Source organism: Schistocerca gregaria, chromosome 1 (genome assembly GCF_023897955.1).
Source record: "Schistocerca gregaria isolate iqSchGreg1 chromosome 1, iqSchGreg1.2, whole genome shotgun sequence".
Classification (NCBI taxonomy): Eukaryota; Metazoa; Arthropoda; class Insecta; order Orthoptera; family Acrididae; genus Schistocerca; species Schistocerca gregaria.
In genome coordinates, this window is record NC_064920.1 from 230,876,021 (window position 1) to 232,029,453 (window position 1,153,433).

General features: G+C 43.3%; 2 protein-coding genes and 3 non-coding genes across 5 annotated transcripts; 3 read left to right on the forward strand and 2 right to left on the reverse strand.

Annotated features, from left to right (window-relative positions):
• Window positions 1–21,069: 21,069 nt before the first annotated feature.
• Window positions 21,070–732,240, reverse strand: LOC126338336 (synaptic vesicular amine transporter). The gene is made up of 13 exons (XM_050001544.1): window positions 732,061–732,240; window positions 346,998–347,146; window positions 134,902–135,087; window positions 106,637–106,790; window positions 101,669–101,727; window positions 85,917–86,000; window positions 78,088–78,270; window positions 72,214–72,315; window positions 66,538–66,712; window positions 65,555–65,606; window positions 57,772–57,955; window positions 52,660–52,793; window positions 21,070–24,377 (listed from the first exon to the last, which is right to left on the reverse strand). The coding sequence occupies exons 2-13, from the start codon at window positions 347,131–347,133 to the stop codon at window positions 24,309–24,311; spliced, it is 1,518 nt and encodes a 505-aa protein (XP_049857501.1). The 5' UTR covers window positions 347,134–347,146; window positions 732,061–732,240; the 3' UTR covers window positions 21,070–24,308.
• Window positions 115,633–115,709, forward strand: Trnas-cga (transfer RNA serine (anticodon CGA)). The gene has a single exon. It is a non-coding gene; the product is annotated as a tRNA-Ser (tRNA).
• Trnat-ugu (transfer RNA threonine (anticodon UGU)) lies at window positions 483,411–483,485 on the forward strand. The gene has a single exon. It is a non-coding gene; the product is annotated as a tRNA-Thr (tRNA).
• Window positions 732,241–804,675: 72,435 nt separating the features above from the next.
• On the forward strand, window positions 804,676–804,750 carry Trnai-uau (transfer RNA isoleucine (anticodon UAU)). Its single transcript has one exon. It is a non-coding gene; the product is annotated as a tRNA-Ile (tRNA).
• Window positions 804,751–999,651: 194,901 nt separating this feature from the next.
• LOC126334961 (uncharacterized) lies at window positions 999,652–1,026,713 on the reverse strand. Its single transcript, XM_049998166.1, has 3 exons — window positions 1,026,580–1,026,713; window positions 1,005,923–1,006,171; window positions 999,652–999,974 (listed from the first exon to the last, which is right to left on the reverse strand). The coding sequence occupies exons 1-3, from the start codon at window positions 1,026,695–1,026,697 to the stop codon at window positions 999,928–999,930; spliced, it is 414 nt and encodes a 137-aa protein (XP_049854123.1). The 5' UTR covers window positions 1,026,698–1,026,713; the 3' UTR covers window positions 999,652–999,927.
• Between the last annotated feature and the right edge of the window lie 126,720 nt (window positions 1,026,714–1,153,433).

Genomic DNA, 1,153,433 nt, shown 5'->3' on the forward strand with positions numbered 1-1,153,433 from the left:
TTCCCATTATGTGGGTGGAAGTATTGTCACATGCCCTATTTGAAGTGAAAACTCCATGTTTTCAGTATTCTTTAATATAAATATCACTAACGGTGAATGTTGAACATGTTGGAGATTTATATTTTCTTCTCCGTAATTCAGTGGCTATAAAACGTCACAAGGGTCAAGTAACTTTTTCGCCTCTCTTTCTGAAAGGAATGACCAAGAATTTAAAATATACAGTACATTCTACATGAGAAAAGAAAATATTAGTTATAAAAAATTACTTACTAATGTGATTCATATCTTATTTATTGCAACAACTTAGACTATAATGACACTTTGAATTGCACAAGAGTCCCTTGCTTTTACAATTGCATTTATTTGTGGAACACTTTATTTTGCAATGACAGGGTGTATAGTCTTGTCCCCCGCGAATTAGCTGCAGTTGCTTCTCTCAGTGACATTTCTTGAAAAGAAATCTCATCTGTGGGAAGTAACTTTTTTTACAAATTACGAACTGATTACGTGTTAAAGCTGCTTGAGGGTACCATTTTTATTTGCCAGCTTATAGAAGTCGGAGTCTTCTATTCCAACAACAACCGCTAACACATTTCTGCTATCCGTAAGACCACGGTCGACATCAGGGACTTGTATTCGTACATTATCACCAATTTGAGCAAGAGCAACTTGTTTTTGTGAAGTTCGTAACATCTTTGTTGCTTTCAGTTGAAGATTTTCTTTCGCTGTCGCTCTTTTTGTAGAAATCAACTCGTGTTTTTCAGACATAATTTGATGTGAAGACGTTGTAAGTTGTAGGTCTTCTTCAATATTTTTATTTGGAATATAGTTGCGATCTTTCTATTTTTACACTATCTAGACCAGTTTTAAGTTCAACAATGATATTTTCTATTACAAGCTGATCAGATAAGTTTGGTTTGACATTGTATTTTAAACCTTTTCTTAACATAGAGATTTCATCTTTAGTAAAAATTATGTGAGTTTTATTTAAAATCCTATTAAAAACTTATGATCACTTTTTTTTAAATGTCAGTGCACTTTGCCTTCTTTACAGGTAAAAGGCGAAGAAGTTTATCCAATTTTTTCTTATGTCTGTTATAAATGACTTGCCTATGCACTTCTATGCTCTGGTAGAAGCGTACTATTTGTACTTAGAACTTACCAAAATGTTTCGCAACTACTATAACTTTCAAATTGATGACTTTTCGTGTAATATTAACGAGAGCATAGAAGTGCAGAGCGCCTAGAACCGCTCGGCCACTCCAACCGGCCAGACGTTAAGTGTCATAGTGCTTAGAGCCATTTGAGCCAATACCAGCTGAGGGCCTGCAGCCAATCGTAGAACAGTAGAACAACTCTCATGGTTATACCCCCCCCCCCCCCCCCCCCCACTGACTGCAAAACTGTACGTCAGTCTGGTGATTCGGTGATTCGATATGTCGTGCTGCTATTCACAGCTTTCCAGAAGGCGTTTTCCAATAGGATAACGCTCGTCCAATTGCTGCTCTTGTAACACAACTTGCTCGACATATTGCCTTGGCCTACTCGATCACCAGACCTGTCTCCAATCGATCACACATGGGACATCATCTGACGACAACTCCTGTGTCATCCACGAACTGCATTAACCATCCCTGTGTTGGACGACCAAGTGCAACAGGCATGGAACTCTATCCCACAAACTGACATTCGGCACCTGTACAACAGAGTTCATACACGTTTGCATGCTTGCATGCAACAGTCTGGTGGCTACACCGGTTATTAAAGTACCAGCATTTCACGTTTGCAACGGCTTATCTCTCGCTTACATTAACCCGTGATCTTGGAATGTTAAACACTTAAATATGTTACCTATTACTTACATTAACTATTTTTCGGTTTGCGATTTTTTTTCCGTCAGTGTAGTACGCAAATATTAAGTCACAATACCAGTATCGCTTTGATGCAAAAATCCCAAATGTACGGAAATCGTTACCATCAAAGGGAGATCAGACCAAATGAACCAGTTTAATTAGTTCAGTTTTGATTTTGTGTTCAACGATATGTATGGAACAATCAACAGGCTGCTAAAAAGTAAAAGATGAAAAGAAATGTGAACAAAATTTTGTGTCATTGCCCTTCTCCCGAAATTAGGATCTGTTTGTATATGAGGCGATCAAAAAATTTCCATTGCCAAGTATGCAATAGGTCGAAGATAGGCGTTTGGTGAAACACCATATCCTACTGCGTGGAGAAATCTGTAACTGCCTGCTGCATATTCTCGTCTGACACTAATCGTTGACCTTTGAAGACCTTCTTTGGGACCAAAGGCGTGATATCGCACGAGATCAGGGGTGTAAAGCAGGTGCTTGAGTGTCCCCAGTAGCGTAACTTCTTCGTATGGGGTCGTGCGCTATCATGGAGCAGCAGCACCCCTTGTGACACTTTATGAGGATGTGTCGCCGTAATTGCCCCATACGTATCCTTCATTCTACAATGGATGTCTGTCGGTTTGTCCTTAAGCGGCCAAGAAAGGAATAACACCATGTTGTTCCCGTGCAGACGCATGTGGTAATAATGTCGCCACAGTTCAAGTCATCGCATTTACTGCACGCTCGTCGGGAAGACACGAATGCCGCACTAATCCCTCGCCTATACATAGGTGCTTATATATCCGCATCCGAGTCGAGCAACACTGCAGATACGCTACAGCAACGCCCTCAATCAGAAACTTTTTGATCGCCCCTTACAGAATTTGCTTTGCTTGTTCCTTAATTTTTAAATTAGTTTTGTCGGCTTCCTCAGTCTGCAATTACATCATTATAAAGTATTCTGATTGAAAATCCTGTCCCGGATAAATATTATCTTATTGTTGGGTGCTTATTAGCACCTAACGCGCGTAAAATTTTCATTCTTTTATTTTATAGTGAAGCTTATGGTAGCTTGACTTGCCCTGACTTTGGGAGTACCAATGAAGTAGTGGGTCGACATCTAATATTTGTTGCTAATGGATCTGGCAACAATTTGCAAGAACAATGGTGCAGACAAGTGATGCCCCAATAAGAAGGCAAATTAGGTAGGTAATAATTTTTCTAGACCTGAAAATGTGAGTACACGAGCTACTTTTGGATATGAATGCAGGACAGTAGGTTAAGACTATCTTAGATGGAAGTGGCATCTGTATTGTCATTGTGTGTCTGTAAGTAAAGTGAATAAATATAGATTCACTGTCCTCAATAACTTACTTTGCCAGCATTATGCTTTTATGAACCTTAATCCATAATAGGTTACACGGTTGCCGTTTGGATTAATTATTCCGAATAGATCCAGAAGGTAATGTATGTAATTTTTTTTAGATTACAGTTTTTTGTTGTAGATTTTGGAATAATATTTTCGAAATATGTCAAAATTACAAATGCATCATCTTAAGTTTTGCTGTAAGCAACATCTTCTCTTACAGCTAATACACTCCTGGAAATGGAAAAAAGAACACATTGACACCGGTGTGTCAGACCCACCATACTTGCTCCGGACACTGCGAGAGGGCTGTACAAGCAATGATCATACGCACGGCACAGCGGACACACCAGGAACCGCGGTGTTGGCCGTCGAATGGCGCTAGCTGCGCAGCATTTGTGCACCGTCGCCGTCAGTGTCAGCCAGTTTGCCGTGGCATATGGAGCTCCATCGCAGTCTTTAACAATGGTAGCATCCCGCGACAGTGTGGACGTGAACCGTATGTGCAGTTGACGGACTTTGAGCAAGGGCGTATAGTGGGCATGCGGGAGGCCGGGTGGACGTACAGCCGAATTGCTCAACACGTGGGACGTGAGGTCTCCTCAGTACATCGATGTTGTCGCCAGTGGTCGGCGGAAGGTGCACGTGCCCGTCGACCTGGGACCGGACCGCAGCGACGCACGGATGCACGCCAAGACCGTAGGATCCTACGCAGTGCCGTAGGGGACCGCACCTCCACTTCCCAGCAAATTAGGGACACTGTTGCTCCTGGGGTATCGGCGAGGACCATTCGCAACCGTCTCCATGAAGCTGGGCTACGGTCCCGCACACCGTTAGGCCGTCTTTCGCTCACGCCCCAACATCGTGCAGCCCGCCTCCAGTGGTGTCGCGACAGGCGTGAATGGAGGGACGAATGGAGACGTGTCGTCTTCAGCGATGAGAGTCGCTTCTGCCTTGGTGCCAATGATGGTCGTATGCGTGTTTGGCGCCGTGCAAATGAGCGCCACAATCAGGACTGCATAAGACCAAGGCACACAGGGCCAACACCCGGCATCATGGTGTTGGGAGCTATGTCCTACACTGGCCGTACACCTCTGGTGATCGTCGAGGGGACACTGAATAGTGCACGGTACATCCAAACCGTCATCGAACCCATCGTTCTACCATTCCTAGACCGGCAAGGGAACTTGCTGTTCCAACAGGACAATGCACTTCCGCATGTATCCCGTGCCACCCAACGTGCTCTAGAAGGTGTAAGTCAACTACCCTGGCCAGAAAGATCTCCGGCTCTGTCCCGCATAGAGCATGTTTGGGACTGGATGAAGCGTCGTCTCACGCGGTCTGCACGTCCAGCACGAACGCTGGTCCAGCTGAGGCGCCAGGTGGAAATGGCATGGCAAGCCGTTCCACAGGACTACATCCAGCATCTCTACGATCGTCTCCATGGGAGAATAGCAGCCTGCATTGCTGCGAAAGGTGGATATACACTGTACTAGTGCCGACATTGTGCATGCTCTGTTGCCTGTGGCTATGTGCCTGTGGTTCTGTCAGTGTGATCATGTGATGTATCTAACCCCAGGAATGTGTCAATAAAGTTTCCCCTTCCTGGGACAATGAATTCACGATGTTCTTATTTCAATTTCCAGGAGTGTGTTTCTGCTGCGCAGATTTTGGAATGCACAGGCAGGGGTATGTTAATGTAGTAGATGGTTGCGTGCTTTCATATCTCTCGATCTAGATTTGTAAAGATTTTGGACATTTTGTCTCTATGAATTGCTTGACTCCCGTCATTTACCATCCTTCACGTGAGTCATTAATCAGGCACTTATAATGTTGGGAACTGGAACGTTGTAACCGCAAACTTCTATGCGGTGCTACACTAAGAAATGTTATACTGTAAGTAAATGAATACCTTGATTAACAGCAGTTTTGTATTGAAAGCCACTTATTTGCACCGATCTTCCTCGATGCATAGTTGGACACATAACTTTGATTTCATTACTCATAAGTTATATTTTATCCGCGTATACACGCAAATATCTGTGTTCCTGTTGAACTGTCGGTGGTGTGCTTGGCGTTGTGAAACTTGCATGTGGACCAAGTACAGTTTGTGTCTTCTGTGATCGCAGTGCTTCGCTATGTTGCGTTTTGAAGGGAAATATGTCAAGCTATTTAAATGATCTGTAAAAATGAGAAATGAAATGTAAATACTGTCTTTTACGTTCAAAATTATTATCCTCTCCGAGGAAACAATAGACAAATATAAAGAACAGTGTAATGTGGTTCAAACAGTTGGAAAGTGCTCCTAACTTTGTCCTCGGCAAGGGTGTTTGTGTTGTGTTGCTTTTGCTGCAAGACGAGATGTCCACAAACGATTTGTTTTGTTTTTCTGTCAACAGTTGAGTGGTTATCTCTTACGTTTTCTCTCTAAAGCAAGAGACGACTACCAAGACAGATAAAAAAGGACTACATTTAACAGAACGAATGTAATCTACTGGCGAAGACACTGGTGGACTAAACATTTCGTCTGTCTTTGTCGCCGTCCCGTAGGCCATTGTTCTTCATCTACCTATCCATTATATGTCACATCATCCACCGTGTTCATTGCCTCTGATGTCCGCCCCGATAGCTGCGTGGTCAGTGTCACGGTTTGCCGTCCTACAGGCCCGCGTTCGATTCCCGGATGGATCGGGGATTTTCTCTATTCATGGACTGGGTGTTGTGTTGTCTTCATCATCATTTGATCCGCATCCGGCTCGCAGGTCGCCCAATGTGGCGTCGAATGTAATGAGGCCTGCACCAAGGTGGCCGGACCTGCGCCATCAGGGGCCACCCGGCCAATGACGCTAAACGCTTTTTTCCATTTTCATTGCCTATGATCACTCGGTATGTATCATTACCTCCGGTGAACTTCTGACATTGATTGAAATTTCCTGGCAATAGATGTCACAGAAACATATCAGATTCTTGATTTCAAGTCGTGATACTTGGAAACTCATATCGCTGTTAGTATATATTTCAGGAGAAGTTGATTATGTCACACTGTGTATTTGCAAAGACAACGTCGTTTATATTTACCATTATTTACAAACTCTGAAATGTAATTATTTCCCAATACTTTCTTGGTAATGTTTCGTGTATTTATTCGCCACTATAGTTTTAAAAACGATGACAAAAACTGAAATTCCATGTGCATATTACTGAATCTGAAGTGCTGTGAGCTACTGCTTGGCTACTGACTGTGTAATTCAAAAGAAGTTTGAGGAAGTATTTTGTCACCACAATTTTACTTCCAACGCAGTAGCGAAATATTGTTGCAGAGTTACGTAAAATATCGGATGTGTATTTCTCGTTAAGGAATGTCTATAAACGAATACTTAACAATCATATTAGTAAGAACAAGTTATTACTGAGACTGTCCACGTAAAAGTAATTTCGATTTAATTAACGATAATATGTGGTGTTTTCTACTTTAATCATAATCATATTACTATCACTTCCTATTCTCATACCGAGCGAGATGGCGCTGTAGTTAGCACACTGGACTCGCATTCGGGAGGACGACGGTTCAATCCCGCGTCCGGCCATCCTGATTTAGGTTTTCCGTGATTTCCCTAAATCGCTCCAGGCAAATGCCGGGATGTTTCCTTTGAAAGGACACGGCCGATTTCCTTCCCCATCCTTCTCGAGACCGATGACCTCACTGTTTGGGCTCTTCCCCCCAAACAACCTAACCTAACCTATTCTCAAATCCGTAATGCTGCACACGGACTGTATTTAGTATCAACCTCGCTGACAATACTAGCGACCCTGTTATTCTGTTAACATTTGCAGAAGTGTGTAGACATTTGTAACAACAAGATCTAACTAACGAAATGATATTATATTCATTCAGATTACAATCAGATATGAACAGCATGACGAATCTGGTGGGAATGTTTTAGCCTGTATACCTTGCTGTAACCGAAAATTTTATGAATTTTTTGTTCTCAGATAGGTTACCGTATTTGATGAAGTTCAATTTTTCACCCGGCAACAGTACGGCACAGGAAGAGTACCTCGTGCCTGCAGAGGAGAAGAGCACGTCGCGAGTTACATTAGCAATAACACCAAGCCAACATGCACTGCTAGATGAAAACCTCAAAACTTCTCCATGACAATAATATTATACGCTGTATTATACATATGTAGTATGCTAAAACCGCTCTCGTTAAAAGAAAATCGTCAGGTAACGCTGCCACCTGTCCTCATAAGACATTCTCGCAAAGTTATGTCAGTATCATGACAATCTTGAGTGAAGTTAAAGGCAAATTCTGGGACATTACGATTGTGTAAACACTTCATCGACTGCCAGGCAGAAGCACTGCCAGCAGAGGCTGTAGGTAAATTAGTCTGCTGTTTACTCTGGACTCCAGTCTATGCTCTAGTGTACACTAGAGGCCAGTGTACACAGCAAGCTAATTTACCTACCGTCACTGCTCACAGTGCTTCTGTCTGGTGGTCGACCGACTATATAATTGTGTACAAAACTTAAGGACGAAAGTAATTTTCGCATAATGTCTCACCGCCAAGTAACATAGCTCGGTGGAACTCCGATCATAAACGGAAACTAATGCTACAGTGTAGTACAGAAGGCAACTGAAAGAAATATGCAGCGAGGCGAACAGAAATGACACTTTTATTCAAAGACTATAAATACACTATAAATACTAAATCGAATTCTTTATAGACGAATGGAAAAACTGGTAGATGCGGACCTCGGGGAGGATCAGTTTGGATTCCGTAGAAATGTTGGAACACGTGAGGCAATACTGACCTTACGACTTATCTTAGAAGAAAGATTAAGAAAAGGCAAGCCTACGTTTCTAGCACTTGTAGACTTAGAGAAAGCTTTTGACAATGTTGCCTGGAATACTCTTTTTCAAATTCTGAAAGTGGCAGGGGTGAAATACAGGGAGCGAAAGGCTATTTACAATTTGTACAGAAACCAGATGGCAGTTATTAGAGTCGAGGGGCATGAAAGGGAAGCAGTGGTTGGGAAAGGTGTGAGACAGGGTTGTAGCCTCTCCCCGATGTTATTCAATCTGTATATTGAGCAAGCAGTAAAGGAAACAAAAGAAAAATTTGGAGTAGGTATTAAAATTCATGGAGAAGAAGTAAAAACTTTGAGGTTCGCCGATGACATTGTAATTCTGTCAGAGACGGCAAAGAACTTGGAAGAGCAGTTGAACGGAATGGACAGTGTCTTGAAAGGAGGATATAAGATGAACATCAACAAAAGCGAAACGAGGATAATGGAATGTAGTCAAATTAAATCGGGTGATGCTGCGGGAATTAGATTAGGAAATGAGACACTGAAAGTAGTAAAGGAGTTTTGCTATTTAGGAAGTAAAATAACTGATGATGGTCGAAGTAGAGAGGATATAAAATGTAGACTGGCAATGGCCAGGAAAGCGTTTCTGAAGAAGAGAAATTTGTTAACATCGAATATCGATTTATGTAACAGGAAGTCGTTTCTGAAAGTATTTGTTTGGAGTTTAGCCATGTATGGAAGTGAAACATGGACGATAACTAGTTTGGACAAGGAGAGAATAGAAGCTTTCGAAATGTGGTGCTACAAAAGAATGCTGAAGATAAGGTGGATAGATCACGTAACTAATGAGGAGGTATTGAATAGGATTGGGGAGAAGTTTGTGGCACAACTTGACTAGAAGAAGGGATCGGTTAGTAGGACATGTTTTGAGGCATCAAGGGATCACAAATTTAGTATTGGAGGGCAGCGTGGAAGGTAAAAATCGTAGAGGGAGACCATAGATGACTACAGTAAGCAGATTCAGAAGGATGTAGGTTGCAGTAGGTACTGGGAGATGAAGAAGCTTGTACAGGATAAAGTAGCATGGAGAGCCGCATCAAACCAGTCTCAGGACTGAAGACAACAACAACAAATACACTGAAGTCACCAAGATTTATGATTGTCCCCTGGACATTAGAACAGGCGAGACTTGGTCGTTAATAGGGTGTATGGTCACCAAGGATGGGAAGGTATGTTCTAAATTGAGTTCTCATGTTGGCCACATGGTTGCTAAGGAGTTCTTGTAATAGGGCGTTCTATTCCTACATAAGCGCGGTCGACAAATGCTGGATAGTCGTTCCTGTAGTGCTATAATAAGTCTCCCCAACGCATTAAACTAGTGACCAATGGGACTGAAGTCGGATGAAAGGGCGAGACAGTCCATTCACCCGATACCCTCTCGCTCCAAGAGCTCTTCCATCTGCGCTACTCAATGCGGTCGCCTAATGCACCTCTGAAGAGACGCAGATGAGGAAGAAGTACAGTGTTCAACAACAATGAGCGGTGTTCAAATATTTCGAAGTCAAAACGCCCAAGCAACATTATGCCTTCCCACACCATGTTCGACAATATAAGCCACAATGTTGCATGGCTGTACTGATCTCTGAATCTATGAACATGGTATCGTGTCCAGTTAACTTTATTGTGATACTGTACCCATCTCCCATGTCCGTCTTCTCAGGGATTCACTTGGCCCTGACTTCAGGCTGAGAAGCTCTTAGAAGGAGAGAATATTAGGCAAATGCACTGGACTTCCCGTTCCACCGTCTAAAATGAAATCAAGCACCTGTGGGATAAGTTGAGGGGGGGGGGGGGGAGGGGGGACGTTCTACCATTAAGCTTATGGCCAGCTTTGCAGCACGATCCGAAGCTCACATTGCCGCTCGTAGTGATCACACACCCTACTGAGAACCATGTACTACCTCTTGCAATGTGCAGGGGATCATCACAGGTCACTGTGACTCCACTGTAATTATTGCCTCTGAATAACAGCAATAAGTCACGATCTAAAATTTGACTTTAACGTTACGTAGGATAACTACCCTTCCTACGTCATGATACCGGCACAACATTGTTAGAATTTTTTATGAATGCTGTTGACAGTGTAACTTGGTGGTGTTCTTCCGCTTGAAATAGGTAGTGACATAATAAATGTTAATCAACAGGGCTGCGGAAGTTTCTTAGTCATGTTTACAATAATCTGCTGCGGAGATCAAGATTACTTCTCTACACACTATGGTTTTTGTCAGTGCGCTTCTGCATTGGTGGATAATATTTTTCCTTTCTCTCCTAGTTACCATCATGCATCTCTCGCTTGATTGTTGAAGAGTCCTACGTTTCTGCGTTTCTGACTGTTTTTCGCATTACAGATGTCTATCCACAACCTGGTAATACAAAGAGACAGTAAAACTTTTCTTTTTAGTCACTTTTGAAGCTTAGTTTGGAAAGTCTATTTACATTACAGAATTGTTGAAACTTTCGTGGCCATTTGTTGATATATTGTCTGTCGGCTCTTGCTGCGGGATTTTCGAGCCGGGGCAGCGGCTAACGCACTGGACCCGCATTCGAGGCGACTATGGTTCAGTTCCCTTCAGGCTATCCAGAATGAGGTTTTCTGTGATTTCCCGAAACAGCGGAAGACAAGGCCGATTATCTTCCCCATCATCAAAAAATCCGTTTTTGTGCTACGTATCTAATCATCTCGTTGTCGACGGGACGTTAAATATTAATCTTCCAGTTTTTCAGCATCTTCCACCAACGTTTGTTCACAATTTTCCCGACGTTTCCCCAGAACCAGCAGCTGGCATTGTTAAAGGTTTTACCCTCCACTGCTTGGTGGTCCGCCCTAAGCAATGAAGGGTGAATCTTTGCCAATGAGACCCACTCATGCTGACGAAACGTCAGGAAAACTGTCTAATAAATCTCAGTCAAAGATCACGAGACAAGAGCTAACAGGCAGTACGTCTATTGACTCTAGCAAAAGCAACAACATTGTGACAGAAGATCAAAGCTCCAATATTTTGACCCTGAAAACAAGGGAGTATCGATGGATGTTCACCACAAAATGATGACTGACCCGAAAATAATTCAAGACCTTGCCTTCGACAGGCACAGTCATGCTCACAGCGCTCGGGAATGTTCAAAGCCTGGGGTATTTGAAATTAATCCCTAAAGGCACAACCATAAATTTTATAAGGTACTGCCAAACCCTCAGAAAACTGAACACGCCAATTCAAGGAGTTCATCTCTTCAACATAGCAATGCATCACACGAGCGCTACGACATCTGGACAATCCGATGCCTTAGATTCATTGTCACCTATCAACTTCCATACAGTCCCGACTGGGACCGATCTGATTTCCATCTGTTTCCAAAACTTAAAGGACACCTTTGAGGACTTCACTTTAATAGTGATGAACCGGTGCAAGAGGAGGTCAGGTTGTGTCACTGTCAACAATATCAAACATTTTACAGTGATTTTATCAACAGTAGTGGGGGAACCTATGTATCACCTCACTCTGCATTGTTACCAAATTTATTTAACATGGCGCATCCAAGACTGCAGTACCTGTATGTAGTTCGGGAATGCATCACAATGCAGTAGCAAAATCCTCGTCTTTCTTCCAGTTCCCCTAGTGTCTTTCATACTACTTCATGTTGTAGCAGCGGGCTTCATTTGGCGCTGACGTTACACATCGTACACTGTTGGCGGATCTACGACAACATGTTCCAATTTCCACTGAATGGTCAAAACGTGGTCATGTTGCACTAACTCGGATCACTCTGTTTCTTCGTGGCTTGCAGAAGGTGGTAGATATAGCTCTCTCCAACTTCTGCTCAGTTCTGACTTAAACTGGTAGGATCACATCCGCAAATCTGCAGAAACGGCAGCAGTTGGAAAAGGCATGGGAAGTATCTAAAATTATACTGTAGCAGATAGGTTCAAAAAAGAGACTCGTTTCGACATATGAGAGAGCCAGACATATGAGTCTTTAGTGACTGTAATCATTAAAAGACTTCTCCACAGGATACAACACAGGTATGTGGTCGAATGGAAAGACTTGGTTCCAAATCACAGACATCATTTCGACAGGAAAGCGTAGCAATAGAAATCTGAAAAGGTATTGTACATTTCTTATGACCTCAATCAGCACTCCATCTACTATTTGTGATCCTTCTCGATCAACCCAGTGCACATACCACCGAACTTCAGATGTGGCATGCATTACAAATACTGGAGAAGTATCTAACGGCGACATGAGGGAGTTGCAAACACCAGATTCATACCACGTTCCTTAACCGAATCACTTTCTAAATTCGGTAATTATATTACGAGGTTGCACAGTCGGCGACGTGTAACCGCACTGTTGGTCTGATAATATATACTCCGGCAATCACTGTCTACACTCCTGGAAATGGAAAAAAGAACACATTGACACCGGTGTGTCAGACCCACCATACTTGCTTCGGACACTGCGAGAGGGCTGTACAAGCAATGATAACACGCACGGCACAGCGGACACACCAGGAACCGCGGTGTTGGCCGTCGAATGGCGCTAGCTGCGCAGCATTTGTGCACCGCCGCCGTCAGTGTCAGCCAGTTTGCCGTGGTATACGGAGCTCCATCGCAGTCTTTAACACTGGTAGCATGCCGCGACAGCGTTGACGTGAACCATATGTGCAGTTGACGGACTTTGAGCGAGGGCGTATAGTGGGCATGCGGGAGGCCGGGTGGACGTACCGCCGAATTGCTCAATACGTGGGGCGTGAGGTCTCCTCAGTACATCGATGTTGTCGCCAGTGGTCGGCGGAAGGTGCACGTGCCCGTCGACCTGGGACCGGACCGCAGCGACGCACGGATGCGCGCCAAGACCGTAGGATCCTATGCAGTGCCGTAGGGGACCGCACCGCCACTTCCCAGCAAATTAGGGACACTGTTGCTCCTGGGGTATCGGCGAGGACCATTCGCAACCGTCTCCATGAAGCTGGGCTACGGTCCCGCACACCGTTAGGCCGTCTTCCGCTCACGCCCCAACATCGTGCAGCCCGCCTCCAGTGGTGTCGCGACAGGCGTGAATGGAGGGACGAATGGAGACGTGTCGTCTTCAGCGATGAGAGTCGCTTCTGCCTTGGTGCCAATGATGGTCGTATGCGTGTTTGTCGCCGTGCAGGTGAGCGCCACAATCAGCACTGCATACGACCGAGGCACACAGGGCCAACACCCAGCATCATGGTGTGGGGAGCGTTCTCCTACACTGGCCGTACACCTCTGGTGATCGTCGAGGGGACACTGAATAGTGCACGGTACATCCAAACCGTCATCGAACCCATCGTTCTACCATTCCTAGACGGCAAGGGAACTTGCTGTTCCAACAGGACAATGCACATCCGCATGTATCCCGTGCCACCCAACGTGCTCTAGAAGGTGTAAGTCAACTACCCTGGCCAGCAAGATCTCCGGATCTGTACCCCATTGAGCATGTTTGGGACTGGATGAAGCGTCGTCTCACGCGGTCTGCACGTCCAGCACGAACGCTGGTCCAGCTGAGGCGCCAGGTGGAAATGGCATGGCAAGCCGTTCCACAGGACTACATCCAGCATCTCTACGATCGTCTCCATGGGAGAATAGCAGCCTGCATTGCTGCGAAAGGTGGATATACACTGTACTAGTGCCGACATTGTGCATGCTCTGTTGCCTGTGTCTATGTGCCTGTGGTTCTGTCAGTGTGATCATGTGATGTATCTGACCCCAGGAATGTGTCAATAAAGTTTCCACTTCCTGGGACAATGAATTCACGGTGTCTTATTTCAATTTCCAGGAGTGTATATTCAGTGTCGTCGTATATGTCTGGAAAAACCGCTTCATTCGGAGGTAATGGAATACCTCGATTTATAAAGCTAGCATAGATTTTAACATGGATACTTGTGAGCACCTGTAGAGACCGTTTGTGACAATAACATTCAGTAGTTCTTGAGATCATGTTTTTTATAATCTGGCGCTTTGTAAGACGATTACGTTTCTCTTTGTAAGACACAGTGGTACCACTCTCAAGAAAAACTTGTGGGACATGTCCCCCCATCGCTGATTTTTAGTCAGTATTATTTGATATTGCCAGCAATCAGTTATTGAAACTTATACTTAGTAGTAGGATATGTATGATAGGTTCGCCTTGAGCACCAGGCTTTTAAAGTATGTGCTTGGGTTTCGACATGTGCAAAGGAAATGACTATGTCCAGTCGTAAGGAAGATATGGATTTGACATGGAATACTGTGACAGCAAAGGGAAGAGTATGTCAAGTCATAAGTATGGTACAGATATTTCTATTTCCAGAGCCACAGCCGTTAGCAGGTTGTATTTCCAATACTTTGCTCATTGTCGAATGTCGTTCAATTGAGACAGCAATTGTAACATTTAATAGTAAGTACAGTGAGAACGAAGTCTTTCGCGACGGCACTGTTGAATAAGATATTCTCGGACTTATTGCCGCGTCAAATCTTGGTAAAACCTCCAGCTTTCGGCGATATTCACCACCATCGTCATCGTCAGGAAACTGACTGGCTAAACAGCAGCTGTGGTGGACCTTATGTAGCCCCAGGACGGCTTGTGATTGGACGGTTCCTGGTTGGACGGCGAATACGTCACGGTCTCGCAGATGTTGTCGACGCCTGCACTGGTGGCGCCATCGCTCCCGGAGTATCGAAGACCCGCCGCGAATCTCTCTGACGCTTCTCCATATCGAGCGCTCGCTTCCATGCACCACTAACATTGTAACCATTGGCACGATTAAAATTGTTATCTTCAGTAAGTACAGTGATGGAATATATATGTAGCCAGTTTTGTAGGACGGTTCTGTTGGGGGGCGAGGGAGTGTGGCGAGTGGCGGGAATGATCTACATTTCTGGCTAACGGCAGGAGCTACGCGAAGGGATGTCTGTTGGGATGCAGGAATGTAGCTGACTTAACTATGTCATCCTCTAGACAGCTGAATAGCAAACTAATACTCACTATGCGTTGGGCAGCCTTCATGATCGCGTGTGTTCTCGGTGAAATTTATTACCATTCAATATGGATATGTGTTTGCACTGGATCATTATTCCCTCCCACGTAAATTGTCTGGTTGGCTGCCTCTGCACATTTCCTGTCTTTATTTAGTTGAGAGAACATCGATTGTAGTGTGTTGAGTGCATCTAGTGGGTGAAACACGGGCAGAGGACACATTTGCTGGTTCTCTATACATGAAAATACCTTAGTTGACTTTGTAAATTATAAGGATCATTTGGAATCTGGTATATCACCTGCATCGGTATTCGCAAGTGGAAATATCAGTTTCCTTTTTCGAGCTTTCAAGTAAAAGTCTACCCAGACAAGATAAGCTTCTAGTTAGTGTTTTACAGTACACTGCACCTCGCTAAAGTTTCGGGTTTCTAGAGAAATAATTTCCGTTCTATATCTTCTGAATTATACTGTGTAAGCGATACTGCCATGCAAGCAATATTGCTATGTACTTGATATCGAGAAATAGCGCGAAATTGTATGATATTCTAGCAAACAATATGAAATTACATATGTTCTTGTAATCCCAGAGTCTTGAGACAAGTGCAGAAAGCGAGCAAGCAGGTGGGAGCCAGGAACAATAATGTCTTTGTGCCAAGGGGAACCGACCCCGATTTTTTACAACGGTCCGGAGAGTCACTTTGGTCCGCTGAGGGCGCTCTGGTCACATGTCGGGGGCAGATGACTTGTGACCATCGGCTGTGGTGGATGACCGCCCGACCTTGAGGGAAGTATCTGGTGCTGCGAGGAGTATATATGGTTCATGTACTCGTAATTATGCTGTTTGTCTTCGCAGTATATGCACGAATGTCTGTTGCTCAATAGCTATATGCATGAAGTAAAAGGGGCGATTTTGTATGGCGCAAGATATGAATTGTATGTTTACTACATCCACACGGTATGCAGTGACATATTGCCAGGACGGAGATCGGTTTCATGCTTTAACATTCAAGCTTCTGTTCTCAGTGGCAGAGCAATGTAATTGATGAAGAGTCTTTCTATATTTGACGATCTGTAGATCACTTTTATAGGGTTTAGCTGTCAGTGCTATATGGCGATCTGTACAAAATAGTTTTGCTGCTGAAAGTCTTGGCTGGCCTCTGTGGCCACAAGGTTCTAGGCACTTCAGTCCAGAACTGCGCTGCTACAACGGTTGCAGGTTCGAATCCTGCCTGGGGCATGGATGTGTTTGATGTCCTGAGGTTAGTTAGGTGTAAGTATTTCTAAGTCTAGGGGCCTGATGACCTCGGATGTAAACTCCCAAAGTGGTTAGAGCCATTTGAACCATTTAAAAATCTTGTCTTCAGTAAAAAATGTTAGACAGTGCTCCTGCACTGGCAGCAGCACCAGTTTGGTAGGTAAATTCAGTAAGAGCCAGTCAGAATTCTCCACTCATTCACAAGACATCCTTCGTGCTGGGATGTAGGGGCCTTTACATGGCATGTGAGAACGTTTTCTGTTTCTGAGACTATGTTGAAAGAAGGATATTACGATTTCCATGAAGGGTAGCTCGGGATGCCTCATTAGGACCATTGGGAATTAACTATTTCTGTGGGACTTTACTATTTCCGAGAGGTAGACTTTGCTCTTATTTACATATACATGTGACATCAGTATAACATTGAGAACATTTTAGCTGTGCCTATGATGGTGAGTAGCTTGGCAATTAGGTCTTCACTTGACTGCAGGGAGAAAGGCATCGCACCAGCAACATAAAACACTTGTACACAGCCCATATATGTCTCATGTATGAGAGTAGTGTGAACCCGCGACGTGGCATGTGTGCCTTGGGACCTCTGCAGAGAATAGTTTGCTGATATGTTGTGGTTGATGGTAGTTACTAAGCGTTTTGAAATGCAGTGAGTGTATGTGCACTGCATTATTTTCGGCTGTTTAAGTGTTGTGAGCGTGTTGGCAGAGCATTATATATGTATACATTATGTTTTGAGAATTTTATGACTAGTGGTCGTGTCTGTTGCCTCGAAGCATTATTTCAACAGTTAACAATTAGTCAGCGTGTTTGCAGAGCCCTTCACATGCATTATTTTGACAATATACGAGTTGCTTGCGTGTCTGTACACCAATGTACTTCATTATTTCGGTAATTTACGAGTATTTTGCAGGCCTGTATGCTGTGTAATACATTATTTCGACAGTTCACAATTAGTGATCTTGTTTTCAGAGCATTTTAAATGCATTGTTTTGACAATTTACGAGTTATTTTCGTGTCTGTACATCAGTGTACTGCATTATTTCGGTGATTTATAAGTAGTTTGTAGGTCTGTAGGCCGTGTATTGTGACCCCAGGCACGTCAGAGCAAGTGTTTTGTATCAGTGTAATGAATTAACTATGCTAAATCTGTTTCCAAATAAATTGTTCCAAAATAAAAAAGTGCACTCCTTCCTCTCTCTAGCAGCCCAGAACAGGCTGAGTCCTTTTCCTACCGCTTTCCTGCAGGTCGCCATGGGATGACGTCAGTTGGACTCTGGACCTCATGGTGAACACACTGGATGGAGCTACTGCCTATGACAACTCAAACAGAAACCCTGCACAGGTTGAGTCGTTTTCCCACCTATCCCAAGGAAGATGTGGTGGTCGGATGACTGAGGTTACTGGAGGTAGCCCAAGTGACCTTTTTTCCCACCATTTTCTTAGGTTATTGGAGGTAGCCCAAGTGCCCTTTTTTCCCAACCAAAATTTGAACTTCTTGCCATTTTGTTGGGGAGGGGAAAGGGTGGGTAGGGGGAGGAGGTTATGTTAGTTCAGATAGCCCAGTTGACCTATTTTTCCGCCAAAATTTGAACTTCTTGCCTTGACGCCATCGCCATGTTGCCATATCTATCGCCACCATCTTGGATCCTCCATCTTGAATAAATTTGGCAGCAATGCAGAGTGGGCTGATACATACGTTGTCCCACTACTTTCAACAAACTAGTCTCGCATTGAGAGAAATAATTACTCCCCACAGTGAATATGTTGCGAAATTGATATGTAGACATGAAGAATGAAGATGAAGAATGTTAGTAAAGGTTGTTTTATTTCAAAAGCTTTAAGTGTTTTCACATTAAAAAATCGGAAACATTACTTTTCGTCTCGGCCTCGTTTAAAGAGACAAAAGATACATATCAGAAAGTATGTTACCAATTACACACCAGTAGTGTTCGAAAAGAGACGTCCATTCAGTCAAAAAATGTATTTGTTAGGGAAAGCTCGTAGTCTTGACAATGTGGGAAAGGAAACAATCTCCATTTATTCGACAATCATCCAAAATCGTCCGGCCACCAGCAGTTATTTATTCTCTGTGTTGGTCAGTGAGCTTTTGTGGTACTTACCTTGTACACAGTTTACGAATAGGACCGTTCCGAGACAGTCGTTTAGATACTGTGTTCATTCGACATGAGGAAATTCATCAGCCTAAGTACTATTCCATGTTCACCGATCAGTTCTCACTTTCGGGTCCACTCGATGCTCGATTTCGACGATCTGCACATTGGGCTGCCACTTCACTCTTCGTCATCCTTACTGATACCGCCATTTTAAAGTCTCGACGCCGTTGTCAACCATTTCCATAACTCGGTACTTTAAGCTCATAAACCTTATGATATTCGGCAGTTGTAGATGTTTTTGCGCACAAAACTCGAGCGATAGTGTGCTCTTTGCAACTGGCAGGAGGAACGATTTTAGAAGCCATTGTTCAGTCAAACTATTACTGGAACATGACAAAGAATCCTATGTCGCTAAATCAGTGCAACGTTGATTGATATGCCAACATTTAAATATACGAGGATTGACTGAAAAGTAATGCCTCCACCTTCGTAAGTCTTCAACAGTTGGTATGCGGCAGGTACTGGCTTGTTCTGTAGCCTCTTCTCTACAGCTCCAGTTGACGGGAAGCCTTAGCATTGAACGGTTGTGTTGTTACAGTATAAAGTATAGAACCCTGCCCAGACGGTCGGTCAATGCGATTTAAGCAATGTGCAGTCATTGAATTATTGACAGCAGATTGTGTCACCCCAAACGAGATTCATCAAAGAGGAAAGCAGTTTATGGTGATTGTATTGATGTGAGTACTGTGCGTCGTTGGGCGAGTAAGTTTAAAGATGTTGAGGCGGGAACATCTGAACTGCATGACAAAGAGTCGGACGTCCTGACACAGCAACCACCAAGTCTCACAACCAAAATGTTGACAGACGATCGTCATATCACTCAGAGAGAAATTGCAAGCACAATCGGTATTTCACAAGAACGTGTGGGTCACATTATTGCTTCGCTTGGCTCTCGGAAGATCTGTGCACGATGGGTTCCCCAGACGCTGACTCCTGAAGTGAAAGCGCACAGCCTTGAAATTTGCCAGGAACTCCTCTCGCGTTCAGTAATTACAGGAGACGAAATGTGGGTACACCATTACGACCCGGAGACGAAGTGTCTGTGGAATATCGACACAAAGACTCGCACCAGGAAAAGAAATTCAAGAGGCAGCCCTCAGCTGGAAAAATCATGGCCACAGTGTTCTGGGACGCAGATGGTGTTATACATGTTGATTTCCATGATCGTGGAACAACAATAAATTCAGAGCGTTATATCACAACGCTGAGAACTATGAAATGGCGGCATACAAGGATCCGAAAGGAAAAGGGAAATGTTTTCCTGCAACATGACAAAGCCAAACGATACACGTCACGTGCCAACAGAGTAGAACTTCAGAGACTGAATCTCACCACCCTACGGCACCCTCTATACAGTCCAGATTTAGCACCTTCTGGCTTCCATCTGTCCCCGATAATGAAAGACGATCTACGGGGACATCATTTTGCTTCTGATGAAGACGTTGAAAGAACTGTGAGACTGTGTGTCGACTTCTTCCGTGACGGCTTCAGAAAACTTGTTCAGCGTTGACAGAAATGTATCCAATAGGCTGGTGATTATGTGGAAAAGTGAATATTGGTAATTAAAGATCGCATTCTAAGGATTATTTCTGCCTGTGATTTATTAAAATATTCCCATTCAAACCCAATTAGTGAAAGTGGAGGCATTACTTTTCATTCAACCCTCGTAGGTAAATGGCCCATACTTTTCAAATAAGCCTCATATATAGGGTGCAATTCGTATAAGTGCAGATGTTTCTATTAGTGACTGACGACAAGGTACTGCACAAAATTACAGTATTATTTACGTAATTTGTGTACTAACAATTGTAGATACGATAGGTAGTATCTTTTTAAGTTGGGAAGTACCTCCAAGAACGCGTGGTAAGATCAAGTAATTAATTTATATTTTCCCCTGGGCAGCAGGTCAGGTATTGAAGTGTGAACGAGTGGACGCAAAATGATTTGTCTATATTGACAGATGTAGTCCTGGTGCACTTACAGCCATGAAGAAAACATTAGGTCATAAAGTTTGTGACGCGTTTCTGGGAAGACTGGTTGACACATAGAAGAAACAATCAAGAAACTGACGTTTATGTATATTAAGATACCACATATAAAATTAACTATCTTCTGTACGAATGCATCTGTTATTATATGTATACGAGTATGTATGTTTGAACGTGTATATAGGTTTGAATATGACCACCAAAGATCGAAATTTCACCTGTTAATATTAACGGAGAAGGGAGGCGTAGAAAGCAAGGAAGGAGGGGAATAGCCAAGAAAGTTGTGGGCGAATGGAACGGAAGTGGTACTGCAAGGTGAGGACTGTGGGTGAGAGAGGCAGTAATCAAGACTACAGGCAGAGATGGAGTTTTCTCTCGTCCTCTACACCGTGAAATGGGTGAGGACGGTTTAAGTATATACTGACCTGCGTGTCTGCTTCAGATTTGTCTATGCCTGTCTCGAATAGACAATAAGTAATATAAACTTATAAGACTGTTGTTATTTTCTATAAGATTCGACACATTTTTGGGGGTTTTTATGGAGAGGTACGAATAAAATCTGACACAAGACTTATCATTTTATCCATTTATTTGCACCACATTTCAGCGAACATCATACAGCAATTGAAGCACTCCACTTAAAATGACACGGAATGCAACACTGATGTTGGGGATACCTTAAGAGGACTTGTTTACATATCACACATAGTAAATATAGTTATGCATCGTATTTATACAATAATACCAATAAGATTATGAACATACGAACCGACCGCAGCATAAGCCACGTGCCGGCACAATTGTTACTATCTTATATTTACAGTTTTACTGTTTTCGGACCCATACCAGCTTTTACATTGCGTGCAAACAATGCATCATTGAATAAATTTCGTTATTGTTGCAGCAAGTGTGTTTTATCTTGACATTTTATTGTCTGTTCACAAGTACTACTCAGAGAGCAACTCGTCTGAAGAACGACCGTAATGTTCTTAATAAAAACAACATTCAGCATACACAAAACAGAACATTTTTTTTGTTGATACACCTTATGTTAGCTATACACGATTATACTGTGTATCTTATCTCCTAGGGGAAATCGTTGTTTCCGTCCATTCCTCAGGATACCTTAACGTCCGTAGCCAAATGTTTAAAAGCGCAGACGCGAAATGAGAAGTGCATTCTTCTTTAGTATAGATACAAGAGTGGCAAATTCGTTTATTTTTAACCTGCCTGTCTCAAATTGGGTACAGTTTAACATATGCACAAGAGCCTTACAAAGATTGTGACAATAGAGTGAAATGCGTCTTTTTCGGGCGTGTTTTTATAGGAGCGCCTTATACAACAACATTCAAGCTTCTTCAGAGCGAAAAATTTTTGCATATCCGAAACGAAGTACCGAAATGGACAGTCGACAATAAAATCCCTCTGTGCTGATTCTGTGCAGCCATTCACAGAATCAAATAACGGGCCGCTGTCCTTGGTGAGGAAAATTTAGAATTTGAGTATCCAGAACCGCGTGGGATAACGGCACTCCTATTACGAATGTCCGTGTTTTAGTTTCCTGGATTTAGATATCCTTGGGTGGCTCCTGTCCTGAGCGGTTATCAATACTGCAACCGCTATTTGACTTATATAACAAAGGGAGAATATTAAAACTCTACCTGGCCAAAACAAAGGAGTGTTCTCTGGGTATTGTGAACTTTAGGCATGCAACTGATAAATATGCGGAACTCGCAGATTCCATACCAACGATGAAAATAAGTATACTTATAAGAGTGTAGAAATGGATATATACAAAAGAAGAAGCGTTTTAAAAGACTGATACCGTCTTACAAAAGCAAGCAGTAGTGTACCCTGTTTTATGGCTCCAATGTGTACATCTTCGTAACTACTCTAATCTATGCAATTTCAGGTTCTTTTGCACTACTGTTTCAAGCGGAGGTTTGTGTTATAGTACTTTTGAGTGATTGTTCCTCACGCAGCTTATTTCTCCCAGAAATAACTTGGATATGAAGATATGTTTACCGTTTGTTAAGCTACGACTTAAATTAGTAATATTCAGTATTTTTAAAGTGATAAATGATGGGTGTTAATTTTAACGAATAGGTGTTAAATTTGATGCCATTTGCAAAGTAGATACAAGAATGTTTGAGAACAATGAAACGATAAATATGCAGAAAATTCTCGAAGAAAAAAGGGAGAAAAAGGAAGTCCAGAATGTTCCATCCGGTCTGTTATTAAATTTATCAAGTACTGCAACTGGTGCACGCATAGTTATAAATAACAGTGCAGTATTTACCTGCATGAACTCTATAAGAATTAGCCTCTGAAGTGTTACATCGTTTTATATAGATCACTAGGTATTCTGTTTTCGCGCATATGAAATTTGTAAATGTAGGTTACACAAGGACGATGTCACTTTAATAGTACTAAATACGCATTGGCGTATTTCACACAGCGCTAGTACTTGAGGATGACACAATGGCCGAAATCGTAACTGTAAATAAATTTAATAACAGTCCACGTAGAACATTGCATCATTTATAAAATACTGTGGGACTGCAGACGGAAGTAAGCAGAAACAAAATAAAAAAAAAAGCGAAAAATAATTGGAGAAATACTGAGGTAAATACATAAATAACCGACTTGTCATTTCTGTTGACAGAACATACCAGATTTTTGTAACTGTCTAAAACAGAGTACCGTTGGAAGTATTCGCTGCACTAAAATATCGGTATGAAGGGAAACGAATAGACTACTTGTGTGTAACAGTTAACGTGCTGTATGAATTATCACGATGTCTGAAGGAAAAAGAAGGATATTTACGTATACAAGGACTGTCTTAAGAAAATGGAATGATGGGTTATCACATTACTGACGTTAATGTATAACAAAGGTCACTAACATATTTCGAGCATTAAGCATATTTAAGTACTACTCTCTTAAAGCATTTTGTTTCAGAAACTATTCGCTCTTTGGTATGAAATTCGAAGAGAAGGGAGTATTAGCATAAGTTATGAGGGCATAATTATGAATACATACAACAGAAGTTTAAAGGAGTATCAAAATAATGCGTTTACTCTTATCAATTAACTTTTTGTAAGCCCCCCTAAATATGTGGGTATTTATCTTATATATTTCAACAGAGCCATAAAAAAATAATTTCAAATTTCACGCACAACAATATCTATCATAAATATTTGGGATTTTTTTCTCATATTTTTGTTACTCAAAGCTGAAAAAATATGGAATACTCTACAATAACTTTCAAGCATTTGGATGATAGATAGTTTTGAGTTAGGAAAAAACTTTGGTCCTCGCCCGAAGTGTTGCAGGTCTTCTAATCGTCCGTCTCGGTAAAGTTGCGTTAATAAGACCGTAGACGTATGTATATGACGTAAGTGGTAAGAAGAAGCCTGCAACAGAATGTCGCGATAGTACATATTATCTCGTAGATGCCTGGGTTTTGTACGTCGAGGCGAGTGTTGCCTTCGTACAGATTGACGTCGTCGGTAGCGAGGTTGCCACGTTCGTGAAATACGTGAGAATCGTGTAGAAGTGTGCTCTGACGAGATGCGAGCGGTGGACTGGGCTGCCCCGTGCCGTCTGCAGCGTGCTCTCGGGTACCCGGAGCCGTCGTTTGCAGCGCTGCAGCCGACTCGGCGGAGTCCGTCCTCTGGCTGGCTGGAGGTAGTGCCGGGGTCGCGTCGTCTTGTCGTCCAGTCGGGGTGTGAGCGGCGGCATCTGGCGGCGGGAGCAGCTCTCGGGCCCTCCCTGGCAGCCCCGCGAGCTGGCGGAAGTCTGCCCCTCTTACTCCTCGTCTTCCTCGTTCTGATACGTCACGTAGCGCACCGACGACTTCTCGCCCAGGATCAGCGACTGTAACACCGAAGCACCGAAGCTGCACCCCGCTGTATTTGTTATACAAGGTGTCCCACTCATAAGAGATCCCGGGAAAAGTGTTGTAAAATTGTCAATAAAAGAGGAATGAAACCAAATTTGTACATCTCATACTTTCATGACTGAGAAATACAGGTGCGTAAGCAGTGTAGGATACACCCCGTGGTATCTCTTGATGTTACATTCAACTGTTTCCTTTCCGGTGGGCCCGCAGCTTCGTAAGGTCGAAGAAAAAAATGGCTCTGAGCACTCTGGGACTTAAGTGCTGTGGTCATCAGTCCCCTAGAACTTAGAACTACTTAAACCTAACTAACCTAAGGACATCACACACATCCATGCCCGAGGCAGGATTCGAACCTGCGACCGTTGCAGTCGCGCGGTTCCAGACTGTAGCGCCTAGAACCGCTTGGCCATTTTGCCGGGTACGATCGAAGAACGACATATTTTAAATACACTTTTTTTTGTGGCGCTGTATACAGAGGGGAAAAAGAAAAGTATCCACTGTTTAAAAGTCCATAACTGGCAAAATAATTGGCGGAGTTGTCTCATCTTTGGTAGTGTAATAGTTTGTAGTTCCGGCAATCACCACACAAGCGTTGTTTTGTTTTGTCAGATGACAGTCGCCAAATAGTGTTTTGTTCTTAGTTCATCCAGTTACTCGAGTAAACATGGGTGGCGCAAGGTTTACATTCGATGAAAGGAAGTCAGTGTTGAAGTGCTATTTTAAGTACGAAATCAATAATGAGGTTCAACAGCAATGGCGAAATGAGTATCAAACAGAGCCACCGACACGTTTAACGATTCGTCACGTTTGAGACAAATTTGAAGCTGAAGGCTGTGTTAAAGATGTACACAAACAACGATCTGGACGACCTGTGACAGTAACAAGTCCAGCTAACTCCCGTCGTGTATTAACAACAATTCACTCGTTCACCACAGAAGTCTGTGAGACAGTGTGCCCGTGAAACTGGAGTGAGTCGCTCAAGTGTTCGGCGAATTTTGAAGACAGGAAAGTGGAAGTGCTACATCCCACGATTGCTACACGCAATGAACGAGGACGACCCAGATCGTAGATTGGAGTACTGCGAGTTGTTTACTTACATGGTGCGTAACGATGAAGAGTTTGCAGAGATGATTGTGTGGTCTGATGAGGCACAGTTCAAACTCAATGGTACAGTAAATCGCCACAATTGCATCTACTGGGCCGCCGAAAATCCGAACGTCCATGTAGGCAAAGTCGTGAATTTACCAGGAGTAAATGTGTGGTGTGGATTGTCTTACCGGGGCTTGATTGGGCCATTCTTCTTTGACGGCACAGTTACCCGTCAGGTGTACCTTCAGAAGCTTCAGACATTCATTTTACCTGCCACCCGAGACTTGTATGGAGATGGAAGAGTTTACTTTCTACAAGATGGTGTCCCAGCTCACTACCAAAATCGTGTTAGGACGTATCTCGACGAAAATCTACCAGGAAGATGGATAGGCCGTAGAGGTGCTGTGGAGTATCCACCACGTTCCCCAGACCTAACTCATCTGGATTTTTATCTGTGGGGAACACTGAAGGACATCGTTTACCGACAAAAGCCACGCACATTGCATGAACTTCGAGAATCCATCGTACATTCATGTGCAAATATCCAACTGAACATATTGCAGCCAGTAGTTTGTGCTGCATTTCGGCGGCATCGTTTGTGAGCGGATGTTAATGGTGACCATTTCGAACATCTACAGTGATATCTTTAAGTTGGACCTTAAGCTACACTTTCACCAAAAATGAGACAACACCGTCAATTGGTATGCAAGTTGTGGACTTTTAAACAGTGGATAATTTTTTTTTTTTGTCCCGTCTGTATTTTCGCTGAAGCGCCATAGAAACTGGTATAGGCATGCGTATTCAAATAAAGCGGTATGTAAAAAGCCAGAATACGGCGCTGCGGTCGGCAAAGCCTATGCAAAAAAAACAAGCGTATGGCGCAGTTGTAAGATCGGTGACTGCTGCTACAGTGGCAGGTTATCGACATTTAAGTGAGTTTGAACGTGGTACTATAGACGGCGCACGAGCGATGGGACACAGCATCTCCGATGTAGCGATGAAGTGGAGATTTTCACGTACGACCATTTCACGAGTGTGCCGCCAATGTCAGGAATCCGTAAAACATCAAATCTTTGGCACCACTGAGGCTGGAAAACCATCCTGTAAAAACGGCACCAACGACGACTGAAGAGAAGCGTTCGCCGTGGCAGAAGTGCAACTCTTCCGAAAATTGGTGCAGATTTCAGTGCTGGAGTATCGCAGGTGTCAACGCTTACGCACGTGTCACCTGTCACAGTCGTATCTAGACGTATCAGGGTCCCATTTCACTATAACTGCACACGCCCCACACCATTACAGTGGCACCACCAGCTTGAACAGTCCCCTGTTGACATGCAGGCTCCATGGGTTCATGAGGTTGTCTCCATACCCGTACACGTGCATCCGTTCGTCACAATTTGAAACGAGACTCGTTCGGCCAGGCGACAAGCTTCCAATGATCAACAGTGCAATGTCAGTGTTGACTGGCCCAGGCGAGGCGTATAGCTTAGAGTCGTGCAGTCGTCAAGGGTACACGAGTAGGCCTTTGGCTCCGAAAGCCCATATCGTTGATGTTTCGTTGAATGGCTCGCACGCTGACAGTTGTTGATGGCCCAGCATTGAAATCTAGAGCAATTTGCGGAAGGGTTGCACTTCTGTCAAGTTGAACGATTCTCTTCAGTCGTTTGTCTCATTCTTGCATGATCTTTTTCCGTCCGCAGCGATGTCGGATATGTGATGTTTTACAGGATTCCTGATATTCACGGTACAGTCGTGAAATGGCCGAACATCACTACCTCGGAGATTCTGTGTCCCACTGCTCGTACGCCGACTACAACACCACATTCAGACTCATGTAAATCTTGATAACCTGCCACTGTAGCAGCAGTAATAGATCTAACAACTGCGCCAGACACTGCGTTGTATTCTGCCTGTTTACACATCTGTGTATTTGAATACGCATGCCTATACCAATTTCTTTGGCGCTGCAGTGTATGTCGCGTACAGAGCTAGTGACGCGCGCCGACTGGCTGAAGAATAGAGGCACTAGCCTCTGTTCGCCTCTCGCAGGTGGCGCTCCTGCGGGTCCTGTATGCGCGTAGCTGCAATGAGCAGCGTTTGTGATTTTATAAGGAAACATCCGTTGCCAGAATTAGCATATTAATTAAAAGTTGAAAGGGAGGGTGAAAGGGGGGGTAAAAAAGTGTTTCCTTAAAGTCATATACTAACAACAAGCCCGCAGGTTCAGGTAGACATAGTAAACTCTTTAAGGTACAACAAAAAGGCACGAGAAGCATTTGTACGTGAATACGCAACTGTAGCGAGCGTGAGTGTCAATGCAAAAGCGCTGCAAGGAAATATAATTGTATAAGAGGCCAAATGCTTGAGGTGTTAAGTTGACCCTGAACATGAAGGGATACGGTAAAAGAGCACACTATGTCGGAGAAGCTGGAAGTATTAAGAGAACTGCAAACTGGGGAAAGACAAGTGGGGCGATGGGACGGGGAGGGGGGCGGGGGAGGGACGGAGGGTGGATAGATCATCACTTGCGAATGTACCAATTTGAGGTAAAGGGCCCTGGTCCGGAAACGACCGAGTCGAAAGTTGTAAGCGGAAGTCGTTCTGGTAGCTGTGAAAGTAGAACTCATCTTTGTTTTCCATAGTTTGGGAGGAGGTAGTATGGACCAAAAACAAGATAAAATTGTCTAGTAAACAAAGGCTCTAAAATACATACCTTAAGAGCTATAAGCACGAGTTCGGTAGGTGTTTCACAGTAACAGAGATCAACAAGCGATCATAGCTCCTAAGGTATACGATTCAGAGACCATGTGTGCAACTGGTCTTTTTTTGTTTTGTTTCATACTGCCTCCTGCTAAAATATGGAAACCAAAGAGCTTGCAGCTTATGTTTCGGCTCTGTCGTTTCCGGATCGGGGTCTCTTGCCTCAAATTGATTTCATTGACACGTCTCCATCATTCCTGAAGGACTGTCATTGTTGTTGTTGTTGTTGTCTTCAGTCCTGAGACTGGTTTGATGCAGCTCTCCATGCTACTCTATCCTGTGCAAGCTGCTTCATCTCCCAGTACCTACTGCAACCTACATCCTTCTGAATCTGCTTAGTGTACTCATCTCTCGGTCTCACTCTACGATTTTTACCCTCCACGCTGCCCTCCAATGCTAACTTTGTGATCCCTTGATGCCTCAAAACATGTCCTACCAACCGATCCCTTCTTCTAGTCAAGTTGTGCCACAAACTTCTCTTCTCCCCAATCCTATTCAATACCTCCTCATTAGTTACGTGATCTATCCACCTTATCTTCAGCATTCTTTTGTAGCACCACATTTCGAAAGCTTCTATTCTCTCCTTGTCCAAACTAGTTATCGTCCATGTTTCACTTCCATACATGGCTAAACTACAAACAAATACTTTCAGAAACGACTTCCTGTTACATAAATCGATATTCGATGTTAACAAATTTCTCTTCTTCAGAAACGCTTTCCTGGCCATTGCCAGTCTACATTTTATATTCTCTCTACTTCGACCATCATCAGTTATTTTACTTCCTAAATAGCAAAACTCCTTTACTACTTTAAGTGTCTCATTTCCTAATCTAATTCCCTCAGCATCACCCGATTTAATTTGACTACATTCCATTATCCTCGTTTTGCTTATGTTAATGTTCATCTTATATCCTCCTTTCAAGACACTGTCCATTCCGTTCAACTGCTCTTCCAAGTTCTTTGCCGTCTCTGACAGAATTACAATGTCATCGGCGAACCTCAAAGTTTTTACTTCGTCTCCATGAATTTTAATACCTACTCCAAATTTTTCTTTTGTTTCCTTTACTGCTTGCTCAATATACAGATTGAATAACATCGGGGAGAGGCTACAACCCTGTCTCACTCCTTTCCCAACCACTGCTTCCCTTTCATGCCCCTCGACTCTTATTACTGCCATCTGCTTTCTGTACAAATTATAAATAGCCTTTCGCTCCCTGTATTTTACCCCTGCCACCTTTAGAATTTGAAAAAGAGTATTCCAGTCAACATTGTCAAAAGCTTTATCTAAGTCTACAAAGGCTAGAAACGTAGGTTTGCCTTTTCTTAATCTTTCTTCTAAGATAAGTCGTAAGGTCAGTATTGCCTCACGTGTTCCAACATTTCGACGGAATCCAAACTGATCCTCCCCGAGGTCTGCATCTACCAGTTTTTCCATTCGTCTGTAAAGAATTCGCGTCATATCATCACGGAATCACCCTCTACATACAGTTCAACAAGACACTGCATGCTCTTGAGTGTGGCTGCCAGAGTATTTGGGGTGACTGGCTGGATTTCACGTCGGATGTTCTCAAGTCACTCGTCGTTTGTGCATGGTATGTTCTTGTACACATTGCCGTTAAGGTGCCCCACCAAAAAAGTCAGCAGGGGTGAAGTTTTAGAAATTAAGTACTGCTACTGCCAGCCAAGTGTCATATCCTCGTCATACAAGTGGTTCACAGATTTATGAAACAATACTGGTACAGTTCACTGATGACAGTGGTGTCGAAAAACACTGGTCCGACAGTGCGTCGCTGTGGCAATGCGCAGATCACACCCACTTGCTGTCAATTGACGGATGCCTCAAGAACTGCTTGCCAGTTGTCACCTTCTTTTTTTAATTCTTTTTACCTTGGGTTGACACTACGTCATAAACTTGTGTTTTGTGAGTTCACGTATCATGACAAGTGGAACCACGCTTCATTACTGTACCAAATGTACTGCCATACTATTGGCGTTTCAACTGTAAACAAATAGCAGTATCTTTTATGCTGGTCATGGTCAGTCTGTATGAGTTCGTAGACATATTGACCTTCTTTCTTAGCAGCTGTGTTACATGTGCTATGAAGAGACTTGGTGGTTGATTTTTACCTCAGTTACATTTTCTTCCGACAGCTGCGGGCACCCCTGCCTTGCAAATATAACGATGTTCTCCTTGCCACCAAGCCCCGAATGCAGTGTTTACATGTTTCACGTCGACCACCGAAATTTTCTAAAAGCGGTCACTGACATGCCTTAAAGGAACGGCTTATCCAACACAGGCCTGTAAAATTAGCTACATAAAGCCTTCCAAAAATTACTGGAATTCTGGAAAGTGTTTTAATCGGTCAAATAGGCCTCCGATATGAATAATTTGCGTTTGTCACGATTTGTGAGTGGAGTCTCAGCCATGATGAAAGTAAGACCACCAAAATTTCGGACTTTTTCTGTCTTTCTTTTTAAAATTCCTTCGCAATTTAATCAAACAGCCATACTTATCGAAAATATAGAGCATTAAATTATGCATCAATCGAAAACCAAAACGTTGCTATTTGATTAAATTTTCCTATAGGAAAGCTATGTTAGGAAATGGAAATTTTTCACACTTTTCGAAAAACACTGGATTCGTCGCTATGAAAGTGCAGCAGCTGAGGATTTCACAATACGACGCAAAATTTTAGAGGAGAAAAGTTGTGGACCGTCAAATCATATTTTCAAAACATCAAAGAAACCGACAAAACATTTAGCCAGTAAGTAAACGCCGCCATTATTCAGCAAGATGTCAGTCACGATATTAACGACTAACTTCAGCTTTCTACTGTAGTTGAATGGTTTCTTCCTATTTTCACTATTGTTCGTTTGATTTTCAGTAAACTCTTTCGCTGCTTACTTAGGTATGCGGAGAATACAAAAAAATTATTGTACAAGTTGTTTGGTGCCTTCAAAGACCCAATTGACATCTGAAAGGCAGAAGTCGTTGCAGATGAAGGATTTCTGTTTCGTTGGAGGCGAAGTAACTACTTTCTTTCATAATGATGAAGTATGCAGATTGCATCAAGCGATGGTATGACAGTAAGGCCGCGATTGTGTTTTGTACATACAGGAGCAAGAAATCATCTGAAAGGCAGCGCAGAGCCATCAAAAGAACTACATCAATTGTCCCGTTTAATGAAACAATGACAGTAAACATGGCGAAAGAATTGTCTCTATTGCACTAACAACATTAACAGCGCCCATTTCAGTACTGATTATATAACTTGAGGGTGAGCATATCAATATTAAGCAAGCTGCTGACGACGCCGATACTGTAACTGAAACGTTGCTTAGCAATCTGTGTTTCTTCTTCGGGTAGGACACTGACCTCGTTGTGATTGTGACAGCTTCAGCCCCGTCGACCCCCTGCCCCCCTTCCCCAAAATTTTTCTAGTGAAGTCAGGCAAAGCCACACCAGACGACGTAGTCTACAGACCACTAAATTTCAAGTTACAAGTATCGAGAGACGGCATTCTGTTCCTACTGTGCCTTCACTGGCTGCGACACTACTTCCTCGTGTTTCGGCAAAGCCGACCTGAAATTTCTCTAAGCATTGGAGACGGAAAAGAACATACAGAAAGCTTCAGAGATATTCAGCAATTTCAGTGCTACGCTGATGTGACTGATGAGGCTGAAGAGGAATTTATAGCAGCCCTGTACTGCGAAGATGATACAAAGTCATTGAATGTGACATCTTGGGTTGTCGGGTGTTTTGCCGGATATCAACGTCGTACTTGCAAGATATTTCGGTAAGTTAGCAGGTAACTTTTGTCAGGCCCGACCTGAGACTGCTCCTCGAGTGGACCTGGTCCAGTACGACGCTGATATTCGGCAGAACACCTGACAGCTCAAGATGTCATTAGATGGCTGGGAGAGTCTGGAGAGTTATACCATGCAGTGTCAAATGGCCTGCCAGATAATGTTAGTGTCACTTGTGCTGACAGCATAGACGACAGCGCACGAGACTGCTCTGCCTTTGGCTCGCGTTAGATCTTTACTACGGTTCCATGTTCAATTTTTGTGTTTTAGGAGACGAAACGGAGGACATCTGTGGCAACACTGTCTCTGGCGGGCCGCTCGAATTTGCGTGCGCAACAGCATGATAGGCTAACTTCACTGCTAATTCACTTGGGGCACGTGTCGAATATTTTTTCATTACAGTTACTTCCCACAACGGCCTACCTCAAACATTCTTACGAGATTTGCAGACTATGACTATCCTTATTAATATTTTTCTGCTAATTCCACAGTTTTCAAAACTATTATTTCCATATTATGTAGGTTAAGGCCATATCAACATGGTCTTTTCCGAATGTACTCCTGATCAAAAAGCGATTCTGGTAGCTGGAGTCCATGCCTTCTGTGTTCTTGTGGAGATATTTTCGTAGCAGCTTTCATCCTCTAATAATATTTCTTTATATCTCTTCGAGAAATGAAATACTAATTTTCAAAAATTTAGCTTTAACATTTTTTAATGTAACGAAATATTTTCTTAAAAATTTTCTCCCCCTATTGTACTCTTAGGGGCTGAATTTCAATGAACATTGAAACACATTTTTTTTTTGTTTCTCACCCAGAAAGCAAGTACCAGTTGTCATAGATGTAGCCTTAAAATGGTTTAGCACTTCTTTAGCAATTATTTATTTCCAAAAAAATTTACCCACTATTTTACTCGCTTATGATTGAATTTCCAAAAATGCTGTAACACGTATTTTTTATTTTTTGCCTGAGAAACCAGGCACTGGTTTTCGTAGTTCTAGCTTCAAAATTCCCTTAATAGCGACAAACTTCCAAATAGCCTTACATCCCCTGTTTCACCCCCTTAGGAGTCGAATTTAGCACAATCCCTTTTTATACGATGCCTCCAGTATAAGACCCACACCCACTCGAATCTTCAAGTTCCTATCCTTAGCGGTGTGGGTTTGGCGATCCTGAGTCATTAAATCAGTCTGACCCTATTTCGCCTCCTTAGGGGTTGAATTTCCAAAAAAACAGTGATACATGTATTTTTTCCAACTGAGAAGTTAAATTTAAATTTTCATAGATTTAGGTTCAAAAATATTTTTTAAAAAATCTCGTCCTCTATTTCACCCCCCTAAGGTGCTCAGTTTCCCAAAACATCGAAGCACTTTTTTTTTTCATTTGTAATCGAGAAGTCAAATCCCAACGTTCATAGATGTAAGTTAAAAATTCTTTAGTATTTCTTTGATGAATATATATTTTTTTTAAAAGAAAGCTTTCTCCCACTATTTCATCTTTATAGGGTTAAATTTCCGAAAATGCTGGAACATTTTTTCTTTATTTCTGACCGAGAAACCAAATACCAATTTTCGAATGTCTAGCTTCGAAATTCCCCATTTCACCCCTCAGTGTTCGAATTTCGAAGAGTCGGACCCAATCGTCGAACGTCCACCATATTTCGGCGAACAAGCATTCCGCTATCATCAGGTGGCAGTGGACTGAAGTGTCTACTACGCGCTGTTTGTATTTATACTCGCTGGCCCAGAGTTCGGGTATCGCCGGGCTCCCACAGAGCTCGCGCTTGAGGGGGTATGTGGCTGAGTCTGGTGGTGGCAGGTGGGGGTTGGAGGAGAGTCCACCCGCCATCCAAAATACGAGCATCGTTACCGACAATGGCGAACTGGATCTCAGCCCTGTCGCATCTAGCGTCCGGATGTGACGTTATGCTTTGATGAAGGTTAGTACTGACTCATATGCCTTGCTTAGTTGGAATACCGTGTCCATGTTGATTAAATTATGTCAAACGGATTTCATACGCTTCTTTAAAAATGTAGTCCCAAAATTTATTGGTAAATTTCTGGTAATTCATCTTACGTCCATTTTCAATGCAGTGTTATGCTATTGCAGACTTGCTGGGCTGCAGTAAGCGGATGTGGTGCTCATTTTCTGTACATTGATGTTCAGCACTGCGGGTCGTTTGTCCAATATAAGTTTTTCCTCATCCACACGGAACTTAGCACACTCCTGTTCTTCTGGTCCGGATGGTGGCAGCTGGAGAGGTGGAGATAGAAATCCGTATGCGATGGCTTTCTGTGTGCACTGTGGGCAAGCGAGCCGTCGCTCCTAAACTGGACTAGGATGTTGAGAAAAGGAAATTAGCCTCTTTTCTACTTCCATGGCAAACTGAATGTTGTCATCGATGGGATTCAAGTGTTTTAAGAGAACGAGAGTGGATACAACAACCAAGGGCCCCAAGAACGATACGGAGGACGGAAACACGGAAGAAGACAATAAGAAGACCGCTTTCATATCGTTTTCTGGAAAAGGATCGTCGAAGAAGGAAGACTACTGCAAAAACGACATAATGCGTTTTCCACCCGCCATCCAAAATACGAGCATCGTTACCGACAATGGCGAACTGGATCTCAAAAATGTGGAGGTGTAGCAAGTTCCACCGGCCGGTTTAGCCGAGCGGTTCTAGGCGCTTCAGTCTGGAACCGTGCGACCGCTACGGTCGCAGGCTCGAATCCTGCCTCGGGCATGGATGTGTTATGTCCGTAGGTTAGTTAGATTTAAGTAGTTCTAAGATCTAGGGGACTGATGACCTCAAAATTTAAGTCTCATAGTGCTCAGAGCCATGTACCAAGTTCCATGTGAATGTGAAGAACTTATACTGGACAAACAATCCGTGCTGTTGAAGATCTATGTGCAGAACATAAGCGCCCCACCCGCTTACTACAACCGAACAAGTCTGCATTGAAAATGGATAACAAATGAATTTTCAAAGAAGCGAATGAAATCCTTGTGTCTGATTACTTAATCGACAGGAACACGGGCTTCCAACTGAGTAAAGCATGGGAGTCAATACTAAGCTCCATCGAAACGAAACATGACACCCGGACGCAAGATGCGACAGACACGGCGGAAAGTAGGCACCTGAGACTCTCTCCCTCACCACCGCAGCCGCATGTATCTCCCTCTCCTCTCCCCCCCCCCCCCTTCCCACCTCCCCTTACCACCGCACGAGCACGGCGTGGGGCCGGGGAGGATCGAAGGCTGGCCCGGCAGGTATAAATAACGCCACCACGCGACAGACACTTCATTGTATCAGCAACACCTAATGATGGCGAAACGAGTGTTAGCCTGGACCTTCGACGATTGGATCTGTCAGTACACCAGAGAACCTTGGAAGTAGCTTATACGTTAGGAAAGCCTCAGGTCACTTACTATAGTTGCCATACTTTTGTTGATGTTCATTATATATAATCTCGTTTCGAATCGAAACACCATCCATTCCCTTCACCTGATCATTTGCAGTCTCGGACAGAATTACAATGTCAGATGCAAACCGTATAGTTTTTAGTTTTTCTTCCTGGACTTTAATTTGCTTTTCATATTTTTCCTTTATTTTTTTCAGTGGTTACTGTCCAGCATAGATTACAATCCTCCATCACTCACCTCTCAATTGGTGCCTCCCTCGTCTTTACTATGTTTCTGAAAACCATGTGTTCGGTGGACGTTCTGCATTAATCCACTTTCAGACTTCGTACTGGAGACTGTGGCTGTACGGCGCAACAGTTTTCGTTTGATGCATGAACTGAGGACACGATCCACACAGAAATTACGGCGTCTACTATTTCACGCTATTGACGACTGTGATTCCAGTTGCTGCATGATTTTAAGAGCCTCATCGCTTGTATAAATATTAGAGTCGCGATCGGAAATGTGCCTATGGAGACAGTATCGGACCCTAATGGCTGCTGGCATTACTCTTGTTTACCGAGTAAACCAATGAAGCCGCCTCGGATGGCGGAACAGTAAAAGGATATGCAGCGAGCAGTGTCCCCAAGAAGCTCTTGAAGATCAGAAATAGAAACCTGTTCTGAAATCCATTACCGTAATCTACATCCAAATACTTCTTCATCGATTACCTGTATAACTTATAAAGTAGTACATAGCAGCATTGTACTGTGCATCAGGGCAGTCCAGTAATCTATGACATTGGCTACGCTGTTTCTTGTAATAAACAAGGAAGATAGGAGGGACGAAGATACGTTTACGCCTTATAAAACGTAAACAATAATTTAATGAGGACACAACTAACTTAGATATATTTCACAGCCGGCCGGTGTGACCGAGCGGTTCTAGGCGCTTCAGTCCCGAAGCGCGCTGCTGCTACGGTCGCAGGTTCGAATCCTGCCTTGGGCATGAATGTGTGTGATGTCCTTAGGTTAGTTAGGTTTAAGTAGGTCTAAGTCTAGGTGACTGATGACCTGAGATGGTAAGTACCATAGTGCTCAGAACTATTTTCTTGTATTTCACACAAAACATAAAAATACGTACAGTATTATTCATAGTAAGTAAGACCTATCAGTCTTCTCTCCGCAGTGCACGAGCTATTCACTTAAATTATCACGAACCGGATAGAAAACAACTGATTTTCAGTCAGTTCTAGAAGTTGATAGAGCGCAATAGATTATTTTCTAGGTATGAATAAAGATATATAACTGAATAGTTAGTATAAACTATCACATTGTCAGGAGTTCACGAGCTCTGAGAATAGTCTAGACTTGACTTCAGCGAAATCTGTCCTAACATCCCCAGAGACAGAAGGCATCGATTCAACATAGTGTATAGTAAAGAACACTGTACGTCAAGCTACAATTTCCATTTGAAGGGGCGAAAGGAGGGAAGATTAATGCGGTAGCCAACGGGGTCATTACAGATGCAACACAAGCTCGGATTGGGAAATAATCGGTCAGAAAATCGATCCTATCCTTTCAGGGAAACCATTCTGGCAATTACCTTAAACTAAATAGGGAAACTACGGAAAATCTAAATTTGGGTGGTTCGACGGGATACGAACCGTGGTACTCTCGAATGTGTCTCACTTGTTTCAGAAATCATCAGGGTAGTTATAAGTTGAAAACCAAAGAGGACCGGCAAGGAGGTTACCTTAAGCAAACCTACTCTCAGCTGTGGTAGGGGAAGTTTTCCGATAAGTAAACTGGGAAAAATTGAATGAATACATGTTAATGGATCATATCTGAACCATCTTCGTTTCGCTGATGATATTATTCTGTTTGTCTCAAGGGTAGCTAAACTTCAGAAAGGAATATAGGTTTCAAATAAATGCCTGCAAATTGCAAATTGAACTTACAGAAAACAAACTAAATAAAAGCAAATATATTGAAAAGAAAATTGAACAATCAAGATATTAAATCACAGAAACAATTGAAGAAACTTTGTATTTAGGACGGTTTTTGCAGATGCTTTATTCCATGTTCATGAAAGTTGGGCAGCTTGTTGGAGAATCTTTCCACCAAATTATCCCAGTTGTCTGAGAGTGCCAAAGGCATTGAAAATATCGGGATGATGCCCAAGAAAAATCTCTAGAAAACCTTAATCGAAACTGAATGACTAGTTATTTTTGCACTTTTTTCTGGAACAATGTTGTCCACCGTGTCAGACAAAAATAAAACCAAAATTTTGCGTGTATGCTTGAAAACAACGGCTGGACAAACAAGAAAAGAAATAAACAAAAGAGCTCATAATGATCTGAAGTGCTTTTGGTCACTTAAATCGAAGACTGAGAACTACGCTTCCACTGTGTCTGAAATGGAAAATTTACGATAAATGTGTGTTACCAATGTGTTCCTAGGGCAGTGAGGCATTGGCTTCAGTGGAGAAACCATTCAGATGTCGAAACCCTCTCAGCGAGCAATGGAGAGATTAATGTTGGAAATTGCTAGGGGAAACAAAGAAATACATAACTTGGCCTTGTGTCATCTCTCTTGGACGCCTTATGTGCTACGTATGACACTTTTGTAAGGCCTGCGTGTTGTAGGCAACTATTAATACCACCATTGTCTGTCTTGATGTTGTAATCTATATGTGTCCTAAGATCCGATGATGGCGGCTTTAGTTTCGACGAAACCGATAATAATGGAATAAAAAGAATTCCTGCGATCTTGGCTACTAGTTTATTGTTTTACAATCATCTAGATCGCTCCCACATGAGCACAATGAGCTCCCTAAAAAATCAAGTCATGTTGGCGAGCCGGCCGCGGTGGTCTTGCGGTTCTAGGCGCTCAGTCCGGAACCGCGCGACTGCTACGGTCGCAGGTTCGAATCCTGCCTCGGGTATGGATGTGTGTGATATCCTTAGGTTTAAGTAGTTCTAAGTTCTAGGGGACTGATGACCTAAGATGTTAAGTCCCATAGTGCTCAGAGCCATTTGAGCCATGTTGGCGACATTAAGAACCTAAGGTGGACGAGTGGCTGAGGACTGTAATACATGTGAAAGTCTAGGGGAGGTCTTTATCCAGAACTGGAAGTGAAATGGCGAATGCTGCTGCTGATGAAGACTATTAAGGTACTTGTGTAACAGGAAATATAACGGGTAAGGAGTCTGCGCGATATCAAGTGATGTAGAATGCGAAGTTTTCCTACAGTGAGTGGCCTCGCTTTAGTGGTACGTGGCCATGCGCCTTTTAAGGGGGAGAGACAAGTGATAGAAAACATGCTGCAGTAGGTGAAATCGACTATCCCACCGCGTCGTAGTTCCTTACAACCACAAAAAACCTTGATCAGCAAGTGTGGTGGACATTGCTTACCACAGGACAAAAATTCTAGGTGACGAAGATGTGGTTAGATGTTATTGCCGCAATTATCACCTAACCAAGTGGCCTTTTCTGCCTCTGTCCTGCTTCCAGTCGGCCAATAGTCGTCTATGGCATTTTCTCTGGTAAGCAAACAGCTGACGATATTTTAGAAAGTCGTCTACTCCTTCTGTAGTCTCGCAGTGATTCAGCGTGAACTACCGTTCTTATTCCAAATATGCTGTTATCTGCTGGGTACGAATTACACAACCGGATTTCAGAGCCACTGGATTGCATCGGCTAGTTTCGGGCGGCATCCGGTTTCGTTATCTGTTCCTGAAATACTGAAATTTATGTGATTAAGCCCTGATTTACAGAACCGTGTCCGCAGCTCGTGGTCGTGCGGTAGCGATCTCGTTTCCCGCGCCCGGGTTCCCGGGTTCGATTCTCGGTGGGGTCACGGATTTTCTCTGCCTCTTGATGACTGAGTGTTGTGTGATGTAGTTAGGTTTAAGTAGTTCTAAGTTCTAGGGGACTGATGACCATAGTGCTCAGAGCCTTTTGAACAGGAGCCGTTTTAAAACTACACTGGATAAACTACGCATCCTGGATGATTTCGCATAATTGAAAGGCTAAAATTTCTCCTGCACGCGCTACGTTATAGCCAATGCTGGAGAAAACTTTTTGTTCTTAGTATTTTCAACTCACGAATGCTAGGGAGCTGAGCTACTAGTGAAACGATGATGCTCGATATATATATCGATAGGTATCTCATCCATATTTTCATTCGATTCTGTGTTTCGTTGTTCCATTTGATGTAGATAAAAGGCTTTCTCTACTGTATTAGAATTCTGCTTAGTTACTTTTGATTACTCCTTCTCATGCGGCTTGAAGATGTGAATGTAATGAATCTTGTTGCTTCCATAGTGCTGGAAGAAATAGGGAATTCATCTCTTAAATAGAAATTTATGAACGCCCAAATATGAGTCATATGAGTCAGTAGTTACTAAAATAAATGTCGTGTGAATGGGGCCTCTCGTCGGGCAGACCGTTCGCCGGGTGCAAGTCTTTCAATTTGACGCTACTTCGACAACTTGCGCGTCGCTGGGGAAGAAATGATGTTTAGGACAACACAGCAGCCAGTCCCTGAGCGGAGAATATCGCCGACCCACCCGGGAATCGAACCTGGGCCCTTAGGATTGACATTCTGTCGTGCTGACCACTCAGCTGCCGGGGGTGGACAGTAGTTACTGATAAGATCCTTAAAGGAAAGCGAGATCACCTTTTATAGATCTTACTGGAAGTCAGTATATTCCAATTCAATATAACATTTTCTGAAGTATACAGCGGCTTGAAAAAAAATGGAAACACCAAAAACATAACACGTTATCATGCCTAATAGGGTGCACGCAATCGAAACAGCTTCCAGGCTTCTCAGAATGGATAAATAAAGGTCCTGTATGTTTTTCAACGGAAATATAGTGACAGTTTCAGATAGCGTTTATGGAGGTGGATGGCGATCATACATCGTTGTCTCGAAAGCAGACCACAGAGGCTCAGTAATATCGAGATTTGGTGACTGTGGTGTCCAGGGAGATGCGACAGTTCATCCTCGTGCTCGCAAAACCACTCCTGGACGACGCGAGTTGAGTAAACTAGGGCTCTGCCGTCTTGGAACCCAGCAACACCATTGGGGAACGAACATAGCACCATGGGATGGACCCGATCAGCCAAAATGTTCAGATGGTCCTTGGCAGTAGCACTACCTTGCAGAGGACCTTTGGGATCCATGTACTACCACTGCCCAAATCAGCACCGAACCCCCGACTGGCTTCACTCTTGGCACGTAAAGTCGGTCAGAAGTTGGAAACAATGTGAAACAAGCCTCATTCGACCAAATGACGTTCTCTCATTGCTTCACAGTCCAGGTTTTATGGCTTCGGAACCAAGTATAGGTATTACGAGCATCTGTGTCAGTGGTGCTCCTCTCGTGTTGTCTTAGTACTGACAGGTTTCGCGAGTACGACATTCAGTTCTGCAGTGACCTCTGTAGCTGTCGTCCTCTAGCTTTTCGTCACCATCCTCTTTAATGACCCTGTGTCATGATCACTCAACAGTCTCCTTCGTCGGTGTTGTGACTTAGCGGATAATGGTTTTCGGCTTTATCTGTATGCGGTATAAGTCTTCGATACGGTGTTTTTTGAAACACTGAACACTTCGCCTGCCTTGGTTACGGAGCAGCCAATATTCGAACACCAACGATTTGTCCACTATCGAATTCACATAATGCACTCACAACTACACAGAACAGTATTGTGACCAAGACTGATACTTGCATTGAGGACTTTGCATAAATGCCGTTCGTTGTCAAATACAGCAGCGCAACCTGTAAGCTTGGCTAGCATCTGAATTTATGTTCAAGCATACATTTATCGCGGTGTTTCCATAATTTTGTCGAAGTCGTGGCGCTAATTAGAAATAAAATAACAGTGAAAGAAGCATGAGCCAAAAGGGAACTTTCTACGTAATAAGAATGCAATGAATATTTTTTCCCACGCATTGAGTCTTTCCCGGACATGAAAACTACGTGTCACTTCATTATGATGGATACTTTAAACCTGTTGAAAGAAGATCAAATGAAAAGAGTAAAAATATAGTGAGTCATTCCCTAGATAATGGCAGGTAACAGAGTACTTTTAATAATGCTACAGTCATACTTCACGGACCATTTCACGTTTGCATGAAGGATGTTGATTCCTCTGGCACTTACACTGCACCTTTAGTATTTCATACTGTATATGCACTGAACGTGTTTCCTACAAGCTACCAAGAAGGTTCTCATTAGCAGCGCACTGCTAATGATGCCAATTAGTACAGCACAGAACTGGATCGTTAGAAACGGGCCACTTCTCTTCTGACACCCCTCAGAATGGGGGTGTGAGGAACGATGAAGTTACTAGTGCTGCTATAAGCTGACGTGGCACAGACATCAGAATTGTGGAAAAGATGTTTGGTAGACCTCAGTGACGGGCCAGCTCGACGAACCAACGGTTCGTAACGGTTCGTTATTCACTATGTCAATCAAATCTTAGAACAACAGGAAGGAATGATCGATAGCAGAAAAGACTGTTTTAATAAATAAAAGTAAATGGTTGCATTTTTAACTATTACGAACCAAATTGCAATACTGGCAGTATTTTATAAAGTTACCGTAAGAGTAAATAAGAATTTCGATAGGAATAACATTGGAGCAAAGCTGTGCTATTATATACTAGCTGCTGCTGCTTCCTTAGAAGTCCGGTATTCACTGTTAAGAGAGCCACACACACGAGCGACGAATTGCAGCGATCCGTCGCATGTGATATCGTCTGCAATAGGTAGCTCGCCTTGACACCCCAAACACGAACGGCTTTCCACGCAACTTCGATCAGCATAATGAACGCCACCGTGTCTAGAAGCTCTGCTATGAAAAGTAAATTACAATGTTCAACAGCAGTTTCAGGCGTCTTCGTATCCCCACGAATACGTATAAAAATTAAATTTAAAATAAACAAGACTTACAATTTATCAAATGTGTTTTGAAACATTTTTCTTCGGAGCTGTAGGTTTATCTGAAAAATACATTACGTTTTTCACTGACGCCATGTTAACTGAGTACATCTTCCATTAGTATTAAAGTTTAGCATGAAGTATTTACGCAAATTATTTTCCAGCCTCGATGTGTCTATAGAAACGTTGTCAATAGAAGCACTGGTGAGTACCACTCCTTTTGTTACAATTTTGTGAGGGAGAGTTAGATTACATGAAATGACAAAGGACTTGAAAAAAAAATGGTTCAAATGGCTCTGAGCACTGTGGGACTTAACATCGATGGTCATCAGTCCCCTAGAACTTAGAACTACTTAAACCTAACTGACCTAAGGACATCACACAACACCCAGCCATCACGAGGCAGAGAAAATCCCTGACCCCGCCGGGAATCGAACCCGGGAACCAAAGAACTTGAGTGTTATTGCTGTGTAATAGATGCAACGCAAACCCTTATATTAAAATCTCCAATTAATATTACTGTACGTCGTTCTGTTTGGATGTAAAAAAAACTTTAATAATGCCATCATCAGATGGAGCCCAGTGTATCGCGACTATTAGTATGAACTTCCTGTCAGTTCTATTTCTAAAGTACAAGCTTCCAAATGCTAATGATTCATAGTCAGAAGGTGTATTTTGTATGAGTTCTTAATACAAATGGAAACTCCTTCCTCCAACTCACTTCACAGAAAAGTTCGTGGTCACTGAACAACTACAGTCTAATGTAAAGTCCTTACTCAACGTAGGCAAAGCTAAACGAAACAAAACCGCACAACCGCGCTTACTGACGAGTAGCAGGAAAGCTCACGACTAGAACCATGTCACATCGTTTTACGGCCGAAACGGCATAGAATCGTTAGAATTGGCGACCCTCGACCCGAAGAGGTCTGCCAGTACTGTGTACGTGTACGAAATTACTCTGAATTCCGACCATGTCATTTGAATGCTTCACTATTTTTGTCATGCAGCGTATATTCGCAGCTGGACTGGACATTTCGTGTTGCCGTAATTTTCACATTCTCGTAGAATGATTGTATCCTACTATGTTTAGTGTTACAGAGTTAGCTTACAAATTACAAAAAAAAAAAAAAAAAAATGGTTCAAATGGCTCTGAGCACTATGGGACTTAACATTTGTGGTCATCAGTTCCCTAGCACTTAGAACTACTTAAACCTAACTAACCTAAGGACATCACACACATCCATGCCCGAGGCAGGTTTTGACCTGCGACCGTAGCAGTCGCGCGGTTCCGGACTGAGCGCCTAGAACCGCGTACAAATTACAATCTCTGCTTTCGATGTGCTGGATTTAGGACCTGTATTTGTGGGATCCAAGGATTATGCGCTGGTTTCTGGGGCAGTCAGATGTAACCGCAGCCCGATGTTGGATTTCATGGGAACGTTATGGCAGGTCTATGCATGATAAAGGTTCCAATGTGTCACGTCTGACCACCGTAACGAAGGATTGCCGTACTGTGCACCAAGTACATCGTAAACCCTCCAAATTATTGCCTGCCGTCCCACAACAAGTAACGGACTGAGTGAAACATGATCTGTCATCCACACCATTGTTAGTAGACTATCAGCAGGGAAGCTATGTTTTTTTCTTTTGCTAATTAATCAATTATGAGCAAAGATATTTCTGGTCTGCATTCTATATTTCATATGTGAATAATTGCATACTTTCTAAGATTCCACAAATTTTTTGCTTCCCCGGCTGAAGAAACCCATGTGTTTTAAAGTACGTCACTGGCATCTCAAGTTCTTTGTAAAATCCAATACCATTAAAGAGGCCAGTCAGAAATTATCTGATGAGTGAACCTCACGATTGTTTTATGTTCTGTTTAACTATTTTCTTAGATAAGCTGTGGATCATCACCGGGTGATAGTCACGGTATTTCCATTTCTTCACTATCGACCTGTGTGTAATGTGAGTAAATTTATCGTCTGCTGCGAGGTAGTTGACAACGGAATAGTAAATCTTTGGAGAAAATAAATTAATGATCAGTTCTCACAGCACACTAAATGAAGCGGAGGAATTTGATTACTTTAAATGGACTGAACAGGATGGTTGAGCTGCCACAACCTATGGGCTCTAGGCAATTTGGAGTGCTTTCGAAAACCAAGTGTGAGCTTTTCATATTCTCTCACTCGCTACACACAAACTATTAGTTCTACAGAAAACATGAAACTCAGCTTTTTGTAGCAAATTTAATGCAGTTAAATTTTGTGCTGGAATATGTTCTCACTAGTGGCTGTAAGTTTCAAATTATTAAAGAAAAGCGTTCAAAAGTAAGCTTAAAATGCGATTTTCTTGAATAACTCGAAAAACATGGCCTCCAACGAAAATGTATCCCGGTACGGAATTTAACTGCATTAAATTTCCTACAAAAAGGTCTTGTTAATTTTTTTGTGTAGGACTAATAGTTTGCACGTAGCGGGTGATAGAATATGAAAGTGTCACACGCGGGTTTTGAAGGTGTTGTTAGTTGCATGAAACCTACACGTAGAGGCAGCTGAATCACCTTGTATATAAGGCGTTCCTAGTGTTTGATGCTCTTGAACAGTCAAGAAGCACGTTAACAATTTCAGATAAAGGAATTAGAAACAGTCACTTAAACAAACAAAAGAAATCAAAGATTAATGGCCAAGATTTCCAGCCACTTAACTGCTTTACTGCTAGCTTGATTTTTGACGTAATTTCAATCTGTTTACAGAGCCTTTTTGGATAATATAGTGAATGACGAGATACTAATTCTTCTGTATTCTTGTCCCCAATCGAGCAAGAACTTACTGCCTTCTTACGTGAGATGGAGCGATGTTACTTAGCACTAGGAACCCTATGCAAGCGTAAGAAGGGTATCAGATACACTGCGCGCAGACTGTCTACACTGAATACATATACGCTCGTTTGGGCACTACGACTATTACGCTATTCAGTTGAACTATGTTCAGATTTTATGTTATCATATGGCTAGGGCCCCAGTCGGGCAGCCGATCGCCGAGTGCCGGTCTTTCAAGTTGACTCCACTTCGTCGACCTGCAGTTAATGGGGATGATAGGATGATGATGAGGACAGGACAACACCCAGTCAGTCCCTGGGCGGAGAAAATTCCCCGACCCAGCCGGGAATCGAACCCGGTCCCAGAGGACTGACAATCCGTCACGCTGACCATTCAGCTACCGGGGGCGGAATATGTTCAGGTGATGAACAAATTAAAGACCAAGTGGTGCTGTTCCATGAGTATTTACGTCGTCTTCCAACTAAGTCCCAATTAGCTCTTGCAATAAATTATTGTGGCTCTTCACTTTCGGAAATATTGGTACTGCTACTTAAGTGATCCATGCAAAGTAATGCCCAGGTTCTTTCGTTTGCTGTTGCATTGTAATATACTGTCTACTAACACGGCCAGCGGACAGCACCATGCGAATTCTTTTCTCAGGTGGAACGCTGTAACTTCTGTCTCCAGTGAGTTTGGTTTTAATTTCTACCTCCTGAAATTCTTGCGACACACTGGCAGATCTTTATTCGACCTCTGAGAGACTGTTCCGTTGGACCACTAGGCATGTCCACAAAAAAACTGAGGAATTATACGAATGGGACGAAAATCTGCAGATGTGATGTATACATACAGAAAAAGAAACAATAAAAATATCAAAAATAGGATGATTTATTCAAGAGGAACAGCTTCATAAAATGAGGAAGTCCACTGAGCCGTGCACGGTTCGTGTTTTTGTCACCTTCTATTACTGTACTGCCACCTCGTTTTCTTATTCCATTTACTGGTGTTACTAACTTCCTGCCTTACTTGCCCGTGAGCGGCAGCAGCACAGCGTATCGATAAGTGCACTGTCGTACCATCTTCGGAGCGACCGATAGTATTTCCGAGTCGTCCTGTGTCTGACTTGGAGACGGACGAACAGTGCAGTCGGGACGCAGCAGCAGTGAAGTCGCGGGACGGAGCGCCGCTGAAGCGCCGACAGCCAGTGCTCGCCGGGTGCAGGCAACACACATGAACCGTCCGACGGAGGGAGACTGGAGCGGGCCGATCGTTGCTTGGTCGTCTCATGGGCCGACGTATATTTGATCCTTTCACCGTTTCCTGGCCTGGGCAGTTGGTCGGTTGGCGTGGAGCAGCGAGGAGGTCTCCGTGGCGCTTGTCTGCTCGTGGCGTAGCGGCGTGCACGCGCTGTTCCCATTGCTACGAGTTCTGTGGCTCACCGATCCCGGACACGAAAGATCAGTTATCCTGTCGCTTGGTCCGTTGACTGTCTGTCGGTTGGGTTATCGTCGGATCGTGAATGGCTGGCCAGACTGCCTGTCTCACTGTCGCTTGATCCGTTGACCGTCTGTCAGTTGGGTTATCGTCGGATCGTGAATGGCTGGCCCGACTGCCTGTCTCACCTAAGCGAGTGTTAGTGATTGAATTCCAGGCGGACCCTCCAACATCTGAGCACCCTTGGGTGTACTGCCTTTTTTGAATTTGTTCTTCTTGTTTGTACTTGTATGGCTTCTAGACGATTTAAAAAAAAATTAACGTTGTTGTGCCCTTAAGGCGTAAGATTCTTTAGGCCTTCAGCCTAATTTAAAGAACTGTTTTACGTAAGATCTTTTTTAAGTGTTGGGCCTTCATCCGATTTTTAGTTTCAGCTGTTTTGCTCTTAAGACCTTCAGCCTAAATATGTTTTACGTAAGACCTTTGGCATTGTAAACGTTTTAATGTTGTTGAATTTTAAGTGTTGGGCTTTCAGCCGATTTTGAATTCAAATTTTTTGCTCTAAAAATCTCAGTTTCCGTGGGCCTTCAGCCTAAATAAACAACTGTCATAAGATAAGGCTTCGATTTTAAATTTCTGATTATGCTTGCGTTTTAAGTTATTGGCCGGTAATTAAGTCCCAAAGATTAAAGCTGTGTGCTTAAAACAAATTTTATGCTCTTGTAGTGTTTGATCAAATAATAAAGTTATATGTTCGATTGTAACTGACAGCCCTTTATTGTGGCTCCTTTCCACAATTTAAACTACCTGTCCTGTCCTGCGGGTTAAGCGGGGCGGCTCATCCACAATGCGTTGGTCCCCTCCTGGCCCTCATGCAAACACTTAATTCGGCTTGTCATTGGCTGATAGAGTTGTTGAATGTCCTCCTAAGGAACATCGTGCCAAAGTCTCTCCAATTGGTGTGTTTGATAGTCAAAATCCCGTGCTATTTGGAGATCCCTGCCCATAATGCTCCTAACGTTCTCACTTGAGCAGAGCTCCGGTGACCTTGATGGCCAAGGTAGGGTTTGGAAAGCACGAAGACACGCAGTAGAAACTCTCGCCGTGTCCGTGGGGGCATTATCGTAGACCCAGGAAGTCTTGCCATGAACGGCAGCAAAATGGAGCGTAGAATGTCGCCGACGTACAGGTGTGCTGTAAGCGCGCTGCGGATGACTGTGAAAAGGGTTCCTACTATGAAAAGAAACGGCGCCACAGACGATCACTCCTGGCTGCGGGGCCGCATGGAGGGAGACACCCAGGTTCGTATCCCACCGCTGTCCAGGGCATTTACAGACACGTCTTCGGCCTGGTTATTGACTGAAGTAGCAGTGTCTTCAGTGATAATCCCCGCTTTGGATTGAGGCCATATTATCAGCGCAGACATATCTGAAGATGCCCTGGACAGTGGTGTGATACCAGCGTGAGTGTCGGCCATCATACGGCTAAGAACCCAGAGTAATTTGATCATTTTATGGAGCTCGTCTTTTGAATAAATCATTCAGTTTTTCTGAAACTGTAATCTTTTGTTCGTCTGTATATGTACATCGAATCTACCGATAGCCGTCCCCTTTTTATTTCTTGTCTTGGAGTGTATCATCTGCCTAAAGAAATTTGGAGACAGTTTCTGGTGGGTTGTGGATATATATGGGTTTCGAATTGTTGGGGAGAAAACTGAATCGAGTTAAGCCATGTCTCAGCTTAAGAAATTTAGTATTCATACTATTCATTTGTTCGGAACCGGTAGTATTGATTTTGATGGAGTAAATAATTTTTTCAGTTCCTGTGGCAAAAGTTCCGTCACCTCCCAGAAAGGTGGATATATGTACGATATAGCAAACTTGCATTGAGGTGACCTCACACTGTAGTCAGTTGTCTGCTGCAGATTACTTAAACAATGGCGGACACCAGTGACGGTAGCTTTTTAGAGGGTATAACAGCGAGCACCTCCGTGGAAGGCCATGATTTGGACAGTCTTTGGAACAAGTGCGAACGAACTTCCAGATTCGATCGGTCGTGAACCATCTCCAAAGAGAACACTTCTTCAGTGGGAACAAAGACTTTTTCCTGCCGATAGTGTACAGGATAAACTAAGAAATAATCGGGCATCAACAAGAGAGGAATAATGCGGAGATATCGCGGCATTTGTGAAAAAACTCATCAATGAATCCGACTCGGAAAAATCAGCGGAACTTCGTGTGTCTTGCTCAAATTCGCGAAAAAATATGACGACTTCAAGGTACCGGTTATCGATCATCTTATGCTCGGCAGTTGTCGGACAGGAATTTGAGACGAAGGTAAGACACTTGTGTTCTACGACTAAAGGTCTTTGAACAACATTCCGAAGTGTGGCAAAGTATTTTTTAGCGATGAACTTGCCATTCACCGGAGCTCCCGATCGTATTTTGGTCAAAGCAGAACCAATATTGTTATGATGAGGAAGAAAACAACCTTTCCCAAGTTATGTTATGGGCGGCTTCGATAACAGACAACTTTAGAGTCCATATTTTTTTGATGGTACCGCCAACGAACATCAATTTCTTCAGATGTTAAGGACCTTTTCACACCCCTGTTACAAGACCAAGGAGTTAGAGAGGACCGCTGGTTTCAGACAGATGGTGTGCTTCTTATTTTGCTATTTTGATGTGGGAATTCTAAATGAGGTTCTCACAGATCGCTGGATTAGCGGTGCATAAGACATGACAGTTCGCTCTGAGATTCTATCAACAGAATTGTTGTACAGAAACAGCACGCAACGACTAATGACTTAGACGATACTGTCAGGCTGATATTCCAACGGATTCCTCCAGTGATGCTGCGAAAAATATCGCACTTAACCTGGCTCTGAATTATTTTGTGTTCGTAGAACGACGGGACAGTTAAATCCTCCTGTGGGACGTAGTAATTAGTATTTTTTCTGAAAGAGGTTGAATATTTAACAAATATTTAGTAAAAATAATACAATGCTTAACATGTTTAAAGGAGGTAACGGGGTTTTTGTTGTCACCCTGCACTCTCTATTCGATCCATGCATTTATAATAATCTTGTCTGTGATATTTGTAAGTGAAATACTCTCGAGAAGTAATGATTCATGTTCACCAGAGCTTGAAGTTGATTTACTATATTTAATTTGTGTGAACCTCATGGAAAGTTTTTTAAGTGCATGTTTCTTAAGCGCTCGTTGTTTCTTGAAGCACGAGCAAGACTGAAAATAAATAGAAGTACTACGTCTTAATGTGTCACTGTGAATGCACTGAGCAAAAATTGCAGCTATCCATCTGCTAAGGTAGGCGAGACGTTCTCTGAAAAGCCTTTTGTTTATGTCTGTTCTTCTCCTTAGCTGTTGTGCTGATGGCGGTTTTTAAGAAAATTACATCCTAGATTACGTGGAAGTAGTTGTTGAACAGCGAAGGCTAGTGCAATTTGATACTTCCTGGTGAGACACAAAAGAGTGAGAGATATGATAAACAGTTAAAAATAAAATTAAACTTTATTAACAAAACAAACAAATATGTACAAAATACAAATAAAAAAGAGTAATTAAAACAAAAACTGTACATAGGAACAAATAAATTTCTATTAAAATAAAAATAACACAAAGTACTGTACAAAAAAGTGATAAACAAGCAAGAGATGCCTGTAAATAAACCAAATACGCCAATGTCTCCCCTAATACGACAGCAGAGTCTGTGACGAAGTAGTCCAAGCATTAATTTTCGATTACCGTCCAATAGCGATTTGAAATGCTTGAGTTACGACAGCATATATAAGAGAAACACTCGTATTTTCTGTTTCCGTTTCATTTCAGATTTTATCACTATCGTGTTTGTGTAGGCTTCCTGCTCAAAAGCTGCTGAAACAGCACGTGTCCAACAGCTCTAAGTAATAAATCCTCTAAATGATGGCGCCATTTATTCGTGTTGTCAGGGAACAGGTACTCATATTTTTGATATAAACATCTTGAGCAGTACTTTTCGGACGCTGCTTCGAACTTCAGTGGCCAAAATTATACCCCTCGTTGGCAAGAGATATATCTTATAGCACATACTCCTCGCCATCAGGTTCAACGTATTTTTCAGAATTTTACAGTCATGCTTTCATGTCGGAAAAATATGTGATGTAAATTAACTTTGTGCTATATGAAGGTGATTCTAAATTCCTGTAACAGACTTTTAATGCTTGTGGAGACCGTGAGCTCATAACGCTACGAATATGAGCTTCTGTCGATAGGTGTTCCGATTCCCAGTTTTGATAAGAATAAAATGACCACTGCAGGAGGTGACACGCCCTTACTGCCTGACGTTCAGCCGTCCAGAATTTTACAGAAATATTTTGGGTGCTAACGAAGTATAGCCTTAAATAACCCACCAAGAATCCTTCATGAGGAATAAAAAAATAATCTTTTCACTTGCGTTTATTGAGAACTGCATGACACAGTCTATTTCAAATGTTATTTTTAGCTCCGACCACAATGACAAAGGTGGAATTTGATGGCATCACCACATTACATGAGCAGAATAATGGTCAAATGCTTCATGATGGGACCTGAATCATTTAATTAACAGATAAGTTGTAGTGCACCGTATCTAAATTTGAGGAGAGATTGTAAGACAGACTTGTTGGTGAACGTACGTTACAACTTTGGTCGGTTCCAGCTGATGGTGCGGTGTAGGTGAAATGTAGATTCATCAAGCCATGATCTGCATATTATAACAAGATATGTCAAACACTGTTACACCTTAGCAAATACTTGGTACTTCTGGTGAGAAAAAAAGCTATTCTAAAGAGAGATTGCATTTCTCAACTTATAAGCGACCATGTGTAACCGCGTAAGGGTTTCCCTATAATTTAGAGATGAAAGCAATTGTCCCTAAACAATGAACTATGTCAGTCAATGAATCTTCAGGGTATGAGACCGTACTTTCTGGCCACTGTTGTAAATGGCCCCCTCAGGGTGTTTTTCCTGTTAGGAAAGACACCCTCAACCGTTTCTCCTAACTGATGAAAGACACCCTAAGGCCGTCCATTTGCAACAGTGGGCGAAACGTCGGGGAATTTCACACATTCACAAAGCGGTAACATAAGCAGAAGAATTTTACTGACTGTAACAACACATGGTGAAGCCTTCGCTTACAAATTCGATATGTCATCATCCAAAGATAATTTGCAATTTATACGCAGATAAGTCTAAAGTAAAATTTGAGAAATCTGTGAAACACGTATCGGAAAAGTTCGTGCACAGAACTTTTCAGCGCCTGTCATCTGTGTCCTGCAGAAGAGATACCTCTCGGATATATGTATATATCTGTAAGAGCGACGACCCCTTGAAATTAGTTTCAATACGGAAGTACTAAATTCATCCTATAGGTATCAATAACTTCCGAACAGGGGGTTAATGGACGACGGAACCTGCATCGCAGCGTGTTATAAGTTCAGAATTTCGGTCGAACGGAAAGCGTGTCCGGATGGCCGAGACGGTTCAGGGAAACGCTCTAGAGAAGTGGAGCATCCGGGTTCGAGTCCCGGCCCGGCACGAATTTTCAACCCCCGCCGTTGCATTACCATAATGCCCCGTGCTGTTGGATGACACAAGTTTCCCGCCCATCCTTTCCATTTCCTTCCTCACCCTCCTTTTCAGACTGCTGCGATTTCCTACGAGTACAAGAGTTTTGTTGTACTGAGTTGCTGTACATCTTGAGGCACAGAAGATCGTACAGGATGTTAGATGCTGTCCTATATCTGGCGCCAGCAAATTTCACACATTCGACTACTAGCGGTATCACGTATTGACAATGCATTCGCTGTCCGCTGGTACTTCTTCATCCACCGGTAACAGTATGAAAGCGACCCGCCCACTCCCTAGTCGGAATTAAGATCTGACACCGCACGACGCGCCTTCTTCGCGTTCAGCAGCTGGAGCGGTGGCGGCGGTAGGGGACGGGACCATACGTTACCCGCTTCTCCTCCTTGGTCGGCGGGCTCTTCAGCAGGTACATGAGCGGCGCGTACATGAAGTTCAAGATGGCGATGCCGAACAGCATCCATTCGAAGCCGATGCTCTTCACCAGCGATCCACTGAGTGCAGGGCCTGCAACACACCGTGCGCTACATTAGCTTCATTCGTGTCGAGACTGGCAGGCTTCTGTGTGCTGTCCCTAGACCACTACGTAAACTGGTGTTTCAATAAATTCATAATTTAAAATACACTAGGTGTCAAATGTAATGCCATAGCGATATGCACATATGAAGATAGCGGTAGCATCGCGTACACAATGTATAAAAAGGCAGTGCATTGGTGGAGCTACTAAAATGTAGACTTTCACGGCCGGAAATGTCATGTCCATTATAATTATCCGGGTTGTTATGCCGTGGTCGGTTGATGAATTCTGGGTCAATTCCCAACGTTTCGTCCCCGTCTGCGGGGGATATCTTCAGGGGGGGGTCTGTAGCTCGATGGAAGGTCCAACACACCCACTGGCTCGCTACTGACTACTAAATTCGGTGTCCGCGCGCTCCCGCGCCGCGGCCTGACGTCACGTGGCAGGTGGCAGTTGGCGCTAAATAACGAAAAGTGTGAGGTGATCCACGTGAGTTCCAAAAGAAATCCGTTGGAATTCGATTGCTCGATAAATAGTACAATTCTCATGGCTGTCAATTCAACTAAGTACCTGGGTGTTAAAATTACGAACAACTTCAGTTGGAAAGACCACATAGATAATATTGTGGGGAAGGCGTTTCATTGGCAGGACACTTAGAAGATGCAAGAAGTCCACTAAAGAGACAGCTTACACTACACTCGTTCCTCCTCTGTTAGAATATTGCTGCACGGTGTGGGATCCTTACCAGGTGGGATTGACGGAGGACATCGAAAGGGTGTAAAAAGGGGCATCTCGTTTTGTATTATCACGTAATACGGGAGAGAGTGTGGCAGATACGATACGTTAGTTGGGATGGAAGTCATTAAAGCAAAGACGTTTTTCGTCGCGGTGAGATCTATTTACGAAATTTCAGTCACCAGCTTTCTCTTCCGAATGCGAAAATATTTTGTTGAGCCCAACCTACATAGGTAGGAATGATCATAAAAATAAAATAAGGGAAATCAGAGCTCGAACATAAAGGTTTAGATGTTCGTTAACCCTGCGCGCAGTTCGGGAGCGGAATGGTAGGGAGATAGTATGATTGTGGTCCGATGAATCCTCTGCCAAGCACTTAAATGTGAATTCCAGAGTAATCATGTAGATGTAGATGAAAACATGGAAGGTCCGCTGCTGTCGAACGCCGTTGCCATCTCCCAGTGGTGGACGCGTGGTACACATCTTCTTCAACACCGGCATCCATATACCGTTTAATTTCACGCCCTCCTCCTTTCGAATGAAATTACTAGAATGTTTGGTGATTTCGATTACCTCCCTGTAGAGCCTTTCGTAATATCGGATTGTGGCCGCTAGTACTTGCGTCTACTTGAAACGAATATGGTGGTTACCTGGCTGAAAAGCATGCTCCGCAACAGCTGATCGTCCCGTTTCTCCTCTTCTACAATTGCCCTTGTGCTCTTCCAAACGTTTTGAAACAGTTCTTTTAGTGGTACTCACATAAACATCTCCACAGCTGCATGGGTTCCTATACACTCCAGCTTTTTCCAATGGTTTGCGAGCGTCCTTGGCAGGCTGAAGGTATTCCTGTATCTTCCTGGTGGGCTTGTAAATTACGGACAGCGGCCAATGCACTGACGTTTTCAAAACGCGTGACGTCACGCCGCGGTGCGGGAGCGCGCGGACACGGAATTCAGCGGCAGTCAGTAGCGAGCGAGTGGGTGTGTTGGACCTTCCATCGAACTACAGACCCCCTTGAATATGACCCGCAGACGGGGACGAAACCTTGGGAATTGACAGAGAATTCATCAACCGACCACGGGATAACAACCCGGATAATGATAATGGACATTGGTGGAGCTGTCATTTGTACTCAGATGATTCATGTGAAAAGGTATCTGATATAATTATGGCCGCACGATAGGGATTAACAGATTCTGCATTCGCGATGGTAGTTGGGGACAGACGCACAGAACATTCAGTTCCAGAAAATTGTTAGGGAACTCAGTATTGAGAGATCCACAGCGTCAAGTGTGTTCCGATAATACCACATTTCACGCGTTGCCTCTCACAACGGAGAATGCAGTGGCCGACGGCCTTCACTTAACGACCGAGAGCAGAGCCGGTTGCGCAGAGTTGTCAGACAAGCAACACTGCGTGAATTCATCACATAAATTGATGTGGGACGTATGCGTTATGACATTGCAGCGAAATTTGACGATAATAGGGTATGGCAGCAGACTACCGACGAGAGTTACTTTTCAGGCAGCACGACATCGCTTGCAGCGCCTATCCTGTGCTCGTGACCATATCGGTTGGATCTTCGACGATTGCAAAACTGTGACCTGTTCAAATGAATACCGATTTCAGATGGTAGGATTCGGGTGTGGCGTAGACCCTAGAAAGCCATGGACGCAAGATGTCAATAAAGCAGTGTGCAAGATGGTGGTGACTCCGTAATGGTATGGGCTGTGTTTACATGTAATGGGTTGGGTTCTTGACTGTAAATGGTCGGCTACTGGACCATTCCCAGCTATTCGTGGACCTCATATTCGCAAACAAGGATGGAATTTTCGTGGATGACAATGCGCCATGTCAAAGAGCCACAATTATGGCCGGTAGGTATGAAGAATACTCTGGACAATTCGAGCGAGTGATCTGGCCATCCGCAGCGCCCGAGATGGATTCCGCCGAACATTTACGAGACATAACACAGAGGTCAGTTCGTGCAAAAAATCCGGTACCAGCAATACTTTCGCCATTATGGGCGGCTATAGAGTCAGCATGGCTCAATATTTCTTCAGCGGAAATCCATAGACTCATTTAGTCCATGTCCCATCGAGTTGCTTCACTACGGCGTGCAAAAGGAGGTTCGACACGATATTAGGAGTTATCCCAAGAGTTTTGTCATCTGAGTACACAGGAACATTATTTCCACATTGTCTTCAGGCCACGAGTGGCCTACTGGGACCATCCGACCGCCGTGTCATCCTCAGTGAGGATGCAGATAGGAGGGGCGTGGGGTCAGCACACCGCTCTCCCGGTCGATATGAAGGTATTCTTGACCGAAGCCGCTACTATTCGGTCGAGTAGCTCCTCAATTGGCATCACGAGGCTGAGTGCACCCCGAAAAATGGCAACAGTGCATTGCGGCCTGGATGGTCACCCACCCAAGTGCCGTCCACGTCCGACAACACTTAACTTCGGTAATCTCGCGGGAACCGGTGTATCCACTGTGGCAAGGCCGTTGCCACATGGACATTATACATAAGTTATTTCAGAATACCATATATCTGAGAGTACGCCATACTAACGTAATTTCCATATGGGGTACTCCCTGGTGCTAAGAGGAAGTGAAAATTGGGTTTTAACGTCTCGTCAATAGCGAGATCATTACAGACAAAGCACAGGTTCGGAAAGGACAAGAATTTTTTGTGTGAAAACTGTTAAAGATTTTTAAATAAAACAAAAGTTGCAGCACTCTCTCCTTCAGCATGACAATGCCCGACGCGAGAGCTGCGACATCTGCAACAAATCCGACGCCTTGTGTTCACGGTCATCCATCATCCTCCATACCGTCCCGGCTTTACCCCATCCGATTTTCATCTGATTCCAAAACTTAAAGAACACATTCGAAGACTTTACTTCGATAGTGATGAAGAGGTGCAAATTCCAGCAGCCTTGGTCGCCCATGAACAGCTATCAGCAGCGGTGCAAGAACCAGGATGATGCTGGGGATGCCTGTCACTGCAACGTTCGTAGTCGTTGAGGAGACACTGTTCGTAGCCCCTTGATTAATCTGGGCCGCCTATTGCTCAGTAACTGCACGTCTACTCGCCCGTACACTCCTCCTCAGGCGTAGTTCACCCCTGTCATCTACGGACCACGGTGCAACAATGTTTTCGATAGCACGAACGATTTTCAAACATAGCCGTTTCGGAAATGTTTCCACTCTTGCCCCGAAAGTCAATGATCAGGCTGTTTCGGACGCCAGGTAAATTAACAACGACTACATTGTTTTGGCCATCCACCGGACACGTTTTATATTGCTCTCACTGCTAGTGCTGCCGCCTACCGTCTGTGAGTGGTTATTACACGTTGACGTCGGACATACGGGGTGGTCACATTTATGTGACTGAACCAAGTAAATAGGAGACAGAAATTACATCACTCATGTATAAATGCATGTTTTCGCGGCGATATGAATTAATAAAATTTTCTCGGGATTCCAGCCGCGTCAGATAGTTAAAATCCCACGAGCTTTCGACCGAGCTCCCCTCAGTCATTCTCAAGTGGTAAGAATGACTGCTGTGTCGCCGGGGCCGCGTCTTTATATGTATAGCCGCACTGCTGTCTGTGACGTCACTACAGGTGCTTACGCCTACTATCCAGAAAAATCAGCCGTGGCAGAAAACGCCTTAGAAAATGGTCGCCGAATTCTATCGACGAAACGTCTGTCGTTATGAGGACGAAAGTGTTTTGGGATAGTGTCATAAAAGAAACTTTTGAAATAAAAATCTCTGCAAAACCCAATCAACAAGGACGGTGGTTTGCAGCTCAGCACAGCCTGGAACCCGGCCACCGCGAGGTTAAAACGGGCGCGACGGACGCGGGATGAAAACATTACCCTATATGACGAGGAAGTGAGCACTAGTGACGTCACAGCCAGCAGTGCGGCTATATAACGACGCGGCCACAGCGACACAGCAGTCATTCTTACCACTTGACAATGGATGACGAGAACTCAGTCGAAAGCTCGTGGGATTTTGACCACCTGACGCGGCTGGAAGCCCCAGAAAATTTTATTACGTCACTTATGTTTCGACTGCTAAGTAACAGTGTACGATGAGGCAAATACAGGAACCCCTTACTTTAGTATTGGCTAAAAAAATTCCTCGTATTTACGCGTAATTCACTTTCGAACCCTATAGGCTAGGAAGTCAGCGGTGTCACTCTGCGTCGTGCGCTACTCACCAATAGCGAATCCAAGACAGAAGGCGACGTCCCCGATGGCGTAGACGCTGCCGTAGACGGCGGTGTGGCGGATGTCCACGAGGTAGCCGAGCTCTGGCATCATGGAGCTGTCCACCATGCCGATGGCGAATCCCAGCCCAGCGTTCGGTACGATCAGGTGGTTGATGTTGCGCGCCAGAGGGATCTGCAACCCCACAGGACACGCAGTTGTCTTGAACTGAAGTCATGTCTAACAACAGACTTGCAACCAGCCTAAATTTATGTAAGTGGATATTAGAAGAAGAATATGACACAGCCAAACAACCTAGGAAATTTTATCTCAAAAGTCCAAAATTGTCGCTATCCATGTAGTATTCTGTACATAGTACCGATTTCAAATATAGGGGCTTTTGGAGCCACTATATCTGTTGACGCAGTTTCACGAGAAAATAGTCCGTCCCGATAGCTGAATGGTCACCGTAGCGGACTGCCGTCTTAAGGGGCCCGTGTTCGATTCTCCGCTGGGTTGAGGATTTTCTCAGCACAGGGATTGAGTGTTGAGTTGTCTTCATCATCATTTCATCCTCATACCGCGCGCAGGTCGCCCAATGTGGCGCCGAATGTAATAAGACCTGCACCAAGGCGGCCGAACCTGCCCCGTAAGGGGCCTCCCGGCCAATGACGCCAAACACTGATTTCCATTTTCATGAGAAAACAGCTTGACACAATAATAAAATTAAAATTAAAATTTACGGAAAAAGAGAGTAAATGTACCCCTCCATAGATGTCCGCTAGTATATGTGGGAACCTATCTCCATAGTAGTAATATCCTGTTAAGAGCAAACCGTCAGGCGCGTTCCTATGAAGTCGTTACATCAGATAGTCTCTTACCACTTACTGTACGCTAAGGCTGTCTGCTTCGTTGCTCTCCAGCCTGGCTATACAGGGTATTTCAACGTAAACTCTAAGAAAGAAAGATGTCATGTACATGTAGAGACGAACAATGATTACAAATTCAGAATAATCACATTAATCGTTGAAGAGAAAGAGCTTCACAAATTGAGCAAGTTAATAATTCGTTGGTCCACCTCTCATCCTTAAGCAAGCAGTCAGTTATTCGGCTTGGCATTGATTGACAGTTACGGGATGTCCTTCTGAAGGATGTCGTGCCAAATTATGTCCAACTGGCAGGTTATGCCGTCAAAATACCGAGATGGTTGAGGGGCCCTGCCCATAATCCTCCAAATGTTCTCAATTGGATAGAGATCCAGCGACATTGCCGACCAAGGTAGGTTCGGAAAGCTCGAAGACAAACAGTAAAAACTCCACAGGCAGACATTATTTTGCTGAAATATGAGGCTATGATGGCTTGCCATGGAAATGGAAATAAGCGTTTGGTTTCATTGGCCGGGAGGTCCCTTGTGGGGCAGGTGCGGCCGCTCTGGGATAATGAGTTTCCAAACCATCTGAATAAACAGAACATTCAGCAATAACTTCAAACAACATTTGAGTATCAGTATATTTAACAATATCAATAATTAAACTGCCAGTGCTAAAAGCATATGTAGGGTTTATGCCTACATGAAGACTAGGTTGGACTTTTGTATCAAGGAGTCTAATATCGTACCCAGCAGAAGCAAAATCTGCCTTTTCTATTAAATCATTATATCCAGAGAAATCATCATTTGTTACTGGAGTAATAGCTTGTACTAATTGTTCCTGAATTTGAGCTGGTTCCAAAGGTGTTTTTGAAAAATTGTCACATGCCATAAACCGATTACAGTGCTTATCACCAGTAACTGTATACCGTTGAGGTACTCCTTGTGCAGTAGCTGTAATGGGGAATATATCAACATTAGCAACTTTTGGAATTTTTAACGAAACCTAATGTTGGTTTATAGTCATAGTTAACAATAACACTGCCAGTACGAGAATCTGCATCTACCTCAGAAACACACGGTTGAACACATTTCCATCCCCAATTATACAACCATTTTGCCTTTGTACTAGGCACACAGGCATAATAATATTTCAAATTAATGGGTTGTCCGAATTGATGGGCAGGTACTGAAGTTAAAAACGATTCTTCATTATTCTTATACCCATACCACGATTTCCAAATTGGATTGAAATTACGTTTATGATCTATACTACTTGTTTCCATAGGAGCTGATGAGCCAAATGCAGTCGGCGTAACATTAACACCAGGTATTTTTAAATTAATACCCACAGAAGTAATCATATTCTTATTTTGATTTAAAGTTGCAAGTTCAGAGTCACTTGACTGTGTTGGGAAAGCAATCTTACTACATTTGACGCCACACTGTGTGACCTGCGCGCCGGATGGGGATGAAATGATGATGAAGACAACAACCAATACCTGAGCGGAGAAGATCTCCGACCCAGCCGGGAATCGAACCCGGGCCCGTAGGACGGCAATCCGTCACGCTGAACACTCAGCTATCGGGGCGGACATGGCTCGCCGTGAAAGGCAACAAAACGGGGCGCAGAATATCATCGACGTACCTCTGCGCTGTAAGGGTGTAAGGGTTTTGTGGATGACAGTCAAAGGGGTCCCGCTATGAAAATCAATGAAAAGAAATGGCAGCCAGACCCCCCCACTGACGGTTGTCGGGCCGTATGGCTCTCAACAGTCAGATTGGTACCCCACTGCTATCTGGGGTGTCTCCAGACACGTCTTCGGTCTGGAATCTCATTGACTGGAGTTGGGATGACAGTCGAAGGGGTCCCGCTATGAAAAGCAATGAAAAGAAATGGCAGCCCAGACCCCCACTCCTGGTTGTCAGGCTGTATGGCTCTCAACAGTCAGATTGGTACCCCACTGCTATCTGGGGTGTCTCCAGACACGTCTTCGGTCTGGAATCTCATTGACTGGAGTTGGGATGACAGTCAAAGGGGTCCAACGTCCAACTATGAAAAGCAATGAAAAGAAATGGCAGCCCAGACCCCCACTGCTGGTTGTCAGGCTGTATGGCTCTCAACAGTCATATTGGTACCCCACTGCTATCTGGGGTGTCTCCAGACACGTCTTCTGTCTGGAATCTCATTAACTGGAGTTGAATCGTCTTCAGTGACACGTTCCGCTTCAAACTGAGCCCCAATAATCAGCGAAGACACCTTTGGAGACGGTGGGACAGCCGTGGGATACCAACTTGACTATCGCCCGTCGTATGATCCGACAATGAGGAATGCTGTTCTGGGGTGCCATTTCATTTCATAGGAGAATCCCTTTTGTTGTCATCCGCAGTACCCTTACGGCACAGTGGTCCGTCGACGATATTGTACGCCCCGTTTTCTTGCTCTGCATGGCAAGCCATCCGGGACTTACGTTTTGGCAAGAAAATGTCGGCCTCCGCACGGCGAGAGATTTTACAGCTTGCCTTCTTTCTTGCCATACCCTGCATTGGCCAGAAATGCCGCTGAATGCCTCCCAAACTGAGAACGTTAGGATCATTACGGTTCCATCACTCCAACCAGCTCGGAATTATGACGATGCAACAAGCAAATCGGACAGAATTTGGCATGATATCCCTCAGGAGAACATCTAACAATTCTATCAACCAATGCCAAAACGAATAACTCCTCGCATAAAGGCCAGAGGTAGGTCAATGCGTTAATGACTTGAAGAATTTGTGAAGAAAAAAATTAAATGAGCGTATGGCATTGTTGACTGCGAGGGGAGTTCGGCCGCGTATCGCAAGTCCTTTTTAGTTGACGCCACTTCGGCGACTTGCGGGTCAAGGATAATGAAAATGATGATGAAGGACACACAAAACCCAGTCCCCTGCCGGGAATCGAACCTGGGCCCCTGCGTGATAGGCGGAAACGCTACCACTAAGCTACGGAGGCGGCCATTTGTGAAGAAATCATCGATTTCAGAAGAACTGGATGATTTGTGAAGAAATCATCCAGTTCCTCCGAAATTATAATCATCTGCTTGTCTGGTTCAAAATGACTCTGAGCACTATGGGACTTAACTGCTGAGATCATCAGTCCTCTAGAACTCAGAACGACTTAAACCTAACTAACCTAAGGACATCACACACATCCATGCCCGAGGCAGGATTCGAACCTGCGACCGTAGCGGTCGCGCGGTTCCAGACTGAAGTGCCTAGAACCGCTCGGCCACTACGGCCGGCTCTGTTTCTCTCTACATGTACATCAGATGTGCTGATTTACGCTCCTTTCGGATAATTCGTCCATGGCACGATATTTTTTTTCCCCTACAGTGGATTTATATAAAACAAGTGGAGATGATAGATCGCGTCACGGGGAATATTTCCAATGACGTCCTTTTGCACTGAATACCTCCTGAGGCACTGTGTATGCCCTTTATGTTGCCCATAAACCTGTAATTTGTTTCGTGTGAAAGGAGGCAGGCCCAGCAAAATTAAGCTCCTCAATTCGGTTCTAAAATACCTTTCTCCGCTTAGTTACTGTCATTCTTAAGGTTTTCTTGTTGAAAATCTCTCTGTCAATTTATTGGGGTACGTAGTATGCTGCACACCCTATAAATTCTGTGGCATTCCGTCGTCACAGTGCTGGGGAATAATAAAGGACCCCTAGCGTTGTCGAGAAGCGTCAGCGAACATGTCTGTAACAACAGTTGTTCTCCATGACGTGTTCTGTTACCCCTAAAGTTCGATGCAACAACTTAGAAACGTCCTTTACACGCAAATACAAGAGAACGTGGTATTAGTTGGAATTCTGGTAAACTATAATAAAAGGGAACGTACACCGTTTTTAAACCACCATATTTATTCGCAATCAGTGCGAATGTCCATGCAAGATTCAAAGTCTCTTGATTACAGTTCACAAAATCTGATAAAACAACGTTCTCACGTCACCCTATAAAATTTACAATACCTTGCGACCTGTCACTAACTATGATTTAGTTGCAAGGCTATCCGCTTTGCGTTGCTCATTCTATTACAATCGACGGACGCGGAACTGTGAACGAGACTGTCTGAGCCAATCTTTCTTCGTCACTGTCCAAAACCACGCTGTTCTTGATCATTGAACTGATGTTCGTATAACCTTGTATACGTTCCTGAGCGACTGGTTATCAGTGCGATCCGCTCTTATTCCTATCAACCCGAATATTTTGGAACTTTCAGTTAGTAAATAAAGTTTCCCTCAGACGGACATTAATTTCTAAGCTGTTCTGTCTACTTTTTTTCCCTGACTGGTTTGATGCGGCCCGCCACGTATTACTCTCTTGCGTTAACCTCTTCATCTCAGAGTAGCACTCACACCTACAGCCTCAGTTATTCAATGTCTCTCTTCCCCTACAGTTTTTAAACTGTACAGCTCTCTCTAGTACCATGAATGTTAGTCACTGATGTTTCAGCACATGGCTTATCATCTCGTCTCTTTTACTTGCCAACGTTTTCCCTTCTTCGATTTCGCCAAGAACTTTCTTATTCTAGTACACCGTCTCAGCATCTTTCGATAACACCGCATCTCAAACGTTCGATTCTTTCTTTTTCAGATTTCCCACAGTCTATGGTTCACACCATACAATGCTGTGTTCCAAACGTCTATTCTCATATATTTCTTTCTCAAATTAAGGCCGATATTCCGTACTAGTAGACGGATTAAAAAGAGTGTAAGACAGGGATGTTGTCTTTCGCTCTTACTGTTCAATCTATACATTGAAGAAACAACGACGGGAATAAAACGAACGTTAGAGAGTGGGATTAAAATTCGTGGTGAAAGGACACCAATGATGTTGTTCACTGATGACATTGCTATCCTCAGTAAATGTTAAGAAGAATTACAGGATCATTTGGATGGAATAAACAGTCTAATGAGTACAGAGTATGGATTGATAGTAAACCGAAGAAAGACGAAAGTATTGAGGAGTAGCTGAAACGGGGAACAGCGAGAAACATAACGTCAGAACTAGTGCTCACGAAATAGATGCATTTAAGGAATTGTGCCACGTAGGCAGAAAACTCACCCATGACGGAGGAGGAAGGAAGGAGGGCACAAAAAGCAGACTAGCACTGACAAAACTGGCATTCTGGCTACAAGAAGTCCAGAAGTATCAGACATAGGTCTTAATTTGGGGAAGAAATTTCCGTTAGAATGGTTTAAATGGCTCTAAGCACTATGGGACTTAACATCTGAGGTCATCAGTCCCCTAGACTTAGAACTATTTACACCTAACTAACCTAAGGACATCACACACGTCCAAGCCCAAGGCAGGTTTAGAACCTGCGAACGTAGCAGCAGCGCGGTTCCAGACTGAAGCACCTAGAACGGCTCGGCCACAGCGGCCGGCGAAATATCTGTGAATGTAAGTTTGGAGCACAGCATCGTGCACTAGTGAGATGTGGACTGTTGTGGAGAAGACGAGAACAGAAGCATTTGAAATGTGGTGCTACAGAAGAACGTAGAAAATTAGGGAGACTGATAAAGTAAGAAATGACGATGTTCTCCGCAGAGATGGCGAGGAATGGAATACACGGAAAAACACTGACAAGAAATACTAGAGGGAGCTATAGAGAGTAAAAAATGTGGAGGAAGACAGAGATTGGAATACATACAGCAAATAATTGGGGACACAGGTTGCAAGTGCTACTCTAAGACGAAAGGCTTGGCACAGGAGACGAATTCGTTGCGGGGATGCATCAAACCAGTCAGAAGAAAAAAAGAACTAATGACAATTTTGATAAGTTTATAAATAATCTGATTACTGCTTTCTCGTCGTTACTTTCGTCTTCCTTCGGTTTACAAATAGTCTATAATTTCTTCCATTAGACTTTTGTTTCCCTTCGATAATTCCTTTAATTCGTTACTTTCATTGAGGACAGCAGTGTGAACAGAAAATCGTGTCATTGATATCCTTTCACTCTGCATATTAATCCCAGTTCCGAAACTTTCAGTTATTTGCATAATTGTTTCTTCGGTGTATAGATCGAGCATTAGGGGCGAAAGACTGAATGTATCTCATTCTTTTTAATCAGAGCACAGGTTCTTCAATAATTTGGGCAGTTATATCGTGGTTTTCAATGTTCTCTGCCGTCGTATGGAAAATAAATGTAATTCGTAACGCCTACAAAAGCACTTTAGGTGACCACGTCCATTCGATTATAATTACACTGTTTCCAGACGGAGACAGAATCTTTCACGATAATACAACTGTAAATTGCCAAGATTGTTTTGATCAGGATGTCGATGACCTAATACATTTTCTTTTTCTCTCTCATGGATTTATGTGTATCGTTTCGCAGGAGACTGTAAATGTTGCCCCAATGCTATATCAAGTAACGGTTCTCACTGTTTTGTACCTAAACATCTTGGCTTATAAATACTGGCGAAGATGTCGGAAACATAATTAAATAGCTGACTGTTTCTGTTTAGCGTAATAATGACTGTGACTCAATTTGAACACAGTCCTCTGAAGCATGGATCCTTTCATTTGCGAGAATACCCACTAGCGAGTCGTGCGTGTGGTACACCGTTCAGCGTGTACGTTAAGCTGTTGCCAGGTTTTAACTAGAAGCCTTTCTTTTATTAAATCCAATTGATATTCTGTTGTTGGAATAGTTATAATTTACTATGTAATTTATCTTCTTAGCTCTTACAACTATTACAGACGTGCAACGATTCTGATCGTAGCTACGACGATGTTACATTGAAAGTCGTATGATACTTATGGAAGTATAGCGAATTTGCTTCTAATAACATGGTGAGCTCAGATACTACTGCTCAATTAGGAAAGTTAATTACTGTAATTACATATGTTTCTAAAATCACACTGTAATGGGGTACTTACACACATTAAGCAGATTCCAATTATAATCAGTCCAAGCATCGAGGCTAGCCATCTGAAAACAAAGAATATTCACTTCAGAAGGAGAACAGATGATATCACATAATTAGATTCATTAGAAGTACTAACTCACCAAAAGGCTACATTTGTGAATCAAGGCGCGATTTGGTGACAATTCTCATGAACACAACAGCACAATAGTATATTCTACAGTTTTCTCCATCTGGTAACGGACACCCGAACAGAAGTTCGTCATTATTCAACCGTTTATAGTCACAAATTATAACATAAATGCAACTGATCATTATCTTGTTATAGTTTCATTTGGCACCCTAATGAAATAAATAAGTAATTTTATATTTCTTTCATTTTTCTGTACAAAGCTGCAACTTATACTGCCTATATGTAACAAAAATTTAACAATTTTCTTTCGAAAATATTAGTTTCATTCTGTCATTCCGTATTTTAATTTTCACTAGCAGTGAATTAAATATTATGAAGTTAAGATACTAATTTGAAAAGTTGCGCTGTGGCGAAAATACTGAAACTGATGTATCATGCACGGAAAAGACAGCATGTTAAAAAGAATAGGTGAAGAAGCTTTTGGAATTCGGTGCTCTAGGAAAAGGTTCATGCATTATTAACACAAAGTATGAAATGGGAAGTGTGTGTAAAGAATAGGCTAGGAATGAAGTGTGTGAGAAAGTTTTACCAGGAGACAGAACAGATTACTGGGACATCTAATACGCATCCTGGAACATCGCTGGAAGAAGTAGTAGAGGGGACAAATTGTAAGGTCATACAGAGACTACATACACTAAAATGGATTAGATTAAATGTTGTGTGTAACAGTTACATAGAGATGAAAATATTATCTTAAGGCAAAAGCAGATGGAGGATGAAATCAAACTAGTGGAAAGACTGGTTAGATCTAAGAAATAGAGCAGTGATAGGTAGTTGAGTGGTGGGAGTGGGCGGACACTGACCGTCCCATGCGGTGTCCGAGCGGTCCAAAGAGGTTGGTGCCCACCAAGTAGGACACAGACGCTGGTAGGAAGGTGACACCCTGCTTCCAGCGGCCGGCCCCCATCGTGTCCATCATCCAGATCGGCAGCGACGGTTCCAGCATTGCGATACCCATGTTGGCGAACGTAATGGCTCCTGTCACAACCAAGTACAGCCTCATCAAGTGCCTGTCACCTACAATCTCTGCATTACTACTTGCCAAGAGACGGTCTTTACAACTTATTTATTTATTTATTTATTTAATCGTGTGAGAAGCATTGTACATAAAATCAGAATAATTAACACATACATATCAAGTATATAACAAATACAAAAAGGATATAAAAGTATACAGATACATAAGCAGGGTCAAGTAGTTTTTTAATTTTATGAAGTCTTGGACCAGAACCTGGCCACGTCCAGCGCTTCCGGGGTGGCATTCATCAAATCCTTCATGATGCAGGTGCTTGGGCACAGCACACACTGCGTGAGGTGGGTGGTGGTTTGAGTGTGTCGGCAGTCACACAGCGGCGGTTCATTTGAGAGGCCCCATTTGCGCATATTCTCTTCGGATCGTGTGACACCAGAGCGCAACCTATAAAGAGATTTCCATGTCGTCCATCGTTCCATATGGCCGGGGGAGAGTTCTTCGTTTGGGACAAACCATTCCCCAAGGTGAGCGTTTTCTTCTCGCCACATTGCCAGCTTCACTTGCTGCGGTGTCCCGACGATGTTTTCTGCTGTGTGCAAGTAGCTTTTTTTAGATTTTAGTCGACGGCGGGCTGGCTGGTGTTTGTACAGCGGGTGGGCATGTGAGGTCAACGCCTTTGTCTTTTCCTTCCTGGCCGCTACTTTCCTTCTAATATCTGGTGGGGCCACGCCTGCCAGGCAGTACAATTTATCAGTCGGGGTCGGCCTCAGACAGCCTGTGATGCTAGAATTGTACCACACTGGGCAGGCGTACTCCGCTGTTGAATAGCAGAAAGCAAGTGCTGTGGTTCTCACTATTCCAGGCTGTGCCCCCCATGTACTGCCCGTTAGTTTGTGCACAATGTTATTTCTCGAGGCTACTTTTTGTTTACTGTTCATGCAGTGCTTTTTATAGGTCAATGCTCTATCCAAGGCGACGCTTAAGCATTTTGGTGTTTCGCAATGTTCCAGGGGCACTCCTTCCCAGTTAAGTTGTAGTCTTCTTGCAGATTGTCTGTTCTTTAGGTGGAAGACGCAGGTTTGGGTTTTCCCTGGGTTGGGTTTGAGGTGGTTCCCCTTATAGTAGATGGCAAGCTGTTCGCGAACTTCTGACAGACTCTGCTCAACAGTTACAAAGCTGTCTGCGTGACCGGTAATGGCGCAATCATCTGCATATATGAAGCTTCATTTGAGAGGCCCAATTTGCGCATATTCATTTTGGATTGAGTGACACCAGAGCGCAGCCTATTAAGAGACAACTAAAAACATATTTCAAACTTACACTACTGGTCATTAAAATTGCTACACCACAAAGATGACGTGCTACAGACGAGAAATTTAACCGACAGGAAGAAGATGCTGTGATATGCAAATGATTAGCTTTTCAGAGCATTCACACGAGGCTGGCGCCGGTGTCGACACCTACAACGTGCTGACATGAGGAAAGTTTCCAACCGATTTCTCATACACAAACAGCAGTTGACCGGCGTTGCGTGGTGAAACGTTGTTGTGATGCCTTATGTAAGGAGGAGAAATACGTGCCATCACGCTTCCGACTTTGATAAAGGTCGGATTGTAGCCTATCGCGATTGCGGTTTATCGTATCGCGACATTGCAGCTCGCGTTGGTCGAGATCCAATGACTGGTAGCAGAATATGGAATCGGTGGGTTCAGGAGGTTAATACGGAACACCGTGTTGGATCCCAACGGCCTCGTATCACTAGCAGTCGAGATGACAGGCATGTTATCAGCATGGCTGTAGCGGATCGTGCAGCCACGTCTCGATCCCTGAGTCAACAGATGGGGACGTTTGCAAGACAACAACCATCTGCACGAACAATTCGACGACGTTTGCTGCAGCTCGGACTATCAGCTCGGAGGCCATGGCTACGGTTACCCTTGTCGCTGCATCACAGACAGGAGCCTGCGATGGTGTACTCGACGACGAACCTGGGTGCACGAATGGTAAAACGTCATTATTTCGGATGAATCCAGGTTCTGTTTACAGCATCATGATGGTCGCAGTCGTGTTTGGCGACATCGCGGTGAACGCACATTGGAAGCGCTTATTTGCCATCGCCATACTGGCGTATCACACGGCGTGATGGTATGGGGTGCCACTGGTTACACGTCTCGGTCACCTCTTGTTCGCATTGACGGCACTTTGAACAGTGGCCGTTACATTTCAGATGTGTTACGACCCGTGGCTTTATCCTTCATTCGATCCATGCGAAACCCTACATTTCAGCAGGATAATGCACGACCGCATGTTGCAGGTCCTGTACGGGCCTTGCTGGATACAGAAAATGTTCTACCTCTGCCCTGGCCAGCACATTCTCCAGATCTCTCACCAATTGAAAACGTCTGGTCAATGATGGCCGAGCAACTGGCTCGTCACAATACGCCAGTCACTACTGTTGATGAACTGTGGTATCGTGTTGAAGGTGCATGAGCAGCTGTACCTGTACACGCCATCCAAGCTCTGTTTGACTCAATGCCCAGGCGTATCAAGGCAGTTATTACAGCCAGAGGTGGTTGTTCTGGGTACTGATTTCTCAGGATCTATATACCCAAACTGCGTGAAAATGTAATCACATCTCAGTTCTAGTACAATATATTTGCCCAATGAGTAACCGTTTATCATCTGCATTTCTTCTTGGTGTAGCAATTTTTATGGCCAGTAGTGTAGTTTTTCTGTTCACAGTGACATCAGTGATTGGTCTTTACTTTCTGGTTTAGAACAGCTATCGTATTCCTCGGTCTTGATGATATTTCTTCATTGTGCACTACTAGGCGAAGCTAAACCTTCAGTACCCTGTATAGCCTCGCAATGAAACTACTCGTGAATGGACAGTGATGTAAGCACAGCATGGTAGGGCACTGAGAAAAAAATTATGACTTTGGCATCCAGCACGTTCTGAGGTATCAGTTCAACTCCGGAACATGTAATGGATATTGGCTAGTCATAGTCACACTCACACCCACTAGCCAATTCTCAAAATTACATTTCCGTTCCCCTCTATTGTCCTAGCAACTGGAAACGCCACATCTTATTAGGGCACAAAAGCGTCCAATAGCGTTGCACCTTCAGTTTAAGAATTCTGTACCTCAACTGGGAAAAATGGAACCCTCATATAATTATTATGTTGTCTGCCTGCCTGTTCGGCTGTTAAGAGCCGTTTTTCTCAGGAACGGTTGAGGTATAAAGTGTAAATTTACATCAAGTACTAAGGTTGACCGTCCCTTGGCGTTGTACGGAACGTAAGCGTGTAAGGCAATGCAATCGAAAGAGACGGTAATCTGTGTCACATATTTTAATACTGTGATTCTTCAATTTCTCCATGGGTACTTTACGACGAAATAAATCTCGGGTGAACAGCCTGGTACGAGTGTGCATAGGACACAATGTTTCGGCAATCGACCACGTTGCCATCATCAGGTGCGCTGATGTACTGACCGGCGGTGCGCCGGCGCCAGGTATATATAGGACAAACCCCCTGCCGCTCCTCCCTCCCTGAAAAGAGCAGAGAGATGACAACAACGAAACGAGAAGAATAGAATACACATATCGTCGAAGAGAAGTTTTGGAGGCAATGCAGGGTTATCCTGCAAGGACTCCGCCTCACCAGGGGAAGAGGGTGCTCCCTGAAGAAGATGCTCTAGCGGCGGCTCCTCCCTCAGGCGCTTCCTATGAGTCGGTGCGGTCCGCGCCCCGCGCGCGGTCCAGGTACAGCGTCCGTTCCTCCGTCGTCTGGGCGCTGCATCCTATGTCTTCTCGTTCGGGAGGGTCTGCCGCTACCGCTCTTGTTATTATTCCCTCCTTCCCCGAAGTCGGTACTCTCTAGGAAATATCCTTTTTCTTCTTAATTCGAGCGATTGCGGGTACCCACGCCTTGCTAAGTATGTAACCGCTGTCACGATTTAGTTGCGGCTCCCTTACTCTGATCTCTATGGCTTCTTTCATGACACAGTCTCAGTATTTGGAAGTCTGTGTCAGGACTTTGGTTTGGTCATAATCCATGGCGTGGAGTTCCACAGAGTAATTCAGAGGCGTGTTGCCAGGTTTCTTACTGGTAAGTTCGATGAAAAGGCGAGTATTACGGAAATGCTTCGAGAACTAAAATATTAATACCTGGGAGAAGACGACACTCTTATCCGCGAAACACTACTGAGAAAATTTAGAGAATCGGCAGTTGCGGTTGCCTGTAGTACGATTGTATTTCTGCCAACATAAATTTCCCTTAAGGACAGCAAAGGCAAGGATAAGAGAAATTTGGTTTCGTATGGAGGCATGTATATAGCTGTTTTTCACTCACTATATTTGCGAGTGGAACAGGGAAGGGAATAACAGCTAGAGGTGCAATGTATTCTCTGCCAAGTCCCTTACGGTGGCTCGTCAAGTATCTATGTAGATACAGATGTAGAAACGATGTTTTATACTAACTATAGCAGCAGAGCAGTAAGTTTGAACAAAACCGGCACTGCTAGGTTCACCAAATCACATTCACTTAACGGACAAACATCCGCGTGCTATATATACGAAGACAGTTTTCGAAAGAACAGTTACTGTTGATGACCGTGCAGCTTTTCCCTGCAATAAATGATGACTAACTGACAACCTCAGCTGCCGACAGGTGTTGTTGATATACCTCGATGTGGACAGCTGAAAATGTGTGCCCCGACCTGGTCTAGAACCCGGTATCTCCTGCTTACATGGCAGACGCTCTATCCATCTGAGCCACCGAGGACAGAGATGAATAGTGCGACTGCAGGGACTTATGCCTTGCACGCTTTCCGCGAGACTCATAATCCCAACTGTCCACAATTCTACATATGTATTGTACCTTATAGACATTTGCCCACCCACTGTCTTCGTATATATAGTTAAAGGCTACCCAGCCATTGACCTTCGTCTGTGCAAATGCGCACAGGTTGCCCAAACTCTTACGGGACTCGTCAAAGTGTGCGCGAGTAATGAGTGGGTGGGCAAATGTCTATAAGGTACAATACATATGTGGAATAGAATTGTGGACACTTGGGAATGTGAGTCTCACGGGAAGCGTGCAAGGGATAAGTCCCTGCAGTCGCGCTATTCATCTGTGTCCTCGGTGGCTCAGATGGATAGAGCGTCTGCCATGTAAGCAGAAGATACCGGGTTCGAGTCCAGGTCGGGGTACACAATTTCAGCTGTCCACATCGAGGTATATCAACAACACCTGTCGGCAGCTGAGGTTGTCAGTTAGTCATCATTTAATCCGCGTGCTAGTTGCTGTCGTTTTGAGGCCATAAAACCACAACGGTAAATTTTGGTTATTTTGAAAGTTTTGTTCGATTCGAAATCCCCTACTCTGTTCTGACCTTATCAGACTCTTTTCTCCATCCTTTTCAGAAAAAGAAAAAAAAAAGCTGTATGGAAAGGAACAGAGAAATATATAATGTGGATAAGAAGTGTAGAGTGTTGTGCTCACCTGCAGCAATGATGATGTACGGGTCCATGACGAGTGCCTTGAGGGATGGAGGGTCGGAGTCCTGGCGCACCACACCCGGTTGAAGCATCAGCAACTGCAGCACTGCCGGCATAGACGTGTTTCATATTTCTCAGTCTTGGTGTAATAGCTTCACAAGTACAACAAATTGCAGGTCCACATTCCACATGCTTACTGGTACGTCAGAGTACCAGGAAAATTATATGAATACGCACTCTGCTTCTTTCTCATGTAACTTTGCACCTACGTCATGTCCTGAACGTAGTACAGCTGCATAATTTTTTATAGGTTGCTGAATTTTCCCCTCTTCAGTGGAGCCCGAGGAGTTGTCGGACCAATTCTTGGATTGTAAGGCACATAACTTCGTATGAAACAACGCGATAGTATTTTGCACACTGAATTTCAGTTTCCGTTGATAGTTTCTCTGACACAATTGTTAGCAGATACTATTCGACCGAATTCGTAATTCACTTATTATCCATAACAATTATCATTTGCCTTTGCATTGTCGCTAAGTGTTAACAATGGAGACAAAACTGAATTAATTTTCTTTGTGTTGCCTTCATATATGCTTTTTAACAGCATTTGTCTTTGTGCAGGTTCCGGAGTTTCACAGTAATATGGGATCCAGTTAATGTTTTCAACCTTGCAACGGTGAAATATGAGAAAAGTGGTATGCAACCGAAAAAAATCTATGTCTCCTGAAGGTTACAAACTAGTTAATTTCTTGGACGTTCATTCAAATGATGTTCACATTTCGTTAGAAATTGAGGGAACATTAAAAGAAAGGAGAAATAACCGACAATTCTATGACCTGTGATTTTAATGATCACTGTCGTGCTAATCAAAGTCCAGAACGAAAACACAGTTCCTTCCTAGCCCGAACAAAACTTCTACAGCAATACATTTTCATAGCAAACAAAAGGCTGTAAATTTTTTGGTTAAATGAAAGAGAGAGGAAAAGCTCAAAGTTAAACAATATGCAAAGTTAGTTACACTTCGTAAAATCTGAAATTGGACTGTGTTAATTTAACAAAGATTTATATAAAGTACGCAATAAACATCAAAAAGATAGTCGAAAAAATGTGGAAGGAAAACTATTGAAAAGATTTATAACTGCTCGTGAGAACCAATGCAGTGTTAGCGGGGAAGACCTACGGGGTTGGCCCTTTGAATAGCAAGTGAGATTAACATTACTGATTTCCATGTTTCTTCGACCTAGTGAAACAGGTTCAGGTATACGGGAAAGGAATTTGGAAAATTATAAAGTTTATTTCATGTAAGCTTGTAGAGGAGATGTGGTTAATAGATAATAGTACAGAGAAATTCCTGCTGAACTAAAGACGAAGCTTCTTCTTATGCCCTAAAATGCTGTGTATGAAGCCGATCAATCAGGTTTCGTGCAATAACTGCGTGCAAACTGCACTATGTCATTACGAGCGAGAGAAAGTCGCTTGGGCAGTTGATGAATGCTATGACACGTTCGTGTACAAAATACCAGTGATAAATATTAGTGGATTACTGTTTCTGCAGATTTATATCTGTCTTCAGAAACCTCATGGCAAATTATGACCAAGAATTAAGAAAAAAACTAAGTACTTTTCATCATACAGTAAAATTTCTTAGAGCTATTGGTCATTTCAGGTTTATCAACGGAATAGTATCGCTAAACTTCAGTCGTCTGTGCAATGTCGGTTTGCATTAGCAGGTTTTACGAATTTGATCAAGGATGCCTGGTACGCGGCAACGGCCTTGCCGAAGCTAAGCGCTGTCGGGCGTTGTCGGCAGTTGGATGGGTGACCATCCAGGCCCCCATGCGCTGTTGCCATTTTTCGGGGTGCACTCAGCCTCGTGATACCAATTGTGGAGCTACTCGACCGAATAGTAGCGGCATCGGTTGAGAATACCATCATAACGACCGAGAGAGTGGTGTGCTGACCCCACGCTCCTCCTATCAGCATCCCCCTCGGAGGATGATACGGCGGTCGGATGGTCCCGGTAGGCCACTCGTAGCCTGAAGACGGAGTGCTTATGCCTGGTACGCAGCAAAATATGCAGAACACTGCCCACAACCATCCCAGTTTTGTGTAAAGAAGACTACTAATGACTGTGATTTGCCTAAATGATGAATTTTTCTTTTATCAGATGTGCCTGTTGTGAAGAAATTGTATGTTTTTGTCATTCAATAGAAATTTCAAATTTTTGGGATGGGTTTTGGAAATAACCACGCGAGAGTTCTGCCCTAGTTTCGGACTTCAGCTACAACAGTCAACATCATAGTGTAGGACCAACGTGTTCTTAAAGTTATGCTGTTGTAAATACCGAAAATCGTGCCTCAAGAGAGCAATTTGTTAATTAGTATATTAAGTGATGCTGCCATAGTGAATAACAGTTGTAAATTACCCAGTACTCCTGTGGCAAATATATGTGGCAAAGTAAAGTAATTTTTTATTAATTAATGTAATAAAGTGAACTAATACTTCATGTTTTCTAGTCTGATGAGCCTCCTCCCAGAGCAACCATTTGTGGCCAGAGGAAAGGATTTTCACACCATAAATTGAAACTTCTCTGTCTTCTGCTGATCTATATATTCTTAATAATACATATACTCTTAATAACAATAACAGAATACCGACCTATATTTAAATATATTTTATGATTTATTAACCAAACTTCAAATTGGATAAGACTGAAAAAAAAAAACAATTTTGTTATGAAATGATTTATTTAAAAGTAGAATTTAAATTAGATTAAAGTAACATTTGACGAACCATGACTTCAGACAGCAATAATATCTTTAGAGTACACGATAGCTGACTGCAAGGTCTACCTAGTTCACCAGACAAATACTAGCCAGTACTCTTTATAATTCTAAGTTTTACAATGAACTCTAAATTCTCAACTGGCACCTCATTTGCTGTACACTATTTCGAGCGTCGTTCAAATGTGCGTCAAATTTTTTGTCTGCTGTCTTATTTCTCACTTTTAGATAAATTATTTCACAAAACATTTGACCGACTTCTTATAATTTTTTTTTAAAATTTAGAAATTTACAGAGCTTACATGATTTTTATTCATGTTTCAGAATATGTGTTACGCTGAGGGGTCAGAACTTACAAAAAATGTACCGTTCTAAGGTGGAGCTATCTCTGTGAAACCCACTGCGAAATACAGAAGAGGAACATAACAGTGGCTGACACGTTTGTTGGTGTGGTCATCTTCGGCCGCAAGTGTATAGACACATGTTTATAAATGTAAACGTCTTTTTCTAGCGGCAATATAATATTTACTTCCTAGATAATTTCGCCTTTTTATATTACATCTACATGTGCACGACTACTATGCAATTGACAGTAAAGTGCCTGGCAGAGGGTTCATCGAACCATCTTCCACCGATTTCTCTACCGTTCCACTCTCGAAACTTGAAACTTCCCGTGCGAGCTCTGATTTCTCTTACTTTATTACTATGATCATTACCCTCTAAGTCGATAGGCCCCAACAAAATATTTTTCGCATTTGTTTCAAAGACGCCATTGATTTAGTGATTCCTACCCCAACTCGCGTATAGTGTTATAGGAATTTTCAGTGGATTTTTTTTTAGTTAGTTAATTTTTGTGATACAAGCATTTTCAGTGGATTATCGCAGTTAGTTATTTAACGACCTGAAAATGTCTACTGACAGGACTCGCGTACTGTATTAAAGGAATCTTCAGTGGATTTTTCTTTAGTTAGTTAATTTTTGTGTTATAAGCATTTTCAGTGGATTATCGCAGTTAGTTATTTAACGACCTGAAAATGTCTACTGACATGACTCGCGTACTGTATTAAAGGAATCTTCAGTGGATTTTTTTAGTTAGTTAATTTTTGTGTTATAAGCATTTTCAGTGGATTATCGCAGTTAGTTATTTAACGACCTGAAAATGTCTACTGACATGACTCGCGTACTGTATTAAAGGAATCTTCAGTGGATTTTTCTTTAGTTAGTTAATTTTTGTGATATAAGCATTTTCAGTGGATTATCGCAGTTAGTTATTTAACGACCTGAAAATGTCTACTGACATGACTCGCGTACTGTATTAAAGGAATCTTCAGTGGATTTTTTTAGTTAGTTAATTTTTGTGTTATAAGCATTTTCAGTGGATTATCGCAGTTAGTTATTTAACGACCTGAAAATGTCTACTGACATGACTCGCGTACTGTATTAAAGGAATCTTCAGTGGATTTTTTGAGTTAGTTAATTTTTGTGTTATAAGCATTTTCAGTGGATTATCGCAGTTAGCTATTTAACGACCTGAAAATGTCTACTGACATGACTCGCGTACTGTATTAAAGGAATCTTCAGTGGATTTTTCTTTAGTTAGTTAATTTTTGTGTTATAAGCATTTTCAGTGGATTATCGCAGTTAGTTATTTAACGACCTGAAAATGTCTACTGACAGGACTCGCGTACTGTATTAAAGGAATCTTCAGTGGATTTTTCTTTAGTTAGTTAATTTTTGTGTTATAAGCATTTTCAGTGGATTATCGCAGTTAGTTATTTAACGACCTGAAAATGTCTACTGACATGACTCGCGTACTGTATTAAAGGAATCTTCAGTGGATTTTTTTAGTTAGTTAATTTTTGTGTTATAAGCATTTTCAGTGGATTATCGCAGTTAGTTATTTAACGACCTGAAAATGTCTACTGACATGACTCGCGTACTGTATTAAAGGAATCTTCAGTGGATTTTTCTTTAGTTAGTTAATTTTTGTGATATAAGCATTTTCAGTGGATTATCGCAGTTAGTTATTTAACGACCTGAAAATGTCTACTGACATGACTCGCGTACTGTATTAAAGGAATCTTCAGTGGATTTTTTTAGTTAGTTAATTTTTGTGTTATAAGCATTTTCAGTGGATTATCGCAGTTAGTTATTTAACGACCTGAAAATGTCTACTGACATGACTCGCGTACTGTATTAAAGGAATCTTCAGTGGATTTTTTGAGTTAGTTAATTTTTGTGTTATAAGCATTTTCAGTGGATTATCGCAGTTAGCTATTTAACGACCTGAAAATGTCTACTGACATGACTCGCGTACTGTATTAAAGGAATCTTCAGTGGATTTTTTGAGTTAGTTAATTTTTGTGTTATAAGCATTTTCAGTGGATTATCGCAGTTAGTTATTTAACGACCTGAAAATGTCTACTGACATGACTCGCGTACTGTATTAAAGGAATCTTCAGTGGATTTTTTGAGTTAGTTAATTTTTGTGTTATAAGCATTTTCAGTGGATTATCGCAGTTAGCTATTTAACGACCTGAAAATGTCTACTGACATGACTCGCGTACTGTATTAAAGGAATCTTCAGTGGATTTTTTGAGTTAGTTAATTTTTGTGATATAAGCATTTTCAGTGGATTATCGCAGTTAGTTATTTAACGACCTGAAAATGTCTACTGACATGACTCGCGTACTGTATTAAAGGAATCTTCAGTGGATTTTTTGAGTTAGTTAATTTTTGTGTTATAAGCATTTTCAGTGGATTATCGCAGTTAGTTATTTAACGACCTGAAAATGTCTACTGACATGACTCGCGTACTGTATTAAAGGAATCTTCAGTGGATTTTTCTTTAGTTAGTTAATTTTTGTGATATAAGCATTTTCAGTGGATTATCGCAGTTAGTTATTTAACGACCTGAAAATGTCTACTCGAGATTCGTTTAGTATAAAAATGGAAAACGCGTCTGGGAAGTAAATATTGCACTGCTCTAGGGGAAGGGCGTTTGGATTCATAGAAGTAACAGCTACTGGTTACAATGTTTTGTTGTACAGTCACAGGAGAGGCCAGGTGGGAGGGCGCGCACGCGCGGTACGTACGGCCGTCTCCGAGGGCGAGCGCCGACAGCACGAGGAAGGGCGCCGACTTGCCCACGAACTCGTACATGACGCCGCCGAAGGGCGGACCGATGAGCACGCCGAGCGCCAGCCCGCCCAGCGCGATGCCCATCGCGTTGCCGCGCTCCTTGTCGTCCGGGTAGCGCTCCGCCAGCATCCCCATTCCTGCCGGCACGCACCACACCATGTAGCGTTCACACCTTTACACACTACGCTAACTAAGGCCAGCGAACGACAGTCAACCGCTTCGTCGGCCGAGGTTTCCGTAGTGAGTACTGGCGGAAAACCGGGGCGAGCCAAGCAGTTGGTCTTGGTTACAGTTACGTCTGTTGGCAGTAACAACAAAGTGGTGGCGGTTGGCTGGTGTTGGGAGTCCTCTCATAGTGTAGCAGTCTGCTTGAAAGGTGTATACACATGGTAAATTAATTCAAGTTTTCTAAGAAAATATTATATTGAACCAGAGATGGTCAACTGTAGTATTGATTGTCTAGCAGCGTCTCTGCTCAGCAGCATTCAAGGTGTTATGAGTAATGTGTTAGAGAAACTTTAGATGGGAGATATATGGAGGACTCTCAGGTAAATAGACGTGTCATATCTGGTGTGTGCTGGATATATGCTTACTCGCTACAGGCAGTAATGATTTTTTTATTTGCAAGATACTATGATGTTTGCTAATTGTAAAAGGAATCTCAACAGAAGTTGGGAATAACCTAAGAAAAAAAAAGTTGTTTTGTTACTAATGCATTGCGAGTATTCATTAGTGATGATTGAGACAATGTATAGCACTCACATCCAATGATTATGAAAAGCTAATTGCTGATGTATAACCAGGTTGAAACACCCTGGCAGATTAAAACTGTGTGCCGGACCGAGACTCGAACTCTGGACCTTTGCCTTTCGCGGGCAATTGCTTTACCATCTGAGCTACCCAAGCACGACTCACACCCCGTCCTCACAGCTTCAATTCTGCCAGTACCTCGTCTCCTACCTTCCAAAATTTTACAGAGGCTCTCATGCGAACCTCCTGAAAGAAAGGATACTACGGAGACATGGCTCAGCCACAGCCTGGGGGATGTTTCCAGAATGAGATTTTCACTCTGCAGCGGAGTGTCCGCCGATATGAAACTTCCTGGCAGATTAAAACTGTGTGTCGGACCGAGACTCGAACTCGGGTAGCTCAGATAGTAGAGCACTTTCCCGCGAAAAGCAAAGGTCCCGAATCCGAGTCTCGGTCGGGCACACAGTTTTAATCTGCCATGTAGTTTGATATCAGCGCACACTCCGCTGCAGAGTGAAAATCTCATTCTATTAAAGGTTATGGACTGTGTTCATGGTCACCGTTATTAATTTTCAGAGTCAAAATACAACTTTTAAAGTTAGTACCATATTGTTACTTACCACAAGTCAATACTAGTTGCGAGATACATGTCATTTTTGATGAACTACTTTTCTCAAGAAGTCATTGTCTCAATCATATTTGATTTAATTAAAATGTGTGCTAAGCAACAGCGTTGCATATTAGCTGTTTAGTAACTATGCGATTTAAACTGCTGACACAGAGCAGTGCAAAGAGCGTTACCATTGCGCAGATAAAGATAAGAAATTTTATTATTTCAGGGATAACATTCATTGGGCACAGGGACGATTATTTTCAAATTGATCAAGTTCTGTTTTATTACCAGGACAAATTGCAAATCAATAGTGTTGCATAAGATTAGGTTTCTGATTTACGTGAATTCATGTAGTTTTGGTTTGGTATAAAGCTATTGACATTTTACATTCTCGCAGCTGAATTAACCTTACGTTCTCGCAGTCAATAAAGTTCAGTACGGAGCAAGGTGCTTAAGAGACGAGATAAAATACCCTGTTACATGCCGTTCCCATTCTAACAGTTGCGTTTCAAACTACTGTTAATTAAATAATTTCAATCACTTTTCAAATGTACACGTTTCATGTTATGTCTCTAGAACGGGTGTGTGTTTAAGTTTTTCAGGACAAAATGGTTCAAATGGCTCTGAGCACTATGGGACTTAACATCTGAGGTCATCAGTCCCCTAGAACGTAGAACAAACCTAACTAACCTAAGGATATGATACACATCCATGCCCGAGGCAGGATTCGAACCTGCGACTGTAGAGGTCGCTCGGTTCCAGACTGAAGCGCCTAGAACCGCTCGGCTTTTGAGGACAGCCAGAAGAAGTAGTTAGTGTCTGTATCGACGCTTTCGCTCTTTTATGTAACAAGAACATCATCAGAAAGTAATGTATAGTTTTATTATTATTATTATTTACTCCCTACAGCTCCCTCTAGTATCACGGAAGTTATTACCATCTTAACAGATGTCCTATCACCCTGTCCCTTCTTCTTATCAGTGTTTCCCATATATTGTTTCCCTCTCCGATTCTGCTCAGAACTTTCTGAGTCATTACCTTATCACTCACTTGATTTTCAACAGCCGAGCGGAGTGAGCACGCGGTTTGAAACACCATGTCAGGGATTGCGCGGGCCTCTCGCCGGAGGTTGGAGTGCTCCCTTGGGCATGGGTGTGTGTGATGTTGTTAGCATAAGATAATTTAAGTAGTGTGGGAGTCTAGGGACCGATGACCCTAGCAGTTTGGTCCCTTAGGAATTCACACATCCACATTTGAACATTTGATTTTCAACATTTGTCAGCAGCATCACATCTCAAATACTTCGATTCTTCTCTGTTCCGGAGTTCCCAAAGTTCATGTTTCACAAGCATATAATGCTGTGCTCCAAACATCTATTCTCAAAAATTTCTGCCTGAAATATACAGTATCCGGCTCTTATATTCAAGAGTGAAAATAATGAATAAAATACACTAACTACGAGTCGACTTGTCCTTGCAGTAAAAAACTTGGTTTCAACAGCCGGCTCTTGCAAAGGATAGTGTTCAAAAATACTCGGGTATAAAACGGGAGTTACGGGTTATGAAGACAAACTGAAAACACTAGACGCTAGGCGGGAAATAACTCAGCTATTAGAAAGTGATATGCACGATGTGAAAAAGGAAACGGTGTCTTTATTGACATCTTTTCGCCGCGAGCGACAAAGAGAAACAAAAAATCCTGGTAATGATTATTAACTTTCTGCTGCAGGTAAAGTTCTCCAAAAAGAAATATTATCATTGTAAATTTTAGGCCTACACAATTCAGTAACAATTCGAAATCTGTAGCTTTCATTAGCGAAAAAATATGAAATAACCCATATTCCAATTCAGCTTTAAGACAGACTTTAATTTTGACCCACCACGTTTCTCACTACATTTCAATGGGAAGTCGTCCACAACCATCGTTTCTTCTTTTTATGACGTTCAGCTGCTTCGAGTAAAATAAATGCTGCAAATGCGACGAATGTATTCTCTTCTTTCCTCATAAAATCGGCTGGTTGAATTTTAATTATAACAAAAGGAAACGGGAGCAACGTCGCGTGTTATCAGAGCCAACTGCGATTCCACCATGGTTCCAAGCCTTCGTTTGGTGTGGACGAGAAGCCGAATGCCAATGAATTGGCAACCGACGTTTCTCACGGGCTTTCCAACCAGGCGTCGTATTGGGGCAGGAGAGCAGGTTGGAGGTTTGTAGCCGCTGCCCGTGAAAAGCTGTCAGATCTGGCACTTGTTGCGCGCGTTGCCTACACTGAGGCCAACAGGGGCGCCTGGGAGCCGATAAGAAATGCGTACAGTGGAGGCTGTAGTACCACACATGCATCAGAAACAATTGGGCTCACAAAGTAGATGATATTAGTAGTAATCTTCCGGGACAGCCGGTGGGTAGCAGTAACGTAGAATGCAATAGTCATATTTTCATTATCCTCGTGTTGGGATGCTGTTAATCCTTTAAGGGGTACTCCTCTTTGAAAATGTCAAAAAATCGATTTTATTTTGATTAAAATGTTCCCTGCTATGCCTGTTTGATTGTAGGTTTCATGCCACGTTCTCCAGAAACTCGGTTATTGAATTAAATGGCGATTTTTGAAAGAGTGTCTCCGAAAACCATTCACGAAATGTGCTTACTGTTTATGAATCACTTGATTGCTTGACTCCTTAATTCGGAAATCGTAGAACTGCCAATGCATTGTCTGACTACTGCATAATAATAATAATGGGAGCAAATGCCGAAAGATCTTAATGGACACTTGACTACCATGGCATTGATAAAATATCCGTTTTCCAACTACAGAAAGCTCTGTTACTGGGATCAGCCCGATTTGTCCGCAGGTACATCATTCAGTGATGGACGCTTGGGAAGTGTCAGAATGGTAAGGAAATACAAAATGTAGCACAATGAACTCATTTGCTGTGCTCACGGCTGTAAACAGTGTGTGTATACCAACGAAAATAATTGGTTTTGAATACATTATGGGAGTGATAGTGATCAATGTGTTACAAATATTTACTATCAGAAACAGACTTGATCACAATTTACTGATTATGGTGACCGGTTTAGATCACTACTGTGGTCATCTTGAGACCTACAAGTCGTATACAAAGCTTTGATTAGAGGGATACATACATTAAAGAAAATACATAAAGTAAACAAACAACTTCAATTCAAGACACACATTTCTTTGAGCTTTCCGATGATCTGCTTTAGAATGTTCGCTCTTCTGTCCTTCGTTTTTAAAATTATTAAGGCTTTCAGGAAATATTCTATCTTCACTTTGTAATTTTATTCCACTAAACATTATTTTATGACTGACTATCTGTTTTAGAATGTTTGCTTATATGTTTTTAGACTGCACACTGCTAATTCACGTCCCTTTATTTTTGAGACTACGGCTCATAGTATTATAATTTTAAATTCCTTACATTTTCATTATTTTTATTTGTTTATAAGACTGGCATGCAGCATAAGTAATAGCAATGCCTTTTTAAAATTGTCACATGTAATTTAAAAAAAATGGTATCTACATACGAACTTCATAGACAATATTTCATAAATATGCACAACTACTTTGTATCGTATCTGTGTAGCATGTACTATACATGTCAGCTAAAGATTATTGCAGTCTACTCATTGAAAATCGTTTCAATAAAGACATATTGCTGCTCAATAGAACTTCGTCTGACGTGATAGTCTTAGCCATTCCACTTTCGCAACACCTTCGTTAGAAAGAAGCCTGCTGCCACATCTTTGCACTGGCGTTTCTCCTCACCATGGCAACCACTAGTTTACTGTCGACTTTACAACAACTTCAGTGGGAAGAAGCCTGCTGCCTCATCTTTGGAACGGCGTCCAACTACCACGGCAACCAGTGGTTCCAAATGGATACTACCAGGCCTTGAGAGGGCAACCCATCTTCTGTCAAAAGGAAGTTCATTTATCCTACATGTTTAAATATTTTTAACGCTTCTTAATTGACAATAGCTGTTAAATAAGCTACATTTAGCGTGTGTTTATTTTTATTTCTTGACAGTGTTCTTTTAACTAAGAAATTTTACATTGTTATTCGACTTATAACCCATTGGTTAGTAATGACATCATTCCGTCAGAAGTGGGCGGAGCCTCCATTATATATGTAGTAAGGCGTGCACTAATTTCTCCAGTAGTGATTCTCCAGCAGAAAGAGGTTCTCACTTATTGGTAATTCATCGTTTTATAGCTTTGTAACTTTGTGTGTTTTGTTTAATGTGTGTTGACCTCTACTTGAGCTTTGTATACGACTTGTAGGTCTGAAGATGACAACAGTAGTGGTATAAACCGGTCACCATAATAAATAAATTGTGATCAAGACTGTTTCTGATAGTAAAAAATAATTAGTGTTTGAAAATATAATGTGGATAGGTGATAAATCTACTCATCAAGTGGCGAAAGGAGTAAATACACATAAAATGGGAAAGCTTTTGGAGCCATTGGCTTCTTTTTCTGGCAGAAGGATTGAAGGGAAAAAGTATAATAATAATAATAATAATAATAATAATGATAATAATGAGTTGTAAGAGGGATTACGTAGATGCTGTTGTGTTGTGCTGTTAATTAGTTCATTTACTGTTGCAGAGTGAGTAATGCAGACATTTTTGATCCATTACAGAAACTACTTACAACTCGCAGAAGGTATTTTTCATAGATATTTAAGCATACGTGTCTTATGCGTCTCAATTTTACTGTCATTGATGCATGCTACAAAGTACAAATTATGTATAAAGTGGACAGACGATTTGATATTCATACTTTCGTTCCAAAAGGTGTAGCCTTCATCTAGAGTTGTTCTCCACCAATACTACTGTTCGGTCGTTTTGGTGAAATACATAAATGACGTAATAATGTTAGGATTGCCATTAGTGTTGTTAGCCTTGTTAGAGAAAGAAACATAAATGAATATGTGAGAGATAAACTGGGAACCGATGACTTCTCTTTGGTTTTTGTATGTTTGCACATAATTAGCACAGCTCTTCGTTCAGTGTTAGTGCATCGTGTATTCTATATCTGTTCTAAATATAAATTGCATTTTATAAGTATTAAACATTAATTGATCACATAACGTCTGTGCATTTAGTAATAAAAGCAAATACTTTTGATGCAAGTTCAATTTGCATGCACAACATAAAGCATAGCAAAATACAAATTATTGTTGTTGCATTTTGTATTCGGTAGAATGTTCTTCATCGTGATCAGTGGCAAGAGTTGCCTGTTGTTATTGATATGTGCGAAAGCTCTTTATGAGTAACCAGAGCATGTTTTATGTAAGCTCGATGAAGTATTGGAGCAATGACTGATATGTTTTTGCTTCGTGTTTTTTTATTTTTGTTTTATTTTACCATTTTTGAGGAAAGTGAGTTTTCTAGCAAGTATGACAAATCTGTAATTTTTGTTTTTACTTCTAGTGCTTCACTTCAAGTTACAGATCAGCAATTTTCGAATAAAACCTGAATGAAGCATCGAAAATTTGAGTTTGGCAATAAATACCATTTATTTTTGAGAAACAGGAGGATAACTATACAGAACAAAGATGTTCCGTGGGTTATGCAGCCATTTGTACATCCTTTCGCATTTTCTAGATCGTTCACCGCTTCCGGTTTCTAAGGGAATCTAATGCGACACTGATCCCATACGTAAACAAAGCCATCGAAATGAGGTAACTCCCGCTAGTATGCAACACGCCTAACGTACATGTACCACGCTTACGATCTTAACTGACCAAAGCTGCTAGGAAAACTACTGAAGTTTCTGCTTACTTTTGGTAGCCTACGGTGTTTTTACAACTATACCACCATCACATTGTGTCACGTATTAATGCTAAATTTGGAAAAAAATGTAGTTATTGGTAACTTAAACAATAAATATTAGAATCATATGGAATAGTGATAACGGCAATGATCTTTTAAAAATATTTAGTTTCGTGACCGATACAGTCGAACCCTTATGTCCTTACCCCTCTGAAGATTCATTTAACCCCCCAAGGGGTAATTACGCCAGATTGGGAACCATTTGTGCAGGCACTCTCCAGCGTACGTAAGCCTCGTGTGTTGCGTTAATACTTCCATTTTCCCTGTCATAGAGCCGTTCATAGGCGTACATTCTTGCGGTTTTAATGTTGACACCCACTGAATTAATTTACTGGGGTAGGTAGTATGTTGCACACCTGGTTAGTAGGCCCCGCTAGTTCGGTGAAAGCTCTTTGTCCTAGACCCGGCGAATACTAAAGGACGCGGAGAGTCAGCGAACGTTTTGTCTCTAACTAAAGTTGTTGCCCATGGCGTAATCTATCACCCCTAGACTATGAAACATCTTGGATTCATCAACATTTGTGCATTGCTAGGTTAATGAAGCCTGCAAGGCGGAACTTACCAGAAACACTGGAGCAGGAAGAGCCGATGCCTTGCAGAGCGCGAGCCAGGAAGAGGACACCGTAGCTCCGGCCGAAAGCGAAGACTGCGAACAGACAAACAGCGTCACTAGCTAGATTGGTGATAAGGTGGAGCTTTACAGCTGTCAAATAACTGTAGAACTTCAGTGCAGATGACCGTCAGCTGTTTCATTTTATGCTCAGTGCTACCGGTTTCGATCAGTAGACCGTTATCAAGCCGAAGCAAAGAGTAACCAGCTGATCGCTGCAACATTTGAAGTGAACAACTTCGATGTATGGACAAAAACATAGCTTCAGGTTGATAATCATCTACTGATCGAAACTTGTAGCTCTGAGCATAAAAATAAACAGCTGACGGTCATCTACAATGAAGTTTCACAAGCGTCGCTGGCGCCAGCGTCCCTACTGGGTGACTGCCCTGCGCGTAAAATATGAAAACCGGCTCCCGGGGCTGTAACTCTGGTGGTCTCGTGGGGCAGGGACGCGTGAGTGGCGGGTGTCTTGGGCTCCGCCCCAGTTCCAAAGCTGCCAAGAACTTGAGGGCCCGTCTGCAGCACTTTGCTTTCTCGCTGATTACCCCACTCACCTGAGAGCAGCTATGGGAGAGCCTGCACTGAGGGGATTAATCTGCGAAAATGTGTGCCCTTCGGAGTAAAATGGAGCAGGACATTGCACTGTGGCGTAAAAATGGACGCCACTTCTTCCAAACATCTGCACGCCTAGTTTTCTGTTTACCACACGAACAAGGCTTTTTTCCAGTGTAGTAGCTTTCTAACGAAAACAGAGGCAAAAAATACACACATTAAGTTTTAAACTAAATGAGAACATAAGATCTTTCCGACAAGGAAAGCACCTCCACCCGAACGGTAAAAATAGAAGAAAAATGAAATTAAAAAACAGAAATACTTGTAAGATTATTCTTGGAAGTTTGGATTTGTCCGTGAAGCATGCTTGGATAGCCTAATGGTAAGGCAATCGCTCGCAATAAGCGGGATATCCGGGTTTGAGTCCTAATCCGGCACAAAGTTTCATTCACGTCATTCCAGTTACAGCTGACGGTTGTCGGGTACATTTCATGCAAATCAAATAAGTTTACACCAGGACATTTAACACAAAAACTTGCTCGAAACATCCAAAATTAGCGGCAGAATCGACAGCAAACAAAGGAACAAGCTGACAGTTGCCTGTGTTGTCTGTATTAACAACAAGAAAAATTAACCACGCTAGCTTTTTACTACTCTTCTAGTACTTTGTCAGTGTTCAGCAGTTGAAGTACCTGCTGAAGCAAAAATACCGCATCAGTATCGATCTACCTAAAGCAGGAAACTGGATACCAGAAGCGCGCACGTCTTTGTCTGATTGGTCAGAGAGTAACAGGGTCTTCCGGAGGCAGGATAACGCAGGTACAGCTTTCGCGTGAACAGAGACCTTCTGTGTCGCTGTGTGACTAGGGCCTGCCGTCGGGTAGACCGTTCGCCGGATGCATGTCTTTCGATTTGACGTCACTTGGGCAACTTGGACGTCGATGGGGATGAAATGATGATGATTAGGACAACACAACACCCAGTCCTTGAGCGGAGAAAATCTCCGACCCAGCTGGCAATCGAACCCAGGCCCTTACGATTGTGTGTCCCTGTGATAAGGGACACTGCAAACTGGAGGTAGCGAAATCTTCATTTTTTCTTATACGTTTTGAACTCCCTGTTACTTTGTTTATGCGTTAATTTTGAAGACACATTATGAACGCATTATAGCCACAGAATTTTTGTTAATTGATTTTCGCGAATCTTACCGTGCTTAACGGCCGATCGGTACGTCGACACTTGTTCTGTTTGGGCAGAAGCTTTCATTAGCGCACGCATTGTGCATGTGGCCCAGGCGCACTGGCTGTACACTGGTGAGGACCATATGACAATAGTCGTGCTGTGTGTGTTTTAATTTAATACGGAGGTGAAATTCTATGTTTGACTGACTCCTTTCGGCTACATTTTAAGGCACCGCTGCCACAACAGTCCGTCTGGAAAAATTCTCTGTGCCAGTGATGCACTACATACATCACTAATGGCATTACTTGTTAAGTCAGAAAAAAGTTTTAGAACTCTGCTTGCAACTCCATCAACACCATATTAGCATTTCTTTAGAATTTTTATTATTCTATTTATTTCAGTGAAGGGTTTTGTTGCTATTTCCTGCTGCTTAAACGTTTTGGAATGACATTTTTAACATGGTCTCTTGTTTCTTTAACTCAACCATTTAACCTTATTTCTGCTGCTACATTTGGAAACTGATTGTGAAAAGAACTTGCAGCCTCTAAGTTATCAGTCGCAACATTATAAATTAGTTTAATTGTTATGTTTTCTTGTAACCTGACTGGATGCCAGTATACCATACAGTTGTAACTTTATTACCTAAATTATTAACTTCTCTCAGCACATGCACACTTATGGACATTTTAATGACTTTCCTTAAATTATTACAATATTTTTTTTTTTTTTTTTTGTAGTCAGCAATTAACACTAGGTTTTTATTTATTCTAACCTCTGTATAAATTCCCCTTCCTCTTACATGTGATCTCGATTCGCATATTCATCCAGTAATTATTTCTTTTTTTTTATAGTCAGTAACAGTTTGTAAGGAAGCTATTTTCAAATATTGAAACAAATTAACTGTGGAATAAAAACAATTCGACATTATATTTTCTTCCTACATTATATTCCACATCTCTTAACTAACTCAAAACACTGTATCCTGTTTTCATTAATAAGCGTTACTGCTTTGTATCAACAAGGTGCTGTATTGTTTATTTCCATTATCTGTTTATGATGATCAGATGGTCCGCTAACAATTGGATATGTATTAATTGTTTCAGTCTGAGCACTGTCTACAAAAATGTTATCAATCAGGACTCTACCATCTGGTTATACGCCAGTTGGAAAGTAAACTCTGGAAGGTACATTGAAAAACCAGGATAATCATTCTAATCCATTTTTACGGTCCGTATCTTTTATGAAATCTACTGTAAAATCTCTATAAAGTACTGTTTTTTATTGTCTGACAGGTAGCTCAATAAATAATCTAGATTGCCTATAAATAGCTGAAAATTTGCTAGAGGGCTCCTGTAGACTGTTGCAATTATCAGCGAAGTATTCTACAATAACATCTCAGAAGTACATGCTTCTAGGTTCTGATCTGTACAAAAACGATTTGTTTCAGTATTTTTGACTTCGCTCCCAACTTTTATATATGTTGCAACTCCTTCTTTTTTCTGTTAACTCTACCCGAAAATGATGCCAATCTATAATCACCGATACTTTTCTATCCCTGTGATTTACATGGTGTTGAGGCACTCATAGAACATTTGTCACTTCCGCACTTTCCACATCTTCTAGACCCGCAATAAACTCATCAGTCTCGTTTTTCATCCCCTATTGTTCTGATGTAACAATTTAATTTTACTTTTCTGGAAACTGTTACACATATTCCGGTCCTGTTTTTTTGTAATTTCTTTCAAGACCATCTGTTTGTAACCTGGTTGTAACCTAAAAAGTGTGCCCCCCTGACTCCAGATGGCAGGTATTTTGCCTTGGGTGATCGAGGCAGTAACAGCAGAATGTGTTGGTCAGGAGGCTTGGGTGTCTTCGAACGTCGGCTAGTTGTTGGATATCACCTGAGTAGCAGATCGGTCACGGACATTTGAACTCTGCTAAAGCTCTCCAAGTCGACTATTAGCGATGTGACTGCGAAGTCGAAACGTGTGGAAACAGCCACAGCTAAAGGGGGACAAGATAGGCATTATGTACTGACTCACAGGGACAGTCGAACATTGAAGGCGGAGGCTGTAAACAATCTCATGAAGCCAGCGAAAAGGATCGTTAGTGAGTTCCGAAGTGCTACCAGCGTTCCAGCTGGCATAGTGTCTGTGTGTAGAGAGTTGATAAGAGTGGGGTACAATGCTCGAACATCTCCTCGTAAGCCACATATTTCCGATGGATGACGGTTATAATCATCCAATACATAACAGGAAGTACAATACAGATTAGTCACCATACTTTTAATTTCTTTGTGATATCGTTGTGATTCACGTCAGTTATTCTTCAATCGTCCATCTCAGTATATTCGAGTTCCTCAAATCATTTCTAATTTATTTGTGAATGATGGGGATTACGAGACATGTAACCACAAATCGATGGTCTGATTTTAATCGATTGTATTAAGTTTACTGCCAATCTATATTGTTTATTTCATTAGTTAAGAGTAATTTACTCCCCCCCCCCCCCCCATGAACCATGGAACTTGCCGTTGGTGGGGAGGCTTGCGTGCCTCAGCGATACAGATAGCCGTACCGTAGGTGCAACCACAACGGAGGGGTATCTGTTGAGAGGCCAGAAAACGTGTGATTTTCTGAAGAGGGGCAGCAGCCTTTTCAGTAGTTGCAAGGGCAACAGTCTGGATGAATGACTGATCTGGCCTTGTAACAATAACCAAAACGGCCTTGCTGTGCTGGTACTGCGAACGGCTGAAAGCAAAGGGAAACTACAGCCGTAATTTTTCCTGAGGGCATGCAGCTTTACTGTATGATTAAATGATGATGGCATCCTCTTGGGTAAAACATTCCGGAGGTAAAATAGTCCCCCATTTAGATCTCCGGGCGGGGACTACTCAAGAGGATGTCGTTATCAGGAGAAAGAAAACTGGCGTTCTACGGATCGGAGCGTGGAATGTCAGATCCCTTAATCGGGCAGGTAGGTTAGAAAATTTAAAAAGGGAAATGTATAGGTTAAACTTAGATATAGCGGAAATTAGTGAAGTCCGGTGGCAGGAGGAACAAGACTTCTGGTCAGGTAACTACAGGGTTATAAACACAAAATCAAATAGGGGTAATGCAGGAGTAGGTTTAATAATGAATAGGAAAATAAGAATGCGGGTAAGCTACTACAAACACCATAGTGAGCGCATTATTGTGACCAAGATAGATACGAAGCCCACACCTACTACAGTAGTACAAGTTTATATGCCAACTATCTCTGCAGATGACGAAGAAATTGAAGAAATGTGTGATGAAATAAAAGAAATTACTCAGATAGTGAAGGGTGACAAAAATTTAATAGTCATGGGTGACTGAAATTCGGTAGTAGGAAAAGGGAGAGAAGGAAACGTAGTAGGTGAATATGAACTGGTGCAAAGAAATGAAAGAGGAAGCCGCCTGGTAGAATTTTGTACAGAGCACAACTTAATCATAACTAACACTTGGTTCAAGAATCATAAAAGAAGGCTGTATACATGGAAGAAGCCTGGAGATACTGACATTTTTCAGATAGATTATATAATGGTAAGACAAAGATTTAGGAACCAGGTTTTAAATTGTAAGACATTTCCAGGGGCAGATGTGGACTCTGACCACAATCTATTGGTTATGACCTGTAGATTAAAACTGAAGAAACTGCAAAAATGTGGGAATTTAAGGAGATGGGACCTGGATAAACTAAAAGAACCAGATGTACAGAGTTTCAGGGAGAGCATAAGGGAGCAATTGACAGGAATGGGGGAAAGAGATACAGTAGAAGAAGAATGGGTAGCTTTGAGGGATGAAGTAGTGAAGGCAGCAGAGGATCAAGTAGGTAAAAAGACGAAGGCTAGTAGAAATCCTTGGGTAACAGAAGAAATATTGAATTTAATTGATGAAAGGAGAAAATATAAAAATGCAGTAAATGAAGCAGGCAAAAAGGAATACAAACGTCTCAAAAATGAGATCGACAGGAAGTGCAAAATGGCTAAGGAGGGATGGCTAGAGGACAAATGTAAGGATGTAGAGGCTTATCTCACTAGGGGTAAGATAGATACTGCCTAGGCCCCCGGAGTAGACAACATTCCATTGGAACTACTGACGACCTTGGGAGAGCCAGTCATGACAAAACTCTACCAGCTGGTGAGCAAGATGTATGAGAGAGGCGAAATACCATCAGACTTCAAGAAGAATATAATAATTCCAATCCCAAAGAAAGCAGGTGCTGACAGATGTGAAAATTACCGAACTATGAGTTTAATAAGTCATAGCTGCAAAATACTAACGCGAATTCTTTACAGACGAATGGAAAAAATGGTAGATGCGGACCTCGGGGAAGATCAGTTTGGATTCCGTAGAAATGTTGGAACACGTGAGGCAATACTGACCTTACGACTTATCTTAGAAGAAAGATTAAGAAAAGGGAAACCTACGTTTCTAGCATTTGTAGACTTTGAGAAAGCTTTTGACAATGTTGACTGGAATACTCTCTTTCAAATTCTGAAGGTGGCAGGGGCAAAGTACAGGGAGCGAAAGGCTATTTACAATTTGCACAGAAACCAGATGGCAGTCATAAGAGTCGAGGGGCATGAATGGGAAGCAGTGGTTGGGAAAGGAGTGAGACAGGGTTCTAGCCTCTCGCTGATGTTATTCAATCTCTATATTGAGCAAGCAGTAAAGGAAACAAAAGAAAAATTCGGAGTAGGTATTAAAATTCTTGGAGAAGAAGTAAAAACTTTGAGGTTCGCCGATGACACTGTAATTCTGTCAGAGGCAGCAAAGGACCTGGAAGAGCAGTTGAACGGAATGGACAGTGTCTTGAAAGGAGGATATAAGATGAACATCAACAAAAGCAAAACGAGGATAATGGAATGTAGTCAAATTAAATCTGGTGATGCTGAGGGAATTAGATTAGGAAATGAGACACTTAAAGTAGTAAAGGAGTTTTGCTATTTAGAATGTAAATTAACTGATGATGGTCGAAGTAGAGAGACTGGCAATGGCAAGGAAAGCGTTTCTGAAGAAGAGAAATTTGTTAACATCGAGTATAGATTTATGTATCAGGAAGTTGTTTCTGAAAGTATTTGTATAGAGTGTAGCCATGTATGGAAGTGAAACATGGACGATAAATAGTTTGGACAAGAAGAGAATAGAAGCTTTCGAAATGTGGTGTTACAGAAGAATGCTGAAGATAAGGTGGATAGATCACGTAACTAATGAGGAGGTATTGAATAGGATTGGGGAGAAGAGAAGTTTGTGGCACAACTTGACTAGAAGAAGGGATCGGTTGGTAGGACATGTTTTGAGGCATCAAGGGATCACAAATTTAGCATTGGAGGGCAGCGTGGAGGGTAAAAATCGTAGAGGGAGAGCAAGAGATGAATACACTAAGCAGATTCAGAAGGATGTAGGTTGCAGTAGGTACTGGGAGATGAAGAAGGTTGCACAGGACAGAGTAGCATGGAGAGCTGCATCAAACCAGTCTCAGGACTGAAGACCACCACCACAACAACAACAAAGTATTGTACTTAGATATGTTACCTACACAAATGTATTCCCGAAATTTCATTACTCTACATTAATTATATTTTGAAGTTGTCATTATTTTCCATCACTGTATTTCATCTGTTGTCGTTAATAATGAACCATTTCTCAGAGCACACAAGGAACCTGCAGTTGTTGGCGCACGATTGTAGTTTTGTCTGGCTACAACAACAGGTTTCCACAAGACCATCCCTATCAAAACAGGTATCGATGTGTGGCATTAGTACATTGTTTTTGAAGGTTGTGGTACCGTTTTGATAAGCTGTCAGACTACTGAAGATAATAGGTAGTGAGTACATCCGTTGGCCCCACTTCGGTTTGTGTGAGGTATTTTCGCCTCGAATGACGTGCCACTCTCTCTGTACGCCCACACCGGGGCAGCAGCCGACGAGAATACAGGGGAGCGCGTGTCGGGAATAGCGGCCAGCCAAGCCGAGGCGATCCAAAAGGAGAGCGAACGGCACGCTCTCTGCCCACCTGGCCGGCGAGGGCTTTGCCGATCACCGCTGGCGGCGCGCCGGCCGTGAAGTTATTTCACACCCAGCGCTCAATTCTATTAGCTAAAAATCTGCCGGCGACGCCTTTGCCGTGATTACACCGCCCTCGATACGGCGGCTTCATCACCACACTGTGAGATAGTCCAGCGTGGCTCCCACCATCGCGCGAGGAAAGATTTTATCGCTACTCCAGAAACACCTTCTGACACTGGAGTACACTGGCGTACTCCCATCAAATACACCGAGTGACACAGCTCAGTTGCCACGAGTCATTCGTCTCATATAGGGTTCAGAGCCCGGTACGTCTATTATGAGTGAAGTTCACATTTGTCTCATTAGACTACTGTAGGCAAGTGTGCGCATGCATGTTTAAATGTGCCTATCGTGACTCAGTATCTCCGCTATATGGTGATTATTGTTTGCGTAGTGTGTATCATGTGCGTATCTGCCGGGTACTTACCTAGACGAGTGTGGCAAACCACTTAAAGGCCACAGTCAGAATGGTTAGCTAAGGCGGCCCATCAACTTAGGGCAGTATCGCGTCCCTCAATCCCGGAAATGGCGCATTAACGTATTCAGCTGTCCGATTGAGTCAATGTTGTTCTATGTAGTAACAACAATTAATTTCATCTTTTACATTGTAAACCGTCTGCCTTAACCACCACTAGTACAATTAGTGAGTTAGGAAAGCTGCAGTTGTTCGCTAGCTATATGTTAATATAGTCACACTGTTGCGGATAGACTGATTTAGCTGCCCATTCCAGTCTCACGGACGACTAAATTTTTACCTTTTCTGTTGCAGTGCTAGAAGTGACCAGATCTAAAATCACTAAGAAAATCCCATCAAAAGGCTTCTTGATCCATTCAATATGGGAATACGTGTGAAGGTATGGAAGGTTTGGAATTAACGACCCTTCGACACTGGTCATTAGAGATGAAGCACAAGCTCGGATTGGTTCAAGGACGGAGAAGGAAATCAGCAACGCCCTTTCAAAGGAACCATCCACATATTTGCCTGGGTCGGTGTAGACAAATCACGGGAAACCTGATCTGGACGGCGGAGTGGATTTTAACCATCATTCTCTTGAATACCGAGTCCATGTTGTTAAGACTGCAGCACCTCACTCGGTAATAAGCAAATTATATTGCTGAACTGCTAACTTGGTAATGCCACACGTTTCTTGCTTCTGTTGACATAATTTTTTTGTAAATTTGTAATCTGAATGATGAAATTGTGGCACTGAAGAATTTGTTGTCAGGTTTTTGTTATGCATCTACTCCTGCTGCCACACTACCATATTCATGTAGGCCTGTAATGCTACTTGAGTATGACACAGGTCTTCACAGATTATTTAGAGATCAAAAGTGGATAATACCTTACTACATCGTGACGATTTCGACACGATCATGTTACAGATATTTGATTTTAAATGAAGATAGGTTTCATCATAAGGATATCTTGAGAGTTGTAATTCATTTGTGTTAATGTAATGCGTACTGTACAGCGTTAAATGTTACTTTCTTGAACAAAATGTATAAAAGTAAGAGAGAACTGATAGTCATCAATATATCCTCTCACGTTATATAAAACAGTCTAATCATGCTCGGGCACTTTTTCAATTCCACGTCTGTAAAAATTTACTTCTTCAGAGTTTAATTACGTCGTGAAGCAAAGTTTCACGCACTTGCTTCAGCAAAGAACTATTCTTGATGGTTGTTCGATAAGGAGCAAGAAAGGTAAACATTTGAGGGTGCTGGATTAGAAGAATAAGTGGTGTGGAGGATGGCTTCCCACCGAAGCTACTGGAAGCTTCTTTTATGAAATCAGCAGAGTGCAGGCAGCTTCTCGTGCAGGAGTAACACTCGATGTAGACTTCTTAGTCGTTTTCCTTGTACTGCGACTGAAAGATGCCTCGGTTATTGCAACAGGTGTTAACTGGGATGGACACACCCCTGGGATGCCCCTCTTTGTGCCACCAGATGCATTGCATTTCATTTGTGGACTCACACTGCCCTTTACTTGAGAAGTTTCTTGTTAGTATTCAATCATTATTTTCTTTTCCTGAAGTTAACGTTAGTTGGTTCTAATCCTCTTCCGGCCATCTGGAGTTGGGCTTTGTGTGTTTTCCTTACAGTTCTTAAGACATATAATGGGATAATTCCTTTGATTTCGTGGTCGGTTGTAACTGTAAACCTAATCTTACTGCTGTTCCTTTTACTCCAACATTGCCCACTGAGTGCAAGTATCGCACGAAGTCTAAATGGTCACAGTTCATGCCTATTGCAGGGAACGGTGACGTGACCCTTAGAGATAAACTGTGAAAAACGTCTTTCGCGAATGCGGTGATTAACTCAGCTCAAAACGATCCTACTTGAATCGAAAAACTACTTTCGACGGTGATTTCTTCTATGCCCTTGACATGACTCTTATGTTTCCAGCTGCCTACACTGCGTTCACACCTCTATTAAATCCAAAGGGACCAAAATGTCACATATGTTAGACACTTTTTTGTTTTACGCTTCATTTTCTAATTCTTAAATTACAGTCGTCATAACGTTTAAATATGCAACATTTATTAAGTAACCACACTTCAACTAAAAAATGAAGATTGATGAATTCACTTATTAATAACGTAATGGGCAAAACAGAATCATCACGAACTTATGCACCAAAATATGAGCTTGCGTAAGGACAATAAAATCGCCACGAACTTGTGCCCCAAGATACTTTATTCAGATCAGTTTTACCCACGGTGATAGATTACATATTTTATTATTTCTTACGTCATGTTGCTTGAGCAATTGTGACAACTCTGTTATTACTGCAAGATGTTCACTCGGTTTATCGAAGATATTTCGCGCTGAAAACCAAACTACAGTATTAAATAATATACAATATTAAATAATTGTTTACATGCCAATGCGAGTGCAGACACGTGCACAGTAAGCCTTATGTCAGCTGCCTGAGAGTAGCTTATCGGCGCTTGCTGCACCGGGCGGAAACTCTCGATCACAAGTTGTTCTGATTTTGACAGACAGCCCCAAGCTCTTTCAAGGAGATGTTGTGCAAAGTTTTGCTAATACTGTCAGGTTAGAATATGAAGTAAACTATCTTTGAACTTTTATCAGACGATACTTTTACCAGAGAGGTGAAATGCAGGTTAAAAATAAAGGAAGGAGTGGATTCGATATCTCGGCTTTGAGGTTGTACTGCTCGCCGTTTACTGCTAAATCACAAACACGTACAGCATCAGAACACTTCAAGTGAAAAACAATACTTGCTGTATAGACTTCAGAATTCCTCAGTTGTCAGTCGGTGGAAACGACACTCACATGATTTCAGTGATTTCAAAATCAAGTCGAATGTACACATTGAGTAACCGAGTAAGCTGGTGAATGGCGGTGCGATTTAACAAGGAAATGAATGCATTGAACAGGCTGTAATCCACCACTAACGACTCAGAACTCTTACTCAGCGTGGAACATCATTCATGGCGACAAAATTATGACACAGCGACATGCGAATTTGGATACTGGGTTGATGCTTAGACTGGTAAGCGTAAGGCCTTGTTTCGATTGTCATTGATCTTGATCATTTTTAACACGGATGAACAGACACTTTTCATCTCTGATAACGCCAAGTAAGGAACATAGCGATGCTCTGTGGCTCAAAAAATGGTTCAAATGGCTCTAAGCCCTATGGGACTTAACATCTGAGGTCATCCGTCCCCTAGAATTAGAACTACGTAAACCTAACTAACCTAAGGACATCACGCACATCGATGTCCGAGCCAGGATTCGAACCTGCGACTGTAGCAGCCTCGTGATTCCAGGCTGAAGTGCCTAGAACCGCTAGGCCACCGCAGCCGGCCAACTGTGGCTCCAAATCCACTTTATACATAATGTTCCTTCGCTACTGACTAGAGCAGAGTCGGTTGAGGTTGGGTCATTACAGGGTCGGAAGTAATGGCAAGTGAAAACAGTGATCAATAAGATTTCTTACGTTGTAAGTGTTAATTTATTTAATGAACTAATCATCATGTAAGGCCATAGGGAACAAATTTCTTATTTAGTTTGAACCTGAGATGTGCAAACTCACAGTTCAGGAATGGGATTCGAGCTAGGATCTCCCCTTTTGTGAGGTCTGACATTTTTGGGACGACTTAGTCAGTTCTATCATTTCTTTGCTTCCCAAAGATTCCAGACTTATCACACCATGCTACTTCTAGCTACTGATTCGTGTTACAAAACAACGCTGATACGTGCGGGTTCAATTCCCAGTAAGCAAATAAATTTTTGTCACGTTATTTCGAGTTCAAACAGGCATACTTCTCGCTACCAGTGAAAGAAACCAATATACAAAATATCGCTACTGGTGAAAAATTTCGGTATCTAATATTTGGTTTTGCTCAGTTAACAGTCCGATTAAATGCTACGTTACAATCCCCTTGCAACACAAAGCATTATGCTCCGTCATTTCAAGTTTACACATGCATACGTTATGTCAGTTGTGAATGAGACTATAATTAACATCTTTCATGGCTAGTTATAAACGACTGTAGCTGGTGAATAGAAGTCTTGACTCATTATACAAATTTCGGTCATGTGACTTCAACTTCGGCCTGATACTGGCCAAATATTTGATATTTCTTGTCCTTTTATGCCTATTCGGCAATGACGCTTGGTGTTGTGTTCTAATGTCAGTCAGGTACGAAAGCTTTGCTTATTTAGTATTTGCTGTGGGTGCTGTATTTGAATCCATATCCAGAACAAAAGAGTCATTCCATTTAAAGTTCAAACTGGTAAACAGCTAGCTGTTTATGTATACCTTAGATATTTCGTGTCACTTTACAATGATAACCAGAGCGAAGGGGACTTTCCAACTGCGCATAGATCCACATGTAATTATGTGTACAGTGAAATTATTAGTGATACGCTGTTGATGCTGAGCTTTTCAGAGAACCTTTGACGCTGTTGATCATGGTTTTCTGTGTGATCACTTCATTAACCAGTTAATGCAGAACCACTAGTCTGACTAACGACTGTTAACAGGTAACTGGAAAACCTTTAAGATTGCAATAATACACTCCTGGAAATTGAAATAAGAACACTGTGAATTCATTGTCCCAGGAAGGGGAAACTTTATTGACACATTCCTGGGGTCAGATACATCACATGATCACACTGACAGAACCACAGGCACATAGACACAGGCAACAGAGCATGCACAATGTCGGCACTAGTACAGTGTATATCCACCTTTCGCAGCAATGCAGGCTGCTATCCTCCCATGGAGACGATCGTAGAGATGCTGGATGTAGTCCTGTGAAACGGCTTGCCATGCCATTTCCACCTGGCACCTCAGTTGGACCAGCGTTCGTGCTGGACGTGCAGACCGCGTGAGACGACGCTTCATCCAGTCCCAAACATGCTCAATGGGGGACAGATCCGGAGATCTTGCTGGCCAGGGTAGTTGACTTACACCTTCTAGAGCACGTTGGGTGGCACGGGATACATGCGGACGTGCATTGTCCTGTTGGAACAGCAAGTTCCCTTGCCGGTCTAGGAATGGTAGAACGATGGGTTCGATGACGGTTTGGATGTACCGTGCACTATTCAGTGTCCCCTCGACGATCACCAGAGGTGTACGGCCAGTGTAGGAGATCGCTCCCCACACTATGATGCCGGGTGTTGGCCCTGTGTGCCTCGGTCGTATGCAGTCCTGATTGTGGCGCTCACCTACACGGCGCCAAACACGCATACGACCATCATTGGCACCAAGGCAGAAGCGACTCTCATCGCTGAAGACGACACGTCTCCATTCGTCCCTCCATTCACGCCTGTAGCGTCACCACTGGAGGCGGGCTGCACGATGTTGGGGCGTGAGCGGAAGACGGCCTAACGGTGTGCGGGACCGTAGCCCAGCTTCGTGGAGACGGTTGCGAATGGTTCTCGCCGATACCCCAGGAGCAACAGTGTCCCTAATTTGCTGGGAAGTGGCGGTGCGGTCCCCCACGGCACTGTGTAGGATCCTACGGTCTTGGTGTGCATTCGTGCGTCGCTGCGGTCCGGTCCCAGGTCGACGGGCACGTGCACCTTCCGCCGACCACTGGCGACAACATAGATGTACTGTGGAGACCTCACGCCCCACGTGTTGAGAAATTCGGCGGTACGTCCACCCGGCCTCCCGCATGCCCACTATACGCCCTCGCTCAAAGTCCGTCAACTGCACATACGGTTCACGTCCACGCTGTCGCGGCATGCTACCAGTGTTAAAGACTGCGATGGAGCTCCTTATGCCACGGCAAACTGGCTGACACTGACGGCGGCGGTGCACAAATGCTGCGCAGCTAGCGCCATTCGACTGCCAACCCCGCGGTTCCTGGTGTGTCCGCTGTGCCGTGCGTGTGATCATTGCTTGTACAGCCCTCTCGCAGTGTCCGGAGCAAGTATGGTGGGTCTGACACACCGGTGTCAATGTGTTCTTTTTTCCATTTCCAGGAGAGTATTTCCAATTATCACAGAAGTTTGGGTGTACAGGTTTCGCAAAATCTCTTAATAATAGTGTTGACTAAGGATTACTTAATGATTTATGTGATAAATATGTCCGCATGCTGAGATGGGTGGTAACGTGGTCGCCTCCCATACAAGCGGGCCCGGGTTCGATTACCGTCCGGGTTGGAGATTTTCTCCGCTCGGGGACTGGGTGTTGTATTATCATCATTTCATCATCATCATCATCACCGGCGCGTAAGTCGCCCAACGTGGCGTCGACTGAAATGAGACTTCCACTCGGCGGCCGACGATGCCATTCGCTCATTTCATTATATGGGAGGGTTATGGATATTACTTGTCTCAGTCACTTATTGGAATAAATGTGAGTTTGCAATCGCGAAGGACTGTCTCATCTCTTGTAAAGTGTTTCCTGGAGTTTGCAGTATCGTGGTATTGATTTATATCTGGATTCACTGCCGTACAGTACAGTGTTCTCTAGTGGTCACTTATGGCAAGCGTTATATATAGTCTAAGGAGTGCGTAGAAAAGAGATTGGAGGATCTGCAAGAAAGTGGTCTGCATGCGAATCGGGTGGGTCGGAATTCGGGTCGTTTAGATACTTTTTAGGATGATAGTATATTATGGGAAATTGCTTTCGTACCAGCCCGTATATGCTACAATGTTCGCAATGGTTATGTAATGGTGCGTATCCAATTGTATTTTCAGTTAAGGCACTGAAGTCCACAGATAAAATACCATTGTAATACCTGTTCAACAAGTGAGAAACTGAAGTCCCATTTTGGGAACGGTAATAGTACAATACATCTATCATACCTAGGTAATACTATAAAACATGGAACCGTCGTCTTGAAAAACTGCAGCTCAATCAGTGAAAATCTGTGTAAACTGTTTGTGGTGCTCTACCATTACTCCTTCAGAATAGTCAGAGCGGACGGATATTCAACACATGTACAACGCATTCTCCGTTAATTGTGTCTGTCAACCCTTCTACGTCAAAATACGTGATTCATAAGATGATGTACTACATAACTAAATCGAAACATAGATGGTTCACCATATTCTGCAGCATTGTGCCCTAATGTTTCTTCTGATCTGTCTAACCCATTCTTAAAATCTAGAAACACCTATGCACCAACAGTTGCTCCTTACACAAAGAGCAGATGTAGTATTATGAACTGATTCTGAATATTTGAGTCGCTACAAGGCAAATGTCAACTGTTTATTCTGACGCTTAGAGTAGCAGGATAAAATACGATGATTTTATGCACAATTTGAACACAATGCAAAGCATACGTTTAGGAAAAATAGTGATGGAGACACGTTGCCGTAATCCTTCAGATACAGTTGTAAAACTTTATGATTAATTTAGATTATCCATTAGGCATGTACTTACTCAAGGTCGAAATAAACATTATGATGAAGCCTGTGAACATGGGAATGCTGTATCCAATCCTGAAACAGAAAAAAATTATCAGAACGTAAGAAAGCTGTAGCCGTCGATGTGAAAGGAGATTAGTAGTGCTAAAAGAAGGCAACAAATAGTAATTATGGGTCTCGTAAAGGTGCAACTACATGGCTAAAGATTCACTAAAAAAGACATTGAGAGTCTACGGGCTGTTATGGACCATATCATCTTTGGACAACGAACTCTCCTGTATTTAGATGTTGGTAACTGAATGCAGAGTTTTAAAGAAATCATACGTTTTAGTATAAGAAATTCTTAGTATTTTGCAAAATTTAAATAAAATAATTTTCTCTGGTCACATGTCCTACTTATTTTCTCCGTGTTTACGAGATAAATCTGGAAGTACCACTTTTTTTAAAAAAAATGCAAAATACATTTCATTCTTGTGATAGACCAGGCATATTTCGCTACCTACATGCCACCGCCTGACGGTCTCTATATATTTATCTGGAAAAAAATTATAACACCATGGATACTGATATACGACCCTTGTAGTTGACTGTCGCCGTGAACACATTTTGTAATTTCAAAACATAAATAAGCAAGTAGGTAATCAGGAAAGACAATGTATAGCTGTAGAAAGAAGGAAGAATTTTGCTTTGCAGAAGGAAGATTTCGAGAGCAAAAGTTGTTTTTTGTGTTATTTCTAACATCATTTAAAAAGACAGGAAAGGAGACGTTTATGTTATTACTGATAACAGTTTAGTTACCTGTATCTCCATCTTTATGGTTAACAGATATATCTGGTGTGTAATCATCGTGGCCTATTGAACAGGTGCACTCTGCAGAGGTTATAGTGATAAGCAAACGGAAAAGAGAGACGAATTTCAGAGTGAAACAAATTGCAGCAAAACTGTCTACAGCACGGTTAAACAAGTTAATTGCATGTATTCGTCAACAAAGAGAGATGCAGCCTTGATAAAATGCAAATATTTAATAAAATCGTAGTTTTTTAAAAGCAAAAGTTCACTTGGAATTCCTATTTCTTTTCTACGATGACGTACTTCAGGTGCGAGTGCTGCAAGAATGATAGGATCATTCAAAAGCAGTGACACCGTTTTGTACGATCGCAATCCTGGAATATGACTCACTTAACTGGTGAAAAATCTTTGTCTAACTAATATTGGTGTTAGGGTTTGTGCGAAGCCATTTGTCAACTGTTGGTTGCAATACGCTTTAAGTGGCTTAAAAAATGCAACGCCTCTATTGGCTATAGCCTGTGGGTCACCTGTGTGGAGGCAGAAGAAACATGATTACACCGTTATTTCTAGCTGAAGTTGTAGCTTGCACAGTATTGGTACGTATTACTTGTCCGTCTAATATTAATAACACCTTTCCGTTACTATTGGATTTTACAGTGTTGACGAAGCGCTCCATTCACTGAATAGACAATTCACTAATCATCCAACTGCTGTCTGAAGCAGGATAATTTGAAGATGGCTGAAGCTACAGGTTTCAAATCATCGTAAAATCGTTTTCTCTTAAATGGAGGCACATACACAGCAGGAGCAACAAACAGACATGGTATTTGTTCCCCTTTCTGCACCTAGTTTTAGCGCCTACGTTTTGCTTTCCCTTTCGTGTTTTTGAGGTTTCTGTATCGTGGATAGGCTAATGTCGTCAATATTGAATAACCACATAGCGTAAATACCATGTTTTTTTTCACTAAATATGAAAGAACTTGAAAAAAAATCAAGACAGGTTCTTCGTTGGGCCAAATGTTGAAGCTGTCGAAGTAGCTTCTGGTTGGCACAATCATAATTCAGGGTGCCCAAACGTGAAGCTGTAATACTATTGTTTACGTGCCGTCCTATTTTTAAATTTGTGTACTCCCATTTGTTTGTGAAAAATCAAAGGCTAGCCTTTACAGCTCAGTTCGAGGACCTCCAGAGATGAGAAACTCAAGTTACAGAAAGAGACCCGCCAGTTCGTTCTCAAGATCCACAGGTAAGTCTGTATTACGTCCAAATTTCTTCAACACATATGGCGGTACAGTTATTAGAACATATTGTTAAAATATATGTAGTGACCATCGTTTTAAAACGTACCGGTGCAGTATATAAGCGGCGATGAATAAGTTTCCGTTCAAAGGGTGTACAATCCAGAATCGGTATGCCAATCAGCCATAAACGCCTTGAGCGTTGAGGCAATGATCCCACAGACGCACTAGGTTGGAGGTACCCGTTTGGGAAAACACCACGTCCTGCTGCGTGAAGAAGTCCGTAACTGCCTGCTGCACAACCTCGTCCGACAGGAATTGTCGACCCTTGAAGGCTTTTTCAAGGGACCAAAGGCGCAAAAATCGCATAATCGCTTGTGGAAAGATCAGGACTTCATGTCGGTGCTTTCATACCCGCGTCGCAATTGCGCTGCGTTGTATATAAGCCCGGAAACTTTTTGATCGCCTCTTATGTAAGAGAAGTGATGGTACAATTTTTTTTATAAGGGGATGCCACACTTATTGTTCACGAAGCGTTAGCTAGGGTGATTGTAAAATTTTCTGCGCTATATTATCACTAAATAAGTGCGTAGTTACTCACTACATAAATTATAAATAACCTTTTAATACATGTGAGAGCACAATTCCACAAACAAATATTTACTACCTCAGAGCCTGAAATAAACATGAACCACTCCACGAGAGAATTCTCACTGTCTGTCAAACTGCCGTGTGTAGCTTCCTAGGCACAGCATAGTACACTTTCTGTCCAACGGACGTCGTCACCATGCAGACTGTTTGCTAACTACGTTACTGGTACAGTTTAAACGGTAGTACAATTTGTAGGACATTCCCCTACGTGCAGCTTTGTGATCATGGCTGCTGTCACGTTGGAACCAGAAAGTGTCCACTGCACATCGTGACGTAGAATAATGGCAACACTTGGTTACCGAGAATTTTTGCAGATAGACCCTAGTTTATGTTCCTGGTAACCTGAAAGCGAGGGGCCAAGTCATGGTACGAAAACACCCTCACCGCAACACGCAACTATCTTAAACCTGAAATAAGCCCTCCACACGCTTCAGGTGAAACGCCTCATTGGGCCTCAGTGTGCTCGACACCTGGCACCGTTTGGAAACATGCAAAACCGCGACTCTTCGGACCACGCTACGAGACGTATGAGAAAAGTAATAAGATTGACTTTTTATGTACCGAAGTTTTTATTTCCAAACAACAATATTATCCAATTCAAAGTAGTTCCCTTAGGCAACTCTATACCGGCTGACTCGTTGTTTCCAGACTTGGCAGCTGCACTGAAAGGCTTCAACTGGTAGGGCCTTCAACATGTAGGTCACATTCTTCTGAAGTGCCAAAATGACATTCTTTCAAGGCATTTCCTAATTTTCAGGAAATGAAAAAGGTCACAAAGACTCAGATCAGCTGAGTAGTGGGCCTGTGGGACAACGAAACGCCGTTTGACGTCGATAATTCCGTGATGAAAGTGGCCAGGTGAGATGAGGCGTTCTCATGATGCAACACCCACTTGTCTGCAATGTCAGCTCTCAATCGATTCGCCCTTTTCCTGAACATTTCAAGGACATCTGTGTAAAAAACTTGGCTGACAGTTTGTCCTGGAGGGGCAGTCCTTTGTGCATCATACACCCACTGTAAAAAAAAAATAAAGACAGCATTCTTCACCTATGATCACATGACTGAACCATTCGTGGTCATTGGCAGTCCTCTCAAAAAGATCAACGCATGCTTTTCTTCGATCGTCCTTCTCAGTTGCATTGTTTTTTATCAGCATTTTGGTCAAAACTTAATGTACGGTGATAGTGTTTAAGTTTAACAGGTCACCCATCATCCTTATTCTTAAAAGTCGGTCTGCTCTCACAAGAGTACTGAAACGTTCGATGTTTTCGTCATTTTTTAAAGCTGAAGATCTCTCTGAGCGAGATTCATCTTCAGTGTATTCTTGACCTCCCAAAAATGATTTTTTCCAGCTGAAATCTTGTGGTCTTCATAAGGAATGTTCCCCATAGGCTTGTCTCAACTTTTCGAAGATCACATTCGCGGCTTCCCCAAGTTTAACACAAAACGTGAAGGCATAATGTGGGTTAAATCCCAGAGTTCCATTTTCATAACACACAACAAAAACAGAACTTCACTGGCGGTGCTTCCCAAAGTCACGTGATGACTGTGCGGGCTGAGAGCTGGAAGGGACGAACACACCGGTCTACACAAACAGAACATCAAAGCGGTGCGAAATCACTCGCAGTGTTGTCAGTCTCATTACTTTTCTAACACATCTATTATAGACCTCCAGTGATCTACTTTACAGTCTGTTTTCTTTGACTCATTGAATACTTGCAATTCCGTATATCGATGTTAACAGTGGCCTTTTACGAGGTACTCGGCTACCAATATCCACTGAATGCAGATCCCTTCAAAATGTTCGCCCGGAAACTGGTTGAGATGGATCTACAGTCACTGACAGCAGCAACCCCTGACCGATCTGAAATCTATTCTGACTGGAAAGACGTGCCAGTCGTCTCCGGTCCCTGTCTTTTAGGCTCTGTTCTTAGACCATGTTACATGTCTACGAGTGGTGACCATCCCTTGGTGACACGTTGGGCACTCCTCTTTAACACACCAACAAATCGTGCAACTTCATTGACGGTGTGTTCCTTTCTGTCATTCTGTCACGTCCAGACACTGCTGTCATACATAAGACAGGCTCATAAACTTCAGTCTCATGACTTACGTCAGCGGTAATGTGACCGATTGGCACGAGGTCTGCACCATCCAATGCGACCAGAGGGCTCTTTTAAATGGGTATGTAATTTCGCTAAAGGAAATTTTGTTGTTGTATATAACCGACTAAAAAATGCGTCTGACAGCTCCTTTTTTTCTTTTTTTTTGCACGAGAGACAGGCAGTCAGAAAAGAGGCACTTACTTGTGAGTGAGCGGTCCGACGATGGGGTTGGCGAGTAGTTGGACGAAGGCCTTGGATGCGAACATCATGCCGACTGCCACCGTCTCCTCGATGAGGTCTTTGTGCCGCTGCCTGCGACGCTGCTCTGCGGGCGAGAGGGTCGTCGTCACGTTGTCTGCAGAAAGAATACAGCAGTTCCTCAGGACAGCGTATTAGGACCATCATTCTTCCTAAAATACAACAACGACTTTCAAATGGTGTTAGTCAACAGTAAAGAATTCACTTTGGTGAAGGCAGGAGCAGTACAGATTCTGCAAAATCAAGAAAACTCTGTTTAAACAAAACAGATGAAATCCTCAAGGTAGTTTAAAAATTGTCAGTCTATCTAGAAATGATCATGACGAAAGTTTGCACATTTCACCTTCAAGACAAGAGGAAGATCGTTGCCTACAAAATATTTTTCCATCTGATATGAAACACTCATGCATGTCAAATATAAAGGGGAAAGGATGTTACGAAAAGTATAGGTTCTTGGCCGAAGTACTTCAAATGGTTCACATGGCTCTGAGCACTATGGGACTCAACATCTGAGATCATCAGTCCTCTAGAACTCAGAACTACTAAAACCTAACCAACCTAAGGACATCACAGAAATCCATGCCCGAGGCAGGATTCGAACCTGCGACCGAAGCAGTCGCGCGGTTCTGGACTGAAGCGTTTAGAACCGCTCGGGCACCGCGGCTGACAATTACTTCAAATTTCTACATTCAGATGAAACGATGAAAAATATTAATGAATAATTGAGTGCCTAACAAACGAAATATATTGTGTTGAACAGACTGTAATTCCTACCGTGAGAAAAAATTATAGCGGCGCAGTACCCGTGTTGGAGACAGTGCATCAAACGTCACTACATCGCCGGACGAGCGAACGTTCGACAATTTGACAGAAACGTGACTGCAAACTCGTATTTATTGATTAGCTGTTGTTGTTATATATGCAACGGAGCAAGGCTGGCCGTGAATAACCTATTGCCGAACGTAACAGAGGTCACCTTCACCACGCAGTATGATGTAGGTGATGACGCGCTTATTCTCCGCATTCCGTTGATACCCAGTGAATTCAATATGCCCTTCGATTTAAAACGATTGCTGTTTCCCACGAGGCTTGCATTCGCTATGAGTATCAACAACACACAGAGCGAATCACTTTGTTTGGCAATTATTAAACATCACGGGCGACGCCGGACACTGCAGCTAGTTTGCAATAAAGTTAACACTGAGAATAAATAAAATAAATACCATAAATTTCTGTTTAAAGGGGTAAAATGACATTATTTAATTAAATTTAGATGATACCTCTCCAGATTCCTAGCAATCAATACAGATTGTCAGTTTTATCACCGGGTTATGTTTTAAAATTGTACTTTAATAGGAACTACTAGACACCTGCGTGGTTCATTCTTGAGTACATCTACAATGGATGAGGATAATTTATTCTCGTCAAACAGATATCGCATGCCACGCGTAATTCCACATCACACAGTTGTAATAGTGCACGACTTCGAACCGCATATGTGACTGCACGGTAAACAATTGTATGTAGATATATCGTTTGTGGCTTTGAACTTTGTTTTGATAGATGTTTGGCTATCTTTTGACGCTAATATTAGGATATATTTGAAGCAATGAAATAAATAGTAACTGCAGGGAAGCTAAGACGGAACCGTTGCAGGAACACGGACGGAGAACCAACGTACGCATACTTACAATGGGCGCCAACACTTCCCGCGCGCATGCTGAGCCGCTATTTGCGGAATACGGGAATGAAATGAGGTAATTTCAGGACACAATATCGTAATCCACGGCAAGCGACACCTTCTCTGCAACGATAACGAGTGAGATAGATGGGTGATATTTTTTCTTAAGTTTACTTAGGAGAGCTCAAACAATAAATTCACTTTGTATGGACTCGTTTAGTTCAGCGACTGCGCAAAGAACTTATACATCATCAACGTGCAGTTATTTGGGGCGTTCCTCACGTGCGCCGCTCCTGTCTAAGCTAATAATGACGCCATTCCTTGTTTGAGTTTATAGCATTCAGTTAGCCGTAGCTTTACTTCATGTAAGTTTAAATAGCAGGAGGTGGAGGGGCGAGAGGAGTGGTTCGGTGGCTCGGTCTCAAACATCATGTTAAAAAAAATGAAAAAATACATAACTTGCTATACTAGATTCTTGTATGCTGAATACAGCTGAACATAAAAATACATAGACGGAAAAAAATCGTAAAACCAAGAAGGAGTAGTACTATGGACGGTGAAGCGAAATTCGCGCATTCGGGCTTCGCGGCGCGATTCTTCATATTCCAGCGATAAAAACATGTATGTCACAAAATTTCGTCTTGCGAGTACATCCGGCAGAAAAAGGACATTAAAGAGTGGCAATCTGGCAACACTGTAACCACATGAAGGGTAACTACCTCAGACAGCACACTCAACTTGTGCTGTGCAGTTGGCAGAGGGGGTAGAGTTTTGAGTTAGCGTGCAGGCGGTTGAGGGTTCAACCCTGGGTTGGTTAGCATCTTTTTATTTTCTAATTTAATTCTGACATTTCATACTGTAATATATACCGTTTCTTAAGTCACATGTACCCTAAATTTATAACATTTTGTAATGCTGAACACAACGGTTAGGCAAATAAGAAATAGATAAAAAATGGTTCAAATGGCTCTGAGCACTATGGGACTTAACTTCTGAGGTCATCAGTCCCCTAGAACTTCGAACTACTTAAACCTAACTAACCTAAGGACATCACACACATCGAAGCCCGAGGCAGGATTCGAACCTGCGACCGTAGCGGTCGCGAAGTTCCAGACTGTACGGCCTAGAACCGCTCGGCCACCCCGGCCGGCAAGAAATAGACAGCATGAAGAATTACACAAGAAATAGACAGTGGAAAGAATTAATAGGACAATGGTAATAACACACAGAAATATTAAACGAGTTTTGACATTATTTCTTGCTAGTCCTACTGATAACGTAAGGCGTTCACGACATGTAATGAATCTGAACGAAACTGGCCAGTGTGGCCCAACGGTTCTAGGCGCTACAGTCTGGAACCGCGCGACCGCTACGGTCGCAAGTTCGAATCCTCCCTCGGGCATGGATGTGTGTGCTGTCCTTAGGTTTAAGTAGTTCTAAGTTCTCAGGGACTGATGACCTCCGAAATTAAGTTCCATAGTGCTCAGCGCCATTTGAACCAGTTTTGATTCTGAACGAAGCTAGAATAATAGTTTATACTAATCTATGTAAAAGGAGGTACAAAGAAAACAGGTTTCGCATCTAGTAGATGCAGTGGAGCAAATAAATTCGAGCCCACGACGTGGGAAAGGCTTCTTTCAAAGCTGACAAATCTTCCATTTCTACGATTGTAGTGTGTAAGTGCAAATGGTTTCCAGAGGACCCGCTGCAATCGCTGTTGGCGATGAAGGTGCCAGATACCGTACCACCTGGACTACATTTACCAAATAAAAAACATATGCTTGAACCGAGGGTCGAATCCTCGACCTCCTGCATGCTAGCCCAAAACGCTACTCACTGCACCAACTGTACATCGGATATTACAACTCATGACAGAGGTAGTTACTGTATGTGTGGTTACAGTGTTGCCAGATTGCAACCCATTAATGTCCTGTTTCTGCCGGATGAACTCGCCAGACGAAATTTGGTGACAGGCATTTTTTTTATCGCTGACATGTGAGTAGTCGCGCTGCGAAGCCCGAGTGCGCGAATTTCGCTTCACCCAGTATAAACGAAAGTTGGTAGGCGTGTTTCTACGTCTGAAAGACTATGTCTATTCGTATTAAGTAACATACGCGTACATTACAGCTACATGCCTCAACCAATGCACGAAAGTGAGCCAAACCCAACTTCAGCTTAGCTGGCTGACGTACACACATCACCAAGAAGGAGTTGTGCTACACAATGAATATGTTTATTGGTTTGTAGCTGGTAGCACCACTACGTGGATGCAAATCAGGTTTGCTTTAAATACACGCTGTAACGGTCGTGAGCATTAGCTACCTTTGAGACGGGTCGTGGTGAGTTCACTTTAGTCAAGAATGCCTTTAAGTTGATAAATACGCCACTATCATATGACCTACAAGATAGTGTCGGAAGTTCCATGCGGCTTTTGGCGGATGATGCTGTAGTATACAAAGAAGTTGTAGCATTAGAAAATTGCAGCGAAATGCAGGAAGATCTGCTGCGGATAGGCACTTGGTGCAGGGAGTGGCAACTGACCATTAACAAAGACAAATCTAATATATTGCTCGTGATGACTGAGTGTTGTGTGATGTCCTTAGGTTAGTTAGATTTAAGTAGTTCTAAGTTCTAGGGGACTGATGACCATAGATGTTAAGTCCCATAGTGCTCAGAGCCATTTTGTAATATATTGCGAATACATAGAAAGAAGGATCCTTTATTGTCTGATTATATGATAGCAGAACAAACACTGGTATCAGTTACTTCTGTAAAATATCTGGGAGTGTGCGTACGGAGTGATTTGAAGTGGAATGATCATATAAAATTAATTGTTGGTAAGGCGTGTGCCAGGTTGAGATTCATTGGGAGAGTCCTTAGAAAATGTAGTCCATCAACAAAGGAGGTGCCTTACCAAACACTCGTTCGAGAAATACCTGAGTATTGCTCATCAGTGTGGGATCCGTACCAAATCGGGTTGACAGAGAAGATAGAGAAGATCCAAAGAAGAGCGGCGCGTTTTGTCATAGAGTTTGGTAAACGTTTAGCAAACTCAAGTGGCAAACTCTGCAAGAGAGGCGCTCTGTATCGCGGTGTAGCTTGCTGTCTAGGTTTCGAGAGGGTGCATTTCTGGATGAGGTATCGAATATATTGCTTCCCTCTACTTATACCTCCGGAGGAGGTCACGAATGTAAAATTAGAGAGATTCGAGCGCGCGGAGGCTTTCTGGCAGTCGTTCTCCCCGCGAACCAAACGTGACTGGAACACACCGTTGGGTGGCTTGCGGAGTATAAATGTAGATGTAGATGTGGAGATCAACATCTCTCTGAATCTAATTAGATCGCGTTATAGAGTTACGAAAAGCTGGATGTTCTTTCCGCGATACTGCAGAAAGATTTAGCAAGATCGTGGTCACTGGACGTGATTACTGGCAGCGGTGGTCACTAGCATGTACTTCGCAAAAAGACCAGGCTCCGGACGGCCACGGCACTACCGAGAGGAAAGACCATCGTGTTCGGTATATGGCTCTGGAGCATCGCACTGCATCTGCAGCAGCAGTTGGAGCAGCAGCTGGCACTGCAGTGACACAACGAACTGTTAAAAATCGGTTATTTCAAGTACAATACCGAGCCGGATGCCCTGTAGCCTGCATTCCACTGAACCCAAACCATAGCCATTTACGACATCAGTTGTGTCAAGCGAGAGCTCACTGGAGGGCATGGTGGAGATCTGTTGTGTCTTCTGACGAAAATTGGTTGTGCCTTGGTGCCACTGATGACCGTGTTGGTTCGGAGCAGGCCATTTGAGGGCAAGCAACCAACGTGTCCGCGAGCCAAACACACTGGACCTACTCCTCTAGCCATGGGCTGGGGTGCGATGTGTATGACTGCAGGAGCACTCACCATGGCTGTGTACGCCATTCATGAACAGCATTCCAGGGGGATAACTCTCGGGTACATACCGCTGTTGCAACCCAAATGCTCTACAGCGTGTCCACATGTCGCTTGGCCTGCTCGATCACTAGATTTGTCTTCAATCGAGCACATATGGGACACCATCGGACGACAACTCCAGCGTCATCCACAACCAGCATTAACCGCCCCTGTATTGTCCGAACAAGTGTATTTCTGTATTTCCGGAAGGCTTTGGACACGGTACCACACAAGCGGCTCGTAGTGAAATTTGTGCTTATGGAATATCGTCTCAGTTATGTGACTGGATTTGTGATTTCCTGTCAGAGAGGTCACAGTTCGTAATAACTGACGGGAAGTCATCGAGTGAAACAGAAGTGATTTCTGGCGTTCCCCAAGGTAGTGTTATAGGCCCTTTGCTGTTCCTTATCTATACAAACGATTTGGGAGACAACCTGAGGGGCCGTCTTCGGTTGTTTGCAGATGACGTTGGCATTTATCGACTAATAAAGTCATTATATATGCGAAAATTGGCAGTTCACCCTAAATAACGAAAAGTGTGAGGTCATCCACATGAATGCTAGAAAGAACTCATTAAACTTCGGTTACACGATAAATTAGTCAGATCTAAAAGTCGTAAATTCATCTAAATACCTAGGTATGACAATTACGAACAACTTAAATTGAAAGAAACACATAGGAAATGTTGTGGGGAAGGCTAACCAAAGACTGTATTTTGTTCATTTTGTTGACAGGACACTTAGAAAAAGTAACAGACCTACTAAGCAGACTGCCTACACTACGCTTGTCCGTCCTCTTTTAGAATACTGCTGCGCGTTGTGGGATCCTAACCAGATAGGACTGACGGAGTACATCGAAAAAGTTGAAAGAAAGGCTGCACGTTTTGTAATATCGCGAAATATGGGAGAGAGTGTCACAGAAATGATACAGGATTTGGGCTGGACATCATTAAATGAAAGGCGTTTTTCGTTGCGGCGGAATCTTCTCACGTAATTCCGTTCACCAACTTTCTCCTCCGAATGCGAAAATATTTTGTTGACACCGACCTACATAGGGAGGAACGATCACCACGATAGAAATCAGAGCTCGTACGGAAAGATATAGGTGTTCGTTCTTTCCGCGCTATACGAGATTGGAATAATAGAGAATTGTAAGGTGGTTCGATGAACCCTCTGCCAGGCACTTAAATGCGATTTGCAGAGTATCCATGTTGATGTAGATGAACAGGCATAGCACTCCATCGCACAAACCGACACCTGGCACCTGTACAGCACAATGGCCGTCGGGTGTGGCCGTGCGGTTCTAGGCGCTACAGTCTGGAACGGCGCGATCGCTACTGTCGCAGGTTCGAATCCTGGCTCGGGCATGGAGTGTGTGATGTCCTTAGGTTAGTTAGGTTTAAGTAGTTCTAAGTTCTAGGGGACTGATGACCTCAGAAGTTAAGTTCCATAGTGTTCAGAGCCATTAGAACCATTTTGAACAACACAATGCATTCGCGTTTGCATGCTTGCATTCAACATTCTGGTGACTGTACGGGCTATTAACGTACCACCATTTCGCACTTGCAATGGATTATCTCGCGCTTACATTATTCTGTATTCTTGCAACGTTAATAACTTACATATGTTACTTAGACAAATGAATTCCCGTAATTTCATTACTCTACGTTAATTAATTTTTTCCGTCAGTGTATCAGTACACGACAAGGAATAGTACGTGGTCTGCAGAAACATCACTTATGCTAGAAACAGGAACTTCCCTCACAAACTAGCACGGCTTTAGGTTACGATAAACTAATTCGGCCAGCGCTACTGTCACGGCAGGTTAAAGCAGCAACTGGGCGCGTGATTCTGTGTTCGGCTGTGGGCAGGAGCGGAAAGCCAAAAGGGGATTACGCAAATGGTCGGCCTCGGACCTCCTCCCCCCCCCCTTCCACCCCTCCCTCTACCGACAAAGGCAGTCATCGATTGACGCGGAACACGCCGTGTTTGGCACACGTCACGCGGACTGAGCCGTGTGTACCACGTATCAACAAGGACAGAGCCAGCGGGGCTCGCGGCCGGAAATGAGCGAATGTGCAAATGGTAGGCGCCGGGCCCGCTACGACTTAACGAGCAAAGGCTGCGCCACAACCGACACCGTTCCCAGCCAAGCTGTAGCTGTTTACCAGGTTTCGTTCAGCACCCACCTCTGTCCGTAGAAATCTGTTTAACATCGAAGTCGTTGTAATTCTAATTTCAAATTAGTACCACCTGAAAGTTAGAGCATTTACAAATGTTACAGCAAATTTAACCCGCTAATGTGTCAGCTTACCAATACGACACCGCGAACAACGGATATCAAATCTGCGGATTTCCTTCCTAATCGACGAAATCTATACACCTAAACCTTGTAATATAAGAACCTTGAATATCATATTGGAATACACGATATACAGCTTGTAAAGTATTACTCGATGCACAGTATCGAGAATTTCACTATCGTATGGCCTCATTAGAAATTTATTATTCATTACTTTATGTTATATACAGGAACTGTAACACTCTGTGTCATCAACAAAATCACAAACTTCAATAATTTGTAATAACATAGCCCGCGGGATTAGCTCAGCGGTCTGAGGCGCTGCACTCAAGGGCTGTGCGACTGGTCCCGGCGGAGGTTCGAGTCCTCCCTCGGGCATGGGTATGTGTGTTTGTCCTTAGGATAATTTAGGTTAAGTAGTGTGTAAGCTTAGGGACTGATGACCTTAGCAGTTAAGTCCCATAAGATTTCACACGCATTTTTTGTAATAACATTTCTATGACTTCATAATTAGCAAAAATAAAATAGATAAATTTAAAGAAATATTAACGATATTTTGTAGTGCAGATATTTTCACACAAAATTATCGTTCTGAAAGTTTCAGAATATCGGAATTGAAATATGAAGAGCGATTATTAATGTGTAACAAAGTAAAAGAAAACTTTCTGCACTACAAAAATGTAATTCTTGAGTGATAACATGTCTAAATGTTAGTAGCCAAAATATTTATATTATTTAGCGGAAATTAGAATTTCTTAGAACTAATTGTCTACAGTTCATATTGTACGAAATCTGACCTGTAAAACCTGTATTTTCTGATACTATGTTACGTTTTCCATGCTGTCACGCATAAGTAATTTCAAAAATTACATAAAATATTTCCAGAATGAGATTTTCACTCTGCTGCGGAGGGTGCGCTGATATGAAACTCCCTGGCAGATTAAAACTGTGTGCCGGACCGAGGCTCGAACTCGGGACCTTTGCCTTACTGGCAGAATTAAAGCTGTGAGGACGGGGCGTCAGTCGTGCTTGGGTAGCTCAGTTGGTAGAGCACTTGCCCTCGAAAGGCAAGGGACCCGAGTTCGAGTCTCGGTCCGCCACACAGTTTTAATCTGCCAGGAAGATTTACATAAAATATTGTTTGTAATAATACCTAAAAATGCTTCAAGTGGCTCTGAGCACTATGGGACATCTGTGGTCATCAGTCCCCTAGAACTTAGAAGTACTTAAACCTAACTAACCAAAGGACATCACACACATCCATGCCCGAGGCAGGATTCGAACTGCAACCGTAGCGGTCACGCGGTTAAGAGACTGAAGCGCCTAGAACCGCACGGCCACAGCGACGGCTAATAATTTTGTGTAAAATCACTAATTACGTTTTAATAATTATGATGATTAATTTCAAGCAATTAAGTCTTTTTCCTGCAAATCTACAAGTCACGATGGTCGATTTGAAACCCATTTGTTAATTTACCACTCTCTGTCTAGCTACGAAAGTTAGAGCAAATCACTAATTACGTTTTTCGTAATCACCCTGATAACATTCAAGCAATTTTTTTCCAAAAGTAGACCTCAAGCCTCCCCCCCCCCCCCATGAACCATGGACCTTGCCGTTGGTGGGGAGGCTTGCGTGCCTCAGCAATACAGATAGCCGTACCGTAGGTGCAACGACAACGGAGGGGTATGAGTTGAGAGGCCAGACAAACATTTGGTTCCTGAAGAGGGGCAGTAGCCTTTTCAGTAGTTGCAGGGACAACAATCTGGATGATTGTGTGATCTGGCCTTGAAACATGAACCAAAACGGACTTGCTGTGCTGGTACTGCGAACGGCTAAAAGCAAGGGGAAACTACAGCCGTAATTATTCCCGAGAGCGTGCAGCTTTATTGTATGGTTAAACGATGATGGCGTCCTCTTGGGTAAAACATTCCGGAGGTAAAATAGAACCCCATTCGGATCTCCGGGCGGGGACTACTCAGGAGGACGTCGATATCAGGAGAAACAAAACTGGCATTCTACGGATCGGAGAGTGGAATGTCTGATCCCTTAATCGGGTAGTTAGGTTAGAAAACTTGAAAAGCGAAATTGGCAAATTAAAGTTAGATATAGTGGGAATTAGTGAAGTTCGGTGGCAGGAGGAACAAGAATTCTGGTCAGGTGAGTACAGGGTTAGAAATACAAAATCAAATAGGGGTAATGCGGGAGTAGGATTAATAATGAACAAAAAACAAAAAAATAGGAACGTGGGTGAGCTACTGCGAACAACATAGTTAACGCATTATTGTAGCCAAGATAAATATGACGCCTACGCCTACCACAATAGTACAAGTATATACGCCAACTAGCTTCGCAGACGACCAAGAGATTGAAGAAATGTATGTTGAGATAAAAGAAATTATTCATGTAGTCAAGGGAGACTAAAATTTAATAGTCATGGGGGACTGGAATTCGATAGTAGGAAAAGGAAGAGAAGGTATAGCAGTAGGCGAATATGGAATGTAGGTAAGGAATGGAAGAGGCAGCCGCCTGGTAGAATTCTGCACAGAGCATAACTTAATCATAGCTAACACTTGGTTTAAGAATCATGAAGGAAGGTCGTATACGTGGAAGAGGCCTGGAGACACTGGAAGATTTCAGATTGATCATATAATGGTGAGACAGAGATTTAGGAACCAGGTTTTAAATTGTAAGACGTTAACAGAGGCAGATGTGGGCTCTGACCACAATGTATTGTATATGAACTGCAGATTAAAACTGAAGAAACTGCAAAAATGCAAAAGTTTAAGAAGCTTGGACCTGGATACACTGAAGGAATCAAAGGTTTCAGAGATTGCTTTAGGGAACGATTGACAAGATCTGGGGAAAGAAATACGGTAGAAGAAGAATGGGTAGGTTTGATAGATGAAATAATGAAGGCAGCAGAGGATCAAGAAAGTAAAAAGATGGGGGCTAGTAGAAATCCTTGGGTAACAGAAGATATATTGAATTTAATTGCTGAAAGGAAAAAATATAAAAATGCTGAAAATAAAGCAGGAAAAAAGGAATGCAAATGCCCCAAAAATGAGATCGACAGGAAGTGCAAAATGGCTAAGCAGGAATGGCTAGAGGATAAATGTAAGAATGTAGAGGCATATATCTCTAGGGGTAAGATAGATACTTTCTACAGGAAAATTAAAGAGACCTTTGGAGAAAAGAGAACCACTTGCATGAATATCAAGAACTCAGATGGAAAACCCTTACTAAGCAAATAAGGGAATACAGAAAGGTGGAAGGAGTGTATAGAGGGACTATACAAGGGCAATGTAGTTGAGAGCAATATTATGGAGACAGAAGAGGACGTAGATGAAGATGAAATGGGAGATACGATACTGCGTCAAGAGTTTGACAGAGCACTGAAAGACATAAGTCGAAACAAGGCCCCGGCAGTAGACAACATATCATTATAACTACTGATAGTGTTGGAAGTGCCAGCCATGACAATACACTACTACCTCGTTAGACAGATGTATGAGACAGGCGAAATACCCTCAGACTTCAAGAAGAATATAATAATTCCAATCCCAAAAAAAGCAGGTATTGACAGGTGTGGAAATTACCTAACTATCAGTTTAATTAGCCACAGCTGCAAAATAGTAACACGAATTCCTTACAGACGAATGGAAAAACTAGTAGAAGCCGACTTCGGGGAAGATCAGTTTGGATTCTGTAGAAATATTGGAACACGTGAGGCAATAGTGACTCTACGACTTATCTTAGAAGAAAGATTAAGGAAAGCAAACCTACGTTTCTAGAATTTGTAGACTTAGAGAAAGCTTTTGACAATGTTTATTGGAATACTCCTTTCAAATTCTCAAGGTGGCAGGGGTAAAATACAGGGAGCGAAAGGCTATTTACAATTTGTAGTGAAAGCAGATGGCAGTTATAAGAGTCGAGGGACATGAAAGGGAAGCAGTGGTCGGGAAGGGAGTGAGACAGGGTTGTAGCCTATCCCCGATGTTATTCAATCTCTATATTGAGCAAGCAGTAAAGGAAACAAAAGAAAAATTCGGAGTAGGTATTAAAATCCATGGAGAAGAAATAAATACCTTTAGGATCGCCGATGACATAGTAATTCTGTCAGAGATAGCAAAGGACTTAGAAAAGCAGTTGAAGGGAATGGAAAGTGTCTTGAAAGGAGGGTATAAGATGAACATCAACAAAAGCAAAACGAGGATAATGGAATGTAGTCGAATTAAGTCAGGTGATGCTGAGGGAATTAGATTAGCAAAAGAGACACTTACAGTAGTAAAGGAGGTTTGCTATTTGGGGAGCAAAGTAACTGATGATGGTCGAAGTAGAGAGGATATAAAATGTAGACTGACAATGGCAAGGAAAGCGTTTCTGAAGAAGAGGAATTTGTTAACATCGAGTATAGAGTTAAGTCTCAGGAAGTATTTTCTGAAAGCATTTGTGTGGAGTGTAGCCGTGTATGGAAGTGAAACGTGGACGATAAATAATTTAGACAAGAAGAGAATAGAAGCTTTCCAAATGTGGTGCTACAGAAGAATTCTGAAGATTAAATGGTTAGATCACATAACTAATGAGGAGGTATTAAATAGAATTGGAGAGAAGAGAAGTTTGTGGCACTACTTGTCTAGATGAAAGGATCGGTTGGTAGGACATGTTCTGAGGCATCAAAGGATTACCAGTTTAGTATTAGAGGGCAGCGTAGAGGGTAAAAATTATAGAGCGAGATCAAGAGATGATTACACTAAGCACTTTCAGAAGGATGTAAGTTGCAGTAGTTACTGGGAGATGAAGAATCTTGCACAGGATAGAGCAGGATGGAGAGCTGCATCAAACCAGTCTCTGCACTGAAGACCACAACAACAGACCCCAAAAAGATGGCTCAAATGGCTCTGGGGTCATCAGTCCCCTAGAACTTAGAACTACTTAAACCTAACTAACCTAACGACATAACACACATCCATGTCCGAGGCAGGATTCCAACCTGCGATCGTAGAGGTCGCTCGGTTCCAGATTGAAGCGCCTAGAACCGCTCGGCTACTCCGTCTGGCAACAGACCTCAAGTTGGACAACTTTATACTCTGTTTGCCCATTTCCTACTTTTCGTTTGTCCGTGAAAATTCGGCTAAATGTTTTCCCTCAAATCAATAATTAATTTTTTCTTAAATCACCCTAATTGTTTATGAGAAAATAAATCTTGTTTTGCATAATTATTCCTTGCTCTGGTCAGTTTATATCCCATTTGTCTATTTAACCACTCTTGGTTTGGCTATGAAAATTCGGACAAACCCATTGTGTAATTTATCGGTAGCTTTGTTTTCTCTCCGCTCAAGAATTTCACGAAACTCACGTATATTGAAATAGAATTTTAAGTCCTTAGGATTCTCCTGCACTCGTCAGTTAGACTACAGCTGGCAACAGATTAGAAGCCTTTGCCAGTACTGGAAACAAGGAACCGCGTCTGATTACAGTTGTTGGCTGTTAAGGTGTACATCAGGTGCTGGATATCCGTTGATACAGTGTGTAACTTGGAACGCTATGAGCGTGAAAAAATGGCGGTTCCTGGAGAAGGCAAACAGCGAGTCCCCAGATGTATGCCCACTTTGCAAGTAGTGGCGCAATGCTTTATGGGGCGCCGAGACGTCCTGCAGTCGCGCGGGGCAGGTGGCTAACGACTGCTGAGTCTGCGCAGCGCGGCTGGTGTTTAATGGTCTGCAACGGTGGCTGAAATGGTGTGTGTGTGGGGGGGGGGGGGGGGGGGGGGATGGAGGCGATGCCATCGGGCCGACGGCTCAGCAGTGGACCGCGCCGGGCCATCACAACACACACCAAACCACGTCATCTGCCCTTCCGCATAAACTTTCGACCTCTATATCTACACACAAATTCCGCAAGCCACCGTGTGGTGTGTGGCGGTGGGTACTTTGCGTACCACTGTTACTTTCCGCTTTTCTGTTAAAGTAGTGAATGTTCTGTTAAAGTAGTGGTTCTTTGCGATTAAGTAAACTGTAGGAGGAGGGGAGGGAAAGGAAAGGAAAGGAAAGAAAAGGAAATGAAAGAAATTATTGATATTACCTGCATCACGACTTTGTGCAGCATCAGTGGCGATGCATCAAAATGTGTGACAAACCGGGATTCGAACACGGGATCTCCTGTTTATCAGACAATTGCGTTAAGCACTGCATCACCCTGACACTGCGCACACTATCGCGCCATGTCTCTCAGCCGACACGCTTTTCCGCCTACCGCCACCTATTTGCAGTACCCGTGCCTATTGTCCATGACGGCTACTTAGAGATTCCCGCAGGAGTTTGGGCGTAATTATGCATCAACACTGAATGTAATGGAGTCATCACCCACCAATGTGAATCAACTATATGAATGTAGGTGTCTCTTCTTGTGGACATGTTGTAAGTAGGTTGTTTAGGTTTTTATGTTGGTAACGTCGCGTAGCGCTCTGTATGAAAATCACTGGCTGTGCTGTGTGCAGTCTGTGGCTGGTTGGAATTGTTGGAATATTCGCTATTGTAGTGTTGGGCAGTTGGATGTGAACAGCGCGTAGCGTTGCGCAGTTGGAGGTCAGCCGCCAGCAGTGGTGGATGTGGGAAGAGAGATGACAGATTTTTGAGAGCGGACGATCTGGACGTGTGTCCAATGACTTTTGAGCACTGTTAAGGTAAATACATTGTTTGTTCTCTATGAAAATCTTTCATTTGCTAACCATGCCTATCAGTAGTTAGTGCCTTCAGTCGTTAAAATGGTTCAAATGGCTCTGAGCACTATGGGACTTAACTTCTAAGGTCATCAGTCCCCTAGAACTTAGAACTACTAAAACCTAACTAACCGAAGGACATCACACACACCCATGCCCGAGGCAGGATTCGAACGTGCGACCGTAGCGGTTAGTCAGGGCCATTCTTTTGTGGGGATTATTGAACGTCAGGTTGCGCTGCGCTAAAAATATTGTGTGTCACTTTAGTGATGATCAGAATAAGTAAAGAGAGAAATGTCTGAGTACGTTCAGTTTGGCCATCTGTTTGAAACTCAAGAGAGGTAAGAGGTTTATCAGCACAGTAATTCATAAATTTTCCAAAGAGGACGTTTTAGTGTCCAATCGTGTCGTACCCGGATAGTCACAGGGTGGAATATTGGAACGGGGCAGGATGATTGGTCTTCTGCTCATAAGATCATGCTGCTTCAAAACTAAGGCGTACACGGAACCAGTGAAGAGAAGAAGGCCGTACACAGCGCCGGCAGGGTACTGGAAGACACAATGTGACCACAGCGCGAGATAATCAACCTGTCCATTGGGCTGTAACAGACAGAACAGCTTCTTTCACAATGTTGGCGCGACGTTGGAGCATTGCAACATGTGTGGACAGGCCTTTTTCGACTGTTCAACACCTTCCTCTGCAGGATGGACTGGTGGCACGCCTTCCATTGCGTCGGCCTCCACTGACTAGAACCCACCAGTGTCGGAGACTGCAATGGGCATGGGAACTCCGACGGCGGTGTGTTGAGTGGCAAATTGCAGTGTTTTCGAGTGAGTGCTGCTTTAACTTGTCCTACAGTGATGGCCGCAAACACGTTTGACGCCGGCATGGTGAACGCAATTGGGCAGGTTGTGCCACTGACCCGGTATAGTGCACGAATGCCAAGTGTGATGGTTTGGACGTCAATGCCTATAACACGCGAACTCACATCTTGCGTCTTGAGGTCAACGTGAACAACTAGAGCAATCTCAGGAAGGTTTTACAGCCCGAGGCACCGTGCCTTCTGCAGGCCGTTCCAAATGCCATACTTCAGCAGGACAACAACCGGCTGCATGTGCAAGCTGTCCTCGAAGAATGATGGAGTACCGCTGCCTCTCTGGCCTGTACGTTCGCCTGACACGTCGCCCCTCGAACGTGTCGGAAAGTGGTAGGTCAGCAACTGGACCGTTGACGGCCTCCTGCAGTCACAATTGGTGCATTGTGGACGCGTCTACAAACTGCATGGCAGAGTATTCCTAAGCAGTTCATTCAGGCGCTCTTTGATTCCGTGCCACGATGTTCAGCGGCCCTGATTGCAGCACGTGGTTATTCTACTCTGTACTGAATTTCGACAGTCCCAGTGCATATACAGGTCAGCAATGCTGGCCATTTGTGTTGTTTCATGTTCTTAATCGTTAGAATAAATTTCACTGTGATCACGTCTCTACGTCTTGGTGTTTTACTTTTTCCAAACTGTTGTGTACCATACTTTAAGAGAAAGTTAAATATGTATATCCCTGGTCCAGCACTGCAACAGAGACGCATCGTGGGGTAGCTTAAATTTTTTTTAAGGTTTCATTGCTGACTTCGATCTGATACAGGATGACGAAAATCATCATCGTAGCTAAGACAATCGCCCAGCAAGACGCGAAAAATGCTTACGACTAATTAAGTTGGCATTTTCTATACAGAGACTAAATACAATGAAAAAGTTACATTCTGCAGAGCACTGCAAAAAGCACTGATCTGGCTATTTTATTGTCATTGACATTTACTACTAATTAATTCTTGTGATAGGTTACAAAGTAGTATTTTTGACGATACCAATTCAATGAGCAGTAGTTTTATACTGAAAAAGTTAGTAATATGACAGTGTGAACACGAATCTCTCTCATTTTCGAGAGTTATATCTACGAATCAAACAACACAGGGCGTGTAAAATTTGTGTCAGAAACTTTAGCTATTAATTCTTGACATCAAAACATTATGGAAAGTTCACACGAGCATAGATTCGAAAATCCTTCGTTAGGTAGTATGAAAGGTATATACTGGCTCCTGGTTATGTAATGTACCTCATATGTGCATTTTTACTCGCTCTCTTGTTTACAGTTGCTCATAGCATTTTTTTTATTTTGCCTGATTGTTATTTGTTGTGTTTTAAGGTGAGTTTATCGCAACACATTACAGCGATGTATTCAGTGTCTGAAATGACGGAGATGCATTTCACGTATAGCGTAGCGCGTGGGAATGCGGACGCAGCACGTCAAGTGTATGTTGAAAGTTTACATTTTATAAGAACGTTTGTGCGACTCCACCAATTCACGCAAGAGAAAGGATCATTTTAGAAGAAAGACCAGAGTAGTGGGAGACCACGTACGGTACGAACGCCCGAGCTTGAAGATCAGGCTCTTCAAACTATGGATGAAATTCCATAAAGCAGTACAAGGAGGACTGTGAGATGGGAAAGTGTTAATCACATGGCGATATTGAACATTTTATACGAAAATCTTAAATGAGGCAGACATTCAGTAAAGAATAATTTTTTGTCAACGCATGTTAGGGCAGAGTGCTGTCTTTCTGCGGTTCTTACCATCTACCTTACTCACTGATAAGATCGGCTTCTCAGTGATGAGATTTTCGATTGTCATAATAATCAAGATTGGGCTTACGAAAACAGAGCCCGTACAAGTCAGACATCAACAGAGATTTCAGTCTCATGATAACCTCACTGGCCCCTCCTTCTTTCTGCAACGTCTTATGAACAGGCGTATCTGCACTTTCGTAGACATGAGTTGCTTCATTTACTTGACGATGTCCCTTTAGGTGTCATAAAATGAATGTGGTTTATGCTGCATCTAACTTTAAACGGATAGCTGGCCAGTATCGCGAGAAACCAGCTTCCATATAGGTGAACTAGTCGAGGAAGGATCCACTGCATGGCCTGTGCGATCGCCAGATTGGAATCCAATGGTTATTTTTCCTTTAGGTATATTTAAAATACTTTATGTATTCAACTTACGTGCCAGAATTCTGACGGGGAGTATCCAGAAACGATTTGACCAAATACGGAACACACTTGGAATGTTGAACAACGAACGGAAGAGTATGGAACGCAGGCTCAGGGGATGCATGCAAGCAGGGGGTTGTCAGTTCAAGTGGTTTATTTAAACGTAAATGTGCGTACTATATGTATCACTTTCGTGCCATTAATAATCCTTTTGCACCTCCTGAACGAAGTATTTTCGGACTCATGTTCACACGAACTTTTTGTTTACTTATTTCTGTTATGGAGACACATGTACAATGGTTACACAATGAGGTACAAAATGAATATGCAAGAGTTCTGGTTTCAGTTCATCTTACAGATTGATTTCAAGAGAGCCTATCCATCCCAGTGTTCTTGGAGAGCATTGATGATATCCTTCCATTCTCTTCCGAAACATCTCTCGGGACATTCCTGTACACTGTCATCACTGCTCTCGTCTGAAGCATCACAGTCACACATTGGGGTGTCCGACAGCCCCACTTGTGAATGAAGGACTTCCTTCTGCCCTGTCCGCAAAGGATTCTGCTCAGTTGACACCAGGTTCTTCTAGGCTGTTGCAAGCTTGATATACCTATGGCGTCTTCGAGGCCATGACGGCGGGTGCTGGCGTTGTTTTTCCATGTCTCCTTTCACCCACCTACAGTCTTCAGCGGTTGGCTCTCACCAGCTACGTGGAATGGTTTGCTTGACTACTGACGCTCGCAGGGTGGACTAACCACAATTTCCTGGATACGCAACCTTCGGTAAATTTCGTTGTCAACTTTTTACCACTCAAGAGTCACTGCTTCTTGTCGTCTGAAATGTGGTGGAGCAGTGTTACTGAGAGAAAGAAGGTCGTCTGAAATGTGGTGGAGCAGTGTTACTGAGAGAAAGAAGCCAAGACAGAGGAGTCGATCTCAAAGTGCCTAATACGATTCTCATGGTATCGTTCAAACGAACACCCTTGTATCATTCTGGTACTCAGTATTCAACCACAGAATATACACTTACGGAACAAAGCTGTGCTATATAAACTAAATTGGTAGACGTGTCTCTACATCTGAAAAGTGATCACTATTAAAATATCGAGCCAGTTGCATAAGAGTGGCACCGATAGCGCCACTATGAGGGCGCAGATCAGGTTTGCTTTAAATACATGCTGTAACGGTAGTGTGCATTAGTTACCTTTGATATCGGAAGTGGTGAGCTGACGTTAGTCAAGAAGGCCTTTAAGGCGACAAGGACTGCGTTGTCACCGTTGGGTGGCTTGCGGAGTATAAATGTAGATGTAGATGTAGGAATATCATCGTGTTCAGAGTAAGGCTGTGGTGCATCGTACTGCATCTGCAGTAGCAGTCTGAGCAGCAGTTCGCACCACAGTGACGCAACCAACTCATAAAAATCGGTTAGTTCAAGGACAGCTCCGGGCTACACTCCCTGCAGCGTGCATTCCACACCAATTCGATTCTACACAGAGTACGCGAAAGATCTTGCCCCCCTTCTAACAGCCGTGTACCGCAAGTCTCTAGAGGAACGGAAGGTTCCAAATGATAGGAAAAGAGCACAGGTAGTTCCAGTCTTCAAGAAGGGTCGTCGAGCAGATGCGGAAAACTATAGACCTATATCTCTGACGTCGATCTGTTGTAGAATTTTAGAACATGTTTTTTGCTCGAGTATCATGTCGTTTTTGGAAACCCAGAATCTCCTCTGTAGGAATCAACATGGATTCCGGAAACAGCGATCGTGTGAGATCCAACTCGCTTTATTTGTTCATGAGACCTAGAAAATATTAGATACAGGCTCCCAGGTAGATGCTATTTTCCTAGACTTCCGGAAGGCGTTCTATACAGTTCCGCATTGTCGCCTAATAAACAAAGTAAGAGCCTACGGAATATCAGACCAGCTGTGTTGCTGGATTGAAGAGTTTTTAGCAAACAGAACACAGCATGTTGTTACCAATGCAGAGACGTCTACAGACGTTAAAGTAACCTCTGGCGTGCCACAGGGGATTGTTATGGGACCATTGCTTTTCACAATATATATAAATGACCTAGTAGATAGTGTCGGAAGTTCCATGCGGCTTTTCGCGGATGATGCCGTAGTATACAGAGAAGTTGCAGCATTAGAAAATTGTAGCGAAATGCAGGAAGATCTGCAGCGGATAGGCACTTGGTGTAGGGAGTGGCAACTGACCCTTAACATGGACAAATGTAATGTATTGCAAATACATAGAAAGAAGGATCTTTTATTATACGATTATATGATAGCGGAACAAACACTGGTAGCAATTACTTCTGTAAAATATCTGGGAGTATGCGTGCGGAACGATTTGAAATGGAATGATCACATAAAATTAATTGTTGGTAAGGCGGGTACCAGGTTGAGATTCATTGGGAGAGTCCTTAGAAAATGTAGTCCATCAACAAAGGAGGTGGCTTACAAAACACTCGTTGGACCTATACTTGAGTATTGCTCATCAGTGTGGGATCCGTACCAGATCGGGTTGACGGAGGAGATAGAGAAGATCCAAAGACGAGCGTCGCGTTTCGTCATAGGGTTATTTGGTAAATGTGATAGCGTTACGGAGATGTTTAGCAAACTCAAGTGGCAAGAGAGGCGCTCTGCATCGCGATGTAGCTTGCTCGTCAGGTTTCGAGAGGGTGCGTTTCTGGATGAGGTATTGAATATACTGCTTCCCCCTACTTATACCTCCCGTGGAGATCAGGAATGTAAAATTAGAGAGATTCGAGTGCGCACGGAGGCGTTCAGACAGTCGTTCTTCCCGCGAACAGAAAAGGGAGGTAATGACAGTGGCACGTAAAGTGCCCTCCGCCACACACCGTTTGGTGGCTTGCGGAGTATGAATGTAGATGTAGATGTAGACCATAAACCACCGCGATTTGCGACTTCAGTGGTTTCAAGCGAGAGTTCATTGGAGGACATGGTGGAGATCTGTTGTGTTTTCTGATGAAAGCTGGTTTTCCCTCGGTTCCAGTGATGACCGTGTTTTGATTAGAAGGAGGCCAGCTGAGAGTCTGCAACCAACCTTTCTGTGTACTAGACACACTGTACCTACACCTGGAGTTATGGTCTGGTGTGCGATTTCATATGGTAGCAGAAGCAGATAGGTTATACCACGCATCCTGATACAAATCTGTATGTCAGTCTGGTGATTCGACCTATTTTTCAACAAGATAACGCTCGCCTAAGTACGTCACCTAGACATACGCATTCCTGAAATTTCATTACTCTACGTTAACATTTTTTTCCGTCATTTTAGAAGAGACAAGGCCACTATACTGTCTCGTCACGGAAAGAGACTTTAAGAAGCTGTTTTGCTGAACGATTGTTGAGGTGGAAAGCTATCACCTTAGTCTTTGTAGGGTTAGGGCACAATTTCCAATTTCTATAATAGTCACCAAGAAGTGTCAGGTCTTGCATGAGCACATTTTGCATCCTCTAGCTGCTTGCTTTGAAATGAGTTGGCAGAACTTCTTTGATACAGTTTCTGGCATGTCACTTACATACAGGTTGAACAACAGTGGGGCCAGGACAGATCCTCGTGGTAGACCGTTCTTAACTGTACATGAATTGCTCGTTTTGTTATGAAGGCAGATTCGGAAATACTGATTTTTCAACATTTTGACAACAGAGTTGTTAGCCTTAAGCAAGGGACAGTTCACTTTAGCTTTAGCATTAGTCAATCCAGTCACAATATACTGTAAGCAGCAGTTAGAACCAGAAACGCTACTAAAGTTTTTAGTCCTTTCTGGGAAGCAGTTTCGATGAAGATGTAAGCGCTACTACTTGCTCACAGCTGCTGCGGTTTTTTCCTGAAACATGCTTGCTAGGAAAGTACTTTCCTGTCAAGTCTTCCGTAAATCCTGTTGTAGATATACCGTTGTAGCCGTTTATAACAGACACTGCAAAGGCAGCTCGGCAATTGCTTGAGTGATCGCCTTTCGGTTTCTCTGGTTTGAGGATTCTAATAGTTGTTGCTATCTTAAAATCTGCTGGTATCTGACGCTCGCTCAACCAGTCTGAGTAAAATCTCTTTAGCCGTTTCCTGCCATTTTTTTGACAAGGAGAAATTGTAGATTCCGGGAATACTCCACCTAGTCATGCTGCTTTCTTTAGCTGTAGGTATCTTATGGCTTTCTATATCTCATTGTCAGGTAAAGGAGAGCTGAAGGACATCCTTTTGTAGAAGGGAACCATCTATCGTTTTCAGCTCTTCTTGCATTTTTTTTGTGTTGTTGCTGCCCAGAGGAACATTTTCCGCTCGCGACTTGATGTGCTGTGCAATCCGCGATGATATGATCTCTGGTTTCTGGCTTATTTCTGGTGTTACTGCTTCTAATAGTCTGAGAATGGACCATATTTGCGGCTTGAGTGGATAAAATCAGTTCTCGGGAAGTAATTAACCACCTTCCTTTCCCTAGGCTGTCAAGAGACTGGAGAACTTTTTTGCCTCCTTCTGGATCACCACTGCCCTCGTATTTCTTGCAGAGGTCTTCGGTCTCCTGAATCCAGCAGGTCACATATTTCTTCCTGAAGCCACGTGCCATATTTGCTGCTTCTATAACTTTTGTAATGGTTTGATGTCAAAATTAATCCCTGAAGTTTCTGACACACACTTTACGTAATCCTACACACATACCTCTGCAAAAGACTGTGAAGTACATGACGCAGAGTTCTTAGCATTATATCACGTATCAGGGTTTCTTTCCGTTGCAACAGCAGATAAAATGTCTTAAGAAACAGGCACCTTGCACTCTTATAAACAATTCGTCTCTATGGGCAATGAACCTACCACCTTCATTGCAGATGCGGACCTCCAGCGTGAGCACGGAGAACATGGATGGGGGACTGCACATAGGTAGCGCTCGGTAGGGTGTGGATCGGCCGGGAGGTGAGCCGAGATGGTCCGCTCAATTACGGTAAACAGCATGTTCGGATGGCGCTATGGTTAACGCTATTAACGGCACCCATCGAACACACGTTTCCCCAGATGATATGGCGCCGTGTGTGGAAAGCGGTGCATGATGGTAATCTCGACACCAGCGTCCAGCCCACCTGGTATATCACCGTCAATGGCAATCAGGTCAACGAGTTTCGTTTGCACCGCATCCGCCTCGCTGGCACACCCCTCTGTGTTCACTGACGCTCATCGATTCCCGTGTGGTCCGTCGTCTGACGTCTGGAGGCTCGCGCAGCGTATCTTGGCTTACCTTAGTCGACAGACACCTGCTCAGATCACTTTCCTGAAGCTATTATTCCCGAATGTGATTCATTACTCCGCAACAAAAACTAACGCTGTGTACTGGGTACGCGGTCATACGGTTCGCTACCGTTTAGGCCCCGATGAGGAATCAGAACTAGGTTATTGGACGTACCTCAACGATCGCCCCTGTGCACTTCTTTGCAACCCCGGATACTAGCAGTTCCGATTTTCTACGGAGCGCCTTTCGTGACCAGCCTTCCAGCTGGAACGTCCCAGCCGTGAGATCCTGATGCTTTTTTGCTGACATAATGTACTGAACGCACTACCAACGGAATCTCCATGAAAATTACAAAAAGACGCGTTTGGTCGTTCCGCCAATCGTAAGGCGCTACCGACTCCTAGAATTAAGGTACATAAATAAAAGAAAACAAATGTATACATACAAAAAAAGCGAAAAAACGAAAAAAACAGAAAGTGCAATAAAATAAACTAAAAAAATAAAAGCCCATACACAACTACTTTCATTATCATAGTTACTCAGTATGTTCTTCCCCTCTACTTTCTTTCTTTCCTACACCCTTGTAGGAGTAAGTTAATTGTTATGGGATAGGCGTAGATACGCACCAACGCCTGATGAGGTGTATTTACTATATACACTCCTGGAAATGGAAAAAAGAACACATTGACACCGGTGTGTCAGACCCACCATACTTGCTCCGGACACTGCGAGAGGGCTGTACAAGCAATGATCACACGCACGGCACAGCGGACACACCAGGAACCGCGGTGTTGGTCGTCGAATGGCGCTAGCTGCGCAGCATTTGTGCACCGCCGCCGTCAGTGTCAGCCAGTTTGCCGTGGCATACGGAGCTCCATCGCAGTCTTTAACACTGGTAGCATGCCGCTACAGCGTGGACGTGAACCGTATGTGCAGTTGACGGACTTTGAGCGAGGGCGTATAGTGGGCATGCGGGAGGCCGGGTGGACGTACCGCCGAATTGCTCAACACGTGGGGCGTGAGGTCTCCACAGTACATCGATGTTGTCGCCAGTGGTCGGCGGAAGGTGCACGTGCCCGTCGACCTGGGACCGGACCGCAGCGACGCACGGATGCACGCCAAGACCGTAGGATCCTACGCAGTGCCGTAGGGGACCGCACCGCCACTTCCCAGCAAATTAGGGACACTGTTGCTCCTGGAGTATCGGCGAAGACCATTCGCAACCGTCTCCATGAAGCTGGGCTACCGTCCCGCACACCGTTAGGCCGTCTTCCGCTCACGCCTCAACATCGTGCAGCCCGCCTCAAGTGGTGTCGCGACAGGCGTGAATGGAGGGACGAATGGAGACGTGTCGTCTTCAGCGATGAGATTCGCTTCTGCCTTGGTGCCAATGATGGTCGTATGCGTGTTTGGCGCCGTGCAAGTGAGCGCCACAATCAGGACTGCATACGACCCAGGCACACAGGGCCAACACCCGGCATCATGGTGTGGGGAGCGATCTCCTACACTGGCCGTACACCTCTGATGATCGTTGAGGGGACACTGAATAGTGCATGGTACATCCAAACCGTAATCGAACCCATCATTCTACCATTCCTAGACCGGCAAGGGAACTTGCTGTTCCAACAGGACAATGCACGTCTGCATGTATCCCGTGCCACCCAACGTGCTCTAGAAGGTGTAAGTCAACTACCCTGGCCAGCAAGATCTCCGGATCTGTCCCCCATTGAGCATGTTTGGGACTGGATGAAGCGTCCTCTCACGCGGTCTGCACGTCCAGCACGAACGCTGGTCCAACTGAGGCGCCAGGTGGAAATGGCATGGCAAGCCGTTCCACAGGACTACATCCAGCATCTCTACGATCGTCTCCATGGGGAGAATAGCAGCCTGCATTGCTGCGAAAGGTGGATATACACTGTACTAGTGCCGACATTGTGCATGCTCTGTTGCCTGTGTCTATGTGCCTGTGGTTCTGTCAGTGTGATCATGTGATGTATCTGACCCCAGGAATGTGTCAATAAAGTTTCCCCTTCCTGGGACAATGAATTCACGGTGTTCTTATTTCAATTTCCAGGAGTGTATATTGTTAAGACACAAGTGGCAGTGGCAAGTAGATTTTTTTTGTAGTTTCCCTTTCTGTCCAGGAGCGGAACAAAGTAAAAAGAAAAGAAAAAAAACAGAAAATCTATGTTCAAACCTCATTCATGCAATAAAAAAAAGGGCTCGAAAGCAAGAAATCCCTAAAGTTTGCGCGTGTCAGAAAGAACAGACGTTACGCTTTCATACAGCTTTGTGAGTAGGCTTTCACGGAATAATTGGCGTTAATCATTAGTTAATACATAAATTCCGATTTGTCACCTTCTCCGTGGCGCTCTGCTGGGAGTAAAACAACCTTATCACCATTCATGCCGTCCTTCTTAGTATGCATTCAGTATCCCCTGTTAGCAGTATTTGATTCATGTCCCATACGCTGAAGCAGTAAACTAAGACGGAAAGGTGGGACGCGGAGGTGACTTGTAAGCAACTCTTTGGCCGAATAAACGTCAGTATCCTAGCAATGAACTGAAGTTACTTGCCTTACGTATAACTAAGCCCACGTGACCATTTGTTTTCAGAGCAATTAAAATTATTATACACAGGTATTTGCATGAGTAGAGTGATTCAAAATATGAGTCAGTGATGCTGTAGTTCAAAAATGGCTCTGAGCACTATGGATGCTGTAGTCGTAGGGCGTTACTCTTTTGCGTTTTGTAATGTGCACTATTTTATATTTCTGTGCATCTGAAGCAAATTGTCAATCTTTGCACGGCGTTGAAATGTTGGAAAGATGTGTGTAATTTTTTAGACCCTGCGTCCAGTTAATTGCGTTATCTCCATAAAAAAACCTGAGGTTGCTATAATACACAACATACACACCAACGGTCCCAGCACACGTCTCTGAGGTACATCTTTTTACGATGACGCTTGCTATTTTTCTCGATGATGCTTCCTACTTTTCTCGATGACGCTTCATCGAAGATAATATGTTTGTCCTCCCTACCAAGAAATCATAAATAATAACTTTTCTTTCGTAACGCATGCAATGGTACTTTTGTTAAATAAACTTTGGTGTAGTACCTAGCCAAATACTTTTCGGGAGAGAAATACATTATTTTGAAATGGTAAGTTCTAGGCTAGCTCCAATAAGTTTAATATTCTTTATTGAAAAAGCTACCTTCGGCTTTTTGCCATTGTCCAGCAACCTACGAATAACGTTGATAAAATTATATGTATATATGGTGGTTATTCCTATGAATAATTGTTCCTATGAATAACTATACATCAGAATTGGTACTCACGTCTAGGTTGATTTCACATACATACTGCGTCTATAGTAAACTGCCATTGTCAGATTCGTAGAGCTTACGTGACATGCAATTAGTGTAACGAATGGAATGCGTTTTGTCACCTATTTGATGGTTCATTTACTATAAAGTACAATTTGAAATTTATTTGACACTTCGTTTTCTCTTATGATACATGTTTCCAAAGTGTAGTTAGCTAGGCAACAATAATGCTATGTTTCACAGCAAAACCCAGTCGGTGAAATATAACAGCCGAAACAGATGTCCTAATAGAGAATATTAAACTTATTGCATCTAGTGTTGACATTTTCTTTTTCAAAATGTATTACGACGTGTACTGCGCTGTGGGCTCTATGCCACGAAAAACTGAATGTACATTACTGTAACTTACGACACAAATTTGCTCACAAGGGCTGCAGCCACTATGTGTATAAATGAGCACGTGATCATCATTGCTATTAACAAGAATCCAAGTGTTAAAACTTTTTTGTTATGGGTATGGGGCATAATCTACCATAATAATACGAGACGTGTTTTTTAAGTAAGTACCGTTTTGAAATTTAAAAAAGACGTGCTAAGATATCTCAATAATTTTATTTTACATGAAAGCCTGTACCTTAATTTACTTTTCTACATAATTTCCGTCAATACTGAGGCATTTGTCACAACGTTGAACCAGTTTTTTAATACCCTCCTCGTAGAAGTCTGCCGCTTGACTTGTTAACCACTGCATCACCACTGTTTTGACTTCGTCATCGTCTTGAAGACGCTGACCGCCCAGGTGTTTCTTCAAGTACAGGAATAGATGGTAGTTACTGGGCGCAAGATCGGGGCTGTACGGAGGATGATCTGGAGTTTCCCATCGAAAAGATGTGATGAGATCTTTGGTCTGATTCGCCACATGAGGACAGGCATTGTCTTGCAGCAAAACGATACCCTTGCTCAACTTCCATTGGCTGTTGCTTTGATTCTGGTGTGACGTTGGCCAACAATGTTTCATTGCCCGTAATAATTCAGCTTAAGAAATCATCACCGTCGTTGTGGTACCACTCAAGGAAAGTCAATGCACTGCCTGAACGTTTGGTTTTGTGCACATCCGTCAACATTTTCGGTACCAAACGTGCGCACAACTTTCAGTAATTCAAGTGCTCGGTCACAATGCTATAGAAAACACTACGAGAAACATTAGGAAAGTCATCCCGCAAGGAGGAAATCGTAAATGGTCTGTTTTCTCTAATTTTATTGTCCACTTCATTAACGACCGAAGGACGCCCACTCCGTTGTTAATCACGCACATTTGTGCGGCCATCTTTAAGTGCTCTCACCTACTTTCTTACCATTCCAACACTCATTATGTTTCCTCCATAAACTGCACAGATCTGACGATGAATATCGATCGCTTTTAGGCCTTTAGCACTAAGAAATCTTATAACAGCCCGTACTTCACAGGCGGCGGGACTCACGAGTATCGTAGGCATCTCAAACAATCAGTACACAACGTAAACAAGGAAGAATCAGACTGTAATGGCATCAGTGCGTAGACTAAATGTAAAAATAAAATTGTGATATCTTAGTACGTCTTTTTTTAATTTCAAAACGGTACTTACTTAAAAAACACGCCTCGTATCAGAGAAATACTTAATACAGAACATCCTACCAAGTTGTGTGTCTAATCAAGTAATAAAATTCACGTAGTTATCTTTTAATTTTAGTATAACAAATTCTGGAATGTATTAAAAGACAGCATTGGCACTTTGTATTTTTACACTAGTGAAAATGATACGTAAAATAATTATCTATAACGAGTGGACGAATTGCCTGCATGCAACAACGTGGAAGGAAGAAGAAATAGCTTGCTGTAAATGCGAAGTGTACTCAAGACCGAGGCTTTAGTTGTGTGCCCCTTGCACGAACTAGTTTCTACTTGTCGAGGCAGTGGCCTACCTGCATCCGGGGAGACGGTCGTGTGGTCGGTGAGGAAGTCCAGCCGGGCCTGGTCTTCAGTGGAGTCGGTGGGGGCGGCGGTGGTGGGGGCGGCGGTGGTTGGTGGGGGCGGCTCCGGACTGTCCACGGCGCCGTGGCTCTCGTTGGGGTGGCGGATGTCGTACAGGAACTCCGGGATGATGGGCACTGCAACACAAACAGCCGCACCTCGTACTACGCCATTCCTTCTGCTCCCCTGTCGCTGACGCAGCGGGTTAAATGACCTGCGGCTGCAGTGGTCGCTGGATGCTGAAAACCTCTCCTGCTGTACATCTACCGCGGATCACTGATATAAAAAGGGTTTTAGAGACCCCATTTGAAAGCTGCCGCTACCTTATAGGCTTACCTGCGAGTGCGTATCAGTTTATAACTCCGGTGTTAATGCCAGTCGTCTCGAGGAAGGTGAAAATCCCTGACCCCACCGGGAATCGAAGCCGGGACCCCGTGCTCGGGAAGCGATGGTGCTTGGAGGAACATTGCAATGAGTACATGTGCAAATGAGCACTGTAAAACGACTTCGTGATGGATTTGATCCTATATTCAGTTATTACAGACAAGAATGCTCATGAATAATATATACAAATATCCTCAAGCAAACCGCTTGACTGTACAGTATCACCCGATTAAAAATATTATTAGACGAATGGAATGTTAAAGATCACCGCTAAGCTCGGATGACTCAATGAAAAGCAGACACTGATACTTGCGTATTTAAAGAAAAATGCGAAGCAAATGAGGAGCTAACCTTGCCTTACATGAACAACTGCAAAACACGCTTCGGAAATGGACCTGAAAATCACGCAATACAGAAATACGTCAATACAGCGCAAGCAAGTAACAGTCTCGTCGAAACTTCCTGACAGATTAAAACTGTGTGCAGGGCTGAGACTCCAACTTGGGACCTTGGCCAAGAAGTTTAATATCATTGCACAACCGCTTCATAGTGAAAATTTCATTCTGGAAACATCCTCCAGGCTGTACCATGTCTTTCTTCCAGGAGTGATAGTATTGCAAGGTGGCGGAGGTGAAGCTGTGAGAACGGGTCGTGAGTCGTGATTGACTAGCTGAGTTGGTAGCGCACTTGACCGCGGAAGGCAAAGGTCCCGAGCTCGCATCTCACTTCGGCAAATACTTTTAATCTGTTTCACATCAGCGCACACCCCGCTGCACAGTTAAAATTTCATTCTGAAACAGTTTCATCAATGATCACGGACGATATAGCTTCGAAATGGCAATCTCAGTACCAAACAAGACACACGTCTATACTTTATAAACCGTAAGCAGGTTGTACGATGTTCATGTCTCAAGCTGAGAAAAAAGAGTTGATCTAGAATGACTGGCTGCGAAGCAATCTGATTGCGTGACTAAACTCCATGCTCAAAGTACTGCTTAAACATATGCTTTTCTCCAGTTAACCAAAGGCAAGGCTAGTCTAGAAGACGGAAAATGAACTATAAAGGCCGCGCGGGATTAGCCGAGCGGTCTAAGGCGCTGCAGTCGTTGACTGTGCGGCTGGTCACGACGGAGGTTCGACTCCTCCCTCGGGCATGGGTGTATTTTAGGTTAAGTAGTGTGTGATGACCTGAGCAGTTAAGTCCCATAAGATTTCACACACATTTGAACATTTTTTGGACTATACAGTGTCTGCGTCATACGAGTGCTCTGTAACTCGCTTGCTAATGCATAACATGAAAGTCTTTTACAACAGACAGCTTTCACGTTACTGACAGGTTCTTACCGTCGTATACATGGTGAACCAGGACTCCGTAACAAAATTAAATAAATTACCGAAAGTCTAAATCTATACGGCAGATTGATATTTGAGCCACTGTCATCTCGACTGTGGGTCCAGTGTCTTACCACTACATCACATTGCTCTGCAATAGCGCTTGTCTTGTTTAGATTCCTGGCATCGTCGCACTTACGAGACGTTAAGGAATGGACAAGGTTAGTGGATGCGGACCGTATCATCAGAGGTATTTAGTACTGGACGATTCAGCAACAGATGCCATTCCACCCTTTGTTTCTGAACTCAGCGCTCAAGGGAAACCAAATTGCTACTATTAACACACTAAAATCAGACCAATTTAATACTAATAAAATTACACATTTGCTAAGACTGATATTCCCCACAAGCTGTAGCACCTCCCTCAATGAGAGGAAATTATGAATATACTGACAGAATGTGATGAATAAAATCATTCAAGAACAACTATACTGCACAATATTTTAAGAATTAAAGATTATTGTTCATTAAAGAGCTCTTAGCTCCTTAGACACGTTCGTTGCATATTTGTCATTTCACCCAACTTTGTAGAAGGGAACTTCAAAATTTGAGGAGCTTTTCTTATGTTTTATTATATGTATATTTACGGATGAGCCAAAGAAATTGCTACACCTGCCTAATATTGTGTAGGGCCCTCACAAGCACGCAGAACTGCCACAACACGACTTGACTAATGTCTGAAGTTGTGTTGGAAGGAACTGACACCATGAATCCTGACCGATGACCTCAGCAGCTTGGTCTCATAGGAATTTATCACTACCATGAATCCTGCAGGCCTGTTCACAAATCCGTGAGAGTCTGAGGGGGTGGAGATCTCTTCCGGACAGTACGTTGCAATGCATCCCAGATATGCTCAATAAGTTCATGTGTGAGGAATTCGGTGGCCAGCGGAAGTGTTTAAACTCAGGAGAGTGTTCCTGGAGTCACTCTGTAGCAATTATGAACGTGTGGGGTGTCGCATTGTCCTGCTGGAATTGCCCAAGTGTGTCGGAATACACGATGGACACGACTGGATGCAGGTGATGATTAAAAATGGCTCTGAGCACTATGCGACTTATCTTCTCAGGTCATCAGTCGCCTAGAACTTCGAACTAATTAAACCTAACTAACCTAAGGACATCACACACTCCATGCCCGATGCAGGATTCGAACCTACGACCGTAGCGGTCGTCCGGTTCCAGACTGTAGCGCCTAGAACCGCACGCCACGCAGGTTATGCGACAGGACACTTACGTACGTGTCACCTGTCAGTGTCGTGTCTAGAAGTGTCAGGAGTGCCATATCACTCCAACTGCACACGTCCCACCCCATTACTGAGTCTCCACCAGCTTGAACAATCCCTTACTAACATGGATTCACGAAGTTGTTTCCATTACCGTTCAAGTCTATCCGCTCGATGCAATTTGAAACGAGACTCGTCCAACCAACCAACATGATTCCAGTCATCGGTAGACCAATGTCGATGCTGAAGGGTCCGGGTGAGGCATAAAGCTTTGTGTCGTACAGTCACCAAGGGTACACAAGTGGGACTTTGGCTCAGAAAACCCATATCGATGATGTTTCGTTGAATAGTTCGCTCGATGACACTTGCTGATGGTCCAGCATTGAAATCTTCAGCAGTTTGAGGATAGGTTGCACTTCCGTCATGTTGAACGATTGTCTTAAGTCGTCGTCGGTCCCGTTCTTGCAGCATCTTTTTACGACCGCAGCTATGTCGGAGGTTCGATATTTCACAGCATTCCTGGTATTCACGGTACACTCGTGAAATGGTCGTACGGGAAAATCACCACATCATCGCTACCTCGGAGATGATGTGTCCCATCGCTCGTGCGCCGATGATAACAACATTTGAAACTCATTTAAATCTTGATAACCTGCCATTGTAGCAGTAGTAACTGATCTAACAACTGCGCTAGACACTTGCTGTCTTATATAGGCATTGCCAACCGCAGCTCCGTATTCTGCCTGTTTATACACGCCTGGAAATGGAAAAAAGAACACATTGACACCGGTGTGTCAGACCCACCATACTTGCTTCGGACACTGCGAGAGGGCTGTACAAGCAATGATCACACGCACGGCTCAGCGGACACACCAGGAACCGCGGTGTTGGTCGTCGAATGGCGCTAGCTGCGCAGCATTTGTGCACCGCCGCCGTCAGTGTCAGCCAGTTTGCCGTGGCATACGGAGCTCCATCGCAGTCTTTAACACTGGTAGCATGCCGCTACAGCGTGGACGTGAACCGTATGTGCAGTTGACGGACTTTGAGCGAGGGCGTATAGTGGGCATGCGGGAGGCCGGGTGGACGTACCGCCGAATTGCTCAACACGTGGGGCGTGAGGTCTCCACAGTACATCGATGTTGTCGCCAGTGGTCGGCGGAAGGTGCACGTGCCCGTCGACCTGGGACCGGACCGCAGCGACGCACGGATGCACGCCAAGACCGTAGGATCCTACGCAGTGCCGTAGGGGACCGCACCGCCACTTCCCAGCAAATTAGGGACACTGTTGCTCCTGGAGTATCGGCGAAGACCATTCGCAACCGTCTCCATGAAGCTGGGCTACCGTCCCGCACACCGTTAGGCCGTCTTCCGCTCACGCCCCAACATCGTGCAGCCCGCCTCCAGTGGTGTCGCGACAGGCGTGAATGGAGGGACGAATGGAGACGTGTCGTCTTCAGCGATGAGATTCGCTTCTGCCTTGGTGCCAATGATGGTCGTATGCGTGTTTGGCGCTGTGCAGGTGAGCGCCACCATCAGGACTGCATACGACCGAAGCAGACAGGGCCAACACCCGGCATCATGGTGTGGGGAGCGATCTCCTACACTGGCCGTACACCTCTGGTGATCGTCGAGGGGACACTGAATAGTGCACGGTACATCCAAACCGTCATCGAACCCATCGTTCGAACTTGCTGTTCCAACAGGACAATGCACGTCCGCATGTATCCCGTGCCACCCAACGTGCTCTAGAAGGTGTAAGTCAACTACCCTGGCCAGCAAGATCTCCGGATCTGTCCCCATTGAGCATGTTTGCGACTGGATGAAGCGTCGTCTCACGCGGTCTGCACGTCCAGCACGAACGCTGGTCCAACTGAGGCGCCAGGTGGAAATGGCATGGCAAGCCGTTCAACAGGACTACATCCAGCATCTCTACGATCGTCTCCATGGGAGAATAGCAGCCTGCATTGCTGCGAAAGGTGGATATACACTGTACTAGTGCCGACATTGTGCATGCTCTGTTGCCTGTGTCTATGTGCCTGTGGTTCTGTCAGTGTGATCATGTGATGTATCTGACCCCAGGAATGTGTCAATAAAGTTTCCCCTTCCTGGGACAATGAATTCACGGTGTTCTTATTTCAATTTCCAGGAGTGTATATCTCTGTATTTGAATACGCATGGCTATGTCAGTTACTTTGGCGCTTCAGGGTATATATAGTTTGATTTCATATTAAAACTATGTGACTTTTATTGTAATTATGTAGTGAGACAAATGTACTATGTAAACCGATCAGTTACATTCTACAAAATGGTTCAAATGGCTCTGAGGACTATCGGACTTAACATCTATGGTCATCAGTCCCCTAGAACTTGGAACAAATTAAACCTAACTAACATAAGGACAACACACAATACCCAGCCATCACGAGGCAGAGAAAATCCCTGACCCCGCCGGGAATCGAACCCGGGAACCCGGGTGGGGGAAGCAAGAACGCTACCGCATGACCACGAGATGCGGGCTAAGTTCCACATTTTTTACGAAGACTGAGAAGTGTATTGTTCCTATCATTATGTGACATAATCGTATCTGGTGGTACGGGCTTTGCCTGAAACCAATAACAATAAATAAAAAGACCTTTCTCCAGCATTTTATTTTTAAATTACCTGGTTATTAGCAACAACGAGTGATATACTAGATGTATCGGAACAGCATGGATGGCATTTCAGAGATTTTTCTAGAATATTTTATGTAGAATATTTTATGAGTGGATTTACATAAAGGACCCGTGATCTCTAGTATTTCGATTAGTATCAGCAAATAACGCCGCTGCGTTTCGACAGCATGCCTCCAACATCAACTGATCTTCTGTGAATACGTCACATAACCACTGAGTATAAAATTTGAGAAGGCTGGTGGGAAGACAAACCCGAAATCATCCAGAGAGGTCACATAAGAAATTGCACTCCTCCGGGTCAAAAAACCATATAAAATCAGCAAACACCAAATACACAAAATAATCCGTTCACTCCTGCGCACTCTCAACTTTAGAGTATGTTTCCCGTTGCCACGCTATTTCACTTGCACACTATGATACACCTGTAATCCGTACCAAAGAAGAAAAGTGTCTGCAAGAAACCCTGAATGTGTACTATTCTTGCTGCTCAGAGGTCTTACCGTGGGACGACACGTGTAACTTAATTTTTGAAATGCCCACGTAATTCCTCATTAAATTCGACTGCATTCCTTTTTGGTATTCATACTACAACCTGTTTTCAAGAGACTGTTCTTGTTGGTCAACCGATCTTCCAAGTCTTTTACCGTCTTTAGCAAAAGTACCCGCAGGTTGTAATTAAAGTGCATCTGCTGACGGAGGTCCAACGCGGGCTGTAATTAACGTGTTGCACGGAAACTTGGTAGATATGCCATTGCTATAAATCGGAAACGAAGAGCTAGAAAAATAATTAGTTCCAATTTTGACCACCAGGTGCAAATCTGGCACTGTACACAGTTTGCTTTATGTTATGACATCCACGCTGTCGTTTTACAATCTATAACGTGAGTGAACACTATGGCTACCAGACGGAGAGATTGTGCACTGTTAGTGAAACTGTTTTACGTGAACGGCAACAGTTACAGCACTGCATTAAGACAATATCGCCGACTGATGTCATGAAACGCCTTAAAGAAGATAGTAATGAAGTCCGAAAACATGGGTGAATTTGTGCGGCACCTGGAAGAGGAAGCCCTCCTATTCTGATAGAAGTTATCGGTGAGCTTGCTTTTGCTGCAACTGACCATGCAGCGCGTGCCATAGGTAGTACTGGTGCAGCGTTACGAAAATTGTACAGCCCATGATCAACAATGTGGAAAATTGCCGTCTGTTTTAAAACAGGTACCAGTACGAGATTCAGGCACGGCAGCAACTGAAACATCATGATCCGCAGCAACTTTCTGAATCTGCTCCCCCCTTCTTGCAGCGGTGTACCGTAGGTCTAGAGCATCCCGGTTTTCAAGAAGGGACGTCGAACAGATGTGCACAACTATGGACCTATATCTCTAACGTCGGTCAGTTGTAGAATTTTGTAACACGTATTATGTTCGAGTATAATGACTTTTCTGGAGACTAGAAATCGTAGAAATCAGCATTGGTTTCGAAAAAGACTATCGTGTGAAACCCAGCTCGCGCGATTCGTCCACGAGACTCAGATGGCCATACCCACGGGTTCACAGCTAGATTCTGTGTGTCTTGACTTCCGCAGGGCGTTCGATACAGTTCCCCACAGTCGTTTAATGAACAAAGTAAGAGCATATGGACTATCAGACTATTTGTGTAATTGGATTGAAGAGTTCCTAAATAACAGAACGCAGCATGTCATTCTCAATGGAGAGAAGTCTTCCGAAGTAAGAGTGATTTCAGGTGTGCCGCAGGGGAGTGTCGTAGGACCGTTGCTATTCACAATATACATAAATGACCTTGTGGATGACATCGGAAGTTCACTGAGGCTTTTTGCGGATGATGCTGTGGTATATCGAGAGGTTATAACAATGAAAAATTGTACTGAAATGCAGGAGGATCTGCAGCGAATTGACGCATGGTGCAGAGAATGGGAATTGAATCTCAATGTAGACAAGTGTAATGTGCTGCGAATACATAGAAACAAATATCCCTTATCATTTAGCTGCAATACAGCAGGTCAGCAACTGGAAGCAGTTAATTCCATAAATTAACTGGGAGTACGCATTAGGAGTGATTTAAAATGGAATGATCATACAAAGTTGATCGTCGGTAAAGCAGAAGCCAGACTGAGCTTCATTGGAAGAGCCCTAAGGAAATGCAATCCGAAAACAAAGGCAGTAGGTTACAGTAAGCTTGTTCGCCCACTGCTTGAATACTGTGCAGCAGTGTGGGATCCGTACCAGATAGGGTTGATAGAAGAGGTAGAGAAGATCCGACGGAGAGCAGCGCGCTTCGTTACAGGATCATTTAGTAATCGCGAAAGCGTTACGGAGATGACAGATAAACTCCAGTGGAAAACTTTGCAGGAGAGACGCTCAGTAGCTCGGTACGGGCTTTTGTTGAAGTTTCGAGAACATGCTTCACCGAGGAGTCAAGCAGTATATTGCTCCCTCCTACATATATCTCGAAGAGACCATGAGGATAAAATCAGAGAGATTAGAGCCCACGCAGAGGCATACCGAATGTTGCCCATAGAATAAATTAGTTTAAGTTAGATTAGGTAGTGTGTCAGCCTAGGGACCGATGACCTGAGCTGTTTGGTCCCATAGGAACTTACCACAAATTTCCAATTTTTCTGGCACGATTCAAAGCTGATGACATGTGGACGGGCAATATGTTGTGTAGTGACGAGGCACATATCTACACTACAAGGTGCTGTAAATATGCAGAACTGCCGAATTTGGGATACGGTTAAACTGCGTGTTGTGCACGAAGAGTCGTTGCACTCATGGTGTGCGCTGTGTGGTGTGGATTCACTAGTACCTTTATTCTCGGTCCGCTCTCGTTTGATTAGAATCAACCAGAGGGCCTCTCACGTGGGCAGTGACGTCTGCACGTTATGGTTCAAATGGCCCTAAGCACTGTGGGGCTTAACATCTGAAGTCATCAGTCCCCTAGACTTAGAACTACTTAAACCTAACTAACCTGAGGGCATCACACACATCCACGACCGAGGCAGGATTCGAACCTGCGACCGTAGCAGCAGCGCGGTTCCAGACTGAAGCGCCTAGAACCGCTCGTCCACAGTGGCCGGCTCTGAACGTTATCGAAACCTCTTTGTACAGCATGTGATTCCTGGTTTGGAAGAGCGCAACATTGTGGAAACCACAGTTTTCATGCGAGGTGGGTCGAAATCTCATATAGCTCGCCCAATGAAAGCTGAGCTGAATGCAGTCTATCACGAACGTTTTGTCTCCAGAGGTTTCTGTATGGCCTGCAAAATCACCTCATCTGAATTCATGTGACTTTTGACTCTGGGGATGTCTGAATGCCAACAGGAACGCGTTGCTCAGAGTCTACATCTACATATATACTCCGCTAGCCACAAAGCGGTGTGTGCCGGAGGGCACAATTCACGCCAAAATCATATCCCCCCCACCCCTCTGTTCGACTCACGGATAATTTCCCTTATCTTTGAATGGTGATCATTGCGCGATTTGAAAGTTGGTGGTAATAATATATGCTCTACATCCTCGGAGAAGATTGGGTTTCGGAATTTAGTGAGCAGTCCCTTCTGTTTAAAGCGCCGTCTATCTGCAAGTGTGTCCCACTTCAAACTTTCTATGAGATTCGTAACGCTCTCGCGATGGCTAAATGTACCAGTCACGAATCTTGCCGCTCTTCTTTAGATCTTCTCAATCTCTTGAATGAGACCGAACTGGTAAGTGTCCCATAAAGACGAACATTACTCCAAGACTGGACGAACTATGTTCCAATGGAACTGCTGCGAGCAACTGCTCCCATGCTCATACTGAACAAATTATGTAAGTGACAGCTAATATTTAAATCAATATTACGCTTTGCTCATTTGTCTGACCTTTTCTGCCATCATCCCGCTCCTAATCCATTACATATGGAAACATTTCTATACGTCTTTCTTGCGTTCACAGTGCTAGATTTGCACAAGATGGCCAAAATTGGAATTGAATTTTTCTATTGTAAGTTGGTTCCTCATAAACACATTAGCATATCTGCCAAATTTCGCTGCCATACGATAATTATGGCCCACATTGGACCTCTGTAGTAGCGCCACTTTGAGTATAGCCTTCTAGTACAATATCGAAACGTCTTGTATTTCTTCTTCGTCTACTATGATTCATTATTGAAATTCCTCCTTGGTTTCCTTTACTACTTGGCTGAGTGAGTAGCTAACGAGATTTACTGATTATCGAGACATGGCTGTTACGGCTGAGCTTCGAAAATAATAGCCAGCTGACGTATGAAAATAGTTCAAATGGCTCTCAGCGCTATAGTACTTAACATCTGAGGTCATCAGTCCCTTAGAACTACTTAAACCTAACTAACCTAAGGACATCACACACATCCATGCCTGAGGCAGGATTCGAACCTGTCGCGCTGTTCCGAACTGAAGTGCCTAGAACCGCTCGGCCACCGCGGCCGGCGCTGATGTATAGTGTAGGTTATTTGAGCCGAGTCTGGTGGGAATCTATTCGGCTGCGGATGCGGGCATTCCTGCGTGAAGGAGGAATGTGGATACGGTATACACGATCCCAAACATTCACTCGCGTGGTATTCGCCGTCGCTCTGACGTGTTCTTGCCACGACATACGGCGCGTCGAACAGCTGGTGGCTTGCTGTCTCGGCTGCACTGCAGCACCCTTTGCGAAGTACCGGCACCATTCTGTGTGCAGAACGGCGTTCCTGGCGCGCCAGTGAGGCGCCACCGCATTCCACGCCATTCCGCTCGCGGCGACTGGCGCCAACCGCACCTGCCAGCCACAGCTCCTGAAGACATGCCACTGACACCGAAACGCCGCTGCAGCGCATAGCTCATTATTTGCTCGGAAGTGGAATGCCAACTTCGGAGAAAGGTGCATTATGTGTGCAACAACCCTTTTCTCGTGCCTGTTAGCTGCGTGAACTTACAAATTCATGTCAGACCCGTCGTTCACACGCTGAGAGGCCTTTGCGACCCTTGCTTTATTGTGACGCCCAAAGAAATAGAGGTTTTAATATTTTCGCAGAAGAAGCTGAGTAGCGCTGTCACTGCGATGATAGGTTATGCTAGTAGACTGTTGCACAGAGGGTCGTGAGTTCAAAACTCACCTTAAGTGTAAAATTGTAATTTCTATATTCGGTTAGGGGACATCCTAGAAGTATCCACAAATATCAAGAATCATTGTCTGGAGTGTTCTGAAACTGTGTATATACCGTACGTGTTCTGGCCGGAGGCAGTTTGCTCCGCGCTCTTGTATGTGCAAGTGGTGAATAAATCTTCGTTAAGTGAAGTTAGTGTTCGTCATTCATCTAAGTACACCTCCTTCTACCCGACAATATAATTAATAAAACTGAGTGTGATTTTTTTGTTGGGTGTTAACTTATTAATCAAGGTATTCGAAAATGTGCACAACTATTTACTATGTGTCCTTGAGAAGCGAGCTAAAGTCGGAAATTGTATCTAGTTCTACGTTCATATGCCGCAAGAAACCTTATGGTGCGGTTCTAGGCGCTCACTCCGGAGCCGCGCGACTGCTACGGTCGCAGGTTCCAATCCTGCCTCGGGCATGAATGTGTGTGATGTCCTTAGGTTAGTTAGGTTTAAGTAGTTCTAAGTTCTAGGGGACTGATGACCAAAGATGTTAAGTCCCATGGTGCTCAGAGCCATTTCAACCATTTGATAAAGCTGATATATGAAAGGTTTTCGACCATCTGACTGTGGAAATCATGAACGTAGCAATGATGCTTTTGCAGTTAAGTCCTTCTCTTAACGCCATCTAATACTTCGTAAGAAGAGGAATTCGGTGATTAAACGGCTGCTAAGCCGTCGGCACATAGGACGAGGCAGCAACTGTTTACGTGTACCCGAGGGAATATCCCACGTCACACGGCACAAGCTGGTTGACGTGATATTGCGCTCTTAGTGCTCTCCATCGACGGTTGTCGGATTTATTTGGCACAAAAACCATAAAGTTTGTTCACAAAAATAGATGGGCGTAGAATTCCTTTCTTAGCTCTATTAAAACGAAGATTTACTCTCCTGATCGTATGCTAGTAATGTTGTTCTCTCTATATTATACATAAATAAAAATTCTAAAGTCCGGATAGCGTAAGCAGACAAAAATGGAAGATACATTTCCATTCAGAAAAGACATCAGCTTATAGAAGTTCAGCAAATAAAAGATATCCGCTTCTGGCAGAGAGAGCTTTCATATTTACGTAACATCAAATATGACAGAAATTGTTTATATTAATTTCTTACGAAATTGCAACCACCTTTTCGAAAATGTGAAGCTGAAAGAAGAATTTGAAAATAGCGGGACACGAACCAAGACGGGTTATCTGGCGCATCGCCTGAACTAACCACGCTAAGCTGAAATGCCTCTTCCATTTCTTCTTTCTTAATTTTATTGTCCGAAATGTTACTGGGTCTTAATTACCTAATAAATTATAATAAGGACGACTACGTTTTATAAATCTTAAATGGGTCTCTGCTTGAAAACGGCTTACTCTCATTAGGCACGAGCTATAACGTGAACGTAACTAAATACGAAAATTGTTTAACCACCAATATGAATTTCCCAGTCATTTTATTCTACATCTGCGTCTACAATTATAGACTGCAAACCACCGTGAGGTGCATAGTAGAGGGTATGCCTCATTGTACCAGTTATTTGGGTTTCTTCCTGTTCCATTCACGCATGGCGTGCAAGTAGAATGGTTGTTTCAATGCCTCTGTGCTTGCAGTAATTATTCTAATCGTATCCTCCCGATCCCTATGTGAGCAGCACGTAGGGGTTGTAGCATATTGTTAATCATTTACAGCCTGTTTTTGAAACTTTGTTAACAGACTTTCTCGGGATGTATTACAACAACTAGTACCAATAACGATTCATCTCCAGACATATTCATAGGGTGTAACGCATAATATAAAACCCATCGAAGATCGATGTCTGCTGAACACAACACGTATGGCTTCTCGCTTTCTGTTTGTGACGTGGGGAGCGTTCTTGCTTCGTACTGGTTCTACTTTACGTGGCACTTTGCCCTATATATCGCAGAACTTATTTTGTGTTTCATGTGACGAAATGGCTTCTCAACAAGAGATAGCAGGAAGTGACGTCACAAAACTCGTAGAGAGCCACGTCAACGTTCGCTAACTCATTCGGTGTGCTGACGGATTTAGTGTTTGTAAAACAGCGCGTTAGGTAATCATTCCAGTAACTGAGGTGATTTGTTCTGATGCATGTATAGAGCCTTAGCTTGCTTTCCACTGATAGCTTTAATGCAGCCACTAGCAGGTACTTGTTAATTATCTATGTTCCTAGCCAACTAAAATCATCACCCAGTCATCAGATGCTATTCGTAGGTTGAATATCTAACGACTTCCATGGGTAACAATGACTTGATTTTCTTTATTATTTTTAATTTTTAAAAATTTTATTTTATTTTATTGTGAGCAAAATATCTAAATTGCACACAGATTTCCCATGAAATTCCAATGTCCCGTGCAGCCTTAGTGAAGTGTGCCATCAGTTTGATTAAGGCAGCACAGACGTGCGAGATTCTGAGGGGGAAGGAAGTCCATCGACCTCAGTCAGACTTCAGTGAGCAGCAGTCGAGGAACTGGTACATAGCAGTCATAGATTTTTTGGCGACGACGATGTTCACACAGCATTACTCGAATGGCTCCGTCAATGGAACTTCTTGACCGTTGTTTGCAGCGATTCGGTGACCATTGCAAAACAGTGTAATGTATCTATGTCACGCTGAAATGTAGTGCAGCATTCAATAGAAGTTACTTGGCATGCCATGATAACGTGTTACTAACTTACTTTTAGAAGTATGAAGGAAATGAGACACTAAAATTAGCAGGTAGTCGATGCGAAGACAGTATCAAATGCAGACTGCCAAATCATTTATGAAAGAAAGAAATTTGTTAATATGGACTCGTAACAAAATAAAATGGGTTGTGTCATATATGAGAAGGGTATCGGTCTCGCTCTTTGAGAGGAAGCCTCCCAGCATTTAGCTAGGGGTATTAAGAGGAATCACGGAAAACCTAAACCAGGATGGTCAGACGCAGATTTTAACCGTCTTCCTCCCAAATGGGAGTCTAAGGTGCTAACCCCTGAGAAATATCGCTCGATTTCGGAAACGAACTGTGTATGGTTTATACATCGTGAGAAATGGCAGATTATTCAGAATATAGGCCATTATGAGCGTCTTTGGACGCCTGAACACACGAATGAAATATATATCTTTGCTTATGAGAGGTTGTAATAGACGCAGAAGACAAGGAAATAGTGGGTCCGCTGGCACGTAGGTAAATAAAGAAGAGAGGTGGAACTACGTACTTAGCTGTACATTGTTGTGAAGAGTCAAAGTGGGCCCTATTTTAAGTAGCCTAAAATTAGCAGAGTACTGTTTACGAGTGCTTCTTGTTCATTATTCCTGTCGTATGCACGCAATAACTGTTTTAAATGCTAAAGATTATAGAGCTTACATGAATAACATATTGTCAGGAAGACAATTTCGAACGTTTTACTGTTCTTGAATGCGTATTTTCCTTAGTAAGACGGCACAGTCAGAGTAACGTCACAGGAAAGTGTCACCGCGGTGAACTATGGGGGTTACGTGCTCTGGCGTAACCACAAGTGTCGGAACGAAGATGAAGGTCGGAACACCAGAAGCTGCGAAACGACTTTCAGCCAATAGTGAGCTGATTAGGACCGCCCCACAAATGTAATGTGCTGCGTATATCTCGCGAAGAGACCATGAGGATAAAATCAGATAGATTAGAGACCACACAGAGGCATACCGACAATTTTTCTTTCCACGAACAATACGAGACTGGAATAGAAGGGAGAACCGATAGAGGTACTCAAAGTACCCTCCGCCACACACAGTCAGGTGGCTTGCGGAGTATGGATGTGGATGTAGAGCGCCCCTTGCAAGAAGTGAATTAAGTGGAGCTCCTGCCAGCCTCGGCCAGACATTAGTGGAACGTATTCGTGTAGCATAGCACGGCCTACCAGAGAGTGTTACAAGAACAAATAGTAGTGATCCTTATCAGCTGCCTGTCTCGACTTTGACTATAGCGACGAACATAACTGTTTGCATATAGCCTGTCGTTTGCGACTGCTACTTGTAAATCTCTGAGTTAAGAATTTTCAATCTGCTTTTTGGAAACAAAACTACTAATCTCATTTGCTTGAATTGTCGTATAGCATTCCGAGAACCCAGCATCCCTTAGGCACCCTGTATACGAGACGAGGGGGCAAGACCCAACAGTAAGAATGCGGCGAACCTAATGCTTAGGGCTAGTTAAGATGGCGGACATCAGCTACAATATTGTGAAGTAATGCCACCTCGCCTCTTCTTTTACGTCCATGGTCTGCTGGGGTAATGCTCGTTACACAACAGTTCCCTCAAAAGTGACGTCATTTTGACGTCACGCGCAACATCCACGACCTCATAATAGGTTATCGACTTCGTAACAAGAAAAAATATGAATATTGTTGCTCTTCGATTCACTCACAGCAATTTAAGCCGTCGTCTTAGGTTCCTGCCTATCGCACACTCGAATCGCTACATATTCGGAAATAAAGCGACAAATATTTTTGAGAAAAAAAATATAAATTTTGTTCCAGCTCGTTTTAGCTATAGCATTTAAAGCTGTACTCTTGGGTTGCAGCTCAATCACACGCTCGGAAACCGCAACGTACTCGGAAATAGAGAGCTAAATATTAGCGAAAAATCAGAATATGAATTTTATTGTTGCTCGTTTCGTTCGCAGAAATTAAACTGTCCTCTTACGTTCCTGACTAACCACTTCCTCGGAAAACGTCTGCGAAATGTTTATGATATGTATGTTAATACTCCTCGTTTACTTGCAGTAATTTAAACTGTTCTCTTGCGGTCGTGCTTAACCATACACTCGAAAGATAACACGTATTGGGAAACAGAGAGTCAAATATTTGTGAGAAGGAAGAATACAAATTTTATTGTTGCTTCTTCAGTCGCAGCAATTTAAGCTGTCCTTTAACGTTCCTGCCTAACCAGATACTCGGCAATCTCTAAATATTTATTTCATCCTTCGTTCTCAGATCAGACTGTATGTAAATAATATCCAAGATTGCGGAACGTTCTTGTATTACATTTATAGGAAAGTAACAGAACGTGTTAACAACGCTAATATGAAATAATTGAAACTTCCTGGCAGATTAAAACTGTGTGCCCGACCGAGACTCGAACTCGGGACCTTTGCCTTTCGCGGGCAGGAGAGCTTCTGTAAAGCTTGGAAGGTAGGAGACGAGCTACTGGCAGAAGTAAAGCTGTGAGGACCGGGCCTGAGTCGTGCTTCGGTAGCTCAGATGGTAGAGCACTTGCCCGCGAAAGGCAAAGGTCTTGAGTTCGAGTCTCGGTCGGGCACACAGCTTTAACCTGCCAGCAACTTTCATATCAGCGCACACTCCGCTGCAGAGTGAAAATCTCATTCATGAAATAATTTCATGTAATGGGACAGGAACCAACAACCTTGAACTGCAGAAACCACGACTTAACTGTGCGATGTTTAGCTCCGGTTTCGGCTCTCACATCCTATCTTGAAGGATTGTATAGTTGATGAGTTATTGACATTTTTTTATAATGGTGATGTGTTTGTGATAAATTTTCAATGAAAGGGAACTATGCTTCGCATTTTTCAACGGGATTCGGCAAGGGCTCATACGACACACAATTCACGATATGTTCGATGAAAGAGTGATTAGTAACAGTATCTGCCCCGCTAGATGTCCTGATTTAAATCCGTGCGATCTTTATTTGTGGGGTGCGCTGAAGGACAAAGTGTACACAACAAATCCTCACACGGTAGAGGAATTCAAGGATAATGTCCATGTATCAATTATTTAAATATCTCAGAGAGAGTTACAAATAATTCAAATTGCTCTGAGCACTATGGGACTTAACATCTCAGGTCATCAGTCCCCTAGAACTTAGAACTACTTAAACCTAACTAACCTAAGGACATCACACACATCCATGCCCGAGTCAGGATTTGAACCTGCGACCGTAGCGGTTGCGCGGTTCCAGACTGAAGCGCCTAGAACCGCTCGGCCGCCAAAAGGCCGGCAGAGAATTACATCGTGTGATTAATTTCTTGCGCAGTTGTCAGAAATGCGTGGAAAATTATGGTAAGTAGTTCCAGCATCTCTTTGGATGAGTACAAAATTTATTTGCTTATATAATGTAGTCATGACGTACCGAAGTACCGCACAGGCGGTCATCAGATAAATGAAACAGTAGTATACCGCTCGTGGACGGATCTTTCCAGAGGTTTTTATTGCATAGCATTTGCTCGTTATAAGCTTCGCAAAACGGAGTTTTTACGCTATTTTGTCAAGATACAGGGTGAACCAAAACTCCACTCACTTTCAAGCTTGTTATACCGTTTGATTATGTTTGTGTAAGGTATTCAGGGTCTCTGGTGGCTCGTTTAGTTTCTTGTCTCCATTAGCTTTCTAACCGTATTACACTGAAAATAGAGCAGAAAAATGCAGATGTGAGCGATATGCGCTGTGTCTCGTTTACGTATGTGGCTTCAACATGACAGAGCTCCAGCACATTTCGCACTCGATGTTAGGAAGCACGGCTTGATTGGCCGCGATGATCCTGCTCGGTTAGCAGACATGAAATCAATGGACTTCTCCGGCTGGGAGCATATGAAGAGCATAGTTTGGCAAACTTCGTTCGCTACCTTCGCGGACCTGGTAGCTTGGATTATCGCAGCCGCGAAGGTAGTATGCCGAATTTCTGGAGTTCCTGAGCGTGTAAGACAGCCCATGGTGTTGCTGCGCACTCTGCCGGGACCATGGTGGTCGAAAGTTTCAACAACAGCTGTAAGGGAACAGGTCTGCACTTGCTACATGCTGTACTGTTCACTGACAGAACAGGGTCAACACCCTGTGATGAAAGTGTACGGGTTTCGTCTGAGGCTTGTGGCATTACTCTGAGTTGTTTGTTGTACGTATTGGTTATTTCATTTCGCAGGTCTCTTCCCTACCGGGAAGCTATCTTGACAGTAACGAGGGTGACTGCAGTAACAAATCAAATAAATCATAATTACACTATTAGTTTGTACCGAGCTTTCGGAGTCCGTCATTCCCTTATACCAATATATGCACAAAATATCCACGAACAAGCTCTGATAGTTTTTCGGTGGAATTCTGGTTCAACCTGTATAAATGTCAGCACAACGTGTGGCTCCCATCAACCTTTTCGAGAGAACGTTGTACAGTATACAGTGATGCGCCAAAAAAACTGGTATAGGCATCCGTATTCAAATGCACAGAAATGTAAACATGCAGAATACGACTCTGCGGTTGGCATCGCCTCTATAGGACAGCAAGTGAATGGCGTAGTTGTTACATTGGTTACTGCTGCTACAATGGCGGTTTATAAGCAGCCGCGGTGGTCTCGCGGTTCTAGGCGCGCAGTCCGGAACCGTGCGACTGCTACGGTCGCCGGTTCGAATCCTACCTCGGGCATGGATGCGTGTGATGTCCTTAGGTTAGTTAGGTTTAAGTAGTTCTAGGGGACAGATGACCACAGCAGTTGAGTCCCATAGTGCTCAGAGCTATTTGAACCATTTTTTTTTTGTTATAAAGATTTGAGTTTCAAAGTGTTCTTATTATCGACGCGCGAGCATTGGGACACAGTGTCTCTGACATAGCGACGAAGTGCAGATTTTCCCGTACGACCATTTCACGAGTGTACCGTGGATACCAGGAATCCTGTAAAATACCAAATCTCCGACATCGCTGCGGCCGGAAAAAGATCCTGCAGGAACGGGACCAGCGACGACTGAAGAGAATCTTTTACCGTGATAGAAATACAGCCCTTCCACAAATTGCAGCACATTTCAATGTTAGGCGGCCAAAAAGTGTCAACGTGCGAACCATTCAACGAAACATCATCGATAGGGGCTTTCGGAGCCGAAGGCCCACTCATGTGGCCTTGATGACTGCACGACACAAAGCTTTACCCCTCGCCTGGACACGTCAACACCGACGTTGTACTGTTGATGACTAGAAACGTCTTGCCTTGTCCGACAAGTGCTCTCACGCTGTCGTATGAATAAGCTGTACAACGGTTGGAATTCACGAGATCAAGTTTCATGGCGCTATACGATAAGTTGATCTGAAAAAGGCGGATGGGGCCTGAAGATGGCAAAATGAATTGCCGAAATTAGTAGATTTCAGAATAAAATAAAATAACTTAAAGTGTATCGCTATTGTTAAAGGTTACTGAATTGAATAGTACATACCAGCCGTTGTCCCCTGGTCGTAGCGGACCAACAGAGATTTCAGACAATAGTGGAGATCTATGCCACGTCGTGTTGCGGCACTTCCGCGAGCTAGTGGGGGTCCTCACGATATTAGGCAGGTGTACCACTTTCTTTCGCTCTTCAGTGTATACACAAACACACACACACATACTGCGCTGAATATTTGTAATATGAAAGCAGTGTGAATATTTTTTGTATACATTTGTGTATAAAAGTGGGTGTTTTGTCCAAACAAGATAATTAAAGCTTCAAGTGGATGTATGATTGTTGAAACTGAGTATTAGTGCCTTACTGCAGTGGTGATTTTTCGTGTTCTCTCTATTTCTGTAAAATATAACTGAAGCCGAAACATCTAGATGAGTCCGGACAACTCCCTGAAAACCACGTTGATGCTGATCAGCAGATCCGCCCTGAGGTATTTATACAATTACATCAGCATCTACATTTATACTCCGTAAGGCACCCAACGGTGTGTGGCGGAGGGCACTTTACGTGCCACTGTCATACCTCCCTTACCTGTTCCAGTCATGTATGGTTCGCGGGAAGAACGACTGCTGCAAAGCCTCTGTGCACGCTCGAATCTCTCTAATTTTACACTCGTGATCTCCTTAGGAGATATAAGTAGGAGGAACTAATATATTCGATACCTCATCCAGAAACGCACCCTCTCGAAACTTAACAGCAAGATACACCACGATGCAGAGCGCCTCTCTTGCAGAGTGTGCTACTTGAGTTTGCTAAACATCTCCGTAACTCTATCACGCTTACGAAACAACCCTGTGACGAAACGCGACGCTCTTCTTTGGACCTTCTCTATCCCCTCTGTCAACCGATCTGGTAAGGATCCCACACTGATGAGCAATACTCAAGTATAGTCGAAAGAGTGTTTTGTAAGCCCCCTCCTTTGTTGATGGACTACATTTTCTAAGGACTCTCCCAATGAATCTCAACCTGGCACCGGCCTTACCAACAATTAATTTTATATGATCATTCCACTTCAAATCGTTCCGTACGCGTACTCCCAGATATTTTACACAAGTAAATGCTATCAGTGCTTGTTCCGCTACCATATAATCATACAATAAAGTATCCTTCTTTCTGTTTATTTGCAATGTATTACATTTGTCTATGTTAAGGGTCAGTTGCCACACCCTGCACCAAGTGCCTATCCGCTGCAGATCATCCTGTATTTCGCTGCAATTTATAAAACACTTACGTCCACGATCTGACAGTATTGTCACGTTGCTGCATAGGCATTTCTGATAGGCTAACAATATTCTTCTTCTGCCTGACTTCCCACATCTTCTTCCTTTTTCACCTGCCGACTGCCCCTCTCCAGCTTCAACATGGCTGATACACTCTTTCTTTCTTCCCCTTCTCTCTGTCTATCTCCTCCTCCCCCTCCCACTATCCATCTCCTTTGTTCCCTCTCTATGCTCATACCCTCCTCCCTCTCTCTCTGTCAGTTTCCTCCTCCGCCCTTGTTCATCTACTCTCCCCCTCCCCCCCAATTTCTCTCTATCTCCTCCTCTCCCAATTCCTCTTTCCATCTCTTGCTGCACCCTCACTCAGCCCATCTCCTCAGTCCCCCTCTCTGTCCAACCTCCACTCTCTGTGCAACTCCTCTTCCTTGCCTCTCTCTGTCATCTATTCCTTCCTCTCCCCCTTTCCATCTCCTGCTCCCCATCTCTCTGTCCAGCACCTCCTGCCGCCTCTCTCTGTCCATCTCTTCCCTCCTTCTGTCCATCTCCTCCTTTCCCTCCTCCCCTCTCTTCATCTCCTCCTTCCTCACTCTCAGCCCATCTCTTCCTACCCTTTCTCTGGCTTTCTATCTATTCCTTCTCTCTATATCTCCTCCTCCCTCTAATGGTGAACAATGTTATCCAGTCCCCTCTCTCTGTCTGTCCATCTCCTCCTTCCCCCTCACTGTTCATCACCTTCCCCTCCCTCTTTGTCCACCTTCGATGTCACCACCAACCCCAATATAAGCTAGGTGATTCTTACCACCCACAGTACTTATTTCCATACAGTAAGTGTTACTTGTGTCTACTTTGGTGGACTATACATATACGCGAGGGCTGCTTAGAAAGTAGTGCAACACATTTTTTTTCTCAGCCGAAAACAGTGCTACGAATGCGAAACGTTACGTATCTACTATTTGAAGTCTCCTGAGTGAGCGCACCTAGTTTCGGTCACTTCCGACAGATAGCGTAGCTGCAGGACAGTTTCAAAATAGTTTCTGTAGGTGATATACGTTACAAACAACGTGCTGTCATTGAATTTCTCACTGCAGAAAAGAAACTGTGGGGGATATTCACAAACGCTTGTGCAAAGTCTATGGAGCATCTGCTGTCGACAGGAGTACAATTAGTCGCTGGGGACGGTAGGCAAGGTCATCAGTAGGCGGTTGGGCGGAGCTCCACGATTTGCAGCGGTCTGGGAGACCATCCACGGCTGTCACACCTGACATGTTGCACCGAGCTGATGTTGTCATTCTTGAGGACAGACGCATTAAAGGATGCCATTACTGGAATACATTTTGAGGACGATGAGGAGATGATTCACACAGTGAAACCCTGGCTCCGCCAACAGGACAAGAATTGGTCGACAGGGCACACATGCCCTTCTTTTGCGCTGGAGGAGGGCCATAGAGCGGGATGGAGATTACATGAAAAAACAGGGTGTGTAGATAAAACACCATTCTTTCGTGTGTTTAGTTCTCATTATATTCCATAAAGAATAGTTGAAGAAAAAAATTCGGTGCACTACTTTCTGGGCAACCCTCGCACTTTCTTTCTAAGGGATGAGTTAGCCCAGACAATTATCCCATAAGACATTACTGGATGGAAATAAGCAAAATATGTCAGTAAGTTGATACGTTTGTTTCCAAGACTAGCAATTATACGAAGAGGAGAAGTAGCCGAACTTGATTGTTTCAGAAGCTCAGTAATATGCTTCTTCCAGTTTAAGCCTTTGTCAGTATGTAAAACCAAAAATTTGTACATGAATTGTTAATATGACTATTTATTGCACAGAAATGAATGTAGTGTTTTTATTCAAATTACAGGAAGATTCCATTTTCGGAGAACCACTTAATAATTCTGCGGAAAATACAACTCGCCAACTCTTCTGTTGCTTTCTCTCTAATGGGATTTATCATAACACTAGTACCGTCTGCAAAAAGTACCAAATTTGCTTCTTCAATATTTAAGTGGAAGGTCATTCCCAAATACAGGGAATAGCAGGGGACTTAAAATTTAACCATTTGAGACTCTCTCTGTGACTTTTCCCAGTCATTAAAATTTTCTGCCTTTCCGACATTGTCTGTATTATTGAGCACAAAATTTTGCATTCTGTTTGTAAAAATGTGAATCAAACTATCTGTGTGGAAAGCCATCAGTTCCATAAAACTTCAGTATTTTTAAGAGAGTAACATAATATACCAAATGAAACCCCAGGTGGTCGTGCGGTAGCGTTCTCGCTTCCAACGCCCAGCTTCCCGGTTTCGATTCCCGGCGGGGTCAGGGATTTTCTCTGCCTCGTGATGGCTGGGTGTTGTGTGATGTCCTTAGGTTAGTTAGGTTTAAGTAGTTCTAAGTTCTAGGGGACTGATGACCATAGATGTTAAGTCCCATAGTGCTCAGAGCCATTTAAACCATGTTTTTGAAGCCTCAGGAAAAGATCATAGAACGTACCAAATGCGATATAACTATTTAAGGCTTGTATTATTTAAGCAGTAGTATACAGGGTGTCCCATTTATCTTGACCACTCTAAATAACTATTTGTCCAGATGCAAATTACAAAATGTTTCAAGCAAATGTAGTTTAGCCGTCAGGGGGACATCAATCAGCATGACTGCCTTTGTTGTAGCTATGTTTTTTACAAATATATGACTTTTTTAAATGGCGCCCTGTATTTTTTATTCGGCAATTCATTTCCTCTCCTAAAGACCTATTCAAAAATGTTTCACAGCGTACCATTCACTAAAACACAATGTTATTAATTACATAACAGAACATTGACTTTGACGCTCCCAGCGCTTAGTGCAGGTACTCGGGGTAATGGAACACATCCACGAGCTGACGTTGACAGAGGACAAATGTGAACATAAGCAGAATTCACACCCGTAATTCCCTCAACCATCGTCAGTTGAAGAGTTGTGTGAGTAGAATGTACACCAACGAAGAGAAGGTAGAAATGCTACTCGTCTATGGGGAATGTAAGTTTGCAGAACACTAATTCAATACTGTTTTCTTATGTACGGGTACCTTTACTACAGTAGTTTAGTCCTTTTCAATACTGTTGTGTAGAGTAAGCACACAGTAAAGGCTGTCCTTCCAACAAACTGCATCGACATAACGGTTCTTTTATTGTTGTTGTTGAAGGTAGGCGAAATGCTACGCAGGCAGCGGAACTCTACAGAGAGCGATATCTTGACAGGAACCCTTCTTCCCGACGGATGTTCTCTCGAAACGGGAAGTTTGAACCCACGACAACGCAATCGTCGTAGCACTGCCACAGACAAAGCTGCCGAAGTTACTGTCCTCGCTTCCGTTGCTATGAATCCACATGTGAGCCTGTGACAGCATGAACACGAGATTGGCATTCCCAAAATCAGTGTACATCGTATTCTTACACGTCACCGGTTCCATCCTTACCACGTACACCTACATCAAGGGAATGATTTTCAGAACCGTGTACGGTTCTTTCAGTGGGCACAGTAGCAAATCCTCGCCAACCCGAACTTCTTCTCCAGTGTCCTATTTACCAATGAATGTTCCTTCTCAAACAAAGAACAGGTAAATACAAGGAACATGCATTACTGGTCCAGCGACAACCCACAATGGCTTAGACAGGTGGAACATCAGCGTCAATGGAGAGTTAACATCTGGTGTGGGATCCTTGGTACTACAATTATTGACTCCTATTTCATCAATGGTAGTCTAAACGGCACAGCCTTTGCCAACTTCCTCAGACGAATTATTCCTCCTCTTCTGGATGAAGTGCCGCTGAGAACCAAGATGCTTATGTGGTATCAACACAATGGATGTCCAGCACATAATGCCTTGCGTGCACGTCGCGTTCTCTACTGAAGGTATCCTGCCAGATGGTTTGGTCGAGGAGGAACAGTTACTTCGCCTGCTAGGTCTCTTGATTTAAATCCTCTGGACTTTTTTTCTCTGGGCGTGAATTAAAGACGTTTCCTATCGCGATACTCCAACAACTCCAAAAGGACATGGAGGGACGTATCGTGCTTGCTTGTAATTCTCCTCAACAGACATCGATGGAAGCCGTAAATAATTGTTTCATTCAATGAGTGCACCAGTGTATCAGTGTCGAGGGTCAACACTTTGAGCACCTTTGAATGTTCTACTCCTGGGCAATTTTGTGTTACGTTTTTACTTGGTTTTCATTTGTTTTCTGACAACTCCAGCAAGTGGCCCAGTTTGTGATACAGGGCTCAATGTCAATGTTGTGTTATGTAATTAATAACGTTGTGTTTCAGTGAATGGTACACTGTGATACATTTTTGAATAAGTCTTTAGGAGAGGAATAAAAAAATACAGGGTGCCATTTAAAAAAGTCATACCGCTGTTCATATCTTTGTAAAAAAACAAAGCTACAACGAAGGCAGCCATACTTAATGATGTCTCCCTGACGGCTAAAGAACATTTCCTAGAAACATTTTGTGATTTGCATTTGGACAAACAGTTATTTGGGGTGATGAAGATAAATGGGACATCCCGTATATTGGAATCGATTGAAAAATTTGACAGACATATGAATGAAAAGCAGGAAATAATTGAAACTTCCTGCCAGATTAAAACTGTGTGCCCGACCGAGACTCGAACTCGGGACCTTTGCCTTTCGCGGGGGAGTGCTCATTCCAGGAAATAATTATGTAAATAATAATTTTTTTGTATAACACTTGTTTAAAACTGACTAAAAAGTATAAAATAATTCCTCCTAGGCCCACACAGACTCCTAACCCCGTACAGATAGTTCTCAAAATCTGTGCTCGAGAATTTTTAACAGCTACGAAAATATTTGTAAATTTGAAAAGAAAAACGGGGGTGTACGCAACAATACCAGATGCATGAATAGTTCACATCCTTACTATTATCTATTGCATGGTCCCTATGTGGTACATAATTGATGAATGAATAGTTCACCACTTTATTATTATCATTGCATGCACTACATGTTTTTAGTTTTCTATTATACAAGTATTTTCATACCTGTTAAAAACTCACAAGCACAAATTTTCAGGAGTATATGTGTGAGGTTAGGAATCTGTAGGGGTCTAGGAGAAATTATTTTATATTTTTTAGTTCGTTTCAAAAACGTGTTATATTAGAAACTTTTTATTTAAATAATTATTTAATACTATTCACAATGAGTAGCTTTCGGAAGAAATCACAGATGCGTATATTGTGTTCTTCGTCGTTACGTAGTATGTGTATGAGAAGTGTAGACACTTTAATGAACAAGACAGGCACAGTCTGTGAGACGCGTAAAGGTTGCAGAATGACGAATTATCGTCTAGCGGAAAGCTGTGTTTTCCACATGTTGTGATGTATTATGCAGCGGCAGAACTCGTTAATTTTATAAAACTGCATTAGACTGCTTTTTCGTCACTGTCTGGGTTATCCTTGCAGGCTTTTAAGCCGTCTGCTACACTGCAGATAAATATTTCACGAGTGGTGTTCATTGATAACGTCAGTATAGCATGATTTTGTTTTCGGTAACAGCACTGTTGCGCTTTTAAGCGGAAATTAAATTAGCATTGGCGATATAAATGAATGAAGCGGATTGCATGAAAGCACGCGGCTTTAGTGAGAGGCTTTATTTAATTTGTTCGTCCTGTAACCTCGTTAGCGATTTTTTATGTAAAGTATCAAAATAACCATCTCTGATCTGGTTTGTTGGCAGCCGAATGAATCTCTGTCGCTACCTAACTGTCTATTTGAGTGGTTGGGAGGGGGGGGGGGAAGATATACTTAGTATACTTCTTTCACTCTTTGCCCTTTTTCCTGTTCCAGTCGCGAATGTTCTGCAAGCAAAAGCGGCACTCCTTCATCCATGGACTGTACTTTCTAAAGATTTCTCCAGTCAATCTCAGTCTCGTATCTACCAATCCTACAATTTTTTTATACTGTCGTTTCACTTTAAATCGCATCCTCTGAATGAAAAATAAATTACGGCATGCCTCGGGAGCTCTGATATGTAATAAATACTCGTGCTGTGTTTTAAAGATTAGGCATACACGAAGATCCACCTAATTCTGGAATCTGTAAATGCTAGGTTATTTTTGAAGTCATGAGGTATGTTGCGTAGAAAGTCTGTTTGCCTCTTTTCATGAACGTTTAACAGTGGTAAAAATACGCGTATTGCATAAATTAAGCCGGCCGCGGTGGTCGTGCGGTTCTAGGCGCTTCAGTCCGGAACCAGGAGACTGCTACGGTCGCAGGTTCGAATTCTGCCTCGGACATGGATGTGTGTGATGTCCTTAGGTTAGTTTGGTTTAAGTATTTCTAAGTTCTAGGGGAATGATGACCTCAGATGTTAAGTCCCATAGTGCTCAGAGCCATTTGATCCCTTTGTGTAAATTAAAAACACTATATCTTCTTCAGTATCTTGGTTTATGTACAACGACACTGCACGTTCCTTTGCGTATTCTGAAAACCTCGTTTCGATGTGCTGAACGATCTACAAATAAAAACGAAACAAGATGTGGTTGGTTGGATGGTCTGGGGAGGAGAGGACAAAACTACAGGGTAATCAACCCCAATAGCTGTTGATACACTACAGGTACAGAGTGTGTACACACGTCAGAGTGCTGGTTGCTTTTTTTCTCTCTGCGTCAAACAGTATTCCCGCAAACACATCACATAATTCACTACCTGCTGTTTCCTCCACAGTCACAACTGCACCACTAAGTGGACTACCTCTGTAGTACAGACTAACCGTCCACGCAACAGCACTTCGACACCTGGTATGCTACCCAGGGATAAATTAGCATTAAATGGCTCGCTCCTGCCACATGTACTTGGAAGTACTGAACAAACTAAAACACAGACTACTTCCGCTAGCTATAATTATTAGTCTGTAAACGAAGTAAATAGTAATGTAATGTTGTTCTCTACGCTTTTCTCAGTCACCAATAAAAATATCTGCACTTATACCCGTTACATTCTGTACACGTGAAATGAGAATTGCTTTGTTAAAAGTCTTACGTTAACGAAAGTAAACGGATGGAAGACAGCACACTGACATCCACAGATGTTTGGGAGAATCTGCATCTATATTTACACTACTGGCCATTAAAATTGCTACACCACGAAGATGACGTGCTACAGACGCGAAATTTAACCGACGGGAAGAAGATACTGTGATATGCAAATGATTAGCTTTTCAGAGCATTCACACAAGGTTGGCGCCGAAGGCGACACCTACAACGTGCTGACATGAGGAAAGTTTCCGACCGATTTCTCATACACAAACAGTACTTGACCGGCGTTGCCTGGTAAAACGTTGTTGTGATGCCTCGTGTAAGGAGGAAAAATGCCTACCATCACGTTTCCGACTTGGATAAAGGTCAGATTGTAGCCTATCGCGATTGCGGTTTATCGTATCGCGACATTGCTGCTCGCGTTGGTCGAGATCCAATGACTGTTAGCAGAATATGGAATCCGTGGGTTCAGGAGGGTAATATGGAACGCAATGCTGTATCCCAACGGCCTCGTATCACTAGCAGTCGAGATGACAGGCATATTATCCGCATGCTGTAACGGATCGTGCAGCCACAGCTCTGAATTAACAGATGGGGACGTTTGCAAGACAACAACCATCTGCACGAACAGTTCGCCGACGTTTGCAGCAGCATGGACTATTCACCTCGGAGACCGTGGCTGCGGTTACCTTGACGCTGCATCACAGACAGTCTCATCCATGTTTGGCGACATCGCGATGAACGCACATTGGAAGCGTGTAATCGTCATCATCATACTGGCGTATCACCCGGCGTGATGGTATGGGGTGCCATTGGTTGCATGTCTCGGTCACTTCTTGTTTGCACTGACGGGACGTTGAACAGTGAACGCTACAATTCAGATGTGTTACGACCCGTGGCTTTACCCTTCATTCGATCCCTGGGAAACCCTACATTTCAGCAGGATAATGCACGACCGCATGTTGCAAGTTCTGTATGGGCCTTTCTGGATATAGAAAATTTTCGACTGCTGCCGTGGCCAGTACATTCTCCATATCTTTCACCAATTGAAAACGTGTGATCAATGGTGGCCGAGCAACTGGATCGTCACAATACGCCAGTCACTACTCTTGATGAACTGTGGTATCGTGTTGAAGCTTCATGGGTAGCTGTACTTCTACACGCCATCCAAGCTCTGTTTGGCTCAATGCCCAAGCGTATCAAGGCCGTTATTACCGGTGCTTGTTGAGGGTACTGATGTCTCAGGATCTATGCACCTAAACTGCGTGAAAATGTAATCACATGTCAGTTATAGTATGATATATTTGTCCAATGAATACCCGTTTATCATCTGCATTTCTTCTTGGTATAGCAATTTTAATGACCAGTTGTCTATATTCCGAAAGCCACGTCACGGTGTGTTAGGCGGCGGGTACATTGTAAAACCCTGTCACTTCCCACCTTTTTCTATGCCAAATACGAATGCTGGCAAGCTTCCGCGTAAGTTCGAAGTCTCTAGTTTTACCTACATGATCTTTTCGAGAGATATATGTAGGCGGAAGCAGTATATTTAATGACTAATTTATGAATATATACTCCAGAAACTTTAATAGTATACCACATCGTGAAGCAAAACACCTCCCTTGCAGTGGCTGTCACTGGGTCCTCTATGTTTTCTATTTGGTACGAATCCCAGACTGTCGAGCAGTATTCAAGTATTGGTCAGTTCTGCGAACCTCCTCCTTTGTTGTGTGGGGAGCACTTCTTCAGAATTCTTCCAATGAATCTCTGGCACGTGCCTTACCTGCGATTAGTTCCATGTGGTTGTCCCACTTTAAATCGCTCCTTAAACATACTCTCAGATGTTTTACGGATGTGACTTCTTCCAGTGATTGTTCTGCAACCCTGTAATCGTATAACAGCGAGTCATTCTGCATACTTATGCGCAAAACGATATATTTGCTTGAGTGTCAGCAGTCAGCGTTTTCTCAGTAGCTGCACGTCTATTCGCCCATACCCATCTACACAGCAGTCGTTCACTCCTCTCATCAATGGCCCGTGGTACACAACAGTTGTCTCGGTCCTGGTTTTGTATAGCGCCATTTTGCCTTCCACGGTATATTTTTATCCCGGTGGCATGCGAACAATTTGCAGACTTAGCCGTTTTGGAAATACTTTCACCCTTCAACCGAAATCCAATGATGATGCCAATTTCGACGTCAGAAAAATCGCTCCGTTTCCACATCATCACAACGACTGCACTTCAGAATGAAATTTTCACTCTTCAGAGGAATGAGCGCTGATATCAAACTTCCTGGCAGATGAAAACTGTGCTGGACCGAGACTCGAACTCATAAATTTTTGCCTTTCGCGGGTAAATGCTCGCTTTGGTAGCTCAGTCGGTAGAGCACTTACCCGCGAAAGGCAAACGTCCCGAGTTCGAGTTTCGATTCCACACACAGTTTTAATCTTCCAGCAAGTTTCAACGACTGCGCTTCTTTACTCGTCTCTCTGACGCGCTTTATATACGCTTCACTGCAGGTGCTGACACCTACCGTCTGCTCTTTGACGTCGAACATACGTGGTAGCCACATTAATGTAGATCGTGTATAACACTAACCCTAGTAGTAGTTTCTGCTGCTACGCTACTTTTGCTTTTAGTACTCTTCGAAGTCAATTCACATAATGCAGATGTAGTAAAATTTACGCAAAAACTTAGAAAATGGTTCAAATGGCTCTGACCACTATGCGACTTAACTTCTGAGGTCATCAGTCGCATAGAACTTAGAACTAATCAGACCTAACTAACCTAAGGCCATCACACACATCCATGCCCGAGGCAGGAGTCGAACCTGCGACCGTAGCGGTCACGCGGTTCCAGACTGAAGCGCCTAGAACCGCACGGTCATACCGGCCGGCTAAAAACTTAGAATAAGACAGTATAGACTAGTCAATACAGTAAAATGAACAAACACAATTCACTGCTTCGCAGAAGCTCGTGAGAACAAAAACTGAACTAATTACATATATAAAGATGGTATCTGTTCTTTCGGACATGTCCAAAAGAACAGATACCATCGGTGACCACGCAGCTCTCTCAGAATGAAATGATAATTAATTGAAGACCCTAAGCTGTCGACAGGCGTTGACATACGTCAACGGGGACAGTTGAAAATGTGTGCCCCGACCACGACTCGAACCCGGAATGTCCCACTTACATGGCAGACTCTCTCTCCATCTGAGCCACCGAAGGCACAGAGGATAGTGCGACTGCAGGGATTTATCCCTTGTACGCTCCCCTTTCGGACATGTCCCAAAGAACAGGTATCATCTCCATATAGGTAAGGCTAAAACGCCATTGACCTTCTTCTTTTTGTGCTGGATGCACATGCATTGCCCGAACTCTTACGGGACTCGGTAAGATTGTCTGCCACGAGTAATGAATATAATGGGCAGGGGCACTACGAATGTAGTGTGTGGACGTTAAGTTGGGAATGTGGGACTCATGGGGAGCGTGAAAGGGATAAGTACCTGCAGCCGCACTATCCTCTGTGCCTTCGGTGGCTCAGATGGAGAGAGAGTCTGCCATGTAAGCAGGATTCCGGATTCGAGTCCCGGTCGGGCCACATATTTTCAACGCTCCCCATTGGTGTATATCAACGCCTGTCGACAGCTGATGGATTTAATTATCAGTTCATTCTGAGAGTCCTGTATGGTCACCGATGGTATCTGTTCTTTTGGACATGTCCGAAAGAACGGATACAATTTTCATATAGTTAAGTCTAACCGGCCATTGACCTTCTTCTTCTGTGCTGGAAGCACATGCATTGCCCGAACTCTTACGGGACTCAGTAAGACTGCCTGCCGTGAGTAATGAGTGTAATGGGCGAGGGCACTACGAATGTAGTGAGTGTACATTAATTTGGGAATGTGTGTCTCAAGGGGAGCTTGCAAGGGGTAAGTCCCTGCAGTCACACTATCCTCTGTGCCGTCGGTGGCTCAGATGGATGCCGGCACGCTAGCTCAGCGTGTTCGGCTAGAGGGCTACTTGCTCTCTGCAATAAAAAAGACTGAGTAAGAGCATCAACGATCAACTTGCATGGATGTCTTGTGACGCCCGCTCAGACCAAAGCCTGTCGACAGCTTAGGGTCTTGATTTAATTATCATTTTAAACTAATTGCTGTGTACTAATAGAAACTTCTACAGATGCTGGCACGTCTGCCACGCTCCGCAACTGTGTCCTCAAGGCTGATGGCTCTCAGTGACTTTTTTTCCAATCTACAGTCATTTTTAAACAATGATGGACTAATCCAAAATTATAATTCTTTTGATGTAAGAATCCCTCACAGGAGCAAAAAGTAGGTTCTTCGACATTAATGGTAGAAAATCCATCAGGCTGTTCATGGAACATAACTGAAAAATACCTCTTTTTTACGAATAGGAATTTCTAGGATAGTACATGCAGCTCTAGATATTGCCACAGATGTAAAATATCCGTACATAATGGGGATTCAAATCAATCATCTCAAAAATTGACCTCCATTTATTCGTCACTACATGACAAATCCAGCATTGATGGGGACTCATTCTGTCAATGTGACCTATGACCTTTCGTTTATTAATACCTTTGATTTACTCCCGCAGTAGATTCGCTAAGAGAAAATTTCAAACAGTTTCTGTACGCTGGGCGCGATTTCGTAAACGGCTCTGTGGCAACGCTTCTTCATAGCTCTACAGACGGCCATTGTTTTCCCCTACAGCCGTTTGCGTTTAGCAGTTGAATCTATTGTAGAAGTGTCTTGGCAGTAAAAGACAAATCTACTAAAACTTCAAGCATCATGGGGCATTTTGTCACGCTTCTCAGTTATATATCTTGAACTATGTGTCATACGAATATATTTCTGTAGGAACATTCATAAGGATTTGTGGCTAATATCTACGAAATGATACGAATAGCGTTAGTAGCAAAGAAGGAATAAATTGAAAAGTGATGCATAATGCCACAGTTTTTCACACATTTCAGTGTTTGTGACGTCATATCTCCTGAAGTATGTGTAGTACCATGATGAAATTTTTTAGCAGCATGTGTAGATACCGTCTGGGAAATTTATTGCGAATAGAATTGGTACCGGTAGTTCAGAAATAATAAATTTTTAAATTCATGCATGATGCTGCACTTTTTCACGCATCTCATTGTTTATTATATTATATCTCATTAACTATGGTAGGCAGGTGGTTCTTACGCCTACAGCGATTGTTGTCTGGCAGTAGGAAATGTGGGACATATACACATACATTTTTGTAATATGTGTTTGTATTCTCAGTTTTGATCGAGAAGACCTAAGTTTTACACCTGAAATATTGCTTCACGAAGATGATGATGATGATGGTGGTGATGAATGATTGTGCCCATTAGGCAGGTCAGTCACTGCAATTTCAGCATTCTCCAACCCTCAAGATTCTTCACTTTCCATTCCGCACCATTTCAATGCATTTACCATAATATCACCACTTAGCTGGTATCTGCTTCTTCCCCTGTTCCGTTCCCCACCAGCATTCCTTCTAGTCCATCGTCCATTATGCAGTCTCTTCTCATTCATTGACCTACTTAATTTATTTTCCTTCTCTTAATTGTATCCAGAATTTTTTTCTCATACGTCCTGAGATACACAACCTAATTCCTTATTTTACCTCTGTATTTTACACCTTCGTTCTTTCCCAAATCCAAACATGCAAACAATATTGGCATTTTACATCTATCCATTCATTATTTTGCTATAGTCATTCCCGCAGACTTCAAAACGAATATAATAATTCCACTCCCAAAGAAAGCAGGTGTTGACAGATGTGAAAATTACCGAACTATCAGTTTAATAAGTCACAGCTGCAAAATACTAACGCGAATTCTTTACAGACGAATGGAAAAACTGGTAGAAGCCGACCTCAGGGAAGATCAGTTTGGATTCCGTAGAAATGTTGGAACACGTGAGGCAATACTGACCCTACGACTTATCTTAGAAGAAAGATTAAGAAAAGGCAAACCTACGTTTCTAGCATTTGTAGACTTAGGGAAAGTTTTGACAATTTTGACTAGAATACTCTCTTTCAAATTCTGAAGGTGGCAGGGGTAAATACAGGGAGCGAAAGGCTATTTACAATTTGTACCGAAAGCAAATGGCAGTTATAAGAGTCGAGGAACATGAAACAGAAACAGTGGTTGGGAAGGGAGTGAGACAGAGTTGTAGCCTCTCTCCGATGCTATTCAATCTGTATACTGAGCAAACAGTAAATGAAACAAAAGGAAAGTTCGGAGTAGGTATTAAAATCCATGGAGAAGAAATAAAAAGTTTATGGTTAGCCGATGGCATTGTAATTCTGTCAGAGACAGCAAAGGATATGGAAGAGCAGTTGAACGGAATGGACAGTGTCTAGAAAGGAGGGTATAAGATGAACATCAACAAAAGCAAAACGAGGACAATGGAATGTAGTCGAATTAAGTCGGGTGATGCTGAGGGAATTAGATTAGGAAATGAGACACTTAAAGTAGTAAAGGAGTTTTGCTATTTGGGGAGCAAAATACCTGATGATGGTAGAGGCTATAAAATGTAGACTGGCAATGGCAAGGAAAGCGTTTCTGAAGAAGAGAAATTTGTTAACATGGAGTATTGATTTACGTGTTAGGAAGTCGTTTCTGAAAGTATTTGTATGAAGTGTAGCCATGTGTGGAAGTGAAACATGGACGATAAATAGTTTGGACAAGAAGACAATAGAAGCTTTCGAAATGTGGTGCTACAGAAGAATGCTGAAGATCAGATGGGTAGATCATATAACTAAAGAGGAGGTATTGAATAGGATTGGGGAGAAGAGAAATTTGTGGCACAACTTGACTAGAAGAAGGGATCGGTTGGTAGGACATGTTCTGAGGCATCAAGAGATCACCAGTTTAGTATTGGAGGGCAGCGTGGAGGGTAAAAATCGTAGAGGGAGACTAAGAGATGAATACACAAAGCAGATTCAGAAGGATGCAGGTTGCAGTAGGTACTTGGAGATGAAGAAGCTTGCACAGTATAGAGTAGCATGGAGAGCTGCATCAAAAAACTCTCTGGACTGAAGACCACAATAACAACAACATAGTCATGTGTAGTTCCTGGTCACATGTCGTGTTACTGGTTATTTTGTATCGGAGGTGTTTGGAGTTATCAACTTGTTCCACTAACTCATAAAAAGTTTTCACTTTCATCATCCTCGATTTCGTGTAGGAACCACTGCCTTATTATTTCCGTAATTACGATAAAATTAACTTTCCTTTAATTTGATCAAACTTTATCTTAGTTCATTAATTACACGTGTTAAGCACCATGTAGCTTTTTATGTTTAATTAGTATGTGAACGACTCTTAGATTTAAATAACAAACGACTACAAAAATGAAACTTGCTGGTAGATGAAACGTATGTGCTATACTTCCTGCTGGGCCACGAACCAAGGTCCTTTTAAAATAGTAAATATGATAACTAGGTTGTGCCCAGGTGCTCCAGAGTACTAGTGGCCTCTCCGCTCTTTCTGTGTGGGTACACCAGTACACGTACAAGAGCGCAGCGACACCGTGGAGGTAAGGAACACCTCTGGGCTGGAAAACTTAATCTCTGGAGACAACTTAATCCCAGCGCAGGAGATCGCGTTTCCCCCAACCGTAAACAAAGTTACAAGTTTTCCTGTAGTAGCTAACTCGATTTTGTAGCAAGGTTATTGATTCAGACAGCAAGCTGAGACTCCCTCGAATCTGACTGAAGAAATATTGTCCTCCGTGTTTATTCAACACTGAGCGCAACTCGCCCCTAACTCCGGCATGTTTATTCGTTGTTTTTTATTTATTTGGCAGTCGGACTCTTATTACTGTCAAGGGAAACTAAACCAAATTCTCGAATAACTAAAAATGAATGTCACGACACTGTATACATACAATAACATTAACTTCATACATATGTAAGAATATGACTACCACTCACATTAGAGCTCTACAAAAAATCGTCGATTCATAATTTTCGAACTGCACTTTGAAATTGGTCAAAATTTCCTTTGGAGTAGTTGCACATTATGTTTTTCATTTTCTTCCTGATATTTCTTTCGTACACGACACCTTTCACAGTCGTTCATACGAAGAAGTCAGAGAGAAAGGCGAATTTTCCACCTCTTTGTCCCTGCTGGTGTCTCGAAGAATATCATCGCCGTTAGTTCTTGAGTTTTGTGGCAACATGGAAGGAAAAGCAGCTGAAAAGCACCTTTTCAGCAATACGTTCTATAGAGTTAAAGATTGTTGGACAAAACATACTAGAATGTTGTTCAGCAATGCAACACAAGTGAATAATAATAAAACACCTGTGTCGCTTCGCAACACACTTTCAGACTGCAATTTTTTTCCTGGTAATCCTTATAAAGCGTCCCCAGCGAAATAATAAGAAAAGACTTAAAAAAACAGTATTTATAAAGAAGCGACATTTAAAATTTAAATAATAAGTGGATACTAGCCGCTCAGGCGAACATGAATTTTTCTCCGTGTTATAATAATTTTTCTGTGTAAGTTTCTAGGGCAAAGAAATATAACAAAATGATCTAAAGAGACGGCAAGATACGCTCTTTTATTAATTTTTTAGTCGTCTTCACTTCTTCTCTTGTCTTGGTTGCGTGTAGACGGATATCTTGCGAGTGCTGACAAATGTAAGCATATTTGTATTAATTAAGCAGCTAATATATTGATTTAATATTATTGTGCACTTTCAATTTGTAAGAGGTGATCCCGATTTCATGTCCGCCTTCCTTGAATTAACCTGCATTCGAGTAATTTACGGCTCAACAATCGCAGCTGCCGATGCAGCCTACGACGCCATTACGTGACGATATTAACTTATAAAAATTAGCGGAAGCGAAAAACTCGCCCGCCATTAACGTAATATACATTTTTCTCCACAGCCGCCCGACGCTGCAGAAAATACGTAGCTTTAAGATTTTTTTTTCAGTATAACAACCGATTGCCACAGCCATGACTCCGACTACGATGCAATGGTTAACGGAGGTAAGAAGGAATGATCTCGCGCGTGTGTGGGCCGCTATTGTAATTAATAACTAAAGATTTTTTGCTTTAAAGTGAACTGACTAGCCGAGGAAATTAATATGAAAAGTTTATTCCATTGTTCAACTTACATGTTCATGCTTTAAGATTCAGTGAGTCTAACGTACATTAACGTAAAAAAATAATCTATACTATAGATTAATATTGTTAAAAAGGAGAACTTCACAAAATCATTTAATGGTAAATAAAAATAAAATGAAATATCATTTTTCTTAAGGACCATCACGTAAGTCGGCAACAATCATAATAATAATAATATGTTAAATTACGACGGTCGACGGACGCGAGACTTACAGCAAAGGTCTGCGGTGCATAATGCTAACATCATATCCTCTTTATTAGTTCGATATGACATTATGTTGGGATTATCACTCAATTTTTCATGCTAGAAAATGGGAATTCACGGTGCACAAAATTAAAATCTATCTTTGTTGTCATCGTTCTGATGTCAGTTAGCAGTGTGTGTGTGGTGTGGTTAGTGATTGGTGTTGAGAATGGAATGAAAAGTGTAGAAAAGCATTTTGAAATGAGGAATAATTTCTTTGGAACAACTTGTGAAGCCGGCCGATTTGGTCGAGCGGTCCTAGGCGCTTCAGTCTGGAACCGCGCGACCGCTACGGTCGCAGGTTCGAATGCTGCCTCGGGCATGGATGTGTGTGATGTCCTTAGGTTAGTTAGGTTTAAGTAGTTCTAAGTTCTAGGGGACTGATAACCTCAGAAGTTAAGTCCCATAGTGTTCAGAGCCATTTGAACCAACTTATGAAGAAAACAATATTTTACACTAGGGATATAGTGAATGACGTTGTGCTGTTTTAAATAGTCTGGCCTTGTATTCGGGAGAATGGAGACTGTGGCTCCCCGTTCTAGGTTTCGTGTAGTTTTCCTAAATTACTCCACGCAAATAGCGGGATGGTTCCCTTTACAGGGCAACGGCGGGCAAGCTATCGTATCCCTGTCAAACCAGGCCTTAAATACGTAAATGCTTATATACACTGCCACAGAAAAGATAGTAATTCCTCTACGGTCTCAGGTTCGAATGCTGTGTCGGGTATGGATGTCTGTGATGTCCTTACGTTAGCTAGGTTTAAGTAATTCTACGTCTAGGGGCTAGGGGACTTCAGATGTTAAGTCCCATAGTGCTTAGAGCCATTTGAACTGTAGTAATTCCTTCTAGAGGTTTCCAATTCAGATTTATTGTTGGAATAGTTAATATGAAGTACATAAAATGACTACTTTTACAGAGCAATAGTACAACCATTTCTGAGGTACCAGGTATTGACGCATGCTGAAACACACATATCAGTATGCAGAGTGGCCTCCATGTGCGGCAATGCAGTAGCTGAGTCTGGCATCCAAAAGATTGTACAGATGGCGAATATTGTCCTGTCCTGGGGTATGTTATGCCACGCCTCCTGGTCCTATTCACGTGCTTCTGTAAGAGTTGTTGGTTGACGAGTCGCACGGGTGACTTCTCGCCACATCTTGTCCCACATGTTCTCCATTGGAGATAAGTCTGGAGATCGTCCAGGCCAGGGAAGTTTCTGCACGACTCGCAGAGCGTGTCACGGACAGTGTGTGGGCGAGCATTGTCCTGTTGAAAAAACACATCACTTTTTGTTGCGTCTTCGTCAGTGGACGCAACCGCAGCTGGCGCGCTGAGGCAGTTTCGCACAGGCGCCAAGGGCAACGCTTTGAAGTTCGTTACCAACCACAAGGGCGGCCCCGTTAGCAACCGCCGCGAGAGGTAACCGCGCGGTCTGAAACGTCTTGTCACGGTCCGCGCTGCTCCCTCCGTCGGAGGTTCGAGTCCTCCCTTGGGCACGGGTGTGTGTGCTGTCTAGCGTAAGTTAGCGTAGATTAGATTAAACAGTGCGTAAGCTTAGGGACCGATGACCTCAGCAGTTTCGTCCCGTAAGACCTTACCACAAATTTTCCGTTAGCAACCTCAGCGCCACCGCCAGTGAGATGGACCTCCTCGATGTAATAAGTGACAGCCAAAGGCAGCACGGGCGGTACGTATTCGGCGTTGAGGTACGACATTTCTAGCACAGAATTCCACGATTGCAGTTCGTCAGGTCGTAGCTACAGTTCGTGGAGGAGATCAGCCTGTGACACTTAGCCTACAAGTGGAGACGCCTGTAGCCTCACACGGGGACAAGTGTTTACTATAGTGATTGACAGAGTCATGCCCACGACGGACATAGCCTTGTTGATATTATATTCAGTAACGCACGCCTTGGCAGACCACTTGCTTAGTTGTATCTGTTCGCAAGCACATCCAGCGACCTGCTGTAGACATTAAGTCTCGCAGCGCAGTAAAGTGTGTATTTGTGTATCACTAATTGGACTGCTCTGCCACAGTTCGTCCATCCACCTCGCAGAACCTACACCTAACAAGACGAGTGCGAGCCATTCTATAGCCATCACACCCAACAGACAAGAATTAACTGATGAAATTGTAAGCGATGTTTTTCGGAAAATCATTAAGTGGTTCTCTGCAAATAGGCTCTCATTAACCTTTGACAAAACACAGTATATACAGTTCCACACAGTAAATGGAATGGCACCATTAATAAATATAGACTTCGATCAGAAATCGGTAGCTAAGCTAGAATATTCAAAATTTCTAGTTGTGTGCATTGATGAGGGTTGAACTGGAAAAAAACTCACTCAAGATCTGCTGAAACGTTTGAGTTCAGCTACTTATGCTTTTAGGGTCATTGCAAATTATGGCGATATACATCTCAGTAAATTAGCTTACCACGCCTATTTTCATTCTCTGCTTTCGTATGGCATCGTATTCCGGGGTAACTGATAACTGAGTAAAAGAGTGTTCATTGCACAAAAACGTGTTATCAGAATAATTTCTGGAGCTCATCCAAGATCATCTTGCAGACACTTATTTAGGGAGCTGGGGATCTTCACTGTAGTCTCACAATATATATATATATATATATATATATATATATATATATATATATATATATATATATATATATATTCACTTACGATATTTGTTATTAACAATCCGAACGAATTCAAAAGTAATAGCAGTGTGCATGGCTACAACACTAGGAGAAAGGGTAATCTTCACTACTCAAGGTTAAATCTAACTTTGGCTCAGAAGGGGGTAAATTATGCTACCACAAAAGTCTTTGGTCACTTACCTAATAGCTTTAAAAGTCTGACAGATATCCATATAGCATTTAAAAGGAAATTAAAAGAATTTCTGAATGGCAACTCCTTCTACTCATTAGATGAATTTTTGGATATAGTAAGTTATAGTAAGTGCGTAATTTCCCCACCCCCGACAAAAAATTAAAAATATTAAGCGTAATGTAATATTTTGTGTAATGCAATATCTTGGATAGACACCTTTTATTAACCTGACATGTTATAATCTAATCTACCAGACGACGCGTACACACAACCTTCCTATTACAAGAAGGAGAAGGGAACGGGTCTGACCACATTCTGCACGTACCGAACGCTGGTTAGCGTCTCCTCTAGATACATAGAAGGTGGACGAGAGTTGTAGCTTATCACACTCCAGGCTTGCGGTGGGGCCTTTCTGACTTGGACGAATGCACTCTACGAGACAGCACTCAGGTCTACATCGTCGCACAAACAACCACACTTGAATGCAGAGAGAATCTGATTTCATTGCCGAAGACCACGGCGAGCCATTCCACTTTCCAAGTAATCCTCTAACGACACCAGGCGAGCCGTGTATGTCGATCCTGAGGCATGAGTGTAAGACGGGCTAGATTTGTGCTGCCGGTAGTCCAAATGCTAATAACTGGTTCACAACAGTTTGTGTTGACAAGTCTGGGCCCACGAACCCTCTTATCCGTGCTTTTTTTTAATTGTGTGTGTGTGGTGGTGGTGCTGAAATCTGATCAACTTCGTTGATTTTTACTTCTGTAGGGAATTGAAAGGGTAAAAATTTTCTCTTTATTTATTTATTCTTCTTTCAGCTTTAGTTTGGGCAAACAGAAGGGTCCTTTAACTCGCTGCTTTTGGTGTGTGTTTGAAAACATCTGTGTAGAAGTGCTGAAGGACTTTATGACCTTAAATTATGGAGAATTACGTAGGGATATCATTTACGGAGGCTCAAATACTATCGCCTTCGGTACTTTATATTTGTTGTTGCGTAAGGGTTCTACCGTACCTACTGTGGTGAGTTGTGGTGTATTATCTGTGCTGTGATAGCTGTATGGTCTGTCACTGCTGCCCTTACAATACGGCGGTCCGGGCGGGCATCGTGCTGCGTGTACATCAGAATCTCGTTTGCGGGTGTGGGAATGTCCAAGCGACCGTTGATACCAGCGTCCAAATTCTGTACAAGTTCTCCGATAGGACCATTCCGCCACTAGGAAAGCAACCGCTTTCAAACTCGTTCATTTATCTGCAGGAAGCACGAGTGCTTCTCCGTGGCATGGTTGCCTGCTTGCTTCACACGTTTGCAGCACACTGAGCCTTCTGGCTGTGTGCTTTCCCTGTTAAAGGGTAGACACAGATGGCGCTCTGATAGATATGTCACTACGCTATGAGTTGGTTGAAACAATTATTAGTACATCTACTATCCCCAGGTGGCGTGTGCCATCATCAGATCTTTGCAGATGTACATATTTTTTTCCGGCAGAGTACATGAATTACGATTTCTGCTCTTATGGTGTAATGCCCCAACATGTCTAGTACTCTTTTAAAAGTGATCCTCTAGAGAATAAAACTGCTGCAATTAAAGCAAAAATTACGGTGATGTAGTACAAAGGCGTGAGAGACCTAAACAACATGGCGACTATAGTGTCATATACCTGGCCATATTTTGGAACCCAAGTAAAATAGTGAGCACAACTGTAAAGGATACCAAGACGCACAATACAAACTAAAAAAAGGAATTGTTCAAAGAAATCTAAGTTAGTATCAAAAAATACACTTTAGCTACTAGCTCAAGTGGAGACTGCGGTGTGCAGTTGCCTATATAATTACGTATATATTGCGCGTAAATCAAAATGGTTATCACAAGAAGAACTTTAAATATTTATTGGAAAGAAAACGAACCGAATATGGCAAGTTTGATAAAAATAACTCTACAGCTATATTGCAGTGCAGCCCAATTGAAACGAGACGGACGTAAAAAAGTAAGTAAACTGTTTATTATTTCAAAAGTAACTGCCATAACTATTAAAACATTTATCTCATTGTGGGACAAGGCGCTCAATACCTTTATGGAAAAATGTCTGCGGTTGATTACGGAACCATGATTGTATCCAGGCATGCACCTCTTCGTCCGAAGTAAATCGGCGGCCACGAATGTCTTCCTTCAGGGCTCCAAAAATGTGGATATCGCTTGGGGAGAGATCGGGACCCTATGGAAGACGTGCAAATGCTACACAGTGAAACTTCTGCAGTTAACTCGAAACAACCTTGGGAACATGTGAAAAGGCTGTTAAACTCTTTGGTATATGTCCCACAGTTTGCCGAATTTCTTACTGTATCTCAAAATAAAAACAAATTTAAAATTTTAGTACAGATAAAGGAATAAGTATAAATAATCATGTTTATAACAGATCTTCTTTCACCTTCTCAGTCAGTAGATTTAGAACAGCATGGAGCCATTTCGTTGTATACTGAGAAACAGCGGAAGACGCTGACTTCCAGGATCTCTGAAGAAATGGGAGCAAGTATTTCGCGGAGGATAAAGGCTTTAGGTGCCCTATACTGATTCAGGTTGTTGTTGACACTACTTGATCCTACCAGTTAACCATGCTCGCAGATCATTACTGAACTATGTTGCGGCTCATGTTATATGAACAAATGTTTTTGCAAATAGCTGAGGCAAGTAACTTCGTGAAGAGTGCATTGCCTGATGGTAAGCTGTTCCATCAGACATGGCTTCAGAGTTCAAGTCATAGAAATAAATACGAACTATTCTAGCCAAGTTCTTCATGGAAATTCTTTGCTGTGAGATTTTACAAGAATCGCATATGCATCAAAGTTGGAGATGTGGATGTTCCGACTCTTAAAATAATCGAAATTTGCGAAATAGGCCTTAGCTGCAAATGGCACGTTTATGTGAAGACAGCAGCATAAGCACTTTTATGAAGAATCCACACTACAGATTTCAGACTAGATACATTTACTATGGCCCAGAGTAAGTGACATATGCTTTGTTTCTGGTTAGCCATCTTATAAACAATGAGAGAAAGTGCTAGGTTTCGACTACTGTCTGGTTCACCATTGTCATATTCAGTTATTTTAGGTTACATGAAGAAGTGTCATATACAATATGTACAAGAACCAAGAGGGAATTATAAGAAAGGGAGACCAGTAGAAAAGAGCTCGGATTAGAAAGGAAGTAAGACAAGAACGCATTGTTTCCGCCCTACTATTCAAGCTGAATACCGAAGAAGCAATGACAGAAACACAAGCTTTATTAGAGGTATTAAAATTCAGGATGAACGGACGTCAATTAGAAGATTAACTAACATTATTGATATTTTCTTTGAAAGTGAGGAAGGATTACGAAATCTGTTGAATGGAATGAACAGCCTGATCACCACAGAATATAAATCTAGAGTACACCAAAGGAAGGTGTCAGTAATGAGAAGTAGCAGAAATGGACTAGCCATAACATTGGCATCGAAATTTGGGACGGCATATAGACGAAGAAATACTGTTAGCTTGGAACCAAAATAAATCATGACGGACAAAGCAAGAATAATATACATAATAACCAGATTAGTACAGGCAAAGGAGGCGTTCAGCGCTTCAACAAGTCTGTTAGTGTCAGACATTGACCTTGAGGAAGATATTTCTGACAATGCACTCGTACGTCTAGAGCACGTCATTGCATGGAGGTTCATAGTCAGTGAGAAAACTTGGAAAGTAGGCGATTAAAGGGTTTGAAATGTGGAATTACAGAAGGGTGCATAAAATTTGGTTGACTGTTATGATATAGAGCACATCATTGCATGGAGGTGAATCGTAGACAGTGAGAAAACTCGGAAAGTAGGCTTTCAAAGGGTTTGAAATGTGGGATTACAAAAGGGTGCATAAAATTTGGTGGACTGTTATGATATGAAATGAGGTGGTACACTGCGTAACTAGGGAAGGAAGGAAAACGCGAAATACACTGAGTAGAAGATCAGGGCATGTGTTAAGACACCGGGAATAATTTTCGTTGTTCTAGAGAGGCACGTAAGAACTATGGAGGAAAACAAACACTGGAACGTATCTTGCAAATAATTGAGTTCGTTGAGTGCATATAATCACGTTCGCTCTAACGATACCGCTCTGTGTAGCCTATGCACGTCACCTTTTATTTTTCTTTCAGTTTATTTTCTGGTGTTTAGGTATTAGAGATATAGTTCTCAACAATTTGAAATACACGTGTCAGACCACACAGTTACAATATACGAGTAGGCTGGCTTTGTTATCAGCATGAATATACAAGCGGAGTTGTCAAGACGTCACAAGCTTGACGCTGACTCATGTCAGTTGCCCCAAACATTAAGCTCTGCTCTGGTGGAAGAATTTTCTCAAAAATGGCAGTTTGCGTCATTTACTGTGCTAATTGTTCTGATCATGATTTAAGGAAAAAGGAATCATATTTCATCCGTATTTGGACTATTTCAAGAGATATTTTATTTTACATACGTGAATTGTGGTTGCGTTGTTTACTTTTACTTTCATGATCATATCAGTCCAAAACTCGAAAAGCTCTGTGGGTGAAAGCTGTGAAGAGGAAAGACTATAAGTCGACCAAACATAGAAAAAATTGTTCTCAGCCTTTTCGGGAACATGAAAGAAATACGCATGCTAGGCTGGAAAAACGTCTGAAAATGTCTTCCTCACTCTGTGTTATTCACGAAAGCAGTGTAATATTTATCATTTAAAACGGCAGTTGTTTGCATACGACAGTAATTTAGATCAATCTTAAACAGTAGTCTGCTAGTGTTTCGAAGCATCTAACATAGCAGCACCGGCTTCAGAGCAACGTACATCGTAAATATGCAGCGCTATCTTCCGTTATTATACCTTCATGGTTATGATAGCTTGTAAATAAGTCGAGAATTAACTATTGATAGACTGTGACGGAATGTACTCGCCCCTTTGCGTGCCGGTGCGCTGCTATTCGTAAATTGCTGAAAATAACCTACGGAACACGATCGGTGGGAGGATAGTATTTGACGACGAAAAAAATATGAACGGCGACGTGCAACTGAACATACAAGAACAGTGAACGATGATCGTGTACTTGCAGTTGAAACAATGTATGAACGTCATTAATATGAACAGTACGAGGAATATCAGCGACTGGATGAGTTCTATTCTGGGTTTTACATCGGAACAGACAAATGAATCTCGTGAGTGCCTCAGAATGGAATAATATGTGCAGTTTTGTTCTGTGTCGTGTATGTGAAAACTGTAGAAAGGTAAGTTTACTTGACACAGCATACAAACTTTAGACAAATTGCTTACCAGTGGAAGAACAGGTAGGATTTAGGAAGAGACGATCAACGACTTATGCGAATTTTATTTTACGACAGGTTATCGAGGAGCAGAGGGTGTTTAATTAAGAAACACATATTGCCTTTATACATGTTTAAGAGGGTTCTGATGATGTGGTTAAAAAAAACGTTACGGAGAATAATGGAGCGCAAAGTTTATATCACTTTCAAAAGTCTGTATAAAGTAATCTGAGTTATAGAAGGCATGTATAGAGAACAGACGCAAATGAATAACAGGATCATTCGCCGTTGTCAAACTGCCTCAACAAATGGCCAGTTCACTTCCATTATTTGACTGATGCTGCGTATGAAATGAGCGTATTTCGTTACTAGCGTTGTGTGTGTGTGTGTGTTGTGTGTGTGTGTGTGTGTGTGTGTGTGTGTGTGTGTGTGTATGCGTGTGTTTGGCGTGTCTATCACGTCTGATGAAATGCGAAATAAAAGGGACGGATCCAGGATCCAAATATATCGAGGAAGAAAGTCGGATAAGGAATTGCGTTTAAAAGAAAATAGTGACAAGTCTCATGCAATGTCGAGAATATTTTGAGTGGAAGGAAGAAAATGAGGTGCCGGTTTCCAGAGCAATCGGGCGAACCGGTGCCGCTGTTAAGTTTAGTGGAACGACCGTGCTTGGTATTGGTAAAGGAAACTACGTGAAGGGAGGAACCGAAGCTGGATCCTCTTGCCGTCAAATGCCAGGCAAGAAGAGAAGCGTTCAGAAAGGCGTAAAATATCCGGATCTTTTTATTCAAGATGCTACTCTGCGTCACAATACAATTATTATTATATCAGAGATCAGCTTACATCAGATAAAATTCGTACGACATTGCTTGAATCCTAACTTTTTAAAGGCAATAATTTATCGTTGTGACTGGTTCTCCAGAGTCTGTGGCGTCACACTCGAACCTTATCATCAGTTCTTACCGACTGAAATCGGTACTTATCTGACTAGGCCACAGTTTTCCGATCATCGATGTTCCAACCGACATGTTCACGAGCCCAGGAGAGGCCCTGCAAGCGATGTCGTACTGCTAGCAAAGGCACTTGCGTCAATGGCCCAATACCGCCAAATTTCGCTGCACTATCCTAAAGGAAACGTTCGCCATACGTCCCACACGGATTTCTGTGGTTATGTCACGCAGTACTGCTTGTCTGTCAGCACTGACAACTCTACATAGCCGGCCGGGTGGGCGAGCGGTTCTAGGCGCTACAAAAAATGGTTCAAATGGCTCTGAGCACTATAGGACTTAACATCTGAGGTCATCAGTCCCCTAGAACTTAGAACTACTTAAACCTAACTAACCTAAGGACATCACACACATCCAAGCCCGAGGCAGGATTCGAACCTGCGACCGTAGCAGTCGCGCGGTTCCGGACTGAGCGCCTTAACCGCGAGACCACCGCGGCCGGCTCTAGGCGCTACAGTCTGGGACCGCGCGACCGCTACGGTTGCTGGTTCGAATCCTGCCTCGGGCATGGATGTGTGTGATGTCCTTAGGTTAGTTAGGTTTAAGAAGTTCTAAGTTCTAGGTGACTGATGACCTCAGGAGTTGAGTCCCATAGTGCTCAGAGCCATTTGAACAATTTTTGAACTCTACACAAACGCCGCTGCTCTCGGTTGTTAAGTGAAGGTCTTCCACCTCCTGCGTTGTCTGTAGTGAGAGGTAATGCCTGAAGTTTGATATTCTCGGGACAATCTTGACACTGTGGATCTCGGAATACTTATTCCCTAAAGATCCCCGAAATGGATTGTCCTAGTCCTATAGTTCCAGCTACCATTTCGCGTTAAAAGTCTGTTAATTCCCGTCGTTCGGCCGTAATCACGTCGGACACCTTTTGACATGAATCACCTGAGTACATACGTCATCTCCGCCAGTGCACTGCCCCTTTATACATTCCCGCGATATTATCGCTATTTGTATAAGTGCATATCGCTATCTCGTGACTTTTGTCACCTCGCTGTATTACGTAGTGAACCGTAGCCTGCATCTACGACAATCAGAGGATCGACATGTTCACATTTTCTAGTTTTTTCTATTACCCCCTTTTTCTTCCTTTTGAAACAGATTATCTCGTAGATAACATCGGAAGTTCACTGACGCTTTTTGGGATGATGCTGTAATATATCGAGAGGTTGTAACAATGGAAAATTGTACTGATATGCAACGAATTAACGCATGGTGCAGGGAATGGCAATTGAGTCTCAATGTAGACAAGTGTAATGTGCTGAGAATACATAGAAAGAAATATCCTTTATCATTTAGCTACAATATAGCAGGCCAGCAACTGGAAGCAGTTAATTCCATAAATTATCTGGGAGTAGGCATTAGGAGTGATTCAAAATGAAATGACCAAATAAAATTAACCGTCGGTAAAGCAGATGCCAGACTGAGATTCATTGGAAGAATCCCAAGTAAATGCAATCCGGAAACAAAGGAAGTAGGTTGCAGTACACTTGTTCGCTCACTGCTTGAATACTGCTCACCGGTGTGGGACCGGTACCAGATAGCTTTGATAGAAGAGATAGAGAAGATCCGACGAAGAGTAACGCGCTTCGTTACAGGATCATTTAGTAATCGCGAAAGCATTACGGAGATGATAGATAAACTCCAGTGGAAGACTTTGCAGGAGAGACGCTCAGTAGCTCGGTACGGGCTTTTGTTGAAGTTTCGAGAACATGCTTTCACCGAGGAGTCAAGCAGTATATTGCTCCCTCCTATGTATGTCTCGCGAAGAGACCATGAGGATAAAATCAGAGAGATTGGAGCCCACTCAGTGGCATACCGACAATCTTTCTTTCCACGAACAACACGAGACTGGAAGAGAAGGGAGAACCGATAGAGGTACTCAAAGTATCCTCCGCCACACACCGTCAGGTGGGTTGCGGAGTATGGATGTAGATGTAGATCTGATGATGACTTGTCAATAATTCGAAACTGAAAACAACCCCATTTATGTGAGCATTTGCTGAAATACATAACAACTTTTTTTCGCGAAGGTCATGTCTCTTGAGAAAATACTATCATCTGTGCGTATTCTATCGCCATTTACATTTTTGTCTGTGGTGTTTTCATACACCCCGTAAACTTAACGTAGAAGATATGGGTTTGTACTCGCCTACCCGCGCCACGAACTGTAAGCAAAGGACAACCCCCTACCCCTAACCACTGTAGGAAACCGCCCATTTACTTGCTCCTGCGTCCACACAGCTCGTACTGTGCGGGTGGCGGCGGAGCCAGGGGCGTGCTAACACGTCATTACGGCCGGGCCCTGCAATATCGCGGCAATTACGGCCTCCAGCGCCGGAGCGGCAATCCCGGGTCTCGCCGGCGTTAATCGACTGCCTGCCTGCTACTTTTGTCGGCTCGTGATAAACCAATTTTGGGGGACAGTGTCGCTGCTTTCAAAAGCAGCCGCCTGTGCACACAACGGGAACACAGCCGCGAAACGGCTCAATATTGGCCGTCTGTTGGCAGCACAGTGGACGTTCCAACACGTTTCAGCATTTTCACCACAGCCCTATACGCTCTCGCGGACGTCACAGCCCTAAGTTGAAACTCCACAGACAGTCGTACGACGTCAACTCGTCATCCGAATTGCGCCAGACTTACGTAATGTACGACAACGTGCTGAAATATGACGCCTAGGAATTTTTTATGCGAAAACTCTGCATCTACATCTACGTGATTACTCTGCTATTCAACAATGAAGTGCCTGGCACAGGGTTCAAAAATGGTTCAAATGGCTCTGAGCACTATGGGACTTAACTTCTGAGGTCATCAGTCCCCTACAACTTCGAACGACTTAAACCTAACTAACCTAAGGACATCACACACAACTATGCCCGAGGCAGGATTCGAACCTGCAACCGTAACGGTCGCGCGGTTCCAGACTGTAGCGCCTAGAACCGCTCGTCCACACGGCCGGCGAGGGTTCAATGAACCACCTCCGTGCTTGTCTCTCTGGCGTTCCACTCTCGAACGACATGAGGGAAAAACGAGCAATTAAATTTTTCTGTGCGAGCCTTGATTTCTCTTATTTTATCGTGATGATCACTTCTCTCTATGCAGGTGGGTGCCAACAGAATGTTTTCGCAATCGGAGGAGAAAACTGGTGATGGAAATTTCATGAGAAAATCCCGTCACAACGAAAATCGTCTTTGTTTTAATGATTGACACTCCAATTCACGTGTCATGTCTGTGACACTATCTCCCCTATTTCGTAATAATACAAAACGAGCTGTCCTTCTTTGTACTTTTCCGATGTCATCCGTCAGTCCCACCTGACACGGATCCCACTCTGCACAGGAATACTGCAGAATAGGGCGGACAAGCGTGGTGTAAGCAGTCTCTTTGGTTGCACCTTCTAAGTGTTCTGCCAATGAATCGCAGTCTTTGGTTTGCTCTACCCACAATGTTATCAATGTGATCGTTCCAATTTAGGTTATTTGTAATTGTAATCCCCAAGTATTTAGTTGAATTAACAGCCCTCAGATTTGTGTGACGTATAGCGTAATCAAAATTTAGCTCATTTCTTTTACTACTCATGTGAATAACTTCACACTTTTCTTTATTCAGGGTCAATTGTCACTTTTTTCACCATACAGATATCTTATATAAATCATTTTGCAATTCTTTTTGATCATCTGATGACTTTACAAGAAGGTAAACGACAGCATCATCTGCAAACAATCTAAGACGGCTACTCAGATTGTCTCCTATGTCGTTAACATAGATCAGGAACAATAGAGGGCCTATAACACTTCCTTGGGGAACGCCGGATATTAATTCTGTTTTACTCTATGACTTTCCGTCTATTAATACGAACTGGGACCTTTTTGACAGGAAATCACGAATCCAGTCGCACAACTGAGGCGATACTCCGTAGACACGCAGTTTGGTTAGAAGACGCTTGTGAGGAAAGGTGTCGAAAGCCTTCTGGCAATCTAACAATACGGAATTAATTTGACATCCCATGTCGATAGCACTTATTACTTCATGAGTATAAAGAGCTTTGTGTTTCACAAGAATGATATTTTCTGAATCCGTGCAGACTATATGTCAATTAATCGTTTTCTTCGAAGTGCTTCGTAATGTTCGAATACAGTATATGTTCCAAAACCCTGCTGTAAATCGACCTTAGTGATATAGGCCTGTAATTCAGCTGATTACGCCTACTGCCCTTTTTGAGTATTGGTGTGACTTGAGCAATTTTCCAGTCTTTAGATACGGATCTTCGTGTGAGCGAGTGGTTGTATATAATTGCTAAATATGGAGCTACTTTATCAGCATACTCTGAGAGGAACCCGACTGGTATACAATCTGGACCGGAGAACTTGCCTTTATTAAGTGATTTAAGCTGCTTTTTTACACCGAGGATATCTACTTCTATGTTCCTAATCTTAGCAGTCGTTCTTGACTGGAATTCAGGAATATTTACTTCGTCTTCTTTGGTGAAGGAGTTTCGGAAAACCGTGTTTAATATCTCTGATCTAGTGGCACTGTCATCAGTGACTTCACCGTTGTTATCGCGCAGTGAAGGTATTGATTGCGTCTTGCCATGGTGTGCTTTATGTATGACCTGAATCTCTTTGGGTTTTCTGCCAGATTTGGAGACAGAACTTCGTTGTGGAAATTATGAAAAGCATCTCGCTTTGATGTCCAGAAAACAAAAGTTATTAATGTCCTCCATCTTTATTCTTTGTTTCTACATATTAGCATCCTTCCGCTGCTAGAGGTCTCCGAATTGCAGCATGTAACATGGCGATGTGTAATGTTACTACGTCGGTGCGTGAACAACAGCGAACTTTCATCGACTTTGGAATTCGATGAGTTTGTCCACACACGGAGAACCCTCTCCTTTAGCTTGACACTGCCAGACCACACATAAGGCTGCGACGTCTATAACAATCCAATATCTTGGGAACACTACCATTGAGTCCTGAATTGTTTGTTTCCAAAACTTAAAGAACAGCTTCGAGGACTTCACTTCGAGAGCGATGAAGTGCTGCAAGCGGAGGGGAGGTGGCTCCGTGAACAATGTTAAAAATTCTACAGTGACGGTATTAACAAAATGATCTCTCGCTGGCAGAAATGTGTTCGTCGCCAGGCAACAATGTTGAGAAAAAAATATGTTGAAGTGTATAATAAAGATGTAGAATGTTAATAGTTATGTTTCATTTAAAAAGCTCGAAAAGTTTTTTACTCAACGATTTCGGAGGCATTACTTTTCAGCGTGCTTTGTAGTTCGACCAGAAGATTTGCGGTTTTCCTCTTTTTTTTCAGCCTGCGATAGAGGCACAAAATATAACGAGCTTGAAGGTGAGAGAGGGTTTCTGCACAGATACGCCATGCAGGTACTGACTATTTTTCAACATAAGCATCATGATGATAGGCGCATTCCTATCTCTACTCAAATAAGTCTATCGCCTATATGTCAATCCATCCGATTATGGTGCCCAGTCGTTTGTTATACGAGACTAAATGTCTTTCGACTAGTCGCTTTATTATTCTCTACACTATCTAAATGAAATTTGTTTACATGCAGCACGATGGTTACGAAGCGTCAGCCGGCCGTTGTGGCGGAGCGATTTTAGCCGCTTCAGTCCGGAACCACGCTGCTGCTACGGTCGCAGGGGACTGATGACCTCAGATGTTAGTGCTCGGAACCATTTGAACGAAGCGTCACTAGAACGCAAAGGAAAATACTTTCCTATTGTGTATACATGCATATTTTACATGCCATGTGTCAGATATATAGAGAAGGGTAGCATAAATTGTTTCATAACCAGTGTAATAAACGCTAACATTTCTAAAGTTTCATTTCAAAATTCGACTGTTATTCGATGAAGAACCTCGTCCACTGTTTCGGTATATCGATACTGTTCAGACAATTATGTTATCTGACAACGTTGACCATATCTATACACAGCTGATTACTAAATAAAAGTGCGTGGTGCGTTATTATATTCATTAAGATCCAACAGAAGTACGACACCGTTTATATTAGTCACTTACTTTTCAGCGGTTCATCGGTCTTCATTCCACTGTCCACACTGCAGGAAATCGTATCTGAACGTATCTGAACGTATTAGCTACGTAGGTAGTAAGCAGAGTCCCGAAAAACGTACCACGAACTCGAAAAAGCACTGGCGCATATTCTGAAAATCCTTAAATAAAGATAACCAATTGCACTTTACATTTACCAAAAGCACTTTTAATAATAACTGATTGTTTGTTGCTTTACGAGAAAGTTAAGAATTCTTTTGGTACCTAGAGTAGCCTCCCTACTATATTTTATTTCTGTCTGAAATTTGAACCAAATTTACCTCCCACTCTATAAATGTCTACATGTTACCAAAACTACGTTACCACAAAATGTTATCCAATTTAGACTTGTATGCTAACCTATGAGTAAACAGAACGTAATATGAATTGAACTGAACTGGTCTGAACTCAACTTCTCTTCATATTAAATGCGCAACTGAAGTAAAATAATTATCTGGTCCTAATGACAATTTTCCCTGACCTCGATTCTTAACAAGATTGTTGCAGATTTCTCGAAACCACATCAGCAAACGGCAAGCAGGTAGCTGCTAACCTAGATTTCTGTTTGTAAATAAACATTCATGGTGCAATGTGGTAATGCATAATAATTAATATTGGGGTGGGAAAAGCAATTATTCCTATGAAATGATATTCCAAGACAACAATTTTAGAACGAAATACGTAATCAAAAAGATAGAGAAAAACTTCGCGTCATCTTCACACATAACACTGGTCTGAACAATACTATGCTTAACAAAGTGAACAGCGATTTAAAAAGGGTATAAAGTTACAGGAGAATTTCTATGAAAATGAAACAGATTAATTACTTAATATCTTATTGCATAACTGAGGGAAGTAGGGTGGTCTTTCTATCAGTTCTGAGCAACTGAACGAAGTTAACTAGCTGTCAATAATTATATATATATATATATATATATATATATATATATATATATATATATATATATATGTGTGTGTGTGTGGGAAAATGCAAAATAGTCGGAAAACCTTAGCAATGAGCGTCTTTAAGAGGAAAAGTATATTTTACAAGATAATTAGAAACCTGAATTTTGTTTGGCCTATTTATCTTACGTGTAGCAGACGACCAATTACACGTAACACGTTCTGCATTGGCAGGCCGCAGAATGCCTATGCAATGTTACCTCTCAAGGGCATAACCAATACAAAAAACTTGTATTGCAGCCATGAAATGTCAGTGAACATGTGGCTGTGACAAACGTTTTTCTCCATGACACGATATATCCCCCTTAGACGTTTGGTCAAAGACTTGAATGACCGTGTGTTTTACCTAGTAACACTTCTCAGACTTAGGCTTCTAGCGTAAGTCACGGGGGCGACAAAAGTCATGGGATAGCGATATGCACAAATGTAGGTGGCAGTAGTATCGCATACACAAGGTATTAAATGGCAGCTCATTGGCGGAGCTGTCATTTGTACACAGTTGATTGACTTGTAAAGGTTCCCGACGTGATAATGGCCGTACGACGTGGATTTACACACTTTGAACGCCGAATGGTAGTTGGAGCTAGACGTATGGGACATATCATTTCGCAGATTCACATTGTAAAGACTGTGTCGAGAATACCAAATTTCAGGCATAGCCTCTCACCACAGACAACGTAGTGACCGACGGCCTTCGCTTCTCTATTGAGAGCACGAGCGTTTGCTGTCAGTGCTAACAGACAAGCAACGCTGTGTGAAATAACCGCAGAAATCAATGTGGGACGTACGACGAACGTATCCATTAGGACAGAGCGGCGAAATCTGGCGTTAATGAACAGGACGACATCGCCTGCAGCGCCTCTCCTGGGCTCGTGACTGTATTGGTTGAACCCTAGATGACTGGAAAACCGTGGCTTGGTCAGATGAGTTCCGATTTCAACTGGTAGGAGTTAATGGTCGCCCGCATCTCGTGGTCGTGTGGTAGCGTTCTCGCTTCCCACGCCCGGCTTCCCGGGTTCGATTCCTGGCGGGGTCAGGGATTTTCTCTGCCTCGTGATGGCTGGGTGTTGTGTGATGTCCTTACGTTAGTTAGCTTTAAGTAGTTCTAAGTTCTAGGGGACTGATGACCATAGATGTTAGGTCCCATAGTGCTTAGAGCCATTTGAACAATCTTTTTTAGTTAATGGTCGGATTCGGGTGTGGCGCAGACTTCATGAAGTCATGAAACAAAGTCGTCAACAAGGCATTGTGTAACTGGTGGTGGCTCTCTGAGAGTGTGGGATATGTCTACATGAATCATTGACTCGTCATAGCTATTTTCGGCTATTTGGAGACCATTTTCAACCATTCCTTGTCTGCATGTTCCCGAACAAGGATGGAATTTTCATGGACGTGAATGGGCTGTGTTAACAACCAATAATGGTTCGCGATTGGTTTGAAGAACATTATGGCCAATCCAAGCGAATGATTTGTACATCCAGATCGTGCAGCCTGAATGCAAATGAACATTTGTATTACACAATCGAGAGATCAGTTTGCGAACAAAATCCTATACCGAAAAACACTTTCGGAATTATTGACGGCTATAGAAGCAGCATGGCGCAATATTTCTGCAAGGGACTTCCGACGTCTTGTTTTGAGTCTAGGTCACATCGAGCTAAGCCGGCTGAAAGGAAGTCCGACACGATATTAGGAGGTATCCATCGACTTTTGCACCTCACTGTAGAAGTTTAATCTGTTTTCTTACTCCATTTTTAAATGATGGCATTCGCTTTTTGTGTACTACAGTCTTTTTATCAAATTTATGGAACTTCTTAAGAAAAGTAAGGTTTCTCCAAATGCTAAAAGTATTCCAAGATACAGCATGGTCTACTATCTAGGAATAAATGTTCAATTATAATTTAAAATCCGTTTCGTCGAGAAAATCAGGCCAGTACTCTATTTAATAGTCTTATGTTACATTATTACTATACTACACACCAATAATAATCAGGTGACATCAAATGAAGCTGAAATATTATGAAAAACCAATTACATATTAAATACAATTGGAATCGGAAGCTATCGGAAACCATAACAAATTTTTATTTGCAAGACAGATAACATGTTAGGATACTGAAGAGATTCAGTTCATTTACAAATATCACATGTTCCATGGTAGAAACTATTTTTCCGTTTCAAGGTACTAGATGGTCCACGTCCAACGAAGTATGGTTTAATCGTCCACCCAAACAGCTTCAATTTATTGTAGAGCAGTTCAATGCGTAGAATTCAAAATAATTACAAATGTTGCACAAAACACAATCTCACGCCTGACAAGAACAAAATCGGTAGAAAATGCAGAAATGCTTTTAGCGTTGGTTAGTGTTTCATTATCGTCACTAAATTGAAACGACAACCAGGGAACATCGTAAGTTCCTAGGTACATTATACTCAAGGAACAATGCTCTCCATTATTCCTCTCCGTTAATACTTGATCACATTATTATTTATTTACTGTGTAGCAGAATCCATTGTACTATTGTTCAGATATAAAATGACGATAAACAGTTAAAATGTGGGGTTTAAATATACAATACCAGTGTAAATCCCACCCTAATCTGTCCACACACGCGGTTCTGTAAATAATCGAATTCCCATGCATGAAACAGATTCGCCAAAAGTGTGACCGTTTTACAAATGAGTAATGTGTTAAATATTTGACGCTATGAATGTAAAACCTTCATGGTTAAGATGCAAAACCCTCATTAGGTTCGTTATGTTAGTTTTGGATTATTCACAACAGGCTACTGAAGAAGTCAAAACCAAACAGAAAATATTTAGAAAAGATTCGCAATTACGTTTAAAGTTCGTTGGAAGCCGCCAGGTGCCCTCATTATCAAATACTGGGTGAGTATAATCTAACTAATTTTTCGCTCAATTTTGAGAAACGATGGTTTCACACGTCTCAATATTTATGGTGTCATATCTCTTGAACTAAATGTCGTACAATGATATAATTTTACGGGTATATTCAGTGTTATATACAGATACTGAAAAATGTGTTGCAAATAGTGTTAGTAGAAAAGAAGTAATAAATTAAAACGTCCTGATGCTGAAGTTTTATTGCATGAACAATGAAAATGTAGCAAGGGACAAATGTTTTTCCTTTCATTATTTTGTGTGTGTTTGGTGGAGGGGGGGGGGGGGAGGGCAGGTTCCAGCTAGGAAAAGTTTCAATAAAATTTGATTTTGTGTGTGAAGTTTGTTGGAAGTCGCTAAGTATCCTCATTTTTGAATACTGGATGAATATAATCTGGGTGATTTGCCCACAATGAGGTATAATTACTCAAGACATATACACAGTTTCTAAGTTTAAGATTTATTGTGTTCAACCTTTGACACAAAAATATACCTCTTAATGAGTAGATTATAACAACTTTTTAATTTTTAAAATTCGGTCAATACTTATAAGAAAAGTGAAACTGAAATTTTTGTGGAGCCTTGAAGCCGTTAGAGAGGCATCCTACAACTTGTATCGGGTAACCAGGTGATCGTTTTAGCTGCTATCAGACTAACGGAGTTAGTTCAGATTAATTTCTCAGTCTAGCCAATAACATACGCGAACAGTTCCAGAAAGTTCTTTCCATTTCCTGGATATCATGTTATGGTGCACTCCTACACGGTCTGTTGTATGGTTTGGATTCTCTCGCCGGAAGTGCAACACGTGTCGTACATTTTCTCCATTCGAGAAGTAATTCTTGCGTGCTCAGTGGTTTTTACGGATACTGTTTGCTGTGTTGCACGTATATACAAATATTTAATGAAACGAAAAACTAAATTCCAGTCTGGTGTGTCAGTTAGGTGAACCATCACAAGGGTAAAAAAAATTATTATTACGCTGCATTCGGAGAGAAAACTTAATTTCTGATTCTGCGAATAAATTATGCTAAATTCAAATATTTTGTTAAGAAAAGTCAAATACACTTTGTTACTTGTCGAATATGGAAGTGAATGATGCTCACAAAAAGTGGATGTTGATATGCTGGTATTTACTCCGTACAATAAATGAGTCCTGTTGTTCATCAGTTAATCGCCACTTAAATCATTAAATGCGGAATTCGCTACAGCTGTCGGGAGAATGGGAGACAGAAGGAAAGAATTGGTCTTAACTATGGCCCATTCGTTTACTGCTATTACTAGTATTAAAAGAGCAATACGGCTCTGCGATAACGACGACCTGTAATGGCCCCCAGTAGCTCTATTGCCGCGTCGAGACAGCTGCGGCTATCCCAACGGGCGCGCTAGTCGGTGAGTAACAGGTGTGTGCCCCTGTTGCGCATCAGTCGATACCTCTCATTTTGCACATAATAGTCCACCTGAATCTGACAGCAGTGGCTTCCTGGAATCCTGACTCGTAAATTTCTGCGTTTTATCTGAAGCACCCTTTTGTTGTCGACGCCAGGTACATACAGTCTGCGGCCGCGAGATCGGCTCCAGTTCACCACCGGCAATGGAGGGCGAAGCTTTGACAATGCCAGCCACTCGTGCTGGCGAAACGTCAGTAAAATCATTAGATGAACGTCGGCCGAAGAACCCGAGACAGAAGCCAAATAGGCAGTTTGTTAGCAGACACACTTATTTTTTCTTTTTCAGAACAGCCGACCCAATGTACGTTCGACCTATTTAATTCAAGTTTATATTATGTTCTGAATTATATGTATATATATTGTCTGACGACAGAAACCGTATGTTTCTCTTTTCATATAACTGTTGATACGTGGAGAACGTGTGACGTCTTTGAATACGCGCCGCTCTGTCGAATATCTTGTCACAAGCCGTAGCGCGACGAAGGGCATCGTTCCTCAGAAAAACGATCACAAATTATCCCCGTTTTTCCGTGTGACTTTTATCGAATGTCGTAAATTCATGTTAACGGAAAGGGATATAGCAGAGTTAGGTTGGTCTGTTCATTCTAATGTACGAAGCTTATAACACCAATAACAGTTTATTAAAGCTTGAAAGCTAATGAAGTAGTTCTTCGGGATTTGTAAATGTTGAATTTTCTAGAAAAGGCGCACACCAGCTTTATTACAAGAACATATTACAATTGTTATTATACACTGGACCTTGGTAATGTGTTTTTGGTCAGCAAGACAAAAGGTAAGTGAACTACACCCCTGGAAATTGATATAAGAACACCGTGAATTCGTTGTCCCAGGAAGGGGAAACTTTATTGACACATTCCTGGGGTCAGATACATCACATGATCACACTGACAGAACCACAGGCACATACACACAGGCAACAGAGCATGCACAATGTCGGCACTAGTACAGTGTATATCCACATTTCGCAGCAATGCAGGCTGCTATTCTCCCATGGAGACGATCGTAGAGATGCTGGATATAGTCCTGTGGAACGGCTTGCCATGCCATTTCCACCTGGCGCCTCAGTTGGACCAGCGTTTGTGCTGGACGTGCAGACCGCGTGAGACGACGGTTCATCCAGTCCCAAACATGCTCAATGGGGGACAGATCCGGAGATCTTGCTGGCCAGGGTAGTTGACTTACACCTTCTAGAGCACGTTGGGTGGCACGGGATACATGCGGACGTGCATTGTCCTGTTGGAACAGCAAGTTCCCTTGCCGGTCTAGGAATGGTAGAACGATGGGTTCGATGACGGTTTGGATGTACCGTGGTCTATTCAGTGTCCCCTCGACGATCACCAGAGGTGTATGGCCAGTGTAGGAGATCGCTCCCCACACCATGATGCCGGGTGTTGGCCCTGTGTGCCTCGGTCGTATGCAGTCCTGATTGTGGCGCTCACCTGCACGGCGCCAAACACGCATACGACCATCATTGGCACCAATTCAGAAGCGACTCTCATCGCTGAAGACGACACGTCTCCATTCGTCCCTCCATTCACTCCTGTCGCGACACCACTGGAGGCGGGCTGCACGATGTTGGGGCGTGAGCGGAAGACGGCCTAACGGTGTGCGGGACGGTAGCCCAGCTTCATGGAGACGGTTGCGAATGGTCCTCGCCGATACCCCAGGAGCAACAGTGTCCCTAATTTGCTGGAAATTGGCGGTGCGGTCCCCTACGGCACTGCGTAGGATCCTACGGTCTTGGCGTGCATCCGTGCGTCGCTGCGGTCCGGTCCCAGGTCGACGGGCACGTGCACCTTCCGCCGACCACTGGCGACAACATCGATGTACTGTGGAGACCTCACGCCCCACGTGTTGAGCAATTCGGCGGTACGTCCACCCGGCCTCCCGCATGCCCACTATACGCTCTCGCTCAAAGTCCGTCAACTGCACATACGTTTCACGTCCATGCTGTCGCGGCATGCTACCAGTGTTAAAGACTGTGATGGAGCTCCGTATGCCACGGCAAACTGGCTGACACTGACGGCGGCGGTGCACAAATGCTGCGCAGCTAGCGCCATTCGACGGCCAACACCGCGGTTCCTGGTGTGTCCGCTGTGCCGTGCGTATGATCATTGCTTGTACAGCCCTCTCGCAGTGTCCGGAGCAAGTATGGTGGGTCTGACACACCGGTGTCAATGTGTTCTTTTTTCCATTTCCAGGAGTGTATGTAAACAGGTACAATAAGGCGCTGCGGTCGACGACGCCTATATAAGACGACAAGTGTCTGGTACAGTTATTAGATCGGTTACTGCTACTATAACGGCACGTTACCAAGATTTAAGTGAGTTTTAACGTGGTGTTATAGTCGACGCACGAGCCATGGGACACAGTTTCTCTGAGGTAGCGGTGAAGTAGAGATTTTCCTTTATGACCATTTCACCAGTGTACCGTGAGTACCAGAAATCCGGTAGAAATCTAATCTCCGACATCACTGAGACCAGAAAAAGATCCTGCAAGAATTGGACCAACGACGACTGAAGAGAATTGTTCCACGTGACAGAAGAGCAACCCTTTTGCAGATTGCTGCTGACTAAATGCCGGGCTACCCAGCGTGTGACCCATTCAACGAAACATCTTCGATATGGGCTTTCGGATGACTGCACGACACAAAGCTTTATTCCTCGCCTGGGCCTGTCATAACAGACATTGGAGTGTTGATAACTGGAATCATGTTGACTAGTCGGACGAGTCTCGTTTCAAATTGTATTGAGTGGATGGACGTGCACGGTTATGGAGACAGCCTCATGAATCCACGGACCCTGCATGTCGGCAGGGGACTGTTCAAGCTGGTGGAGGCTCTGTAATCGTGTGGGGAGTGGGCAATTTGAGTAATATGGGACCCATGATGCGTATAGATACGACTCTGACAGGTGACACGTTCATAAGCATGCTGTTTGATGACCTACACCTACACACCACACGTCCATAATTGCTATAAAGTTGCTCCAAGTACACTCTCCTGAGTTTAAAGACTTCTGCTGGCCAAAAAACTCCCAAACATTAACATTATTGAGCATATCTGGGATGCCTTGCAACGTGCTGTCCGGATTTATGGATAGCCCTGCAGGACTCATGGTGTCAGATCCCTCCAGCATTACTTCAGACTTTAGTTGAGTCCATGCCACGTCGTGTACGGCACTTCTGCATGCTTGCGGCGGCCCTATACGATATAGCACGTGTAACAGTTTCTTCGGCTCTTCAGTGTATTTTTCTTTCTATAAGGGTATCTGTTAGTGGGTGAACTACATTTCCTTGGGATGATCTGATGATTGTTAGCCTGGCATCAACATGGCTCGTTATCGCTTCAGACAGATAGGAACAGATACGTTTATCTAAAGGGTGTGACTCCTTTCAGTGGCGGATTGGTATTAATGGATTGCCGACAGTAAAATTCCTCAAATGGACTTTTCTGCCTTGGTTTGGGATTAGTTAGGACTTCGCCTTCGCTTCAGACCTCGTTACCTTTTCTGGTTTCGGCTCTTGAGGAAGATGGAACACCCGCTCCTCCGTAGACTAAAGTGTCCCCAGTAGAGTTCAAGCGTCATAAAGGCGATGGGTTGGTACATTAAGAGGTATCCGTGTACTTTTGATACGACAGTATCAATGCAACGAACACAGGAATCCGGGTACGTCGCAAAAGGCGACAGCTGAAAGCGGCATCTAAGGCAGCAAGCCTTCAGTGAGCCAAACAACACACTGATTGGAAGCGTATAGTGTAGTTCCACGTGTCGCAACTGTACCTCTCTCCTAAGGAAATGCAATCCGACAACAAAGGAAGTAGGTTACAGTACGCTTGTTCGCCCAATGCTTGAATACTGCTCAGCAGTGTGGGATCCGCACCAGGTAGGGTTGATAGAAGAGATAGAGAAGATCCAACGGAGAGCAGCGCGCTTCGTTACAGGATCATTTAGTAATTGCGAAAGCGTTACGGAGATGATAGATAAACTCCAGTGGAAGACTCTGCAGGAGAGACGCTCAGTAGCTCGGTACGGGCTTTTGTTGAAGTTTCGAGAACATACCTTCACCGAAGAGTCAAGCAGTATATTGCTCCCTCCTACGTATATCTCGCGAAGAGACCATGAGGATAAAATCAGAGAGATTAGAGCCCACACAGAAGCATACCGACAATCCTTCTTTCCACGTACAATACGAGACTGGAATAGAAGGGAGAACCGATAGAGGTACTCAGGGTACCCTCCGCCACACACCGTCAGGTGGCTTGCGGAGTACGGATGTAGATGTAGATGTAGAAGTTTTTCATGCGATCGAATGCGGCGACGGTCCAAATAGCAGTTTGGCCCGCCGCGTGCAAAGTGTGTAGGGAAGGCCGGAGGTGGTTGTATGGTGTTACGGGATGCTTTTGGTGTCATAGTTTGGCCTCACTCGTTCGAGTTACTGTGACAATAAAGCATGATGTTTATTACGATATTATCAGTGACCAAGAGATGCCCTTTTTCCAACATGTTCATGATGAGTATCCTGCGGGTATTCCTGGTTGGTTCAAATGGCTCTGAGCACTATGGGGCGTAACATCTGAGGTCATCAATCCCCTACAACTTAGAACATCACACACATCCATACCCGAGGCAGGATTCGAACCTGCGACCGTAGCGGTCGCGCGGTTCCACAGTGAAGCGCCTAGAACCACTCGGCCACCACGGCCGGCGGGTATTCCTGTTTTACAACTTGAGCGTGTTCACAGCACGATGCACGCTTATGTCCTACCGCATCTTGATTGAACCGCTATACCACCCTATCTTAAACTCCTAGAAAATAACTGGGACTATTTGAAATAGCAGGTGAAATGTAACTATCAACAGCCCCACATTTTGAACCAGCTACAGTATCTCATTATCAAACACTCATTGATAATATGATTATAATTAGATGGTTTATATTAGTAGCTTGCTGAGTGTTTTCCTTGTCGAATTAAGGTCATTATCATGGTTAGACTCGGCGGTACATGGCGCTGGCCTGTTGTCACCTGGGGGTAACTAATTTTTTGTATTGTTTGCGTAATTGTAAATGCCTCTCGCTGTTGCAGTTGCAAAATAATTAGTAACTGTAATTTAAATAAATACACTCCTAGAAATTGAAATAAGAACACCGTGAATTCATTGTCCCAGGAAGGGGAAACTTTATTGACACATTCCTGGGGTCAGATACATCACATGATCACACTGACAGAACCACAGGCACATACACACAGGCAACAGAGCATGCACAATGTCGGCACTAGTACAGTGTATATCCACATTTCGCAGCAATGCAGGCTGCTATTCTCCCATGGAGACGATCGTAGAGATGCTGGATGTAGTTCTGTGGAACGGCTTGCCATGCCATTTCCACCTGGCGCCTCAGTTGGACCAGCGTTCGTGCTGGACGTGCAGACCGCGTGAGACGACGCTTCATCCAGTCCCAAACATGCTCAATGGGGGACAGATCCGGAGATCTTGCTGGCCAGGGTAGTTGACTTACACCTTCTAGAGCACGTTGGGTGGCACGGGATACATGCGGACGTGCATTGTCCTGTTGGAACAGCAAGTTCCCTTGCCGGTCTAGGAATGGTAGAACGATGGGTTCGATGACGGTTTGGATGTACCGTGCACTATTCAGTGTCCCCTCGACGATCACCAGAGGTGTACGGCCAGTGTAGGAGATCGCTCCCCACACCATGATGCCGGGTGTTGGCCCTGTGTGCCTCGGTCGTATGCAGTCCTGATTGTGGCGCTCACCTGCACGGCGCCAAACACGCATACGACCATCATTGGCACCAAGGCAGAAGCGACTCTCATCGCTGAAGACGACACGTCTCCATTCGTCCCTCCATTCACTCCTGTCGCGACACCACTGGAGGCGGGCTGCACGATGTTGGGGCGTGAGCGGAAGACGGCCTAACGGTGTGCGGGACCGTAGCCCAGCTTCATGGAGACGGTTGCGAATGGTCCTCGCCGATACCCCAGGAGCAACAGTGTCCCTCATTTGCTGGGAAGTGGCGGTGCGGTCCCCTACGGCACTACGTAGGATCCTACGGTCTTGGCGTGCATCCGTGCGTCGCTGCGGTCCGGTCCCAGGTCGACGGGCACGTGCACCTTCCGCCGACCACTGGCGACAACATCGATGTACTGTGGAGACCTCACGCCCCACGTGTTGAGCAATTCGGCGGTACGTCCACCCGGCCTCCCGCATGCCCACTATACGCCCTCGCTCAAAGTCCGTCAACTGCACATACGGTTCACGTCCACGCTGTCGCGGCAAGCTACCAGTGTTAAAGACTGCGATGGAGCTCCGTATGCCACGGCAAACTGGCTGACACTGACGGCGGCGGTGCACAAATGCTGCGCAGCTAGCGCCATTCGACGGCCAACACCGCGGTTCCTGGTGTGTCCGCTGTGCCGTGCGTGTGATCATTGCTTGTACAGCCCTCTCGCAGTGTCCGGAGCAAGTATGGTGGGTCTGACACACCGGTGTCAATGTGTTCTTTTTTCCATTTCCAGGAGTGTAGCTTAAGTGCCGCATAACTTTACTGTACCTGCCAGCGGATATCGAGATGGATGCAGATGAGCTGACATGGGTTTAGCAGCGGAACACTGCCGAACGCAGACATGGAGGCCCGTGCTACGCGTTGTATGGGCGGAGCGTCTGACTCCTGATACCAACAGGCGAGGCTCGAATATCAACTACCTCGGACCTGGCTTCCGCCTCGCGCCGCACTCTTGTTTTCCGTGTGCTTTGTTACTCAACCGCTCGAGCTTGTTGTGTTCACTTTGCTCCCCGGTAGATTGTCCCGCATATCGAGTTTCGTTCCCCTTTCCCGGGTTGAGCTCCTAAGGGATTGTAGTCGAGCCAGCGTCGACTAGTATAGTAATTACACTACGGGCCATTGAAATTTCTACACCACGAAGATGACGTGCTACGGACGCCAAATTTAACGGACAGGAAGAAGATGCTGTGATATGCAAATGATTAGCTTTTCAGAGCATTCACACAAGGTTGGCGCCCGTGGCGACACCTACAACGTGCTGACATGAGGAAAGTTTCCAACCGATTTCTCATACACAAACTGCAGTTGACTAGCGTTGCCTGGTGAAACGTTGTTGTGATGCCTCGTGAAGGGAGGAGAATTGCGTACCATCACTTTTCCAACTTTGATAAAGGTGGGATTGTAACCTGTCAAGATTGCGGTTTACCGTATCGGGACATTGCTGCTGGCGTTGGTCGAGATCCAATGACTGTTAGCAGAATATGGAATCGGTGGGTTCAGGAGTGTAATGCGGAACGATGTGCTGTATCCCAACGGCCTCGTATCATTCGCAGTCGAGATAACAGGCATCTTATCCGCATGGCTATAACGGATCGTGCAGCCACGTCTCGATCTCTGAATCAACAGATGGGGCGCTGCATCACAGACAGAAGCGCCTACGATGATGTACTCAACGACGAACCTGAGTGCACGAATAGCAAAACGTCATTTTTTCGGATGAATCCAGGTTCTCTTTACAGCATCATGATGGTCGCAACCGTGTTTGTGACATCGCGATGAACGCATATTGGAAGCGTGTATTCGTCATCGCTATACTGGCGTATCATCCAGCGTGATGGTATGGGCCATTGGTTACACGTCTCGGTCACCTCTTGTTCGTATTGAAAGCACTTTGAGCAGTGGACGTCACATTTCAGATGTGTTACGACCCGTGGCTCTACCCTTCATTCGATCAAAGCAAAACTTTACATTTCAGCAGGATAATGCACGACCGCATCTTGCAGGTCCTGTATAGCCCTTTCTGGATACGGAAAATGTTCGACTGCTGCCATGGCAAGCACATTCTCCAGATCTCTTACCAATTGAAAACGAGCAACTGACTCGTCACAATACGCCAGTCACTACTCTTGATGAACTGTGGTATCCTGTTGAAGCTTCATGGGCAGCTGTACCTGCACACTCTGTTTGACTCAATACGCAGGCGTATCAAGGCCGTTATTACTGCTTGAGGTGGTTGTTCTGGGTACTGATTTCTCAGAATCTATGCACCCAAACTGCGTGAAAATGTAATCACATGTCAGTTCTAGTATAATATATTTGTCCAATGAATACCCGTTTATCATGTGAATTTCTTCTTGGTGTAGCAATTTTAATGGTCAGTAGTGTAATATTTTGTGCCGACAGTGACGGTAGCGCGGCGTTATCACGTCGGTGCAGATATAAAAACGCCCAGCGTGAGGTCTTAACATAAGCGATCACGAAACGTTGACACGTGCACGTCGCCTCGTCCCTACGGAGTGGAATCCTAAGCGCAGCGGTCCCAGCGGTCCGCATTGCGCGGCGCCTGCCGACTGGAGATGAGGCTGAGGGGTCGCAACTTCACTCTGTCAGAGTGCCTCCCCCACCCTTCCCCCTCTCTCCTTTTTCACCCTGACCGCACTTTACAGCCAGCCTAGTTAGTAAGTTTAGTTAGGGGCCGCCTCTCGCGAAACATTTGGACGCAGCGTCTGTGCACCGAAACACTGTCCACTCCCAACATCACATACACACTCTGTCCCCGTGATAAAGACACTGGCGCAGTGTCCTTTTTTCCCCCCCTCACTCCTCATTCCCCTATCCCTGTTTTGGCACATCAGTGTACGCCATTATTTGTTCCTTCTCAAGTTGTACAAAGCCGAATCTGCAAATCTAAAAATGGAAATTAATATTATCAGTCAATGAAAAGATCTGGTACACGGCAGAGATCATGGAACTTTTCGTGAGATCTTTTTCCTGTCTGACTTGTTATGGGATGTTCAACAAACTTTGAGGAAATGAAATATAATACGTAAAAACTACAAGACGAAGCTTCAGCAATATGGGTCCTATAACGAAGTGCTGCAATGAAGATCTGGCATGTACTGAAGCGTCAAAGAAACTGGTATCGACACGGGAATTCAAATACAGAGATATGTAAACAGATACAATAAGGCGCTGCGGTCGACAACGCCTATATAAGACGACAAGTGTCTAGAACAGTTGTTAGATAGGTTACTGCTACTATAACGGCACGTTACCAAGATTTAAGTGAGTTTTAACGCGGTGTTATAGTCGACGCACGAGCGATGGGACACAGTTTCTCCGAGGTAGCGATGAAGTAGAGATTTTCCCGTATGACCATTTCACCAGTGTACCATGAGTACCAGAAATCCGGTAAAAATCTAATCTCCGACATCACTGAGACCAGAAAAAGATCCTGCAAGAATTGGACTAACGACGACTGAAGAGAATCGTTCAACGTGACTGAAGTGCAACCCTTTTGCAGATTGCTGCTGACTAAATGCCGGGCTACCCAGCGTGTGAACCATTCTGCCTTGTAACCCCGTCTACCTTCTTCGATCTGTTGTATCGTGGAAAACGTCTTCCGTTCAGGAAGAAATTAGACGTCTTTCTCCTCGAGTCATCTGTCTCCTAACAGGTTTAATATGATCCGCAACGTATTCCTTTCCCTATAGCCTGCATATAACTCTCGAGAGAAGAGCAACGAAGTGATATTTAGAACAATTCTCATTTATTCTTGAGTCTCAGACACTTTTTAACACATTAGTTCATTAATTCACACGATCAGGCCCAGCGGTCCGCGCACCAGCACAGTCAGAACTCTCCGTCTGTCTCTGTCTTCAGCTACTTGTCTCCAGTTTTCCACGACTCCCAGCTGCAAGACGTCTTCTCTCACTCCATCGATTCACCTCTCTCTAGGCCTTCCCACTGGTCTGCTGCCTGACGGTATCCAGTCCAGTGCATTTTGGCCCACCTTGTTGCCTCCATCCTAACTACATGTCTAGCCCATTGCAGTCTTTTGGTTCTCATCACTCCCAAGATGTTAGCTTCCTTGTGCAGCTCTTCTAATTCTGTGTTGTGGCGTCTTCTCCATGCTCCAGTATTCAGATCTCGGACTGGTCCAAATATTTTCCTGAGGACCTTCCTTTCAAATGCAAACAGTCGATTAAGGTCTTGTTTTCAAATGTGTGTGAAATCTTATTGGACTTAACTGCTAGGGTCATCAGGCCCTAAGCTTACACACTACTTAACTTAAATTATCCTAAGGACAAACTCCTAAGACCGCTCGGTTAACCCCGTGCGGCACGTTTTGTTTTCGATTGCTCCAGGTTTGAGAACCATAAAGTACTACTGGCATCATTGATGTCTTATACAATCGTAGCTTTAATTGTTGAGAGACACTTCTACTTTTTAATATGGGGTCTAGAGAGTGATGGCATCTGTTTCCCGCCTGCAGTCATGCTTTTATCTCTGATTCAGTTGATATTACTTCTGTAAAAATTGATCCAAGATATTTGAACTCTCGCCAGCCGGTGTGACCGAGCCGTAGTAAGCGTTGCAGTCCGGAACCGCGCACCTGCTACGGTCGCAGGTTCGAATCCTGTCTCGGGCATGGATGTGTGTGAAGTCCTTAGGTTAGTTAAGTTTAAGTAGTTTCTAAGTCTAGGGGACTGATGACCTCAAATGTTAAGTCCCATAGTGCTTATAGCCATTTATTTGAACTCTTTCACATGGGAAGGAGTCAGAAAAGTGTGTCCAACAATGACCTATCGCTCCCCTTTCCTATCCCTAACCTGTCCTCACCATCTCATTTTCCTGTCATTCCCTGGTATATATACAAAAGGGCAGAAAGATCTCTATAGGCGTGGGGAAGCCAATCTTTCTACGGGAGAAAACTCAAATGAAGAATCCTGGTCTTCCAGGTTGGAGGTTGAACACGGGCTACCAGCCTGTCCTGGAAAAAATAAGCACAGGTACGAGCATCACAGAAGAGCCTCGGATAGGACTGATCTCTGTAAAACGACCTAAGCAAGACTTTTTTAATACACTGCATATTTCAGTCTCTCTGGTTCATCTCTGTAGTTGCGACAGCTACCCATAGTGTCTGTGTCAGAACTTCATATCACAAGGAACGGCATAGATATGAAGGTAATCCAGAGATTTCGGAACATGACACGAATTAAAATATTCCAAAAACAGGCTGAAGAATAAATGAGAATTGTTTGAAACGGATTCCTCTCTTTGCCATCCTCTTCAACGAAGAGTAACACTTGCACCCTACGTCCTGAATAATTTGCTAGATGTATTACAATCTCTGCCTCCCCCTACAGTTTTCATCCTCTACACTTTCCTCTTCTATCACGGAGGTTACTCACTGATGTCTTAACGGATGTCCTGTCATCCTGTTGCCTAGTCTTGTCAGTGTTTTCTATATGTTCATTTCTTTGCCAATTCTGTGGAGAACTTCACCATTCCTTATCTTATCTTATCATTCCATTATTTTTAACAACCTTCTGTGGCTGTCCAGAAAGTAAGTTCCGATTGATCGCGCAATGGAAACCACAGTGAAAATTAGAAACGTTTTATTTGTAACAGTTAGCTACAAATTTCAGCTACTTCTCTACATAGTGGTCGTTCTGACTTAGACGTTTGTCGTAGCGTTGTACCAACTTTCCAATGTTATCATCATAGAAAGCCACCAGTGCTTTCCGCCAATTCTCTAAGTTGGCCTACAGCTCGTTTTCTGTGAAAAAAATGTTGTCTTTCTAGCCAGCGGTTCATGTGAACAGAGATGAAACGCAGAGGGAGACAATTACTTGCTGTATTGTAGGTAATCAAACATTTTCAATTGAAAATGACGTAGGAGCACCTTCATTGCCCCTGCAGAATGCGGCTGAGAATTGTCTCGAAGAAGAACCGCACAACAGTTATGTAATGTTGGCTGCATAGCTACAGGCGAAATTTCTCACCAGGCCCTTGTACTTGGCGGGAGACACTATTTTCTAGACTTCTTTACGCGCTCACTTTGAGCTCAGAAATGAGAAGAGCGGATTGGTGATATCTACGGTCATACTAGAGACACTGCCCAACAGATCTGTGCAAAGCCTTATCGGATTTTCATAGACATTTCCATTTCGCGAACGATCGGAACTTCTTTCTGGACAGTCCTCGTATAAGACGCTTCGATCACGTTATTTCCCGGTTTTCCCACGGCGTATGCCATGAAATACACGCGTACATTCTCAGAAATTTCTTTTTTCAAATTAGGGCCTCTGTTTGATGCAAGTAGACTGTGTTTGGTCGGGAGTGACATGTTGCCTGTACGAATCTGCTTATTATGTACATCCTACTTGCTTTGTCTGCCTTGTGTTATTATACTGGGCTGGTCCATAAGTTTGTAGCGTTTTTACATGAATTTAATTAAAACAACAGATATAAACAGAGACTTTCGTCATCAATAATATATTCTCCTTCATTATTTACAACGGTCTGCCAACGCTGAGGTAACGTTTCGATTCCGCGACTGCAGAAATCACGTGGTTTTGAGGCGAAGAACTCGTCTATCCATATTCGGAGCGCGTTTTCATTCGGAAAGGAAGTTCCTTGAAGGTTGTTCGACAGAAAGCGGTGCAAGCTCAGATTAATAAGGTCGGTGCGGAACGACTTCTCAGTCCAACTCCTGTACAGTGCTTTTTGTCAGTCTAGCAGAATGCGAGCAGGTGTTATCGTGGAATAGCATCACTTCACGCAGTCTTTCTGGGCGTCGTTTTTGAACTGTGTGTGCAAGACGTCTCAGTTTTTGTTGTTGTTGTTGTTGTTGTGGTCTTCAGCCCTGAGACTGGTTTGATGCAGCTCTCCATGCTACTCTATCCTGTGCAAGCTTCTTCATCTCCCAGTATTTACTGCAACCTACATCCTTCTGAATCTGCTTAGTGTATTCATTTCTTGGTCTCCCTCTACGATTTTTACCCTTCACGCTGCCCTCCAATGCTAAGTTTGTGATCCCTTGATGCCTCAAAACAACCGGTCCCTTCTTTTTGTCCAGTTGTGCCACAAACTCCTGTTCTCCCCAATTCTATTCAATACCTCCTCATTAGTTATGTGATCTACCCATCTAATCTTCAGCATTCTTCTGTAGCACCACATTTCGAAAGCTTCTATTCTCTTCTTGTCCAAACTAGTTATCGTCCATTTTTCACTTCCATACAAGGCTACACTCCATACAAATACTTTCAGAAACGACTTCCTGACACTTAAATCTATACTCGATGTTAACAAATTTCCCTTCTTCAGAAACGCTTTCCTTCCCATTGCCAGTCTACATTTTATATCGTCTCTACTTCGACCATCATCAGTTATTTTGCACCCCAAATAGCAAAACTCCTTTACTACTTTAAGCGTCTCATTTCCTAATCTAATTCCCTCAGCATCACCCGATTTAATTTGACTGCATTCCATTATCCTTGTTTTGCTTTTGTTGATGTTCATCTTATATCCTCCTTTCAAGACACTGTCCATTCCGTTCAACTGCTCTTCCAAGTCCTTTGCTGTCTCTGACAGAATTACAATGTCATTGGGGAACCTCAAAGTTTTTATTTCTTCTCCATGAATTTTAATACGTACTCGGACTTTTTCTTTTGTTTCCTTTACTGCTTGTTCAACATACAGATTAAATAACATCGGAGAGAGGCTACAACCCTGTCTCACTCCCTTCCCAACCATTGCTTCCCTTTCATGTCCCTCGACTCTTATAACTGCCATCTGGTTTCTGTACAAATTGTAAATAGCCTTACGGTCCCTGTATTTTACCCCTGCCACCTTCAGAATTTGAAAGAGAGTATTCCAGTTAACATTGTCAAAAGCTTTCTCTAAGTCTACAAATGCTAGAAACTTACGTTTGTCTTTTCTTAATCTTTCTTCTAAGATAAGTCGTAAGGTTAGTATTGCCACGCGTGTTCCAACATTTCTACGGAATCCAAACTGATCTTCCCCGAGGTCCGCTTCTACCAGTTTCTCCATTCGTTTGTAAAGAATTCGTGTTAGTATTTTGCAGCTGTGACTTATTAAACTGATAGTTCGGTAATTTTCACATCTGTCAACACCTACTTTCTTTGGGATTGGAATTATATTCTTCCTGAAGTCTGAGGGTATTTCGCCTGTCTCATACATCTTACTCACCAGATGGTAGAGTTTTGTTATGACTGACTCTCCCAAGGCCGTCAGTAGTTCTAATGGAATGTTGTCTACTCCCGGAGCCTTGTTTCGACTCAGGTCTTTCAGTGCTCTGTCAAACTCTTCATGCAGTATCGTATCTCCCATTTCGTCTTCATCTACATCCTCTTCCATTTCCATAATATTGTCCTCAAGTACATCGCCCATGTATAAACCCTCTATATACTCCTTCCACCTTTCTGCTTTACCTTCTTTGCTTAGAACTGGGTTTCCATCTGAGCTCTTGATATTCATACAAGTGGTTCTCTTCTCTCCAAAGGTCTCTCTAATTTTCCTGTAGGCAGTATCTATCTTACCCCTAGTGAGATAAGCCTCTACATCCTTACATTTGTCCTATAGCCATCCCTGCTTAGCCATTTTGCACTTCCTGTCGATCTCATTTTTCAGACGTTTGTATTCCTTTTTGCCTGCTTCGTTTACTGCGTTTTTATATTTTCTCCTTTCATCAATTAAATTCAACATTTCTTCTGTTACCCAAGGTTTTCTACGAGCCCTCGTCTTTTTACCTACTTGATCGTCTGCTGCCTTCACTACTTCATCCCTCAAAGCTACCCATTCTTCTTCTACTGTATTTCGTTCTCCCATTCCTGTCAATTGTTCCCTTATGCTCTCCCTGAAACACTCTACAACCTGTGGTTCTTTCAGTTTATCCAGGTCCCATCTCCTTAATTTAGCACCTTTTTGTAGTTTCTTCAGTTTTAATCTACACGGTTGTCGACAGTAAATGCATCAGTGTGGTTACACCTCGGAAAAGCAATTTGTTGTACACCACACAGCCGCTGTTCCACCAGATGCATAACATTATATGTTGTGATGCGTGCAGGTCTTTGTATCAGGAGTTGCTGCTCCACTCACTATCTCCAAATACAAAATGACAATATGTAAACTGAAGTAGCAACAGTAAACTGCAAATAAAAATTGGTAATCGATTAATAAACCCGTAGCAAGCGGAATAGCAACAGGCAAAACAAAAACGCTACGAACTTATGCGCCAACCTAATACTTCCAGTGTAGCAGAATGCCTTAATTTTGTCTACACCGTAGACACCAAATTTAATATTAATTTTATCACTATTCGGATTTCTCGTACTGCTTGTTACTTCTCGTCTCTCTGCTGTTTACTCTAAATTCATGTTCTGTACTCGCTAGATTCGTTATGCCATGCAACATGTCCTGTATTTCGTCTTCACTTTTACTCAGGGTAGTAATGTCATCAGGAAATCTTATCATTGATATTCTTTCACTCTCTTCAATCTTTCATCTGTTCCGTCATTGATTCTTGGCAGATTAGACTGAACAGTTGGGGCCGAAGACTTCATCCTTGTTTAGCATCCTTTTTAATATGACCACTTGGCTCTTGGTTTTCATCATTATTGTTCCTCCTTGTCGTTTTTGGTTTTTGTACATGTGACGTATTACCAATATTTCCCAGTAATCACTCCCATTTTTCTCGAAATTACGAACATATTGCACATTTTGCATTGTAGAACACTTTTTCTAAGTCGACAAATCCAGTGACTGTGTCTTGATTTTTATCAAGTCTTTATTCCATTATCAAGAACAACCTCAGGACTGCCTACCAGGTGTCCTTACCTTTCCGGAAGCCAAACTGATCGTCTTTTGACAGCTCCTCGATTTTATTTTCCCCTCTTTCGTATATTATTCTTGTTATCAGCTTCGATTCCCGAGATTTTATCTGGTTATGCGATAATATTCGCTTCTTTTTGCCCTTGACGTCTGGTCAACATGTTGTTTTATATTTAGAAGACGTGTCGCATTCACCATAGATATAATTTTGAAGTCCTTGTCTCTTGAACCCGCACCAGCGATGGTCGATGTTTGACCTGGAGGCCAGCAGGGGGTAGATATCACTGAGTAGCTATACACTGAAATTTTCACCTACCCAGTTGATAGCTGAGTACGAAACTCATCAAAGGACGAATGTGAAGAGCTACCACGGAGGACAAGAAAATACGGGTCGAGGAGTGGACAGAAGGGAGGGGAAAATGGAATGTGAAAGAGGGAGAAAAGCAGCGAAAGAGAAAAGGAGTGCAGAAAAGGCTATAACTTTTCTACGTAGACCATTAGAGAAGGGGCATAAATTCGGATTTGGCAGGGATCGAACAGAAAATGTGTTTCTGGAAAAGTAACATCTGGTGATTATTTATCAGGATGTCGATAAGTGTCCTTTTGTGTCTTAACAGCTCCATGTCCGTACCTCTAATTCTAGAAACTTTGAGTGGAAGCGACGCCTTGTAGCAACAGTACTGAAAGCAACAACTCCAGAGGTGCTCACAAATGTGCGGACGAATTTACGTAGCGTGTACCGTCTGGATATTATTTTTCTTGCGACCCGTACAGGGCGCACAGTACATCTGTGAAAGGTAAATGATACATTTAATACTAAACGCACCTGTAAAAAGAACCTGATGGCTGTATTAGGATATATGTGGAAGATATATCTTGGTGAAATCGGTTGGTTCTTTTGAAAACTAAGTTTCATAATCCTTCCCGTGAGTTAAAATGTACCCCAAATTTTTGTCTTCTTTCATGTACGATAGTGTGCTCAAAAGTAATACTTCCGATTTTTTAATGTGAGAAACTCTTAAAGTTTTTTAAGTAAAATTAATATTATCAACATTCTACATCCTTATTACTCATGTCTACATGTTTATTTGTCAACTTAGCCGGTCCGGAGACGAACACATTTTTCCCAAAGAGAGATCAATTTATTTTTACCGTCACTGTAGACTGTTTAACTTTGTTGACGGAATAACAACCTCACATCTGCATGTACCGCTTCATAACTATGGAAGTGAAGTCCTCGAAGGTTCTTCAAGTTTCGGAAACATGTGAAAATCGGATGGAGAAAATTCGAGACTTTATGGACGATGATCGATGACAGTGAACCCAAGGTGTCGGACTGTTGCAGATGCCGCAGCGCTCGTGTGTGGTCCGGCGTTGAACGAAGTCCTCGAATTCGAAACTCGATAACAGCGCACTGTTTCTCATACACCGCCATAGTTACGTTACACACCGCCACACTACACGCTAAGTTCAGACCGCTCTAGCGGCAGAGGACTGAAAATCTGTTAAAGTGAAAAATAAAGATGTGGAACGTTAACAACGTTTGTTTTATTTAAAATCTTTACGAGTTTTCATATAAAATGCTCGGAGTTATTACTTTTCAACATGCCCTCGTAGAAGATACAATCTCACGAAATCAGATGAATATTTTTGATACTCCATGTACTTTAACGTGTGTGGAATGGTTTGCCTGGTTTCCATCTCCATTTGATATGAATGATAATGAAAACTTCATGGTGGCCTGCGGGAAAATGTGCGGGCCTTGGACTGAAGTCGACCAATTTTTGTAAAGTTGTGGAAAACGGACGACCGAACGTATACCATATCGTCCCCTAGACTTAGAACTACTTAAACCTAACTAACCTAAGGACATCGCACACATCCATGCCCGAGGCACGATTCGAACCTGCGACCGTAGCGGTGGCGCTGTTCCGAACTGAAGCGCCTAGAAACGCTCGGTCACAGCGCCCGGCGATCATAATGAAGTTCACGCTGCTAGTCACACTGTAGGATCAAAAGTATCCGACACCTCTATCTAATGCAGAAGAGACCACTAGCTGTTGCGACAGGCGCATATGTCAACGTCAAAGGAGGCGGGGAGCATTGTGTTGTCAGTACAGAAGCAGCAACGGCAGAATGAGTTGGTCAGGAGAGGTCAGTGCATCGAAGGTGGACTAATCACTGGATATCACCGGATTAAGAAATCCATCAGGTACATTACAACCCTTCTACAGCTGCCGAAGTCGACTGTTCTACATGTGACTGCGAACTGAAAACGAGAAGGAACAACCTCAGCTACACCATAATTTGACAAACGCCATTTACTGACAGACAGACACAGTTCGAATGTTACGGAGGATGTTTGTAAAGAATCGTATGAAACCGCCGAAGGAGTCATTCGTGAGCTTCAAAGTGCTACCAAAGTCCAGCTAGCACCATCAGTGTGCGTAGGGAGTTAAAAAGAACTGGATATAGCGGTCGAGCAGTTTCTCATTAGCCACACATTTCTGTTGTCAGGCTGACAGCTACTTCGGGTTGTGCAATGAGCGTCGAACCTAGCCAGCGGATGACTGGAAACGAGTATTTTGGAGTGATGAATCACGTTATAGCCCGTGGCAATCCTGTGGAAGCGTCAGGGAGTGGTGAATGGCTACCGTTATGTTTATTACGAACAATGGAGTACAAAGGAAGTGGTTTTACGGTATGGGAGTGTTTTCCTGGTACGGATGTGGTTACCTCATTGTGCTTAAGAACACGCTAAATGCGGAAGAATATGAGCTTATTTTATAGCACTGCGTAGCGCATATAGTGGAGGGAAAGCTCAGAGACGATAATTATTTGTATCACCATATCAGTGCACCGTGTCATACACTAAACTGATAAAAGTCATGAGGTAGCGATGTGCTCGTATCCAGATAGCAGTAGTACGCACGGTAGAAAAGGACAGTATTTTGGCAGAACTGTAATTTGCGCTGAGGTGATTCATGTGAAAATGTTTCCGACGTGGTTATGGCTGCACGGCGGGAATTAGCAGACTGAACCTTGAATGGTACTTGGAGCTAGACGCATCGGACATTCCATTTCCGAAATCGTTAGGGAATTCAATATTCCCAGATTCACAGCTTGAAGAGTGTGCCGCGAATCCCTAATGTCAGGAATTAACTGTCACCACGAACAAAGCCGTGAGTGACGGTTTTCCGTTAACGACCGAGAGCAGCACCTTTTGAGTAGTGTTGTCAGTGCTAAAAGACATGCAACACTGCGTGAAATAAGCACGGAAATCAATGACGGACGTACGACGGACGCATCCGTTAAGACATCGCAACGATATTTGGAGTTAATGGGGTATAGCAGCAGATAGCCGACGCGAATGCTCTTCCTAACGGTACGACATCGCCTGCAGCGCCTCTCCTGGGCCAGTGACCACATCTGTTACACCCTAGACGGCTGAAACACCGTGGTATGATCAGATGAGCTCCTAACTTATTTGCTAAGAGCTGATGGTAGGGTTCGAGTGTGGCGCAGATCCCACGCAGCCATGGATCCAAGTGGTCAACTGGTCACAGTGAAAGCTCGCGGTGGCTCCGCAATGGTGTGGGCTGTGTTGGCATGGAGTGGAGTGGGTTCTCTAACTCAACTGAACCGATCATTGACTGGTAACGGCTATGCTCGGCTCTCTGGGGACCGTTTGCAACTATTCATGGGTTTCATGTTCCCAAACAACTATGGAATTTTTATGAATAAGAATGTGCCTTGTCACCGAACCACAGTTTTTTGTAATTGGTTTGAAGAAAATTTTGACAATTCGAGCGATTGTTTTGGCCACTCAGATCGCCAGATATGAATCTTATCGAATATTTATGTGACATAATCGAGAGGTCAGTTAGTGCACAACATCCTGCGCCGGCAAAATTTTCGCAATTATTGACGGCTATGGAGGTAGCATGACTCAATATTACCGCAGGGGACTTCCAACGACTCATTGAGTCCATAGTACATCGAGCTGCTGCATTACGCCGGGAAAAAGGAGGTCCGACACGATATTAGAAGGTATGCCATGACATCTGTCATCTCAGTGTGTACTAGCATCTTTCAAGCAATGGTTTGTGGACAATAACATTCCTGAAATGGACTTGTCAGCCCAGGTTCTCGACCTGATCCCAATGGAACACCTGTAGTATGAGTTAAAATGTCGACTTCACTCCAGACCCCAGCGCCCAACAATCAGGTCCTTTAATATCCACTAATTGGTGCCCGTATACTTTCGATCACATAGTGTATGTGTCACTGATTCAATTAGTAACGACTGCATTATATGACATATTTTCTAAAAATGAATAATCCCAAATGGACCATGAAAGTTCTACATGGAAATCTTAGAGTTAAGAAAGAACCGAGGCGACAGTGTAATGGGAAATGGAAGATTGACATTATGAGCAGCACTGTGGATGGATATTCTGAAGACTGACATGTATGAAAATTTCTATTGGAGGCATTTATCTAGGAGTGGATTAAAATGGCTAATGTTGTTAGTATTTTTACTAAATTTATAAATTATGTTTGATACAATGAACAAATAGTAACAGTTATATATTATCGGTTGATTCCAGAAGATTTCCCTCATTAGAGCGTTTATAATATGGATTGTCCTTACTTAACGGCAACATCAGTTTTGTCGCTAACCACAAATAACTGTTCGCCACTCGGCCACATAGACTACTTGATTTAATTGTCTGTCAAATTTATGAAAGAATTGCGTGGAGTTATTCATTATAAAGCGAATATTATTTAGAAACTCTCGCTCACATTAAATGAAACTAATCACCGCAATTCTCCAATTATCGTTGCCAAATAACATGGCTTATTTTTCAGTAACTTGCACATTCGTAAAGGAACGTCATCACCGCAACAACTGACATTATTTTAAAGTCAATATTACGAAACGTGTTATTATAACTCTTAACATATTTCTAAGCCACATCCAAGTTATTGACGTTTCGGATGGCATTGGTCTCGTACTTCTCATAATCTCATACATACCTTATCAAACGGCAATACGATACTGGAACTAAACCTTTAACAGTATGCTGCAGCCGGCCGCGGTGGTCTCGCGGTTCTAGGCGCGCAGTCCGGAACCGTGCGACTGCTACGGTCGCAGGTTCGAAAATCCTGCGTCGGGCATGGATGTGTGTGATGTCCTTAGGTTAGTTAGGTTTAAGTAGTTATAAGTTCTAGGGGACTGATGACCACAGCAGTTGGGTCCCATAGTGCTCAGAGCCATTTGTACCATTTTTTTTAGTATGCTGCGTTTTGCTTTTAGAGATACACTGGCTGACTTTCCGTTGTCCTTTTTCTTCAATTGACTGTTGAAACCTTGTATTGGTCGTAGATAGTAAAAAGAAATAAATATATCTGTAGTGTAATAACAGAGTTTATTCGCATACTTTTGAAACTGACAATATTTTCTACAAATTGTAAAATACAACTTTTAGAAATTCACTACTAATAAACCACAAAACTTAATTAAGTCAAATATCTTTTGTTTTATTTCCAAGTGCAAGAGAAAAAAATTCTTGACTGAACGACTCTTGAGTAAACAACATAAACTAGCCCATAAAAATAAAAAAAACAGTAAACATAGCGTAGTCAACATCACTCCACACTACTTGACAGACCGCAAACATGGGATATTGTCCGTGATGAAGAAGGTAAGGCTCGCTATGTGTTGACAGTGAGCCTTACCTTCTTTTAAAAATTAAAAGAGATATCTGTCGGAATGAGCTGTAGTCTGAGGTACATAACTTTTCATTGCCCACCTTTTCTGTAAAGATTTCTGTTGCTTCAATTAAATTTTTTATTGTCGCTCCCTACCCACCTTTACTACGACACTAGGGCTGCAGTGTGATCGGGGCTGTCACTAGTCATCTAATGATTCCAGAACCTACTCATATTCCACTCCAATGAGTCATTTTCGAGACTTTTTTCCTCTCTCCGCCCTTCCAGCCCCACCGCTCGGCCTAGTACCACCAGTCAAGTCTTTTTTTCCCGCAAAATCCTCTCCTGAGCTAACTATTCTATCACAGAGTAGCACTTGCAACCTACATGATCAATTATTTGCTGGATGTATCCCAACCCCTGTCTTCTAAAATTTTTACCTTCTGCTCACTCTAATCCCATGGAAGTTATTCCCCGATATCTTAACAGATTTCCTATCATCCTGCACTTTCTTCTTTTCAGTGTTTCCAGATATTCCTTTCCTTGCAGATTCTGCGGAGAATCTCCTCATTTATTACGTTATCAGTCCACGTCATCTTCATTTCAGGTGGTTCCATTCTCTTCTGTTCTGGTTCTCTCACAGACCATGTCTCACTGCCATACAATGTTGTGCTCCAAACGGACATTCTCAGAAATTTCTTCCTCAAATTAAAACCTATGTTTGATGCTAGTAGGGTTCTCTTAACCAAGAATGTCATGTTTAACAAAGCTAGTCTGCTTTTTATGCCCTCCTTGCTCCGTCCGTCATGGATTATTTTGCTGCCTCGGTAGCAGAATTTCTTAACCTCAGCTACTTCGTGATCACATGTTATGATGTTAAGTTTCTCGTTCTACTCATTTCTGATGCTTCTCATTTCTTTCGTCTTTCTTCGATTTATTCTCAATCTACATTCTGTACTCATTAGATTATTCATTGTATTCAACAGGGCCTGTAATTCTTCTTCACTTATACGCACTATAACAATGTCATCAGCGAATCTTAACACTGACAGCCTTTCACCTTGAATTTTAATCACACTCTGGAAACTTTCTTTTATTTCCGTCATTGCTCCTTCGACGGATAGACTAAACAGCAGGGGGAAAGACTACATCAGTGTCTTACACCCTTTTTAATCAGAGCACATCGTTATTTGTCCTATACTTTTATTTGTTTCCCTCTTGGTTCAAAAATTGTTCAAATGGCTCTGAGCACTATGGGACTTAACATCTGAGGTCATCAGTTCCCTAGAACTTAGAACTACTTAAACCTAACCAACCTAAGAACATCACACACATTCATGCCCGAGACAGGATTCGAACCTGCGACCGTAGTAGTCACGTGGTTCCGGTCTGAAGCGCCTAGAACCGCTCGGCCACCACGGCCGGCTCCCTCTTGGTTCTTGCACATATTGTATTTTACCGGAACCCTTTTTCCAGGTCAACAATTTTTATGAACATGTCTTGATTTTTCTTCAGTCTTGCTTCCATTATCAAATGCAACGTCAGAACTGCCTCTCTGCTGGATTTACTTTCCCGAAAGCTAAAATGACCTTCATCTAACACATCCTCAATTTTCTTTTCGATTCTTCTGTTTATTATTCTTGTGAGCAACTTAGATGCAAGTGCTGTCAAGCTGATCGTAGTATGATTCTCGCACTTTTCAACTCTCGCAGTTTTCGGAATTGTGTGGATGATGTCTTTCCGAAAATTAGATGGTACATCGCCGAATCCAACGTCCTACACATCAACGTGAATACCCACGTGAACAGCCCAATGATTTTAAAAATTCTGATGGAATGTTATCTATCCCTTCTGCCTCGTTCGACAGTAAGTCTTCCAAAGTACTTTTAAATTCTGATTCTAATAATGGATCTCCTATCTCTAGTATCTCATCTCCTGTTTCTTCTTCTATAACGGTCTCAAACAATCTTCCCCCTAAAAGAGGCCTTCAGTGGACTCTTCCAACCATCCGCTCTCTCCTCTGCACTTAACAGTAGAATTGCCATTGCGCTCTTAATGTTACCATCCTTGATTTTAGTTTCATCGGAGGTTGTTTTGACTTTACTATACGCTGTTACAAAACTTACGACTATCATTTACTTTTTGTTTCAGTCATTTCGCTTAGCTCCCCTGCACTTCAGCGATTTGTGTTCCTGTATTCCTGAACTCCCATGAACATTTTTGTACTTCCTTCTTTCATCGATCAACCGAAGTATTTTTTTGTTACCCACGGTTTCTACACAGTTACATTCTTGGTACATATGTTTTTCTTTCCAGCTTCTTTAATTGCCCTTTTTAGAGATGTTCATTCTTCTTCAACTAAACTGCCTACCGAGCTATTTCTTATGGTAGTAGCTATAGATAACTTCAAACGTGTCTCTTCGTTCTTTTATACTTCGGTATTCCATTTCTTTGCGCGTTGATTCTTCCTGACTACTCTCTTAAACTTTAGCCTCCTCTTTATCACTACCAAATTGCGATCTGAGTCTTCGTAAATAAATGATGTGCGTACTAAGTTAGCTTCAAATTTTTGGAAGATTTCCAGAGTTATGTTTCATAAATCAGCTTTTCTACCTCCACCCCTAAGTGTTAAACGTCATCACGTCTGCAGCCAAAAAGGCTACAAAACCTGTAAAACTATGGCTTTTCTCTTTCATTATTTTTGGATGCGATCCTTCTCCATTTCGTCTGCTAACGGATCTAGAGATGTCTTACCTCAAAAGTTAATGGGGGAAGTCATATACAGGGTGGTCCACTGATAGTGATCAGGCCAAATATCTCACGAAATAAGCATCAAACGTAAAAACTACAAAGAACGAAACTTGTCTAGCTTGAAGGGGGGAAACCAGATGGCGCTGTGGTTGGGGCTGTCATAGGTCATAGGTCAAACGGGTATCATCTGCATTTTTTAAAAATAGGAACAGCCCATCTTTTATTACATATTCGTGTAGTACGTAAGGAAATATGAATGTTCAGTTGGACCACTTTTTTCGCGTTGTGATAGATGGCGCTGTAATACTCACAATTTTAGACGAACAGTTGGTAACAGGTAATCCTAAAAGATGTATACTTTTCTCAAAAGTAATGTTCTAATTATGAAATTGTTATAATTACAAAATTTAGGGATCGCGAAACTCTCGAGCCAAATGCGGGCTTACACGAATTAGCGTTGCGCCCCTACTCAATGGGCCTCAGTAGCCAATCAGTCCTTCCATTAAGTCACTGCCCTTCTTGAAAGATATTATATCACTCATCTGAAGATGTTTGGCATTTGTCTCGCTTGACCGTAAAAGCTGTTTCGTGAACATCTGATCTGACGTTAATAAATGACGAAAAAATCGAAAAAATGTTATTCCCTAGTCATAACATAAGAAACCCGTTATTAGAGAACGGACAGGATGGAAGACAAAAAATAAATTGTACATATTTTATTGTAATTATGACACTGTAGTATTGCAAGAATGTAAATATTTATAGTTATAAAGCCCTTACTGTGTTTGATGTCTAACCATTTGGCCTATTGATGGGAAGGAATGTTACGAGGACAAACATTTCTACCGCCGTTTTCCTGCTTACTCCTGATCAGTGCAATGGCTCGCCACTGTGCCATCTCACTCTGTCGGAGCTGGTGGACGTATTCTCGAGTGTCAGGTATTTTCGCAGCGTGAAATAAAGCCTGTGATACGTCTGGCGTCGAATCTCACAGGAGACAGCAGAACCGTATAGGAACCTGCTAATCGATAATACACCTCCGTGATTCGCCTATGGTATCCTACGAGCAACCTGTTTACTAAATAGCACAAGGCACCAAAGCATCGTACACTAATAGTTTCGTAATGCTTTCCGTAGCATAGGGCGTTATAGAAATATTCATCCCAATTTCGCAGTATTATATGTTCTACACGAACAAAAGTAGAAATTAGGGTTGAAGTTACGCAGCGAAACTGATAGTTTAGTTTGGCGCCAATTATAAACTAAAAATTCATGTGATAATCCGTAGGGGTCTGTTTAGTGGAGCTAGTTCGCTTGCTCGGTCATTACGCCTTTGCCACAGTTGCGAGAAAATGTGGAAGATTTCATTTTCCAGCGGGACACAAAATCTCCAAACAGCCCCTTCATGTAAGAATATTACTTAGTAACCTGTAACCCCTCTTACCCCCAAACCAGATTCTTTAATGACTCGAGCTCCCATCTATCAAACAGCTGATTAACTTGCAAATGAGTTAATGTGTTAAATATTTTACTTTAAGCATGTAATACTCTTGTGGCTGAAGACACAACAACCTAATTATGTTAGTTTTATTAGTCGCGGGTTAGTCACCTGCAGACTAATGAAAAAAGAAATCCAAATCGAAACTGGTAAACGCAAAAAATGTTCCAATTATGAAACAATACAAGCGCTTCGTTTTAGCAAAAGCTAATTTTCTTGTAATTCATGTTTGCTACGAAATACCTGCTAAACCATGATATAATTTTGCAGGCGTATTCAGTTTTATATGCGGACACTGTCTGTAAAAATGTGTTGCAAAAACAATCAGTACTACAGGACAAATAAATTAAAACTTAAGGCTGATGCTGAAGTGGTACTGCAATAAGGGCGAAAATGTAGTAAGCGATAAACTTTTTGCCTTTCATTGTTCTGTGTGGGCTACCAGCGAGAAACGATTAGGAGCTGTTAGAAATTATATGTAAAATCTGTAGGTAGCTGCTAAGTGGTGTCATTCTCAAAGTCTGCTTAAATACACTATCCAGTCATATTAATATGACCAAGTGTAAAAAGGCAGAATAGCCATCTTTTGCAATGCGAGCCGTGCAGGAACAGAGCCAGTGAGGTTCTGGAACACATGCGGACATATGAAAACTCCAATACTGCTGCTAGCTACGGCAGGTTTCTCGGTTTTGGATGTATGGCCGGAATGGTCCGATCAAGGTGGTCCCACACATTCTCTGTTGGGTTTAAATCCAGAGAGTTTGGTGGCCTGGAGAGTATGGTAAACCCATCCCAGTGCTCTTTCTACAACGCAAGTGCACTGTGATCTGTCTGACATGTTGCATTCAGCTCGTGATAGGTACCGAAGTACTGAGGAAAACAAAACTGCATTTAGGGATGCAATTTATCCGCAAAGATATATGGATACTTTTCCCGCTCCACTGTGCCTTCTAGAATGACGAGATCACCCTGGGAATACCAAGAAATCATTTTACAGACAATAATGTTTCCTCCTCCGCCGTACCCTTCCAACGATTCTTACAGGATGTTTGCTTTCAGACGTTTCACGGCCAGTCGAGGATGAAACGTGATTCATTTGAAAAGGCCATCTAGCGCCACTCCGTGATCGTCCAGTTATGGTTCTGGCGTGCAAATTCCAGCCTTTGTCTCCGATGAACAGCAACCAGCTTGGGTGCATGAACCAGGGGCCTGCTACGGACGTCATTACAGAACAATGTTTGCCGAACGTTCGTTGAGGAAACACTGTTGGTATTCCCTTGGTCCATGGGTGGTCAGTTGTTCAACAGCTGAATGTCTGTTCACCTGTAGACATCTCCACAGCCGTCGTCCACCTATGGGAAGCGGATCACCACAGCTGCCTCAGTGTAGGTTTTCGATAGCACCATTTTGGTCTACACTGTATGCTTTAATCACTGTGACATGCGAATGTTTTACACACTTAGCCGTTTCGGAAATGCTTCCACCGTTGGTCTGAAAGCCAATGATCATGCTCTTTTGGGTGTCAGATGAATCGCTCCCTTTCCACATTAAGAACCACGACTGCACTCTTTTCTAGCCACATACAGCACCATCCCTTCCTGCCCCGCACCCCAACACGCTTTATATAACCTGCACTATTATGCTACCACCTACTGTTCATGAGTGGTTATTGGACGCCGACATCAAACTTTAGGCAGTGGAGACTGGGGCTGTATACAGACTGCATAATTTGTGCGCCCTGAGTTACACTGCCTCACGGCATCTAATTTTAATACTGGAACTATTGTGTTAAAACCTTAACTTACGATTATATCTCTTAAAGAGTAGTTAATGCAGCATTTTACATTTTAAAATTCGATCACGAAATACCGAAAATCAAATTTCTGTTGCCCCTAGAAGCATTGCGGCCAGAGTAATCGGGAGACTGCTGTAGCCGTTTAGTAAAATACGAGGGCTATCCGGAAAGTTAGGTTCGATAGGTCGCGAAATGGAAATGACAATGAAAATCCTGTGAAGCTTTGTGTTGGGCAGTGTCTCTAGCACGCCTGTTGATCGCTTTACGACGCTCTTTACAGTTCTGAGCGCAAAGTGAGCAATTAAAAATGGCTAGAACACTAGTGTCTCCCACCAAGTGTAGGTGCCCGCTGCGAGGGTTCGCCTGATTTCATGCTACCCTGCATAACGTATATGTCATTCATTTCCATCTTTAAAGTCCTCAACCACACATCGCAAAAGTTCAAATGGCCGTAAGCACTATGGGACTTAACATCTGTGGTCATCAGTCCTCTAGACTTAGAACTACTTAAACCTGACTAACCTAAGGACATCACACACATCTATGCCCGAGGCAGGATTCGAACCTGCGACCATAACAGCAGCGCGGTTCCGGACTGAAGCACCTAGAACCGCTCGGCCACCGAGCTTGTTTCCACACTATGCAGGGGCATGAGAACACCCCTGTAGCGTTTTGGATGGGAATTGTTTGATCACTATCCATACACCCCAGACTTCACTCCGCCTGATGTTCACCTCTGCTCACTTAAATATTATGGCCGACCAGCATAGAGATGTGGCGCAAAGTACAACTGGCTGCTTTCTGTGACAAGGGTACCTGAAAGCTGGTACAAAAAAGTCTACGTCGGAATGGCGATTACGTAGAGAAATAGCTGGAAGGTATAGCAAACCGTTGCAAATAAAACATTTTAGATTTTCACTGTGGTTCCCATTTCGCGGCTGAACGGGCCTTACTTTCGGAATAGCTGCGTAGATGAACTGCTTCATTGATAGTAATGATTGAGTGATCGGTGTTCGGAAGTTCCATGCGGCTTTCGCAGATGATGCTGTAGTATCCAGAGAAGTTGCAGCATCAGAAAATTGCAGCAAAATGCAGGAAGATCTGCAGCAGATAAGCACTTGGTGCAGGGAGTGGCAACTGACCCTTAACACAGACAAATGTAATGCATTGCGAATACATAGAAAGAAGGATCCTTTATTGTATGATTATATGATAGCGGAACAAACACTGGTAGCAGTTACTTCTGTAAAATACCTGGGAGTATGCGTGCAGAACGATTTGAAGTGGAATGATCATATAAAATTAATTGTTGGTAAGGCGGGTGCCAGGTTGAGACTCATTGGGAGAGTCATTAGAATATGTAGTCCATCAACAAAGGAGGTGACTTACAAAACATTCGTTCGACCTATACTTGAATATTGCTCATCAGTGTGCGATCCGTACCAGGTCGGGTTGACAGAGGCGGTAGAGAAGATCCAAAGAAGAGCGGCGCGTTTCGTCACAGAGTTTGGTAAACGTGATATCGTTACGGAGATGTTTAGCAAACTCAAGTGGCAGAGGCGCTCTGCATGGCGGTGTAGCTTGCTGTCCAGGTTTCGTGAGGGTGCGTTTCTGGATGAGGTATAGAATATGTTGCTTCCCCCTACTTATACCTCTAGAGGAGATCACGAGTGTAAAATTAGAGGTATTCGAGCGCGCACGGAGGCTTTCCGGCAGTCGTTCTTCCCGCGAACCATACGCGACTGGAACAGGAAAAGGAGGTAACGACAGTGGCACGTAAAGTGCCCTTTGCCACACACCGTTGGGTGGCTTGCAGAGTATAAATGTAGATCTAGATGTAGAAGATTGCGGAAAGAGTGAGAAATTCAAAGATGTCTAGTTTGTAAAAGAAGAAGGAGAATTTTGACACAGGATTGGAGTGACAAAGTAGGCAGATACGGAAGGCGAAACCGAGTGATTGGTGTTCGCAGATTGGGGAGGAAGTTCTAGTGGACGGGAAATCCTACCACATTGTCCAAACCCGCGTGTTGTTAATCGACAGCGCACCTCGTTTCCGGTGTCGGGGTTCGGGGAATCAGACAGGCAGGGATGCAGGCCGCCGGCGGACCCCTGTTCCCGGGGCAGTTCTGAGCGGCGGCCGCTATCAGGTGCCGGACGTCGCGCCGTGCCGTGCAAATAAGCGCCGCCGTCAGCGATTGGCTCATTTCCAGCTCTGCGTATCGGTGGCCCTCTCGCCGCGCTGCCCGTCGGGCTCAGCAAAAACTCACCCTCGCCTCAGACCGTAAAGTCACCGCATGCCAAGCGCCACGACTTTCGTCCTTGTGCCGTTCTCAGAAGCAGCGGCACATCTACGTTTGCATCTACATACTTACCCCGTAAGCCACTGTATGGAGTGTGACATAGCCTATCTGAATCATTTCCTTCCCTATCCACTTGCAAGTAGAGCCAGAGCTTCCATACGATCCCTAATTTTCCCTATCTTCGTGATCCTTCATGAAATGCAGGTTGGTCACAGTGGAATCGTTCTGCAGTCAGCATCAAATGGCAATTCTCTAAATTTCCTCAATAATATTTCGCGAAAAAAGTCGCCTACCTTCCGCCGATTCCGATATGAGTTCGTGAAGCATCTCCGCAACAATGCATGTTATTTGAGCTTACCGCTAACAAATCTAACAGCACGCCTCTGAATTGTCTCAATGTGTCCCATCACGATTCCCAAACACTCGAGCAGTATTCAAGAATGGGTCGCACTAGCGCCCTATAGTCGGTCTCTTTTAAAGATGAACCACACATCCCTATATTTCTCTCAATAAAGCGAAGGTGACAATTTTCCCTCCTTACTGCAAAACGACCCCTTTGGAAAATTATGAATTACTGTGCTGGTAAACCTCTTACGTTATTTGTTTCTCAAACAGCTGAGCAAAACTGAACGTACTCATACATTTCTCTCTTTACTTATTCTGATCATCACTAAACTGACACACAATATTTTTAGCGCAACGCAATCTGAGTTTCTATAATCCCCACAAAAGAAAGGCCCTGAGTAACAATAACCTATATATTTCATGATCACTTACCTCACAAAAATCTTCGTTACTCGAACTACTGGAATATAGCGAGCGCCAATACTGCCAGCTAAATAAACGATTCTAACTACTGAAGTCACTAACTACTGATAGGCATGCTTACCAGCTTTTAACAGGTCTTTTCGGAAAATTCTGATGTGCGAGCAATAGGTTTTCGTTACACACTTTTTTCTAAATTGTATTTCGTGTTGCAAGTGAAGTAAACCGTGGTAATTATGAATGCACAGCTTAGATACACATATCTCGCAATAAAAACAAAATAGAAGCTTCATTTTTGGTTTGAAATTTCTTAAAACTATCACTTTTAAAACAGACTTTTAAATAGATGTCGCTGTCATTATTTATGTTTCAAAAAATTAATTATATTTATCAAAAGTTATAATTAGCTCACAGTTTTACTTTACAAAACCTCACTTTTTAAATTTGTCATTAGAATGGTCTGCTTTTTATTTAAGTATATTTTAAGACAGTATACAAAATTTCAATTCTTTGTCTGCAATAGTTTTTAGCCAGTGTGTACCAGAAAATGTAAAAAGTGAACTTTTGGGAAATCCAAGTTTTAGCTAAAACTGTTTTCTCTATCTAGCGTGCACTACACGAATACATTACAAGTCGATATTCATCTTATTCCCGTTGTTGTCCCTTCTCCTTTTGCTTTTATAGAACTTTCTTTTTATTCTTGCTTCTTTGGTGGTTTCCAACACTGATACCTCCGCTTCGAGGAGTTTCCTGCAGTAGACTGCAATTAAAGAACTTTACATATTTAGTCCACCAGGCACTCTTATCAAGTCCATAACACTGTATCTCGAACTGCATCATTAGTGAACACAGGAGAGCATCCAGCACACCTATTTTTCAAGTATTTAGTCCTACCAGAACATTTTTTGTATCCATTCTCATACACAGTTATTAAAATTCTCATTTAGGTTTTGACTATTACCTTGTAAACACTTTTGTAATAAAATAATAACCATCTGGTAGCTACACTTTGACATATTGCCAGGTGGGCAGAGTGCATGATATAGGTTGTCATCTGTCGATGTTTCATGAAAGAAAGTAGCCAATTCTGCCTTTATCGTAAGATATACATCGATGAATTTTAAAAGATTCCCACTACTACTAAAATACACATAAAATTTCCCAAACAGAACCACCACAACTAATTCCATTGCTTCACTGTAAACACAAATGTTAAAAGCAAACTCCTATATAAACGAAAGCGATTCAGCTCTGATGCTTTCACAAATCAGTCAGCATGGGAGGCTGATAACTCTTATAAAACAAACAAATGAGACCCAACTTTGGTTTCTAACAGGGCTCTCTGTGTGACGTAGGAAAATCGTCATGTGTGCAGCCACTTTTAAATTCCTTTCATTTTGGGGTTTCCTTCTGTCGAACTTCCTCGAAGTAACCTTTTTCTTCTGCAGAAAACTTTCTAGAAAAAAATTTAAAAATATATTTTTTGTCGCTCAAATTATCACAGACACAAGTGAAGTTTATTAGTTTAAATTAACCCTTGCCAAGTCCTTTACTTTTGTCTGAAATCATCTACAGATGTGTAGATAATAGCTGCATGCTCTGCTCTTTGGTATCTCTACATACCTAGTCAGTTAAGTTCACAAATCCGCGGGGAAGTGTCTAAGTAGAATTCCACGTCCGTGTCCGTGAATGCACTTCTGACTCTCTCAGTCTAACTTGGTTTATCACGAAGGATCACATTCTCCCGACTTCTGAGATAGGCAACGAAAACAGCCCTCTGCCCCAGAGGGCACGTGGCTTTTACACTCCACACGGGCTGTTAGCCAACTCCTCAACTACTTCGCGAAATAGTTAAAAATCTAGCCCTTTCAATCAGTCAGAGACAGAAGCAAAATGTAAACATTTTCGTTGGCCATTTCGTACTACCAAGTGTGGTGCTTCTCTACTGAAGTGTTCTCATGCAAGACTTTACAAGTATCTCTGTATTAGATATCGGAAAATATCATCCGTTGTGGGAAATCACAAACAAAAATCGTAAGGTCCGCCTACAAGCAATTGAGGACCATTAGGGAAAGACTGTCCCATCACTTACAGGCTGTAAAAGAGCCTCCTTCTACCAGAACCCGAACCTGTTGCAGCCAATAACTGAAGACAAAGCATATAGACATGGCTAGGAAACGACGCCCACACTTTGAATATCCTAACCAGGCTCATTCTGGACCTAATATGAAGAATACTGCAATTCAGACGATGACCGAGGACACAAGGACCAAAAAACCGCCAGTTCGGTCAAACAATTTGAAAAGAAACTAAAAAAAATAAACACTCATAAAATCATTTGATGATTGTGTATTTATTTGCTCAACTCAATGAACTTCAACGAATGTCCAATCCAATTGCACTACATCGACAAAGGCACAAAGGCGATCAATAAGGCTATTTTTCCGCTGAAGTTTGTCTTTGCCTCACTAATTCTTTTCCTTTGCACATTGCAGTCTGCACTTTAAACCGATATGGAGGAATATCGTGGAAATCACAGTGTTTCGACAGAACTGGTGATCGACTTGCTTCCGCTGTTTCGTAAGTTTGCTTTGTGCGCTGGTAGCCCTCCGAGTCTGTACAATTCGGAGGATTAATGAGCGAGATTTGTTTTGATTGAGGCGAAACTTGGCAGAGGGCTGTTACAGGAATTGCTTTGTGGCGATTTGTACTTGTTTCTCCGTTTGTGTGTACGCCAACAAATCTAGGTAGGCATGCGGCCAGAGTGGCCGAGCGGTTCTAGGCGCTTCAGTCTGGAACCGCGCGACCGTACAGTCGCAGGTTCGAATCCTGCCTCGGGCATGGATGTGTGTGACGTCTTTAGGTTAGTTAGGTTTAAGTAGTTCTAAGTTCTAGGGACTGATGACCTCTGCTGTTAAGTCCCATAGTGCTCAGAGCCATCTAGGTAGGCATGTTATACCATGGGGCCCATTTTGGCAAAAACTCTTGCTAATGGCTGCATCCGACTGACGTCACATTGAGACTGCATAGAGCAGTGCAGCAGTGTGATTATACAGCAAAATCGCCGCACCACAGACACTGCGCCAGGTTACTCGATCACTTTCGTTTTGGTTCAGTACACAGTTAGCCAAATAAAATCAAGTGGCATGACAGATGTATTACACATTAGGACAAAGTAAATGATAATTAAGGTGAAAAATGACTCACTCATTTGATGAAGAAGGAGATGTTAATGAAACTTGTTCCAGATTTCTATTACCGGATAAAGATGCAATCCATACAATCCATAGCTGCTTCCTCCTTGTGCTACATTTATACATGCCTTCCAACTTTGCTCCGAGATTCAAGTACCAAATCCTTATAAATGTCATTGTCTTCCCTGTATTAACCAGGTGGGGAATAAAAGTGGTCCGGACGAGTAGAGACGATTGGACGTGAATTTGTGGCATCATTAACAGAGGAGGAAAAGACCTGCAGTTACTTCCAACAGGATGGAGCAACTGCCCACACAGCCGGCCGAACCTTCGAACGCATTTACACAATTTCCACGCCTGACAGAGTTGTTAGCAGAGGTCAATCTGGTCAGGTCCTAGTTGGCCATCCAGGTATCTCATCTGTCAGTGTGCGATTGCTCTATATAGGGAGCCCTAAGGTCTAAGACATATCGCAACAATCCTCCTAGTATTCAAGAACTAAAGCAGAACATTTCGTATGAGATTACAGCAATTCCAGAATCCAGTTTTTCTTCACCTTCGGCAACTTGCTGGCCAGGGACCAAGAGTCCAAAAAAGACGACAGGTGGTCACTTCCAACATCTGCTATAGCCAGGTCAGTACTGTATTTCCTTTCCTCTGCCGTGTTCTTTTGTATCCTGGAACTACGTTCTCCGGGCCATTTTTATTTGCTCCATCCAATATATAAGTTGAAGTCGCCTCCCAGCATGCATCTGTATGAGCAGGCTGATCCCAACGATTGCTGTAGGGATTTTGATCCGTTTCTCACAAATAGATACTTTAGTACAAGAAGAAGATTTTTGCACATAATTTATAAACGTTTTGAATTGATTACGATGAATTAATGTTAAGTTGTGAAAATGATGCCACTGTCACCTACCGAACACCGGGTGCAGCTCGAGAGAGCTGCAACGCTTCCAGTTAGCAGAAAGTGTGGCAAAATTCGGATCTGGTCTGATGGTATAGCGGTTAAGCGTTTGGCTGAACTTAGCGGTTACAGGATCGAATCTTCGACGGTTCAATTTTTTTCACTCTGCCTTTTAATCTAGCATTCAACTCTCGATGCTGTGGCGAAACGAAATGTGGTTCGGATTCCACGTTACATTGCACCTCCCCTTTCCCCGATGTGATAGCTGCTTAGGGACACGCAAGTCTAATTTTATGCAATAGCTTCAGAACAACTGAGCACAAAACTTGTGCTTTATAATTGTTTCTGAATATCAGCAGGGGCTGCAGATTTACTTCGTTAATATAGAGACAGTTTTTCAGCAGCAGCGCAACAAATGGCTCAACTTTAGGCTTAAGGCTTTCCTTGAGTCAAACATAGATATGAACACGGTGAAAGATGTTATTTATTTGGACACTTTCAAATTAACAGGAGCCTGGTAAACGAATCTCCACTGGTGAAAAATAGATTTAAGCCTTAAATGATCATAAAGACATGGACATGATGTTTTTGATTGGAGTTCAGCAGTTTCCTGCGGATGAATTCACAAGGTTTCGAAATACTTCTTCAGATGGTTAAAGGACACATCTTGAAACACGACTGCAATTTCAGACTGCCAATTTCTGCTTCCCTCAGATTACCCGTCGAAATTCGCACACCTTATCCACTGCAAATTCTTCGAAAAACGGGCAGTGAGTTACTCAACTTTGAAATTTCGTTGTAAATATGACCAATAACGAAAATACGACCATCTCATCATCAGGCTGTGATGTGAGACAGTTTGAAATAATCAAATATTTGTTATTGTTTGAAGATAACGTCATATAGAAAAAATGCGAGCCCAAAAATGTGGTGTTTTAGTTTTTACGCTTCAAGTAAAACGTTTTCCGAAAAGCGATTTCAGCAGCTTTACTTACTTTACGTAGTGTTCATTCTGTCAGGATAGCAGCAGATGACTCCTCTTTCAGCTTTCTACAGTCTTTCAATCAAATCTATATGTGGACACGATGCGAAGAAGTCTTCCTTAAAGAGTCCACGACAAAAAATTACAGCAATGAGTCTCAACAATGTATCACAGTCCATACTAGACTTCCCAAGAGGAGTGCTGTAACACGAGCTAAACATATAGATCGTGCCTGTTTTTTCTTATTCTTCCTTTTATTTGTGCCACGTCAGCCATACTACGATACATATTGAATCATTCGCTCACACATACACCCATGATTCCCATACAATAAACACTTACATCACGATCTATTGTCATAATTGGCCGGCCGGTGTGGCCGAGCGGTTCTAGGCACTACAGTCTGCAACCGCGCGACCGCTACGGTCGCAGGTTCGAATTCTGCCTCGGGCGTGGGTGTGTGTGATGTTCTTAGGTTGGTTAGCTTTAAGTAGTTATAAGTTCTAGGGGACGGATGACCTCAGAAGTTCAGTGCCGTAGTGCTCAGAGCCATTTGAACCTTTTATTGTCATAATTGCCATAAAATGTCACTCCAAGCGCCAATTCAATAGGGAACGCGTTACATTCATACTGACAGAAAACTTTCCTGCCGTGCGTAAGTTACCTGAATGTGATGATATTCACTTACTTAGCGTTGTTCTCTGACTTTTATTCGTGAACTTAAACAAACTACAAATATTTCCCTCTTGGCTCCCGTTTAAAAGAGTTTCTGAGTGACACTCATATTAAAACGGAGCGTTAAACTTCTCAAGTCTAAGACGATCTAAACAATCGTAAACAATCTTTGATTGGTCCAATCGTCGGTGGTCCACCGGTCTGGTGAAGAGCCCGGGCAAGGTGCTGCAGGTGCTGTTAGAAAAGGCACTCGTGTCGGTCGTCTGCTGCCATAACCCATTAACGCCAAATTTCGTCGCAGTGTCCTAACAGGGACGTTCGTCGTACGTCCCACATTGATTTCTACGGTTATTTCACGCAGTGTTGCTTGTCTGATGGAACTATGCAAACGAAGCTGCCCTCAGTCGTTAAGTGAAGGCCGTCGCCCAATGCGTTGACCAGAGGGAGAGGTAATAACTGGAATTTGGTGTCCTCAGCACTCTCTTGACACTGTTGATCTCGGAATATTGAATTCTCGGATTGCTGAAATGAAGTGGCTTAGGTGTCTAGCTCCAGCAACCAGTCCGCGTTCAGTGTCTGTTAATGTCCACCGTGTGGCCAAAATCACGTCGCTAACCTTTTCACAGGAGTCACCTGAGTACAAATGACAACTTTGCCAATGCACTGCCCTTTCATACCTTGTGTAAGCGATACTACTGCTATCTGTACATGTGCATATCGCTCTGACATGATTCTTGTCACCTCAGTGTAACATTTCGTACCTCAGAGCACTTGCGTGCTACCGAGAAACTCACATGTTGCAAATTTAATCGGGTATAGCAACGTACGCTCGCTGCAGAGCGAGCTAGGAAAAGCTGAGAGTTCAGGTAATTTGACAAACCGATTCGTCCCCTTCTGGTAGGTTATGTCAGAAGCGTAGCTCTCTCTTTCCGAGCATTAGTCCCGACTTGCGCGGTATGCTGTTATGGTTAAACGGACGTGGAATGTTAATTTTTAAGGGGTGGCCGGATGCCTTTCTTGTCTCCAGCCAATATCCCTCCCAGGACGGAATCAGTGTGCCCCATCTGTCTGCGCCTTATGTAAGCCATGGAAGAGTGCAAAAGTTTTCAAATGTCTCCCAGTCGTGTAACTGAGGTAGAAAGTGGGGACCAGCCCAGTATTCAACTAGTGGGACGTGGAAAACCGCTTAAAAACCACATCCAGGCTGACCGGCACACGGGCCCTCGTCGTTCGCCCGCCGGGCGGATTCGATCCGGGGCCGGGGCCAGCGTTAGCGCTCTCGGCTATCCTGATGGGTATGTCAGAAGCGTAGCTATAGGGGTATAAATAATCTAGTTTAAAGGTTCAAGGAGTCAGTCGTGCCACCATTCTGTCTACGTCTCTGAGAATGACGGTCGTTTGAACTTCAAGAGTAACCACGGCAAATCTGTGATGGTGAAAGTCTGCTGGCGACGTGCTCATTGATTAACAAGTCAAATTTGCGCACGAGGTTGTTACAGGATGGCTGAAGGCCTTGGGAAATTTCACCAATTCACGGAACTTACGTGCAGCCAGTCGGAACCCCATGACGATCATTAGCCGACGGACTATAAACTGTCAACGATCCAGCTGGGGAAGAGTGCCTTCTTGGCCTCCGAGCGGCCTAGACGACATCAGTCATCGTTTTGGTCGACCACTAGGGAGCCGACCGGGCATTGTTGCTCAGCATCAAACAAGTAGTGTCTGCTATCAAATTCGAGCGCACGACGCGGCGTCTATGAGTACACAAGAATGTTCCTAGCTGGCACAACTCCAGGGCACCTGGATCGGCTGCCCACGTTCCTTGCCACCAGCGATAAACACGGCATCGCAATAGATGTCGGCCATGACTTAAGACGTCAGAGGCACCATCAGGGTGTCAAAGCAATGTACACTCAACTGCGTTTGCACACAACCAGTGCAGCCTTGAAGCCGGCCGGTATGCTGTGTAAGACAGCTTGAATCAACATTTGTCAATATTACCACGACAGCGTGAATCTGCCGACTCCCTCAACATTTTCCTTTCCCACTTTAACCTCGAATAGTCTGGGTCATTACAGTGCTATGCCACATCTAAGACGGGCAAACTTCTACCAGCACAAGTCTTAGATCTTCAGTGGCAGGATCATGAGTCACTGAGACAGCAGTTTATCGTTCTGCGAAATGTCTGTTGGCATTGGTCGGAATCCAATGAGTGTCTTGGGAATAGTGAAGCGGTAGGTTCTGGATGGCCATACAAAACGCCATGCTGGAACTCAGTGAACCCACAGGCCACTTCCGTAGTGGACAGATATGTAATTAGCTCTGCAGCGCAGTGCTTAACATCTATGTCCTCTCCTTGAGTCAGCAAATGAGCTTGTTGACAGCGAGTCAAGTATCCTCACCGACAGTCCAATGACGTACATGATTTAAGTTCACGGGCTATAGAAAATAAACTAACGTTAAATCACAGTAAGACTCAGTTTTTACAGTTTCTGACACATAATTCAACAAAACCTGATGTTTTAATTTCAGAGAATGGGCATATGATTATTGAAACTAAAAAGTTCAAATTTCTAGGTGTTCAGACAGATAGGAAGCTGTCATGGAAAGCACACGTTTAGGATCTTGTTGGAAGACTTAATACTGCCATTTTTACTATTCGAACGGTATCTGAAGTGAGTAATCGTTTGGCACGAAAATTAGTCTACTTTGCTTGTTTTAATTCGCTTATGTCGTATGGTATTATATTTTGGGGTAACTCTTCCAATTCTTACAGGATATTTTTGACTCAGAAACGGGCGGTTCGGGCAATAAGTGGTGTAAGTTCACGAACCTCTTGTCCACCCCTGTTCACGAATCTGGGTACTTTGAGATTGACCTCTCAATATATATATTCCTTACTGTCATTTCTTGTTAACAATATTAGCTTATTCGCAAGAATAAGCAGCTTTCACTCAGTTAATACTTGGCAGAAATCAAACCTCCATTTGGATCGGACTTCCTTAACTCTTGTGCAGAAAGTTGTGCAGTATACTGCTGCAGCCATTTTCAGTAATCTACCACTCGAATTCAAAAATCTTAGCAGTAGTAATCCACGCGCTTTCAAATCTAAACTGAAGAGTTACCTCATGGATCACTCCTTCTATTCTGTCGGGGAGTTCCTTGAAAAATTCTTATTGTATTGTTGATTGCGTTTACTTAACCTTACAGACTGACTTTTTTCGGGTTCATAAACATTGATTTTTATCTGTTATTACTTTTATGCTCTAATTTCATGTACTGACACGTTTCATGACCTTGGAGATTTGTTCCTCAATTTGGTTCTACGGAATTTGCCGTGTAAATAAATAAATAAATAACAGATCCTGGTTCTCTTTTGTGTGACACATTGCAATGTCCTGTTGGTAGGTGCCATCGTGCATACAAACTGCATTTAGGAGTGGACACGATCTCCCAAAAATATGTGCTTACGTTTGTTGCTCCACTGTGTCTTCCTGGATGATGGGATGGTCCAGCGAACGCCACGAAAACATCCGCCAGACTGGAACGCCCCCTCCTTGTTCGACTTCAGACGTTCCACGCCAGTAGAGATCTGTCCGATGGAGCATTAAACGTGATTCATCTGCATTGGCTCCTAACTTATCTTGCATTTATCGCGAATCTCTTGCCCAACGTAAAGTCCTGAGCGACTGGAAAAAAGCGCAAGTGACGCCAGTATATAAGAAGTGTAGAAGGACGGATCCTCAAAATTACAGACCAATATCCTTCTTGTAGGATTCTCGAACATATACTCAGTTCGAATATAACGTATTTCCTTGAGACAGAGAAGTTGCTGTCCATGCATCAGCACGGCCTTAGAAAGCATCGCTTCTGCGAGACGCAACTCGCCCTTTTTTCACATGATGTCTTGTAAACCATGGATGAAGGGTATCAGACATATGTTATATACCTTGACTTCCGGAAAGCGTTTCTCTCGATGCCCCACTTCAGACTCCTAACTAAGGTACGAGCATATGAGTTTGGTTCCCAAATATGTGAGTGGCTCGAAGACTTCTTAATTAATAGAACCCAGTACGTTGTCCTCGATGGTGAGTGTTCATCGGAGGTGAGGGTATCATCTGGAGTGCCCCAGGGAAGTGTGGTAGGTCCGCTGTTGTTTCGTATCTACATAAATGATCTTTTGGATAGGGTGGATAGCAATGTGTGGCTGTTTGCTGATGATGCTGTGGTGTAGGGGAAGGTGTCGTCGTTGGGTACTGCAGGAGGATACATGATGACTTGGACAGGATTTGTGATTGGTGTAGAGAATAGCAGCTAACTGTAAATATAGATAAATGTAAATTAATGCAGATGAATAGCAAAACGGATCCCACAATGTTTGAATACTCCATTAGTAGTGTAGCGCTTGACACAGTCACGTCGATTAAATATTTGGGCCTAATATTGCAGAGCGATATGAAGTGGGACAAGCATGTAATGGCAGTTGTGGGGAAGGCGGATGGCCGTCTTCGGTTCATTGGTAGAATTTTCGGAAGATGTGGTTCATCTGTAAAGGAGACAGCTTATAGAACGCTGGTGCGACCTATTCTTGAGTACTGCTGAAGCGTTTGGGATCCCAATCAGGTCGGATTGAGGGAGGACATAGAAGCAATTCAGAGGCGGGCTGCTAGATTTGTTACTGGTAGGTTCGATCATCACGCGAGTGTTACGGAAATGCTTCAGGAATTCGCGTGGGAGTCTCTGGAGGAAAGGAAGCGTTCTTTTCGTGAATCGCTACCGAGGAAATGTAGAGAACCAGCATTTGAGGCTGACTGCAGTAGAATTTTACTGCCGCCAACATACATTTCGCGGAAATACCACAAAGATAAGATAAGAGAGATTAGGGCTCGTGCAGAGGCATATAGGTAGTCATTTTTCCCTCGTTCTGTTTGGAACAGGGAGAGATGATGCTAATTGTGGCACAAGGTACCCTCCGCCACGCACCGTATGGTGGACTGCGGACTACGTATGTAGATGTAGATGTAGAAAAGGTCAGCTGTCGCTGCTCTGTGGACGCCTAGTTGCAGTACTGACGTGCAAATACTAAGGCTTCGTCGCCGATGGACAGCAGATAGCACTGGTGCGTGAACCACGTGTCTGAAGCGTAGGACCATACGACGCAACGTTCTCTGAAGGGACGTTGAGGAGACACTGTTGGTAGCCCCTTGGTTCATCTGGGCGATCACTTTCTCAACAGTTGCACGCCCATTCGCCGGTGCACATATCCGTAGCCGTCGTTCAACCCTGCCACCTATGGCCTATGATGCACCACAATTGTCTCGGCAGTGGGTTTCGTCAAAGCCCTTTTATTCTGCACGGCATACTTTAAATGCAGCGACACGCAAATACTTAACAAACTTAGCTGTTTCGGAAATGGTTACACCCTTGGCCCGAAACACAATGGTCATGTCCTTTTGGATGTTATACAGGGTGTTAAAAATAGGTACGGCCAAACTTTCAGGAAACATTCCTCACACACAAATAAAGAAAAGATGTTATGTGGACATGACTCCGGAAACGCTTAATTTCCATATCAGAGCTCATTTTAGTTTCGTCAGTATGTACTGTATTTCCTCGATTCACCGCCAGTTGGCCCAATTAAAGGAAGGTAATGCTGACTTCGGTGCTTGTGTTGACATGCGACTCACTGCTCTACAGTACTAGCATCAAGCACATCAGTACGTGGCATCAACAGATTAGTGTTCATCACGAACGTGGTTCTGCAGTCAGTGCAATGTTTACAAATGCGGAGTTGGCAGATGTTCCTTTGATGTATGGCTTAGCACGGGCCAATAGCCGTGGTACGGTACGTTTGTATCGAGACAGATTTCCAGAACGAAGGCGCCCCGACAGGAAGACGTTCGAAGCAATTGATCTGCGTCTTAGGGAGCACGGAACATTCCAGCCTATGACTTGCGACTGGGGAAGACCTAGAACGACGAGGACACCTGCAATGGACGAGGCAATCCTTCGTGCAGTTGACGATAACACTAATGTCAGCCTCAGAGAAGTTGCTGCCGTACAAGTTAACGTTGACCACGTCACTGTATGGAGAGTGCTACGGGAGAACCAGTTGTTTCCGTACTATGTACAGCGTGTGCAGGCACCATCAGCAGCTGATTGGCCTCCACGGGTACACTTCTGGGAATGGCTCATCCAACAATGTGTCAATCCTCATTTCAGTGTAAATGTTCTCTTTACGGATGAGGCTTCATTCCAACGTGATCAAATTGTAAATTTTCACAATCAACATGTGTGGGCTTACGAGAATCCGCACGCAATTGTCCAATCACGTCATCAACACAGATTTACTGTGAACGTTTGGGCAGGCATTGTTGGTGATGTCTTGATTGGCCCCCATGTTCTTCCACCTACGCTCAATGGAGCACGTTATCATGATTTCGTACGGGATACTCTACCTGTGCTGATAGAACATGTGCCTTTACAAGTACGACACAACAAGTGGTTCATGCACGATGGAGCTCCTGCACATTTCAGTCGAAGTGTTCGTACGTTTCTCAGCAACAGATTCGGTGACCAATGGATTGGTAGAGGCGGACCAATTCCATGGCCTCCACGCTCTCCTGACCTCAACCTTCTTGACTTTCATTTATGGGGGCATTTGAAAGCTCTTGTCTACGCAACCCCGGTACCAAATGTAGAGACTCTTCGTGCTCGTATTGTGGACGGCTGTGATACAATACGCCATTCTCTAGGGCTGCATCAGGGAATCAGGGATTCCATGCGACGGAGGGTGGATGCATGTATCCTCGCTAACGGAGGACATTTTGAACACTTTCTGTAAAGTGGTACGTTCTGTTGCTGTGTGTTTCCATTCCATGATTAATGTGATTTGAAGAGAAGTAATAAAATGAGCTCTAACACGGAAAGTAAGCGTTTCCGGACACATGTCCACATAACATATTTTCTTTCTTTGTGTGTGAGGAATGTTTCCTGAAAGTTTGGCCGTACCTTTTTGTAACACCCTGTATAAATCGCTCCGTTTCCGCAGCACGGCAACGGCTGAAATGTTCTGTGAGTGGTGGTGGTGGTGGTGGTTGTTAGGATGTTTAAGGGTGACTAAACAGCTAAGGTCATCAGTCCCCTATTCTGTGAGTGGTTATTGCACGTTGTCGTCGAACACTGGAGCTGGTCACAGTAGTGTGAAAGGATCGTGTATAACGGCCAGACGTGCATTTAGACCTGAATATGCTCTTGATTTACAACACAGGGTGGAAACTGGCGTGAATCATGAAACATGATGTGTTTTAAACACTGTCACCAGGAGTTGCAAACGTAGGAACCAGACGTCAAAAACATGGTACAGTTTTGCGATAGCCATCTTTTTCACTTATCCATACTGAAGTTTTTGGCATCGTATTTCTCTCTCTCTGTCTGTCTCTTTCTCTCTCCCTCACCCTCTCTCTCTCTCTCTCTCTCTCTCTCTCTCTCTCTCTCTCTCTCTCACACACACACACACACACACACACACACACACACACACACACACACACACGGGAGTCGAGATATTCGTGCTTTTTTAGCACCCTCACCCCTCATATATTCTCTTTTATCTGAGATCGCAGCCTGGGGCAAAAAGCGAGAGTCAGCGTTGCGAGTCACGGATTACTGCACGGCAGTCGTAAATGAAGTTCATTTCTGGCGAAAAGTAGAATTCGCGCGATAGAGTTCGCTCTCACCGGTCATGTGCCGACACGAAAAACACGTCCAGTTCAATTAAAACGTAAAGCAATTCTGCAGTAACAGAAAGCCTGGATTTTTCTGAAGCTCCGGAATAAATGGGACAAATTGCGCGTTATTAGTTTGGCTCCGTGAAACAGAACAGTACAGAGTTGCCATGGAGCTAAACGAATTGTAGAGACGTCACATTTGGTCACAAACAGTAAAAATAGACTTTGCCCTATTGTTAGCGAAATATGCTCTGCGCTCAGAAGCATTACCCATAAATTAACCAAAAAAGGTCGAATTAAAGAGAGACACGATGGACGCAGGAGTGTTCTTTTTAGACCATAGAATCTCAATTACTTTTTTCTCACTCCTCTCTGTCTCTGCCGCCTCCGAGTTCTGATTATGAATAAACAAAATTCAAATATTACAGCTAAGTTAGTTCTAACTTATCTTGCTAGATAATCTGAAAATTCTCTTTGACAGTTGCCTTGTTCCTGATGTATATTAGAAAACACATTAGTTTTCTTTTACAGAATATTAATTTGATCAGAAACCGGCTTTCAGTTTCCCTCACGTAGTTAGGCGATTGATAAATGAAGCCAAAACAGATAAAATGACGTGCGAATTACAAGTATATTACTCGTATATAGATTACATAAAATATTAAGATATGGACTATTTACAAAGGAGAGAACTATTGTTTACTTTGTGCATAGATTTGGTATTTAACCGAGATGAAAAATACATTTTATGTCACATGTAAGATTTTTACACTTGACAGAAATTGAACAATAAAGTAAAATTTGTTATTGCTAAACTAATACTTGCATAACTGAAACCTAAGTTACCAGAAGATGCGAAGGGCACCGTGTCTGGTCTTTTAAAACTAAGCTAGCATTCTGCGTTGTATGTTTACTAACTTGAAGTGCGAATGTTTCCATTAGTGTTATCATCTTGCTTTTCTTAACAATATGTAAAATGTTACTACGTGTATTGAATGATTGGTTTCCTGTTCGAAAATTCTCCGAAAGGCTTATTCTCTTTTTTTCCTACTATAAAGCTTCTTCGTTGTTCCCTTAATGTAACTGCCACAGCCTTGCCTGACTAACCACTCTACAGTTCTTGCTGGTGGTTTTATACACGACAATTTGTGCCAAAGATTTTGTTGTAGTTACTGAATAATAATTCAGCTATGCTAACGCAGGCCTGTAATTGCGAGATTTTAACTTTTTAGCAAGACTATGTGAAATTTAGAGTACTTGACATTTTGCCAACATGTGGGATAGTGTACCACTTCTGTAACTACTGACTGGCTCCTGTTTGCCAGAGTACAGAAGGGGTTTAATTACGAATTTCACTTTTACGTAAAATATTTGTTGTTAATCCTTAAATAAAACTGGTTACTGCCTGAAGTGTTGTTTTCACACAGAACTAATGTTGTACGAACTATTACAAAATGTAAAAGCACAGAACATCTACAAAAATCGTTCATAGATGATTTTCTCGTAGCGAGTCTGATTCTAATTCAGAATTTCCAACATCCCACTAGCAGCAATGCCTCTCAGTTCTCGTACTCCAAATTCTTGGGTAATCTGATGTCGGGTTCCTGTCAGCGGCTTTGTCATCCTTTGTGCGGGCATTCCATATGTCATACTTGCTCCGCAGGTATTTCGTATCAATCAGTTTTTTGCCTGATGAAAGTAAGCCTTGTATGAATGTGTTTAGTGTGATCTTTGTATCCACTCGTTGCTGATAGTTCAGTTGAGCTTTCCTTAGTGTATGACAATGTTTATTTTTTTTGCACCTCTTGCAGCCGAAGTACTTCCTGACAGGCAGAAGCTAATGCCATGTACTCTGCTTCTGTCGGCGAGATAGCTGCTGTTGGTTGTTTTCTGATGTTCCAGGAAACTGCTGCATCGTGTGACATAAACAAGATGCCAGCGGTCGATTTGCTATCTCCGGTTTCACCAGTCCAATCGGCAGCAGTGTCTCCTGTGATGTCATGGTCATCATCGTTAGAAAATTATGTTTGGAAATGGTTGTGTCTCTTTAGATATAGTACGATTCTTTTTACACTTATCAACTGCAGTATTCCTAAACCTACCCAGCGCTCCGATATTATACGCAAGATCCTGTCTAGTACCTAATTCGGCATGTATTAGACTATCTTGGTTTCGCCTATATGGGACCCCCTTTGTGACAGCCCTATCTCTGTCTTTGGCTTCATTTCACGAGTTAATAGCTCGTTTTTATATAGGAATGTAGGTAGTACTCGGCGTTCTTGCATGTTATATTTTTCTAAAATCTGATTTATACAGAGTTGTAGAAGGGACTTAGTAGATCAAGTTATATATAGGAACCAATGTCCGTAAACGTCATCCAACGACGCAGCAGTTCGAAATACGGCCTCTAACAACTGAAGAGTATAATACGACCTCTACCAGTTTAAATACTCCACATAATAAAAAATGACATTAGGGAAAAATATTTGTTTTGATGTCCCCTACAACCTCCCAGAGTTTGTAGGTTTAAATACTTTTCACCCCGCATAAAGGGTGATTCCGTGATGATGGTACAAACTTTCTAGGGTGATGGATAAGGGAAAATGTGTAATTTGAGGTGGTGCTCCCTGTGCCGGAAACGAACGAGTCGAAAGTTATACCTTGACGGTGGAATACATGTGGTCGCACTGTTATTGTTAAGATTGTAGGTTAGCCAACTTTTTGAGGTGGTGGCACTGATCAGAACAAGAAAAAATGTCTAGTAACAATGAGCTCAGCTTGTTCAATAAAGAAATGTTCACAGTAGCAAAGGTAAAGAAGTGCTCATAGCTCCTCGGTTAGGCATTTTAGATGTTCAGATGTGTGTGGATTCCTAAACTGCTGAGATCATCGGTCTCTAGACTTATACACTACTTAAACTAACTTATGCTAAGAACAACACTCACACCCATGTCCGAGGGAGGCTCGAACCTCTGGCGGGAGGGGCTGCACAATCCGTGACATGGCGCCTCTAACCGCGCGGCCACATGCCCATGCTTACTGGACTTTTTTTCCTTGTTTTGGTCCATACTAGCACCTCTGAATGTTGCCTACCGTACAGTGTTAGCAACAACAATATCAGTACATGTATTCCAGTGTCACAGGTGTCATAACTGTTTTCGCTTATAACTTTTGACTCGTTCGTTGCCGATGCATGGACGCTCACCTCAAATTTGTAAGTAGGCTGTTTAGGTTTTCTTATTGGTAACGCCGCCGCCACGTAGCGCTCTGTATAAAAATCACTGGCTGTGCCGTGTGCAGTCTGTGGCTGGTTTGCATTGTTGTCTGCCATTGTAGTGTTGGGTAGCGGCAGCTGGATGCTAACAGCGCGTAGCGTTGCGCAGTTGGAGGCGAGCCGGCAGCAGTGGTGGACGTGGGGAGAGAGATGGCGGAGTTTTGAAATTTGTAAGAATTGGTGTCATGAACTGATATATATATTATGACTAGTGAGGTAAATACATTGTTTGTTCTCTATTAAAATCTTTCATTTGCTAACTATGCCTATCAGTAGTTAGTGCCTTCAGTAGTTTGAATCTTTTATTTAGCTGGCAGTAGTGGCGCTCGCTGTATTGCAGTAGCTTGAGTAACGAAGATTTTTGTGAGGTAAGTGATTTGTGAAACGTATAGGTTAATGTTAGTCAGGGCCATTCTTTCGTAGGGATTTTTGGAAGTCAGATTGCGTTGCGCTAAAAGATATTGTGTGTCAGTTTAAGCACAGTCTTGTATAATTTTTCTAAGGGGATGTTTCAAATTGATACATTTATCCTTATTCTCAGTATCCTAGTAAGTTTGTGACGTCATTATGGAGTCATTCTGTATATTCGTACAATTACAAACGCCGGTACCCTTAACTATTGCGCTCTGTAGCGTCGTTGGATGACGTTTCCTGACAAGGGTTCCTGTGTAAAATTTGATCTATTAACTTTATTAAGTCTCTTCTACAACCTCTAGAAGTGTGTAACGTGAACTGTGAAACACTCTATATAATGGATCTGGTCAGACCATAAAAGTCTTTGCTTGCGATCTCTCGTTGCTCGGATCGCAAGACAACTGGACATATCTCTAAGTTCCTTTAGTTTAAACTGGTCCTTATGCTCCTGTTTAAAGACAATTTTTTTTCCAGATTTTCATAAAAAATCAGCATGTCTTCTGCGTAAACTGTTACGATGAATGTACCACTCCCTTGATATTTGTGGTAAACACAAATATCTTCTGAAATTTAAACTTAGTAAAGCTTTAAATGTTCAAATATTCTCTTCCCAATTCAAGTTCCTGACCGGTTTCTTTGATCTTTTAATGCTTTTAACTTCTGCTGTTTGTGCGATACGATAACATCGTACTTCTGAACAACGCAAGCACTGCAATATCGTGTTTATCCACCGACACCGGACAAGCGACTTGTTTCCCCTGTACGGGAAGACACCTTATGGGTGTTCTAGTACAGGGTGTACACACCTGGTTGACGACACATAGGAGTTTGGGGCTGGTCATGAAGCGTGATCGGATAGTCTAATAGTAAGTCCATCGCTCGCGATAAATGGGAAACACGGGTTCGGGGATCGATCCGAAACAAATTTTCATTGTCACCATTCCATTGTATTATAAAGGATGGTTGCCCTATTCGCAAATGCGAATTCATTTCGTGTATTCAGTGTTTTAACGTAAAGTTCTTTTCGCAAGTCGCTTTGTTCAAAACTGTAACTACATAACAATTATCAATGTCCAAGCCGTATTTAACAGCTAGACTAGATAACCTGAGTGAATTGTATCGTATGATCGGTGAATGCGTTTCTTCGTCCTCTAAATGTCTGGCTTCAGGGCGTTCCTTAACTACCTGATAGGCTTCATGGCGAATTATTTGGCATTGTAAGTCTTTTGCCTTAAAGACCCATCCGTCGTCAATAGTTCTTTGTCACACGGAGGTAGGTATACCGATTTCCAAGTTTGATTTTCTGCACATGAAAACGTTTCTGGGTGTCCATCGATTGTAAGTCTTTTTCCAAAGTCGATGGTTCTGATTCTTGTGAATCTTTAGCTCGATATGACACATAATCACCGATTTTCTTTGGCCTTGGTATTTGAGAAGATCTTCTGAATACCATGAGGTGGTTCCGAATCTTCTATTATTTTGACTGAGCACGATTGTTTTGAAACGCTATTATCCGACTTGCTGTTCTCCCCTGGTAGCTGAATGGTCGGTGTGACGGATTGTCAATCCTCTGGGCCCGGGTTCGATTCCCGGCTGGGTCGGGGAATTTTCTCCGCCCAGGGACTGGGTGTTGTGCTGTCCTCAAATGAACGCCTGTTTGGCGTAATATTTGCGAAGTCTGAGGACTTGGTCCACAAACACGACATTACAGTGCCCGTGTTATTCTGAATTGCGATGCAAAATTCCAAAATGCATGTCTAAAGGAAGAGGCACTGCGGTGACTACAGCCGTTATGAAATCAGCGGTAGAGTGGAATGACGACAATGACCGGTAATCGAACCCGGATTTCCCGCTTATCGCGAGCGGTCGCTTTACCATTTGGCTATCAATGCACGTCAGGGGTCAGTGTGACTTGAACAGACGTGTAGGATGCCTCGCAGATGTATGCGCGAACCGTACTGTCAAATAAGTGAGCTTGAAAGAGGCTGCGTTATTGGTATGAGAGAATGTGATGCATGTACCTGGGAAATTGTTACTCGTGTAGGACGAAGTGTTTCAGCAATACAAAGGGCGTGTGCAGAATACTTCACGGAAGGCCTTAGAACACAATGACATGTGTTAGGTAGCACCGTCCACACCACTCCCCGAGGACAGATCTGCGTCCTCCTCGGCTATCGAGCAACAGTGGGATTGTTTAACGCTTCGTACACTATCAGGAGTGGAAGTCCGTCACCGTTTATTACGGTATGACTTACGTGTGCGTCGTCCACTTCTCTGTCTATCTTCGACGAATGTGCAGAAACATGCTAGACGGCAATGTTGTACCGAACTACGTCACTGGGGTCAGGAATGGCATCAAGCAGCGTTTTCGATGGATTCAGGTCCTGTTTGTTTGAAAATAATGGCCACATTTTGGTTCGTCGCAGACAGCGGGAGCGGCATCACAGTCACTGCATTCGCACAAGATGTACAGCCCCAACTCAAGGTCTCATGGTGTGGGGTGCTATTGGGTATAATCACAAATCACAGATGTTGCATGTTCAGGGCACGGTGACCAGTGTGACCTACGTGAATGACATCCTGTGACCTGTAACCATACCCTTTCTGCACAACACCCAAGAAGCCATTTTTCAGCAACAAATTGCACGGCTACATATTGCTGCACGAAGACGTGCCTTCTTGGTGTCACAGGATGTCAGTCTTTTGCCCTGGCCCGCCAGATCAACAGACTTGTCGCCAATCGAAAATGTGTGGTGCATTTGACACAATGCCAACCACCACAGATGGAATTTGGAACCAGGTGAATGCAGCATGGGTGGCTATAGCACAGGACCCCATTCGCACTTTATACGCGTCGATGCAATCACGCATGGAACAAGTTATCAGGCCCATGGTGGACCCTGTACCCACTAGGTAACGGACACACACTGAACCGAAGTGACTGGAACGCTAATTATTTTTACAGAATATACTGATGTACATGTCCTGTATATATGATTGTCCTGTCTCTATTCGTTCAAGGAGCCCCGTTTTTTCTAAATATAAGAGTGTAATTGCACATATTTGCTTAACATAAGTTATTCTTTCATGGTTAAACATTATATATCTCCTCATTCCGTCTAACACCTGCTTCAGGGAATTCGCACTTCATTTCCACTGTGGTTGTAACATTCAGCCATCGCATGAGGATGAACCCAAAAGCCGGATCGCCGTCAAATACATACCGTTTTCCAGATCATGATAAATGTGTTTCGTTTTTTGTATAACTGTTATGTTCTGCCAAGCACCGACAGATAATTCGGTTTTTCTGTTTCCGCACGTGATCAACAGCAAGAATCCGAACATTGTTGTCAATTTTCGCGAGTGTTCGTGCGTCATAACGTGTTGACATTAAAGGTGAATCTCTTTCCCTCGTTGCAGTATATTAAGTTTGTCTCTCTGTCATACGGATGACTGTGATAACGGGTGCATACATTATAAATATGTGATATTATTTATCTGGACATGTATTTATTCCACTGACAAGAATGAAAGAAAGGGACGGAGCATAGCCTACAACAGTCACTCAAAAAAAAGGTGTCTTCAAGCGTAATGCCCTTATCTGATGGACGGGTTATTAATAGTGTCGTATGCTCTGGCGCAATTCCACACTGCAGGAACTTTGGTCCAGATTGTCTCACTCCTCTTGTTGTATGTGTAAAATATACAACAAGATGCTACACTCACACACAAATCACATGAAAATTTTGTGACAAAGTAGTTTTCAGCGGCCTCGTTCTTAAATAAATATAGTTATTCATATGAAAATTTTACTTGGTGTGTGAAAAGGGGTCTGTTATAATTAGAACTGTAAATTTCATATTTACATTTATGTTTATAAACATTATTACTTCAAGAATAATGCATACAACGATTGTATGGTCATTGGTTCCTATTCAGGTTTGTAATACACACATCAAAAAAAGTTTTGTATCACCTCCGTTCCGAGAGTTCCGGAACCTGTACAGAAAATTGGAATAGAGATCAACATAAACATCATTTCTGCCCTTTTATTGCTCATGAAAACCACACATTGCATGTTGTATGAGCAAACAGCAAGACCTTCAGAGGTGGTGGTGCAGATTGCTGTACTCGCCGGTACCTCTAATACCCAGTGGCACTTCCTCTTGCACTGGTGCATGCCTGTATTCGCCGTGGCATAATATCCATAAGTTCATAAAGGAACTTTGGTCCAGATTGTCTCACTCCTCAATGTCGATTCGGCGTAGATCCTTCAGAGTTGTTGGTGGGTCACGTCGTCGATAAACAGCCCTTTTCAAACTATCCCAGGCATGTTCGATAGGGTTCATGTCTGGAGAAAAAGTTGGTCACTCTAATCGAGCGATGTCGTTACCGCGAAGGTAGTCACTCACAAGATGTGCATGATGAGGGCGCGAATTGTCATCCGTGAAGACGAATGCCTCGCCAATATGCTGCCGATATGGTTGCACTGTCGTTCGGAGAGTGGCATTCACGTGTCGTACAGCCGTTACGTCACCTTCCATGATCACCAGCGGTGTACGTCGGCGCCACATAATGCCATTCCAAAACAGCAGGGAAGCTCCACCTTGCTGCACTCGCTGGATGATGCGTGTAAGGCGTTCAGCCTGACCGGGTTGCCTCCAAACACGTCTCCAACGATTGTGTGGTTGAAGGCATACGCGTCACTCCTCGGTGAAGAGAACGTGATGCCAATCCTGAGCGGTCCATTCAGCATGTTATTGGTCCCCTTTGTACCGAGCTACAAGGTGTCGTGGTTGCAAAGATGGACCATGCCAAGTTACGCATAAAGCAGCCTATTGCGCACAATTTGTGTCGTAACACGACGTCCTGTGGCTGCATGGAAAGCATTATTCAACACGGTGGCTTTGCTGTCAGGTTTCCTCCGAGCCATATGCCGTACGTAGCAGTCATCCACTGCAGTAGTAGCCCTTGAGCGGCAAGAGCAAGGCATGGCATCGACAGTTCCTGTCTCTCTGTGTCTCCTCCATGTCCGAACAACATCGCTTTGGTTCACTCCGAGAGCCCTGGAAACTTCCCTTGTTGAGCGCCCTTCCTGGCACAAAGTATGCGGGCGTTATCGAACCACGGTATCGACCGTTTAGGCATGGTAGAACTACAGACAACACGAGCCGTGTACCTCCTTCCTGGTGGATTGACTAGAACTGATCGGCGATCGGACCCTCTCCGTCTAATAGGAGCTGCTCATGCATGGGCTGGTTTAGTGACATCTCTGAACAGTCAAAGGGACTGTGTCTGTGATACAACATCCACAGTCAGCGTCTATCTTCAGGAGTTCTGGGAACCGAGGTAATGCAAAATTTTTTTGCCATGTGTATAATTAAATCTCCAAGCCAGTCCTACCTGTGCAAGAATCTTCATCTCCGAATAAGTACTGCAACTTACGTATATTTGAACCTGCTTGGCGTACGCCAGCTACTATTTTTAGCCTCCGCAGTTCCCTTAAATACTGAACTGAAGAGCCTTTGATATCACAGAACGTGTCCTGTCAACAGCTCCCCTCCTTTAGTCAAGTTGTCCCCAAATTTCTTTTCTCCTTAGTTCTATTTAGTACCCGATCAATAGTTATGCGATCTAACCGTGTAATCTTTTGCAATCTTCTACAGCATAATGTTTCAAAAACTCCCATGATCTTGTTGTCTGGACTGGTTATTGCCCACTTTTCATTTCCGTAAGAAGTTGTACTCCAGATGAATACTGTCAGAAAAAGATTCCCAACATTAAATATGTTAATAAATTCTACTTTTCATAAAATATTTCCTCATTTCGTGCCGGCATTTTATATCCTGTCTGTATAGGCCATCATCAGTTATTTTGTTGAGCAAATAGCAATGATATCTGCATCTTTCAGCATCTTATTTCTTAATAGAATCCCCTCAGTATCGCCATATTTAACTCGAGTTGTCTCCAATATACTTGTTATACGCTTGCTTTTCTTTGATGCTCGTCTTACAACCAGTTTTCAGGTTACTATCCACTCTGTTCAACTGATTTTTAAAGTCCATTGCTTTCTCTGACAGAATTATTGTGTTATCTGCAAATTTCATAAGTTATATTTTTTCTGCCTGAACTTGAAATCCTTTGCAAATTTTTCCTTGGTTTCCTTTACTACTTGCTCAGCGTAGAGGTTGAATAACATTAAAGGTGGACTACAACCCTGTCTCAAATCGCTTCCCAACTACTCATTCCTTTTCATGCCCTTCGACTTGCTTCACTGCAGTCTCGTTTCTGTTCAAGTTGTAAATATCCTTCCGTTCCTTGTATTTAATCTCCGCTACCTTCACAATTTCAAGAATTATATTCCAGTCAACACTGCCAAAAACTTTGTCTAAGTCTTTAAATGCTTTAAACGTAGGTTTGTCTTTCTTTAAGCTATTTTCTAATACGCATGGTAGTGTCAGTTTTACTCTGGTGCTCCTACATTTCTCAGGAACCCAAACTGATACTAACAAAGTTCGGCTTCTAGGCTTCTACCAATTTTTCCAGCCCTCTGTACATAATTCGTGTCAGTATTTTGCGACGATGACTTATTAAGCTGAAAGTTCGGTAATATTCACAGCTGACCTGCAGCTGATTTCTTTCAGTTTGGAATTATATTGTTCTTCAAGCCTGAGAGTATTTCTTCTGTCTAAAACATCTCGCATATCAGGTGGAATACTTTTTGCATGGCTTTCTATCGCAAAATGTCCATATACCACCCACATATCATCAGTGTTGAAACTATCTGGCAGATTAGAACTGTGTGCCGGATCAAGGGTCGAAACTGGGGCCTTTGCCTGAGCTGGTAGAGCACTTGCACGCGAAAGGCAAGTCTCCTGGGTTCGAGTCCTGGTCCAGCACACAGTTTTAATCTATTAGTAATATTCGTGTCAGCGGTCACTCCACCGCAGAGTGAAAATTCTGCGTTAGTTTCTCGCACAAGCAGACTTCGATCTGGCCATCTCCACAATAAGTACGAAGAAGATAAAATGTATTTTACGAGAATATCTTCTGTACGATTTTTCAGTGCGTGGGCGGCTGAAAGCTTAGTTCAAAAGCTCGCTTGCTTTTCCCGTGCAAGGTTTCAGAAAATGGAAAAAAATATTAAGGACGCAGTTTCCTAATTTCTTTGTCACACTAGCATTTCGATCGAGAGATCGGATTTCTGGACTCTTTGCAGATGCTATTGTAGATAGGGAACCCTCCTACCTAGAAAAAGGCGTCGTTGATAGCCGACTAAAACGCAGGAGGGAGAAAGCCTGTGAAAGAAAAGGCATTTCTAGCGGAACAGGTGCACGCCCGTCTGCCTGTCGAGATTTAGAGTGGTACGGCCGCGTTTCACTCGATAAATTCCTCGTGCCTCGTCGTCTTTGTTGAAATGTGCCGCCACCAGCCGGCGGTCTATAGTCTCAAAGGTGACTGCCTACTCCATAGCTCTCGCCATCACGTTTGGCACGCAGCACAGGATTGTTCTCTGGACTGCTACATATTCTGTACAAACGTACACGGTGAGTCACATAAGACTTAACACCCTAATAATACGTGAACTTTTCCAGATATTGAAACAAGGTTTTCAGGGAATAATAATACACCAGGGGCACGTACATCGGTATGTAATATAGAATCTTAATTCTTGTATCGATCGAGATATTGAAGCAAGAATGATTTTGTTAAATAGAATTCCTATACTTTTTAACGGCGTCCGAAAACGCTTGAAAACACAAGTACAATGATATAATGCTTGTTATTTTTTAGGGTAATGCTCTTCGCAGAAAAATCAGAGAAAAGTTCTGAAAATGAATAGCAAGTCAGCGGAAATCGATTATTGCGTTGTAAACACGCTCGTTGTATAAGGCCTTCTCACTGTTTACTTACCTGCATTGCAGAACTAGCAGGAACTGTGTTGCCTATGGGCAGCTCATTTCTACTTCAAATGGTTCAAATGGCTCTGAGGACTATGGGACTTAACATCTGAGGTCATCAGTCACCTAGAACTTAGAACTACTTAAACCTAACTAACCTAAGAACATCACACACATCCATGCCCGAGGCAGGATTCGAACCTGCGACAGTAGCAGCAGCGCGGTTCCGGACTGAAGCTCCTAGAACCGCTCGACCACAGAGGCCGGCCATTTCTGCCTCAACTTTTCTTAAATGCAGACATATACACCAACGAGGAGCAGTTAGATAAACTACTTTAATTTGGCGAATGTCAAACAAATGCCCTCGCATTGATAATGCAAAACCACCTGACGAAACTGTAGTTGTTTCCACAAAAACTTGGAAACGTACACACATTTGAATTAGTTTTCCTAAGCTCCCTCTCTGATGCGCCAGAAGCTAGTTAGCATACGCCATAGTTCTGTACACAAAAACTATACCTGACCTTGTATACGTCGTATAGGAAATGAGTTTTATCTTAGTAGAGTAGGCACATTTTGTTCCATATAACTACAGAGCCAGGCACGAGGGCTCTGTTTGGCGCAATAGCTGACTCTGGTTGCATTGCTCTCCAATTTTCCGTCATTTGTCGGATTCTTTTGCGAAAAGATTTAAGGTAAATACCAACAAGCGCTGTTGTTGTTGTTGTTGTCTTCAGTCCTGAGACTGGTTTGATGCAGCTCTCCATGCTACTCTATCCTGTGCAAGCTTCTTCATCTCCCAGTACCTACTGCAACCTACATCCTTCTGAATCTGCTTAGTGTATTTATCTCTTGGTCTCCCTCTACGATTTTTACCCTCCACGCTGCCCTCCAATGCTAAATTTGTGATCCCTTGATGCCTCAAAATATGTCCTACTAACCGATCCCTTCTTCTAGTCAAGTTGTGCCACAAATTTCTCTTCTCCCCAATCCTATTCAATACCTCCTCATTAGTTACGTGATCTATCCACCTTATCTTCAGCTTTCTTCTGTAGCACCACATTTCGAAAGCTTCTATTCTCTTCTTGTCCAAACTAGTTATCGTCCATTTTTCACTTCCATACATGGCTACACTCCAAACAAATACTTTCAGAAACGACTTACTGATACATAAATCTATATTCGATGTTAACAAATTCTTCAGAAACGCTTTCCTGGCCATTGCCAGTCTACATTTTATATCCTCTCTACTTCGACCATCATCAGTTATTTTACTTCCCAAATAGCAAAACTCCTTTACTACTTTAAGTGTCTCATTTCCTAATCCAATTCCCTAAGAGTCACCCGATTTAATTTGACTACATTCCATTATCCTCGTTTTGGTTTTGTTGATGTTCATCTTATATCCTCCTTTCAAGACACTGTCCATTCCGTTCAACTGCTCTTCCAAGTCCTTTGCCGTCTCTGACAGAATTATAATGTCATCGGTGTACCTCAAAATTTTTACTTCTTCTCCATGAATTTTAATACCTACTCCAAATTTTTCTTTTGTTTCCTTTACTGCTTGCTCAATATACAGATTGAATAACATCGGGGAGAGGCTACAACCCTGTCTCACACCTTTCCCAACTACTGCTTCCCTTTCATGCCCCTCGACTATAATAACTGCCATCTGGTTTCTGTACAAATTGTAAATAGCCTTTCGCTCCCTGTATTTCACCCCTGCCACTTTCAGAATTTGAAAGAGAGTATTCCAGTCAACATCGTCAAAAACTTTCTCTAAGTCTACAAATGCTAGAAACGTAGGTTTGCCTTTCCTTAATCTAGCTTCGAAGATAAATCGTAGGGTCAGTATTGCCTCACGTGTTCCAACATTTCTACGGAACCCAAACGGATCTTCCCCGAGGTCGGCTTCTACTAGTTTTTCCATTCGTCTGTAAAGAATTCGTGTTAGTATTTTCAGCTGTGACTTATTAAACTGATAGTTCAGTAATTTTCACATCTGTCAGCACCTGCTTTCTTTGGGATTGGAATTATTATATTCTTCTTGAATTCTGAGGGTATTTCGCCTGTCTCATACATCTTGCTCACCAGCTGGTAGAGTTTTGTCCTATATCACTGTAATTGTCTTTCCAAGAGTTACTGTACACAGGTATGGAAAGTGTACAGTTCCATTAAAGAAAGACCATACTTGTTTCGATATCTTACTTGATACCAGAGTCCAGAGCAGTACCCACACAAAAATATTACGTGCCCTTCAGCATATCAATTGCCGAAAACCTCGTTTAGATATCTCGAATCTTTCAGGAAATAAAATGGGTCTTACGTGAATAACCTTGCGTATGTTTGTCATTACTCTCTCTGCTGTAGCACATGTTCGTGAGTCGTATGGACCAGAATACGGTTAGGTTCAAGTGGCGCTTTTTACAGGTAAGCTACATACATATAGTTAAAGCAACATCCTATTGGAAAATGAAACTTCACACATATGTACTCGGGCACATTTTACACTGATTACATTTCAAAAAAAATGCTCTGAGCACTACGCGAGGTCATCAGTAGCCTAGAACTTAGAACTAATTAAACCTAACTAACCTAAGGACATCACACACATCCATGCCCGAGGCAGGATTCGTACCTGCGACCGTAGCGGTCGCTCGGTTCCAGACTGTACCGCCTAGAACCGCACGGCCACTCCGGCCGGCTGATTACATTTCAGTTTATTATGATTTGTTTTTAAATTAACTCCAGTCCATGTCACGTGGGTTCCCTTTATGAACGTGTGAATAACGCCTGCTTTGCATGCAGATACGAGTTGTTATGAGCTTGCTTAGTCTGATAAGTATGGCAGTAATTTTTTCCATGTAGAATTATTTATATCAGTCAGAAATTAGTTGTTTGGGCTGTCATTTCACATGGCCAATGTCATAGACTGATTTCTGTGCCTCAACAACTACTGGGAGTGTTATGTGTAGTTGCCTACGTACTGTACTATACACTAATAAAATATAGAGCCCACGTGACTAATAGCGTGTTAGTACATCTTGAGAACGCCAAATTGCTACGATTCTGCGTTACATGGATTCGGAAATTGTTGGCAGGTTTCCAGATGTATGTGGCATCACACGTCTCAAGCACAGGGTGCGCAATTCCCGTAAATTATGGACCTATGGTTTGCGGGTGCCAAGCCGCCGCCCGATAGCACACCAGAAGTATTCCATCAGACTCAGATAAGGCAAACTTGGTGGTCAAGACATCAACTGAGTTCATCGTGAAGCTTCTCAAACCACTATAACGTGATTTTGGCTTTGTGACATGGACAATTGCCCATCTGGAAGATGCAGTCGCCGTCTGAGGAGACGTCGAGCGAGAAAGGATGCAGATGGACCGCAATAATACTCACGTTATCCACAGCTGTAATGCTGCCTTCGATTCCTACCACACGTCGCATGGAATCCCAGATGAATGTCCCTCAAACCGGGTGGTTATAATTAAAGTTCAGATACTTACAGAGGTCCAGTGTGTGCTGTAATTATCATATGGCTTCGAAACTGCGTAACCGAGTCATGCGGGAAAAAGACTAATTGCAGTTTTGGCCACCAGATTCAAATCCAGCACTGTACTAATTCTCGTAGACGTCTCCGGTAACCATATTGAACAAACTTTGTAAGCAGCAGTTAATGGTAAAATCGAAATCATGCGTTATTCGCTTGTTTGATCCTTTCTGCCCACCTCTCGTCCTAATCTATTATATATTGAAACATTTCTATTCGTCTTTCTTGCATTCACAGCGCCAGATTTGCACGTGGTGGCCATAAGAGAAACTGATTTGTTTCTAGAGCATATCGGTTCCACACTAACGCATTAGAATATCTACCAAGGTATAGCCCACACTGGATCTCTGTGAGTAGCTGCACTGTGATTATAACCATCTGGTACCTCGCCCACCGGCCAGCATTCGTGGTGCAGTGCCTCTTTTGGGTAGCCATTCGTGTGGAAGACGGCGTATCGTGAAACGACTGTCGGCATTGTGTAACAAGAAATATAATTCATCCGACCAGGCAACACGTTTCCGGCCAATAAGATGATACCGTTACCACTGCAGTAATAATTGGAGAGGTCGTTAGGTCAACATGCGAACAACTAGGGTTCTTCTAATCTGGTGGCTACTACCAACATGCGCTGACCCGTGTGCCTCGAAACACTTGTGCCTGCACCGGCGTTGTACGTAGCCATCAGATCTGCCACAGATCGCCCACCTATCCCATTTACAAATCGGGAAGACTCCGATCTCCACAAATTGGGGAAGACTCCGATATCCAAGTCCTGTGAAGTGATGTGGACTTCCAACATCTTGTCGACTACTATTGGTTTCAGCATCTTTCAATATATGCTCACGACAGTAGCACACGGTCAGCCGACCATCTTCGCTGTTTCCGAGATGCTCGTTCCCAGACGTTCGGCCGGACTCTGTGGCCGAGCGGTTCTAGGCGCTTCAGTCGAGAACCGCGCTGCTGCTACGGTTGCAGGTTCGAATCCTGTATCGGGCATGGATGTGTGTGATGCCCTTAGGTTAGTTAGATTTAAGTAGTTCTAAGTCTATCGGACTGGTGACCTCCAACGTAAGTCCCATAGTGCTTAGAGCCATTTGAAACAAGCGTTCGGCCATAACAATCAAATCTTTGTTAGAGTCACTTAAATCTATGAGTTTTCTCATTTGCGGCCCGTGTCGTCGCTACAGGGATACCTTATCCGTTTCTGGTCATAAATGTTTGATGCTGTGTCACGTAACACAAACGCATCGGGCAGCATTCAGCCTTACGGGGCGCAGTGATCACCACAATGATTTCGCTCATCACTCTTAGTGAAGTATAAAAAACAAGAATGTTTACATTCTTACGTGACCTTGTCCGCCGAAAACCACCTGTCCAAACTTCCAAAATTCTTATCGTGTAATCTTTCTTGTTTTAGTTTTATGCATCCGATTTTCTTATATACTGAGGTGACAAAAGTCACGGGACACCATCTAATATCTTGTCGGACCTCTTTTTGCCAGGCATAGCGCACCAGCTCGAGGTAGCACGTATTCAACAAGTCGTTGAACTTCGTGTTCTGCCTTATGGCAGGTCTTATCACGGGGGAGCCTCGTCAGAGAGGTCCAACGCATGAGCGTCTTGAGAAGTGATTCCAGTGGTGGTTTCCCGTTGCTTTCCTCTGATGATAATGAGGACAACACAACACCCAGTCCCTGAGCGGAGGAAGTCTCCGACCCAGCCGGGAATCGAACCCGGGCCCCTTGGCGTGACAAGCTGCCGTGCTGACCACACAGCTGTCGGGGCCTGCAAGTCGTAGAAAGTCCCCTACAGGAATTTTGAGCCATGCTGTCCCTACAGCCGCCCTCAATTGAGGGATTTTGTGCACAAATTGACCTCTCGATTATGTCCCATAAATTTTCAATGGGAGGTATATCGGGCGATATGGATGGACAGATCATTCGCTCGAATTATCCACAATGTTCTTCAAACCAATCACGAACAGTTGTGGTCCAGTGACATGTATGCGAACATGAAGTTCATGAATGGCTGCAAATTGCCACCAAATAGCTGAACATAACCATTTCCAGCCAATGATCGGTTCAGTTGGACCAGAGGACGCAGTCCATTCCGTGTAAACATAGTCCACACCATTATGTAGCTACCACCAGTTTGCACAGTGCCTTGTTGTCAACTCGGGTCCATGACTTGGTAGGATCTGCGCCACATTCGAATCCTACCATCAGCTCTTGCCAACTGAAATAGGAACTCACCTAAACAGGCCACGATTTTCCAGTTGTCTAGGGTCCAACTGACATTGTCACGAGACCAGGAGAGGCGATGCAGGCAATGTCGTTCTGTTAACAAAGGTACTTGCGCCGGCGATCTTCTGCCACAGCCCATTAACACCAAATTTCGCCACACTGTTCTTATGGATACATTCGTCGTACACTCGACCCTGATTTCAGCGCTTATTTGACGCAGAGTTGCTTGTCGGTTAGCAGAGACAACTCTACAGAAACGCCGCTCTGCTAGGTCGTTAAGTGAAGGCCGTCGGCAACTGCGTTGTCAGTGGTGGGAGGTAATGTCTGAATTTTGGTATTCTCAGCATACTCCTGACGCTGTGGATCTCATTATATTGAATTTCCTAACGATTTGCGAAATAGAATGTAAAATGCGTGTAGCTCCAACAACCATTAGGCGTTCAAAATCTCTTAATTCCATAATCACGTTGGGAACGTTTCCACATGAAGCACCGGAGTACAAATGACAGCTCCGCCAATGAATTGTCGTTTCATACCTTGTGTACGCGATACTACCGCCATCTGTATATGTGTATATCACCATCGCATCAGTTTTCACAAAAGCGTATGGTTCAAATGGCTCTGTGCACTATGCGACTTAACTTCCGAGGTCATCAGTCGCTTAGAACTTAGAAATAATTAAACCTAACTAACCTAAGGACACCACACACATCCATGCCCGAGGCTCCAGAGTGTAGCGCCTAGAACCGCTCGGACACTCCAGCCGGTTACAAAAGCGTATGTATTTCACTTTATGGATAAGTAGATTTCAGAAGAGGCTGGCTGTCGTTACAGAGCTAAGAAGTAGTTGGAATCTTTGCATAAAACACTAGAGTCCAAATTAATAGGCTACCTACATTTTTGTCTCAGTTCATGTTAATATGGGGCTCACCTGCAGCCATGATGATGTACGTATGTAGTTGACGGATATTCTGTAAAATATTCGGCCTCTGAAGAACCAGTATTTGACTTTATACAACATGACACATGCAGAACGCCATTTTCTTTCGGCAAATCTACCAGTATACTTTCATTTGTCGATCCCTACCAGTCTTTCACGAAAAAAAATTCACTCAAACAGGTTTCAAGGCGACTACCATATTCAGTCAGCAGCTGCCTTCGTTTCACGAAGGGTCTTTCTTAGTATTATTCTTTGATACCTATCAGAAGTATAACGACTTGTTTTACGAATTAAATGTTAAATCAGTCGTTGTAGGATCTATGCAGCACATATTAATTTGTTCTTCCACAGATATATCATACGTATAAATGAAAAGCTCAAAAATTGGATGTACACTACAATCTCAGTTTATTTTGTTAACTGGTTTTCGGCTTGTAAGGTCATCTTGAAACTACAGCTAACTATCGCCATTAAAAGGATACAGTACTGGAGAATAACTTTAAAAAAGGTATTACATGGTGCTTGAAAGCTGTAATCTCTGTTATTAACTTTGCATTTGATATAAAATGCGAAAATTCTGTACTTCCGGACATTAGATAACTATCTTCACAAAACAGATGTATCAATGGCAATGATACATGTGACGAAGAGACGTCGAGGTTTGTTGGGTATAACCGGTAGCACTGATACAAATTTTAAGTTTCTAAAGCTTGTTTTCGACGTTCCTGTACAAGCCTTACTCTGTTAGTCCATATTATGGCATTTCGCTTAATTTAAATGATGTCATGAAATATCCGCTACATTTTGACGAATTCCGAGATGCTACCAATATCTGTGTATTCTGAACCAACTGACACTATATGGCTACATTTATATTCTCTGTCAAGTTACGTCATTTAATCCCAAGACAACTACGCCCTCTTGCTCTCCCAGAAATTGTTTTCGTTATTTTGCAATTCAGATCCTCATTTTATGTTTGAAAACCTCGGTCGTTTCACATAAAAACATTTTATAAATAACGTATCTCCTAAAAGCGCATAATTGACCTGATTATGGCACAGTGCAATAGATTATCCCACAAACACTTTAGTGCTAATAATACGAAAATTTTTTGAGCCAAGAAAGAATGAATGTTATAAATAATATACGGCAGCCTTTTGCTGCATAGGCAGTGAAATATGTGTGGAATACGAGAGCAGTAATCGGAAAGAGGGAACACGTGGAGATCGCTTACCGAATTCAAATGATATTTCTCGGAGCTATGGTGTCTTCTGTGCTCCAGTCACATCAATTTTTCATACGCCTCTGCATCTAATGCGAGCAGTCTCGAGACTGGAACAAGCTGATTGCATCTTCTTATATAACTGAGAAAAATAGCTACAACGCTCGCGGAGATAGTATGGATACAAATAAGAACCGAGTTCCATCCAAAACATATTACTTTTGGATCAGAACTTTTCCTAATTAAATTGATACATATTCTTCTGCGCCAGATTGGATGGAAAAAGATTGAATTCATCTGTTGTTTCTCATAACGATACTGACAATTTAACGGTAATTACTTTTCGCCAACTGATTTAATTTGTGCAGAGATAAATGGAGCATTTTTCAGCATGTGGTAACCATTACCGTATAATATTTATCCCAGAAACCAAAATCACTCAGAGTATTACACGATTTGAAACTCTGCAGAGGTAAAAAATGTACTGAACACGATTGCCAGAATAAAGGACAGCTTACGTAATATGAAAGTCTCCGGTGAATGTTATTCATTAATGTACGGGTAAAACAGATTAGTAATCATTTTAACTTGTTTAACCTTGTGGACTAGTTAAATTTTAATTTAGCTACGACTTTGATAAACCTTCAAATTTTAATTCTGAATTGGTCTGTTCCTCTCTTTGAAGAGGGACAGCTGGGAAGAATGGGTCTCGTTGAGGATAGTTTTTCCCTTGGTGTGTTGTCCGTAGATACTGAGAAGCAAATTTATCAAAAGCAGCGTAGATCGTTACAAAGAAAATAGCATGGACAGAAATTAGTTACGGAGGTACTGAAAGACCGAAAGAAGCCGACCATGGGAAGATTATTTGAGTCCTAACAAAAATTTACTGTCACACGATAAGATACTGGCCGCACGACACTTTTTTAATAAACAAAATGGTGAGAGTCAACCCTTGGCTTTTAGCATTTGTAAGCGTCTGTGACAATGCTAGAATACATTCTTTGAAATTCTGAAGGTAGAAGATTAAATACAGAAAGCGAAAGATTATCGACAACTTCTACAAAAACCAGAAGAGTTTAAAGACATAAAAGGCAGACATAAATTAAGAATGGATATTATTTGATACCTACATTGAGTAATCAATAAAGAAAAGTTAGGAGACACTTGGAAAGGAATCCAAGTTCTGGAGAAATAAATATGCTGATGACACTGTAATTATGTCAGAAGACACTGAAGTAGAAAATCAGCTGAACGGGATGGGCAGTGCCCTGAAAGAAGCGCATCAGCAAAGCATAACAAATGAACTCGAATTACATGAAGCGACGCTGAGGAATTAGATAATAGATGAGTTATGTTATTTGGGCAGCAAAATAACTGATGATCGCCGAGGTAGAGAGGATAAAAACGCAAAAAATAAAAATAGAATTTAAAAAGAGGAATACGCGTACATCGAAAGTAAATTCAAATGTTAGGAAGTCTTTTCCGGAGTTATTTGCCTGGAATGCAGCTTTCTATGTAAGTGAGACGTAGGCTATAAAACAGTAGACAAGTAGAGAATAGAAGTTTTTGAAGTACGGCGTCACAGAAGAAATCTGTAAACTAGAAGAAGGATTATTAGTGAAGAAGTTCTTAATCAAATTGAGGGAAAAGAAATTTATGGCGCAACCTTACTAAAGGTGGTAATGCAGGGAGGGAAGGAAGGAATCCATGGCATGATTTAATTGGCTAAAATGGGTGTTGATTGCAGTAACTATGCAGAGATGAAAAAGCTTGCACAGAGTAGACTAGCATCGAGAGCTGCATCGAACCATTCTTTGGTCTGAAAATGTCAACAACTCATGAAACAAAGAGGCCTTTTTGAAGGGTTGGCATTCTGGCAAGACTTATTCCTATAGGCCAGTCATTAAGTCTGTGTTTTTCCATTCCTATGAGAAGGAGGAGTCGATGGTGGAATGGGAGATTTCATAACACATCGTAAAGTTTGTCTCTCCCTCATTTGTTTGGTCCGATTGGAAGAAGAAATACGTTCAGGCCACTGAGTATCACCTAACGCTCAGACTGATCGCAAATCACTTTTACTCGTGTAAGAATCAACGCCGAGTGTTGCTGCCCACTACGAATCTAAAGAAGTGTTAGACAGTTACGTCGCCGAACTTTAATTTTTGCAACTCCAACGAAAGTATCTATCCTCGATTGACAGCGACGTACGCGATGGCTACGTCCATGATCTACAGCACGCTTGTCTTATCTGTAGTGGGCAAGGTAACTACCGCGTTGAACTATACTCAAGTTCCTCACATTTCCCAGAATTATTCCGCCCCGGCTGTTTGAATTTAGTGTCACAAGGAGTGGGCCTCCGACACGGCCAACCGATTCGGCTCAGAGTTGGCAGGTCGCTTGTGTACAACGTAAAACGAAGGACTCTAAGATGTTTTGGGTCAACACCCTCGAGTTTTTGAGAAAATCACCCCTAACGGTTATGACGAGCGATCGACTCAAAGTTGGCGGGATCGATAGATAATTGTAAATAGAGCATTTTTCATCACCAGGTATGGGGTCCGAAAACGCATACTTTTCCCGAAATCGAGGTAAGAAACTTTTGCAACTTAGATTCCTTCGTTTTAGGTTGTACACAAGCGACCTGCCAAATCTGAGCCGAATCGGTTGGCCGTCTCTGAGGCCTTCCCCTTGTCAGTGTATTTGCCATCGTACGAATTGTATTACTGCTCTGAAAGTGTTATTTAATTTGGTGGTGGTGTAGTTGAAATTTTGGAAATTGTGGTAAGGTTTCATGGGACCAAGCTACTGAGGTCACCAGTCCCTAAGTCTACACAATACTTAATCTAATTTAAACTAACTTAACGTTATGGACAACACACACACCCATGCCCGAGGGAGGACTTGAACCTTCGACGGGGGGAGCCAGACTGGTGTAGCTCATCTACAAAAGCATGTGCAGCCCATTCTTGCGCACAATCCGAGTGCCTGGGATCATAACCAGGTCAGATTAAAGGAACATATAGAAGAATTTCAGAAGCATGATTCTAGCTTTGTTACCCGCAGGTTTTGGTAAACACCTCAGTATTAGGAAATGCTCCGTGAACCCAAGTGGGAATCGTTGGAGGGCAGAAGGCGTTCTTTGCGCGAAACATTATTCAGAAAGTTTAAAGATGCGACATTTGCGTCTGATTGCAAACAGTTTTACTGGCACCAATGTACATTTCGCTGGAGAACCGCGACAACAAGATATGAGAAATTAGGGATCGTACGCATGAGAGAAATCGGGACCGTGTGGAGAATGTCTGAGGACTTCCCAGCGAAACTTCCGCATCGTAATCAAACAACCTTGACAACATAACGGCGGGCTCCTCCCATCCTCGATGCAGTCCACATCACTTCCCATGTAATTTCCATGTTTTTGGAGTTCTGAATAAAGACATTCATGGGCTGAACTGCGTCGAATGAAGTGTACGCCATGGTTCCGTAGTCAACCGCAAATATTTTTCCATTAATGTGTTGACACGTTGTCATACAGTGGGATAAATGTATTCGTACTATCAGTTATTACGGTTACTTTTGAAACAATAAAAAGAGTACTTACTGTTTTCCATCTGTCACGTATTCCTTTGATGGATTCGTATAGGTATTTCGAAGAACTTCGTTTTGTTGATGGCATCGTTTTGTTTGTCTCTGGCCCGTACAAAGCTCAACAATAAAAAGATGGTTCAAATGGCTCTGAGCACTATGGGACTTAACATCTTAGGTCATCAGTCCCCTAGAACTTAGAACTACTTACACATAACTAACCTAAGGACAGCACACACATCCATGCCCGAGGCAGGATCCGAACCCGCGACCGTACCAGTCCCGCGGTTCCGGACTTCAGCGCCTAGAACCGCAAGACCACTGCGGCAGCTCAACAATGAGTGGACAATGTTAACAGATGAAGTTTGGAAGTAGGACAGAAACTAAATTACAGTAACACAAAAAGTATAGCCAGAAGGTCGAAAAGAAGATAATGTTAATTAACAAAAAGACATAGAACCAGTTGACAAGGTTTTGTATTTATGGCTGTTCAAGATATCAGCTGAATGCGCAAGAAATAAACAAAAGAGAAAAAGTGGGATGGAGTGCCTTTTGTAAATTTAGTATGATTTTCAAACAGAACTTCCGAAGTGTATGCTACCAGTTTCAATATTCGACAGAGAGACATCTGGTCAGCGAGCAATGTAGAGATGCTTGTTGGAAATTACATCTGGACCCATGCTCTGCATACGACTGAGAACTGAAAGGCACAGGATACTTCCTATTGCACCATTTATTAGGGCTCTTCCCATTCTACTCATCTAAGGAGCGTGGAATGAATGGTTGCTTAAACACCTCTGCGTGTGCTATAGTTAGTCTAATCTTATCTTCACAATCCTTACTGGAGAGTTACGTAGGAAACTGAAATATATCTCAAGATTTGCCACTTAAAGTTGATTCTTGAAACTTTGTTAGCAGGGGCTCCCGAGGTAGTTTGCGTCTACCTTCAAGCGTCTCCCAGTTCTGTTTTCACAGCATCTTCGTGACGCTCTCGCATGGGTTAAACCAACCTGTGACGATTAGTGCTGCCCTACTTTGTATATCCCCTGTTTTTACTTTGTACGTATGCAGAACATTTGAGAAATATTCTACGATGAATGGTGCATGAGTACTGTAACCAATTTCTTTGTTTACACTTACTGCATTTTCCTATGACGGCCTGCTTTATTACGATTGAAACTAAGTTGTCGTTTCGTTTCACATCCATTCGCATTATTATAGGCAGGTATTTGTATAAATAGACTGATTACATCTGTGGATCATCGATACAGTAATCATATGAGACTGTACTTTCGTCTTTTCGCGACCATAATTTTACATTTATGAACTTTTAAAGCAAGCAGTCAATCCTTGCATCACTTAGAAAGCTCATCATGAGCTGCCTGAAAATGTGTGCAGGATTTTTCTGACAGTATTTCATCACAAATAACTGCGCCATCTGTAAATAGTAAGAGTTTGCTATTAATACTGTTTCCAGGTCATGAATATAAAACACAAGTTGCAAGGGTCCCAACACAAATCGCTGGGGCGCACATGAAGTTAGCTCTACATTTGTCTAAGATTCGGATCCAAGATAACATGATACGTCTTCCCTTCCAACATTCATCAGTTCAGTCTCAAATTTCGCGTGAAAGTCAATGTCATGGTACGTACATTATTAATGGTTGGTCTGGTACTTTGTCACATGTTTTAAGAAACAAAGAAATACTGCAGCTACCTGACTGCCTTGAGTCATACCTTTCAGTATACCACGTCAGAAAACATCGAGTTAGATTACATAGGAGCAATTTTTTCGGAATCCATGCTAGTTGGAATCGAGGAGGCCATTCTCTTCGACATACTTGACTGTTGAGCCCAGAATAAGTTCTAAGATTCTACAACAAGTGGAATGCAAGGATACTGGACGGTAGGTTTATGAACCAGCTCTGCTACGTTCTTGTAGAAGAGTATGACTTGTGCTTTCTTCCATTACTGCATACATTTTTTTCGAGGGATGTGCGGTATATTATTTTTAAAATTTGGCCCAACACAGCTGTAAATTCTGTATAGACTCTGGCAGGGTTTCATCAGACCCTGAGGCTTTCTTCACTTTTATCCATTTTATCTGTTTCTCAGCGCCATAGATTCTTATATCAATATCACTCATCTTTAACCATCACAGGCACATCGATTGTTTTTTACACACTAAACAATCTAAATTATGTTCTTTATACACTGAAGAGCCAAAGAAACTGGTACACCTACCTCATATTGTGTTGGGCCCCCGTGACCACGCAGAAGTGCCGCAACACGACGTGGCATGTGCGCAAACAGTGCTGGAGGGAATTGACACCATGAATCCTGCAGGGCTGTCCGTAAATCCGTGAGAATACGAGGGAGTGGAGACCTCTTCTGAACAGTACGCTGTAAGGCATCCGAGATATGCTGAATAATGTCCATGTCTGAGGAGTATGGTGGCCAGCGGAAGTGTTTAAACTCAGAAGAACGTTCCTGGAGCAACTCTGTAGCAATTCTGGACGTGTGGGGTGCCGCACAGTCCTGCTGGAATTATCCAAGTCCGTCGGAATACACAATGGACACGAACGGACGCAGGTAATCAGACAGGACGCTCATTTACGTGTCATCTATCAGAGTCGTATCTACCCGAATCAGGGTCCCATATCACTCCAACTGAACACGCCCGACAACATTACAGAGCCTCACCAGTTTCAACAGTCCCCTGCTAACATGCAGGGTGCATAGATTCACGAGGTTATCTCCAGACCCGTACACGTCCATCCGCTCAATACAATTTGAAACGAGACTCCTCCGACCAGGCAACATGTATCCAGTCATCAACAGTCCAATCCCATGTTAGGCGTAACGTTCTGTGTCGTTCAGTCGGCTCTCGAGCCTCGTGATGCGGCATAGTCCGCTCTTGTAAGCAGTCAACATTACACATAACATACGTCCGGTCACGTCCGCCTCGCTAGTAACTAGAATTTCCAAGCCAACATCTCACTTGAGGTCTAAGTCAATTTTCTATCATTTGCGACACATCTACCAATTTCCGTCCCATTCGTATAATTCCTTGGTGGTTCGTCGTTTCTCTTTTTTTTTACATACTTTAGATAATTGGAACACAGTAACTTTTCATACAGGAACACTACTCCACTAAAATATGACGGCGAGCCATCTGTGCAGTTTGGAAGGTTTGTTGTTGTTGTTGTCTTCAGTCCTGAGACTGGTTTGATGCAGCTCTCTATGCTACTGCATCCTGTACAATCTTCTTCATCTCCCAATACTTACTGCAGCCTACATCCTTCTGAATCTGCTTAGTGTATTCATCTCTTGGTCTCCCTCTACCATTTTTACCCTCCACGCTGCCGTCCAATACTAAATTGGTGATACCTCGATGTCTCAGAACATGTCCTACCAACCGATCCCTTCTTCTAGTCAAGTTGTGCCCAATTCTATTCAATACCTCCTCATTAGTTATGTCATCTACCCATCTAATCTTCAACATTTTTCTGTAGCACCACATTTCGAAAGCTTCTAATCTCTTCTTGTCCAAACTATTTATCGTCCACGTTTCACTTCCATACATGGCTACAGTCCATTCAAATACTTTCAGAAACGACTTCCTGCCATTTAAATCTATACTCGATGTTAACAAATTATTCTTCTTCAGAAACGCTTTCCTTGCCATTGCCAGTCTACATTTTGTATCCTCTCTACTTCGACCATCATCAGTTATTTTGCTCCCCAAATAGCAAAACTCCTTTATTACTTTAAGTGTCTCATTTCCTATTCTAATTCCCCCAGCATCACCTGACTTAATTCGACTACATTCCATTATCCTCGTTTAGATTTTGTTGATGTTCATCTTATACCCTCCTTTCAAGACACTGTCCATACCGTTCAACTGCTCTTCCAAGTCCTTTGCTGTCTCTGACAGAAATACAATGTCATCGGCGAACCTCAACAGTTTTTTTTCTTCTCCATGGATTTTAATAACTACTCCGAATTTTTCTTTTGTTTCCTTTATTGCTGGCTCAAGGTAGGAGAAAGATAATGTTACTTGTTTGCTCACTTGGGGAGAGCATTGCTCAGAGATGGAAAAAGTCCTGCTTCGTAGTAGCGCGGAGTCCACTACAGAGTGACAAAACTCTTCTTCCTTACTCCTACATGACACTCTCCGACGTGTAGCAGAGGCGGACTGCCTCAGGAAAGGCAGCTAGCAGTAGCGCCAGGCGTTCTGTGCTTCCAGCTCGCCGGCCAGTGTAGCCCCCCGCTGCTAGGGCTGGAGCGTCCGTTATCTGGCCTGCTCCCAGGTGACCCTCGGCCTCGGCCAAACTCACCCGCGAACCCGCGGGGATCGAGGCCCACGGCGCGCCATCGATCACGCAGCTGGCGGCGCTCTGTTATCGCTTCACAGCCGCTGACCGCACAAACGCCTACGCTCCGACACCGCCACATTCCGCCCGCCGAAGGCACCGGCCGAACGGCCGCTCTTTCTGTCCCGCCGACTCCCGTTCTTTTACAGGTGTGCAAAGGTGTCCGCCACACGTTCTTCTCAACAGTTTGAGCAAGGTCACTAATAGACACAACGGGATGTCAAATCAAACACCTTTCAGACGTCTAATTTCCGAACTTATTTGATTTGGCTATTCGTTTCGGCAATTTACTACGCCATCTTCAGGCCCCTGACCGATGTACGGGAAGATTCCGCGTCAAAATAGGGGACAGAATTCAAATACTGGTATGTCTAGATTTCTGGTTGCTGTGGCGATAACTTCACACGTCATCTACCGAGCCATTGTTGAGGTGAAATCTTCCTACACGTCGGTTAGGGGCCTGAAGACGGAGTAGTAAATCGGCGAATCTGGCAGCTAAATAAAATAAGTTTGGAAATTAGAGGGCTGAAAGGTATTTGATTTGACATCCTGTAGCGAACAGCCGACTCCCGAAACCATCTGGACGTACAGAGAATAGACTCAACATACCGGGTGATCAAAAAGTCAGTATAAAATTGAAAACTTGCTTTGTTACGCTAATTATTGCTATTCTGATCAGACGAAGCGCCATGTGTAGAACATTTATTGAACTTTTGTATTTTTTTAGTTCTAATAAAACCCCATGTCATTCCAAGCATGTGTGTCAATTTGTACCTCTCTATCTACATTATTCCGTGATTTATTCAGTTTTCAAATTAATACTGACTTTTTGATCACCTGGTATATCCAAAAACTCTTGGGCTCCTACTTCCATCACTATAGCTTGCAAAGATGAGTGTTATTAGTGCCGGTAGTGTCGAAAAATAACTGAAATCAATGAAACTGCACAAAAATCAATCGCCAGGGGAATTCTGGTCAGTTTATACACTGAATTTGAGCTTGAATCGGCCCTTCTTTTAAACTGTAATCTACCATACATCTGCCAAACAATAAACTGCATCCAACAGTTGGAAGACAGTATAGGTCCTACTCATCTGTAAGAGCGGTCGCAGAAGTGATCTACAAAACTATCGTCCAATATTATTGGCACCTGTTTATTGCAGAATCTTAGAACATATTCTGAACTCAAATGTAACAACGTATTCGAACAGAATGACCTCTTTCATGCCAACTCCAACACGGATTCCGAAAATATGCATCATATGAAACTCAAACTTTTCTCAGATGACATCTGAAAGTTTTAGCTAGAGGCAGCCAGATATATTTCCCGATTTCCCAAAAGCATTTGACTCAGTACTGCATCTAGGTTTACTATCAAACGTACGATTGTATACGGTACTGGCTAAATAAGTGACTGGGCTGAGGATTTTTTCGTACAGAAGACACAGAATGTTTTCTTGGATGGAAAGTCGCCAACAGACGTAAATGTAACTTCCTGTGTGCCCCAGGTAAGTGTTTTGGGGCCATTCTAAAAATGGTTGAAATGGTTCTGAGCACTATGGGACTCAACTGCTGTGGTCATTAGTCCCCTAAATCTTAGAACTACTTAAACCTAACTAACCTAAGGACATCACACACATCCATGCCTGAGGCAGGATTCGAACCTGCGACCGTAGGAGTCGCACGGTTCCGGACTGCGCGCCTAGAACCGCGACACCACCGCGGCCGGAGGACCATTCTAATCGCATTGGATAGTAATGACCTTGTGTACAATATTAGGAATGTAATATTAAAACCATTTTTGCAGTTAATGAAGTGATATGTAAATAAGTGCTTCCTGAGGAAGTTACACAAATAGTCAATCGGATCTTGATAACATTTCAAAGTGGTGCAAAGTTTGCCCAGTTGCTTTAAATGTTCGTAAACGTAAAATTATGAACGCAAATGACTAAAAGTGTGCTTCTCGACGTTCTGCTGAATTCTTGTTTACATTCATAGCACCCAGTGTATTTCCACTTCCTTCAACTAAAATAATCATGTTAAAGACGATCTAGGTCACAGGAAGCAAAGTGTTATCGCATTCCTCGCGAATGTGACATGTCTTTCGTCGGGCAGTGTCAGAACAGTCACTCTGAGATGCAGGTAACATCAGTGTCACACTCGACTGAAACAACACAGAAAATCAACTATCGCTGCCTTTAATACAGTCACGGAATAATGTAGATAGAGAGGTAAAAATTGACACACATGATTGGAATGACATGGGGTATTTTTAGAACAAGAAAAACCAAAGTATTGCTAGACGCGTGAAAGACCTCTTGTGCGCGTCGTTAGGTGATGATCGTGTGCTCAGCTGCCACTTTCGTCATGCTTTGCCTTCCAGGTCCCCAGACCGCATTCCGTGCGATTATTGGCTTTGGGGTACTTGAAGTCGCAAGTGTATCATGATCGAGCGACATCTCTATGGATGCTGAAAGACAACATCCGACGCCAATGCCTCACCGTAACTCCGGAAATGCTTTACAGTGCTGTTCACAACATTATTCCTCGACTACAGATATTGTTGAGGAATGATGGTGGACAAATTAAGCATTTCCTGTAAAGAACATCATTTTTGCTTTGTCTTACTTTGTTACGCTAATTATGCTATTCTGATCAGATGAAGGGCCATCTGTCGGACATTTTTTGAACTTTTGTATTTTTTGGTTCTACTAAAACCCCATATCATTCCAAGCATGTGTGTCAATTTGTACTTCTCTATCTACATTGTTCCGTGATTTATTCAGTTTTCAAATTTATACTGACTTTTTGATCACCTGGTATATCCAAAAACTCTTGGGCTCCTACTTCCATCACTATAGCTTGCAAAGATGAGTGTTATTAGTGCCGGTAGTGTCGAAAAATAACTGAAATCAATGATACTGCACAAAAATCAATCGCCAGGGGAATTCTGGTCAGTTTATACACTGAATCTGAGCTTGAAATGGCCCTTCTTTTAAACTGTAATCTACCATACATCTGCCAAACAATAAACTGCATCCAACAGTTGGAAGAGAGTATAGGTCCTACCCATCTGTAAGAGCGGTCGCAGAAGTGATCTACAAAACTATCGTCCAATATTATTGGCACCTGTTTATTGCAGAATCTTAGAACATATTCTGAACTCAAATGTAACAACGTATTCGAACAGAATGACCTCTTTCATGCAAACTCCAACACGGATTCCGAAAATATGCATCATATGAAACCCGAACTTTTCTCAGATGACATACTGAAAGTTTTGGCTAGAGGCATCTAGGTTTACTATCAAACGTACGATTGTATACGGTACTGGCTAAATAAGTGACTGGACTGAGGATTTTTTGGTAGAGAAGACACAGAATGTTTTCTTGGATGGAAAGTCGCCAACAGACGTAAATGTAACTTCCTGTGTGCCCCAGGTAAGTGTTTTGGGACCATTCTAATCGCATTGTATATTAATGACCTTGTGTACAATAGTAGGAATGTAATATTAAAACCATTAATAGTGATTTTTGCAGTTGATGAAGTGATATGTGAATAAGTGCTTCCTGGGAAAGTTACACAAATAGTCAATCGGACCTTGATAACATTTCAAAGTGGTGCAGAGTTTGCCCAGTTGCTTTAAATGTTCGTAAACGTAAAATTATGAACGCAAATGACTAAAAGTGTGCTTCTCGACGTTCTGCCGAATTCTTGTTTACATTCATAGCGTCCAGTGTATTTCCACTTTCTTCAACTAAAATAATAATGTTAAAGACGATCTGGGTCACAGGAAGCAAAGTGTTATCGCATTCCTCGCGAATGTGGCATGTCTTTCGTCGGGCAGTATCAGAACAGTCACTCTGAGATGCAGGTAACATCAGTGTCACACTCGACTGAAACAACACAGAAAATCAACTATCGTTGCCTTGAATACAGTCACGAAATGAAACACGACGAGACCAGCATCTTGGTGCAGAAGCCGAGTTTCTGGGGTAGCATAATTAAGGAATCTGTCGAAATAAAGATGCCACAAAACCTAATAAATAATGATGGAGGATTCAGTTTAAATAACGCTTTGGGTCTGGCACTCAATTTATCAAAATCTCGCCGGCAATTACATCCACTAAAGTTGTAAGACATTGAGAGAATTTGCATTTCACAGTATTCCAGCGCGAGCTCTGGAAAAAAAGAGCATTAAAGGGCACATTGAGAGTCAGGAAACGAATTAGGCTGTAAAAGGTGTCGTGAGACCAACAATACCGTATTTTACGGACTATAAGACTCTAAGGACTATAACACGCACCTTAATTTTTAAGCATTTTCAAATAACATTCTTACCATTTTTATTATTAGATCGCATATTTAGACTAAAAACACCAGACATTTCTATCTTAATATCAAGCATAAGGCACACCTGAATTCTGGAGGAACATTTTCAAAGAAAAATGTGCTTCAAAGAAAAATGCCCGTAAAATACGGCAGCTAACAGTGTGGTTGGAGCCCAGGCAGCGAATACACATAATACCAACATCTCGCAACATCTGAAAAAGACGTCTTTGTCGGTCGTCGAAATATTGTACACAAAATGTAAGTAACAACTCGACAGAGTACCCGGAAAGACGCTGCTAATAATGAGATCAATTACAAAGGCAACAGAGGCATTTAAACAGTTACTGCACTCTATACGTCAATGATCGGGAAGAAGCCCTAATAACTGTTATAACGCGATGCACCCTCTGTCATGCAGTTCACGGTGCTTTGCAGAACATAGTTGTAGATTTAGACGTAGAATAAAATAATTTTGTGACTGACAGATCGCAGTGGCGGGGGCAGCACTGCACGAGCGAAGCCAACCACGCTAAACAAGGCTGTTTGTTTTGTTTTGTGTTGCTTTAGCGCGCAAAAACAACTGGGGCCATACACCGCCAAGTCAAAACTATAGAACACGAACACAGAGAGAAGTTAAAGGACTATACTTCAGTCTTAATTGAGAGAGGAGGAAACAGCTAGTGCTTGTGCCTTCAGTAAAGGGAAGTCATATGGCATCCCTGGCTGGAAACCTCCGAAGCGCCTAGCCCGAGAGAAACAGGCAACCCGGTGAGCATGTGGCAATCGAGAAAGCATTAGCGGGCGAGTAAGTCCTACCATTCGACTCGCTGGGACATCAATCACGAAGTTATTTTAAACGGAGTATATACAATTTGAAGATATAATCGTTCACTCAGACTACGCAGTCTGATGCCTTACCTGACAGTGATACAAAAACGTCTGTAACACAGGGTTATTTCGCACATATTTTCGGCGGAAAATGAACTCCAGAAATGGCAAACTGCACCACTATATTCAAGTTTACAACTAGAAATTCTACACACAGCTTTTCCGCTGCCCAGATAATTCAATGGGTAGAGTTTGGCGTTAAAAAACTCAGTGTGGAGAAAACAATTTACTAATTTTAAACCACGTGCTATTGTACCTGGGTCCTAAATCATTATTCCGTAATTACAACAGCTCTCACGCAAACCAGGTGCAATAACTTAATAATAAAACAGAATACCATTGCATTTATTCATCATGACAAGTGGTTCATTAGTTATGTAAGCAGTCTTATTTTGTTTTCTGTCAATACATCTGTGTGGGAGAATAGTGATAGCCAACACTCCGGAGCCCATTTTTTGACCGTTTTCTTTTTTCCTTACTTTCGTTTTTCCCCATTCGCACTCCCAAGTCCATTTTCTACAGTGTTGATAATATGCCTTCACAAGGTTGGTTGGTTGATTTGGGGAAGGGGACAAAACATCAAGGTCATCCGTCCCATCGGATTAGGGAAGGAAGTTGGTTGTGTCCTTTAAAAGGAAACATCGCGGCACTTGCCTGGAGCGATTTAAGGAAATCACAGAAAACCTAAATCGGGATGGCCGGATTCGGGTTTGAACCGTCGTCCTCCCGAATGCGAGTCCAATGTGCTAACCACTGCGCCATCTTGCTCAGTTGCCTTCACAAAATTTAATGGTACTGTTCGTAAATAACCTTGAAAGAATAAACACGTTACCAAAGACAATAATAATATTACGGAGCTACAGTATGTAACGCTTAAAAGACCCCATACCGTAGCGATAACATATTGCCTACGATTGGTAGCTCGGTTCGACTTTGCTGCACACAAGCTACTTACCAAACAACTTGAGCCTATATTTTGCAAGCCACTGTGACTTGAAGTTGACACAAGAAAAATAAAGTATCACGTTTAACATGAATTGCGTTTTATTTCCCCTATATCGTATAATACCAAAAACATTTAGTGAATAAACGGGAACTGAAATTTGTTAAACTTGTTACAGAATGCATTCCTTAAGATGTGAAGGCGATGTTACAGATTACATTATATTTCTCACTGATACCAACTGTTTTTGCACAATTTCCCAGTCCTCCACTGTCATTCATTAATCCAGTAGTATACCTTCCCATATTTACGCAATGTCTTTGCAATCTCGACGTGTCTATAGAAATATTACTAATAGAAGCGTTGCTGTTGTTTAACTCATACAAACTGTATGAAAAAAACTTGATTATGTAAATAACAAGATATTTAAATAAGAATTTAAATAGGTGTACCTTGAACTGATAAATAAAAATGATGACGTAAATTATTTTTTAAAGTTAAAAACATTACTAATGCATCTAGTTGTTCCATAAAAATATAAAAATAGCAATCTTGAGCACAGTATGACCTTCCTGTGAATTTCTAAATCCATAGCACAACTTCCAAAATGTTCCTCGGTGCAAAATATAAAGGGGTAAACCTTTTCATTTTTTGTTTTTTGTTTGAGTCATCGCTCTTCTGATTGGTTTGATGTGGCCCGCCACCATTTCCTCTCCTGTGCTAACCTCTTCATCTCAGAGTAGCACTTGCAACCCACATCCTCAATTATCTGCTGGATGTATTCCAATCTCTGTCTTCCTCTACAGTTTTCTCCCTCTACAGCTCCCTCTAGTGCCATGGAAGCTATTCCAAGATGTCCTATCACTATGTCCCTTCTCCTTGTCAGTTTTTTCCACATATTCCTTTACTCTCCGATTCTGCACGGAACCTCCTCATTCCTTATCATTCCACCTAATTCTCAACGTTTGTCTTGAGCACCACATCACAAATATCCGATTCTCTCATTTTCCAGTTTTCCCACAGTCCATGTTTCACTGTTCTCGAAACAAACATTCTCATAAATTTCTTCCTCAAATTAATGCCATTGTTTGATAGTAGTCGACTTCTCTTGGCCAGGAATGCCCTCTTTGCCAACGCTAGTCTTCTTCTTATGTCCTCCTTGCTTCTCTCGTCATTGGTTACTTTACTGCCAAAGTAGTAGAATTCCTTAACTTCATCAGCTTCGTGACCATCACCCCTGATGTTAAGTTTGTCTCTGTTCTCATTTCTGCTACTTCTCGTCACCATCGGTTTACTCTTAATCCATACTCTGTACTCATTAGACTGTTTACTACATTCAGGGGATTATTGAAGTATTCTTCACTTTGACTCAGGATAGCAATGTCATCAGTGAATCACATCATTGATATCCTTTCACCTTCAATTTTAATTCCACTTCTGAATCGTTGTTTTATTTTCATCATTGCTTCTTCGATGTTCAGATTGAACAGTACATGGGAAAGACTACATCCCCGTCTTATAGCCTTTTTAATCCGGGCAGTTAGTTCTTGGTCGTCCACTCCTATTGTTACTTCTTGTCTCTTGTATATGTTGTATATTATAGCTTACCACTACTTTTTTCAGAATTTCTAGCAACTGCCAGCATTTTACACTACTGGCCATTAAAACTGTTACACCACGAAGATTACGTGGTACAGACGCGAAATTTAACCGACAGGAAGAAGATGCTGTGATATGCAAATGATTAGCTTTTCAGAGCAGTCACACAAGGTTGGCGCCCGTGGCGACACCTACAACATGCTGACATTAGGAAAGTTTCCAAACGATTTTTCATACACAAACAGCAGTTGACCGGCGTTGCCTGGTGAAACGTTGTTGTGATACCTCGTGTAAGGAGGAGATACGCGGACCATCACGTTTCCGACTTTGATAAAGGTCGGACTGTAGCCTATCGCGATTGCGGTTCATCGTATCGCGACATTGCTGCTCGCGTTGGTCGAGATCCAATGACTGTTAGCAGAATATGGAATCGGTGGGTTCAGGAGGGTAATACTGAACGCCGTGCTGGATCCCAACGGCTTCGTATCACTAGCAGTCGAGATGACAGGCATCTTATCCGCATGACTGTAACGGATCGTGCAGCCACGTCTCGATCCCTGAGTCAACAGATGGGGACGTTTGCAAGACAACAACCATCTGCACGAACAGTTCGACGGCGTTTGCAGCAGCATGGTCTGTCAGGTCGGAGACCATGGCTGCGGTTACCCTTGAGGCTGCATCACAGACAGTAGTGCCTGTGATGGTGTACTCAACGACAAACCTGGGTGCACGAATGGCAAAACGTCATTTTCTGCTGTTTACAGCATCATGATGGTCGCATCCGTGTTTGGCGACATCGCCGTGAACGCACATTGGAAGCGTGTATTCCTCATCGCCATACTGGCGTATCACCCGGCGTGATGGTATGGGGTGCCACTGGTTACATACACGTCTCGGTCATATCTTGTTCGCACAGACGGCACTTTGAACAGTGGACTACACATTTCAGATGTGTTACGACCCGTGGGTCTACCTTTCATTCGATCCATACGAAACCCTACATTTCAGCAGGATAATGCACAGCCGCATGTTGCAGGTCCTGTACGGGCCCTTCTGGATACAGAATGTTCGACTGCTGCCCTTGCCAGCACATTCTCCAGATCTCTCACCAACTGAAAACGTCTAGTCAATGATGGCCGAGCAACTAGCTCGTCACAATACGCCAGTCACTACTGTTGATGAACTGTGTTATCTTGTTGAAGCTGCATGGGCAGCTGTACCTGTACACGTCATCCAAGCTCTATTTGACTCAATGCCCAGCCGTATCATGGCCGTTATTACAGCCAGATGTGGTTGTTCTGGTTACTGATTTCTCAGGATCTATGCACCCAAATTGCGTGAAAATGTAATCACATGTCAGTTCTAGTACAATATATAAGTCAGATGAATACACGTTTATCGTCTGCATTTCTTCTTAATGGTCAGTAGTGTAGCTACAACCTCTAACAGCGTGAATGCATTATTAGCTCGGAGTGTATAGCTCAGTCCACAGTTGACAGTGCCGGGAACCCGTAGCGAAGTGCGTAGTAGCGGCGGCGGTGGGGCTGTATCTGCTACAGAGTCGCAGTCAGTCCCGCGGTGTCTGGCCGGCCGCCAGCTGGCAAATTGCTGCGGCGTATCGCGTCGACCGCAGCCGCAGCCATTGTGGGGATGTTGCTCGTGATTACGACATCGCCACGTCCGACATTCTGCGTCGCGCGCAGACGCTGCCGGCCTGAGCCACAGGTTGCTGCCGGAAGGCGCGCAGTTCAGCGACTACGCAGCGATCTTTCGGCAAGAGCATGGTGCTGCCTTTCGGTAGATTTGTCGTCGTCATTTCCGCCCTGTATCGGTACGCTTACGGTACCTAATAAATTCCAAAATGACGTGCATAAAAACGGGATTTTTCCGGATCTCATATCTCGGGTTTAATTGGTGATGCGAGGGTGATTTGAAAAGTTCTTGGAATCACCACGAGAGGTCATCGCTAGCGCAACGAGCTGTTCAAATGATATTCGTTGGACTGTTTGTTGCCTGTAAGCACGTTCCACTACAGTACTCATGGAAGAGAGCTGTGGCGGTGACGCGGCTCTATTGTTGTTCCCGCGTTGTAATTTGCGAAGAGGGAAACCTTCGAGATTCGAGCAGTGATTAAGTACTTCGTCAAGAAAGGTATGAAAGCAAAGGACATTCATGCAGATTTTCAGAATTGATTGGGGATTCTGCGCCTTCATATTGAACTGTTGACAAGTGGACAAAATGGTTCAAATGGCTCTAGGCACTATGGGACTTCTGAGGTCATCACTCCCCTAGACTTAGAACTACTTAAACCTAACTAACCTAAGGACATCACACACATCCATGCCCGAGGCAAGATTCGAACCTGCAACAGTAGCAGAAACGCGGTTCCAGACTGAAGCGCCTAGAACCGCTCGGCCACAGCGGCCGGCGCCAAGTGGACAAATGAATTTGAATTTGGTCGGGAGAGCTTAGATGATGATCTGCGCATTGGTCGGCCAGAATGTGTCATTACTCCAGAAATAATTGCAAAAGTGCACAAGATGGTCATGGAGAACCGCCGATTTAAAGTGCGTGTAGTTGCTCACGCTTGCCAGATGTCTTCTGAAAGGCTATATCACATTTTAAATGAAGAATTAGAAATGAAAAAAATTATCTACAAGACGGGTGCCGCGACTCTTGACGCTGGATCAAAATCGCATGAGAATGGACATATCAGAACAAAGGCCCGTTTCAGGAGAAACGAACAAGATCTTTTTCACCGTTTTGTGACCACAGATGAAACTTGGGTGCACTAATATACTCCAGAGACAAAACAACAGTCAAAGCAGTGGAAACATGCTGATTCTCCGCAACCAAAGAAAGCAAAGACAACTCCTTCGGCGGGAAAGGTCATGGCATGAGTGTTCTGGGATGAGAAGGAGATTCTGTTTGTAGATTTTCTCCCCGCTGGGCAAACAATTACTGGAGAGTACTATGCTAACCTCCTGGACAAATTGCAACAAAAGATACGCGAAAAAAGGCTAGGTTTAGCAAGGAAGAAAGTCAACTTACATCAAGACAATGCGCGCCAGTACACATGTGCCGTCGCCATGGCAAAATTACACGAACTAAGGTATGAATTGTTGCCACACCCGCCTTATTCACCTGATGTGGCTTCGTCAGACTTTCATCTGTTCCCAAAACTGAAAATTTGGTAGACGAAGATTCACTTCAAACGAAGAATTGAGAGCCGGAGTTGACAACTATCTTGCAGGGCTGGAGGAAACTCGTTTTCGAGATGGGATCAAGGCACTGGAACGTCGTTGGACCAATTGCATTTATCTACAAGGAGCCTACATTGAAAAATAAAACAAGTTTCAGTGATGTAAGTACTTTTTTCTATTCCGTTCTGAGAACGTTCCAAACCATCCTCGTACAAAGGTTGGGTTCAGCGTTTTTGGTGCTTTGTGCTAGGGACCACTTGTATACCTAACAGAAGGATCGTCTTAATGTCACTACTCTACAGTACAGGGTCAAAGTATGAATATTACACATTTCCTCCAGCTTAGGAAAATGAAGCAGGGTTGGTTCTTTTTTAATCAGACGTGAACCACCCCGTGCGTCTCAAGGGACATATGCAGAAGCCATTTAGATCACGGATGGATACTGATGTCCCAGAAAACATGGTTTTTCGGTACCAAAATCAAGCTGCAGATTCCAAGACAGCAATGCACAGGAAGCAGCTGTAATTTTTAAGATGTGTTGCTAAAATCCCAATCTGGAACCACATTTTTTTTATCTCTTTGTCCGTTTCCGAGATAGAGTGGTTCAATGTTACCCTACATGTTCACGTAAAATACGCATGTAAAATCTGGTGTGAAGCAAGCACGTACTTTATAAAGTAATGCAGTTAGGAGAAATATGCTGTAAAGTGTCGCATTATTATGAGAGTGCACCCCATGTTGCTGTAGTACAGAGGCACATGAAATATATGTGAGCATATATAAAATCTGGTCTAAAGTGTTAAATTATATTCGAGGATCACTCAATAATTAGAGAGACATAACTAGTCTGGGGAAAAAACTGTTAGTAGGGCAAGTTTGGTACTTTTATAGCTTTAAGCTGCCATCACTGGGTTGAGCCCTGATCAGCTGAAGTATCAACATTGTTTCGTTTATAATCTCAAAAATACATTTCAAGGTGGCGAGTCCGCCTGAAACGTCCACATTAGTTGAACAAAGTTCTGTTATTCGTTTTTTACATGCTGAGTGCGAGAAACCAGTGAATATATATTGTAGAATGTCCAAAGTTTATGGTGAAGGTTGTATCAATCATGCAAGTTTTACAAGTGGGTAGAACAGTTCAAAAATGGTAGCGACTCAGTGACTGACAAACACCGATCTGGCAGACCAGTTGCAGTTTCAAGTCCCCCCTTGAAAGTCGAATTGATGACATTATTCACGCAGACCGCCGTGTGACTGTGGAAATGATAGTTGATAAGTTTCAAATTAGTACTGGTACAATTCATAACATCATCTGTAACAAGCTGAAGAACCGGAAAACATGTGCTTGAAAGGTCCCAAAGGAGTTGAAGCGGATATACAAGGAAACAAAGTTGAGAGTGTGCACAGAGCTAAAAGAACGTTATGAAAGGTAAGGTGAGAACTTCCTCAGCAAAACTTTAAATTGTGCTGAAACTTGGGTTTCCTACTATGAGCCAGAATGAAAAAGACAAAGCATGGAGTGGAAGCACACCAACTCGCCTCTCAAGAAAAAATTCAAAACTCAAACATCAGCAGGAAAAGTTATGTTGACGGTTTTATGGGATGCTGAAGCACCAGTTTTTGTGATTATCTCGAAGAGTAGCGTACAATGAACAGCCAATATTACTCAGATTTGCTTTTAAACAAAGTGAAGACAGCCGCAAGGGAGAGACGTTGTGGATCTCAGAGGACAAGTGTGATTCTCCAGCAAGACAAAGCGCGTCCTCATATTCCTCAACTAACGCGTGAAACAATCGACAAAATGGGGTGGTAAGTACTGCCTCATCCCCCTCACAGTTCTGATTTACCACCTAGTGATTTCCATTTGTTTGGTGCACTGAAGGAGGCATTACATGGTAAGAGGTTCCAGGACAACTGGAACGTGAAAACGTCTGTGGGAAACTGGTTCAAACATCAAGATAAAGAGTTCATTCCAGTCGGAATAAAAAAGCTTGTAGCCTGTTGGAACAAGTACATAAATGTTCAAGGGGATTTTGTTCAAAAGTAGAAAAAGTATTGTTTCGTAAAATAAACGCTTTTTCCTCCAGGCTAATTTTTCTCTTTAATTATTGAATCACCCTCGTAGTTTCACTTAATTTGAATTTCATACAAGTAAACTCTCAAAATTGCATTGACGCATAAATTTCTTTTCATATGAGTGGCGTGTCCTACCGTGGTAGGGGAACGAAAGGGACCAGCGGAATAATGATTCTGTCGGGAAAAAAAGATGAATATTCTCCTGTTTATTAAAAGATTCTGACCGAAAAGTGGAGTACCAGCTGCCTCATTCAAAAATTTTGACATGCAAAAATATTTCCGTTTGTTTATGCTGAGAGAGAGAAGGAGAAAGTAGCAGTGAGAAAGAGACAGAAAAGTAACATTACTGGAAGAAAAATGCATTGGTTGTGGTATAGGAAGGGCCAAGAAGAAATTGGCAGTGTGAGAGGAAGACAGTGCCAGTGGAACATAGTTGACAGTGGGAGAACAGTGCTACGGAAAGAGCGAAGGAGACAGTGCCAGGTGAGGAAGAGCAAAGAGATAGAGGAAATAAATGAGAGCTCTGATAATCAGAGACAAGGACTATGAGAAAGACAATGAGGGAGAAAGAGATGACTGAGAAGAGTGAGAAGAGTATGAAAGAATGAGTGAAATAGAAGCAGTAAGATAGAGCCAAAGGGACATAATGAATCTAGGAGGATACAGTATTAGTACTACAGAGCGAAGAAGATGAGGCTGTGTGACACTAGACAGTGAAAATTACAGAGACACAAAGAGGTAATGACAATGAATTCGGTTGAATGAGTGACAGAGAATAGACAAGCGGGAGTGGACAAGGGTGAACATAAACGATATGTTAGCTCTATAGTACCTTCCCACCCGTCTGTTTATTATTTCACTGTTCACACTGATGGTGGTAAGTTCCTATGGGACGAAACTGCTGAGGTCATCGGTCCCTAGACTTACACACTACTTAATCTAACTTAAACTAACTTACGCTAAGGATAAGACATACAACCATGCCCGAAGGACTCGAACATCTGACGGGGAGAGCCGCACGAACCATGACAAGGCGCTTCAGACCATACAATCGTCTTTCAAATAACAACTATAAATATTAAAAGCGAAACAGCATTTTTACAGGCATCCTATGGCTACTTCCTTTACCAGTGGTACTTACTCAAATGTAGAATGCTTTGAAAATATGTGAAAATACATGACCACTGACGATATGTGTGTTTACGTGGATAGGAAATTCATTGCGCAGTTGAGTAATGTATATTTTCTTACAGTTGTCAGTGCCAAGATGTTTTCGTGGAAACTGTCAGGCTATCATAATTTAGAAAAGTATCTGGTGTACTCCGTCACGTCATTTTCGCTTTTAGTTCACGGTTTTCATGATGTGCAAAACATTACCACTGAAAAGAATGTTTCGGAGGACAAAATGCACTGAAATATCAGCTGCCATCCACGCAGCGACATGGACAAAAAAGTGTACTGTTAATTTACGTAAAGAGAAACACAATAGTGGTAGTTCAGTGTTATGAAGCGTTTTCGGAAGAACAGAAAACAAATTTGTTTTTTGCTGAAGTCAGAAACTTCAATATTTATTTACTGTTGTAGCTCACAAAGACGCAAACAGTGAATTTTCCTAAACAAAAAAATCATCTCAGGATGATTTAGTAGTGTAAGGATATATCTGTGTAGTAAGTTTATTTCGAATGTCACAAAAAAAAGAAAAAAAATCGGAAAAGTCAAGTGATTTCATTAGAACGCTATATGTTCACATTTTTCACTGACATGAGACTGAAACTTTAATATTGCGCGTATTCGCTCACATTTTCATTTACCAGTAATAGCATTTGTTATTAATTGTTATTGTTACAGATCGAAATCGAAATGAAAGGAAAAAGAGTCCCCTTTCATAGATACGTAGCACAGTGTCATATGAAACTGGAGGCAAAGTTTGAAGGTGACAAAAACTGTAGAAATGCTGAAAGTACGAAACGCGAAACTGTAAGAAAGCAGGAAAAAAGCTTGACAGATTCACATTAGTACTCATTCGGAGAATTGCGACTTACGATACCGTCACTTAATTTCTAACGTCTAAGAGAAAATTTGTTGCAAAAGTGTAATAAGTTTAGACTTTAAAAAAATTAAAATTTAGGTAAAGATGTAAGTTCCACCCTTCATTTCAAGGAATCTTTCAGTGTTCGCAGTATCACTTCACCAAACTCTGAGCAGCAACAGAGAATATTGTGGTGTCACCGCCAGACACCACACTTGCTAGGTGGTAGCCTTTAAATCGGCCGCGGTCCGTTAGTATACGTCGGACCCGCGTGTCACCACTATCAGTGATTGCAGACCGAGCGCTGCCACACGGCAGGTCTAGTCAAGGGAGAGACTCCCTAGCACTCGCCCCAGTTGGACAGCCGACTTTGCTAGCGATGGTTCACTGTCTACACACGCTCTCATTTGCCGAGACGACAGTTTAGCATAGCCTTCAGCTACGTCATTTGCTACGACCTAGCAAGGTGTCATATTCAGTTACTATGTCTCCTGAACAGATAATATTGTGAATCATGTACCGTCAAGAGCGACGTTCATCATTAATGGATTAAAGTTACGTATCAAACTAATTACGTCCGCTTTCTGAATTCTAATTCCTTGTCATGTTCCAAACAATGGGAAGTAAAATTGGCTGTGTTTCACTTGAAGAAAATCGTCCATGGTTAATAGGCCGTTCCTTTTTTCAGCACTTAAGTTTGTTGGACAATGGAAGGCGAGGAATATTTACACTGAATTACCACAGAAATTGATATAGGCAGCCGTATTCATACAGAGATATATAAACTGGCAGTACACCGGGCTGCGGTCGGCAAAGCCTACATTAGACAACATGTGCCTGGTGCAGTTGTTAGATCGGTTACTGGTGCTACAATGGCAGGATATCAAGATTTAAGTGACTTTCAACATGGTGTTATAGTCGGCTCACGAGCGATGGAACACAGCATCTCTGAGGTATCGATGAAGTGGGTATTTTCCCATATGATCATTTCACGAGCTTAATGTGAATATCAGGAACCCGGTAAAACATCAAATCTTCGACATCTGATCACCTGTATCCATCATGTCTTTTAATGCATTTCGACCGACTTGGGAAATTCCAGCAGGACAATTTGACACCCTACGTGTCCAGAATTGCTAAGAGTGGCTCCAGGAACACACTTATGAGTTTACACACTCCCGATGGCCACCAAACTCTGCAGACATGAACATTATTGAGCATATCTGAGATGCCTTGCAACGTGCTCTTCAGAAGAGATCTCCAGCGCCTCGTACTCTAACGGATTTATGGAGAGCCCTGTTTGATTCATGGTGTCAGTTCCTTCCAGCACTAATTCAAACACTAGTCGAGTCCATGTTACGTCGTGTTGTGGCACTTCTGCGTGTTCACTGGGGCCCTTCTTGATATTAGGCAGATGTGCCAGTTACTTTGGCTCTTCAGTGTATTAGGACGAGCAGATGATGTACTAAAAACCACAAAATCCCAGGATATTTCGTTTTATTTCAATATGCTGCAAAAACTCAGTTAAATTCAAATAAGTTCACCTTATATCACTTTGTAGTGGTTCCTTCTGAGCAACAGCTGTCCTTGAATTCTTAGCTCAATAATCTTCCTTATTTTTCTAATTTTGTCTTTCCTTTCCATTATAAACCGCTGGACACAAAAGATTCAAGTCAAAAATAGCTGAAATAACGTAAAATGTACAAAAGCTTGTTGGTTATAGGGAAGCGAGCGAGGAACAGATTACAATTGTTTACCACAGCAGTCAGAAATGCTCAGCTATCTTACAGGTCACGAACGACTTACCTCGCTATTCTAAGTTCTTAGCCTTGCAATGTACAGCGGTATACGGGGGAAAAACGACGGTATTCAGTTTCAGTATTTCCTATTTCAAGTTTTTAATTCTTTCGTATACGTCTAAATATCCCTGCCGTAGGTATCCTTACATTATGAGAAGGAAAAAAACTAAGTTATCGTATGGCATTATCGGTCGCCTAGTGCAAGTCTTTTTATTTGATGCCTCTTCCACGACTTGCAAGTCGTCGATGATGAGGACTACGCAACACCCAGTCCCTGAGCGTATAAAATCTCCTACGTGGCCAGGCAACTCTTTGAACCGATCCGCAGATATTGCACGTTCTTCTGATCACAGAATTAAACCTCACCGAAATAAACCTCATTACTACATTTATTTTTAACACTAAAAGCAAAGATTGCTAAAGATAAAAACTGACATCTTGCATTTGCATCTGTAGTCACATTTGTGTACTCTTTCTTTTCCTTAGATATCGCTAGAGCGTTCAAATTATGGTTCAAATGGCTCTGAGCACTATGGGACTTACAAGCTGAGGTCATCAGAACTATTTAAACCTAACTAACCTAAGGATATCACACACATCCATGCCCGAGGCAGGATTCGAACCTGCGACCGCAGCGGTCGCGCGCTTCCAGACTGAAGACCCTAGAACCGCTCGGCCACTCCGGCCGGCCGTTAAAATTAGTTGCAAGTCTTTTTAGTTGATGCCTCTTCGCTCGACTTGCAAGTCGTCGATCTATCTACATCTACATCTACATGGATACTCTGCAAATCACATTTAAGTGCCTGGCAGAGGGTTCAACGAACTACCTTCACAATTCTCTATTATTCCAATCTCGTATAGCACGCGAATGAACACTTATTTCTTTCCGTACGATCTCTGATTTCCCTTATTTTATTGTGGTGACCGTTCCTCCCTATGTAGGTCGATGTCAACAAAATATTTTCTCATTCGGAGGAGAAAGTTGGTGATTGGAATTTCGTGAGAAGATTCCTTCGCAATGAAACACGGCATTATTTTAATGATGTCCAGCCTAAATCCTGTATCATTTCTGTGACACTCTCTCCCATATTTCGCTATAATACAAAACGTGCTACCTTTCTTTGAACTTTTTCTCTGTACTCCGTCAGTCCTATCTGATAAGGATCCCACAACGCGCAACAGTATACTAAAAGAGGACGGACAAGCATAGTGTAGGCAGTCTCCTTACTAGGTCTGTTACATTTTCTATGTGTCCTGCCAATAAAACGCAGCCTTTGGTGGTGAAATGATGATGAGGACTACGCAAAACCCAGTCCCTGAGCGCATAAAATCTCCTATCTGACCTGGAAACTCATTGAACCCATTCACGGATATTGCACTTTATTCTGACCGCACCGAATTAAATCTCTAAATCTACATCTACATCCATACTCCGCAAGCCACCTGACACTGTGTGGCGGAGGGTACCTTGAGTACCTCTATCGGTTCTCCCTTCTATTCCAGTCTCGTGGAAAGAAGGATTGTCGGTATGCCTCTGTGTGGGCTCTAATCTCTCTGATTTTATCCTCATGGTCTCTTCTCGAGATATATATAGTAGGGAGCAATATACTGCCTGACTCCTCGGTGAACGTATGTTCTCGAAACTTCAATAAAAGCCCATACCGAGCTACGGAGCGTCTCGCCTGCAGAGTCTTCCATTGGAGTTTATCTATCATCTCCGCAACGCTTTCGCGATTACTGAATGATCCTGTAACGAAGCGCGCTGCTCTCCTTTGGATCTTCTCTAGCTCTTCTATCAACCCTATCTGGTACGGATCAAACACTGCTGAGCAGTATTCAAACAGTGGGCGAACAAGCGTGCTGTAACCTACTTCCTTTGTTTTCGTATTGCATTTCCTTAAGATTCTTCAAATGAATCTCAGTCTGGCATCTGCTTTACCGACGACCACCTTTATATGATCATTCCATTTTAAATCACTCCTAATGCGTACTCCCAGATAATTTATGGAATTAACTGCTTCCAGTTGCTGACCTGCTATATTGTAGCTAAACGATAAGGGATCTTTCTTTCTGTGTATTCGCAGCACATTACACTTGTCTACATTGAGATTCAATTGCCATTCCCTGCACCATGCGTCATTTCGCTGCAGATCCTCCTGCATTTCAGTACAATTTTATATTGTTACAGCCTCTCGATATACCACAGCATGATCCGCAAAAAGCCTCAGTGAACTTCCGATGTCACCCACAAGGTCATTTATGTATATTGTGAATAGCAACGGTCCTACGACAACCCCCTACGGCACACCTGAAATCACTCGTACTTCGGAAGACTTCTCTCCATTGAGAATGACATGCGGCGTCCTGTTATCTAGGAACTCTTCAATCCAATCACACAATTGGTCTGATAGTCCATATGCTCTTACTTTGTTCATTAAACGACTGCGAGGAACTGTATCGAACGCCTTGCGGAAGTCAAGAAACACGGCATCTATCTGGGAACCCGTGTCTATGGCCCTCTGAGTCTCGAGGACGAATAGCGCGAGCTGGGTTTCACACGATCGACTTTTTCGAAACCAATGCTAATTCCTACAGAGTAGATTTCTAGTCTCCAGAAAATTCATTGTACTGGAACACAATACGAGTTCCAAAATTCTACAACTGATCGGCGTTAGAGATATAGGTCTATAGTTCTGCATATCTGTTCGACGTCCGTTCTTGAAAACGGGGATGACCTGTGCCCTTTTCCAATCCTTTGGAACGCTACGCTCTTCTAGAGATCTACGGTACACCGCTGCAAGAAGGGGGGCAAGTTCCTTCGCGTACTCTGCGTAAAATCGAACTTATATCCCATCAGGTCCAGCGGCCTTACCTCTTTTGAGCGATTTTAGTTGTTTCTCTATCACTCTGTCGCCTATTTCGATATCTACCATTTTGTCATCTGTGCGACAATCTAGAGAAGGAATTACAGTGCAGTCTTCCTCTGTGAAAAAGCTTAGGAAAAAGACATTTAGTTTTTCTGCCTTTAATCTCTCATCCTCTGTTTCAGTACCATTTTGGTCACTACTACTACGTTTATTTTTAACATTGAAAAGCAAAAGATGCTAAAGGTAAAAACTGATGTCTTGCATTTGTAGCTGCGGTCACATTTGTGTACTCTTTATTTTCCTTAGATATAGCTAGAGAGATAAAATTGGTTGCGAAACAGACAAGAAACAAGAGAAAGCTTCCAGTGGTGCCTTTATTTTAAGCTATGCTCCACACACGTGTACATCGTTAACATCGCCGGTTTTTGCGCTGTGTACTGAATCAGATTTATGTTCCGCGAAATTTGCTGCAATTACGCTCACATTTAACACGCAGAAGAATTTACGGCGCGTCAGGAGCTTATTGTTAAATTTATGGTAACCTGTGTACCGCGGGCTACAGGGAGGAGTGAGCGCTTCGCACGTGCGATGGTACGTCAGACCGCGGGAGGGGTGGTGGACGGCGTTAGTGCGGTGGAGGGGATGGGGCTTAACGCTCCGTGCGCAGTGTGGTGGGTGGGGGGGGGGGGGGGGTAAGGGTGGAGCTGAGAGGCGCCGAGGGGCTGATGTGCTAATTGCGGCTCCGGCTGCACTAGATGCCCCCCCCCCCCCCCCCGCCAACTGGCGTTACGGGGGGGGGGGGGGGGGGCGGCTCACGGGTCAAGGACGGGAACCAGCGCCCCCGCGGATTAACCGACGAACAATCTCGGCCACCAGACACCTGCTCACGCCGTCGTTACGCAAATCTCTGCCGCCAAATGGGTCCCCGCCGGATTAACTCCAGCTCTCCAACCCCAGGCAGAAGGCAGATTTATTCTCACCATCGCATTCCTTTTTTTTCCCCCGAACGTTGCGCATCACCTGATCTTATTTAGAGAAATACGAGGAAGAGTCTAGAACATTCGGTTTTAACATTCATTCGGTCGTCTTCTTGGAAACAACGGCATCTTTATCCTTTCGCACATACCACGACTGAAGAGTTCCTAGATAACAGAACGCAGCATGTCATTCTCAATGGAGAGAAGTCTTCCGAAGTACGAGTGATTTCAGGTGTGCCGCAGGGGAGTGTCGTAGGACCGTTGCTATTCACAGTATACATAAATGACCTTGAGGATGACATCGGAAGTTCACTGAGGCTTTTTGCGGATGATGCTGTGGTATATCGAGAGGTTGTAACAATGGAAAATTATACTGAATTGCAGGAGGATATGCAGCGAATTGACGCATGGTGCAGGGAATGGCAATTGAACCTCAATGTAGACAAGTGTAATGTGCTGCGAATACATAGAAACATAGATCCCTTATCATTTAGCTACAATATAGCAGGTCAGAAACTGGAAGCAGTTAATTCTATAAATTGTCTGGCAGTACGCATTAGGAGTGATTTAAAATGGAATGATCATATAAAGTTGATCGTCGGTAAAGCAGCTGCCAGACTGAAATGCATTGGAAGAATCCTAAGCAAACGCAGTACGAAAACAAAGGAAGTAGGTTACAGCACGCTTGTTCGCCCACTGCTTCAATACTGCTCAGCAGTGTGGGATACGTACCAGATAGGGTTGATAGAAGAGATAGAGATGATCCAACGGAGAGCAGCGCGCTTCATTACAGGATCATTCAGTAATCGCGAAAGCGTTACAGAGATGATAGATAAACTCCAGTGGAAGATTCTGCAGGAGAGACGCTCAGTAGCTCTGTACGGGCTTTTGTTGAGGTTTCGAGAACGTACCTTCACCGAGGAGTCAAGCAGTATGTTGCTCCCTCCTACGCATATCTCGGGAAGAGGCCATGAGGATAAAATCAGAGAGATTAGAGCCCACACAGAGGCATACCGACAATCCTTTTTTCCACGAACAATGTTGTTGTTGTTGTGGTCTTCAGTCATGAGACTGGTTTGATGCAGCTCTCCATGCTACCCTATCCTGTGCAAGTTTCTTCAGCTGTGACGAACAATACGAGACTAGAATAGAAGGGAGAACCGATAAAAGTAGTCAAGGTACCCTCCGACACACACCGCCAGGTTGCTTGCTGAGTATGGATGTAGATGTAGATGTAGCACGGTGTGGCTAGCAGAAAGCGTTGAAATCAATCAAATTACGAAGACTTATATTGCACATTAATGAAACTCAACTTTCAACTTGATCTACGGAGTAATTTCTTTCGTATCACTTGTTTTGGACTACGTGTTTGAGCAAATGGATGAACATTGATAGCGTGCCATCGAACAAATCTTGGTTTTGGGATAGTTTAGCATCAACGTAAATTCAGCCAATATTGTTGAAGGTTGCTTCCTGCAAAGATATACCACATCCTTTTCCATATAACATCCTTTCCAATATTTCCCACATCCGAAACACACTTACACTTACCAGAATGTCCCAGCTTACCATCAACATTAGCACCTTCACGGGAAGGTGTCGTCGTTGAGTGACTGTAGGAGGATACAAGATGACTTGGACAGAATTTGTGATAGGTGTAAACAATGGCAGCTAACTCTAAATATAGACAAATGTAAATTAATGAAGATGAATAGGAAAAAGAATCCCGTAATGTTTGAATACTCCATTAGTAGTGTAGCGCTTGACACAGTCACGTCGATGAAATATTTGGGCGTAACATTGCAGAGCGATATGAAGCATGTAACGGCAGTTGTAGAGAAGACGGATGGTCGTCTTCGGTTCATTGGTAGAATTTTGGTAAGACGTGGTTCATGTGTAAAGGAGACCGCTTATAAAACACTAATACGACCTATTCTTGAGTACTGCCCGAGCGTTTGGGATCCCTATCAGGGCGGATTGAGGGACGACATAGAAGCAATTCAGAGGCGGACTGCGAGATTTGTTACTGGTAGGTTTGATCATCAAGGGACTGTTGCAGAAATGTTTCAGGAACTCGGTTGCGTGTCTCTAGAGGAAAGGAGGCGTTCTTTTCGTGAATCGCTACTCAGGAAATTTTTCGAGAACCAGCATTTGAGGCTGACTGCAGTAGAATTTTACTGCCGCCAACTTACATTTCGCGGAAAGACAACAAAGATAAGATAAGAGAGATTAGGGCTCGTACAGAGGCATATAGGCAGTCATTTTTCCCTCGTTCTGTTCGGGAGTGGAACAGGGAGAGAAGATGCTAGTTGTGGTACGAGGTACACTGCGCCACGCACCGTATGATGGATTGCGGAGTATGTATATAGATGTAGATCATAATAAAGAAAATGTACATCACAACTCCATCATCTTGTCATAAACATAATCAACTTGTTGTATTATTTTATATTAACCTAGACATTGCACATAATCAACGGGTGATCGATGACAGTAAAGCCAAGGCGTCGGAGTGGTGCAGATGACGCAGAGTTGGTGTGTGGTCTGGCCTTGTCATGCTGAAGGAGAGCGTGCCCCGTGTGTGGACGAACTCTTCGAACTCAAAACTCAATTACAGCACGCAGTTTCTCACACACCGACATAGCTAAGTTACACACCGCCATGCTACAAGCTACAGTTCCGAGACCTGGAGCGGCAGAGGGCTGCAAATATGCAGACTTGAAGAATAAAGACGTAGAATGTTAGTAACGTTTCTTTTATAAAAAGCTTTACGACTTTTCGCATAAAAAGTTCGAATTCATTACTTTTCAGTACACTCTCGTGCTTTCAGACTTCCACTATTCATTTTAATCATAATTAATTTCGTGGGCGTTATGCCGTGTCGCAGGCCATGATTCTGTGCCTCAAGTGTCGTCCCCTACATCTACATCTGTATTCCACAAGCCAGCTTTCGATATGTGGTGGAGAGTACTTCTGTTATAGCTAGATGTTCCACTCATCCTTGATCCATTCGCGAATGGCGCGTGCGAAGAATGCTTACTGGTTAATCTACGTATTAACTCCAAATCCTCGGATTTTCTCTTTGTGATAGTTTCGCAAGAAGTATGTAGAAGAAAGGAATATGTTGCTTGAGTCTTCCTCGAACAGACTCTCGCGGAATTTCGACACCGTATCACCTCTTTGATACTCAACACCACTCTTGTAGCGTCTATCATATAAGTTTGTTAAGTATCTCCACAATTCCTTCGACTAAACGATCCCGTGACGAAATGTGCCGTTCGTCGTTGCGTCTTGTGCATGTCTTTTGTTGATTTAACCCAGTACGTGTCCCAGACTGCCGACCGACCAGAGCTCAAGAAGAGACAGAGGAAGTTTTTTTGTAAACCACTTCTTTCGAGATTGAATTACAGTTCATTAAGATTTTTTCTATGAATCTCAGCTTGGTGTCTGCTGTTACTGCAGTTTATTTTATGTGGCCATTCCGTTTTATGTCGCGCCAGATATTTTTAAGGTAGTTACTGTTTCCACCGTTTGCCGATTGTTGGTGACAACGGTAAGAATCGGTTGAATGAAGTAGATCGCAGTCGTCAGGCAGTTAGCTTGTACCTCGGTCAACATAGCCTCATTAAGCATTAGTCGATTTGTGTCTCATAAAGTTGTTCTTGATTGAAAATATCAGTTTACGAGCCTAATTCACGTCATTTGCGGAAGGTGTTACTGTTTTGTTTCAATATGAAGAATACAGAGGCTGAGTCTCATCGAATGCTCTCAGGTACGTACGGTAAGGACGCTATTAGTAAAAGAACGTGTCATGAGTGGTTTAAAACCTTCAAGAACGGTGATTTTAACTTCGTAGACCGGCGTATTGGTGGAAGAGAGAATGTTTTCGGAGCTGGAGAATTGCAAACATTGCTGGGTGAAGACTCGCGTCAACTCAAGAAGAATTGACACGATTAGTGGGAGTGACACAGCAAGTCATTTAAAAACGTCCCAAGGCTATGGACATGATTCAGAAAGAAAGAACTTGGGATCCCGAATGAGCTGAAACCAAGAGACGTTGAACGGCGTTTGTGTGTTTGTGAACAGTTGCTTCAGAGGCAAAGATGGAAGGGATTTCTAAATCGCATTGTGAGCGAGGACGAAAAACGGGTTCATTACGTTAAGCGTAAACGTAAAAAATCATGGGTATATCCCGGTCATGCTTCCAAGTCGACGGCCATACCGAATATTCACGGCTCCAAGATCATGCTCTGCATTTGATGGGACCAGCACGGCATCGTGTACCATGAGGTGTTAAAACCAAGTGAAACAATCACAGGTGCTCCTTATCGAACGCAATTAATGCTTTTGAGCAGAGCATTAAAAGGCAAATGGCCGTAATACAGCGAGAGGCACGATAAAGTGATTTTCCAGCACGACAACGTTCGACCCCAAATTGCAAAGGAGGTCAAAACGCACTTGGAAACGTTAAAATGGGAAGTCGCAGCCCACCCGCCGTATTCTCCAGACATTGTTCCTTTTGACTATCATCTGTTTAGATCAATGGGGCATGGCCTGGCTGACCAGCACTTCCGATCTCATGAAGAATTCACAAAATGGATCGATTCGTGGATCGCTTCAAAAGATGAACAATTTTTTCGACGCAGGATTCGTACACTGTCCGAAAGATGGGAGAACGTAGTGGTCAGCGATGGAAAATACTTTGAATGATACATGTGTGCCGGCCGGGGTGGCTGGGCGGTTCTAGATTGGAACCGCGTGACCGCTACGGTCGCAGGTTCGAATCCTGCCTTGGGCATGGATGTGTTGGATGTCCTTAGGTTAGTTATGTTTAAGTAGTTCTAAGTTCTGGGCGACTGATGACCTCAGATGTTAAGTGCCATAGTGCTCAGAGCCATTTGAATCATCTTTTGATACATGTGTAACCAATTTGTTTCATTAAAGTCTCAAATATTGGGGAAAAAACGGCTGAACCAAAGTTGTAGACCTTTTAGTAATTTGAGACGAACAGAGTAATAGTACAGTTGTGGATTTACAGGGGTCGGGAAACATACGCGAACACCGTGAGGAATGCGCGCTTGAACATAAATGCAGATGCTAGACAAGCTTGCAGGCTGCGCTAGTCTATTTGACCACGAAAGGCATAAAAACATCTGTGCAATGTCCTCAACACTTTTTCTGGTGCCACTCGTCGTCAGAACAGTGCCCCGTGTACTTGTGAGTGCATTAGGTTGGAGCTAAGTGGATGCGAACGTGGGCAAATTGTTGTTGCTCGTCTAGTGACTGGTTCTGCAACCAAGGAAGCCGAAGTCATTGGTATATCAAGGGGCATCGTATCGAAGATTTGTACCGTATGCAGAAAAATTGAAAAAATATCATCCGCTAACTCACAATGTCAATGAAATTCTATGCTGAGTGATAGTGAACAGACAACCATTCAAGAAGATCGTGACGAAAAATAAAATAACACATATGGAGCCGGCCGGTGTGGCCTAGCGGTTCTAGGCACTTCAGTCTGGAGCCGCGCGACTGCTACGGTCGCAGGTTCGAATCCTGCCTCGGGCATGGATTGTGATGTCCTTAGGTTAGTTAGGTTTAAGTAGTTCTAAATTCTAGGGGATTTATGACCTCAGATGTTAAGTCCCATAGTGCTCAGAGCCATTTGAACACAAATGGAGCTCCATAAGCAGGCGGTTGCAGGCCGAAGTGAAAATCTAAAACCACTCACTAGTGGTAAAAATGCCCCTAACAAGAAAACGAGGTACCGGAGCTGCAAATACTCGACTATAGAGCAAGGGACGAAAGTCATTTGGTCAGATGGATCTTGTTTCACACAGTTTCCAACTTCTGACCCAATTTGCGTCCTAAAGAGTGAAACAAGGTGGAAGTTCGGTCATTAACTTTGGGCGTCCACGAACCTGACAGTTACTGTGTTTGGTCACAGTACTGCCAGCGATCATGTGACCATTTTTGGCTGATCAGGCCCATCCCATGTTACTCGCCCAATCGTGATACCATGTTCCAAGAAGACAGGGCTCTGTTCTCACAGCTCGCTTCGTACAGGGCTGGTTTTGTGAGCACGAGAATGAATTGTAGCATCTGACTTGGCCACCAGAGTCAACAGATCTCATTATTATTGAGGCTTTGTTATCTTCTTTGGAGAGATGAGTGCGTGATCGCTGTCCACCACCATCATCGTTTGCTGAACTTACCACTGGTTTGTAAAAAGAATTTTCATAATGAGATTCTCATTGTGCAGCGGAGTGTGCGCTGATATGAAACTTCCTGGCAGATTAAAACTGTGTGCCGGACCGAGGCTCGAACTCGGGACCTTTGCCTTTCGCGGACAAGTGCTTTGTTTCAGGAGTGCTAGTTTTGCAAGGATTGCAGGAGAGCTTCTGCGAAGTTTGGAACGTAGGAGGCGAGGCATTGGCAGAAGTAAAGCTGTGAGGAGGGGGCGTGAGTCGTGCTTAGGTAACTCAGACGCCGGCATGGTAGCTCAGCGTGTTCGGTCAGAGGGTTAGCTGCCCTCTGTAATAAAAAAAAAAATAAACTGAGTGAATGGATCAATAACGAACTCCAATGGGCGTCAGGTGACGGCCGCCACGAACAGTTGAAGCGAATAATAACGAACAAAATGAGATTAAAAAAAAAAAAAGATGGTAGAGCACTTGCCCGCTAAAGGCAAAGGCCCCGAGTTCGAGCCTCGGTCCGGCACACAGTTTTAATCTGCCAGGAAGTTTCATATCAGCGCACACTCCGCTGCAGAGTGAAAAATCTCATTCTGGAAACATCCCCAGGCTATGGCTAAGCCATGTCTCCACAATATCCTTTTTTTCAGGAGTGCTAGTTGTGCAAGGATTGCAGGAGAGCTTCTCCAAAATTTGGAAGGTAGGAGACGAGGTATTGGCTTTGGTACAAGATTTCCTGAAAATAATACAAGACCTGTAATTATACACTTCTAGGAGCCTGGAATAGTTTTCGAATACCAACCGATTTCCTAACCGTATCAGGCATGACAATTTTTTTATCCACTGTGCTATATTCTTGTCCAATCTCTATATGCATAATACTTCTTTTTTTTCGTCCAGAGTCAACTGCCAGTCTCTGCATCACCCATTAATTCTCTGCAGGTCTTCCTGTAGTTCGCTAATCTTCTGTCGTTGCTTTGTTTTTATGGACATCGTATCATCCGACAACAGTCTGACGGAGTGTCTGATATTTTCCACTAGATTATTTATATACAGGGTAATGGGTATATGTGCAGATATTTCTATTGGTAACTGAATATGCTGTAGTGGACAATATTAGATCAGTATTTACGTCATTTGCAGACGTATAATTATATCTGTTATAAGTTGTATGTTTCTAGGTCGGGTATACTTTCAAGTACAAGTGCCAATAGTAAGCTATTAACGCTTATTATGCCCTGGGATGAAGGTGAGGTGCTGAAGAGTGGGCGAGTGGACGCAAAGTGGCTAGTCTATACTGACAGCCATAGCCCACTTAGTGAGGCTTTACGGCCATACAGAAAACATCACGTCGTAAAGCTTGTGACGTGTTTGTGAGAAAATTGTTCGAAATGGAGAAAAGCCATTAACACACTTTCAAAAATAACCTCGAAGCTGCCGATATTATTGTATATGAAAATCTATTATCTAAGTCTAAATCATCTTAGGATGTCTTCAACATTAGGAGATGAAACGTTATGCCCGGGAACATGCCTAAGATCGTTTACTACTGTCCATTAAACCAACAACATCAAAAAAATGGTTAAAATGGCTCTGAGCACTATGGGACTTAACTTCTGAGATCATCAGTCCCTTATAACTTAGAACTACTTAAACCTAACTAACCTAAGGACATCACACACATCCATGCCCGAGGCAGGATTCGAACCTGCGACCGTAGCGGTCAAGCGGTTCCAGACTGTAGCGCCTAGAACCGCTCGGCGACTACGGCTGGCTCCAACGACATCAAGTATATGCACACTGGCCGTTGGAGACTGAATTATGTTGCTCTGTTAAATTGGTGTATTAGTTGTCTAACTGACTTTGAGGCCCACGATACAATACCATCAGGATAATTAAGACGGTTCAGACATGTTGCATTAACACGCATTCTTTGTGTTTTCACAGTTAAAGTATCTAAAAAATTCGTATAGGCTGTTGCGAATAGCTTTATTAACACTGTATTCCTTGTCCAACTATTCCTTCACTTTTACATTTCGACGAAGTATACATTTCGACGAAGTATAATTGCTAGCAGTAGTGTGGATATATAATTTCTCACCATTCTAAAGTAAACAGAATCAATGACTCGTTTCCCATGGGCATTTAGTAGAGATTTTGTTGAAACAGATCCAAACACTTTTTAGATTTTCATGAATTCCAGGCAAAGTTATAGTTCACGATCATTGACCAAAGCCGATTATCTTTCCGAAAAATGCCAACCTCTCCAGGGAGAAAATCATCTTCAAGCATAAATTTGCTCTAACTTCTGTCAGAATGATTTGTACATGGAACAATGGATTAAGGAATGCCACGGAAACGTTCCTGTGACCGTTATAATGCCAAAATTGGTTTAATGGTCTAGCAAATGTCGAATAGTATTTGTTCAGTTCCAGTTATCACCAGACAAGAGTACTAAAATTGTCCTTTTGGAGCAGGAAATGGCAATCATTGCAGAAGAGTACGCATTGCTAGCCATAACTGTAGCGTTCCTGTATCATCAAACAGGTGCAAATCTTTCCTGTCTACGCCACATAATTACACTCATGCACATAAATTAAGGATAACTGCAGAATGTGGAGCGACACAACGTGGTACTACACACAGCTGGCGCTAATAGCATAGTCACACGACATAGATCTGTAAGTCCACGGTATTGGTGATAAGTTGAGAAAACCGTCCCGAAACACATGTGCTACAAAACACCAAGTACCGCGACATCAATATGGGATACGATCACCATGCACACGTAGACAGGCCGCACAACGGTTTGCCATACTCTGGATCAGGTGGTCGAGCAGCTGCTGTTGTATAGCCTTCCGTTCTCCTGGAGTGTCGTAGGGGTTTCAAGACGTGCAGCGATACGTCGACCGAGAGCATCCCAGATGTGTTCGATGGGGTTTAGGTCTGGAGAACAGGCAGGCCACTCCATTCGCCTGATATCTTCTATTTCAATGTACTCCTCCACGACGGCAGCTCGGTGTGGCCGTGCGTTATCATCCACCACGAGGAAGGTAGGACCCACTGCACCCCTGTAAGGCGGACATACTGGTGCAAAATGACGTCCCGATACACCTGACCTGTTACAGTTCCTCTGCCGAAGGCAAGCAGAGGTGTGCGTGCACCATATATAATCCCATCCCACACCATCAAACCACGATCTCCATACAGGTCCCTTTCGAGGACATTAAGGGGTTGGTATCTGGTTCCTGGTTCACGCCAGATGAAAACCTGGCGAGAATCACTATTCAGATTATACCTGGACTCGTCCATGAACATTACATGGGACCACTGTTCCAATGACCATGTAATGTGTTCTTGACACCAGGCTTTACGGGTTCTCCTATGACCAGGGGTCAATGGAATGCACCTTGCTGTTCAGTCGTCTGTAGACTGTGTGTCTGGAGACAACTGTTCCAGTGGTTGCGGTAAGGTCCCGAGCAAGGCTACCTGCAGTACTCCGTGGCCTTTTGCGGGCACTGATGGTGAGATATCGGTCTTCTTGTGGTGTTGTACACTGTGGACGTCCCGTACTGTAGCGCATGGACACGTTTCCTGTCCCCTGGGATCGTTGCCATAATCTTGAGATCGCACTTTGTGGCACACGGAGGGCCCGTGCTACGACCTGATGTGTTTGACCAGCCTCCAGTCGCCATAGTATTCTACTCCTCATAACATCATCAATATGTGTTCTTTGAGCCATTTTCAACACACAGTCATCATTAGCACGTCTGCACACTTACTCACTGCACCGTACTCTGACATGCACCAACACACCTCTGCGTATGTGGAATGCTGCCAGCGCCACCGTGCGACGACCGCAGGTCGAATGCACCGCATGGACATGCCTCGAGGTGATCTAAACCCGCAAGCCGTCCACCAGAGCGTTGTTTCACCATGTATCAGCACGAACTGTCTCACCGTAGAACGTTGTTTGTCTTCCGTACGGCGAGTAGGATCAGTTTGGTCTGATGGCTGCCCCCTCTAATCCCAGCTCTCCTCTTCTTTCACTGACATACCTGCATAGTGGACGAAACAATCATCTAGTGACATTCAACATTATAAACCTGATATTAAAGCCCAATGCCGGTCACGCTGTCCGACCGGTTCTAGGCGCTTCAGTCTGGAACCGCGCTACTGCTACGATCGCAGGTTCGAATCCTGCCTCGGGCATGGATGTGTGTGATGTCCTTAGGTTAGTTAGTTTTATGTTGTTCTAAGTCTAGGGAACTGATGACCTCAGATGTTAAGTCCGATATTGCTTAGAGACATTTGAACCATTTTTAAAGCCCAATAATCTAAATGATATTATTCTCATCTGCTGCACAAATATTCGCTGCAGCATTTCTAGGTATGAGGCAGCAGTAAGTAGACGAAGCAGCCATCAAACCGTGTAATCAGTGCCCTGCGTCTCCATATTACGCTACAGCAGCAGAGGAGAGTATCCCAAGCTGAAAGTCAGCAACATCTGGTCGACATGAGATGCCCTCTGTCAACTACCAAAACAGCGCTTCTATGCCCGTTCAATCCACACCTAATTGAATTGGAGGTATATAATATGATTGTGCATATATTTTGAGAAGCATATGTACATGATGGCTGTTTGGGTGTATAATCAAATGCAAACATGCAAAATTAAAGAAGAAACAAAAAAGTTATCGTAGTCGACGTACGCTTCTGTCATCATGGTGGTACTATAGCACACTTGCATGATGCTTCAGCGAACATCTCTACCTGTACGTAGACTGTATTTATTCCAGTGGAGGTTAACTCCAACGAATGTGTGCCACATGAACTGCACTGGAAAGTGTTCGTCCAATACACCAATTATGAGTTAGCGTTGAGCAACCATTATATTCACCCTCCGCAAGGTAAATATTCAGTTCCAAACCTTTAAAAAGTGAGCTCCCATTATCTCATTGTTTTCACCGTTCAGCTCTTTCAAATGTCTCGGACGTTTTAGGATGATAGTGGCTTGTTAGAGCGCAACTGAGATCGGATAAGTCTGTTAAATGTGTATTTATATTAGGCGTGTAGCAGTCCATTAAGATACACATCTCTGCAGCGCTTGGTTGCACGCAGTGGCGATCAGTGTTACGTACACCTGCACTTCAAAATCACTACAAAACACCGCGTACTTACTATACGGAACGCCTTCACCTTCGGGCTGCGGGGAAACATGATCTACAATCGTGTGCAACACTTGAAAACGAAACTAACTTCCGCATGGTGTGTAAGTGTCAATAAACATAGCTCGATAAAACTTCGACCATACGTAGAAAGAACTGCTACATTATAGTACAGAAGGTAAATGAAAGAAATACACAATTAGACGACAAGAAATGACGCTTTGATGCAAAGACAATAATTATACTGAAGTAACCACAATTTAGGACGGCCCGCTGGACATACAAAAGGGGGGGGGACATGTTTCTTTACAGAGTGCGCGATCACCACGGACATCAGTGCATGCCCTGCAACGTTCTCTAATGCTGGCCACAATGTTGGTAAGGAGCTATCCTTGTAGGGAATTCCATTCCTCCATTAGCGCGTTTGACAAATGCTGAATGGACGTCTCCCCAACTCATCCCACTCGTGCTCGATGGAATTTAAGTCGGAGGAAAGGGCACAATAGTCCATTCGTCGTATATCCTCTCGTTCCAACACCTGCCCTTCCTACTCAGGTCGGTGCAGTCGCGGGATATATATTTCTGACACCTTTCCCTATTCCGAAAACGTATGCGTATTCTTGATATAGACCTACTGTTGCTGCAGGTACCTTTATCTGTATTACTAAATGCCTTAAACGGTGCACTATCCCAGTTGCAGTTCGCCTATCAAAAGGTTTCCAAGGGCAACAAAAAGTCGATTTACAGCATTTCGCATAATTAATCACAGACTTTATAAAATTTAAAATGCTGTCGTTATGTTAAATGGTCTAATCCTAGGGAGCGACGACTTCAGCAGTCTTGTCACATAGAGCTTACTAAAAATTTCCAAATTTTCCAGACTGTCGGATCCTTGATCGCAGAGTCAGTGATGTATTTCGTTCGAAATATGAACAAACAAGCCATTAAGCAGGCGGTCATAATGTTTTGGCAAATCACTGTATATATGTACATATATTTTTTAAATATACACATATCAAAAAGTTTTACATCAGCCCGGTTCCCAGAACTCCTGAAGATAGATATTGTAACAAACACAGTCCCTTTAACTGTTCAGCAATTTTACTGAACCCGCCCAAAGATGTAAAACAACCATGAATGAGCAGCGCCTATTAGACGGAGAGGGTTCGACAGCCGATCAGTTCCAGTCATTCCACCAGGAAGGAGGTACACGGCTCGTGATGTTTGTAGACGGTTAATACCGCTGTTCGATCGTGTCCGCATTGTTACTTTGTGACAGAAAGGGCTCTCAAAAAGGGAAGCGTCCAGGCGTCTCGGAGTGAACCAAAGCGATGTTGTTCGGACGTGGAGGAGGTACGGAGAGGCAGGAACTGTCGATGACATGACTCGCTAGGGCCGCCCAAGGGCTACTACTGCAGTGGATGACCGCTACATATGGATTATGGCTCAGAGGAACCCTGACAGCAACGCCACCATGTTGAATAACGGTTTACGTGAAGCCACAGGGCGTCGTGTTACGACTCAAACTGTGCGAAGTAGACTGCATGAAGCGCAGCTTCACTCCCGATGCCCATGGCAAGATCCATCTTTGCAATCACGACACCATGCGCCGCGGTACAGATGGGAAAAACAACATGCCGAATGGACCGTTCAGGATTGGCAGCACGTTCTTTTCACCGATGAGTGTCGCATATGCCTTCAACCAGAAAATCGTCTGAGACGTGTTTGGAGGCAACCCAGCTAGGCTGAACGCCTTATACAGACTGTCCAGAGAGTGCACCAAGGTGGAGGTTCCCTTTTGTTGTGGGTGGTATTATGTGGGGCCGACGTACGCCGCTGGTGGTAATGGAAGGCGCCGTAACGGCTGTACGATACCTGAATGCCATCGCCCAACGGATAGTGCAACTATATCGGCATCATACTGACGAGGCACTCGTCTTCATCGATGACAATTCACACCCCCATCGTGCACATCTTGTGAATGACTTGCTTCAGGATAACGTCATCGCTCGACCAGAGTTGCCAGCATGTTCTCCAGACATGAACCGTATCGAACATGCTTGGGAGAGATTGAAAAGGGCTGTTTATGGACGACGTGACCCACCAGGCACTCTGAGGGATCTACGCCGAATCGCCGTTGAGGAGTGTGACAATCTGGACCAACAGTGCTTTGATGGACTTGTGGATAGTATGCCACGAGGAATACAAGCATGCATCAACACAAGAGGATGTGCTACTGGGTATTAGAGGTACCGGTCTGGACCACCACCTCTGTAGGTCTCGCTGTATGGCGGTACAACATGTAATGTGTGGTTTTCATGAGAAAAAAAAAAAAAAAAAAAAAAAAAAAAAAAAAAAAAAAAAAGTGGAAATAATGTTTATGTGGATCTCTATTCCAATTTTCTGTTCAGGTTCTGGAATTCTCGGAACCGAGGTGATGCAAAACTTCTTTTGATGTGTGTACATGGATTCTAGGCTGAATTTCATAGCTATGGTTGGCGTACTCAGTTCATTGCTAAACAAGAGTCTCGCTCTCACCTTCAGTCAGTATTTCACCACTTATACGAGGTTGATCGTTTTCTACAGGGAAAGTACGTGTCCTTGACCCCGTCGTATGTGCTGAATTTGTCAGTTCATAGCGCGGACTCAGTCGCTCTCTCAGTATTTGAAGTCCGTACGCCGGATATTGACTCTCATTTCCTTTCGCTCGCTAAAACTCTCTCTCTGTAGCAGCTGTTGACTCATACTATTGACAACAGCAAGTCTGTATATTAATTTACCCCCCCCCCCCCTCCTCCCTGCGCTGCGCTGTCGCCCCGCCTCTCTGTTGCGTTTCCGCAGTCGGACCAGAGCGTACGGGTAAACTTGTTGTTAGGTCAACACACACACTGACCACCAACACTCCCGCTCCAATGTAAATCACCGAATCTAAACAAGAGCGACAGTAAACGCCCGAGAGCGCTCCGCGTCAGTCAATGAGCACCATTTCCGGCGCGCGTTGTACGTCGAGGACTCACCCGTTCAGACTTTGATGACTAATCTGTATACGCGTAGGACTCGTGACTAATCGATACGGAATCTAGAGTACCGTTTGCACAGGTGTACTGAAGGGTTCCTCAGGAGCAGCTCCTTTAAATGATTAAGAAGACGAGAACGAATAATTTACTTCAAATATTGACATTTGTATAAAATGTTCAAACTGGTAAGGTCACCAGTCCCTAAGCTTACACACTACTGAACCTAAATTATCCTAAAGACAAACACACACACTCATGCCCGAGGGAGGACTCGAACCTCCGCCGGGACAATCACACAGTCGATGAATGCAGCGCATTAAACCGCTCGGCTAATACCGCGAGGCTGACATTTGTATAGGTCCAATTTTTAGTACAAACGTATTCTGAGCATGAAAAATTCCTATAGATGATTATTTGTCGAAAGTCAGCATGTTTTGTTCCAAAACAAGATATTAACGACCTGATGTGTGTGAAATCTTATGGGACTTAACTGCTAAGGTCATTAGTCCCAAGGCTTACACACTACTGAACCTAAATTATCCTTGGGCCAAACACACACACCCATGCCCGAGGGAGGACTAGAACCTCCGCCGGGACCAGTCGCACAGTCCATGAATGCAGCGCGGCAGACATTTGTATAGGTCCAACTTTTTGTACAAAAGTTGGTGCTTGCGGGGAATGTATACCACACAAAATAGTCCTGGAATCCACCCGTTTCTGCGTTATTAGCAGGTAACCAGTAAAAATCTTTAAAGAATGGAACTACCACGTGTAAAACAAGTTTCATACGTCTGATTACTTTAAAAATGAGTTAATCTGTTAAATATTTGTCGTTAAGCACGCAATGCCTTTACGGTTGAAAACACAAAAACCTAATTGCTCTGGTTCTGTTAGTTTCGGACTATTCACCCATAGATGGATGAAAAAATCTAAACTAAAACTGTTAAACCAAAAACATTACAGTCCGTTTATGTTTACATGTAAGAGCTTCTTGTCAAATAATACACTACTGGCCATTAAAATCGCTACACCAAGAAGAAATGCAGATGATAAACGGGTATTCATTGGACCAATATATTATACTAGACCTGACATGTGATTACATTTTCAAGCAATTTGGATGCATAGATCCTGAGAAATCAGTACCCAGAACAACCACCTCTGGCCGTAATATCGGCCTTGATACGCCTGGCCATTGAGTCAAATAGAACTTGGATGGTGTGTACAGGTACAGATGCCCATGCAGCTTCAACACGATACCACAGTTCATCATGAGTAGTGACTGGCGTATTGTGACGAACCAGTTGCTCGGCAACCATTGACCAGACGTATTCAATTGGTGAGAGATCTGGAGAATGTGCTGGCCAGGGCAGCAGTCGAACATTTTCTGTATCCAGAAAGGCCCGTACAGGACCTACAACATGCAGTCGAGCATTATCCTGCTGGAATGTAGGGCTTCGCAGGGATCGAATGAAGGGTGGAGCCACGGGTCGTAACACATCTGAAATGTAACGCTCACTGTTCAAAATGCCGTCAATGAGAACAAGAGGTGACCGAGACGTCTAACCAATGGCACCCCATACCATCACGCCGGGTGATACGCCAGCGTGGCGTTTACCGCGATGTCGCCAAACACGGATGCGACCATCATGATGCTGTAAACGGAACCTGGATTCATTGGTCTCCAAGCTGATAGTCGATGCTGCTGCAAACGTCGTCGAACTGCTCGTGCAGTTGGTTGTTGTCTTGCAAACGTCCCCATCTGTTGACTCAGGGATCGAGACGTGGCTGCACGATCCGTTACAGCCATGCGGATAAGATGCCTGTCATCTCGACTGCTAGTGATACGAGGCCGTTGGGAACCAGCACGGTGTTCCGTGTTACTCTCCTGAACCCACCGATTCCATATTCTGCTGACAGTCATTGGATCTCGACCAGCGCGAGCAGCAATGTCGCGATACGATAAAGCGAAATCGTGTTAGGCTTCAATCCGACCATTATCAAAGTCGGAAACGTGGTGGTACGCATTTCTCCTCCATCCACGAGGCATCATAACAACGTTTCACCAGGCAATGCCGATGAACTGCTGTTCGTGTGTGAGAAATCGGTTGGAAACTTTCCTAATGTAAGCACTTTGTAGGTGTCTCCACCGGCGCCAAGCTTCTGCGAATGCTCTGAAAAGCTAATCATTTGCATATCACAGCATCTTCTTCCTGTCGGTTAAATTTCGCGTCTGTGGCACGTCATCTTCGTTGTGTAGCACTTTTAATGGCCAGAAGTGTAAATTTCGCAGCATTTTATTGGATCGTGTTTATAAATAAGAATTTGCCCGAAAGGTTTGTTTGACTCGCGGGTGAAACTTCACGCAAATGCAGGAGAATCTGAACTGGGAGACAGTTGCGGATAAACGTTAACTATCCAGCTGCGTGTGTGTATTTTTGTGTTTGCCTGGATAAATGGGTGAAAAGTGCCCGAGATCAGTGCAGAGTGCAGCGGCGGTTGCATTTTGCCGTGCGTGTGTAGGCTGGGTGATAGCGGCCGGCCGTCCATTTGGTGGAGATGGCGGTGCGACAACCTGCGGTCCGCCAGACGTCCATTAGCGGACAGCCCGCTCTCGCCGCCACGCCAGCCGATAGCCGCCACCGCGACAGCAATCGATGGCCACAGCGACACTCTTGTGACAGGGGCGCGCCTCAGGTGTCCTCTCAACCGGTGCTCTCCCGGCGATAACATCGCCGCACGAGGGCGCCTATGTTGCCGAACTGAAGCACGGAGGGCTGTGTTATCTCTCAACACAACTAATCCCAAAATTTCTGTCCTCAGATTTTTGACGGAACTACGTGTGCTGACAAACCGAGCCACAGAAAGCGCGTACTTCCTTATATCAATGTTTATTCTGCCATGGAATGTCGTGTATAGTTAATGTTTTATTATCGCTGTGTTTTTTTTTGGTACTATAATTGAAGTATAAATGCATGATATCTTACACTGCCACAGATCGACAAATATACTAGGGTTGTATAAAAAGTAGTGGCAATACTGCCATATTATGAAGGATGTGCGTCGAATGGCATGATCGCTATGTGTAGATGATAGTACAAGTGACACAATTTGAGAGGCTTCACTATTCTCGAACAGATGTCATTTAATGTGTATAGACTGAATCGACGAGTGAGACTTTATACCAAGACTGGAAATCGAACCCAGGTCTGCTGCTTACGAGGCAGGTGCGTTAGCCACTAAGCCACCTTGCCACAGCGATTCACACAACTGCTAAGGTTAGCCTGGCACGCCTCTCTTCTACATCCAAATTCTCACTGCCTCACTAATCTGTACATAAAACCATATCTGTGTGAAACCAGTAAAGTCTCCGAAATTGTTTCATTACATTTGCACGGGCAGTCCTCTCCGCAGTGCCGTATGTTTGTTAGCCGCGCGTGCCGTATGCCGCAGTGAATATACCGAAATGAAGCTCCGTGAAATACAAGTTATTAATTTATTGAATATTCAGTTTCACTTACAAATTTTCACATTAAATGTCGAAAGTGCCCCCTTGTTGTTGAATACACAATTAATTCGTCTAATAATGTGTCCAAACAAAGGCTCTAACATTCCTTCTGTAACAGAAGCAGTGAAAGTGGATATTGCCGTTTTCAATTCATCGATGGATTTTGGACGGTTTTTATAGACAGTTGCTTTCGCTGCACCCCAGAAGAAAAAGTCAGGTGGTGTTAGGTCAGGCGATTGTGGAGTCAGCGTGAAATTATGCGATCAGCAACAACATCTGCAAGCAGTGACACTGAAACGCAAGCTGTATTCACGGTTGCACCATCTTGTAGAAAATAACCGTTCAGTATTTCACTTAACACAAGTTCTCCTATGAATGGGTACTGAAGTATCGTTGTGCATTTATTGTTTCGTTGAAAATTATGGGGCCCACAATCCGACGTCTAGAAACTGCATTCCAAACTCTTATTTTCACAGAATGAAGTGGTTCCTCATGAATACACAATGCATTTGCAGTACTCCACATACAAGAATTTTGCGAGTTCATGTACCCAGATAAATGAAACCACGCCCTATCAGTGAAAAACTTTTCATTAAGAATATCCCTTACATTTTGTTAAACAAAATTTTTGAACCATCGACAATAATGCAGTCTTTTGCCATGATCAGTATTTTTCAGTTCTTGCACGACTGTCACTTTGTATGGAAAAGTTTTAATTTTTTCCGTGCAGCTGTGTGGGCCGTTCCGACACTAACATCGATTTCCTGGGCGAGTCTTCTTACTGACTTGTTCGGACTCATGGACATTTTATCGGAAATAATCGAGTAGTTTATCCTCAGACCAAACGCTAGGACCACCACTTCTCGGTGCATCTGTCAGTGAACCCGAAATTCGAAATTTGTTAGTCAAATCTCGCACAGTATCGCGATGTGGGAGCGTTGTCTCTGGGAAAACTGAATTAAATGTTTGACGAACTGAAGCTGTGTTTTTACCGCCAGCTTTGAACACTTGTTCGACTAAAAACACACGTTTAACAGTGACAAAAACGAAACAAACGAACAAAGGAACTAAACTTAAATGTTCACGTCTACACTTAACGACACACACCAATGATACTACTCACTCTGGCTGAGATAAACGAAACAGTGAAATGTTGGGAGAGTCCACTTGAAGGGAACTAACCCAGGCAGGTGAACAATCATACGGCACGCACGGCTAACAATCATACGGCACTGCCGATAGACTTCTTGAACACCCCGTATAAGTACTACACCTGGGTTTCAGGCTCTATTCCAGAACGTGGATAGACTCTCAGCAATCTGTTCGTATGAAAGGAGGCATTTAAAGTAGACTTGGGCGGCATTAAGAATTTGGATCGAGGAGGTAGGCGTGCCAGCGTACTCCGTGCAGCTCTGCCAAGATCGCTTAGCGGCTAACGTCCTTGCGTAGTAAAGAGACCCAGGTCCGTTCCCGACAGTGGTAAAAATTTTCAGTCGCCATTTCAGTCTATATACTTAAAACGACACTTGATGGTCAGTTGCAGTATTACAATGTGTGGCTACAACTGTGTTTGAATCAGCTGCAATGTGTTGTGTCTGAGAGTGCGGGAGGCCAGTTCAGGTGCCGTACCTTTGTGTTTCGGAAACATGAAAAACGTGCCTGCATCAAGACTGAAGTGGTATTTCAGCGCTAAGTGAGGCGACTGGTGATGTAGCATTATCATATCGTACAGGGGTGGTATTGGTGAGAGTGTTTCGGGATGGTAAGAATGTCATCCAGGATTGGCTCAATGAATCCAAACATTCTCTTTCTCCTCGCCCACAGAAAGTGCGCCGTGAACCAGCTGTTACCAAAGCGACGGTTATTGTGACTTATGATGTCCACGGGTCAATCCTGCATTATCTCGTACCGTAACGGAAAACAGTCACTGCAACCTACTACTGCCGTTTGTTGTGTCTTCACCTTCGTCCCTCATTTTAAAGAAAGTAACGGTATCCTCTAGCACAGCATTCCGTCATCCTTCATGACAATGCAGGATTTCACACTGTGAACCCCCTGCAGGAGATCCTGCCTACGTGGGGATGGGAGATACTGGAACATGCCCGGTATTCATCCTATGTGAGTCCATGTGATTACCACCTGTTCGCCAAAATGAAGGAACTACCTCGTCGCACTTGCTACAATACAAGAGAAGACGTCATCCGTGGCATAGGCCCATCCTTGGGAGACATCGGCAGAGATAGACTCGCTGACGATGAACCAAGCATTGCATGCGTGTAGTGGAAGATGGGGTTGGGTTGTTTTGGGGGAGGAGACCAAACAGCGATGTCATCGGTCTCATCGGATTAGGGAAGGAAGTCTACCGTGCCCTTTCGAAGGAACCATCCCGGCATTTGCCTGGAGAGATTTAGGGAAATCACGGAAAACCTAAATCAGGATGGCCGGATGCGGGATTGAACCGTCGTCTTCCCGATAGCGAGTCCAGTGTGCTAACCACTGCGCCACCTCGCTCGGTGGAGGAAGATGATCAAGATGCGGGGTGGTTATACTGAGGGCGCGTAATACAGTGCACGTCTGTGAGCCAAGTCCGGTATGAATTATAATAGTGTTTCCATTACTTTTTATCCAACCCATGTAATATGACTATTGTTATGTGGGTTTAAACTGTTAACATTCGTGCGTAACAGGATCTCTCATTCTGTATAAATTATTTAATCTGACCGTGTTTGTTAATGGAATCTGACTGCAAGGAAAGTTCTTGAACACGTTTACCTCGGCATGTAGCACCTGTGGCTCACCTCGACAGTTAACAATTATGCTACCAGCAGCACATTAACGTATACTGTGTTACTCATCAGCCAGGCGTAACGAACATTTATGATTAAAATTTTGTGTGACCTTTCAACGAGAGTTCTCTCTCTCTCTCTCTCTCTCTCTCTCTCTCTCTCTCTCTCTTTCTCTCTCTCTCAACAAATGATATATCACATAATTAGTGATTCATTTCGTGTAAAATTATCTTACGTGATCTCTCGTTGTTTTAGAAGCGTTAATACCACACCCCTACCCATGTGTGTTACATTACTTGTTGCTGTGTTTTACTGCACAGTATAGGGAGACTTTATTACGAGAGGCTAGCTAATAGGTAGGATCACAAGGCAGACGCATCGAATGACGCACCAGATGGTCACACAGCGTGAGAACGTCCGAGCGAGTAGCAGCTGAATCGTAGTGGAGCGCTGGACGCCAAGAAGCGAATGTTTTATTATCTGTATTTAACGTTCAGATGTTAATATACAGCTCCAATAGTGCTGATTATGTTACTTGCACTGAGAACTTGTTAATAATAATTTCAGTATCATCCAAATCATCAGAAAATGCTGATTGCAAATTTTACTTACGTCAGTGATTCTTGATGGAAAAGATGGAGCAATCACAATTGCTCCCTGAGAGGGCAGGCGCCAAACTCATAAGGTAGACCGTAAGTGGTCTACGACCGGTTTTCGAGGAGGTGAAATGAAATGAAATGTCGTGTCAATAGGGCCTCCCGTCGGGTAGACGGCTCGCCTGGTGCAAGTCTTTCTAGTTGACGCCACTTCGGCGACTTGCGCGTCGATGGGAAAGAAATGATGATGATTAGGACAACAAAACACCCAGTCCCTGAGTGGAGAAAATCTCAGACCCAGCCGGGAATCGAACCCGGGCCCTTAGGACTGACAGCCTGTCGCGCTGACTACTCAGCTACCGGGGGCGGACTTTAGAGGATGTTAACCTTGAATCCGTGTGTAAAATCTGATCTCGTTTAAGGACGGGACTGCTTGTTGAAAAATTGCCTCGGTTGACGTATTTGCGCGATGTTGTGTTAATCCATGCAAGTATACGATCGGTTCTCGAGGAGGCAACACGCGAACTAGTGCATTAAGTGCTGCTCTGCATAAAGGTGGAACTACTTGTTGAAGCTACCTCGAAAAACATATTTGTCCGATCTCATGTTTATTCTAAAAACGTGTGAAGCATTTTTGTGACTTTTGCGGTGCTCGGGAACTAATGATTAACGATCAGGAATCTTGTTATGAATATTAACGATAGTCTAGCTCTAAAAATCGTTTGACTAATTTTGTGTCTGTTAAAAGAAAACAAAATTAGATTGCATCCTAAAATTTTACGATTGTCGTAATGCTGAAGCACTTGCAATATTATTATGTACTGCACAAGCATTAGAGTCCGAGAGCGATAGAGAAAGAAACAGTTGGGGCGACATCGACGAGACTCTAGGTAAGCAAGGCGACTATAATTCAGTTACGAGAAGTGGAGGGTGGACTCATTGAACTTTCATATGTAAACCACAATTAGTATCACTGTGCGTTCCCGTGGACATATTGTGACGGACGACATTTCCAACACTGATTCCCCAGTCTGCTGTGATAGTGTTACAGTACATTTCAAATAAAATATCAATACATTAAAATAGTAACCTAGGGCGTTTCAACACGACCACAGCCCCACAGCGAGAAACAGGAAAAGCAGCGCCGACAAATGAAGGAAATCATGAACACGCACGCCCGCCCACACCGAGAAACTCTATTCTCAGCGCTGGCCTGAAAGTGATAAAGCTACTGCCAAATGACAACCACTGACTACTGACATTTCAAAGTCGTCATCTCCAGTTGAAGAAGATTCCTGCATATGACATTCATTTCTTTGTAACCTTAAGATGTGGTGGCGTTGTAGTGGATTGCGTCAATCCTTTTTTCGGATAATTTTGTAGTGAAATGGTTTATTCTAATAAAAGAGCGTACAATTCCTTAAGTTACTGATTCCACTGTTATAATATCACCTGTTATCTTACACTGTTATTGCCTACTGCGCCACCTGCACCCACTACGTTGCACTCTGTCAAACTTGTTGGAGTGCTTTACATCCAATATTCCGCACTTTTTCCCGATTGGCTTATAGCTTCATCCAAAATTAAGCCAAACACCAGATGGGCAGGCTGTCTCCTTGTCAAACGGCTGTACTACCTTACGAGAGACGATATCTATGGCAATCTCCAATGTCACATTCCATTTCATTTGTAACAAACAATTAGGCCCTGCAGATGTAGGATAACAGACATTAAATGCACAATCATCGCAAAATCAATGCTATATACTTAGCCTTCGATGCTGTATAGCAAATAACTACTAATAAGGGAAACATACACTCAGTAAGTTTTCCATGATTTTAGTACATACTTAGATGTCTTATGCCTACAGCCCAGAATTGCCCGAACACATGGAAGTCTAAACACGAGCCAGCAACTACCTACAACCTTTTTGACACGGTTAGTTGGTCACCAAGGGTGTGACATCAACACTTCTGTGTTGTCCACGAGTCTACCAACACCAATCCAGTTGAGCGCACAAACTGTTCTGAAACTTCAGCATTCAGCACGGCATCATGGCATCTGATGTCACGGCCCAGCTGATGGGACAACACAGGCAGTGACGTGAAAGGGATAGAGTACTCTCAGGACCCAAATGCAAGCACATGCAGTAGTCACTTCCTCACTTTTGCAGATCATCCGATGGGAAGCGCCACACTCCTAGTAACCGGCCGGCACGCGGGGCTGATGCAGTGTTCTTTAGCAGCCCAGACTCTGCCCCTAAATTCTATAGATTCGACTCTGACTTATGAAGCCACCAGCCGCCGCAGAAGACACGGCGACAAAATGTATTCTGATGTACAAAAGAAGTAACACAATGCTGTTTTATTTCAGCTGATGAGGCCACACAGATCCCTCGGCCCCCATCCTGACGAAACACTTGAGGTTCCAGTCTGGAAGTGGGCGACCCCTGCAGATGTGATAATCACAGCTCTAGTAAGTTTTCGTGAAATGGAGACCAAAAGTTACCTTTGTGGTGAAGTATCACAGGGACCTATGACAACACGAACATTCATCTATCGACACTTTCATGTGCATGCTAAAAGTTATCACAGGATAATCATAACGCTAATAATTCAACGTCATTCGTAAGATAACGACATTTTAAGTGGGGTTTATATTGAAAGTACAAAACAGCCAGTACATATTCATTCAAAGCGCATTTTATGAATGACACTTTCTCATTTCAACAGAGGCGCGAATGCCAAAGCTGCCAACTGATACAGTACCATCGAATGAATGGTAATTGGATCCTTACCAGAGGTTATTTGGCTCTAGCCCAGCAACAATGCAGAAGCAGCTGCTGTCGCTTCAGGGAATCGCAAGGTGGACACAGTTGCCCTGATTTCTTACTACGCCTCGATTGAACCTCGATGTGGATGTACCATGATGATTATCATTATTAATATTACTGTTGTAGCCCGCGGAAACTTGCACTTTGTAGCGATACAAGTGTTGGACTGAAGATAAAAGAAAAATATTTAAGTATAACTAGAGAGTTCGGGTAGATTTATAGTCCGCAGCTTTAGCCAGATGGCCTAACGCCGTTGTTAGACAGATAACGTATCTTATAGTATTTAACAGGCTCGTAACATACCTCAGGTCTAGTTGACCAAGGATGGGACAGTTTACTGTCAGTACCTCACTGCTGGAACCATCCCAGCATTTGCCTGAATTTACTTAGGGAGTCAACTGAGGATCTAAATCAACAGGGTCAAATGTAGATTGGAACCTCCATTACAAACTCATTATTATTCACGTTGTTATTATTCCCTTTTTACATTTATTTGCCAAACTCCTACTCTATGCAAACTAATTAACCCTTCACTATACTGCTTAGCAGCTGATGTTTCAGTTACTCTCTTTAGTATCCTTGGGCAGTTTACTGTGCCGTTTCGTTCTTTGGAAGAAAATATTTCAGCCTTATGTTGGTAAACTTAAGTTCATTCTAGCTCAATGTGGTACAATCGTGCGAAAGATGTGCATTGTCGGTACTCCCCCTGTAAAACTTAAGAATAAATTTAATATGGCACAGAAATACTACCCAAATAGCGGCAAAAGCAGGTCTATAGATACCTTACGAGGAGACCAGTTACATGAAAAAACGGCAAAAGCATGTCTCCACTTATCTTACGAGAAGAACCGATACATGAAATTTTTTCATCAAAACAACAGCAAAGTTCCATTAAATATGGAATATGGGATGGTTATACCTTTGTCCTCCATCAGATATCTAGGAGAGATAATACTTCCATAAAGATGGACAGTAATGCAGACGTAAAAAGAGCTATCAAAATTCGAAAAGCGATCTAAATCACTTGGGGCCAGTATAACAAGGCATGTAATATTACGCACTGCGAAAGTGCGACGTTGCAAGACAGTTCTTTTACTGGTAGCACAATATCCATTAGAGACCATAGCTGTTGGAGAACACTTTAAAGTTGTTATAAATCGAAAAACAGCAGCGGAAAATTCTCAGGAAAGAAGTGGAATTTGAGTAAAGAGGAGAAAATTTGACCTCCACACGCTAAAAGGAAGTTCACTAACGTCGTGCGGTAGACACTTGAACTTTGTTACCACATTTACAGAATGGGCAAAAACAGATTCATCGAAAGAATATTCAGTTCAAATCAGGTAAACGTCAACTGGTTAGGAGACACTAGGGAAGACTTATAAGACATTCGCATCGCTGGAGCTACTATAAACAGTCGTCTGGCGTTTTATACGCTAGTAACGAATAATAATTCACGTTGAATCTTAAAAAGAAGACTGGCGCAGAGGCACGGAAGAAGAAAAATAGTGAATTCATGAAGTGATTTAAGGGGATAGCTAGCAACGATTATCAACCACTTCCAAGTTCATACGCTCTCCTTAAGAGGCTATAACGACGGAAGAGGAAGAAGACGATGAAGAAGAAGAAGAAGAAGAAGAGTTCAATCATCTCTAAAAGACAAATTAGCACCTCTAAAACTATGAGGTTAAAATTCCGGATGAGGTACCGGAAGACGGCAACAAATAAATATTTAGAGGCGATAAACGGCATAGCAATCATGTATTGAGGTATTTTATTTGACAAAGGAATATAGACGTATTGACGTACCTGTTAAGAGCATAAGAGCATAATTGTAATGGAGAACGTGCAACGCTGTTAGTTCTCAATCCAGCAAATAAATATTTTTCTTTCCTTGTGGAGACCTTATACTAGAGGAGTAAGCAAGTAATAGCAATCTGGTGCAATTAAGATTAGTTAATTTTTCTAGTACCTCGTACGTACACGATTCGTTAGTTTGTAATAAATCTTGGTTAGCACAAGGAAAATTTAGTACTGTTTAAGTACTTCTACGTTCACTCTCCATTCGCACTGAATTGGAAAGTGGGTCCTATGTGTCGGCAAGAGATAATGTCATTATCTCTTCTTTCCGAAAGCAAGTCGACCTTTTTGCGAATTATTGTAATCCCGGACGATTTCTACAGTGCTTTACAGCAGATGCCAATCTGCCTTTTAATAGCGACTGTCCATTCTATAAAAAGAGATCTAAGAATTTAGCCAACGAAACATCACGGAACTTCGTAATAAAAGATGCGGTAAAACTATAACTACAAACTTTTGGGAAACAAGACTGATGAAAATTCTATACAATAGAGGACGTCGGAATTAAGAAGTCTCAACAACTCAATAGAAATTCCTCCCTTGTGTTTAACTTTAGACTGCGAAGTAACTTTGGAGAATTTGCATAATCGCTCCAATTCATTGTCTTCGCAACTTCTGTCTATAGGCGACGCTTTCGCTGCATAGATTATAGGCGACAGGTAATTTACAGACTGCATAATTGATTCCGTCACAAGGAAACCTGCAATCCGCTTGAAATTAAATACGGTTATGTCTCTCCACAAAGAAGTGAGTCTTACAGATCTGCAGCGGTGTGGAGCACACTGAGGCGACCGAAGTAATGGGATAGCAATGTGCACATATACTGATGACGGTGGTATCACGTACGCAAGATATAAAGGGGCAGTGCGTTGGTGGAGCTGTCATTTGCATTCAGGCGATTCATGTGAAAGGGTTTCCAAAGTGGTTGTGTCCGCATGAAAGAAATTAGCAGACTTTCAACTCAGAATAGTTGTTGGGATATTCCATGTTGGAATTCAATAATCCGTGAACCACAGTGTCAAAGAGTGTGGCGAGAGTACCATTTTTCAGGCGTTACCTCTCACCACAGAAAATACAATGTCCGACTGCCTTCACTTAACGGCCGAGAAGAGTAGCGTTTGCATAGAGTTGGCAGTGCTAACAAACAAGCAACATTTCGTAAAATAACCGCACAAATCAATGTGGGACGTACGAAGAACGGATTCCTTTGGCGTTAGTGGGCTATGGCAGTAGACGACCGGCGCGAATGCCTTTGCTAACAGCACGGCGTTGCCTGCAGCGCCTCCCTGGTCTCGCGAGTAGGTGGTAAGAGGTGACGGTAAGGTTCGAGTGTGGAACAGACCCCGCGAAGTCTTGGATCGAGCTTGGCAACAAGGCAATGTGCTGTCTGGTGGTGGCTCCATAATGTCGTGTCCTGTGTGTACATGTCCAGCTGAACTGATCATGAATGTAAATGGTTATGTTCGGTTACTTGGAAACCATTTTCAGTCATTCATGGAATTTATGTTCCCAAACAATGACGGAATTTTTAACGATGACAATGCGCCATGTGCCAAGCTACAATTGTTCGCTATTGGTTTGATGGACTTTCTGGACAATTCACGCGAATGATTTGGCCATTCACCCATATCGCCCGACGTGAATCCTTCTCAATATTTATGGAATATAATCTAGATGTCAATTCGTGTACAAAATCCTGCACCAGCTTCACTTTCGTAATTATGGATGGCTATAGAGGCACTGTGGGTCAATATTTCTGCAGAGGACTCCACACGACTTGTTGATTCCATACCACGTCGACTTGCTACGCTACGCCGGGAAAAAGGAGCTCCGACATGATAGTAGAATGTGTCTCATGCCTTTTGTCACCTCAGTTCATCTTTTGTGTGCTAAGAACGTCGTGTGAAAAACTGGGAACTGCGCATTGGTGATGAAAGACTGTGTAGGGAAAGTCAGGGGAATGTTGTATCAAGTGGTAAGAAACTTTTAACAAAACCAGGTGCCTATATTTCAGAGGACTGTAAAAGCAAAGACCAAGGACAGTGTACACAGCGAGTGACGTAAATTAACTCTAACCCGAATTTCGCCTATACGGAACGACTGTCCAGGCACCGTTCATGATTTTTCCTCACTGTAGGACTTCTGCTATTCGCTGCAGGGAGCAGTGTGGATGTTTAATTTTGGTACCTTGATTTGTTTTCTCACTTTATACTGTATTTGGAGCCCAAACAATGCTTAATGTATAAATCAGACGAACGTCTTATTATTGTAAGCATTACGTTATTACACAACTGGTCATTAAAACTGCAAGACCGTGAAGGCGGCATGCAACAAACTGAAATTAGCGTGGACTACATGCTTGGAGATGTAAATGATTAACATTTCAGCACAGCCGCACAAAGTAGACAGCAGTAATGCGGTCGTATTATGCAGCCTCATTTCTCATTCAGGAATCCAGTTGTTTCTGACAAGATCGTGCTTTTCTGCATGTTAGGAGAAACACCAGCAAATGTCGGAAATCGGCAGCGTTAGTATCGTGGCCTGTTGAGAGTGGTTTCTCGTTCCGCTGTATTGCCGCTAGTATTGATGGGGACCCCGCGAGTGTAATGCGAATACGTAACAGATGATTTCAGAAGGGCCGTAGTTAACGCCATGCAGCATGTCGAGGGTCCTACATGGTTATCTCCCGAACGGACAGACATATTGCAGCTGTTGTTGGTAAATATCCCACAACTGTCATGTGAATATCGAATAGGTGGTTTCAGGAGGGCCATACTGAACGCCATGCAGCATATCGAGGGCCCCACATGATTGGCGCCCGAGAGGACGGATGTATTGCTGCTGGTATTGGTCGGGATCCCAGAACTCTCATCCGAGAACAGAGTACAATGTTTCAGCAATGTCATACTGAAAGGCATGCAGCATATCGAGGGTCCAATGTGATTAGCGCCTGAGAGAACAGACATATTCCTACTGTCGTTGATAGAGGACCAACGATTGTCATTCGAATATGGAACAGATGGTTTCAGGAGGGCCATACTGAATACCATGCTGCATGTCGAGTCCCACATGACTGGCGCCCGAGAGGACAGGCATTTTGCTACTCACACTGATTGGGATCCCACGACTTCATGCGAATACGGAATAGATGACTTTAGGAGGGTCTTATTGAACACCATACCATATCGAGGTTGACGCATGATCAGTGCTAGAGAGGACAGAGGTATTGCTACTGGTGTTGATCGGCTTCCCCGACTGTCATTTGAGTAGAGTGTAGATGGCTTGAGGAGAGCATTACCGTACGCCATGCAGCATGTAGAGGGTCCTGCATGATTAACGCCCGAGACGACAGACACTCGTACGTGGGGGATCCTACAGGTATGTTATGTACATTTAGACAGAAAATAAGCTTGTTTGCAGGAAGACAACTACCTTGACTAACGCGTGAGGAAGTTCTGGAGTGCAATGGACTGTCAGTATGGCTTCCCTTCACTCGTCGGAAGAGAACTGCGCCGACACAGATGCGTTCAGCAACGACACTGGACACGAAGGTGGTAGCATTTCCTCTTTTCAGACCCGTCCCAGTTCTGCATACTGCATTAAAATGGAGGTATCTGTGGAGTTTGAAATATGACTTCTCATTTTTTCTGCTTATCTGAAGATGGCAGAGATAAAATACAGGGAGCGAAAGGCTATTTACAATTTGCACAGAAACCAGACGGCAGTTATGAATCGAGGGGCATGAAAGGGAAGCAGTGATTGGGAAGGGAGTGAGACAGGGTTGTAGCCTATCCCCGATGTTATTCAACCTGTATATTGAACAAGCAGTAAAGGAAACAAAAGAAAAATTCAGAGTAGGAATTAAAATCTATGGAGAAGAAATAAAAACTTCGAGGGTCGCCGATGACATTGTAATTCAGTCAGAGACAGCAAAGGCCCTGGAACGAGGATAATAGAATGTAGTCGAATTAAACTGGGTGATGCTGAGGGAATTAGATTAGGAAATGAGACGTTTAAAGTAGTAAAGGAGTTTTGCTATTTGGGGAGCGAAATAACTGATGAAGTTCGAAGTAGAGAGGATATAAAATGTAGACTGGCAATGGCAAGGAGAGCATTTCTGAAGAAGAGAAATTTGTGAACATTGAGTATAGATTGTGAGGAAGTCGTTTCTGAAAGTATTTGTATGGAGTGTAACCATGTATGGAAGTGAAACGTGGACGATAAATAGTTTAGACAAGAAGAGAATAGAAGCTTTAGAAATGTGGTGTTACAGAAGAATGCTGAAGATTAGATGGATAGGTCACATAACTATTGAGGAGGTTTTGAATAGAATTGGGAAGAAGAGAAATTTGTGGCACAACTTGACTAAGAAGAAGGGATCGGTTGGTAGGACATGTTCTGAGGCATCAAGGGATCACCAATGTAGTATTGGAGGGCAGCGTGGAGGGTAAAAATTGTAGAGGGAGATCAAGAGATGAATACACTAAAGAGATTCAGAAGGATGTAGGTTGCAGTAGGTACTGGGAGATGAAGAAGCTTGCGCAGGATAGAGTAGCATGGAGAGCTGCATCAAACCAGTTTGTGGACTGAAAACCACAACTACAACACCTGACAGACTGTGGTGACGGCTGTCTATGAAACGCCTTAAGGTGTTTAATTTTAAAAAATAAAAATATACATATGGATCAAGACGGTCCATTAATAATGACTAGTAGCGATTGTGGACTCGTACAATGATTGTTTGTTACTGGGAGAAAAAATAGTGATAACAATTATTTTTTGACTGTTCGTCACATATGTCACCTGCGGAATGATCGACTCGGAAGCGATAGAAACAGGCAGCCGCAAAAAGTAGTTATGTGATCAAACGTTTCCGGACACTTCTATACGATGGGGAATTGACGGGTAGGGAAGATGTAATGTCAGTACAGAAAGAGTAACAGCATGAACGGATTAGGCAGGAGAGTTCAGTGGCTAACAATGTTGACTAGTCAATGGATGTCCCTTGAGTAAGAAATCCATCAAAGACATTTCGATCCTTCGGAAGCTGTCCAAATCGCTATTGGGGATGTGATGTGAAGTAGAAACACGAGGTAACTACCACAGCTAAACCAGCACCAGGTAGACCCCGTCTACAGATGGAGGGGGACCGTCGAGCACGGCGGAGGCTAGCTGCACAAAAATCACATGAAATCAGTGGGAGGAATCACTTGTGAATTTCAAAGTCCAGCTAGAGCGGTGAATGTGAGCAGGGAGTCAAAAATAATAGAGTACAATCGCCGAACAGCTCCTCAGGAACCACACATTTCTGTAGTCGAAACTATGCAGTGCTTGATGCGGTTAAAAGAGCGACACCACTGTATAGTGGATAACTAGAAAAGAGTCATTTTGATTAGTGACTCACAGTATATCCCGTGGCAATCTGATAGAGGGGTTGGCTTTGCCGAATTCCCGGATTACGTTTACCTGCCATTACATTTAGTGTCAACAGTAAACACGGAGGAGCTGGTGTTACGGTATGGAGGTGTTAATTCGTGGTTAGGGTGTTCTCCCGTTATTGTGCTTAAGAAAACGCTAAATGCGGAAGGATATGAACACATTTTACGGTATTGTGTAATTCATACAGTAGAGTAACAGTTCAGAGACTATGATTGTATCAGCATGACAATATATCCTGTCACAAACAAGCATGTGGGACAATGCCTTGTGGACAGTAGCTTACCTGAGATGAGTTACTACGTCGAAATCGCTTCAGATACCAAAGCCCAGTACCTTCCCTAGACTCAGCTCCTGAAGAAGAACGGGCAGCCATTCCTCCACAGACACTCAGTCGGACACTTTACTGAAAGTGTTCCCAGCACAGCAAGATTCAAGCAGTAATGGAGACAAAGGATGGACAAGTCCCATGTTAACGCACACTAGTAGGTGGCTGGGTACGTTCGATCAGGTACTGTGCCTTCAGGTACATATTTATTACCGCACAGTACTCTAAGGGCGGCCGCTGTGGCCGAGCGGTTCTAGGAGCTTCAGTCCGGAACCGCGCTGCTGCTCCGGTCGCAGCTTAGAATCCTGCCTCAGCCATGGCTGTGTGTGGTGTCCTTAGATTAGTAAGGCTTAAGTAGTTCTAAGTTCAGGGGACTGATGACCTCAAATGTTAAGTCTCATAGTGCTTAGAGCCATTTGAACCATTTTGGTACTCTGAGATATCAATAGGCTGTGTTATTTTATTTGGTTCCTCTAGGCCTGTGCTACGGTAATCCGACGAAAGGATTTTAATGTGGGCCAGAACTACTGACACAAACAAAAAATTAATAATGTAACATAAATTTTTCGAGACTACGATTACGACTTTAAGATTAACCATCGTATATGACGCCTCTGAAGCGACAGCCTGGGAACCGATGGAGACAGCATAAGCTTCCGTCCAGGTGAAATACACAGACGGAAAATAAAACGTAACACCAAGGCTGAGTTGTGAGACATAAACGAAAGTTTGTAGGCGTGTTTCTACACCTAAAAGATGATGTCTGTTCAAATTTCGCGCCAGTCATATAAGAGCGGTGTTAACCCGCCTGGGTAGCCGAGAGCGCTAACGCGCTGCTAGGCGGGTAGGCGCGCCGGCCCCGGATCGAATCCGCCCGGTGGATTATCGACAAGGGCCGATCTGCCGGCCAGCCGGATGTGGTTTTTAGCCGGTTTTCCACATCCAGCTAGGTGAATACCGGGTTGGTCCCCACGGTCCTCCTCAGTTACACGCGTCGCAGACATTTGAAGCACGTCCGCACTATTTCACGATTTACACTAGTCGCAGACAGTTGAGGTACACTGATTCCGTCCTGAGGGGTACGGGGTGACGGCAGGAAGGGCATCCAGCCATCCCTAAAGCTAACATTGCCAAATCCCTTGTAACCACGCCGACCCTGCGGTCGTTGCGGGACAATGGCGTAACCGATTTAAAGTATAAGAGTGGTGTTAGTATCGCCGCTATAAGGATGCCAATCCAGTTTTCTTTAAATACTCGCTGTAACGGTCGTAAGCGTTAGCTCCCTTTGAGACTGGACTTGGTGAGTTGATGCTAGTCAAGAATGCATTAAGGAGACAAAGGCGCCATTATCAATCCCTCACTGATTTTGAACGAGGTCGTGTAATAGGGCTACGAGAAGCTGGATGCTTCTTCTGCGATATTACTGGAAGACGAGGAAGGAATGTATCCGCTGTACATGGTAGCTGACAGCGGTGCTCACGACCATGTAGGGTTGCAAGAAGATCGGCCTCTGAATTGCCATGTGGAACTACCAAGAGGGAAGGCCATCGTGTTCGGTGTATGGCTCTGGCGCATCGTACTGTATCTGCAGCAGCAATTCGAGCAGTGGTTGACACACACAACGAACTCTTACAAATCAGTTACTTCAAAGACAGCTCCGAGGCAGATGTCCTGTAGCGTGAATTTTACTGCGCCCAAACCACCGTCATTTGCGACTTCAATAGCGTCAGTCGAATGCTCACTCGAGGGCGCGGTGGAGGTCTATCGCTCCACGGATGTTTTCCAACAGGATAACACTCGCCCACGTACTTCTGTTGTCACTCACCATGCTCTACAGAGTGTCGACATGTTGCCTTGAACTGCTCGATCACCAGATCTGTTTCCAGTCGAACATATTCGGAACATCATCGGACGACAACTCCAGCGCCATCCCCAACCACCATTAAACGTATCTGTATTGACCGACCAAATGCAACAGGCAGGAGACTCCATCCCACAAAATGATGTACGTCATCTGCAAGTTTGCATGCTTGCAGCCAACATTCTGTCGTCTATACCGATTATTAATGTACCAGAATTTCTCATTTGTAATGACTTATTTCGCGATCACATTAATCTGCAAACTTGTAATGTTAATCACTTAAATTTGTTACGTAGACAAACGTAGTCCCGAAATTTCTTTACATTAATTATCGTTTAGTGTTGTAATTTCTTTCCGTCACTATATAATGAACTACCATGAAGACAAAAGACATGGATATTCCCCAATCCAAACCTTGGGGAAATTCAACTTGCTCATGTGGGAATCAAGAAGATTTCTCGCAAAGAAATCATGAATATTAGGGTACTCAGGGGTGCATACTTGGATTCGGATCACTAACTTTCTGAAATTAAGTTCAAAGTCATCCCATACAGGAAACGCAGCATGAAACAAATTAAGGGACATTAAAATCAGATGATTTCACAAAAGCAACAGAAACAATTGAGACATGAAGCTGGGAAATAAAACCTCATTAGTACAGCCGAACTGATTGCACCTAACATAAAAAGCAAAAAAGATGCCTGGTGGTCGCTGGAATGTGATGACTTCATTGAAACGAGAAAACAGGCATGGCAAAAGTGGCAATTACAGAAAACAGAAGAAAGCAGATTGAATTTCATTACAGTTAGAAAACTGGTAGATAAAAATATGAAAAGGATTAAGAAGATACATGAAAAAAAAGCTCTCCTCCAAATTGATGAAGAATTTGCTAAAAACAACACAATAAGCTTTTACAGAACTTTCAAACAAAGGTTATCAAGATACAAAAGCACCCACCCTCCAATTTCGAGATGTAAGTGGGACCATCGCTCACAATAACACGGAAAATTGCAAAATACTGTCAGGCTACTTTGAGAAATTCCTGAATTGTAAACCCATTCTTGAAAAATTTGAATCCATCCCAAATAACATTGAGAAGCCGGATTCAGAACCACCGACGACTGAAGAACTACAGAAGGTCATTTCAGAACTTAAAAGCAACAAAGCGTCCGGAGAAAACCAAATAGTGGCCGAACTATGGAAAAAGGTTGACAAAAATGCAATTACTCCCTTCAGTGCGTATTCGATAAAATCTGGAAAAAAGAAGAGATCCCCACAGAATGGAGAATAGCTCTCATCCACCCTACCCACAAGAAAGATTTGAAGACAGACCCCAACAATTACAGAGGAATACCACTGCTGGATATAACATACAAGTTTCTTTCTAAAGTCCATTTGAACAGGGCAGAGCCGCAATTGGACCCACAAATCTGGGAATACCAGGGAGGTTTTAGAAAGGGTAGATCATGTTCGGAACAAATATTTAACCCCAAAGACATCAAGGGTAAAGACATACGTAATCTCATCCATTGATTTAAAAAAAGCACATGATTCGATTGACAGAGAAAATCTCTATTATCAGTCCTGGAAGAAATTGGTTTGGATAAGAAAACAGCTAATATTATAAAAGCGACTCTTACAAATACATTTCCAAAAGTTAAATTTATGGGTGAATTATCGGAACCCTTTGAAATAAAAACGGGAGTGCGACGGGGAGATGGGCTCTCACCGTTGCTGTTCAATTGTGGGCTTGAGAAAGTAGTCAGAGAATGGAGCACAAATATTAAGAGTGGTAAAAGACTCGGTTGAAAAAGAAGAACCTTAAAGTAAATTAGATGATATGGCCCTGTTTGCCGAAACAATGGAAGAAGCGCGGGAGCAAATCCTTGAACTAAAGAAACAAGCAGCTAAAATAGGTCTTCACATCTCCTTAGAAAAAACTAAGATATTGACAAACATCAAGCATTCATGTGAATACCTCAAAGTTCAAGAACAAAATATTGAAATAGTAAAAGAATTCAAATATCTCTGAGAATGGAATAGTTGGAATGCTGGGGACAGGAAAGCAATGGAAACCTGAAGAAATAAACTTGAATTGGTCTTCCAACTAACAAAAAATACATACAACAAAAAATCCCTTTCATGGGGGTCCAAAATTACTCATTACAAGACAGTGATTAAGCCAGACGCCCTGTATGCAGCAGAAAAACTAAACATGAATTTCAAAGGCCAAATGGAAAAACTTGAGCTAAAGGAAAGAAAAAGTTTAAGAAAAATCATAGGATCAAAATTTCAAGACAATAAGATTGTATGCATCATAAATGAAACTCTCTACAAGAAAATTGAAAAACTTTCCGATGGTTATTGTTACCACGTTTGTATTATTTGTTGGACATTTCAGGATGGCGTACAATCTCCGTTCCGTTGTGTGATTCAGCAGAGCAGACTATGAAAGCCTTACCAATAGTCGCCAACAAGCTCAAGGTCATGAACATAACACAATTAATTCTTCGTCGGAGTACAGGACAGGTGAAAACTCTTCACAATCTCAATTTGACGACGGATGGGAAGTGCCGATGTCGTGCATGCCAGAGTACCTATTCGGAGACCCAACTCGCTTTATTTGTTCATGAGACCCAGAAAATATTAGATACAGGCTCCCAGGTAGATGCCATTTTCCTTGACTTCCGGAAGGCGTTCGATACAGTTCCGCACTGTCGCCTGATAAACAAAGTAAAAGTCTACGGAATATCAGACCAGCTGTGTGTCTGGATTGAAGAGTTTTTAGCCAACAGAACACAGCATGTTGTTATCAATGGAGAGGCGTCTACAGACGTTAAAGTAACCTCTGGCGTGCCACAGAGGAGTGTTATGGGACCATTGCTTTTCACAATATATATAAATGACCTATTAGATAGTGTCGAAAGTTCCATGCGGCTTTTCGCGGATGATGCTGTAGTATACAGAGAAGTTACAGCATTAGAAAATTGTAGCGAAATGCAGGAAGATCTGCAGCGGATAGGCACTTGGTGCAGGGATTGGCAACTGACCCTTAACATAGACAAATGTAATATATTGCGAATACATAGAAAGAAGGATACTTTACTGTATGATTATATGAAAGCGGAACAAACACTGGTGCAGTTACTTCTGTAAAATATCTGGGAGTATGCGTGCGGTACGATCTGAAGTGGAATGATCATATAAAATTAATTGTTAGTAAGGCGAGTAGCAGGTTGAGATTCATTAGGAGAGTCCTTAGAAAATGTAGTCCATCAACAAAGGAGGTGGCTTACAAAACACTCGTTCGACCTATACTTGAGTATTGCTCATCAGTGTGGGATCCGTACCAGATCGGGTTGACGGAGGAGATAGAGAAGATCCAAAGAAGAGTGGCGAGTTTCGTCACAGGGTTATTTGGTAACCGTGATAGCGTTACGGAGATGTTTAGCAAACTCAAGTGGCAGACTCCCCAAGAGAGGCGCTCTGCATCGTGGTGTAGTTTGCTGTACAGGTTTCGAGAGGGTGCGTTTCTGGATGAGGTATCGAATATATTGCTTCCCCCTACTTATACCTCCCGAGGAGATCACGAATGTAAAATTAGAGAGATTCGAGCGCGCTGGGAGGCTTTCCGGCAGTCGTTCTTCCCGCAAACCATACGCGACTGGAACAGGAAAGGGAGGTAATGACAGTGGCACGTAAAGTGCCCTCTGCCACACACCGTTGGGTGGCTTGCGGAGTATAAATATAGATGTAGGTATGCGAAAAAGGAGGAAAATTTTTATGGTCATCTTCACAGAATGGATTCCAACAGATTAACTAAACAAATCTTTGACTTTTTGCGTAACCGCAAAACGAAACCCAACTGTTTTAAAGAAACTGAGAGAGACCTACCAGAATTAAAGATTTCAGAAAATGCACTTTTTGATCGAACAGATAAATTAATTACTAAAGATAAAAACATAAGGTTCCAAGACAAATCCACACAAAAGCCCAAACCTTTTGCATCTCGGAAGAAGAGAGGAAAAGAAGATCAGAAAGAATTAAAAAATACAGGGCCCTAATAAAAGAACATCGCGCAAAGAAATGATTGATCCAGCGTACCCCAAGGAAGGTGAAACGAAAGAAGAAGAAGAAAGAATTGAAGGGGCGAAAAGTTGGCAATACATTATAGTGACTAAGAAGAAGTCTTCAGTTTTTGCAGGCGTCCTCTGTGCTTCAATCACTGAAATTAATAGTTTAGTGACCTACTGTGACAATGCAGAAAATTACGTCGTAGGTTTGCTAACTGCATTAAACACGGTTGTATCTTCTGGCTGCTGTGCCATCAAGGGAGCAACAGGGTGGAAGGGGACTGGTGGAGGGAGCAGAGGAGGAGAAAGGCGCCGAGGGACGCTGTTCTTCCGCATTTTCCGCGGAGCGCTGCGCGGGACAAAGACAAAGAGCAGGCAGCGCGGCATTAGCGAGCACTTTGCGTAACCGCGCTTGCCCGCGTCTCCCGGGAGACGAGGCTCGGAGCCGTGGCTGCGCGCCCGTCATCCTGCCGCCGCGTCGCTCTTCTTGCGCGCCCACTCCCACAACGATCGATTGTCACTCTCACTGACGTCACGCCACGCCGCGACACTGTCTCGCGCCGCGCGCAGGTAGGCGTTCTCCTTCCGTGGTCCCTCAGCCGCCAGAAGCAGCTCGTCTCCCTGCAGTGTACTCTGTCTCTCGTAAGCTTAACACGAAAGTAAACATCGAGCTGTGTGTGCCTCCGAGTTCCTCATAGGAGTTTCCTTCCGGCGGAACGTAAATCATACCCAGTCGAGACTCGTAGGGGGGTGTGGGTGTGGGGGTGGCGAGGGGGTGGCGAGGGGGTGGGGTGGGGAAAGGAGAAGGGGTCACGATACTCAAGACACCCTCCCACCACCCCACCACCAAAAAGAACATTCTACTGAAATGTTTTGTATACATGGTGTTCCGGAACTATTCACTAGAATTAATAAAGGAGGGAGAGAGCATCAAGACGGCCGTTGTAGCCGAGCTATTCTAGGCGTTTCAGTCTGGAACCGCGCGACCGCTACGGTCGCAGGTTCGAATCCTGCCTCGGGCATGGATGTGTGAGATGTACTTAGGTTAGTTAGGTTTACGTAGTTCTAAGTTCTAGGGGACTGATGTCCTCAGATGTTAAGTCCCATAGTGCTCAGAGCCATTTAAACCATTTTTTTGAGAGCATCAAAACAAATATACACTACTGGCCATTAAAATTGCTACACCACGAAGAGGATGTGCTACAGACGCGAAATTTAACCGACAGGAAGATGATGCTGTGATCTGGAAATGACTAGCTTTTCAGAGCATTCACACAAGTTTGGCGCTAGTGGTGACACCTACAACGTTTTCAACCGATTTCTCATACACGAACAGTAGTTGACCGGCGTTGCCTGGTGAAACGTTGTAGTGATGCCTCGTGTAAGGAGGAGAAATGCGTACAATCACGTTTCCGACTTTGATAAAGGTCGGATTTTAGCCTATCGCGATTGCGGTTTATCGTATCGCGAGATTGCTGCTCGCGTTGGTCGAGGTCCAATGACTGTCAGCAGAATACGGAATCGGTGGGTTCAGGAGGGTAATACGGAACGCCGTGCTGGATCCCAACGCCTTCGTATCACTAGCAGTCGAGATGACAGGAATCTTATCCGCATGGCTGTAACGGATCGTGCAGCCACGTCTCGATCCCCGCGTCGACACATGGGGACGTTTGCAAGACAACAACCATCTGCACGAACAGTTCGACGACGTTTGCAGCACCATGGACTATCGGCTCGGAGACCATGGATGCGGTTACCTTTGACGCTGCATCACAGACAGGAGTACATGCGATGGTGTACTCAACGACGAACCTTTGTGCACGAATGGCAAAACGTCATTTTTTCGGATGAATTCAGGTTATGTTTACAGCATCATGATGGTCGCATCCGTGTTTGGCGACATCGCGGTGAACGCAGATTGGAAGCGTGTATTCGTCATAGACAAACTGGCGTATCACCCGGAGTGATGTTATGGGGTGCCATTGGTTACACGTCTCGATCACCTCTTGTTCGCATTGACGACACTTTGAACAGTGGACGGTACAATTCAGATGTGTTACGACCCGTGTCTCTACCCTTCATTCGATTCCTGCCTAAAACTACATTTCAGCAGGATAATGCACGACCGCATGTTGCAGGTAGTGGATACAGAAAATGTTCGACTGCTGCCCTGACCAGCACATTCTCCACGTCTCTCACCAACTGAAAACGTCCGGCCAATGGAGGCCGAGCAACTGGCTTCTCACAATACGGCACTCACTATTGTTGGTGAACTGTGGTATCGTGTTGAAGCTGCGTGGGCAGCGGTACCTATACACGCCATCCAAGCTCTGTTTGTCTCAATGCCCAGGCGTATCAAGGCTGTTATTACAGCCAGAGGTGGTTGTTCTGGGTACTGATTTCTCAGGATCTATGCACCCAAATTGTGTGAAAATGTAATCACATGTCAGTTCTAGTATAAGAATCAAACGAAAAATCTACAAAGAACGAAACACGTCTAGCATGAAGGGGGAAACCAGATGGCGCTATAGTTGGCCCCCTAGATGGAGCTGCCATACGTCAAACCGATATCAACTGCGTTTTTAAAATAGGAACACCTGCTCGTTATCCTGGACGACATCATCCAAGCGTCCGGACCGTTCGCCGGACAGTTACGTTATTTAAGGAAACAGAAAGTGTTCAGCCACATGTGAAACGTCAACTACGACCTGCAACAAATGCTGATGCCCAAGTAGATGTTTCAGCTGCTGTCGCGTCTAATTCGCACATCAGTAGCAGACAAATTGCACGAGAATCGGGAATCTCCAAAACGTCGGTGTTGAGAATGCTACATCAACTTCGATTGCATCCGTACCATATTTCTATGCACCAGGAATTGCATGGCGATGACTTTGAACGTCGTGAACAGTTCTGCCACTGGGCACAAGATGAATTACCGGACGATGACAGATTTTTTGCACGCGTTCTGTTTAGCGACGAAGCGTCATTCACCAAATGCGTAAACCGGCATAGTATGCACTATTGGGCAACGGAAAATCCACGATGGTTGCGACAAGTGGAACATCAGCGACCTTGGCGGGTTAATGTATGGTGCGCCATTATGGGAGGAAGGATAATTGGCCTCCATTTTATCGATGGCAATCTAAATGGTGCAATGTATGCTGATTTCGTACGTAATGTTCTACCGATGTTACTACAAGATGTTTCACTACATGACAGAATGGCGATGTACTTCCAACATGATGGATGTCCGGCACATAGCTCGTGTGCAGTTGAAGCGGTATTGAATAGCATATTTCATCACAGGTGGATTGGTCGTCGTATCACAATACCATGATTCGTACGTTCACCGGATCTGACGTTCCTGGATTTCTTTCCGTGGGGAAAGTTGAAGGATATTTGCCTGACAACATGCGTCAGCGTATTGTCAATGCATGTGCGAACATTACGGAAGGTGAACTACTCGCTGTTGCGAGGAATGTCGTTACACGTATTGCCAAATGAACTGAGGTTGCCGGACATCATTTTGAGCATTTATTGCATTAATGTGGTATTTACAGGTAATCACACTGTAAAAGCATGCGTTCTCAGAAATGATAAGTTCACAAAGGTACATGTATCACATTGGAACAACCGAAATAAAATGTTGAAACGTACCTACGTTCTGTATTAAAATTTAAAAAAACCTACTTGTTACCAACTGTTCGCCTAAAATTTTGAGTCATATGTTTGTGACTATTACAGTGCAATGTATCACAAAGCGAAAAAAGTGGTCTAACTAAAACATTCATATTTCCTTACATGGTACACGAATATGCTATTTTTCGTTTGACGCTTATTTCATGAGATATTTGGCCAGGTCACGATCAATGGACCACCCTGTAGAGGCAGGATGGCAAAATATTCCTGCAAGGGCTTCCAAAAGGTGCTAAATCCATGCCAGGTCGAGTTGCCTGACCTCGCAGGGCAAAAGGAGGTCCGACACGATGTTAGGAGGTCACCTCAATGCATGTACAACGTAAAAGTCTATTGCAGTGATTTCATGTACAGCCGAATACTGAACCGACAGCAGGCATTACTTGTAGTCAGTCGTCTGGTAATCTCTCAACTCTTTCCTCGTCAGAATTCGAGGACCCAGTTCGCTATTCGAGCTGTCATCTGTCATATTGATGGGAGACTTTCAACAACGGTATCCCTGCAGGCATCCAGTTCGCACCCACTTGCTTTCTACAACACAAGACATTTCACAAAATCGTCACATTTTCCCCACAGATGCGATTATCGTGTTGTCGTCTTGCCAGAAGTACACAATTTTCCTCTGGACCGTTTTTGTTTGCGCGCACCTAATACACTCAACACAGAGACACAGAAACACAGGTAAACTCAGATATTTGCCTGTTTATGAAATCTTCCCTATAGGTAGCGACGGAGTTTTTCTTCTACAGACTCTTCGAAGGCATCAAGCATAATCTTTTTCTTACTGTTTTTTCGCTTTTCTGTCCCTGATGCTTCACTTCAGAACACTAGGGATCTTCATACATTTTCACAGTGCATACGAACAATAACGCCAATGTGCATTACTAACGGAACAAGGAGAGCAGCTGTCCAGAGCGCTTTGAAAAAACAATTAAGTTAATTAAATATTTAACACGGTGATTCAAGAAAGCGGTGAAGGCTTTCAACTTTTCGGCGTACCTCATTCACGCTGGAATAACAACGAAGTAACTCCTACATAGTAGAGACTTGTTTCCACTAGCGTTACATCTGGTGCAGGTGCAATTTGCTCGTCTAGCAATCCCTGAGTGTGCCGAGCGATTGTTTGATTACGTTACGATTGAACTTACGATGAGTAAAGTATAGAGCGCCATTACGTCGACCGCAAATGTTGCCAGCTCAGTAATCATCAGCTTTACGACGGTCTCGTAACTGGTCGTCTTTTATGTTATGCTCGTCTCGTGGCTTTAACGCATTATGAAGCTGTGTAACCAAGCGGCAGCGTAGTTGTTCATTTCTCCAGTTTAGTAGAAGTAACTGCAACGTACAGGGTGTTTCAAAAATGACCGGTATATTTGAAACGGCAATAAAAACTAAACGAGCAGCGATAGAAATACACCGTTTGTTGCAATATGCTTGGGACAAGAGTACATTTTCAGGAAGACAAACTTTCGAAATTACAGTAGTTACAATTGTCAACAACAGATGGCGCTGCGGTCTGGGAAACTCTATAGTACGATATTTTCCACATATCCACCATGCGTAGCAATAATATGGCGTAGTCTCTGAATGAAATTACCCGAAACCTTTGACAACGTGTCTGGCGGAATGGCTTCACATGCAGATGAGATGTACTGCTTCAGCTGTTCAATTGTTTCTGGATTCTGGCGGTACACCTGGTCTTTCAAGTGTCCCCACAGAAAGAAGTCACAGGGGTTCGTGACTGGCGAATAGGGAGGCCAATCCACGCCGCCTCCTGTATGTTTCGGATAGCCCAAAGCAATCACACGATCATCGAAATATCCATTTTGGAAATTAAAGACGTCGGCCGTGCGATGTGGCCGGGCACCATCTTGCATAAACCACGAGGTGTTCGCAGTGTCGTCTAAGGCAGTTTGTACCGCCACAAATTCACGAAGAATGTCCAGATAGCGTGTTGCAGTAATCGTTTCGGATCTGAAAAATGGGCCAATGATTCCTTTGGAAGAAATGGCGGCCCAGACCAGTACTTTTTGAGGATGCAGGGACGATGGGACTGCAACATGGGGCTTTTCGGTTCCCTATATGCGCCACTTCTGTTTATTGACGAAGCCGTCCAGGTAAAAATAAGCTTCGTCAGTAAACCAAATGCTGCCCACATGCATATCGCCGTCATCAATCCTGTGCACTATATCGTTAGCGAATGTCTCTCGTGCAGCAATGGTAGCGGCGCTGAGGGGTTGCCGCGTTTGAATTTTGTATGGATAGAGGTGTAAACTCTGGCGCATGAGACGATACGTGGACGTTGGCGTCATTTGGACCGCAGCTGCAACACGGCGAACGGAAACCCGAGGCCGCTGTTGGATCACCTGCTGCAGTAGCTGCACGTTGCCCTGTGTGGTTGCCGTACGCGGTCGCCCTACCTTTCCAGCACGTTCATCCGTCACGTTCCCAGTCTGTTGAAATTTTTCAAACAGATCCTTTATTGTATCGCTTTTCGGTCCTTTGGTTACATGAAACCTCCGTTGAAAACTTCGTCTTGTTGCAACAACACTGTGTTCTAGGCGGTGAAATTCCAACACCAGAAAAATCCTCTGTTGTAAGGAATAAACCATGTTGTCCACAGCACACTTGCACGTTGTGAACAGCACACGCTTACAGCAGGAAGACGACGTACAGAATGGCGCACCCACAGACTGCGTTGTCTTCTATATCTTTCACATCACTTGCAGCGCCATCTGTTGCTGAAAATTGTAACTACTGTAATTTCGAAAGTTTTTCCGCCTAAAAATGTACTGTTGTCCCAAGCATACTGCAACAATCGGTGTATTTCTATCGCTGCTCGTTTAGTTTTTATTGCCGTTTCAAATACACCGGTCATTTTTGAAACACCCTGTATGATGGCTAAGAACAGCTCGCCAGCTCGCTCAAGTGAAAAAGATTTCTGTTGGAAGGTTATGGAAGAAGGAAAGGGTATGTACTACTGGATGCTTCGAAAAGATTTATCCACTTCCAAAAGACTATACCTTCTACATCAACGAAGATGAGAACTTAAGGTGAAATTTAAATTTACATGGTAGTCTAATTTTTTTATTGGCTTAAGATGTGCCTTAGAGAGTCTATTTTTAAGATTCAATTACATAAAGTACGTCATAAATGTTAAAACATGTTAAAACCGCGATTTACTGTATGGGTGTCTGGAGCTTCCGAACACTTGAGTGCAACTAATGCAATATTAAAGTAGTAACTGATGGAATGGGGTCCTGTTACCTGCTGATAATATCACAGAGGCCGTTAGTATCAACTAAAATACTATTCTCAATAACACTATTGTTTGTAACATGATTCGGTTATGGTAAACAGTCTGAAAGCACGTGCTTCTCTACCATCAGCTTAACTTGTCATTAGCTTGTTTTTATCCACAAAGTAAAACGTGAGTGCTTGAAAATGACACACGGACAGAAAAGGTTCGAAAAGAAATCCCAATAGTGGAGCAGCTTCGACTGGTAAGGGAGGGGGGGGGGGGAGGGGGAGGCACTTAATCGACACATTTTCGTCAAAGTGAGAGTGTTTCGACATGGGCGAGGAAAAGGTCAACAGTACGGCGCTGCCATGGCCTATTAAAGGTCTGTACATTTTTAATACTGAAAAACGCAAGCTGAAACGTTAAAAACTTGCTTTGCGAAACAACATTTTTCAAGTTATTGGGAGCTATAACTCATGAAATAAATACAATTGCATTATAACTTCAGAGTCGGCATTTCTCCTACACTAGTACGTATGATTTTAATTTAGATTTTTTGTGCAAATTTTTATAACGACTTTTCTGTCAAAAACTTCAAGTTTTATTTCAGAGTGCCGTCATTTTGTAGAAACCAATCATTTAAGTACCCTTGTGTACTGTATTAGACAATATCATAAGTGTCAAAGCAGCTTTTGAAATTTCGTCCTAGGTTGAAAATTGTGGAGTTCAAACGTCCAATCAACCGTCTTTGTACTCCGCGAAGGCCTTTCGTGGATGTCGAATAGTATCATCTGGGTGCAAACGTTTTTGCTGAAAAATACATACTACAATCTAAAGTGTTAACAATAAAAGTCTAAAGTCTGTTTTGTAGTTTATTGTTATTTTAATGGAAAATAAATTGTGCATACTGGCTGCAAAATCGAGCGTCACCCTGGTCTATCCTCTTAACCATATGGTTACAAAGTTTTTATTTTCAAAAGAACTACATGATTTTACGACTGTTTTTTTTTTTTTTTTTTTTTTTTTTTTTTTTTTTTTTTTTTTTTTGCATGCATGCATATACAACGTTGGGCTACTCATTAGAATAATGTTTAGGAATGAAATTTTCAGTTACTTTCCACGAATGTTCAACGTGCAATTGAATCTTGAATTGTTTGAAACAAAAGCGTGGCCCCAAAATACTCCAGACGGATGTGAAGAACGGCTAACCGTCGGCTGGCACGACGAGCCGACTTCTGCGGACCGCGCACAAAACCCTTAGAATGTTCCGTTGTAGCTTAATTGCATTTGCTGACACGGAGAATGCAGAACGCCATTCGTCGCTGTGTTACCGCCATTCCGACACGACACACACTGGGTAATTAACGAGCGAGAGAGCTACGTAGTTTCATAAGGGACACCCCCAACCGGCAACCATAAGAGCCGACAATTTCAGATGCTGTCAATGTACTTCTATTTTCGATGCATAAATTAAAATCCTCCACAAGTTTATATTTTCCATTGTGTGGAAAATAATATCTTTTGAAGTAAAATGAATTTCTTTGAAATACTTTGCATCATAGATATTTTGCTACCTAATTTAGTCTGTATAGAAAGTAATGCTTTAAAATTTTGAAAAAATACAAAACTCTTCATAACAGGACTGCTGGGCGTAGACACACTTCTGACAATGTTTTTCCATGCCTGGAAGCCGACGTAAATTTTTTCTTTTCCTGAATGTCATTCCAATATCTTGTCGAAGGCTCTTTGATCCGTACTACAGTCTCATGACGTTGCCTGGTGTTGGCTTTCTTTACTCGGGGAACAGGATAAAGGCCGTTGGGGCCACATCAGGACTCTTTAGAAACAGGGTCAGCTTGGATCATTTATATGGTGTAGCTTTCAATTACCGACAGATTTTTAACACTGTGATGTGATATGCACCGTCTCTTACCTCTGGTCTGATTTCAACACATGATGCACACGCAGTGGTCGTGTCTGACGCATTTTTAATTGCAAAAACCAACAGAGTGAGTGATGATTTGTCGCGATGGATTAGCCGAGCGGTCTGAGGCGCTGCTGTCATGGACTGTGCGGCTGGTCCCGGCGGAGGTTCGAGTCCTCCCTCGGGAATGGGTGTATGTGTTTGTCCTTAGGATAATTTAGGTTAAGTAGTGTGTAAGCTTAGGGACTGATGACCTTAGCAGTTAAGTCCCATAAGATTTCACACACATTTGAACTTTTTTTTTTGAGTGATAATTTCCGTGTGAGCGTCATTCTGCGTTATGGATGAGGCGCAATACCTCTTATAACCACAATGCAAGAAAGGCAAAAATCACACATGTAAACATCACCATTCATGTAAACAAATTCACTTGAAATTGAGAATAAATGTGTTAAGCATGAAAAAATAAGTAATTGGAGAGTTTTCATTATTTAAAACGCTTCTTATTTAAAAAGGGGTAATAGTTTTCACATAAAAAATTAGAAGGCATTAGTTTTCACCAAGCTGTTTTAATGTTACTCGAATATAATCTGGTTCGGATACTCAAAGTCAACACTAAAAATAAGAGGCATTAGTTTTGCAACGACTGTCGTATTTGCATATAGGTGAGAAAATGACATAATTAAAGATAATTTTAAAGTCCATGGTACATTTAAAAAAACGGCGGAATTAAATGGTCAAGAACAATGTAACAGATGATACAGTATGAGAAAGAAATGCTCTCAAATCTTTTTTTAAACACTTTTTAGAAATTTTCTTCGTGTTACGGAATTCCAGTCGTTCGCCATAACTGTGGTTTCTCTGATTGCTCTGGCAGAGGACTCATCGAAATACAATTATGAAATTATAGTTCACTCTAATACTTGAATTACTTGAATGATGAAGAGACTTACTTAACTTGGTACAATCCTTTGTCACAGGAGTTACTAAGCATCGGTTGACGCACTAATTAACAAGTACGAGAGGCGTTCGATAAGTAATGAAACACTTTTTTCTGCGCCAATATCACTTGAAAAAATGCCGAATTTGTTATGGGTCATCGTGGAATGTTGTCGCTTCAGCTCCTATAGTTTCAGGAAGTTCTCACTGGTAGCGTCGCTACTGACGCCTGGCGGTGGACAAAAGCACGGTGAGTCGTTGGGCAAGGCATCTGTCACACAGACCGGTCTGATCTCTCATGTGCCGGCCAACTTCACACAGCTGCAATGTTGGAACATGCAGATACTCTCATTCAAGATGATCGACAGATCACAACCAAAACCACTTCGCTACTCACAAGATGTCTCTGTTGGTAGTGCTGAGACACTCATGCACCAGTCAGGGTACTCAAAGGTGTGTGCTCGCTGGGATCCTCGCAGCCTAACAGAAGACCATAAAGGGCAACGAAGTGCCATTTGTGCGGAATTGCTTGGGCATTACCAGGTTGATCGTGACAATTTTTGCCAAACATCGTCACAGTCGATGAAATATGGGTTCATCACTTCGAAGTGGAAACAAAACGGCAATCCATGGAGTGGCGGCACAACACCTCTCCGCAGAAGAAAAAGTTCAAAGCCGCACCTTTAGGCGGTGAAATCATGGCGACTGTCTTCTGCGACTCTGAAGAGATTATTCTGTTTTATGTCCTCCAACTCGGTGTAAAGATGAACTCAGGAAATTAAGGGAACGACTTCCGTACGTTCGTCGCCACAAAAATGCGAACGAGTTTCTCTTCCTCCTTCATAAAGAAAGGCCTCACACAAGCCTGACTGTCAGAGTGGAGCTCACAAAACTTCACTGCACTGTTCTTCCTCATTCACCGAACAACCCGGATCTCACACCTTCCGTCCAATGAGGGATGCACTCCACAGGAAGCATAATGGGGATAATGGTCAGGTTACTGATGTAGCATAATGTTGGGTCCTGTAGAATCGCACATGCAGGCATACAGGCCCTCACAGTAAGGCGGATAAGGCCGTCGCATTGAACGAAGATCATGTGTAAAAATAGGATGTTGTAGCCTAAAGAGTGGAGATTAATACAATTTATTGGAATCCTTGGAATCCTTAATAAAAACAATCTGCTTTCAGAAGAAAGTGTTGCATTACTTATTGGATGCTGCTCATACAAAGTCCAACATTCACAGAAGTCCATTTCCATGTGAGACTTGAGTAACACTGTAATCCCATTCATTGATGTCATATGCTTCAACTAAGGTCCCAAACGGAGGCGGAGCGTTTCCATGCTCGGCTCTATACTGACCTCCGTGCGAGGGCATTGCTGTATTGAGAGAGAGGGAGCGTGTCTTCTTTGTCTCTCCATACGTCGTTGCAGATTGCAGCGAGACATCGCTGATGACTTTGGTATCGTAGCGCGTTGCCGAAAGCGGTGGGACAGCACGATCTTTGGACGATAGCACTCTCCGTGTCCAGTCTTCGACATACAGCTCGACCCATAATATCAAGGGTGTCCATAAGAAGAGATGCTGCATTTAGTCGTCGCAAGTAGCCGAGACACAGTGGTGGAAATGTCCGCGGCTCGTGGTCGTGCGGTAGTGTTCTCGCTTCCCGCGCCCGGGTTCTCGGGTTCGATTCCCGGCGGGGTCAGGGATTTTCTCTGCCTCGTGATGACTGGGTGTTGTGTGCTGTCCTTAGGTTAGTTAGGTTTAAGTCGTTCTAAGTTCTAGGGGACTGATGACCATAGATGTTAAGTCCCATAGTGCTCAGAGCCAACAGTGGTGGAAATGGAGGATAAACGCTATCCTTGGTGCTGCTCCACAAGAAAAACCCCGCAAGGCGTCAAGTCTAGTGACCGTGGTCGCCATTCGGATAGCGTCAGATCATCGTCTGCAACTCAGCCTATCCACTGATGTAAAAACATCTGAGTCAGGTAACCTAGTACTCCGCTGTGGAAAGGTCAAGGGACACCGTCTTCTTGAGAGATGAAATGCCTGCTTTCAGATTGAAGTTGTGCCATGAGCTACAAGTGTAGAATGTCGAGGCCGGTGATACTCTATGTGCTCAAAAGTATCCGGACACCTGGCTGAAAATGACTTACAAGTTCGCGGCGCCCTCCATCGGTAATGCTGGAATATGGTGTTGGCCACCCCTTAGCCTGCCGGCTGTTATGGCCGAGTGGTTCTAGGCTCTTCAGTCCGGAACCGCGTTGCTGCTACGGTCGCAGGTTCTAATGCTGCCTCGGGCATGGATGTGTGTGATGCCCTTAGATTAGTTAGGTTTAAATAGTTCTAAGTCTAAGGGAGTGATGACCTCACATGTTAAGTCCCATAGTGCTGAGAGCCGTTTTTGAACCATCCTTAGCCTTGACGACATCCTCCACTGTCGCAGGCATACGTTCAATCATGCGCTCGAATGTTTATTGGGGAATGGTAGCCCATTCGTCACGGAGTGCTGCACTGAGGAGAGATATCGATGTCGGTCGGTGGAACCTGGCACGAAGTCGGCGTTCCAAAACATTCCAAACGTGTTCTATAGAATTCAGGTCAGGACTCTGTGCAGGCCAGTCCATTACAAGGATGTTATTGTCATGTAACCACTCCGCCACAGGCCGTGCATTATGAACAGGTGCTCGATCGTGTTGAAAGATGTAATCGCCATCCCCGAAAGAAGGTCCTTAAAACATCCGTGTAGGCCTGTGCTGTGATAGAGCCACGCAAAACAACATGGGGTGCAAGTCCTCACCATGAAAACCACGACCACACCATAACGCCACCGCTTCAGAATTTTACTGTTGGCCCTGCACACGTTGGCAGGTGACGTTCAAGGGCTATTCGCCATACCACACGTTGCCGTCGTATCGCCACATTGTGTACCATGATTCGTCACTTCACACAATGTTTTTTCCACTGTTTAACCGTCCAATGTTTATGCTCCTTACACCAAGCGAAGCGTCGTTTGGCATTTACCGGCGTGATGTGTGGCTTATGAGCGGCCGTGGGACCATGAAATTCAAGTTTTCTCACCTCCCGCCTAACTGCCATAGTACGTACAGAGAATCCTGATGCACTTTTCGGAATTCCCGTGTGATGGTCTGGATAGATGTCTGCCTATTACACATTATATCCCCCTTCAGCTGTTGGCGGTCTCTGTTAATCAACAGCTTTTGTGCTGTGCCCTTCACGTTTCCACTTCACTATCACAGCGGAAATAGTGGACCTAGGGATGTTTAGGAGAGTGGAAATCTCGCGTAAAGACGTATGACATAAGTGACACCCAATCACGTTCGAGTCCGTGAGTTCCCAGAGCGCCCCATACTGCTCTCTCACGATGTCTAATGACTACTGAGGTCGCTGACATGGAGTATCTGGCAGTAGGTGGCAGCACAATGCACCTAATATGAAAAAGTTTTTTTTCTGGGTGTCCGGATACTTTTGATCACATAGTGTACCATTGTTTTAGTGAATGATGGTCCATAGATTGTCTTGTTGAACACGGTACATAACATGTTAACTTCCTGGAAAGCTAGAAGTATTCGACAGTTGTCGTGGATTCTGTGTTCCCCATATGAGTGTGATGTGTTGGTTGACCTTCTCCAAAGCTGACAAGTGGTTGCATCACTGAAGATTAATTAGCTTGCGCAATCGTCATTTTCGAGATGGTTCCTAATGGTAACGGAGATCTGCAGTCAACACAATCTGTCATCATGGCTTATGGGTTGCAGGAGCTACAATTTGTATGACTTAGCTTTCAATGGCTTTCAAATGATTCTCCACAGTACTGGCTGAGGGACTACCAGTTCAGCACTGTCTCGATAGACAGACCTTGTGAAGCTTCGCGATCCCACGTGCCTCACTTGGTTCACTGCCTGTTCTAAGAAGCCCTGGCGGCCCGAGCGTTTTGCGTCGCACAGTTGACCATCATCCTCGAATTTTTTATACTAGTTCACTGCGCTGTTGTAAATAAAGTTACCGGTGGGGTCCTGTTAAGCTTGCCTCGGAAAAGCACTTTGCCCATTCACTACAGGCTGGCAACAGGCAAATTCTAACACACAAGATGCTTTCGCTGCCTGGTTGGCCGCAATTTTCAGCAACTACGGTCGGTGGCGCTCCTGTCGTAGGTTTCCCAAACTAACCTGCGGGCTCCACATTTAAAAAAGCTTAGAGAATTTATCCTTTACTTACTGTATCATTTGTTACGTTATGTTTAGCCATTTACCGACTTTTTAAAATATTTCATGCACTTTGTAATTACGAGTATTAGAATTGCTACTTCCAGTTCTACTAGTGTGTGAGATCGAAACAAAGACTTAGCTCAAATTTTTTCATCACTGTAGAAAGAATCGTAGTGATTCTTTTGGCTGAAATCATCTGCGTGACTATTCTCTCGTGAACACCTCTGCTGTGCTCATTAGAACACGCTGGTCGCTAGGGCGCCTTTGTCAGGCGTCTATGACAGTTGGCGCCGAAGTAATCTGCGAGCTTATTCAACAGGCTGCGAGTTTTGCTTTTAAGGCGACGCGGACATAAGAAAGCGGGCGCTGGGAACAAAGGCCGTCGTTTACACCGCCAGCCGGCAGCAGAAGTGCGCGCCGCGGTTCGTCCGGGTCTGCCGATAGAGATCGGTTTCAAACTCCTGTGTCTGACACAGCCAGAACTAGTCTACCTCTGCATAAACTGCGAGCGGATTGATTAAAGAAACGAAAACTTACGTATCAGATCCAGGAGTTGTTACCGAAACTACAGCTTTCTCTCTTAGTTCCTTCGAAAGCTTAGGAACTTAGCTCAGTATTTTAAAAACAAGGACGTGCTTGATCAAATCGGTGATGTCGGAATCGATCTCACAAGACTATGACTAATTAATAAAAATATTTATGGAGGCACATCGCGATATTTTTTAATACAACGTGTAGCACAGAATTAATGAAGAAAGCATAGTGTTTTACTGTGCCATCCACATCAGTGTCATTAGAGACGAAGCGCAGGCTAGGATTAAGGAAGGATGACGATGTCAATATGCCTTGCTGTTTATTTCCAGCGATTTAGGGAAATCACGGATAACGTAAATTTGGCTGGCTAGAGGGGGGTTTGAAATGTTGTCCTCCCGAATACGAGTCCAGTGTGCTAACAACTGTGCTGTTTGCTGAGTCGTAGGGGATTATCATTTCACATTTTTACCGGAGTTAAATAGTTCTTAAGCGGATGTTGGAATGGAACAGCACAAACTATATGATGCTTAGTCAGGTAGTAGATTTTATGTATACCATTCATATTCCGAGTTGTACAATGTGATTCAGCAGCCTCTACCGTTGTCGTTTTATTCAACCCGTAATTCTACATATGGCCTTCAAAAATCACATACGGATATTTCATACTCTCGCTCGTTACGCGCAAACTGTTAGTCCTACAGTTCTTGTGGTAGTGCTTTCCACACTGCCACCAGCACTGCAGGAGGTGCCGCAATACGTCTCCCCAAAGTATTCGACAGGTGCTGGATTGGATTTAAGATCGGGTTACTGGTAGGCCAGTCCATACTCCGAATATCCTCTCATTCGCACACTTTCTCCACATGCACTGCTCTTTGCGGTCGCGCATTGTCATCTGTATCAGGGTTGAAAGGAAAACCTGAAATGACACACATGGGGAAGGAATACAGTATCATAATAACGGTGAACTTTAAGTATATTTGGTTCAAATACCTGTAGGATAGTAGGCACACGCGAGATTATGCCTCCACGCACCACAACATGGTGCACCACCAAGACAATTATGTTTGACACTGTTCCTGGGTGTTACTTGTTCCCATATCTCGTCACATGAGCGTGCTTCGAGAATCACTACACAGACTAGATCTGCCCTCAGCCAACAAGATCACACGATCCCACTCATCGCTAGTACAGTCTTGGCACCATCGGTAATGGTGTCATCGATGCGCGGATGCCAACGAAACACAATTTACTGGTCGTCGGGCAAAGAGACAAGCCTCAGGTAGTCGCCATGGCAGTGTGGGGCGTGGGAATGTGTGCTTTGCAGTCCCGTTATAAGTGGATGCAACTGCACATGCTGTCTGACTTGGATCCCTTATTGCATGTTGCACAGTATAGTGGTTATCTGCAGCTGTGTGTGACCATGCTCCTTGAGGCAGCAGTGCCTGTGGTTCGAAATGCTCCCCATCCACTTAAGACAATGCTATGAACACTACTGAACTCCTGGGCTACACTCGTCACGCTTCGTCCTTTTTCCAGTTTCAAGGTGATTCCTTCCGGAACCAGCGCCAGGACGAAAACAGGTGCATTTGGTGTTAAGTAGACACACAGAGCAAACTGATGACGCATTAAAATCTCTCTCTCTCTCTCTCTCTCTCTCTCTCTCTCTCTCTCTCTCTCTGTGTGTGGAGATTAACTGAGCAGTCGCTCGCTTTCTTTCCTGCCACAACAATCTAGTAATGCGTGTAATGATTAAATACTCTAACTTAGTCCGAAGTAAATAAAACACGAAACACACTGGGACGAATGGAAACATCAAGACGTTGCAAACAGCTCGCGGATTGAAAATCAGGTCAGAAAAGCCACCCGTAGTGGAGGGAAGACGTTGTGCCTGGAAGTGGATGAGACGTTCGTCAGCTGATGTTGCGGCCACGTCAGCACTGGGGATTCAGTTGTTCGGCATCTCCTCTACTTCTATTGCTCTCTGATGTACTTCGTTTTCTCGTTTAGGCTACGGCATTGTGCAAGAGACTTAAACGTGTTGGCAGCGCCAAAAGCATTATCATTCCAAGCGGAGTCACTATATCTGAATATCACGGCATCTCTTCCACTCGACTGCTTTTGTCAGTTTTGGCTAGTCTTCTTGTTCTCTCGGTGCGTTTATGGACTGTAAAACCCTAACCGAGAATGAGTCTCCGACTCTGCCGCAGTCAGTCGAGTTTCCATTTGCTGATATTCGACTTTTCCTGCTGTCTTTTATTTCCACTCGCGCTAGTGATTTCTTTGTTTTATACAATTTCTTTATCAGAAGCACATCCTGCTACCACGTTTCCGTTAAGCTGTATTATCGACGGATTATTTTATCTCTCACAAATTTCATGTAACTAAGGCTTCATTCACGCGTAATGTTGCTAGTTATGTATTGGTTCTAGGTGACTACATCTCTACGATATTGCGTTGTCTGCTTTATAACTGCTTAAAATTTCAACCTTATCCTTTAACTAATTTGTCAAAAGATGCGAACAATGTCAATAAGCACATTCTGAGCAGTGATTTATCAAGCTTTTGCGATATTCCAAGAAAACATAAGGATACAAATAAACATACATTTGATAGAAACATGTAATTTTCTGTAGAGAACAATAAACGGATCGTTAATTCACTCCAGTTTTAGAAAAGTTCAGAATAATCACAAACAAGGAAACTGAAGTCATTGGGCTTTACAGTTAAATTTTTTGTCATTATTTGTCATTTCCTTACGCTTTCTACTACAACGAATGTTTTGTACCACTAGCGAAAGTTTTCAACCTCTTATTGTGGATTTAAACATAAGCATTCTAAAACTAAATGAAACGTCTAAATGTGAGCGCAAACCCTGTTCACAATACAACAAAATTACTTCTACATTTTGCCCCAGTTTTAAAATTTTAAGTGCATCTTTCAGAGGTCTCTTTTCCATAAATATTTCATTTATGGTATCAGGGTTTTTAAATAGGTATTTAGTAAAATTTATTACTGTTGATTTTTTGTAGACCAGTTCATTCTATTTCGCTCAGTGGTACTACAGTGTAATTTCACATAATACTAGATTTAGCGTGAGTCACAAACTCTCTTTTGAAATCAGTTTTACCTCTTTTGTACCTACACTTCCCTACTACAATGGCATTATTGCAAGAAAATGTTAAGAAAAGGACCACAGATCACCGTTTTTGGCCTTTGATAAACTTTATAACTGAGTCAAATATTATGCGTTCATTTTAAAACATGTTACAGCACTTCATTTATCAATACTCTGCAGCAGTATTTAATAACTTCTGCCAATACAATCGTATGCAGAAACATGTAATAACAAGATTTATGAAATGTGGAGCAACTTATTCTCCCCTATAACTTTAGGTTAGCAATTACTTTTGGAATGGGAACTAAAAATTGCAAATCAATGTTTGCCTGTATTACCGTAACAGGAAAAGCAATTTTTACTTGACGAAATACAAACAATTTGTATGTAGCTTTTCGCTGGTAAACTATTAATTTACACACGAAAGAAAGCTTTCCAAGTAGATATTGTTCGTATCTGTTTGTGCAAGCTTCAAGTCTGGTAGCAATCTGTCAGATTCTTCATCAACTTTAATTCAAGTAAACAATACGATACGCAGGTTATGTCAAGCTCATTGAAACATGGGCCTATAAAAATATATATTTTCTTATTTAATTCAGAGGTACGTAGACATCAACAGTAAGCATACGTTTACATGCCTTATACTCAGACGTACAGAATAAGATAAGTGCAGGATCCACGTCACATTTTATAAGAAAATCGTAAATTTATTGTAATGGGCTGGCATTAGATATCTGTTAAATGTTAATAAATCTGAATGGTAACCACATATATCTAGTGTCATCTCTTTGTATAAGATAGCCTTTCTAATGCTATATTGACTGTTAAGCGACCATGAATGTTTCGAAAATATGAAAATGTTTTTCAGATGCCGCTATCTGCCACAAGATTTTGTTCATTTGTTCTTCACAGACTTGACATGTGCTGTGGTAATCCCGTGCAGAAAGATACGGATAACCTAATGTGAGGGAATATTCACTCCGTTTGTTCGTATAGTGTTCCCATAATTCTTTAAAAAAAAATACACACTCACTTGATTTATATAAGTGGCTGTCTTCCTGTGCTGCGTCCAGTTACCTCCATTGATATGACTACTTCGATCTTGTTAATCACCGTTCATAAACTTGCCAATGACACTTAAAACGGATCATCACCAGCGAGTCTGCGGCGCTGCAGAAAAAAGATGACGGTCAAAATGAAGCTTGTTCGATTTACTTATCGATGTATCGATCATGGTGTTATGTGCCGCTTGTAATGTCTTCCAATATTGGTCGTCGAAATGTATTATAGTAAGTGAGAAAGTGACAATTTGATTTTGAAAACGGCAATACAAAAATTATTTTATTATTGTCTTCGTAATGATAATAATATAAATTACACTATTATAACTTGTTACCTTTGCAAATCTATAAAATAATTTTTATGATCCCACATTACTATTTGTTGTTGGGTGCATAGCATCCGTCTGAAGTATCTAAAGTCAAATGTCTAATGCTTTAGTATAACTCACTAAACAATCCACTGACGTTTAGTGGCACGTACAGAGTGGATTATCCTTGACTTTATTGCGGACTAGAAATAATCGAGAATAAATGTCAGTTGCTGATTTATGTGTGTGGTTTGTAATTTCAGAGAGTGGTAACGTGGACCCTATAGGAATAGTTCAGTGGTCCATCTAATGTGATGAATGTAATAACCGTAAATAACAATGTAGTGTCACAGTCCACATTACGAAATGGCGAGGACAGATACATATACACTGTTGTTCAGCTGCTTCTACCGATGTCGTTTTAAGCGTCAAGCAATATTATATTTGGCCTCGTGAACCACGCACAAATAATTCATATTCTGTGGCTCTCTATACGCAAACTACTGTATTAGTACTACAGAAAAAATTAACACGACGTTCTTGTAATGAAATACACTTTCGCTGGAGGCAATAATTTTCGAGTTATTCCAGGAAACCGTACAAAACTGACCTTCGTGCGCACCTTAAACTTCACACTCATTACTCAGTAGTTAAGATTTCTAGTATGTTGTCCGTGGCAATCCCTCCTACCATTGTGCGAAAACATCCGACTACACGAATTATTCCCGATATTCGACCTTTTCTGATCTCTATTGATTGGGCTGTTACGCACCCGTATTTTTCGGTACTTCGTTGATGTTATTAACTTAAACGTGATCGTGAAGTTAATGAAAGGAAAACCATATTTATAAACGTTACGTTGAAAATTCGGTCCAAACTTAATCGTTACTGGTACAGTGGTCAGACAGTCAGAGTACATGACGCATACAACAATGTTACTGTTTATTTTATGCTGTTAAAATTCACGAAATTTTTAGGTAAAATTTGCACTTATTTCTACTTCATACACTCCTGGAAATGGAAAAAAGAACACATTGACACCGGTGTGTCAGACCCACTATACTTACTCCGGACACTGCGAGAGGGCTGTACAAGCAATGATCACACGCACGGCACAGCGGACACACCAGGAACCGCGGTGTTGGCCGTCGAATGGCGCTAGCTGCGCAGCATTTGTGCACCGCCGCCGTCAGTGTCAGCCAGTTTGCCGTGGCATACGGAGCTCCATCGCAGTCTTTAACACTGGTAGCATGCCGCGACAGCATGGACGTGAAAAGTATGTGCAGTTGACGGACTTTGAGCGAGGGCGTATAGTGGGCATGCGGGAGGCCGGGTGGACGTACCGCCGAATTGCTCAACACGTGGGGCGTGAGGTCTCCACAGTACATCGATGTTGTCGCCAGTGGTCGGCGGAAGGTGCACGTGCCCGTCGACCTGGGACCGGACCGCAGCGAGCAACGGATGCACGCCAAGACCGTAGGATCCTACGCAGTGCCGTAGGGGACCGCACCGCCACTTCCCAGCAAATTAGGGACACTGTTGCTCCTGGGGTATCGCCCGAGGACCATTCGCAACCGTCTCCATGAAGCTGGGCTACGGTCCCGCACACCGTTAGGCCGTCTTCCGCTCACGCCCCAACATCGTGCAGCCCGCCTCCAGTGGTGTCGCGACAGGCGTGAATGGAGGGACGAATGGAGACGTGTCGTCTTCAGCGATGAGAGTCGCTTCTGCCTTGGTGCCAATGATGGTCGTATGCGTGTTTGGCGCCGTGCAGGTGAGCGCCACAATCAGGACTGCATACGACCGAGGCACACAGGGCCAATACCCGGCATCATGGTGTGGGGAGCGATCTCCTACACTGGCCGTACACCTCTGGTGATCGTCGAGGGGACACTGAATAGTGCACGGTACATCCAAACCGTTATCGAACCCATCGTTCTACCATTCCTAGACCGGCAAGCCGGCAAGGGAACTTGCTGTTCCAACAGGACAATGCACATCCGCATGTATCCCGTGCCACCCAACGTGCTCTAGAAGGTGTAAGTCAACTACCCTGGCCAGCAAGATCTCCGGATCTGTCCCCCATTGAGCATGTTTGGGTACTGCATGAAGGGTCGTCTCACGTGGTCTGCACGTCCAGCACGAACGCTGGTCCAAGTTAGGCGCCAGGTGGAAATGGCATGGCAAGCCGTTCCACAGCACTACATCCAGCATCTCTACGATCGTCTCCATGGGAGAATAGCAGCCTGCATTGCTGCGAAAGGTGGATATACACTGTACTAGTGCCGACATTGTGCATGCTCTGTTGCCTGTGTCTATGTGTCTGTGGTTCTGTCAGTGTGATCATGTGATGTATCTGACCCCCAGGAATGTGTCAATAAAGTTTCCCCTTCCTGGGACTATGAATTCCAGGAGTGTAGCTTGTAAGTGCTCAACTAAGCCGACACGTAATAATGCCAGTCGATGAAAGTCGAATGTAGGAAATAACTCGAGCAGTCGCAAATTCTTCTACAGATGTAGAAGGGACTGCCATGAACAACGTACTTGAAATCTTGAGCGATCGGGGCTGAACGTGGAAGTGGAGGTTTATTTCAAGTTCGCTTTCATACGTTTTTGTGAAAAACTCGAAAAATCTGGTTTCTAGCTAAAACGTTTCACGGCACAACATTTAATTACATTAAATTTCCTACAAAAGTGTCCTGTTCCTTTTCCTGTAAGGCACCAGTTTGTGCTTAACGAGCGAGAGAATTCGAAAATCTCGCATGCAGCCAGATAAAACATTGCGGGTTGCATGAAGCGCTAGCGGTAGGGCCAGCTGACTCGCCCGTATATGAGAATGCAGACTCCCTCGGCGAATTTCATTGATGAAATGTTCGTGGGTTATCCAGACGAGTAGGAAACTCGTCGAAACGATGCGACAACATGACGCCCCGACTTGGCTGATAACCCAAGACGTTTTCATCAGTATATGTATACGGTGTGTACTAGAAATTTTGTGACAAACTTAGAGAGGTTGGAGATGTTGGCTTGAAGAACAAATTGAGTATAAAGCAAAATTTTGAAAAACATAGCCCTCAGCAGCTAACAAAATTAATTTGTAACCTAGGTTTCGGTGTTACAATTAATTGTGTTCGCGACTGAGGGCTGTGTTTTTCAAAATTTTGAATTATACTCAGTCGCTGATTAGCAGCCATGTTAAAAACCTTAAAAACAACTTAAAATTGAGGATAGAAAGTCGGCCGGTGTGACCGTGCGGTTCTAGGTACTTCAGTCTGGAACCGCGTAACCACTACGGTCGCAGGTTCCAATCCTGCCTCGGGCATGGATGTGGGTGATGTCCTTAGGTTAGTTAGGTTTAAGTAGTTCTAAGTTCTAGGGGACTGATGACCGCAGATGTTAAGTCCCATAGTGCTCAGAACCATTTAGCCATTTGAGGATAGCAACCTGTGTCTGGAAAAGTCATTGAACGACGCTACAGAGAGTCTACCTCTGCGTCTACCACTAGACCACCCCATCAACAGCAAACGTGACTGTACACTGATGGACTGTGGGCAGAACCACTCGCAATATTGTTATCCAGTGATTGCTAGTGGTAGATATCTGTTGCATAGAAAGGCCTTATCTCCTATGAATGTGATACTCTGCTAACTTGGTGGATGACAGGTTTGAACATGAGTTTCCATCTGCTGTCTGTTTTTCCCACAATACGGAAAACACTGGAGATTTTAGAGGGCTTCAGACGACAAACTGTGGATGAAAATCCATCTCTGAAACGGTCATCCAATGCGGCAACAGGAGCACAACATTTATAAGGGTCTTTCTTCACAACACCTAGTTCCCTCTTCTCCACTGCCGATTGTGGCATTCAGTCGCAATCACTGAAAAACAACATTGCGAGATGTCCCGCCTATGGTGCTTCAGCGTACAAAGTCACGTTTAGTACACTACTGCCCATTGAAATTGCTACTCTACGAAGATGACGTTCTACAGACGCGAAATTTAACCGACAGGAATAAGATGCTGTGATATGCACATGATTAGCTTTTTAGAGCATTCACACATGGTTGGCGCCGGTGGCGACACCTACAACGTGCTGACATGAGGAAAGTTTCCAACCGATTTCTCATACGCAAACAACAGTTGACCAGCGTTTCCTGGTGAAACGTCATTGTGATGCCTCGTGTAAAGAGGAGAAATGCGTACCATCACGTTTCCGACTTTGATAAAGGTCGGATTGCAGACTATCGCGATTGCGGTTTATCGTATCGCGACATTCCTGCTCCCATTAGTCCAGATCCAATGACTGTCAGCAGAATATGGAATCGGTGGGTTCAGGAGGGTAATACGGAACGCCGTGCTGGATCCCAACGGCCTCGTATCACTAGCAGTCGAGATGGCAGGCATCTTATCCGCATGGCTGTAACGGATCGTGCAGCCGCGTCTCGATCCCTGAGTCAACAGATGGGGACATTTGAAAGACAACAACCATCTGCACGAACAGTTCGACGACGTTTGCAGCACCATGGACTATCAGCTCGGAGACCATGGCTGCGGTTACCCTTGACGCTTGCGAAGGTGTACTCAACTACGAACCAGGGTGCATGAATGGCAAAACGTCAACTTTTCGGATGAATCCAGGTTCTGTTTACACCATCATGATGGTCGCATCCGTGTTTGGCGACATCGCGGTGAACGCACATTGGAAGCGTGTATTCGTCATCATCCGGCGTGATGGTATGGGGTGCCATTAGTTACACGTCTCGGTTACCTCTTGTTCGCATTGACGACACTTTGAACAGTGGACGTTGCATTTCAGATGTGTTAGAACCCGTGGCTCTACCCTTCATTCGATCCCTGCAGGATAATGCACGACGGCGTGTTGCAGGTCCTGTACGGGCCTTTCTGGATACAGAAAATGTTAGACTGCTGCCCTGGCCAGCACATTCTCCAGATGTCTCACCAATTGAAAACGTCTGGTCAGTGGTTGCCGAGAAACTGGCGCGTCACAATACGCCAGTCATTACTCTTGATGAACTGTGGCATCGTGTTGAAGCTGCATGGGCAGCTGTACCTGTACACGCCATTCAAGCTCTGTTTGACTCAATGCCCAGGCGTATCAAGGCCGTTATTACGGCCAGAGGTGGTTGTTCTGGGTAGTGATTTCTCAGGATCTATGCACATAAATTGCGTGAAAATGTAATCACATTTCAGTTCTTGTATAGTATATTTGTCCAATGAATACCCTTTTATCGTCTGCATTTCTTCTTGGTGTCGCATTTTTAATGGCCAGTAGTGTATTCCTCACTAAACAGTACACTGATGTTTAGTGGCACGTATAAAATGGATTATCCTTGCGTTTATTGTAGACTAGAAATAATCGAGAATAAATGTCAGTTGCTGATTTATGTCTGGGGTTTGTAATATCTGTGAGTGGTAATGTGCACCCTATAGGAATAGTTCAGTGGTCCCTCTCATGTAGTTAATGTAATAAGCGTAAATAAGAATTTAACGTGACAGTCCGCATTACGAAATGGCGAGGACAGATACGTATACACTGTTGTTGAGCTGCCTCTGCCGGTGTCATTTTAAGCGTCATGCAAAGGGGTAGCCTAGTGGCAGGCGCCGGTGTCTGTGACTTAGACGCCCTGTAGGGTCGTTGGATAACGATTGTGGACACGGTTCCTATCCTACATTCGTTACTCAAGACCCCCTCGACAACACCTCGAAGTAAGTCGCAGCATTTCTAGGGCAACCTGTATGTTTCACGGTGATTTCCCCTTCACACTGCCCTGCTCCCCATGTGACAAAGATACTGAATGACTGCGGGGGCCAGGCGGTGGTAGGACCAGAAGAGAGCGTGGGTGTACTGACCGACGGTGGTGAGCAGCATGTTGTCGAGCAGGAGAGCTATGGCGACGATGACGAGCACCAGCTTGCGGGACTCCCGGCAGCGCTGCAGCAGCCCGTTGAGGCGCGTGCCACCCACGCAGTCCTGGACCACCGTCATCCTGGACCCGGCCCTGCAACAAATACACGCACTGCGCTGTACTCTACTGTACTGTCTGGGGAAAGCAGAGGCGTGGAAGAAACTGATTTGGTACACTGAGGCGACAAAAGTTATGGGACAACCACATGCATATGTATAGACAGTGGTACTACAACGTATAGAAGGGTAGTTCATTGGCGGAGCAGTCATTTGTTCTCAGGTCATTGATGTGGAAGGGCTTCCCACGTGATTATGGCCTCATGAAGGAAATTAACAGACTTTGAACGCGGAATGGTAATTGAGGATAGACGCATTGGACGTTCCATTTCGGAAATGGCTAGGGAATTCAATATTCTGAGATCCATAGTGTCAAGAATGTTATAAGAATACCAGATTTCAGGCATTACCTCTCACCAAGGACAACGCAGTAGTCGATGGCCTTCACTTAACGACCGAGAGCAGCCGCGTTTGTGTAGGTGTCAGTGCTGACAGACACGCAACACTGCGTGAAATAACCACACAAATTAATGTTGAACGTACGATGAATGTTTGCGTTAAGATGATGCGGCGAAATCTTGCGTTAATAGGCTACGGCAGAGGACGATCGACGCGAGTACCTTTGCTAACAGCACGACATCGCCTGCAAAGCCTCTTCTGGGCTCGTTTTCATGTCCGCTGGACGGAGTCACGATAGCAGTCGGTAAGAGCTGATGGTAGGTTTCGTTAGTGGTACAGAGCCCACGAAGCTATGTACACACGTTCTCAACAAGACACTGTGCAAGGTGGTGCTGACTTCACAATGGTCCAACTGAATCGATCGTTGACTGGAAGTGGTTGTGTTCGGCTGCATGCAGACCATTTGCAGCCATTTATGGACTTCATGCCGCCAAACAACGATGGGTTTTTTATGGATGACGGTGCGCCAAATCACCAGACCACTATCATTCGCAGGTAGTTTGAAGAACATGATTTAGTCACACAGATCGCCCGACATGAATCTCATTGGACATTTATGGGACATAATCGAAAGGTCAGCTAGTGCACAAAACCATGCGCACGTAACATGTGCCCAATTATGGGCAGCGACATACGGAGCATGGCTCAATATTACTGCAGGCGACTTCCAGCGACTTGTTGAGTTCATTCCATGTTTACATGCTGCACTACAATGGGCAAATGAAGAATCGACACGGTATCAGGAGGTAACCGATGACTTTTTTCAGCTCAGTGTATGCTTCCTCAGTTTTTTATCATTCAGCTAATATCATGAATCACTATTACACAGTTTGCAGTTACGTTTATTAAACATTAAAATATCTAATCCTGTTATTGCTTAAAATTTTCATCAATTGAATGTAAGCGCAATGGGAGAGATAGCGGAAATTGTGTACTTCAAATCTGTATGTACTGTGTCACGAGACGTGGCCATAGGACACTGTCTATGGTGATTCGTCTTTAAGAAGGGGGCGCAAAACGTGGCAGGCGTCTCGATATCTCTCGAGAACATTTGGCTACTTGTCGAAACTAACTCTGAGCCTGTCTTTCCTAGGGATCGGATCTAAGACAGCAACGTGATATTTCCATTTGTCTCAGCGAGTGCTATCCTCTTTGATTTGAACGCTTAGTAGATAAGTATGTAACTGCATCTCAGTTTGAAAGAAGAGTATCGACAACGATAAATATAACAGAAAGTAAGATTACGTAGAACTTATAGTTTATGGGATCAAAAAACAGGTTGTGGTTACCCAGTTTCCCGTCACTCCCTTTCTCCAATTGGTGACACTTCATCAGGTATGCGAGAAAAACATACAGATTATAAAAGTAATTCCAGCTACAAGTAATTCCGCGAGTCTGCTGGAACGAGCCAACTGATTTAGTGTCGAGTAGATACGGAAATAGATTAAATGTTCAAGAACGAACACTGAGGGTATAGCAAACAAGGCAAGAAAAGCAGTGAATCCTTCAACAAAAATAAATCAGCCATTGTCAATGATCAGTTTAAATCAGAACGGAAAGATTATGAGACTGTACGTTTGGAGCCCAATACAGCGCGTTAGTGCAAGATATGATCTTAATACCTGTTAGAGATGCTGGTTCATTTCTAAATTTCTGCTGCAGGATTATGTTACAAATATGTGTACAATGAAGACATATTTCAGCGGACGAAGAAGACATTTATGGCAGTCCCTCACAACAGACAATACCAGTTAATAGAATATGTGACAAGAATGCACTAACACTTAATATAGAAGGGAAGAATACAACTGTTATGCTTCACAGGCGGCATAATATTTCCCAACGGAAGTTTGGATGACCTATAAGAATTGCTGAAAGAAATCGAATACTGCTTACAGAATCCCTTTATTTTCATTAATGATAATCAGTGACTAGCTGAAAATGAAGGATAACACTAGGAAGAAAAGTGACAACTGTGTAAGCAGCAACAGGGAGACAATAAAGAAATTGCAGAATTTTCTATATCAGAACTATCAGATTAATGCAGGCTAAGAATGGTCGCTGCAGCTGAAAGGGTTCTACTGTTATCTAGTAGTGTCAGATGAGTAGACAGAGGAATTTCTGGAACAGTACGTTTGGAACAGACCATTGTCATACTGAAACTGCGTTATTGAGAACACGAGTAGAAATAACTAGAATTACAGAAAATACAGTGTTACAGGAGGATATCATAATTATATGAGCGAGTGAGGACAACAGAAAAGTATTAGGAAGAACAGGATTGGAGAAAAAGTCAATGGAAGACCCCTTATGAGGAGAACGTTGACCTGACACACCACTTATAATTCAGAGTGGGAATCAGCAGTATGCGAGGAAAAATATTTTGATAGACAATGACTGGAGTATCTGAATCAGATAATCTAATAAGTGCTACTGCGAAGATGAAAAGAGAAGTACAAGGTGGAAAGAAAGAATTCCGTCGCGTTAATACAGCTACAACGTTCTCTTGCGAACAGGGTAAATAATAATAAATGAACTTTACCACGTGATGAGTAAATAGGTGTAGAAAAAAAATTTAACTTAAGACAACGTTTGTTATAGGAACTACCAGACACATGAGATAATACATAACTTAAAACGAATTTCCGTGCTTCACTACCGCCGTCAGCATTTCTGTACCGAAACAGTTTTCTTTTTTCCTTGAGCCAATGTCTTTTTTTTTCTATCCTATGACATCGCTTCTGTCACATTCAAAGTTTTGGGGAATGCAACGTACTTGGAAACTAGAAACCATTCAAGTCGTGACTTTCTAATTTATAAGACGCAAAACAGAGATGAGTTTACCTAAAATAAAAGCTTCAGAAACATTTTTTCCAAACATCTAACTAATTTTCGTTGCCTCTATCCATTTTCTAGTTCATAATTCTCTTGACGTGGTCACAGATTATTGCAGCAAGTGTTTTGGTTTCCTCGATACATGGAAATTCTTTGAAGCTAGTGGACAAACTGTTATGAATTTTTCATAAGACTTCACAACAGCCAAAGTTAAAAGTGTTTCTCGAGCAACGTAATAGCGGCGAATAAGAAGTTGTGCAGAATACAAGAACAGTAATCAGGAATACGGGCCACGTCTTGATCGCTTACCACGCTACGAAAGTGGGGGCCTTGAAGGAATTCAAATGGCATTTCTCGAAGCGAAGGAATTGCGTTTCGCAGGCTACATCAATATTTCATACATTCCCGCTTTTCCTTCATCTAATACTACCAATCTCAGGGCTGAAAGAAACTGATTGTGTCTTCGTTTCTGATTGATCGGCACTGCCTTTGCAGTGCCTTGATCGTTAGGGTAGCCGTTCTCCCTACAACGATATGTACTGCCTTCCAAACTGAAACAGAGTTTTTGGGCACTTTCTTTTCCTGATCACTCCTGCTATCACCCCAGGTGGCTCTGGGAAAATATTTATTAGTTTTTGTCAAAAGGGTTAAATTATTTGTTATAATCGCAATTAACAGATTATTCACTGTAACACGTTGGTTGGTGTCTCAGCAACGGCATGGACATTCTAGACCATAATATCCAACATTACACTGCGTTTACAGAAATCACACAGTCCATTTCTTAAATTAATTTCAGAAGTAAAATATACCTCTTAGAGGGGAAGTGCTTTCTTAAATATTTTTTGCGTTCAGCCCTTCTTGCCTCCCAGACGAATGATGGAAGAGTTTTTAGGCAGAACCTTATGTTTACGTCAACTGCTGTTAATATGGTAAATCGCTTTTTACTTTCTCCCCGTTTCCTCCTCAGTCACAACGAATAGAAGTTGCAGAGGCTTTGTATTTCGTATTCATATTTTGTTTAATTAATCGAAAGTAACAAATTCACTTATTTTCTTCTTTAATTTTGGATAATAATGGGTGTTAAAAATGCCACATACGAGAAGATCTCAATCGTGATCTGTTGCGATTTTTTTAACCATATTAAGCTGTCATCCAATAGATCTGACACTCTGTTAGATGGGGAAATCACTAGTTTTAACATGCAAAACCCGATTCTGAGCCTACTGTGTGTTTGAGTAGCGGTTCCAGGGGTAAAGGGCAGTTGCCGCAGGCGGTAAACGAAAACTGATAAACGTTAGACGTAACGCTGGCGACTAGGAGACGTCAGGGCATATCTTGATAAGCGAGGGTCCTAGCACACACTTCTCATTCATTCTACCTTAACAGGTACTGTATAGTTTGATGTGATGGATTTACTGCACATGATACTTTTATATCTATGGAATTGTCTTGTTTCTCCATTCATATATTACTGTATTGGCAAAAACTGCAAAATCTTCGTATTAATACAGCCATTAATATTTAGTCAATTAAAAAAAAACTGTTTCATTACTGGTGCAAGTGGGGCAATATGATGAAAACGAACACTTTTCTGTTCTCAAGAATTATAAGACAGTATGTTAATTGATCATTGTTATGCATTTCTTATTCAATAGTATGTGCTGGAAGGATTATTGCATAACTCAATATAACTGTTTTTCATTAACAACAATGCCACATAAATTTTCGTCCCTCCGTCTTTGAGCAGTTATCATGCCACCTTCTATGGGATTTCCAACAATCTGTAGTATATCGTGTTCTGGAGGAGATTTCATCACAAGTAGGTCGCTTTGAATGTTTCTCTCGTTTTCCTCATTATCAATTAAAGCCTGTTTTTTGGTATTTCCTTGCCTAGCGGTATAAAATCAATATCTTGGCCCTGTTTTGGCTTAAAGAGAGAAGCGTTTGTCATAGGTCCTGGTTCTTCAGTTTGCTCTATCTGATTTTCAACAGTTTCTGTGAATTGATCTTTAGATATTGTAGTCTGAGCAGGATAATTTTCAGTTTCGTCATGGTCCGTAACAAGAAGACGATCTGCAGTTCCCGCCATAGTAAAATCATCTCCTCTAAACACAAGGGAACTATAAGATTGGATCTCATATTTTTTAGCCCATTAACCACATTGCCAATTATAGAACCGCTCGTGGATGATGCCGTCAACTTATCAAAGCAGACTGCATTGAAAGTTTGGTTTTTAATTTTTATTTTTGTTTTTGGAAAGGGAGTTACAAAAGTAAGACGCCAATAAATAAGGACTGCATATTGAATAAGGTACTCAGGTATAGCAAACAATAACTAAATATCTTGACTGTTACCCCTAAAAGCTTATGTTGAGTCCGTTGAAATTTATAAGTCGTCTGTTAGTGTAGAAGACAAATATCTACCACGCACTGAACATCCGGCACCGGCTTCACTTAAGAAGTTATCAATGTCTCACAGCGTTCCAGTTGGTTCCAATTCATAGTATTATCTAATCAGTCCCTTCTACATGTCCTAGGAGATCTTAAGGGAAATTTTAGAGCACCTTGTAGCTTGTTTTCAAGACTGTCCATTCCGATCAATTGATCGTCCAAGTCTTTTTCCGTCTCTGATAGAATTACGTCATCGCCAAATCTCGAAAACTTAATTTCTTCTCCCTTAACATTAATTCACCTTCCATATTTCTCCTTATTTCCTCCACAGATTGCTCAGTACACAGATTGAATAACATTGAGGATAGTTTGCAACACAGGCACACTCCAATCTTAACCACTGATCCTCCCTATATTCTAACAGAAATCATAGGGTCAATGTTACCTCGCGTGTTGTAGATTTCTCTAGAACCCAAACTGACCTTCGCTAAAGTCGTCTTCTATCAGCTTTCCCATTATTTTGTAACTGTATCAGTATTTTGCAACTATGCCTTAATAAACTGATAATTCGGTAACATTCATATCTCTCAGCATATACCTTTCTTTAGAATTGGATTGAATGTAAGGGTACTTTGTCTCTCTCGTGTGTCTTTCATATCGGGTTGAATAGTTCGATAATTCTGAGTAAATGTAGTCTACTACAGAGTTCTTCATTCGACTTCCATCTTTGAAGCTCTATCAATTTCTTCTCTTTCACCTACACCCTCTTCGTTTTTATTACAATGTCTTTAAGTCAGTTTTCCTTGTATATCTCTTCGATACATTCAATCCACGTTCCTGTGTCCCCCTCGTCGATTGGTTCTGGCTTGCATCTAAGTTCTTATTATGCATAGACTTGCTTCTCTTTTCTCCAAATGTCTCTGTAATTTTGCCATAGGCGGCACCTTTCTTCCCAGTAGTCATGTATGTTTCCAAATATTTGATCTGTCCCCCAGTCACTCCTGCACAGCCATTCTGCATTTTTTACCAATCTTATTTTTTAATCGTCTGCATTCCCTTTTGTATGTTTCATTTACAGAGCTTTTTTTTTCTCCCTTGGTCAGTTGCATTCGGTATCTCGCCTGTTGCCCAAGGATTTCCGCTGAGTCTTTCATTTCTGCCTATTTGATCCTCTGCTGCCGTCACTATCTAGACTCTCTCAAAAGTAATCATTCGTCTTACATTGTATTTATAGCCAGTGATTAATTTTCTCTTTGAAATCCTTACCAATATCCGGTACTTTCAATATATCCTGGTCCCATCCACTTAATTTGCTGTCTTTTTGTTTCATATCAGCACTACATAACCAGTTAATTATGCTCAGAGTCGACATCTGCCCCTCAAAATATTTTGAAGCCTAAAATCTGGCTTATAAATCTCTTACTTAGCATTATGTAATATCTCTTAATCATTTCGGTGTCTCCAGGTTTCTTCCATGTATATAATCTGCCTTCGTTATTTTTAAACCAAGAGTTAGCAATGATTAAATTGAGTCATGTGCAAATTTTCAAAATGCGGTTTTGCCTTGCATTCTTATCCTCCAATCGATGTTCTCGTGCTATTTTCCCCCCTCTTCCTTTTCCTAGTATCGAAATCCAGTCTCTCACTGGAGTTAAATTTTCGTTTGCCTTAACTACCTGAGTAATGCCTTTTATCCAATCGTACGTCCTTCTGAGTCACATTTTCATTTACTCGTCGTAATACACTAGCGTAATGCATATTTGGAATCCTTCGATTTTGATGGACATGGATTACGTCATTTGTAAAAAAAACTTATAACTTTTTTCCATGTAACCGGCATACTGTGTCAGCTACTGGTTTTATTTGAAGCGATTGGTCCATTTTGGAGTTAGTTAATTAACAAGAAAATTACTTTCTCTAATTTTACGAAGTTAGAACCACAGTCCAAATCAGGTGAAGTTTTACGCAGATGTGTTGTGTAGTGCCTTCAGTATGTCCGTCGGTCCCATTGTGTCGCATTTTCCAGGTATGAGCGCACGTCAATATGCCAAGAAATTCCTAGAACAATTGAGTCACCACCCAAGTGTAAAGTGCGCGCTGTCATTAGATTTCTTCTTGCTAAGGGATTCCACCTGAATTCTGGCAGCCCGTAGACTGTAATGTAACAGTCATGCGTGACAGCAAAGTGTGGTAATGGTACAGGAACTTTGAAGCACAACATATCAACGATCATGATGCAGGGGCCAGGGAAGGAAAGGTGTGTCAACCGATTATCTTCATCAGCCAATGATTCAGGCGATTCGAGAAAATCGCCTACGAATGGAAATTCAGAACAAGAAAAGAGGAATGCCGTCATCAGGCATTATCGCTCTTCATGACAATGTTCAATTTCACACTAAAGCTGCAACAATGACTCTCTTGTACCGTTTTAGGTCGGAAGTGTTTGAGCACCCACCACACAGCCCGGACTTGACTCCCACTGATTTTCACCTCTTTGCTCACTTGAACCGGACAGCGTTTTGGCACAGAGAACGAGCTTTAGACCAGCGTAGGCAATTGGCGGAAAGCACAGGAAGCTACCTTCTATGACGAGAGTACTGGAAAGTTGGAATCACACTACGAGACATGTTTGAGTCGGAGCAGTGACTAGGTAACGAAGTAGCTGGAAGGTGTAGCTAAATGTTTTAAATGCGGTCTCCATTTCGTAACCTAATCGTAAAAAATAATCCTCGTAATTACAATAAGGTTTTCACTAAATTTTATAATATTTACGAGATATCTTGTGTAAAGGAAATTTAACATGTATATTCTTAGACTCCTTGCTCACTATTTTAACATCACTGTTCTTCATACTTGCGATTGGTGGAAAGAGATGTGGGAGTGGTGTGTCTTGTGAAGTCGGATGTAAGAGAGACATAAGTTTGTGCTGACACATTTTTACTTCCATTGTGAAACAGTATGCTTGCTCGCTATGAAGAATGAAGAAGACGAAACTCATTGGAATTCTTATTTTCTACCTTCAAAATGCAAATTAAATTTTTAAAGTAATACTTCTTATATGAAAACTACGGACAACAATATTATACCTCGAAGAAGACAACGAAGTTAGCACAAAACCAGCTAAGCATCAGCTCTGTGATTTATAGTTGTGGATAGGAGTACTTTCAGTTTTACGGAAAAAGAGAAATATCTGTAAAATTTCATACTTCATCTTTATATACAAAAATTCAGCCTGCGTATGTCCGTGCTCGCAAAACTCGAAAGTAGGCAGTCGTTTGACTTGAAATTTAGGCACACCGTTGCGTTCAAATACGTGGGTGTTTTTGTGTACCATTTTTTTTCAAATTAATATAATATATATGTAATATATAAAGGGAAAAAGTTTTTACCAAAAATCCTGGAAAGGTCTGCAGCTACTTACATTCGACAGACATAGGCTACATATTTTAATGCGTATGATATACAAATATACGAGGGCTATTGGGAAAGTAAGGAACGAGCGGTCCCGAAACGGAAATCACGGTGAAAACCAAAACTGTTTTATTTGCAATAGTTATCAACACCTTCCAGCTAGTCCTCCGCATAGTAAGCATTCCACCTAGATATCTTCCGTAGCGTTGTACCCTCGCCATAGAAGGCAACCTCCTGTGCTTCTATGATGGACTGCAGCTGACTGCCTGTGTCAAATAGTTGTCGCGATAGGCAGTGGTTCATTTGAACCAGTGAAGTAGTGTCTCCCGCCGTTCATACTTGGCGGGAGACACTACTTTCTAAGCATCGTTATGCGCTCACTGTGCACTCAGAACCGAGAAGACCGACATGACGCTATCTATGGCCACACTAAAGACACTGGCAAACATACCTGTGCAAAGCTACATCGGATTTTCACTCAGTGTACCATTTCGCGACGTATCGTTTTTATTTTTGAATTGGGGATATGTTGTTACCAAAAACCTCGGAACGTGCTTGACAGATCTACTTAAAATTTTACACGATACTCTAAGGAAAATTCACCTACACAATAGACTACATATTTTTATTTTCAATTTCTTGCCGTAGGGCTTAGTAACAGTGCCTGTATCCAGGGCTGAAGTACTGTCGTTTGCAACCGTTCTATACAACGCTTCATTCTTAGTCCCACGTAGGTCGTTGTATTGTAGCAGACCGTGACATACGGCAGCTCCATTATCGATTTTCACCGAGGTGCAAATGGGGGCAATGATCCACTTTTTTTTTTTTTTTTTTTGCAGAATGTGTTAAACTTACGAAAATTATTCGTCGAATGCAAATGCAGTATGGTGACAACTGTTTATCGCGAAGCAGGATCTACGAATGGATTGAGCGCATCAAACAGGGAAGAATTTCTCTGTGTGACGAGGAAAGATCGGGCTGGTGATCGACGTCAACAACTGACAACTGGGAAGTTGCTGAAGTTATGGTGATTGGAAAACAGACGAATCACGGTGGACGACATCGCCAGTACTTTACATAGCAGTCGTGGTTCAGCCTATTCCATCTTACACAATAGGCCAAAGTTTGTGGAGGGTGGACACCGAACTAACTGTCAGAGCAGCATAAGGCTCAAAGGATGAACATCCCGCTTAAACATGTTGCCCGTTATTATCGGGAGGGAGATGGATTTTTAGAGTAAATCGTTACTGTAGGCAAAACGTGGGTGCATCATCGCTAACAAGAAAGAAAGGCTGCGAGCACGGTTTTAGAGCACCCTTCATCTCCAGAAGTTAAGAAATTTAAACGTCAACCATCTGCTGGTAGGATCATGCTAACACTATTCTGGGACATGGAAGTTGTGGTAACCGTTAATTTCACTTCGACAGGTGAAACTGCGAACAGTGAAAACTATTGTGACGTGTTGGGAACTAAACTCAAACCTGCAGACAGATCCAAATGTCGCGAAAAACTGTGAAAAGGTGTCGTCCTGGAGCATGAAAAAGCTCGGTCACATTCTGCCAAACGGACAGCCGAAACAATAAAGGAGTTGGGATTCGAAATGCTGGAACACCCATAGAGTCCAGATCTGGCTCCAAGCGATTTCCATATGTTTGAACCACTGAAGGAAGCGCTCAGGGGAATAAGATTTGCAAATGATGTAGAAGTCATCAATGCTGTGCAAAATTGGTTACAGATCCAACCCAAAAACATTTTTCCGACGGAATCGAAACAATTGTGAAACGTTGGGAAAAGCGTGTTGCAGAGCAGAAAGGTTATGTAGAAAAATAGTGCACGTTTCGGCTTTCTATAAGTAGAAAGCAGGTGTTGACAGATGTGAAAATTACCGAAATATCAGTTTAATAAGTCACTGCTGCAAAATACTAACGCGAATTCTTTACAGACGAATGGAAAAACTGGTAGAAGCCGACTTCGGGGAAGATCAGCTTGGATTCTGTAGAAACACTGGAACACGTGAGGCAATACTGATCCTACGACTTATCTTAGAAACTAGATTAAGGAAAGGCAAACCTACGTTTCTAGCATTTGTAGACTTAGAGAAACCTTTCGACAATGTTGACTGGAATACTCTCTTTCAAATTCCAAAGATGGCAGGGGTAAAAGACAGGGAGCGAAAGGCTATTTACAATTTGTACAGAAACCAGATGGCGGTCATAAGAGTCGAGGGGCATGAAAGGGAAGCAGCCGTTTGGAAGGGAGTGAGACAGGGTTGTAGCCTGTTCCCGATGTTATTCAATCTGTATATTGAGCAAGCAGTAAAGGAAACAAAAGAAAAGTTCGGAGTAGGTATTGAAATCCATGGAGAAGAAACAAAAATGTTGAGGTTCGCCGATGACATTGTAATTCTGTCAGGGACAGCAAAGGACTTGGAAGAGCGGTTGAACGGAATGGACAGTGTCTTGAAGGGAGGATATAAGATGAACATCAACAAAAGCAAAACTAGGATAATGGAATGTAGTCGAATTAAGTAGGTTATGCTGAGGGAATTAGATTAGGAAATGAGACACTTAAAGTAGTAAAGAAGTTTTGCTATTTGGGGAGCAAAATAACTGATGATGGTCGAAGTAGAGAGGATATAAAATGTAGACTGGCAATGGCAAGGAAAGCGTTTCTGAAGTAGAGAAATTTGTGAACATTGAGTATAGATTTAAGTGTAAGGAAGTCGTTTCTAAAAGTATTTATATGGAGTGTAGCCATGTATAGAAGTGAAACATGGACGATAAATAGTTTGGACAAGAAGAGAATAGAAGCATTCGAAATGTTGTGCTACAGAAGAATGCTGAAGATTAGATGGGTAATCACATAATTAATGGGGGTATTGAATAGAATTGGGGATAAGAGGAGTTTGTGGCACAACTTGACAAGAAGAAGGGACCAGTTGGTAGGACATGTTCTGAGGTATGAGGAGATCACAAATTTAGCATTGGATGGCAGCGTGGAGGATAAAAATCGTAGAGGAAGACCAAGAGATGAATACACTAAGCAGATTCAGAAGGATGTAGGTTGCAGTAAGTACTGGGATAAGAAGAAGCTTGTACAGGATAGAGTAGGATGGAGAGCTGCATCAAATCAGTCTCAGGACTGAAGACAACAATAACAACAATAGAACAAATATTCCTTTTCTCAAAAGTCCCTTTACTTTTTGACTCCCCCTCGTACATGTAATCATGTAATATGTAAAGGGGAATAATTGTAATAAAAACTCTTGAACGATAACTTCAAACTTTTACACGTTACTCTAATAAATGTTTGAAGGAACACAGGCTATATATTTATATATATTACATAGATGTATTAAAATATATAATAGTGAAATGTTAGCAAAAATCTCGAAAAGTTCTTCACCGCTTTACTAAATATTTTAAACGATGCTCTACTAAATATTCAAACTACAGAATCTGAATTAGCATAAACAAAGCTCAGAGTCAGAGAGAGGGCAGAAGAAGAGATGAATAGAGGGGTGGGAAGAAGTTGACATGGAGAGGGGAAAGGAGGAGATGGAGAGAGAGTAGAAGGTGAAGATGGACAGTGACGGGGAGGTAGGTGATGGATGGGAGGCAGACAAAGAAACAGAGATGACCAAAGAGAGGCGGAAGAGGATATGGATATAGACAGGGGGGAGAAGGAGATTGTGACATGCTTTCTCTTTTCTTTCATTTCCATTGAACCTGCTGATTATCAATGGGACATGTCTTTTCCAAAATATGTTACGTAGAACCAACTGGAATTTGTTACATGTGATTCCTATGTATCAGTGTCCCATTGGTGAAGGGAAGCCTACTAACGGTTAGCAGAATATTCATAATTACAGATTGACCTGTAGGTCGTGCTGTTTCATTGATCAGAAAAATGGGCTGCCTTCATACGTTCCCGGACACATCGCATCAACGACTTGCACCCACGAATTGATGCTTACCACATCACAAACGAAGCCCTTATTGAGCACCAGTCATGTGAGTTACAAACTTGCAGAGATGCCCTGTCCACTGACGTGTGTGAATTTTCAGCCTGTGTTGTAGATTTTGCACAGCCGTCTTCTGAAAATCTGGAGGTACTTATGAATAATCTTGTATCTGGCAGCCATCATCCGCAACACCATTGGATAACAAAACGGTGGTTAACATTCTTTTCACACTGTTACTTCGGACTAAAACATTAATTACAATAACCACACATGAATGGTTTTGAAAATGAAATTGGTAGTCAAAGGGTTAAGCAGTATCTCTTGTCAATAGGATATCAAATCTTATTTGGAAGCGGAATAAATAACTGCATAACGAGATTTCGCTCAGAATTAGAGCACAAGAAAGAGTCCTACGCAGCCAAGACTGTGTTTGATATTTCCCCACCCCCTTTACAAATTCCGCAGCGGCTCCTTTGAGAGGGCGACTTAAAAATAATTGAAGACGGCCGGGTGCAGGTGGCGTGGCGCGGCTCGCGCCGCCTTTGAGCAGGCAACCCCGCGGCCAGTAATTTCTGGCCTGATTAACCCCGCGCGCTCTCGCTCGACACCGGCGCCCACGAATTTCGACGCGTTCCTCTCCCTTTCTTTTCCCTTTTTTGTACAAAAAGAGAGAGAGAACCGAGGAGGTGGGCGCCCTTCCTTTGAAAGAACGAGCAGGCCACTCCACTTGTAAAAGACCACTGGCCTGCAACCTGGTTGATGTAAATATTTGATTGGTGTCAAGGGGGGCAAAATCCTCTTAGCGCGTAATGGGGCGTGGCTTCAGCTAGATAAGCCCCGGCTCATGTACTTCTTTTCCTTTTTTTCCTTTTATTCCTCCGCGGCGATGGAAGCCGTTTGAGAGAGCACTTCTGTGGGCCAACTTTCTGACCGCCGGAATTTCATTCAGTGGGAATAAACGCTGGCCCGAGAAAAAGACTGGACGGAGCAGATTAAATAAGTCAGCACACAGAAGCCCCTGTCGGCTGCCGGACGCAAATAACTGGGTCGCATTGTGTTCAGCGAACAACGACTTTGAGGCGACAGGAGCCGAGAAATCTTGTTTCCGGAACTATGTGGCTCACATTCTTTCGTGTGGCACCAAGTAAGCGACCTCAGGCAGGAATAATGTTCGTTAAGTCATGGACGAAAGGGGAATCCCCAGGCATCTTATAAATGCCCTGAAAAAGACCTAATGTTCCGTTTTCGAAACCTTTCTATAAAAACAAAATTATTGCTTTTAAAGAAATGTGATTGAACTCAGAAGTGATTTAATGCGTGACCGTTGCTGTTAAGAGGATGGGGCATCATGTCAAACATGTTTACATATTCAACACATATAATGAGCAGTTTATGTTGTTACGGTTGCCACTTGAGAATGGCGTAGCAGGTAAATCGCGATCCTGAATAGCCTACATACATTAACGGGGAGATTTCAAAAATTCAATTTCATATTATTATGGTAGGCCAAGTAAGTTTTATTGAATGCTTCCACGACGTTTCAAAGTGACAAAGAAACATCACACTATTTTTCAACGAAGAGACCGGTGAGAATAGTCTAACAATCATTCGTTTCCTCGACAACAGAAACGCGCTCCTTGGTCGCTGAGCCGCTCAAGAACCGCTGTGTGGTTGTTTCATTGTTGGAACATCTCTTTCCCCTCGAATGTTCTTTCAACTTTCCGAAGAGATGCAAACCTCATGAAGCGAGGTCCGGACTTCCCGGTTATCATCACCCACATTTTGTGTGAACTTGGTCAAATTGCTGGCACCATTTTACTATGGCTTCACGTGACACTGCGTTTGGTCCATACAGCGCCTGAATTCACGATGAATCTGTGTGTCATTTACAAGTCCTGCCGACAAGAATCGTACAGTCAGCTCCGTACCTCAACTCTGAAGGACGTTTCCGTCTGCTGCATCATTTCAATCCCACATTTGATGCACCCGTTATCCGTACCATACTAGAACTGTGTATGCAGGAAACCTGGAAACTTACTCTCATCCGAGAATGCGCCACTCTTGATACACTTTTTAAGTCCCTACCTAGTAACAGTCCTGGCCCAAAATATTGTCAGTTCGAAAATATTTTAGGGCTGTGGACGTAAGTAAACAGAAAAAAGATAAAACTTTTAATATTTTTGTTTTGTTCCTCATTGGGGATAGAACCCGGACTTCCCGCTTATCGAGGGCGATTACCTCACAACTTTGGTTATCTTAGCACACTCCCCTGGCTGACCCAAACTTCTATGTCACACACCTATATATTTCATCTCTTCGATTATTAATTCATCTATTCATGAGATGTGCCAGTGTAGGTAAATAAATTAATAATCTTTGAGAATAAATAGATAGGTCTGTGACATATCGGTCTGGGGAGCGTGGTCGGAGAGCCTAAGTAATAAGGCGACCGATCGCGATGAGCAGGAAATCCCGATTTGAGAACCGGTCTGGAGCAAATTTTCATGAGTCACTTTGGGTAGTACATCCATACGGAATTTCAGGAATAAATTTGGAACTTTAAGACTTGCAATTACGTCAGAGACGACAACGGACTGGAATGGAATGGAATGTATCTAGAAAATTGGTTATAACATGAACATTAACAAAAGTAAAACGATAATCATGGAATGTAGTCGAATTAAGTCAGGTGCTGCGCAGGCAACTAGTTAGGAAATGAGACGCTGAAATTTGTAGACGAATTTTGCTATTTGGGTAATAAAGTAACTGTCGACGATGGAATTAAAGTGGACAATCGAGATCGCTATAAGCACTATGGGAGTTAACATCTGAGTTCATCAGCACCCTAGACGTAGAACTACTTAAACCTAACTAACCTAAGGACATCACACACATCCAAACCCGAGGCAGGATTCGAACCTGCGATCGTAGCAGCAGCGCGGTTCCACACTGAAGCACCTAGAATACTCGGCCACAGCGGGCGGTTTAAAGTGGAAAAAAATGTAGCTGAATGAAAAGCCTTCCCGAAAACAATTATTATTTCATAATTTCAGTTATTTTTCTAGAAAATAGTATTAAATGTATTAAAAATTGTTAACTTTGTCGGCTATTTAGGCAAAGGTTCTGCGTACGGTTCCCGATGACCACTCTTAATTCTTCTGAGATGGAAAGCCCCTGAACGGTGTCCACTTAGCGCTCTGCCGGCAAATGAGAACTTGCTTAGTAAAATAAGTAGCAAACTGATACACAAATTGCCGAAGTTACATGGAAGCGGCCTGCAGTAAAGTTGCTTGCTTATGGTGTATCTTCTCAGTTACGTGACTGGATTCGTGATTTCCTCTCAGAGAGGTCACAGTCCGTAGTAACACAGGGAAAGTCATCGAGTAAAACAGACGTGATTTCTGGCGGCGCTCTGTTGTTCCTCATCTTTATAAATTATTTTGAGACAATTTGAGCAGACATCGTCGGTTGTTTGTTGAAGTTGGTGTCGTTTATCGACTAGTAAAGTCATCAGAAAATCAAAACAAATTGCAAAGGATTTAGAAAAGATATCTGTATGGTGGAAAAATTGGCAATTGACCCTAAATAATGAAATGTGTGAGATCGTCCACATGAGTGCTAAAAGGAACTCACTACACGATAAATCAGTCAAATCTAAAGGCCGTAAATTCAACTAAATACCTAGGTATTACAATTACGAACAACTTAATTTGGAAAGAATACCTACAAAATTTTGTGGGGAAGCCGAGCCAAAGACTGCGTTTCATTGGCAGGACACTTATAAACTGTTATAGATCTACTAATGAGACTGCCTGCTCTGTGCTTGTCCGTCCTCTTTTGGAGTACTGCTACGCAGTCTGGGATCTTTACCAAGTGGGATTAAGTGAGGACATCGAGAAAGTACAAAGAAGAGCAGCACGATTTGTATTATCGCGAAGTAGGGAGAGAGTCTCAGTGATGTGACAACAGATTTGGGGTGGACATCATTAAAACAAAGTCATTTTTCGTTGCGGCGGTATCTTCTCACTAAATTTCAATTATCAACTTTCTCCTCCGAGTGCGAAACTATTTTTGTGATGCCAACCTACATAGGGACAAACGATCATTATAATCAAATGTGGGAAATCAGAGCTCACACGGAAAGATATAGGTGTTCGTTTCTTCTGGAAGCCGTTCGAGATTGGAATAGTAGCGAATTATTGTAACAGTGGTTCTGTCAGACTCTTAAGCGTGATTTGCAGAGTATCTATGTACATTTAGGTGTAGCTGTAGAATCAAGAATTTTTATACTGGGCTTGGAGCTTCCTGACTTTTCTTCGTTTTTACTTTGTCTCTCGTGATCTGTATTTCCTGCAATCAAGGAGATATGCTAAATACAGACTGGCGCCTGAGGTCGTTGACCCTGCCCCTAGATTTTGCGTGGCAGTAGCTGCCCTTCCTAAGGCAGACGCAGAAATCCTTGGAATATCTGCACCGTATTTTACAGGACTGTGGCTCGGAGATTCTAACATTTTCCAGAAACAACGCTGCACCTGCCATCAGGAAACGAAGCGAGAGGCGCCCTTTTGTGCCAACTGAACAACAGTTCTTACGGAAGCTGCTCAGAACGCTACAACAAGACCGGGCCAAATAAATTCGTCTTCAAGGGAGTACGACGTAACAGGGAAGCAAGATAATTGATAGCTTCTTCTCCGAAAACGAGACAGAGACGTTTCACTGGTTTTTACCGTTGCATTGCTAATTAGTTTCTCTAATGAACTGCAAGAACGAACCCAGGGAGAGATAAAAAGTCTTTTACTGCACTTGCCAGCTTCTACTGCGGAAACGAATAAGAAATGTTTCATTGGCATCTATAGGTTTACTGCTAACTATCTTCTTTAACCGAAAGTGAAAATGAACCTAGAAGTCGAAAAGAAATTCCTTATTCTCTCTTATAGATGTAGCAAATAGACCATTTCGTATATAAATGGAAAGATCTAGAAATATGAAAGGCAGAGTTAATTACTTGAGTAAGTTATTTGAAAGGCAGAACTGTTTCACTGACATATAATAAGAATCTCTAAGTATCAATGAAGGGAGCTAATGAGAATTTTTATAATGAAAAAAAAGCAAAGGAAAAAGACAACAACGGTAAGGCCCTCAACTGTACTTCGTTTAAGTACTTTTGCGTAAAATTGAAGAAGACTTAGAAGAAATATGCAATAGCTTGAACAGCTTACTTAGGTATAATTTGAGACAAGTGCAAATAAAAAAAAGATGATCGTGCTGAACTGTGATAGAAATACTATACTTACTTTCTTAACGTGAAAACTAGAGACGATACGATAAGAGAGTAAGATGTATGAAAAGTTGGAGAATCAGAAAGCAAAAATCAAAAAATCATTTAAAAAGAAACTTTAATTGACATATTATAAAGTGACTATTTCCCTTAGCTGCTACATAGATGGTACGTTCATATTACAAAACGAAACCTGCATCTTTGCTGTTTGCATAAGTTAAAGCTCTAAGAGACCAACCTACGGATTTTCATTGATAGCGCTAATTTCTGAATGAAATGATATCAGGAATACGTGGGTGCTTAGTTCTCCGTTTCATCAGATGAGGCATGATTAAGCTTGCACAGGTAAGTGAACTCACAGAATACACGGTATTACGCATCAGAAAGTCCTCATGAGTCCGCTGAAGAGGTGTTGTATAATTCTACAGTTGGTGTTTGGCGAGCAACTTTCACGTCACCAGTAAAGTGTATTCCAAACTTCATATTCCAGACCCCTATAGACTGTATAGATATCCAGCAGGCAAACTTTACATAGATACGCTTTCCCTTTCCGTGTCACGACTAATACAAACTTACAGTGAAATGAATACCCCTGGCTGCATTCAGGCGTTGATAAAAGTCAACGGCGACAGTTCAAAACGAGTGCCCCGACATGTCCAAAAGAACAGATACCACCTTTATCAGGCTCACCTGCCATTTCATCATCTTCCTCTGTGCAGATGGACAAACACTGCCCGAACTCTTACGGGAATCGGCAGTAAAGCCACGAGTAATGAGTATAATGGGCAGGAGCACTATGAATATAGTGCGGGACAATAAGTTGGGAATGTGAGTCTCACGGGAGGCGTGCCAGAGGTTAAGTTCCTGCAGTCGCACTATCCTCTCTGTCTTCTGTGGCTCAGATGGACAGAGCGTCTGCCATGTAAGCAGGAGATCCCGGGTTCGAGTCCCGGTCGGGGCACACACTTTCAACTGTCCCCGTTGACTTATATAAAGGCTTTTATGCAGCCAGGGGTATTCATTTCATTGTAATTTCATTCTAACGAGCTGCAATGTTCGAAAGAACAGATACCATCTTCATATATATACACTCCTGGAAATTGAAATAAGAACACCGTGAATTCATTGTCCCAGGAAGGGGAAATTTTATTGACACATTCCTGGGGTCAGATACATCACGTGATCACACTGACAGAACCACAGGCACATAGACACAGGCAACAGACCATGCACAATGTCGGCACTAGTACAGTGTATATCCACCTTTCGCAGCAATGCAGGCTGCTATTCATCCATGGAGACGATCGTAGAGATGCTGGATGTAGTCCTGTGGAACGGCTTGCCATGCCATTTCCACCTGGCGCCTCAGTTGGACCAGCGTTCGTGCTGGACTTGCAGACCGCGTGAGACGACGCTTCATCCAGACCCAAACATGCTCAATGGGGGACAGATCCGGAGATCTTGCTGGCCAGGGTAGTTGACTTACACCTTCTAGAACACGTTGGGTGGCACGGGATACATGTGGACGTGCATTGTCCTGTTGCAACAGCAAGTTCCCCTGCCGGTCTAGGAATGGTAGAACGATGGGTTCGATGACGGTTTGGATGTACCGTGCACTATTCAGTGTCCCCTCGACGATCACCAGAGGTATACGGCCAGTGTAGGAGATCGCTCCCCACACCATGATGCCGGGTGTTGGCTCTATGTGCCTCGGTCGTATGCAGTCCTGATTGTGGCGCTCACCTGCACGGCGCCAAACACCATACGACCATCATTGGCACCAAGGCAGAAGCGACTCTCATCGCTGAAGACGACACGTCTCCATTCGTCCCTCCATTCACGCCTGTCGCGACACCACTGGAGGCGGGCTGCACGATGTTGGGGCGTGAGCGGAAGACGGCCTAACGGTGGGCGGAACCGTAGCCCAGCTTAATGGAGACGGTAGCGAATGGTCCTCGCCGATATCCCAAGAGCAACAGTGTCCCTAATTTGCTGGGAAGTGGCGGTGCGGTCCCCCACGGCACTGCGTAGGATCCTACGGTCTTGGCGTGCATCCGTGCGTCGCTGCGGTCCGGTCCCAGGTCGACGGGCACGTGCACCTTCCGCCGACCACTGGCGACAACATCGATGTACTGTGGAGACCTCACGCCCCACGTGTTGAGCAATTCGGCGGTACGTCCAACCGGCTTCCCGCATGCCCAATATACGACCTCGCTCAAAGTCCGTCACGTGCACATACAGTTCACGTCCACGCTGTCGCGGCATGCTACCAGTGTTAAAGACTGCGATGGAGCTCCGTATGCCACGGCAAACTGGCTGACACTAACGGCGGCGGTGCACAAATGCTGCGCAGCTAGCGCCATTCGACGGCCAACACCGCGGTTCCTGGTGTGTCCGCTGTGCCGTGCGTGTGATCATTGCTTGTACAGCCCTCTCGCAGTGTCCGGAGCAAGTATGGTGGGTCTGACACACCGGTGTCAATGTGTTCTTTTTTCCATTTCCAGGAGTATATATATATATATATATATATATATATATATATATATATATATATATATATATATATAAGTCGTGTTTTAAGCACTGCTGTTGATATTGTTGAGTCTTACGTATTTCTCTTGTTGCACACCGACTGCACACATGGGTAAACACCAGATATTCATGTTAGTCGTAATTTTCAGGTGTTCATGTATAAAACTATGGAATACTGGCGAGGATGCGAGACTCAAATATCTACAATTATAAGGATTTAGAGCCTCCGACGCTGGTTACACATATACTGACGTGGCGTTATTGTATAGTGCTCCGTGGCATTTAGGAATTAGGAGAACAGCCATGGGTGAGCTAAGTCAAGGTTCAGGCAATGGTTCTGCAATGCCACTAGCCAACAGTGACTGTAATGAAGTAAATGTTTGTTAACTATATCGACAACGCTGATAACGAAAACGACGATGAAAGACTCGAGTTATATTTCGTTTCCAAGTTAAAGTGTGTGAAATCTTATGGGACTTAACTGCTAAGGTCATCAGTCCCTAAGCTTACACACTACTTAACCTAAACTATCCTAAGGACAAACACACACACCCATGCCCGAGAGAGGACTCAAACCTCCGCCTTCAGACCGCTCGGCTAATCCCGCGCAGCATTTCCAACTTAAAGGGTGTGTGTTTCATTATAGTTATATTTTACTAGCATTCATTGTCAATCCCTTCCCATACAAGCGTCAAAATCCGGCTGATGGTAGACAGAGCGATGAAGTTTCATACAACAATAGCTGTGTGTATTTAATCGCTACTTTTAGACCGGTCTCGTAGCAACAAGCGGAAGTAGTTTCAGTGTGATACAAGCTGTTTTCTGTTCGTGTGCTGGAAGAACGTGTTACTGAAGTGTGGTCATTGAAATTCCTGTGATTCAATATGCCTAGTAAATGCTTAAACAGTGCTGACAATTTTTTGCTATTTACGGACAGGCTACACTGAAATCGCAAAGGAGGCCGTAATGCCGTATATTAGAAAGGCGCACAGACTGTGCTGTAGCTGTGAAACCGTGGACGACGATAAGCCTTGGGCTCTACATGTCTTCTGTCTCGAGTCTTCAATCGTTGTTGAATCCTAAAAGATCTTCCATGGGCTTTGCTGAACCCATGATCTGTCGAGAACGTCAAACCGTGTGAATCATTGTTACTTTTGCAGGACAACTCCATTAGTATATGGTATTTCCAAAAAGAAAAGGTCTTTCTTGGCATATCTTAACACAACGTCGGCCATGTGACCAGTGCCTCACGGAGACGTACTGCCTGTTCCTGTCCCAACTGACTGTGGTAGTGGCGAGGGCGGTAGTCAAACTAATGCTGCACCATCACCTTCAAAGCCTAGTTCTTCGAAAGACCCTGATTTTGTGTGTAATGACGACTATATAGAGATTCACAAAATAGCACTCCGTGAATCTGATAATCTAGTCAGAGACCTAGAACTGCCGAAAGGCGAAGCTGAAGTGTTGGTGTCAAAATTACAAAAATGGTAGTGTCTCGGTAAGACGGTGCATGTGAGTGCGTTCCGTAACCGCCATATGCCGTTCCTTTCATTTGACAAAACTGAAAAGAACTTGGTATTTTATAGTGATGTACAGGGACTAATGAAAGCTATGTGGCCGGCCGGTGTGGCCGAGCGGTTCTAGACGCTTCAGTCTGGAACCGTACGACCTCTACGGTCGCAGGTTCGAATCCTGCCCCGGGCATGGATGTCTGTCATGTCCTTAGGTTAGGTTTAAGTAGTTCTAAGTTCTATGGGACTGATGACCTCAGATGTTAAGTCCCATAGTGCTCAGAGCCATTTGAACCATTTTTGAAAGCTATGGGAATTAGCTGCAAAAATTATCAGTGGAGGTTGTTCATCGACTCCTTCGATGTAAGTCTGAAGCGTATGTTATTGCATAATGGCAACGTCTTACCAACGATTTCGATTGGGTGTGCAGCATACATGAAACAAACATATGATAACATGAAAAATTGTTATTGTAATTAAACTACGACAAGTTTAAATGGCAGATTTCCGGCGATCTTAAAGTAATAGGCATATTACTTGGGCTACAACACGGTTAGACCAAATTCTGTTGCTTCCTGTGTATCAGGAATAGCCGCGCTGAAGCACTTCACTATAATAAGAAATATTGGCTTAGGCTTCAATGACTTGAATCAGGATCTCACAATGTTATACACGAAGCACTTGTCGAATCCAAGAACATAGTTTTTGAAGTTGAGTTTGCGGACGGATAGGTTACTCAGAGGTGTTTAGTGTCAGTGAGGAGAGATGGGAATTTGATGAATTGGCCAATCCATGGTTGTGAGCCAGACTAAATACTGTTGCTATGCACAGATACGACGTGGCCTGTTAGCGGATGTGTGACAACGCGAAGGGGCATACTGCCAGCAATCACAGTATCGTGGTCGAAGAAGAACATCCTACTGGCACCGGACGTGGCGCCTCTCGTGGCGGCTACCAGACACTCTCTGGCCATCAGGCACTGTTGTCTGGAATGTTTAACAACATATGAGATGATGAGCGCTCATCAGCGTTGACAACTGGCGCTTGTGCCTGTTCCGGCGGAGGTTGCCTAAAGCATGGCCGCCAGAGGGACACAGGTGTGATGATGGCCGCAGGTTGCATGCCTTGCAGGAGGGACATAGATGGCTTCACATTACAAGCACCCGTGATTTTTCGCAGACTGTGGATTCTTTTTTGTCATGCATAATATCAGAAAATTTACAGAGTGTTACAAAAAGGTACGGCCAAAGTTTCAGGAAGCAATCCTCACACGCAAATAGAGAAAAGATGTTATGTGGACATGTGTCCGGAAACGCTTAATTTACATGTTAGAGCTCATTTTAGTTTCGTCAGTACTTCCTCGATTCACCGCCAGTTGGCCCAATTGAAGGAAGGTAATGTGGACTTCGGTGCTTGTGTTGACATGCGACTCATTGCTCTACAGTACTAGCAACAAGCACATCAGTAAGTAGCATCAACAGGTTAGTGTTCATCACGAACATAATTTTGCAGTCAGTGCAATGTTTACAAATGCGGAGTTGGCAGATGCCTATTTGATGTATGTATTAGCACGGGGCAATAGCCGTGGCGCGCTACGTTTGTATCGAGACAGATTTCCAGAACGAAGGTGTCCCGACTGGAAGACGTTCGAAGCAATTGATCGGCGTCTTAGGGAGCACAGAACATTCCAGCCTATGACTCGCGACTGGGGAAGACCTAGAGCGACGAGGACACCTGCAATGGACGAGGCAATTCTTCGTGCAGTTGACGATAACCCTAACGTCAGCGTCAGAGAAGTTGCTGCTGTACAAGGTAGCGTTGACCACGTCACTGTATGGAGAGAGCTACGGGAGAACCAGCTGTTTCCGTACCATGTACAGCGTGTGCAGGCACTATCAGCAGCTGATTGGCCTCCACGGGTACTATTCTGCGAATGGTTCATCCCACAATGTGTCAATCCTCATTTCAGTGCAAATGTCTCTTTACGGATGAGGTTTGATTCCAACGTGATCAAATTGTAAATTTTCACAATCAAAATGTATGGGCTGACGAGAATCCGCACACAATTGTGCAATCACGTCATCAACACAGATTTTCTGTGAACGTTTGAGCAGGCATTGTTGGCGATGTCTTGATTGGGCCTCATGTTCTTCCACCTATGCTCAATGGAGCACGTTATCATGATTTCATACGGGATACTCTACCTGTGCTGCTAGAACATGTGCCTTTACAAGTACGACACAACATGTGGTTCATGCACGATGGAGCCCCTGCACATTTCAGTCGAAGTGTTCGTACGCTTCTCAACAACAGATTCGGTGACCGATGGATTGGTAGAGGCGGACCAATTCCATGGCCTCCACGCTCTCCTGGCCTTAATCCTCTTGACTTTCATTTATGGGGGCATTTGAAAGCTCTAGTCTACGCAACCCCGGTACCAAATGTGGAGACTCTTCGTGCTCGTATTGTGGACGGCTGTGATAGAATACGCCATTCTCCAGGGCTGCATCAACGCATCAGGGATTCCATGCGACGGAGGGTGGATGCATGTATCCTCGCGAACGGAGGACATTTTGAACATTTCCTGTAACAAAGTGTTTGAAGTCACGCTGGTACGTTCTGTTGCTGTGTGTTTCCATTCCAGGACTAATGTAAGCATTTCCGGACACATGTCCACATAACATATTTTAATTCTTTGTGTGAGGAATGTTTCCTGAAAGTTTGGCCGTACCTTTTTGTAACACCCTGTATATGAAAAGTTAAAGAAGCTACAGTATGTGCTCAAGAACTTTGAAGTCACTAAAAAATTACGGCATTACGGACAAACAAAATGGAGGGTCCGTTAAACTACCTCTTTCTATATTGTGACCGCCCTAAGGTACGCAAACTCTGCGATCCGTTGGGTGTATGCTCGGCTTGCAGATTACGAAACACACGGAGTGCTGGTGTCGCCCCTGCTTTCGCGGGCGCAGCAGCTGAGCTGGCGGTCGGCCGAACTTCGCCATCTGCACACAAAGATCGGAGGCCCACTTTAATGGCAAAGCAGCGCTGGTCTCGGCATTAGTGCATTAAACTTCAGTTATGGAACAGCCAGCCGCTGCTGATAGAGCCCGCTGGGACGTCGCTAGCCGCTGGCCGCTGGCCGTTGGGGACATTAAAAGTTGCGCAGAGCGGCGGCCGCGCTCAAAGAATAATTAAATTCCGGTTGCGGGCCGCCGGCGCTGAGCCGCCCAAAGGAGGCGCGCTTTGGCAATTATCCGCCCGGCGTGGCCGGCGGATATGCAGTGCTGCAGACTGCGTCAGGTACACTGCTCTCGCTATCCACTCAGTGCTACACGCCTACACACAATTTCGACTTGCTTTCCGGATCAAAGCAATTAATTATACTACCGAACCGCTGAAAATTGACTTTATTCTGAGCTCTCCCAACATTAGTTGATACTCGAAAAGAAAATTTACTTCGTCGATGCAGTGGTACGCTGCGACAGTGTTAGGAGTATTTGGGTTCCTCCGAAATTGTAAAATTATAAATTTCTGCATTTTTTACAAGGAAAAAAACATGCAATTTTCAAATTAAAATACACACATCAAAACAAGTTTTGTATCACCCCGATTCCAAGAACTCTGGAAGATAGACGCTGACTGTGGATATTGTATCACAGACACTGTGACTATTCAAAAATGTCACAGACACTGTGACTGTTCAGAAATGTCACTAAACCCGCCCAGAGATGCAAACAACGATGCATGAGCAGCGCCTATTAGACGGAGGGGTCCGACAGCCGATCAGCTCCAGTCATTTCATGAGAAAGGAGGTACTCGACTCGTGTTGTCTATACTCCAACCGTGCCTAGGTGCTCAATTCGATGGCGTTCGCATTGGTACTTTGTGGCAAGAAGGGCTCTCAACAAAGCAAGTTTCCAGGCGTCTCGGAGTAAACCAAAGCATGTTGTTTGGGCATGGAGGAGATACAGAGAGACAGGAACTGTCGATGTCATGCCTCCCTCGGGCCACCCAAGGGCTACTACCGCAGAGGATGACCCCTGCCTACGGCTTATGGCTCGGAGGAACCATGACAGCAACGCCACCATGTTGAAAAATGCTTTTCGTGCAGCCACAGGACGTCATTTTACGACTCAAACTGTGCGTAATAGGCTGCATGAAGAGTAACTTCACTCCCGACGTCCATGGCGAGGTCTGTCTTTCAAACGACGACACCATAGAGCTCTGTACAGAAGCGCCCAACAACATGCCGAATGGAGTGCTCAGGATTGGCATCAAGTTCTCATCACCGATGAGTGTCGCATATGCCTTAAACCAAACAATCGCGCGGAGACGGGTTTGGAGACAACTCGGTGAGGCTGAACGTCTTAGACACACTGTACAGCAAGTTCAGCAAGGTGTAGGTCCCCTGCTGTTTTGGGGTGGCATTATGTGGGGCCGACATACGCCGCTGGTGGTCATGGAAGGCGCCGTAACGGCTGTAAGATACGTGAATGCCATCCATCCTCCGACCGATAGTGCAATCATATCAGTAGCATATTGGCTAGGCTCTGGTCTCCATAGACCAAATTCCCGCCCCTATCGTGCACATTTTGTGAATGACTTCCTTCAGGATAACGACATCGCTCGACTAGAGTGGTCAGCATGACATGAACCGTATCGAACATGTCTGGGTTAGATTGAAAGGGGCTGTTTATGGACGACGTGCCCCACCAACCACTATGAGGAATCCACGCCGAATCACCGTTGAGGAGTGGTACAAGCTGGACCAACACTGCCTTGATGAAATTGTGGATAGTGTGCCACGACGAATACTCGCATGCATCAATGCAAGAGCACGTGCTGCTGGTTATTAGAGGTACCGGTGTGTACAGCATTCTGGACCACCACCTCTGAAGGTATCGCTACCTGGTGGTACAACATGCACTGTGTGGTTTTCGTGAGCAATAAAAAGGGTGGAAATGATGTTTATGTTGATCTCTATTCCACTTTCCTGTACAGTTTTCGGAACTCTCGGAACTGAGGTGATGCAAAACTTCTTTTGATGTGTGTACTGTACGTTATTTTGTACAGGTGATGTCTAACGTCTTGTAAGCACACTGGCATTAAAAAATTAGTGCCCTCCCCCCTTTTAGAGGTTTCTAATTCATTCAAGATTTACGAGTATTGTAGCAACAGTGCGTTTGGAGTACACGAAATGATTATATTTACAGATCAGTAGCACAAGCGGTTCTGAGGGACCAGAAGCGACCCATCCTGAAACTCTCATATCAGTACGTGGTGTGGCTTCCACGGGTGGCAATGCAGGCGTTGACTATGGCATCCAGTCGATGGTATAGATGGCGAATAGTGTCCTGGGATACGTTATGCCAAGCCTGCTCGAAGTAAGAGTTGTTGGTTGACGAGTCGCACGACTCACTTCCACATGTGCTCGATTGGAGACAAATTTGACATCGTACTGGCCAGGGAACTTGCCGCACGTCTTGCAAAGCACGTTGAGTTTAATGGGCAGTGTGTGGGCGAGTCTCGTCCTGTTGAAATGACACGTCACCTTCTTGTTGCAAGATCGGTATAAGAACAGGTCTAATAACACTCTGCACTTACCGAGCGCTGGTTAGCGTCCCCTCCAGGAACACCAAAGGAAAACAACGGTTGTTGCTTAAACCATAAGGCCTGGGGTGGTGCCAATGTCTATTGGACGAATGCACTCGAGGCGACATACCTCACCAGGTCTCCGTCGTACGTGCAAACGACTATCACTTGACTGCAAGCAGAGTCTGAACACGACGGCACGGCTTTCCTTCTCCCAAGCGAGCCTCTGACGATATCAGTCGAGCCGAGCCCGACGATGTTGTGTCGTGAGTAGAATACGGACTAGAGTTGTGCGTGCCCGTAATCCCACTGCTAATAACCGGTTAGCAACAGTTCGTGTTGACACGTCTGGGCTCATAAGCTCTCTTATCTGTGCTGTGGCAGCTCTTCGATTTGCCAATGCAGCTCTTACACTACAGCTATCCTGACGGCCATCTGTGCTGTGTGGCCGTCCAGAACCTCGTGTGAGAATGTTCAGGTGACCATTGATTCCAGCATCACTGCAGAAATGACGAAGCACGTCCAACTTCTGTAGCAATTCTCCCAAAGGACCACCCAGCCACTCGGAAGGTCACAGTTTGACCGCTTTCAAACTCACTCATTGACTGTAGGAAGAATGGTTGCGTCTCTATGGCGTAGTGCATGCTTGCTTACACGTTTGCATGACACTACCATCTGGCTTTCGGTATAAAGGGTCGACACATATGACGGGCTGATAGCTACACCAGTATCTGTTGGCGGACGACGTTGGAACCATTATCAGTACATCTACGCTCATGCTCATAAATGAAGGATAATGCTGATAAATGATGAAACAAGGCTCTGGTGGGCAGTTTGGGGCTTCATATCGCCTCCAGGTGTGACCATGCGTTGTATTTGACCTGCGGTTGTCGCACGGTGGCGCTGGTAACAGTCCACATGCGCAGAGGTCTGTTGGTGCATATCAGAGTACGGTGCAGCGAGTAAGTGTGCAGACGTTTTCAGACGTGCTAATGGTGACTGTGTGTTGAAAATGGCTCAAAGAACACATATTGACGACGTTATGAGGGGTAGAATACTAGGGCGACTGGAGGCTGGTCAAACACAGCAGGTTGTAGCACAGGCCTCAATGTGCCACAAAGTGTGACCTCACGATTATGGCAACGATTGCAGCAGTCGGGAAACGTGTCCAGGCGCTAAAGAACGGGACGTGCAAGGTGCATTTCACTGACCCCTGGTCACAGGAAAGCCCGTAAAGCCTGGTGTCAAGAACACAGTACATGTTCTTTGGAACAATGGTCCCAGGTTATGTTCACGGAGGAGTCCAGGTATAGTCTGAACAGTGATTCTCGTCGGGTTTTCATCTGGAGTGAACCAGGAACCAGATACCAACCCCTTAATGCCCTTGAAAGGGACCTGTATGGAGGTCGTGGTTTGATGGTGTGGGGTGCGTTTATGATTGGTGCACGGACACCCCTGCATGTCTTAGACAGAGGGACTGTAACAGGTCAGGTGTATCGGAACGTCATTTTGCACCAGTATGTCCACCTTTTCAGGAGTGCAGTGGGTCCCACCTTCCTTCTGATGGATGATAACGCATGGCCCCACCGAGCTGCCATCGTGGAGGAGTACATTGAAACAGAAGATATCACGTGAATGGAGTGGCCTGCCTGTTTTCCAAACCTAAACCCCATCCAGGACGTCTTGAATGCTCTCGGTCGACGTATAGCTACACGTCTTCAAACCTCTACGACACTTCAGGAGCTCCGACAGGCACTGGTCCAAGAATGGGAGGCTATACCCCAGCAGCTGCTCGACCACCTGATCCAGAGTACCCCAACCCGTTGTGCGGCCTGTGTACGTGTGATGGTGATCATATCTCATGCTGATGTCAGGGTTTATGCGCAGGATACAGTGGCGTTTTGTAGGACATGTGTTTCGGGACGGTTTTCTCAACTTACCACCAATACCGTGGACTTACATATCTGTATCGTGTGTGTTCGCTATGTGCGTATGCAGTTTTGTGTAGTATCCCGTTGTGTGGCACCACATTCTGCAATTATCCTTAATTCATGAGCATGAGTGTACTATGTTCCAGGTGGCATATGCTGTCAAACTCTACGTCGTCTTTCCAAATGTTCTAAGTTTTATTCCGGCAGTGTATCGAAAAAAAACTCAATTTGAAGAGCCATCAGGGGCTGCTGATGACGTGTATCTTTATTCGGCACCAGGCTCGATCAACCAATTGGAACCAGGTATGATATACTTATTTACGAGGGCCAGCTGAAAAGTAAAGCCTCCGATTTTTTAAAATAAAACAAAAGTCAGTAAATTCCTCATCTTTATTCTTCATGTTTACATATTTTCAGCCCTCTGTTGTTAGAGAGCTCCGAATTGTAGCGTGCAAAACGGCGGTGTGTAACGTAACCATGTCGGTGCTTGAGAAACAGTATGCTGTAATCGAGTTTCGAATTTGAAGAAGCCTTACACACATGCAGCACGGTCTGCTTCAGCACGACAATGCCAGACCACACATGAGCGCTGCAACAACTACAACAATCCGACCGAAGTCTTGGGTTAACTGTCATCGATCATCCTCCATATAGTTCAGACTTTGTCCCATTCAATTTTCATCAGTTTTCAAAACTTAAAGAACACTTTTGAGGACTTCCTTAGATAAGGATGAAGTGGTGCAAACGGAGGTGAGGTTGTGGCTCCGTCAGCTAAGTCAAGCATTCTACAGTTACGATATCAAAAAACTGGTCTCTCGATGGGAGATGTGTTTGTCGCCAAGGTGACTATGTTAAGAAGTAAATATGTAGACCTGAAGAATAAAGCTGTAAAATTTTAATAACGTTTGCTTGATTTAAAAACATTTAAGAGTTTCCACACAAAAAATTCTGAGGCATTACTTTTTAGCAGGCCATGGATATAAGGCTGTGTTACATTATTTCTACTGTCGTGTCAAAAAAGCAAAATAAAATAACTCATTCTCTTCCTAGCTGACGGATTATGCATTTTACTACCGAAGACAGTACCAGCGAAGCAATCCGATTATTTTATTTTGTTGTAATTTCTGCCGCTACAATAAAAACTATACCATACAGGCTGATGTAAATAAATTTACGATATCTTCGGATGATCAGTTGATCGAAAATGATAGTGACTTAACTTTATCAGCAGCTAAACAGCTGCTCCTTCAATAAAGCTTTATTCAGAGAAATTGATATTTTCTCCACATGGTTCATGAAAACAGTTATATCATAAACATTCGTATCTAAAAATTTAAGTATGCCACTATCGAAAATATAGTTGCTTTGTTGTGAACTTCTATAACTAAATTGTTGCCTTCGTGTACTGTAATCTCACCGTGCACGAATGAGTTATTTCATATGATGTGAGTAGCATGATTTAGTACTTGTTCCAAGCATATTTGTTAGATTCTATAAAACGTAACATTGCCTACATGTGAAACACATCACTGTCTTTCCTCCAGTTCCTGTATAAAATTTACAGAGTGGAAACTGGTACAAAATGATGTCGGAGAAGATCGGTTTGTGTTACAGAGAAATGTAGAAACCACGTGATCATATTGACCATACTACTTAAGGCAGAAGATAGGTCAGAGGAAGGAAAATCGTTGTTTACAGAATTTATGGAGTTTGAGAGAGTTTTTGACAATCTTGATTAGAATACATGCATTCAAGTTCTGAAGATATGGCAAGCCGGTTCATTCAGGATTAGTTTCTTTTCAGAGAGATGTCAGGAACAATGGGAGTGAGAGAGAAATCGAGGGGATTGAGCTTGTGTTTCGAAATATCTGGAAGGCGATTTTCACTTCCATCATTTACGTTACATACTTGTACAAGGAAAATCACTAATAATCATGACTGGAAGCGAAGGTATGGACGGAACAAAATTTTAAAGGTAGCAGTGACAATACCGGCGCAGTAAGTATTACACAGGTCCAGCATGTGAGCATGTACTACTTCGCGTGGGAGTCAAACAGTAAGGACATGGTTGGAGGTCTGCTAGTATATACCAGCTCTCTGAGGCCCTTCCGTAAGCTCATACGATAGATATCCTGATGTAGCTAAATCCTTGCTATTCTTAGTGACAACTTTGGTTCATTCTATTGCAGATCAGCAGTACCATAACTACACTATTACCAAGAATCTCTATCTGCATCTAGATGATTACTCTGCTTTTCATACTTAAGTCCCTGGCAGAGCGTTCTTCTAACCACCTTCAGACTATTTATCTACCGTTCTACTCTGTAACAGTGCGGGGGAAAAATGAACACTTAAATCTTTCTGTTCACACCCTGATTTTTCTTATTTTATTTCGATGATAATTTCTTCCTTTTTGGGTTCGTGACAACAAAACACTTTGGCATTTAGAGGAAAAAAATTGATGACTGAAATTACGTGAAAAGCTCGCCATCCCAATTCGCTTTGATATCCGTGACATAATCTCCCCTATTTCGCGATAGTAAAAAACGAGCTACCCTTCGTAACAAACAACTTATTTCGCCAATATGTCAATATGTTTTGCATAGAGATTTCACTTTGTCGTTGCATTCATTGGTTACCTCCCGTCCAGTTGCAATTTCTATTGAAGGCACCACAAGAAAGAAAATTTTTTCCTTGTAATGTACTTATCAGATCACTTTACTCGTTAACTGATGGCATTTGTGCATTGTATTGTAACACATTGAAGGGACGGTGGTAAAATGATAAAAAATTTATAAACACTTAGTTTAAAGAAAATGAGGCAGGAGAGTTGGTAATTAACGAGTGAGCAAATCTTTATATTAGTTTTATGTGCTGTGTGAGTGCAGGTGAGGGATGATGAATGCAAAATTATGATACGTAGGTACTATACATGGATCTTTTTGTAGGCGCGCCACCTTGCAAGTGCTACTGAGAAATGAAGTGGTTGGCACAGGAGAGGAATTCGTGGTGGGCTGCGTCAGACCATTGGAAGACTGATGAATCAAAGAAAAAAAGTGCTTGCATCAAAGAGTTAATTACTGTCGCAGGTGGTCACCTTCGTCAAAACCAATCCATTGCATGAAATTTGACACTTTCAGCTGCATGACTGCAGCTGCAAGGTGAAGTTGACAGGTAGAAGACACCAGAGCTTGGAAACTTAAGGTCACGCAGCACTCACTCGAGAACTGCTGTAAAAGACTTAGGCTGGCCATAAAATGTAGCGCCAGGTTGGTCTGTCGCCTGTTTTCCCCGTGAGTAGAAGGTTTAAATACCATCCAAGTCGAGCAGCGGCTCACACATTTTAGACCAGCTTGTGGAGCTCAACGAGGGCTTCCGCAATACGTACAGACTGCGCCCTGGCCACGAGGACCAGCAGTTTAGGCTCCAGTTTGCAGAAGTGTACCTGAGTGCTTAAGCCTCAGAGGTTTAGAGAAGGTCTAGAATGTAACGAGCAAATCAAAAAGCACGTTGTTGCACACTAGTCGTGACAATTCACTTAAAGTACATTATGATGATAGCTCGAAAGTACAATCACAACTGAACCATGAGGTTTCCACGTTGTCGCTGCCATCTTATAAGCATTTGACAGAACCTCTCCCTCATGCCTTCCTCCTCCCTCCTCTATCTACACTCACGCTCATAAATTAAGGATAATTCTCATACTTGGTGAAACAACGCTCTGGTGGGCGGTTTGCGAGTTTAAATCACCTCAGGGTATGACCATGCGGCGCATTTGACCTGCGGTCGTCGCACAGCGGCGCTGGCAGCAATCCACATACGCAGAGGTGTGTTGGTGCATGTCAGAGTACGGTGAAGCGAGTAAGTGTGCAGACATTTTCAGACTTGCTAATGGTGACTGTGTGTTGAAAATTGCTCAAAGAACACATATTGATGACGTTATGAGTGGTAGAATACTAGGGCGACTGGAGGCTGATCAAACACAGGAGGTCGTAGCACGTGCCCCCCATGTGCCACAAAGTGTGATCCCAAGACTATGGAAACGATTCCAGCAGACAGGAAACGTGTCCTGGAGCTACAAAACGGGACGTCCACAGTGTACAACACCACAAGAAGACCTATATCTCACCATCAGTGCCCGCAGACGGCCACGGACTACTGCAGATAGCCTTGCTCGGGACCTTACTGCAGCCACTGGTACAGTTGTCTCCAGACACATAGCCTACTGACGACTGAAGAGACATGGTTTATTCACCCGGAGACCTGCAAGGTGCATTCCACTGACCCCTGGTCACAGGAGAGCCCGTAAAGCCTGGTGTGAAGAACACAGTATATGGTAATTGGAACAGTTGTCCCAAGTTATGTTCACGGACGAGACCAGGTATAGTCTGAACAGTGATTCTGGCCGGTTTTTCATCTGGCGTGAACCAGGAACCAGATATCAACCCCTTAATGTCCTTGAAAGGGATCTGTATGGAGGTCGTGGTTTGATGGTGTGGGGTGGGATTATGATTGGTGCACGTACACCCCTGCAAGTCTTTGACAGAAGAACTGTAACAGGTCAGTTGTATCGGGACGTCATTTTGCACCATTATGTCCGCCTTTTCATTGATGCAGTGGATCCCACCTTCCTCTTGATGGATGATAACGCACGGCCCCACCAAGTTGCCATCTTGGAGGAGTACCTTGAATAGAAGATATCAGGCGATTGGAGTGACCGACCTGTTCTCCAGACCTAAACGCCATCGAGCGCGTCTGGGATGCTCTCGGTCGACGTATCGCTGCACGTCTTCAAACCCCTAGGATATTTTAGGAGTTCCAACAGGCACTAGTGCAAGAATGGGAGGCTACACGTCCGGGGTGGCCAAGTTATTCTAGGCGCTACAGTCTGAAACCGCGTGACAGCTACGGTCGCAGGTTCGAATCCTGCCTCGGGCATGGATGTGTGTGATGCCTTAGGTTAGATAGGTTTAAGTAGTTCTAAGTTCTAGGGGACTGATGACCTCAGAGGTTAAGTCCCATAGTGCTCAGAGCCATTTGAACCATTTTTTGGGAAGCTATACCCCAGCAGCTGCTCGACCAGCTGATCCAGATTATGCCAACGCGTTGTGCTTCCTGTGTAAGTGTGCAGGGTGATCATATCCCATACTGATATCGGAGTACATGCGCAGGAAACAGTGGCGTTTTGTAGCACATGTGTTTCGCGCCGTTTTGCTCAATTTATCGGCAATACCGTGGACTTACAGATTTGTGTCGTGTGTGTTCCCTATGTGCCTATGATATTAGCGCCAGTTTTGTGTAGTGCAACATTGTGTGGCACCACATTTTGCAATTATCCTTAATTTATGAGCATGAGTGTATCTATCTGTCTATCTATGTATCTACTGTGTATCAGTAATACTTTATCTCGTCCCAACCGATTCATTAATTTACTACTTTTCAATATAATCTCCGACTATTCTCACAGTTTTGGTCCATCTTTTAACAGGGGTGTGTATTCCATTGTGGTAAAATGCACGATCCTGCTTCCGAAGCCATTTCACGCCCTCCTCATCTTCAAAGTATATTCCACGATGAGTTTCTTTTAGCACTCTGAACAGGTGGAACTCTGGTGCCAGTCCAGGGCTATATGGGGGATTAAGAAGACTTCCGATAGAATTTTGACAGTCGCTTCAGTGGTGTGTGGTCTTGCATTCTCGTGTAAAAGAACATCCACCATAGCTTTTGTTGGGCTACATCGCTCCCTGGATTAATCTGTTTCAGGGTTCTTACGTATTGGGCAGAATTTATCGTGCATCCTTGATCCAAAAAATCAACCGTAATCACACCGTTTGCACCGGTCTGCTGCTCTGCGTTTTGTGAGCCAACGCTGTTTGTCTCTCAGTTTCGTTAAAGCGACAAACCCATAGTCTAATAGTGCTGATATTCTCTGTTGCATAACCGGATATATTTTTCAGCCGTTCATGAATGCAAATAGGCGATTCGCCTTTTACATTCAAGAATTATATCACAGAACGCTCTCTGATACGAACATATATGGCGGCCATTTTACAAGGAACATCAATACTGGCATCTGTTGGCACAGACAGTTACAACTGCAGTGTACTGGAGAAGAAGCTTTGTGGAATAGCACCAAATTTAAATTTTCGGTTAATAAACATTATTTAAGGAGAAAAAAAAGAGGCATTGCATTTTGACTGTTTGAATGTTTAAGATGTATTTTCTGAACTACGCGTTGTACAATGATATATTAATTTTGCAGGTACATTCAGTATTATATTAGGCTACTGTGTGCAGTATGTGTTGCATATAGAGTAATTAATAAAGAAGTGACCAATTAAAACGTCATGCTAGGTACTTAAGTTTTACTATATGAATGGCGAAAATTTTTCCGAGGATGAGGACTGCAACGATGAAAAGTTTCCTAAGGGTTTCAAATTATGTATGAAGTTAGTTGGGAATCGCTAAGTACTTTAATTCTCAAATGTTGTATGAAGTTGGTGTGGTTAGTTTCCGCGACTGCCTCAGTGCATATACACAGATGAAACTTCCTGACAGATTAAAACTGTATGCCGGACCGAGACTCGAACTCGGAACCTTGACCGCGCAAGGCAAAGGTCCTGAGTTCGAGTCTCGGTCCGGCACACAGTCTTAATCTTCAGGAAGTTTCATACCAGTGCACACTCCGGTGCAGAGTGAAAATCTCATTCTGCATATACCAAATGTTAAACATTTACCTTAAAATTATATTACTTAATGAGCAGATTAGGACTGCAAATAATAGTTCGAAATTCGGTAAATAATTCGATTATAAACTGAAAAATCAAATTTTTCTTTGTCCCTGAAAGCCTTTACATAGCCAAACTAGGCTTTGAGACTGTTTTAGCCATTTAGTAATAGAAACCTTTCTTGCACATATTTTATTTTGATTTTGTGTTGATGGTCGACTAGTTATTGCCGTTCCAGTAACGTGTAAAAATTGGACTCTTCATCTCCCACATCAGTGCTATCACAGTGTGAGCTTCTTGTACCAGTAAGTCAGGGCTTAATTAAATGCATCTGTTTCTCCGAGTCTGTCTAGGTAGCGTCGTAATCTCCCTAAAAGTTCTTAATATCTATTAGGTGATTAAGCGAGATACCAAGATTAATTACTGCTGCAAGTAGATAATGATTGCTCGGTCAGTCGGCACAGGCAGTTACACGACAGGGTCCATGTTGTTAATATAAACGGACAGCACCAGGTGGGAATCTATTAGAACGTGCACTGCATAACGCATAATTCGTCACTATTGCCAGTAACCTTCGAATTAGTTTTTTTGGTATGTTTTCGCGTCTGGTATTTCTGGCATGTAACTGTGTCTATTTTGTCATACAATGGAAAGTCCAGGTTGGAATATCAACGCCGTAATGACGACACGTTGGGTCTCAGACAGGAAAAAGGGAAGGCAATTACACTTCGAATTTCCGACCAAAGACTTTTTCTGAAAAGAAGACACACGCACACACACATTCGCAAGCCAAGCAAGCACGTCTGATGCACACATGTCATCTCTGGCTGCTAAAGCGAACGTTCTGGCCTGTCTGCAAGTCAACGTGTCCTCTTTTCTATGAATTCTGTGCTATTTTCAGTCTTTGCCGGTGTTTTGTCACGGATGTGTTGGCATAGTTAACAAGAAAGTCTGGTCACTGATTCGTAAAGAATTATGACCATCAGAACAAAACCAGACTATCAATATCCACTACAGTGGCTCTAGGTCTCTTAAAGGACCTGGTGTCCAAAGAGATTGGATGGTGTGGCCAATATGGAAATCAGTTTACACATTGTTATAAGAACTTATTACGGAAGTAGCTCTTCCTGGTGACTGCATTAAATGTGTTACAAAAGCATCCTAATCATGCCTTGCTTCAACTACTGTCAGTCTGGAGAAGTTTTTACGGTGGCTTTGACTCACAGAGTTTGCAAGAAAACGACGAAAATAGTCTGAGGGAAGTCATTTAATTTTCTTGCTATTACGGTGCAATCGTAAAACATGACAGGTTTCCTACTAAATTTCAGTAGGTACTGTTATAGAATTGAATATCAGCGTCATCATTAATGTTCAGTAAGATACTTGCTATTTTTACTTGGCTTTAGTACGGTTAACACGTGAAAATACTCTGAAGTGCCAAAGAAACTCGTATAGGCGTGCACTCAAATACGAAGATATGTAAGCAGGCAGAATACGGCGCTGCGGTCGGCAATGACTATATAAGACAAGTGTCTGGCGCAGCTGTTAGACCGGTTACTGCTGATACAATGGCAAGTTATGAAGACTTAAGTGAGTTTGAACTTGATGTTATATTCGGCGCACAAGCAGTGGGACACAGCATCTCCGTGGTAGCGATGAAGTTGGGATTTTCCCGTACGGCCATTTCACGAGTGTACCGTGAATATCAGGAATCCAGTAAAACAGCAAATCTCCGACATCGCTGCGGGCGGAAAAACATCCTGCAAGAACGGAACCAACGACGACTGAAGAGAATCGTTCAGCGTGACAGAAGTGGAATCCTTCCGCAAATAGATGCAGATTTCAATGCTCGGCCGTCAACAAGTGTCAGCGTGCGAACTATTCAACAACATCGATATGGGCTTTCGGAGCCGAAGGCTCACTCGTATATCCTTGATGACTGCACCACATGTAGCTTTATGCCTTGCCTGGGCCCGTCAACAACAACATTGGACTGTTCATTGGAAACATGTTGCCTGATCGGACCAATCTCGTTGCAAATTGTATCGAGCGGATGGACTCGTACGGGTATGGAGACAACCTCACGAATCCATGGACCCTGCGTGTCCTCGTGGGGCTGTTAAATCTGGCGCAGGTTATGTAATGGTGTGGGATGTGTGCAGTTAGAGTGATATGGAACCCCTGATACGTCTAGATCTGACTCTGACAAGTGACACGTACGTCAGCATCCTGTCCGTTCACCCGCATCCATTGGTATCGATTGCGCATGCCGACGGACTTCGGCATTCCAGCAGGACAATGGGACTCCCCACACGTTCCGAATTGCTACCAAACTCCCCAAACATGAACATTATTGAGCACATCTGGGATGTCTTCCACTGTGGTGTTCGGAGGAGATCTCCACACCCCCGTACTCTTACGGATTTATCGACAGCCCTGCAGTATTCATGGTGTCAGTTGCCTCCAGCACTACTTCAGACATTAGACGAGTCCATACTGCGTCGTGCTGCGGCACTTCTGCATGCTCGCGGGGTCCTACAAGATATTAGGCAGGTGTACCAGTTTCTTTGGTTCTTCAGCGTATGTATCAATTACATAAACTAATTTTTGTACTTTTTTATTATTTCAGTCTGTTTGGTAATAGAACCTCTATCTTTAGAACGACAACACTAAATGGTAAACGTTGTCAACCCAGCAAATTTGCCCGTATACAGTTTCACAGTGTATTTGACTTCGTAAAGAAGAGTGTAGCACTAATTCAGGAAACAATTTATGATTTGATGCGATACTACTTAAACTATACTGCGCGACAGAAAGGCAGATGAGAGTTTTTCATAACGGTTTTTGAGTCAAAGATTGTCTATCAACAATTTCTGCGTAACTCTTGTAAGTGTGTGAAAAATTGTGACTCCTTAAGTTATTACTATTTAAATTATAAACTACGTCCCGTGGAAACAGCTCCTGATGTACCGGTAAGCATAGTTCAAACTAATCTGCTGGCCTTGGCTGTGTACTGTACACACAGCTTCCTTTTATATGGGTCGCACATTTATCAGTGGCTTGTTTGCCTTCATAATTGATCGTGTTTCCATATTCTGAGCTCCAGTGCAAAATTAAGAGCAATACGATGTAACGAGATTATCTCTCATTACAGAATTAATGCGCTTTACAGCGGTAGTCACAACTTTGCAACATCACGCTGCGCGACCTTAAATACAAATGTACACACGGCGAGGCTTCTTAATTGTAATAAAGTACTCCGATAAACTCTTTGCTGTTATACCTACCAGAAAGCTGTAGTAATGCCTCGACAGTGTTTACTTTCTCCTGATATCTAGGACGTATGAAAATAAATGTACCTGAGAAACACAGACAGAATGTATGCGAGTCTTAACGTAAATTTCCTTGCAGCTCATGCGCAACTTCGGCTGTTTTTATAGGTGTTTCTTCGATGAGAACTGTTACTGAGTCTGTGATATAAAAGCAAAAAGTCATGATATACATTTTCTTTACATATTTCGCTAAACGCAGCTCAAAAGCGTAATTGTGACAACAATTCTATCCTTATTCAGTTATTTTGACCTATCAGAGTATGTACAGTTGATACAGTAGAATTCGGAGAGGATCGACTGGGGTGTAGGACTGGCTGTTGACTATCGGCATAAACAAATATGATTGAAAGGGTGTTTCAAAAAGAATATACGTATTACGGAGTATTATTTTTTCCAAATTATCGATCGTTACGCCTCGTCTCGGCTATTGGAGAAACGAATACGTAGTTTAGTTTATATTAATAACCGCTAGATGCCACTTGACTTCTGTTTTGCGTGGTAATCGTCATTTGTTTAAAATGGCTACTTCGCAGCAGTAATCATTCTGTTTTCTCGAGTTTACGAAGTGCAATTCCGTGATTATAGTGCAAAGACGTTACAGGTTGAGGCACCAAATTGATCCCCCGAATGGGTGGAACATTCGAAGACGGTATCGACGGTTTCTAGATAGAGTATGTGTATGTAAAGGAAAGAATTGTAATCGCCCTCGTGTTCCTGAAGAAAATGTTGCACGAATTCAAACTGTTTTCCAACGTAGTCCTTCAAAATCAAGTCGCCGTGCCAGTCGGGAGTTACAACTGCCTACAACAACAATTTGGAGTGTTTTGAGACGTCGGTTGGTTATGATGCCGTACAAGTTACAAGTGTTACACGCTCAGCGTCCTGATGACAAACGCAAACGAGTGGCATTTTATAACGAGGTTCTTGATGCTATTGACAATGAATACACTTTCGCACAAGGCATCGCTTTCAGTGATGAAGCGACTTTCCATGTTAGTGGTCAGGTAAACAAACACAATATTCGAATTTGAGGCCTACGGAACCCACATGCAGCCGTTGAACATGTGTGAGATTTGCCCAAAGTCAATGTATTTTGTGCGATATCTCGATCATTTGTTTACAGCCCATTCTTCTTTGATGAAAACACGGTTAACGTCAGCAGTGTCTCGCTATGTTACAAAACTGGTTGTTTCCGAGGCTGCACGAAGAGAACTTCATTTTTTAAAAAGACGGGGCACCCTCTCACTGGCGTCGACAAGTGCGTGAATATCTGAATGAAACTCTCTCTACATAACCGCTGGTCAAGGAGCTGACGACTTAGCATGTCTCAACTGGGCTCAACGGTCACCGGATTTGACGTTCTCTGACTTCTTCCTGTATGGTTTCGTTAAAGACAATGTTAATGTACCACCACTGCCACAGAATCTGGAAGAGTCGAAGAACCGGATGCGTACTGCCATAACATCAATGACAATGGACATGCTTGCCCGAGTATGGGAGGAATTTGAGCATCGATGTGATATTGTTCGTGTCGCTGATGGGGGACATATTGAACATCTGTAATCTGAACTTGAGAGGTTCGTATATATGTGTGCAAAGATTCATATTCGTATGTCTTAAAGTTTAATAAATACATGCATTCGAAGTACGTGTATTCTTTTGAATCACCCTGTATTTCTTTTAAACGGGAGAAAACCTCTGTTACAATTGCAGAACAGTCACATCCATTAAATATCGGAGAATATGCGTACGAAGGGGTTTAAAATTGGATGACCACGTGAAACAAACAGTAGGGAGGCAGATGGTTCAAAATGGTTCCAATGGCTCTCAGCAATATGGGACATAACATCTTAGGTCATCAGTCCCCTAGAACATAGAACTACTTAAACCTAACTAACCTAAGCACATCACACACATCCATGCCCGAGGCAGGATTCGAACCTGCGACCGTAGCAGTCACGCGGTTCCGGACTGAAGCGCCTAGAGCCGCACGGCCACCGCGGCCGGCAAGGTAGGTGTTGGACTGAAATTCGTTGGCTGAACGCTCCGGAAGAGTTATTCACCTATGAGTGAGGTATCTTATAGAACCTTCGCATAACCGGTTACTGAGTGCTGCTCGTCAGTCTGGGACGCTTAGCAAACCACTCCAGTACAAGAAAAAGAAGACCCAAAGGAGTGCAGTGCATTACGTTACAGATTAACTTAGCAATGCATGTGAAGCATAAATGTAGATTTCGAATTTTATACTTGTCGGCCACATCGTGTTAGGTTGTCCATGCGCTTGCAGCGCATGTTGGAATACTACCTTCGGCAGACGTCTCTAAGGGTATTGAGCTAGACGAGAGTTTAATATCTCATCTTTCGTCTTATTCGCATATCTATATCGATTACCTAGTGACTAAAGCAGTTACCCAGTAACCCTGTATCATTTGCATGTTGCCTATCTAACGGCTTACATGTACATCAAAAACTTTGTTCTCAGTACTCCATAAAGTTATTGATCGAATTTAAAAAATCAAAATGCTGTCAGATCTACGTATTAAGATGTAAACTTAAACGTTAGATGTTTAACACAATAAGTCAATAACTACAATTAGAAAGCGTATTTGTGTCTTGGAGCACCATAACTCACGGCGCGAAAATTACCCAGACTGTACGCGTCCAGAAATTGGGACTGAGAGGACTTAGTAATTTCCAGCAAATTGTATATATAACGTCACAATTTTGCTAGACCTTTTATGTCCGAGACCCCACAAAATTATGAAAGGATGGTTTCTACATTTTTGCCGTTCGTGCCGTAAAACTTCAGCGTCAGGCATAGCGTTCTAATTTATTACTTCTTAATCACCAACTCTATTCACAATACATTTCGCTGACAGCATACTCATAAACCACTGAAACTTCATGAAATATTATATCGTTGTGCGGCACGTAGTTCAGGAGATACATCTTGAACTATATATACAGAAGGACCTTTTATTGAATGATGACACAAGTACAGAACAATGACTGCAACCAGTTACTTTCATATTATGAGTATGCCTACAGAGCAGTTGGAAATGGAACTACCGCAAATACGAGATGCGACAATAAAGTAATGAGACTGATTTTCTTTGCAAGATGTGGCAACCCTGCAGGCTTGCGTAGGCACAATATCTTTGTACTTGGTCTATAAGCTGGTTCTAGTCCAAGTGGCACATCGATGCAACTGCTCAGTAGTGAGTTGTGCTGTAATAATTTAACACGTGTTTGTGTCTCTCGTCACGGAAATGGAACAGCATAATATTGCGCAACGGTGTGGCATTTCTTTTTCATTAAACTGCGTGAAAACGCGACGACAACTTACGGTAAGCTTCAGAAGGCTTTTGGAGAGGAGGTTATGTCAAGAGCTCAAGTTTTTCGTTGGCATAAAATGTTTAGTGAAAGCAGAACGAATGTTGAAGATGAAGACTGCAGTGGACGACCATCAACCTCAAAGACAGGTGTCAACTTGGCCAGGGTGCGTGAACTCGAACGATCTGATCGAAGATTATCCGTGAAAGTTATTGCAGGAGAACTGAACATCAATCGAGAAACGGTTCGTCTAATAATAACTAAAGATCTTAGTATGAGAAAGATTTGTTCAAAAATGGTCCCCATAAATCTCACACCACAACAGCAAGAAACACGGAAAAATGAGGTAGCCGTTCTGTTAGAGCAAACGGAAATCGATCCAGAATTGTCGAGCCGTGTTATCACTGATTATGAAATTTGTTTTTTTCAGTATGATCCAGAGACAAAACGCCAAAGTTCGTAACGATGCTCAAAGGGATCACCCAGACCAAAAGAAGCTCTCATATCAAAGTCATAAGTGAAATGCATGCTTGTGTGCTTTTTTGTTTCCAAGGGAATTGTTCATAAAGAGTGGGTGCCTCCTGGACGAACAGTTAACCAATATTACTACAAAGAAATTTTAGAAAGACTTCGTAAAAGAGTTCTTCGTGTCCATGCCAACATTGCTGATAATTGGATTCTGCATCACGACAGTGCGCCATCCCATACTGCTCTGTCAGTACAGTAATTGTTAACCTCGAAACAAATTTCAGTACTACCACAGCCACCTTATTCACCAGAATTTTTTCCATTTCCAAGAGTCAAAACGGCGGTCAAGGGACACCATTTTCAAACAACACAAGATGTCCAAAAAGCTGTGACAAGGGTCTTGGAAGATATTACAGAAGATGAGTTCCAGAAATGTTACCATCAATGGCAGAAGCGCTGGAAAAAGTATGTGGAACAGAAGGAAACTACTTTGAAGAAAACAACACTAAATTTGACTAAAACGGTAAGCAACATTTTTTTCACATTAGTTTCAATACTTAATTGTCGCACCTCGTAAAATTAATCACGAGAGTGAGGCAGATGCCAAACTGAGAGTCATTGGAAGAATGTTCATCAACAAAGGAAAACACTCGTTGGGCCAATACTTGAATACTGCTCATCATTGTGGGGTCGGTACCAGATACTATTGAAAGAGGACATATAGAAGATCTAAAGAAGAGCATCGTGTTTCGCTACGGATTCATTTAGTAAGCACGAAATCGCCAGAGAGATCAACCAACTCCAGTGGCAGATGATGCAAGAGAGGCGTTTTGAATACTGCTCGTCATTGTGGGGTCGGTACCAGATACTATTGAAAGAGGACATATAGAAGATCTAAAGAAGAGCGTCGTGTTTCGCTACGGATTCATTTAGTAAGCACGAAATCGCCAGAGAGATCAACCAACTCCAGTGGCAGATGATGCAAGAGAGGCGTTTTGAATCACAGTGTGGTTTATTGCTGAAGTTCCAAGAGTGTACTTTCCTAGAAGAGTCAACCAATGCATCACTTCCTCCCACTTGTATCTCGTGAAAAGACCACGAATATAAAATTAGAGAAATTCTAGTCCACACGGAGGCTTACCGGCAATCGTTCTTCCCGCGATCTGTTCGCAACTGGAACAGAAATGGGAGGGGAGTGACATTGATACGCAAAGTACCCTCCACCATGCACCACAACGTGGTTAGAGGAGTGTACACGTAAACGTAGGTGTAAAGATGCGTAAAAAATTAGCTTCTGTGAAGATGGGGTGCAAAGTACCCTTGCTATACTCATCTGGTCCGACAACGAGCGCTCTTTTAGGATGTTTGTGAATAATTAGAAAGTAATAAAACCAACACAATTAGGGTCTAGCGTCTACGAACACAAACATTTGAAGACAGCTACAGTATTAACACATTAACTCGCTCGTAAAGTAATCAGACGTTTGGAGCTGTTTTACACAATGGAGACCGAGTCTATAAGTGTGTGTATGTGTTTGGAGATAGGGGTTTATGGCTGTTGTAACATTGTTTACAGTTTTAAATTTCTTGCAAAGTAGTCACAAACAGCCTTATAAATCTCCGTACATAATCATCACAATTGCAAAGGACTAATTCCGAAGCTAGCTGGTAAGCATCTTTACTGCAAAACCGTAGAGCAGTAAGCGAGAGACGTGTCACGCAGCATGTTAAACAGGTCACCTCGCCTACCCTTTACGTTCTAACTGGGACGCTAATGACTCCCTAACAACCGTCGCTCCTTTGACGGCCCAGTCTGAAGACGAGCGCTTCCGGGCCTTTATGGCTTGACGACGAAATTGCATGCGGCAAACAGAGATTGGATACTAACAAACCCTCGCCATTAGCCCATTTAGTAGAAGTCTCTCCGTTCCTTCTCAGCAGGGAAAAACGGCACTTCTTTTCTCTTATTACAGTCTAACGGGGGAACATCGCAGACTGATCTGCCCAATTCTATTTCCACTTGCAGAATTGAAGGTCAATGCCAGAACACGGGTTCTCCAAGGAACTCAAAAAAGATCCTTTCAAAATTGGGAGAGATCGGTGCTCTGGTGAGTACAAAAGATTTGCATAATAGAGTAATCGTTTGTATTTAAACGTGGACGTCCAAGTCTTGTATTCACGAGGTCCTTGATTCGATTCTCACTAGTAGCGATTTTTAATTTAAAGACTCTCAACTTTTTATTAAATGACAATATTTACTAACAAGTACTATTCATAATTTTTTAAATAAAAATAACATCTTTCAATTTTTAATTAATAACTTCATGAACATGCAATCATTCAAAATAAACTAAAACTTGAAACGTCAACAGTAGATTAAATACTTCTTTATATCTAGTGACTGAACATTATTACTGATGTATATAATTTTTTCATTTAACAGTACGGTACTAAGCATGTCCACAGCAAATTTAATTCATTTTCTTGCGATTGGTGGTTAAAAATAAAAAGATAATATTTTTATTAAAAATTACGATTAAGTTCTTGTTAACTAATATTTCCATAAGATAACAGACAAGGAACTTACATGAAAGTGTAATAAAGTTGAACCCGGGACCTCGCACTAGGAATAATTACATGCTACGCATTCATCTACCACTGATTCTTTAAAGATGTTGCATATGTTTGTACACAACAGCATTCTGAAATCTCTTCAAAGGTGATTTTTTCTATTTTTTTAAGACTGTGTCGTACTGATTTAGGAAACTGATGCTTGAAGAAAATCGAATGGTGTCGTCTGTAAGGTCCCTTTATAAGATCTGAATAAGAATGAAGCCGTAGACACAGTCAGTTCATCCTACAACTTTCAGAACAGGCTCTCAACTACCTGCCGACTGTATAACTAATATTTATGGATGTAAGTGTCAGTTCTATAGTTTTCATAGTTTTTAAGGAGTGAAACTGCATTTCTTTCCATGAAAATAACATAAGGCAGCAGTCTGACCATGTCATTTGTTGATCAATCTTATTTCCAGCGTACTAGCACATGTGCTGCTCTTTCGAACAGTATATTGTTGTCATTCTACTTTCCCCTCTGCCCTGCCGCTCGTAACTGTCATCCGTCCTTACACACACACACACACACACACACACACACACACACATACATACATACATACATACACACACACACACACACACACACACACACACACACACACACACACACACACACACACACATACACATAGGTGTAATTACTGTACAAAAATGTGGAAACCCACCCACAAGCATACATAGCGCACAGGCGCACGCTACAGATCGTAATGCCAGAGTACAAGGCACACCTATATCCCACCTAAAAGTTCCCGCCGAATAAATATCCCATTTCATTTTTTCATATAACATTAATTCCTATAATTCCCACATCCCAATCCCTCACAAGCGTTCTCATGAGTCACCGCCGTCTAATCCTCATAATGAAGAGGGTTCTACATCACAAAAAACATCAGCACATCATAAATATCAATAATTTCTTACAATTAAAATGTAAATTATATAACACAGTTGTTGAAGAGCGGCAATTTGGGTGCTTCCAGGCCACTACCAGTAAGGAAAATTTGAATAACTGTTAAATTTTAAAAAATGCGTAGAACATCGTCTGGTACCAGAGTCTTAGCATCCTTCCATACAGGGTACTAAAAAAAATGATCTGGAAAATATTCCATGCAGGTTAAGACAGGCAACCCAGTTTACAAGATGTTGACATGGCTGCGCTTCAGCAACCGTGTATGGAATAGCTTCGGCGGATCGGAAATAAGAACCCACAAGTTGCAAAATAGAGGTTTATTATACCTTGACCACTGTTTCTATGGTTTTAAACCCGTCTTCTTGAGAAGATGTTGTACGTGAATCACATTATCTATACTCAAAGTGGAAGTCATTGACGCTGTATAGAACATGTCATCCACTTATCACCATTTAAAATACACTATATAAATGTAGTAGCCATCTACTGTAGGGCCTGGTCTTAAAACTTTTTAAAATAACACATATTTGACGCCGGATACAACAACATATACTGCACCACCTGTAATATTTGTATAAATCTGACATTTAAGTACAAAGTATGGCATAGGATCCTGCTTTAATGTATTTTAAATAGTGATTAAGTGGGTGATATATACCAGAGATAGTCAACGACTCCTACATTGGCTATAGATAGTGTGAATTTACGCACGTCTACTGAGTAAGAAGGTTTTCACACCATCGGAACTTTGGTCAAGGATTAATAAACCTAGGTTTTGCAACTGTAATCTATTGGAGCAATTCAGCATCACCGTGGAGCACATTATGTAAGTTTTATTGCCTAACTTAAGAGGCTTGCAATACATTCTGAGAAAGTTCTACATTGAGATGACAAAAGTCACGAGATACCTCCTAATATCATTTCGGACCTCCTTTCTCAGGCCGTAGTGCAACAACTCGACGAGACGTGGACTCAACAAGTCTATGCAAGTCCCCTGCATGTACATTGACCCTAGCCGCCTCTACAGCCATCCGTAATTGCGAAAGTGTTGCCGGTGCAGGATAATGTGGACGAACCGACCCCTCGATTGTGTCCTATAAAAGTTAGATGGGTCGCACGTTGAGCTGTCTAGGTGGCCAAATGATTTGCTCGAACCGTCCAGAATGTTCTTCAAACCAATTGTGAACAACTGCGGCCCGGCAACATGTCTGGGAACATGAAGTCCATGAATGGCTGCAGGTGGTCTCCAAGTAGCCGAACATAACCATTTCTAGTCAATGATCGGTTCAGTTGGATCACAGGACCCAGTTCATTCCATCTAAACACAGCTCATACCATTATGAAGCCACAATTAGCTAGCATAGTTTTATTGACAACATGGGTCCATGGATCCTTGGGGTCTGCGCCACGCTCGAACCATACAATCAGCTCTTACCAACTAAAACCGGGGCTCATCTGACCAGGCCACGGTTGCCCAGCCGTCTAGACTTCAACTAATATGGTCACGAGCGCAAGAGAGACGCTGCGGGCGATGTCGTGCTGTTAGCAAGGCTACTCGCGTCCGTAGTCTGCTACCATAGCCCATTAACGCCAGATTTCGCCACATTATCCTAACGGATACGCTCGTCGTACGTCCCACATTGATTTCTGTGATTATTTCACGTATTGTTGCTTCTCTGTTAGCACTGACAACTCTACGCAAAGGCTGCTGCTCTCGATCGGTAAGTGAAGGCCGTCGGCCAATGTTGTCCGTGGTGAGAGGTAATGCCTCAGATTTGGCACTCTCGGCAAATTCTTCACACTGTACATCTCGGAATACTGAAGATCCTGACGATTTCAGAAATGGAAATTTCCCATGCGTCTAGCTCTTACTATCATTCCACATTCAAAGACTGCCAATTCTCATCGTGCAGCCATAATCACGTCGGAACCATTTTCACATGAATCACCTGAGTACAAATGACAGCTCCACCAATTCACTGCCCACTTATACGTTATGCACGCGATACTATCATCATCTGCATACATGACTACCGCTGTCCTAGTAATTTTGACACTTTATTGTATTTTACTCACCCTGCACAACATGTAATCATCTCTTTTTCTCGGAGCCAGTGAGGAGCTTCTCATACGTACCAAACTACTTTTACCTATCGTGGACCTATTTCTTATTGGTTATTCGAATCTGTTTTTGTACACTTAAGAGACAAAGAGCTGCCAGCCACTACGAGCTGAATAGTTATCGAAAGTGACGTAGGGAGAGCAGGTAGAAGAAAGTCCACACGAATGTTCATTTACTAATTATTAAGATCGAAAAAACATTCAATAGCATTAACAAGAAAATAATGTGTGCTGTTGTAGAGAAGGATGAAATCTGGGGTCTAACGCCCCCTCGACGATGACGTTATTAGAGAAGGGGCACAAGTACTGATTGAAGCTGAGATGAGGCAGCAACTCGGCCGCTTCTTTCTTATGCGAGTTAGAGGAATCACGGATAACCTACACCTGGATGGCAGGACGAGGATCTGAACCATTATCTTTCCGGATACGGGTCCAGTATACACCGCTATCTCATTTTCGACCGTTTCTCTCTGGAATTTATGACACAAGAGAGAAGTCAGGGATATTAGTATTCTGAAAAATTTTCCCAGTACGTCACAGAACATAAAAACACTGATTATTACGCAATTCCGTCACGGGTGAGGGAAAAGTTCAACGATGGAAAATCTGATCCATAAATATAGATAAATGAAATTAATAATTACTATCAACAAATGTCAATTACGAATTTACATAATTATGGGTTCACCGTCTATTAACAACGTGAGGCACGATACATCAAGCCAGTGAAGCAACTGCCGACATAGTTATTCGAAGGTAATTGACCGATCAACATAATATGACTCTTACACAGAAAATATATTTAAGGAATGTAAAGAAATGATCAGCAACTCGATCTCAGGTTGGTTCTGCTTTACGACATTGAACATGTAATGAAAGATCACGTGACGGGTTAGGTCGTTCTACCCTCAAACATTTCGTCACCACTCCTTTCTTTATGGCCTTTGAAAAGAAAGATACAAATATCCATACGAAGTTATGGTTATTACTATGGGATATAATCAAGTTTCATATTATAATTAAAGTTCATTTACATATTTTTTTAAAATCCTATTTTTCATCTAAAAGCAAGGTACAAGGCAAGATACACAGAAACGTGTGCTTACTCTGCAACAGTCAAACAAATAAAGATTACACACAATGGAGAGAAGAAATAAAATGCCCCATAACATGTTTTACGTTGAAAGATATACAGAGCTCGTTTCCGTTTGGCCACTTTACCAAAATCCTCTGACCAAATGGTTTTATTACTCTTTTAACTACAAAATGTATGTTACATAGAAGAAAAACAGGAAACATTAATTCACCACATATCACAGTATTAATATGTTGCTATTGGTACATTTTCATCTCAGTATTCAGACGGTTACGAAGTCACATGGGAGCGATGTATATATGTACTTCAGGCCTAGAAAACATAATGTTGTAATTTGCAATACTACTGTACCCAATAAATGTTGTAAATAGCTGCCAAAATCATTTCAGTTTCTACAGATTTGAGGGACAGCTTGATATTCTTCCACAACAAAGTAAGCTATTATAGAAATGTATGTTTTAGCGCAACTATCAGGTAAAGTCTTTTGTTTTGGCTAGCAAAACACGCTGTCAGCAATTAGCTATGAACTTTGTAGTTTGTGGTGACAGGTAGCCAAAACTCTGACAAGGTTAGAAACGGCTGGCAAATGTGAAACTCGGATTTTGTTTCGTTTTTCTAAAGCAAGAAATTCGGACAGCGGCAGACAGTTGGAGAAAAATGTGTAACGTTCACGCATACGAGATAGTATACGCATCACTGATTCTCAGGCGGCTGCGACTATTCAGTTCACTGCGTGAGAATTTTCACAATTAAGAACGAAGGGAAATCGGAATGAGCTGGTGGAAGAGAATTTTGCGCCGTTTGGAGGGAGGAGAGGTTTTAGGCTGGTGAAAATTGAATTTCTGCTACGATGAACAAATGATAGCAACTGTAGTAAATTGCTTATCGAGGCGTTTTGTGTGTGTGTGTGTGTGTGTGTAAGAATGGGCATTTGTGCGTGTGTATGCTTGTTCTATTCGTAAGGAACTTTACTTCCAGATGACCCTATTTAGGCTAAAAGCTTCTCTTCCACCAAAAAAAAAAAAAAAAGATACGCCGGTGGCTGTCTTCTGAATCACCAAAGCGCTTCATTCAAAATGCGACGTGAATTTCACAGTTTATGTTTTGAGTGTAGGTGTGTTATTTCGTTCTGGAGACTGTCATTGATAGACGTAAGATGAATCCTCTGAGCCGGCCGCGGTGGCCGTGCGGTTCTGGCGCTGCAGTCCGGAACCGCGGGGCTGCTACGGTCGCAGGTTCGAATCCTGCCTCGGGCATGGGTGTGTGTGATGTCCTTAGGTTAGTTAGGTTTAATTAGTTCTAAGTTCTAGGGAACTTAGAACCTAAGATGTTGAGTCCCATAGTGCTCAGAGCCATTTGAACCATGAATCCTCTTAAACAAAGTTCCAACGCCATTTAGTCTGAGAAGGCAGCAGCAGTTGTATGGCTGCAATTATAAAAATTTATGTTTCGGCTTGTGGTTAACAATATGATCCATAGAGCCCTAATCCTGTCGTTGAATTAGTATACGGCACTAGTTTACAATTATGAAAGAAAAATTATTTCGATTTTACTTTCCTGAATATTATGGATAAAACACAGGGAGTAATAACCAGTCTATGGCTTGTACAGAAACTAGAGAGCAGTTACATGAGTTCAAGGACATGAAGGGGGACAGTAGTTCGGAAGGGATTGACACAGCACTGCAGAATAACCCCATGTTATTCATTTTGCGCATAGGTCAAGCAATAAAGGAATCGAAAGTTAAATTTGGAAAAGGAACTAAAGTTCATTGAGAAGAACTTAAAACGTTAACGTTTGCCAATGACTTTGTAATTCAGTCAGAGTCGTAAAGGGCTTGGAAGTCCAGTTGAATAGAATGGACAGGAACTTGAAAAGTGGCTATACGGTGCACAGTGACAATAGTAAAACGAGGATAATAAAATGTAAACGAACCAACTGCGGCAATGCTGAGAGAGACGCTAAAAGTGGTACATACGTTTTACTCTGTAGCGTTTAAGATTTATAACAAACGCACCGTCATCTTTAGCGACTTGAGCGACATAAGCCGGGTTATTTATCTTTTTAAGTATTATGTGGTATTGTGAAGGTTTTATTGAAGCACTGTGTGTCTTTCTGTCTGGTACACATACAACACACGAGTTCCTGACAAGAAGCTCCACTGAAGAACTACCGACGGGACAAGAAGCAGTACAAGACGTTCGTGGAGTTACAACACCCGCTCCGTTCACCGCCACTGTCTACCATCATGGTATGAGGGTCTGAAGATGGTCAAATACTGGTCGAAACCGGTTATCATATAAATAAATGTTTCTGCGGTCGAGGCTATTTGTATTCCATTTTTGAAGGAATATTGATTTTGTCACACTTCTGCATCGTATGTCACTGAGTTCACATTAACGGTGTGAGAAACATATTTTGTGACGTAAACATCATTTTTATATGTGTGCCACAACAGTATACGCTAACAAGAAAACAGTCTTACTGACAGCATTAATATTCAGAAGCAAACTATTATTATTGCCATCTTGCCAAATGAGAATAGGGTAAGTGACAGAAGTAACGATTCTATTTGGAACAAAATCAAGTAATGACTCTCAGCTATGGCATTCAGAAACGGACTACAGGCGTATTGTGAAGAATAGTGTCAGTGTGTGTGTGTGTGTGTGTGTGTGTGTGGGTATGGAGTAGAAGTTTATGGGCACTTAACGGCGAGGTTACCAGCGCCCCTACACATACTGAAAGGAACTAATGTGGGTAAAATAGCTAAAATTGCTGTCATACAGTGAGGAAGGAACCCTTAAAGTAACATTCATTCACACACTCCCACCTCACTCGCGTTGACCCACACCATCACCCTATCTCATTCGTCTTAAGATAAAGAAGAAAGGGTTAAAGGAGATGTGTCTAAAATTAAAACGTAAGTAAAACGACAGACGAAATAACACAGGGAAAGGGACTTCCTTTTAGTTCCTCTGTCGTTTTACATATGTTTTAATCCTAGAGAAGTGAACAGTACTATCTTTGCCAAGTTACTCAAAGATTACCAGAAATTATTACTTGTGGAATCAGACAGTCTTCTTGTTTTGTGAAGTTAACTGTTTTCTTCAAACTGTTATCAGGAATTACCAGCTATTACTTAAATCAATAGTGAGTCACGAGCTACTGACCAAACGTAATGCTAAATATCATCTTTGAAAGTTATCGATATTGATAGCGATATATTATTGTTGTACAATTCAGAAATTATCTTTTTGTCTCTTCTCAATTGTAAAAAACGAATTGCTGCTGTGTCAGAATTAATTGAAGGGTTAGTAATCAAGTACTGATAAATATCAAGAGGTGTACGTAACTAATAAAACTTTAATCGTCCAATTAACGGTAACTACTTTAATACAGCTTTAACCAACATATCTGAAAATCAGAACTTCGTCGTGAATGCCAATACTTTTTACATACCTAAGCAACTGACGATGTCATGTGTAAAGAGGATACAAAATGTAGATTGGCAATAATAACAAAGTTTTTATAAAAATAAAAAATCACTTAACATACAGAAATATTTTAACATAGAATATAAATTTATGTCCAAGAAAGTTTGTTCTGAAAGTACTGATACTGAGTACAGCCTCGTATGGAGATAAAACAACGATAATGAATATTGTAGACAAGCTTTAGGAATAAGATGTCACAATAAATGGATATATAGTGTAAGGAGTACAGATCGTATTGGGAAGAACATCGCTTTAAGAAACATCTTAACTAAAAGGTGACTTAGGCTAACAGAACACGTTCTAAACCCACAAGGAACAGTCCATTTTGTAGCGTAGGGAAATATGGGGGGTTAAAAATTATAAGGAGAGACCAAGACTTCACTATAGTACGCAGGTCCAGTGGTTTTAAATTGCCTGCCAAGGACATACTAGCTTCATGAGCTGCATCAAACAATTTTAGGGACTAAAGGCTACAATAACAAGAATATTTATTGGGTCTACAACTGTGCTTCCGTCGTTTTGCAAAATATGGCAATAGCGTCAAGTGGTGGTGGAGGTGTCATACAGTAAGCTTAGACATTTGTAAACATAATGTCATCAAAATGTTAGCCGATTTGTAACTGCATCACATAGTTGTTCTCGACTGAATATGTCAACTTACGAGCCCAATATTCGTCACTTGTGAGAAGTTTTAATTTTCTGTTTTAAAAGGAAAGAATTTGCGGCTGAGGCTCATAAAGTGCTGGATGAGATCTAGAGTGGCGCGCTTATTAGTGAAAGAACGTCCAGAGAATGACTTCAGCGCCTCAAGAACTGTGATTTTGACGCCAAAGACCGGCATGGTGCTGGAAAACAGAAGAATTTCGGAGCTTCTAAAACCGGCGGAAACAATCACAGGAGATATTTATCGAATCCAGCTATCGCATTCGAGTCGAGTATTGAAAGACGAACGGCCGAAACACAGCGACTGGCATGAAAAGGCGATTTTGCAGTAGGACAATGCTCGACCTCATGTTGCAAAACGCGTCAAAACATACTTTGAAACGTTAAAATGAGAAGTGCTACCCTACCCGCCGTATTCTCGAGACATTGTTCCCTCTGCTTACCACCTGTTTCGATCAATGGCACTCGGCATGGCTGATCAGCACTGCCGGTCATATGAACGAGTGTAAAATATGTCATATGAACGAGCGTAAAATATATTGAATCATTGATCGACCTCCTGAAGAGAGAAATTCATATGCTGTCCGAAAGATGGCAAATACGTCGAATCGTAACTTTTTTGTAGGCTTTTCACAATTAAGCCTCGAACTTCGAGAAAAAATGACGCAAGCAAAGTTGTAGAGCTAATACATAAAGTGTTGGGGAAGATGTAAAATAATTCTCGACAGACGATAAGTACTTCTTCTACATACAACATTACTGTATTATTTTCTTATAATATAGATCCACAACTTCTACAATGAAGCTTATTCAATTACGGAGATATGTAAACAGCCAAAATATGGCGCTGCGGTTGGCAACGCCTATGTGAGACGAAAAGTGTCTGGCGCAGTTGTTAGATCGGTTGCTGCTGCTACAATGGCAGGTTATCAAGATTTAAGTGAGATTGAAAGTTGTGTTATAGTCGGCGCACGAGGTGGTGATCCAGTGGGGTTATTGCCGTACGACCATTTCACTTGTGTACCGTGAATATCAGCAATCCGGCAAAACATCAAATCTCTGACATCGCTGCGACCGGGAAAGATTCTGCAAGAATAGGACAAACGACCACCGAAGAGAATCGTTCAAAGTGACAGAAGTGCACCTCTTCAGAAAATTTGTGGAGGTTTCAACGCTGGGACATCAACATGTATCGGCGTACGAACTATTCAACGAAACAATGTCTTCCTTCAGGGGGTCAAAGACGTGAAGATCATACGAGAAAGATCTGGGCGATGTTGCAGTATTTCCCAACAGAATCGCCTTCATTTAATGGTCAGTGTGAAGCCGGGCTTCATTGTGCAACAGGATGCATCCGTCCGACAGCATTCCTTGGTGTTTTGAGTTTTATGGTGCGTCGCAGTTTCTGCAAAGTGTCTTCGCAGCAGTTCCCACTGACTGCAGATCCGCGCTCGAGGAACCCTACGAGCCGAGGGCCACTGCAATCGAAGGAGGAGGCCATCATGATCTTACCGGAGCTTGTGGGAACATCTTTGGATTTCTTCGGCGGGGGAGTTGGGCGATGTTTCTACTGTTTGTTTTGTCAGTTCCCCTTGGGCTGTGAAAATCCTGTCGGACAGAGTCATCCAGTTGGATGACAGCGCCCGCCCCAACACTGCTAATCGGAAGAAGGCCATGATTCAGCGATTTTGTCCGAGGACACTGCAACATCCTCTGTACAGCCTGTATCTTTCAGCGTGTGATTTTCACAGCTTTGACGACCTCAAGAAAGTTTTGCGTGGACGACGGTCTCAGTCGGACAAGGAAGCGCAAGAATGGGTGCCTGCCAGTGCGATAATTTGTCTTAACGGCGCCGGCCTGTGTGGCCGAGCGGTTCTAGGCGCTACAGTCTGGAACCGCGCAACCGCTACGGTCGCAGGTACGAATCCTGCTTCGGGCGTGGTTGTGTGTGATGTCCTTAGGTTAGTTAGGTTTGAGTAGTTCTAAGTTCTAGGGGACTAGTGACCTTAGAAATTAAGTCCCATAGTGCTCAGAAGCGTGTCTTAACGCTTATGATGATTACCTTCGAATGGAGAAATTCCATGCTTCCGTTGTGGGGGCATGTTCAGTTTTCTTTTGACTGTCCCTCATAATTGCATCCTTCACCATGCGATGTTAAGTTCGCGACGTATCTGATTGTGCTTAAGGGGATCACATCCTGGTTCAGGTTGAAAAAGACCGATTTTCGGCTTCCATCATATTACGATAGGTTAAGGTTTTATTTAAGTATTTGAAAAGGATTTTGCACAAACAAAATTTTTTCGAGCATTTAAAGAGCATTTTCCTACCACGTGTGTTATTGTGCCAAGCCCACATTTGTGTCCGCCGCTTTTCTGCATGTATTTCAGATCTTTGTATCCCCTGCATTGCACGTCAGGGATTTTGTTTTTACTCTCAAGTGTGTTGGCTATCCTTGGAATGCAACGGTCGGTATTCTTTCATTTCTGCTGTTTGTAAACAACACGCTTTCGAACACGCGGTTAGTTTTGTTCAAGTGTGATTGAAAACTTGCAGGTATACTATGGGCAGGCAATTAGGAGAAATAAAGAAACTCTGGAGGCAATGAAGAGAGATGTTTGGGCCATATTCTTCCATAACTCCTCTACTGATGATAAGCCATGTCGTGGATTGTGTCCATCAAAAGAAGTTCGTGGTGCCAATAGAATAGGGCTCAGGCAACTGGGGAATCTTATTCTCACCAGCATTCCCTTCCTCCTGGTGTTATTGCAGAAATTAAATCTATTTTCAGAAACTTGGCTCATCCTGACCTTCTAAGGAAATGTCTGCATGGGCAGACACAGAACCCAAATGAATGTTTCAGCATCATAATTTGGTACCGCCTTCCTAAAACTGTATTTGTAGGCTTGCATACAATAAAATTAGGAGTTCATGATGCTGTTATTACATTCAGTTATGGTAATATTGGAAAGTGTTGGGTAATGAGAATGCTGGGAACTAATCCTGGTGAAAATATGATCACTGGGCTGCAACATTGCGATAAAATGAGGATAGTCGATGCAGACAGGTCTGCTTCAAATATGGCCAAGAAAGCAAGACAAACATCCAGGAAGGTGAAAAAGAAGCTGAAAGACTTGTTAGAGGCCAAAGAAGGGCCATCATATGCAGCAGGACGGTTTTAGCTAACTGTAAGTAACAAATTTCAAAGGTTTTTCTTTAAAGTCAATTTCCCACAAACTAAAATTTTTCCTACATATGCCCCATTATATCAGAAACTATCATAAATAAATGAATGAAATTTTCAGAGACTCTGCATAACATAAAAAGCCACCTCTAGTACTACATTAATTAATATTAACCCATTAGGAAGGTCACAAAAAATATTTTCTGCAGAAAAAACTTAATATTTTTTGTTAATAAATTGAAATAAGTATTTCTTAAAAACAATAAAACGGATAAAGTAGATTTTATTACAGTTGACCCTATTAGCATCATTTAACATGCAGTAAAAGTATTAAGGCCTGCATCAAAAAGCTTTTTCAGAAATGCGTCAAATACTTGCCTAAATTAACATGGATTAGATAGGCAGGGTGTGGTCCCCTTAAGGTCAAATGCACAAAGGATTTTATCTAGGTTTGCACCAAGTTGATTGTTAGAGAAATAGATGCTTAATGCTGTCTTTGCATCCGTCGGGTGGGCTTCAACTGAGTTCGCTTGACTCGTTTATTCCAGGCCTTTGGCACAAAATGACCTCCTTCTGTTCGTCGTTAGTGGCTGTTATTGATAAAGACGTTAAGTGGCAATATTGAAAGAAGACATCCTTATGGTAAGTCACTACTTTGTCATTTCCATCGAATAGACTGACACGGGAGGCCTTATAAAATCTATTGCTTTGGAGCAAATTTTAAATTAGTTTACGTAAACGGTTAGCAGTTATAGAGTGCCTCTTAATACGACTAACTACAAAAGCAGAGGTCGTAAAAAGGCTGGGAGAATACGACAGTGATGTTTCGCGCAATGAAGCTCTGTTACACTTAAATCAAAAAGAAGAAGATGACGATGACGACGACAACAACAACGACATGAATTAGTAGAATACATCAGTAGGATCTACAGACGTTTTTCGACTAAAGCAAACAAACTCACAGCAGTCTTTTCCGGCAGTGCATTATTTGCGTAGCGGGAATGCATGTCGGCGACATTTAGCGGAGTATGATAAACATTATCTTTGGCCGCGGCGTCCGCGCCCGGGCGAGCGCCGTTTTCTCGGCGAACAAAGGATTTAGTGGTACGGCGATAATACAGCAGAAAGCCCGAGCGCGGCAGGGATTCTTAATGGCGAAACTCCATCATCATCCATTACGCCATTCCGTGGCGACGAGGAACAAGCGTAGACAATGGCGCAGTTTCCAGGCAATTAGAGCGATCGCGACAAGCTGAGTCCGCCCACGCGACGCAGGCGGCACTGCGAGTGCGAAGGTGCTATCTGATTTTTTGCCGCGTGGGGATCGCCTCCGTCGTAAACTACAACTGCACGGCACTGCGCGCTAAAACGGGAACGCACTGCACCAGCATCAAGACTCGGTTGCACACTGCACGCAAATATCTTCTCAGCGACTAGTGACAAAACAAATACTTGTGATACAGAGATTGTCCCAATGCTTTATTGTCCAAAATTGCGTAGACGGTGGAGATTCCTAGCCGGTGTACTTCGAGATAATGTACGAATCCTCGGATATTAATATCAGGTTGGTGCATAAGGTCGTAGCGTTTTTGTTTTGCGTGTCGGTATTCCAGCAGCAATGGGTTTATTTACCGATTGCTGTTTCTTTATTTGCAGTTCACTGTTGCTGTTTGAGTTTCCATATTGTCACTTTGGCATTTGGAGATAGAGAATGGAGCTGTGGACGCTAGAAAATGAAGAGACCACTGGAGAAATCGGATCAAGTACAATACAGGCGTCCCAAAAAGAATGACCCGATTTTAACCTGTAATCATATCGAGGAAAATGTCACTAGGTAACTGAAACAGCGCTGGATGTAATCGGCATGGTCTAGAGTTTCAGAAAAAAATACGCTGGATGTTGCTACGGGGGCTGACCTGGAGCGTGGAGCCAGTCTAGTGCCTCAACGTTGGATAGGGCGTACAGGACCGCAAGACCAGGCTTTACTCTCTTGGCCTCACAGGTCCCCTGACTTAACACCGTGTGATTTCCTCCTGTGGGGATATGTTAAACAATGTGTTAACGTTCCTCTCTTACCTCATGACATTGATGAACTAAAAACCAGAATATCAGCTGCTGTAGCATCAGTGACAGAAGACTCCTTTCTCTCCGTTTGGGATGAATTCGGCTATCGGCTAGATGTTTTCCGTGCAGCCAGTGGAGGACAAATTGAAATTATGATGGATTTTTATAAACTTCTGCCTTTTCTGAGTAATTTAGTATGCAATGGGTTGGTGTTAAGACCTTCTTCCTAATAAATAATTCTATTTTAAATCGGGTCATACTTTCTGGGACACCCTGTATAATCCTGTTTGAGTTCAGAAGAGCAGTGACAGAATCGGAGGTAGCCAGAAAGATTTGCGCCGTGTATGGGGATTATGCCATTGGAGAAAACACGGCGAGAAAATGGTTTTCTCCATTTAAGGGCGATCGTTTTGACGTTAGTGACTCTCCAAGTTCAGGGAGACGTTTATGGTTTGATGAGATCATTTACACGCATTAATCACAAGTGACTCACGTCATTGTACTCGAGAACTGGAAATGTGATTAACTTTTGTCATTCCACTATTGTGCGACATTTTCAAGCAATGGGGGTGATTCAAAAATTGTGTGTGTGGCTATGGCGTGCTCTCAGCCAAAATGACAAAATCAGCGGTGGCCATTGTGCATCTCTGCTTGCTTGTCATAAAGTGGCTCCTGGACAACACCGACGATTCCTATCCTGTATAGTTACTGATGACGAAAAATGTTTCTTTATGCTGACGTCAGGAAAAGAAAGAAAAGGTTTTGTACCATCAAAACAGCAACTCCCCTTCAAAGACCTGCGGACATCTACAAAAGATTATGTTACTCATCTGATGGAACAGCGACGGGGTGGTGTACTACAAAATGCTTCCCCGAGGTGTAACCATCACTGCCGACGTTTATTATGAACTACTGAGACATCTTACAGACGCAATCCAAGATCGACGACTAGGAAGGATACGTGAAGCGATGCTAGTTCACGATAACTCCGACCCGCATTTTGCTAGACAGACAAAATACACTACACAGGAGTTGGGTTGGAGAGACATTCAGCACCCGCCATATTCACCTGATCTTGCGCCCTCGGATTTTCACCTTCTCCACTCTCTAACGAACACCCTACGAGGAACTTCCTTTCCGGATGAAAATGCTCTCCGAACATGCCTGGACGAGCTGTTCCTCTCAAAACCGCGTTATTTCTACAGTTGCGGAAACGAAAAGTTTCCTCGGCGCTGATGGACTGTTGTGAATACTAAAGGAGAATATATTGTTGATGAATAAGGTGTCTGTTATGTGCATCCGTTGTTTTCATTAAACTTACGGAACAATGCTACGAACTTACGCGAGACTTAATGTTTCAGGTGGGATAGGGTCTGTAACGACAAATGCTTGCTCTGCTATATTTTTTACGTTAGCAAATTTGTATTTTCAGAAACGCTTTTCTTGCTATTCCCAGTCTGAATTTTATATCCTCTCTCCTTCGACCTTCGCAATTTATTTTCCTGCCCAAGTAGCAAACCTCCTCTACTACTTTTAGCGTTGCCTAATCTATTAGCACCGATTATTTACAACGACTATATGCCATTACCACAGCTCCACTTTTGTTTATATTCATGTTATAATCTCATTCTGTAACACTATCTATTGAATCCAGTTCATCTTCTAATTTTTTACCGACTCTGACAGAATTACAGTGTCTTCAGCACATCTCAAAGTTTTTTATTTCTTCAGCCTGAACTTTAATTCTCTTTCCTTCACAGTTTCCTCAACGCACAGACTGAATACAAACAGGAAGATGCAGCATCCCTTCGTCACTACGTTCTGAACTACTGCCCTTCGCCTCTGTAGTCTCGACACTACACAGTTGTTGATACCATTTCGCTCTCTCTCTCTCTCTCTCTTTCTGTCTGTCTGTCTCTCTATTTTATCCCAGATCCTTACAGAATTTCGGAGAGAGTATTCCAGTCAACACTGTCAGAAACTTTTTCTACTTCTATAAATGCCGTAAACATCGGCTTGCCTATAATCAACCTGTCTTCTAGGATAAGTCGTATAGGCAATACTGCCTCGCGTGCTACTACATTTCTTCGGAACCCAACCTGGGTACAATCAGCACCTGCTGGCTAAATCGATCTCGATAGTATTACACTAACACCTACACCTACAATACTCAGTGCTGTGAAGTATACTACCGTCTGTCAGCTAAAGGACACCAGCGCACAAGCGGAGAGAAAGTCATAATATGCACTGTGAGCATGATGATTGTTACACATCCTTTTTCTACGTAATTTACGAAACAGTTACTATATTGTTGAGTCCGAGGCATGCATATTCTTAATAAAAAACGTTCTTGATTTAATGCTAAGCCTGGTCAGAACGCCACTTTGTCAGGCAGTGTATGACGGATAGAGTGCCACAGCGTGATTCAGCTGCCCCTAACGATGCCATTTTAAGAAACTCCGCCTGACAGAATGTTGTTGGAAAGCTTGCTTTGAAGATGTGAAGTACACTGTCAAAATGTCGCAGAATAACTGGTTAAGTACATGAAAATACCTTAGACATGTTGTATAAATTTTGTTAAACTACTTTAGCACATTAACACGGCGAGTCATATATTAAACGTTTGATTATCTAATATAGAGGAATATTGTCACTTCCGCACTTCCCATTTTGATATCTCCTGTTAATTTCGTTGTTTCCTATGGTGAGCCATACCATATAAGCGACAACAACAAAAATGGTTCAAATGGCTCTGAGCACCATGCGAGTTAACTTCTGAGGTCATCAGTACCCTAGAACTTAGAACTACTTAAACCTAACTAACCTAAGGACATCACACACATCCATGCCCGAGGCAGCATTCGAACCTGCGACCGTAGCGGTCAGGCGGTTCCAAACTGTTACGCCTAGAACCGATCGGCCACCTCGGCCGGCTATAAGCAACACTTACGAACCATTTACAAAAGATTAATTACTATAAATGGAATAAATTTACAGAGGAATACAAAACCTGTATGACATAATTACGTAAAGAAAGATTGGAGGCACTCGGGTAAGTATGGCATAAGTAAACTGTATCTTGGTGCAAAAATACCGTGCAACACATGGCCAATACTCACTTGTATGCTCCCGTCCCTGATACATTTGTAGTGAGGGTTACCTAAAACGACATAGATAGGGACAGCTGAATCTCCTTATACAGGGTGGTCCATTGATAGTGACGGGGCCAAATATCTCACGAAATAAGCGTCAAACGAAAAAACTACAAAGAACGAAAGTCGTCTAGCTTTAAGAGGGAAACCAGATGGCGTTATGGTTGGCCCGTTAGATGGAGCTGCCATAGATCAAACGGATATCAACTGCGTTTTCTTAAATAGGAACTCTTATTTTTATTACATATTCGTATAGTACGTAAAGAAATATGAACGCTCTACTTGGACCACTTTTTTCGCTTTGTGATCGATGGCGCTGTAATAGTCACAAACGTATAAGTATGTGGTATCACGTAACATTCCGCCAGTGCGGCCGCTATTTCCTTTGTGATACATTACCCGTGTTAAAATGGACCATTTAACAAATGTGGAAAAGTTAGATATCGTGTTGATGTATGGCTATTGTGATCAAAATACCCAACGGGCGTGTGCTATGTATGCTGCTCGGTATCCTTGACGACATCATCCAAGTGTCTGGACCGTTCGCCGGATAGCAACGTTATTTAAGGAAACAGGAAGTGTTCAGCCACATGTGAAACGTCAACCACGACCTGCAACAAATGATGATGCCCAAGTAGGTGTTGTAGTTGCTGTCGAGGCTAATCCGCACATCGGTAGCAGACAAACTGCGCGAAAATCGGCAATCTCAAAAACGTCGGTGTTGAGAATGCTACATCAACATCGATTGCACCCGTACCATATTTCTATGCACCAGGAATTGCAGGGCGGAATGTATGCTGATTTCCTACGTAATGTTCTATCGATGTTGCTACAAGATGTTTCACTGCATGACAGAATGGCGATGTACTTCCAACATGATAGATATCCGGCACATAGTTCGCGTGCGGTTGAAGCGGTATTGAATAGCATATTTCATGACAGGTGGATTGGTCGTCGAAGCACCATACCATGGCCCGCACGTTCATCGCATCTGACGTCCCCGGATTTCTTTCTGTCGGGAAAGTTGAAGGATATTTACTATCGTGAACCACCGACAACGCCTGACAACATGCGTCAGCGTATTGTCAATGCATGTGCGAACATTACGGAAAGCGAACTACACGCTGTTGAGAGGAATGTCGTTACACGTATTGCCAAATGCATTGAGGTTGACGGACATTATTTTGAGCATTTATTGCATTAATGTGGTATTTACAGGTAAGTACGCTGTAACAGCGTGCGTTCACAGAAATGATAATTTCACAAAGGTACATGTATCACATTGGAACAACCAAAATAAAGTGTTCAAACGTACCTACGTTCTGTATTTTAATTTAAAAAACCTACATGTTACCAACTGTTCGTCTAAAATTGTGAGCCATATGATTGTGAATATTACAGCGACATCTATCACAAAGCTAAAAATGTGGTACCACTAAAATATTCATATTTCTTTTCGTACTACACGAATAGGTAATAAAAAATGGGAGCTCCTATTTAAAAACGCTGTTGATATCCGTTTGACCTATGGCAGCACCATTTAGTGCGTTAACCATAGCGCCATCTGGTTTCCCTCTTCAAGCTAGACAAGTTTGTAGTTTTTTCGTTTGACGCTCCTTTCATGAGATATTTGGCCCGGTCAGTATCACTGCACCACCCTGTATACCTTCCTCAACTCGTCACATACCTGCAACCAGCGGTACTCTTTGTCGCTGTGGGGAAGACCCATTATGCTTTGGCTACACAGTGTACGTAAAGACGGTCCACAGATGACCCTCTGTGTGTAGCAGTTACGCTTATAAAGAAAGATTGGTACAGTATGTAAGCTAATGGCGAATGACAATAGAAGGATGACGTCTAGTTTAAAGGCTGATTGTAATGGAATCACTGCTTGTGTCGTGCATCCAATCATGTAATGTAGCTACAAAATGGATTTTTCCCTATTAGCTCCGCATAAAGACTAGAGTGGTTTGTGAGGCTACAGAGCAAATAAAGAGATTCAATTAGGGAGTGGTGTGCGCTACAAAAGGTCCGCATGCTGTCAATTCGGAAAGATTAGGCGCGCCGGCGAACCGAGCGCTCGTTCTGAGGAGCCTTTGTGGTATGTAATCCGCTTGTGTGACAAGGCCCGGCGTCCAACAATCGGGCAGCAGGCTAATCCTGATTAAAACGCGCCTTCCCCGAATGCTGGCGGCCGGCACGTGTGGACAGGGGGACAGCCGCCGGAATGGGTGACTTGTCAAAGCCACGTGTCAGCGCGGCTGACACACCGAGCGAGTAATGCGTCACCAAAATTGCTGATCCGTCGCTAGCCACTCTGGCTGCCCCCTGCTGTAGGCTGACAGATATTGCCACCAGCGTCCACGCCGTGTCTATTTAAAGAAACGTCTAACTGGATCTAATAACGGGAAATTACTACGCTGTGCCGAGCTGCTTCGGAGTAGACGTGTGACGCGGAACAGTGGTTCAGCATCAGGCGACGAGACTGCCTCATTGGAAAATAAAATTTAGGTCGTTTTATCTGAAGGGCAGTTACATCAGTTTTATACACAGAATAGTCATACTGCCTCACGGAATCACATGTCTAGTTTCTACATTGTTCTTATTATATTTTTTTCCTTTATTGTTACTTTTATTCCTGTGCAACAACAGGTGGGCTGGCAGCAGCATTTCACGCCGCTCTTAATCCTCAGAGTTAACGATTATAAAACATATAGAATATACACAAGAAATTGAATAAAGGCGGGTTAAAAACAGTAGATACAGAACATAAATAACATGAAGCCGTTCACACTAGACGAAAAACCAATAAAACTGTCGACACGACGCTCAAACACTGATGAGTTCGACGGCACATGTGAACGTTGGAGCGCGACGGCGGACACTAACAGAAACACGACGGCACACACACGAGAAACTAATAGCGATGATCTCCGGCGTGTGAATGTCCAAGTAGAGTGTACGAGTCCGAGGACCTGCCAAGAGGCGAAGAAGGGGAAGAGGAAGGGAGAGGGGTGAGCAAAGATGCCAATGGCAGAGGAGACGGGAGAAGGAGCGGAGGAATGGGGGTAGGGGAAGCCCAGGGGTGGAGTGGGGAGAGAGGGAGGAGGGAGAGAAGGGAGAGAGGAACAAAACACAGGAGGAGGGAGGAAGGATCAAAGTTGGTAGGAGTGGTAGATGGAGGGGAGGAGGGCATCATCAGGGAGGGGGAGCTGGAGGAAGCCACCTTGGGAGAGGGTGTGGATTCTTATTATCTATTTCAGACTTAAGTCATTCAAATGATATCTCTGAGACAAAACGAGAAAAATAGCCATTTCTACAGTCAGGCTCATTTTTACATTTGGAAAAGTACGAGGGTCACTCCAAAAGAAATGAACACTATTTTTGTAAAAATACCGTTTTCATTCTGATTGTGTGTAACTCTTACAGTGTGTAGATACATCCTTCCCGCTTGTTTTGAAACTTAGTTCAACCTGTTCCCGTGAGTGGCGCCGTCACAGCATGTTTTCAAGATGGCAGCTACACTTGACGTTCGTCAGAAGCAACGTGCTGTCATAGAATTCTTGTGCTGTGAAAACGAGACAGGGCGAACATCCACAAGAGGTTGAAAAAGGTGCATGGAGATGCTGCTGTCGATCGCAGTACAGGTGGTCTGTGGGCAAGCAGGTTACGTGATGAAAGCGGGCACGGCAATATTGAGTATTGTCCTCGCAGCGGCAGGCCTCGTACTGCACACACTCCAGACAATGTGCAGAGAGTTAACGAATTGGTGACTGCTGACAGACGCGTCACAGTGAGCGAATTGTCACGCTACGTTGGGATAGGGGAAGGAAGTGTTTGCAGAATACTGAAAGTGCAGGCGTCAAAAAAGGTTTGTGCCAGGTGGGTTCCCAGGATGTTGACAGTGTCTCACAAAACTCGGGTGGACAACACTGAAACACCCACCTTACAGTCTTGACCTGGCTCCATGTGACTATGATCTCTTTGGGAAACTGAAAGACTCTCTTTGTGGAACAAGGTTTGAAGATGATGACTCCCTTGTGCACGCTGTCAAACAGTGGCTCCAACAGGTTGGTCCAGAACTTTACCGTGCGAGTATTTGTGCACGCTGTCAAACAGTGGCTCAAACAGGTTGGTCCAGAAGTTTACCGTGCGAGTATACAGGCACTGGTTCCAAGAGGGCGTATGGCAGTTGAGAGGGATGGAAATTAGGTGGAAAAATCAAAATATTGTTCCTAAAGGATATATTTACACACTGTAAAACTTTCAGACATGTAGAATAAAAGATGGATTTTAAAAAAATTGTGTGCATTTCATTTGGAGTGACCCTCGTATTACACTGAAATATTAGACAAGCATGAGGTTTACTTTTACATGTCATATTTCACGAAAATCCAGTATCACTACCCAAAATTAGAGCAAACATTTGGTTAACGAAATAATAACGTAACCGCAAGCGAGTGGACACGCTCATGGTATGGGTGATAATTATTGAGCTATACGAAATAAAATCGTCATAACCTGTTAACACTTTGCGTTAGGACGTTCAAACGGCACGGTTGGCCACGAGCTATGAGGGGAATTAGTACGCGCATTCATGGTCTTGTTTAGCGACGAAACCCGCTGTCATTTGGATGAGTTCGTCAATAGGCAAAATTGGCTCATAATGGGACTGATAACCCGCATTTCGCGAACAAGAAGTCCCTTCACGCTCAGCCGGTGTTAGTGTAGTGTGCAATGTCCAGTGACGGAGTAATCGGGCCGGCCGCGGTGGTCTAGCGGTGCTAGGCGCGCAGTCCGGAACCGCGCGACTGCTACGGTCGCAGGTTCGAATCCTGCCTCGGGCATGGATGTGTGTGATGTCCTTGGGTTAGTTAGGTTTAAGTAGTTCTAAGTTCTAGGGGACTGATGATCACAGATGTTAAGTCCCATAGTGCTCAGAGCCATTTCTTTTTGGAGTAATCGGAGCGATATTCCTTTGATGGCACAGCGACAATCGAACGGTACTTGATGGTTTTCGTAGTTGATTTCATATCCATTATCCAAAGTGATCCTGATTTCGACACTATGTGGTTCGTGCAAGACGGAGATCGACCCCATCGAAGCAGGAGAATGTTTGATGTCCTGGAGGAGGACGCTCGATACCGCATTCTGGCTCTGGGGTACCGAGAGGCCATTGGCTTGGGCCTCGATTGCCCACCATGTACTCCCAGTCTGAACACATGCGGCTACTTTTTGTGGGGCTATATTAAAGATAAGGTGTACAGCAATAACCCCAAAACCATCGCTGAGCTGAGCTGAAAACAGCCATTTCTCTACACATCTGCGCCACATCATTCCTAATAACGGCAGGGGTATCGAACATGTTGCTCTACCTGTGGTCTTCAGTCCAGAGACTAGTTTGATGCAGTCTCCATGCTACTCGATCCTGTGCAACCCTCTTCATCTCCGAATGACTACTGCAGCCTACATCCTTCTGAATCTGCTTAGTGTATTCATCTCTTGGTCTACCTCTACGATTTTTACCCTCAACGCTTCCCTCCAATACTAAATTGGTGATCCCTTGACTCCCCAGAACGTGTCCTACCAACCTATTCATTCTTATAGTCAAATTGAGCCCCAATTTCATCTTCTCCCTATTTCTAATCAGTGCCTTCTCATTAGTTACATGAACTACCCATCTAATCTTCAACATTATCCTGTAGCACCACTTTTTGGAAGCTTCTATTCTCTTCTTGTCTAAGCTAGTTATTGTCCTTGTTTTACTTTCTTACGTGGCTGCACTCCACACAAATACTTTCAGAAAAGACTTCCTGATACTTAAATCTATATCCAATGTTAAAAAATTTCTCTCCTTCAGAAACGCTTTTCTTGACATTTCCAGTCTACATTTTATATCCTCTCTACTTCGACCATCATCATTCATTTTGCTTCCTAAATAGCAAAACTAATCTACTACTTTAAGTGTCTCATTTCCCAATCTAATTCTCTCAGCATCATCTGATTTAATTCGACTACATTCCATTATCCTCGTTTTGTTTTTGTTCATGTTCATCTTATGTGTAGACTTCCAAGACACTGTTCATTGGGTTCAGCTGCTCTTCCAGGTCATTTACTGTCTGTGACAGAATTATAATGTCGTGGGTAAATCTCAAAGTTTGTATGTATTCTCCATGGATTTTAATGCCCACTCCAAATTTTTATTTTGTTTCATTTACTGCTTACTCAATATACAGATTGAATAACGTCGGGGAGAGGCTACAACCCTGTCTCAGTCTCTTGTCAACCACCGCTTCCCTTTCCTGATGGTCGACTCTTATAACAGCCATCTGGTTCCTGGACAAATTTTAAATAGCCTTTCGCTCATTGTATTTTACCCTTGCCACTTTCAGAATTTGAATGAGAGTATTCTAGTCAACATTTTCAAAAGCTTTCTCTAAGTCTTCCGATGCTATAAACGTAGGTTTGTCTTTCATTAACCTATCTTCTAAGAGGAGTCTTAGGGTCAGTATTGCCTCGCGTGTTCCAACATTTCTCCGGTGCAATACCGCGACATATTAAAGCTTGATTGTCTATTTATACCAGTGATTCCCAACCTGCGGGTAATTACTTCCTGAGGGGAAAAACGAAATTTTCTGAGAGGTAAAAACTAAGAGTTCGATTCTGTTTCAGTCACAAAACTAATTTTTTTTTCAAAAAATGTCATTATTGTTATGACAATTTTGTAAGAGTCTAATATTGGTTACATAAGTTATAAATAATTACTTATTGTGTATTAGTAGCATTAGTGCGGTAGAGATAACAGATTCCTCACATAGTCCACCCAAGAAACACACTTTGTACTTCGACCCATACGTTGCTGATGATAAAGGAGAGACATATACGTAACAAATACTGTAAATTTTTCAAGAAAATTTCTTCTCGGAGTTGTAGATAGTATCTGCAGTAGTCCAGAAACTGCTTCATTACACGCTTCGAAATAGATAAATGAATTAATTGACAGCACAACACAGCAGTAACTACATATGGGCTACTAAGGTGCTGTACATAGTTTTTACTATTACTATTATAACTGTTATTATTAATACTTCTACTGCTACTATTAGTAACTGTAGTCAGACACGATACATTAACAGCCTGAAGTCTTCCAATTTCTGCCAGTTCGGAAGTAAGGAGTGCAGAAATCAAGTGATTTATGAACAGTAAGAATAGTGCACACATTTTAACTTGCATGATGTTAAATAGAACGCAGCGGGCAGGTCAAGCAATTGTCGCAATGGAGAATAGTTACGCAAGGGTAGTTTGTCTTGTAAAAAGTGTGTATCCTCGCTGTGGACAGTTAGCTTTCTTCTTTGAGAAGGAGTTGTGGATAGCACTTGCGATGCATCACAAATTCCCTTCTCATTCATTCTAGCGCGCGCACACACACACACACACACACACACACACACACACACACAAATTGAATATCGTCCACCTTTCATCAAAAATAAAAGAGTTCCAAGGAAAGTCTTGTATTCTACAGTTTATTTACCTGCTAAATTTGGTGATAATGTGGAGGAGGGGGTGCAACAGGCAATAGCGGGGTGTTAGGCTAATAGCACAAAGAGGTAATGGTCCAAGAAAGGTTGGGAACCACTGATATAGACAGATGAATTGTCAGTTCATTTCAAATGTCATTGCGTCTCTGATTCTTCATCGTGTAAGAAAGTACGAAGTTTAGCCATAAAGTATTCTTTCTGACCTGGAAAAATAAAGTTACGTAATAGCTTTTTCTTGTTTCTTGATCTACATCTACATACATATTTCGCAATCCACCATACGGTGCGTGGCGGAGGGTAACTCGTACCACAACTAGCATCTTCTCTCCCTGTTCCAATCCCAAACAGAACGAGGTAAAAATGACTGCCTATATGCCTCTTACGAGCCCTAAACTCTCTTATCTTATCTTCGTGGTATTTCCGCGAAATATAAGTTGGCGGCAGTAAAATTCTACTGCAGTCAGCTTCAAACGCTGGTTCTCTAAATTTCCTCAGTAGTGATTCACGAAAAGAACGCCTCCTTTCCTCCAGAGACTCCCACCCGAGTTCCTGAAGCATTTCCGTAACACTCGCGTGATGATCAAATCTACCAGTAACAAATATAGCAGCCGGCCTCTGAATTGCTTCTATGTCCTCCCTCAATCCGATCTGATAAGGATCACAAACGCTCGTGCAGTACTCAAGAATAGGTCGTATTAGTGTTTTATATGCGGTCTCCTTAACCAATGAACCGAAGACGACTATCCGCCTTTCCCACAACTGCCATTACATGCTTGTCCCGCTTTATATCGCTCTGCAATGTTACGCCCAAATATTTAATCGACGTGACTGTGTCAAGCGCTACTCTACTAATGGAGTATTCAAACATTACGAGATTCTTTTTCCTATTCATCTGCATTGATTTACATTTATCTATATTTAGAGTTAGCTGCCATTCTTTACACCAATCACAAATCCTGTCCAAGTCATCTTGTATCATCCTACAGTCACTCAACGACGACACCTTCCCGTACACCACAGCATCATCAGCAAACAGCCGCACATTGCTATCCACCCTATTTAAAAGATCATTTATGTAGATAGAAAACAACAGCGGACCTACCACACTTCCCTGGGGCACTCCAGTTGATACCCTCACCTCCGATGAACACTCACCATCGAGGACGACGTACTGGGTTCTATTACTTAAGAAGTCTTCGAGCCACTCACGTATTTGGGAACCAATTCCATAAGCTCGTACCTTAGTTAGGAGTCTGCAGTGGGGCACCGAGTCAAACGCTTTCCGGATGTCATGGAATATGGTAACCGTCTGATACCCTTCATCCATGGTTCGCACGATTTGCAGATACACGTCTGCAGTCCTAGTGGGCTACTCACTGAAGTATTCGTACCACAGAAGGGTGGTAGGTCGTTCGAGGAGCCGAAAGAAAGTGGAGCATACATTCAAAACTGGGAGAAATGTGCAGTAATTTGTCTTTTGTATTTGAAGGGAAACAACGTTGTAACAGTCCAAGCAGAGTCGGTGTACGCTAACAATTCATCATGATATGACGGAACACTTTTGTGTTGCTGACGCTTGCATTTAGGTAAAACAAATCGGACTGACGAAAAGAGGTGTGCCAGGTAATCTCTCTGTGAAGAACCGAGAATAGCAAAAGAAGCGGAACACCGTGATGCTCGAAGACTGATGTACCACAATCGATGTGATAGTAGAAAAAGTGAAAATCAATCGTGGAGCAGTTTCAGTATCTGACGTCATATTTCGAACAGGGCATAGAATGAAACAGCGGAAACGTTACAGATGACTGTATTAGATGCCTAATCACCACGGAAGTGTGTTTGGACCAAAGCAATTGGTGGTTTAACATAGCAAATTATTACGAGTTGTCATCTTGCATTGAAAGCATAGTGGAGCTGGAAAGAGAGCAAAATTTTGGTTCTCACGCTGACAAACCTCACGTTGGATACTGGACCGAGCGAGCCATGTACTTGCTTCACGCTGCTTCCAGTACGTTACACATGCTCTCTATGAATCTGAAGAATTACTATTAAATATTAATCGATCTTTCTCATACTTAGTATACCAAATTCTATGGATAACACACCATAACGTTAAAATTTCGTATTAATAACTTCTATATTTTCGGAGGTATAAAGTTTTACCTAAAACACATAATAACCGTGCTGGCGTTGTCTAACAGAGTTAGAGTCTAAATGTATTCATCAGTAGTATCAACTGAAAGTACAACCAAGAAGATCTAATTTTCTGCAATTTTCTTTAGTTTAATTACCATAGATTTCTGACGTAATTAAAAGTGCCCTTGAAACTTATTATTTCATCGTGATTTGGTTGTGTGTGTGTTTTGTTCAGACAGATAGAGCGTGGAGGACATACGTAAAGTGAGGATATAAGCTATATATAAATTACAAGTCCCAATCGACGTAAGAGAAGACAGCTAAAAACAGGGACGTGGAGAAACGTCATCTGTACAATTTACTGGTAATGGAAACATATTTGAAAATTCATGCACGCATGCATGTACGAGGAAACAGTGACTCGAACTATTCAGACCCTGTCAACTACAGACGCTGCACTAATGGATTCCAAGCCAAAGGGAAGGCAGTCTGACGAGAAAAATAAATAAGTCCCACCCTCTGCGCAAATCACATAACTGTACAAGAACTATGGCAGTCATATGGAGATTTGAGTAGGTCGTTGAAGCGTGTTCGGATAGCCGAAGTGTTTGAGGCGATCACTCATTACAAGCGGGAAATCCGGGTTCGAATCCCAGTCCAACAAAAACATTTCATGTGTTTCCAGTAAATGGTAAAGCTGCTGTAGTGCCACACTCGCAATTTGCGAATACATTTCATAACCACAGATAATGGCGGAGTTGGTTGTGCGTTCCTGGGTCCAGGCACAGGTTCAGCAGATTGTTTTCGCTTCTCGGCGAAACAATAAATTTTTCTGCAAACGCCACATTTATACTTACAACTTCATGTTAATTGCAGAACCTCACAGAACAAAACATTTTGATTTTAACGCGTTGTGGAAGCCTGCTCCAAGATACGCAGATACCAGCAATTCTCAGGAAAACTATTCAGCTCGTAATGGATACTATGCAAGCTACCGAGAGAAACGAAAATAATGGGAATAAGATAAAATTTATGTGGAGTCACGGAGACGCTAACATTAAATATTACGAAATAGTCGATGACTTAGTGAACACCACCGCTCAAAACAGCACATTTAAAAATATCCTATTACCGCCTTAAAACCTGCAGACTATATCATGTGGAATAACAAAGCGCCAATATGAAGATGTATATCGATGGTCAGGTTGTAGTAAAGGAAAATATTATAGATAAATACAGTCACACATTCCCTTGACTCTCTTGTTTCACATGATCAAGGCTAATAAAAATTTTCTAACTTCCGTTTTCGCAAGAGATTTTATTATCGATTATTTGCCAGCCATAGTCACCGAATACACGTGCAAGGTAATACTTTTTGTGAATAAAATGGAGTAAAAGTTGGAGATATCAATTACTTATTTTTCCCCGAATGCAAGTCGGCCGCTTTGGCCGAGCGGTTCTAGGCGCGTCAGTCCGGGACCGCGCTGCTGCTGCTGCGGTCGCTGGTTCGAATCCTGTCTCGGGCATGGATGTGTGTGATGTCCTTAGGTTAGTTAGGTTTAAGTAGTTCTAAGTCTATGGGACTGATGTTAAGTCCCATAGTGCTTAGAGCCACTTTAACCATTTTTTCCGAATGTTAACTTTGTTCAAAATGTTCAAATGTGTTTGAAATCTTATGGGACTTAACAGCTAAGGTCATCAGTCCCTAAGCTTACACACTACTTAACCTAAATTATCCTAAGGACAAACACACACACCCATGCCCGAGGGAGGATTCGAACCTCCGCTAGGACCAGCCGCACAGTCCATGACTGCAGCGCCGAGACCGCTCGGCTAATCGCGCGCGGCTGTAAACTTTGTGCACACTAGCAATATGATAGCATACAACAATTAATCAGATGTCATCAAACATTGCTAATTAATGTAGCAGCTCGCCTCCATAAATACAATATATTAATTTTAAAACTAATTAAGTAAATTTTAAATAAATATCAATTTACCATTTAAAATCCTAGAAAATACTTAAACTCCACATATGGCTGTGTGGCCATCATCCTGCCTCGGGCATGGATGTGTGTGATGTCCTTAGGTTAGTTATGTTTAAGTAGTTCTAAGTTCTAGGGGACTGCTGAACTTAGAAGATAAGTGCCATAGTCCTCAGAGCCATTTGAACCATTTTGTGGCCATCAAGGAAAAAAAAAAAGAACTCCAGGCTCGCTCGCAAAAGTGTAGGACAAATTTGACTATCGTCCGAATTTCTGTCCTGTCTCACGTGGATGGCACATTGTATGTTTTTGAAAGGATAATGGAAACTTTGGTCCTAAATACATTTGTGAAAAGTACGCAAAGTCTGTATGTACATGCATGTATGGAATATACCATTTGTATAATCTGATAGTTCTTTTGAAAATTACAACTTTGTGGTTTGTGCGTAAATTAAAATTCACCCAAAATGTCTATACCAGCGGAAAAACACAGCAGGACCCAGAACGAATTGTGCGACATAAATGAAAGTTGGTAGGCATGTTTCTGATTGCGAAAGATGATGTATGTTCAAATTTCGCGCCAGTCGCATAAGAGTGCCGCTAGTAGCTCCACAATGAGGATGAAAATCAGTTTTTCTTTACATACACGCTGTAACGGTCGTGAGCGTTGATTACCTTTGTGACTGGACATGGTGAGTTGATGTTAATCAAGAATGTCTCTGAAGCGACAAAGACGCCATTATCAACACCTCATGGGTTTGAAGAGGACGTATAATACGCCTACGAGAAGAAGGACATTCCTTCTGTGATGCACCAGAAAGACTTGGCAGGAATGTAGCCTCTGTACATTATGCCGGCAGCGGTGATCACGAGAATGTAAGCATGCAGCAAGACCGGGCTCCGGACATCCACGAAGCACTACCGATAAGGAAGACCATTCTCTTCGACGTATGGCTCTGGCGTATCGTGCTGTATCTGTAACAGCAACTTGAGCAGCAGTTGGCACCACAGTGACGCAACGATCTGTTACAAATCGTTTACTTCAAGGACAGTTCTGAGCCAAACGTGCTGTAACGAGTATGTCACTGCCCTCAAATCTCCGCCAGTTGCGAGTTCAGTGGTGTCGAGCGAGAGCTCATTGGAGGGCAGGGTGGAGGTCTGTTGTATTTTATAATGAAAGCTGACACTGCCTCGGTACCAGAGGTGGCTGTGTGTTGTTAAGAGAAGGCGAGTTGAGGATCTGCAGCCAACGTGTCTGCGTGTAAGACACACACAATCTATACCTGCAGTTATGGTCTAGGGTACGATTTCGTATGACAGTGGGAGTACTCCCGTGGTTATGCCATGCATCCTGACTTCAGATCTGTACGACAGTCTGGTGACACGATCTGCTGTGCTGCCGTCCACGAACAGCATTCGAAGGGGCGTTTTCCAATAGGACAACGCTCGCCCACATATCGCTATTGTAACCCAATATGCAATACAGAGTGTCGACACTGCCTGCTCGATAACCGGATCTGTCTGTAATCGAGCACGTATGGAACATCATCGGGCGACAGCTCGAGTCATCTACAAACAGCATTAACCACTCTTGTATTGACCGACATCCTACAAACTGGCACATTTGCACGCTGAGCGATTATTTAGGAAAAAGTAGTAGTTATAAGATGAAAAACAAAGATACATTTTAGAAAAAAGATACAGACTAAATCCACGGCTATGCAAGCATTGCCTGCAGCCGCTGGAAAACAGAGGAAGAATTACGATCGTCAGATGACGAAAGCATAGGTTACTTTCTGATTGATAGGTCCTGTACAGATCGGACGTGTGTGGCACACCGCCATTAACAATGTATTATTTCAATATTTCATTCACGCGTTGCAATCACCGGCACTCGTAGTCACAAGATGTAAGTGTTCTTTTAAACTATGTTTCTATTTCAGAATATAATTATTACGCGGTGGCCAAGCGGTTCATGGCGCATCGGTCCGGAACCGCGCGACTGCTACGGTCGCAGGTTCGAATCCTGCCTCGGGCATGGATGTGTGTGTTGTCCCTAGGTTAGTTAGGTGTACGTAGTTCTAAGTTCTAGGGGACTGATGACCTCAGATGTTAAGTCCCATAGTGCTCAGAGCCATTTAAACCATAATTATTACTAATCCAAATATGTTACATTTTGTGTCACTAGTTATTTGTAAGATTGTTGGGTGTCTTGGATTGGCAAAGAAAGGTCCCGTAAATTGAAACCATAGTAGTCCAGCACGAACCATCGACGTCTTCGGGTGCTGATCTGAAATACGAAGTCCGATAATATATATAAGGTGAATCTGCAAGAGCGCGGTCATAATTAACATAACAGACAAAGATGCCTTGCCCAATGTTATATTTCTTCTGTGCGTGTAAAGTTCAGATACGAAAAAGGCCCATTTACATTTAGAGCCCGGCATCTGTGCAACACAATGCATGAACGTTTGCATGCTTCCATTCAACAATTTGGCGGTTACACTGGTTAATAATGTACCTGCATTTCACATTTGCAATGGCTTATCTCGTGCTTGCATTAACCTGTAATCTTGCAATTTTAATCAGTTAAGTATGTTACCTAGACAAATGTATTCCCGAAATTTCATTACTGTACAAACCCACGAAGGCCCAAAGTTGCGTTAACGTATCATTTCATTCGTATTTTTTTTTTTTTTTGTGTAAAGTGAGTTGCACAAATTTCGAATTTCTTTATTACAGCATTAAGAGGACATCTGAAGAAAACTAGTTAGGCATTTTACTCAGATCACTGACCGTAATGTTGATCGTCGTGAATTTTCAGACTTCCAGATAAATTTGAGTATTTCATTGCGAAAGTTTTCATTTTCTTTCTTAATTAACTCGTGATGATTTTTAAACGAATTTTATACAGTGAACTTCTTTCAAACTTCATACTACATTACTGTTTAGAGACGTCAGAATTCGAACTGTTTTTTTGCTATTTACAATATTGTTGCATTTACGCAACTTTGGGACCGCCTAGTATATTTGTGAAACACGGCTGCTTCATTCTATCGTAATAACATATCGGTATTCGATTGTTGACCGAACAGTTTATTACTGTTATCCTTTGTCTGAAAGATATTCATTCAGTTTTATTGCACTTTCAGTGTGTTTACGGATGAAACAATAACTCTGATCAAATATTCGCTACCAGTCAGTCAGTTTTATTGCAGTTTTGTATTTTATTTACTTTTCTTTGTTACGAATTAAATCGCAATTTACCACAGCTCTGCTGTAAATGAATGCAGACAGTACATACAGGGATTTATGCTTGTTTAGGAATGCCTGATTATTACACGAAATACCTATCTACTGCGGAACTTATGGCCATATTGAACAAAGATCGAGAACTTGAGGTTGCGGACAGCATCGATTGCACGTCCTTTCCACCAGATGGTGATCAGATCACAGATGAAGAAGACATTGATGAAGATCTTCTTGTTGAGGAAGAGGAAACAACTGATGTTTTCTGGTACATTTGAAATATATGCACATTGTGAGCAAAACTAAGTTAATTTATCTGTAGAGTCAGAAACCAGCGCAATTGCTAAAATAAAAGAAAACGATCTGGTGTGATGAAGATGACCCGAACTGGAAGAAGGTTCAACTAACTTACACTTCTTCACCAGTAACAGAGGAGCTAACGAAGACAGAAGACATAAAGAATAGAGTAGTGGGTCTATCTCCTTATGAAATTTTTTCGCTTTACCTTGACTCAGATATGTTTTCAAAAACTACCGAATAAACAAATAAATATGCACAAGATAATAATCGACGTTCATTTCAAATAACTGTTCCATTGCTGAAGCAATTTATAGGAATAATGATTCTTTCAGGATATGACACATTACCTGCAACGGAACTGTAATGGTCGAAAGATGAAGACAAAGGATTGCCAATTGTAAGAACTTGCATGAGTCCTAATAAATTCTTGTCAATGAAACAAAACATCCGTTTGCCTGATAATGACAGACTGGACAAAAATCACAACTTTTCTAAAGTGAGACCAATCTTTGATACAATCAATGAAAAATATCTTGAGTTTGGAATATTTTCATATAATTTGCCTATTGAGAAGGAAACGGTCCCTTATTTTGGGAGACATTCCTGCAAGATGCTCATCACAGGAAAACCTGTCAGATTTGGTTTCAAATTGTGGTGTTTATGCAGTTTAAATGGCTACTTGTACAAATTCATTCCTTACGGTGGGAAGATGGCAGTATGTGAAACATCTGAACTTTCTTTAGGTGAACAACTAGTTATGAATTTGCTTTCAGTTGTTGAAGACACGTTTCGTTATTGTATATATATTTTGATAACTTCTTTTCCTCTTATTCTTTAGTATGTGTTGTAAGAAAAAAGGGATTTTTTGCCACTAGAGCTATTCGGGAGAACCGCAGTGCAAAGTTCCCTTCGGAATCTATCTCAAGCATGAAGAAAAAAGGCAAGTGTGTGTTTGACTTTCTAAAGCTGAAGTCATAATGGTAAAATGGACTGACAATTCCACTATGACAGTAGTTAACAATAACGGCACCGTCCAGACTTCAGCGAAAGCAAAAAGGTAAAGTCGGAAAGAAAAGTATTTCTCTGCTCCAACCCAGAGTAATAGCTTACTACAATCAACATATGGGTAGTGTTTATTTACACGATAGTGTTATTGCCAAATACAGAATTCGAATAAGAGGCAAGAAATGGTGATGGCATCTCTTCACCAACTTGATTGACAGTTTAATTGAGAATTCATGCAGTCATGGATTGTGCGGCTGGTCCCGGCGGAGGTTCGAGTCCTCCCTCGGGCATGGGTGTGTGTTTGTCCTTAGCATAATTTAGTTTAAGTAGTGTGTAAGCTTAGGGACTGATGAACTTAGCAGTTAAGCCCCATAAGATTTCAGATACATCTGAACATTTTTTTGGGAATTCATGGAAAATATACAATCTTGCATATGAAAAAAATAAGTTACAACTTGAATTTCGACCATACTTATGCATGAACTTAGTGGAATTAGAATATACTGCAGCCGAGAATGAAGAAAACAGAGAAACTGCACTCCTCAGGACACAGTAAAACGCACTTATGGATGTCCCGCCAAATGCTTTCTTCCGAAAGAAGTACGCTATGATGATGTAGGCCAGATAACAATAGAGGAAGGAAACAAAGCAAGAAGAAGACGTAAGTTATGTACAAGTACAACAATTTACAAGTGCAAAAAATGTAATGTGCATCTCCATTCAACCTGTTATCAAACAATTCATAAGAGAACGAAAAAAGACTCCTTATAGTTCCAAAACTGCGTAAACGCAACATTGCTGTACTTAATTTAGGACCTGTATATTTCTTTGCCGAGCGGGGTAGCCGCGCGGCCTTAGGCGCCTTGCCACGGTCCGTGCGGCTGCCCCCGTCGGAGGTTCGAGTCCTCCCTTGGGCATGGGTGTGTGTGTTGTTCATAGCGTAAGTTAGTTTAAATTAGATAAATTAGATTAAATAGTGTGTAGGCATAGGGACCGATGATCTCAGCAGTTTGGTCCCATAAGACCTTACCACAAAAATATATTTCTTTTCGTATATTTACGTCTATATTAGTGTACAACTAGATCAAATAAACATGATTTTCAAAAAAAGATTATTCTTTTAATACTTGGCCCTTAATGGGTCAATTATTTTATGGATTGACATTCTTTGGGGTCAGCGTGAGTTGATTCCTGTATAAAACACAATGGTATAGCTGCTGTGGTGCCACACTTGCAATTTGCGAATACATTTAATAACCACAGATAATGGCGGAGTTGGTTGTGCGTTCCTGGGTCCAGGCACAGGTTCAGCGGATTGTTTTCGCTTCTCGGCGAAACAATAAATTTTTCTGCCAACGCCACATTTATACTTACAATTTCACGTTAATTGCAGAACCTCACAGAACAAAACATTTTGATTTTAACGCGTTGTGGAACCCCGCTCCAAGATACGCAGATACCAGCCCTTCTCAGGAAAACTAATCACCTGGAAATGGATACTATGCAAGCTACCGAGAGAAACGAAAATATTGGGAATAAGATAAAATTTATGTGGAGTCACGGAGACGCTAACATTAAATATTACGAAATAGTCGATGACTTGGTGAACACCACTTCTGAAAACAGCACATTTAAAAACATCCTACTACCGCCTTAAAACCTGGAGACTATATCATGTGGAACAACAAAGGGCCAATATGAAGATGTATATCGATGACCAGGATGTAGTAAAGAAAAATATTATAGATAAATACAGTCACACATTGCCTTGACTCCCTGGTTTCACATGATCAAGACTAATAAAAATTTTATTCTTTTAATACTTGGCCCTTAATGGGTCAATTATTTTATGGATTGCGATTCTTCTGTGTCAGCGTGAGTTGATTCCTATATAAAACACAGCCTTATGAATTCTGATGAATCTTTGTGATACAACCTGTAGTGTAATGAGAGCTGCCTGCAGGGGTGGCTGAGCGGTTCTAGGTGCTTCAGTCTGGAGCCGCGCGACCGCTACGGTCGCAGGTTCGAATCCTGCCTCTGGCATGGATGTGTGTAATGTCCTTAGGTTAGTTAGGTTTAAGTAGTTCTAACTTCTGGGGGACGGATGACCTGAGATGTTAAGTCCCATAGTGCTCAGAGCCTTTTGAACCATTTGTATTTAGAGCCACACATTATGACTAACAAATATACGCATATTTTGTATTTCGTAACAGCGTGGTCTTGGTGTGATTAGAGGGGAATATGTACACCAGGCAGAGGCGGCGGGTAGCGGCTGGGTAGGCGGGATGATGAGGTAGGATAGTGGCGCCTGCCTGCTCGCGATGAGTCCCCAGGGGGCGCTCAATTAGCTGCCCGCACCTGCGCGGTCTCCACTACCGGTAAGTTAGCTGGCGCGCTAAGCGCCCCAGGCCTGTGGTCTGTGTAATGAGAGGGGCTAGCTGTCGTGTCCACGTGTGTGTGTGTGTGTGTGTGTGTGTGTGTGCGTGTCATGTGTAGAAGAAAGTGTGGATAACAGTGGCACACAAAGTGGAGAAAATTGATATTTTGGTTATAACATTCATTACCTCACCAATCGAATCACTAGCAGTCACACAACATTCCAAGCAGTGTGTAATGTAATATAAAAAAATAGGAACTCCACTGACAGACTATCGCATGCTGTGCAGGGATGTTTGCTAGATGGCTTGAAATAAGGATACAATGTTTTCCTGTGTCACAGTAACTGTATCTACAACTACATGACTTCTCCGTAATTCAAAACTAAGTTCCTGGCAGAGGATTCATAAAACCACCTTCGACCACCTTCTCTACCTCTCCACCATCAATAGCTCGAGGAGTCATGGACTGTGCTGCTCATCCCGGGGGAGGTTCGAATCCTCCCTCGGGCATGGGTGTGTGTGTTTGCCCTTAGGATAATTTAGGTTAAGTAGTGTGTAAGCTTAGGGACTGATGACCTTAGCAGTTAAGCCTCATAAGTTTTCACACACATTTGAACATTTGAACAATAGCTCGAGGAAAAAACGAATACTTAAATCTTTCCTTTCGAGCTCTGATTTCTCTCACTTTATTTTGATGATCATTTCTCCCTATGTAGGTGGGCGCCAACAAAATATTTTCACACTCTGAGAAAAAAGTTGCTGATCGAATTTTCATGAGAAAGTTTTGTCGCAGCGAAAACGCCTTTGTTTTAATGACTGAAACTCCAATTCGTGTATCGTATCCGCGGCACCATCTCTCTTATCTCGCGATAATACAAAACGGGATACCCTTCTCTGAACTATTTCGATATCTTCCGTCAGTCCCTTACGATGTTCATCCCACACTGCACAGCAGTACTCCAGAAGATGGCGGACGAACGTGTGTAAGCAGTCTCTTTAGTCGATCTGTTACATTTTCTAAGTGTTCTACCAACAAAAAGCAATGTTTGATTTGCTTTTCCCACAACATTACCTATGTGAGCGTTTCAGTTTAAATTGTTCATAACTGCAATCTCTAACATTTAGCTAAGTTTACAGTCTTTAGATTTGTATGATTTATTGTGTGACCGAAATTTCACGGATGGCTTTCAGTACTCATATGGGTAACTTCACACTTTTCATTATTTAAAGTCAATTGCCACTTTTTGCACCATACAGATACCTTATCTAAATCATTTTACCTTTCTTTTTTATCATCTGATGACTTTACAAGATGGTAAATGATAGCATCATCTGCAAACAATCTAAAAGTGCTGCTGAGATGCCTCCTAAACCGTTTATGTGGATCAGGAACAGCAGAAGGCCTATAACATTTCCTTCGGGAACGCCAGATATTACTGCTAGAATGAAATTTTCACTCTACAGCGGAGTGTGCACTGATATGAAACTTCCTGGCAGATTAAAACTGTGTGCCGGACCGACACTCGAACTCAGGACCTTTGCCTTTCGCGGGAAAGTGCTCTACCATCTGAGCTACCCAAGTACGACGGAATTAAAGCTGTAAGGACAGGGCGTGAGTCGTGCTTGGGTAGCTCAATCGGTAGAGAACTTGCCCGCGAAAGGCAAAGGTCCCGAGTTCGAGTCTCGGTCCGGCACACAGTTTTAATCTGCCAGGAAGTTTCAGATATTACTGCTGTTTTACTCGATGACTTTCCTTCGGTTATTACAAACTGTGATCTTCCAGAAAGTAAATTACGAATCCAGTCACAGAACTGAGATGATACTCTTCGTAGGCACGCAGTTTGATTGGAACTCCCTTGTGAGGAATGGTGTCAAAAGCCCTTTGAAAATCTAAAAATATGGAAACAATATGATGGGTCTTTCGACAGCACTCATTTCTTCGTGAGAATAAACAACTAGTTACGTTTCAGAAGCACGATATTTTTTGAATCCTTTTGGCTATTTGTCAGTAAATTGTATTATTCGAGGTAATCATAACGTTCGGGCACAGTATACATTCCAAAATCCTACTGCAAATCGACGTTAGTAATATGGGTCCGTAAATCAGCAGAATACTCATATTTTCGTTTTTTTGTTATTGGTGTGACCTGTGCAGACAACCAGTCGCTGGGTACGGATCTTTCTACGAGCGAGCGGTTGTATACGAATTCTAAGTATAGAGCTATTTTGTCGATCTACTCTGGAAGGAATATGACGGTATACAACGTGGACCAGAGGTCTTACCTTTACTAAGTGTTTTAAGCTGCCTTACTACACCGAGGATATCTATTTCTCAGTTGCTTATGTTGGCAGTTTTTCTTGATTCCAATTCTGTAATTTTTACTTTGTCTTCTTTTGTAGACGAATGTCATCATTAAGAGCATCTCGCACCTCGCATTGAAATTCTAACTTCTGTAAAACGTTTCCAAATTTAGAGATTTTGTGATCTTTTAAGTTTGGTCTGCTTTTTCGTTTGGTTCTGCAACAATGTTCTGACCTTTTTTGTGTGCCATGAGGGATCAGTACCATCTCTTATTAATTTATTTGGTATATACCTCTCTACTGCCGTCGATACTATTTGTTTGGATCTTATTCGAAGTGATGTGTGACAACGTCTTTATGCATACCATATTTTATGACCATTTGTCTGTCCAACTGTGTGTCTGTTATAGGAATATTGGCCAAATACTTGCAAATAAACAATCAATACTTCTGAGGGAACAAGTTGCGAAGTTGCCAAGTTGCCAAGCGGTTGCCTCTGCTAGAGAATATTTCATGTGCTCGAGTCATTTCTGCCTCCGTTTTTATCTACAAAGACTTCCGTTTCACAAAGTTGTGTAATGTAACTTTGCCGAAATGAGTACGAATCCCTGGAATTAATCAACGAAAATTTCAACGATAGTTTCACCGAACTTTTTACGTACTTTGTGACGACAACTTATGTCCTGCTTGAAGGAAAATAACATGAAAAAGTCGATGGCGCTGCGATGGATAGTTCGTTATCGCTTGGTGTGGCATCTTATACATCATGGAACACTTTGAAGCAAAGGCACTAGAATCCACGAAGTCCAAACCAGCGTGTCTGTCGATACAAGGACAGCCCGTATATGATATGGTCACATGGAACGAAAAAGCTGAAGAGTTCCTGAAACACTTAAACTCTATCCATCCTAATATAAAATTCATGATTTAACTTCAAGAAGACGGCCAGGAATCTTTTCTCGATGTTTTAGTTTAGTGAAAACTGGACAGATCCACGAATCACCATCCATCGCAAAGAAATTCGCTGCTAAAGACTGGTCCATAGAGCTCGAAGGTTCAGACAAGAAGGGTTTTGCTCAAGAATTTCACGTATAACTTCAGGAGGAATTGATACTCAGTTCGTCAAACTGATAAGAATCGCTTATCTACTTCATGCTCGCCCAGTACATGGAAAGATCGGTAGACCTTTACGGAAATATGGCATCCAGGGCATTTCTCTCCCATTAACAAAGATTTAAAGCCTTCCTTGCAATGTTAAAGACGATCTAGGTCTCCGAAAGCCAAGTGTATTCTTCCTTCTATGTGACTGTGATACGTTTTACATGGGATAGATTAACACAACACTCTGGGAGGGATGGAAAGAACATCAGGCTGAAGCAGCCAAGCAAATCAGCTGTTGCCAGACAATGTCTTCAATTTAATCATGAATGAAAGATGATAGCAGTAAACGCCAAGTTTCTGGGACGACGTGATTAAGGAGTCTATCGGTCGAAGAATGTGATAAACAGGACCGAGTTTTCAATTAAAGCAAGGCTTTGAAAATGGTTCAAATGGCTCTGAGCACTATGGGACTTAACTGCTGTGGTCATCAGTCCCCTAGAACTTAGAACTACTTAAACCTAACTAACCTAAGGACGTCACACACATCCATGCCCGAGGCAGGATTCTAACCTGCGACCGTAGCAGTCCCACGGTTCCGGACCGACGCGCCTAGAACCGCGAGACAACAAGGCTTTGAGTTTGGCACTCAATTTACTAAGATTTCGCAGGCCATCATATCCATTAGAGCTGGGCACACTGAGACAACTTGCGTTTCAGTGAACATCAACGCGGATTCTGAAAAACAAAACAGCGCCACTAACTGGACTGGGAGTTGGTAGTCGAACTTACATTCTCTGTATACAGGATGTGCCATTTATCTTGACCACCCTAGATAACTGTTTGTCCAAAAGCAAACTACAAAATGTTTCAAGCAAATGTTCTTTAGCCGTCAGTGGAACATCTATCAGCATGATTGCCTTCGTTGTAGCTTTGTTTTTACAAAGATATGAACACCGGGATGACTTTTTTACATGGCACCTTGTATTTTTTATTCGGTAATTCTTTTGCTCTGCTAAAGACCTATTCAAAAATGAACCACAGTGTACATTCACTGAAACACAACGTTATTAATTACATAACAAAACATCGACGTTGACGGTCCGAGCGCTTAATTCAGGTACTCGGGTTGATGGAACACATCCACGTACTGACGTTGACAGAGGGCAATTGTAAACGTTATTCCGTCAACCATCGTCAGTTGAACAGTTGTGTGAGTAGAATGTACACCAACGAAGGGAAGGTAGAAATGCCACTCATCTATGGAGAATGTAAGTTAGCAGAACAGTAATTGCAATACTGTTTCCTTATGTACCGATACATTTAGTACAGTAGTTTAGTCCTTTTAAATAATTTTGTGTAGAGTAGGCATACAGTAAAGGCTGTCCTTCCTACAAACTGCATCGACATAACGTTTCTTTCTTTGTTGTTGTTGTTGTTGTTGAAGGTAGGCGAAATGCTACGCATGCAGCGCAATTGTACAGAAAGCGGTATGCTGGCAACAACCCACCTTCCCGGCGGATGTTTTCTCTTCTTGTTTTGAAGCTTCAAGAATCGGGAAGTTTCAGCCCACAATCCACATGTGAGCAAACGACAGCTTGAAAACGAGACTGGCATTCCTAAAACCAGTGCACATTGTATTCTTACACGTCACCGGTTCCATTCTTACCATGTACACCTACATCAAGCTTGCATGGGAATGATTTCCAGAATCATGTACAGCTCTGACAGTAGGAACAGCAACAAAATCTCGCCAACCCGCACTTCTTCAATGTTCTATTTACCAAGTTCTCAGGGGCCTGACGTTCGTTTGGCTATGAAGTGCTGACACTTTGCGTTTTATGACTCCACCTGCATTTCGAAGTAATCATATCGACCACATTGTTTAGTGGAAGCAGACATAATTTTAAGGAACATAATTGAAATCAGCAATATTCGAAATAAAACTTCAAATTAACGTATTCTAGCACGTAAGCAGTGCAGAAGTGATAAAAGGAAGAATCGTAATTGATAATACAGAGGAAAAGATGGTACCATAGAGTTCAAAATGGATGCAGTGGTATGGCTAACAATCACGTGTCAATGATACGAAACATATCCTATTTGATGTACGTCTAAACTTAAGTGATTTTCAATGGGAAATTCCCAGAATAGGAATAACCAGAATGAAAATACAGGGTGGCGCACGAAATATGTTACCATTTTGTTTTTGTATATAAACTTTATTGTCAATACAATCTGAAAGGCACATATACTACAATGAAGAGCCGTCCATGGAGATTTGTTCTAACTCAGTACATGCTCAACATGTCCATCATTTCGTTTCCTAACTTCCTTCAAGCGAACACTGAAGTTAGTGATTACCCTACGGCACATGTCTTCCGTAATTTCACTGCAAGCTTGAAGAATAAGTCTTCTGAGATCCATTAAATCACGTGGATGTTACGGGAAAATTTTTTCCTTTAGGTACCCCCAAAGAAAAAAGTCACATGGATTCATGTCTGGACAATTGGGGGGCCAATTTTGTCCGTCATTGAAGCGACCTGGAAACCTGAATTAAATCATCCGCATGTCGAAATGCTCGTGTAAAAACTCCAACACAGTGTTTGCAGCATGTTGCCTTGCTCCATCTTGCATGAACCACTGCGTGTTGAAGGGCAAGGCAGTAGCAAGAAGCTCCGGAATGAAACTATTGCGAAGGATGCTCAAATAACGCTCGCTGTTCACAGTTTCTTCATAGAAAAAGGTTCCAACGAGTCTGTGATGGAAATTGCTGCCCACGCTGTAATCCTCGGAGCATAATTTTGTCGTTCATGAAGTACTTGCGGGTTTTAGTGTCTCAAAAGCGTACATTTTGTTTGTTAACCACACCGTCTAAATGAAAATGCGCCTCGTCTGAAAACCAAATGTTGTTGAGAGTTTCTTCCCTATCCTACGCCCTCTGAGGAAACAGCAGTCCCTTGTGTTCTTCAGTGAGCTTCTGTGCACAGGTCATCTTGTATGGGTACATATGGAGGTCACTGTTAAGAATGCGTTGAACAGAGCGTCTGGATATTCCCAGTTGTACTGCTGCCTTTCTACACGATTTACTAGGACTTCTCTGTACAGCAACTCGTACCGCTTCAAACAGGCTTAGGCCGAGGTCGCTTCGCTTCCAATATTGTTCCTTGCTGTACAAATTTATCGTACAACCTGTGGATGGTCTTCTTGCAAGGGACCCATCGTATGTTAAACTGTTGTCGAAAACGCCTCTGAGTCACAGGAAGGCTTTTCGTTTCATGAAAAAGTAACACACTTGCAGATCGTTGCTGTGTCGTCACTCTTCCATTGTCAGCCATTGCTGCTTACCAGTCTCCTAGCGGCAGTATCGTGAATTACACGTCATTCCGTAACTCATTTGTTTTTCCAAGCTCTGCTGGTACTGCTGTAGAGACGCCCAGCGGTATATCTAATGAGCGTCGTAAATTGTGAAAGAAACAATAGATAACACATTTCGTGCGCCACTCTGTAGTATTCGAAAGCAGTGAAGAGTGAGTACTAAAGTAAAAAAAAACAGTGGCAATATTTACGTACTGTAAGTAGGCTGTTTAAGTTTTTTTATTGGTAACGCCAACGCCATGTAGCGCTCTGTAAGAAAATCACTGGCTGTGCTGTGTGCAGTCTGTGGCTGGTTTGCATTGTTGTCTGCCATTGTAGTGTTGGGCAGCGGCAGCTGGATGCTAACAGCGCGTAGGGTTGCGCAATTGGAGTTGAGCCGCCAGCAGTGGTGGACGTGGGGAGAGAGATGGCGGAGTTTTGAAATTTGTAAGAATTGGTGTCATGAACTGATATATATATTATGACTATTAAGGTAAATACATTGTTTGTTCTCTATTAAAATCTTTCATTCGCTAACTATGCCTATCAGTAGTTAGTGCCTTCAGTAGTTTGAATCTTTTATTTAGCTAGCAGTAGTGTTGCTCGCTGTATTGCAGTAGTTCGAGTAACGAAGATTTTTTGTGAGGTAAGTGATTTGTGAAAGGTATAGGTTAATGTTAGTCAGTGCCATTGTTTTGTAGGGATTATTGAAAGTCAGATTGCGTTGCGCTAAAAACTATTGTGTGTCAGTTTAAGCACAGTCGTGTATAAATTTTTCTAAGGGGACGTTTCAGTACTTTGCTCCTTCTTACACCGTCCAGTCACATTAATGTTACCACTTATTAAAAGCCTGAATAACCACCTTTTGCAGCACAGGCTGCAGCAAGACGTGCAAAGTGAGATTCAATGAGGTTCTGGAAGATGCTGACAAGGGTGTGGAGGCATGCGGGCTTCAGTGTCGTGGCCTCCTGAGCTAGGTATCTCGATTGAGGATCTGTGGTTCAAACAGGCTGATCGAGGTAATCCCACAGATGCTCGATAGGGTTTAAACCCGGGAAGATTGGTGGCCGCTCATTCTGGTGCTCTTCGAACCACGCACGTGCACTGCGAACTGCTTGAAACGTCGCATTCCCAACTAGTAGACGCCATCGTCCCGAAGAAAAACAAACTGCATGTAGCGGTGGAAATGGTCCCATAAAATGGACGAATACTTGTATTGATATTGTGCTTTCCAGAATGAAAACGTCACCCAGGGCATGCCAGGGAAACATCCTTCCTACGACTGCTGGAGGTTGTTTGTTTTCAGACGTTTCACGCCGTACCATCCAACGGCTTGATATTCGATGGAGTATAAAATCTGATTCACCTGAAAAGGCCAGTTGTCTGCTCGCAGTGGAAGTCCAGTTTTGGTGTTGGTGTAAAAATTTCAGCCGTCGTCGCCAATGAACAGCAGTCACGATGGGTCCATCAACCAGTCTCCTGTCGGTCATTGAGGAGATATTGTTGATAGCCTCTTGGTCCATTTGGGCGGTTAGTTGCTCAACAGTAGCCGTCCTTCATTCTTGTCATATGGGGCCGCGGTGCGCCACAATTGAGAGCAATTATGTCGTGCATGGTGTACTGTGTGATCAATAGTATCCAGGCACCCCCAAAACACACGTTTTTCATGTAGGTGCATTGCGCTGCCACCTACTGCCAGGTATTCCATACCAGCGACCTCAGTAGTCATTAGACATTGTGAAAGAGCAGAATGGGGCAACCGCGGAACGTTCCACACACCTAAACATCCATAGGTCCACTGTTTTCGATGTTATAGTGACGTGGAAACGTGAAGGGACACGTACAGCACAAAAGCGTGCAGGCCAACCTCGTCTGTTTACTGACAGAGACGGCCGACAGTTGAAGAGGGTCGTAACGTGTATTAGGCAGATGTCTATCCAGACCATCAAACTGGAATTCCAAACTGCATCAGGATTCACTGCAAGTCCTATAACAGTTAGGCGGATTTCATGGTCAAGCGGCTGCTCGTAAGACACACATCACGCCGGTAGATGCCAAACAACGCCTCGGTTGGTGTAAGGAGCGTAAACATTGGACGACTGAACAGTCGAAAATTATTGTGTGAAGTGACGAATCATGGTACATAATGTGGTAATCCGATGGCAGGGTGTGAGTATGTCGAATGCGGTGAACGTCATCTGCCAGCGTGTGTAATTACAACACTAAATTTCGGAGGCGGTAGTGTCATGGTGTGGTTGCGTTTTTCATGGAGGAGCCTTGGACCCCTTGTTGTTTTGCGAGGCACTATTACAGCACAAGCCTACACTGATGTTTTAAGCACCTTCTTGCTTCCTACTATTGAAGATAAATTCGGAGATGGCGATTGCATCTTTCAACACGATAGAGCACCTATTCATAATGCACGGCCTGTGGCGGAGTGGTTACACAACAATACCATCCCTGTAATGTACTGGCCTGCAAAAAGTCCTGACCTGAATGCTATAGAACACCACCTTTGAGATGTTTTGGAACGCCGACTTCGTTCCAGGTTCCAACGACCGACATCGATAATTCTCCTCAGTGCAGCACTCCGTGAAGAATGGGCTACCACTCCCCAAAAAACCTTCCAGCACCTGATTGAACGTATGGTTGCGAGAGTGGAAACTGTCATCAAGGCTAACGGTTGGCCAACACCATACTGAATTCCAGCATTACCGATGGAGGGCGCCAAGAACTTGTAAGTAATTTTTAGCCAGGTTTGATCACGTAGTGTATTTATTAACTCCGGTGCCAGGTGAACAGTTCACAAACTTTGTATCGGTTATGATCGTGCCCTTTTGGACGCAAGTAAATCGCTCCGCTTTCGCAGTACGACAACGGCTGCACTAATTTCTGCGCCATCCCAACACGCTTTATATACGCTCCACTGCTATTGCTCCCACCTGCCTTCCGTGATCTGTTATTACACGTTGACGTCGAACACAGGCGCTGGTCACCTTATTGTGACTGGACTTTGTAATTACTGAATACAGATCGTGTCGATACTACCAACTACACTATTAATTGGCAATGAAAACCTCTATTACATTTTAAAGAGGTAATGCGACTGGTCCTAGGCATGTGGTCACGGCTTTTAACCTGCCCTTGGTGATTTGTGTTTTTCAACGCTCTCCCCCCCAACCCCATCACCCCGCACTCCACATACACCAACATTTAATGTAAGACTACTTTCAATTATATCTGCAATCGCTAATGTCCAAGGAAAATTATAACTTAAAGGAGGTGGAAGGTGAAGAACTACATATAGGACGTCCGCAGACTCACTCATGAAATGGGCTTAAACACCGAAACGGCACCGCGAAGCTAGGGCTTTCCCGGCCAGCCTGCCGAGCTGCCTCTCTGACGTCATTAGCCAGTCCTGCCCGGTGGCTGCCCAGGCCGTAGCAGAGCCAGAGCAGGCCGGTATCGGCGCGGCTCCATTACGCAACTATGTGCTCATTAGCCGCTACTGCCGGCTGTTAATGCCGCTCAAACGCCGGCTAATGGCTATCAGCTCAATACCACCACCATATGATCCATCACGACCACTTCTCCCCAGCGCGCCGATCATCTCATCAAACTTTGCACCGTACCTCATCAATAGAGTTTGTAATAGAGTAAGCGCTTCCTGACTCCGACGTTCAACGATGTGCGTTCCATCGCAAGCATTTCGAATTGCTCATACAGTATATGTTTCGTATGAAGCGAAGGATGATATAAGTAGCTGAAAGTTCACAAATTTAGATTTTCTACCTACAGTCAGTTATGGCAAACATTTTAACACCAGGAATGACACATATGACTAAAATAGTCTTCACACTACAGATCAATTGCAGACTTGTGAACAACTTTAGACTTTTAGGATTTAGAGAAGCGTGAAGCGCTCATGTGTTGCTATCAGATACAGTATGACGTGGATTTCAGAGGGGCAAGAATGTATAAACGAAGAAGGTCTTTTCAAGCAATTTTCTTGTGTGTCCATAACGCTTCGGGCGGTGTCAATAGTGCGTGTCATTCCTTCATAAATGCTTTCACAATCCTTGTCACATGTGGCCAAAATATGGCAAGTAGAATCGTCTAAAAAAGAGGCAGAACTCGTGCTTTAAACAGGGCAATTTTTTTCACCCTCTACAAACTCTAGGGATTGGTCGATGAGAGGATACAGAAAAAAACAGGTCTACTGAACTTCTACATCTACATCTACATTTATACTCCGCAAGCCACCCAACGGTGTGTGGCGGAGGGCACTTTACGTGTCATTACCTCCCTTTCCTGTTCCAGTCGCTTATGGTTCGCAGGAAGAACGACTGCCGGAAAGCCTTCGTGCGTGCTCGAATCTCTCTATTTTTACATTCGTGATCTCCTCGGGAGGTATAAGTAGGGGGAAGCAATATATTCGATACCTCATCGAGAAACGCACCCTGTCGAAACCTGGACAGTCCGGAGTTGCATGATTTCCATGCTAGAGACCATTTATTCAATTATACATTCATACAGAAGCATTAATCTAATATGCGCTGTACCTTGCAGCCACAGTTAAAGTACGTGCTGAAAATGGTCCCCATGTCCCTCAATGCATGCTTGTATGCGCCGTAGCATTTTCTGTCTCACTCGTTCACATCGGCCATGTTGCATCCGAACAGTGTGAGAGGGAACATGAGTACGCTGCTCCAGTGTCTCCATGTCTGGAATGGGATCTGCATACACAAAACTTTTGTGATGGCCCTATAACCAGAAATCTCACAGGTTGAGGTCCGGTGAACGAGCAGGCCATCAAACTGGAGCACCCTCGTCTGATACATCGACCAGGAAAGACACGATTGAGATCCATCCGGACGCTAACGGCGAAGTGGGCTGGAGCACCAAAGACACGATTGAGATCCATCCGGACGCTAACGGCGAAGTGGGCTGGAGCACCAAAGACACGACTGAGATCCATCCGGACGCTAACGGCGAAGTGGGCTGGAGCACCAAAGACACGATTGAGATCCATCCGGACGCTAACGGCGAAGTGGGCTGGAGCACCAAAGACACGATTGAGATCCATCCGGACGCTAAAGGCGAAGTGGGCTGGAGCACCAAAGACACGATTGAGATCCATCCGGACGCTAACGGCGAAGTGGGCTGGAGCACCAAAGACACGACTGAGATCCATCCGGACACTAACGGCGAAGTGGGCTGGAGCACCAAAGACACGATTGAAATCCATCCGGACGCTAACGGCGAAGTGGGCTGGAGCACCAAAGACACGATTGAGATCCATCCGGACGCTAAAGGCGAAGTGGGCTGGAGCACCAAAGACACGATTGAGATCCATCCGGACGCTAACGGCGAAGTGGGCTGGAGCACCAAAGACACGACTGAGATCCATCCGGACACTAACGGCGAAGTGGGCTGGAGCACCAAAGACACGATTGAGATCCATCCGGACGCTAACGGCGAAGTGGGCTGGAGCACCAAAGACACGATTGAGATCCATCCGGACGCTAACGGCGAAGTGGGCTGGAGCACCAAAGACACGATTGAGATCCATCCGGACGCTAAAGGCGAAGTGGGCTGGAGCACCAAAGACACGATTGAGATCCATCCGGACGCTAACGGCGAAGTGGGCTGGAGCACCAAAGACACGACTGAGATCCATCCGGACACTAACGGCGAAGTGGGCTGGAGCACCAAAGACACGATTGAGATCCATCCGGTCGCTAACGGCGAAGTGGGCTGGAGCACCAAAGACACGATTGAGATCCATCCGGACGCTAACGGCGAAGTGGGCTGGAGCACCAAAGACACGATTGAGATCCATCCGGACGCTAACGGCGAAGTGGGCTGGAGCACCAAAGACACGATTGAGAGTCATCCGGACGCTAACGGCGAAGTGGGCTGGAGCACCAAAGACACGATTGAGATCCATCCGGACGCTAACGGCGAAGTGGGCTGGAGCACCAAAGACACGACTGAGATCCATCCGGACGCTAACGGCGAAGTGGGCTGGAGCACCAAAGACACGATTGAGATCCATCCGGACGCTAACGGCGAAGTGGGCTGGAGCACCAAAGACACGATTGAGATCCATCCGGACGCTAACGGCGAAGTGGGCTGGAGCACCAAAGACACGATTGAGAGTCATCCGGACGCTAACGGCGAAGTGGGCTGGAGCACCAAAGACACGATTGAGATCCATCCGGACGCTAACGGCGAAGTTGGCTGGAGCACCATCTTGAAGCAGCCACATAATCCTTCAAATAATCAGTGGCACTTCTTCCAGCAGGGGAGTCAAAGTCATCCGCAAGAAATGCGGAATGTTGCCTCGTCACTAGAATCTAAGTGTCATCCTCCATCTTGCCAAGGACGAAATTACAGAACTCCACACGTTGTTGTTTGTCAGCTTCACGAAGAGCTTAGAGTAGTTGAATTTTGTATGGTTTCATGTGCAAACATCGACGGAACACACGCCTGACGGATATCGGGGTCATGTTGAGCTGTCGAGCTGCACGGCGAACGGATTTCTGCGGACTCCTTGTGGAACTATAAAGGATGCATTCGATGTCTGAGTCAGACACTCGGTAATGGCCCTGCGAATTGCCTTTACACAATCAAATTGTTTCTCGAAATTGTTCGTGCCATCGTCTAACACTCTCTGCTGTAGGAGGATCCACACCATACCTAGTACGAAACTCACGCTGAACAGTTATTACTGACCCGCACTGCGGAAAAAGTAGAACACAAAACGCTTTCTGTTGTCCCGATACCACTTTTACTAGAACTGAAGGGGGCGCAGACTGCTGCTACCTACCGGGAGCATGTAAAACTCGAGAGTTTTCTCTTTCCAACATACATTATTCGCATATATATCTCAAATAACATAATAATTATGATTTTTTAAAAATCGGATGATTCTTTTTGATACATCCTATACCGTCAGCGCCTTTCTACATTTTCAGCTTCCTGAGCAAGAAATTTCAGGTGCTATCGTTCCTGATTAACACTTTATTGTCATTTGTACACGGTGTTTCGCAATTTCTATTACAGCCTTCTAGGGATTGCAGGGGAAACTTGGTAGAGAAAGTTTTCGTAAGGAACCAGGGTCCGGAAATGTACCGTTTAGATGCAAAATAGGATTGAGGATCGTATCGCATTTCAGACCCGCGCTTCACCGAACGCACACACAGCGGAGGCAATGAGCTCTGACATGTTTGTTCTACAGAAACCCATGACACTGGCAATATTTCGAGTACTCGTCGTGAGGTTCTCTTCTGTGTGACAAGGACGTTCTGTTCAATGTCTAGAGTGCGTCGCGTGCATGACGCAGCACAGTCAATCCTCCTAGACGCGATAGTACCAGTCTGTCGTAGCCGTTGGTTGGTTCAAATGGCTCTAAGCACTATGGGACTTAACATCTGAGGACATCAGTCCCCTAGACTTAGAACTACTTAAACCTAACTAACCTAAGGACATCACACACATCCATGCCCGAGGCAGGATTTGAACCTGCGACCGTAGCAGCAGCGCGTTTCCGGACTGAAGCGCCTAGAACCGCTCGGACACAGCGGCCGCCTCGTAGCCATTGTTGTAGGTCGAAAATGGTATGCGACGTCATGAGTACAAGACGTCCTCACGGCGGATCCGTGTTCTCAGTTTATCTGCGTAATGTGAAGCGGGAGATTCGAGACAGATCCGATCTTCAGACTTATTTTATGCCTATTTTCGGGCATAAGTTCCTTATTAAAGCTTCGTCTGCTAAGTCCTCTCTACAGCCCCTGAAAATCGTGAATATGAATTGTGAATCACACAGTATTTAAACGAAGAATCGGTGAGCTGCTTCCAGTTCAAACAGGTTACCGAACAGAAGAAAGATGAGCGAACCGCTGTCAGTGACCGAATATAAGTTTCTCAGAGAGGCAGAACAAAACAGCGACTCTTTTCTCCAGACGGCCAGGCGCACGCGAGCAGTAAATCACGAGCCATTGGGGAAAAAACTTCCCCGTCGTATAGCAGTCTCGATATTGACCACCGTTCTGGCTCGGCAGTGACTGAACAGGCGGTTTCGTGTTGAAAATTTTACCATTCTGATTTTAAAATGGTCTGTCACTCCTCCATTCTAGCTTTAGTCTTTTACTATCCAATATGGTAAATTCTTTTCAGTGATACGCTCAACAGTTCACTTGCCAATGTCAGAGGCTTTAATTGACAATGTTCCTGCGTGCATCACGAGTTATCGCCTCTCGCCTTATGAGGGTACGTCCAGTATTGTCTAACATTATCGTCTTTGTGGTCGAGTATTATGATGTGATGAGGCTTAATGGCGCATGGGTGTACTGTTTTCCAGATCTTTGAATACACTACACTCTACTATCAACTTTACAGGGACACCGTCTTGCTTTCTAGGGAAGAGTTCGGTCGTTCCTTCATTTTCATGGACGACAGTGTACGACCACTTCGGACAGCGCAGGGGAGGAGCTCTTAGACGAAAGAATATTCGTCGAAAGGACTGACCTGTCCGTTCCCCGAACTAAATCTCATCAAACACGCGTGGTACGCTTTGGATAGACGTACTGCAGAACGTCCATATGCAGCAACGACCATCTGGTATTTGTCAACGGCGATGGTGGACGAATGGTTCGCCCTACCGCAAGTACTCCTTACGAATCTGGCGACGAAGCATGTAAGGACGTTGCAGAGTACGCACAGCTGTCCGTGCTGTAATGTCCAGGGGACATGAATCGCGGTGATTTTGCAAGGCGATCATGTCATTTTGAATTTTTTATGCTATCAGTGTGCATGTCAGAGAGAAAGAGTATCTTATGTTACTGTTAAACAATCTTTGGTGACCGGCTGGTGTGGCCGAGCGGTTCTAGGCGCTTCAGTCTGGAACCGCGCGACCGCTACGGTGGCAAGTTCGAATCCTGCATCGGGCATGGATGTGTCTGATGTCTTTAGGTTAGTTAGGTTTAAGTAGTTCCAAGTTCTTGGGGACTGATGACCTCAGATGTTAAGTCCCATAGTGCTCAGAGCCAATCTTTGGTTTTGTCGTGACACAGTCTTTGCGTCTGCGAAGTCTAAAACTTTCTTAATTGAAGTGCGGTAGGTGAAGGACGTATTTAGTAGTGCTGTGTTGACTTGCGGTTGTATCTGTTCGATGAATAAAGGTTGATTGTAAAGTACAGCAAGGATAAATGTAACTGTCGTGTGACTAGGACCTCCCATCGGGTAGATCGTTCGCCAGGTGCAAGTCCTTCGATTTGACGCCACGTCGGCTACTTGTGCGCCGATTGGGATGAAATGATAATGATTAGGACAACACAACACACAGTCCCTGAGCGGAGAAACCCTCCGCCCCAGACGGGAATAGAACCCGGGCCGTGAGGATTGACATTTTGTCGCGCTGACCACCCAGCTACTGGGGACGGACACAGCAAGGATGAACAAGAGTTATATGCTGCAAATCTAAGAGAATATAAATTTTGAATAATGTTATTAGTTTTTGAAGAGAAGAAGGATGAGGTAAGAATGCAGCGATGCACAACTAATTTGTATAAATGATTATTGGCAGTTAGTTAACTTGGTTCACTTGCCCAGAGCCTAGAGAGAGACCATCCCACTACCATGAATCAAGCGTTAAGATATCTGCTGAATAAGCTGTTTGATTTTTATAGAAATTCCCTCTTGACATTGTGTCCATTTCAGATCATTGTTCACTTTGTTAAGTATTTCATTTTTCAGTCAAATGTTATGTCTGAAAATCACCCAACGTTTTAATTTGTCTTTCTGAATACGTACTTCATTCTAGAATCGTTGTCTTCGAATATCATTTCGTAGGAATAGTTATTCTCCCCACCCCACTGTTCACATTGCACCATGTGGTATGCAACAGTTTGAATATTTATTTAGAATGGCAGGATGGGAGTTTAAAGCAATTGGCGGCGAGCTCATCCCTTAGTAAGTCTTGCCAGAAAGGCCCACAGCCATACAGGGAAGACAGGACAGCGCCTTGTCGAGACAGGTCTCCAGCAGAACAATGCCATGCTTCCTACTGCAGTGCCAGCAGAAGCCTGAGCTGGGGCCATGGTCTAAAGGAGCGGGTCCACACAGTGTAGCTGTAAGCCAGGCATTGTGTGCAGACCCATGTGTAATAAAAATTCACAAGTTTTCGTGTTCGCTGATCGTGCAAACACGCCAGTGAACCACTTCCCCCAGACTCGTCGGTTGTATAAGAAAAATCCGGCGTCTGAGAAACGTTAGGAGATAGAATCTTTATTACACCTCAGAGATAGGACTAACAAGCTCCAAGGCAGAGGCGACTTAGGTAAAGATCTTTGAGATTGTATCTGTTCTTTTGTTGCCATGGGAAGAGACACAACTTTGGAAAAAAATCATCTTCTCCCGTGCAAAAACTTAAAAAAGCCAGCAATTTGCGGTTTCTTTTTTTTTTTCTTATCTCTTTCCCTGGTTCGACAGGACTTTATGCTCTCGTGTGAGAGGGGAGATTTAGCGCCTCTAGAGCCTTGTGACTGGCTCAAGATGGGGTGATGGCGGTGTAGTTCGTGCACTTTGTGAGAATACGGAATTTTTTTTCTGAAGAGGTAAGAAGCACTCAGGTGTGGTAAGCACTTCTGGTCGAAGATCTGGCATGTGTTGTCGGTACTTAGGACGTGTCCTGAGACTGACTTCATTTGCGAGTATTTTAGACTGGGGAGCCTATGGTGAAGTTCTTAGTTCAACGACAGTGTGACATCAAAGGTCTCGGACTACTCGTTTACCGCACACATCTCGCCAGCTGCAAGTTATATCGCCGCACGAAGCAAGCAGCGTATCGTACTGCCGCTCCAGCATTGTCAGGACGTACAGATCTCAATCGCCACTTGCTCTCAGTTGCACTCAAGTGTCCGCAGCTCGTGGTCGTGCGGTAACGTTCGCGCTTCCCGCGCCCAGGTTCCCGGGTTCTATTCCTGGCGGGGTCAGGGATTTTCTCTGTCTCGTGATGACTGGATGTTGTGTGGTGTCCATAGGCTAGTTAGGTTTAAGTAGTTCTAAGTTCTAGGGGACTGATGACCATAGATGTTAAGTCCCATAGTGCTCAGACCCATTTTGCACTGAAGTAGAGAAACTTCAGTAGATTTGATCAGTCAAATTCTGCTCAACGACAGATCAATTCAGATTGCGTTATCCACGGCCAGAGTACTTGACTCACTGCACTAGTTAACCTTTCTCTGCCACCCAGAATCCTTGCCCAGTGTAGTCTTAAATCCACTGTTAGTTGTTTACGATATTCAGTCAATAACATGTTCAGCATAATTTTTGTCTGTTTTGGGAAAATAAATGTTGTTAGTACACTAAATTTTGCCTACATTCTCAATCATTTAAACAGTCTCACCAGGGTTACCTTTCAAACCTTAGAGTGATGGCAGAGCGTACTTTGCATACCACTGTAACTCCCCCTTCTGTATTCTCGCACCTTTTTCTCATCACGAGCTGCGAACACGTAAGTGGCATTCTCCTGTCACTGGGCTGAAATAGATTATATTGTAATATTAAAACAGATTATATTTATTTCAAAAAACGTCACCTTCCTCGTTTCATGCGTAGTGAATACAATTTTATTTGTATTTCTTTATTTTCAGTGGCCGCATCAAAACTTTACCTTCCTCGTTTTCCGTGTAATGAATACAATTTTATTTGTGTTCCTTTATTTTTCAGTGGCGCATCAAAAAACTGATGGCGAATTGTTCGGTGTTATATGGACCTAACATTTTTACGTGCTCTTTCGTTTCTTTACTCTTTATTACAAAAGGGAAAAATCCTCAGATTTATTTGCCAATCGTGTCCTCATCTTCGCGTACATTTTTGCATAACATCTTTGTCAAACTAATCGGTCACCTGTCACCGAGTAATGACTTCGTCAATCACCCCAGTGATCTGGTGTCTGCAGTCCACAGTTTTATTTTGGTGATGAGTTACTTCATAAAAGCCCAGCGACTTACAATCATTCGCTATTTTACAGCATTTTATCTAAAAAGGCAGTACTTTCATTCTTAGTCATTGGAGCTGTCACACGCCTGGGCATTGAGTCAAACAGATCTTGGATGGCATGGACAGGTACCGCTGCCCACGCAGCTTCAACACGACACCATAGTTCATCAAGAGAAGTGACTGGCGTATTGTGACGAGCCAGTTGCTCAGCCACCATTGACCAGACGTTTTCAACTGGAGAGAGGCAGCAGTCGAACATTTTCTGTACCCTGAAAGGTCCGTACAGGACCTGCAAATGCGGTCGTGCATTATGTTGCTGAAATGTAGGGTTTCGCAGGGATGGAATGAAGGGTAGAGCCACGGGTCGTAACACATCTCAAATGTAACGTCCACTGTTCAAAGTGCCGTCAATGCGAACAAGAGGTGAGCGAGACGTGTAACCAATGGCACCCCATACCATGACGCCGGCTGATACGTCAGTATGGCGATGACAAATACACGCTTCTAATGTGCGTTCACCACGATATCGCCAAACACGGATGCGACCATCATGATGCTGTAAACAGAACCTGGATTCATCCGAAAAAATGACGTTTTGCCATTCGTGCACCCAGGTTCGTCGTTAAGTACACCATCGCAAGCGCTCCTGTCTCTGATGCAGCGTCAAGGGTAACGGCAGCCACGGTCTCCGAGCTGATAGTCCAAGCTGCTGCAAACGTCGTCGAACTGTTCGTGCAGATGGTTGTTGTCTTGCAAACGTCACCATCTGTTGACTCAGGGAGAGAGACGTGGCTGCACGATCCGTTACAGCCATGCGGATAAGATGCCTGTCATCTCGACTGCTAGTGATACGAGGCCGTTGGGATCCAGTACGGTGTTCCGTATTGCCCTCCTGAACCCACCGATTCCATATTTTTCCAACAGTCACTGGATCTCGACCTACGCGAGCAGCAGTGTTGCAATACGATAAACCCCAGTCGTGACAGGTTACAATCCGACGTTTATCAAACGGTTTTCGTACAGCAGTGGTTAAGGTATACTGTGCATGGCAAAATTGCGCTGTCCAAACCGGCGCCGAGGCAACTGTGTAGTACACTGGGCCATAGATGGCAGAGGTGAACGACACCTCAAATGGTTCAAATGGCTCTGAGCACTATGGGATTTAACATCTGTGGTCATCAGTCCCCTAGAACTTACAACTACTTAAACCTGACTAACCTAAGGACATCACGCACATGCATGCCCTGGCAGGATTCGAACCTGCAACCGTAGCAACAACGTGGTTGCGGACTGAAGCGCCTAGAACTGCTCGGTCACCGCGGCCGGCAATTGGTTAGAGAACCAACTCGAGATGGGAACATATTAGATATCTTGGCGACGAACAGACCTGATCTTTTTGAGGAAGTTAATCTAGAAGAAGGTATTAGCGACCGTAATGTCGTTGTGGCTTCTATGTCAGTGGAAGTTGCAAAAAAAAAAAAAAAAAAAAAAAAGGACTTAGAGGTTTCTTGTTTGGGAAAGCAAATAAAAGTGTCGTTAATGAATATCTTCATAGTCAGATTCAAGCATTCACCTCGGGACACAAAGATATTGAGCATATTTGGTCGAAATTTAAAGGTATTATCCACCATGTGCTAGAGAAGTATATGCCTAGCAGAAGTATAGGGCAGGGAAAGGATCCACCTTGGTACAACAAACATAATAGGAAGTTGCTGAGAAAGCAGAGAATTTTTCACAGTCGTTTTAAACGTAGTCACTGCCCCGCTGACAAACAGAAATTATGTGAAATGTAAGCAACTGTCAGAAGGACAATGTGAGTTCTTTTAACGAATTTGAAAACAATATTTTATCTGCAGATTCTAAAAATAACGCCAAAAAGTTTTGGTCGTACGTAAAATCTATGAATGTACCAAATAATTAAATACCTTCTCTTGCTGACAGTACGGGTAATGTAACTGATGATGATTAACAGAAGGCCGAAATTCTAAACCTAGCTATCAAAAGCTCGTTTGCGGTAGAGGACTGCAGCACCATTCCCCCTTTCAGTTCTCGAGCAAACGGAACGATGGCTGACATAGTGTTTAGTGTATCTGGGATTGTAAAAGATTCTTAGACGCCAGGAAGGCATCTGGCCCAGACGGTATCCCCGTAAGATTTTATGTTGACTTTGGTACAAATATAGCACCATTCTTATCCATCATCTATCAGAGATCACTGGAACGGCGGAAAGTTCCACGGGACTGGAAGAAGGTCCAGGTCATGGAAATCTATAAAAAGGGTAGAAAATCGGATGCACATAATTACCGGCCAATTTCGATGACATCGATTTGTTGGAACATGTTTTGCGTTCAGACATAATGACCTTTCTAGACTCTGAGAAGCTCATCTGCAGAAACCAGCACGGTTTTACGAAACAGCGGTAGTGCGAGACGCAGCTGGCTCTCTCTGTGCATCATATTCAACAGGCTCTAGATACCGGCTACCGGGTTGCTGCCATATTTCTCGACTTTCGAAAGACGTTCGACTCAGTTCCGCACTGTCCCTTGCTACAAAAAGTGCGCGCTTACGGTCTATCCGATGACATATGAGGCTGGATGGAAAGTTTTGTGACAGACAGGGGGCTGTATGTCGTTCTGAACGGGGTGACTTCAACAGAAACAAGCGTAACTTCAGGTGTGCCCCAGGGAAGCTTAATAGGTCCTCTGTTTTTTACGATTTACATAAACGATCTGGTTGATGGTAGTGACAGCGGCTTTAAATTGTTTGCCGATGATGCTGTGGTCTACAGGAAAGTAGTATCACACGAAAGTTGTGAACAAATCCATGAGAATTTGCACAAAATAAATGCGTGGTGTAATGACTGGCAGCTATCTCTTAATATTAGTAAGTGTAACTTACTGTGTATAACAAGGCGAAAACCCCATTAATGTACGATTACAAAATAAATGCCCAGTCTTTGGAAGCGGTAACGTCCGTCAAGTATCTGGGTGTGACAATTCGAAATGATCTCAAATGGAATGATCAGATAACACAAGTAACGGGTAAGGCGAACTCTAGATTGTAGTTTATTGGTAGAATCCTGAAGAGATGCAGTCCTTCAACAAAGGAAATTCCTTGCAATACGTTAGTTCGTACAGTCTTGGAGTATTGTTCGTCTGTATGAGACCCTTACCAGTTGGGTCTGATTCAAGAGATTGAGAAGGTCCAAACATTTGGCCATCGCGAGAGCGTTACAAATCTCATAGAAAGTTTGAAGTGGGAAACACTTGCAGATAGATGGCGCGCTAAACAGAAGTGGTTGCTCACTAAATTCCGAAATCTGATCTTCAGCGAGGATGTAAGGCAATATTATTACCACCAACTTTCAAATCGCGCAATGATCACCATTCAAAATAAGGGAAATGAGAGTTCGTACTGAGGCGTTCAGACAGTCGTTTTTCCCTCTCGTGATCCGCCAGTGGAACAGAGAGAGAGAGAGAGAGAGAGAGAGAGAGAGAGAGAGAGAGAGAGAGAGAGAGAGAGGGGGGGGGGGGGGGGGGAAGGGCAGGAAATATGACTTTGTCGCGACTTGTGCCAATCGCCACACACCGCTTGGTGGCTAGCGGAGTATATTTGTAGATGTAGATGTAGAATACGACATTCATTGTGAAAAGTGACATTTACTTCTAAGTCTTACATTTTTGCATTGAGTTTAACTGAAAATTTTAAAACATTTATTCATGCTGGTAGAAGAACTGCTTAAAAACAATAAATATTTATTTTTTAATTTTAAAATATAAAATAAATAACAAGATTACAATATTTTCAAAAGGTGGGCACAATGCAATAGCTGAGAATTTAGAGTATAGATCATTTACCATGACAGTTTGACGACTAGTGCTTTGGCACAGCAAACAGTTTTACTATATTGTTAGATGAGCTTTCTATGCTCATTCTAGTCTCACAGATATAAGAATTAAGAAGAGATCAGTTTGATGTAACGTTAAAATATGTGAACGTGGGTAAAAGAAGAATTAAGAAGAATGAAAAAGCAAAAATCGGAAAATAGTTATAGGAATTAGTGATAACAATGGGATATATAGTAAGAGACACACAGTTTATTAAAAAACAATAATAACTTACTCTATACGAACAAATTCCAGTCTCGTACTTGTCAAATTTCGGGATGTTTTTACACTCATTTACACTGTATCTTGTACCCTGCGACAGTTTCGAATTACTCATCTTTAACCTCGCAATTTGGAATATATATTGTTCAATTTTTATGCTATGAATTATTCTTGAGGAATTTATTCCATCAAAATCACACTCTACACGCACAAGGGTCAGGATAAACGTCAAGAATCAGTTTAGATTTATCGGAAGCCGATTTCCACGCTAGTTTTTATTCATTTAGAGAAAAGGTTACAGATATTCTGATTGCGTCTTACGTGCAGTGTGTCCCGACATTCTCAACAACTGAATGAAGGAATAAGGAAAAGAAAACATATGTCGCACACACCAGAGTAAACTCTCAAAGGAGGGACAGGAAGAGGGAAAGATCAGAAACAGAAAGAACATACAGATATGATCTAATTCTTCAGCTTCATTCGATTCTTACTGCCGTGTTCTTTGAGCACAATGCAGTGTGCAGTACTACATTCCCATTCCTTGCATTTACCACGTGTGATTCTCTGATTCAAAGGCAGAAAATTAAATAAAACTCGACTGCGGCATAGCATCGACGAAATTCAATGCGTCTTATCCCTCCTGTGACAGAAAGAGAGATTGACGTCGCGTATTAAATTCTGGTCTGGGAACCAATTTCGCAGCGACTCATCGAATATCCGCCTTACAATAGTCTCGCGGGGAGTTCTTCCTTATACCGTCTGAGGGTGGACGTAAAGATGAAATATTCTGATAATGTGGGACAGAGCTCCGACGCTAATACAGGCAGCGCATAACAGCTCTCTCCCCACTCACGTTTGGATGTGCGCTATTTGCTTGAAAAGGTTGCACTTGCTGCAATCCTTATCAGGTTACCTTCTGAACTATTGCTTTGTTTTACTTCATGCCACCTGATGTTTCAGTATTAGATGATAAGGGGTCCCCTGCTTAAAAATTTTCGTTTCGCTGTAGCGTGCAGAGTATCACACTAAAGCGGTACCCACGTTATCACCGTAGTTATTGCCCTCTAGGGAACTTCTGTTACAATACAGAACCATCATCTCACTACTGACCATCTTGCATATTATCGGACTAGGTATGCGACTGAGCTACCTACTAATCAGAACGCTAAAAATCTTCAGAAGTGACGACCGTGTCCAGAGTATAAAAAACAAGTGTGATAATAAGGTTGTTCATTGCGTTGTGCTTGAACACAGTAGCAGGTGGTATGACTGTTTTAGCTCGCAACAAACTACACGGATTACGGGGCACAGACTGCCAGTGCGTCTTTGATAGTTTCATGAAGTGTATTTAGGGTTCCATGCTTCAATCTGTAAAAACCGAACCCTTATACAATAGCATTGCTGTGCTTCTGTCTGTATCTATGTTTGTCTATTAAGCACACTTTCTCAGGAACGTGTTGTCCTGTTAAGCTCAAATTTATGTCAGATATTAAGCTCTATAGTTCCTTGGCGTTGTACACATATTAAGCTTCTTAGTCAATTCAATCAAAAGATACGGCCATTTACGTATGTCACATATTTTGGTACTCGAAAAGTCACTCATCAAAACCTATAGGGTCTTTCCCGTTGATCTAGAGTCATGAAATTCAGCAAGAAGCTAAGAGCCACACTATAAGTAAAGGAAAATATCCGAGACTGTTAATGTGTAAGTAGATCACACGAAAAAATATTTCTTTGTCATTTCTTATCCGAATTCAGATTTGAAATTCCTGGCACCGATATCTTGCCAGTATCTATGTCGATAACAGGTAAAAACGATAAATATCCTCGACTCCAGGAGTAGACGAACTGTCTATACAAGTTGATTCGAAGAAACGTTTAGAAACTGACATGACATATCGGGCATACAATAAGACCCGTAATCACGTAGGACCCGGGGGCTGTAAACGCCACGTGAGGTCGCTACCCTGTCACCCGTGGGCTGGCCGTTTAACTGGGCCGTACATTCTCCCGGCCCGACTTGACTGCCGCACGTAGCTCGTTCCTGCGCTAGATTCTGCCGGACATGCTGAACGATGTTCCCATGCCTGTCATAGCCACATACGATTTCAGCACGACGGAGGCATTTCAGCAGACACGTGAGGGCACATCTGCAGACAACCATTCACAGCCGTTGGATTGGTTGTGATGGCCAACACGATCACCCCATTTGTTCCCAGTCTATGTTTTGCTGTGGGAGTGTTTGAAAGGCATTGTGTACGAAACAGCTGTTACACCGCCTGAGGACCTAGTAGGCAGGAATTTTGCGGCAGCGGGATGTCTTCGAGACACACCAGGGATCTCTGAGAGAGAGCACAGTTCAATGCAGCGTCGATGTCAGGCGTTTCTCAATGCATCTGGACAAAACTTCGAGTTCTATGCCCGATGTGCTATTTCAGTTTGTAAACTTTTTTTTTGAAATCATCCTTTATACATAATTAAGTTTGTACGCAACTCACAGTGCGCGAGTCCTATTCGCACCTGGACAGTTTTTTGATGATAGGAACTATTCTATCGTGTATGTTAACTTTCATTGTCCTGCACAAAATAACTGTGGTTCTTTCGTTAGTTGTTGATTCTCTGAACAATAGTAGCAGTAGACTGCAGTTGTAGTTTGATATAAAAGATAGCCCAAATAATACTGTTGCACTTTTGCCTGTTTTCACACCATACAGAGTCCACATCCGTAGCTCAGTGGTCTAGCTGCTACGCACAGGACCTGAGTTCGATACCTTGGCAGGAGGACTGGAACAAGGTGCGCTCAGCTTACTGATGCCAGTTGAGCCACTACCTGAATGACAAGTAGCGGCCCCAAGGGGAAGAAGGCCGACAACGGCCGGGAGAGCGGTGTGCTGCTCCCGCGCCCTTCCATACTGCTTCCAATGAAGCCATTGTATGAGGATGACACAGAGGTCGGTCGATCTCCATTGGTTCATCAGGGCCAGAGCACAGAGCTTTGCTTTCATTTACGTCTACATCTACATACATACTCCACAATCAGCCATACGGTGCGTGGCAGAGGGTACCTCGTACCACAACTAGCATCTTCTCTGCCTGTTCCACTTCCAAACAGAACGAGGGAAAAATGACTGCCTATATGCCTCTGTACGAGCCTCTGTACGAGCCTCTGTACGAGCCCTAATCTCTCTTATCTTTGTTGTCTTTCCGCGAAATGTAAGTTGGCGGCAATAAAATTGTACTGCAGTCAGCCTCAAATGCTAGTTCTCTAAATTTCCTCAGTAGCGATTCGTGAAAAGAGCGCCTCCTTTCCCCTAGAGACTCCCACGCGTGATGATCAGTCATACCAGTAACAAATCTAGCAGCCAGCCTCTGAATTGCTTCTATGTCCTCCCTCAGTCGGACCTGATAGGGATCCCAAACGCTCGAGCAGTACTCAAGAATAGGTAGTATTAGTGTTTTATAAGCGGTCTCCTTTACAGATGAACCACATCTTCCAAAAATTCTACCAATGAACCGAAGACGACTGTCCGCCTTCCCCACAACTGCCGTTACATGCTTGTCCCACTTCATATCGCTCTGCAATGTTACGCCCAAATTTATAATCGTCGTGACTGTGTTAAGCGCCACACTACTAATGGAGTATTCAGACATTACGGGATTCTTTTTCCTATTCATCTGCATTAATTTACATTTATCTATATTTAGAGTTAGCTGCCATTCTTTACAGCAATAACACATCCTGTCCAAGTCATCTTGTATCCTCCTACAGTCACTCAACGACGACACCTTCCCGTACACCACAGCATCATCATCAAACAGTCGCACATTGCTATCCACCCTATCCAAAAGATCATTTATGTAGACAGAAAACAACAGCGGACCTACCACACTTCCCTGGGGCACTCCAGATGATACCCTCACCTCCGATGAACACTCACCATCGAGGACAACGTACTGGGTTCTATTACTTAAGAAGCCTTCGAGCCACTCACATACTAGGGAACCATGCAGAGATTGATGCCGTAGCTGATGAGGATATTCAGAACTCCAACGTCGTTTCTCCTGTTCGAGTTTCCGTATTCCGATAAATACCATCACGCTTCGATAGAAAAACGTACGCTTCAGGTTCAACGTTTCCACAAATAGATACTGGAACAATCTGTTGTCGCGCAGCTCTGTGAGCAACTGCGACTGTCGCACCAGTCAGAATCGCTAAACACCGCAATGATTCTCTGACATTTTCAAGACCACTCTTAGATGATGTAATTGGTTTTCTCCACTAAAATGGATACGCCATCTGCCACATTCCAAGTTACGTGCCAGAGCGCCATGCGAAGTTTCAGTGTGATGGTTTCCCAGCACAAGGCAGGAACACTGTAGCTGACAGTTTCTCTGAATCTGTCGGTTCTGCTGTCGGGTGTCCAGTAGAGACCGCAAACGAGCTCCATATACTTGCCCCAAACTCGGCGGCGAATCTGAACTCGCCGTCTCCGTGTCACCGTAGATCCTACTCGCGAGTGTCGGCCGCAGTCCACTCGTCGACTCTATCCGTTGTGGGTACAAGTGGACTCAACTCGCTCAGAAACGAGCCTGAGTATACGAGCTCGCAGACTCTTGACATTCAGGCCATCTCCGTTTCGAAAGAAAACTGCAAATTGATATTTATTTATTTCATAGAATCATGATATAGGCTTTATAGCCATTCTCAAATGCAACTTGAAATGTCACAAAATATCTGACCTGCTTAAGTGATAGAAGCAAGTTATATGACAATGCAATGACTAATTGGTTAGCAGTGAATATTGTTCTCTTTATACATATAATTAAATAAATAATTTTTCGAAGACTGCTGTACAGGTATGTTAATATTTAATATCTGTTCAGAGAATGTCTAGCATTTACATTGACATATTCAAACTTCAAAGGCGTTAGCAGGTCTGTAACGACAGTACCAGAAAACATGATATGAGGAGGAAGTGTAGTTATCTAAATGGTGATTGATTATTAAAATAAATTACAGAAATAAAGGATAAGCTACACAACTCGCTATTAGTCCATAAAGGCAAGTTTGGGTACAGAAATGGCGCGTTATTTGTCGCTGGAATATACCAGGCCTATTGGTAAAATAAGCAATGATAGGTCGCGAAATGCAAAACACAGTGAAACTCAAAACAGTTAGCTAAACCTTCCAGCTACTTCTCTACACGGTCGCCGCTCAGACTTTTGTCGTAGCGAACTTTTCAGTTCCCTCGTTATAGAAGACAGCCGCCAGTGCTTTTCGACAATTTTCTTCTCTGGACTGCAGCTCGTTGTCTGTGTCAAAATATTGTCTTAATAGCCAGCGGTTCATTTGAACAGATATGAACCTCAGGGGTAACCAACTACGGGCTGTATTGTGGGTGATCAAGCACTTCCCATCGAAAACGATGCAGGAGCATCTTCATTGCACCTGCAGAGTGCGGCCGAGAATTTTCGTGTAGAACGAACTGCATGACAGTTATGTTATGTGGATTGCATAGCTTCAGGCGAAATCTTTCGCCAGGCCCTCATACTTGTAGGGAGACACTAATTTCTAGCCATCTTTACTCTCTAACTGTGAGCTCAGAACTGGAAAGAGCGACATGATGCGGTCGACGGGCGTACTAGACACAGTGCCCAACGCATCTGTGCAAAGCTTCATCAGATTTCCATTTCGCGACCGATCGTTCCTTACTTTCCAAATAACCCTCACAACAGTAACGTTCCTCTCTGCACAGTTTTCGTTTGACGTAGCACATATGTTTTCTCATGGCGGAGGCGGAATAAACAAGAATACGATTTTTTTTTTCTTTGCACTGGACGAAAAATTTGCAATTTTGTGCTTTTCAGCGGTCAGTCATTTCGCCTTGTCAGACCTACTTTACTGCAGCAAGGTCGTGTACGTATCTACCATACAAACCTTATCTACCTTACACTCCTGCATGCTCCGGTAAGAGAGACGGAGTATGAAGCGACCATAGCGCCACAGTTCATAGACTCGTCATACTCGCGGAATTACAGTGGGAAAAAAGGACGCCCGTTAGCACTGACGTAACGGGGTGCCTTGATTTGTAAAGTATGCGGCCGCAACGTTAGACTTGTACTCGCTCTGGTTCGGATTTCTAGTGACCAGCCAGGTGCAGTCTTTTACAAAACTCGGTGTTTCGACAGCGTACCTTGCTGTCACAGCTGTAGAATGCAAGTCTTGGCTATACTGCGACTCCTTTACACTCTCACCTCATTATCCAGTCGAGGCACATTAGACAGAGTGGTGGGGAACGCGATCCCTCACTGCTTGACGCAAACTCCCGTCTCTCAGTGCTTCTGCCAGCATAGTCTGGTGCATCAGTCATTATCGTCTGACCTTCTGAGTTCAATTGGGAGAGTGCTGCGTTCCACGCTTTACTAATAGCGAAGCCACTGTCTCTATCCGCCACTCGTGTGTCAATGGCCCCCGTTAGAGCACAATCCCAGAACGAAGAAGTCCTGGAACTGGAGACACAACGATCTCAAGCAACCAACAAAATCTGTGCTTCGAGAACATCACATAGCTACAGGCAACTCAATACTAAGCTGCACAACCCACTTAAAGGGACACTTTTTCGAAACCCTGTACTTGTCTCCCATTGCGACACAAAAGTTTGAAAATTGGCTCAAAAGTTTATATGACCATCTGCAGTGGTGTAAAAATATGGTGCCCTATGACGTCACACTTAGTCTTGTGACCCTTCAAAGAGCAAAGCATTGACACATTCGAAGAAGAGCCGAGAGCTCAGAAGTTTAGGTGAGGAATAAGGTGGGATAAAGATGTCACATTGCCACTAAATTTTACTACAGTTCTGGACATGTCAGACGATGAAAATATCGTCACACCCTCTCTTGCGCACATATCACCAATTGGTCCGACGCCTCTGCAATGGCGGTTAGAGCCACAATGCCCAGCGTCGAAATTACGCGGTTCCCTGATGGGTGTTTCCACGTCTGATTGCGGGCACGTGGAGTGTGAGGAGTGTCAAGGGGTGCCTGCTGCTGGGTGTTAGACACTTTGCCGTTTTATTCACAAATGTGTCAATGTCGTAACCCCACCACCTCCCTCCCCGCCCCCTCCCTCCGTGATCATGCCGCAGGAGGGCATGAAACAGGATGGCGGAAAAAGCATGATCACCTTTTTCTGCCTTCCACCATGCTCTTATTTTGTCGAATGGTTCAGCACTGTCCCTAGTGGTTATACACTGTACACCAGGACAAAAATTGCTGCCACACTACTGTCCAAAGGATTGCGAGCACGTGTGGGGATGCAGGCCCACTGTGTCGGTACGTCACATAAATATTGACATATTTATTGGTTGTAAACAGCGAACAATATTGTTAAGGGTGAACCAAAAATTATTTGTATTTTATGTATTCGTATTTCATGAACATAATTAGTATAAAAGATACAGTTAATGTTCTTTAAACAATTGATATGCATCGATAGTTTAAGAGTAGCATCTTGATTTAAAACATGTCTATGAAAATAAAACAGGATCGCAAAGAGACGCGATTGTACGGCCGAGGAGGAAGCACATACTTTATGGTACACACTGTTTTGTTTCACGATACGGAAGGCAGCCATTGAGCGGCTACACATATTTTATGTAAGTTATTCGGTATTCTGCTAAAGCAAACTAAGTATTGTTATCACAATATAAATTTGTTTGTAACAGTTGTCACCTCATCGGCTAATTATTGTTAATAAGCATGTTTTCAGTAATCTGCGCTGAGGGAAGCTCATTTTCCGATGCAACCTCTGTTCGGCCATTAGGCACCGAAGTATTAATTTATTTTTCAAAGTGTTAACAGTAACTGTAAATGCGAGAAATTTCGTTGTAAGAACCTTTTTAAATTGCAACAGGTAATTAATTTACGTTAAAGTTCATTTTTTAAATTATACAGATCCCATGAGTTCAGTAAGTTTTATCTTGGCCGCTCCACGGCAACAATAGAGCCTTGCTTTGCAATCAATAAATAGAAATTAACAAAATTACATTCAATTCAGTTAACGGCAACTATATTTTACTCATCACGTTCAAAATCTAAAGTTGGTACATGAAGAACAGCGGCCCTCCAAGAACCCGTTTCATATTTACTTATGAACGTAAGTAAAAGTGATAAGAAAAGATAATATCCCTGAGAGAAAGAATCATGCTCTAACAAAGGAAAAATCCACGTGATATAAATAACGTAACAAATGGCAACCGAGATATCAGCAGTGTCCTAGGTTGTTAAGAACGTCTCCTCTTTGCACTTGGCACTGCAAACTGTCTTTTTCGACCGCGAAATGTTTGGAAAATCAGCGCTCCAAGGGAAGATGAATTTGTTGACGCCAACCACTCAGGCCTTTTCGTGTCGTTTCTGAGTGGTGATTGGTCTGAAAAGTCTATCTCGGCCAATGATGGGTGTCATGATTATAACCCCCACCGCAGAGGCATCAAACAATGGGTGATATGTGCGAAACATAGGGTGGAACATGTCCACGATACCGTTGGGCAGAAGTGTGTTGAAACTTGGTGCCAATATGACATTATTAACCCATCGTATTCCTCACATAAACTTCTGAGCTCTGGCCTCTTTTTCGCATGTGTCGGTACCTCGGTGTTTAAAGGGTTGCCGAGATCAAAGGTGGTGTCGTAGGTCACCACGCTTTTGCACTATGGCAGATGGAAGTCGTAGGAACTTCTGAGCTAAATTTCAAACTTTTGCGCCGTAATGTGAGACAATTACGGGGTTTGGAAAAGTTACCCTTTAATTCTAATGCTCAATGGGGATTAGACTGGAAGAGGGAAGTTTAGTTGGACTCAGGAAATGCGAGAAAAAGTTCGGATTAACTTACTAAAGTGAGAGATATCTCACCAGATTACCGAGTACTCATTTCGGCCGTATATCACGTTCCACAAATTACCTTTATTGTTCGAACAGCTGAGATGATTACTGTTTCACAGAATCCACTACGCATGCTGTAATTATATTCAAGTTAGTATTTAATATAATTGGACTACTTCATCTCATCGTTATGCCGTAGTTTGCTTACTGCTCTCTCAATGGTTCCTAACAGCCAGCTGTTGACACACCCTCTGGCGTCCCCGACACAAATTACCTTGAGTGCTGCCAGAATCGCTCCGCAACCGTAGGAAGTAACTGCATCGCCACTACTCTATTTTCTTAGTGTTTTCTTATATTGAAACAGTGGACGCCTTCGTCTACGATGTATTACAAAGTGGCTAAAACTGTACCGGAACATCCAATCCCATTTACAGGTTGCATGTCTAATGGTTGCCAGAGCAACAGAAATTTGATTTGATTTTTAATAATTCGTGTTACAATTGATCGAATCTAACAATTTAAAATGCTGTCACAATCTATTGATTAAGAGTTACAATCTAACATTAAATGTTTAATACAGTACTTAAAGTATTATAGTTAGAAACTGTGTACATCTATTACCGCACCCAAAACACCCTATCTATATTCATCCAGTATTTGAGAATAAGAGCATTTAGTGCCTTCCAACACAACTGAATATGCATTTTCAAATCATTTCCTAAACTGCACACAGCCCCCGACAAAATAATGAAAGGTAAAAAGTTTATCACGTATTTCATTTCACTTACGTACCTTCAGCATCAGGCAAGACGTTTTAATATATTACTTCTTTATTACTACCTCTACTCGCAAGAGATTTTGCAGGCCGTATCCGCAAACACTAACGTGACGAAAGTCATGGGATAACGATATGGACATATACAGGTAGTGGTAGTATCGCTCATGGTAGGTATAAAAGGGCAGTGGATTGGCGGAGTTATCATTTGTACTCAGCTGATTCAAATGAAAAGATTGCCGACATGGTTACGGCCGCGCGACGGCAATTAACAGAATTTGAACGCAGAATAGTAATTGTAGCTACACACAACGGACATTCCGTTTCGGAAATTGTTAGTGAATTTAACATCCCGAGATCTAAGATGTCAAGACTGTACCGAGAATACCTAATTTCAGGCATTACCTCTTGTCATGGACAACGCACTGGCCGACAGCCTTCACGTTTGTTTAGAGTTGTCAGTTCTAGCAGGCAAGCAACACTGCGTGAAACAAACGCAGAAATCAGTCTGTGATGTACGAAGGACGCATCCGTTAGAACATTACGGTGAAATTTGGCTTTAATGGGCTGTGGCAGCAGACGACCTACGCGAGTGCCTTTGCTGACAGCACGACATCGCCTGCAGCAACGCTCCTGGACTCGTAACCGTATCGGTTGGACGCTAGATGACTGGACCATCACAGTCTGATCAGATGAGTCGCGCTTTGAGTTGGTAAGAGCTGATGGTACGGTTCGAGTGTGCTGCAGACACCACGGAGTCAAGTTGTCATGAAGGCAGTGTGCTATCTGGTGGTGGCTCCATTATGGTGCTCCCCAAGCACGGGGTCACTGGTTCGATTCCCAGCGGGGTCAAGGATTTTCACCTACCACGAAATGACTGGGTGTTTGTGTTGTCCTCATCGTTTCATCATCATTCATGAAAGTGGCAGACTGGACTGAGCAAAAGTTGGGAATTTGTACGGGCGCTGATAACCGCGCAGTTGAGCGCCCCACAAACCAAACATCATCATCCATTATGGTGTAGACTGTGTTTACGTGGAACGGACTGGGTCCTCTGTTCCAATTGAACGGCTTATTGACCGCAAACTCTTATGTTCGGCTACTTGGAGACCATTAAAGCCATTCATGGACTTCATGTTTTCAAACAACGATGGAATTTTTGTGAATGACAGCGGGCCACACCACAGGGCCACAATTGTTCGCGTTGGTTTTGAAGAAAATCCTGGACAGTTCCAACGAATGATTTGGCATCCAATCGAAAATTTCTGGACATAGTAGAGAGGTCAGTTCATGCACAAAATTCTTCACCGGCAACACTTCCGAATCATGCACCGCTGCAGAGGCAACATGGCTCATTATTTCAGCAGGGGACTTCCAGAAACTTGTTGAGCCCATGCCACGTCAAGTTGCTTGCTGCACTTCGCTGGGCAAAAGAAGGTGTGATACGCTATTAAGAATGACACCTTTTGTCACCTCAGTATGTACCTCTGAACGTATCTCCAAAATTATATGTTTGAACGACACATAATTCAGGTCATACACTATGTGATCAAAAGTATCCGGACACGATTCTGAAAATGACTTACACGTTCGTGGCACCCTCCGTCGGTAATGCTGGAATTCAATACGGTGTTGACACACCCTTAGCCTTCATGACAGGTTCCACTCTCGCAGCCATACTTTCAATCAGATGCAGGTAGGTTTGTTGGGGAATGGCAGCCCGTTCTTCACGAAGCGCTGCACTGAGGAGAAGTATCGATGTCGGTCGGTGTGACCTGGCACGACGTCGGCTTTCCAAAACATCCCAGAAGTGTTCTGTAGGATTCAGGTTAGGACTCTGTGCAGGGCAGTCCATTACAGGGATGTTGTTGTCGTGTAACCTTTCCACTACAGGCCGTGCATTATGAAGTTCCTCGATCGAGTTGAAAGATGCAATCGCCATCTCCGAATTGATCTTGAAGAGTACGAAGCAAGAAGGTGTTTAAAACGTCAATGTAGGCCTGTGCTGTGATAGCGCCACGCAAAACAACAAGAGGTGCAAGCCCCTTCCATGAATAACACGACCACACCATAACACCACAGCATCCGAATTTTACTGTTGGCACTACACTCGCTGGCAGATGACGTTCACCGGGCATTCGCCATCCCCACACCCTGGCATCGGATCCCCACACTGTGTACCTTGATGCGTTACTACACACAACGTTTTTCCACTGTTCAACCATCCAATATTTCCCCTCCTTAACCAAGCGAGGCGTCATTTGGCATTTACCGGCGTGATGTGTGGCTTACGAGCGGCCGCGGGATCATGAAATCCAATTTTTCTCACCTCCTGCCTAATTGTCATAGTACATGCAGTGAATCCTGATACACTTTTCGGAATTCCTGTGTGATGTCTGGACAGATGTCTGCCTATTACACATTACGGCCCTCTTCGACTGTCGGCGGTCTCTGTCAGTCAACAGACGAAGTCGGCTGTACGCTTTTGTGCTGTACGTGTCCCTTCACGTTTCCGCTTCACTGTCACTTGAGGAACGGAGGACCTATGGATGTTTAGGAGAGTGGAAATCTCTTATACAGATGTATGATGCGACACCCAATCACCTGACCATGTTTGAAGTTCGTGACTTCCTCGCCGCACCCCATTCTGCTCTTTGACGAAGTCTAATGAATACTGAGATCGTTGATATGGAGCACATGGCAGTACGTGGCAGCACACTACACCTAATATGAAAAACGTATGTTTGGGAGGTGTCCGGATACTTTTGATCTCATTGTGTATCTAGTCATCAACACCGATAACTAGCTTTTCTTAAACCTGAGAGAATGTTACTCTAATTTCATCCGACATGTGCTAATGAGACTACGTAGCGGCTTCCATTAAACTCTACATGTTGTTGTTGTGGTCTTCAGTCCTGAGACTTGATTGATGCAGCTCTCCATGCTATTCTATCCTGTGCAAGCTTCTTCATCTCCCAGTACTTGCTGCAACCTACATCCTTCTGAATCTGCTTAGCGCATTCATCTCTTGGTCTCCCTCTACGATTTTTACCCTCCACGCTGCCCTCCAATGCTAAATTTGTGATCCCTTGATGCCTCAAAACATGTCCTACCAACCGGTCCCTTCTCCTTGTCAAGTTGTGCCACAAACTCCTCTTCTCCCCAATTCTATTCAATACCTCCTCATTAGTTATGTGATCTACCCATCTAATTTTCAGCATTCTTCTGTAGCACCACATTTCGAAAGCTTCTATTCTCTTCTTGTCCAAACTAGTTATTGTCCATGTTTCACTTCCATACATGGCTACACTCCATACAAATACTTTCAGAAACGACTTCCTGACCATTAAATCTATACTCGATGTTAACAAATTTCTCTTCTTCAGAAAAGCTTTCCTTGCCATTGCCAGTCTACATTTTATATCCTCTCTACTTCGACCATCATCAGTTATTTTACTCCCTAAATAGCAAAACTCCTTTACTACTTTAAGTGTCTCATTTCCTAATCTAATTCCCTCAGCATCACCCGACTTAATTCGACTACATTCCATTATCCTCGTTTTGCTTTTGTTGATGTTCATCTTATATCCTCCTTTTAAGACACTGTCCATTCCGTTCAACTGCTCTTCCAAGTCCTTTGCTGTCTCTGACAGAATTACAATGTCATCGGCGAACCTCAAAGTTTTTATTTCTTCTCCGTGAATTTTAATATCTACTCCAAATTTTTCTTTTGTTTCCTTTACTGCTTGATCAATGTACAGATTGAATAACATCGGGGAGAGGCTACAACCCTGTCTCACTCCCTTCCCAACCACTGCTTCCCTTTCATGTCCCTCGACTCTTATAACTGCCATCTGGTTTCTGTACAAATTGTAAATACCCTTACGCTCCCTGTATTTTACCCCTGCCACTTTAGAATTTGAAAGAGAGTATTCCAGTCAACATTGTCAAAAGCTTTCTCTAAGTCCACAAATGCTAGAAACGTAGGTTTGCCTTTTCTTAATCTTTCTTCTAAGATAAGTCGTAAGGTTAGTATTGCCTCACTTGTTCGAACATTTCTTCGGAATCCAAACTGATCTTCCGCAAGGTCCGCTTCTACCAGTTTTTCCATTCGTCTGTAAAGAATTCGTGTTAGTATTTTGCAGCTGTGACTTATTAAACTGATAGTTCGGTAATTTTCACATCTGTCAACACCTGCTTTCTTTGGGATTGGAATTATTATATTCTTCTTGAAGTCTGAGGGTATTTCGCCTGTCTCATAAATCTTGCTCACCAGATGGTAGAGTTTTGTCATAACTGGCTCTCCCAAGGCCGTTAGTAGTTCTAATGGAATGTTGTCTACTCACGGGGCCTTGTTTCGAGTCAGGTCTTTCAGTGCTCTGTCACTCTTCCCGCAGTATCTTATCTCCCATTTCATCTTCATCTGCATCCTCTTCCATTTCCAGTACTCTACATAGAATTTCAAATTCTTTCGAAACTTTGTCTCGCTGACACCTTCCACAAAATAATGAAAGGAAACAGCCGGCCGGGGTGGCCGTGTGTTTCTCGGCACTACAATCTGGAACCACGCGACCGCTACGGTCGCAGGTTCGAATCCTGCCTCGGGCATGGATGTGTGTGATGTCCTTAGGTTAGTTAGGTTTAAGTAGTTCTAAGTTCTAGGGACTGATGACCTTAGAAGTAAAGTCCCATAGTGCTCAGAGCCATTTGAACCATTTGAAAGGAAACAAAGAAAACGAAACATAGTTTCAAACCTCTGCCCCTCCCATCAAAGAGTGAAGTTTCCGCGCATGTCTTCCACAGCCGCTTCAAGAATAAAAAATGGAGAGGCTAATTCACTCTCTCGAGGGACACGTGACAACCTGGGATGTATTCCGGTCGTATTGAAACCCCGTGCCATCAAAATACCTACCCTGGATACGAGCATTAGCCACCGGTTTATTCCCGCGGAACACTGCGCCGCGCTGTAGTTTGATAAATACCAGACGGGAAAATACCCGGAACGGCGACCATTAATTTTCGCAACGGCAAATCCACGCAGGAGGCAGTAAACAATGGCCGGCACGATCGGCACGCGGGTTGCAGCGGCGAGGGAGTTTGTGGGGGAGGAGGGGAGGGGGGTGAGGGAAGCGTCATATTGATGTGAGCCGCGCTAACCGCCAGCTGCCGCAGCTCTCTCAGCACCAACTACGTGATTGCTGAGCTGCGCGCCCGTCATTAATTCATCCTTCACCTGCCGCGCTAATAAAGCATATGCCACAACACTGAACAATAAACGTCGGTTTTCCTAAAGACACTGATGTATAGTATCTTAACATTGACAATTGGTGTCGTGGTATCGGAAACTGGCCGTCACGCAGTTTCAGAGGCTGTCACTGGTATACTTACGATAGCAGTTTGGAACGTTCTCGGAATGGAATACAAAGAAAGGACTTACCTGAGTGAAACTTTTATTTTTCAGTATACTCAAAGGCAGGGCTTCCCAACGCGTGGTCCCCGGACCCCTTACGGGCCCGCCGGCTCTTTCTAGGAGCTCCGCGGCCACCTTTCACCAAATCGTGTAAAATAATGCGTAAAATTATTGAATAAAATGTGAAAATCAAATTCAGAACTTTTTTTTCGTGTGAAAAACGTGTACTTTTACTTCAGGTCGTATTCCCAAGCAGGCTTTGCGGTTCCTAATTGAGAACGCATACACAGAATGAGATTTTCACTCTGCAGCGGAGTGTGCGCTGATATAAAACTTCCTGGCAGATTAAAACTGTGTGCCCGACCGAGACTCGAACTCGGGATCTTTGCCTTTCGCGGGCAAGTGCTCAACCATCTGAGCTACCGAAGCACGACTCACGCCCGGTACTCACAGCTTTACTTCTGCCAGCATCTCGTATCCTACCTTCCAGACTTTACAGAAGCTCTCCTGCGAGTACCGGGCGTGAGTCGTGCTTTGGTAGCTCAGATGGTAGAGCACTTGCCCGCGCAAGGCAAAGGTCCCGAGTACGACTCTCGGTCGGGCACACAGTTTTATTCTGCCAGGAAGTTTCAACGCATACACAGTTTAGTGACGGGGAACGTGGCTTCTCTGATCGACTGTTTCGCAACAATACGGAACTGGAAAACGGCTTTATAAAAGCAGATTTCGAGAATCGATTTTGAAGTGTTTACCTGACCAACTAAAAGGGGAACTGCGACATCGGCTTACGAAATTCGGTTTTGGAAACGTATGTAAACTGGGTGAATGTGTTCCCACACATTGCACAACAGATGTTCAATAGTCCTTTAAAGGGAAAGGGAATTCCTTGGCCTCTTTTCTTTCGTGACGTGTTTGTATCCCGAATCATGGGTCTGCCTCTTTTCTTCACATCCGGGCGAAATGGCCGCGCAACTAAGGCGCCATGTCGTGGATTGCGCGCCCGCTCCCGCCGGAGGTTCGAGTCCTCCCTCGCGCATGTGTGTGTGTGTGTGTGTGTGTGTGTGCGTGTGTGTGTGTGGCCCTTAGCGGAAGTTAGACTTAACTTAATAGTGTGTAAGACTAGGGACTGATGACCTGAGCAGTAAAGTCCCATAGACTTTAAATACATTTGAACACTTTTTTTTGGATTTCACGAAAAACTTCACACACAAACACACACAAGACTGTTACGAAATATGCATGCTCCTTACACAACAGTAGCCAAACAGTGGAAGTGAACAGACCACAAGGGGCAGCTTGTCAACAGCGAACAGTTTGGACGTGACGTTGATTGCTCTTGGAGGAAGGCAGCTCCAACGTGTGAAATGTGAATTACCAAGTAATATTAATCAAACAATAGTGAACAAAGGGAGTAAATCCACTAGTAAGTGTCTGGACACACTAGGAATTCAAATTGGATCGTTAATTTCAAGTTTTTTTCATTCATCTCTAAGCCAGAGACTATTGATACTTCAGGGTGGGGAGGGGAGAGGGGGGGGGGCATTGTGAACATGGCACTTGCATTAAGAAGCTTTCAGTTCCCATGGGTTTCGCTCTGAAATTTAAAGTTACTGTGATCTTGTCTGACTAGGGGTCCGCTATGGATTTTCGACTGAAGAAGGGGTCCATCAGCTGAAAAAGTCGGGAAGCCCTGCTCTAAGGTAACAGAAGTTATGGTATACCTCCAGATATCTTGTCGGACCTTCTTTCTCCCGGCGCTGTGCAGGAGATCGACGAGGCATGGACTCAACAAATCGTTGGAAGTTCTCTGCAGAAATATTAAGCCAAGGCTCCTCTGCAACCGTCCATAACTACGAAAATGTTGCTGGTACAGGATTTTCTACACGAAGTGACCTCTAGATTATGTACCATAAATGGTCGATGGGATTCATGTCGGCCGATCTGGATGGCCAAATAAATCGCTCGACTTGTCCAGAATGTTCTTCAAACCAGTCGGAAAAATTGTGGCCCGGTGACACGTCGCATTGTCATCCATAAGAATTTTATCGTCATCTGTATATGTGCATATCGGTGTCCTATAACATTTGTTATCTCATTTTGGTCTCCTTGTACATTAATTCATTTGGCACAGCGGTGTTCCAATGTCTTGAACCCATCCCGAAAAGTCGGCCGCTGTGGCGAACGGTTCTAGGCACTTCAGTCAGGAACGGTGCTGCTGCTATGGTCGAAGGTTCGAATCCTGCCTCGGGCATGGATGTGTGTGATGTCCTTAGGTCAGTTAGGTTTAAGTAGTTCGAAGTGTAGGCAACTGATGACCTCAGATCTTAAGTCCCATAGTGCTCAGAGCCATTTGAACTATTTTTGAACAATCCAGAAAATTTTAATTCTCCAGGTCTACAAAACATTTCCCAACTTCGGCTTTCAGATCTTCGTTTGAAAAGAATCTCCTCCGATCGAGGAAAATTTTGAGCTTTGTGAAGAGATGGAAGTCTGATGAGCCAAATCAGGCGAATAAGAAGGGTGTGGAGACAAGTCCTATCTTCCTTGCAAAACCGCGTTTTCCACTTGTCTTATGCTGTACTTGGTCCAAGAGATTAATGTTGTAATTTATCGGCAGAATCCCTCTTGCAACCCAAAAAACTCTCGCCGCGACCTTTCCTGCCGATCGTATTGATTTTTCTTCCTTCTTCCTTCCTTCCCCCTTCCTGATGGGGGTGAATTAACATGATTGCATTGCTTTGATTGTTATTTTGCCTCTGGGGTATATAGTGGACCTAAGTAGTAAAAAGTCGTGTTGGTTGTTTTGGAAATGGGTAAAACACTGTTCGAAACTTTCCATTCTGATCCTGTATTAAGAATCGCGGCACCCATCTGGCATATAATTTCCTCATATCTAATTCCACTGCGAAAACGTAGCATGCCCGTTCCGATAAGATGGCATCCCTGTAGCTTCAGCAATATCTCACACTTTCAGTCGGCGATCCCCCAGACCATTTTACCCACATTTGCAATAATTTCTAGGGCACTGGAAGATTTTGGTTGAGTACGACACGGATCAGCATCCATACTGTCCTGACCAAATTGAATATGGAATATGGAATATGAAGGAGCTGAGTTTCCGAAAGCATTCTAAAAATCGGCATGAATTTCCTTTTCTTTCATACCCATCTTTACGAAGCACTTAATCACTATTCGATTTCCAGTTTTTTTCGTCTGGACAAAAACCTAATCGGGAACAACAACAGAGAGAAATCCGCACCACAAATCTTCAACAAGAGCACCCACGCCTCACATGTTAACTCACAAAGGATGAACTATCATTACGATGCCGCTAGCGCTGATATCTGGTGGTGATTATCCGAACTGAGGTGTTTACTCGCACATGATGAACTATCATACGCTGGCGCTAGCGCTGATATCTGGTGGTGATTATCCAAACTTTTCAAAACATCTTGCGCCAACAAGTGCAGAGTACAACAGACTGGACTCTTATTTACAAGATGCCGAGTTCAAAACTCTTTCCTCAAAGCAGTTTTGTCTGACGTCCAAACGGGCACGATCATCGGCTTTCATGCCAAGTGTGGAAGCATTTCCGAAGAGGCTAGGATTTGTAATCTCTTCACGTGCTGCCGTGGTTAAAGTATATCGTGCATGACAAAATGGTGCTATCCAAGACCATTGTCGAGTCGGCTTTGGGGCATCACGGACTATTCCAATGGTTTAAATGGCTCTAATCACTATGAGACGTAACATCTGAGGTCGTCAGTCCCCTAGACTTAGAACTAATTAAACCTAACTAAACCTAAGGACATCACACACATTCATGCCCGAGGCAGGATGCGAACCTGCGACCGTAGCAGCAGCGCGATTCCGGACTGAAGGACCTAGAACCGCTCGGTCACAGCGGCCGGCATCACGGACTGTAGATGACAGGTTTGAATGACGGCTACGGAGATGTGGATGTGTGAATACACGTGCAACTATTGAACAACTGGCCGCCCAGATGAACCAAGGCACTACGAACAATGTCTCCTAAACGCCCGTAGCGAATGTTGCTGCGTAGAGGCCTCCACAGCAGGTGCCTGGTTCATGCACCAATTCTGACTGCTGTTGATCGGCTATGATGGCAGGAATTTGCACACCAATACCGTATGTGCCCAGTGAGTGGCGCCAGGTGGACTTCTCATATGAATTGTTTTTTATGCTCCATCGGACCGATGACTGTTGGTTTGTAAGGCGTGAAACATCTTAAAACAAGCAGCCTGCAACAGCTATTGGGAGGGTCCAGGCGGAGTAGGGAGTGTTATGGTCTGGGGAAAGTCTCCTGGGTGATCTCGTCATTCTGGAGCAACATAAGTATGTATCTACCCTACCAATTCCACCTCTACATCCAATTTAATTTTGCCCGGCATGATGGCATCTACCAGCTGGACAATGCAACGCATCACAGCTCGAGCATATGTGTGTGGTTCGAAGAGCATTGGGATGATTGTATCGTATGTCCATGGTCACCAGACGCCCTGGATTTTAGCCCAATCGAGAATGTGTTGGACTTCCTCGACCTGGCTGTTAGCGCCGTGTATCCTCAACAGATAAGCCTAGCGCAGTTAGCAGGAGCACTGGAGTCACCATGGCTCCGCATCCCTATCAACACCTTCCAGAACCTCATTTACTCTCTTCCTGCCGACCGCGTGGCAAAAGTTATTTATACAGGCTTCTGATAGGTGCTCACATTAATGTGACTGGAAGTGTATATTCTCTTTATCCATCTCTGGAGCGCGGCACAAAAGCGATTTCAGGTGACATGCATTCGATACGTTTTGGAAGGTTTCTGGAGGCATAGCTGCATATATCTATACACTTGTCACGCAGTTGCGGTAAGGTGCTTTGTGGCCTTGTAGATGGCACACAAAAGCATTCCAACTCCAGCCCCACCATTGTAGCATGATTTCACATTTGACGCGGGAAATTATTCTGCTGGAAGATGCCATCGCTGACGGGGAAGGCATCAAGCGTGAAGAGAAGCGGTGTTTCGCAGTAATGTCCACTTAGTCCGCAGCTGTCGTAGTGCCTTCGATTACTGCTAGAGATCCCATGGAAGCCAAGATGAATGTGCCCCACAACATTACACTACCCTTACTGGCCTGCGTCAGCGCCGTGATGCTTGTATTGAAGAGTGTTCACATGGAAGACGGCATTCCTGCATACGGTCATCGTCCTAGCTTCACAAGAATCGTGATTCATACAATCATGTGACACGTTTCCATTGGTCTGCAGTTCGACCTCGATGGTCCCGTGGCCCCTGTAATCTTACTTGATGACGTCGCGCTCAGCTGCGGAGCCTCATATTCAACAGCGCTGGTGTGCTCAAAGACGCTTCCGCCTGCATCAGCACTGTAATCTGTCGTCAAATCTGCAACAGATCACCGCGTATCCTACTTTACGTACAGGGCAAGCCTTCGAGTCCCACGTTCTGTAACGAGGCGAGGACCGTCTTGAACCACTTTGCATAGATGGTCGGGTTAGTAACACACGAACCGCCGACCAACTTGCCCATTCCCAGATGCTGGAGCGTAAGACTCTGCTCTTTGTCAGAATTGAGTTCCCTAGTTGCCATCTGTATCATTGCTAGAATGATTCCTCGTTCTTCTCTGCTCTAGTTTTATACTTTTCTCGCTGTGTCACATGCCCAAAACGCCACCAGGGATATTCAGTCTCGTGGTGGACAGTTTTCATAATAGTTTGATGTTATGATGTACAAGGTGTCCTATAATTGTTGCGACAAAGTTCGAGGGGCTGTACAGGGTGTCTTGTGGAACAAGTCGAGGATAGGAACCCGTGTCCGGAGACGTCATCCAAAGACTCTACAGGATGTTGTAGTTATCTGTGCCGGCGCCTGTCACTAGACCACCCTTTCTGCAGAAAACGTGACTTCGAACGCTCATAAACTGTAGGCGGAACGAGTCGCAAGGTTGTGTGTTACTGCATTGATTGCGACTGATTGCCACGAACGCCAGTGGAGGAGATACACCTAGATGTTGCGTAGAATGGCCTTGTCTCCTATGTATTCGATGCTCTGATGCCTAGATGGATGACAGTCGCAGTGGCCGAGCGCTTCTAGGCTCTACAGTCTAGAACCGCGTTATCGCTACGGTCACAGGTTCGAATCCTGGCTCGGGCATGGATGTGTGTGATGTCCTTAGGTTAGTTAGGTTTAAGTAGTTCTAAGTTCTAGGGGACTGATGACCTCAGACGTTAAGTACCATAGTGCTCAGAGTCATTTGAACCATTTGATGATAGTCTCTGACGCAGGTTTCCACCTGCAATTTATTTTGCTCCTGTATCCTGAAAAGCAATTCGGATTTCAGAGGGTCGGAGGAGAAAAATAAACTACAATAGGAAACCCATGTCTGAAACTGTCGCCGACCGAAGTGGCCGAGCGCTTCTAGGCGCTTCAGTCTGGAAGCGCGCGTCCACTACGGTCCCAGGTTCGAATCCTGCCTCGGGCATGGATGTGTGTGATATCCTTATGTTAGTTAGGTTTAAGTAGTTCTAAGTTCTAGGGGACTGATGAACTTAGATGTTAAGTCCCATAGTGCTCAGAGCCATTTTTGAAACTGTCATCCACTGAGGCAATGCGCATCACATTCATAGGAGACAGGGCGTTCCTATGCAGCAGCTAGCCCCGTCCTCTCCACTGGCGATTGTGGCAATCAGTCGTGATCAGTGAATAACAAACAAAAATGCAAGACATTCCGCCTACGGTCCTTTGCTGCCGAACCTAGTGACAGGAGCGTCGTTGGATGATGTTTCTGGTCATGGGTTCCTATCGTCGATATATTCCTCAAGACACCCACTACAGCCCCTATACCTTCTTAGAGGCAGGTCGTGAAAATGAGCGCTGTTCGAAAATAGTAGGCATAAAAAAAGGAGATATTAAGTCACTCACACAGTTTGTAGAAACTGTGGATGATCAGAGAATAAACTCTTGCTTTGGGCGCCTTTATACGTGGCACAAATGTACACAGTGTAACAAGACAGTTTCAGTCTGCACTGCTAAACGTAAATCTCCAACTGACACTTTCAAACACAGGACATGCTCCTCGTCCTCAGCCAACGCAATACGTTGATAGACATTTCCTGAAAATTTTAAATTTTAACGTACATTACTGGCCATTAAAATTGCTACACCACGAAGGTGATATGCAAATGATTAGCTTTTGAGAGCATTCACACAAGGTTGGCGCCGGTGGCTGAACCTACAACGTGCTGACATGAGGAAAGTTTCCAACCGATTTCTCATACACAAACAGCAGTTGACCGGCGTTGCCTGGTGAAACGTTGTTGTGATGCATCGTGTAAGGAGGACAAATGCGTACCATCACGTTTTTCCGGCTTTTATAAAGGTCGGATTGTGGCCTATCGCGATTGCGGTTTATCGTATCGCGACACTGCTGCTCGCGTTGGTCGAGGTCCACTGACTGTTAGCAGAATATGGAATCGGTGGGTTCAGGAGGGTAATACGGAACGCCGTGCTGGATCCCAACGGCTTCGTATCAGTAGCAGTCGAGATGACAGGCATCTTATCCGCACGGCTGTAACGGATCGTGCAGCCACGTCTCGATCCCTGAGTCAACAGATGGGGACATTTGCAAGAGAATAACCATCTGCACGAACAGTTCAACGACGTTTGCAGCAGCATGGACTGTCAGCTCGGACACCATGGCTGCGGTTACCCTTGACGCTGTATCGCAGACATGAGCGCCTGCGATGCTGTTCTCAACGACGAATCTGGGTGCACGAATGGCAAAACGTCATTTTTTCGAATGAACCCAGGTTCTGTTTACAGCATCATGATGGTCTCATGTGTGTTTGGCGACATCGCGGTGAACGCACATTGGAAGCGTATATTCATTAACGACATAATGGCGTATCACCCGGCGTGATGGTATGGGGTGCCATTGGTTACACGTTTCGGCCACCTCTCGTTCGCACTGACGGCACTTTGAACAGTGGACGTTACATTTCAGATGTGTTACGACCCGTGGCTCTACCCTTTATTCGATCCCTGCGAAACCCTACATCTCAGCAGGATAATGCACAACCACATGTCTCAGGTCCTGTACGGACCTTTCTGGATACAGAAAATGTTCGGCTGCTGCCCTGGCCAGCACATTCTCGAGATCTATCACCAATTGAAAACGTCTGATCAATGGTGGCAGAGCAACTGGCTCGTCACAATATGCCAGTCACTGCTCTTGATGAACTGTATTATCGTGTTGAAGCTGCATGGGCAGCTGTACCTGTACACGCCATCCAAGCTCTGTTTGACTCAATGCCGAGGCGTATCAAGGTCGTTATTGCGGTCAGAGGTGGTTGTTCTGGGTACTGATTTCTCAGGATCTATGCCCCCAAATTGCTTGAAAATGTAATCACATGTCAGTTCTAGTACAATATATTTGTCCAATGAATACCCGTTTATCATCTGCATTTCTTCCTAGTGTAGCAGTTTTAACGGCCAGTAGTGTATAATGAAAATTGTAAATTTTAACGTATTATCCAAGCGTATAAGCGATGTATTAATTACAAATATGTACGTGTGAAAGAACGCTGCGAGGTAGCTATCTCTGAGGCAGAGTATGTGTAACAAAGGGCTTACGTTAGATCGTGCAGAGGTAGGCAGTTGTTCTCAGGAGGAGCAGGTGGAGCGCGCTAGAGACTGGTAGTGTTTGTTGCGAAGCTACGGAGACGGCAGTTGCCTAGTACTAAATGGTCAGTGTAATAATTTAAGTGCTGTGTATTATTGACTTAATGGAAGAAATAAAATTTGAGGTGAAATTAATTAAGAAAATGCTGCAAATATTATCATGAAACTTTGATGAACAAACTTTCTACATATTGTTAATCGATCTACAATAACGTAATCAATATTGGTGTAATTATGCGCTTTTACTGTAGAATGAATTCGAATGAGACCAACTTTGTATGTAGCCGCAAGTTTTTTTATTGTATTCTTTGTAAAGAGCATTTGTTTGCGTAAATATAATTTTTCTGAAATGGCTTAACAACTGCAAGTCAGTTTCACAACATAGTAAGATCTTGAAGTAAGATATTACTGTTAGTCTTCTCAGTCATGTTCCGCCTCCCAATTCCAAGTCTTTTTTATTTAAACTAATTCTATATGTGTCTCAGTGAAATACCTTGCGTTTTTGTTTTTGCAAATGTAGTTAGTTTACTGTCCGCAGCTCCAGTCTTGAGGTAGCGTTCTCGTTCCCCGCGAACGAGGTCCCGGGTTCGATTTACGTCGGGGTCAGGGATTTTCCCTGCAACGAGATGACTGGGGGTTGTTGTGTTGTCTTTATCATCATCATTCATCCTCATTACGGTCGGAGGAAGGCAATGGCAAATCACCTCCACAAGAACCTAGCCTAGTCGGCGGTGCGGGTCTCCCGCATCGTTTCCTACGCCCCTCGGAGTATGGGACCTCATCACCTCATCATCAGTTGGTTTAGTAGAGCTGAGAGCAGAGAAACACGTCATCCAAGGCGACAGCAATAGGAGGTAAGAAATTTATTTCACACAGTTCGTGGATTTTCGCACAGGGACCAAAATGGTTCAAATGGCTCTGAACACTATGGGACTTAACATCTGAGGTCATCAATCCCCTAGAACTTGGAACCTAACTAACCTAAGGACATCACACACATCCATGCCTGAGGCAGGATTCGAACCTGCGACCGTAGTGGTCGCGCAGTTCCAAACTGAAGCATCTAGAACCGCTCGGCCACTCCGGTCGGCTTGACCTCCAATTTGTCATTATCGCGCACAGGTTTTAATTAGTGTGGGTTTACTGGTATTCCTTTCTTGCTAGTAGACAGATTATTTAAAACAGGGCCAGGTAAATATACAGATACACGTAATCAGATACGCAGTCAGCACACTGTTCTTCGTTAGAAATAAACATCAACCTTACATTAGCCATAAACGTTTCAAAGTGTTGACGGTAATCTAATAAATGGTTGCAGGCACTAGCCATCTACAACTGCAGTATAGGCAAGCACTCGCTGCACAGGAGGCGTTCCAGATTGCACCAACTGAAGAAAATGTAATCGAGCCCGATATCCCGATTGAATTTACAAGAAGGGGTGAGTTTAAAATGTGTGCAGAGGAAAGTGCGACAGACACTTGCGAATCGTTTTCTAGCAGAGCAGAGCGACGGGGGGCGGGGATCTCACAACTCCGCGGCGCGGTGTGGGTTTCCAATTCCAGATCGGAGCCGCGACCGGGGAGGGCACTCGGACCCCGAGGGCGCCGGCCGGCCCGCGGGTGTTTGTGCTGACGCGCGAGTGGCGAACTTCGGCGCCGGCAACTTGCCGCCACGGGGCGCTGTGGCGTCCCCACAGACGCGCCGCTTGCCGGCTCATGAAAATCAATGATGGCCGCCGGGGGCGCCGCGTCTCGAGGTGGAGGTGGCAGCGGCCCACCAGGTATTTACGACCGCCCGTCCTCGGCGGATTCGGCGCTCCGAGCCGGCCCTGACGGGGGGCGCTGAAATGCCACACACGGCGCCGTCGCCGCTGCAGCCTGCTACGCAGGTGGCACTTTGACACTCCTGACATGAAACGCAACTCGCCTACAGAACTGCGAAGTTCGATATCTACAGTACATTCATATGGCGTATCATAATCCTTTACTGTATTATTATATGATAGCGGAACAAACACTGGTAGCAGTTACTTCTGTAAAATATCTGGGAGTATGCGTACGGAACGATTTGAGGTGGAATGATCACATAAAATTAATTGTTGGTAAGGCGTGTGCCAGGTTGAGATTCATTGGGAGAGTTATTAGAAGCCGGCCGTTCTGGCCGAGCGGCTCTAGGCGCTTCAGTCTGAAACCGCGCGGCCGCTACGGTCGCAGGTTCAAATCCTGCCTCGGGCATGGATGTGTGAGATGTCCTTAGGTTAGTGAGCTTTAAGTAGTTCTAAGTTCTAGGGGACTGATGACCTCAGAAGTTAAGTCCCATAGTGCTCAGAGCCATTTGAACCATTTTTGAAGTCCTTAGAAAATGTAGTCCATCAACAAAGGAGGTCTCTTACAAAACACTCGTTCGACCTATACTTGAGTATTGCTCAGCAGTGTGAGATCCGTACCACGTCGGATGACAGAGGAGATAGGGAAGATCCAGAGAAGAGCGGCGCGTTTCGTCACAGGGTTATTTGATAAGCGTGATAGCGTTACGGAGATGTTAAGCAAACTCAAGTGGCAGACTCTGCAAGAGAGGCGCTCTGCATCGCGGTGTAACTTGCTGTCCATGTTTCAGGAGGGTGCGTTTCTGGATGAGGTATTGAATATATTGCTGCAGCTTACTTATACCTCCCGAGGAGGTCACGAATGTAAAAGTACAGGGATTCGAGCGCGCACGGAGGCTTTCCGGCAGTCGTTCTTCCCGCGAACCATACGCGACTGGAACAGGAAAGGGAGGTAATGACAGTGGCACGTATAGTGCCCTCCGCCGCACACCGTTGGGTGGCTTGCGGAGTAGATGTGTAGATATAGAATTACCAACGCAAAAAGACACAGATGAAAATGTACCATAACATTGGGTTGTCGCATACCTTCGTTCGCCTTTCGTTAAGTGCAATCACAAAGAACGCTTGGGACGACGCCACCCCACAGCACACCTACGGCAGAGTGGTTGCCGGCCTGTCTGCTTACACACTTCACAATCAGGGTCGTGCACAGTATAACTACTTGAACCTAACTAACCTCCGAGAGTACGCCGCAGTGCCGCAACACGACGTTCCATGGACTCGACTAATGTCTGAAGTAGTGCTGAAGGGAACTGACACCATGAATCCTGCAGGACAATCCGTAAATCCGTAACAGTAGTAGGGGAGATCCCCTCCGAACAGCACGTTGCAAGATCTCCCAGATGTGCTCAATAGTGTTCATGTCTGGGGAGTTTGGTGGCCAGTGGACCGCTCGGTTTGAGGGGTCATGTCACGGACTGCGATGACCCTCCCGCCGGAGGTTAGAATTCTGTCTCGGGCATGGATGTCTGTGTGTTGTTCTTAGCATAGGTTAGTTTTAGTTTAAGTAGTGTGTAAGTCTACGTACCGATGACCTAAGCAGTTTGGTCCCTTAGGAATTCGTACACATTTCAACATTTTGGTGGCCAGCGGTAGTGTTTAAACTCAGAGGAGTGTTCCTGGAGCCACTCTGTAGCAATTCTGGACGTATGGCGTGTCGCATTATCCTGCTGAATTGCCCAAGTCTGTCGGAATGCACAATGGACATGAATGGATGCAGGTGATCAGATAGGATCCTTAAGTATGTGTCAAAAATGGTTCTAATGGCTCTGAGCACTATTGTACTTAACATCTGAGGTCTTCAGTCCCCTAGACTTAGAACTGTTTGAACCTAACTAACCTCAGGACATCACACACATCCATGCCCGAGCCAGGATTCGAACCTTCGACCGAAGCAGCAACGCGGTTCGGGACTGAACCGTCTAGAACCGCTCGGCCACAACGGCCGGCTAAGTATTTATCATCTGTCAGACTCGTATCTAGAAGTATCACGGGTCCCATATCACTTCAACTGCACAAGCACCACAGTCGTCCGACGAGGTAATATGTTTCCAGTCATCAACAGTCCAATGCAGGTGTTGACGGGTCCAGGAGAGGCGTAAATCTTTGTGTCGTGCAGTCATCAAAGGTAACACGAGGGGGCCTTCGGCTGCGAAAGCCCATATCGATGATGTTTTGTTGAATGGTTCGTACGCTGACATTTGTTGGTGGTCCGGCATTGAAATCTGGAGCAATTTTGGGAAGGGTTGCACTTCTGTCACGTTGAACTATTCTCTTCAGGTATCGGTGGTCCCGTTCATGCAGCATCTTTACCGACCGCTGCGATGCAAGGAATTTGATGTTTTACCGGATTCCTGATATTCACGGTACGTTCATGAAATGGTCCTACGGGAAAATCCGACTTCATCGACACGTCGGAGATGCTGGGTCCCTTCGCTCGTCCCGCGATTATAACACCACGTTCAAACTCACTTAAATCATGATACCCTGCCATTGTAGCAGCGGTAATCGATTTAACAACTGCGCCAGACACTTGATATCTTATACAGGCGTTGCCGACCGCAGCGCCGTATTCTCCCTGTTTACAAATCTCTGTATTTGAGTAGGCATGCCTATACCAGTTTCTTTGGCGTTTCAATGTAAAAAATGCTAGTCAGTTTTGTAAACAAACTATTTATTTCCCACAGTGCACACCTTTACTGTCCACAATATACTGCCATTTCTCTGGAAACTTATAACTGCCATTATTACAAAATGTGGAGGTTATCAGGTTGATTAACTCTTCGATGTTCAGTCTGAAGTCATCCAAGAAAGTGAGCCGTTTGTCACTCAGGAGATGGAAGTCTAAATGGGCAATGTCTGCCGAATACGGCAGTTGGGCTAACACAGCCCACACAGCCCACTCAAAGGAACGCAGTTTTTGAAGGATAACATAGAGGTATGTGGTCTGGCGTTGTCGTGATGAAAGACAAGTGTGCAAAATCTGGTCGCTTCTAATCAGTGGCTGCCTTGAGACGATCCAGCTGTGGGATTCGAACCTGCGACCGTAGTGGTCGCGCGGTTCCTGACTGACGCGCCTAGAACCGCTCGGCCACACCGGCCGGCTCTCGAAAGTGATAGTCTCATTTGGAAGAAGATTGTGATACAGGATCCCTTTGCGATCCCACCACGTGCACAGCAGAACTTTCTAAGATGCTGACCTGGTTTAGAATGCGACAGTGGTGCGTAACCGTCTTGTGCCACGATTTACTCTTTCAGGCGTTGTTGTACACAATCCACTTCTCATCTCCAGTTACCAAACGTTCCATAAAAGGAATATTCTGATTGTGTCTCAATAAGGAGCCACAGACGGACATGCGCTGCATCGAACTCGCTTCAGTCAGTTCATAAGGAATCTACACATCCTTAATATTTTCTTAACCGAGCTTCTTCAACTTCCTGGCTACAGCAGCATGAGCTACACGGTTTGCCAATACCAACACCTGCGTTGTCATTCATCTATTATTGACTGTAAACTCACCAAGCCATTCGACGTATGTAACCATTGGCCGCCAAATAGAAGTTTGTCTGTTAGGGCGAAACTCCCAGCTCGAAATCGACTAAAACAATGCTGAGCTGCTCACGCCGTTACTGCATCGTCCATGAATACAGCAAAAATCTTCTGCCGGAACAGTGAGGCGGTTTTCCCCTTACGGTAGCAAAACTTCAAAAAGTTTCGTAAATGTTCCGCCCTGCGTTCTGTAGCTTGTAAACACGCTGCTTTTACTGTGCTCCATCCAGCGCCAGCCAGCCCCCCCCCCCCCCCTCCCCCCCACACACACTGACATATCCAGTGATCCAGTGATGCGTCGGGTTGTCTACCTCGTAGGTGCGGTTACGCAACTGTTTTACCCTGGAGGGCAAGGCGGGAGCAAGCTTTACAGGCGTTGTAGTTGGGACGCGTAAGCAACACGAACGAACTTGTGAAACAACCTAATAGAAGCAAATATGTTCCACTAAACACGTATTCAAATACAGAGATATGTTAATAGGCAGAATACGATGCTGCGGTCGTCAATGCCTATACAAGACAACAAGTATCTGGTGCACTTGCTAGATCGGTTATTACAGCAACAATGACATGTTATCAAGATGTAAGTGAGTTTGAGCGTGGTGTTATAGTCAACGCACGTACGATGGGATACAGCATTTACGAGGTAGCGATGAAGTTGAGATTTTTCCGTACTATCATTTCACGAGTGTACCGCGAATATCAGGAATCTGGTAAAACGTCAACTCTCCGACATCGATGAGGCCGGAAAAATATCGTGCAAGGACGGGACCAACGACGATTGACGAGAATCGTTAAACGTGACAGAAGTGCAACCCTTCCGCAAATTCCTGCAGCTTTCAGTGCTGGGTCATCAACAAGTGTCAGCGTGCAAACCATTCCACGAAACATCATCGATATGAGCTTTCGGAGCCGAAGGCCCACTCGTGTACCCTTGATGACTGCACGACACAAAGCTTTACGCCTTGCATGAGACCGTCAACACCGACATTGGACTGTTGACGGCTAGAAACGTGTTTCCTGGTCGGAGGAGTCTCGCCTTTCAAATTGTTTCGAGCGGATGGACGTGTATGAGTATGAAGAAAATCTCGTGAATCTATGGACCCTGCATGTCAGCAGGGGACTGTTCAAGCTGGAGAAGGCTCTGTGACGATGTGGGGTGCGTGCAGTTGGAGTGATATGGGGCTCCTGATACGTCTAGATACGACTTTGACAGGTGGCACGTACGCAAGCATTCTGTCTGATCACCTGCATCGATTCATGTCCATTGAGCATTCCGACGGACTTGGGCAATTCAAGCAGGATAATTCGACCCCCAGACGTCACGAATTGCTACAGAGTGGCTCCAGGAACACTCTGCCGAGTTTAAACGCTTCCGCTGACCGCTAGACTCCCTAGACATGGACATTATTGGGCATATCTGGGATGCGTTGCAACGTGCTTTTCAGAAGAGATCTCCACCCCCAATACTGTTACGGATTTATGGACAGCCCTGCAGGATCCATGGTGTCAGGTCCCTCCAGCACAACGTCAGATATTAGTCGATTCCATGTCACGTTGTGTTGCGCCACTTCTGCGTGCTCGTTGGGGGCCTACATGATATGAGACAGGTGCACCAGTTTCTCTGGCTCTTCAGTGCATGACTAAAGTCGGGCCGTGGTTATTAATTACAGTCACTGTGCCAAGAACCGCAGCGTACAATAAACAGAAAGCAGATTAAGGCACAAGCACAGGCTACATAGATACGATTACAGTGCAGAGATCGTAGATTAGCAGAGTTTTGCGTTTCATGTACCAGAGTTTCGTTCTACCGCACCGTCGTGAACGGTGCAACTTAGCTGTAAAGAGTGGCAGCAAGGAGTGACAAGGTGCAGGTACTTAGAAGCGGGAAGTACAGACGTCCATGGTGCAAGAGGTCAGAGAAGGAAGTGAGCGCCAACCGATTATCTTGACCATCAAGTGCATCAGGCGAGTCGAGTAAACTTTTTGTGAACGGCAAGTCAGAACAAGGAAAGGGGAAAGTTGTCATCAGGCATTGTCCATTTTGATGCCAATGCTTGGGCGGCCGCACACAGCAACTGCAACGAAGACACTCCTGCAGCGTTTTCGATGGGAAATGTGTAATCACCCACCATGCATACCATACGGACATGTCCGAAAGAACAGACACCACTGATGACCTGCAGCCGCCTAGAACGAAATTAGAATTATGTATTAATCCCTTCAGCTGCTGACGGGTGTTGCTATATATGAACGGGGACAGGTAAAAATGTGTGCCCAGACCGGGACTCGAACTTGGAATCTCCTGCTCACATAGCGGACGTTCTGTCCATCTGAGCCACCGAGGGAACAGAGGATAGTGTGACTGTAGGGACTATCTCGTTCACGCCTCCCGCGAGACCCACATTCTCACCTTATATGTCCACACACTACATTCGTAGTCTTCCACGAGTAATGAGTGTGTTGGGCAGGGACACTACGAATGTACTGTGTGGACATATAAACCGAGAATGTGTGTCTCGCAAGAGACGTAGTCCCTGCTGTCGCACTATTCTGTGTGCCCTCGGTGGCTCAGATGGACAGAGCGTCTGCCGTGTAAGCAGGAGATCCCGGGTTCGAGTCCCGGTCGGGGCACTCATTTTCACCTGTCCTCATTGATACATATCAACGCCCGCCAGCAGCTGAATGTATTAATATTTAATTCTAATTTTGCCTTCTACGACAGCGGTATTGGAAAAATTGTATCACAATATGACCAGTTCCTAAATCGGACCGACGACTATATACAGAAGTACCTGTAAGGTGTGGCCAAATCTTGCAAATAAAATGTTTTTAATTTTCACGGTGGTCTCCATTTCAAGAATGATCGGACGCTGAAAAAGAAAAAAGCTCTGGTAATTGCGAATGTGTCGCTACTACGCACCATAGACTTCAGGATGAACTGTTGACCAAGTTAAACCAACGGCCCTGCCGCAGTGGTGACATTGATTTCCGTCAGATAAACGAAGTTGAGAGCTGTCGGTCTTGGCTAGCACTTGGACAGGGCACCGTCTGGGTCTGCCGAGTGTTGTTAGCAAGCGGGATGCACTCAGCCCTTGTAAGGCCAATTAAGGAGAAGTAGCTACACCGGTGAAGAAAACTGACAATAGCCGGGAGAGCGGTGTGCCGACCACATGCCCATCCGCATCCCGTGACGCCTGAGCGCTCAGGATGACACGGCGGCCGGTCGGTATCGTTGGGTCGTTCAAGGCCTGTCCAGACGGTGTTTGTTTCTATTGACCAAGTTAATAGAAATGTGTTTGAAATATAAAATTTTCCATTATATTCACATCTAAATGGGCCCAAATTTCATCCATGGCTTACTTCAAAAAGAACTACAGGGTAGTCAAAGGAAACTGCTCAGAGAAATATTTCATGCACCTTAAGACAGGCAACCCAACTTCCATTAACAAGGCCCAGGGTGGATGATGTATTGAAATATCTTCCCATACCAGATTTATTTTGCCTATTCCAGAAAGTACTGCTACGGCAATTTACGTTGGAATTTATTTTATAATTGTTGCTATTTGAGGCTGTCTACCACACACTTGTATGCAGTACTGCACTCGTTTCTACAGTGGGTTTAACCGTTTGACTATCATCTCTATTTCAAAAACATTAATGTATGGTTATTTTAATTAATGTCTTCGGCCGAAGAGGTAGCAGACACAAGATTGTTCATCAGTACCGCCAGGTTTTCAGGAGACGAATGCGCAAAAACTGGAAGACAAACTAAAAACAGACACACATCAGCGGAACAGAGTGTCTCTCCAAATATGTTACTTCTCTATATGGGCTTCATTTGTGATGACGCAAACGTCAAATCGTGGGTGAACGTCGTTGATGTGATGTGTCTGGGAAAGGACGAGGGCAGCGCACTTGGCGAATCCGGTAAATAGGTTGCCTCTCTGCAGGTGCGAACTAATTCGATGTGACAAAATGGAGACGATGCTTATCAACGAAACTTGAGAACAGTACAACCTACAGATGCAATATGTAATTATAATATTTGTACTAGCCATTAATAGTCTTCCCTTTACCAGTGGGACATTGATAGACAGCAACAACATGCAGCAGTTCTCTGATAATCTATCGTGGGACACACGTCCCGATGGTAGTCAAAAGGTTAAGTACACCTGTTAATCACCTTACGCTTGAGAAAACTGTACAATTCGCGGCTCGAGTTGTGCAACTGTATCACCGAGAGTGCCACAAACCCCCTTTTGGCATGACCTACCAGACAGAAATATCCAAAATTGAAGTTAGTTGATCTTGGAGGTGAAGGAATAGGTCTTGTTCATCTTGTCCAATATTAGCTGTATCGATGCTGTACATGTCGTCTTACATCAGCAGCAAAATTTGACGGTCCTGATCATGTATCTACGATATTCCCTAACGATGGGCCATGGCTGAAATTGAAGCCGACTTAAACGTGGGTTTAACAGCAAATCTGCCACTTCAAATGCATTTCAGCTAACTAGAACAATATTTGCACTGCAGGCGATGTGCTGTCAGCATAGGCATTCACGTCGGTCGTCTGCTGCTATAGCCCATTAACGCCAGATTTCGTCACACTGTCCTAACGAACACGTTCATCGTACGTCCCACATTGATTTCTGCAGTTATTTTGCGCGGTGTTGCTTGTCTGTTGGCACTGACAACTCTACGCAAACGCTACTGCTCTCGGTCGATAAGTGAAGGCACTTGGCCACTATGTTGCCTGTGGTGATAGGTAAGGCTTGAAATGTGGAAGTCCCAGCATTCTATTGACACGGCCAGCCTCGGAATATTGAGTTCCCTAAAAATATCCTAAGTGGAATGTCCCGTGGGTCTCGCTCCAGCTACCAGTCCTTGTTCAAGGTATGTTAAATCCCGTCGTGTGGTTATCGTCACGTCAGAAAACTTTTCATATGACTCACCTAAATGTAAATGGCTGCTCCGTTATACCCCGTGTACGCGATACTATCACCATCAGTATACGTACATCGCTATCCCATGACATTTGTCACGTCACTGTATAGTAAGTGAATATAATTTCTACATCTACATCTACATTCATACTCCGCAATCCACCATACGGTGCTTGGCGGAGGGTACCTCGTACCACAACTAGCATCCTCTCCCCCTGTTCCACTCCCAAACAGAACGAGGGAAAAACTACTGCCTACATGCCTCTGTACGAGCCCTAATCTCTCTTATCTTATCTTTGTGGTCTTTCCGCGAAATGTAAGTTGGCGGCAGTAAAATTGTACTGCAGTCAGCCTCAAACGCTGGTTCTCTAAATTTCCTCAGTAGCGATTCCCGAAAAGAACGCCTCCTTTCCTCTAGAGACTCCCACCCGAGTTCCTGAAACATTTCCGCAACAGTCGCGTGATGATCAAACCTACCAGTAACAAATCTAGCAGCCCGCCTCTGAATTGCTTCTATGTCGTCCCTCAATCCGCCCTGGTAGGGATCCCAAACGCTCGGGCAGTACTCAAGAATAGGTTGTATTAGTGTTTTATAAGCGGTCTCCTTTACAGATGACCCACATCTTCCCAAAATTCTACCAATGAACCGAAGACGACTATCCGCCTTTCCCACAACTGCCATTACATGCTTGTCCCACTTCATGTCGCTCTGCAATGTTACGCCCAAATATTTAATCGACGTAACTGTGTCAAGCGCTACACTACTAATGGATTATTCAAACATTACAGGATTCTTTTTCCTATTCCTCTGAATTAATGTACATTTATCTATATTTAGAGTTAGCTGCCATTCTTTACACCTATCACAAATCCTGTCGAAGTCATCTTGTATCCTCCTACAGTCACTCAACGACGACACCTTTCCGTACACCACAGCATCATCAGCAAACAGCCGCACATCGCTACCCACCCTATCCAAAAGATCATTTATGTAGACAGAAAACAACAGCGGACCTACCACACTTCCCTGGGGCACTCCAGATGATACCCTCACCTCCGATGAACACTCACTATCGAGGACATTCGTATGAAACCTGACGTAAGCTACATTTTATTTTTTAGGGACGATACTTTCGGCACAAAAATACAATCGAATTGAAAGTCTCATTAACAGTTAGCGGATAATACTCGTACATTTAGGAATGCTTTGCTGTGCTGGAGTTGTTAGAGTAAAAAAATAAACCTTCATTAAACAACTTTAACAGCGCTGCTTGATTCTTCAGCACCCAGCGGAGACAGGCTGTAGCCACAGTAGATATGTCACTCAAGGCCGTGGCAGCCACTTAAAGTGCGTGTCTGCTACGACGTGGGTAATGCGTGGAAGGCAGCCAGGGCACTTGTCTCAGAGAAGGAACGACGCTGGCGGAAGAATTTAACGACGCTCCTTGCCGAAAAAGCTTATCCCATACTCTTGACACGACCACTCTGCCAGTCTGAAATGCGGATGTGAAACGAGAACTAGGAAAGGTAACGAGAGGCCGTGACTACTCGTAGTGACTTACAGCAGCCTTACGAACTTGGAGTAAACAACAGGCAGGAATCCGGGACACACACAAATAATAAATCTCATCTTGAGATGTTTAATACCCACTCTTAGATAAAGGCCTTTTCTAGAAAAGTGGTTCTCAACTTGGGGGATAATTACGCCTGAGGAATTTTTTGGAGGATAAAACCAAAAGAATTCCGTTGTGACTCAGACACGAACCTATTTTTAAAATATCGTTATTACTATCCTAAAATTGTAAGAGGTTAAAATTTGAATGCGTAAGACCAACAATTATCTTTTTTTTCTCATATGCGTGGCAAAATCTGGTGTAGGTTATAGCTAGCGAAACGACTGCTTGAACAGAGTCCTCTTCAGGTATCAACCATCCGACATGCACACTTTGTGCCTTGTACCGCGCATCTATGATGGAAAACTAAGACACGTACCAAATGCTAAATATATCAGGAAAATTTCTCCTCCAAGTAAGTTCCCGCAATGGACCAGCAACTGTTTCATTACGCACTTCGAAACTGATAAACGAACTATCTGATAGCACAGTATAACAACACCACTGTGCGCAGCTCGTGGTCGTGCGGTAGCGTTCTCGCTTCCCACGCCCGGGTTCCCGGGTTCGATTCCCGTCGGGGTCAGGGATTTTCTCTGCCTCGTGATGACTGGGTGTTGTGTGATGTCCTTAGGTTAGTTAGGTTTAAGTAGTTCTAAGTTCTACGGGACTGATGACCATAGATGTTAAGTCCCATAGTGCTCAGAACCATTCGAACCATTTTCGCCAACACCACTCCCCCTAATGCCAACCATAGTGCTGTTCACGGTATTATTATTATTATTATTACTGGCAGTGCTCACACAGAGAGTATTAGAAGACTGAAGTCTTTCAGTTTCTGCTACTTCAGATGTAAAGAGTTTATAATGCAAAACACTCTTTATTACACTGAAAATATCGCTACACTATCAAGACTCGATAGTTAACGATTCCAGTCCATACCAGGCCGCCGTAAACTGTGGAGCACACCAAGAGAATAATCGAGATTGTATTGTATTGTATGGAACTGGGGACCTAGAAACGACGGAGAGGCTTCGACCCCACCGTAGCCCGCAGTGTTACACAACCCCACAACAGGCTACAGCAGTCCACTCACCCCACCGCCGCCCGATACCGAATCCATAGTTATTATGCGGCTCGGTTGCCACCGATACTAAGTTGATGCAAAACGAATTATCATATCTTACAGTACGTCAGTCCCACCCTGTCATCATTTTTAATTAGTTACAGAGTCGGTTCCAGTCCCATTATCACACGGATCACGTCGGTATTTGAATTACTATGTGGCAGTGCGATTTTTTCACGATTATCTGGGAAGAGTACGTAAGTACGACGACGAATATCATTGTTCCTGTCAGTTTGTCATGCACCATTCCTCCACAAATTTAACTAAACTTTATGGCCGGCCGCGGTGGTCTCGCGGTTCTAGGCGCGCAGTCCGGAACCGTGCGACTGCTACGGTCGCAGGTTCGAATCCTGCCTCGGGCATGGATATGTGTGATGTCCTTAGGTTAGTTAGGTTTAAGTAGTTCTAAGTTCTAGGGGACTAATGACCACAGCAGTTGAGTCTCATAGTGCTCAGAGCCATTTGAACCATTTTTTTGAACTAAACTTTACCCATGATTTGGATTCTGATTGCCTTCTCATTTCCACTTCTCCGCAACCACAAATATGCAGTCGGTTTAGTTACACTATTAGCCAGAACATTATGATCACCGACCTACTATCAATATAAACTCGCCAAGCGATAGCACCGTCACCTGGCGAGGAATGAGTGCTAGACACACGCACGATGCATGTAGCATCAGTGAGCGTGCTGTCCGTGTGTAGAATAGGGAAGGCGAGCTATCTGAGTTTGTCTCAGGGCAGATTTTGATGGCCCCGAGGCTCGGTACGAGCATTTCGGAAACTGTCCTACTCATGGGGTGTTCGAGGTGTGCTGTGGGGTGTTCAACACGTGGCGAAACCTTGTTGGAAATACGTCCGGACGTTGTGGGGTTGGGCAGCCATCCTTCATTACAGATGTCGAATGCCGTAGGCTGGGCAGAATGGTAAAACATGACAGGTGGTGAACTGTGGCGGAACTAACATCAGACTTCAATGCTGGGCAGCGCGCAAGTGTGTCTGAACACACCGTGGATCGAACACTCCCAACATTGGGTGTCCACAACCGACGATCCACGCATGTTACCACCTCGACATGGGCCAGTACAAATGAAGTGGGCACGTGACTATATGCACTAGACGTTGGCGCAGGGGCAGAGCGTTGCATGGTCTGATGAATCCCGATACATTTTCCGTCGCACCTACAGGACGGCGTGAATCCGTTGTCTTCCAGGAGAACACCTCCTTGACACCTATACAGTGTGACGGACAAAATCTGGTGGTCGCTCCATTTTGCTCTGGGGAACATGCACATGGGCATTTATGGGTCCAGTGGAGCTCGTTCAAGACACCATGATGGCCAAGGAGTATCGTACACTGACTGCAAACTACGTACATCCCTTCATGACGATCATGCTTCCCGACCGCAGTAGCATTTTTCTACAAGATAATACACCATTTCATAAGGCCAGGAATGTGCTAGAGCGGTTCGAGAAACACAACAGCTAGTTCCAATGGCAGTGCTTGCCCCCCAACTTGAGAGGTCTAAACCCAATCGAAATACATCTGGGATGTGATTGAACATGGCGTCAGAATCCATCGTCCCACTCCCAGGAATATACGGGAATTGTGTGTGCAGATGTGTTGTCAACTTGCAACAGCGGCCTACCAAGACCTCATTGGGTCCATGCTGTCGCTGTGTTATCCGTGCCAAAGGTGAACTTACTGCCTAACAGGTAGGTGGTCATAATGTTCTGGCTGACTAGTGTATATCGGCACATACTGGAAACTAGTAACAACATTTCTATTGTTATGGTTCAAAACCAGTATTAGAAGCGTACTTCTTTGCATTCGTCTGGGAACGCTTTCCTTAGAGAATCTGGAAGATGGAGGTTAAAATTTCCGTTTGGCCATGAAAATTCCCATCTGCTCACCAAATTCCCATTTGGTCATTTTCTTATTTTTTTATAATTACCCTAAATTGCTTAAGGTAAATTCTGTGATGGTTACTTTAAGTGACGTGGACGATCACCAAACCGAGACTATTCTCCGACCGTAATAAGAATGTCGTATACGGCGTGTTAAAGCTTAATCTTACATCCTTTTTTTCTTTGCAGAAGCTAGTTTCTCGTGTTCGCTTATGCAGTTACCTCGATGCTCTATTCCATCTGTTCAGCTGGATGATGTCCACGTTGTTCTGGCTTAAGAGACACAGAGAGTTCACGGGTAGTGTGGCTCGTAGGGTCCGCATTTGGCACGCAGTGGATTCCTGCCGAGGACACCTGGACCAGGTAGAGGGGCTGACGTCAGAGGCGGCAATCTGGCCGTAATCCAACGACAAGTGTCCCCTTATCTGGCGCTGATTGGTTTACTCGCCGTCTGCTGCGGGGGAATGCGCGAGCGAGGGAGCCAGCACGCTGCTCCGCCCGCCCTGCTCCAACACTGACTCGCACAACCTGGTGCAGGCTTACTCTGCAGGGCTGTTCGTTTCTAATCCATCTCCGTAGCCGCCTCGTCTTGGTGCGACGGCGAACAAAGCTAAAATCGTAACTATCTACGAATAACGCAAAAACGTTGGTAATCGTATTTCGAAAAATGTGTAGGAGTGTTACTAGGTGGCACAGAAACAACGAACGCTACCTGATCAAAAGTATCCGGACAACCCTATTGAATGCGAAACAGTCACGAATCGTTCGTGAGTTCTGAAGTGCTACCAGAGTAGCACAATGACTGTGCATAGGGAGGTAAAAAGAATAGGGTGCTTTGGCCGAGCTGCTCCTCGTTAATCGCTCATTTCTGTAGTCATCGCTAGAGCGCTGCTTGAGGTAGCCTAAGGAGCGACGCCAATGGACAGTGGATGACTGCAAACGAATGATTTGGAGTGCTTTTATTAACAAACATATAAAATAATTCACAGTTATTTAGTGCGATACATTTAACATCAAAGAGGAGGAAAATTGAAAGCATGTTCGACACAGAGATCGGGTCTACAGTGCATCCTAACGCCGACTGAAATGCTGGGCGCTATATTGATTCCACCCCCTCCCCACAAAACAGGGGGGGGGGGGGGGGCTGGCAGCAGGGTAATATGCTGCTCTACAGCCTACAGAAAAGTTAAAAATATAATGAGAATAGAAACAAACAAGAAAAACAGGAGATAAAACGGCGACATTGTAAAAAACTGTAAAATGGCGGAAAGTTGTGCAATTTAAAACATAACAACACTGTGGTGATGATGCGCATGAAGACACACAAGAAGTAGACAGGCACAATTAAAAAACACGTCGACAGTCTGGTTTCTGTTCACACGAAATAAAAAACACAATGAGCGACAGTATGGCGGCTGTTTGCAACTCTAACAGAGGATGCACAACACGAACACTCATTTATAACAGCGTTATACAGGTGACACGGCGGCAGATGCGGGAAAGGGGGGGGGGGGGGATGACCCAGACCTATGAGGGGGAAAAGTGGGGGAGGAGAGGAAAAGAAAAAAGGGGGGGTTGATGGAGGGAGGGGACATAGAGAAGTGGGGGGCTGAGCGGCTGTGGGAAGGAGTGGGAAAGGTAGTGGAGGGGAGAGAAAAAAGGACCCAGGGGAGAGAAAGAGAGAGTGTAAGTCGGGAGAAAACAGGATGGAAGGTGGGGAAGAGGGAGCCCGGGGTAAGGACAGAGGAAAGGAGGGGGAGATGAGGATCAGACTTGATAGGAGGGAGAGAGGGCATCATCCAGGAGAGGGAGTCGACAGAAGTCACCTTGGGAAAGGAGATGAAGGGTGTAGAGGTGAAATGTGGGGGTGTCACAACAGTGAAGGCGTGGCAGAGGGCGGGGGTTGGATAGGAGAGGAGCAACCAGGGGATGAGGGGGATCAAGGCGGCGGGAGGTGTAGAGGACATGGATATTTTCTAGGAAAAGGAGCAGATGGGGGAAAGGAAGCAAGTCATAGAAGATCCACGTGGGGGATGGGAGGCGTATACGGAAGGCGAGGCAAAGTGAATAGTGCTCGAGGACCTGGAGGGTTCCTGCTTAACAGAACGAGTAACTAATATTAACTGCTGTATTTCAATGCAGTGCTAAAAACGACAACAAAAAATGGTGTTCGAATTACAGGAACCTCACAAGCATCGCAGAGCATTTCAATATGCCTGTGTTTTGGCGTTGCACTTCTTAAGAATGCAGCACCGTAGCAATTATCTAGCGTGTATTTTGTTTGTACGCGAGTGTCAACCAGAGTGCAAATATAAATTTTCGCGCGTGCGCGAAGTAGTTCCGAACATTCCGCTAGGGGTGCTGCGTTTTTTCTCGTGCCTTGCAGAGCTTTTATTCCTTGTTTCGTTACTTTTCTGTCTGTTGGTTATTCCATGTTTCTTTACCTTTAGTTTGTGTGAATTCCTATGTACAATGTATCTAGTAATGCAAGCAAACAACGAGCTCACTAAGCGCAACTGCTCTGTTCTCACATTCCCGGTCTAGCAAGCCCAGTGTTTAGCGTTCGTCCTCGTCCAGCCAGCGTTTATCAATTCACAATTAGATAACACTGCAGCCTTATGTTGAAGATATTTTGGTGTGCTTGTCATTTCCGTAGTAGAGTCTCAAGGCCTGATTTTGATACACAGCGGCTAAAAGTACATTACGCAATAGCAGCCTGGCGATGTACCCACAACTACAAACGCAGGAAATCTTCATCAAAAGTGCTTGCAGTTTTTATAAACCTCAAAACAATTAAAATCGCAACTAAGATTGCTTAATATTTTGCAAGTTTTCAATTTACTGCAGGAAATAAGCACTTTTTTGGTAATTGCTTGTGTTCCACTTGCAAAATAAAAGAGGGGTTGGTTGGGTTGTTTGGGGCAGGAGACCAGACAGCGAGGTCATCGGTCTCATCGGATTAGGGAAAGACGGGGAAGGAAGTCGGCTGTGCCCTTTCAAAGGAACCATCCCGGCATTTGCTTGGAGCGATTTAGGGAAATCACTGAAAATCTAAATCAGGATAACCGGACGCGGGATTGAGCCGTCGTCCTCCAGAATCCGAGTCCAATATGCGCAAAATAAAAGATTGTAAATGTCAGATACTCAACACATTTCTTATAAATAACAAAATACATAAATGCAATAAAAGAATCCAGGCCTTTGCACTAAATCTTAAAAGAATAACATATTCATTGAATTTGAATTTTAGCAACAGACCAGAAAAAAGGTGTTAATCGAAAAAGAATTACTTTATTCTACGCACGTAAAGTCTTTACCATGAAAGAGGAAGTTCCTAGTTAACAATGATACAAACATAAAAAATAAAGGAATACCTGTTTTCCGCATAAAGTAACGCTTCGCTACACGCAATAAATGAGCTGTAATGGTAATTGCATTGTAATAAATGCATTCCTCTTCCACGAAGACGTCTCTATCTTCGTCTCCTTGTTCTTTATCTTTCTTTATCTGTCCGCAGTGTCAAGAAACTTCGATGGCGACACCTTCTGTTAGTAACGCGACGAGCCCGGGTGTAGGTCAGTTGCTTAGCAACTGACTTTAACAGTCTCCAGAGTACATCGCTGATTTATTACACAGAGTACAAATGTCTATGGACAGAGCATTCACATGATCAGTACAATACATTTTGCCTCCGAAGCCATGTGTCTGTAGTACGATGAAAGGTTTGCCATAACCACCTTGCAGATTTTGAATGTCATACATCGCTAGCATAGATATATCACGTTCAAAAGTGTTTTGAATCATGTACATGTGTTTCATGAGCATTTTTTATTCGATTCCTCGAATTTATTTGACTTAAATCGAGGTAAACATAATGGCACTTGGTTTGTTATAAAGTTTCAAGGCGTAGGTTTCGCTATTTATTAGTTATATTAAAAGAAGGGATGAACACCTTTATCTTTCACTTTCGGTACTGCAGTTTCTCGTATTTCCGAGGCTATATTTTATTAATTTTTCTGCTTTGACTTTATTGAGAAATGATTTCCTAGTATGTCAATGTGAAATTGTCCCAAGCACTTCGAATTCGTAGCATTTAACTGCAGAAAATTATCGATTTCAAATATTTTTCATTGTCAAATTTTCCAGTTCCTAATTTCTAATAGAGTATTCATAATTTTTGTACATCCTTCCCGGAACTAAAATATTAATCTCACATAGTGTTTCTCCACAACGTAGGTGGTAATAGTGGTACAGTTACCTATCATGCCTATTTTAAGATAAGAAAAATGTCTTAAAATCTGTATAACACTGATAAAATAACGGACTGTCACACATAAATCTCATCTAGGACTGAACATCGCTCAAAATTTGTATTCATTCAGTGGACTGACTGAGAGAACACTCCCACACTGCTGAATTTTGTAGCACTTTCTCGTAAGAATATGGCCATGATGTAACGTAAATTAGCCCTACAGTATTAACTGTTTGTTAAACTGTTTTTTGATTTTGAACGGCACTTAAAGCGCCGTTATCTAATAGGATAGGCAGGAAGTTTATCCTTTCCATTTACTTAATGAAACAGCTCTTAACATTTTAGTCCAAGTGTCAAATATTATTACTTCATTTTAACATATCTATAAATTACCAATTTCAGCCAATTTTTAGTTTCTCGTAGTTTCACGTTTGCATTCTTAAGGATTGGAATGGACGTGCTCTGGTCCGTCTGCTAGTAGGTGTCTCGTGCATGAACTGATATTTGATACATCATGACACAGCCATTGGTCAATCGATTTCATATTTTGTGTTGCTAGTTAACTTATGATATGTAGGATATCAGCGTATGTATTTTATTGGCGCATTCTGAGTGGGCGACGCAGCCTCGATAAATTTACAAAAGGACATCATTTCCAGCAAGATTTTGTTCTAAGTGAGTACTGTATTAGGCACTGCTTGCTAGTTTCGAACCCATGCGCCTTCTCAAGTGCACTTACAAACAGAATAAAGTCCCTGAATTAAATGGAAGTCAGAATATGGTAGTTTCTGCAACTACACTGGATGTGAACCCATCATACCCGTAAGTAGCATGACACGGCTATGCGTATGGCTTGTGACGTCTGTTTTGTAACAGAACTTAATTATGTTGCAGGAGTATTATGTTACAGAATTTGTCAGAAACTTAAAAAATGTTTCAACCGAATGGATCTTCGAGTTTGTTCTTTAAGGCCAAAGCGAGACAATCAGTAATTGCGATAGAGAAGAAGTAGATAGATAATTGACGGAAACATAAGAAATTAGCACTTTCACACAATAATTTTTTAAGTTTGTATTAAGCAGGCCGTATATAGCCTCACACTGTCGGTTTATACACGTTACCTAATATCTCAAATGGCTCTACGCACTATGGGACTTAACATCTGAGGTCATCAGTTCCCTAGACTTAGAACTACTTAAACCTAACTAACCCAAGGACATCACACACATCCATGCCCGAGCCAAGATTCGAACCTGCGACCGAAGCAGCAGCGAGGTTCCGGACTGAAGCGCCTAAAACCGTACGGCCACAGCAGTCGGCTCTTTAATTAAATCGGTAAGTTGGAAAACGGATCATTGCCCAGACAGTAACTTTTTAGGCGGTACAAAAACTTTAAAACATACTTTAGCCATCGAGTGTGGTCAGTAATCCAATCTGAAAGTACTGGAGATGTTTCTTTTTCGAACCTCATGCTGTTTATGAAGCAACTAGCGTCCTCTTTTCACAGGAAGGAGTGCGTTATACAAGTTTTATTATTCATATTCATTGCAGGAATACAAAATATGTCTTACGAGCATACAGGTTTATTAATAAAGTACCCAAAATACAACCACAAGCAAAATACAGTAAATCAGACAGTGGTGGGCATTCTTCATCTTGTCCATCCTTCTCTGGCCACTGGCATATACTGTTATAATATAGTTTCTGTTCGTCAGGTATGTACTGAAATTTTTTTTACGTCGTCCAGTTTCTCCTTTGTTATCTGACCAGGTCCACTATATGCTTGTTGCCCTCCCGGTTAGCCGTCCGGTCTGACGCACTGCTTTCCGGGCGGGATGGCGCGCTGGTCCCCGGCACGAATCCACCCGGCAGATTGGTGTCGAGGTCCGGTGTGCCGGCCAGTCTGTGGACGGTTTTTCAGGCGGTTTTCCATCTGTGTCGCAAAATGTGGGCTGGTTCCCCTTATTCCACCTCAGTTACACTACGTCGGCGATTGCTGAGCAAACAGTGTCTCCACGTAAGCGTACACCATAATTACTCTACCACGCAAACATTTGGGGTTACACTTGTCTGGTGTGAGACGTTCCCGGAGGGGCAAGGGAGGAGGGGGGGGGGGGGGCGTCCACTGGAGACCGAACCGCACAATTACCCTGGATTCGGTGTGGGGCGGCGGTGGGGTGAGTGGACTGCTGTAGCCTGTTGTGGGGTTGTGTACCACTGAGGGCTACGGTGGGCACGAAGCCTCTCCGTCGTTTCTAGGTCCCCAGTTCAATATAATACAATATGCTTCTTTATATGGACATGCCCCTTCTCTAATTAAGTATCCTTCTAACGAACGCATCTGTTGATAGGATAGAATGGTCTGGAACCGCGCAAAATGGCCTTACCGAGCCTCCAGGCCATCACAATCTGCCTTCGGTCAACCTCAGATAGACGCGCACTTTCCCTATTCCACACACGTGCAGCACGCTTTCTGGTACTACATGCACCGTGCGCATGTCTGACTAGCAGTCAGATATATTTGTTCTATTTATCAAATACGGATAGCTGGAACACTGAGGTTTATAGGCAAGATGTAGCCTAATTATCAGATTCTCGCTACCTGTACTTGCTGACGTAATGGTTTGAACCAACACTACTCTTGATATTGAGAGAATGAAACCAACTACCACCAAATATCATGCTCATCTGGAATAGAACGAAGGGACCTGCTTAAGTACGTATCGCAATACACAAAGTTACAGGGTCTCTGTTCTTGAGACTCTTGGATTAGATTTGACTTTTAAACTTACAGCTATGGCGCATAATCTGGTATTCATGACGGTACATCATTTCTTGCTGAAACGTATTTCCGATGATTAGTTACCTTTGAGTTGTCTGCCACCGCACAACCATACCTTAACTCTGCTACTAAGTGAAGAAAACGACGCCTCGAAACAAAAGGAAACCGAGAAGACGTTAATATAGCCCATTATCGAGTACTCATTATCTATCTTCGATCCTCAAGAGATACGTCCGAATGAATAAATTGGAGGAATTAAAATAAAACTTGTTCGTTTGCTAATGGGTCTGTTTGATGGGCAAGAAAATATTATATAGACGCTCATAAAATTTAATTTTAGATGCCATAAGATGAAATTTATTCGCAGTTGCGAATATGAACAGCCATCGGCGGTACAATGGAATAACGGCAATGAAAATTTTTGCCGTACTGGAACTCGAACCCGGATTTCCGGCTAATCGTGAGCGCTCGCCTTACAATTTTTTAAAACCTCATTTTGTTCTATATTGTTCGCTTAATTTGTTCGAGGCGGACATCCGGCGATACCCGTTCGGCTGTTCATTGATTCGTTCACCCATTTTTTTGTTATAACAGAGGGTAGCTAACCCTCTGACCGAACACGCTGAGCTTCCGCGCCGGTATACCATTAGGCTATCCGAGCCCAACTCAGCGCCTGACCCAGATTTCCTTATGTCACTCATGTGTCTACAACTCGTACATCCATTATGTATATTCCCTAAGCGGAGACGTTTTACTTGAAAATCGCTCGTTCGTGTCATCGGAGAAATACGATACTGCAGTGCCCATGTTATTCCGAATTACGCTGCAATGTTCCTTCGGAAGGAAGAGACACGGCGGCGGCTATAGCTGTTATGAAATACGCACAGTAGGAAGGAACATTGCATCGTAATTCGGAATAACACAGGCACTGCAGTATCGTGTATACCATAAGAACTAAAACCGGAAGGCCTTATCCTAAAATTGCAATAAGATGTACACCACAATAATTCTCATTAAGTTACATGTTGATTTGTCGCGTATACATATGGCAGACCGCCTTCACTGATAAAATTTAATCGAAGAGTTGGAAAACGCTCATGTGAAATTTTTGTTTCAAATTACATTTGCCAGACGTAACTGATGTTATATGAACGCATCGTTTCTGTATAACAAGGGTTTCTGTCCTATGGCTCTGAGCACTATGGGACTTAACATCTGAGGTCATCAGTCCCCTAGAACTTAGAACTACTTAAACCTAACTAACCTAAGGACATCACACACATCCATGCCCGAGGCAGGATTCGAACCTGCAACCGTAGCGGTCTCGCGGTTCCAGACTGTAGTGCCTAGAACCTCTCGGCCACCATGGCTGGCTATTTTCTGCGTCAGTTTCACTATTTTGCCCATTCTGGAAGTAACATTTTGATCATTACCCCTAATTCAGTTAATAGTAGCAAAAAGGGAATACAAAATTTTAAACTTCCTGGCAGATTAAAACTGTGTGCCCGACCGAGACTCGAACTCGGGACCTTTGCCTTTCGCGGGCAAGTGCTCTACCAACTGAGCTACCGAAGCACGACTCACGCCCGGTACTCACAGCTTTACTTCTGCCAGTATCCGTCTCCTACCTTCCAAACTTTACAGAAGCTCTTCTGCGAAACTTGCAGAACTAGCACTCCTGAAAGAAACAAAATTTTAAGTTGACAGATGGACGTATGACTTATTTCCTCTTAGACTATTAGTTCCCAGCCTTTCATGTACGTTACCCATGAGTGTAATTAGACATTAATTAGTATCTCGCCCCACCCTCCTGCCGCCTGTTGGCCCTTCCCCACGTTATCACGAAATTTAGCATCCAAATAAACCGTAGAATGAAAGGCTTTTCTTGGAACACTTTTATTTTCGGTGAAAAATGGATGAATGATATTCAGTTTATATATATATATATATATATATATATATATGTGTGTGTGTGTGTGTGTGTGTGTGTGTGTCATAATGAATGACAAGGGAATTTGTGGTGCACCGCAAGTGATACCCACAACTCCTTCTCAGATAAGATAGCTAACCGTCCTCAATGAGGGTATACACTTGTTACAAAACATACTTCCCCTGCATTACTCCTCTCCAGTGCGGCACTAAGCAAGTGCACACTCCAACCTGATTTAAAATCAATCAAGTTAAAATGTGTGTACTATACTTACTGTTCATAAATCACTTGCTTGCTGCATTCCTCACTTTTGAACTGGCAGAAATTGGAAGAGTTCAGGCTGTTAATGATTTGTGCCTGACAACAGCCACTTGTGGCAATAGCAATAATAATAATAATACTGTGTTTAGCACCTTAATAGCCCTTATGTAGTTCCTGCTGTGTTTTTCTGTTAATTAACCGATTTATATAATTCGAAGCGAGTCATTTTGGACTGCTGCCGGGACCTCCTGCAAATTGAAGAAGACGTTTTCTTGAGATATTTAGCATTTGTCACATGTATGTCTCACTTTTATTATCACTGATGTATGGGAGGAAGGATAACATATGTGTTTGGTGGAACTATATGACAAACCTGTAACCCCTCCCCCCCCCCCCCCGGATTAATGTTAGTAATTGAGAAAAAGTAATTATTGAAAACTTGTGTAATCAGTATGGGAGTCCTACAAAATTGTGATAACAATAATGATCTGAAAACAGTTTAGTTCCGTGATCGTAACAGAATCGAATCGTTTAGCTTTCACGTCTCAGAAAATTTCATTTTACCCCTTAGGGGGTGATTACCCTCAGGTTGGGAAGGACTGTCCTAGACTCTACAAACATTTTTGCATCTTTTTTCTTCAATAAAACGTAATTGCACATTTAAAAAGATGGTGCCAAATGGAATTGTTGGCTCATAGACCACGAAGGGCAGTTTCAGCTGCCTAATAGGAAAGGGTTTCTTCTTCGGCACACAATACCTCGCGGTGTACGAGAGTTGTGCCTTAAGTGTGTCACTTGAGTGTATGTTGTTGTAATGGGTGGTTTGTACAGTGTGTTTATGTTGTATGATTATGATAGAAGGGAGACTGTGAAACCTAGTGCGGGCCAGTCATTGGTGCATTATCTGGTGATCAGGAATGGGGGACCAACGTATCTCTTACTCTCTCCGACCAGGTACTAACACTGGATAGTTGTTCCACCAGCAGGATTCGAACACACAAACTCTGAACCGGGCCCCAGTGCACAGGCATACGTTAACGACTCCTGCTACGGAGGAGCGTGGCGGACGTAACGTAAACGACTACAGAGTTCCAAACCAGTGTTTAAACTGGAAACCTGCCTGGGTCGTGTCACGTAAATGAAGCTACGCGAGGTGCATCACAGCTGTAAGCGGACGCAGCCCTCTCGTGTATCCGAGTCACATCCACTCACTGTTTGAATCCGATCTGCGGACGCTCCAGGGCCCCAAGCGATCTTTTTGTTTACACCTCAGACGAGAGAAGAAAATGTAATGACCTCTTTATCCAGTATTACCCGACAAAGCGAGCAGAAGATTTGCTCACGGTGGCACCACTGTCATGTTTACACCCGAGTAAAAAGATTACCGACGCAGTAATAGCATATACTTCTTACTAGTGAAGTCCTCAGACGTTCACGATAGCATAACAGCGAAACACTGTGCGGAACTTTTATTTTACAGTACTTCTCACAAACTATCATTATGACAACATTTGCGTACAATTTTTGTTCACTAACATTGTCTGTGTAGATACGAGATCTATTATTTAATTAATGTCACTTTTTGGTAAAATATATATTAGCGAAGATCGCATATAGGAAATTTGATAACTAGTTACCGGTTGTCTTCAGATCAATGTATACACATCTGCACCTAAGATAAGACAACACTTTGTCAACTGGATGTCAGCTTCAAAACCATATTTGTAACAAGAGTAAATCGTAAGTACAGACGAGTGTCCATGAGTCGGTCGTGCGGTTTGTGTACGACCGCCTCATCCCAACTTTGACTGTCACTGTTACCAGACAGCGCAGCTATCGTGTGTCACTTTGTATGCACGACAAGAGTGCTTTTCTGTACTTAATTTACTGATGTTACGTGTTCGAAGCTCTCATTCCATTGTGTTCGTAACAGCCAGTTGATGAAGTACCCTCTTATCTGCGACCCAGCTGTGCGTACTTCGGTCTGAAGATAACCGAAAATACTCGAAACTAGTTATCGAATTTCCTACATGCTATCTTGGCTAGTAAGGATTTTACAAAATAATGGCATTCATTGATTTATGTACAGGATAATTTTTGTTTATTTAATAAATTCCTTTTACTTCACATCAATGGTCACAAATTTATGTCATCAGACTACCGATTTCGGTTTATAATGACTATCTTCAGATCTATTTTATAAAACCATGTCCTAATATACTGGAGCCATAGTGGCATCGTCAAATTTTAAACACAAAATCAGCACCAGCATGGTCAAATACATGTAAATAGAATCATATGCAAGATTCAACCTGTCAGCAGCTCTACTGTTCAAAACATTTATTGCCTCCAAACTACAGAAGACATAAACACAATTCCAACGTTCCTGGAAAGAGAAAAATTCCAATTTTTATGCATTCACTGTGAGCATCACGTGTTACACGACAAATACAAAGATGGTGACTCACTTCTTGCCACACACGAAGCAGCTGGACTCTCGTTACCGAATTCACAATTTCAACGATGCGATGTCGCAGACGTTCAAGAGTTTGAGGCATAGTGGGGATACGAACGCGGTCTTTTGCGTAACCCAATAGGTAAAAGTAACAAGGTGTGAGGCCTGGAGACCGGCTATGAAGCTCATCATCTGTTCCTCTTCTTCCAATTCGACGTCCTGGAATGGTGTCATTCAGGAAACGTCGGACGCGCTTGGAGAAGTTCTCTAAGCACGTCCGACGTTTCAGAGGCTGTTCCCACCTGCCGCTTATAGCGACGCGCATCATGCTGACTCACAAACCTAGCCGTATAGTCTCCGACCATAACCCATTTAGGGAACTTGGGGAAGATCAACGCATCATCTTCGCGATAGAGAACATCCCCTTCCTCCGGATACTGACTCAGCGGGCATAACAACTACTTAAAAGGACATTATGTGCACATTAAGTGAAAACGCTGCTTTATGTAGCAGTTGTTATTATTGTGACTTTAGTTTCATAGGCTGGAGGCCTATTTCGGCTCAAAGACCATTTTCAAGCACTCTGCAAGATATAGCACGGTATTTAGATTATATACGTGAGTTTTCGTAAAAAATAATTATTTTGTTCATTTGGCGTAAGACTTACTTCCATATTACGTCTATGACGCTCTTTCTGTTAGATATCTTACTTGGTGCGTTTTTAAGCAAAGCACAGGTGAAATTATAAATTACTCGCTAAGTAATGTCTCGGAAGTGGAAATTTTTCTATGTTGCCCAGTATCGTTAAGATCTTGTTAACATTTTGTAAGTTTGACAGCTCCAAGCGTCGTGTTGGCAGCAAAGCCAACACCGTGTTACTAGTAGAGGCCGAAATGCACGCGTTTTAGCTCACGCAGGCTGCCTGAGGAGGGAAGGACTATACTGACGTGAGGTCTGGAACATGACAAGGAATTAGAATTCAGAAAGCGGACGGAATTAGTTTGATACTTAACTTTAATACATTAATGAGGAACGCCGCTCTTGGCGGTACATGAGTCACAATATTATCTGTTCAGAAGACATACTAACCGAGTATGGCGCCTTGCTAGGTCGTAATGACTTAGCTGAAGGCTATGCTAAACTGTCGTCTCTGCAAATGAGAGCGTCTGTAGTCAGTGAACCATCGCTAGCAAATTCGGCTGTACAACTGGGGCGAGTGCTAGGGAGTCTCCCTAGACCCACCGTGTGGCGGCGCTCGGTCTGCAATCACTGATAGTGGCGACACGCGGGTCCGACGTGTACTAACGGACGGCGACCGATTTAAAAGCTACCACCTAGCAAGTGTTGTGTCTGGCGGTGACACCACATCAAGTTATGTCAGCGATGTTACATGGTTACAGATTTGTTTTTATAAATCTATGGAGTTGTGTGATAGTAAAATCTTTGCAGCTGTATACTGGTGTTCGTTTTATGAAATTATCCGTGGACTATAATTTCAATAAAATTATCAAGATAGTTTTTATGTTTTAAATCGGTTTGTTCATTTAAAATTTTTTTCTGGACATTTGCAGTTGTTTATATAGATTTCTAGCTGTTCCAGGAAGTTCAATATTGGACCTTTTGGTGTTATGTGGAGAATTGTCCGGAACGATATGTTACAAGATGACTGTGTAAAGTGTTATGCGGCTGCGTTATTTTCGTGTAGCCGTGGCTGTGATTCGCGGCGTCTGCCGGGCGACCAGCCCTCCGCAGTACAGTACTTCATCAAACGGCGCCGGCGGCCGCTGGGACGTGTAGCGGCCACGTAATCCGCCTAGCGGCTGCGCTGATTGCGCCCGGCCGCCAGCCCGAGGCGCGCGCCTAATTGCCGGCTCAGCCCGCGGTGACGTCATCTGCGTGATCCCCTGCCCTGTTGTCGGCAGACACGGGCACAGACACTGCGAGCTTCTTAATTTCATTTCTCGAGGCTCGCTCGATACAAGGCCCAAAGCTTGTTAGCCGTAACTAAAGTAACGCTGGAAGCCCAGCGACCTTTAGTCTTTGACATCGTAGTTCTGCAAGTACACTCTTAAGACAAAAAAAAAAGTGGCCCTACGAGGGAATTATCCAAATGGGACGGAAATCGGCGTATGATATCTACATGTACAGACAAACAGATGATTACAAATATAGAAAATTTGGATGACTTGTTCAAGAGAAAGATATTCACGAAATGTGCGGATCAATAAGGCTCTTGCCTTTATGCAAGCTGTTACTCACCTTGGCGTTGGCTAATAGAGTTTTTCGATGTCTTAACGAGAGATATCGTACCAAATATTGTCCAACTGGCCCGGTACATCGTCAAAATCCCCAACTGGTTGGAGGGCCGTACCCATAACGCTCCAAACATTCTCAGTTTTGGGGAGATCCGGCGATCTGCTAGCCAAAGTAGCGTTTGGCAAGCACAAGACAAACAATAGAATCTTTCGCGGTGTACGGGGGGACATTATCTTGCACAAGTGTAAGGGCAGAATGCCTCGCCACGAATGGCAACAAAACGGGATGTAGAATATCGAGAACGTACCGCTGTGCTGTGAAGCTGCCGCGGATGACAACCAAAGTTGTCCTGCCCTGAAAAGAAACGGCACCTCAGACCGTGACTCGTGGTTGTCGGGCCGTATGACGGCTAACAGTCAGGTTAGTATACAGAATCCGCCCGACGGATTACTGACTAGGGCCGGTCTGCTGGCCAACCTGGATGTGGTTTTTAGGCGGTTTTCCACATCCCGCTAGGTGAATACCGTGCTGGTCCCCACGTTCAGCCTCAGCTACACGACTCGCAGACATTCGAAAACGTTCGCACTATTCCATGGCTTACACTAGATGCAGACAGCTGGGGTACAGTAATTCCGTCCCGGGGGGTTCGAGGTGGCGGCAGGAAGAGCATGTGGCCACCCTCTGCAACTAACACTGCCATATCAATATAACACGGCCGATCGGTTCCATGTTCCATTCCATCTAAACACAGCCCACACCATTATGGAGTCACCACCATCTTATACAGTGCACTGTTGACAACTTGGGCCCATGGCTTAGTGGGGTCTGCGCCACACTCGAACCCTACCGCCAGCTCTTATAACTGAAATCGGGAGCCATCTGACCAGGCTACAGTTTTAGAGTAGTCTAGGTTCCAACAGATATGGTCACAAGCGCATCGTGGTCTAGTGGCTGGGATTGCTGCCTCTGGATCACGGGGTCTCAGGTTAGAATCTCGGACGGGTTGGGACTTTTGTCTGCCCAGGTACTGAGTGTTTGTCCTTTCCTCATCATTTCATCATCTTCATCACCTTCATCATGCGTGACAGTGGCCAGACTGGACTGAGTAAAATTTCGGACTTTGTATGGACACTGACGATCTCGCAGTAGGTCGCCCATCAAAACCGAACATCATCAACGTCAACGAGCAGGCGATTACATGCTTTTAACAGAGACATTTGTGCCGGTCGTCTGCAGCCATTGCCCATTACCGACCCACAGTCCTAACGAATACGTTCGTCGTACGTCCCACTTTGATTTCTGCGGTTATTTCACGCAGTACTGCTTGTCTGTTAACTGATAACTCTACGCAAAAGTGAAGGTTGTCGAGCACGGCGTCGTCCGTGGTGAGAGGTAATGTCTGAAACTCTATATTCTCTAAAAACATTTCTGGCATTGTGAATCTCGTAATTCTGAATTCCCTAGAGGTTTCCGAAATGAAATGTCCCATGCGTCTAGCTTCAACTACCTTTCCGTTCAAAAATGGTTCAAATGGATCTGAGCACTATGGGACTGAACTTCTGAGGTCATCAGACCCCTAGAACTTAGAATACTTAAACCTAACTAACCTAAGGACAGCACACACATCAATGACCGAGGCAGGATTCGAACCTGCGACCGTAGCGGTCGCGCGGTTCCAGACTGTAGCGCCTAGAACCGCTCGGCCACTCTGGCCGACTACCTTTTCATGTTCAAAGTATGTTAAATCCCGTCGTTGGTTATAATCGTGAGGGGAAAATTTTTCACATGTATCATCTGAGTTGGAATGATTGCTCCGCTAGTGCACAGCCATTTTATACCTTGTGAAGTGATATTACCGCCATCTGTAGATGTGCATATCGCTATCCCATGACCTCAATATAAAGTGGCGACTATTCTGGTGAGTTTGACTTAAGTGTTTGCATCATGTAGCTGTGTCATTGGTTTTGTGCTACAGGGATAAACACACACACACACACACACATACGCACACACAGCCTAGCGGAGTTATTGCCAGATTATCAGCTCAGTTCGAAGAACTTCTCTGTGGACAGGGAGCCTTAGCCGCAGAGTCAAAGCAAAGCTCACCAGCCCCGTTCGTCGTTTAATACGGCCTCGTGATGTTCATTTTAATGAAGTGAGTGATCCGTCCCGCCGCCATTATTAAAACGCGTCTGCTTCTGCGTGGTGTGCGAATATCCGGCAGAGGTTAATAAACGCCCGGGGGCGGGTCGTAACTGGCTGTTTGTGTGGTGTCGCGCGTTTTCCTCTGCGGCGGCGGCGCCGCCTCCGGCAGGAAATTGACGCCCGCAGCGCAGCTGAGAGCTCTGCCGGGTATTCCCCGCCAGCGTCTGCGAAGCGTAACCTACGCTACACCACTGCTGCTGTGCGGTTAGCGGGGAGCGCCGACCAGGGCAATGCCCCGGAGCCCGTACCATGTCGGTGGTCAACTGCAGGGCCAACGTTATCTGTTTTGTCCCCGTAGGCGAGAAATGAAGAATGACTCCCCCTCTTTTTACTAGAATCGGCCTCTCCGATCACCACTCTTCCGCCATCACCACCAAACATCAAACGACACAACAATGCAAATCTCCTACTATAACTTTAATCACAGATCATATTTAATATTTTTGTGGGATCTGAAATTTAAAAACATCTCTCACACCGGCCTGATTTAGCTTCACTGATCAGGATAGTAAAAAACATGCGTATATTAAGGGAATTTTGATTCACAAAGCAGGCTTATCACATTCACACAGTCCAATACTGTTCTATCCTGATTAAACTGAGCTTAACTTAAATTCCATAAGGCAGTGAAGCAATTTCGAAGTCTCGGTGCGACGAAAATTGTCAGTCGATTTCCTGAAAACATTTGTAATAATTATTAACTTTCGGTGATCACATGGAGAAGACCGGAGATCTGCTGGTAAGACCGTGTTAGCCCATTTAATGAAAGTAATAAACTGGATATCTTGAGCGTACAAAACGGCAGGTGCGTCCAGTGTAAATCAGACGTTCCCCACTGATCCCGTGCAACACAGCGTACTAAGCAGACACTGTCAATAATAATCAGTTAAATAATACGCGAACACACTTACTTTAGTTTAGTTCATGTATTAAATTCCTTCTCATACAGAATCTTATCTAGATGGCGACTAGCTCAACAATATATACATATACATCTTCGTTCTTTCACGGCTAATCGGCAAGATCTGACTCATTCCTTTCATAAGAGAAAAACATAGATAGCAGAGAAGTTATTCCCTGGAGTAAATGCACGCTCAAAGGGATAATAGGGCTTGAAACTACTTTGGATTGATAATCATCGTATATTTAAGTATAGGAATCGGTAAGATAAGAAGAGATATTTCTAGATATGTACTGAGTTATATAATTTATAAAATTTCTGAAAATATCGCGGAGAGATCGCTGCAAGAGACATTACACATAGATAGCATAAATCGCGTCCACACCAATCTCTGCCGTGTTGACGTTTGATACCAACATCTACGTCACGTGACTCGGGCCAGTAATCTACACTCATTGCACCAAGCCGACTCTCTGTAACTGTGCGCTATGTGAAATCGAACTGACTGTTTTTCTCACTTATACCTCAAATCAAGCACAGATTTTAACAATAAAATGGATTGTCGTATTGCTATTGCACGTCATGTACTAATACAGTTAACCTAATTTTTCCGAATTTCCTCATATTTATTCGATGGCTATCGTTATTACTCGTGGCCATTTCAAAAGTACTGGCAGTTCTTTTCACAAGCGACAGAATTACAGTTTCTTGGTGAATGCCTGCTTTTGTTGCACGTCGGTTTAAGCCACCGCTTCCATAGAAGTGTCGGTTTGGCAGGCAGCATTAGTTAACTGACGATTCGTCAACAATTTCCTTTTACATCCTTTTATATCCATGATGTCCGTTTTTCCACAATATTTGTTTATGTATTGTGAATTTTTCTTTATGCAGTACAGATACCAAAAAAATGGACATAATATATTAGAAAGTATTGTAGACAATTCGTGTAGTGAATTAGATGTTAACGATCTGTCATTTTGAAACGTTAGTCTTTCACTGAGTTATTCATCTTTAACGATCACCATACATTCTAATTTTCAACTCATGGAAAGATCTTTGCAGGTATTATAAACAACTTGACGTTCACAACTGAAACTTCGTCACTCTACCTAATCTGCAGAATACAAAACAAGGCTTATCTGAGCATAAAAAGCACAAAAAGTCAAATTGTACATTACAAATGCGTAATGACATACTCAGCTGTGTGCCACGAGTCACGTGACTAAGATATTAGTTTCAGTAAAATGACGTCATGCGCAGTCTATGTTAGCTATGGTCTGTCCTTTCAATCATTAAACTAAATTGGTCAGACATCCTTATTTTCTGGAAACAGCCCTCAACTTTTAAGTTTTTTCCTCAATTTCTTCAAAACTGATTGAGGACAACAAATGTCCTGAACTTACTTTTGTCCTCAGTTTTTGAAAGAGAAGTTGAAAACCTACCTTATGAATATCCGATCGATTGTCCACAGGAATCGATAGTAGAACTAGAAACATCAGTAGAACCACTCCATACAAGTCACGCTTGAGAAACGATCTGCAAAGACCACCTAGTCTCGCTAACGATAAGAACGGAACTGGTCAACAGTAATTAGCTGCAGACCTAATTCTTTGAATTCCAGTTAGAGGTACTATGCCGGCTGCGTGTGGCCGAGCGGTTCTAGGAGCTTCAGTCCAGAAACGCGCTGCTGCTACGGTCGCAGGTTCAAATCATGCCTCGCCCATGGATGTGTGTGATGTCCTTAGGTTAGTTAGGTTTAAGTAGTTCTAAGTCTAGGGGACTGATGACCTCAGATGTTCACTCCCATAGTGCTTAGAGGCATTTGAACCATTTTTAGAGGGATTATGATCCATCATGACTGCTACGATACCGTAAATCACAGACAGCTGACAGATATGAGAAGGACGCTGGCATCCTAGCACAAAACAGGCACTCTCGCTCAAAGGAAAGGGTGTTGGAGAGCGGTAGGGTGAGCGCCAGGGCCGGCCGGTGCACTGCCGTAAGGGGCGGAGACATTACAACAGGGGACACATCCAGACTCCATTAAAAAAATTTTAAAGTGTGAATGTAATAAAGGTGAGTATAATTCACACACCCCAAAAAGTTTCCATACTGGACTAGTAAAAATAGAGGTAAGTTAAGATAGGGTCGTTTCACTGCACAGGTGTTTTACATAGTCTCCCCCTCGCCCTGCCGCCACTTGAGATCTATGCACAGGGGATTGTTTTTGGGGAAGGAGACCAGACAGCGAGGTCATCGGTCTCATCGGATTAGGGAAGGAAGTCGGCCGTGCCCTTTCAGAGGAACCATCCCGGCATTTGCCTGAAGTGATTTAGGGAAATCACGGAAAACCTAAATCAGGATGGCCGGGCTCTCACCTGGCCAATTTTTTTGTTAGCAGTTTCAATGAAAAACAGCCGTCGCAGCATGGTCTTCCTTTTCGAAAGCCATTGTGCTCCTCACTCTTGATGGGTTCATAGTTCTGCACAATTTATTCTTGATGATTCAGGCAACATATACAAAGTCGAGCTCAGTCTCCGTATTTGAAGATAGAACCAACAATTCATTTCGTCCAGCGCTCACATCTATGATCTTCCGACCAGATATCTACATCTGCATCTACATCCATACTCCGCAAGCCATTTGTCGGTGCGTGGTGGAGGGTACCTTGAGTACCTCTATTGGTTCTCCCTTCTATTCCAGTCTCGTTCGTGGAAAGAAAGATTGTCGGTATGCCTCTGTGTGGGATCTAATCTCTCTGATTTTATCCTAATGGTCTCTTCGCGAGATGTACGTAGGAGGGAGCAATATACTGCTTGACCCCTCGGTGAAGGTATGTTGCCGGAACTTCAACAAAAAGCCCGTACCGAGCTACTGAGCGTCTCTCTTGCAGAGTCTTCCACTGGAGTTTATCTATCATCTTCGTAACGCTTTCGCGATTACTAAATGATCCTGTAACGAGGTGCGCTGCTCTCCATTGGATCTTCTCTATCTCTTTTATCAACCCTATCTGGTACGGATCCCACACCGGTGAGCAGTATTCAAGCAGTGGGCGAACAAGTGTGCTGTAGCCTACTTCCTTTGTTTTCGTACTGCATTTCCTTAGGATTCTTCCAATGCATCTCAGTCTGGCATCTGCTTTACCGACGATCAATTTTATATGGTCATTCCATTTTAAATCACTCCTAATGCGTACTCCCGGATAATTTATGGAATTAACTGCTTCCAGTTGCTGACCTGTTATATTGTAGCTAAATGATGAAGGATCTTTCTTTCTTTGTATTTGCAGCGCATTACATTTGTCTACATTGAGATTCAATTGCCGTTCCCTGCATCATGCGTCAATCCGTTGCACAGGAAGTCCATACAACCGCGTGGAACTTTTCTTCTTTGAAATGCTGTTCAACTCACGCTTCACGTTGGCTAGAATGTCGGCCTCACGTTGTCACTAGTGCTGATAACGTCTAGTCTCGTAACCCGTGATGAGGATCTCCAGAATCAAATCGCGGCAGTAGGCGCCCGCGCGTCGTCGTTTTCCTCGGGAGTCAAGGTGTGTGGGACAAACTCTGCGCACACTTTTCTATTCCTCCGACCATTCTGGATAATCTTCGTTGATCCCTTGTGGATCGTGGGACGACAGCTGGCATGAATTTCTTGATGCAATAGTTTACCAACAACCGTATGATTTATAGAAGTTTATTTTATTTTATGAACTTCTATGAGCTACCAGTTTCGGCATTACATTGATGCCATCTTCAGGTCCCACTCATCGTAGTCGTAAAATCGCTATACATGGAAGGAGCCACGGAACTGGATCCGTGAATAAATCGTCCTGCAACAGCTCTTGGTGGCCAAGCGACACAGTCTGTGTCGTCTGGCCTCCAAGAGCTGTTGCAGGACGATTGGCTTTGCCCCAGTCCTAAGGACCATGGAATTATCTTAACTGAGGGAGCGGTTCCATGACAGTGATGAGCGAGTACTGACTGACGGTGAGACGCGATCGATGGTGTGGCTTCTGATTGCAGCCGTAAATGCTCCGAAGCAAGTCTGCGACATCTCCTGCTGGTTTTGGGAGGACCGAGTTTAAGGCACGACTGGTCGCATTCCAGTCGCTTTCGATTTAGCTTACTTGATCCAATCAAGTCAGGTAAAAGTAGAGAGTCATCCATAAGTCTCACAATGTGTTTGGATCCAACCAAAGAACCGCTGGTGGTCCGTTCGTCGCTAGGCTCTAATTTCCCTCATTCTGCCACCGGTGTTTGAAATAGTGATCGGTAGTTAGCAGAAAACGTGTTTTACAGGTGTGCCTGCAAAATATTCGAGAGAATAATAAATTTCCCTTCTTGTATCTAATGATTTCCTTATATTTCCTCCCCACAAGAGTGAATTCCCGGTACCTTGACGGAGATATTGTATTAGGGTGACCGTGCCTTCCCATCTAACGTTTAGGGTATCACTGATTATTCCTTACCTTGGCTTGGTGTTATTGATATCTTACGAAATAAAGATTTGCGATTCGTGCAAACCTCGGGTTACTGATGTTAAAGCAAACGGACAGTCTCCTCCAGGTCACCTTCCGCCACCTGCTCGCTAGAATTCGTTTCAGTTCCACGATGTTTACCGATTACTAAACGGGCCGCGATTTAATCGCTCATCCTAATTTTTAAAGTTGCAGGGAAGGAACCTGGGCTGGAGCTGAATGCCGAAGTTTAATATTTCGTGTAACCTGATACACTAGAAGCTCTTTTAAAAACGTTAAATACTCGAGAGACCTACTTGCAGTTAATATTTCCTGCTAGGATGTGGATGGAGCAAAAAGGTTTCACAATAACAAAATTGAGCAGTTATATTGTGGGAATAGCGACATACTTGTTTTTCTATTTCGGTTACAAAAAGCAGCCCGTGCTTCGTCATAACACTTTGAAAGTAGCAAATGGTGTGCTACTTTATTTTCTGTAACTTTTTTATACCAGATGACTATAATTAAACTGATGGTGTTGAGAGTGCTGCTGTGCGGGCTGTATACATCACAGGAAGCTGAAACATCTTAGGTGTGTTCTTTAGTGAACGCGCTCGTCGATTATGCTGAAAAATAATAGTTTCACTTTCTGCCACCTGGTGAAAATACAGCGCTCTAAGCAGTCAGAATGTGCTGTGGGTACAGGAAAAAGGAAGGATCAATCAAACGCATTATAACGGTGCTCGTAGCACGTTTTATTAGATTACGATCACAAGCTACGACATGTGTTAATTATCGTTTCCCGATTTAGCAACATGCTGCATCCATTATGCTCGCAGCATATCCGATGTGATCAGAGCGACATATCATAGTATGATACCCTTCAGATCAAGAAGAATCGAGCTACAGTCCTGATAGACATCATCTTCCAGATAAGCGCACTACTAGAAGTCTCACAGATTTATGTTGGGCCATCTGGAAGGCAGTACATCTTGAAACTGCGTAGAGATGGTGCGGTCGCTACCGAAGGTTTATTGAAGCAAATCTTTCACCTGGCAAGTGATCTGCGTTATCGCCCCATCTTGCATAGAAATAATGGTATGGACACAGTTGCATTCTTACAAAGCTGGGCCCACGTGTTGCTCAAAGACGTCCTTACAATGGGCAGATACCACTGTACATCTAAGAGGCCAGCAAAATGTCATCTCCTCGAAGTAAAAAGTATCGAAAAAGAAGGAGCTGGTGAAACCGCACCACAAAGTCACGTAAGGTGCGTGCAATGGATATTCCTACACAGCATGTGGCGTAGAAGAATTCTGTATGGGACAGTTTTGCGCCTTACGGCACTGTGCAGAGCAAAATGTGTCTCGTCCGTCGAAAGGATATTCCCCTCATACATGTCGTCCATTTTTAAGCTTGCCAAAAAATGAAGGGCAAAGACACTGCGTTGCAGTTATCTGGGATTTCATTTGGTGCACATTCTGAATCCTGTGGGGATAGCAATGTGAAATGCGCCGCAAAATATTTTAAAATGTTGACCAGAGAGAGGCAATTCCCATGTCACAACTCGTGCACTTCGAGTATAGCTACAGCAACTTCATTAGCTAGCATGGAATGGGCCATCTCCCTCTCCCCTCTACGCCACCTAATTCACCCGTTTCTTGATCATATTCTTCAGCCTATTTATTGACATGGGTCCTCTTTGCGTCTGTTTCTGTCGGCATTATTCCCGCAATGCAGTGCTGCTATTGCTGCCATTCTGCTAAAACAACTTTACCAGATGTGTACGGTCCGTCTTCCCAATAGCAGTTGCATTTCACACTGTAAACCTCAACGTTCTTAACCATCTACACCAAAAGTCACTTCACAAAAGAAATCAACACACATGGCCAGGTGACCAACAGCACACTGACGCCAAAACAGATAACATTTCACATTATGACTGCTTACAGCGCCATATTTTCACCTGGCGGCAGACACTGGAACTATTAATTTTTTGAGCAAGCTCCACGAACGCACCGACTAATGAACACACCTACGATGTTTCAGCGCCCAGCGATGTACACTCACTCTCATAAATTAAGGATAATGCTGATACATTGTGAAACAACGCTCTGGTGGGCGGTTTGCGGGTTTAAACCACCTCGGGGTATGACAATGCGATGAATTTGACGTGCGGTCGTCGCATGGTGGCGCTGGCAGCAGTCCACATACGCAGAGATGTGTTGGTGCATGTCAGAGTACGGTGCAGCGAGTAGGTGTGCTGACGTTTTCAGACGTGCTAACGGTGACTGTATGTTGAAAATGGCTCAAAGAATAAATATTGATGACGTTATGAGTAGTAGAATACTAGGGCGATTGGAGACTGGTCAAACACAGCAGGTCGTAGCACGGGCCCCCCCCCCCCCATGTGCCACAAACTGCGATCTCAAAATTATGGCAACGATTCCAGCAGACACGAAACGTATCCAGGCGCTACAGTACGGGACGTCCACAATGTGCAACACCACAAGAAGAGCGATATCTCACCATCAGTTCCCGCAGACGACCACAGAGTACTGCAGGTAGCCTTGCTCGGGACCTTACCGCAACCACTGGAACAGTAGTCTCCAGACACACAGTCTACAGACGGCTGCACAGACATGGTTTATTTGCCTGGAGACCTGCAAGGTGCATTCCACTGATCCCTGACCACAGGAGAGCCCGTAAAGCCTGGTGTCAAAAACACAGTACATGGTCATTGGAACAGTGGTCCCAAGTTATGTTCACGGACGAGTGGAGGTATAGTCTGAACAGTGACTCTCGACGGGTTTTCATTTGGCGTTAACCAGGAACCTGATACCAACCACTTAATGCCCTTGAAAGGGACCTGTATGGAGGTCGTGGTTTGATGTTGTGAGGTGGGATTATGATTGGTGCACGTACAACCCTGCATGTCTTTCACAGAGGAACTGTAAAGGGTCAGGTGTATCGGGACGTCATTTTGCATCAGTATGTCTGCCTTTTCAGGAGTAGAGTGAGTCCCACCTTCCTCCTGATGGATGATAATGCACAGCCCCACAGAGGTACCATCGTGGAGGAGTACCTTGAAACAGAAGATATCCGGCGAATGAAGTGGCCTGCCTGTTCTCCAGACCTAAACCCCATCGAGCACGTCTGGGATGCCCTCGGTCGACGCATCGCTGCACGTCTTCAAACCCGTAGGACACTTGAGGAGCTCCGACAGGCACTGGTGCAAGAATGGGAGGCTATACCCCAGCAGCCGCTCGACCAGCCGATCCAGAGTATGCCAACCAGTTGTGCGGCCTGTGTAGGTGTGCATGGTGATCATATCCCGTATTGATGCCGGGGAACATGTGCAGTGGCGTTTTGTAGCACATGTGTTTCGGGACAGTTTTCTCAACTTATCACCAATACCGTGGACTTACAGATCTGTGTCGTGTGTGTTCCCTATGTGCGTGTGCTATTAGCGCCAGTTTTGTGCAGTGCCACGTTGTGTGGCACCACATTCTTCAATTATCCTTAATTTATGAGCGTGAGTGTATAGAGCGTGCACTGCACCAATGTGAACACTGTCAACCACCTGGGGTACTTTAATGTATTCATGGAGAGACCACTTTCCACCCGCAAATATTCAGGATTTGCTTAAACGCATTTCCAAGTACAGTCTCTGAGTAAAGACTCGAGTAGCGAGGGTCACGTGGAACCACGAAGGCCGGAGGAGCAGAGGTCCACCCTCACCGCGTCATTCAAAGGAACGCGCCAGGGCGCGGCCCTTCGCCCTTCGGCTGAGGGCTTCATCACAGCATCGCTCCACCGTTGACAGCGAAAAATTGCGTTGTACCCGCCAAGCAGGTCTCGGCTTTTGGCGTCCAGACTGAGGTTTTATTCTCGCCAGCGCGGCGAATACGTAGCTCGCTTATAGACCGAGAGAAATGGTGGAACAGAGGGGCGATTAGAAAATCTCTATTACTGTTCTTTAAAATTCCTTTGCACAGTAAGCCACAGGGCAACATTATTCAATCTAGAAATGTTTAAATATCCAAGCAAGTCATTTACAGACAGATTCCTAAGCTTCCTGAATATTAATAATGAACTGAGGTTCTAACAATGGAAAATTGTACTGAAATGCAGGAAGATCTGCAACGAATTGACGCATGGTGCAGTGAACGGCAATTGAATCTCAATGTAGACAAATGTAATGTGCTGCGAATACAAAGAAAGAAAGATCCTTCATCATTTAGCTAGAATATAACAGGTCAGCAACTGGAAGCAGTTAATTCAATAAATTATCTGTGAGTACGCATTAGGAGTGATTTAAAATGGAATTACCGTACAAAATTAATCGTCGGTAAAGCAGATGCCAGACTGAGATGCATTGGAAGAATCCTAAGGAAATGCAGTCCGAAAACAGTAGGTTACAATACACTTGTTCGCCCACTGCTTGAATACTGCTGACCGGTGTGGGATCCGTACCAGATAGGGTCGATAGAAGAGACAGAGAAGATCCAAGGGAGAACAGCGCGCTTCGTTACAGGATCATTTAGTAATCGCGAAAGCGTTACGGAGATGATAGATAAAATCCAGTGGAAGACTCTGCAAGAGAGACGCGCAGTAGCTTGGTACGGGCTTTTTTTGAAGTTTCGAGAACATACCTTCACCGAGTAGTCAAGCAGTATATTGCTCCCTCCTACGTATATCTCGCGAAGAGACCATGAGGATAAGATCAAAGAAATTAGAGCCCACACAATCTATCTTTCCACAGAGAAGATCCAAGGGAGAACAGCGCGCTTCGTTACAGGATCATTTAGTAATCGCGAAAGCGTTACGGAGATGATAGTAAAAATCCAGTGGAAGACTCTGCAAGAGAGACGCGCAGTAGCTTGGTACGGGCTTTTTTTTGAAGTTTCGAGAAAAAACCTTCACCGAGGAGTCAAGCAGTATATTGCTCCCTCCTACGTATATCTCGAGAAGAGACCATGAGGATAAGATCAAAGAAATTAGAGCCTACACAATCTTTCTTTCCACGAACAATACGAGACTGGAATAGATTGTAGAACCAATAGAGTTACTCAAGGTACCCTCCGCCACACACCGTCAGGTGGCTTGCGGCGTATGGATGTAGATGTAGATATCTGGTCGGAAGACGATAGATGTGAGCGCTGGACGAAATCAATCTTCAAAATCGGAGACTGAACTCCACATTGTATATGCTGCCTGCATCATCAAGAACAAATTGTACAGAGCTATGAATCCATCAAGAATGAGGAGCAAATTGGCTTCCGAAAAGGAAGACCATGCTGCGGTGGCTGTTTTTCATTGAAACTGCTAATAAAAAAAATGGGCAGGCGAGAGTACGACTCGCCTAGTGTGGGTTCTGTACAAACTTTACGTATGACAGTTCATCCTTTTCGGGAATCGACTATATCAAAGATTTTTGGCTGTTATCGACACTGATACTGGCAAGATATCTGTCCCAGGGGTTCCAAGACTTTCGGGAATGTTTTAATTTCTCTTTTGAAGTCGGATGACAAGTTACAAAGAAATATTTATTTCGTGCGATATAATTACAAAGTAACAATTTTCTGATATTATTGTACTTATGCGGTAAAATCTTGCATTTTGAAAAAATTTCATGATTTTATGTAAACGGGAAGTATCCAATAGGTTTTGATGAGTGAATTTGGGAGCATCAAAACATATGACACAAATGGCTGTTTCTTTTGATTGCATTGACTTAGAAACTACAATTTTTTACACCCCAAACGGACTGTAGACCTTAGTATTAACAGATTTTAATTTGATACGCCTACCCGCTCCTGAGAATAGGGTTTTGAAAAGTTGAACAGACAGACAGACAGGCGCACGGACGGACATCAAATTGATCATATCAGGCTTAGGTTATTACCAACTGCGATACGGAACCCTAAAGACATAGAGATGTCAATCCAGAGACACATATTGCCTCCGTCGACTTAAAAAAGCTTTCGAAAAAGTCAACAGAAACAAATTGTTACATATTCTGGCAGATTATCAGGTTCCCTAACAACTTACTGACAATATATACGAAGTTGAGTAGAATAAAAATACTCTGTGTCAAGAAAGAGGAAAATGATGATGATTTACACAAGGAAAGAGGTTGAGTAAGTTGCCTCCATTAGCATCGTTAAGGGCCTTTCACACGATCGACTGACTTCCTTTTAACTATGTGCTACAGACAAATGAGTCTACTGTAGCGGCCGCGGGGTGTTATTCATGTACGTATTCTCGCCTGTCTCGAGAAGTCGTTTTTTTTGACACGTCAGCGCCAAAACTGCCTGTGTTGTGAGTCCTGTGCACTGTGCAGTTTTACATCTGAACCGTGAAAGTGCGGTTGTAAGGGACTGACCTTTCCACGAAAAGATCAACATTTTGATGATGGGTGACAGGATGAAATTTAGTAACAGAATGGAGGAACACGCACTGTTAATAGAGAACTATTAATGACAAAGTAACATTCAGAGTGAATGTTCTTGACAAAGGTTGAGTGATAAATTCTCCACACTCTGGAAAAGTGAAAGATTAGAAAATATGATCACCAAACATTTAAAAATAACCATTTATCTGCTCGAAACAATAAATTATTATAAACAAGTAATACAATGCAGGGTGTTCTAAAACGATCTTTAGAGCTTTGAACACGCATATTTGAAAACGGGAATAGGTAGAAAGATTTACGGAAAAATTTTCGGTCACACACTTGAAGTTCGGTTTAGGTTTTGTTTTTTACACGTTAGTTATTGAAGAAAACGGCCATCCCTATCCCCCACCCCCCACCCCCACCCTCCACGTCCACGCAGATGGCACAGTGTGTAGAATGGTTGACAGAGACCAAATCTGACACCCAGATCCAGCGGAATTTCCGGGCACTCCACAGACGCATCACACTATCAGACAATGGTTCACGACGTTCACGGAATCTGGAGGCGTTACGTGGACATGCGACGTCGAACATTGAAGGAACTGGAATATCGCTTAGATATTCTGCGTTTCTCTGATCACGCACTCGCTAAATTCTCTTAAACGCCTTCTAAAACTTCATATGTATGTGAACAGTATGCCGCAACCGCACTCTCTACTTATCCCTCTTTCTGAAACATCCCTGATCAAATATGAAAAGTTCATATTGGAATATCCCGTGTTTAGAAAGCAGTAAATACTATCTTTATGTTGTATCCTTTGTATCTCGTTTCCTTCCTAACTCAAATAACGTCCAAAATCATTTTCCTCGTTAAACAGTTCTGATCTATTTACTGTTGAAAGTATTTTATTAAAATACATTTTTATTTATGGATTCTTCCGTCGCTTCTTGATAGAACAATTCCATATTGAGGGTTGAATAACCCCAATATAATGTAATATTCCTTATGTGTCCACATTTCTAACTGTAATTCAACTTTAACAATGCAATGGTATATATTAATGCACAATTTTCTAATAATAAATTTAATCTCCAAAGAAGACATCGCTGTTGTACAATTAATGTCCAGTACAACTGTTCACAATAAATACCAAAAAATTGCAATTTTGTAATAATGTGTATTCTAAATAATTCTAATTGTTTTCATACATGGTACTGACAAACCATAAAAAGTGATTTATTATGTTAAAGAACAGTTTTACGGAACAGAAAGTCAAAAAACCCGTTTGACAATTGCAAACACAATACCACAACAAAAGATCGTATGTAAGTGTGTTGTATCTTAGTCCAGAATGTTTGGTTCGTAAGAATACAAGCTCCTTGTAAACAAGAGCCAGTAGTTATTTGAAGATGGCCTAATAAGCCGAAAACTAGTTCATACAAATAAAAATCAGTAGAACAAAGAACTTTCGAAGTGTTATTCAACCCTCAGTAAAATACATTTATACATTTACATTCTTATTTATGTATAGTACAGATGTTTTCCTTTCCTAGGGATTGTAGAACATGCTTATTTTTATTTGTGACATCTTTTTCGTCTTTTGGTAAAACACCAGTAGGAAAAATACCAGCCCTTTGTGTAGTCTTTGCTACTGAAAAGAACAAAACAGAGTTAACAGGACACTAAAGCACAAAATCCATTACAAAAGTAACAGCGAGATCGGCGAGAAAATGTTTAACTCCTGTGTTACCAGATGACGTCACAGTGCCCTTATTGCACGCATGCACAATCTGCACCATACTCCATATATTGGAGCTCCGCACACGACAGTCTGTTGATCATTGACACCATACACACACTGGCGTCGTGGTTGCTGGCTGATGTGCATGAAAGAACATGATGCGCACCCGCGAGGAGTAGTGTACGTTGATCAGAAAGTCGCTCATATAAAGGACACTTTTAGAGTACCGGTGGCGATCCAAAATACGGAGCCTCTAGCAGTACTACAGGAGTCCTATTTACCTCTGCCGCTTACCCCTGCAACACCTAATGCTCAATAAGTCTGGCTGTGAGAATCTTAGAAGGAGACATAAAGTAAGAGGGGGACCATACAGAGTAATTTCACTCAGTTTCTTATGGTGTTTGATAAGATGTGTTTGTGTGCCTACAACAGCTGTTGCAGAGATTAAATTGGCTTCTACTTCCTCAAATTCATTTAGAACTCACGAGATGAAATATGTTTTCTTAACCTATATGTATGTAAATTTTAATACTCAAAATTTGATTGAAATTACAATTAAATCAATACAATGAAACGAATACCCCTAGTTCCATACAGGTGTTGATATACGTCAACGGGGACAGCTGAAAATGTGTGCCCCAACCGGGAATCGAACCCCGGATCTCCTGCTTTTTTTTAATCTAATTTTGATCGTTTTCGTTCGTTGTATTTGCTCGGTGCGGACGTCGCGAGACATCCGTTTATGTTCTCTGTTGCTCGATTAACTCAGTTTTTTTATTACAGAGGGCAGCTAACCCTCTGACCGAACACGCTGAGCTACCGTACCGGCAGACGTTGATATACGTCAACGGGGACAGTTGAAAATGTGTGCCCCAACCGGGAATCGAACCCCGGATCTCCTGCTTAAATGACAGACGCTCTATCTACCTGAGCCACCGAGGACACAGAGGATAGTGCGACTGCAGGGACTTATCCCTGACACGCCTCCTGTGAGACCCACACTCCCAACTTACTGTCCCGCACTATATTCATAGTGGCCCTGCCCATCACACTCATTACAAGCGACTTTACCGATTCCCTTAAGAGTTCGGGCACTGTTTGTCCATTCGCACAGAATATGGTCAAATGACCGTTGAGCCTTAACTATATATACGAAGATGGTATCTGTTCGTTCGGACATGTCGGAAAGAACAGATAGCATCTTCATAAACAACTTAGTTGTTTTGGATTGAATTATATGAAAATAATGTTTTTCGTACCATATCACGGTAAAGAACAGGTAATGAGATGGAAAATAAAATGCGTCGTTGTTCTTTCTCTGGACGGTGCTTTCGCCGATCGGATATACTCTAAAATGCTGCCTGAGAGGTCATGAGTATGTAATACCAGAGAAAGCTCTTCAAATAACGGGAATTGAACCATTAGATCTTGATATAATAGCCACTTCCTGTACCTTTTTAGTGACTGATAAAATACTAATTGAATTTCCGTAACTGAACAATCTGAAGAAAGTTACACCTGAGACTACAGGCCATGCTAATCAAAGGCACAGCTGAATCTAATCAACAACTGAGTGAAGATGTGTCTGATTCTGACTACCGAAGAGCTGAATCTGACTAATCCCTAGACCTATTACGAGTACAATTATGTCCGTCGGAAAATAAGAGCTCGAATGACGCTAGGCTACGATAGGTATTTGCATAATTTTTCCACTTTCTTAAATCGAGGTAAAGGAAGGTAAGCTGCCATGAAAAACTGAGTATGTGAAAAAATGCTAATGTCTTTGTAAACAATAACTATTTTTATTTATTTGTACCTCATAGAAGTAGGCAAATTAAATTAGGTGACGTATGTGGATAAAATCGATCATGAAGCGTCCTATACAAAAGACGAGTAACAGTTTTACGGACACGCTAAACATCAAAAGACTATTTGTTGTGGCGTACTAGCGTACTATTCTTCCTCGATCTTGAACTGTTCCCTTAATGATATAAAAGGTTTCATCACAATCGATCTACTCAGCGGCACGTGTACCTGGTTTAGCATCATCGACTCCTAAGCACATAACATATAAAGTCAGACGTCTGCCGTACGGACCAATTGTTTTATGTTTCAGGTGGACAGTTAATCTTGAACGTGTAATTATTAAGGCAACAAACTGTCTCGTAGACGTAACTGAATTCCACCAACTCAATATAAGCAGGTGTAATATAATTTTCCTTATATTTTAGCCACACGTATTTCCCATACGTCCACCACAATTACCGTCCTTGAAAAATTTTGACGATGATTCGTTGTCACTGATCATATTTTCTCTTTCGAATTTTCTCTTTACTTTCGGTTAACTTTAGGAAATTAATGTATACTGGTTACATTTTGATGCCGCTGTAAGTGCTCTTAGAACTTTGGAAGTGGTGCGAAACGAAATTGCTTCTTAGAATAAGCAGGTAGGACTGAAAAAATCTGAGAAGAGCAGATTTAATATTTTGCAAAATTTGTTGAGTGCAGAGCCGGCTCGTTGCTTTTGCCGGCTTTCTGCGGCTCAGACGTGATAATCCATATGGATTATGGCGTACACCTGCCAGGCGCAGAGTGCAGATTAAAAGCAAACATCGCGACTGCGCAGAAACTCACTACGAAGTACGTGAAATGTGCCCCTGCAGTTCTTATGCGTCTGGCTCTCATACGAGAGATAAACAGTTTGTGTTTCATACTGCTTTTGACGCGGAAATGCGTTTATCTTTAGTGGAAGGACACTGAGTCTACGCGCATGCCAAGATGCTAAGAAAATAAACTAAAATATAAAGTAAGACAAGCGGTGCTCTTCATTGTGCTTCTTTGTTACCCCCTTTCCACCCTCGTCCGCTCCCCTGTTGCAGATAGGTGGTTCTTATCGCAAATTTATTGGATTATCAACCAGTTCTACTTTTTTACTTGCATTTTTTTCGCACTTTCACAGAAAATGCGTTGACGGTGTATAACCCTAGAACATCGTGAATCAAATGAAATGAATATAATCTTCTAAAAATAAATTACTTCGCATTTTTAAAACTATTTCTCCGGACTTCTCGCTGGCTTCATGTGACCTCAACGAACTTTTCTACCATAGTCTTCATCTTACGAGGGACATGTTTGACCTCGAACGCGCGGAACCGTACGAAACCATGCATAGAATGGCACTCTATCATTAAAACAACAGTCGTCTTTGTCATTTCCATGCAAATATCCGCACTTTTCTGCTAGCGCTATCTGGTGGTGCTATGTTGCAGCTGCCCTAAAAAGTGCTAGAATTGAGTCAATATATAGCTGCAGTACGAATGGGTCTCTTGGAGTTACTGTGGATTGTTGTGTAAGCTGTGCACAGTGATATCCTGAAGAGAATTAATTCAACGAATGTGGTCCAAATATTAGGGACAAAGCTGCAACGTGCTGAGTATGGAAAAGAAATCGGATTCGAGGATAGAGAGTTCGGGGAAATATTATATAACAAAACAATTCAAAAATATAATGAGGAGACACATAAATACATGGCATTTTAATGGATATATTTATACTTATTTGGAAGGACGTGAACGTGAGTTTCAAGCAGTGCACGACGTACATCGTCAGAGCAACAGGAGCAGTCCAGTAAAAGTGAATACGAACTGTCTCTACTCAAACAGACGAGATTCATTGTATTGAAATATATTGATGACAGCACACTACAGAACATTTATAAAGCCATAATCGTGGCTTCAATTTTTACAGAAAACTTTGTGCTCCAGTGCCATTTCCAGCTTTTCCTCTTCCAGTCAAGAATGGTTCACAGGAAGAACTATTGCTGGCAAGTCTTTGTGTAAGGTGGAATCTCTCTAATTTCTACAATCGCAGTCGTTTCGCGATGTACACGTAGGAGGAAGCAATATACTGATTGACTCAGGTGAAGAGAAACTGAAATAAACCTGAAATTTACCATATATCTCTGCTGTAATGTCTTCGTGATATCTGAAATCGATTCAAACATTTCACACTCACAAGGCTGAATAGCAGAAAATAATTATTTAAACGAAAATTAATTTTTAATAACCCACATTTTTATATCGGACTGAAAAGTACAAAATAATTTCTTCAGCCCTATACAGACTTATAATCCCAATAAGAAGGTGCTATAAAAATTTGTCATCGTGAATTTTTAATAGCTATGAAAATAACAGCATGATTTATACGTCCTAGAGGCGTATCGAAGAGTTAAGGCTCGCTTGCTCAATTTGTGACTCTTTTTCTTGAATAAAACATTCAATTTTTTGGAAACTATAATCATTTGTTTGTCTGTACATATACAGCACATCTACCGATATCCGTCCAATAAAGTGAGGCGCAGAAATATGAATGGCGTTTTGGTGACGTGAAGATGTCTATTCTATACTTTTTGTGAATGTTCATCAATACTGATCAATAATGAACTGCGTTCAGCACTACACGCAAGGCCGAATGAAAGTGTGATACATAAAAAAGTGTTTTGTATGAAGTAAGATAAAGTACCGGCTTACGCAACCAAAGTCAATCTCGTGCATTGTCTGAAAGCCGCAACAGATCGCGGAACCAAGAGACGAACGCGGCACAATAAGTGACAAGAAACGGCGCAATGCTGCAGCTTCAGCAAGAAGTGCCGACGTGTGTGAAATAACACAGGATGCCCTGTTGTTGCCTATCTCGGCCGTTGGAGAATGAGTAAATCAGTTTCATCGAAGAACAGTGTATTAAGGAATGGTACCAGCAGTGAGTGTTCTTTGCAGGTACTAGAAACTTTAGATATGGTATCCACTAAGCAGGAACAGAATACAACCTGTAGTGTTAGAACCGCGGTATTTATTTTATTACTCTTTTGATTCCGTACGAACATCTGTTATACAGACGAAGTAGCACGTTCTGATTATTTTTGTGATTCTTCTTACTGTAAAAGTGGCAAATTGGGGTTGGAGTCGGCTGAGAATCGTGATGTGTGCTTGATGATCTTGATGTATGTGTGTGTGTGTGTGTGTGTGTGTGTGTGTGTGTGTGTGTGTAAGTGTAAGGCGTCAACTACCATTACTACTACTACACTCCTGGAAATGGAAAAAAGAACACATTGACACCGGTGTGTCAGACCCACCATACTTGCTCCGGACACTGCGAGAGGGCTGTACAAGCAATGATCACACGCACGGCACAGCGGACACACCAGGAACCGCGGTGTTGGCCGTCGAATGGCGCTAGCTGCGCAGCATTTGTGCACCGCCGCCGTCAGTGTCAGCCAGTTTGCCGTGGCATACGGAGCTCCATCGCAGTCTTTAACACTGGTAGCATGCCGCGACAGCGTGGACGTGAACCGTATGTGCAGTTGACGGACTTTGAGCGAGGGCGTATAGTGGGCATGCGGGAGGCCGGGTGGACGTACCGCCGAATTGCTCAACACGTGGGGCGTGAGGTTTCCACAGTACATCGATGTTGTCGCCAGTGGTCGGCGGAACGTGCACGTTCCCGTCGACCTGGGACCGGACCGCAGCGATGCACGGATGCACGCCAAGACCGTAGGATCCTACGCAGTGCCGTAGGGGACCGCACCGCCACTTCCCAGCAAATTAGGGACACTGTTGCTCCTGGGGTATCGGCGAGGACCATTCGCAACCGTCTCCATGAAGCTGGGCTACGGTCCCGCACACCGTTAGGCCGTCTTCCGCTCACGCCCCAACATCGTGCAGCCCGCCTCCAGTGGTGTCGCGACAGGCGTGAATGGAGGGACGAATGGAGACGTGTCGTCTTCAGCGATGAGAGTCGCTTTTGTCTTGGTGCCAATGATGGTCGTATGCGTGTTTGGCGCCGTGCAGGTGAGCGCCACAATCAGGACTGCATACGACCGACGCACACAGGGCCAACACCCGGCATCATGGTGTCGGGAGCGATCTCCTACACTGGCCGTACATCTCTGGAGATCGTCGAGGGGACACTGAATAGTGCACGGTACATCCAAACCGTCATCGATCCCATCGTTCTACCATTCCTAGACCGGCAAGGGAACTTGCTGTTCCAACAGGACAATGCATGTATCGCGTGCCACCCAACGTGCTCTAGAAGGTGTAAGTCAACTACCCTGGCCAGCAAGATCTCCGGATCTGTCCCCCATTGAGCATGTTTGGGACTGGATGAAGCGTCGTCTCACGCGGTCTGCACGTCCAGCACGAACGCTGGTCCAACTGAGGTGCCAGGTGGAAATGGCATGGCAAGCCGTTCCACAGGACTACATCCAGCATCTCTACGATCGTCTCCATGGGAGAATAGCAGCCTGCATTGCTGCGAAAGGTGGATATACACTGTACTAGTGCCGACATTGTGCATGCTCTGTTGCCTGTGTCTATGTGCCTGTGGTTCTGTCAGTGTGATCATGTGATGTATCTGACCCCAGGAATGTGTCAATAAAGTTTCCCCTTCCTGGGACAATGAATTCACGGTGTTCTTATTTCAATTTCCAGGAGTGTATAATCTCACCCCGCCACCGTTCATTTTGGTACACAGTACGCGGAGCTGAGGCTGTTTGCCTGCTGAGATCAGGAAATGCACAGTGGCTTGGAGACCCCTAGCCGCATCGTCGGAGTCAACACGAGAGCGTGACTGTAGCCGCGTCCGCCGTCCCTGCCACTCAGACCTTCGGGTGCGGCCACCTCCCGCTACTGTCACACATCCCGACCACTACATTACTTGCCACAGCGGATGTAGTTGCGAAGTAAAAAATTATTTCTCGTCTTCAGGAGTGCAGCATCCATTTAGGTTGCCCACTGTTCAATTAGCCACACAATCGCAGAATACCTTCTCATAACAGAGAGAAGTTTCTGTAATTGTCATTTGTGATATAATAGCTTCTGACGGGTTGAAGACGTGTCGTGACCCAAAAATTAAACTTTCAGAAGACACACAATACGCATGGCATCTCAACGCAGTCACAGCTGTACGCGCAATATTTTTTATGGTAGATAACTTTGACACGTAAAAGTTAAGCATATTTGGTTTGGGTACCAGTATGCAAAATGCCTATTTCATATTGCTAATACTATTATGAATGACGCATTTTATTTACTGATCCTTAGGTGATTACATACAACATATACGAGTTAGAAAATAAACCTAGAAAACGTTCACAAAATATATTGGAATTCATAGAAATGTAAAGTCAGACTGTGGCTGAAATAAAAAACAGTCTAAATGAGTGAAAAAACCCTATATCACATAACTAAAAGTCGCATTTAATACCACTGAGTAGTACACAACGTGCCGGCCGGAGTGGCCGAGCGGTTCTAGGCGCTACAGTCCGGAACCGCGCTACCGCTACGGTCGCAGGTTCGAATCCTGCTTCTGGCATGGATGTGTGTAATGTCAGGTTAGTTAGGTTTAAGCATTTCTAACTTCTAGGGGACTGATGACCTCAGAAGTTAAGTCCCATAGTGCTCAGAGCCATTTGAACCATTTAATACTCAACGCGAAGAAAAGTAAATGAACGTTAAAAGTCGTTTATTCAGTTTTGATGGTATATATATCATTTCAGTTACATACAGAACTTCATATCTCTTCATCTTATTAAATTTAAAGAATTTTTCTCACGACTTCTGTCTTCTTAAAATTGATTGGCGTAATTGAAATTTAAGCAAATATGTTTCATAAGATCCATTATTTAAGTTGATGATACCAGGCACAACATGCGACTAGATAGTTAAAGTGAGATACCCAAAACGACCATCAAACTGGCCTGTAGAACTCTTAACAGCCGATGGTTGAAGAAATGTTATATATGTCTCCTCAGTTTCACGTCGTCTTATGAAGACAAGCCATCTGGGGTTCGGAACTTGTTACACTACGACTCCGTGTTGCGCTGTTATATCCCCCACAGATATCGAGAAATTATCAACTTGTGTAGGGAACATTTATTCTAACTCGAAATTTTACGAATTTTCTGTCTCTCTCCTTGAGTAGAATATGATATTTTCGCTTTCTGACTTGTTTTTTGGGACACAGATGAAGCATGGATAAAAACACATACAGCATAACTTTGTTATCTTCTCGGAAGACAATTAAAATAATTCTGTACAACTTAACACAGTTTTAGCAATGCGCTATGGGCTTTTATTTGCTACGGGCAAAGGATAAGCTACTGTTGTGGTTGAATTCTGTAGCAGGGGGAGGGGCCGTCCATGAGGGAATCGGAGATAGCTATCGGCTAGGTATAACAGAATCATATTCATGTGCCGTTGGTGAGGAACGAAAGGTGTTCCGTGGCAACTCCACGTGAGACTTAGGACCTAGGTTGCCAGACGTCCCGGTTTTTCTGGACAGTGCCAGTTTCGGATTAAAACAATGTGCGTCCCCAAAATTGCTTTCCGGTTTTTTTATGTCAAAGAAATACTCTCATACCGTCTATTTATTTCCAAATGCTGGAGTGCATTTGTGTTTTAACTGTCACTGTTAAGCAGAATAATGATTTTAGTTTGATTGTTGCACGTTCCAGATTCTATCAAGTGCCTTTATTGCGCGAAACTCTTCTTTCTATTATTAACTCTTGTCTTGGGATTCAGATTCGTTAAGAAGTGGTTCTCTGTTCGAGGCTTATTGTGTTTCGTTCGTATTTGCGTGTGTGTGAAGTTTGGCTCCAAATGCCAAAGCGAAAGTGTCCCTTTCAAGACAAATATACAGAAGAAAGGTCAAACGAGGAAGACATAACTATGAAGTGGAATGTGGAATATATCAGTCATGTGTTTCCAGATATTACAGATCATTTAGCCAGCAAAAGCATAAATCAAACATGTGCTCTGCACATCAAAAAAACGACATTTTTTTATTTCAAAGTCATCAAAACGGGTCAAACAGTAGCAGCAGTGGAATTAACAATGTGTTTCATACCGTTAAACATCATATGTAGTTGAAATCTGTAGACTGTACTTCTAGGCTAAGCTTCAACCTTTTTAATGATTATGTCACAGCGAATAGTGTGACGGTGAGCAGAACCAAAACTACAGCACTTTTGAAAGCACTTTTGGCCCCTGACACTGTCAAGGAAATATGTGACAACCTTTCGCTATACCACTATTATTCAATTGTTACAGATGCGACTACTCACAAGGCTACAAAAATATTTCCATTAACTCTTCAATATTTCTCACCTCAAAGTGGCATTCAAGTGAAATTACTTAAATTAGTTTCGCTGTCAAATGAAACCGCCTTTACAATACGTAAGTACTGCTTTACTGCATTAGAAGAAAATGAAATTGATAAGAGTAAGTGTATTGCATTTTGTGGTGACAATGCTAACACTAATTTTGGAGGAGCACGTACAAACAATGTATTGCTAGACTGAAAAGTGAAGTAAACTAAAATCTTTCAGGAGCTGGCTTCCCTGCTCACATACTACACAATGTTGCCAAGGCAACGGTTGATGAGATGAATGTTGACGTAGAAACCTTTATAATTAAACTTTTCAATTACTTCTCCATGTACACAGTACGAACAGAGCTCTAAAGGAGTTTTGTGACTTTTTGGGCATAGAGTATCATGCAGTGTTTTCACATACAAAACAAGGTCGTTGTCTTTGTTTGTTGCTGGAGAGATGGTACTCAAGTTGTATGATGCTCTTAAATCATTCTTCCTCTTAGAAGAAAAAGCACCTAAATTCCTGACAACCCTCTTCCAGAATCAGTAAACGGAAGCATATCTGCGGTTTCTGCACAGGCAATTGAGGGTGTTTCAGAGACAAATACTTAAACTTAAAAAAGCAGGCAGCAGTGTTATAAGAGTAGCTGAGATTTCGGAAAATACCACCAGAATCACAGAACGTCGTATAGGAGAAAGTTTCATTCTACTCAAAGTGACACTGTCTTGCAGAACAGCGAGGTTGAATTAATTAGTGAAATTCAAATATTTCATGTTTATGTATAACAGTTTTATGAAACTTGTGCAGCTTATTTAGGAAATTTGTCAAAAAATGTCAATGAGTTTTCCATTTTTAAATGGATGTTGCTGGACGCAGAACCTGAGTGGAGCAATGTGACAAGGACAATAACATATGTACAAGGTAAAGGAATGTTAGTAGATGATAGTTTATTGTTTGACCAGTTTTCTTTACTCAAGTTGTTCACTGAATCAGAACTAAAAAAAAAAGCGTTAACTGGGGTGGTAAATCATGTCAGGAGAAATGGACATTTCTTTCGACAGACTGGACGCGAAGAATAATATTCTCAGTTGCTAAATATGTGTGAATTTGTGTTCAGTATTCCAGGGCATAATGCAAACGTGGAACGAGTATTTTCTCTCATTAATGAGCAGTGGACTGAGGAACGAAACAGATTATAAGTACCAATGTCGAAGCAATAATTAAATGTGTTTTTAATTATCAAATGATTTGCTCTAAGTTTTATGAATACAATATACAGCGGAGAGGTCTTCTCTCGAAAGCTCAGAATTCAGATAAATATCAGACGTAGGATGACAAATAATGTGAACTTTGCATTTCAACATACAGTGTATAAGTAGAAAATTTTATATCTCGTATTAATGTTTCAAAATAAAAAATTCTTGTGTTAAAAGTACTAATATTGTAAAATGTTATTACCATTTAAACGCTCTCCCTTGGACTTTTTAAATTATTTACAGCATAACGTGTTCATTTATTTAATTATTTTACTAAATCAACTGACTAAAACAGTAATTTGCACAAATAATTAACTTTTTAGCGTTAAGAGAAGTGTGCCGAAATGTCCAGGTTTATGATTCACAAATTATGGCCGTTTTTGGTTAAGTTTAGAGAAACGTCCTGGTTTGCTAGCAAAAAATTCTGGCAATCCTTCAGACCGATCCTTTCCTAAAGTTCAGTAAGGGTTTTAAGAGTGCGCGACAGAGGACGGTTTCGTGAATTTATCTAGGCAATATTCTTTACAGTTTCTTATTCTCCTTGACTACAGGTCCGTGCGAAGTTACCGACTCGCCTAGGAAACTGCGGAATTTCATGTGAACTGCGTGACAACCAACGAAACCAATGTATTTAGGGATTGCTAAAGTCATGTGTTCACATTGAGCTCTACTGTGATAAATCTGGAGTTACGTACCTGCAGACAAACATTTCTAGAAATGCGTCAGTATTCGGAAATGGAAAGGAGGTCAGTCTGTAGTACAAAAGGTCTAAATCGGTCACACAGTTACCGGATTCCAGCTGAAGGGTGCCTATCTAACGGTTCTCAAAAGCAACAAATATTTGGTTTTCGGTGTTTAACATAACTATTGACTGAATTAAAAATTTGTATTGCTGCCATAATCAACTCATTAAGAGTATGATCTTACGTTAAAAGTTTATCACAATAACACATGCATTATAGTTAGAAACTGTGTATATGTCTTAAAGCAGTTCAGACAGTACATAAACAACTAAAGAAAATGTTCCGCAAGAACAACTAAAAATAATTTATGTTCCACCGTATAGAGTATGTTCATTGCTATAATCCGCATTTTCATCATCATATTAAAGTATTATTAATTCTTTGTTTAATATTAATAAATTAAGGGGTCTAATGAAGATCGTTACAATACTCATTCATATTTGTAAATCTTCGTAATTGTTGTATTTCAGTTCAACATAAGATTCAGTTTAATACAAAAGCTATGGAACCCAGAAAGCGCAATCACCCAAGCGCTATTCATCCAGCACTTGAGAATGAGAACACTTACACATAATTTCAAACATTTTCCAAACTTTTTACCACTGATCCCCCTCCCAAAAAATAACAAAACGGTGAAGTTTCGTGCTTACTACATTTTCGCTGTAAATGTAATAAAACCATCAAGCAGGGCGTTTTAATTTATTACCTCTTTACTACTAACTCTATTCGCAACACGTTTTGCAGACGATACCCACATATATTAATCAATGTTCCTGTAAAATTGTGTCATTGTACGATATATAGTTCTAAAAGCCGGCCGCGGTGGCCGAACGGTTCTAGGCGCTTTAGTCCGGAACCGCGCGACTGCTACGGTCGCAGGTTCGAATCCTGCCTCGGGCATGGATATGTGTACTGTCCTTAGGTTAGTTAGGTTTAAGTAGTTCTAAGTTCTAGGGGACTGATGACCTCAAATGTTAAGTCCCATAGTGCTCAGAGCCATTTGAACCACAGCTCTGAAGATTTGACATTATGAACACTGAGATACGTGAAAAACTAGCTTTTCTTAGTACGGAGCTCTTAGGACTTCAATTCTGCAAAGATTCGAGGGTGAGATGATGATTCGTTACTGGTACAGTGACGACTGACACCTCTAGCACCCCTCCTCTCCCTGCTTGTGGAAGCCAGGAACAGTTCTTCATCAGTCACTCGAAAAATTGAGGAAACTACGTTTCTTTAGTGAAGAAACAAACCACGAAACTTTAAGAGTTCAATGTGTTTATTCTCTCTTTTGAAACTCAATAAATGTTTCAAATAATTATCCTGTTTTCGAACGGCAATTTTTTGCGTCAAAGAATTTTTTGACTGGATAGAGGATATCTTGATAGGGAGGCTATAACAGGGGACGTGGGGACGTGACCCAAGGAAGTGTGCTGGGATCATTACTGTTCCTGTTGTACATTAAAGATCTAGCAAAATTTTTGTGGACATGTGATTATCTACGAAAAAAAAGTGTTACCTGAAAGATGCTGTAAAAATAAAAAGTGTTTCAAAACTACCGTTCCAATTTGATAAGACTGTATCTTTCACACGAATGGGTGAAGAGACATGCGCGAAAGTTTCAACTTAAGCATAGAAACTAAAAGGTTAGCTTGGTAGTTCATACGATTGGCGGTAGGGATCTCCCTGGTGCAGCTAGATAGCTCGATTGCTCATTCGTTGCCCAGCGTGCATCTAGTCGCGATGTCGATATCGCAGCAACAAATGTCCGTTTATAACAAATACAATACAGTTACAACGGTGTGCGGTGATTTTTGTTGAAAGTATGGCACTGCACATGCTATTGTGTAAAGGGCGTATGGATTTCACATAGCACCACCTGTCTCCAATGTCATATGATTTCACTGAATGTGATTTCCTTTTATGGGGGTTTGTGGATGACTCCGTCTGTATCGCCCCTTCTAACAATTGTGAATGACCTGCAACTCGGCACAATAACAGTACTGTTGAATGCAATGATTTCGGGCATGCTTGCAAACGTATTGGACGAGTGAAAAATTGTCTGGTGGTTTGTCATGCATCCGATGAAGGACAGATTCCCCGTTTGTGAAACTTAACAGAAAACTTTAATTCCAAACGTAACCGTAAAAAGTACAAGGTTTCATGTGGCTGCATGTAAAATATATTCCCATGTAAAGTCGGACGGAAATAAAAAAAAAACTTTTTAGTCATATATGTAATTTATGATTTACTCCAAGTTGCGATTTTCATTCATGTGGTAGAACTGAGCGAGGTGGTGCAGTGGTTAGCAGATTGGACTTGCAGTCGGGAGGACGATGGTTCAAACCCGGCCATCCTGATTTAGATTTTGAATGATTTCTCTAAATCGCTCAAAGCAAATGCCGAGATGGCTCCGTTGAAAAGTCACTGCAGATTACCTTCCCCATCCTTCCCTCATCCGATGGGATTGATGCCTCGCTGTTTGGTCCACTCCCCCAAATCAAATAACCAACCATGTACCGGATACAGTGTGATTTCAAACTTTCAGGGATAATTGATAAGGAAAAATATATCTATTTGAAGTAAGAGGCGGAAATGACCGAGACGAAAGCTACCTTCTTTCTGATGCCTCAGATAGTGGAACACTTGTACCAAAACTGTATTTGCTAAGATGAAAGTTCCTGGAACATATCTCATTTGATACACACCAACGGATGCCGTTTCAATATGATGGACCCCCAACTAATTTTGGACTGAGGTTCGTGAACACCTGGATCAGCACGATCACCTAATCTCACCCCACTTGATTTCGTCTTGTGGGGCCTTGTGAAAGGTTTGTATACGGGACGTCTGTCGAGAGTGAAGAGAATGTCATGGTAAGAATTCTCGCTGCAAGCGAAACTATTAAAACGAAACCGGTGGTATTAGAACAGCTACGACTGAACTTCGTGCTACGATTTCATGCTTGCACTCACGGCGGAGACGCCATTTTTAACAACTGCTCTAAATGTAGCAGCTTGTGAAACTTGTGCAAGCAAATGGAATTCATAATTATTGTACCGTAGACTTAGGATGTTCGGTCTCCCTGACATCAAGTTAGTGACCCGTTACTAGTCCATCAACATGAAAAATTATCTGAGGGTACGAAGGGAGAATTCAGCGGGAATTCTGTATGTCACGATCAGAGTTCTGAAGTTGGGGCACATAGTTTGAGCAACGCGTGAAGCTAAGGCGGAACTTCGGTAGGTCTTCGCTTATACCTCTTGACTCTGTCGGTTTCAGTATACCGGTTAATACGATTCTGGGGCTTTGCTGTCGATCTGTGTCGAGGGTCTTTTGCCTCAGGAACAGAGCCTCTAGGCGGATCGGCGTCCGTTGGGGAAAGGAGCCGCCGTGTGACATCAGCAGAAAGCGTGTGCGTTGCGCTGTTGTATGAAATCATATGATACGTGGATCCGAGAAATGTAATACGAAGAGCACTGCCCCTTAGGGTAGCGACGGGTAGTTTCGCGGTTTCTGAAGCTCTGCTAACGACATTGCTAGTCAAGTGCAATAGATGACTGCTGTACTGAGTTCTTTCATATGAATCTTCAATCTGCTCTGTTAGGCAGGAAGTTGGGAGGATGAAGGTCTTAGAATTACGAGTGAAGCACTATTTGTTCTTCATCAACTGGGTGCATGGTATGTTTGGAAATGCTCTCACTCAGAAACACGATCTTATAATTCTGCCGGATGCACCGTCTCATCAATTAAAGTTACGTTGAGTACCGTCTGGTATATTGGTGTCTTATGTATGTAGTTGTAAACATTCTTTAATAAATGTTTTAGTAATGTGAAAAGAGGTTATTGTTGGTTAGTTTAAAATAGAGTCACCTCTGGCAGTTTCTCAATTTTAAGTCTGGAAGAGCCCCCCTACGGAATTTGTTATATGGAGAACTTTATATATTTTTGGTTTTAGTGTATTGGATCAGTTGGTCTAAGAAATTCTTCTCTAAAATTCCCTTATCCCTTTATGGGCTCCTGGTTACTATGGAGGATGAGATTATCCTAAGAATCAGCTGTAGATAGTATTTTCATGTTACGGTTTCAGTTTGTGGTTTCAGTGAATTAAACGAATGTCACTACGAACTTCCTTGTCAATTCAACAGTACTTTAAATTTCCACAGAACACCGAACTGGAACCCCTTACCTCCAACAGATACATTTATGCTTCTCCATTATCCCTAAAATTTTGTAACATCATCACGGATGATTTTTTTTGGAAGACTACGTATTCAGTCAGATCAGATTTTGACCAGAACTCGTAGAGTTGCAAAGATTGGTACTTGCTTCAAAGACGTAACATTGTGTGTGTGTGTGTGGGGGGGGGGGGGGGAGGTGTCTGTGTGTCTCAAGTGTGAAAAATTCTTAAGTAGGCTCAGTCGTAGGTATAACAGGTGAGAGATTTGCATTCAGTGGTAGGGTACTGGGATAGTGCACCTGGCTACAAAAGAGATTGCTGGTAAAACTCTAGAGCAACCTTACGTACAACTTTGGCAAAATGTGTCACGGAAATGTGGAGAAACCTGAACTGACAGGCGCCTGACGCTTGAAAATAAGTCGTCGACTACACATCAAAAGCCTACATACACAATATAAAAAACCAGTAACTTTTGTGAGTGAGGAATCCACGAATATAATACAGGCGCCTCTGCATCGCTCCCACAGGGACCGCCAAAACAATGTTATACTAACAAGAAACCCCTTGAGTGCGAGGTCGCAAAAGGCCAATGACGTTGACAAATATTGTCAACCACGAAACCACAATATTGGCTGCTAATATCAACAGAGGGGGGACTGAAGGTGCGAAGCTTAGGAACGTAGTTGAACTGCTTAGTGGACGAATATCTCACAACAGTGCTACTGTGCTAGTGATGTTGATACAAAGCAGAGCAATGGCAGCGATAAACAAAGCAAATATTGTGTTGTATCTAAAACAATAGTTGCCGAGGTTGACATTTCGTCAGAGAAGAAGCTAAGGAATTTGGAGAGTGAGAAGGAAGTGCCAGATGCAAAATTGGCGTTTCTGCAAGATGAGTCATTGTAGTGTGTGGTGTCGTATACGCACGGTTGTGAGAACAGTGTACACTGAGAGTACGTGTTTAAAAACCAACGTGATATTGAAACAGTTGTCGAGCCATGTAGGCTAGTTCATGATCCTTGTCGGACAGGGAGCCACAAATCCCGTCTCCAGCGAAACGTAGTAAAGGGCAAGTGTCGTCCCAGGAGCGGGTACTAAACATAATAACAAACGAACAAACTATCCCTCCTGAAAAGTGTGTGACTTTGCAGTTCATACCACCTGGACCCACAGGACAAATTCAGCCTCAGAATGCTTTTTCATCCGTACCACAGTACAAAAGAAAATTACGAAAGGATTTCGGATAAATCCGCAGCAGTATGACTGTGTAGTGCATAAGAAAAACTATGGATTTTCAAGTGACGACAAGGCCCACTTGTCACAAAAACTACTGTTTGAGAGCTTCAAGGATACTCGATACAATTTACAAGATGTGCATGACAGTGACCTACTACGTTATGCACATCATACTGCGCGCCACATGGATTACATTGAAATCAAGGGAGACAGTGGCTGCTTTCACCACTTCAATCGAATTTTCATACAAAGTGTCAGCTTGTAGATGCACAGCAAACTGCGGAATCGGCCCGAAAATTTGTAGATGAGACAAACCAACTTATCCTGTAGTTCAATAAGGAATTTGTTTTCATATCCGACCAATCGGAATTTGAAGAGGAAATGCTTATGAAACGAACCCTGGAAATTAGCGGTACCAAAAGAGATGTATCAAGGTCAACTAACATCAACGCGTGATGTTGCAAGCGAAGTAGGAAATACTTACATCACAGCACGAAAGAGTTGGAAAATGGGGTAGGAGACGAGGTACTGGCACAATTGGAGCTGTGAGGAAGGGTCGTGAGTCGCTTGGGTAGTCATTGGTGAAGCACTTGCCAGCGAAAGACAAAGGTCCCAAGTTCGAGTCTCGGTCCGGCACACAGTTTTCATCTGCCAGAAAGTTTCGTAAGAGAACCCCAATTATAATATGAGCACTGTTTTTCGTCAATAACCGGTCAAAGAACAAGCTTTTTAGTTTATTAGTGGTGTGCTTATAAAATTATACTCCTTTCGAACAAACTATCCCTCCTGAAAAGTGTGTGATTTTGCAGTTCATACCACCTGGACCCACAGGACAAATTCAGCCTCAGCTCAGAATGAATTTTTTTTTTTTTTGTCTACAAAACATTATCGCAGTACCCGCAGTTACGCCTTAAAGGATGCCCATTTCTCGTTAAGCTCCACGACAGACTATTTCGCATTCGGCTGCATGGCAATATATTCCATCAGTTATCATTTCCTCGTTACACTAATATGATTCTACATGCATTCTTTAAGAGTAGATACCTAGCTGAATGTCCTGCACGGTTTGTAACTTCCAAGGATCTTGCCTCATATCTTAACTGTGCGAACCTTCGTGATCACTGTAACGTGCCATTTTTCATTCGGTGTTAATGGTGCAAGTTAATGTCTTATTTTGAACATCTCTTGAAAGTCGGCTACGTCCATTTTGTGAAGTGTAATACATACGTCCCATAGAAGATTGATCTATGCACCTCTCGGGCACTCAATTGCTATCACCCTCTTGATGCACATGCTAAGTCATTAGCTGGTAATGTTTTTAAAGTCATAACTGTTGATACAATATTTTCAAATGAGCCTTACTGAAGACTGAACTCGCGATCTCGCACTGAACGTTCATTGTAAGATTCAAAGAAAGTAAACTGAAACTTGGTACAAAAGTTAGTACCCTCCGCTTCGTACTTCACCGTGATTTCCTGCATACGGATGTAGATGTAGATATAAAAAAATTACATTTTTTCCAGTGAATCTTAACACAGTATAATATGCGATGTTGTGTCCGTCAACATTGATTTTGTATTTTTAAAATGTAAAATAAAATCTGTCACTTTGGATCAGTGATATCGTTTCCTTTAGAAAACTGATAAGCTATTTTAGAAGAGAAAATTTGGGATTATTTTAATCTCTTTTATTCCAGAGATTATCCTATCCGAAATCCGTGACTTTTTCTATACACAGGCTACCATTTTATTTTATTTTCATCTCGTTATATATCCTATTCGTGTACGATAATAAGTATTCAATTTAAGACAAATGGTTTCTGCCACGTGGCTTTCCATTTTTATGGCTCCAAGATCCCTGGTAGAATAATGCTCAGTTCCCAATTACGTATAGAAGAATGAATCTAATTACTGGCAACTCTTCGTTAATTGGAAAGAAGAGCTTGAAGTTAAACCCAGGGTAGCAATTAATTCAGTACTAACGAATTTTGCTCTGTAAGCTCGGCTTACGTTTCGCTCGGCTTTCACAATTTAAGTTGCTGTCGTTGTCAAACAAGAAACATCGCGCCAGACTCAGCTCACTCTCCGTCCGTCGGAAGGGGCTCGCTGTGAAGGAATGAAGAGATAACAGACAACTACTGCTCGTAAAGACAATAAAAGCGACTACAGCTTTACTGATACACATTTATATGTCACACGAGGTTCCGCTAAATGCAGCATCACCAGACTGCACTGCCAACAGTCTTCATAACAAATCCCCACACAGTAGTACCGATATCATTATTTAAGAAGTCGAGTTATATTCATGTCCTTTTGAACGAACCCGCTCATGACATTACAAATGTGTATCAATCCAGTATGGAGCAGAATTTCTCCAGTTGTAGCGTCGTGGTCTTAACTCGCGATATATAGTGGACTAATTAGTGTGTTTCCTTACTTCATTGGAAAAGTGAGCTCTCGGAATTTATGAGTAAGGCTCTCCCCATATATCATTAGTTCAGAAGATATGGCGTCATAAATATTAAAATATGAGAAAAAGTAGCTGTTTTATGTGTGGTAGTTCGATTCTTTAAACAATCGGTCGTGGGTGAGGTGTACTGGTGCTCAACATCTGATCGAAAAAGGGTTTTCTGTAAGCGACCTCTTTCGAGTTTGAGTTACACTCCACTCAGAATCTCCCAGTCTGGCACCCGCCTTCCTCTTAGCTGGGCTTAAATGGTCGATCGTTCTTAAATTACTACTAGGCATTTGAAGACTAGTGTCTGATCGTCGATTTACTAATCAGATCTTATCGGATCTTTTCGGCTGTTTATGTGCGCCACATTACATATATACACATTTAGTAGCTTGGATCATGTGTCAAGCTTTACACCATACATCGCCCATCTGCATGTATCTCAGCATTCCATAGCACTTTTCTAAGTTTGCCACCTCGAGACACACAACTGCGTCATCTGTAAACACCCTCATACAAGCTGCTCTCTCCCTCTCTCTCTCTTTTTTTCCCTTACTCCTGTACCAACCTTTTCATCCCAGAGTAGCAACTGCAACCTACGTCCTACGTACTCAAGAATTTTTTGTTAGATGTACTCCAATCTATGTTTTCCCACACAGTTTTTACCCATGGAAGTTATTCCCTGATGTCTTAACATGTCCTACCATCCCATCCCATCTTATTGTCAGTGTTTTAGATATTTTCCTTTCTTTGTCAATTCTGCGGAGAACCTTCTGACTAATTACCTACTTTTCAACATGTTTCTGTTGAATCACATCTCAAAGACTTAGATTTTCTTCTTTTCCGGTTCTCCCACTGTCCTTGTTCCTCTACTATACAATGCTCTGCTCCTAACGTACATTTTCAGAAATTTCTTCCTCAAATTAAGGTCTATGTTCGATACCAGTAGACTTCTCTTGGCCAGGAATGTCCTTTCTGCAAGTGCTAGTCTGTTTTTATGTCCTACTTGCTCTATTAATCATCTGTTATTTTGCCGCCTTGGTAGCAGAATTCCTTAACTTCATCTACTTCGTGATCCTCAATCCTGACGTTAAGTTCCTCACTGTTCTTATGTATTCTGCTTCTCATTACTTTTGGCTTTTTCCGGTTTTCTTTCAAGCCATATTCTGCACCGGTTAGACTGTTCGTTCCATTGAACAAAAAATGGTTCAAAGGACTCTGAGCACTATGGGCTTAACTGCTGTGGTCATCAGTCCCCTAGAACTTAGAACTACTTAAACCTAACTAACCTAAGGACATGACACACATCCATGCCCGAGGCAGGATTCGAACCTGCGACCGTAGCAGTCGCACGGTTCCGGACTGCAGCGCCTAGAACCGCTCGGCCACATCGGTCGGCGTTCCACTCAACAGATCCTGTAATTCTCCTTCACTATTGCTGAAGACAGCAATGTTATCAGCGAATCTTATCGTTGATATCCGTTCACCTTGAATTCTAATCCAACTCTTGAACCTTCCTTTTATTTCCGTCATTGATTCTTCGATGTATACGCCGAACATCCTTTTTAATCCTAGCACTTTGTTCCACTGTTGATGTTCTCTCTTGGTTCTTGCACAAATTGTATATTACCCTCCTTTCGCTATACATTACCCGTATTTTCCAGGTCGAAAAATCCTAAGAATGAGTCTTGATTATTCTTTAGTCTTGCTTCCATTATCAATCAATCGCAACGTCCGAACTACTTTCTGGTGCCTTCACCTTTCCTAAAGCCAAATTAATCGTCATCTAACACATCCTCATCAGCAGTTCGGATACATGTGGTGTTAAGCTGATTGAACGCCAACTATCGCACTTTTCGACTCTTGCTATCTTCGTAATAGTGTGGACGACGTTTTCCCGAAAGTCTGTTGCTACATCGCCAGTCTCATACATTCTACACACCAAAGTTTCGTTGCCACTTCCCTCAATGATTTCAGAAATTCCGATGTAGTTCTATCTATCCCTTCTGCCTTATTTGATTTTAAATCGTCCGAAGCGCTTTTGAATTTTGATTCGAATGCTGGATCCCCTATCCGTTCCCTACCGACTTCTGTTTCTTCTTCTACTGCGTCATCAAGCAAGCCCTCCCCCTCACAAAGGCCTTCAACGTCTCCTTCCCAACTACCCGCTCTCTCCTCTGCATTTTACAGTGCAAGTCTCGTTGCACTCTTTATGTTACCGGCCTTACTTTTAATTTCACCTCAGGTCATTTTGACTTTTCTATACACTGAGTTAGTCCTTCCAACAATCATTTCTTTTTCGATTTCTTCACATTTTTTTCATGCAGTCATTTCACCTTAGCTTCTCTGCTTTTCCTGTTTATTTCAATCCTAAGTGACTTGTGTTTCTCTATTCCTAAAATTCCCTGAACATCTTTCAGAAGTGCTAGTTCTGCAGGTTCGCAGGAAAGCTTCTGTAAAGTTTGGAAGGTAGGAAGTAAAGCTGTGAGGACGGGGCGTGAGTCGTGCTTGGGTAGCTCACTTGCCCGTGAAAGGCAAAGGTCCCAAGTTCGAGTCTCGGTCCCGAACACAGTTTTAATCTGTCGGGAAGTTTCATATCAGCGCACACTCCGCTGCAGAGTGAAAATCTCATTCTGGATTTTTCTGCTTCCTTTTTTCGTCGATCAAATTAAGTATTTCTTCTGTTACCCACAGTTCCTTCGCACTTACCTTCCTTGTACCTATGTTTTTCTTTCGATCTTCTCCCACCGCCCTTTTCAGAGATGTCCATTGCTCTACAACTGAACCGCCTACTGAGCTATTCCTTATCGTGCTTTCTACGGGCTCAGAGAACATCAAGCGTGTCTCTCTGTTTCTTAGTGCTTCCATACTCCACTACTCTGCGCACTGATTCCTCCTTACTAGTCTCTTTAACTTCAGCCTACTCTTCATTACCACTATGTTGTGATCCGAGTCTATATCTGCTGCTGGGTACGTCTTGCAATACAGTATCTGTTCATGGTATAATCTAACTGAAATCTTCCCGTATTTACTGGCCTTTTCCAAGTACACCTCCACCTCTTCTGATTCTAAAACAGAGTATTCGCTTATACTGGCTGCTATTTATTGCTGAACTAAATCTTTCTCTTTTCTCATTCCTAGTAACAAGCCCATTTGCTCCTGTAACACTTTCTGCCAGCCGTTCTCCTACCTCATTCCAATCTCCCATGACTATTAGATTTTGATTTCTCTTCTCTTGTTGAATTACCCGTTCCATATCTCCATGTACTTCTCTGTCTCCTGATCTTCAGCTTACAATGTCGGCATATACACGGTGTTGCAAAAAGATACTGCCAAACTTTCAGGAAACATTCCTCACACACAAATAGAGAAAAGATGTTATGTGGACATGTGTCCGGAAACGCTTAATTTACATGTTAGAGCTCATTTTAGTTTCGTCAGTATGTACTGTACTTCCTCGATTCACCGCCAGTTGGCCCAATTGAAGGAAGGTAATGTTGACTTCGGTGCTTGTGTTGGCATACGACTCATTGCTCTTCAGTACTAGCATCGTGCACATCAGTACGTAGCATCAATAGGTTAGTGTTCATCACGAACGTGGTTTTGCAGTCAGTGCAATGTTTACAAATGCGGAGTTGGCAGATGCCTATTTGACGTATTTATTAGCACAGGGCAATAACCGTGACGCGGTACGTTTGTATCGAGACAGATTTCCAGAACGAAGGTGTCCCGACAGGAAGACGTTCGAAGCAATTGATCTGCGTCTTAGGGAGCACGGAACATTCCAGCCTATGACTCGCGACTGGGGAAGACCTAGAACGACGACGACACCTGTAATGGACGAGGCAATTCTTCGTGCAGTTGACGATAACCCTAATGACAGGGTCAGAGAAGTTGCTGCTGTACAATTTAACGTTGACCACGTCACTGTATGGAGAGTGCTACGGGAGAACCAGTTGTTTCTGTACCATGTACAGCGTGTGCAGGCACTATCAGCAGCTGATTGGGCTCCACGGGTACATTTCTGCGAATGGTTCATCCAACGATGTGTCAATCCTCATTTCAGTGCAAATGTTCTCTTTACGGATGAGGCTTCATTCCAACGTGCTCAAATTGTAAAATTTCACAATCAACATGTATGTGGGCTCACGAGAATCCGCACGCAATTGTGCAATCACGTCATCAACACAGATTTTCTGTGAACATTTGGGCAGGGATTGTTGGTGATGTCTTGATTGAGCCCCATGTTCTTCCACCTACGCTCAATGGAGCACGTTATCATGATTTCATACGGGATAGTCTACCTGTGCTGCTAGAACATGTGCCTTTACAAGTACGACACAACATGTGGTACATGCACGATGGAGTTCCTGCACGTTTCAGTCGAAGTGTTCGTACGCTTCTCAACAACAGATTCGGTGAGCGATGGATTGGTAGAGGCGGGACAATTCCATGGCCTCCACGCTGTCCTGCCCTCAACCCTCTTCACTTTCATTTATGGGGACATTTGAAAGCTCTTGTCTACGCAACTCCGGTACCAAATGTAGAGACTCTTTGTGCTCATATTGTGGACGGCTGTGATACAATACGCCATTCTCCAGGGCTGCATCAGCGCATCAGGGATTCCGTGCGACATAGGGTGGATGCATGTATCCTCGCTAACGGAGGACATTTTGAACATTTCCTGTAACATAGTGTTTGAAGTCACGCTGGTACATTCTGTTACTGTGTTTCCATCCCATGACTAATGTGATTTGAAGAGAAGTAATAAAATGAGCTCTAACATGAAAAGTAAGCTTTTCCGGACAAATGTCCACATAACATCCTTTCTTTCTTTGTGTGTGAGGAATGTTTCCTGAAACTTTGGCCGTACCTTTTTGTAACACCCTCTATACATGAATTAGCGTCGTCGGCCATGGTTTGCCGTCTATTCTGATGAGAACAACCCTATCACTGAAGTGTTCAGAATATCTTGTGCTCTGCCTCACATTCCTATGCATAACGAAGTCCACTCACATTATACAATTTTCTTCAGCTGCTGATGTCAACCTACACTCTTCTAACCAAAAATCCTTGTTTTCTTTCCATTTCACTTCACTGACTCGCACTTTGTGTAGTCTGAGCTTTAGCAATTCACTTTTCAGAATTTCTGCCCCCTCTCGCCCCCTCTCTCTCCCCCTCCCCCACCCGGCGGTTGCTTTGGCCGAGCGGTTCTAGGCGCTTCAGTCTGGAACCGCGCTGCTGGTACGGTCGCAGGTTCGAATCCTGCCTCGGCCATGGATGTGTATGATATCCTTAGGTCAGTTAGGTTTAAGCAGTTCTAACAAGGGAACCTCCCCATGGCACCCCCCTCAGATTTAGTTATAAGTTGGCACAGTGGATAGGCATTGAAAAACTGAACACAGATTTTGCGGTGCGGTCGCAAAACACAGACACTAAACTTATTAAAGGGAAGAGAGACGTCAATGAACGAACGGACAGATCATAACTTTGCGAAAATGAAGAAAGTAAATTTTTCACTCGAGGGAAGACTTGAACCAAGGACCTCTCGTTCCTCAGCTCCTCACTACAGGACCACGGCGCTCCTGAGCTCACATGATCTTTGATGTTCCAAATCTTGCACATAGACTACTCAGTTTGTATATTTTGCTTATTTTTTTCATAGTTCCACGCAACTTCTTCCTGTTATCTCGATTGATCTGTGTTCAGTTTTTCAAGGCCTATCTACTGTGCCAACTTATCACTAAATCTGAGGGGGGTGCGATGGGGAGGTTCCCTTGCAAGTCTAGGGGACTGATGATGGTTCAAATCTCTCTGAGCACTCTGGGACTCAACATCTGTTGTCATAAGTCCCCTAGAACTTAGAACTACTTAAACCTAACTAACCTAAGGACTTCAGACACATCCATGCCCGAGGCAGGATTCGAACCTGCGACCGCAGCAGTCGCGCGGTTCCTGACTGAGCGCCTAGAACCGCTAGACCACCGCTGCCGGAGGGACTGATGACCTCAGATGTTAAGTCCCATAGTGCTTAGGGCCACTTGAACTCCTCACCCTCAGTTCGCAGATCGTCATATTTTCGTTGGTTATTGATGCTTTTTCTCACGGTCACCTCCCCCTTGGTGCTCCGCTCCCGGAGTTCCAAATCGGGGCACAGTCTGGAATTGTTTGCCAATGGAGAGATCACCATGCTACTTTTTCAATTACATGCCATATGTCCTGTGGATACCCATTACGCGTCTTTCATTCAGTGGTTTCCATAGCCTTCTGCAACTTATGTCGTTTATCACCGCTCCTGTTTTCCGCCTTTTAGGGCAGTATCCGACCCCAAAGGGAACAGAATGCCCTGAACTTTTGTCCGCTCCTCCGCCCTCTTTGAGAAGGCGGTTGGCCGTTAGCCATGATTTCTTATGTCGGAAGTTTTCGGCCGCCATTGCTGATGAATATTCAAAATTTAGCTGCTCGGCCCTGCTCGACGAACTGAGTTCGACCTCCCTTGCAGCGCTGCGCTGCGCACTCGACAAACGGTGCTCGGGCTTGCAGTTGGCAACATTCGGAATGCTATTGAAAGCGTATTTAGAGTTTTACACCAGTCGCAAGGGTCCACTTGGTATCTTCACATTCATTTTCGACGCTACGCTGTTAAAAATAATAGTTAATGAAATGAAAAAATACGCTGAACAGTCTGTACGTTTACATATGGGTACACTGGAAGAACAATCGCATTTGCACAGATGCGTACCAGCCGACAACAGAGATTGCTGTTCTTTGTTCGCAATGATATTCCTACAAATCACAGTTCAGAAATAATATTTTCAAGTGTGCTGTGTTACTCAAGGAAAGAAATTCTTGAAACGCTTATTTTCCGGAAAGTGTTGTGTATGCGTTCACTCATCCTGCAAAAGCCTTCAGCAGACTATCAAAATAAATCAATTCCAACGTGCTTATTTTCATAGCACACTTTCCTCCTGTCAAAAGCTTCGAATTGTTTACAACTTACATCCGCCGCAATCACTTTATTTAAGAAAAGTGGACCGAAACGACTCAGATTACGGCGCGATGCAGGAAAGCGACGCGAGAGGCGGGCGGCAACGCATTGCGGGGCAACGAACGGCGCGGTCAAGAATTAAGCACTGGCGAGGTTCGAACTCGGAACCTCTAATGTGTTGATTACTAGTCAAGCACGCTGCACCTAGTCCACGGGTGCGTAACAGAGATACAACTATTAAGTCATGTATACAAAGTCTTTAAGTTAAGGTGTTTCTCACTGTAACTTACAAAATAATAAGAGAAAGGAAAAGTTATTAAGATATCTAACCTGAAGAACCGTTACTGTTTCTACGGAGTTAGTTTACTCAGTTACTTTCCAGCAGAGAGTTATAGCACCAACTTGAATGCAACATGCTCTACGTCAGTGGTTTGCAACCTGTGGGTAATTACCCCCAGATGGGTAGAAACTTAACAAACCGATTCCGTTTCAGTCACGAAACTAAATTATTTTCAAAAGATCAGTATTATTATCGCAATTCTGTAGGACACAGATACTGATTATATAAGGTATCAACAATTACTTTTTCTCAGTTAGCAGCATCAATCCGGTGGCAGGTCTCACATAATCCACCGACTACACACATATGCCGTGCTTTGTCCCGTACATTGCTCATGATAAAAGTGAGACATATACGTAACTAATACTAAACATCTCAAGAAAATGTCTTCTGAAAGTTGTAGACAGTACCCACAGTCGTCCACAAATTGCTTCACTACTCGCTTAGAAACAGAAAAATGAATTGATTGACATCCCGACACAGCAGTAACTAAATAAGGATGTACTCAGAATTATCATCTTATTATTATTATTATTATTATTATTATTATTATTATTATTATTATTAGCGTGATTAAACACAAAGCATTAACAGTCTGAATTCGTCAGATTTGTGGCAGTTCCACATTGTGGAGTCCAGCAATCAAGTGATTCACAAACAGTAAGTACAGAGCACACATCTGAACTTCCTCCATTGTAAATGGGGTTACAGTGTGTTGGTCAAGCAAGTTCTGCAATAGAGAGGAGTAACGCAGGGGAAGCATGTTTTGTTGCAAATGTCTGCCCCCCTGTGGACTGTTAGCTTTCTTATCTGAGAAGAAGTTGTGGCTAGCACATGCGATGCACCACGAATTCCTTTGTAATTCTTTGTAATCCTCCCCCCCCCCTTTCCACACGCACACACACACACACACACACACACACACACACACACACACACACACACACACACACACACATACAAGCTAAATGTAATTCATCGTTTTAAAAATAAAAGTGTTCCAAAAACGCTTCTCATTCCACAGTTTAGTTAGGTGCTGAAGTTGACTGTGGATGTGGAGGAGAAGGGAGAGAATAAGCTGAATGGAAAGAGTGAGTAATGAAAGAGTATGAGGAAGGGTTGGTGGGAGAAGATGTCTGCTGAAGGTTGTAAGAGAAAGGAAAAAGAACTCGTTGGGACATTCATTGGGAAGGGCGTGCTTGCTAGCGGGTGCTTTGAAAGGACTGGTTTGTGGAAGAAGACTGAGAGGTAGAAGGAGATACAAGATGACAGATGACATAAAGGGAAGGGGAAATTATGCAGACCTGTAGAGGATGGCAGAAGAATGGATAGCCTGGTGAACTACCATCTGAAAACCTGCCTTTTGGCAGAACACTGATGATAATAAAGTTGATTATAATGTGTGGAGGGAGTGTAATAGATGGCAGGCGGACAGGGGGAAGGGGGTGGGGAAGGGCGGTTTACTAACTAATGTCTCATTGCACTCAGGGGTAATGGTCTAAGAAAGGTTGGGATCGACTGCTCCACGTAACTGACTGTATTAGGATGACTTTATGGTAAAGATGCGCGTGTCTGAACTGAACTTGTCCGCAGGTCATTTAGAAGGCGGACTTAGTTTTTCACTCTGGAAAATGAGCATTCGTTTCAACTTTGACATCGAGTATGCGTGCCTTCACGTTTTCAAGAAGTCTAACATCTGACCGCTGTCATATACATACGGCACCCAAATCTGAATATTGTACGGTTCAACCAGCAATGAGGCCCCCTTTTGAAATCTGTTAGGTGCTGATAACGCTGTTTGACACGCGTTCGCTGAATCGTCGTGTCCCCCACAGCGATCACTCAACATCTGGCGCTGTTCACGGCCCTTATATACCTACCAGCCACCTGCTAACAACCCTGAACCTGGACTGAGTTAATGGACTCTAGTGGGCGTTCCCTCTGTCACAGAGAGGTACAAATCTAGACACTTACAAAAGTGTCCTCAACTATTAGATCTCAAGTGGCAGTACCGTGGTGTCATTTTTCAGCTGGCCAATTCTCGTCCACACGTGGCACGTGTCTCTATGAACTATTTGTGCGATGCTGAAGTACTCCAGTGGCCATCAAGATCGTCGATAGAACATGTTTGTGACACCCCGCCCCAGTGCCAGCATGACGGGCATAAAGGACCAGTTACAATATCTGTGGGCTACCTTGTCTTAGGAGAGGTGCAACAGCTTGAAGACACCCAACCCGCCCGAACCAGTGAGTGCTTCCAGACCAGAGGGGTGCAGCGCCATTCTGATAAGTGGGCTATCACCTTCTTTATTAATTATGAGTCGATTTTGTAACCACTGAAATAAACCCCGTCCTGTCTCGTTCCGCGAAGTTTCATTTTATTTCCTGCCCCCCTTTCGAGTGCTCAACATTTTTTTCAGGCAGAGTATCGTATTATTAATACGTGAACACGAGAATTGAAGTACCGATTTTTAAACGATCATGTTCGACTATGCTGGTCGTACCCAGATATGGAGAGAGGTGGAAATACATAATGTGCCCAGGAACACTGCAAATATTGTTTGATTTTGTTGTTGTCAGACGTTAGGATCTGTGGAGGCATAATGTTGCATGAGCATACTAACATCTACATCTTTGAAGACGATATACACACCAGTCGACGTTATTCTGACACTGTACTCCAGCACTTTGTGTATGTTTTCAGGTATGAATCCGGTCTCGACTTGATCTTATGGACGTGCAGCCTCTTCGAACTGAGCAGGTGGAAGAGCTGTGGAACGAAAGGATATTCGACAAATGGATTGAACTGTCCACTGTCCGTTTCCCTGACTTAAATACTAACAAAAGTGCATCGGATGCGTTGGGAGAAGTATTACAGCAAGTCCAAATGCGTCAAAATACCAACCAGAAGTTATCAACTGCATTCGATGAAGAATGGAACGCCCTACTACAAGAACTCCTAACCAATCTTGCGACCAACGTGGGAGCTAGTTGCAGGGCATGCACTGCAGTCCGTTGTAGTTGGACACCCTATTAAGAACCACGTCGCGTCTTTCATAATGCCCAGGGTTTGCTGGAGCTGTCGCCAGCACATTGGTCGGCAAAAATGTAGCGCAAAGATCGACAGTAGGCGCTGGATCAAGCGCACCTTTCACGAGAGAGGCCAGAGACACACCGACAAGCAACTCGCCGCCAACGCACTGTAGACAGCATGTATTTGGGTCGCCGCCGCTGACTGGAGACCCGCTCTTACACTCCAGTCGCGTCTTTCATAATGTCCAGGGTTTGCTGGAGCTGTCGCCAGCACATTGGTCGGCAAAAATGTAGCGCGAAGATCGACAGTAGGCGCTGGATCAAGCGCACCTTTCACGAGAGAGGCCAGAGACACACCGACAAGCAACTCGCCGCCAACGCACTGTAGACAGCATGTATTTGGGTCGCCGCCGCTGACTGGAGACCCGCTCTTACACTCCAGTCGCGTCTTTCATAATGTCCAGGGTTTGCTGGAGCTGTCGCCAGCACATTGGTCGGCAAAAATGTAGCGCGAAGATCGACAGTAGGCGCTGGATCAAGCGCACCTTTCACGAGAGAGGCCAGAGACACACCGACAAGCAACTCGCCGCCAACGCACTGTAGACAGCATGTATTTGGGTCGCCGCCGCTGACTGGAGACCCGCTCTTACACTACAGTTTGGCGTCTGTCACTCTGATCACAGTGTTTGTAGTTCATCGCAGGTTACGACAGCGCATAGCTAATGGATTAGAAACTAAAGTTTGTAATAGCAAGATTACCGACATTGTCTCCAAGAGTTCTATTAATGATGGGCTTGTACTACATAGACTGTATTCAAGATAAGTACAGGTCCGAGTAAATAAGGAACCGTATAAATACACGTGTGCATTTGTGTTGTAGAACGAGGATACTGACAATCCATAACAACAACCTCTCCCTTGCTTACTACGGTACAAGATTCTACAGTGGAAAGGACACCACACTGGCGACGAGGTTTCTACACAGGGGACCATCACAAATAGCTGACTTCAGAATAAGTATTGTCTGTTCTTCTCCTTTCTTTCAGTTACCTTCTGTGCTGTTCTGTAGCATCTCTCACCGTGTATATTCTAAATTCCATAGAGATACGTTACTTATCAGTGACATATCATGCAAACTTTTGCACGCCAGGTGTATTTTTAAAATCTTTATAATGCAATACAATAAAATGATAATTATACAAAATAACCCACCACCTAAGCTAATTAGTGATACTTTAATTAATACAATATCAAATGCAGTTTCTAATTAATTGCTGTCTGGAACAATTTCTATGGACAAGGTTAGTTCAAATCTATTAATCTACTCTAAATGCTAGGCTAATCTGCAGCGGCACTACAAACTTACTCTTTGTGGCCTGCTCACCTAGCTAATCCCAGTGAGTGTGCCCCTGGCACTGGGCTGCAGTCCCAAATCTTTTAGTATTGTTAGTTTATATCTACATTCTAACTCATACTTCTAATACCTAGTATCTAATTGGAACTGCTGATACTGTTGATGAATTTTGATACGCCTGCCTCCCTAATCATGAAGCGCGGCGGATCTCGGTCGTAACGGTATTAGGCAGGTGCACCTCAGTCTCTGTCGGTTTTTTGTTTATTGACCATTTTGATTCCTAAAAAATTCCCTCATGATCTTCCGTGATACCTTGTTTGCCAGCGTATTTATGACATCATAGGTGTCAGCACGTCGTAATAGGGAATAGGTGCCTCTGTTCGATGGTTGATATCTCAATTCATTCGCCACGTCGTCATGTATTGGGCATTCATAGTTGTGTTTGGGTGTGCCGTCTTGAGCGCCCATAGGTATGCCAGATATGGTCCATGCACTGTAAGAAAGTGCAGCAGACCTCTACTTGGCTCGAAGTAACCCATCTCTAATCTTTCCTTAATACACTACTGGCCATTAAAATTGCTACACCAAGAAGAAATGCAGATGATAAACGGGTACTCATTCGACTAATACATTATACTAGAACTGACATGTGATAACATTTTCACGAAATTTGGGTGCATAGATCCTGAGAAATCGGTACCCAGAACCACCACCTCTGGCCGTAATAATGGCCTTGATGCGCCTGGGCATTGAGTCAAACAGAGCTTGAATGGTGTGTACAGGTACAGCTGCCCATGCAGCTTCAACACGATACCACAGTTTATCAACAGCAGTGACTGGCGTATTGTGACGAGCTAGTTGCTCGGCCACCATTGACCAGGCGTTTTCAAATGGTGAGAGATCTGGAGAATGTGCTGGTCAGGGCAGCAGTCGAGCAGACGAACATTTTCTGTATCCAGAAAGGCCCGCACAGGACCTGCAACATGCGGTCGTGCACTATCCTGCTGAAATGTAGGGTTTCGCAGGTATCGAATGAAGGATAGAGCCACGGGTCGTAACACATCTCAAATGTAACGACCACTGTTCAATGTGCCGTCAATGCGAACAAAAGGTGACCGAGACGTGTAACCAATGGTACCCCATGCCATCACGCTTGGTGATAGACCAGTATGGCGATGAAGAATACACGCTTCCAATGTGCGTTCACCGCGACGTCGCCAAACACGGATGCGGCCATCATGATGCTGTCTTGCAAACGTCCCCATCTGTTGACTCAGGGATCGAGACGCGGCTGCACGATCCGTGACGGCCATGCGGATATGATGCCTGTCATGTCGTCTGCTAGTGATACGAGGCCGTTGGGATCCAGTACGGCGTTCCGTATTACCCTCCTGAACCCACCGATTCCATATTCTGCTAACAGTCATTGGATCTCGTCCAACCCGGGCAGCAATGTCTCGATACGATAAACCGCAATTGCGATAGGCTACAATCCGACTTTATCAAAGTTGGAAACGTGATAGTACCCATTTCTCCTCCTTACACGAGGCATCACAACAACTTTTCACCAGGCAGCACCGGTGTACTGCTGTTTGTGTATGAGAAATCGGTTGGAAACTTTCCTCATGTCAGCACATTGTAGGTGTCGCCAGCGGCGCCAATCTTATGCGAATGCTCTGAAAAGCTAATCATTTGCATATCACAGCATCTTCTTCCCGTCGGTTAAATTTCGCGTCTGTAGCACGTCATCTTCGTGGTGTAGCAATTTTAATGGGCAGTAGTGTATATTTGACATTCATAGATGTGTTCAGGTGTGCCGTCTTGAGCGCCACTGTCACCCGATGGTGTAGCCCGTTTTCTAGATCGACATAGGTACGCCAGATATGGTCCATGCCCTGTAAGAAAGTGCTACTTGGCTCGAAGTAAAGCATCTCTAATCTTTCCTTAATATTTGATGGCAGTTGAGATACCCTTCTCCACGTTTATTCATTTTCCCATCATTCCTGCCATAGCTCCTCTCCCATTATTCTAATAGCAAACTTGCACCTAACTGTACCCCCATGATTTCCCTGGTCTGTTTAGTCTTCTCTTTGGTTATCCAGTACCATGCTGCCAGTTCCCGAATCTTGATGTCTAGTGGACACAGCCCCATAACACCAATAACGCCCCCCAGAAGTAGTTCGATATGCCGCAACATTTTTGGACGAGTTCAGCACCACAGCTCGTCTGGGTAGCGGTGTAAGTAGGCTGTTTAGGTTTTTATGTTGGTAACGCCACGTAGCGCTCTGTATGAAAGTCACTGACTGTGCTGTGTGCAGTCTGTGGCTGGTCTGCATTGTTGGAATTTTTCCTATTGTAGTGTTGGGCAGTTGGATGTGAACATTGCGTGGCGTTGCGCAGTTGGTGGTGAGCCACCAGCAGTGGTGGATGTGGGGAGAGAGATGGCTGAATTTCGAGAGCGGGCGATCTGGACGTGTGTCCATCATAAAGAGTAAACTTGTAATACTGTATATCATGAACCGATATACACTCCTGGAAGTGGAAAAAAGAACACATTGACACCGGTGTGTCAGACCCACCATACTTGCTCCGGACACTGCGAGAGGGCTGTACAAGCAATGATCACACGCACGGCACATCGGACACACCAGGAACCGCGGTGTTGGCCGTCGAATGGCGCTAGCTGCGCAGCATTTGTGCACCGCCGCCGTCAGTGTCAGCCAGTTTGCCGTGGCATACGGAGCTCCATCGCAGTCTTTAACACTGGTAGCATGCCGCGACAGCGTGGACGTGAACCGTATGTGCAGTTGACGGACTTTTAGGCGAGGGCGTATAGTGGGCATGCGGGAGGCCGGGTGGACGTACCGCCGAATTGCTCAACACGTGGGGCGTGAGGTCTCCACAGTATATCGATGTTGTCGCCAGTGGTCGGCGGAAGGTGCACGTGCCCGTCGACCTGGGACCGGACCGCAGCGACGCACGGATGCACGCCAAGACCGTAGGATCCTACGCAGTGCCGTAGGGGACCGCACCGCCACTTCCCAGCAAATTAGGGACACTGTTGCTCCTGGGGTATCGGCGAGGACCATTCGCAACCGTCTCCATGAAGCTGGGCTACGGTCCCGCACACCGTTAGGCCGTCTTCCGCTCACGCCCCAACATCGTTCAGCCAGCCTCCAGTGGTGTCGCGACAGACGTGAATGGAGGGACGAATGGAGACGTGTCGTCTTCAGCGATGAGAGTCGCTTCTGTCTTGGTGCCAATGATGGTCGTATGCGTGTTTGGCGCCGTGCAGGTGAGCGCCACAATCAGGACTGCATACGACCGAGGCACACAGGGCCAACACCCGGCATCATGGTGTGGGGAGCGATCTCCTACACTGGCCGTACACCTCTGGTGATCGTCGAGGGGACACTGAATAGTGCACGGTACATCCAAACCGTCATCGAACCCATAGTTCTACCATTCCTAGACCGGCAAGGGAACTTGCGGTTGCAACAGGTCAATGCACGTCCGCATGTATCCCGTGCCACCTAACGTGCTCTAGAAGGTGTAAGTATACTACCCTGGCCAGCAAGATCTCCGGATCTGTCCCCCATTGAGCATGTTTGGGACTGGATGAAGCGTCGTCTCACGCGGTCTGCACGTCCAGCACGAACGCTGGTCCAACTGAGGCGCCAGGTGGAAATGGCATGGCAAGCCGTTCCACATGACTACATCCAGCATCTCTACGATCGTCTCCATGGGAGAATAGCAGCCTGCATTGCTGCGAAAGGTGGATATACACTGTACTAGTGCCGACATTGTGCATACTCTGTTGCCTGTGTCTATGTGCCTGTGGTTCTGTCAGTGTGATCATGTGATGTATCTGACCCCAGGAATGTGTCAATAAAGATTCCCCTACCTGGGACAATGAATTCACGGTGTTCTTATTTCAATTTCCAGGAGTGTATATGTGTGTGTGATGACTTTTGAATATTATTAAGGTAAATACACTGTTTGTTCTATATCAGAATCTCTCATTTGCTAACTATGCCTATCAGTAGTTAGTGTCTTCAGTAGTTAGAATCTTTTATTTTGCTGGCAGTCTTGGCGCTCGCTGTATTGTAGTAGTTCGAGTAACGAAGATTTTTGTGAGGTAAGTGATTCATGAAAAGTGTAGGCTATTGTTAGTCAGGGCCATTCTTTTGTAGGGATTATTGAAAGTCAGACTGCGTCGGGCTAAAAATATTGTGTGTCAGTTTAGTGTTGATCAGAATAAGCAAAGAGAGTAATGTCTGAGTATGTTCAGTTCTGCTCAGCTGATTGAAAATCGAATAACGTAAGAGGGTTATCAGCACGGTAATCTATAAATTTTTCTAAGGGGATGTTTCAGCGGCAGCTATTCTTGTAGCAAAACCGTTCGCTCCACCATCCCTGAACAGGTCGCATTATTCCACCTGCCGAGTGACAGCTACTGCGCGCATCTGCCTCAAGTCCTGGTGAGGAACTCCGCAGCCACTACACGATGCGGACCCCATTTGACACTGACTGACTGGTACCCGTGTAGCTGCAGCTCTGTGGTTCCCTGAGGCAGAAACGCTGCCGCGAGCAAGACGAACACGGCACAGACTGGCACTGCGCTGTGGTGTCTATCTACACTGAAGATAGGGAGCAGATGGCATGCAGATGAGGAGTTAGCTACTTGGCGTAGCCCCGCATTCGCTCGCCAGGTGGTAGATGCGGCGGTCCCCTCCACCTGTTGCTGCCTGCCGCTAACGACGTCCTTCCTGCGGCTGCTTCCGCGGCGGACGCTACTCCGCTGCAGCCTCCTCCAGCTCCCAAGTCCAGTTCCAGACGCGGCCCATCATTAGCCCCAGCTCACTCCGCGATCAGCGGAACTGCCGCCGATCGATTACCCGCCGTCTGCCAACTTTGCAAATTACGTTGTTCTGCGGTTAAGCGCTCGCATCGTCGCTCTTCCGTAGCGCTAGCAACTCTGCTCCACCGCAGCTCCTGTGAGCCCCTTAGCGGCCTCCTAGCATCTCTGTTCGTTATACGATAACTCGGCAAGATACTGCAACCGGTCGCGTTGTTAACGATTCGAATTTAGTTACAGTACCAGTAACCGGGTTTCAGACTTCAGCAAGTTCATGGCCGGATTTCGTAAGGTAGCATATCTCTTCATCGTCTGAAGACGGTCGTGGCAGCTTAGGGACATTCCATCATTAGTAAGCATCGTCTTTAAGTTTTTCCATGTTGACTGCATTTGGCGGAAAAGTGGCATTGGCTAGAAAGCATTCTTATTAGGACATAAACTGACATACGTACCACGTAATTTAAGCAGGTTTATCACATGGCGCTAGAAAACGCAATTTCCTCAACAAAAAGGTAAAATTTAAAAAAGAAAATTATACTAGACATCTTTCCAATACTTCGTGTAACTTACGTAATATATTGCTGTTATACATAAACAACTTTCGCTTTAATCAATAATAACAGGAAGCTCTGCCTTCAGGTCTGTTTCCATCAGTTTCATACTTATCTGCGATGCCGACATGGAGCAATGTGCGATTTTATTTATGATAAGTCATCATGAGTTGAGTATAGTAGCTGAAATCGATCTGCAGTAAACTGACTAAAAATTTACTACCGACGCTGCCCTTCGTCTTACAATGGACCTAAATAACTATGCATGTTTTTTATGTTTGTACATGTAAACCAGGCTGCAGTAGGTACTGGGAGATGAAGAAGCTTGCACAGGATAGAGTAGCATGGAGAACTGCATCAAACCAGTCTCAGGACTGAAGACTACAACAACAACAACAACATGTACACCGTTATTACACCAAAAGTCATTCCATTGGTTACACAAAAGGGCACAAGTTATGCTACCACGTAATTTTTACTACTCATAAAATGCAATCTGCATTCTGTAAGGATATTAAATAAACAATGGTCTAACACTGAATGATGTGCGGATCTAATTATTTGCAAAACAACAGTCATACAAACAAAAAGAAAAAATAGAAATGTTGTCGGCTTCCATTTTGTCTCTAACACATTCTTTTACGTTTCTTTCTCTGCCAATTCTATCAATATAATCGGTGGTCCTACCCTTTACTGTATAATTTATAAAATGTACCAAAACTACCGAACTGTAGTTTTGGTAGAGAGCGATTCTAGTACCAACTAAATCTTTAAACTGCAATTCGCGGTTTGCATTTTTTGCATTATTGGAAGTATTTTAATAAAAAGTTTACGTGCTAATGCTATGAAATTTTCATCAGTGTTCTGAACACATAGTTGTATAGCTGAAGCGGATAAAATATAATATCTTTTAATTAAATGCATGATAGCAAAAAATAATTAATTTTTCTTGTGCAGTTACAAAAATTTTCTAAACAATAGAATTTTAAGCACAAATTAATGATTTTAGTTTAATGATCCTATAACCATCTCAGGTTTCTTCATAAAATTTTCTGTTTCATAATGAAATTAGTATTTTAGTTATGGCTTTTAATAAAATTGTCAATGTTCAGATCTATACTAACTGTAGCTGTAAAGAAGTGTTTCTGTTTTCAGTAGATCTCCCCATTAAATCTACTCGATAGTGATCCCTTGGTCACGCGGTAGCAGTTGCCTGTCTGCGATGCAGTGAAATCTAAGGATACACCTGTTGTCTAATGAGATTTCGGGAAACTGTACTCATGGTTGCGGCGGTTTACTCAAGAGTATCCAGAATGAGATTTTCACTCTGCAGCAGAATGTGCGCTGATATGAAACTTCCTGGCAGATTAAAACTGTGTGCCGGACCGAGACTCGAACTCGGGACCTTATCCTTTCACAGGCAAGTGCTCTACCATCTGAGATACCCAAGCACACTTGCCCGCGAAAGGCAAAGGTCCCGAGTTCGAGTCTCGGTCCGGCACTCAGTTTTAATCTGCCAGGAAGGTTCATACTCAAGAGTAGCTTCTGCTGCACAGCAACTGTAGAGAAGGCAGCAAAAGTATGTAAAGTCCCAGTTACAAACTTTTCTTATTCCCTGTTAAAATATTAACTTCAAATCTAAAGTTAGGGCAATGAATACAAAATTGTTTTTGAATGATGGGAGAAGGCCGACAAATGTTTAAAATGTCCTTGGAACTACCATTTTGAAAATAGTTATCGTATGTCGATTGCTAAGAGCGTCTGGCCCGCCACACAGCTTAGCTTACCGGGGGAATACAGCACTCGGGAAAGATGTGAATGCGGCGGAGACGTGGAATAGAGGTTTAACAGGCATAGCAACAACGACTGCCGGTTGCCTGCAGAAAGCAAAACATAATGGGACATTGTCATAGTCCATTGTTGCGTTGTATTCATTTTTCAATGGCCGATTTATAAATGCGTCAGGTCTACTGCTGTTATCGCAGAAATTTATCAAAGACTCTTACGAAGTTATTTCTGTTTTATGTAGTTGTGACAGTGATGCATTTTGTACTTGTGCATCGTAAGATTATCGATACGTCCATGTGACCTGACTGAAATTCATTTTCTGTCATCTTTGCCGTATCTCGTGCCGGCCGGTGTGGCCGAGCGGTTCTAGGCGTTTCAGTCTGGTACCGCGCGACCGCTACGGTCGCAGGTTCGAATCCTGCCTCGAGCGTGGATGTGTGTGACGGACGATCTCAGATGTTAAGTCCCATAGCGCTCAGAGCCATTTGAACAATATCTCGTAGGTTAAGTGCTTCTCGTTATCTTTCCTATACCCGTGGAGGTATGATAACGGTAGCGGTCACACGCCACAGACTTGAAGCTGACGTCCGCCTCGTCAGTTGCACCAAATGTTATTAGGTTGGTGCATAAGTTCGTAACTTCCTTTTCTTTTGCATGTTGGTATTTTGGTTTCTGTACTTTTAGCTATCAATTGTAATATTTTGTTTGCAGTTCACTGTTGTTATTTGATTTAGCATATTGTAATTTTGTCAGTTGAAGACAGTGACTGGAGCCGTGGACGGTATAAAATGGAGTGCCAAGGTGAGAAATAGCAACATTTCCGGAGTATTCTTCTGTATGAGTTCAATGGAGGGGTGACGGCAGCGGAGGCGGCCAGAAACATTTGCGCCGTATATGAGGATAATGTCATTTGATACAGAACGGCAAGAAAATGGTTTACCCGTTTTAAAGAGGATCGTTTTGAAGTTAGTGGCTCCACGTGCAGAAAGATCTTCGGGGTTTGATATCGTGTGACTATGGCCTCCCGTCGGGTAAACCGTTCACCGGCCTAGGATGAACCACCGCAATAAAGGGCCTAAAGTAAGAATCCCGTGGAAGTTTAAGTTACGACTATGAAAATTTCAACTAGGCCCGTAGATTTAGCATCTGAGTACAAAACGAGTATAGGTTTAGGCAGAACTGTAGGTCTCAGGATTGGAGGAGTACCCTGAATAATGTTTAAACTCAAGTCTCATTCTTTTAGCAAAGGGGGCCGCTACAAGCATCTGAAGTATACAGAGTGGCCCAAAAAAAGTATACACTTACAATTATGCGTAACTTTCAAATTAATTGACGGAAACATCTCAATTTTGGTAGGTTAATAGATTATTGTTCTGGCAGTTGACACGTAAATGTTATTCCGTATTGTTTCGTGACAGTTGCCTCATAATGGTTGCTTTGTTGTTACGTGATAGTCACCACGAAAGCTTTGTTTTGTTTTGTTACTAGATATGTTTTGTTTTCAGCTACATGCGTAAACATGGCTGGTGCATCGCTGTCATTCCATCAAAGGAAGGCGGTTTTGAGGTGGTACGTTAAGCATGAAAACATTAATCAGTTTCAACACCAATGACAGTGCCACATGTGACCATCGCGCACTCGAGACAGATTTGAAGCCGAAGGTGTACACAAACAACGACATGGGTGACCAGAGCCGAGCGGGATTATCCGAGCGGTCTTAGGCGCTGCAGTCATGGACTGTGCGGCTGGTCCCGGCGAAGGTTCGAGTCTTCCATCGGGCATGGGAGTGTGTGTTTGTCCTTAGAATAATTTAGGTTGGGTAGTGTGTAAGCTTAGGGACTGATGACCTTAGCAGTTAAGTCCCATAAGATGTCACACACATTTGAACATTTCTATGTATGACCTGAATCCAGTGAACTCCCGAGCTGCGTTACAGCAATTCTCTTGCTCACGACTTAAGTCTGTGACACAGCGTGTCCCTGAAACTAGGGTGAGTAGCTTAAGTTTTGGGTGCATTTTAAAGACAGCGACGTTTAAGTGCTACATTCCAGAATCGCTGCACATAATCAACGAGGACGACCCAGATCGCAGTATTGAGCACTCTGAGTGGCTTAATGCTATGGTGCGCAACAATGAAGTGTTTGCAGTGTGGTATGATGAGGCACAATTGAAAGTGAGTGGAACCGTAAACGGCCACTAGTGAGTCTACGGGGCAATCGAAAATCAAAATGTCAATCTGGAAAAAAGCCGTTAATTTACCGGAAGTGAATGTGTGGCGAGTATCAGTTGTATTGTATTGTTTTGTATGGAACTGGGGACCCAGAAACGACGGAGAGGCTTCGTACCCGCCGTAGCCCGCAGTGGTTCACAACCCCCACATCAGGCTACAGCAGTCCACTCACCCCACCGCCGCCCCACACTGAACCCAGGGTTATTGTGCGGTTCGGACCCCAGTGGACCTCCCCGGGCACATCTCACACCAGACGAGTGTAACTCCAATGTTTGCGTGACAGAGTAAATTATAGTGTACGAGTACGTGGAGAAAGGAGTATCAGGTGTACTTAGAGAAGCCTGAGACATACATTCTACCTGCCATCCATGAGTTCTTTGGGACGGAAGTTTTTACTTTTAACAAGGTGGTTTCCCACCCCACGACCGTAATCGTGCCAAGCAGTACCTCAATGGAATTCCATCCACACTATGGATAAGCCGAAGAGGCGCTGTGGAGTATCCAGCACGTTCTCCATATTTAGCGCGTCTGGACTTTTACGTCTGGGGAATACTAACTGAAGTCATTTATCGCCAAAACCCACGCACATGTCCGCCCCGGTATCTGAGCGGTAAGCGCGACAGAATGTCAAACCTAAGGGCTCGGGTTCGATTCCCGGCTGGGTTGGAGATTTTCTCCGCTCAGGGACTGGGTGTTGTGTTGTCCTAATCATCATCATTTCATCCCCATGGACGCGCAAGTCACCGAAGTGGCATCAAATCGAAAGACTTGCACTCGGCGAATGGTCTACCTGACGGGTGTCCCTAGTCACAGGACATTTGCATTTATTTACCACGCACTTTGGATGAACTTCGAGAATACATCAAACGTTCCTACGTAGATACCCAACTGGACGCGTTGCAGCCGGTAGTTCGAGCAGCAGTTCAGTGGCATCGCCTGTGTATGTACGTTAATGGTGCCAATTTCGAACACCTACTCTGATTGCAACAAGCTAAAATTTTCAGCTACACTGTCACCGAAAATGAGTCATTTTTGTCGGTTAATGTCGAAGGTATGTGCAATTAAACATTTGTTTGGTCACCTATGCACGTCCCTGTTTATTCAGCGGAGAATTTTGCCGGGACTCATCAGCAGAAGCAGCATTTCCTGAAGATGGCGAACAGTTGGAGCGCCGAAATATCGAGTCAAGTTGATTTTAGGATCCGGCGGCAAACCCGAAGAGACTTTCAAGACTTATTACGCCGGGAAAGCCAACGTAATCACATTTGCTCCTTCTCTTGTAACCACAAGAGACGAAACTCCAGTCCTGATCTTCATGGGCAGTAACACGAATGAAGACAGTGTTCCTGTGAAAGAAACCTAGGCAAGTAATTCTACGGAAGTGCTAGACGTCAGTGCAGCAAAAGCGCAATCACACAAGCAAACACGCTCTACGACAAAACTATCGTCAGCTGACAAAAGGAAGCAGAGGGCTTCAAAATCGGAAATCTGTCCTTATCACAAGTGAAGAATAGTCCCAAACAGAAAACCGAGAGTACGGATAAAGGGAAAAAAAGGAGAAACGGAAAAAGAGAACAGGATCCCGTTTTCACACCTCAGAAAACAGAAAAAAATGAGCTTTTGTCGTTGCTGCGGCTGACGTAAGTCCAATCTGATCCGTTGTCACGTCGTCAGGTGGCGCACGTTAACAGGAGACCTAACAAATAATCCTAGGAACTTATGGTCGTTCCTTTAGTCGAATTGAGCCGGCATGGTAGATCGGTCAGGGAACTGGCAACACTATTTAACAACAAACTTAGTGAAGTTCTCGTCCATTGTGAAGTATCCTGGACCTTGAACACTTCCGCAAGAAAGACGGGAGCGTATAGTTCATCCTCTGTATTTAATAACATAATGAGCTCAACCCCCCCATGAACCATGGACCTTGCCGTTGGTGGGGAGGCTTGCGTGCCTCAGCGATACAGATGGCCGTACCGTAGGTGCAACCACAACGGAGGGGTATCTGTTGAGAGGCCAGACAAACGTGTGGTTCCTGAAGAGGGGCAGCAGCCTTTTCAGTAGTTGCAGGGGCAACAGTCTGGATGATTGACTGATCTGGCCTTGCAACATTAACCAAAACGGCGTTGCTGTACTGGTACTGCGAACGGCTGAAAGCAAGGGGAAACTACAGCCGTAATTTTTCCCGAGGACATGCAGCTTTACTGTATGATTAAATGATGATGGCATCCTCTTGGGTAAAATATTCCGGAGGTAAAATAGTCCCCCATTCGGATCTCCGGGCGGGGACTACTCAGGAGGATGTCGTTATCAGGAGAAAGAAAACTGGCGTTCTACGGATCGGAGCGTGGAATGTCAGATCCCTTAATCGGGCAGGTAGGTTAGAAAATTTAAAAAGGGAAATGGATAGGTTAAAGTTAGATATAGTGGGAATTAGTGAAGTTCGGTGGCAGGAGGAACAAGACTTCTGGTCAGGTGACTACAGGGTTATAAACACAAAATCAAATAGGGGTAATGCAGGAGTATGTTTAATAATGAATAGGAAAATAGGAATGCGGGTAAGCTACTACAAACAGCATAGTGAACGCATTATTGTGGCCAAGATAGATACGAAGCCCACACCTACTACAGTAGTACAAGTTTATATGCCAACTAGCTCTGCAGATGACGAAGAAATTGAAGAAATGTACGATGAAATAAAAGAAATTATTCAGGTAGTGAAGGGAGACGAAAATTTAATAGTAATGGGTGACTGGAATTCGAGTGTAGGAAAAGGGAGAGAAGGAAACATAGTAGGTGAATATGGATTGGGGCTAAGAAATGAAAGAGGAAGCCGCCTAGTAGAATTTTGTACAGAGCACAACTTAGTCATAGGTAACACTTGGTTTAAGAATCATGAAAGAAGGTTGTATACGTGGAAGAACCCTGGAGATACTAAAAGGTATCAGATAGATTATATAATGGTAAGACAGAGATTTAGAAACCAGGTTTTAAATTGTAAGACATTTCCAGGGGCAGATGTGGACTCTGACCACAATCTATTGGTTATGACCTGTAGATTAAAACTGAAGAAACTGCAAAAATGTGGGAAATTAAGGAGATGGGACCTGGATAAACTGAAAGAACCAGAGGTTGTACAGAGTTTCAGGGAGAGCATAAGGGAACAATTGACAGGAATAGGGGAAAGAAACACAGTTGAAGAAGAATGGGTAGCTCTGAGGGATGAAGTAGTGAAGGCAGCAGAGGATAAAGTAGGTAAAAAGACGAGGGCTGCTAGAAATCCTTGGGTAACAGAAGAAATATTGAATTTAATTGATGAAAGGAGAAAATATAAAAATGCAGTAAATGAAGCAGGCAAAAAGGAATACAAACGTCTCAAAAATGAGATCGAGAGGAAGTGCAAAATGGCTAAACAGGGATGGCTAGAGGATAAATGCAAGGATGTAGAGGCTTATCTCACTAGGGGTAAGATAGATACTGCCTACAGGAAAATTAAAGAGACCTTTGGAGAGAAGAGAACCACGTGTATGAATGTCAAGAGCTCAGATGGCAACCCAGTTCTAAGCAAAGAAGGGAAGGCAGAAAGGTGGAAGGAGTATATAGAAGGTTTATACAAGGGTGATGTACTTGAGGACAATATTATGGAAATGGAAGAGGATGTAGATGAAGACGAAATGGGTGATACGATATTGCGTGAAGAGTTTGACAGAGCACTGAAAGACCTGAGTCGGAACAAGGCCCCCGGAGTAGACAACATTCCATTAGAACTACTGATGGCCTTGGGAGAGCCAGTCATGACAAAACTCTACCAGCTGGTGAGCAAGATGTATGAGACAGGCCAAATACCCTCAGACTTCAAGAAGAATATAATAATTCCAATCCCAAAGAAAGCAGGTGCTGACAGATGTGAAAATTACCGAACTATCAGTTTAATAAGTCACAGCTGCAAAATACTAACGCGAATTCTTTACAGACGAATGGAAAAACTGATAGATGCGGACCTCGGGGAGGATCAGTTTGGATTCCGTCGAAATGTTGGAACACGTGAGGCAATACTGACCTTACGACTTATCTTAGAAGAAAGATTAAGAAAAGGCAAACCTACCTTTCTAGCATTTGTAGACTTAGAGAAAGCTTTTGACAATGTTGACTGGAATACTCTTTTTCAAATTCTAAAGGTGGCAGGGGTAAAATACAGGGAGCGAAAGGCTATTTACAATTTGTACAGAAACCAGATGGCAGTCATAAGAGTCGAGGGGCATGAAAGGGAAGCAGTGGTTGGGAAAGGAGTGAGACAGGGTTGTAGCCTCTCCCCGATGTTATTCAATCTGTATATTGAGCAAGCAGTAAAGGAAACAAAAGAAAAATTTGGAGTAGGTATTAAAATTCATGGAGACGAAGTAAAAACTTTGAGGTTCGCCGATGACATTGTAATTCTGGCAGAGACGGCAAAGGACTTGGAAGAGCAGTTGAACGGAATGGACAGTGTCTTGAAAGGAGGATATAAGATGAACATTAACAAAAGCAAAACGAGGATAATGGAATGTAGTCAAATTAAATCGGGTGATGCTGAGGGAATTAGATTAGAAAATGAGACACTTAAAGTAGTAAAGGAGTTTTGCTATTTGGGGAGCAAAATAACTGATGATGGCCGAAGTAGAGAGGATATAAATTGTAGACTGGCAATGGCAAGGAAAGCGTTTCTGAAGAAGAGAAATTTGTTAACATCGAATATAGATTTAAGTGTCAGGAAGTCATTTCTGAAAATATTTGTTTGGAGTGTAGCCATGTATGGAAGTGAAACATGGACGATAACTAGTTTGGACAAGAAGAGAATAGAAGCTTTCGAAATGTGGTGCTACAGAAGAATACTGAAGATAAGGTGGATAGATCACGTAACTAATGAGGAGGTATTGAATAGAATTGGGGAGAAGAGAAGTTTGTGGCACAACTTGACTAGAAGAAGGGATCGGTTGGTAGGACATGTTTTGAGGCATCAAGGGATCACAAATTTAGCATTGGAGGGCAGTGTGGAGGGTAAAAATCGTAGAGGGAGACCGAGAGATGAGTACACTAAGCAGATTCAGAAGGATGTAGGTTGCAGTAGGTACTGGGAGATGAAGAAGCTTGCACAGGATAGAGTAGCATGGAGAGCTGCATCAAACCAGTCTCAGGACTGAAGACCACAACAACAACAACAATGAGCTCAACACGAATGGTCTTCGTTGACTGTCACAGGCAAGTAACAACTTCATCAATCGTTCCTAACAGGAAAATAAGTTCACAATTAAACACAGTACAAGTCTTGGTTGAGGAAACAACACAATGAAAGCTGCTACGGTCAGTTCGTCCTCCATTGGTGTGACTAACAATTGTTTTAAGTTCTCGCTCTCCTTGAGGTGAGAACATTGTAACAGACTCACATGTAAGTTACGATCTGTACGATTTTACAGTTTCTACAGTCTTGCGAAATGAGTCTGACAGAATACCAGCAGGCCAGCGAGCACATTGCCGAGGTCCCTTGGCTGGCTGCGACTTGACTGCCGTGCTCGGCACGGATTTTTTTTCTTTGTTGGGGGCGGGAGGGGGGCGGCCGGACAGCAGCGTCATATGCTGCTCTACAGCCTACAAAAAATGGCTCTGAGCACTATGGGACTCAACTGCTGTGCTCATCAGTCCCATAGAACTTAGAACTACTTAAACCTAACTAACCTAAGGACAACACACACATCCATGCCTGAGGCAGGATTCGAGCCTTCGACCGTAGCAGTCCCTCGGTTCCGGACTGCTCGCCTAGAACCACTATCTACAGCCTACAGAAAAACAAGAATAACAGGTGATAAAACGGTGACATTGTAAAAACAGTAAAATGGCGGTACGTTGTGGAGTTTAAAATACAACAACACTGCGGGGACGAACCGGACGAACACACACAAGAAGTAGACAGGCACAGTTAAGAAACTCAGCGACAGTCTGATTTCTGTTCGTACGAAATAAAAAACACAACTAGCGACAGTATGGCGCCTGTTGGCAACACTGACAGGGGATGCACAACACTGTCACTTACAACAGCACTATACAGGTGACACGGCAGCAGATGGGGGTGGGGGGGTGGGGGGGAGGACCTATGATGGGGAAAAGAGGGAAGGAGAGGAAAAGAAAAAATTGGAAGCCGGCGGAGGGAGGTGACATAGAAAAGGGGGGCGGACGCGAGAAGGAGTGGGAAAGGCAATGGAGGGGAGAGCAGAGAAGACTCAGAGGAGAAAAGAGAGGCAGAGAGAGGGTAGGCAGGGAAAGAACAGGATGGAAGAGGGGGAGGGAGCCCAGGGAAAGGACAGAGGAAAGGAGGAGGAGGGGAGGATCAGAGTTGATAGGAGGAATAAATGGAGGGAAAGAGGGCATCATCTGGGAGGGGGAGTTGACGGAAAGGAAATGAAGAGTGTAGAGATGGAGGGTAGGGGGGACACAACAGTGAAGGCGTGGCAGAGGGCGGAGGTTGGAGAGCAACCAGGTGATGAGGGGGATCAAGGCGACGGGAGGTGTAGAGTATGCAGATATGGTCGAGGAATAGGAGCAGATGGGGGAAAGGAATCAGGTTTATAGAGGATCCGTGTGGGGGACGGTATGTGTATACAGAAGGTGTGGCGGAGTTCATGGCGCTCGAGGATCTGGAGGGACTTATAGAATTTAAGGGGGGGGGGGGGCGGTGGATATTCAGGCAGAACTGGCATAACACAAGATGGGATGGATTAAGGATTTGTAGTTGTGGAGGATGGTAGAGGGGTCCAACCCCCATGTCCAACCAGAGAGGTGTTTGAGGAGTGGGAGGCGGTAGTGGGCTTTGGATTGGATAGAGGGGAGATGAGGGATGCAGGCGAGGTGACGGTCAATGGTGAGGCCAAGGTAGATGAGGGTGGGGGAAGCTCGGCGCGGACGCGGGCACTGTCCTACATACTCGCATGGTGGAGGTGCACTTTCTTCTGATTGGCTGCACGGTGACACTGGCAGCTGCAGCAGAAGATTCGTGGCAGGAGCGACCAATCATGCTTATTTACACGCCTTCTATGCTTTGGTCCGAGTACGCAAAGGCCCTCCTCAGGTCGCGCTGCAAATGGCGAAGCCGGAACGCCGTGTTGGCGCAGGGGCTGTGTTGGCAACCAGCGCGACGGCACTGTGTTGAGGGTGACGTCGGCGCCTGTCGGCTTTTGCGACACACCATACTGAATTTGAAAGATTGCACGCGACATCCGGACAATACCATTAAACACGTCGAAATAAAGATGACAACAAATTTATAAACTGGTCAGCATCACTGCTTACAGTGCGAAAGGGGAAGTGTTTGATTCTTGGTTACCCCTCAGATTTTTGCTGAGGTGGCGAGTTATGGCCGTCCGCTGTGACCGAACGGTTCTAGGCGCTTCAGTCTCGAACCGCGTGACAGGTACGGTCGCAAGTTCGAACGCTGCCTCGGGCATGGATGTGTGTGATGTCCTTAGGTTAGTTAGGTTTAAGTAGTTCTAAGTTCTACGGAACTGATGACCTCAGATGTTAAGTCCCATAGTGCTCAGAGCCATTTGAACCATTTGGCGAGTTATGTAACGGGGTCCACGCAGCCTCGTGAAGCCACGTGGGGAGCAGCTTGAATAAAGAAGCAGTGGCATCATTAGAAGTCATCAACTGTCAATAAAGGCTGGCGAGACTGACGTCATTTTTCAATTCAATAAGCTTTCATCAGCCGTATAGTTTAGAATATTTTATTTTATTTCGAACGCAGCCAGTTTTGGCAATTCATTTTGCCATCTTCAGTCCCCTGCATAATAAAGGAGAATACATGTAGTAATATAAGAGTGTACAAATGAAGTTTACAAGTGACAGGGAATCATAATACCCATATCCAGCACAATATCTAAATCATGTGTATGTATTTCTTAGTAGCATTACACGAAACGTCTATGTATATCCAGCACAGTAGACTGAAACATGTTTACATATTTGTTGGTCATGAATCTATTTAAAATCACAGATTTACTGGGAACATATAAATTAATCAAAGGCCGCCCCGGAGCTGAGCGGTCAGCGTGACGGATTGCCGTCCTACGGGACCGGGTTCGATTCCCGGCTGGGTCGGGGATTTTCTCCGCTCAGAGACTGTGTGTTGTACTGTCTTCATCATTTCATCCCCATTCGGCACGCAGGTCGTCCAATGTGGCGTCGAATGTAATAAGACTTGCCCCGCAAGGGGCCTCCCGACCAATGACGCCAAACGCTCATTTCCATTTTTTTTAATTCATTAAAAAGAGCAGCACTAGACAGCGTACGATCAAGAGCCCCATAGAAACAAAGTTCGTCATTTTTTTCTTTAAAAAAAAGTAATAAAATCCTATAAAATAGTTTTAGACGTGCAGCCGCTTAGTGTACATGAGTACCAATCTTCATTTAAAACAAAATGTCACACAGTAAGCTATGAATTACAATAGTATGCATATTTGCAGCCTAGGCAGTATCACCGATGGTAAGACAAGTAGTTGTGACAGAATCAAAAATAACTTGACGCAAACCCAACGCCAATCGACATATTAAGAGAAAATAGCATGCATAGCGAACACTAAGAATATTCATAACTATCATGTGGCCTAGGTTATACAGTAAATCGGAATAAAATATATTATTGGTTTCCTTTACATCATTTAACACGGCATTATCACAGCGAAACAAATAAGCAAATGCTCGTGGAGTATTAGTGTGCAACAGTTTTTCGACTCTGAACCGTGTTCTTAACCTGCGACATTCTCTATAAAAATTCGTCAACCCAGTGCAACTGAACGAGCTCTACAGCACAATGAAGAACGGACTGGAGGTCTGTTGTGTTTTCTGATGAAAGTCAGTTCTGCATCATCTACATCTACATCTACATCTACATCTATATCTACATCTACATCTACATGGATACTCTGCAAATCACATTTAAGTGCCTGGCAGAGGGTTCATAGAAGTACCTTCACAATTCTGTGTTAATCCAATCTTGTACAGCGCGCGGAAAGAATGAACACCTGTATCTTTCCGTAGGAGCTCTGATTTTCCTAATTTTATCTTAGTGATCGTTCCTCCCTACGTAGGTCGCTGTCAACAAAATATTTTCGCATACGGAGCAGAAAGTTGGTGATTGGAATTTCATGAGAAGATTCCGTCGCAACGAAAAACGCCTTTCTTTTAATGATGTCCAGCCCAAATCCTGTATCATTTCTGTGACACTCTCTCCCACATTTCGCGATAATACAAAATGTGCTGCCTTTCTTTGAACATTTTCGATGTAGTCCGTCAGTCCTATCTGGTAAGGATCCCACACCGCTCAGCAGTATTCTAAAAGAGGACGGGCAATCGTAGTGTAGGCAGCCTCTTAGTAGGTCTGTTACTTTTTCTAACTGTTCTGCCAGTAAAACGCAATCTTTGGTTAGCCTTCCCCACAACATGTTCTATGTGTTCCTTTAAATTTAAATTGTTCGTAACTGTAATACCTAGGTACTTAATTGAATTTACGGCTTTTAGATTAGACTGATTTATGGTGTAACCGAAGTTTAAGGTATTCCTTCTACCACTCATGTGGACGACCTTACACTTTTCGGTACTTAGGATCAACTGCCACTTTTCGTACCATTTCGATATTTCTTTTAAATCGTTTTGCAGTTTGTTTTGATCTTATGATGACTTTATTAGTCGATAAATGACAGCGTCATCTGCAAACAACCGAAGACGGCTGCTCAGATTGTCTCCCAAATCGTTTATATAGATAAGGCGCAGCAAAGGGCCTGTAACACAACCTGGGCAGAACGACAGAAATCACTTCTGTTTTACTTGATGACTTTCCGTCAATTACTACTAACTGTGACCTCTCTGACAGTCTAGTGATGGCCGTGTGTTGGTTAAAAAGAGCACTCTTGCGGTTATCCCACGCACCTTGACTGCAAATTTGCATTTCAGTCTGGTAATTTGACCTGTTCTGCAGGTGCAGTACAGATACTTATTTCCTGTAAGAAGCTTCTCGTAGCCGGTGTAGTAACGATTTTCACGGCAGAACGCATTTGTCACAATTCCGTCCGTACAAAGCTGTTGTGAATATGGATGCCGTGCTATGCGCGAGTGTTTCTGTTTCCAGAACGTGGCAACGGCTTCGACCTGGCGGCCAAGCCTCATCTAAAAAGCCCTTGTTCTGCGGTGAGTTACGGTACTGCCAATTCAAACTCTGACACTGCAACGGCCAACTGCAGCGCTGCAGCACACAACTCTGTTTATTCCTGCCCATTACTACGCTCGTGCCGTTTCCGTAAATCCCCGTGAGTGCATGTCTGTGCGCGGTTGCATCGACGCAGTAATTCACGTGGCTGCTGTTCGCGTGTACTTGTCACACAGATTCACTTCAGGTACAAATGGCGTCACTCTCACTTACAACCAAAAGTCTGAACAAATTCCAAAAATAATAACCATTTCGTTGTGTCAGTCCGCTCAATTTGTTTACACATTCTTCTCTCAGTTGTTGTATATGTTCCAGCATTAACGGTCATTCTGAATTTTATTGCCAACTACAAGACCTCCTACTGCTAACTCATTACGAAATATGTGAATCACATTCAGACAATTCGTGTTTTATTCATTGCGGACCCCTTACACAGTGCGGTCACACTCATATGTTAGACAAGGAAAGAAATGAAATATATCTACACAGTAAAAAGAAACGATTCGTGTCAGAATGTGAATGGATACTTAATATTTCTCGCTTTGCAGCCATCATATTCGGCCACAAAAAGCTCTTCTTAGAGCAGCTGAGATGTAGCAGTGCGAAGATGACGTAATGAATTGTGAGGTACCGATGACAAATGGTTTGATCAGTACGGGTATCGCGATTGGATGCGAAGTTGCGCGCCAGAATGGTAATCTTCTGTTATCATTATTTGAGAAATTAAATAGCGTATTTACTTGAATTTCAAATTAAATCATCACTTAATAGCGTGTTATCATTCCATTGATTCACAAGTATTAATAACTAGCAGAATAATAAACAACTGCGAAACGAAAAGGCAGGCAAAGCACTTCGGTGATCTTCGGATCGCGCCTAACCTGGATGGCGGGCGAAGTGGTTCCGCTGTAAGATCACAGCTGGTTCGGCAGTGTTGGGGGACAAACACGTTGTCTGGAGCGGTCAGTGTCAGTTAAGATCCGCGGTGTATAAAATTAGAACTGGTTCGGGAGTTTGAGAGGACATACATGTTGCCTGTCGCGGTCAGTGTTAATTCTTTGTTAGTATTCTATGGTTTGATAATAGAGCCGATTGGGAAGCGTCGTAGAGAGACATGTTATCTGCCGTTGTCGGTCAGTTAAGACTTTAGTAGCTACGTACGGTTATTTGAAACATATAGTTGAGAATAGTGTGACAGTAATTACGAAAATATGGAATTCATTAATTTGATGTAGAATAGAAATTATTTCTGACTCTAAAGTGGAGTGTAATTGTGCAGTTTCTCATTTTATTCTAATAAAAAGCGAGTAACATCCCGTATAAACAAACTGATAGGAAATTTAATTATTTCTAAAATAACAGTTCCTCGCTAAGAACTTCTTAAAGCCTCAAGATAACGGATTCACGACCTACGTGATGTTTTCTGCCCAGGGGACAGCAACTGTAGAAGAGTACAGGTTGGTGAACATTTATCAGAACTTATGCATTCCACTCGCGGTGGTGGGAGCAAATGGACACCTCGCCTGTACTGGAATCTTAGTACAAATGAGATCAGTGACACGTCATCTGTGGTAACACAGAGGAGGTATGAGGGACAGGAATATTTCTGAGGCAAGGGCTCCATCAAACGCACGTATATTTCACCCTGTCCCTTCTCTCTAACTCTTTTTCAACTTGCCGTAATTCCATTTGAGATACTGCCAAAGCATTTTTACTTGTAACCGTCTACAACGGTGTAGAAATTTAATATTAAATAGGAGTTTTACGTATCAGAACACGTTAATTAAAAAGGTAACAAAATGAATTAATTTTGCAAGAAGAAGTGCTTACTTCCATCGCCTGCATCTTTTTTCTAGTACAGAAGACTTCTACAACCTAAGCATCATCGTTACATCCTTCGTGTACCTCTGTTAATTCGTTCTGTAGACTTCTGGGCGCGTCACTCGCTCCAGATCTTGCTCATTTTGTGCATTTATTTTAATGTTAGCTGTTCCCGGCCATGTGTTGCTGCCTCTCAGTATTGTTAAATGGAAAAGGAAGAAAGGAGAAAGCACACATATCCAATATGGAAGTGAATTGGATGTACAGTCTAATCTCCTTCTCCCATCAGTTTCTACCATCCCCCCGCCCCCCACTGACCGTCTCATCCTGCTTCCCCTCCGTCTCTGACCATCTTCCTTGCCCCTCTCTCACTCCACCTCCTACTGCCCCCTCTCTCTCCTCCTCCATCTCTCACTCCCCACTCTCTCTGACCTTGAGCCTTTTTTATTATTAATTCAAATTCATATTATGTAGTAGTATTCTTACCATGCATTGATAAATCAGAAATGCAGCTTTTCTGTTTGCTAACGTTTTTACACAAAGGGCAAATGAACTAAAACTTGCACCGCAGATATTGCGGAAATGGAAAGTGCTATTGAAGTGCAGTTTTCTCAGAATGGATTGCTAGTCAGGGACTTGTATTGTTAGCCAATTAAAAGACTGTAGAAAGTGTATTTTTTGTACAAACATGCACTTTTTAAATGGAACAATGCCCTAACAAACTAAAAGTAGGCTAAATTAGAATCTCAATGGTGTTTCTTGAAGGATTCTAGAATCAGTCGTATACGAGATATCGCTTTTTGAAAAGTTTCCATACCGAGACTTGTTTGTGCCATTCAACCCACATAGTTTCTAGGTACGATATTATTATGTTTGCTTACAGTGTGCTTGTGTGTTCCTTGAGTGCATTGAGACTTGATAGTCAGTGTGTGGCATCCCAAGCAGTAGATCGTGGGCGGACAATGTGATTTACCAATGCAGAAAAAGTCAACACTCTCCTGGTGTATGGAGAGTTTAGGAAGACTGCAGTTCTTATTGTACGTTGTATGCAGCAAGATATCCCAATAGGCGTCAACCATCTCGGAAATTATTTATCAACCCCTTCAACCGGTTACGTGAAAGTAAAATGGAAATGAGCGTTTGGCGTCATTGGTCGGGAGGCCCCTGACGGGGCAGGTCCGGCCGCCTTGGTGCAGGTCTTGTTACATTCGACGCCACATTGAGTGACCTGCGATCTGGATGGGGATGAAATAATGACGAAGAAAACACAACACCCTATCCCTGAGCGGAGAAAATCCTCGACCCAGCCGGGAACCGAACCCCGGCCCGCAGGCCGGAAAACCGTCACACTGACCACTCAGCTATCGGGGCGGACTACGTGAAAGTGATAGTGTAAAATCTACACATCGTAAAAGAAGGAAACAAGAGACGACAGCAGAAGGGGAAATTAATGTTTTTGCTGCTGTTACAGTTGATCCGCACGTTTGTTCTCGCACAGTCGCATGATAAAGTGTCCTATGGCACTCTCCATAGACATAGGTTCTATCCCTACCACACCTCTCTCCATCAAGAGCTACGTGGAAACAATTATGAGAATCGTGCAAACTTCTGTACATTAAGACAAGAAACTTCAGATGTATCATGTATCTTGTTGATTGATGGAGCCATATTTACCAATTATGGCCAGTTAAACCACCGAAACATGCACAGTTTGTCTGTTGACAATCACCGTTGGTTTCGTCAGGTGGAACATCGTCGTCAGTGGAGTGGGATTGTGAACCATCAGTTCATAGACCTGTTTTTCATAGACGGGACACTGAACGCGAACAATTACCGCAGCATCCAAATAGACCATCTTCCACGGACGCTAGAAGACGTTCCTCTACAGACAAGGAGGAGCCTGTGATACCAACATGACGACTGCCCAGCCCATAGCGCACAAAGCACTACAGCATGTTCTCACGATTTTTTTCTAAATCGTCGGATTGGTCGCAAAAGACCTGTACCTTGGCAGGCCCGTCCCCTGGATTTGACGCCCGTAGACTTTTTTTCTGCCAGTAAAGCTGAAAGACGCTCTCTACAAGGACATACCAACTACACCCGATGATATACAACAACGTATTACTGCAGCCTGCTTGGACACCTCCAATGAAAAGCTAGCACGTGTACAGCAGTTGTTCCATACCAGACTGGAAGCGCGTGTTGCCGCTGCTGGTGGTCATTTTGAACACAAAAATCAAATGGCTCTGAGCACTATGGGACTTAACATCTGAGGTCATCAGTCCCCTAGAACTTAGAACTACTTAAACCAAACTAACCTAAGGACATCACACACATCCATGCCCGAGGCAAAATTCGAACCTGCGACCGTAGCAGTCGCGCGGTTCCGGACTGAAGCGCCTAGAACCACTCGGACACCGCGGCCGGCTATCTTGAACACAACTGTGATGGTCAGTTGTCTGGCTGCTGGTTAGAATCCACATAACTAGTGTATGGACTTCTACTGTTCTTTAGTTTATGCTACCACAGGTATTGTACAAGTATCAATGTAGCAATACGGTATCTCCTAAACGCCTGGCACTAGAACCCACCAGCAAACACCACTGACATTCTAATTGACCCTAGTTTAAGTTTGTAAATGTCAATAGGCATTGTTCCATTTAAAAAACCGCACCTGCTAATTATTATTACAATATGTTGATTGAATGACAATCCGAGTCACCGGCTACCAATGCAGTCTGTGAAAACTGCACATCAACAGCACTTTTCATTTCTGCAATATTTGTAGAGGAAATCTTAGGCGACTCACCCTATGTATATTAAATACAACCAAACGTTTATTAGAGTATTGTGTAAAAGAATTGAAGTAAATCGCTCGAGTACTTTTTGAGATTTTTGGTAACAATGTTCCCGCTTTATATATTACTTCATGCAAGAGCAACCGGGCCTGGAGCCCCGCGTCTCTGCATATAAGAGGCTCTCACAATCAACAAATTATCTAACGATACCAAATAATATCCAAAATTATATTTCTAAAAAGTCTGCCTGAATCTCATCGAATATTTATGGAACATAATCGAGAGGTCAATTCGTTCACAAGATCCTGCACTGGCAACATTTTCGCAGTTATGTACGGCTACAGAGGCAGGGGACTTGCAGCTACTTGTTGAGTCCGTGCCATGTCGAATTGCTCAACTACGCCGAGCGAAAGGAGTTCCGACAAGATATTAGGAGCTATACCTTGGCTTTCGTCACCACAATGTATAATCCATACACGAAGGAGGTAGCTTAAAAAAACCTGCTTCGAGCGGTAGTCTTGTCATCAGTCTGTGACTGCTAACAGATAGAGGTGATAGAACTAATGGAAAAACTGGAAAGAAGGACAGCGCGTTTCGTCACCGGTTCGCTTATGGCGAGAGAGCAGCACGGAGATGTCCACCCGACTCCAATTGTGGACACTACAAGAAAAGTGTTGTTCATGCAGGTGTGTCAAGCAAGATATTGCATCCTCCTATGTGTTCCTCGGGAACAGACCATGAAAGTAAAATTAGCGAGGTTCGAGCTGAAACGGAGGATTACCGAAAAGTTGTTTTGTCGTGAACTATTCGTGAATGGAACAGGAAAAGGGGGAGTGAAGAGCGACAGAGGTAAGCAGAATACCCTTTGTCACATTCATCAGGTCAGTTTACGTTTATATTATTTATTAATTACATTAATTTATATTTCTATTCGCCGGCCGGAGTAGCCGAGAGATTCTAGGCGCTACAGTCTGGAATCGCGCGACCGCTACGGTCGCAGGTTCGAATCCTGCCTCGGGCATGGATGTGTGTGATGTCCTTATGTTAGTTAGGTTTAAGTAGTTCTAAGTTCTAGGGGACTGATGACCTCAGAAGTTAAGTCCCATAGTGCTCAGAGCCTCTTGAACCACTATATTTCTATTTTATTGCAGTTATCATAGACGTGTGTATACTAGGTAAGGACGAAACCTAAAATACTGGAGTGAACGATTATTGGCTCACGATGATGATGACATTCCTGCAGTATCACAATCATACGATACAAATTGCTTACATGTGGCATGTACAGTGCGATTCAAAGCAGTCCTCCGTCGACACGTCTGTCGTAAGTATTTCAGTTTTCACGATACTTAATCTCAAATTAAAAGACTCACCTGCAACAGTCCATCGCGCTCACTCTCTTGTTTAATGTGCAATAAGTCACGAACAAAGCGGTGTTATCGCCTACTCTCTCGTACAGGTAACTAACGATTCTCATAGATAAATTCAGAGCGCCGTCGGCGTGCGCCAGAACATTCTCTGCCGAAAATCAGGCTGCATTCGCTCCGGCGCTAAGAGAATGGAAATATTCGACATCTGCCCGTCGTGTGCGTGTCTGTGTGAGAGGGGGTTATTGCGCCGTGGGACGAAACAGAATATTGAGAGCTGCGACGCACAATTGACTCATTTCTGTCAGCGCGGCTGCAAACAATGGCGACGCCAACAAGACCAATTGAGCGAGTAACAAGTGCGCCCGACAGCCGACAGCAGCGGGCCGTGACGTCGGAGGGGCGCGCGCCGCCATTGGCTGGCCGCCAGCTGCCTCCCCTCTCCATCCCTCCCTCCCCCTCTCCTGCCAGCATCTTTCCTCTCGTCCGTTCTTCTCTTCCCTGCGATACCACGGCGACGTCGCGTTTGTGCACACTGATCCCATATCCCCTCCCTTCAACACCACTAGAAATATGCCAAGAGCAGCTGGGAAAGAAATCCTCGTGTCCTCCACAGTGAAAATGGAAACTGTAGAGGTCTGTCCCGGTATCTTCAACTGTAGAACCCATCGTTGTTCCATATCACAACACATGGCCCAATGCTCACTATGCATGCGCTAATTTTAAATGTACAATCTGAGTGGTCGGTTGCAAGATGTCAGTAAAAACGTAATAGGTGGGGAGTGTGTAGGTAGATTTCCGATACTGTAGTAGTCGATACTAATGTTGATAAAAGCTTTCTGTGCTTACTTATATCAAAATTATGCTATATATGTAATGGCATTATTTCATGCAGCATGTGTTGCAACTAACAAAGCATTTCTTTTGAGCTATAGACAAGTACAACACGCATGTTTAATGCACATTAATAAAGATTTGTCACCACGTCAGTTATTTTAAAATAAAGAAAATAATCAATAACAAAAGAATAATTAACCATTCAAATCACACTATAAATTTCTTTGATACTGTCTACCAAATACGCAATGTATAATCAATACGTTCCAAAAATTGACAAAATTTTATTAATGTGTTTCATATTAAACTTTACTATTCGGTACTTGTTTATTAGTCTCCTGATTGTAATAATTCAGTTGCATTCATTAAAAATAAATTATTTAAAAATGATAAGATTACGAAACCTACAAAGTATGTATTACCTAAGTTTTCTAGAGAGGTGAGGGTCTTTTGTCTCAGCGCTGTCATGCCTCAATCGAAACAACATATTCTCCACTTTTGAAAGAATAGTTTCGTTTTTACAAAAATAATTTGTTTGAAAAGTTATGGACAAAAAATTCATCCTCGTTCTAGAATATTCTTTTGAGACTTTGAATAAGCTCTGAATAACTAGCATTGTATTTTTGTAATCCGAATTTTCAAGTTTTAAAAAATGTATACTTTTGTTAAATTTAATGTGGTAATTATAAAATTATAGAAACTAAAAAGTTTCTGTTTACAGAATATGAGTGTTGTGCACAATTCTGAGTGTCTTCAAATGGGTCTGAGAACTATGGGACTTCTGAGGTCATCAGTCCCCTAGAACTTAGAAATACTTAAACTTAACTAACCTAAGGACATCACACGCATCCATGACCGAGGCGGTTCCATACTGTAGCGCCTAGAACCGCTCAGCCACCCTGGCCGGCTCTGAGAGTCTGTGTCTGATATCGCCCTATAAAAGTACGGTGGTAAGTAGTCTGTGATTAATTGACTACTTGAAAGAATCTGTGGTATTCGTCTGTAGGTTTTTGTCATTTGCCTCACTTGTCTGTAAGAGTCGCGTCTGTAACCACTGATCTGATGTTAATAAATGACGAGAAAGGCGAAGAAATGCGTTTCAGTTATCATAGAAGAAAACCAACCGTAGACAACGCAAAAAAGCAAAGATAAGTAAAACATGATTTGTTTGTTATTATTTCTTCTCAGTGATAATTAAGTAAAACAATAATGGTGAAGTCTTATATATGTACAATGCACTTAATTTGTTTGACGTTTAACATTATTGTATATTGTTGGGATGGAATAGTACACAGTTCCAAACAGGTAATGGGTTCCATATAACTGTTGCTATTTACTACGTTGTATCCTGGTATGCTGTGAGGTACACTGAACAGGGGTTATAATTAAGATACTCAGTCACAGCTGGACTGAATACCATGGTACAGAATCCGAACTAAATAAGAAACTTATTTTCGTAAAATAATTGTAGCTGCTTTGCAAAATAAATTTTAGCTATACATCTCACATCTACACTGTTATTGCAAGAAGCTGACAGGGGTAATCGGATCTCTAATCTTCTCAACCAACAGCGGAATGGTGAATCTCACTTCTGAAACCTCACGATCATTACTTCCGCTATCTTCAGCAATATCAGCAAAATTTGATGCAGTACTGAACCACCTTCGTACTTCAAAACATAAAGAAATGATAACTCCGCAAAATATTAAAATAGAAACTAGGATATATAGATTTTTCTGATAATCTCCATAGCAACACAATTTCTTTCTTTCAAAACCAATGTAAATTTAATAACGAACAACTTTCTAGATAAGTACAATTAAAAATACGTACTACGAAATGACACATGTCAGCCATTAGCACTGCGCCACTGGTCAGAGCCTAAGGCAAAAATTGCAAGTTCTTCTCTTCCCCCAATTTGAACTAAAGATTCTATAGAGGCGTTCTGGTACCAAGCGAACAAGGACCAGATCGGGCGTCACCAAAGTACTCAACCTGAAATTATGAAATTCCTTTACATACGTAAATCTGAAGAATCTGTCCTAATCCAAATAATGAATGACGTCAAAACTGAAAAAGCTGTGTTGTATTTGGACTCCTCTGTAGCATCATTATGAATAACTTCATTGTAGTGTGAAATGGAAACAACATTTCAGATTATGCTGTACCACACTTGTCCGACATCATATATGTTGGTCAAGCTTTGCGAGGTATCTTCGGATGGTGTCAATATAACTTCAAAATATCGTGCACCTACCTGTTCGTCACTCTCAGGATTGATGCTGACCGTTGGTGGAAGACCGCACTGGGTTGCTAATGTCGAGGCGCAACATGAGTGAGCTGTTGCCAGGCAACGTCCAACGTCCACAGCACGTAGAGGATCTACAATCACCTGGGCAACAGCGCATTCTGTTGGAATTACGTGAAATTAGGCTCTCTGGTGTAGTGCCGGAGTCAACGGGAATTTGCAGTACTATCCGGCCACTTTGACCAGTGGCGTGATGGTAATGGTTCCAGTGATATAACTTCTTGGTGCGAATTTTGACTTTAATGTTCTTATGGTGTTGTTGATGGTCTTGTTTCCGTTGTTTTCACGTATTACTTTTTGATTTATGCCATGTGCGAGAAACAATTACTGTCTCTTCTGTTTTTAAGGTAATTATGATGTTCCGATTTTTCAATGTGTTTCTTTACGGTGAATTCCCTTTTTTCCATAGTGTAGGCCTGTACCGTGGTCTGCGCTATAGCTGCACAGCACTTTTTCACGACGCACATTCGTTTTCTTTCCAACAAAAACTTAAAGGCCTGCTGCTGTGGCCGAGCGGTTCTAGGCGGTTCAGTCTGGAACTACGCGTCTGATACAGTCGCTGGTTCGAATCCTGCCTCGGGCATGGATGTGTGTGATGTCCTTAGGTTAGTTAGGTTTAAGTAGTTCTAAGTCAAGGGGACTGATGACCTCAGATGTTAAGTCCCATAGTGCTTAGAGACATTTGAACCAATACTTAAAGTTCTTCTTGTGATAACTGTCTCGATGTACTACATGATCACATACCATTTCATCAAAAGTATCTAAACACCTATTACTTGACATTAATAAGGAATAAATGCACCGTTCTCTTTTATTACTGACAGAACTCTGCAAGGGACTCTCAATGAGGTGTCTAAATGTTTCTGGTGTGGCTGCCTCTCTTCCTCAAGAGCCGAAATCAGAGATGCGTGGAGCGAAGTCTACTTTCTGCCTCATTCCAAAGGTTTTCCATTAGATTCAGGTCGAGACTCTGGGCAGGCCAATCTATTTCAGAGATGTTATTGATCACAAACGACTGCCTCACGGGTGTTGCATCATGACTGCGTGAAATGTCATGCTGATACAAACAATTATCTCCTCCGAACTATTCCTCTACTGTACAAGTACTCCATGGTGTAAAATGTGATCATACGAGGTCTGTTCAAAACATTCCGGAACATTGGTAATTTCGAGCCAGTGGTGTGTTGGAACGAAATGCAGTTGGCATCCTAGCATTCACCAGTGTTTAATGTGTAAGTGCCAGAACTTTCATTGTTGTCTGTCTATCAGTTATTATTCAGTGCAGTGTTGAGTGGAACGCTGTATCGCATAGTTTGCGAATGTCGAAATGGCAGAGTTAGAGGAGCGACGCGTCTGCATTAAATTTTGAGTGAAACTCAAGAAACCTTTACAGAGACACACAAAGTGCTGCAGGAAGCCTACGGCGATGAGTGCTTAAGCCGTACTCGGTGTTACTAATGATTTACACGGTTTAGAAATGTCCGGATAGAAGTCAAAGGCAACCTACATCTACATCTACATCTAAACGGTTACTCTGCAATTCACTCTTAAGTGCCTGGCAGAGGGTTCATCGAACCATTTTCATACTACTTCTCTACCATTCCACTCTCGAATGGCGCGTGGGAAAAAGGAACACCTAATTTTTTCCGTTCGAGCTCTGATTTCTCCTATTTTATTGTGATGATCATTTCTCGCTACGTAGGTGGGTGTCAACAAACTATTTTCGCATTCGGAAGAGAAAGTTGGTGATTGAAATTTCGTAAATATATCTCAGTGGTCCTCTATTGGCGGGTATTGTAGTCCATAAACAGAAAGTTAGGATTTACTGCACCCTTAAAGAGACGGACATGACCCAGATCAGTCTCCCTGCAGCACCGCAGTTCTGTAACGCTACCTTACGCAAAGATATGAAGCGGTGTTCGGCCATTGTGCATAATGCCTGCCCACACCTAAACGTTAGGCCATACCGATGACATTCATGAATATTCTGTGATGTGCAACGTGTTTCGCCGTCTCTCCACACTAACTGGTCGCCAAAATCATTTCCCACAGTCAAATTGGATTCCTCGGAGAACAGCACTCTGGATTACTGTTGTTAACCCCGACCAACATACTCTCTACACCGAGGAACTCTTTCTCACCGATAGTGTGGTTGAAGTGGAATGCATTTAAAAGGCTTCCGCATATACTAAACAGCCCGATTTAATCGTTACCTAATGGCTATGGCAGAGGCACGTGTACCGACAACGGTTGGAAGGTCTGCAGCTATCTGCCTAGGGGTGTGATGTCTATTCCTTCTCGCCACAAAGGCCACATATCGGTACTCTAGCAGTGTGGTTGTCCGTTCACGGCCATCAGCATGGTTTCGCATAGCATTTCCACCTTCCAGCGGTCTTTTTTTTAGTCGCGAAATGACACTTTCGAACACACCGATTACTGTGGCCACAGTAGTGATGCTTTGACAGGTTCCGAGCCGACCAACTGCCCAAATGATGTCTTTCACCATTTTGCCATACCACACGGAATGTCACACTAATCGGTTCCACAACAACGTCCGTCAAACACCGTACTGCATGAGTTGCTGAATGCATACAGAGCGTCTGAGCATGCGCTTCGCTGCAGTTAGCACGTCCGCCCTCTACATCTCCTTGTACTAACATTGGTCGGATATTCCGTAGCAGTTGTCTGTTGTTCCGTAGTAACCCGAGTTGTTAATTCGCAAGTATCAGTTGTTCCCTAGCAGTTGTCAAGGAACATATTATCAACAGCTTGTGCAGAAGCCAGACTTCAGTTATTACGGTAGAACGGCAAGAAAGAGTTCAACTGAATGGAATGGATCATCTTTTGAAAAGAGGTTGTGCGTTAGGAAGTCTGAGAATATTCGTCTGGGTTGTAGCCTTGCACGGAAGTCAAACATGAACGATAATCTATTCGTGGAAGAAGAGAATAGAAGCGCCTGGAATGTGGTGCTATAGAGTAACGCTGAAGGTTAGATGGGCAGATTAAATAACTAGTGAAGTAGTACTGAATCGAAATGGGGGAAAGGAAAGTTATGTCAAAAGCTGGCTAAATGGAGGGATCAGTTGATAGGACACATCCTGAGACATCAAGGAATTATCAGTTTGATAATGGAAAGAGAGGGGACAGGGGGCGGACAAAAACAGTAGATGGAGACCAAGGCTTCACTATAGTAAGAAAGTTTAATTGAAAGTGGGATACAGTAGTTAAGCAGAGATGGAAAAGCTTGCACAGGATATAATAACGTGGAGAGACGCACGAAATCTCTCCTCGGCTTGACGTCCACGACAAGAACATAACCGAGCGAGGTGGCGCAGTGGTTTGACACTGGACTCGCATTCGGAAGGACGACGGTTCAATCCCGCGTCCGGCCATCCTGATTTAGGTTTTCCGTGGTTTCCCTAAATCACTCTAGGCAAATGTCGGGATGGTTCCTCTGAAAGGGCACGGCCGACTTCCTTCCCCATCCTTCCCTAATCCGATGAGACCGATGACCACGCTGTCTTGTCTCCTTCCCCAAACCAACCAACCAACAAGAACATACATGAAGCTACGTTTGCTCACTCTACATATGAGAAGGACAAAGTTGATCTCTACGTAAGAAAGCAATCTGTTATGGTTCTATACCTGCACGTATGTCTTACTCTCCCTCCCTCTAAAAACAAAAATAGTTAGTCGAAACAGCGCACTATGCTTCCATGTTAGAGTACTAAGGGATCATGTTGCAAACAAACCATCTCAAGAATGGCTGACTAACCATAAAACTGATGCGTTGCGCCCAATCCACTGTGTAACTACGTTTACTCTTTGAGTACCAGTGGTTTCTGCTCGAAACCATTATCATATCGATTTTTTTGAAGTGCCAGTGTCTTTTGCATGAAACCACCGATGCTACTGCCAGACAAAGATGCCTAGTAGTACACGGAGAGACTCCTACAAATGTAGTGCAGTATAGTGCAAAGCAACAGTCGACGCGAAGACTGTGCTACGTGGTTTGTAGGAGACTGTGCAGATTGTGACATATGGTCTTCTTTATAGTGATCATACTGACGATGTAAGTGATAGTTAAAGTAAGTATATCTAAAGGTAAATTTGAGTTTTTTACTGCTACTTTTATGAGTGGTTCATGGAAGCTCCGAGATGTGGAATCGCGTCCAGAAAAAAATGCGGTATTGCTTTCAAACATATCTCATGAAATGATGAGTGGTTGAAAACTGAGTGTCCCAGTGGTTCCAAAGTGAAATCACCGCTTTAAAACAATTGATTGTTTACTTTTCCCAGTTTCTTCTTGTATTCTTTGCTTACCATGATTATAAAGGTCAATTTTGTGAAAAATTTCAAAATTTAATTATTCTTTATTGTTGGGGCTCAAACGGTTAATGTTCAGTCAGATAGCTAGAAACAAGACTGGAACTTCCTGGCAGATTAAAACTGACCGAGACTCGAATTCGGAACCTTTGCCTGTCGCGGGCAAGTGCTCTACCATCTGAGCTACCCCAGCACGACTCACGGCCCGTCCTCACAGCTTTTCTTCCGCCAGACCTCGTCTCCTACCTTCCAAACTTTATAGAAGCTCTCCCGCAAAACCTGCAGAACTAGCACTCCTGAAAGAAAGGATATTGCGGAGAAATGGCTTAGCCACTGCTGGGGGATGTTTCCAGAATGAAAGGTCCAGAGTTCGAGTTTCGGTCCGGCACACAGTTTTAATCTGTCAGGAAGTTTCATAACAGCTCACACTCCGCTGCAGAGTGACAATCTCATTCTAGAAACGCGCAGAAACCCGCAAGAAGCAACCATGCGTTCTGCATCGGTGCCACTACAACGACTTGTAGTAACATAGAGTGTATGCAGTAGCTGCGTCATCAGTTCAAATTCCCCAAGAATCAGTCACCATCGATTTCTGCCAAAACTTTGACGGAGAGCAGATACTCTGAAAGGACCTCGAAGATGACTCGCGGATTTTCGGCTGCTCAAATATGGTACCTGGGGAGAATGAAAATGCGGTTTCCTATAAAAGTTGCCTTGATGGTTACTGAGGAACTGTAGGTCTGTAACTTGCTGACTCAGTAAAGCACTACACATTGTTCTATGACGATGAAAATCAAGAAATGAATTTAACTCCTGCACTGATGGCCATAGGGCAGGAAACAATGAGAGGCCAGACAGATCACTGATGCAGTTAATAGCGTGCACCTAATCTTCGAGCACTTGCATACGGTGAGCTTTCCATTGAATTTTGAATAGCAATAGCCTCCACCACCACAACTGCTGCGTGTCGCGGCAGCAATCCAGTGTTAATCACAAGAAATTCGTAAGACCAGTTTTCCTCAAAAGACGAGTTTTGTAGCTCGGGATGTCGGCCAGTAAAACGTGCAGAATGCGTACAGGAAGCAGCTGCCTAATTCGTTTGTACCACACCGTAAATCAAACCCATTATTAATCAGTTCATTATTAGTGTACTCCATCATCATCGTGGATTATCAGTAGGTAATTGAGTGAATGTTTACAGTCAACGCTTGTAATGTGTCGAGTAATACGTGTGCACAGCTGTCTTATCTAACAAACAAAGCAGCCACGATAATATTGTGCGCTGTGCTGTCGGCTGTATACGGAAATACGAGCGTACGGAACTGTGTGAACGAACTGAAGAGTTCCTACCAAACAGAGCGCAGCGTGTCTTAGTGGAGCGAGAGATTTTCAGACGGAAACAATTTCGAATGCACGACAAGACAATGTCATACTACTACTCCTGTTCACAATATACAATGTAAATCTTGGTCAGAAACACTCTGAAAAGCTTGTAAGGCTATTGGGGTGTTGTAGGGCAGATTGTGCTGAGAAATTTTTTTAAGAACAAATTCGACACGTTGTGTCGTTTCCTAATTAATTACGAGGGTCACTCCAAAAGAAATGGACACTATTTTTTTTAAATCCATATTTTACTCTACAATTTTGAAAGTTTTACAGTGTGTAGATACATTATTTAGGACCAATATTTTCATTTCTCCACTTAATTTCCATCCCTCTCAACTGCCTTACGCCATCTTGGAACCAGCGACTGTATACCCACAGGATAAAATTCTGGACCAACCTGTTGGAGCCACTGTTTGGAAGCGTGCACAAGAGAGTCATCATCTTCAAACCTTGGTCCACGAAGAGAGTCATTCAGTTTCCCAAAGAGATGATAGTCACATGGAGCCAGGTCAGGACTGTAACGCGGGTGCTTCAGTGTTGTCCATTCGAGTTTTGTGATCGCGTCTATGGTTTTTTGACTGACATGTGGCCGTTCATTGTCGTGCAACAGCAAAACATCCTGCTTTTACCGATGTGGTCGAACATGACTCAGTCGAGCTTGAAGTTTCTTCACTGTCGCCACATATGCAATAGAATTTATGATGGTTCCACTTGGCATGATGTCCACAAGCAAGAGTCCTTCGGAATCGAAAAACACGGTAGCCATAACTTTTCCAGCAGAAGGAGTGGTTTTGATTTTTTTTCTTGGGTGAATTTGCATTATGCCACTCCATTGATTGCCTCTTCGTCTCTGGTGAAAAGTGATGTAGCCATGTTTCATCACCTGTCACAAGCCGGCCGCGGTGGTCTCGTGGTTCTAGGCGCGCAGTCCGGAACCGCGCAACTGCTACGGTCGCAGGTTCGAATCCTGCCTCGAGCATGGATGTGTGTGATGTCCTTAGGTTAGTTAGGTTTAACTAGTTCTAAGTTCTAGGGGACTGATGACCTAAGATGTTAAATCCCATAGTGCGCAGAGCCATTTGAACCATTTTTTTGAACCTGTCACAATTCTTCCAAGAATTTCATCTCCACCATTCTCGTGCTGTTCCAAAAGTTCGCTGTATACCGTTTTTCTAGTTTCTTTGTGAGCCATTGTCAACATCCTGGGAACCCACCTGGCACAAACCTTTTTTAACGCCAACGCTTTCAGTATTCTGCAAATACTTCCTTACCCTATCCAACGTAGCGTCACAATTCGTTCACTGTGATGCGTCTGACAGCAGTCACCAATTCGTTAACTCTCTGCACATTGTCTGGAGTGTGTGCAGTACGAGGCCTGCCGCTGCGAGGACAGTCCTCAATATTGCCGCGCCAGCTTTCCTCACGTAACCTGCTTGCCCACCGACCAACTGTATTGCGATCGACAGCAGCATCTCCATACACTTTTTTAAACGTCTTGTGGATGTCTCCCACTGTCTTTTTATCACAGCACAGGAATTCTATGACAGCACGTTGCTTCTGACGAACGTCAAGTGTAGCAGCCATCTTGAAGACATTCTGTGACGGTGCCACTCACTGGAACAGGTTGAACTAAGTTTGAAAACAAGCGGGAAGGATGTATCTACAGACTGCGAAACTTTCACACATGCAGACTGAAAACTGTATTTTTACAAGAATAGTATGCATTTCTTTTGGAGTGACCCTCATAGAACTGAAGTTAGCTAATTAGACCGTTGCCTGCGTAAATTCAAGCGGCTCACCAGATGAACTGACTCATTTGTTCTCATAACGTAGATAATAGCGCTAGCGTTCTATCCCTACTGCCGCCCCATGTCCAGAATTTGTGTGGTTGTCTTGCTCGGTTTTAGGAAGCCAAACGAAGAACACGTTTGGTGACATAGTTTCTGGAGGGCCGCTCGAATCTGTATGCGCAACAGTGCTAATCAGTTTGGAAACGGCACAACGTATCGAGTTTTTTTATTGACAATTATTTCTCAGCACACTCTACCCTACAACATCGCAATACCCTTACAAGCTTTTCAGACTCTATCTGTCCAGCCTGTATACCAATGGAGACGGAGACGTTCAAGCTAACACATCCGTTGCCATTAGCGGTGCCCGCAAGAGAGGATTTGTGCGCAAAGTGAAGTGTTGCTTTATAAAAGCATAAAAAAGAAGCTCCAATTTTAATTAACGTCTGAAAGTATTATAAATAATTTTACATACACAAAATCCGCCTGCTTAGCTGGGTGGTAACGTGATCGCCTCCCATGAAAGCGGGCCCGCGTTCGATTCCCGGGAGGGATGGAGATTTTCTCCGCTCGGTGACTGGGTGTTGTGCTGCCCTCATCATCATTTCATCCTGATCATCGGCGCGCAAGTCACCCAGTGTGACGTCGACTGAAATAAGACTTGCACTTGGCGGCCGAACTTCCCCGAATGGGGCCTCCCGGCCAACGATGCCATACACTCATTTCATACATACTTAAATTAATTTGTATATTAATTGAAAGAAACTTTATATTAATGAGATGATATATTTTTAATTATTCGTGAATTATTTTGTAAAGAAGTATCCCACGAGTTACATGAGTAAAGAAAACTCTTTGAAACAGAATGTAATAGGTACATTCGTTTGTCTAACGATATAAAAAGCGGAACACGACTTGTTCGCTCTCTTTCTTTTTTGCTCCGCTACCGAGATAAGCTGCGTGAGTCTGTTTTGTAACTTGTACGCTTTTGTTGAATAATTATGTTAATTTGATGTTAAGTAGTCGTGTTCCATTTGAAGATTTATTTCCTTGCTATTCATGTTATATGCATTTTTTTGTTCAGTTTCATCGAAGAGAAGTTGCTCTCGCATTGTTTGGTGGTCACGGCCGAACACTGTCGATGCTCACTCACCGGTTAAACAGTCAGATTACAATTCATACGTCCCTGAGATCTTTTTCACCGATCTATTCTTTTCAAACTCCGGGCAATGTTATCATGGGAACCGTGCAATATTCAGATCGGTCATTGGCCTCTAAACAATGTCGTGTAGCAACCCACTCGCCGGTGTGATGTAACGACGACGCTGGAAGACAGAGTTCAACTTAATTAGAAAAGATTGTAAATTTTTTCTGTGTCATGTATTATCATTTCAGTAGCATTACCTACAGCATAGCAAGTAACATTCACGTAGTGCTCTCTTACCAATTATTCAATGCGTTCTTAAAAATCACGTTAACTAACAGAGATAAAATCTATTAACATTCCATTTTAATTAATTAATTCATATCTATGTAACAAAAATAATAATACGAGGATAATCCCAAATGTAAGGTCTCCTATTTTTTATAAGTACATAGACCTCTTTAGTTGTACAATGGTTTACAACAGTTTATAACTTGAACGTTTACCTATTTTTCTACATTATCACCATTTCTGACGATGCATTTTTGTAGACGCTGTGGCAGTTTTGGTATGCCCATGTCATACCAGCTCGCCGCCATGCTGTTCAGAAAGTTATGAACCTCTTCTTTTATCTCGTCGTTGGAGCTGAATCGCCTTCCGGCCAAATGTTCTTTTAACCTATGGAACAGGTGATAGTCACTGGGCGCCAACTCAGGACTGTAGGGTGGGTGGGTGATATGGTTCCACTGAAACTGTTGCAAGAAAGCAACGGTTTGCCGAGCGACGAGTGGGCGAGCGTTGTCATGGAGAAAATGTACGCCCTTGTTCAACATTCCTTTCAGAGTCTCACAGTATCTGTCAGCGTTAATTGTAGTCCCAGTGATTCAGCTCCGACGACAAAGTGAAAGAAGAGGCATGACGGCGAGTTGGTATGACATGGGCATACAAAAACTGCCACGGCGTCTACAAAAATGCATCGACTGAAATGGTGATTATGTCGAAAAATAGCAAAATGTTCAAGCTTTAAACTGATGTAAACCATTGCAGAAATAAACAGGTCTATGTACTTATAAAAAAATAGGGGACCTTACATTTGAGATTGCCCTAGTAATAATACAACATATCTTATTTTTTATTTTGAGAAACACTACAGAAGGCGTAGTTTACAATTAGAATTCCGGGAGTGTACGTTCCTAAACGAGCCGACCAATTTATTGCTTCCTCCTACATACCGGGTGATCAAAAAGTCAGTATAAATTTGAAAACTTAATAAACCACGGAAAAATGTAGACAGAGAGGTAAAAAATGACACACATGCTTGCAATGACATGGGGTTTTATTAGAACCGAAAAAAAACAAAGTATTGCTAGACCCGTGAACGATCTCTTGCGCGCGTCGTTTGGTGATGATCGTGTGCTCAGTCATGTTTGGCCTCCCAGGTCCCCAGACCTCAGTCAGTGCGATTATTGGTTTTGGGGTTACCTGAAGCCGCAAGTGTATCGTGATCGACCGACATCTCTAGGGATGTTGAAAGACAACATCCGACGCCAATGCCTCACCATAACTCCGGACATGCTTCACAGTGCTGTTCACAACATTATTCCTTGGCTACAGCTATTGTCGAGGAATGATGGTGGACATATTGGGCATTTACTGCAAATAACATCATCTTTGCTTTGTCTTAATTTGTTATGCTAATTATTGCTATTCTGATCAGATGAAGCGCCATCTGTCGGACTTTTTTGAACGTTTGTATTTTTTTGGTTCTAATAAAACCCCATGTCATTCGAAGCATGTGTGTCAAAAAAATGGTTCAAATGGCTCTGAGCACTATGGGACTTAACTGCTGCGGTCATCAGTCCCCTAGAACTCAGAACTACTTAAACCTAACTAACCTAAAGGACGTCTCACACTTCCATGCCCGAGGCAGGATTCGAACCTGCGACCGTAGCGGTCGCTCGGTTCCACATGTGTGTCAATTTGTACCTCTCTATCTATATTATTCCGTGATTTATTCAGTTTTCAAATTTATACTTACTTTTTTGGTCTCCCTGTATATCTCGCGAAAATACGATGAAAGTAAAATTAGAGAAATTTGATCTTATCCAGTTGTAGCGACACCTACACTTCTAGCAACATAACAATGCATTGTATCCAGTAACTCACTTTTCTCGGATCGCGTACCAGTAGTTAGCTCTTTCCATGTACTGTTCAGAGCTGGAAAGGGAAAGAGGGAAATAACAGTAATAACAGTAGTACCCTCCATCAAACTACGTAATGCACTAGTTAAGCCGAGATGGCACAGCTTGCACAAAAGAGAATAACGTGGAGAGACGCACGAAAGCATTGACGTCCGCGACAAGAACATACTTGGAGCTACGTTTGCTCGCTCTCAGAGGAGAGAAAAAATGGTTCAAATGGCTGAGCACTATGGGACTTAACATCTGAGGTCATCAGTACCCTAGAACTTAGAACTACTTAAACCTAACTAACCTAAGGACATCACACACACCCATGCCAGAGGGAGGATTCGAACTTGCGACCGTAGCGGTCGCGCGGTTCGAGACTGAAGCGCCTAGAAACGCTAGGCCACACCGGCCGGCACAGAGGAGAGATGTAGACGTAGATATCTTGTAATGAAACCTCTTCTTCCGTTTAGGTTCTGCTCCCACACTTTGCAGTCAATAATTACGTACACGATGACGTGCACAGTCCAGTCTATTCGTTTCGCTACAGTCCATTTGAGACGGCGCTACACTTTGACATGACATCGCCTGAAGAGTGATTTGTGTCGACATGGAGAGCAGAGGCTGGTATCTTCCTGGTGCGTCCCACGCGTTCTCGCTGACGGCGCTAACTCGGCAGGCGAGGGACGTGGGAGATTGACAACAGGCAAGGCAGAGGCACAGGGAGACGGCTAATGCGGTTTCCAGCCACCCCGCATGGGGCGTAGGGAGGAACCGACGTGAGGGCCGACGCAACCCTCTCACCTGCTAGCGCTCCGCTCACATCACTGCGCTTGCGCCTGCTAAAACTCCTAATGCTCCTAATATCTACTTGTCATATAACCTCTAGAAGTTTTGGCTTATTTACAAATTGTTTAACACGTAAATTGTTCTGCATTGCAGTAGTTTAAAAGAAAAACGTCTTTTGCGTGATGCACATTAACTTTTGTATTTAAATTGGGCACCCAGAAGCGTTTCGACTTATTTATTAACCGTCTTCAGTGGGTATCGTCTAATACTGGTAGCAGTTACATCTGTGAAATATCTGGGAGTATGCGTGCGGAACGATTTGAAGTGGAATGACCATATAAAATGAATTGTTGGTAAGGCGGGTTCCAGGTTGAGATTCATTGGGAGAGTCCTTAGAAAATGTAGTCCGTCATCAAAGGAGGTGGCTTACAAAACACTCGTTCGACCTATACTTGAGTATTGTTCATCAGTGTGGGATCTGTACCAGGTCGGGTTGACGGAGGAGACAGAGAAGACCCAAAGAACAGCGGCGCGTTTCGTCAAAGGGTTAATTGGTAAGCGTGATAGCGCTACGAAGATGTTTAGCAAACTCAAGTGGCAGACTCTGCAAGAGAGGCGCTCTGCATCGCGGTGTAGCTTGCTGCCCAGGTTTCGAGAGGGTGCGTTTCTGGACGGGGTATCGAATATATTACTTCCACCTACTTAAACCTCCCGAGGAGATCACGAATGTAAAATTAGAGAGATTCGAGCGAGCGCGGAGGCTTTCAGAGAGTCGTTCTTTCCGCGAAACATACGCTACTGGAACAGGAAAAGGAGGTAATGACAGTGGCACGTAAAGTGCCCTCCGCCACACACCGCTGGGTGGCTTGCTGAGTATAAATGTAGATGTAGATGTAGATTTTTCGTCTGTACATGGACGATACCTTTTGCACAATAGCTTACAGATGTAAAACAGTTCGTTGAATATTTTATAGTAAAATGGGAAGGTACTGACAGATCAGAGTCTAATTCATTATTTGTAAGCCAAACGGCTTTGTCTCTCGCAGTTTTATCTCATGTGACAAATTGGTTGATAGCTTGCAGTTTTCCTTGAGGTTACTCATTTTCCGAAATATAGCACTGTAACTGCCACTTTTTTATGTCTAGAGTGTCATTCGTGCTCTCTATTGTTTTTTCTTTCACTATATGTGTGTTGTGTACGCTATGTGTGCGTGTGGGTGGGTGGGGGGAGGGGTATCTGTACTGTTTCTGTTTTATTATTTATTTATTATTTTGTGGTTCGTCTTATTTTTTTAATTATTACCTTTTCTTTTTCATTTTTCATTTGTATACTTACGAAAGAAATGGGATTTTTGATCATCTGCTGGGATTTATCTCTATTAGATGATCAGTCAGTGTAAACAGTGGTGAGTGGTTAATCGAATTCACTTGGTCATTTGGTAGTGGCTTCTTTTTATTATTTATTATAACTATTTTCATGTCTTTCTCTTTCTGAAGAAGAGAAATTTGTTAACCTCGAGTATAGATTTAAGTGTCATGAAGTCGTTTCTGCAAGTATTTATATGGAGTGTAGCCATGTATGGAAGTGAAACGTCGACGATAAATAGTTTGGACAGGAAGAGAATAGAAACTTTCGAAATGTGGTGCTACAGAAGAATGCTGAAGATTAGATGGGTAGATCACATAACTAAGAGTGAAACATAATGAAAGCACCAAACAGATAGAACGGAAGACAGGCCCACTACTGTTGCACGTGTCTTCCCAATAGGGAATAACTCTGGCGCCTCTGCACCATAGCCCGCATCTCGTGGTCGTGCGGTAGCTTTCTCGCTTCCCACGCCCGGGTTCCTGGGTTCGATTCCCGGCGGGGTCAGGAATTTTCTCTGCCCCGTGATGGCTGGGTGTTGTGTGATGTCCTTAGGTTAGTTAGGTTTAAGTAGTTCTAAGATCTAGGGGACTGATGACCATAGATGTTAAGTCCCATAGTGCTCAGAGCCATTTGAACCTCTGTACCATAGCACGTGCGCACAAATCAGAGCCATGCGTCACTTTGTACGGTTGCATGCTAATCTTCGTTCCACGGCCGCTTACATCTAGTGCACACTGAAAATTGAACAAATGTAAACAACCTTTTTCAATATCAACCAGCCTACTAAACCGGCAAATCATCATCTTTTCGTTGGGTGGAGGGGGGGGGGGGGGGGGGGGAATATTTGTCTTCTGGTTGGTTTGACGCGACCTGCTAAATTTCCTATCTTGCGCCAATTCTTCATTTCAGAGTTCACCACTTGCATCATCCAATGTACTCAATTCTTTGTTCCATATACTACAATCCTTACAGTACTCACCCTCTACAGCTCCCTCTAGAGCCAGGGTAGTTATTCCCCTGATGCATTAACACGTGCCCTATCTTTTCGCCCTGTCTTCATGTCAGAGTTCTCCATGTGTGTCGTATCCCCCTGGTAGTCGTTTTCTCCGCACATCACGCAGGTCGTGCGGACAGCTTCCCGTTTAGGAGTACGTGCGTAAACGGGTCTCATCAAAACAGAAATACACTACCGGCCATTAAAATTGCTACACCGAGAAGAAATGCAGATGATAAACGGGTATTCATTGGACAAATATATTGTACTAGAACTGACATGTGATTACATTTTCACGCAATTTGGGTACACAGATACTGAGAAATCAGTACCCAGAACAATCATCTCTGCTCGTAATAACGGCCTTGATACGCCTGGGCATTGAGCCAGAGCTTGGGTGACGTGTACAGGTACAGCTGCCCATGCAGCTTCAACACGATAACACAGTTCATCAAGAGTAGTGACTGGCATATCGCGACGAGTTAGTTGCTCGGCCACCATTGACCAGACGTTTTCAATTGGTGATAAATCTGGAGAATGTGCTGGCCAGGGCAGCAGTCGAACATTTCCTGTATCCAGAAACGCCCGGAAATGACCTGCAACATGCGGTCATGCGTTATCCTGCTGATGTGTAGAGTTTCGCAGGGATCGAATGAAGGGTAGAGCCACGCGTCGTAACACATCTGAAATGTAACGTCCACTATTCAAAGTGCCGTCAATGCGAACATGAGGTGACCAAGACGTGTAACCAATGTCACATGTGACGTAGCATGTGATAATTGCTGGATTTGGACGGGTTACTCCTGTAACTGAAATATCAGATCTGAAGATGGTTCTGAATGAACCGAAACCGGTCATATGAATAAAAAAAATTGCAATCAAGACGGTTTTTAAGTAACATTATAAAATCACTGATTGCTGTTATCCCATAAGACATTATGTCTGTTTTTGCAAAACCTTCTTTTTCCAGTTTTCCCACAGTCGATGACTGACTTCGATTCAAGGATTTACCAGAAACGTACACTCTGAACCTTAAGGCCAATATTTCATACTAGCAGACCGCTTTTGGTCACGAATACGCTCTTTGCCTATGCTATTCTGCTTTTTATGTTCTCCTTGTTTGTCTGGAATGTTTTATTTTACTTCCAAGGTAGAAGAATTCCTTCACCTCATCTACTTTTTGGTCATCCATCTTAATGTTAAGTTTTTCGTGATCTCGTTTCTGCTGCTTTTCATTACTTTCATCTTTCGTCGGTTTACTCTCATTTCATATTCTGTACTCAGACTGTGCGTGCGATTCGCCTTGTCCTGTAAGTCGTCTCCACTTTCAATGACGATATCATTGTCGTCACCGAATCATATCGTCTATATTCTTTCACCCTCAATTCTAATCCCACTACTGTATCCATCTTTTCTTTCCTCCATTGCTTCTTCTATGTACGGATTGGACAGAAGTGCGGAAGGGTGCATCCCAGTCTTACACCCTTTTTAATCCGAGCAGTTCATTTTTGATCTTCCATTTTTATCGTTCTCGGTTGGTTTTATTATGTTCTGAATATCATAGCTTGCACATATTTTGCTGAGGATATCGAACATTTTACACGGCCAGACGCTTTTTCTAACTTCACGAATCCCATGAATGTATCGTGATTTTAGTTAAGTGTTGCTTCCTTGTCAAGTAAAACGTCGGGACTGCCTTTCTGGTCCCTTTGCCTTTCCTAAATCCAAACTGATCTTCAACCAAGAGATCAACATTTTTACCATTCTACCCATATGTTCTACCCATACGTTAGGGGCAATGAAAGAGTTTCCGTTCTAAAACTGTACAATTCAGTATTGGTATATCAATTAGATAAAATCGCCGTGAGTACTGAAGCTATCATCCCACCAACGAACCAGGTTGAAGATATCAGTTTGGTAAAACACTGTGTCCGTCTGCCTGAAGAAGCCCATAACTGTCTGCTACGTACCCTATTCCCACAGGAATCTGCCACCCTCCAAGGCCTTTTATTACGGAACCGATGGCATGGTGATCGAATGTGGAGATCAGGACTATAGGGCGGATGTTCGTGTGTCCCCCATTGAGTTGGATGAGGCTGCCCCCCCCCCCCCCCCCCCCCCCCCCAGATCTATCGGCATCTTGTGTCGAATTGCGACAAGCACGGAACTCGGCGCACCATTTCACAACAGTGTTATTAAAGACATGGTGCCTCATACACAATCTTCATTCTCCGGTAGATGTCTACTAGTGTTTTTCCTTCGGCAAGGAAGAAAAGAATAACAGCACGTTGGTTCTGTTTGGTTGCATTTGGTAGTAACGTCGCCACAGATGAGGTTTACTCATTTACTGCAGACAAGTTGGAAAGATGCGAATGTTACATTAATCCCCTGTCTACATATCGCTGCTTGTAAGCGTATACCCGCACCGGAGTCGCACTACTTTACATATACGCTGCAGCGATGTCCTCAGACTTTTTTATTTCCTCTTATAAAACGTCTGCGACTATTTGGAACAGGCGATAAACGTAGCAATCAATATCCACGCAGTTTGGTAGTTCTTCGGAATGATGGCTTAAGATCGACATGGGATACCATGTTCCTCGCCAGATTGAAATGATTTTCGAAGCTGGCGGTGGTGTTACACAGTATTAGCGAGACGTCTACTGGAGGTGGATCTGTGCACCCGAGAAGATACTCAGAGACTCTGTTCCTCGCCTTCGGGAGGACGACGATTCAATCCCGTCTCCGGCCATCCTGATTTAGGTTTTCCGTGATTTCCCTAAATCGTTTCAGGCAAATGCCGGGATGGTTCCTTTGAAAGGGCACGGCCGATTTCCTTCCCAATCCTTCCATAATCCGAGCTTGCGCTCCGTCTCTAATAACCTCGTTGTCGACGGGACGTTAAACACTAACCATCACCACACCACCATGTTCCTCGCCAGATTGAAATGATTTTCGAAGCTGGCGGTGGTGTTACACAGTATTAGCGAGACGTCTACTGGAGGTGAATCTGTGCACCCGAGAAGAGTTCACAGAATTTCATTGGCTGCTGTTCCTGATCCAGATTACAGCCCTGATCTCATACCTTCCGACTTCCATCCGTTTGGCCCAATGAAGGACGCACTCCGCGAGTATCAGTACGTGGATGATGGGGAGGTTACTGATCCAGCAAGACGTTGTGTCCGACGTCGACCGGTAGATGGTACTACGCGGGCAAACACGCGCTCTCAGTGAGGTCGCGACAGGCCGTCGTACTGAACGGAGATTGTGCTTAGAAATAGGGTCTTGTAACCAAGAGAGTGGAAAAATGATATGGTGTATTGGAAACCTGAATAATAGTGGGTTAAGGATCGGGAGTCTGGGCACACAGGCTCACAAGGGTGGTGTCTGCCATGACAGTGAAAAGAGTACAGAGAAACATGTTGCTAAGATCTGTGGGGGCTTATAGGACATCTCCAGGGGGGAGGGCTATTAGTGATAATGGGGCTCTGTCGTCTGGACATCAAAATTAGGGAGCAAGCAGCATGGTATTGGGCTACGAAAGGTAATCATATGAAAATAGAAAACATTTTGGAAGTTCGGGCTAGGGATAAGTGTGAGATAAGGAAAAGGGGCGAAGGTCTATGGCAGGAATTATGGGAAATGGACGAATCTGGTAGAAGAACTTTCCGACTCTTACCAAATGTAAAAGAAAGGTTAGGCATGAGGTATTTTGAGCCAATCAGGGGTTTAATTCATTTTCTCACTGGTTATGGGCCCTATCCAACATATCTATGCCGGTTTGGGAAGAGGGCTACGCCCAAGTGTGACTGTGGCACATCGGAGGGTACTCCCGACCATGTTGTTTACGAGTACCCCCTTGTCGATGATGTAGCAGCTGCATTACGACAACTGCTACCAAACAAAGACACATACGACTTGCTGAGACACGATGAGACTTCCGAAGCCTTGAGTAATCTTGAGGGACATTCGTGATCAATAACAAACTACTGAACGTGTCCTAGTACCCTAATCCTATACCGCCTGTGCGTGGATAGGTCGTCTCTTAAGTTGTCATCCGCCACATGCCGGGCTATGGGGAGTGGAGTACATTAATTTCACAATAATGACATGCACCGGACTTGACATAGACTAGTTAGTAGTTAGTAGGATTTAGAAGTAGATACCGAAATACGAGCCTGCAGCGATTGGTAGTTTCGACTTGCCTAGTGTCAGGGACACGCTCATCGGGATTAGCTCGATGAACAAGACATTGTAGTAGGTTTATGTCCACACTGACACACCTGTAACGTTGCAGGCAGTTAAGGTTACTTACAAGTAGGTAGCAGTGTGTGCAGCTTAACATAGATCTTAAGTTTGCCCATTAACCTGTACAGTCTATACTGACTGTAGTTTACAAGTTAAAATGTTATAAGCTGCAATAACAACATTTTATCACTTAGGACCCACTAATCACTAAAGTGGTGGGTTATACACTCCTGGAAATGGAAAAAAGAACACATTGACACCGGTGTGTCAGACCCACCATACTTGCTCCGGACACTGCGAGAGGGCTGTACAAGCAATGATCACACGCACGGCACAGCGGACACACCAGGAACCGCGGTGTTGGCCGTCGAATGACGCTAGCTGCGCAGCATTTGTGCACCGCCGCCGTCAGTGTCAGCCAGTTTGCCGTGGCATACGGAGCTCCATCGCAGTCTTTAACACTGGTAGCATGCCGCGACAGCGTGGACGTGAACCGTATGTGCAGTTGACGGACTTTGAGCGAGGGCGTATAGTGGGCATGCGGGAGGCCGGGTGGACGTACCGCCGAATTGCTCAACACGTGGGGCGTGAGGTCTCCACAGTACATCGATGTTGTCGCCAGTGGTCGGCGGAAGGTGCACGTGCCCGTCGACCTGGGACCGGACCGCAGCGACGCACGGATGCACGCCAAGACCGTAGGATCCTACGCAGTGCCGTAGGGGACCACACCGCCACTTCCCAGCAAATTAGGGACACTGTTGCTCCTGGGGTATCGGCGAGGACCATTCGCAACCATCTCCATGAAGCTGGGCTACGGTATCGCACACCGTTAGGCCGTCTTCCGCTCACGCCCCAACATCGTGCAGCCCGCCTCCAGTGGTGTCGCGACAGGCGTGAATGGAGGGACGAATGGAGACGTGTCGTCTTCAGCGATGAGAGTCGCTTCTGTCTTGGTGCCAATGATGGTCGTATGCGTGTTTGGCGCCGTGCAGGTGAGCGCCACAATCAGGACTGCATACGACCGAGGCACACAGGGCCAACACCCGGCATCATGGTGTGGGGAGCGATCTCCTACACTGGCTGTACACCTCTGGTGATCGTCGAGGGGACACTGAATAGTGCACGGTACATCCAAACCGTCATCGAACCCATCGTTCTACCATTCCTAGACCGGCAAGGGAACTTGCTGTTCCAACAGGACAATGCACGTCCGCATGTATCCCGTGCCACCCAACGTGCTCTAGAAGGTGTAAGTCAACTACCCTGGCCAGCAAGATCTCCGGATCTGTCCCCCATTGAGCATGTTTGGGACTGGATGAAGCGTCGTCTCACGCGGTCTGCACGTCCAGCACGAACGCTGGTCCAATTGAGGCGTCAGGTGGAAATGGCATGGCAAGCCGTTCCACAGGACTACACCCAGCATCTCTACGATCTTCTCCATGGGAGAATAGCAGCCTGCATTGCTGCGAAAGGTGGATATACACTGTACTAGTGCCGACATTGTGCACGCTCTGTTGCCTGTGTCTATGTGCCTATGGTTCTGTCAGTGTGACCATTTGATGTATCAGACCCCAGGAATGTGTCAATAAAGTTTCCCCTTCCTGGGACAATGAATTCACGGTGTTCTTATTTCAATTTCCAGGAGTGTATTTGTATAACTATAATGTATTGTAAATAAAGATTTTTTTCTTTTTTGAAAAAAAAAGCTATCTGTGCACCGTTCAATCTTTCGACCTACTTTGTTGTATGGGAGCGAAAGCTGGGTGGATTTAGGTTACCTTATCAACAAGGTTGAGGTTACGGATATGAAAGTAGCTAGGATGATTGCAGGTACTAGTAGATGGGAACAATGGCAGGAGGGTGTCCACAATGAGGAAATCAAAGAAAAACTGGGAATGAACTCTATAGATGTAGCAGTCAGGGCGAACAGGCTTAGATGGTGGGGTCATGTTACACGCATGGGAGAAGCAAGGTTACCCAAGAGACTCATGGGTTCAGCAGTAGAGGGTAGGAGGAGTCGGGGCAGACCAAGGAGAAGGTACCTGGATTCAGTTAAGAATGATTTTGAAGTAATAAGTTTAACATCAGAAGAGGCACGAATGTTAGCACTGAATAGGGGATCGTGGAGGAATTTTATAAGGGTGCTATGCTCCAGACTGAACGCTGAAAGGCATAATCAGTCTTAAATGATGATGATGATGATGATGATGAAAAAAGAACGTGAATAAATCCAATTTGCTTTCAGAAAAAACGGCGGATTCCAACTTACGAGTCGACCTATCCACGCACAGGCGGTATAGGATTGGGGTACTAGGACTCGTTCAGCAGCAGCTGGCATCAGCAGCACTCCGTCTTCAGGCCACAAGTGGCCCATCGGGACCATCCGACCGCCGTGTCATCCTCAGTTGAGGTACGGATAGGAGGGGCGTGAGGTCCTCACACCGCTCTCCCGGTCGGTACAATGGTTTTCTTTGACCGGAGCCGCTACTATACGGTCGAGTAGCTCCTCAATTGACATCTCGAGGCTGAGTGCACCCCAGAAAATGGCAACAGCACATGGCGGCCCGTATGCTCACCCATCCAAGTGGCGGCCACGCCCGACTGCGCTTAACTTGGGTGATCTGACGGGAACCGGTGTACCCACAGCGGCAAGGCCGTTGCCCCAGGACACGTTCAGTAGTTGGTTATTGACCACGAATGTGTGTTACGTCCCTCGTACTTGTCAGGTTTGCCTCGGTAGTGCAGCCGTGCGGAAGATGGTCTCCATAGCAACTGGCGGCAGAGACGAGTGGGCGCGCCCACTTTGGGCCCAGGCAGCAGCTGCAGATCGCCGCTTCGCGCCAGACAGAACTGATAGGGCGGCCACAAAAGCTGCGGGCCCAAGTACAGAAGGCGGCGGAAGCGGGCCGGCTGCGGCGGGAAGAAGGGCTCGCCGGCGCCGCCTGGCCCTGACAGTCTCCATTAGGAGCGCGTCTTTGATCACGCCGGCCCACAAAGCCGCGGAGCAGAGCCGCCCCCAACTTGCCGGGACGAGCCTGACCGCGCGTGGGCGGCGCTCGCCGCTGCTCCACTTCTGCATAAATATCGCCAACTTCGCCGGCCCTCATTCCCAGGGCTCGTTTCGCCCATTCGGCATCAGAAAACTGGAGCGGGCGAGTCAGCGGCAGCTGGGGTTCCAGTACTACCAAGAGATGAGTGTCCGGCGTTAGAGATATACCGGTAACTAGGATTACCTGTCCCGGAAATTGAAAAGCCAGACTTGTCATTACATATAAGCGGACATTTTCGTCCAAAAGTGAATCTAGGTAACTGAAATAGATTCTGAGACAAAGGGATATTATCAATCGCCTAATAATAATGAATTACAGTGAGGTTTTTAGGGGTCAATCTTAACTGCGCTCAAATTAAAATGATTATTTAAGAAAAAAAAAAACTCTTCAACACAACACGTTTTTAAAAAGGATTAAAAAGTGCAAAATAATTTCTCCTAGCCCCATACAGAAACCTAACATTATACAGTTGGTCTCTGAAAATTAGTGCTTTCGAATTTTTAGCCGCGCGGGGTTAGCCGAGCGGTCTAGGGCGCTGCAGTCATGGACTGTGCGGCTAGTCCCGGCGGAGGTTCAAGTCCTTCCCTCGGGCATGGGTGTGTGTCTTTGTCCTTAGAATAATTTAGGTTAGATAGTGTGTAAGCTTAGGGACTGATGACCTTAGCAGTTAAGTCCCATAAGATTTCACACACATTTGAACATATTTTTTAATTTTAATATTTATCACAATGCCTGTAAAATTTAAAACGGAAAACGTAGGGCGCATGCTATGAAATCTTATTTACATTGTGAGCATTTGCGGATCTTAGTCCGTTATCAAGCTATCTTCACATGTCCCACCATAAGACCAAAATATGAGTACGCTGGCCATATTGCTTGTATGAGTGGCTAAGTTCAAGGCGCTATTTGCATACGACAGCCCAGTGCTGCGTAAAGCAAAACAGTCGCGCATTTCAGTCATTAGCTTGGAAATTGCATGAGTTGTTCGTTTTAAAACTCCCTTGTACAGAACAACTTCAAACTTCCTATTACAAATGATTTACTGTGTTAAATATTTCATATTATGCGTGTGAAACTTGTATGAAGCAAGGAAGATTAGGGTTTAACGTGCCGTCGACAACGAGGTCATTAGAGACGTGGAACACAAGTTCGAATTTATTTAAGGAGAAGAAAGGAGTATTTAAGGGCAAGAAATGAAATCGGGCGTGCGCTTTCAAACGAGACATCCCGTCATTTGACAGGGGCTATTTATAAAAGTCACAGAAAAATAATCTGAATCGTCCGACGAAGATTTGAACTGTCGTCCTCCAAAATGCTAGTCTTATGCACTACCCACTTACAATCTGTATGACTGAAGAAGCAAAGTCCTAAGGACATAGCGTAAAATAAGTCTATGTGTGTCGTAATTACACTAGCTAATATAATGTACACTACTGGCCATTAAAATTGCTACACCACGAAGATGACGGGCTACAGACTCGAAATTTAACCGACAGGAAGAAGATGCTGTGATATCCAAATGATTTGCTTTTCAGACCATTCACACAAGGTTGGCGCCGGTAGCGACGCCTACAACGTGCTGACATGAGGAAAGTTTCCAACCGATTTCTCATACACATACATTGTTGTGATGCCTCGTGTAAGGAGGAGAAATGCGTACCATCACGTTTCCGACTTTGATAAAGGTCGGATTGCAGCCTATCACGATTGCGGTTTATCTTATCGCGACATTGCTGCTCGCGTTGTTCGAGATCCTATGACTGTTAGCAGAATATGGAATCGGTGAGCTCAGGAGGGTAATACGTAACGCCGTGCTGGATCCCAACGGCCACGTATCACTAGCAGTCGAGATGACAGGCATCTTATCCGCATGGCTGTAACAGGTCGTGCAGCCACGTCTCGATCCCTGAGTCAACAGATGGGGACGTTTGCAAGACAACAACCATCTGCACGAATACTTCGACGACGTTTGCAGCAGCATGGACTATCAGCTCGGAGACCATGGCTGTCGTTATCCTTGACGCTGCATCACAGAGAGGAGCGCCTGCGATGGTGTTTTCAACGGCGAACCTGAGTGCACGAACGGCAAAACATTTATTCGGATGAATCCATGTTCTGTTTACAGCATGATGATGGTCGCATCTGTGTTTGGCGACATCGTGGCGAACGCACATTGGAAGCGTGCATTCGTCATCGCCATACTGGCGTATCACCCAGTGTGATGGTATGGAGTGCCATTGGTTACTCGCCTAGGTAACCTCTTGTTCGCATTGACGGCACTTTGAACAGTGGACGTTATATTTGAGATGTGTTACGACCCGTGGCTCTACCCTTCATTCGATCCCTGCGAAACCCTACATTTCAGCAGGATAATGCACGACCGCGTGTTGCAGGTCCTGTACAGGCCTTTCTGGATACAGAAAATGTTCGACTGCTGCCCTGGCCAGCACATTCTCCAGATCTCTCACTAACTGAAAACGTCTGGTCAATGGTGGCCGAGCAACTGGCTCGTCACAATACGCCAGTCACTACTCTTGATGAACTGTGGTATCATGTTGAAGCTGCACGGGCAGCTGTACCTGTACACGCCATTTAAGCTCTGACTCAATGCTCAGGCGTATGAAGGCCGTTATTACGGCCATATGTGTTTGTTCTGGGTACTGATTTCTCAGGATCTATGCACACAAATTGCGTGAAAATATAATCATATTTCAGTTATAGTATAAGATATTTGTCCAATGAATACCCGTTTATTATCTGCATTACTTGTTGGTGTAGCAATTTTAATGGCAAGTAGTGTAATATTGTAATACGTTTCTGTAGACTGGTTACAATACATTCACAGTTAAATGCATTGATCTTTAGGATAATGTTAATGAAACCCAGTGCATTCCACAATACATTTGCACCAAGTGCACAACCCTCTGCTGTAACGACGTGCCACAAGATATAATCTACATCCAAACATAACATATACTTGCATAAGTATCAGTTTTAATATTCTTTTTAGGATCTGGCGTAATATCACATTCGTATGTTTTATACCTTTTATCATTGACGTAAGAAATTTTTCCTTCTTTATACAGTAGTGGTAATCGAATTATAAATTTACGAAACCGGCCTGCGAATAAAGTTCAAAGGAAAAAAACTGTAGCATTTCGGTGGATCATCTTCCCCCAAACCATAGGCAGCTGCAGACTCAATGTAAGAATTCATCACTTGGGAATGCATCTAGAGACCTGTGATTCCTCCTTTTAATTAAGCGCTGCGGGAAAAAAATAAATTCAGTTTCGAAGCTCAAATCACTTTCCAGCGTCGCACACCGTCCTGCGCTCACTCGGGAGAAAACGCAACTGTTAAGCAAACAAATTCGCTTGCGATTGTTTCTGGAAGGCGAGACAACTCGGCGCCGGTGCTGAGAGCAGATAATTAAAACTGTATCTCAGCGGGTAAATGAGCGCGGCCAAGCTGCGCCCCTCACATGCGAGGAATATTGCTTAATTAAGGTTATCAAGTAGCGAGACGAGCAATTAGCAGCGCGTTTATTCTGGCGGGGTGGGGCCGCGACTAATTAGTTTTAAGTCGGCCGCCCCCGCCGCCGCCCCCGCCGCCGCACCCTCCAGGTGGTCCAGCTCCAGACGCGGCAGCCCGGGTAACTCGGTTAGGCAGCTGCCGGCCGCCGGCTGCTAGCCCCTTCACCTGCTGCGACTGCGAGTTGATCCGGCCGTCCGCCCTGTCACAGTGTACCCAAGTTGGCCCGAGACGCTGCCTGCCTGGTCGCTGCTACTGCCGCGCGCTGATTAACTATTCAGAGCGCGATGCGCCGGGGTCCGGGGAAAGTCCTCTCTCGTCATTGTAGCAGAGTACAGATACGGTAGCAGCACAGATTTTGATTAAAAGTGCGTAGGAGAAAGGTGTTCCGCGTGGAAGCATGTCGTGTACTACACAAACACTCTGGAGCACGCGCGGCTCGTAGTTAAAGGCTCTGAGGCGGAGCCGCCCCAAAATATATGTTAAAGTAAATTTCGCAAGAACGTATTACATAATTTAAATTATCAGTACGAATTTCGGGTATTTCGCATTCCGATTAAAATAACGACGGTCAACGTTTGTGGAACTGTTTGTATCGATGGATGTTTTCCGAACGGTTAGTAGTGTTTAGGCTGCGCCTTGGAACGTCCGTAAGCTGCATGTAGGAGCGGTTTGGGGGCGTGGCTTCTACATAGTACTGCTCTTTGTGGGCGACCCGAAGGCTCAGAGCTTGCTGCCTAAGGGTGTCATACAAACCACCACACGTTTTTCACGTTCCACTATCTATGTAATAAAGGAATGTACAGTGGCCGAAACTTCGCTATCCAATCTCTGTCTCTGCACATCTCTACTACGCTTCGACGTTTAGTATTATTGTTTTGATAATATTTTACATAGTTCTTTCGTTTCTGCTATTGGCTACTTTATCCACATTTACAATAAGTAAGTTAGCAAATATCCCGCCAGAGTGCACTAGTCTACAGTAACATAACAGTACTGCCATCTAGCGACAGTCTCATAAGTGATTAGAGGACAAAGCGCGCGAAATTTGTCCCATTACTTTACTTTACTTTCTTGCTGATGCTGAGTACTTTTGTTGATATCGTGTGATATTAGCAAGTTTCTTTTTCAGAGTGGATTTTGCAAGATTTTTGTGAGCTTTACTTGCACAAGACCTGTGACGTCACCAAAACATCACAATATTATCAAGCGAACTCGTAAACTTCGAGCTTTGAAGGTAAACCACAATAAACGCCTTAAGTTTAGAACTGAAAACTCCTAAAATATTAAGCAGCCGCAAAGTTAACATTCGTCGCATTAAAGATCTCTCCGAAACCCGTCTTTTCATATGATTTGCTGCAAAGTGTCAGAAAATGTAATGATGACGTATAAAAACACTAACCAAAGATTATAACTCGAAGTTAGCTTCGAATGATATTTAATACCTGATTATAGAAGATACAGTAGATAAAATTATGGGTAGAGAGTGATATGCCCACCCCCCTCCCCCTGAATCCTTACTTGTTTATATCAGACTAATCTGTAGCGTAACCCGAGGTCTATGTTGGCTCGGACCGATAAACACGGCAGCCTTCCCCAGTATAGAAACCACGAGCCGCGCCTGCCCTGGAGTATCATATATCGGGTCATCAAAAAGTCAGTATAAATTTGAAAACTTAATATACCACGGAATGATGTAGATAGAGAGGTAACAATTGACACACATGCTTGGAATGACATGTGGTTTTATCAGAACCAAAAGAAAAAAGTCCGACAGATAGCGCGCTAGACAGCCAAACGTCAGTGACTGCGCATGAGAATCGTGTATAAACGGAGGTGTAATGAGAAAGAGTATCAGATGCGCAAGCAGTCGCAGCATGTTGACGTTACCTGAAAATGCGCTTTTAGTGAAGCTGTATTATCAAAATGGGAAATGTGATAGTGCAGCGTTACGATCCTATCGCCGTACGAAGGGGATTCGAACGGGTAAAGGTCCGTTGACAAATGCAGTTGTGGCGAGAGCGATTTCGAAGTTCGAAGCCACGGGTTGTTTTAGACGATAGACCCCGTAGTGGCCGACCGAGCACATGTCGTAATGCCACTGAGACAGTTCAGGAAGAAATGGAGACTGTTGCGGGTTCGTCTATGCACGGGGAAGTCAGCGTTCGCGCAGTCGCACGTCGCACCGGCGCTCCATACACCACTGTTTGGTTGGCACTGAGGCGTACCCTCCAATGCTATCCGTACAAAATCCATCGGTGTCATGAACTGTTACCTGGCGATTTAGTGAAGTGGAGGCATTTGCGGTGTGGGCGTTTCAAAAGATGGTGGAAGATGACGATTGGTTGAGTAACGTGTTGTGGACCGACGAAGCTCATTTCACGCTCAAAGGGTCTGTCAACACCCACAACTGCAGAATTTGGGCTACCGAAAATCCTAGAACTGTCGTGGAAACTCCATTGCACGACGAGAAAGTCATGGTATGGGTTGGATTTACCACATCTACCGTTATCGGGCCTTTTTTCTTCGAGGAAATGCGTGATTCTGGTTTTGTAACTACTACCGTTGGGTTGGGTTGGGTTGTTTGCGGCAGGAGACCAGACAGCGTGGATTAGGGAAGGACGGGGAAGGAAGTCGGCCGTGCCCTTTAAAAGGAACCATCCCGGCATTTGCCTGGATCGATTTAGGGAAATCACGGAAAACCTAAATCAGGATGGCCGGACGCAGGATTGAACCGTCATCCTCCCGAATGCGAGTCCAGTGAACTGCTACCGTGACGGGTGAGAGGTACGCCGATATGTTACAGAATCGCATCATCCCCAGCCTGGCTGATAAACATCTGCTGGAACGTACGATGTTTATGCAGGATGGCGCTCCACCCTTTATTGCTAAACGCGTGAAAGACCTATAGCGCGCGTCGTTTGGTGATGATCGTGTGCTCAGCCGCCACTTTCGTCATGCTTGGCCACCCAGGTCCCCAGACCTCAGTCCGTGCGGTTATTGGTTTGGGGGTTACGTGAAGTGGCAAGTGTATCGTGATCGACCGACATCCCTAGGGATGTTGAAAGACAACATCCGACGCCAATGCCTCACTATATCTCCAGACATGCTTTACAGTGCTGTTCATAACATTATTATCGACTACAGCTACTGTTGAGGAAATATGGTGGACATATTGAGCATTTTCTGTAAAGAACATCATCTTTGCTTTGTCTTACTTTGTTATGCTAATTATTGCTATTCTGATCAGATGAACCACCATCTGTCGGAAATTTTTTGAACTATTGTAGTTTTTTTGGTCCTAATAAAACACCATGCCATTCCAAGCATGCGTGTCAAATTGTACGTCTGTATCTACATTATAAAGTGATTTATTTAGTTTTCAAATATATACTGACTTTTTGATCACCCGATAACTCGTTATTAGAGGTATGGACTGTTTTTGCTGTTGTGGTCTTTAGTCCGAAGACAGTCCATCATGATTTCAGCCATCTACAAATACGGAGGCAGAAACAAACTTTGATTAAAAGTACGTAGAAGAAAAGTGTTCCACACAGAAGCATGTTGGGCCCTATACCAGATACTCTGAAGAATCATGTAACTCGTTATTGGAATGCTGGCCTGTTTTTTGCTGTTGCTGTTGTCGTGATCTGTAGTCAAAAGACAGTTTCCCGTGATCGCAACGATCTACAAATACGGTGTCAGCACAGCCTTCGATTAACAGTGCTTAGAGAAAATATGTTCCACGCCGAAGCATGTTGGGTCCGATACAGACGCTCTGGAGAATCGTATAACTCATTAGTAGAGGACTGACCTATTTTTGTTGTTGTGACCTTTTGTCCGAAGACAGTCTCTCAAGACTGTAGCCATTTACAAGTATGATATCAGAACAGAATTGATTAAACGTAAATTAGAGAAAGAGGTTCTTCGTGGAAGCATGTTACCTGTAGAGATGCTCTGAGAATCATATAATTCGTTATTGGAGTACTGGCCTATTTTTGTAGTGATCTTTGGTCAGAAGACCAAAGTCTCACATGAATGCTGCCATCTAAAAATACGGTATCAGAATGGTTCAAATGGTTCTAAGCACCACAGGACTTATCAACTGAGGTCATCAGTCCCCTAGACTTAAAACTACTAAAACCTAACTAACCTAGGGACATCACACACATCCATGCCCGAGGCAGGATTCGAACCTGAGACCGTAGCAGCAGCGCGGATTCGGATTGAAGCGCCTAGAACAGCTCGGTCACAGCGGCTGTCCGGTGTCAGAACAGACTTCCATTAAAAGTACGTAGGAGAGACATGTTTCACGTGGGAGCATGTTGGGTCCTATATAGACGCTCTGGAGAAGCATATAATCGTTATTGGAGTACTGGCCTGTTTTCGTTGATGCTGTTGTGCACTTTAGTCAGAAGACAGTCTCTCATGATTTCGGACATCTACAAATATGGTGTCAGCGCAGACTTTATTTAAAAATGTGGAAGGGAAAGGTGTTTCACGCGGACGCATCTTGTATCCTATACAGACACCCTGCCGTATAACATAACATAATATTAGAAGACTGTCTTTTTTCTCTGTTGCTGTTGTCACCTTTAGTCCGAAAACAGCCCCTCATCATTGCAGCCATCTACAAATACGGTGTCAGCGCAGACTTTCATTAATGCTGTATAAGAAAAAGATGTTCTACGCAGAAGCGTGTTGGGTTCTATACAGACACTCTGGAAACCAAATAACTCACTATCAGAGGACTGCCCTGTTTTTGTTGCTACTGTTGTCGTGCTCTTTAATCAGAAGATAATCTGTCATGATTGCAGCAGCCTACAAGTAACTATATAGCTCATTATTAGAGGACTAATCTGTTTCTGTTGTTGTGATCTTTAGTCCGAAGATAGTCTCTCGCGATTGCAATTATCTACAAGCACAGCCTTTGATTAAAAATGTGAAAGAGAAAGGTGTTCCACGCTGAGCATTTTGGGTCCTGTACAGACACTCCGGGCTATTATGTCATGGTCGAATGGATTTTACATTTAGAAGACATTTCGACCCCACCTGCGGAGACATTTTCAAGCTATACAAAGAGGCCATAGAGATTGTGTAACACCCCAGGAATCTCAGTAGGGAAGAGGTGGGCGTGTAACTGAATGACGTCTGAATTCCGGTATTGAAGTAGATGTGTACCAGTCTTCCACCATGGGGTGACAGCGACAGCGACGACGGTAGTCAACAAGGACCAATTGCGCTCGCGTATTCAAAAACATGTGACGTCATCCCACACATAAACGGAAATTTATAGCAGTCAGCAGTGAGCCAGGATATGAATCGGACACTCAAACAAGCTACGATCTCCCTTGAAAATGTCCTTCACGGAAGATGACGATACGTTGGGTTGAAATATGAAATGCATTCGACCACGGCATAATAGCCCGGAACACTTTACTAATTGTGCGTGTCATCTCTGCAGTACAGCTCGTTATCTCAACAAATTGGTGGAAGTATGGTACTTTTATGGAAGATGATTTATTAATTAAGCTTTAACCAGTAAACATCACAAAAAATTGGCATCGAACATTAACACCATGAATGGGAATGTTTAGTTTACCTGGCCTTGACTCTCAGTTGAAACCATTATCTTCAGCTAATTTAATCAGTAACTGCGCTCTTTGGCTAGGGAAATTAATTCAAATGCACACACCTGCACTGGGTTGTCGTTGATTGGCTGTTGTTTATGGCCGCAACGGTGCATTTCCGACTGTCATGTGGCAGACGAAGAGACACAGTACTGAAGTGACCGATACCGTATTCAAAAACCACCTGAGTCTTTTGGTTTGTTCGCTAAATATTCAGACTGCATCATCTGCATTCATTTATGTTAAATGGTAGTAAATATGTCACCACTTACTGCAGTATAAGTCAATTCTTTTATCAGATATGTAAAAGTTCAATTAGCCGCAGATTTAACCGTTACCGTATATATCGTTCTCACGTAATTTGTCTAGAAAAAAATACACTATATTAAATATTTTATTAATTGACACTAGATGGATATATATTGTTAAAACAGCTAATATTACAAATTTCAGATGTAATTATCGTATGCTTGTTGTTTTGTGTAATCAGTGTTTCTTTGTATTTCATCATGTACGCCATAGTGCTGTTTAATTGAACTAAAATTAATTATTGTTTTTTAAATCTGTTACAATTACTTTTCAACAACGAATATATTAATTTAAATCGTCAAAACTGTATAAATAGCCTGGCGTCTGAGCCCGCCAAATTAGTTCGTTTCAGGCCAAATGTGCATTACCTTCTGTATGTTTTACATTGAGAAAAATTACTTAGAATTAAAATGCAGATAGTATTTAAAGCAGTATGCTCGTCTTTCATTATAATGTCGTATAAATGTCTCACACAATCAAAATCTGCGAAATATTAATCTATAGTGAAGAGTTACTCTACCACACTGACAGTTGAAAAAATGGTTCAAAGGGCTCTGAGCACTATGGGACTTAACAGCTGTGGTCATCAGTCCCCTAGAATTTAGAATTACTTAAACCTAACTAACCTAAGGACATCACACACATCCATGCCCGAGGCAGGATTCGAACCTGCGACCGTAGCAGTCGCACGGTTCCGGACTGCGCGCCTAGAACCGCGAGACCACCGCGGCTGGCGGACAATTGAATAAAAATGAAAGATGAGTATTATTACTCACTATTGCTACTGCTAACCGACTTAATTTACTTAGTTTACATGATTACTCTGCAATTCACATTTAAGTGCCTGGTAGAGGAGTCATCAAACAACCTTCAAGCTATTTCCCTACCTTTACACTCTCCAACAGCGGGCAGGAAAAACAAACCCTTAAATCTTTTCGTGCGAGCTCTATTTATAATATTTTATGGTTATGATTTCTCTCTGTGTATGTGGGCACCAACAAAATATTTTCACACTCTGCTGATTGAAATTTCATGAGAAGATCCTGTCTCAATGAAAAGCACCTTTGTTTTAATGACTGCCACCTCAATCCGCGCATCACATCAGTGGCTCTCTCTCTCTCTCCCCGGTTTCGCGATAATACAAGACGAGCTGTCCTTGTTTGGGCTTTCTCGATGTCCCTCGTCAGTCCTATCGGACGCAGCCTTTGGTTTGCTTTCCTCACAACATTATCTATGAAATCGTTCCAATTTAATTTATTCGTAATTGTAATCTCTAAGTATTTATTTGAATTTACAGGCTTTAGATTTGTGTGATTTACTTGTAAACCGAAATTGAGCGGATTCCTTTTACTACTACTATGTATTATTTCACACTTTTCATTACTGAATGTGAATTCGCACTTTCCGCACCATCCAGATAACTTGTCTGTTTTGCCAACTGATTTTGATGGTGGTGGAGGTGTGGTGGAAGGTCCCTATCGCACCAAACTGCTGAGGTCATCGATCCCTAGTCTTACACACTACTTGTAACTTAAACTAACTTATGCTAAGGACTACACACACACTACACACACACCCGTGCCCAGGGAGGACTCGAACCACCGACGGAGGGGGCCGCGCGAACCGTGGCGAGGCGCCTGAGACCCGCGCAGCTATTTTGATAGTCTGGTGGCTCTTGCAAGACGGTAAATGACAGCATCATCTGCAAAAAATCTAAGAGACCTGCTCAGGTTGTCTTTTAAATCGTTTATGTTGATCAGGAACAGCAGAGGGCCTATAACACTTCCTTCGCTTACGCCAGATACGTATTTCCGATTTACTCGATGACTTTCCGTCAGTTACTACGAACTGTGACCATTCTGACAGGAAACCGCGGACCCAGTCGCACAAGTCATACGATACTCCATAGACACGCAATTTGATTAGAAGCCCCTTGCGGGAAACCGTGTAAAAAGCCTTCTGCAAAGTACTTATTACTTCTTGAGAATAAACAGCTAGTTGCGTTTTCACAAAAACGGTATTTTCTGAATCTGTGTTGGCTGCTTGTCAATAAATCGTTTTCTTCGAAGTAATTCATCAACTTCGAATACAGGATATGTTACAAAACCCTAATGCAAATCGACATTACCAGATTACTTGTATTCCCTTTCTTATGACATTAGAATTGATTATTCAAAAGAAATCACTAAATATACACTACTGGACATTACAATTGCTACACCAAAAAGAAATGCAGATGATAAACGGGTATTTATTGGAAAAACATATATTATACTAGAACTGACATGTGATTACATTTTCACGCAATTTAGGTGCATACATCCTGAGAAATCAGTACCCACAACAACCACTTCTGGCCGTAATAACGGCTTTGATACGCCTGGGCATTGAGTCAAACAGAGCTTGAAAGGAGTGTACAGGTACAGCTGTCCATGCAGCTTCAACACGATACCACAGTTCATCAAGAATAGTGACTGGCGTATTGTGATGAGCTAGTTGCTCGGCCACCATTGATCAGACGTTTTCAATTGGTGAGAGGTCTGGAGAATATGTTGGCCAGGGAAGCAGCCGAACATTTTCTGTGTCCAGAAAGGCTTGTATAGGAGCTACAACATGCGGTCGTGCATATCCTGCTGAAATGTAGCGATTCGTAGGGAACGAATTAAGAGTAGTACCACGGGTCGTAACACATCTGAAATGTAACGCCCACTGTTCAAAGTGACGTCAATGCGAACAAGAGGTGACCGACACGTGTAACCAGTGGCACACCATACCATCACGCCGGGAGATACGCCAATAGGCCGATGATGAATATACCGTCGAACTATTCGTACAGATGATTGTTGTCTTGCGAACGTCCTCATATATTGACTCAGGGATCGAGACGTGGGTGCACGATCCGTTACAGCCATGCGGATAAGATGCCTGTCATCTCGACTGCTAGTGATACGAGGCCGTTGGGATCCAGCACGGTGTTCCGTATTACCCTCCTGAACCCACCTATTCCATATTCTGCTAACAGTTATTGGATCTCGACCAACGCGAACAGCAATGTCGCGATACGATAAACCGCAATTGCGATAGGCTACAATCCGACCTTTATCAAAGTCGAAGACATGATGGTAGGCATTTCTCCTCCTTACACGAGGCATTACAACAACGTTTCACCAGGCAACGCCGGTCAACTGCTGTTTGTGTATGAGTCATCGGTTGGAAACTTTCCTCATGTCAGCACGTTATAGGTGTCGCCACCGGCGCGAACCTTGTGTGAATGCTCTGAAAAGCTAATCATTTGCATATCACAGCATCTTCTCCCTGTCGGTTAAATTTCGCGTCTGCAGCACGTCATCTTCGTGGTGTAGCAATTTTAATGGCCAGTAGTGTAGTTATAGTCTTGAACTTAAGAAATGAACAGGTAGCAAGTAAAACGTTACGTTGTTATTCAGAAAATTTTGTTCTGTTTGATGTTTACTACCCTACTTCAGTTAGTTTCCTTCCTGCCCGTTTACAGACGTACAACACTGTCTCCTTTGCATTAATACTTCCACAAGTGTGTATGGTTAGGTCCTTTGCGGTGTACCGTGCAAATGTAGCAGTCTTCACAAGGTAAACAGCAAAGAGAATAACTAGCGCGGACGGCAGTGTTTCGCGTGCATATTTAATAGAGCTGCAGCCGCAGCGCTCGCTGTTGCAAAGTTAGACGGCGCCTGAGAACAGTAAGCTTCACGGCGTGGGCGGGCGCTCGTGTTGGCGACGCGGTTTAATAGCGGGCGCCAGTTTCCCCGCCACGTGTCACAGCAGGCGGAAGGTAGCGCGACACGTGGGTTATTGCTGCAGTTGCGGCTTTGCGCGCTCACCTGTCCCTGAATCCTGTATCGCGTCATACGCTGAACTTACTGCGGTGAACGAGAACACAGCAACACAGAAACACTACACATTATCTCGCCTAATGTGATGTAGCAAATCCCGTTCCAAATCGAAACAGCGCCTAGTCGTCTAGAATCGACAAACATATATCCTGTAAGATTTTAATGGGAATCTTACACCATTCTCCCTGTAAAATACGCTACTAGCCATTAACAGTGCTACACCACCAAGATGCCGTGCTACAGACGCGAAATTTGACCGACAGGAAGAAGATGCTGTGATATGTAAATATTTAACTTTTCAGAGTATTCCCACAAGGTTAGCACCGGTGGCGACACCTACAACGTGCTGACATGAGGAAAGTTTCCAACCGATTTCTCATACACAGACTGCAGTTGAACGGCGTTGCCTGGTAAAACGTTGTTGTTATGCCTCGTGTAAAATGGTTCAAATGGCTCGGAGCACTATGGGACTCAACTGCTGTGATCATTAGTCCTCTAGAACTTAGAACTACTTAAACCTAACTAACCTAAGGACATTACACACATCCATGCCCGAGGCAGGATTCGAACCTGCGACCGTAGCAGTCGCACGGGCCTCGTGTAAGCAGGAGAAATGCGTACCATCACGTTTCCGACTGTAGAGCTATTTCCCGCGAAAGGCAAAGGTCCAGAGTTCGAGTCTCGCTCCGGCACACAGTTTTAATCTGCCAAGAAGTTTCTTAGCGCATGATGTTCTTCCCCTGTCCTTATGTCCTGTATAAATCTTCGATGCCGTGCCTTCTGAAACACCAAACATGTCTGCTGCCTTGCTTGCGGAAACACCTACAATACGAGCACCAACAATCTGCCCACTTTCTAATTCATTTAGCTCCTACATAACGGTCTCACGCCTACACAGAACACTGCCCCGACCGTGACTGATTCTTGAGACGTATTGAGGACATTCCACAGTAGCTGTTTGTGGTCAAATACATCAGCGCAACATGCAGGCTTGGCTAGCATCTGTATTTACGTATAATCACGCATTTCCCGCTGAGTTCACGTATTTTTATCCCAACCCCTATACGCCTACACCATTGTCCAATAGTGCTGCTGTGAGGGTACGGAATTTTTGCTAAATTAAATTCTGGAATTTTCCATAAGCGAAGTACTCTGTATCCTCGTCGTCTATAAATGAAAACGCGTGTCTCTAATTAATGTTATTACAATGGTTATGATATTTAGTTACTAAGCCAATGCGTCATTTTTATGTTTATGATATTCTGTTTTAGAGTTTGGCCGGTTTCAAACTCGCTCAGTTGACTGTGGGTTTCTGTGGCATGGCGGCCAGCTTGCTTCACACGTCTGCATCACACTGAGCTTTCCGTCTGTGAGCATTCTCTATTAAACGGCAATCATAGATGGCCCTCTGGTAGCTATGCCACTACGCTATCTTTTGGCTGACGACATTGATACCATTATTAGTACACCTACTACCCCCCTCCCCCCCCCCCCAGGCGGCATATCCCGTTATCGGATCAAAATCGACGTCGTGTTTCCAAGTCTGCAAATTTTTTTCCAGTCGTGTATTTTATTCGATGAGCTTATTTAATTAAAATGAACTCGAAAACCGCGATTATGATTCCGCATCAACTGTAAAATATTTCAGAACAAATGAAAGGGAGTGTAATCAAATGGAGATTTGGGACACTCCCGGAAGCATGCTCGGGTAGCCAAAGTGGTTAAGGCGACCGCTCGTGACAAGCGGGAAATCTGCGTTCGATTCTGAGTCTGGCAAAAAAAAAAAGAAGTGGTCAGCGTGACAGAATGTCAATCCTGAGGGCCCGGGTTCGATTCCCGGCTGGGTAGGAGATTTTCTCCGCTCAGGGACTGCGTGCTGTGTTGACCAAATCATCATCATTTCATTCCCATAGAGGCGCAGGTCGCCGAAGTGGCGTCAAATCAAAAGACTTGCAACCAGCGAACGGTCTACCCGACGGGAGGCCCTAGCCACGCGACATTTTATTTATAATGTCGTGTAAACATTTCACACAATCATAACCTGGGAAATATTAATCTATAGTGAAGGGTTACTCTACCACACTGACAGTTGAATAAATATGAAAGATGCTATTGTTACTGCTAACCGACTTAATTTACGTAACCTACACGATTACTCTGCAATTCACATTTAAGTGCCTGGTAGAGGAGTCATCAAACAACCTTCACGCTATTTCCCTACCTTTTCACTCTCCAACAGCGGGTAGGAAAAACAAACACTTAGATCTTTTCGTGTGAGCTCTATTTATCTTATTTTATGATTCTGGTTTTTGTCTGTGTAGGTGGGTGTCAACAAAATATTTTCACCCTCTGAGGAGAAAGTTGCTGATTGAAATTTCATGAGAAGATCCTGTCGCAATGAAAAGCAGCTTTGTTTTGATGACTGCCACCTCAATCCGTGCATCACATCAGTGACACTGTCTCTTTCGCGATAATACAAGACGAACTGTCCTTGTTTGGGCTTTCTCGATGTCCCACGTCAATGCAGTCGGATGCAACCTTTAGTTTCCTTTCCCCACAACATTATCTATGAAATCGTTCTAATTTAATTTATTCGTAATGTTACGGATAATGGTCTGTAATTTTCCGGTCCGTTCTTTTGCCCTTCTTAAGTACAGGAGTCACCTCCACTTTTGAAGTGACTTGGGACTTTGCGATGGGCTAGATTATTCGCGGTAAATACAAGCTAAGTAAAGGTCCAATGTCGTAGAGAACTCTTTATGAAACCGGACTGGGATTCCATCCGGACCTAGCGACTTATTTATTTCCAACACTTTCAATTGGCTCTGAGCACTATGGGACTTAACATCTGAGGTCATCAGTCCCCTAGAAATTAGAACTACTTAAACCTAACTAACCTAAGGACATCACACACATCCATGCTCCAGGCAGGATTCGAACCTGCGACCGTAGCGGTCGCGCGGTTCCAGACTGAAGCGCCTAGAACCGCTCGGCTACACCGGTCGGCCACTTTCTATTGTTTGTGGGCCCAGGAATGCATATTCCTATGTCATCCATATGGGAGTCTGTCCGATGGTCAAGCGACGGTATACGCATGATTCTACTGCGTGAACGATTTCTTAAAGGCGGAATTCAAGACTTCGGCTTTCGTTTTGCAATCTTCAACTGTCACAACGGACGGGTCAACGAGTAACTGGATGGGAAGCCTTAGACCCGCTTACCGATTTTATGTAGGATCAATCTTAATTGGATGCGTCTGTTGATCGTCAGCGCAGTGTTCAAAAGGTTGAAATGGCTCTCAGCCAAGCCCTAAGGGACTTAACATCTTAGGTCATCAGTCCTCTAGACTTAGAACTACGTAAACCTAACTAACCTAAGGACATCACACACGTCCATGCCCGAGGCAGGATTCGAACCTGCCACCGTAGCAGCAGCATGGTTCCGGACTGAAGCGCCTAGACCACAGCGGCCGGCTCAAAGCAGTGTTTCAGACACTGCACTACAGAGCTTATTACAGCTATTCCAACAGTGCGCCGGCTGTTGTGGCCGAGCGGTTCTAGGCGCTTCAGTCCGGAACCGCGATGCTGCTACGGTCGCAGATTCGAATCCTGCCTCGGGCATGGATGTGTGTGATGTCCTTAGGTTAGGTTTAAGTCTAGGGGACTGATGACCTCAGATGTTAACTCCCATAGTACTCACAGCCATTTGAACCATCCAGCAGTACATTCAAACCGAATAACAGTTCTCAAGTATACTTTTATAAGTCCAAAGGAGTTTATTTGCTTACGGCTCGGAGTAGTCGCATCTTCCTCCCGTAGTTCCGGGACCCTCGTGCATTTTGGTGGGAACGAGCCAGAGTAGTTTTAGCGGCGAGTAATTTGAGCGGTCTTTAATCAAGCAGGTGAAACGCTGCTTTCAGAGCGAGGAGTGCAAAGGCACACCGCCCTGGTGCGAGTGCCCGGCGCGTCAGTGCGTGTCCCATTTAGCTAAGTGAGTTACCCGACTCGCCCCCTGTGCAGGCAGCGCGCGCCATCCGCCGCCATATTGGGCGATATATTGGATAACGGACTCAATCACGCGTCGCCCGGGGCATTCATGGCTCTCCCCTCCCCCTTCCCCCCCCCCCCCCTCCACCCAGGGGCGAACCGCGTCGGCACGCTCCCCAACTGCAATTCCTCCCTACTTCATTGTTCACCAAAACGAATATACCCAGCCGTCTCACATCAGATAGAGGCACTGGCTAGCAACACCGAAGATTCGTGTGCGCTTCTTCCTGCTAGGGTGCGAGCGAGTTTTACGCAATTTTGAAGTACGACGCTAAGTTAATGTAAAACTTTGGACATAGCTGCTAAGGTTCAGTGACCGTGTCAGAATTACATTAGAACAAATAAGCCTTCGGTTACAAATATTAAGTCAAAACTGACCAGGTTTCGACACTACTATGAGCGTCGTCTTCAGAATTAGACTAACTGTTCTAAAACATATTAAGTATACAATACATTAATAAAAAATTAGTGTGTACTGACTGGAAAAAGATGCAGTACTTACAAGTCACATATTAAAAAAGATCTAAGCCGGAAGGCGACGTCATGAATAGTTGTAAGTAAGATGGCGAGCCGCTAAGGGCAACCCTTGTTCACTAAAGTCAATTTTGACTTAATATTTGTGACCGAGGGCATATTTGTTCTAATATAGCTATGTTAATGGTTTTCAGATAATATCCGTGTGCACCGGCCGCTGGTGGCCGAGTGGTTCTAGGCGCTTCAGTCCGGAACGGGTGACTGCTACGGTCGCAGGTTCGAATCTTGCCTCGGGCATAAATGTGTGTGATGTCTTTAGGTTAGTTAGGTTTAAGAAGTTCTAAGTTCTAGGGGACTGATAACCTCAGATGTTAAGTCCTATAGTGCTCAGAGCCATTTGGACCAATATAAGTGTGCAGATAATATCAAGATGTGTATGTATGCCTGAGGACTGAGTTTTCGAAGCTGTTTAGTTTCCTCTCTGTGTTGTAATACCACTGACTCAGATGCTTATAAAGCCAATGGGTAAGTTATTGTTTCATACAGTTTGGTCTTGGCTGTTATTGAAAGAAGCTTGCAGCTGAGTGACTTACCAAGAGCAAACACGTGCCACCGGCCTCTGTGACCGAGCGGTTCAAGCCCCTTCAGTCCGGAACCGCGCTGCTGCTACGGTCGCAGGTTCGAATCCTGCCTCGGGCATAGATGTGTGTGATGTCCTTGGGTTAGTTAGGTTTAAGTAGTTCTAAGTCTAGGAGACTGATGACCTCCGATGTTACGTCCTATAGTGCTTAGAGCCATTTAAACAATTTTGAAACACATGCCTATTGTCTGCTTCGATATTGGTCACCATTTCATGGTAAATTAGCTTTCTATGGCGTAACAAATTTCTGTAGTATATGAAAATTTCTTAACGCTACTTTATCGCTATTATTGTACTATTACCTCTGCTGCTACTGCTGATTGCGAGGATTTTGTTTCTTACATGTATTATTTGCAGTCCACTCTATTAACACCAGTTATTTCCACCTCCCACCACCCCCTCCCCCACCCCAATTCCTTAAAGAACCGAAAAGGTTTAAAGTTATGTGTAAAATATGATGGAATTCGCTAAGTGTTCTAATTATTATATACTGGGGACTGTATTCTGGATTTGTGTGCCGTGAGTTGCGCTGTCTAAAAATATACACATAGTTTCAAACTGAAATATTTGTCTTATTGTGTTAAACCTTTAACGGAAGATTAAACCTCTTGATGACTGGATTGTGGCAGCATTTTCAATTCCTCAATTCGGTCAGTAACTATACTAGATACTGAAAGTCAATTTTTTGTTGTCCCTGCAAGCCGTTAGATAGGCAACTTCCAATTGGGATTGGGTGTACGTTCTATTAGGGGCTGTAGCTGATTTTATCAGCTCATTATCCCTTTATCTTAAAAGACGATGAAACTTAATGGGGTTTCGTTATTTAGATTCTGTTTACCGTCTGATCTTCCACACAGGTTCTTAGGTACAAAATTTTAATTCTTTTTCATTACGGTTGGTTAGACATCATCTTTATCAACTGATCAGCAGTCACTATTCCGTGTTACATTATTTTAGAACTAACCTTTCCTCCACAGCTCCATTTGCATCTGCATTCAACGCACATACCACCGCTGTCTGTCCATCTCCTCTACTCTGTCAATTTCTTCTTCCCAAATCTCTCAGATCAACTTCTCCATCTCTCTAATTGCGTTTCCACATCCCTCCTCTCTCTGTCCATGTCTTCCACCCTTCTGTCTGACCATTCCCTCCTCAACCCTCTCCCTGTCCATTTACTCTTCCCCACTCTACTTGCCAGTCCCTTCCCACCCTGTCTCTCAGGCCAACACCCCTTCCTCTCTCTCTCTCTCTCTCTCTCTCTCTCTCTCTCTCTCTCTGTCCCTCTCCTCCTCTCGCCTGTCTCCATCCATCTCTTCCTAACCCCTGTCCTTTCTCTGTCCATTTCTGCCTGTCCATCTCCTTGTCCCTTTGTTTCTCCATCTGCCTTATCCTTCCATCTTGTCCTCCCACATCTGCCAGTCCATCCCATCCTTGTCATGGCGTAAAGTGAAGCGCCAACATGTCAGTCAGGAAGTAAGGAAAGAGGTGGCTGTGAGAAGAAGTCAGCTTATTTGATGCTGACCGGACCTCCCACGAGGATGACAACGCGACAGCAGTGGCCCCTTTGTGAAGAGGATATAAGTGCTGCGACCGACTGGTGACAGCCCAGTTCAATACCAGGTGCAAGGTTAGCGAATTTGATAGCAGTGTCGACCCTAGTCACGTCACTTGAATTCTGTATGTAGCACAGACTTAGGATTGTCTATATTGAATAAGACTGATTTTTTTTATGTCGCCCTTTGCTTGCAACACATCTGTGTAATTGCCAACGTTAAGTATTGTATCTTTTCTCATTGTAATCAAACTCATTAATACGACTTCTTTGTTTGTCTAGTCAACCGAGTGTGCAGACTTCATAGACACTACAAGACTCCTCCCCACTCTCTCTCTCCATTTCCTCCTCTCACTTCTCTGTCCCCTGACAAACATGATGTCATGCAAAGCAGGTCGATAAAACAGACCAATACTACTCCAACACAACATACCTGTTGTGCAGGGCAGCCTATACATCAGGACCTGAAAACACACATTTTACCCATATATCCGCTTCTATTGGAACTGACAAAGCATATACTTATAAAGTTTGGTATTTGTGCGCCAAATTTGGTTAAAATCGATCCAGGATTTGAGAGGAGATGCTGGACATACATACATGCTACTTTATACATATACAGATTTGTGTAGGTGTCGTATGCTATTTTAACAATAGGCTGTGCATCATTAGTGTAGACTCCTGTAACATTTTTCTGTAAGACTGTGTGAGAGTGGGAGTGCAAGTGAGTAAGAAGAGAGTGGCTCAGAATTGTATATCATATTTTACATCTCAAGCGTAATGTTCAACACCATAGTCACATTCATCTAAAATCAATTTAGTATGGATGCTGATGAGCCTGATACTGAATGTTGTATACACTCATCCAACCATCAACCAATTAATGCAATTTATATTTTGCCATACTAATTTCCCCTCAATTTATTGAATCATCTTCATCGACCTGAAATCGCTAAACTTTTTATTTATGGTAGCATTTTTATCTCACATGTCCTGCTACTATATTTATAAGTTATACACAGTCCTGCCTTTCGCTCCAAGCGAAGTGGCGCAGTGACTGGCACACTGTACTCACTTTCGAAAGGACGACGGTTCAAACCCGCGTCGGGCCATTCTCATTAAGGTTTTCTGTGATTTCCCTAAATCACTCCAGGCAAACGCCGGCATGGTTCCTTTGAAAGGGCACGGCCGACTTCCTTTCCAATCCTTCCATAATCTGATGGGACCGATGACCTAGCTGTTTGGTCCCTTACCCCAAAATTAACCAACCAACCAAGCCTGTCGCATTTTCTTCGTCAATAAGCTCACTACTCAAAATATTTTTCACCTCCTTAAATAAGTTCACTGTTCATAGCTGTTAACATGTATCACTTTTCGGCTGAACAGGTCGTATTAGTGAAGTAGTATGTATTGTGTCAGTTGGTTGTAGGGAACCAGTATGATAAAATGGATGCACGTGAGATTGTGACAGAATGGTAGAAACGTGTTACTTGTATGGACGTGCTCAAGATCACACCGTGAATGACGTTGCCCGATTCTGAACATCTATGTGGACTTTTCAGAGCGTTTACAATAAATACTGTACAACCCGCAGTCATGTAACACGGCGTAAGAGCAATGGCCGTAAATAGACTCTAACTGACTGCGAATGGAGACGAGCGTCATCATTTGCCAGTGACAATCGAGTTCGAAACCTACAGAGACTGATGCTGTGGATGAATGTAGCTTCCCAGTGAACAGTGGATATTTGAGGTAAGATTCCTCGCTAAAGGACATTACATGAAGCTGCACATAATCGGACCCAGCTAAACAGAAATAGGGCAACAGTTGACTGTTGACATGAAGTGTGGTCCGACGAGATAGGACATTGTCCCTTTCGAAAGGACGCAATATGTCTACTGCATCTACTGCCCAATGACACTCATAGTCCACTGCGTATGGACGGTGTAGTTCAGTCCTGTGATGCTTTACCCGTGTTTTTCCTAACATGATTTGGACCCACTACTTCATTTTACCGTGAACATGAACAAGGATGTTTATTTCAACATTTTTGGTGATAGAATGTTGCCATTTGGTGTACATCTTCGTCATGAGTATACTGTGGGCACTCCCGTTTCTAAATCTACATCAATACTCCTCGAGCCAATTGACGGTGTGTAGCAGAAGGTACGTCTGACACCACTAACTGATCCCTCGTCCCCTGTTCCATTCGCGAATAGCACGTGGGTATCGTGATTTTCGGTAACTCGCCGTATTAGCTCAATTTCACACAATTTTCTCGTTGTGATCATTTTCGCGAAACGTATGTGTAGTAATACGTTCTCCGACAGTTCCCGGAAAGTACACGGAAACTGAAATACTAAACCTCCTCGTGATACACAAGAACTCTCTTGTAGCGTTCGCCACTGGAGTTTGTTGGGCATCTGTGTAGGTAGCGCTATTGCGCCGTCCGAATAGTCCAGTGACGAAACGCGTTGGATCTTCTGTATGTCTTCTATGAGACGTACCTGGTATTGAGCCCACATTCATGAACAACACTCAAGAATCGCCCTAACAAGGGCCTTATAGAACACTTCTTCAATGGATCAGCTATATTTCCTTTAGATCTTTCTAATGAATCTCAGTTTGGCATCTGACTTCCTACTATTTGTTTTAGGTGGCCATTCCACTTAAGTTCGCTCTGGGTAGTTACCGCGAAACATGTTATGGTAGATACTGTTTCCAGAAACTTGAGATCAATTGTGTAGTTTTATAGTAGTAGATTCTTTGTCTTACGTATGCGCAATATGTTATATTTATTTATGTTCAGGGTCAACTGCCAGTCCCTACACCAATTATTAATCCTCCGTAGGTCCTTCTGCAAATCGTTAATGTCTTCTGGCATGGCTACATTCTTGTAGATAACCAAATCATCTACACTACTGGCCATTAAAATTACCACACCACGAAAATGACGTGCTACAGATGCGAATTTTAACCGCCAAGAAGAAGATGCGGTGATATGCAAATGATAAGCTTTTCAGAGCATTCATACAAGGTTGGCGCCAGTGGCGACACCTACAACGTGCAGACATGAGGAAAGTTTCCAACCGATTTCTCATACACAAACAACAGTTGACCGGCGTTGCCTGGTGAAACGTTGTTGTGATGCCTCGTGTAAGGAGGACAAATGCGTGCCATCACGTTTCCGACTTTGATAAAGGTCGGATTGTAGCCTATCGCTGTTGCGGCATATCGTATCGCGACATTGCTGCTCGCGTTGGTTGAGATCAAATGACTGTTAGCAGAATATGACATCGGTGGGTTCACGACGGTAATACGGAACGCCGTGCTGGATCCCAACGGCCACGTATCACTAGCTGTCGAGATGGCAGGCATCTTATCCGCATGGCTGTAACGAATCATTCAGCCACGTCTCGATCCCTGACTCAACAGATGGGGACGTTTGAGACACAACAGCCATCTGCACGAACAGTTCGACGACGTTGCAGCAACATGGACTATCAGCTCGGAGACCATGGTTGCGGTTGCCCTTGAGGCTGCATCACAGACAGGAGCACCTGCAATAGTGTACTCAACGACGAACCTGGGTGCACGAATGGCGAAACATCATTTTTCAGATAAATCCAAGTTCTGTTTACAGCGTCATGATGGTCGCATCCGTGTTCGGCGACATCGCGGTGAACGCACATTGTATTCGTCATCGCCATACTGGGGTATCACCAAGCGTAATGGTATGGGGTGCCACTGGTTACAAGTCTCGGTTACCTCTTGCTCTCATTGACGGCACGTTGAACAGTGGACGTTACATTTCAGATGTGTTACGACGCGTGGCTCTAACCTTCATTCGATCCCTGCGAAACGCTACATTTCAACAGGATAATGCACCACCGCCTGTTGTAGCTCCTATACAGGCCTTTCTGGATACAGAAAATTTTCGACTGCTGCCCTGGCCAGCACATTCTCCAGATGTCTCACCAATTGAAAACATCTGGTCAATGATGCCCAAGCAACTGGCTCGTCACAATACGCCACTCACTACTCTTGATGAACTGTGGGACCTGCATGGGCAGCGGTACCTGTACACGCGATCCGAGCTGTGTGTAACTCAATGCCCAGGCGTATCAAGGCGGCTATTACGCCAGAGGTGGTTGTTCTGGGTACTGATTTCTCAGGATCTATGCTCCGAAATTGCATGAAAATGTAACCACATGTCAGATCTAGTATAATATATTTGTCCAATGAATACCCGTTTATCATCTGCATTTCTTCTTGGTGTAGCAATTTTAATAGGCAGTAGTGTACAAAAAGCGGCCGTCCCAACGGCCGAGGCTGCGTCAGGTTAGGACATGTCTGGCGTGAAAAGAAGTGGCGAGTTCTGTGGGCAAGGAGGCAACAGCTGGGCGCTTGACCACCCAGCAAGTTGGCATCGGAACTACTTTTCCCAGCAGTAGGCACAGTGTGTGAGGTGCCGACCATCTAACAAAATCCCTGAGCATCGCCGCTTCGGCCCTTATTCTGTAACGTCTTCTTGGAAGGACCACCAGGAGCCTTCTCCCTCGTGACCGCCTCTTGTCGATAGGTACGCTCTGCCATGTCGCGGAAATTTTAACGACTTGTTATGTCGAGCGCAGTCTAATGATGATTTTCTGCTTCGATCGTCGTTTCGGTCGTTTGGAGATCGCGAGTATTAAGCGATACCGCGGAAGAGTAACAGCGCCAGCCATGTGCTAAGGTCCACAGAAGCCTGCCAATCTCCCTCACCCCCCAATTTTGTCTTCGAAACCTGGTTCTCATGGTTCAGTATTCTCTCTGCGAATTCTTCTACCTTAAAACTGAGTTGTTATAGGGGAATTCTATTTCTGTATGTAGTTCTGTGAATGTGTCTATGTCAGTGGAGACAGCCCTGGGTAAACCGATACATCGTTATTTAAAAAGATATAATTATCGGCTCTACATATATCGACTAAAAATATGGATGCATCGAGTGGCAAAAATCCCGACATATCAGCCTATAAAAGTGTCTGCTGCACATTGTAAACATGCTGCCGGTTCCAGAGATGTATAGTTAAGTATTGATTTATCATTAAATATTCTGTACATCAATAAGCTAGCAGCCTGCCTATCCTCCTTAGAGCAAGAATTGAGAGAGATACATTTATTTTGAAAATTTGTAGGTTGCTAATGGGACTTTGTGCAGATGAAAAGATTGTTTTGCAATACTTTTTAGGTCGACTGTTGTGTTCTTAATTCCCAACAGTGTACACGGTGCGTTTTCATGCAATATTTCATTCCAGTTAACCTCTCATACTTCATTTTCTTAATTTGCCGTTGACTACATGTCCAGGTTCGCTACTCGTGGTCTGACGGTAGCGTTCTCGCTTCCCTAGCACGGGGTCCCGGGTTCGATTCTCGGCGGGGTCAGGGATTTTTCCTGCCTCGAGATGACTGGGTGGAAGGGTAATGGCAAACCACCTCCACTAGGACCTTGCCTAGTACGGCGGTGCGGGTCTCCCGCATCGTTCCCCTACACTCTAACACGGAGTTTGGCATTTCATCATCATCACATGTCGAAATAAAACTTATTTCACGCTGATGTCGTAAAGTCGCGTGCTGAAGCTAAACGCTGCAGATCCTGTTGGTAGGCCGAGTGCCGATTACGACAGCATTTCCTCTCACACGTCTCCACCCGCCGCTAACACCAATATTGTCATTTAGATTTTTGTCCTCTATTTTCAGCAACTATTTTTGAAGAATGCCGATGTGAAGAAATGACACACTAGATGCGTTAATAATAGTTTTCTAAAGCAACTGGTGTGCTTTTTATTGACTCCGGAAAATCTGTTATTCCATTCGCACCGCACCCCCCCCCCCCCCCACCCACCCACCCAATGCGAACGGACTACTACTTTTCTGCCACCTATACTTGCTGTACACAATCAATGAGAAAGACTGCGGCTGACGAAATCTCAAAATGTAGTTAGAAACCTTCACACAGTGGAAGTAAAATTATGTTCTACTACAATTTCCCTCGGACATGGATGTGTGTGATGTCCTTAGGTTAGTTAGGTTTAAGTAGTTCTCAGTTCTAGGGGACTAAGGACCACAGATGTTGAGTCCCATAGTGCTCAGAGCCATTTTTGAACTACAATTTCAAAAGAACAGTTTCAAATATCTACCGAAAATTGCATAAAAATAAATAAATAAAATAAAATAAAAATGTCGGCTCATGATATTGCCAGTTTGATATCGACATATCGATATATCGAGGGAAGACAGTATCATGGGTAAACATTAAAGTTCTTGTGGGAAATATCGATATATCGATATTTATCAGCAGCCTTAATATTGGGTAGAATGAGATCCCGACGGGCTATCGGTATTTACTTCGTCCGCTAACTGGTGAAGCTTTTTTCATTCATGTCTACTGGTACACAAAAACTGTCGCACTAACAAGGGGAGGCCACGACGTTTGGAACGAGGATTTACTGCAAACTTCGTACACTCGTAGTACTCCATTAGGGCAACAAAAGGTGTAAGCAGTAGCCGGTACTTCTCAAGCGTTATTGACAAAATCGCAAGATAATTTCGGTCGTCAAATATATATCTGTGCGTGGCCGTTTTTACCATGAAACATCAGTAGCCGAGTGGTTAGCGTTCAAGCCTCCGTAATCGCTGGATCGATTGATCGAGTCCCGTTCGAAATCTTTTTTTTTTTATTTCTAACACAGTCATTTCCTTTACTACTTATATTACAATTGACATCATCGGAAAAACACGTGTAACCGGATGAACTATTATTAAATTTACAATGTAATTTGCCAGTCTACAAATTTTAACTATCACAAATAATATAATATTCATAACTATCGACTAGTAAACGACCAAACGCATAAAGTGATACTGAAAATGTATGCTTGTCCGTGATTTGAGAAAACCATTATACCTGGAAGGAGACCGAATCAACTTGTTACCTCCAAGTTTTGACCGGCACAGACGGCTTTTGAAAGATCTGCAATCAATCCTGGCTTTAGACATTACGAGTACAAGTTGCAGGATGGTATATTTCGTGTAAACGTGGAAAACAAGTTTAAACAGCATCAGCTGCAGTGAATAAATGCTATGTTTCCGCATACGCAACGTCTTTTGAGGTTTTCCGTGGAAAAACAAACCTCGTTAACATTTTCCAAAACTTCTCTTTCAGACGATAATTTGGAAGCAAACAACGCACAACGCAGCATTTCCTTAAATACCGGCGCTGGTAAATGGTCATGCAGTATCGACTATTTTAATAGCGTCTTCACGAGAAGCAATTTCTCGTTCTCTTTCGATTAAATACGAACAGTTTTGAAGACACGGACAAGCATACATTTTCAGTATCACTTATTGCGTTTGGTCGTTTACTAGTCGATAGTTATGAATATTATATTATTTGTGATGGTAAAAATTTGTAGGCTGCCAAATAACGTTGTGAATTTAATAAAAGTTCATCCGGTTACACGTATTTTTCCCATTATATCAACTGTAATATAATTAGTAAAGAAAATGACTGTGTTGAAAATAAAAAAAATACTGACGAACGGATTTCGATCCAGATATCCAGGGATTACGCGGCTGTCGCCGCTTCATAGTAAAAATGGCCTCGCACAGGTATATATTTGACGACCGGATTTAAGTTGCGATTTTCTTAGTAAAGCTTGAGAAGTACACGTTACTGCTTACACCTTTTGTTGTCCTCGTGGAGTACTACGAGTGTACGAAGTTTGAAGTAAATCCGCGTTCCAAACGTCGTGGCCTCCCCTTGTCAGTTTAGATGAGACAGAGCAGTTGACACTCAGCCTCCTCGACTGGCCCGGTAAAACACCCGCCCTCATTCTGCAGAAAATGTCTGGCTATTTTGGAATGACAGCTAACACACAGCAATCAGCATTAACGGATGTCTCTCTTCCTCCCAGAACTGAGACCATTAGAAACGCTGGATCTGGTGTTACACATTACTGGTGAGATGTCCTCTGGGTGCACCAGTAACTTTTTGTCGGGCGTGCTTAGTTAAGATAGCTAGTACTACCCTCCGACGAATAAGGTGAAAATTCGTGGAGGAATGAACGTGAGCAAATAGGTTCGAGAGTGATGGGAAACAAATGTTCCTCAGCCAGGGCGTCGGTTCGGAGAAACGAAACACGGCCGCCGAACGAGACTTTACGGCCTGTTAAGCCGCAGAGGATTCCGGCGGTCCGAAGATAAATTCGCGCCAGTGCTGCCAACCATTCCTGCCCCTTCTGCTGGCACTGCGGCGTTCCCTGTGCGAAATGGGTGGAGGCAGAAGTTAACTAATGTTGTTTCCGTAGCATTATTCAGGGGAGGGGCATTTTCCAACGAATCCGCTCGGCCCGACTTTAACACAATTCAAGCATATACTGCTGCAAGCGGCTTATGGAAACTGTCTAACATCCTTATGAAAAGTTGGACGTCAAATACTGTGCGCATTTGTAGGCTTCGCAGGCCGCAGAAAATAAAGAGAAAGTGTGATTCGAAGCGTATGGAGTTAACGTTGGTAATATTTGAAAACACATCTCCAGACAGATATAGTTTATCGTTTAGCCAGGGTAATGCATTACCGTAAGAACATCTTTCTGAACTACAAGTTTTAAAAAAACCTACGACGACTTACAGACTGCAAAACTGCTTTTGCCTAGTCTCACAGCATCTCATACATGAAATTGTGTAACTCAACCATTTAATTGTACATAAAAGTCGTAATGTACAGTATATATAAATCAATTTCTTGTTAATCCATTTTTATTATAAAAATTAAAATGACTTTTACCTGTAAGTAGTAAAACCCAAAGGAAACATCTTATGTACCGACATCTTGTGCACGATACATGCAAAGCAAAAAAGATTTATGTGGGCAAATAAATAAGTGAGTAATTACGTAAAACTAAGAACTAGAGTCTGAAACTATTCCTTTCTGACTTATTTCTAGTCTAGTGCAAAGGACACTACAATACGTATAGAATATTACTGTTTAGCATAAGGGTTATCATGTAATGACTTCTAAAGCAACCGTACGTTATGAAACGGTAGACAGTTATAGCTCCACGAGAGAAGAACATCCGTCGTAGCTCAGATGTCCCACACCACTAGCTGGAATAATATTACGGGGGCAAAGGCAGAGTTTAGATTTCTGTCGATAATTAGCAAAGCACCGCAAGTTACGTTTTTTGGGGAAGCAAAACGGTCGTACCTCGTTCGAAGGAATTTCTTCGGTATTTTCTTGGAAAGATTTAAGGAAACCATGATAAATCTAAATCCGGATGCAATGGTCTCATGAATGCAAATATAGTATGTTAACGAATGCGTCCCTTCATTTCTGTGGTTGCACTCTTTCCTAAAATATTTCTTAATGTTTCACTCCTGTTTAAGTACAATGGGTATTGTAAATACTTCCACAAACTTTTCGACGATCAGGAGAGAAATTCCTCGTATCAAACTAATTGAAAAAGGCCTTCTCTTCGTTTTTCATCTGTTGATTACACTTCATTTTACAGGAGTCTCAATCAGAACCTCGTGACAAATGTTCAGAACGTCAAAGCTCGGCTTTACACACGCATGGCCTCGGCAGCTCAGACACCATCGGACTGTGTCGAGTGGTTTCGCGGGCTTCCGTACCAATCTGTCTGCCACATAAATCAATTATTCAGATGCTTCAAACACAATAATCCAATGGATTTGTGTCGGGCCATGCAATTAGTGCGGACCTATCTATCCATTTGTCCTGGTGGATATCACCTAGTGCGACTTGTTCTAGCTGGCCGGCGTGGCCGAGCGGTTCTAGCCGCTTCAGTCTTGAACCGCGCAACCGCTACGGTCGCGCCCGCATCTCGTGGTCGTGAGGTAGCGTTCTCGCTTCCCACGCCCGGATTCCCGGGTTCGATTCCCGGCGGGGGCGGGGATTTTCTCTGCCTCGTGACAGCTGGGTGTTGTGTGATGTCCTTAGTTTAGTTAGGTTTAAGTAGTTCTAAGTTCTAGGGGACTGATGACCATGGATGTTAAGTCCCATAGTGCTCAGAGCGATTTGAACCACTCGCTACGGTCGCAGGTTCGAATCCTGCCTCAGGCACGGATGTGTGTCATGTCCTTAGGTTAGTTAGGTTTAAGTAGTGCCAAGTTCTAGGCGACTGATGACCTCAGATGTTAAGTCCCATAATGCTCAGAGCCATTTGAACAATCTGGTTCTATGTGTCGGAACACGCATATGGTACTGCGTAATGAAAAAAATTCTTTCATTTCTTTGACAGTATGTGCATGCTGTGGAACTGGTTCGTATACGTAATGTTGTGGAAGATGATAAGACCCTGTAACCCAGGCAGTGCCCTGCCTAACTACATAATAAGGCGTGTAAGCCAGTCGCTTCTACTTTACATTGTATAGCGACTGAGATTATATGTTTACCAAAAGACTAAAATGGCCACACAGTACCAGCTGTTCACTGCCAGTCTAACAGCTTCCAGAGACGACAAATACTGTTCCATAGTACTTAAAAATGAGGTAGATAAAGCAACACGACACAGTAACTACTCCATGGAACTGAATGATAGTGCGCGAGCATGATGCCAGAGGTCTCCCAATTGTGCACAAAATGAGCAAAAAGTTGGGTGTCATTTGCCGGGAGGTCAGTGTGACTATAGCGCCATATGGCGCTGGTACCGGAACACTAGGCAATTGAATTAATGGGAAAAGACTCTGTGTTAGTCAGCGAGCACCTGCGGTGCACTGTGAAGGTGTTCTTCATTACAGCATGATCCGGAGAAAACATTTGTATAACAAGCGAAAGAATCACCTGGAACTGGAAAAAGGACGAAGTGTGACAAGTATAGCCCACGAGTTTGGTATTACCCACCGCATTATTTGACGTGCATGAAGATCGTTCCGAAAGACATGTACTGCTGTCCGACGGTCCGGAGGTGGTCGACCACCTACAATTACACTAGCAGGTGACCGCTAAATTGCGTAGCAAAGAATAAGGGACCCACAACAGGCAGCTGTGCAACTGCAACCAGACTGAATAGAGCTGTAAAGCACGCAATCCCACGCTCCATAGCGTCACGGTGACTGCATGAGGTTGGTCTCTTTGCTCAACGACCAGGACGAAATGTCTCGTTGACAATCTGAAATTGGCTGATTCAGTCTGCGTCTTTTCAGGAGTGCATGGATGAAAACGTGCAACCTAATCGAACTGTACAGAGCATGGATTGCCCTCCATGGTAATCACACACCCTATAAAGTAACATGTCCCGCCTTTTTCAGTGTCTTGGGGACCATATGAATGCCGATGGCATCAGTGTAATTATTTTTTTTGAAGAAAAGTGCCATTTATGTTCGTCTGATTACGCAATTATTTCAGTTACCTTCTGTACTATAGTACAGCAATTCTTTCCATGTATAGTTCAAGATTCATCGAGCTATGTTACTTAGCAGTAAGACACAATGCGCCCCCGCCCGGCTAGCCGCGCGGTCTAACGCGTTGCTTCCCGAGCGGGAAGGCGTGCCGGTACCCGACACGAGTCCCCCCGACGGATTAGCGTCCAGGTGCGGTGTGCCCGCCAGTCTGTGGATGGTTTTTAAGGCGGTTTTCCATCTGCCTCGTCGAATGAGGGCTGGTTACCCTTATTCCACCTCAGTTACACTATTTCGGCAATTGCTGCGCTAAAACTTTCTCCACAATTCTACCATGCAAACATTGGGGTTACATTCGTATGGTATGAGACGTTCCCAGGGGGGAAGGGGGGGGGGGGGGAAGGGGGCGAAGGGGGGGGGGGAAGGGAGAGGCTGGGGGCCGAACCTCACAATAACCCTGAATGTGGTGTGGGGTGGTGGTAGGGTAAGGGGACTGCTGTAGCCTGTTGTGGGGATGTGAACCACTGAGGGCTATGGAGGGGACGAAGCCTCGCCGTCGTTTCTAGGTTCCCAGTTCAATACAATACAACACAATACAACATGCGAAAGTTATTTCGTCCTTAAGTTTTGCACACTACTATCTTCGTTTTTCAGTGTTTCATATAATTACTGGCCGAATTTAAAAAAATTCAAATTCTGTCATGTTCTACTCATTAAGGTGTACAATCTTATTTTAAAGTTTTAACGCAGTAAGTCAAGTATTAAAGTCAGAAACGGTGTGTATATCTTGAGACAGTATAACTCATGGCACGTAAATTACCTAGACGATAGTATTTGAGAATGAGAACACTTAACGAGCTTTCCACACAATTTCAAACTCTCACGAAGCTGCTTCCTGCTGCCATACCATATATTTTTCATCTTTGTCGCCATGTCTCTGCCATTCTACCAATCGTTTAATTGTTCTACGACAGAAACTCGTTCCGTCTTCAAGGGCCCATTCGATGATGTTTCGTTTGTGAGGCGCTCAACTGCGCGGCCATCAGCGCTTGTAGAAAGTCCCATTTTTTTTCACAGTCCAATTTTTACACAATCCAATTTAGCCACTGTCACTAATGATGATGATGAAATGATGAGGACAACACAAACTCCCATTCCACAGGCAGGGAAAATCTCCAGCCCGGCCAGGAATCGAACCCGGACCCTGTGGTCCAGAGGCAGCAACGCTAGCCACTAGGCCACGAGCTGCCGACGGGGTGCCATTCGAGGACCATTGTGCGAACATCTCCATAGTTTCTGCCCACTGAGATACTCTTTCAGCTCGACAAGAAGATGAAATTCGCATGGTGCCAATTCCCAAACAGCATGGTCAAATTGTTGCCACCATTTCAACACGGCTGGACGCAACATAGCCTTTGATCCAAGAATCGCGCTGTACCGCATATTTAAATTTTAGAGTATGTTTCCAGTTGCCTCGTCATTTCAGTAACGCATTGTGATGCTCCTGTTATCCCCGTATCGCAGCAGAATTTTGCCTGCAGGGAAAAGGAAACAAATACTCTCTTCTGTCAAAGTACCACTCTTTTTGTACGATGGTCTTAGCTTGGGACGACATGTGTAACTTCCATTAAGTCTCGTCCCACATTCAAAACTTGTACAGTGGTTACCGGCAAACGTTATGCCACACAAAGGCTACGAAGCTTGCTGGCAATAAAAATTCTGTTCTGCGCGGCTGAATGCTCACTTCGCAGATATTGTTGCTCCACAGTGCACGGTTGTCACACCAATAAGGGGTGCAGTATGTCAGCGTACAAATTCGCGTTTTCCAATGGTTGCGTGGCCGAGCGGAAGCTATTAACCGCAACAGCTTGTTTGGTTTGTAGCGTTGTTTGATAATATTTTCGGACACGGTTTTCTATCCTCAATTTCTTGCTGAAGGCTGCCTCTACGAGACCTCGAAATATTGTTACACCAGCATAACGGAAAACGTCGATGTGAAGCATCCCATACTGTGCCACATCATCTCGCCATAAACAGAACCATGGTACATAGAGTTAATGATTTTCTGCGTATTTTATATAATCAAGTTTTCCTTGAGACATATGGGTCTCAACTTTATCTATGATAATGAGAGAAACTGAAGAAGTTAACTCAGATTTGTGCCACTGCCAGGACTTGAACCCAGGTCTGCTCTTACATAGCCGATGTGTTAGCCATTACACCGCCGTAGAAGTATCGGTAACACAGCTGCACCAACTACTCCAGTCCAGAGCCCTAGATAATTAAAAAAAATTGAAAAATGAATCGTCAAATATTTTGTGAAATTATTTGCCTAGAAATAAGAAATAAAATAGAGAAGAAATTTTTGACGCGTTCGCGAACCAGGTTCCGGCTGAGAATTTAGAGTTAAATATTTAACTTAGAATCTAAGTGTCTTGAAGAGCACTAGAGCGTTTCTCTCTGGTCGATAATGTATACCATGCAGTCTGCTCTTGTGTGGCATTGACGTATTTCTATCGTTTGTACCCGAACGTGGAAAAATGTTCCAAGAATTTTTCAGTCTCAAAAATATTGTAATATAGAGTCTTTCAAATATCAGAAAAATTAATGTGCTTTCTTATTTGGCAATTCATTTCCTCTGCATGTTTTCGAAAGTCATTCAAAAGCGCGTCAAATGTTTCTCTAACCTATCTTATTCTTTTAATTTCTTACTTTCATACAAATCAATTCACGAAACATTTGACTTCTTTTCCAAAACATTTTTCATAGTGTATAGGCGACGTCAGTGCAGTGGCTACGGTGGCAGCTTGAACTAACAGCTGGGAACAACAGATGTACATTCGACCATACAGTTGTGAGGAGGATGTATTAAGTAGTGGACGTGCGGCCCTACTGTGTCTATGTTGTTGTGCCACAAATCTAAATAGAGTGACGAGCTAAAAATTTCGAAATCAAGTGTTCAAGACATTCTCCACAATGTTTTGAAAAACAATTTTGTCCTACACGTCTTAATTTCCGAACAAAAACAACGGCGGATGGAGGCCTGCCGCGACCTGACTGAACAGAAAAATGCGAACAATTCTGTTCTGGACGTACCTACCACAAAACAATAAAGTGAAGAATGGGTTTCTGATGGTTGCCAAGACAGAGGAAGGCGCATGTGTTGAAAAATGCAAGGCCAAAGACCTTTATTGACAGTCTTACATGGTTGTGCTAACGCTCTCTGAGTTGTACGCAAGTGGACAGGTACTACGTTGAGCACCTGAAGTATTGGGACTACCATCTTAATTTTTCTCTATTTTTTGTTTTCGTTTTTTGTTTTTATTAATCCGGCATCGAAACATTTCCGAAGCGACTGGGTATAAACACTTACAGATTTGTCTGGCAGCACATTTCCACACTACACAATTTAATTGGTTCTTGTGTCATGTATCCTTTCTCCGTCAGTAAGGATCAAATCTACTCAACAATATGCTGTGCATACATTAAAGGTTTGCCTTCGAAAGAACACGTCACACAGTGACGTACTGAATTTAAATCCAAACATCTGAAAATATTAATTATCCCATTGAGTACTACTTTAACTTCCTGAAAACAAAATGAAATGCCTAACGCTTAGTTGCCGGTGAATGTATCTGGCCGTGCCACTGTTCGATAAGCAGACTGATGGTGAAAAGCATTAATGTGGTTTCTACCATAAGAAAATGTGTGTGAAATCTTATGGGACTTAACTGCTAAGGTCATCAGTCCCTAAATTTACACACTACTTAACCTAAATTATCCTAAGGACAAACACACACACCCATGCCAGAGGAAGGACTCGAACCTCCGCCGAGACCAGCTGCACAGTCCCTTACTGCAGCGCCTTAGATCGCTTGGCTAATCCCCCACGGCTCTACCATAAGAAGTGCTAGTAAAACTTATTCGGACTTACATTAAAAAATATTCAGGTTCTGTTTGAAATGAAAATTCTTAAACAACAAGACACTATATGTGATCGGTCTTCCGAACAAATGTACGTAATCCTTACTGAAACATCTTCTCTACAACCGAAAATACATGCCATAAAAACACGCGTGAGAATCGTTTGGAGACTACAATAATTGCAGACACATTTCTATAGATATAATTAGTTCTTATTCAGCTTCTGCTTTGCGTTTACACAGGCACGTCACACTATGAAAACAAGAGCGTAAAATAAGAAAGAAAAATATTATTACTTTTTATTTCTTATATTACATTTATCTTGAAAATATAAATCATACAGTCACATAACATGATACGAAGCGATGTTATGCGTCGTTACACTCTATTCCGATATATTTCAAAACAAACAGTGACTCTTCTTAGCATGCTAAAAGTAATTAAATCCTTGTGGTACGTAGCTATATAAAGCAACTTTCCCTCCTTTGAGGAATTCCGTTTTGGATCCATAGGAGGAACTATACAAGACCGTTACCTCTATCAACAAATAAATGTGTGAAAACAAACGAAGTATATGTAAGATTTAAGCATACGTCTTTGCGCAAAATCTGTATTTCTAAACAGCTAAAACAGTCACTGGGTCACATTTGTAAGTTACGTACCTAATGGCTTACAGGGGCAAGAAAATTTTTATTTTGGTTGTTCCATAAAATTACTGACCGAATTTAAAAATCATAAATGCTGTTATAACCTACTCATTGACCTATAATCTTACGTTGATAATTTAACAAAATCAGTATATCTAAGTTACAAATTGTGTATATATCTTGAAGCAAATTATCCAGAATGTACGTATCCAGTGTTCGATAATGAGAGCGTTTAGCGACTTCTAATAAACATTAAACATTATTTCAAACGTTTTATAAATGTTTTCTAATCGAAAACTGTTTATCACTCACGAAAAATTATCTTCGTTGTAATTTGTAAAGCTGGACCATTTAGGTAAACATGCCGATTACTTAAAAGCACTACTGACAAACACGGTATCAGATAGCAAAAATATTGTGGTCTTCAGTTTTTTATTCGTGAACTGGTGAATAATCAGAAAGTAATGAAATCAACATAATTATGGTTCAAATGGCTCTGAGCACTGGGGGACTTAACAACTGAAGTCATCAGTCCCCTAGATCAAAATATGGTTCAAATGGCTCTGAGTATTATGGGACTTAACATCTATGGTCATCAGTCCCCTAGAACTTAGAACTACTTAAACCTAACTAACCTAAGGACATCACACACATCCATGCACGAGGCAGGATTTGAACCTGCGACCGTAGCGGTCGTGCGTTTCCAGACTGTAGTGCCTAGAACCTCTCGGCCACAACGGCCGGCAACATAATTATGGTTTTGGGTTTTTAACCACATAGTTTCTACATGCTTAACGACAAATGAACATTTAACACGTTATCTCATTTGTGAAGCAATCAGACGTTTGTAGTTATTTTTTACATGTGCGTTCCAAATCGTGTTTCTTGTGTGTGTATGTGTAGGGGGAGGTGGACGTTCCTAGTGTAGAGAGAAGCATCATGGCAACGCCACGTGCCTTCTTCAGTTTGATGTAGACGACACGCGTGGTGAGAATATATTCCCACGCTATGGTGAGGACGATATCGAGCCCACCTAACAACGTCAATGCTGTCAGGCTCATTGCGAGGAGTTTCGCTTGCGATCCGTTAGTGTAAGGACTCACCTTCGCTACCGATGGACAGGCTTTCTCAACTTGAGTTCTATCGTCCTATCAACCGATGACTTATTTTAATCAAGCTGCACCAATAGCTAATTTTCTCCTGAATTCGATTCAGTACCGTCCCACCACAAAATCTTCTATTCGCTTCTTATAGAAAATTGTCTATCGCCCACACACCACTTCCATAAAAGGATACATTCCAAAAAAATAATACCTGCAGGAAAGACTTCCTAATATTTAAATTTACATTAGTTTTTAAAAATTACTCGTTTTCAAAAACGCTTTTCCTGCCTTTGCCATTTCGCGTTTTAAATCCTTTCTATCTCGGACTGTCTTCTTTCTCTTTCCATCCTATCTAGTACGAGGTCCTCTGTACTCAAGATTTTGCAAATTTAATTTATTTAACTTCAGGCCAGATGAACTTCCTATCACCGCAGTCATCATTTACGTGGGGTGTTCAGTAAGTAATGCGACACAATTTTTTCCGTCGCATTTCGCTTTAAAAAATGAGAAATTTGTTGTGAGATATCGTGGAATATTCCCGCTTCAGCCCCTAAAGTTTCATGAAATTCTGGTAGGTGGCGGCACTTTAAACAGCCTTCAAATTGTCGTCTTTAACCTTGTGGCGCCTAGTGTCCACTACAACGGACAGCTGTTAATGGTTGTTTCTTTGTCATTTTCCATCAGTCCTGAGGCTGAAAATGCACACAGTTCACTGCAGTGGGCACTCCCTACTGGTGCTGTGTCCTGCATGCATTTGCAGCCTCATGTCTGATTGAAAACACCAGAGAATTTACCATTAAAAGTTGTCCACTGCATTGAAATTCATGCAGCACGGGGTTCAAGATTGTGCATTCCAGCAGAGAGCTGTCACTGATTTTCTTTCGGCGGAAAACCAGTGCACCGCAGTATTCATGGGCGATTACAGAACCTTTACGGAAACCTGGCAGTGAACAAAAGCACGACGAGGCTTCGGACGAGGCGTCTACCATCATCGCAGCGAGGTCGCGCATACGTGTCTGAACACGCACGTGCCCGTCGGTCGCACACTGCTGCTGCTTCTCCAATGTTAGAACGTGCGGACACTCTCATTTGAGATGATCGACGGATCACAATCAGACACCTCGCTGCGCAACTGGACGTCTCTCTTGGTAGTGCTGACACACTCGTCTACTAGTTAAGTACTCAAAGGTGTGTGTCCGCTATGTTGCTCGCCGCCAAACAGAAGACCACAAAGAGTGCAAACGAACTTCTCCTTCTCCACGACAACGCAAAGCCTCACACAAGTCCGAGCTCCCGAAAGGAGTTCACAAAACATCATTGGACTGTTCTTTCACATCCACTTTACAGCTCGAATCTCTTATCTTCCAACTTCCATCTGTTTGGTCCAATGAATGATGCACTTTGCGGGAAGCAGTATGTGGATGGTGGTGAGGTAACTGATGTCGCCGACCATTGGAGTGATGCAATGTAGGCATACAGACCGTCAAAGTATGGTTTCATAAGGCCGTCGCAATGAACGAAAATTACGTTTAAAAATAGGATTTTATAGCCAAAGGAGTGAGGAATAATATGTTGTACTGGTATTCTGAATAAAACCGACCTGCTTTCAGAAATAAAAGTGTTGCATTACTTACTGAGCGCCCCTCGTTAATCAGGAAAGTTATGGTCGGCATCTGTCTGCGATTCGCGTAAATTTTGTTCTGCATGTTATCGTATTTTAACTTTTTGCCTATCTGAGGAGGAAAACTGGAGAGCAGCCCAGCGTTTGCGTAAACTCGTGTGGCAAACCGTCTAGAAACCTAGCTCAGGCCAGTCATGGTTGTTAATCCGCCTTGCGGATTCCATCCGGATCTGGTGCAACTGCGCGTACATCAGGTCAATCAACACTTTTATGTTAAATAGAAATATTATTGTGACGCACTGTCTGTCGATTTTTTGCCGAAGTAGCAAAACTTGTCTACCACATCACCAAGTCCAATTCTCTCCTCATCGCCTGATTTAATTCGACAAGACTCTACTATCCTCGCTGTACTTTGGCTGCTATTTATATCGCGACCTCTTCTCACACGAATATTCAAGAAAGGAAATAGGAGTAACCCATCCATTGAATTACAGACCCATATCACTGACCTCAATATGCAGTAGGATTCTTGGGCATATACTGTACTCGACCATTATGAATCACCTTGAAGAAAATAACTTTTTGATGCATAACCAACACGGATTCAGAAAGTATCGTTCTTGTGCAACGCAGCTAGCTCTTTATTCCCATGAAGTAATCAGTGCTGTTGACAAGTGATCTCAGATCGATTCCATATTCCTAGATTTCCAGAAGGCTTTTCATACCGTTCCTCAAAAGCGACTGTTAAATTGCGTGCATTTGGAGTGTCGTCTCAGTTGTGTGACTAGATTCGTGATTCAGAGAGGTCATAGTCCGAGGTTATAGACGGTAAATCATCGACTAGAACAGAAGTGGTATCTGGCGTTCCGCAAGTTAATGTCATAGGCCCTATGCTGTTCCTGATTTACATAAATGATCTAGGTGTTAATCTGAGCAGCCCCCTTAGATTATTTGCAGATGAAGCTGTAATTTACCGTCTAGTAAAATCATCAGACAGTTAATTTCAATTACAAAATGATATAGAGAGAATTTCTGTATGGTGCGAAAAGTGGCAATTGGCACTAAACAAAGAAAAGTGCGAGGTCGTCCACATGGGTACTAAAAGAAATCCGATACATTTTGGGTATACGATAAGGGCTGTCAATTCGACTAAATACCTAGGAATTACAATTACGAGCAACTTAAATTGGAAAGACCACATAGATAAAATTGTGGGGAAGGCGAAACAAAGACTGCGCTATGTTGGCAGAATACTTAGAAGATGCGACAAACCCACTAAACAGACATTCTACGTTACACTTGTCCGTCCTCTGCTGGAATATTGCAGCACGATGTGGGATCCTTACCAGGTAGCATAGACGGAGGGCATCAACAAAATGCAAAGAAGGGCAGCTCGCTTCGTGTTATCGCGCAATAGGGGTGAGAGTGTCACTGATATGATACGCGAGTTGGGGTGGCGGGCACTGAAACAAAGGCGGTCTTCTTTGCGGCGAGATCTATTTAAGAAAATTCGATCACCAACTTTCTCTTCCGAATGCGAAAATATTTTGTTGACACCCACCTACGTAGATAATAATGATCATCATAATAAAATACGATAAATCAGAGCTCGAACTGAAAGATTTAGGTGTTCCTTTTTCCCACGCGGCATTCGAGAGTGGAATGGTAAACAAGTCATACGAAAATTGTTCGATGAACCCTCTGCCAGGCACTTAAGTGTGAATTGCAGAGTAACCATGTAGATGTAGATGTGATGACACGATTCATTCCTTTCAGCCAGTTTCCAAGTCCTTTGTCGTCCCTGGCAGAATTGCAGTGTGATCAGAGAACCTCGAAGTTTTTTAAATATTTTTTCCCTCGAAATATTATTTTATTAATCATAGTATACAGTAGTGCACAGCAGTCCTGCAGCAGAGCGTTGACTGCTCTGAATGCTGAACAGGCCGTCCATATAGACCAGAAGCCGCGGACGAACTGCTGCGCGCCCGTCCTGATACTCGGGTTTCCTATTGTGTGCCTGCTCCTAGCGATGGGGTCTATCTGCCGCCCTAAGCTCATTGAGCGGAATGAAGCATTCAACACGGTTTCAGAAACCGTAAAAACGCGAGCTTTACACTCATTTTCTCAAAAGGTCTGTCTCTACAGAATCTCGCTATTGTAATCGAATGCTGTAGCGCTTTTATAGCAACGCTGTCTTTAATCTTCACAGGGCTGAAAAGCCTGAGAGCTACTCATCAAGCACACCTATTAAGGGGTAAAACATAAAGTATCTGCATCATCTTTTCTTTAATTTCCTACCAGAACAGCTCTAAATTTATAGTGACCTTTTTTTTTTTCAAATCATCCTGATTTTCATTGAACTTCGTCCATCGTTGCAGAAGTTTTCCAGTATCGTCCGCACAAGCGACTATTAATCAAATGGCGTCTCAGTTGTGTGACTAGATTCGTGATTTACTTTCAGAGAGGTCACAGTTCGTAATGATAGACTGTAAATCATCGACTAAAACAGAACTGATATATGGCGTTCCGCAGGGTAATGTCATAGGCCCTTTGCTGTTCCTGATTTACTTATATGATCTAGGTGATAATCTGAGCAGACCCCTAAGATTGCTTGACATCACTCAAGTATGGTAGCGATCTAAAGTAATATGAAATAGAAAAAACTGCAACAGCCACTATCGCTAATTATAGTTTTGTTTGTGACTAGCTTCAGCAAATCTAAGTTGTCATCGTCGGATCGTATGTAAGTACACCTCAATAAATCTCCATCTTATGTGCAGAGTACATGTCGTAAAACGATCATTCCAGTAACGTGGAGCAAGTAATACAACGGTGTGCCAATAGTAATACAAGATTTACCTAAAATATCTTGAGTCCTCTACAAGGATTCCTCACTAGCTAGTCATCACCACATAAAATTATTGCCGGCATAACGAATTTGTATGTGTGTGTCTGTGTTTATATATTTTCTTATTCACTGCTACAAAATATCGTTTTTGTGAAAAAATTTCTGTCTGCATCTCTCCGCACGATGCTGTTCTTGTGATCTTCACACCGAACACTGGTCTGATACATCTCTGAAGGCTAGTCTGTTCTGTACAAGCCTTTTCATCTTTGCATAACAACTGTAGCCTACATTTATTTCAACTTACTCACAATAGTGAAGCCATAATCTCATTGAACAGTTTTGTTTCCCTCACTCTTTCATCCATAATAAAATACATTACTTTAGATACCTCAGGACGTGTGCTATTAATCCCTTCTATCAGTTCAGCTGTGTTACAAATTTATTTTTCTCCATTTTGGTTCAGTATCGCTTCATTATTTATTCGATGTACCCATCTAATTTTCTTCAATATGCTTCCGTTGCACTGCCTCCCAAAAGCTTCAATTCTTTTCTTTCGTGTGCTTTTTATCGTCAATAAATGGTTCAAATGGCTCTCAGCACTATGGGACTCAACTGCTGTGGTCATCAGTCCCCTAGAACTTAGAACTACTTAAACCTAACTAACCTAAGGACATCACACACATCCATGCCCAAGGCAGGATTCGAACCTGCGACCGTAGCAGTCGCACGGTTCCGGACTGCGCTCCTAGAACCGCGAGACCACCGCGGCCGGCGTTTATCGTCAATAATTCCCTTCTGTACTAGCTACAACCCAGACAAATACTTTCAGTAGAGATGACCGACACTTACACAGGGCCGGCCGTGGAGGCCGAGCGGTTCTAGGCGCTAGTCTGGAACCGCGCGACCGCTAAGGTCGCAGATTCAAATCCTGCCTCGGGCATGGATGTGTGTGATGTCCTTAGGTTAGTTAGGTTTAAGTAGTTCTAAGTTCTAGGAGACTGATGACCTTAGAAGTTAAGTCGCATAGTGCTCAGAGCCATATGAAGTTATACAGGGTGTTTACGTAAGAGCGCGCAGAAATGTACCAATACAGAGGATGGTCCACTGAACAGTTTGAAGTAGGGCACCTGGGGTCGGAGAGGCCAGCTTATGGAGATAATTGAATAAAATCACATTACTGTGTACCATCATTGACACAGTGAACGTACCATTTGTACTGTATCTTACAAAATGTGTTGAAATCAGCCTCAACACAAGCATGACATCGGCGAACAAGATTCTGATGCTCCCTGACAAATATCCTGGTGTGCTTCGAATCACATCACAGGCAGCTGCAATTATGGCAACTAATTCCATCTCCGTATCCACTGGGTTCTCATACACAAGAGACTTTAGATATCCTCTTAGGAAATATTCAAGAGGATTCAGATGAGCTCACTTGGCAGGCTGTGGAATAGCACCTCCCCTTCCGATCCAGGAACCAGGAAATATTGTACCATTACTGCTTCATCGTATTGTAGTGTACTTCTCTGAATAACACTGAGTAATGAATGGGTCTGTCGTTGATTCATAGTACGTTCTGTCATTGAACAATGTAAATACTATACAACAGAGCCACCTTATGGACAAGTATAGTAAACAAAACCTGCATCATGATATCCTAGTAATCAGGCTCGCTCTCCTTGTTTCCTCGCAGGAAATAAGGAATGTACATACGGGGTGTTACAAAAAGGTACGGCCAAACTTTCAGGAAACATTCCTCACACACAAATAAAGAAGAGATGTTATGTGGATGTGTGTCCAGAAACGCTTAATTTCCATGTTAGAGCTCATTTTAGTTTCGTCAGTATGTACTGTAGTTCCTCGATTCACAGCCATTTGGCCCAACTGAAGGAAGGTAATGTTGACTTCGGTGCTTGTGTTGACATGCGACTCATTGCACTACAGTGGGGGTGGGGTTGTTTCGGGGAAGGAGACAAGACAGCGAGGTCATCGGTCTCATAGGATTAGGGAAGGATGGGGAAGGAAGTCGGCCGTGCCCTTTCAGAGGAACCATCCCGGCATTTGCCTGGAGCGATTTAGGAAAATCACGGAAAACCTAAATCAGGATGGCCGGAAGCGGGATTGAACCGTCGTCCTGCCGAATGCGAGTCCAGTTGCACTACAGTACTAGCATCAAGCACATCAGAACGTAGCATCAACAGGTTAGTGTTCATCACGAACGTGGTTTTGCAGTCAGTGAAATGTTTACAAATGCGGAGTTGACAGATGCCCATTTGATGCACGGATTAGCCCGGAGCAATAGCCGTGGCGCGGTACGTTTGTATCGAGACACATTTCCAGAACGAAGGTGTCCCGACAGGAAGACGATCGAAGCAATTGATTGGCGTCTTAGGGAGCACGGAACATTCCAGCCTATGACTCGCGACTGGGGAAGACGTAGACCGACGAGGACACCTGCAATGGACGAGGCAATTCTTCATGCAGTTGACGATAATCGTAATGTCAGCGTCGGAGAAGTTGCTGCTGTACAAGGTAACGTTGACCACGTCACTGTATGGAGAGTGCTACGGGAGAACCAGTAGTTTCCGTACCAGGTACAGCGTGTGCAGGCACTATCAGCAGCTGACTGGTCTCCACGAGTACACTTCTGCGAATGGTTCGTCCAACAATGTGTCAATCCTCATTTCAGTGCAAATGTTCTCTTTACGGTTGAGGCTTCATTCCAACGTGATCAAATTGTAAATTTTCACAATCACCATTGTGGGCTGACGAGAATCCGCACGAAATTGTGCAATCACGTTATCAACACAGATTTTCTGTTAACGTTTGGGCAGGCATTGTTGGTGATGTCTTGTTTGGACCCCATGTTCTACCACCTACGCTCAATGGAGCACGTTATCATGATTTAATACGGGATACTTTGCCTGTGCTGCTAGAACATGTGCCATTACAAGTATGGCACACAACATGTGGTTCATGCACGATGGAGCTCCTGCACATTTCAGTCGAAGTGTCCGTACGCTTCTCAACAACAGATTCGGTGACTGATGGATTGGTAGAGGCGGACCAATTCCATGGCCTCCACGCTCTCCTGACCTCAATCCTCTGGACTTTCATTTATGGGGGCGTTTGAAAGCTCTTGCTACGCAATCCCGGTACCAAATGTAGAGACTCTTCGTGCTCGTATTGTGGACGGCTGTGATACAATACGCCATTCTCCAGGGATGCATCAGCGCATCAGGGATTCTGTGCGACGGAGGGTGGATGCATGTATCCTCGCTAACGGAGGACATTTTGAACATTTCCTGTAACAAAGTGTTTGGAGTCCAGATGGTACGTTCTGTTGCTGTGTTTTTCCATTCCATGATTAATGTGATTTGAAGAGAAGTAATAAAATGAATTCTAACATGGAAAGTAAGCGTTTCCAGACACATGTCCACATAACATATTTTCTTTCTTTGTGTGTGAGGAATGTTTCCTGAAAGTTTGGCCGTACCCTTTATAAATAAATAGCGCGCCGGCAACGGTGGTCTCGCGGTTCTAGGCGCGCAGTCCGGAACCGTGCGACTGCTACGGTCGCAGGTTCGTATCCTGCCTCGGGCATGGATGTGTGTGATGTCCTTAGGTTAGTTAGGTTTAAGTAGTTCTAAGTTCTAGGGGAGTAATGACCACAGCAGTCGAGTCCCATAGTGCTCAGAGCCATTTGAACCAAATAAACAGCGCAGTACTAGTAGACTTGTACGCCTGTTACTTGCAAATAAGCTGGAAAACAGTAATGCTAGACAAAGCGGTAGACAAGTTTACGTCCATATCTCCTTAATCTGGCTTCTCCGGCAGCAGGTTCCCTACCTCAAATTGTTCAGTGCAGCATTCTCTACGTCCTGTTACATTTTTGCACGCTCTTACGGAAACACGTTCATTTGTGTTTGACGTGTAGGGTACTACTCCACTGCAGAAACGTAATTATTGCTTTTGCCAAATTGCATTTTCCATCCTCTCTACTTCGGCCATCGTCACGTATTTTGCTGTCCAATAGTAAAATTCATCTACTACTTTTCGTATCTCTTTTCCTAATCTCAGTGCCTCTTTATCGCCAGACTTAATTCCACAACATTCCATCACCCTTGTTTTAATTCTGTTGATATGCATCTTATAACCTCTTTTCAGAAAACTACACATTCCTTTCAACTGATTTAAAAGTCCTTACCAGTTTGTGATGAAGTTACCATGTTACCGACGAACTATACAGATTTCAGCTTTCTTCCTGATCTTGAATTTTCTCTCCTACTTTGTATTTAATTTCCTTTATCTTCTATTCATTCATATTGAATTACAAGGGCGAAAGGCTACAAACCCGTCTCACTCCCTTCTTAACTCCCTATCATGCACTTACAATTAAACTCTGGTTTTTGAAAAATTTAGAGGTATTCTTCCGTTCGCTGCGTTTTATTCTTGCTACCTAGCGATAAATTTAAAATCACAAATGATAGTTTCTATATCAGGCTCTAGGTTATTTGAGTACGGCTCGAAATGTTATCTGTAAACGGTTGTACAGCGTGAAGTCTAGTTTGCTTTATCATAGAACGAACCAATCAGTATTCCTCCAGGCCCGCTATGTTAGGTTATTCAAACACCCAGAAAACTCCAGCACTTTTGATAACATTCAGCATTCCAATCTACATGCCACAATTTGCTACCGACCCCTTCTACACTGAAGAAACGAATATATATATATATATATATATATATATATATATATATATATATATATATATATATATATATATATGTGTGTGTGTGTGTGTGTGTGTGTGTGTGTGTGTGTGTGTGTGTGTGATACGAATAATGTCTGAAGTAGTGCTAAGTAGTGCTGCAGGGAATTGAAATCATGAATCATGCAGGGCTGTCCATAAATCTATAGGAGTACAAGGTGGTGGAGATCTCTTCGGAAGAGCAAGTTACAAGACATCCCAGATATGCTCAATAATGTTCATTTCTGGGGAGTGTGGTGGCTAACGAAAGTGTTTAAACTCAGAAGAGTGTTACTGGAGCCACTCTGTAGCATTTCTGGACGTGTGGGGTGTCGCATTGTCCTGCTGGAACTGCCAACGACCATCGGATAGCACACTGGACATGAATGGATGCAGGTGATCAGACAGGATGCTTATGTACGTGCCACCTGTCAGAGTCGTATCTAGACGTATCAGGGGTCCCATATCCCTCCAATTGGGCACGCCCCACACCATTATAGAGCCTCCACCAACTAACATACAGGGTCCGTGGATTCACGAGGCTGTCTCCATACCCTTACACTTCCATCGATACAATATGAAACGAGACTCATCCGACCAGGTAACATGTTTGCAGCCATCAACAGCCAAATGCCGGTGTTGGGAGGCCCAGGCGAGGCGTAAAGCTTTGTCTCGTGCACTCATCAAGGGTATAAGAAAGGGCCTTCGGCTCCGAAAGCCCATATCGATGACGTTTCGTTGAATCTTGAGCACGCTTACACTTGCTGATGGCACAGCAATGAAATCTGCAGCAAATTGCCGAAGGGTTGCACTTCTGTCACGTTGAATGATTCTCTTCAGTCATCGTTGGTCAAGTTTTTGCAGGATCTTTTTCCGGCCGCAGCGACGTCGGAGATCTAATGTGTTACCGGATTCCTGATATTCACGGTATACTCGTGAAATGTTGGTGCGGGAAAATCCCCACTTCACCGCTACCTCGGAGGTGCTGTGTCCCATCGCTCACGCGCCACTATAACACCACATTCAAACTCACTTAAATCTTGATAACCTGCCATTGCAGCAGCGGTAACCGATCTAACAACTGCGCCAGACACTTGTTGTCTTATATAGGTGTTGTCGACCGCAGCGCCGTGTTTTGCCTGTTTACATATGCATGCCTATACCAGTTTCTTTGGCGCTTCAGTGTTTATAAATAAAAACGTACAGCAAATACATTGCCATGTGAGGCCATTGCAGCCTCAGAATTCGAAAAACTTTTTCTCTCATTTTCTTTATCTCCGAGTTACTATTATTAATGGTTATCGCTTGAAAGCGCCACTGAACCCTATAAATTACTTCAGCGTAAATACGTGTTCTTATCTCAGGTAACTAAATAAACATGAAAACTCCCGTATCTACTGCGTAGGGCACAGAGCTAAGAGCTGCACGAGGCAATGAGATACAGCACTTCCCCAGCCGGACAGGAGAAGAACACGACGGCAAAGAGATGAAAACGCGACGCGCGAGCAAAGCTGTCGTTTCTCGTTGGCACGCCACTGGAAGGAACAACACAGAGACAATGGCAGAGCCGCCGCTTCCTGCGCGTGTAAATTCATTACCCGCCGCTCGGCGCGCTGGCGTCGTGGCACGGCGCAGCGTTCGTGTTTTATTTGAGAGCGCGCGCGCGCTATCTGGCGGCGCACCTGCTGAAAGTCAGATGAGCCGGCCGAGTAATGGCGGCGCCCGTATTATACGGCTGATCAGGGCTGCCCGCTGTTTGTCTTGGCGTTCGCGCTCGATACTGCGATTTACCGAGGACTCCTCCACAGCTACCTACACCACTCTTATCGCCGCCGCTAACAAGTGGCCTGGCCCCTTGCTCCTCTTCTGTCATCCGCTTCTTACGCGGGCGGCGGCGATAATTTTTTCGGGAAAATGAATGTGAGAGAATGCTGGGAAACGGTTACCAACGCCTACCCTCGCAGACCGGCACAGATTTTTCAAGGAAGACATAAAGCTGTGACAAGTGTTTAAAAATATAATAAAAACGCTGCTGCCCAAACAGTTTACTCTATACAGCATGCGGTGCCTGCTCGGCATACTTCGCCAGATGGTCGGCTTAATATTTGTAATCAATATTTTTAGAAGTGGTTTTTTGCATTACATGTATTTCAACTTTTTTATTTATTTAATCTGAACTGGTAAGGGCCATCAGGCCCTCTCTTACATTGGACCATGGTTTCACAAATACAGAATCTTTTTTCACTACAGTTACCTAAGAAATAACAATTTTAATATGACAAATAGTAGTAAAAATTATTTGAGTGTCTGCAGTGACAATTTGAGTAAATAATAGGCCTACTGATTATGGACAAATAAAGTTAGTACTGGCAGTACTTCTATTACTGCTGCTGCTGCTACTGCTAACAGTGATAATAGTTATAATAATAACAATAATAATAACAATAATAATGATAATAATAATAACGACTATAATAACTATAACGATAGAATTGACAGATATAGAGAACTGCTATTTTTTGTTGAAAACTGTGCGGCTGATCCCGGCGAAGGTTCGAGTTCTCCCTCGAGCATGGGTGATTGTGTATATCCTTAGGATAATTTAGCTTAGACTGCACAAGCTAAGAATACTGGGAAATCTGGTCAGAAGGAAGGAGGTCATGACATTAATGTAACTACCCCTGAAGATGTTCAACGAATGAAACCGGTCGTAACACAATAAACGTGTAATAATACAGGTGACCTGGTTTTCATTAATCATTAATATGACGTTTGTTATATGCCGTCATCATGGTGTTGCAATTGCAATTGCAATAGCCACCCGTGTACGTCCAGCCATTATGAAATTGTTATTCTTTTAGAGAATATCTCAAATCTGACAGCCCGCAATGTAGTGTTATGATAACTAACTCATTTCGTTGGCTTGTGAAGTATTACATGAAGTGAAACTTATGTAGACCGCGTTTGAACTGGTCTATTGAAGTAATCTTTACTTTTCTGGTAGACGCATTTGCAAGCTGACAAACGGGACAGAACGCTCTTGCTGTAAAAGAATACATTTTCACAACCTGCTCACATACAGAGTAAGAGCTATTTGTCAATTGTTTCCAAGACGCCACTGCGAAACAAACAAGGAGACTGTGAGTATTCGTCCTCGCCGTTTTGTACCAAATTTGTGGTATATGCAGGCCTTGGCCAGAAATAAGTGACAGACGTGTGGGCTCCAGATTGCCAAATGTTTAGGATAAAGCATTGTCGGCGCTGGTAGGATGAGACACGAGCAATTTATGTCATCTTAGGTTCCACGCAGCGATTGTCGCAGCATAAAGAGTACAGTACGGTAACCCGAAGGTCGTGACGTCGAGTCCCTGTGCGGAATCCTTTTTTTATTTACAGATTTTACGTTATGCTGCTTATACTGAGGAATTGTGTTTATTCATACTTTCATAAAATGCATGAAAAGGAAAAACAAAGAAAAAATTAGGTTTGCAAATAAAATTCCAAAATATGACTGTAAGGCATAGATGACAACTATCTGTATACAATTCGATACTTTCATTATTTTACAGTTAATTATTTGCACGTTCTGGGAAGATATTCACCGCAAAAATAGGAGACGCAATAATTTTCTCGACATCTTGCACATGTTACAAACGCCAAATTTTTGCAATTCCATAGTTGTTTTAAAGATTCTATACAAAAACAGACTTGGTTTACATTAATAAAAGGTTCTCTTTAATCACATTGCTTGGCAGCAAAGCACGCGTAACGCTTCATTTCCCAAATACTAGCGACAGTAATTGGTGGTATACAACGTAATGTATTTTTGAAGCAGTCATCTTGGCATGTGATTTTCTCCCCTCTCTCTAAAAGAGCAGTTTCGAAGCTTTTTGGTTAAATTCTGTACCTGACAATAAAAACAGGTATTGCATTAGCGAAGTGCCTTTGGGGGGAACCACTTTAATACTACACGGTGGCAATCCTTCTTCATCTTGAAAAATCTCGTCGTATAATTGTGGATTTGTTTGTCCTCGTTACGAGTCAATTAACAGAATAAATTTGTTCTCTGGTACATAGGACTTCATCGCACCAGTCAAAAAAATTTTATAAGGCTGCGTTAGTTTCTCAGATTTTAGTAAAGTAATGACGACTCTCTTATATTTTGCCGCGTACTCATCGACTATATCGGTTCAAAGTTTTCCCTTTCCTTTTCACGCCTTTCATGAAAATATTAATAAATTTAATATATTGAGTCACATAAAACTTGAAAATAAATACCTTTTTGCACTTAGGGTCTAGAGTACCGTTCTGTACTCTTTCCGCTGTACCAACAGTTGTCTGCAAGCTACCTTAACATAAAGCGCACTAAAAATGCTAGTTTTCTAAACACTGGGCCATCTGAAGTTCACACTTCTGTCAATGCTCTTTCCGGTCAAGCCCTGGATATACTATAAATTTGGTCGAAATCGGTGATGACTACGAACGCAGTTCACTTGGGATTAGACCTGCCCGCGTGGTACGAAATACCTTGCTGTAATGGTGCTGTGCGTACAGCCTGCTTGCTAGGGGTTCGGTAGGCAGCGTCATGTGTTGCGGTGCCGTAGGATGTTTCCTGTTTGGCGCTTCTGTAATTTCTTATAATTTTTCGTGAGATTCCTCCCAGTTTAGTTCCAGTCCATATAAAAATGACCTTCGAGAAATTTGGGCTCAATAGGATAAGGAGAAGAGATGTCCTTGGGCCTTCAAAAGCGGAAAATACAAAAATAAAAAACCATCAACTTCGAAAAATATTACGTTTCCATGACGGATTCATCTGTGCTGTACAAACTGGTTCGTTTCTGAAATTACGCACCAGCGCTTCTGTGCCTGCCTGCTTGACCCACACACGGCTTTAGTGGAGCTGCTTTTAATTCAGTAACGCCCCAAAATTTAACTACGGTGTTACCATTCAATCAGTTTTGAACATTATCTTTAGTAAATGATCAGACCTGGTACAAAAAAAGTATTACCTCAATTAGCAAATTATATGTGCAAAATAACTACTGAGGTTTTAAATTGTATGTATGTATTGTATGTTAACCGGGGACCTAGAAACCACGGAGAGGCTCCGTCCCCGCCGCAGCCGCAGTGGTCCACAACCCCATGACGACTACCGCAGTCGACTTCACCCCTCCGCCGCCCCACACCGAACCCAGGGTTATTGTGCGGTTCGGCCCCCGTTGGACCCCCCAGGGAACGTCTCACACCAGACGAGTGTAACCCCTATGTTTGCGTGGTAGAGTAATGGTGGTGTACGCGTACGAGGAGAACTTGTTTGCGCAGCAATCGCCGACATTGTGTAACTGAGGAGGAATAAGGGGAACCAGCCCGCGTTCGCCGAGGCAGATGGAAAACCGCCCAAAAACCATCCACAAACTGGCCGGTTCACCGGACTTCGACACAAATCCGCCGAGCGGATTCGTGCCGGGAACCGGGCGCTCATTCCCGCCCGGAAAGCCGTGCGTTTGACAGCAGGGCCAAACGGGCTGGCTACGAGGTTTTACATAGTTAATTCATTTGTTGGTCTTCAGCAATGGCGTCCGGACCTCAGTGCATTGTCCCCCAGCTGTGATAGTCATTCGCACTCCACGGAACGTATAGATTATTATACCAAGGATATAACGTCTTTATATTCCGTTCGTTCATGGGAGAAAATTTATGTAATTAGGTATTACTCCCGTGAAATAAATGGAAGCAGCCTAACATCTGTAAAACAAACATTAAAGATTTTTTTTTACAATCTGCAGATGTATAAATTAACTGTGCGCCAACGTAGCGTACTTCCTAAACATAAAGTGATGGTTTACAGGCAAACAGCGCTAGTTCCTCCGCCAGAGCTGAGAAACTGTTTGCCAACATTAAAAGCTTTGTATCGACAATGAAGGCAACTACAAAGAAACGCTGGATGATCGCTGGAAGATGATAATTAAAAAGAAAGAGATTTTGTTTAAAAACTTGTCGTCATTTTTCGCATAGCGCATTCTAATACTTTAAATAGTAATACTACTGGAGAAGATAAACCGAATTTGGCCACATGGCGTTTGAAAGGACGGCCAGGGTTCCTACATGGAATCGATCACCTGCTGTTAGAGGAAGAGAGAAGAGCAACCGGGAGAGCTGAGGCAGCTGAAAAGAGGCGTGAGCGAAGCAAATATGAAACTCAACAGCTCAGCAAATCATTTATTTACCGGTACGAATTTACCACATTAGTTTTATACATGCGTATCGGTACATTTTAAAGCAAAATAAAAGAAGAATCCATTACTCATTCAGTGCTGAGAATTTCCCTTTTATTCCGGTTGTTTAACTTGCTACCGTTCAGATCTTTCTTGTCTTCCTTTTTTTTCTCTCAGCATAATTTGCCGAACTGGTGCTGTCAAGGTCACGTAACTAATTGATTCCAAGCAAGCACCAGAGACAACGACTGATAACAGTATCTCAAACATACCATCGCCCCAAGTAAAAATAGAAGTAGATATTAAGCAGCAATGACCCCAAGGCACGTTGCTACTTTTGATACATGTGGGACCAGCGGCAAGGAACGAGTTCACATCCTAATAAGTACAGCTGAAGGACAAGGTCTGTATATGAAAGATTTTGCAGTCAACTCTTCTATTCGGAATACCCCAAGAGAACTCTCGGAGAAAATGTTACTGAAATAAAGAACGAATTCAAGAAATTGCAGGCTGCTACCACCCAATGGAACTATGAACTGAAACTAGCATTAACAGGTACTGACACGGTAGAAAGACTTCTTCAGACTCTTTCAAACTGTGCTACTGAACAACTTCTTGGAGTGCCTGCATTCCGATGTGCGTCTGGAAAAGAGAAGGGTGCAGCTGTCTGTGAAATTTTCACTACATAGGTTCTTCAGTCCTTTGTTAAAACATTAGTTTGTGACATAGCAGCATCAAGTATGGAGCTTCTAGATGTGAATGTGTAATGATTGCAGGCTACATGACTATGAAATGATTACGAAAAGTATTTTTTACGGAAAACATATACCGCGGAAAAACAGTCTTTGAAAATTTTGAAAATTCATGGTCTTGGATAAGTGCCAATTCTATATTTGAATTGAATACTGAAAAGTCAAGGAAATCTTAAATTAAATAAATGTACCTTGAGTGCATGATTTGTTCGAGATAGTTTGAGAGGACAGCACCCTAGAACGAATTATAAGGAATCCATGTATCGATTTTAGCAGGTTGTCTATTGTAATACATTTCGTATGGTTTCAAAAAAAAATTAAAAACCATTATTTTACCTGTGTACTGAATACGTCTCCCTTGCATCCTTTGCTCCAAATTTGTCATCTGCTTCTAAAATTAAAAACACGAGTGCCTCGAATCAATGATGGTTCATCAAACGAAAATTCCAAAAGAGTTCATGCAGGAACAGATCGAATCAAAGAAATTATCAATAATTGGATTGTACAATTTGTTTCTGATAAATAAAGACTATTTTATACCAGATTTGATCCTTAACGGAGTTGTAAATGAAAATTTCGTCGACATTCTACACCAAGCCAGTGAACTTAAAGATGTAAATGATTCGAGAGGAAGAGGCTTCCATCTCATGGAGGACTACAAGAAGTTACTTACAGATTGCATCGAAATACCGCCCTAAGCCCCTATGGCACAAAAAAAAATTGCTTCATCAAAGAACAATAATTTATGAAAGAAAAATTGAAATTCTCGTCATCCACAGCTCCACAAAGCCTAAGGGCGAGATACAAAGGTAACGTAACGTATTAACAACTCGGTGGGAACGAATGAAAGTGCGAAAGCATGTTGGCGGAGGTTTTGCTGCCGTGCACAGAGAGCTGGACGTCATACGGCGTGAGCTCAAAGTGAGTACAGCGCCAAATGGAACTAGCGCCGCAACAAGAGGTAGTTGCATGCACGAGAAAAGACAGTGTGGGTCAGTTAGCAAGTAGTTGCGCTGCATTATGGTAGTCTTCTTCACTACATCATGGCCCAGAGACGCATTAGAATGACTTCACAGGGGGAACAACCATGGGGAAATTGCAAGAAGTAAGAAGTGTGACGAGTATAGCCCAGGAGTTTGATATTACTCATGGCGTTGTTTCGAGTGAACGGCGAGCGTTTCGAACAACGGTCACTGCTGCCCGAAGGTCAGGAAGTGGTCAACCGCAGGGGCAACTACAGCACCAGATTGTGCAAGAAGGGAGCCTCGTCAAACAGTGGCTGCTGTTGCAAACACATTTAACAGGACTGCAAGACAAGCAGTCCCACGCTCCATAGTTGCACGGCGATTGCATAGGGGTGGACTGCCCGACGACCAGCATGTTATGTTTCGCTGACATGCGCAAATCGGGGGCATCGTTTGCCGTAAAGTCAAGAGCATTGGAATGAACCATCGAGGAATGGTGTGACGTGCTGTTCTCGGTTGAGAGCAGGTTCAGTTTGAGTAGCGATTCTCGCCGCACCCTCATATGACGAGAGGTAGGAACACGTAATGTACCCAGGAGCACTGTTGAATATGATGGTTTGGTGATGGTCCAGTTGTTTTGGTGAGGGGATGCATAATGTTACATAGGTGTCGCGACCTACAAATTTTTAAACACGAAGACTCATCGGTCAACGTTAGCATGACGCGTATTCCATCCCCATGTGCTTCTTTTCGGACGTGCGTTCCGTTGCTGCCTTAACTTCTATGGATGGCGACGCGCGGCCGCTTCGACCTGCGCAGGTGGGGAAACTCATGGAATGAGAGAATATGATAAGAATGGACTATTCTGGCCTTTCCTTCTACTTAAATGGAATGAGTTGGGGAACTTATTGCAGCACGACCAAATGCACCAACGACCATCCGTAGCTAGTGCAGGAACGAAACGCCCCACCAAGAGAACCTCATGGCCGGCACGGGAGCACGTATGTATTGCTGTCCTTGTTGATCACACAGCTTATTAAGAACCATGTAGCGCTTTTTTCAATGACCAGAGAACCATCATAAATCACCATGACTTCAGTGGTATTACCGCCTTTGAATATAAGCGTCATTTCTGTTCCTATCATTGCGTTTTTCTTTCATCTACCTTCTGTACTATGCCGTAACGTATCGTTGTGTATATGAACCAAATTTCATCGGGCTACGTTACCTGGCAGTGAAACATTATCAGAAAGTTATTTCCGTCCTTAAGTATTGCACACCAGCGCAATTTCCTAGCAAAACATTGTACATATTGTAACACGCCCGGGAGTACAAATGGGGGGTGGGCTACCCTTAAACTGGTTGTCGCTTCTGCTTTGCTAGACCGTGCGCCCTGTCCACCCCACGTACCTGCTAATCCCGCGGCGGCCATACTGTTCTGCTCCACACTGCTGGTGGTTTGCCTGAAATTATCTATCGGAATATGCAAGCGAGTCAGGGGAGCCACTCATCGTCAAAACACAACACTGTTCCACGTCTGGTATGAACAACTATATTCTGAGACGATTAAAGGAAATCGCAGGTTGACCAGTTTACATTCTAATCCATGTTTATCCCAATTAATGGATGATTACCAGTCCGAAATATCACTCAGACGAGCGTACGCGTAACCGACACGACGCAGGTGATTGTTGATAATGCGGAAGCCGAAAGTTCTTACGCTCGTCACGCATAGACAGATATCTGGTACAAATCCACCTTGACACTAGTAATAGATTTTAACACTGTTCACAAAGTTAAATTTACAGTTCACAGTTCTCAGTTGTACGAGAGTGCGCGTAACCGTCGCGGCGCGGTTGATTGTTGATGAAGCGGAACCCGATGATCGAACGCACGTTCACACGCTCGCTACAAAACACTGGCACTTAAATACTCTCGCTTGTGGTAAATAGTAGTACTGATTCACATCAGTTCATTCTTGGAGACTGAACACGGCGCGGACGATTGATACTATACGGTACGACACGCAACAAGAGGATACACAAATACACTCCTGGAAATTGAAATAAGATCACCGTGAATTCATTGTCCCAGGAAGGGGAAACTTTATTGACACATTTCTGGGGTCAGATACATCACATGATCATACTGACAGAACCACAGGCACATAGACACAGGCAACAGAGCATGCACAATGTCGGCACTAGTACAGTGTATATCCACCTTTCGCAGCAATGCAGGCTGCTATTCTCCCATGGAGACGATCGTAGAGATGCTGGATGTAGTCCTGTGGAACGGCTTGCCTTGCCATTTCCAACTGCCGCCTCAGTTGGACCAGCGTTCGTGTTGGACGTGCAGACCGCGTGAGACGACGCTTCATCCAGTCCCAAACATGCTCAATGGGGGACAGATCCGGAGATCTTGCTGCCCAGGGTTGTTGACTTAAACCTTCTAGAGCACGTTGGGTGGCACGGGATACATGCGGACGTGCATTGTCCTGTTGGAACAGCAAGTTCCCTTGCCGGTCTAGGAATGGTAGAACGATGGGTTCGATGACGGATTGGATGTACCGTGCACTATTCAGTGTCCCCTCGACGATGACCAGAGGTGTACGGCCAGTGTAGGAGATCGCTCCCCACGCCATGATGCCGGGTGTTGGCCTTGTGTGCCTCGGTCGTATGCAGTCCTGATTGTGGCGCTCACCTGCACGGCGCCAAACACGCATACGACCATCATTGGCACCAAGGCAGAAGCGACTGTCATCGCTGAAGACGACACGTCTCCATTCGTCCCTCCATTCACGCCTGTCGCGACACCACTGGAGACGGGCTGCACGATGTTGGGGCGTGAACGGAAGACGGCCTAACGGTGTGCGGGACCGTAGCCCAGCTTCATGGAGACGGTTGCGAATGGTCCTCGCCGATACCCCAGGAGCAACAGTGTCCTTACTTTGCTGGGAAGTGGCGGTGCGGTCCCCTACGGCACTGCGTAGGATCCTACGGTCTTGGCGTGCATCCGTGCGTCGCTGTGGTCCGGTCCCAGGTCGACGGGAACATGCACCTTCCGCCGACCACTGGCGACAACATCGATGTACTGTGGAGACTTCACGCCCCACGTGTTGAGCAATTGGGCGGTACGTCCACCCGGCCTCCCGCATGTCCACTATACGCCCTCGCTCAAAGTCCGTCAACTGCACATACGGTTCACGTCCACGCTGTCGCGGCATGCTACCAGTGTTAAAGACTGCGATGGAGCTCCGTATGCCACGGCAAACTGGCTGACACTGACGGCGACGGTGCACAAATGCTGCGCAGCTAGGGCCATTCGACGGCCAACAGCGCGGTTCCTGGTGTGTGCGCTGTGCCGTGCGTGTGATCATTGCTTGTACAGCCCTCTCGCAGTGTCCGGAGCAAGTATGGTGGGTCTGACACACCGGTGTCAATGTGTTCTTTTTTCCATTTCCAGGAGTGTACGTTACCAGCAGCACTGCTCATTTTTAAATTACTTATTGACGCACTTTCCTCTGATTCATTTGCTTATTTTATCACTTTACTGTAATAGCAATTGTAGCATCACTTCACCTTCCACACCAACAATGCCTCCCACATGCAGAGCTACACACAACACAACATAACGGGTCCGTGTCCCGCGCTCGACTCGACGCACGCTGCTGCCCGCAAAGACACTCCGCAACCAAGCCAGGGATATGACAATACGCTTACAATATTCATGTTTAAAGTAACTGGTTAATCAGTCACATCATAGTTAATAGTTTCTGCAATGGAAATTATGTGGGACGTTTATGCGATTTTTCGCTTTCTTCCAAATATATGGGCTTAGGGTCACGGCTTCCCATGTTACTATGGAATTCAAATTACTCACAACTTATTTTTTCGTGCAATGAAACCGAAGTATAGGGTAGCACAAAGAAAAAATTAAACTTGAAAAGTAAGAACCACAAGAGTGGTGCTGCCCCTAACTTTAGTGCGGCAGTAAACGTGGCACGAGCGTAAACTTTGCACAAGACCACCGCCACCACCACCGCGCCCTAACTCCCTGGTACACAGCACCGGCACTCGTTTCGCAAAACGGCCTCTCTCTGGACTGGTGTCATAAAACTCTCTGCCCGCACCTGGTACCTCAGGCACGCGACGTTCTGCTTCCGAACGCTTGTACTACGAAGGTAACGGAACATATTTTCTCTAGCCAATCTCGGTTGAGAAACTGCGGTATCTGTTGCGCGACGTCCTAGAATATTTCCTCTTCAGCCCCTAATATTTCCACGAAGTTCCGATAGGTGGTGGGGCTATATCTAGCCTTCAAAACGGAGTCCGTAACGGAAGTGCATTCCAAACAGAGACCTGTCTTTGAGTTTCTTTTGGTGCAAATCGAGAGCATTGCAGATATTCAAAGACGCTAACAGAAAATGTAAAGTACACCAGTGGCAAAAAACGGTCAATACCGTCACTGCGCGATAGCGATGGAAATGTTACCGATTATGGTGCCACTAAAGCGGAGTTACTAAATACAGTTTTCCGCAATTCCTTCACGAAAGAAGACGAAGTAAATATTCGAGAATTCGAAACCGGAACAGCAGTTAGCGAGAGCGACAAAGAAGTAGATATCTTAGGTGTTGCGAAACAACTCAAATCACTTAAGAAAGGTAAGTCTTCCAGTGCAGATGGTATACCAGTCTGGTTCCTTTCAGAGTGTGCAGACACAATAGCGCCTTTCTTAGCAATCATATACAACCGATCACTTGACGAAAGGTCTGTTCATAAAGACTGGAAAGTAGCACAAGTCAAACCAATATTCAAGAAAGGAATTACAGACCCACATCACTGACCTCAATTTGCAGTAAGATTTTGAAGCGTATTCTGTACTCGAACATTATGAATCACCTTGAAGAAAATGACTTATTGATACATAACCAACACGGATGCGGAAAATATCGTTCTTGTGCAACGCAGCTAGCTCTTTATTCCCATGAAGTAATGAGTGCTGTCGACAAGGGATCTCAGATCGATTCCATATTCCTAGATTTCCAAAAAGCTTTTGATACCGTTCCTCACAAGCGACTATTAATCAAATTGCGTGCATTTGATATTTCGTCTCAGCTGTGTGACTGGATTCGTTATTTCCTCTCAGAGGACAGTTCGTAGTGATAGACGGTAAATCATCGCATAGAACAGAAGTGATATCTGGAGTGCCGCAGGGTAATGTCATAGGCCCTCTGCTGTTCCTCATTTACATAAATGACAGAGGTGATAATCTTAGAAACCTTCTTAGATCGCCGGCTGGAGTGACCGAGCTGGTCTAGGCGCTACAATCTGGAACCACGGGACCGCTACGGTCGCAGGTTCGAATCCTGCCTCGGGCATGGATGTGTGTGATGTCCTTAGGTTAGTTAGGTTTACGTAGTTTTAAGTTCTAGGGGACTGATGACCTCAGAGTTAAGTCCCATAGTGCTCAGAGCCATTTGTACCATTTTTGAACCTCCTTAGATTGTTTGCAAATGAAGCTGTAATTTACCGTCCGGTAGAATCATCAGATAATCAATTCCAATTACAGAATGATCAAGAGAGAATGTATGTATGGTGAAAACAGTGGCAGTTGGCACTAAACAAAGAAAAGTCCGCGGTCATCCACATGCGTACTAAAAGAAATCCGATAAATTTTGGGTATACGATAAATCGCCCAAAACTACGGGCTGTCAATTGGACTAAATACCTAGGAATTACAATTACGAGCAGCTTAAATCTGAAAGACCACATAGATAATATTGTGGGGAAGGCGAAACAAAGACTGCGCTTTTTTGGCAGAACACTTAGAAGATGCGACAAACCCACTAAAGAGACAGCCTGCATTACACTTGTCCGTCCTCTGCTGGAATACTGCTGCGCAGTGTGGGATCCTTACCAGGTACGACTGACGGAGGACATCGAAAAAGTGCAAAGAAGGGCAGCTCGTTTCGTGTTATTGCGAACAGGGGTGAGTGTCACTGATATGATCGCGAGTCAGGGTGACAGTCACTGAAAGAGCCGGTCATTGTGGTCGAGCGGTTCTAGGCGCTTCAGTCCGGAACCGCACTGCTGCTGCGGTCGCATGTTCGAATCCTGCCTGGGGCATGGATATGTGTAATGTCCTTAGCTTAGTTAGGTTTAAGCAGCTCTAAGTCTAGGGGACTGATGACCTCAGATGTTAAGTCCCATATTGCTCAGAGCCATTTTCACTGAAACGAAGGCGGTCTTCTTTGCGGCGAGATCTATTTACGAAATTTCAATCACCAACTTTCTCTTCCGAATGCGAAAATATTTTGTTGACACCCACCTACGCAAAGAGATTTGATCATCATAATAAAATAACAAAAATCAGAGCTCGAACGGAAAAATATAGGTGTTCCTTTTTCCCACGCGCCATTCAAGAATGGAATGTTAGAGAAGTAGTATGAAAATGGTTCGATGAACCCTCTGCCAGGCACTTAAGTGTGGATTACAGAGTAACCATGTAGATGTAGATATCTATGGGTACCTGGCAGTAAACAAAAGCTCGGTGAGTCTTTGGGTGAGGCATCTGTCATCACCGCAACAAGGTCGCTCAAACGTGTCCGATCTCCCGCGTGGCGGTCAGTCGCACACGCCTGTGACTCCTGCAGTGTTGGAACGTGCGGACACTCTCATTCGAGGTGACTGACAGATCAAAACCAAACATCTCGCTGCTGAACTGGACGTTTCTGTTGGTAGTGCTGTCACACTCGTACTCCAGTTGGGGGTATGCAAACGTGTGCCCTCTGGGTTGCTCGCCGTCTAACAGAAGACCATTAAGACCAGTGAGGGACCATCTGTGCGGAAATACTTGCGCGTTACGAGGTTGGTCGCGACAAATTTTTGTCGAATATTGTCACAGGTGCTGGGTTCATCTCTTCAAACCAGATACTAATCCATGTAGTTGTCCCACACCTCTTTCGAAGAAAAAGTTCAAAGCTGCACCCGCAGCTGGTAACGTCATAGCGACGATCTCCTGGGACTTCTCCCTCATGAGTCAACGACCAACTCTGAAGTGAGACTGGATGAATTACAGACACTGGTTGCGAGTGGACATTCAAGTAAATCAATGTGGAATGTTTAAAATTTGTGGTAGACCGTGATTCTAATCCGTGTCTCCTGCTTACTAGGCAGTTGCTCTGACCATTAAGCCATCCGGACACAGTTGTCATCGCAACTGCAAAGTCTACCCTGGCACACCTTCCATCAGACCCAAATTCTCAACTTGTCAACACGCTACGAATGCAGTGTTTCTTGCCCATTATCCGCATTACTCGTGGCATTTCGCCGATTCCCGTAAGAATTCGAGCCTTGTATGCAACTACGCTGGCGATATCATTAGCCGTCTTCGCCTGTATTAGATACACGGTTTTTCAGAAGTAATGGTCAATAATCACACATGGAAAGCACAGACCAAAATTAGCTAAAAAGGTCCAATAAACGTGGGTCAAGAAATTAACCGTTGTCGAGATATAATACATTTTCTGTTGCGGTTCATCAGAGTCCAGGAACACATGGTATCTCTAAACATTGAAGTAAGTATTCGAAATGTTGACAATACGTCTGAACGCAACTTTGAATTCGTGTATGAAATGAGTTGAGAATCCTCTCAGGTAGTGTATAGGTACACAAGGAAAAGCCCCAACAAAACTTTGAAACCTATGATAACAATCATTAGCGCTACTTCTGTAAGGGTCAGAAAAGATGTATTTTTCTACGCCGGAAGGCGAATGACAAATTATGGAAACTCCATTCAGTATTTTTTGTCAATTATTTAGAAGTCTTTGTCTTCAGTTTTCATGGGGAGAAGACTTACTCTTGTGAGATGTGTGTAGTAGACATTGTGTTACCTGAATAATAATTTTTATGAAAGTATGAAGTGTGAGTGTTCTTTTTAGTGTAAAACCACGAAAGTTTTCTTTTCTTCCGCTCATTATGCTTATCTCGTGTCACTGTAGCTGCCTGCAACTGAAGAGGAAGTCTGATAAAAATCCGTATTGTATTCACGGTCAAAAATGAGACGTAGTTATGGCGGAAGAAGTAGCTAACCAAATTCCGTAAATCTCAACGGCGTAAAGCAAGCAAAATCGACGTAAGTCCACGCCTCCACTGACCTACGATTCACAAGATTTGTAAATTAAGACTTAGTAATCAGTTCGATTAGTATTAATAATAAGAACTTTTATATATATTTTCTGTAAATGCTAGAACTCTGCTTTAATCTGGAAGCGTAATTCCTCAAGACAGTTGTCCTCGGTGGCTTTTGACACGAACCCACGCACAGAAATCCATGGTATTTAAATCCGAAAGCCTCGGAGACCATGGCACAGGCCCTCCTTTACCTATCCAATGTTGACCATACGTCCCAGTTAGAAACCGGCGCACTCGTAAATGAAAACGTGCTGTAGCACCGTCATGCATGAACCACAGGTTCAGGCGTTGGTTCAGTAGCAGAAACCGCAGTCCGCAGAAACCTCGTGTATTGCTGTCCTGTTAGTCTCTGTGGTAGGGAGCGTGGTCCAATAACGCGGGCTCCGAGCAGTCCTGACCAGACGTCCAACGAATAATGCTGTTGATGTCGTGCTACGTCTGGCGTATTAAGATTGACACCGGCCAAAATGTGACAGTTGTATTTTAAACATAGCTGCACAACAGAAACGGTTTCACGTAATAAAAAAAACTATAAAAAGCCGACCAGTTGCAAAATGAAGAAATTATTTACCTAGGTTTCGACAAATATAAATTTGTCTTCTTCAGAAGGTAACAATTTTACATTAGTAAGGACTAATGTACCATCGCCGTTTTTCTATTTTTTTTTTTTACAGTTAAGTAAGTTAAAAATAACGTCAAGGGTAAATCCAGCCTCATCCGTGAACAGAATGCTGCTTAAAAACAGGGGATTCAGGGTACACTGTTGTTGCACCCATTAGAAAAAATTCTCTTTAGGGGAGAAGTCTGCATTGTTGAGGGCTTGCAATCGCTAAAGATGATATGGATAGAGTATATGCCGATGTAAAATACGCCACACACTGCTGTGAATCAGGGCAAGATCTTGGGTAGCAATCCTTCTTGTCGAAGTACTAGGACGTTCGAGTACAATGCGTAACTCCCTTTCTTCAACACCTAGTGTTATGGATCAGGGTCGACCTTCTCGAACATGGTGTGAGAAACTCCCGATTTCTCTAAGGCACTGATGTATCCGGCTAAATCTACGCCTGTCGGGCTGCCTGCGGAGAGGAAAAGTTTCTTAACACAATCGTGCAGCCTTACGGGTACTGCCATTCGCTTTGCCGTACATGAAGTACAAGTCAGAGTACCCTTCATTGGTGTAACTTCTGTCCACGGTGTCTTCACGTTTGTGACTGATTGTGAGGCCTGTACGGCACAGTGCACGGTGGGAGAAAGGGAAGTAGTTATGCAAGCTTAAACAAATACACAGTCGGTCCGAAATCTTGAGATACCAACGTGAATACGGTGGTATATAGCGGCGTTTACAGTTGGTTCCCAATTCGAATTAATACGGTACCTCTGAAACGGTTGATTTAAGGACTCATGTTTATTGGAGCTTTTTAATTACTTTTGGTCTGTGAATTATTGACCATCACATCGGAAACACCCTCTATATGTAGTGTTTGCTCTTTCGGACATACTTGTGTTTCCGTATATTGTTTCGAACACATTTTTTTCTTTTTGCTAAATAATTCCTCATTTGATGCTTGCGAATCCGCTGGTCATAATTATCTGTTACACGGTATCGTTTTTCAGGGTCTTGTGCTTCTGTAGTCTTTACTCACTAAACCTACAAACCTTCATTGTGCACAAATGCCGAGTTTCAGAGATGAATGCTCTTATTAGGTAATTGAAAAGATGCGTCTTCGTGTTTTAAAATCATTTTTATTCAATTTTATCCGTTTGAGTTCAGGCACATCCCCAGTTAGACGATACTAAGATCATCATCAATACGATCATCATCTTCTTCTTCACCATCACCTCGTGCTGGTATTAGGGATTTGCCTGTTAGGCCTACTTAGGGAGGCCGGTCTGGGTGGCCGAGCGGTTCTAGGCGCTGTAGAGTGGAACCGCGCGACCACTACGGTCGCAGGTTCGAATCCTGCCTCGGGCATGGATGTGTGTGATGTCCTTAGTTTAGTTAGGTTTAAGTAGTTCTAAGTTCTAGGGGACTGATAACCTCAGATGCTAAGTCCAATAGTACTCAGAGCCATTTGAAACTACTTAGGGAGATTACGTCCATCCAACTGATTTTGGACCTCCCTACGTTTGTACGTTCCGTTGATTTGTGTTTGTACAGTATTTTTCCAATCAGATAATCTCCGTACTGCTGGTATATTCTTTCTATTTCCTTCTGCATTCTCTGCTTTTTTTGTTTTCTTCATCTCGATTAGACACTTTAGTCCAGAATTTTGTATTATTCCTGTATTTTGCTTTCGCTCTTGTATTGCATATCGTGCTACATGTCTGAGAACTCTCATTTCCATCTTCTGATTCTTATTATATCCTTCTTCGCTACTATCCAGATTTCGCTTCCATGTATTGCAGCTGGGAATAATGGTATTCTGTAAAAATTCAATTGTGTCTTTTTTCTTACATTATTCCTTAAGGTTCAGCTTATAGTCCCATTTATTAGGTTAAATTTTCTGTTTTGTCTTGAAAATCAATTTGTTCTTAATATGATATATTGTATATTAAGTACTTAAAATTTGTTGTTTTCTCTATTGTTTTACGGATTATTACAATTTTGGGCCTAGTTATGTATCTCGCTTAAAATTCAATCATCTTCACTACGTAATCAGTTACCTGCAAATTGTATGAAGCAAAGATTCTTTGTTTTTATACGCTGTTCTCTGTAAATTTTTCGAACTGTTCACAATAATTAGCTGGTCGTCTGCAAATAGCAATGTCAGTAAAGAAACTAGATTTTTAAGATTAAAGGAGTAAAATGGTAGTTCATTTATGATAGTATGACATTACATTTCATCTGAAGACGGCCGTGATTGCTGAAATAGTTGTAATGGCTTTTTTATTTACCGACACAGCCTCAATTATCTTTACAGATGGTCGGTTTTGGCCGTCTCCAACGTCCATCTCCCGATTTAGCTGCTGCACAGGAGTGCCAGCGCCTAGTTCTCCTGTGCAGAACCTGGATCTCAAGATGGCCGATTGAGACGGTCATAATTGGTCGTCTCTAAAGACGATAGTGATTAGGTCACGAAACATATGGCCTCGGCATATTGGTAACACCGGTCCCGCCCTATACCAAAGTTAAGCGACGTTGGGCTCGATTATTACTTGGGTGGGTGACCGTTCAGCGAAAACCAGGTACTGTTGGCTGCCGGGCACGTAAGTTGCCGAAGTGGCGTCCAATGAAAGACTTTCACCAGGCCAGTATATCACACGGTATTATTATTACCCAAGCGTGACTTCCTTTTAACTGTACGGTATATGTTATATTGCATTTAGAAACTTTCGGGTAATTGAACATGTATCAATAATTACGGATTTCTGTAGTTGTATATATAAGTTTGGATGTAGCTGTATTGCATTGATGTACTGGTGGACATTGTGTGGTATGACTCCTGTAGTTGGTAGTATAATTGGTATACTGTCAACTTTATCCTGATGCCACATTTCCTTGACTTCCTCAGACAGTTGGATGTATTTTTTCAATTTTTTCTCCTGTTCTCTTTTGTATATTTGTTGTATTGGGTATGGATATTTCGATTAGTTGTGTTAATTTCTTCTTTTTATTGGTGAGTATGATGTCAGGTTTGTTATGTGGTGTTGTTTTATCTGTTATAATGGTTCTGTTCCAGTATAATTTGTATTCATCATTCTCCAGTACATTTTGTGGTGCATACTTGTATGTGGGAACGTGTTGTTTTATAAGTTTATGTTGTAAGGCAAACTGTTGATGTATTATTTTTGCTACATTGTAATGTCTTCTCAGGTATTCTGTATTTGCTAGTATTGTACATCCGCTTGTGATGTGATCTACTGTTTCTACACTCCTGGAAATGGAAAAAAGAACACATTGACACCGATGTTTCAGACCCACCATACTTGCTCCGGACACTGTGAGAGGGCTGTACAAGCAATGATCACACGCACGGCAAAGCGCACACACCAGGAACCGCGGTGTTGGCCGTCGAATGGCGCTAGCTGCGCAGCATTTGTGCACCGCCGCCGTCAGTGTCAGCCAGTTTGCCGTGGCATACGGAGCTCCATCGCAGTCTTTAACACTGGTAGCATGCCGCGACAGCGTGGACGTGACCCGTATGTGCAGTTGACGGACTTTGAGCGAGGGCGTATAGTGGGCATGCGGGAGGCCGGGTGGACGTACCGCCGAATTGCTCAACACGTGGGGCGTGAGGTCTCCACAGTACATCGATGTTGTCGCCAGTGGTCGGCGGAAGGTGCACGTGCCCGTCGACCTGGGACCGGAACGCAGCGACGCACGGATGCACGCCAAGACCGTAGGATCCTACGCAGTGCCGTAGGGGACCGCACCGCCACTTCCCAGCAAAGTAGGGACACTGTGGCTCCTGGGGTATCGGCGAGGACCTTTCGCAACCATCTCCATGAAGCTGGGCTACGGTTCCGCACACCGTTAGGCCGTCTTCCGCTCGCGCCCCAACATCGTGCAGCCCGTCTCCAGTGGTGTCGCGACAGGCGTGAATGGAGGGACGAATGGAGACGTGTCGTCTTGAGCGATGAGAGTCGCTTCTGCCTTGGTGCCAATGATGGTCGTATGCGTGTTTGGCGCCGTGCAGGTGAGCGCCACAATCAGGACTGCATACGACCGACGCACACAGGGCCAACACCCGGCATCATGGTGTGGGGAGCGATCTCCTACACTGGCCGTACACCTCTGGTGATCGTCGAGGGGACACTGAATAGTGCACGGTACATCCAAACCGTCATCGAACCCATCGTTCTACCATTCCTAGACCGGCAAGGGAACTTGCTGTTCCAACAGGACAATGCACGTCCGCATGTATCCCGTGCCACCCAACGTGCTCTACAAGGTGTAAGTCAACTACCCTGGCCAGCAAGATCTCCGGATCTGTCCCCCATTGAGCATGTTTGGGACTGGATGAAGTGTCGTCTCACGCGGTCTGCACGTCCAGCACGAACGCTGGTCTAAACTGAGGCGCCAGGTGGAAATGGCAGGGCAAGCCGTTCCACAGGACTACATCCAGCATCTCTACGATCTTCTCCATGGGAGAATAGCAGCCTGCATTGCTGCGAAAGGTGGATATACACTGTACTAGTGCCGACATTGTGCATGCTCTGTTGCCTGTGTGTATGTGCCTGTGGTTCTGTCAGTGTGATCATGTGATGTATCTGACCCCAGGAATGTGTCAATAAAGTTTCCCCTTCCTGGGACAATGAATTCACGGTGTTCTTATTTCAATTTCCAGAAGTGTATTTGTTGTTTGCAAAGTCTGTATTTATCTGTTGTGGTATTGGGATCTTTAATAATATTAATATTAATAATAATAATAATAATAATAATATTCACTAATTGCAAAAGGATTTCGGTTATGAACATTCAAAAGCAAAGATGATAAATCACACTCTTGCACTCGACCTTGACACACTGACGGAAAAATATCGCAAAATAGGAAAACTACTAATGTAGAGTAATGAAATTTGGGGAATACATCTGCAGGGGTAAGATATTAAAGTGGATAACATTGTAAGATCGCAGGCTAATGTAAGCAGAGAAAATCCATATCAAATCAGAAATGCTGGTACACCAAAAACTGGTGTAATCGCAAGAATGTTGGACGCAGGCATGCATGCATTGTGTTACACTGGCGTCGGATGCCGGTTCGTGAGATGAAGTTCCATGCCTGTTGAACTTGATCGGGAAGTACAGGGACGGTTAATGTTGGAGAATAAAGCTGGAGATGTCGTCCGATGATGTCCCATATATTCTCGATCTGAGACAGATGCGGTGGTCGAGAAGGCCAATGCAGCATGTAGACACTCTGTAGAGCACCTTGGGTTACAACAGCGGTATGCCGATGAACGTTATCCTGTTGGAAAACACACCCTGGAGTGCTGTTCGTTAATGGCAGCACAACAGGTCGAATCACCAGACTGACGTACAAATTTGCAGTCACGGTGCCTAGGATAACCACCAGAGTGCTGCTGCTTTCGTACGAAATCACGCCCCAGACCATAACTCAAGGTGTAGGTCGTGTGTGTCCAGCAGGCAGACAGGTTGGTAGTGGGCCCTCAGTTGGGCCCCTTCTAACCAAAATACGGCCTTCACTGGCACTGAGGCGAAACCATCTTTCATCTGAAAACACAACTTCACCTTGCCCTCCAGTGAACTGCCGCTTGATACAACTAAAGTAGCAAAAAAAAAAAAAAAAAAAAAAAAATGGCTCTGAGCACTATGGGACTTAACATCTGAGGTCATCAGACCCCTAGACTTAGAACTACTTATACCTAACTAACCTAAGGACATCATCACACATATCCGTGCCCGAGGCAGCATTCGAACCTGCGACCATAGCAGCAGCGCGGTTCAGGATTAAAGCTCCTAGAAACGCTCGGCCACAACGTCCGGTACTGAAGTCGCAAATGGCGGTGGTTTGGTCAGCGGAATTCACACTACAGGGCGCCTGGCTCTGGGCTATCTTTGAAGTAACCGACCTGTAACAGTTCGCTGTGTCACTGTGACGCCGGCTGTTGTTCAAATTGTTGATGTATATGCAGTTACATTGCGTCAGAGCCATACGCTAAACACGATGGTCTTCCCCCACGGTAGTGACACCTGCCTGTCTGGAGCCTGGTCTTCTTGCGGCTGTGCATTTCTGTGTCCACCGCTGTCAGCAATCATGATCTCTGGCCACACTCCTGCCAAGTAAGAGTGATTTCAGGTGTGCCGCAGGGGAGTGTCGTAGGACCGTTGCTGTTCACAATATACATAAATGACCTGGTGGGTGACATCGGAAGTTCACTGAGGCTTTTTTTGGATGATGCTATGGTATGTCGAGAGGTTGTAACGTTGGAAAATTGTACTGAAATGCGGGATGATCTGCAGCGAATTGACGCATGGTGCAGGGAACGGCCATTGAATCTCAATGTAGACAAGTGTATGTTCTGCGAATACATAGAAAGATAGATCCCTTATCATTTAGCTACAAAATAGCAGGTCAGCAACTGGAAGCAGTTAATTCCATAAATTATCTGTGAATACGCATTAGGAGTGACTTAAAATGGAATGATCATATAGAGTTGATCGTTAGTAAAGCAGATACCAGACTGAGATTCATTGGAAGAATCCTAAGGAAATGCAATCCGAAAACAAAGCAAGTAGGTTACAGTACGCTTCTTCGCCCACTGCTTGAATACTGCTCAGCAGTGTGGGATCCGTACCAGATAGGGCTGATAGAAGAGCTAGAGAAGATTCAACAGAGCGCAACGCCCTTCGTTACAGGATCATTTAGTAATCGCGAAAGCGTTACGGAGATGATAGATAAACTCCAGTGGAGAGATGCTCAGTAGCTCGGTACGGGCTTTTGTTGAAGTTTAGAGAACGTACCTTCACTGAAGAGTCAAGCAGTATATTGCTCCCTCCTACGTATATCTCGCGAAGAGACCATGAGGATAAAATCAGAGAGATTAGAGCCCACACAGAAGCATATCGGCAATCCTTCTGTCCACGAACAATACGAGGCTGGAATAGAATGGAGAACTGATAGAGGTACTCAAGGTACCCTCCACCACACACCGTCAGGTGGCTTGTGGAGTATGGATGTAGATGTAGATTAGAAGTCTTTCTGCCATATTGTAGCCCTATTAGAGGACCTTATTCAAACTCTGTCAGGTGTTGATAATGGCGTCTTTGTAGCCTTAGAGGCAAACACCAACCCTCCAATTCCAATCTCAAAGGTAACTAACGGTGACGACCGTTACAGCGTATATTAAAAGGAACCTGATCTGCATTCTCACAGTGGGGCTACTATCGCCTCTCTTATGAAACTGGCTTGAAATTTAAATAACCCTCAACTTCCAGGTGTAGAAACACGCCTCCCAACTTTCATATATGTCAGAAAACTCTTTCATGTCATTGCGATTTTTTTTCTATCAAGCTATTTTCGGTACAATCACAACGTCTAGTGCAGAGAAAATGCTGTACCACTGTTCAGCACGTGGGAACTTAACCATTTCGTGACATGCTTCCCACTACAATGAACTCGCTCCTAGTCCCAGGGGGTCACAGTTCCCACCTCTGTACGGTGCTACCACCTAGTGAACAGTATAAGGTACTACTTCCAATCGGAATTTCCAGCCGTTTTTGCTGTACCTTCGCGCAAAGGCATTGTATAGCTGAGTGTTGCTCTGTAGAGGAGCCTTTCAGTGCTGTCTATGTGACATTTTGTGATTTTTTCCTCAAAGCTATAGTATAAGGTAAATACTTTTGATTTACCCAAATTTATGAAGGAGCATGTAAAATTGGAACGAGGAGAATTCCAATTTAAAACAAAAGGAGCCATCTCTGCAGTAAAATGGATAGATAACCATCCAGTCACTTTCCTGTCCTCAGTTCATGACCCATGAGAAACAGCCACAGTGAAAAGGAAAAACAAGGATGGTGCTAGTACAGAGATTTCTTGTCCTGAAGTTGTGGCAGAATACAACAAAATAATGGGCGGTGTCGACATGTTTGATCAATTAAAAGAAAGTTGTGCTACTGGCAGATGTTCTGTTAAATTGATAGCACAGAATATTTTATTTCCTGGTGGACGTTGCTGCAGTGAACAGTTTTATCCTGTGGAAAATTAGTAAAAGAGAAAGTGAACAGCATGATCAGCTCACATACAGAATCCATCTAGCCAGACAATTGAGCGCTGACTTCTCATCCCAAAAAAGGAGTGGACAAAAACCTGTCTTTCTGGCAAAAAGGGGTAAAGTACCTGAAGATTTTCGTCATGTGGCTGTAGGGGAGTATCAACCCATTTTAGGAGAAACCTACTGGACGTGCCGTCATTGTAGTACCAAAGCTGCGGAAAAGAGAACTAGCTGTGTTTGTACAAATTGTCAAACACCACTTTGCATAGACCCATGTTTCAGAAAATTTCATGCGAAATAATTGTGGACAATCATTGTAACAACAGAAGTAAATTTATCAAATAAATATGACATATATTGAAAAAGTTGTTTTTGTCATTTAACTCTAAGGAAGGACAATGGGAAGAATACTTCCCACCTTGTTGTGTGACCTCACTTTCATAGTGGCAGCAAATTTGATATTCTGTATGATAAATATACCTATCTGTTAAATACTATCTGATCTCCATTCATTAAAAAAAACTGCTCAATAATTTTGGCCACGAAAGGGTTAAACTGGAAGCTGAGAGATGCCAGCACCATCACCAGTTGCAGGTTGGTCCCCCATACAGAGACTTGTTGAGGTAACAATACAAGTACGGATAAGCGAACTGGTCCTAAGACTGATATGAAACACCAAATGAACACAATTTCCAGCTGGTGAGACATGATTTGAAGTGAGAATCTGTGTGTTTGAGAGATACGGTGGCTCAGAGATAGTCTGTCTGTTGCCCGGCAGTTGGTAGCCCTTAAAGCTCGGCCGGCAGCGAGATAAGAGGCGCCTAATTGGCGCAGAGCCTCGCAACCGCAGCTGTCGTCGGCCATTGTTCTCAGGCCCTGCTACTTCCAGAACACGGCGCCGCCTCGTGGCCGCGACAGGCCAGCCAACTGCTGATACCGAAATGTTCCGGGACGAATCTCGCTAACAGCCTCTAAGGCCGGCTGATGTTGCTAAATCGCTGTGACATAGTGGCGCTCTATCCGGTTTTAGCTGGTACGAATCCATGTTTGCAAGATAAATTTTTTTATTTACCTCTATTGTTATTTTTATTTTTATTCTCGCAGGGTGCTGCTACACATCTGTAATATATCTAACCAGCAACTGCCTGTAGCATCGTTTCTCCAAAGAGTCGGACTCCCATGTATTAAATAGCTTCAATTACGCCGGCCGCTGTCACCGAGCAGTTCTAGGCGCTTCAGTCCGGAACCGCGCTGCTGCTACGGTCGCAGGTTCGAATCCTACCTCGGGTATGGATCTCTGTGATGTCCTTAGGTTAGTTAGGTTTAAGTAGTTCTAAGTCTAGGGCACTGATGACCTCAGATGTTAAGTCCCACAGTGCTTAGACCCATTTGAACATTTGTCTGATTACTTTACAAATGACATAATTTGTTTGACATTATGCCTGTAAATCCTTTATGTCTGAAGGTTGAAAACCCTAATTGTGTCGGTTTTATTAGTTTCGTGTTACTCACCCATGTTGTTATTAGTTTCGTGTTACTCACCCATGTTGTTGCTGAGGTCTTCAGTCCTAAGACTGGTTTGATGCAGCTCTCCATGCTACTCTATCCTGTGCAAGCTTCTTCATCTCCCAGTAATTACTGCAACCTACATCCTTCTGAATCTGCTTAGTTTATTCATCTCTTGGTCTCCCTCTACGATTTTTACCCTCCACGCTGCCCTCCAATACTAAATTGGTGATCCCTTGATGCCTCAGAACATGTGCTACCAACCGATCCCTTCATCTAGTCAAGTTGGGCCACAAACTTCTCTTCTCCCCAATCCTATTCAATATCTCCTCATTAGTTATGTGATCTACCCATCTAATCTTCACCATTCTTCTGTAGCACCACATTTCGAAAGCTTCTATTCTCTTATCGTCTAAACTATTTATCGTCCATGTTTCACTTCTATACATGGCTACATTCCATACAAATACTTTCAGAAACGACTTCCTGACACTTAAATCTATACTCGATATTAACAAATTTCTCTTCTTCAGAAACGCTTTCCTTTCCATTTCCAGTCTACATTTTATATCCTCTCTACTTCGACCGCCATCAGTTATTTTGCTCCCCAAATAGCAAAACTCCTTTACTACTTTAAGTGTCTCATTTCCTAATCTAATTCCCTTAGCACCATCCGACTTAATTCGACTACATTCCATTATCCCCGATTTGCTTTTGTTTATGTGCATCTTATATCCTCCCTTCAAGACACTATCCGTTCCTTTCAGCTGCTCTTCCAAGTCCTTTGCTGTCTCTGACAGAATTACTATGTCATCAGTGAACCTCAAAGTTTTTATTTCTTCTCCATGGGTTTTAATACCTACTCCGAATTTTTCTTTTGTTTTCTTCACTGCTTGCTCAATATACAGATTGAATAACATCGGGGAGAGGCTACAACCCTGTCTCACTCCCTTCCCAACCACTGCTTCCCCTTCACGTCCCTCGACTCTTATAACTGCCATCTGGTTTCTGTACAAATTGTAAATAGCCTTTCGCTCCCTGTATTTTACCCCTGCCACCTTCAGAATTTGAAAGAGTATTCCAGTCAACATTGTCAAAAACTGTATCTAAGTCTACAAATGCTAAAAACGTAGGTTTTTCTTAATCTAGCTTCTAAGATAAGTCTTAGGGTTAGTATTGCCTCACGTGTTCCAATATTTTTACGGAATCCAACGTGATCTTTCCCGAGGTCGGCTTCTACTAGTTTTTCCATTCCCCTGTAAAGAATTCACGTTAGTATTTTGCAGCCGTGACTTATTAAACTGATAGTTCGGTAATTTTCACATCTGTCAACACCTGCTTTCTTTGGGATTGGAATTATTACATTCTTCTTGAAGTCTGAGGGTATTTCGCCTGTCTCATACATCTTGCTCACCAGATGGTAGGGTTTTGATAGTACTGGCTCTCCCAAGGCTGTCAGTAGTTCTAATGGAATGTTGTTTACTCCCAGAGCCTTGTTTCGACTCAGGTCTTGAGTGCTCACCCATAGACTAATGCAAAAGTCAAAACCAAAAACAACCACTTTTCACTCATATCATTATTTATGCCACCATATCTCTCAAACTATGTGTCATACAGTGATATAATTTTGCACGTACACTCTGTGAAATAGGTGGATACTCTCTTCAAAGTTTTTTAGCAATAAAGTTTTTAGCACGGAATTGATAAATTAAAAGTTATGCCTAATACTAAAGTTTTACTGCATGAACATTAGAAATGTAGTAAACAGTAAACTCTCTTCCTTTCATTATTTTGTGGGGGTGTCAACAAGGGAAACTTTCTAGAAGTTTGGATGTGAAGGTTGTTGGAAGGCGCTAAGTACTCTCTCTTGTGTCCCCCCGAAAAGCGGCGCGTGGGTCTGCTCCTGAAAACTGAAAGATTGGCCGAATGAAGGAAGTGAGTAGGAGCAGGAAAAGGTAAGACACATCGGTACTGCGTTTCAACTTACAGATGTTTACCATAGGCAAAAAACAAGTTAATACATTGTTACGTAGCTTTGCAATGAGGTGCGAAGTGTTAGACCCGTCGTATGTAGAGCAAAACTGAAGCGAAGTGTCCCGGCTGTCTGCTCTTGATAAAATGGGCAGAATCTGGAGCGGAGCTCGTAGAGCTGGACAGCGCCTGCTAGAGGGCGCTGTCATCGGTGTCGCTGTCGTAGTGCCAACCTACGCCATGGCATCGTAGCTATCGATACCACACTCTCATTGTCAAATACTGGATGATTATAATCAGGGCAGTTACGCTGCCTCGAGACATACATAGTTTCTAATTTTAATACATGCCTTACTGTGTTACATCTCTAACATAAGACTGTACCTCTTAACACGTACAGTTTCACAACATGTAAATTTTTTAATTTGGTAAGTAATTTATTTGATATAATGTAAATCAAATTTTTGTTGGATCTGGATGACATTAGATGTGACTTTAACTCGCAACTGATATGAGAGACTGGGCGACTGTTTTAGCAGACGTAATATAGAGCAAGGACACGTTTCAATAAACCATCAGCTTCTGTATTAACTAGATCGAAGTGTACTGGTAGTTTCTGACTATGGACCACCTTCTGGCTGTCCGCCCGTGGTAGCTGAGTGGTGCCGGGGTGCCGGCAAGGTGGCTGAGCGTGTTAGGTCAGAGGGTTAGCTGCCCTCTGTAATAAATAAACTGAGTTAATCAAAAAATGGTTCAAATGGCTCTGAGTACTATGGGAATCAACTGCTGTGGTCATCAGTCCCCTAGAACTTAGAACTACTTAAACCTAACTAACCTAAGGACGTCACACACATCCATGCCTCAGGCAGGATTCGAACCTGCGACCGCCTAGAGCCGCGAGACCACCGCGGCCGACAAACTGAGTTAATCGATCAAAAACGAACTTAACCGGATGTCCTACGACATCCACCCCCGAGCAGATGCAACGAACGAAAGCTAACAAAATGAGATTTTTTAAAAAAGTGGTCAGCGTGACAGAATGCCAATCCTAAGGGCCGGGTTCGATTCCCGGCTGGGACGGAGATTTTCTCCGCTCAGGGACTGGGTGTTGTGTGGTCCTAACCATCATCATTTCATCCCCATCGACGCGCTAGTCGGCGAATTTTTGTCAAATCGAATGACTTGCACGAGGCGAACGGTCTACCCGACGGGAGGCCATAGTCACACGACATTTACATTTACCTTCTGGCTTTGGACAAAAAGTCGTTTTAACATCTAGCTCTCTAATGAATGAAACATATTTGCCTTAACATTTTGTTAAATGGGTAAAAGTATGTTTTTATTATACACTACTGGCCACTAAAATTGCTACACCAAGAAAAAATGCAGATGATAAACGGGTATTCATTGGACGGATATATTATACTATAATTGACATGTGATTACATTTTCACCCAATTTGGGTGCAAAGATCCTGAGAAGTCAGTACCCAGAACAACCACCTCTGGCCGTAATAACGGCCTTGATACGCCTGGGCATTGAGCCAAACAGAGCTTGGATGGCGTGTACAGGTACAGCTGCCCATGCAGCTTCAACACGATACCACAGTTCATCAAGAGTAGTGATTGGCGTATTGTGACGAGCCAGTTGCTCGGTCACCATTGATTAGACGTTTTCAGTTGGTGAGAGATCTGGAGAATGAAATGGCCACGGCAGCAGTCGAACATTTTCTGTATCCAGAAAGGCCTGTATAGGAGCTAAAACATGCGGTCGTGCATTATCCTGCTGAAATGTAAGGTTTCGCAAGGATCGAATGAAGGGTAGAGCCACGGGTAGTAACATATCTTAAATGTAACGCCCACTGTTCAAAGTGTCGTCAATGCGAACAAGAGGTGACTGAGACGTGTAACCAATGGCATCCCATACCATCACGCCAGGTGATACGCCAGTATGGCAATGAGAAATACACGCTTCCAATGTGCGTTCTCCGCGATGTCACCAAACATGGACCAGACCATCATGATGCTGTAAACAGAACCTGGATTCATTCGAAAAAATGACGTTTTGCCATTGGTGCACCCAGGTTCGTCGTTGAGTATACCATCGCGGGCGCTCGTGTCTGTGATGCAGCGTCGAGGGTAACCGCAGCCATGGTCTCCGAACTGATAGTCCATGCTGCTGCAAACGTCGTCCAACTGTTGCTGCAGATGGTTGTTGACTTGCAAACGTCCCCATCTGTTGACTCAGGGATCGAGGCGTGGCTGCACGATCCCTTACAACCATGCGGATAAGATGCTTGTCGTCTCGACTGCTAGTGATACGAGGCCGTTGGGATCCAGCACGGCGTTCCGTATTACTCTCGTGAACCCACCGATTCCATATTCTGCTAACAGTCATTGGATCTCGACCAACGCGAGTAGCAATGTCGCCATACGATGAACCGCAATCGCGATAGGCTACAATCCCACCTTTATCAAAGTCGTAAACGTAATGGTACTCATTTCTCTTCCTTACACGAGGTGTCACAACAACGTTTCACCAGTCAACGCCGGTCAACTGCTGTTTGTGTATGAGAAATCGGTTGGAAATCTTTCTCATGTCAACACGTTGTAGGTATCGCCACTCTTGTGTGAATGCTCTGAAAAGGTAATCATTTTCACATCACAGCATCTTCTTTCTGTCGGTTAAATTTCACGTCTGTAGCACGTCATCTTCGTGGTGTAGTAATGTTAATGGCCTGTATGTATGTCTCTACTACACTTTTAATAATTGGGCACTTGACTAGAGTTTTGAAAATACAGGTGATTGCTTATTTAACAAAATATTAAGACAACTTTGTTTAATACATTTCACAGCAAAGTGCCGGTACCAGAAGACGCTCCACATGAACAGAACTTAGTATCACATTTCAGTCAACTTAATTCACCAGTTGGTGATGTACCCAATCTACTTTACTTATTTACGTATATTTGGCTTTGGGCAGCAAATGTTGTATATAAACACGTCGTTCCTTAACTTTACATCTACATCTGTACAGTGCAAACCATTGTGAAGTGCGCGGAAGACTGCACTTGGAAAAGTAACACGTGTTTGTATTTCTCGACGTTCCATTCGCATACGGGGGATAGGAGCAATAACTGCGTACCTGTGCTCGCTGTAATTCGTCTGTTCTTGTCTTCACAGTCTGTATTAGAAACACATAGTGAGCTGTAGTACATTCTCACTTCTGGTTATTGAAAGTGTCACTGAGATGCTGAAAAAGCTGAACTGGCAGAATCTTGAAGGTATATGCCAACTATGCTGAGGAAATGTACTTAGAAATTTTCCACAATAAGTAATAACTATAACCAGAAAGATTGAAACACATAGTGTGTTAAATATGTGCAGCTGAGACAGAAGAGAAAATGAGAATTGTTTGAATAACTAACAAGTTACATATTTGGAAACTTAGGCAGTGGGATTGGGACTAATGGAAACAGGGAGCCGGGCATTGTAACCATAAACTTGCTACTGACTTTAGTCTTTTTCTACACATTCATCCTTCAGTACAGAACATTTTTTCCCTAAGATAGATCGACACCTTGCTTCTGTAAATAAGCATTTGACTGTCCAAAAAGCGTTCCACATAGTTTTTTCATCCAAAAAGAAGAAGGAATTATTGGGTGTCGTATCATAAGAAAATCAGGCTCAAGGCAAAGTTTGATACAGCAAAGAAGCAGTCATTGTGACTGCGTCCTGACTAGAATGAGCTGGGGCGTTGTCGTGGAGCAAAAACACCGTCTTCGACGCTTTCCACGACATTTTCTCTTGACAGGAGACTTTGGTAGTATCCCACTGCGACGGTTTGTTCTTTATGAGCATAATTTCGTACCACTATACTTGTCAGTCTCAAAAAAACGCTAGGTGTCACCGAATCCGATAATGATTGGCTCGTCGTTTATTACTGCAGTGGTGGATCCACTTGTATACACTGTTCGTCTTGCTGCTTCGTCTCCGGGTCGTATAAATACACACACCATTTTTCCATGGTACCTGGGCGACCATAGAAACCATCTAGTTCACCTGACGCCAACATTCCCATTGCTGTCTCCTGTTCGGTGGGATTTTTGAATGGGTCTGAGCAGTCGTGGAGCCCGAGAGTGGCGTCCTTTGACTCGCTAAGAATTGCTAAAAACTAATCCATGGTTGACTATCACTTTCTCGACTATTTGTCGGGTCTCGCGCACCAGTGTCTGCACAGCTATTTCCGGTTCTTAACAAAGAGATGACCTGCCGCTTTGTTCCCTGTCATTCAGACTGGTTTGGCCAGACTGGAAACCGTTACGTCACCTAACCACTGCGTCATATGACGGTGTATTGTTGCCGCGCGCGTCTACAAAATTGAAAGGGGCTGTACATATGACAATATCATACTGCTATTATTGTTTCAGCAAATTAAATGTCTGTTGAAATACGTGATGTTCGGGAGGTTGCTGTGCGGTTACGTCATACGTTGGACATGATGTCCAAGGAGACTGCACCACTGAACCACCTTAATGATACAGTGCACTTACAAAAAATTTCGATTTTTCCACTATTTATGATTTTATTAAATTCTATAGTATTTCCTGATTACATTGATATATATACTCCTGGAAATGGAAAAAAGAACACATTGACACCGGTGTGTCAGACCCACCATACTTGCTCCGGACACTGCGAGAGGGCTGTACAAGCAATGATCACACGCACGGCACAGCGGACACACCAGGAACCGCGGTGTTGGCCGTCGAATGGCGCTAGCTGCGCAGCATTTGTGCACCGCCGCCGTCAGTGTCAGCCAGTTTGCCGTGGCATACGGAGCTCCATCGCAGTCTTTAACACTGGTAGCATGCCGCGACAGCGTGGACGTGAACCGTATGTGCAGTTGACGGACTTTGAGCGAGGGCGTATAGTGGGCATGCGGGAGGCCGGGTGGACGTACCGCCGAATTACTCAACACGTGGGGCGTGAGGTCTCCACAGTACATCGATGTTGTCGCCAGTGGTCGGCAGAAGGTGCACGTGCCCGTCGACCTGGGACCGGACCGCAGCGACGCACGGATGCACCCCAAGACCGTAGGATCCTACGCAGTGCCGTAGGGGACCGCAACGCCACTTCCCAGCAAATTAGGGACACTGTTGCTCCTGGGGTATCGGCGAGAACCATTCGCAACCGTCTCCATGAAGCTGGGCTACGGTCCCGCACACCGTTAGGCCGTCTTCCGCTCACGCCCCAACATCGTGCAGCCCGCCTCCAGTGGTGTCGCGACAGGCGTGAATGGAGGGACGAATGGAGACGTGTCGTCTTCAGCGATGAGAGTCGCTTCTGCCTTGGTGCCAATGATGGTCGTATGCGTGTTTGGCGCCGTGCAGGTGAGCGCCACAATCAGGACTGCATACGACCGAGGCACACAGGGCCAACACCCGGCATCATGGTGTGGGAGCGATCTCCTACACTGACCGTACACCTCTGGTGATCGTCGAGGGGACACTGAATAGTGCACGGTACATCCAAACCGTCATCGAACCCATCGTTCTACCATTCCTAGACCGGCAAGGGAACTTGCTGTTCCAACAGGACAATGCACGTCCGCATGTATCCCGTGCCACCCAACGTGCTCTAGAAGGTGTAAGTCAACTACCCTGGCCAGCAAGATCTCCGGATCTGTCCCCCATTGAGCATGTTTGGGACTGGATGAAGCGTCGTCTCACGCGGTCTGCACGTCCAGCACGAACGCTGGTCCAACTGAGGCGCCAGGTGGAAATGGCATGGCAAGCCGTTCCACAGGACTACATCCAGCATCTCTACGATCGTCTCCATGGGAGAAGAGCAGCCTGCATTGCTGCGAGTGGTGGATATACACTGTACTAGTGCCGACATTGTGCATGCTCTGTTGCCTGTGTCTATGTGCCTGTGGTTCTGTCAGTGTGATCATGTGATGTATCTGACCCTCAATAAAGTTTCCCCTTCCTGGGAGAATGAATTCACGGTGTTCTTATTTCAATTTCCAGGAGTGTACATTATAGGGTTTCAAATGAAAATGACTTATATATACCAAATTTTAAAGTTGCAGTCATGAATGCCGCCAAGCCGCCTTTATTTCTGTACAGAAACCAGTATTATTTCGTAAAGAACTGTGAACTTTGTGTTTCCAGCGGTTATACGTACGATACATTGTATATGTTGGTAAAAGTGCAGGTTTGTAGTCTCTACAAATGATTATCTTTGCAAATATTTACATTTGTTTGGCTGAAACAGTTTGTTCACGTGTTACTTAATGTTTGTTGCCCAAGTGCTACATATATTTGTGGAAGTACATATACAATAGTGTGCAATAAATATGAACTATGCCACGCATCAAGAAATTCAATAAAAGGAAATTCCATGGTAACCAGCTCACAAGCAAAGCAAGCGACACTGCTGAAAGTAAACTATGTATCAACTCTTCAGGAGAGAAACTCCCACTCAGCACGCCTCTTGGCGATTCAAATTTTTGTGTTAATAATGACGCTGTCTGTAGCGGATTTGGTGTTGTTGATGTGGGCATCTTATCTTCTTTGATAAAGGAAGTGGCGAAATGTAAATAATGTGATGATGTAGGCTATCTGGAAATAACTCAACAACAAAGTAGTAGGAAGGGTTTAGCGTCAAAATTAGTTGTTCTGTGTACATTCTGCCATAAATCTACCTCAAAAATGATTTCGAACATTGTGCATAATTCATATGATGTGAATTTGAATTTAGTGTATGCAATGCATGCAGTTGGAAAAGGAAGAAAGGTTGCTCAAACGTTTTACTGTTTGATGGAGCTTCCTCCTCCTAATAGGTTCATCAAGTTTATAAAAATACTTTTAGGTGCCTTGACAGTTGTATCTGATGGTTCAAATAGCTCTGAGCACTATGGGACTCAACTTCTGAGGTCATCAGTCCCCTAGAACTTAGAACTACTTAAGCCTAACTAACCTAAGGACAACACACACATCCATGCCCGAGGCAGGATTCGAACCTGCGACCGCAGCGGCCTCGCGGTTCCAGGCTGTAGCGCCTAGAACCGCACGGCCACTCCGGCCGGCCGGTTGTATCTGAAGCATCTATGAAACAAGCTGTAGAAGAAACTGTAAATATTGCTGGAACCAGGGGCATTGTTGTTGACTTCATGGGATATGGCGACGTCAAGGGCATCGTACCTTGAATGGTGTTGTGTGCTACTTCTCTGGAGAATGAAAAAGTTGTTGATGTTGCGAGCCATGGTAACACTGAAGGACATAGTGAACATCAGTGTTCTAAGAATTATGATGGTTACAGTGGAGATATGGAGTGTGATGGAGCTCTAAAAAATTTTCAGATGTCGGTGCCCGTTTATAATGTTAGGAGGAGTGGTAGATTGAGGAAGCTACGAAAAGAAATGAAAGGAAAATTGCCATCTGATGGAAAATACCTGTCTGGGCGAGGCAGATTGACAGAAACTGAAATAGACTTTCTTCAGAGTTATTGTGGACTCGCCATTAGACGAACTGCACCTCTGAATGATGTTACAGAAATGAGAAAAGCTGTGTGGGCCACCTACTTTCGTAAGTTGTCCACAGTTGACCACCGTATTCACGGACTTTGCCCTAAAGGAGCCGATTCTTGTTGTGGTTACCAAAAAGCAAAAGAAAGTGGTCAAATATACTGTTGTGTACATAGTTCCGCGTAGTCAGCGCGTACGCAACTCTCCCACTAGAGCGCGTCCCGCTAAGCACAACAGCGCAGGCGCAGCGCTCGTCCGTCTCCACACTACGAGATGGCGCTGTCATAGAGACGGACCAAATTCTGCTTCCGCCGATCCGCGTATTAATATGTAACGCAGCCAATGAGATTGCTGCTAACGTAGAACCTTTTCTCCTTGCGGATCACACTCGCGCAGTGATACCTGAACGCTCGAGGTATTATAACGAGTGTACAGACCTCCGATTAGTCAGTCTGCATTTGTCTGCACCAGTCTGTACGAGTCTGCATTAGTCTGTACCAGTCTATAGTCAAGTTTCAGTCTGCGCCTAATAAGATTACCATATTCCTGTACATAACCATGAAGATAAATGTTTAGACACTTTGTCAAGTATCAGAGATATGTAAGAATAAGATTAACGTACCAAGACCAAAGGAACTTCAGATTGTCAATTGTAAATAGCATCCAGAACCAAGTTAAGTTATATTTATTCTTGTTATTACTTTAATAAATGTGTGTGAAAAATAATCACGTTCCGTTTAAAGTTGCTCACCGTCAATGTGCTACTCTAAGGGTGCAAGTGGCATTTCTATCGTCTGACCTAACGGCAGAAGATAAACACGCCACAATAAGACCACGAGACATATTGCTGACACTCGCCTACTTCATTAGAGCGACAAGTCAAATAATCTGATGGTGTGTGTACGGAAAGTCTTACAGTACGCACACCACATATACCATGATGAGCATTCTCTTCCTGAGTCTGTTATGAATGAAATAAAACCAATTTTTAGACACCTGAGTGACCCTGTTTAGCTTTGTAAATGTCTTCTTGGGGGCACTCAGAATACAACTGAAAGTTTCGACCATCGCATATGGGAAAGATTACCCAAGAAATTTTTGTAGGACTAAATACGTTAAAAGTTGGTGTACTAGATGCAGTGATATGTTTCAATGATGGAGTGATAGGGAGGTAGGAAGTACTGAGAAATTTGTGCACAAAATGTGGCTCTAATATGGAATATCAACTGCTTGCGTGTGACAGACAACGGGTGCATGAAGCTGAAAGATTTTGCTGTTCAGGGTACCAAAGAAGAGAAAAGTGCTAAAAGGAATGCCAAAAGGAAGCTTGAAAACGAAGAAATGCTGCAGAATGAAGACTCTGCTTCAGGAATGTTCTGATACACAGTTAAATTGGACTCATATCTTCATTCGCAATTTCCCACAAGTTGTATTTTTCAGAATTCCGGTGCAAATCCTTCCTAAAGTTTATAGAACATTGCTCTAATTTTTTTTCTGTAACTTGCAATAGTCTATACTTATAGAATGAGATTTTCACTCTACAGCGGAGTTTGGAAGGTAGGAGACGAGATACTGGCAGAAGTAAAGCTGTGAGGACCGGGCGTGAGTCGTGCTTCGGTAGCTCAGATGGTAGAGCACTTGCCCGCGAAAGGCAAAGGTCCCGAATTCGAGTTTCCGTCGGGAACACAGTTTTAATCTGCCAGGAAGTTTCAGTCTATACTTATGTAGTAGACCTAAGCTCTATTGCAGAATCAACTAAATTATAGAAAAAATAACAATTTTATTAAGAAAAAATTATAAAAATTAAAATGTTGGATGTGATATTTTTTTATTCTTATAATATACATTATAGGTGGGATTAAATAGGTCTAGTACCTCAGCTTTCATGTCATCCACATCTGGTAAAAATTTGGCCTCCTTCAAATGTATAACATTGGATTAAATGGTATCTCAATCTGAGGAAGCATTTTGGAAAAAAGTTGCATCAGTTTCTTTGTAATTGTTTTTAGTAACCCTAAGCAGGTTCAAAAATATTCAAATTTGTATAGAAAGTGTGCTGCATTCCCTGATATCAACAAAAAAATCTGTGAAACGTATACATTATAAACAGTGCCTGAAATAAATAGGTGTTGATTTTTACATAATATTGAGCCGAAAAAGTATGCTGTATCGTTAATTTTAGTGGAAAGAAACCTTATACATATCAGATTGTGATATGCTTCTCACGTACGCACGTATTTCAGCTTTAAGTCACATACCGTGCGTGGGCGATTACGATTTTTTTGCTCCGCAAAGAAGAAAGTGTGTTGCTGTAAACTCCTGCGAGCAAGGACTCCATCGGTTTTCGAGGTAACACGTTCTTCAAAACACTCTTGCAAAAGATTCATGGTTTGTCAGATGTGTTCACAGTAGCGCCATCTTGTTTAAACCAAGAGTTGCTGATTCCATCTTCCTTTAGCTAACCACTGAAATCATGGATCATTAAATAATAACGTTCACCACGCTTTCTTCCAACAATAAATGGTCATTAATGCACCGTCTGTGCACTGTTAGCCACGCTCCAACTTACTGATCATGCAATGACGTTGCAAGCACAGCGTGAGGATTCGTCGTTGACCGTAGGGTGTTTTGAGTGTTAACATGACCAGAGAGGTGGAACCAGGGTTCATATTTATAGGACGTGACATGAAGATGTAACGGATTCGCTTTCCATGATTTGCAGTTTTAAATTCATGCACTGTTGTTGCTTTATACTGGATTAATTTCAGCGTTTCCCTAACCGCTGTGCCAGCCTGCTGATGGATTTTTCTGGGCTCTGCTGCATAGAATCAGAAATATCCGACAATTTCAGTTTATTTATTTTATATGGTTTTCCAGTTCGTTCGGCATTTGACGCTGTACCTACCTTTCTACGCCAGCGAATGCCGTTACGCTGAGATTCACCTGTTCCCGGGAGTTTTTCTGCAAACGGCCCTTGCAACAAGTCTGTGTATTTATTGCCTTGTCAAAACAGATGTGCAACAAGAAAAATACGTTCCACAGTTGAAATCGCCGTAATTTAAAAAAAAAACTGAACCTCTACACACTACACATCGTATTCAATAGCTTTAAACAAACAGTTAAATGCTACGCAACGGTAGAACGAATTCAAAAGCAATCGCGTATCTATGAAAAAACGGTTCTGCCAACTTTGTTTCGGAGTTTCGACGTAACCTACGTCTGTTTTCCGTAGCCAGTGCTTGGCGATTTTCCGAATGCACTGTAGATACAGTCTGTCTTACTCTATAGCTACACCTGAATCAGAAAAGCTTCTGGGGCGGGCCTCTGCATTCCTTATTTAGTTTCTTTGTGAGATTGACTGAGGAAAGAGACGTCAACTTCCCTTGGCGGAAACGCCGGTAAAAGTCATTGTATGAGCAGGCACCACTTGTCATGTGACTGGCGTAGTGAGAAGACCTGCTCCGGACGCGGTCGGTGGACCATGCTGCGTGCTGTGGAGTTGGTAGAAAAATCTTCACTATATGAGTAAATGATGTATACAGCCAGTCGGCTGATCCCGCCTTAAGACTCATTACAATAAACTTTATCTAACCGATTAGCTGCATACAACTTTGAATGAAGGTCTGCTTATGGTTGCCGTTGTCAGCCATGTTTAAAATTACGATACTGCAGAACTTGTGTTATTCCGAAAAAAACAGGCACTGCGGCGACTACAGCCTTCATGACGTACATGAAATGTAATCGAAGTTGCCGGTAATGACAACCGTCAGCTGTAGAATGGAATGACGGCAATGAAAATTTGTTGCAGGCCAGGACTCGAGCCGTCCGCTGTGGCCGAGTGGTTCTAAGCGCTTCAGTCCGGAACCGCGCTGCTGCTACGGTCGCAGGTTCTAATACTGCCTCGGGCATGGATGTGTGTGATGTCCTTAGGTTAGTTAGGTTTAAGTAGTTCTAAGTTCTAGGGGACTGATGACCTCAGAAGTTAAGTCCCATAGTGCACAGAGAAATTTGAACCATTTTTTGAAACCGGTGATATCCTTGCACACCGGGCTTCGCATGAAGTTGTGATGAATAGCATTTGTTTTGGATGATTCCATCTGCACACAAAACAAAATTTCAAATGTCTGCCGAATTTTTTCACTTCTATCGACGTGCTACGGTACGATGGGAACTACCGACTGTAATCTCTGGAAAATGTGTAAACCTCTTGATGTGTAAACTTCTGGATGTGAAGTGTTACACGACGTTTAGGCACCAAACGACATTTCACACTCCTCGTGTAGTAGAAGGAAGGATGATTTTGACAGAATAATATTGAGTAGGGACTAAGTCGCGGAACATGTACTGTGGGTGGGTGTTGGTTTTCGAATATGCAGACATTAAACGGTACGGGTGGAATACGACAAAACGGATTCACTTGCCTTTTACGTTTTGGCGTCGCGGCTTCACGGTGGCTAGACCATCAAGGAGCAACCACACTCTCCAAGAATAAAAAAAAAAAGACAACATGGTTTTGTGGCAAATTAAGTAATCTTGAATATCATGTTAAGTCTTCGACACATGTGTAGTATGTACCGTTGTATTCTGCTCTAATTCACGAGTCACTCTAGTGATCTGTACACGTATTCAAGGAAATGTAAGTTCTTAAAAGGAAAGTAATTGACGTGCGTTTTCGTGATACGAGTAGAAGTTATCTCCTACTGCTCCAATAATAGCTGCAGAACATGAAGAAGTCAAGCCTTTCGTCGGCTACACACGGGATTTCGGGGGCACTGAGTACCAGACTCCGCTTCAAGAGAATCAACTAAGGCAACCAGACTATAAGCAAAAGGTAAATACGTCAGATATTATGTCGGGTGACAGATCGCATGAAATATTCACAGTCAGGTTCAGCTAGTGGGATCGAACCAGCAGCAAAATAAAACCCCAAATCAACCAAAAAAGAGACACTGCAGGTGCTTCAGTATGAACTAATTTATTGTGAAGATTTCAATGCCTATCAGCACTGCAAACATGTACCTCCAAACAACCAAAAAACTGATTACGTAACTTCATTTTCTGGAAGTGAATTCAAACTTTATGAGCACCTGTCGTACGTCATGCAACAACATCCCATTTGTCCCAAACCTCTAAAAACGTCTTATTTTAGCCATCCACTGGCAACGCCATGTAATGCGTCGGCTCCTTCTGCCAGCGTGGGAACTGATATCTTACTGCTGACTGTGTGCATTCTGCAGTACCGCTTTACTCATTGAATGCTACATGATATCTACAAAGGCATTATTATTATTATTATTATTATTATTATTATTATTATTATTATTATTATTATTTTGAACCATTAGTCTTCTGACTGCTTTGATGTGGGCCTATACGAATTCCTCTCCTGTGCCAGACTCTTCGTCTCAGATTAGCACTTGCAACCTATGTCCTCAACTATTTGCTGACTTTATTCCACAGCTCCCTCTAGTACTACTAAAGTTATTCTGTGAAGTCTTAACAGATGTCCTATCATTCTGTCCCTTCTTCTTGTCAGTACTTTCCATATTTTGCTTTCCTCTCCGATACTGCGCAGAACATCCCCATTCCATACTTTATCAGTCCACCTAATTTTCAACATCCGTCTGTAGCTCCACATCCAAAATGCTTTGACTCTCTCCTGTTTTGGTTTTCCGAGAGTCCTTGTTTTTATAACATACTATGCCGTGCTCCAAACGTGCATTCTCAGAAATTTCTTCGACAAATTAAGGCCAGTGTTTGATACCAGTAGATTCTCTCGACTAGGAATTCCCTTTCTGCCAGTCCTAATCTGCTTTTGATGTCCTCCTTGATTCGTCCGTCAAGGGTTATTTTACTGCCTAGGCAGCAGAATTCCTTAACTTCATCTGCTTCGTGACCATCATTACTGATGTTTATTAAGATTCTCGCAGTTGTCGTTCCTGCTACTTCTCATTATTTCTGTCTTTGTTCTATTTACTATCAATCAATATTCAGTACTCATTTGACTTTTTATACCATTCAGCTGATCCTGCAATTCTTCATCACGTTCACAGACGATACGAATGTCATCAGCGAATCTTATCATTGAGACCATTTCACCTTGAGTTTTAATTCCACCCTTAAACCTATCTTTGATTTTCGTCACTTCTTCTTCGGCGTATAGATTGAACAGTAGGGACGAAAGATTGTATCCCTGTCTTTCACCGTTTACAATTTGAGCACTTTATTCTTGCTATCGCACTCCTATTGTTCCCTCTTGGTACTTGTAGGTATTGCATATTACAATCTTTCCCTATAGCTTACGCCTGTTTTCTCAGAATTTCGAATACTTTACACCAGTTTACATCGTCGAACCTTTTTTCCGAGTCTACACAACCAATGAACGTGTCTTGATTTTTCTTTAGTCTTGGTTCCATTACCAACAGAAAAGTCAGAATTGCCTCTCTGGTGCCATTACCTTTTCTAAAGCTAAACCAATAACTATCTAACACATCCTCAATTTTATTTTCCATTCTTCTGTCAGCAGCTTGGATGCATGATCTGTTAAGCTGATTGTGTGACAATTTTCGCACTTGTTAGCTCTTGCAGTCTTCAGAAGTGTGTGGATGATATTTTTCGCGAAAGTCAGATGGTATCTCGCCAGACTCATGCATTCTACACATCAACATCAATAATGTTTTTGTTGTTACTTCTCCCAATGATCTTAGAAATTCTGACGGATTGTTATCTATGCCTTCTGCCTTATTTGATCTTACGTCTTCCAAAACTCTTCTAAATTCTCACACTAATACTGGATTCCCTATCTCTTCCATGTCGGCTTCCGTTCCTTGTCCTATCACATCAGACAAGTCTTCTCCCTCACAGAAGTCTTCAATGAACTCTTTCCACCTACCCGCGCTCTCCTCTGCATTTAACAGTGGAATTCCCGTTGCGCTCCTAATGTTACCATCCTTGCTGTTAATTTCATCGAATGTTGTTTTCACTTTTTTATACGGTGTGTCAGTCCTTCCGACAAGCATTCTTTTTTTGTAGATTTCTTCGCATTTTTCATGTAGCCGTTTCACCACAGCTTCCATTCACTTCCTGTTTCTTTCATTCCTCGGCGACTTGTGTTTCTGTATTCCTGAATTTCCCTGAGCATTTTTGAAGTTCCTTCTTTCACGGAACAGGTGAAGTATTTCTTATGTTACCTGTGGCGTCTTCGCAATTATTTTCTTTGTACCCATGTTTTTCTTTCCAACTTCGGTGATTGCCCTTTGTAGAGATGTGCAGTCCACTTCAACTGAACTGCTTACTGAGCTATTCCTTATCACAGTACCTATAACCTCAGAGAACATTCGTTAGTACTTCCATATCCCACTTCTTTGTGTATTGATTCTTCCTGAATAGTCTCTTAAATCTCAGCCTACTCTCGTCACTACTAAATAGTTATCTTAGTCTATATCTGCTCCCGGATACGCCTTACAATCCAGTATCTACCTGACCACGATGTAATCTAACTGAAATCTTCCATATCTCCCGGCGTTTTCTAGTATACCTCCTGCTCTTGCAATTCTTGAACAGAGTATTCGCTATTACTAGCTGAAATTTATTGCAAAACTCAATTAATCTTTCTCCTCTCTCACTTCTAGTACCAAGCGTGTATTGTCCTGTAATCCTCTTTTCTGCTCCTTCTGCTACACCTGCATCCCAATTCCCCATGACTATTAGATTTTTGTCTCCCTTTACGTACTAAATTAACCATAGCATATCCTCTCATATTTTATCAATCTCTTCATTATCAACTTGTGACATCGGCATGTATACCTGAATTATCGTTGTCGGTGTTTGTTTGCTATCGATTCTGACAAGAACAACCCTATCAATTAACTGTTAACGATGACACACTCTCTGCCCTACCTTCCTATTCACAACAAATCCTACTCCGTGAAACTTCCTGGCAGATTAAAACTGTGTGCCGGACCGAGTCTCGAACTTTCTGGAAAACGTACTCCCTTTACACCATTTTCTGCTGCTGTTGATATTACCCCATACTCGTCTGACCAGAAATCCTTGTCTTCTTTCCATTTCAGTTCACTAACACGTGCTAGATCTAGATTCAGCCTCAGTATTTCCATTTTCAGATTTTGTAGCTTCCCTTCCACGCCCGACTCGAAGAACGGTATCCTTTCCTTGGTTATTCAATCCTTTTTCATGGTCACCTCCCCCTTGGCAGTCGCCTACCAGAGATCCGAATGGGAGACTATTCCGGAATCTCGTCCCAGTGGAGAAGTCATCGTGACACATTTTTCAATTACAACCCACATATCCTGTGATACACATTATGTGTCTTTATTACAGTGGTTTGCATTGCCTTCACCATCCTCATTCCGTTGACCATTGCTGATTCTTCCGCCTTTAGGGGCAGTTTCCCACCCCAAGGGCAAGAGAGTTCCCTGAACCTTTGTCTGCTCCTCCGTCCTCTTTGACAAGGCCATCGACAGAATGAGGGTGACTTCTTATGCCGGGTGTTTTCGGTTGCCAATGCTGATGAATTTTATTCAAAATTTAAGAGGCGGCGGCGGGGTTCGGACGTGGGACCGAGGAGGTTTTGATTACGAATCAAATGCACTGCACTTCTTTTTAAATCTGTTTTGTTAGTTATTGTTCGTCGCATTTATTCGGGGAGGACGTCCCATGACACCCGTTCAAGTTCATCGCTGATCCATTCACTCAGATTTTTTTTATTGCAGAGAGCAGCTAACCCTCTGACCGAACACGCTAAGCTAGACCCCTAGATGCGATACAAAATTGTAAAACTGGAAAATAGGGAAACAAAATGTGACTTGAAGAAAGGGTAAACTTAGAATCTCCAGTCGGCGAGGAGGCATCAACAGAAAAGGAAACTCTGGGACAGCTGTGTCACGAATTTGCCAGCCGCTACTGCTAGCTGAGAGATTTGACTGATGAACAGGCGTTAGGCTGGCGTTTGAACTGCGGTGTCCATCTCAGGCGGCAATTAGCAGGCCTTGCCACTGGATTACGCAGTTAACGCATCAAGGGGAGTGTGGGGGGGGGGAGGGGGGAGAGGGGTAGAGGAGGGAGCGGGAGCGAATGGACACACGCGTCCCTCGCCTTCTAATTAGCGCGGCCAACTGCTCCTAATGGCGGAGCTCACTTAAATGGTGCAATTGGCTGCCAACTCGTGTGGCTCTGACTGAACACCGCTGGCCAAAGTATGGACCACCGCTTCGCGTCCGACGAGCGTAATAACAGCTCACGCTTCTTTGTCTTCCGTCCTCTCGTATACAATCGACTCTCACTAGTTTGAACATCGGCAAGTCGAGTTTCTCGACATCTCGAACTGGTTGACCGGCACCTTGAGGCAACTCCCATGACTGGAGGATCACTCCGAATCCAATGCCCGCCATTTGTGTCGACTTTGAGTGTTCGAGCCAGCTGATGTCTGTGTAGTACAAATTTGCAGATCTTACCGCTAATGTCCTGTTAAGGGGGGTAGGACGTCAAACAGGCCGACTTGGAGCAGGAGAGGCACCACAGTACATTTTAATTTCCACTGTCTATTATTTTACAACTAAATTCATAAAACTTTGTCAGCATGACCAGGAAGGATTCAGGATTCACACTCGTAGCAGCGGAAGTTCAAAAACATAACAAAATAATTTTTTTACATGTGAAATTTCACCATTTTTTCACTTACTATTGGCTGCATTTGTTGCTATAGGTACACTTTTCTTCGTAAGTAAGAGAGACTGTTCGATGAATTTTGCACAACATACAAACCATACTTACAGGTGTCTGAAACTCTATAATCTATTTAATTTATGAATAAATGAATGAGCTGTTACGTTTTAAACTTTATGTTTAGAAAAAAAAATCAAATTTTGTAGTTAATTATCTCAGTTTTTACCATAGTTTTTAATAGATTTAGAAAAGTCTAGAGCTTCATACACCTGTAAGTATGGTTTGCATGCTGTGCAAAATTCATCAAAGAATCTCTCTTACTTGCGAAGAAAAATGTACCTATAGCAACAAATACAGCCAACAGTAAGTGAAAAAAATGATGAAATTTCATATCTAAAAAAATTGATTTTTTATGTTTTTGCACTTCCACTGCTATGAGTGTGAATCCTGAATCCTTCCTGGTCATGCTGACAAAGTTTTATGAATTTATTTCTAAAAGTATAGACAGTAGAAAATAAAATGTCCTGTGGTGCCTCTCCTGCTCCAAGTCGGCCCTTTTGACGTCCTACCCCCCTTAAGGTCGTTTTCCAGCAGCAGTATCGGAGCGTTCCAAAATGCCGGCTCACGGCAAGGTGCCTATGAAATAGAGGTGCGTCACTGAATTCCCCAATGTTTAACAAACTGCGCCAATTAAAATACGTCGAAGCTTGCTAAAAATGTATGGAGGCGTTTACATCTAGATGATTACACTAAACTTCAGTAATTGTATCTGCTGGATACTGAAGCGACCCCCCGCCCCCCCCCCCCCCTCCCCTGTCGACTCTGCTAGGCTAACGTAACTTAAACTGAAAAGCGCATCGGTCAACTCATCCCTGACGATCGGTGGATTACGACGAAGGAATTCTGTCCACAGCTGAATGCCTGCTGCGATGCCTTAAACAAGGTGTTACAATACACTTGTTAACGCAATGTGTATGTGAGATAGGACATGGGGATACCTAGACGAGACTAAAACGATCATAGAAAGGAAGTTTGTGGGCACCTCTAGACCAATACCAGGCCGAAGCTGACAATTTTCGTAAAATCACGGCAGATGCGGTGTCACCACAACAAGCCGGATCCACATGAGTGGCAACATATTAATTTTTGTGTTAGCAGAAGAGCCAACACCGTGTTGCGAGTGGAAGACGAAATGCACGCGTTTTAGCTGACGCAGGCTGGCGTGAAGAGGGGATAACTATGCTGACGTGAGGTCTGGAACATGACAAGGAATGAATTCAGAAAGCGGACGTAATTAGTTTGATACTCAACTTCAATCCATTAATGACGAACGTCGCTCTTGACGGTACATGATTCACAATATTATCTGTTCAGAATACATTCTTGAAGTAATTATAGTAACTAAATATGGCGCCTTGCCAGGTCGTAGCAAATGACGTAGCTGAAGGGTATGCTAAACTGTCGTCTCTGCAAATGAGAGCGTATGTAGACAGTGAACCATCGCTAGCAAAGTCGGCTGTACAACTGGGGCGAGTGCTAGGGAGTCTCTCTAGACTAGACCTGTCGTGTGGCGGCGCTCGGTCTGCAATCACTGATAGTGGCGATAGGCGGGTCCGACTTATACTAACGGACCGGGGCCGATTTAAGGGCTACCACCTAGCAAGTGTGGTGTCTGGCGGTGACACCACATTAATTACCAAACAACGAAGAGGTTCAAGACATAGCCACCAGCAGGCAATTTGACGTGCACAATCTTCTGGGATCGGCAGCGCATGTTCCTTTCTGCATCTACAGCTACATACTCTGCAAGCAATCATACCGTGCATGGCGGAGGGTCCTTTTACCACTACAAGTAATTCCCCTTCCTGTTTCACTAGCAAATGCATCGAGCGAAACATCCACTGCTACATCTACATCTACATGCATTTTCTGCAAATCAAGCTTAACTGCCTGGCAGCGGGTTCGTCGAACTACCTTCACAATAATTCTCTATTATTCCACTCTCGAACACCGTGGGGAAAAAAAGAACGATTGTCTCTTTGCGTGCGAGTTCTGATTTCCCTTATTTTATTATGATGATCGTTTCTCTCTATGTAGATCGGTATCGACAAAACATTTTCACAATCAGAGGAGAAAGATGGCTATTGAAATTTCGTGAGAAGATCCCACGGCAACAAGAAATTCTGTTGTTTTAATAATGTCCAACCCAAATCCTGTATCATGTCCGTGACACTCTCTCCCCTATTTTTCGACAATACAAAACGTGCTGTCTTTTGAACTTTCTCGATGTACTCTGTTAATCTTATCTGGTATGGATCCCACACAACGCAACAGTATTCCAAAAGAGAGCGGTCAAGTGTAGCGTATGCAATGTCTTTAGTAGATCTGTTGCATTTTCTAAGTGTTCTGCCAATAAATCATCCGCCTTCCCACAACATTTTTTATGTGTTCTTTGCAATTTAATTGTAATTCCTAAATACTTACGGCCTTTAGATCTGATTTAACGGATTCTTTTTAGCACATATGTGGATGACACATGTGGATGACTTCACACTTTTCATTACTTAGGGTCTACTGCCGATTTTCGCACCATACAGATATCTTTTCTAAATTGTCTTGCAATTTTGTTTGATCTTATGACTTTACTAGACGATAAACGACATCATCATCTGCCAAAAACCTAAGACAGCTGCTCAGATTATCTCCTAAATCGTATATATAGATAAGGTACCGCAGAGGGGCTATAACACTACCTTGGGCAACGCCAGAAATCACTTCTGTTTCACTCGATGACTTTCCGTCAATTACAACGAACTTCAACCTCTCTGACAGGGAATCACGAATCCAGTAGCATAAAGGGTGAAAAACACGGATGTAATCTTCCAATCTTCCACCCCTACTGTTCAATCTATACGCCGAAGAAGAAATGACGGAAATCAAAGAAAGGTTCAAGGGTGGAATTAAAACTCAAGATGAAATGATCTCTATAGTAAGATTTGCTGATGACATTCGTATCGTCTGTGAAAGTGAAGAAGAATTGCAGGATCAGCTGGATGGCATGAACAGTCTAATGAGTAAATCGAAGAAAGACGAAAATAATGAGAAGTAACAGAAATTACAACAGCGAGAAACTTAATAAACATCAGGATTGATGGTCACGAAGTAGATGAAGTCAAGGAATTCTGCTGCCTAAGCAGTAAAATAACCCTTGGCGGACGGAGCAAGGAGGACATCAAAAGCAAGTTACCACTGGAAAAAAGGGAATTCCCGGTCGAGAGAAGTCTACTAGTATCAAACACTGGCCTTAATTTAAAGAAGAAATTTCTGAGAATGCACGTTTGGAGCACGTCATAGTATGTTAGAGAAACAAGGACTGTCGGAAAACCAGAACAGGAGAGAATCAAAGCATTCTGAATGGGGTGCTACAGACGAATGTTGAAAACTAGGTGGACTGATAAGGTATAGAATGGGGAGGAAAGGTATATATGGGAAGTACTGAGAAGAAGAAGGGACAGAATGATAGGACATCTGTTAAGACTTCAGGGAATAACTTTCATAGTACTAGATGGAGCTGTGGAATAAAGTCAGCAAATAACTGAGTACGTAGGTTGCAAGTGCTACTCTGAGACGAAGAGTTTGGCACAGGAGAGGAATTCGTAGAGGGCCAGTCAGAAGACTGATGGCTGATAATAATAATAATAATAATAATAATAATGCCTTTGTAGGTATCATGTAGCATTTAATGATTCAATGAGTAAAGCAGTACTGCAGAATGCACACAGTCGGAAGTAAGATATTAGTTCCCACGCTGGCTGAAGGAGCCGACGGACTACATGGGGTTGCCAGTGGATAGCGGTTTCCAGGCGCTGTTTCCAGGCATGAGAATCCCGTTACGTAAGCAACAAGGTACGTAGGGAAAGCACAGTTATTCTGGCCCCAAGTAAGTAATCTTGCCTAATAATTTTTTTCTTATAAAAGTCGGTTTTTCCAGTGCAGATGTTAAGATATGCACACAGGTCGAAAGTACTTTCTTGCAAGAATATTAGTTCTACAACTCCCACCATTTTGCAAGAGATGGCAGTGGCGGCAAGTGGGGCTCAGGTGGTTGGTGATAGGTGTAATACAATAAGCTTAGGCATCTGTAACCATAATGCCATAATAATATTAGTCGATTTGTGATTGCGTCATAATGTTATTCTCGATTAAGTACAACTTACGTACCCATTTCTCGCCATTTGCATGAAGTTTTAATTTTCTGCTTTAACATGAATAAATCTTCGGCTGTGGCTGTTAAAAAGCTAGGTAAGACCAATCGTGAGGGAACTATTAGGGAAGAACGTGCAGAGAAAGTTTTCAAACATTTAGAACGGTGATTTTGATGTTGAAGACCGGCATGGTGGTGGAAGACAGAACGTTTTCGTAGCTACTGGAACAGACGAGGACAGCCACAGGATATCATGCTTTCGAGTCCAGCACTGAAACACAAATGGCCACAATATAGCGATAGACACGTAAAGGTAATTTTGCAGCAGGTCAGTGCTCGACCCCATGTCGCAAAACACGCCAAAATATACATGGAAACGTTGAAATGAGAAGTCCTGTCCCTCCCGCCGTATTCTCCATACTTTGGCCTCTCTGACTACCACTACCAGTGGCATACGGTCTGGGTGACCGACACTTCCGATCATATGAACAAGTGCAAAATTGAATCGATTCAGGGATGCCCACAAAAGACGCCCAGTTCTTTCGCTACGGGATTCGTATGCTATCCGAAAGGTGGGAGAATGTAGTGGCCAGCGATGGTCAATACTATGAAGCATAATTTTTTCGTAAGTTTTTCACAATAAAGAATAGAGGACTGATGACCTCGGAAGTTAAGTCCCATTATGCTCAGAGCCATTTTTGCTTTTCCTTTCAACCTCTACAGAGGCAGAAGGTTCCGCGCGGGACTAGCCGAGCGGTCTTAGGGGCTACGGTCATGGACTGTGCGGTTGGTCCCGGCGGAGGTTCGAGTCCTCCCTCGGGCATGGTTGTGTGTGTTCGTCCTTAGGATACTTTAGGTTAGCTTAGGGACTGATGAACTTAGCAGTTAAGTCACATAAGACTTCACACACATTTGAACATTTTTTTTTTTTTTTTCTACAGTGGCTCTCCCGCAAGACCTTCTGGCCCACAGTTCAGAGAAGCATAACCTCCGAACAGACAAAGAGAATTCTTTATCGACTTTATGTTTAATATCTCACTTCAAAAATTTGGTGATGGCACGTTGCGTTCATGTTTTACATTTCTAGGTTGCGCACCAAGAGGTCTCTACCGGGTGCAACGTTTAGTCAAGGTACCAAAGGGTCCATCCGATCTTGTAGCACACGCGCACCCAAGCGCTCAAACATAATACTTTTTCTTGTTAGAGTGTCTTATATCGCCCGAGGGAAAATTACACACGGCTATGATACAGTAAGAAAAAGAAACAAGTAAAAACAATATGCGTGAAGTGAGATCATTCCATATCTCTTGAGTATGCTAACGTCAAAATAATTATCAAATTAACACATATTATAAGAAAAATTTGAGAAGAACAGCTTCCAGGAGGGTTGACCCTAAAATCTCCTACACACGACAAATATCAAAACCTGCGAACTACAGAGGGTTATCATTAACACCAGTCACCAATAAGTATTCTCAAAAGTATTTCTCATTAGAACGAAAAAGCAAATAAGCTGCCAAATTGTTGAGAAACAAGTAGGCCTTAGAAAAGGTAGATCGTCCGCGGAACAAATATTGAATCTGAAGTGACAACTGTGTATCAAAAACAGAGAAGTGAGAAAAATGGTTCAAATGGCTCTGAGCACTATGGGATTTTACATCTGAGGTCATCAGTCCCCTAGAACTTAGAACTACTTAAACCTAACTAACCTAAGGACATCACACACATCCATGCCCGAGGCAGGATTCGAAACTTCAACCGTAGCGGTCGCGCGGTTCCAGACTGAAGCGCCTAGAACCGCTCGTCCACACCGGCCGGTAGAACCGCTCGTCCACACCGGCCGGTAGAAGTGAGAATGTCGTGCGCTTCAATAATGCGATTGAGTAGATACAACAACTCTCTTTCAAATTTTGAAGAAAAGTTTGGATGAAAAATCCAATGAACTGAGAAAAATAACTTAACCAACACTACATTCAAGGTCGAGTGTAGAGGAGAGTTTTCAGAGGCCTTCCAAAATCAAAACTCGAGTCACACATGGAGAGGGACTCCCCTGATTGCTCTCTGTGACTCGTAAGGTGATGATGGTATGGCGACGATAAATGAAAGGAAAGGGTCAAATACTACTGAGTAGAAGAAAAATAAAATACAACTCGATTGTCTGACATTTGCAGTCTATATTGTGATATTTCCAGAATTATTATTAGAAGAGGTGACGAATTAATCAACCCAGAACCAGAGACAAGCTGCTAATGTAGATTTACAGACCTTTATCGAGAAGACACCGTATTTGACGAACTTTAAGGCATTAGAAGAAGAGAAAATTTGAAAGATAGAGATATTTAAATACCTAGGAGGCTGGAGAGAAACTGGGCTGACAGAGACGAAGGCAAAGGAGCGCGAATAAACAAGATGAGATTAGCTAAATAACTAATTATGAACATCTACAACAAGAAACTTTCGATTAATGCCAAAGCCTTATAAAAGCCGCCGGCGGCGGTGGCCGAGCGGTTCTAGTCGCTTCAGTCCGGAACCGCACGACTGCTACGATCGCAGTTCCGAATCCTGCCTTGGGCATGGATGTGTGTGCTGTCCTTAGATTAGTTACTTTTAAGTAGTTCTAAGTTCTAGGGGACTGAAGACCTCAGATGTTAAGTCTCATAGTGCTCATAGCCATTTGCACCATTTATAAGAGCCGAAAGTCGGCACCTTACAAGCACAGGGTTCATTAGGTGGATAGAACATGTGGAACGAAGTCGTTACAGGGAACGAGAAAACCAAGAACTGTATAGCCAGACAGAGAGGATCTCTGATACCACCACAAACACATCCTTGTAATGAAATGGACGAGGATGGCACACTAGACAAAGTTGTTTCTTATGAACAAGATTCCAAAGTATGTTGGATACAACATGATGTGGAAGAAACTGGATGTGGAAGAAACGGGATGTGGAAGAAACTGGAACACAGGTAACATCTACAACAGGATGGCTCATAAAAATTTCACACTACCTTAGGTTTTCAGGAAGGAATTAGACCCAGGACAAAAACATCAAGGACACAAGACCGGAGAAACTTGCAAAGAGTATGAATGAAATAATTTCAACAGCCTTGCCGCAGTGGTAACACCTGTTCCCGTCAGCTCACTGAAGGTAAGCGCTGTCGGGCTTGGGTAGCATTTGGATGCGTCTGCCAAGTGCTGTTGGCAACTGGCGTGCACTCAGCACTTGTGGCGCCAATTGAGGAGTTACTTGATAAGTAGCGGCACCGGTCACGAAAAGTAGCAACGGCCGGGAGAGCGGTGTGCTGGCCACATGCCCCTCCATATCCGCATTCGGTGACGCCTAAGGGTGGAGGATGTCACTGCTTGCGGCCGGTACCGTTTGACTTTCAAGGCCTGTTCGGGCGGTGTTTGTTTTAATGAATGAAAGAATACTGGGCGAGTGTAGAGACCAGGAGAAAAGTGTTGTTCTCAGGCAGCCAAAACAAGCAGAGGAATAAGATACAAATGTGAATTTAATTTAAGAGTACATGATTCTGCGGGAGTCGTATCGAAAAGATTAGTAGTATCCACAAAAAGCAAGGTTTGTACATGGTGCAGAAAAATCATTCGTGACAACTGAAAACGTACCGTCAGAGAAATCGACAGAGCTTATGTGCATGACGGAAAACGTATAGGTATGTAACAGTCTCATATATACAGGGCGCCTACGACAGGGTAGTGGCCTTATCGCAGCACAAGAGTTACAAAGCTCTGTGTCAGCGCGGATGCTTGCAGATAACAGGCGTGTAATGGGTGATGCACACCGCACAAGTCCGTAACTCGCGGGTCTTCCCCGTTTTCGTTTCCGTCCCATAATTGAACTTCCTGCGCAAAACGACCTTCATCCTTAGCTTCCACGCTGTCAACATACTTTCCGCGCCTCACAGCTCCTCTCAGAAACTGACCAGCCGAGGAATAACTTGAAGAAGAGCACAGCTTTGCTGCGACTTGTGTTGGAGCGAGATTCGTTGTTCTTTTCCTTCGCTTCCTCTCATCCGAGGAAATACTGTACTACAGCACTTCTTAATTCGTTTCCACATCCTCTGGACTAAAGCAAACACGCTTTGCCACTGGTCTACATGCGACTGGAAAAAGAATCGTTTCAGTCATTTCGACAGAATTTTTGGAATTAGTGATGGTATCGCTAACAGAAGAAATATCAACAGTGGGATTAAGATTCGTGGTAGAAGGATAACAGTGCTAAGATTCTCTAAAAATATCTTTATCGTCTGAGAAAGTGAAGGCAGCTTAAAAAGATGATGCACAAATGTCTGTTGAAGTTACACACACTGTACATTTTGAGCTGGAGGGGATTATTTGCAACAAGATTATAAGGGAAGAAATATACTGTGAAGCAGCAGTCAAAACGCCTAAACTCCTTAATCAGCCGTCTACAAGATGATCGTGGGTGAGCATCACAGATCATTGTTATAGCATGTTTTTCAGCAATGAAGACTTTCTTTTCTAAAGATGAGTTACCCCAGAACATCATCCCATGTGATAGTACTGAATGAAAATATGCAAAATGTGTCAGCTCACTGACTTCTCTCTCCCCAAGATTTGTAATGATTCTAAGTGAAAATGTCGTTGAACTACTTTTCGAGCAGTTACATGCATAGTTTCACTATATTTTCGCATTAAAGAAACAAAGACTTCTAATCCGTTTTCATCTGTTTAAAGCGCACGGCGCTGTTTTACAGAGCGTGAGCTCCAAAAACATTTACTTATTTCGAAGTGGGAAGAATATATTATGTTTCATAACGTAGGTTATATGTATATATATTTAACTACATATAAATTTTATCATACTTGCCTTCTCCACTTGTGGAGAAGTTCATGTCGCATTGTATTAACTGTAATGTGACTGAAATAAATCGTAAGTCATTTTGCCAATATTCGGTGCTTTTCTTTGAGCTTGTAAATCATAAGTTCGTATCTTCCTCAGTGAATAACTATAATATGAGAGAAACAATGTACGAGTGGTCTGTTCACTGACGTAGTTTTTTGTAGATTCTTCAAGTGCATTTAGACATAGGTCTGGATAGTTCTTTCGTCAGGGCTTTGGTCTGTTCATCTTGTGTCATGTCAGCACGCTGTCCTATCTTCCTTCCTCTGAGAAATAAAAAGATAATTTTTTCATTCCATGGTAACCTTAACCAGCTGAAGCTTGCTATGGCTGTTGGAAAGGTCTACAACGGACGTTTAGATAGCACCCACAGAAACTAATCAATGCTGCTCCTTTGTAGAAGTGAACCTCCAAAAACACAGATTACTGTGTTACTATACTGGACGTTGAAGTGAAATAGCTTCAAGTTACTGTGCAAAAAAAAAGGCTCTGAGCACTATGGGACTTAACATCTATGGTCATCAGTCCCCTAGAACTTAGAACTACTTAAACCTAACCAACCTAAGGACAGCACACAACACCCAGCCATCACGAGGCAGAGAAAATCCCTGACCCCGCCGGGAATCGAACCCGGGAACCCGGGCGTGGGAAGCGAGAACGCTACCGCACGACCACGAGATGCGGGCAGTTACTGTGCACTACGCATGTGCAGGCAGCCGCGGCACGCATCAGTTTCGACGAAAGTGTTCTTGGTGCGTGAACTGAACTTCCGGCCGAAACGTTGGAACACTTTATAACTTGGAGTTGTCACTCACACTAAAAAAGTACCTTTTCCTTCTTCGGATTCGCAATCCATTCAGGCATCCGAAAACGAATAGTTCTTATTATGAAATTACAATACATTCGATAAATAATTAATGTAACTAGAAGTTGTAGCCAGCTGCAGGCCTGATGATATTCTATCTGTACATTCAAGCAAGCAACACAGGAAACGAAGCAAAATCTGGAAAGGAAATTAAAATTCAGGGAGAAGAAGTATAAACGTCAAGGTCTGCCGATGCATTGTACACTTAGGTGACAAAAAGTCATGGGATATCGATATGTACATATACATAAGGCAGTAGCATCGCGTACACAAGATATAAAAGGGCAGTACATTGTCGGAGTTGACATTTGTACTCAGGTGTTGATGTGAAAAGGTGTCCGACATGATCAGCCTGCAAAACGGAAGTTATCACACTTTTAAAGCCGAATGGCAGTTGGAACTCGACGCATGGGACATTCCTTCCCTAAATCTTTAGTCAATTCAATATTCCGAGATGAACGGTGTTACGAATGCACCGAGAATGCAAAATTTTAGGCATTACATCTCACCATGGACTACGCAATGGCCGAAGACCCCCACTTGACGACCGAGAACAGCGGCGTTTGCGTGGAGTTGTCAGTGGTAACAGATGAGCAACACTGCGTGAAATAAGAGCATAAATCAGTTTGAGACGTACGAGTAACGTATTCCTTAGGATAGTGCTGCGATATTTGGTGTTAAGTTGCTGTGGCAGCAGACGACCGACGCGAGTGCCTTTGCTAACAGCACACCATCGCCTGTAGCTTCGACTTTCGCCTCGTGACCGTACTGGTTGGGCCCTAGAGAACTGAAAAACCGTGGCAAGGTCGGATGGGTCCATATTTCGGTTGGTAAGAGCTGATGGTAGGCGCAGAAGCCACGAAGCCATGGACCAAAGTTATCAACAAGGCACTGTGCAAGCTTTTGCTTGCTCAGTAACGGTGTGGTCTGTGTTTACACGGAATTGACTGGATCCTCAGGTCCGGTTGAACCGATCATCGACTAGAAATGGTTATGTTCGGCTACTTTTGAGCAATTCAAGGGCTTCATGTTCCCAAATATGTCACCGAGCCACAACTGTTCGCAACTGGTTTGAAGAACGTTCTGGAGAATTTATGTGAATTATTTTGCCACCCACTTCGTCCGACATCAGTCACATACAACGTTTATGGGTCTACATCTACATATACATCTACATGGATACTGTGCAAATCACATTCAAGTGCCTGGTAGAGGGTTCATTTCCAATCTCGTAAAGCGCGCGGAAAGAATTAACACATATATCTTTCCGAACGAGCTCTGATTTCCCTTATTTTATCGTCGTGATCGTTCGTCCCTATGTAGGCAGGCGTCAACAAAATATTTTCCCATTCAGAGGAGAAAGTTGGTGACTGGAATTTCATGAGAAGATTCCGTCGCAACGAAAAACGCCTTTCTTTTAATGATTTCCAGCCCAAATCCTGTATCATTTCTGTGACACTGTCTCCCACATTTCACGATAGTACAAAACGTGCTGCCTTTCTTGGAACTTTTTCATGTACTCCGTCAGTCCTATCTGGTAAGGATCCCACACTATGCAGCAGTATTCTAAAAGAGGACGGACAATCGCAGTGTAGGTAGTCTTCTTAGTAAGTCTGCTGCATCTTCTGACTGTCCAGTCAATAAAACGCAGTCTTTGGTTAGCCTTCCCCACAGCATTTTCTATGTGTTCCTTCCAAATTAAGTTGTTTGTAATAGTAATACCTAGGTTTTTAGTTGAATTTACGGCTTTTAGATTAGACTGATTTATCGTGTAAGCGAAGTGTAAAGAGTTCCGTTTAGCACTCATGTGGATCACCTCACACTTTTCGTTATTTAGGGTCAACTGCCAATTCTCGCACCATTCAGACATCTTTTCTAAATCGTTTTGCAGTTTGTTTTGATTTTCTGATGACTTTATGAGTCGATAAACGACAGCGTCATCTGCAAACAACCTAAGAGGGCTGCTCAGATTGTCTCCCAAATTATATATATATATATATATATATATATATATATATATATATATATATATATATATATATATATATATTATAACACTACCTTGGGGAACGTCAGATAGCACTTCTGTTTTATTCGATGACTTTCTGTCAATTACTACGAACTGTAACCTCTATGACAGGAAGTCACAAACTCAGTCACACAACTGAGACTATATTCCATAAACAAGCACTGTCACTGTAAGCCGCTTGTGTGGTACAGTGTCAAAAGCCTCCCGGAAATCCAGAAATACGGAATCGATCTGAAATCCCTTGTCAATAGCACCCGACACTTCATGTGAATCAAGAGCTAGTTGTGTTTCACAGAAACGATGTTTTCTAAACCCATCTTGACTGTGACCGCTTGCTTCGAGGTAATTCATAATGTTCAAACACAATACATGTTCTAAAATCCTGCTTAATATCGACGTTAACGATACGGGCCTGGAGGAGTCAGTTTGTGCACAGAATCCTAAGCCATTAACACTTGGGTAGTTGCGAACTGCTATAGAGGCATCATGGGGATTTCCAGCGACTTTTTGAATTCATGACACGTCGAACTGACGCACGACTCCGGGTAAAAGGAGATCCGACACGATATTAGGAGCTATCCCCTCACTTTTGTAACCTCATTGTAATTCTGTCAGAGATGCCAAAGGAATTGGAATAACACTTGAACAGAAGGGGTAGTACCTTAAAACGATGTTACAAGTGAAACTTCAACAAAACTAAAACAAGGCCAATTGATTTTAGTCGGTGCTGAGGGAAGTGGATTATGCTACAGTCGGCATCGTTTCCTTTAAGCACCTTAGATGAAAGTCAAAAGTGTTTCCTCACGAATAGTCACAGCTCGTTTCGTCCGTACATTTAGTGGAGACCGATATCATAACCAATGCTTAATGTTCCCGTTCAGTCTGCTACAATAATAATACACCTCTTCTTTGTTTATAATCTACAGCTATTAACTACACCTATTGGATCATCGAAGCAGAAATACAATCGATAGTAACGCTTCTTTTCTAAGTAAGCCTCTGGACATTCAGTGCCTCAGAATAATACCACAATTAACGATCAAGCAGCGAGTGTTACTTATAGAATGAAGCTGTATGGTACTATTAAACTATAATTCATATATGCTGCATATAGAATGTGATGTGCGTACGGTATTAATTTTAGGATAAAATGTGAGGACAAAAATTCAGTTATACAAGCAATTTACAGTAAAAAGATTAAGCCGCTACGTGCAATCTCTTATGGTTACAGATTGGTTAGAATATCCCTTTTTCCTAATGTAACTTATAATTTACCGAATCAGCGTATTTTAGCTTATACAGGTTTCGAAAATAATTGTATAATAGTTACAGGTAATATAACCTCACAACGTCGTCACGAGTCGTCAACAACGTCTCCCTTGTCGCTGTCTTTATGTGCCATTACGAATAAGATTCAGTTCTATGTCTCAAAGGTTTTCAGCGTTCTTCACATTCCAAAAATGGATACAGTTTTCTGACTTCTATGCTAAATCATTTCCTATGATTGAATGACAAGTAGCTTTCCAACTACAACTTACCAAACTTCCTGGCAGATTAAAACTGTATGCCGGACCGAGACTCGAACTCGGGACCTTTGCCTTTCTCAGGCAAGTTCTCTACCATGAGCTACCCAAGCATGACTCACGACCCGTCCTCACAGCTTCAATTCTGCCAGTCCCCTGTCTCCTAGCAGACGAGGTGCTGGCAGAATTGAGGATATGAGAACGGGTCGTGAGTCATGCTTGGGTAGCTCAGATGGTAGAGAACTTGCCTGAGAAAGGCAAAGGTCCCGAATTCGAGTCTCGGTCCGGCATACAGTTTTAATCTACCAGGAAGTTTCATATCAGCGCACACTCCACTGCAGAGTGAAAATCTCATTCTGCCAATTACAACTTATGTTTACGTTGTTTCCTTGAAACAGTAAGTTCTCCATCTGTAGTTCTGCCCTTCCTCGGCGTTAACGATGTGTTATATTCTATAGAAGATTTTTGGAAACACATCAGTTACCACTCCTGTCGAACTCTTCACACGACTATGAACAGAAGTGACAAAATACTGTCACCATTCACAGGAATGGCGTTTCTAATCAGACTTCCTATTCACAAGCTTTCATTACCAGTGAAACAAGTAACTTATCTAACATGTTGCAGCGCTACAACTTGACAAAATGAGTATATTTATGCAGTATTTTCTGTGAATATTTCAGAAGTACATTATTACTTGTAATACAAATCGGGTAACGGAGAAGCATGAATCAGGTCGTGGAAACACTACTGAGTGAAAAGTGTAACTTCAGACAAATAGCCACTCGTAATGAAGCGGAAGAGCTGCCGGTAACATTGAAGCTGAGGGCATGGAGGCAGCACAAAAGTCTCCAGAAGTTTACGAATTACCTAGGAAGTTTAATAAGGCGGCTGACGTTGATAGATGCGGCGTCAACTAGTTCTGACGCTGACGCTGTACGGAGCAGGTTTTATGTGGAAATTGACAAGTAGAAGATGGAGCAGTACTAGAGACCTGTCAACATCTCGCCTAACAGCCGATTTACAACATTCTGCCGAACAAGAAATTGAAGATGACAACGACACGAAATCAGCTCGGATAGATCGTTATTTGAGTCATCTTAGCTACATTCTCGTGACGTCAGATTAGCACAAAAATGACTTTCTGAATCACATAATTTGTATTGATTTTGCTTGTCATGTCAATCTTACAACGATTTAGTCTGATATAGGTGTGGTTAAAGCTCTATAATGGCTCATGGTTAGAAGCAATAGCTGCTGGTTAGAAGCTCTCTTCGAAGAAACTTCAATTCACTGCAGCCCCACAAAAATTCTAGGCTGCCTCACAATAGGTGGTCAGCCATTACTCTTTCACCGATCGCTCGAGAAGTGGAAACGATAGTGAAAAAGCGATGAAGCTTCCATAGATGTGTTGAGCAGTGTCTCCCGCATGCCTGTCGATCGTGTCACGTCGCTCTTTTCAGTTCTGACAAGGCAACCTCCCCATCGCACCCCCCTCAGATTTAGTTATAAGTCGGCACTGTGGATAGGCCTTGACAATCGAGAAAACAGGAAGAAGTTGTGTGGAACTATAAAAAAATTAGCAAAATGTACAAACTGAGTAGTCCATGCGCAACATAGGCAAAAAGAAGGATAGTACCAACTCAGGAGCGCCGTGGTCCCGTGGTTAGTGAGTGAAAACTTTAATTTTTTATTTTCTGACAATTATCAGATTTCAGGCACTCGCACATAATCAACTTCGCTCTCCAAAATTCCAGGACATGTTCAGATTTGCTTGGACATATGCAGGATTTGACAGTTTACACATGGAAAAAACTTGAAAACGTTAAAAATATATGTTTTGACAGAGCACAGAGAAAGCTGTGTGACTGTGAAACTGTTGCATTCATTTGTTGCAGTTCATGTGACACGCTCTTATGTTTTCATCACTTTTTTGGAAGTAATTATCACATCCACAAGAAAACCTAAATCGGGCAAGGTAGAAGATCTTTTTATCCATTCGCCAAGTGTGCAAGTTAGGTGGATCGACAACATATTCCTGTCATGTGCGTGCCGTCACCAGTGTCGTATAGAATATATCAGACGTGTTTTCCTGTGGAGGAGTCGGTTGACCTATGACCTTGGGATCAAATGTTTTCGGTTCCCATTGGAGAGGCACGTCCTTTCGTCTACTAATCGCAGAGGTTTACGTTGCGGTCGCAACACACAGACACTACACTTACAGTGAACAGAGACGTCAATGGACGAACGGACAGATCATAACTTTGCAAAAATAAAGTAAATAAACTTTTCGCTCGAGGGAATTGAACCAAGGACCACTCGCTAAGCAGCTGCTCACGCTAACCACGGAACCACGGCGCGCCTGTGCACAGATCATCCATGATGTTGCCCATGGAGTACTCAGTTTGCATATTTTGCTTATTTTTTCATAGTTCCACACAGCTTCCTGTTTTCTCGATTGATCTGTGTTCAGTTTTTCTAGGCCTATCCACTGTGCCGAATTATAACTAAATCTGAGGGGGGTGCGATGGGGAGGTTCCGTTGTGAGCACACAGTGAGCGGGTATATATGCCTGGAACAGTAGCGTTTCCCACCAATTGTAGGTACCTATTGAGAGGTTTCGCCTGGTTTCATGCAGCCCCACATAACGTACCTGTCATGCGTTTTCTTTTTCATGGTAATTCTCTGCCGCACACTACAGGGGCAATGAGGATATCCCTGCAGCTTTTTCGATGGTTTCTATTTCGCGACCGATCGGACCTTACTTCCCAGCCGGCCGCTGTGGCCGAGGAGTTCTAGGCGCTTCAGTCCAGAACCAAACTGTTGCTACGGTCGCACGTCCGAATCCAGTCTTGGGCATGGATGTGTGTGACGTCCTTAGGTTAGTTAGGTTTAAGTAGTTCTACGTCTAGGGGACTGATACCCTCAGATGTTAAGTTTCATAGTGCTTAGAACCATTTGAACCATTTTGAACCTTACTTTCCGAATAGCCGTCGTACTTCTTTCAAAATGTGTAGAAATCTTCACTGGAGTCTCCCGATGTTATTTTTTTGCCGTGTTTTAGTTGAACATAGCTAAGTGCTCTCTGGCAGCATGTAAGTCAGAAAAAAAACAATTCGAATAAATTTAGAGGAACAAAAGGGTAAAGATGCTTTCTTTTGTGCATTACGATTCACTGATGACTGTGGGAGTAGGAGGCTGCCAAAGCTTTAGCGCACCTGGGATGTGTCAGAGAAAATATGCTTAAGTGGCATTCATATGTATGAGATCATGCGGAGCGGGGCTGAGTAAGCAAACAGCATTCCAGAATATTTCGAATAGGTACGAGAGCTTGAAAGAACCAGAAGTTTCCTACATATGACTCATTGGGAATTAATTTTCGACTCATTTTATATCGACTTTCAGTTCTTCCTGTCTTGTGTTAATCTTTCTATGTTAGTGCATTGCCCTGCACTAATTCTTTTAACATTCTAATATATCTTACATCAGCTTATCTTATTTTTCTGATCTCTACGCAATGTGCAGGATGATATGCATAGGAAATAGGAGTAATATGTTGCTATGCGTAATCAATAGGAATAATGTGGTTTAATTACAGACACATATAACTAACGTAGATTTACAGTAGGTTTTTAGAACGTATACTGTGTCTAAACATTATATTTTACCTCTGATAAAGCTATCTGTTGGTTGATTGTTAGCAAGGATTCAGAAAACATTTTTCTTGTGCAACACAACTAACTCTTTATCCTCACGAAGCAATGAGTGCTATCGACAGGATTTTTAATTGATTCCATATTTATAGATTTAGAGAAGACTTTTAAGGCCATTCCTCCCACGCGGCTTTAACCAAATTGCGTAGCTATGGAATATTGTCTTAGTTGCGCGACTGGATTCGTGACTTCTTGTGATAAAGGTAGACAGTTCGTAGTAATTCACGGAATTCCATCGAGTAAAACAGAAATAATCTGGTGCCCCAAGCATTTGCTATAGGCCCTCTGTTCTTCCTAATCTATTATGTAGAAGATAATCTGAGCAGTCATCTTGTATTGTTTGCAGATGGTGCTGTCATTTACCGTCTATTAAAATTATCAGATGATCGGAACTAGTTGTAAAATTAATTAGACAAGATATCTCTATGGTGCGAAAAGTGAAAATGGACTCCAAATAACGAAGTGTGAAGTCATGCACCTGACTACTAAGAGAACTTCTCTAAGTTTCGGTGACATGATAAATCGCACAAATGTAAAGGCTGTTGATTCAACTAAACACCTAAGGATGTCAATTACAAATAACTTAAATTGGAATGATCACATAGATAATGTTGTGGGAGAAAGCGAACCAAAAGGTGCGTTTTATTGGCAGAAGGCTTCTTTGTCATCTTCTGGCACACTGCTGCGCCATGTGGGATCCGTACCAGACAGGACATCGAAAAAGTTCGAGGGGATGCGAGTTTTTCACTATCCCGAAAAAGGGGAGAAAGGGTCATGGATATGATACGCAAGTTGGGGTGTCAGTCACCAACGCAAAGGCGTCTTTCGTTGCGGCAAGGGCCTTGCACTAAATTTCAGTCTCTTTCTTCTCTGAATGCGAAATTATTCTGTTGACGCCCACGTAAATGGGAATAAATCATCGTCGTAAATAAGATTAATCAGAGCTCCCAGGTAAACGTGTAAGTGGGCATGTTTCCCGTGCACTGTTTGAGAGTGAAACGCTAGAGAAACTGTTTGAAAGTGGTTCGATTAACCCTCTGCTGGGCACTTCAGTGTGAATTGGAAAGTAGTGGTGTAGTTGTGGATGAAGATGTAAATGATGCCAGCATGATCGTGACACAGCCTTGTTGGAGTACAGGCTACAGTTTCTCTTAATTTATCCAAATTTATCTCGAGAACAATGTCGTCTTCCTTTCGAAGAATCTCATTTGATTCCTCCAAGCCTTTCCGTTACACTTTCACGTGAGTTATACCGTCATGTTAGGAGCTTAGCAGTACATTCTCAATTCGTTTCACGTCTATCGTCATGCCTACTTGACTGAGACTTCAAATATTTAAGCAATACTCTAAAAATGGATGAATTAGCGTCTTGCGTGCGATTTCTGTTACGGGTGCCCTGCACGTCACTAGAACTCTTCCAACAAATCTACGTCATCCGTCACGTTACCTCATCCTGTTTTTTACTTAATCATTCAATTTGATATCGCTTCGCAGTGCACATAATTATACAATGTAACGTTTGACATAGTCAATATTTTGACCATTCATCTTGTACCCCGATACTATCGGGTTCTTTAAATGTAGTTTGGGTAGTTCGTGCCCCGTAAGTTAGGATGCACAACATATATGCAGTTTCTAGTTTAAACATTTAACGTGAGATTATACAATGAAGCACCAAAGAAACTGATACAGGCACGCGTATTCAAATACAGAGATATGTAAACAGGCCTATATAAGACAGCAAGTGTCTGGAGCACTTTTCACGTCGATTACTGCTACTGCAATGGCAGCTTATCAAGATTTAAGTGAGTTTAAACGTGATGTTACAGTCGGCGCACGAGCGTTGGGACACAGCACCTGCGAGTAGCGGTGAAGTGGGTATTTTTCCGTACGACAATTTCACGAGTGTACGGTGAATGTCAGAAATCCTGTAAAACATCAAATCTCCGACACCACTGCGGCCGGAAAAAAATCCTGCAGGAACGGGACCAACGATGACTGAAGAGATTCGTACAACTTGACAGCAGTGCAACCCTTCCGCAAAAAGCTGCAGGCTTCAATGCTGAACCATCAACAAGTGTCATTCAACGAAACATCATCGATATGGGCTCTCGGAGTCGAAGGACCACTCGTGTACCCGTGATGACTGCATCACACAAAGCTTTATGCCTTGGCAGGGCCTGTCAACACCGACACTGGACTGTTGGTGAATGGAAACATGGAACTCCATGCGACATGTGACGGTAAAACTTTCAGTCGGACAATTAAACCTCATTGGGTATCTTAACTAACATGAACCTTAATCGCTAAATACATGGATATTGATTTAAATTGTGTTCACTGCAGTATCTAAAAGCTTCAGGAGGCACAATGGTTCTTTAGCTGTCTGAAATGAGCGCTATCAAAATTCACTACCCCTTCCTTGAGAAACAGTGTATTGCAGTTACTCAGCTGGCGCTCACCAAGACGTATCATAATTAACTTACTAAGAATATAAAGATTAGAATTTCAATACCAGGAATTTTCAGCATTCCGTGTCGGTATGACATATTTCAGACACACAACTAGAAGAGTTGAAAAGCGTCAACTACTTACACAGACATCCGCCATAAGCGCGCAAGATCACCGATAACCAGTCATCTGTTTTCTTCTACAGTCTAACAGTTTTGACAGACCTAACTGTCTGGTTGTGTGCGGCATTTATCTCTGTGTAGCCGCATATGGGATATCTCGCGGAGTTCAAGGTTTGGACTGTGTGAGACAAACAGGTACAATTTCAAATTGAGTCCAACCTGGTCACAACAGAAAGCCACTCTGGGCTCGGCTTTTGTATGACGCTGGTTTTCAGGCGAATGATACAGATCTACTGCACCAACATGCTGTTTTATGCATCTCGGTGAGGTCACAGTACGCTTTTGGCTTTATCTGTGCATTCCACACGTATCACTTTCGTTTCTTACAAGCCGTATTATTTTCGAGTCATGTTTATAAAGAGTAAATTCTCTAGTTGCATATTTGTTCGAATTTGGATGAAAATCAGTATTCTTTGTGACCAGTTCAGAATCATGTGCCCAAATACATAGCGTTATCCAGTTGCAGTTAGCATATCCACGAACAGTGGCAGCTTCATACTCTCTCTCTCTCCTTGCTCTGAACTAGAATCAGTAAGAAGGATGATATTGGATAATTTTTAGTCTTATTAAATCAGTAAACATCAGATGGATACTGCGGGTTATCTTAGACGTATTGTAGCCACCTCCAAGAGGTTGTCTATCCGGTAAAGAATCTTTAGAAACATTAGGATATTTTTCTACCACAATTTGTGTTCGTCTTTTCACTTTTGTCCGAAGTTACTGCCCCGAGGCTTTGTATGTCAGCACCAGCATTGGGTTTGGTCGTAGTAGCTGGTCCCTTCTAACTGATTTGCTTCAATACGAAATGCACTCGCTTTGTTTCCTTCGCACTCTCCTTTTGGCTTTTAACATTAGCTGATATCATGTAAGCCGACATGATGTAGTTGTGCACCCAGTTCGGAGCAGCTACGTCGTCAGATCAGTCATTGTTTGTTATTCTTTTACTCTTTAACGTTCTTGTCCTGAGTGCTTATATTGAAAACGTACAGATGGCAAGTACGTTTTCTTGCACGGATTTCGTCTACGAGATGAGGCTCATTACACAGGATTGCATTAATGCAACACTATTCTTTGTTTAAACTCATTAATTTGTTTCTTTTACCAATACTTCATCGAATTTTCCTTTTCTCTCACGAAAGTGCTATCGTTGTCATTAAAATACCATATTCAATTGTGCTATCATGGAATTACGCTTGAAAATTAGCTGAAATCAGGTTAACACTTGTTTCAAAATTTTAGTTGAACGTAGAGCTTAATTTTTGAAGACAACTGTAGGTTGAAAGTCTGGAGCACGAACGGCATACATGTTTGGCACAACCATCCAATTCAGCTGTCGCCTTGTGAAGCCTCTAATTAGTGGTAAGAGTAATTACAGTTATATGCGCTTAAGAAAGAATATTTACCAGAAGTACTATGTTGAAACTTTATATTTCTCGGTGATACGTAAAGAGTCCATGAACTGCTATACAAACGAAAGACGAAATGTTATCTCTCTCTTGTTATTTGTCTTTTTGATCTTGTTACTTAACTCTTGTCTTGTCTTTCGCTCGTGGCGTGCATGTATTCGTTAAATAATAATTATCAGTGAGGAATTCTAAAAATTTATTCTTGCTTTGAAGTGGAAGCATTTTCTTCTCCTTACCCTTTACGTAAATGTGGCCAATGCTTTATAAGGTGGAAGCGCGTGCGATACAGTTATTTAATTACAAAATTACCTTAAAATTAGTTTTCTTTCATTTCTCCCGCTCTGCATTGTGAACATTACGCATTTTAAAGTTACTTAGGAAGTCCGATTTTCAGTTACCGCAACACGGTTATCTCTGACTGTTGAAAAATTATCTTCAAGTAAAACCAACTAGCAGTAACTTGCATTAACTTTCTTAAATCTTTTATAAAGATTTTTTCACCATTGTAAACTATCTTTGTAATAATTTATCCACTATTCTTGACCAATGCTTTATTCGGGTGGGAACGACGTTTCCAGAAATATTTATCCCATAACATATTATTTATTGAAATTACTTGAGTGTAAGGAAATGTCTGTTTTCCCACGATTACAGTCTATGGCTACACATTAGAGTGGCACTAACGGCACTAGTGTTAAGCATACTTCCGTTGGAGGGCCTGTAGATAGCCGTGGTAGAAGGCGATGCACAAGGAACAAATTCCTTTATTGTCCAACGAGGTAGTACTATGACATATCTGAGCTACGTGGGACTACCTCTACCTCTAAATGGGTTTAATCCTGAGCCCCACTTGAAATCATGGCTGTGGGCAGAAAGGGTACTAGCAAATGATGGTGATGTTTGGTTCGTCGGGCGCTCAATTGCGCTGTCATCAGCGTCCGTAATAAGTCCCTATTTTTGTACAGTCCACTTTCTTTTTACACCCCAATCTTGTCAATCTCACAAATGATGATGATGAAATGATGAGGACAGCACAAACACCCAGTCCCCGGGCAGAGATAATCCCCAAACCAGCCGGGAATCGAACCCGGGACCCCGTGATCCAGAGGCAGCAACGCTGGCCGCTAGCCTCTAGACCACGAGCTGCGGACGGATTAGCAAAAGAAAGAGCTTGCAGGAAGCAAAATGTTAAAGCAGAGATTCCTCAATATCGTACGTGTTAACCACTAGATTAAAGGTGAGTATCCATAAATATTTTCTTCTAGCTAAGGCACTAGACGTGACAGAATTCACCATTTACCTCTATGGTTGGTTTCGGGCATTTTATGACTATCACTGGATCACGCCTTTGATGCCGTTACACGTGTAGCTCCTGACAAGAATATCTGCATATATTCTAGCTTGTTGCTAAATACGTCATCAACCCCTGGCTTTAGGTACTTCCCGATGTAGTTAAGATGACCGAAATATTACAGGGTGAGTCAACTTAAATTTGAATTCCTTTCATTTCATTAACAGTTCAAGAATCGAAACGTCGCTCTCGGCATATGAGTGTAGGTAGACAGACAACTAATGCTGTTGTATGGGTAATGCTCTCAAGTCGTGTATTAATAGAGATGCACAAGCATGGGATTTTTTTTTCTGGAATAGTATTCTGTCTTCAACGGCACTGGAATACTCTTGAAACTTCAGCTACAGATTTAATTACAGATTTATTGTTGGCGTTGAACGTTTTTGCAAAAAATCAGACAATCGTACTAACATTGTAAGTCAATGCGATCGCAATCGGCTATTGTGGCATGAATACCGCCAAGTAAACCTCTCCTGCCAAGCTCTGTGCCGCGCGGGGTAGCCGTGCATTCTGAGGCTCCCTGTCACGGTCCACGCGGCTCCCCCCGTCGGGGGTTCGAGTCCTCCCTCGGTCATAGGTGTGTGTTTTGTCCTTAGCGTAAGTTAGTTTAAGTTAGATTACGTAGTGCGTAAGCTTAGGGACCGATGACCTCAGCAGTTTGGTCCCATACGATCTTACCACAACTTTCCAAATTTTTTAAGTTTATTCAATTTATAATATTTAATCTTCCTTAAAAACAAGGAGTACAACTGTTCTTCCGCCGTTTGCCGATATGTGGCGCCAACGGTAAGTAGCGGTCGAAAGAAACAGATCGCAGACGTCAGGCAGTTAGCTTGGACCTCAACATAACGTCATCTAAACATTGAAACGTCCCCTTAGAAAAATTGTGCATCACTGTACTTAAACTGACACACAATAGTTTTTAGCGCAACGCAATCTGACTTTCAATAATCCCTACAAGAGAATGGCCCTGACGTATATGTTTCACAAAGCACTTACCTCACAAAAATCTTCGTTACTCGAACTACTGCAATACAGCGAGCGCCACTACCGCCAGCTAACTAAAAGATTAAAACTGCGAAAGTCACTAACTACTGATAGTCACAGTTAGCAAATGAAAGATTTTAGTAGAGAACAAACACTGTATTTACCTTTATAGTCATAATATATCTATCAGTTCATGACACCAATTCTTACAAATTTCAAAACTCCGCCATCTCTCTCCCCACGTCTACCACTGCTGGCGGCTCACCTCCAACTGCGCAACGCTATGCGCTGTTAGCATCCAGCTGCCGCTGCCCGACACTACAATGGCAGACAACAATGCAAACTAGCCACAGACTGCGCACAGCACAGCCAGTGATTTTTCATACAGAGCGCTATGTGGCGTTACTAATAAGAAAACCTAAACAGCCTACTTACAACATTATTCGATTTGTGTCTACATCATAAAGTTGTTCTTGATAAAAAAGGTCATTTTAAGAGCGTACTTCTCGTCATTTGTGGGACGTGTTACTGTTTCGTTTCAGTATGAAAAAAACAGCGGCTGAGTCTCATCGAATGCTCTCAAGTACATATGGTAAGAACGCTATCAGTGAAAGAACGCGTCGTGAGTGGTTTCAACTCTTCAAGAACTGTGATTTTAGAGTCGTAGATCGGCATAGTGGTGGAAGAGAGAATGGTTCAAATGGTTCAAATGGCTCTGAGCACTATGGGACTTAACATCTATGGTCATCAGTCCCCTAGAACTTAGAACTACTTAAACCTAACTAACCTAAGGACATCACACAACACCCAGTCATCACGTGGCAGAGAAAATCCCTGACCCCGCCGGGAATCGAACCCGGGAACCCGGGTGCGGGAAGGGAGAACGCTACCGCACGACCATGAGCTGCGGACGGAAGAGAGAATGTTTCCGGAGATGCAGAACTGGAAACATTGCTGAGTCAAACTCAAGAAGAATTGGTACGATTAGTGGGAGTGAGACAGCAAGCCATTTCAAAACGTCTCAAGGCTATGGGCACGATTCAGAAAGAGGGAACTTGGGTCTCGTGTGAACTGAAACCAAGAGACGTTGAAAGGTATTTGTGTGTTTGCGAACAGTTGCGGCAGAGGCAAAAATGGAAGGAATTTCTGCATCGCATTGTGAGCGGGGACGAAAAATCGATTCATTACGATAACCCTAAACGCAAAAAAACCTAAGGATATCCCGGCCATGCTTCCACATCGACGGCCAAACCGAATATTCACGGCTCCAAGATCATGCTCTGCATTTGGTGGGACCATGTCGGCGTCGTGTACTACAAGGTGTTAATACGAAGTGAAACATCCACATGTGCTCCTTATCGAGCGCAGTTAATGCGTCTGAGCAGAGTATTAAAAGACAAACTGCCGCTATACAGCGAGAGGCACAATAAGTGATTCTGCGTCACGTCAACGCTCGACCACACGTTGCAAAAGAGGTCAAAACGTTTGGAAACGTTAAATTGGGAAGTCCTACCCCACCCGCCGTATTCTCCAGACGTTTCTCCCTCTGACTATCACCTGTTTAGATCAATGCCGCATGGCCTGGCTGATCAACACTTCCAATCTCATGAAGAAGTCACAAATTGGATCGATTCGTGGATCATTTCAAAAGCTGAACAATTTTTTCGACGCGGAATTCGTACACTACTCGAAAGATAGGAGAAGGTAGTGGTCAGCGATGGAAAATACTTTGAATGACTCATGTGTAACCAATTTGTTTCATTAAAGCCTCAAATTTTGGGGAAAAAAAACGGCGGAAGCAAAGCTTAAGATTTCCGAAACGGAATGTCACATGCACCCAGCTCCACTTTCAAATTCTTTTAATTCTCGTCGTGCGGCCATAATGTCGGAAACTTCCTCACCATAATTACCTAAGTACAAATGACAGCTCCGCTAGTGCACTATCCTCTTACATTTTATGAACGCGATATTAACGCCATCTGTATATGTGCATATTGCCGTCTCATGCATTTTGTCACCTCAATGTGTAGCAGAGAACTGATGGTTATCTCTCTGTATATAAAAGAAAATTTCAATGATTTATTGACTCATCATCGCCGAGGTGAAACCGCAAAGTATAGAAAATTGAAATTTGGAGGCCTATTGATGTTACACTGTAGGCATCTTTTAAGAAAGGGTTTTTCGGAATTCCACCCCTAAGGGTGTAAAATAGGGATGGAGTATTTATAAAATATTTCATTATGGAAGCGTTTTTAAAGATATATTACGAAAATTGGTCTTGGCTTCTTCGTTAGAAATAAAAAAGACTGTTTTCACTGTTTTGGAAATTCGACCTGTAATGAGAGCGAAACAAAAAATTAAGAGTTTTATAAAAATATTTCATTATGAAAGCATTTTTAAAACTGAATCTAAGAAAATTTGAATTTGGCTTCTCGGTTCGAAATATAAAAAATACATTTTTCAGTATTTCTGTAAATTCAACCCTAAGGGGCTGAAATAGGGGACGAAATTTTTATCAAAATATTTCGCTATTTTAAAACATTTTTGAAGGTAAATCTATGAAAATTGGTATTTGACGTCTCGATTAGAAGTAAAGAAATAAGCGCAAAGGGGTGAAATTTTAGTAGAAATATTACCGCAAGAACTCAAAAGGCAGGATTAACAAAAAATTCAGGCTCCAGCTACCAAAATCTCTTTTTCTCCAGAAGTACATTCGTAAAAGACTATGCTCTCTAGCCGTAATTTTCGTGAAAAGTTTAGGAGGTTAAATTCAAAATTAACAGCCTGAGTTGCAGACTACCTAGATTTACCTAGGTTTCAATTGGGATAACCCAACCTTCTTCAGAATTACACTTACTAATGTTTGTCCATAATGGACATTGTCAAACTAAAAATACAAATACACCAAGTGTCGTCATATTTTAAAAACTTAACTGAAGCTGCCTCAGCCCCACTTCCCGACCGCGATACGGCAGCCACGAGTGTTGTACTGAGTTTCCCAATTGAAACCTAGGTAAATCTAGGTAACTCTGCAACTGAGGCTGTTAATTTTGAATTTAATATTTATACAGTTGCTGACAGGGCCGCGAAATGCTGAAAGTATTGAAGTTTAGGAGGTGTTCCATTTCGAGAACTTAATCGAAGTCCCAACGATAAATCGGCTTTGTCAGCACTACATAAAAAAAGAAACGGCTCTTTACTACGTTAATTTTTTAGTAGGCTTTATACATCTATATTAAATTCTTTGTTGTAATTACGATTTACGACATAAATGCGAGCGAATCGGCGGCCGCTGAGCTGGTCCTATCGATATTTGTTACTGGTAAATTTTATAATGAATAAAAACTTTATATATTCTAGGGCGCTTCTCTTCCCCCCCCCCCCCCCTTCCTTACCGCCCCTTACGAAAGCCTATGTATTTTGTATGAAGTAAAGCCAAGAGGAAATACGTTTTATCTTAGTAGAGCATATCTATTTCCTTGTTGCATATAAAGATGGAGCCTGATGTGAAAGCTCCTCTTGCCATTGTTAACACTGCACTAGCAATGACTTTCAACTGTAACACATTTCTCGAATACTTTTGCTAAAATTTTCAATGGCAACTTTATCGAGCGTCATATTCCGATACTGGTCTTCAAGATTGCTTTCGAATGCCCTTAAAAAAGTACACCATTCCACTTGTTTCAATATCTCGGTTATACAAGAGTTAAAACTATTGCCCATACAACTAAATTATATGCCCGTCTGCCTACTATCACTTGCCGAAATCCTTGTTTCGATATCTGGAACTGTTCACAAAAAACATATGTTCAAGTTGTAGTACACCGGCATCAGGGATGAGATCGGATGTTGATCACAGTAGGTCGAAACAGATCTTAATTACAGTATGCAGTCAGTACTACTGTTGCAAGAGATGGAAGATCTAGGTCTGCTATCATAAGAGACATAGGTGTTTCGCACTGTGCACCATCAGTGAAAAGATCTGAGAATGGCGACATTAGGTCGAAACGGATGTTAAGTACTGTTGCGAGAGATGCAAGATCTCGGGCTGCTATCATAAGAGGTGTAGGTGATTCGCACTGTACAGCTACATCAGTGATGAGATCTGATTGTGGTATCACGTATCGACACTAGAGATGGGCAAACTCGTTCATCCTTAAGAACTAGTTCACTGGTGATCGCTCTTTTTTGGAAATCGTTCATTTTTACTCGTTCGCCGTTCAAAAATGGTTCAAATGGCTCTGAGCACTATGTGACTTAACATCGCAGGTCCTAGACTCAAAACTACTTAAACCTAACTAACCTAAGGACATCAAACATCCGTGCCCGAGGTAGGATTCGAACCTGCGACCGTAGCAGCAGCGCGGTTCCGGACTGAAACGCCTACAACCGCTCGGCCACAGCGGCCGGCCACCGTTCATTTGTGCTTGGTATACGATTCTTTCGAAAAACTGAAAATTAGTAGCATATGTGACTGAAGATGGAAGGCGCCAAGAGGAGGCACTTGCCTCCGTCCTGGAGTACAGAATTCTTGTTGGTAACAGAATTCTCACACACTTGTAAGTTTCGTGATTCTGAAAAACCTCTCGTTTAGCCAGAGTTATGTGGCTGATCGCTGTGAAATGATATGAGATGGCACACGGAAAACCAGCCCGGGGTACAGACTGCTAGCCAATTACGCAGGATTTGTTGACCGCTACGAGCAGAATAGATAAACATGTAATAATTAGGTAGTGAAGAAACTTACAAATAAGCTAATGCAAACAACTTCGAAACAATAGATGATTGTTAGGCGACTATGTCTCGGGGCCGATTTTTCGTGCGCCGCCCTGTACCACTGAAATAATATAGTAGAAGTTATCAATTTTTCTTTAAAAAAAAAAGTGACACCAGATACTCGATAATGGAACACGGACTTCATTCGGTTGTAAGTCGGTCTGCCTTCCGTAACAATGAACATGCTCTTTTATCTTGGAAAATAGCCACTCGTGTGTACCGTGCCGACTTTCTTTCCACGTGTAATAACAAAAAATATTGCTTCCGCTTTTTATCGAAATAGTGAACTAAGCTGATCTGCCGTTTTGTTACCTGCAAAGATGTATGTATTACATACCACATAATTTTATGTAACTTACGTAATTATAAAATACATTTTAATTACTGGTCATCGACGCTGAATAGAATACGAAAAGAACCAGGAGTTCAGAGTTCAAAAAATGTTTGAAACAGATCTAGAATGGGCGTGCGCAGAGGACGAAACGAACAACTCGATACTGAACTAACTAGGAGCAGTCGGCAGTGGAACTGCGACGAGTGGCCACGCGAAGAAGGACGAGTCCGGCCGAGGGAGACCGAGACCGAGACAGGCGGGAACGGGACCGAGGCTGGAACGAGACCTGCCGACGTGCCGTTGCGGGAACGAGACTGACAGTTTTCCGTTTCCGGGAACTGTAAGAAGAAAGCCACGACCGAAGTAAACTATGAAAGACCTTTCCTTAGAATTCGTTCATTGTCCGTTCCGTTCATCTTTATGAACAGTTCCTTTAGACCCGTTAGTTCGCTAAAGACACCACCCCAGAAGCATCTTCAGGTTGGCAAGGGAGTTTCAAGTTTCCATCTTACGCCGATAGCAGTCGCGCAGGATCTGACGGAACTAGAGAGCCTGTATACAGAGAGAGTGGCCATAGGCGAAGTTGCGCGTGATTGATTGATTAGCTTTGGCGCCATTTTTCTGCCAAACGTCTCTCGCGCTTCCTATGTTCGCCGTGCTTTTGAGATGAATTGAAGTTCAGAGGACTTTTGGAAACGATTAAAAGGTATTTGATTTATTGAGACGTGTTATGCGTTGTGCATGCATGTTCGATTTAACTGTATATCGTTTTTAGTACGTAATTAGCGTTTGCGATCTTAAATACGAGATGAAATAATGAAGCGTTTTGTGATGAAGTCGGTAGGCCTACATGTTTGAAGTAAACACATTAGTAATTGTATAGTATTGTTTTTGACATCTGTAATTCGTTCTGCAGACGTTCGAAAACGATGCCAGGTTGTGCTGCATTTGGTTGTAAACAACTGTTTACGACTTTCATTCATCTGACGTAATACAGGTACGTTAAATCTTTAGCGTTATTCATTTCCGATACAAAAAAAATGCTATGCACTATATCTTTTTTTATTTACGTTACTTTCATTGCAATATGTCTAGTAAACGAACTTTAAAGGAGATAAATGCAAGTAACGAATAATTTTTACAGCCAATGTATCAAATTTTCCTGTGCCGTACTCAGTAGGCTACTATGAGTATATTATAGCTGTAAAGAAAGGCATTTAACGAATGATTTCGCCATATTGTCTTGTGCTTTTGATTCGCTGAGTGTGTACTCCACTACTGGCCATTCGAAAGCCCCGCCCGCAGTTGGGCAGAAAAATGTCCACCGTATCGTCCGGTTGGCCACTTTCTCCCTACACAGGCTCTCTAGACAGAACCAATGGTGCGCGCCGTCTTTGCCGCACCCCGTACCACGAACGCCCTACGCCGCCGCGACATAGGGCGGTGGGCGGTAGCCACTCAACCCACTCACCAATATCCGTCGTGCTTCGTACAGCGAGTCCATCTTTGTGGACACTGATAGCTGCACTCTGTTTCTTGCTGCATTGTTTGAATCGAGTCTTCGTATGCTCGGAGAATACATGTTAAGTAAATGTTCTGTTTGTTGTGTTACCTTGTTCGCGAATCATTTGTGCTCGTGTCCATCTTTCCTACGACGACAGTAGCTGGATCCGCTCTGTAGCCCACCTCTCCTTACCACTGTGTACACAACACTGTTTGCAGTCAGGGCTACTATTGCGAGTCATGGAACTTCTGAGCCCAGTATCATAAGAGGTCGCACTACATTGTCCGTGAAGCATATCTGAGACATGTGGGGATTGTGGCGTACTCGGCGCGCTATCTGGCCTCGGCGTCAGACCTTCCTTTTATAGCGGAGAGCGGGGCACAGGCTTTCTGCAGTCCGCCAGGCCATCGGCGGCGGCAGCGGACGAGCCGTTTGCGGCGCAGTGTCAACACGCCTCGAGGCCCCGGTGCAATAAAACGCCACGGCATCGCCGCCGTTCTTTGATGTCGCGCTGCGCCACGACACGGGCAAACAACCGACCTCATGTCCCGCGCTCGTACTTACCTCCTCGCCGATCCGGCACGGAATGCACCGCTGTTTAGCGGGTAGTCTCCCCGCACTCGCCAAACTGTCGGTACCACTACCCAAGTTTGTGCTGCAAGGTGCTTGCAATTCGTATGTGCATTCCCTCACGTGTTTAAGCCAATCATTATGCATATTTATGCGATCGGGAATGCTCAGTAGCAGCAAGGCTACATGTACATTTGACAATTAAGCGTCAGCAAGGAGTATTAGTGATGAAATCGTAGGAGTCAACGTTGTGCAACCTAAGTAGGGATAAGATCCGACTATTAGGAAGTAGTATTTTACAATCTGAGACAGTGTTCCGAGACAAACTTCCGTCACAATGTCCGCAAACGTGACGTCAGATCCGCCTAGCAATAGTGATCTGAACGCCCATTGGCTGAAAGTTTGGATTATATATATATATATATATATATATATATATATATATATATATATAAATAAAATATGGGATTGAACTTCTGTGGTCATGAGTCCCCTAGAACTACTTAAACCTAACTAACCTAAGGACATCACACACATCCATGCCCGAGGTAGGATTCGAACCGGCGACCGTAGCGGATTCACGACCGGCGATATTTTGAGTGGATCCTCGTGACTAACTAACCCTGCCTTCCCGAAGGACAAGAGGGACCCCCTTTCTCCCTCAGCCAAGAAGGACACTTATATATATATATATATATATATATATATATATATATATATATAGAGAGAGAGAGAGAGAGAGAGAGAGAGAGAGAGAGAGAGAGAGAGAGAGGAGGGAGGGAGAAAGGGGGCGTCTCTCTTGTCCTTCGGGAAGACAGTGCGAGTTAGTCACGAGGAGCCACTCAAAACGCACGGTCGAGTAACCGAAGCGGCTCTAAAAGAACGGTCAAGAGTACATATATCAGATATTAAACAAGCTAGAAAGTGAAGTTATTAGTTATCAAAACGCCACGTGTCATGTGCAGTGTCTATCATTATGTACAGTCAGAAAACCATGCTAATGTGTGTAAAGGGTCGCCGGCCGGAGTGGCCGAGCGGTTCTAAGCGCTTCAGTCTGGAACCGCGCGACCGCTACGGTCGCAGGTTTGAATCCTGCCTCGGGGATGACGGCGTAGTCCAGAGCCGCCATATTGCAACTGCTGATTCTGTGACATGTGTGACAAAGCAATTTCTGTATTAAAACAAGTATAGTACAAACGTTGTTGGCAATTAGCAACTGGCATCCCTAAGCACTCCAATTCAGCTGGATCACCACCTATATGGAACCTGGCGACTGAGCGCTACTACTGTGCGACGAGGGACTTACCAAAGCTGCAAGAGACCAGGTCACTGTTACCGCCCACAGAAGTACTTCCTTCTCGCTACAATGCCACTGAGTGTGTTGTATGCTCATGCTCTCAGAAGCGTCAGAAGTCATCATACAGTTTCATCAATGCAAAAACGATCAGTACGGATGACTACTATTCTTTACACCCAGGTGACGAAAGTCATGGAATAGCTCCTAATATCATGTTGGACCTCCTTTCGCCCGGCGTTGTGCACCAACTCGACTTGACATAGACAGAACAATTCGTCGGAAGTCCTCCGCAGAAATATTGACCCATGCTGCCTCTATCGCCGTCCACAACTGCGAAAGCGTTGCCGGTGCAGGATTTTGTGCACGAATTGACCGCTCTATTATGTCCCGTGAATATTCGATAGGATTCATGTCGGGCGATCTGGGTGACCGAATCATTCACTCGAATTTTCGAGAACATTCTTCGAACCAATTGCGAATAAGTGTGGCAATGCAAAATCATTGAACGCCTGAAAATGGGCTCCAACTAGCCGAATATAATCATTTCGAATTAATGATGCGGTCAGTTGGACCAGATGACCCAGTCTATTCCATGTAAACACAGCCCAACCATTATGGAGTACGCCCCCGGTAGCTGAGTGGTCAGCGCGACAGAAAGTCAATCCGCAGGGCGCGGTTTCGATTCCCGGCTGGATCAGAGATTTTCTCCGCTGAGGGACTAGGTGTTGTGTTGTCCTGATCAGCATCATTTCATCCCCATCGACGCGCAAGTCGCCGAAGTAGCGTCAACTCGTACCTGGCGAATGGTCTACCCGACGGGAGGCCCTAGTCGTACGACATTTACATTTTACCATTACATAGCCACCACCAGCTTGCTTTGTTGACAACCTGGACCCATGGGTTCGCAGGGTCTGCACAACATTCAAACTCTACCATTAGCTGTTATCATCTGCCCGGTCCACGGTTTTCTAGCCGCATAGGATCCAAATAATATGGTCACAAGCCGAGGAGAGGGAGTGCAGGCGATGTGTTGTTAGGCACAAGCGTCGGCCGTCTACTGCCACAGCCCATTCACGCCAGATTTCGCCACACTTTCCTAACGGATACGTTGGTCGCCTATGATAGCTCTCTGCGGTTATTTCGCGTAGTGTTGCTTGTCTATTAGCACTGACAACTCGACGCTACCGTTGTTGCTCTCGGTCGTTAGGTGAAGGTCGTCGGCCACAGCGATGTCCGAGGTAACGGGTAATCCCAGAAATTTAGTATTCTCGGCACACTCTAGTCAGTGTGGGTCGCTGAACACTGAATTCCCTAACGAGTCCCGAAATGGAATGCCCCATTCGTCTAGCTCCAATTACGATTCCGCGTTCAGAGTCTGTTAATTCCAGTCGCAGCCGGCCACGGTGGCCGTGCAGTTCTACGCGCTTCAGTCCGTAACCGCGCGACCGCTACGGTCGCAGGTTCGATTCCTGCCTCGGGCATTGATGTGTGTGATGTCCTTAGGTTAGTTAGGTTTAAGTAGTTCTAAGTTCTAGAGGACTGATGACCTCAGATGTTAAGTACCATAGTGCTCAGAGCCATTTTTGAACTCCTGTCGTACGGCCTTGATCACGTCAGAAACCTTTTCACACAAATCACCTGAATAAAAATGACAGCTTCGCCAATGCAGTGCCGTTTAATTCGTTGAGTACGATATATTATCGTCATCTTCATGTGTGTACATCGCTATCGAAAGACTTTTGTCATCTCAGTGGGCGCCTCTGAGACTACTCTTTGATTACAAATGTACTGCCGGTCGTTAGGGCCGAGTGGTTCTAGGCGCTTCAGTCCGGAACCGCGCTGCTGCTAAAGTCACAGGTTCAAATCCTCCCTCGGGCATGGATGTGTGTCATGTCCTTAGCTTAGTTCGTTTTAAGTAGTTCTACGTCTAGGCGACTGATGACCTCCGATGTTAAATCCCATAGTGCTTAGAGCCATTTGAACCATTTTTGAAAAAATGTACTGTAACGAAACAGAATTATCAAGAAGAGTAACGGTACATGTTTTGTTTCTGTCAACCCCTGCATGCTGTTCGCGTCATCACAGAGTGTGAGAGAGCAGACACACCCTGCGGAAGAGACGCCAACGAGGAGAACACGACAAGTGCTACGGCCCCATTTCCCAGAAACTTTACTTAGTGGAACAGCGGTCAAAATAACCGGAGTCTCGGCTTACCCGCAGATAATGGATTGTTTCTGAGAAAAGGGCCGTCAACTTTTCCGCGGTACTCTATGAATTATAAAGCGAATCCATAGTTCAGCCGAAGCGGTGGCACAGTGGCTAACGTCGCGACTTCACAATTTTACTCCCCGTTTTCGAATCCCGATTATTATGTTTTATTTTAGTTTTTCATTTATCTACCCATGTCTGTAGGAGATTACTACACGAATGTTTTAAAATGTATGCTCAAATAATATTATCTTCATCTACATCTACATGGTTACTCTGCAATTCACACTCAAGTGCCTAGCAGAGGGTTCATCAAACTATTTTCATATTACTTCTCTACCATTCCACTCTCGAATCGCGCGTGGAAAAAAGGAACACCTAAATCTTTTCGTTCGAGCTCTGATCTCGCTTATTTTATTATTATGATCATTTCTCCCTACGTAGGTGGTCTCAACAAAATATTTTCGCATGCGGGAGAGAAAGTTGGTGATAGAAATTTCGTAAATAGATCTCGCCGCAAATACCTCCTTTCTTTCAGTGACTGCCACCCCAGCTCGCGTATAATATCATTGACACTCTCACCCCTATTGGGCGATAACACGAAACGAGCTTTTTCGATGTCCTCCGTCAACCTTCCTGGTAAAGATCCCATATCGCGCAGCAATATTCCAGTAAATGACGGAGAAGTGTAATGTAGGCTGTCTCTTTAGTGTGTTTGTTGCATCTTCTAAGTGTTCTGCCAACAAAGCGCAGTCTTTGTTTCGCCTTCCCCACAATATTATTTATGTGGTCTTTCCAATTTAAGTTACAGGTAACTGTAATTCATAGGTATTTAGTCTAACTGACAGTCCTTAGATTCGTGCGATTTATCGTATACCCAAAATTTATCGAATTTCTTTTAGTACCCATGTGGACGAACTCACAGTTTTCTTTGTTTAATGCCAACTGCCACTTTTCCCACCATACAGAAATTCTCTCTAGATCATTTTGTAATTGGAATTGATCGTCTGATGATTTTACTAGACGGTTAATTACAGCGTCATCTGCAAATAATCTAAGGGGGATGCTCAGATTATCACCTAGATCATTTAAGTAAATCAGGAACAGCAGAAGGCCTATGACATTACCTTGCGGAACGCCAGATATCGCTTCTGTTCTACTCGATGATTTACTGTCCATCACTACGAACTGTGATCTCCCTGAGAGGAAATCACGAATTCAGTCACACAACTGAGACGACACTCCATATGCACGCAATTTGATTGATAGTCGCTTGTGAGGAACGGTATCAAAAGCCTTCTGGAAATCTAGGAATGTGGAATCGATCTGGGATCCCTTGTCTTGATAAGTTTAATAATAGTGTGTCTGGTCAATAAATTTAAAATCAAAAAAGGAAGAAGAGGAAACAAATGAATGAGAAAACTATTTGAAACTGTTTTCGGTGAAATTCGGGTAGTGTATCTGGAGTCATTATCAGCTACAAGCGCAAGTTTTCGGTAAAGTGGTTTGCCACGTAATTAATGGGAACGTGTGGAATCTTCAGTAACGTCAACGACCTTATGTCGCCTACGTTGGACTGTTGTAAGGAATTGAGACTGCGACATTTCTTTCCCAAGTGAGATTCCTACTAAGAAATGTGTGTGTGTGTGTGTGTGTGTGTGTGTGTGTGTGGCAAATCTGCGCTTGCGTGATGCTCGTGATGTTCGAGTTTCTACCATCGGTATAAACCAAAGGAATGCACCAAGTCCTCCTGAAGAATAAACATAAGAATCAAATATAAGAATTGATATAAGAATCAAATATAAGAATATGAGAATTTAAAAATAGCGTATACACATATAACATTTACTAAATGTATGACGCTTATAATGAAACACAGTTGTAATTTTACGACTGACATAATGCCCTTGTATCCCGTATCTTCACAAGAATCATTCGTGTAGTCATAGTCTACGGTCATGGGAAGGTAAATGATAAAAAAGGAATAAAAATAAAATATATCTATAAAATAATCTGGTTTCGAACATGGGGCACAAATTTGACACACCGCACTCCGCCACCATTTCGGTTGACGTCATGGCCAACTAAAATGCATCTAAATTACGTCGAAAACTTTTACCGCTGCTTTCTCAGAAGCGGTCGAGTATCTACGGATAAGCAGAGACACGTCCTTCTCTTCCACAGAGCGAAGTTTCTGAGAAATCGGATTATGCCGTGTTCTCCTCATTAGGTGTGAGTCGGACAATAGCTGTCACGGGACCGGCGACGTATGGCGTGAGAGTGCGTGCAAAGTATTAATAAATATTAAATTTGGGATATAACGTCGAAAGTGCAAAAAGACCGAGTGTTACAAGTAAAATAATGAAACAAGTGCAGAAGTGAAGTCAAGGTTTGACAAGATGTCCCACATGATTGATCAAGTTTGTATAAATGGCACTACTTTTGCATATCAACAGTTGGTACCGAAAAAGGAAAGTCAAACATAATAATTCACAACCCGAAACGCTTAAATTTTACTTCTTTTATTTTATTATCTTCCCACAAAGCGTCGACATGAAAGGAGGACATACTCATCTAGGGCTCGTCGCCATCTTGCAGATGAAACAGAGAACATTATGGGCATTCTCTGGAAACCATCTCATCAAGTGCAGAAAATGGATCACGCCACGCTTTTTTAACACAAAGACTATCGGATTCAGTGTTTAAGAATAAATACTGCATGTCGCAGATTCTCCCATTAATATTTTATTTTGTAGTCAGATTAGATTCTACAAAAATTATAACCGTTGTGCGCGAAAATAAATAGCTGAAAATAGACATGTTGGCATTTACAAGACACAAACATTAATAGACACTTCTTACACCGCAGAGTAAACACTGAAAAGCGTTGCAATTAACTGACTGTGCACAAATTACAGCAAAATTACATATCATGTAACTGCAGTCATAATATAATAGATTAAATTATATGCGTAACAGCAATCGCAACAGAATTTAAAACCACAAATATTACGCGTTTGACTTTATCCATATTTCTAATTTAACAGTTTAACAGAATATTTCGGCTTAACCACACCAGTTACGTTAACCACAATAAACGTCTGGTCATATTAAAACTGTTGCGTTTCGTGAGTACAAGATTCTATCTTCAGTCACACCACCACGAAAATCCGAATACTTCATAGAATAAGACCTACAAATCCGTTCACAAAGAAAAGAAATTTAATGAAATCTTTATTCCAAGAGATATTCTGATTCTTGCGGTGAAGTGACTGAAGATAGAAGTTTGCTCTTCCGAAAGGCTTCACTTTTAATGCAACCAGAATTTTGTAGTGATTAAAGTGATAGATGTGATCAAGCGGAAATAACCTGTAAAACTGTTAAGATGTAACTCTGGAGAAAGTTGAAACGTGTATTTTGTAAAATGAGAAAACAGCGCAACAGTTGCTTAACAGACACGACCGGTTTTGGGAAATTTTAAGTTCTATCATCTGGTATAAACTGTAATAATGCAAATACTGTGTTAAATCATTATTTTAGCTTACAGCGGACAACGAAACTTCAAGTATTCCGAAGCCAGTAGTGTACACAATAAAAGATTCTGGATTAAGCAATTGTTGTGCGACTTCTTCATCTTACAGCTGCGTCTGCGCTATAAGAAGCACTCTCTATTAAAAAGTGTATTATTTGTGGTTTGCAAAGTAAAATCGTTCGATTAATACTTTTCACAAAACTACGAAGTAAAACTTGTTTTAGACTATATTACGTATCTTTTTGTCAGAAAATAAAAAGGTTTATTTTCACAATCTGTTCAATATACATATGATATCACTTTAAGCTACTGCTACTAAATCCACACTACTTCAACTATAACTGCTTTACATACTCGCCAACACCATAACGAACAATTTGTATGCCTTTACGATTTTATACATGTCAGAACATTGGCGTGCCTCTTATTTAGCCATTGATTTATTGCCTAAAACTGGTTTGTCAGAACTAAACAGTGAGTGTCATGCAGAAGCCGTACGCACAGTCTTTTATGGTTTCATAGCTATTATTCTTTCCAGTATATATAATTCCTTTCTTATTGCTGTTTTGTCTAAAAGTGACATGGTGGGGCCGTGGCTGTGTACAATTAATGTAGGTTAATTCTTAGAAAGAAGAAAACAGCAACCAGCCACTATTAATACTGCTATTTATTTAGGTAAAAGCGCCGTTACCGGTTTCGAAGTGCCAAGTTCATCATCAGACGGCTGTTCACACGTTTCTTGAAAATCATGTGAACAGCCGTCTGATGATGAACTTGCCAGTTCGAAACCGGTAACGGCGCTATTTACCTAAATAAATAGCAGTATTAATAGTGGTTGGTTGCTGTTTTCTTCTTTGTAAGAATTAACCTACATTCCTCTCTTATTACTTAGATCCATTTCGGTGTTTCTATTTAAATCAGTATACAGAGGTGGTAGCATCCGTATGAGAGACCCGTAAGCTCTGCCGAAAGTTCGAAGAAGGCCCAAAAATCTAGTATTTCTGAGCAGTAGAATGTGTAGCAATCAGTACGCTACGTCTCTCGTTGCCTATGGGTTTCAAAGTGGTCAAAGGTAAAGCATTACCCGCAGTGATCGCTTGTCACTGCAAGGCTTCTAAATTACAAAATATCGTAAAATGATTTTAACGTCAGTTAGGAATCATCGTATTTTTCTTTAGTGTATCGTAGTTAAAAATTAGTTTTTCGTGTTTTATAATCCAAGATTCTTCCAAGAGGAACTATATTTTGAAAGATTCATTTTAGTGTGAATTTGTTCTGTTAGGGGTTTTTATTTTCTCCTATAGCCTGTCTTGCCCATGAGTTGATGTACAGCCCTCTTCTGACCATTCTTGTTAGGAAACAAATGTCTTCGGAGCAGTCGCTAAGTAGCGGCGTCCCTTACACTCGCGCCAGCTGAGAGTGCCTTGCGGGCTGGCATACATAGCAGGGGGCCGACGCTACGAGACTGGCGTCAGATGTACCGTAGGCGTGCCTGTACAGGATTAGCAACTTACCGACAGCGGCAAGGCCGGACAGGCGACGCAGAGGAGAGGGAGCGGGCTCCGGCCGCCTACCAGGTGTACAGGCGGAGACAGTGGCTGGGTGTGCGCTGGCCGTCCATGGCGGTGCGTGGCGCGTGGCGCGGCCGCTGCGGCTCCCTACGAGCCCCGCGCCGCTTGCCTCGGAACTGGCGGCGCGCTCGCCGCCGCGCCGCTCTATATGGCCGAGGCGCGCGACCGTGGCGCCGCCGCCGCCGCCGCGGCCACCGCGCGCACTAGTTGCCCGCACGGAGCCGCCGAGGACGCCGGCGTCGTGCGCGCTCACACAAAGACGTGTGCCTCGCGTTTCTCATAATCGATGAAACATGGAAACGCAACTACACAGGTATTTAGTTACACGTTCCACAGATATGCTCACAATGGACGCCGTAACAGGACACTGTACCTTTCGGCTGTACGAAAGCTGTACACGTCTACATCTACATCTACATCCATACTCCGCAAGTCACCTGACGGTGTGTCGCGGAGGGTACCTTGAGTACATCTATCGGTTCTCCCTTCTATTCCAGTCTCGTATTGTTCGTAGAAAGAAAGATTGTCGGTATGCCTCTGTGTGGGCTCTAATCTCTCTGATTTTATCCCCATGGTCTCTTCGCGAGATATACGTAGGATGGAGCAATATACCAGGGATATCCACAAAGTACATTACGTTTTGGAATTAAAAATAAATAAACTATTGGAATTTTTTTATTATATACGGATGAAAGTCACACTTCAATACTACTTTTCTACATAGTTGCCATTTAAATTAAGGCACTGATCGTAGCGATGCACGGCCTTGGAAATTCCTTCGTCGTAAAATTCGGCCGCCTGCGCCTTCAACCACGTGGTTGCCTCTTCTTGAAGCTGTGCGTCGTCATCAAAACGCTACATAGCCAGCCACTTCTTCATTGCTGGGAAGAAGTGGAAGTCGCTCGGTGCCAGGTCGGGACTGTAATGGCGGATGAGGAAACAACTCCCACTTAAAAGATTCGAGAACTATACGAGTGGCATTTGCCGTGTGGGCCCGGGCGTTGTCATAAATCAGCAAGATCTTTGAGCCCAACTTTCCCCTGCGCTTGTTTTGTATTGCTCATCTGAGGTTGTGCAGAGTTTGGCAATACCTTTGACAGTTTATTGCAGTGCCTCTTTCCAGGAAATCCACAAAAATCGTATTTCTACCGGGTTACTGATTAATCACGTGGTTGAAGGCGCAGGCGGCCGAATTTTACGACGAAGGAATTTCCAGCCTCGTCATCGCTACGATAAGTACCTTAATTTAAATGGCAACTATGTAGAAAAGTAGTATTTAAGTGTGGCTTCCATTTGTATGTAATAAAAAAATTTCCAATACTATTTATTTTTAATTCCAAAACCTAATGCACTTTGTGGATAGCCCTCGTACTGCTTGACTCTTCGGTGAAGGCATGTTCTCGAAACTTCAACAAAAGCCCGTACCGAGCTACTGAGCGTCTATCCTGCAGAGTCTTCCACTGGAGTTTATCTATCATCTCCGTAACGCTCTCGCGATTACTAAATGATCCTGTAACGAAGCGCGCTGCTCTTCTCTGTCTGTTCTATCACCCAAATCTGGTACGGATCCCACACTGGTGAGCAGTATTCAAGCAGCGGGCGAACAAGCGTACTCTAACCTACCTCTTTTGTTTTCCGATTGCATTTTCTTAGGATTCTTCCAATGAATCTCAGTCTGGCATCTGCTTTACCGGCGATCAACTTTATACGATCATTTCATTTTAAATCACTCCTAATGCCTACTCCCAGATAATTTATGGAATTAACTGCTTCCAGTTGCTGACCTGATATTTTGTAGCTAAATGATAAGGGATCTATCTTTCTATGTATTCGCGGCACATTACACTTGTCTACATTGAGATTCAATTTCCATTCCCTGAACCATGCGTCAATTCGCTGCAGATCCTCCTGCATTTCAGTACAATTTTCCATTGTTACAACTTTTCGATAAACCATAGCATCATCCGCAAAAAGCCTCAGTGAACTTCCGATGTCATCCACGAGGTCATTTATATATATTGTGAACAGCAACGGTCCTACGACACTACTCTGCGGTACACCTGAAATCACTCTTACTTCGGAAGACCTCTCCATTGAGAATAACATGCTGCTTTCTGTTATCTAGGGGCTCTTCAATCCAATCACACAATACGTCTGATAGTCCATATGCTCTTACTTTGTTCATTAAACGACTGTGGGGAACTGTATCGAACGCCTTGCGGCATCTACCTGTGAGCCCGTGTCTATGGCCCTCTGAGTCTCGTGGACGAATAGCGCGAGCTGAGTTTCACACGACCGTTTTTTTCGAAACCCATGCTGATTCCTACAGAGTAGATTTCTAGTCTCCAGAAAAGTCATTATACTCAAACATAATACGTGTTCCAAAATACTACAACTGATCGACGTTAGACATATAGGTCTATAGTTCTGCACATCTGTTCGACGTCCCTTCTTGAAAACGGGGATGACCTGTGCCTTTTTCCAATCCTTTGGAACGCTACGCTCTTCTAGAGACCTACGGTACACCGCTGCAAGAAGGGGGGCAAATTCCTTCGCGTACTCTGTGTAAAATCGTACTGGTCCAGTGGCCTTTCCTCTTTTGAGCGATTTTAATTGTTTCTCTATCCCTCTGTCGTCTATTTCGATATCTACCAATTTGTCATCTGTGCGACAATCTAGAGAAGGAACTACAGTGCAGTCTTCCCTTGTGAAACAGCTTTGGAAAAAGACATTTAGTATTTCGGCCTTTAGTCTGTCATCCTCTGTTTCAGTACCTTTTTGGTCACAGAGTGTCTGGACATTTTGTTTTGGCTACGTTTATATTTGCTGTGAAGTCCCTTTGCTTCCGCAGCACTTTTCTAACTCGGTTGTTGTACCACGGTGGCTCTTTTCCATCTCTTACGATCTTGCTTGGCACATATTCATCTAACGCATATTGTACGTTGGTTTTGAACTTTGTCCACTGATCCTCACTGATCCAATCACTACAAACATTTTTAACGAGAAATGTTCAGTACTGTGTCACGTTCTCTGTCGTAACCAAACCATTTATGTATTTTCTGTAAATAGATGTATCACGCAGCCTTAAGCCGTCGGCACACGGACCGTGCATCCGAACGTTGAGCGTGCTGAGTTTGACGTCACAGCATGGAATAGCACGCTCGGGACTCTTTCCGAAGGTGCAGAGCAATATCTGGCATGTCAGATATTCTGAGCGTGCGTCTGAGCGTTGACCAATGAGATGGCACAACGCCACCTACGTCACACGCACGCCGTCTCCCTTCAGTACAGAGTTGTGAGGCGCCATATTGGCATTCATTTCAAGCCTATATCTATATATGACGTTTCTGAGCACCAGCAAATTGAGAATCACTGGGAAACCTGTTGTTAACTCTGTCATTCGTTCCAATAAAATAATGAGAAACATATTCGTGGCTAAAGAATTATTGTAACTTGCTTATTATGAGAGTAGGCTATTTTAAGTCAGCGACAGACTGAACATCCACCCGAAACGCATTGTTCTTGGCACAATTTGTTGTAATTAAATTTCAATTAGTAACATACCTACGATTAAGGTTTTCAGAAAGGCAGAACACAATATGATTAGATACAAGGGCTGTGGTGTTGGATTAGCGTAATGAGTAGCGTCTCTGTCCTGTCTGAAGTTGTTTGTTCGGGCGGTGGTTCGCGTCTTAACCCTTCAAAATTTTTTTCCTAACATTCGCGTTTTTATTAGGTTCTGATTCTTTATTATTAGTTTAATATAAGTATACACTATAATAGTTGATGTTATGTAAATATAAGTTCACCTTTCTTTGAGGGATGACTTTGTTCGATTGGCTTAATCTACAGGACAGCTTGCGGTATTTGTATAAAAATATTTTGCTCCTTTTCCTTTTCGCTTCGTAAGGCACATGTTGCAAAGATTCTGCTACTGGGTAGGAACAGTAATCAAGTAAGACTGACTTTGGTGGTTGGGGCTGTTTTCGGGGAAGGAGACCAGACAGCGAGATCATCGGTCTCATCGGATTAGGGAAGGTCGGGGAAGGAAGTCGGATGTGCCCTTTCAAAGGAATCATCCCGGCATTTGCCTGGAGCGATTTAGGGAAACCACGGAAAACCTAAATCAGGATGGCCGGACGCGGGATTGAACCGTCGTCCTCCCGAATGCGAGTCCAATGTCTAACCACTGCGCCACTTCGCTCGGTTGACTGACTCTGGGGTTTACTCAAATGTGTGAATGATGAAATAATGTTTATCTTATGTGGAGAAGTATTCCAAATTTGTACCGCACTGTTTGTAATGGAACTTTTATAAGTCTGTGTCCTTATTGATTGCACATGGTACTTTCCTTTTCGTGGACGATGGAGGAAATGTGTGTTTTAATAGAGGTAATGTGGGAATTTTACGCACGCCCGTTGAGCAAATAGTGTGATTTACGAACTAGTAACATCCCTCAACTGCCGCTGGAGTGCGTTACGATCGCGTATATCAGGTGCTACAGATCCTTCCAAAACCCAGTCGATCATTGTAGGCAAAACCACCCCTTCCTTCCGCCTCCTCGATTTCTACATCACCATCTATGGCTGTCCTATAGCCCTTACCCCCACCCTCAAGTACCTTGGCGTCACCCTTGACCGTCGCCTCTCCTGGACCCCCCACCTCCGGACGATCCAAGCCAAGGCACGCTCCTGCCTCTGTCTCCCCAAACTCCCTTCAGGCCGTACTTGGTGTCTGGACCCCTCCACCATCGTCCTACCTATAAATCCCTCATTCGCCCTATCCTTTGCTACCCCCACCCTGCCTGGATCTTCGCTCCCCCTACCTTTTACAAATTCCTTCAGATCCTGGAATGCCATGCTCTTCGCCTCGCCTATCGCATCTGTCTCCCCTCCCCCACATGGATCCTGTACGACCTTATTCCCTTCCCCCACCTCCTCCTTTTCCTCGAATGGATACGGATCCTCTGCACCTCCCATAAACTCGATCCTCCTCACCCACTGGTCTCTCCCATCCTCTCCCACCCGATCTGCTGCCGCACCTGTATTCCCACTTCCCACATGCTCTCCATCTCTCCACTCTCCACACCATCACCCAAGGTGGCTTCCGCCAGCTCCCCCTCCCTGATGATGCCCTCCTCCCCTCCATCTACCCCTTCTACCAACTTTGATCCTCCCTCCCTCTTCATGTGTTTGTTCCTATGGGCATCCTCTCTCCCTCTTCTTCCTCTTCCCACCCTCTTCCCTTTCTCCTCACACCTCCCCCGGACTTCCCCCTGCCCCTCCTCCTCCCATCTCCTCCGCCATTGGCATCTTTACTCTCCCCTATCCCTCCCCCTCCCCCCTCTTCCCCTCTTGTCAGGCCCCCGGAATCGCACATGCTATGGCCATTCGCACGCCGGAGATCATCACCGTCTGTTTCTCGTGTGTGTGCCATCGAGTTTGTGTTTAGTGTTCGCTGTCATGCCACTGCGTTCACCATGCCGTCGAAGTCGTCAGTGCTTGTGCGCCGTGCCAACGTGTTTCAGTGTGTTTTTCATCGAGTGTGAACGGCTCCGTGTCTTTTGTATTCTGTGTCTACTGTTTTTTGCCAGTCAATATGTCTATTATGTGCCTTCCTTATGTTTTCTCATTGTCCACTCTGAGGCTGAAGAGCAGCGTAGGATGCTGCTGCCAGCCTACCTTATGTAAAGGTATTAAAATTGCAATAAAGGGAAAAAAAGTGCTACAGATTGCGAAATGGGCACGACAGTGAAAATCCGATTACGTTGTGCACACATGTGTTGGGCAATGTCTCTAGTCTGTCAGTCGATCGAGTCACATCGCTGTTTTTAATTCTCAGCACGCAGGAAGCATATAAATGTGTCTAGAACTGTAGTGACTCCCGGCAAGTATGGGTGTCCTCTACGAGGTTTCGCCTGATTTCTTGCAACGTCACATAACGTACCTGTCATGAATTTCCTTCTTCTAAAATCTGAAGGAGCAATGAGGACACCCCTGCAGCATTTTCGTTGGAAAGTGTCTGATCATCCATTATACTGCCCAGTCTTCACTCTCTCTGATGTTCATCTCTGCTCATACGAACTGCTGGCTACGAAGACAACATTTTGGCACAGACAACGAACTGGAGATCAGCGTAGAGAAGTGGCGGAAAGCACAGGCCTTTTACGAGGAGGACGCTGGAAAGCCGGTAAAATTCTACGACAAATACGTAAGTCGCAGTGGTGAATATGTGAAGAAGTGGTTAGATGGTATAGAAAACTATTGCAAATAAAACCTTATTGATTTTCACTGTGGTTTGCGTTCGCGACCGATTGGACCATACTTTTCGAATGGCCTTCATATGTTGCGATATACATCACACGTCAAAAACTTGCAGCCGGCCGTTGTGGGCGAGTGGTTCTAGGCGCTTCAGTCCGGAACCGCGCTGCTGCTGCTGTCCAGGTTCGTATCCTGCCTCGGACATGGATGTGTGTGATGTCCTTAGGTTAGTTAGGTTTAAGTTGTTCTAAGTCTAGGGGACTGATGACCTCAGATGTTAAGTCCCATAGTGCTTATAGCCATTTGAACCATTTTCAAAAACTTGCGAAACTGATTTTACTCCTCCCGACGTCAGCGAACTAACTACAGTGGCAGCTTGAACTAGCGACGGCAGACAACAGACGTGCATTCGACCATCAGTCGTGAATAGCCAGTGTTCAGTAATAGACAAGCAACACCAGTGTGTCAACGGTATGCTGCCAAAAATCGCAATGGTGCAACAGCCCTAGATCAAAAGTTCAATTTTAAGGAATAGAAAAGTGCATGCAAAGTTTGTCCCTCAAACTTTCATTCCCAAAAAAGATCGACACGTGGGCGACTGCCGTGAAATGCTAGATGTGGTCAATTCTTGGCGTAATAAAATCATCACAGGTGTTGAGACTCGGTCTTGTCAATACAGAGGACGGAGTACAGATATTCACATGAAGGATAAACGCTTTGACGACATAACCGACTTCCAGGCCAAAATGACGTGCAGGTTAAACAGCAGCCCAAGGAAGGACTTTACTGATAGTTTCACGTGATTGTGTGAATGCTATGTGTGTTGTACTCAAGGGAGTTGGAGGGGGGGGGGGGGGGAGAGAATATGTAGAACACATGAAACATTAAAAAACTTCTTACCGTTTCTCTATTTTTTATTAAACCAGTTTCGAAACTTTTTGGGCTGACAGGATATGGTGCTTACAACAGGGTGGTTGTATATGGCGCTGATGGCTGTGAGAGAAGACATCTTACACAATGATTGGGAGGTCTGAAGAATTGATGGCTAACCATCATAACTTTAATTATAAAGATTAAAAACAAAAACTTATGTTTGATATACAAAACTGGCGAAATAATACAGGCCTCGAAAATATTTCATCCACCTTAAGGTAGGCAATCCAACTTACATCATCTTCAAAGGTGTGCATGATGCAGCTTAGGTTGCTCGTCTTAAAGTGCATCAAGTGTTTTCCAGGAGAGTATTGCTTTGCCCGCCCTGTACAAGATGTCAGGGGAATTCCGTCAGTCATTTGTCATAATTGTGGCATTATTGTTAAACAGTTGAGCAAATGACAGGCAGAGTCACCTGAGTGTGGCCTGAGCTCCCAGTTGGTGCACATCAACAGCGCAGAAAGATACGTATATAGCTTCTTTTCTGTGTTTAGTTCGTAGATTCTTACTGTCATTGTGTGTGAGTTTCGTATAGGAGGTGTAATTTCAAGTTTCAGTTGCTGTAATAGTAAATTCAGGCAGGTTGTAGAGCAGTCGTTAGGCATTTGTTTTGTTTTGGTACGCCAGCGGCACTTGTCTCTCTAGTACGCTCTCAGAGACCAGTGTGGCCTGAGCTCCCAGTTGGTGCACATCGACAGCGCGGAAAGATACGTATACAGCTTCTTTTCTGTGTTTCCTTCGTAGATTCGTACTTAAATTGAGTGTAAGTTTCGTATAGGAGGCGTAATTTCGAGTTTTAGTTACGGTAATCGTAAATTCAGGCAGATTGTAGCGCAGTCGTTAGGCATTTGTACAGGTTAGTTCATACATTCTTCGTGTGCTTCCCTTGAGTTATCTAGGCATGGACTCGTGTTTCAGTAACTGTTGTTCAACATCGATTAGAATGGACAGGGACTGCGATTGCTGTGTTTGGATGAGGGCTGAGTTGGCATCCCTTCGCTCACAGCTGCAGGCGGCGCTGACTTCGGTCGTGCAGCTTTAGGCTATTGACAATGGGCATCACTGTGGGGAGCCGGACTTGGGTATCACGGGGATGTCAACCTCGTCCCGTCTGTCCCCAGATCTGTCTGCCGCTGTGGTTGCCTCGGTTGCTGCCCGCAGTGGGGCTGAGCCCTCGCCTTTGGTTGATTAGGAGGTCGTTCCAAGGCGTGGCAGGCAACGACAGACGTTCCTGGAGGCTGATCAGAAAGCCTCCCCAGTGCGTCTGACAAACAGGTTTCAGGTACTGTCTCTGGATGAGCCAGATGCAGCTGCCTGCTCTGTTTCAGAGGATGATTCTCAGCCTTCAAGATCTGGGCAATCGCAGAGGGTGGGCTTATTGGTAGTTGGGAGCTCCAATGTTAGGCGCGTAAGGGATCCCCTCAGGGATATGGCAGCTAAGGAGGGGAAGAAATACAGTGTTCACTCCGTGTGCATTCCAGGTGGAGTCATTCCTGATGTGGGAAGGGTCCTTCCGGATGCCATGAAGAGCACAGGGAGCAGCCAGCTGCAGGTGGTGGCACATGTCGGCACTAATGATGTCTGTCCTTTGGATCTGAGGGAATTCTCTCTGCATTCCAGCGGCTATCTGATTTGGTGAAGGCTGCCGGTCTTGCTTACGACATGAAAGCAGAGTTCACCATCTGCAGCATCATTGACAGAACCGACTGCGGACCTTTGCTGCAGAGCAGGGTGGAGGGTCTGAATCAGAGGCTGAGACGGTTTTGCGACCGTGTTGGCTGCAGATTCCTTGACTTGCGCCATAGGGTGGTGGGGTTTCCGCTGAATAGGTCAGGAGTTCACTACATTCAGATGGCAGCTACATGGGTAGCGGAGGCTGTGTGGCGTGGACTGGGCGGTTTTTTAGGCTAGAAGGCCTCGGGAAAGTACGGGGTGGGCTGTAATCTCAAAGGGTGCGTGTCAAATACAGGACGTGGATGGATCAAGGAACAGTCGAATTTTTGTTGTAAATTGTTGCAGTTGTGCTGGGAAAGTCCCTGGGCTTCAAGCGCTGACAGAAAGCACAGAAGCTGAAATCGTTCTAGGTACAGAAAGCTGGCTAAAGCCTGAAATAATTTCTGCAGAAATTTTTACGAAGTCTCATACGGTATTCAGGAAAGATAGATTAGGCAGAATTGATGGTGGAGTGTTTGTGTCTGTCAGTAGTGGTTTATATTGTAGTGAAGTCGAAGTAGATACTCCGTGCGAATTGGTATGGATGGAGGTTATACTTAACAGCCGAACTGGCTCCTTCTATCGACCCCTAGACTCCGATGACATAGTTGCTGAACAGTTCAGAGAAAATTTGAGTCCCGTAACAAATAAATACCCCACTCATACGGTTATAGTTGGTGGAAACTTCAATCTTCCCTCCATATGTTGGCAAAAATACTTGTTCAAAACCGGTGGTAGGCAGAAAACATCTTCCGGAATTGTCCTAAATGCTTTCTCCGAAAATGATTTCGAGCAGTTAGTCCACGAACCCACGGGAATTGTAAATGGTTGCGAAAACACACTTGACCTCTTAGCCACAAACAATCCAGAGTTAATAGAGAGCATCATGACTGATACAGGGATTAGTGATCACAAGGTCGTTGTAGCTAGGCTCAATACCGTTTCTTCCAAATCCACCAGAAACAAACGCAAAATAATTTAATTTAAAAAAGCGGGTAAAGTGTCACTAGAAACCTTCCTAAGAGACAATCCCCATTCCTTCCGAACTGACTATGCAAATGTAGACGAGATGTGGCTCAAATTCAAAGATATAGTAGCAACAGCAATTGAGAGATTCATACCTCATAAATTGGTAAGAAATGGAACTGATCCCCCATGGTATACAAAACAGGTCCGACCGCTATTGCAGAGGCAACGGAAAAAGCATGCGGAGTTCAGAAGAACGCGAAATCCCGAAGATTGGCTCAAATTTACAGACGCGCGAAATTTGGCACGGACTTCAATGCGAGATGCCTTTAATAGGTTCCACAACGAAACATTGTCTCTAAATTTGGTAGAAAATCCGAAGAAATTCTGGTCGTATGTAAAGTACACAAGCGGCAAGACGCAGTCAATACCTTCGCTGCGCAGTGCTGATGATACTGTTACCGACGACTGTGCCGCTAAAGCGGAGTTATTGAACGCAGTTTTCCGAAAGTCCTTCACCAGGGAAGACGAATGGAATATTCCAGAATTTGAAACACGAACAGCTGCTAGCATGCGTTTCTGAGAAGTAGGTACCTTAGGGGTTGCGAAGCATTTCAAATCGCTTGATAGCGGCAAGTCTTCAGGCCCAGATTGTATACCGATTAGGTTCCTTTCAGATTACGCTTATACTAATAGCTCCCTACTTAGCAATCATATACAAACGGTCGCTCACCTATAGATCTGTACCTACAGATTGGAAAATTGCGCCGGTCTCACCAGTGTTTAAGAAGGGAAGTAGGAGTAATCCATTGAACTACAGACCTACATCATTGACGTCGGTTTACAGTAGAGTTTTGGAGCACATACTGTATTCAAACATTATGAATCACCCCGAAGGAAACGATCTATTGATACGTAATCAGCATGTTTTCAGAAAACATCGCTATTGTGCAACGCAGCTAGCTCTTTATTCGCGTGAAGTAATGGCCGCTATCGACAGGGGATCTCAAGTTGACTCCGTATTTCTAGATTTCCGGAAAGCTTTTGACACCGTTTCTCATAAGCGACTTCTAATCAAGCTGCGGGCCTATGGGGTATCGTCTCAGTTGTGCGACTGGATTCGTGATTTCCTGTCAGGAAGGTCGCAGTTCGTAGTAATAGACGGCAAATCATCGAGTAAAAATGAAGTGACATCAGGTGTTTCCCAGGGAAGCGTCATGGGACTTCTGCTGTTCCTGATCTATATAAATGACCTGGGTGACAATCTGAGTAGTTCTCTTAGGTTTTACGCAGATGATGCTGTAATTTACCATCTAGTAAGGTCATCCGAAGACCAGTATCAGTTGCAAAGCGATTTAGAAACGATTGCTGTAAGGTGTGGCAGGTGGCAGTTGACGCTAATTAACGAAAACTGTGAGGTGATCCACATGAGTTCCAAAACAAATCCGTTGTAATTCGATTACTCGATAAGCAGTACAATTCTCAAGGCTGACAATTCAACTAAGTACCTGGGTGTTAAAATTACAAACAACTTTAGTTGGAAAGACAACATAGATAATATTGTGGGGAAGGCGAGCCAAAGGTTGCGTTTCATTGGCAGGACACTTAAAAGATGCAACAAGTCCACTAAAGAGACAGCTTACACTACACTCGTTCGACCTCTGTTAGAATACTTCTGCGCGGTGTGGTATCCTTACCAGGTGGGATTGACGGAAGACATCGAAAGGGTGCAAAAAAGGGCAGTTCGTTTTGTGTTATCACGTAATAGGGGAGAGAGTGTGGAAGATACGACACGTGATTTGAGATGGAAGTCATTAAAGCAAAGACGTTTTTCGTCGCGGAGAGATCTATTTAAGAAATTTCAGTCACCAACTTTCTCTTCCGAATGCGAAAATATTTTGTTGAGCCCAACCTACATAGGTAGGAATAATCATCGAATTAAAATAAGAGAAATCAGAGCTCGAACAGAAAGGTTTAGGTGTTCGTTTTTCCCATGCGCTGTTCGGGAGTGGAATGGTAGAGAGATAGTATGATTGTGGTTCGATGAACCCTCTGCCAAGCTCTTAAATGTGAATTGCAGAGTAGTGATGTAGATGTAGATGTAGATGAGAATATACACTGACGAGCCAAAGCATTATGACCCCCTGCTTAACAGTTGTTTGTTCGTCTTTGGAACGAAATACATCACTGATTCTGTGTTTCAGGAATCCGACAGTTTGTTGGTAGGTTTGTGGAGGTATGTGCCATTAGATGCCTACGCACATGTCATGTAATTCGCGTAAATAATGGGCCGCTGGTTTGCGTAGGTGGAGTTGGTGCCCAATAGCGATCCAGATGGATTCCATAGGATTTGCATCAGCGAATTTGGTCGCCGAGACATCAACGTTAGTTCACTATAATGCTCCTCAAATCACTGTAGCACAGTTCTGGCTCGGAAATACGGAGATCGGGGAAGACATCAAGCATGTAGGGATGCAGGTGGTTCGCAGATGTCGGCGTGTCTACGATTATATCACGCAAGCACAGGAGAATGTCTTCCATAGTATAATACTGCATCCACCAGCCTGCGTCCGTGGCACGGTGCATGTTTCGAGCTGTCATTTACCTCGACAACGGTGTTTGTGGAGACTACCAGTAACCCAGTGTAAGAAAAATGCGATTCACCCGAAGAGCCGACACATTTCCATCGACCCCCAATGGCCCAATGGCCCCGTGCTCAATGCAGTGGTAATTGACGTTGTCAATGTGAAGAAGTAGGGATGGTCCGCTGGGAAGCCTCATGTTCAACACCGTACGATGAGCGGTGAGCTCCGAAACACTTGTGTGTCCACCAGGATTGCGCTCTTTCGTCAAGGATGTCACAGACCACCATCCATCTACACTACTGGCCTTTAAAATTGCTAACCCAGAAGAAATGCAGATGATAAACTGGTATTCACTGGACAAATATATTACGCTAGAACTGACATGTGATTAACTTTTTACGCAATTTGTGTGCATAGATCATGAGAAATTAGTGCACGGAACAACCAATTCTGCCCGTAACAACGGCCATGATACGCCTGGGCATTGAGTCAAACAGAGCTTGTATGGCGTGTACAGGTACAGCTGCCCAAGCAGCTTCAGCACGATACCACAGTTCATCAAGAGTAGTGACTGGCGTATTGTGACGAGCCAGTTGCTCGGCCACCATTAACTAGACGTTTTGAGTTGGTGAGAGATCTGGAGAATGTGTTGACCAGGGCAGCAGTCCAACATTTTCTGTATGCAGAATGGCCCGTACAGGACCTGCAACATGCGGTTGTGCGTCGTGCATTATCCTGCTGAAATGTAGGGTTTCCCAGGGATAGAATGAAGTGTAGAGCCACGGGTCGCAACACTTCTGAAATGTAGCGTCCACTGTTGAAAGTGACGTCAATGCGAACAAGAAGTGACCGAGACGTGTAACCAATGGCACCCCATACCATCACGCCGGGTCAAACGCCAGTATGGAGATGACGAATACTCGCTTCCAATATGCGTTCACTGGATGCGACCATCATGATGCTGTGAACAGAATCTGGATTTATCCGAGAAAATGACGTTTTGCCTTTCGTGCGCCCGGGTTCGTCGTTGAGTACGCCATCGCAGGCCCTCCTGTCTGTGCTGCAGCGTCAAGGATAACCGCAGCCATGGTCTGCGAGGTGATAGTCCATGCTGCTGCAAACGTCGTCGAACTATTCGTGCAGATGGTTGTTGTCTTGCAAACGTCCCCATCTGTTGACTCAGGGATCGAGACGTTGCTGCACGATCAGTTACAGCCATGCAGGTAAGATACCTGTCATCTCGACTGCTAGTGATACGAGGCTGTTGGGATCCAGCACGGCGTTCCGTATTACCCTCGTGAACCCACCGATTCCATATTCTGCTAACAGTCATTGGATCTCGACCAACGCGAGCAGCAATGTCACGATACGGTAAAGCGCAATCGCTATAGGCTACAGTCCGACCTTTATCAAAGTCGGAAACGTGATGATACACATTTCTCCTCCTTACACGAGACATCACAACAACGCTTCACAAGGCAACGCCGGTCTTCTGCTGTTTGTGTATGAGAAATCTGTTGGAAACTTTCCTCATGTCAGCACGTTGTAGGTGTCGCCATCGGCGCCAACCTTGTATGAATGGCGTGAAAAGCTAATCATTTGCATATCACAGCATCTTCTTCCTGTCAGTTAAATTTCGCGTCTGTAGCACGTCATCTTCGTGGTGTAGCAATTTTAATGGCCAGTAGTTTACTTTACAGGACAGACAAGTTCCGACCTCCACGTTCTGTGAAGAGTCGTACACATTCAACTACACTCCTCGAAATGGAAAGAAGAACACATTGACACCGGTGTGTCAGACCCACCACCCACCATACTTGCTCCGGACACTGCGAGAGGGCTGTACAAGCAATGATCACACGCACGGCACAGCGGACACACCAAGAATCGCGGTGTTGGCCGTCGAATGGCGCTAGCTGCGCAGCATTTGTGCACCGCCGCCGTCAGTGTCAGCCAGTTTGCCGTGGCATACGGAGCTCCATCGCAGTCCTTAACACTTGTAGCATGCCGCGACAGCGTGGACGTGAACCGTATGTGCAATTGACGGACTTTGAGCGAGCGCGTATAGTGGGCATGCGGGAGGCCGGGTGGACATACCGACGAATTGCTCAACACGTGGGGTGTGAGGTTTCCACAGTACATCGATGTTGTCGCCAGTGGTCGCCGGAAGGTGAACGTGCCCGTCGACCTGGGACCGGACCGCAGCGACGCACGGATGCACGCCAAGACCGTGGGATCCTACGCAGTGCCGTAGGGGACCGCACCGCTACTTCCCAGCAAATTAGGGACACTGTTGCTCCTGGGGTATCGGCGAGGACCATTCGCAACCGTCTCCATGAAGCTGGGCTACGGTCCCGCACACCGTTAGGCCGTCTTCCGCTCACGCCACAACATCGTGCAGCCCGCCTCCAGTGGTGTCGCGACAGGCGTGAATGGAGGGACGAATGGAGACGTGTTGTCTTCAGCGATGAGAGTCGCTTCTGCCTTGGTGCCAATGATGGTCGTATGCGTGTTTGGCGCCGTGCAGGAGAGCGCCACAATCAGGACTGCATACGACCGAGGCACACAGGGCCAACACCCGGCATCATGGTGTGGGGAGCGATCTCCTACACTGGCCGTACACCTCTGGTGATCGTCGAGGGGACACTGAATAGTGCACGGTACATCCAAACCGTCATCGAACCCATCGTTCTACCATTCCTAGACCGGCAAGGGAACTTGCTGTTCCAACAGGACAATGCACGTCCGCATGTATCCCGTGCCACCCAACGTGCTCTAGAAGGTGTAAGTCAACTACCCTGGCCAGCAAGATCTCCGGATCTGTCGCCCATTGAGCATGTTTGGGACTGGATGAAGCGTCGTCTCACGCGGTCTGCACGTCCAGCACTGAGGCGCCAGTTGGAAATGGCATGGCAAGCTGTTTCACAGGACTACAGCCAGCATCTCTACGATCGTCTCCATGGGAGAATAGCAGCCTGCATTGCCGCGAAAGGTGGATATACACTGTACTAGTGCCGACATTGTGCATGCTCTGTTTCCTGAGTCTATGTGCCTGTGGTTCTGTCAGTGTGATCATGTGATGTATCTGACCCCAGGAATGTGTCAATAAAGTTTCCCCTTCCTGCGACAATGAATTCACGGTGTTCTTATTTCAATTTCCAGGAGTGTACTTTGTACCGTGTCACGTGCGTGCAAGGCCACCAGATGGCATCCGACGTCGCGGTGTTCGGCAGTCATAATGTTTTGGCATATCAGTGTACAATAAGACACAATATACTACCATATTACATGGTGCATTTTGTACTGTGCCCAAGTCGGCGCCTAGTTACGATCCATCAGACATGGTTAGGTACGTAGTATTTTTCCACTTTATAGTTAGTTATGATTGTTAATACCAGAAGTGTATTACTGTAAAGTTCTCAGTGTTTATTTACAGGAAACTCAACGTGTTGATATACCGATTTTTTCGTTTGTTAATGGTACTTGACTACAATTCCGTAATAAGCCACGCTTATCAGTTTACAGCACAGTATCTCTGCCAACTGCGAAGGACAGCATCAGGATCTGCTGGAAGGAGACTGTTTAAATGCTTGCTCTAGATGTTGCCTCCAATTAAAACTTTTTTCAGTCTTGTGAACTGTCTGTAGCCGAGCTACTGTTTGTATTAATTTTCCTGAGTGAGACACGTGGGTCGCTCTTTTTTGTGAGTAGGTACACTACAGCAGGCAACTCACACGCAGCATTCTTCAGGGAACCAGACCCGACTCAAACACAATGAGACACTCAGAAAAAAGACAATAGAATATGTACTAATGCTCTCATTGGCATCAGACCTAGACGCTACCTGCCTACATTGCACAGAGCAATTAGCAGGAGAGGAAAGTTCAGTCTTTAGCAACTGCATTAGGAACGCGTAGCTGCTTGTGTATTGCGACAACGTACGCTGTGATGTCGGCGGCGACAAGTTGTGTTCAATCGCCACGAAACACTAATCAATGACCACTCACCCGCCACCTACGATTTATGCGCATTTGTCGGAGCTGACTCAAGTGCTGCAACAGCCTGGTGTCGTTGCCACGAAAGTGACTTACTCCATTACATTTTACATAAAAAATATTGGAACCTCCCAAAACCAGTCCGTTATTAAGAACAAGAAAAGGCACAATCAGAATAAATGACAAACCATTTGGGAGAAAAGTAGTACTTTTAAATATCATGGTATAACTGTCGGCGAAAATCAATAATTTCTGGCACACGTCGAAGTTATTTGCCAGTAGTCATTAAAATCCTGAACAAAATTGCATGAATTGCCCAACGAATCTTGCATCTGCCTCAGAGACCAATACGAACGTACCATAACATCATCTTAATTGCTGTTGTGAGCTGTGGGGGTGACTCTATGAACTAATAGAGCCAAGACGTTGTAGGCAGAGCAAACTTCCTAGCTATCCCAGGTAAGTCTACTTATTCACATGACACACGCGTGAACAGCCACACCGACTGCTGCGCCCATGGTGACACTGCCACGGTACCTGGCCGTAAGAAAGGTAAGTGCATGATATTGGCTTAAAAAGGGGACATGATAAGGTAAAGTAGTTACTGGCCACAAGAGCCTCGTCAAATGCAAAAATAAAGGCATTCATTGATAGAGAATTGATAAGAAGCCTGGATGTGGCTGAAACAGTGGGGAGACCTAATAGGTCCCTCCTAACATAAAAGAAAGATCGAGAATTTCATACTTCTCGCCACGAACGTCATTTTTAGGGGTGCTCCAACAGCCAACGTGTTACAGACCAGGGCATGAACGTCCCTGATTACGCACAAGTCTATAGCGTAATAAGGAATGAGGAACTGTGATACAGGCTGAAACTATTGACAGAGGAAGTATCGGCTAAGGCCGGCCGTAGTGGACGATCGGTTCTAGGCGCTACAGTCTGGAACCGCGCGACCGCTACGGTCGCAGGTTCGAATCCTGCCTCGGGCATGGATGTGTGTGATGTCCTTAGGTTACTTAGGTTTAAGTAGTTCTAAGTTCTTGGAGACTGATGACCTCAGAAGTTAAGTACCATAGTGCTCAGAGCCATTTGAACCATTTTTTTATCAGCTAAGGAACTGCAATCCTAACTGGTCGAGAGAGAGAGAGGGAGAAAGAGAGAGAGAGAGAGAAAGAGATAGAGAGAGAAGATAGATAGAGAAGAGAGATGCAGAGACATACAGACATATTAGAAGAAGCCATACAACATGACAACGGGACGCACCAATATAGAACATTCAGCTACAACGTCCCTTCGGAAGCAAAGAGGAACTGAGCCCAAGGGAGGGCCTGGAAGGATTTCCTGAGGCCCTGACAGGCACCTCTCTCCATACTTCTACATGTCAGATGGCACAGCATCTCAGCTCCTGAGAATCCTGAGCAATGTTCGACGTCGCCAGGGGCTAACAATCCAGACAAAATTAGAAAAACATGTGTTGCTTCCCGTACCAAGTGCAGTAACGTAATGTAATGTAGTGTAGTGTTGTATAGCTCCCTTCATGTGGAATTCCTGTGCACTTACTCTATCTGTCTGTATGTGTGTAGGTGTTTTCGTTGTCCATATCATCTCATCTTCATCACAAAACAAGGAAAGTTGTGGAAATGGTGTGAAACAGAAAGACTTCTGAAACCTCATACAGGGTGTCCCGCCCAATTATTTCATTATATCTCTTTCTCTTGATTTATCTTTTACATTCCTTAAACAGCATAATGTTCAGACAAACTACTACGATTGATATTTTAACATACGTATTATGTGTAGTGTTAGTATATACATCTTTATGGACAACATTTGACCTCATTTAGTGTCCAGATGACAGACTAAAAGAAAACAGTGAATAAATAAGTAGATAGTCCGTGTCTTGACGTCGTAAACGTGATAGGTAGCCAGCCTATACGCCAATCAACAATGTACGTAATTGGACCAAAGTCCAATCATCTGCCAAGTAAACCTTTCTCAAGAATTGCGCTAGTGTCCCCTGGGTTCGATCCCAGCCACCGCTAAAACTTTGAACAAAAGTCATCAGACGTCCGTAATATGAACCCACCCTTGTTCTGCCGTTAGCAGAAGAGGGTGAAGAAAAAAACAAAAGTTCAGGACACCTACTTGCCCTTGAGGCGGAAAACTGCCTCTAAAACGCGGATGAATTAGCAGTGATCAACGGCAAGAGGGTGCAGAAGGCAATAGAAACCGCTGCATTAAAAACGGGCAATGGGTATACACAGGATATGTGGTTTGTAACTGAGAAACGTCCGCTGGAAAAAGATTCCGGATTAGCCCTCCATTCGAATCTCCAGAAGTGGACTACCAAGGCAGAAGAAACTACGAGAGAAGGATTAAACGAGCAATGAAAGGGTAATATTTTACGAATCAGAGTGTGGAAAGCTAGAATATCTGATAAAGGAAATTCAAAGGCCCGTTCCAGATCTAGAGAGGGACAATGAGGTGAAATGGAAGATGAGGAGCCGGCCGCTGTGGCCGAGCTGTTCTAGACGCTTCAGTCTGGAACCGCGCGACCGCTACGGTCGCAAGTTCGAATCCTGCCTCGGGCATGCATGTGTGTTATGTCCTTAGGTTACTTAGGTTTAAGTAGTTCTAAGTTCTAGAGGACTGATGACCTCAGATGTGAAGTCCCATAGTGCTCAGAGCCATTTGAATCATTTGAAGATGAGGATTTCTGATCAGATGAGTATAGGGCAATATCAACAGCAACAGAGAACGATATAGCGGAGAGGATTCTTTAAAAACAGGAAGGCTGGGCAGAGAATGAGCTACTCTGAACAGTTCAGTGATAGGATGACTTTTATCAGAATCAACAGCAAACGATCAGCAACAGTAAATTTCATACTGACAAGAAGAAGATGAAGACGTAGACAAAGAATGTGAGGATATTAAACTGGTAACTCAGTATGGAAAGGAGGATGATAACATGATCTCAAAATACCCATAAATCCAAAATATGGTCGCCAGTTATCCTGGCCCACATATCTCGGCTGCACCGATGCTACTGACTCGCTGTCACCGTATCATGTGCGTTCTGCATACTATCCCACAGATGATTGTTATGAAAGTTGAAAATACCACTCCACGTAAAGGTTGCCTCATTTGTGAACAGTATGGAAGACACAAATCCCGAAATCGCGGTTGCCTGCTGAAGAAACCAGTAACAAACAAAACTGCTCCCGATGTGGAAAGTCTGTCGCTAGTAAGGCCTGCACATGCTGTGAGTGATAAGGGTAGTAACAACCGCCATGGAGAACGGTCCACACGGTTGTCAGGCTTACCTAGTACTGGCGGGCCAACTGCCTGATACTGACACGGAGGTCGCCTTCCACACTGTTAATCACATTTCCCTCCAAGACACTAAATGCAGTGGTTGTTGTCAGCGGGGATATGTTTCCTGATACAAGCTTGCTGCCCGTCGCCCGTTGCCATTTGCCTTTCCGTAAGTAAACAATTTGTCGTCAAACTCTCGACTCGAATACGGAACCATTTTTTATCTCTATCCATTTTTTATTCCACAAAAATAGTAACAATAATGGCAAGGTACAACGTTCTATCACTTCGACTACAAGATGAGTCAGGAAGTGAAGTGAATCGGACATAACGTTACGAGTTACTATGGCAGGAGAGGACGCTAGGGCATGACATATGAGGAACAGTACCACCCTCTAGGAGGAAACCATGCCTACAGTAACTGTGGCTGCATGGTACGGTGCGTATTAGACCGCAGTCACTGTAACAAAGTGTGCTTGAATAAGTGGTCTCTAGTATGGAAACCGTACATTTCCGGACATAAGTTCATTAGACCTTAGTTGATTCGTATCCTCTCATAGATGAATCCCTAGAGTTTGTACACGGTGGATAAAATCACGCTGTATAAACGACGAAACTGAAATTCAAATATTATCCGCAAACAAGCACTGAAATAAGTGTAATAGCTACAAGTAAAAATTTGTGCCAGACCGTGCCTCGACCCCGGATTTCTCGCTTTACGCGACTGGTTGCTTCAGCTATTCGAGCACACTTCACGTCCACTCCGAACTCTCAACTTGTCGCATACTACATACACTACTGTTCATTAAAGTTGCTACACCACGAAGATGACGTGCTACAGACGCGAAATTCAACCGACAAGAAGGATATGCTGTGATATGCAAATGAGAAGGTTTTCAGAGTATTCAAACAAGGTTGGCCTACAAAGCGCTGATATGAGGAAAGTTTCCAACCGATTTCTCATACACAAACAGCAGTTGACCGACGTTGCCTGGTAAAACGTTGTTGTGACGCCTCGTGTAAGGAGAGAAAATGCGTACCATCAAGTTTCCGACTTTGATAAAGGTCGGATTGTAGCCTATCGCGATTGCGGTTTATCGTATCGCGACATTGCTGCTCGCGTTGGTCGAGATCCAATGACTGTTAGCAGAATATGGAATCGGTGGGTTCAGGAGGGTAATACGGAATGCCGTCCTGAATCCTAACTGCCTCGTATCACTAGCAGTCGAGATGACAGGCATCTTATCCGCATGGCTGTAATATATCGTGTAGCCACGTCCGGATTCCTGAGCCAACAGATGGGGACGTTTGCAAGACAACAGTCATCTGCACGAACAGTTCAACGACGTTTGCAGCAGCATCAACTATCAGCTCGGAGACCATGGCTGTGGTTACCCATGACGCTGCATCACAGACAGGAGCGCCTGCGATGGTGTACTCAACGACGAACCTGGATGCACGATTGGCAAAACGTCATTTTTTCTTATGAATCCAGGTTGTGTTTATAGCATTATGATTGTCGCATCCGTGTTTGGCGACAACGCGGTGAGTGCACATTGGAAGCGAGTATTCGTCATCGCCATACTGGCGTATCACCTGGCGCGATGGTATGGGGTGCCATTGGTTACACGTCTTGGTCACTTCTTGTTCGCATTGACGTCACTTTGAATAGTGGACGTTACATTTCAGATGTGTTACGACCCGTGGCTCTATCCTTCATTCGATCCCTGCGAAACCCTACATTTCAGCAGGATAATGCACGACCGAATCGTCCAGGTCCTGTACCGGCCTTTCCGGAAACAGAAAATGTTCGACTGCTGCCCTGGCCAGCACATTCTGCAGATCTCTCACCAATTGAAAACGTCTGGTCAATGGTGGCCGAGCAACTGTCTCGTCACAATACGCCAATCACTACTCTTGATGAACTGTGGTATCGTGTTGAAGCTGCATGGACAGCTGTACCTGTACACGCCATCCAAGCTCTGTTTGACTCAATGCCCAGGCATATCAAGGCCGTTATTACGGCCAGAGGTGGTTGTTCTGGGTACTGATTTCTCAGGATCTATGCACCCAAATTGCGCGAAAATGTAATCACATGTTAGTTCTAGTATATTATATTTGTCCAATGAATAGCCGTTTATCATCTGCATTTCGTCTTGGTGTAGCAATTTTAATGACCAGTAGTGTGTGTAGCTAGAGTTCATCAGTCGTAGTGGCTGAGGAGTGGGGGGCTGTCAGTCCCTCTGCTACGAGCGAGCGGATGTTTTCAGTTGATGAGAGATGTGGAGAAGCCGGCCAGGGCAACAGCTATGGTGTGGTGCCACTCCTGCGTGTGGTGTGGCATTGGAAGAATCACTTTCAGCGCGCCTGTCTCTGCTGCCGTATCATGGGAAGTCACAACAATGGCCACAGGGCTGACTGTCATTCGTGCTCCATACGTCGTAGCACTGTTCGGACTCCTCCGAGATCTCAAGGTCCTCAAATCTCTGAACAAGAGCCTTGTAGGTTATTGTAGTGGAGGTAGCGTCTAGTAGCTGGGAGAAGAGGCCAAAGTAATCAAAAAGATTACAAAGAGCTGTCCTCAAGGCTCCATAAGTGGTCCACCGCTACAGGATCTTAGTACACTAGACTCTCGCTAATCCGACCATTACTGGCACGTATGGGTGCCGGATTAGCGGAAGTGTCGGATTATTGAGTGTCTGAAATTTATTTTATTCATGTATTTCGCTTTATTTTGAAAACATTTTAATTCTGTCAGAGACAACAAAGGACCTGGAAGAGGAGTTGAACGGAATGGGCAGTGTCTTGAAAGGAGGATATAAGATGAACATCAACAAAATCAAAACGTGGATAATGGTATCTAGTCGAATTAATTCGGGAGATGCTGAGGGAATTAGGTTAAGAAATGAGACACTTAAAGTAGTAAAGGAGTTTTGCTGTTTGGTAAGCAAAATAACTAATGATGGTCGAAGTAGGGAGGATATAAAATGTAGACTGACAATGGCAAGGAAAGCGTTTCTGCAGAAGAGAAATTTGTAAACTTCGAGTACAGATTTAAGTGTCAGGAAGTCGTTTCTGAAAGTATTTGTATGGAGTGTAGCCATGTATGGAAGTGAAACATGGACGATAAATAGTTTGGACAAGAAGAGAATAGAAGCTTTCGAAATGTGGTGCTACAGAAGAATGCTGAAGATTAGATGGGTAGATCACATAACTAATGAGGAGGTATTGACTAGAATAGGGGAGAAGACTAATTTCTGGTACAGCTTTACTAGAAGAAGGGATCGTTTGGTAGGACATGTTCTGAGGCATCAATGCATCACCAATTTTGTATTGGAGGGCAGTGTGAAGGGTAAAAATCGTAGAGGGTGACCAAGAGATGAATACACTAAGCAGATTAAGAAGGTTGTAGGCTGCAGTAGGTACTGGGAGATGAAGAATCTTGCACAGGATAGAGTAGCATGGAGAGCTGCATCAAACCAGTCTCAGGACTGAAGACCACAACAACAAGAACAAGTTCTAGGGGACGCTTTCTTCTGAGAGCAATACTGCACTGGTGCAGTGTCTATGCCAAGTGTGTTGAAAACAACGTGAATGTTGAGATTTTCCAATCAAGATAAGCAGCCGCGTGGGATTAAATGGTTGAAATGGCTCTGAGCACTATGAGACTTAACTTCTGAGGTCATCAGTCCCCTAGAACTTAGAATTACTTAAACCTAACTAACCTAAGGACGTCGCACACATCTATGCCCGAGGCAGGATTCGAACCTGCGACCGTAGTAGTCGCACGGTTCCGGACTAAAGCGCCTAGAACCGCTCGGCCACCTCGGCCGGCCCGCGCGGGATTAGCCGAGTGGTCTGTGGCGCTGCAGTCATGGATTGTGCGGCTGGTCCCAGCGGAAGTTCGAGTCCTCCCTCGGGCATGGGTGTGTGTGTGTTTGTCCTTAGGATAATTTAGGTTAAGTAGTGTGTAAGCTTAGGGACTGATGACCTTAGCAGTTAAGTCCCATAAGACATTTTTTTTTTTAAAAAAGAAGATAAGCAATAGTTTATGATTCCCATTTGCATTACAACACGCCATTAATATTACTCGCTGTTTCTGTTGCTTGTAACCACGGGCTTCCTTCTCGTTCTTGGCACCTAATGTTTTTGGAGGAAGCATCTTGTAAAAGACTTCTGTTTCATCAGTATTATACAAGACATCAGCGGTTAAATATTCTTCCTCTGTTATCTTCCATATCCCGCTTACAAACTCATCAATATTCTTATCGTCAGCTGAGCGTCTTTTCTCGGCGACTGTCAGCTGCCGAATGACATGTCGTTTTTTCTAGTTCGATAGGCAACCTTCGCTCGGTGCAAACAAGTAACTACCGTCAAGTTATTTGTTAAATGCAGCTACTTTTTCTTTATAATCGGATCACTGACTGGAATTCCTTTACTGCGTTGTTGTATGAACCATCTATAAACAACTACGTCCAGTTCTTCATTCTTACTCTTTCGCATAACCTTCCGTTTACCCAACTCCCTATCCACTTGTGTTGAGTACTGTCGAATAACGTCTTTTTTTGACGTCATAAATAGTTGCTCGTCCAACACTGAACTCAACTTTCTGCTTGAGGTCTAGCGTTACGTGTTTTCTTTTAGAATCACAATTCCGAAGTGTAAAGAAAGTTACAATTTCAAAAACAGTATTAAAGCATTGTTTAACTAAGCATTGTTTCGCACGATAAATCATCATTGTGCACGTGTTTTTGGATGTGCACCCAATTACTGAGAGGTCGGACTACTGAGGGCCGGTTTAGCGAGAGTCTAGTGTATTATAACTCTACTACATCTCTTAGACGGGGCAGTTGTCGCGTATGCAGATTTCATCCTAGTAGTGTCCGCAGACTCTAGCGCGAGACTTGATGAAAAGGCGAATGATATGCTTGCTCAGATTCAGCATTGATGCAAGAGCAACAAGCCGACTACAACTGTTCATAAAACTGCATACGTACTTCTCTTGCCAGAAATACTCTCCTGACACTGGACAGAACACCCCTGAACCGCAGCACTGTTTGCAGATATTCTTCTAGACTAAAAAAGAAACGTTCTAGAATACGTAAAATATCTTGCTCAGAAAATGGCCAAAATTATGGATAATCCTGCTCGTGTTGACTATAAATTACCGTTGCATCTGGTAGGGTCATAACACGAAGCTATCTTCACCTTCACTGTGGGCTTCGCTGCAGTGTCTGGGAGCATCGCCTTAGACTAGGCAGCTACAAAATAAAACTGGGACGATTTCAGCGGGGCGTACTTCTGAGGCTATTCAGTCCCTTTCGCACTACACCCGTACAGGCTTTACTGGTAATCCTCGGGATATGTCCGATGGATATCGTGGTACGTTACAGGGCAGCGCTGTATTGGTTGTGGTGTGAGCAATATGATCGTGTGTTCGAGATCACAGGAGCGCATATTACTGATTAGACATTTACGAGCGTAGAAGATGGATGAATGTCAGTCTGACTGGGTCGTTAGGAGCACAGCAAGGCGCGTTTACAGCATATTCCCAAGCATCAGGAATAGGTTCAAATTGCACGACATTGCCCCTACTCGAAATATGGTGTAACTACTAACAGGTCATGGTACATATCCCAAACATCTGGATCGAGTCGAATGTAATAACACACCAATCTGTGAATGTGGACAGGAAGATTCCGCTAATTATGTCGTTCTCAGATGCCCCCTCTTCCATGTAGAGGGAGACTGCTGACAGACTGCGATCTGGAAACAACTGTACATGAGATCACCTGCTATACCCGCAGGACAGGACAGATAGTTTAATTTGTTGAAAAGGACCAAAATGAGTGACTGTCAGTTGCACTCGAACATACTACTTTATTCGTTTTACAAACATTACAAGAATAAAGAAAACATTAAAAACAGAGCAGGCCAAACATTAATTTTAGAACTTAATTCCCAGCTAACTGCGCCATTCAATCTCACGCATCAACCTTAACTTAAAACCGGCTGAAGGCCAATCACTTAAGTCCCAAAAGAAGAATTTGAATTTTAAAAGGGAGAAGGCCTCACCTTAAAACATTTCTCTAAATTAGGCTGAAGCCCAAACAATCTAACGCCTTAAGGGCAAAACAACTTTAATTTAAAATTGGCTAGAAGCCATACATAAATAAACAAGGACAAATAAGAAAAGGCAGCACACCAAACGGCGCTCAGAAGTTCCAAGGGTCGGCTTGGAATTTAAACACTTTCTTTTGCTTTCTTTTGCTTGTGCCGTTTTTCCCGCGGATACGCAGTGTCGGCATGGTTCATCGGATGTGGCAATGTTGGTTGAAGGGGTGGTTGGATGCCCTTCCTGCTTCCACCCCGTACCCGACGGCAACCCAACCGACAGATAGTCAACGGACCAAGCAACAGGATAACTTTCGCTGCTCCCGACCAGCTCACATACAGGGAGCTCAATGGAACAACGCAGAAGGTATTGGCGCCCAAAACGAATTACACATTCACCTGTCAAACTTCACGCCGTGCTGGACAGCCACAACACGACAAGGAAAGTACACTGCCAGAATTTATGTCAACGGCCAGGGCAGGTAACAGGAACGTTAACAGCCACAAGGCAGAAAATTCCACTGGTGCACTCTGAGCACTATTGGACTTAACTTCTGAGATCATCAGTCCCCTGGAACGTAGAACTACTTAAACCTAACTAACCTAAGGACATCACACACATCCATGCCCGATGGAGGATTCGAACCTGCGACCGTAGCGGTCACGCGTTTCCAGACTGAAGCGCCTAGAACCTCTCGGCCACTCCGGCCGGCGGTGCACTTCAATTAAAAAATAAGTTAAGTTAAACTCCACAGGAGGGTGGCTACAATTTCGCCAACACGTTGTTGCTCACGGGAATGTCCCAACAGCCCACAACGAAATTCAAACGACACAATGTGAACAGTTGGGGCTGGCTCGTAGATTAAGTAAAGACTCAACTATCGCGTTCGCGATCGGTGAGCCACGGACCTCGTAGCAATGGGAACAGCTCCTCACACTCCGACCGCGCGTGGACCCCGACAGCAGCCCCGGCCAGACACGCGCCACGGAGACTTCCTCGCTGCTCCACGCCAACCGACCAATTGCCAGCATACGGCACAGCCGGGAACTATAAGCGCGAGGCCAAAGATAGTACAAGGGTGCGAATATCGATAGCTGCTGCTGCTGCCACTCGCGGAGAGAGAGAATGAAACCATAATTGCGACAAGCGCGGGAGACTAATCACAAAATAGCAAGCAAGGGTTAATGCAAAGCATAACACGAGCCACCCACGGCTCAGTACATATATACAAATAAGAAAAAAGGCAAAAGAAAGTAAAAAGAACAGAAATAATTCTGTGGCTACCCACACGGGAATGTGCAGATTAGAGAAATGCCGAGGCACGCACGTACCAGTGTGGGCGATGTAGCACAATGCATGAACACTATGTTTAGAAGTAGGTGTAACTGAGGCTAGTCGTAAAACCACAAGTTTTCCAGAGGCTGCCAGTAACATATTTAGTAATGTAAGATGGAAGCTGTTCACGTGTAACTCGAATTACTTCCAATTTTTATGTTTTTTAAATAGATTCTTACCTTTTATATGTTCTGTTTTATTTCTACATTAACATTACCAATGGTTGCTGTTAAAACGATTTGCTACTACATAGATAATATAAAACATTGCATGTCACCATGATTAACGAATATGTACAATTGTTTAGAGCTTCCCGATAAAACGTCTAAAATTTGTAGCAATAACTGAATTTAAATTGAATAGAATTGTCCGTGCGGGTACTTGTAGTACTGCAAACGAGCTGAAGAACTGAATCAAAATGCGTAACGTGGCTGTACGATCCGTCACATACAAATGTCTTTCCCCTCAGGCCCTAGTCGCGTGGGGCCACTGCGATGTACAGGGCACTGAGAATCGAACCCATCAATACTATATTCCAATGGTAGTTGTGGTGTACCTATCAACGCGAGTAGCAGTATCACGGAACGAGAAACTGCAGTCTCATTTAGACCATGATTTTGCAGCGGTCGTATTGAGACACTTCTGGAAGAGGTTTCTTCTTTTTACATAAGGCGTAACACAGTCTTCTCACAGACAAGCACCATTCAGAGCGATTTCTGAGTGAGACGCTCGCCACACAATCTTGCGTCAGCTGCAGAATGTAGATGCGTTACTTCCACCTACTGTGTGGTATTGTCTAAATGCTAATCATTTGCATATTTTAACTTTACTGGAGAGTTGAACTGACGATGAATTGAAAATTTTCAATTCACACGAAATATTATATGTTCCGGAAATAACCGAGTTAATGGCCACAAGGCAGCCGCAACAGCTTTGAATATCTCAAGTTAGCCATTATTGCTCCCGCTAGCCGATCGCACTTCATTAATTAAATAGCAAGCATGTCCTGAATAATTACTGCGATTCGTAGCGGTCTCAGTGAGATAGCTGTAATGGCGGCTAAAAAGACGTCGCCCAAGCCGATTATTTTCCTTCATACAACACAACGCGCCCACATTTCCAATTGGCTATCTGTCAATTACATATCAAAGAGATTAGTGATAATTAAAAATAAGACATGGGTTAATATTTAAAAGAAAATATGTAATTATGCTGACTTATACGAGCTTACAATGATATATATACCTTGACAGACCAGGCTCAGGAGGAGAGCAGGTCCTCCAAGACAGATAATAATAATATACAGTATTTACGCATGGATGTTGATATTTAATTAACTTCATCAAGGTGCGGTCTGACACTTCAGTTAACGGTTCCACTTCCTACGTGAGCGATGTATGTTTCAGAACAACAGCAGAAGTGCTAAGATCAGTAAGACAAGAGTTTCACTTGGCAGGTTCTCTATGCAAGTAGTTGGACAACGCTGATCCTAATCCAACATATACGACGTTAAGATTTTTAAGTTCTATATAGAAAAAGGCTTCTATATAGATCAATTGCAATGATGTTGCTTCTTCACCATTACTGCAAAACAAGGTTTAATTAAACATGATAAAGTCGCAGTATTTTTTCTTATGTCAATGGTGTTGTGGTTAGATGCTACTAATATTTCAGGTTCTCATAATCAACAGCAGACTTATTTCATACTTGTTGTATTCGATAATGGTGACTGAGCTTCACCGAAACTAGTCATGTAAACTTTCTGTAATTTACTACGACTATGGCTTGACTACTGTATTGAAGTCAATTTTGAAAACTCTTACACTTAGTCGCGCTCCTTAAGACAATCATGTCTAATTACATTTTCGACTTACATTGTGCCTCCTGTTGGTGATCGTAAGCTTCCCTGGTAACTAGCTGCATGTTTTAGTAATTTTCGATGGGCAAGGAACAAGTGATTCAGTACTTTTTGATTGGAGCTGAAAATACCTCACATTGTTTGAAGTCAATGAATATGCACGTCAGAAACTTTTGATTTGCTACCGCAATGATTGACAAATTTCTAATTCCTCAGTGGTTCGCCATACTACTGGTTCATACAAAAATAATCTGTTGACATGTTCCAGTACTGAATATGTGAGCTCTTCAGAACATATACGAACATTTCCCGAACACGGGAAAAGCAGCGTTGTAGGACTGTACTCATTATAACTTCCAGAGTAAACTCAGTGATTCACATCAATGATACTCCTCTTAGTTTCAGACCTATTTTTATTTGAGTGAAAGATGATGAAGTGATGACGACAGTTTCTTCAGTCTGAATGATGAGAGCAATGATGAAATGTGACATTTTACATAAAGTGGAGACAATATTTACGTAAACGTCTGAACGAACAAAATAGGCTCCGAAGACGATGCCTTACGTCTAACGGAGTGCTACGAATGATTCTCTCGTTTGAGAAGTGCTCCTGAACGAAATGAAGGCGACTCACAATGACAACAACTTAAGCTTCAACTGCTGACGGTCAAATTCCAAAAATCAACCATCTGATGCGCTTGCACCATCGTCTGGAAGATAATTTCCAGATGTAATCGCATTTTGTTCGTGTCATCAGATAATAAATGAGTGCAACGGTCATCGAGGTGCTGCGAAATCAGCTACACGTTTGATATCCAAATAGCAGAAGTAACATTGGGTGAACGTTGGCAAGCAGTCCTTTGAACAAGTTCATATTTGTGGAGACTATCATCACAAGAGACGATGTTGTATTTGCGGCCCCTGCATTGCGACCCATGATTAGACACCAGATTGGTTTAGCAAGGGATATTCACGCCCAAACTGAAAAGCACAACAGCAAAATGACGCTCTAACTTTTTTCGATGTCAGTAGAATTGTGGATTTCGCATTCATATCTCAAGATCAAATAGTGAACCTTCATTATTATGCAAGTGTTTCGAAAAGGAAATTTTCTGATAGACTAAAACTGCTGTCTTTAAGTAACCAGTTTTGGCTTCGTCAGCAGTGGTTGTCCTACAGTTTCTTTTCTATAGGTTTTTCTTCTTTCTTTGTATTTTCCTCTTTCTCTCCTCTGAAAATCTTCGGTTGTGCATCTGGAGTGACGCAGCGTATTCACGCACTTACTGACGCTTCACAATAAATGACCTGCTCGAACATCAAACCGTGTTAATAAATCGATAGTAATATGTACCAAGCAAATAAAAATTATAATAATTGATGTAATTACTTTTATTTTTCTTTGATATCAGAAATCTTTCCTTTTTCTAATAAAAACTTTTTTTTAATTCAGCTTAATATCTCCTAGCTATACGTTGCGTTAAAACTAACTAAAATGATCTCCTCCTAGGCTTATAATTTAAGGTTCATGGTATGACTTCCTTAGGGGTTTTTCATTTCTAGCCACACAAGGTAGCCGCGAGGTCTTAGGGGCGTTGTCACGGTCCGTGTGGCTGCCCCGTCGGAGGTTCGAGTCCTCCCTCGGGCATGGGTGTGTGCGTTGTCCATAGCGTAAGTTAGTTTAAGTTAGATTAAGGAGTGTGTATGCTTAGTGACCGACGACTTCAGTAGTTTGGTCCGATAAGACCTTACCACAAATTTCCATTTTTTTTTTTTTTTTTCGTTTATACTACCGGGTTCACTTCCTTTACTCAAGGCCCTAGTCCTGTACCTTGACTTATTAACCAATTCGTGTATTTGAAAATACTATGTGTTCTTTTCCCATAAAATTCTTCGTAGTTGCCGTATGACGCAGTTATGGTGTACGCAATAACCATGTTGACACGACATCGTTTGGGTCGTTCAAACTTTGTATATTTTTGAAATAGGACACAATTTTTTGCTAGTGTTTTTCAAAATCGCTGAACTGAAATAATGAACTGCAGTTTCTTTTCTCACCCATTTCCGCATCTCGTTTTTACTGCTAAGTGTAAACTTAGGTTAGTGCACTGGAAAAACTTTTTTCGCGTTGCCTGATTGCGTGAAATCGTTCGTTAGTTGGTTGGTAGGTTGGTTAGTTGATTGGGGGAGGAGACGAAACAGCGTGGTCATCGGTCCCTTCGAATTAGGGATAGGATGGAGAAGGAAGTCCGCCGTGCCCTTTCAAAGGAACAGTCGCGGCATTTGTCTGAAGCGATTTAGGGAAATCACGGAAAACCTAAATCAGGATGGCCGGACGCGGGTTTGAATCGTCGTTCGTTGCTAGCCACTCTTCTACTGATTATTCTGTACCGCGCTATCTTGATGTCTGCTCTATTAATTTTGTAGCTTATATTCGTCCAAATTGATAAGCAGGCACGACTCACAAGCCACACTTAGAGCTTTCCTTCTGCCAGTACTTTTCTCCTGCTTTCGAAGCTTCACAGTAGTTGTTTACCTTGTGGACTGAAAAAAATGACACATGCGGAGTAACGGTTTGGCTATACCCTAGGCGATTGTTTTCAGATTGAATCTTTCACTCTTCACCGGAACGTGCGTTGTTTTGAAACTTTCTGGTTGGGATGACTGTCTTCACCTGACTCCCTAGCTCTCACTACAAGCTATTTCTTCTTGTTTCCAAAACTAAAAAAAATAGCCACCTAATCACTATGCAGACACATTCACACATGCTTGTTCTTTTGACTACCAAATTTTGTTTCACTCCCCGTATCCTCCTGACATAGCATGAAAGAATTTCTCTACAGTTTTTCGACGGGATTTTCGAATGGATATGGAAACATGCTGTAACCAGCGGGTGACGTTGGTCGTCATGTTCATAAGTGATACCAAATGTTTTTAAGGAAATATTTCACGCCGCACGGCAACAGCAGTGAACGCAGTAATTCCATACACGTCCACAAAAATATAGGACGTGTCTGATTATTGCCTCGATGGTTTTTGTGAGTCCATAGATGAGCACAGTGAACATTGTGGAAACGTAAATGAATACTTAAAAGTTGCCTGTTCACTCGTAACTTTCATTTCTCTCCATTATATTTTCTATTTAGTAGTTCACGATATTTACCTTTGCAATACTTTACGCGAGTCTTTTATAATCAGTTTTGGTTCATCTATACCGTCAGTGCAGCAATCTCTTTGCTTGCTTGCTGAAGACATTTTATGCCTTTGGGGAGTCAGTTCGCTTTCGATCCGTGGGAACCCAGCCCACGTGATGTTTCCTGTCTGAAAGAGAATTCGCCATTAATTTATTTTGTATTGGAGTCTATGTGCTGTTCCTCGTTCGGTTAGATGCTAGTCGTTGGAGCTGTCTTGGAGTGGAGACTGCCTTTGTCTGGTGGAAGTCAATGGTTTTTGCAGATTTTCCTATGAGTGAAGAATTGTTTGAGACGATTTCAATTTGCTTGCCGCATGAAGTTTGGTTGTTGTGGCGAGTTTAGATTTGGCACTGCTTGGGTGCAATCACTCCATGAGTAGGAATCGGGCTGTGTGTCTTTGCGTCATAAAATGGAAGTTTATAGGTCGCTCGTACGTAGTTTACTGGAAACTGATTACAGCATCGTACACTATTTTTACGGGCTCCACTAATCCTTTCCAAGTCCAAATGATGAGCTGCTTGACTAAAGAAGCAGCAGTATCATTAGGATTTATCTATTGGCAATAACGGCTGGAGTGATTGGCGTCATGTCGACAAGGTGTCCCACTGTCATAGATCGCGCAGCGTACTGTTTCGTAGGCAGTAGATGGCAGTAGGTGAGTGGTGTTAACATACTTATACTATTTTTCCTCTTCCCCTTGCTCTAAATTCAAAGACTTTTTTATTCGTTCAAGAAAAGTGAGGTGAAAATATGGTGTTCCTAGAACTTGAACTAAATTTAATTCTTGTACTTCTAGTCATGAGTGCCCCTGCAGAGCTGTAAAATTATTTCCTTGTGTTCCTTTATAATAAAAATTTTTGTCAGCCAGTTTCTTGCCAATTTATTGTAAAATATGACTTATCACTATTTGTGTCAAGCTACTGCAGCATGTCATTTTGCATGGGCGCCATCTTGTTGAGCGTCAGGTTATATCAGAAATCAGTCAATGAAAACCGATGTCAGAAGACGTTGATAATAAGCGACTTTTCTTTGCATTCTATGAGGTTTCAGCTCCAGTCAACATAGGTCAACATGAGCTGTATCGCCGATTGCTGTTTGGTTATGTATCATGGTAATAGACTTCGGACATATTATTTTGGTGCTATGTGAAAGTGACATTCATGGATTACTTTTCTGAGTCACATGGTTTACACATTTCTGTTCATCTTCGCGAGTCACATTTTGTTTCCAAATAGATTTTCCGGGGATTGAGAACTGTACATTTGGCATTGATTGAAAATTACAGGGCGTGATTGTCACTATTTGCTTCTTTATCATCCACCCGTTTTTAAAACTTTAATCCTAAACGAAACTGTAAAACATTTCCTTCGTAGTGGGTGCCACAAAAATTTTTTGAAAGAAGGTGGCATTTTTCCACTTCTGGTGTATTCATTTTATTCCTACAAGATTATGTTCTGCCTTTCAGACCACCCTCAAGTGATTTTTCTCTGTAAAAGAGAGCACGCTAGATTACCTCCATGAACAGAAATGTAATAATGTGAATGTAATTTATTTTAAACTTCTTAGAAAACCTGCTGTAGGAATACGCATTAAAAGTGGAGCGTCTTTAAATTTAGGTTGCCTATTCGTTTTGGTTAACCCATATACTGCCTTGTTAATTTGACACCGTACATTTTGATAATGTGGAAAATTTACAAAGATATTAGACTACACAATAAAGCTAAGAATAGATTAAGAATTTCGAGTAACTATGAATATATGTTTATTTGTTTATTTAAGGAAAGTTAATAAATAGTGAGAAATATGGAGAACAGGAAGTAAAAATCAAAATAATAATGTTGAAATATTATTGTATAGCCGATTTCTGATTGGTTATTAGCATAATATAGCTCAATTTGTCAAGAAAATTTCTGTTCTCTAGATCTGTTTCTTCGTAAATATATGTATCTGCTTTACTTTTTAAATGTCTGAAAAATTCCGTTTCTTCTAACAAATTCATTTTCCCACTTTTTTGGTGTAACGCAGAATTCGTTAATGCTTTTGGATGAATGTTTATTCTGTACAGGATGTAGTACTAAACCACTTCTATTGTTATTCTCAAGTACACACCTAAATATACAGTCGTAAATATTTGAAATTATTAGTCCATGCTTAGCTTTATTCATTAGTCAGTGTAATATGTTTGTAAATTTCACGTCTTACTAACATTTTACACTTTCTAACAAGACAGCATACGTCTGAACCAAAAAGGATAGGACACACAAATTTAAAGATATTACCATTTTAATGCATATGACACATTTTTCCACTGCTGGTAATTATCTTTCTAAAAGTTTCGCATAAATTACATTAATATCTGTACATTTTTATTTTGGGGTAATGTAATGCGCTTTCTTTCATGGAGTCATATCACTTGAAAGTGGCATGAAAGGCCCAAACTAGTCGTGTGCTAAAAAAGTGGAAAAATGTCGGCTTCTTTCAAATTGTAGAAAGTACTCCAAGGTTTTATGTACATGCGTAGGTTTGCTTGTTTACCAAGGAGATTTGATCCACGAAAGCATATTGAAAGTACATACTCAGAACTGACTGTCATTTCACCGAGGCAACGCGAAGCAGTATATTTAACACAGGGCTTTAATGGACAAACAGACGTGTAAGACTCACCAAGATGTCGGACAAGTATCATCTGACGTCTGTGCTCGGCATAGATATCGCCACCTCCCCTTTATTCTAATCTTGCTGGTTTTTAATCTCTGGATTTCCAATTGTTTTCCTTTCTGAGGAGACGGAGGCAGTATCAGAGAACAGTTCTTAGTTATGATTCATTAGCTGAAAAAACTATAAGTTTCCCCGAAACGGTCCCATTTGAGCATTTAGTCGCTGTTTTCTCAAAGGATATTTCCATGAAATAATAATGCTGTATGTGAGGTATTAGTCACAATCATATTAGAATGTAATGAACGCATGTTGTAATTAAAGCCTTCTGAGTACAAAATCAATTAACGAACAAGGTACGAAATCTCTCTTCCAACATTTAGCAATAATTATTTATACTAATTGTTTAGAGATACTTTTTCTCAAAGGTAAGTGCCAAACAGTGACTGAAAATTAGTAGTAACATAATTGTTTTCATGTCTCGTTCGTGGTGTCCTAAAACACGCAATGCTAATTACTACTAATTTACGACATCTGCCCTTTATAAGAAATCCTTTTCCATCGAGATAATGAAATCCTGTAAGCAAAAACACAGTAGTCACACGCTTAACTGAAAATGTGCCAGAAGGTTCTATGTTCATTGATGTGAAAATATTGTCTCGTGAAATGCAGTGGAAGTATTGGAACGCTGTGTAATTTAGAGAATGTCTAGGGGTAGAAAGAGAAAGTGTAAAGACATCACCCTTCCGTATTCATATACGCGTCCCCGCTGTATTCTTCTTAAAATACGCACAGCGCTCAGCCACACGTATTTCATTCGCAGCTTCGTTCGCAGAGCGGGAGTACAGCTATTTCGAACTACCAGCACGGTGCAGTGGGGCCAGGAGGCTCGGATCGCGGTGATTGATGTGTCAAGGCTTAATCCAGCGTGCTTTGAGGCCGAGTTTCGCTGAACTTGTCGATAATACGCCATTATGGCCTGAGTGCTCTTAATGGACTCATTTTTTCGAGACAGCACGGCTGGAATATTAAGTCCAGCAAAGTCCGAAAAGTACAATGACGTTTAATCTCGGCTAGACGCCGAATTACTTTAAAATCTTTCGCGGTAAATGACGTAAGTTCTGCTTCAGGCACGCTCGTCGATTTAAAAAAAAAAAGTGTTGCGCTCGTCGCTAAAACCAGACTCCGTTCTGAAATCGCTCGCAGAATTTACGGCGGCCGTTTACTTGGTTGTGTTTTCCGCGGTCCGGCGTTCTCCACAGGCCTTCGGAGCCGGCGTTAGGAGGGGAGAAGTCCCACCTGCCGCATTCAGATTTAATGCTGCTTCCTCGAGGCAGCTGGGCCGTCCCACACTGCGCCGTTCAAGTATTTAAGAGCACGATTTATTCTTCAATTCTTAAACTCAGGCGGACTACGCTGCCTCTCCGCTGCGGCAGAAAGACACCCACGAGGAATTGTTTTACCCGCAAACGATGTTTATAATGTCTCAAACGAGGTGGTGAAAATATTTGCGTTCTGAGTTCATAGTGTGTGATTTATCGTTAGACATTAGAGTTAAACACTACCAAAACTGCGGTTCGATAGTTTTGGTATGCTACTAAATGTCGTAGTAAATCGTAGAATTACCGGTAGTATTGTAAGCACTGGTGGCTAAAGAGAAGTAAATGAGTGTGTGAAAGAGAAACTGGGAGCCGACGAATTCCCTTTGCCTTTTTTGTTTGTTTGGTCATTTGTTTTGCAGTAGAATCGCGCATCATTTACCATTAGTGCGTTGTGAATTTTGAACCCTTGCAAACTATAATTCCAATCGCAAAGAAATTAGGTGTTGACCGATGTGAAAATTTCCGGACTATCGGTTTAATAAATCACGGCTGCAAAATACTAACACGAATTCTTTCCAGACGAATGGAAAAACTGGTAGAAGCCAACCTCGGGGAAGATGATTTTGGATTTCGTGGAAATGTTTGAACACGTGAGGCAATACTGACCCTACGAGTAATCTGAGAAGATAGATCAAGGAAAGGCAAACCTACGTTTCTAGCAATTATAGACTAAGAGAAAGCTTTTGACAATATTGACTGGAATACCCTCTCTCAAATTCTGAAGGTGTTAGGGGTAAAATATAGGGAGCGAAAAGGTATATACAACTTGTACAGAAAGCAGATGGCAGTTATAAGAGTCGAGGTGCACGAAAGGGAAGCAGTGGTTAGGAAGGGAGTGAGACAAGGTTCTAGCCTATCCCCGATGTTATTCAATGTGAATATTGAGCAAGCAGTAAAGCAAACAAAAGACAAATTCGGAGTAGGAATTAAAATCCATTGAAAAGAAATAAAAAATTTGAGGTTCGCTGAAGACATTGTAATTCTGTCAGACAGACCTCGAAGAGTACTTGAACGGAATGGACAGTGTCTTGAAAGGAGGATATAAAAGTAAAACGATGATAATGGAATGTAGTCGAATTAAATCAAGTGATGCTGAGAAAATTAGATTAGGAAATGAGACACTTAAAGCAGTAAAGGAGTTTTGCTATTTGGGGAGCAAAATATCTGATGATGGTCGAAGTAGAGGGGATATAAAATGTAGTCTGCTAATGGCAAGGAAAGAATTTCTGAAGAAGAGAAATTTGTTAACATCGAGTATAGAATTAAATGTCAGGAAGTCGTTTCTGAAAGTATTTGTGTGGAGTGTAGCCTTGTATGTAAATGAAACATGGACGATAAATAGTTTAGACAGGAAGAGAATAGAAGCTTTCGAAATGTGGTGCTACAGAAGAGTGCTGAAGATTAGATGGGTAGATCACATAACTAATGAGAAGGTACTAAACAGAATTGGGGAGATGAGGAGATTGTGTCACAATTTGGCTATAAGAAGGGATCGGTTGGTAGGACATGCTCTGAGGCATCAAGGGATCACCAATTTAGTATTGGAGGGCATCGTGGAGGCTAAAAATCGTAGAGAGAGAGCAAGAGATGAATACACTAAGCAGATTCAAAAGGACGTAGGTTACAGTAGGTACTGGGAGATGACGAAGCTTTCACAGGATAGAGTAGCATGGAGAGCTCTAGACTGAAGATCACCACAACAACAACAATAACAAAGAACATAAATTTCATTTTATAAGTAATAAAAATTTATTTGTTCTTGCAGCTTCTGGGCTTTTCTGTAATCAAAGCAATTACATTTGATGCAAGTGTAATTTACATGCGCAAACATAAAAAGTATACAATTATTGTGGTATTTTGTGCTCTATAGAACATTCTTCATCATGATCAAAGACAGGAGTTTCCTCTTATTATTAGTAAATGCGGTAGTTTTTGAATAACAGAAACATGTTTTATGTATGTTCAACAATGTATTGAAGCAATAGCTGCTATATTTTTGTTTCTATGGTTTTTTTTATTTTACCTTTTTTTGGTTAATCCGTATTGTTCCTTTATTTTTATTACAAGATCCCTTTGTTTCAGGTTAAAAATCAACAATTTTCGAATAAAACCAGAATTAAACATTGACATTTTCAATTTTGCTATAAATACTGTTTACTTTAACAGACAGTAGGATAACAAAAATGTTCGTAGGTTACCTGGTCCTTTGTATTTTCTCACTCAGTTTCTAGATGGTTCACCGCTTCTGGTTTTTCGGGGGGAATCTAGTAAGACACTGATTGCATAAAGAAAGAAAACGATCGTTGTGAGGTAACGCCCGATAGGTATGCAACACACATAACATACAGTTAACGCAGGTACTGGCAAAAGCTACTAGGAAAACTACCGTAATCTACTCTTACTTATGATAGTCTACAGTAGCCTACGATAATTTTACGGCTCTATTATATATATGACGGAAAGAAGTTTGTTTGAGAAGGGGGGGGGGGGGGGGGGGGAGCGAGGAAGAAGGTTGCCGTTCTCATTAAAATTAAAATCTTCTGGATTGTTGTGCCACGTCATATTTGCTCTGCTGAGATCTTCTTCAGGATCTAATGTGTTCTAAGAGTAGAGGACAGTGGAAGATCCTAAAGAAGATCCTAGTAGAGGGGTCGAAACGTTGATTATTTTAGAGTAAATATGAAGTGGTCAGACAACCCAGAAGATTTTAAGTTCAAGGCTGCAGTTTGTTTCTGCTGTGTACATGGCAAGAGGTGCACAGCAATAACAGGAGAGGTCGCTACCACACAAGTACAGCTACTCGTTTTCAGTTCCTGTAGCGTCAACAGTTCCTGCAGATCAACAGCTCTTAGCGTGCCAGCATTTCCTGCAATTACCCTACCGTGGACAGTTCCTCGAGTTCCGTTCAAAAGTCAACTCTTCCGACTTAGCAGTCACTATTTCCGGAGCAATACATACGGTCAACTAAGAGTCTGTACAAAGTACTTTCAGCTGTGTGACTAATTCATAGACTGCTAAGAGACAGCAAAGTGATTTAGAGTTTCAGGGTAACAAGTGCCACACATTGAACTGTTACGAAAGCTAAATTCACTTTTATTTCATTTCTGTTAATAAATGTTATCGGTTATTCCCCATTGTGTTGCCACATATCTTTTCTAGTGCCAGTCTGTCAAACAATTATAAGAGCAGATATTAACTAATGGGCATACTGTCCACTTTTTAGGGAACTATAGTTGAAATATGTTTCCTGATACTGTGGACATTCAGTTACAACATCCCAACTGCTTTCGTCCGTTCCTCTTCATATTACACATTGCCATCATCACCTAACTTGTAACGTGCTACATATTCGTAAGATTTTAATAATAAAACCAATAATGTGTTTTAACATAATAATAGCAGTTATTTATGTACTGTATAACTTCCTAGAAACTGTAGTTCAGGTGAACATATAGCTTTCAGAGCTTACATCCAACAGTATGAGATGTACACTTGACAGGAAAAAAAAAAGGGGTCACTGCCGAATGCAACCAACATAACGTAGCTGTGTTGCAGGTCCTCTAAACACCAAAACCCCGTGGGGTTCAGTCGTTTGACTACACACAATGGGTACCGCAAGAGACTACTAAGAGACCAAAGGTCTTTATGTCAGTCAGTCTAAGCGTCAACTAATATCGTCATACAAATCATATCAGAAAACACGTTCTTAGTGATGAGACACCCCATAACACTAATAAACTAAACTTCAATTACAGGTGACATTCCAAAAGTTCTGAGAAAACGGATTATTTTACATATCTCGTACACTAATCCATAGTCAAAATTAAATACTTGAGGCAATATATGGAGTTACAAAGCTGTACAGCAATTGGAAAAAAGTTTTTCGCTCTCTAAAAAGGTTTTCCATCCAGGTGCTGAAGGTCGCTCAACGGCGAGTAGCTCTGAAAACTGGATATTGGACGAACCAGTAGAAAAACGCGATTAACGGCAACAAGCACTCTAAGGAAATCTCAACATTAACAGCGAATCACCAGTAATATCATTGTTCTCGTAACACATCAACAGCTACGTGTACACAAATTTTGAACTTTAAATGACATGACCAACGTCGTCGTTCTGGACCTGGATTCAAACCCAGCACCTATAGCCATTGCGAACTACGCTAAGCTTTGTTTGTGCCTTATTGAGACCGGATCACTAGGTATAAAGAGACGTGAAGTTTAGACGTTTGCACCAGTATCAGTTATCAATTCAGATCCTGAAAATAAATGACGAAAATGCTTGTACTGAACTGGAAATCCTGTCATAACAGTTACCGTCCTGAGAACTACCCCCAACGACGTTTAATATGGTGTCATTCACAAGGAACAACGTAAGCTCATGTTTAAAATTGAAATGTCATCCTATTAAGCTTGTGTCAGGGATGCAAACCCAGCACATGGTGACGGTGGTGGTGGTTGTTAGTATATACCGTCCCGTCGACAACGAGGTCATTAGAGTCGGAGCGCAAGCTCAGGTTAGGGAAGGATTGGGAAGAAAATCGGCCGTGCCCTTTCAAAGGAACCATCCCGGCATTTGCCTGAAACGATTTAGAGAAATCACGGAAAACTAAATCAGGATGGCCGGAGACGGGATTGATCCGTCGTCCTCCCGAATGCGAGCCCAGTGTGCTAACCACTGCGCCACCTCGCTCGGTGCACCCAGCACGTAATCGGATTGTTAACGAAGTACAGTCATGCTAAAAAGTATCCGAACGACCTGGACTGCATTTCGCCTGATTCCCATGCAACCCACATACCGCAGTTGTCTAGCAGGTCCTCTAATAGTTTCTTGATACAGTCGTTTGACTATTGAAAATAGTTCCAACAAATCACCACTAGAAAACACTGCTCTGTAATACCACGATACTAAAAATATCAGGGAACACCTCATCACAGATAAGACAGTCCTTAAGGCTTGTAAGCTCGCATTTATTGCAATAACTGACATACCTGAAATGTTAGCACTCTCGTTATTACGTTAGATAGGTAATGCACGTAGTAAGTTCGTCGTATTCATGATTTCCTCTTCAAAGTAACATACCATACCTGTTATTTAACACAAAATGTCATTAAAAATTTACGTTATTCACGAGCAGCTAGTTGGGAATATGTATGAACTTCAAATGACAAGACGAGCAGACTCGTTCTGCATATGGATTCAAACCCACGTCATGCAAACTAAGATTTCGTGATTGACGGAAATTAACAGTCATACCCGACTAGGCATAAAGAGACTGATATGCCTAGATTTTAGACAGTATCAGTTAACAAATATCAACTTTAATTTACCTAACGTAAACATTTTTAACAGTCGCGAATTCCTACCCAGCATCTATTGTCCCTGTTAACGAACTACGAGAGATGTTAAATACTCCTTCTACACAAGTAACTTACTTGAAATGCAGTGAGGTAAAGTTTGTGTTGGACAGGGATTCCAATCCAGAACCTAATAGGATTGTTATCGAAGCACAATCAACTTTGACATATCGGATTTCCTCGTCAGTAGCTAGATATATTAAATGAAATGACGAGACGAAACATTAAGTTTTCCTTCCCAGGACTCCAACCCGACAAATGGTTAAAATGGCTCTGAGCACTATGCGATTCAATTTCTGAGGTCATCAGTCGCATAGAACTTAGAACCAATTAAACCTAACTAACCTAAGGGCATCACACACATCCATGCCGGAGGCAGGATTCAAACCTGCGACAGTAGCGGTCGCTCGGTTCCAGACTGTAGCGCCTAGAACCGCACGGCCACTCCGGCCGGCCATCCAACCAGACACGTATCGCCGTTATATTCTAGAGAAAAGGATCGTTACGTATGCGTTTGTTACACCAGAAGCGACATGTGGGCATGTTTGAACTAGAAATAATATGACGAAGTGTTCATTGCTGACTGAGAATCGAACCCCATTTACTTGGTTGACCGAATCGCCATGAACTAGCTGCCTTGGCTACCCAGTGCATACATTCGACTCTATTTTGCAATCACCGAAATAAAATAACGTAACTGCCACCTACACAGAACTGCCAACAGTGTAGGATGCTGACATTTAAAAGGAGGTGTTCCTTTCGATTTGAGATACTCTATTGCGCTATCTGTTTGTTGAAAACATCGTGCAGTGCAAAAGAAATGCTGTAACTGCCTGTCTCTCAGAAGTCTAGATCCAGCCATATGCATTACCTCACAGCACTGTGGAATGCCGAAGTTCTGGAAGAACTGTTGTTCGCTTCCAGAGGTGCTGTAGCTACGTCACAGCTAGTAGCGTAACGGTAAGCGTCGCGTGTTCTATTACATTCGCTACTACTTTTTTTTTTTAAACGCAATTCTGCTGAAGATAACAATTTAATAGAACTTTGTACATAATTCTGTTCACTTCTCAACCCAAAATATCGCATGTGGAAAAAAGGCTAACTTCTGCCTCATTTTGTTCTTTTCAGGTTTAGTAGACAGCCAGGCAGCTGATGCGTCTCGAAGCTTTTGTATTATCTATGGGGAGAGTGCATCGTGCCAAAATAGTCAGAAAAGTATTTTCTACATTAGCTGTCGTCTGGTAGTGGCATTTTATTCTTCTTCAATCCTTGTTTGACAGCTTTAACTCAGAAAAGGTTTTCTACATACATGTAATCAATAAATTGCATGTCCATTGTCAAACTGTTATAGATAACATTAGAGAATTCGCATATATCGTTGATGATTAATTTATCTCTCATGTTTAGTATTGTTTTAACAACACTAAAAGAAACCTTACGAAAACTGTGCATTGTATTGATGAAATAAAACTACCCACGATAACCTTACGACGAAAGTAAATCTGTTTTAACAAAACTGAGTATCTGTACACAAGCGTGTCTCTACCTGCACGAATTAGTAAAACACTACTCACTTAGATTTCGATTGCGTTTGTGTTTAAATGGTATGCTGTATCATACTCAACAGGTATGCAAACGTGGCGTTTCATAAATAAAGTTACGTATTCCTAGAAACCCAAAATTTGCTTGTCAGCCGCGGAAAGAGGCGTTACCTGTTGTGCAGCATTGTAAGTTTTTCTCCATTGCTCTATGAGCTGAAAGTATTTTCTTACGATTTGCTTATCGATGTTTGATCTGACTGCTTGCGCCTCTTACACAGAAGGGATAAAAACGCGACATTCAGCGAGGCTGGAACCGCGAACCGTAACATTCGCGTTTCTACAGGTCAGCACAGCTAGCGGATAGAAATGGTCTGCGCCTTCCTCTTACGAGGCCAATAGTGGCTAGAACTCGTAAACCGCTATTTACAGGACGAGATTAGTTGTGATTGCCACGTTCAATGACTTTGCTGGACTGAAAACCGTAAGTTTACAATCTTCTGCTACACCTCAAGCGATAACAACTCAGTTTATTCAATGGAAATGACATGAGAAATCAAGTGAACTTTGAGTCGTAATTCCGTGCACACCAGGAAGTAACTCGTCGATCACAGAGTTGCCAAACATACCTTGCGTTGTTGACAAATCTCAGTTACATTACCAGGAGGAAGAAGACAAACCGATGTGATACTACAGAGGGTTAGGAAGTGACCATAGCTGGCGCCTCAAAGACGCGCCTGCTACGGCCTGGAATACGTAATGCGTCTGATTCGCATTTCTGTAACTAGGTTTAGGAACTGGAGCTTAGTTGCTAATAATACTCCGGACTTACTGCTACTAAGCATCATAAATCAGTAACTCTAATAGTTGTTTTTATATGTCTTTCGTAAGTGTACTCAAAACTAAGAAACTCATTCACGGACGTTTTCTTGCCTCGCCGATAGTCGAGCACAACAAACAAATAAAAATTAAAAGGGAATGTGTGTGTGTGTGTGTGTTTGTGTGTGTGTGTGTGTGTGTGAGAGAGAGAGAGAGAGAGAGAGAGAGAGAGAGAGAGAGAGAGAGAGAGAGTAAAAAATTGTTGTAAAGAAATTGAATACTGGTATGTAAAGAAATCTTTCATTAAAATGACTCGTTCCATATCACCACGAAATGTCGTATTCATGATCTATGGAACAAGCATTAATCTAATCTAATCTAATCATATCACATTGCTGACTATCCAGGAAGAGTCATGAAGTACCGAAATTTTCGCCTATATCAGTAACCAAATCTAAACTTGAAAATAAAAGACGACAGTTTTTGTAATAAACCGTGACACCTATCAAGGCCTTTTCATCCCTGTTAACTAACCATGAAAGATGTCTGATATACCTCAATTCAAAAGTAACGAAGTGTGTATGAATTTAAAGATGAAGCGCATAATGTGAAGTTCTGCGACGGAGATACGAACCCAAGACGTAATCGGATTGTTAACTAAGTAAAATCAAATGTTACGTATCGGTTTTTCTTGCCAGCTGCTAGGTGTTTAATCTAAAATAAGGACACAATTTTTTGTGCCTGAGCGCCAATCGAACCGCACTCCTATCGTTCTTCTTTATTGTCCACGAATATTGCTTAAGTATCAGTTGGTTACTCACCAACAGCAAGATGTGTGCATGTGTGTCCAGAAATTGTTGTCAACATGAACAGACATTAAAAATGCACTTTAATTTTCACTGGCAGGCCGGTGTGCACGTGATAGGGCTTGAAATGAAGTTATTAATGTTTTTGTACTGGATCAGGATTGGGACCCACATATTTACCTTTGGAGGAGACCTAGAGAAGACTGCAGTCTTGGGAAAAGGAATGAAATGATTGAACTATACTGTTCCGGGAGATTCAGATCCTCGAAAGAGGAGATACGAATTCGAATCACAGTCCAGCACCAAATTTTTCAACGTCTCTAGTTCAATCAAGTACAAGTAGAATAAGAGCCCTGTATGTTTAGACGGCTGTCAGCTCATCAAATAAAATAAAATTTTCTAATGTAAGTAAGTTTACTGGTGACAGTATTTCTGTTTACCCTGACCTCTTCCTATGTCATTTTCCAACGTAAACCGGCTCGGCCCAGTTTGGAATGAAGGAACGTGATGTTTAATGCGGATTCTGGATTATAAGAGCTTTCTCTTGAGGTTACCAGAGGTAAACTAGATCTGTTTGTGCCTCTTAAAAGTAAATGCCTGAACCCACGCTTTGCACCTGTGATAGTTCGCTCCACCAGACCATTGTGGACACATTTCCCGGTCCCAGGAGTGTGCTGTAATGGATGATGTGCTTAGCTTATTAAACTAGTCATGGTGAAAAAAAAACGCGAGTCTATTAAATGGTTAAGTAGAAGCAAGCTTCTGACGTGGAGATTATGCTATTCTCGTGTCAGCAGGATGTAAAGACTCTTCTAGGCGTCATAGCCTCGATGTGAAGCCATTTTGAAATTTTCACTAATTCGAGAAATTTCTTAGTTCGAGAAAATCCACTATGAAGTATGAAGTTACCGGATAATTCGATTATAACCGTCATTATTACTATCATTTTCTTCAAACCGCTGCTGGAACACAGGTGCTTGAAGATCATTAAGTCCTTTTGGTCATTATAGAAGTAGTTTCCCAAGAACAAGTTCTTTCCCTGCCTACGGAATCCTTTTCATGTTAATATCAAACATCAGCAATTACTCATAGATCACATTAAAACTAAAGTCATTGATGAAGACGTTACTTGATAACGAAAACGCGCTGCCTTTCTCAATTTACTTGCGCCTAGAAATGGCTGTCGAATACTGCCAAACCAAAAGCCAAGGGATCTTACTGCCTTCCAATATACGTCGCTGTCGGTTCTTCCATATGATTTGGTCGTTGTGACCTGTTTCAAGTTGTGTATGACACAGAATGTTTTAGAAAATCAATTATTTTTCTTTGCAATAAACAGAAAGATTTTCATTGTAAGCTATCCAAGTCCAAAATTATCGCATTATTAGTTCAAATTTAACATTCGCTTCCATAATGTAAGGAAAGTATTTCACAGTTACAAAACCCGCATCCGACTCACTGTCCTTACACATAGTCGCTGACCATAAATTCCAGCTCAAAGTGACCCCAGTTTATGTAACCTAATGTAGCGAAGACTGTTTGCCAGTGCTCGTTCTCACCGTAAAATATGCAATTCACTCATTGGGCTCCATAAGTACACTGTAACAGTAATTTCTATGCGTATGCATTGCATACTGCTTGTAGAATTTAGTGGTGCTCTCTCTTCCATTTCTGTGTACAATATGCCTGACCTAAACGGGCCCTTTATCATTACAGGCCCTGGGCGGTGCAACATCATATTGACAACAGTAATGTGCTTATACTGACAACCTCACTGTTCTTTTTACCTGATTTTGTAATCGTTTAAATATTGTCAGTAAGCTTTTTGCCTTCGAACCAGCGAAATGCGGCAGAGTACGGCTGGTAAACGATTTACAAACCACGATTTAGTGCCGTTAACACGATTTCTATAAACATTGGCGTAGCTGAAGGAATTTAGTTTCTTCTTAAATCGTCTTATGCAGCAACGTTCACAGATACCTCAAATAGGAAAAGCTCTTAATTCAGGTACGAAGGTTGTAAAACAAACTTCCCACAGTTTGTGTCAGGTTGATCTTTTCGTCTGATAGCACTGCGTAAGCATTTTGTGTAAGAGGTATTAAAGTAGTGTTCCTGTAGCTCTGGGAATCATTGGTAGAAAACGAGTTTCACACCAATGGGTACAGTACTGATAAATATTCAAAATGATTATCAACCTAAGTCTGCGTTCATTCAGAAACAGAGGCGTATTTGTAATATTGAAGCTGGACTAGGTATCCTTGTCTTCCTTGATTGGGTGTTGGAAGGCGTTTACACGCACGTATACGAGGATAATCCCAAAGGTAAGGTCACCTAAGGGACACGCAAGTAGCAACCCAGGCACAAACGAGAGGTCCTTAATTTTAATGGAAAGCAGAAATCACAGTGTTGGGAGCATGGTGGCAAGGCGATAAAGAGTAAAACTATGGATACGAAGGTCGCAGGTTCGATCCCTCACCAGTCCCACGATTTTTATGTGTCGTTTTACACACATTTCCCCTGGGGCAGTGTTTGTTGATGTGAAAAATGCCGAGTTGCACTGTGGTCCGAAAGTCACGTAAAACTGTAGGTTCCTCTTTTAACTGGCTAGGTGAGTCAACATAAAGGTCGGATGAAAGCAACAGCATACCACCTCCAACAAGTCCGTGCCTATCAATGCACTGTGGTGTTCAAACTACTCTTGCGACTGATAACTGCTTTACTTTCTATGGGTCCCAAAACTAATGATCTTCGGGTTTTTAACATTTTTGTGTTTTCATGCTGTAGCTTTGATAAACGTAAGTAACCGGCCGAACGCCGGCCGCGGTGGTCTCGCGGTTCTAGGCGCTCAGTCCGGAACCGCGCTACTGCTACGGTCGCAGGTTCGAATCCTGCCTCGGGCATGGATGTGTGTGATGTCCTTAGGTTAGTTAGGTTCAATTAGTTCTAAGTTCTAGGCGACTGATGACCACAGATGTTAAGTCGCATAGTGCTCAGAGCCATTTGAACCATAACCGGCCGAACACTGTCACCGTTCGAGTTGTCAAGGTGGTAGACGACGATGCTGTCGACCCCACTTACAATTTTGGTCATGGCTATGTTTCAGTCGAATACATCTACGGGCCTTTCTGCGTATTTCAAGATATACTTTTATACACTTGGTACGCTTCCAAATTGATATCTGATAGAGCTATATTTAGCAACATGAATCAGATATGTTTTCCGTGCAATATATCGGACAACACGTCAGTGCAGCAAGATTTCATTTATGTGTTTCGCGTGATGCAAGAAATATTTGTGTTTTGTTTGCTCCTGTGATAGGTTTCACCCCACTGAATGCGGGCAAGCTCACGAATAGACTGTCAATAACTGGAATTACGCATTAACACACTTAAAAGTTGTATTTTTGCATTATGTATTGCGATGAAAATAACTGTAAACAGGTTATATGCCTACTTGCTTATTATCGCGCTTCTTGATGCTTTCCTCAAAAAATTAAAATTAAAATAAAGAGAGAGAGAGAGAGAGAGAGAGAGAGAGAGAGAGAGAGAGACAGAGAGAGAAAACAGAAATGTATTTCAAATATCAGCTCAGTGACGCCATGTTCGTCTCGTGATGTAAAGCAAGGATAGTTGATAGGTAATATCTCGTTGTCCTAGCGATATGTATGGCTACAGGGTTCTTTGTTTTCTCTCTGCAAGCAACTAGAACAGAATTCAGTAACAAAGTGGTAAGAACACCTACTCATTGTGCCAATTAAACACTCAGCCATTATTGATTATTTTGTTAACCGTCTGTAATGCAGTAAATATCATTGATTATTGATTTGTAATAACTACCATTGTTATTGTTAGTCGTCACCTCATAACAGCTTTGCTATCAGTCATTGTCGCCGATGCACGTAACGTATGGATCAGGATGAATGGAATGTGGGATGTTTCGTCACGAAGAATATACACATTTATCTCGGCGTCTTGTGTCAGGGTAATATGAAAATCTCAATAAGAAAAGACGACAATAACACCCAACTATTTCTGTCCACTTAACACCATGACGACAGACAAATTGGCGTCTCACTGTATTTTGATTATAATTCGTTAGCCTTTTTGCGACCTCATTTTAATACCGCGTGGAAGCAGGCACAATATTTTGCTTTTTGAACACCGAACAATAGCACACAAAGATAGTAGATGGAAGGATACAAAGAAAAAATCAGACTCATGGGTGTCGATCCAGTTCATCATAATAAGACTAAACAAGACGGAAACATTACGAAAGCAATGAATACGATGGCTAGTATACATTACTTCTATAGATCTGAAGATGAAAAAGCGCAGATCTGCACAGTGCCCACATCTGCACTTTAGTTTCTGTCTTAATGGGCATAATTTTTAGTTTCCTCTCTTCTGAATTATCAAATGAATGATTATTACGTAATACAGAATAATTAGGTAACTATGTTTCTTACAGTTTCCATTCGCACCAACATTTTTCTACATTCTCACGCAATTCATGAAATTCTACTTGTATGATCACAAGTCTGCACAAAGATACAATCCATTTCGAGGCGCAAAATATTTGTTATCTTACTTTTCGTGACAGGTTGGTAAAGTTGATTTCCAAAGACTTTTTATTGTACAGAAATCATCTTTTGTAACAAAGTAACAAGATAAGTGTTTTATTCTTATATATTTTGTGGGAAACTGTAATCGTGATGGAAGATTACACACCTGAATGTTTGACAAAGCAGGTAGAAGAAAACGCTGCATATTAATCAAACCTCGCGCCTCCTCTTCGTATCCTCCTATAACACAAGCACAGGATTCTCCTCCTATAACGCAACAGAGCTGTTCCTAGCACAGCGGCGAATTGACAACGCCGTCACAAACATTTGGCAACACTGTGACAGTGCAATTACTTCAGCGTATGGTACTGAGCTGACTCGCTAAATTCACCTGATATTCCCTTTCCATTTGAATGACTCGTGGTATATAATCCTCACGTGAACTAAGACACTGAGACAGAAATTTCAAGTTTTTGGCTAAAGAAATGCTATTCTTCACATAAGTGACAACTTTTAATGTCTTTCACGATGCGTCAATACCATGACGAGAGTAGCGTGCTCGCAGCATTGTGCCCGTAGCCCCGCGGTACCGCCCGTGTCTCGTGTTCCAACGGTTAACAAAATCGGCAATTCAAACCGTGGTAGGGGCAGCGCGTGCGAGCTTTTTTTGTGTATTATTTCATGAAACTGCGAATTCCCAGAAAAAAATTTCTAACAAAATCAGAGGAAAACCTTTACACATCAAATCCTCTTGGCAGCTCGACTCAGTAAGATCTCGCCCCTTTTTTTTTTTTTTTTTTTTTTTTTTTTTTTTTTTTTTTTTTTTTTTTTTTTTTGCCGTGTGGGTAGGGCCTCCGGTCGGGTAGACCGTTCGCCTGGTGCAAGTCTTTCCGAGTTGACGTCACTTTGGCGACTTGCGTGTCGATGGGGATGAAATGATGATGAAAGACACACAACACCCAGTCATCACGAGGCAGGGAAAAATCCCTGGCCCCGCAAGGAATCGAACCCGGGACCCCATGCGCGGGAAGCGACAACGCTACCGCAAGACCACGAGCTGCGGCTTTCTAACTGCCAAACTGCTGTACAATACAAAGCTGTCAAATGCAACTATCAGACGACAGCTAATGTAGAAAATACTTTTCTGACTATTTTGGCACGATGCACTCTCCCCATAGATAATACAGAAGCTTCGAGACGCATCAGCTGCCTGGCTGTCAACTAAACCTGAAAAAGAACAAAATGAGGCAGAAGTTAGCCTTTTTTCCACATGCGATATTTTGGGTTGAGAAGTGAACAGAATTATGTTCAAAGTTCCATTAAATTGTTAACTTCAGCAGAATTGCGTTTAAAAAAATGTAATAGCGAATGTAATAGAACACGCGTCGCTTACCGTTACGTTACTAGCTGTGACGTAGCTACAGCACCTCTGGAAGTGAACAACAGTTCTTCCAGAACTTCGGCATTCCACAGTGCTGTGAGATAATGCATATGGCTGGATCTAGACTTCTGAGAGACAGGCAGTTACAGCATTTCTTTTGCACTGCACGATGATTTCAACAAACAGATAGCGCAATAGAGTATCTCAAATGGAAAGGAACACCTCCTTTTAAATGTCAGCATCCTACACTGTTGGCAGTTCTGTGTAGGTGGCAGTTACGTTATTTTATTTCGGTGATTACAAAATAGAGTCGAATATATGCACTGGGTAGCCAAGGCAGCTAGTTCATGGCGATTCGGTCAACCAAGTAAATGAATGTACTGAACATCATCAAACCACTACAGGGAGCCTGTGTTTCAGAATTCTCATCTTGCGTGCCGCAACGGTGCTATGATAGAGAAATGAGTCGTAGAGAAGAGGGTTTGGTGGTCTGTTGGACTGATGATAGTTTTATATGATGATGGTCTCGGTTCGATTCCAAATTTTGCCGATTTTTTTTTTTTTTTTTTTTTTTTTTTTTTTTTTTTTTTATAGGGAGAGGCAGATTCTATTCTCTTCTGGCTACGCCAATTGAAGAAGGTATAATGGCATTGTGGTCTGAAAGTCACATTAAACATGATATTCCTTCTCTACCAAGTAGACGTAATGCGGAATCACAATAAAGTAAGGAGTGGCGACATGTGGAAACTCTATCACCAGTAACCTTTCTTATACTAGTTATTTATTTCTAGTGACGAAACAAACCCTGTGTATGGTCACAGGACACTTATTCCGTCTGTTATTTGAGCTTCTGTATGTCGGCAAATTTGGTTCTGAACTGGGAATGCAAATCAGACCGCCCTTAAGGCGGAATTTGATCCCTTCGTGACAATACAGCTCGACTACAACTTGTTGTTTGTTCAAAACTGCAGATTCCTCAACATCTCCACATACTGCGCATGAATGGGTTGGAATCCTGGCCAACCACTAAACTTTTCACTATGTATTATCAAGCTCTAGCATGAGAACACTTATCTGCTGGTGGATAATAATTTTTATTTTTTAATGCATTTTCATTCATTGTCAACACTAACGATATCTGACGTTTTTGACTCTCAGTGAGACACAGAACAATTTGCGAGATCACTGTAAGTTCAAGTATGTTATTCCGAGCTGCTGGTGAAGAAAAATTCGGTAAGTGTCGTCTCTTTGTGTGTAGTCAACAACGATATGTTTGGGGTTCGATTCTCAGTCAGCACTGAACACTTCGTCATATTATTCTAGTTCAAACATGCCCACATATCACTTCTGATGTAACAAACCCATACTTAACGATCCTTTTCTCTACAATATAACAGCGATACTTCCTGGGAAGGAAAACTTAACGTTTCGTCTCGTCATTTCATTTAATATATCTAGCTACTGCCGAGGAAATCCGATATGTCAAAGTTGACTGTGCTTCGATAACAATCCTATTAGGTTCTGGATTCGAATTCCTGTCCAACACAAACTTTACCTCACTGCATTTCAAGTAAGTTACTTGTGTAGAAGCAGTATTTAACATCTCTCGTAGTTCGATAACAGGGACTATAGATGTTGGGTAGGAATTCGCGACTGTTAAAAATGTTTACGTTAGGTAATTTAAAGTTGATATTTGTTAACTGATACTGTCTAAAATGGAGGTATATCACTCTCTTTATGCCTAGTCAGGTATGACTGTTAATTTCCGTCAGTCACGAAATCTTAGTTTGCATGACGTGGGTTTGAATCCATATGCAGAACGAGTCTGCTCGTCTTGTCATTTGAAGTTCATACATATTCCCAACTAGCTGCTCGTGAATAACGTAAATTTTTAATGACATTTTGTGTTAAATAACAAGTACGGTATGTTACTTTGAAGAGGAAATCATGAATACGACGAACTTACTGCGTGCATTACCTATCTGACGTAATAATGAGAGTGCTTACATTTCAGGTTTGTCATTTATTGCAATAAATGTGAGCTTACAAGCCTTAAGGACTGTCTTATCTGTGATGAGGTGTTCCCTGATATTTGTAGTATCATGGTATTGTGTGGTAGAGTGTGAGAAAGAATAGAAGAGATATTAACAACGAGTAAACATAAATGTTTAAATGCCTGTGAAATCTTATGGGACTTAACTGCTATGGTCTTCAGTCCCTAATCTTTCACACTACTTAACCTAAATTATCCTAAGGACAAACATACACACCCATGACCGAAAGAGGTCTCGAACCTCCGCTGGGACCAGCCTCACAGTCCATGCCTCAAGCGCCTTAGACCGCTCGGCTAATCCTGCGCGGCGAGTAAACATAATATGAAATCGTTGGCGTATTGTATGGCGGACGGAGGGTGTATTCATGGATGGAGGGGAAGAGAGACGTATTTGAAATAACAAAAACTACTGTGACAGAGTCCATTTACGCTGATTAGTTTGGAAGTATGTAGACAGGGTATAAATGAAATGAAAATTGAATACTGAACAAACTGTATATTCAAAAGAAACACACTTGAATTAAAAGGGCATCTCAAAGGAAAGCTAACCCATATTGTATCTTTTCTGTTGCCACGTGATCTTCCACTAGCTCCCAATGAGGAAAAATGACGAAAAAGAAGACATAACAAAACATTTTAAGAACTCTAATATTTTATCCTGAATCCTTCATTATTTTGTACTTCTATCTTGGCATAGAATATATAAGCCGTTCGACGTAACAGCCTGAAGAAGCAACTTCCTCCCAGGCTTCTTGGACGCAGCCCCAAAGAGCGTCCGCAGTAGTTGGTTGGTTTCGTGGCCAGTTCTCTGTTAATGTTCTGGCGACCTCAGCCCACATGTTTTCCATGGAGTTCATATCAGCCGCCCGTGGCGGCCAGTCCATGACGTTGACGCCAATCGTGGATTTGGGAGAGAGTAAAGACAATACGTGCTGAACAAATGCAGACTTGTGAATGGGAGAATGGTCCTCTTCCAATGTGACGTCCCCTTCTGCGTACAGCATTCGCACTGACGGAAGCATCACATTTTCCAATATGTGGGCATACTGCGCGCTGTCCAGAGTTCCTTCTATCCTGTGAAAAATTCCCGACACTCTCGCAGAATTCCACCCCCAGCAGGTAACAGATAGCCGGCCACTTCTTCTAGTCGTGGTTACATATTCCCGTCGATGTGCGAGTCTCTTGCGGCCTGTAAACGATTCGTGGACTGTCGTTATTGGTGGAAAACACCTTCTCATCAGTGAAAATGACGTTGTCCCACGACGCCCTCAGATGGAGCTCCTCAAATGCTAGCCGGTATAAAACGTTGCCTTCGCTGAGCTCTTGTTTCACGGCGGATCGTCGTGCATGCAGTCCAGCGTCCCTCAGCCTTCGGCAAATCGTGTCACTGGAGCCGGGGAAGTTGGTTTCCCGCCGCAACCGCTTCGCGTTCAGAAAGGGATTTTCTCTGATCCTAGACACTAGGCCCCTGTCTTCCTGCTGTGAGATCACTCTCTTCCTGCCTGAGCCCCGTTGGTGGTGCCTCTTTCAAGGCAGATCCTCCACCAGCTCGTTGCAGTGTTATGTGGTACACGATACCGTCTGCCAGCTTCTCTGATGGAACGTCCTCCTTCCTCAATGAGAGCGACGACTCTACCTCGGCCGGCCGGAACCGCGCAGTTTGTCTGCTACTGATGTGCGGAATAGCCGCGACAGCAGCTAAAACACCTTCTTGCGCATCATCATTTGTTGCAGGTCGTGGTTGACGTTTCACTTATGACTGAACACTCCCTGTTTCCTTAAATAAAGCAACTATCCGGCGAACGGTTCGGACCCTTGGATGATGTCGTCCAGGATACCGAGCAGCATATATAGCACAAGCCCGTAAGGCATTTTGATCACACTAGCCATACGTCAACACGATATCGACCTTTACTGCAATTGGTAAACGGTCCATTTTAACACGGGTAATGTATCACGAAGCAAATACCGTCCGCACTTGCGGAATGTTACGTGACACCATGTAGTTATACGTTTGTAACTTTTACAGCGCCATCTGTCACAAAGCGAAAAAAGTGGTCCAACTAAAACATTCATATTTATTTAAGTAATACATGAATATGTAATAAAAATGGGGTTTCTATTTTTTTTAAAACCAGCTGATTTCCGTTTGACCTATGACAGCGCCATCTAGCAAGTCAACCATAGCGTCATCTGGTTTCCCCCTTCAAGCTAGACAAGTTTCGTTCTATTTAGTTTTTTCGTTTGACGCTTATTTCGTGAGATACTTGGCTCTTTCACGATCAATAGACCACCCTGTATATGGCAACTTCTACGCTTTTGATAGTTTTCAGAGAAGACAAATGATAATTTATTATGTCTATACCGCCAATAATTATAAACATTTTTCCAGTTTCATCATATTAATCGCCATCTTCAGATGTGACAATAATATACGAGTATATATGTAGGCCATTGAAGCAGATCTAGATTTCGACTAATCTAGATCTGCTCCAGTACACTCCAGAATTTACTGCTGATTGCTGACCTTTTCTTAATATTTAAATTCTGAACGTCCCTGCTCAGAAGGTGGTGTAATGGATTCCAACTTAGTTAGTCTATAAATAATATCTTCATAGTCTATAAACACAAGTTATATACACACTGAACATCATGAAAAATGTTACAAAATCAATACATGGTACAAAAATGCATGGATGCACGTGTGTCTATGTTCCATATCTCCTCCTAAATCACTGGACCGATTTCAACAACACTTTTCAACACACTGGGTATTAGAGGTACCGGTGTGTACAGTGATCTGGACCATCACCTCTGAAGATCTCTCTATATGGCGGTACAACATGCAATGTGTGGTTTTCATGAACAATAGAAAGGGTGAAAATGATATTTATGTTGATCTCTATTCCAATTTTCAAATGGTTCAAATGGCACTGAGCTCTATGGGACTAAACATCTATGGTCATCAGTCCCCTAGAACTTAGAACTACTTAAACCTAACTAACCTAAGGACATCACACAACACCCAGCCATCATCCAATTTTCCTTACAGGTTCCGGAACTCTCGAAACCGAGGTGATATGTGTACATTTGCACATTATCCATAGTTATTTGTAAGACTGTTTCATAATTTCAAACGTGCTTTTCACAAATATTTGCAAATAAATTGTTTTTCGTAGTTCACTACAAAGACAGTTCATCTTTTGTTTTCGTTTCTAATAGAAAATTGGCAAAAAGGAATACCGGGGCTACATCGGGCTTGTCATATAGTATGTCGATAAAATATGCGTGCACCTGGTCGTCAACTGATTAAAGAGACTAAAATTAAAATATCGTCGGACATCCTATTGGCAACAAAACGACTATTCACGTTGGTGTGTGAATGTATGAGTCTGGCGATATACCATCTTACTTTTGGCAAAATACCATCTATAGAAATCGAAGATTGCAAGAGCCGACAAGTGCGATAACTATCACAAAATCAGCTTAATAGCTTATACATCCAAGTTACTGACAATAATAATGTACAGAAGAATGAAAAGAAAATTGAGGATGTGTTAGACGACGATCAATTTGGCTTACCCAAAGGTAAAGACATCAGAGAGGTAGATATGACGTTGCGATTGATAATGGAAACAGCTCTGCAGAAAAATCACGACTCGTTCGTAGTATTTGTCGACATGGGAAAAAACGTTAGGCAGTGTCAAATGGTGCGTCATTTTCGAAATTCTGAGAAAAGTAGGGATAAGCTATAGGGAAGGACTGGTAATATCCAATATTTAAAAGTGCCAAGAGCAACAATAAGAGTGGAACACTAAGAACGAAGTGTTCAGGTTAAAATGGCTGTAAGATAGGGATCTAATTTTTCACCCCTACCACTCAATCTATACATCGAAGAAGCAATGATGGAAATAAATGAAAGGTTCAAGACTACAATTAAAATTCAAGGTAAAAGGTTGTCAATGATAAGACTCGTTGATGACATTGGTATCGTCAGTGATAATGAAGAGCAAGTACAGGATATGTTGACTGAAATGAACAGTCTAGTGAGTACAGAATATGGATTCAGAGTAACAGTGAGAAATTTAACATCAGAATTGTGGATTACGAAAGAGACGAAGTCAAGGAATGCTGCTATCTAGGTAGCAAAATATAACGGATGGAGCAAGGAGGGCATAAAAAGCAAACTAGCATACGCAAGGAGGGCATTCCTTACCAAGAGAAGTGTAGTAGTATCAAACATAGGCCTTAATTTGAAGAAGAAAGTTCTTAGAATGTACCATTGTATGGTAATGAAACATCGACTGTGGCAAAACCGGAAAATAAGAGTATCCAAGCATTTTAGATCTCTTACTACAGAAGTGTGTTTGAAGTTGGGTGGACTGGAAAGGTAAGGAATGAGGAGGTTCTCCGGAGAATGTGCGAGGAAAGGATTACCTAGAAAACACAAAGAAGAAGGAGCAGGATGGTAGAACATGTGTTAAGCCATAATGGAATAACTTTCATGGTACTAGAGAGAGCTCTAGGGGTTAAAAACTGCAGAGGAAGACAAAGACTGGAATAGATCCATCAAATAATTGAGAATGTAGGTTGCAAGTACTGTTCGGAGAGGAAGAGGTTGGCACAGGAAAGGAACTCGTGGCGGACGCATCAAACTAGTCAGAGGACTGATGACTCAAAAAAACTGTTTACATAGGGTCAGGAAGAGAAGGGTGGGCGAAGAAAGGGTGCACGGTAAATAGGGTGCAGGCGTGTGGAGAAATGGGGGCCTAGAGACGTTAGTGACGAGAAAAGGGTAACAGCGCACTCTGTATCCACTTACTTCTGCTATATGAAAACGATAAAGGTGGTAATCTATAAGACATAAGAAAGCGCAAAAAATGAAAGTTAATTTTTACGGATCGAGCTTACATAATGCGTACAAAGCACATGCTAGCGGCTGTCACAAAATCATATGATTTATATCCATTATATCCAGGTGTCCTATTTATCTTGACCACCCCAAATAACGCTTTGTCCAGAAGCAAAATAAGAAATTTATCAGTCAGATTTTGTTTAGCTACCAGGGAATTTTAACCTGCATCACTGCTTTTCTTGTAACTTCATTCGTTAGTAAGAGAGTGCCCTATACTTCGAATTCTACAGGGTGTTTCAAAAATGACCGGTATATTTGAAACGGCAATAAAAACTAAACGAGCAGCGATAGAAATACACCGTTTGTTGCAACATGCTTGGGACAACAGTACATTTTCAGGCGGACAAACTTTCGAAATTACAGTAGTTACAATTTTCAACAACAGATGGCGCTGCAAGTGATGTGAAAGAGAGAGAAGACAACGCAGTCTGTGGGTGCGCCATTCTGTACGTCATCTTTCTGCTGTAAGCGTGTGCTGTTCACAACGTGCAAGTGTGCTGTGGACAACATGGTTTATTCCTTAGAACAGAGGATTTTTCTGGTGTTGGAATCCCACCGCCTAGAACATAATATTGTTGCAACAAGACGAAGTTTTCAACGGAGGTTTAATGTAACCAAAGGACCGAAAAGCGATACAATAAAGGATCTGTTTGAAAAATTTCAACGGACTGGGAATGTGACGGATGAACGTGCTGGAAAGGTAGGGCGACGGCGTATGGCAACCACAGAGGGCAACGCGCAGCTAGTGCAGCAGGTGATCCAACAGCGGCCTCGGGTTTCCGTTCGCCGTGTTGCAGCTGCGGTCCAAATGACGCCAACGTCCACGTATCGTCTCATGCGCCAGAGTTTACACCTCTATCCATACAAAATTCTAACGCGGCAACCCCTCAGCGCCGCTACCATTGCTGCACGAGAGACATTCGCTAACGATGTAGTGCACAGGATTGATGACGGCGATATGCATGTGGGCAGCATTTGGTTTACTGACGAAGCTTATTTTTACCTGGACGGCTTCGTCAATAAACAGAACTGACGCATATGGGGAACCGAAAAGCCCCATGTTGCAGTCCCATCGTCCCTGCATCCTCAAAAAGTACTGGTCTGGGCCGCCATTTCTTCCAAAGGAATCATTGGCCCATTTTTCAGATCCGAAACGATTACTGCATCACGCTATCTGGACATTCTTCGTGAATTTGTGGCGGTACAAACTGCCTTAGACGACACTGCGAACACCTCGTGGTTTATGCAAGATGGTGCCCGGCCACATCGCACGGCCGACGTATTTAATTTCCTGAATGAATATTTCGATGATCGTGTGATTGCTTTGGGCTATCCGAATCATACAGGAGGCGGCGTGGATTGGCCTCCCTATTCGCCAGACATGAACCCCTGTGACTTCTTTCTGTGGGGACACTTGAAAGACTAGGTGTACCGCCAGAATCCAGAAACAATTGAACAGCTGAAGCAGTACATCTCATCTGCATGTGAAGCCATTCCGCCAGACACGTTGTCAAAGGTTTCGGGTAATTTCATTCAGAGACTACGCTATATTATTGCTACGCATGGTGGATATGTGGAAAATATCGTACTATAGAGTTTCCCAGACCGCAGCGTCATCTGTTGTTGACAATTGTAACTACCGTAAATTCGAAAGTTTGTCTGCCTGAAAATGTACTGTTGTCCCAAGCATATTACAACAAACGGTGTATTTCTATCGCCGCTCGTTTAGTTTTTATTGCCGTTTCAGATATACCGGTCATTTTTGTAACACCCTGTATATTCTGTATTCGGTGATATTATTCGGTGATATTATCTATATTTTGTGTTCGGTGATCCACTTCCTCTCAAGAGCTGTTCAGAAACGTGTCGCAATGTACCGTTCACTCCAAAATGACGTTATTAAAAACGTAACACCAAACTGTCTTTGACTATGTTGTACTAGCACACATAGCGATTTCGTGGAGTGATGTACCATAATCGTCCACTTGCTGGAGTTGACGGTAAACAACTGGAAACACATATAAAATGCAGATCGATCACTCATCTACCGTCTTCAGTTGAAGTACGTTAGTGTACATTACACTCTAAACGGTTGAATGAATGAGCGGTGTGCTTATTCGTTGTGCTGAAATTGTATTCACTGACGTATGCTGCAATCGCACAAACCTTAAAATGAAGACGATTGAAATAACGACCGGTGTGCACTTTCCTTCTTTTCGTATTCCTTTGCTGCCAATTCCAGCAAGTGTACGAGTTATGTTACACTGGATAGCTGCACTGTGTGCTATTATACAAAAATCGAAGTCAATTTTGTATTGCGTTTTTAATAACGGCATCTTTACGTGAATGATGCACTGTGACGCATTTGTGGATAGGTGTCAAGGGCTTTAGGGGTAAGTACGTTACCGAGCAAGAACTGTAGGTTGTTTTCTAAAAAAGACGTACAGCTTCGTAACGAAAAAAATTACAAGAAAGGCAGTCATGCTGGTTAATATTCACGTGATAGCTAACAAACAGTTTTCATTTTGCTTCTGGACGAAAGGATGTTTGGGATGGTCAACATAAATGCGACGCCCTCAGTATGGAAGTGTTTTCAATATGTTCACGTATACATTGGTATCTCTGGTATGTCACCTTTTCATAGAATCTAACTTGTAATTTTAGCTTAGGCGCAAAAATTGTGTTTGCATAATGGCAATATCGCATACCGGCCAGAAAAGTGATCAATGTCAAAAAACGGCAATTTCTAGATTATGTCACTGAAAAATATGTGTGAAGTGCCCCAGTGTACAAGGAAAACGTCAAATTTCTATCTCTCAGGTCTCTCCACTTGAGAGCAGTTGTCTCAGTTACGCACTGGGCTACATCATCACCCGTCTCTGCAATAACTGTGTCACTTCAGCACTGCTACGGGCGGCTCTGCATGTGTCATTCAAGATGAGCCGCACGTTCTGAGTTGTAAGAATAAGATGAGCTGAACATAATTTTTAATATCATGGATTATTACAGCGTCTATGTTTATACAGTGTCTATATCTTACAGTGTTCTACAGACATGCATGCATGTCTTAAGGAACATGAACTGTTGGAAGTACATCGCCATTTTGTCATGCAGTGAAACATCTTGTAGTAACATCGGTAAAACATTACGTAGGAAATCAGGAAACATTGCACAATTTAGATTGCCGTCGATAAAATGGGGGCCAATTATCCCCCCTCCCATAATGCAGCACCGTACATTAACCAGCCAAGCTCGCTGATGTTCTACTTATCGCAGCCATCGTGGATTTCCGTTGCCCAATAGTGCATATTGTGTCGGTTTACGTTACTGCTGTTGGTGAATGACGCTTCGTCGCTAAATAGAACGCGTGTAAAAAAATCTTCATCGTCCGTATTTTCTCTTGTGCCCAGCGACAGAACTATACACGACGTTCAAAGTCGTCGCCATGCAATTCATGGTGCATAGAAATATGGTACGTGTGCAGTCAACGTTGATGTAGCATTGTCAACACCGACGTTTTTGAGATTCCCGATTCTCGCGCAATTTATCTGCTATTAATGTGCGGATTAGCCGCAACAGCAGCTACAATACCAAACTAGGACATCATCATTTGTTGCAGGTCGTGGTTGACGTTTCACATGTGGCTGAGCACTTCCTGTTTCCTTAAATAACGTAACTATCCGGCGAACGGTCCGGACACTTGGATGATGTCGTCCAGGATACCGAGCAGCATACATAGCACACGCCCGTTGGGCATTTTGATCACAATAGCCATACATCAACACGATATCGACCTTTTCCGCAATTGGTAAACTATCCATTTTAACACGGGTAATATATCACGAAGCAAATACAGTCCGCACTGGTGGAATATTACGTGATACCACGTACTTATACGATTGTGACTATTACAGCGCCATCTAACACAAAGCGAAAAAAGTGGTCCAATTAAAACATTCATATTTCTTTACGTACTACACGAATATGTAATAAAATATAGGGGTTCCTGTTTTAAAAAAACGCAGTTGATATCCGTTTGACCTATGGCAGCGCCATCTAGCGGGCCAACCATAGCGCCATCTGGTTTCCCCCATCAAGCTAGACGAGTTTCGTTCTTTGCAGTTTTTCGTTTGATGCTTATTTCGTCAGATATTTGGCCCAGTCACGATCAATGGACCACCCTGTATATTACGAAATTTCGTGCGTTGCAGCGTACAAAAAAGAAGCGGATATTTCCGCTGTAAAGAAATTTTACATTGAATCCCTATTCCCGGCCAAATGTATTTCTACTACTACATATATCTTTCCGTATATTGCGATCCTTAAAATGTATCTACTTGATGTTCTTTTTTATATTATATCAATTGTCGCAAATAATAATTTTTCATCTTGGATTTTTCTAATAAAATAATTTGAACTTGTTTTTCATTATTTATTCTTCCTTAGGTATTAACTTGGACTCACGGAGGTTCAAATGTCGTACTGTATTAATGTAAGTGACAAAATCATATTATTCGAAGTGGAAAAGTGGTGAAAGTATTACATGAGGAGTCATAACAAAATTAAAAACGTTTTCAGAAAAGCAATAAGAATGACTCAATCAAAGAAGTAATTAAATTGTTTGGTAACACCTCACGTTGTACGATAAAAGAACTACATGTCCATATTATTATTGCGTACAGTATAGTGGAATTTGCTGCCAGAAATACTTGAAATTTAAAGGAAGCGTATACTACTTCAGTAGAAGTGCAATACGATCCACTGATACGATAGCCGCTTTATTTAAGGTTTTTATAAACAATTGCAAGCAGTCGCTTTTTGTGATGATTCAATTTTTATTTTACCATGACAGATGTCAATACAACTAGCGACTCATCAGCAGATGGTACACATTTATTAGTGATTGTCTGTAGCGTTGTGGGGTCGTTGTGTGGCTGTGGTAATACAGAAAATCGAATCAAGTAAGCACTGGATACGGAGAGGTATCTGGAATTATTTAAACTTGAAAGTATAAGTCAACTTGAAAGTATAAGTCAACTTGAAAGTATAAGTCAACTTGAAAGTATTAATTACAGAGTTTTGCGCCCATGAGATAAATTCTTGTGCACAAATCATTTTGGAGTAGATAGTTTACGTTTCGTCGTTGTGTTGATTACACAGCATACACAAACTCTGCCGCTGACTAAGTGCTTTACAGGATGTAAACAAAGCAGACAGTTACTTAAGTTAATTTTCAAAGTGATGAATAAATGTTTTAAGAAATTACAGCTATCCACTTTTTCTGGTGATTCAGTTTTTTGTTTTTGTTTCAGACCAGTCAAAACTGTGTCTGATGATGAGTCGCTAACCGACTTGAAATCTGTCATGGCCAAAATTGAATCGTCGGTGGCAGTTATTCTGAAAACCGTTTCTCACCACAGTCGAATGTTCCCAAACCTTATTGGACAAAAATTTTAAGCCGATTTTTTGTCTGAACGTTGAAAGGTCCCGTTCATCCACTTGACAAAATGTTAAACCTTATGAATTTGTTTGTGTAAATGTGTGTATAACAGTATGTGTAGGTAAACAAAATACTGAAATTGTAAACATTCATAAGAAATATTTGTAAGAATAGTTCCACAATGTTGTCAGAATTGAGACATGTAAACTCCTACATAATGTTATGTCGCGTCATGTCTTCAACTTCTTCTACACGATAGACGTTTCGACCGTTCGGTTGGTATCTTCTTCATGATCTACGAGTGATTACGGTTCTCTGAATAGATGAAGAGCCTATAGACTTGCATAACGTAAGAAGTAGTAGGGTAGGTGTTGGCTCCAAGAGGGCAAAACACTCAGGTGACGCCCTGTTTGTCGTTGCTGAGGTGTGAATGACAACACACGTACACCATGAAGCAACTCCGATATCGTATCGAACATTTATTTATTTTGGAGGCAAGACGGTCCCACGTAATATGTTGAAAAGGTTGAAAAGTTCCTGACATGAGTTACGGGCTATTGCAGAATTTCTGCATTTCGGATTAAAACCGTTCTCGCTGCCCCGACGTGTATGGTGAGTGAGTGGTCGTAAAATGTGCATTTCGTTTATTACAAGTGACATCCTGTAAACGGCAGACAATTACTTTCAATTCTGAACTGTATTGTGAACTTAATACACTCCTAGAAATGGAAAAAAGAACACATTGACACCGGTGTGTCAGACCCACCATACTTGCTCCGGACTCTGCGAGAGGGCTGTACAAGCCATGATCACACGCACGGCACAGCGAACACACCAGGAACCGCGCTATTGGCCATCGAATGGCGCTAGCTCCGCAGCATTTGTGCACCGCCGCCGTCAGTGTCAGCCAGTTTGCCGTGGCATACGGAGCTCCATCGCAGTCTTTAACACTGGTAGCATGCCGCGACAGCGTGGACGTGAACCGTATGTGAAGTAGACGGACTTTGAGCGAGGGCGTATAGTGGGCATGCGGGAGGCCGGGTGGACGTACCGCCGAATTGCTCAATACGTGGGGCGTGAGGTCTCCACAGTACATCGATGTTGTCGCCAGTGGTCGGCGGAAGGTGCACGTGCCCGTCGACCTGGGACCGGACCGCAGCGACGCACGGATGCACGCCAAGACCGTAGGATCCTACGCAGTGCCGTAGGGGACCGCACCGCCACTTCCCAGCAAATTAGGGACACTGTTGCTCCTGGGGTATCGGCGAGGACCATTCGCAACCGTCTCCATGAAGCTGGGCTACGGTCCCGCACACCGTTAGGCCGTCTTCCGCTCACGCCCCAACATCGTGCAGCCCGCCTCCAGTGGTGTCGCGACAGGCGTGAATGGAGGGACGAATGGAGACGTGTCGTCTTCAGCGATGAGAGTCGCTTCTGCCTTGGAGCCAATGATGGTCGTATGCGTGTTTGGCGCCGTGCAGGTGAGCGCCACAATCAGGACTGCATACGACCGAGGCACACAGGGCCAACACCTGGCATCATGGTGTGGAGAGCGATCTCCTACACTGGCCGTACACCTCTGGTGATCGTCGAGGGGACACTGAATAGTGCACGGTACATCCAAACCGTCATCGAACCCATCGTTCTACCATTCCTAGACCGGCAAGGGAACTTGCTGTTCCAACAGGACAATGCACGTCCGCATGTATCCCGTGCCACCCAACGTGCTCTAGAAGGTGTAAGTCAACTACCCTGGCCAGCAAGATCTCCGGATCTGTCCCCCATTGAGCATGTTTGGGACTGGATGTAGCGTCGTCTCACGCGGTCTGCACGTCCAGCACGAACGCTGGTCCAACTGAGGCGCCAGGTGGAAATGGCATGGCAAGCCGTTCCACAGGACTACATCCAGCATCTCTACGATCGTCTCCATGGGAGAATAGCAGCCTGCATTGCTGCGAAAGGTGGATATACACTGTACTAGTGCCGACATTGTGCATGCTCTGTTGCCTGTGTCTATGTGCCTGTGGTTCTGTCAGTGTGATCATGTGATGTATCTGACCCCAGGAATGTGTCAATAAAGTTTCCCCTTCCTGGGACAATGAATTCACGGTGTTCTTATTTCAATTTCAAGGAGTGTAGAAAGATCATACAAGGTACTCATTGAAATTCTAGGTGTAATTTTAATTTTGTGCACGTGTGATTTATTCTCGCCACGTGGAACAATACCACGATCTGTGACCCCCAGTGCTGATGACTACCTTGAATTCTACAGCTAATTCTGTGTCAAATCATTTAAATGAATTATTATATAGTTATTATGTAAACTGGAGATACAGGGGGAAGGGACAAAATGAAAGAAACTGTTGATGTCAACCTCATCGGGAGTTATCTGGAATCAGTGGTGATGAGTCAAACTGTGCGATGGACTTGGATTCGAACAGGGCTCTCTTGCTAAGTAAACAGTTTCCTGATTTATGTTTCCATTATTTTCCTAAATATCTTCAGGCAAATGCCGGGGTGGTTCCTTTGAAAGGGCACGGCCAACTTCCTTTCCCATCCTTTCCAAATCCAATGGGACTGATGACCTCGCTGTTTAGTCCTCTCTGCCCAGGAAACGAATGATGCGAATTCCAAGTTCTAAGAACAATAGGGGTAAGCCATAGGGAAAGACAGATAATATAGAAGATGTACAAGAACCAAAAGGGAACAATAAGCGTCGAATACCAATATTGAAGTGCTCGGATTAAAAAGTATGTAATAGAGGCATGTAGTCTTTCACCCCTTCGAAGAAGCAATTACGAAAATAAAAGAAAGGTTCAGGAGAGGAATTAAAAGCAAGGTGAAAGGGTATTAATGATAAGATGCGCCGACAACATCGCCATCCTCACTGAAAGTGAAAAAGAATTATAGAATGTGTTGAATGAAATGAACACCCTAATGAGTACAGGATATGAGTTGAGAGTAAATCGAATACAGACGAAAGTACTGAAAAGTAGCAGAAATAAGAATAGTGATAAACTTAACACCAAGATTTGTGATCAAGAAGTAGGTGAAGCTAAAGCAGCACTGCTGCTTAGACAGCAAAATAACCCATAACGGACGGAGTAGGGAAGACATAAAAAGCAGACTAGCACTGGAAAAAAGGAAATTCCGGACGAAGAGAAGGGATAAGTTTCTCAGAACATACGTTTGGAGCATAGCACTGTACACTAGCTAAACATGGTCTGTGGGAAAGAAGGAATAGAAGAGAATTGAAGCATTCGAGATGCGATGCTACAGAAAAATGTTGAAAATTAGGTGGACTGATAAGGTAAGGAATGAAGAAGTTCTGCGTAGAATCGGCGAAGAAAGGAATATGTGAAGAACACTGACAAGAAGAAGGGACAAGATTGAGGCGACACTTGTTAAGACATCTGGGAATAACCTCCATGGCATCAGAGGGAGCTGTAGAGAATGTATCCACCAAATAATTGGTGACGTAGGTGCAAATGCTACACTGAGATGAAGAGAAAGGCACAGGACAGGAATTCGTGGCGGGCCTCATCAAACCATTCAGGAGACTGATGACCCAAAAAAAAAGTCTCAAGTGGGCAGTTGGGGGCTCAGGCAGCACTGTGGCTTGTGTCAGGGATTAACTATCGGAAACAGCAACTTCAGAATACGGCGGAGCAGGTCCTGGCAATCACCCCAGGATGCTTGAGCAAAGATTTTCTATAGCGCACGACCTTTTCCTCGGATACTCCTGGAATCCCCTTCCTTGACTAGGGGCCTGTCGCCCCCCAGCCGACAACCAGCACTGCCCACTTTAAGGGGAGACGGAGAGCAAGTGGGCTTCAAAATTCGATTTTTAGATTTTAGCATAATTGTAATGGCTGGTATTTCCTGCGTGAAACAGTTTTTCTTTTATATAAATACGACCATTTTTTCGTGAGATGTGATGGTTTTCCTGACGTACAGTCTTTGCCCGAATGATCCTGACGCTTGGTACAAGTACAGGAGAGGTGCCAGATATGACCAGAAACATTCTTTACATGCATCAGTAATGAATGAAATTAAACAAATATTTAGAGACTTTTGTAAAGATACCTTGTTGAAGAAATGTCTTCATGGGGATACCTCAAATTTAAATGATTCTGTGAATCCTGTCATTTGGAACCGGTTACCGAAAGCAGTATTTGTTCAGCTTACAACCCTCAAATTTATGATGCTATTTTAAGCTTCATTGATCGTGTAATTAGAAAACTGAATGTTTTGGAATTATTGGGCATAAAATCTATTGGAAATACTGCAAAATCCGTGGTGCAAATAGATAAAAAGAGAATCCGCAAAGCAGATATCGCTAATTTGAAATGCAAGAAAGAAAATGGTTCAAATGGCTCTGAGCACTATGGGACTTAACAGCTATGGTCATCAGTCCCTAGAACTTAGAACTACTTAAACCTAACTAACCTAAGGACATCACACAACACCCAGTCATCACGAGGCAGAGAAAATCCCTTACCCCGCCGGGAATCGAACCCGGGAACCCTGGCGTGGGAAGCGCGAACGCTATAGCACGACCACGAGGTGCAAGAAAGAAGCCAGACAGAAAAGAAGAGGGACCAAGAGAAGAAAAGGAGATCAGTATGATTCAGATGATGCTCAGTTTGTTGCAGGAAAATATTAGTGGCAAGTAATTCTCATCAATAACTATACTAGAACTGCAATATTAAACTTTAAATGGATTTCTCTCAAGAACTACATTTTTTTAACTTTCAGGTAGCATTATTTGATAAAGTAATGGGGTTAGAAACATGAAATTTGGTCAATCTGCACTGCAGATGGTAATAAGTTATTACAAGTAAATTGAGAACCACCAAACAATCAGAAACTATTTTATAATAATTAATGCACAAGAAAAAGTTAACTTTTACTAGGGAAAGAATAATTTTTTTCTTCAAAACAATAAGAGGTATTATGTTCATTATACTTCTAAATTAACCTAAAGACATCACGCACATCCATGCCCGAGGCAGGATTCGAACCTGCGACCGTTCCGGTCGCGCGGTACCAGACTGTAGCGCCTAGAACCGCTCGGCCACCCCGGCCGGCTAGGCATAAAAATTGCCTTCCGTCTCCCCTTAATATAAGAAATAAATAAAACTGAACTGACACATAATCGTGAAATGATCAGTGCTAGTGATGTTCTAACACAAAATGTAAGTAGGTAATGGAAGGAGTATTTTGAAGACCTCTAGAGTGGCGATGAACTTGGAAGTTTAAAGGAAATTTCATTTTTATTTATTTATTTACATTCTCCATTACAATATTTCTGATACTACTTGTATGTATTGTGTGTGTGTGTGTGTGTGTGTGTGTGTGTGTGTGTGTGTTTATGTGTTTGTGTATGGAATGTAGTGTAATGTTTATGTTATATGATGATGATGATGATGATGATGATGATGACGACGAGAGACGGGAGAAGATGAAACCCAGTGCAGGCATACAGCCTTCTCCTCTTGAACAACACCAAGAGGCCGCCAAGCTTATCATTCCCATTCAACGGACGGATCACCAACACTGTCACATTCCCACTTCCTGAGACACTGCGGAGAGGATTGGTATTTAAACCGAGATATTGGCACAAAGTTTGATTATCAGGACCATTACGCCACCACCTCTCCTCTTCTTGCTGCCCAAATACTGAGAGTGAAAATTTTTTCCACAACCCGGTTTTGAACCAGCTTACCCAGGTCGAGAAGCACGGCACAAGCGTGCGTCAGCGACAACTTTTTTGTGTCTCTGGCCATATTTTGTTATTTTATAGGAAGACGTACAATGATTTCAGGGGGCAGGGGGTGAAGTGGCCAGGTGTCGCAACCCGATGTCTGGCCACGATGTCTCCATCACCTGTGGCGACCGCTGCGTCACGTGAGGAAACGGACAGAATTTTTTGTTTATTTATTTTTAATTAATTAAGTAATTAATATCATTTCTTGTTATTTTCTCCCATCTGTGCACAGTTATAGACTTCCTACTGGCTAAAGTTCCGCAAACATTTGTTTGCAGATGACGCTGTAATTTACCGTCTAGTAAAATCATCAGACGGTCAATTCCAATTACAAAATGGTCTAGAGAGAATTTCTGTATGGTGCGAAAAGAGGCAACTGGCATTAAACAAAGAAAAGTGCGAGGTCATCCACACTGGTACTAAAAGAAATCCGATAAATTTAGGATATACAATAAATCGCACAAATTTAAGGGCTGTCAATTCGACTAAATACCTATTAATTACAGTTACGAGCAACTTAAATTGGAAAGACCACATAGATAATATTGTGGGGAAGGCAAAACAAAGACTGCGCTTTGTTGGCAGAACACTTAGAAGATGCGACAAACCCACTAAAGGGACAGCCTACATTACACTTGTCCGTCCTCTGCTGGAATATTGCTGCGCAGGAATGGGATCGTTACCAGGTAGGATTGACGGAGGACGTCGAAAAAGTGCAAAGAAGGGCACCTCGTTTCGTGTCATCGCTCAATAGGGGTGAGAGTGTCACTGATATGATATGCGAGTTGGGGTGACAGTCACTGAAACAAAGATCTATTTACGAAATTTCAATCATCAACTTCCTCTTCATAATGCGAAAATATTTTGTTGACACCCACCTACGTAGGGAGAAATGATCATCATAGTAAGATGAGAGAAATCAGAGCTCGAACGGAAAGATTTAGGTGTTCCTTTTTCCCACTCGCCATTCGAGAGTGGAATGGTGGAGAAATAGTATGAAAATGTTTCGATGAAACCTCTGCCAGGCAGTTAAGTGTGAATTGCAGAGTAACTATGTAGATGTAGATGTAGAATGGAATAAAGGTGAAAACATCGAAAGCTACGTTGAGAGGCATAGTGCGCCTCTCGCTCAACTGACTGGACTAGGCTGTTAGCCCTTACCGTTACGAAAAATTGTGTCGTCAGGTGTAAGGCACGTCGAATGTCCGGTACGCCCCATCTGGGAGGAGGTCGTAAATTACACTGTGTAACAAATTAGCAAATTGACAGTGGTAGTATGGTGTTCGTTCAAGTGCGGTGTGAGCTTCCAAAATATGCTGCCATAAGTCGAGCTTGGAGCGCATCCCGCAGCTGAAGAGGTATGGAATCGTCAGGCCCTTGAACTATGTGATAGCGTGGTGGAAAATGTGTGTACTCCGGAAGAGGAAGGAATTGGCGCTGACAGTCAATGTCGCGGCGCGGAGGTAACGTGACAGTACCCGTTACACAAGCTGCCATACATCTTGCGTCGATGGACGTGTGAGACGATCCTCGTCAGTATGTTCTCTGTGACAGCAAGTACACAAAGGCCAGTCCAGTACGCTGAAGACGCTGGTTTGTCCGTTGCGGGGAAAAGGCACATGGATGTTCTTTTACACTGCTGTCCAACTGATATTTTGGAGAGGTTCTCCAACATACTGCGGGGTTGCGTTCGCTTGTGGCGCGCGCCTGGTCACAATGGCTTTATCTATAGAGCTCAGTTCGACGAAGTAGGTCGATATTTGAAAAAATAATGGGGGCAATTTGATCCATGTAGACTTCAAAGATGGCTCCTCCTGATACGAAATACCCAAAGGTCGCCTGGAATTGTCGTCCTAAGGCCATTGGCAGAGGGAAGATTTGGGCAACGTGTACCAGCTTGGGTCTGACATACGTTTTGACATAGGCCACTCGCTGGAGCGGATTCAGGATGTGGTGGAGGCTGTGTAGGGTGTGGGCTTGTATCGTCTGCAACAAACGGTGGTAGGCATATGCCGCCGTTCAGTGACTATGTCCGGTAAATGCGATAGCCAGGTACCGGATTTTGTCTACCATGGGCAGGTGCAGTGCCCTTTCGTCTTGGAGGCCATGCCCAGTGTTCATAGCCTCGGCCAAAGAGGCGGGTATTTTAGGTGAGTGCTCTGAATATGAAAAACTAACTGACCAAAACAATAGCGAAAGAAGGGTTCTCCCTTCCACTAAATAGGATACAATCAAATAACAGGTACAGATGATATCCCTGCAGCGCTCCTACGAAACAGTAGTAACAATATCAAAACAAATTATTTGCTGTGGTATCTTAATACGTATTATGAATAGGGTGTCACACCATCTGACTTCACAAAATAAGAAACTATTGCTTTACCGGAGAGGGCAAATAAACGGACTAGACCTTCTGACACATTCATCAAAGATATTATTGTCAATAGTTCAAGAGAGGATTAAAAATAAAATACATCAGAAGCTAGCCAACGATAAATTTGGCTTATGATCAGCGAAAAGAATGGGAGAACCAATAGTGGCACTATGTCAGATTTTGGAAACAAGATTAGAAATAAAGGGAAAATATATAGGCCTATACCAATTACCGACCTAGAAAAAACGTTTGGTATGGTTGATTGGTAATTATTACTTAAAGTAATCCGCAAAGTTCAACTCGATTGGAAGGACGGACGATTAATTTGGAGTAAATACAAAGGACAGAGTACTTGTAACACTTATATCGATTAGGAGTAGTTTTATTTTAAGTAACTGTGTATGTGCAATTTATGAAGTGCGCATTCTGTGTTGTTTAAACTCCTTCATGTATGGGAAGAAAATTAAGCCCCATAGTGCTCAGAGCCATTTGAACCATTTGAAATCAAGACCCTACGCTGCCGGCAGGCGTTGATATACATCAACGGGGACAGTTGAAAATTTGTATCCCGACCGGGACTCGAACCCGGGATCTCCTGCTTACATGGCAGGCGCTTTATCCATCTGAGGCACCGAGGACACAGAGGATAGTGCGACTGCAGGGATTTATCCCTTGCACGCTCCCCTGAGACCCACATTCCCAACTTGATGTCCACACACTACATTCGTAGTGCCCCTGCCCATTACTCTCATTACTCGCGGCAGACAATCTTACCGAGTCCTGTAAGAGTTCGGGCAATGCATGTGCTCCCAGCACAGAAGAAGGAGATCAATTGCCAGTTAGCCTTAACTAAATATTAAGATGGTATCTGTTCTTCTTGTGTGCTGGAGGCACAAGCATTGCCCGAACTCTGCCGCTAGTAATGAGTGTAACGGGCAGCAGCACAACGAATGAAGTGTGTGGATATTAATTTGGTTGGCAAATGGTTCAAATGGCTCTGAGCACTATGGGACGCAACGGCGGAGGTCGTCAGTCCCCTAGAACTTAGAACTACTTAAACCTGACTAACCTAAGGACATCACACACATCCATGACCGAGGCAGGATACGAACCTGCGACCGTAGCGATTGCGCGGTTCCAGGCTGAAGCGCCTAGAACCGCTCGGCTACCATTAATTTGGGGATGTGGGTCTCACGGGGACCGTTCAAGGGATAAATCCATGCAGTCGCACTATCCTCTGTGCCCTCGATGGCTCAGATGGATAGAGCGTCTGCCATATAAGCAGGAGATCCCGGGTTCGAGTCCCGGTCAGAGCACACTTTTTCAACTGTCTCCGTTGATGTACACCCCTGGAAATTGAAATAAGAACACCGTGAATTCATTGTCCCAGGAAGGGGAAACTTTATTGACACATTCCTGGGGTCAGATACATCACATGATCACACTGACAGAACCACAGGCACATAGACACAGGCAACAAAGCATGCACAATGTCGCCACTAGTACAGTGTATAGCCACCTTTCGCAGCAATGCAGGCTGCTATTCTCCCATGGGGCCGATCGTAGAGATGCTGGATGTAGTCCTGTGGAACGGCTTGCCATGCCATTTCCACCTGGCGCCTCAGTTGGACCAGCGTTCGTGCTGGACGTGCAGACCGAGTGAGACGACGCTACATCCAGTCCCAAACATGCTCAATGGGGGACAGATCCGGAGATCTTGCTGGCCAGGAAAGTTGACATACACCTTCTAGAGCACGTTGGGTGGCACGGGATACATGCGGACGTGCATTGTCCTGTTGGAACAGCAAGTTCCCTTGCCGGTCTAGGAATGGTAGAACGATGGGTTCGATGACGGTTTGGATGTACCATGCACTATTCAGTGTCCCCTCGACGATCACCAGAGGTGTACGGCCAGTGTAGGAGATCGCTCCCCACACCATGATGCCGGGTGTTGGCCCTGTGTGCCTCGGTCGTATGCAGTCCTGATTGTGGCGCTCACCTGCACGGCGCCAAACACGCATACGACCATCATTGGCACCAAGGCAGAAGCGACTCTCATCGCTGAAGACGACACGTCTCCATTCGTCCCTACACTCACGCCTGTCGCGTCACCACCGGACGCGGGCTGCACGATGTTGGGGCGTGAGCGGAAGACGGCCTAACGGTGTGCGGGACCGTAGCCCAGCTTCATGGAGACGGTTGCGAATGGTCCTCGCCGATACCCCAGGAGCAACAGTGTCCCTAATTTGCTGGGAAGTGGCGGTGCGGTGCCCAACGGCACTGCGTAGGATCCTACGGTCTTGGTGTGCATCCGTGCCTCGCTGCGGTCCGGTCCCAGGTCGACGGGCACGTGTACCTTCCGCCGACCACTGGCGACAACATCGATGTACTGTGGAGACCTCACGCCCCACGTATTGAGCAATTCGGCGGTACGTCCACCCGGCCTCCCGCATGCCCACTATACGCCCTCGCTCAAAGTCCGTCTACTTCACATACGGTTCACGTCCACGCTGTCGCGGCATGCTACCAGTGTTAAAGACTGCGATGGAGCTCCGCATGCCACGGCAAACTGGCTGACACTGACGGCGGCGGTGCACAAATGCTGCGGAGCTAGCGCCATTCGACGGCCAACACCGCGGTTCCTGGAGTGTCCGCTGTGCTGTGCGTGTGATCATTGCTTGTACAGCCCTCTCGCAGTGTCCGGAGCAAGTATGGTGGGTCTGACACACCGATGTCAATGTGTTTTTTTTTCCATTTCTAGGAGTGTATGTTTGTTAAAAGCTGGTTCATGCTTAAGCCACTTATATTTTTAATATGTAAACGCTGTAGGGAAAGCCCTCCGCAACGAAAGTGGCATGGCGAGATGTAAAAGGTGGGTTTGGCTGTCGAACTTAGCGGCTCCTTTGTGTGAACGGCACGCAGTGTGTGGCTAGCCTTTAGCACGGTACACCTCTACGGTGCTAAGAGAGGTAGCTGAAAGCTGCATTAGAAGGTATTTGCCTCGGATGTGGATCTGGCTGTTATTTGGTATTCACGGAATAATGGAATGGCTCTAATATAGTGAAAATCCGGCGCCAAGAAGAGATTTTACAGAGCATTCGCACATCAAGAGCCGTGGGTACAGTTAGCCGCCATTTTACTTGCCACTAATCGTCGCCCCGCTTCACATACTTCATACATTCAGTCACGTAATGTCTATTGGCATGGAGCAGTTAATTCGTGCGTTGATTCAATAAAAATCACATAAAACGTCAGTTCGTGTTCAAAACCATAGCTACAATCCCGATCACGAACTTACACAAGATCCTCACCTAAGTGCTACTGAAACCGAGTATCGTGATTTAAATGAACAGTTCTGGCATTCATGTGTTTAAAAGGGATTTTTTGTCTAAAGTAGAAGGAGTAGCAAAAGTTAAAGTAAGAGTAAAATTTGGATGTTTTGTTTATGGACTACTTCAATCGAAATTGTTAAGGTAAGAAGTTTAATTACAAAAATTTAAAGATAAATCAATAGGAAAGTGAAAATCTTCGTTATTTAACAGCTAAAATTATAAAAGTTAAGTTGGATAGGCTTTTGCTATCCTTAGTATATTAAAGAATATAGTTTTGTAGGATTACAATGTAAGATTGCGTAAATATTATTGCCAAGAATACCTACTTCACAGGTGATTAAAGTACAAGTACACATAAATCCTATGAACCGACTTGTGGTAGTACTAAGTTATGCACATTTTCAACGATGGTGTAGTTTTTGTACCCATCATGAATGGTTCCCTTTGAAGTTAATTAAGCCCAGTGTTGCATTTTTTACCTTGCAAAGTAATTTAAGTGAATGGTTAGCTTTTAGAGATTGTTTTTATTTTTGCAGTAATAAAAGAACCATGGCTGATGGGTCCCCATCATACTCTCCTCCTATTAAGAAAAAATGAACTATTACTGTTACTAAGGAAAACTACTATATGCAGAGGAGCTTAAACAGTGTATTTAAGATATTATTCATCTTTGTTTGCGTTATTCATGTCAGTCAAGATAGATATCCCCTCATGTCCAAAATTAGTTCTGCAATTCATGCATTGCTGTAGTGGCAAGTCAGCGAGAGGACGAAATAAAATGCTTAAGGTGTTAAATCAACAGATAACAAAACTAAAACTAAAAGTAGTACCGAGAAGACAAAACTCATGGTTAGAGACAAGAACGGAGGTGGAGGTAAGCCTGGCATGAAAATAGGCAGTGAGCAACTTAAGAAAGTCACCAAATCTCGCTATCTCAGAGCATTGTGGAGAAAAACAAGAAAAGGCTCAAGAAAATCAAAATAGCTCTGGCTAAGAGTGCCTTTCAAAATAAGAAATTTCTGCAGAACAAGCACATACACTTCCACGCTAAGAAAATATTTATAATGACTTTTGTGTAGAGTGTCCTGATACTTGGGTGTGAAACCTGACCGCAAGTAAAGCAGGAGAAAGCTCGTCACGAAGCTGCGGGAATGTCGTTCTTGACGAGAACATCAAGAAACAGCAAAACTGACAGAAAAGCGAATGCAGTGGTTGTCCAACAAGTTGGAGAGAAAGAAGAACTATATAAAGTTACAACCAACGCAAAGCGAAATTCGAAAAGATATTTTTCTACAAAACATTTCTGAAGGCAAGATCGTAGGGCAGAAAACGATGGGACGACAGAAAACATCTTATTCGAAAAATACAGAGATGAGGTGCTCTTCATACAAGGAGATAAATAGGACTGGCGTAGAGACGAAGCCGTGGCTGCGAAGACAAGGCGTGGCCTTTTGAAGCATTAAGAAAAAATGTTACATTGGCCAGAATACAGTGAGGCGTCTCACTGTACTGGATATGATGAAGAGGCGGTGTACATGAGTTGCCTGTTTGGTTACGAGGTCGTGTCGCACAAATCCAGGCTAGAGAGACTATTTTCCGCATTAATAACTTGGTGTCGATTGAAATTAGCTATAATTCGATCTGAAGACACGCCACAAGGACTTTGATGGACTTTTCACCATTGAAGTGGTTGAAAAACCTTCGAACTGTACCGACCTAGTTGTAGGACTTTACAGTGGGTGGTGGCTGGACGTCATGTCAAGGTCTGGACGTGGACGGTTGATGAGTCAAGGAACGTGAGTAGGCCGATTTGGAGGGTAGATGCCTGCCTGACGATCGAAGGCGATTTAAAACAATATTACAATATTAAACATTTATTGTCCACAAAATACAACAAATCATGTATCGCCAGCCGGAGTGGCCGAGCGGTTCTAGGCGCTACAGTCTGGAACCGTGTGACCGCTACGGTCGCAGATTCGAATCCTGCCTCGGGCATGGATGTGTGTGATGTCCTTAGGTTAGTTAGGTTTAAGTAGTTCTAAGTTCTAGGGGAGTAATGACCTCAGCAGTTAAGTCCCACAGTGCTCAGAGCCATTTGAACCATTTTTTTGAAATCATGTATCGACTCTCAGGCAGCCAGTGTCGGTGAGAGTGGTGGTGGTGGTTGTGGTGGTGGTGGTGGTGGTGGTGTTCCGCCGTGAAATGCGCTGGTCAGCATGAGGCATGCACCTGGTTGACGTTTCAACTAAATACATGGGGCTGGCGTCCTTGCCTGCGTTACCAGGCAACAGTACCTGCAAACATAGTGAGGCAACACAGCTTCCAGGAGACGACGGGCAAGGCACCGATTACCCTGTTCTAGACTGCACAGTGCGAAGGCATCTACTAGATCTGCTCAGGGTGCTTGTAGCCAGGCAGAGAAGTATCATGGCCTCCTATCTGGAGGGAGAGACATGCACCATCAAAGTCTCCCGCAGGAAAGGAGGCGAGAGGTGGGAGTGGCTCAACCACATGATGACGGATGACGATCTGTTCCCCAGCCCTGCTACTTCGGCCTTCAGAAGGCCTGCCAGACGGTGGTGGCCACAGCTGCCCAACTGTCTTGACTCAGTAACAGTCCTGCAGCTCACAGTGACCAATTCGCTCCTGGCGTAATTTGCTGCGCCACAGAAAATCGGAGGCAACTAGACGAGCAGAGGTTCCACAGGCATAGGCGTCACTCTGAACAAAATGGCTGCAAACAGAATAAAATTCCACTGGGACACATATGCCCTGCTATGGTGAAGTGGCAGTGAGATCACACACCCTAATTTTCTCGTTTGGTCAGCTCTGCTATTTCTGACATGTCAGTAGTATGAATAGTTACTCTTACACCTGACTTAGGCTTTTTTGCAACACCCTGCGTAAACCTTTATTACGATATTTATCTGTCGCTACATTGTTATTCCGCTATGTTGCTGGCTCAGTCACTTAGCTCATTCAGAGGCTCACAATAGCTCCCATGTTTATTGTTGCTGCATCAGAGATCCTTTTCTTGCTGAAATTCTGCCTGGCTATTAATGCACCCTGTTCTTTCTCTGTGTTTATGTGGAAGATTTCTCAAATTTATCTGGCTGCACCAAATATGCTACTCTTTTGCTCAGAATGTAATATTGTTCTTACTTTTGAATGGGGAAATCCAGTAATTAAACGAAAGTAAACTAACCATCGTGAGTTAATGGCATTTTAAGGTTCCATGGGGAATTGTTAAGTGGATCAATATATTGCTGAAATTCTGCGAGCAATTCGGTTTGTTACACAAGTCCCATTCCGTAATGGAGAACCGACTCGCCTCTCTGTAAGTGCTTTCACTTCAAACAAGAATCTCATGAATGGTAAGTACCAGCACGGAAAGGGTAAGGAATCTACAGAAAGCAGGGTGCTGCTGAATATATCGAGACATCGGAGCAGTACCAACGTTGGCAAGTAAGTACTATGGTAGCGCCATAAGAAGAACTCTCACAGCTGCCCAGTGGTCTGTGATTTAAATGTATGTAAAGATGCATTATTTGATTGATGTCATAGAGTGTGGTTGCCATTTGTGTCCATTAATCCTGTCGATAGAACTTTGCTATCAGAGTATAAATAACTTCATTGTAAAATTAGTGAGATAAAACTTGTTAGCATGACACAACCATTGAAATACTTTTAACTACCATAGCATAAAATGGTCTTTTGTAGAAGTATGCTAACCTTTGACCTGAATGAGACGCGACTGTGACATTTTATTTTCCTGCTCTCACTCAGATTCGAACATGACCCGTCAGGATAGCCGGGAGCGCTAATGCGCTGCTTATTGGACTCGAGTAGGCGCGCCAGCACCGGATCGAGTCCGCCCGGCGGATTAACGACGAGCGCCAGTGTGCCGTACAGCCAGGATGCGATTTTTAGGCGGTGTTTCACATCCCACTGGGTGAATACTGGGCTGGTCCCCACGTTCCGCCTCAGTAACACTACTCGCAGACACTGGAAAACGTTCGTACTATTTCATGACTACACTAGATGCAGACAGTTGGGGTACACTACTTACGCCCTGGGGGCGGGGGGGGGGGGGGGGGGGGGGGAGGTTTGGGGTTGCAGCAGGAAGAACATCCAGCCACCCTCTGCCACTAACACTGCCAAATCCGTAATAACAAGGCCGACCCCGAGTTATAGCGGGACAAAGGCGCCAAGAAAGAAAGAAACTCAGGTTGGAATATAGTATTACGTACTAACTTGAGGGAAAGCACATTTTTTATGCAGTAGTTTGTAAAATATAACACAGAAAATTTGAATGGAATCTGCATATAAATCCAACTTTTAGTTTTATTTCTATGCAGCTTTGAAGATAGTGGAACAGCATAATGTAAGTGAGTGAGAGGTAACCATCGTAAGTAGGCTGTTTAGATTTTTATGTTGGTAACGCCACGTAGAGCTCTGTATGAAAATCTCTGACTGTGCTGTGTGCAGTCTGTGGCTGGTTATTGGAATATTTGCAGCTGGATGTGAACAGCGCTGGAGGTGAGCTGCCAGCAGTGGTGGATGTGCGGAGAGAGATGCCAGAGTTTTGAGAGCGGATGATATGGACGTGTGTCCGTCAGAAAGAGGAAATGTGTAAGACTGGGTATCGTGAACTGATATAGTTTGTTCTCCATCAAAATCTTTCATTTGCTAATTATGCCTATCAGTACTTAGTGCGTTCAGTAGTTATTGTTAGTCATGGCCATTCTTTTGTAGGGATTATAGAAAGTCAGATTGCGTTGCGCTAAAAATACTGTGTGTCAGTTTAGTGATGATCAGATAAGTAAAGAGAAAACTGTTGGAGTACATTGAGTTTTGCTCCGCTGTTTGAAAATCATATAAGGTAGAAGTTTACCAGCACAGTCGTTTATAATTTTTTTCTAAGGGGACGTTTCACCATGTTTGGTAATGTTCCAAAGGCCTAGAGGAGGAACGTCACATGAGCCGAGGGGACGCCGAAGTGGGCAGAATATGTGTCGTGGAGTTGGGCAAAATTAGCTTCTCACATGTTGCAGAAGGTTGGGCTGTGCATACTTCCGACGAAACTGAAAAGTAAGACGCAGTCTGAAAAGAGAGACACGCCTTGGCCGAAGAAGAATTAATTTTCTGAATGGGGGGGGGGGCTCCAAATTTTTCCCAAGTTGTACACCGACCGTAAACCATAAAATTACCAAATAAGCAGCAACCAGTCGCAAGATCATGTTTTCTTTATTTAATTTTGCATATAGATTTCAACTGTTTTACTCAGGCAACATACACGTTGAAAGCACCGATGATGGCTGTTAATCAGTTGAAATCGATATGTTGTTGTTGTTGTCTTCAGTCCTGAGACTGGTTTGATGCAGCTCTCCATGCTACTCTATCCTGTGCAAGCTGCTTCATCTCCCAGTACCTACTGCAACCTACATCCTTCTGAATCTGCTTAGTGTACTCATCTCTTGGTCTCCCTCTACGATTTTTACCCTCCACGCTGCCCTCCAACGCTAAATTTGTGATCCCTTGATGCCTTAAAACATGTCCTACCAACCGATCCCTTCTTCTAGTCAAGTTGTGCCACAAACTTCTCTTCTCCCCAATCCTATTCAATACCTCCTCATTAGTTACGTGATCTATACACCTTATCTTCAGTATTCTTCTGTAGCACCACATTTCGAAAGCTTCTATTCTCTTCTTGTCCAAACTAGTTATCGTCCATGTTTCACTTCCATACATGGCTACACTCCAAACAAATACTTTCAGAAATGACTTCCTGATACATAAATCTATATTCGATGTTAACAAATTTCTCTTTTTCAGAAACGCTTTCCTTCCCATTGCCAGTCTGCATTTTATATCCTCTCTACTTCGACCATCATCAGTTATTTTACTTCCTAAATAGCAAAACTCCTTTACTACTTGAAGTGTCTCATTTCCTAATCTAATTCCCTCAGCATCACCCGATTTAATTTGACTACATTCCATTATCCTCGTTCTGCTTTTGTTAATGTTCATCTTATATCCTCCTTTCAAGACACTGTCCATTCCGTTCAACTGCTCTTCCAAGTCCTTTACCGTCTCTGACAGAATTACAATGTCATCGGCGAACCTCAAAGTTTTTACTTCGTCTCCATGAATTTTAATACCTACTCCAAATTTTTCTTTTGTTTCCTTTACTGCTTGCTCAATATACAGATTGAATAACATCGGGGAGAGGCTACAACCCTGTCTCACTCCTTTCCCAACCACTGCTTCCCTTTCATGCCCCTCGACTCTTATGACTGCCACCTGGTTTCTGTACAAATTGTAAATAGCCTTTCGCTCCCTCTATTTTACCCCTGCCACCTTTAGAATTTGAAAAAGAGTATTCCAGTCAACATTGTCAAAAGCTTTCTCTAAGTCTACAAATGCTAGAAACGTAGGTTTGCCTTTTCTTAATCTTTCTTCTAAGATAAGTCTTAAGGTCAGTATTGCCTCACGTGTTCCAACATTTCGACGGAATCCAAACTGATCCTCCCCGAGGTCCGCATCTACCAGTTTTTCCATTCGTCTGTAAAGAATTCGCATTAGTATTTTGCAGCTGTGACTTATTAAACTGATAGTTCGGTAATTTTCACATCTGTCAGCACTTGCCTTCTTTGGGATTGGAATTATTATATTCTTCTTGAAGTCTGAGGGTATTTCGCCTGTCTCATACATCTTGCTCACCAGCTGGTAGAGTTTTGTCATGACTGGTTCTCCCAAGGCCGTCAGTAGTTCTAATGGAATGTTGTCTACTCCGGGGGCCTTGTTTCGACTCAGGTCTTTCAGTGCTCTGTCAAACTCTTCACGCAGTATCGTATCTCCCATTTCGTCTTCATCTACATCCTCTTCCATTTCCATAATATTGTCCTCAAGTACATCACCCTTGTATAAACCTTCTATATACTCCTTCCACCTTTCTGCCTTCCCTTCTTTGCTTAGAACTGGGTTGCCATCTGAGCTCTTGATATTCATACACGTGGTTCTCTTCTCTCCAAAGGTCTCTTTAATTTTCCTGTAGGCAGTATCTATCTTACCCCTAGTGAGATAAGCTTCTACATCCTTACATTTGTCCTCTAGCCATCCCTGTTTAGCCATTTTGCACTTCCTGTTGATCTCATTTTTTAGACGTTTGTATTCCTTTTTGCCTGCTTCATTTACTGCATTTTTATATTTTCTCCTTTCATCAATTAAATTCAATATTTCTTCTGATACCCAAGGATTTCTAGCAGCCCTCGTCTTTGTACCTACTTTATCCTCTGCTGCCTTCACTACTACATCCCTCAGAGCTACCCATTCTTCTTCTACTGTATTTCTTTCCCCTATTCCTGTCAATTGTTCCCTTATGCTCTCCCTGAAACTCTGTACAACCTCTGGTTCTTTCAGTTTATCCAGCTCCCATCTCCTTAATTTCCCACATTTTTGCAGTTTCTTTAGTTTTAATCTACAGGTCATAACCAATAGATTGTGGTCAGAGTCCACATCTGCCCCTGAAAATGTCTTACAACTTAAAACCTGGTTCCTAAATCTCCGTCTTACCATTATATAATCTATTTGATACCTTTTAGTATCTCCAGGGTTCTTCCACGTATACAACCTTCTTTCATGATTCTTAAACCAAGTGTTAGCTATGATTAAGTTGTGCTCTGTGCAAAATTCTACTAGGCGGCTTCCTCTTTCATTTCTTAGCCCCAATCCATATTCACCTACTATGTTTCCTTCTCTCCCTTTTCCTACACTCGAATTCCAGTCACCCATTACTATTAAATTTTCGTCTCCCTTCACTATCTGAATAATTTCTTTTATTTCATCATACATTTCTTCAATTTCTTCATCATCTGCAGAGCTAGTTGGCATATAAACTTGTACTACTGTAGTAGGTGTGGGCTTCGTATCTATCTTGGCCACAATAATGCGTTCACTATGCTGTTTGTAGTAGCTTACCCGCACTCCTATTTTGCTATTCATTATTAAACCTACTCTTGCATTACCCCTATTTGATTTTGTGTTTATAACCCTGTAGTCACCTGACCAGAAGACTTGTTCCTCCTGCCACCGAACTTCACTAATTCCCACTATATCTAACTTTAACCTATCCATTTCCCTTTTTAAATTTTCTAACCTACCTGCCCGATTAAGGGATCTGACATTCCACGCTCCGATCCGTAGGACGCCAGTTTTCTTCCTCCTCCTGAAATCGATATGCAAAATTAAATAAAGAAAACATGATCTTGCGACTGGTTGCTGCTTATTTGGTAATTTTAAGAATGAATCTGTCGTTGTCCCGGAAGTGGAAGGATTACGAAATAGTCTGTCAGTAAAAATAATATTTGGATAAGAATGAGACAAAGTAAAATTCTCATAATAGTTGCTACAAGTGTGTATACGTGTTACACACAGTTGGTGCTAGCAGAAGTGTTTTAAATATTTTTGCTATTAAAACTGATGTAACTGACGTCTCAGATAAGTGAATGTTTGCAAACAGGACTGTTGAGGTCATCAGTTCCTAAACTTACACGCTTCTTAAACTATATTATCCTAAGGACAAACACACACACCCATGCCCGAGGGAGGACTCGAACTTCTGCCGGGACCAGCCGCACAGTTCATGACTGCAGCGCCCCAGACCGCTCGGCTAATCTCGCGCGGCTGTTGGCTTGTTTCAGGCAGACTATGACGAGGGTTGGCCGAATGCAGATCATGTCACTCGTGTAGGTCAGTGGTAGAACGAGCTAGACTGTGACTTTCATTGGTGAACAAAAGTTTTTGTTTTGAATGGTGATAATACTTACAGACTAGGACGTGTTTAGAATAGATGATCAAAGCTTATGCCCCGAAACTGCCTAATTGTTCTCCACTTTACTGGTAAGCAGTACTACGCTAACTATTCTTATGTGAATATCCTCAGTGTTGTTTCAGATAACCACGAATGCCCTTACAGTCGCGACTGAATACGTAAACCTGATAGGAGTGGAGGATCTTGGGATGGGCAATGGCAAGTAATATTTCAATGAGCTGTCGTTGAGTGTATCAAGTCTCGCTCTGCAGGATATTTTGTACAGGCATCGTTGAATGTTTGCAAGTAACGCCTCAATGTTGTTTTATATCCCACGGCCGTCGTGAATTCGTAGAGAGTATGTTGGGAAAACGATTACTCTAAATTAGAGGCTTCCTTGAAGGATCGTTGAAATCTGCTCTGCTACACACATCTCTTCAGTTATGAGTATAATACTGGTGTATCCCAACTTAATCGGGGGAAGTGACGCCAGAAGTTGAGAGGTGAAAGCGAGACAGGGGAATTTGATAGTCAGCAGTCGGGTTCGTGTCTGAGCAGGACTATCCGTACGTGTGGCTAGGCCAGTCACCGCTGCCGAGAGCTCGTTTCCGTGAAGAGGTTGCATTTTTTTATAATTTTCACCTAACTGGCAAAAACTATACCAAAATTAGGATACAGGTGAATAAGTTCGATGTAAAAGTACACTACTGGTCATTAAAATTGCTACACCAAGAAGAATTGCAGATGATAAACGGTTATTCATTGGACAAATATGTTACACTAGAACTGACATATGATTACATTTTCACGCAATGTGGGTGCATGGATCTTGAGAAATCAGTACCCAGAACAACCACCTTTGGCCATAACAATGGCCTTGATACGACTGGGCATTGAGTCAAACAGAGCTTGGGTGGCGTGTACAGGTACAGCTGCCTATGCAGCTTCAACACAATACCACAGTTCATCGAGAGTAGTGACTGGTGTACTGTGACGAGCCAGTTGCTCGGCCACCACTGACCAGGCGTTTTCAATTGGAGAGAGATATGGTGAATGTGCTGGCCAGGGGAGTAGTCGAACATATTCTGTATCCAGAAAGGCCCGTACAGGACCTGCAACATGCGGTCGTGCATTATCCTGCTGAAATGTAGGGTTTCGCAGGGATCGAATGAAGGATAGAGCTACGGGTCGTAACACATCTGAAATGTAACGTCCACTGGTCAAAGTGCCGTCAATACGAACAAGAGGTGACCGAGGCGTGTAACCAATGGCACCACATACCATCACGCCGGGCGATACGCCAGTATGGCGATGACGAATACACGCTTCCAATGTTCGATCACCGCGATGTCGCCAAACACGGATGCGACCATCATGATTCTGTAAACAGAACGTGGACTCATCCGAAAAAATGACGTTTTGCCATTCGTGCACCCAAGTTGGTCCTTCCATACACCATCGCAGGCTCTCCTATCTCTGATGCAGCGTCAAGTGTAACCGCAACCATGGTCTCCGAGCTGATAATCCATGCTGCTACAAACGTCGTCGAACTGTTCGTACAGATGATCGTTGCCTTGTAAACGTCCCCATCTGTTGGCTCAGGGATCGAGACGTGGCTGCACGATCCGTTACAGCCATGCGGATAAGATGCCTGTCTTCTCAACTACGAGGCCGTTGGGATCCAGCACGGCGTTCCGTATTACTCTCGTGAACCCACCGATTCCATATTCTGCTAACACTCATTGGATCTTGACCAACGCGAGGAGCAATGTCGCGATATGATAAACCGAAATCGCGATAGGCTACAATCCGACCTTTATGAAAGTCGGAAACATGACGGTACGCATTTCTCCTCCTTACAAGAGGCATCACAACAACATTTCACCAGGCAACGCTGGTCAACTGCTGTTTGTGTATGAGAAATCGGTTCGTAATTTTCCTCATGTCAGCACGTCGTAGGTCTCGCCACCGGCGCCAACCTTGTGTCAATGCTCTGAAAAGCTAATCATTTGCATATCATAGCATCTTCATGCTGTCGGTTAAATTTCGCGTCTGTAGCACGTTGTCTTCGTGGTGTAACAACTTTAATGGCCAGTAGTGTATATTGTGCCAGACTTTCTGAGGTTTCAAACTTGCTTTTCAGCTGTGATGCCAATTTCATCTGAGTATATTTCTTTTTCTAAATTTTATTTAGGGAGATCAGACTTGAGAACGGATCTAGTTTGTTGTCAAGGGCTGTGCGAAGTTCGCAGTCGTCTTAGAAACCTGTACGACTCTGGCAAGGCATCCGCTGGCGAGCACATTCGGTGCCCGTAGGTCGTAAATAACAGCCAGGGAGGCAGCCCTGGGAGAGCTGAACGACCATTCGTGCGGCTGTAAAGTTTCGTGGGCTAAGGCTGCAGACTGCCACTTCCCAAAGGCCAACATATCCAAACTACAGAACCAGAACAGTTAATTAAATTGATGTAGTTTTTAATGACATGCCACTGAAACCAATAGGACACAAGGTCATAGCGGGCAGTGATTGAATCGTGGCTTAACCAACAAAAAATTGTGAATCATCAATTTCCGATAAGAAATCCAGGAAACTATTACAAATGATGCCGCACATAGATCTATTGGCACTTTCAGACGTATCAAAAATCAAAATTGCTAAGATACTTTAATATCCTTTCAAAGCTGTTAATATTCAAGGTAGATAACCTGCCCGTCTCCCGGCACCCAGAACCTCCGTCTACGCTCATGCCACATGCTGCAAAGTCGGTCATAAACGAGACATAGCGGGAAATGTGTGCGCTCGTCCGTGCGCTTTAGCTTGTAATATTTTCTTCTCTCGCTTTTGTGGTTAAGTTTAGATACAAACATCTATTGAATATGGAAATGAAAATTATGTAATTTATCTTATCTCATCCCTTTATCGTTTCATTTTTTAAACTGTACGTTTATAAACAGTATTTCTGTGGGTACTTTTGTTACCTCAAAACTTTGAGATTTCGATGTTTTCAGTTACTTGTCGGATCTTGTCGAGCTATATTTCTTTTACGGGCATGATATATAGACCGAGGACAATTGTTTATCGCAATAGTGTTGTCTTTTCTCATCCGCCAGTTTGTTTCTCATGCATTCAAAGTGAAATGCTAAATTAGTTGAACTATTGCAACATAGCAGTTTTTTTCATTTCTTCTGTTGTATATTCTTTGGGAACCGTCAAGATATTTACCAGAAGAACTTAATACGATATTTAGAAGCATCAGTGTGAATATAATTGAACAATTCAAAGCAATCCTGGAAGTGATTTTGATTGACAGCAGCACAGATACCGTCAAACTGGATTACTTGTGAAACTGCAAAACTGTACACAAATTTGTGTGACTGGTATCCTATGTCACCAACTCTCCACAAAGCTTTAATGCACAGCGCCGAAGTCATATCGAAAGGAACTCTACATATTTGCCATTTGTCGAAGAAAGCACCTCAGGCCGCAACAAGGACGTACGGCAGTACACAATAAATTTTGCTCGTAAATTTTCACGTGTAGTCTGTAACAGGAGGGTACTACTCAGATTGTTACTAAGTTCAGGCCCATAGTTAAGTTGCAGCTGATAAAGGCACCATAAGGAAAGCATTCCACTTTCGAATAAGAGGCCATCAGTCTAATGGTCGCAAGCACACCTTCTTTGTCTCTTAGAGGAAAATGATAGCGACAAAGCTGTAGAGAAAGGCAAATATCACGAAGAGGGCGATGCTCAACACTTTGACATTGAGTAAAGGTATATTGTAATAATTCGCATGGCAGGTTTGTATATCTTGGAAATAAACATGTAATTCGGGTCGCATAGTGCTTTTCATTTGATTCCATTGCGAAAAAAATACATAAAACAATTATGACCGATTTTTGAGTACGAATATTTCTAAGTGCGCCGTGTGCTACAGGAGGAGATTGAAAAAACTTCTTCTATTAATAACAGATTGTAATTAGATCCAATCTCTGGATTTTTTACATTGAAAATAGAATTGAGATTGTGGTGTCACAGCCAGACACCACACTTGCTAGGTGGTAGCGTTTAAATCAGCCGCAGTTCGTTAGTATACGTCGGACCCTCGTGTCGCCACTATCAGTGATTGCAGACCGAGCGCCGCCACACGACAGGTCTAGTCTAGAGAGACTCCCCAGCACCCGCCCCAGTTGTACAGTCGACTTTGCTAACGATGGTTCACTGACTACATACGCTCTAATTTGCAGAGACGACAGTTCAGCATAGCCTTCAGCTACGTCATTTTCTACGACCTAGCAAGGCGCCATATTCTTCAAGAATGTATTCTGAACTGATAATATTGTGACTCAAGAGCGACGTTCATCATTAATGGATTAAAGTTAAATATCAAACTACCTACGTCCGCTTTCTGAATTCTAATTCCAGACCTCACGTCAGTATAGTTCTTCCCTCCTCACGGCAGCCTGCGTGAGCTAAAACGCGTGCATTTCGGCCTCCTCTAGTAACACGGTGTTGACTCTTCTGCTAATACAACAGAGATCCATAAGCATTCGATCAATAGAAGGGCGCATGCAATTTCAGATCGAAGAGACGCGGATAACGAAGATGAAGAGAAGATGGCGCTTACTGAAAGGTGAGACTGTACAAGCATAGCAGACTCAGGATGAGAAAACTGGGACAAATTTCATAATATTGGGCAGTCAAACATAGCACGAGACATATAGGAAGAATATCGCAGAGAAGAAATTATAAATGCAGAAATGAAAGGAGACTAAAACAGTGCCATCTTACGATCTGGAGAGTAATTTAATGAACTATGATGATAAACACGAAGGAGGACATATGTTGGGAAATTTGCCAATAAATTTCCTAAGTTAGAGGGCAAACATAAACAAAAGATTGCAAAGTATGGACAGAATTGAAAGAACATATGAACAAAATTGAGATTGAATGTGAACGGAAAATCTAAAGTAATGTCACAGCAGCTCATCAAGAAAATGTTCAGGCAGTTCAAATAGGTGCAAGCACTAAATTAGATGACTTTAGGGGGCCAATAACTGAGAAATACGAGCAATTTGAAGTGAGGTGGTTATTAAAATTAGTGGTAGATCTGATTTACAGGCCATAGATTGTATATCTAACAAAGTTGAGGTTACAGAAACGTGTCAAATTATCGTAAGTATTTTTCGTAGGTATTCAGAAAGGAATACAAGAACGGTTTAATTATTTCGATAAGGAATGAACAACGAGCCTGGTATAATCAATGAAATTTTCTGCTGCAGTAGACGGCTGACTGCCGATAAAAAGCTTATGCTACATGAGAAATGCACGTGGTAGTCTTCATCGCCAAGTGTAAGAAAATTCTAATGAAGCTAATGTCGGGAAAAGATCGCTTTATAGCTGCTTTTCGGGGATGCACGAGGATGGGCCATTATAGCCTTAGACGAGTGTACAAGCTTTTTCAACCAGATTCAGGGCCAAATATTGGTCAAAACAAAAGCAGGGGGACATAGATAAAAAATTCGAAGGTCCCTAAAAGTATAACTCCCGAGAGACGATGAAAGCTTTTGACAAAACTTCACACTTGTAAGTTAGAATCCGCAGATCCATCCATGAAAGCGGAGGATATTATGCGTCAAATAAGGCGTAAAATACCTAGGAAAATTCAAAAAACATCGAGCAGTAGCTTAGACGCTGTCGAGGAGATGAAGCAGGATTTTGGTACCGATCTGAAACAAATGATTCACAAAGGTTCCATAATCATATACAATAAGGATACCAACAAAACCGTTACGATATGCAACCTGTGACAACGGGGAAAGGTTGTAGTATGATTGACAAAACAATGGAACATGAGCGGGTAACCGGCACCAATCCTGCCTGCAGAAGAAATTAGTGGGGGAGCGAGGCGCCCGCATTTTACCCCGCACATGACGTATTTCCAGATATTCCGCATTCTGTTGTTACCACTTTTTTATAAACTTCACGTCTGTATAATACAGGCGATATATGTTAAGTTCAAGTGATTTTGACTGAACTCAGAATGATGGCTTAAATTATTTAGTGTTATGTAAACGATCCACAGCTATCCGATCAGTCATCAAAACTATTCAGACAAATATTTTAAAAAATGCTTGCTAATAGTGTGAGTGAACATTAACACACGAAATTTCAAGCACTCTAATGATCCTCCTTTGGCCAAAACTCTCAAAGTCATTCCTAACTGCTTGTCGACTAGAAAATAGTTCTTGTCCGTTTTGGACATGTTAGGACACTGAAACTGTTGAACCTGTAACTAATTTATAGCGAACTACCCTCAATCAGTTGCTTTTCTAGCACTTATTTTTCTATTATGACATTTCAAGATGCTTGGCACCCCATCTTCAGATGTTTCCATTTCTTTTCGTGTCGTGAACTTTGTTTCTGTACTAACCGGGTTGCAGAATTTTGCGATGGAATTTTTTTTAAATTGCTATTGATAAACGCCGTAAGTAAAGAAACAATGTTTACGACACGTAAATTAAACTAAACTTATGAAGATGGGGTGAAGATAAAATGAATGGACTCTCAGAAATGCGAGTTTTGATTAACTTGCTGGTGCGGCGTGTCGGAAAAGGGGTGTCGTTATATCAGTGCGATACCCCATAAACATTAACGTCATGGGGAATAATGGGGAAAAAAGGACTATAGTAACGATTAAAGGAGGAATGAGGAATAAGGGAAGTTTGAAGCAATAAGAGAAAGAAAAAAGGAGAATAAAGTGGAAAAGAAGAACAGGGAATCATGGAGTAACGACGATAGAATCCATGAGCATACGGTAAGATAATCAAAAGAGAGAACTGATCTCTGTCCGAACAGGCCTTGGAAGGCCCAACGGTACCGACCGGCCGTCGTATCATCCTCAGCCCACAGGCGTCACTGGATGCGGATATGGAAGGGCGTGTGATCAGCACTCCTCTCTCCCGGCCGTATGTCAGTTTCCGAGACCGAAGCCGCTACTTCTCAGTCAAGTAGCTCCTCAGTCTGCCTCACAAGGGCTGAGTGCATCCCGCTTACCAACAGCGCTCGGCAGACCGCATGGTCACCCATCCAAGTGCTAGTCCAGCCCGACAGCACTTCACCTCCGTGATTCGACGGGAACCGGCAAGGTCGTTGGCAGAACTGATCTGCAGAGGTGAAATAAAGAGTAAAGGCTCTCACAAGGGAAAATAATGAAAAGCCTAAAGAATTTCTTCCAGAATATAGATGCAATGGTAATAATAAAATTGAGAACCGCAGAGGTGATCACGACAGGGAGCAGCTGTTGATTAAATGGCCATTTAAGAACGTCGATCTAGATAGACGTTAACGCAAACAATGAAAGTTGTACCAATAGGAGAGTGAGCTAATCACAGAAACCATATTATATGAAGAACGGACGAAGAACTGAAGTAAGATTCTACAAAGCCCTTACTTGAAGTAAAGAAAGAGAAGTTAACGATGGCTAATGAAAAGTGCAGTTTAATTTGTAGCCTGCGTACACAGATATGACCAAGAGAGGTCTTGAATATCAATATTGTATGCGAACAAAAATTGAAGTTACTGTTTTGAAGAGTATTAATCGCTATTAAGCGTTGCACAAAAATTCCATGTTGAAGGAATGCTGGATGGGACCAATTTCGACATTGTATGATAAATTTAACAGATTATGTTCTTTAGATTAGAAAGCTTATCATTAGGTTAAATGCTAAGCACAGCATGGAGAAAATGTTTTTATTCATAATAATATTAGAGGTTCAATGTCTGACAATGCCGTCAATGCCTGGTTCATCACTTATAAATCATGTACGTTCCAACAAGGCCCAATCAAAGCACTTTTAATTAGTGTAGAAGACGAATAGTGTGAAACTGAAAACAAATACACAGTGCCAAGGTCAAATAGCAATTTAACATCCTAAATATATGAGTCAAGACTGTGGGGTAACTCTCACTGTGACAGCAGTCAAAAAAGGGTATTGATGATCCCACTGTGTTAAGAGTATGGCGAAAGATCGGAAGACTAGAGGTACATACCATTCTGAGAGGTATATAAATAGACATTCGTAATGCTTACTGTGATAGGAGATAGACTGCAGCTTAAAGCCTGTTATGATGGAAATAGAAATAGTTACCACTATCACAAAATGAGGTTCTACTGAATTAAACTCCAAACTAAGAGGTCTCATTATTTGTAATTTATGTGTTTATTTTATTCTTTGGTTAACTAACACCCAAATCATTCTCTTTATGTGGATCTAAATAATACACGGTTTTTGTATTTTTTTCTCTGGTTTAACTAATACCTCTATTTTTCTGTCGTTTTGTGTGTAGTTAATATTATGGTTTGTCTATTTTTGAACCAGATTAATACCTATATTTTTGTTTTTCTTTTTTGAATTTAATAAATAACTGGCTTTTTCTTATAATTTATTACCAAATTGTGTATAGTACATTTACAAATTTTATTAATGTTTAGAAAGTTCCTTTTTTATTGGGAGTGTTCGCAGATTAAAATATATGCGAATGTGTTCCTATACATACAATGTTAGGATTCTTGGACAAACTCAAGTCAACTAATACCAGGCAACTAAATAAATTTGTGAAGGGTGCACTGTCGTGTTGGAAGGTAAATTATTTGAAACGAAAAAGCATCTATTACTTTAAAAGAATCGTTCAACTGACATTTATGAGCCAGACAGAGTATTTAGGTATTTGTAAATTGCATGAGGAGAACTGATGTCCTGGTATTATTGAAAGTCGAACTTAAAATATAGTTTTACGTGTCCAAAATACGTTTCTGCTAGTTATTACGTTAATACCAAGCTTCTTACCCACAGCTTTGGCTATTCACAGACGTGTCACATAAGCACAGATCTCCTCCACTTCCTTCTCTCTATTCATCTCCTCCTTCACCCTCCCTCTATGTATTTCCTCCTCTCCACTCTCTCTGTCCAACTCCTATGTCACTTCGTTTCCACACACACACACACACAATCACACACACAAACACACACACACACACACACACACACACACACACACACACACACACCCTAATGGGGGGTGGTTTTTACCCACACAGTGCTTGTTTACTGATAAGTGATGTGTGTACCACGTTAGGCTGAAACTGATGAAGAAATGCAGGGGCATATATAACAGCTATGCCATATGCCATATCTTGAAAATTAATTTTTCTTTCTGATATATTTATTGTCGACGTGTGATGCAATCTTACGACACTTGAGCTGTTTTATGTCGTGTCGTTATTTTTGTGCCCATAAAAGGTCATGTTTCAGAGTGCCTGATGACTAGCAGAGACAGTGAAGTTTTGGAATGGTGGTTCAATATTAACTGAAATACAAAGAAAAGAGTAAATGTAAAAGCAGTAAGAAAGTGATCAAGTGGAACATAGATGAGTGGGAACTCAAATCTCGAAACGATACGTGCCGCAAATGGGGAAATCCACTGACGTAAGCAACTTTGACAAAGGCAGAATGGTATGATCCGGCGCCTAATAAAAAACATTTCGTAAATGCCGAAGTTGGTTGGCTGTTCGTGTGCTACTGACGTGAGTATCTACGGAAAATGAATGACGGAGGACGATATCACGATTATGCGGACACCGTGTTGAACGTGGAAGTCAGAGACGTTCCCGCTCTGTGCAAAAGGATAGACAGTATTCTGTGCCGGTCCTGTCAACGGAATACAGTGCTTGTGCAGTTACAGGTGTTTCAGAGCACGCAGTTCATCGCACAATATTAAAGGTGGGGCAAACGACCCATACGGGGTACCACGTTGACCAACGACATCATCAGTTAAGATTTTCCTCGATTTCCATGCTACCTGTGATAGTAATCGAAAGCGCCATAACAGATGTCGACTATATGAACATTATTATAGACCCTTCTGTGTTTCTTCATGCTTGGTACTTCCCCTGATGGTGATGACATCTCCCAGCAGATTTTTCATGCCACAAGGCTAGAACCGTGCTACAGTGGTTTCAGGAGCATGATAGTGAACTCATGGTGGTGTCTCAGCCGACAAATTCGCCTAATCGTAACCCGATGGAACACGTCTGGGTCACTTTAAGGCTTCTACTACACGTTCACAAATCATCGGCCCGTATATATTTTGCTAAATGACAACAGAAACCAAGAGTTACTTTCATCAAACACTAATTTCAAAAGAAATGCGCTGCAAGAGAGTGTTATATTTTACTGTTTCATGCGCAGGGAAACTAGGTTTGTAATCATATAAAACTTGGAGGGAAGTCTCACGTAACTAGACTACACTGAAGAGCCACAGAAACTGGTACTCCTGCCTAATATCGTTTAGGGCCCCCACGAGCACCCAGAAGTGCCTCAACACGACGTGGCGTGGACTCGACTTACGTTTGAAGTAATCCTGGAGGGAATTGACACCATTAATTCTGCAAAACTGTCCATAAACCCGTAAGGGTGCGAGGGCGTGGAGATCTCTTCTGAACAGCAGGTTAGAAGGCATTCTATCTGGGGAGTTTGGTGGCCAGCGCTGGTGTTTAGACTGAGAACAGTGTTCCTGGAGCCACTCTGTAGCAATTATGGAGGTGTGGTGTGTCGCATTGTTCTGCTGGAATTGCTCAATTCCGTCGGAATGCACAGGGGCTACGAAATGGATACAGGAGATGGGACAGAATTATTAGATACGTGTCACCTACCAGAGTCGTATGTAGACGTATCAGAGGTTCCATATCACTCAAACTGCACACGTTCCACATCATTACAGAGCCTCTGTCATCTTGAACAGTCCCGTGCTGACATGCAGAGACCATGGGTTAATGATGTTGTGTCCACACCCGTACACGTCCTTCCACTCGATACAAACGAGACTCGTCCGACCAGGCAACAGGTTTCTAGTCATCAACAGTCCAATGTCGGTGTTGACGGGTCCAGGAGAGGCTGTAAGGTGTCAGGCAAATCCAACATCTTCCATGAAAACCCTGACATGATAAGCAAATCCAGTAGCATGTCACATAGCTCCAAATAAATCGTGACATTAAATTAACCAAAGTAATACGAGTAACGAGTGAGCAAATGGAATACCACAGACTAACACAAGAATGCCTAAATGCATGTCATACCTTCCCACCGTGAGACAGACGCAGTTCCAAGGGGAGAAACGAGGACAGAAGTCGAGAGCAGAACCGTGTTAAGCTAGAAGGCCGAACGATAAGGGACGGACTGGACACCCAAGTTGCCAGCTAACCGTTAGGGCGACACCACCCGCAAGTTTTAGCGTGAGACTTTTTCGCGTCTTAGTTACGTCAAGGACCACCCCCAGCCCATGTTAAAAGCAAGAGCCCTCCAGGAAAACAGTATAGATCTTACGATAACGCTAAAAGGACCACACCAGCTGCAAGTTTAAGCATGAGACTTTTTCGCGTCTCTGTTCCGTTGCAAACTTTAAAAACATTGCCCCACCACGAAAAGTATAACGTTTCTCATTGGATAGACAGAATTTTTGTAGGCGGAGCTTAAGGTTAATATTGAGACCCTGGTTGGTCAGATGAAAACACAGCCAGATAGTTTTTTTTTTAAACTAACTTCGGTAAATAGTAGTAAGGAGAAGTGAGGAGAAGAGTTGCTTCCGAGATGGCGAGGTGAGCGGAGCTGTGCTGCCCGCTGCCGCCCTGACGCTGCCTTAACACCGACAAGGTAATGAACGCACGCGATGTCGCATTTTTGAGCGCATAAGGCATCACTCAGAACTGCAGAAGTCTCATCTGTTACACCTCCTTTTTTGCGTAATTCTAGTGTCGATCGTAAATTAAAGCTCATGGTGTTCACATTTACCACTTGAAGTAAAAATCTGAAACCCGATGATTTTTCTGTTATATAGTTATTGAGAATCCACATCAGCCACTGTAATTTACGACAAGTTAGATAAGTAATTAAAGGTAATTGAGGGTCACTGTAGACCATTTTGATAGTTTTCTCTTTTGTGAAACTTAATTTAAACCTAGTTTATAGATGTGATATGGCATAGGTCATCCTTCGATCCAGTGTAGAACTTGGAAACCCACTCAGGGAATATTCGTTCACATTTTTGTTGAACGCATTTGGTTTTCACCATTCTGTATTAAAACATTTCCTTTTATCAATAGTGCAATTTATAAACGATGTTTTGTGAGTAGAATAAAATTTCCAATGGTAAACTTAACTGATTTTGCGACGTTATTTTACCAGCTAACTAAAAATAGGAAAGCCTTGAACCCTTTCCACTATATTTAGTTAGTATTAAGATTCTTTTACAGGGATTGCAGTGGAGCTGACGCTGAAATCATTAAGTATTTGGTTATATCATCGCTAGTCTCACTGAACTCTTCTGAATTCTGCATGCCATGTGTGGTCTGGCGTCTCCTTATCAGCAACAGTTCCCAGGTTCAAACTAGTCAATTCCCTAAAAAACACGCTCAGAGGGTCGTTGCGCGAAAGTGGTAGGGAGACACGATATAGAATAAACAGACACCACCATGAATGTTTAGAAGGCGTGAAGCTTTGTGTCGTGCTGTCATCAAGGGTACACAAGAGCGAGTCTGGCTCCGAAATCCCATATCGATGATGTATCGTAGAATAGTTTGCACGCTGACACTTGTTGATGGCCCAGCATCGAAATCTAATTTGCGGAAGGGTTGCACTTCTGTCACGTTGAACGATTCTTTTGAGTCGACGTTGGTCCCGTTCTTGCAGGATTTTTTTCCGGCCGCATAGATGTCAGAGATTTGATGTTTTACCAGATTCCTGATATTCACAGCACACTCGTGAAATAGTCGTATGGGAAAATCCCCTCAGGGATTTTCTCTGCCTCGTGATGGCTGGGTGTTGTGTGATGTCCTTAGGTTAGTTAGGTTTAAGCAGTTCTAAGTTCTAGGGGACTGATGACCATAGATGTTAAGTCCCATAGTGCTCAGAGCCATTTGAACCAATTTTTTTTTTTTTTAATCCCCATCCGGCTTAGGTGGCTGAGCGGTTCTAGACACTACAGTCTGGAGCCGCGCGACCGCTACGGTCGCAGGATCGAATCCTGCCTCGGGCATGGATGTGTGTGACGTCCTTGGGTTAGTTAGGTTTAAGTAGTTCTAAGTTCTAGGGGACTGATGACCACTGCAGTTGAGTCCCATAGTGTTCAGAGCCATTTGAACCATTTTGAAATATTGCGGGGAATTATTGACACTCTATGGTCCAGGGAGTACTGTGTATCAGTGGGAGGCTGGCGAGGGCCGGCCGCCAGTGGAAATTCTTTATTCGCGGCGTCGACGTCGGCAGAGGCGGTAAATAATGGAGTCCGGCAAGTTGCGGGCAGCCACTCAGCGCCAGCGGTCACGTGATTGATATCGCTGACAGCACAGGGCGGGAGGGGGGCGGATAGGGGAAACAAAGAGGGAGGGGGGGGGGGGGGAGCAGCGACGCGGATCGTTGGCGACGCCGGACGCCGGCCGCGCGGCGCCTTCGTAGGCCAAAGGCGAAGGAACCGTGTCACTGCTTACCATCACGTCCCCCATACAAGTAGCTTCCTGTACTCGTTTTATTCGACAACTTTGGAGAGGCCATATAGGCTTGTGTGTTATGGCAGTATGCTGCTTCAAATGCTCCTACACCTATTAGTACGCTGTTTCAAGGCAGCAGCGCATTGAATACCTGACACACTGAAACGCCCTGCTAAACCTGCAGGACAGGACAGGTACATGGAACTGTGGAAAGGGGCCAAAATGAGCGGCTGTCAGTTTCACTCGAACACATACAGGGTGTTACGAAAAGATACGGCCAAACATTCAGGAAACATTCCTCACACACAAATAAAGAAAAGATGTTATGTGGACATGTGTCCGGAAACGCTTAATTTCCATGTCAGAGCTCATTTTAGTTTCGTCAGTATGTACTGTACTTCCTTGATTCACCGCAAGTTGGCCCAATTGAAGGGAAGTAATGCTGACTTCGGTGCTTGTGTTAACATGCGACTCATTGCTCTACAGTACTAGCATCAAGCACAGCAGTACATAGCATAAACAGGTTAGTGTTCATCACGAACGTGGTTTTGAAGTCAGTGCAATGTTTACAAATGCGGAGTTGCCAGATGCCCATTTGATGTATGGATTAGCACGGGGCAATAGCCGTGGGGCGGTATGTTTGTATCGAGACAGATTTCCAGAACGAAGGTGTCCCGACAGGAAGACGTTCGAAGCAATTGATCGGCGTCTTAGGGAGCACGGAACATTCCAGCCTATGACTCGCGACTGGGGAAGGACATCTGCAATGGACGAGGCAATTCTTCGTGCAGTTGACGATAACCCTAATGTCAGCGTCAGAGAAGTCGCTCCTGTACAAGGTAGCGTTGACCACGTCACTGTATGGAGAGTGCTACGGGAGAACCAGTTGTTTCCGTACCATGTACAGCGTGTGCAGGCACTATCAGCAGCTGATTGGCCTCCACGGGTACATTTCTGCGAATGGTTCATCCAACAATGTGTCAATCCTCATTTCAGTGCAAATGTTCTCTTTACGGATGAGGCTTCATTCCAGCGTCATCAAATTTAAAATTTCACAATTAACATATTTGGGCTGACGAGAATCCGCACGCAATTGTGCAATCACGTCATCAACACAGATTTTCTGCGAACGTTTGGTCAGGCATTGTTGGTGATGTCTTGATTGGGCCCCATGTTCTTCCACCTACGCTCAATGGAGCACGTTATACTGATTTCATACGGGATACTCTACCTGTGCTGCTACAACATGTGCCTTTACAGGTACGACACAACATGTAGTTCATGCACGATGGAGCTCCTGCACATTTCAGTCGAAGTGTTTGTACGCTTCTCAACAACAGATTCGGTGACCGACGGATTGGTAGAGTCGGACCAATTCCATGGCCTCCACGCTCTCCTGACCTCAACCCTCTTGACTTTCATTTATGGGAGCATTTGAAAGCTGTTGTCTACGCAACCCCGGTACCAAATGTAGAGACTCTTCGTGCTCGTATTGTGGACGGCTATGATACAATACGCCATTCTCCAGGGCTGCGTCAGCGCATCAGGGATTCCATGCGACGGAGGGTGGATGCATGTATCCTCGTTAACGGAGGACATTTTGAACATTTCCTGTAACAAAGTGAAGTCTCGCTGGTACGTTATGTTGCTGTGTGTTTCCATTCCATGATTAATGCGAAGAGAAGTAATAAAATGAGCTCTAACACGGAAAGTAAGCGTTTCCGGACACATGTCCACATAACATATTTTCTTTCTTTGTGTATGAGAAATGTTTCCTGGAAGTTTGGCCGTACCTTTTTGTAACACTCTGTATAACTTTATTATTTGACCAAACAGTACAGCACAAATTTTTGAACTTAGTTATCGGCTGAATAGGTCACAGTATCTTATGCCTTAATGGCACAACCACTTAAATTTAAAAACGGCTAAAAGGAATTAACTTAAGCTTCAGACCAAAAACAGAATATTTAGAAGGCAGAAGGTCTCACCTAAGTTCTATAATTTGGAGGAAGGCCCAACAAATCTAACACTTGAAAAACAAAGAAGTTTAATTTAAAGATGTTTCAAATGGTTCAAATGGCTCTGAGCACTATGGCACTGCTGAGGTCATATGTCCCCCTAGATCTTAGAACTACTTAAACCTAACTAACCTAAGGACATCCCACACATCCATGCCCGAGGCAGGATTCGAACCTGCGACCGTAGCGGTCGCGCTGCTCCAGACTGTAGCGCCCAGAACCGCTCGGCCACTGCGGCCGGAAATTTAAAGATGGCTGAAGGACAATGATTTAAGACCAAAGGTAAAATTAAATTAAAAAAAACACACAAGGCAGAAGGCCTTATCTTCCATTAGGCTGATGGTCTCAAACAGTCTGATACTTGAAAGACAAGTAATTTAAAAACGGCTGAAGGCCCATGACTTTAAAACAAAAAAAAAATGGTTCAAATGGCTCTGAGCTCTATGGGACTCAACTGCTGTGGTCATAAGTCCCCTAGAACTTAGAACTGCTTAAACCTAACTAACCTAAGGACATCACACACATCCATGCCCGAGGCAGGATTCGAACCTGCGACCGTAGCAGTCGCACGGTTCCGGACTGCACGCCTAGAACCGCGAGACCACCGCGGCAGGTTTAAAAACACAACTAAAATAAATTTTAGTTGGCAGAAGGCCCAAGGCGATATCTTTAAACAATATTTTACACAGGCTGAAGCCCCAAACAATTTGGCACTTGACAAGCAAGGAACTTCAATTTTAAAACGGCGAAGGCCCGTGACTTTTAGGTGGCAGAAGGCCCAAGACTTTAACTTTAAACAAGATTTTAATCAGACTGAAGGCCTGAACAGTCTAACACTTGACAAGTAACGAAATTTAATTTTAAAGCAGCAGAAGGCCCATGACTTAAAAAACAACTAAAAACAATTCAACATTAATTGAAAACCATACAAATACACACAACAGATAATAAGAAAAGGCATTGCAGCTAACGGAGCTCAGAAGTTTCGGGGGTAGGCCAGCACTTGAAATACTAACGCTCACTTAGGTGAGACATGCAGTCGGCCCAACCATTTTCGATCCGACGACAACGCAACCAACAGGCAGTCAAATGGCCCACCGACAAGGTAACTTGCACTCCACTCGACCAACACACAACTGGGGATTCAATGCAAACGTAAAAGGCAAGCATAGATTAAGCTGTCGAACTACACACCATGCTGGACAGCGACAACGCGGTGAGGAAAGGACACTGCCTAAATATACGTCAACGGCCAGGGCAGGTTACCGGAAAGGCCACAAGGCAGAAAATTCCGCTGGTGCACTTCTTTTGGAAATAACCAAATACAGTTAGACTTCACTGAATGGTGGCTAAACCTTCGCCAACTCGAACACACACGTTGTTGCTCACGGGAATGTTCCAACATCCAACGAGAATCAGACGGCACAATGTGAACATAGGAGGTGGCATGAGCCCCCTCTCATATTTCTATCTTAGTCTAATTCAATCTTCCTCTGTAATTGCATGCGGTGAAAAGCTGATATTTCTTCACACGCGGACTTCCCAGGCAGTGTCTCTCGTCACCCGGGTGATCCGGTGACAGGCGGGCCCTGCTGATCTTGAAAGGGTCAAGCCGACGGGTGTGGGGGAGTCGAGTGAATGCTTTCCAGACGCCGAAATTGGCATAATAGATGCAGAGACGCGCCAGCAAGGGCCTGAAGGAGCGGCTGGGCTAAAGGTTCTGTTACTTCGCAGAAACTTAGCGAAAACACTTTCTGGCGGGCTACCAGCGAGGCGTGGGAATGTCTTGTGTACCCAGGCAGTCTTGGCAGGCAAATTCCCGCGTTTTTCTGCAAAATCGTAGCTATAATTGGCTTGCTCAGGGCATAGCTCCGTGACGTAGAAAAATCAGCGCAGAAATTGGCGCCAAGAATCTCCATTGGTGGAATGGTAGTGCTTCGGCAATAGAGTGGAATTTCCCGCCGGTTTTCGAGTTGCTGATTGGAACGTTTAACCACGGCCACTGTCGTTGGGGCGGGAATGTTCTGTGTTCGGCTTGTACGGGTGCTCTTGCGGGAGTCAGCTCTCGCCTTTCGGTCGGAGTAGGTTACAAGATTGAGCTCTCGCTGCTCTGGACAGCCTGCCTTCCGTTGGCTGTCTAATATACTTTTATTTTATTGTAACTGTTTGACGAAGTTGCTGAAGTTTCGACTTCAACGTAACTTTCCGAGTACAGTTGGCAATTGAGCGTTCTGTGTAAAAGCGGCCTACGTTGTCTGTCTTGAGCAGTTTTGGCTAAAGTTGATTGTATCGGAGTTACTGTGTGACTTCTCTCGTTAAAATCAATCACTGTACCGTCAGTGAATGTGTGGCGAGCCTTCTTCGTCTCCTTCAGAGGCGCATTTAATCTGGAACAACCAGACCAGGATAATTTGTTTCGGGCTATACTGGCGACATTATCATTAAAACGACGGGACGTCGAAGCAACCAGCCATCGCCTCCGGTACGCATGATCGTGTTCTTGCAGTTAAGAAGACAGTTTGGTAGTGTATGTCCGCAGCACCGGCAGATAGGGATTTTCCTAGGTGATAATCAGAGCTCAGCAGAGCGCGCCTGTTCGTCTTTTTCTAACTTTGTTCTGTCTTGGGTGTTCATTGTCTGAGTTCTCACTACTGTAGCAGCTATTAATGTTGGGATGGCTGTGTGTTTCTCTTAAGATTTGAGTTGGAAGGAATTGGCTCCACATACCACTTCGTCATAAATGTCACAGTCTAGTTTAGGGACAACTTCACCTTCACAGCATTTATTTGAGTATCCAATTTGAGCCAATTTGATGTATTATAAATGTTTCATGTATTTTGTTTATTATTTTGATTTTAGTCATAATAAATCGTGTTGTTATTTTGGACAGAACTTTTATTCTGTTAGTCGGTAGAGCAACCCTTTCATTTCTCACTACGTTAATGAATCTTTCCTTTATTTAACTTATTTATCAAATTAAATTATTGCAGGTGTCAAACTCTTTTCTACTCCACTTGCAGGGTCGATCACTGTCAGTTCGCGTTTCTTTTTAATCCATGCGCAACAGCAAAAGTCGGAGTTGGAAAAGGAGGGGGGGGGGGGGGGCTTAGAGCATCGTTTATGTATGAAGATTCTAGAAGAATTTAGTGTTAAATACACCGCTAGCCTCTCACCTCGCAAACAGTCTTGACTTCATGATAAGTTACATCCAAACTCAACTTTCGTGTCCAGGGTCGGTGAGCCACGTAGCAATGGGAACAGCCCCGTGCACTCCGACACTGCGTACAGACCACCAGCTGGCCCGACCAAACTACGTCCCGCGGAGATTTCCTCGCTGCTCCACGCCAACCGACAGACTCCTCGCATGGAGGCAGCACTAAAATGACTGAGCAGTCGACATCATAAGCTACACACAAATTCGCAAACACTAGGAAGAAGAACGCAACCAATGCTAAAATCAGTGATTAAGCAATGACACAGCCAAACCACGACTTGAGACACTCACCGCCAACCCATAAGCGACCGGCAAGCAAATACACGTCATCCGGTAAGACGACCAACCGACGATCAACCAAGAACCGTCCCCAGTTCCAGTCACGAGTGCCGGCAACTAACGGGCGAGTCGTGTCTATCCGAGCCTCACTACTGCTCCAACCCGACCGACTTCCGCCGCGTCCCAGCTCTGCGACTGCCAGGTCCGAACTGCCCTGCAGGCGCGTTCCAACTCGCTGGAGATCCCAACTCCCTCAAATGGTTCAAATGGAGTACATGTGTATATACACTCCTGGAAATGGAAAAAAGAACACACTGACACCGGTGTGTCAGACCCACCATACTTGCTCCGGACACTGCGAGAGGGCTGTACAAGCAATGATCACACGCACGGCACAGCCGACACACCAGGAACCGCGGTGTTGGCCGTCGAATGGCGCTAGCTGCGCAGCATTTGTGCACCGCCGCCGTCAGTGTCAGCCAGTTTGCCGTGGCATACGGACCTCCATCGCAGTCTTTAACACTGGTAGCATGCCGCGACAACGTGGACGTGAACCGTATGTGCAGTTGACGGACTTTGACCGAGGGCGTATAGTGGGCATGCGGGAGGCCGGGTGGACGTACCGCCGAATTGCTCAACACGTGGGGCGTGAGGTCTCCACAGTACATCGATGTTGTCGCCAGTGGTCGGCGGAATGTGCACGTGCCCGTCGACCTGGGACCGGACCGCAGCGACGCACAGATGCACGCCAAGACCGTAGGATTCTACGCAGTGCCGTAGGGGACCGCACCGCCACTTCCCAGCAAATTAGGGACACTGTTGCTCCTGGGGTATCGGCGAGGACCATTCGCAACCGTCTCCATGAAGCTGGGCTACGGTCCCGCACACCGTTAGGCCGTCTTCCGCTCACGCCACAACATCGTGCAGCCCGCCTCCAGTGGTGTCGCGACAGGCGTGAATGGAGGGACGAATGGACACGTGTCGTCTTCAGCGATGAGAGTCGCTTCTGCCTTGGTGCCAATGATGGTCGTATGCGTGTTTGGCGCCGTGCAGGTGAGCGCCACAATCAGGACTGCATACGACCGAGGCACACAGGGCCAACACCCGGATTCATGGTGTGGGGAGCGATCTCCTACACTGGCCATACACCTCTGGTGATCGTCGAGGGGACACTGAATAGTGCACGGTACATCCAAACCGTCATCGAACCCATCGTTCTACCATTCCTAGACCGGCAAGGGAACTTGCTGTTCCAACAGCCTGTGTCTATGTTCCTGTGGTTCTGTCAGTGTGATCATGTGATGTATCTGACCCCAGGAATGTGTCAATAAAGTTTCCCCTTCCTTGGACAATGAATTCACGGTGTTCTTATTTCAATTTCCAGGAGTGTATATGTAGAAATTATGTCTCGCTTATGTCCCATAAATGGTCGATGGGATCGATTTCGGGCGAACTGTGTGGCTAAATCATTCAATCGAATTGTCCAGAATGTACTTCAAACCAGTTGCGAACAATTCTGGCCTGATGACATGACGAACTGTCATCCATAAAAATACTATCGTTGTAGTAATTGGTCTCCAAGTAACCGAACATAACCACTTCCATCAGAGGACTCAGACCATTCCATGTAAACACAGAACACATCATCACAAATCCACCACCAAATTGTACATTTCCTTGATGACAACTTCGGTCCATGGCTTCGTGGGGTCTGTGCCACACACGAACCCTATCATTAGCTCTTACCGACAACAGTCGGGACTTATCTGACAAGGCCATGGTTACCCAGTCGCGTAAGGTGCAACCAATATGGTCACGAGCCCAGGAGAGGCGCTGCAGGATGGTACCGTAGTGTTAGCAAAGGAACTCGATTCGGTCGTCTGCTGCCATAGCCCATTAACGCCAGATTTCACCGCACTGTGCTGTTGTTGTTGTTGTTGTGGTCTTCAGTCCTGAGACTGGTTTGATGCAGCTCTCCATGCTACTCTATCCTGTGCAAGCTTCTTCATCTCCCAGTACCTACCGCAGCCTACATCCTTCTAATCTGCTTAGTGTATTCATCTCTTGGTCTCCCTCTACGATTTTTACCCTCCACGCTGCCCTCCAATACTAAATTGGTGATCCCTTGATGCCCTAGAACATGTCCTACCAACCGATCCCTTCTTCTTGTCAAGTTGTGCCACAAACTTCTCTTCTCCCCAATCCTATTCAATACTTCCTCATTAGTTATGTGATCTACCCATCTAATCTTCAGTATTCTTCTGTCGCACCACATTTCGAAAGCTTCTATTCTCTTCTTGTCCAAACTATTTATCGTCCATGTTTCACTTCCATACATGTCTACACTCCATACAAATAATTTCAGAAACGACTTCCTGATACATAAATCTATATTCGATGTTAACAAATTTCTCTTCTTCATAAACGCTTTTCTTGCCATTGCCAGTCTACATTTTATATCCTCTCGACTTCGACCATCATCAGTTATTTTGCTCCCCAAATAGCAAAACTCCTTTACTACTTAAAGTGTCTCATTTCCTAATCTAATTCCCTCAGCATCACCCGATTTAATTTGACTACATTCCATTATCCTCGTTTTACTTTTGTTGATGTTCATCTTATATCCTCCTTTCAAGACACTGTCCATTCCGTTCAACTGCTCTTCCAAGTCCTTTGCCGTCTCTGACAGAATTACAATGTCATCGGTGAACCTCAAAGTTTTTACTTCTTCTCCATGAATTTTAATACTTACTCCGAATTTTTCTTTTGTTTCCTTTACTGCTTGCTCAATATACAGATTGAATAACATCGGGGAGAGGCTACAACCCTGTCTCACTCCTTTCCCAACCACTGCTTCCCTTTCATGCCCCTCGACTCTTATGACTGCCATCTGGTTTCTGTACAAATTGTAAATAGCCTTTTGCTCCCTGTATTTTACCCCTGCCACCTTTAGAATTTGAAAGAGAGTATTCCAGTCAACATTGTCAAAAGCTTTCTCGAAGTCTACAAATGCTAGAAACGTAGGTTTTCCTTTTCTTAATCTTTCTTCTAAGATAAGTCGTAAGGTCAGTATTGCCTCACGTGTTCCAACATTTCTACGGAATCCAAACTGATCTTCCCCGAGGTTGGCTTCTACTAGTTTTTCCATTCGTCAGTAAAGAATTAGTGTTAGTATTTTGAAGCTATGTCTTATTAAACTGATTGTTCGATAATTTTCACATCTGTCAACACCTGCTTTCTTTGGGATTGGAATTATTATATTCTTCTTCAAGTCTGAGGGTATTTCGCCTGTTTCAAACATCTTGTTCACCAGATGGTAGAGTTTTGTCACGACTGGCTCTCCCAAGGCCGTCAGTAGCTCCAATGGAATGTTGTCTACTCCGGGGGCCTTGTTTCGACTCAGGTCTTTCAGTGCTCTGTCAAGCTCTTCACGCAGTATCGCATCTCCCATTTTATCTTCATCTGCATCCTCTTCCAGTTCCATAATATTGTCCTCAAGTACATCGCCCTTGTATAGACTATATACTCCTTCCACCTTTCTGCTTTCCCTTCTTTGCTTAGAACTGGGTTTCCATCTGAGCTCTTGATGTTCATACAAGTGGTTCTCTTATCTCCAAAGGTCTCTTTAAGTGCTAACAGATACGTTCGTCGTCCGTCCCACTGCGTCGGCAACTGCGTTATCCACGGTGAGAGATAGTGGCGGAAATTTGATTTTCTCGACAGATTCTTGACACTGTAGATTTTAGAATATTGGATTCCATAACTATTTACGAAATGGAATGTCCCATGCGTTTAGCTCCAATTACCATACCGAGTTCAAAGTCTGTTAATTCCCGTCGTGCGGCCGTAATCACGTCGGAAACTTTTTCACAAGAATCATCAGAATAAAAAATGACAACAATACCAAGGAACTGCTCCTTTGTACCTTGTGTATGCGATACTACCGCCATCTGTAGAAGTGCTTATCACTATTCCATGACTTCTGTCACTTCAGTGTGAGCCTTCAAGAGATACTATTACAACCAACACTAACAGCCTTTGCCGTAGTGTAGTGGATAAAGATGTGGATCACAGAGTCGAAGAAGGTAGGTTTGCCATCCCTTGTATGCTAATTTTTTTCCTTGCCCGTTTTAACACGTTTTAGGTCTTTATTATGAATACAACATAAGTATGTCGTGCAATATTCGACGTTATTTACATTTCCGTCTGGGTGGAAAAGGAACGAGGATGAAACAAGTTTTTAGTTTTTTATTTCCGAAACTGTGGCAATTTCCGACTGCGTGGACAGGCAGGAACCTAAAGAGGACTGCCACTGAAACAAACAGCAATAACATTCATATTCTTCCGTGCCATGGTGTTTCCAAAGTTGTTGAAGATACGAGTACAGTAAAGAGGATCAGCGGAAATGTACTCTTCTTTGTGAAAGGAATGCATCACGCCCCAACATCTTGCTCCACACACTCCTCACAGAATTCGGCAATGTTTCAGCATTCAAGCGAAGGCATAGCAGTTTCCCAACTACCGCAGCACATTTCCCCGCGCAAATGTGTGTATGTGTGTGTGTGTGTGTGTTGGGGCTTATGGGCGCTCAACATCGAGGTCATCAGCGCCCTGACACACATTAAAAGAAACGAATGTGGACAGACTGAAGAAAAGTGAAAAACACACTCAAAGAAGGCAGGAAAAGAAGGAAAATACTATGTAAGAAAGTAAAACCGAAGGAAAGGGAAAACATAGAAACAAGAATGCCACACAAAATTGTAATTGGCTGGCCACTTACATATAATATGGGTGAGCTTGTCACACAGTGAGCAAATTAAAATCCCCTCCCTAAAATCTTTGTAAAAACATTTGACATGGCACAGAACTTTAAAACTTTAGCCACATTCGTCCGAGTGTTGCCTAAAAGAGTTGGCAGGTCCGCCGGCAAGTCAGCCGCGGCCCGCTGGTCAGAAAATAAAACACAATCCAATAAAACGTGGCGCACAGTGACCTGAACGCCACAAGCACCACAAATTGGAGGGTCCTCCCGCCGGAGCAGGAAGCCATGCGTCATAGGGCTGTGGCCTATTCGAAGCTGAGTGAGGAGAACCTCGTCCCGTCGATGGGGCTGAAAGGAAGTACACCACACACGCGTTGTGGGCTTGACTATACGGAGCTTATTGTCAGTCACTTCCAGCCACTCGTCCTCCCACCGACGCATGACCCGTGAGCTCTACAGCGAGGTGAGTGCGTGCAGGGGGATAGCACACTGAGATACTTGTGGGGCGAGACACGCCTCCTTGGCTGCGAGATCTGCCCTTTCGTTCCCAGCAATGCCGACATGCCCCGGAACCCAGCAGAAAGTTACAACCTTCCCCAGTCGCTGTAGTCGCAGGAGGGCATCCTGGATGGTCTGGACGATTTTATCTGCCGGATATGCGCCCTTGGACCGACTGTTGACACCGTTTCTCTAGGGCTGGACACGACATTGCAACTGGTCCATACACGAGGGGCCTTCAATAAATAATGCGACACTTTTTCTGAAAGCAGGCTGGTTTTACTCAGTACATGAAATTAGTCACCATTCTTTTTCAACACAATAACTGTTCTATGCGGCGACCTTACGCCACCTTACGATGGGGGTCTGTATGCCCACATGGTCAACTTCGGAGCCAACGTCGTGTTGCATCAAAAACTGTCACAATGAGTCTCGTAACGAGCAGCAATTCCGTACCGATGCTCCGTCGTTGCTCTTAATGGTATCCTATTAAGCAACGATGAACGCAGCGGGCAAAGACCTTTGCGTACCCCAACTAGTGGACGAATGTGTCAGTACCACCAACAGAGACGTCCAGTTGAGCAGCGAGGTGTCTGATTGTGGTCCGTCTGTCACCTCGAATGAGAGTGTCCGCACGTTCCAACATTGCAGGAGTCACAGCTGCGTGCCTCCCGCCGGCACGCGGGAGATCGGATAGGTTTTCGCGACCTTGTTGCGATAATGACAAACACTCACCCAACGGCTCACCGTGCTTTTATTCACCGACAGGTCTCCGTAGACCTCCTACAAGCACCTACTGAAACTACAGGGATTGAAACGGGGGTAATTTCCACGAATGATTGCCTATTGAAGTCGCTGTTCCAAACGATACATATCGAATGTGCGATCGTAAATCGATCATGCGACTCCGGTGGCGGGCGTTGTGGTCAATTACTTGTGATCGTCATTTTTATCTGTTTCCCGTTGTACCTTTAGTTGCTCTAAATTACATACCTCCGAGAATTATTTGTGAGTTGCTAGGGAAACCCAGACGATTAATGTCATTAGTGAGTGGGATGTCTGGTGTTGATGTTTCTTTGGCGGATTCTCTCACATGGAAAAATCTAATTCCATTTTTATCCAGCGTAGAACATTGTTTGACTTTTTGTCGCAAATATGGAGTACTACCCGAACAGTTTCGTTGCTGAGATACCGTTACAATTTCATTGCGGACAGTGCGGAAAACGAACGAGTGTAAGACGTGTATATTTCTAATGTCTATTGTCAAACCACAATTTACCAAAGATGTTTATATTTGATTAATAGGATTAAGTAGAAATAATTAATATATGTCATGTTGGAAATAATTGTGGTAGCAGGGATGTGAAGCGAGTCCGTAGCAGGTCTGTAGCGAGAGGTTGAGAGAAGAAGTGTGTCTGCCAGCCACCAGCTATGATTTACAAGAGATTATAAACGGATGTACAGAGACATCAGCTAACTATTATCATAAGAGCAACTAATATTATTGAATTATTTTTTTGAGAAACTCAAGACTACTGAAGGGATGTTTTGCGCAATGCTAGATGTAAGATTATTGTAAAAAGTAAGTCCCATTTGAACGTTTGTAAAACCATTTCATTCAGAATATAATTAATTGTTGCCAGCAATAATGCATTACTGATTATAATCCATCCCAAAAACTATCAACGTAAAACTTTGCAAAATTTTATTGTTGTCAAGAAAAAGTTTAACTACGAATTACGTAACTACAGTCAAATTAATTAAAGAATAACGTCAGCTTTGCTATTAAAGAATAACGTCAGCTTTGGTAATAAATACAGTCACTTATTATGACAGCCCACCAGCAGCTAATAAAGTATAGTAAAACAGAGCAAGTATATTCATGTCGCAGTTCGATGTAGCAGTCAGATGGCGATCCAGTAACAGTATAAAGGTAAGGAACAGTTTTGGGTAATTGCAGATAGCGACTGAGGGCCACGACAACGACACATTCTATGTTTCGTCGAAATAATCAGAAAATCAGTTTTAATAAGCAGCAATTAAATTTGTATTCGAAGATTGAGAAAGAGAATAAATTTCAAAGGGAAGATTTCATTTGTTATTATTAAGCAAGAGAGAGAAATCCTAAGGAAAGGTTTCATAGGTCATTGTAGAAGGGAAGGTTGCGTAACAAAAGAGATATAGAGGAGACGGGAAGGTGTCACGAGTATCAGGAAGAAAACGTGGTTCGACTCTTCCAAATTATCCACCCAGACCACCGTAATAGACTTTAACATGACGACAACACCAACGACGAGTAAGGTAAGTCGTCTCCTTTGCAATTACAAGTATTTTTGTAATGCTCTTCTTTTGTCATTGTTGTAGTGACCACCGTAAACATACTCATAACGCCCGCCACCAGAGTTGCGTGATCGATTTACGATCACACGTTCGATATGTATCGTTTGGATCCAGCGACTTCGACAGGGAATCATTCTTGCAAATTATCGAAGCGGGAATATTCCACGACGTCCCACAACAAATTTCACATGTTTTAACCAAAACTGGCCAAGACAAGAAGTTTTGCATTATTTTATTGAACGCCCCTTGAATCACCAGGATTTCACGGCGACACTATGCGCAATTTAGACGTTTCGCCAACAACAATCGTACTATCCCGTGTCCTTCAGTTGTCAACTGTGAAGTACGTTTCTAGTTACCTCGTCATTTCCCTCCCAATCTGTGATGAACACGTTGCCCGTACCGTACTCTCCTGATAGTGCGTCACACTTGTTACGCAATGGCCTTAGCGTGGGACACCATGCGTAACTTACATTCTGAAGTCCCTATGTAGCAAAATGAAGAAACTTATTACATATATCATGTTTCCAGAATAACCACTGGAAGTGCTTAAAAAGTATAATCGAAACGATTACATTGAAAAACGCTTTTAAGCTGCAGTGAGCTTCAGACGAGGAAAAGCAGTAATAATTGATCTTATTCCTTATTTCTGAATCTGTAGCCATATTGCTATAAGAAGAGTCACAGGTAAGATACGAACGTTCTGGAGAACGAAACATTAGAGCCGGTTCAGAACATTTGATGTTCCGCCGCGAATTCCTGATTTGTGAAGTCTTCCACAAAATAATTTGTTCTTCTAGTACTTCATAGCCACTGCCCAGTTTATTTTCTCCCGCTCGGATACATGACCGGTGTCTGAAGCTGCAGAGCTGTCTTTGCGGTTGCGTGTAATGTTTCCCTCAGACGCATAATGTAAATTATGTTTCCGATGTTTAATTTATCGTATTATAGAAATGTAATTCAGTGATCAGTAGTAACTTATCCGATTTACTTACAAGAGACAAAGTGACCACTGTATCATGAACGTTTAGCGATCACTGAACTACGACACCAATCTAGTATTGAGCAGCACCAATTTCAGTATGTCAAGCAGGTAAAATAACTAAGGATCTGTTTCATTAGAAATATAATTGGATTTCTTTTTAAAAAAGCACAAATCTCAACTTCCTGTGTTCTCTTTAGGAACTTTATTCCAACAGTCTTTTTGGAATCTTTTGTCAAGTTGGGGCAAAACGCCTTTCTCTCTCTCTCTGTCTCTCTCTCTCATGTGCGAGCAAGCGTTGGTTGGTTTGTGGGGAAGGAGACCAGACAGCGAGGTCATCGGTCTCATCGGATTAGGGAAGGATGGGGAAGAAAGTCGGCCGTGCCCTTTCAAACGAACCATCCCGGTATTTGCCTGGAGCGATTTAGGGAAATCACGGAAAATCTAAATCAGGGTGGCAGGACGCGGGATTGAACCGTCGTCCTCCCGAATGCGAGTCCAGTGTGCGAGCAAGCGTGTTGCGTGTGTGTATGTGCGTGTGTACGAGCGCGTGTTGAAGTTCATTTACTACCCTATAATCGACGTGTAATGTCGACAACGAACCACTTTCTCAGTAAGTAGATGATTATAAAACCTGGCTGCTATCAATAACGGCTCATGACATCGCGTTACTGTGTTTATGAACCTGCTCTAGAGGAATCCGAATATGTGAAGTGTTTAAGGATGCGGGACTTCTCACAGGAAAGAATAGAGTTCTTGTGAAAAACCTCATGTTTTAAGGTTCCACTGTCACTATTTACAAACTTTGTAAACAGTGACAGAGAAACTTTAAAAAGTGCATTTTTTTCACAGTGGAGATAAAGGGGAAACCAGAATAAATGATGAACTGTGGAAGAATAACGGCTGTAATGCAAAACACAGAAAACCACAAGCACGTTAAACAAAAAAAATCCACTAAGATTCTGTAACTTCAGCGAAACATGTCTGCATGAAGGGAGGAAAAAAATGGTTCAAATGGCTCTGAGGACTATGGGACTTAACTTCTGAGGTCATCAGTCCCCTAGAACTTAGAACTACTTAAACGTAACTACCCTAAGGACATCACACACATCCATGCCCGAGGCAGGATTCATGAAGGGAGACAATAGTGTGTTTGCTAAAGGTGGATCCCATCCAAGAACAAGTTTAAAAGTTTGTTTTTTTATAGTAAGTGCAGATGCAAATTAAAACTCTGAAAAATTACTGGAAAATCATCTAACCTCGTTCAAACATACAGAAAAGAAGATTGAAATTTTATGGGTACATCTAAAGACACCCCCCCCCCCCCCCCCCCGAGGAGCAAAACTTATCGACAAATTTTTAACATGTGTGAAGTGACTTAAAAGTATGCGCTGGATTCAACGACATTCAAAGACAAAACCCTAATGAGTTTAGGATAGATTCGCGTAAAGATAAGAAAACTGACAGATGGGAAGTACAGTCGGAGGACGAAACTGCGGAGAAAAGAAACAGAATAAAATGGAATGAAGGAAGAAAGAAAGAGAATTCACACAGAAAAACCGAGAGACTGAGAGGTGCATGTAAATTCAGGAAACTGAACCATATGGTCCAATCGCACGTAATAACAATAGTAATAATCATAATACAGATGCACAAATGAACAGAATAGATTTACTTGAAAGAGGAATTATTAGAAAAATAATGTGTGCAATATAAACAACACATGATTGAAAAATAAAAACTAATAAGAAGCTTTAGCAAAATAATACAGAAAATATCAGAAATAACGATATGCGAACATTAATTTACTTTGGGCATCTTTAGCGAATGAATGAGAAGAGACTAACGAAACAAACATCACTATATCTGTTGAGAAATGGGAAACAACACGAAGGAACTTTCTTAGAAATAAAATTCTAAATTTAGAAGACTTGGAGGCAGAAAAATAAGAACTTGGAAACAACGTGGGCAGAAGAAAATAAAAATCAGAAGTAGAGAACGTAAAGATAGAGACAGAAAAATACGAAACAACAAAGAATGGAATAAGAGGAACTGAAGTTGTTATGCGACCCTAGTTGGTAAACAAGAAGAAAAGAATGACTGTTCCTGTTGAACTATTTTCTGTAAACATGAATGGCTTTTGACAGATAATTCTGTAAAAGATAGTAGTACATTATTTATAAATAAAATGTCTATTATAGTACCTACAGGTTAAGCTTACCCATTATTGTAGAGTTCCTTGAGCGCTCGAGGGCGTGCTGAAAATAAATGCCTCCGAATTTTTTAGGTGAAGATTTTTAAATAAAACAAACGTTATTATCATCCTACAGCTTTATCCTACGTGTCTAGTTGTTTGCGGCCCCCTACCTCTATAGGCCTCAGAATCGTAGCATGTGACCTGGCGGTGTGTAACGTAACAACGTCGATGCATGAGAAACAGCGTGCTGTAATCGCGTTTCGAATTATAAAAGTGTCTACATGTGGAGCGCCGTCTCCTGCAGCAAGACAAGGCCAGACCACACACGAGCGCTGCGACATCTGCAACAACCCGACGCCCTGGGTTCACTGTCATCAATCATACGGTCCCGACGTAGCCCCGTCCGATTTTTATCGTTTCCGAAACGTAAAGAACACATTCGAAGACTTCGCTTTGATAGTGATGAAGCAGTGCATGCAGAGGTAAGGTTGCAGTTCATTCAACAAAGTCAAAAATTCTACAATGACGATATCAACAAACTGGTCTCTCGTTGGGATAAATGTGTTTGTCACCAGGGTTTTGAGAAATAAGCATGTATACATGAAGAATAAAGCAGTGGAATATTAATAAAGTTTGTTTTATTTTAAAATCTTTAACGTTTTCAAGTAAAAAAAATTCTGAGGCGTTACTTTTCAGCACATGCTCGTAGATTCTGAAAACTGCGACATTCAGTTATAAAATAATAGCTGTTACCAGCTGAGTCTGTGTATACAGTGGTACAGCGACGTGTGTGTAAGAGATGTATGCAATGTCGGTATGTAGGTACATAATGCAAGTGTTTCTATTACTTTGCTGTATGTCGAATCTCAGAGCATGCGGTATTTCTAATTAATTTAAAAATGCCTCTATTCATTACATTCGTGCAGAAGTAGATTTTTTTAGGAGATTTTCTGGCTCATCTAATCCTGGATGAGTTTTTGCCACCGGAGCAACACAGACCAACCGTTTCCGCTTTTCAATTTAAAGCAACATAGTGCCTACAAAACGAGGATAATGGTATGTAGTCGAATTAAAACAGGTGATGCTGAGGGGATTAGATTATAAAATGAGACATTTAAAGTAGTAGATGACATTTGCTATTGGCGTGCAAAATAACTGATGATGGTCGGAGTAGAGGCTGGCAATGGCAAGGAAAGCGTTTCAGAAGAAGAGAAATTTGTTAACATCGAGTATAGATTTAACTGTCAGGAAGTCCTTTCTGAAAGTATTAGTATGCAGAGTAGCCATGAATGAGAGTGAAACATAGACGATAGATGGTTTAGACAAGAAGAGAATAGAAGCTTTCCAGACGTAGTGCTACAGAAGAATGCTGTAGATGGGTAGATCACGTAACTAATGAGGAGGTGCTCAATAGACTTTGGGAGAAGAGGAATTGGTGGCATGAATAGAAAGAGGTATCGGTTGGTAGGGCAAATTCTGAGGCACCAAGGGATCACCAATTTAGTACTGGAGGGTAAAAATCGTAGAGGGGGACCAAGAGATAATACGCTAAGCAGATTCAGAAGGCTGAGGTTGCAGTAGGTACTTGGAGATGAAGAAGCCAGCACAGGATAGGGTACCATGGAGAGCTGCATCAAACCAGTCTGGACTGAAGACCACAAGAACAACAGTGCCTACATTCTTTATACATCCCCCTAGGATGATTACTCTATGATTAACACATTCAGTTAATAGGTAATAATCAAATGCAGCCTCATCGACTTTTCCCACGTTTCACATCTGTGTTTTGTCGTATAGTCTTTAAATGAGGCCGCCGTTGTTAGTCTTCAAGCGTATTGGAAACTGTAAGAAACGCACGAGGCTCAGTGCATAAAATGCGACTAGCTTGTGACTGTTCTAATGTCCTAATATCTGTGTATCTCTTAAGACCACCTGACATTGTGGGTCCAAGTCCCGGCAGATTGCTCCGAGGTTTGTTTGATTCACAGCTCGAGCTTTTTTAGAAGTATGCACTAAATCAGACTGCCGTTTGCGAGGCTTATAGTAACAGTTTTAAATATGGTTTTCGGTGTTACCGTTCGATTTTATTGTTATAACTCCACCAACCCTCACTCCTCCCCCTCGCCCCTTCCCCCCCCCCCTCCCCCGTAGCTGTGGCAGGTGGAGTAGGATCTCAGCATCATAAACCACGCGCACAATAACACTGGATTTACAATGTCACGAAATAATCCATAGACACGAGGAGTTACCGACCACCACCCCACCGTCGTCTGCCTTCCACTCACGTAAACCATACCTAAAAATTTTAATAATACTCAAAAAGGTACAGCTTCCTTATGGTTGACGCTATCTTCGTGACAAATGCCCTCGTTATCGGTTCATCGATATGGTCGTGATAACGTAAGAGACAGAGCTACATTTGCGTTTATAATATTAGTGTGGAAGTAAGGATTGGCATCGATTGAACACGTTAAGGATTGTATAAGTATTGTGTTCCACCTGTTATGCACGGCTGCGCTCTTATACCAGTAAAATGAAGTAAAATATGCTTATGGCTTTACTGGCCGGAAGACGTGGGTTGGGATGTTCGGGAGCTTAGTGCAAGTCTTTTTATATAATGCCACCTCGGTGACTTGTACGTCGATCATGGTAAAATGACGACCGATCAGGACAACGCACACATCCAGACGTGAGCAGAAAGAAACCGACCCGTGCGGGTATTGAACACGTGAACACATGACCACGAGCTCTCCATGCAACAGCGACTAAAATGCAAAAAAAAAAAATGGCTCTGAGCACTATGGGACTCAACTGCTGTAATCATTAGTCACCTAGAACTCAGAACTACTTAAACCTAACTAACCTAAGGACGTCACACACATCGATGCCCGAGGCAGGATTCGAACCTGCGACCGTAGCAGTCGCACGGTTCCGGACTGCGCGCCTAGAACCGCGAGACCACCGGGGCCGGCTAAAATGTAAAAAATTGGAAATTTTCGGTAAGGCCTTATGGGACCAAACTGCTTAGGTCATCCATCCCTAAGCTTACACGCTACTTAATCTAACTTAAACTAACTTGCGATAAGGACGACACACACACCCATGCCCGAGGGATGACTCGAACCTGCGACGAGGGACTAAATTGTAATGGCTTGTGATTGATATTACTATGGATGTATGAATTAAACATGTAGAGGACTGTATAAACATAGTATTAATTACGATGCATTGTATTACGTAGAATACATCACACTATAAAAGCACTTTTACAAATATGATAAAATTCAAAAGTCAAACAGTAAATAGCTTTCTCACAGAGTAATTATTGTGCAATACTTCGCGTTATATGCTTCAAATCAGTAACTATGTTGTGCTGCAAACTTTCTAAAGTAGTCTATGTTCTACCTCAGAGTTCAAACTAGCTCCATGCCAAATTTTATCAAAATCTTCTCAACGGTTTAGTAGTGCGAGCGTAATAGACAGAGTTACTTTCGCATTTATAATATTAATTTAGATGTGTTTATTTCAGAAGCTAGTTTCCGAGCCTTTTCAGGCTCATCTTCAAATGGGGCACTCGGAAGTTACACAACTATGTTTGTGCCGTGATGCTGGGTACAAGTCCCGTGTGTGCCTCATCAGAAGACAAGCCTGAGCCGCCCGGGATTAGCCGAGCGGTCTTAGGCGCTGCAGTCATGGACTGTGCGGCTGGTCCCAGCAGGGGTTCGAGTCCTCCCTCGGGCATTGGTGTGTGTGTGTGTGACTGTCCTTAGGATAATTTAGGTTAAGTAGTGTGTAAGCTTAGGGACTGATGACCTTAGCAATTAAGTCCCATAAGATTTCATACACACACACAATCTAGACCCAGTTATGTGTATAGTAATATGCCTTTTGTATTGTATACCCGCTCCTGTTCAAAAATGGCTCTGAGCACTATAGGACTCAAATGCTGTGGTCATTAGTGCCGTAGAACTTAGAACTACTTAAACCTAACTAACCTAAGGAGATCACACACATCCATGCCCGAGGCAGGATTCGAACCTGCGACCGTAGCAGTCGCACGGTTCCGGACTGCGCGATACCCGCTCCTGTCGTAAAGTTAGCAATGATGAAAAAATACATGTATGGATGAAAGGACTTGGTGTCCTTACTGAGAATGTAACTCTAACTGGTGATGTAGCCCTGTACTATAATTATTAATAAAGCCTGATCTGTAGCGTCAGCCACCAATCGCTAGACGTACATTTGGTGAACGGGGGCTCAAGGATGCAACAATTAGAAAAACATAGTGCCGCGTTGGCCGCTGAGCGCCTGCGAGGCTGCAAGATGCAACCCGCTGGAGCCAAGCCGAGCCGGCGACAAGAGCACGTGTACGGGACAACGGCCCTCGCCGCTCTTACGTTTTCGAGGTCATACGCTCAGTATTAAAGCGGCCAACGCAGACCAGCGGAATCATTCCGCTGTGAGCTATACCTGCAACAGCATTGAAGCACTATGCCTCGTCGACGTGTGTATCGTCAACGTCGCCATCGCATGCCAGTCTACAAACACATAATAAGCCTTGACGATAAACTTGGCACAAAGTGTAATATTGAATGGACCGATTTTTTTCCGTGGATGTCGAGTTAATTTGGGTCTTGACGTTGCCACAGGGAGTACTGGAAGTGGATGGTTCACCCTTTGAGGGTGTATTAATATACATTAATGACCTGGTGGATGACATCGGAAGTTCACTGAGGCTTTTTGCAGATGATGCTGTGGTGTATCGAGAGGTTGTAACAGTGGAAAATTGTACTCAAATGCAGGAGGATCTGCTGCGAATTGACGCATGATGCAGGGAATGGCAATTGAATCTCAATGTAGACAAGTGTAATGTGCTGCGAATACGTAGAAAGATAGATCCCTTATCATTTAGCTACAAAATAGCAAGTCAGCAACTGAAAGCAGTTAATTCCATAAATTATCTGGGAGTACGCATTAGGAGTGATTTAAAATGGAATGATCATATAAAGTTGATCGTCGGTAAAGCAGATGCCAGACTGAGATTCATTGGAAGAATCCTAAGGAAATGCAATCTGGAAACAAAGGAAGTAGGTTACAGCACGCTTGTTCGCCCACTGCTTGAATACTGCTCAGCAGTATGGGATCTGTACCAGATAGGGTTGATAGAAGAGACAGAGAAGATCCAACGGAGAGCAGCGCGCTTCGTTACAGGATCATGTAGTAATCGCGAAAGCGTTACGGAGATGATAGATAAACTCCAGAGGAAGACTCTGCAGGAGAGACGCTCAGTAGCTCGGTACGGGCTTTTGTTCGAGAACATATCTTCACCGAAGAGTCAAGCAGTATATTGCTCCCTCCTACGTATATCTCGCGAAGAGACCATGAGGATCCCACACAGAAGCATACCGACAATCCTTCTTTCCACGAACAATATGAGACTGGAACAGAAGGGAGAACCGATAGAGGTACTTAGGCTACCCTCCGCCACACACCGTCAGGTGTCTTGCGGAGTATGTATGTAGGTGTAGAAAGCGAAGAACAAAACCTATGTGCCTCGACCTCTTCTCTTGCCTTCAAGTGTGAGATATTACAACAAACAGTTGAAATTGTGAGCTGCATTACGCCCGAATCGCCTTCAAAACACGAGGATCATAAGAAATAGTCTGTACCACTACTATTTAATCTGGAGGAACCAATGCCTAAGTGACTCTACATAACGCTTTAGTTGCCACGCGAGCACGAATCGTGGTACCAAACTGCGATAGCATCTGGCTCCGAGAGAAGACTGTGGAAGCCTGTGGCGGCATTAAACATGCATGAGGCTGGTTAGCGCGGCAACAAGTGGCCAATACGTCGCGGCATGGCGTGGCGCAACTGCCGAGCAAGCAGCCGCCTCGCTCAAACAGCCACACGTGTCGCAGCGGCGCTGTCGCTGGCGTGATTAAAGGCGCTCCAAATATCTAATGCGGCATCCATACAACCTTGTATTGTAGTTTAACCGGGGACCTAGAAACGACAGAGAGGCTCCGCCCCCGCCGCAGCCGCAGTGGTGCACAACCCCACAACGAGTACCGCAGTCCACTTCACCCCTCCGCCGCCCCACACCGAACCCACGGTTACTGTGCGGTTCGGCCCCCGGTGGTTCCCCCAGGGAACGTCTCACACCAGACCTATGTCTGCTTGGTAGAGTAAAGGTCGGGACACACACGTGCGGGCCGTGTCAGGGCCGAGCGTCGGACGAGTGACGGCCGTTGTTCCTTGTAGTGACTCGGACGCTGTGATCTGTGTTTCTGTTTGTGAAAGCTGTAAAACATGTTCACTAATTTTCGTAATGGTGAATTAGGACTTATAGCACTTGCTTTAGACGAAGAGGAAGAAGAACGAAGGCAAACAGGAAGAAGAAAAGTGCCTGGAAAACAAGACCAGTACAGGGAGAGTTTCGAACATTATTTTATCATCTCATAGATGATGAGACTAAGTTTTATGAATATTTTAGGATTACGCAGTACACCTTCTGTGAACTTTTAAAGAAACTAGAACCAAGACTGAGAAAATACGACACTTTCTGGAGAGTATCAGTTTCACCCAAAGAACGATTGGCTGTTTTTTAAGGTAGGTTAAAGAAACGTACACAGAACACAAATAAATATGAAGTTTTAAGGACAACATTTTTATTTCATTACTTTAGTAATTGAAAGATAAATACATAAGTTAGTAAATAATACAGTTAAATTTCTACTACCCGAAGAAAAACAAATGAGGACTATTCAGTGAATTAGTTTCTGAAGCTGGTGAGGATGCAGGGGAACTTGGAAGATGATCGCTTTGGTTATTTATATACGAATTGTGGGAATCCCTTTGCAGATTCAAAAGCTGCTGTGTAGGTTCTGTTGACTCGTTTTCCACAGGTGAAGGATATGGTATTGAAGCAGATTTTGCTGAGGAATTGGAGGAAGATGGAGTGGATTGATGGACTGATACGTCATTCATGAGTTGCTTCAGTTCAAAGTCTTGTACAATTGAAAAAATCCTCTTTTAGCTTGATGAAAAACTCTGTCTTTGTACCCGATATTCCTGTAGTTTTCACTTGCCTGATCGTAAAGAACAGGAAACTTATGTACTTCTTCTATTAGTCGTTCCACATCCATGTTTTGTACACAGAACAGTCTTGCGCAGTTGCACAGATCACAAGACAATTCTACAGTCAGGCCGTGTCCGTCAGGTGAAAAATCAAACACGGCGAGTCCCGCCCGGCCCGGCCCTGGTCCGTTGACGTTCCACGTGCACGGCCCGGTCTAGTGGGGCCTGCTACTTTTGTTTTAATGATGTATTTCGTTGTCCCGGTGACGGTGGATTCACGGACGTGTCTCGGCACGGACACGGTCCGGGCATGTGTGTCCCGACCTTAATGGTGGTGTACGCGTACGTGGAGAAGTTGTTTGCACAGCAATCGCCGACATAGTGTAACTGAGGCGGAATAAGGGGAACCAGCCCGCATTCGCCGAGGCAGATGGAAAACCGCCTAAAAACCATCCACAGACTGGCCGGTTCACCGGACTTCCACACAAATGCGCCAGGCGGATACGTGCCGGGGACCAAGCGCTCCTTATCGCCCGTAAAGCCGTGCGTTAGACCGCACTGCCAATCGGACGGGCGATACAACCTTACTCACAAAAACTTGATATTGCTTACGTAGTAACACTCGTCGACAAAATCTCATTCCTTATGCGCTCTTAATCCTACACGAACGGAAATGGAAAGTGAAGCAACTTCGTGCAGATGTTCATCACATAACGGGTACATAATATTTTCTTTTCACTCGGAACTGTTGTTCATTATCATCAGTTTGAGTTGTGATTCCGAGTGGCACATATACAGTCTTCTATTCGTTGTGGTATGGAATTTAATAGTCTTCGAACGTTATCTTGAGAAATTTCTTGTCATGCTCCAGTCACATGCTGTGCGACATTGTGAAGATTGATGGCTGAAGGCTGGTACGAAAGTAAGTCTTATAATTGCATCCCAGACGTGCTCTATGGATGACAAATCAGTGTACCAGGAGGGCTAGTCAAAAATTGGTACTATCGTCAAGGAGTTTGTGCAGTGAGTTGCAGTGTCGAGTAACCTGGTCATGAATTGTATTACGCCAAGATTTCCCATTCGTCTCACATACTTGCAAGCATTCAGCTTGCCTCCAAAAAATGGTTCAAATGGCTCTGAGCACTATGGGACTTAACTTCTGAGGTCATCAGTCCCCTAGAACTTAGAACTACTTAAATCTAACTAACCTAAGGACATCATACAACACCCAGTCAGCACGAGGCAGAGAAAAGCTTGCCTTCAACTATAATTATATCCGTTGTCATATCCAGTAGCTATCCAAACTACGAATCCAGGAATTGTGAAAGTACTAGTCTCTACAATCGCTACTTTCTGTGGTCTTTCCCCAGGGCGTCTTCGGACACACTGGGGTTGATTTAGTCTCCAGAAACAGAAAATTTTGAAGAACGCCATGAATAAAGGTGCCAAAGGCCTTGTCGCAGTGGTAACTCCGGCTCCCGTCAGATCACCGAAGTTAAGCGCAGTCGGGCTGGGCTAGCACTTGGATGGGTGACCATCCGGTCTGCCGAGCGCTGTTGGCAAGGGGGGTGCATCAGCCCTTGTGAGGTAAACCGAGGAGCTACTTGATTGAGAAGTAGCGGCTCCGGTCTCGTAAACTAACATACGGTCGGGAGTGCGGTGTGCTGATCACATGCTTCTTCATATCCGCCACCAGTGACGTCCGTGGTCTGAGGATGACACGGCGGCCAGTCGGTACCGTTGGGCCTTCCAAGACCTGGTCGGACGGAGTTCATGAATCCCGGCAAGAGCTGCAGATAAAATGTCTTCTTTAACATGTAGTTTCGGTCCACAGACCATCAGCATTAAAAGATAATATTAGGCGTTATAAAATCATTAGCGTCGGATAATGAAAGCCATTAAGTCGTCAAATAAAACACATCATCCCACTAATGTGGAAACCACATTGTCAGTCTGGTTGTCTTGTGGTTCTCGCACTGGTGGGATTCAACCATAACATATGTTTTATCTGGCAACATCACGGATTTTGTTATCTGGAGCCAAATATTTTATAAGCCTCATATGATGTAAATGCTTTTATGACCCTGACGACGGTTTGTGGTCTGAAACTAGTGGTTCAATGAAGAAATTCTATCATTAGCTCTTGGTTGTAATCATGACGTTCTTCAACTATTTACTAGCTGCGGCCACCATCTTGTGAAAATATATTAGGAGAGAGGCTCTTCACTGAACTTCATTGAATGCCACTCAACATTTCACTTGACTATGGTTCTATACTATGTAAGTCTCTGTTGGTTGTTCTACTGTGGCAGCAGTAAACGATGAATACCAGCTCGAGAGCTGAACTCACCTGTCAGTAATCTATTACCGCCGGTTCGTAATTACACACTATCTGTAAACTCTGCCCGGACCTCAATTACTGTCATCTGTCTATTCGTCAGTCATTTGAACGACCGTCCGATCTTGTCGTGGTGTTGACTTTCTGGAGGGACTCGTGTCCGCTCTCCTTGCCACACTGCTATACCGACTCTACCCAGTCACCAATTTCACCGCAGCCCCTCTACACCTGTCCGTACGATGTGTCGTCATGGTTCTCCCATGTCCCTGTTGTCAAATATTTGGCGATAAGTGCAAGTATACGTCCTCTGGGCAATCCATGTTGCGGTCTCCACCTCCAACGATCCACAAACGATAGACACACCCAGTACACATCATGTACTCGAGCCATTCTTTATGTTTAGGAATGGGGTTTTCTCTTTACTGAAGCCGGCCGCGGTGACCGAGCGGTTCTAGGCGCTTCAGTTCGGAATCGCGCGACTGCTACGGTCGCAGGTTCGAATCCTGCCTGGAGCATGGATGTGTGATGTCCTTAGGTAAGTTAGTTTTAAGTAGTTCTAAGTACTAGGGGACTGATGACATCAGATGTTAAGTTCCATAGTGCTCAGAGCCTTTTCCTTTACTGAAAATGAACCCGCATAAGGATAAACGTTTAATGAAAACATCCTAAAGGCATGGAAGTACGGGGGTATATCAGAATATCACCAGTGACTGTCGGGGAATTCCACAATCGTCTGCAAAATTTAAAGACCAAAGTAACCTTCGCATGATGTGTCATTGCTAAGTAACGTATCTCCCTGGAACTTGGACGACACGAAGAAAGAGCTGCTACAGTACATTAAAGAAGGTAACTGAAATAAATACGCAATGACAAGAATAGGAACGACACTTTCTTGCAAAATCCAATAATTACACTTAAGTCAGGGCGATTCGTGATAGTCTTCTGGACATTACCAAAGGCGCGACACGGTTTTTAATAGGGTGTGTGATGACGACGGACGATAATATACGCTCTACAACGTGCTGCCATGTTGCCTACAGGGTTGGTTAGGAGTTCTCGTGGTAGGGCGTTCCATTACTCCACCAACGCGGTCGACAAATGGTTCAAATGGCTCTGAACACTGTGGGACTTACCATCTGTGGTAATCAGTCCCCTAGAACTTAGAACTACTTAAACCTAACTAACCTAAGGACACCACACACATCCATGCCCTAGGCAGGATTCGAACATGCGACCGTAGTGGTCTCATGGTTCCAGACTATAGCACCTAGAACAATGGGCCACTCCGGTCGGCGTCGCGGTTGACAACTTACTGCTGGATGGTCGTTGGTACATGTGAACGTGCCGCAATACGTCTCTATACGCATTCTGCACGTGATCGAAGGAATTTAAGTCGGGGGAATAGCCATACAGTTCATTCGTTGATTATACTCTCTTTCCAACATTTCCTCCAGTTGAGGAGTTCGATGAGGTGGCACACTGACGTCCATAAAAAAGAAGTCAGGGCCGGACTTTCCCCTGAAAAGACGGATATGGGGAAGGAGTACAGTATCACAATAACGTTGTCCGGTATTCAGAGATTCAGGGGTCAGACACCGTTGCAACATTATGCTTCCCCACACCATAACACACAGACCAAGTGCATCCATGCATTACGTGTTCTCACATATCGGCATATAAGGGTCATCATCATTGTCGAACATGATCGTTTCGGTGGTCCAGGTGTTATGTTGCGTACAGGCACAATACTGCAAAGGCGTACAGTCCTCTATATATCTGAAAACGGAACACTCACTTGTCAACATTGTAAGTAGGCTGTTTAGGTTTTTTTATTGGTAACGCCGCCGCCACGTAGCGTTCTGTATGAAAATCACTGGCTGTGCCGTGTGCAGTCTGTGGCTGGTTTGCATTGTTGTCTGCCATTATAGCGTTGGGCAGTTGGCTGTTAGCGGCGCGTAGCGTAGCGCAGTTGGAGGTGAGCCGCCAGCAGTGGTGGACGTGGGGAGAGAGATGGCGGAGTTTTGAAATCTGTAAGACTGGATGTCATGAACTGCTATATATATTTTGACTATTAAGGTAAATACATTGTTTGTTCTGTATTAAAATCTTTCATTTGTTAACTATGCCTATCAGTAGTTAGTGCCTTCAGTAGTTTGAATCTTTTATTTAGTTGGCAGTAGTGGCGCTCGCTGTATTGCAGTAGTTCGAGTAAACAAGATTTTTGTGAGGTAAGTGATTTGTGAAACGTATAGGTTAATGTTAGTCATGGCCATTCTTTTGTAGGGATTTTTGAAAGTCAGATTGCGTTGCGCTAAAAAAATATTGTGTGTCAGTTTAAGCACAGTCTTGTATAATTTTTCTAAGGGGACGTTTCATAACGTCATTGTGACACTGTACCCGTTTCCCACGTGCGTCTTTTCAGGGATATATTAGACCCTCGACGCTGACTTCATTTTTAAGGGCGCCAATGAGCGACTGCATCGAAACTCGCAAGTGAACTGCTCTGCCCGTTTCCCGACTGAAATCCCATCGAGTACCTGTAGGATGCGTTGGGAGACGTATTGCAATACATCCACATGCATCAAAGGCCATCCAACAGTTTTCAACAGCGCTGGTGGAGGAATGGAGAGCCGTACCACAAGAACTCCTTACTAACCTTGTGGCCAACATGGGAGTACCTTGCAGAGCATCCAATGCCGTCCATGGTGGTCACACACCATATTGCGTCTGCCGTAAAATATCCAGGCGTAACTATCCACACTGACCTTAAGCGGAATAACCAGATAAAAGAGATAGTGGTAAAAGAAGGCAAAATCTCACATTTATCAGAAGAATCTTAAGGTAATGTAAATCATCCACGAAGAAAGTGGCTTATAAGGCGCTTGTTCGTCCGGTTCTTGCATATTGTTCATCTATCTGGGATCCCTATAAGGTAGGGCTGATAGAGAAGATCCAAAGAAGAGCGGCAGGTTTCGTCACGGGATCGTTTGGCTGGCGAGTCAGCGTCACGGAGATGCTAAACAAACTCCACTGGCAGATGCTACAGGAGAGGCTTTGTGCATCACGGAGGTATTTACACTACTGGCCATTAAAATTACTACAGCAAGAAGAAATGCAGATGATGAACGAGTATTCATTGGACAAAAATGTTACACTAGAACCGACATATGATTACATTTTCACGCAATTTGGGTGCATGGATCTTGAGAAGTCAGTACCCTGAACAACCACCTCTGCCCGTAATAACGGTCTTGATACGCCTGGGCATTGAATCAAACAGACCTTGGATGGCGTGTAGAGGTACAGCTGCCCATGCAGCTTCAACGCGATACCACAGTTCATCAAGAGTAGTGACTGGCGTATTGTGACGAACCAGTTGCTCTGCCGCTATTGACCAGACGTTTTCAATTGGTGAGAGATCTGGAGAATGTGCTGGCCAGGGCAGCAGTCGAACATTTTCTGTATCCAGAAAGGCCCGACAAGGACCTACAACATGCTGATATGTAGGGTTTCGCAGGGATTCAATGAAGGGTAGAACCACGGGTCGTAACACATCAAAAATGTAACGTCCACTGTTCAAAGTAACGTCAATGCGAACAAGAGGTGACTGAGACGTGTAACCAATGGCACCCCATACCATCACGCCGGGTGATACGCCAGTATGGCAATGAGAAATACACGCTTCCAATGTGCACCCTGCACACCATCGCAGGCGCTCCTTTCTGTGATTCAGCGTCAAGGGTAACCGCAGACATGGTCTCCGAGCTGATAGTACATGCTACAAACGACGTCGAACTGTTCGTGCAGATGGTTGTTCTCATGCAAACGTCTCCATCTGTTGACTCTGGGATCGAGACGCGGCTGCACGATCCGTTACAGCCATGCGGTTAAGATGCCTGTCATCTCGACTGCTAGTGATACGAGGCCGTTGGGATCCAGCACGGCGTTCCGTATTACCCTCCTGAACCCATTGATTCCATATTCTGCTAACAGTCAGTGGATCTCGACCAACGCGAGCAACAATGTCGCGATACGATAAACCGCAATCGCGATAGGCTACAATCCGACCTTTATCAAAGTCGGAAACGTGATGGTAGGCATTCCTCTTCCTTACACGAGGCATCACAACAACGTTTTACCAAACACCGCCGGTCAACTGCTGTCTGCGTATGAGAAATCGGTTGGAAACTTCCCTCATGTCAGCACGGTGTAGGTGTTGCCACCGGCGCCAACCTTGTGTGAATGCTCTGAAAAGATAATCATTTGCATATCCCAGCATCTCCTTCCAGTCGGTTAAATTTCGCGTCTGTAGCACGTCATCTTCGTGGTGTAGCAATTTTAATGACCAATAGACAGATCTTTGAATGTTTGGTCTAAGTTTCATCGAGCTAAGGTACTTGGCAGTGATAGATCAAGAGAACGTTACTGTCGTCCTTAAGGTTTACACACCAGTGTGTATTGTATCTTCATGCGCTAATACGAGTTTATGAATGACCAGTGAAAGAAGTAACCAAGCGAAAATTCCTCTATTCTTTGTCTCTCTTGGCTTTACTTGTAAATGAATGAAAAATTTCAACATTCATTTCAGTTCGTTTCTGAGAGTCCTAAGTAATTTAAGTTACCACGCAACTTACAAAATAAGATAAAGGATAACGACTTAAATCATAATTGTGTTTATTTTATGTGAAAAAAGTATCTCCTAAAACATTTCTAATAAAGAACATCCATTGTCGGGATACTTGCCGTATGGTGAAAGCAGTTTTCTGCATACTGAAATTTGCTATCCCATTTCGGTACTGCAGAAGAACGACCCCGAAAGATATACAATTTGCAGGCTTGGAAGATCTCGAGATAGTTGTGTTCGGTAATAGACATCCAAAGTCTACTTCGATTTTACGAAATCAACCACCCGATTGCAATACATATAGTAATAATAAAAGTTCTGTACATGGACCCTGTGGATTCACCATCAGACCGTAATCCTTTCAATGGTAAGTCACGAAGAGCAATTCGGCAAGCAAACTCGAAAGAACACCAACTGGAAACGATTTGCTCGTTGTACAGGCTGAATATTAAATGACGGGAGAAGAAACGAATGAGTTCATATCATCATGTGGCCAAAAATGGTGGGTGACTCTGCAACGAAGAAATGGAAATGAGCCTCTGGAGTCATTGGCCGGGAGGCCCCTTATGGGGCAGGTCCGGCCGTCTTACACTGGACTCACATTCGGGAGGACGACGGTTCAATCCCGTCTCCGGCCATCCTGATTTAGGTTTTCCGTGATTCCCTAAATCGCTTCAGGCAAATGCCGGGATGGTTCCTTTGAAAGGGCACGGCCGATTTCCTTCCCCATCCTTCCCTCACCCGAGCTTGCGCTCCGTCTCTAATGACCTCGTTGTCGACGGGACGTTAAACACTAATCTCCTCCTCCTTCTCCTCCGGCCGTCTTGGTGCAGGTCTTATTACATTAGACGCGACACTGGGCGACCTGCGCGCCGGATGGGAATGAAATGATGATGAAGACAACACAACACCCAGTCCCTGAGCGAAGAAAAAGCCCCGATCCAGCCGGGAATCGAAACCGGGCCCGTAGGTCGGCAATCCGTCAGGCTGACCACTCAGCTATTTTTTTTAAATCTCATTTTGTTTGCTATTGTTCGTTGCATCTGCTCGGGGAGGACGTCGTACGACATCCATTGAAGTTAGTTGTTGATCGTTTAACTCAGTTTTTTATTACAGAGGGCACGTAACCCTCTGACCGAACACGCTGAGCTACCGTGACGGCTACTATCGGAGCGGACAACGAAGAAATACTGATACACGATGGTAGCTTATTATTTGATGCCCTTCTTCATTTATCAGTTTGCGTTGGATCACGTGAGCCAAAGCTACGTGAGCATGAAACGAGTCAGTTCGTACTTTACAGAATGTTGATTAGAAAGTTGACGAAGAAACAACTAAACGATTAACAAAACAGGAAAAAACTATCTTACCCTATACGGCTAAATAACACATTAAAAAATAAATTTCTCAAATACTGCAAAGAACTCTTGTACAGAATAGTAAGAGTGAGCCGCAAGGAAACCTTTCAACGTAGGTTTTAAGAAAGATTTTTTTTCAATACACATCTCTTTCTGCTATGCTACGGCCTCATTGAAACTGGAGCCTGCTGAATATTTGCCACCGTAGATGGCGTTGATGAATAACAATACCCTCCTTGTTGCAGGTAGTGTGATATCATTCATGTAAGCAGAACCACAGTGATGAGTTATTCATTCCAGGAGCAAATTGAAATGATTTTTGTACACGGTCAAGCACGAGGAAACAGTACAAGGGCCGATCACTTACTGTGATATTCAGCTCCACCAAAGCACAAAACCTTTGCGTACGTTTTGCAGTATCTGTTTGAGAGAGATGAAGAATCTATGCGATCACGGAATGTTCGCACACCAGACAGAGCAATAGGTTCTACACGATACTGGACCCAACCACAGTAATAGCTCCAAACAAGTGTCTGTCCAGCATGGAATAAGGACGACTTTGCATATGCTAAATGCAAGTCGGTTCTGTTCCTACCACATGAAACGTGTGCAAGAACTATCTGCAGGACAGTTTGCTTCACGAGAAACGTTTTGATGCCAGTCATTGCAACTGACTTCCAATATTATGGGACTATTGTCATCGGCAGTCTTCACTGATGAAGGGACCTTTTGCAGAGACGGCATCATAAAAGCACATAATCGACATATGTGACCTAAGAAAATCCTCACGCAATGGTCGAATCGCCACATCAGCAGCAGTTTAGTATCAATGTTTGCGCAGCAGTTATTGGCGAACACCTAGATGGATAATTTTTTATGCCACAACGCCATAATAGGCAAACGTTTGTGGAGTTCTTGCAGAACATCCTGTTCCTTTTGTTTGTGAATGTGCTGAATGTGCCTTTAGCAGTAAAAAAGATAATGTGGCTATCGCATGTTGGAGCACCAGCTCTCTTCCCCAAGAGGAAATCCATATGCCTGGCAACCTCAATCACCAGACTTCAAGGTGCTTTGATTTTTAATTTGGTGAGAGCCTCTGAAAAGCGTTTTAGACGCAGAACCATTTGCTGACTCTCAGACTCATGAGCGGTATGTCCGGAAAGCCTGTTACGCTATTACGCTGCGGTCTAGAAGATTCGAATGCATCTGTGCATCTCATGTCTGTCGCTATATCCATACTTTGGCAGTTGGAAGAAATTAATACTGTGTTATATACGCTTAGTAGCACCGTTTGTGAGCAGAGGAGAACTATTTCTGACGACCATCCACGAGTTTTCACTACTGTGAAACAATTCTTGACAGTCAAGTTCCTCAGGGCGCATAATACATCAGCCAACTAGAATTGGTACCCGTATAACATTCTCAGATTTGTACCGTGTAACATATTAACGTAGTATGTTATTTATTTCCTATCCTAAGCTGCAAATGCATCTCTCACTTTTCTGTGTTCAGGAGATTGCTACGTCAACATACGTCTTAGCGATCTAATCTCCTACCAACCACAATTAATTATGGCTCGCTTAATAATATGTGATTAATCATTTCAGAAGCCAAACAAGCGCTCGGCGAAGGCTTCCGAAGGCCGAGTTCGCCGTGGTGGTGAACACAAAAATGTCCTCAGAAACATCCATCTCAGAAATTATTTATTATGCGGGACCATTAGTTACTGCTGGCGCTCGCAGTGCCCCAGTCGGCGATCGTGTGTGTGGAAATTATGGCTGCAGCATAGAGGGCAAGTTCTCCTCTCGCTGCTACAGGGGCGGAGGCACTGTGTTTTCTTCCGCTTATCTCATTCATAAACAAGAGTTGTATACTAATTTTCAGCCATGCTGGGTTTATACATGTTGACGTTGCACCAGTATGGGAACAGGTAATAAGTCAAAATTACCACTCACACCTCTAGGGCAACTGCATGTGGTAAATTCTAGCTCATGACGTAGCCTTATACCTGCCGTGTGACGAGATAACCCCTTCCTTCCGCTGCTGTAGGTCAATTGTACAACATAAAAGTGATTGGAGAATGAAGATCACCCATCCACTGTGGGCTTACAGAAATCAAAATCAAGGTCACCCTCCGCCCGTTGATCTAGGCCCAGAGGATGACTTAAAACTGGCTGGAAAATCAACTTCGCCTCTCTTTCTCCCCTCCTTCCCTCGCTATTGCAGATTTGTGAGTCTTATTTGAGCTCTATACGCTGTAGTGAAAGGATCATGATGAAGAATCTTCAGAGATCGCCCCCAAGCAGAATAAAAAGAATAAGAAGGCAGTCACACAAGAACGTAAGTATTAGTACATCCATCATCCAGTATTATTCATTTATTAATATTCTGTTGCAGCACAGGATTTTAGTAGCATGTAAAGCAGCCTAAAACCATCACCAGGCCACAGGCGTAGCCTGCCCTCCAGACATCGTCCCCTACTGAAGCTACAATTCTGCAGACGCAGCTACTTCCATACTTCCGCACCCACATACCAATTACCTGGGAGTGGAACGGTCCTCAGGAAGCTTCTGCAGCTCGACCGACTGCTGCTTAACAACTGGACCCCAGTCACTGGCCTCTGTTCCAGAGATTTCCGAACAACACAGATAAATTTTACATTTAAACCCTCTGGCTTATCCCATCTTCACTGGTGCAGCTGGGTCCTGCTATGACGTTCAGCCCGTGCCAGTCGTCTCTGTTCTTGTGACACAGCTACGTTTGTTGTCCCTGAGTCCTGAAACAGTGACTGCCATCTCACTGCCTAAGCCCAAGTCAATCGTCATCTGCCACCATGTCCATGGTCCAGGCCATGCAGTGGGTTCTAGTCAGCTCACTGCCACTAAACGGACCCACAGATCCGTGTTCACCACTTAAGAACACCACTGGCCATTAAAATTGCTACACCAAGAAGAAATGCAGATAATATACGGGTATTCATTGGACAAACATATTACACTAGAACTGATATGTGATTACATTTTCACGCAATTTGGGTGCATAGATCATGAGAAATCAGTACCCAGAACAACCACCTTTGGCCATAATAACGGCCTTGATACGAATGGGCATTGAGTCAAACAGAGTTTGGGTGGCGTGCACAGGTACAGCTGCCTATGCAGCTTCAACACGATACCATAGTTCATCAAGGTTACTGACTGGCGTATTGTGGCGAGCCAGTTGCTCGGCCACCATTGACCAGCCGTTTTCAGTTGGTGATAGATCTCGAGGATGTGCTGGCCAGGGCAGCAGTCGAACAGTTTCTGTATCCAGAAAGGTCCGTACAGGACCTGCAACATGCGGTCGTGCATTATCCTGCTGAAATGTAAGGTTTCGCAGGGATCGAATGCACGGTAGAGCCACGGGTCGTAACACATCTGAAATGTAACGTCCACTGTTCAAAGTGAAGTCAATGAGAACAAGAGGTGAGCGAGATGTATAACCAATGGCACACCATACCATCACGCCGGATGATACGCCAGTATGGCGATGACGAATAAACTCGTCCAATGTGCTTTCCCAGCGATGTCGCCAAACACGGATGCGACCATCATGATGCTGCAAACAGAACCTGGATACATCCGAAAAAATGACGGTTTGCCATTCGTGCACCCAGGTTCATCACTGAGTACACCATCGCAGGCTACAATCCGACCTTTATCAAAGTCGGGAACGTGATGTTACGCATTTCTCCTCCTTACACGAGGCATCACAACAGCGTTTGACTAGGCAACGCTCGTCAACTGCTGTTTGTGTAGGAGAAATAGGTTGTAAGCTTTCCTCATGACAGCACGTTGTAGGCGTCGTCACCGGCGCCAACCATGTGTGAATGCTCTGAAAAGCTATTCATTTGCATATCACAGCATCTTCTTCCTGTCGGTTAAATTTCGCCCCTACAGGACGTCATCTTCGTGGCGTAGCAATTTTAATGGCCAGTAGTGTAAACTTGTTGAGGTCGCCTGCCTATCCTCGACTACTGTCGGACTCAATGCTGTCTATCGTGGACTGTATTCTCGTTGCAGATGCACTGTTCTGTATTCATGTATGATTGTTAATGAAGAGTTCTGTAAACAAACTGGCTGCCACATCATCTGCACCTCTACTCACCTGCAGCAGTGAACCACTCGCCCGCACCTTCCTGGAGGGCACCCCCAATACATATCTACGATTTGTTTGAAATACTTACGGTTTGTTTTTGCATTTTTGCCAACAGTGCAACGTCACTCCAATGCAATGGAGTGGGAATCAACACTAGCTGATACTTTGGACCAGGACACACACGTGTTCAACACAGCATCAGCACATACCTGTATTATGGGATCAGATAACGCAGTTGGTGTACCGTATACACCCCAGCAGCACCAGCACAGCAGTGGGCTACTGGAGCAGTGTCGGAGTTTCTTCAACCCAGCGAGCCGCAGTTAATGGCTCCAGAATACTGCTCTTTGCCAATACTAATCACGTGACTGCCAGTGGATCGAAATGCGTGGCACTAGGTAGTGACTTGGACTTCATAAATTTAATTCAAAATATTCAATGTAATGCTAAAACGCAGTATATATGATTTGCGTGGACGATCTATGTAGACAGACGGAGTACCTTGAGAGTAAAATGATGACCGAGTATGAACCCGTCTCATACTCCTATCAACGTCCTTGTGTCTGGTAGCAAGGTGTCCATTATCAATATGTACAGGGAAGAACCCTGGAATTTACGTCTGGAGAAGCGTGCATTTACGTAAAACATTCATATGTTGTGAACCTGTGCGACCTATACTGTGCACTATCGATTGCGACAGACAGGTGGAGTTGCTGTTGTCCTTACGTCAAAGCTGTGGCTATGACATTCTAAGCTATCTTTGTAATCGTAGTATGTATGTGAGTGAGTTAGAACAGTGCATAAATCCATGAGTTCATGCATGCCCAAGTTCGCTGTTATTGTCCTCTTACCTATAAAATTGCGGGAGGAAGTGGTATAATCAAGCAAGTATCCTATGCGTTCTCCATCGACATAAGTTCCATCCCTATCACATCTCTCTGCACCAAGAGCTGCATGGAAACAATTTTGAGAACCATGTTAACTTCTGTACATGGGCATTAAGACAAGATACTCCAGATGTATTCTGTACCTTGTTTAGTGATGAGGCCAGATTTACCAATCATATGTCGGTAAACCGCCGAGACATGCATTAGTGATCTGTTGACAATTCCTGTCGGCTTCATCAGGTGGAACGTCAGTGTCCATGGAGTGTAAACGTGTGGTGTGGGATGGTGAACCATCAGCTCATAGGCCTGTTTCTCTTAGACGAAACTATGAACGCACATAAATAGCGCAGTCTCATCTTCCATAGATGCTAGTAAACGTTCCTCTTTATACTAGAAGGGACCTGTTGTACCAACTTGATAGCTGTCCACCTCATATTGCATGAAGTACTACAGCATGTCTTTACGAATTGTTTCCAAATCGTTGCATTGGACAAGGATGACCTGTACCTTGGCCGGGCCATTTCGCTGATTTGGCGCCTGCAGACATTGGCTGTGGTGAAAGCTGAAAGACACGGTCTTCAAAGACATACCAATTACACCTGATGATATGCAACGACATCCGTTGATATGCAACAACGTATTGCTGCAACCTGCTCACACATGTCCGCAGAAATGATATCACGTGTGTTACTGGTCAGAACACACTTCACTAGTGTTGTTCTTTAGTGTGTGCTACATCAGGTACTGAACAGGTGTCGGTGTGGGGATTTTTCAAAATAGGATATCTCGTAAACGACTCTCACTAGAATCCCGCAACGAACAATATAGCCATTATAATTTATCTTACTTTTAGTTTGTTAATGTCAACAGGCATTGTTCCATCAAAAAGTGTATGTTTACACAAAAATACACTTTCTAAGTATTATTAGAATCTGTTGATTGGCTAACAATACGAGCCCGTGGCTACCAGTTCAAGGCTCTGAGCACTATGGGACTTAACTGCTGAGGTCATCAGTCCCATAGAACGTAGAGCTATTTAAACCTAACTAACCTAAGGACATCACACACATCCATGCCCGAGGCACGATTTGAACCTGCGACCGTAGCGGTCGCGCGGTTCCGGACTGTAGCCCCTAGAACCGCTCGGCCACTCCGGCCGGCTGTGATTACCAGTCCATTCTGCGAAAACGCACGTCAACAGCACTTTCCATTTCTGAAATAGCTGTGGTGCCGGTTTTAAGTGATTCACCGTGTATAATTACACACAATAAAATGATATTTCAAGCAAAATTGTTGTAATTCCCTAATCCCATCCTAACCTCAAATTTTAATTTAAAGTTTATAAAAAACTATAGTTATTGAGCTTCAGTGAGTGAGGTACTTGCACAAAATAAAGAGTAGTCCTATTAACTCGCTAAGCTGCAATGACTACAAATGTTATTATTCTTAAGAAAGGAAATAGTAAGTTGTGAAATAAATTTATTTATTCGTTTTTACAGCCTTCTGAGTGCAGTTTAATAGGAGGAGGTACATCGTTTTGGCATAGTGCAGATTTAAACAAATAAACGCTTGCTATTTACCAAGTATACGTTTCACTGCATGGAACTTGTCTCAGAATTATTGGCGTGGTCTTGAATTCAGAAAATATGACTCAGTTATTTTAGAACAGAGAGAATTTCGTCTCTGGTTTAACAATGAAACACTAACCAAGAAGAACATAAGACGCTGATTTAAGAAAGCATAGCCTTATGCGTGTGTGGCTACCATTTAGATGTTCCCTAAACTGTAAGATACATGTTATCACATACAAGTAATTTTTTATTCTGCACGTGTTGTAACTAAAAGTAGCATTTCTTTTAAGCTATAATCAAATATAACACACATGCTTAAGATACAGTAACAAAAGTTCGACATTACATGTTTTATGTTAAAATAAAGAAACTCATATTCCAAATAACATTATATTCCTTTTATACTGCCTCTTAGATACGTAATGTATGATTCAGAAACTGTCGAAATTTTATTAAAAGTATTTTCCGTTAAACTGTCTTATTCACAAAAGTAATAGCGCAGTCACGTCTATTCAGCACATTTTGTTTAAAGAAATATGATAAAATTGCGATAGTAACGAAGTTTATACTGCCAATAATTTCTACATAAATTATTTTTATAAGCCTTGACATAGCTTAATTGAAAACTCCTTTTCTCCACTTTTGAAAGCGCAAGTTCTTTTTTCCAAAAATGTTGTTCTAAAAGTTATTGTTGATAAAACTTTCGCATTGTAGTACCTTCTTTTGAAAACTGAATAAGATATGAATCACCAATACTATATTCTTGTAACACTAATTCTCGTGCTTCTAAGAATGTGTATTTTGACCAAATTAATGTGTCAGTTACAAAATTATTCCAATTGAAACGTTTCTGTTTCGCGGAAATTCTTGGGGGTAGTGAGAGATTGTAAATGAAGGAGTTTCGAGCGAATCTTAGGAGTCCGTCTTTGGCCACAACGAGTAAAGGTACTATGACAGTCAGTCTGTGATCAATTTACTACTTGAAAGATAGTGTGCCACTCGTCTGAACATATTTGTGGTTTGTCTCATTTGTCTGTAGAAGCTGTGTCGTGAACAGCTGATCTGATGTTCATAAACGACAAAAAACGTGAAGAAATGTGCTTCAACCATGACATAAGAAACCCGACCTTAGAGAACTAGCAGGAGGCAACAAAGAAGTAAAACATGTTTTGTTTGTTATTATTTCCTGCCGATGATACTAAAATAGTGCAAGCATGTTGGAATATTTATTCCTAAAATGTACTTACTAGGGATGGAATATTACGCTGAAGAGCAAGAAGAGGACACACTGAATACTCATACCCAGCTTTTGTAAAATGTTAAACTTCTCATTTTCATCTCAACAGTGGTTATTCAAATGAAAGCCACATTTCATGAATTAAAAGTTAATTTAATCGGTCCCATCTCTTGTATAAGTTCATGGTGAAAGACCCCCAGGATATTATAAAATTAAGATTTATTAAAAAACAAAAAATGAAACACTGATCAATGATAAGCGTTGGCAAGACGTTAATTATCAATGCCCGGTAAACCGCCGACAAATGAAAGATAAAACATTCATTGAATTTTTTTAAAATGATTTTGTTTTTTTACACACTCTCTTGTATGTAGAAATTCTGTTAAGTAGTGTCGAGCGGAGGATGAACGGGCTACGAGTATTTTGTATCACACATGGTTGAAATAAGAAAGAAATTTGATACCAATATTAAATATTTCTTATTCAAGTGAAGCTATCCAAGTAAGGAGGATTTTCGTAATTATGACAAGCGCCGGTGTACTTGGAGTCCGCTGCCTATAGCTACAATTGAAGAAGTAAGAAACGAATTCTGGTAGCCTAAATATTCATTTAATCACAGAATAGTTATAATAATGCAATCGTTTTATAGCCTACAAAAATGTGTTCCCATATGCATATTTTACAATATTTAGTGATATTTATTTATTAATTTTCTTTATTACAACACTACTCTCGACGTGTGTGCCAGAACTTCAGGGCACCGGTTGTGAGTAGGGTTTGTTAATTATTGTTATAGTAAGACATTTCTATGATATTTCTATTGGTCATAAAAACTAACTGTATGTGTTTTCTGTTTGCGTGAATCAGGACGGGGAGCAAGTAATGCAAAAAGGCAAAATTGAGCAGAAATTTTTTAAAAGGAATAGGAATTGGACCCAGGTCACATCAAAATTTCCATGGTAAGCTGTTTTGTTCGACGCAACGAAGGTAGGACGGCTGCGCAAGTTCCTTGCATCGTTAAGCTTGGTAGCGCCTCTTTTGATGAGGATAGAAGAAACCTTTTCCTAATTATTCTCTGCCTTGAATTTTATTTGCGAGAAATTTACAGGAATTTTTCAATGTGATACATATTGCCAGAAAAACATAAGTAATTGCAATACAGAAGTGTACACATCATAATAGACGTAAAACAGACTTTGACATTACGTAAATTATATTTATCAAGTGTAATAATTAGCGCATGAAATTTTAACAGTCTTGTGAAAATTTTATTTTTTCCATATTCATAAAACATGACCGAAAAATAAATGCCCATTGCTGCTAGTGATAGTGAAAACGCAATCATCCAAGATGGGGTAGAAATGCGACATCGGACAATTGAAGTCTAGGCTCCATGCATGCCTACTGCAGAAAGTTTAAGTAGATCAGAGATGAGTGTCACAGGTGTGACAAAATGATAGCGACGCTCCAAAGCAGAATAACCTTGACGATAGAATGTTAATAATTGACGAGACAATATCACGCATCTCTCAGAGCGACATACCGCTCATGAATGAAAGATTGGAGAGCGATTCCAATATGAATTTTGACAACACGTTACAAACATCACTCGTTCACAACACAAATATTAACTTAGAAAGTACAGCTGACGGAAATCATAGTAGTACAACTGAAGCACTACTATGGCAGTTATTATCTAGCATAAACGTGAAATTTGATAACATAAACACGAAATCTGATGATATGAAACACAATATGAAAACCAATTTCAGTGATTTGAAAGAAGATTTGAATGCCAAAATTGATAATTTGACACAGAGTCTGAACACCATCCACAAGACACGAACACGGTAAAACAGCAACAAAACACTCTTACACAAGATCTAAATACAATGAAGCAAGAACAAAAACAAGTATTCAAGGATTTGCAAGACATGGTCTCACAGAAATTCGATGACTTAGCCAAAAATTTTCGCACTGCAATCGACGAAAAATTTAATAATATGAAAAGACAGGTAGAGCATGAAGTACTTTCTGACGTTAACAGTAACATTACAGAGTTAAAACAGAAGGTAGATTCTTTTAATGACCATCATGATCGAGTATAGCAACCAATAAAGAAAATCACAGACTGTCGTTAACAAACTAAACAGAGATAATGAAAGTGTACCTCTAACTGTGTAAAAGCTTATTTTAAGGGTAGCAGCATTAGAAGTTGACTCACCATGTGCTAAGAAGGAGAGAGAGAAGATCAATGAAACTCTGAGTGACATTATTAGTTAAGCTGAAGCAGGTACGTTACATAACGGTAATACCATGGCAGAGAAGTTCGTAAATGACTGCACGTTATACACAGATGTACAAGGAAGGGCTATTCAGAAAAAAGAAAATGAAATAGTGAACAAGGTAAACATTAATCTACAAGCTGCGGAAAATAGGACCCGCAATCTTTTAGAAGAAAATACTACCGGATCTCGAAATATGCATGTAAATAATACACAGGCTACAGTTAACAAACCACAAGCTGTTGGTATTTATCCACAAATTGTCACGAGTCCCACAGCAGGTACGAGTGACAGTTGTAGAGCGCAAAATATAAACATACCACAACTCCAATACCTGAGCAATTACCAATCGGAATTACGGGTAACTACAATAACCACATCAATACGACCGAAAATGCCATGTGTCTATCAACTATTTTTGCAGACGAAGGTTTGCCAAGACAGCGACAGTTTCCTACATTCACTACCGAAGGTAAAAGAATAGAATCCCGTAGTATTTATCAGAGCTTTTCGTCATGTATTTCCACGAAACTGGACGGAAGCACAGATAATCAGATGTGTCGTGGGATACACGCAAGGTGACGTTCCTTTAAGGGCAACTGAAGTGGCCGAACAGTGCAGCACTTACATACTTTCCTCGAAAAATACTGGTCTGAGGCGGGGCAAGAAAGACTCAGACGCGAGGTTTTCAACCCCGCACCGTTCAATGGCAAATACGGTAGCCTACGTGGGTACTTAGAAAAATACCTGAACAAGGCACGCTACTGGACGAACCGAATATCACAGGCAGACGTGTTAAAAATTTTCAAAAGTCGTTTACCATCGCACAATAGAGAAAAATTAGTCACAACGCCAGAGCACGATACTGAATATTTTCTGTCAGTGCTTGATTCTATCGACTTAATCTATTAAGAAAGACCTGTTCCCAAAGGGCAGCAGAAAATCAGGCGCAACAACCAATATAGTTATGTAAATCAGTCAGTAAAACGTGTTGTAAACACACAGCAAGTATGGTACACACATCAGCAAAGTTACATACCCAGAGGTAACGAGTACGGTAACTGGAACGAAAAAAAAAACGATTTGAAAGAAATTTTTATAACAACAGGGGTAATTTCGCACGAGCGAATTACAATTCACCATCACAAACGCTTATGCATAACATGAATAGAAACAGTCAGCCGCAGCTGTGGCCAACGCGCGGCAATAACGCCATACCTCACGCTGTACCGCTGCCGACCTTTGTGCAGCGAAATAACTGCACAGCTGGTAACGACACAAATTGACGAAATACACGCGCCAATGAATTAAGTCACACTACGCCGTCGCAAAACACCAACCGGTCGTAGTTAAGCCCCAGGCTATTGACCTCTCAGGGAGTGGATGCAAAGCAAAACCACAAACAAGTTTCATAAGGATTGGCAAACAAGGTGACATCAAGGATGATTTGTATCAGCATGAGTTAGATACAGTAGATAAAGTGCAGAAAGAACTAATACAAGCAATCATTAAGGTGAAAATATTTAATATTGACAAACAGTTAATTTTAGATACTAGTTGAACTACCAACCTAATGTCAAATGCCTTTTTTTGTGAATTGAAGAATTCCCAACATTTCCTGTATTAAACTGCAAGGTGCAAACTGCTACTGATGCTAAATTGGTTGAGCATCAGGCACTTATTTCATTACATATTGAACATTTTACAGTGAAGTACAACTTTCTTATAATTGACAAACTTATGGTTAATTGAAACTTCCTGGCAGATTAAAACTGTGTGCCGGACCGAGACTCAAACTCGGGACCTTTGCCCTTCGCGGGCAAGTGCTCTGCCAACTGAGCTACCCATAGTTAATTGTCTTATTGGCATGGACACGTTTAGAACATACAAAACACTGATTGAGATACGTAATGATAAATGCCATTATTTATGTAAAGGATCAGATTTTATCTATTTCTTTGGTCAAAACACCTGATTAAAGTAAAAAAACAAACCAGAGTCAAAAGCAGTAGTATAATATTCCTTTCCAGCTGTATATTTCACAATCAAGTCGGATACTGAACAAGAAGCAAACATTGAGGTTATTTACGGAATGGTAGAGCAGAAACTAAGTGGATCACAGGTACTAAGCGATATGCAACGACAAGAACTTTTTAACTTGTTATTTAAGTACGCAGATGATTTCAGTAAGGAGCCAGGAGTAATCAAAGTTATGATTATAAATTTGATGTCTATCGACATCAGACTTTTGTGTAATGTCATATCCTATGGCATGGGCAAAACGAGAGGTAGTAAGGGGAGAGATCAATCATATATTTAAATAGGGAATTATACAACCTTCATTTTCACCCTATTGTAACCCAATATTACCAGCAAGTAAGCCAGACGGTTCAGTACGATTAGTTCCCGATGCGAGAGGTATCAATAAGATTATAGTGCCAGTAAGTTTAAAACCAGACAACATAGACGAACAGCTTCTAAAGTTTCACAGTACACAATGTTTCAGTATACTCGATCGCACGATGTCCTACTGGCAAATAAAGCTCCATGAAGGAAGTCGAAAATATACATTTGTTTTTGGTGGCAGAATTAAAGGATTCCGTGTTCTACCTTTTGGACTGAACATTAGCGCAGGAGTGTTTATACCTGCACTGCAGAAGGTTTTGGGACCACAATTGCTTAGCAAAGTCACTGTTTACGCAGATGGCTTCATAATAGCCACACCCACTTGATTAGAACATATCAGCTCCTTGAACAGGTCATTCAACGATTTGCATATTACGCAGTAACAGCCAATTTAAAAGATTCTAGTTTTGGAAAGGAGCAAGTTAAAGTTTTAGGACATGTGTCAGAAAAAGGTATATTACCTTATTTGAAAACACTTGATGCCATACGCAATTTTCCAGCTCCAAGGAAAAAAAAAAACTAAAACTTTTTCAGGACTAACATCCCATTTTCGTAAATTCGTACCACAGAAACTGATGAACAGTGATGCATTGCTCAACTTGTTACGAAAAAATATGCTTTGGTTTTGGGATGATAAGTATCAAGAGGACTTTAACAACATTGAGCAGGTATTAGTCAATGCAAACATTCTTAGCCAACCTGACATGTTGAAGGATTTTTATCTTCTCATAGATGCCTCATCTCAATGTCTGGAGGCATGTTTGTTCCAGATGCGAGAGGAAGAAGGTAAGGAAATAAATAAATTATACAAAACTGCAACCAGTCGCTTGTTTGAATAATTATGTTTTATTCCATGAACCGGTTTTCGAACCTTTTCAGGTTCATCTTCAGATGGTTTCAGGAAGTTACTGCTGCCCTGGCCAGCACATTCTCCAGATCTCTCACCAATAGAAAACGTGTGGTCAATGGTGGCCGAGCAGTTGGCTCGTCACAATACGCCAGTCACTACTCTTGATGAGCGGTGGTATCATGTTGAAGCTGCATGGGCAGCTGTACCTGTATACGCCATCCAAGCTCTGTTTGACTCAATGCCCAGGCGTATCAAGGCCGTTATTATGGCCGGAGGTGGATGTTCTGGGTACTGATTTCTCAGTATCTATGCACCCAAACTGCGTGAAAATGTAATCACATGTCAGTTCTAGTATAATATATTTGTCCAATGAATACCCGTCTATCATCTGCATTTCTTCTTGGTGTAGCAATTTTAATGGCCAGTAGTGTATAGGCGAGGGTTGGAATGTCAGCCATAATTATAAGCTATCATGTTATGTATATTGTTGTAAATACTTGTACGAATTTTCATTGGAAACCAAACTCAATATGAAAAAATGAACTTTATGGACAAGCAAGTCTTTCAACAAGTGGAAGGTGAAGTGTGGTGACATGAACACGCGTGTGCAACGAAATACGAGGGTTGTCCAGAAATTAATTTCGGACCGGTCGCGAAATGGAAACCACAGTGAAAACCATAAACGTTTTATTCGCAACAGTTCGGTACACCTTCCACCTACTTCTCTACATAGACGCCGCTCCATTTTCGAGTGTTGTCGTAGTGTTGTATTGACTTTCCAACATCCTCGTCATAGAAAGCAGCCGCCTGTGTTTTCGGCCAGTCATCTGCACTGGTCTGCAGCTCGTTGTCAGTGGAAAAATTTTGTCTTCATAGCCAAAGGTTCTTGTGAGCAAAGATGAGACTAAGGGGGAGCCAATTATGGACTGTATTGTGGGTGATTAAACACTTCTCATCGGAAACGCTGCAGCAGCGTCTTCATTGCCCCTGCAGTGTCCGGCCGAGAATCGGCATGAAGACGGGACTGCTCGACAGTTGTGTTATGTGGGCTGCATGACACAGGCGAAATCTCTAACCAGGCCCTCATACATGGCGGGAGATGCTATTCTCTGCGCTTCTTTATGTGCTCACTATTCACTCATGACTGAAAAAGAGTGACGCGCACGATCGACAGTCATGCTGGAGACACTGCTCAACACATCTGTGCAAAGCTTTACCGGATTTTGCCAGTGGTTTACATTTCACGACCGATCGGCACTTACTTTCTGGACAACCCTCGTAATTGTTGAGTATCGTGGCTCACAACGCTTGATACTTTAACAAGTGAACTATAGTTCTTCGAGCACGTACTTACCTCATGGACTGATACCGTTGGTCGCTGTTTTCTCTGTTAAAAATGCGAGTACTACGGACACTAATGACGCCCGGGCAGTAAAAATGGAGATCTGCCACGTCGTCAGGTATTGAACAACAAGCGCACACCCATTGCACCCAGAATGAAGACAAACGCCACGGCAATTCTTCGATATGTGACACTCAGTTAAAAGTGTGACGCTCAATGTCAAATCAATACTAAGAAAGCGAGTGTACGCACATGCAACGGTTGCATCTAGCATCTTGACCGTTAGGGTCTAGATAATTAGCCGCCAAATCGGCCACTGTGCCAGCAAGTAACCCGGCAGCGAGAATGAAGCAAACTGAACGTTATTGTTGATGCGCTAAATTCAAATATTTATTGCACTATCATATTATGTATACAATCTTTTAATTTCTTCTAGAAATTTAACATACATAGGATAGGCTGACATATCCATTCCATTAAATAAAAGAGAAGCCGACAAATTAAGGGCATCGACTCCTATCGGCAAATGTAAATATATACATACAAAAAAAACTGTGCGTCTCCATGACATGTCAACGTACAGTGCGGGAGCAATTCTATAGGTACATGGTGAAATACCCCCAGGATATCGTAAAATTGAGATTTATTAAAAAACAAAAAAAATGAAACACCGTCGATCATAAGCGTTGGCAAAGACGTTAATTATCACTGCGCGGAAAGGCGTAGACAAATGAAAGAAGAAACGTTCAATCAATTTTTTGTACATGATTTTTTTTTTTTTTTTTTTTTTTTTTTGCACACTGTCTTGCATGTAGAAGTTAAGTAGTGCCGTGCGGAGGATGACAGGCTACGAGTATTTTGTATTGCAGATGTTTGAAATAAGAAAGAAAAAAAAATGGTTCAAATGGCTCTGAGCACTATGGGACTTAACATCTTAGGTCATCAGTCCCCTAGAACTTAGAACTACTTAAACCTAACTAACCTAAGGACATCACACAACACCCAGCCATCACAAGGCAGAGAAAATCCCTGACCCCACCGGGAATCGAACCCGGGAACCCGGGCGTGGGAAGCGAGAACGCTACCGCACGACCACGCGATGCGGGCAAATAAGAAAGAAACTTGATACGAGTATTAATTATTTCTTATTCAAGTGAAGTGGGTTCAGATGGTTCAAATGGCTCTGAGCACTATTGGACTTAACATCTGAGGTCATCAGTCCCCTAGAACTTAGAACTACTTAAACCTAACTAACCTAAGGACATCACACACATCCATGCCCGAAGCAGGATTCGAACCTGCGCCCGGAGCGGTCGCACGGTTCCAGACTGAAGCGCCTAGAACAGCTCGGCCACACTGGCCGGCCAAGTGAAGTGGGGTTGGGTTGTTTTTTGGGTGAGGAGACCGGACAATGAGGTCATCTCTCTCATCGGGAAGGAAGTCGGCCGTGCCATTCCGGCATTTGCCTGGAGAGATTTGGGTAAATCACGGAAAACCTAAATCAGGATGACCGGAATAAGGAATTTTTTAAATCTCATTTTGTTCTTGTTTTTGTTCTACACTCCTGGAAATTGAAATAAGAACACCGTGAATTGATTGTCCCAGGAAGGGGAAACTTTATTAACACATTCCTGGGGTCAGATACATCACATGATCACACTGACAGAACCACAGGCACGTAGACACAGGAAACAGAGCATGCACAATGTCGGCACTAGTACAGTGTATATCCACCTTTCGCAGCAATGCAGGCTGCTATTCTCCCATGGAGACGATCGTAGAGATGCTGGCTGTAATCCTGTGAAACAGCTTGCCATGCCATTTCCAACTGGCGCCTCAGTGCTGGACGTGCAGACCGCGTGAGACGACGCTTCATCCAGTCCCAAACATGCTCAATGGGCGACAGATCCGGAGATCTTGCTGTCCAGGGTAGTTGACTTACACCTTCTAGAGCACGTTGGGTGGCACGGCATACATGCGGACGTGCATTGTCCTGTTGGAACACCCAGTTCCCTTGCCGGTCTAGGAATGGTAGAACGATGGGTTCGATGACGGTTTGGATGTACCGTGCACTATTCAGTGTCCCCTCGACGATCACCAGAGGTGTACGACCAGTGTAGGAGATCGCTCCCCACACCATGATGCCGGGTGTTGGCCCTGCGTGCCTCGGTCGTATGCACTCCTGATTGTGGCGCTCACCTGCACGGCGCCAAACCACTGGAGGCGGGCTGCACGATGTTGGGGCGTGAGCGGAAGACGGCCTAACGGTGTGCGAGACCGTAGCCAAGCTTCATGGAGACGGTTGCGAATGGTCCTCGCCAATACCCCAGGAGCAACAGTGTCCCTAATTTTCTGGGAAGTGGCGGTGCGGTCCCCTACGGCACTGCGTAGGATCCTACGGTCTTGGCGTGCATCCGCGCGTCGCTGCTGTCCGGTCCCAGGTCGACGGGCACGTGCACCTTCCACCGACCACTGGCGATAACATCGATGTACTGTGGAGACCTCACGCCCCATGTGTTGAGCAATTCGGCGATACGTCCACCCGGCCACCCGCATCCCCACTATACGCCCTCGCTCAAAGTCCGTCAACTGCACATACGGTTCACGTCCACGCTGTCGCGGCATGCTACCAGTGTTAAAGACTACGATGGAGCTCCGTATGCCACGGCAAACTGGCTGACACTGACGGCGGCGGTGCACAAATGCTGCGCAGCTAGCACCATTCGACGGCCAACACCGCGGTTCCTGGTGTGTCCGCTGTGCCGTGCGTGTGATCATTGCTTGTACAGCCCTCTCGCAGTGTCCGGAGCACGTATGGTGGGTCTGACACACCGGTGTCAATGTGTTCTTTTTTCCATTTCCAGGAGTGTATATTGTTCTACATTTACTTTGTTCTTGGCGGGCGTCCGATGCCACTCGTTCAGGTTCGTTGATCCGTTCACTCAGTTTTTTATTACAGAGGGTAGCTAAACCCTCTGACCGAACACGTAGAGCTACCGTGCCGGCATTCAACCGTCGTCCTCCCGAGTGCGAGTCCAGTGTGCTGACCACTGCGCCACTTCGTTCGGTCAAGTGAAGTGAATCCAAGTAAGGAGGATTTTCTTAACTATGGCAAGCGCCGGTGTACTTGGAATCCGCTGCCTGCAGCTACAATTGAAGTAGTATGAAACGAAGTCCGATAGCCTAAAAATTCATGTAAGCACAGAAAATTTCTAATAACGCAATCGAATTATATCCTACAAAAATGTGTTTTCATATGCATATTTAATAATATTTAGTAATATTTTTTTTAATTTTTTTATTACAACTCAATCTTTGAAACTACGGTATTTACTCATTCTGGATATATCTGCGGTATCACAGCCGTCTCAGCCTATGTACGGTGGGCAGTATGAATCGTCATAAAGGTGGTGTGCCAGGACCTACCACATAAGGAGAAGCTTACAGGTGGCAGATATCTTTGCACGCTTCAAATTATTCCGCATGTGGTCATGATGCAACATCTCGCGGGGGGGTATAATTAAAATGCATCCTGAGCTGTAATTCTCGTATGGCAGAAGAACTTGGCAAATATTCTGAGGTGTTGATGCGCAACCGATTTACGCTGGAATAAATTAGTTCACCAGGTGCAAATACTTTCGACCATAGATACTAGTAGACTGCCCTTGCTATGCAGAAGCTATAGGACTGGTGTGGCTCCAACATAAACCACGTGACTGTTGGCAAAACGTGGCGGGATTTCAAATCAGCGGTCTGCCGTCCTATGTTTGTATCGTATTTTACCCACATTTCTCAATTGACTGCCAAACGCTTCCAACAAAAATTACTTTTTTATTTGCGAAAAATTATGTCAGAACTACATTTGACCTGGATTTGTTCACAGTACCATTTATAAAATCTAACAAATACATCGGATTCCCCTCTGGTGGGTAGCGGGACGAAATTACTATAAACTATCAATTAAAGTAAAATGTTAAAATTCTTTTAAACAGTAAGAGTGGGCTCGTGTCAAAACTTTAAATATTGGATTCGCCGCGTTTTGAGCTCTAGTCACTTATAAAAGAAAATGGGATGGGAATTATGTCAACTATAGGTGCCAAAATTGTCGACTTTAGGAGCAGGTCCATTTTAGAGTATCAATTTTAGGTGTACTTCAAAGGTTCAGTTCTCACTATTTTTATAAAAGATTAAACTATCAGTTTAAAAAAGTGATATTTTAGATGAAAGGTGAGACTTTGAATTTCCTGAAAATAATTTTGGAGCCTACATTTATTTTATAGTATTAGAAGGCAGAAAAAATTCTCTTCATGTGTCGACTATAGGTGCTCTTACCTCATTATAATCTCACTTGTATATACAAAAAGGCGCGTATGTGCAGATGGCTTAAAGTTTTTCCGTTTCAGGGCCTGTATCCAAAGCGGCCTTCGGTTTTCATCCTTAGGGAACCTATGAGTAGGAACGAGAAACAGTTATACTTACTTCTGTAACCGAATTATCACAGATACTTTCGAAAATGTAATATGAGTCTGACTTTACAGGCATCACTTTCAACACTTTAATTTACGTGATACTCTATTTGAAGTGTAAAAAACATATAAAAGTCACTTCAGCAGATTTCAGTAAGCTCATCTGCACAATCATAGAAACACACATGAAATATAATGCCATTTCCCCCGACAAAACTCTGGGTACAGCTACAAGCGCAATACGAAACAACCATGTTTTGCCAACATTCACGTGACTTTAGCCCAGAGATGTTGGAGCCACGAAAATGACGTCAGGGCCAGTCTATTATATTTATGGTCGAAGGCAGATACCGAGTTTTAGAGTCTCTCGTCGACGTCTCCGGTGCTCATATTATACAAACAGTGTAAGCGGCAGTTAATAAAACACCAATATTATGCGTTTCGCACTTGTTTGACATTCTCTGCGACGCCCCGTCCCTAACTTATTAAATACGGTAACATTTCTGTTTATCTTTCATTCACAGCGCCAGATTTGCACCTGGTGGCGAAAATTGGAACTACTTTTTTCCAGCGATAATCGGTTTGGCTTTAACGAACTAGAATATCTATAAGTTTCGCTGCCATGCGATAATTACCGCCCATACTGGAGTAATTGAATATTCATTGCAAGCACCTGGCAGCTCCCTATGCTGTAGGAAAGGACGGCCGTTGGCCGCGAGCGTCGTCGCCGGTCGGGGCCACACAGCACAGGCCAGCAACAAGTGGCTCGTGACGCGTTCCACGCCGGCTGCGAGTGACAGACCGGACATATCGCGCTGACAGCTCCCCTCTCACAGTGCGAATCGGTGCGCACCAAGCGCCCACGTGGACAACAGCCGCACCGATCCCCAAAATACCGGTGGCGGGAAGTTCCGAAATGCTGCTTTCCTCGCATGGCATCTCCTAAACCATGGATCAAGGCAGTCAGCTGAACACGGTATTTCTTGATATACAAAAAGTGTTGAACTCGGTACACACTGTAATGGTACGACTATATCCGCCTTGCATATTGCTTCTTTTTTTCAGTTTAAAGCATTAACGCTAGATTGAAACTGTATTCTGAGTGATTGGAGTAAGGGATGCAAGTGATTGATTATCATCTCACTCACTGATCTCTTGCATGCGAGCTTACGAGTCGTGTTTCAGTATTTCCCCGGGCAACACAGAATATACAGAAGCTGTCTCCGATCTAAAAAAAGTCCTGAATTAAAATTTTTTAACATCACTCTTTGCATATATATCCCTCTTTGCAACTGTTCACAACAAATACCAAAAATTTGTAATTTGGTAGTAATATATATTCTAAATAATTCTAATTGTTGTCGTACATGGTACTAACAAATTATAAAATGTGATTTATTATGTTAAAGAACAGTTTTACGGAACAAAACGTCAAACAAGCCGTTTGACAATTCCAAAGCAATACCACAACTAAAGATCGGATATAAGTGCTCTGTATCTTAGTCCAGAATGTTTGGTTCGTAAGAACACAAGCTCCTTGCAAACAATAGCCACTAGTTATCTGAAGATGGCTTAATAAGCCGAAAACTAGTCCATACAAATAAAAATCAGTAGAACAAAAACTCGCCTAAGTGTTATTCTACCCTCATTATGGAATTGTTCTATCAAGAAGCGACGGAAGAATCCATAAATAATTGGTCATGTGTAAGAGTACACTACTATTCTGAGATAAAACATCGTGATGGAATTGTTATTGTAAATATATACACCTTAGTCGCGGATTTTTTTTTTTTTTCAAACAGTCGGACTGAGAAAGTATAAACCAGCCCATCTAAAACAAGGGGATGTAAAGTGAAGGACTGAATGATAGTCTTACTACAGGAAATAACCACGACGTGTGACATCTTTCACAAGTTGCACCATGGTCGCGAATTGAACAGTGACCCGAATGTAGAATAAATGTGCTTTACTACATGTCTATGGTCACAAATTTTTTGTCATCAGACTGCCGGTTTCGGCCTATAATGACCATGTTCAGATCTGTTTTATAGAAACATGTGCTAATGGATCCAGTATATTACGACATGTCGTTATAAAACAGAGCTGAAGGTGGTCATTATAGACCGATAACGGTAGTCTAATGACAAAAAAATTTATGACCATAGACGAGTGGTAATGAAAATGTGACATCTTTGACAAGTAGTACTCACGAGAACTGAAAATTTCTGTTAGTGATATTTGAGAAGTAATAATATTCTGTCGGAGCAGTAAGATGAAAGATTAAATCATGTAGCTTAAAATATTATCAGATGCAAGAGGGAATGTTCTTTAAATGACTTCACATTACGTAAAAGCAGAGGCATTACTATTATAGTTGCACTCCTTACGATCTTGCGTGTAGTGTGATCTCTGGAAACTATAGCAGCAGAAGAAACGTTTAATCTAGATTTCTCTAATCCCTTGAGATTCTGCTTTATATTACACAATTTTTTGTTGTTACCAACATAAGTCACGTAATGTAATTAATTTTCAAACAGTAGTTATTTTCAGGGTTTGATCACGAAATTTTCGTCTGTTATACTGAAAGAGCGAGGGAGGGAGTTATTGTATGTATGTCGCGTAAGAATCGGAATTTGTTAATAATTACTGATGAATGAGCGTGTCAGTCAGGTTGCGTAATCAAGCAGTGAGTGACATACATATTATGACAGACTTCATGTACGGTATGCAGTTTAAGGATCATATAAGGAAAACCTTTACGTCTGTCCTTACGGAAGCAAAAATTTTACTATTTTCAGTTTATTTGCTGTTCTGAAAATTCTACGTTACTAAAATGATTAAAGGAAATTCTGAAATGGACACAGGTCAAGAAGAGAAAGAAGGGAAATTACCAGATAGTCTGCGAAAAGCTATGAAGCTGACTTGCTGCTGCATGTTCCTGCTAATCAGAGTGTTCAGGAGGGGGGACAGGCTTGTGTCGCTGCTTTAGAGAACTCTTCATTCAGTTCTGGTAGCCTGTGCAGCGCTGTCTAGGTGTCCTAGTGATTTAAAAGAATTTTTTAATTTACTTACCATTAGAAGCAGAGTAGTTCGTAAAATGACGAGAACAGGTGAAAACAATGTTTTTAGACGTTTCTAGAATTTTGGATAGTTTTGCGACTTTCTTTGGATCGGCTAAGGAGTTCCATATGGCGTCCTATGCAATCATAATTCTGAACTTCAGATTACTGCGCATTGGTAAACTGTGTACTACTCAGTGAGCATGCCAAAACCGACAGGCATCGTAGAATTTTCAAACCATTCACTGAATGCTATAAGTTGCGATTCTTCAGACAGCAGGTCGCGAGCTTTTTACTTATTCAGGCTACTATTGAAAGAACATGAAATGTGAGTGAACCCTGTAACATAAACTATGAGCAAGCACATGCTTTTACGTCAAGAAATGTGAGTTAGGCCGGAACTAGTAGCAGCTTGTCTATTGACATGTGGAACAATCGGGTCTACTGATGTCAAGATCTCGCCGGGAAAGCCTGAAGAGTTACATCAGCTTGTCTATTGTTAACATGAGAATACGGGACAGACATTTTAGGCAAGAAATGGTTTTATTTAGTAGGCTCACTCAGACCTGTTGTAAGAAACCCTCTTTGCACCAAGAAACAGAACATATTATGTATGCTGCTGACGTGTGTAATGCAAACAGTTTTTCCCAGGATGAATCACATTATACGTCGCTTCAGGACAGGACGTGGTTCCAAGGAAACTTTAGAAGATGAGCGATCAGGGTCCAGACACAGTAAAACCCCGTACCATAAGAAAAATAAAGACATTATCATACGATTCGTCGACATAGAAAAAGCGTTCGACAATGTAAAGTGGAGCAAGATATTTGGAATTTCTCAGAAAAATAGGTATAAGTTATATGAAAAGACAGGTAATAGACATTATGTAGAAGAGGCTAGATGGAACAATATGAATGGTCCTCGGAACAGAAGGGATATACAGGGTGTTTCAAAATGAACATACCGGTTTTAAGACGTTGTAGCATTTATTACGTTCAGCTTACAATTGTAAATAATACACCAAATGAAAGAGCAACTCGAACAATTTTGTTTGTATACCTGGGCGCAATGGGAAGAGTATGGAATGACAAAGAGTGACTTGTAAACTTGTTGAATTAGTGCGAGTGCTTAGCCCCAAGAAATATCCAAGCGGAAAGTTTATGGACTTTTCTTTTTCGGTGAATCAACTGTAACTGATGTTTCTTGTCTTGATGTGCTACAGCTATGGCCCGTGCCTCAACGGGAAGAAGCTGAACAACACGTCTTTATTTGGGGGCAAGATGGTGCGCCGCCTCACTGCATAACTCAGTACGCGACTGGTTAAACGACGTTGTAGGCGACCAGTGGGTTGGATGTAAGGCGCCAGTTGACCCAGCGTTTTATGCATGACCTCCACGTTCACACACGATCTGACGAGATCACGTGTTTGTGCCTCCGATACTAGCTGATCTATCTGACTTTAGATACAGTGTTATTGCAACAGTTACGCCTGACACATTGATCAAGGTTTCGGAACAACTCGCCTATCGACTTGATGTGTGATCGGTGTTCACACTGAATAATTGTAAGAAAAACTGTTAGTGTTTCTCTTTCATTTGGTGTATTATTTATAATTGCAAGTTGAATGTAATATGTGCTAAAAAGCCTTAAAACCCACATATTCATTTTGAAACAATGTGTAAGACAGGGATGCAGTCTTTCTCGCTACTGTTCAATTAGAACATCGAGGAAGAAATGACGGAAAGAAAAGAAACGGTCAGGAGTGGTATTAAAATGGAAGGTGAAAGGACATCGAGTGTAAGATTCTATGAGGTTCAAATGACTCTGAGCACTGAGGGACTTAACATCTGTGGTCATCAGTCCCCTAGAACTTAGAACTACTTAAACCTAACTAACCTAAGGACATCACACACATCCATGCCCGAGGCAGGATTCGAACCTGCGACCGTAGCAGTTGCGCGGTTCCTGACTGAGCGCCTGAACCGCTAGACCACCGCGGCCGGATTTCTATGCGGATATTTCTATGAAAGTGAGGAGGACTTACAGGAGTGTTGAATAAATGCATACACTCATCTGCACATGAGGGGTTACAGAAAGAGAAAACTTAACTTCAGAGTTGGGAACCACGAAGTAGATAAGGTGAAGGAATTGTCGTACCTTGGAAGAAAGGCGGACGAAGCATGGAGGACCTAAGAAAGAATAAGAGGACGCTCCTGGCAAAAGGAGTTTGCTTTTATCAATAAGCAACTTTAATTTGAGGCAGAAATTCCTTAGAATGTACGTTTCGAGCACAGGATTTTACGGAATTGAATGCGAAATATAAGAAAATTGGGAATCAGAGACGTATTTGAGATGTTATAGTGTATAATGATGTGAAAATTAGATTAACTGATAAAGCGAGAAATGCAGACGTTCTCCAATAGAATTGGCATGTGAATGGAATATAGTAGAAAACACTGAATAGAAGAAGCGACATGTTGAAAGATATCATGGAATAACTCCGATAGTACCAGAGGGAGCTGCAGAGGGTGTAGGGGAAGACGGAAATCTGAATACACCCAAAGTGTGATTGGTACGTGCTGCTCTGAGCTGAAGAGGCTGGCCCAGCAGGGAAGTCGTTGCAGGCTGCACAACTCTAGTCACAGGATTAATGACGCAAAAACATTAGCCTGGACAGGTATGAGTAGCAATCGCACTCTGAGAGTTCCGTAAAAATTTAAATATGTGTATGCACAGTTCATCCATCTCGGAAATCGAGAATCCCGACGAGTTTTGCCAGTCATCGACAGAGATACTGGCAAGATGTCGTTCGCGGGAATTTCAGGAGTTACTTGAGGTTTCATTGTTCAGTTCATTTTTTTTTATTTTTTAAAAATATGTAGCTTCATTACTATTGATTTTTCACCGTTGCCTCCATAGAGGGCACCACACATCTCTGAAGTCACATTTTCTACCTGTTAACCTTACAAGCAAAGGCTTGCTTTCATATTACACTCCTGCATGTTCTATATTAACCAATATTGCTTACTACGTGACACTTTGGATTAAGGTCACCTGTTGTTATATGGTATGTAACCGTGTGGTGAATATGCTTGACCTTACGATTCGTTGTTAACTAAATTAAATTCGTTCCTGATTCTCTTGTTTTGTAATTTTTATCACTGAAGACGACAATGTAATATCTGAAATCTAGATCTGCTGTAATAAAACGACAGATTTCACAATCGACTGCTGTTCTTTTCTCCATTGTCTATATTCAACGATCGCTGCACGCAAAAGGATAATATGGATTGAAATCTAACTTTCGAGAATATTTCAATTTTAAGTTTTAATCGGATAACAAATAACCAAAGAAAATTTTGTCTTGTGTTATAATTACAAATTAACAATTTTTCAGATTATTTCCCATTGTTATATCGTGAAACCTTGCTTCTTGGCAAATTTCATGATTCTAGATCAATGGGAAGTACCCTGTGGTTTTTAATGAGTGAGTTTACCAGTATGAAAATATGTGACATAAATGTTCAAATATGTGTGAAATCTTATGGGACTTAGCTAAGGTCATCAGTCCCTAAGCTTACACACAACTTAACCTAAATTATCCTAAGGACAAGCACATGCCCAAGGGAGGACTCGAACCTCCGCTGGGACCAGCTGCACAGTCCATGACTGCAGCGCCCTAGACTACTCGGCTAACCCGCGCGGCTATGTGACATAAAAGGCCGTATTTTTTGACTGCCTTGACTTACAAGCTTAAATCTTTTACATCAACAAGAGACCACACACTTTTTTTTGTCAAGTCTTTTCGCTGATCTGATGCGGCCTGCCACGAATTTCCCTCCTGTGACAACGTCTTCATCTCAAAGTAACACTTGCAACTTATATCCTAAATTATTTGTTGGATGTATCCCAATCTATGTCTTACTCTACAACTGTTACTCTCTACAGCTCCCTCTAGTATCATGGAAGTTCTTCTCTGATGCCTTAACAGATGTCCTATGATCCTGTCATTTATTCTTGTCAGTGACTTCCACATGTTCCTTTCCTCGCAGCTTCTGCAGAGAATCTCATCTTTCCTTACTTTATCAGTACACCTAATTTTCAACAGTCTTCTGTAGCACCAGTTCCCAAATTCTTCCATTCTCTACTGTTTCGGTATTCCCTGAGTCCATTTCTTACTAACATACAATTCTGGGCTCCAAACGTAATTCTCAGAAATTTCTTTGTCAAGTTAAGGCCTACGTGTGATACTTGTAGGCTTCTCTTGCTGAGGAATGCCTCTTTAACAATGATAGCCTGCTTTTCATGTTCTCCTTACTCCATTCGTCATGTGATATTTTACAGCCCAGGTATCAGAATTCCTTAACTTCCTGTATTTTGTGATCACCAACCTTGATGTTAACTTTCTCGCTGTTCTCATTACTTTCGCCTTTCTTCTGTCTAATATGAATCCAAAATCTGTTTTGATTATGCTATTTATTCTGCTCAAAATCTCCTGTAATTCTTCTTCACTTTCACTAAGGATAGCAATTCTGGAAGCATCCCCCAGGCTGTGGCTAAGCCATGTCTCCGCAATATCCTTTCTTTCAGGAGTGTTAGTTCTGCAAGGTTCGCAGGGGAGCTTCTGTAAAGTTTGGAAAGTAGGAGACGAGATACTGGCAGAAGTAAAGCTGTGAGGACGGGGCTGAGTCGTGCTTGGGTAGCTCAGTTGGTAGAGCACTTGCCTGCGAAAGGCAAAGGTCCCATGTTCGAGTCTCGGTCCGGCACACAGGTTTAATCTGCCAGGAAGTTTCAGAGCTCATACCCGTTTATTTGTTGTTTTCATTTCTGTGAGAGGCCTACGCGGCATCTCGCCTGCTTTTACTGTTCATAGCATATACCTGCGATGGTAATACATTCTTACCAGAAGACTCATCCTGTAACCAACGTATAGTAATTGCTAAGACTACAGAAGGAGAACAGATGCGTCCATGACCGGGCGGAAAGGGAGATTTGAACACGGACCTCGCGCTCTGCAATGCAACACCATGACCACACAGCCACGATCGATAGTCCACATCTTGAGCTAGGACCGTTCACTGTTTCTGTTTTGCTTTTTTTCTTTATTTTTTCACAGTTCAGTACATTGTCCTGTTTTCTTGTTTTTGGTGGGATGTCCGCTGGGCCATTTCACCGCTACATCTGAGGTGGGTGCTATGGGAAGTATTCCTTGTTAGTACGTCATATAAATCTCAATTCGATACGTCTATCCGTTCCTGACGAACATTCGTTCTAAAAATCGGATCGGCAGGCAGAAACTGGTCCTATAAGGGTTCCATTTTTACCGGTTGAGGTATGTAATCATAAAAATTATAGACGTTTGGCTGATGGGGAACGTTCGACTGGAAGGCAGTGCTAAATTATCAGTGTTACTTGAATTCATTGCACTACAGCAAAGACCAGGAAAAGAAAATTAAAAGGATATAGACATGGAGAAGAATCATAAAACAATTATGGAGCGAAATAAAATGCAATGCACAGATAATAAAAGAAATCAAAGAGAAAAGAAGATTGATTAACATGATTCAGAGAAGAAAAACTAAATTAACTGGAGAGCTAATTCGACATAACAGCTTCACAGAAATACAGAGGGCTCCAAAAATATGTATCCTCTGTTTAAAAGTCCATAACTTGCAAACCAATTGACGGAGTTATCTCATTTTTGGTGAAAGTGTAGCTTAAAGTCCAACTTAAGGATATCACTGTAGGTGTTCGAAATGGTCACCATTAACATCCATACAAAAGCTATGCGGCAGAACTGCAGCACGAACTACCGACTGCAACGTATTCAGTTGGACATTTAACATGAATGTACGATGGATTCTCGAAGTTCATCCAATGCGCGTGGCTTTTGTCGATAAACGACGTCCTTGACTGTTCCCCACAGGTAAAAGTCCAGAGGAGCTAGGTCTGGGGAACGTTGTGGATACCCCACAGCACTTCTACGGCCTATCCATCTTCCTGGTAGATTTTCGTCACGCCCCAGCACGATTTTGGTAGTGGGCTGGGGCACCATCTTGTTGAAAGTAAACTCTTTCGTCTCGGATGGCAGGTAAAATGGAAGTCTGGAGCTTCTGAAGGGACACATCACCGGTAACTGTGCCGTCAAAGAAGAATCAAAGAAGAATCAAGCCCCGGTGAGACAACCCACACCACACATTTACTCCTGGAAAATTCACGTCTTTGTCTACATGGACGTCCAGATTTTCGGCGGCCAAGTAGATGCAATTGTGGCGATTTACTGTACCGTTGAGTTTGAACTGTGCCTCGTCAGACCACACAATCATCTCTGCAAACTCTTCATCGTTGCGCACCATGTTAATAAACCACTCGTAGTACTCCATTCTACGATCTGGGTCGTCCTCTTTCATTGCGTGTAGCAATCGTGGGAAGTAGCACTTCCACTTTGCTGTCTTCAAAATTCGCCTAACACTTGAGCGACTCACTCCAGTTTCATGGGCACACTGTCTCACAGACTTCTGTGGTGAACGAGTGAATTGTTGTTAAAACACGACGGGAGTTAGCTGGACTTGTTACTGTCACAGGTCGTCCAGATCGTTGTTTGTGTACATCTTTGACACAGCCTTCGGCTTCAAATTTCTCTCGAACGCGACGAATCGTTAAACGTGTCTGTGGCTCTGTGTGATACTCTTTTCGCCATTGCTGTTGAACCTCATTAATTTTTTCGTACTTAAAATACCACTTAAAAACTGACTTCCTTTCATCGAATGTAAACCTCGCGCCAGCCACGTTTACTCGATTCACTAGGTGCACCTAAGAACAAAACACTATCTGGCGACTGTTATCTGACAAAACAAAATAGCGCAATACAACGCTTGTGTGGCGATTGACGGAACTATTACACTACCAAAGATGAGACAACTCCGTCATTTAGTTATCCAGTTATGGACTTTTAAACAGTGGATACATTTTTTTTTTCTTGGACCCCTCTGTATATTAGAGGGAAACATTTCATGACAACATTAGCTGTCAATATGCTTCTCATGTCTGCTAGTCGACTTACATAAATAAAGGCGACGTATCAAGCGGAAAGACAGCAGGGTTTTACTGTGTAAAACATTTACCCGTGTTAGGATTGTGTTTATAAGTGCTCTCATGTAATACACAGCGTTATAATATGCGTTTGGAAGCGACTACCTGGCCATTGGCTTGTAACAGAAACACACAGCTTGCGTCAGAGCCGTGGGAGCGGAGCTTGCCAGCGAGAATGCACGTGAAAGCTCACGCGAGCGCCGTAACGCAGTCTGCCGTTGGCAGCTCATCTCGACGGGCTATCCACCCGGTGTGCTGCTGCTGCTGCTGCGGCGGACAGCACGCCCGCTGAAGTTCGATTTAAAAACAAAACAACAGCGGCAACACTGCCGAATATGGGAAAGTATTACGTGCCATCATATCCACGTACACGAATTAAACTGCAAAACAAAATTAGGGAACCAATTTTCCCGAAATACTGCAATTCCCACTCATTGCAACGCTTAAGCATGAAATTTATCTCAAAGATGCCTACAACCTTCTTCTGTAATGATGGAAAAACGTGGCGTTCTGTGACGTCACAGTCAGGGTCAGCGATGCCATCAAACATCAAGGCCACAGTCCCGAAGTTCACGTGAGCAGTAAAGCAGGTTAATGATATTACTTTGGCACCAAATTTCACTACAATTCTGCCCAACGCTATCATGCACGTGTCGTACGATGTGAATGTCGTCACACCCACTCTTACCCACATTTCACCCCTTCTTTTCAAGACTCTGTCATGGAGGTCAGAAGTGCGACGCTCTGCGACGAAACCATTTGGTTTTCTTATGGATTGTCGAGGAAACATCGACACGAAAACGCATCAAGGAGGCCAATGGAACCACTCCTTTCCTTGCAGAGCTGATTCTCACACATAGTGCGGCCGGGAACGACAGTTCGCAGTGTGTTAAGCTACCAGGACGACGTTCCTGTCAACGTTCGACGCTGCTGCCATCCTCTGGACGTTTCAGCCCTACTCTAAGCGCATCGTGGTGCTACAGTCTCACTGAACGTGATCTGATCCGTTGTGTGTGACTGCAGTGTGTGACAGCAGTTTTCGCTACAGTATACAGGGTGGAACCTCTGCAGACCGTGGAAAACCATTCCACAAAATCTGAACATGATCGGAAGGAGATATAAGTTTTTATGCTTTTTCGTTCGTCCTTTTTCTCTCCGTAGTATGGAGTGATCACTGACGGGAAAGGGTGGGGCTGCAACATTAAAATTTAAATGAACAAAACGCCAAAGGGTCCCTATAAGATTCTTCAACTCGGCTATATAGTTCAGCACACTTTCCTATCAGAAAGCACTCCGTCTTCAGGCCACAAGTGGCCCATCAGGACCATCCGACTGCCGTGTCATCCTCAGCTGAGGATCCAGATAGGAGGGGCGTGTTGTCAGCACACCGCTCTCCCGGTCGTTTTGATGGTTTTCTTTGACCGGAGCCTCTACTATTCGATCGAGGACCTCCTCAATTGGCATCACGAGGCTGAGTGCACCCCGAAAAATGGCAACAGCGCATGGCGGCTGGATTGTCACCCATCCAAGTGCCAGCCACGCCCGACAGCGCTTAACTTCGGTGATCTCACGGGAACCGGCGTATCCACTGTGGCAAGGCCGTTGCCTTCCTATCAGAAACTTCGACACAAATTATGCCTTGCTGCTGCTCTTGTACCTGGAGGCAGGCACAGACCATCTGAGCGGTATCGAAGAGTTGCCTAACCCTCAGGCGCTGGATGTGTGTCAAAGTGTCTGACAGGTACATTTGTAACGAGCTCAACTAAGGTACGTATGTTGTTGCCGAACTGGAGGATCTCGGTTCACATGAACTTTTTCATGTCTTAATGCTCTACCCCCTTCTCTCCCGTGATCACGCCATAGGAGGGAACGAAAAGAAGGAGGGGTAAAGAAGCATGTGAACCCTTTACTGCATTGGATCGCGTTCAGATTTCGTCAAATTGTTTTTGTCTGTCCCTAGTGATTCCAAGTTGTACAGAATAGCAAAAATTGCAGTTGCGCTGCACTCCAAAGGTGTTAGATAACAGTCAATCGGGTTGCAGCCTTACAATGTCTTCAAAGCAGGGATGAAGCGCCCAGGGGTGACAGCAGTGCCGAACATTGTGAAGAATATTTTATGTTGCTCACTGCACTGCGAATTGTATTTTTCGACCGCAAAATCTGTGGGGACCAACGCCCCAAGCGAAGGGGTGGGTTCACTATCGCCTTCTATGCCACCATGTGAGGCGTTCTCCTGTCGTTTCGTAGCAGCAGCGCATCTGAAACGGCGTGATTTCAATGCCTGTTGTCACTGCTCTGACCTCCATCGCAGAGGCGTCAAAAGAAGGGGTGGAATGTGGATGTAAGGAGGTTCTTCGACATTACACCGTGTAATACATGCATGATGACGTTGGGCACAATTGTGACACCGATGTGACATCATTAACGCAGCCTAAAGCTCACATGAATTAGTGAGCTGTGGCCTTTTTCCCGCTTGTTGCCGTTTGAAGCGCCCTCGAACCCGAGGTTCACGTCGCAGCACAACACTGCTTTGCACCGTTACAGAGGAAGTTTTATATGCAAACTTTAAACTCAAGCTTCGTAATGGGTGGGTATTACGGGGTTTCGAAAAAGTAATGCTTTAATTTTGTTGCGGCGTGTACATGTCATTCATTACAGTTCGTATCATCTCATAATAGATTCTTGGCGAATGATCGAAAGGTGAACCGTCATACTACGATGTTTCTAAGAGCAGACTATTTCAGAGAAGCCTGTTTGACATCGTTTCGTGTTGGAATCATCAAGTTATTGCCAAACTATATATCTTAAATATACCTATCTCCTCCAACACCTGAATTTATAGCACTGTCACTTAAATAGATCTCCCGTTTCTTAAGACTCAAGTCTCACTTGAGAAGCTTCTACAATAATTAAAGAAACTAGAATTTGTGGAGGGTTGTAGTCGATATCGTGTCATGAGAGGTGAGGAACTAGCTCAATAGGACTACGTTGAGGGAGGTAATCTCTTGTGGCTTTGTTCTAAAAATTATGCTGATATTGGCGTGAAGTTTCTTTATCAAATGGTTCAAATGGCTCTGAGCACTATGGGACTCAACTGCTGTGGTCATTAGTCCCCTAGAACTTAGAACTACTCAAACCTAACTAACCTAAGGACATCACACACATCCATGCCCGAGGCAGGATTCGAACCTGCGACCGTAGCAGTCGCACGGTTCCGAACTGCGCGCCTAGAACCGCGAGACCACCGCGGCCGGCGAAGTTTCTTTATCCAGTAACTTTAAGAGAAGTAAATAAAAAATAGCGTTCTGTGATCTTAGTGGTATCTCATATACGGTAACTAAACAGAGTTTAAGCGAAACAGACTCTCAGTTAACTGATACGAGGTAAGTCAGTCATTATTCCCAATTTAGTTATATTTTTGTTTAGTTTGGTAGTACTGTCGTATTACGTTAATGACGCATGCTTTGTTTATTTGTTGTTATATCTTTGCAATTTTCAAGGTGCTCGATTAGTTTTGCTATCGCTGCCGTGCTATTAAACATGGCTGCTCCGCTGTCAATTTGCACCAAAGAGGAGCAACGCTCAGTGATCCGTTTCTTGTGGTCGGAAAGCCTATTAGGGGCCGAAATTCATCGAAGACTTTCGGTACAGTACGGGAACAGTGTTTTGCCACAATGGAGTTTCTACGAATGGACTGAAAAATTCCGAAATGGTCGCACAAATGTTGCGCACGATGAAGGAGCCGGACTACCGTTTACCGCTACAAATGAAAAAACCATTGAGCGTTCATGTGAAATGATTCTCTTAGACAGACGATTAACTATTGACTAATCGGCACATCGTCTGCAAATCAGTCACGGTTCTGCGTACGAAATCATCCACTACAGACTTGCGTTTCATAAAGGTTGTGCAAGAGGGGTCCCAAAACAACTCACACAGTTGCATAAACAAACACCCTTGCACGTCTGCAAAAACATTTGGATCGCTATGGTAACGAAGGTGACAACTTCTTAGACAGGATTATTACTAGTGCGAAACATGGATCCATCATTGCGACTCTCAGATTCTCAATTAACTGATACGTATAATGACCATATAATTTAGTATAGGAGTATTCCCAATAAAACTAAAACTATGAATACTAAAGCCACTTCACAAAAAGGATGACACACAAGAGAAAACTATGCGGCAGTCACACTATTATAAAGGTTTTCTAAGACAATTGAAATGGTTATGTGTGAAAGGCTATCTAATGTTTTAATAATACCAGTCAATTGTTTCAGGTAGAGGAACTCTATTGAAGCAGCTGTCTTTGACTTTTTGAAGCCATAATCCAAAATGAATTAAAATGTGGTCTATTTCAAAACCAATCTAGAACCTTTTGTATTTGATCAAATGTGATCTGCTGCTTAGTAAACTACACAAATACAGCACCTAAAGAATTCTCTACAGCTGGGTTAAGTCGTATATCATTGGCTGAGAACGCATAAGAAAAATAAACAATTACATACGATTTGACAATCAGCAGCTGTATGAAACATTATTCCAAATTATTCAGTGAAAGCGAATTTAATAACATCAGCTGCAATGGGAATATAAGTATTATGCAAAACTGGCATGCGAAGATTTGTGCCGACTGGGTCTCAAACTCCTTTCTATCATTATGTCATGTCTCACGTCCACACATCTTGCTCCATTGATTCCAAACAACCGAAAGACACATGCATACCACAACACTGTCATGACTTATGAGGGACGTTCAATAAGTATGCAAAACCTTTTCCTGAAAGGAGATTGGTTTTATTCACTATTCCAGTACACGGTATTATTCCCCACTATTCCGCCTGTTTAGCCGCCGGCACAGTAGCTTAGCGTGTTCGGTCAGAGAGTTTGGCTACCTTCTGTAATAAAAAAAACAGAGTGAACGGATCAACCAACAACCTGAACGGGTGTCATGAGACGTCCGCCCCGATCACATACAACGAACAAAATAGAACCCAATGAAATCAACAACGAACTAAAACAAAGATGAAAAAAGAGAAAAAAGCTATGTGGTAATGTGCTCGTCTCCCATGAAAGCGCGCCCGGGTTCGATTCCCGGCCGGGTTGGAGATTCTCTCCACTCAGGGACTGGGTGTTGTGCTGTCAGCATCATCATTTCATCATCATCATTTCATCCTAATCACCGGCGCTAAAGGCGCTACAAAACGCTATTTTTCAACATAGTCTCGAGTCAATGGGACGACCTCACGCCACTTTATTGGGAGGGCCGGTATGCTCGCATGGTACCACTCTACTGGTCGATGTCTGAGCCAACGTCTTGCTGAATCAATAACCTCCCGATCATCCGCGTACTGCTTCCTGTCAAGTGCATCCATCATTGGCCAAACAGATGGAGATCGGACGGTGCGAGTTCCGGGCTGTAGGGTGGATGGGGAAGAGAAGAGCAGTCAAATGAAGTTTTGTGAGCTCGTCTCAAGTGCCAAGACTTGTGTGAGGCCTTGTGTTGTCCTGGAGAAAGAGAAGCTCGTTCCCATTTCTGTGGCTGATGTTTATTCATTTACCGGAGGGTAGCACAATACACTTCAGAGTTGATCGTTGCACCTTAACAGAATAACCCCTTCATCGTCCCAGAAGACTGTCGCCGTAACATTACAGACAGCCGCGCGGGGTAGACGTGCGGTCTAGGCACCTTCTCACGGTTTGCGCGGCTGCTCCCGTCGAAGGTTCGAGTCCTCCCTCGGGCATGGGTGGGTGTCTTCAGTGTAAGTTAGTTTAAGTTAGATTAAGTAGCGTGTAAGCTTAGGGACCATAAATTTCCAATTTCCGACTGAGGGTGCGACTTTGAACTTTTTCTTAGGAGGAGAGGTGGTGTGGCACCTCTCCGTGCATTGCTGTTTCGTTCCCGGTTCAAAGTTATGATAGCATTTTTCATCGCCTGTGGCGATATTCGACAAGAAATTGTCATGATAATGCTCGTAACACGCAAGCAGCTCCGCAAAAATGGTCCTTCGTTGCTCTTCGTGGTATTCTGTTAGGCGATGAGGACTCAGCAGGCACTCTCCTTGTGCACCAGCTGGTGAACGAGTATGTTAGTTGTACCGACAGAGGCGACCAGTTACGCAATGAGGTGCTCGATTGTGATCCGCCGATCACCTCGAACAAGGAGTCACATCTGTATGCAGCCGCTCGTCACGATGGAGATCGGACAGGTTTGTGCAACCTTGCTATTATCTAGATCTACATCTACATCTACATCTACGTGGACGCACTGCAAATCACTCTTAAGTGCCTGGGTCCATCGAACAACCTTCACAACAATTTTCTTTTATTCCAATCCCTCACAGCACGCGGAAAAAAACGAATACCTATATCTTTCCGAGCGAGTTCTGATTTCCCCTATTTTATTGTGACGATCGTTTGTCCCTATGCAAGAAGGCGTCAACAATATATTTTAGCATTCTGAGGAGAAAGTTGGTGATTAAATTTTCGTGCGAAGATTCCAGCGCAACGAGAAACGCCTTCGTTTTAATGATGTCCACCCCAAATCCTGTATCATATCAGTGACACTCTATAGCCTATTTCGGGAAAACACAAAACGTGCTGCCCTTCTTTGAACTTTCGCCATGTACTCCGTTAATCCCGTCTCGTAAAGATCCTGCACCACACAAGAGTACTTCAAAAGGAGACGGACAAGGGTAGCGTAGGCAGTCTCGTCAGTAGATCTGTTACATTTTCTAAATGTTCTGCCAATAAAACGCAGTCTTTGGCTTGCTTGCATCACAACATTTTTTATGTGTTCTTTCCAATTCACGTTGGCCGTAAATGTAATTCCTAGGTATTTAAAAGGTGTACAACTTTGCTTCCGCCGTTTTTTCCCCTACATTTGAGGCTTTAATGAAGCAAATCAGTTACACATGTATCAGTCAAAGTATTTTCCATCACTGGTCACTTCGTTCTCCCACCTTTCGGGCATAGAACGAATCCCGCGTAGAAAAAAAAATGTTCACCTTTTGAAGCGATCCACGAATCGAACCAATTTGTGACTTCTCCATGAGATCGAAGTGTTGGTCAGCCAGGCCATGCGCCATTGATCTAAACAGTTGATAGTCACAGGGAGCAATGCTTTCGTCTAGTAACGTCATCAGAACATCAACACACAATTGCAAAACGGAAAATATATCTGTATGGCAACGCTTCGAAGTACGTTTTGACCTCTTGTGCAACGTGGGGTCGTGCTGCAAAAGCACTGGATCGTGCCTCTCGCTGAACTGCGGCCGTTTGTCTTTTAATGCTCTGCTCACATGCATTAATTGTGTTCGATAACGAGCACCTGTGATTGTTTCACTTGGTTTTAATACCTCATAGTACACAACGCCAAGCTGGTCCCACCAAATGCAGAGCATTATCTTGGAGCCGTGAATATTCGGTTTGGCCGTCGACGTGGAAGCATGGTCGGGATATCCACATGAACTTTTGCGTTTAATGTTATCGTAATGAACCAATTTTCTGCCCCCGCTCACAATGTGATACAGAAATTCCTTCCGTTTTTGCCTCTGAAGCAACTGTTCACAAACGCACAAACGCCGTTCAACGTCTCTTCGTTTCAGCTCACATGGAACCCAAGTTCCTTCTTTCTGATTCATGCCCATAGCCTTGAGACGTTTTGAAATGGCTTGCTGTGTCACTCCCACTAATCGTGCCAATTCTTCTGAGTTTTACGCGAGTCTTCACTCAGCAATGTGCCCAATTCTGCATCTTCGAAAACATTCTCTCTCCTACCACTATGCCGTCTACGACATTAAAATCACCGTTCTTGAAGGGTTGAAACCACTCACGACACATTCTATCACTAATAGCATTCTTTCCATACGTACTTGAGAGCATTCGATGAGACTCAGCGGCTGTTTTCGTCATAGTGAAACAAAACAGTGACACCCCCCGCAGATTACGAGAATGAGGCTCGTAAACTGACATTTTCAATCAAGAAAAACTTTATAATGCAGACACAAATTGACTAATGTTTGAATGAGGTTATGTTGACCGAAGTCCAAGCTAATTGTCTGACTTCTGCGATCTGTTCCTTTCGACTGCTACTTACCGTTGTCGCCACCTACCGGTAAACGGCGGAAGCAAAGTTGTACACCTGTTGAATTTATCGCGTTTAGATTTGACTAATAATTCATGGCCAACGAATAGATATGATAAGATATGCCGATCATATAGCTGTCCTAGCTGAAAGTGAAGAAGATCTTGTAGTCCTACTGAATAGAATGGATAAAGTTATGGGGGCTCTGAGCACTATGGGACTTAACATCTGAGGTCAACAGTACCCCCCAGAACTTAGATCTACTTAAACCTAACTAACCTAAGAACATCACACACATCCATGCCCGAGGCAGGATTCGAACCTGCCACCGTAGCAGTCTCACGGTCTCGGACTGAAGCTCCTAGAATCGCACGGCCACCACGACCGGCCTAAAGTTATGGGGCAAGAATATAATATGAGGATTAACAAAGCAAAAACAAAATCCCGTCTCGTAAGGATCCTGCACCACACAAGAGTACTTCAAAAGGAGACGGACAAGGGTAGCATGCGACAAAAAAGATCAAGTGAAAGTCCAAGTTAATGTAGGCACTGAACTGCTTGAACAGGTTGATAAATTTACTTATCTGGGCAGTAACAGTATCAGGGATGGAAGGTGCAAGGCAGAAGTGAGAAACAGAATTCCAGAATGAGATTTTCACTCTGCAGCGGAGTGTGTGCTGATATGAAACTTCCTGGAAGATTAAAACTGTGTGCCCGACCGAGACTCGAACTCGGGACCTTTGCCTTTCGCCGGCAACTGCTCTACCATCTGAGCTACCGAAGCACGACTCACGCACGGTACTCACAGCTTTACTTCTGCCAGTATCCGTCTCCTACCTGCAAGGTTCGCAGGAGAGCTTCTGTAAAGTTTGGAAGGTAGGAGACGGATACTGGCAGAAGTAAAGCTGTGAGTACCGGGCGTGAGTCGTGCTTCGGTAGCTCAGATGGCAGAGCACTTGCCCGCGAAAGGCAAAGGTCCCGAGTTCGAGTCTGGGTCGGGCACACAGTTTTAATCTGCCAGGAAGTTTCAGAAACAGAATTGTTCAAGCAAAGACTGCTTTTAACAAGAAGAAAAACATCTTAACATCTAAGAGCATCAGCCTTGAAATCAGGAAAAGATTTTTGAAATCATATCTGTGGAGTGTGGCATGCTATGGGTGTGAAGCATGGACTCTCGGGACAGAGGAAGACCAGAAGCTAAATTCTTTTGAAATGTGGTGCTATAGATGCATGCTCAAAATAAAATGTATCCACAAGGTCACAAATAAAGTGGTTCTGAAAAGAGCAGGTGAGAAGAGAAGCTTCTGGAGTTTCATTGTTAAAAGAAGAGTGCAATTTACAGGCCATCTATTAAGACATAACGGACTCCTGAACACAATCATAGAGGGATATGTCGAGGGAAAAAGACCAAGAGGAAGACCACGGCTGGGGTACATGGATCAAATAGTGAAAGATGTGGGATGTAACACATATAAAGAAATGAAGAGAAAAGCCGAAAGACGCACAGAATGGAGACAAGCTGCCATTGTAGCTGTTGCAAACCAATCCTTGGATTGACCACTACAGAAGAAGAAGATTTCACTGATTTATCGTGTTACCGAAGTTTTACAGAATCCTTTTAGCATTCATGTGGGTGACCTCATGCATTTCATTATTTAGTGTCAACTGCCAATTTCACGAGCCATACAGATATATTTTCCGTTTTGCAGTTTTCTTTTATTTTCTGATGACGTTACTAGACGATAGCATCATCTACAAACAACCTAAGACGGCTGCTCAGATTGTCTCCAAAATCGTTTATATTGATTTAAAAAAGCAGAGGGCCCATAACACTATCTAGGGGAACGCCACAAGTCACTTCAGTTTTTCAGGATGACTTTCCATCAGTTACTACAAACTTTAACATGTCTGACAGCAAATTACGAATGCAGACACATAACAGACAATTTTCCACAAGCACGCTATTTCACTACAAACCATCTTTTGGAAACCTAGAAATACACAATCAATTTGAAATCATTTGTCAAAAGCACTCAACAATTCGTTTGAGTAAAGAGCTGGTTGTGTTTCACAATGCCGTTCTCTTCGAGGTAATTCATAATGTTCGGACACAGTATATGTTCAAAAATCATGCTGCATATCGACGTTAATGATATGGGCCTGTAGTTCAGTGAATTACTCCTACCACTATTCTTGAATATTGGTATTACCTGCGAAATTTTTCCGTGTTTGAGGACAGATCTTTTGTCTAGCGAGCGTTTGCATACGACTGTTAAGCATGGAGCTATTGCAGCAACATAGTCTGAAAGGAACCAAATTGCCATACAGTCTGGACCGGAATACTTGCTTTTATTAAGTGATTTAAGTTGAATCATAACATGTAAGCTTTCAAGGCCGGCGTCTTCATTAATTAAAACTTCTGGGCTGAATTGCCATGGTCCATATATAAAACTTCTCCTCCTTCCTGACGTTTCGTTGACGGCTGCGGGCAACATCTTCTTAAGTGAGCCGGCGACTAGCTGCTAGGCTTTTTTTTCTTTTCTTTATTGTGATTTCATTCCTCTGCCCCATATGGGCAGGGGAGGGCTGTCAGCGGCACAATCCGCGGCTCTTCAGCCGAGTGACACTACAACTAAAACAAGAATAAAATGATACATACATAAGGAGATAAAAAAGGGGAACATAAGCCAGTAAGGGGAGAAAATGGAGGTAAAATATACACTGACATGGAGACGGTCATGGGGGACAGTTAAAACAAGTCACCAGAAAGTTAAAAAACACAACTGGCGATTCTTAAAACACAGATAAGACACTGAATGCGAAGGCACAGGTTAAAAGTCGGCCACAGTAGTAAAATCATTCCGGAGCAACACACTTAAAACCCACTTGGAGCACACACGATGAACAATAAAACTGCCAGGTGGGACCTGCCGAGGGAAAAGGTCAGAGAGTATGGAAAAGGAGGGGAGAGCAAGGGGCAGCTGGGGAAGCGGTGGGATGAAGAGAGGAGGGGCATCAGTGGGTTCACGAAGAGGCAGGATACACATGGGGCAGCAGAGGAAAAGGGAAGACAGGGCAGGAGGAAGCGCAGAGACACTGGAAGGAGGCACAAGAGATGGAGGGAGAGTAGGAGGGGGAAACCGCTCAGGAGAAGAGAGGGGGAGGAAAGGGAGCCCAGAGGAGGAGGCAGGAAGAAGGGATTAGAGTTGGTAGGAAGGGTAGATGTTAGGGCGAAGCTCATCATCCGGGAGGGGTAGACGGTGAAAGTTGTGTTGGGAAAGGAGATGGAGGGTGTGGAGATGGAGAGAGGGTGGGACACAATGGTATAGGTGCGGCAACTGGTTGGGATTTGAGAGGATGGGAGAAACCAGGGGGTGAGGGGGATCAAGGCGGCGGACAATATAGATTGTGCGGATGTGTTCAAGGAAAAGGGGAAGGTGTGGGAAGGGGATAAGGTTGTACAGGTTGTGCGGCAGGGACGGAAACCGGATGCGGAAGGCGAGGCGGAGTGCAAGGCGTTTGAGGATTTGGAGGGCTTGATAGAACTGGGGAGGGGCGGAAATCCAAGCGACGCTGGCATAACAGGGGATGGGGCGGATCAAGGATTTGTAGGTGTGAAGGATGGTGGAAGGATGCAGACCTCACGTCCGGCCGGACAGGAGTTTCAGGAGGCGGAGGCAGTTGTGAGCTTTGTTTTGGATGGTAAGGAGATGGGGAGTCCAGGTGAGGTGGCGGTCGAGTGTTAGGCCAAGATATTTGAAGGTAGGAGTGAGGTGGATAGGATGGCCATAAATGGTGAGGTAGAAATCATGGAGGTGGAAGGAGCGGGTGGTGTGGCCTATGATGATCGCTTGGGTCTTGGAGGGATTAACACGGAGGAACCACTGGTTGCACCAAGCAGTGAATTGGTCAAGGTGTGTTTGGAGGGTAAGTTGGGACCGTTGAAGGGTGGGATAAAGGGCTAGGAAGGCGGTGCCATCAGTGAACTGGAGAAGATGAGGCAGGTTTGGGCATATCAGCAGTGTACAGGAGATAGAGGAGAGGGGAAAGGACAGAACCTTGGGGCACGCCGGCAGAAGGGTAGAAAGTACGGGAGTTGGAATTGTAGATAGTCACATAGGAGGGACGATGGGAGAGGAAGGAAGCAACGAGACGGACGAAGTTGTTGGGCAGAGCATAGGTCTGAAGTTTGAAGAGGAGTCCGGGATGCCAGACACAGTCATAGGCGTTCTGGAGATCAAGGGAAACAAAGATAGCGGAGCGACAGAAGTTACGTTGGAGGGAAAGAAGATTGGTAAGGTTAAGGAGCTGGTCGTCAGAGGAGAAGGAAGGCCGGAAGCCACATTGGGTAAGAGGAAGGAGGCGGTGCTGGTTAAGGTGGCGGTGAATACGGCGAGAGAGGATGGCTTCGAAGACCTTATTGAACACGGAGGAGAGGCAGATTGGATGATAGGAAGAGGTATCAAAGGGGGGTTTGTTAGGTTTAGGGAACAGCAGGACATGGTAAGTCTTCCACAGGTCGGGGTAAAATCCAGTGGAGAGGAAGACATTGTACAAGGTAGCAAGGACAGACAGGAAAGATGGAGGGGATTCCTTGAGATGACGGTAGGTGACACCATCATGACCAGGGGCAGTGTTGCGTTTGAAGCGGAGGACAAGTGTGATGTCTTGTGCGGTGATGGGAGTGTTGATATCTGAGAGGTGCAACCGATCCAAGTACTGGAAGCTAGGGGCGAGTGGGGGGGACAGAGGTGTCAGTGGGGTCAAGAACGGTGGGGAAGAGGGAGTAATCAAAATGGGGATCGTCAGGAATGGAGAAGACCTCGGATAGGTGGGAGGCAAAATGTTTAGCCATACTGAGGTTGTCAGGAAAGGGTCGATCGTCATGGAGGATGGGGTAATGCAGGGTGGGATGACTACCAGTAAGGCGGTGGAAGGCTGACTTGGAGGAGTTGACAGGGAGGGTGGAGTTGAGGCGTGTGCATGTCTGGCGCCAGTCCCGGCGTTTCTTTGCTGTAAGAAGGTTCCGGATATGTTGCTGTAATTGCCGGTGGCGGGTGAGAGTATCCCAGTCACGAGTGCGGAGGAAGGAGCGGTAGAGCCTGCGGGATTCACGCAGAAGAAGGACGGCCTGTGGAGGAAGCATAGGGCGGTGAGGGTGAATGAGTTTGGTAGGGACATGAGCCTCCACAGCATCAGTGATGGTCTTCTGAAGGAAGGAAGAGGCATGGGTGATGTCATCAGGGTGGTGAAAGGAGAGGGGGTGGCTTTCGACCTGTAAGGCAATGGATTCCGGGTAGGCATCCCAACTGACATGGTTGTAGTCATGGACAGACTTTGGGGGGCCAGCTGGGCGGATGGCTGCAGTGGCGGGATAGGTAGAGGAGATGGTGAGAAGGACAGGAAGATGGTCACTACCGACAGGATGGAGGACATCAAGGGCGATGCGACCAAGGAGGTTGGGGGAAGCAAGGATAACATCGGGAGTGAAGTTACTTTTAGGACGGGTGTGCTGTGGGAGAGAAACAACGTCACCATGGAGAGTGGCAAGGAACTGATGCCAGGGTCACGGGTGGCAGGGTCACGGCTGTGGATGATGAGGTCAGCGGCGATCGTATAGGTGAAGAAGGTATGGTCAACATGGGAAATAAAGTCAAAGGGGAGAGGAGATGCGGGGCAGATATGGATAGTGGCACAGGTGACGGTAAGGGAGGGAAAAAAATAGGCTGAGGAGAAGGTGTTTGGTCGGGTCATTGAGGAGGGGTTGTGGCCGGACAGGGAGATGCCGGAGGTGGCCTATAGCGACCCCGCCTCGGTTTAGGGGAAGGGGATTGTCAGTGCGGTGAAGGAGATAAGGGGAGGTGTGGACAACATGGTGGGGTTGGAGGAAGGTTTCATTAAGGATGAAGGAGTCAACCTGGTTCTGGGAGAGGGTATGCATGAAGAGGTATTTGTTTGCAGGGAGGGAGCTAATGTTGAGGTAGAGGAGATGATACTGTTGACGTGCCAGGAGGTTGGAGGTGGGAAGTGTGCGGGAAGAGGAGAGAAGGGCTTAAACGAGAGTGTTGAGGCAGGTGAAGGTAAAGTGGGCCTGGTTGTGGGAGTACGTGGCATAGGTGTTTAAGTGGAAAACAGAGCAGGCAGCAAGGGAAACCTGCTGGAATGTGTGGGGGCGTTGGAAGGGGTGGATGTTCTGCAGGACGATGGTGAGGAACCGGATGATGTCTTCTGCTGTAGGGGGAGGGCGGAGGGAATTGTTAGGGTGGGTGGGTGGGTCAATGGGGCGAATGGGGACAGTGAGTTCAGGGTTGGTAGGAGGGGGCTTGGCTTTGCATTTGGAGGAATAGGTGGGGTGAGGTTCATTGGTGTTGCAGGACGGGGGGAGGGGAGGCGAGGTTGGGACACTGTTTAAGGAAGTGGGAGGCTTTACAATAGGGGCAGGTGGGTGGGTTCTTGCAGTTTTGGGTGAGATGGTCATTGTACAGAAGGCAGCGCTGGCAGCAGTAGGATTGAGGAAGGAAACGGGACGGGTCAACAGGGTGGCAGCAGTTGAAAATCAGGGCTCCCTGCGTGAGGAGGTGGTCGATGGAGGAGGCGGACTCTGTAAAGATACGCATGAGGAAAGTAGGGCCAGAGGAGTTGTAAATACGGCGGGATGAGCGGACTTCCAGGGCGGGGTGGGCATTCAGTTCCGCCAACACCTCAGCCTCCGTAACCACAGGGCTGAGTTTTGTGATGACGGCTGTGAGGGTCGGCGGACGACGAGGCAGTTGGGGCTGACGAGGAGAGGAGGATGTAAGGAAGGGGGCGAGGGATGCGTGGGGCCCAAAGGTGAGGCGGGAAGGCGCCGGAGGAGATCAGTATGGAAGGAGGGAGAGGGAGACTTGATGAGAACAGAGTCTCTGCGAGTGATAAGTTGGGTGATTGGTGCACTGGGAATGTACTTCCGGATTTCAAGGTTGAGGGTGTGGGCATTCAGGAATTTCGGATCAGGGTTGGCTAGGACAAAGGTATACAGGGAGGGGGCTGGAGAGGAGGGAGGTGGGGTGGTATCCATAGCAGGGTCAGTGGGAGGTGGATGGGCAGTGACTTTCTGGACGAGGGGGTAGAGGAGGGGTCGCCACTGGGCTGTTTGGAAGATTTTTTGGCGGGTGTGGCCTGAGAGGAGGGATGAGGGACTGGATAGATGGGGAGTTGGTGGGAGGCAGGGCCCTCCTGTGAGGCAGTAGCACTGGATGAGAGGGCAGGTCGCTCTGTGGCGGCGACTGTGGAGCGGCGGGCGGTGACTCAGGCAGGGGAAGCAGTGGTAGTTGCAGGGGAGAGGGAGGGGAAAGTCGTCCCGGTGGGCGACAGCAGCTGGAGGGGGGTGGGAGCAGGGGCAGAGGCAGGAGCAGGGGCAGAGGCAGGAGCAGGAGCAGCAGCAGGTACAGTAGCAGGGATAGGAGCGGGAGTGACATACAGGGGGGATACAGTGAAGGAGAGGAGGTACATGGGGAGGAGACGGTGAGTAGGGGAGGTGGATGAGACGGGTTAATCCCAGAAGAAGTACTCCATGACGTTACAGTGGGGGCAGGTGAAGGGGAGGTGTAGATGATGGTGGTAGTTGGGGCGTCCATGACTGCAGGCGACAGCGAACACCGAGTGACGGCGGCAGCCGCGGCGGCAGAAGCGCCGAGCACCGTGAGACGGCGGCGGCGGCGGCGGCGGCGGCGGGCAGCAGTGACGGCGTGCAGACAGGCAACAACGTGACAGGCACGGCTGGGGCTCTTCCACGTCGAAGATACACCCTGAGAGTAGCCCAGGCAGTGCGTGTCCTCGACGAGGAAGTGAGGGAATCCAACCCTCGAATGGTGAGGCTGCTAGGCGCTGGTGGTCCCGCTTATATAGAGCGCTTAAATGGCGCCACCACTCGTCACGTGCTTTCGACTTCAAAACTGTCTCTGGCTAGTGTCATCTCTCTCGATGACAGGTAATCCATTATCACTTCGTTGGTACAAAGTCGACGGCCATATCTTGTCTAGTTTTAATCCTTCTTCTTTTCTATTGAAATTATTTCAGTGCTTATGGATCTCTATAGATTCTCTATACATGAGAGGTATAATATTGTGAGGTCCTTGCTATCACGTTTGTCTCTCTAAATTTTATTTCGTGATCACCGACTTTGAAAAAGTGTTCCGCTACAGCTGATTTGTCAATCTGTCCCAATCTACAGTTCCTTTTCTGTTCCGTTAGGCGAGTATTAACACTCGTTTTAGTTGTTCCAATATAAACCATGCCACAGTTACACGGAATTTTATACACACCTGGGGTAGCTAAGGGGTGTCGTGCGTCTTTTACTGACCTTAACCTTTCACTAATTTTCTTGGTAGGTCGAAAGATCGTCTCCACTTGAAACTTGGCCAAAACTTTACCAATACGGTCCGTGATGTTATGAATAAATGGAAGAAAAACTTTTCCAATCGACGGTTGTTGTGGTCTTGTATTTTCGGACACTTTTCTTCTAGGGTGGAGTGCTCGATCTATTTCCTTGTCAGTGTACCCATTTCTCTTGAAAGCTGTTCGCAAATGGCTTAATTCATCTTGCAAAGTAAATTGGCTGACAGATGTTATTAGCTCTGGCCACTAAAGTTTTTATGACTCCTCTCTTCTGCCTAGGATGATTATTCGAATCCTTATGTAGGTAACGATCAAAAATGGCTCTGAGCACTATGGGACTTAATATCTATGGTCATCAGTCCCCTAGAACTTAGAACTACTTAAACCTAACCAACCTAAGGACATCACACAGCACCCAGCCATCACGAGGCAGACAAAATCCCTGACCCCGCCGGGAATCGAACCCGGGAACCCGGGCGTGGGGAGCGAGAACGCTACCTCACGACCACGAGATGCGGGGAGGTAACGATCGGTGTGTGTGTCTTTCCTATATACCTTGTGCCCTAAAGTTCTATCTGCCCGTTTGATAACCAATACATCCAAAAAATTTAGTTGTCCATTACTCTCTTTCTCTAAGTTATTTAAATTGCTTCACTACTCTGAGGATGTATGCTTCTAAGTTATTCACGGTGGCAGCTATTCTTGAAATGCTGTGTTTAGCAACTCTGCTTTAGCAGCACTGCCGTCGATAGTATTTCCATTGTTATGATAGTAGACGACGCGCTCAACGACTCATCGTGCTTTTCCTCACTGCCAGATCTCTGTGGGCGTCCTGCAAGCGCCTGTGAATGTCTGCGATGTTCTGGTTTCCCGCCAAAAGAAACTCAACTTGGAACGCACTTCCGGCATAGATGCCATTTCGAAGGCTACGTATAGGGACTCCAGCTCTCGGAACTTCATGAAACTATACGTGGTGAAGCGGGAATATTCCACGATGACCCGCAGAAAATTTCCCACATTTTCAAAGGAAAAAAAGTGGTTCAAATGGCTCTAAGCACTATGGGACTTAACGTCGGAGGTCATGATTTAGAACTACCTAAACCTAAAGACATAACACATATCCATGCACGGGCAGGATTCGAACCTGCGACCGTAGCAGCAGCGCAGTCCGGACTGAAGCCCTTATAATGGCTCGGTCACAGCGGCCGGCTTTTTCAACCGAAATTGTTGGAAAAATATATAGTATTACTTATTGAAGGCCCCTCGTACATCAGTAGTGGACAGTCAGCTGAGTGCCTGGTAGTTCTGCGCTAACTGAAACACTGCATAGCGACCACTGTGGTCGTTGAAGGGAGTGAGTAATATATTCTACGGTGAGTTAATTCTATTAGAAGCTTACTATATTCGGACTTTCATCATACAGAAATCTTTAATACCGGTGTCCGTGACCTGAAGAAATATTAACTGCATAAGATATAGAGCGGCACTTTTTCAGTTGTCACACGTGCCAAGTACTTTGTCCTCATCTGCAAATGGATGACCGTAGTTTGGCTTGGCTTAGCGAGGAATGAGAAGAGTGTAGAAGTGAAAATAGCGGCGTCCACACGTGGTGCGCGTATCAAGTGGGTAGGCACACATGTGGGGGATGAGCGGCGACAGCACTCTTCCATTGCGCAGACACCGGAAACCGTTCAGGGCGGTGCGTGCCCCCGGGCCCGCACAACGCCTTACCGCCCCTCCCTCCCCCTCCCCTCCCCTATATCCCCCGCCCCTCCCTACACGTCCCTCAGCGGCGGAAGGCAAAGACCTGGTTTCCGGCGCGAATCCCACCTCTCAACTGCCTACCTGTCACATACGTCTCTTGTGGATATGTAAACACTGTATTCTATTTTTTTTATCGCAATTCATCTAACATTGCATAACTCACATGATCCAAAAACATAAATTTTCACAAATGGCTATATGCTTCGTGTGTATGTTCCATATACGGGGTGTTACAAAAAGGTACGGCCAAACTTTCAGGAAACATTCCTCACACACAAAGAAAGAAAATATGTTATGTGGACATGTGTCCTGAAACGCTTACTTTCCATGTTAGAGCTCATTTTATTACTTCTCTTCAAATCACATTGATCATGGAATGGAAACATACAGCAACAGAACGTACCAGCGTGACTTCAAACACTTTGTTACAGGAAATGTACAAAACGTCCTCCGTTAGCGAGGATACATGCATCCCCCCTCCGTCCCATGGAATCCCTGATGCGCTGATGCAGTCCTAGAGAATGGCGTATTGTACCACAGCCGTCCACAGTACGAGCACAAAGAGTCTTTATATTTGGTACCGGGGTTGCGTAGACAAGAGCTTTCAAATGCCCCCATAAATGAAAGTCAAGAGGGTTGAGGTCAGGCGAGCGTGGAGGCCATGGAATTGGTCCGGCTCTACCAATCCATCGGCCACCGAATCTGTTGTTGAGAAGCGTACGAACACTTCGGCTGAAATTTGCAGGACTCCATCGTTCATGAACCACATGTTGTCTCGTACTTGTAAAGGCCCATGTTACAGCAGCACAGGTAGAGTATCCCGTATGAAATCATGGTAACGTGCTCCATTGAGTGTAGGTGGAAGAACATGGGGCCAATCAAGACATCTCCAACAATGCCTGCCCAAACGTTCACAGAAAATCTGTGTTGATGACGTGATTGCACAATTGCGTGCGGATTCTCGTCAGCCCACACATGCTGATTGTGAAAATTTACAATTTGATCACGCTGGAATGAAGCCTCATCCGTAAAGAGAACATTTACACTGAAATGAGGATTGACACATTGTTGGTTGAACCATACGTAGAAGTGTACCCGTGGAGGCCAATCAGTTTCTGATAGTGCCTGCACATGCTGTACATGGCACGGAAACAACTGGTTCTCCCGTAGCACTCTCCATACAGTGACATGGCCAACGTTTCCTTGTACAGCAGCAACTTCTCTGACGCTGACATTAGGGTTATCGTCCACTGCACGAAGAATTGCCTCGTCCATTGCAGGTGTCCTCGTCGTTCTAGGTCTTCCCCAGTCGCGAGTCATAGGTTGGAATGTTCCGTGTTCCCTAAGACGCCGATCAATTGCTTTGAACGTCTTCCTGTCGGGACACCTTCGTTCTGGAAATCTCTCTCGATACAAACGTACCGCGCTACGGCTATTGCCCCATGCTAATCCATACATCAAATGAGCATCTGCCAACTCCGCATTTGTAAACATTGCACTGACTGCAAAACCACGTTTGTGATTAACACTAACCTGTTGATGCTACGTACTGATGTACTTGATGCTAGTACTCTAGAGCAATGAGTCGCATGTCAACACAAGCACCGAAGTCAACATTACCTTCCTTCAACTGGGCCAACTGGCGGTGAATCGAGGAAGTACAGTACATACTGACGAAAATAAAATGAGCTCTGAAATGGAAATTAAGCGTTTCCGGACATTGAGAGTTTCTGGACACATGTCCACATAACATCTTTTCTTTATTTGTGTGTGAGGAATGTTTCCTGAAAGTTTGGCCGTACCTTTTTGTAACACCCCGTATTGACATCAGTATGTGCAAGAACAAAGGGTATAAATCATTATGCATATTTCATATTATGTTTTCTTACTGAGAAATCACAATTATTTAACGTTATATTATGGATCATACGAGTTTTGTTAATGAGCTTTGGAACATGTAAGTTTTGACAATCCCCATTTTGGATCTTGTGAGTTTTGGTACTGAGCTGTTTGGAAGATGTTGGTTTCGCGGGAACTATTGTGTTGCGACTCGATTTGCAGATCATGAAAGTTTTTGATATCGTTCATAGAAACCGAACAGAAATTAAATGCTCCTCCACGGTGTTGACATGTCGGATACAGGGGCAGCACTTAAGGTTTGTACCTATAATGATAGAACAAAATACACTGTGAGGTTCTGTTTATTTTACAAAAATGGACTTAAAATATTGAATTTGCGATTCCTCACTGTTAAGTTCCAAAGAAAGAGTCCTATACATTTCTGGATGCTGTGAACGTTTCCTTGGCCTTCCTCTTTCTCCAACGGGTGAAACGTTTTCTTCCATGGCATGTGTCTCAAATCAGTTTTATTCCAACCACTATATTGAATTATATTCCACAAAATAACTGAACAGAACAGAAAACACACTCCACTAGCATCAATATTTACTACTACACAAGAAAATGGCGCCGAGTGAGCTAATCGCTGATTGGTCAAGATGAGGTACGGGAGAAAACTCACAAGATCCCGCGGATCATGAGACTTTTGAAACTAACCATGAAGTTTAACACCAGTCTTCTCAAGGATCTTGTGCCAAATATGAATAATTGTTTCGTGAATTATGTTCTTTGTATAAAGCTATATGAGAATACATCGGCATCTCAATTTTCATTATTTTGGAGCATGTGAGTTATGACTCCAACCTACACTTTTCACATATGCGTAATGTGAAATACGAGGCGTGTTTTTTTAAATAAGTACCGTTTTGAAATTAAAAAAGACGTGCTAAGATATCTTAATAATTTTATTTTTACATGAAAGCCTGTATCTTAATCTACTTTTCTACATAATTTCCGTCAATATTGAGGCACTTGTCATAACGTTGTATCAGTTTCTGAATACCCTCATCATAGAAGTCTGCCGCCTGACTTGTTAACCACTGCATCACCACTGTTTTGACTTCGTCATCGTCTTGAAGACGCTGACCGCCCAGGTGTTTCTTCAAGTGCAGGAGCAGATGGTAGTCACTGGGCGCAAGATCGAGGCTGTAAGGGGGATGACCTAGAGTCTCCCAACGAAAAGATGTGATGAGATCTTTGGTCTGATTCGCCACATGCGGACGGGCATTGTCTTGCAGCAAAATGATGCCCTTGCTCAACTTCCATGGACTGTTGCTTTGATTCTGGTGTGACGTAGGCCACCCATGTTTCAACGCCCGTAACAGTTTGGCTTAAGAAATCATCGCCGTCGTTGTGCTAGCGTTAAGGAAAGTCAATGCACTGTCTAAACGTTTGGTATTGTGCACATCCGTCAATCTTTTCGGTATTCAACGTGCGCACCATTTCCGGTAATTCAAGTGCTCGGTCACAATGCCATACAACATACTACGAGAGACATTAGGAAAGACATTCCGCCAGGAGGAAATCGTAAAGCGTCTGTTTTCTCTCGCTTTATTGTCCACTTCATTAACGACCGAAGGATGCCCACGCCGTTGTTCATCATGCGCATTTGTGCGTTCATCTTTAAATGCTCTCATCCGCTTTCTTACAGTTCAATCACTCATAATGTTTTCTCCCTAAACTGCACAGATCTCACAATGAATATCGATCGCTTTTAGACCTTTAGCACTAAGAACTCTTATAACAGCCCGTACTTCACAGTCGGCGGGACTCGCGATTATCGGAGGCATCTTAAACAGTACACAACGTAAACAAGGGAGAATCAGACTGTAATGGCGTCAGTGCGTAGATTAAGGTACAGACTTTCATGTAAAAATAAAATTATTGAGATATCTTAGCACGTCTTTTTTTAATTTCAAAACGGTACTTACTTAAAAAACACGCCTTATAAAATGGAAAAGTTTCATAGTGAAAAGTTCTCAAATCAGATCAAATTTTGTCTGAATGGCAATATTTTACGACATTGTCAGTCACTGGATGAAGTAAAGCTTCGCTTTACCTTGTTTCCGTTCCTATACAGTTTCAGTTCTGGAGTAATTTTCAGATTACGCTAGTGGCCATTAAAATTGCTACATCAAGAAGAAATACAGATGACAAACGGGTATTCATTGGACAAATATATTATATGTGGTGTCACTGCCAGACACCACACTTTCTAGGTGATAGCCTTTAAATCGGCCGCGGTCCGTTAGTATACATCGGACCCGCGTGTCGCCACTATCAGTGATTGCAGACCGAGCGCCGCCACACGGCAGGTCTAGTCTAGAGAGACTCCCTAGCACATGCCCCAGCTGTACAGCCGACTTTGCTAGCGATGGTGCACTGACTACATACGCTCTCATTTGCAGAGACGACAGTTTGGCATAGCCTTCAGCTACGTCATTTGCTACGACCTAGTAAGGCGCAATATTCAGTTACTATTGATACTGATATTGTGAATCATGTACCGTCAAGAGCGATATTCATTACACCCTCAGATGGTGGTTGTAATGCTTCAGGTGTTCTACATGGTCTCTTCCCTCCCTCCCCTCCCCCCCCGCCCGCCCACATACACTCACAAACACACCTAACAACGCACAGAACGCTACAACAACGAGGATCCGTCAGAAAAATCCTTCTTTGGTATGTTGTGCCACATTAGCTTGAACCTCATTATGTTGTCAAAGTGTGACGCTTCATGTGAGGTGTTGCACCCTGACGTTTGGTGACAGGTTCATACTGAAAAAACCTTGGCTCGTCATTCGTAATGACTTCCTCGCTTTGCAATTTATTCACATTCAAGCAGGCGTCGATGAGTCATGTTTTAGTTCGTGAGTCTAGATGTGCAAGACAAATTTTGCAAGAATTTTTCTCTTCTTTGAAACATTCTGGACAATGTCTTGACTCTTGCTTTAGATATGTTGCCCGCTTGTGGTTTGTGACAACGCTGACAAATAAAGGTCTCGTCCACTACTTAACACTGGTTAGTAAAAAAGATGTAACTCCTTTGTGTTTCACCTTATTTTGCTCCTCCACACCATATGTGAATAACATATAATAACAGAAGGATATTTTAGATTTTAATATTAACTTTCTGTATGGAACGTAGAAATTTTTGGTATTGTAATATTATCTCAAATTTTGTACTTTGAAATGAAAATATAGGGTAGTATACAGGGGGACAACCTAGTTATCACCTCCTGGTTTTGTGTGTATGATCCAGATGCAACGTTATTTTGTTAAACAAAATTGTTAACATGTATTGTAATTTAAACAGATAATTTTCTATATTGTATAAGTTTTATCAATAAATGGCAGTGGTTGTGGCAGCGCCATGGAAAACTAATAGGCAGCCATATGCACATGAATATATGTATGAAGGTGATACTATTAAGGTATCTTTTTGACCATTAGAAATTATATTTGTCACTTTGGTTGTTTCGTTCCAATGTAACAGAAGCCACATAGGCAGTTTTATCATTAGAAATATCTGCTGCTCTCACTTTGACTTTTTGTACGATTGTATTCATGCCTTTTGGCACCATGGTGTATAACTATTTATGGTCAATAATAAGGTATAAGTATCTGCGATATAGACATACAGAATGTAGGTACATATTTCTGTATGATATGCACTTTGTAAATTTATATGTGTGATTTGAGAATGGGTGAGTCAGCCTGAAATAGATAACAAATGCACCAAAATATTGAATACACATGCAACTAAAAATGACAGAACAAAAATTTGCCATATTTTCCTCAAGTTGGATTCAGACAGTGATGGCCACTGTTTATGATTTTGTTATTCTGGCAATTTTCCACGGCTATAAATCTTGTTGCAACAAAAATATTTGGCCATCAGGTGAATAGTGAAACAAAATAAGACAAACTTTCAAGCAAAATGTAAAGGGACATATACACATAATACCCTTTTGTCACCAACATAAGCACCTAAAAACCCGAATTCTCTTTGCTATATCAAACAAAAAAAATATGTTTTTACACAAACAATGAACTCTAACTACAAACTATTTGTAATTTAGGGACTCAAGCCCTTCCATACAAGAAGTCTGTAATACATCAGATTAAATGTTAATTCTGCCCAAAATTTACAATGGTGAACTGGAATAAGCTTATCAAATGAGGATTAAAAGGAATGCGATGCTCTTCGCCTAAAAAACTAATGAAAATCTACCTTTGATGCTCACATTGCAAGAAGGGTGGCACTATACGGAAAACACCGCAAGCCAGCTACATATCGTTCAGTATTCTGATATAGTCAATATTATGAGTATGTTTGAAGAAATAGATATTTTTGTAAATAAAAGCAATGCTCCACATGATATCCTCAATGAGCAAAGATAGCACACGAGTGAAACCTTTTCAAGAAGTCGTCAACATAATTCTCTTTCATGTTATTCAAAAATAAATGCTACAGTCACCTAATATAAGTATGTATGCCACATGCTCTAGAAAAAAATTGTATCACATATATAATTTACCTTATGTAGACATTAAGTAAAATTTCGGGTGATATGTATTATTTAAAAGATGCACTTCTTTTTTTTTTTTTTTTTTTTTTTTTTTTTTTTTTTTTTTGCCATCACTGTTCTGACTTGTTTGATGTGGCCCGTCACGAATTCCTCTCATGCGACAACCTCTTCATCTCAGAGCAGCACTTGCAACCCATGTCCTCAATTATTTGCTGGATGTATTCCAATTTCTACCTTCCTCTACAGTTTTTACACTCCACAGTTCCCTCTAATAACATGAAAGTTATTCCCTGATGTCTTAACAGATGTCCTATCATTCTGTCCCTTCTTCTTGTCAGTGTTTTCCACATATTCCTTTCCTCTCCGATTCTGCGCAGAACCTTATCATTCTTTATGCTATTAGTCCATCTAATTTTTAACATTCGCCTGTAGCACCACATGTCAAATGTTTCGAGTCTCTTCTACTATGGTTTTTCAACAGTCTATATTTCATGATCATATAATGCTGTGCTCCAAACGTACATTCTCAGAAATTTTCTTCCTCAAATTAAGGCTTCTGTTTGAAACTAGTAGACTTTTGCCAGTGCTCCTCCTCTTTCGATGTCCTCATTGTTCTATTCGTCATGGGTTATTTTATTGTCTAAGTAGCAGAATTCCTTAATTTCATCTATTTTGTGACATCATCCTGATATTAAGATCCTCGATATTCTCGTTTCTACTACTTCTCATTACTTTCGTCTTTCTTTCAGCTATTCTCAATCCATATTCTGTACTCATTAGACCTTTCATTCCAGTCAGCACATCACGTAATTCTTCTTCACTTTCACTGAGTATAGCACCGTCATCAGTTAATCTTATCGGTCGTGCGGTAGTGTTCTCGCTTCCCGCGCCCGTGTTCCCGGGTTCGATTCCCGGCGGGGTCAGGGATTTTCTCTGCCTCGTGATGACTGGGTGTTTTGCGATGTCCCTAGGTTAGTTAGGTATAAGTAGTTCTAAGTTCTAGGGGACTGATGACCATAGATGTTAAGTCCCATAGCGCTCAGAGCCATTTGAACCATTTTTTGAATGAATCTCATCATTGATATGTTTTCACCTTGAATTTTAATTCCACTCTTGAACCTTTCTTTTATTTTCTTCATTGAACAGTAGGAACCAGAGACTACATCCTGTCTTACACCATTTTTAATCTGAGCACTTCTTTTTTGGTCTTCCACTATTAATATTCCCTCTTGGCTCTTGTACATGTTGTATATTACCCATCTCTCCATACAACTTACCCCTATTTTCTCCATAATTTTGAACGTCTTGCGTCATTTGACATTTTAGAATGCTTTTCCAAATAGACATATTCAATGAACATGTCTTGATTTTTCTTTAATCTTACTTCCATTATCAACCGCAACGTCGGAGCTGCGTCTCTGGTGCCTTTACATTTCGTGAATCCAAATTGATTGCCATCTAACACATCCGTAATTTTCTTTCCCATTCTACTGCATGTTATTCTTGTCAGCAAGTTGGATGCATGAGCTATGAAGCTGTCTGCGCGATAATTATCGCACTTGTCGGCTTTTGCAATTTTCGGAATTGTGTGGATAATGTTTATCCGAAAGTCAGATGGTATATCGCCAGACTCAAACATTCTACACACCAACGAGATTACTCGTTTTGTTGCCACTTCCCACATTGATTTCACACATTCTGTAGGAATGTTATAAATTCCGTCTGCCTTATTTGGTCTTAAGTCTTTCAGTCTTCAAAACTCTTTTAAGTTCTGATTCTAATACTAGATTCCCTACCTCTTCTCTCCTGTTTCGCCTTCTTTCACATTGGACCTGTTTTCCCGTTCATAGAGGCCTTAAGTGTACTCTTTCCACCTACCGGTCTCTCCTTTATATTTAATAGCGAAATTCCCATTGCAGTCTTAATGTTATCACTCCTGCTTTTCATTTAACGCCGGCCGGTGTGGCAGTGCGGTTCTAGGCGCTTCAGTCTGGAACCGCGTGACCGCTACGGTCGCAGGTTCAAATCCTGCCTCGGGCATGGACGTGTGTGATGTCCTTAGGTTAGTTAGGTTTAAGTAGTTCTAGGGGACTGATGAACTGAGATGTTAAGTCCCATAGTGCTCAGAGCCATTTGAACCATTTGAGGATAGATTCTTCCTGACTAAATTTCAGCGTATTCTTCACATCACTAAATTGTGATCTGAGCCTATGTTGCTCCTGGACACGCCTTAGAGTCGAGTATCTGATTTTGGAATTGCTGCCTGACCATGATGTAATCCAACTGAAATTTTCCCGTATCTCCCAGCCTTTTCCATGTATACCTCTTCCTCTTACGATTCTTGTACAGCTATTAATAGCTGAAATTTATGGGAAAACCCAATTAGACTTTCTCTTCTCTCACTCCTAGTACTAAGCCCATACTCTCCCGTAGCCTTTTCTTCTGCTTCTCCCCCTAAACCGAGATCCAGACTACCTGACTATGACATTTTCATCTCCCTTACCCGTTCAGTATTCTTACTCTATCTCTTTATCTTCAGCCTGTGACATTGACGTGTATACCTGAACCATCGTTGTCGATGTTGGTCTGCTGTCGATTCGCATGAGAAAAACCCTGCCACTGAACTGTTCACCGTAGCACACTCTCTGGCCTACCTTCCTATTCATAACGAGTCCTACTCCCGTTATGCCATTTTCTGCTGCTATTGACATTATCCTATAATCATCTGGCCAGAAATCCTTGCCTTCTTTCCATTTCATTTCACTAATTCCCATTATATGTAGGTTGAGCCTTTGCATTTCGCTTTCCAGATTCAGACTTCTGGCATTCCACATACCGACTCACAGAGCGTTATCCTTTCGTTGATTATTCAATCTTTTTCTCACGGTCACCTCCCCCTTGGCAGGTTCCTGTTGGAGATACGAATGGGCGGGCTATTCCGGAATTTTTTGCCAATAGAGACACGATCATCAACACACTTTTTCACTTACAGGCCACATGTCTTGTTGATACACATTATGTGTCTTTAATGCAATAGTTTCTGTTGCCTTCTGCATCCCCATGTCATTGATCATTGCTGGTTCTTCCGCCCTTATGGGCAGTTTCCCACTCCAAGGGCAGAAAGTTCCCTGAACCGCTGCCCGCTGCTCCGCCCTCTTTGACAAGGCCATTAGGAGAATGAGGGCGACTTCTTATGCCGAAAGTCTTCGGCGGACAATGCTAGTAATTTATATTCAGAATTTAAACGGTGGCGGGGTTCGTAGCCAGGAACGAGGACGTTTGGATTAGTAATCAAAGACACAACCGCTGGACAACTGCTAAGCCCTGACCACCTAAAAAGTAATTAAAGACAGCACAATTCGACTTAAACACACATCCCGCAACTTTACTTATTGGAGACTGTATCTGGCTGGAGTAGTGTTTAGTTTCCTGTTTTCCTATTTTTTTATGTAATGCTTACAGATAGTGCTACTGTTTCACTACTAATTAATTATGAAAAAAGAAATAAACGTATTTTAGTATCTATAAAACTTCTACTTTAATACATAATGTAAAAAAAATAATATGGATGTTTTAATTACCACACAATTTGGTTTGGTTTATGCAAAATTGTGAAAGGTATATCTGTCCATCTCCAAAATTTCGTTTATTTCACCCTAATGGAAACAAATACTTCATCACCATCCATATCTAATATCTATCCAGGATATAATCTGCAACTATAATTCACCACCATTAAGTCATCCACGTTATATTGCTCCGAATATCCTCCTCAAATGGCTTTCATAGGGCCTTTCTGTGTATTTGGTGAAGATGGGCAGCTTTTAGACCCTGAAGGCTTGGGCTCACATTCCTCTTCAGCGTCTATGTATAATGGGGAACTGATTCGAGGACTCGCTATTGCTTATTATATCTGATACATCATATCCAGATTCTTCCATTTCAGCCCAATTCATATGGACTTTTGTTCTTCTTCTTTTTTGAGCTGCTGTGCCTAAAATAGGCCTACTAGATCCTATTTTTTTCGTTTAGATATTTTTATTGCCAGTGTCTGTCAAACTGGTTATGTGCCACATTTTCATGCCAAGGTTGGACTCCTGCGTGGTCCTACTTTTGGAAAGAAGTGAACGTCTTCCAGTGTGACAATTCACCTCGATGTTGGTGTGTCACTGGGGGGATGAGGAGGAAAGACTCTCACGAGAACACTGGTCAAAATTTTTCGTACAGAATTTTTTGCTCCTCAGACATTGTTTTAGAACTGCTCATGGCAAATCTGCAACTAAAACAATCTAACACTAGTTAAAACCACATCAGCATATACCACTGTACAAAAGACTGCCAGTCATGGGTGGGTTGGCAAACTTGACCTGCTCTATGGCTGTGTACCCTATGACTAACCGTAAGATGCCAATTTTCCCCAGCACAACTTTTAGGCGAGGTGTCTGCTTCAACATTACGTAAAAGTTTTATGAAGTAATTCAGTAGTTGAAACGGTTGTTATAGATATCTCTATCCGCTGAAACAGTTTAAAACATCTCGACATATTCAAGAGATTCAGAGAATAACAAAAGGTATTCTTGATAGAAAGCCTTCTGAGACCGAAAATCAGGAATCTTTGAGTCCTTTCTCTTCGGGAGTCCTCATCACGTTGAAACTAAAAGGGAAGATACACCGTCATTAGATTTTTTTGGCCATGTAGATACTAGCACTGAGAGTTTATAGTGATGGAAGAACCAAATTGCACGTAAATTACCTTTTATGTCAACTAGATCTTGTCTCTCCTATATAGTGCAGATTTTAATTCCATTCTGTTTGTAAAGATGTACACTTTTTTATAATTAATAATGTGCATCAGAACGCATTAGCCATGTTAGGTTAACATCTCTGAAATATGTTCTCATGTTTATACTGGCCAGTTACATTGTTTATTTCCTTATCAACTCAGTCTGTATCTAAAGCCTCGAGTTAGCTTAATAGTGGTTAATAGCTTACCTCAGTTGACTGCCATTTTTAAAAATAAAGAAAAACGACTGAGACTTTAATTTAATCCACAGGCTTTTTCAATGCAGCTACTGCAATACTACTTACAGCAACAATAAGAGCAATCTTTCTATTAGACGCAGTTCCTTGTTAGGTAAGCTCCTACCTTTTTGTTCTGTTAAAATTTTCAGGTATATAGAGTGCAGTGACAGCAATACGTTTTATGTGGAGCATTGCAAATGTGAATTTTTCTGTGCTTACTAGTGCAATTGTTCTTGAAAAGCATGTTTGGAGTATATGCTGTTGTACAATACGATGTACAACTAAGGAAAGGTTATTATTTTTTAAATATAAAATATTGTATGTTTCGTTAATCTGTTAACATATTCCCGCTAATGGCCGCAGTCCGTTATACTTTACATCGATATCTTAGCACCAGCATTTCTGACATGTCGTTCCCCCGCCAAGGATTTTCTGTTGAGCTCGAAGTACTACCTCTACTCTTCATTTAGTAACTGCTTAATCAAGATGAATGTATCACACCGCAGCATTGCATGCTCAGTTAGGAAACTTCCTGAATACGTTAGTACTATATGACTGACTAGGAATCGTAAGTCTTTGACAGGCTATGCTATCCACGTAATACTCACGGTTCGCAGGCACAACTTCAGTTTTCTCATTTCTTTATCGAACGTCACAAATCGGTAAGAACATTACATTTGGTAAAATCTACCACACTGTAATCTCTACCAAAACATTGCCTTTCTCTGCCCAACAATGCCGATACGTGTCCCGTACTCGGTCTGGCTCTTCTTCAACTGACGGTAACATTACAATAACGCACTAAAACAAAGCTTCTTGCATACCGGCGGAGAGAGTTGTGAACGCGAAGTTCTGTAAACTAGTCACAGCTGGAGCCAGGATACATACGGTGCGTATAACTCATATTGTGTGGCCAGTCAGGCTGGTCTCTTCCCACCCACAATCAGCTAGGATGACGTATTCCCAACAATAGCTGAGCGATCAGCTAGTCTGGAAACCTTGCACAGTTTTCCGTTTTGGATTTGTCAACAACTGTACGAGGAGGACGGCCAAGGTTGGGGTGCACTCAACCAGGTGAAGACAACAGAGGAGCTTCTAGAATAAGACACTGATATTTAAGAAATGTGACACTATATACCAAGAAAATAGAATGCTAACAATATTCTCCACCATGCTATCGAGAGAAGTATAACTGAGCGGTTGGTCCGTTGTGCACCTAGCTTGATCACGTAGCTATTGGATGGGCTCTCTTGGCCTCTGTTGACAAGACACAGCTTTTGAATTCTCAAAGCGACTGAAATGGAGATGACTGCATCAGTGCTTCGGGCAGATCTAACATAAGGCCGTGAATCATGGATTTCAAATCAAAAGGCACCCAGAACCTGAGACTATTCAGCGGACAGATCCAAAAGAATCTTCAGAATAACTAGAAAGACACGAAGACAAATAACCGGGGAAAAGAAACCACAGAATTTGATGATTTCATGACGTTGTTATGAAAACTTATTTCAAAAGTAAGGAGTATACATCCAAATAAATAGATGGATTATAAATCTTCTTTGGTGTATTCGATATGGTAAGATACTGACTACAACTACCTTTATACTCCGCAAGAGGACTTTCGATGTTTAGCGGAGAGTATTTCCGGTGTAGTTTAGTGAAAGATGGACTTTGCGAAACGTACAATAAACATGCATATGTTTGAACCGAGTGAGAAGATGCAGTAGCGAGCACACTAAAGCGGCATTCGGGAACCGCGGCGATCAAACCCTCATCCAGTCAGCCTGATTTAGATTTTCCGTACCTCCGCTGGACGTATTAAGGCGAATACCAAGATGGTTCCTTAGACAAAAAGGCTTAGACAATTTCTTTCCATAACTATTTTGTGTACGGTCGTTTGTGCCTCTAATGACCTCGTCCTGAAAGGAACGTAAAACTCTAATGTACATTCTTGGGTATTAATAAACCGCTCTGGCTGTATTTAATACTTTATTTTTAGATCACTATCGATTTCATGGCACTAAAAGCCCCATCTTCAGCTGAACATCTGCGCAGCAAAAAATCAAGAAGGAAAATAGTGAGACATCTACTGATACGATAATTTTCTAAAATTATTTTAAGATTTTAATTTTTTAATCTATTAAAACCGTTTACATGACACTATTAAAATATTTGTACTCCCCTCACTAAAACATTAGACCTACAACATTCGGAATTTTGTACCTAACATATGTTGTCCGTCAGAGCAAAATACAGCTGAAAGGCGGTATGTCATTGAATGAAAACAGTCGGGTGCAAGGATCCCAATCCAGTATGGTGAATGGGGCATAAACAAATTACACCGCAGTGATCTACTGGTAAGATGAAAATAAATGAAAAACTATTAAGACCTAATTTGCGGCTAGCATCAAAAACCAAGAAGTGGCTGCAACAGTATGGAGTGATGTTCTACTTGGTGCAAACACATCAGAGAAATTGCTATTGGCGGTAAAGCAGAACCTGAAAACTGCATTTACCGATTCTCCGGTTTATACCCAGTCGCGAACAGGGGACACGGCCACGTGCTGTCTCTTACTGACGGCAAGAAAGTAAACAGCATGCCTATATATGCCTCACTCATCCGCTGGTGATAAGCAAGCACAGCCGAATGATCGGTGGTCTTTTGGGACGCATGAAGGGTGAATGAGAACAAGGAATATTGTGGTAACAAGCAGAAAAACTTCTTGGAAAAACAATCCGTTGTATGTAATGGTGATAGTTGACATCTATTTTCATCAGTAATGCCGTAAGTTATGCTAACCTAAAGGAGCTCTTGAAAGTTTAATGACTTAAAAGAGGAACATCAGATGCATATACTACGGCAACGAAACAGATCTGTTAACAGTGTGCCATCGTATCAATGGATGTCTCTCAGTTGTTATGCTTTCTTAATTCATTGTTAAGCAGATGTTCACCTGAATATGTCGTTTTTAGTGGCATGAGACCGGTAATGATCTAACGCTAAAGGAATAAATACAACTGAAGCGATTTATTTATACCCACGATGATTATTCACACCTTTGGTTCCCCTACCTATAATGTAGTCTGCCTAATGTATCTTCCCCCATTTTCATCTCTAAACTGGAAAATACTGATATATAGAGAATTCTAGAAGGCCACACTATCAAAGCTAAATTAAAAATTACTAATGATAACTTTAGGATTTGAAAATGAATTTTCGTATATTTCCCTTGACAGTGTGAACACCCTGAGTTCTTCCCTTGACGTGAATCACTTTTGTCATAACAAAAAAAAAACAGACTTCGTTTTACCCATTACGACAGCCGACTAAAATATTCCAAACCAAAAGACACAAATATATTTATACTCAAATAAAATTGAAAATTCTATCAGTCTTTTCTCTTTTGACGATTACATTTTACCCCTATACGACATCTAGCTTATTACTTCGGAATATTTTACACACGGAAATGTTTCATACACCAAGAGAACTTAGGACAGTTTATTCAATTAATTTCTCTCTTCAACAATTTGTACCTAACGATTCGTGACATATCCTGTTAATTCTGTGAAAATGTATACCGTTTTCAAGTACATTAGCGATTAGCACACGAAATGTTGTCAGGAAAAGGTTTATCTGTGATATAATATCGTTTACCTACGAAACAACAATACGTAAGAACGCACGTAGTAATACGGGTATCCGTTCTCTTATTCTGGTTCTTCACTAAAAATCTTAGGTCTGTTTCACTGCTGCAACTGCTCGTGGTTACAGTTTCCAGAATTAACTCTCCTTCTCCGTTGCAAACGGATGAGCTTGTGTCCGCTATTCTTTCAAGCACCTCCGACATCAAAACAGTGGCAAATAGTTACGCCAACAGGCTCGCGAAATTAAATGTTAAGCGCACAAAGAGAGAATTTAAATTAAAATACGGAATAGTTACCTACAGCTCCGGTGACAATTTTTTAAATCTCTACAGTATTTTCATAACTACTGATTCCACCCATCCAACGAAACCTCTGACGTTTCCGGAGAGTACTGTTGACTAATGAGAGAGCCGACAGCAGGTTAGATAGGGGATTCATTTTCGGGCTCAAACCACGACATTTACATATCAAGTTATTTTAATTTACGCATCGAAAATATTCGCTTCATGCAACAGAAGTCCCACCGGAAAGCTTCCGCCTCTAGCGGCTTATTATCACAAATGTCCCCCTATCGACAGGGCACCGAACCCTAACGGATAAATGGTGCTGCTTATTGTTGCCGATGGTTAATCACGGGTACGTTTAACCATAGCAGTACCAACGTATCTTCAAGAACGCGCATTACCAAAGGGTTGGGGGGGGGGGGGCTACTGTTGCCCAACCTAAAAATGTTTTAAAAAGAGCAGCGTTCGGTAAGTGTTATAATTTGTATTAAATAACGAATCTTTTAAAGAGATACTGACGTGTTAGTAGGATCCAGAATCTGAATATATGCTTTAGAGCACTCTTAGCAATATCTACGGATTTTCAATAACGTGTACTTAAAAGCTGCCCGACCATTAGAAAAAACTTTTAAAAAGGTGTAGTTTTTGTTTGTTGTTGATTTTTACTCACAATATACCTTTAAAGAGATACTGATAACAAGGTCCTGAACCTGAAAATATTGCGTATGACGTTCGCTGTGGAAAGTGACAGTGCTAATAAAACTTAAATTTTCGGCTTAAGTTCAACGGAGAAATTTAAAACGTTTATAACTCTGATACAAGAATTCATTAAAAACAAGACACACTCTTTTAAACATTTTAAAATATAAAATAACTGATTAGATTACGATAATTTCAAAATGTGGGAATATGGAAAATCCTTCTCCCCCTTTTGTGTAGGTGTAGGATTAAGAAGTGTTTTCAAAATTACATATCTCAAAATATTATTATACAGGATTATACCCAAACGTCCAAGAAATTTCAGTTTTGATCGCGAATGGTTACGAGTACAATTAATTACTGCTAAGTGTCTCACCTTCTTGAATTAGTATGGGAGCTGAGTGGTTTCATTAGTTGTTGGTGAGCGTATTTCCATTGTCGCTTTCTCGCGAATTTGCAGTTCTCTGATGACTGACTTTATAGAATGATGTATCTGTAGAAAACTTTGTTTTGAACGTGAGAGAATCTTGCAGGAATGCACCAAAGTTTTGACACAAGCTTTTGGGGACAACGCTATAGATCATAGATAGACTATATGAGCGTTTCACAAACAAGTGAGTACCGTTCCGGTCTGCCGTCAACTGAGATTACCAGCGAAAATCTTCAGAAATTGAGGGATCTGATTCTGCAAGACAGTAACAGACCATCCAAGATCTCTGCAACATATCTGGAATACGTTACGACACGTGTGAATGTATTCTATCAAAAGATTTTTTTTTAAATTAAAATGCGTGCATAAGGTTTAAAACATATGTTCACAGCCAGCCGCTGTAGCCGAGCGGTTCTAGGCGCTTCAGTCCGGAACCGCGCTGTTTCGAATCCTGTCTCGCGTATGGATGCGTGTAATGTCCTTAGGTTAGTTAGGTTTAAGTAGTTCTACGTTTTAGGTGATTGATGACCTCAGATGTTAAGTCCCATAGTGCTTAGAGCCATTTGAATAATTTTTTTTTACGTTAACAAGGAAAATAAGTTTCTTAACATATCAGAAATAACAGGAAACAAGACTAACATGCTAAATAACGCTATTTTCAGTCTGAAATTGATGAAAAACAGAAGAAGAGATATCGTCAGGTTGTTTGCAGATGGCAGGCTGTAAAAAAATGTGTGATAGTTATAATGCAACCAACACAAAATAACTTGTTAGCGTCATGTAAGACTGAACAATAAAAATCCCACTCAGGGTAACACAAAAAGTGATTAGATAAGTTTGCGTAAATAAAAAAAGAATGGTGTCTTGCAAAAGTTAGAATGTCTCTCTAACTTTTCTCAGAAAGCAGGGAAAGAAAGAATATCATCAAAATCCTAAAGATGCTGTAGACGTTACTATGTACAGTACCATTCCGCGCTGTGGTAGTAAATTCATACTGAACTATACACAAATGTGCACTTTGATGTAGACTATTTTTTCTGCGTAATACTGTCCGACACAATAACTGCTTGGTTTTTCATTAATTTTACGAAGTATACTCAGTGGCAAATATCAATACCATACAAAGCACAATTACATGCTCATTCCGTATAAGGTAGTTCAATAAAAAATTCTGGCAAAAGCTAATAACGTTCCTCCATTAAATGCGAGAAAATATGAAAAACGAAAGCAAACAGAAATCAAGCAGAATACAAATAATATAGGCCCCACTTACGACTCAAATTAACTCACGTGTCCACATTCAGGTTAACAAGCCGCCGCTCCTTGCCGCCGTTGGATAAGCAGCTGCAGCAGCAAGTCGTATAACCCTAGCTTACTTATTTGTTACATAGTTTAATTAATTTCTTTGCGTGTTTTTGGGTACTTGCATTGTTTAATTCATATATTTCGGGCGTATTATAGTATTTGACAGTTGTAGCATCGCGCTTTAGTGTTTACTTCGTAGATTCTTATTTAAATTGCGTGTGAGTTTCGTATAGGAGGTGCAGTTTCGAGTTTTAGTTACTGTAATCGTAAATTCAGCAGATTGTAGCGCAGTCGTTAGGCATTTGTACAGGTTAGTTGATACATTCTTTGCGTGTTCCGCTTGCGTTATCTAGGCACCGACTCGTGTTTCAGTAACTGTTGTTAAACATCGATTAGAATGGACAGGGACTGCGATTGCTGTGTTCGGATGAGGGCTGACTTGGCATCCCTTCGCTCACAGCTGCAATCGGCGCTGACTTCGGTCGCGCAGCTTGAGGCTGTTGCCAATGGGCACCACTGTGGGGAGCCGGACTCGGGTATCACGGGGATGTCAACCTCATCCCGTCTGTCCCCAGATCGGTCTGCCGCTGTGGTTGCCCCGGTTGCTGCCCGCAGTGGAGCTGAGCCCTCGCCTGTGGTTGATTGGGAGGTCGTTCCAAGGCGTGGCAGGCAGCGAAAGGCGTCCCCGGAAGCTGACCAGAAAGCCTCCCCGGTGCGTCTGACAAACCGGTTTCAGGCACTGTCTCTGGCTGAGCCAGATGCAGCTGCCTGCCCTGTTTCAGAGGATCATTCTCAGCCTTCAAGGTCCGGGCAATCGCAGAGGTTGGGCTTACTGGTAGTTGGGAGCTCCAATGTTAGGCGCGTAATGGGGCCCCTTAGGGATATGGCGGCTAAGGAGGGGAAGAAATCCAGTGTGCACTCCGTGTGCATTCCGGGAGGAGTCATTCCTGATGTGGAAAGGGTCCTTCCGGATGCCATGAAGAGCACAGGGTGCAGCCAGCTGCAGGTGGTGGCACATGTCGGCACTAATGACGTGTGTCGCTTTGGATCTGAGGAAATTCTCTCTGGATTCCAGCGGCTATCTGATTTGGTGAAGGCTGCCGGTCTTGCTTACGAGATGAAGGCAGAGCTCACCATCTGCAGCATCGTTGACAGAACTGACTGCGGACCTTTGGTGCAGAGCCGGGTGGAGGGTCTGAATCAGAGGCTCAGACGGTTTTGCGACCGTATTGGCTGCAGATTCCTTGACTTGCGCCATAGGGTGGTGGGGTTTCGGGTTCCGCTGAATAGGTCAGGAGTTCACTACACTCAGCTGGCGGCTACACGGGTAGCGGAGGCTGTGTGGCGTGGACTGGGCGGTTTTTTAGGTTAGAAGGCCTCGGGAAAGTGCGGGATGGGCTGCAATGTCAAAGGGTGCTTGGCAATTACAGGACGTGCTTGGATCAAGGAACAGTCGGAATTATAGTTGTAAACTGTTGTAGTTGCGCTGGAAAAGTCCCTGAGCTTCAAGCGCTAATAGAAAGCACAGAAGCGGATATCGTTATAGGTACAGAAAGCTGGCTAAAGCCTGAAATAAGTTCTGCAGAAATTTTTACGAAGTCTCAGACGGTGTTCAGGAAAGATAGATTAGGCAGAATTGGTGGTGGTGTGTTGGTGTCTGTCAGTAGTGGTTTATCTTGTAGTGAAGTCGAAGTAGATACTCTGTGCGAATTGGTGTGGGTGGAGGTTATACTTAACAGCCGAATTAAGTTAATAATTGGCTCCTTCTACCGACCCCCAGACTCCGATGATACAGTTGCGGAACAGTTCAGAGAAAGTTTGAGTCTCGTAACAAATAAATACCCCACTCATACGGTTATAGTTGGTGGGGACTTCAACCTAACCTCGGTATGTTGGCAAAAATACTTGTTCAAAACCGGTGGTAGGCACAAAACGTCTTCCGAGATTGTCCTAAATGCATTCTCCGAAAATTATTTAGAGCAGTTAGTCCACGAACCCACGCGAATTGTAAATGGTTGCGAAAACACACTTGACCTCTTGGCCACAAACAATCCAGAGCTGATAGAGAGCATCATGACTGATACAGGGATTAGTGATCACAAGGTCATTGTAGCTAGGCTCAATACCATATCTTCCAAATCCATCAGAAACAAACGCAAAATAATTTTATTTAAAAAAGCGGATAAAGTACCACTAGAAGCCTTCCTAAAAGACAATTTCCATTCCTTCCGAACTGACTATGCGAATGTAGACGAGATGTGGCTCAAATTCAAAGATATAGTAGCAACAGCAATTGAGATATTCATACCTCATAAATTGGTAAGAGATGGAACGGATCCCCCGTGGTACACAAAAAAGGTCCGAACGCTGTTGCAGAGGCAACGGAAAAAGCATGCGAAGTTCAGAAGAACGCGAAATCCTGAAGATGGGCTAAAATTTACAGACGCGCGAAATTTGGCACGTACTTCGATGCGAGATGCCTTTAATAGGTTCCACAACGAAACATTGTCTCGAAATTTGGTAGAAAATCCGAAGAAATTCTGGTCGTATGTAAAGTACACAAGCGGCAAGACGCAGTCAATACCTTCGCTGCGCAGTGCCGATGGTACTGTTATCGACGACTGCGCCGCTAAAGCGGAGTTATTGAACGCAGTTTTCCGAAATTCCTTCAGCAGGGAAGACGAATGGAATATTCCAGAATTTGAAACACGAACATCTGCTAGCATGAGTTTCTTAGAAGTAGATACCTTAGGGGTTGCGAAGCAACTCAAATCGCTTGATACGGGCAAGTCTTCAGGTCCAGATTGTATACCGATTAGGTTCCTTTCAGATTACGCTGATACTATAGCTCCCTACTTAGCACTCATATACAACCGCTCGCTCACCGATAGATCTGTACCTACAGATTGGAAAATTGCGCAGGTCGCACCAGTGTTCAAGAAGGGTAGTAGGAGTAATCCATTTAACTACAGACCTATATCATTGACGTCGGTTTGCAGTAGGGTTTTGGAGCATATACTGTATTCAAACATTATGAATCACCTCGAAGGGAACGATCTATTGACACGTAATCAGCATGGCTTCAGAAAACATCGCTCTTGTGCAACGCAGCTAGCTCTTTATTCGCACGAAGTAATGGCCGCTATCGACAGGGGATCTCAAGTTGATTCCGTATTTCTAGATTTCCGGAAAGCTTTTGACACCGTTCCTCACAAGCGACTTCTAATCAAGCTGCGGAGCTATGGGGTATCGTCTCAGTTGTGCGACTGGATTCGTGATTTCCTGTCAGGAAGGTCGCAGTTCGTAGTAATAGACGGCAAATCATCGAGTAAAACTGAAGTGATATCAGGTGTTCCCCAGGGAAGCGTCCTGGGACCTCTACTGTTCCTGATCTATATAAATGACCTGGGTGACAATCTGAGCAGTTCTCTTAGGTTGTTCGCAGATGATGCTGTAATTTACCGTCTAGTAAGGTCATCCGAAGACCAGTATCAGCTGCAAAGCGATTTAGAAAAGATTGCTGTATGGTGTGTCAGGTGGCAGTTGACGCTAAATAACGAAAAGTGTGAGATGATCCACATGAGTTCCAAAAGAAATCCGTTGGAATTCGATTACTCGATAAATAGTACAATTCTCAAGGCTGTCAATTCAACTAAGTACCTGGGTGTTAAAATTACAAACAACTTCAGTTGGAAGGACCACATAGATAATATTGTCGGGAAGGCGAGCCAAAGGTTGCGTTTCATTGGCAGGACACTTAGAAGATGCAACAAGTCCACTAAAGAGACAGCTTACACTACACTCGTTCGTCCTCTGTTAGAATATTGCTGCGCGGTGTGGGATCCTTACCAGGTGGGATTGACGGAGGACATCGAGAGGGTGCAAAGAAGGGCAGCTCGTTTTGTATTATCGCGTTATAGGGGAGAGAGTGTGGCAGATATGATACACGAGTTGGGATGGAAGTCATTACAGCATAGACGTTTTTCGTCGCGGCGAGACCTTTTTACGAAATTTCAGTCACCAACTTTCTCTTCCGAATGCGAAAATATTTTGTTGAGCCCAACCTACATAGGTAGGAATGATCATCAAAATAAAATAAGAGAAATCAGAGCTCGAACAGAAAGGTTTAGGTGTTCGTTTTTCCCGCTCGCTGTTCGGGAGTGGAATAGTAGAGAGATAGTATGATTGTGGTTCGATGAACCCTCTGCCAAGCACTTAAATGTGAATTGCAGAGTAGTCATGTAGATGTAGATGTAGATGTAGATGCAGGAACACCATACGACGAAATAAGCTACTATTTTATTAGGAAAAAATTATTGCCACCACCAATATAACGGACGTGATCAAATATCAAGCAGAGTATGATCAATATACGTACAATGAAATTTCGAGAGTACAAAAGCACACACGAAACGTCGTATTTCTGGAATTGTTGACTTTAAAGAGCGATGTACCTGTACAAAATTTTGTTTTATGCGTGGAAAAATCCTGCAGGAAGGCACCAAAAGTGTTGACACATCGAAGCATGAACAAAAGTATATGAGTCTGAAGAATAGCAGCTTCTGTTTCGTACAAATCAAAAACAAATATGAAAGATTTTACATTAACTAATAATAAAATAATATGACAAACTTGCAGTGCCCCAAATGAAATGGTAGCAAACCAAAGTAACGTTATCAGAAATCCCTATACCAGCTTGACCCCAAGGCTGTACACAGTCATTTGAAGGTTTCAGGATATCGCATTCCCTAGCAGTCACTTTTTGTACAGTTTTGAGATCCTCTAATTGAAGATAACTAATCAAAGATGTAATTATTAAACAACTTTATAGAACAAGTTACGTTTTTCTAAAATAAAGGACTTAGCATTAAATTCTCATATCGACGAATGTCTGACCGGAAGCCGTCGTAAACTAACAACTATAGGTACTTTGTGGAATGGCTTCTATGGGGACAATGGCCAACAAAAGGCCGGTATGACCACGGCTGTCGTATGTATACCAGCTCTGCAGTTATTTATGTAAATAAATATTCAATGTAAGCATAGGAAACTATGCATCTTAGTAATAATAGTAATAATGATAATAATAATAACAACAATAATAATGCAATTAATTTACAGTAATAAGTGGTAATTATTTTTGGATAATAAAAACTATGATTACGAAATAATGAGGCAGAGATTTCGGTTATAGATTTTAATCTGTAAGATATTTCCAGAGACATGTGTGGCCATAATTTCTTCGTTGTGAACTGGTGATTAGAACAGAAGAAATTTCAGAAAGGTAGGAAATTAAGGTGAAGAAATAAAAGCTTTGAGGTTCGCCGATGACATTGTAATTCTGTCAGAGACAGTAAAGGACTTGGAATAGCAGTTGAACGGAATGGACAGTGTCTTGAAAGGAGGGTATAAGGTGAACATCAACAAAAGCAAAACGAGGATCATGGAATGTAGTCGAATTAAGTCGGGTGATGCTGGGGGAATTAGATTAGGAAATGAGACACTTAAAGAAGTAAATGAGTTTTGCTATTTGGGGAGCAAAATAACTCACAATGGTCGAAGTAGAGAGGATATAAAATGTAGACTGGTAATGGCAAGGAAAGCGTTTCGGAAGAAGAGAAATTTGTTGACATCGAATAAAGATTTAAGTGTCAGGAAGTCATTTCTGAAAGTATTTGTATGGAGTGTGACCATGTATGGAAGTGAAACATGGACGATAAATAGTTTGGACAAGAAGAGAATAGAAGCTTTCGCAATGTGGTGCTACAGCAGAATGCTGAAGATTGGATGGGTAGATCACATAACTAATGAGGAGGTATTGAATAGGATTGGGGAGAATAGAAGTTTGTGGCACAACTTGACTAGAAGAAGGGATCGTCTGGAAGGACATGTTCTGAGGCATCAAGGGATCACCAATTTAGTATTGGAGGGCAGCGTGGAAGGTAGAAATCCTAGAGGGAGAAAAAAATGGTTCAAATGGCTCTGAGCACTATGGGACTTAACATCTATGGTCATCAGTCCCCTAGAACTTAGAACTACTTAAACCTAACTAACCTAAGGACAGCACACAACACCCAGTCATCACGAGGCAGAGAACGTAGAGGGAGACCAAGAGATGAATACACAAAGCAGATTCAGAAGGATGTAGGTTGCAGTTGTTACTCGGAGATGAAGAAGCTTGCACGATATAGAGTAGCATGGAGAGCTGCATAAAACCAGTCTCAGGACTGAAGATCACCACCACCACAACAACAACAACAACAACAACATGAGACAAAATTGAACCGTAACAGAGGCAATCAGTAAAATAGAACATGAATACGTAGCTTTGAGAGATAATATAATGCAGGTAGCAGATGATCACATAGGTAAAAAGACAAGACCTAGAAGAAATTTCTGGATAACACTGAAAAGGGTGAATTTAATCGAAGAAAGGAGAAAACATAAAAATGCAGCAAATGAAGCACGTGGGAGAGAAGATAAACGTGTAAAAAGTGATTCTGAAGGAAGTGCAAGACGGCAGAGCAGGAATGGCTAGAGGACAAATGCAAAACTGATGCCACCTACCGGAAAATTAAAGAGAAAAGATAAGGAGCTCTATGAATGTTAAAAGCTCAGATGGTTATCCCGTACCAGGAAAAGAATGAAAAACTGAAAGATTAAGGAAATGAACTTTAAGACAGTATTATTGAAAAAGGAGAAGAAGTAGATGGAGATGAGACGGGAAGTATGATACTGTGGGAAGAATTTGACAGAGCACTGCAAACGTAGGTCGAAACTAGGTCCTAGAGTAGATGACATTCCATTAGAATTATCGAGATCGTGGGAGAGCTAGCCGTGACAAAACCGTTCCACAGACATGAAATAAACTTCAGACCTCAAGAAGATAGTAATACTCCCAATTCCGAAGATCAGCGGTGCTGACTGCTATGAATATTACCGAACTAACAATTAATAAGTTATGGTTGCAAAATGCTAACAGGAATTATTTGCAGAAAAATGAAAAAACTGATAGGGGCAGACCTCGGCGAAGATTAATTTGGGTTCCAGAGATATGGACGAAAACTCTAAGCGATACAGACCCCAAGGTTTACTAAGTTATGTTTATAGCACTTATGTATTTAGATAACGCTTTTTATGATGCTGACTAGACTCCACTGTTGGGACTTCTGAAGGTAGAAGGTATAAAATACAACCTGTACAGAAACCAGACGGCACTTATAAGGGTCGAAGAACATGAAAGAGAAGTAGTCTGTGCCACATGCTATCTTCTGTATAATGAGTGAGCAGTAAAAGATTCCTAGAGGAAATTTGGAATGAATATTAGAGTTCAGAGAGGAGAAATAAAAAAATGAGGTTTGCTGATAAATATTATGTATGTATGTATGTAATTATCCGAGAGAAGTCAAAGACCTTAAAACAGCTGTTGAACAGAATGGATAGTGTCTTTAAAAGAAGTTATGAGGTAAACATCAACGTAAGTGAAACAAAACCGAGTGAGGTGGCGCAGTCGTTAGCATTCTCGGCTCGCATTCGGGAGGACGACGGTTCTAACTCGCGTCCAGCCATCCTGATTTAGGTTTTCCATGATTTCCCAAAATTGCTTCAGCCAAATGCCGGGATGGTTCCTTTGAAAGGGCACGGCCAAATTCGTTCCCCGTCCTTTCCTAATCCCATGGGACCTGTGACGTCGCTGTTTCGTCCCCTCCTCCGAATTAACCAACCAACCAAAACAGGAGTAACGGAATGTAGAGGACTTGAATCAGGCGATACTGAGGGAATTAGGTTAGTAAATGAAACATTAATAGAGCTGATAACTTTTGCTACTTGTGCAGCGAAATAACGGATGATGGCCGAAGTAAAGATGGTATAAAATGCAGAACTGCAATGGCAAGAAAAGATTTTTGGAAACGACGAATTTATTTAAATCGAATATAAATTTCTTTTTTGGGGTAGTCTTTTTTGACGGTTTTTGTCTGCTGTTAGGCGTGCACAGAAATGAAACATGGTCTTTAAACAAAAACGGTTCAAATGGCTCTAATCACTATGGGACTTAACATCTGAGGTCATCAGTCCCCTAGCCTTGGAACTACTTAATCCTAACCAACCTAAGGATATCACACACACACCGATGCCCGAGGCAGGATTCGAACCTGCGACCGTAGCAGCAGTGCGGTTCCGGACTCAAGTGTGTAGAACCGCTCCTCCACAGCGGCCGGTGATCTATAAACAGCTCAGAGACAAAGAGAATAGAAGCTTTTGAAATCTGTTGCTAAAGAAGAAAACAAGATAAGATGGATGGATCGCGTAACTAATGGCGAAATACTGAATCGAATTTGGAGGAGTGTGGTAGAATTTGACTAAAAGAAGGATCGGCTGATAGGATAGATACTGGGGAGTCGACGAGTTCTCAATTTAGTAACGAAGGGAAGTATGGCATGTAAAATGGTTCAAATGGTTCTGAGCACTATGCGACTTAACTTCTGAGGTCATCAGTCGCCTTGAACTTAGAACTAATTAAACCTAACTAACCTAAGAACGTCACACACATCTATTCCCGAGGCAGGATTCGAACCTGCGACCGTAGCCAGACGTACTGCCTAGAACCGCACGGCCACTCCGGCCGGCTGGCAGGTAAAAACTGGAGTGGGAGACCATGGTTTTAAGGCAGTAACCAAGTTCATAAAAAAGGTAGGCTGCTGCAGTTATGCAGAGATAAAGAGGATTGCCAAGGATGGACTATGAGACAGACAACCATGGAATCCGTATGACATGCAGAGCGCAGTAAGGGCAGAATAGAACTTTCAAAACTGCGACAACCATCTATCGCGTCCAAAGGAGTATTTTGAAGTGGGGAGAGCAGAAGTGGATTTAACGAGCTCCTGACAACAAAAATGTGTTTGGTAGCCTTCAGTCCGTTTTTACCTCAGAATAAGAAAATAGAATAAACGAGCATCTCGAATCGTTGGAGACAAGATTTGTTGGCATGACATTTTAGGATCTGTGATTCATAGCATTTGGACCAGCTGATGGGGAATGATCTTCCTCGTAATTTTAACAAGGGTATCAGAATGGCTGGAAAGGGATGGGTTGCCAGTTATTGGAAAAAAATTCAATATTGAGGTTGAGGCCACTTGAACTCGCTTCTTCTACAAAAGTCACTGGTGACTATCAAAAACTTCTTTGCTGTCTTGATCTAGGAGACAGCAAAACACAGTTAACTATCTCATAGCCTTTGCAATATAGATGAAAGGGGATTCACCACAGTCCAGGCTAAGAAAACAAACATTATTGCTTTGAGAGGTAGATTACTGGTTTGGTCAGTTACCTCAGCTAAGAGGTGATGTATATGTCAGTTGGAGGTACCTTTATCAAGCCTTTCAGTGTATTTACATGCATTAGGATGAAGCCTGAGTTGAAGGATGGAGTTTCTCCTGGTACAGTCTTACCAGCCAACCTTCAGCTTGGATGCAAAGTCATCAGTATTTTGACTGGTTTGATGTGTCCTGTCATGAATTACTTTGTTGTTCTGACCTCTTTATCTCAGAATAGCACTGTACTCATCGATATATTTGAATCTCTGTCTTCCCCTGAAGTTTCTACCCTCTATAGCTTCATGAAGTAGTGTGGAAGTAATTCTCTGACGTCTTAAGACGTGTCCTATCATACTGTCCCTTCTTCTTGTTGTTGTTTTAGACATGCTTCTGTCCCCACCAGTTTTAAGGAGGATCTCCTCATTTCATCTCATCCGTCCACCGAATTTTCAACATCCTTCCATAGCATCAATATCAAACTCTTAGATTCCCTTTTTTCCGATTTCCCCAAGTCTAAGATTCAGTTCCACAAAATGGCGAGCTCCAAAAGTACATTCTCATTAATTTTTCCTTACATTAAAATGTATATTTGATACTACGTTGCGCATAATGATAGCTAAAAGTAGTCTTACTGGGGATAGGCAACTAAGTAAGTGATACTAGCTTTTATTTAGTTATTTGTTCTGGATCTGTGGCACCGGGAAAATGACAGTTTTCGCTTCTTTTGAAGGGTACTGATGTATCCCAGCTTATCTACCGAAGAATTACCTTAAAAGACACATGTACATTTTGGCTTGAATACTATGTAATACTACTCAAATGTCCGCGATCGGTATATTTATAAATTACCTGCGGCACTGAGCATACACGGAGAGAAAGACTACACCTATGGTAACAGGTTTGTTTCACTGACGGAGATTAATAAAAGTAGAGCAATATCTAGGCTATTCGACTGTTAAATAAAGACCTACTTATACAGTTACAAGGACCGATTTTCAGTAGATTATCGGGGGAGTGAGAAATCATTGAATAAGCTTCAGTTCTGTATACATGGTTTTTCACTATTCCTGTTATAGGGCCGACCTGAGTGGCGGAGCGGTTCTAGGCGCTATAGTCTGGAACCGCGCGACCGCTTCGGTCGCATTCTCGAATACTGCTTCGGGCATGGATGTGTGTGATGTCCTTAGGTTAGTTAGGTTTAGGTAGTTCTAAGTTCTAGGGGACTGATGACCACAACAGTTAAGTCCCATAGTGCTCAGAGCCATTTGAACCATTTTGAACCTATTACAGGTTTCTAGGGGTTGTAGACTGTACTTAGCAGATAAAGTTTTGGCAGGAAATGTACAATAAATTTGAAGATCGGATCACTTTCAAACATTATCCTTTACGGTACGATAGGCAATGGTGTAGCTACGCAATGTATGTATCGAGAACGTTTTCCAGATCATGATAGCCCACCACATACCATTTTTATCCGACTAGAACAACAACAGCTGGGAGGGCTGAATGCGGTGCTCCAAGGGCGCACGCCAGGGCTTGAGGACCCTGTATATGGAAGCAAGCGTCGCAGATACACCTTGTCCAACTAAAAGCAGAGTCACCACGTAGAGCAGATACTGTAGAGCACACAGCTCAAGACTCGCTGTCCCCGCTATGTGCGTACTGTGATGCTGGACATTTGAAAGTGACCCGATATTCAAACTTATTTCACATCTGGATGGTACATTAATTCACAACCTAATCTGTAGTGCGCCACAATTCAGTGATCTAAATAGATTCACACAAAAAAACTTCATAGCGTGTAAATCGCTATAAGCCAAGATAGCAACACTTAGATACGCTTCTTACAAGTCTGCTAGAATGTGCCTAGTCTACAGGAATGGTACATTACTACATTCCTTTGCTTATCTACAATGGAACCGTTGAGTATATTCTTCGTGAAAATTTACTCGTTTTTGTGTTAACTCTCTTACTTATTGCTTCCTACCTACTGAATAAAACTCGATACTAGACGAATCTGATCTCCCATGTCGACGTGTTAAAGATTTTGAAAATCCGTCTGCCTGCCCACATCCGTGAAAAGTTAATTACCATTCCAGAACAGTACATGGAGTATTTTTTATCAGTACTTGATTCCATCGACCTAATTTATGAGGCGAGTGCAAACACAAAATGTCAACGCACAGGTTGAGCGGCCGCGATGGTCTCGCGGTTCTAGGCGCGCAGACCGGAACCGCGCGACTGCTACGGTCGCAGGTTCGAATCCTGCCTCGGGCATGAATGCGTGTGATGTCCTTAGGTTAGTTAGGTTTAACTAGTTCTAAGTTCTAGGGGAATTATGACCTAAGATGTTAAGTCTCATAGTGCTCAGAGCCATTTGAACCATTTGAACCATAGGTTGAGCCCGCAAGATTTAGGGAACAGCAAGGTGAAATGGTAACAACAACCAACACGGTTGGCAACCGTACCCATCTCGCAACAATGGTTAATTAGGTATTTATTTTCCTAGTGCACTTGGAAACTCCATAGTGACGCCAAACATTGTGAGTATGCAACATCAAATCGTCCACATAGTCTTCTGGCAAACACACACCACTGGCTTTGATCTAGGTGGTGTCGGTGAAACAAATCCCCCTTTAAATCGTAAATATCTCTCTAAATGATCGTCCATCAACAAAGGAGGTGGCTTACAAAACACATCTCCGACCTATACTTGAGTATTGCTCATCAGTGTCGGATCCGTACCAGGTCGGGATGACATAGGAAATAGAGACGAACCAAAGAAGAGCGGCGCGTTTCGTCACAGGGTTATTTGGTAAGCGTGATAGCGTTACGGAGATGTTCAGCAAACTCAAGTGGCAGACTCTGCAAGAGAGGCGGTCTGCATCGCGGTGTAGCTTGCTGTCCAGGTTTCGAGAGTGTGCGTTTCTGGATGAGGCATCGAACATATTGCTACCCCCTACTTATACCTCCAGAGGAGATCACAACTGTAAAATTAGAGAGATTCGAGCGCGCGCGGAGGCTTTCTGGCAGTCGTTCTTCCCGCGAACCATACGCTTCTGGAACAGGAAAGGGAGGTAATGACAGTGGCACGTAAAGTGCCCTCCGCCACACACCGTTGAGTGGCTTGCGGAGCATAAATGTAAATGTAGATGTAGATGTAGATATAGAGGTCGGCGTTTTGTAATAGTTTCACTGTTACCTTTCGCCATCTCTGATCTGCTTGTTGCAGTACAAAGGAACCTTTACTCACTATTTTAGTTATCCGTCTCCTGTCTAAGTAGTGCAGTTAGTTCTATCAACAATGTTTTACTTCAAAAACTGAGGTAAAATTGTGATACCTACAAAGTATGTATGGGCTAAAATTCCTAAACAGGTGATTGTTGTTTGCATTAACCTTGATATACAGCAACTGAAACCACCTTTCCTCCACTTCAGAAAGAAAAATTTTCCTTTGGTACCAAAATAATTCGTTGAAGATAAAAACTGTCGCAATTTAGAATATTTAACAAAATTTAATAAGATTTGAACAACTAATGGAATATTCTTATAACCTAATTCTCAGGTTTCTAAAAAAGAAGTCTTTTTCAAAACTGATGTACTAATTATAAAATTAGTGTAATTAAAATTTCTGTACTGCGAAGATTTTCGTGAGAAATGCGAAACTCATATGCGCTGGGACATTGTGTTTAGTTTTCGACCTGTATATTACTCTGTGATTAACTTACTATTTGAAAGACACTGTGCCACCTGTCTTGTCGTGAATGTGTGAACTTTTGTTAATAAATGACGAAAAGGGCGAAGAAATGTGAATTATCATATAAAAAACCTGACCTTAGACAACAAGCAGGAAGCAAGAGAGAAACATAAGCAAAACAATTTCTTTTTTAATTATTTCTTCCTAGTGATAAGTAAGAAGTGCAAGAATTTTGAACATTTATACCTCAAATATATTTCCTTTGTTTGAAGCTTAACCATTTTACGCACTGACTGTGATGATGTATTAGAAATGGTAGACAATATAAGGAAACATTGTACGTTACAAAGTGCCTATAAAAATAATAATAATAAGTCTATGAGAATGTTCCAAAACAAGCACCGTGGTACTTCATCCAGCATACAATGACGAACGAAATCTTTTGACACCATGCTTAGTAGTATCTTTGAAGATCAAAGCAACAGCCATACTGCACGCCCTGGATTCGACAAGTCTTTGGTACGCTTCTGGAGGCATGTGGCACCAAATTTCTGCGCACAGGCCACGAATTTTCCATAAATTACAGTTTGGTAACTTGTGGCAGCGAAGCTGTTGCCCAAACGTGTCCCACACTTGTTCCATCGGGTTCAGGTCTGGTGCATTTGGTGGCATCAACTTGAGTTTATCGCCAGTTGATCAAAACACGATTCTGGCCTGTCGATACGGACGGTTATCCTGCTGGAAGATTCCATCGCTATTGCGCAACAGAATGCGCCCACCCGGCGGTCTAACGCGCTGCTCCCTGGCACGAAGCGGCCCGGAGTATTAGTGTCGAGGTCCGGTGTGCCAGCCAGCCTATGGATGGTTTTTAGGCGGTTTTCCATCTGTCTCGGCGAATGTAGCCTGGTTCCCCTTATTCCGCCTCAGTTACACGAAGCCGGCGTGGCTGCACGAACACTGTCTCCACGCACGCGTACATCATAATTACCCTACCAAGCAAAGATTTGGGGCTACACTTGTCTAGTATGAGACGTTCCCTGAGGGAGGAGGGGGATGGTCCGAACCGGTATGGGGCGTCGGTGGGGTGGGTGGCCCGTTGTGAGGTTGTGAACCACTGAGGGCTATGGCGGGACGAAGCCTCTCCGTAATTTCTAGGTCTCCGGTTCAATACACAATACACACACAACACAACACAGGATGCAGATGTTCCGCAGCAGTGTTCACGAAGCCCACAGCTGCCCCCACCGGCCAGTGTCCTTGGATTGGTGCATGTTTCGAGCAGTTGTTTTCCTTGATGACGCCGTATGCGGACTCGTTCGTCGATCTTGAGTAACGAGAAGTGTGATTCATCCCAACACATGATACGTATCCTTTTATCAACGGTCGAATATCAACTACACCTTACCCATTTCAACGACGTTGTTGGAAAATTGGAAATTTGTGGTAAGGTCGTATGGGACCAAATTGCTGAGGTCATCGGTCCCTAAACCTACACCCTACTTAATCTAATTTAAACTAACTTACGCTGAGGACAACACACACATCCATGCCCGAGGGAGGACTCGAACCTATGATGAGGGGAGCTGCACGGACCGTGACAAGGCGCCTATGACCGCACGGCTACCCCGCGCGGCAACGACGTTGTTAAGTCAACAAGGGGTTGTCTGCTGGAGGACCCCAGGTACGACAATGTGCTTTGAACCGAAAGCCCGGAAACACTTGTACATGAACCATTGTTGTACTCAGGCGTCTGATCTGCCACATCCTGCTTTACATAACGGGAAAGCATCCGTCTTCGACGGACTTGTGGGAATCCAACACCTTGTCACCTACTTGTGGCTCTATCGTCTGTCAGTCACTTTCGACAGGTAATCACGAGAGTAGCACGCGATCAGGCAACCAATACACGGTTTCCTTGATGCTCGTCGCAGGAGCAAGGCCATTAACAGTCAGCCCTTTCTCGAATACGCCTAAATCAACGTATTTCCCTACTTTCGACCCGTTTCGGCGCTTACATGACACCATAGTAGTCTCTCACCTGCCCATATACTTTTCCTAATGTTTCACGTCGCCGTAACGTCACCAGCCGGTATTCAGTCTAGCGGAGAGCGGTGGTGATTATGTACTGGTTCATGGGTGGACAGTCCGCCCCCAGTAGCTGAGTGGCCAGAGCCACAGAATGTCAGTCCTAAAGGCCCGGGTTTGATTGCCGCCTAGGTGGGAGATTTTCTTCCCTCAGGGACAGCGTGTTGTGTTGTCCTCATCATCATCATTTCGTCCCCAGCGCCGCGCAAGTCGCCGAAGACTTGTACTCGGCGAACGGTGTACCCGACGGGAGGCCCTAGTCACACGATATCTCATGGACACCTGGTATAAGACCCACATCACTTAAAATGAGACATACTGCATCTTATACAGAGCGGCGACGTCCTTCCTTGTCATTAAACATGAGGAAAACATTCTAGAATGAGATTTACAGTCTTCAGCGGAATGTACGCTGATAGGAAACTTTCTGGCAGATTAAAACTGTGTGCCGGACCGAGACTCTAACTCGGGACCTTTGCCTTTCGCGAGCAAGTGCTCTACCGTCTGAGCTAACAAAGAACGGCTCACACCCCGTCCTCACAGGTTTACTTCTGCTAGTATCTCGTCTCCTGCCTTCCAAACTTTACAGAAGCTCTCCTGCGTACCTTGCAGAACTAGGACTCCGGAAAGAAAGGACATTGCGGAGACATGGCTTAGCCACAACCTGGGAGCTGTTTCCTGAATGAAATTTTCACGCAGGAAAGCTTCTGTAAAGTTTGGAAGGTAGGAGACGAGGTACTGGCAGAAGTGTATCTGTGCGGACGGGGCGTGAATCGTGCTTGGATAGCTCAGTTGGTAGAGCACTTGCCGGCAAAAGGCAAAGGTCCCGAGTTGGAGTCTCGGTCCAGCACACAGTTTTAATCTGCCAGGAAGTTTCAGGAAAATATTCTGTCCACCACATATCAGATGGTGATTGTAGATGCATACACTGATCAGCCTGAACATTATGACCATCGACCTACTATAAAAAAAAATCAGTCCAGGTGATATCAGCTTTACCTGGCGAGGAATTACTGCTAGTCAGACACACGTATGGTTCAAGTACCGTTAGCGAGCGCGCTATCCGTGTGTAGAATGCGGAATGTGTGCGATCTATCTGAGTTTGACCATGGGCAGATTGTGACGGCCCGGTGCTCCGCACCAACATCAGGTGTTCAAGCAGTACTGTGGTGAGACTTTTCAACACGTGGCGAAACCAAGGTGAAATCACGTCCACCGACGTGGGATTGGATGGCCATCCCTCATTGCAGATGCAGGGCATCGTAGGCTGGGCACACTGGTAAAACAGGACAGGCGGCGAACTGTGGGGAACTAATATCAAACTTTAATGTTGGACAGAGTACAAGAGTGTCTGAACACACAGTGCACGGAACTGTCCTGACGATGGGCCTCCGCAGCCGACGACCCATGCATTTGCCAGTGCTAACAACATGACATCGGTAACTACGATTGAAATGGGCATGTGGCAATTGGCACTGGACGTTGGCGTAGTGGCAGAGCATTGCAGGGTCTGATGAATTCCGATAGGAGGGCGCGAATCCCTTGTCTTCCGATGGAACAGCTCTGTTACAACTATACTGCAGGATGAAAACAATCTGGTGGCGTCTCCATTATGCTCTTGGAATCCATGTGTCCGGTGGAGCTTGTGAAAGGGACCACGATGGCCAAGGAGAAACTTACACTGGTTGCAAACCACGTACACCCCTTCGCGACGATCTTTCCCGACGGCATTGACATTTTTCAGCAAGATAATGCGCCATGTCAGAAGAACAGGAGTGTGATAGAGTGGTCCGAGGAACACAATGGCGAGCTCAAATTGAAGTGCTGGTCCCCCAACTCGCCACATCTGAATCCTATCGAACATTCTGGGACGCGATTGAACGTGGCATCAGAGCTCATCGCTCCACTCTCCGGAATTAAGAGAATAGGTGACTTGTGTGTGTTTGTGTGTGTGTGTGTGTGTGTGTGTGTGTGTGTGTGTGTGTGTGTGTGTGTACAGATGTGGTGCCAGCTTCCTCCAGCAACTTACCACGGCTTCATTGCTTCCATGTCACGATGTGTCACCGCTGTTATCCCTGCCAAAGGTGAACATGCCGGCTATTAGGTAGGTGGTCATAATGTTCTCCCTGATCAGTGTATGTGTCTAAGTACTGGTGTATCTATAAGTATGGCTGTAATAACCAAATCTGGCTCTTGTATACTGTTCGCATGTTTGGTCTAGATAGTGGTAGTAGACCTGCAGACATATTCAATACGCTGTCCGGACCTCTTGAAACAATTCTTACAGCACAGATCAAAGTATATTTTGTTGCTAATTTAAATATATAGTCATAAATCTGGATTGAATTGGAAATATCTCGATGTGTATCAATGGTGATTTATACTTTCTTATTGTTTTACGAGCAGTATATATGTAGCATACTGGCTGGAGTACCCAGATTCGCTCAGGTTGTATTGTTTACTTGTCCTCTTCCACCCTTCTCCTAAACTAATTTTTTCATGGCTGGCTTGAGTTCACAGTTTTTTATTACAAGATTTTGTCACAATTCTTGGTTCTTCAGTCCGTTCATTTCGTTGTCCTTCGGTTTCTCTGCTTCTCACGTTCCTCATTGTCGTTCGTCGGGAACTTAAACGTGCTTCGCGCTCTTCACCTGTTTCGCTTTTTCGCTCCAGAACTGACAAGATCATTTACATTTGGGCACTGGCTAAAACATGAACTAACTCCCCTTTTTATTAAAAAATATCCTAACTACATTTTACAGACTTTTCAGACTTCATTTTCAATCTATACGCAGTCACTGTATCACTCTGACTACTCACATTTACTATTTGTTTTTACTCACAAACTGCGCTACTTTTTCGATTCCTCCCCTCGTCACTGTACCCCTACCAATGAATAGCCCCACCATTAGCGAATTCAAGAACATACCGAGAAGGCTTCGAAAAGTCTACAATGTTCCGGAACATTCCATAGCATTCGAGAGTGTTTTGGAATGTTCCTCAATGATCTAGGATTTTCCAGGATGTTACCGAATATTCTGGAATCTTTCCGAATGTTCCAGACTAGTCAGAACATTTCAGAACGTCCCGGATCATTGTGGAACATTCCGGAACATTCTGGAACGTTGTGGAATGTTCTCGAATACTCTCTAATGTTTTGGAATGTTCTAGAAATTTCTACAGGGCTAAAATCCCTAGCCCTCATATCTTCAAAGGAACGCCCTTTAAGTAAAAACGGGAACCTTTTTCATGGATGGGGGATAGTGGGCTACCACACCGCATAACTCCCTCGATCGTACTGGTACCAGTTTCTGAGTTTTAGCGGCACGCACATTGTACACTTACTTTTATATAAATAGTATACTGATATATACAGAGTGGTCCATTGATCATGACAGAGGCAAATATCTCACGAAATAAGTGACAAACGAAAAAAGCTTCAAAGAACGAAACTTGTCTAGCTTGAAGGGGGAAATCAGATGGCGCTATCTTTGACTCGCTAGATGGTGCTGCCATAGGTCAAACGGATATCAACTGCGCTTTTTTTAAAAAGGAACCCCCATTTATTATTACATATTCGTGTAGTATGTAAAGAAATATGAATGTTTTAGTTGGACCACTTTTTTCGCTTTGTGATAGATGGCGCTGTAATAGTCATAAACATACGGCTCACAATTTTAGACGAACAGCTGTTAACAGGTAGGTTTTTTAAATTAAAATACAGAACACAGGGACGTTTGAGCGTTTTATTTCGATTGTTCCAATGTGATACATGTACCTTTGTGAACGTATCATTTCTGAGAACGCTGTTACAGCGTGATTACCTATAAATACCACATTAATGCAATAAATGCTCAAAATTATGTCCGTCAATCTCAATGCATTTGGCAATACGTGTAACGACATTCCTCTCAACAGCGAGTAGTTCGCCTTCCGTAATGTTCGCACATGCATTGACAACGCGCTGACGCATGTTGTCAAGCGTTGTCGGTGGGTCACCATTGCAAATATCCTTAAACTTTCCCCACAGAAATAAATCCGGGGACGTCAGATCCGGTGAATGTGTGGGCCGTGGTATGGTACTTCGACGACCAATCCACCTGTCATGAAATATGCTATTCAATACCGCTTCAACCGCATGCGAGCTATGTGACGGACATCCATTATGTTGGAAGTACATCGCCATTCTGTCATGCAGTGAAACATCTTGTAGTAACATCGATAGAACATTACGTAGGAAATCAACATATATTGCACCATTTAGATTTCCATCGATATGGGGGCCAGTTATCCTTCCTCCCATAATGCCGCACCATACATTAACCCGCCAAGGTCGCACTTGTTCGACTTGTTGCAGAAATCGTGGATTTTTCGTTGCCCAGTAGTGCATTTTATGCCATGCCGGTTTACGTTACCGCTGTTGGTGAATGACGCTGCGTCGCTAAATAGAAAGCGTGCAAAAAATCTGTCATTGTCCCGTAATTTCTCTTGTGCTCAGTGGCAGAACTGTACACGACGTTCAAAGTCGTCACCATTCAATTCCTGGTGCATAGAAACATGGTACGGGTGCAATCGATGCCAATGTAGCATTCTCAACACCGACGTTTTTGCGATTCCCGATTCTCGCACAGTTTGTCTGCTACTGATGTGCGGATTAGCCGCGACATCATCATTTGTTGCAGGTCGTGGCTGACGTTTCACATGTGGCTCAACACTTCATGTTTCCTTAAATAACGTAACTATCCGGCGAACGGTACGTACACTTGCATGATGTCGTCCAGGATACCGAGCAGCACACATATGACACGCCCGTTGGGCATTTTGGTTACAACAGCCATACATCAACATGTTATCGACCTTTTCCCCAATTGATAAACGGTCCATTTTAACATGTGTAATGTATCACGAAGCAAATATCGTCCGCATTGGCGGAATGTTATGTGATACCACATACTTATACGTTTGTGACTATTACACCGCCATCTATTACAAAGCGAAAAACGTGGTCCAAATAAACATTCACATTGCTTTACATACTACACGAATATGTAATAAAAAATGTGGGTTCTTATTTTAAAAAACGCAGTTGACCTATGGCAGCGCCATCTATCGGGCCAACCATTGCGCCATCTGGTTTCCTCCTTCAAGCTAGACGAATTTCAAAGTACACTGATCGTATGTTACATCTTCGTCTTACTTACTCGTTTCAGTATACTGTGGATGTAAAATATTTTTATGTCGGAATCTGTCCTGTGTTAAGCTTATGTAACTTCGTACCATCGTGCGATTTCAACGAATGTATACTCTGGATTGTCAAAATAAATAGCAGTGCAGTGTAATATTTACAGAGATGAGATGGCTGTATGGGCACGATCTGAAAGCCAATGTATTGATAAAATGTAAATGTAGACTAAAAACTGAGCATAGATCAGTGTAACGGTAATTATGATGTAAATACCGTAATAACCACCGTAGCACTTGTTCTGTAGCAAACAACAGGGGTATAAAGGCAACGGTTATTGCACTGCTACTGGAGGAGCTATAGATTAAATCGACGTTCTTACTGAACAGAATTATCACCAGATGCAGTCTGAATAATTACTGAACTGAGGAAAGGAGACGAATGGCCACATAGCATGCCCTTCAGTACACACTCAAGCAGAGCCTGTGCGAAACGCTGGTCAAGGGAAAGACGAACTTTCTGCGAGCCGCAGTTTGTTCGTAATGGGATTCACGTTCCGGGAATTTCCCAAACTTTATTAATTTACATTTCGCCGGTGTTTAATTCTGCGGCTTGTTTCCTGTGACATTAACTTCAACTCATTTTCACCGAATTATTTGTTACTTTCCAGAGCTTAGACACGGTGTTTATAAATTAGCAAAACCAAAGCTCACACTCTTACAACTTGTAAAAGGTAAAGACAAAATGTATGAGCAAAACTTTTCACGGAAATTGTGATAAATATAAACATCAATATAAGTCTCTTCCACAAGGCCGCTGTGTATGTCATGGAAGATGCTATTATTTTTATTCATTTCGCCTATTTTCTCATTTTCTCTTTAGGTATTTCCTTTTGGTCAATGAGACATTTTTTAGACTTTTTCAGTTTATAGTTCGGTGCCTATAACGACATTACAGACCTCCATTTCAGTTCGTCTTGAATACAGCCTCTAAGATGCAATAACAATCCAGTTACGTTACACAGATTGGCAGAAATTTAAGTATTACCAAAACAGAGGACACTTTTTCTCAGAAATGTATATCTGTGTTTTCTTAGTTTATTCTTCGTATCTCCACGATTCTTAAATTTAATACTTTAGTAAACAGTGGTTTATCTGATAACTACGAAAAGATTTAATATATTTCTTATACGAAACATTACAGCATGGAATAAATATCAAGAACAGTCGTTCTTTTGAGGAGATTAAAAATTACATAAAATTGCAGGAACCAAATTAATTTGTAAAATACCAGTACAAAATTTTATAGCAATTTTGAAGAGAACCAACACCAGTTTTAAAGTAATTTAATAAACTTTAGCTTTGCACTGAAAGAAACCCTACACACCAGGATTCTAACTCGGAACATTGTCTTTCATGGACAATACTTTGCCACTTTCGGCGATACAAAGTATAATAACGTCGTGAAAGTTGTTTCACGGTGCTTCCAACAACGCAACATCTTTATTAGGGAAACAATACCGAAAGTACTGGCCATCTACAACTTCTTCGGAGCAGGTATCAATATCTCCTCCCCACATCGCATGTACACCGAGTAGTCTGCTTCCAAATTCCCGGTGATCGATTCCACCACTATCTCAAGGAACTTTATTGAAAATTATCAGCTTTAAGTCGCCCTAGAATCAGTCATTACCATCAAGTATTAGGGATAGGCATCATCAGTACTTTAAAAATGTACTACTACCGAAATCTATCATGGATAGCTGATGATAGAATGAGATTCGTAGGAATAACATTTAGAAAGTGTAACTCAGCTGCGAAAGGTTTCTGTAACAAAACACTCGTTAGAGCTATTCTTTGATTTTTTTCATTTGTGTCGGAGTGTTATCAAAATGGATTCATAGAAGAAATTAAGAAGATTCGCAGAAGAGCTGTAAGGTATTACCAAATTCATGTATCAGGCAGCTATACAGTAATCGATTCATCCCATCTTAGCAATGTATTTGACCACTGGCATCTACGTTCTTAGTCATTCACTTCTATCGAATGTATCTGTAATATTCACTGGACATTCAAATGATATGTGCAGGGTGTTCGGAAATTCCAAATAGAAACCTCTACGACTTGTAGAGGGGAGTGAGTACGTAATATTTTGAACAGGCACTTATGTTCATAAATGTATCACTTCCGTTCTACGTCGGTTTCAATGCAGATTAACTCATCCACTTGTGCCTGGGGAATTGAATTAGGCACGAGGCAGAACAATTACACTAGTTAACAGCTATTTTGCATCTGGAATGTGATACACCAACTACTATGTATTTTGATGCGTAGAATCTGAATATACCTTAAAAGTGTTCTGCCACATAACATTTTTGTGTTTTTAAAGGTTTTTATTTTTCGTATTCCATATTGAGCTTTTTGCTGTTCTTCTGTTTTCATGTTTAATTGTTTGTTTTCGATTTGCAGAGGAGAGTTAGTGAATGTCAGTAAATGGTTGGTGTGGTAATCCAGAGGTGTGAAAGAGATCATCAGTGAGTGTTTCCTGTGAAACACAGTGCAAACTTTTGGTGTTTTAAACATACTCTAAGAAAAATAGCAACCAGTAAATCTCGTTGCTGTCTAAACCACCCCGACAACTTTTGTTATGTGTGTGGGATATTCACTCCAAAAGCCCAGAGAAAACCAATCACTAATTTGTTAAGAAGGCATATAAATTGTATTTTGATTGTCCTGTTGGTGATCAAGATAAACGTTTTGCACCTCACATTGCCTGCATAACCTATACTGTAACCATAGCCGAGTGGTTGAAAGGAAAACGCCGAGCCATGCCACTCGCCGTTCCGCTGGTGTAGTGTGAGCCTAATGACAGTGACGCAAACTGTGACTTCTGTCTTACAAACATTTCGGGACATTCAAGCAAAACTAGATGTAAAATAAGGTATCCAAATGTATCTTCAGTTCATTTGCCTGTGCCCCATGCTGAGGGGTTGCCTGTTGCTGTTTGTAACTTGAAAGCCACGGAACCAGACACCATGTCAAGTGAATCAGAAAGTATTGAATATATAGAAGAGTACTGCCCTCAATATCAAGACACTTCGCCTTAGCTCTTTAATGAAAAGGAACTGAACGATTTGGTTCGCGGTCTGAAACTATCGAAACAGCAAGTTCAACTCTTGGGATCGAGACTGCAACGACGGAACCTTCAAGCTCCAGCGACAAAAATTTCCTGTTTCAGATCAAGAGGTGCTTCCTTCGCTCAGTATTTCGATATGCAGAATTCAATGTGTGTAGGTAGAGATGTCAATGGTCTGATGATGCAGCTAGGTGTACAATATAATCCTTAGGAGTGGCGACTATTCATTGACTCCAGTAAAACCAACGTGAAATCAGTACAACTGCATAATGACAAGACATTTGCATCGGTACCTTTGGCTTACGCAGTAGACATAAAAGAAATTTATAATACCATGGCTATGCTTCTAGAGGCAATCAAATATAAGGCTCATGAATGGCAGCTTTGATGTGATTTAAAAGTTGTTGCACTCCTCACAGGTTTACAAGCTGGATTCACGAAATACTGCTGCTTTTTGTGCATTTGGGACACCCGTGACACCAAGAAACACTATGCAGTCAAGGAGTAGCCTATAGGGAAGTCATATGTCCCTGGAAACGTAAATTGGTTGAATCCGATAAAATCATTTTGCTTCCCCTTCATATCAAGTAGTGCCTCATCAAGAACTTTGTAAAAGCTCTGGATAAATAAGGTGAGGCCTTCAATCACTTAAAAGAAAATTTTCCCAAATTAAGTGAGGTAAAGCTGAAAGAGGGCATATTTGTTGGACCACAAATAAGTAAATTCCTGAAAGATCCAACCTCTGATACAATATACACAGATATCCAATGAGCTGCTTGGTCTTCTTTTAAAGCAACTGTGAAGGGCTTTTTGGGAAACAGAAAAGAGAAAAACTATGTTACCATTGTGAATGATCTGTTGGACAACTATAAGAATGTCGCTTAAAATTCATGTTTTACATTCTCGCCTTGATTTCTTGCCGGAAAATCTGGGAGCCGTAAGCTATGAGCATGGTGAACGCTTACCATGGAACACCGTTACCAAGGCCATTCGAACCTTTCGATAATGGGTGACTATTGCTGAGGTCTTGTTAGGGAGAGTGATGAAATGACAAACAAAAGAAGAGCTCCGTCGTCTCATTTTTGAAACACCAAAGACGATTAAAAGTGAAAATATCTTCTGAAATAATTTGGACCTTTTATTGGCACCATGCCCCTCTATACACACAAAATAATTTTGATTCCAAACGCTCTGAATGTGTGTTTTAGTTTGACTGAATGAATTGGTAATTTTTTTTTTCTCTACGACGTCACATTTCCTAGATACACAGCAGAAAAAAAATGGTAAGAGCGAAAATTGACACAATTAAATTGTGTCAATTTTCGCTCTTACCATTTTTTTCTGCTGTGTATCTAGGAAATGTGACGTCGTAGAGAAAACAAATTTTACCAATTCATTCAGCACCCCAAAACTAGGCAAATCCATCCATTTACAAACCAGATGCAGGAAAGAAGTTTAAATTTAACTAGTGTTTAAAAGGAAACATAACGAAATATCCAGTTATGGTCATTTGTTTGTACTAACACTTAAACATTATGTATTTACATTATTCCAGAACAAAAAAGAACCCAGCATACTGTACATACAGAACAGTACTGATGCATTTCAAAAGCGACTCGATGTGGAGACCAGCAACGTTGTTACATAATTGCACCTACGAAGAATGTTCTGGTGCACACTCTCCATCGCTCCTGCTGTCTCTTTAATTTCTGCTGCATCCGTCAGAACTTCTGCTAGCAGATCTTTCTCTACAGGAGTCTCGTGAATTAAATAAGGCAGGCGTTAAGTGACATTAGGTAATCGCCCGACGTAGTATCCGTCATTCTGTGTACTCTACTACATACCAGGATAAGCAACTCAGAGACTTTTCTCGTTACCTTAGCAGACGTGGAAGCGTTACACATCTGAACTTAAACCGTCGTAGAACGGAAACGGTACGTTTCCGAACATGGGTTCCTCTTCAAAAATTATGTATTCACCCCTTCTACAAGACCTAGAAGTTTGTAACGAGAATTTCAAAACATCCTGTATATCCTGAAAACAACCTCTCCGGGTTATCAATCAGTATTACACCAATACGTATACTATTTGATCGGCCTGTAGTTACCGTTTTTCGCGCCCTAAACAGCGAGGTCATCAGCGCTCATACGTCCTTCTTTCACCGGCTGTACAGGTGCTATTTCATATACATACTTTCTATAGTTTTACATAAAATGTTCTGCAAAATTATCATTTCCTATGGAATAAAATAAAGTAATGAGCTATTGAAAAGAAAAGCTTCACGGAGGATAGTCCGCTTGATTACTGGACGTCTGAGAAGTGTTCCTTCAGTCACACTATGAAACGTCCCCTTAGAAAAATTGTACACGACTGGTCTATGTGAAACGTCCTCTTTGAACAATTATACACGAATGTGCTTAAACTGACACACAATATCTTTAGCGCAACGCAATCTGACTTCCAAAAATCCCTATGAAAGAATGGCCCTGACTATCATTAACCTATACGTTTCACAAATCACTTACCTCACAAAAATCTTCGTTGCTCAAGCTACTGCAATACAGCGAGCGCCACTACTGCCAGCTAAATAAAAGATTCAAACTACTGAAGACACTAACTACTGATAGGCATAGTTAGCAAATGAAAGATTTTAATAGAGAACAAACAATGTATTTACCTCACTAGTCATAATATACACTCCTGGAAATTGAAATAAGAACACTGTGAATTCATTGTCCCAGGAAGGGGAAACTTTATTGACACATTCCTGGGGTCAGATACATCACATGATCACACTGACAGAACCACAGGCACATAGACACAGGCAACAGAGCATGCACAATGTCGGCACTAGTACAGTGTATATCCACCTTTCGCAGCAATGCAGGCTGCTATTCTCCCATGGAGACGATCGTAGAGATACTGGATGTAGTCCTGTGGAACGGCTTGCCATGCCATTTCCACCTGGCGCCTCAGTTGGACCAGCGTTCGTGCTGGACGTGCAGACCGCGTGAGACGACGCTTCATCCAGTCCCAAACATGCTCAATGGGGGACAGATCAGGAGATCTTGCTGGCCAGGGTAGTTGACTTACACCTTCTAGAGCACGTTGGGTGGCACGGGATACATGCGGACGTGCATTGTCCTGTTGGAACAGCAAGTTCCCTTGCCGGTCTAGGAGTGGTAGAACGATGGGTTAGATGACGGTTTGGATGTACCGTGCACTATTCAGTGTCCCCTCGACGATCACCAGAGGTGCACGGCCAGTGTAGGAGATCGCTCTCCACACTATGATGCCGGGTGTTGGCCCTGTGTGCCTCGGTCGTATGCAGTCCTGATTGTGGCGCTCACCTGCACGGCGCCAAACACGCATACGACCATCATTGGCACCAAGGTAGAAGCGACTCTCATCGCTGAAGACGACACGTCTCCATTCGTCCCTCCATTCACGCCTGTCGCGACACCACTGGAAGCGGGCTGCACGATGTTGGGGCGTGAGCGGAAGACGGCCTAACGGTGTGCGGGACTGTAGCCCAGCTTCATGGAGACGGTTGCGAATGGTCCTCGCCGATACCCCAGGAGCAACAGTGTCCCTAATTTGCTGGCAAGTGGCGGTGCGGTCCCCTACGGCACTGCGTAGGATCCTACGGTCTTGGCGTGCATCTGTGCGTCGCTGCGGTCCGGTCCCAGGTCGACGGGCACGTGCACCTTCCGCCGACCACTGGCGACAACATCGATGTACTGTGGAGACCTCACGCCCCACGTGTTGAGCAATTCGGCGGTACGTCCACCCGGCCTCCCGCATGCCCACTATACGCCCTCGCTCAAAGTCCGTCAACTGCACATACGGTTCACGTCCACGCTGTCGCGGCATGCTACCAGTGTTAAAGACTGCGATGGAGCTCCGTATGCCACGGCAAACTGGCTGACACTGACGGCGGCGGTGCACAAATGCTGCGCAGCTAGCGCCATTCGACGGCCAACACCGCGGTTCCTGGTGTGTCCGCTGTGCCGTGCGTGTGATCATTGCTTGTACAGCCCTCTCGCAGTGTCCGGAGCAAGTATGGTGGGTCTGCCACACCAGTGTCAATGTGTTCTTTTTCCATTTCCAGGAGTGTATATAGCAGTTCATGACAGCAATTCTTACAAATTTCAAAACTCCGCCATCTCTCTCCCCACGTCCACCACTGCTGGCGGCTCACCTCCAACTGCGCAACGCTACGGGCTGTTAGAATCCAGCTGCCGCTGCCCAACACTACAATGGCGAGTATTACAACAATGCCAACCAGCCACAGACTGCACACGGCACAGCCAGTGATTTTCATACAGAGCGCTACGTGGCGGCGGCGTTACCAATAAAAAAACCTAAACAGCCTACTTACAACACTTAATTTCATTAAAATTTCTATACCGTAGTTTACGTGTATATTCGCCAGAATACATGCATCAGGTACACATATACCATAATATTTGTGTAAATACATTCAAAACATGCGCACAGCCGGCTGCTGTGACCGAGCTGTTCTAGATGCTTCAGTCTGGAACCGCGCGACTGCTACGTTCGCAGGTTCGAATCCTGCCTTGGGCATGGATGTGTGTGATGTACGTAGGTTAGTTAGATTTACATAGTACTAAGTCTTGGGGACTGATGACCTCAGATGTTAAGTCCCATAATGCTTAGAGCTATTTTGAGCATGTGCACACAAAATTATTATTAACTAATTTTAATTAAAAATTTCTTTGCTTCTCGTTGCAGTGCATATGTGTTTCAAATCTTCACAGTCCATTGTTTTCTCTTATTTTCCCTCCAGTTTTCTTTCTTCTTTTCGCCGTTCCTTTCCCCTCTCCTCACTTCACTTTGCGACTGATTGGTTTTTGCCTTCATGTCTTGGATTACTTCCTCTGGATCACTTTCATCCTATACATGTCTCTATCTGTAGTTTCTTCGTGTTTTATATTGTTTCTTTGCAAATCTTACTTGATCTCTTGATTCTAGTTTGTTATTAACTTTTTTGCCAAAATTACTTCAAAAGCTGAGTGTTTAATAAAATCTCTTACTGTTCCGTTATTTTTTTGAGTGTTCTGATATATATCAATATTGCCTGTCTTTTCTAAGCGGATTCATAATTTCCATAGAGTTTTTCTTTCTAATATTTCTCGTTTATCGATATCATAATTTAGTACTAAACATCCACTTCCACATATGGACTGTGGCTTGACTGTTGAAGTCTATTGCTGTATTTTAAAGTTGTGAGATAATTTTTATCTTGTAAACATACGCCTTCATATCATAAGCTGTTATTTAGAAACGTATTTACTAACTTATTTCTCCCAAACAGTTGAATTTATATTCTTCTAACTGGCCAACATTTGCTTCTAAATTTTTCAGGGTAATTTTATGTTCATAATCATTTTTCCTACAGAATTTCTTACATTCTAAGCTGATTCCTTCACGATATCGAATGTATTGTAGCGTCTGTCACACTTACAAAAATTTAGATCCAAAAATCATTAGTATGATTTAACTATTTGATTTTCTCGGGGGCCTCTGCGAGGAGCTTAGGTGTAAATTGCAGGCTAGTCATGTAGATGCAGTAGATTTTAGGCAATTTATTTTCACACATATGTTCCTTCACCACAGTATTAACGGCAGAATTAGGTCTCATTCACTTCCTTGTAGTTTTCTCTAGAAAACAGCAGAAAGGGGGTTGGAAATATGTAGTTGCATTGTTTTACTCCTGTATTTATTTTTAGGCCTTTTGTTGTATAAAAATATACTTTTTACCTCTATCATAACGTTTTAATTTAGACGGACTAAATTGCATGTTCCAACCCCATTTTCTAGTATTACCGCTCGAAAGATGTTAATCATGCGTTCCGCAGTAGTATGAAACATAGTCTCCATAGAAGTCAAGTGGAAATCACAAATATATAGAGAGCAGTAGGAACGATGCTACAAGCACTGTAGTCGAATCATGGAAGTCATAACTGCTCCAAAATGCTGGTATTTTTAACAATATGAGCGTCAACCACCTTACAGAAGTTAATATTATCAGTCTTGAATTGCAATAAACAAAGGCACAACCGTATTAAACAGAGATTACTGAATAGTCTCCAAAAGTGTCGTTAACTACTAAGTGTTAATAAGTAACTGTACATGACAAACCAAATTTCTTCTGGGAGGATAATAGTCCATGTAATTAGGGTCAAGCTGAAGACCAAATTTCAAAGGTCAAGACTATTAACAATCAGCACTGTGCGACTAGCATTATATGGTCACCGATGTTTTACAGAGACACGAATGACCATATTGGCCATGTCAACGATATGCGTGCCCTAAAACCACCATATTTTATTAACTACTATTTACTACTGTTACGTCATTTAGCCAGTACCAAAACATAGAGTTTTTATCTGGTGCTTTTACGCAATAGTTAAAATTAATTTTCATTCTTGTTACTCTGTTCATATGATCTCATTTCTGATACGCATTGACATAAGTCATACATTTACTTGGTACTGTTAGCTGAATAAATATAGTGAACGGCTTCAGTGTTCTCGTCGCCGTTAATTTTTTCTTTACGGTGGTAAACTGAACGAAGGTATCCAAACCTAACGCTCAATCTCTAATGGATCTGTCTGGTTTTGAAACTGAAGACAGCAGACATAAATCATAAATATCACATCTATAGTCTGCAAACCACTGTTTGACCACCGCACAAATGCGGAAAAGGGAAATACTGACATAAACACTTCCAGTATCAAAAGTATCTGGTTTCAGATAGGTTTTACAATGATCGCGCTGCGTAATTATATTCCCACTTCATCATTTAAATCAGGTTCTTAAAACTTAATAGATTTCTAGGAATTGTTATGTCTATCTTCAAGAGTCTGTCAGTTCAGTTTCTTCAGCATCTCTGTGTTTCCGACTTTCATAAAGGTCGGATTGTAGCCTATCGCGATTGCGGTTTATAGTATCGCGACATTGCTGCTCGGGTTGGTCGAGATCCAATGACTGTTAGCAGAATATGGAATCGGTGGGTTCAGGGGGGTAATACGGAACGCCGTGCTGGATCCCAACGGCCTCGTATCACCAGCAGTCGAGAGGACAGGCACCTTATCCGCATGGCTGTAACGGATCGTGCGGCCACGTCTCGATCCCTGAGCCAACAGATGGGGACGTTTGCATGACAACAACCATCTGCACGAACAGTTCGACGACGTTTGCAGCAGCATGGACTATTTGCTCGGAGACCATGGCTGCGGTTACCCTTGACGCTCCATCACAGACAGGAGTGAATGCGATGGTGTACTCAACGACGAACCTGGGTGCACGAATGGCAAAACGTCATTTTTTCGAATGAATCCAGGTTCTGTTTACAGTAGCATGATGGTCACATCCGTGTTTGGCGACATCGCGGTGATCGAACATTGGAAGCGTGTATTCGTCATCGCCATACTGGCGTATCGCCCGGCGTGATGGTATGTGGTGCCATTGGTTACACGCCTCGGTCACCTCTTGTTCGTATTGACGGCACTTTGACCAGTGGACGTTACATTTCAGATGTGTTACGACCCGTAGCTCTATCCTTCATTCGATCCCTGCGAAACCCTACATTTCAGCAGGATAATGCACGACCGCATGTTTCAGGTCCTGTATGGGCCTTTCTGGATACAGAAAATGTTCGACTGCTTCCCTGGCCAGCACATCTCCAGATCTCTCACCAACTGAAAACGTCTGGTCAATGGTGGCAGAGCAACTGGCTCGTCACATATGCCAGTCACTACTCTTGATTAACTGTGGTATCGTGTTGAAGCTGCATGCGCAGCTGTACCTGTACACGCCATCCAAGTTCTGTTTGACTCAGTGCCCAGGCGTATGAGGCCGTTATTACGGTCAGAAGTGGTTGTTCTGGGTACTGATTTCTCAGGATCTATGCACCCAAATTGCGTGAAAATATAATCACATGTCAGTTCTAGTATATTTGTCCACTGAATACCAGTTTATCATCTGCATTTCTTCTTGGTGTAGCAATTTTTATGGCCAGTAGTGTATTTCACTCATCTTTTGAGACGTACGAAGCTTAATTTACGGCAGTTCTCCTGGCATTTTCTGTACACAGGAGCAATTTAAAAAGTAGTTTAGCATTTTCGTTTTTGGTTTGCAACCCTCAGTTTCAGTTCCTGTCTCGTCCAATAGTGCCTGGACACTAAACGCCTTTAGGAACGACAACTATTTCTTTGGGTTTTCTAAAGGATCTTTTGGTAGAGAGTGCCATTCCTTTTGTACCACTCAGTCTTTACGTACGATCAAAATTTCTTTGGGTTTTCTGAAAGATCTTCTGGGTAGAACGTTCCATCCTTCCTCCACTCTCGATTTTCGTTGGCGCATAAGAGCGTGCTGCAATACGCCTCCGCAACGCATGCCACTAGATGGGATTTACATCGGGGAGACCAGTCCATTCGCCGAATATTCCCTAGTTCCGAGAGCTGCCCTCTTTGTGGGGCTCGATGCGGTCACGCACTGTCATCCATAAAAATGACCTCCAGCCCGAATGGACCTCCGAAAAGACACGCATGGTTAAGGAGTACAGTGGCACAATAACGTTGACCTGTGAGGGTGCCGTGTTCAAAGATTTTGAGGACAGTACACGGAAGTAACATTATGCTTCCCCATACAATAACACCTAGACAACCAGAACGATCATATTCGACAATGTCCTTGAGTTCATTACGCATTCCCTGCTAGCGCCATTTGAGGGTACGATCAGAAACACAGACGGAGTCTGCTCTCATCCGAGAGCATACGACCCCTTTATTTGGTCCAGTCCCTACGCTTTTAGCAGCATCGGAAACTGTGCCACGGATGTGCAGATGTCAACAGAACTAACGTACTTGTCGTTGGGCAAAGAGACCATCGGTAGACAGCCTCCGTGGCGTTGTTGAGCATAGGGCTCTATGCTTTGTAGTCCTTTTAAATTTGGTTGCCGTTGCACCTGCTTTTTGACTTGGATCCCTTCTTGCTTGTTGCATAACCTAGCGGTCTTTTACTGCTGTAGTTGACCTCTCCTTCCGGCATCAGTGCCTGTCGTTCGGATTGGCGAGCAGTACAAGTACCAAAGTCTAGCGCTACGCTCGTTACACTCTATTCTTCCAGTTTTCAGATGATTGTTTCCTGTGTGAAGTCACCCAGATGTAGTCTGCGAGCCATATTGTAATGAAGAACACAACCACAATGCACTGTAACTGCTCGCTGGGTGACACACACTGCCTTCAGTTGCCTCGTGTTGTGAGACCGATACCATCTCGTGCTATAGTCACATTGATCTCTTGCCATATGACGTCCAACTTCCCATACATGACTAAGAGATCTTTGCCAACATGCTCCCGCAGTTTCATTCATTTCCAAACACTAATAAATATCTTACAGGCATTGGAGAAAAATATGGAAACAAGACGAGAAATGCATACTTGAACACAAACGCACATTCTGGACAAGCCTGGGGGGTGCGCTGTTGTATTTGACCACTAACAGCACCTGTGCGATGTCTTCAACACGCTAAAAGTGTAATTCGTGGTCATAAAAGTGTTCTGTGTAGTTCTGAGTGTATTATGTCGGAACTAAGTGAATTCGATTGTTGGCGAATTCTTGGAGCCCTTATGGTGTTGGGTGCTTCCGCAACCAACCTAAAGGCATCTGGAATTTCCTGGCAGATTAAAACTGTGTGTCAGACCAAGACTCGAACTCGGGACCTTTGCCTTTAGCTCGCAAGTGCTCTACCAACGGAGCTACCCAAGCACGACTCACGATTCATACTCACAGCTTTAATTCCGCCAGTACCTCGTCTCCTACCTTCCAAACTTTACAGAAGCTCTCCTGCGATACTTGCAGAACTAGCACTCCTCAAGGAAGGGATATTGCGGAAACATGGCTTAGCCACAGCCTAGGGGATGTTTCCAGAATGAGATTTTTGGAAGGTAGGAGACGAGATACTGACGGAAGTGAAGCTGTAAGGATGGAGCGTGATCGTGCTTGGGTAGCTCAGTTGGTAGACCACTTGCCCGTGAAAGGCAAAGGTCCCGAGTTCGAGTCTCCGTCCGGAGCACAGTTTTAATCTGCCAGGAAGTTCCATATCAGCGCACACTCCGCTGCAGAGTGAAAATCTCATTCCATAAAGGCATCTGACCCAAGGAAAGTGAAAAAACATAACCCGTCATGACGCTGACGATAATGTATGTTGAGTGATCGTAACATGCGGTTTTTGAAGATGTTCGTGACGAAAACGAAGAGGACGACAGCTGCAACAGTCGTTCCAGAACTGAACGTCCCATTCGCGAACCCTGCTAGCACAAAAATAACACGAGAGGAGCTCCGTAAGCGGGGAATTGCAAGGAGAGCAGGAATTCCAAAACCAGTCATCAGTGATACAGATACTCGTGACAGCAAAATGTGGTCCAGAAGCCATAAAAGCTGGGCTACAGATGACCTCAGCCGTACAGTTGTAATCGCGAGACTGAAGCGCACCCGAAGGCACACAGAACCGTGGCCCGCAGGTGCGTAGAGGGGTGTTAAGGAAACTTTCCTACTGGCGTGCAAGTCGGCGTTCAAGAGAGCCACGAGCAACCGTCTGCCTGTAAATGCTGAAATCCGCGTGGAAGTACCCGCCGAAGCGTGGTGTATGCAGTTTCTTCAGTTCTAAAATCTTACGTGACGTATGGGCGGCGAGTACTTTCGGCGTATGGGCGGCGAGTCCTTTACTTGCAGCAGTCGAAAATGGATCGAATGCGTATTATTTTTACGCTACTGCAGCAATAGCTGTTGAAGCTATGAACATGATCATGAATCAAAGGAAATACAGTACTTGTGTTACTGAGTGCAGTTACCGTCTTAGTCATACTTCTTTGTTTTAAGTGCTTGTGAGCGTGTGGGGGTTGATCTGCTATTCTGATATTCTGCGCAACGGATTAATCTGAGATGTACCCTTTACCCTGTGGCTCCTGCAAGATGCAATTTCCACGCCCACACTACTACAGAAGTCAGACAGACGCTCCTAACGTTCTAAAGAGAAATGCCTGAAAAACTTTCAGCAACAAATATCTTCTGGAGTCGTCCGCTGTAAGGAAATGACACAAAAATTCACAAAATTTCTTACATAACTAGTGGGATACTTGGGTACTGGAGTAGTGCTAGTCAGTGTAAGAACAACACGGAACTAACGAAAGTTATTATTTGTTTTGCAAAAATTCTGAGAAATCACAATGACACTTTTAGTTAAGAATTGAACAAGTTATATCCTGGTTCTTTTCGGAATGTGAAATTACCTCTCAAGGATAGGATTCGCTAATGAAATTTCTATACAAAGTTTAAGACTGTTGTTGACTTGGCAGAATGGCTGAGAGGCGCTCCTACTCAACTTGAATAATTATCCTTTAGAATGTTGCTAGGTACGGTCGTGGCTGTCGCATGTGAAATGCAGTGAAATGTACTGTTGGGGGGGAAATATGGGACTTTGCAATAGCTGTAGCGCACAATACTGTAAGCTGTGATGACTGCTGTCTGTGCTGCTCGCTGCTGACAAATAAGATAACTCTCGTTCTATCTGGATTGACCTTCGCCAATCAGACTCTCCCTACCCCTTGATGAAGTCAAGGATTCCTATTCGCCCCTAGTCTAACTATTGGCGTCGTACACCGGTCAGATAGCCAGTTCACCGCAACGCCACTCAAAAATTCGCTCGCAGGCGTTTACCTATAACTCTGTCCTTTCACACCGCACAATACTTGTGTCGGCCAACACAGTGAACAACGCTTAATCGCGTGGACTCAATATAGAATCGCACTTCGATTTGCTCTCGACTGAGGTGCTCTCCTAGTGAAATACTGAAGAGAGACTTACTTGTTCCTCGCTCCAAGAGCGACAACGGAATGGCGCCTCTCCACGCCAGACGTGAAGTGGTATATCTTTCGATCCCTTCCATTACTCCTTCAGATTAAGGCATCAGAAATATCGTCTGGCAATCAGCATTGCTCTTTTGAAACGGGAGAATGACGTTTCGTTTAAGGCGACCAATATGGAAATCTGTAGTATCGGCGTTTGGCGTTTGCTGTCTCCCTGTGAAAATCTCTGAAACTACATGCTATGTGTAAAGAATGCGTAGGTTGGACGCTCCCACACAATGTAGCGGAATTTGCTTGTAAGCCGAACACGGGATCGTTCCCCCTTTCACTCGGGCACACGCTGTCTGCCGCACAGGCGGCCTAAATTGACACGTCCTCTGAAGAGACCAGCCTCCCGGTGTGTGGTCTGCCTCTCTCGAACTAAAAGCTCCTGTGACCGTCGTGTCTGGAATGTATTTGTATACACCAGCCTCGATTAATTCAACCCTCGTGCACACTTGTTATTTGCATATCGTTTACATGAATTCATACAACACTGACTTTATCTTATCGAGTTCAGGTTCAAAGGAAGCATCTTGATGTGCGGAATATGATTGTGAGGGCGGAATATGTAAGCAATGAAGGTCAGGAGACCACGACGTCTTACGTGCTGCGTGACAGTTACCTAGATAACTATCGAAACTGTTTACTCTTAAGAATGATATATTGGCGAACATCGTTAAGACAATGTGAGCTGGAACGACACAGTTACGAGTAAGAGCTTTTCTGGAGAGGAACGTCTTACAGCTACTTTCAGATTTTTAGCAAAGAGTGACTCCTTTGAAGATCGAAAATTTGCCACGGGAATTTCCACATCATCGCTCTCTATTGTAATTCCTGAGACTTGCAAAGCACATTATTATGCACCACCACCAGGGATCACGAAGGTTAATAGTTGAATGTCTTAGATATTGTAATAATACTTTAAGAAACTGCTAAAAATTACATGGAAGAAAACTCACAAAGTCATCCAAGTACATTTTTACTGACATCACTGCTTAAAAACCAGAAGTCTTTGGTCATTTACTTCCCATATTGGTCGTATAATGTGTTAAGGAAAGTAGTGTCTTAAGCTAGAAAAAAAATGTGAGGCCCTGCAGATGCAGAAGGAGATGAAGAAGAAAACGGTTTTGAAGCCTGATTTCTCGCATACTATTGTCACATATTTTAATCTGTGTAATCAAAGTTTTCAGTGTGTCGAAGTACCACAAAGGTGTCATATAAATGTAATCGAGAGACCTGCCACTACCCTTACTGTCGTGAACTCTAGTTCCTTTCGAAATTAGCCCTGTAAGTTTTGTATTTTTTTGCAAAAAAGACATGGTTTGCTTCAGGCAAAACTGGTTTGCAAAATGCAACCAATTTAGCGTAAGCGTCATTCTTTAAACTCTTATTTACGTAGGGTATAGATCTCACTTTACCACAAGTTCTACTACTCTTTGTAAATATTTATAAATTCAATCAAAAAGCTCTTGGTCCAGCTACGGGAATCCCACATGATTGCGTCGTGTAGTGTAGGTTGTTGAGGAGAATCTGAGAAAGACACAACAATCTCGTCTCGTACTGTAGCTCTTGGTCCAGCTACGGGAATCCCACATGATTGCGTCGTGTACTGTAGGTTGTTGAGGAGAATCTGAGAAAGACACAACAATCTCGTCTCGTACTGTAGGCAACTGACAGAACGCAATATGGGAGAGCGCAGAACAGCAGGCGTGACATCACACGCTGACTGTATCATGTCTAAATGAATTAGCGGCTGAGTGCATATCTGTGCCCGGCCGCTGTGACCGAGCGGTTCTAGGCGCTTCAGTCCGGAACCGCGCGACTGCTACGGTCGCAGGTTCGAATGCTGCCTCAGGCATGGATGTGTGTGATGTCCTTAGGTTAGTTACGTGTAAGTAGTTCTAAGTCTAGGGGACTGATGACCTCAGAACGCACGCGGAACTACGTGTGCCATCCTAAATCGCACAGTTAGGAGTGTCCCTGTACAATGGCAGAAAGTCATCTGGTCAGATTAGTCTTGGTTCACACCCAACTTCTGGCCGAGTTTTTGTCTCAAGAGTGAAACATGGCGGGGGTTCGGTGATGATTTCCACAACCATATCGTGGTATTCCGTGGACTCCATGGTTACTCTGCAAGATCTCATTACTGTCTCGTTACTGCCAAGGACTCTGTGGTCATTTTGGCAGATCAGGGCCGCCCCATGGTGCTATCTTTGTTCCCAAATGGTGAAGCTGTCTTCCAAGACAACAGGGTCTGTGCTCACACAAGTAGCGTCGTTCAAGACCTGTTTTGTGAGCTCGACGAGTAATTGTCTCATCTCCTTGGGCATCACAGTCACCATATTTCAATATATAGAGCCTTTGTGGTCTACTATCCATCTCCATCGTCGTTGCATGGAAGTGCCACCGTTTTGCAGGAAGAATGCTATAACATTCCCTTCCCTTGATAACCACACATAACATGTGTTTATCCATTCCGAGATCACTGGAAGCCTTTAGACTGCCAATGGGTTTGCGACAGCGTTTTAGGTGTGCTGATGTGTTCTTGGTGTTGCCATGTTTCCGTCCAATCCCTTTATATTACTTTATCTAGCTCGTCCGTAAGTTTTGGAGAGCAGTGTATAAAAACGGCCTATCAGATCTGATCAGGTGCACTGTTACATAATTCGTTGAGGATGTTGTTCTTTATAATAAAGTATCGTCGTTGAACAATTGTAAGAAAGGCAGTGTTGAACGCTTAGCGCAGTATATGGCAGCTGTCTTTAAATGTGGATACATGCCAAATCATGGCTATAAGAAAGAGAAACAATCCGACAGTATGCAATTTCAAGATTAGTGACGAAGATGTTGAGCTTGTCACATTGTATGTTTATGAGTAATGCTAAGAAGCGGTGCAAAATAGGACGCTCACATAAAATCAGTGTTAGGGAAGCTGAAGGGATGACTTAGATTCGTTGGGCGAATTTTTGGAAGGAATTCTCATTCAAGACCTACTGTGACGAATTCTCGAGTATAGTTCCAGCGTTGGGAATTCTCATCAAGGGAGCATAACAACAGACATGAAACTAATTCACAGGCGCGTTGCTTGGATCATGTCAATTTTGTATTATAAAATTGTATTGGATATGCTCGGTGAAGTTGTATGGGAATATATGGAAGACAGGAGTATATCACACCTAGGAACCGAAGAGATAATAGATATAAAGTAGAGTGCAGATTCCTACACGTCTACAACTACAGCTATACTGAGCAAGACATTATTTGGGTGTGGTGGCGGGTACTTTTGGCTGTAATATCAGTTTCCCATCTCCATGTTGAATTTGTGAATGTTCCGTGGGAAGAACAACTATCGATAAACCTCCATGACAACTTTCATTTCTCTTATTTTCTCTTGTCATTTCAGGAGACATATGTGGAAGGAAGTAACATATTGCCCGACGCTTGTTGGAACGCTTGTGTCGGAATTTCAACACTAAAAATTACCATAGCAGAAAACGTCGGTCTTGTAGCGCCTGCCAGAGGAGTTTGTTGAGCATCTCTGTAACGATCTCGTTCTTACTAAACAATTCCGTGACAAAACGCGTCGCTCTGCGTTGAATCTTCCCTCCCTCTTCTGCTTATCCAAGCTGGTAAGGTTCCCAGAATGATAATCAGTACTCACGAACTGATCTTAGAAGTTTTTTAGAAGCAGCTTCTGTCGTGGTTGAAGAGTGCTTCCAGTGAATCTCATCCTGGCATCTACTTTTCCAACAATCACAACACTCAGTTTTACATGGTCATTCCACCTCATGTCGCTGCGGACAGTTAGTTCTTGGTATCTTACTGTTGCTACTTTTCCCACTGTTTAACCGCCAGCACACTGATGGATCCCTTTACTTATTTTCTTATTTAACCTGATCTGATTAGGACCATCACGCCATCACTTACATCGGACTAAGGATTTACACGTACACTATCCTTTTTACATCATAGTTACCTAATAAATAACAATTTTAACGTGGATTAAAATTATCTGATTGTGTATAGCGACAATGTGAGTAACTAATACTGACTATGAACTAATAAAGTTAATCCTGGTATACTTGTACTACTGTTGCTGCTGCCACTAATGGTGACACTAGTAATAATAATAATAATAATGATAATGATAATAATAATAGTAGTAGTAATGAGAATAACAACAATAATCATAGTGACAGATATAAAAAGAATTTAAAGATGTATAAAATATATATTTTCTTATATAGCGAGTTCTGGGGAAAGGAAATTGAAGGAGACTGCACCAGATAAGAATACTGGGAAACGAGAAAGATGTGGTTGAAATAATTGATGTACAAGGGTAACGAGTGTGTAAGGGGCCAATGGTAATCATTGTTCTTGCTTTAGTAGTTATTAACTGTCTTCTGTGGCGTTATCAGTTCTTTAATATACTGCGAGAGGTCATTCCAGAGCCGGGTTCTTGCAACTGAGAAGGACTTCCAGAAAGTGGCTAAAAATTTAGTGGAACAGAGACGGCTCTGCTCTAATGGAAACAGGTGTTTCGTCCATTGTTTGCAGACAAGACTATTTAGGTTGAGGAGAGGTATAGGGGACACTGTATGAAGATAAGACAGTAGAGAAGACAAAGGGTATGGAAATGTCTGCACCTAACTGCAAACACGCAGGATAGCGTGCATATGATGGTGAAATGTGATCAAACACTTGAACCTCGCAGAAATAAAGAACACAAGACATTCATAACCAGTTCCAGGCGCTTTAGGCTTTCCTACGAAAGGCCCTGCAGCATATCATCGATGTAATCATTAATTCTAAGTGTTTGTACAAATCCCTTTTTCATGTCAAGACGGAAGAGCTTTTTATATTTTTGTAGAGCATGGGGAGATGTTGATACCATGTTGCACACTGCAGTTACGTACTAAGTCCAATTTAGATTTTCATCTGTTACTGTTCCTAGACTCTTTACTGAGGGAGAGGTATCGATATTCGTCCCATTTAGGATTAAAGATAGTAGACATTCCCAATATTTCGGGCTAATGAGCCTGGAATGATGAACCAGTACCGCTTGGCTTTTGGATGGATTGAACTTTAACCCTATATCCTGCACCCATTTTGACAGTGCACACAGACCGGCATTGAGGTTCTCGATAGCTGTCTTCAGAGTTATTGGTTTTGCATTTAATTACACCGTATCTGCAGTAAGACAGATCTGATTACATCTCATTGACATTCAGTGAAAAGAGTGTAGGACCTAATACAGAACCCTGGGGGCCGCCGGATATTACCCGCCTCCATTGATAGTTTATGGCACCGATCATGACATATTACTGGCGGGAAGTCAGGTACTGCCGAAACCACTGCACTTGCAGTACACTACATCTGGCGACAAATTTAGGCTCGCCTACTTACATGCAATTAGTGACATTTATTTACGTTCAGGGCCAACTGCCGGTCCCTCAACAAATCATTAATCCTTCTCAGGTCTTCCATAATTTCGCCGCAGTCTTTTGGCTTTCTATATAGCACAGGATTGTCTGCGGTTTCAATCAGACCCGCGTCAGAAATTCGCAGGAGTTAAGGGGTCCACACACGTTCAGCACTATTGTCAATACGTCAATATGATGCTCGTCTGAGAGCGAATACTTTCATTAATGGTTTGACAATTCGCCATTCTGTTGTCTGCATTTTTACAGTCGGTCATACGTGTACTACTGCCGATATAAGGTATGTTCAAGTGATTAGACTTTTAAACTTTTAAAAATGAACGAAGAAATTAAGTTTTCTTAGTGATACGGAAACAACCCATGCCTATGCGATCAGTTGTCAAAAGTATATTTCGGCAAATGTTTAAAAACTTGTTGCTGATCGTGTTTGTAGATATTACCACACTAAATTTTGAATGTAGAATGACACCCTGTTGCCAAAAATCACAAAGTTACTCTTAATAGCTTGTCCAGTGGGACTGCCTATGTCATTAACGTATTTTATTTTTCTTCTCCTTCTCGTATTAACATGAAAAAAATTCTTGTCCGCTGTGGACGTACAAGAATAGTGTAACTGTTGAAACTGAAGTTACTGTATGATGAATTGGCTGCAACTAATTACTTTCGTAGGCGTTATTTTACTGTGGTGACATTTCAAGATGTTTGTTTACATTTCGTTACGGGCCACGCACATTATTTCTTTAGTAACAGTATTAAGGGTTATGCATTGCAAGCTTTTAAGACAGCTACTTTAAAACGTCGTAAGTAAAGAAACAACGTTCAGTACGCGTTGGTAAATGTAAAAATCTGAAGACAGACACGTGTTTTCAGGCATAATATGGTGGAGTGGCGTGTCGGGAGAGAGATGGCAATCGTGTCGGTGTGTTACCGTTAGAGTTGTAAAACTGCTCTAGGTTACCGTACACTATCATAAATAAGCCTAGACTACGGTAGATTTCCCAGTAGCTTTGGTCAGTTAAGATCGAAACTACGTTACCTGTACATTACTTGAGTTGCATGCCTATCGGCCGTTCCCTCATAGAGATTGCATCTTTACGTATGTAATCAGTGTCTTCTGTCCCCCTAAAAAGCTTTGAACCCTGCAGAAGCTGAGTGAGGATATATAAGTGATGGGGTAAACTATGGAACATTTCTTTTGTACATAGTTGACCTCCTATCTGTTACTCAAAAATAAACAGTATTTATAGCATAACTGAAATTCTCAATGTTGAACTCAGGTTTTATTCGGAAATTGTTGATCTGTAACGTGAAACATAGGAATGTTGTGGTAAAAATAAAGAAAACGATATATATTTATCACATAGCACTAGAAAACGCTATTTCCTCAACAAAAGAATAAATTTAAAAAAAGTATATCAAATATCACTTCAATACTTGGTCGAATTTTTATGAAACATGTTTCCGTTATTCAGAAACAACTTTTGCATTATCAGTAATAACAAGAAACTATTGGATTTGATCGTGACGAAGAACGTTCGATTGAGTACAAAATAAGAACGCTAATTAAGTATTTTTTATGTTTTTGCATGTAAATTGTACTTGCATCAAAATTAGTTGCTTCATTCACAAAAAAGTGCAGAATTTACGCGATTTACTAATTTTTATTATTTATAAAATGCAATTTATATTCTGTAATAATACAAAACACAAAGCGGACTAATTCTGAATGATATGCGGTTCTAATTATGCACAAAACAACCAAATAAACAAACAACAAAGAGGATTTCTCAACTCCCACTTTATCTCTTACACATTCATTTACGTTTCTATCCCTACCAATGCTATCAATACTGCCGAAAATCCTACTATTAACTACACCACTTATGTACTGCATCGAAATTATTGAACCATAGTGTTGGTAGAGCGTAACTCTGCTTATCGCGTAAACATTAACGTCAGAAAGATTATGATTTTGTTAACTTTTTATACCTGTCATTTACAGTCATGTAGAACTTTATAAAAGACTTCATATTTACAACAGTGACTGTAACACTTTCTTTATTTCACGATTGCAATTTCGGCCTTAGGCCATTATCAAGTACAGACTTTTGTGGCTTTACGCCATGTCAACTTAAAATGAACATATAAATGTGTCAGCTCATTTCAAGTTGACATGACGTAAAGCCACAAAAATCTTCACTTGATATAAGGAAAGTGTTACAGTCGCTGGCGTAAATATGATGTCTTTTATGCTTTTGTCTTTGTGCACTAGAAGGTTGCTACCGCGTCACGTGATGAGGCGACCAGCGAGCTTAAAGTATGTGAACCAGGCCCGTGAGTCACCAAATGTTGCCCTCGCCTGCACTAGATTATTTATACAGGGTGTTACAAAAAGGTACGGCCAAACTTTCAGGAAACATTCCTCACACACAAATAAAGAAAAGATGTTATGTCGACATGTGTCCGGAAACGGTTAATTTCAATGTTAGAGCTCATTTTAGTTTCGTCAGTATGTACTGTACTTCCTCGATTCACCGCCATGATTTCATACGGGATAGTCTACCTGTGCTCCTAGAACATGTGTCTTCACAAGTACGACACAACATGTGGTCCATGCACGCAGGAGCTCCTGCACATTTCAGTCGAAGTGTTCGTACGCTTCTCAACAACAGATTCGGTGACCGATGGATTGGTAGGGGCGGACCAATTCCACGCTCTCCTGACCTCAACCCTCTTGACTTTCATTTATGGGGGCATTTGAAAGCTCTTGTCTACGCAACCCCGGTACCAAATGTAGAGACTCCTCGTGCTCGTATTGTGGGCGGCTGTGATACAATACGCCATTCTCCAGGGCTGCATCAGCGCATCAGGGATTCCATTCATATATCCTCGCTAACGGAGGACATTTTGAACATTTCCTGTAACAAAGTGTTTGAAGTCACGCTGGTACATTCTGTTGCTGTGTGTTTCCATTTCATGATTAATGTGATTTGAAGAGAAGTAATAAAATGAGCTCTAACATGAAAAGTAAGCGTTTCCGGACACTTGTCCACATAACATATTTTCTTTCTTTGTGTGTGTGGAATGCTTCCTGAAAGTTTGGCCGTACCTTTTTGTAACACCCTGTACAACAGTAACAGCCCAACAATACTGCCTTTGGTACACAAGAAATGATCACATTATCGTCCCATTAAGAATACTGACGATCATTTTTGGCTCGTTCAATACGAGACATTCCTCGTTTAACTCATGTACATGTTTCTGGCGGCCTACGCTTTCTGGCTCAACCGACGAACATGAAAATGTGTGCAACGTCAGCGACAGATGTTCGCAACCACCCCACTCTTGGAAGTAGCCTTACTTCACTAACATTTTCCGCTCTATTTAGGGTATAAACCTGTAGTTCGCACGTTGCAGGAGGAGTCGATGCGGAAGCTTCCGATTTGCAAGGCCCGTTCCCAGGTGACGACAGCTCGTCGGCATTTCTATTGACAGCCAATGGAGCAGGCTGAAACAAGGCAGATAGCGCGGGGAGAGGAGCCGCTCTATTCCGGAACCAATCTCGGGCGGGTCGGCGCAGGCGGACGGATTGGGGCGCAGATAAATGGACCGGCGCCCGCCGGACGGATAAATGAATGGTCCCGAGGAAATGGAATAAAAAATACTTAAAGCTGCGCGCCGCGAAAACAAAAGGTGAGGCGCTGCGAGGAGACGATTGGCGAGGCCTCCTTATCCCTCAGGGAGCCTGCACGCCCCTTCTTCTACATCGACATACCCTTGCTGCGCTTCCCACTGTACGGTGTGCTTCAGTAGGGGATGGCTTCATGCCGTGTTCCTTCGCTTTCGGAAGGCATTCCATGCAGTTCCGCACTATCGATTTATGAACAAAATACGAGCGTACGGACTATCAAGACAGCTTTGTGACTAGCTTGAGAAGTTCCTAGCAAGTAAAACACAGCAATTTCCTTTTTTTGTTGTGGTTTTACGTCGCAAAACTGCTATGGTCATTAGCGCCCGGCCTGTGACAGGAAAAGGTAAAAACCAAGCTGAAAATCAGCAGCAAACGGAAGGAAAGCTTAAAAAACCACTATAGAAGGGGGGCTGTTTGTCCGCAAAAAGAGCTTCAAATGACACGTCATCTCACTGGCACTAATAAACTCGAGAACGCGATCGGCTGAGCGCGTGTCATCTGCTAAAATGGAAGATATATCAGGCGACAGCTGTACGCGGGCGCGTAACGTAGTAAAATAGGGGCACTCAAGTAAAAGGTGTATCACGGTCCACAGCCGAGAGCAGTAGGGTCAGAGTGGGGGAGGATCGCCGCTTAAAAGATGTCGATGGCTAAAAAGACAGTGCCCTATCCAGAGTCCAGTTAAAATTATCTCCTCCCGACGACGACTTCGGGAGGAAGAGGTCCAAGCACAGGGAAGAGCTTTCACGTCCCGCAATTTATTATTGGGAAGTGCCGACCAATGTACGTGCCATAAGAGAGCAACACGACGACATAAAACACTCCGTAGATCGGCAAAGAGAATCATGCGAATACCAGGCTGAAGAAGAGAGACTGCAGCCTTTTTTTTTTGTTAGGGTTTTAGGGCGCAAAACTGCTACGCTCTTTAGCGTCCGGTCTGTGACTTAGGACAAGGTAAAAAAAAGAAATTGGAAACCAGCAGCAATGGGAACAAAACTCAAAAAATTGGAGAAACTAAAAACAGAAGGAAAGCTTAAAAAAACACTATAGAAGGGGGTTTGTTGTCCCAAAAAAGAGCTTCAAATGACTGACGTCATCTCACTGGCACTAATAAACTCGAGAACGCGATCGGCTGAGCACTTGTCATCTGCTAAAATGGAAGATATATCAGGCGACATCTGTAGACGGGCGCGTAGCAGAGTAAAATAGGGGCACTCAATTAAAAGGTGTCTTACCGTCCACAGTTGAGAGCAGTGGGGACAAAGTGGGGGAGGATCGCCACTTAAAAGATGTCGATGGCTAAAAAAACAGTGCCCTATCCGGAATCTAGTTAAAATTACGTCCTCCCGACAACGAGTTCGGGAGGAAGAGGTCCATGCACAGGGAAGAGCTTTCACGTCCCGCAATTTATTATTGGGAAGTGTCGATCAATGTACGTGCCATAAAAGAGCAACACGACGACATAAAACACTCCGTAGATCGGCAAAGGGAATCATGAGAATAACAGGCTGAAGAAGAGAGACTGCAGCCTTGGCCGCTATATCGGCCGCCTCATTTCCACAGATACTAACATGTCCTGGGATCCAGAGGAACGCCACAGAGACGTCCCCCAAGTGGAGCAAGTGGAGGCAGTCCTGAATCCAGTGGACCAGAGGGTGGACAGGGTAGAGAGCTTGGAGACTGAGAGAGCTGAGCGAGTCTGAGCAGATAACATACTGTATTCGCTGATGGCGACGGATGTATTGGACAGCCGAGAGAACAGCGTAAAGCTCCGCAGTAAAAACCGATCACTGGTCGGGAAGCCGAAATCCATTAGGGGTGCCGCCAACAATATAGACACTCCAAACAACAAACGATGTTTTTGAGCCATCAGTGTAAATAAATGTGGCATCTTTCATTTGTGCGCATAGACCAGCAAATGCCCGACGATAAACGAGAGAAGGGGTAACATCCTTGGGAAGCTGACAACGATCACGGAGCAGACAGGACTTTCCAAGAAAGTTTTAGGAAAGTGGAAGGAAATAGAATGTAGCAGTTGACGGAAGCGGACTCCCGGTGGTAGTAGAGAGGAATGGCGGCCTCCGTACCCTAAATCCAAGGAGGCGTCGAAAAAAATGTCATGGGCCTGATTAGCAGGCATAGAAGACAGATGGCTATCACAACGACTCAGAAGGACAGCTCGCGCGATTGGGCAGCGGAGGTTCAGCAGTCTCAGCATAAAGGCTTTCCACAGGGCTGGTGTAAAAAGCTCTAGACGCTAAACTTAATCCACGGTGCTGGACAGAGTCGAGACGCCGAAGAATAGACGGCCGAGCAGAGGAGTAAACTATGGTTCCATAGTCCAATTTCGAGCGCACTAAGGCGCGATAGAGGTGGAGAAGGACCACTCGGTCCGCTCCCCAGGAGGTACCATACAGACACACTTGTGGGGAATGCTATTCCTTTCTTCAGTTCCTTTTCTTTCTTGAAAACTTTGCTTGTTTCATCCAAAATAAGCGTGTCTCCAAACTCGTATATTTCTCCGACAGACGCACCAGCAACACATCTATCGATAACCTGCCTCAGGACCCTGTTAACGATGTCACCAGCCATTTTATATTTGGTGACAACCAAATCCACCGCGATAGTCTTTTCCGCGACATCTTCTTCGTCGGCCATGTCTTCTTCGTACTATCCACGTTCTTCTTAACGGAGAGAAATCTTCAGACGTACATGTAACTTCGGTTGTACTCAAAGGGATTCTTATGGGACCATTACTATTCACAATGTTCAAGGTGACAATTATTGAACTATACAAAAAAAACGTAAATTAGTTACAACCTACGCGTGCACACACTTTATTCAACATGTAAATATTGCTACAGATATTCGGTTTTAGGTTATAACATGTTCTTTATGCCTGCCATCACTGGCGATGACGTGGCGCAGATGACTAGCGAAATTCTGCATGACCCGCCCAAGTATCGGAACATCGATGCTGTCTAAGACCACTTGATGACTGTTGTTGCCGCACATCTCGTCTTTAATATTGCCGCACAAAAAGGAGTCGCATGAGTTCAGATCCGGAGAATACGGTGACCAATAGAGGCCCATGCCAGTGGCCTCTGAGTACCCCAGAGCCAGAATGCGGTCCCCAAAGTGCTCCTCCAGGACGTCAGACACTTTCCTGCTTCGTGGGGTCGATCTCCGTCTTGCATGGAAAATATCTTGTCAAAATCAGGGTCACTTTGGATAATGGGGATGACATCATCTTCCAAAGCTTTGGTGTACCGTTCGGTAGTCACCGTGCCATCAAGGAATATCGCACTGATTATTCCGCGAGAGGACATTGCCCACCGTACAGTCAGCCATTGAGGGCGAAGAGACTTCACGATCGCGAAATGCGGATCCTCTGTCCCTCAAATGCGCCAATTTTGCTTATTGACGAAACCATGCAAATAAAAGTGGGCTTCGTCGCTAAACCAAACCATACATGCGCATACTGATTACCATCATGCTGCGAGGCCAGCCTTGCAGTTTGAACGTCCTAACGCAAACTGTTGAAAAGATACGACCATTTTATTTCATATAGTTCAATAACTGTCACCCTGTTCACACGATGTGTGTGAGGAAAATAATGAGACTGACACTGCAAGCGGTCTGGCAACGCTGTGTTGTTCTGTTTGTGTAGACCGGTGTGTTCACCCTTTCCAGATGCTCAGACCGAGATTCAGCTCCGTACAACCATCACGTGGTTTTCGAAGGGTCAGTGAAGTTGTGGTTTTGTCATGTGGTACGAAAATAGAAGACTGGAATATAGAGTAAAGTTATGCAATCAAGTTTTGTGTTAAAGCCGAGGAAAGGGGGCCTTGTCAGCTGCTGATTATTTACGACCAAGCCCTTCTCGCAGCTGGGCTGAGGGATTCTATCAGCAGGAAGCCGGAACTATCTCGTGCTGCGGAGAATGGCATCAAGAAATAACAGTATTTCACTTTCCTAAAGACACATGTCTTGAAGCAAAAATAGGAGCCTAGCCTCGAGCGCAATTTTTATTTTCACAGGACCTCTGATGCAAGGCTACTTGCTAGTTGCGCGATTGGTGGAAATGTTGATGGCATTGCGGAGACAAAACGGAAGCAACAACTTTTTGAAAGAACAAAGATCAATCGAAAATTTATTACAATTTTTTCGTGGCGCATTTTTACTGTCGGGATTTTTGTGCACGAACGAACCTCGCGATTGATGGGCTGAAAGTTAACGTTGTGCTATTGGCTCAGATGTCCTGTTTGGCGGGAAGGAACAGCAGGCTGTACCGTTCAGTTAAAACCTCCGGAGCTCACTGAGAGAGAGAGAGATGGGGAACTGTGCATATCTGTGGTGTTCCTGACAGGCAGGGAACTGTGCATCTTGAGTACATCAGTGTAGTGGAGTTTGCTGAGAAACATAGAGGTGTGCACATCTTGTACCCATCAGGAGCGTTTATTCGGAGAAGTAGAACCGTGCACATTTGGGGCACATATTAGCAGACGAGCAGCGTCCAGAGTTCGTGTCGGCGAAAGTTCGACTCTCCTGTACTGCAGAGCCGCATCCTTGATAGTGGCGTTCTGGACGGCTCACGATGATTATTTATGTGAACATTCACTGAGGTGACATAAGTCGTGGGATAGCGATACGAAGATATACATATGGCGGTAGTATCGCGTATACAAGTTATAAAAGGGCAGTGCATTGACGGGGCAGTCATTTCTACTCAAGTGATTCACGTGAAAGTGTTTACATCTTGATTATGGCCATACGACGGGATTAAACAGGTTTTGAATGCGGTGCTGAGCTAGTATCACTCCTAGTCGATGGAAAAGGAACTTTTACCAAAATTCAATGAAGGAGCAGTTGGCCGATGAAATATGAGGTCGCTGACAGAGTGTAGCAACAGTCGACACCCAGCGGGCCAGGAAAGGTAAACATGGCATTGGCGGGCAAGGAGCTGCGACGGCGGTATTGCACGCACAATTTGTTTTGCGTGGAGCAACAACGAGGCAGGAAACTGCACCGTTACTTTGAGTTATTGTGATGTATGTGGTGGGGCACTAAGCCAGAGTGAAGAGTGGCGAGTTGTAAGTGGCTAACGTATGGGAATTTATCCCTGCCATAGTTTTGGTCTCTCTCTGACACTATGTCAGAAGCGAGGGAAACCAATATAAATATATGGACAATTTTAGCTTGGGACGGAGTGTGCCAGGTCATTCGAGCGTCGGGACGGTTTGTGCACAGCATTCAGGAGGGCGCGGGTTCAAGTCCGATCCTGTCCTGGGAGCAGCGGCGGACCGAAGGCCACAGTTGTCCAGTACACCCCCATGGTCAGACAGAGCAGGCCAAACGGGGCGGAGGGCGGCGAGGACCAGGGACTGTAGCGGTCTCCGGAATTGCAAGCAGCAGTGCGACGCAACTCGCAACACATCGGCGGGTGGCGACCGGGAGAGCGCGGCCAGAAGGGCAGCCTTGATTATGGCAGAAGTGGTGTCGGCATGCCAGGAGTCTGCTGAGCCAGCTGGACTCGTGGGACAGACCGCGCGAACAGCACACCGACACTATGCTTCACCCATCGAGTACTGTAAATTACCGGAATGAATCAATGTTACCGAATACAGTTGTATCACCCTGCACTGCCCCTTGGCGTTCTTGAACTTGCTCAGCCTCCTGACAAAATACAGCACGGTGGGTCCTGGCTTCAGCCCTGCTCACAGGAGTCTCGGGTTCGACTCACTGACCCCACAACAGTGGGATGGTAGTTGGAGCTAGATGTATGGAACATTCTATTTGGAAAATCGTTAGGGAATTCAGTATTCCGACATCCACAGTGTCAAGAGTGCCGAGAATACCAAATCGTGGGCATTACCTCTCACCACGGACAACGCAGTAGCCAAGGGTCTTCACTTACCGATCGAGAGCAGCGCTGTTTGGGTACAGTTGTCACTGCTAACGGGAAAGCTACACTGCACGAAATAACAGTAGAAAACAATGTGCGACGCACGACGGACGTATCTGTCACGACGGTCCGGCGAAATTGGGCGTTAATGGGCTATGGCAGTAGATAACCGACGCGAGTGGCTTTGCTAACAACACGACATCGCCTGCAGCGCATCTCCTGGGCTCGACACCATTTTTCTAGGATCCTGGACGACTGGAATACTGTGGCGTATGGACCCACGTTGTCAACAAGGCACTGTGCAAGTTAGTGATGCCTCCATTATGGTGTGAGCTGTGTTTACGTGGAATGGACAGGGTTCTCTGGTCCAACTGGACGCATCATTGACTGTCAGTGGTTATGTTCGGCTACTTGCAGAGTACTTGCAACAATTTATGGCCTCATATTCCCAGACATGTCACCGGGCACAAATTGCCTTTGATTGGTGTGAAGCATGTTGTGGACAATTTGAATGAAAGATTTGGTCACACAGATATCCCAACGTGAACCCCATCGAACACTTATGGGACATAATCGGGAAGTCAGTTCGTGCACAAAATCGTGCACTGGCAACACTTTTCGCAATTATGGACGGCTGTAGAGGCAGCATTGCTCAATATTCCTGCACGGGACTTTCAGCGATTTGTTGAGGCCATGCTACGTCGAGTTGCTGCACTACGCCGGACAAAAGGAAGTTTGACACGATATTAAGCGGTATCCCAAGATTTTTGTCACCTCAGTGTAATTAGCACCACCCGCATCAAAGGACAACTCTTGGTCCACAATTCATCGGGTCTCTGCCATGATCAATCTCAAATTCAGAACTTCATTAATAGATGCATCAGTTTCTCCACCACCATTAGGTTAACAGTCGCTGCATTCGTTTGGATAAGCGTTTGTGAGTAATTTTCAGATCGTCAGTTGCATCTCAGGGGCATGTTACTTATTCGTTCACGTAACAATGAAAACCAATAGAATTAACATAGGAGACATTTTTAAAGTCAGTTGATATTCTTTCATTGTCAGATCCGCATCAAATGTGTCTTAATTGAATAAAGTTCTGTTTTAATCAAAAGTTTGTTTTTATTAAAACCTTCCATTCATTTCAGGTTATTTCTTTGTAATTCTGCCCTTCAGGATCCATAGCGAGGACCGTAAATTCTTCGCGTTATCCTTCTTCTTGTTTCGAATGGGCTTACTTTGGACCACGCCTGTTCAACTGTTCGGCTTTGATCTTTGCCCAGTACTGTCGCATCCTCTGTCGGTCTAACTCCTTCCTTTCTTCCGCCCATGGGGTACCTTTCCTTCGGGGCTTTTCCTGAAATCCTCCGACTTCCTTCATGGTGTGTCTCACACACTGTCTGTTCTGGAGATCAGTTATTCCCAGTTGTTTAATTTTCTTCTCGGTTTCTGTCAGCCATGTGGTGCGAACCTTCTTGTTTTGCCAGAAGGTGAACAGACGGTTGGTCAATCTGTTTGGAAGCAATCCTGCAACATGGCTATAGAAAGCTACCCTTCTTTTCCTTGCACAGTGAGAGAGCCTCTCGATATGTTCGCAGAGCTCCGAGCTATGCCGGCTTCTGAGTTCCCCAGCTTCTTCTGCCGAGCCTAGGATCTTCCTGAGGATTCTCCTTCCACTGACTTCCAATTTCTCCATCATACCTCTCCGGTTCATAGAAAGACATTCCATGGCATACAGACCTTCTGGTCGTATGACTGATGTGTAGCGCTTCAGTTCCAGGTTGCGTGACAGGCATTTCTTGTTGTAGGTGTGCACAGTCAGTCGACAGGCTAGTTCCAACTTGTTGACTCTCATGAATAATGACGTTTTTTCTGATAAGTTGGGGTCAATCCATACGCCGAGATACTTAAATTTCTCAGTCCTTTTTGATCTTTCCCTGGTTTAGTAACATCTCTTTGTAAACTTCTTTGATGTTGGTGAAGAATTCCGTTTTCTCCAGCGACCCACTTAAGCTGCCTGTTTTCTGAGGCAGTTTACTTGCATTGTTGCTATTTCAAGAGAATCAGCAAACAGTGCCATGTCGTCTGCAAAAGCCAGGCAATCTACAATCAGTCCTTCGGTCTTATGCGTTATACATTCCATTGTTGTTGTTGTTGTTGTTGTCTTCAGTCCTGAGATTGGTTTGATGCAGCTCTCCATGCTACTCTATCCTGTGCAAACTATTTATCGTCCATGTTTCACTTCCATACATGGCTACACTCTATACAAACACATTCATAAACGACTTCCTGACACTTAAATCTATACTCGATGTTAACAAATTTCTTCAGAAACGCTTTCGTTGCCATCGCCAGTCTACATTTTATATCTTCTCTACTTCGACCATCATCAGTTATTTTGCTCCCCAAATAGCAAAACTCCTTTACTACTTTAAGTCTCTCATTTCCTAACCTAATTCCCTCAGCATCACCCGACTTAATTCGACTACATTCCATTATCCTCGTTTTGCTTTTGTTGATGTTCATCTTATATCTTCCTTTCAAGACATTGTAAATTCCGTTCAACTGCTCTTCCAAGTCCTTTGCAGTCTCTGACAGAATTACAATGTCATCGGCGAACCTCAAAGTTTTTTTTTCCTTCTTCTCCATGGATTTTAAAACCTACTCCGAACTTTTCTTTTCTTTCCTTTACTGATTGCTCAATATACAGATTGAATAACATCGGGGAGAGGCTAAAACCCTGTCTCACTCCCTTTCCAACCACTGCTTCCCTTCCATGCCCCTCGACTCTTATAACATCATTCCGTTGAACTCAATAATTGTAGCTTGAGGCTTAAAGACGGGCCCGTCTCTTAATGAATTTTCTGGTTCAGGGTAAATAGTTTTACACACAAGGTGTTTTGCAACATGATGTGCATGTGTCAAGATAAGCACCTTAATTGGCGTGCGGAGACGAATCTGCCGTTTCCTCAGCCATTGCCACACTGTTTGGCCGACATTACTCCACCAGTAGCTTTAGCAGCATGGCGATCGGTTAGAGTTCGTGCTGTTGCTCGTTGGTCCCGATCTGCGTACCATGCAACAGCGGGATCCTCCTGCGTTGTAGTGCAATGGTGAGAGCCCTCACGAGTACGTCACGCAGTGGGGCCCGCCTCCCGATAGCGTTGCAGCACAACGTACACCACACACTATGACACACCTGACACCTCCACAATGCAACGCTGCAACCTGCCATCTCCAGGCGGAGCAACGGCTTGGAGAACCTCAGTGATAGACAGCTGTCTCCGTACCAAATTTCTGTAAAACAAAATAAACATTCCAAGTCCAACACACTCCCCTTACCACGCTCTAGCTAAAAGTTTTCAGTTAACGTACTGGTAGATCACGAGTCTGTTTTTTTGGTTTCCATGACTTCTCTCCACCAATTTAATGTTAACTGGGGTGCATAATATTAATTACTTCACTGCAGAAATCCAGGAGTCAATGTGAAAAGCCGGATATTAAATAATTTAGATCAACACAGAGCTATCGTTTTATGTTAATTTTCCTATTGTTCCAGAAATATTCATACATTGGCCAGCACAAAGAAACTGACTTTACTGATCATGTACTGGAACTAACTGTCACTTTAGTGGCTCTCCCGAGTTCTTAGGCTCACTGCTTGTATAGTATCTTAACAATACAATTTATTTGAAGGTACTGTTCAAAAAAAGTAACAAGAACTGAGTTACAATTCGGTTGTTTCGTAAAAAATTACAGTTACAAAGTTGGAGGTAATAAATGACTAATTACAACAAATGTGAGCTCCAAATTTGCTTTTCAAATTTAGCATCAGAAGTCTGCTTGATAAAAAATAAGTAATATCTCGCAAATTACAGCAGAAGTTTTAATGCTAAGATATTTTGCAGTACTTTACATAATGCGTAAATAGATTCTCAGGTTCAAATTTTACGTATTAATCTCGTTTTGACCAAAAGGTCAAAATAATAATTTGTTTATAACAGGAAGTTCTAGAACTGTTAATCACAGAATTAATTACAATGAATTTGATTCGAGTTTTCAAAGAAACAATCTCATGAGAGTGAATGTAAATTCTAGTGCATTAATTAGCCAGATATCTACCCATAATATTAATTTTAACGTTTTATGAAATAATTGAATTTTGACAATCAATGTTCCGTTTAATGACTGGACTGTTTTTAACACTAACATTTCAAGGAGATTGCTATCTGATAGTTACATAAATGAAAGTTTTCTGTAATTTTCGTAAAATTGAAGACAATCGCCGAAAAAGTGGGTTAACCCACAGCATTTAGAAACGGATATAAACGAGATTGTGTAAATGGGATTTAAAAAAAATTCGAACTATTTTATTCTTAGTTTTTAACGGAAATTCATACAGTATGGACCAATTATTCTTTCTGATCCGTCGTATCCTTTATATTGGAACATAACATGAAAAATAATAATTAATAAGGAGGAACAGTAATATGTGAAGATTTGTTTTCTACATCATCAAACATCCACAACCACAAATTAGCATTAACTGCAGTGAAAAGTACTGTAAAAGGAAAACTGGTGATAACACATGAGGAATGTCTCAATTAGATCGAGCTAATGGCCACTATCATAGCCTGATGCAAAACAACGCATCCATTGAACGAAACATTGACCACAACAGAATTATAACTTTTTGAATATTCTGAGTCAGTTTTCAGATTTTGATTGACAGTACTAGCTTGTTAAACATGGAAGTTCAGTTTTTTTCTAATTCTTTCTTTTTCCGACCTTTTTCTTTTTTTACATGAAATTTGCATCTTAAGCTGATAGCAAACTTGAAAGATGCCACTACGTGGTTTTGCAAAGCCAATATTTTACAATACATGCCAACGCTAAGAGTTCCTTGTTGATGTCTTTGCACTTATCTAGAGAAAGACTGTACATCTTGCTAATATTTAGATCCGCACACAGATTGGATTTTTTTTCCTGTAGTTGTGACTCGACTGCGTAGGAAAATTATTTACTCGTACATGAGCCCATGCTAATTGCTGGTGCTCCACATTGCATTTATTTGGGCGATTGTAACGTCTCCCCTGCTTGTCCACATAAATAAAATATTTAGCTTTTAATGTCATGTTACACATAAATCTGTCATTGAGAATGTACATCTAGTGTTTTGTTGCCTTGAACAGAAACTAGCTTTCAGATTTTATTTCTTGTATTTTTTGTATTTTATTTATTTATTTGATGCACACGGGATAGGCGTCCATTGCTTGTAGTGAAGATTGCTGGATAACCTCTCTTGCAAATCTGAGCGTCTACTTCACCTACTGTCACCTTATAGATGTTTGTTATCTGCCACCTACCCCTCTATGTATCATCAGTGTACCTCCGCTTGGCAGGATTCAAATTCACATACCCAGATATGTCATAATTTTGAAGATCACTGTTACTCAGATTTCGGAAACCACGAAACAGCTTCTCCCGTGTACCTCCAGGTACAATATCGAAGCATTTTCTCCCATAGACTCAACCTAAACGTTGTGATTTTGCCTTTTTCACTACATCCTTATAATTACTGTATTCTTAAACAACCTTTCGCTTCTTTTTCTCAATTTCTTTGCCCCAATTCTATGGAATACGTTTCCTCTTTCGAGAATGTCCACTGATTCTTCATTTTCGTCAACGTTTTCCATTTCTACATCCGCGTGTTAACTGTTTGTATTCTGTACTGAATGTGCAAACTGAACACTTCATATACTCTAACCTAGGTTCATATCGTTATTAATATTAGATATTACACAAAGATTATATTTCGTGTTTACACTTTTATTAATTCCAATATAACGTACCTGAGCCCACATATCTTTTCAAATTGCAGTTAATTCTCTGTTATTTGATCATCATAAGGCACAATTTCAGGTGTTCTGATATTCAGTTACTTTCCGCTGGGGGAAAGCCAGAGTATAGTGAAAGGGGGGGAGAAAGAGAGAGAGGGGGGAGAAAGAGAGAGGGGGGAGAATGAGAGAGAGGGTGGAGAAAGAGAGAGGGGGGAGAGAGAGAGAGGGGGGGAAGAGAGAGAGGGGGGAGAGAGAGGGGGGAAGAGAGAGACAGGGGGAAGAGAGAGGGGGGAAGAGAGGGGAGAGAGAGAAAGGGGGGAGAGAGAGAGACAGGGGGGAGAGAGAGACAGGGGGAGAGAGAGACAGGAGGAGAGAGAGACAGGGGGAGAGAGAGACAGGGGAAGAGAGAGGGAGGAGAGAGAGACAGGGGGAGAGAGAGACAGGGGGAGAGAGAGACAGGGGGAGAGAGAGACAGGGGGAGAGAGAGACAGGGGGAGAGAGAGACGGGGAGAGAGAGACATGGGGGAGAGAGAGACAGTGGGGAGAGAGAGACAGGGGGGAGAGAGAGACAGGGGGGAGAGAGAGACAGGGGGGAGAGAGAGACAGGGGGGAGAGAGAGACAGGGGGGAGAGTGAGACAGGTTGGAGAGAGAGACAGGTGGGAGAGAGAGACAGGGGGGAGAGAGAGACAGGGGGAGAGAGAGACAGGGGGAGAGAGAGACAGGGGGGAGAGAGAGACAGGGGGGAGAGAGAGACAGTGGGGGAGAGAGAGACAGTGGGGGAGAGAGAGACAGTTGGGGAGAGACAGTGAGGGGGAGACAGGGGAAGTGAGAGAGAGAGGGGGGAGAGAGGGAGTGAGAGAGAGCGGGGGGATGGAGAGCGGAACAGAGGGACAGAGGGAGAGAGGGAGAGAAGGACAGAGGGAGAGAGGGAGAGAGGGAGAGAGGGAGAGAGGGAGAGAAGGACAAAGGAACAGAGGGACAGAGGGAGAGAAGGACATAGGGAGAGAAGGACAGAGGGAGAGAAGGACAGAGGGACAGAGGGTCAGAGGGACAGAGGGAGAGAGGGACAGAGGGACAGAGGGACAAAGGGACAGACGGACAGAGGGACGAAGAGAGGGACGGAGGAAGAGAGGATGGGAGGAAGAGAGGAAGGCTGAAAACAGAAACACGCTTTGCTGCTTTGGTTCACGTTCAAAATTCGTCGAATTGTTTTAAACGGTCTCAAGTAGTTACACTCCGTACACCAAAGCAAGAATTGAGTTCTTGCCACACACCAGAGGGTGAGATAACATTCAATGAGGTTTAAGGCCCACGATGTCCGAGAAAGGTTGAATCGTCCAGGGGATGTAGGCATTGTGAAAACATCTCATGAAAGTGATCCTGTTGTTCATCGCGCTACGAACTGTCGCTTTTCGTTGGTGAAATGTGTGGAATCAATTCTCCAGAGGTAGAGCTGCTTCCATTTACGCGCCTTTTGTGCCACGTTCTGAGGCCTTTCAGTGCCTACTGTGAGCGATGGTGACTGAAATGTTTTTCTTAGCGCGTGACTTAAATCTGGGAGACACGTTTCTGACCTTCATTGCAGAGATGTTGAAAGAAGGGATGAAATGTGGGTAAGAGGGGATGTGACGATATTACCCTCGTGTGACATATCTACGGTGGCGTTGAGCAGAATTGTGATGAAATTTGGTGCCAACGTGACATCGTTAACACACCTCACATGAACTTCTGAGCTCAGGCATTTCCTTCACACGTGTCAACACCTTGCTGTTTGAAGTGTCACCGAGCCCGTGCATGACGTCGCTGGGCGGTTGTAGGTACCTTTCAGACAAATTTCAAACTTGTGCGTTGCTGTTAAGGGAAGTTGAAATAGTTATCCTTTAACTGTGTTGCACAGTAAAGTTGCATCGAAAACTCGCTATGTAATTTTTTGTTTAATTCTAAAATTCATGAAAACTATTTTGTTAGATAGCGAAAATAGTAATTTCAAGCTTCTGTTCAATATATACCTATTATCTTTCCTATTCTGTACACGACGCTATCCACATAACTTTCTGTTTTTCGTCAACCAGCGTGTCATCTGTGACAAGACTGACTGTTCTTAACGAAATTTACGTTCTACCTTAAATAATGCCTATTTTCTGTGATACGACGATTTGGCCAGCGTTAATACAGCATAATTTATGTCAAATGTTGATCTCGATTTCGTAGGAGACTGCTTTGAAGACTATCTTCGTGCATAAAAGCATTGCTAATCAATGCCGTGTAATTTTGTGACGTCGTAACTGTTAGCCAGACAATCACGAGTCTGCAAGCTATACCAATTCGTTATACCAGGGCGATAGGGTTGAAGCTGGGTTTCATGTCCATTATAATTATCCGGGCTGTTATCAATTGGGAATTGAGACAAAATTCATTAACCGACCACGGCATAACAGCCCGGATAATTATAATGGACATGATATTTCCGGACGTGAAAGTCTACATTTTAGTATGAAACTGGGTTGGAATGTGCTTTTGCGTCGCATCCCCTCAGCTGCTCATGTAGACGACTGTCACTGACAAACAGTACTTCAGTGAATCTCTTGTGAAGGCCTATATACGAGTATCTGAGTACATATAAACCAAATTATAGTGGTTTCTCCTCAGAACTAGTCTGGGGATAAAAAACGTAGTGCTTGCCCAACGAGGACACACAGGTTCCATACTGTGATCATCCGCTGCTCGCCAAAAGCACGAAATCCATGTTAAGTCTCCGTCTCGCATAAACTTCCAACTGCCAGCAGGACACGTTCAGCATATCTGAATGGTATCCACTTATTTACTATTACACCTTCATTGATTTCATCCTCGTCGATTCTTTCATTTAATTTCAGCGCATATATTCTGCCTGACAAAAAAAGAAAATCACACGACACTGTCGGACGTCAGTGTAACTTCGTACGTAAAGAGGCCATTCGCGGATATGTAAATGATTACAGTCGCAACTTTCTGTGACAGGTACAACAGCTACCAAAGTGTTTTTACCAGGCCCCGCAAGTGTATGACCAGCGTCAGACGTTGTGTGATCACTGTGAAGGACACGGAGATAAACCGTAGACGTCTGAGACTCCGTCATCAGCACCTGACCGTTTGAAAAGGGCCTCATTGTGCCTCCATTTGGCCAGTTGGTCGCATCGTGCAGGAGGCATACGGATGTCACCGTGGTCCGATGTTGGACTGCATAGTAACGTGAGGGATGCACAATGCCGTCAAGCATGCTATGGACGACGTCTAACCATCACAACAGTTGTTCGCCGTATTGTGCACCAAGCACATCGTAACCCTGCACGTCTGCGCCCTCCGTCCGAGAACAAGTAAGGGACTCCTTCCAACACACTGTGTTATCCCTCACCATTGATCGGAGAGTAGTAGCAGCTGGACTGTGGAACTGCCGTCCCATGCGTAGGGTTCCGTCAATACCACAAGACAGACGGCTTCGTTTGAAGTTTTGCCGTGACCGGATAGCACGGGATGCTGATGAATGCCATTGCGCTACGTTTAGAAATGAATGTGATTATTATCATCAGGCTCCGCACACATCCAAAACGATCATGTTCGACAGTGCTGGAGAATGGCAATGATGCAACTGTCGAACATGATCGTTTTGGTGGCCCAGGTGGTGGTGTGTGAGAAGGCATAATATCGCACGGATGTAATGACCTTCAAATTTTCTAAAACTGTACATTCATCAGTCAACTTTGTGACACTGTACTCCTTGCCCATGGTTTTTTTTTTCAGACCTGCATTCGGTTCTGACTTCATGGATGGCAATACGCGACCGCATCTAAGAGCGTAGATGGAGCTCTTGCAATGACTGCATATTCGGCTACTGTACTGGACTGGCCTGCCCGTTTCCTGGACTTAAATTCCGTCGATTACATGTATGATGCGTTGGGGACAGGTATCGCAGCACATTCAAATTTCCCAACGACCATCCAGCAGTTGGTGGATAAAAGGAACAACCTATCTCAAGAACTCCTTACCAACCATGTGATCGTCATAGGAGCAAGTTGCAAAGCATGAATTGCTGTCAGTGGTAGTCACACGCCCTCTTGACAACCATGTGTCGTCTCTTATATTGTTCAGAGGGCCATCATGAGGCACAGTGGCTTCAGTTTAATTACTGCCTTTGAATAAAAGTGCGCTTCTGTTCCTCTCATTGCGTATTTCTTTCAGTTACCTACTGTACTGTAGCAGTGCTGTCTACGTATGGTCCAAGTTCCATAGAGCTATATTAGTTGGCAGTGAGCCATCAAGCAAAAGTTACTTCCGTCCTTAAGTTTCGCACACCCGTATGATTGCAAAATAGAGACTAATTTACAAAGAACTTGGGCATTATGAGCCCACTTATCAGTATCCTGGATGCATGCACTAATTCGGTTTACAAAGCCTTTATATCCTCTCCTGAGACAACCTGGTCAACAAGTGCTGTAACTGGTTATCAGTATCGTGGATACTCCACAGAGTTGAAGTTTGAGCTGGTCCCTCTAATGTTATTGTGGACTGATCAGGGTATCTTGCGGGCATTCAGAGTACCTCAAAAAATGTCGACATTTCATAGATACACGTGCAATGGTTGGACGATTACTTTCCAGGTGAAATGTGAGAGAACACACAAGGACAGAAGATATCCGTGAGGCACCGTTGTGCCACCAGACTACTGCTACTTCTTCTTCTTCTTCTTCTTCTTCTTCTTCTTCTTCTTCTACATCATATCGATGGTTCCCCCCACCATGACGCCAGGAATAACATCACTGTGTTTCTTTAAAACATTGGAAGAAGGGACGTCTCCCCAGGTCGCCGCCACATTTTCCGACGGTAGTCTTCCAGGATAGTGCGACACTGCGCTTCTTCAATGGACAAAGAGTGACGCCAATCATGACAAGTCCAGGAACTATTCCAAACGCATCCGCTGGACTTATAAAATGCATGACACGCAAATGCTAATTCGATTTATATTTTATTCAGACCGGTTTCGCTCATAAACCATGTTCAAGGTAGTGAAAATTTATTTGCAGCCAAATGGTTCAAATGGCTCTGAGCATTATGGGACTCAACTGCCGTGGTCATTAGTCCCCTAGAACTTAGAACTACTTAAACCTAACTAACCTAAGGACATCACACACGTCCATGCCCGAGGCAGGATTCGAACCTGCGACCGTAGCAGTCGCACGGTTCCGGACTGCGCGCCTAGAACCGCGAGACCACCGCGGCCGGCTTGCAGCCAAAATTTACGACTACCGTGAACATGGTTTATGGGCGGAACCTACTTGAATAAAATACATACATCAAAAAACGTTTTGCATCACCCCGGTTCACAGAACTCCTGGAGGTAGACGTTGACTAGATATTGTACCACAGACACAGTCACTTTGACTGTTCAGAGATGTCACTAAACCCGACCAAAGATGTAAACAGCCATGCATGAGCAGCGCCTATTAAACGGAGGCGGTCCTACATCCGATTAGTTCCAGTCATTCCACCGGGAAGGAGGTACACGGCTCGTGTTGTCTGTAGTTCAACCATACCTAGACGGTCAATACCCCCGTTCGACCGCGTCCGCATTGTTGCTTTGTGCCAGGAAGGGCTCTCAACAAGGTAAGTGTCCAGGCGTCTCTGTGTGAACCAAAGCGATGTTGCTCGGCAACGGAGGAGATACAGAGAGACAGGAACTGTCGATGACATGCCTCGGCCAGGCCGCCCAAGGGCTATTACTGCAGTGGATAACCGCTACCTACGGATTATGGCTCGGACGAACACTGGCAGCAACGAAACCATGTTGAATAATGCTTTTCGTGCAGCCACAAGACGGCGTGTTACGACTCAAACTGTGCGCAATAGGCTGAATGATGCGCAACTTGACTCCCGTCGTCCATGGCGAGGTCCATACCATGAATCGTGGTACATATGGGCCCAACAACATGCTGAATGTACCGCTCAGAATTGGCATCACGTTCTCTTCACCGATGAGCGTCGCATATGACTTCTACCATACAATAGTTTTTGGAGGCAACCCGGTCAGTCTAAACGCCTTAGAAACACAGTCCAGCGAGTGCAGCAATGTGGAGGCTCCCTGCTGTTTTGGAGTGGCATTATGTGGGGCCGACGTAGGCCACTGGTGGCGGTCATGTAAGGCTGTACGATACGTGAATGCCATCCTCTGACTGACTGTGCAACCATATTGGCAGCATATTGGCGAGGCATTTGTCCTCATGGACGACAATTCGCGCGCCCCTCGTGCACATCTTGTGAATGACTTCCTTCGAATAACGACATCGCTCGACTGGAGTGGCTAGCATGTTCTCCAGATATGAATCCAATCGAACATGCCTGGGATGGATTGAAAAGGGCTTTTTATGGACGATGTGACTCACCAATCCAATCTGAGGGATCTATGGCGAATTGCCTTTGAGGAGTGGGACAATCTGGACCAACAGTGCCTTGATGAACTTGTGGATAGTATGCCACGACGAATACAGGCATTCAGCACTGCAAGAGGACGTACTACTGGGCATCATGTGTACCGGTGTGTACAGCAATCTGGACCACCACCTCTGAAGGTCTCGCTATATAGTGGTACAACATGCAATGTGTGGTTTTCATGAGCAGTAAAAACGGCGGAAATGGTGTTTATGTTGATCTCTATTCCTGTCTTCTGTACAGGTTCCAGAACTCTCGGAACTGAGGTGATGCAACACGTTTTTGATGTGTGTATACGGTCAGTATGTGTGTGTGTCATGCATTTCATAGAGTATTTACAAGTTCACGGCTGCCTTAAAAAGATATCTGCATTCGTTTGTATTATGTTAAGGACAGCCTACAAATGGGATGGTAGTTCCCAAAGCCAGCTGCTGCTATTCTATGAGGAGTGATGCGGTAGACATAGAAAGTTGCAGGGAGTCCATTTCTTGTTCTCGAATAGCAAGTTCAGATGGGAAGAGGGTTAGGATATTATTGGCACACAATAGGGTGATCCTCCCTTGTGTTAGTCAGAGGTGGTCGACCAAAAAATTGGTGACGAGTATGCTATCCCTAACATTCATTGGGCGACTGTCACATCTAAATGCTCCATAAATCTGGATAGTGCACAATTCCATTAGCCAGTCACATCGAGACCCTTTCAAATTCTGTCCATGGAGGACCAGTGCACATACAGTCCCCAAAGATTCTTACATCAGCATTCCTGGAATTCTGACATCGCATTCGGATAGTTGCACGAAGGCCATGACATCAACGGTCCCGGAATTCTGACATTATTGTATCCCCAAGGCCATGACATCATCGTGTCACAACCCCACGAAGGCAGCCCCAACCTGGTCCCATCCTGGTGTATCTTTGGAAGAAATGTGTTCATCGCCAGTGTGACTGTGTTGAGTAATAAATATGTAGACATGAAGGAAAAAAGACTTAAAATATTAATAAAATTCGTTTCATTCCAAAAAGTTTTTAGAGTAAGGATATCAGACTCACTAATGGGATTTCTATTCTCAGTGAAAGTGTAGAAGAATTATAGGATTTGCTGAATGGACTGAGCAGTCTATTGAGTCCAGTATATTGACAGACAGTAAATCGAAGAAAGACAGTGACAAGTAGCACAAATGAGAACGAGAAACTTATCAGGTTAGGTGAACACGAATAGAAGTAGTTACGGGATTTTGCTGCTTAGGCAGCAAAATAACCCAGGACAGTCAGAGCAAAAACGATGTAAATAAACAGGCTAGCAGTGGAAAAATGTGCATTTCTGGGGAAGAGAAGTCTATTAGTATCAAATATAACATGTAATTTGAGGAAGAAATTTGTGAGAACGGCGTTATATGGCAGTGAAACGTGGAACATGGAATATGGACTGTAGGAAAACAGAGAAAGAAGGGAAGCAAAGCGTTTGAGTGGTGGCGCTACAGAAGAATGTTTGATACACTCCTGGAAATGGAAAAAAGAACACATTGACACCGGTGTGTCAGACCCACCATACTTGCTCCGGACACTGCGAGAGGGCTGTACAAGCAATGATCACACGCACGGCACAGCGGACACACCAGGAACCGCGCTGTTGGCCGTCGAATGGCGCTAGCTGCGCAGCATTTGTGCACCGCCGCCGTCAGTGTCAGCCAGTTTGCCGTGGCATACGGAGCTCCATCGCAGTCTTTAACACTGGTAGCATGCCGCGACAGCGTCGACGTGAACCGTATGTGCAGTTGACGGACTTTGAGCGAGGGCGTATAGTGGGCATGCGGGAGGCCGGGTGGACGTACCGCCGAATTGCTCAACACGTGGGGCGTGAGGTCTCCACAGTACATCGATGTTGTCCCCAGTGGTCGGCGGAAGGTGCAACTGCCCGTCGACCTGGGACCGGACCGCAGCGACGCACGGATGCACCCCAAGACCGTAGGATCCTACGCAGTGCCGTAGGGGACCGCACCGCCACTTCCCAGCAAATTAGGGACACTGTTGCTCCTAGGGTATCGGCGAGGACCATTCGCAACCGTCTCCATGAAGCTGGGCTACGGTCCCGCACACCGTTAGGCCGTCTTCCGCTCACGCCCCAACATCGTGCAGCCCGCCTCCAGTGGTGTCGCGACAGGCGTGAATGGAGGGACGAATGGAGACTTGTCGTCTTCAGCGATGAGAGTCGCTTCTGCCTTGGTGCCAATGATGGTCGTATGCGTGTTTGGCGCCGTGCAGGTGAGCGCCACAATCAGGACTGCATACGACCGAGGCACACAGGGCCAACACCCGGCATCATGGTGTGGGGAGCGATCTCCTACACTGGCCGTACACGTCTGGTGATCGTCGAGGGGACACTGAATAGTTCACGGTACATCCAAACCGTCATCGAACCCATAGTTCTACCATTTCTAGACCGGCAAGGGAACTTGCTGTTCCAACAGGACAATGCACGTCCGCATGTATCCCGTGCTCTAGAAGGTGTAAGTCAACTACCCTGGCCAGCAAGATCTCCGGATCTGTTCCCCATTGAGCATGTTTGGGACTGGATGAAGCGTCGTCTCACGCGGTCTGCACATCCAGCACGAACGCTGGTCCAACTGAGGCGCCAGGTGGAAATGGCATGGCAAGCCGTTCCACAGGACTACATCCAGCATCTCTACGATTGTCTCCATGGGAGAATAGCAGTCTGCATTGCTGCGAAAGGTGGATATACACTGTACTATTGCCGACATTGTGCATGCTCTGTTGCCTGTGTCTATGTGCCTGTGGTTCTGTCAGTGTGACCATGTGATGTATCTGACCCCAGGAATGTGTCAATAAGGTTTCCCCTTCCTGGGACAATGAATTCACGGTGTTCGTATTTCAATTTCCAGGAGTGTATTAGGTGGATTGACAAGGTAAGGACTGAGGAGGTTCTCCAAAGAATAAGCCAGGAACAGAGTACGTGGAAAAACGTTGACAAGCAGAAGGGACAGGATTACAGGACATCCGTTAAGACATCATAGAAAAACTTCAATGGTACTACAGGGAGCTATGAGCGTGAAAACTGTAGAGGAAAACAGAGATTGGAACACATCCAGCAAATAATTTAGGATGCATATTCCAAGTAATACTCTGAGATAAAGAGATTGGTACAAAAGAGGATCCAGTGGCAGGGCACTCAAAGCAGTCAGAAGACCGATGCCTCAAAAAACAGCTTTCGCATTAAAAATTGGGAGGCATTACTTTTCCGTGTGCCCTTCCTATCGTACACACACTCTCGTGTCAAAGTGTCTTCCATGAAATCTTTGGAAAGGAGTGGGGGCTATAGAACTGTGACGCAGGCATGACATCAAGAGCTATGGGAGGAAACTCGCGTAGTTGGAATAATATAATTCATTTATTATTCGTAACAAATACCCTAACAAAAGTGGTCATCTGGGTATGGAGCACAGAGTAAATTTTCTGAAAGCAGTGAAGTCTGCTCCAACGATTGACAGAGAGCGCAATGACGCTCGTGCAATCGAATTATAGTAGTTACATTTTAGCGTCACCTCAGTTCGCAGATCGGATACTTTGGAGCACAGTGCCTGAAAACACACACACACACACACACACACACACACACACACACACACACACACACTATATGTGTGACATAATCAGGTCTTTTGCACACTTCTGAGCACATTTCTATTAACAACAAGTGAAGTCATTACAAGCATGAGTTAAATAGCATCACGAGCAAATCAATTATGAGACAAGCGAGGGTGCAGGAGGCCTGAGTACAGGAGTTGCAGGGCCTTGGGTGGCAGTGGCCTTTACGTGTAAGTGATGATATCAGAATTCCAGGTGTGATGATGCTGGTACAAGCCGCTTTTGAGCCCATATGCTTACTGATCCTCTACTTCTGTCAGGTGCCAATAACACTGACACATGAGTACGTGACATCTCCATGTCCTTCACAGTTTCTCAGTGATCAATCAGCATCTGACGAAGTTCATCCCCCTAATACATTCTATCAGGCTTGGTAACAACACTAAACATGAACACTAAAGCAGTCTGTGGGCCGGTCTTCTTGTCACTCAGAATTGCATTCTTAGTCATTAACACACATCCGTCGGTGTTGCGTACGAGTAGAAAGTTAAGACAGCCGACCATTCCTTCTGGGCGCTTTTTTTTGTCAGGCAGTATATGTGTTGTGTACATAGTTCTCCATAGTTAGCATATACACAACTTTACCACTAGATCGCGCCCCGCTAAGCACAACAGCGCAGGCACAGCGCTCGTCCGTCTCCGCACTACGAGATGGCGCTGTCTTAGAGACGGACCAAATACTGCTTCCGCCGATCCGCGTATTAATATGTAACGCAGCCAATGAGATTGCTGCTAACGTAGAACCTTTTCTCGCAGATCACACTCACGCAGTGATACCTGAACGCTCGAGGCATTATAAAGAGTCTACAGACCTCCGATTAGTCAGTCTGCATTAGTCCGTACCAGTCTACATTAGTCGATAGTCAAGTTTCAGTCTGCGCCTAATAATATTATCATATTCCTGTACATAGCCATGAGGATAAATGTAGACACACTTTGTCACGTATCAGAGATAAGTGAGAATAAGATTAACGTACCAAGACCAAAGGAACTTCAGATTGTCCATTGTAAACAGCATCCAGAATCAAGTTACGTAATGCCTATCTTTTTATTATTTTAATAAATGTGTGGAGATTAATCAAGTTCTGTTTAAAGTTGGTCACCGTCAAGTGTGCAAGTGGCATTTCCATCATCTGACCTAACGGCAGAAGATAAACATGCCAAGATAAGACAACGGGACATATTGCAAACACTCGCCTACTTCGTTAGAGCGACAAGTCAAATAATCTGATGGTGTGTGTACCGAAGGTCTTACAGTACGCACACCACAATATGCCACGCTGAAACAATAGCTGAGGAATACGTGGTAGCTTTAAAGTGCACCACAAATACAGGACGAATTCGTTGCACAGAGATGTACACCGAGTAAATTCCGCCCTATTTCATGTTGTACATGCAAATAATCCTGAATGTTTCCGTGAAGGTAAAAAAGGAAAGACCTCTTCTAAATTTATGGGATTGTGAATGAAAGCTTTGTGTGTGACCCAAGCCACGAAAGACCAGAAAACATGGCTCCCAGGGGGAAATAAATTTAGTAAGAGCCATGTGAAGATGGATCGGTAATAAATTCGAAACCGGTAATGATTTGTTTTAAGCAAACTTTTTTAAATAAACTTTTGAAGCCATTCTTGTGGTTGGTTATTGTTTAAATAATATACCTTATAACTGTACTACGACCACTGTCCTCAAAACGTCAACTTTTGACAAGAGCGTTGACATAACTTTTACTATAAAAATGGATTTAGAAAATTGACCTGTGTTTTCATACAGTGTATAAATTATGGGCTTGGAAAAGAATGAGGAAACATCGCGAGAAGTGCATGGCCCAAAATGCAGGCGCTGGCCAAACCTCTTGGTCGCGCTGTAATACGAGGGTTGGAACTGTAATATTGGCAACTACTTCTGTCTCGAAGCTGGTCGTAGGTTGTGTGCCAAAAATGAACAGCATAGAGACAGAAGTGATGACACTTCTGCAGAACCTGACCATTTTTCAAGACAATGCTCAAGCGCGTGCAGTGCAAGCTGTTACTGCTAAGTGCTATACCACCCACTGCACTCCCCCGACTTAAGCCCTCGTGAGTCCGACTCGATTTCTAAACTGAAGGAAACACTTCACGGCATTCGCTTGAGAACAGCTACAAATTCGTCGGGCAATAGTCCACGCCGCTCGAAATATCAACACAACTGGCACTGCTAAGGGTACCCTGAGACTTCCACATCGCTGGCAGCGGGTAATACACAATGTTGGTGACTACTCTGAAGGTCAGTAAAACTTTGAAACACGTATCTATTTTGTACGAGCTGTAAAGAAATAGTTGCCAATATTAAAGTTCCAACTCTCGTATTTGGCCACGAAGAACACCTGTGCAATGTCCTCAATACATAGCAAGCGCCGTTTGTGGTGAGAATAGCGTTCTGTGTAGCTTTGGGCGCTTTGTGTCGGAGCTAAAAGAATTCGAACGTGTTGGTGATCGTGGGTGCTTCCGTAACCAAGGTAGCCAAAGTGTTTGGTGTTTCAAGGAGAAGGGTATCTAAAATATACGGCACAGACATAGGACCAAAGAGGGAACACATCCTCCGTTAAGTCACAATTCGGACCAAAGTGTGTGTTGAGTAATCCCGTCGAAGAGTCATTGAAGACGATTGCGACAAAATAACGACAGCTGCCAACGTCGCCGCAGAACTGAACGTCTCATTCTCGAATCCTGTCAGCATCAAAACAATACAAAGGGAGCTCCATAAGCGGGTAATTGCAGCGGGAGTTGGAATTCCAAAATTACTCATCAGTAATTCGAACGCCCGAAACACCAAAACTTGGTGCTGAAGCAATAAAATCTAGAATATGGAACAAAGTTAGCCGGACGTGTCTTGTTTCACACTATTTGCAACTTCTGGCAGATTTTTCGTCCAAAGAGTGAAACATGGAAACGACTTCATGATTTGGGCAGTCTTATCGTGATATTCCATGGGCCCCAGGGCTACTCTGGAAGATCGCGTTAGAGCCTGGGGTTGTGTGACTATTTTGGCTGATCATGTCCATCCTGTGGTACAATGTTGATGCCTCTTAGGTGATTGTGTGTTCAAGACTTAAGGCCCCTGTTCACACAGCTCGCCTCGTCCTGGACTGGTTTTGTGAGCACGAGGCTGAATCGTCGCTTATCCCTTGGGCATCAGTCAGTACATTTCAGTTATTGAATCTTCATGGTCTACTTTCGAGAGAAGGGTGTGCGGTCACTACTCATCCACATCATTGTTACTTGAACTTACCACTATTTTGCAGAACGAATGGAATAAGATTCCCTCTGAAAGCATACAGGACTGACTTGTACATTCAGAGACGAAAGGAAGCTGTTTGTGACAACAGGTTTATTACACCGTATTAAACAAGGTAACGTTATGTTTTGCTATTTCCATATTTTTGCTCAACCCGCACGTAGTGGAACAGTTGCAAATACCGCGATTACATACTTTTTCAGATGGAACGTTCCTTTCTAGGCCAGAGAAAAAGTCGTTGCGAAATAGGGTTTTCACTGGGAAGTTAACTGAATGCTAGTATTTGTATGTACGTGTAAAACGTATACAGATATAAAATTAGAAAAATTATGATTTTCTAATCAACCCATTCCGTGAATTTGTCATACAGGTAGCACGGTATAAGTGCTGGTGAAAATCTGTACTGTATTCTTTTATAAACTGTGTAACCAAGTATTTTTCCACTGAATATGGTTTAGTGCCACATTACAAAAACTAACATCTGGTATTCGATCCCAGGTTGGTTCAAGACTTGCTTCTCGCTTCTTTCACTTCTGTCAATACCTGATTTATATGAAAACGCCATAATGCATTGCGATTCAGCACCCACATTAAAGTGGAGATTTCACAAAGTGGATGCAGTCTCTAGCAAGGTCCGAGGAAAATTTGGTTAATGCACCAAACGTTGGAAATGAAGTAAGCTTTAATTTTTTTACTAGAAAATATGAGAAAGTATAAATTCAATCCAGAGTGACCAATGACATGTGCAGTCATGTGTTTGTATAAAGCACACTTGTAATAGTCTATTTATGGAATATATTATGTTTCGCAGTAAAAGAAACCCACTGATTATGGTGTCACCCTAAAACGTAGAGGGAATATCGAACAAGAGAAAATGTAACTATTATAATGTTCAGCATCCAGTCCTGCAGCAGAATGCAATTCTGTAATCTTCACATGGTTCACCTTTCAAAGTTATTGACAAATAGTTACAATTAGCTGTCCCACAAGATTGTTACGGGATTATTGTATCAAGCAGTAGAAATGTTTCGAGGTTGGCTAAACAATAGAAAAATATGGTTTTAATGATTCAGATGTTCTGTGTTGTGTCCCCTCATTTCAATAGAAAGCGCGGAATGTTCATGTAACTAAGTGAAACTGTTTAAAAATTAAAAAACTTTTGAATCTCTGAATTCTAGCGTCATGGTTTGAATGTTATGTCGTTAAAGCTTAGACCCTTCGCGTCAATTTTGCACTTTACCTTAAGTACGTATTGGTGAAACGAAGTCCCGTTATCCGCGATGTTTCACAGAAGGAAGTCAAAAGTTTTCATTTCAATCAAGTTGCTCCAGTTGCCCCGCATCGCTGTTTTTAGTTCGAAGCTCAAGTTTTGCCAAACATTTTGCACACGCTATTCTCTTCCAAACATTTCAAAGAAGTGTAATCGATGTTGCTCCATCGAGATCTTTGAAACAACAACGTTGACACACTACGGCCGTACGTCCACTCTGACATTGCCTAATAACTGGTTTGTCGAATGTATCTGTTTACAGTTTTTAGTTAAAGCTGCCAATGTATTTACTGCATTCAAGTCGTTTATACGCCAGAAATGAGACCAGTCTCGCAGCTTTTTTTGGGCCGTGTGTACATGACGCTTTTAAGGGCCTAATCAAAAAACAAACATTCATAACAGATGATATCTGAAACCAACGTCCAAGCCCGCTTCGACCTATCGTTGACTACACCGACATGACCGTGCAAGTCATCTTACTTCAGCAAACTGTGCCGAATTTCCCCTCGTGCGTCTGCCACATATTCTGAAATTGCTAAAGCAATCCCGGATTGTGATGCTGAAAAAAAAAACCCTAAGGCAGTTCCTCCCTTCAAATTTTTGCATATGGTATCTACCGCCTCCTTACAACTTTAAGAAACTTGTTACTAGAATAGAAATAAGTAATATTTGTAAGAATGGTCGAAGAATCTGCTTCAACTTCCCTCGAGCTGTATACGCAGTTTTCTGTGATCGTAGCAATATTGCTGACTGCACAATACCCGCTATTAAAACGTGTATCATATAGTAATCTGTTCCGATATCTTTTTTCTACATTCGGTGCGTGTATTTCGGAAAGTACAGTATTTTTGCAATAAGGTTCTGCGTGTGCTTGTAGTCGTGTTCGGCTTTGGTTTGTATCCTGATTCTGCAGTTCTTCATGAAGAAAACTTGTGTAGGCCAATGCTGTGAAATATTTTTTTACCTCGTTTTGATTTGGTCTGTCCTATCTGTTCGGAAAATTTTCGCAATATATTTTAAACTAACTTCCAGATGAGCTAATGACTTGAAATTTTAAACATAGCTAAGAACTGTTTGAGAATGCAATATTAACTCAATTTGTCTTCCGTGTGGTGAAGGATACTTTGTGTACGACTACCATCTCGCAGTTTGCAGGAAAACAGATTGCTGGTAAGCCTATGTGAGCTCTAATCATTCTAATTTCTGGCTTCGTGGTCTTTTCGCGAGATATACACAGAAAGGAATGGTATTTTGCTCGAGTAACGCGTAGAGAAACTGAGCATTTCATGTATGAATAGTCACCTGCTTACTATTATACATTCATGCAGTCACGTTTTTCGTCTTAAATCTTTCAAGTACATTCATAACTTTCAAAAATTCAGAATCAAAGTTGGTTAGGTATCTGTTTGGGACTAGGAGAATTACGTTTTAATCCAATTTGAAACACATTCAAAATTCCACTTTCATTTGAATAGTTGTTCTTTCCACTACGATCTTTTGTGTGTAACAGTCCTCGTCAATGGTTAACTTCCGAAGAGGGACACCGTTGCTGTGTTTAACAATTTTTAAATCAGTTTTTATGTTTATTGGCGTACGGTCAACGCTTTTCTGAAAACAGTGACCGCAAACTATCATTTCTCAGTTGCCTTTAAAGGTTCAAATGGCTCCATGGGACTTAACATCCGAGGTCATCAGTCCCCTAGAACTACTTAAACCTGACTAACCTAAAGACATCAAACACATCCATGCCCGAGGCAGGATTGGAACCTGCGACCGTAGCGGTCACGCGGTTCCAAACTCAAGCGCCTAGAAGCGCCCCGCCACACCGCCCGGCTGCCTTGACAGCCACGTAAAGTGAGAAGTGATTGTGCGTACTCCCTGTTTTCAGAGGAGTGCGGGCATTGACCATACGCAAATGAACACAGAAACTGAAGTAGAAATTGTTGAACACAGCAACGGTGGCCCTCTTCGGAAGTTGATCGTTGACGAGGATTCTTATATCGAAACAAATTCGTTCATGTAAACAAAAAGTGGGCTATACCACAGTCGTTTTAAGATGCTATGCGACCAAACGGTTGAGGTCATCGGTCCCTAGGCTTACACACTATTTAATCAAACTTTAAAGACCGCGCAGCGGCTACACCACGGCTATTTCATTAACAAAAATTCTGCATCCGAGTGAAATTGTTTTCTCTGAACTAATTCTTAATTCTAAAATCGATTTGGTTGTGTACTATCGCAATACTATTTATTGTAATCATATTCGTGCCTTATGTAATTAGTAATCCATAGTTTATTCGATTTTTAAATATTATGAAACATCTCGCTGATAGCGACGTTACTTAGTACTGAATTTAGCTCCTTTACTACGTACTTTTGTCTGTAAATATGGCTTTCACAATCTAGTTACATCACCTATAAAATTCTTTGTTGTATGAAGATGCTTTCCGATTAAATTTGTTTCGTTAAGACACTTATTCCACGAAATAAATTCTGTTTCCGAAATCTGTTTGGACAGAACGTTAAATTTAAAGCAGGCTAAGTACTATACAATAAATAAGCAAAATGTATTTCAAAATATTTATTCTCCTTTAGCACAGGAGTGTTGCAATGCCTTAGGTCATCTTTAACACAAATTACATCATAAAAACAAATGCTCTGATGTGATTGATAAATACGTGCGTCAGTTACATCAAAAACGTAAAATTCCCAGAGAAATAATTTTACAACAAACATGCTCATTAGACGTAGTAGTGATTGTACTGTTGCACAACAGAAAATTCATGCTGCATGTATCTGCTTTCCGGACGATCCCACCACGTGACGTCAGGTCAGATTGCAGCTAGCCAGCAAGTGGCGAGCACCTTCCTTTGAAGCTCACTTTTACATCTGAAATACAAAAGCAGAGAAAGTTAATTTATGCAGAAGAAAAAATGTTTTTCATATTTTGTCCGTGTTCTATACAGGGCAGTTTTATGTAATTTATGTAGTAGCAAAAATATCTACGTCTACACCTAGTTTAGAAAATTATTTCAAATATAGGAAATAGTACCTAGATGATACTACTATAAATGAAACCTATTTTTTAAGTCTTGAAATTGTCATTGTATCCTTAAAAAGCTGGCGAAGTTTTCTTTCTTTAATATGTTCCATGTAAAATATGACAGGTTAGGTTATTCAAGGGAACAAAGTCATTAAAGTAAATACTAACGTAAGTTTACGATGAATGCCGTCAATCATTTTGACCTTTCATGAAATATTGTAAGGTGGCTTTATTTTACCACCTACAGATCGCGTTTACATCCAATACGACATAAGTAAGCCCCTTCAATGATAGGAAAGACACGTTTGTGTTCGTTCATTAAAAACATGTATGTGACATCATCTAGTACATTTAATTTAATTTATAATGCCTGCGTGTTGGGTGACTGGGGAACAGAGCTGAGAAACTCCTGGTAGAATGGAAGGACACAGGAAGCCCACACTGCTTCGGACAATAGGACGGCACAGCCGCTTCCGGCGCTAATCCGGGAACCCGCCCGTGAGCTGGACCACCTGCAAAAAGAGAACACGTGGCCGGCATGCAGGGGTGAGAAAACGGCCTGGTCAGTCAGGAAGACATGGCAGCAGGTATTTGCGTACTTTCCTATGGACATGGAAAGAACTTCCGGAAACTTCGATCTGGATTCTAAACTGCGATTGGTCCGCGTTCAGAAACGAGCGCCTTCCTGAAAGACGATTCGCCAGCCAAATTTGAGGGGGAGGGGGGGGGGGGGACTGAGCAGCGAAAAGAGGAGAGAAGTAAAAAAGGAAGTCGTCGTGGGGGCGTGGAGCAGGACAGCCCTCTGAGGTACACGGCAGTCGACGGACGTCTTCGGCTGTAATTCTGGTGAAGTTCAATTTTGCTATTATATCGCTGAGGCGAGAAGTTCTGCGGTTACAGCTTCTGATCATTACGGTGATCTTGCTTATGCAACGGCGTGTAGGAAATTGTTTTTGCATTGGTGAATCACGTGTTCCACTCCGTTCTGCTCTGAGGTTTCACAATGCTCATTGAGATTTTAGTTTCTTCTTGCTACTTAGTACACGGGGATGTCAGATACTCTATGCCTAATCACATATGGCGAGTACATTATAGGGCAGAGCCATACAGTCTAAGGGTCAGTATTAATACAGGGAGAACCTGACAATTTTAATCATTTAGTTTCTTTAAACTGTTTTTTATGATGAATAAATGTGTTAAAATCACGGCATTTATCGTTTAGTAGATAGTATTTTCCAGTACCAATAAATCTTGTCTCTCGTGAACATTTGATAACTAATTCGTTAAAAGGGAACTGTACTTTGTCGGCTTATCCTGACATTCTATAGTTTCCACAGGATAAGATTAGGAAACGGGTAGGTTATCGCATGACAGTTTACATAATGAACGAGACTAACTTGATCCTATTGGGGACGTGCAAGTGTCAGGGCGATTTCAGTAGCGTTAAAATATCCATTGCGCAAGTTATCACTTCTACGTACTGATGGCAAGTCTTTGCCATCAATAGCCAGTAGAAGTAGTGTAGGTACGTTAGAATATTAGCGGAATTATTGAGTACATTACTTTTTAATTGCATGATCCTGTTCGAGTATGTTCCCCTGCGCATGCATATACCTGTACGTTTCGAACTATTTTTCTGAAATGCCAATAGCATAGAAATAAATAAAACAGACCGTAGAAATGACAAACAAGGGAAGCCTCACTCACATGTCCAGGAGGAGTCAACGTAGAATGTTTCCCCATTTCAAATACCTAGGTAGCATGATCTCTAACGATAACACTATTAAGCAGAAAGTACTCAGAAAGACACTAAAAGCAACCATTTTTACAGTCAAATCAGAAAATCTCTTGGACGATAAAATGTCACAAAAGCAAAAGTGATCATGAACCACATCTATTTCGTACCAGTTTTTATATGAGGCTTAGAAACATGTATCATATTAAAGACCTCAGCAGAATTCATGCAACAGAAATGAGATGTTAAAACCATGACTCAACCAGAAAGGACAAAAATCAGGAATGAATTAGAAGTAGCTGGTAATGAGCTTCCTATTTACAATGTCAAAGAAACGCAGGCGTCAGTGGTATGGGCAAGCAATCAGAATGAACAGCGAAAGCCCGCCCCCCCCCCCCCCCCCCCCCGGAAAGTATTTCAACCTGAATATCGTGGGAAGAACCACGAAAACTCTTGAGAGAGACTAAGATGAGATGTGGAGGAGAAAGGACACAAATGGGAAGATGTCGTGGAACAAGGTATATGAAGATAGGAGATGGCGAGCGCTTGTACAACACACCCAAGAAATTGGATTTGGAAAACGATGAATACACCGTGTCCTACCTCCTTTCGCCCGGCATAATTCAACTATGTGGCATGAACTTACACAGGGTGACAGTTATTGAACTAGATTAAATAAAATCGTCAACTTCTGAACGGTTTGCGACAGGGCGTTCAAACTGTACGGTTGGCCACGACGGGTGATGCGAATAGTATGCGCATGTATGGTTTGGTTTAGCGACGAAGCTCATGGGTTCGTCAATAACCAAAATTTGCGCACATGAGGGACAGAGAATCTGCATTTCGCGATCGGGAATTCTCTTCATCCTCAACGGGTGACTGTGTGGTGTGCAATATCCGGTCACGGAATTATCGCTGCGATATTGCTTGATGGCACATTGAGTATCGAACGATACCTGAAGGTTTTGAAAGATGATTTCATCCCCGTTATTAAATGTGACTCCGATTTCGACAAGCAGTGGTTCATGCAAGATCGAGATCAACCCCATCGAAGCAGGAAAATGTGGTGTCCTGGAGGAGAACTTTATGGACCGTATTCTGGCTCTGGTGTACCAAGAACCCACTGGCATGGGCCTCAGTTGGGTGACTGCTTTTTGTGGGGCTATATTAAAAAAGTGTACAGCAATAACGCCAAAACCATTGCTCAGTTTAAAACAGCCAATATGTAGATCACAGAGCATCGATGATCAGCGACTTCAACGGGTCATGCAGAATTTAGCTATTTGTCTGCGTCACATCATCGCCAATTATGGCAGACATATCAAACTTGTTATTACCTATATCGAAATATCTGTAGTCGTTTATATGTTGAATAAAGGGTGTGCAGGCCGTAGTTTGTAATGAATTTACTTTTTTCCTACAGTTCAGTAATTGTCACCTCGTATACCACTTTAAGTCCCATGCGGAAATGCTGAGCCCTGCTGCCTCTATAGCCCTTCATAATTGCTAAAGTGTCGCTAAAGTGTGCTGAATTTTGTGCACTGAAGGACCTCTTATGTCTATCGATCTGAGGTGCCATATCATTCGCTCTAACTGCCCACGATGTTTTCAACCCAACTGGGAACAGTTACGGATCAGTGACATGACCCATTGTCATTCATAAAGAATTTCGTCGTCTTTTGGGAACCTTACGTCCGAAAACGGCTGAAAATGGTCTCCAAATAGCCGAACCTGACCATTTTCAGTCAATGGTCTGTTTACTTTGATGAGAGACCCTAGTCCATTCCATGTAAACACAGCCCACACCATTATGGACCCATCACCAGCTTGCACAGTGGCTTGTTGAGCAGCTGGGTTCAGGGCTTCATGGGATGTGCGCCACACACTAACCCTACCATCAGCTCCTACCAGCTGATATCTGGCCGAGTCCAAGCCACAGTTTTTCAGTCGAGGATCCAATCAATATGGCCACGAGCCCAGGAGAGGTTATACAGGCGATGTGCTGTTAGCAAAGGCACTCGCATCTCTTGTTGTCATAGCCCATTAACACCAAATTTCGCTGCACTTTCCTAACGGACACGTTCGTCGTACGTTCAACTTTGATTCCTGTCGTTATTTCACAGTTTTGCTTGTGTGTGTCAGCACAGATAACCGCGCAAACGCCGTTGCCCTCGGTCGTTAAGTGAAGGTCGTCTGACACTTGTCTGTGGTGACAGGTAATGCCTGAAATTTGTTCTTAGCACCCTCTTGTCACTGTGGATCTCTCAATATTGGAATTCCCAACGATTCCCCAAATCGAAAGTCCCATGGTTCTGGTTCCAATTATTTCACATTCAGAGTGTTAATTCCCGTCGCATGGCGATAGTCCTGTCGGAATCCTTTGCACAAGAATCACCTAAGCACAAATGACGGCTCCGCCAATGCACTGCCTTATTACAGCCTGTGTACTTTATACTACCACCATCTGTATACGTGCTTGTCGGTATCCCATGACGTTTATCGCTTCAGTGTCATTATGTTGGGATTATGTGGGAATAAAAGGCATCGTCTACGAGATTCGATCCAGTGACCTCAGGTTTACTCTCTAGTCTGCAAACCCTTAATACTAGTGACTCTACAAGGAATCTAACCACGCCTTAGTTGTTCAAACTTTGTTATCTCGAAAACAAGATCCGCGCCTTCCTGTTTACATATGCCGAAGTCCTGGTCATGCCCTATCCGCCTCACCCCCACCATCACCTACCTTGGCCTCACCATTGACCGTCACCTCACCTGGATCCTTGTCTTCAATCCACCCAATCCAAAGCCCAAAACTGTCTCCGACTCCTGTAACTCCTCTCTGGCCAGACATGGGGGTTGCACCACACCCCTCTACCATCCTCCACACCTACAAATCCTTAATCTGTCCCATCCTCTGTTATGCCAGTCCTGCCTGGATATCTGACCCCTTCCAGATCCTTAAGCGTCACGGACTCCACTTCGCCTTCTGTATACGCCTCCCGCCCCCCACGTGGATACTCTATAACGTCATTCCTTTCCCCCATCTGCTCCTATTCCTTGAACATATCCGAGTACTCTACACCTCCTGCCGCCTTGATCACCCTCACCCCCTGGTTGCTCCTCCTTTCCCATCCCTGCCCCCTGCCACACCTTCACTGTTGTGTCTCCCCTACCCTCCATCTCTACACCCTTCATCTCCTTTCCCAAGGTGACTTCCATCAACTCCTGGATGATGCCCTCTCTCCCTCGCTCTATCCCTCCTATTAACCCTGATCCTCACCCCCCCCCCCCTCCTTTCCTCAGTCCTTTCCCTGGGCTCCCTCTTCCCCCTTTCATCCTGTGTTTCTCCCCACCTAACCTCTCCCTACCTCCCTTCTCTCTCCCCCCTCCCCCCCCCCAAGTCCTTTTGTCTTCCCATCCTCTGCCTTCCCCACTCCCTGTCATGTCTGCCCAGCACCCCCCACCCCTCTTACGGGTCCTCATGCTCCTTTGGCTCCTTTCCCCCTTTTTACTTTCCCGTCAATTGACCAGTTTCCCCCGTCCTGCTCTTGTCTGTGGTATGTCACTTTAGTGCAGTGTTTCAGTGACTGTTTAGTGTTGTTCCTTCTTTCCCCATGTTGCTAACAGAAACCAGACTGTCGCCGTGTTGTTTTAATTGTCTGTCTATCATTTTACCTGTCTGCTTCATATCTATTTTATTAGCATCATCCCTTTGTTCTCTGTTTTAAGTTCCACAATTTTTTCGCCGTTTTACCTATTGTCTCCGATTTTGTCGCCTGTTTTTTACTATGTATTATCTTCTTTTTTAAAACAAAGTCTGTAGGCGGAAGAGTGGCATACTAAGCTGCTGCCAGCCCGCCCCCTTCGGGGGGAATCTAAAATCAATAAAGAAAAAAAAGTCATGCCCTAAGCTATCAGTTTGAAAAATTGCTGATCGAAGTTCGTACACTCCCTTGTCAGTATTTTACCCCTGCTACCACGAGAATTTGAAGATTGTACTTAGTGCCAACTAAGTAAAACGATAGCTATGAGCAAGTGAAGTGAGGCTGAGCAGCTCACCGCGTCCGCAGCGCTGCGCGCAGAGCAGCAGCTGTAGGCTGTTGTAGGTCTGGTTGTCTGTGCCACAGACGGGGTCGTACTGCAGCGTGGCCGGACACGGGCAGCCGCCCACCGCGGCCTCCTCGTCCGTGCTGGGCAGCGGGGGCGGCGGGGGCGGCTCCGACGAGGCCTCCGACGTCGACTCTTGAGGTCGGTTAGCGAAGACACCCAGCAGCAGCGGTCGCGCCGCCGCCTCGGCATGCAGGGTGGCTGTGGATAGAGTACTCTGCTCACTACCGCTACGTACAGCCAATACTGAGAATACTCCCTGTCTTACACTTGTAGAAATTCACCAGCCAGCTGCAGGAGGGGCAGCCGGTCGCTAACGAGCTCAGTTCCATCCTGACGAAACTCCAAATTTCAACTTAATATTCGCCTTCTACAAGCTTTCGGAAGAGTCCGACGCCACCTGGTAATGGCCGAGGTGCAATCAAAATTTAACTACGTCATGTAGCTGCAAACTCGAGGAAATTCTTTGCTTACATCAGCGTGAGACCATGTATTCGTACACATCTTGCACTGTTCCAAAAGGCACCAATTTCAAATTCAGCCTACTGTGCAAAATGGAGAACAGCATGAACTAACCACACAGACATTTCATTCCTCGTTGTCGCCTAGGAATCTGGGGTCTGTTAAATTCCTTAAATATTTGAAATGTTCAGAATGCAACCGTATGGACAACTAAATTTTAAATATGAATGTAAAATGACTCATTTCCATATCATCATGTTTTATCGTGAAAAATGATCTGTGGGCCAGACAGCCGGCCGACTTTAAAATTTCCTGTGATCTACTACGTCCATCTTAATCAGAGTTGCTAAAACTTGATATTTCGCGCAATCGGCACCCGTACAGTACGCTGGCAGCGAACGTCCTGAGTACCAGGTGCACCGGTATGAAATGAGCGTTCAGATACAAATGTGTCGGTAGGGAACATTTGTTGTGAACGAGCCTTATTTTCTTTTGTTTGGTTGGTATGACATCTATCAAGGATATTTAGTATACATCAAGTCATGGAACAAATATGTTTTCATCCTGTTAACAATGTCGAATTTTGTACCAGAAAGTGATGATTTGCGGAAAGCATTAATTTTTATTTCATTTGAAAAAAGAACGTGCTGCAGAGTCGCATCGAATGCTTGTCGAGGCATATGGTGATCATGCTATATCAGCAGCAACATGCAAAAGATGGTTTCAATGGTTCAGAAATAATGATTTTGATGTAAGAAATGAACGTGGAAGACCACCAAAAAAGTTCGAAGACGCCGAATCGCAAGCAATATTGGATGAAGATGATACTTTGAGTCAGAAGCAAATGGCAGCAATGCTGAATGTTGCACAATGAACAATTTGACAGTTTGAAAGCTATGGGAAAGATCCAAAAGTGTGGAAAATGGGTGCCACCTGAACTGAATGAAAGATGAAAAACCGAAAAACCATTTGTCAAATTTTGCTTTAGAGACATGTAAGAAAATCAATTTTGCATCGAATTGTTAGTGGCGATGAAAAATGGATTTATTTTAAGAATCCCAAACGGGAAAAATCATGGATTAATCCGGGACAACCATCAACGTCGTATGCAAAACCAGATCGATTCGGCAAGAAGACAATGCTCTGTGTTTGGTGCGATCAGAAAGGTGTGGTTTATCATGAGCTTCTAAAACCGGGGAAACTGAATACTAATCGCTACAGACAAATTATCAATTTGAACTATGCATTGACTGAAAAAAGACCAGAGTGGGCCAGAAGACATGGAAAAGTAATTTTTTTACACGACAGTGCACCTGCACGCAAAGCAAAACTGGCTCCGGATACAATCAAAACACTTCGCTGGCAGCTGCTACCCCACCCGCCGTATTCACCAGACTTGGCCCCTTCCGACTACCATCTGCTTTCATCAATGGGACACGCATTAGCTGAGGAACACTTCGATTCCTACGAAGAAGTCGAAAATTCGGTGTCTGATTTGTTTGCTTCAAAAGATGAACATTTCTATTGGCGTGGTTTCCACAAATTGCCAGAAAGGTGGTCAAAATGTATAGAAAGCAATGGTCAGTACTTTGAATAAAATTTTTTTACTTTTCAATTCAAAATTAGTGTTTCATTTTCACAAAAAACGCTAATTTCATACCGTTACTCCTGGTACTTTCTTGTCATCAATCTTGCCGCTGTCACAGCTGGTACTACGAATGCGGAATCAGCTGGAAAGATACGCTCTAGTGCAAATAGCGTCCGCCAAGAATCCCAGTGGAAAGGATGGTGGTTTTTCGTGCCAATGTGAGAAGGTGCTAAATGTTTAACATATCGATATTGTTAAGTGACAAAAATTAACGTTGAGCGATACTGCAAATTGAAAGACTGACTTGTACCAGAGGGTTTACAATTAAACTGCAGCTACTCACAGATCAAGTGTGAGCTGTGACCACCGTATCGCACCGAAACTGTGGATATTCCAATGCTTTAATGCAGAACCAATTTAAGCTGAAATAATTCCAATTTTGTACACCAAGTGCATATCTGGCATTGTACAGCATCTCGTCGATGTCTAATGCTCATATTGAACGAACTATGTAAGTGACTGTTAATAACACCAACATTATCCCTTTCCCACTTGTTTGACCTTTTCTACCAACGTCCCATTGCTATTCCATTCCCAGCACCAGATTTGCACTCGGTGGCCGAAATTGCAACTTTTTTCCAGCGTAAATCTGTTCGGCATTAACGCATGAGAATATCAACTTTCGCTGCCATACGATAACAATAGTTCACACTAGACCTCTGAGTAGCTGCACCTCAGTTATGACCAGCCAGTGTAACAGTACTCAGGACGGTGAGGGTTTATAACTAATTGCAAGGTTAACAGAATTCGTTCCCAATCAGCAGCTCTTATTTCAGTAAACTTGGTACAGACTTAATACTATTGGAGTTACACTGCATTCTTATTTTCCTGACAGTTATTTCTAGAAATTTGAAGCTACAAAGTGAGGGCGAGGTTTGAAACTTCTCGGGAACATCGACCACTCTCTACTGGGCCATTTCTGAAGTAATGGTTCGACACTGATAGTGAACCTTCATGTCCTCTAAGTAAACCACAATTTAAAACTGTCTCGTCACGTAACTGCACACCGTATAGAAGATCTTGGTGCAGTTGTTCATCGACAACTAAAGTTGAGAGAGACTCATTTCACTGCATATTCTCTGTGCCTTGATGAAAATACCGGCGTTACTGATACAACACAATTGGGTACTTTCGACCGAGCTGTGGGTACAGATCTGAACATTAAAAAAGGACCCCATGGGACATGTACTGGGGAAGATATTTCGTGCAGTTTAACATGTTCTTGATAATATGAATCTGCTTTGGAATAATCTAGTTTCCGTCGCCACTGATGGCTCCCTGAATATGGCCAGCGGCGATGGATTTGTGGGTCTTCTAAAAACTAAGTAGGACCCAGGACAGAAATTTCACTTGGTACACTGTGTGTAGTGTATCATCAAGTGTGTGTAATTTGACAAGCTTGTAATGTTAGGTCTGTAAATTTGAACGGTTGACAGGACAATCTGAGTTAATGGATTAGCTGGAATCTGATTTCAATGGTATTCCATGTTTCTGGCAGGTAAGGTGGCTAAATAATAGTAAAATCTTTGAACGTTTCCTTTTTGCTTGATCAGGAAAATCTTTATGGATATGAAAGGAAGGTACGTTCCTGAGCTTTCTGGCCCTCAATGACTGTGCTACCATTTCTACTGAAATAATGGGTCATTTGAGTATTTTCAATGACTCTTTGCAGGGAAATAATGAATTAGTTGTATATTTTTTTAATTCGCGCAATGCAAATTAAGCTGGAGATCTGGAAAAGTTAGTTCCAAGAAAGATGCGGCATTCCTTTTTTCGACTGTGACGAAATTGGCACGTAACATTAATAATGACCGTCTTGAGTCATTCCTTCAGTCTATCGGTAACTACGATGTAGCATTCGCGGAAAGACTAGCGAATTTTAGATCACTTGAGCCAGATTTTGATATCTTCATGTCACCATGTTCGGTTGACGTCAGAACTGTCCTGCAGATGTGCAGTTAGAACTAATACATCTATCATGTGACTTATTAAGGACAATCTTTGAACAGTGAACAACATTCACTCTGGCTCTTACCTTCCACGGGATAGGTTTCCTGAACTACACGCAAAAGTGGCAGTTACAGCGTGCATTTTTTGGTGCTGCATATTTATGCAAATATTTTTCTCAGCCTTTAAGTTTTGCAAATCGAAACACTGAACGCTAACGACAGAGCCAACTGAGCGCAGTTTTTGGACATGAAAAAGTGAAAAAATTGAAAAGAAATGATTGTCGGAACGACTGACTCACCATGTAGGACTTCGAAACAGCCTTCTATGAAATTAGAAGCAATGGTAGTAAAATTAGGAGTGCAACGGAAATTCCACTCTTAAATACATAACAGAGAGGAAACAGGTGAAATGAGTAATTTGAAGGCCTCTATGAAGGTGAAGATTTGTCTGATGCGATAGGAGAAATAGGAGTCTATCAGAGATAGCGGATCCAGTATTAAAATTTCAGAGAGCTTTGGAGAACTTAAGATCAAATAAAGCAGAAGGGAAAGAACAAAACGACTTTTCACGATCGTGTGTAGAATGTATGAGTGGTGATATACCATCTGACTTTCGGAAAAAATGTCATTCACAAAATTTCGAAGACTGCAAGAGCTGACAAGTGCAAGAACTATCGCACTATCAGCTTAACAGCTCATGCATTCAAGTGACCGATGAATCCCCATCGCGTCCAGTTCTGATAACTTTCAATTCCTGCCCGGTTAAGCTGGGCAAGCTCTTTCGCTTCGTCGAGCTACCCTGTGATCTAAGCTTGCTGGTGAGCCGCTAGCGTTTACGTCAGCCCTGCCCGGCTGCATTTGACCACGTCTGGTGTTAACAGATCTCGTCAGAAACTGAAGTATGGTCCGTTTTATCTGACTGAAAAGTCTTAGGAACATTTCAGTTTCTGTGGCTGTTTATCAAATTCAAATGTCTACACAGGTGAATGAGTGGTATAGTATTCCTTGTATTCAATAAAAAATTTTATCTGCAGGACTAATTAAGCAACTAGGGCGTTTTGATACATGAAACAAGATTACTAAACCGCAATACAAGCTCTCAAAAACAGGGTCACCTTGTTAAACAACTAGTTAACGGTTGGAATAAAGCTACTCGCAGCAATTAGTCGTCTATTTTTGTATTTGTGATTTAAGTTAGCTGGAGAAGGTATCAAATATTTGGTAAATATCGTGTAGCGGATAAAATGACATATCATACACACCTGTTAACATAAATCCAGAGCCGTACGTACGGCATGAAACTGGTTTCCTTCTTACTTGACGTTGCTTAGAAGTACGCACTAAATTCTACTCCTCCATATCATCAAAACACTGAAATTTCATCGGGAATTTCACTTCAAATATAAAGAAATATTTTGTTATTTACTGAATTTCTTTCAAACTCTTTCTATTAAAGTTAAATCTCTTTCTTGTTAAGGAACCATCTACCTTACTAATTGGCTAGATCTCCATTATTACTCTGCAATTCACAGTTAAATTCTTGGCAGCTTTCAGTTACTTCTCTACCGTTTCACTCTCCGACAGTGCGCTGGTGAAACGAACAGGCGCGCGGGATTAGCCGAGCGGTCTTGGGCGCTGCAGTCATGGACGATGCTGCTGGTCCTCCCTCGGGTGTATCCTTAGGATAATTTAGCGTAAGTAGTGTGTAAGCTTTGGGACTGATGACCTTAACAGTTAAGTCTCATAAGATTTCACACACATCTGAAGAAACGAACGAACACAAAGCTTTCCGTGCGAGCTCCGATTTCCTCTTATTCTATGACGATCATTTCTCCCTATGTTGGGGGCTCCGACAAAATATTTTCACTGTGGGTAGAAAGTTGATTGAAATTTCATGAGAAGATCCTGCCGGAACGAAAACTTTGTTCTAATTACTGGGACCCCAATTCGCGTATCATCGGTGGCACTCACCTGTTTCACGATAATACGGAACGCTGTGCTCTTTTTTGAACTTTTACGATGTACTCCGTCAACCCGATAAGGTCTGGATCTCACACCTCACAGCAATACTACTGAATAGGGCGGAAAGGCGTAGTCTAAGCAGACTTCAATACACCTATTGCTTTTTCTAAATTTTCTGCCGATCGCAGGCTTTGGTCTGCTTTCTTCACCACATTGTCTATGTGATAGTTCCAGTTTAAAGTATTCGTAATTGCAATAGTTTAGTACACATTCAGGCAAAAACGACGCACCACGACGAAATTATCCAAATGGGATGGAACTCGGTAGATGTGATGTACGAAACAAATTGTTACAATTTCAGAAAAATTAGATGAGTTATTTAAGAGAGGACGCTTCATTAACTGAGTCAATGACTCACTGGTCCAACTATGGCCCTTAGGGAAGCAGTTATTCGGCTTGGCATAGATAGAGTCGTTGAATATTCTCCTGGGAGACAGAGCAAAATTCTGCACAATTTACGTGTTAGATGGTCAAAAACCTGAGATGGTCGGAGAACTCAGTCAACACTGCTCCAAACGTTTGGAGGTGATAAACAGTGTTCTTACTGGCCCAACTAGGGTTTGAAAACACGAAACAAGTAGTACAAACTCTCGCTGTTTGGAGGAGGGAATTATCTTGTTTAAATGTAAGCACAGAATGGCTTGCCACGAAAGGCAGCAGAACGGGGCGTAGAATATCATCTATGTAGCGTTGTGCTGTGAGTACCGCGGATGATAACCATGGAGATCCTGCTATGAAAGAAATCTGACGCCAGACCATCTGTTGCCGTGTCGCATCCCGCCACTGTCGAGAACATCGCCCGGCACGTCTTCAGCCCGAAATCTCATTGACTGTAGGAGGACCACCGTAGATGTGTCTGTAGTCGCCTCAGACAGCAGTTGGGTATTAGCCTGACAAATTCCCGCCATAATGCCCTACAACCGGCGGTGATTGTTTAGGGTGCCATTGCCTTTCATAGTAGGAACCCTTTGATTATCTGCGTCACCTTTATAGCACAGTGATATGTCGATATTCTACGCTCCGTTTTGTTGCCCTTCATGGCAAGTGGACCCCAACTAAAATGTCACCAGCCTATGTCTGCTACTGCATTCACATGTCCATCGGCCATGAGAGTCGTTTGTGGTTCCTGGCTAACTGCATTGTCGTTACCTATCAGGCATAGTTTACAACAGAAATGCCTTCGGCCACAGGTCGGTAAGTCCACATTCGTTGCAGTCCGCCAACTTCGACGCAACATTGGACAAAGCTGCGAGGCCCGTTACGGCCACAGGAGTAAGATGTAAATAATCCCTCGCTGTAGTGAGGTCCCATTAGCATCCGCTTGTCGACCACTATAACTTCTTTATCCATTCCATGCATGCATCACTGTACGAGCTGAACGGTATTTCTAAACCATTTACCAGATATGATTATTCCTTTATTTCAGATTCAGTGCTCCTTTTGATCTTTAATTTAACTTACTTCACTTTTCAACTTCGCCTGCTGGTTCATCACATTGTGAGCTTGGCGTAACAATCTTTCCGGATACGCACGAGAGAGCACTGGTGGGCCTCGTCAGTCCATAAATGTGTCTACACTCTTCACTCACTAATTACTTCTAGATATTTTAGCTTCCACAAATACGAGTCTGCCTCTGCCATCATCCCATATTGCCAGTTGGTGACAACCGCATTTCATAGTCTTTAACCGCTCAATAATTAAAATAAAGCCACAGTGCACCACAATATAGTCTCAATTGTTGCTATTAATTTTCCGCTATTATTTTAACGTTAAGCGATGGCAGACTACAGGTACTCTGCAGTTCAAAATGTTACGCTCTGGGGAAATACCAGGTGTATCTCGTAAGAACCGTCAGGTGCATTTTGTTCGACGTTTTGTGGAAAATTTGTAATATCTTATCTGTAGATCATTTCGTACCAACATTGTTTCATACGACATCGACAACCAGTAAAAACAGAAGAATTTTTTTTTTAAGTGAACTTATGTGTGTATTGGATAAAGCTGTCCCTGCGGGCCGGCCGGAGTGGCCGTGCGGTTCTAGGCGCTACAGTCTGGAACCAAGCGACCGCTACGGTCGCAGGTTCGAATCCTGCCTCGGGCATGGATGTGTGTGATGACCTTAGGTTAGTTAGGTTTAATTAGTTCTAAGTTCTAGGCGACTGATGACAAAAGTTAAGTCTCATAGTGCTCAGAGCCATTTGAACCATTTTTTTCCTCCATGCGGTATTCGGTTTATCGATGTGTTTTAACAGAGAAGGCGAAACAAATAATAGCCAGTACCGTAGCAGCTACTGACGAGGATAAAACGTCAAGTGCCATATCCCGATTTCCCAGAATCTTCTCTCAGTGAAAGGAGTTCAAAATAGGAGAAATGCCTTTCAATGCGCGTTAAACTCAGTCCAACTGGTGGCACAGTGGCTAGCATCACGCCCCCACTTTCGCGTCCAGTTTTCGAATCCCTATTATTGTTTTTACTTTTGTTTAGTCTTTCACCTATTCGTGTCCTTAGAAGGCTAAATCATCTTATTAAGTTATGGGATACAAGGGCATTATATTAATTTTAGAATTACAAATGGGTTTCTCAATAAGTGTCACGCATTTATTATGAGTTACGTTATTTCCAGCGGTTACAATCTTTTTAATTTTCCGTTCATTTATGCTCTCATTCATTTAGCACACTATTAGACGAATAAGAACATTATTTCAATATGCGTTAAAAAACATTCGTTGAATATGGACATGGGTAGATAAATGGAAACATAATATGGTTTCTAACAGGAACTAAAAGTGTGAAGCTGCAACGCTAGACACTTTGCTACCACTTCAGTTTAACTACGTACTCGCTAAAAGGCAAGAAGTAGCTCTAAAACATTTGTCATCGTTTTCTCAGAAATGGTCGAGTGTCTACGGATAAGCTGATAATTGTTCGTTTATTTTGACCTTTCCAGTGAGCGAAGTTTCTGAGATGTCGGACTATGACACTTGGTGTGTTCTCTTTAATATCGCCACCGCATGACTCTAGAAGACAACACGGTGCCTGTAGCACAACAGACCCCGCAAGGTCGGTTAACGCTTGTCGGAGCAGTCCTTGCCCAACTTTCACTTCTCACCTCTTGCGCCAGCCCACGCCATGCTGTCTGCTACGACCGCGCAGCAGCGCTACTTAGTCGCTGCTGGCTGGAGTATTGACTGTCCTTCGTGTTAACTTTCTTCTACAATTTAAATGTAGCGTAATAAACAAAAATACATGTTTATTACCCAATTACACTCTAGTTTTACGCTTAGTTTTGGGTTCATATGGCTCTGAGCACTATCGGACTTAACATCTATGGTCATCAGTCCACTAGAACTTAGAACTACTTAAACCTAACAAACCTAAGAACATCATACAACACCCAGTCATCAAGAGGCAGAGAAAATACCTGACCCGCCGGGAATCGAACCCGGGAACCCGGTACGCTTAGTCGGATAATTAGTTGAGGGGTTAGTTTTTTTTTAGTGGTACAAAGTTTTTGCCTTTCTGTGTTTTAGTATTAGGTTTTTGTAGTTTCAGGGTCTTTTGCTTTGTGGACTTCTCAGCACAGAATACGGATGAACAAGAGGACCACGCCCACTCCGCCATTGGTTTAGGCCAAATTTATGACACACACTGATCAGCCAGAACAATATGACCACCTACCTACTGTCTACATAAGCCCGTTCAGGCGATAGCAGCGGTGCCTGGACAGAAGTAACTGCTAGTCAGACACGCGCATAGTGCAAGTAGTTATGTGTGAGCGGGCTGTCTGTCTAGAATGGGGAAGACGCTCGGTTTGAGTTTAACCCAGGGCATATTGTAATGGCTCGGAGGCTCGAAAAGAGCATTTCGGGTCTTCAACAGGTGGAGAAACGCCGTGTGATTGGGCGGCCATTATTCATTACAAATGTCTGAGGTCGTAGGCTGGCCACACTGGTGAAACAGGACAGGTAGCGCACTGTGACAGAACTGCAGAACTGAGATTAGACTCCAATGCTGGCCAGAGTAAAATTGCGAACACAAAGTGCACGAAACACTCCTAACGATTGGCCTGCGCATCCGGCGACCAATGCATGTGCCGGTAACACCACGACATCGGCAACTATGACTGAAATTGCCACGTAACCATCAGCACTGGACGTTGGCGCACTGCAAGAGGGTTGCATGGTCTGATAAATCCCGATACCTTTTTCAGCAGTCCAATGGGAGGGCAAGAATCAGTCTTCGTCCAGAACAGCTCCTTGACACCTGCACTGACGAACGGAGACACGCTGGTGACGGCTGCACTAGGCTCGGAAACATACGCGTGGGCATCCGTGGGTCCAATGAAGCTCGTGCAAGGTACCATGACAGCCAAGGAGTATCTTACACTGGTTGCAGACCATGCACCCCCCTTCATGACGATCCGGCAGTGGCATTTTTCAGCAAGATAATGCGCCGTGTCACAAGGCCGCCAATGAGCAGGAGTGGTTGGAGGAACACAGTGGTGAGCCAGTTGATGTGCTGGGTCTCCAACACGCCAGATCTGAGTCAGATCGAAAACATCTGGATTGTTATTGAACGTGGCGTCAGAGCTCTTCTCCCCCTCGCCGGAATTTAGAGAATTGAGTGACTTGTGTACAAGTGTGGTAGCAATTCCCTCCGGTGATCTGCCAAGGCCTCGTTGCTTCCCTATCATGACGCGTCGCCGCTATTATCCGTGCCAAAGAGAGACATCGGCTATTAGGTAGGTGTCCAATGTTCTGGCTGATCAGTGTGTCGGCAAGAAATGGAATTGACAAATGGGAGCTCCTGATAGCAAAGTATGTAAAAAAATACCATTTTTGGCGCATGTCAGGTGAGTCATGAGGCATTTATATTAGCACAGCTTCCAGGCAGTCGTTGCCGCAACGGAGAGAACAGGATGCTAATCCGAGATGGAGGGGTCGAGTCCCTAAATGGAAACAAAATTTTAACATTAATTACCCTCCACGCCGGTCGCTGTGACCGAGTTGTTCCAGGCGCTTCAGTCCGGAACCGCGCTGCTGCTACGGTCGCAGGTTCGAATCCTGCGTCGGACATCGATGTGTCATACCCTTAGGTTAGTTAGGTTTAAATATTTCCTCAGTCTAGGGTACTGATGACCTCAGATGTTAAGTCCCATAGAGCTTAGAGACATTTGAACCATTTGAACTTATACTCCAAACCGACATAATGCCCAATACAGTGTATATGTTAGTGATTTCTTAGAAAGCAAGAAGAGGAAATGCGAAGAAAGTTTAGGATTGCAAATAAATTTCTAAGGAAGATTTGTACCTACAGCGTCCACAAGGACTTTCCAAGAAGAGCTCGTAATTAATGTATAAAATATGGTTCAAATGGCTCTGAGCACTATGCGACTTAACTTCTGAGGTCATCAGTCCCCTAGAACTTAGAACTACTTAAACCTAACCAACCTAAGGACATCACACACATCCATGCCGAGGCAGGATTAGAACCTGCGACCGTATCTGTCGCTAGGCTCCAGACTGTAGCGCCTAGAACCACAAGGCCACTCCCGCCGGCAACTAATGTATACAGAAATGCATACTCCGTTAGTTTCACTCTGACTTCGAGCAGTCCTCGGCAGTAGCCATAATAAATTAGTTTTTGTCATTTAAGTACTATGCAGAGATGTACGTATATTCTTTATCTCTTTGCATTTGAGTCAATGGATTACTTTCGGCCCGCATCTCGTGGTCGTGCGGTAGCGTTCTCGCTTCCCGCGCCCGGGTTCGATTCCCGGCGGGGTCAGGGATTTTCTCTGCCTCCTGGTGGCCGGGTGTTGTGTATTGTCCTTAGGTTAGTTAGGTTTAAGTAGTTCTAAGTTCTAGTGGACTGATGACCATAGATGTTAAGTCCCATAGTGCTCAGACCCATTTTTTTTATTAATTTCGTCCTTTTATACGAAATTAACTAAATTCCTTAGAAACCTATATACTTTCCACTCATCTATCTAGATGCAAGTAAGAACGCCTTTTTTCTCTAACCTAGTCATGAGTAACTTGATACTGAGTTAAAATGATTTACTCGTAATTGAATATGTATTTAAACATCACTAATTGTCTGGACAAGTTTGTTGTATGTTTCAGCAACATAACTCCGCCGGGAAGGGGAAGTTCGGTGAGGTTATGATTATGCGCAATCAGCGTGCATATCATATGCTTTTTTGCATCCTCATACAACTTGCAATCTAAATTGTCTTATTTTAAGTCTTGGTATTTTTGCTATTCAGTGCGACATACTTCATGGTGGTGTGCTACATTTTATCACGGTCAGTCATCACTCAACTTATCGCTTTTCTACAGCTATCTCTGCCCTTGGTTTCATCATAACGGAAAAACTAACAGCAACGCGGGCAGAGTCAGCTAAGCCGAGAGTCTGTTTAAATCTTAACTCGCAATTAAAGAAAACCGTTTTCACTCACGCTGAAGCCATTGTGATTACTCCTCACGTCAGAACAAATAGTATTCTGAGGTACGATGCAATCTAGTTTTCCATTTTTATTCTGACTACGTTTATGGGAAATATCACACCGCACCAGAACAGTAGGTCCCCAGTGTAGGTAATACTGGCCCATCTGCCGTTAGGGGCCGACGCTAGCTTCGGCTGCCGAGCTTATTCACTTAATAGTTCTCTAATGAGCAACGTGATTTTTTCGAGAATATTGTGACAACGCAGTGAGACTACTCTTTCTGCAGAGAAACATTAGAACAGCCCCATAATCGTAAAAATAAGGCGTTTATCAACTGCACAAGACGGAGAAAAATTTATTGACTCCGCTGTTTGTACGGGGAATATAAGCCCGCGACGTGTAACTCATCGACTGTTATATAATACATGTAATTTTATGTATAAAGACAGTCTTAATCCCTGATCGGAAATGTGCAATTCCCAAATTTTCCTTTGTCCCTTTCGTGCCTTTTACGAACATATACGTTTTGTTGTGCATTATTTCGGTTTATTTGCAGTATAAAAAACGTAAAAATTGAAAAAGCGTAGAGACTCGACTCCACGACCCTCGGATTGTCAGTCTATTTCTCTGCACCATCCGCTGTCTGGAACTAGGACAGCAATTGGCTCTTATGTCGCCCAAACTTCGTCAAAAATTGATTTTTTTTTTTTTTAACGCTTGGCGATCAGGAGCTCCCGCTCCTATCACATTCACTGGCCGAAATCTAGCCGCGTCCCCTTGTAAGAGTAAACTTTAGATAGAAGAAAGTATATGGGATTACCAGAAATTAGATTAACGATAAGCTTCAATCGACGCTACCTTGGAAGCAAAATACGATGGTCAAAGCAGAGACGACTTAAAAAGGCTATCGCTTGCTAAGACTATTCCTGACCAAGGGAATTGAATGATTGAGAGGGGTTATGTGACCAAACTGCCAGATCAGTCCCACGATTCCGAAGTGGGTCACAGAAGGAAAAGAGTATACTGAAAGTGGACGGATCCAGTCAGAGGAGTCAAATTATAAAATAATGATCATTGAACACACAGTAAAGGCATAAAAATGAGACCGAATCTAAAAACTGAAAAAGGGGGAGAGGGCGGTCATGGGGTCACAGACCGAGAGGACTGTAAAAGTAGTCCCAACCACAACCAACCTGCCCCTGCTACAAGACTAAAGTAGAGCTTTATACCTGGAAATAATAACTACTTTCAACGAGGAAATTGAGGACCAGTTTAACCATCCGTGGTTCGTCTGCTAATATTAAATTTAAGGAATTGGAAAGAATACACTTAACACGAGGGCCGAAAGTAGGGGACATTCCACCAATGTGACACATCTTCAGTCTGGCTCCACGACCACATTGTGGGGGTGGGTCGTTACGTAGGAGGGCCTGACCAAGGGAAGTCTGCTGGTATTAAACAGCAATCTTCATCTGAGAAAAATTCCAAAGAATGTTAAAGCGTTGTATCGTAGTGAATCATGTGCTGTGAGAACACTGGAAAAGTAACTAAGCATTTGAAGTGCCACAGAAAGATATTCCAAATTAGGTGGACTGACAAGATGAGTAAGTTCTAAGTCTATGGGATTGATAACCTCAGATGGTAAGCCCCACAGTGCTTAGAGCCATTTGAACTATCTGATCTAGTTACAGAGACTAAGTGTGAAAAAAGAAAAATTGCCCTATAAACACAGTTGAGTCAGTAGGCTACAGGATCTGTAAAGGAAAACCGACCATAAAGAATAAAGTATCTGTGTGGAACAGTTTTCGTGGTCATACAGAATCCAACAGACTCCGCAACGAATTTAGCGTCCCCACCAGAGCGACTCTCTCTTATCGTTTATATGTGAAAACAAGGGCTATACCACCATAAACGCACGTGCACCTACCAACAGAAGAAATCTAAATTTTGGAAGACACTAGAAAATGACATCTCAGAAACACAAAGCACGAAGTAAAACTACTCGTAGGAGACTTCAGTGCACAGATCGGCAGAGAAGAGAAGTACTAGGCAACAGTAAGAAATTTTCATGCACACAAACGCACCATTAAGAATGGAGAAAGGCTCATTAACTTCTGCAGCCAGTTTGACTTCATGTCAACCTTTCTCAACAAATTGCCAAGGAGAGAGAAGACCTTGACTTCTTATACACATTAAGGCTCTTACCTGGATCATTTGGCAACAACCAAACAAACCCATAGAGAAATCATGAACGTGTCAGAAGAGGAAAACCCAACTTTTTAACAGAAATCAAAGCCAGATTTCAATCAAAGACCAAACGCCAAAATTAAAAACGCGATACAATTGACAAAATTTGTCTGAACAGGAACCAATTCGTTAAAAATCTTCGCACACAGAAGATGAGAAACTGGGATGAAGACAAAAGAAATGATAGAAACGGTGAAAGAACTAGAACGAAGAAGGAAATATAGGTGTTGGAGTAAAATGTGACGAAGCGATAGAGCGTAGAAAAAAATGAAACACCGTCAGGAAGAAACGAATATATTTACAGAGATCAGAAAACAGCAATCAAAAATTATTCGAATAGAAAAACGGAAAAATGACGAAACGATTAGAGGAAATAGACGAGTTTCATACAGGACTACAACATGAAGAAAGTTTTCAACGAGTAACAACAGGTTACAAGTCAATGAGCCTACAGGCAAACTGATTACCAACGACAATAACTGTGAGTTACTAGCGAAATACTTCAAAAATTCTCTTAATTGCGAGGAACCAACACAGACTAATTTTCAGACAGCCTCAAGAAGAAAACCCACATTTAGAACTACCATCACTGCATCAAACTGAACAATACATTGCCCAGTTGAAAAAACACCGTCAAGTGAAGACGGCATATTAGCTGAGATGTGGAAGCTCGGAGGGAAGCGGGCACCTGAAACTATGAGCTTAAGACAGACACCCACAATTACCGAGACATATGTCTACTTCCAGTCACCTAAAAAATTATGTCCAAAGCTCTACTGAATAATACAGATCAAGCAGAACACACAATTGGCGAGTATCAAGCAGTGTTCAGGGAAGGAAAGACCGTGCCCAGAGCAAATTTGTAACTTTAAAACTGCGTCTGAAATTCTATACTAAATTCCAAGTCTAAATTGTGGTTTCCATCACTTGCATCGCTAGACACTGCTGCATTTCCATTCGCCGAATTCAACTGTCCTGGTCACGTTATCAGTCACCGCTTTCAAAGGCAAACAGTATTATAACCTGTTTAACACTGACTTACTTGAGCGTTTTAGCCCGGAGTGTTACGAGTACTTTTAAACAGCTTCGTGAGTGTACTCCCACAGATTAAAGATATTTCTTGCTGATACTTATATTTGATGGTGTGACAGATCTGTTCCACTGAATTTAAATCCGAACAATATGGAGCCAATCTTAGAACAGCAAATCACGTTCAGTAGTGAAGCCAGTCTCCATTGTATTAAGTGCTTTAAAATAAACGTACCTGAGTTCGCCTCAGATTGTGCTATTAGCTGCGATTTTTTTAGAATTCTGTAAATTCTGCATGTTCGATGAACATATGTAGTAGATATTCTGCACTGCAACAGCTGCGTTACCCTTATCAGCACCGTTTCTAAAACTCCCCACAGCCTGTCCCTCGGCATCTAGCTCCGTTAGTTTCAGTACGTATCAGCGTAAAGACACTACAAGCTGGGCAGTACAACCGCAGATGCTACACTGAGCCTGGGCGTGGAGTTGAACACGCAGTTACATTTTCAGTGCCAACGAGGAACAGAATAACTGCCCACACGACATTCGTTTCTGCCTGTGAGGGACTTCAACAGTTTGTACTCTTAATGAAGTTTTGTGACCACCATACCTTCACATTTCTCACGTCTGTCAGTTTCCATGAACTGCGACACAAGAAGTGGGGGTAACTTAGGACGTTTCTATGACGAAGCTCCGACACCAACACATTGAATTTAGGGAAACAAGTACTAGTTCTCAGCGTTTGTACTTTACCATCTCCTATATATCTAAAACTTTGAACATAGCTGCTAAGGCTCAGTGACCGTGTCAGAATTATATTGGAACAAATAAGCCCTCGGTCACAAATATTAAGTCAAAATTGACCTGGTTTAGACCCTACTATGAGCGTCGTCTTCAGAATTAGAGTAACTGTTCTAAAACATATTAGGTATATAGTACATCAATAAAATTAAAGTTTGTGCTGACTGGAAAAGATGCAGTACTTACAAGTCACATATTAAAAAAGATCTGAGCCGGAAAGGCGACGTCATGAACAGTTGTGAGATGGCGAGCTGCTAAGGGCTGCTCGTACTGTGAACAAGGGTTGCAACGAGACTGCCTCGTATACCCAGTATACCACAGATCGCCTGACATAAGCAAAGTTTATCTCGCAATGAGAAGATAACATACTGCGCAACCATCATCCTATGAAGTATTCTGTATTACGGAATGAACGTAAAGTATCTAAAGAAATGGCTCACACCCAAAGAGATTTCCCGAGATAATTATCCACAATTTTCAGGAATAAGTGAAAAAAGCTAACGAAATAATCCTGCTGAATAGTGCTCCAATGTTTCGTATGAAGCCCACTCATATATACAGGGCGGTCCATTGATCTTGACCGGGCCAAATCTCACGAAATACGCGTCAGACGAAAAAACTACAAACAACGAAACTTGTCTAGCTTTAGGGGGGAAACCAGGTGGCGCTATGGTTGGCCCGCTAGATGGTACTGTCATAGGTCAAGAAGTTTCCCATTCAAGGTAGACGAGTTTCGTTCTTTGTAGGTATTCGTTTGATGCTTATTTCGTGAAATGTTTGGCCCCGTCACTATCAATGGACTACCCTGTAGACACTCCAAGGCCTCACAATCCCGTAAGCTTTCTACAGTGAACAGCGGTCAGTTTGAAAGGCGGCCATTACCGTACTAAACTCTTGAGTCTTTGGTTTAACATCTTACTTTGCATTATGTCAAACAATGTTTCATTTGAGTATGTAACCACAAGACAGCAATTAATTTATGAACAAACATCAACCAGCCACTGTTTACCGTTTTTTTTTTTTTACGTTTGACATGAAATTTGCCTTTCTTCAGCTCCTACAGTATCGTAGGATGTGCCATAACTTTGTTCATAACTAAAATACAGCTTATAACGTTAGAGCGAACGTGGGTTTTAATAAGTCTTTTACTGCACCAAATTATTTTTAAATTTGAATTTATTTTCGAGCCTCATATCTACCAGTACTATCAGACACAGCAGCTACTGTTAAAAAATAAAGTTAGTGACGCATCCCTTCTGAAAATTTAAGTGCTATGACAGTTCATGATATTAAACATGTGCACACGCACGTATCTGTTTAAGATACTATTTGTTCCTTTTCCGAATTTATTCGTGCATTAAACGCCATTTTTCTTCACGTACACTAGGATGCGTAGGCAATACAATTACGACTAATACTGTTTGTAGGCATGAAACACGCGGACAACTGGAAGGTAAATCGAATTTTCTTTGCAATTAGTTTCGGTCTATCAGTTTTGAGAAACAAAAGTATCACTTGTATACACATATTCACATAATATCAAAATATGTTTATCATTTCAGTCTGTCAGAACTTCCTTGAAATGCCATCAGAACAAAATCCCTGCATTATATATTCTTAATGGACGATATATGAGCGTATATTCCCGAATATGCTCTTAAGCTGTTAACCTAGCAGCTAACAGTGTGTATACATTATTTTTACAAAAAAGCAAATCTTACCCTCTGCTCAGAAAATAGCACAGACACCGAGAGGCCGCAATATCGGGGAATAAAATCAGGAAGCTTGGGTTGAAACATTTAAAGAGCTAATGGTAATATTATTAAGTGATATGAAATGGAACATACGGAATTGAAGTAAGGCAAATTGAAACCGTAAGATGTGCTGAGAGGTTTCTGGGAGAGTGAGTATACTTTTAAGCTACGTACAACGGGTTGTGAAGACTAATTCTAGCACAGTCCACTGTTTGGAGCCTAAACTGACATACGCTGTTAGGATCAACAACTCGGTATAGCCCTATGAAATGTAACAGGGATTCTAACGAAATTTAAATGAGTCTTTGGAAGAATTGCAACGCTGTTCTTGCAAAGTCCTGTTGCGTAAATTTAGATAATCGATATCCAAGTAGGATCATGCTAAAGTTGTGCTCCCTCCTCGTATCGTGCATAGGGATTAACAAGAACAAGAAAAATTTTGCCCCGTACAGAGGCATTACGCAATACGCCACCGAAGGACTTAATAACTGTACGAAACACTACAGACACAGCATTTTCGCTTACGGAGTACATGTACGTTTAAATATAGAGCAAACGTTACGCCAAGAAGGTCCAAGCGAAGGAAAGACCAAGTACCAATATTTCAAAGCTGATTAAGAGTCAACTGGTAAGGCGTGTCATTTTAGTATCTGCGCAAAACCTAGGTTGGTTTGCCCAGCCCATGACTAAATATGATCTCATCCTAGTGGTCTGTAGTTGCCTTCCTCCGTCGTTGAAAGTGACTCAGCCAGTTTCTGAAACCTTTCTATTCGTAATGTGGCTATTTATCGGCGAACCACCAGCTCAGTAGAACTTAATAGTTTAGAAATGTTACGTCAGAGTACAGTCTCGTCCTCTCAAGATTACTACCTCAGTATCAACAACAATCAACTAACTCTTAAAAAGGTTTCGCTCGCTTTGAAATAGTAGATTTTGTAATTCTATTATCTCTTTATGTACCTTAGTGTCTGTATCAAAACTATTAGCTTTTCTGTAGTCGTGAAAACAACATTAAAAATGAAATTGGTTTTCTTCTGGAAGATTCAAGAAACTGCTCGCACATCCGAACACAGATTACGAAAATGACTCTGTTCATCAAGGGCTTTATATCAGTTCCTAAACAGGGCCTCTAGGTTGCGACACAGACGCATTAGGAGACCGTTACAGACAGCGTCGTGTACATGATTAAATTTAAAGACCTCGACTCACTCCCTGCGACCATTTCGGCTATGATAAGAAGCAAAAATCAAAAATCCTGTATCTTAAGACAAAATGGCTAGGAGTCAGTTTTTACAACAAGTTAAACATAGTTCACAGTTAACTTAATTTTTATATTCCAGTGTTTGACATTTCGTATATCATCTGTTACACCATTTCGTCACAGGTTTGACTTCGTAAAACGCTTTCTTCTAGTAGCAACATAATATTCCAATGTTCATACCAACATACTTGGTATAAATCCATGCCAGATATTTCCGATTCGCTACTACCAGAAATTCTTAACAATTCACCTCAATGTTAATAAAACCACACAACAGGTAACGAAACGTTAATGTTCTATTGTAATAAAAATGCTTTTTATAAATTCAAACCTATTGATATATTTGGTGCTGAAAGGGGTCACTCCAACAAAACTAGTTTATCCTGCCGATATTACTCAAAAAAATCATTTACATTGCATCACACATCAATTCCAATACACGTTACTTAACCTAGCCGTAATATAACAGGCCTTACACTTTCACACATTTACAGAAAGTTATGTGTAACTTGGAAATAATTCAAGTTTCTTTGTTTTGCCGAGAGAACAGCAGCTGGTTATCTAAGTAAGTAATGAAAGAAGGGAAAAAAAGGAGGACAGAAAGAGTAAAAGGACTTTAAGAGGAAACGAGGATTTACTTCAATGTTGGACGGAGAGAGCTGTCCTTTAATTTTTGAGAGAAATTACTGGGGCTACAATAGGCAAGTGATTCAGCTTTTTCTTAATGGTACCAGTTTTTGCTTGCAATACGGGGTGCCTTGTACGAAAAGCGGACAGCAACACTGGGGAAGCTTTACATTATTGTTGTTATGTGAATAGGTACAACAAGGGAAGTAAGACGATGTAAACGATAAGATATTACTGTACACGGAAGTTTAGCTTAAGTAAATTTACAGCAAACCACAATCATTGGCTTACTAAAACGCAAAATTTAATCAAGAACGAAAGAGACACGTCGCACAGAAATCTGAGTGTAGTAGTACTCACGTAGCAGTAAAACCACGCTCGTTATCAGACACATCTCCGGGAGTCGGCTCAACTGCATTGTGAGGAGGAAGCTGGAACAGTGCTTCGGAGTGTGACTCGCCGCGGAATAAATACACATGTGGACAACACGCCGGTTGCGTCCAACGGGAACTGGGAAGAACAGTGACGTCACAGGTCCATTCCGTGGCGTGAGACGCGACGCTCACCTCTCCTGAGCCTACTTTCCCTCGTCATCGGTCCGACGCGGGTATCAGGGCTGCATGCGTCACAGGCAGCATTGCTGTTTCGGTTTCGTTCCTGAGGGAAGACGGTTTACAACGCTTAATTTTTGTTTTCATTGTGCCAGCCATCTATTGACAGTCAAAAAGATTGTATTTTATTTTATCCAGTAAAAATGCTTGCCGAAAACCTGCGACTGTAAAAACAAAGGGTTTGTTTATAAAAATAACTTTTGCTGCTACCACGGCACACGATTTACTTTTATGAGTTCCTGCAAGACGCGTTTCGGAAAATTATTCCTATTTTCAAGTGCGTTTTTCGGGTATTATGAAATCTATGTGCAATGTTTACGATGTTTTCTCTCAGCTGAAAATGGTTCAAATGGCTCTAAGCACTATGGGACATCTGAGGTCATCAGTCCCCTAGACTGAGAACTACTTAAACCTAACTAACCTAATGACATCACACACATACATGCCCGAGGCAGGATTCGAACCTGCGACCATAGCAGCAGCGCGATTCCAGACTGAAGCGCCTAGAACCGCTCGGTCACAGCAGCCGGCTGTCTCAGCTGAACAAGTTAACTGTTTTAATTATTTAGGAAACCAAATACGCTGTCAGCACAATATAGATATAGACAACAAGCTTCATCAGTTTCATTGTATATGTAGCTCTATGAATGGAATCTTAAAGAATAGAGTTAGAAGGGAAATAAAAATAAAGTTTCATAAAACTATGGCTGTGACGCACTCTGCTGTCTGGAAGTGAAACCTAGATTCTCACAGAGAAGGGTGAGAGTAAAATATAAACAACTGAAATGAGATTTCTATGAACGGTAGAAGGTTGTACACGTCAATACCGGATTAGGAATGAACAAATTAGAAAACTGGACATTGAAGGAGTAAACAACACAATAGAGAAATACAGAAACAGGTGGAGAGGGCAAGTGAGCAGAATGAAAGGAGAAAGACTGATGTGACAGCTGCAGAGATACAGTCCGAGAGGGAAAAGAAGCCGCGGTAGGCCCCAAATGAGATGGGCCGAACAATAACCTTTGAAAACGGAACAAGCAGTTAGCTTACTCCCTGTAAGAGAAGATGATGATGATGTTTTCGATCTGTGAGGTGCTGAACTACTCTCTTACCTTTGCTGTAATACATAAATAAACACAATTTTCTGATTAATAATGGATCATAAAATATATGTAATAGCGGATTTGAAATAAAATACTTCCAGTTTCCTTGTAGGACACTACTTACGCAGCAAACCACACATATTAAACATCGCTGACGTGATTTACAGTGCACACTGTACATTGAAAACAGCAAACGCAAACAAAGAGCCGCAAAAATATTTTGTCTTACCTGTATATTAAAAGGGAAAACGTTTGAGAGTTCAGTGGAATCCGTTATTCTATGGTATTTTTTATACATCCATGAATTTTATAAGAGCTTTTCCTAAGACGTTCTTGCTAGCGAATAATTCGTTTCCTGGGAATAAAACATTTGTTAATGAAACGATGTTGGACGATCTTAATAATTTTTGCAACAGGTTACGGAACAAGGCCATGTACAATTAAATAAAACATAGTTTTAGAAGAAGATTGGGTCATTCCAGTGTATGATGATTCTATTTTGTTGAAAAAAACTCGTACGGTAGCGGGAATCTTCAGTAAGAACTTTTTGTCATCAGTCTTCTGGCTCGCTTAATTCAGCCCGTCACGAATTCTTCTTCTGTCTTAAACTATTCTTATCAGAGTATCCCTTGCACCCTACATCCTCAATTATTTGTTGCGTTTATTCCAACCTCTGTCTTCCCTTACAATTCTTATCCTCTGCCCTTCTTCTTGTCAGTGTTTTCCAATGTTCGTTCCTTCGCCGATTCTGAACAAAACCTCCTTATCCTGTCAACCCACATGTTTTTCAACATTCTTCTGTTGCACCACATCTCATTCGATTCTCTTTCGTTCCAGTTTCCCCATGGTCTATGATTCACCGTCATGCAATGCTGTGCTCCAGACATACATTACCAGAATTTTCCTCTTCAAATTAAGGCCTACGTTTCACACTAGCAGACTTCACCTTGCCATGAATGCTCTCTTTGTCTGTGCTCGTCTGTGTTTTATGACCTCCTTGCCTTTTCCGTCATGGGTTATTTTGCTTCCAAGGAAGCAGAATTCCTAAACTTCATCTACTTCGTGATTCCCAGTTTTTATGTTAAGTTTCTCGCTATTCTCATCTCCGCTAAATTTCATTGCCTTTTTCTTTTTCTGGTTTACTCACACTCCATATACTTTAGCCATTAGACTGTCCATTCCATCCAGGAGATCCTGTATTTCTTCTTCACTTTCACTTGAGAATGGCAATGTTTTCAGCGAATCTTATCATTGATATTCTTTCAGCCTGAATTTTAATCCCGGCCTTCCAATCCCATTGTTCTCTCTTGGTTCTGGTACATATTTTATATTATCCGTCTTTCTCCAGAGCTTACTCCTATTTTTCTAAGTATTTCGAATATGTAGCACAATTTTACGTAGTCGAACGCTTTTTCTAACTCGATGAATGCTAAGAGCGTGTCTTGATTTTTGTTCAGTCTTGCTTGGACTATCAAGCGCAACGTCAAGAGCACCTCTCTGGTGCCTTTACCTTCCCTAAAGCCAAACTGATCCTCACCTAACAAGTCATTAATTTGCTTTTTCTGTTCTTCTGTGTATTATCCTTGTCGGCAGCTTGACTGCATGAGCTGTTAAGCCGATTGTGCGACAGTGCTCACACTTCCCTGTTCTTGCTATCTTCGGAATTGTGTGGATCATGCTTTTCCGGAAGTCTGATGGTACGTCGCCAGTCTCGTACAGCTTGCTCACCAACTTGAACAGTCGTTCGGTTGTCACTTCACCCAATGATTTTAGCAGTTCCGATGGAATGTTATCTCATTTATTTAATCCCATGTGTTTCAGGTCTCCTTTGTAATCTGACTCTAATACCGGATCCCCTATATCTTTCATGTCAACTCCTGTTTCTTCTTCTGGAACGTCATCAGAGAAATCCCCATCCTCATAGAGACCTACAAAGTATTGTCTCTACGTGAAGAAAGGTCTCTTCTGTGTTTAACAGTGGAATTTCCATTGCGCTCTTAATGTTACAACCCTTATTTTTAATTTAATCGAAGGATGTTTTGACTTGTCTATACGCCGGATGCATCCTCCTCCCAATCATTTCTTTTTCGATTTCTTCAAGTCCTTCCTGAAATGATTTCGTCTTATTTATTGTTTATTATAAAGCGAATAATGATAACTTGAAGGGGCCTACGATTGGGCAAAATGAAAATCGCACGTCTCTATAGTGCTTCGTTCATAAGAACTCGAAGACGTTATTAAAGGTGTAAGTAGGCTGTTTATGTTTTCTTATTGGTAACGCCACGTAGCGCTCTGTATGAAAATCACTGGCTGTGCTGTGTGCAGTCTGTGGCTGGTTGGCATTGTTGTAATACTCGCCATTGTAGCCTTGGGCAGTTGGCTGTTAGCTGCACGTAGAGTTGCGCAGTTGGAGGTGAGCCGCCAGCGGTGGTGGACGTGGGGAGAGAGATGGCGGAGTTTTGAAATTTGTAAGAATTGGTGTCATGAACTGATATATATATTATGACTATTAAGATAAATAAATTGTTTGTTCTGTATTAAAATCTTTCGTTTGCTAACTATGCCTATCAGTAGTTAGTGCCTTCAGTAGTTTGAATCTTTTATTTAGCTGGCAGTAGTGGCGCTCGCTGTATTGCAGTAGCTTGAGTAACGAAGTGTTTTGTGAGGTAAGTGATTTGTGAAACGTATAGGTTAATGTTAGTCAGGGCCATTCTTTTGTAAGGATTTTTGAAACTCAGATTTCGTTGCGCTAAAAATATTGTGTGTCAGTTTAAGCACAGTCGTGTATAATTGTTCAAAGAGGACGTTTCACATAGACCAGTCTTGTATAATTTTTCTAAGGGGACGTTTCAAAGGTACCTGCGAACGTGTGGTATGACATAAATATCAATATACGGTACGGGACTTTTAGAAACAAACGTACGAATACCAAATTTAAGTGTTCGTATGTTTGCTTCTAAAAGTCCAGTGTCGTATATTGATATTTATGACACGCCCTACACATTATTTAAGTAATGACAAATGTAATGTGGTGGCTTAAACCATTCTAATCCTTATCCGCGAAGATGGTCTAAGACTCAAACCGACTGATATTTGGGTTTAAAATAGAAACAGCTGATGGTCAAACATGCTTTTCATACATTACTTGGCGGCTGTTGATAGTCACCTTCCAAAAACGTTTGTTTTCTGTTTTCCTTGTTGCGCGAGCGACGTACAGACGTGACGAAAGCTAACCGCTTTCTTCGAACGACACGGGAATTTCGTCGGGTTTAAACTTACCGGTTCGACGGTCATCCAAAGCAAGAAGAACCATGAATCCGTCCCAAATGTCCTGTGCAATTTATTACTAATAATGAAACAAAAAATGAATCTGAAAAATTGTAATGTTGCTGTTAATGTTCTTACCAGCTGTGTTCTGTCCGCGATACAGAACACCAATATGCACTTATATTTGTACGTAAAGTTTGTCAGTACGTAGCACTACGATATAGTCTTTGGTGTTAACAAACCAAATTCACTTAATGTTGAAGATAAAAAAGAATGCTTAAGTTTTACACATTTCTTGATCGATACACGAAAAAGTTTGTTTCCATGACAGACCTTTTATGAAAATTTAATCAACTGAATCCATACAACGAATGAAGCACTTATATTGTGAGCAGTACAAAAAAACTGGGTATATCAAGGATATTTTTGGTTTCTAAATAGATCAACGAAACATTTTCGCATTTAAACTGACCAATATTGGACTGTGAATGAAAGTCGTTTAGTTCATTTACTGAAAATAGCTTCGAAGTATGTTAAAGCGGTAAATGTTAAAGTTCATATTTGAATAACAGAGTAAATTCCAGTGGCCCAGTGTATTTAAGTGTGCGCTAAATTAAACACAAATGATGGTGGTCCGAATAATGAAGCAATCAACAACTATACTATGACGACTTTAATACAAAAATTTTTAAGAAGAGATCATCATACTTTGTCGTCCCTATTCTACCTCAAGAGTGGCGAACCCGCATACCGAAAAAGAACAATAAACGGAGAACATATAGCAAAAATTTATAACATGTTCTCATTTATAATGAAGTACCATTCGCTTCGTGCAGGCGACAGTCAAATCGTCACAGACTTTTACGATCATGTCTGGAGTTAGTATATTTACTGCTGTTGGACTGCGTGCGGCATTAAAGTTCACTCAAAGTTGTCGGAAGGAAAGTCACGTAGATGGAGACCTTCAAAACACATTCCGCCATTCCCACCTCATGTACTGTGATTCAGATGATCTTGAAGGCTAGTGCTACAACGCAAGATCCGTAAGCCAAATACACGGTAAGAGATGCAGTCCCGCGACTCTCGAGAAAAACTGTTTGTAATTGAATTCCAAGTGTTGAAAAAATGAACGCAAAACGACTTTTTCCTTTGTGTTATCGACATCTCGCCTCGACGCACAGCGAACAACGAACGCTCGAACGAAGGAGCTGCGCAGGGAAGGCCCCTCCACTAACCTCTTCAATCTGCAACTTTCATCTTGCGTCAAAGTGAAATTTTAGTTTCGAAGTAAGTTAAAATTCACCACAAGTTTAAATCTCCATGCGTATTGAAGAAAAGTCTAGTGAAATCAGATGAATCTTTTTGGATAACTTTGTAGAATTCAGAGCTTAGGTGTTAACGCCATCTCAGTCATTGTTCCAAATAAATCGATGAGACGACCTTAAACAAAGACGATAAACTGCCGACGTTTTTGCTGGTGTAACCGATGTAACAGGAGAAAAATTTAGTTTGGATATTGGTAACAAATATGTAAGCACTCCATGTCTGGAAAGAAGTCCGCAAGCCTAGGATTCGGCAACTCCATGTCTGGAACGGTGCCCGACCAAAGCACCAGCATACGATGTGAAGATGAGCGTTTGGTCACTGCTCGTGTGCGAGGTGAAAACTGTGCGTTCGTTCACTGCTCGTGTGCGAGGTGCAACTGTGCGCTCGTTCATTACTCGTGTGCGAGGTGAAAACTGTGCGTTCGTTCACTGCTCGTGTGCGAGGTGAAAACTGTGCGTTCGTTCACTGCTCGTGTGCGAGGTGAAAACTGTGCGTTCGTTCACTGCTCGTGTGCGAGGTGAAAACTGTGCGTTCGTTCACTGCTCGTGTGCGAGGTGAAAACTGTGCGTTCGTTCACTGCTCGTGTGCGAGGTGAAAACTGTGCGTTCGTTCACTGCTCGTGTGCGAGGTGAAAACTGTGCGTTCGTTCACTGCTCGTGTGCGAGGTGAAAACTGTGCGTTTGTTCACTGCTCGTGTGCGAGTTGAAAACTGTGCGTTCATTCACTGCTGGTGTGCGGGGTGAAAACTGTGCGTTCGTTCACTGCTCGTGTGCGAGGTGAAAACTGTGCGTTCGTTCACTGCTCGTGTGTGAGGTGAAAACTGTGCGTTCGTTCACTGCTCGTGAGCGAGGTGGCCGTCACTCCGTCTTGTATTACGTGTTGCGTAGTCTTCTTTGGGTTTACGACTCATGTGGTTCTGCACGGCCTATGTCTCCCAAACAAGACTCCCTGTGATAGGAGCATACCCGGCGTCAGCTGCTGTTTCACGATACGCCTCGGACATTCACTTCGGTCTTTGGTATCTCCGAGTCTCTGAGGTGTCATTTCTAGGATTTACGACTGACGTGACACAGGCACTGAACGCCGTAAATTGTGTGTGTGTGTGTGTGTGTGTGTGTGTGTGTGTGTGTGTGTGTGTGTGTGTGTGTGTGTCTGTGTGAAACGCTACGCTACTTTCAAAACATTTTAATGAAGTCTGGTATGGCGCTGTAGGTTTCTCATATGGTGCCGTGTGTAACTGAGACTTTTGTAGAAGATCGTAATGATTTCATTTTTCTAATTCAAGAAAGAGCTGATTCATTTTATAAAAGAGTTTTATGATGAAATAGACATGCTATTTTTACCTTTGCGTAACTGAAATCTCATGTAAAGCTTCTCTTGAATCTGTAGAAATTACAAAAAAAGGAGAAATTTTCACTGACAGATATTTTACATCTTCCATTTCGAATTCAAAAATTTTGTGTCGATTCGAAAATACTACACATTTTAATTTGCTTCGGGAGAAAGCTTAGATAAATATTTTTATGAATTTCTAGTGATTATACAATCATTCTCTGAAACACCGTTGCAATGTCACGCTAGAATACCGTTCCAGAATGTAGTTTTGATCTTAACAAACGCTTTTAAGAATTAAATATCTCCACAGAATGATTTCATTCTGCGAATTCACTCTCTAACTCTGCTATCTTGAATGACTGCGATGTTTTCGTTGTCCTAAGGCTGTTTCAAGCTATGCGCTAACTTAACAATATTTTCTCAGACTTGTCGATTTTAGTATAGTCTACGCAATTGATAATTTTTAAAAAAATTTAATGCTTTCAATGTAAACTAAATATTTCATTTTCAACCGTCCTGGTGATCTTATTTCTCCTGGGGATTCTTCTACTTCATTATCGATGAATCCTTTTTCTTGTGACCTCATTACATTACCAAGACATTTAATTATCCTATCTTGTAACTCTGCTATAATGGTAGGAGCTTTAAATATGCCAGATATATCTATATTTTTCCATGGTTTTTCCAATTTCCACGTCACGGTCCTTCACTGCTCAAACACTTTTCTGTAGTATCACGAGGAATTCTGCAGTTTTTGTTTATTTCATTTTTATTTTTCATCTGAGAGCAGATTTCACATATTTATGTAACCTATAGATTCGTAATTTAGTTATACTGCAGACATATTTGCTGTTTGAGATATTCGACTGGCATATACATTTTACTTGACTTCAAAACTCTAATTTTAATTCAGTCTTCTAGACCATTTTCTGTTCTGAAAACAGCTCACAGATACTTAAATGTCGACTCATTCAAATTTCAGCTTGACTTAAGGTATCATTATCTTTGCAAGCACTGGTGAGAACAAAATATTTTACTTTGTAGAATTTTAATTAAAGGACTGTTTCTCTGATGCTTCTTTTTACAGTTGTGTGTATTTACAGTTCTGTTGTATTGTCTCCTAAAAGAACATTTTCATCAAGGGAGCTAAGAGGGTTTTTTTTAACTTTTCTCCTTATTTCCATATCTGCAGGCTCTAATGGATTTTTCTACTACTACCATTGAGAGAACTAATTATAGACAGTCTCCGTCTGAACCAGAGTGGTTACTAGAGCCATCTATAATGAAGTTTTATTATTTTGATTAATATTTTCTACGTTTGATTTGGTTAGAGTTATTTGGTTTTTGAGATTATGAATTATCTTACAGTCTCCAAAACTAGTGTCTCTAACATGGTGAAATAGTGTCATCAAAGACCAGAAATAATACCTAATTATAACAGTTCTTCTTAAACAGAATTCTTAGTGCAAACATTTTATTCACAGCAGAGCTGTTACTCTGGAATTTGGCTTGGGCATCATCAAGTAATCTGAGGTTTAGGTTGTGAGTCTTAATAATAGTATATTATTTGAGATTTTGTCTTCTGCATTTGCAAATGCGGATTCTGACAAATTAATGATAAGTTATGAAATGCAGACTGCACCTGAAGAAATTTCCAAATTGTGGGATCTGATTAAGTTCAAACAAGAAGGAGTTGTTGAGTGCTTCAATGATTCGATTAGGCAATGACTAACTGAAACAGAGGAAAGGAATATTATAGATAAATAAGCAGCATCAACGGATGAAATATTTTTAATGACTTAATTTTACCATATTTACTCTGTGATATATCATTTTTAATCAAGACGCAAAGGAAGTAATGATCGCTTAGCTGCCAGTGACCATTGATTGAAATCAATGGGTAAAGTTGAAAATTTCTGTCAGACCGGGATTCGAATCCAGCTTTCGTGCTTACTAGGCAGATTCGCATACCACTGCATTATCCCCACCCAGTGGTCATCACAGCTGCACGGATTATCCTTGCGCATGTTCCATCAGACCAAAATTCCAAATGGTTCAATTGGCTCTAAGCACTATGGGGCTTAATATCTGAGGTCATCAGTCCCCTAGACTTAGAACTACTTAAACCTAACTAACTTAAGGACATCATACACATCCATGCCCGAGGTAGGATTCGAACCTGCGACCGTAGCAGCCGCGTGGTTCCGAACTGAAGCGCCTAGAACCGGTAGGCTACACCTAAATCATTAATTTTGAAGGCATGGCGATTGTCTCTCAGGACGGCGTCAAGTGAATTTTTATCTGCTTTTTTGAATACGAATATTTTTCGTTTGTTTTTGAAGGATTTGGGGGTTACAATATTCAAACCCGCTAATACGACATTGTGTTCATTAGTCCCTTCATTAATTCCTTTGTGTGTTGATGCATTGTGGCTGCAGGAATAAAATGGTGTCTGTTCCTGTGGACATTCGGAAGAACAGACATCACGTACAGGGCGTGCAAAAATATAACAGTACATAGAGCATGCCCCACTGAACAAGCTCAGGTAGAGAACCTGTGGTCGGAGAAGCCAGCTGGAGGGGATATGGAAGTAAACTCGTGTGCCGCTTGGTCTAGCCTTACTGTTTTCCAGCTTATCTACAAGTAACATGCCTACAAGTTTACGTGTACTACGCTGTTTATTTACATGTACTTCCTGCAAGGGAACAAGGAGAACTAGCCTGATTACTAGGATATCATGATGTAGGTTTTGTTTACTTGCTAGTCCATAAGGTGGCTCTGTTGAATCGTGTTTATATTGTCCCATGACAGAACGTTCTACGAATCAACGACAGACCCGTTCATTACTCAGTGCTATTCAGAGACGTACAGTACAATACGACGGACCAGTACCGGTACAGTTTGGCAGAACTCGCTGGCATGCATCTTGTGTATGGAGAAGATACACTCCAATGCTGTTGCTGCTGTACAGTGAACGATTTTCTAACAGGCATCATCCGTTGCGACGAATGTTTATTTCTCTCGGTCGACGAATGCGGGAGACTGGTTCACTGGAAAGAAGGAACGAGGGACCTGGAAACATGAGGACCATTTGCAACCCAATTTTGAAGCGAAGGTGTTGGAACGTGTTGATGCGGACTCCACTAGAAGTACTCGTCGTATTGCTCTAGAAATGGGCGCTGCATCTACTAGCGTGTGGCAAATACTTCACGAACAACATTACACCCATATCGCTGCCCATGCAATGCTTATGACTGACTTCGCTCCAAGGGTCGCACTGTGTCAGTGGTTGCTCCAACAATGGGTTGATCAACCATATTGTCTCCAAATCGTTCTGTTTACTGACGAGACCTCATCTGATCGTGGTGGTATTTCGAACAGCAGGAACAGATATGTGTGTGTGAGGAAAACCCTCACAATGTAGTAGAGTCACACCATAAGCACATTTTGTTGTGAATATCTGTGCCGTCATTCTAGGCGACAGTCTCACTGGGCCACATCTTCTACTTGACCATCTGAATCGCCACCTGCACTTGAGGTTTGTGCAAATAGTTATTGGACAACATTCCCTTGGGTGTTTGTGAGAAGATGTGGATACTACATGACGGTAAACCGCCTCACTTCAGTGTGGATGTCCGCAACCATCTCGATGTTCTATTTCCTGGTCGCTGGGCTGGAATGGGAGGTCCTATTCCATGACCTGCGAGGCCACCTGATCTGAATCCCCTTGACTTTATCCTATCAGAATATCAAAAGTCATTTGTATAGGAGACCCCAGTAGATACGGAGATGGAATTAGTTGCCAGAATTGTAGCTTCTTGTGATGTGATTCGAAACAGACCACAGATATCTGTTAGGATGCACCAAAATCTAATTCGCCGATGTTGTGCTTGCTTTGAGGTCGAAGCCCGTTAGTTTCAATACATTTTGTAAGATACTGTGTGGATGATACGTTCATTGTGTCAATGACAGTATTTGCAGCTAACTGCAGTTAACAATTTAGATCAAAAAGTATACAGCAATGTGATTTTATTCCTATTACCTCCTTAAGTTTGCTTCTTCAATCTTAGGTTCCCTATCTCAGACTTTTAAGTGGAGCGTCCTCTAATTCCTGTTAAAGTTTTGCACGTTCTCATGGAAACACCCTGTATAACACTTTTAACCTCCTTCATCCTCAGGCGACCAAAAATATTAAATGCACATAATCATTCTCTGCGCCATACCTACACTAGCACAGTTTGCTGTTTTATCTACTTTAAAATAAGCGTAATCAACTTCCAAATTTCTATAATTCATAGTAAAGGGCGCAGAGTGTCATACAGGGTGTAAGGGATATACACTTGAAGACAAAATGGTTCAAATAGCTCTGAGCACTATGGGACTTAACTGCTGAGGTCATCAGTCCCCTAGAACTTAGAGCTTTTTAAACCTAACTAACCTAAGGACATCACATACTTCCATGCCCGAGGCAGAATTCGAACCTGCGACCGTAGCGGCCGCGCGGTTTCAGACTGTAGCGCCTAGAACTGCTCGGCCACCCCTGCCGGCGAAGAGACAAAAGTCATGGGATAGCGATATGCACATATACAAATGGCGACAGTATCGCGAACACAAGGTATAAAGTGGTAATGCACTGGCGGAGCTCTCATTTGCATTCAAGTGGTTCATGTGAAACGTTTCTGATGTGACTGTGGCCTACGAGGGAAATTAACAGAGTCTGAACGCAGAATGGTAGCTGTAGATAGACAGATGGGACATTCCATTTCGGAAATGGTTAGGGAATCCAATATTCCGAGATCCACAATGTCACGGGTGCCCCGAGAATGTCAAATTTCAGGCACTTCTTCTCGCAATGGATAACTCAGTGGCCGACGGTCTTCACTTCATGACCGAGAGCAGCGGCGTTTACATAGAGTTATCAGTGCTAACAGACAAGCAACACTGCGTGGAATAACTGCAGAAATCAATGTGCGACGTAGGACGAACGTATCCGTCAAGACAGTGCGACGAAATTTGGCGTTATTTGACTTCGGCAGCAGATGACCAACACGAGTGCCTTTGCTGACACTATGACGTCGCCTGCAACGATTCTCCCGGGCTCATGTGCCGTTGCGGTTGAACCCTAGACGATAGCAAAAACCGTGGTCAGGTCTTATAGTTGGTAAGAGCTGATGATAGGGTTTGAGAGTGGCGCAGTTTCCACGAAGCCATGGACATAAGTTATCAACAAGGCACTGTGCAAGTTGGTGGTCCCTCCATAATGTTATTGGCTGTTTACATGGAATAAATTGGGTCCTCTGGTCCAACTAACAAGTGATTGACTGTAAACGGCTAGGTTCAGCTGTTTGGAGACCATTTGCAGCCCCTCATGGACTTCATGTTCCCAAACATTGTTGGAATTTTTATGCATGACACTGGGCTAAAATGGTTTGCAATTCGTTTGAAAAATATTCTGGACAATTCGAGGCAATGATTTGGCAACATACATCACCCGACAGGACTCCCATCGAACATTTATGGGAAATAATCGAGCGGTCATTTCGTTTACAAGACCCTGCACCAGTAAACTTTCACAATTATGGATAGCTGAAGAGGCAATATGCCTCAATATTTCTTCAGGAGACATCCAGTGACTTGTTGAGTCCATGTCACTTGGAGCAGCTGCACTGTGCTGGGAAGGAGCAGGTCTGAGACGATATTAGCATGTATTAACGACTTCTATCATTTTTGTAAGTGCAGATATTTTGATACATTGTACATTAATATGTACAAATGGCAATGTGTTATTTGTTTTTTCTCTGCGTCAGTCTTATTACAAACATGTCACTAACTCTAGGACCTGATGTTTTCTGCACAGTCATAACTGCATCTCTAAGTGGACTATGCCTGTAAGTGTCCCAACTGACCTGCTACCCAAGGAGAAAAAGCAATATTGGCTTGCTTGGTCATAATTATTATAGAGACTGTTGTTGTTGTTGTTGTGGTCTTCAGTCCTGAGACTGGTTTGATGCAGGTCTCCATGCTACTCTATCCTGTGCAAGCTTCTTCTCCTGATAACGACATCCTCTTAAGTAGACCCCGCCCGGAGATCCGAATGGGGGACTATTTTACCTCCAGAGTATTTTACCCAAGAGGACGCCATCATCATTTAATCATTCAGTAAAGCTGCATGCCCTCGGGAAAAATTACGGCCGTAGTTTCCCCTTGCTTTCAGCCGTTCGCAGTATCAGCACAGCAAGGCCGTTTTGGTTAATGTTACAAGGCCAGATCAGTCAATCATCCAGACTGTTGCCCTTGCAACTACTGAAAAGGCTGCTGCCCCTCTTCAGGAACCACACGTTTGTCTGGCCTCTCAACAGATACCCCTCCGTTGTGGTTGCACCTACGGTACGGCTATCTGTATCGCTGAGGCAGGCAAGAGTCCCCACCAACGGCAAGGTCCATGGTTCATGGGGGGAGACACTACTCAGCCTAAAAACATACGACTTGTAATACATGTAATTCTTATCTCCAAATACTGATGTAATGTTGTTCACTATGCCATCCTTAGTCCCCGAAAGAACTGTCTACACTTACACCCGCAACACCCCGCACATAAGTCTTTCCTGCAGCTGAAAAAAATCTCTCAAAATGTTTGTACGTTCAACAGATATATCGTAGTTGTCCTCCAACTACTCTCATATGGCCAAGCAATCACATCCCTAACAGCTGCACATAGCTTCCAAGCACCAAACGTCCACTGCAAGATCTACTGTTAAATGATCAAATTACTTGCTCGTTCTCAAATCAAGAAAATAGTATTCGAAAGACAGTCACTATAAAGATCCCACAGGCATTAACAATGTACGTGCTCCATTCAGTGCCTGTTCGTATTGATAGCTTCCTGTTATAAAAATGATGTCTTGAATGTAAAACCAACATTAACGTGTAGCCTTGAATATGAAAAATAGTGAGAGAGTGACTTTTCCTCCTTTTACGAATTTAAATTTGCCTCTATAACAGTAACATTTATTCCACATTGCTGTTACTGCGTGAAAACAAAGCAAGGGCAAACACTTGTAACATTAAAGTTTCAGGTTCATTTTAAAACGCAAACCAACAGCATTATGCTATAGTCACATAACAATTCCAGTTTGATATTGACATGTACAGAACACTATATTTTCTCAATAGATTTTCATACTCTATGGCTCTACATGTAGCCGGCCTTTGAGGCCGAGCGGTTCTAGGCGCTTCAGTCCGGAACTACGTTTCTGCTACGGTCGCAGGTTCGAATCCTGCCTCGGGCATCAATGTGTGTGCTGTCTTTAGGTTAGTTAGGTTTAAGTAGTTCAAAGTCAAGGGGACTGATGACCTCAGATATTAAGTCCCGTAGTGCTCAGAGCCATTTGCACCATTTTTTAGCTCTGCCTGTGAAACTGAATGGACAAGAAAGATACCCTGGCGGAAAAGTAAACACAATTTCTGTATATATGATCCAAGTATTGGCGAATCCAAGAAAAAAAGCATAAACGTTTTTGTAAATTATATTGCTGATGCAGCTGTTTTTGTACAAATGCCATTAAGCTATGACCTGGATTTTTCTGTTGCTGGCAATTTCCTGAGAACGATTAGTATCTAGTTGTCGCCAAGATAAGGCAATGTTTAATTTTCAAATTGGCGACTGTCACAGTACGTGACTTTGAAAGGTTTACACAGTATTTATAATATGATATCTGAAATTTAAATTATTATTAAGATGGAATTAAACTACGAAAACCGTGTGAATTTACGCTAATACGTGTTAAATTGCACTTCCATGAAAATTCACAACACCGCGAACATTAATTTATGACCATACAAATGGATCTGAAAAGAAAATAATCAAACGAAATCGAACCATATTTGGCCGATGGGGGAAACCGTTAAACGTAAGTGGAATAGTTTTATTATGAATCTTTTGAATACAAAGCCATCTTTTTGCAAAATTTCCATAGCACGAGGAGGACACGAATTATGTTTAGATGCTCCGAATGTAATACAGTATACGTAGTTAGAACACTTTTCAGCAATAGCTTAATGCAGTCAGAAATACGAGCTACAAAAAATTCATCACAATGTGTAGCAGCACTAAAATTAATTACATGGAACTTATTGACAGTTGCGAATGTGGACAACCATCAGCTTTATAACGGAATGACAACAATCAAAATTTGTGCCGGAGCAGGACTCGAACCAGGATTTCCCGCTTATTGCGAGCGGACTCTTTATTTTTTTAATCGAACCTCGAGAACGGGACCATCGCCTTTCGAGGAAAAGTGTTCTACCATCTTTTTTTGCAGACAAGTGCTCTATCGCCTTTTTTTACGTTTAAGAAGTAACAATAGAAAACAAAAAAACTTCCTTTTTGTTGGAATCACAAAATGAGATTAACAATTTCCTTGTATATATACATATATAAGCTGAACAGGATAACTGTAAACCACTCTGGTGTAAAAATTAACATTGTAATAAGTGGTATCTTTGGAAATTAAACATACACCAGAAATTAAAAAACACAATAAAATTATATTAAAAAGAAATATTTCTCCAACTGCGCTTCAGATTTCAATGAATATCTTTCATAAAGCAAATCCTGGTTCACATATAACATTTAAGTGAAGTTAAATTTCGGTAACAACAACTCCATTGTCATACCACAAACAATATTTCTGTAGTTTTTGAAAGCTGTTAAACTGAACATTATTCTAGCATAAAATAAAGAAACACAAAGCGCAATGGAGAACATACGTTTTATTTTCGATTTGGTACGCGTGAGCTAAGAATGAAGTGTATGAATAGGTAGTTTTGTGTGAAGCCTCTTTTTCGCACCCTTTCTAAACCGATAATATCTAAGTCTCTCAACAATTTTTACTCTCACTCTATTTATTGTGTCGTACGGAAAATAGCTGAAAGCACTTGGGCCATATATTGACCGCAATATCGGGATCTAATTCTACTCCACTGGCGGCGTTCGTCCAAGTTCCTCCGGTTTGTTCCTGGAGAGCGAACCTATCAGCGGGATTCTTGGAGAGGTGGCTCTCTTTTTGCTCCCTAGGGAAAAGTGGGACACGCTTCGCGACGAATGTCTGCGTTTTCGCATACGCCTGCACGTTCCAGATAAGAACGGTTAACTGTTCTGAGCGATTCGTTCTATTCAGCCAAGTTCAATACTATTTGACGGTGTAAAGCTAAATGTGACGTATGTGGAGCAACCGTGTATCATCCCCAGTGGCACGGAAAGGAAGCGGAATCCATATCACGCCAGAAAGACGTCTATTGCTTTTCTCCATCTTCACCGCTAGCACATGTAAGCATTACTTCCACACAGACTATCAGACTATTTTTAGTAAATTGTAGCCTTAAGACAGTCCAAAGAAATAAACACGAAAGTAGGAAGGAATGAAGATCATTGATAACATCCCGTCGACAGCGAGATCATTAGAGTCGGAGCTCGGACAAAAAAGGTTAGTAGTAGTAGTAGCAAGGTGTTGTGCCTTACGGCAGGTCTTGTCATGGATTAAGCCTCTTCCACTTTTGTCTGTCCAAAGCCAGTCTTTTCATTTCTGAATATTTGTCTCTTTTAACATTGTCCAGCATTTGATATCATCTTTTTCCTCTTCTCCTTTTCCCCTCCACCATTCCTTCTATTCCTTCCTTCAATAAACGTTCCCTCCTCAAACAATGTCCAACCCATTTCCGTTTTCTCTTTCTGATGACTTTCAGCTTGTTTCTTTCTTCTCCAACTCTTCTTAATACTTCTTCATTCCTTACTCGGTCTTCCCATTCCACTTTTTCCATTCTTCTCGATATCCACATCTCTAGTGCCTCCAATCTTCTTTCATCTTCCTTCCTTAATGACCAGGTCTCCGTAACGCTCTAGATGTAACATTTGGCAAGTCTTTTCCTCAGGTCTTTGTTTAGTGGTTCACAAAGTAATTTCTGTTTCCTCTGGAATCCTTCTTTTGCCATTGCAATTCTTTCCCTAATTTCTGTTGAGCAACACATATCATCCATTATTACACTTCGTAAGTAATTGAAGTTATTCACTTGCTCTGTTTCCTCTCCCCCTATTTTCATACGGCATTTCCTCCCCTTTCCCCCAATTACCATGCTTTTCCTTTTCTTCTTGTTAATCTTCATTCCATATTCTTCTTATTTTGTTTTTAGACAACCTAACATTTGTTCCATCTCTCTTGCACTCTCTGCCATCACAACCATGTAGACTGCAAATCTTATACACTCCACTCTCCGACCCCCTATTCAAACTCCTCACCTTCCATCAAAACTTTCACGAATAATTTCCTCTAGATATATATTGAACAGTGTTGGTGATAAACAACAACGTTGTCTTACACCTCTGCCCAGTTCAATTTCTTCACTCATCACACCTCCTATTCTTACTCTTGCTCTCTGGTTTAAATATAACTTTCTAATTAGCCATCTATCCGTCCAATCAGCTGCATGGTTCCTTAGGATTTCCATCAGTTTGTCCCATCTGACACAGTCAAAGGCCTTCTCATGATCAATGAACACAACATTCACCTTTTTTCTTCTCCATGCCTGCCAGAGCACACCATCAAGGCATTTGCCTTAACAGATTTACGAGAAAGCTATATCTGAATGGCTAGACAGGGATTTGAACCGCCGTCCTCTCGAATACCGAGCAAAATGCGTTATCATTTCACCACTTCGCTCTGCAAATGAGGCACGGCATTCAAGAATGACTACTACCGTGGTACCGCTCACAGCATAGTTTGGTCAAACAGGTTGGCCAGTGGGTGCGCATAAAAATCTAGAGAGTCGAATTCTTCAGACTTCAGGAGATTTAGATAAATGGAAACTATATACAGGGTGTTACAGAAAGGTACGGCCAAACTTTCAGGAAACGTTCCTCACACACAAATAAAGAAAAGATGTTATGTGCACATGTGTCCGGAAACGCTTAATTTCCATGTTAGAGCTCATTTTAGTTTCGTCAGTATGTACTGAACTTCCTCGATTCACCGCCAGTTGGCCCAATTGAAGGAAGGTAATGTTGACTTCGGTGCTTGTGTTGACATGCGACTCATTGCTCTACAGTACTAGCATCAAGCACATCAGTACATAAAATCAACAGGTTAGTGTTCATCACGAACGTGGTTTTGCAGTCAGTGCAATGTTTACAAATGCGGAGTTGGCAGATGCCCATTTGATGTATGGATTAGCACGGGCCAATAGCCGTGGGGCGGTACGTTTGTATTGAGACAGATTTCCAGAACGAAGGTGTCCCGACAGGAAGACGTTCGAAGCAATTGATCGGCGTCTTAGGGAGCACGGAACATTCCAGCCTATGACTCGCGACTGGGGAAGAGCTAGAACGACGAGGACACTTGCAATGGACGAGGCAATTCTTCGTGCAGTTGATGATAACCCTAATGTCAGCGTCAGAGAAGTTGCTGCTGTAAAAGGACTGGGGAAGAGCTAGAACGACGAGGACACTTGCAATGGACGAGGCAATTCTTCGTGCAGTTGATGATAACCCTAATGTCAGCGTCAGAGAAGTTGCTGCTGTAAAAGGTAACTTTGACCACGTCACTCTATGGAGAGTGCTACGGGAGAACCAGTTCTTTCCGTACCATGTACAGCGTGTGCAGGCACTATCAGCAGCTGATTGGCCTCCACGGGTACACTTCTGCGAATGGTTCATCCAACAATGTGTCAACCCTCATTTCAGTGCAAATGTTCTCTTTACGGATGAGGCTTCATTCCAACGTGATCAAATTGTAAATTTTCACAATCGCCATGTGTGGGCTGACGAGAATCCGCACGCAATTGTGCAATCACGTCATCAACACAGATTTTCTGTGAACGTTTGGGCAGGCATTGTTGGTGATGTCTTGATTGGGCCCCATGTTCTTCCACCTACGCTCAATGGAGCACGTTATCATGATTTCATACGGGATACTCTACCTGTGCTGCTATAACATGTGCCTTTACAAGTACGGCACAACATGTGGTTCATGCACGATGGAGCTCCTGCACATTTCAGTCGAAGTGTTCGTACGCTTCTCAACAACAGATTCGGTGACAGATGGATTGGTAGAGCCGGACCAATTCCATAGCCTCCACGCTCTCCTGACCTCAACCCTCTTGACTTTCATTTATGGGGGCATTTGAAAGCTCTTGTCTACGCAACCCCGGTACCGAATGTAGAGACTATTCGTGCTCGTATTGTGAACGGCTGTGATACAATACGCCATTCTTCAGGGCTGCATCAGCGCATCAGGGATTCCATTCATATATCCTCGCTAACGGAGGACATTTTAAACATTTCCTGTAACAAAGTGTTTGAAGTCACGCTGGTACGTTCTGTTGCTGTGTGTTTCCATTCCATGATTAATGTGATTTGAAGAGAAGTAATAAAATGAGGTCTAACATGGAAAGAAAGCGTTTCCGGACACATGTCCATATAACATATTTTCTTTCTTTGTGTGTGAGAAATGTTTCCTGAAAGTTTGGCCGTACCTTTTTGTAACACCCTGTATAGGATGAACCAGGCCAGGCCTATAGATGGCACTGCAAGCGTCAGAATATGCACATCAACAGACGCGCTGCCCTCGGCTGTTCGTCAGTTGGCGTCTAAGACGCCCAGTTTGACCGTCTGCTAGAAGGATCGCGCGCTGCTGGTGAAGTTGTTTTACAAAAACTGTGACTGTGCGCCAATTGCCTTGCAGAAGTACCGGACAGGCCAGGGAATTTTTCGGCATCGGTCCAATGCCTGCTAAGGGTTTGAAGAAAATGATCTTTTGACGTGCAGTGTGGCAAAGGGAGGAAAGCAGTTGATCCGACGTCTGCCGAAGATGTGGGCACAGCATTGAAGGAGCGATCGAGTGGTGGTGCGCAAACATGCACTGCAAGGGAAATTGCCCGAACATTGAACTTGCCCGCGAGCATAGCGCATAAAACCCTACGAAACATTCTTCATTGCTGTCCATACAAAATAATCCATGTTCAGGAGTTACTTCCTGGTGACCTGCCAGCAAGACAAATGTTCGCCCTGGCATTTCTCGCTCGAATGGAAGCGGACAATCAATGGCTATGGAACATTCTGTGGACAAATGAGGTCCATTTCCATCTCCAAGGATATGTCAGTATGCAGAATGGCAGAACACGGGCAACTGAAAATCCACACACTCCCATCATTTCGGCGAATAACCTTTCCGCAATCATCAGGTGGTTCTGATGGAACGGTCTGCTTGCTCATTGCTGGTGTTATGTTTTTCCGTCAGCGTCGGTGCTCGCAATCGGAATGTCGGCGGCCGCAACCGGACCGTCGGCGCAGGGAATCGAAGCCCGGCTGACGGACATAACTAACATCGACAGTGAGCAGACAGACCATTCCATCATAACTAACTGATGATGGCGGAAAGGTTATTCGCCGAAATATCGTGGGACTTCTATGATCGCATTCGGCTGGACACCCGAGAGCCCTGGCAACAATGTCGTTTTGCTTTTTATGCGGTATTTGGCTCCAGAACAATTAAAACCGACGTCATTTTGTTTTTTCATGCGGTTTTTGGTCTCGGGACGATTAAAAACTAGTTTTTACGTCCAGTGTGGTACGACCCTGGCGTGCTGAATGGGCTTATCCGTACCACAACTGCTGAATGTCGAACTTGTGAGTAATGCACCTTGAACAGTACGTATGGTGTAATGTGCAACTCAAACCATAGTCATTGGCATGTGATTCAACTGTCATTTGTAGCCGACCCCATTTACATTAAGATGATTAAATCGACGCCATCTATTTTTTTCCATGACGTTTCCCCCCGCTTCAATAACATGCTGTTCAAATTTGACGTCATTCTGAGCAGTGGTTTTCCTAGAGTGTTTTGGAACTGGAGCTTTAATTATGGACACCATACATAAGTACATATGTAAAACGCAACACCCTCAAGTACAAGGCATTTTACTGAGAAGTGACGTGACAGTAAGTTCATCACTCTGGGAGTATATAACTGAAAAGAAATGATAGTATGCCATTGATGGCAGGGAGTCCCCACCTGGAAAAGTTCGACCGCCGAGCTACATTTCTTTTCAGTTGAAGCTACTCTGAGCGACTTGCACTTTGATTATGATGAAATGATGATGACGACAAAACAGCACCCACTCCCCGAGAGGAGAAAATGTCCGACCCGGTCGTGCAATCGAACCCGGGACCGCTGCATGGCTCTCAGACGGTCTGAGCTCTCACATAAATGAGTGGATATACCAGTTTCAAAACACTGTAGAAGGAGAACCACTGCTCAGAAAGACGTCAAATTTGAACAGCATGTTGTTGAAGCGGAAAAAATACCGACCAACTAAAATACACGTGTCACAATACAAGCCCGAAGAGTCGCATCAAAGCACAGTGCACCCCTTTCTGGCGGCAACGCAACAATTATATTCGCGCATGGAAACGATAATAAAGGTGAGGAGTGGCGTCCTACAATAGATTATCCCCAGCGTCTTATGCCTTTTGTTGCTATTCGGAAATTGCTCTTGCAGACTTTGAAGAAGAGATAAGTTCTCTCTTCATCATGTGCCATATGTGTTCCACTGGCGAGAGATCTGATGCTCTTGCTGGCCAGGGCAGACTTTGTGTACCATGAACAGCATGTTGTGTATAGCAGACATACAAGGACATGCATTATCCTGCTGAAAATGCACATCACAGAAATGGAAGTAGCTCAGAGACAACAGCCTGTCCAATATAGCGGTTAGTGGTTACTTTACCCTGCAGAAGTACCAAATGGAACCGAGTGATACAGCTCTTGGCTCCCTGCTCGATGAATAATGGGATCGGACCTGAGGTTCGTGGGCGAATGTTCTCTGGATTAGTCCCTCGCTAGGTCTACGCTACATACCTGTATGTCCATCACTCGCATACAGGCAGAGCCTGCCCTCGTCACTGAAGACAACAGAACGTCATTCCACTCTCCAGTCAACACTTTCACGACACCGGAGTAGCCATGCCTCGTGGTTACATGGTGTCATTGATAGCATGGCCAGAGGCATAAGCGATCGCAATCCTGCTCCAAGCACACGGTTCCCAGCGACCCCTGTCGACATACTGGTGCAAGACGTGTCCAGATTTCGCCCCTGGATGATGTTCAGCAGACCGCCGCTGCTCACATAATGAGTCAATCTTGACTTTCGTATGTGCGACACGGACGTCCAGAACCTGGTCTACAGGTGCGAGAATGTTCTACAAGCTACTATTGAAAGCAGCGACACTGATACATTGTGCCCACCATGTGCAGCAATCTGTCGATGCGCCCATCCGGCTACAATGCGACCCCCTTCAGATGCCTGAAGTTGTTCAACAGGAATATGTGGGGCATAGTTGTACCCTAGAATGAATATTGCAATCACTGTTCACCTATAAACTCATTGCGTTTACTGGCTGCAGATACAAAATGGAGGGTGTGTATCCGTCTGGTCGTTAATGACCGTGAAGAATGAATTACTAACACTAAAGTCCCTTGTTATACACATATTGTAACCTAGGGCCACAGACCACAGTCTCCGAGATTGCTGCATTTTTTTCCGGGAGAATATATATTCAGGGTTGTCAGAAACAGTCTGAAAAGCTTTTAAGTGTGTTGCAGGGTAGGTCGTGCTGAGAAATAGTTACGGCTCGCACGTGGGTTCACTAAATGCAGTGGAAGAGTGGCAAAGCGGCCCTGTACAGAGATGTTCTCTCATCGATGGCAATTCCTTTACCACTATTTTTCAAGAATTGTTGCATTCCAGAATGAGATTTTCAATCTGCAGCGGAGTATGTGCTGATACGAAATATCCTGGCAGATTAAAACTGTGTGCTGGACTGAGACTCGAACTCGGGACTTTTGCCTCTCGCGGGCAAGTGCTCTACCAGCTGAGCTACCGAAGCACGTCTCACGCCCCGTCCTCACAGCTTTACTTCTGCCAGTACCTCGTCTCCTACTTTCCTGCGAGGATCGCAGGAGAGCTTCTGTAAAGTTTGCATCGCGAAAGGCAAAAGTCCCGAGTTCGAGTATCGGTCCGGCACACAGTTTTAATCTGCCAGAAAGTTTCAGTTGTTGCATTACTCTGTGTTTTTGTTGTCGTATTGCAAACTGTTTCGCCGTTGTGAATTTTCCCATAAATAAAGGTAAATGTGTTGACAAATTGAATAAATCACAATTCCAACAAAATTTTCAGAATATATCCACGAACATCCTCTGAAATTTTGTCAATATGTACGGGGTGAACCACCTAAAACTTGCACAGAAAATATTTTGGTACTGGAAATTGTTACTGATATGCAATTTTCACAGACTGGATTCGTAGTCAGGGGCACGGTGTTGGTGTTGTTAGCTAATCATCAGAGTGTAATAATACTTATTAAATGCTTTTTTTCTTCAAATATACACGTTTTTAAACCGAGCAATACCTGTTGAGATTAAAAGACTAAAACTAGGGTAAATTAGAACGTCAGTACTGTCTGCTGCAGAATTCTATTGCGAGACGTGTACGAGATATGGTATTTCCAAAAGTTCCCACACTGACATTTGTACGACACATGCGGTCGCGCACGCTAAAGAACAATACCAGTGTATACACTAGTTATGTTGATTCTGACCAGTGACGACGCAACTGGCGCAAAATGAGCCCCGTCAGCGGCAATACGGGCTTGCAGTCTGGCATGTAACGACTATTGCACATGAGTTAGCATTTCAGCGGAGATGTCCGAGGAGGCTATAGCAAAACGACGTTGCATATCATCAGAGAGCGTCTTTCAAGTTTCCACGCAGAAAAATGTCTACAGGCATCAAATCCGGGGAACGGGCCAGCCAAGGAACAAGTCCTTTGCGCCCATTCCAACAATTCGTGAACATTTCGTGGCAACAATTCCCAAAGACATGCAGTAGTTTCTAGCATTTGTAGACTTAGAGAAAGCTTTTGACAATGTTGACTGGAATACTCTCTTTCAAATGCTGAAGGTGGCAGGCGGAAAATATAGGGAGCGAAAGGCTATTTACAATTTGTATAGAAACCAAATGGCAGTCACAAGAGTTGAGGGGCATGAAAGGGAAGCGGTAGTTGGGAAGGGAGTGAGACAGGGTTTTAGCCTCTCCTCGGTGTTATTCAATCTGTATATTGAGCAAGCAATAAAGAAAACAAAAGAAAAATTCGGAGTAGGAAATAAAATCCATGGAGAAGAAATAAAAGCTTTGAGGTTCGCCAATGAAATTGTAATTCTGTCAGAGACAGTAAAGAACTTGGAAGAGTAGTTGATCGGAATGGATAGTGTCTTGAAAGGAGGATACAAGATGAACATCAACAAAAGCAAAACGAGGATAATGGAATGTAGTCGAATTAAGTCGGGTGATGCTGAGGTTATTAGATTAGGAAATGAGACACTAAAAGTAGTAAAGGAATTTTGCTATTTGGGAAGCAAAATAACTGATGATGGTCGAAGTAGAAAGGATATAAAATGTAAACTGGCAATGGCAAGGAAAGTGTTTCTGAAGAAGAGAAATTTGTTAACATCGAGTATAGATTTAAGTGTCAGGAAGTCGATTCTGAAAGTATTTGTGTGGAGTGTAGCCATGTATGGAAGTGAAACATGGACGATAAATAGTTTAGACAAGAAGAGAATAGAAGCTTTCGAAATGTGGTGCTACAGAAGAATGCTGAAGATTAGATGGGTAGATCACATAACGAATGAGGAGGTGTTGAATAGGATTGGGGAGAAGAGAAGTTTGTGGCACAACTTGACTAGAAGAAGGAATCGGTTCGTAGGACATGTTCTGAGGCATCAAGCAACTGCCAATTTAGTGTTGTAGGGCAGCGTAGAGGGTAAAAATCGTAGAGGGAGACCAAGAGATGAATACACCAAGTAGATTGAGAAGGATGTAGGTTGCAGTAGGTACTGGGAGATGAAGAAGCTTGCACAGGATAGAGTAGCATGGAGAGCTGCATCAAACCAGTCTCAGGACTGAAGACCACAACAACAAGAACAACAACATGCAGTAGTAGTGCGTGCACTATGGGCTGGACAGCCAGCATGTCTGAGGCGCCTGTGCTAGCAGGTCAGACTGGATTAGGTTGTGGAAAGGGGCCAAAATATGTTGCTGTCAGTTTCACTCAACATACAAATTTTATTCATCAACATACAATATTGCAACAAGGACGCAAAATACTCAAAACTTTAATCGACCTCCTTTGATTAACTTTAGATCGGCTTAAGACCACACTCAAAATCCAAGACACAAGGTCTAAGCAGAAATTTAAATACAAGTTTCTTCTGGAGGTTTTACCCAAGAATATTTTCTAAATATTCAATCTAAACCTGCTGAAGGCCTCAGCATTTTAATTTTAATGGAACTTGGCTGGAGGCCGCATATTAGGCAATAAGAAGAGTTTCCATCAAAAGACATGGCCCAGGAAGGCCGCCGACCGCGGGAATTCGCGCCGCCCCCATCCCGCCAGCCTGCACGAGACTTTCCAGAGCACCCTGGACCACATCGAGGGACCCAGAGGCCTTTATTTAAAACAAAAGTATAACAATCTTATACCTTAAAGGCAAGCGCAGTGGTTAGACACTGGACTCGCATTCGGGAGGACGACGGTTCAATCCCCCGTCCGGCCATCCTGATTTAGGTTTTCCGTGATTTCCCTAAATCACTCCAGGCAAACGCAGGGATGGTTCCTCTGAAAGGGCACGGCCGACTTCCTTCCCCATCCTTCCCTAATCCGATGAGACCGATGACCACGCTGTCTGGTCTCCTTCCCCAAACCAACCAACCAACCTTAAAGGCAAGACAAGAACATTAATTCAAGAAACATTAAAACTCGGCTAAAGCCGTATAATAGGCAATAAGAAGCATTTCCGAAAAGGCAGAAGGCCTTACCTTTAAAACAAAAGCATAACAATCTTAAGGCTTAAGATCAAGACATGGACATTAATTTAAGAGACAATAAAACTCAGCTGAACGCCACACATCAACCAAATAACTAAAAACCAAACAGCGAAATTACTACGTAACACACAAGAAACGGCCCTCAGAAGTTTCCAAGGGTCGGCCTGGGATTGTAACAGTAACGCCCATTTAGGTGAGACAGGCAGCCTGTCCAACGACTTCTTAATCTGGAGGCAACCCAACAGACAGCCGACCGAACAGTCAACCAAATCATTTCCGCTCCACGCAACCAGCAAAACGATCACAAGATTTCAATACACGATACACAGAATAATGGCGCCCACACCGACCAACAACACAGCTGTCGAACTACACGCCGCGATGGACGGCAACAACATGACGAGGAAAATACACTGCCTAAAATTACGTCAACGAGCAAGGGTGGTAACCGGAACGTCAACGGCCACAAGGCAGAAGATACCGCTGGTGAACTTCCATTACAGGGAATAAATTAAGTTAAATTTCACAGGAAGACAGCTGGAATCTCAGCCGACAACACACAAGTTGTTGCTCGCGGGAATGTCCCAAAACAGGACAACCAGGATCAAACGAAGAAATGTAAACAGTTGAGGCTCGATAGTAAGTTAAGTGAGGACTCAACTTTCATGTCGGAGATCGGTGGGCTACGAACTTCGTAGCACTCGCAAGCGCCACCTTACACTCCAACCACATGGGCACGCTGCCAGCTGCTCCAGCCCGACACTGCGCGACGGAGACTTGCTTGCTGCTCCACGCCAACCGACCGACTGGACTGCTGATCAGTCCATGACTGTTGTTCTGTCGCGACTGCACTGCTAGTGCGTCTCCCACTCACTCACTACGCTACACCCGACGACCGGGAAATACAATCGGTCGCTCCAGAGATGGTAAGACAGCGCTGCTGCTGCCACTCACGGGCAAGTAAGGCAGGGAGTTAGTGACGCCAGTAAATGAAATAAGAAAACGAGGCGGCACTACCGTAATAGAAACTCAAATCGGTCGATACGGGCAAGACTTCAGGTCCAGATTGTATACCGATTAGGTTCCTTTCAGATTACGCTGATGCAATAGCTCCCTACTTAGCAATCACATACAACCGCTCGCTCACCGACAGATCTGTGCCTACAGATTGGAAAATTGCGCTGGTCGCACCAGTGTTTAAGAAGGGTAGTAGGAGTAATCCATCGAACTACAGACCTATATCATTGACGTCGGTTTGCAGTAGGGTTTTGGTGCATATACTGTATTCAAACATTATGAATCACCTCGAAGGGAACGATCTATTGATACGTAATCAGCATGGTTTCAGAAAACATCGTTCTTGCGCAACGCAGCTAGCTCTTTATTCGCCTACAGTCGCAGGTTCGAATCCTGCCTCGGGCATGGATGTGTGTGATGTCCTTAGGTTAGTTACGTTTAAGTAGTTCTAAGTTCTAGGGGACTAATGACCACAGCAGTTGAGTCCCATAGTGCTCAGAGCCATCTTTATTCGCACGAAGTAATGGCCGCTATCGACAGGGGATCTCAAGTTGATCCCGTATTTCTAGATTTCCGGAAAGCTTTTGACACCATTCTTCACAAGCGACTTCTAATCAAGCTGCGGGCCTATGGAGTATCGTCTCAGTTGTGCGACTGGATTCGTGATTTCCTATCAGAAAGGTCGCAGTTCGTAGTAATAGACGTCAAATCATCGAGTAAAACTGAAGTGATATCAGGTGTTCCCCAGGGAAGCGTCCTGGCACCTCTGCTGTTCCTGATCTATATAAATGACCTGGGTGACAATCTGAGCAGTTCTCTTAGATTGTTAGCATATGATGCTGTAATTTACCGTCTAGTAAGGTCATCCGAAGACCAGTATCAGCTGCAAAGCGATTTAGAAAAGATTGCTGTATGGTATGGCCGGTGGCAGTTGACGCTAAATAACGAAAAGTGTGAGGTGATCCACATGAGTTCCAAAAGAAATTCGTTGGAATTCGATTACTCGATAAATAGTACAATTCTCGAGGCTGCCAATTCAACTAAGTACCTGGGTGTTAAAATTGCGAACAACTTCAGTTGGAAAGACCACATAGATAATATTGTGGGGAAGGCGAGCCAAAGGTTGCGTTTCATTGGCAGGACACTTAGAAGATGCAACAAGTCCACTTAAGAGACAGCTTACACTTCACTCGTTCGTCCTCTGTTAGAATATTGCTGCGCGGTGTGGGATCCTTACCAGGTGGGATTGACGGAGGACATCGAAAGGGTGCAAAAAAAGGGCAGCTCGTTTTGTATTATCACGTAATAGGGGAGAGAGTGTGGTAGATATGATACGCGAATTGGGATGGAAGTCATTAAAACAAAGATGTTTTTCGTCGCTGCTAGATCTATTTACGAAATTTCAGTCACCAACTTTCTCTTCCGAATGCGAAAATATTTTGTTGCGCCAACCTACATAGGTAGGAATGATCATCAAAATAAAATAAGAGAAATCAGAGCTCGAACAGAAAGGTTTAGGTGTTCGTTTTTCCCGCGCGCTGTTATGGAGAGGAATGGTAGAGAGATAGTATGATTGTGGTTAGATGAACCCTCCGCCGAGCACTTAAATGTGAAACGCAGAGTAATCATTTAGATGCAGATGTAGATGTAATGGGGTGAACACGAGACGTGCATGGCTCAATGTTGGAACCACAGGTTCCTCCTGGCCTGCAGAGGAACGTCTTCTAGCATCCATGGAGGATGGTACATTAGGAGGCTACGATACTTGTGCGCGTTCACGAAGAAAGGGTTTATGAGCTGGTGGTTCACTATCCCGCACCACACATCCACACACCATGGACGCTGACGTTCCACCTGACAAAGCCAAAGGGCTGTCAACAGACCAATAGTGAATGTTACGGCGGTTTACCTGGCAATGATTGTTAAAGGTGGCTTCATCACGAAACACGATACATGACAAATCTAAAGGATCCTGTCTTATTTCCCATGTGCAAAAGTTAACACAATTCTCATAATCGTTTCCATGCAGATTTTGATGGAGAGAGATGTGATAGGGACGGCACCTATACCGCTGGAGAATGCCTACAACACTAGTATTACTCATGCCACTTTCTCGTTCGATTGCACGGGAGCTAACGTGCGGATCAACTGCAACAGCAGCAAGAACATGAATTTCCCCGTCTTCTATCGTCACTCGTTTCCTTGTGTTATGTTGTCTAGGTGCTACACTACCACTTTCACGCAACTGGTTGAAGAGACTGATAAATAACTGCCAAGACGGTTGACTTACATTGAGATATCCTGCCGCATACGTCGCACAAGAGCGAACTGCATTCTTCCTACATTCTCCATACACCATGAGCATGTTGGCTTTTTCTTCATTGGTAAATCCCTCACGACCTACTGCTTGAGCAGCCACACACTAACTTACTAGCTAGTAGAGTGCACTCAAGAAACACACAATCACACTGTAAGCAAACATAACAACATGGTATCTAGCAACTACGCAGGTTGACTGGTACGAACAAGTGTCAGTGTGGAAACTTCAAAATACGACATCTCGTAAACGCCACTCACTAGAATCCTGCAAGAAACACCACCAACATTCTAATTTTCTTTATTGTCAGTAGAGATTGTTCCATTCAAAAAAAGTGTATATTTGCACAAAAACCACTTTCTAAGTGTTACTACAATCTGTTTATTGGCTAACAATACGAGCCCAGTCTGTGGAACCCGCACATCAGTAGCACTTTCCATTCCCGCAATACTTGCAGTGGAAGTTTTAAGTGATTCGCCCTGTTTACTGTGGGCAGAATGAAACTAGCCAGAAAAATATTTCATGCATATGAAGACAGACAACCGATATTCCCTAGGTGCGAATAGCGTAAGCCGCATTGCCTCTCTTACGTTGCATGAAATACTTTCCGACGCAGTTTCTTTTTCCATCTTGCATACATAAACTTAATACTGGATTTTTCAGTCAGACACTTGAAATGCTGACACGCTGATCACGAGACAAGTTTCCTACTTCAGCACCACCTCGCTCGGTTGGCAAGTTCGTCTTCTCATTTTCGGTACTCACTGCTTGGAAGACTGTTGCTTCTACACGCAAAGAATCCTGAGGATCAATCGAAGCAGGAAGAGCGGCCATCGGAGAGTAACTAAAACGACGAAGAAGTAACGACGCGGCAACGGCAGAAAGAAACAACGTGTTTTCTGCAGAATTCCGCCAATCACAGCGCACCCTCTGCGTCTTGGCGAGCTGGATCCCTCGCGACCGATTGCCGATTCTCCCTCTCGCCAGATCAAGATACTCTCCTTGAGACACAAAAAAATTTATTAACATTTTTTCTTCTTCCGTTTGCTGCATGACTGTTGTAATGCTGCGCGTGGCTTTGTTAGGCTGGAGAACGTATGTGACAACTGTAAACGTAAGGAAAATATAACAACCTCATAACAATTAATGCATAAGAGACATGCCCCCTCCAATCGTTGTATATATATTATTTGTACTGGTATTTGGTGCTTTCCGTAACATATGCATCGCCCTTTTTCACTCTAGTTTGGTACTGTGAATTGACTTAGTTTTTGAAAGACTTTAGTATCACAGTGTTATATTATGGTTGTTGTTGTTGTTGTGGTCTTCAGTCCTAAGACTGGTTTGATGCAGCTCTCGACGCTACTCTATCCTGTGCAAGCTTCTTCATCTCCCAGTATCTACTGCAACCTACAACCTTCTGAATCTGTTTAGTGTATTCATCTCTTGGTGTCCCTCTACGATTTCTACCCTCCACGCTGCCCTCCAATACTAAATTGGCGATCCCTCGATGTCTCAGAACATGTCCTACCAACCGATCCCTTCTTCTAGTCAAGTTGTGCCACAAGCACCTCTTGTCCCCAATTCTATTCAATACCTCCTCATTAGTTATGTGATCAACCCATCTAATCTTCAGCATTCTCCTGTAGCGCCACATTTCGAAATCTTCTATTCTCTTCTTGTCTAAGCTATTTATCGTCCACGTTTCACTTCCATACATGGCTACACTTCATACAAATACTTTCAGAAACGACTTCCTGACACTTAAATCAATACTCGATGTTAACAAATTTCTCTTCTTAAGAAACGCTTTCCTTGCCATTGCCAGTCTACATTTTATATCCTTTCTACTTCGACCATCATCAGTTTTTTTGCTCCCCAAATAGCAAAACTCCTTTACTACTTTAAGTGTTCATTTCCTAATCTAATTCCCTCAGCATAATCCCACTTAATTCGACTACATTCCATTATCCTCGTTTTGCTTTTGTTGATGTTCATCTTATATCCTCCTTTCAAGACACTATCCATTCCGTTCAACTGCTCTTCCAAGTCCTTTGCTGTCTCTGACAGAATTACAATTTCATCGGCGAACCTCAAAGTTTTTATTTATTCTCCATGGATTTTAATACCTACTCCGAACTTTTCTTTTGTTTCCTTTATTGCTTACTCAATATAAAGATTTAATAACATCGGGGATAGGCTACAAACCCTGTCTCACTCCCTTCTCAACCACTGCTTCCCTTTCATGTCCCTCGACTCTTATAACTGCAATCTGTTTTCTGTACAAAGAACGGCAGTTTTCTTTCTCCTGATAACAACGTCCTCTTGAGTAGTCCCCGCCCGGAGATTCGAATGGGGGACTATTTTACCTCAAGAATATTTTAACCAAGAGGACGCCATCATCATTTAATCATACAGTAAAGCTGCATGCCCTCGCGAAAAATTACGGCTGTAGTTTCCCCTTGCTTTCAGCCGTTTGCAGTACCAGAACAGCAAGGCCATTTTGGTTAATGTTCCAAGGCCACATCAGTCAATCATCCAGACTGTTGTCCCTGCAACCACTTAAAAGGCTGCTGCCCCTCTTCAGGAACCACACGTTTGTCTGGCTTCTCAACAGATACCCCTCCGTTGTGTTTGCACCTACGGTACGGCTATCTGTATCGTTGAGGCACGCAAGCCTCCCCACCAACGGCAAGGTCCATGGTTTATGGGTTAAGTACATTAAAATTATTAGGTTCTATGGAGCAATACACGGTCCAGTCACGTTAAAGTGACTACCGCCTGTGTTCGACGTAAACTTGCAATAACCACTCGCAGACGGCAGCTGGCAGTTCTATGATTGGAGGGTATATAAAGCGTGCCATCGAGACGCGCAAAACAGTGCAGTCGTTATCGAAATGCAGAAAGGGAGCATTATCCTTGATTTTCAGGCCAAGGATGGAAGCATTTCCGAAACGGCTAAGTGCCGTTTGCGTGCCGTCGTGCTTATACAGTATACAGTGAATGGCAAAATAGCACTATACAAACCCGGCGCCGAGGCAACTGTAGTGAACCACTGGCCATAAATGGCAGGGGTGAACGACAGCTGCAGAGATGTGTACGGGCGAATAGACGTGCAGCTGTTGAGCAACTGACTGCCAGCCGGCCTGTGTGGCCGAGCGGTTCTAGGTGCTTCAGTCTGGAACCGCGGGACCGCTCCGGTCGCGGGTTCGAATCCTACCTCGGGCATGGACGTGTGTGTCGTCCTTAGGTCAGTTAGGTTTAAGTAGTTCTAATTTCTAGGGGACTGATGACCTCAGATGTTAAGTCCCATAGTGCTCAGAGCCATTTGAACCATTTGAATCGACTGTCCAGGTGAACCAAGAGGCTACTAACATAGTCTCCTCAGCGACTGTTCAGCGAAAGTCGGTGGGTGTGGGCCTCCTCAGCAGCCGCCTGGTTCATGCACAAATGCTGACTGTCGTTCATTAACAACGAGGGCTGGAATTTGCTCGCCAATACCGCTACTGAGTGGTGACAGGTGGCCCCTCCAGATGTTTCATGTTTTATGTTTCTTTGAACAGATGGCTGTTGGCGTGTACGGCACGATACGTCTGAAAGCAAACACCCTGTAGCAATCGTTGGAACAGTCAAGGCCGGAAGAGGGAGCGACTGGCATGGCGAATGTTTTCGTGGCATTCCCTGGGTGATCTTGTCATTCTGGAAGTCACAACGGATCAACATAAGTTGTATCTATCCTTGGGAACAACGTCCACCCCTAGATGTGAAACCAGGTTGGCAGGTGCTCAGAGAGCGCACAGGATAAGGTTATGATCGTGGATAGGGCCGTAAACTGTTACTGTGAGTTGCACAATCAAACACACAGCTTCATTTTTCTAAGAACCAGTGATTTACACATTGCTTTAAAAGATCACAAGTAAACAATACGGCTTAAGACCTAGTTAAAGAACTTGAGATTCTTTCTTGTCTGATGGCCCAAAACCACACCCAAAAACAAGAACGGTTGAAGGCCTGGGTTAGAAATCAGAAGCAATTGAAAATAGAAGGTACTTTTTTTCCTTTTAAAAAAACATTCAACTGAAAACAATTAGCAGCTGAAGGCCAACACTTCACTCCTGAAGAACAACTATAATTAAAACACCTTAATATACAATTTTTCCAACCAAGAAATTTCTTTTTAAACTTACAACAGAACGGCCAAAAGCCTAATTAAAGAAATATTAACTTATACGGCTGACGGCCACAAACAAATTTGAAACAACGGCTGAAGGCCTGAATAACAAGTCAGAGAAACAATTTAAAATAAACCCCTTCCTTCTTACAAAAAATTTTCATTTATAGAATACACACTGCTGAAGGCCTTATTAAAAGGGGTCCACGTAAATCCTCGGCTGAAGGCCACACGTAACACATCGAGCAACTTACGGCTTAGGGCCTGGATTATAGTTTCAGACAGAACCTATTTTAAGGAATTTTTTTTCCTTTTTTAAAATAAAATCAATCTTCAAAATTTTAATTTAACACGGCTGAAGATCTTTGTGGAAAATTAAAAAAGAACTGAATTAATACACAGCTGAAGGCCTCGCACAATACTTGAAACTAAAATGAAAATCACAATCAAAAACAAACAGAAAAGGGGTGCTCAGAAGTGTTCCAAGATTCGACCTGAGAAGGTAGCTCAAACGTAAGGTGAGGTGAGAGGCAGCCAAGAGTTGAAGTTGAATAATCGGATGGCAACCGAAACTAGGGATGACCCAAGGACTGACCAACAATTTAACCAATTCCGACCAATGGAACGACGATAGAAAATATCGGCCGACGACGAAGATACGAACAGCACTACGTCTTTATAAATTGGCGTTTAAAAACAGCCATGGGAAAAATAGCATATATGATCCAAACAACTTAAAAGGCTGTCGAACTAAACGCCGTGCCGAACAGCATCAACACGACGAGGAAAGGCACACTGCCGGAAAAGCACGCTAACGACCAGGGCAGGTAACTGGGTCGTTAACGGCCACAGGCCAGAAAATACCGCTGGTGCACTTCACTGATAAGTAACCGTCAATTTAATAATTATTTACAATATAGGAAGACTGCTGCTAGCCCGAACGGCCCAGGAAGCAACAACCCACAAATGAACAAAGAGATGTTACAATAGTTGAGGCTTCATAACAGGTTTACTGATCACTCAACTTCAGCGTTCGGGTTCGGTGGGCAGCGAACGTTGTCGCTCTCACAGCTAGCGCCTCACTACCCGACAGCACGCGCACGCCGCCAGCAGTCCGGGCCTAGCCTGGTGCAGCGGGAAGTTCCTCGCTGCTCTGTCCCAACCGACTGACTACCACACACCATCATCACCCAGAAGATACTAGCGATCACACCAAAGATAGTACGACAGTATTAGTATCGATAAGCGCTGCTGCTGCCACTCAAGCAGGCAAGCCAGCAACTTCGTTATGGCAGTAAGTAAGGAAGAAACAAGATGCCACTTGATGTGACAAAATGGCAAAGAACAAACGGCTTGAAGGCAAGCCGCACACGGCTCAACAAGGAGTTTCTTTTTCGTCGTCTCAATGAGAACTACCAGCAGGACAACGCAACGTGTCACACAGCTCACAGTGTACATGAGTGGTTCAAAGAACACCAGGATGAGATTGCTGTACTCTCCGTATTTAAATCCAAACCAGAATCTGTCGGACCACCTCAGTTGGGTTTAAACCAAGTGCAGCTGGTCACGGTACTGGAGTCAGCAGTAGCTCCACATCCCTATCGATATGTTGCAGAACCTCACTGTCTTCCCGGGCGTCTCGCAGCGGTCTGCGTTGCAAAAGTGCTTATTCAGGCTTTTGACAGATGTTCACATTAATGTGACTGGACAGTGTGCTTTAGGCGAGTAGGCAATTGAGGTGTACACGCCACCACATTACACACAAACAAAACTAGTAGTAGGAAATAAGACAGAATCAGTGGAGGAACCCTAATGGCTTGTAAATCACCCACAAAATAAGTAGCTTACAAAACCATAGATCCATCAATTCTTGAGTATTACTCAAGGGACCCTTGCTGGTAGATTTGATACAGGACGCGGTGAGGATAAGAAGAAGAATGGCGACTACCGCCTCGGGTTCCTTTAGTAAGCAAAAGTGACGTTCGTCGTACAGGCGTTACAAGAGGGGCCTTGTTCAAATTCTATTCGTCTCGATTTTACTTACTTACCCAGCAGTATCCAGTCCTGTAGACGATGCGCTGTGTCATCGGCCGGTCTAAAAATGGTTCAAATGGCTGTAAGCACAATGGGACTTAACATCTGAGGTCATCAGTCACCTAGACTTAGAACTACTTAAACCTAACTAGCCTAAGGACATCACACACATCCGTGCCCGAGACAAGATTCGAACCTGCAACTGTAGCAGAAGCGCGGTTCCGGACTGAAGCCACAGGTACCGCTCGGTCACAGCGGCCGGCTCGGCCAGTCTCCACTGAATTCTGTCCACTTATTTTCCCTCCCAACTTACGTTCAAAGCTTCTGCATCTTTCTTTAAGTCATCTTCCCATCTGTTTCTTGGCCTAAGGTGGACAATCAAAGCTTACTTCGGAAGTCAGGTGTCTGGCAAACGGATTACGTGACCTATCCATTGGAGTAGCCCATTACACTCTTCAAATTTGCTGTATTTTATGAACTTTTCCAAGATTAGATTAAACAGTACACAAGACAGTGAATCTCTCCCATTTCTTATGGGTGAAAAGTTATGGGTAAGCTCCTGAAGTTCTTTATATCGCTCTCGATTCAATCATCCGTGCTCTAAGCATTTCAATGAGTTTGTTTGTCTTCATCGTAAATTATAATTCAGATTGCCGTTTCTATTGTCAGACAACCACTTTCAGATAGTAGAAGACTTAGATTCAACAGGTGACACGTCTCAAGCAATACATACACATATTGTTTACAGTTGTAGTAACATAGCACGTGTCTGTTGCTTGAGACGTTTTAACAGTTGTAAAAGTCTTTTATGGTGTAAAGCTGATTGTGTAACAATCGAAACCGCTAATCTGAATTACATATTGCGATCACTACAAATCAGTCCACCCTACCGAATCTCACAAATTATAATAGAGCATGAAGTGGAAGCGCTGGGGGGGGGGGGGGGGGGAGGAGGTACGCGTAATACAATTCTAAGCATAATTTTATTATAACTAAAGACCAAGTAAAATCCACTGATACTCTTAAAACAAAACTTTTAAATACAACACGAAATAATTGATTAAAAACAATATGCCAAAAAAACGTTGCCTTGAAACGTTTAATTTAATTTAATGTGGTACTTTGGCCAAGAAAAACTTTACAACCAGAAGTGAATATAACACTTGTGCCCATCTTATCAAAATTACTGCAGTTCCTCATTCGTCTATCTTTGCTCAATGCAAACAGTTACAAAAGAAAACACAACTATCAAAATTTGTCCCTGGAAGAGACGCAAAAATAAACATCTGAATACAGTACATATGAGTAGCATGAGAAGTTTTCGGACTCCCTCTCCCGCAGAATTCTCTTATTTAAACATACGCCACAGCTGAGCGTCATAGAACACGCCCAGTATTCAGACCTGGGCGACGACCGTTCCAGTCGCCACACCTCACTAAACTCAAAAAGGTTCATGATCCGTACTATCCTCAGTGTCAGCGAGACCGACCAAATTCATCTTCTGTCCAGGGCCCCGCTCTTCCGTCTCGCTCCCTGGTTGCAACCGTTCTCCCCAGTAGCTGGCTCCGGCCGTCTCTCATGGCAGTCGGCAGAGGGCGACACCTGAGTGGCGCTGGTCGCGCCACACGGTAGTACCGACGCGGGAAGGCTGCGCGCGGTATTCAAAGGCGCCGGACATGTGGCGATGATACCATCAGCACAGAATGGAAAAGGAAAGAGCTGACATGATAGTGATAACCAAGTCAGAGTAATGGACTAATCAGCAATGCGTCATGTCCAGCACCATAAAGTCATAATAGAGGCATGTAGTAACAGGCGACCCCAGGGTTTGGTACTAGGTCCTATGCTCTTTTCATTTACGTCGATAATGTGTCGTCTGTTTTGTCCTACTGCAAATACCACATCTACGCTAATGACCTACAGTTGTATCTCAGTACAAAATCAATAAACCTGAAGACAGCTATCGAGCATCTCATTACCGGCTTGTGTGCACGGCCAAAACGGGCTCAGGGTATGGGGTTATAACTCAGCCCATCCAAAATCAAAGCGATCCTGGCTGATCATTCTAGGTTCATCAGCCCGAATTACGGGGAATCCGTACCACCTTTAGCCGTAATACCCCTTCTTCAGAAAGAAGTCTAGGAGTAATAATGGATGAAGATCCAAGTTTGATTGCGCATTTAACTACAATGGGGAGAAAGGCATCATCATCTCTCTACGCACTACAAAAATAAAATATCTGTTCTCCCTCAACCTGAAAAAGAAACTTGTTCAAACGCTTACACTTCGATTATTGATTACAGGGATGTTATCCTACAAGGATCTTCTCATGAAAGGGCACAGCGCCTGGAATTGGTTCTAAATGCCTGTGCTCGTTATATTTGTGATGTTTTACTACTTGACGACATTTTGTCAACGTATGCACAGCTATCCTGTGTAATGTCCCCACGTAATGTAATATTATTGTAATATTCCAGCAGCTCTCCCCGTCGGAGGTTCGAATTCTCCTTCAGACATGTGTGTGTGTATGTGTGTGTGTGTGTGTTTTGTCCTTAGCGTAAGATAGTTTAAGTTCCATTAAGTAGTGTGTAAGGTTAGGGACCGATGACCTCAGCAGTTTGGTCCCTTAACATCTTACCACAAATTTCCTATTGTAATATTCCGGCTGCGAGTACCAACGACGATGCGCTACCGTAATTGAGACGACAACTCTCTTTGCTGTGACTACAACGCTCTTTGCTGTAAAAAAAAAGGGCATTTTGCCGTTTTTGCAATTGTTGGAGATAAGGAATGCCGATTGGACATTGCGTTTTTTTTTCTGAGGTTAGAAAAATTTTCATATAGAAGTCATTTTGAAGTGCTAAGGAGATACAACTTGTAATCGCAATTATCATGAGTAAAAAATTTAATTTGTGAAAATGAAGGTAAATATCGTCTACGAACTTTTATTCGATGTCGGATGCCCGGACCTTCATAAAAACTATTAGTGTGTTTAGCAATACAGTGCATAGTGATTTCTTCGCGAATTAACAGTACCGCGCGAATCTGCTACAATCACGGTCCCAACGACGCGCAATATTTCGCCGTCAGCTTGTGTGTTCAAGACGGTCCCTAAGCGACCAGTTTGTTAGTCAGCAGATATCATACTGCCACTGTTGTGCAACATTCTCATTCTGGAAATGTTTCCAGAAGATCATACGACCACTGTGAATATTTTTGCTGCCAACAGAGACGGTGTTGCAGTAGTTTTCTCCGACTTACCTGCTGTTCTCTAAGAATCGAGGAAGCGGAAACCTCCGACCGCCAACTCGTCCTGTAACTAACCCGTTCTCTCCTTACAGAAGCAACGAAGAAAACATAATCATCCATAGTCAGAATTTTTTTCACAGATTTTTATCTTAGACAGGTAAAAATTTTTAAAATGTGTGCATCTAGGAAAAAGAATAAAAAAGAGAGTTTAAATCCAGTACCTGTCTTATCTGTGTCAAAGTCAAAGAGCAAGATAATTATATATTTTATTCTTTTATGAGCAGAAGAGCATTTTAGCTATATGCATGTACAAAAGCACAGAGATTTCAATACTCTGTGGCTTCTCTACTGTCTTATAAAGGTATACTGTCGCCTATATCTCTCCTCGACCTTAATGCTCTTATCTGAACAACATGGCGGAAATCCCCATTCCTATCAGAGCAAAATCTTTTCTGTCCGAAGCCATTGTTCAGCCACTTTCTCAAAGTTGAAGCAGCGTGGACTATCAGCTCGGAGGCCTTGGCTGCGGTTACCCTTGACGCTGCATCACAGACAGGAGCGCCTGCGATGGTGTACTCAACGACGAGCCTGGGTGCACGAATGGCAAAACGTAATTTTTTCGTATGAATCCAGGTTCTCTTTACAGCATCATGATGGTGGCATCCGTGTTTGGCGACATCGCGTGAACGCGCATTGGAAGCGTGTATTCGTCATCGTCATACTGGCGTATCATCCGGCGTGATGGTATGGAGTGCCATTGGTTACACGTCTCGGTCACCTCTTGTTCACATTGACGGCATTTTGAACAGTGGACGTTACATTTATGATGTGTTACAACCCGTGGCTCTACCCTTTATTCAATCCCTGCGAAACCGTACATTTCTGCAGGATAATGCATTAGCGCATGTTGCAGGTCCTGTACGGGCCTTTCTGGATACAGAAAATGTTCGACTGCTCCCCCAGCCAGCACATTCTCCAGATCTTTCACCAATTGAAAACGTCTGGTCAATGGTGGCCGAGCAACTGGCTCGTCCCAATACACCAGTCACAGCTTTTTATGAACTGTGGTATCGTGTTGAAGCTGCATGGGCAGCTATGCCTCTACACGCCATCAAAGCTCTGTTTGACTCAATGCCCAGGCGTGTCAAGGCCGTTATTATGGCCAGAGGTGGTTGTTCTGGGTACTGATTTCTCAGGATCTATGCACCCAAATTGCGTGAAAATGTAATCACATGTCAGTTCTAGTATAATACACTCCTGGAAATTGAAATAAGAACACCGTGAATTCATTGTCCCAGGAAGGGGAAACTTTATTGACACATTCCTGGGGTCAGATACATCACATGATCACACTGACAGAACCACAGGCACATAGACACAGGCAACAGAGCATGCACAATGTCGGCACTAGTACAGTGTATATCCACCTTTCGCAGCAATGCAGGCTGCTATTCTCCCATGGAGACGATCGTAGAGATGCTGGATGTAGTCCTGTGGAACGGCTTGCCATGCCATTTCCACCTGGCGCCTCAGTTGGACCAGCGTTCGTGCTGGACGTGCAGACCGCGTGAGACGACGCTTTATGCAGTCCCAAACATGCTCAATGAGGGACAGATCCGGAGATCTTGCTGGCCAGGGTAGTTGAGTTACACCTTCTAGAGCACGTTGGGTGGCACGGGATACATGCGGACGTGCATTGTCCTGTTGGAACAGCAAGTTCCCTTGCCGGTCTAGGAATGGTAGAACGATGGGTTCGATGACGGTTTGGATGTACCGTGCACCATTCAGTGTCCCCTCGACGATCACCAGAGGTGTACGGCCAGTGTAGGAGATCGCTCCCCACACCATGATGCCGGGTGTTGGCCCTGTGTGCCTCGGTCGTATGCAGTCCTGATTGTGGCGCTCTCCTGCACGGCGCCAAACACGCATACGACCATCATTGGCACCAAGGCAGAAGCGGCTCTCATCGCTGAAGACGACACGTCTCCATTCGCCCCTCCATTCACGCCTGTCGCGACACCACTGGATGCGGGCTGCACGATGTTGGGCCGTGAGCGGAAGACGGCCTAACGGTGTGCGAGACCGTAGCGCAGCTTCATGGAGACGGTTGCGAATGGTCCTCGCCGATACCCCAGGAGCAACAGTGTCCCTAATTTGCTGGGAAGAGGCGGTGCGGTCCCCTACGGCACTGCGTAGGATCCTACGGTCTTGGCGTGCATCCGTGCGTCGCTGCGGTCCGGTCCCAGGTCGACGGGCACGTGCACCTTCCGCCGACCACTGACGACAACATCGATGTACTGTGGAGACCTCACGCCCCACGTGTTGAGCAATTCGGCGGTACGTCCACCCGGCCTCCCGCATGCCCACTATACGCCCTCGCTCAAAGTCTGTCAACTGCACATACGGTTCACGTCCACGCTGTCGCGGCATGCTACCAGTGTTAAAGACTGCGATGGAGCTCCGTATGCCACGGCAAACTGGCTGACACTGACGGCGGTGGTGTAGAAATGCTGCGCAGCTAGCGCCATTCGATGGCCAACACCGCGGTTCCTGGTGTGTCCGCTGTGCCGTGCGTGTGATCATTGCTTGTACAGCCCTCTCGCAGTGTCCGGAGCAAGTACGGTGGGTCTGACACACCGGTGTCAATGTGTTCTTTTTTCCATTTCCAGGAGTGTATATTTGTCCAATGAATACCCGTTTATCATTTGCATTTCTTCTTGTTGTAGGAATTTTAATGGCCAGTAGTGTACTACAGTACACTGTAAGGAACCTAACATTGTATAGGAGACGGTATTTCTGGTACCGCTAATTGGCGCCCTTCTTGTTGGAATTGCGAACGGTGCGTGGAAAGAATGGTTGTGGAAAGCCTCTGCATTAACTCTAGTTTCTCCAATTTTCCTGTCTTGGTCATTTCGCAAGATGTATGTGGGAGGGAGTAATATGTTGTCCAACTTTTCTCGGAAAGTATTCTCTCGAAATTTCAATAGTAATCCTCTTTGTGATGAATAACGCCTCTGGAGTTAGTTGAGCATCTCTGCGGCGCACGGGGTAGCCGCTCGGTCTCAAGTGGCTTGTCACGGTACCCGCGTCTCCCCCCCTCGGAGGTTCGTGTCCTCCCTCGGGCACGGGTGTGTCTGTCGTCCTTAGCGTAAGTTAGTTTAAGTTAGATTAAGTAATGTGTAAGCTTTGACCGATGACATTAGCAATTTGCTGCCATAAGGGGAAAAAAAGCATCTCTAACGCTCGCGCGCCGACTAAACCATCCCGTGGCGGAACGCGTCGCTCTTCGTTGGATCTTCTCTGTCTCTTCTATCAGTCCTACCTGTAAGGATCCCACAGCGATGAACAGCACTCAAGAATCGGTCGAACAAACTCCTTGTAAGCGACATCCTCTATGAATGAGTTCCATTCCTTAAAGATTCTTGCAACGAATGTGAGTGTGGCAACTGCTTTTCCTACTATTTGTTTTACGTAGTCGTTCCGCTTAAGGCCACTCTGGATAATTACTCATAGACATTTTACTGAAGCTACTGTGCCCAGCAATTTGTCGTCAGTAGTGTATTTGTACAGTAGTGGACTTCTTTCCTTATTTAGGCGCATTATGTTACGTTTATTCAAGTTAAGGCTCAACTACCAGAGCCCATACCATCCATTAATCCTCTGCAGGTCATTCCACAAATCGATACTGTCTTCTTCCGTTGCTACTTTCTTATTCACAACAACATTATCTGCGAACAGTCTTAAAGAGCTTTCGACGCTTACTACTAGATCGATTATATACAGTGTAAACAGTGACAGTCAAATCAAACTTCCTTGGGGCACTCTGAAAATTACATCTACATTCATCAATTTTGTTCCGATAAGAGCGACATGCCGAGTTCCATCTGAAAGGAAGTCTTGAATCTAGTCGCAAATCTCTTCCGATACTCGATAAGCTCGTATTTTTTCAGTAAGAGGTAGTGCGGGACGGTGTCAAATGCCTTCCTGAAGTCAAGGAACATGGCAATAACGTGGTCAGTCTGAAGCCATGGATTGCCCACTCTCATGGCAGTCGTGGGATCCCAGTCAACGCGAGCAGCAATATCACAACACGATAAATCGCAGAGTCTCGTTAGGCCACGAATTCCAACATGTGCGGGTAGACATTTAGAAGTTGCTCCTTCTCACACAAGCCATAACACAATCTTCTAACAAGCCAACAACAGCATTAATACGAGATTTGTGAATGAGAAACCTAGTGTGTAATATTTCCGTACACATAGCAACATCTATGGCGCTGCTGGTACCTAATTCGTACGGTTGCGCTGAGATGCTAATCATTTGCTTGTCCGAGCGTGTAGTACACTTGTAACTGTCCTTGTTTAGTAAACATTCTGAGCTGAGCCTGGACTGGACTCCAATTCTTTATACTCGCGTACCTGTGCCGTTGCCGGCCGGAGTGGCCGAGCGGTTCTAGGCGCTACAGTTTGGAGCCGGGCGACCGCTACGGTCGCAGGTTCGAATCCTGCCTCGGGCATGGATGTGTGTGATGTCCTTAGGTTAGTTAGGTTCAAGTAGTTCTAAGTTCTAGGGGACTGATGACCACAGCAGTTAAGTCTCATAGTACTCAGAGCCATTTGAACCTGTGCCGTTGTCCTGAACAATGTAAGAGCTGTAATAACGAAAACGCTATCTGATAAAAGGAGTCGCCCAAACTTACACTGCGTACTGAATTTTCATTAAGTTCAACAAATTGATTAGAAAGACAAACCTAGAAAATAAATAAGCGATCCTGAGGAATTTTGTGTTGTGTAATGCAGTGCTACAATGTGTGACGTTTGCAATTTCAACACCAAGCTAAGAGCATGATATGATGTAAAAATTTGGCAAACGAATTTTGGAAGAATAAATAAGCAAACTGTTTCTACCAAAATCAGAAAATTTGAATTTCTTTTGTGAAAGGACGGTGATGGAATTTGAACCGACAAAATAACTCAACTTTAACAAACCTTTTAAAAACTGTATTGCCAAACCTGAGACTCACTGAATAATTATTACAATCATCTCTAGAAAAATTATCTTGCATAACGAATATTACTCTGCCATGTGATTAATTACTGAAAGCAGTAAAAGAGTTATAAAATCTAACCTCTGAATGCAATCGATATGAATAGAAAAGTTAACTTATTTTCTTCTGAACAATGAAACTGACTAACCCAAACCAATAAAGAAAAATTCCATTAAAACCTTTCGTTCGTCACACACGTTGTAATTACCTGCAGACAAGCTATGTAGCAACAGCTGCACTTGGATCTACTTATTGACTTACTTACTTACTTATAATAGTCAGACAAACCGCAGCTGGTCATTAGCCTCAATCATTCCAGCGTTCCACACTTTCCTGTCAGCTGCATCTTCATCTGCCAGACCGAGTATCTGAATGTCTCCCATGGTATTATTCTTCCATCTCGTTCTCGGCCGTCATAGTGCTCCCCTTCCTTCGGCTTCTCCATTCGTTGCTCCCCTTATTACCATGTTCTCCACTCACACCCTCATATGTCAGTACCACCCAAGCCTTTTCCTTTTCACTCTCGTTGCTATGTCAGATAGTGTAGAATTGTCTTAGTTCTCTGTTTTTCCTTATTCTCCTCTGTTCATTCTCTTTTTTCGTCAGGGTCCATGTCTCGCTTGCATAGCACACTGTTGGTTTGATGATGGTCTGATATATTCTTACTTTTGCCTGAGTGTATTGTGACTTAGGTCTTATGATGTTATGTGTAGCTCGTAGGCATCTTCCGTTGACTTGAATTCTCGTACCATCTCTTGTCCTATAAGGTTTTGTTGGTTAATGTTGACATCGAGGAGTGTGAATGTGTCTTTCATCTATCTTGTTAGGTTCCTGATTGTTAGACGGTTTGGTCCTCACTGAGTTCTTCATCCTCTTACCATGAACTTTGTTTTACTTTCATTCACACTTTCTTGGCTTCTTCCATCAGTACAGTTCCCATTTTCTCCAGATCTTCCATGCTCTTTACTATCACCGTAATATCATCCACAAAAGCCAGAAATTTTCGTTTTCCCTATGGTGACTCTTGTACAGTGTTATATTACTCTCCTCAGGGTGTTGCTGAACCGCAAACTGAACAGAGTTGGTGATATAATGTCTCCCTGTCTCTCTCCTGTTTATACCTCAAATGTTTCTAAGAACTCCCCTGGTAATTTCATTCTACACTTTAATTCCATCACACGTATTTTAGTCAGCTTTATCAGCCTGTCCGCTATCCCACACTTTGCCACCATCCTCCAGAACACCTCTCTCATTAGGCTGTCATATGATTCGTGGAAGTCTATAAACATGCAGAAGGTGTTATGATTGCGCTCCAAGTTCTTAATTGCTATTTGTCTCTGTGTCAATATTTGGTCGGTTGTTGACTTACCCATTCTGAATCCCGCTTGTGCTGTGTCTAATATTTCTTCAGTGTATAGACTGAGCCTTGAATCTTACTTGTCGAATTACTCTTTGTTGTTGTTAGCCTTCAGTCCGGAGACTGATTTGATGCACCTCTCCATGCTACTCTATCCTGTGCAAGTTTCTTGAACTCCCAGTACCTACTGAAACCTGCATCCTTCTGAATCTGCTTAGCGTATTCGTCTCTCGGTCCCCCTCTAAGATTTTTACCCTCCACGCTGCCATCCAATACCAAATTGGTGATCCCTTGATACCTCATAACATGTCCTACCAATCGATCCATTCTTCTAGTCAAGTTGTGCTACAAATTTCTCTTCTCCCCAACTCTATTCAGTACCTCCTCATAATTTATATGATCTACCCATCTAATTTTCAGAATTCTTCTGTAGCACATTTCGAAAGCTTCCATTCTCTTCTTGTCCAAATTACTTATCGTCCACGTTTCACTTCCATACATGGCTACACTCCATACAAATACTTTCAGAAACGACTTCCTGACACTTAAATCTATACTCGATGTTAACAAATTTCTCTTAATCAGAAACGCTTTCCTTGCCATTGCCAGTCTACATTTTATATCCTCTCTGATTCGACCATCATCAGATATTTTGCTACACAAACAGCAAAACTCCTTTACTACTTTAAGCGTCTCATGTCCTAATCTAATTACCTCAGCATCACCCGACTTAATTTGACTGCATTCCATTATCCTCGTTTTGCTTTTGTTGATGTTCATCTTATATCCTCCTTTGAAGACATTGTCCATTCTGTTCAACTGCTCTCCAGGTCCTTTGCCATTTCTGACAGAATTACAATGTCATCGGCAAACCTCAAAGTTTGATGGTCTTTTATTCTTTCTCCGAATTTTTCTTTTGTTTCCTTTACTGCTCGATCAATACACAGATTGAATTACATCGGGGATGGGCTACAACCCTGTCTCACTCCCTTGCCAATCACTGCTTCTCTTTCATGCCCCTCGACTCTTAGAACTGCCATCTGGTTTCTGCGCAAATTGTAAATAGTCTTTCGCTCCCTGCAGAAGGGACACCTTCAGAATTTGAAAGAGAGTATTCCAGTCAACATTGTCACAAGCTTTCTCTAAGACTACAAATGTTAGAAATGTATTTTTACCTTTCCTTAATCCAAGATAAGTCGTAGGGTCAGTATTGCCTCACATGTTCCAACATTTCTACGGAATCCGAATTGATCTTCCCGAGATCGCTTCTACCACTTTTTCCATTCGTCTGTAAAGAATTTGTGTTAGTATTTTGCAGCCGTGACTTATTAAACTGATATTTCGGCAATTTTCACAAGTGTCAACACCTACTTTCTTTGAGATTGGAATTATTATATTCTTCTTGAAGTCTGAGGGTATTTCGCCTGTCTCATACATCTTGCTCACAATATGGTAGAGTTTTGTCAGGACTGGCTCTCCCAAGGCTACCAGTAGTTGTAATGAAATATTGTCTGCTCCCGGGGCCTTGTTTCGACTTAGGTCATTCAGTCCTCTATCAAACTCTTCACGCAATATCATATCCCCCATTTGATCTTCATCTACGTTCTCTTCCATTTCCCCTTTCTGCTTTCCATCTGAGCTCTTGATATTCAAACAACAGGTTCTCTTTTCTCCAAAGGTCTCTTTAATTTTCCTGTAGGCAATACCTATCTTACCCCTAGTGATATATGCCTCTACATCCTTACATTTGCCCTCTAGCCATCCCTGCATAGCCATTTTGCACTTCCTTTCGATCTCATTTTTGAGACGTTTGCATTCGTTTTTGCCTGCTTCATTTACTGCATTTTTATATTTTCTCCTTTCATCAATTAAATGCCCTATCTCTTCTGTTATCCAAGGATTTCCACTAGCCCTCGTCTTTTTGCCCAGTTGATCATCTGCTGCCTTCACTATTTCATCTCTCAAAGTTACCCATTCTTCTTCTACTGTATACTGTATTTCTGTCCCCCATTGTTGTCAATCATTCCTTAATGCTCTCTCTGAAACTCTCTACACTCTCTGGTTCTTTCAGTTTACCTAGGTCTCATCTCCTTTGCAGTTTCTTCACTTTTAATCTACAGTTCACAACCAATAAACTGTGGTTAGAATCCACATCTGCCCCCAGAAAATGTCTTACAATTCAAAACGTGGTTCCTAAATCTCTGTCTTACCATTACATAATCTGTCTGAAACCTTCCAATGTCTCCAGACCCTTTCCGTGTATACAACCGTCTTTCATGTTTCTTGAACCAAGTGTTAGCTACGATTAAGTTATGCTCTGTGCAAAATTCTACCAGGCGGCTTCGTCTTTCATTCCTTACCCTACATTCCATATTCACCTACTACTTTTCCTTCTCTTGCTTTTCTACTTTAGAATTCCAGTAATCCATGACTATTATATTTTCGTCCCCCTTCACTATCTGAATAATTAATTTTATCTCATCATACATTACATCAATCCCATCGTCATCTGCGGAGTTAGCTGGCATATGAAGTTGTACTATTGTGGTATGTGTGGGCTTCGTGTCTATCTTGGCTACAATAATGGGTTCACTACGGTGTTCATAGTATCTTACCCACACTCCTATTTTTTATTCATTATTAAACCTACTCCTTCATTACCGGTATTTGATTTTGTATTTACAACCCTGTATTTACCTGACCTGAAGTCTTGTTCCTCCTGCCACCGAACTTCGCTAATTCCCACTATATCTAACTTTAACCTATCCATTTCCCTTTTTAAAGTTTCTAACCTGCCTACCCGATTCAGGCATCTGACATTCCACCCTTCGATACGTGGAACGCCAGTTTTCTTTCCCCTGATAACGATGTCCTCCTGATTAGTCCCCGCCCGGAGATCCGAATGGGGGACTATTTTATTTCCGGAATATTTTACCCAAGAGGCAGCCATCATCATTTATCCATACAGTAAAGCTGCATGACCTCGGAAAAAGTTACAGCTGTTGTTTCCCCTTGCTTTCAGCCGTTTGCAGTACCAGCACAGCAGGGCCGATTTGGTTATTGTTACAAGGCCAGATCAGTCAATCATCCAGACTGTTGCCCCTGCAACTACTGAAAAGGCTGCTGCACCTCTTCAGGAACCAGACGTTTGTCTGGCCTCTCAATAAATATCCCTCCGTTGTGGTTGCACCTACGGTACGGCTATCTGTATCGCTGATGCACGCAAGCCTCCCCACAAACGGCAAGGTCCCTGGTTTTTGGGGGAAGGAATTACTCTTTACCAAATCAGAATTCACAATTTACCCTTTTATGTATCTTTGTGTTCCGCAATCTATTTCTATCCGCTCCGTAGCATAGCCAACACCTGAGCGACTCTCTCACTAGCTTCTCTTAGAAACCTTACTGCAAGTACAATGCTACTGGCAGCCAAAGATCACAGTACTTGTATTCAACACCGCTGTGGCGTAACACACCGACTATCTAAAACTACACTTTGAAAACCGTTTAGGCTATTAATATAAAATATGAGACATACAATGACAATATGAAGTTCACATCACATTCCTTGAATACCAAAAATAAACTATAAATCTTACAAGCTTTGTAGACGTTTGGATATCTGTTGCTTTCCTTCTTCATGGTGTTGCAGTTTTAACGTCCAGCAGTGTACATGGTTTGTAGAAAATTGTTATATTTCATTTCATTTTGAAATTTTTGTTTTACCTGTTTTAATCACGTCGTCTCATAATACAGGGTGTCCCACTCGAACCTCCCTGATTTCAAGGACACATGAGAGGAAAACCACAGTAGATACGACAATGAAAAATGCACCACATTGTAGAGCATCTCAAAGAATTTATATTCTCACGTCAGAAGTGCCAAGTATCGTCGCCAGAGTGCAGCATGGTCGCATGAAGTGAAAATGGCGCATCCACAGCAGCGAGTGCAGGCAGTAGTGTGGTTTGCACAAACAAAATCGCCAATTACCGTGCAAAGAAATTATCATAGTGTGTATGAACTTGATCCACCGAATGTGAAAACAACTGAGGAATGGTATAGGAAGTTTCTAGCAATAGGAAGTGTTCTGAAACATTCTGGCAGTGCACGTTACGGAGTTTCAGAAGAGACAGTGAAGGACATCAGACAAATGTTTCTCAGAAGCCCATGTAAGTCAATTCGTCAAGCATCTAGGCAACTTGATGCTCCTCGATCAACATTGCATCGTGTACTTCACCAGTGTCTTCGTATGTGTTCTTACAAGGTGCAAATTCTGCAACATCTGACGCTAAACGACAAACCACGCCGACAACAATTTGCTGCGGATATGCTGCAGCGTATTGACGAGGATGGCAGGTTCCTGGGAAGTTGTTTATTCTCAGATGAGGCAACCTTTCACCTATCAGGAAGTGTTAATAGGCATAATGTTCGGATTTGGGGTACGCATAATCCGCACATTGTCATTGAACATGTTCGTGATAGCCCTAAACTAAACGTCTGATGCGGGCTGATGCATGACAGGATTGTTAGACTGTTCTTCTTCGTGGAACAAACAGTGAATGGGTCAGTGTAAAAATGGTTCAAATGGCTCTGAGAACTTTGGGACTTAACATCTGAGGTCATCAGTCCTCTAGAACTTAGAACTACTTAAACCTAACTAACCTAAGGTCATCACACACATCCATGCCCGAGGCAGGATCCGAACCTGCGGCCGTAGCAGTCGTGCGGTTCCGGAGTGAAGAGCCTAGAACCGCTCAGCTACCGCGATCGGTTCGGTCAGTGTATCTGGACATGTTGGAGCAGTTAGTGGTCCCTCAGATCCAAGACTTGCAACGCAACATCATTTTTCAACATGGTGGAGCTCCGCCACATTGCTCAACGGTTGTTCTTAAGTTCCTGGATAGGAAATTTCCCAATCGTTGGATCGGACACGGAGGACCCATTGCCTGGCCACCAAGTTCACCCGACATGAGGGGGTTCGTGAAGGACCGCGTGTATGCGACCAAAGTGGATGATATTCCTATGTTGCGACATCGTATCACTAATGCGATTGCAGCAATAACAGAGGAAATGTTGCAAAGAGCTTGGCAATAAAGTGAATATAGACTCGATACTCTTCGTGCTACAAATGGTTCACATGTAGAGGTTGCGAGGTGCTGGGGCTAGCAGTGTATTTAACACTAAATTCTTCTAGAATCTTCATATGGAAATGATGCTCTAAGCCCCCCCTTTTCTAACTCCGACTTTTGCTGTTGCACATGGATTAAGAAGAAACGCAAACTGACTGTAATTGACCCTGCAAGTGGAGTAGAACAGAGTTTGGCACCTGCAATAGTTTAATTTGATAAAGGAAAGTTTCATTAACATAGTAAGAAATGAAAGGGTTGCTTTCCCGATCCACAGAATGAAAGTTCTGTCCAAAATCACAATTTGATTTATTATGACTAAACTCAAAGTAATAAACAAAACACATGAAACATTTACAATACGTCAAATTGGATACTCAAATAAACGCTGTGAAGGTGAAGTTGTCCATAAACTAGCTTGTGACGTTTATGACAAAGTGGTATGTGGAGCCAATTCCTTGCAACTCAAATCGTAAGAGAAACACCCAGCCAACCCAACGTTAATTGCTGCTACAGTAGTGAGAACTCAGGCAATGAACATCCAAGACAGATCCACGTAAGAAAAGTCGGGAACAGGCGCGCTGTGCTGAGCTCTGATTGTCACAGGGCAAATTCTCTAATCTGCCGGTGCTGCGGACATACGTTACCAAGCTGTCCCCTTAACTGCAAGGACACGATCTGGCGTACCGGGAGCGATGGCTGGTTGCTTCGACGTCCCGTCGTGGTGATGATAATGTGGCGAGCATAGCCCAAAACAAATTATCCTGGCCTGGTTGTTCCAGACTAAAGACTTCCTAGCAATACAAATGCGCCTCTGAGGGAGACGAAGAAGGCTCGCCACACAATCACTGACAGACCAGTGATTGATTTTAACAAGCGAAGTCACACAGTAACTCCGATACAGTCAACTTTAGCCAAAACTGCTCAAGACAGACAACATAGGCCTCTTGTACGCAGAACGCTCAATTGCCAAGTGTACTCGGAAAGTAACATTGAAGTCGAAACTTCAGCAACTTCATCAAACAGTTACAATTAAATAAGAGTATATTAGACAGCCAATGGAAGGCAGGCTGTCCAGAGCAGCGAGAGCTCAGTCTTCTAACCTACCCCGACCGAAAAGCGAGAGCCGACTACCACAAGAGCACCCGTACAAACCGAACACAGAATATTCCCGCCCCCACGACAGTGGCCGTGGTTAAACGTTCCAATCAGCAACTCGAAAACCGGCGGAAAATTCCACTCTATTGCCGAAGCACTACTATTCCACCAATGGAGATTCTTGGCGCCAATTTCTGCGCCGATTTTGCTACGTCACGGAGCTATGCCCTAAGCAAGCCAATCACAGTTACGATTTTGCAGCAAACGCGGGAATTTGCCCGCCAAGGCTGCCTGGGAACACAAGTCTTCCCACGCCTCGCTGGTAGCCCGCCAGAAAGTGTTTTCACTAAGTTTCTGCCAAGTAACGGAATCTCTAGCCCAGCCGCCCCTTCTGGCCCCTCTGGGCGTGTTGCCCCCACACTTATACCAATTTCGGCGTCTGGAAAGCATCCACTCGACTCCCTCACACCCGTCAGCTTAACCCTTTCAAGCTCAGCAGAACTCGCCTGTCACCGGACCACCCTGGTGACGAGAGACGCTGCGTGGGAAGTCCATGTGTGAAGGAATATCAACTTTTCAGCATATGCAATTAGAGAGGAAAATCGAATTACTCCACCTCTCAAGGTGTATTGATGATAAATAAATAAATTCTTTGAGGTGCGCTGCAATGTGGTGCATCTTTCATTGTCGTATCTACAGTGGTTTTTTTTTCCTGGGTCTTTGAAATCAGAGCGGTTTGAGTGGGACACCCTGCAGATTTTAGTACTGGCGCGAAAGACGAAGCTGCAGTGCTTCCTTATCAACATATTATCATCATCTTCTTCATCATCATCATCTGAACCTCTTCAAGAATGGGCTGTACTCCGTACCGACATTTATGTTTTGCTTCCTATTATCCGACCATAAACGGTGCCACCGCGGGATACTTTTGGTAGTTTCTGTTTCCCCATTTTTGTCATCAGCCGCCACGATGACTGGTGGCCAATGCCAGTGATCATGTCCACCAGCATAGTTGGCTGTAGCGTCAGTTGTGCGGCACTATGTACAAAGAAGCGGAGGACTTGTTACCCAGCCTGAGGCTGATTTGTCGTGCCCCCGGCCTGGCGCCACCTGCCGCCCCTGCAGCGCGTGGGCGGCCCCGGGCTTCATTTCCGACGGCGCGGCCCGTGTCGGCGTGTCGAGGCCTCCTAATGGCATTCCGCGGCGGCTGTCCCCTGTTTTAATAAAGAGCCGCGCTGCAGAATGCGACCCGTGACGGAACGTGCCGCTATTACGGCTGAATTCTTCTCGCCGCCTGACCCAGAATCCCGAGATGCCGATCGCATTCTGCTCTCGAGGGAGGGAAGCTCACCACTGGACCCGCACCACACCAAGAGGTTGACGATTGCCTTCCAGCTCTCTCATAGTTGATCACCAGCTGCACGGCCCTGTTAGGGAACTGTTACGTTCTGAATCGTAACCTACTAATCATTCACGGTTTTTTTATTCCTTTATTTAACTGTAGAGCAATAAGCACAGGAAGCAAAACAGAAATTTTGAAAAAAGAGAAATTTAAATTTTAATAAAATTAGTAAATGGTTCAAATGGCTCTGAGCACTATAGGACTTCTGAGATCAGCAGTCCCCTAGAACTTAGAACTACTTAAACCTAACTAACCTAACGACATCACACACATCCATGCCTGAGGCAGGATTCGAACCTGCGACCGTAACGGTCGTGCGGTTCCAGACTGAAGCGCCTAGAACCGCTCGGCCGCCCCCGCCGTCTAAAATTAGTAAAAATCCGTCCCTATCACACACTCACTTATTACAGTCATTTATTACAAATATGACCGGTTTCGGCCTCTAGTAGTAGGCCATCTTCAGATAATACGCCATCCGGTTGACGTTCATGACGCTTGGAACAGCTGTGTTGACCCCATTTGTTTGCAACTGGGCGTCATTACCTGCTCTGTTCTTATGCTCACAAAATTTCCGTTGGTATTTCATCAATACTGGTATAGGTCCCTTCTGAGTCTTTCTGAACCCACAAAATACTGTTTTAAATTCTCCCTTACCATCTTCATGCACCACACCCTCATTTTCAACCAACCTAATGTCGCCTGTGCAACTATAAAGTTTCTCTGAGTTTAGTTTCCATCTTTTTTTTCTCATTACATCAGCTAACGGAATGGACAGTGTCTTGAAAGGAGTATATAAGACGAACATCAACAAAAGTAAAACGAGTATCATGAAATTTAGTCGAATGAAACCGGGTGATGCTGAGGGAATTAGATAAGGAAATGAGTTTTGCTGTTTGGGGAGCAAATTTAAGTGATGATGGTCGAAGTAGAGAGGATATCACATGCAGACTGGAAATGGCAAGGTTAGTGTTTCTGAAGAAGAGAAATTTGTTAACATCGAGTATAGATATAAGTGTCAGGAAGTCGTTTCTGAAAGTATTTGTATGGAGTGTAACCATGTATGGAAGTGAAACATGGACGATAAATAGTTTGGACAAGAAGAGAATAGAAGCTTTCGAAATGTGGTGCTACAGAAGAATGCTGAAGATTAGATGGGTAGATCACATAACTAACGAGGAGGTATTGAATAGAATTGGGTAGAAGAGAAATTTGTGGCACAACTTGATTAGAAGAAGGGATCGTTTGGTAGGACACATTCTGAGGCATCAAGGGATCACCATCTTGGTATTGGAGGGAAGCGTGGAGGGTAAAATCGTAGAGGGAGACCAAGAGATGAATACACCAAGCAGATTGAGTAGGTTGTAGGTTGCAGTAGGTACTGGGAGATGGAGAAGCTTGCACAAGATAGAGTAGCATGGAGAACTGCATCAAACTAGTCTCCGGACTGAAGACCACAACAACATTAGGTAATCATCTTTTTCATCTCCAGTCAATGTGACCTTTGTTCTGTGTTCCCTAAAGCAATTCATCATTACATGGGACTTCAAACAGTAAGATACACATTGTTATGTTAGGCCAAGTAACTTTTATTGAATGTTGTACTACACTTTAGAGTGATACGGACGTGTACTTGACACTATTTTTCAACTACTCAAAATTTCTCTTTAAACCATGGTCGGAACGTTCTAGTAATTGTTCAATTCCTAGACGGTAGAAATCGGTTCATTCGTCATGGAGCTATTCGAGAACCGCTGTGCGAACGTCTTCATCGTTGAAAATCTCTTTCCCCCTCATGTTCTTTCAGCTTGCCCAAGAGATTTCGGTCAGTATCATTCACGTCAGTGCTGCCTTGGTCTAACTGTTGGCAGCATTTCACTACATCTGGACGCGACACATCATTTGGTCCACAAGCACCAGAATTTCACTGAGAATCTGTACGTAATTTAGAGGTTTTACCCACAGGAACTGTACTTCTTTGGAGTACGTTTCCAGATGCTGCTCCGTTTAATCCACACTCCGATGCGCTTGTTATCCATATCGCAGTGGAACTGTCTACTGAAAACCCTGAACGTGTACCCCTTTCTGACAACACATCACTCTATTTGTGCAATGATGACGATGATTACTTTGGTTCTTGGGGCGCACAACAGCGTGGTCACCAGCGCCCTTACAAAGTTTCAACCCTTACACAGTCCATTCCGTCTATTTTCCCCAGTGATGATGAAATGATGAGGGCAACACGAACACTCCGTCCGTAGGAGGAGAAAATCCCCGACCCGGCCAGAAATCGATACCGGGACGCCTTGATCCAGAGGCAGCAACGCTGATCACTAGACCACAAGCTAAGGACAGTATTGGGTAATGGTCATAGCGCTGGACATGTAACTACAATCTGAAGTCCCTACGTAGTCTATGTGCAGTGTTTATCTCACCCTTTTTTAATTTTACGCTATCTCGTGACAATATTCCTCCATCCAGTCTTCTTTAGTTTTTATATGTATCTAATGGCCTGTATGCTGTAACTGCTGTTCTTTTTTAATATCTCCCTTTCCTAGCATTTGATCCTTACTTGTAGGGTCTGCTGCTTAACCAGATGTGGCAGGTTAATTTGAAGGGGTGGCTGGATGCCCTTCCTGTCACCACCCCATATCCCCTGGGAAGAAATACTGTACCCCAAATGTCTGCATGGAATAGTGCGAGTATGTTCAGATGCCTGCGAGCCGTGTAACTGAGGCGGAACCTGGGGATCCAGCTCAGTATTCACCTAGCGGGATGTAGAGAACCGCCTAAAAACCACATCCAGGCTGGCCAGCACACCGGCTGTCTTCGTTAATCCGCCGGGCGGACTCTATCCAGCCCTGCCGCGCCTACCCGAGTCCAGGAAGCAGCGCATTACTGCTCTCGGCTACCCTGGCGGGTGGCTGTTCGTTTTTAATATTGTTACATTTTCGTCGTTTCTTTATAAATTCCACCGTCTCAACTGTTATCCATGGCTGTCTCTTACTTGTCTCTTTCAGTGATGGTGTTTGCTGCTGCATTTACATTACACCTTTCATGGTCATTCCACAGCTTTTCCAAAACAGTAACATCTTGAAGTGGCAGTTTGTCAAATCTTAGCCGAAATCATGTGAATTTGACTTTTCTTCAACTCGTTTGTATTCTAAAATTTCGGTTGTAGTTTCTTCGATTTCTTTAAGGTTCTGGTCACTATCAGTGCCAGCACCAGGATAACTCTAGCAACCCTTAACATTATTTATGCAGCTTTGTTTTCTGAAAATGTAGTTTATCTGACTTTTTTTATCTCCTAGCATCTTCCACATAAAATTCCTTCTCAACGTATTCCCCCCAAGTCTGCCCGCAGTAACTAACTTGTTTTCAGAATTCTATTAATCTTTCTCCTCCGTCACTTCGCTTGCTGAGAGCAAACTCTCCTGACATTTTCTGTTCCATACCTTTACTTACGACTGCATTCCAGTTTGCCATTATAATTAAATTTTCATCCCATATGACATATTTTTCTGTTTCTTTAATGTTATCAACATTTCTTCAATTTCACTTTCATCCGCATCTGTGATTATAAGTTGTACGACTACAATGTCTGTTGGCTATCGATTCCACTTTAAAATCAAAGTGTTTTCCTTTTGTTGCAGATAATGCACCACTCTGGTACCAATTTCCCTACCTATTATTATTCCTGCTCTCACTCTAGCATTAACTGACCCTGTACGAATATTCCGATGATTCCTACTCCAACATTGCTTCCTCTTATGATCACTGCATTTCGCTGATTCCTAGAATATCTATACGGATCCTTCTTATTTCTAACTTTAGACTTTCTGGTTTTCCGTGTTGCCTTAGCGTTCTGACATTCCACGTGGAAATCCTAATTACACCCTGTGGATGTATAATCAACACAATACTGGAGATACATTTACTCTCTGAGTACAGCGTCTACGAAAAGTAGTGTTACCAATCGTCTGTAGATGGCGGCAGATGTTCGTTATCGAAGTAACGTCAGTTGGCTTGTAGTATAACTGGCCGGACCTACATAAGCAAAACGGAAATGTTATCTTTTGAATAAGCAAACGTAAGCGCAGTTGGTTGGAGTAAGCGAAGTGCAAATGCGTTAGGGGTTTCGAGAGTACGTAAAAGCTGAAACGATGCTAATGTTGTACTATTTTTCTTTAATCACGTCTGATTCATTTTTATTGTCTGTTCAATTTGTGTTCGTTTGCAAACTCCAAGTGTTTTTGGGGAAAATGGTCAAATAATATGCAACAAAAATTTGCTCTTCTTAGGGCATAAAGGAGTAAGCCCAATATTCACAGTTTAGCAGGAGACACTTACCGCCTTCTACCTGGAGATTATTTGTATTTGTGCATGTTAACTTCAATTAAAAAAAAAAAGACACCTTCCTGTGTAATGTATTCACAATAGGCTTTACCCTTTGGTTCAAATAAAGTTTTCACTATCCCCTGTAAGAGAGACATGCTCCTTAATTTTTTGCTGTTCCTTGCCCTGCAGCACTGAGCAGGAAAACAGCGAATTATACTTAACAATGAGAAGCTAATGTTTCTTACCTTAGATAGTAGATGGTATAGACAGCACATGAAATTATATTGAAACCAACATCTCGATTAGCTGGCGGGTGGATTTCGTTGGCGGGTGGCTTATGGAATAAATTTTCGTTTTTCGTTTTCCTGTATTTTCAGTACAAGGTTTTGATTGCAATGATCAAGTCTTGCACAGAGTTTAGCTACGATGAAAAATACACTCTAAGACAAAAAAAAAACGACCCATCACAAAGAGTTGTGTAAATTCGCCACAAAGTGATATTCATCTACATCTACATCTACATGGATACTCTGCAAATCACATTTAAGTGCCCGGCACAGGGTTAATCAAATCACCTTCACAATTCTCTATTACTCCAATCTCGTACAGTACACGGAAAGAGCGAACTCCTATATCTTTCCGTACGTCCTCTGATTTCCCTTATTTTATCGTGGTGATCGTTTCTCCCTATGTAGGTCGGTGTCAACAAAATATTTTCGCGTTCGGAGGAGAAAGTTGGTGATTGGAATTTTGTGAGAAGATTGCGTCTCAACGAACCTTTCTTTTAACGGTGTCCAGCTCAAATCCTGTATCATTTCCGTGACACTCCCATATTTCACGATAATACGAAACGTGCTGCCCTTCTTTGAACTTTTTCGATGTACTCCTTCAGTCCTATCTGGTAAGGATCCCACACCGCGCGGCAGTATTCTAAAAGAGGAAGGACAAGCGTAGTGCAGGTAGTCTCCTTAGTAGATCTGTTACTTTTTCCAAGTGTCCTTCCGATAAAACGCAGTCTTTGGTTACCCTTCTCCACATTATTTTGTATGTGCCCCTTCCAATTTAAGTTGTTCGTAATTGTAATACCTAGGCATTTAGTTGTATTTAAGGCTTTTAGATTACACTGATTTGTCGTGTAACTGAAGTTTAACGAATTCCTTTTAGCACTCATGTAGATGACATCACACTTTTCGTTATTTAGCGTCAACTGCCAATTTTCGCACCATTCAGATATATTTTCTAAATCGTTTTGTAATTTGTTTCGATCTTATGATGACTTTATTAGTTGATAAACGTCAGCGTAATCTGCAAACAACCTAAGACGGCTGCTCAGGTAGTCTCCCAAATCGTTTACATAGATAAGGAACAGCAAAGGGCCTATAACACTACCTTGGGGAAAGCCATAAATCACTTATGTTTTACTCGATGACTGTCCGTCAATTACTACGAACTGCGACCTCTCTGACGGGAAATCACAAATCCAGTCACATAACTGAGACGATATTCCATAAGCACGCAATTTCACTACAAGCTGTTTGTGTGGTACAGTGTCAAAAGCCTTACGGGAATCCAGAAATACGGAATCGATCTGAAATCTTTTGTCAATAGCACTCAACACTTCATGCGAATAAAGAGCTAGTTGTGTCTCACAGGAACGATGTTTTCTAAACCCATGTTGACTGTGTGTCAATAGACCGTTTTCTTCGAGGTAATTCATAAAGTTAAAACACAATGTATGTTCCAAAACGCTGCCACATATCGACGTTAACGATATGGACCTGTCATTTAGTGGATTACTCCTACTACATTTCTTGGATATTGGTGTGACTGTGCAACTTTCCAGTCTTTGGATACGGCTCTTTCGTCGAGTGATCGGTGGTATATCATTGTTAAGTATGGAGTCAATGTAACAGCATACTCCGAAAGGAACCTAATTGGTATAGAATCTGGACCAGAAGACTTGCTTTTATTACGTGATTTAAGTTGCTTCACTACTCCGAGGATATTTACTTCTACGTTATTCATGTTGGCAACTGTTCCCGATTCGAATTCTGGAATATTTACCTAGTCTACAGGTATCGACGGAAAACACAAAATAGTAAACTTTGGCGCCCGGGGGATGAATGTGTAACGCTGCAGCGCAGTTCCACTGCACAGCTGGCAAGTTTAGGAAACAGGAGACATGCCGATACCAGGGCCGGCCGAAGTGGCCGAGCGGTTCTAGGCGCTCCAGTCTCGAACCGCGCGACCGCTACGGTAGCAGGTTCGAATCCTGCCGCAGTCATGGATGTGTGTGATGTCCTTAGGTTTAAGTAGGTCTAAGTTCTAGGGGACTGATGACCTCAGAAGTTAAGTCCCATAGTGCTCAGAGCCATTTGAACCGATACCAAGATGTAAATTTTTTGCGAATTTCATTCTGTGTACTTAGTTGGACTGTAACTATGCCTCGCAGACAAGCTCGTGAACAATATACCCAGAAGCATTTGAGGGAGGGCGTGTAGCTAGGTCAAAGAGGTCGCATGGAGTAATCGGTGTAATCGATCGACATTTTAACAGGAGCGACGCCAGTATTCGACGATGCTGGCAGGTATGAGTGAACCATGGCCGAACAGAATGTCAAGATGGAATCGGTCGACCAAGAGAGACGCCAGAATGAGAGGATCGCGCAGTCGTCAAAGACGCACTCAGAGCCCCAGATTCATCATTAGCGTCGATCTGACGTGCAATTGTTGCTCCAGTGCCTACAAGGACCATTAAGAGGGAGCTCACAGAAAAAGGATCGAGCTCAAGGCGCCCCCCCCCCCCCCCCCCCCCCCGCGCCGACTACCATTGACCTCTGTACTCCAACAAGCTCGTTTGCAGTGATGTCGGGCACATTCGGCCTGGAATCTCATTGACTAGAGTAGAATTGTCTTCAAAGATGAGTTCCGCTTCGGCTGAGCCCCGATGACCAGCGAAGAGCCGGCCGGTGTGGCCGAGCGGTTCTAGGCGCTTCAGTCGCAGGTTCGAATCCTGCCTCGGGCATGGTTGTGTGTGATGTCCTTACGTTAGTTAGGTTTAAGTAGTTGTAAGTTCTAGGGGACTGATGACCACAGATGGTAAGTCCCATAGTTCTCAGAGCTCTGTACAGTAGTGTGTTACCAATCTGACAGTCGCCCGCCATAAGTAAAAGTATGGGGTCCCATATCTTTTCATAGTTGAACTTTTTCGGTTGTCATTCTTGACACCCATGCGGCACGATGGTGTGTCGACGATATATTCTACGCCCCGTTTTGTTGCCCTTAATGGCAAGCCATCCTGGGCTTACATTTCAGCAAGATAATGCCCGGCCACAAGCTGCGAGAGTTTCTACTGCTTGTTTTGGTGATTGCCAAACCCTAACTTGGCCACCAAGGTCACCCGATCTCTCCCCAGTTGAAAAAGTTTGGTGCGTTATTGGCAGGGTTCTCCAAGCACCTCGGGATTTTGGCGAATTCACGCAGCAGTTGGACAGAATTTGGCACAATATCCCTCAGGACGATATCCAACAAGTCTCAATGCTCACATAAGGGTTGGAGGTGGACCAACGGGTTATTCACTTGCTCAGTTTGTGGAGCTTTTTCTCTCAAGAAAATCATCTACTTTTTCCGAAATTGTATTCATTTGTTTGCACGTGTACATCACATCTACCGATTTCCATCACATTCGGGTAATTCCTCCGTGATGCGTCTTTTTTTTTTGTCTTAGAGGGTGAATGAAACGAAGTAGTATTCCATTCCACAGGTAACATTGTTCCCAAATTACCCTAGTGTGGTATTCAGTTGATCGATGTATATTTACAAGGACGTAAAACATGAAGAATAACCAGTATTCCAGCAGCGGCTGAGTAGCGCTGCTGCATGGCAGTAGAAGACTGTGCAAGGCATGGCAGCACACAAGATGGAGCAATTTGGGCGAGATGTGGCAAATAAATGTTTACCGATATGATAAATGCTGCGAGACACTGGAGCTGACAGAGGTCCCGTCTCAATCTACTTCCCACCACACCGCACTGCAGAATACAATATTTACAGACCTTCAGGAGTAATAAGCATGGTTTCTGTAATGGGTAAGTGCTGCTAATGCTTTCTTGTACAAGAATCCTGTCTAGTTGTTGTTACTGTACTGTGTCTTATTCCATACTATGAATTTTATTTGATTAGGCTTATGTAATATACAATATTTACAACAACCAAGGGGGAATAATAAGAGTGGACGATCAAGAACGAAGTGCTCGTATTAAGAAGGGTGTAAGACAAGGCTGTAGCCTTTCGCCCCTACTCTTCAATCTGTACATCGAGGAAGCAATGATGGAAATAAAAGAAAGGTTCAGGAGTGGAATTAAAATACAAGGTGAAAGGATATCAATGATACGATTCGCTGATGACATTGCTATCCTGAGTGAAAGTGAAGAAGAATTAAATGATCTGCTGAACGGAATGAACAGTCTAATGAGCCCACAGTATGGTTTGAGAGTAAATAGGAGAAAGACGGAGGTAATGAGAAGTAGTAGAAATGAGAACAGCGAGAAACTTAACATCAGGATTGATGGTCACGAAGTCAATGAAGTTAAGGAATTCTGCTACCTAGGCAATAAAATAACTAATGACGGACGGGGCAAGGAGGACATCAAAAGCAGACTCGCTATGGCAAAAAAGGCATTTCTGGCCAAGAGAAGTCTACTAATATCAAATACCGGCCTTAATTTGAGGAAGAAATTTCTGAGAATGTACGTCTGGAGTACAGCATTCTATGGTAGTGAAACATGGACTGTGGAAAAACCGGAACAGAAGAGAATCGAAGCTTTTGAGATGTGGTACTATAGACGAATGTTGAAAATTAGGTGGACTGATAAGGTAAGGAATGAGGAGGTTCTACGCAGAATCAGAGAGGAAAGGAATACGTGGAAAACACTGATAAGGAGAAGGGACAGGATGATAGGACATATGATAAGACATGAGGGAATGACTTCCATGGTACTAGATGGAGCTGTAGAGGGCAAAAACTGTAGAGGAAGACAGAGATTGGAATACGCTAAGCAAATAATTGAGGACGTAGGATGCAAGTGCTACTCTGAGATGAAGAGGTTAGCACAGGGGAGGGCCGCATCAAACCAGTCAGTAGACAGATGACCCAAAATAAAAAAAAATGTAATGGGGTTGCCAAGGAGGCATCTCGGGTGTTTGATGAAAGGTATCCAGAACGAGGAGACATCCCTGAGCGGACACGTTCTGGGCTGTGGTACAACGAGCTCGAGACGTTAGGATTTTGTACCGGTGAAACACTTGCACCAGGGAAGAGCAGCGTTCTGTTACTCGATTTTTGCGTAGTGAAGGTGCGAAACCTATTGAAATTCATCGACGAATGAAGGTTCAGTACGGTGATGCGTGTTTGTCACAGCAGCAAGTCTACGAATGGAGTAGGAAGTTTGCAAATGGTGTGACTTCAGTGGAAGATGCTCCTCTTCCAGGTCAAGAACAACGAGTTGCGACTCCACAGAACATTGCAGCAGTTGAAGCCATAGTGAAGGAAAACCAGCGAGTGACACTGCATGACATTGCAGCATGTTTACAGATTAGTCATGGGTCAGCACACCATACATTGCATGATGTGCTCCAGTTTCACAAAGTGTCTGCAAGATGGGTGCCACGGCAGCTGACTCCTGAAATGAGAGAACGACGAGTTGATGCTTTTGAAGAACTTCTTCGGCGCTTTGAACGAGAAGGTGATGGCTTCCTTGCAGGACTCGTTACTGGGGACGAAACCTGGGTTCACTTCCACCAGCCGAAAACGAAGAGAGCGAGCAAGGAATGGCACCATTCCTCATCACCAAAGTGATTTCCATATGTTTGGACCACTCAAAGACGCAATGGGAGAAAAGAAGTTCCGTTCTGATGAAGAGTTACGCCACGCGGTGCGTCAGTGATTGCGCGGACTGCCAAAACAATTTTTTTCTAAAGGAATTTATGCACTTTGTAAGCGCTGGAGAACTTGCATTGAGCACGGGGGAGATTATGTTGAAAAGTGATACAACTTTACACCACTTCTGCACAATAAATAGTATTTAAAAAAATATTTAAGGTTTTCATTTGACTCACCCTCGTATTAAGTTATTTTAAAGAGACCCAGTTCTCAGATGAGTCAATTTCCCGCAGCATAGCTGTGAGAAATTGTAGTGAAACACTATTGAGCTTCCGTGAACCTTCACTGATTGCATGAAGCAGATCACCAACACCGATGGATCGTCAGTTGCGGGGTGGTATCGTAGGTAAGCTTGTCGTTGGTCCCCAGTTTTTTAAGGCAGTTTGAATGAGAGAACATACACCAGTTTCCTTTTGAATGAACTGCCCTCTCTGCTTGACGATACTGTTTTAGACCGCGGGAAGTGTGCAAGACTACACTGGTATTGCTGTTAGATCTCAAAGGCAACAGGCGACTGTAAATTTAGCGCCCTGACAGCTATCACTTTAATTTGTAAACCTTCCAGGTGCCTACCTAGCCATGCGCCTGCTAAATTGATTCTCTCCTCTGACAGTGGTTGTTGTTGCTAGCCCGCACTGGAGGATATCACTTTTATCTGAATTTTAAATATAGCGTATGTGCTGAAATAATTTAATGAAATGGTGACCCTGTCATTATTGTAGTCAATTACTGACGAGTGATCGATATATAAACATGGGACTAATCTTTTGTAATAAAACTGGCAAAAGTTTATTGATCATAAAATAGAGCAAACAAGCTAGTTGACAAATAAACCATTAACTTTTGGCAACAGAAATAGAGACCACAAATAATTAGCACTTCACTGGGTGGTGATTGGTTGGAAAAGACTAAAGTTTACTTGTTTAATCTGTTTACTCTGGCACAAAGCACGGATAACGCAGTCTGAAATTATCTAATAGACTAGGATGGATTTTTTTTTTTCTTTTAATAATTTCCGGGTATGCAGCCGGATCCCGTCGACATTCTGCCACGATATTTCGGCCCAGAGACGTCCGGCCATCATCAGGTGAGTAGTTGTGTACTCACCTGATGATGGCCGGACGTCTCTGGGCCGAAATATCGTGGCAGAATGTCGACGGGATCCGGCTGCATACCCGGAAATTATTAGAAGAACAAATACGCCGGGAAAATTTCAGAAGTCACATAGGATGGATTTATTCTACGCAGAAGTTATAGTAAATTTGTGGAGCTGAGAACAAGCGACGAGATTGTGATTCTTTTTGCCTTAACAAGCCGGAGCACCAATATTATATCCCTTCAGCGCTTTCTCAGGTGATGGTTGTGGTGCAAGCGTCTGCAGAGTAGTGATGTGTGCCGGCTGCTGTGGCCGAGCGGTTCTAGACGCTTCAGTCCGAAACCGCAATGCTGCTACGGTCGCAGGTTCATATCCTGCCTCGGGCATGGATGTGTGTGTTGTCCCTAGGTTAGTTACGTTTCAGTAGTTCTAAGTCTAGGGGACTGATCACCTCAGATGTTAAGTCCCATAGTGATTAGAGTCATTTTTAGTAGTGATTTGCGGCTCCTGTAATTCGTTACTACGGGCGCGAAATATGCGATGTCGCGGGCTAGCGATCTATTAGACGGATCGCAATTACTCTCTGATGGACCCCTGAAATCTCAGCAGATTCCAGCGTGTGACGCTCCCATTCACCAGTCGTACCAATCTGACTCACTCAGACGGCAGTGCATCGTCAGTCATACCAAGGACCAATCTGACTCACTCATACGGCACTGCATCGCCAATCATACGTAGAACCAATTTGACTCACTCAGACGGCAGTGCACACAAGGAGATCAAACGTGAAGGCAGCAGGCCCAATACCAGTAAGATTGTACTCGGCACAGCAAGTGGTCCGAGATGACTGAGATCTAAACTGTCGGTACACCTAAGACTTCACCACAGGCACCCAGTCAAGACCAAAGTCAATTTTTAGTTTTAGATTTAGTTATGTCGTGTTCCGTAGATCTTTGTCCCGATTATTTTATCGATATGATGTGGAATAAGTCAGATTACAGGATATATATATACAGGGTGAGTCACCTAACGTTACCGCTGGATATGTTTCGTGAACCACATCAAATACTGACGAACCGATTCTACAGACCGAACGTGAGGAAAGGGGCTAGTATAATTGTTTAATACAAACCATACAAAAATGCACGGAAGTATGTTTTTTAACACAAACCTGCGTTTTTTTAAAATGGAACCACGTTAGTTTTGTTAGCACATCTGAACATAGAAACAAATACGTAATCAGTGCCGTTTGTTGCATTGTAAAATGTTAATTACATCCGGAAATATTGTAACCTAAAGTTGACGCTTGAAACCTCCGATGCTCATTTGCGTGTTGTAACAAACACGGGCCACAGTCGGCGAGCAGCATCTGCACGGACATGTTTACGATGACGACCGTGTTTACGAGTGTGGCTGTAGTGCACTGTTGTGGTTTGGTCTAGCTGTCGCAGTATCCGCATGTAGCTTGGCTCAAATGGCTCTGAGCACTATGGGACTCAACTGCTGTGGTCATCAGTCCCCTAGAACTTATAACTACTTAAACCTAACTAACCTAAGGACATCACACACATCCATGCCCGAGGCAGGATTCGAACCTGCGACCGTAGCAGTCGCACGGTTCCGGACTGCGCGCCTAGAACCGCGAGACCACCGCGGCCGGCCCGGATGTAGCGCTTGCTGCTATTGTTATTCTGCATCCGTCTCCACATGCAGACCAACTGTAGTACACCGTGTTACCAGACGTCTGTGATAGTGTAGTGTTGTAGGAACTGTGACCATGGTGTATTCGAACTCTGAAAAGACGGAGATGATTCTCATCTATGGCGAGTGTCGACGAAATGCAGCTGAAACCTGCAGGGTGTGTGCAGAACGGTACCCGGACAGAGAGCATCCAACGTGCCGCACATTGCAAAACATCTACCGCCAACTGTATGCAACAGGTATGATCGTAGCACGCAAACGGGTCCGTAATAGGCCCGTCACAGGAGAAGCGGGTGCAGTTGGTGTGTTAGCTGCTGTTGCCGTGAACCCACACACGAGTACACGGGACATTGCGAGAGCCGGTGGACTGAGTCAAAGTAGTGTCATGCGCATACTGCATCGTCATCGCTTTCACCCGTTTCATGTGTCGCTACATCAGCAATTACATGGTGATGACTTTAATCATCGAGTGCAATACTGTCAATGGGCATTAACAGAGAATGCGTTGCAGTTCTACCTGTTTACCGATGAAGCGGGTTTCACAAACCACGGGGCAGTGAATCTACGGAACATGCATTACTGGTCCGTGGTCAATCCTCGCTGGCTCAAACAGGTATAGCGACAGCGACCGTGGACTGTAAATGTATGGTGCGGAATCATTGGCAACCGCCTCATTGGCCCTCACTTCATTGCAGGGGCCCAAACAGCTGCAACATACATCGCGTTTCTACAGAATGATCTGCCAACGTTGCTCGAAAATGTCCCACTGGAAACGCGTCGACGTATGTGGTATCAACATGATGGTGCACCTACACATTATGCAATTAACACTAGGCTGACCCTTGACAGGATGTTTGATGGGCGTTTCATATGACGTGGAGGACTCATAAATTGGCCAGCCCGTTCTCCTGATCTTACACCTCTGGACTTCTTTCTGTGGGGTACGTTAAAGGAGAATATGTACCGTGATGTGCCTACAACCCCAGAGGATATGAATCAACGTATTGTGGCAGCCTGCGGCGACATTACACCAAATGTACTGCGGCGTGTACGACATTCATTACGCCAGAGATTGCAAATGTGTACAGCAAATGATGGCCACCACATTGAACATCTTTTGGCCTGACATGTCGGGACACACTCTATTCCACTCCGTAATTGAAAACGGAAACCACGTGTGTACGTGTACCTCACCCCTCATGGTAATGCACATGTGCGTCAGTGAAAAAGACCAATAAAAAGGTGTTAGCATGTGGACGTAATATGCTGTTCCAGTCTCTTCTGTAACTAAGGTCCATCACCGTTCCCTTTGGATCCCTACGTAATTCGGTGCTCTCCGATACACACGATCGAACAGCGGAGGAGTGGTACTCAAGCGTCAACTTTAGGTTACAATATCTTCGGATGTAATTAACATTTTACAATGCAACAAACGGCACTGATTACGGATTTGTTTATATGTTCAGACGTGCTAACAAAACTAACGGGGTTCCATTTAAAAAACGTAGGTTTGTGTTAAAAAACATACTTCCGTGCATTTTTTTATGGTTTGTATTAACCAATTACACTAGCCCCTCTCCTCACGTTCGGTCTGTGGAATCGATTCATCACTATTTGATGTGGTTTACGAAATATATCCAACGGTAATGTTAGGTGACTCATCCTGTATATGTATATATACACACATGAATAGTGCTAATATTAATTTTACTAACATTTTTAGTTCTACACATGCAACTACATTTACAAGTACTTTTTTTGCCATTTCTGAAACAGAAACAGTGAGGAGTCATGCTCAGAACGATTGTCCGAAGAGCAACCCACTCATAACAAAAATCAAGACGAGAATCTCCTCTACAGAACTGAATCTGAAACAAAAGGTCATGTTTCTTCGCTCTTCCCTTGTAAGTAGGCTGTTTAGGTTTTTTTATTGGTAACGCCACATAGCGCTCTGCATGAAAAATCACTAGTTGTGCTGTGTGCAGTCTGTGGCTGGTTTGCATTGTTGTCTGCCATTGTAGTGTTGGGCAGCGGCAGTTGGCTGTTAGCGGCGTGTAGCGTTGCGCAGTTGGAGGTGAGCCGCCAGCAGTGGTGGACGTGGGGAGAGAGATGGCGGAGTTTTGAAATTTGTAAGAATTGATGTCATGAACTGATATATATATTATGACTATTAAGGTAAATACATTGTTTGTTCTCTATTAAAATCTTTCATTTGCTGACTCTGCTTATCAGTAGTTAGTGACTTCAGTAGTTTGAATCTTTTAGTTAGCTGGCAGTAGTGGCGCTCGCTGTATTGCAGTAGTTCGAGTAACGAAGATTTTTGTGAGGTAAGTGATTTGTGAAACATGTAGGTTAATGTTAGTCAGGGCCATTCTCTTGTAGGGATTATTGAAAGTCAGATTGCGTTGAGCTAAAAACTATTGTGTGTCAGTTTAAGCACAGTCTTGTATAATTTTTCTAAGGGGACGTTTCATATGTCGACCCTTAGCCTCATTGGAATCTTCTGATTTTTTCTTATAGTTTGTGTAATTAGTATAGCTTTAGTTTATTGCTAGCGCGTAATTATAGAGAGAATTTTCTTTGTAGTTGTAGTTTTTCATTGTTGTACAGTAAAACAGTTGTAGCATGCATGTAGATTTGCACCAAGTATTTCGCAGCTGCGCTTGCAATTAACTAGATATTATTTTTAGTGCTATGTTAATGTGTTCTCTTATTTTTGCTCTTCAAATTGTGTTTTTCTGTGTTGTCGTGTGAAATATTGTGACAATAATGGCGTGTGAAAAACGTAATACTAGGCTCCAAAGTAAACTGAGAAATGACAATGAAGACGAAAGCAGTATGTTAGCGCCACCATGTAATGAATTAACTAATGTTCAAATTAGTAGTTTGGTAATAGTGCATAGGGAAATGGAGCGGGCTGCAAATAATGGTGTAGGCAGTGAAACAATTAGTGAACAGGGAAGCATTATCGATCGATCGGTCGGCAACAGCTCGCGTCAGGAATCCGAAATGACAGGACACAATCTACGAAATACTGTAGATTCAGGTTTTGCGTCCTCACCGTTTTCTCAAATAAGTCAAGACACATTTTCTGCTTGTCAAAATGTGAATGTTGCCGGTGCAAATGCACTGCCGAAAAGCATAGAGGAACAGATTCCAGACACTAATACATTATTATTGCAATTAATGCAACAAATGAAACAAAATCAGAGACAAACAGAGCAACAGTTAGACACAATGGAACAAAATCTTCAAAAGTTAGACACAACGGAACAAAATCAGAGACAAACACAGCAAAAGCTTCAAACGTTAGACACAATGGAACAAAATCAGAGACAAACACAGCAAAAGCTTCAAAAGTTAGACACAATGGAACAACACCAGAGACAAACACAGCAACAGTTAGACACAATGGAACAAAAGCTTCAAAAGTTAGACTCAGTGGAACATACGCTTGAACAAACACGTCAAGTTTTAACTACTGAGTTACATAAAATCGAATCGAAATGTCAAAAAGTCTGTAATGACGTAAAAACGCAAATTTGTAAGCATTTTCGACCTATTTTTTCGAGGCAGTAGTGACGCTCGCTGTATTGCAGTAGTTCGAGTAACGAAGATTTTTGTGAGGTAAGTGATTTGTGAAACATATAGGTTAATGCTAGTCAGGGCCATTCTCTTGTAGGTATTATTGAAAGTCAGATTGCGTTGCGCTAAAAACTATTGTGTGTCAGTTTAAGCACAGTCTTGTATAATTTTTCTAAGGGGACGTTTCACTCTTTCCATCAAACCTCGATAACTCGAAAAAAGCACCCACACATCCACACCCACAAGTGTTTCATGCCAACCACAAGACTCCATGAGCGCCATGTTTTTGCTCTCACTCGTCTGCTCCACCCTGTAATCACTCCTAACCAAAGTTAATAATTATATTTTCCCTACTGTAGGAGCTGCCAATTCCTGACTCATAAATTCCTCCTCAGGGAAGAGAAGACGCCACACTCCCAAACTGTTTTTCACATGGCTACTTTAGGCAGCGTGTTTTGAGTTTCCATTTACGCATAAAGTGAACAAAAAATTTATAGCAGAGATCATTATCTGAATGGACCGAACATTACAGCATGTCCAAGCATGAGCGTCAGCTGGACTAAGACAAGTGCTTTTGCGTCCCAACATAGACCATTTCAGAGCCGCTATCAATGTTGCGTTCCATCCTAAAATTCTTCCAAAGTCCTGAGGCTTCGCAAAAAACCTCGGCAGTCAGAGGGACGACACCATCGATGACGTCCTGTCCAAGTTTAAGATGGAAACTCGCGGATTTTTATGACCTCCATCCCCTTTCGCAATAGCCGTTTACAACACTGTCGAAATGCGTAGGCTGGGTGACCTACTTCTCTCTGGATATGTGAAAATCGCATCCAATTAAAGTCGCATCCAGCCATAAATCTGTGAATTTCGCACCCAGTTTTGCTGTTCAAGGGCAGAGCCTACCTGCGCAGCCGGGAGTTGTCATCCACCGGAAATGATCCCTGTGCGGCACGGCCTACGTTTACTCGGGAAATCCTCGTCCACTCAAGTGACTGCCCGCTGTGCTAGTCACTGTCAGTGAGAGTCTAGCTTTCGGAGTGTTCAGGTCGTTCGCCTTGTGTCTCTGTATGCTTATACGTTCGATACGGAACGGTCAACAACCACCCACGTTAAACCATGTACCCATTATGATAGTTACTCGTACATCGCAAAGAGAACCAAAGCACATGGGACTGTGATATGGCGATGTTGGAAACATAGAACAACATATTGCCGGGGAATGCTTAAGACCAAAGAGTGTACCGTGCGTAATTCAAACAAGCATCAGTGTGGGGCACCGGATGACGGATGACGCTCGCTGAGAAGTAAAAAAGACGTTGAATCAAGAGAAAAAGAGATCATGACAGGAAGAGACTTCGACTTCTAAAATACACTATGGGCCATTAATATTGCTACACTAAGAAGAAATGCAGATGATAAACTGGTATTCAGTGGACAAATATATTATACTAGAACTGACATGTGATTATATTTTCACGCAATTTGGGTGCATAGATCCTGAGAAATCAGTACCCAGAACAACCACCTAAGGCCGTAATAACGGCCTTGATACGCTTGGGCATCGAGTCAAACAGAGCTTGTATCTTGTGTGGCGTGTACAGGTACAGCTGCCAATGCGGCTTCCATACGATACCACAGTTCATCAAGAGAAGTGACTGGCGTATTGAGACGAGCCAGTTGCTCGGCCATCATTGACCAGACGTTTTCAAATGGTGAGAGATCTGGAGAATGTGCTGGCCAAGGCAGCAGTCGAACATGTTCTGTATCCAGAAAGGCCCGTACAGGACCTGCAACATGTGGTCGTGCATTATCCTGCTGAAATGTAGGGGTTCGCAGGGATCGAATGAAGGTAGAGCCACGGGTCGTAACAAATCTGAAACGAAATGTCCACTGCTCAAAGTGCCGTCAATGCGAACAAGAGGTGACCGAGACGTGTAACCAATGGCACCCCATACGGGTGATACGCCAGTATGGCGATGACGAATACACGCCTCCAATGTGCGTTCACCGCGATGTCGCCAAACACGGATGCGACCATCATGATGCTGTAAACAGAACCTGGATTCATCCGAAAAAATGATGTTTTGCCATTCGTACACCCAGGTTCGGCGTTGAGTACACCATCGCAGGCACTCCTGTCTGTGATGCAGCGTCAAGGGTAACCGCAGCCATGGTCTCCGAGCAGCTAGTCCATGCTGCTGCAAACGTCGTCGAACTGTTTGCGCAGATGGTTGTTGTCTTGCAATCGTCCCCATCTGTTGACTCAGGGATCGAGACGTGGCTGCACGATCCGTTACAGCCATGCAGATAAGATGCCTGCCATCTCGACTGCAAGTGATACGAGGCCGTTGGGATCCAGCATGGCGTTCTGTATTACCCTCCTGAACCCACAGATTCCATATTCTGCTAACAGTCATTGGATCTCGACCAACGCGAGCAGGAATGTCGCGATACGATAAAACGCAATCGCGATAGGCTACAATGCGACCTTTATCAAAGTCGGAAACGTGATGGTACGTATTTTTCCTTCTTACACGAGGCATGACTACAACGTTTCACCAGGCAACACCGGTCAACTGCTGTTTGTGTATGAGAAATCGGTTGGAAACTTTCTTCATGTCAGCACGTTGTAAGTGTCACCACCGGCTCCAGCCTTGTGTGAATGCTCTGAAAAGCTAATCACCTGCATATCACAGCATCTTCTTCCTGTCGGTTAAATTTCGCGTCTGTAGCACGTCATCTTCGTGGTGTAGCAATTTTAATGGCCAGTAGTGCATATACCGAAGAGTTAGGCGACTTGCACAATCGGCGGTATGATTTTGTTACCGAAATGCCATAACAGCAAGCAATGAAGAGGAAATTATACATGTGCCGGGTCAAATCATACGGCAATCAGAAAGAGCTAGAAACACAACAAGAAGTTGATCTTCAACCAGAGTATCTAACCATGAAAGAAGGTAGCATTTTTCTCTTAAGTGAAAGCAGATTTCGAGACAGGATCATAATTTTTAGTGGAAAAGCAGAAAGAGAAGCTCTAAAGACTCAACAAACTTTTTTATGGATGGGACTTTGAAATGCTGTAGCAAGCAATTTTCACAAATTTATATTATTCATGCAGACTTCGGAAGTTCAAAGTACGAAACAAACATCTATTCGGTGGCTTTTGCATCCTTACCAAACAATACAGAAGAAACATATATCCGTCTTTTCCGCAATGTTGCGGATAATGTACCACAATGGAAACCTAGTATTCTCACTGTTGATTTTGAATCAACTGCGATTTTTACGCAAAAAATTGTGACCCCGTCGGTTCAAGTGCGTGGCTGCCATTTCCATATAAAGAAATATCTCTGGAGGAATGTGCAAGACTTGAGAGACTTACTTGCGGATACAGAGGAAACGAAGAAGTAAGGCTGCGAATTCGCATGTGTGCTGCTCTGGCTTTCCTTCGACCGGAAGATGTCAGCGGTGGCTGGCTCCTGATACATTCACAAGCACCTGATGTCGCCAACCTTTCTCAGTTTTTCGATTATTTTGTAGATAGATGGTTGGAAAATGACAAAAACTCGATCAGTCTTTGGAAGTGGTACTGACGGTAGAAGATTGGCACAACGAAATTCTCGGAAAACCAAATCCTGAAATTAAAGACATGATCGAGTGTACGAAGACAGAAGCAGAGAACTCGGCACGTGCATTAATGAGGTCAGCATTACCTATGGAAGCTAAACGAAAGAAAACAACTTACACGAAACTTGATGAAAGACTGGAAAAAATAATAAAAATGTGTAAAGAGGATGGCGATATTAGGGCTTGTTACAAAGAAATCTCTTATGTCCAAAAATTTGGATGAATCCATATGATAGTGTTGGACGATATACAGGGTGGTCTATTGATCGTGAGCGGGCCAAATATCTCACGAAATAAGCGTCAAACGAAAAAACTACAAAGAACGAAACTCGTCTAGCTTGAAGGGGAGAACCGGATGGCGATATGTTTGGGCCCCCTACATGGCGCTGCCATAGCTCAAAGGAATATCAACTGCGTTTTTTAAAATAAGAACCCCCATTTTTCATTACATATTCGTGTAGTACGTAAAGTAATATGAATGTTTTAGATGGGCCACTTTTTTCGCTTTGTGATAGATGGCGCTGTAATACTTATAAACATATGGCTCACAATTTTAGACGAACAGTTGGTAACAGGTAGGTTTTTTAAATTTAAATGCAGAACGTAGGTACGTTTGAACATTTTATTTCGGTTGTTCCACGATGCCTTACAGTAGCATTCGTCGTCGTTCTAAATAGGCAGTGTATAAAACCATCGAGAACATCGATTTCCCCACAACAGCTGGAGACAAGAAGAACCGCATACTAGTTAAGAGTGTTGCAGCAACTGCACTTGTCGACGGACCTTGTGTTTTCTGTGGTTGTAGATTTAATTTAAGTATTGACATTAACGATAGTTTCGGTCATGGTAATGGTTGGTTCACTGTAGCCATTGTACGTGGAGGTACCTTTGTGAATTTATCATTTCTGAAACCGCATGCTGCTACAACGTGATTGCCTGTAAATACCACAGTAATGCAATAAATGCCCAAAATGATGTCCGTCAATCTCAATACATTTGGCAATACGTGTAACGACATTCCTCTCAACAGCGAGTAGTTCGCCTTCCGTAATGTTCGCACTTGCATTGAGAATGCGCTGATGCATGTTGTCAGGCGTTGTCGGTGGATCACGATACCAAATATCCTTCAACCTTCCCCACAGAAAGAAATCCGGGGACGTCAGATCCGGTAAACATGCGGGCCATGGTATGGAGCTCCGACGACCAATTCACCTGTCATGAAATATGCTATTCAATAACGCTTCAACCGCACCCGAGCTATGTGCCGGACATCCATCATGTTGGAAGTACATCGCCATTCTGTCATGCAGTGAAACATCTTGTAGTAACATCGGTAGATCATTACGTAGAAAATCAGCATACATTGCACCATTTAGATTGCCATCGATAAATGGGAGCCAATTATCCTTCCTCCCATAACGCCGCACCATACATTAACCCGCCAAGGTCGCTGATCTTCCACTTGTCGCAGCCATCGTAGATTTTCCGTTGCCCAATAGTGCATATTATACCGGTTTACGTTACCGCTGTTGGTGAATGACGCTTCGTCGCTAAATAGGACGCGTGCAAAAAATCTGTCATCGTCCCGTAATTTCTCTTGTGCCCAGTGGCAGAACTGTACACTACGTTCAAAGTCGTCGCCATGCAATTCCTGGTGCATAGAAATATGGTACTGGTGCAATCGGTGTTGATGTAGCATTCATAACACCGACGTTTTTGAGATTCCCGATTCTCGCGCAATTTGTATGTTACTGATGTGCGGATTAGCAGCGACAGCAGCTAAAACACCTACTTGGGCATCATCATTTGTTGCAGGTCGTGGTTGATGTTTCACATGTGGCTGAACACTTGCTTTTTCCTTAAATAACGTGACTATCCGGCGAACGGTCCGGACACTTGGATGATGTCGGCCAGGATACCGAGCAGCATACGTACCACACGCCCGTTGGGCTGTCTGATCACACTAGCCATACATCAACACCATATCGATCTCTTCCACAACTGGTAAACGCTCCATTTTAACACAGGTCATGTAGCACGAAGCAAATACCGTCCGCATTGGCAGAATGTTACGTGATACCACGTTTGTGACTATTACAGCGCCGTCTGTCACAAAGCGAAAAAAGTGGTCCAACTAAAACAGTCATATTTCTTTACGCACAACTAGAATATGCAATAAAAAAAGGGGGTTCCTATATTTAAAAAACGCAGTTGATATCCGTTTGACCTTTGGCAGCGCCATCTTGGGGACCAACCATAGCGCCATCTGGTTTCCCCGAGTAGGACGAGTTTCGTTCTTTGTAGTTTTTCGTTTGATGCTAATTTCGTGAAATATTTGGCCCGGTCACTATCAGTGGACCACCCTGTATATGAAAAGAATGTACAAAATGTAAATACTCACAGCAACTTACAAATTTAAAAATAAAATATAAAACTTTAAAAATTAAATACAAAACTGTAAAAAAATGCCAAAAAATCTGATTTTAAACACGCCTAAATGACACTTTGCTCTTGCCAGTCCAAAGCCTGGATAAAGTGTGATGGGAGTCTGTTTATTACGAAAAATCCATAACACAACATCATAATTTCTTATAAGAAACGACGTTTCGTGTATAGAGTACCATGACTGACTGATATTTTTTTTTTATTTTCTCTCTGACGCAATTACAAATTTTTCACATATCGGCCAACGTCGTCCATCTCCAGAGACAATGTAAAACTTTTATATAAAATTACAAACAACTAATTTAAAAATCGTATCTATTCTACTTGTCAAAATAATCTACATCTACATGACTACTCTGCAATTCACATTTAAGTGCTTGGCAGAGGGTTCATCGAACCACAATCATACTATCTCTCTACTATTCCACTCCCGAACAGCGAGCAGGAAAAACGAACACCTAAACCTTTCTGTTCGAGCTCTGATTTCTCTTATTTTATTTTGATGATCATTCCTACCTATGTAGGTTGGGCTCAACAAAATATTTTCGCATTCGGAAGAGAAAGTTGGTGACTGAAATTTCGTAAAAAGCTCTCGCCGCGACAAAAAACGTCTATGCTGTAATGACTTCCATCCCAACTCGTGTATCATATCTGCCACACTCTCTCCTCTATAACGCGATAATACAAAACGAGCTGCCCTTCTTTGCACCCTCTCGATGTCCTCCGTCAATCCCACCTGGTAAGGATCCCACACCGCGCAGCAATATTCTAACAGAGGACGAACGAGTGTAGTGTAAGCTGTCTCTTTAGTGGACTTGTTGCATCTTCTAAGTGTCCTGCCAATGAAACGCAACCTTTGGCTCGCCTTCCCGACAATATTATCTATGTGGTCCTTCCAACTGAAGTTGTTCGTAATTTTAACACCCAGGTACTTAGTTGAATTGACAGCCTTGAGAATTGTACTATTTATCGAGTAATCGAATTCCAACGGAGTTCTTTTGGAACTCATGTGGATCATCTCACACTTTTCGTTATTTAGCGTCAACTGCCACCTGACACACCATACAGCAATCTTTTCTAAATCGCTTTGCAGCTGATACTGGTCTTCGGATGACCTTACTAGACGGTAAATTACAGCATCATCTGCGAACAGTCTAAGAGAACTGCTCAGATTGTCACCCAGGTCATTTATATAGATCAGGAACAGTAGAGGTCCCAGGACGCTTCCCTGGGGAACACCTGATATCACTTCAGTTTTACTCGATGATTTGCCGTCTATTACTACGAACTGCGACCTTCCTGACAGGAAATCACGAATCCAGTCGCACAACTGAGACGATACCCCATAGCTCCGCAGCTTGATTAGAAGTCGCTTGTGAGGAACGGTGTCAAAAGCTTTCCGGAAATCTAGAAATACGGAATCAACTTGAGATCCCCTGTCGATAGCGGCCATTACTTCGTGCGAATAAAGAGCTAGCTGCGTTGCACAAGAGCGATGTTTTCTGAAGCCATGCTGATTACGTGTCAATAGATCGTTCTCTTCGAGGTGATTCATAATGTTTGAATACAGTATATGCTCCAAAACCCTACTGCAAACCGACGTCAATGACATAGGTCTGTAGTTAAATGGATTACTCCTACTACCCTTCTTGAACACTGGTGCGACCTGCGCAATTTTCCAATCTGTAGGTACAGATCTATCGGTGAGCGAGCGGTTGTATATGAGTGCTACGTAGGGAGCTATAGTATCAGCGTAATCTGAAAGGAACCTAATCGGTATACAATCTGGACCTGAAGACTTGCCCGTATCAAGCGATTTGAGTTGCTTCGCAACCCCTAAGGTATCTACTTCTAAGAAACTCATTCTAGCAGATGTTCGTGTTTCAAATTCTGGAATATTCCATTCGTCTTCCCTGGTGAAGGAATTTCGGAAAACTGCGTTCAATAACTCCGCTTTAGCGGCACAGTCGTCGATAACAGTACCATCGGCACTGCGCAGCGAAGGTATTGACTGCGTCTTGCCGCTTGTGTACTTTACATACGACCAGAATTTCTTCGGATTTTCTACCAAATTTCGAGACAATGTTTCGTTGTGGAACCTATTAAAGGCATCTCGCATCGAAGTACGTGCCAAATTTCGCGCGTCTGTAAATTTTAGCCCATCTTCAGGATTTCGCGTTCTTCTGAACTTCGCATGCTTTTTCCGTTGCCTCTGCAACAGCGTTCGGACCTTTTTTGTGTACCACGGGGGATCCGTTCCATCTCTTACCAATTTATGAGGTATGAATATCTCAATTGCTGTTGCTACTATATCTTTGAATTTGAGCCACATCTCGTCTACATTCGCATAGTCAGTTCGGAAGGAATGGAAATTGTCTTTTAGGAAGGCTTCTAGTGGCACTTTATCCGCTTTTTTAAATAAAATTATTTTGCGTTTGTTTCTGATGGATTTGGAAGAAATGGTATTGAGCCTAGCTACAATGACCTTGTGATCACTAATCCCTGTATCAGTCATGATGCTCTCTATCAGCTCTGGATTGTTTGTGGCCAAGAGGTCAAGTGTGTTTTCGCAACCATTTACAATTCGCGTGGGTTCGTGGACTAACTGCTCGAAATAATTTTCGGAGAATGCATTTAGGACAATCTCGGAAGACGTTTTCTGCCTACCACCGGTTTTGAACAAGTATTTTTGCCAACATAATAGGTTAAAATGAATATGATATAAAGTATGGGTCATAACTACAGATAGTATATCATGTGTATGTAATGTAAAGTACATAACATGTGTTGTCGCATAATGTGAGAAGAAGAAGGCAGTGCGTACGCGGCGCTAGGTGTGACGTGAGAAATCGCGTACAGCTAATTTCACCTATATTCCTGGTTAACCTCGGACAACGCGTCTTATATACATTACATGTACCAAATGCTGATTCACGGCTGTGGACTTTTTTTTTTACTTTAAGTTTATTTTGAAGTGATGTTGATGAGGTCCCATACTCTGAGGAGCGTAGGGAACGATGCGGGAGACCCGCACCGCCGATTAGGCAAGGTCGTAGCGGAGGTTGTTTGCCATTGCCTTACTCCGACCGTAATGGGGATGAATAATGATGATGAAGACAACACAACAACATCCAGTCATCACGATGCAGGGAAAATCCCTGACCCCGCCGGGAATCGAACCCCCGTGCGGGGGAAGCGAGAAGGCTACTGCAAGACCACGAGCTGCAGACTTATTTTAAAGTATTCTTTGCGAAATAGATGTGGTTATATCCTTAAATTCTGTGTTTGTAAACTGTTTTTTCTGTTTTCGATTGTAGTCTCTGAAGATATAATACTAAGTAAAAATTGCCTAACAGAAAAAATGATCACTTCTCATAATAAGTAATGTGGCATTACGAATCCTATTCGGTAATCACTAGTCCCCTTCACCTGTACACCACTTAAAAGTACGTTTACACGGACTGTAAAAATTGGCTGTTGCTGACAGTACAGGCCAGCAGTTTTGTCTGGCAATATTACGGCCACACGCATTACAGCCAAACGTACGGAAACATTTCGAACATGTCCGAAAGAACGGACACCATACCCATATAACATATAACTATATAGTTCTGGAAATACCGGCCATGCGGTTCTAGGCGCTACAGTCTGGAACCACGCTGCCGCTACGGTCGCAGGTTCGAATCCTGCCTCGGGCATGGATGTGTGTGATGTCCTTAGGTTAGTTAGGTTTAAGTAGTTCTAAGTGTTAGGGGACTGATGACCTCAGAAGTTGAGTCCCATAGTGCTCAGAGCCATTTGAACCATTACCGGCCATGTCCTTCTTCTTCTGTGTGGATGCACACATATTATCCGAACTCTTAAGGGACTTGGTAAGAATGTCTTCCACGAGTAATGAGTGTGTTGGGTAGGTACATTATGAAGGTAGTGTATGGACATGTAAGGTGATAATATGGGTCTCACGGGAGGCGTGCGCGAGATAGTCCCTGAAGTCGCACTATCCTCTGTGTCTTCGGTGGCTCAGATGGATAGAGCGTCTGCCTTGTAAGCAGGAGATCCCGGGTTTGATTCCCAGTCATGGCACACATTTTCACCTGGCCCCGTTGTTGTAAGTATTGGGACAACGGTGCTCTCACCCCAAAGTACCGTTATCCAGGATGGCGGCGATGATGTCATGCAAGACGGCGTCTATGACGCAGTCAAGTTGGCGGATTTTGGCGGGAAGTATGAATTTTGGCGGGAAAGTGCCGAACACCCCCTCCCCCAGAAAATGGGCGCGAAGTTCAAATTCCAAGAGGGCAATGTACCATACACCGGTTATCTCCACTAAGCATTCAAAATCTCGGGAAGATAGGTCACTTAGGCTACCTCCACTAACCTCAGTCGCCAGATATGCCTTTATTATTTAACCAATTTTCATGCAGATGTGTTCGCCACGAGGTCTGGTCTCCAACTGACTTAGTACACATCGCCACCAGCAGAGGTTGCTACTGTGATGTTGGGTAATGACGCAAGTACTGTAATCCAAGATGGCTGCATTCATTTTGTTTGCCACATGGTCTAGTTCATATTGCCGCCACCATAGGGCGCTACCGTGATGTCGGGTGATGACGCAAGTACTGTTATTCAAGATGGCCGCATACATTTTGATCGCCATGTGTTCTAAGACACAGCCACTGCACGATCCCACTAATTAATACAAGATCATCTGCCCTCTCACACGTGGGTGCGGCCAGCGAGTGCGTGACTGCTGACGTCACAGCCTCCAGCCCACACGTTGATACTCGCGTCACAATGTTCTGTAACTGAACACATGTGACACCCACACCGTTCATCTGACGTACGCATTACATAAGCACTTAATTCCAATTCAATCTTAATTATATTCAATAACTGAATGTACCATTTCTATATTCAATGATCAAGTGATAAGTTCCACATTTTCCCACTAGAAGCTCAGTGTTCTTTCATGACGTAACACCCTCCCACCCCTAGAACGCTGCTCTCCTATTGGCTACTGCATTAGTCATGTGATTCGACTTCATAGAACCTAGGACTTCGAATCAATTTTCGTAAATGCCACAACCACCTGGAATGAAATAGTTAAAGTCTCCACCACAATCCTCAACCTCTGCCATATCCCCCTACCAGCCCATGCTGTTGGGCCAATGTGCACTAACGCATACTAACGTCCAAAGCGCATGACGTTAGCTAAGATGGGGAGGGGGGGGGGGCAAAATGGCAGGGAAACGACTTATGGACGTAAGTTTTCATTTTGCAGTCAATGTCTCCACCATGAGATCTAGACTCCAACTGACCTAGTACATATTACTGCCACCGGAGGGTACTGTCATCAATCTTGTGACCTAATCCCAGATGGTGGTCTGTAGGGGGAAAATAGCGCAAAAACGACTCAGACTGCACTGGGCTGCTAGGGAGATTAAGGAAGGAGTGCACTCTATTTAGTTTGGAACTTTTTACTTAGGGATGGAGTATATTTATCACACTGACGCAAAACACTCACCATATTGTGCTTAAGGTCACAATACACAGTCTGCAGACACGCAAACAACTCCTAATTTTCCGAAATACACTCCTGGAAATTGAAATAAGAACACCGTGAATTCATTGTTCCAGGAAGGGGAAACTTTATTGACACATTCCTGGGGTCAGATACATCACATGATCACACTGACAGAACCACAGGCACATAGACACAGGTAATAGAGCATGCACAATGTCGGCACTAGTACAGTGTATATCCACCTTTCGCAGCAATGCAGGTTGCTATTCTCCCATGGAGACGATCGTAGAGATGCTGGATGTAGTCCTGTGGAACGGCTTGTGATGCCATTTCCACCTGGCGCCTCAGTTGGACCAGCGTTCGTGCTGGACGTGCAGACCGCGTGAGACGACGCTTCATCCAGTCCCAAACATGCTCAATGGGGGACAGATCCGGACATCTTGCTGGCCAGGGTAGTTGACTTACACCTTCTAGAGCACGTTGGGTGGCACGGGATACATGCGGACGTGCATTGTCCTGTTGGAACAGCAAGTTCCCTTGCCGGTCTAGGAATGGTAGAACGATGGGTTCGATGACGGTTTGGATGTACCGTGCACTATTCAGTGTCCCCTCGACGATCACCAGAGGTGTACGGCCAGTGTAGGAGATCGCTCCCCACACCATGATGCCAGGTGTTGGCCCTGTGTGCCTCGGTTGTATGCAGTCCTGATTGTGGCGCTCACCTGCACGGCGCCAAACACGCATACGACCATCATTGGCACCAAGGCAGAAGCGACTCTCATCGCTGAAGGCGACACGTCTCCATTCGTCCCTCCATTCACGCCTGTCGCGACACCACTGGAGGCGGGCTGCACGATGTTGGGGCGTGAGCGGAAGACGGCCTAACGGTGTGCGGGACCGTAGCCCAGCTTCATGGAGACGGTTGCGAATGGTCCTCGCCGATACCCCAGGAGCAACAGTGTCCTTAATTTGCTGGGAAGTGTCGGTGCGGTCCCCTAGGGCACTGCGTAGGATCCTACGGTCTTGGCGTGCATCCGTGCGTCGCTGCGGTCCGGTCCCAGGTCGACGGGCACGTGCACCTTCCGCCGACCACTGGCGACAACATCGATGTACTGTGGAGACCTCACGCCCCACGAGTTGAGCAATTCGGCGGTACGTCCACCCGGCCTCCCGCATGCCCACTATACGCCCTCGCTCAAAGTCCGTCAACTGCACATACGGTTCACGTCCACACTGTCGCGGCATGCTACCAGTGTTAAAGACTGCGATGGAGCTCCGTATGCCACGGCAAACTGGCTGACACTGACGGCGGCGGTGCACAAATGCTGCGCAGCTAGCGCCATTCGACGGCCAACACCGCGGTTCCTGGTGTGTCCGCTGTGCCGTGCGTGTGATCATTGCTTGTACAGCCCTCTCGCAGTGTCCGGAGCAAGTATGGTGGGTCTGACACACCGGTGTCAATGTGTTCTTTTTTCCATTTCCAGGAGTGTAATTTCAGTACAGGCCTGAAAACTGCTCCTCAATAATGAAGCACAATTATGTGTAGGCACGCTCAGTACTCGTAAACTATCCAAACAGCAAAAGGCACAGCCTACATGCCTACAGCTCCCGGGACCCAGCCCCTTCCGCTGGTAGACCAAACTTCGAACATAGAATACGTGTCCAGACGTAACGCGTGGTTGGTCCACTCACAAACCCTATCGCAGATGTGACGTGTGGTGTATCCGTCTCTGAACATAGGTCCAGATATATAGTCCGTGTCAGATTCACACTCGAATGCTAACTCGGATCTGCATCACGACACTGCTTCGTACATTCGCGTGACAGATCCACCTCCAAAAACTATCCCATGGGTGCCATATTGTGGATCCACATCTCAACACCGCTCCAGAAATAGTGCGCGGTGGATCCACCTTCAAGCCCTATGCCATGCGCAGAATATTGTGGAGCTGCATCTCAACACCGATCCGGATATAACAGGCGGCGAACCCACATTCGAACGCTAACTCAGCTCTACTGTGGGTCCTGGGAGCCTTCGGTGAGGCGTTCATATGCACAGACATACAGAAAACAGAGCAAACGCTCTCCGAATGTGGAGGTGACTGGATACAGTCGAGTAGAGTGCTATACTATACCTCCCAATCAGTGCATTTGGGCTAGGTGTTGATAACTGCCGGCCGCGGTGGTCTAGCGGTTCTAGGCGCTCAGTCCGGAACCGCGTGACTGCTACGATCGCAGGTTCGAATCCTGCCTCGGGCATGGATGTGTGTGATGTCCTTAAGTTAGTTAGGTTTAAGTAGTTCTAAGTTCTAGGGGACTGATGACCTCAGCAGTTAAGTCCAATAGTGCTCAGAGCCATTTGAACCATTTTTTTTTTTTTTTTTGTTGGTAACTGTGCTACCTTTACAGGCAATTTTAGAACACAGAACGAGGTGTTATGTAGTGATCACATGGATAGATCTGACCTAAAATCGATAGAATTGCGAAAAATGACGAGTGAATAGGTATAAATTGACAAAATATACACGTAAATGCTGTGAAATTGAGGAAGTACTTGTGTATTTTCTGGTTCGCGCTGAACAATTTGTAAATGGGAGCAAGTATGCGGCAGCAGGAGGAATCTGGGAAAACATTGACATCCAAACGAAGGGAATCAGGGAGGTAGTCCATTTTTTTCCGTCGAGGTAGTATTGTACTGTATGTCTGATGAGGTACCAGTGATACACGTGAGTTGACTACTGTATTTGATGACAGAGAACTGTTCACCTCTAAACTTACTTGCATATGTGTTAAAGGATAACAGAGAGTGGACGGGGTGATCAATTGAGATGGAGCTGTAACGAGGTAGGATTTAATGGTTGACTGATTCATTCTAGAGAAGCAGAAGTTGCTGGAGGTCAATTTTTTTTTCCAGTGTTATGTCCGGATGCATCAGTTGCGTGACGTAGCCTGCGTTCTACTCGTATACACATGTTCTGTATGCGGTTTAAAGCACTGTCTACTTGCGATCGTTAACTGTAAGTCTGTCGGTCATAAGAGGACTTACATCTCACGTGTGATGAAATTTGACACGATCTAAGTGAACTTTGATTTATGTGATGTATTCCATTCCTCCTATCGCATCTTGGATGCAAAATCGAGACTTCAGAGTCATAACTAAGTTAGCGATAGGATCTTGTGAGGCGTTGGACTCCCCATGTATACATTTGCCCGACAGATGTGCTGTTTGCAGAGTTAGTGATGGAATAACTTGTACTTTTCACATGTCGGACGCTGCTGCTTTGCGCTTATTTGTTTCCTTGTAGGATGTATCGCCCTCTACTAACGATCATTTTGTATAGGTCTGATGCTGGCATGGTATAATTTCTGAATGGTGTTCGGAGAGCTATATTGTGCACGTATCACGCAAAGCAAGTGTTTTACGGTTCGATAGCATAGATTTCCGTAGAGAAAATGGGAAGGATGATGTGTGCCGTGCGCTTGGAATTTATTACTCATAAAGGAATATTAACAATGCTACATTCCATGCGTCTGATAGGTCGGAAATGAGGGTGATCTAACATTAGAAGCTCGTTTTAAGTGCAGAATATTGTAGCCTTAAGAGTGTGTGTGTTTATATTCCCTCCTACCAGTACCGTCCAGGTACCGATCCTAGACTCTAGCCGGCCGCGGTGGTCTCGCGGTTCTAGGCGCGCAGTCCGGAACCGTGCGACTGCTACGGTCGCAGGTTCGAATCCTGCCTCGGGCATGGATGTGTGTGATGTCCTTAGGTTAGTTAGCTTTAAGTAGTTCTAAGTTCTAGGGGACTAATAACCACAGCAGTTGAGTCCCATCGTGCTCAGAACCATTTGAACCTAGACTCTAGAGCAATACTTAAGAGTTAATAGCTTGGTTGATTTACGTAAAAATGCGTCGAACTCCATCCGTCTGGAGCTCCATTGCCTATAAAATAATTTCATTCTTGTTCTTCTTAACTGTCTGTTATTATATGACGGGACTTTGAAATCTGTTACTATACATCGATAAGGAGTGCTAAGCTCCTCGACATGGAGGCATCTTGAGATGGGTGAGGACTCGGAAAGCTCCATTCATTCACTAATGAATGGAATGTAGCGGTCTTCTTCTGGTCAGTTGCGGATTAATTCGGTAACGGTGCTGCAGGGCGGGTTGGTAAATGGCAGTGTGAGGAGGGTCTTTTACCCTAAGACAGCAAAAATGCTCTGTGACTCTCATACGCAGAGAAGTAGATCGTAAATGAAAAACAATGCTCTAGGTCACAGAAATATGTGGGGCATTGCTGGTATACTTTGATCATTTATGTGTTCGAGAATTAAAACTGTATCTATGTACTGCACAGTCATCTATCCATGCTCGCACTGATACTATCAAAGTAGAGAAGGAGTGGCTTATCTGTTGTTGTTGTGGCCTTCAGTCCCGAGACTGGTTTGATGCAGCTCTCCATGCTACCCTATCCTGTGCAAGTTTCTTCATCTCCCAGTACCTACTGCAACCTACATCCTTCTGAATCTGCTTAGTGTATTCATTTCTTGGTCTCCCTCTACGATTTTTACCCCCCACGCACCCTCTAATGCTAAATTTGTGATCCCTTGATGCCTCGGAACATGTCCTACTAACCGGTCCCTTCTTCTCGTCAAGTTGTGCCACAAACTCCTCTTCTCCCCAATTCTATTCAATACCACCTCATTAGTTATGTGATCAACCCATCTAATCTTCAGCATTCTTCTGTAGCACCACATTTCGAAAGCTTCTATTCTCTTCTTGTCCAAACTATTTATCGTCCATGTTTCACTTCCATACATGGCTACACTCCATACAGATACTTTCAGAAACGACTTCCTGACACTTAAATATATACTCGATGTTAACAAATTTCTCTTCTTCAGAAACTCTTTCCTTGCCATTACCAGTCTACATTTTATATCCTCTCTACTTCGACCATCATCAGTTATTTTGCTCCCCAAATAGCAGAACTCATCTACTACTTTAAGTGTCTCATTTCCTAATCTAATTCCCTCAGCATCACCCAATTTAATTTGACTACATTCCATTATCCTCGTTTAGCTTTTGTTGATGTTCACCTTATATCCTCCTTTCAAGACACTGTCCATTACGTTCAACTGCTCTTCCAAGTCTTTTGCTGTCTCTGTCAGAATTACAATGTCATCGACGAACCTCAAAGTTTTTATTTCTTCTCCATGGATTTTAATACCTACTCCGAATTTTTCTTTTGTGGCTTATCTATGATACTGAAATCGTGGAAACATGCTGTCACATCAGAATGAGATTTTCACTCTGCAGCGGAGTGTGCGCTGATATGAAACTTCCTGGCAGATTAAAACTGTGTGCCCGACCGAGACTCGAAGTCGGGACCTTTGCCTTTCGCGGGCAAGTGCTCTACCAACTGAGCTACCGAAGCACGACTCTCGCCCGGTACTCACAGCTTTACTTCTGCCAGTATCCGTCTCCTACCTTCCAAACTTTACAGAAGCTCTTCTGCGAAACATGCAGAACTAGCACTCCTGAAAGAAAGGATACTGTGGAGACATGGCTTAGCCACAGCCTGGGGGATGTTTCCAGAATGAGATTTTCACTCTGCAGCGGAGTGTGCGCTGATATGAAACTTCCTGGCAGATTAAAACTGTGTGCCCGACCGAGACATCACTGGCCCGTGTTGAAGTTACTGTAAAATTGTTCGGGCTATCAACTGTGGTTCTTATTATTAGAGTACGTACATGTTGTCTTTTCCATCCCATCCGTGCACTGGCTACCACATAATGATGGGTGGACAGCAACTACTGAGGTGGATAGCATCGAAACAGTGATTGCGTACATGAGTGCAGTATGGGGAATCAGTCGAAAGGGAACGCAGAGTCCTCAGCTAATCCATTAGTGTGCGAGACGAGTTTAGATGTAGAGCTCGTGAATCACCTTCAGACTGTAGTTTGGAGGCCTACGCCAACATTGAAAAACTCTTCCAGTTTGCTTATGTTGTAATTGTGTTTTATTTAAAATCAACACATGTGTGACGTGTTATGCAATCGCCATAAGAATATGATTTACATGGTGAAGCGTCTGGTTTCCTGCGAGAGGCCGTGGATCAGAACTTCTTAAGGTCAGTTTAGAACCTTGCACAGGCCTCAAAGTCGTGGCAGAAAAACGAAATGTTTGGCATTGTACAAAAGAGTGTTAGAAAACTCTGTTTGAAACAGGACCATAGGGAGCGTCTCTTGTGGCTTAGTACAGTCGGTGAGATACGATCATTGGCCTAGAGTGTAGGTGATCAAACTTTAAAGTGGCCTCTGCGGTGCCTGTATATTTAATAGGTGGCGGTAGCAGCAGCAGTTTGAGGTGTAAATTCGGTGAGAGAGTTGGTATACTGTTAGGAATGCTTGGATGGCCGCACACTGCATATTTCTGAGGTGAGCATTGCGAAATCTCTTTCTCTGTGCTGGACCGCACCGCAGCTTGGCGTCATTGCACCAGCATCGGTGCCTATGTGACTTCTAAATGGGATTAGCTTTTAATAGTTCGTAATTTTTCTATTTTGGGGGGGGTAGAGAATAACGATGATAGCATATTGGGCTGATTGATTTGAATGGACGCGTATCTGTAGTACTTGTATGTAGTTTGGGGACGTACCACATTGCGCGCATTTCCGCCGAATGGTCAAACCACTGTCCTCTTTAACTCAGATCGTTCTGTTTCTACACGGGTTGCAGAAGGTGGCGGGTATGGTTTTCTTCGACTTCTGCTGAGTTCCACATGTGGAAAGCTGTAGAAATGGGAGCAGTTGCAAGATGTATAGGGGATGACTAAAAGCAGGTTGTAATTTTACTGTAGCATACAGGTTCGAGCAAGGTGACTCGTTTCGAGATATGAGACTGCCAGAAATATGATTAACTTGTGGGTGCGATATGATGCAGGTATGTGTTTGACTGGGAAGACCTGATTACAAATGATAGAGTTCATTTCTAGTGGTTAGCGTAACACTAGAGATCTGAAAAAGCTAATGTGCATTTCATACGACCTCAATCAGCACATCATCGACTACTACTGTTTGTGTTCCTTCTCAGTCAGTCATCGCCTATAACTCACTGGATATAAAGGAGAACCTCTGATACGGTATCAAGACAGAATGCGCTAGAAATACTATCTAATTGGGCCGGTGTGAGGGAGTCGCAAATACCGCTTACATACTACGTTCCGTAGCCGATTCACTTTCAAAATGTTGTAATTTTATCCTGAGGGTGCATCGTGGGCTTACACACTCCAACGATCACCGTCACGTATTTGACGGGAAAAAAACTACCTCATTCAGAGGTAATGTCGTATCTCGATTCTTAAAGCGGGTATAGTTTTTAACGTAGATACTTGCGTGCACCTGTAGAACGAAGATCATTTGTGACAGTTAATATACGGTAGTTGCTGCGATTGGATTTTTCTTTTACATCTGACCGATTACGTTTCAAGGACAAGGTGGTAGGACTCGCAAGAAAAACCTAAGAGACATGCACAAGGATCGTTCATATTTCGTATCGCAGACAGTCAGCTATTGACAAAGTATTATATCTAGTAGTAGCAGGGAATGCGTGATATTTTCGCATTTGAGCATGAGGTTTATAAGGTATGTGTTTGTGTAAAGGAAATGACTATGTATAGTCGTAAGGGGGGTATGTGTTTGATTTGGAGTACTGCGATAGCAAGGGGAAGAGTATATCGAGTCATAAGAAAGGTAGTGATATTTACATTTTCAGAGCCACTACCGAGAACATTGTGTATTTCCGATACTTCGCTCATTGTCGAATGACATTCAATTGAGACCGCGATCGTAAAATTGTACGCTTTCGTAATCAAGTGGAAATTTGAGAAGATTGTGTAGGGAGGTGCGTTTGTGCTGAACCGTTATTCCCTCCTATGTAAATTGTTCGGTTGACTGCTTCTGCACATTTCGCTCCTTTATTTAGTTGAGAGAAGATCGATTATTGTGTGTGCATCTGGCATGTGGAAGATACGTTTGCCTTTCTCTAGACATGAGAAAGACTTTAGTTGACTTGTAAATTATAGGGAAGATTTGGAGTATGTTACATCAGCGAGATCGGTATTCGCAGGTAGAAATATCATTTTTCAACTGTTTGTTTCTAATTACTCAGTGATCTAAAATGGCTCAAATGGTGGTGGTGGTTGTTGGGATGTTTTAGGGGGACTAAACAGCTAAGGTCATCAGTCCCCCAGTTCAAATGGCTCTGAGCACTATGCTACTTAACTTCTGAGGTCATCAGTCGCCTAGAACTTAGAACTAATTAAACCTAACTAACCTTAGGACATCACACACATCCATGCCCGAGGCAGGATTCGAACCTGCGACCGTAGCGGTCGCTCGGTTCCAGACTGTAGCGCCTAGAACCGCATGGCCACTCCGCTCGGCTTCAGTGATCTAGAGCACGCTCGATGTAGCTAAAGTTTCGGGTTTGTAGAGAAATAATTTCCAGTCTATATCTTCGGAATTATGTTGTTTGAGCGACTGGGAGGCTATTGCTGTGTGCTTGATATCGAGAAGTACGGCGAAAATGATATAATATTATGGCAGACAATACGAAATACGTATGTTCTTGTAATCTCCGAGTCTGGAGATGCCTGTAGAAACGCAAGCAAGCAGGCACGTCCGGACCAGAAACAATAACGCGTTTGTACTGAGGGAGAAACGAGCCTGTCTTTGTACATCAGTTCTGAGAGTGACTTCAATTCACTGAGGGCATTCTGATGTAAAAGGGGTGATTTTTTATGGTGTAGGATAGGAATCGTATGTTTACTACATCAACACGGTACGCGTTTATATATTGCTGAGTTGGAGATTGGTTTCACGCACTAATATTCAAGCTCCTGGCCCCAGTGGGAGGAGAGTGTAAATGAGTAGGTGTCTTTACGTTTTTAACGATATGTATAGCGCTTTGTGAGGTTTAGTTGTGGGTGCAATATGGCGATCAGTGTAAAATAGTTTATTGTGGCTGAATTTCACGTCTGCAGAAAGAAAGAAAGGGTGGATGGTGCTTTCCTAGAACTGAGGAGCATCGTGACATAAAGTCGGTGTGAGTGTTGGCATAGGATAATTTTTTTGGGTGCTGTACAGATATAAAAGATAATTTCACTATTTGTGTAAAATGTGTATGTATTGTACTGTAAAGTAACTGTGGATTATATGATGTGTAAAATGTGTATATATTGCATTGTATAGTTAGTGTGGTTTATGTTGTGGCATGACTAGAGAGGATGACTGTGTGTCCCATCGTGAGGGACATATACATTCGGCAAATAGATAATGCCGAGAGATTTTTTATGTTGAAAATTATGTGTGCTATAGATAGTGAGATTGATTCCAGAAGCACAGCTGTCAAGAGGAGACATTAACTGTAGAACGATCGGTGTCAGACTGTAGCAGCAATGGTAATATTTAAATGTAGTTACACTGGTGGATATGTTCCTGGCTTCCAGTATCCTTGTGAGTGTGGTATGTAATTGATGATCTATAGACAAGTTTAATGGTTTAACTGACAATGTACTATAGCGATCCATGCAAAATACTTTTACTGCTGAAAGTCCCAGAAAAAAGAGGTGGATAGTGCTTGGATACCTGCAGCATCAGTAATTCGACGAGTAAGTTCGATAAGAGCGAATTATAGTACTGGATTCATTGACATTCTTTGTGCTGTGATATAAGAGCTTCTAGATAGCTGTCGGAACATCTGCGTATGTTGAGAGCAGGAAGGGTAGCACGTGATGGAGTGGGTACCATGTTAGGTCCACAAGGAACACTGCATTAGACATTCTTGTGCGATATTTTCGTAAATAGGTTCTGTTAGGGCAAGAATTTCCGTGCATACAAGAAGAGACAATACGAAAACTCCTACAAAAGCGCAAGTTAAGTATTTTTGGGGAGGACTATGGAATTTACTGGAGTTAGAATGGGTTATTATTTTAGATAGCAATGTAGCAATGTAGCACGAAGTAATGGCCGCTATCGACAGGGAATCTCAAGTTGATTCCGTATTTCTAGATTTCCGGAAAGCTTTTGACACCGTTCCTCACAAGCGACTTCTAATCAAGCTGCGGAGCTATGGGGTATCGTCTCAGTTGTGCGACTGGATTCGTGATTTCCTGTCAGGAAGGTCGCAGTTCGTAGTAATAGACGGCAAATCATCGAGTAAAACTGAAGTGATACGAGTATCAGGTGTTCCCCACGGAAGCGTCCTGGGACCTCTACTGTTCCTGAACTATATAAATGACCTGGGTGACAATCTGAGCAGTTCTCTTAGACTGTTCGCAGATGATGCTGTAATTTACCGTCTAGTAAGGTCATGCGAAGACCAGTATCAGTTGCAAAGCGATTTAGAAAAGATTGCTGTATGGTGTGTCAGGTGGCAGTTGACGCTAAATAACGAAAAGTGTGAGATGATCCACATGAGTTCCAAAAGAAATCCGTTGGAATTCTATTACTCGATAAATAGTACAATTCTCAAGGCTGTCAATTCAACTAAGTACCTGGGTATTAAAATTACGAACAACTTCAGTTGGAAGGACCACATAGATAATATTGTTGGGAAGGCGAGCCAAAGGTTGCGTTTCATTGGCAGGACACTTAGAAGATGCAACAAGTCCACTAAAGAGACAGCTTACACTACACTCGTTCGTCCTCTGTTAGAATATTGCTGCGCGGTGTGGATCCTTACCAGGTGGGATTGACGGAGGACATCGAAAGGGTGCAAAAAAGGGCAGCTCGTTTTGTATTATCACGTTATAGGGGAGAGAGTGTGGCAGATATGATACACGAGTTGGGATGGAAGTCATTACAGCATAGACGTTTTTCGTCGCGGCGAGACCTTTTTACGAAATTTCAGTCACCAACTTTCTCTTCCGAATGCGAAAATATTTTGTAGAGCCCAACCTACATAGGTAGGAATGATCATCAAAATAAAATAAGAGAAATCTGAGCTCGAACAGAAAGGTTTAGGTGTTCGTTTTTCCCGCTCGCTGTTCGGGAGTGGAATAGTAGAGAGATAGTATGATTGTGGTTCGATGAACCCTCTTCCAAGCACTTAAATGTGAATTGCAGAGTAGTCATGTAGATGTAGAACATCTGCTAGCATGAGTAGCTTAAGTATAACATTGAGAGCGTTGCTAGATGCACTTGCTATGGTAAGTAGGTACACGCGGTGAGGCGCCAACCACACGTCACGCATGGGCCGCTAGAATCGCCAAGGAGGAAGCGGCTTGTGATATTCTGGAATGGATTTCTGCAGCGTCTTCGCCGGACCGCAGTTAGAGCGAGGGTAGCGACGCTGCCAAACGCGCAGCCCTGCTTGGAGTGTGTGCTCTGTAAATAAGTCTTCACCCCCGTCCGATTGCGTCATCAACGGCGCCCAGATACAACATTCACCTGCGTTCAGCGGAGGCTCGCGTCTGCGCTCTTGCCCGATGATGTCAGAACGTGTGTCAAGATGAACACGTATTTAGATAGGAATTTCTCAGAAATGAACTATGAATGAGATGTCGCCACCTTATGCCTGAGGGCGATTTGACAGCTGATGGTCGCGTCACTTGGCAGGGGTTGCCGCTAACCTCCTATGTGCTCTAGTGGACAGGTGTCACTGTCTTAGTGCGTTGTTTGCATTATTTTGCAAGTGGGCCAGTAGGCTATGCCATACGCTATTTGGACAGTTTACGAGTACTGAGGGTGTCTAAACATAGCTGTGCTGCATTATTTAGGAACAGTTTGTAGGTCGGTACTGAAATTATTTAATAAAATTAGGAGTTGTTTGCGTGTCAGCAGACTGTGTATTGTGACCCCATGGTGAGTGTTTTGCATCAGTGTGATAAATATACTCCATCCCTAAATAAAATGTTCCAAACTAAATAGAGTGCACTCCTTCCTTACTCTCCCCAGTGCAGTCTGAGTCATTTTCGTGCCATTTCCCCCCTACGGACCACCATCTCAAATAAGGTCACAGTAGGGATGACAATACCCTCTGCTGGCAGTAATGTGTAATAGGTCAGTTAGAGTCTAGATCTCATGGTGAAGACATAGATTGCAAAATAAAAACTTATATTAATAATAGAGAGAGTTGTTTTCCCACCTTTTCGACCCACCATCTGGGATTACGTCAAGCACTATGCACATTAGTACATCTTAGTGCACATTAGCCCGACAACATGGGCTAGTAATGGGTATGGCGGTTGGTTGAAGATTGTTGTGAGGACTTTAACTATTTCATTCCAAATCCAGGTGGGTGGGCATTTGCGAAAATTCCTTCCAAGTCCTACGTTCTATGAAGTCAAATCACGCAACTAATGCAGTAGCCAATAGGAGACCAGCATTCTAGGGGTGGCAGGGTGCTACATCATGAAACAACACTCCACTCCTAATGGTAAAATGTGGAACTTATCATTTGATCCCCCCCCCCCCCCCCATGAACCATGGACCTTACCATTGGTGGGGAACCTTGCGTGCCTCAAAGATACAGATAGCCGTACCGTAGGTGCAACTACAACGGAGGTGTATCTGTTGAGAGGCCTGACAAACGTCTGGTTCCTGGAGAGGGACAGCAGCCTTTTCAGTAGTTGCAAGGGCAGCAGTCTGGATGATTGACTGATCTGGCCTTGTAACACTAACCAAAACGACTTTGCTTTGCTGGTACTGTGAAAGGCTGAAAGCAAGGGGAAACTACAGCCGTAATTTTTCCTGAGGGAATTCAGCTTTACTGTGTGGTTAAATGACCATGGCGTCCTCTTGGGTAAAATATTCCGGAGGTAAAATAGTCCCCGATTCGGATCTCCGGGCGGGGACTACTCAGGAGGACATTGCTATCAGGGGAAAGACAACTGGCGTTCTACGGGTCGGAGTGTGGAATGTAAAATCCCTTAATCGGGCAGGTAGGTTAGAAAATTTAAAAAGGGAAATGGATGAGTTAAAGTTAGATATAGTGGGAATTACTGAAGTTCGGTGGCAGGAGGAACAAGACTTTTGGTCAGGTGAATACAGGGTTATAAATACAAAATCGAATAGGGGTAATGCTGGAGTAGGTTTAATAATGAATAAAAAAATAGGAATGTGGGTAAGCTACTATCAAGAGCATACTAAACGCATTATTGTGCCCAAGATTGGTACAAAACCCACGTCTACCACAGTAGTACAAGTTTATATGCCGACTAGCTCCGCAGAGGATGAAAAGATTGATGAAATGTATAATGTGATAAAAGAAATTATTCAGATAGTGAAGGGAGACGAAAATTTAGTAGTCATGGGTGACTGGAATTCGATAGTAGGAAAAGGAAGAGAAGGAAACGTAGTAGGTGAATATGGAATGGGGGTGACGAATGAAAGAGGAAGCCGCCCGGTAGAATTTTGCACAGAGCATAACTTAAACATAGAATCATAAAAGAAGGTTGTATACATGGAAGAAGCCTGGAGACATTGACAGGTTTCAGATACATTATATAATCGTCACACAGAGATTTGGGAACCAGGTTTTAAATTGTAAGACAGTTCTAGGAGTAGATGTGGACTCTGACCACAATCTATTGGTTATAACTGTAGATTAAAACTAAAGAAATTGCAAAAAGGTGGGAATTTAAGGAGATTGGACCTGGATAAACTGACAGAACCAGAGGTTGTAGAGGGTTTCAGGGAGAGCATTAGGGAACGATTGACAAGAATGCGGGAAAGAAATACAGTTGAAGAAGAATGGGTAGCTTTGTGAGATGAAATAGTGAAGGTAGTAGAGGATGAAGTAGGTTAAAAGACGAGGGCTAATAGAAATCCTTGGGTAGTAGAAGAGATACTTACTTGAATTGATGAAAGGAGAAAATACGAAGATGCAGTAAATGAACCAGGCAAAAAGGAATACAAACGTCTCAAAACTGAGATCGACAGGAAGTGCAAAATGGCTAAGCAGGTATGTCTAGAGGACAAATGTAAGGTTGTAGAGGTTTATCTCACTAGGGGTATGATAGATACTGCGTATAGGAAAATTAAAGAGACCTTTGGAGAAAGGAGAACCACTTGCATGAATATCAAGAGCTTTGATGGATACCCAGTTCTAAGCAAAGAAGGGAAAGCAGGAAGGTGGAAGGAGTATATAAAGGGGCTATACAAGGGCGATGTACTTGACGACAATATTATGGAAATGGAAGAAGATGTATACGAAGACGAAATGGGAGATATGATACTGCGTGAAGAGTTTGACAGAGCACTAAAAGACCTGAGTCGAAACAAGGCCCCCGGTGTAGACAACATTCAATTAGAACTAATGACAACCTTGGGAGAGCCAGTCCTGACAAAACTCTACCATCTGGTGAGCAAGATGAATGGGACAGGCGAAATACCCTCAGACTTCAAGAAGAATATAATAATTCCAATCCCAAAGAAAGCAGGTGTTGAGAGATGTGAAAATTACCGAACTATCGGTTTAATAAGTCACAGCTGCAAAATACTAACGCGAATTCTTTACAGACGAATGGAAAAACTGACAGAAGCCGACCTCGGGGAAGATCAGTTTGGATTCCGTAGAAATACTGGAACACGTGGGGCAATACTGACCCTAAGACTAATCTCAGAAGCTAGATTAAGGAAAGGCAAACCTACGTTTCCAGCATTTGTAGACTCAGAGAAAGCTTCTGACCATGTTGATTGGAAAACTCTCTTTCAAATTCTGAAGGTGGGAGGGGTAAAATACAGGGAGCGAAAGGCTATTTACAATTTCTACAGAAAACAGATGGCAGTTATAAGAGTCGAGGGACATGAAAGGGAAGTAGTGGTTGGGAAGTGAGTGAGACAGGGTTGTTGCCTATCCCCGATGTTATTCAATGTGTATATTGAGCAAGCAATAAAGGAAACAAAATAAAGGTTCGGAGTAGGAATTAAAATCCATGGACAAGAAATAAAAACTTTGAGGTTCGCCGATGACATTGTAATTCTGTCAGAGACAGCAAAGGACTTGGAAGAGCAGTTGAACGGAATGGACAGTGTCTTGAAAGAAGGGTATAAGATGAATATCAACAAAAGCAAAACTAGGATAATGGAATGTAGTCGAATTAAGTCGGGTGATGCTGAGGGAATTAGATTAGGAAATGAGACACTTAAAGTAGAAAAGGAGTTTTGCTATTTGGGGAGCAAAATAACTGATAATGTTCGAAGTAGAGAGGGTATAAAATGTAGACTGGCAATGGTAAGGAAATCATTTCTGAAGAAGAGAAATTTGTTAACATGAAGTGTTGATTTAAGTGTCAGGTAGTCGTTTCTGAAAGTATTTTTTGGAGTGTAGCCATGTATGGTAGTGAAACGTGGACGATAAATAGTTTAGACAAGAAGAGAATAGAAGCTTTCGAAATGTGGTGCTACAGAAGAATGCTGAAGATTAGATGGGTAGATCACATAACTAATGAGGAGGTATTGAATAGAATAGGGGAGAAGAGGAGGTTGTGGCACAACGTGACTAGAAAAAGGGATCGGTTGGTAGGACATGTTTTGAGACATCGAGGGATCACCAATTTAGTATTGGAGGGCAGCGTGGAGGGTAAAAATCGTAGATGGACACCAAGAGATGAATACACTAAACAGATTCAGAAGGTTGTAGGTTGCAGTAGGTACTGGGAGATGAAGAAGCTTGTACAGGATAGACTAGCATGGAGAGCTGCATCAAACCAGTCCCAGGACTGAAGACCACAACAACAACATCTGTGATGCGAGTATCAACATGTGGGCTGGAGGATGTCATGTCTTCGCTGGCCATACACACGTGAGAGAGAGAGCAGATGATCTAGTACTAATTAAAGGTATTGTGCAGTGGCGAACAAAATGTATGTGGCTATTTTGAATAACAGTACTTGTATCATTGCCCGACATCACGGTAGCGCTCCCTGCTGGTGGGGATGTCTACTAAGTCAGTTGGAGTCCACACCTCGTGGCGAACAGATCTGCATGAAAATTGTTTAAATAATAAAGACATATCTACAAGTCCTTTTTTCACACAAATCTATAGGAGGAGGGGGCGGTCGGGCGACTGAGGTTAGTGGAGGTAACCCAGTCTTCCCTCGATTTTCTTTGCTTAGTGGATAAATAATGGGGGTGTGGTGCATTTTCCTCTTGTAATTTGAACTTCACGCTATTTTTCTGGGGAACACTTTCCCACAGAAATTCAAACATCCCGCCAAAATCCGCCATCTTGGTGACGTCACAGACGCCATCTTGGTCGACGTCATCACCGCCATCTTGGATAACGTCGCTTTTGGGTGAGAGCGCTGTTGTCGCAATACTGATATATATCAACGCCCATCAGTGGCTGCAGGTATTAATATATAATTGTAATTTAGTTCTAGACGGCTGCAGGTCATCAATGGTGTCTGTTCTTTCGGACATCTCCGAAAGAACAGACACCATATTTGTATAAGTATACAGTTACTTGATGGTTTCAGCACTCACTCGCGGCTGTGTGATGACATACTCTAGAGCAATTTGCGATCTACGCCAACCGTCGCACAGTCCAGCCTCACAGTTTCGCCATGTTTGTAGAAGGGTAGGAACTTATTATATATCTGTAATCAATTGTGCCGGACGCCATCACATAGCAACATCCACCGATTTTCAGACATGAGAAAACAGTGAACATGTGTCATATGCTAGCAACTATAGCAGAGCTGACTTGGAATGCCGGTCACCAGTGGCTACACTCCTACCACTAATACATGTGACACCGCAGAAGTCGTTCGTTGCATCCGATGCTTCTTCACCATCCAACGAATGAAATATGCTCACTGATCACATTCCAGTACTATGACTATCGTTCCGTGAAAGCAGATAACCGTTATGATCCTAGCAGAGAGTCTCTGATTTCTTTCGACATCTCTATTTGATAGTAATAGCCTCTTCTATGCAATTTTCCTTTATACTACATGCCAGAAACCTTCCTGAAAATCTTAGTTTCCATTCACTTTTCCTATATAAAGTCAAAGAACGATTCAGGTTAGCCACGATATAGCAAACGAGTCATCGTTAAATATAGTTATTTCACAAATTATAGAAGCAGTGCACTTAAATGGAACTCTCTGTCAAAAACAACCGTGTGCAGGACAGCGGCGTTTGACATCCTAACTTAAATACTGCCTTGAATAACAACAGAACAGAACAGTAGATCACTGCAATATCTCTCTCTCTATCTATCTATCTATCTATCTATCTATCTATCTCTCTCTCTCTCACACACACACACACACACACACACACACACACACACTAACTTTCAAGCAAATGGCTATAGAAACGTATGCATAGAGGTGACATAACCTCACAAAAGCTATAAATGTTTGGCGTTACAGCTTGGACATCCAACATGCGCAGCGGACTTCGTATGGTAGTGTCTTCTGGTTGCGAACGTGCTGATGACGAGTTAACAATCATCCAGCAGTCCTTCTGTTCACATGTTAAAGTAAAATCAATAGAGCCGCACTGCTTTAGTTTGTAGCATGCAAAAACTCCAGTAACCACTCCTACATAGGAGCTTGACTCCGAATTTCACAGCAGGGCACTCCCTGCAATTCAAGAAAACATCTCGTTATACATGACTTTAAATGTCACACATTTCAGTTACATAAACGACAAACAGAGAAATCAAACATTTGTACATACACACACAAGCGCTGCAAACAGCACTAAATTCGCTGATGATGTACCTTTCAGATCTCTGTAAGTCTTGAGAATGGTACTTCATCTCGACTACATATGTTTTTCAAGCATGGTTTTGGCTTTAACCAATGCCTGTGGTAAATTAGCAGCTCTTCACAGTTCGTTACCAGTTCCACCTCCAAAAGGACCGACTGCTATCAACCACATAGTAGAGAAAAGGCATGCACAGAACGAAAGAACCTCACCACTTGCTGTCATTGACTTATAAGTAAACTCACCCAAGAGGTAGACTAAGATTTTGATTGGCTTTAAATATATTGCAGTGTAGAGCAAAATATGAGGCTCATTTTTTAATGCATGCCCATTCTGCCCCTAAGGGAGTGAAATACAATCTTGAAAAAAATTGTGTTTAATATTTCTGAATGAATAACATCGAAACGGTAATAGATCTAAAAAAAACTTCAAGCAAAAGTTGTGGGTTTTAATGTACGCTACAACAGTGCACATAGATTTGTCGAAAAAAATATGTCCTCCCATCACTATTATATTTTTCATTTCGACATTCGACTAACAGAAAAAAATATAGCATCGTTAATACCGAATTCAATGACACATGATGAAGTGATATTCCAAAGACACATTTGAGAAATAAGCTAGAAGCGTATCTACATCTCTGTACGCACACCCGATATATGTCCGTTTCAATGCAAGTTGTCATGTTGTGCTGATTAATAAGTCTTTCCCAGATAAATATATTCTAAATTTATTTTTTAAATACATTTTCTGTATATATCCTTTCTTTTATTTTTATAAAATATAAAATATTTTGTGTTCAGGATGCAACCTTTTCAGATTTAATTATGTTCTTTGTAGATAATTGTTGTAACATCAATATAGAACAGCACAATAAAAAGAAATGTGTAGAACTGTTTGGTTCAAATAAGTACCGAATGCACTTTGATATAGAGAATTTCTAGACCACTTCATCATATATGACTGAATTTAGTATTGACGATGCTATCCTTTTCGCTATTAGTATGAAATGAAATGATCGTACGGCATTGTTAGCCGGGAGACCCCATGCGGAGTGTTCGGCCGCCGAAATTGCAAGTCCTTTTTAGCTGACGCCACTTCGGCGACTTGCGAGTCAGTGATGATGAAATGATGATGAAAGACACACAACACCCAGTCATCTAGAGGCAGAGAAAATGTGCCATTTCATTTATCTATTAGTGAAATGACGAAATAAAGAAGAGAATAAAGGGGGAGAGGGGTTTTCGAAAAAATGGCTTTCTTGACAAATCTGGATGCACAACTGTAACGTACATTAAAAGCCATACATCTTTTATTTGAGGTTTTTTTTTATTTGTGTTACAGTTACAACGGTACTCACTCAGTAATATTAAACTCAATTTTTTTTCAAGATGGGCACGTTTAGAAAAAAAAATGCGTGTCTTATTTTGCTCTGCACTACAACATATCCAAAGCCGATTAGAATTCAAATGTATCATTATGCAGGTTTACTTGTTAAATTCGCTACAGTCATGATGAACGACTCGATTTATATCCAAGATGTGACAGTGAAATGATGTATTTCGCATCATCCCACATGCATTTTTGTTCGATGTACTCTAAGGCCTAGACGTGATGCAACATGATTTTTCAGTTTTGTGTCAGCAACAAGGAATGTTACTTTGAAACTGGTTTCCCAGTGATTTGTATCTAACCTAATGCAATCGCAATCTTCACAGTCGCGTTTCTAAGCCTAGCAGTTCCAGAGATTCGACAGGCAGTAGACCGCTCCAGTCGCTCTGCCTTCCACATCGCTGGCAACGTATTCTACACAACGCTGGTGACTACTTTGCAGGACAGTAACAGGTCCAAACATGTAAATCTTTTCTATCGGTTGTTAATAAATAGTTACCACTATTTAAGTTCCAAACCCCGTATACTGGAGCAGCATGCAGAACTGTTTCCAGACAAGACCCATGATACACACAATTGTTTCCAGACTTGAGTTTCCGTTATCCCCTGCATCTAGACCACTTTCATCGCATAGCACAAAGTGAATGTGATGTTAGTCTGTGCAATGTTAAATTTGCCGTAGGACTGTCAACAGATCGAGAGTTTATTAGAGTGTTAATTTATGAAAATCAATGTGTTTGCTGACATAAAAGCCTTGCTGACAGATTGTGATTAATATCAATTGTACTGTAATTCAGTACAAATAACTGAAATGTTCAACGCTCACGCTGTGATAGTGTTACTGGATTAATGTGTGTAGCAACCACCTGAGGACCTCTATGGAATGCCAGAACCGTTACATTGCTTTCCTCTAGCACAATAGGACGCAGTCCTGATCTGAAATTACGCTCGTTTAAGAGTAAAATCGTGTAGTCTTAGCAATATGTCTGAAAGCTATGTCATAGGCGAGAATCTGCCTGCATTCCTAACTAATGATGAGGCGCTAGCTGCTCCGGGTCCGTCTTAGCACAGTTTGGTCTCCAACGGTGGTGATGGGGACCGTGGCTGTCTACAGACGGTTTCGTGGCCGAACTAAACTTCGCTATGTGCGCAGATGGGTGGAGTTTGTTTTAATAAAGACACAAGATCCCCCATCCCACTACATACCACAGTGACCAGTGCTTGACAACCATGAAGTCTGCATCAGTGAGCTACTCAGTTTTAAAGTTAGGAGGCGTGCTCTACGGTTTTGAAAGCCACCAGACTTCCCATCATTTTAAACTTGATGTAAGTGAATTTTCTCACAATTTTCAACTTACGATATGGGGAATTATTATAACTGTAATGCCAGAGGGGTGGAGGAGGAGATTGTTTAATCATAGCACAAGTGGACTTGGGGAAAATGCGGGGTACCGATTTTTGAATTGAAATAAACGATGCTGTATGACGTGTGTGCCGGCGAAACTTAAACTCAGGGTGACATCAGAAGGGAATTGCTTGACTGCTTGACTTAGGACAGCTTGTATGGAATTCCACACACAGAACAAGTGATGTGACTGCTATAGACAAGCCAACAGGTCTCTACAGGACAGGGCACTTTCTGCCAGGCTAGTTATTTCCCTTTGCCTTAGTATCTTGGATTCTGACATCATTGAGCTGGATCAGTATTCCAAGTTAGTGGTTTCTCAATTAATAGAGCCCGCACCACCATCCCATGTCAGGTACCTTGAATTCAAGCACGACGGAGCGCAATCTTCAGTTTTGAATGTTGCGCCAATTTATACTTATGACAACAACAGTACCTCCATAGCTACGTCATAGGAGCAAGAGAAAACCCTGTTTTTTTTTTATTTCCTGGCAAACTTAACACAACATCCACTCCCTGAGAGGAGAAAATCTCTTGCTCCAGCTGGGAATCGAACCCGGGTCCCTTAGCGTGGCATTCCACCGCGCTGACCTCTCAGCTAATGGGGGGGGGGGGGGGGCGGACAGGGCTGTGGATATCTGATGGCTCTACCATGATGTCATCAGTGACATCATTGGTTACCTAATCTGCCCCAGAACCCACACTGCCTAGTTATTCGTAGGTACCAGCCTGGTATTTACCCAGTCGCATGAGAGAAAACGCCTAAAAATCACATCCAGTCTGGTCGACACATCGACCCCGTTTTTAATCCGCCGAGAGGATTCTAAATATGTCGGCGCCAATTCCCATGTACCAGAAGTAAGCGCTTTAACGCTCTCGGCTATCCAGCTGGTCAACTGGTGTTTCAAACGTTGGTTTCGAATCTCAACACGGCATGGAGAGGGCCGTGCGGAGTCTACGTGCAATTTATGTACAGAATGATTATAGTTAATGTTGCAGATTGTAAATTATGTAAAAAAACGAACCATTGCTCAGAATGACGTCAAATTTGATAGGAATATTATCGAAGAAGAAGAAACGTTATCAAAACAAAAAAAAATGAAGAAATTTTAGCACTACAGGGCGCTGTAAGCGGCAAAATATGCTAAACAAAAGACGTAGGGTACATGGCTGTTTCTCAGTTTGCGTTGAGTCACCCAGGATGATTCCCTCAATGCAGGATCGCACGCTGCTGACAGAGGTGCTTTACAAGAGCGGTGACTGTGCTCAAGTAGCGCTGCAGAAGTTCCAGACACTCAAGGATATAAAAAAGGCGTTGGACCGGCGTCTGCCACGGAAATGGAGAAAATGGCTACGAAATTCGAAAAGATTGGTTTTTTTAAGTGCAATGTAGCAGATGGAGGAAAACAGTTGATCCAACGTCAGCAGACGATGTAGTCACAGCATTGCAGTTGAGGTCAAACGGTACTGTGCCAACATGCAGTGCATGGGGAATTGCCTGAACACTGGACATGCCAGCGAGCACAGTTCATAAAACCTGCGAAACTCCTGCATTGCCATCCATACAAAATTACGTATGTTCAGGAGTTACTTCATGCTGCGCTGCCAGTAAGGCAAACGTTTGCTATGTGGTTTCTTGCTCGCATGGACGTGGACAATAAATGGCCGTGGAACATCCTGTGGACAAATGAAGCCCATTTCCATCTCCAAAGACATGTCAATAGAAGACCTGTAGGATATGGGCAACGGAAAATTCGTTCTCGTATCAACGGATACCGCTTCATTCCGAAAAAGTTACTATGCGGTACAGGCTGACGTTGTCAGTAGGACCGTATCTTTTCGAGGAGATGGGTCCTGCAGCTCCTGTTACTTGCACCGTCACTGGTAAACGCTATAAGCGTCTTTTGCATACCAACGTCATCCCAACCCTTCAACAGCGTGGATGAGTGTGTGGGATCATTTTTATGCAAGATGGCGCGCATCCGCACATTGCACAGCCAGTGAAGCAGCTGCTGCAGGAGCCTTTCGGAAATTCTAGTACTATCAGCTATCATTTCCCTACTGCCTGGCCGTACCCATCACTTGATCTTAATTCGAGTCACTTCTGACTGCGGGATAAACTGAAAGATTCTGTGTTCAGTGCTTCGGTTACAAACTACTCTGATGCTCATAAATTAAGGATAATTGCAGAATGTGGTGCCACACAACGTGGCACTACACAAAACTGGCGCTAACAGCATAAGCACATAGGGAACAAACACGACACGGATCTGTAAGTCCATGGTATTGATAATAAGTTGAGAAAACCGTCCCGAAACACATGTGCTACAAAAAGCCACTGTTTCCTGCGCATGTACCCCGACATCAATATGGGATATGATCACCATGCACACGTACACAGGCCGCACAACGGGTTGGCATACTCTGGTTCAGGTGGTCGAGCAGCTGCTGGGGTATAGCCTCCCATTCTCCTGGAGTGTCGTAGGGGTTTGAAGACGTGCAGCGAGCCGTCGACCGAGAGCATCCCAGATGTGCTCGATGGGGTTTAGGTCTGGAGAACAGGCAGGCCACTCCATTCGCCTGATATCTTATGTTTCAATGTACTCCTCCACGATGGCAGCTTAGTGGGGCCGTGCGTTATCATCCATCGGAAGGAAGGTGGGGCCCACTGCATCCCTGAAAAAGCGGACATACTGGTGCAAAATGACGTCCCGATACACCTGACCTGTTACACATCCTCTGTCAAAGGCATGCAGGGGTGTACATGCACCAATCATAATCCCACCCCATACCATCAAACCACAACCTCCATACAGGTCCCTTTCAAGGACATTAAGGGGTTGATGTCTGGTTCCTGGTTCACGCCAGATGAAAACCAGGCGAGAATCACTGTTCAGACTATACCTGGACTCGTCCGTGAACATAACCTGGGACCACTGTTCCAATGACCATGTAATGTGTTCATGGCACCAGGCTTTACGGGCTCTCCTGTGACAGGGGTCAGTGGAATGCACCTTGCAGGTCTCACGGAGAATAAACCATGTCTCTTCAGTCGTCTATAGACTGTGGAGACAACTGTTCCAGTGGCTGTGGTAAGGTCCCGAGCAAGGCTACCTGCAGTACTCCGAGACCGTCTGGGAGCACTGATGTTGAGATATCGGTCTTCTTGTGGTGTTGAACGCTGTGGACGTCCCGTACTGTACCGCCTGGACTCGTTTCCTGTCTGCTGGAATCGTTACCATAATCTTGAGATCACACTTTGTGACACACGGAGGGCCCGTGCTACGACCTGCTGTTTGACCAGCCTCCAGTCGCCCTAGTATTCTACCCCTCATAACGTCATCAGTATGTGTTCTTTGAGCCATTTTCAACACACGGTCACCATTAGCACGTCTGAAAACGCCTGCACACTTACTCGCTGCCCCGTACTCTGACATGCACCGACACACATCTGCATATGTGCACTGATGCCAGCGGCATCGTGCGACGACAGCATGTCAAATGCGCAGCATGGTCATACCCGGTGGTGATTTAAACCCGTAAACCGCCCATCAGAGCGTTGTTTCACCACTTATCATCGTTATCCTTAATTTATAAATATGAGTGTAGATGAAATGATGAACTGCGCAACGCATTCTAAACGTGACCCCCGAGACCCTCTGATCTGTTGTGCAACATGCTGTCTCTCGATTTCATTTTGTGCCAGAAAACGGTGGACAACATACTGAACATATCTTGCACCAGTCTCACGACATATAAAATCGATTCCATGCTTGCCTTCTAAGTATGTCTTGCCTGAGGACAATTAAAAACCTATTTTTTGTTGCTTTTTATGCGATTTTTGGGCCTCAGAACAGTTCAAAACCAATTTTTCCGATGCGATGTGGGACGATTTTGCCATTATATAACAATGTCACAACTGTGGAATCCCAAATTTGTGCAGTCATGCACGTTGCACAGTACGGTTTGTTTAATGTACAACTAAACCATACCGGCGTATTTGTATTGTCATTTGTAGTCGAATCCATTTACGTTTAGACGCTTACAGCGTCACCTAGAGAGGAAATTTTCGTTAATTTTTTCCGTAACGTTTCACTATTCTTCGACGACATTCTGTCAAAATTTGATGTCATTCGGAAGAATGGTTCTTTTTTTACAGCGTTTTGAAACTGGAATTTTAACTGTAGTCACGCTGTAAAAAGCTGTCATGGATACTGCAACGCAGCTGAAACAAAAGAAAAGACAGGACATATGAACCTCGTTGTTCGCCGCAAAATACTGGAGCGAGTGGATTTTTTGGAGCTGTTTAATTAGTGGCCGTGTTTGGGTGGAATTACATGGGTTATTGAATCAATGAATTGAAGGAGTATCTCAACGCCGTCAGCCGCTATACGAGACGCGCCATGCAGAAGAAGACGATGAGAGTTTAACGTCCCCTCGCACCTTGTAGATATCGCCGCTGCATCGTGTCATGTACGTAAGTAGCAGTATGCCTACCACAAAAATTCATTCTAAATCTGTAAAACAAATAATTACGGTGCAAATACGTTTCAAGTAAATTGTAAAATTGTTGCTAATACTGCGTACTTGGCTTTTTTTATGTGAAAAACAACATCATGTTACGAAAAGAGCGGTTTGTAAATTCTAACGAGAGATTTTAATTTTACTTTTTGCTATGGAAGGTATGAGTGAGACATAGCAGTCATCCTTGAAACCAGATTTCACACACAAGCCCAGTCGCACAGGTAACGTTGTAACCGCCATCTTGTACATGGCCAAATTTGAAGAAGTGTTTCAATTGTGAGGATAATGAGATTACAATGTGATAAAGCCATGAACTCTTGGTTGTGGTGATATACCCCCTTTACCCTATTTATCAGCAGATTTATAAGAGGTGACTGATTGTTCGTTGGTGATACAATGAACGTGAATTGGAAATGAAAGTTTCCTTAAGGCGGCCACACACGTAACTGCATGCTTGACAAGCACGCTTGCGCAAGCGTGCTTGACCAAGCATCTACAAATTTCTGGCGACCAAACGCGGTTCAAGCATGCTTGTACAAGTATTAGTTTGTTTACCAGAAAATTTCGAGCTCAGGCGACGACGTGCTTGTGTAAAAAAAGTGAAATGTGGAGTAAAAAGCGGTTAAAGAAACGAAAACATTCTCATTTTAATTATTCGTGGCAGACACACTTTGGAAACTCAATCAAAGCACTGTTGGTTTTCTTCTCTTTTTCTCCATGTAATACTGTATTCTTTGACTTGACCTGCAGTACAGTACAGAATGCAATTTAACAGAACCAAACAACATTTAAATGAAACCGGGTAAGTGACAAATGCTTGCACAAGCCTCTCTATTCTTGGTACACACACTCAAGCATACACATGCTTGAACGCTTGCACAAGCACGCATAATCGAAATTAGATCATGCATCAAGCTGCTTGTACAGTCCTGATGTTTGCGCAAATTTATCCTACGCACTCTAAAGCTTGATTGGACAAACACGCTTGCGGAAACGTTCTTGTCAAGCATGCAGTTACGTGTAGGGACGCCTTTATAAGACGGTAACCTACGTTCGTTGTTGCCAACATTCGCATGTGCTTTATACACGTTACAAACGACAAGCGAATCCGTCATTTCTGGCATTTGTATCCCATTTAATATCTTTACGCTTTCGATTTATATAAATAACTACTATCTCATAGTTAATTCAGAAATGTTGTATTGCATTGTGAAGAAAACCACAACGAGCATTTTAGTGTAGGCCTATATCATGGATATTCACCGTAGGTCATACAGTCATAGGCTTATGGTTGGTGGCGTTTGTATTTATTAAGAAAGTAAACGCTAATTGACAAGTTTACTTAAAATTAGTATTAATGCAACTATAATTTTCATGGGATAAACAGAAGTATTGGTCCAGACGGAAGGAATATTGGTTACTCTAACTACATAGTAGAGTATCTTCCACAAAACGTATGAATTTTGGATACGTTTTTACCCCACAGAGAGCGAATATTCTAAAGTGGAAGAAATAAAGCAGAACTGTTAAAATATTTGTTTTATGTCGATGCTATTTTTGCAGATGAAGTAGTCATTCCGAAGGCAGACTGTCCAGAGCATTCCTATGCTTCACATTACTCTTGATTTACAACTTTAGCCTAATATCAATGACCCTCACCACCTAACAATGACTCCACCCCCTATTCGTTGAAGGATCGAACTTCATTTAAAAAAATTGTTTTTCTTGTATCTCAGTATTTATGACGTCGTATGGGTTGTAAAAAATTAGTTTTTCTTGTATCTCAGTATTTATGACGTCGTATGGGTTGAACTATGCGTCCTACAGTGATATAATTTTGTAGGTATATTCAATGTTCTATGTAGATATGGCCTAGAAAATGTTTTTCGAATAATGTTAATAATAAAGAAGTAAATTAAACGACATGGATGATAACGAAATATTACCGCATGAACAGCGAACGTGTAATAATCGATTTTATTCCTCTCATTATTTTGTAGGGACCTCAGTGAGAAAAAGTTTCGAAAAGGTTTGAAATTATGTTTCAAGTTTGTTGGAAGCAGCTAAGTGCTCTCATTCTGTAATACTGGATGAATACTGCCTAATTTGCACACTCTGCGTTACATCGCCTCAAGTCTTACATAATTTCTCACTCAGTGCGTTAAATATTTAACGTAATATTATACTTCTTAATGAGTAATTTATGATAGTATTTAAATTCGGTCAATAATTACATGAAATACTGAAAATCAAAATTTCGTTGCACCTGGAAGGCATTAGATACACAACCCGAAGTGCAACTGGTTGACTGACTATCCACTTCAGCCACATAATTGTATTTGTTGTTACGGCTAATATTTAGCGAACTTTTGGGACTGTGGCTACGTTGGCTTCATACTCTCACACTGGAAATGTCACGAAGATATATGAGTAATTAGGGCTGTTTGTAAAATACCGATATATCAATATTTTTGCCAAAAATATGGATATAAACCGACGATATTTTTTTCTCTCCGTACATCGATATCGAAATGGCAAAATCGAGCGCCGATATTTTTATTTCATATTATATTTTTTCCCAATTTTCGATAAATATTTGTAGTTTTTCCTTTTAAATTGTGGAAGAATGTGATTTTACGTTCACTGTGTGAAGGAGTCTTACTACTTATCGAGCTTTCAGCTTGTCCTGTCTTTCTCGTCGAGTGTGTGAGGGGTGGCGGTGTGAATGGAATTACAAGATATCTGAAGTGAAGAAATGTCACACCAGTTGCGTTAAAAAACAATTTTTAATGCAACTAGTGTGCAATTTCTTCATATAGGCATAATCAAAAACAGTTGCTGAAACTGATGAACAAAAATTTAAAAGACAAGACTGGTCTTTGCGATGGGCGGAGACGTGTGAGGAGAAATGTTAACGTAATTGGAGCTCGGTGCTACCAGCAGAAATTGCAACGTTAAACTTTACCACACAATTTTGACATTACACCTGCTAGATCGCCGGCATTTGCAGATATAAAAAATCTCGAACGAAGTATTGCAGACAAACCGGATATGTGATGAAACTGAACGACGGATCCATCGGACACCTTTTATTGTGCTATTTACCTGCAGTTACCACTGTTAGTAAAGCGGTTATTGCCAAGTGTGAACATGCCTCGTTTTCCTTACAGTTCTTGCTGTAAGGGAGGTAAGCAGGCTGCTGGTTTGCTGATGAACAGAATATTCAAATACTTGAATTTGCATCTCTAAAACTGGCAGTATATTTACAATGTGCATATATTTTTTGGCCCATACGTCGATATCTTTCCCGTCGATATATCGACAACTATTGCGATACGTCGAGGTGGATGATAATACATTATTAAATAGTGATACATCGGATACCGGATATTTTTAAAGATGTCTACAGTCCTAATGATTATATTTGTGAAATTCTAATTATTTCAGCGCTTTTAAGGATTCAGAGAGATTCACCTCTTTCGTACTTACTTTAGGTATTTTACATAAAAATCATTCATACTGTGGCACATTACAGGATGTCAAGTAATACAGATACATCTGCCTTACACTTTAATATCATATATGGCTCACGAAGAAATTGCGAGACAACCATCCGATTTGACATACACTCCTGGAAATGGAAAAAAGAACACATTGACACCGGTGTGTCAGACCCACCATACTTGCTCCTGACACTGCGAGAGGGCTGTACAAGCAATGATCACACGCACGGCACAGCGGACACACCAGGAACCGCGGTATTGGCCGTCGAATGGCGCTAGATGCGCAGCATTTGTGCACCGCCGCCGTCAGTGTCAGCCAGTTTGCCGTGACATACGGAGCTCCATCGCAGTCTTTAACACTGGTAGCATGCCGCGAGAGCGTGGACGTGAACCGTATGTGCAGTTGACGGACTTTGATCGAGGGCGTATAGTGGGCATGCGGGAGGCCGGGTGGACGTACCGCCGAATTGCTCAACACGTGGGGCGTGAGGTCTCCACAGTACATCGATGTTGTCGCCAGTGGTCGGCGGAAGGTGCACGTGCCCGTCGACCTGGGACCGGACCGCAGCGACGCACGGATGCACGCCAAGACCGTAGGATCCTACGCAATGCCGTAGGGGACCGCACCGCCACTTCCCAGCAAATTAGGGACACTGTTGCTCATGGGGTATCGTCGAGGACCATTCGCAACCGTCTCCATGAAGCTGGGCTACGGTCCCGCACACCGTTAGGCCGTCTTCCGTTCACGCCCTAACATCGTGCAGCCCGCCTCCAGTGGTGTCGCGACAGGCGTGAATGGAGGGACGAATGGAGACTTGTCGTCTTCAGCGATGAGAGTCGCTTCTGCCTTGGTGCCAATGATGGTCGTATGCGTGTTTGGCGCCGTGCAGGTGAGCGCCACAATCAGGACTGCATACGACCGAGGCACACAGGGCCAACACCCGTCATCATGGTGTGGGGAGCGGTCTCCTACACTGGCCGTACACCTCTGGTGATCGTCGAGGGGACACTGAATAGTGCACGGTACATCCAAACCGTCATCGAACCCATCGTTCTACCATTCCTAGGCCGGCAAGGGAACTTGCTGTTCCAACAGGACAATGCACGTCTGCATGTATCCCGTGCCACCCAACGTGCTCTAGAAGGTGTAAGTCAACTACCCTGGCCAGCAAGATCTCCGGATCTGTCCCCCATTGAGCATGTTTGGGACTGGATGAAGCGTCGTCTCACGCGGTCTGCACGCCCAGCACGAACGCTGGTCCAGCTGAGGCGCCAGGTGGAAATGGCATGGCAAGCAGTTCCACAGGACTACATCCAGCATCTCTACGATCGTCTCCATGGGAGAATAGCAGCCTGCATTGCTGCGAAAGGTGGATATACACTGTACTAGTGCCGACATTGTGCATTCTCTGTTGCCTGTGTCTCTGTGCCTGTGGTTCTGTCAGTGTGATCATGTGATGTATCTGACCCCAGGAATGTGTCAATAAAGTTTCCCCTTCCTGGGACAATGAATTCACGGTGTTCTTATTTCAATTTCCAGGAGTGTATAAGTAACGAAACCCCCGTGCTCATTGTATGTGCTTTCGGTTGACTTCTGGGCTTCTACGTTTCGCCATTTTCGTGTACGAGTCTGGTGTTGTTAGTTATAGGCTACTACGGTGTGAGTGTGTGTGTGTGTGTGTGTGTGTGTGTGTGTGTGTGTGTGTGTGTGTGTGTGTTTGTGAATACCAATATCTCCCTCCTAGTCAACGATGAATGCGGGCTTAACAGTACACGAAAACAATTTTTATTTCATCTTTACTTTTAAAAAAATATCTGAAAAGAAGTCAGGGAAGGGGTAGTCTCATCTGAAATTATGACGCCCGAATGTTGCGGCTGTACGGAGCGAGTCTAGACACGTTATTTGTGAATTATGGTACACTCAGATGTGTCGTGAGGATCGTAGAACGTCGCGAGTTAACCAACGGTGTGACTGACTTGACTTAATTCCTTTGGCCCCTATGGGGGCATAGGGCATCCAGGGGAACTCGCCATCCGTCTCTGTCTTTGGCCGTTTGCCTCAATTCTGCCCAGGTCTTGCCAACTCTGTTTGCTTCCCCTTCCACTGTCCTCTTCCATGTGCCCCTTGGTCTTCCTCTCTTCTTTGTTCCCTGGGGATTCCATTCCAATGCTTTTTTCTCGATGGCTCCATCTGGTTTTCTCAAGGTGTGCCACAACCAGCCCAGCGGTGTAGTGTCATGATAATCAGTGAAGGGTGCATAATTCGTAGCATATCGGAGGTCACACAAGAATTCGGACTTCCAAGTTCTAGGGCGGATCTTCAATATTACAGGGACACTGTTGTGACGCTCGGAAACCGCCACAAGAATCAGCGACGGATACGATGTTCGCTTCAGGGAGAGGAGGGGAGGGGGATTCGCAGTTTATTAGTGTCTGCCGCCGCCCCCTCCCCCTCCCGAATACAGCTTGCCGTTATTCACACATTTAACGTCCCACGGATGTATACGATTTTACCAAATGCATTCGCGTCGGTCGCCTGCTACCATAGCCCATTGTGGTGTTACTTAATCATCGATAAACTATCGATTAATCGATAGCGTCTGAATCACCGTTACTGCCTGTAGTCTGGTGTAACTATCGATAGTCTTGCCGTTTATAATGTAATTCTTTTCTGACACCTGCAAAATTGTCGGATCCCATTACGTCCATGGCGTGTGGAGTGCAGAGGGAAAGTAGATTACATGGAGGTATTTAATCAGCATCAAATATGGTAGCGCCATAGCTAGTCTATACCGTTTAGAAACGTATGTTGTTAATGGATTGGTCGCTGTGAGGGAGGGGACATGAGAGAGGGAAATGAAATGATCGTGTGGCATTGATGGCCGGGAGACCCCATCCGCGGAAGTTCGGCCGCCAAGTTGCAAGTCTTATTTCAGGTGGTGCCACATAGGGCGACTTGCATGTCGGTGATGATAGGATGATGATGAGGACAACACAACACCAAGTCCGCGAGCGAAAAAAGTCTTCAACCCGGCTGGGAATCGATTCCGGCCCCTCTGTATTGGAGGCCGCTCAGCTAAGCAGGCGGATATGAGAGAGAGGGAATTTTCTTGTTTGTCTTCCAGTGTTGACAGTTCACGCTTGTGCGCCTCCCGTACTGATCTAATACTTATTGTAAAAATTATACACGTAAATAACATGGATTCATGAATCCGCGTTATACAGATTGTCATCTTCAAATCTGTGAGGATACATACATCCACGGAGAAGAAATAAAACTTTGAGGTTTGTTGATGGCATTGTAATTCTGTTAGAGACAGCAAAGGACCTGGAAGAGCAGTTGGGCGGAATGGACAGTGTCTTGAAAGGCGGATAAAGATGTACATCAACAAAAGCAAAACGAGGAAAATGCTATTTGGGGAGCAAAATAACTGACGATTGTCGAAGTATAGAAGATATAAAATGTAGTCTATCAATGGCAAGAAAAGCGTTTCTGAAGAAGAGATATTTGTTAACATCGAGTATAGATTTTAAGTGTCAGGATGACTTTTCTAAAATTATTTGTATGGAGTGTAGCCATATATGGATGTGTAACATGGGCGATAAATAGTTTAGACAAGAAGAGAATAGAAGCTTTCGAATTGTGGTGCTGCAGAAGAATACTGAAGATTAGATGGGCAGATGACGTAACTAATGTGGAGGTATTGAACAAAATCGGGGAGAAGAGGAATTTGTGGCATAACATGACTAGAAGTGATCGGTTAGTAGGACACGTTCTGAGGCATCAAGAGATCACCAATTTAGTGATGGAGGGAAGCGTGGAGGGTAAAAATCGAAGAGGGAGACCAAGAGATGAATACTCTAAGCAGATTCAGATGGATGTAGGTTGCAGTAGTTACTCGGAGATGAAGAAGCTTGCACTGGATAGAGTAGCATGGAGAGCTGCATCAAACCACTCTCTGAACTGAAGACCACAGCAACAACAAACATGTAGCAAGGAATACAAATGTAAATAAGGCTGTTGTAATATAAAGCATTTTGTAGAGGGAAAAATGACATTTTAAAGAGTTGTTAAACGTTTGTGATTGTATTGCATAACGTATTTTAAAATAAACACTATTATTATCGTTATTAATTAAACACACCCGCTTTGTGCTCTTCTGTTTCTGAGTCGTCATCGTACTTACGAGTGTTCTCAGTTGTACATGTTAATGAACAAGGTGATTCGAAAACACAAAACATTGACGCAATCCTAACGCCCCTGCGGCACTTCTGCTTTTGTAGAAACAGAGATATCGTTCATATGTTGGTTGCCCATGTTGAGTTCAATTCGCGGCGCTTGTTCTTTATGGACATATCAGTTTCCGCAGAACTGAATATAGTAAAAGCACAACCTGTCGACCGTCAATTTTTTTTATTTGTATGGTGGCTGGACACATCCATTAAAACATACAGTTGTATTTACATACTATCTACTTTGACAGTATTGCAGTGCATATTCATAAGTAGTACGGCCGAAATGTGAGTGCTTCAATGTATGTGAGACAGAACTAATCTCCTCTTGCCAGTAGTTGACGGTGAATGTCCGAGAACGTTTTTGCAAAAACTTCTTACCCTGTATACATTTCTTAAACTCTTGCCCGTTAATGCTGAAACCCCTCGTTTGAAACTTGTGCAGCGCGTGAATTAGCTCACCATTATTTTTTATTTTTTCGAATTTACAGCATTCTGCTACCCGATTAATAATTTTTCGAGTGTCACGAGAAAGAATGGTGCCCCTAAAACTTATAGCTCTTCGGGGTGTCTTAGAAGGTGGCCTCAGTGTGCCAACAATGTCGTCTTTGATATTCATTTCATCATTTAAACGCCACACAAAACAGGATTATACTTTGCCAAGCAACTACAGTGCCACAACCGTTGAATCGCTGTCATTGGCAGCAGCGAGCAAAGAGCACAGTCACCACAAACTGTTTGGAATGGTGCCGACATGAAACGATCAGTACTTCTTGCGCGTCATCTATAGTCTCTGTTGGTCGAGAAATCACCGCTTCCAAGATTATTTTGTTTGTATAAAAAGTGCATAAATAGAGCTTCTTGCTGTTGTTTTTAAAATGAATTGTAAAAGTCAGTCGTCTGTGTGGAATGTTTTCAAGAAAGTGGGGTATAATATTTAGTTTGTGAAGTGTACCACCTGCATTAAAGTTTATAAACATTCAGGGAATACGACTAATTTAAAAGACCACTTAAAAAGAAAGCATGATAAAAAGCTAGAGAAGCTAATAGATTGAATGGTGAGGGATCAACTTGTAAGCTGAATCAAGTGCAAGAGATGCAATCCAAAAAACTGAGAAGGTCTTTAAAAAATCATTTTAATAGAAGTCAGTTGCACAATGTCAGTTCAAAATAAAAAAAGAACTTCATTCACTTTTTATGCCTAAATGATCGCTATCGATATGCTGCTGCATAGAACTTCCGACCATCAAAATTTGAAAAAAATTGTTCATGACTTAGACGGCAGATATGTCTGGCCCGATAAAAGCACACTTGAATGTTCACTGATTCTGAAATTATAACAGGAGATAAAATAAACTAGAAAAAGCCCTAACAAAACGTAATTTTTTAGTGTTATATCGGACGCGTGGACGAGCAACGCCTCTTTATAATGGACGAAGAATTACTTTCACGCAAATCAAAGTGACAAACATTACAGGTCATCACAACTCAGTACATTTTTTAAAAAAAATGTTTCCTTCTTTAGCTTATAAGTTCCATGCTGGGTTTCGGTTCATTCTTGTGATTAGTACACGCCTGTACAAGTCAAGTCAGTGTAACTAGTAAAGTTTTTCTTCGCTGCCTCACCTCTCCCCCCCCCCCCCCCCCCCCATCCTCTCTCTCTCTCTCTCTCTCTCTCTCTCTCTCTCTCTCTCTCTCTCTCCTCTTCTCGATAGAAATCTTTCTCAAAACGTTGTTACCTCCGTGCACCATTTATAGCAAACCTCACGAAGTTTACATTTGTAAGTGTGTTCGACAGCAGAGTAACAAGAGAAAAAGGAACACGAACCCCAACATCGTCTGAACCAAAATTAATATAGCATAGCAAAATCAGCTGCTCGTGACGTTTCAATTACTGTGTTACTGTCTTCCGAGTGTATAAACAACGTACTTTGGTGTGCGATTTATACGGAAGTGCTTCCATTTTGTTAGCGAATTGGAAGAGAATGAACACTTCCGGTGCTTTATAACGTGGTGTCAATATTAATGCATATCTTTTGCCAAAAAAGGCTAATTATATCAAGTTGTAAATACAGGCCGTATTAACAGAATCGGAACTTTCCAGTGGTAATGGAAAACTCTAAGGTATTGTGGAACGGAAGCTGTTGTATCGCAACTACGGGAAAGTCGGCGAAACGATAGATCAGGATCTGTGAAGTGCAAACTTTGAGCGGCCCGGGTATGCTCTCCCCGCACCTTTTCTTATCCTCCATTACTATTGTGCTCTTTATATTGATCTGTACGCTTCCCTCGGCTTCTACAATATCGACGGAATTAAGATCACGAGTGCTGCTGATCTCAGCGATTACCAGCTGCACTACAGGAGATTGATAGTCCTATTGCTTTGTATTGAGTGTCAACTCAGTTGATAAAAAAGAAAACATAATGAACAATGAAGCCACACCTGGTCTCTTCAGTGCGGTTTCACTACATCTCGTTATTCCGTTGCATAGTTCATACCATATCTGCCGCAGTTCATCAACAAGCATGCACACCTAAGATGGCAGTATTCCATGGCAGAACAGTAAACATTCCCCCTATCTATCCTAGCGCCTTAATCCCGCAGTTTGCGCAGGGTCAGCACGGTTACATCGGATTTGGCAAGGGTAGTTTGAAGGGATGGCCAGATGTCCTTCTTGCCCCCCCCCCCCCCCCCTTCCCCATGGAATGGAATCAGTGCACCCCACCGTTCTGTGTCTAGTGTAAATCATAAATTAGTGTGATCGTGTTTCAAATGTCTGCGAGTTGTGTAACTGAGGTGGAACGTGGGGACCAGGCCGGTATTCACCTAGGGGGATGTGGAAAACAACAACCAGGCTGGCCGGCAACTGGCCTTCGTCGTTAATCCGCCGGGCGGATTCGATCCAGGGTGGGCATGCCCAACCTGAATACAGGAAGCAGCGCGTTAGCGCTCTCAGCTAACCTGGCGAGTAACAGTAAACATTTTCCCTCTCGCATCGCAATTTTTCTGTGGTGACCTTCCTATTCTTCATCTTCTACTCCTCCTCCTCCTCCTCCTTGTTCTTCTTCTTAATCTTCTTTTTCCTGCTTTTCGTGTGCTTCTAAGGTGCTCAAGCTCAACTTGGCATCGGCAAGTAATATATTGGCCCAGTCGTTATGAGAATTATTTTTTATATATATGAAAGTATTTTTTCAGGTAACAAGACATTGGAAGAAAGAGTGGTTTTGAGAATATTTTGCAAAATTTCGGATATATTGGCAGCTGATTTTAAAATTACATTTTTTGCAGGTCATCAATCAAATCTTAGTAGTACAATATTCGTGCAAGACAGTAGGAGTGGCTACAGACAACGCTGCAGTAATGAAACAAAAAAAAAACTGACGAAATCTTAAGGATTAGACATTCACCCTGTTTTGCCCACTGCAATAACTTAAGGTTGTTTCAAAGTAGAAACATTTTACGAAATTTTATTATAAAGAAAGGCTATTGTGACTTTCTTTCGTAGCTTTATACTAACCACTGACTGCGTAATGTTCAAAAAAGAGCTAACAAAATTAACTGAAACTGGTACAAGAGGTGCTGACTCGATGGAACAGCTCATAATACATCATCAAAGAATTCTGAAAGTTCGAAGTGAGCTTGCGACTGCAATCAATGAAAATTCAAAAGCACTGCCTTCCCTCACAGTAGAAAATTTCTTGCCTCTGCAGGAAATAATAAGGTTCAAATGGTTCAAGTGGCTCTGAGCACTATGCGACTTAACTTCTGAGGTCATCAGTCGCCTAGAACTTAGAACTAATTAAACCTAAATAACCTAAGGACATCACACACATCCATGCCCGAGGCAGGATTCGAACCTGCGACCGTAGCGGTCGCTCGGTTCCTGACTGTAGCGCCTAGATAATAAGGCTTCTTAAACTTTTTGAAATATCAGGAGAACGGCACTGCTTCCTTAATTATATCTCTTATATGAGGTATTTCAGAAAAGTTGTCAGACTTGGAAAGGTTGTCTCTGAGCACTATGGGACTTAACTTCTGAGGTCATCAGTCCCCTAGAACTTAGAACTACTTAAACCTAACTAACCTAAGGACGACACACGCATCCATGCCCGAGGCAGGATTCGAACCTGCGACCGTAGCGGTCGCGCGGTTCCAGACTGTAGCGCCTAGAGCCGATCGGCCACTCCGGCCGGCGACTTGTAAAGCACCTTAATAATTAATAAATCACGAAGTGTTCTGGAGTCCTTGAGTAAATCAGCCAGTGAAACATTGAAACCATTTAACACGCCTGTTAATATATTTGCGACATTATTAGACCCTAGGTTTAAAAAACTTAGTTTCAGGACATTTCAAGAGGCAGAGAGCGCTGCACAGTCACTTCAGAAACAGCATGCTGCTATCATTGCATCAACACCAAGAATAATACCTGAAACAGAAGCATCCATGAACAGTGCTAATACGTCTAGTGATACTTTTACCGGGTTGAAATCGGATAATCTACTTTTTGTTGCCCAGTCAGCAACGACGTAACGTCCATGCCTTTACATCAGTCAGCAATTCCATAATTGACCTATGTCAACATTTTGAAAAATCTATAATAGAAAAGTATGCTTGTGTATTAGAATATTGGGCAAAATCTAGCAGTATATTGCCTGTAATGACAACTAAATATTTGTGCTGACTAGCGACTTCAGTTCCTGCAGAGTGTTTTCTCCAAGGCAGGAGAAATAAATAATGAAAAACGCAATAGACTAAAGGAGAAGAATTTAAGTACCTTACTTTTTGCGAAACGAAATTTGCGTATCTTGTAATGACGTGCTTTAAGCAACAGACTAAAGGATAATTATTTAAATACGGTACTTTTATAAAACGAAATTTGCATATCTTATATTGCTGTGTTTTAGCAATGGGAATTCCTGGAAAGCTATTTTTAATTTGGAATACCTGCACGAACCAATTGATAATCAATCGACAGATCGATAGTTTTTAAAATTACTGTTGGTAATATCAGACATATCAAGTATCGATGTTTAAGTAACGCTAGCCCATTGCGCTAAATTTCGCCACACTGTCACAACGGATCTGCGGTTATTTCTCGCAGTGTTGCTTGTCTGTTAGCACTGACAATCTACGCAAACGCCACTGCTCTAAGTTGATTAGTGAAGGCTGTGGGCCACTCTGTTGTCACCAGTGAGAGGTAATGCCTGAAATTTGGCATTATCGGCACGCTCTTGAGACTGGATCTCGAAACACTGAATTCGCTAACAACTCCCGAAATGGAATGTCCCGTGCGTAGAGTCTTCAGAGTCTGTTAATTCCTGTCGTGCGGCCATAATCACGTCGGGCACCTTTTTACATGGATCACCTGAGTACAAATGACAACTTCGCCATTGCGCTGCCCTATTAAGCGGGTATTACACGAAGATCCACCGCGAACGGTACTGGTCTACAGCGACTGCCATCTAGCAGCAGAACGTTTGAAACTACGAAAATTAGCACACACATTATCCGAGCGCCAGAATAGAGAGCAGGTCTTAACCCTAGGACGCCCAAGCCTTTTTTTCTAACTTGGATGCCTAAGGGGGGGGGGGGGGGTTCGGCGAGCCCACAGGTATTAAATAAGTTTACTGACCAAAAATAATAACTTTCAAAATGCTTTATGTATTTTAACTAAGGCATCGGTTTAATAATGTTGTTAATTGTTATAAATATTGGATTGAATGAATAAAAAATTGACATATTACAACACAAAATACAGATGTGTTCATATACAATAGACTACTCTGAGTCCTCAACTTCAAGGCAAGAGACACACTTCACAATTTTTTTTTCTGAATGTGTGTTACGCACATGTTTATGGCACTGTCCACAATACTGTTTTGGTTTACTTTGATTGTTGTACATCTGCTTCTTTGTTTTAACTTTTCTTACACAAATATGGCACCGACCTTTCCCTGCTGGAGGCTGATGTGCTTCTGTTGTCACTTCTTTGATTTTCTTTTGTAGAATAGTCTCCATTGATTGAACAGTTTGGTTAGATAACCCACTTGCATTGGCACTTCTTACTTCTACCTGCAATTTCACTAATTCCATCCCAGTTTGCAGAAGATAAAGTTTGCGTTTGTTGTGTTTCTCCTCATTCCATCTTGGATGTTGCTGGATGAATATGGTGGTTGCATTGATACCACAAATGTCCATGAGAGAGTAAAATACAGATAGAAGCCATATCTTTGTTCCCCCCTTGCAGGTGTACATACGCGCCATTTGATCAATGGCATCAATTCCACATTTAGTGGAATTATAATATGCATTTATATCGGTTTTATTCTTCTCTCCTCCAACACTGCCTTTATCTTGGTGCATTGTTGACAACATCAGTAAGTTTTTACTTGGTTTAGTTTTTGCTGTGTAGGACACCAAAGTTACTGGAGGCCTACGTGTTGGGAACTGCACTAACTCACTGCATGTTTACAAGATAAATAACAGCTGACTGACATCAACAATAACTTCCTCTGAAAGTAAACCGATTGTTGTGAATATCAAGAGCACCAACCAACAAGAAACGAACTTGCATTGTTGTAGAGATGAGAAATACGAAATCCTACTAAGGGAAATTTTATATAGCATGGAAGCCTCAGGGGGGGGGGGGGGGGGGTTGTTGGACCCATAATAAGATTATTTATTTTTTTGTTTCAAAGCAGGAATTTTCTATAAAATATATAAATATCAACGAACCCCCCCCCCCCCCCTTCGGCGTCATAGGGTTAACTGCCGTCAATCCCCAGCGATAACGCGCGAATGCGCAGGAGGGACTACCGCAGAGTTTTCTGCTTGTTATTTGCTTAGTGCTTGGTGGCTAGTAGCTCGTTTCAGATTTTCGTGTTGGGGATTTTCCGCTTTTTTCAGTAAGTAGGTTTTTATTAATGCTATGGAAATGGAAAAAAGAACACATTGACACCGGTGTGGCAGACCCACCATACTTGCTCTGGACACTGCGAGAGAGCTGTACAAGCAATGATCACACGCACGGCACAGCAGCGGACACACCAGGACCCGCGGTGTTGGCCGTCGAATGGCGCTAGCTGCGCAGCATTTGTGCACCACCGCCGTCAGTGTCAGCCAGTTTGCCGTGGCATACGGAGCTCCATCGCAGTCTTTAACACTGGTAGCATGCCGCGACAGCGTGGACGTGAATCGTATGTGCAGTTGACGGACTTTGAGCGAGGGCGTATAGTGGGCATGCGGGAGGCCGGGTGGTCGTACCGCCGAATTGCTCAACACGTGGGGCGTGAGGTCTCCATGAAGCTTGGCTTCGGTCCCGCACACCGTTAGGCCGTCTTCCGCTCACGCCCCAACATCGTGCAGCCCGCCTCCAGTGGTGTCGCGACAGGCGTGAATGGAGGGACGAATCGTCTTCAGCGATGAGAGTCGCTTCTGCCTTGGTGCCAATGATGGTCGTATGCGTGTTTGGCGCCGTGCAGGTGAGCGCCACAATCAGGACTGCATACGACCGAGGCACACAGGGCCAACACCCGGCATCATGGTGTGGGGAGCGATCTCCTACACTGGCCGTACACCTCTGGTGATCGTCGAGGGGACCGTCATCGAACCCATCGTTCTACCATTCCTAGGCCGGCAAGGGAACTTGCTGTTCCAACAGGACAATGCACGTCCGCATGTATCCCGTGCCACCCAGCGTGCTCTAGAAGGTGTAAGTCAACTACCCTGGCCAGCAAGATCTCCGGATCTGTCCCCCCATTGAGCATGTTTGGGACTGGATGAAGCGTCGTCTCACGCGGTCTGCACGTCCAGCACGAACGCTGGTCCAACTGAGGCGCCAGGTGGAAATGGCATGTCAAGCCGTTCCACAGGACTACATCCAGCATCTCTACGATGGTCTCCATGGGAGAATAGCAGCCTGCATTGCTGCGAAAGGTGGATATACACTGTACTAGTGCCGACATTGTGCATTCTCTGTTGCCTGTGTCTATGTGCCTGTGGTTCTGTCAGTGTGATCATGTGATGTATCTGACCCCAGGAATGTGTCAATAAAGTTTCCCCTTCCTGGGGCAATGAATTCACGGTGTTCTTATTTCAATTTCCAATATATATATATATATATATATATATATATATATATATATATATATATATATATATATAATTGCCAGTAGGCTTTCTTTTATACTAGCTGTTTCTGAAACTAACACAACCTGATGTTAGAAAATCAAAGTGGATTCCTAAAAGGTAAATCAACTAGTCCTGCAGCTGCTCAACCAACTGAAGAGGTGTTAGGGGGTATCGAAAGCAAGGAACATGTGGCAGGTGTATATCTAGACCTGTATAAAGCCTTTGATTGTGTGAATGTTGACATCCTATTAGACAAGCTATGTAGCTGGGCATTAGAGACGATGCTTATGACCTAATAAAGTGTTAAATGAGCAGTAGAAAAAAGTTTGCTCTGCTTAAAACGGAAAGTGGTGTCTACAAATCAGAGATCACTTACATAAAATATGGCGTGTCCCACGGCTCGGTGTTGGGCCCCCTTCTGTTCTTGATCTATGTATAATCTAATAAATTCCAAAATTGCCCTGGATGCTGATTACAAGTCCATTGTGTGTAAAAAGGAATCATGTAATGAACTAGAGACCGGGTGTAATAATGTGACAAAAGAAATAGTTCAGTTTTTTAATGAAACCCACTTAAATGTAAGCACCAGTAAAACATATTTTGTGGAGTTTAACAAAAGTAGTTTGAATAATGAAATTAAATTATACATTAGCATCGAATTGGTACAGAAAGAATCTAGTGTCAAATTCCTTGCCTAACAATCCAAAGCAACCTGAAATGGGACACACATATTGACTTCCTAGCAACTTAGTTGTCAAAAAATACATTTGCAGTCAGTGCTATTAGCAAGTTCTGGAAAGACAGTGTAGTCCTAAAGACTGCATACCATGCTCTTTTCTCCTCTCACTTGAACTACAGTATTGAAATTTGGGGGGCAACAACCAAAGCTAATCTAGATAAGCTACTCATTCTTCAAAAAAAGGGGTGTTGGAGGGTAACAACCAAAGCTAATCTAGATAAGCTATCAAAAAAAGGGGTGTGAGAATAATCTATCGAGAAAAATATAGGGAATCTTGTCGCAACTTGTTTCCAAAAACAGGGGTGTTACCTGTTATAAACACATACATTGTAAAAGCCGTATTGTTTGCGAAAAGTCTGCAATCAAACACTTCTTCGGATTTCCACCAGTACAATACTAGAAATAAAAAAAGATTTTCCATCGGCAACCACAGAACAGCACTTTACTAAAAGGGGCCTCAGTATGCAGGTATAAAATTAGCTAATGCACTGCCTAGTGCAGTCATGGCTCTTCCTACAATTAAGCTGAAACATCAGCTTAAGAAATTTTTAGTAAAACACCCTTTCAACACATTAAAAGAGTACCATACTTATATGAAGAACAACAAATGTTTTGTGAAATTATGTAAATAGAGATCAGTAAACATCTTATTATAATTTTGTTGTAAATTAATGACGTATTCAGAAGAATGTGTCTTGTGTATTTTACAAAGAACTATGATCATTACTGTTTCTTTGTACATGTGCAGTGTACGGTACCATTCGATGTTGAATAAAACTATTATTATTATTATTACAAAAATATTATTTCTATTGATTACTTCGTATTCTAGAAATGAAATGGAGCAAAGAGGCGTTAAGCGTCTTAATTCACACATACAGCGAGGAAAGGTGTGACTTGCTGTATCATAAACCGATATGTCGGCAATCGTTTCTTTCTAAGTAATATGTATATAATGCCACATGCTGATTTTCGATTTGTATCGTAATTCCTTAACTTACGAACGTTCATGTTTGTTGTGGTTGCATCTCTTGTTTATTTCAGGATGCCAGAAAAGAGAAACTGGCGGTGATAGGCGACAAAGTCCATTCAGTTTCGCGCAGTGCGATGGACGAGGACTGAAAAAGTCTGAGTACCACTTATATACCGTTTATTCAAAACTTGGACAAATACCACAAAAGCACCTTTAATACCACCTGCTACAAACTGCAGCGCATACATCCGCAACAACTTTTGAAATGTTGAGCTGTGCTATTCTGTGGCTACAAGCCAGACTCTTAAGAGATTCCCCATTCGTCAGGAAACGGAATGTTGCAACCAGCCTGCAACATAACAGGGCGTTTACCAATATTTTAACAGTGATCGAGGCTGGTATAATCACAGAACGTATGAACATATGATTTAATTCTTACTTCCGAGAATGTGAGGTAGCCTCCAAATGGTTCAAATGGCTCTAAGCACTGTGGGACTTAACATCTTAGGTCATTAGTCCCCTAGAACGTACAACTATTTAAACCTAATTATCCTAAGGACATCACACACAGCCATGCTCGAGGCAGGATTCGAACCTGCGATCGTAGCATCAGCGCGGTTCCGGACTGAAGCGCCTAGAACCGCTCGGCCACAGCGGCCGGCTAGGTAGCCTCCCTCATTACTGTCACTCTTGCTAAATCCGTCTTCTATCATAAACAGCAGCTTCTCGAAAGAGGCTATGTCCATCCTAACGAAGTTCCGAAATTCTTGAGGATCTTCAGGCCTCAAAAAAAAAAAAAAAAAAAAAAAAAAAAAAAAAAAAAAAAAAAAAAAGAAAGAAAGAAAGAAAGAAAGAAAAAGGCTCTGAGCACTATGGGACTTAACATCAGAGGTCATCAGTCCCCTAGAACATAGATCTACTTAAACCTAACTAACCTAAGGACATCACACACATCCATGCCCGAGGCAGGATTCGAACCTCCGAACGTAGCGGTCGCGTGGTTCCAGACTGACGCGCCTAGAACCGCTCGGCCACACCGGCCGGCTTCAGGCCTCAGTTCTTTCATTAACAGTGAATATATTCCCCCGCCTTCGTCCCTCCTATTCAGCCGGGGTCGAACCCAGCAACGTCTGACTTTTCGTTTTCGTTGCCTTTCTGCCCTAATCCGAAGATTTATTGTCACTGCCAGGGCAATAGCTCCAAAGATAAGTGGATCCTCCATGTGCAATATACTGCATAAATGTAAATTTCGATGTACATACACCTGTGTAACCAAGTGTCGTAATATAAAAAAGTTGAGTCTGTAATTCAGAACAGTACTAACTTACATAAGAGAAAAACAATTACTTAATAAATAATGGTAAAAAACATTTTATATACCAAGATGGTACCTGTTCTTTCGGACATGTCCGAAAGAACAAATAACATCTTTTCATTTCTTTTTTTTTTTTTTTTAATTCTCATTATGTTCGTTTTCGTTCGTTGTATGTGCTCAGGGTGGAAGTCGTAAGACATCCGTTTAAGTTCGTCTTTGATCGGTTAAGTCAGTTTTTTTTTTATTACAGAGGGAAGCTAACCTTCTGACCGAACACGCTGAGCTACCGTGCCGGCCATCTGAGCCTCCGAGGACACAGAGGTTAGCGCGACTGCAGGGATTTATCTCTGGCACGCCTCCCGCGAAACCCACATTCTCAACGTATTGTCCCGCACTACATTCGTAGTGCCCCCGCCCATTATACTCATTACTCGCGGCGCGTTGCCGATTTCCGTAAGAGTTCGGGCACTGTTTGTGCATTCGCACAGAAGAAGAAGATGGTCAAGTGGCCGGTGAGCCTTAACTATATATATACTAAGATGGTATCTGTTCTTTCGGACACGTCCGAAAGAACAGATGCCATCGGTGACCATGCAGCTCGTTAGAATGAAATTACAATTAAATGAACACCCTGAGCTGCTTACAGGCGTTGACATACGTCAACGGGGACAGATGAAAATGTGTGCCCCGACCGGGACTCGAACCCAGGATCTCCTGCTTACATGGCAGACGCTCTATCCATCATGTCCGAAAGAACAGATACCATCTTCGTATATATATAGTTAAGGCTCACCGGCCACTTGACCATCTTCTTCTTCTGTGCGAATGCACAAACAGTGCCCGAACTCTTACGGGAATCGGCAACGCGAAGCGAGTAATGAGTATAATGGGCGGGGACACTACGAATGTAGTGCGGGACAATATGTTGAGAATGTGTGTTTCGCGGGAGGCGTGCCAGAGGTAAATCCCTGCAGTCGCGCTATCCTCTGTGTCCTCGGAGGCTCAGATGGATAGAACGTCTGCATGTAAGCAGGAGAAAAAAATGGCTCTGAGCACTATGGGACTTAACATCTGTGGTCATCAGTCCCCTAGAACTTAGAACTACTTAAACCTAACCATCCTAAGGACATCACACACATCCACGCCCGAGGCAGGATTCGAACCTGCGACCGTAGCTGTCACACGGTTCCGGACTGAGCGTCTTAACCGCGAGACCACCGCGGCCGGCGTAAGCAGGAGATCCCGGGTTCGAGTCCCGGTCGGGGCACACATTTTCATCTGTCCCCGTTGACGAATGTCAACGTCTGTAAGCAGATCAGAGTGTTCATATCATTGTAAAAAAATAAAAAATAAAATAAAAAAAACATTTTCTTATTAAATATGAACCTTGAGCTCACAGAAGTAATTTGAACATATGGCGCTCCAGTATATCATACAGTCGCCCTTTGAGTTGCGCGCGGTAGAACGAACGACTTTACAAGACATCAGACAGTTTTACTTACTTTTCACGCGTATTGTCTGCTACTGCGCATGCCCGCCAAGTATATCCCACGTGGATGGTGTAATAGGTCGGAAGTGAACTAGTCTATAGTTACAGGTATGCACGTTAGGGGCGCTGATGCATAGGTGTAC

Coding starts and splice junctions, on each gene's coding strand:
- LOC126338336 (XM_050001544.1), bottom strand. CDS start 347,133: ATGACGGTGGTCCAGGACTGCGTGGGTGGCACGCGCCTCAACGGGCTG. Junction 106,791..134,901: donor GACCGTCTCCCCGGATGCAG/GTAGGCCACTGC, acceptor TTCTTTCTGCAG/ACAACGTGACGACGACCCTC. Junction 24,378..52,659: donor CGACCAAGGAGGAGAAGCGG/GTAACGTATGGT, acceptor TCGGTGTTACAG/TCGCTGATCCTGGGCGAGAA.
- LOC126334961 (XM_049998166.1), bottom strand. CDS start 1,026,697: ATGTGTATTTATTCCGCGGCGAGTCACACTCCGAAGCACTGTTCCAGC. Junction 1,006,172..1,026,579: donor GAGCGTGGTTTTACTGCTAC/GTGAGTACTACT, acceptor CTCTATCCACAG/CCACCCTGCATGCCGAGGCG. Junction 999,975..1,005,922: donor CGCGCAGCGCTGCGGACGCG/GTGAGCTGCTCA, acceptor TTTGTATTTCAG/ATGTAAAAGTGAGCTTCAAA.